The sequence below is a fragment of the Scyliorhinus torazame genome, chromosome 1 (assembly GCF_047496885.1).
Source record: "Scyliorhinus torazame isolate Kashiwa2021f chromosome 1, sScyTor2.1, whole genome shotgun sequence".
Lineage (NCBI taxonomy): Eukaryota > Metazoa > Chordata > Chondrichthyes > Carcharhiniformes > Scyliorhinidae > Scyliorhinus > Scyliorhinus torazame.
In genome coordinates, this window is record NC_092707.1 from 76565463 (window position 1) to 77526769 (window position 961307).

General features: G+C 48.4%; 2 protein-coding genes and 2 non-coding genes across 5 annotated transcripts; 2 read left to right on the forward strand and 2 right to left on the reverse strand.

The window, feature by feature from the left end:
- The first annotated feature begins 64685 nt into the window (after positions 1-64685).
- Positions 64686-879879, forward strand: ksr2 (kinase suppressor of ras 2). The gene is made up of 20 exons (XM_072496823.1): positions 64686-65108; positions 248801-248941; positions 309939-310089; positions 413676-414180; positions 508021-508202; positions 587569-587638; positions 594309-594392; positions 597539-597606; positions 620737-620855; positions 649736-649904; positions 662456-662536; positions 666919-666960; positions 667358-667424; positions 675268-675319; positions 704273-704649; positions 799232-799328; positions 801155-801288; positions 872954-873085; positions 877015-877144; positions 878168-879879. Exons 1-20 carry the CDS (start codon positions 64932-64934, stop codon positions 878327-878329), a joined length of 2940 nt encoding a protein of 979 aa, XP_072352924.1. The 5' UTR covers positions 64686-64931; the 3' UTR covers positions 878330-879879.
- On the forward strand, positions 110231-110477 carry LOC140430802 (small nucleolar RNA SNORD17). The gene has a single exon (XR_011949550.1). It is a non-coding gene; the product is annotated as a small nucleolar RNA SNORD17 (small nucleolar RNA).
- Positions 110239-110485, reverse strand: LOC140430806 (small nucleolar RNA SNORD17). The gene has a single exon (XR_011949551.1). It is a non-coding gene; the product is annotated as a small nucleolar RNA SNORD17 (small nucleolar RNA).
- On the reverse strand, positions 386350-386679 carry LOC140408930 (large ribosomal subunit protein P1-like). 2 transcript variants are annotated; one of them, XM_072496842.1, is made up of 2 exons: positions 386609-386679; positions 386350-386533 (listed from the first exon to the last, which is right to left on the reverse strand). In XM_072496842.1, exons 1-2 carry the CDS (start codon positions 386677-386679, stop codon positions 386350-386352), a joined length of 255 nt encoding a protein of 84 aa, XP_072352943.1. The 2 variants fall into 2 exon arrangements, with proteins under 2 accessions (XP_072352943.1, XP_072352935.1); XM_072496834.1 differs by having other exon boundaries at positions 386350-386679.
- Positions 879880-961307: the final 81428 nt, after the last annotated feature.

A 961307-nucleotide genomic window follows, 5' to 3' on the forward strand; every position in this document is an offset into this window, starting at 1 on the left:
CGCAGCTGATTGTCACAGACCAGCTGGATGTTCATTGAATGTAACCCCTTTTGGTTTGTGTAAAGCGGCCTGTTATCCGCCGGTGTCCATAGAGCGGCACACATCCCATCTATCGCCCCCTGGACCCAGGACACCACGGCAATGGTGGCATACCCCGCTGCCCGGACACCCTGGTGGGCTCAGTCCACATGTAAATGGATGTATTGCTCCACTTGGGCATATAGGACCTCCGTGACGACGTGGATGCACCTGTGCACCGAGGTTTGTGAGATCCCGGACAGGTCCCTACTCGACGACTGGAAGGTTCCCGTCGTGTAAACGTTCAGGGTGACCATCACCTTGACGGTCACCGGGAGAGGGTGTCCTCTCCCATACCCCGGCGGTGCCAGGTGTGCCACCTTATGGCAAATGCGTCGCACTGTCTCTCTGCTCATCCGGAGTATCCAACGGCATGCCGGTCCGGCAGGTCCTCGAATGACAGGCACTGCCGGTACACACAAGGCCTCATGCGGCGCCTCCTTGGCACCTCCTCCACCTCGGCCTGTTGGGCGGCCGGCCCTCTAGCATGGGCGACCGCCACCTGCCCCTCTGCAGCCCGTTCCTCTGCAGCCAGTTCCTCTGCAACCCGTTCCTCTGCAGCCTGGTTCTCTGCTTGCCGCTTTGCTGCTACCCGCTCTGCTGCTGCCTGCTCCGCTGATGCAGCTTCCCCCTCCTCTCTGAGCGGCTACTGCTCACTTGGCCGCAGGGCATCTCGCAAAGCTGCGACCATCACCACGGCCACCATTGCTGGTTGAACGCCAAACACCATTGTTTGCATGGGGTGAAAGGCCAACATGTCATAGATCATAGAATTTACAGTGCAGAAGGAGGCCATTCGGCCCATCGAGTCTGAACTGGCTCTTGGAAAGAGCACCCTACCCATGGTCAACACCTCCACCCTATCCCCATAACCCAGTAACCCCACCCAACACTAAGGGCAATTTTGGACACTAAAGGCAATTTATCATGGCCAATCCACCTAACCTGCACATCTTTGGACTGTGGGAGGAAACCGGAGCACCCGGAGGAAACCCACGCACACACGGGGAGAACGTGCAGACTCCGCACAGACTGCCCCAAGCAGGAATCGAACCTGGGACCCTGGTGCTGTGAAGCAATTGTGCTATCCACAATGCTACCGTGCTGCCCTGGTGCATGGTGCATACTTCCGTGCCCAATCGAGTTCAATGGTCTGCACAGTGGCCCTGGTTAGCAGTGCAGGCTCTGCCCACCCATGTGCCTCCCCACACCCCTGCCCCGTTGGTGCCCAGGACTGTCAGTACCCCTGGCTGGTCCTGGCGCCCAACCCCGCTGTCAGGGGTATCGTTGGCTGGCACTGCCCTCCCTGGGGGCTTGCGTGCATGTGGCCCTGGGTGGTCCACGGTGGGTGGCGGCTGGTTGGGCGGGGTGTTTGGGGCCGGGGGTGTGCTGTCTTGGTGGGTGGGGTGCGGGGGTGGGCGCACCCATACGACCGGTGTCACTGTGTAGAACCAGGGGCCGAGTTGGGTGGTCAGCAAGATGGCCACCGTGATGCCGGTCCTGTGGGGGGTCACCCCGGCTGCCCAGCTTGTTTCCCCCCCCTCCCCCCCCCATGGCCCTGGCAAGGGCCCCCTACCCCAGTCAACACGGCCGGGGTCCATGCCAGCAGCCCGCAGTCACTCCACTCCATTTCAAACATCCTCTCTCTCTTGCTTAGTTGCCACGACGCCAGGTTCACGATTTTTGAAACCACAAGTGAACCACGCTGTCAGGAACCTGGCCCATCGGAGGCGGTGGATTCCGGAGCCCCGGAGTGTATGGTGTCAGGCCCACTGATGCCACTGTACTTTAACCTCGAGCGGTGAGCGACGCATTTATGCCATTGTCAGAGTGCCAGAGCATCCTGATTTGGCGTCAGACCGGCGCCTACTCTGATTTTGGTGTCGGAGACTATTCTCCGCCCAATTGCGTTTCGCGATTCCGGCATCGGCAAGTGGAGATTGCCGCTCAGGGTATCTCTATACAGATGATTTACTGCTATACATCACAGCCCCAGGCTCTTCGGTGAGGGATGTAATGGGGCTGCTAGAGAAATTTAGGGCATTTTCAGGGTATAAATTTAATCTAGGAAAGAGCGAGTATTTTGTTGTGCCTCCTTTGTGTGAAGGGATTGGAGGGATTATCATTTAGGGCGGCGACAACTCACTTTAGATACTTGGGAGTGCAGGTAGCGTGGGACTGGATACGACTCAGCAAGCTGAATTTCAAGAACCTGGCAGGGAAGGTGAAGGAGGATTTGGGGAGGTGAGATAGTCTTCCTTTGTTGTTGGCTGGCTGGATACAGGCAGTCTAGATTAATATTTTGCCACGGTTTTGTCTTTATCCCAGTGTCTGCCAGTCTTTTTAACAAAGGCATTTTTTCGAGGGGTGGATAGATTGGTCTTGTCATTTGTGTGGGCAGAGAAGGTAGTGAGGATAGCGGGCCTATGTTCCAACGGGGGCGGCAGTCGGGAGGCTTGGGTCTTCCGAATCTGTTGCACTATTACTGGGTAGCAAATGCAGAGAAACTGTGGGGCTACAAGAAGGAGTTGGAGGCTTTGTGGGTGCAGATAGAAGCAGGATCTTGTAAGGGGTCGGTGTTGCATGTGCTGGCAATGGCGCTGTTGCCTCTAGCCCCATGGAAGTATTCTGGGAATCCAGTAGTGGTAGCCATGCTGAGAATAGGAGCAATTTCGACAGCACTTCAAGTTGAAGACAGGGTCGAGGGTGATGCAGTTAAGAGAAAATCATGGGTTTGAGCCGGGAAAGATGGCTGCGAGTATTCGGGGATGGGAGGAGAAAGGGGTGAAAGAGATGAAGGATCTGTTTCTGGAGGAGAGATTTGCAAGTTTAGACCAGTTGGGGGTGAAGTATGGGCTGCAGCATGAGGAGGGCTTTAGGTATATGCACTGCAGAATTTTGCAAGAAAAGCTTTTCTGTGTTTCCCGGTGGTACCGCCTTCCTCAGTGTTGGAAGAGGTATTATTGGTGGTGGTGGTGGTGGTGGTGGTGGTGGGGGGGGGGGGGGGGGGGGGGGGGTTAGAGTGGGGTTGTCTCAGCGGTCGGATTATGGAGGAGGAGAAGGAGTCAGTGGAGGGGATTAAGGCTCTGTGAGAGAAAGAATTGGGGATGCTGCTGGAGGAAGGATTGTGGTGTGAGGTGTGAAGTGCTGCGAAGGATCAATGCCTTGAGCTTGTATACGCGGCTGGGGCTGTTTTAGCTCAAAGTGGTGTATAGGACGCACTTAACGAGGATCAGCTGGCTGTTTAAGTGTTGGAGGATAAGTGTGAGCAGTGTGGGAGGGCCCTGCCAACCATGCCCATATGTTCTGGTCCTACCCAAAGTTGGAGAGATATTGGCGGTCAGTTTTCAGCACCATGTCTGAGGTTCTGCATGTGTATCTGGGGCTGGGTCCCCTAGAGGCCAGATTCAGGGTGTTGGACCTGCCAGAGTTGCAGACGGGAGCGGGGGCAGATGTTTTGGTCTTCGCCTCATTGATTGCTCGCAGGCAGGGCCTATTGGATTGGAGGTCAGCTTCTCCCCCCAGTACCTTGGCATGGCGGGGGGACCTGCTGGAGCTTTTGGCCTTGAAAAAGGTCAAATTTGAACTGAGAGGGGTGGAGGAGGGGTTCCATCAGAGATGGGGGTCGTTCATTTTGCATTTTGAAGACCTTTGTTTTAAATGTATTTTATCCCAAACATGTGTAAAAAATAGTAACACATACAGCAACACACTCCACAACCTCATAATCCACAGTTTGTACAATCTTACCCCTTTTTACCCACTACCATCCCTCCTTCCCATCATCTTCGACGAACAGTTCCTCATTGCCATGAACAACCCGCACCACATCTTGAAGCCCTCGTCTGACCCCCTGTGGTATTAGAGGTATTATGGTACCTGATAGGCTGGAGCACCATTGGTGGAAACTGTATGCTTTCTATTGGTTAGGATGTATGGTAGCTCCGACCTGCTGGGCGGGCTATAAGAGCCCGTGCCGCCCCAGCAGCCTTCATTCTGTACCTGAGCTGCTGCGGGAAACATCTAGATTATTAAAGCCTTCAGTTGGACTACAACCTCGCTTTAGTGGTCATTGATTGTGCATCAATTTAATAAACTAGTTTTTTAAGAAGAAAGGATGGAGCTCCGAATCGAGCCGGAGTGTCTGCAACTCAGCCCCCACGCGGCGAACTCAGCGGCAATCTTCAAGCACTGGCTGGCGTGCTTTAAAGGGTATCTCGGGACGGCCGAAAACACACCCACGGGAGAGCAGAAACTGCAAGTCCTGCACTCAAGGGTGAGCCTGGAGATTTACACCCTCATCGAGGAAGCGGAAGACTTCGATGCAGCAATTGAGCTGCTAAAAGGACATTATATACGCCCGGTAAACCAGGTCTACGCCCATCACCTGCTTGTAACAAGGTGACAAACCCCTGGGGAATCGCTGGAGGAATTCTACCGTGCACTCCTGGTGTTGGGGAGAAACTGCAGCTGCCCGCAAGTTTCGGCGAGCGAACACACTGAACTCTTAGTCCGGGACGTTTTTGTGGCAGGTATGCTATCCTCACAAATCCGCCAGCGACTGTTAGAAAAAGACACTCTGGGTCTCGAGGAGGCATGGGTCCTTGCAGGCTCCCTGGACGTGGCCTCCAGGAACGCCCACGCTTACGTTTGCGTGCTCTGGGCAGCGTGGAACCCCTTCGCGGCCGACCCCAAGACTTCCCCCATCCCCCAACAGGCCTCCGCTGCAAGGCGGCCTGGCAACCCCGGGGGGCCTCGCTGCTACTTTTGCGGGCAGGCCAAGCACCCCCGCCAGCGCTGCTCGGCCCGCGCATCCATCTGCAAGGGATGCGGCAAAAAGGGCCATTTCGTGGGGGTATGTCAGGCCGTGCTTGCCGCGGTCTCCGGCGGCGAATGCGGACCGCAACCACAAACTTCTCCACGGTCCCTGTGCGGCCAGCGGTCGCCGCCATCTGCCTATTCCAGGGCCACGTGCGGACCCCGGGCGCCACCATCTTGTTCCGCGGACGCCATGTTAGAGGGATGGGCACCGCCATTATGTGCACCCCCAGCCATGTGCGGCCAATGGGAGCCGTGGATGAACCCTGAGGACCCCAGCTCGGCTGACCACGCACTGCCCGAAGAGAACTCTCAACTGCTGCGATTAGCCTCGGTGACTCTGGATCAGTCCCGGCCTCGAACACTCTCAACTGCTACAACGACCGTATTCATCAACGGGCACGAGACATCCTGCCTAATCGACTCTGGGAGCACGGAGAGCTTCATACACCCCGACACGGTAAGGCGCTGTTCTCTCCTCATTCACCCCGTTAACCAAAAAATCTTCCTGGCCTCCGGGTCACACTCAGTGTGTGTAGCAAACCTCACAGTCCAGGGAAGGGAGTTTAAAAATTTCCGCCTCTACGTCCTTCTCACGCGGCTACACTCCTGGGTTTAGACTTCCAGTGTAAACTCCAAAGTTTAACCTTCAAATTCGGCGGCCCTACACCCCCCCTTACTGTCTGCGGCCTCGCGACCCTTAAGGTCGACCCGCCTTCCCTGTTTGCGAACCTCACCCCGGATTGCAAACCCGTCGCCACCAGGAGCAGACGGTACAGTGCCCAGGACCGGATCTTCATTAAGTCAGAGGTCCAAAGGCTACTGAGGGAAGGGGTCATTGAAGCCAGTAACAGCCCCTGGAGAGCTCAGGTAGTGGTGGTAAAGACCGGGGAGAAGCATAGGATGGTCATCGACTGCAGTCAGAACATCAACAGGTTTACGCAGCTGGACGCGTACCCTCTCACCCGCATATCCGACCTGGTAAACAGGATCGCGCATTATAAGGTCTTCTCCATGGTGGATCTCAAGTCCGCCTACCACCAGCTCCCCATCCACACTAGTGACCGCAAATACACTGCCTACGAGGCAGATGGGCGGCTCTATCACTTCTCAAGGGTTCCCTTCGGTGTCACCAACGGGGTCTCGGTCTTCCAGCGCGAGATGGACCGAATGGTTGACCGGTACGGTTTACAGGCAACATTCCCATATCTCGATAATGTCACCATCTGCGGCCACAACCAGCAGGACCACGACACCAACCTCCGAAAATTCCTCCAGACCGCAAAAATCCTTAACCTTACATACAACAAGGATAAATGCGTGTTTAGCACCGACCATCTAGCCATCCTCGGCTACGTAGTGCGAAATGGAGTTATAGCCCCCGACCCTGAACGCATGCGCCCCCTTATGGAGTTCCCCCTCCCTCACTGCTCCAAGGCTCTGAAGCGCTGCCTAAGGTTTTTCAGTTACTATGCCCAGTGGGTCCCCAACTATGCGGACAAGGCCCGTCCCCTGATCCAATCCACAGTTTTTCCCCTGTCGATAGAGGCCCGCCAGGCCTTCAGCTACATCAAAGCAGACATTGCAAAGGCCACAATGCACGCCATCGACGAGTCCCTCCCCTTCCAGGTCGAGAACGATGCGTCTGACGTAGCTCTGGCGGCCACCCTCAACCAAGCGGGCAGACCAGTGGCCTTCTTCTCACGTACCCTCCATGCTTCCAAAATCCGCCACTCCTCAGTCGAAAAGGAGGCCCAGACCATAGTAGAAGCTGTGCGACATTGGAGGCATTACCTGGCCGGCAGGAGATTCACTCTCCTCACTGACCAACGGTCGGTTGCTTTCATGTTTGATAATGCGCAGCGGGGCAAGATAAAAAACGACAAGATCTTGAGGTGGAGGATTGAACTCTTCACCTACAACTACGAGATATTATATCGTCCCCGGAAAATGAGCCTCCTGACGCCCTGTCCCGCGGCACATGTGCCACCGCACAAGTGGACCGCCTCCGAGCCCTCCACGAAGACCTCTGCCACCCGGGGGTCACTCACTTTTTACCATTTTGTCAAGACCCGCAACCTGCCCTACTCCATTGAGGAGGTCAGGACAGCCACCAGGGACTGCCAAATCTGCGCGGAGTGCAAACCGCACTTCTACTGGCCAGAGAAAACGTGCCTGATAAAGGCTTCCCGTCCCTTTGAACGCCTCAGCATGGATTTCCTGAACGTGATTGATGAGTACTCCCGGTTCCCATTCGCCATCCCCTGCCCCGACATGACCGCAATCAAGGCCCTCCATAACATCTTTGCACTGTTCGGGTTCCCCGCTTACATACATAGTGATAGGGGGTCCTCCTTTATGAGTGACGAACTGCGACAATTCCTGCTCAGCAAGGGCTTCGCCTCGAGCAGGACGACCAGTTACAACCCCCGGGGTAACGAACAGGTAGAGAGGGAGAACGGAACGGTCTGGAAGACCGTCCTACTGGCCCTGCGGTCCAGGAACCTCCCAGTCTCCCGCTGGCAGGAAGTCCTCCCGGATGCCCTCCACTCCATCTGGTCACTGCTGTGTACCAACACCAACCAGACACATCACGAACGTCTCCTTGTCTTCCCCAGGAAGTCCTCCTCTGGGACCTCGCTCCCGACCTGGCTGGCAGCACCCGGACCCATTCTGCTCCGAAAACACGATCGGGCGCACAAATCGGACCCGTTGGTCGAGAAGGTCCATCTGCCCCATGCTAACCCCCAGTACGCCTACGTGGCGTACTCCGACGGCCGACAAGATACGGTCTCCCTACGAGACCTGGCGCCTGCCAGAGCCCCACGCAAAACCCAACCACCAGTTCCACCCTCCCTCCCACCAGTGCACCTTACAGGAGGATCGGTCCTCCCGCTGGCCCCGTCTTGGCCCCCCCACCCGCCGACACATCCCGCAGGCGCTCCCTCCCCAAGTCAACCGTTTTCCCCACCAGCGCCGTCTAGGGGTGCCGAAGCTGCCATGGAGATCAAAGCCACGCTCCCAGAGTCACAGACGCCCGAGCCTCCACCGGAGTCACCACCGAAGCTCCGACGATCACAGAGGACGACCAGGGCCCTAGATCGACTGATTGCTTCATTTTAAACTGTAAACTGTAAATTTAAATCACCAATTGTAAATAGCTATCAGAATTGCAAATAGTTACAAAACGCTGTACGGAGGTATTACGGTACCTCCATAACTAATTCTACCACGTTGCCATGTTTGTAGTATCAGGCCACCACCCCCGCCGGACCTTTTTTTAACAGGGGTGAATGTGGTATTAGAGGTATTACGGTACCTGATAGGCTGGAGCACCATTGGTGGATTCTATTGGTTAGGATGTATTGTAGCTCCGCCCTGCTGGGCGGGGTATAAGAGCCCGTGCCACCCCAACAGCCTTCATTCTGTACCTGAGCTGCTGGGGGAAACATCTAGCTTATTAAAGCCTTCAGTTGGACTACAACCTCGCTTTAGTGGTCATTGATCGTGCATCACCCCCTCAACTCAAATTTGGTCTTTTCCAACCAGGGAGAGTCATACAGGTCCCCCAGCCAGGCCGCCACCCCCGGCGGTGTATCCAACCTCCAATTCAGAAATATCCTTCTCTGGGCAATTAGAGAAGTGAAGGCCACATCGGCTCCCTTCCCCTCCATCAGCTCCGGCATTTACAATACCCCAAAGATCGCCACTATTGGGTCCGGCCTGACCTCCACCCCCACAATTTTGGACAACGTCCCATACATCGTTTCCCAATACCTCTCCAGCTTCTCGCAACCCGAAAACATGTGCTCATGATTCGTTGGCCCTCGCCGCACTTCTCGCACTCGTCAGCTACCTCTTGAAAGAACCCACTCATCCTCGCCCAAGTCATATGCACCCTATGCACTAACTTGAACTGAATTAAGCTCCTCCTCGCGCAAGAAGAGGTTGAATTCACCCTATGCATCGCCTAACACCACAGACTCCAGTCTATTTCCCCCCCAACTCCTCCTCCCAATTGCCCTTAATCCTCTTGAGCCCCAAATCTCCCTGAACCACCTATATACGTTCCCAAACCTACCCTCTCCCGACTCATCCGGGAGCAGCAATTGCTCAAATAGGGTATACCCCGGCAACCCGGGAAATGCCCTCCACTTATTTCTTGCGAAGTACCGCATCTGCATATACCTAAATTCACTCCCCCTCAGCAACTCAAAGCTCTCCCGCAACTTGTCCAAACCTGCAAACTGCACTTCCAGATACAAATCTCTTGCCCTTTCCAGCCCCGCCTCCCTCCACTTCTCGGACATTCACCAGCTTAAACCTGTGGTTCCCGCACAGTGGTGTCAACACTGACATCCCCATCCAATTTGAAGTGCCTCCTCAGTTGATTCCATACACTGACCATCGACTGAACCACTGGGCTCCCCGAGTACTTTCCTGGAGTCAATGGCAGCGGAGACCCCCCCCCCCCCACCCTGCCGCGCCACCCCCATCCCCCAGCATTGCCTCACCTTCTCCACGTTCGCAGCCCACTAATAGTGTAGCAGGTTTGGGATCGCCAACCCACCTTTCTGTCTCTGCCTCTGTAGCAAGGCCCTCTTTATCCTGCACACCTTCCTCGCCCATATAAACAATTTCCGAAAGAAGGCATACGGGAGAAAGATCGGGAGGGTCTGTAAAACGAGCAGGAACCTTGGCAGCACTTTCATTTTCACAACCTGCACCATCCCTGTCAGTGTCAGTGCAGTGTTCCCATCTCTTAAAATCCCCCCGATCTCCTCCACCAACCCTGTCAAATTCCACTTGTGCATCATAGCCCATTCCCTCGTCACCTGAATCCCCAAGTACCTGAACCTTTCCCTAGCTCTCTTAAATGGCAACATACCCGCGTTGGCCTCCAGCCTCACCGCATTCACCGGAAACACCACCTTCTTTCCGACATTCAACTTATACCCATGGAATGTCCCAAACCTCTCCAATATCCCCATGATCCTACCCATACTCTCCAGCGGTTCAGACACAAACAACAACATCCACATACAACACCCAGTGCTCCCTGCTTCCCCTCACAATCCCGTGCCACTCACTGACCCCCTAAGAGTCATCGCCAAGGGCTCAATCGCCAGAGCTAACAGCAACAGTGACAACAGACACCCCTGTCTCGTACCTCTGTGTAGATCAAAACTCCGTGAACGCGTCCCATTTGTACATACACTTGCCACCGGAACGACATATAATAAGTGCACCAACGCCACAAACTTCGGGCCAAATCCAAACCTACCCAAGATCTCAAATGAATACCTCCACCCTACAAAAGCCTTCTGTGCATCCATAGAGTCAATGACTACCGGCACCCGCCCCACTGACGGCACCATAACCACATTTAACAACCTCCTGATGTTGAAGGAAAGCTTCCTGCCCTTTACAAAACACGTTTTGTCATCCGTAACCACCCCTGGCACACATCCCTCCATCCTTCCCGCCATCAACTTAGCCAGCACCTTCATGTCTGTGTTCAGTAATGAAATGGGCCTCTATGTCCCACACTCCAATGGATCCTTCCCCTTCTTTGGGATTAGCATGATCGATGCCAGCGTCAGGGTCTCTGGCAACTTCCCCTTGTCCAATGCCTCCCAAACATCCTCAACAAATGCAGGGACAACTCCATTGCAAAAGCCTTTTCACCGGAAAGCCATCTGGCCCCGGAGCCTTCCCCGACTTCATCCCCCTAACACTATCAATCACCTCCCTCAGCCTCAGTGGCTCCTCCATTGCCTGCCTCTTCTCTTCCTCCAACCATGGAAACTCCATCCAGGAACCGTCCCATAACCCCTTCCTCTCCACCCGGCTCCGAGCTGTATAACATCTCATAGTACCCCCAGAACATCTCATTTATCTCCCCCGGCTCTGACACTACCTCCCCCTTCTCCGTTCACACCTTTAAAATTTCCCTGGACGCAGCCTGTCTCCTCAGCTGCTGGGCCAGCAAGCGGCTAGCCTTCTCCCCATATTCGTATTGCACCCCCTCGCCCTCCTTAGCTGCCCCACTGCCCTCCCTGTCATCAACCTATCGAACTGCCCTTGTTCTTCCTCTCCACCAGCAACTCTTTAGTGGGAGTCCCCACATATCTCCTGTCCACCTCACCTATCACATCCAACAGCCTCCATGCTCCTCCCTCCTCCTCTTGGCCCTGTGTGCCTTGAATGAGATAATCTCCCTTTCGACCACCACCTTCAACACCTCTCAGAATGTAGCCACCGACACTTGCCCGTTCTGATTGATTTCCACATACTCCCTGATGGCTGACCTCACCTTTCCCAGCCTGATGAAAGGCAAATCTAGAATCTTTATTATTGTCACAAGTAGGCTCACATTAACAGTGCAATGAAGTTACTGTGAAAATCCCCTAGTCGCCAGACTCCGGCGCCTGTTCGGGTACACAGAGGGGGAATTCAGAATGTCCAATTCACCTAACAAACACATCTTTTGGAACTTGTGGGAGGAAACCGGTGCACCTGGTGGGAGCCCACGCAGACACGGGGAGAACGTGCAGACTCCACACAGTGACCCAAGCAGGAATTGAACCTGGAACCCTGATGCTGTGAAACAACAGTGCTAACCACTGTGCTACTGTGCCGCCCACACCGCGTTGCTGCTAACGGTAGCAGGTCCACAAGCGCTCGAACTGTATAACTCATTTATGTTTGATAATGAGGAGGACAACAAGAAATTTGATGAAGTGATGAAGCACTTTGATAAGCATTGTTCCCCTAAGATGAATGAAACTGTTGAGCGCTATATGTTCCATAAGCATACCTAAAGACCTGCCAAATCATTTGACAGTTTTGTCACAGACTTGAGACTGAAGGCCCAGTCATGCAACTTCAGCGACCTGAAATCTTCATTAATCCGTGATCAAATTGTCTTTGGTATAGCTGATAATAAGCTTCGGCCGATATTATTACGGGAGGAGGATTTGGTGCTGCAAATGGTGGTGAAAATTTGCTAGGCGAGTGAGATAGCTGCACAGAGAATAGCTGCACTCGGCTCAAAATATTTTGGCGCCACCGTGGAAGACAAAGCCAACGGCATTAGTACTTTAGCGGAAGTCATGAAGAAACATGGTCTCAGTGCAGTTGGCCATTTTAAGTGGCTGATAGGAGCCGCCGCCACCATCTTGTGCCAAATGTGTGCCACTCGACATGCCCAATGGCGATGTCCGGCCTTTGGAAAAGTTTGTGCTGCCGTGTTGTGCCATGGACCATGCACAAGTGGTGCATGCAGTTGATGAGATAAATACTGAAGAACAGCTTTTCATGAATCTCATCACGACAAGGAACCAGAAGAGTCCCAACAACAAAGATGAAAACAAAATCCTGAGAAAGACTGAAGATAATAAGGACGCCCCGAAAACCTTTACGTCCGTATTAAAATCGATGGTGATACTGAATAATGCTTTCATTCTTTGTGACTTTGACCCTAAAGTGACAGCCAACCTTGTGAGTTGATCTGCTTTGCAAAAGCTAAATGTGCAGCGGAATACCACCTCCACCTCCAAGGACACAATCCAGTCGCTCTGGCCAGACCCCAGCTCTCGTATCTTCACCCTTTGTGCCTCAAGCACTTCTCCACTCGGTCCATCAATACTCGCAGAGATGCTACTGCTCCCTCGATGGCCTTCGACCAGTCGCCAAGCTTCTCTATCCTCTGCTGTCGAAATGCATCTTTGATGAAGGCCATCAACTGTTACATCTGGGCCTGTCCCATTGGCGTTGACCCTTCCCTCTCCGCATTTTCGCAATTGTTGCTGTGCCACAGGCCCCTCCAGTTCTATAGTCAGGTCTTTGACTGTTTTGTGCCAGGTCTGGTAGCCAGTAGACATACCAATCTTGGGGAGAACCTCTCCCTCTAGACCTTCTGCACCACTTTCTTGCCGGAGCTACCTGGATATAAAGTGCCCAAATAAACGCCCTTGAGCAGGAGCTGCCCTGTGTGTGACCACTCATTCCATGGCTGCCACCAGAAGTCCTCTGCATTTTGGAGACCTGGTTGCTACCAAGGGCTGGGTGGGGGGGGGGTGTTGGGTTTTGTGTGTGTGAAAATGTAAAAATGTTGAATAAAACTATTTAAAAAAAGAAAATTAATGAGGACTAGGAATGACTTCAATTCTGTCGTGTTTGTGGGGTTGTGCCCCTTTTATGGCCTTCACTTTGTCTGCTACAGGGTACAGGCTGCCTTTGTCGATGCAGTAGCTGAGGTATGTCACCTTGCCCGCCTGAAACATGCACATTTCACACTTAAGGTGGAAAACTGAACCTGGGACTCATTGTAGGACTTCCTCCAAGTTTGCCAGGTATTCGTGGCGGTCGCTGGTTTCACGCTAAATCGCAATTCTCCATCGCCTTGACAACGTACAGAAAAGCCGTTGGCATATCATTAGCGGGCCCGACCCGGTATTCTCCACGACCTTTGCGATTCTCTGCCTCCACTGGGGCGAATTCCCTACAGGGAGATTCACTTGTGTTTTTAAAAATGGTGAAACCAGCGCCATGGCTCATAAGGGAGAGAGAGGAGATAGGACACAGAGAAGTGCAACTGTGGGCTGCTGGGCCGGAACCTGGCCGGGTTAGCTCGGGTGGGGGGGTTGACAGGGGAACTGGCAGTGTGGCTGGGGTGACCCCTCACGGGTCTGGGGCAGTATCCAGGCATGGACTGCCATTGCCGCAGCCTGCAAGGCAGCCATCTTGCTGCGCACTCCACTGACCACCCACCTTGGCCTTGGTTCTGCAGAGTGACACCGACCGTATGGGTGCCCCCACCCCCACACCTCACCCACCGCCATACCCCTCCAGCCATCGTTAACTGCCAGCGGGGCACCAGGCGGCCCACCCGAGGACATCACCCACTGTAGCTCCTACGGGAGAACCGGATGGGTGCCACAGAGCGTACTGCTGGCAAGGGCAGCATAAGCCTATGGTACCCCTGGCAGCAGAGATGGGCGCCAGGGCCAAAGACCCCCATGGTGCTGGGCATCGACGGGGCCTGGGGTACGGGGATGGGGGGGCAGAGTCCGCAGTGCCAACCGGGGCTGCCATGCAGCCCATTGGATCTGGTTGGGCACAGAGGTACGCACCATGCTTACATGTCGGCCTTTCACCCCCTGCAGACAATGAATATTGGAATTCAATCAGCAATGGTGGCCTTCCTGCTCATTACTGCACCCATGGGGACCCAGCTGTACGAGCTGGAGCTCTTCGAGGAGGAGGAAGCTGCAGCAATAGAGCGTGCAGCAGCGGAACTGGAGGCAGCCACTGAGGATGGAGAGCCGGCCGCCCAACAGGCCAAGTAGGAGGAGTAGATGCAAAGGAGGCACCGCATGAGGCTTCGTGTGTACTGTCAGTGCCTTTCATTTGAGGACCTGCCCAACTGGGCATGCCATCGAAGACTCCAGCTGAGCAGGGGGACAGTGCAACATATCTGCCGGGTCCTGGCCCATCTGGCACTGTGGGGGAAAGGGGGAGGATACCCATTCCCAGTGGCCATCTAGGTTATGCCACAGGGTCCTTCCAGGCCCCGGTGCACAGGTGGATCTGCACCATCACGGAGGCCCTACATGCCCAGTCTGCACAATACATCCGTTTCAATGTGGACTGAGCCCACCAGGATGCCCGGGCAGTAGGCTTTGCCAGGGGGTGATTGACGGGATGCATGTCGCCTTATGAGCACCTGCAGAAAGGGGTTCCACTCGATGAATGTGCAGTTGATATGTGACCATCAGCTGTGCACCATGCACGTCTGAGCCCGATACCCGGGCAGTGTGCACGATGCCTTCATGCACACTTGACGAACCCCGGCCTCTTCGAGGTTCACCCTCGGTTGGGGGCATGGCACCTGGGCGACAGGGGTCATCCGCTGCAGTTATAGCTGATGATGCCTATCCGACACAGAGACCCACTACAACTGCACACGCAGCGACCACAGGCGTAATCGAATGGTGCTTTGGCATCCTGAAGATGCGATTCAGGTGCCTGGACCACTCTGGAGGGACCCTCCAGTATGACGCTGAGAGGGCTGCTCACATTGGGGCGGCCTGCTGAGTCCTCCTCAACATTGCACAGGAGAGGGGCAATGTGCTGGAGGAGGAGGATAAACGCCAAGCCTGCTCAAATGTGGAGGATGCGGGGGAGGGCGAGGATGGGCAAGACATTGGGGCCTAGGCAGGCACAGGAGGCGGCACGACGTGTGCGTCAGGACCAACGCGCACGGGCCGCTCTGATCGCCTCCAGGTGCAGCGACTGGGGGGGGGGGGCACTGCAAGAGAGGGGGTACCACCCCCCAACCCCTCTGTGGGAAGCCCAGACCACCCCCTACACCCATCGGACAGAGCACCGAGACAGGTTGTAAGAGTGTGAACAGGTGTTCAATGTGAACAAATATATACATAAGCGTGCCCTAGCCCCTACCGCTATACTGTACCCTGCACCCATGCCACCTTAATTGGTGTCTAATTTTCAGGCCTTACAGGCCCAAACGCTACGTCGAGGTGGATCCCCAGATGGTACATCAGGTGTGGAGGCGGCCTGCTGCGATTCCCACCCTGCGATCTGGGTCCCATCTTCTGGGGTGACTGGGCCTGGATGGCCCGGCTGCTGCTCGGATGTCCCAGGTGGCGTGGTGCAGCCCTGCTTTGCCCACTGCCCCTCAGATATGCCAGGAACAGGAGGGGTGGGGGAGTCTGAAGTGCTGTGGTGTTCTAGCACCTCCCCTGCGGAAGTAACTGGCACAGACCTCATCACCTCCTCCTCGCTTGGGGTGCCCGATGGCTCCCGGGCTACTCCATGGGACAGGGGTGCGCGCGGAGCTATCCCCCGAGGCACCCCCACCACCTGGCGCTGCCAGTTCTGGAGGCTCTCTCTCTTCTCGACCAGGGACTGCATGCTCACGGCTACGGAGTACAGGGAGTGGACCACTTCCGCCTGGGAATGCGCCACATCACCCATCGACTGTGCCGCCATCTTTTGAGTTTGTGCCACATCAGCCAGTGACTGTGCCATCTTCCTCTGGGACTGGGCCACCTCCCTCTGTGACTGCGTCATGTCGGCCAGCGCCTGGGCAATGCCACTGATGTTCTCAGCTATAGCCCTCTGTGACTACACCATGCTCAGGAGAGCCACTGCAATGTCAAGGTGGCTCAGGCACATGGCTGCCTGTGAGCCGGCAGCCCTGTCCTGGGCCTTGGCCAGTGCCTCCACAGAGTGCCCAGGCCTGAAATGTTGATCCATAGCTGAAATCGTCGCCCCCCCAATGCCTCCACCGTGGATGGTACCCGTGCGGTTGTGGCCTGGGTGACATGCATGATTGGCACCTCCTGCTCCTGTACGAGTTTAGACTCCTCCAACTGCACCTGCAGGTGCTGGATGCTCTCCAACGACCCCCATGTCATCCGTGGCTCTGTGGCGCATCTCTACTATAGATGAGATGTCCATTGCAGAAGCCTGAAACCCGTCTGGATGGCAGTTAGTCCCTGGGGTCCGTCCGCCCTCCGACTGTCCGTCCGCTTGGGAGTCCACTCCACCTGATGTATCGGAGCAGCTCTGTGGTGTGCACCAGAGGGTGCCCCAGGAACCCCTTCACTAAAGTGCCCAACCAAGTTGAGTGTCTTTGGGATGGTGAAGAGTGTTGGAGACAGCTGTGATAGGAAACCAGTGTCATCCCCGGACTTGAGCTCCAGGTGTCTTGGGTCACAGACAAATGGTGCCCCTCCGTGTTGTGCCCTCATCGCTGGTCAGGACACGGTAGAGGGCTCAGGTTCTGACACTGCCTGAAGGCGGCGGTCATCAGATGGACTTGCCCCATCACCAGCAGGTCCTGCAAGACACAACACAAGATGCATGATTAGACTGCGGGCCAAGGAGGGATTGGGAGTGGTGGGAGTGAGGGTGGTGTGGGGTTGAAGGTGGGGGTCAGGGTGGGGGTAAGTGTGAGGGTGGCATGAGGGTGAGGCTGGGGTTGAGTGTGGGGTGAGGATGAGGGTGGTATGGGTGTGGGGGTGTGGTTGGTGTGGGTGTGAGGATCATGTGGGGGCGAGGGTGGGTGAGTGTAGGGTGAGGGAGATGTGAGGGTGGTGTGGGGGTGAGGGTGGTGTGAGTGTGAGAATAATGTGAGGGTGAGGATGGTGTGAGAGTGGTGTGGAGGTGGGTGTTGTTTGGTCCTCTATATCTTGCAAAGGACTCCACCGAACACCTTGACTTGTCCAAACCAGGGTCTTTATTGAATTACACATAGTAAGATAGCGGTCTGTTACAGAGCAAGTTATCATGGAGTTTCTTTGTACTCCTCTGGGACTATACCTAGCACGGTTGTTCACCAGTATGTCTTACTACCATCTCCTGCAACCATTTGATGATGGCCGGATGTATCTTCACTTATATAGGAGACCCTGGTCACATGACCATGGTCTTAAGACCGCATGGTGCGTCTGCACTGCCACCTGCTGGTTGGAGGTCACACACCATCCATCTATGATATTGTCTACAGGCATATCACCACATCCCCATTCCTCACTAAACATTAAGATTTGTTGGGCAGCATGGTGGCGCAGTGTTAGCACTGCTGTCTCACGGCGCCAAAGTCCCAGGTTCAATCCCGGCTCTGGGTCACTGTCCGTGTGGAGTTTGCATATTCTCCCCGTGTTTGGGTTTCGCCCCCACAACCCAAAGATGTGCAAGGTAGGTGGATTGAACACGCTAAATTGCCCCTTAATTAGAGAAAAATGAATTGGGTACTCTAAATTTAACAAAAAACATTAAGATTTGTTGACCAGCAACATTGATTTTTTAAACTTTGTACAATCCTGATAATAAGACCATAAGACATAGCAACAGAATTAGGCCGTGGTAAACCACTGTTGCACCTGTATTAGGTGATGTAAGGTAGGACCTGTACTACTGGTTCGCCGGTAGTCCCTGCCTGCTGGCTCCACCCAGTAGGCGGAGTCTAAATATGCATGTCCTCCATTCAGCAGCCATTTTGCCAGCTGCTGTGGGAGGCCACACATCTTAGAGCAATAAAGTCTCAGTTGTATCCAACTCTAGTCTTTGTTCAATTGATCGTGCCTCAATTTATTGCTCTAAGATTTTCTAAAAGATGGACCTCCGAATCAAACCAGATCGCCTGCAGCTGGAACCGCAATCAAGCGACGCCAAAAAGGACTTTAATCACTGGCTAGCTTGCTTCGAGGCGTACATCAACTCAGCGACCACCCCTGTTACTGTTACTCAGAAGATACAGATCCTGTACTCAAGGTTGAGCTCCAACATGTTTCCGCTGATCCAGGACGCCCTGAACTACGCTGCGCCATGGCGCTTCTCAAAGAAAACCACGCACAGAAAACGAACACGCTCTTCGCCAGGCACGTATTTGCCACTCGCTCTCAACTCCCTGGTGAGTCCATAGAAGACTTCTGGCGGGCCCTAATCCCACTCGTCCGGCACTGTGACTATGAGGCCGTTACGGCCACCGAACATTTCAACCTTCTTATGTGGGACGCGTTCGTAACGGGGATTGGGTCGCACCTCATACGCCAAAGACTGTTAGAAAGGGCCACGTTTGACCTAGCTGAACCCCACAGATGGCCGCCCCAGCGAGGGCCTTACCCAGCCAGTACGCCTGCGCCACACGCCAGCCCGCGCACCCCGGGGGTCCCCGATGTTACTTCTGCGGCCAGCAGAAGCACTCTCGCCAACGCTGCCCAGCCCGCGCTGCCCTTTGCAACGCTTGCGTCAAAAAGGGACACTTCGCCGCGGTGTGCCAGGCCCACGCAGTTGCCGCTATCGCCCCCACCCCCCCTTGCCTACACACAATGGGCGCCGCCATCTTCATCTCCCCGGACCACGCGCGGCCAGTGGGCGCCGCCATCTTCACCTCCACAGACCACACGCGGCCAGTGGGCGCCGCCATCCTCACCTCCCGGGGCCGCACACGGTCAGTGGGCGCCGCCATCTTCACCTGCCGGGGCCACGCGCGGCCAGTGGGTGCCGCCATCATCTCCCCCTCAGTCCACATGTGGCCCATGGGCGCCGCCATCTTGTCCAACCCCCACAACGTGCGGCCCATGGGTGCCGCCATTTTGGTTCTTCAGGCTGCGCCATCTTGTCTCCCCCACGGGACATAGACTCCGACAGCATTCCAGGACCTGGGCCTCCCAGGCTCCCCATCATCCGCGTCAGCGATGACTGACCACAACTCGCCTCAGTGACGATTGACCAGTCTCGTCCGCACAACCTGGCCACCGCATCGACCTCTTGGGCCTCTTTTCCCTCGCCCTTCATGCCTCAGAAATTCGGCACTCATCCGTCAAAAAAGAGGCCCAAGCTATCGTTGAAGCTGTGCGGCATTGGAGGCATTACCTGGCCGGCAGGAGATTCACTCACCTCACTGACCAACGGTCGGTAGCCTCCATGTTCAATAACACACAGCGGGGCAAGTTCAAAAACGATAAAATCTTGCGGTAGAGGATCGAGCTCTCCACCTCTTATTACGAGATTTTGTATCGCCCCGGCAAACTCAACGAGCCCCGAGACACCCTATCCTGAGGTACATGTGCCAGCCGTTTTTTCTTTTTAGACCTACTCCGGACCCTGCACGACAGCCTTTGTCACCTGGGAGTCACACGGTTGTACCATTTCATAAAGGCCCGCAACATGCCCTACTCCGTCGAGGAAGTAAGGACAGTCACCAGGGACTGCCAGGTCTGTGCGGAGTGCAAGCCGCACTTCTACCGGCCGGACCGTGCGCGCCTGGTGAAGGCCTCCCGCCCCTTTGAACGCCTCAGTCTGGATTTCAAAGGGCACCTCCCCTCCACCGACTAAAACACGTATATTCTCAGTGTGGTCGATGAGTACTCCAAGTTCCCCTTCGCCATCCCATGCCCCGACATGACGTCTGCCACCGTCATCAAAGCCCTAAACACTATCTTCGCTCAGTTCGGTTTCCCTGCCTATATCCACAGTGACAGGGGATCCTCATTCATGAGCGATGAGCTGCGTCAGTTCCTGCTCAGCAGGGGTATCGCCTCCAGCAGGACGACCAGCTATAACCCCCGGGGAAACGGGCCGTCCAACTGGCCCTACGGTCCAGGAACCTCCCAGCCTCTCGCTGGCAGGAGGGCCGTCCCTGATGCACTCCACTCCATTCGGTCACTGCTGTGCACCGCTACTAACAACACACCCTATGAATGTCTTTTTGCCTTCCCCAGGAAGTCCACATCCGAGGTGTTGCTCCCAACTTGGCTCGCATCTCCGGGACCAGTCCTGCTCCGTAGGCACGTCCGCCTCCACAAGGCGGACCCGTTGGTGGAAAGGGTGCAATTGCTCCATGCCAACCCCCAGTATGCCTACGTGGCGTACCCAGACGGCCGCCAAGATACTGTCTCCCTCAGGGACCTGGCACCAGCAGGTTCCACACACACACACCTCTCCGGCCCGGCACCACCCTCCCCTCCCCCGGCGCTCCCAGCATTAACCCCACCAAGACCATCCGTCCTTCCCCTGCCCACACCCGAGGATGAAGAGGATTTCGCCACGCTCCCGGAGTCACTGAACATCAGGCCAGCATCGCCGCCACCGCTACGTCGCTCCCAGTGGAACATCAAGGCATCAGACCAGTTAAATCTCTAACTGGCACCGGACTTCAAAAGACATTTTTTTTCTGATCAAATACTGTAAATATAAATTCATTGCTGTTCATAGTTCTCCACCACCCCCGCCGGACAGGGGGTGAATGTGGTAAACCACTGTTCCACCTGTATTAGGTGATGTAAGGTAGGACCTGTACTACAGGTTCGTCGGTAGTCCCTGCCTGCTGGCTCCGGCCAGTAGGCAGAGTATAAATATGCGTGTCCTCCATTCAGCAGCCATTTCACCAGCTGCTGAGGAAGGCCACACATCTTAGAGCAATAAAGCCTCAGTTGTATCCAACTCTAGTCTTTGTTCAATTGATCGTGCCTCATAGGCCACTCAGTCCATCGAGTCTGCTCCGCATTCAATCATGGCTGATATTTTTCTTATCCACACTCTCCTGCCTTCTCCCCATAACCCCTGATCCCCTTATTGATCAAAAACCTATCTATCTCTGTCTTTGTTAAAAAAAATTTTTATCAAGACTTTTATGGTTTTATAATAACAAAAGACACAAGAACAGATATAAACATAGTTCAACGCGTAACACACCCCTCCATCTCCCACAGTTCTCGCCTAAGCTTGACCGACATAGATTAACTCCCTCCCCCCTACCACCCCTTGCTCGCTAACCCCTCCTCCCCATATTAAATCTGCTGATGGTTCAATATTCTCCGAAGAAGTCGATAAACGGCTGCCACCTCCGAAGGAACCCTAATGATGAACCTCTCAGGGCGAACCTGATTTTCTCAAGTCTGTGAAACCCAGCCATGTCACAAACCCATACCCCTGCTTTTGGGGGCTTTGAGTCCCTCCACGCTAGTAATATCCGCCTCCAGGCTCCCAAGGAATCAAAGGTCTCTCTCGCCCCCTGGACTCCCGGGTCTTCCGACTCTCCAAAAATCGCCACTTCTGGACTTGGTGCCACCCTCACCTTTAACAGCCTGGACATGACATCTGAAAATCCCTGCCAGAATCCCCTGAGCTTCAGGCATGCTCAAAACATGTGGACATGATTTGCGGGCCCTCCTGCACATCGCCCACACCTGTCCTCTACCCCAAAAAACCTGCTCATCCGGGCCTTCGTCATGTGTGCCCGGTGGACCACCTTGAATTGTATCAGGCTGATCCTGCCACATGATGAGGATGTATTAACTCTGCTCAGGGCATCCTCCCACAGACCCACCTCTAACTCCTTTTCCAACTCATCTTCCCATTTACGTTTTGTCTCCCCCTATCTGGGTTTCCTCCACTCCATGAGTTCTTTGTAAATTTCTGATTCCTTCCCCTCCCCCACCACAGTTCTAGAAACTACTTTGTCCTGTATCCCCTGTGGTGGAAGGAGGGGAAAAGTAAAAACCTGCCTTTGCACAAAATCCCTTACCTGGAGATATCGGAACGCATTCCCTCCCGGCAATTCCACTTCACTTCCAGGTCCTCCAGACCGGGAAAGCGCCCATCAATAAACAGATCCCCCAGCCTCTCAATACCTGCTCTCTGCCACCTCTGAAACCCCCCATCCATCATCCCCGGTGTTGTGTTGGGTGTTCTGACGCACAAATGATCCAACACGGCTGTAGATGGTACAACTCTGTTTTATTGTCTAATCAACGGTAACAACTAACTACTGGCTTGGGTACATGCTTCACCAGCTAACCTGTGGACCCAGCCCTATCACTATCTTAGTGAGGCACTCAGCACATGGTCTATGAGCTCTGCACGCTGTGAGCTCTGTGCTCTGAGCTATCTCCTTGTACAATGAGCAGGAACTGTGGTGTTCCCTGTTTTATAGTGTGTGTGCTCTCACTGGTGAATGACTGCGATGTTATGTGTGTGCTGGTTGGTCCAACTGCCTGTCCATCAGTGTGTGTGTCATTGCACCATGATATGCTGATGTGGATATCATGACATCCCCCCCTTTCACAAAGGATATGTGCCTACATGATAATAAATAGAAATGTGTACTGAGTGCATCTGAGTATGTGTGTGCAATATTTACAACATGTACATGAGGCTAAACTATATAGGAAGGTGTCAGGTGCAACAGAACAACGATGTTGTACCAATAACAACAAATGCAATGAACAAACGACGAGAGAAAACTTCTGGAACAATGAACGACAAGAAAAAAAACTCGTTAACAGTACTGTAAAACAATTCAGTGAGTCCAATGTGCTAACAGGCTCATAAGTCAAGTCTCTCAGGTGGGCGACGAATTCGGGTTGACCGCCTCAAGGGTGGGTCAGGATCCACCGGCTGAGGAATGGGCCTGGCCACGGGCGAGAGAGGAAGAGGCAGAGTGGCAGGAAGCTCAACAAAGTCGACATCAGGGACAACAGGAGGGTGTGGCACCGGTGCATGATCTTGTAGCGAGCGTGGAACTAGATGAAGGGCCCGCCGATTACGGCGGCGAATAGAGCCATCAGGCATACGAACCAGGAATGAGCAGGGAGCCACGTGGCGGAGAACCTCGGCGGTTGCTGACCAGCCACCCTCCGGTAGGTGTATGCGGACGTTGTCTCCAGGCGCCAGGGCAGAAAGATCAGTCGCCCGAGCGTCATGTGCCACCTTCTGCTGAGCACGCTGTTGCATCCTTCGCAATACTGGAGCATGGTCGAGGTCAGGAACATGAATGGACGGCACAGTGGTCCTGAGGGTGTGACCCATCAACAGCTGGGCTGGCGAGAGGCCCGTGGACAGTGGGGCCGAGCGATAGGCCAGCAGGGCTAAACAGAAGTCAGATCTGGCATCAGCAGCCTTGCAGAGGAGCCGCTTCATAATGTGGACGCCCTTTTCCGCCTTGCCATTCGACTGAGGATGCAAGGCACTGGACGTCACGTGTGTGAAGTTGTATGAAGTGGCAAAGGAAGACCATTCTTGACTCGCAAAGCAAGGCCCGTTGTCAGACATGACGGTGAGCGGAATTCCATGGCGAGCAAAGGTTTCTTTGCATGCCCGGATGACGGCTGATGACGTTGTGTCGTGCAGGCGTACGACCTCTGGATAACTTGAGAAGGAGTCAATAAGAATAATGTAGTCCCTGCCGAACGCATGAAAGAGGTCCACGCCCATCTTCGACCAGGGGGACGTGACCAACTCATTGGGCTGAAGGCTCTCAGGAGGTTGCGCCGGCTGAAACCTCTTGCAGGTGGGGCAGTTGAGCACCATGTTGGCAATGTCGTCGCTGATGCCCGGCCAGTACACAGCCTCTCGGGCCCTCCGCCTGCACTTTTCAACTCCGAGATGGCCTTCGTGCAGTTGTTCGAGGACAAGTTGGTGCATGCTGTGTGGGATCACGATCCGGTGCAACTTCAAGAGGACACCATCAATGACGGCCAAGTCGTCCCGGACGTTGTAAAATTGTGGGCACTGCCCCTTGAGCCACCCACTCCCACAGTCCAAAGATGTGCGGGTTAGGTGGATTGGCCATGCTAAATTGGCCATAGTGTCCAAAATTGTTGGGTGGGGTTACTGGGTTATGGGGATAGCGTGGAGGTGTGGACCTTGGGTGGGGTGCTCTTTCCAAGAGCCGGTGCAGACTCGATGGGCCGAATGGCCTCCTTCTGCACTGTAAATTCTATGATACACCCTTCCGTAATGTGGCGCCTCACACGTTGAAGAAGGGGGTCAGCCACAGTCTCACGGCGAATGTGGGCCAGACGTGCATCAGTGGCTGGCAGATTGGCCGATGTGAAGGCTACCTGTGTGTCGACCTGACAAACGAACCCATCCGAGTCGGGCGGCGTGTTGACCGCCCTGGACAGAGCATCTGCGATGATGAGATTCTTCCCCGGGGTGTAGACAAGTTGGAAGTGGTACCTCCGGAGCTTGAGCAGAATGCGCTGGAGGCGAGGGGTCATGTCGTTGAGGTCCTTCTGAATGATGCCGACCAGGGGCGATGGTCGGTCTCCACAGTGAACTGCGGAAGACCACAGACATAGTCGTGAAACTTGTTGATGCCAGCCAACAGGCCTCGGCACTCAATCTGCGCATAGCGCTGTTCTGTTGGGGTCATGGCCCACGATGCATAGGCGACCGGAGCCCATGATGCGGTGTCGTCCCGTTGCAGGAGTACCGCCCCAATGCCAGACTGGCTGGCGCCAGTTGAAATCTTTGTGGTAGTTGTAGGGGATTCTATAATTAGGGGAATTGATGGCATCCTTTGTAAGCCAGATCGAGAGTCCCGCATGGTATGTTGCCTGCCCGGTGCCAGGGTGAGGGACATTTCTGATCGGCTTGAAAGGATTTTGGAGAGGGAGGGGGAGGATCCAGTTGTTGTGGTCCACGTTGGGACTAACAATATAGGCAAGACTAGGAAAGAGGACCTGTTTGGGGATTCTCAAACACTAGGGACTAAATTAAAGAACAGGTCCTCCAGGGTTATAATCTCTGGATTACTACCCGAGCCACGTGCCAATTGGCATAGGGTTGAGAAAATTAGGGAAGTTAACACGTGGCTAAAGGAGTGGTGCGGGAAAGAGGGATTCCATTTCATGGGGCATTGGCATCAGTACTGGGGCAGGAGGGACGTGTACCGTTGGGAATGTCTTCACCTGAACCATTCTGGGACCAGTGTTCTAGCGAATAGGATAAATAGGTTGGTCACAAGGACTTTAAACTAGCAAGTTGGGGGGAAGGGAAGTGTAAAGCTATGGACAGTATAATGGTTAATGGAGATCAAGGCAGCAGGTTACGTGACAGGTTATTATGTAGAGATATGGGTTCAAAGACAAGGAAAATTAGGAGAAAGGGCAAGAGGAAAATAAAATGTGAAAAGTTACTGATCAAGGTGTTAGGATTCATAACAAAGACATAAAAAACAGCATAAGTGTACTTTACCTGAATGCTCGTAGTATACGAAATAAGGTAAATGAGTTGATGGCGCACATCATCGTGAATGACTATGATTTAGTGGCCATTACTGAAACATGGTTAAAAGATGGTCACGACTGGGAGTTAAATATCCAAGGGTATCAGACTATACGAAAGGATAGGATGGACGGTAAGGGCGGTGGTGTAGCTTTATTGTTTAAGGATGGCATCCGGGCAACAGTAAGGGATGATAATGGTGCTATGGAGGACAAGATTGAATCAATTTGGGTGGAAATCAAGAATAGTAAGGCGAAAAGGTCACTGATAGGAGTAGTCTATAGGCCACCAAATAGTAACAGGATGGTAGGGCAGGCAATAAGCAAAGAAATAACGGATGCATGTAGAAATGGTACAGCGGTTATCATGGGAGATTTTAATCTGCATATCGATTGGTTTAACCAGGTTGGTAAAGGCAGCCTTGAGGAGGAGTTTATAGAATGTGCCCGGGATAATTTCCTGGAACAGTATGTAATGGAACCTACAAGGGAACAAGCGGTCCTAGATCTGGTCCTGTGTAATGAGGCAGGATTGATTAATGATCTCGTAGTTCGGGATCCTCTTGGAAGGAGCGACCACAATATGGTGGAATTTAAAATGCAGTTGGAGGATGACAAGGTAAAATCAAACACTAGTGTTTTGTGCTTAAACAAAGGCGATTACAATGGGATGAGAGAAGAACTAGCTAAGGTAGACTGGGAGAAAAACTTCATGGTGAAGCAGTTGAGGAACAGTGGAGAACCTTCCGAGCGATCTTTCACAGTGTTCAGGAAAGGTTCACACCGACAAAAAAGAAAGACGGTAGAAAGGGGAAAAATCGACTGTGGATATCTAAGGAGGTGAGGGAGAGTATCAAATTGAAGGAAAAAACATACAAAGTGGCAAAAATTAGTGGGAGACTAGAGGACTGGGGAGTCTTTAGGGGATACTAAAAAAGCAATAAAGAAGAGTAAGGAAGACTATGAAAGTAAACTGGCTCAGAACATAAAAGCAGATAGTAAAAGCTTCTACAAATATATAAGACACAAAAGAGTGGCTAAGGTAAATATTGGTCCTTTGGAAGATGAGAAGGGAGATTTAATAATAGGAGACGGGGAAATGGCTGAGTAGCTGAACAGGTTTTTTGGGTGTCTTCACAGTGGAGGACACAAATAACATGCCAGTGACTGATGGAAATAAAGATATGATAGGTGAGGACCTTGAGATGATTGTAATCACTAAGGAGGCAGTATTGGGCAAGCTAATGGGGCTAAAGGTAGACAAGTCTCCTGGCCCTGATGGGATGCATCCCAGAGTGTTAAAAGAGATGGCTAGGGAAATTGTAAACGCACTAGTGATAATTTATCAAAATTCACTAGACTCTGGGGTGGTCCCAGAGGATTGGAAAGTAGCAAACGTGACGCCGGTGTTTAAAAAAGGAGGTCGGCAGAAAGCGGGTAATTATAGGTCGGTAAGCTTAACTTCGTTTGAAGGGAAAATGCTGGAATCTATCATTAAGGAGGAAATAGCGGGGCACCTGGAGGGGAATTGTCCCATTGGGCAGACGCAGCATGGGTTCACAAAGGGTAGGTCGTGTCTGACTAATTTGGTAGAATTTTTTGAGGACGTTACCAGTGCAGTAGATAACGGGGAGCCAATGGATGTGGTATATCTGGATTTCCAGAAAGCTTTTGACAAGGTGCCACACAAAAGGTTGCTGCATAAACTAAAGATGCATGGCATTGAGGGTAAAGTGGTAGCATGGGTAGAGGATTGGTTAACTAACAGAAAGCAGAGAGTGGGGATAAATGGGTGTTTCTCTGGTTGGCAACCTGTATCTAGTGTGGACTCTCAGGGATCAGTGTTGGGCCCGCAGTTGTTCACAATTTACATAGACGATTTGGAGTTGGGGACCAAGTGCAATGTGTCAAAAGTTTGCAGACGACACTCAGATGAGTGGTAAAGCAAAAAGTGCAGAGGATACCGGAAGTCTGCAGAAGGATTTGGATAGTTTAGGTGAATGGGCTAGGGTCTGGCAGATGGAATTCAATGTTGCCAAGTGTGAGGCTATCCATTTTGGGAGGAATAACAGCAGAATGGATTATTATTTAAACGGTAAGATGTTAAAACATGCTGCTGTGCAGAGGGACCTGGGTGTGCTGGTGCACGAGTCGCAAAAAGTTGGTGTGCAGGTGCAACAGGTGATTAAGAAGGCTAATTGAGTTTTGTCTTTCATTGCTAGAGGGATGGAGTTCAAGACTAGGGCGGTTATGCTGCAAATGTATAGGGTGTTGGTGAGGCCGCATCTGTGTATTGTGTTCAGTTTTGGTCTCCTTACCTGAGAAAGGACATATTGGCACTGGAGGGAGTGCAGAGGAGATTCACTAGGTTGATCCCAGAGTTGAGGGGATTAGATTATGACGAGAGGTTGAGTAGACTGGGACTGTACTCATTGGAGTTTAGAAGGATGCGGGGGGATCTTATTGAAACATATAAAATTATGAAGGGAATAGATAGGATAGATGCGGGCAGGTTGTTTCCACTGGTCAGGGAAAGCAGAACTAGGGGGCATAGCCTCAAAATAAGGGGAAGTAGATTTAGGATGGAGTGTAGGAGGAACTTCTTCACCCAAAGGGTTGTGAATCTCTGGAATTCCTTGCCCAGTGAAGCATTTGAGGCTCCTTCTTGAAACGTTTTTAAGAAAAAGATAGATACCTTTCTAAAGAATAAAGGGATTTGGGGATATGGTGTACGGGCCGGAGAGTGGAGCTGAGTCCACAAAGATCAGCCATGATCTCATTAAATGGCAGAGCAGGCTCGAGGGGCCAGATGGCCTACTCCTGTTCCTAGTTCTTATGTTGGTTGGAGCGGTAAATATTAAGCAGGATGCTGCAGGAAAGCTCCTTTGAGTCGGGATAGCCTCCTGCAGACCATTTTTCAAAAAACATTTCCCAAAATCCATTTGCAGTAATATTTGGAGGATAAATGCACAATTTTAGGATAGATGCGAACACATCTTTACCAGTGTTCTTCAAACTCGGTGGGTCACGGGCGGGTGTTGGGAGGGTCGCGGAGCTGTCCTTCGCGGCGCTCCCAATCATGCAAATCAGCCGCAGCAGCCGGCTTTTAATAACCCTGGCTGCAAGTGGCCTTCAAAATAGCCGCAAACATATTTTTAAAAATCGGCCGCATTGCGCATGCGCGCCGATGATCGGGCACGCATGCGCAGTGCAGCCGTTGTTTTTATACGGTCGCAGCTTTTTGTTTTACAAGTTCAGGGAGGGGTTTATTCATTTTATTCATATATTTTATTCACTTAATTTTTATTTTTTTCATTTATTTTATTCATTTCAGTTTGGGGGGGGTTTTATTTGATAAAATTTTGCAGGAAAAAAATGCAGAACTTTGGACAGATGGAGACTCCATACTTTCCGACACCGGAAAGCTTCCACATCATCCAACAGGTTCCATTGGAGGAGCCTATACGGGGGTCAAAGGGACCCAAAACCATTTCCTCCATTTTTGTCAGCAGCCAAGAAGGTAAGAGAAAATGGTGGGTCGCGCAGGTCGGCCAGCGTGGGTCGCGAAGGTCAGCCGCCATGGGTCACGAAGGTCGGCTGGGTTGGGTCCTGAAGGTTGGCCAGTTGGTAAAAATGGGTCCCCGAAAAAAAGTTTGAAGAACACTGATCTTTACGGTCTGTACCCTCCCCGCCAGTGACAACGGGACCATATCCCACCTCCGGACGTTCTCCTTCCTTCGTTCCACTAATCGGCCCAGATTTAATTTGTGTAGCTGCTCCAATCTCCTTGCAACCTGAATACCCAGGTAACGAAAACTACCTCCCACCACCTTAAACGGCAACTCCTCCACTCTCCTCTCCTGCCCCCTCGCTTGGATCACACAAACCTCACTTTTACTCATATTCAATTTGTACCCTGAGAACCAGCCAAATTCCCCTAAGATCCGCATATGCATAATCTCCCCCATCCCCCCTCACGGGTCGGAAATATATAGGAGTAGGTCGTCTGCATATAGCGAGACCCTGTGTCCCACACCGCCCCCCCCCCCCCCCCCCGCCCCACACCCCCAGATTGGCCCCTTCCAGTCCTTTGATGCTCTCAGCGCCATCGCTAATGGCTCAATACCAAGGCGAACAACAGCAGGGAGAGGGGACATCCTTGCCTCGTCCTCCGGTGCAATCTAAAATAGTCCGAGCTCACCCGGTTCATCCGCATGCTCGCCATCAGTGCCTGGTACAGCAACCAAACCCAGTCAATGAAGCCCTGGCCAAACCCGAACCGTCCCAGGACCTCCCAAAAATAATTCCATTCCATCCGGTCGAAGGCTTTCTCCGCGTCCAGAGCGGCCACCACCTCCGCTTCCCTCCCCTCGGAGGGCATCATGATCACATTCAGAAGCCTTCTATTGCCTAACCGGTATGATCTTCCCCTATCACCCCCCGGGACACAGTCCTCTATCCTCACGGCCAGGATTTTGGCCAGCCATTTGGCATCAACATTTAATAGGGAGATTGGTCTGTATGACCCACATTGTGCTGGCCTTTCTCCCGCTTCAGGATCAATGAAATTGAGGCACGTGACATTGTTGGAGGAAGAACACCTTGCTCCCTTGCCTCATTAAATGCCCTCACCAACAGCAGGCTCAGCATCCCAGAGAACTTCTTGTAAAATTCCACTGGGTAGCTATCCGATCCCAGGGCCTTGCCCGACTGCATGGCCTCCAATCCTTCTAGTATTTCTTCAATCCTGATCGGGGCTCCCATCCCCTCCACCAACCCTTCCTCCACCTTCGGAAACTTCAACCTTTCCAAGAACTGCCTCATCCCCTCCATCCCAGCTGGGGGCTCCGACTCATACAACCGACCGTAAATCTCCTTAAACACCCCATTCACTCCTGCTGGGTCTAGTACCATGTTTCCTCCTCTGTCCTTCACTCTTCCTATCTCCCTGGCCACCTCCCTTTTCCTGAGCTGATGTGCTAGTATCCTACTGGCCTTCTCATCGTACTCATATATCGCTCCTCCCGCCTTCCTCAACGGCCCCACTGCCATCCTTGTAGATAACAGTCAAACTCCACCTGCAGCTTCAGCCGCTCCTTCAACAACCCTTCCTTCGGGACTTCAGAATATCCTCTATTCACCTGGAGTATCTCCCTATCCAACCTATCCGTCTCTGTCCGTTCCACCTTCTCCCTATGAGCCCGTATCGAAATTAGCTCCCCCTTAACCACGTCTTCAACGCTTCCCACACCGCTGCTGCTGAAACTTCCCCCGTATCATTTATCTCCAAATAATTCTGGGATGGCCTCCCCCACCCGGCCGCACACCCCCTCATCTGCTAACAGTCCTACATCTAGTCTCCATTGCAGTCGCTGACCCCCCTCCTTGCTCACCTGTAGATCCACCCAGTGTGGGGCATGGTCTGACACACCAATCGCTGAATACTCGGCATCTACCACCCCTGCCAGCAAAGCCTTGTTCAAACCAAAAAAATCAATCCGGGAGTACACTTTGTGGACCTGGGAGAAGGAAGAAAATTCCTTCGCTCTTGGCCGCCCAATCCTCCACGGATCTACCCCCCATCTGTTCCATAAACCTTTTTAACTCCTTCGCCACGGCCGGCGCCCTCCCTGTCCTTGAACTCGACCGAACTAACGTTGGTTCAATGACCGTATTAAAGTCTTCTCCCATGGTCAACCTATGTGAGTCCAGGTCCGGGATCTTCTCCAACACCCGCCTCATAAACTCCGTGTCATCCCAGTTTGGTGTGTAAATATTTACTAAGACCACCGGCACCCCTCCAACTTCTCACTTACCATAACATACCTACCCCCCGAATCCGCCACTATGCTCCCTACCTCAAATGAAACCCACTTATTAATCAAGATCGCAACCCCCCTAATTTTAGAATCTAGCTCCGAATGAAATACCTGCCCTACCCAATCCTTCCTCAGCCTAGTCTGATCCACCATCCTCAGGTGTGTCTCTTGTAACTTTGCCATGAGCCACGTCTGCCTTCAGCCTCTTCAGATGCACAAACACGCAAGCCCTCTTGACCGGCCCATTCAGCTCTCTCACGTTCCATGCGATCAGCCTGGTCAGAGGCCCCCTGATGTGTTAAGAATTCAACGTTGACTGCAACTGAATGCAGTGAAACTAGAAACAGGCTTCTGACACAGGAGATGGTCCAACCCTTGTTTTATTGAACTTCCTGATTGCTGTACATAGATTGATAGAGTGTCAACTCACAGCAGACTAACTGATAACCTCCTACTGGCTTGATCAGACTAACTCTCTACCTCATGGTGATAGTGCTCACTGGCTTGTGCACTCTTACTATCTCAGTAGCTGTGTCTTGTAGAGAGAGAGAGAGTCTTAATGCCCTGTGTGCTTTATAGTGGTGGTGTCCTGTCTGGTGATTGGTTCTTATGTGTCGTGTGTGTTCATTGGTTATCCTGTGTGTCAATCACTGCCTGTCTGCATCTCATTATATACATGAGTGGATATTATGACACCCCCCCACTGCTGATCAACCATCACCCTTCTTAGGCCAGCCTCCGGCTCGCGTCCCGCGCTCAGGCCCGCCCTGGGGTGTCCACCGTCATCGACCTCCCATTTGTTTCCAAGTGCCAGTCCCTCCACTGTCAGCGGAACATTCTCCCCCTCCCATCCCCTCCCCCCTCACTAACAAAACAACAATCTCAACTCCCCCATTACAAACAAATCACCTGTTCGCCCTTCCACTGCGCTTCCGTGAGTTAGCCCGCCCAGCTGGCCTGGTAGCCCCCTCCCATGGCGCCAAGCATTCTACCCCCCCACTGATCTCCCTGCCCCCCGCTCCAACATACATATGCAAATTACAATCCCCAACAAACACAAAGAAAAACATTCGACCCACCATCCCCCAATTAGAACAAAGTTAATCCACATCCAACATTGAGCCACGGCCCAAAACCTGGTACAAAACCAATACATACAAAACCCAAAAAGAAAAGAAATTAAGCAGCACAAGTACAGAATTATCCATGCCCAAGTTCAATGCCCTCCATCACCTGCAGTCCCCTGTCTTTCACAAAGTTCATTGCCTCCTCCTCCGATGCGAAATATAGTTCTTGGCCTTCATAGGTGACCCACAAACGAGCTGGGTACAGCATGCTGAACTTCACCCCTTTCTTAAAGAGGGATGATTTTACTTTGTTGAAGCTCGCCCTTCTCTTAGCCAGTTCCACATACAAGTCCTGGTAAATGCGCAGCTCGTTGCCTTCCCATTTGCAGCTCCTCGTCTGCCTGGCCCATCTCAATATCTGCTCCTTGTCCAGGAACTGGTGCAATCGCACCACCATCGCCCTCGGTGGCTCATTCATCCGCGGCTTCCACGCAAGCGCTCTGTGCGCCCTGTCCACCTCCAAGGGCCGAGTAAATGAACCGTCTCCCATCAGCTTCTCGAGGATACGCGCAACGTATGCCCCTGCGTCCGATCCCTCAATACCCTCCGGGAGACCAACGATCCTCAGGTTCTGCCTGCGCAACCTGTTCTCCAAATCCTCCACCTTCTATTCCAGCCTTTTCTGGTGGTCCCTCATCAGCCCCATCCATCGCTGTTAGCGGTCCTCGTGCTCAACCACCGCCTCTTCCACCTTGATCGCCTGGCCCTGGGCTTCCAATCTTTGCTCCACCCAGTCAATCCCCGTCTTAATTAGGTCCAGGTACTCTTGCCTTTGCTTGGCAAAGCTCTCCTGGAGGAAGTTCACCGGCTGCTCCGTTGACCACTGGGCCGGCAATCCCAGTCCCTGAGCCTTCGCGATGCTTTCCTGTGCCATTGACTCCACTTCCTTTCTTTGTCGAACAATCTCTTCTTTGCAGACCACTTCTGGTCCACGACTCCAGGTGGGGAATTCTTCTTCTCTTCTTCACCAGCCTCCAATTTTACCGATCAAATCCCCCGTACGTCGGAGAAAAAGGTCCCAAAAGTCCACCAGCCACCGGACGTCATTATATTTATCTCGGTCATAAAGACACTCAGTGATTTGGCCTCCACAGCCTTCTGCGGCAAAGAGTTCTGCAGACTCACCACCCTCTGGCTGAAGAAATTCTTCCTTGTCTCTGTTTTAAAGGATCATCCCTATTTGTCTAGCAATGTAAATGAGCTTTACTGGTGTGTCCACAAACATAATATGCCTTGCCAGTGTCCGTCTCTTTTGAACAGATCATTGTGCCTCCCTCACGGGATCACCTCTGTGATCATTCAAGTTATTTCCAGCCTCTTCAAAGACTGGTTTGCGTACCGGCCGATTATTTCATTTCTTCTTTGCTCTGTGCCTTTGGAAGTCCTGTGTCCATGATTGCCACACTTGTATCACCAGACTCTTTCATTTGCACTTTCTGGCATGACACTGTTTGTTGCTTCTCGTTATTTCCATTGCTGGTTTGTTAGTGGGATGAGCTAACTCTCTCAGTCTTCGTTTGAGATAACTCTCTCAGTCTTAGTTTGAGAACATGATGATGCATTTTCATGTGTTTCTTGCTTTTGTGTTTTGGCTTAGCAGCCTCTGGTGTGGTGCTGGTTTTTACCATGTGCTCAGAGGCTTGTAGAGTTTCAGGTGTGCCCTGAGAGCTCATCGGGTCATCTTTGGGTGATAAGACCATGCCCACATCTGCAGCCTCACCGACATGTTGAAGCGCCTCGGTTTCTGGTGTCTGAGTTAAGGTTGGAACTGGGGCTACAGGTGCACCTCACTGGAACCTCTCTTACTTGCTCTTCGTCACTTGAGATTACAATGCTCTCTGGTCGTGCTGATCCAGGCACTGGGTCATCTTGGTCAAATTCAAACATGTGTGAGTGATCTGTGCTGCTGCATATTGAGATTGTCATCAGCTCTTCCTCTGGGTCAGTCTCGGAGTTGCCTACTACTGCAACATGCAAGTCGCTGTCATCGCTGTCATCATCGATGTCTTCCCATTCATCAGCAGTGTTGTCAATGGTTTCCAACCTCCCACTCTTCTCAGTGTCCAGCGCGGCCTGGGCGTCTGCTCTGACCACCTTGTCATTCCTTCCAGACCACCTGAGTAGTGCTTCTGGAGCCTGGTCATTAAGCCCGCCTGTGCTGCTGGAAAGAAGATCTGCAAGTAGTTCATACTGGTCTTCATATGTCTCACCTTCCATGCCATCACTTTCGTAGTAGTTGTCATCGGATTCAGCATCGTCTGCAATGATCTCTTCTGTAAAATATAACATTGCATACTGAATTATTTGTTCACGCAATAGGGTGGCAAGTTCAAAGTCAGCCTTGCGTTTGGCTGCCGAACTTTGGTTTAACATTCCACGCTGTGGAACTTCAGTGAGACTGAAGAAGTTAAAGAACGATTCATTTGGTGCAGTTTTTGTCACTGTTCTGAAGTGCTTCGACCTCTGTGCTTTGGCTTTGTTTGGATTCTTCTCACCGTTACATTTTTGCCCTCTGATGCACTAACAATTACGACAAGACGAGAGTAGAGAGTAATCGAGGCTTTATTAAGCAGAGATGTGTTGCCTCCTGCAGCTGCTGCCGAAATGGCTGCAGCTTGGTGAGCACACACATTTATATTCCGCCTACTGCGTGGAGCCAGCAGGCAGGGATCTACCCCCGTACCTGTAGTACAGGAACCTTACTGTATTACCTCTCATATACGTATTATACAAACAGCGGTGACTACCACATTCACCCCCTGTTAAAAAAAGAGTCCAGCGGGGGTGGTGGAAAACTATTTACATGGTATGTGAGCATTTTAAAAAACTATTTACATGGTATGTGAGCATTTTTAAAGAGTACAGTTTGGCGAAAGTTCACAAATTTAGCCGGTCGGGTGCCTTGATCCTCCGTTGTGAGCGCCGCAGTCCCGGTGGTGATGCAGGCGCCGGCTTGGTCGCCTGTGACTCCGGGAGCGTGTAGTCCTCATCCTCATCCCCGGGTGGAACCAATCGGAGGATGGATCGTCCTGGAGCGGGGGCTATGGTGAGGTGAGCTGGGGGGAGGGTGGGTAGCGCCGGGGCAATTGGAGGGGGGAGTGGGGAACCAGCTGGTGCCAGGTCCCTGAGGGAGGCTGTGTCTTGGCGGCCATCGGGGACGCCACGTAGCAGCTGTACCCTTTCGACCAACGGGTCCGCCTTGTGGAGCCGCATGTGCTTGCGGAGGAGGACGGGTCCTGGGGCTGCCAGCCACGTTGGGAGTGAAACCCCGGAGGTGGACTTCCTGGGGAAGGCAAGGAGACGTTCAGGGGGGGTTTCATTAGTTGCAGTGCAAAGTAGCAATCAGATGGAGTGGAGGTCGTCGGGGAGGACTTCTTGCCAGCAGGAGACCGGGTGATTTTTAGACCGTAGGGCCAGCAGGATGGCTTTCCAGACTGTCCCATTCTCCCTCTCCACCTGCCCCTTTCCCCGAGGGTTGTAGCTGGTTGTCCTGCTCGAGGCAATGCCCTTGCTGAGCAGGAACTGACGCAGCTCATCACTCATAAAAGGAGGATCCCCGGTCGCTGTGGACGTAAGCGGGGAAACCGAACAGGGTGAAGATGCTATTGAGGGCTTTGATGACTGTGGCAGACGTCATATCGGAGCATGGGATGGCGTAGGGGAATCTGGCGTATTCATCGACCACGTTAAGGAAGTACGTGTTTCGGTCAGAGGAGGGGAGGGGTCCTTTGAAATCCATGCTGAGGCATTCAAATGGACGGGAGGCCTTCACCAGGTGTGCTCGGTCTGGCCGGTAGAAGTGCGGTTTGCACTCCGCGTAGACCTGGCAGTCTTTGGTGACCGTCCTGACTTCCGCAATGGAGTAGGGTAGGTTGCGGGCCTTTATGAAGTGAAAGAACCGGGTGACCCCTGGGTGACAGAGACCATCGAGCCGGTCCACTTGTGCGCTGGCACATATACCTCGGGAAAGGGCATCGGGGGGCTCGTTGAGCTTACCGGGCGATACAAAATCTCGTAATTGTAGGTGGAGAGCTCAATCCTCCACCTCAAGATCTTGTCATTTTTGATCTTGCCCCGCTGTGTATTATTGAACATGAAGGCAACCGACCGTTGGTCAGTGAGGAGAGTGAATCTCCTGCCGGCAGGTAATGCCTCCAATGCCGCACAGCTTCAACGATGGCTTGGGCCTCCAGAGGCATGGAGGGTGCGGGAAAATAATGCCACGGCCTGCCTGCCTGGTTGAGGGTGGCGGCCAGAGCGACGTCTGATGCATCGCTCTCGACTTGAAAGGGGAGGGTCTCGTCGACCGCAGGCATCGCGGCCTTGGCGATGTCGGCCTTGATACGGTTGAAGGCCTGGTGGGCCTCAGCCATCAGGGGGAAAACTGTGGAGTGGATGAGTGGGCGGGCCTTGTCCGCATAGTTAGGGACCCACTGGACGTAGTATGAGAAGAACCCCAGGCATCGTTTGAGGGCCTTGGGGCAGTGGAGGAGGGGGAGTTCCATGAGGGGGTGCATGCGATTGGGGTCGGGCCCTAGAACTCAATTTTGCACCACATAGCCAAGGATGGCTAAGCAGTTGGTGTTGAACACGCACCAACCTTGTTATAGGTGAGGTTCAGGAGTTTGGCGGTGTGGAGAAATTTGAAAAGGTTAGCGTCGTGGTCCTGCTGGTCGTGGGCGCAGATGGTGACATTATCGAGGTACGGGTAGGTGGCCCGCAGTCCGTACCGGTCAACCATTCGGTCCATCTCCCGTTGGAAGACCGAGACCCCATTAGTGACGCCGAAGGGAACCCGAAGGAAGTGGTAAAGGCGGCCGTCTGCTTTGAACGCAGTGTATTGGCGGTCTGTCTTTCGGATGGGGAGCTGGTGGTAGGCAGATTTCAGGTCCACTGTCGAGAAGACCCGGTACTGTGCAATCTGATTGACCATATCAGATGTGCGTGGGAGGGGGTACGCCTCGAGCTGCATGTACCGATTGATGGTCTGACTGTAGTCAATGACTATCCCGTGTTTCTCCCCAGTCTTTACAACTACCACTTGGCTTGTGGGGGCGAAACCCACGCAAACACAAGGAGAATGTGCAAACTCTACGCGGACAACGAGCGAGAGCCGGGATCGAACCTGGGATGCCGAGGGCTCGCGTCATTGCCAGGTGATCCTGCATGACACAAAACATGACGTATGATTGGACCACGCGTCGTGATGATGGCTGGTGGTAGACGGGGCAGTGCAGAGGGGGGTGGTGGGGGTGCTTCTGGTGGAGGGAGCAGTATGGGGGTAGTGGGTGCAGTGGACAGTGTGTGGGGTGGTGGGGGTGAAGGGGGAAGTGTGGGGGATGGGGGGATGGAGGGGGCCGTGTGAGAGGGGGTGTGGGGGTGGTGACACTCATGAGGGGAACCACAAGTCAGCCGGGTCTCACTTGCTCGCCCGACCCAGACCTCTGCCTCGGGGGAAGAGACAGTAACGCAGTGTTAGACAGTCGGACACACGCTGCACGGGGGGTGGTAGCTTGTGCCCTTCATGGCCAGGGCACCCGGCCATAGCAGCCTTAATGGGTACTGGCAGCTAGTGCAGGTGGGGGTTCGGTCACTATCCGGGGGTGGGTAGGAGTGGGGTTATGGTTGTGTGGGACGGAGGTTAGTGCCAGTGATACAGTGTTGCCTACTCACCCTGGCTGCCCTGAGGAGGTCATGCAGTTTTTTCCTGCACTGCTGGCCGGTCCTAGTGCTGTTGCCATGGCACTCACGACCTCTCCCACCTGCGCCCAGGTCCAGTGCATGGCGGTGGGTGGCAACCACCTCCCCAGCCTGGGGTACAGGGTGGCCCATCTCTTCTCCACGGGATCTTGCAGGGTCTCCAGTTCAGCATCAGTGATTTGTGGTGCCACTAGTCTTGCTGGCATCTTCTTGGCTGGGATAAGTGTGTGTGAGGAATGCCGTGATTATATGCAGCTGCAGTTTGTCAGCCTCTTGAGTGCGAATCCCAAATCTGGCAAATCAGACACTGCTTTTCATTGGAATCGGTCGTGTTCCATGTGGCGCCAGTGCTAGCCCCTTTCTGGCCGGTGTAATGATCTGGGAATGGTGCCAGATTTGCTGTTGTAGAACACCAATGATTCCGTCCCAGTATCAGGACTTAGATTCTGGTGCGGAGAATTCTGCTGCAGGTATTCCACACCATTGTATTATCTGACAATTAGTAAAGATAAAAATCCTTGTAGTTTTAGTTGCTAACACCTGTGAGAGAGTAAAAATGACAGAAAAGGGATTTCCGATGGTGGTGACGAGCTCAACAGTTGCATGAAAATGTGGATCTCTCTTGGGAACTTTGAATTAGGCCTTTTTAAACTGAAAACTGGACACCGAAACAACAAAAAAAACCTTACCCTAAACGAACAACTATCCAAGGGAATGCCCACACACCAACCACAGAGCCAGAAAAATGGTAAAAGCAGCAAGAGTCAGGAGAGGAACATCCAGACCGCAGACATGCGAAGTGGAGCAGGGTATGGCAGACCGAGAGGGATCGGCAGCACGAACACCAGTGCACCCATCGGCAGGGCAGTGGATGGAGCTCCTTACATAAGAGCTCCATAAACACAGGGCCTCTGTCAAGGAGGGCCTCATGACAGAGGGCGAGAAACCTGACGGAGTACATCACCCAGATGCTCGGAAAGCTGGTCGGTGGAGCGGTGGGAGGCTCACAGATCGCTCTGCCAAAGGCCCAAAGCAGGAGAACCTCCACGGGCGATTATCGCCAAACTCCACAAATATCAGAGGGTCTGTGCAGCTCGATGAACCGAGTGGCTTCCTTCTGCACTGCAGGGATTCGATTCTACGATCAGGACAAGGAACAAATTCTGAACTGTGCAAGAAACACACGCTCCTGTAGGTGGGAAGGACATACAATCCGAATACATCAGGACATTGGGGCCGACTTGACCAAGCGCCGGGCTGAGTTCAATAGGGCTAAGGCGACTTTATTCAAGAACAAGGTGAGGTTCAGAATGCTGTACACTGCCAGACTCTGGATAATATACGGCAATAAGGAACATTATTTTAACACGGATGAGTTCATCTAGAAGAACGGGCTGTGTCTTCAGTCTCCAGGCTGAACACCTGCTCGACCTGCTGGAGGGGCTGAGATGCGGAGAAGGTAGAGGTACAGTGTGACGAGAAGGTGGGAGGGGGGGGGGAAGAACAAAACGGCCAACATAGTCTTCCTCCAGGAGACACACCTGAGGGAGAAGTACCAACTGAGGGTAAGAAGAAGCTGGATAGGACAGACCTACCAAGCGTGCTATGGACAAGGAGGTGGCCATATTGTTTAGTAAAAGGAAGGCATTTACAGCAACAAATACAGTGACGGACCCAGAGGGACGGTATGTAATGGCCAGTGGTGTCCTGGAAGGGCACTGCTGGTGCTTGTGAATGTATATGCCCCCAGTTGGGATGACACTGATTTCATCAAAAAGACCAAATGGAACAAATGGGGGGTGTGGACCCTTTGAGGTTCACCACCTGAGGGAGAAGGAAGTCCACAAAGTATACTCCCTCATTGACTTCTTTGTAGTGGGCAAATCAGTGCTTCCGGGGGTGGTAACGGCAGAATATTCCACAATTGTAATTTCTGATCACGCACCACACTACGTGGATGTGAGGCTGGAGATGGGCTGGTCCCAGAGCTCCCCATGGAGAGTGGACACAGCCCTCCCCTCCGACATGTCGTTCTGTGAGAAAATCACAAGCCATCAATGGGCAACCAGAACGGGAAGGTCTCACTCTCACATTCTGGGAGGCACTAGAATTTTCTGGGTTCCTTACATCACCAACATCAAGGACTTCCAACAAATGTAGTTTACTCCTGAGCTCAACAGCTATATATAATCACAGAATCACAGAATCCAAGAGTGCACAAGGAGGCCATTCGGCCCATCTAGTCTGCACCAACCCTCTGAAAGAGCATGCCAACCAGGCCCACTTCCCTGCCTTATCCCAATAACCCGTTAACCTAACGTACACATCCTTGGATACTAAAGGGCAATTTAGAATGGCATATCCACTTAACCTGCATATCTTTGGACTGTGGGAGGAAACTGGAAATATTTAATGCCTCAGCATAATGATTAATTGTCGAAGTGGACGATTGTTAATACAGATCTCCTCTTTATTTGAATCACGATTTCCCAGGATCATTCTCCTTAAATTTATTCCATTCCCAGCTATTTTTGTGTTAGTGTTCTCTCTCAGGTACACATCAATAAAACAAAGAAAGCTGCAACAGCCACTCAGATCAAACAATTTAAAACTTCAGCTTCAAAGTTTCACAAGGCATAAGTTGGTTACGTTGTTTGGAGGAGGGGGTTAGAATCCTACTAAGGTTGATGAAAAATAGGTTAATAGTTAAAAAATACTGGAGTTAATTCCAGAGTTGGTGCAAAATTGCAGGGAGTGATGGACAGGAAATCATGGGCCTAATTATCCATCTATTTTTAAAAAATCGATGGAAAATCAGACAGTGCTGGCACTGACCTCCCAACTGTTGGGAATCTGGAATGAAATGAAAAGTAAAGAATTGGATAAAAAAGAAACTAATAGAGATTTAGTTGCACTGAGAACATCTGCGATGCAGATTAGCCTAGTAGCATGGTGAAACAGATACTTTGTTAAGCAAATTGGAGACCAGCAGTCTATGGAACAATATCATAACTGCACCCAGTTGCAAAGCAGAGCTCTCTCAGGAGAATAAAGCTGTTGGACAGAAAAAGAAAGCAGAAGAAACCTATCGCTGTGAGACTCCTTAAGTTCTACTTTAAGCTAGACATGTTTGCTAGGTGAATTAGACATTCTGAATTCTCCCTCAGTGTACCCGAACATGCGCCAGAGTGTGGTGACTAGGGGATTTTCACAGTAACTTCATTGCATTGCTAACAAAAGCTTACTTGTGACACGAATAAAGATTATAAATTATTAGTATAAACTAGAAGGACAGTTCCCAAAAGGAAGCTACAGGTCCTGTGTGGTAATGATTTGCTGGATTTGGCTCATAGTGTTGCTTTGACGAAGGTGTATTCTTGGAATTTAGGAAAGTAGATAGATTTGGATTAGGGTGTAATTTAAGTGTACTGTCTGGGTAATCATTATCGTAGTTAATTGTGTTTTAAAATGTAATAAATATTTTGTTATTTGAATAATTTACAACAGGGCTGACCCCTTTCTTCACTGGTTTAATCTCTTTACTCTTGTTTTTTTCTAAACTAAATCCTCTGGGATTTGGATGCCCTCGCATTGAACATCAATGGGGTTCATAACAAAATTGGGAGTTTCGTTTTTATCCAATTCTTTATTTTAATTGTGTTATAGGCAAGGCTTTTCAGAACCCCAAAATGTATCATGGAGTTCAACCAACCTCTCCCTTTAATGGATTTGTTGCTTTTCCGAGCACACAGCTTTTTCCCTCGGTGTGGGATTACAATTATGGACACATGGGTTTTTAAACACAAAACGCTGTTTATTTCATGAACTCAACTTAACATCTTCAATAAACATTGGGTCTCTTAACACCCCTTACTTCAGAGATAACTCAGAAAATATTGCAACAGTAAATAACTCCTTAAACTGTTCCTTCAAACTTCCAAGAGACTTAACACCTTTAAACAGTATAACATCAGGTTAAAGGATGTATATATTTATGAGTTTAAATCACCCAAATGATCCCGAGATGGTCTTTTATGGCAGAGGTCACAGCAACTCCAGCTCACTGCAAAACAAGCTGCTTTTCAAACTTGCAGCTCTCTGGAAACACACAGACAGACACACACTTTTTAAAAACCGAAACTAAAAACCTACAAAATGGCTGAACTGAGCTGAGCTCCACCCACTCTATGACATCACTGTTTTCTTAAACGTACATTGCTTAAACATCCTTGTCTTAAAGGTACCCTCACATGACACCTCCCCCCAAGAAAAGAAAACCTATCAACTTCAAGATGGTTTCATTTTTCACTTTTGCACCATCCACTAAGAAATGTACACAGTAAATATACCTTTTCATTTTAAAAAAAAAACAACACATGCAAACAGGTATAATAATATAGTCTATTTTTCTTTGTTCTTCTTCCTCCAACCGAAATCCTTCTCGATTGACAGTCTCTTTGAACAAAGTCTCTGCACGATCCATCCATTCCTCTACTCCTCGGCATTTCTCTTCAGGATCAGATAATTTAGTTCAATCTGACCACAGAGTCCCTTGCAATTCTCCAATTAGGAACATTGGTTACCACAGCTTTTAGGCAGTCAAATATCTGTTGAAAGTCCGCTGTCCATTGAAATTTTTTACGTTTCTTTAGCAATTCCATCAGTGGAGTAATCATGCCACAAAACTTTTGCACAAATGTTCGATCAAATCCACTCATGCTAAGAAATCGCATTATTGGCTTCCGGGTGCGGCGATGACCAGCCAAGTCGCACGTTTCGGCAGCTCCCGGTGGAACGGACTTTTGGGCTCTTAATAGGAGCTCCAACGGCAATTTTAACGGCTATAAGCACTGTGCGGTAAACCAGAAGGGAATCCCCCCTGGACACGGATGGAAAAAGGAGAGGAAAGTGGCCGGATTGCGGTGGATCCTCTAGAGCAGCGGCCAGGAAGGCAATCACAAAGCAAGATGGCATCGGAAGGTGGCAGTTTAATATGGGGCCCTGACCAACAAGAGTTCCTGCGGCGCTGCGTGGAAGAACTTAAAAAGGAGATGAAGAAGGAGCTGTTGGCCTCGATATTACAGGCGATTGAAGGGCTAAAGGAGGAGCAAAAGACCCAGGAGCAGGAGCTTCGGGTCGTGAAGGCAAAGGCTGCTGAGAATGAGGACGAAATACAGGGCCTGGTGGTGAAGACAGAGATGCACGAGGCACAACACAAAAGGTGTGTGGAAAGGCTGGAGGTGCTGGAGAATAATGCGAGGAGGAAGAATTTAAGGATTCTTGGTCTTCCCGAAGGTGCAGAAGGGGCGGACGTCGGGGCATATGTGAGCACGATGCTTCACTCGTTAATGGGATCGGAGGCCCCGACGGGCCCGTTGGAGGTGGAGGGAGCTTATCGAGTTATGGCGCGAAGACCGAGGGCTGGAGAAATTCCTAGAGCCATAGTGGTGAGATTTCTCCGATATAAGGACAGAGAGATTGTCCTCAGATGGGCAAAGAAAACCCGGAGCAGTAGGTGGGAGAACGCGGTGATCCGCGTATATCAAGATTGGAGTGCGGAGGTGGCGAGAAGGAGGGCAAGCTTTAATCGGGCCAAGGCGGTGCTGCACAAAAGGAAGGTTAAATTTGGAATGCTGCAGCCGGCAAGACTGTGGGTCACACATCAAGGGAAACACCACTACTTTGAAACGGCAGAAGAGGCGTGGACATTTATTGTCGAGGAGAAACTGGAATAAGCGGGCTAGAAAAAGAACGTTTGGGACAAAGTGGTGGGGTGATTACGTGGGGTGAAGGGGGGGGGAAATGGGGGAAGAGATGATTTCCCAAGTTGTTAATCCTGCGACCCTGTAACTTTTCTCTCTTCCCCATGTCGTGGGGGAGGGGGGAGGGAGGATGAGGAGCTGGGGGTGCCGGCCATTGGGGGCGGGGCCAAATGGGAAGCGCGGGCTTGGTAATCATGGCGGGAACAGGGAAGCAGGAAGGAGGGGGCCTCGCACAGTGGGGGCCGAGGTCACGGGGGAAGCCGAGGTCGGCCAGAGTTTGCTGACTTCTGGGAGCAACATGGGGGGTGCAATTACGCTAGAAAGGGATCTACTGGGGGGGGGGGGGGTTAACTGGGTTGCTGCTGCTGGGGAGAAGGGGGAGCTGGTATGGGGTGGGGTGGGCGGGGCGGGAGGGCGCCGTTGGGGGGAGATACGGCTACGTGGGAACCGGGTGAGGAGCTGGATTGAAAAAGGAGATGGCTAGTCGACAAGGGGGGGGGGGGGGTAAAGAGCCCCCCAACCCGGCTGATCACGTGGAATGTGAGAGGGCTGAACGGGCCGATTAAGAGGGCACGGGTACTCGCACACCTAAAAAAACTTAAGGCAGATGTGGTTATGCTGCAGGAGACGCATCTGAAACTGATAGACACGGCTATAGCCATTTCGGACCACGCTCCACATTGGGTGGACCTGGAGATAGGGGAGGAAACAGAACAGCACCCACCCTGGAGAATGGACATGGGACTATTGGCAGATGAGGGGGTGTGTTTAAGGGTGAGGGGAGTGTATTGAAAGGTACTTGGAACTCAATGACAATGGGGAGGTTCAGGTGGGAGTGGTCTGGGAGGCGTTGAAGGCTGTGGTTCGAGGGGAGCTGATATCTATCAGGGCACATAAAGGAAAGCAGGAGGGTAGGGAAAGGGAGCGGTTGTTGAAAGAACTTCTGAGGGTGGACAGACAATATGCGGAGGCACCGGAGGAGGGACTGTACAGGGAAAGGCAAAGGCTACATGTAGAATTTGACTTGTTGACTACGGGTAATGCAGAGGCAGGCACAGGGTGTACAGTACGAATATGGGGAGAAGGCGAGCAAGTTGCTGGCCCACCAACTGAGGAAAAGGGGAGCAGCGAGGGAGATAGGGGGGGTGAGAGATGAGGAGGGAGAGATGGAGCAGGGAGCGGAGAGAGTGAATGGAGTGTTCAAGGCATTTTATTAAAGATTATATGAAGCTCAGCCCCCGGAAGGGAAGGAGAGAATGATGTGCTTTCTGGATCAGCTGGAATTTCCTAAGGTGGAGGAGCAGGAGAGGGCGGGACTGGGAGCACAGATTGAGACGGAGGAAGTAGTGAAAGGGATTGGAAGCATGCAGGCGGGGAAGGCCCCGGGACCAGACGGATTCCCAGTGGAATTCTATAGGAAATATATGGACTTGCTGGCCCCGCTACTGATGAGAACCTTTAATGAGGCTAGGGAAAGGGGGCAGCTGCCCCCGACTATGTCAGAGGCAACGATATCGCTCCTCCTAAAGAAGGAAAAAGACCCGCTACAATGCGGGTCCTATATGCCCATTTCCCTCCTGAATGTGGATGCTAAGATTCTGGCCAAGGTAATGGCAACGAGGATAGAGGATTGTGTCCCGGGGGTGGTTCATGAGGACCAAACTGGGTTTGTGAAGGGGAGACAGATGAACACAAATATACGGAGGCTGCTAGGGGTAATGATGATGCCCCCACCAGAGGGGGAAGCTGAGATAGTGGTGGCGATGGATGCCGAGAAAGCATTTGATAGAGTGGAGTGGGATTATTTGTGGGAGGTGCTGAGGAGATGGGTATATCAGATGGGTACAGTTGCTGTATAGGGCCCCGATGGCAAGCGTGGTCACGAATGGACGGGGGTCTGATTATTTTCGGCTCCATAGAGGGACGAGGCAGGGATGTCCTCTGTCCCCGTTATTGTTTTGCACTGGCGATTGAGCCCCTGGCCATAGCATTGAGGGGTTCCAGGAAGTGGAGGGGAGTACTCAGGGGAGGAGAAGAACACCGGGTATCTCTGTATGTGGATGATTTGTTGTTGTATGTGGCGGACCCGGCGGAGGGGATGCCAGAGATAATGCGGATACTTGGGGAGTATGGAGATTTTTCAGGGTATAAATTGAACATGGGGAAAAGTGAGTTGTTCGTGGTGCATCCAGGGGAGCAGAGCAGGGAAATAGAGGATTTACCGTTGAGGAAGGTAACAAGGGACTTCCGGTACTTGGGGATCCAGATAGCCAAGAATTGGAGTACATTACACAGGCTTAATTTAACGCGGTTGGTGGAACAGATGGAGGAGGACTTTAAGAGATGGGACATGGTGTCCCTGTCACTGGCAGGTAGGGTGCAGGCGGTTAAAATGGTGGTCCTCCCGAGATTCCTTTTTGTGTTTCAGTGCCTCCCGGTGGTGGTCACGAAGGCTTTTTTCAAGAGAATCGAGAAGAGTATTATGAGTTTTGTGTGGGCTGGGAAGACCCCGAGAGTGAGGAGGGGATTTTTGCAGCATAGTAGGGACAGGGGGGGGTTGGCACTACCGAGCCTAAACGACTATTACTGGGCCGCCAATGTTTCAATGGTGTGTAAGTGGATGGGAGAAGGGGAGGGAGCGGTGTGGAAGAGATTGGAGAGGGCGTCCTGCAGGGGGACTAGCCTACAAGCAATGGTGACGGCGCCGTTGCCATTCTCACCGTAGAAATACACCACAAGCCCGGTGGTGGTGGCTACATTGAAAATTTGGGGGCAGTGGAGACGGCATAGGGGAAAGACGGGAGCCTCGGTGCAGTGCCCGATAAGAAATAACCATAGGTTTGTTCCGGGGAGAATGGATGGGGGATTTGGAGCATGACAAAGAGCTGGGGTAGTACAATTGAGAGATCTGTTCGTAGATGGGAAGTTTGCGAGTCTGGGTGCGCTGACGGAAAAATATGGGTTGCCCCAAGGGAATGCATTTCGGTATATGCAACTGAGGGCTTTCGCGAGGCAACAGGTGAGGGAATTCCCGCAGCTCCCGACGCAGGAGGTGCAGGATAGAGTGATCTCAGAGACATGGGTGGGGGATGGTAAGGTGTCGGACATATATAGGGAAATGAGGGACGAGGGGGAGATCATGGTAGATGAGCTGAAAGGGAAATGGGAAGAAGAGCTGGGGGAGGAGATTGAGGAGAGGCTGTGGGCTGACGCCCTACGTAGGGTAAACTCATCGTCCTCGTGTGCCAGGCTAAGCCTGATACAATTCAAGGTTCTACACAGGGCGCATATGACTGGAGCACGGCTCAGTAAATTTTTTGGGGTAGAGGATAGGTGTGGGAGATGCTCGAGAAGCCCAGCGAATCACACCCACATGTTCTGGTCATGCCCGGCACTACAGGGGTTCTGGGTGGGGGTGGCAAAGGTGCTTTCGAAGGTGGTGGGGGTCCGGGTCGAACCAAGTTGGGGGTTGGCTATATTCGGGGTTGCAGCAGAGCCGGGAGTGCAGGAGGCGAGAGAGGCTGATGTTTTGGCCTTTGCGTCCCTAGTAGCCCGGCGCAGGATATTGTTAATGTGGAAGGAAGCCAAACCCCCGGGTGTGGAGACCTGGATAAACGACATGGCATAAAGTTAGAACGGATCAAGTTCGTATTAAGGGGTTCGGCTCAAGGGTTCACCAGGCGGTGGCAACCGTTCGTCGACTACCTCACAGAAAGATAGAGGGAATGGAAAAGAAGAAGACAACAGCAGCAACCCAGGGGGGAGGGGGGGGGGCGGGCGGAGGAACCGGACGGACTCTCAGGGATGTCATTGTATATGTATAGACACTTGTTATAGGTAATGTATATTGGATTGTTGGATTGTATCTTTGGAGAGTAACTATTTTTGACAAGGCAGTTGCCACTCAGTTTTGTTTTTGTTTTTGTTTATATATTATTTATTTATTTGTTTAAAATTGGCCACGGTTATTTATATTGCTTGGTTGTTGTTCAAAAGAAAAACTATGTACTGTTATGTTTGGCCACAAAATTTTGAATGAAATATATTTAAAAAAAAGAAATCGCATTATTTCCCTTCGTCTTGAGGGCATCGGAAACTCCGCAAGGAAAGTGATTCGGGCTTCTCCAAATTTACTTTCGGCTAGGTTCATCACCAAACCCGCCTCCTGAAGTCGATCGAAGAACTCCATACGATGCTTTAAATGTTCATTCCATGTCTGGAAGTTGGAAATAAAAGCAGATTGTCCCACTTTCTCCATGCAATCCTTCAATGGTGGGATAGGATAAGAGTCCGTTCTTGTAACTGCATTCACCTTTCTGTAGTCCACACACAACCGTTGGGTACCATCTGGTCTAGGTACCATCACGATGGGTGAGCTCCATTGGCTGCAACCCACTTCAATTATGCCATTTTTAAGCATACTCTCAATCTCTTTGTTAACCTGTGCCAATTTTAAAGGATTAAGTCTATATGGATGTTGTTTGATAGGAACAGCATTTCCTACATCTACATCATGTATAGCCATTTTAGTACTTCCCAATTTATCTCTACAAACTTGCCCATGTGATATCAATAATTCTTTCAGGTCAGTTCGTTTTTCCTCTGGAAGGTAACTTAACAATTCATCCTAATTTTTAAGAACATCCTCATTTTCCAATTTAATTTGAGGTATGTCAAATTCACAGTCATCTGGATTTGGTTCGAAACTTTGAGTTAGAATCATTAAAACCTCCTTTTTCTCTCCTTCCCTTTCAAAGTACTTTTTAAGCATATTCACATGACACACTCGGTGAGTCTTCCTTCTATCTGGTGTTTTTACCACATAATTCACCTCACTTAATTTCCTTTCAATCTGATACGGTCCACAAAACCTAGCTTTTAAAGGCTCCCCTACCACTGGTAACAACACTAAAACTTTATCCCCACTCGCAAAACTACGAACTTTGGATTTCTTGTCCGCTAACCGTGTCATCACATTTTGTGCAACTTTCAAATGTTGTCTAGCCAATTCACCTGCTCTATTTAATCGTTCCCTAAAATTTGACACGTAATCCAATAGTGTAATTTCCGATTTCTCACCCACCAATTTTTCCTTAATCAATTTAAGTGGTCCTCTTACCTCATGACCAAAAATTAGTTCAAAAGGACTAAATTTGGTAGACTCATTGGGTGCATCCCTAATTGCAAACAATACGAATGGGATTCCTTTATCCCAATCCTCTGGATAATCTTGGCAATACGCCCTCAACATTGTCTTTAATGTCTGATGCCACCTTTCTAACGCTCCCTGCAATTCTGGATGGTACGCTGTTGATTTAAAGGGTTTTATTCCTAAGCTATCCATAACTTCTTTGAATAACTTTGAAGTAAAACTTGTTCTTTGATCCGATTGAATTTCTGTGGGCAGTCCATATCTAGTAAAGAATTTAAGTAACTCATCCACAATCCTTTTAGCTGTAATATTACGTACTGGAATGGCTTCTGGAAACCTAGTAGACACATCCATTACAGTCAAAGGATTTTGATTCCCACTTTTTGTTTTAGGAAGCGGTGCTACACAATCGATTAGGACCCTTGTAAAAGGTTCCTAAACTGCTGGAATGGGTATTAAGGGTGCTGGTTTTATCACTACTTGAGGTTTCCCTATCACTTGACATGTGTGACATGATTGACAAAATTTAACTACATCTTTATGTAGTCCAGGCCAATAAAAATGATTCTGGATTTTAGCTTGAGTTTTCCTTATTCCCAAATGACCTCCCACTGGTACCTCATGTGCAACTCGCAACACCTCCTTACTATACCCTACTGGCAATACGACTTGATGAACTTCTGCTCACTTTTCATCCACCTGCATACGTACAGGTCTCCATTTTCTCATCAAGACATCATTTTTATGGCAATAACACTCTGGTATACTCTCAGATTCCTCTTCCGTATATGCTTTCTGATATATCAGTTTTATTTCTACATCTTTCTGTTGTAACTCCGCCAATTTTCCTGAACTAAAAATATCCGCCTCATCCTCCACCTGTTTTTGTTCTTTTTCAATCATTTGATCAAAAATCGTTTCTGATAATTGCACTTCAACTTCATCTTCACTCTTTGATTTCTCCTCTTGTCTTAACCTGTGACTTTGCGACCTTGTTACAACACAATCCGAAAAAATCCCAGGATATTCGTCCTTCAACACTTCAGTTGTCTGATTTTCCACTGGCTTATCAACCACAGTAGGCATCACTCCCACCTGCGATCCAGCTATATCATTACCCAAGATAAACTGTATTCCTGGACAAGATAGTTTATCTATTACTCCTACTACCACTTCACCACTCTTCACTGGACTTTCCAACCTTACCTTATATAATGGAATGCTACTCCTCTCACCCTGAATTCCACATATCACCACCTTTTCTGGCAACATTCTTCCCAAACTACATAATTCCTCATCTCTTACCATTAAAGATTGACTAACCCCTGTATCTCTTAAAATTGTGACTTCTTTACCTGCTCCTCCTGATACACATGAGTAAACTTTACCCACACAAGTAAATTCTTTAAAGACATCTGGCACCTTCTTAACAATTACTTCTTGAACAGGCTGTACAATTGTTTGCACCTCTTTGGCTTCCCTTGGGCGTTCCTTTACCACTTTAACAAACCCCACTGTCTTATCCTGTTTTACCACATCAGCCTTCCCAGTGCTTTTCTTCAACCACCAGCACTGTGACTTTACATGGCCTAATTTATTACAGTGAAAACATCTGAAACTTTTCATTTCTTTTCCACCCTCCTGGATTTCTTTTTTAATCTGAGGTACACTTTATTTATTGTCTCCCATCAGATCACCTTTACCACTTGAGTATTTCTCATATCCCCAGTTTCTATCCCTCACCGGCTGAAACTGATGTCGGAAACCAATCTTTGATTTATGAACTAATTCATAATCATCTGCCATTTCCGCTGCTAATCTCGCAGTTTTAACCCTCTGTTCTTCCACATGAGTTCTCACTACATCAGGAATTGAATTTTTAAACTCCTCCAAAAATACAATTTCTCTGAGAGCTTCATACGTTTGGTCTATTTTCAAAGCCCTTATCCACCTATCAAAATTACTCTTGAGCCTTTCAAACTCCATGTATGTTTGACCAAATTCTTTCCTTAAATTTCTAAACCTTTGTCTGTAAGCTTCAGGCACTAGCTGACATGCACTTAAGATGGATTTCTTCACCTCCTCATACGTTCCAGATACCTCCTCCGGTGGTGATGCAAACACTTCACTAGCTCTACCTACCAGCTTTGTATGAATCAGTAACACCCACATATCCTGTGGCCATTTCATTTGTTTAGCTACCTTCTCAAATGAAATGAAAAAGGCTTCCACTTCCTTCTCGTCAAACCTTGACAATGCTTGGACATATTTAAATAGATTCCCACCAAGCCTTCGACTATGACGCTCTTTCTCGCTATCCTCGGGCGGGATTCTCCGACCCCACGCTGGGTCGGAGAATCGCCAGGGGCTGGCGTGAATCCCGCCCCCGCCGTGTCCTGAAGTCTCCGCCACCAGAGATTTGGCGGGGGCGGGAATCGCACTGTGCCGGTCGGCGGGCCCACCCCTGCCGAATCTCCAGCCCACGATGGGCCGAAGTCCCGCTGCTGGAATGCCTGTCCTCCCAGAGTGGCTGCGCCTGCGGGTCGTACATGGGGCGCTGGGGGGGTTGGGGAGCGTAAACGGCTTGCAGGGCTCCCTGGTCTCCCGGGACAGCGGCGATCTCGCGGGACCGGCACACAACCGCGAAATGACCCTTTTTCCCGCAGCTCTTGCAGATCGCTGCGCGGGCCGGGCAGCGCTGTCGGGGGTGTTTCGCCTGGCCGCAGAAATAGCAGCGGGCGCCCCCGGTGCGACTTGGCGTTTGGACCGCGCAAGCCTGTGGGGTGTCCGGGGGGGGGGGGGGGGGGGGGGGTTTGTCGCGACGGGTACGTACGGAGCCCAATGGGCTGCCGCGCGGTCGGGGCCGTAGGCGCGGGTATTACGCGCGGCCACGTCTAGGGAGGCTGCTAGGGCCCGGGCCTCTGAGAGTTCAGGGCTTCAATGACTGTGGCCGCGATCATGTCAGAGCAGGGAATGGCGAATGGGAAGCGGGAGTATTCGTCCACCACATTAAGAAAGTATGTGTTGCGGTCGGTGGAGGGGAGGGGCCCTTTGAAATCGAGACTAAGGCGTTCAAAGGGGCGGGAAGCCTTAATCAGGTGCGCACCATCCGGCCTGAAAAAATGCGGTTTGCATTCCGCGCAGATGTGGCAGTCCCTTGTGACTGTACGGACCTCCTCTAAAGAGTATGGGAGATTGCGGGACTTGATAAAGTGGAAAAACCGAGTGACCCTCGGGTGGCAGAGGTCCTCGTGGAGGGTTTGGAGGCGGTTAATTTGTGCGTTGGCACATGTGCCGCGGGATAGGGCATCGGACGGCTCGTTCAGCTTTCCGGGACGATACAAAATCTCGCAGTTGAAGGTGGAGAGCTCGATCCTCCACCTTAAGATCTTGTCGTTTTTGATTTTGCCCCGCAGTGCATTATCGAACATGAAGGCTACCGACCGTTGGTCAGTGAGGAGAGTGAATCTCCTGCCGGCCAGGTAATGCCTCCAATGTCGCACAGCTTCCACTATGGCTTGGGCTTCCTTTTCCACTGAGGAGTGGTGGATTTCTGAGGCGTGGAGGGTTCGGGAGAAAAAGGCCACGGGCCTGCCCGCTTGGTTAAGGGTGGCCGCTAGAGCTACATCGGAGGCGTCGCTCTCGACCTGGAAGGGGAGGGACTCGTCGATGGCGCGCATCGTGGCCTTTGCGATATCTGCTTTGATGCGGCTGAAGGCCTGGCAAGCCTCTGTCGACAGAGGGAAGGTCGTGGTCTGTATTAGGGGGCGGGCCTTGTCTGCGTACTGGGGGACCCACTGGGCGTAGTATGAAAAAAAACCCCAGGCAGCGTTTCAGGGCTTTTGGGCAGTGCGGGAGGGGGAATTCCATGAGGGCGCGCATACGTTCCGGGTCGGGGCCTATTATCCCATTGCGCACTACGTAGCCCAGGATGGCTAGCCGGTTGGTGCTAAAAACACACTTGTCCTCGTTGTACGTGAGGTTCAAGGCTCTAGCGGTCTGGAGGAATTTTTGGAGGTTGGCGTCGTGGTCCTGCTGATCGTGGCCGCAGATGGTTACAAGAGCAGGGGGAACAGGGGACACCCCTGCCTCGTCCCTCGATGCAACCGAAAGTACTCAGACCTCCTCTTGTTCGTGGCCACATTCGCCATCGGGACTCGTACAACAACCTAACCCACCTGACAAACCCCTCCCCAAACCCAAACCACTTCAGCACCTCCCACAAGTACCCCCACTCTACCCTATCGAAGGCCTTCTCAGCGTCCATCGCCACCACTATCTCCGCCTCCCCCTCCCTCGCCGGCATCATAATAACGTTCAGGAGCCTCCGCACATTCGTGTTCAACTGCCTCCCCTTCACGAACCCCGTCTGGTCTTCGTGGATCACCTGTGGCACACAATCCTCAATTCTCGTGGCTAAGACTTCGCCAGCACCTTGGCATCTACGTTTAACAACAAAATCGGCCTGTAACACCCACACTGCATGGGATCCTTGTCCCAATTCAGGATCAAGGAGATCAGTGCCCGGGACAAAGCCCCCCACTCCCTTGCCTCATTGAAGGTCCGAACCAGCAACGGGCCCAACAGGTCCACACATTTTTTGTAGAATTCGACCGGGAAACCGTCCGGCCCCAGTGCCTTTCCCGCCTGCATGCTACCTATCCCTTTGCCCATCTCCTCCAGCCCAATCGGGGCCCCTAATCCCGCCACCAGTCCCTCCTCCACCTTCAGGAACCTTAATTGGCCCAGAAAGCGGCCCATCCCTCCCTCCTCCAGTGGGGGCTCGGACCAATACAGTTCCTCATAAAAGTCCCTGAAGACCCCATTGATGCCAACCCCACTCCGCACCACACTCTCTCCCCTATCCTTAACTCCACTGATCTCCCTAGCTGCGTCCCGCTTCCGAAGCTGATGTGCCAGCATCCGACTTGCCTTTTCCCCATATTCATAATGGGCCTTCCTCCACTGCGCCTCCGCCTTCCTGGTGGTCAACAGGTCGAAGTCGGCCTGGAGGCTACGCCTCTTCCTCAACAGTCCCTCCTCCGGCACCTCCGCATACCTCCTGTCTACCCTCACCATCTCCCCCACCAGCCTCTCCCTCTCACTCTGCTCTCTCCTCTCCTTGTGGGCCCTAATGGAGATCAGCTCTCCCCTAACCACCGCCTTCAGCGCCTCCCAGACCATCCCCACTCGGACCTCCCCATTATCGTTGGCCTCCAGGTATCTCTCTATGCTTCCTCGGACCCGCTCACTCACCTTCTCGTCTGCCAACAGCCCCATCTCCAAGTGCCACAACGAGCGCTGGTCCTTCTCCTCCCCCAGCTCTAGGTCTACCCAATGCGGGGTGTGACCCGAAATGGCTATCGCCGAGTACTCGGTATCCTCTACTCTCGCTATCAGCGCCCTGCTCATAATAAAAAAGTCGATCCGGGAATAAGCCTTATGAAAATGTGAGAAGAATGAAAATTCCCTAGCCCCCGGCCTTGCAAATCTCCAAGGGTCCACCCCTCCCATCTGGTCCCTAAACCCCCTCAGCACTTTAGCCGCCGCCGGCTTCCTACCCGTCCTGTACCTGGAGCGGTCCAGTGCCGGATCCAACACCGTGTTAAAGTCCCCCCCCCATTAACAGGCCCCCCATTTCCAAGTCCGGGATCCGACCCAACATGCGGTGCATAAAACCCGCATCGTCCCAGTTCGGGCGTACACGTTGACCAGCACCACCCTCTCCCCTTGCAGCTTACCACTTACCATTACATACCTGCCGCCATTGTCTGTCACAATTGTCAACGCCTCGAACGACACCCTCTTTTCCACCAAGATCGCCACCCCCCCCCGATTTTTGGCATCCAGCCCCGAATGAAACACCTGACCTACCCACCCCTTCCTCAATCTTACCTGGTCTGCCACCTTCAGGTGTGTCTCCTGGAGCATGACCACATCCGCCTTCAGCCCTTCAGGTGCGCGAACACCCGGGCCCGCTTGACTGGCCCGTTCAGTCCCCTTACATTCCAGGTTATTAGCCAGATCAAGGGGCTACCTGCCCTCCTCCCCCGCCGACTAGCCATAACCCCTCCTCGGCCAGCCACGCGCCCGCACCCCATGCCCGGCCCGTTCCCCGCAGCGGCAGACCCCCGTCCCAACTCCCTCTACTCGCTCCAGCTCCCCCTTGACCATACCAGCAGCAACCTGGTTTCCCCCCCACCCCCCAGCTAGGACCCCTCCTAGCTGCTTTACTCCCCCCATTGCACTCCCGCAAGTCAGCTGACTCCAGCTGACCCCGGCCACTCCCGCCTCTCCTTCGACTCCTCCCATTGTGGGACATTCCCTCCTCCTCCATTACCCATCAGCAGGCTCTCCACCTCCCCCTTCCATCCCAAGCACGGGAAACAATCCTTGCTTCCCCGCCCTGGTCCTGCCCCCTCCAGCCTTCAGCGCGGGAAAAAGCCCACGCTTTCCACCTGCCCGGCCCCGTCCCAGTCCTTTTACAGGCCCAGTCCCCTCACCCCCGACTCGGGCCTCCCCCTCCCCCACGGGGCCCCATCCCCCCTACCGGCCATCCACCCCTACTCCATTTACTTACCCCCTTCCAAGAGCCCAGCCGACAGACCCAACCAAAACAGTGCCCAACCCACCCTAACCACCCTCACCGAACCAAAAATAAACAAGAGCAAAGAACCCCCCCTCAAAATGTAGCACACCAACAGCAATCCCCGACCACCCATCCCGACCCTCAGTTTGTGTCCAGCTTCTCGGCCTGAACAAAGGCCCATGCCTCCTCCGGGGACTCAAAATAATGGTGCCAGTCCTTGTAGGTGACCCACAGCCGTGCCGGCTGCAGCATGCCAAACTTCACCCCCTTCCTGTGCAGCACCGCCTTCGCCCGGTTGTACCCGGCACTCTTCTTCGCCACCTCCGCGCTCCAGTCCTGATATATTCGAACCTCCGCATTCTCCCACCTGCTGCTCCTCTCTTTCTTGGCCCATCTGAGCATGCACTCCCGATCAGCGAACCAATGAAACCGCACCAGCACCACCCGCGGTGGCTCGTTAGCCTTGGGCCTCCTCGCCAGCACTCTATGGGCCCCTTCCAGCTCCAGGGGCCCCTGGAAAGACCCCGCTCCCATCAGCGAGTTGAACATGGTGACCACATGGGTCCCACGTCCGACCCCTCCAGCTCCTCCGGGAGGCCCAGGATCTGCAGATTCTTCCGCCTCGACCGATTCTCCATCTCCTCGAACCGTTCCTGCCATTTCTTGTGGAGTGCCTCCACCTTTTCCGCAAAGCCCAAGATCTCCTCCTTGTTATGGAGATCTTTTGTCGGACCTCGCGGATCGCCACCCCCTGGGCCGTCTGGGTCTCCAGCAGCTTATCGCTAGAAGCCTTCATCGGCTCCAGCAGGTCTGCTTTGAGCTCCCTGAAGCAGCGCTGGATAACCTCCTGCTGCTCCTGCGCCCACTGCATCCACACTGCCTGGTCCCCGCCTGCCGCCATCTTGCTCTTCTTCCCTCGCACTTTCTTTGGGTTTACCACCACTTTTTTAGTCGCCCCGCTCCTGGTCCAAGCCATACACTGTCGGGGGAATGTTTCAATCTTCTTCCCACACTGGGAAATGTTGACAAAATACCATTGGGGGCCCTGAAAAGAGCCCAAAAGTCCGTTCCAAGCGGGAGCTGCCGAACGTGCGACTTAGCTCTGCATAGCTGCAACCAGAAGTCTTGTCAGGTAATGTTAACTGCAATGTTCTTGCCAAATCTAACAGTCTGCTTTTCGTTTCTGTCCGTAAAGTACTACGTGTGACCTTCTCCACCCCCAAAAACTTCTGAGCCTCTGAAAGAGCAATTGTTCACAGCACTCTCCCCACTTAAACTAAAATACCACATCGGAAAAGCAACAGTCCTTCACTGACTTTAAGTTCACAAAAGCCAATCCAATAGATAGACTTTTATCTCCCTCAAGCCCCCAATTGTTATGGGGGAGGCTTTTCCGAATCCCAAAATGTATCATGGAGTTCAACCAACCTCTCCCTTTAATGGATTTGTTGCTTTTCCGAGCACACAGCTTTTTCCCTCGGTGTGGGATTACAATTATGGACACATGGGTTTTTAAACACAAAACGCTGTTTATTTCATGAACTCAACTTAACATCTTCAATAAACATTGGGTCTCTTAACACCCCTTACTTCAGAGATAACTCAGAAAATATTGCAACAGTAAATAACTCCTTAAACTGTTCCTTCAAACTTCCAAGAGACTTAACACCTTTAAACAGTATCACATCAGGTTAAAGTAAGAAGTCTTACAACACCAGGTCAAAGTCCAACAGGTTTGTTTCGATATCACTAGCTTTCGGAGCGCTGCTCCTTCCTCAGGTGAATGAAGAGGTATGTTCCAGAAACATATATATAGACAGATTGAAAGATGCCAGACAATGCTTGGAATACGAGCATTAGCAGGTGATTAAATCTTTACAGATCCAGAGAGGTGTGAATTGTGTCAAGCCAGGACAGTTGGTAGGATTTTGCAGGCCAGATGGTGGGGGATGAATGTAATGCGACATGAATCCCAGGTCCCGGTTGAGGCCGCACTCATGCGTGCGGAACTTGGCTATAAGTTTCTGCTCGGCGATTCTGCGTTGTCGCGCGTCCTGAAGGCCGCCTTGGAGAACGCTTACCCGGAGGTCAGGCTGAATGCCCTTGACTGCTGAAGTGTTCCCCGATTGGAAGGGAATATTTCTGCCTGGTGATTGTCGTGTGATGTCCATTCATTCATTGTCGCAGCGTCTGCATGGTCTCGCCAATGTACCAAGCTTCGGGACATCCTTTCCTGCAGCGTATGACGTAGACAAAGTTGGCTGAGTCGCACGAGTATGAACCGCGTACCTGGTGGGTGGTGTTCTCACGTGTAATGGTGGTATCCATGTTGATGATCTGGCACGTCTTGCAGAGATTGCCATGGCAGGGTTGTGTGGTGTCGTGGTCACTGTTCTGAAAGCTGGGTAGTTTGCTGCAAACAATGGTTTGTTTGAGGTTGCGCGATTGTTTGAAGGCAAGTAGTGGGGGTGTGGGGATGACCTTGGCAAGATGTTCATCTTCATCGATGACGTGTTGAAGGCTGTGAAGAAGATGTCATAGTTTCTCCACTCCGGGAAAGTACTGGATGACGAAGGGTATTCTGTCGGTTGTGTCCCATGTTTGTCTTCTGAGGAGGTTGGTGCGGTTTTTTGCTGTGGCGCGTTGGAACCGTTGATCGATGAGTCGAGCGCTATATCCTGTTCGTACGAGGGCATCTTTCAAAGTCTGTAGATGTCTGTTACGCGCCTCCTCGTCTGAGCAGATCCTGTGTATACGGAGAGCTTGTCCATATGGGATGGCTTATACAAGGTTAAAGGATATATTTATTTATGAGTTTAAATCACCCAAATGATCCCGAGATGGTCTTTTATGGCAGAGGTCACAGCAACTCCAGCTCACTGCAAAACAAGCTGCTTTTCAAACTTGCAGCTCTCTGGAAACACACAGACACACACACTGTTTTTTAAACCAAAACTAAAAATCTGCAAAATGGCTGAACTGAGCTGAGCTCCACCCACTCTATGACATCACTGTTTTCTTAAAGGTACTTTGCTTAAACATCCTTGTCTTCAAGGTACCCTCACATGACAATTGAATTCCAACTTCCTAACACCGGCTAGCACTCCCTGTGAATACTACTCCACACTAGATACTAGGTGTGTTGGCATGGTAGATATATGGGCAAAGGGTGTTTGGTGGAATGGCAAAATTGTCATGGAGTGTATGAGGGGCCATGGCGGTGGTTACAGGTGTGAGGTGGCTTGGGATCACATGAATGTGGCATGAAGAGTGGATGGATTTGCTGGATTTGGCTCAGTGTTAAAAACGAGGGTGTGGGCTGTGTGCACGGAGGCTGGAAAGTTCCTTGTTTCGCAAACCCAACCTTTTAAAATGGTTGCCCCGATGTTGGATTTTTGGTCCATGGTGCACGGGCTAGAATAAGAGTTGGGATGGGTGTGGAAGCTGCCAGGTGCAGACGCGGGCTGGGCATAAGGCCTGCCTTGAGGCTTCAGCAACGTGCCCAAAAATAAAAAATAAAAAATTATACATAAAACATCCCTCCAGCCCAAATAGCAGGGTGAAACAGGACCTGCTCACTCAGTTCCCTGTGCGCGATGACCTGCTTTGGTCCCATATCACAATTTAAAAATTCACTCTCTTATTTTCAAATTGTTCCATGGTATTGCTTCTTCTTATCTCTGCAACCTCCTCCAGTCTTACATGCACACATATGAATTAGGAGCAGGAATAGACCCCTTGAGCCTGATGTGCCATTCAATAAGATCATGGCTCATCTGTTCTTGCCATTGCACTGCTCTTGTGCATCTTTGATTTTCAGTGCTACATCAATGGTAAACGTGCCTTCACTGCTGGGTGCTGAGCTCTGTAATTTTCTCCCTGAACCACTCCGTTTCTCTTTTCTCTCCACCTTTAAGACACACGTTAAAACCTCCTTCTTTGACCAACCTTTTTGTCACCTGTTGTAACATATCCTTGTGTGCTTCAGTGTCAAATTTTATTTCTTAATGTTTGCAGTGAATTGCCTGTGGATATTTTTGGTATTAATGGCACCATATAAATGCATAGTTATTTTGGGAAATTATTTTTACTAAATTTTAAACATTTCATACAAAAGAATATAAAAGACATAAAACATAAACATTCTTTAACAAGATTCCATTAACAAAAGCTTTTTACAAAGATTTTCACCTCTAACCCCTCCCCTGCCCCACCCGAGAGACCTTCCCTGTAAACAAGCCCCCTCCACCCTTAAACTCTAGCAGGGATCAATTCTTTGAAATAAAATATGAATGGTCGTCATTTTCGATAAAACCCCTCCATCGACCTTCTCAAGGTGCATTTGACCTCTTGAGGCACACTAACTCTATCAAATCACCTAGCTGTGACGAAGCCTAGAAGATCTCCAGCCCAAGAAGATACGCCTCCAAGCCACCAACAAAACAAAGGCTAGGACATCAACCCCTGCTCCCCTCCACAGTTCCAGCACTTCGGAGACCCCAAAAATCGCCACCATTGGACAGGGTTTCACCTCCACATTCAGGATCGCCGACATGGTGTCAAAAAAGGATCCCAAAAACTCCACCAGCCTGGTGCACAACCGGACATGTGCGTGTAATGTGCGGGTCCTCTTGAACAACACTCACATCTATCTTCCGACCCTTCAAAAACGCGGCTCATCCTTGCTTTAGTGAGGTGAGCTTGTAAAAATACCTTTAGCTGAATGAGGCTCATCCTCATGCAAGACGACGTTGCATTCACCTTTCTCAATGCCTCACACCACACTCCTTCCTCTAGTATTGGCCCCAACTCCTCCATCCATTTTGCCTGCATCCCCTGAACCGAACCATATTCCTTCCCCGCTATACGCTGGTACATCCTGAACATAGGGAAGCACAGTGATTAACACAGTTGCTTCACAGCTCCAATGTCCCAGGTTTGATTCCCGGCTTGGGTCACTGCCTGTTCAGAGTCTGCATGTTCTCCCCGTATCTACGTGGGTTTCCTCCGGGTGCTCCGGTTTCCTCCCACAGTCCAAAGATGTGCAGGTTAGGTGGATTGGCCATGCTAAATTGCACTTAGTGTCCAAAAAGGTTAGAAGGGGTTATTGGGTTACGGGGATAGGGTGGAGGCTTGGGCTTAAGTAAGGTGCTCTATCCAAGAGCCAGTGCAGACTCGATGGACCGAATGGCCTCCTTCTACACTGTAAATTCTATGATTCTATGATACCACTCTCCGCCGATTCTGCGCGGGATGAAATCCATTCCAACAAGGTGGACGGCTGAACCACCAGAAAGGCCAGAAAAAATTGTTTAATTCAGGTTTGTATCTAAATCCGTCTGCATTTGAAAGCCCATATTTCTCCTTTAACTCCTCCAAGCTAGCGAACTGTCCCTCCAAAAATAGATCTCCCACCTTTTCCAACCCTCTCTCCTTCCAAGCACTAAATATGGCACCAAGCCTTGCTAGTTCGAATAAGTGATTGGCACAGATGGGAGCCAGCTGCGATGTACCCCCAATTTGAAATGTTGACGGAGCTGCCTCCAAATTTTTAGCGTGGCCACCACCACATGATTTGTTGAATATTTAATCGGCGATACCGGGAGTGGAGCTGTTACCAGCGCTCTCAAGCTCGGCCCTATAACTGAATATAAATGCAAAGTTGAATAAAATTAATTGTGTTAACCAATCCAGATGACTCCTGTGCCTAATTGCGAGAGGAAAGAGAGACATGTACATGCACTAAGAAACCCACTAAAAGAGCTATTGGAACACTACTCAGAATACGCAAAGGAAAGCCAGTTGCCTAATTTAATAATGGAAGTAGAATAAGCTTCTCCTTTCCCCCCGGTTTGTGATTCACATGGAGATTTAACTATTTAAGTAGCAATTATACACAAGGAACATATTTATTTATTTATTAGCAGTTACTCTGTGTGTCGTATTCTCCAGGAACCAATCAAAAGCACTTAAATTAACAAGATTTACAGTTTGAATAGTTTAAAAAGTCTGGACGTAAAAAACTGGTATCAGCAAAAGTGACCACAGAGCTTTTGGATTTTTCTAAAACTCCCAAAAATTCATGGTTCTCTTTTATGAAAGGAGACCTATTGTCTACCATACCCCTATATGTCCCAATATGGTTGACTCTTCTGTGCTTTCTGAAGTGATCTGCGAACCACTCAATTGTCAGTGCAACAAGGAATGGGCGATAAATGCTGATCCCCACATTCTGAGAATTCTTTAAAAAAATGATGTCCCCCATTTCCAAATCCTTTCACTGACCATGTGCACCCATCTCACACATCCCAGCATCCATTCTGCGTAATAATGTGACCTCAGCTGCTGTGAGCAATGTCATGCAAGCTTCACTGGTGTGTTATGACACATTTATGTTGTCTTTAAATACTGTTACACAAGGTCAGAAATTAAATGTTTATGTTCATGACCTGGTAAAAATAATAAATTTTATATTTCTTTGTAAATAAACATGAATCAGATTACAATACCGCATCAACAGACCACAATCTGTCAGGATAGGAAACAGCACCTCCTCCATAATAGTCTTCAATACCGAAGCCCCACAAGGATGTGTGCTCAGTCCTGTAATGTACTCCCTATACACACATGACTGTGTGGCAAGATTTAACTCCAACTCAATCCATAAGTTTGCAGATGATACGACTGCGGTGGGTAGTATCTCAAACAAAGAATCAGACTACAGAAGGGAGATAGATCGCTTGGTTGCATGGTGTACCGAAAACAACCTCTCTCTAAATGTTGGAAAGATTAAGGAACTGATCATCGACTTCAGGAAGTGTAGCACGACACCCCCCTCCCCCCTGCCTGCATCAATGGCTCCGAAGTGGAAATGGTCGATAGCTTTAAGTACCTGGGGGTCACCATCACCAACAGTCTGTCCTGGTCCACTCACTTTGATGCAACAGTCAGGAAAGCCAAACGTCTCTACTTCCTACAAAAGCTAAAGAAATTCGGCTGCCTGCATCGACTCATAAACTTATACAGATGTGCGATAGAGAGCATCCTATCCGGCTGCATCACAGCTTGGTATGGCAACTGCTCAGCCCAAGATTGCAAGAAACTGCAGAGTGTGGTGAACTCAGCCCAATGCATCACACAAGCTTGCCACCCTCACATTGATTCTGTATACACCTCCCGCTGCCTCAGGAAGGCAGACAATATTATCAGAGACACCTCCCACCCAGGCTTTGCCTTCTTCCAGACCCTTCCATCAGGCAGAAGGTACAGAAGTCTGAAGACCCGCACATCCAGACATAGGAACAGCTTCTTCCCCACAGCTACTAGACACCTCAACGACTCTCCCTCGGACTGAACTGTTCCCTGTAAGAACACTATTCACCACGCGCTATGCTGCTCTTGCTCATGTGTTTGCTTTGTTTGGCCCTTCTCCGAACTGTAACCGAAAACGGTTTGTCAATGGACCATTTGTCAATCTACTCTATCGATTATTCTTTTCACTGTTCTTCGATACATGTGACAATAAATCAAATCAAACAATAATTCACAACTGCACAATACTCCATTTACAAGCATGATGTAAAATGTGCAAATAGTCTGTGCAGGAAACCTAACCCCTTTTTGCGCTAAAATTAGCTGCTGACTAAGAATATATGAAAGCCATGAAATGAGAGAAGACTATTTGTTGCATCTTTAGTATGAATGCGTAATACAGTATTTAATCATTTGAATGAAGGTTCTTCAGAAATAGTGCCCCATTTTCAAAGGTGCATGCAAATCTTGAATATCTATCCATCTACACACCAGTGACATAGGTAAGGATGTTCCCAGGGGGTTTAAACACATATTTTTGATCCCTACTTTTGAAATCATGTACCTTTATTGTTTGAAAAAACACAGAAATTATGGATGTCATTCCAGAACTAGTTAGTTTTGCAATTTGGCCAGTGGAAACCGATTACTTAGGTTTGTGTTTGTTGACTGTAACTTTTCTATTACAGTGAGTAATAGAAAAGTTATTGATAGACAAGCAACATATAACGTGCTACGATTTTGTGTTTTAGAGCTTTTAGTGGCCTACACTAATATTTATTTCTTGTTTTTAAAAAAATTATTAGATTAATGCAAGTAATAATGCTTAGATTTAAACCTTATTGTGAATTTACAATTTGAAAAATAGTCTTTTTGAAGTTGTTTTATTATATTTAATCTTATTTCCACCTATCTTTTTAGCTGTTTTATGAAGTGAACACATCAATTACTGATCCATTGCTACACAGGGAAAATAAATGTTCCAAGCTCATCAAAGGTTTGAAACTGTACAAAATAATTTTGTGCTTACAAGTTAAATATGCTTTATATTAGTGTTCTAGGATGCATTTACACTATATGCTTAGTGTTGGTGTGAAGCACTTCCACTTCATGCCCTGAGCACTGAAGCCATGAGGTATAATAAGAATGAGGGCCCAGCTGGAGTCTAAAATGCAACTCCCAAGCGGAGGGTACTTCACTTATCTTGCCTTTCCCAACAGGTAATCAACCGTGGTAATTAAAGGACCCTCTGTTCTGAGCTTGTAAATACATCATAATTGTAGCGTCGGTAAGAAATGAAGTGGTCTTTCAGTTCCTCTCCAAATGAAATATAAATGTTCCCCAAAAGACTTAGCGAATCACCGAGCTCCTGCTCATCATCCCAATGAAAATAAGTTCAGCGTCTGCCAGTCTCTAGTCTCAGCTAGTTGTCATTCGTGAGGATTGTGAATATATTTTGATTTTAGAATAGTTGCAAAATGCACTACCAGCCCACATAATAGAGGCAGATATTTCCATTTTCGGTGGTTTTCATTGCCATGTGGCCACACGTGAAAATATCTGCCAGCTTGTAAGGCAGAAATGAGTGAAAGACGCCGACGTTGTTTGCACTGGAGAAACCAATAGCAAAACGCGTGAAAGACGAGTGAAATTAAGAGCAACCGGGGCTGCCAGTAGAAGTTTCTTTCGCTGTTTCCGAGCTTTTTTCTGCAACAATTTCAATCTCGCGAGAGCTGGCGCACTGCCTCCCTCCCTTTGATTGACAACCAAGATGTCGGTGGAGAAAGAGCTACCCGGTGCAAGCTGTTGGGAACGGCGACAACAAACACCTGCAGCAGAAGCGCGCAGCTCTCCATAGCATCAACAGCACAATCTGCTCTACCGAACAAGGCCACTGTCTCTCCCATCAAATTCCACCCAGTCGCATGGAGCCAATTTGAAATATATATATTTAATTCCTTCAGATTTATGATTCAGTTCTTGGCTGCCCTATAATATTATTTTTTAATATTAATAATTTCCAGCCATGGATGAAGATAACACGGCAAAGAGCGAAGAACAGCATCTAACTTTGCAGAAAGCATTGCAGCAATGCGAATTGGTCCAAAATATGATAGACATCAGCATCTCCAGTCTGGAAGGGTTAAGGACTAAATGTGCCACATCAAATGACCTCACGCAAAAAGAAATAAGAACACTGGAGGTAAGGAAATTAGGATTTAAAAAAATTAAAATGACCCCCCTCCTCGCAAAATAATTATTTGTATCTGCATTGAATTTTAAATAAAATTATGCAAGCTTGACACATGAAGAAGGCTGGCAGCAGGCTAGGTGTCTGCTGTATTTTGTTTATATACAATGGTGTGTGCAGTGTTATAAATTAAGGAGCTGCAGCAGAATGAAGTGAGTCTGCGCATTCTGCAGGTGGTGGCAAGGTGGTGGGTTCTGTGTTATAATTGTTAGTATTATTTATTTATTTACATTTTTTTAAAAAATGAATGCGTGTCGTTTCCAGAAATCCTGAATTCCACCTTTGCATCGATGGTTCCTGATAAGGACGTCGATCCAAGCTGGATAACAAAAACGGTGATTAAAAAACGGTACTTTATCTACGCTCGACTCAAGATGAATTGCAACCCGTTACATGGCCATAATTGATCATATATGGTGGTATATTTGCGAGGCGCCCTGCCTTTGTATGGTCCTGACATTAGCGGGCAGAGATACTAGCTGCCTGGCGTCCTTCTCATGTACAACACATGGTGACTGGGACCAGTCACACTGATGGTGCGTGCGTTCGTAGGTGGGGAATTTTTCGGTTCTTAACTTCACATGGATTCAAATGACTGCGCCATTGAAGTGTGACTTATTTCTGTAGTACCGAATCATTACGGTCGGTTCAGCTTTCGACTTGTCTTCAGTTGAAATGTCGTAAAATTCCTATGTTAAAAACATGCCTGGTTTCCATTTCAAAGAACCTGTGATCAGATTGACTTTAGACTCCCTTCAAATGGTCACACATCGAGATACAAACTTGCAGGCGGTGCTTGACTTGTACCGGGAATGGAATTCACATTAATTTTCCAGGCAGCGTATTGATGTTCTCGCTGCACAGCTCCTGCATTATATTGGGGACTCCATGTAATATTGCAGATTACACGTTTCTGAAGCTGCACCAATGTTTGACGCGGATTGCTTTACAATATTTCTTGCAGCACTGTATCTCTGAGCGCTGGATGATCCCAGTTACGGTATCCTTGGGCGCTCTGTCTTCCCCGAGGCATAGGTAGCAACGCTCAACATCACTTCCATCTGCACGGTGGGGGGGGGGGGGGGGGGCGGAGAGGTGGACGGAATTCCAGAAAGTGCATCAGTATATTGTTTGGAATAGATGTCAAAGTTTCTCAAGCAATGCAGAGGGCGAGAGCACGGCGCTTGACTCCCCGTGTAACTGGCGACATCTACTGTTCGCCGTGTCTCCCCGAAGTCACTGCAATAAAAAAAAACCCAGACATAGATACAGATAGCCTGCTGGTCAAAACCCGTCCGAGTGAAATCCTGGACCACGGGCCGTGGTTTGAATCCGCATGGATTGCGGCGGTCTACGAAATGGCTAACCTGAACTAACCTGCAGAAAGTGATAGGCATTAATAGCCCATTGAAATGTTCATGTCAGTTTAAAAAAAAACATTTTTCTGCAGCGAGCGATCAGAAATCAGTGAGGTTTTTGTTTGTAACTTAGAAGCTGATGAACGATTTTGCTGATGGATTCATCTGTTCATTTTCTGAACGATTTATCTATTTTCCACCTCGCAGAAAAGTATGATTTTAACTTGGTTAATATATTTTTTAATGCAAGCCTAAGTAACTTACACAGACCCCATGCGTTGGACCAATCATGAATCTCGAATAATTATAGTCCCACAGCTGTAGAAATACGTTTAAAGGTTATCTCCTTGATATTTTATGAACCTGTCGCAGATGAAAGATTTTGTTTTGAAAGTGTTGTTAAGGAACTGATAAATTTGGGGTTGCTTTGAATGAGACTTATCTTACCCTTTCGCTAAATAGGCAGCGATCATTTTCTTTCTATTTTCGGTTCGAAGTAGCATAAGCGGTGAGAAAGTTCAGGAATTGATGGCAGTTGACCTAAAATGGGGAGTGTGTTGCAATCTTCCATATGCAAATTTAGTTAAAGCATTTGCTACTCGTTACTTCCAGCCACCAGTGCGAGGGGAGGCCCTCCCTACCTTGCAGGGTTGGATGTGTAACGAAGTGTGGTTTAGAAGCAGGCTGTGTTGCCCACGCTTTACTTTGCAGCCCAAGTTCCCGAACTCATCTCGGACAGATATGCACGCAAAGTGAAGTCAAAATGATGCAATGAGGCCAGGTCCTATAATACTTCGACTGGCACCCAGCATCTACAGAATGACTAGGTGCAGCGCTCTTGCGTGCACTTAAAGAACACCAGTCAAATATATATCATCACAACAGCCTGACCACAGAGCCCTTAGCATCGTCAGACGTATGATGTGCTAAGAACACTACTTTGCTTCGTTCTAAAATTAGTGCAGGTTTCCAGTTACCATGGTGTGAAATTGGATGCGAAGTGTTTATTTTCACACGACTTACATGGCTACATATAATTAGCAGGAATACAATCTTAAATGCTCATGGATTGGTGGTTATTTCGAATAAAATTGCAATGAATATGTTCCCCTTATTAAATATGGTGGCCCATTGGCATCACACTTTAGGGTACCAATACATGATGCTGCAGAGTAATAGCTTCCCTGCTGTGACTTTATTTGCAGGTAATGCACGCCTGATGTTATCACAATTAGGGGAGGGAAAGGAGAAGGGAATCCACCTGGGTTATGCTATTATGTCTCTTAAACACATGAAGAGGGCATTCATAGAACCTTTATAGAATCCCTACAGTGCAGAAGGAGGCCAATTGGCCCATCGAGTCTACACCGACCCTCCGAAAGAGCACCTTATCCAGGCCCACTACCTCGCCCTACCCCTGTAACCCTGTACTCCCACCTAACCTTTGGACACTAAGGGACAATTTAGAATGGCCAATCCACCTGACCTGCTCATCTTTGGACTGTGGGAGGAACCGGAGCACCCGGAGAAAACACACACATAAACGAGTCACTCAAGGTTGGAATTGAACCTGGGCTCCTGCCGCTTTGAGGCTGCAGTGCTAACCACTGTGCCACCATGCCATCCAACCCACCATTCCTCAACCATATTCTATTAACTTCATGTTATTACAATTATGCAGCTCCTCCCGTGTTCCACTGCCTGGTTGGTGTTCTGTAACTACAAAGCTGAAAAAATAAATCTGTTTATTGTTGTGGGCGGGGAGAGATGTAGGATAATTTCCCCCTCTCACGCCTCTCGGCTGACCGCAACAAGATATATTTTTTCAGAGGAGTGCTTTAACCCCTTGAATAATGTGACTTCTAAAAACAGAGACAAACAGGCTTTCGTGTAAGTTTAAATCAAAAGTACGGATCTAAAATACCTGAAATGTCAGTACAGCAAATACCCAACCCTAATTAACATCCGATGCACACATACATGAAAAAGTTTATTTCTAAATATGTTTTTCATATTTTGCACCAGCCTGCATGAGGGACCTTATCAAATGCTTGATTAAAGTCCATGTAGACAACATTCACAACGATTCCCTCGTCAATCATTTTTGTCACCTCCTCAAAAAACTCAACTAAATTAGTGTGACATGACCTCCCTCGTACAAAACCATGCTGTCAGTTACTAATAGGACCATTCATTTCCAAATGTGCACAGATCAGGGGCTGGATTCTCCGCACCCCGATGCATTCGACAACGGGGCGGAGAATCCAGCTTCCCGCAAGAAATCGGGACTGCCGCCGGTTCAGTGATTCTCCGCCCCCTGAAAAGCCGATTATCCACCACCGGAGGCCATTGCCAGAGGCCCCCTGCAATTCTCTGCCCCCGGCTGGCCAAATTCCCGACGGCGTGGACCACTCATGGTCCTGCTGTTCAGGATACTCACAAGGCGGCAGCGGTCTCAGTCCCCAGCCGCCACAGTCGGAGGCGGGCCGATCGGAGGGCAGGGGGGGGCCTCATTCGGGACTGGGGTATTTTTGGACGAGTGGTCCGGGTCGGGCGCACGGCCGATCGGGGGCACTATTTCCATGGTCGCATGCGCGGCCTCTGATCCGCAGGTGCGAGGGCCGTATCGGCAGCTGGAGCTGCGAGCACCACGACAGCTGCCTGCAAGGCTGTGTATCTGTGGCCTTTTGACGCCAGCTTTTCTGGCATAAAAGACCACAGTTTTCATGATGGCGTGGGGTCATAGTCCCTGAAACAGAGAATCTAGCCCCTTATCCCTGAGAATATTTTCCAACAATTTCACTATCTCTGACATCAAGCTCACTGGCCTATAATTACCCAGGTTATCCTTGCAACCCTTCTTAAATAATGGTACAACATTGGCTATCCTCCAATCGTCTGGGATCTCACCTGTGGCCAACGAGGACTCAAAGATTTCTGTTAGAGGCCCAACGATTTCATCTCGGTCTCCCTCAGTAATTTAGGATAGATGCCATCTAGCCCTGGGAATTTGTCTACCTTAATGCTTTTTCACACACCTAACACCTCCTCCCTCGTAATAACAACCTGTTCTAAAGTGTTTACACATCCTTCTGAGACACCACCAATCAACGTGTCCCGCTCCTTTGTGAAAACCGATGCAAAATATTCATTAAGGATCTCACTTCCTTTGAACACATAATTTCCCTCCTTTGTCTTTGAGTGGACCAACTCTTTCTCTAGCTACCCACTTGTTCCTAATATATGTATAAAATGCCTTGGAATTCTTTTTAATCCTGTCTGCCAAGGACATTTCGCGACTCCTTTTTGTCCTCCTAACTCCCTGCTTGAACACTTTTCTACTTTCCTTGTGTTCCTCAAGTGCGTCATCTGTTTTTAGTTGCCTGTACCTCACATATGCATCTTTTTTCTTTTTGACACGATTCGCAATTTCCCTGGTCATCCATGGTTCCTGAATCCTACTTTCTTTTTACAGGGACATGCCTGTCCTGCACTCCCATCAACTGCTCCTTGAAGGACTCCCACATGCCAAATGTGGATTTATCCTCAAACAGCCTCTCCTAAACAACAGCCTCCAAATCCTGCCTATCTGATTGTAGTTAGCCTTCTCCCAATTTAGCCCCTTAACCCGAGGACAACACTCGTCCTTTTCCATGAGTATCTGAAAGCTTATGGAATTGTGGTCACTGTCTCCCACTGCAACTTTGATGAACTGGCCGGGCTTGTTCCCTTGTACTAGGTCCAGTATAGCCCCCTCGCTAACCAAAGAGAAAATGCTGGAAAATCTCAGCAGGTCGGGCAGCATCTGTAGGGAGAGAAAAGAGCTAACGTTTCAAGTCCAGATGACCCTTTGTCAAAGCTGCCAGACCTGCTGAGATTTTCCAGCATTTTCTCTTTGGTTTCAGACTTTTATAATTTTATTATTACTCTCTAGTCGGACTATCCACATATTGTTCCAAAAAATTCTCTTGGACACACTTAACAAATTCCTCATCATCCAGACCCCTAACCCTAAGGGATTTCCAGTCAATATGAGAAAAATGAAAAAGTCTCTCACTACAACAACCCTTTTATTTCCACATCTATCCAGAATCTGCTTACATATATGTTCTTCAACCTCCTGTGGGCTGTTGGGGGGCCTGTAGTACACCTCCATCTTAGTGACTGCCCCCTTCCTGTTTCTGAGTTCGACCCACAGTGCCTCGTTACTTGATTCTTCCATGGTGTCCTCCCTCTTGACAGCTATAATATATTCTCGAACCAATATTGCAACTCCCCACCTCTTTTACCTTCCTCCCTGTCTTGCCGAAAACACCAAATCCTTGAATATTTAGCTGCCAGTCCTGTCCCTTTTTTAAACAAGTCTCCGTTACAGCAACCACATTCAAGTTCCACATGTGAATCAAGGCTTTAAGTTCATCTGTCTTACCTGTTATACTCTGTGCATTGAAGCAGATACATTCCAGACCTCCAGGCCCACTGAGTTCGACCTCCACCAGTCTGCCCCTCCTCTTAGCCAGCCTGGCCCTTGTACCAGGCTCATCCCCAGTCTCTACACTTGCTGGCTTACTGTTCTGAGTGCAGACCTGAAGGATTTTTATTTGATGCGCTGAAGATAAATTAAAGCCGGAGGCTTTGGGTGATGGATTTGGGCTAGTTTGCCCCAAATTACAGCAAATGTCTAGAAATCCAGTCAAAGTTGGTCAAGCCTCAGTAGTGATAAACTACCCTGCAGGTAACACGAATAAGCCCCAATTCACAGCTGAAGGTGACTTTTGAGGCAGGGTCCTCCCTTGTGCTGGGTAAGAGATGACATTCCTCTAGTCTTTGTATCCCAGAATGACTTATCCTTGCCTGTTCTTGTGGTTTAGTAAGGTACTTCCAGGTTTCTTTTATCACAAGCCAGTTTCTGTCATACAACAACAGTATCAATGTTTTCTATTGTCCCACAAAATGGGTTGATAGCTGATCAATTTACCATGCAATGGAGGGTGTTTGAAAACACATCACAATCCCAGCCTCTGAAATATTTTTATCTGTAATTCCATCTTCATGGGGCCAGCATGTCTAACAGTCATTGTTATTTTAAGATAAAAGCAAAATATTGTGGATGCTGGAAATCTGAAATGAAAGCAGAAGGTGCTGAGAAAATGCAGCAGTTATGGCAGCATCTGTGGATAGAGTAACAGAGTTCATGTTTCAAGTCCAATATGCCTCTTCTTGAGAGTTAAAGAGAGGAAGAAATGTGCTGAATTTTATGCTGTTTAGGAGCGGGTGGAGCAAAGTAGGTGGTTGGGAACTAGGAGAGATTGGACAAATATGTTATGTGTACAAGGTTTTTAAAAAAAAAATTCAAGTTGGGTTTGAGGTATATTCGTTTCAAACAGACCAACAAATAGGGACAAAAACGTTACCTCTGTCCGCCTTCAATGGCAGAGGCAAACTTTATATTTAAAATATTTTTGGCAAACTGGGGAATAGATTAGACCAAAAGACCATAAGATATAGGAGCAGAATTAGGCCACTCGGCCATAGCGAGTCTGCTTCGCCATTCAATCATGGCTGATATTTTCTCATCCCCTTTCTCCTGCCTGCTCCCCATAACCCCTGATACCCTTATTAATCAAGAACCTATTTATCTCTGTCTTAAGGACACTCAGTGATTTGGCCTCCACAGCCTTCTGCGGCAAAGAGTTCCACAGATTCACCACCCTCTGGCTGAAGAAATTCCTCCTCATTTCTGTTCTAAAGGATCGTCCCTTTAGTCTGAGATGGTGCCCTCTGGTTCTAGTTTATCCTACAAGTGGAAACATCCTCTCCACATCCACTCTATCCAGACCTCTCAGTATCCTGTAAGTTTCAATAAGATCCCCCCTCATCCTTCTAAATTCCCAACGAGTACAGACCCAGAGTCCTCAACCATTCCTCATTCAACAAGTTCTTCATTGCAGGGATCACTCTTGTGAACCTCCTCTGGACCCTTTCCAAGGCCAGCACATCCTTCCTTAGATATGGGGCCCAAAACTGCTCAAAAATACTCCAAATGGGGTCTGACCAGAGCCTTATCCATCCTCAGAAGTACATCCCTGGTCTTGTATTCTAGCCCTTTTGACATGAATGCTAACATTGTATTTGCCTTCTTAACAACCGACTGAACCTGCACATTAACCTTAAGAGAATCATGAACAAGGACTCCCAAGTCCCTTTGTGCTTCTGATTTCCGAAACATTTCCCCATTTAGAAAATAGTTGATGCCTAAATTCCTCCTTCCAAAGTGCTCAACCTCATACTTTTCCACATTGTATTTTATTTCCCACTACATTGCCCACTTTCCTAGCTTTTCCAAATCCTTCTGCAGCCCCCTTGCTTCCTCAATACTACCTGTCCCGCTACAGATCTTTGTATCATCTGCAAACTTAGCAACAGTGCCTTCAGTTCTTTCTCCCAAGAATGCTTGCCATTCCCCTCAGTGTGGGGAATAAGACTGAAAAAGGAATGGGATGAATAACTAAAGCAAAAGCAATTTGCTTGACGCTAAGGATTTTTTAACAGATTTGTAGAGTTACATTATTGTGTTTTACTTATTTAGGCATGCTCAAAACAATGTGATAGTTCTGATTAAGAAATGCTACCATTAGCCGCTCTAATACTCTTCCAAAGAGGGATTCATTTATGCTACCATTAGCCGTTCTAATACTCTTCCAAAGAGGGATTCGTTTTTAGGACATATCTGGTTGAATAATACGGGTGGGTGGTGGTGATGGCGGTGGACAGCTTGCTCCATGGAAACAAAGTTGGCGTGGAGACGGCCTACCTCACAGACATGCACTGCAGGCGGGCTTAACAAGGGCCAAGTGAGACTTCTGCCCCTCAGTGGGGAGCAAGTCCTGCCCTCTGGAGGGATTGGCTGGCACTTTCATCAGTCCTGACAGCGCCTACAGCATATCAGTGGCTACTATTGGACAGAAACAAGAGGAGGAAGAAGGCCCATGAATCCCCAAAGTTGGTAAATCCAGGGTCTTGGGCAGGGAAGATTTGGTGGGTCAGGGTGGGTGGCAGCAGGAGGTGGGAGAGGGCGGGGGACGGTGGGAGCTGGGTGTAAAGTTGCAGGAGGTTAGGAAGAAAGGGGGAGGGGGTTTCCATCATAGGTGGGCTGCCCCCCAATCTGCAAAGGGCAGGCCCCAACGATCAAACTCTCCACCCTTCTTGCCCTTTGGTGAATGTAAAGAATCAAACTGCTCGTTACCATCCAATTGCATACGGCAGGCGTTTTATGGTAACAAGCCTAATTGATCCTTGATTACCTATTTAAATATGACATGTGGGCTGTCGATTTTGGCACCCACTCAAGCCCTCATATTATGAGGGTGAGCTTGGAGGTGGGTAGAATGTGGTGGGGTGAGCACCTTCCCCTTTTTTACATGCCCTCCCAGCCCCCTTGTGGGAACATGATCGGTGGAGGCAAGTAAAATGCAGCCTAATAGGATGATGGTTCAGTGCAAGAATAAAATAATTCTGTGTTGCTGGAGGTATTATCTTTCAGGTGAATTGTGAAGCTACATAGACGTACAAGATTACATGGCACTGTTCAAAAAAGAGCAATTTTCCCAGTTTCCTTGCTAACATTTAATACTTAACCAAAACCACCCAAAACACATGAGCATTTATTTGCCATTTGTGGGTTATTGCAGTGTGCTGATTGGCTGCTATATTTACCTATATAACAATATTGAATACAATTTAAGAAGTAATTGAATGGTTCTGAAGCATCTGGGGAACTATATGAATGCAAACATTTTCTATTGGTGTAGCAGCAAACACTGAAAATATTTAGCAGCAGAGTTGTGAGAAACGTAGCTTCTTGGAATTTTCCTACATTTTATTGCATAAACATTTATCATGCCATGAATACAATAGGTATTGTTGAGAACAAATATTTTTTAAACATGCTTTTACAACAAAATGTAGGCATTGAAATTTTAATTATGGATCTACATAATTTTACAGCACACAAGGAGGCCATTCAGCCCTTCATGCCTGTGGTTCTTTGAAAGAGCTATCCAATTAGTCTCACTCCCAGCTGTTACCCCAAAGCCTGAATAAATTTCAGCCTTTCGAGTATTTATCTAATTCCCTTTGAAAGCTATCCTTGGAACAGCATGCACCACCCTTTCAATGCAGTCCACATCATAGAATCATAGACTTCCTACAGTGCAGAAGGAGGCCATTTGACCCACTGAGTGTGCATCGACCCCGTGAAAGAGCACCCCACCTATGCCCACTCCCCCACCTTTTCCCTCTAACCCAGTAATCCCACCTAACCTTTAGACACTATAGGGCAATTTTATCATGGCCAATTTGGGCTGCATGATAGCACAAGTGGCTAGCACGGTGGCTTCACAGCACCAGGGTCCCTGCTGGGTCACTGTGAGGAGTCTGCACGCTCTCCCCGTGTCTGCGTGGGTGTCCTCCGGGTGCTCCGGTTTCCTCCCACAGTCCAAAGTTTAGGTGGAGTGGCCTTAGTGTCCAAAAAAACGGTTAGGAGGAGTTATTTGGGTTACGGGGATAGGTTGGAAGTGAGGGCTTAAGTGGGTCAGCGCAGACTCGATGGGCCGAATGGCCTCCTTCTGCACTGTATGTTGTATGTTCTAAATCACCTAGACTGCACATCTTTGGACTGTGGGAGGAAACTGGAGCACCTGGAGGAAACCCATGCAGACATGTGGAGAACGTATAAACTCCACGTATAAATTACCTGATGCCTGCAAGGCCCTGTGGGTGTTACAGAATATCATAAAATTTCTACCCTAAGAACTCATACCACAAAAGTTTCCATCCTTTGGAACTGATTAACATCGGCTGCTAATTTCGCTCAAGGTGTCATTTGCACTTCAAATTTAATGTTGTAGCAAAGTGGTTTTCGATATGCTAAAATTGGACTGTAAATATGATTCAGATCAGTTAACTTTGAAACTAAATTGAAACCCTTGGCACTGGATGTTTTAGACCTGAAGCTCAGATTCCTTTCCAACATGTAACTAACATCTTCTTGTAGTCGGGTTTTCCAGCTCTAGTTTCTTTCTGTACATGATATGAATTTATTTTTAAGTTTCTCCTACAAAATGCATTTTCATTTCAAATTGTTCTTTACGTATTGCCTGTATTAAGGGGTACTTTCCAGTCCATAATTAAATCCCATTTAATTTTAAGTAAGATATCTGTTATTAAAAGCAATTGTCAATGGTACATATTTCCTTCGGTTAAAAGAGAGGTCATAGTCTTCACCACCAGCTCACACAACTGTTTATTACACAAGTAAACTAAACACAGGCATGATTTAACTAAATGGGAACAAAGTTCAATAGAGAGTGCGTTTAGCCACTTGGTTCCCGGCGCTCACAGTGCCAAGAAACACAACGTCACTCAGGTTAGATAGAGGGTCTCAGCTGGGAACGCACGGCCGAGGCCGCACATAGCCCCGTTTTCTGCACTGAGGCCCGCTTGCTGGAACACCTCAGTGTAGCAAGAGATCAGGACGCAATTTTAAATGGTGTCCTGATCTCTGGAGCCCCAACGTGACAGCCGATCCCAACCCCCAAGCCCCAACTCACTATGAGGGGGTCCCCGGGCCCCGCGTACCCCTCTCAACACGCACCCAAGGGCACCTCCAGCCTGATCACTGCCGTGCAAGAAAATGCTAGCTTGGCAGTGCCAACCTGGTATCCTGGCAGGACCCCTTCCAGTTAGCAGTGCCACCTAGACACCTTGGCAGTGCCAGACTGGCACTGCCAGAGTGTCCAGGTTGCACCGGCTGTGCCAGGGTACCACCTTGCCCAAAGAACAGTACAGCACAGAAACAGGCCCTTCAGCCCTCCAGGCCTGTGTTGATCATGATGCCCCACCTAAAAAAAAACTCCTGCCCTTACTCGGTCCATATCCCTCTATTTCCTTCCTATTCATGTATCCATCCAGATGCCTCTTAAATGTTGCTAATGTGCCTGCTTCCACCACATTCTAGGCATCCACCACTCTGCGTGAAAAACATACCCTGCACATTTGCCTTAAACTTTCCCCCTCTCACATTGAATCTGTGCCCCCTTGTAATTGACACTTCTACCCTTGGAAAAAGCCTCTGAATATCCACCCTGTCTATGCCTCTCATAATTTTTTGACCTCTATCAGGTCTCCCCTCGGCCTCTTTCCAGTGAAAACAATCCTAGTTTATTCAACCTCTCCTCAGAACCACCACCGTTGAGACCAGGCAACATCCTGGTGAACCTTCTTTACACTCTCTCCAAAGCTTCCACATGTTTCTGATAATATGGTGACCAGATCTGCACGCAATACCCCAAATGCGGCCTAGCCAAGGTTTTATATAGCTGCAACATGATTTCCCACCTCCTGTACTCAATGCCCTAGCTGATGAAGGCAAGCATGCCATATGCCTTCTTACTCACCATGGCCACCTCTGTTGCCATTTTTTTAGGGAACTGTGGACCTGCACGCCCAGATCCCTCTGTATGTTATGTTCCTAAGGGTTCTGCCATTTACAGTATAATCCCATACCTAGGTTTGATCCTCCAAAATGCATCACCTGGCATTTGTCCAGGTAAACTCAATCTGCCATTTCTGTGCCCAAGTCTCCAATCTATCTATATCCTGTTGTATCCTCTGACAATCCTTGGCACTATCAGCAACTCTGCCAATCTTCGTGTCATCTGCAAACTTACTAATCAGACCACCCACATTTTCCTCCAGATCATTTATACATACTACAAACAACAGAGGTCCCAGCACTGATCCCTGCAGAACACCACTAGATACAGATCTCCATTCTGAAAACACCTTTCCACCGCTACTCTGTCTTCCATAACCAAGCCTGTTCTGTGCCCATCTAGCCAGCCCACCCCGAATCCCATGTGATTTTAGTTTTTGTATCAGCCTGCCATGTGGGACCTTGGCAAACACCTTACAAAATTCCAGAGAAACATCATTCACAGCCCTTCCCTCATCAATTTTCTTTGTCACCTCTTCAAAAAAGTTGGTGAGGCATGACCTTCCATATACAAATCCATGCTGCCTATCACTAACTAGTCCATTTTCCTCCAAATGTGCATATATCCTGTCTTTTGGTATATTTTCCAAAGCTTCCCCACCACTGATGTCAGGCTCACTGGCCTATAATTTTCTGGATTATCCCTGCTTCCTTCCTTAAAGAAGGGAACAACATTGGCTATTCTCCAGTCCTCTGGAACCTCGCCTGTGGTCAAAGAGGATGTGAAGATCTCTGTTAAGGCCCCAGCTATTTCTCCCCTTGCCTCTTGCAGTAATCTGGGATAGATCCCATCCGGCCCCAGGGACTTGTCCACCTTAATGCAATTTAGGATACACAACACTTACTCCTTTGATATATTGACATTCTTGAACGTTCACACATCTATCCCTGACTTTAACATCTATCATGTCCTTCTCACTGAAACAAAGGGGGCGATTCTCTGAGCCCCGCGCCGGGCCGGAGAATCACCGCAACTGTGCCACGTCGCCGGCGCGTGATACTTCGAGGTGTGGGGAATCGGTGCCATTTGCGCCGCTGCGTTTGACGCGGCGCCGCCCTTGGGCCGCTGGAATCGGCGGGGCCGCCGATTCTCCGGCCCGGATGGGCCGAGTGGCCGCGCGGATACAACAGAGTCCTGCTGGCGCTGTTCACCCCTGGTCGCTGCCGGCGGGAACTGTGTGTGAAGGGTCGGGGGGCGGCCTGTGGGAGGGGGGGGGGGGGGGAAGGGGGGCTCCGGCCCCGAGGGGGGCCACCGATGGTGTCTGGCCCGCGATCAGGGTCCACCGGTCGGCGGGCCGGCCTCTCCCCCCCCCCTGGGCCTACCTTACTGCGCGGCCGGCCCCTGAACATCGATGCCATGTTGAGTCAGGGCCAGCGCGCTGAAGAAGTCCCCCGCGCATGCACAGGTTGGCGCGGCCCAACTGCGTATGCGCGGGTTAGCGCTGCGCCCATTTGGCGGAGGGAAGGGAGGCTGGTGCGTGAGAACCTCTCCAGCGCCGTTCTGGCCCCCTGTGGGGGACAGAATCGGTTGTCCCCGTGCCCGTTTCGCGCCGCCGTGAAATGCGACGGCGTTCACGACAGCGCGAACACTTCGTCTCCATTTTGGAGAATCGCCCCCAGGGTACTCATTAAGGATTTAATCAATTTCACGCATAACTTCCCTCCATTGTCCTTGAGTGGGCCGACTCTTTCTCATGCTATCCTCTGGCTCCTAATATATGCATAAAAGCCTTGGGATTCTCCTTGACCATGTTTGTTAAAGACGTTTTATGGCCCCTTTTAGCCCTCCAAATTTTACATTTAAGTTCCTTCCTACTTTCACTGTACTCCTCAAGGGCTTCGTCAGTTTGTAGATGCCTAGACCTATAGTCTGCTTCCTTTTTCCTTTACAATTTCCCTTGTGTGGTAGTCACCACTAGTAGTATTACATGTATTACGGTAAGGCCCGTATAGTAGAGGTACAAGGGTAAATCCCTGCCTGCTGGCTCCGCCCAGTAGGCGGCGTATAAATATGTGTGCTCGCCGGTGCTGCAGCCATTCTGGTTCCAGCTACAGGTGGCACAACATCTTTGCTCAATAAAGCCTCGATTATTCCACTACTCTCACCTTTGTGGTAATTGATAGTGCATCAATTTATTGAGCAAAGATTTATTTAAAACGATGGATCTCTGCATCAGCCCTGATTGTCTGCAGCTGAGCCCTCAAGCAGCCAACGCTACGTCCGCCTTTGACCACTGGCTGGCCTGCTTCGAAAGCTACCTCCGAATATCCTTTGAGGAACCTTCGGACTCGCAGAAGCTCCAAGCCCTTTATTCACGGGTGAGCCCTGACATTTTTCGTCTCATCCGGAATGCGCCCACTTACTCCGAAGCGATGGAGCTCCTGAAGGGACATTATGTTCGACCAGTCAATCAAGTATACGCCAGGCACTTCCTGGCCATGAGACAGCAACTCCCCGGGGAGTCTCTGGACGATTTCTGGCGTGCCCTGCACATCCTAGGTAGGAACGGTGACTGCCAGGCAGGTTCGGCAGTCCAGCACACAGAACTTTTATTTTGTGACGTTACATTACGGGCATGAAGTCTGCGTACGTCTGCCAGCGGCTACTGGAAGGGGCCACACGGGAACTAGGCAGCTCACTAACTCATTAGAAGTGGCCTCCCGTAACGTCCAGTCATATGCCCCCGACCGCACAGCACTCTCGTGGTCCCCACCAGCTGCCGACTCCAGCTCACTGCAAGCCTGCCGGCACCGCGCGGCAGCCAGCCAACCCTGGGGGGTCCAAGTGCTATTTTTGCCGGCAGAGCAAACACTCCAGGCAGCACTGCCCGGCGCGGAGCGCGACCTGCAACGGATGTGGGAAGAAGGGGCGCTTTGTTTCTGTTTGCCAGGCCCGGTCGGTCGCCGCTGTTCCCAGGCTCGGCGTTCCTGCACCCCCCACTTGCGACCCAGGGGTGCCGCCATTTTCCTCTTCGCAAGCCACGTGCGGCCCGTGGGCGCCGCCATCTTCTTCACCGCAAGTCACGTGCGGCCCGTGGGCACCGCAATCTTTGATGCCACCCGCCATGTGCACCCCGTGGGCACCGCCATCTTCGGTGCCATTTTGGACGGTGTGTCAGGACCCCTGCTCGTCTGGCCGTTCATCGCTGGCCGCTACCTCCACCACCGCTGACCAGCCTGGGACCTCCCAGCACCTGCCGCAGCTCGCCTCGATCACCCTGGATCAGTCCCAGCCCCGCAACCTCGCGACCACAACAACGACGGTGAAGATCGATGGGCACGAGACAACCTGCCTCTTTGACTCTGGGAGCACAGAGAGCTTCATCCACCCCACTACGGTAAGGCGCTGCTCCCTCCCGGTACACCCCATCACCTAGAAAACCTCCCTGGCCTCCAGATCCCATTCCGTGCAAATCCGGGGGTACTGCATCATGACCCTCACTGTCCAAGGCATAGAGTTCAGCAACGTCCGGCTCTACGTCCTCCCCCACCTCTGTACTGCCATGCTACTCGGCCTGGACTTCCAGTACCACCTCCAAAGCTTAACCTTAAAATTCGGCGGACCCCTATCCCACCTCACCGTATGCAGCCTCATGACCTTTCAGGTCGATCCACATTCCCTGTTTGCGAACCTCACCCGGATTGCAAACCCGTCGCCACCAGGAGCAGACGGTACAGTGCCCAGGACAGGACCTTCATCAGGTCAGAGATCCAATGGCTTCTGCGGGAAGGGGTCATTGAGGCCAGCAACAGCCCCTGGAAAGCTCAAGTGGTAGTAGTAAAGACTGGGGAGAAGCACAGGATGGTCATTGACTACAGTCAGACCATCAATCGGTACACACAGCTCGACGCGTACCCCCTCCCACGCATATCTGACATGGTCAATCAGATTGTGCAGTATCGGGTCTTTTCCACAGTGGACCTGAAGTCCGCCTACCACCAGCTCCCCATCCGCCCGGAGGACCGCCAATACACTGCGTTCGAAGCATATGGCCGCCTCTATCATTTCCTTAGGGTTCCCTTCGGCGTCACTAATGGGGTCTCGGTCTTCCAGCGAGACATGGACCGAATGGTTGACCAGTATGGACTGCGGGCCACCTTCCCGTACCTAGATAACATCACCATCTGCGGCCATGATCAGCAGGACCACGACGCAAACCTCCAAAAGTTCCTCCAGACCGCCAAACTCTTTAACCTCACGTACAGTAAGGAGAAATGCATTTTCCGCACCAACCGCTTAGCGATCCTTGGCTATGTCGTGGGAAATGGAGTTCTAGGGCCCGACCCCGACCGCATGCGCCCCCTCATGGAACTCCCACTGCCCCAAGGCCCTGAAATGATGCCTGGGGTTTTTGTCCTACTATGCCCAATGGGTCCCTAATTATGCGGACAAGGCCTGCCCACTCATTCAGTCCACAGTTTTTCCCCTGACGGCTGAGGCCCGCCAGGACTTCAACCGCATCAAGGCAGACATCGCAAGGCCACGATGCATGCGGTCGATGCGTTCCTCCCCTTTCAGGTCGAGAGCGATGCATTGTACAGAGCTCTGGCCGCCACCCTCAACCAGGCGGGCAGGCTCGTGGCCTTCTTCTCCCGCACCCTCCATGCCTCCGAAATTCGGCACTCTTCTGTCGAAAAGGCGGCCCAGCCATTGTGGAAGCTGTATGACATTGGAGGCATTACCTGGCCAGCAGGAGATTCACTCTCCTCACTGACCAACGGCCGGTTGCCTTAATGTTCAATAACACACAGCGGGGCAAGATCAGAAACGACAAGATCTTGAGGTGGAGGATCGAGCTCTCCACCTATAATTACGAGCCCCCTGTCGCCCTATCCCGCGGTACATGTGCCAGCGCGACAAGTGGACTGACTCCGGGCTCTCCACTATGACCTCTGCCACACAGGGGTCACCTGGTTCTTCTATCTCATCAAGGCCCGCAACCTGCCCTACTCCATTGAAGAGGTCAGGACCGTCACCAGAGACTGCCAAGTCTGCGCAGACTGCAAGCCGCACTTCTACCGGCCAGATCGAGAGCACCTGGTGAAGGCCCCTTTGAACGCCTCAGCATGGACTTCAAAGGGCCCCTCCCCTCACCGACCGCAACACGTATTTTCTGAACGTGATTGATGAGTACTCCCGGTTCCCTTTTGCCATCCCATGCCCCAATATGACTTCTATGTCATAATATACACCAGTATATTATGGTGCAGACACACACACACACACACTGATGGACATGCAGTGGGACCAATCAACATACACAACTCCGCAGCCAATCACCAGTGAGAGCACACGCACTATAAAGACAGGGGACAAGAGAGTTCCCGCCCATTCTAGTAGCAGCCAGCTCGGAGCACAGAGCTCACAGCCTGCAACACAGACATTCACCATGTGCTGAGTGCTTCATCTGGTTAGGACTGGCAAGGGTCAACAGTTAAAGCTGGTATTGCATTTACCCACAGTTCAAGTATGTTAATATAGTTAACCTTATAATAAAATAGAGTTGCACCACTTCCAGTGTTGGTGACCTGTTTGTGATCCAGAACACCCAACACATCATTCTGCCACGGTCATTAAAGCCCTCCATAGCATCTTCACTCTGTTCGGTTTCCCCACCTATATCCACAGTGATCGGGCATCCTCTTTTATGAGCAATGAGCTGCGTCAGTTCCTGCTCAGCAAGGGCATTGCCTTGAGCAGGACGACCAGCTACAACCCCCGGGGAAATGGGCAGATGAAGAGGGAGAACGGGACGGTCTGGAAGGCCGTCCTGCTGGCCCTGCGGTCTAAAAATCTCCCGGTCTCCCGCTGGCAGGAGGTCCTCCCCGACGTGCTCCACTCCATCCGATCGCTCCTCAGCACCGTGACTAACGAGACCCCTAACGATCGTGTGTTTGCCTTCTCCAGGAAGTCCACTTCTGGGATCTCGCTCCCAACATGGCTGACAGTTCCTGGACCCGTCCTCCTTCGCAAGCATGTGCGGACCCATAAGTTGGACCACTTGGTCGAAAGAGTCCACCTCCTACACGCGAACCCGCAGTACGCCGACATGGCACACCCCTGACGGGCGCTAGGGTACAGTCTCCCTCCAGGACCTGGCACCTGCTGGATCCCCACCCACGGCCCCCGACCTGACAAACCCGCCCCCCCCCCCCCGGCCGCCTCATTCACCCCTGCGCCACTCACTCTCCCTCCAGCGAACCACACCGCTGCCCCCGCCCCAGTAGGATCCGTCCTCCCACTGGTTCCACTCAGGGGTAACGAAGACGAGAACAACACACTCCCGGAGTCATAGGTGACCAAGTCGGTGCCTACATCACCACCAGGACTGAGGCGATCGCAGAGGAGGGTCAAGGCCCCGACAGACAGAACTTGTAATGTTTTCCACCCCCCCCCGCCGGACTCTTTTTAAAAAACGGGGTGAATGTGGTAGTCACCACTAGTAGTATTACACGTATTACGGTAAGGCCCGTATAGTAGAGGTACATGGGTAAATCCCTGCCTGCTTTTCCGCCCAGTAGGCGGTGTATAAACGTGTGTGCTCGCCGGTGCTGCAGCCATTCTGGTGGCAGCTACAGGAGGCACAACATCTTTGCTCAATAAAGCCTCGATTATTCCACTACTCTCGCCTTTGTGGTAATTGATAGTGCATCACCTTGTTATTCCATGGTTCCTGAAACCTGCCATTTCTATCCTTCATTTTTGCAGGGAAAAGCCTGTCCTGCACTTCCATCAACTGGCATTTATAGGCCTCCCACATGTCAGATGTGGATTTGTTCTCCAATAACTATTCCCAATCCACATTTCCCCAGTTCCTGTCTAATTTAGATGTAATTGGCCCTCGCCCAATGAAGCATCGTCACCTGTGACCACTCCTGTCCTTCCTGAAATCTTAGGTAATTCTGGTCACTAAGCCCAAAATGCTCCCCCACTGAAACATCAATCACCTGGCCTGGCTCATTCCCCAATACCAAGTCTAGTATGGCCCCCTCCCTGGTTAGATTGGCAACATATTGTATCAAAAAGCCCTCCTGGGCACATCTATCAACTTGCTCTCCATCCGAGCCTCTGACTGTAAGAGATTCCCAGTCGATATGAGGGAAGTTAAAGTTACCCATCACAATTACCCTGCTTTTTACACACCGTTTCAGTATCTGACTACACAACTGCTCCTCTGTCTCCTGCGGGCTGTTGGGAGGTCTATAGTACACTCCCAACATTGCCATTTCACCCTTCTTATTCCTGAACTGCACCCATAATGCCTCACTACAAGATCACCCCAATGTGCCCTCCTTCAACACAGCTGTGATCTGCTCCCTAATCAGCAATGCAACTCCCCCACCTCTTTTGTTTCCCCTTCTGTCCCGTCTAAAACAACGATATCCCGGAATGTTAAGCTGCCAGTCCTATCCCTCCTTTAACCCGGTCTCCATAATTGCAATTACATCATAGTTCCATGCAGTAATCCAGACTCTCCGTTCATCTGTTTTATCTGTTATACTTCTTGCATTGAAGCAAACCCACTTCAGACCTACAGTCCCGCTGAGCCCTGTGGCTTCCCTCTGCCTGCTCTTACTCTGCGCTACATTTATCTCAGTCTCACCTTTTCCCCCAGCGTCTACACTTACTGGCCTGCTGTTCCGTTTCCCACTCCCCGCCACACTAGTTTAAACCCTCTCGAACAGCACTAGCAAACCTCCAGCCCAGGATATTGGTGCCCGGCCTTAGTGTACAGGTCCCACCTTCCCCAGAAGACATCCCAGTGATCCATATATATCTAAAGCCCTCTCGCCTACACCAGTTCTTTAGCCACATGTTCAACTGTACAATTTTCCTGTTCCAAGCATGTGGCATGGGAGCGTAATCCTGAGATCACTACTCGAGAGGTCCTGCCTTTCAGCTCCCAACCTAACTCCCTGAATTGTCTTTGCAGGACCTCTTCCCTTTTCCTCCCTACGTCATTAGGACCAATGTGGACAAAAACATCTGTCTGTTTACCCTCCTGTTTCAGGATGCCTTTTAGCCGTACAGAGACATCTAGGACCCTGGCACCAGGGAGGCAATACGCCATCCTAGAGACCTGTTTGAAGCCACTGTCTGTGCCCCTGACTATCGAGTTTCCTACTGCAATCATACTCTTGGACTTAGCCCTATCCTGTGTGACAGCAGAACCAGTTGTGGTGTTACAGGCCTGGCTGCTGCTGGTATCTTGCCCTGAGAGGCTATCCTCCCAGCAGTATCCAAAATGTTATATCTGTTTGAGAGGGGAATAGCCACAGAAGGCTCCTGCCTTACCTGCCTGCCTCTCTTGGTGGTCACCCATCTTCCTGTCTGAACCTGTGGTGTGACCACCTCCCTGAACCTAGTTTATATCACACTCTCTGCCCCCTGTATGCTCCACAATGTGTCCAACTGCTGCTCCAACCGAACTACGGTCTGTGAGGAGACGCGGTTGGTCACACATCCTACAGATATAGTCGTCAGGGACGCTAGAAAGCCCTCTGATCTTCCACATCTGGCAGGAGGAGCCTAACTGCCATTTCTGCCCATGTACACTTGAGAAAGATATAAGAATAAGAATCTATACCTTGCTTGTCCTCCTCATAGTGGCCATTTATTTTGGTTAGAGGCGGAGGGAGGGAAACAGTAATGTCGTGTTTTGGGCTTAACCACTCCTTGACACCAGGGGCGGGATTATCCGACCCGGCATGAATCCCGCCCCCGCCGGCTGCCATATTCTCCGGTGCCGGGGATTTGGTGGGGATCGCGCCGCGCCGGCCGCAGGACCCCCGGCAATTCTCCGGCCCGCGATGGGGCTAGTGGTCGCCTGTTTTCGGCAGGTCCCGGCGGCGTATGTTACGACAGGTATTTGCCGGCGGGACCTGGCTCCGCGGGCGGCCTCTGGCCGGGGTGGGGGGGGGGGGGGGGCGCGGGGGGATCTGCCCCCAGGGGGTGCCGCAACAGTGGCCTGGCCCGCGATCAGGGCCCACCAATCCGCGGGCGGGCCTGTGCCGTGAGGACACTCTATTCCTTCGCGCCGGCCGGTGTAACGGTCCGTGATGGCCGGCGCGGAGATGAACCCCCCTGCGCATTTGCTGAGATTACGCCAGCACACACTGGTGTGCGCATGCGCCAACTCATGCCGGCCGGCGGAGGCCCTTCGGTGCCGGTTGGCATGGCGCCAATCCCCTTCCGCACCGGCTGGCGCAAACCACTCCAGTGTCGGGCCACCCAGAAGGTGCGGAATCCTCCACACCACTCCTTCGCGCCAGAGTAGCCCGCCCCAGATCTTCGGCTACCCATAGTACAGTCGAGGTGACTGACTTGACTTCTCCCAAAATCCTCTTCTGCTGCTCTGCTGATGATCTTCCTCCTGCTGGTCACTGGAGTGATTCTTCGGCTACCCACAGAACAAAGAACAAAGAAATGTACAGCACAGGAACAGGCCCTTCGGCCCTCCAAGCCCGTGCCGACCATGCTGCCCGACTAAACTACAATCTTCTACACTTCCTGGGTCCGTATCCCTCTATTCCCATCCTATTCATGTATTTGCCAAGATGCCCCTTAAATGTCACTATCGTCCCTGCTTCCACCACCTCCTCCGGTAGCGAGTTCCAGGCACCCACTACCCTCTGCGTAAAACACTTGCCTCGTACATCTACTCTAAACCTTGCCTCTACATCCTTCTGGTAGTGTGGCGACCAGAATTGAACACTATACTCCAAGTGTGGCCTAACTAAGGTTCTATACAGCTGCAACATGACTTGCCAATTCTTGTACTCAATGCCCCGGCCAATGAAGGCAAGCATGCCGTATGCCTTCTTGACTACCTTCTCCACCTGTGTTGCCCCTTTCAGTGACCTGTGGACCTGTACTGCTAGATTTCTTTGACTTTCAATACTCTTGAGGGTTCTACCATTCACTGTATATTCCCTACCTGCATAAGACCTTCCAAAATGCATTACCTCGCATTTGTCCGGATTAAACTCCATCTGCCATCTCTCCGCCCAAGTCTCCAAACAATCTAAATCCTGCTGTATCCTCTGACAGTCCTCATCGCTATCCGCAATTCCACCAACCTTTGTGTCGTCTGCAAACTTACTAATCAGACCAGTTACATTTTCCTCCAAATCATTTATATATACTACAAACAGCAAAGGTCCCAGCACTGATCCCTGTGGAACACCACTGGTCATAGCCCTCCAATTAGAAAAGCATCCTTCCATTGCTACTCTCTGCCTTCTATGACCTAGCCAGTTCTGTATCCACCTTGCCAGCTCACCCCTGATCCCGTGTGACTTCACCTTTTGTACTAGTCTACCATGAGGGACCTTGTCAAAGGCCTTACTGAAGTCCATATAGACAACATCCACTGCCCTACCTGCATCAATCATCTTTGTGACCTCCTCGAAAAACTCTTATCAAGTTAGTGAGACACGACCTCCCCTTCACAAAACCATGCTGCCTCTCACTAATACGTCCATTTGCTTCCAAATGGGAGTAGATCCTGTCTCAAAGGATTCTCTCCAGTAATTTCCCTACCACTGAAGTAAGGCTCACCGGCCTGTAGTTCCCTGGATTATCCTTGCTACCCTTCTTAAACAGAGGAACAACATTGGCTATTCTCCAGTCCTCCGGGACATCACCTGAAGACAGTGAGGATCCAAAGATTTCTGTCAAGGCCTCAGCAATTTCCTCTCCAGCCTCCTTCAGTATTCTGGGGTAGATCCCATCAGGCCCTGGGGACTTATCTACCTTAAATATTTTTTAAGACACCCAACACCTCGTCTTTTTGGATCTCAATGTGAACCAGACTATCTACACACCCTTCCCCAGACTCAACATCTACCAATTTCTTCTCTTTGGTGAATACTGATGCAAAGTATTCATTTAGTACCTCGCTCATTTCCTCTGGCTCCACACATAGATTCCCTTGCCTATCCTTCAGTGGGCCAACCCTTTCCCTGGCTACCCTCTTGCTTTTTATGTACGTGTAAAAAGCCTTGGGATTTTCCTTAACCCTATTTGCCAATGACTTTTCGTGACCCCTTCTAGCCCTCCTGACTCCTTGCTTAAGTTCCTTCCTACTTTCCTTATATTCCACACAGGCTTTGTCTGTTCCCAGCCTTTTAGCCCTGACAAATGCCTCCTTTTTCTTTTTGACGAGGCCTACAATCTCTCTTGTTATCCAAGGTTCCCGAAAATTGCCGTATTTATCCTTCTTCCTCACAGGAACATGCCGGTCCTGAATTCCTTTCAACTGACACTTGAAAGCCTCCCACATGTCAGATGTTGATTTGCCCTCAAACATCCGCCCCCAATCTATGTTCTTCAGTTCCCGCCTAATATTGTTATAATTAGCCTTCCCCCAATTTAGCACATTCATCCTAGGACCACTCTTATCCTTGTCCACCAGCACTTTAAAACTTACTGAATTGTGGTCACTGATCCCGAAATGCTCCCCTACTGAAACTTCTACCACCTGGCCGGGCTCATTCCCCAATACCAGATCCAGTACCGCCCCTTCCCTAGTTGGACTGTCTACATATTGTTTTAAGAAGCCCTCCTGGATGCTCCTTACAAACTCCACCCAGTCTAAGCCCCTGGCACTAAGTGAGTCCCAATATTGGGAATGTTGAAGTCTCCCATCACCACAACCCTGTTGTTTTTACTCTTTTCCAAAATCTGTCTACCTATCTGCTCCTCTATCTCCCGCTGGCTGTTGGGAGGCCTGTAGTAAACCCCCAACATTGTGACTGCACCCTTCTTATTCCTGATCTCTACCCATATAGCCTCACTGCCCTCTGAGGTGTCCTCCTGCAGTACAGCTGTGATATTCTCCCTAACCAGTAGCGCAACTCCGCCACCCCTTTTACATCCCCCTCTATCCCGCCTGAAAGATCTAAATCCTGGAACGTTTAGCTGCCAATCCTGCCCTTCCCTCAACCAGGTCTCTGTAATGGCAACAACATCATAGTTCCAAGTACTAATCCAAGCTCTAAGTTCATCTGCCTTACCCGTAATACTTCTTGCATTAAAACATATGCACTTCAGGCCACCAGACCCGCTGTGTTCAGCAACTTCTCCCTGTCTGCTCTGCCTCAGAGCCCCACTGTCCCTATTCCCTAGTTCTCCCTCAATGCTCTCACCTTCTGACCTATTGCTCCCGTGCCCACCACCCTGCCATACTAGTTTAAACCCTCCTGTGTGACACTAGCAAACCTCGTGGCCAGGATATTTATGCCTCTCCAGTTTAGATGCAACCCGTCCTTCTTATATAGGTCACACCTGCCCCGGAAGAGCTCCCAGTGGTCCAGATAATGGAAACCCTCCGTCCTACACCAGCTGTTTAGCCACGTGTTTAGCTGCTCTATCTTCCTATTTCTAGCCTCACTGGCACGTGGCACAGGGAGTAATCCCGAGATTACAACCCTAGAGGTCCTGTCTTTTAACTTTCTGCCTAGCTCCCTGAACTCCTGCTGCAGGACCTCATGCCCCTTCCTGCCTATGTCGTTAGTACCAATATGTACAACGACCTCTGCCTATTTGCCCTCCCCCTTCAGGATGCCCTCTACCTATTCGGAGACATCTTGGACCCTGGCACCAGGGAGGCAACATACCATCCTGGAGTCTCTTTCACGTCCACAGAAGCGCCTATCTGTGCCCCTGACTATAGAGTCCCCTATTACTATTGCTCTTCTGCGCTTTGACCCTCCCTTCTGAACATCAGAGCCAGCCGTGGTGCCACTGCTCTGGCTGCTGCTGTTTTCCCCTGATAGGCTATCCCCCCCGACAGTATCCAAAGGGGTATACCTGTTCGAGAGCGGGACAACCACAGGGGATTCCTGCACTGACTGCTGCCCTTTCTGGTGGTCACCCATTTCTCTGCCTGCACCTTGGGTGTGACCACATTTATATAACTGCGATCTATGACGCTTTCCGCCACCTGCATGCTCCTAAGTGCATTCAATTGCTGCTCCAACAGAACCATGCGGTCTGTGAGGAGCTCCAGTTGGGTGCACTTTCTGCAGATGAAGCCATCCGGGACGTTGGAAGCCTCCCGGACCTGCCACATCTCACAGTCGGAGCACTGCACCCTTCTAACTGACATTGCGTCAATTAATTAAAATTAAAAGTTTTTTAAAAAATTACAATTTTTATTTTAAGTTACTGTTAACTATCTGTTTCCTATCACTAGATTTCTAATATAAATGCGAAAGCTAAATATAGCACTCTCCGATCTCTGGCTTAGATACCCCTCTAAATCATAATTAAGTAATTATGTTTAATTAGTTACCAATGCTTAATTTTTAAAATTTAGTGTAGATTCCCAACCAGCCACTCAGGTCACCGCATTTCTGTGATGTCACTTCAGTTTCCCCCTCGACACACACACACAATTTGAAAAAGGTATTAATGTAAAAATGAGTAAAAATCACTTACTTACCTTCTTACCTTCTGAGTGTCTTAGATGTTCTCAAGTTCTCTCCCTGACAGAGACTGCTCCTCCTCCTCCGAACGGCTCCCGAAACTAGGCCACGATCTTTTTAAATCTCCGCTCTGACTCGCAGCTCCTGCGCTTTTAAAATCTCCTGGCTCTCTCTCCTCTCGTGCTGTTTTCAATGTCCTGGCTCTCTTTCCTCCCGCGCTTTTTAAATCTCCCGCGCTTTTTAAATCTCCCGTCCCTCTCTCCACTCGCACTGTTTTAAATCTCCCAGCTCTCTCCTCCCGCGCTGTTTTCGCTGTCCCGGCTCTCTCTTCTCGCGCTGTTTTCAATGTCCCGGCTCTCTCTCCACTCGCGCTGTTTTAAATCTCCCGGCTCTCTCCTCCCATGCGGTGTTCAATGTCCCGGCTCTCTCTCCTCTTGCGCTGTTTTCAATGTCCCGGCTCTCTCTCCACTCGCGCTGTTTTAAATCTCCCGGCTCTCTCCTCCCATGCGGTGTTCAATGTCCCGGCTCTCTCTCCACTCGCGCTGTTTTCAATGTCCCGGCTCTCTCTCCACTCGCGCTCTTTTCAATGTCCCGGCTCTCTCTCTTCTCGCGCTGTTTTCAATGTCCCGGCTCTCTCTCCACTCGCGCTGTTTTCAATGTCCCGGCTCTCTCTCCTCTCGCGCTGTTTTCAATATCCCGGCTCTCTCTCCACTTGCGCTGTTTTCAATGTCCCGGCTCTCTCTCTTCTCGCGCTGTTTTCAATGTCCCGGCTCTCTCTCCTCCCGCGCTGTTTTCAATGTCAAGGTGACTGAGTTGACTTCTCCCAGAATCCTCTTCTGCCACCTCTGCTGGATGATCTTCCTCCTGTTTGTCACTGGAGGGGTTCTTCAGCTCCCTACAGAACAGCCGAGGTCACTGAGTTGACTTCTCCCAGAATCCTCTTCTGCTGTCTTTGCTGGATGGGCATGCACCTGGAGGCATGCACCTAGGGGCCTCTGATCTCCCGAGACACCTTCACAAGTGACGTTTCGTCTGGTCCCCATGTGTGGATTCAAGTATTGAACGGTGCTTGCCCAAGGTCTTCGGGATGAAGGGGAGAGATCCCAACACCCCGGGTGCCCGGGAAACTGTATATTAACGTGAGACTAGCTGTCTCGCTCTAATATGCAAATTTGCTAAAAAGTGATCCCGCACAGGGAGCGGAGTTCCCGGCTTCTATCGGCCATGTTGCGCCGTGGTGAGCTGCTGTTTGGCTGCAATGTGGCCATTCGATCACGCCCATGGAATGTGAACAATACTGACAAATTTGAATATGATCAAACAGAAATTCAAATCCAGCTACCCAGGTATCAATGTGCAATGACTGTTAATGTTTCTGCTAATCCACCCTGCTGTTATAGTAGTTTACAAATTTAATACTACACCACAGTGAATTATTTTATTTCTACACATCAGTTCTCTCATTGTTATTCAGTGTGCTGGGATATCCCTTCAACATTTTCTATTTGTCTTAATTCATTACAGCTTGGATGGATGTTGTGCCAGACTCTGCGAAATAGTTAGCTTTGCTCTCCAGAATCTCACTGAATTTGAGTGATTTGCCTTCAGCGTTTTTTGGGTTGGTACTGCTGTAATCCAAATGTAAATATGGCATATGTTTATGGAAATGTCACACTGATGCAGTAGGGCAAGTCTTTTGATGTTGAGATATATATTCCAATCTCCAGTACCCTCATTTGGAAGAAGACACAAAACAACCCGATCCAAAGTAGCCTTTTTTTCTTTCATAGTGCATAATATATATTCTTAATACACAACTCACATGAAAGTCTCATTGATATCTGTCATAGAAAGGAGACAATTCAGCATTTGAGATTTTGTTTAATTGAGACTCAGCCGGTTCTATATTGGGTTGTGTCTCAGTTTTAAAGCAGAATTTTCTTTCAATGAAGTTTATGTAGAATGCTATGGAAGACCTGAACGTTTGGTTAGTTTTGTGACTACTCGTGCACATGCAAGCCCTAAGATATATAAACTGAACTACATCAGCCACATCTGGCTACAAGAACAGTTCAGCAGCTCATTACTCTGTGGCAAGTAACTCACACCCTGACCATGCCTCCCCCTCGAGTTAGGATTGCGATGGAATATTTCTCACTTGCTTGTAGCTCCAACAATACGCAAGCAGCTGTGGGGAGGTGGTGGCATAGTGGTATTGCCACCGGACTTCTGAACCAGAGACCCAGAGTAATGCTCTAGGGATCTAGGTTCAAATCCCACCACTGCAGATGGTGAAATTTAAATTCAATTAAAAAAATCTGGAATTAAAAGTCTAATGATAATCATGGAACCACTGTCGATTGTCATAAAAACCCATCTGGTTCACTAATGTCCTAAGGGGCAGGAAATCTACCATCCTTACCTGGAATGTGGTTAACTCTTAACTGCTCATTGGGCTAAATCGCTGGCTTTGAAAGCAGACCAAGGCAGGCCAGCAGCACGGTTCAATTCCCGTACCGGACTCCCTGAACAGGTACCGGAATGTGGCGACTAGGGGCTTTTCACAGTAACTTCATTGAAGCCTACTTGTGACAATAAGTGATTTTCATTTCATTTCAAGGGCAATTAGATGGACAATAAATGCTCGCACAGCCTATGACTCGCCTGTGACTCCCATGAACAAATAAAAACAAAATCATCCAGGACAATCAATCCCATCCCATCTACCACCTCAAGCATTCATTCCCTCTACACTGTGTGTGTGGCTGCATGTGCGCATTAGCTGCACTATAATCTGAGGCATTCTGAATACTGACAATCGGTGAACAATCCCTTTTGATGGAAGGAATATCACTGATAAAGCAACTGGGTATATGACGCACCCAAAGAATATCTGTGAATACAAAGATGTCCTGAGATCAAAATGATTTGTCTCTAATAATGACAGCCATCATCCATTTTGTCAGATATGACTGTAGCCACTGAAGAATTGTTCCCTGATCCCCATTGAGTTTTACGAGGTCATCTAGATAGCACATTTGACCAAATTCTGCCTTGATATCAAGGGCAAACACTCTCACTTTAGGCTGGAATTCTCTGGCCGTTGCGATTCACTTTTCCTGTCAGCAACACAACACTGCCCGTGGGTTTCCCGGCGGCAAGGGGTGGCTTCAATGCGAAATCCCATTGACAAGCAATGGGAGTATAGAATCCCGCCGCCAGCGAATGGCGCGTCTCCGAAAAACACGGGGCTGGAGGATTGGCAAATCCACCCCTATGCCTGGAATTGAGCTCCTGACAATATTTGGACTAAATATTAAAGCTATAATATGTTGTGGAGCTGATTGGTCCAGGTGGAATCCAAGCTGTATTGGTGAACAGCCTCTTGGTCAAGAAAGTCTATTTTATAAATCCTTTGATCGCTTTGTTGATGACTGGGAGGAGGATGGTCGGGTGATAATTGACCAGGTTGTATTTATCCCGCTTTTTTGAGATAGGGCAAACCTGGAAATTGTTTACATTGCTGGGTAAATGCCTTTGTTGCAGCAGCATAAGAATGGCTAGCGACATGGCTAGTTCGAAGCACAGGTCTTCAGGGTGACACCTGAGATGTTGTTGGGCCTTGCAAATTAGGATTAGGGTTAGGTTTAGGGTTTGGGCAACAGTACAAGGTACAGTGACTGAGGGGAGCTCAGTGAATATGCCCAGTAATACAAAAAGGAATAAAACGGGAAGTAAAAACACAAATGGAAAGCGACGCGGCAGGTTGTTACCCGAAGATATGGGTTCAACAACAAGGAAAATTAGGAGAAAAGTTAAGAGAAAAAATAACTTAGGAGAGGTTACTGATCAAGGTGTTAAGATTCAAAACAGAGGTATAAAAGCCAACATAAGTGTACTTTACCTGAATGCTCGTAGTATTCGGAATAAGGTAAATGAGTTGATGGCGCAAATCATCGTGAATGACTATGATTTAGTGGCCATTATTGAAACATGGTTAAAGGATGGTCACGACTGGGAGTTAAATATCCAAGGTTATCAAACTATGCGGAAGGACAGAGTGGCTGGTAAGGGAACAAGCGGTCCTAGATCTAGTCCTGTGTAATGAGACAGGATTGATTCAGGATCTCATAGTTAGGGATCCTCTTGGGAGGAGCGATCACAATATGGTGGAATTTAAAATACAGATGGAGGGTGAGAAGGTAAAATCAAACACTAGTGTTTCGTGCTTCAAAGGAGATTACAATGGGACGAGAGAAGAGCTTGCTAAGGTAGACTGGGAGCAAAGACTTTATGGTGAAACAGTTGAGGAACAGTGGAGAACCTGTCAAGCTTTCGAGTTTTCACAGTGCTCAGCAAAGGTTTATACCAACAAAAAGGAAGGACGGTAGAAAGAGGGAAAATCGACCGTCGATATCTAAGGAAATAAGAGAGAGTATCAAATCGAAGGAAAAAGCATACAAAGTGGCAAAGATTAGTGGGAGACTAGAGGACTGGGAAATCTTTAGGGGGCAACAGAAAGGTACTAAAAAAGCTATAAAGAAGAGTTAGATAGATTATGAGAGAAAACTTGCTCAGAATATAAAAACAGATAGTAAAAGTTTCTGCAAATATATAAAACAAAAAAGAGTGGCTAAGGTAAATATTGGTCCTTTAGAGGATGAGAAGGGAGATTTAATAATGGGAGCTGAGGAAATAGCAGAGGAACTGAACATGTTTTTTGGGTTGGTCTTCACAGTGGAAGACACAAATGACATGTCAGTGACTGATGGAAATGAGGCTATGACAGGTGAGGACCTTGAGATGATTGTAATCACTAAGGAGGTAGTGATGGGAAAGCTAATGGGGCTAAAGGTAGACAAATCTCCTGGCCCTGATGGAATGCATCCCAGAGTGCTAAAAGAGATGGCTAGGGAAATTGCAAATGCACTTGTGATAATTTACCAAAATTCACTAGACTCTGGGGTGGTCCCGGCAGATTGGAAATTAGCTAACGTGACACCACTGTTTAAAAAAGGAGGTAGGCAGAAAGCGGGTAATTATAGGCCAGTTAGCTTAACTTCGGTGGAAGGGACGATGCTGGAATCAATCAAGGAAGAAATAACGAGGCATCTGGATGGAAATTGTCCCATTGGGCAGACGCAGCATGGGTTCATAAAGGGTAGGTCGTGCCTAACTAATTGAGTGGAATTTTTTGAGGGCATTACCAGTGTGGTAGATAACGGGGAGCCAATGGATGTGGTATATCTGGATTTCCAGAAAGCTTTTGACAAGGTATCACACAAAAGATTGCTGCATAAGATAAAGGGGCTGTTTAGCACAGGGCTAAATCACTGGCTTTGAAAGCAGACCAAGGCAGGCCAGCAGCATGGTTCAATTCCCGTAACAGCCTCCCCGAACAGGTGCCGGAATGTGGTGACTAGGGGCTTTTCACATTAACTTCATTTGAAGCCTACTTGTGACAATAAGCGATTTTCATTTCATTTTTCATTCAGATGCATGGCATTAAGGGTAAAGTAGTAGCATGGATAGAGGATTGGTTAATTAATAGAAAGCAAAGAGTGGGGATTAATGGGTGTTTCTCTGGTTGGCATTCAGTTGCAAGTGGCGTCCCTCAGGGATCAGTGTTGGGCCCACAATTGTTCACAATTTACATAAATGATTTGGAGTTGGGGACCAAGTGTAATGTGTCCGTGTTTGCAGACGACACTAAGATGAGTGGTAAAGCAAAAAGTCTGCAGAGGGATTTGGATAGGTTAAGTAAATGGGCTAGGGTCTGGCATATGGAATACAATGTTGACAAATGTGAGGTTATCCATTTTTGGTAGAAATAATAGCAAAAGGGATTATTATTTAAATGATAAAATATTAAAACATGCTGCTGTGCAGAGAGACCTGGGTGTGCTAGTGCATGAGTCGCAAAAAGTTGGTTCACAGGTGCAACAGGTGATTAAGAAGGCAAATGGAATTTTGCCCTTCATTGCTAGAGGGATGGAGTTTAAGACTACGGAGGTTATGCTGCAATTGTATCAGGTGTTAGTGAGGCTACACCCGGAGTATTGTGTTCAGTTTTGGTCTCCTTACCTGAGAAAGGACGTACTGGCGCTGGAGGGTGTGCAGAGGAGATTCACTAGGTTAATCCCAGAGCTGAAGGGGTTGGATTACGAGGAGAGGTTGAGTAGACTTGGAATTTAGAAGGATGTGGGGGGTGGGGGGGTGGGGGCTAAGGGCTATTTAGCATGGCCAATCCACCTGACCACGTCTTTGGACTGGGAGGAAACCAGAGCACCTGGAGGAAACCCACGCAGACACGGGGAGAACGTGCAGACTCCGCACAGACACTGACCCAAGGCAGGAATTGAACCCAGGTTCCTGGCTCTGTGAGGCAGCAGTGCTAACCACTGTGCCACAATGCCGTCCCTGTTAAGAAACTCGGAGGGTAACCTAGGTGGGAGAGTTCAATGTCCCTCACAAAGAGTGGCTTGGTAGCACCACCACTAACTGAGCCCTGAAGGATATATCTGCCCTATTGGGCCTGGGTGACGTGGTGAGAGAATCAACAGAGGGGAAAAAAATTACATGACTACCACCTGTCACAGATGAATCTGGACACAACAGGATTGTTAGGAGTGACCATCGTACATTCCTTGTGGAGACAAAGTCCCATCTTCACATTGAACACACCCTCCATCATGTGTGTGGCACTGCCATTGTCAAAATTAGGTAGATTCAGAACAGATGTAGCAGCACAAAACCGGGCTGTAGTGAACTACTGTGGGCCATCATGAGCAGCAGAATTTTATTCAACTACAATCTGTAACCTCATACCCTGCATATCCCTCACTTAACCATTACCATCAAGCCAGGGGCCAACTAGGGTTCATAGAGGAATTTAGGAGAACATGTCAGGACTAGCACCAGACACACCTAAAAATGAGATGCTAATTTGGTGAAGCTACAGCAAAGGGCCTGCCAAGCAGTCGAAACAGCATGGTATAGACAGAGCTAAATAATCTTGCAATTAAATGTTCTGCAGTCCTTCCACACCCAATCATAAATGGTGGTGGACAATTAAATAACGAACAAGAGGTTCTCCAAACAGTCCCATGCTCAATGATAGGGGAGCAGAACACCTCCATCTGAAGTTGTGCAGTCACTGTACAATTGTGTGTTGGTACAGGAAAATGTATGCTAAAGAAAGTTCAACAATTCCTCTAAAATAATCAAAGATAAAATATGAAATCATAAATTTGGTTGTATGATAAATGTTTAATACATTTTTGGTCCTGTTAAAAAAGGATGGGTTCAAATTTCTTTGGGATTGTCCTCTATGCCAAAGATCTGCAGAAATCCTGGAGAAGAAACCAACAAAAAATAAACTTCCATTGGAGAGTGCCATTTACAACCATTTTCCAAAATTGAAGTACTTTTGAAGTGTAATCAATATTGTAAAATAGGACACATAACAGCCAATATATGCACAGCAAAGTCCCATAAGCAGCAATGCATTACCTGTTCTTGATGTTGGTTGAAGGACAGATATTAGCTACGACACAAGGAAGAACTCTCCAGCCTAAGTGCCAGCTACAATATTTTAGTAATCTTACAATGACCTTCCACTAAAGTCATAGTGGCTGATCTTTCAAACCCCTGGGGAAAATGAATGTGTTTTCCAGGTTGCATTTGGAAAGGGGCAACAAATTTGATTTTCTGACTTATGTGCAAAATAAACACTTGGAATTATACATTGTTTGCTGACCACTGTGGGTTGCATAAATTAAAATGTGTGTTATTCTGTGTGATTTGAATATCCAATATAATTTTGAGACATCAGAGTATAAAGACCCACTCCATCAACATTAAACTGAAGGTTGAGGAGAGTAAAAATAATCATGTGATCGCATGTGACAACCCTCTCTTGGTATAACAGTTTTGAGGGCTGGAGGAGATTCCACTCCTGACAAGACCAGCTGGGATCTCCAACAGCCGGTGATTGGGATCTGGTATAATCAGGCCCGTGTCTTTTTCCGATAGGGTTCCCAGGGCTCCAGCTGGAGTTGTAGCAGGAAAGCACGGGAAGTAGTGTCCTCTCAGATGGCACTTTTGATTTTGATTAAATGTAGAACCATCTGATACTACAAAATGTAATATGGTGGGCATTTACCATCAAGAAACATTTGGTTTTCTGTGAAAAATAAACAATGCTTGTGATAAAGCGAGGGGAGTCCAACGAGCTTCTTAAAAGTCTTCCATTTCAGCAACAGCATTATACATGCACAGGGCATGGTTACCTTTCACCGGGTCCTCGTTGCTTTTTAGCTGGCTCTACAGCTGCCGGTAAACTCGGCCCACTTGAGTACAGGGAACAATCATCCCCAGCTGGATGAGTCCTGTGCAGGTTATTACACCTCTCCACCCTCCAAAGTCCAAAACTCCTTGCAAGGATCACCATTGAGGAGGAGAGGGTAGGAGAGGACCAAGTGAGTGCAAACCCCACAGCGGCCAGACAACAAGCCCCCCCAAAAACCAGATTGGTTTGCATAAGGCGCCACCGAACGGGGAAGCAGGATGGGCCAGCGGGTACCCCACCAATAATTATGTCCAGCCCGACACCCTCACCAGTCACACAGGGGGCGAAGCTGGCAACAGCCGATACCGGGGATGGCGCTCCAAAGTTCACCTAAAATTAAAGCATCTACAAAAATGCCCAGGGAGCGGTCGTCCCAACATTCTTACAGTACCTATACACAGGCAAATAAACCCACAGTGCCAGTAAAAAGAAATCAGCAGAATTCTGTGCAAGCTACCACAGGACCAGAAGTCACATATGGAATGCCCAGTCAACTCAACGCCAGTCTCTAGGCACAAAACCTGCAGACGTACAATAACTGTCAGCTCGCAGGCAAAACATCACTGTTGCAAATCCCGCAGTCCGAGCAGCCACAGAACAGTATTCCAATCACAACTCCGCACTCACGACCAGAATGACGTTCCAAAAGGGTGGTGACCAACTTGAGGACGGACTCTCCAGTAGACCATTCTGCAAGCATCAGGAAACAACGACAGACAGAGACGGACGAAATGCTACGCGACCAGCACCAGAGGTCGATCAGAAGATACCACATCCGGTACTGCCAGACACGTCAGACTCCAGATCCTCCCAATGGACACACTTCATAAGTCGGCAGCAAAAACTCGACCCAGCACTCGCCTTCCATGTCATTACAGACTGCGGGAAAAAAACAAACCAAAAAACCCTACCGTAGTCCACATGTTAGAAAAAAAATTCCGGGGAGGTAGCTCAGCTGAACAAGCAGCACGTCGACAGCTCCAATCCCACCCTCGTCGTCAATGTGATAAAGTGAGGGGAGTCCAACAAGCTTCTTAAAAGTCCTTTATTATAGCAACAGCATCCTACATGCATAGGGCCCGGTTATGTTTCACCAGGACCTCATTCCTTTTTAGCTGGCTCTACAACTGTTGGCTTTTTATGCTAGTGCTGGGTAACTCAGTCCAATTGAGAACTGGGAACAATCATCCCCAGCTGGATGAGTCCTGTGCAGGTTGTTACAATGCTGTAATCAGAAACAACTTTTAAAAATCAGAATATCATCTTTCTAATGTTACTAGCCAATTTAAAACATTAAATACATAATGGTATATTTAGCCACACACTTTTATGTTGAATAACGTAGGTGACGTAGCAGTGTTTTGATGGGTGGAACCCTTTGATAATGTGAAAATGCCAAGACTTTCAATTGTAATGAATGGCCAATGGGTATGATTGGTGAGCAGTTAAAGAATTATAAAGTTGTCTAACCAGTTGGTTAATAATCCATTAATGAACATGCAACAGGTTACCTGTCAACTGTCTGAGGCATGCACGCTGGTAAATGGTGTTGGGACAAGCTTGGTGGCCTTCTTAAGATGTGCCATCTTCCCTATAAATTCCAGGTGATATTGATCGCTGTCTCCTGACAGCAAGTTTTTATCTTGAGACTCTGTGCCGAATAGTTAGAAACCTGACTCCAGTTTTATTTGTTCAACTTATTCAGATAATTAGCAAAGATTCCCATCACAGTGTTGGTCTTGCACTGGCATTTAGCATAACAGGGAATGAGCAGCATTTGGCTCGCTACTCAAATTGAAAGAATATGTGCATTTAAAGGTTTTCAGGACTGATTATCGGAGTTGGGGAGTGGTGGGGAAGGAAGAGTAGGTGGCAGGAAAAAATTAAATGAAACATAGAGCAAAGTACGACAGATGCTGGAAAAATAGAAAATGCCGGAAATACTCAGCAGCTCTGGCAGCACTCATGGAGAGAGAACCAGAGTTAATGGCTTCTTGTTGACATCCATGATGTAGGGAATTACTCCCTATCAGTCCAGTTTATACCAACCTCAGCTGTTGGCTCTGACCACCCAGAACACTTATGTTGATGGAAGAACTGACTGGGCTGCACTCATCCACTCTATTATCTACAAAACAGCTGATCATTTTGAGGTGGCCAGCTGAATGTTACTAATGGGAGTGCAAAAGCAATAATGAAGAATAATCCTTGTAGTAGAGCGACTGTGCTACTCCAGCACTTTATTAAAATACGGGGAATGTCTTTCACCTTCCCAAAGCTGATGCTGAGAAGCAGTGCTGCAGAAAAAGCTAAAGAAAATCAAAATATCAACAAATTCAGACTTTCAAAGCCAGAATGGCAAAAGAAAGCCATACTGGTGCTGCATTCCCTTAGATGCAGTGCAGAGATGGACTAGAAGAAAAAAAGAGTTTCTCCAATGATGAACGTTTGCACACTGACGATTTCCTTCGCTCCACCATTGGTGTCCATGCCTTCCGATGTCCATGCCTCAGCTCTGGAATTCCTTCCATAAACCGCTCTGCCTTTCTTCTCCTTGAAGATGATCCTTAAAATCCACCTGACCCTATATCTCCTGATGAGGCTCAGTGTCATACTTTGCCAGATAATGTTCCTGGAAAGTCCCTTTGGTTATTTCACAACATAAAGATTGTTGCCTGATATCACTTCTCGGCCTTTTGGCTAAGATCAAGCCTAAGATGAGGTACAATGCCTTTTCTTGACAGCTTGGATCTTGTATGTCTCTCTTGTGGAGACCATGAATTGGCTTCACTTTGAATTTGAATTGTTTTTTGGAGCAAGCAATGAGATTAATGGGATTAAGTGTTTGCCCTGTCCACTCTGCGCATTGGCTTTGAAACTTTAAGGGATATAAGAAAAAGATTATTGCCGGGTAGTACAGAACTTGTGTATTGCTGAGAAAAGAGACATGATCGGGATTCTCCTGCAATCGGTGGGGCGGTCCGTAGCGGCGCCAAAGAGTGGTGTGAACCACTCCGGCGTCGGGCCGCCTGGAAGGTGCGGAATCCTCCGCACTTCCAGGGGCTAGGCCGGTGCTGGAGGGGTTGGCGCCGCGCCAACCGGCGCCGAAGGGCCTCCGCCGGCCGACGCGAGTTGGCGCATGTGCAGGACCGCCAGCATGTTCTGGCGCATGCGCAGAACCTCTGCCGTGTTTCCCGCTCATGCGCAGGGCGTTTCTTCTCTGCGCCGGCCATCGCGGAGCCTTACAGAGGCCAGCGCGGAGGGAAAGAGTGCCCCCATCGGTACAGGCCCGCCTGCAGATAGGTGAGCCTCGATCGCGGGCCAGGCCACCGTGGGGCCCCCCCCCTGGGGTTGGATCTCCCCGCCCCCCCCAAGGACCCCACAAACCGCTCTCCAAGCCAGGTCCCGCCGGTATAGACATTGTCTATTTCACGGCGGCAGGACTGGACAAAAACGGGTGACTGCTCGGCCCATCTGGGAGAATTGCCGGGGGGCCGCTGCCAAAGGCCCCCGACTGGCGCGGCGCGATCACCGCCCGGAAACCGGCGCCGGAGAATTCGGCAGCTGGCGTCAGAGCGGCGGGGCGGGATTCACACCGCTTTCTGGCGATTCTCCAACCCGGCGGGGGGGGCGGAGAATCCCGCCCCATCACGGTATCGATGATTTATGTATTGCACTCATTAGGCAGACATAAGGGGCGGAATTCTCCGACCCCTCGCCGGGTCGGAGAATCGCCGGGGGCCGGCGTAAATCCTGCCTCGACGCTGACTGCCAAATTCTCCAGCGCCGGTTTTCGGGTGGGGGTGGGGATCGCGCCGTGCCCCCCCCGGCAATTCTGCGGGCCCCGATGGGCCGAGCGGCCGCCCGTCTTCGGCCAGTCCCGCCGGCGTGGATTAGGCATGGTCCATACCGGCGGGACCTGGCTTGGGGGGCGGTTAGCGGGGTCCTCGGGGGGGCGCGGTGGGATCCGACCCTAGGGGGGTGTTTCCTGGCAACTGCAGCGCCGGGAATGACCTCGCTATTAAACGGGACTCCGCTTCTTTTTTGGGCCTCGGTGGGGAACACCCGGCCGAGGCTGCACCTAGACTCATTTCCTGTACTGACGAGCTCGCCCAATTTTGTGATTCCCACCATGGCCTCTGCACCCCCGAATGTCCCAAATAACCAATTAGGGGGTTCAATAACCTCATAAGGGCAGGGCACTCCTGGACCTTACCTCTGGCACGGGTAACCTTGCACATGGGCACCTTGGCACTGCCTGGGTTGGAGTGCCAAGGTGCCCGGGTGGCATTGAGGTTGCTAGGGTACCACCCTGCTCAGACCCAGACCAGCCGGGGGTTTCCGATCGGCTGGGAGACCCCCAAAGTGCCATTACGCCTCGTCTATGTTTGAAGAAATCAGTGCGAAACGGTGTCACGGTGGGGTCTCCGAGGTGAGGCCATTCGATTCCATGCCTTGGGTAACTCCGACGTAGACATATTCAAGTGAGACTACTACTCATTTTAAAAATGCAAATTTAGATCCTGCCCTTAATGGGCCCAGATCTCGGCACCTCGCAAAATCTCTCAAGGCATAATAATTCTCATGAGAGGCCTCTCCAGGGAAAACAGCAACAGCCACAGCAGTGGCACCACGGCTAGCTCAGATGTTCAGCAATGAGGGTCAAAGCGCAGAAGAGCAATAGTCATAGGGGACTCTATAGTCAGGGGCATAGATAGGCGCTTCTGTGGACGTGAAAGCGACTCCAGGATGGTACGTTGCCTCCCTGGTACCAGGGTCCAGGATGTCTCAGAACGGGTAGCGGGCACCCTGAAGGTGGAGGGCAAACAGGCAGTGGTCGTGGTACATATTGGTACTAACGACATAGGCAGGAAGGGGGTTGAGGTCCTGCAGCAAGAGTTCAGGGAGCTAGGCAGAAAGTTAAAAGACAGGACCTCTAGGGTTGTAATCTCGGGATTATTCCCTGTTCCACGTGCCAGTGGGGCTAGAAATAGGAAGATAGAGCAGCTAAACATGTGGCTAAACAGCTGGTGCAGGAGGGAGGGTTCCAGTTATCTGGACCACTGGGAGCTCTTCCGGGGCAGGTGTGACCTGTATAAGAAGGACAGGTTGCATCTAAACTGGAGAGGCATAAATACCCTGGTTTGCTAGTGTCACACAGGAGGGTTTAAACTAGTATGGGAGGGGGGTGGGTATCGGAGCAATAGGTCAGAAGGTGAAAACATTGAGGGAGAACCAGAGAATAGGGCCAGTATGGCTCTGAGGAAGAGCAGACAGGGAGATGTTGCTGAAAACAGCGGGACTGGTGGCCTGAAGTGCATATGTTTTAATGCAAGACGTTTAACAGGTAAGGCAGATGAACTTAGAGCTTGGATTAGTACTTGGAACTATTATGTTGTTGCCATGACAGAGACCTGGTTGAGGGAATGACAGGATTGGCAGCTAAACATTCCAGGATTTAGATGTTTCAGGCGGGATAGAGGGGGATTTAAAAGGGGTGGAGGAGTTGCGCTACAGATTAGGGAGAATATCAGAGCTGTACTGCGGGAGGACACCTCAGAGGGCAGCGATGCTATATGGGTAGAGATCAGGAATAAGAAGGTGCAGTCACAATGTTGGGGGTTTACTACAGGCCTCCCAACAGCCAGAGGGAGATAGAGGAGCAAATAGGTAGACAGATTTTGGAAAGAAGTAAAAGCAACAGGGTTGTTGTGATGGGAGACTTTAACGTCCTCAATATTGACTGGGACTCACTTAGTGCTCGGTGCTTGGATGGGGCAGAGTTTATAAGGAGCATCCAGGAGGGCTTCTTAAAACAATATGTAGACAGTCCAACCAGGGAAGGGGCTGTACTGGACCTGGTATTGGGGAATGAGCCCGGCCAGGAGGTAGAAGTTTCAGTCGGGGAGCATTTCGGGAACAGTGACCACAATTCAGTAAATTTTAAAGTGCTGGTGGACAAGGATAAGAGTGGTCCTAGGGTGAATGTGCTAAATTAGGGGAAGGCTAATTATAACAATATTAGGCGGGAACTGAAGAACCTAGACTGGGGGCGGATGTTTGAGGGTAAATCAACATCTGACATGTGGGAAACTTTCAAATGTCAGTTGAAAGTGACATCACAGGAAACTGTGAACTGATTGGCTGAAAGGCAGACTGGACTAATTTTGAATATTTGTGGAGTTACTAGTTTTAATTTGATTTAAATTCCTATTTTTAAGTTGATTTGAATTTCTATTTTTAAATTTTTAAACCTCACTTAAATAACTATTTTGGGTTGATTTAAATTCCTATTTTTAAGTTGGTTTAAATAACTTTTTAAATTTTAATTAAATAACTTTTTAAAATTTCAATTAAATAACTATTTAATTTGTTGTCAGATCAGGCAAGATAAATACTCAGGGATAAAGCTAATTAAATAGTATACAGGAGATTGGATATGATCCGACACAAAAACATCTTTCTAAAGTTTAATTTCAAAAGTTTAATTTAAAGGACTAAATCAAGGCAGGTCAGCTCCAAGGCGTGGTCTGCTCCTTTTGCTCCATGTGGCAGGCTGGGGACAGTTCCAGTCCCCAGGGTCAGCATGTGTGCAGGAAGTGTCTCCAGTTACAGCTCCTGGAAGTTCGTGTTTCAGAGCTGGAGCGGCGGCTGGAGACACTGTGGAGCATCCGCGAGTCAAAGAGCATCGTGGATAGCACGTAGAGAGAGGTGGTTACACCGCAGGCTCATACTCCGCAGGCAGGAAGGGAATGGGTGACCACCAGACAGAGCAAGAGAGCGAGGCAGGTACTGCAAGAATCTCCTGTGGTTCACTACAGTGGCACCCCAATTGCTGCAATATCTTTGCTGCTGACCTTTACTGGGGAAATTTAGATGATCTTGCAGGACAGACTCGAGCGGCTGTGTCTTAAGCATCTGGCTGTGGACTGCAACATCTTGAAATTGAAACTAGCACAGCAGTCTGGGCCATGACTTGAGAAGCAATGGCAAGGGCATGGGCAGAGTGACAATGGCAGTAGGACAAGTGCTGTCAGCCTGAGAAGCACAACTCCATGGTAATGTCACTCGCCTAGAATGACCTTCCAGCAATCCTCGTGCGGTCAGGTGACAGATAGCTGGACAGCTGCAATATCCTGCAAGCCCCTTTGAGCACTGATAACCACAGCTATGTTGGCACCATTTTAGGCTTGTATGGCAGAAAGCTAAGCTTTCAGAACTGTGCTGCGTTTCGTGAACCAAATAAACCTAAGGGTGGGATTTCCCCCACCCTCCAACCACCCCACAGTTGGTTTTCTGGTGGCAGAAATCTTCCAGTCCCACCGACGTCTATGGTGTTTTATGCTCACTTATCCAACCACCGGGGAACCCGCCACCGCGAGTTGCCTTCGGCAGGAACGGAAGACCCTGTCAGCGGGAAGGGCTAGAAACTCAAGGCCTAAATGAACAAATTGAGGGATAAACTAAGGTGCAGTTCCTTAAATCGACATTGCATCAAAGTAAATTGAATCTCAAAGGAAAAGTCAAACTTTCATGACAGCAGTCTGATCTCCCACTGCAACACCCAACTTAGAAACATAGAATCCCTACAATGCGGAAGGAGACCATTTGGCCCATCGAGTCTGCACCGACCCTCCGAAAGAGTACCCTACCCAGGCCTACATTCCTGCCTTATCCCATAACCTCGTAACCCCACCTAACCTTTTGGATACTAAGGAGTAATTTAGCATGATCAATCCACCTAACCTGCACATCTTTGGACATCTCCGGAGCACCCGGAGTAAACCCACGCAGACATGGGAGATCGTGCAAATTCCACACAGCCAGTTACCCACGGTCAGAATCGAACCCAGGTCCTGGTGCTGTGAGGCAACAATCCAAACCACTGTGCCACCTTACCACCCTTGCGCAGAAATGGAAGCTGAGACATTGACCATCAGACATTGCATCATGGTTGAATGCATATATATGCAAAAGAAATTAGCTATTACTTTTATGTTGGAAAGAATGTGCTCCTAGCCCTGCGCAAAAAAACCTGTGCCAAATTGGTGTCAAACATCTCAGCATTTCTTGATATTGACTGCAAGCTTTCTGACAGACCTGCCAAAGTAACAAACATTTCATTGTGTACAGCCATCAATTTTATCCTGTGGGCTAGCCCATTGAAGTCCTCAACTGAGATCTCCACAGCAAAGCTGGTGCGCGACCTCTCTCTGGTGAGGCTATCTGTGTACCCTGCTCTGGCTGCAGGAAACTTGTGGATGGTAACTGACATGTGCACTTCTAAGCTATCCTGTAAATTAAATGCAGTGTCAAAATCTGAGCATGTAGCTGTGAATGTGGTTAGGTTGCACTTCTGGGTATCTGAAAGCAGGAAAGCACAAGGTATGGTTGCTGCGAGGGCTTAGGGTGCATGTTTCATCATATGCAACTCATTGAAACATAGAAAATAGGAAGAGAAGTGCAGTGATCTTTACATGGGTATGTACAGAAGGGGCTGATGGGTAATGGAAAGACCACTAGGGGGCAGCACTGGCATGTATAAAAGCGGGATGCAAGCAGCCCTCTGGTCTCTTTGGCTGATTTGACTGTGAGGAGAACAGAGGCAGAAATGTAGCTCAGGGCTGCTAGTGTGGTCAGGCCTAATTTTAGAGCATAGAAAAGTTGTAACCTTTCTACTAGTACAGTTCTTAAAGTAAGAACTCACACAGTTATTTAAGTCGTGTTGCTCAATAAACCTGTAAAACTTCTGGATGACTTTGAGCCTTCTTCCAAAGCCTCTACTGTAACTGAGTTGAGTAGCACAGATTATCTGCTTTACAGATAATCTGGTACTAGATTGGCTTTAATCGGACAGTACTAGATAGATTAGGTTAGAGACCAGAAAGAACCAAAACAAGCAGCAAAAGTAACGGGCCGGCCGCTCGACTGTGGAAGACTTCGCAGCATTTTGATTCCAAACAACCTACCGAAGCGATGGACCACACGCCACGTCCAGAGTTTCTGAAAACTACCGGTAATTTAAATAGTAACTGGAAAATGTATAAACAGCAGCTTCAAATATACATGGCAGCTACTGCCCTAAATGCAGCCACCGACGAGAGAAAGATTACGATATTACTGTCAACGGCAGGCCGACAAGCTGTAGACATTTATAACTCTTTTACGTATGGTGACAATTAAGATAAAACTAGCTTTCAAGTGATAATGGCAAAATTTGATGAACACCGTAAATCCCAATCAAATGAAATCATGGAACGATTTAACCTGCGTAACAGATTCCAAAAAAATGGGGAGACTATCTCTAATTTTTTCACAGATCTCCGCTTGCTAACCCAAAGTTGTAACTATGCTGATGTAACAGACTCCATCATCAGGGATCAATTAATCTATGGTCTCTCAGATGAAAATTTAAGGGAATCATTAATGCAGCAAAATGATTTAACTTTAAAAACTACCATAGCAAAATGCTTACAGCAAGAGCAGAAAAAACAGCAGTACCTGGAGTTTCTTGAGAAAAAAAAACATGGAGAAAGTACTCCACGAGGGAGAAGATGTTAAAATGGTGGCCTCTCCTCACAGGCCTTCTTTTCCGGCCACTGGCGCCCATTACAGCATGTCTGCGCATGTGCGCAGTCAGGAGAAACACGATCACGCAAGATTCCGGTATGCGCATGCGCAAGAAGCTGCGCACGCACAGTATGTAAAGTACCGACCCCAGCCAGAAGAGCAAGTCGTGCATGCGCGATCGCTGCCGACGCGTGACGTCACAGACGTCATGACGTGCTACCGCTGTGGCACCGCCCATTTAAAAGGGAAATGTCCTGCACGAGGGAAAAGGTGTTTAAAGTGCTCCAAGATGAATCATTTTGCCTCCCAGTGTCAGTCCACAGCCAAATATTACTCTCCAATGCAAAGACATGGAAACTTCAAGGTTCGCACAGTAGATGCAATGGGCACTCAGACACCCGAAGAAAACTTTTCCGACCACAAAGAGTTCCACTCCTGGGAGAACACAGACGGCGTTGGAATCATAAATGCCACAGAGGAACCGCACGAGCTGACCACACAGCCTCAATACGTGCATACCATTGAATCCACAAGCGAATGGAGTGCCACGGTGCAAGTGAACAACTCCCCAATTATGTTCAAGCTTGACACGGAAGCATCCGCGAACTTGATGACAAGCAAAGATCTTGCATCTATCCCAGGGACACACAAGATGATACCTGCTGCATGCAAGTTAACAGACTACAATGGCAACCAGATCACCTCGAGGGGATCATGCCTCCTACAAGTAGTTCATAAGAAAGTCACGAAAGGACTACGTTTTGAGATCGTGGATGACAAAAGAATGTCACTGTTAGGTGCTTAAGCCTGCAAGGATTTGCGGTTGATACAAAGGATTTTCATGAACATGGTTGAACACGGCTGGCCGATACCATCCAGCTGCTTCTCAGTGAGTATCCTGACTTTTTTTTCTGGCATGGGTACGTTACCCTACAAGTACAAAATCCTGCTCAAAGATGATGCAACACCGTTCATTCATGCCTCAAGGAGGGTACCAGCTCTGTTGCTGGACAAGCTAAAAGCAGAACTCCAACGCCTCCAATCTCAAGGCATCATATCACAGGTCACACAGCTGACTGACTGGGTCAGCTCGTTGGTATGTGTCAAGAAGCCGGCCGGTGAACTCAGAATCTGTTTAGATCCCAAACTTGAACAAAAACATTCGCAGGGAACACTACCCGATCCCCAAGCGAGAGGAGATACGAGTGAAATGGCGAAGGCTCGCATATTCACCAAACTTGATGCCTCACAAGGCTTCTGGCAGATGCAGCTCGATGATTACAGCCGACTGCTGTGTACCTTCAACACACCATTTGGACGACATTGTTATAATCATATGCCTTTCGGGATTATCTCTGCATCCAAAATATTTCACAGAATTATGGAGCAGATGATGGAAGGCATTGAAGGCGACCGTGTATATGTTGATGACATCATAATATGGTCAACGACAGAGGAAGACCACATTGCTCAGTTAAAACAAGTCTTCCAAAGAATCCACCAATTTGGGCTGAAGCTCAACCAAGCCAAGTGCACCTTCGCACGTTCATCTCTGACCTTCCTGGGTGACAGGATGTCAGAGCACGGGGTGAAGCCGGACGCTGAGAAGATCACAACAATTCCGATCATGCAGCGGCCAAGTGTATATGTTGATGACATCATAATATGGTCAACGACAGAGGAAGACCACTGGGACCCAGTCCGACTGGTCATTCTTTGAAGTAGCACCGCACCAATTCCATGTTGACTGGCATCGGTGGAGATCTTTGTGGGTTTTGCCGGGTCAAAGAATGCCAGCGTTGGAGCTGCCATCAATTAGTGCTTCAGATCCATCCACTCGTCTTGGTGGCGTGGAGTCCAGTCAAACTCCGTGTCCTTCCTTATCAATTGCCGTAACGCCGTCGTCCGTGCTCAGGTTTCATGGATTCATCAACTTCCTCGGCAAGTTCATACCGAACCTAGCAGCACGGACGACGGCGTTACGGCAATTGATAAGGAAGGACACGGAGTTTGACTGGACTCCACGCCACCAAGACGAGTGGATGGATCTGAAGCACTAATTGATGGCAGCTCCAACGCTGGCATTCTTTGACCCGGCAAAACCCACAAAGATCTCCACCGATGCCAGTCAACATGGAATTGGTGCGGTGCTACTTCAAAGAATGACCAGTCGGACTGGGTCCCAGTGGTCTTCCTCTGTCGTTGACCATATTATGATGTCATCAACATATACACGGACATCCAGGGACACCAGCAGTTGGTGCCCAAATGGACGTAAAAACCTCTGGGTCTCCATGCCCACTCAGGAGGTCTACCCGAATCAGACGTGCACCCAACTGTCTGAACTTGTGAACATGAACTGATACAATCATTGCTCTCTGTTCTATACTTGTACATGAAACCAGCTGTGTTTGATTTTTTTTATTTACAGCTCTGCAACTAAGAAAAAAAGAGTGAAAAAGGGGGATGTAGTGATCTTTACATGGGTATGTACAGAAGGGGCTGATGGGTAATGGAAAGACCACTAGGGTGCAACACTGGCGTGTATAAAAGCGGGACGCAAGCAGCCCTCTGGTCTCTTTGGCTGATTTGACTGAGGAGAACAGAGGCAGAAATTTAGCTCAGGGCTGCTAGTGTGGTCAGATCTAGTTTTAGAGCATAGAAAAGTTGAAACCTTTCTACTAGTACAATTCTTAAAGTAAGAACTCACGCAGTTATTTGAGTTGTGTTGCTCAATAAACCTTCTGTAAAACTTCTGGACGACTTTGAGCTTTCTTTCAAAGCCTCTACTGTAACTGAGTTGAATAGCACAGATTACCTGCGTTACAGGTAACAAAACAAGGAGTAGGCCATTGAGCCCATGGAACCTGCTGCACCATTCAATAGGATCATGGTTAATCCTCTGTCTCAATTCCATACTCCTGCTCTCTCCCCACATCCGTTGATGCCTCTAGTATCTAGGAATCTTATCTATTTCCTTCTTAAGTATATTTGGTGACTTGGCATCCACAGCTTTCAGTGGCAGAGAATTCCATAGGTTCACTCCTCTCTGAGTGAAGAAATGTCTCCTCATCTCAGTCCTAAATGGCTTACCCCATATCTTGAGATGGTGTTCTTGACCCCTCAACTAGGGGAAACATCATCCCTGCTTCCAGTCTGTTCAACCCTGCCAGCATGTTATACGTTTCAATGATATGCCACTACTTTTCCAGTGAATACATGCCTAGTCGATCCAATCTCTACTCATACAACAATTCTAGCAGTTGAGGAATCTGCCTTGTAAAGCTTATAAATCACAAGAGATTGTGGAATGAAAGGGAAGTGGAATATGAGGAGGAGGATTAGGCATGCCAATATCATAAACTTGGATGTTCTTAGTCCTGCTATTGGCCACAGTGAAAAATCATGGCTGCTTCAAATGTGGAGTGAGCCACGTGGGTAAGAACATGCAGCTGTACTTATCCCCTGCTGTATAATTACTACAGCCAAGGTTTAGTATTACGTTGTCCTGCAAGACCTGGAGAGAAAAGGGATTCACTGGATGCAGTGCAATGTATTTGGGTAATGTGGTTCTCATGGTTGGTTAACTGGCAGTGTATGAAAGTTAGGAGATGCCGGGGTGAGGTTTGCAGTTAAATGTGTGAGGGCGATCTGAAGCTATGAATGTTATGTTTGAGTCATGATTGATACTAGCTGTGGTAGTTGAGTGATCGAGATGTGGTGTATTGAGCAATATGTGTGGCTACTGGTGCAGATAGTGGAATACTGCATCTGAAGATACATTTAGTGATCATTATCTCTTTTGTGAGGTCATTGATGTTCATGCTGCACTGTAACTAGTCCTTGAAGCTAAACTCCTGGCATTGACTGCAATGGTTGCCTTGTCCCACTGCCTCTGCAAAATTTGTTTGGATGGCTTCCCAGCCCTTATGGATTGATGTCACTTTCCTCATCAAAGCCTCCCATGCAGCATCAGACAATGTTAGAACCTGCTTTGTGCCATGCTGTGCCATTCTTGTGACATTTACAGTTCAAAATCGGCAATAGAATAACTTGCACCAAGTTGCTATGACCAAAATGCATGCTCGCTTTCAGAGGTGCTTTGTGGCAAGTAGCAGAAGTTAGCTAGCTAGCTTGAATTTCTGCTTGCCACTCACGATTTTGAATCTTTGCGCAGGTGTTCAGCTACTCAACAGCACACTTAAAGTTGGCTATACACTACATCTATTTAAATTAACAAACAGCACAAAGTTTGCATTTTGCCTGAAGACGTCCTGAAGACGCATAATGTCAAATAATGATTTTTAAAACATCAGCAGTGTTGTGTTTGGTCCTTTGTACTTTACGAAGGAATCCACCAAACACTTTGACTTGTCCAAACCTGAATCTTTTATTTAATCTTGTGTGGTAAACTAGCGATCTGATACAGAGCACGCTATCATAGAGTCTGCTAACTACTCCTCTGGAACTTGCACCTAGCACTGACCATTCACTTGTATGTCTTATTACCCTCTCAATCTTCTTCTTCCGATGGCCGGATGTGTCTCTCCTTAAATTGGAGTCACAGGTCACATGACCTTGGTCTAGAGGCCGCATGCTGCGCGGTACCGCCACCTGCTGGTTGGATTGGATTTGTTTATTGTCACGTGTACCGAGGTACAGTGAAAAGTATTTTTCTGCGAGCAGCTCAACAGATCATTAAGTACATGAGAAGAAAAGGGAATAAAAGAAAATACATAATAGGGCAACACCATCCAACTATGATATAACGCATAGGCATAACACCACAAGCAGGAAAGATGAATTGAGCTTTTGAAAACAGACTTTTTATAACACAGATTGCAACTTACTTGAGATCACAGCCAAAAATGGCTACCCTAAATTGCATCACTATACATTCTGTGTTCCAACCAATTTGGGGTGGACACAGCCTGACCTCAAGACTTACCAAAGACAATGACCTCCTGGGGAATGTGAATGATTCACATCTTCTGCTCTATTAACAAAGCATTAAGGCAATCATCTGAGGTATTCAACTGTTGGAAATGGACAATTAAGGCTTACTTGGATAATGGGTCCCCAGATAAGATGGCTTTCCAGACATACGCTATAATTAAGTTACCTTTGAATACTCGGACAGTGGCATTATTTGGGATCCGCCTGGCAGTTGGAGAAGGAAGGTCACTTGACAAGCCAACCCTTTGTATGTTTTAAGCACATGTTTTCTTAGCAGAACTGAGGACAAGCAGCTGAGAAGCTGAGAACGAAGACCCATGTGGCAGTCTCTCCTGCCTCCCTCTCCAACCCACCTGGCAAGCATCAAGCCCTGTTTGCTAACCATGATCACCTAGGGATGTCCGTGCTGCAAGCAGAGGCTTCTTACGCCCAGCACCAATGTCTCCAGAAAAACAAATAAGTCAGCTGACTACACCTTTAACTCAGAAACAACGGGAAGGAAAGTCTCAAGCCAGCCAAATCACAAAATTATAAATTTATATTCCTTTTTTACTTTCTGTGGACTCTGATTTGGCCAACCTACCCTTCCCATTCTGTAATCGGTATTTGTGTGTGTACGTGTGAACATTTGAGTCTGTGTGCACAAAAGTTAGAGCAATTTTTATTATTTTGCTTAGATCAGTTTTAAGAGTATTTAACCTCTTTCTTTGTTAAACTCAAGAAAATCAATCTGATTGGTTATTTTATGAGTCAGCACGTAGACAGTTAAGTACCCATTCAATTGGCAGGTACATCTTTTTCAACTTAAGACAACCTGTTGCGGTGAAATGAGGAGAGGGCAAAGAGGCGAGCCATTCAGCCCCTCCTCATCTGATCGTAACAATTGGAAGCAATGAGCATTGGTTAATCGTGCATCACAATTTCCTTGTCTGCTGTCAGTTGGGGTGGGGTGCTTTGATTTCATGCCCAAAATAAATGTTGAGCTCTAGAATTTTTCATTACATGCTGAGAGTTGCGACAAAAATCTAACACATCAGATGTTAGAAATTCATAAATTGATAGAATAATAAACTATGAATCACACTAAGTTTATCACTAATTATAATGTGTTACTGAATTCCTTTTCTTAATTTACCATTGTTTTAATTATTGCATATTTTGATATTGTTTGCCTCTTTTCTTCATTTTCTTCCTCTCTTTGGATTTGTTCTTACTATTTGCAGTGTTTTACTAGGATACACACAGATCCATTCTTAGGCTACGTATTCAACTCCGAGGTTGGCTGCTAAGAGCAATTATGGCTGAATCTAAACCAGCTGTGAAACTCAGAATTGGGTGCTTATGTGCTGCATGATGTACACCATTAGGCATATTGAATAAGTTAGGATAATGTCCCAAATTATATCCTGATTTTGTGGCCTTGCTATGTCCTGCAGATAGACAAACACATGCACACATACACGTACACTTGCCAAATCAGTGCAGGTGACTCCTTTAGGGAGGGAATATCAAATACCGATCCACCATATGCCCTCCTATGGCAGGTTACAACCCAGCTTTAGAAAACCCATTGGGAATGGCACAATTCTCCAAGTTGGGAAATTGTACAAGGTAGACAAAGAGGAAAAGCTCAAATTGAAATACAATAATTCTACTCCATGACGTTAACACACAAGTAAGGCAAAAAAGTAGGGGTTTGTATTAGGTTGCTTTGATTGACTCTCCAGGCATGTATAAAGAGCATGTTGAATTGGAGGTCTTAATATGTGGAAAGAACATGGGGAAAAAAAGGTACAGCCATACTTCTCCAGAGAAATCTGGGCAGACGTTTACCTTCCTCCACTGGTTTGTTTGTGGGATCTGTAGGTTTCCCACCATGTTCCTGCAATTTTACGCTTCGGTGAGCAAGACCTAGGTCAGAACGCTTGCCCTTGCCTCAATTGAGGCCCTTAAGTGGCCAATTCTTGACCATTCAAGGGCCATTTCTAGTTCAGCTACAATTGCCAGATTAGCAGGAGGAGTTCAGGGGCAGGGAGGAAGTCTGAAAATGAACTGTGTTCAGCAGGCCTTGGACAAGAAAGGGTGGAGGTGGTGGGTTGGAGGGTGGCATCAATAGTTCCCCTTTAGCATTGGGCCCCTCTCCCCAACACACACACACACACACACACACACACAAGGTCTGGCTCCTGCAGGTCTTCCCTCTCACCCAGACAACACCCTGCCCCTCTGCCCTATACCCTGAGGCCTCACCTCTCTTCCCCTCCCTGAGGTCCCCCACGCTGAGCTGGTCCTGGGCTCGTGGGACAGATTTGGGGATCGCATGCAGTCACAGTCCTGTCCACTGTAGCTTCTGGTGCTCCAGGGACTAGGAAGCTGCTGGCCAATCAGATTGGCGGGTAGCTCTTGGGAGCGGGACTTCCTCTTGAGTGAGGGATGAAAGTCATATTTCCCACCAATTAATACTTTTTGGAATGTTAAATGGGAATCGGACATTTATTAATGCCGAGGATGTGTTCTCCCTGCAGACTCTTCGGATGGCTGCAAACCCTGTCATTCTAAAAACCCTGACCATGATATCAATATGGATATATTTACATTAACGATCCAATAAAAGCATTTACTATTTCAACACTCACTAAAGCAAGTTACAGATGGGCTGATGTGGCATGTGAGAGTAGGTTCATTGTTGCTTATGAAAAAGTGCTATGACTGTGGTATATGATATAAAATTTTTGCTTGTTTCTTTAATATATATTCTTTCCGTTGGGTAATGTGGGATTTCCTGGTGTATTTGATCTATTTATTTTTACTACCAGAACTCTAAGGACCATGCAGAGGTTAGCTTATGTGTGACAGTTTAACATATATGGTGACCTAACCACATAACCCACAAGCGAAGCAATCAAGAATCTGTTACACTGGTTACGCCACTGGTTCGGAAGAAAAGCATTTTACTGGTACACTTTAGCTAAACAATTTGCAACATGAAAGCATTGAGAAATGTCATTTTTTTTCTATCTGAAAATGATTAGCTTTACAGTTCCATTGAACCTTCACTGATGGTTTGTTTGGGAAATGCACTGCCATTCTTACACTGAGTCATGCAGACCACTAAGTTTCCCAGTTCCCAGTCTAAGGTGAGTTAGCTGATTTTGGGAGTGTTGTAGGAGGCTAACTACAAATGGTCTCAGTGCACCTGAATTAGGGAGGGGAAATTTAAGTATGTTTATTACTGCTGCTGTCCCATTAGTATCCCCAGTTGGAAAGTTTGTGTAGATGGAGTCAGGTGAACAAAGGTTCACGTTCAGTTATACTTCCTTTGGCAGTTAAATAATCTCATTCACCACTCTGGCATCACGGAGGCACAGTGGTCAGGACTGCTGCCTCACAGCACCAGGGTCCCGGATTAGACCATAAGACCATAATAGGAAGTCTTAAAACACCAGGTTAAAGTCCAACAGGTTTGTTTCGAATCACTAGCTTTCGGAGCACAGCTCCTTCCTCAGGTGAAGGACCTGTGCTCCGAAAGCTAGTGATTCAAAACAAACCTGTTGGACTTTAACCTGGTGTTGTAAGACTTCTTACTGTGCTCAGTCCAGTCCAACGCCAGCATCTCCACATCATAAGACCATAAGACCATAAGGAGCAGAATTAGACCACTCGGCCCATCGAGTCTGCTCCGCCATTCAGTCATGGCTGATATTTTTCAACACATGGACTGATTAAGACTAGAGAGTGCACACATTGTGAGGCTGAATTGTGTTGATCCAGTACGAAGGTCGCTCACAAAATCATTTCTTATATTACTCTTCAACGTGCAGCATTTTATGTTCTCTAGGTTTTCTGAGCCATGAGTGAAATAATGTCATAGACAGTAGATTTTGTATCACAAAAGCACAATTGTGATAAACAGTTTTGAGAACAATGCAGCAAGATTCTCATAAATTGAAATGTCATGCTTCCATTACAAGCATCCCACCTACAACCTACGGGCTTTGAAAATCTCAAGCTTTCTGCTATCTGATTTGCCTCAGTGTCTTTGCCTAATTTTACAACCTTAGCAATATTCTGTACTGTGGCCCTCAGGATTCTTACTAACCGTAAAGGTTGCATCACAAAATATTGGATTGTTACGTAAATATTCTATTTTGAACACGGCAAGGCTGGACTTAGCTTCAGACAACCCGTACTGCATTTACTTTGCTGTAATCTACAATGAACAATTTTTCTTCCCTCGTGTTGAGATATTTTGCAAAATGATTATTGAGCCCAGCAATTTTATTAAGCATGTCACAGTCAATATCTAATCATCAATTAATGTGATTTTAAGCTTTTTTAAAAGACTGCTTTCATTCTGCTGCATATAAAAAATGACAGTAGCTGCTTAAGTGTTCTACAATGTCATCTTATTGACCAGATACTTAAAAAAAATTGGTCTGATTGACTGTCAAGTGTAAATTTTTATAGATTTGTACATTTGAGTGGATGCAAATACCTTATGTACAAAGGGTTTTGTTTTATTTTTCCTCATTAGCAAACAGCAGTGCCACATTTTGAATCTGGCAGCAGGATTAGCACCTATCTGATGGGATATATGGGAACCCTGCAGGAACCTCATGCATTATGCTAATCTTTAATAAAAGGAGTTGGTTGGCAGCATATACTGAGTGTGACATTGTGAACAGTATTTTAAAAAAAAACTTATTAAAGTTTTTTAACACAATTTTTCTCCCTGACAAACAATAACCCCGCCCTGTAACAAAAAAAACCGAGAAATCACGCAGAGCAAGATATATACATGGCAAAATGATATATTTACACAGCGTTGTACACTGGCCCTCTCCCGTATGTGCCAGTTTCCCCAACCCTTCATGTTATCTCTTGCTCATCCGCCCTCCCAGGCAGTCGTCCCCCCCCCCCCCCCCCCCGCTCCCAGGACGTGTGTGTGTCCCCACCCCCCAAAGGTTGCTGCTGCTGCTGACCGACCTTCCTCTAACGCTCCGCGAGATAGTCTAGGAACGGTTGCCACCGCCTGTAGAACCCCTGCGCAGACCCTCTCAAGGCGAACTTAATCCTCTCCAACTTTATGTACCAAGCCATATCATTTCTCCAGGCTGGGGGGCTTCGCCTCCTTCCACATTAGCAAGATCCTTCGCCGGGCTACTAGGGACGCAAAGGCCAGAATGCCGGCCTCTTTCGCCTCCTGCACTCCCGGTTCGTCCACTACTACAAATATTGCTAGCCCCCAGCCTGGCTTGACCCGGACTTTCACCACCTGAGATATTGCTCCCGCCACTACTCTCCAGAACTCCTCCAGTGCCGGGCATGACCAAAACATATGGACATGGTTCGCCGGGCTCCCTGAGCACCTTCCACATCTGTCCTCTACCCCAAAGAACCTACTCAACCTTGCCCCCGTCAAGTGCGCTCTGAACCACCTTAAATTGTATCAGGCTGTGCCTGGCACACGAGGCGGAGGAATTAACCCTACCCAGGGTATCCGCCCCAGCCCTTCCTCGATCTCCTCCCCCAGCTCCTCCTCCCATTTACCCTTCAACTCTTCTACTAGCGCTTCCCCCTCTTCTTTCATCTCTTGGTGTATTTCCGACACCTTGCCCTCCCCGACCCATACCCCCGAGATCACCCTATCTTGAACTTCTTGTGCCGGGAGCAACGGGAATTCCCTCACCTGTCGCCTCACAAAAGCCCTCACCTGCATATATCTAAAGGCATTTCCCGGGGGTAACTCGAACTTCTCCTCCAGTGCCCCTAGGCTTGCAAACGTCCCGTCGATGAACAGGTCCCCCATTCTTCCAATCCCCGCCCGATGCCAGCTCTGCAACCCCCCGTCCATCTTCCCCGGGACAAACCGGTGGTTACCCCTGATCGGGGACCACACCGATGCTCCCATTGTACCCCGGTGCCGTCTCCACTGGCCCCAGATCCTTAGCGTGCCGCCACCACCGGGCTCGTGGTATACTTTGTCGGCGTGAGCGGCAGCGGTGCCGTAACCAACGCCCCCAGGCTCGTTCCTTTACAGGACGCCATCTCCATCCTCTTCCATGCCACCCCCTCTCCCTCCATAACCCACTTGCAGATCATCGCCACATTTGCTGCCAGTAGTAGCTCCCCAGGTTTGGCAGTGCCAACCCTCCTCGGTCCCGACTGCGTTCCAGGAACCCTCTCCGTACTCTCGGGGTCTTATTCGCCCACACAAACCCCATAATACTCCTACCTACTCTCTTAAAAAAGGCCTTAGTGATCACGATGGGAAGGCACTGAAACACAAACAGAAACCTCGGAAGGACCACCATTTTGACCGACTGCACTCTACCCGCCAGCGAGAGCGGTAACATGTCCCATCTTTTGAAATCCTCCTCCATTTGCTCCACCAACCTTGTCAGATTCAGTTTATGTAGGGTCCCCCAACTCCTGGCTATCTGGATCCCCAGTAACCGAAAGCTCCCCTCCGCCCTCCTCAGCGGTAGGTCCCCTATCCCTCTTTCTTGGTCCCCCGCCTGTAATACAAAGAGCTCACTCTTCCCTACATTGAGCTTATAGCCCAAAAACTCCCCAAACTCCCTTAGAGTCTGCATGACCTCCACCATCCCCTCCATTGGATCCGCCACGTACAGCAACAGGTCATCCGCATATAGCGACACCCGATGCTCTTCTCCCCCTCGGACCATCCCCCTCCATTTATTAGACTCTCTCAATGACATGGCCAATGGTTCGATCACCAATGCGAACAACAGGGGGGTCAGGGGGCATCCCTGCCTCGTCCCTCGGTACAGTCGAAAGTACTCCGACCTCCGCCGGTTCGTCACTACACTCGCCATCGGGGCTCTGTAAAGGAGCTTAACCCAACTGATACACCCTCCCCCGAACCCAAACTTACGCAGCACCTCCCAGAGGTACTCCCACTCTACTCGGTCAAAGGCCTTCTCCGCGTCCATAGCTGCCACTATCTCCGCCTCTCCCTCCTCCGATGGCATCATCATCACGTTTAAGAGCCGCTGCACGTTAGTGTTTAATTGCCTGCCCTTTACGAATCCCATCTGGTCTTCATGGATCACCCCCGGGACACAGTCCTCGATCCTCGTGGCCAGCACTTTTGCCAGCAACTTTGCATCCACATTGAGGAGCGAGATCGGCCTGTACGATCCACATTGCAGTGGGTCCTTGTCCCGCTTTAGGATCAAAGAAATTGTCGCCTCCGACATTGTCGGGGGCAGTGCCCCCTCCTCTCTTGCCTCATTAAAGGTCCTCACCAGTAGCGGGGCCAACAGGTCTACGTACTTCCTGTAGAACTCCACCGGGAATCCATCCGGTCCCGGGGCCTTCCCCGCCTGCATTCTACCCAAACCCTTGCTCAGCTCCTCCAACCCAATTGGTGCCCCCAAACCAGCCACCTCTTGCTCCTCCACCCTCGGGAATCTCAGTTGATCTAGGAATCGTCTCATCCCCTCTTCCCCCGCTGGGGGCTGGGATCTGTACAGCTCTTTATAAAAGGCCTTAAATACCTTGTTTATTTTCGTCGCACTCCAAACCGTGGCTCCCCTTCCATCTTTGACTCCCCCTATTTCCTTCGCTGCCATCCTCTTACGGAGCTGGTGTGCCAGCATCCGACTAGCCTTTTCCCCATACTCGTAGGTCGCCTCCTGCGCTTTCCTCCACTGTGCCTCCGCCTTCCCTGTGGTCAACAGGTCAAACTCTGTCTGGAGCCGTCGTCTTTCCCCAAGCAATCTTTCCTCCGGGGCCTCTGCGTATCTCCTGTCCACTCTCAAAATCTCCCCCACTAACCTCTCCCTTTCCATACCCTCTGTCTTCTCCCTATGAGCCCTAATGGAGATTAGCTCTCCCCTGATCACCGCCTTCAACGCCTCCCATACCACCCCCACCCGCACCTCCCCGTTGTCGTTGGCCTCCAAGTACCTTTCGATACACCCCCTCACCTTCCCACACACCACCTCGTCCGCCAGCAGTCCCACATCCAGCCGCCACAACGGGCATTGGTCCCGCTCCTCTCCCAGCTCCAATTCCACCCAGTGCGGGGCATGGTCCGAAACGGCTATGGCCGAATACTCCGTCCCCTCCACCCTCGGGATGAGCGCCCTACCCAGAACAAAGAAATCTATCTGGGAGTAGGCTTTGTGTACATGGGAGAAGAGAGAAAATTCCCTGGCCTGCGGCCTTGCAAACCGCCATGGGTCCACTCCCCCCATCTGATCCATAAACCCCCTAAGTACCTTGGCCGCCGCCGGCCTCTTTCCAGTCCTTGATTTAGAGCGGTCCAGTGCTGGATCTAACACTGTATTGAAGTCCCCTCCCATTATCAGGCCTCCTATCTCCAGGTCCGGAATGCGCCCCAACACGCGCTTCATGAATCCTGCATCATCCCAGTTCGGGGCGTATACGTTTACCAACACCACCCACGTCCCTTGCAGCCTACCGCTCACCATTACATATCGCCCTCCATTGTCCACTACAATAGTCTTGGCCTCAAATGACACCCGCTTTCTCACCAATATTGCCACCCCTCTATTCTTCGCGTCCAGTCCCGAGTGGAATACCTGTCCTACCCATCCCTTTCTTAACCTGACCTGGTCCGCCACCTTAGTCCCGTGTCCACGCCTCCCTCACCCTCCAGTCCCCCAGACGGGGGACCCCCTGATCGGGGACCACACCGATGCTCCCATTCCCTTTCGGCCAGTGCAGCAGCAACCCTTCCCTTCCCCCCCCCCCCTCCACCCCCCTCCCCTCCCCCCCCCCCACTAGACCCCTGTCTAGCTTTTTTGCTCCCCCCATGTCACTCCCGTAAGTCAGCTGACGCCTGCTGACCCCGGCTTCCCCCGCCGTCCCATTGACCTCCCCGTGTGGGAGTCTCCCAATCAATATGCATTCCCCTTCTGCCTTTCTTCCCGCGCGCGGGAAATAACCCCGCGCTTTCCAAAGCCCGCTCCGCCCCCTCTGGCGCAGCTCCTGTCGCGGCCTTGTCTCTCTCTCCCAGCCCATGTAACATTTCCTGCGCGTGATTGACCCCCTATATACAACAACCATCACACATCAAACCTCAAACATCCCCCCACCCTCACAAACCCTCAGTTAGAGTCCAACTTTTCGGCTTGTACAAAGGTCCACGCCTCTTCAGGCGTTTTGAAGTAATAGTGTTGGCCCTTGTATGTGACCCACAGTCGCGCTGGCTGCAGCATTCCGAATTTCACTTCTTTCCGGTACAACGCCGCTTTGGCCCGGTTGAAACCCGCTCTCTGCTTTGCAACCTCCGTGCTCCAGTCCGGGTATATTCGGATCTCTGCATTGTCCCACTTACTGCTCCGCTCCTTCTTGGCCCATCTCAGGACCCACTCTCTGTCCGTGAACCGGTGAAACCTCACCACTATCGCCCTTGGCGGCTCATTTGCCTGGGGCTTCCTCGCCAGCACCCGATGTGCTCTGTCCAACTCCAGCGGCCTCGAAGGGGGCTTCTTGCCCATCATCGCCTCGAGCATTGTGCTCGCGTATGCCCCAGTATCGGCCCCCTCCACTCCCACCATCGGCCCCCTCCCTCCAGGATCCGCAGATTCTTTCTCCTCGACCTGTTCTCCAGGTCTTCGAGTCTTCCCGCCCACCTCTTGTGTAGCGCCTCGTTCTGCTCCACTCTCACCGCCAGGCCCACGAGCTCGTCCTCGTTCTGACTGACTCTTTTCTGTACCTCCTGGATCTTAACTTCGTGGGCCTTCTGGGTGATCCCGAGTCCTTCAATTGCCGAAAGCATAGACGCCAACATCTCCTTGCGCATCTCCTCGCGCTGCTCCTCAAAGCAGCGCTTGATGAACTCCTGCAGCTCCCCTTTGTCCCTGGCCGCCGCCATTTTGTTTTCTTTCCCTCGCTTCTCCCGTTGCTCCAGTGCCGCTCCTTTGGCCGTTGCACTTCTGGTCCGTTTCATAGAAGTTGGAGGGGGACCTCTCTCTTCCCTTCCCCACGGGTTGCGTCAAAAAAAGTTCCGTTGGGGCTCCTCTAGCGAGCCCGAAAGTCCGTGGTAGCGGGAGCTGCCGAATCGTGCGGCTTAGCTCCGCAGAGCCGCAACCGGAAGTCCCATTGTGAACAGTATTGATAGCGTTGAGGGTGATGAGCACAATATTGCTTCTTGACCGTGCTTAAAGAGCTGTTAGCAAAGGTCCGATGGGATGTTTTAATGATGCTGCCACTTAGAGTAAATTTGCAACGGGAGATCCAGAGATTTTGTAAACCTTTAAAAGGGTGGGTGGGTGGCACGGTGATGCAGAGGCTAGCACTGCTGCCTCACGGCACCAAGGACTAGGGTTCGATCCCGGTCCAGGTCACTCTCCGTATGAAGTTTGCACATTCTCCCCGTTTCTGCATGGGTCTCACCCTCATTAACCCAATGATATGCAGGGTAGGTGGATTGGCCACGCTAAATTGCCCCTTAATAGGATTTTAAAAAAAAAATGCATGTTTGATAATTTTCAAAGACTCTCTGAGGCAAAGAAGTAAGAAACAAAATGGGGGAAAGAAAACGTCTTTGAGTTAGCAATCAAGCACTTCAAAAAACACTTGATTCATCAACAGGAATGTGTTGCTGTATGAGGAGGATTCCTCTGTTTGCCACTTCTCCTCAGAGAACATATACCAGCCAGTGACCATTGTACATGCACTATCTGTAGGATCTGCGAGAAAAGCTGGATGAAGATGGCATCCCTAGAAGCTTCCCAGTGAGTCTGTTTCCTGAGACGTGGAGACTTAGAGAAGACCTGATTGTCATATTTAAAATCATTAAAAGCAAGGACAACATATTAGTAGTTGCTGTCTTTGAGGTGATGGGGTCAGAGTGGCTACCCATATAAATTGAGAAACCTGATTGAGGTTTAGGTTCTCCTTTTTCTGAGAACGATTTTAGTAGATGTATTGAAGAATGATTCTTTACGTTCCTTCAAGAAGACAGAAGATGAACTTGTTGAAAAAGAAAAGGGTTACAGCAACAAGAACCTGTATTTATATTGCTCGTGAAACACCTTGGGATGCTTGAATCTGGAGAATACAAGAGTGAGAGAGAGAGAGCAGCTCATTTCCATTGAGTGTCCAGGATCTAGAAATGGCAATGGCAAACCCAGCCCTGTCGACCCTGCAAAGTCCTCCTTACTAACATCTGGGGCTTGTGCCAAAGTTGGGAGAGCTGTCTCAGACTAGTCAAGCAACAGCCTGACATAGTCATACACACAGAATCATACCTTGCAGACAATGTCCCAGACACTAAAATTACCATTCCTCAGTATGTCCTGTCTCACCGGCAGGACAGACCCAGAGGAAGTGGTGGCACAGTGGTATACAATCAGGAGGGAGTTGCCCTGGGAGTCCTCAATATTGACTCTGGATCTCTTGCTGATGACCACGTCCCGACCATCATAAGTTGATGAATCAGTATTCCTCCATGTTGAACACCACTTGGAGGAAGCACTGAGGGTGGCCAGAGCACAGAATATGCTCTGGGTGGGGTACTTTAATGTCCATCACCAAGAGTGGCTCGGCAATACTGCCACAGACCGAGCTGGCCGGGACATAAAGGACATAGCTGCTAGACTGGGACTACAGTAGCAGGTGAGGGAACCAACAAGAGGGAAAAACATACTTGACCTCATCCTCACCAGCCTGCCTCTTGGAGATGCATCTGTCCTTGGCAGTATCAGTAGAAGTGACCACTGCACAGTCCTTGTGGAGGTAAAGTCCCATCTTCACCTTGAGGATACCTTCCATTGTGTTGTGTGGCACTATCACCGTGCTAAATGGGATAGACTTTGAACAGATCTAGGAATCCAAGACTGGGCCTCCGTGAGGCGCTGTGGGTAATCAGCAGCAGCAGAATTGTATTCAACCATAATCTGCAACCTCATGGCCTGGCATATCCCCAACTCTACCATTACCACCAAGACAGTGGATCAACCCTGGTTCAATGAAGACTGCAGGAGAGCATGCCAGAAGTAACACCAAGGGATACCGAAAAAATGAGGTGTCATCCTGGTAAAGCTACAACACAGGACTACTTGTGTGTCAAACAGCATAAGCAGCAAGTAGTAGACAGAGCTAAGCAATTCCACAATGAACGCACCAAATCTAAGCTCTGCAGTCCTGCCACATCCAGCCATTAATGATGGTGGACAATTAAACAACTTATTGGAGGAGAAGGCTCCACAAATACCCCCATCCTCAATGATGGAGGAGCCCAGCACATATGTGCAAAAGATAAGGCTGAGGCATTCGCAACAATCTTCAGCCAGATGTGCCGAGTGGATGATCCATCTCGGTCTCCTCCGGAGGTCCCCAGCACCACAGATGTGATTCACCCATGTGATATCAATAAATGGCTGAAGGCACTAAATACTGCAAAGGCTATGGGCCCTGACAACATTCCAGCAATAGTACTGAAGATTTGTTCTCCAGAACTTGCTGCACCTAGCTAAGCTGTTCCACTGCAGCTACGGCACTGGCATCTACCCGGAAATGTGGAAAATTGCCGAGGTGTGTCCTGCATACAAGAAACAGGACAGATCCAACCCAGCCAATTACTGCCCTATCAGTCTACCCTCTATCATCAGCAAAGTGATGGAAGGTGTCATCAACAGTGCTATCAGGCAGAACTTACTCAGCAAAAACCTATTCACAGATGCTTAGTTTGGGTTCCGCCACGGTCACTCAGATCCTGACCTCATTACAGCCTTCGTTCAGACATGGCCAAAAGAGCTGAATGCCAGAGGTGAGGTGAGAGTGACTGTCCTTGACATCAAGGCAGCATTTGACCGAGTATGGCACCAAGGAGCCCTAGCTAGACTGGAGTCAATGGGAATCAAGGGGAAAACTCTGCTGGTTGGAGTCAAAGCTGGCGCAAAGGAAGATAGTTGTGCTGGTTTGAGATCAACCATCTCAGCACCAGGACATCACTGCAGGAGTGCCTCAGGGTAGTGGCTTACGCCCAATCATCTTCAGCTGCTTCTTCAATGACCTACCTTCCATCATAAGGTCAGAAGTGGAGATGTTCGCAGATGACTGCACAATGTTCAGCACCATTCGCGACTCCTCAGATAATGAAGCAGTCCATGTCCAAATGCAGCAAGACCTGGTCAATATCCAGGCTTGGGGTGACAAGTGGTAAGTTACATTCATGCCACACAGGTGCTAGGCAATGGCCATCTGCAAGAGAGGATATACCCCTCACCCCTTGACATGCATTGGCAGTGTCATCGCTGAATCCCCCGCAATCAACATCCTGGGGGTTACCATTGATCAGAAACTGAACTGACTATCCATATTAATACTGTGGCTACCACGGCAGGTCAAAGGCTAGGAATGCTACAGCGAGTAAATCACCTCTTGACCCCCCCCCCCCCCCCCCCCCCCAAAGCCTATCCACCATCTACAAGGCACAAGTCAGGAGTGTAATCGAATAGTTATGGGCATTACGCTTTGCGCTGAGGAGATTTATTAGATATGAAAATCTTCAGTTAGATGGAGCGACCTGAGTATCCCAGATTTTTCTCGTTAGTACAGAGAATGTTCAGGTGAGATTTGATATGGATATTTAAAATCATAAAGGGATTCATTCGATAGAATAACAAGGAGAAATTGTTTCCAGTCACAAAGGGGACACAGATTTAAGTTAATCGGCAAAAGAACCTCCTACCAATTAAGAGTCTACTTGCCAATTAATCAGCACTCTCTTCTCATACAGTATAAATTATTGTTTCCCCTTATATCGGTACTCTTGTATAGTGTCCTGAGGAGTGAAAGATGAAAAACTTTGACACCACTCTTTTTTTCAGCAAAAAGGAATTAGATAAATATTTGAAAGGGAACATTTTTCAGGGTTATGGGGAAAGAGCAGGAAAGTGGGACTGATTGGATAGATTTTTCAAAGAGCTGGTGCAGGCACAGTGGACTGAATGGCAACTGTTTGTGCTGCATTATTCTATGAATCTATAAAATGTTATCAGATGTAAATTAAACATACTGCTCAATGATTATTGAAATCTATTTAAAAGGATTTGAAGGCACTATTACACTTAGTCCAGTGACTCATTGTTTGTTATGTAAGAGAATATTGTATAAAACCTTGTTGCACATGTAAACTATAAACACACATTGCAAGACAATATTGATTTCCCCCCCCCCCCAATATTACTTGACAATCGAATATAGTACAGAAGCCAAAATGATTTGATTGAAAATATTGCTGTGTACTTGGAAAAATCGTCCGGGATTCTCCAATCCCGCGGTCAAGTTCTGATACCTGTGTGAAAAGCGATGTGAGCCACTCCGGCGTCAATGGGCCTCAAGTGGCAGGTATTCACCCCTTCCTAGGTGGCTAATACGGCGGCAGAGTGGCGTCCGCAGCTCCAGCGGCCAAAAGCCGGCGCGCCACGACCGGCGCGAGTCCGCGCATGCACATCACGGCCGGTGCGAGTCCGCGCATGCGTGTGAGTTCTGTCTCCGCTCCGGCCCCCGGGCAATATGGCGGAGCCCTACAGTGGCCTGGCGCGGAGGAACATCCGGCCCGGCCACCGTGCAGGCCCCCCCCCCACGGTGTCTGATCCCCCGCCCCCCCACCAGGACGGCTCCCGCAGCCAGAACTCTGAGGTGCCGCCGGGTGGGACCATACGTAACCCACGCCGATGTGACTAGGCCGAACTCGGCGGGCACTCGGCCCATCGAGTCCCAGAGAATCGCCGTGGGGGCTGCTTTCAACGGCCCCCGACCAGCGCGGCGGCGATCTCGCAGGTGCCCGAGAATCGTCGCTGGAGAATCGGCGGGCCGGCGTTGGGGCGGCGTGGTGCGATTCCCGCGCCTCCCTGGTGATTCTCCGACCAGGCGCGGGGTCGGAGAATTCCGGCCGATGTGTCTGTCCTTTGGATATTTTGCCAGAAATGTGAAAAACACAGGAGTACACTTTGTACTTTTCAATTACGATCAGTTTACCACTGTTTTGATTTAGATTAAAATAACAAGTTGCCTCAGACATCATAGGAAAGCAGGTTGGTGTTTGTATCCTTTGTTCGATATAAGAAGGGCAATGTTTGGGTTGTGAAATGTAATCAGCCTGTCACAACTGATTTGCGTAGTCATGTGACTCCACCATGAGGCAAGCTCACTGTGGGCTGCCATTTCTCTGGAGTCTTTTGTTGCCCTTTCTCTGTTGGCACATTTAGGGCTACCAGCCCAAAATTCAGCTAAGATGAGTGGCCGTTGTATACCATCTGTGATCTGAAATTGAGCTCTCAGACTAATTTGTCCTCTTGGTATGAATATCATGTCATCATATATCCTCATCCTTACTTTTGAGAGTTTCATTTTTGGATCATCATGTTGGGCCACTTCACACAGAATCTGAGAGAGTCATTATGTTTCATGACACACTTGTGTACATTTGACAGTCCTTGTTCTCTTGAAACTCTCCCTCTGAGGACATCATTGTAACAATCACAAACCACTTATAGACCTGACTAAAGAAACCTGTTGTATGGTGTATCGTTCTTCTTCAGACTCTACTGCTGCTATCTTTTCAATGGCCATTTGTATAGGCTTATGTTGCTTTTTCTAGCCAAACACCTGTGATTCTGCTTCTTACTGTTGAAGCACTTCTTTCCCCATGCTGGACAATCTTTCTTTTGCTTTGTATGCTGTCCTCCAGAATATTTGCTTCCTGCCCCATGCCAATGATTGCTCAGTTCTTTTGGCCTGGATATTTCCAAGCATATATCTCCTGGTCTGCTCTGCCATACATATGCTCCAGCTGACTTTTCACAACTTCCAAATTTCAACACGTGCCTATTTCTTTCTTTATTGTTGGTTTATTATCTGTTAGTGGGCTTGTTCTCTCACCAAGGATGCCTAAGACTAATCAGATCATCTTTTAGGTGTCTGGATTCACATGATTCTGCAAGCTGCATTAATGCAGTTGCCTACTGATCTATAGTCTCTGGTTCTCCTTAAGCTGTAGTGTTGAATACATACTGTTCATATGTAAGATTCACTTGGGATTCAAAATGTGTGTTCAAGGCATTCAAAATCTCTGCTGTCTTTCTTCCTTGGTGTTCGGTTAGATTTGTGGGAGGTGGGGGACAATTGGTAGCAGTTTCTTCCCAGCAATGTTAGGAGTGTGGCTACTCTTATAGGTTCAGACTTGTTAATTAAGTCTGTTACAATTTCATTGTTTTGCCATTGTAAGTGAAAAAACTACCAATTTTGCCATGTATCATGTAGGAGCGTTTTCAAGGGCTGAGTATTGAGTTGGCTTTTACATGGGGTTCCTCCCTCTTAATTACAGCTCAGCTAAACACAAGGACCTCCGGACAGATCAACTCTGGTTAAGACGACTTTATTTCCAAGCTTGGTCAAAGTACGAGAGATTGATTTGGATAAATGCCAAAACCACTTTATTTTACACTGGTTCAGATGTAATAGTTATACAATTTTCCAAAAATAAATAGCCCAACCCAGTTGGACTTGAGCCAATCCATGGAGCTGTCAATGTTACCTTGACCAATGAAGTTTACTTTAAGCAGCATGATGACTGTGTGATCAGCTCATGATTTAACTCTTTCCTGTTCCCTGGCCATCTGTTGTTTTTGTATCTGCTGTCCTATGCTCTCCCCTGTTCCCAAGTTGCTTATCTCAGCCAGTTCCTGCCCACCTCATTGTTCATCTGGGTGCAGGTTGTTGAAGTTGGTTCCTCATTGTGCCATGGTCTGTCGGAGACAGGGGGGCGGGATTCTCTAATCCCGCGGCAGAGTGTGCATGCCGTCGTAAATGCCGTCGTGTTTTACGATGGCGTGAACGGGCTGACCCGATTGACCTACAAGGGGCCAGCACGGCACTGGAGTGGTTCAGCTGACCCCGGCGCGAACTGGGCATCACGGGATTTGCACATGCGCAGTGCGCCGGCACCAATGCGCAGTGGGGCCGGCCCCAACGCACACATGCACAATGGCTTCCTTCAACGCGCTGGCCCCGACGCAACATGGCGCAGGACTACAGGGGGTCGGCGCGTAGGAGAGGAGGTCCCCAGCCAGAGAGGCCGGCCCACCGATTGGTGGGCTCCGATCGCGGGCCAGGCCACAGGCCTCCCCTGGGATCGGACCCCCCCCCCCCTCTCAGGCTGCCCCCCCGACCCTTCCACGCCGTGTTCCCGCCAGCTGAGAGCAGCTATGGACGGCGGCGGCAGGACTCGACGTTTTCACGACGGCCGCTCGGCCTATCCCGGGCCGAGAATCGGCAGGAACGGCGCTGCATCAACTGGGCATACTTTCAATGATTAGTCTCAATCCTCAATAAACTAATGTAGAACTTTATCCTAGCTATTCGGTTTAAGGGGTCTCATCTCAGGACACCCCCCTTCATGTCTATTGGAACTGGGATTTGAAAATTCACTGCAGCCATTATACTCACTCAATATTTATCTTGCAGCCTTTGTCTGCTTTCGTTTTGTCCTTTTGCTTTTGCTTTTTCTTTGATCTTTTGCTGTACCTTTCTGCAAATTTGAACTTTTCTGTGCCCTTTCTTAGCTCTGTCTTCTCTGTCGCCAGTATTTTACTTGCAGCCATTGTTTACTTTTCCTTTGTCCTTCTCGTTTCTTCAGCTCTTTTTTTGCAGATTTGAACCTTTCTGTTTGCCTTCGTTCTCAGTGTCTTCTCTGCAAAAGGTAACAGAAGACTCCAGAGGAAACAGCAAAGGACCCACGAGAGAAGGCGACAGAAAATCCCAGAGAGAGGGAAACGAAATACGCTAGAGATGGGTGGACAATATTCAAGTATAAAAGTTGGTTGCCAAATACATCAGTGCAATGAAATGCATGTGCCGAAGGTAAATGAAGCAGTCCAAGAGGAAAATGTTCACACTAGAGCTGAACTGGAAGATTTGAAGTGTAATGTTCAAGCTGAACATATACTTATACAATGGACTGAGGTTTTCTGTGAACCAAGCTGCTTGAGATATGAACAAACAAGTGTCAGAGATGACACAAAGGGACCAGGAGGGACCCTTAATTCCACAATTGGCAACTCAAAGTGGGAGCTAAAAAGCTCAACCAGATGTAGAGCCTGGAAACACAGCAAGCAGAAAAGGAATTCAAAGAAGTCGCAATCTTGAAAGACTCCTTAAAAAAACAATGCTCTCAATGTGAGTGAGCCCACATGTAAACTTGGGACATGTGTCGAGAAATTGTTCCCTCGATCAGTCTCAGTGGAAGTAAATGACCAAATATACTGACACATCTGAACAACTAGTGAAGCTATTCCTTCACAGTGTAAAACTGTTCCTTCACAGCATTTGGTCGGTCAGGGATCAGGTATTACACCAGCTATACTGAGTACAGGACTACCATCAATCCCAAGGGATTCCGCAAGGGAACAACAACTGTCACCAAAACAAGAAGGATCACGGGAGGACACTTTCCAGACAAGGAATATCACCCAGACGAACAACCGATGTCAATGTGCATGCATAGCATTAAGAGACCTGCACAATTTAAGTGTTTGTGTAGTGACTGACGCGTGAAACAAACAGTTATTAATGCATGAGTATAGTGGGTGTGATGGGTAACTTGGGCAAGTCATAGTCACATAGGATTGTGCATGCAAATATTTCTTTTGTTCACTTGGAAAAGGGGGATATTTGTATATAGAAAGGAGGTGTTTGGACTGAAATGTAATTAGTCTGATGTCGCATCTGACTTGCTGTAATGATGTGACTCTGCCATGAGGCAAGCTTACTGTAGGCTGCAATTTCTGATCAGTTCAATAAAGTCTCTCACTGAGAAGAAACTGAAAAAGCTCTGCTATCCTTACACTTGAGGCAGTGAGTGTTTCTTTTTTTTGCTCTCTAAACTTGGGAATTCGTTTAAAATCAGAGCTGTGAAATTTAAACATTCAATTGGGCTAATTATAACAGTAAGTGAACTAATAAGAGTATTGGCACAGAGCAGACCTCGAGGCATTAAGAATTAATAGTTTAAATAATTACTATCTATATTCTAAAACTTTTTTTAGGCTGTGGATAGGGAGCTGAGACCTGTGACTTGCAATTCCTGTGCTATGTGGGAACTCCAGGACACTTCACATGTTTTGGGGGAGCCATGTGTGTCGGAAGTGTCTCCAGCTGTTGGAGCTCTAGCCCAGGATTTTCAAGTTTGAGGAGAAGCTGGAGGTGCTTCAGGGAAAATGGGGCATCAGGGAGAATGTGAGTTTCCTAGATTGTAGGTTCTATGAGTTGGCCACCCATCGGCAGCAAGAGTTCAGGATGGTAAACGGGTGCAGGAGACCTCAGCTTTCAACATGGCAACCATGTATTTAGCATTGGGGAATGCTGGGAGTGACGGTACCTAGAAGGAGTGCAGTCCAGATCTTGGCACCAATGGCAAGGGACTGCACTGCAGGCAACAGCAAAGAGGAGCAGTGCAGTCATTATAGGAGATTTCATAGTTAGGAACAGACGGGTGTTTATTTAAAGAACATCACGAGGCACCCATGATGTGTTGTCCTCCTGGTACCGAGGTAAAGGACAGCACAGCGAGGGTACAGAATATTTTGTAAGCAGATGGGAACAAGTCAGTAGTTGTGACACATGTTAATATCAATACGAAGTCTTACAACACCAGGTTAAAGTCCAACAGGTTTGTTTCGATGTCACTAGCTTTCGGAGCGCTGCTCCTTCCTCAGGTGAATGAAGAGGTCTGTTCCAGAACCACATATATAGACAAATTCAAAGATGCCAAACAATGCTTGGAATGCGAGCATTAGCAGGTGATTAAATCTTTGCAGATCCAGAGATAGGGTAACCCCAGGTTAAAGAGGTGTGAATTGTACCAAGCCAGGACAGTTGGTAGGATTTTGCAGGCCAGATGGTGGGGGATGAATGTAATGCGACATGAATCCCAGGTCCCGGTTGAGGCCGCACTCATGTGTGCGGAACTTGGCTATAAGTTTCTGCTCGGCGATTCTGCGTTGTCGCGGGTCCTGAAGGCCGCCTTGGAGAACGCTTACCCGGAGATCAGAGGCTGAATGCCCTTGACTGCTGAAGTGTTCCCCGGCTGGAAGGGAACACTCCTGCCTGGTGATTGTTGCGCGATGTCCGTTCATTCGTTGTCGCAGCGTCTGCATGGTCTCACCAATGTACCATGCTTCGGGACATCCTTTCCTGCAGCGTATGAGGTAGACAACGTTGGCCGAGTCGCACGAGTATGTACCGCGTACCTGGTGGGTGGTGTTCTCACGTGTAATAGTGGTATCCATGTCGATGATCTGGCACGTCTTGCAGAGATTGCCATGACAGGGTTGTGTGGTGTCGAGGTCACTGTTCTGAAGACTGGGTAGTTTGCTGCAAACAATGGTTCGTTTGAGGTTGCGCGGTTGTTTGAAGGCAAGTAGTGGGGGTGTGGGGATGACCTTGGCAAGATGTTCATCGTCATCAATGACGTGTTGAAGGCTGTGAAGAAGATGACGTAGTTTCTCCGCTCCGGGGAAGTACTGGACGACGAAGGGTATTCTGTCGGATGTGTCCCATGTTTGTCTTCTGAGGAGGTCGGTCCGGTTTTTCGCTGTGGCGCGTTGGAACTGTCGATCGATGAGTCGAGTGCCATATCCCGTTCGTACGAGGGCATCTTTCAACGTCTGTAGATGTCTGTTACGCTCCTCCTCGTCTGAGCAGATGCTGTGTATACGGAGCGCTTGTCCATAGGGGATGGCTTCTTTAATGTGTTTCGGGTGGAAGCTGGAGAAGTGGAGCATCATGAGGTTATCCGTGGGTTTGCGGTAAAGCGAAGTGCTGAGGTGACCGTCCTTGATGGAGACAAGTGTGTCCAAGAATGCAATTGATTTTGGAGAGTAGTCCATGGTGAGTCTGATGGTTGGATGGAACTTATTAATGTCATCGTGTAGTCGTTTCAGTGATTCTTCGCCGTGGGTCCAAAGGAAAAAAATGTCATCGATGTATCTGGTGTATAACATCGGTTGAAGGTCCTGTGCGGTGAGTAGGTCCTGTTCAAACTTGTGCATGAAGATGTTGGCGTATTGGGGTGCGAATTTGGTCCCCATGGCTGTTCCGTGCGCCTGGATGAAGAACTTGTTGTCGAAGGTGAAAACGTTGTGATCCAGAATGAAGCGGATGAGTTGCAGAATTGCGTCTGGAGATTGGCAGTTGTCGCTGTTGAGTACTGAGGCTGTTGCAGCAATGCCGTCGTCATGGGGGATGCTGGTGTAGAGTGCCGAGACGTCCATTGTGACGAGGAATGTTCCTGGTTCAACTGGTCCATGGGTGCTGAGTTTCTGTAGGAAGTCCGTCGTGTCGCGACAGAAGCTGGGTGTACCTTGTACGATGGGTTTCAAGATGCCCTCGATGTAGCCAGGGAGGTTCTCACACAGGGTCCCATTGCCTGAAACGATAGGGCGGCCTGGTGTGTTGGCCTTATGTATTTTCGGGAGGCAGTAGAGATCTCCAATGCGGGGAGTACGTGGGATGAGAGCACGTAGGGTGCTCTGAAGATCTGGATCCAAGGTCTTGATCAGTCTGTTAAGTTGGCGGATGTGTTCCTTGGTCGGATCTGCGGGTAACTGTCTGTAGTGTTCTTGGTTGTTCAGTTGTCGGTATACTTCTTTGCAGTAGTCCGTTCTGTTCAGTACGACAGTCGCCCCCCCTTTGGCTGCTGGTTTGATGACGATGCTGCGGTTGGTCTTGAGAGCGCGGATGGCATTGCGTTGTGCTTGGGTGACGTTCGGGGCTGTCTTGTGAATGCGACTGATGAATCTGGCATTGACGCGACTCCTGACGGCTTGAGCATACATGTCGAGTCTAGGGCAGCGGCCTTCCGGAGGGGTCCAATTCGACTCTTTCCTCTTCGGTTGCCGCACCGCAGATCTCTCGGTCTGCTGTTCCGGTTCATTGGTAGTCTGCTTGGGTTCGCTGTTGGCCTCTTGGGGTCTGTGGAAGAATTCCCGGAGCCTCATTCGCCTGATGAATTCCTCCGTGTCTGCCGCGAGACTGATGGGGTCCATTTTGGTGGTGGTGCAGAAATTAAGCCCTCTGCTGAGGACTTCGATTTCGTCTGGTTGAAGGGTGTAGTCTGACAAGTTGACAATAGATTTCCCTGTATTGTTTTCTACTGTGACACCGGGGGTGGCTTGGTTGCTGCCGGTGGTGATGCCAAGTTTCTCAAGCCTTCTGTTCTTGGTATGCATATAGGTGGCATAGTATTGTTGTCTCATCTGTTTGGCGGTGTTCCGCAGCTGGTCTGCTGCATCCTGAGCGCAAGTTGAGAATATGGCCTCTATCTTTGTTTCCAGGTTGCGTCGTCTGCTGTCGAGCTGGCGGACGAGGTGGTTGAGGAGTGTGAGAGAGGTGCGACGACAGAGTCTCTCAGCGAAGTCTGTGTTGTAGGTCGACTTGAGTGAGTTTGTGATCTGTAGCCCTTTCGGGATCTTGTCTGCTTTCTTGCATCTTTGTAGAAACTTAATGTCAGTGTCTATATGCGCGATCTTCCTGGAGATCCTCTCCACTTTGAGCCGGCAGTTTGCGGTGTCGATGGTAGCCATGATGTGGAGATGCCGGCGTTGGACTGGGGTGAGCACAGTACGAAGTCTTACAACACCAGGTTAAAGTCCAACAGGTTTGTTTCGATGTCACTAGCTTTCGGAGCGCTGCTCCTTCCTCAGGTGAATGAAGAGGTCTGTTCCAGAAACACATATATAGACAAATCCAAAGATGCCAAACAATGCTTGGAATGCGAGCATTAGCAGGTGATTAAATCTTTGCAGATCCAGAGATGGGGTAACCCCAGGTTAAAGAGGTGTGAATTGTACCAAGCCAGGACAGTTGGTAGGATTTTGCAGGCCAGATGGTGGGGGATGAATGTAATGCGACATGAATCCCAGGTCCCGGTTGAGGCCGCACTCATGTGTGCGGAACTTGGCTATAAGTTTCTGCTCGGCGATTCTGCGTTGTCGCGGGTCCTGAAGGCCGCCTTGGAGAACGCTTACCCGGAGATCAGAGGCTGAATGCCCTTGACTGCTGAAGTGTTCCCCGACTGGAAGGGAACATTCCTGCCTGGTGATTGTTGCGCGATGTCCGTTCATTCGTTGTCGCAGCGTCTGCATGGTCTCGCCAATGTACCATGCTTCGGGACATCCTTTCCTGCAGCGTATGAGGTAGACAACGTTGGCCGAGTCGCACGAGTATGTACCGCGTACCTGGTGGGTGGTGTTCTCACGTGTAATAGTGGTATCCATGTCGATGATCTGGCACATCTTGCAGAGATTGCCATGACAGGGTTGTGTGGTGTCGAGGTCACTGTTCTGAAGACTGGGTAGTTTGCTGCAAACAATGGTTCGTTTGAGGTTGCGCGGTTGTTTGAAGGCAAGTAGTGGGGGTGTGGGGATGACCTTGGCAAGATGTTCATCGTCATCAATGACGTGTTGAAGGCTGTGAAGAAGATGACGTAGTTTGTCTGCTCCGGGGAAGTACTGGACGACGAAGGGTATTCTGTCGGATGTGTCCCATGTTTGTCTTCTGAGGAGGTCGGTCCGGTTTTTCGCTGTGGCGCGTTGGAACTGTCGATCGATGAGTCGAGTGCCATATCCCGTTCGTACGAGGGCATCTTTCAACGTCTGTAGATGTCTGTTACGCTCCTCCTCGTCTGAGCAGATCCTGTGTATACGGAGCGCTTGTCCATAGGGGATGGCTTCTTTAATGTGTTTCGGGTGGAAGCTGGAGAAGTGGAGCATCATGAGGTTATCCGTGGGTTTGCGGTAAAGCGAAGTGCTGAGGTGACCGTCCTTGATGGAGACAAGTGCGTCCAAGAATGCAACTGATTTTGGAGAGTAGTCCATGGTGAGTCTGATGGTTGGATGGAACTTATTCATGTCATCGTGTAGTCGTTTAAGTGATTCTTCGCCGTGGGTCCAAAGGAAAAAAATGTCATCGATGTATCTGGTGTATAACATCGGTTGAAGGTCCTGTGCGGTGAGTAGGTCCTGTTCAAACTTGTGCATGAAGATGTTGGCGTATTGGGGTGCGAATTTGGTCCCCATGGCTGTTCCGTGCGTCTGGATGAAGAACTTGTTGTCGAAGGTGAAGACGTTGTGATCCAGAATGAAGCGGATGAGTTGCAGAATTGCGTCTGGAGATTGGCAGTTGTCGGTGTTGAGTACTGAGGCTGTTGCAGCAATGCCGTCGTCATGGGGGATGCTGGTGTAGAGTGCCGAGACGTCCATTGTGACGAGGAATGCAGCAGACCAGCTGCGGAACACCGCCAAACAGATGAGACAACAATACTATGCCACCTATATGCATACCAAGAACAGAAAGCTTGAGAAACTTGGCATCACCACCGGCAGCAACCAAGCCACCCCCGGTGTCACAGTAGAAAACAATACAGGGAAATCTATTGTCAACTTGCCAGACTACACCCTTCAACCAGATGAAATCGAAGTCCTCAGCAGAGGGCTTAATTTCTGCACCACCACCAAAATAGACCCCATCAGTCTCGCGGCAGACACGGAGGAATTCATCAGGCGAATGAGGCTCCGGGAATTCTTCAACAGACCCCAAGAGGCCAACAGCGAACCCAAGCAGACTACCAATGAACCGGAACAGCAGACCGAGAGATCTGCGGTGCGGCAACCGAAGAGGAAAGAGTCGAATTGGACCCCTCCGGAAGGCCGCTGCCCTAGACTCGACATGTATGCTCAAGCCGTCAGGAGTCGCGTCAATGCCAGATTCATCAGTCACATTCACAAGACAGCCCCGAACGTCACCCAAGCACAACGCAATGCCATCCGCGCTCTCAAGACCAACCGCAGCATCGTCATCAAACCAGCAGACAAAGGGGGCGCGACTGTCGTACTGAACAGAACGGACTACTGCAAAGAAGTATACCGACAACTGAACAACCAAGAACACTACAGACAGTTACCCGCAGATCCGACCAAGGAACACATCCGCCAACTTAACAGACTGATCAAGACCTTGGATCCAGATCTTCAGAGCACCCTACGTGCTCTCATCCCACGTACTCCCCGCATTGGAGATCTCTACTGCCTCCCGAAAATACATAAGGCCAACACACCAGGCCGCCCTCTCGTTTCAGGCAATGGGACCCTGTGTGAGAACCTCTCTGGCTACATCGAGGGCATCTTGAAACCCATCGTACGAGGTACACCCAGCTTCTGTCGCGACACAACGGACTTCCTACAGAAACTCAGCACCCATGGACCAGTTGAACCAGGAACATTCCTCGTCACAATGGACGTCTCGGCACTCTACACCAGCATCCCCCATGACGACGGCATTGCTGCAACAGCCTCAGTACTCAACACCGACAACTGCCAATCTCCAGGCGCAATTCTGCAACTCATCCGCTTCATTCTGGATCACAACGTCTTCACCTTCGACAACAGGTTCTTCATCCAGACGCACGGAACAGCCATGGGGACCAAATTTGCACCCCAATACGCCAACATCTTCATGCACAAGTTTGAACAGGACCTACTCACCGCACAGGACCTTCAACCGATGTTATACACCAGATACATCGATGACATTTTTTTCCTTTGGACCCACGGGGAAGAATCACTGAAACGACTACACGATGACATTAATAAGTTCCATCCAACCATCAGACTCACCATGGACTACTCTCCAAAATCAGTTGCATTCTTGGACACACTTGTCTCCATCAAGGACGGTCACCTCAGCACTTCGCTTTACCGCAAACCCACGGATAACCTCATGATGCTCCACTTCTCCAGCTTCCACCCGAAACACATTAAAGAAGCCATCCCCTATGGACAAACGCTCCGTATACACAGGATCTGCTCAGACGAGGAGGAGCGTAACAGACATCTACAGACGTTGAAAGATGCCCTCGTACGAACGGGATATGGCACTCGACTCATCGATCGACAGTTCCAACGCGCCACAGCGAAAAACCGGACCGACCTCCTCAGAAGACAGACATGGGACACATCCGACAGAATACCCTTCCAGTACTTCCCCGGAGCGGAGAAACTACGTCATCTTCTTCACAGCCTTCAACACGTCATTGATGACGATGAACATCTTGCCAAGGTCACCCCCACTACTTGCCTTCAAACAACCGCGCAACCTCAAACGAACCATTGTTTGCAGCAAACTACCCAGTCTTCAGAACAGTGACCTCGACACCACACAACCCTGTCATGGCAATCTCTGCAAGACGTGCCAGATCATCGACATGGATACCACTATTACACATGAGAACACCACCCACCAGGTACGCGGTACATACTCGTGCGACTCGGCCAACGTTGTCTACCTCATACGCTGCAGGAAAGGATGTCCCGAAGCATGGTACATTGGCGAGACCATGCAGACGCTGCGACAACGAATGAACGGACATCGCGCAACAATCACCAGGCAGGAATGTTCCCTTCCAGTCGGGGAACACTTCAGCAGTCAAGGGCATTCAGCCTCTGATCTCCGGGTAAGCGTTCTCCAAGGCGGCCTTCAGGACCCGCGACAACGCAGAATCGCCGAGCAGAAACTTATAGCCAAGTTCCGCACACATGAGTGCGGCCTCAACCGGGACCTGGGATTCATGTCGCATTACATTCATCCCCCACCATCTGGCCTGCAAAATCCTACCAACTGTCCTGGCTTGGTACAATTCACACCTCTTTAACCTGGGTTCTGGATCTGTAAAGATTTAATCACCTGCTAATGCTCGCATTCCAAGCATTGTTTGGCATCTTTGAATTTGTCTATATATGTGTTTCTGGAACAGACCTCTTCATTCACCTGAGGAAGGAGCAGCGCTCCGAAAGCTAGTGACATCGAAACAAACCTGTTGGACTTTAACCTGGTGTTGTAAGACTTCGTACTGTGCTCACCCCAGTCCAACGCCGGCATCTCCACATCATGGTTAATATCAATGGCACGGAGAGGGCAGGAGTTTTCAGTCGCAAGGGAGAATGATGAAAAGTGGATTCTCAAAGGTTGTAATCTCTGGATTATTCCAAGTGCCACGCGTTGGCCAGTGTAGAAATAGGAAGTGAGGGATGAACAGTGTATGGCTAGAGACATGCTGCAGGAGGATGGTGTCAGAAATTTGGGGCATTGAAAGCAGTTTTGAGGCAAGGGGTTTCTATTCACAAAGGACTGCTTGCACCTCAGTGAAACTGGCACCAATGTCCTCGTGGGAAGGGTCATGAGAATGGTTGGGGTAAATTATACTAAATTGGTAGGGCAATGGACACCAGCATATAATTGAAGAATAGAGGAATAAGGTGGATATAAGAGTGAGAGTGTTGGACAGCAATGGAGAAGGAAGTAGCATCGCATTAGATAGGAACAGACTAAGGGGGGCAATGAAGAATACAAAGGCAAAGGTGTAAAATGCATTTATGAAAATTCACAAATTATATTGAATAAGGTTGGGGCAGCATGGTGGTGCAGTGGTTAGCACTGCTGCCTCAGGGCACCGAGGTCCTAGGTTCGATCACGGCTCTGGGTCACTGTCCGTGTGGAGTTTGCACATTCTCCCCGTCGGCGTGGGTTTTGCCCCCACAACCCAAAGATATGCAGGCTAGGTGGATTGGTCACACTAAATTTGCCCCTTAATTGGAAAAAATAAATTGGGTACTCTAAATTTTTTTTAAAAGAATAGGGTTGGTGAATACAAGCACAAATTTTCATATCGGAATCTGATGTAGTGGCAATAAAAGAAACATGCTTTATAACGATGAGGACTAGGTGCTTGGTATTTAGGGCTACAAAATGATCAGAATGGACAGGGAAGAAAAAAGGGTGGTCGGTGTCAGTACTTATTAGGGAAGACATTACAATGTTGGAGAGACAATGTGCTTGAAGCGGCAAGGAAATAATTTATTTGGTTGGAGTTGGGAAGCAAACAAGTGAGGATCATACTGCTTGAGGTATTCTTTAGGTCTTCAAATAGTGAGCGCCGTAAGAAGTCTTACAACACCAGGTTAAAGTCCAAAAGGTTTGTTTCAAATCACTAGCTTTCGGATCACTGCCCCTTCCTCAGGTGAATGAAAGCTAGTAATTTGAAACAAACCTGTTGGACTTTAACCTGGTGTTGTAAGACTTTTTACTGTGCTCACCCCAGTCCAATGCCAGCATCTCCACATCATGGCTACCTTCAAATAGTGAGAGGGAGATAGAGCATTAAATCTGCAAGGAAATCACAGAGATGTGCAAGAACTATAGAATGGTGATATTGGGGGACTTTAATTACCCAACTGTCGATTGGGATAATATTAAATGTTCAACTAGGAAGGACCTGGTGCTGGGAAATGAGATGGGCCAAGTTGGCCAAATGCCTGTGGGGGAGACACTTGGGTAAGAGTGATCATTGTATCATAAAGTTTAGATTAACAGTGGAGAAGAGCAAGGAATGATCAAAAGTAACACTTAATTAGAAAAGAGTTAAGAGAAGAAATTTTGCATGGTAAAATGGAACAAAATATAGAAAAAATGGTAACTGAGCGCTAGGTGATTTTTAAGTAAGCTATGTTTCAGGTAAATGCGAGGAACATTCCAACAAAGGCAAAAGGCAGGGTAATCAAAAACAGGGCTCCTTGGATGATGTAGTGGATAGGGAATATGGTGAAATGTTAAAAGACAGTACATTATGTATACTAGGTGAATTTTCCTAACAAGAACGAGACCAAATGCAATAAGTTGTGAGGGGAAGAGAAGAATAAATAAGACTAACAAAGAGAGAATATGAAAATAGAATGGCAGTTAACATAAAAGGGAACCCAAAAATCTTCTACTGACATGTAAGTAGATAGTGTGTGGTGCAAGGTGTGATGGAACCTATTAGGAACAAAGAGAGGGATATATGTTTAGAGCTCAGGTCAAGGCTAGAATACATAATAAGTACCTTGTATCAGCGTTTACTAAGGAAGAAGTTGTTGATAAAATATCTGTGGAAGCAGAGATGGTAGAGATAATGGATGGGGTGGATGCTGGTAGGCAGAACGTGCTGGAAAGGTCCGCTTTGCGTAGAGTGGACAAGTTGCCTGGCCTGAGTGAGGCTTTACAGTAGGAGCATCTGGGAGTTTGATGAATGATGGAGTTTTATTCTAGGTTTGTTTACATTTAGCATTTAACTAAAAATATTGTTTCAAGTTAAGCTTAAATTTATAAATCCAGTCTTACGCAGGGATAAACAAAGTCTCTACAAGAGAACATCCATATTTAGTTAGTTAGGGAGCTAGCTTAATCAGGTTTCGAGCAAAGCTGAATAATCTAGGTTTCAGCTGGTATATATACAGGGCTCAATGCAACTTACTCTAAGTTAACCTTACAGAGTGAGCAACTTTGTGTTTGCTGAGTGAGTGAGGGATTTCAGTGAAGAATGGAAGGAGGTGCTTTTATTTGTCCCATTCAGAATTTGGTTCTTTAAAAAAAATATTTTTATTGAATTTTTACGTCTGTATACTATACAATAGATGAACAAGATGGTTTGTATGTACAATCCACATGTTCCCCTTTCATCGGCCTTCCCCCCCCCCCCCACTTCCCTTGTTCCCCCCCCCCCCCCCCCTTTCGTTGTTCGGGCTCCAACTTGGGCCCTTACTTCTGTCGTAGATATTGTAGGCTCTCTTTCATTTTGTAATTAATGCTTTTGCCCTGTGGCTTTGTTGGGGGCATCCGGCCCCCTCCTCAGTCTTTGCCGTATCCCATCCTGAAGTTTCCCTGGGTTTCTTCCTTGCTGCCCCCTTCCCTTTGTTTTTTTGTGTGGTCCTGTCTGCCCTCACCCACCCCCCCGCCTCCTCCCCCTCCCTTCCTATCCTCGAACGGGTCTTGGAACAGGCTGATGAATAGTCCCCATGCTTTGTGGAAGCTCCCGTCTGACCCTTGGATAGTGTATTTGAACTTCTCCAGATGGAGAAATTCTGACAGGTCTGCCAGCCAGTCTGCAGCTGCGGGTGGTGCTGCTGGTCGCCAGCAGAGCAGGATTCTCCGGCATGTGATTAAGGAAGCAAAAGCAAGGGCACGGTCCTCTTTCCCATATGTAGTTCTGGCTGGTCCCATACTCCAAAGGCCACTCTCAGGCTCGGCTCCACCGTCACCACTCAACCTTGGACATCGCTTCGAAGAAGGCGTCCGGAACCCGACAAGTCTGGGGCAGGCCCAGAACATGTGGGCGAGGTTGACCGAGTCTCCCCAGCACCGTTCGCGCTTGTCCGCCACCTCCGGGAAGAACCTGTTCATTCGGGTTCAGAGCACCACTTTGAACTGAACAAGGCTTAGCCTTTTTTTAAAAACGCATTTTATTACAAACATGATTCAAAGCCGGTTACAGCAAATAAACACCCCAGGAAACATATTTCCCAACAATCAACTATACAGTCTATACAGATTTTTGCCCTTTTTCACCCTCCCCCCACCCCCCACCCCCTTGCAACGAACAGCTCATCAAACACAGTCACAAACATCCTCCACCTTTTCTCAAACTCCCCTGCATGCTCCTTAACTCATACTTTACCTTCTCTAACCGCAGGAAGTCGATCAGGTCACCCAACCATGCCGCTACCCCCGATGGCGATGCCGACCGCCACCCCAGCAAAATTCGCCGCTATGCAATCAGACAGGCGAAAGCCATGACTTTGGCTTTCCTCCTCTCCATGAGCTCCGGCTTCTCTGAAACCCCAAATATCGCCACCAAAGGGTCCGGGTCCTCCACCTCCTCCACTATCCTGGCTAAGACCACGAATCTTCCCAATTTTTCGCAAACCCAAAACATGTGCATGTGATTCCCTGGCCCCCGCCCACACCTCTCAAACGCATCTGCTACCTCCTGAAAGAACCCACTCATTCTCACCCGAGTCACCCTGTGCACCACCTTAAACTGTATCAGGCTCATCCTTGCACAAGAGGAGGCCCCGTTTACCCTTCGCAATGCCTCACTCCATACTCCCCAGTTGATCTCCCCTCCCAACTCCGCTTCCCATTTATCCTTGATCTTCATCACCCACTCACCTCCCCGCTCCCCAGCCACTTACATATATCCCCAATTTTCCCCTCTCCTTCCACATCCGGAAGCAGCAGTCACTCCAGCAGGGCGCATCCCTGCAACCTAAGGAACCCCTTCCAGACCTTTAGCGCAAAGTCCCTAACCTGCAGATACCTGAACTCACTACCCCTTGGCAGCTCTACCCTCTCCCTTAGCTCCTCCAGGCTGGCGAACCCTTCCTCCAAATACAGATCCATCACCTTGACCAGCCCCACTTCTCTCCATCTCCTATATACACTATTCATCATCCCCGGCTCAAACCCATGATTCTCGCACAGCGGCGTTAGCACTGACATCCTTTCCATCCTAAAATGCCTCCTCAGCTGATTCCATATCTTCACCGTGGACTGCACCACTGGGCTCCCTAAATACCTTCTTGGAGCCATTGGCAATGCTGCCGTCACCATATCCCTCAAGCTAGACCCCTTACAAGATTCCTCCTCCATCCTAACCCACTCTACTCCTTCTCCTTCTCACCACCACCGCCGCCCCTTGTCGACATTCGCCGCTCAATGATAATGAAGCAAGTTTGGCAACGCCAACCCCCCCTGCTGCCTCTGCCTCTGAAGTAGGGTCCTCCCCACTATCGGCACCTTCCCCGTCTATACAGAGTCTGAGATGATCGTGTCCACTTTCCGAAAAAGGGCCTTTGGTATAAAGATCGGGAGAGCCTGAAAGATAAACAAGAACCTCGGCAGAATATTAATTTTCACCACTTGGACCCTCCCTGCCAGCGTTAAGTGCAGTGTATCCCACCTCCTAAGATCCTCCCTGGCCTCCTCCACCAGCTTCGTTAAGTTCCACTTATGGAGCCCCATCCAATCCCTCGCTACCTGAATCCCCAAATACCTAAACCTATCCCTCACTACCGTAAATGGCAATCCCCCTAAATTAGCCCGCTGTGCCAGCTCATTCACTGGGAATGCTTTGAACAAGGCCTTGCGCAGGAGGAGGTGGAGTTGGCCCTGCTCAGTACTTCGCTCCACCCTACTTCTGTCCCTAGTTTGTCCTCCCATTTCTGTCTTGCTCCGTCTAGTGGTGTCCTCGCCCTTCATGACAGTTGTCCGTAAATGTCTCCACATTTCCCCTTCTCCATACTGTCCGCGTCTAGAAGTTCCTCCAGCATTATGTCTCTTGGGACCCTGGGGTACCTCATCATCTCCTTGTGGAGAAATGTCAAGCTCCAGCCTTTCTGTCAGCTCATCGAGGGTTGCGCGTCTGTCCCCCCATGTAAAGATCCCTCATCGCTAGCGTCCCCCCGTCCTGTCTCCACTTCTTAAAAGTGGCGTCTAGTATGACTGGTGGGAATTTGTGGTTACCACAGATGGGGGCCATGGTTGACACCTCGGTTGAGCCGAAGTGCTGCTTCATCGCTTTCAAAGTTTTCAACCTAGCTGCCACCACTGGGCTGGATGTGTACTTTGCCGGGGGGAGGGGAGCACTGTCATGGCGAGGCCACGGAGGGTCGTTCCTGTACAGGAGGACTCCTCCATTTTCACCCATTCCTTGCTCGGCTCCCTTACCATCACCTCACTCTCTCAGCTGTGGCTGCCCAGTGGTGGTATTGCCGTCCATGTTTCTTCTCATCTACAGTGTAGTTTTGGGGATTCATGGATTCTTCCCCACCCCACGCAGGCACCATAATCATTTTATCTATTCCTTGGAAAAGGCCTTGGGGATGAAGATTGGTATGGATCTAAACAGAGGAACCGTGGCAGTACGTACATTTTGATCGTCTGCACCCTCCCTGCCAGGGAGAGCGGGAGTGCATCCCATCTCTTTTTAACTTCCTCCGCCAGACTGGTCAGATTCCATTTGTGGATTCGTGCCCAGTTGTGGGCTATCTGGGTCCCCACGTAGCGGAATTTTGTTTGGGCTAGTTTGAATGATAGACCCTCCATCTCCGTTCCTCCCCAGTTCAGGTTCACCGGGAATACCTCGCTCTTGCACAGGTTGAGTTTGTAGCCCGAGAAGGCCCCGAACACTTCCAGCTTCATTTCCTTCAAGCCGTTTTGTGGGACTGAGATGTAGAGGAGCAGGTCATCCGCATAGAGTGGGACCCTGTGGTCTCTGCCTCCTCTTTGCATACCCTTCCAGCCTTTTGCGTCTTGCACAGCATTCGCCAGGGGTTCAATTGCCAGGGCAAATAGGAGCAGGGCCAGCAGGCATCCCTGCCTGGTATCCCTGTGCAACTGGAATTATTCAGAGCTGGCGGTGTGGGTCCGAACACTTGCCTTGGGGGCGTTGTACAAGAGTTTCACCCATGAGGTGAACCCCGTCCCTAACCCAAATTGCTCCAGTACCTCTATGAGATGCTTCCATTTGACTTTGTCGAAGGCTTTTTCTGCATCCAGGGAGAAGATCACCTCTGTTGTTCTCTCCACGGATGAGTTAGTATCACATTCAGCAGCCATCTGATGTTTGCAGTTAACTGTCTACCCTTGACAAAGCCTGGCTGGTCCTCTGCGACCACCTCTGGTGTACAGTCCTCCAGTCCCTTGGTCATGACTTTTGTGAGTATTTTCGCATCTACGTTAAGCAGCGACATAGGTTTATATGATCCACATTCTGTCGGGTCTTTGTCTTTCTTGGGTACCAGTGATATGGTGGCCTGTGTTAGCGTAGGGCGCAGGGAGCCCCTTGCTAGTGAGTCTGCAAACATCTCCTGTAGGTGCGGAGCCAGAGCCGGCTCAAATTCTTTACAGAGGTCCGCTGGGAACACATCGGGTCCCGGCGCTTTCCCTGCCTGCATAGAGTAGATGCTCTCCAGGACTTCTCTCAGTCCTATTGGTGCTTCCAGCTCCCTACGTCTACCATCCCCCACGACTGGCATATCCAGTCCATTGAAGAACCGTTTCATCCCCGAGTCCCCGTTGGGGGACTCAGAGGTATACAGTCCCCGATAGAAGGCCTCAAATGCTGCGTTAACCTTTTTTGGTTCAGGTACCAGTCCGCTCCTGCTATCCTTTAGCTGGGCTATATCCCTTGTGGCTGCCTACATTCTCAGCTAGTGAGCCAACAGGCGGCTAGCCTTCTCTCCGTGTTCATAAAAGGTCCCCCATGTCCAGTGGAGTTGATGTCCTACCTTCCTGGTGGATAGCAGGCTAAAATCTATTTGTAGCCTAGCCACCCTCTCTTCCCTATCCCTACTTGCCCAGTAGGCTATATTTTCTCCCCTAATCACTACCTCCAATGCCTCCAGAACGTGGAAGGGGAGACCTCCTCATTCTAGTTGTTAGTGAAGTACTCGCTATGGCCTGTGATGTTTTCTGGCAGAAGGCCTTGGCGGCCAAGAGGTCCGTCTCCAACCTCACATTCATGTAATATGGAGCGTGGTTGGAGATGACTATCGCGGAGTGTTCCGCTTTTACTATGTCTGGAAGCACTGATTTCCCCACTGCAAAGAAGTCAATATGGGCGTGTACCTTGTGCACTGTTAAAAAGAACAACATTTCCTTCTCACCAGGGTGCAGGAATCGCCAAGGGTCCGACCTCTGACAAATAATGGCAATAAGGTAATGTCTGCAAGATGTACTGCAGGAACTCACCAAGGCTTTTGAGAAAGCACCTTCCAAAACCACAACCACTACCATTTAGAAGGGTGAGGGCGACAGGCGCATCGGAACAAAACCACCTGGAAGTTCCCCTCCAAACCACTCAGCATCTCAACTTGAAAATATATTGCTGTTCTTTCACTGTCGCTGGTTCAAAATCCTGGAAATCCCTCCCTAATAACACTGTGGGTGTAGCAACTGCAGGAGGCAGTTCACCACTACCTTCTTAAGAGCAATTAGGAACAGGCAACAAATGCTGGCCAAGCCTGTGATGCCCACATCCTGTGAATGAATAAAATAAATTTAATTTTTTGAAGAAGTAACAGAGATGGTTAGTGAAGGGAATGCCATGGATGTTGTCGGTATGAATTTCCAGAAAGCATTTAACAAAGTGTCACATCAAAGACTGGTTAACAATTTGAGGCTCGTGGAATAGGAGGGTCAGTATCCAATAATTTAACTGAAGGACAGAAAACATCAGGTCCTGGCAAAGACCATAAGACATAGGAGCGGAAGTAAGGCCATTCGGCCCATCGAGTCCACTCCGCCATTCAATCATGGCTGATTTCAACTCCATTTACCCGCTCTCTCTCCATAGCCCTTAATTCCTCGAGAAATCAAGAATTTATCAGCTTCTGTCTTAAAGACACTCAACGTCCCGGCCTCCACCGCCCTCTGTGGCAATGAATTCCACAGACCCACCACTCTCTGGCTGAAGAAATTTCTCTTCATCTCTGTTCTAAAGTGACTCCCTTTTATTCTAAGGCTGTGCCCCCAGGTCCTAGTCTCCCCTGCTAATGGAAACAACTTCCCTACATCCACCCTATCTAAGCCATTCATTATCTTGTAAGTTTCTATTAGATCTCCCCTCAACCTCCTAAACTCCAATGAATATAATCCCAGGATCCTCAGACGTTCATTGTATGTTAGGGCTACCATTCCTGGGATCATCCGTGTGAATCTCCGCTGGACCCGCTCCAGTGCCAGTATGTCCTTCCTGAGGTGTGGGGCCCAAAATTGCTCACAGTATTCTAAATGGGGCCTAACTAATGCTTTATAAAGCTTCAGAAGTACATCCCTGCTTTTATATTCCAAGCCTCTTGAGATGAATGACAACATTGCATTTGCTTTCTTAATTACGGACTCAACCTGCAAGTTTACCTTTAGAGAATCCTGGACTAGGACTCCCAAGTCCCTTTGCACTTCAGCATTAGGAATTTTGTCACCGTTTAGAAAATAGTCCATGCCTCTATTCTTTTTTCCAAAGTGCAAGACCTCGCACTTGCCCACGTTGAATTTCATCAGCCATTTCTTGGACCACTCTCCTAAACTGTCTAAATCTTTCTGCAGCCTCCCCACCTCCTCCATACTACCTGTCCCTCCAGCTATCTTTGTATCATCGGCAAACTTCGCCAGAATGCCCCCAGTCCCGTCATCTAGATCGTTAATATATAAAGAGAACAGCTGTGGCCCCAACACTGAACCCTGCGGGACACCACTCGTCACCGGTTGCCATTCCGAAAAAGAACCTTTTATCCCAACTTTCTGCCTGACAGCCAATCGTCAATCCATGTTAGTACCTTGCCTCGAATACCATGGGCCCTTATTTTACTCAGCAGTCTCCCGTGAGGCACCTTATCAAAGGCCTTTTGGAAGTCAAGATAGATAACATCCATTGGCTCTCCTTGGTCTAACCTATTTGTTATCTCTTCAAAGAACTCTAACAGGTTTGTCAGGCACGACCTCCCCTTACTAAATCCATGCTGACTTGTCCTAATCTGACCCTGCACTTCCAAGAATTTAGAAATCTCATCCTTAACAATGGATTCTAGAATCTTGCCAACAACCGAGGTTAGGCTAATTGGCTTACAACAGCGATTTTCCAATCCTCTGGGACTTTCCCGGACTCCAGTGACTTTTGAAAGATCATAACTAACGCCTCCACTATTTCTTCAGCTATCTCCTTTAGAACTCTAGGATGTAGTCCATCTGGGCCCGGAGATTTATCAATTTTTAGACCTCTTAGTTTCTCTAACACTTTCTCCTTTGTGATGGCTACCATATTCAACTCTGCCCCCTGACTCTCCGGAATTGTTGGGATATTACTCATGTCTTCTACTGTGAAGACTGACGCAAAGTACTTCTTTAGTTCCTCAGCTATTTCCTTGTCTCCCATCACAAAATTACCAGCGTCATTTTGGAGCGGCCCAATGTCAACTTTTGCCTCCCGTTTGTTTTTAATGTATTTAAAGAAACTTTTACTATCATTCCTAATGTTACTGGCTAGCCTACCTTCATATTTAATCCTCTCTTTCCTTATTTCTCTCTTTGTTATCTTCTGTTTGTTTTTGTAGCCTTCCCAATCTTCTGACTTCCCACTACTCTTTGCCACATTATAGGCTTTCTCTTTTGCTTTGATGCATTCCCGAACTTCCTTTGTCAGCCATGGCTGCCTAATCCCCCCTCTGATAACCTTTCTTTTCTTTGGGATGAACCTCTGTACTGTGTCCTCAATTACTCCCAGAAACTCCTGCCATTGCTGTTCTACTATCTTTTCCACTAGGCTCTGCTCCCAGTCGATTTTCGTCAGTTCCTCCCTCATGCCCCTGTAGTTACCTTTATTTAACTGTAACACCTTTACATCTGATTCTACCTTCTTTCTTTCAAATTGGAGATTGAATTCTACCATATTATGATCACTGCCTCCTAAGTGCTCCCTTACTTTAAGATCTTTAATCAAGTCTGGCTCATTACATAACACTAAGTCCAGAATGGCCTGTTCCCTTGTGGGCTCCATCACAAGCTGTTCCAAAAAGCCCTCCTGTAAACATTCAATGAATTCCCTTTACTTGGGTCCACTGGCAGCATTATTTACCCAGTCCACCTGCATATTGAAGTCCCCCATGATCACTGTGACCTTGCCTTTCTGACATGCACTTTCTATTTCGAGGTGCATTTTGTGCCCCCGGTCCGGACCACTGTTAGGAGGCCTGTACATAACTCCCATTATGGTTTTTTTGCCTTTGTGGTTCCTCAACTCTACCCACACAGACTCCACATCATCTGACCCTGTGTCATTTAGTGCTATTGATTTAATTTCATTCCTAATTAACAAGGCAACCCCGCCCCCTCTGCCCACCTCTCTGTCTTTTCGATAGGTTGTGAATCCCTGGATGTTTAAATGCCAGTCCTGAACCCCCTGCAACCATGTCTCTGTGATGCCTACCACATCATACCTGCCAGTCACAATCTGGGCCACAAGCTCATCTACCTTGTTCCGTACACTGCGCGCATTTAAATATAGCACCTTTAATTCTCTATTGACCGTCCCTTTTTGTTTTCTTAGTGTGGTGGACCTTGGTTTACTGAGCCTTTCCATACACTGTGTCATATTTTGTGGGATGGGGACTATCGTAACCTCTCCTGAGTTTTGTCTTTTCGTGCTTTTTTGTATTCCTAAGCAGCTACACTTCCCACTGATTACTTCACCTCTTGGTTCCCTGACTTTCCCTTCCCCCCCAATCTTTAGTTTAAAGTCCTATTGACCACCCTATTTATTCTTTTCGCCAGAACACTGGTCCCAGCTCGGTTCAGGTGGAGACCATCCCAACGGTATAGGTCCCCCCTGTCCCAAAACTGATGCCAGTGTCCCATGAAAAGGAACCCCTCTTTCCCACACCACTCTTTCAGCCACGTGTTAACTTCCCTTATTCTTGCCTCCCTATGCCAATTTGCACGTGGCTCGGGCAGTAATCCGGAGATTATGACCTTTGAGGACCTGTTTTTTAATTTGAATCCTAGCTCTTTATAATCTCTAAACAGGTCCTCTTTCCTAGACTTGCCTATGTTGTTGGTACCGACATGGACCACAACAACTGGATCCTCCCCCTCCCTCTCCAGTATCCTTTCAAGTCGGTCAGAGATGTCCCACACCCTAGCACCGGGCAGGCAACATACCATGCGAGACTCTTTATCCTGCTCACAAAGGATACTATCTATCCCCCTGATAATAGAATCCCCTACAACTACAACTTGCCTATTTACTCCCTCCCCTTGAATGGCCTGCTGAACCATGGTGCCTTGGTCAGCTGACTCATCCTTCCTGCAGCCCTGTTCGCCATCCACACAGGGAGCAAGTGCCTCATACCTGTTGGACAGAGTCAAGAGCTGAGGCTCCTGAGTTCCTGACTGCTGGTTCCCTTTACCTGCCTGACTTGCAGTCACACCCTGCTGTCCCTAGCCACTGGCAGGATTTAAACTACTTACTCTGACAGGTGTGACTGCCTCCTGAAACACAGTGTCCAGGTAAGTCTCCCCCTCCCGGATGTGCCTCAGTGTTTGAAGCTCAGACTCCAGCTCATCAACTCTGAGCCGGAGCTCTTCGAGCAGCCAACACTTACTGCAGATGTGGTCGCTGCAGCTCGCAATGGGATCTGCCAGCTCCCACATCAAGCAGCTCAAGCACATCACCTGACCAGCCATCACTAATTAATTAATTAGTTTAATTTAAGTTTATGAGTTTAGCTGTGTTTTTTTTTAAATTTGGGGCAGATTTGCTATCAACCACTCAGATCACAGCTTCCCTCTGACGTCACTTTTGGGAAAAAAACTGGAAAACAGGAAGTTTCCGTTAGGTTTTTATACTCACAGAGGCTGCTCCCTGCTTGATTAGGGATAGTCAGCACGGATTTGTGAGGGGTAGGTCTTGCCCAACAAATCTTATTGAATTCTTTGAGGAGGTGACCAAGCATGTGGATGAAGGTAAAGCAGTGGATGTAGTGTACATGGATTTTAGTAAGGCATTTGATAAAGTTCCCCATGGTAGGCTTATGCAGAAAGTAAGGAGGCATGGGATAGTGGGAAATTTGGCCAGTTGGATAACAAACTGGCTAACCGATAGAAGTCAGAGAGTGGTGGTGGATGGCAAATATTCAGCCTGGATCCCAGTTACCAGTGGCGTACCGCAGGGATCAGTTCTGGGTCCTCTGCTGTTTGTGATTTTCATTAATGACTTGGATGAGGGAGTTGAAGGGTGGGTCAGTAAATTTGCAGACGATACAAAGATTGGTGGAGTTGTGGATAGTAAGGAGGGCTGTTGTCGGCTGCAAAGAGACATAGATAGGATGCAGAGCTGGGCTGAGAAGTGGCAGATAGAGTTTAACCCTGAAAAGTGTGAGGTTGTCCATTTTGGAAGGACAAATATGAATGCGGAATACAGGGTTAACGGTAGAGTTCTTGGCAATGTGGAGGAGCAGAGAGATCTTGGGGTCTATGTTCATACATCTTTGAAAGTTGCCACTCAAGTGGATAGAGCTGTGAAGAAGGCCTATGGTGTGCTCGCGTTCATTAACAGAGGGATTGAATTTAAGAGCCGTGAGGTGATGATGCAGCTGTACAAAACTTTGGTAAGGCCACATTTGGAGTACTGTGTACAGTTCTGGTCGCCTCATTTTAGGAAGGATGTGGAAGTTTTGGAAAAGGTGCAAAGAAGATTTACCAGGATGTTGCCTGGAATGGAGAGTAGGTCTTACGAGGAAAGGTTGAGGGTGTTAGGCCTTTTCTCATTAGAGCGGAGAAGGATGAGGGGCGACTTGATAGAGGTTTATAAGATGATCAGGGGAATAGATAGAGTAGACAGTCAGAGACTTTTTCCCCGGGTGGAACACACCATTACAAGGGGACATAAATTTAAGGTGAAAGGTGGAAGATATAGGAGGGATATCAGAGGTAGGTTCTTTACCCAGAGAGTAGTGGGGGCATGGAATGCACTGCCTGTGGAAGTAGTTGAGTCGGAAACATTAGGGACCTTCAAGCAGCTATTGGATAGGTACATGGATTACGGTAAAATGATATAGTGTAGATTTATTTGTTCTTAAGGGCAGCACGGTAGCATTGTGGATAGCACAATTGCTTCACAGCTCCATGGTCCCAGGTTCGATTCCGGCTTGGGTCATTGTCTGTGCGGAGTCTGCACGTCCTCCCCGTGTCTGCGTGGGTTTCCTCCGGGTGCTCCGGTTTCCTCCCACAGTCCAAAAATGTGCGGGTTAGGTGAATTGGCCAATGATAAATTGCCCTTAATGTCCAAATTGCCCTTGGTGTTGGGTGGAGGTGTTGAGTTTGGGTAGGGTGCTCTTTCCAAGAGCCGGTGCAGACTCAAAGGGCCGAATGGCCTCCTTCTGCACTGTAAATTCAATGATAATCTCTGATTAATCTAGGACAAATGTTCGGCACAACATCGTGGGCCGAAGGGCCTGTTCTGTGCTGTATTTTCTATGTTCTATATGTTCTATGTTCCTCCTCCTCCGAACGGCTCCCGAAATTAGGCCCGAAGAAAGAGAGAGAACATGGTTGATTTTCAGTCTGAAGTACCGTTCCCCAAGAGTTGGTGCTAGGACCACTGTTTTTTTAAATATATGTATACTGTATTTCGGACTTAGATACTGGTAGACAACATAAAATTTCAAAATTTGCTGATGATATCAAACTTGGAGGCGTGACGAACAGTAATGATGATGCAACTCGACTGCAACAGGACATGGATGGGTTAGCAGAATGAGTAAGTGGCAGATGGAAGTTAATTCAGAGAAGTGTGACGTGCATTTTGGCAGAAAAGATAGGGAGAGGCAATATAGATGGAATGATTCAATGGCCAGAATCTTATTTGGAGGTAGTAGCCCTGCCCCTTGGCTGAAAATTAACCACCTCCACTTGGCCAGGTTGCCCTGCAGAGATTTAATGACTATCATTTCAATTGGCTCATGGAAAAACTTCTCCATCTGAAAGCAGCCAGTCAAAGGACCGGCAGCTGCCTAGGCCCGTCAGCAGCACCAGGTGCAGTGGCCACTACTGGTATTACAAGCTGACTCCAATTGAGAGCAGCTATGTTGACAGACATGCAAGTAAGTCTGGAGATTCACTGGAGCCAGGTTGGCAGGCCCTGGTGAGGGGTTAGAGGGGTTGGGGTCAGGTTTGGCAGAGTAGGGGAGTGGGAACACACATATGGGGGGGAGCTGGTGGAAATACAGTGTGCGTGGTGGACTCTATTGGGCACAGGGTACTTGAAAATGAGGGACCCCCTCACCCCGCAAGAGAACGGTGCCAGGCCACATGATGTGGAAACCTCCTGAGCAAAAGGCCCTTAAGTGTTCATTAATTGGCCTCAATTGGTCCAAATGTGGATGAGCCCCCTGACCCCCATCCCCACCTCCCGCTGGTAAAATACAAGTAGTTCGGTGACAGTCTGCTAGCCTGCTTAGGAACGGCTGTAAAATTTAGTACAAAAGCAGGAATGTGTGACTCTGAGTGATCTGAAAGGAAGCTTTTAAAGAAAAACAACAGCCTACTTGAAAGAGATCTACCATGCGGATCTAGTGGCACTTGTGACACTAAAACTCAGTAGAAATTTGAGTTAAAACTTCTCGGGTGCAAATAAGAATCGTTTATTGCCTCTATTTGATTACAATTGAGAGTTACTTAAATCTTATTCTCAAATAAGTCCGGCTAAAAAATAGGACTTAAAGAGAAGCTTGTACACAATTTAACTTTCAAAATAATATAGAAATGGTTTCTTGCTTATGGCAAAACAGCTTGCATTTACTTCAAGAGTTAGAGTGGAAAAGTGAAAGTATAGAGACAGCGAATAGTTTAGATCAAAGTATAGATGATTCATGAATAAAGATGGCCGTATGGACCCTCACGATTATACAAAATCATATCAGTCTTTAGCCATCTATCTACACCTCTAAGTCATCCTAATTGGTTTGGGTGAGAATCAAATGAGTTTGATTTGACGGTTAGCTGTCAATCTTCAATGTGCAACATTAGTTTTAAATGTTTCATGTCTGAATACTTGTGCATTTTATGGAATGTGATTCTGTGCTGTTATCGCGACCAGCTTAAACTGGTCTTCTGCTGGCTTAGCTGTTATCCGTATTGTGAGCAATTTTCTAAGCAACAGAATTTGTGTTCCAAACAGAGGTGGTATAGATACAGGTGCTGTTACGGTGAAAGAAAAATAACTTCCTAGGCAATTCAGTGTTTTCCTGCAATCCTATAAGGTTACTGCCTTATTTTCTGAAGTGTAGTGACTTTTCTGTGGGCGAATGTGGCAGTCAATTTGCACAAAGCGGTGACCTACAAATCAGCATTGAGATAATGAGCTAATTTGTTTTTGAAGGTTTTGTTTAAGGGATAAACCAGGAAACTGGTACAATGTCATCCATTGGGCAGCACAGTGGCACAGTGGTTAGCACTGCTGCCTCACAGAGCCAGGGACCCGGGTTCAATTCAGACCTCGGGTGACTGTCCGTGTGGAGTTTGCACTTTCTCCCCCTGCCTGCGTGGGTTTCCTCCAAGTGCTGCGGTTTCCTCCCACAAGTCCCGAAAGACGTGCTTGTTAGGTGATTTGGGCATTCTGAATTCTCACTCAGTGTACCCGAACAGGAGCCAGAGTGTAGAGACGAGGGGATTTTCACAGTGACTTCATTGCAGTGTTAATATAAGCCTACTTGTGACACTAATAAAGATTATTATTATTGTGTCTGGGTGGATTTCCTCCGGATGCTCCGGTTTCCTCCCACAGTCCAAAGATGTGCAGGTTAGGTGGATTGGCCATGATATGATGCACAGCTGATGGTCACATATCAGCTGCACGTTCGAGTGAAAGGCCGATATGTTAGCATGGTGCGTGCTCCCGTGCCCAACCAGGTCCAATGGGCTACATGGTTGGCACTGCCCCCGAATGCCACCCCCCATCTCTGCACCGCTGCTCCTGTCGTGGGGGGTCATTTGCCTGGCGCCCATCCTTGATGCCAGGGGTTCCGCCGCCACCGCCTGGCGCCCCTGTAGGGGCTACATTGGACATTGCCCTTGAGTGGGCCGCCTGATGCCAGCCGGGTGGGGGGAGTTGGCACCCGTACGGCCAGTGCCACACTGCAGAACCAGGCGCCAAGGTGGGTAGTCAGTGGGGTGCGCAGCAAGATGGCTTTCTTGCAGTGGCAGTCCGTGCTTGGGCACTGCGGCAGTCTTGTGGGCGTCAGCCTGGGCCACTCGGTTCATTCCCCCAGCACCCCCCCCCCCCCCGCTCCCGGCCCTGGCAGGGCCCCCCCACCCTAGCAAATCCAACCAGTTCTGGCCTGACAGCCCATAGTCGTGCCTCACCATGTCCTACCTCCCTTTTCTCCCTCATCAGCCACAACACTGGTTTCACAAATTTTAAAAGCACAAGTGAACCGTACCATCTGGAACTCGGCCCATTGGAGACAGAAAATCACAGAGGCCCGGAGAATACCGGGTCAGGCCCACTAATGATATGTTTTTACTGCAAGTGCTTCCTGGACCGCATTGAGGGCAGTGTCGAGATGATGGAGAATGGGGGGGCCTTATAGGCGGCTGGGGGTGAGATCCGTGCGGTTAGATGCTCGGGCATGCAGCCGATCGGGGTGGTCTAATTTTTGTGTGTGGCTCTGTGGTCCGAGTCTGCCCTGGAGCTCGGCGCGGCTGCTGGAGGATGCCGCCATGCGCATGTGCAAACTCCAAACCGGAGGTGCGGGGGCGCGTATCCACAGCTAAATCTGCGTGAATTACTCCGGGTCCCTGCTAGCTCCCTGCAGGGCATTGAATTAGCTGATCTTTTTTCCAGGAATCTCTGGAGTAAAACTCCAGCGATTTACGCCGGGGTGGAGACATAGTCCCATTTTCTCCCAATTTGGGAGAATCCAGCCCTTGTCCTTTCTTGGGACTAGATTCTCCACAGGCGGGATGCTCCGTTTTGCCGGCAGCCCGGGGGTTTCCCGATGTTTTTTGCGCCGATCGGCGGACATTGCGCCGATACCGGAGAATTTCGCCCCGGGTTCCCGACCGCTGAGACCACACGTCCCCCGCGCAGTCGGGAACTCGGCCCATTGGGGGCGGAGCATTGGGGGAGGGCCTTCCGATGACGCGCCAATGCCATTTCAGATGGGTGTGGAGAATGGAAAACCGCGTCAAACCGGCACCGCCCCCGATTTGGTCGTCGGAAGGGATTCTCCACATGATCGCTGGTTACGATATCGGCATCGGGCATGGAGAATCCCGCCCTATGTTCTCCTGCCGGAGGTGAATTGCAATCGGTTTGCGATCCCCCTGGGAGTGCATACAAGGGAATCCTGAGACTGGACTGCCATTTTGAGCGGGCAGTCCGATAGCGAGTTCTGGTCCGGTGGATGCCCCCCCCTGCAAAGAAACTCTGAGCGTGCCCCGCACTGCACAGTAGCCTCTTACCCTGGATTACCTGGGTGCCCCGTCACTCCCAAATACGGGGGTGACCCGACCCTGAACTCCCCCAGGGGCACCTGTAAAAGAGAGAGACCCCCCTCCAGGGCCTCCCGTAATAGAGGGACCCGCCCCCCCAGAGACCCCTATAATATGGAGACCCTCCACAGGGACCCCTGTAAATGTGAGATCCCCCGAAAGGGGCCCCCTGACTAAAGGCCCACCCCAGGGACTCCTGTAATAGGGAGACAATCCCAGGGACTCCTGCAATAAGGAGACCTCCCAAAGGGACCCCTGTATTAGGGAGTTCCTCTCACGTAGGCCCCTGTAATATAGAAAGGCCTCTCAAGGACCCCTGTAATAGAGAGACCCCCTCACAGCGAGCCCATGACTAAAGGGACACCCCAGGGACCCGCTGACCTAAGGAACCCCTGACTAAAGGGACCCACACCAGGATCCCCTGACTAATGGAACCTCCCCCCTAGGTACCCCCGACTAAAGGACCCCCCCCCCCGGACCCCTTGACTAAAGGAACCCATCCAGTGGCTCCCTGACTAATGAGACCTCTACAGGCAGCCTCTGACTAAAGAAACCCCCCACAGGGACCACCTGACTAATGGGACCCCCAGAGACCCACTGACTAAAGCGACCCCCCCCCCCCATCAGGGACCCCTGTATGAGGGAGACAATCCCAGGGTCTCCTGTAATAAGGAGACCTCCACAGGGACCCCTGTAATAACCCCCCCCTCCAAGGAATCCCTGATTAAAGGGACCCCCACAAGGACTCCCTGACTAATGCAACCTCCCCCCCCCAGGTACCCCCTGACTTAAGGAATCCCCACTCCCCCCCCCCAGGGACCCCCTGACTAAAGAAATCCATCCAGGGGCCCCCTGACTAATGAGATCTCAACAGGCACCCTCTGACTAAAGGAACCCCCCACAAGGACCTCCTGGCTAACGGGACCGCCGAGGGACCCCCGACTAATGGGACCTCCCACAGGGACCCCCTAACTAAAATGACTTCCCACAGGGACCTCCTCACTAAAGTGACCCCCCCAACACAGACTCTCCCCCCACAATAGACACCTCTGCCTGGAAGCTTGAGAGCAGCCCAGACAGGGGCAGTGAGAAGGATTAGAGCAGTATCACTTACCTGGAAGCTCCAGGTGTCCATTCCTCAAGGAGAACCACTGTGATGTCTGGTTCCCACAGGTCCATTAGCTGCAAGCCATTCATAGATTTCTAGTAGTGGTCTGCGATTTACAGTTTCTACCAACCATCTGCAGCTTTGATCCATTCATCTCCCTTCATGGTTCAGTGGCCTAAGTGGTAAAACCCCAGTGATTACAAACATTTACCACATCAAAGAGAGGAAAGTGCATTACAAGCACTAAGTGCATTCCAATCACTCAAGCATGTGATTTCACTGGACTTGCCTCTCTTTGATATGTCATCAATCTTGAGGATGTAATATCCAGTGGGATTTGTTAAAATCCACATTTTGGATCTAACAAACAAAGTACTCTTGCTTGCAGCATGTCTAAGATAATCTTTTGTACTGTCTTCAAGGGGCGATGTGGCCTGAGCAGCACTTTGTTTAAATGTACATGGTCAATACACATCCTGACCGTGCCACCCTTTTTCATCATTCGGCTGCCATTGCCAAAACCACTCTGTGGCCTCTTCCACTGTGATAGTTAACGTCCATTTCTGTAATTTGATGCAGCTCATTGATGATATTTTGCTTCATCGTAATTGGTATCCTTCTTGGTGCACATGTTGTTGGTGTGACCGCGACATCTAATCTCATATGGTATATAGCAGGTAGCTTGCCGATTGTCTGACAGTCAAAAATGTAATTGTACCTTGTCCTCTGCGGGGCTTGACGTTGCATAGCGTGACACTCTGAGCCAAGTTGAATTGGCCCCAATGAGATGTAGTCCCGGTGTCCGAGTAGTGGCTTGAGATTTTGGGCCGCTATGGAAAAGTCGAATTTTCCTTGTTTGCAGCGAAGTGGGGCCATGTCCTCGGTGGTGATTGTCTATCCACTGTAAGCCACAAAGTCAGATGATGATGTTGGTTGGGATCCAGTATTTCCTGCACCACTATTTCTCAGTTTGTTTCTGGGTAGAACATTGCACTTTTCCCTGTGGCAATTCTGACTTTGTAAGTTGGCATTGGTTGAGATTATCTATAGTGTAGTAAATATTTCTTTTTTTAAATAAATTTAGAGTACTCAATTAATTTTTTCCAATTAATGGCCAATTTAGCATGGCCAATCCACCTAGCCTGCACATCTTTGGGTTGTGGGGGTGAAACCTTCTTTTTGAGTGGCTGATTCCACACTTTCGCAATTTAGCATTCATGATTGTGTTGATGATGCCTTGGTCATTTAATTCAGATGACACTGTGAGGGGCTTTTCACAGTAACTTCATTGAAGCCTACTTGTGATAATAAGCGATTATTATTATTATTATCACTGATTCTAGTTGCATGCTCGTCCCTGGGAAAGCGACTGGAAGGAGTACTGCCTGCTGGCATAGGAGAAAGGCTGCTGTAATTTGGACCTGCAGCATTTGGTGAAGTGATTCCATTTGCCACAGTGATTACACATTTTTCCAAAGGCAAAACATTGTGCCCTGGTTGGAGGGTGTTGGCTGCTGCAGTGGGTGCAGGGTGCCTGTTATAACCTGCCTGCTTACCATTGGCTGGGGACTAATTACAATCCCACAATCCTGTGGGAGTATGAGCTTCCCCAATGAGGGGGGTGGAGAAACCATTAGTAAACCCCATGTATAAATAAAGCTTGGAACCAGGAGGAAGGAGTGTGCAGCAAGGGAAGTTGTTGCTGCTGTTATATATATATATATATATATATATATATATATATATGTTATTGTAAATAAATGTTATTGCTTTGTATCCTTAAAACTCATGCTGGATTCTTCGTGGTCCTTACAAAACTGGCGACGAGGGTTAAAGTGAATAGCTGTCTACACTGCTGAAGCCACCTCCCTGGATTTTTGTTGGATACAGGTTGGAAGTTGTTTTCTATTATACCATGCCTCTGTACGGACGTTTGGATGTTTTTGATGCTGCGCTGGAAAGCTGGAACCAGTACGCACAACGGATGCGTTACTATTTCCGGGCAAACAATATCACCGAAAACGAGCGGCAGGTGGTCATATTGCTCACCGCCTGCGGCCCGCGTACGTTTGGGGTGATTAGGAGCCTTACGTACCCAGCTGCGCCGGACACCAAAACGTTTGATGAATTTGCGAATATAGTGGGGCAACATTTTAACCCAACCCCGTCCACGATAGTCCAGCGTTACCGGTTTAATACCGCTGAGAGGACCCCTGGAGAATCCCTTGTCGACTTTCTATCCAGGTTACGCAGGATTGCGGAGTACTGTGACTATGGTGAGACCTTGTCAGAAATGTTACGCGACCGTTTGGTTTGCGGTATTAACAATGCGGCCACCCAGAGAAAGTTGTTAGCTGAGCCTACACTGACTTTTCAACAGGCCATTCAAATAGTATTGTCTCGAGAGAGCGCAGAACGAGGAGTGCAGGAGCTACAGGGAATGGAAGTGCATGCCTTGGGGCGCAACCCATTCCGTCCGAAAACGTCCCCCCGCACTCCTGCGGTACCTTGGGCGAGGCGACGGCTGGACCGACGCCAGTGGCCGTCGGACATTCCTCCCCGAAGGGAGCCTTCTCCAGAACCAATGGATGAGGAGCCATGTCCGTGTCAGACTTGTAGGCGCCGACCCCGTCGCGGACGCCGGTCCTGGGGGTGCCGCCGTCGTTCCGACCGAAACTGGGACCAGCCCAGGGGCCGTACCTTCCATGTGGATGAACCTGTGGCAACTACTTTTTTAAAAAATATATATATTTTATTGAAAATTTTTTCCCAAAAAACAATTTTTCCCCTCTTACAAAGCAAACGCAACAATAACAATACAGAAATTTTTAACAATACACAAGTAACAAACCCCATTATCTTTTGACCTAAACTAAACTAAACCCCCCCCCCCCTCCCCCCCCCCTTCCCCCTGGGTTGCTGCTGCTGGTCATCTGTCTTCCCTCTAATGTTCCCCTAGGTAGTCGAGAAATGGCTACCACCGCCTGGTAAACCCTTGAGCCGATCCTCTCAGGGCAAACTTTATCTGCTCCAGTTTAATGAACCCCGCCATATCATTTACCCAGGCCTCCAGTCCGGGGGGTTTCGCCTCCTTCCACATGAGTAGGATCCTGCGCCGGGCTACTAGGGACACAAAGGCCACAACGTCGGCCTCTTTCGCCTCCTGCACTCCCAGCTCTTCCGCAACTCCAAATAGAGCTAACCCCCAGCCTGGTTTGACCCGGGCATTCACCACCTGTGAAATCACTCCCGTCACTCCCTTCCAATACCCTTCCAGTGCCGGGCACGCCCAAAACATATGTGCGTGGTTTGCCGGGCTCCCGCCACACCTCCCACATTTGTCCTCCACTCCAAAGAACCTGCTCAATCTTGCTCCCGTTATGTGTGCTCTATGTAGCACCTTAAATTGAATCCGGCTAAGCCTGGCGCATGAGGAAGAGGAATTTACCCTGCTTAGGGCATCAGCCCACATACCCTCCTCTATCTCCTCCCCTAGTTCTTCTTCCCACTTTCCTTTTAGTTCGCCCACCGACTCCTCCCCCTCTTCCCTCATCTCTCTATAAATCTCTGACACCTTGCCCTCTCCGACCCACACCCTGAAAGCACCCTGTCCTGTATCCCCTGTGTCGGGAGCAACGGAAATTCCCTCACCTGTTGTCTAGTAAACGCCCTCACCTGCATATATCTCAAGAAATTTCCCCGGGGCAACTTATACTTTTCCTCCAATGCTCCCAAGCTCGCAAAAGTCCCATCTATAAATAAATCTCCCACCCTCCTAATTCCCAACTGGTACCAGCTCTGAAATCCTCCATCCATTCTTCCTGGGGCGAACCTATGGTTGTTCCTGATTGGGGACCCCACCAGGGCTCCCCGCACCCCTCTCTGTCGCCTCCACTGTCCCCAGATATTCAATGTTGCCGCCACCACCGGGTTCGTGGTAAACTTTTTAGGTGAGAGCGGTAGCGGCGCCGTCACCAGCGCCTCTAAACTCGTCCCTTTACAGGACTTTATCTCCAGTCTTTTCCACGCCGCTCCCTCACCCTCCATCATCCATTTACGTATCATTGCCACATTGGCGGCCCAATAGTAATCGCCCAAGTTCGGTAGTGCCAGTCCTCCTCTGTCCCTACTACGCTGAAGGAACCCCCTCCTTACTCTCGGAACTTTCCCTGCCCACACGAAGCTCGTGATGCTCCTGTCTATTTTATTAAAAAAGGTCTTGGTGATTAGTATAGGGAGACATTGAAATACAAATAAGAACCTCGGGAGGACCATCATCTAAATTGCTTGCACCCTGCCCGCCAGCGATAGAGGCTGCATGTCCCACCTCTTGAAGTCCTCCTCCATTTGTTCTACCAGCCGTGTCAGATTAAGTCTGTGCAAGGTTCCCCAGCTCCTAGCGATCTGAATCCCCAGGTATCGGAAGTTTCTTTCCACTTTCCTTAGCGGTAAGCCTTCTATCTCTCTACTCTGGTCCCCTGGATGTATCACAAATAATTCACTCTTCCCCATGTTTAGCCTATACCCCGAGAAATCCCCGAACCCCCTCAAAATTCGCATAACCTCTATCATCCCCCCCGCTGGGTCCGACACGTATAACAATAGGTCATCCGCGTATAACGAGACTCGGTGTTCTTCTCCCCCTCTAATCACCCCTCTCCATTTCCTGGAGTCTCTCAACGCCATGGCCAGAGGTTCAATTGCCAACGCGAACAACAATGGAGACAGCGGGCATCCCTGTCTTGTTCCCCTATATAGTCGGAAATACTCCGATCTATGTCGACCTGTAACTACGCTTGCCGTTGGAGCCCCATAAAGAAGTCTAACCCAGCTAATAAACCCGTTCCCAAACCCAAACCTCCTTAACACTTCCCATAAATACTCCCACTCCACCTTATCAAATGCCTTCTCTGCGTCCATTGCCGCCACTATCTCTGCCTCCCCCTCCACTGGGGGCATCATTATCACCCCTAATAGTCGTCGCACGTTAACATTCAGTTGTCTCCCTTTTACGAACCCTGTCTGGTCTTCGTGCACCGCCCCCGGGACACAGCCCTCTATCCTCGATGCCAGTACCTTTGCCAACAATTTGGCGTCCACGTTCAATAATGAAATGGGTCAATAGGACCCGCACTGCAACGGATCTTTATCCCTCTTCAAAATTAACGATATCGTCGCCTCCGACATCGTCGGGGGTAGAGTCCCCCCTTCCCTGGCCTCATTGAACGTCCTCACCATCAACGGGGCCAACAAGTCCACATATTTTCTGTAATATTCCACCGGGAACCCGTCTGGTCCCAGGGCCTTCCCTGCTTACATGCTTCCCAGTCCCTTAATAACCTCGTCCACCCCAATCGGTGCCCCCAGGCCTACCACCTCCTGCTCCTCCACTTTCGGGAACCTCAATTGGTCCAGGAACTGCCGCATCCCCTCCTCCCCTCTGGGGGTTGAGACTTATACAGTTCCTCATAGAAGGTCTTGAACACCTCATTTATCTTTCCTGCCCTTTGCACCGTGTCTCCCCTTTCGTCTCTAATTCCTCCTATCTCCCTTGCTGCTGCCCTCTTTCGCAATTGATGAGCCAACAGGCGAGTAGCCTTTTCCCCATATTCATACCTCCTCCCCTGTGCCTTCCTCCACAGTACCTCCGCCTTTCTGGTGGTCAGAAGGTCAAACTCCGCCTGGAGTCGTCTCCTCTCCCTGTACAATTCCTCCTCCGGGGTCTCTGCAAATTCCCTATCCACCCTTAAAATCTCCCCCAGTAATCTTTCCCTTTCCTTGGCCTCTGTTTTCCTTTTGTGGGCCCCAATGGAGATCAGCTCTCCTCTGACCACCGCTTTTAGTGCTTCCCATACCACTCCCACAGGGACCTCGCCGTCGTCATTGACCTCCAGGTATCTCTCAATACACCCCCGCACGCTTGCAAACACTCCCTCATCCGCCATCAGTCCCACATCTAATCGCCAGAGTGTTCTCTGCTCCCTTTCCTCTCCTAATTCCAGGTCCACCCAATGTGGGGCATGATCCGAAACCGCTATGGCTGAGTACTCAGCTTCTTCCACCCTAGAGATCAACGACCTTCCCAAAACAAAAAAATCTATCCGGGAGTACACTTTATGGACATGGGAGAAGAAGGAAAACTCCCTAGCCCTAGGTCTAAGAAATCGCCATGAATCCACTCCCCCCATTTGGTCCATAAACCCCTTAAGTACCTTGGCCGCTGCCGGCCTTCTTCCGGTCCTTGAGCTGGATCTATCTAGCCCCGGGTCCAGCACCGTATTAAAGTCCCCTCCTAAAATCAAGTTTCCTACCCCCCAGGTCCGGTATACGCCCCAGCATCCGTCTCATAAATCCCGCATCGTCCCAGTTTGGGGCATACACATTAACCAACACGACCTCCATTCCCTCCAGCCTGCCACTCACCATTACATATCTACCTCCGCTATCTGCTACGATGTTCTTTGCTTCAAATGCTACCCGTTTCCCCACCAAAATGGCCACCCCTCTATTCTTTGCGTCCAGTCCTGAGTGGAACACCTGTCCCACCCATCCTTTCCTTAACCTAACTTGGTCCGCCACCTTTAGGTGCATCTCTTGGAGCATAACCACGTCTGCCCTTAGTCCTTTCAAATGCGCGAGCACTCGGGCCATTTTTATCGGTCCGTTCAGGCCTCTCACGTTCCACGTGATCAGCCTCACTAGGGGGCTACCTGCCCCCCTCCCGTGTCGACTAGCCATTACCTTCTCTAGGCCAGTCCCAAATCCCGCCTCCACGCTCCCGCTCGCTCCCCCAGCGTCGCACACCATCCCCGCCCACCCACTCTTTAGCCATTTCCTTTTGGATTTCCGCAGCAGCAACCCAGTTGTTCCCCCCCCCCCCCCCCCCAGATCTCTTTCTAGCATGATTGCTCCCCCCATATTACTTCCGTAAGTCAGCTGACTTCAACTGACCCCAGCTACTCCTGCTCACTCCTCCGACCCCCCCGTGTGGGGAACTCCCATCCACCTTGCGCCTGTCTTCCCGCCTTATTCTTTCTGGCGCGGGAACATTCCTTTACCTGACCCGCCTCTTATGGCACAGCTCCCTTTCCCCTCCCCCTCCCCTTCCCCATTCTCCAACTATGTCCCGTCTTTCCCCCCTCACCGGCGCCCACATTTCCCCAATGTCTCCCCCCTTCCCAATTTACTTCTCAATTAACTTCAACCAGAACATTAACAATAACATTTCCTGCAGCATTAGTCCCTCAGTTCCGATCCAATTTCTCTTCTTTGATGAAGGTCCATGCTTCCTCCGCCGTCTCAAAATAATGGTGTCTCTCCTGATACGTGACCCATTGTCTTGCCGGCTGCAGCATCCCGAACTTCACCTTCCTTTTATGCAACACCTCTTTGGCTCGGTTGAAGCTCGCCCTCCTTCTCGCCACCTCCGCACTCCAATCCTGGTATACCCGTAGCACTGCATTCTCCCATCTGCTACTCCGCACCTTTTTAGCCCATCTCAGGACCTCTTCTCTATCCTTAAGGCGGTAAAATCGTACGATTATCGCCCTGGGTGGTTCTACCGCTTTTGGTCTTCTCGCCGGAATCCGATTTGCCCACTCCACCTCCAAGGGGCCCGTAGGGGCCTCAGCACCCATCAGTGATCTCAGCATCGTACTTGCGTACGCTCCACAGTCCACTCCTTCCACACCCTCAGGGAGACCCAGTATCCGAAGGTTTTTCCTTCGCGCTCCGTTTTCTAGGGCCTCGATCCTTTCAGTACACTTTTTATGAAGTGCCTCGTGCGTCCGTGTCTTAACCGCCAGGCCCAGGATCTCGTCCTCAATATCTGTCACCTTCTGCTCCACCACGCGGAGCTCTGTCTCCTGGGTCTTTAGTGTCTCCTTGAGCCCCTCAATTGCCTGTAGCATCGGGGTCAGCACCTCCCTCTTCAGCAGCTCCACGCACCGTCTCACAATTTCATCCTGCTCAGGCCCCCATGTCGCCTGCGCTTTCTCTGCCGCCATCTTGTACTTCTCTCTTTCTGACACTTTGGTCGACGATTCCTCGCACTGCAGCCGCCGCCGCCGGTTTTTTCCTCCTTCGTTTGGGGGGGACTCCCTTCTCACACACCCCACACCGTGTTGCGTCGTCAAAAAATTCCCCATTGGGGCTCTTAAAAGAGCCCGAAGGTCCGTCGGAGCTGGAGCCGCCGAAACGTGCGACTAGCTAGGCATCACCGCAACTGGAAGTCCTGTGGCAACTACTCCTGAGGACGTGGAGACGTCTGCAGCTGCATTGTGTGGCAGCTCCCCGTGTGGCCCCCATTAAGGTGACAGTACGGGTCAATGGTCACCCTCTTGAGATGGAGTTGGACACTGGCGCAGCGGTGTCCGTGATCACCCAGAGGACATTCGACCGCATCAAGCAGGGTATACAGACCCTTACATTAACCGACTCACAGGCCAGGTTGGCCACCTACACGGGGGAACCACTGGACATTGCAGGAACGACAATGACCCCTGTTGCTTATGGACGCCAGGAGGGGCGTTTCCCACTTATTGTGGTGCGCGGCCAGGGGCCCAGCCTGTTGGATCGGGACTGGTTGCGCCATTTGCGGTTGCAATGGCAGCACATCTTCCAAACAGTTTCCGGAGGGTTGACTGAGGTTCTAGGATGATACCCAGATGTATTCCAGCCTGGTTTGGGGAAAATAAAAGGGGCGGTAGCCCGTATCCAATCGAACCAGGAGCCACGCCGCGCTATTTCCGGGCGCGCCCGGTGCCTTACGCCTTGCTCGAGAAGGTAGAAGGGGAGCTCACTCGTTTGGAGAGTTTGGGTATTATCAGGCCCGTCCGTTTTGCTGACTGGGCAGCACCAATTGTACCTGTAATGAAGCCAGATGCCACAGTTCGCTTGTGTGGGGACTATAAACTTACAGTGAATACGGCTTCCCGACTCGACCGATATCCAATGCCTCGCATAGAGGATCTCTACGCGAAGCTTGCAGGCGGACTCTCGTTCACAAAATTAGATATGAGTCACGCCTACCTACAGTTGGAGCTGGACCTTGCCTCCCGACCATATGTAATGATTAATACACACCGGGGTCTGTATGAATATACACGGTTGCCCTTTGGAGTAACCTCTTCCTGCGCTATTTTTCAACGTATTATGGAGGGCATTTTGAGAGGTTTACCACGCGTCACTGTATACTTAGATGACATTTTGATTACAGGGACGTCGGAGCAGGAACATTTGGAAAATCTGGAGGCTGTCCTTAGACGCTTTTCTGAGGCTGGAGTCTGTTTACGTCGCACAAAGTGCGTATTTCAGGCAAAGGAAGTAGTCGACCTAGGTTATCGGGTGGACCGCGAAGGTTTGCACCCCGTCGCAGAGAAGGTGCGTGCGATTCAACAGGCCCCCGCCCTGACTGACACTTCGCATCTTCGTTCTTTTCTCGGTCTCGTAAACTATTACGGGAAATTCCTCTCCAATTTGGCAACTACGCTGGCCCCGTTGCACCTTCTGCTAAAGAAAAATCACACCTGGGTTTGGGGTCAGCCGCAAGAAACCGCTTTCCAGCGGGTAAAGCAACAATTGTCGTCGTCTGGGTTACTAACCCACTATGATCCTGGAAAGCATTTGCTCGTCACATGTGATGCATCCCCATATGGTATTGGGGCCATCCTGTCCCACAAGATGGAGAATGGGGCCGAGCGACCAATAGCTTTCGCCTCCCGCACATTGACTGCAGCAGAGAAAAAGTACGCTCAGATCAAGAAGGAGGGCCTGGCAGTGGTTTTTGCGGTGAAACGCTTCCACCAGTACGTGTATGGCCGCCATTTCACTATCGTGACTGATCATAAGCCTCTGCTGGGACTTTTCAGAGAGGATAAGCCAATACCACCCATTGCTTCCGCACGGATCCAGCGCTGGGCTTTGTTGCTTGCTGCATACGAGTATTCTCTGGAGCACCAACCAGGAACGCAGATAGCAAATGCCGACACACTGAGCCGATTGCCTTTATCGACCGGCCCCATGTCGACCCCCACGACCGGTGAGGTGGTTGCAACCCTAAATTTTATGGACACCTTGCCTGTCACGGCATCACAGATCCGTGAGTGGACCTAGACGGAGCCAGTCCTGTCAAAGGTTCGGCACATAGTCCTGTATGGTGGGTAGCATAGACAGCTCCCAGGCGAGATGCGGGCATTTTCCTCCAAGCTGTCAGAATTCAGCGTGGAAGACGGCATCCTCTTGTGGGGGACGCGTGTGATTGTCCCGGAAAAAGGCCAGGAGCTGATACTAAGAGACTTGCACAATGGGCATCCAGGTGTGACCAAAATGAAAATGTTGGCCCGGAGTTATGTCTGGTAGCCAGGCCTCGACACCGACATTGAGAAGGTGGCCCAAAACTGCTCCATTGCCAGGAGCATCAGAAGCTTCCGCTGGCCGCGCCCCTACATCACTGGGAATGGCCAGGGCGGCCTTGGGTGCGCTTGCATGCAGATTTCGCAGGCCCTTTTCAAGTATCCATGTTCCTTCTATTAATCGACGCCCAGTCTAAATGGCTAGAGGTGCATAAGATGCAGGGGACAACGTCCTGCGCAACAATAGAAAAGATGCGTTTGTCTTTTAGTACGCATGGCCTCCCCGAGGTGCTGGTCACGGATAACGGCACTCCATTCACGAGTGAGGAGTTTGCAAGGTTCATAAAGATGAACGGCATACACCATATCCGCACTGCCCCTTACCACCCGGCTTCAAATGGGTTGGCAGAGCACGCAGTGCAGACATTCAAAAGAGGTCTAAAGAAGCAGTCTTCCGGATCAATGGACACGAGACTGGCTCGCTTTTTGTTTATGTATAGGACCACCCCCCATGCGGTGACTGGGGTAGCTCCCGCAGAACTCCTAATGGGCCGGAGACTTCGCACCCGCCTTAGTATGGTTTTCCCGGATATTGGCGCAAAAGTACGCCGCATACAAGAACGCCAGGGACAGGGATTTTCTCGGCATCGGCCGATTCGGCAGTTTGCGCCCGGTGACCCAGTGTTCGTTCGGAATTTTGCTGGTGGTGCCCAGTGGGTTCCTGGCGTAATCTTTCGCCAAACGGGCCCTATATCTCACCAGGTGCAAGCCCAGGGTCGTTTCCAGCGCAAACATGTAGACCACGTTCGGTCCAGAGGACTATCCCCTCCAAAAATTCCCCGCCCCCGGAGCTAATTTCTACAGCCGCAGAGACCAGAGACAATGGAAGGTAGTCCTCACAATCTTCCTCTGGTGCCTCACTCAAAGCCTGCGCAGAACCGAATGGAGATAGAGACGCTGACATGACGGAGGCAGCAGACTCTGACTCCGAGATGGAGACACAGGATGCATCAGAGGGGAAATCCTCGGGTCCACAGGCCGTGGATGTACAACCGTTACGCCGTTCATCATGGAAGCACCGGTCTCCGTCTCGTTACATGCCGCCTGATCCAGCGCCGCGTGCAAATGGTGTCCGGCCTGCGGCAAAACGAGTCCAACGCCCTCCTTCGCCAGGGTCTTCGGTGGATTCCTTGGACTTTGGGGGGGGGGGGGATGTTATAACCTGCCTGCTTACCATTGGCTGGGGACTAATAACAATCCCACAATCCTGTGGGAGTTTGAGCTTCCCCAACGAGGGGGGCGGAGAAACCATTAGTAAACCCCATGTATAAATAAAGCTGGCCAGTTTGGAACCAGGAGGAAGGAGTGTGCAGCAAGGGAAGTTGCTGCTGCTGTTATATATATATATAAATATATATATATATATATATATATATATGTTATTGTAAGTAAATGTTATTACTTTGTATCCTTAAAACTCGTGCTGGATTCTTCGTGGCCCTTGCAAAAGTGCCACCTGAACTGAAAATACTTCAGTGTCCTGCTGAAATGGTGCTATTTCCTGACGTAAATCTTGATGCAATGCTTTAGATGGTTCAATTGTACACACAGGCTGCTGGCTGCTGCAGTTGGTGCAGAGCGCCCCTATACTGTACATACTTCTGTTTCTCTCCTGAATTGTGCTGTTTCTGACCTGAATTCTCTGTTTAGTCTCTCACACTGCCCATTTAAATTGCACATTTTCGAAAATGAAAATGAAATTAAAATTGCTTATTGTCACAAGTAGGCTTCAAATGAAGTTACTGTGAAAGCCCCTAGTCGCCACATTCCGGCACCTGTTCGGGAGGCTGGTACGGGAATTGAACCGTGCTGCTGGCCTGCCTTGGTCTGCTTTCAAAGCCAGAGATTTAGCCCTGTGCTAAACCAGCCCCTAAACCATTTCTAAAGCAGACTGTAAAGTCAGGACCTTCTGTTTCAGTCTGGACCTTCTGTTCACTCCAGCTGTTTGCGGAGTGCATCGTTTTCTAAGCCTCCTCCTACCAACCGATCTCTAACAAATTTGGCAGTAAACGCTTCAAAAGCACATTTTTCTGCTAAGTCGTTGAGTGTGTCCAGATAGGACTAGATTGATTCGAACGGTTCTGATTAGTAGAATATAATATGTGGCGATCTAAAATTATATCTTTGAGTTGGAAGCATATTTCTTAGAATTTCTGTAAGATAAGTACAGAATTTTATTTACGTTCTTCTGAATCGAATTTAAACAATCTAAACTAAACAATCTAGTAATATTAGCAATGAGACAGAGAAGAAAGTGTCAACAGAGTGCACAGAAAGCCGCAGCAAACTATTGTTTCTCTGCTTCTTAAACTTTGCTGGTTGGATCTCCCCTTTGTGTGTTTTTACTCCTTCTCTATGAATGTTGCTGATTCCAATAAAATCCATGTTACGGCCAAGTAATTCATTTCTGTAATTATGCTGCGCACTGCATGGCCTGCCTGGTACAACTGTTGAACCCAGGTTCTTATGTTCACCAATACTATACTGAAAGAATGGGTAACATTCAGGTACAGAATCAAAATCTGCAGGCACAAAATAAAGCAGAATCCTGAATAGGGTCACCACAAGAAATAGCCGCTGACGTTCAGCCCCACCCTCCGGCAGCCGGCTCACAGTTGGAGCCAGGGAACGGGATGGGAGTAACTCCTCTGAGTGCAATGGAGTAGCCCAGCACTTGTATTTAAATTTGACCCCCCACCCCGTCCGAAGGCCTGATAACTGGTCAAATGGGGAAAATGTTGGCAGAGACCACAAGATAAGATCAGTCAGGTAGATTGGTTGGTGGTGGGCTGGGGCTCAAAACGATGAATATGTCAATCAGGATGGAGGAAGCAGAGGCAAATGTGGGGTGAAGAGGTATGGCCAATCTGGGGTATTGATCAGGAGAACGTTAATACTGGTTGGACTGTGATGTCGATCAGGGCGCTCAGAAAAGCTGGCCTTCCATAATTAAGCCTAATCATAACACTTGCAGTATCAACCTGCCTCCTTGGAGCAGTTTTATCAACTACCTGCCTCAGTGAACAGTTTTGGCAAAGGGTGTTTTATGTGATCCAGACAGATTTGGTGATGAATTTTTGGTGATAAAAAGTTAAGTTTGCATCCCTTGGATCTAAGGGAAAACAATCAGGACAAGGATGAGTAATAATTTTAATGGGAACTGGAGCATCAAGGATGGAAGTGAGATAATGATTGAGCAGATTGCCTCACAGCACCAGGGACCTGGGTTCAACTCCAGCCTCGGTTGACTGTGTGGAATTTGCACTTTCTCCACATGTCTGCGTGGGTTTCCTCCGGGTTCTCCAGTTTCCTCCCACAGTCCAAAGATGTGCAGGCTAGGTGGATTGGCCATGCTAAAATGCATTATTGTCCAAAAAAGGTTGGGTGGGGTTACTGGGCTTCGGGGATAGGGTGAGGATGGGTGCCTAGGTAGGGTGCTCTGTCGGACGGTTGGTGTAGTCTTGATGGGCCAAACGGTCTCCTCCTGCACTGTAGGGATTTTATGATTGGTAGCTACAGAAGTGCTATGATGAATGGAGGGCCAAAGGCTAGACTGTTGCAAAGTGCCATTGTTTGTGATTTTAAAAACAGTAAAAAATGATTAAAATCAACCTGAAAAGTGATTCTGCCTTATCTAGTAAAGCTTGAAAAAGTAGAAAAGTAATATTTCTTTTTCCTATATCCAACCCTGCTTTTAGTTTTTCAGATAATACGGAAGCTTAAATTTCCCACGGTAGCTTTCAGTTGATGAATTGCAGCAGGCTTGCTCACTGATCCTTGCAAATTTACCAAGTTTATCCTTTCACGTAATTGATGGTGGTTTCCTGCCGGAGACCTGTCAGTTGTTGGGTAATTTTAAAAATTGAGGGGCAGCTACAGGATTAAGAGTCCTGTATCAGTCGAAAAGGAAACAGGCATCCAATACGTTTTTGAGGGGGAAGTGAAACATCCCTGCAACTCGAAAACCCACAGGAAAGAGAGCACCAAATTTCACCAACACTGAGATGGAACTGCTCATGGAAGCAGTGCAGGTGGAATTTTTCCTATGTCTGAACACCAATGGCATTTCTTGGGCCAGACTTCCGATTATCTTCATTCTCCCACTTATCAATATCTCCGTCCTTGTCCTCTTGCCTTTCCTAGTTTCTCCTCTTCTTGCAACTGTGCACCTTCCCTCTAGTGTCAAATCCTGAAGGCTGCAATGGGCCTTCTTTATAATCAAGTTAATGTATACTTTTGAGAAGAGATGGGAAAGGAAATTATATGGAATAGGAAACAAACTAGTGACGGTTCAGGTTCAGGGCAAGCAAAGGTTCATCTGGAGAGAGGCTTCCTTTGATGAACAAGTAGAAAAGGATGGCAAAAGCAGGAGAAGCAGCTGAATTAGTTGTCTCAATATAAGTGACAAGTCTATGGACACTTTGTGCTTTCCTGTACTTTGGAGTGGAGAGGATAATAAGAGGGACAAGTAGATGGTTGGTAGGTTAGAAAATAAGTCAGGTGTCTCACTGCTGTGTAGGGTGATCCAGGGCTGGTTTTCGTAGGAGACAGTGAGCAATTGATGTGATCCAACCAGACCTGGTGATGGATGAAAACGAATGACACTGGGAGTATAAGTCTCAGAGCTGTGGACAGGGAAAACCAGGTTGGAAGGATTTGAAGACAGAGGGATGGTAAATGTACTTATGTCAGTGGCAACAACCTGCTCGAGGGCTTCAGAGAGGGAGAGGGTGTTGCATCTGGCCAATACATGAAGAGGATTGTGGTATTGAGGATAGATGTATTTAAGTACTTGCTGGGGGCGGGTGGCGGCGGGGGGAGTGAACGGAGGAGCCATTATCATCAGTTTCAAGTCAATGTCAAGAATTTGAAATCTGCCAGAAATGTCTGTGTGTGCACTATTCAATTGTAATGATAGTTGTGAAATACTGGGCCAGATTTTGCTGTTTAAAAAAGGGCGAGACATAATTATTTATGGATAAGTTCTGGGCAACTTTCCTCCACCATTAGATTTTCTGGATGTGGGCAGGTGCCAGAAACACATTCCTGGTAGCGTTTATACCCAAATACCTCAAGAAGATTGGAGACTGACCCACGTTCAAAATTTATTTTTCTTGAAAGGTTATTTTCTCCACTCACAGCAGTAGCTGCATGGAGATGAAAATACCAGATGGGCAAAAAAAGGTTCTATTTACAAGACAGTACCATAACAAAATAGATGCTCATTGCCTAAGGCGCACTTAGAAATTACGAAATATCTGGCTCTGCCACATAGCCACCTGCTGGTCACACCAATTCTTCTTGAACTGCAGGCTGCAATGACTAAAATATAGGGATTGAAGTGCTTGCTCAGCAGTATACAGTGTACAGCCCTGGAACTGAATAGCCTAAAATAAAATGTGGAGGTGGTTTGCTGACTCACTGAAAATGATTCTGTGTGAGTGGAATTATTATTTCTCTGTAGCCAAGAAACAACACTGTTTATGGCAATGTTGATGTTACTTCCAGCACCAATTTTGTCATTTAAAAAATCTGACGCATGAAAAGGCGCGCACACAGGTTTCCACAAAGTTGAAGAAGAGTAGAAAGGGAGGCATGTTTAAGTCAGGAAGTAGTAATTAGCTGATCCCACAACTTGGATTTTGAAAAAAGTTAAGAAAATAAAGATAAGGAGCTGTATAATTATATACTTCTGGGCAAAAGTGAGGTAAAATTGATGGGTCCACTGTGTAAATAGGCGTCCTTGCTCCTACTTTTGCTATTTCTTGGCTTCAATGCCTATAAAATGAAGAACACAATATGTGTTTCATTTAAAATCCAAATCATAGTTGCAGTCTAACAGGTCAGAAAGATAGTTGATTTTATTTTTTGCTCGCTCCTGGAAGGAGCATTTAACATAAAAGGACTGTTTATGCAGCATCCTGGTTTTAAAATTTTCATCCTTGTTTTAAAATTTCCCATGGCCTCACTCCTCTCTATGCTTGAAACCTTCTGCAGCCACACGGCCCTCAAAGATCTCTGCACTTCACCAAGCCTGGCATCTTGCACATCCCTGATTTTCATTATTCCATAAGTGGCAGCCGAACTTCAGCTGCCTAGGCTCTAAGCTCAAGGGTTTCCTCCCTAAACCTCTGCACCTCTCAATTCCTTTAAGACATCACTTGACACCCACCTACTTGACCATGCTTTTAATCGCAAGCTCTAATACTCCTGACATAGTTTAATGCCAAATTCTGTCTCCTCTGAAGTGCATTGGGGTGCTTTACCAGGTGTTAACGTCACTGTATAAATTTAAGTCTTGGTCGTGGCGATGGTGGGTTGCAATTTAAAATTTAATCTGCCTTTCCTCATATTGACTGACAAATCTTTGTCTTGTGCAATATATGCACAACATGGGCGAGATTCTCAGTCCCGGGATGTCTGGATCGCATTCTCTGTTGGGAAGGAGGATTGGGCGTCGGGGCAAAAAGAGTTGCTCTACTGGCCCTCTATGCAAGCTGATATTAAGAGCGAGGTCTCCAGTTGCTCCCTGTGCAACTTACTTAAGACACACCAAACAAAAGAGCCCCTATGAAGTCCCAGATCTACCGTGGCAATTCAAGAGAGTAGGCACTTTTGAATGGGACAGCAAGCAGCACCTGATATTGGTGAATTCTTACTCTGGATGGTTCAAACTATTTTCCAAGTACAACCAGTAGTTTGGTAATTGTGAAACTCAAGAGACACTTTGCCACATATGAATACCGCAAAAGCTCATGACCGACAATATCAGACAATTTGTCTCCTCTGAATTCCATACCTTTGCTTCCACTTGAGATTTTCGTCACGTAACAAGCAGCCCTTTATATCCACAGTCCAATGGGCTTGCTGAGAGAGTTGTACACTCTGCCAAACATCTTCGGAAAAAGTGCATGCGGGACACCACTAATTTCTAAGCTACACTTCTACGCCTCTGTAACCTTCCCCGACAGGGCCTGCCCGCATCAATTGAACAGTTTTTCTCTAGATGCCAAAGCCATGTTGCAGCCAGAACTTATATCCAACGAACATGAAGCACAGCTACAATGCTGATTAAACAACAAGGTGCACTATTACAAACACGTCCACACTCTACGTCCTCTAGCAACGAGCCAACTGGTCCATATGCAGACTGTAGAAGCTATGGCCAGTGGTTAGCGACAAGGCCCTGCTATGTGGTGGCCTCCAATGGCGGCCAATATATATGCAATTTCCGTCACCTGTTGCCAGTAGCTGAGCCAACACTGGCAGCTGATTACTCAGGTTGACCACTTTTCTTAGACCTCAGTCATCAACCCGGATGCCATTGGAGTCCTGCTTGGCAAGACCAAAGCCTTCACACAGCAGGAACAGTGTGCCTTGTATGCCCACCACAATGCACAGAACCCGAATTTTCTCACTTGCAAATTAAAAAGACACAGGGTGGGATTCTCCTGTCTCCCAGCTGCTTGTTTCTGCATGGCGCGCTGTTCGCTGGTGGCGGAATTCTCGACTCTCGCCACTTGTCAATGGGATTTACAATTGAAGCGACTGGGAAACCGGCGAGCGGGGGGGGGGGTGCAGCGACAGGAACAGAGAATCCCAACAGTGATGATTGGAAGATGTTAGGAAAATTGGATTATAAATATAATGGACAATTTAAGGGTTAAAAGGCTGAGGTTAGAAGGTGCTGGTTTAAGAAGAATTTTGTTCTGCAAGACCTGGCAGGTTAAATTGATGAAGGAATGTGTTTTTCAGTCTGGGCTAATGCATCGTGTCCCTGGGGAGTCAATATGCTTTGCAGCTCGCAGAAATGTTACTTTTCAGCTTGGGGAGTTGAGATCATTGCTGGGTGGAGCCAAGGAAGATAGAGACATTTTGATTTGATTTATTGTCACATGTACCGAAGTACAGTGAAAAGTATTTTTCTGCAGCCAAGGGAACGTACACAGTATGTACATAGTAGACAAATAGAATAACCAACAGAGTACATTGACAAATGGTACATCGACAAACAGTGATTGGTTACAGTGCAGAACAAGGGGCCAAACAAAGCATTAGAGAGGCAATTGGTGGAGAAACTTTGGAGAGAGGAGTTGCCTTCTGAGCTACCTGATGCTGAGTCCACAATTCTCCCACGGTAAGATAGATTGAGATCTGTCTGTTTCTTTACTTGTTTAATGGGAAATTGAGGAGTAGCGTTTCAGGTATAAATTGTAAGCTGTTCTTTTTGGGTGTGAAGATAAAAAGTTTAATATTGTAGTTATAATAAAGTTCTGTTTTAAAAATAAGCAAGTTCTATTTCTTCATGTAATCGCTCCTGGAGCAAATCATTCTTTCCACACAGTCTTTCAAATGAACTAAAATATTGGGTTTTCAGATCAGTATCCAAGCCACGGTCTGATCTGGGATCGCAATAAAATTGGGGGCTCGTCCGTGATCGTGATTCTTAAGTATAATTCCTTGTTTGGATTGGGGGTTATTGAATTTAAAGGCAGTGAGTGCGTGTGGAATGATTGTAATCTTTCAGGTTTTGAAATATAAATATGGAGTGACTGGAGTTGGCTCTTACAGTTGCAAACATTCTCCTGGGTGTAGAAGTGATTACTCAGGATGGTTTACAAAGGGATACTACGGCAAAACTTTTGGATTTGGCGGTGAAGCTACAGTTCACCTTATCCAAAAGGGTGAGGAAGGTAGAGATAACGCAAGTCGCAGCTCAATATTACATTTGCCGGAGACACAGCCTGAATCATTAGAATTAGCTAAAATTCTATTGCAAATAGCAATGAAGAAATTAGAAATAAAAGCAAAGGAAAAGAAGAGATTGGCAATGGCAGAAGCAAAGGAAAAGGAGAGATTGGCAATGGCAAAAGAAAAAAAGAGGGCAGAAAAGGAAAAAGAGAGGGCTGAAGGTCTTTCAAAAGGAAGTGGAAAGGAGGAATATTGAGGTAGAAATGGAAAGATTAGCAAAGGAAAAAAATTATGTGGAACGAGAGAGAATTTGAACTTTGGAAACGAACACTGCAAGGAGAATATCAACTTAGAAGGTTGGAGTTAAAGGCAGAAGCTGAGTAAGGTCTAGAGGAAGAAGAATTATTTCCTCGTCAAAAGCTTAATAGGGATATGTTTAAATATAATCAAACATTGCCAAGATTTGATGAGAAAGATATGGAAGCTTTTTTCATCTCATTTGAGAAAGCGGCGAAACAATTGAATTGGCCAAAGATCGTGTGGGTAGTGCTAGTTCAAACAAATTTGGAAGGTAGAGCTAGTGAAGTGTTTGTATCACTATTAGAGAAGATATCTAGGGATTATGATGAGGTGAGGAAAACCATATTGAGTGCATATGAACTAGTGCCAGAAGCCTAGAGACAAAAGTTTAGAGATCTAAGGAAAGTACCAGGTCAGATATATATAGAATTCAAAAGAATCAAACAGAGTAATTTTGGTAGGTGAATAAGAGCATTAAAAATAGACCAAACACATGACGGACTTAGGAAAATAATAATATTGGAGGAATTTAAAGATAGTGTGGGAAAGAGGGGTTCCTTTTCATGGGACACTGGCATCAGTTTTGGGACAGGGGGGACCTATACCGTTGGGATGGTCTCCACCTGAACCGAGCTGGGACCAGTGTTCTGGCGAAAAAAGTAAATAGGGTGGTCAATAGGACTTTAAACTAGAGATTGGGGGGGGAAGGGAAAGTCAGGGAACCAAGAGGTGAAGTAATCAGTGGGAAGCGTAGCTGCTTAGGAATACAAAAAAGCACGAAAAGACAGAACTCAGGAGAGGTTACGACAGTCCACATCTCACAAAATATGACACAGTGTATGGAAAGGCTCAGTAAACCAAGGTCCACCACACTAAGAAAACAAAAAGGGACGGTCAACAGAGAATTAAAGGTGCTATATTTAAATGCGCGCAGTGTACGGAACAAGGTAGATGCGCTTGTGGCCCAGATTGTGACTGGCAGGTATGATGTGGTAGGCATCACAGAGACATGGTTGCAGGGGGTTCGGGGCTGGCATTGAAACAACCAGGGATTCACAACCTATCGAAAAGACAGAGAGGTGGGCAGAGGGGGCGGGGTTGCCTTGTTAATTAGGAATGAAATTAAATCAATAGCACTAAATGACATAGGGTCAGATGATGTGGAGTCTGTGTGGGTAGAGTTGAGGAACCACAAAGGCAAAAAATCCATAATGGGAGTTATGTACAGGCCTCCTAACCGTGGTCAGGACCAAGGGCACAAAATGCACCACGAAATAGAAAGGGCATGTCAGAAAGGCAAGGTCACAGTGATCATGGGGGACTTCAATATGCAGGTGGACCGGGTAAATAATGTTGCCAGTGGATCCAAAGAAAGGGAATTCATTGAATGTTTACAGGAGGGCTTTTTGGAACAGCTTGTGATGGAGCCCACGAGGGAACAGGCCATTCTGGACTTAGTGTTCTGTCATGAGCCAGACTTGATAAAAGATCTTAAAGTAAGGGAACACTTAGGAGGCAGTGATCATAATATGGTAGAATTCAGTCTGCAATTTGAAAGAAAGAAGGTAGAATCAGATGTAAAGGTGTTACAGTTAAATAAAGGTAACTACAGGGGCATGAGGGAGGAACTGACGAAAATCGACTGGGAGCAGTTGTGGGAAAGACGGAGGAGTTTCTGGGAGTAATTGAGGACACAGTACAGAGGTTTATCCCAAAGAAAAGAAAGGTTATCAGAGGGGGGATTAGGCAGCCATGGCTGACAAAGGAAGTTAGGGAATGCATCAAAGCAAAAGAGAAAGCCTATAATGTGGCAAAGAGTAGTGGGAAGTCAGAAGATTGGGAAGGCTACAAAAACAAACAGAAGATAACAAAGAGAGAAATAAGGAAAGAGAGGATTAAATATGAAGGTAGGCTAGCCAGTAACATTAGGAATGATAGTAAAAGTTTCTTTAAATACATTAAAAACAAACGGGAGGCAAAAGTTGACATTGGGCCGCTCCAAAATGACGCTGGTAATTTTGTGATGGGAGACAAGGAAATAGCTGAGGAACTAAAGAAGTACTTTGCGTCAGTCTTCACAGTAGAAGACATGAGTAATATCCCAACAATTCCGGAGAGTCAAGGGGCAGAGTTGAATATGGTAGCCATCACAAAGGAGAAAGTGCTAGAGAAACTAAGAGGTCTAAAAATTGATAAATTTCCGGGCCCAGATGGGCTACATCCTCGAGTTCTAAAGGAGATAGCTGAAGAAATAGTGGAAGCGTTAGTTATGATCTTTCAAAAGTCACTGGAGTCAGGGAAAGTCCCAGAGGATTGGAAAATCGCTGTTGTAACCCCCCTGTTCAAGAAGGGAACAAGAAAAAAGATGGAAAATTATAGGCCAATTAGCCTAACCTCGGTTGTTGGCAAGATCCTAGAATCCTTCGTTAAGGATGAGATTTCTAAATTCTTGGAAGTGCAGGGTCAGATTAGGACAAGTCAGCATGGATTTAGTAAGGGGAGGTCGTGCCTGACAAACCTGTTGGAGTTCTTTGAAGAGATAACAAATAGGTTAGACCAAGGAGAGCCAATGGATGTTATCTGTCTTGACTTCCAAAAGGCCTTTGATAAGGTGCCTCACGGGAGATTGCTGAGTAAAATAAGGGCCCATGGTATTCGAGGCAAGGTACTAACATGGATTGACGATTGGCTGTCAGGCAGAAGGCAGAGAGTTGGGATAAAAGTTTCTTTTTCGGAATGGCAACCGGTGACGAGTGGTGTCCCGCAGAGTTCAGTGTTGGGGCCACAGCTGTTCTCTTTATATATTAACGATCTCGATGACGGGACTGGGGGCATTCTGGCTAAGTTTGCCGATGATACAAAGATAGGTGGAGGGGCAGGTAGTATTGAGGAGGTGGGGAGGCTGCAGAAAGATTTAGACAGTTTAGGAGAGTGGTCCAAGAAATGGCTGACGAAATTCAACGTGGGCATGTGCGAGGTCTTTCACTTTGGAAAAAAGAATAGAGGCATGGACTATTTTCTAAACGGTGACAAAATTCATAATGCTGAAGTGCAAAGGGACTTGGGAGTCCTAGTCCAGGATTCTCTAAAGGTAAACTTGCAGGTTGAGTCCGTAATTAAGAAAGCAAATGCAATGTTGTCATTTATCTCAAGAGGCTTGGAATATAAAAGCAGGGATGTACTTCTGAAGCTTTATAAAGCACTAGTTCGGCCCCATTTAGAATACTGTGAGCAATTTTGGGCTCCACACCTCAGGAAGGACATACTGGCACTGGAGCGGGTCCAGCACAGATTCACACGGATGATCCCAGGAATGGTAGGCCTAACATACGATGAACGTCTGAGGATCCTGGGATTATATTCATTGGAGTTTAGGAGGTCATAGAACATAGAACATAGAACAATATAGCGCAGTACAGGCCCTTCGGCCCACGATGTTGCACCGAAACAAAAGCCATCTAACCTACACTATACCATTATCATCCATATGTTTATCCAATAAACGTTTAAATGCCCTCAATGTTGGCGAGTTCACTACTGTAGCAGGTAGGGCATTCCACGGCCTCACTACTCTTTGCGTAAAGAACCTACCTCTGACCTCTGTCCTATATCTATTACCCCTCAGTTTAAGGCTATGTCCCCTCGTGCTAGCCATTTCCATCCGCGGGAGAAGGCTCTCACTGTCCACCCTATCTAACCCTCTGATCATTTTGTATGCCTCTATTAAGTCTCCTCTTAACCTTCTTCTCTCTAACGAAAACAACCTCAAGTCCATCAGCCTTTCCTCATAAGATTTTCCCTCCATACCAGGCAACATCCTGGTAAATCTCCTCTGCACCCATTCCAAAGCCTCCACGTCCTTCCTATAATGCGGTGACCAGAACTGTACGCAATACTCCAAATGCGGCCGTACCAGAGTTCTGTACAGCTGCAACATGACCTCCTGACTCCGGAACTCAATCCCTCTACCAATAAAGGCCAACACTCCATAGGCCTTCTTCACCACCCTATCAACCTGGGTGGCAACTTTCAGGGATCTATGTACATGGACACCTAGATCCCTCTGCTCATCCACACTTTCAAGAACTTTTCCATTAGCCAAATATTCCACATTCCTGTTATTCCTTCCAAAGTGAATCACCTCACACTTCTCTACATTAAACTCCATTTGCCACCTCTCAGCCCAGCACTGCAGCTTATCTATATCCCTCTGTAACCTGCTACTTCCTTCCACACTATCGACAACACCACCGACTTTAGTATCGTCTGCAAATTTACTCACCCACCCTTCTGCGCCTTCCTCTAGGCCATTGATAAAAATGACAAACAGCAACGGCCCCAGAACAGATCCTTGTGGTACTCCACTTGTGACTGTACTCACAAGGTTGAGGGGAGATCTAATAGAAACTTATAAGATAATGAATGGCTTAGATAAGGTGGATGTAGGGAAGTTGTTTCCATTAGCAGGGGAGACTAGGACCCGGGGGCACAGCCTTAGAATAAAAGGGAGTCACTTTAGAACAGAGATGAGGAGAAATTTCTTCAGCCAGAAAGTGGTGGGTTTGTGGAATTCATTGCCACAGAGGGCAGTGGAGGCTGGGACATTGAGTGTCTTTAAGACAGAAGTTGATAAATTCTTGATTTCTTGAGGAATTAAGGGCTATGGAGAGAGAGCGGGTAAATGGAGTTGAAATCAGCCATGATTGAATGGTGGAGTGGACTCGATGGGCCGAATGGCCTTACTTCCGCTCCTATGTCTTATGGCCTTATCACTTCCCACAGTAGTGAGAATTCATATGGAAGAGCAAAGAGTTAAGACTGCAAACCAGGCTGCAGAAATGGCTGATGAGTTTAAATTGGTTCATAAAGCAAAATTTGATTTTTGACATCAAGTTCAATCTGTGAAGGATAGAAATTGGGAAAATGAGAAATTCACAGGTGGTCAATGAAAAGGAGGTTTAGTTGGCTATGTTAAGGAGAGTGTGTCTCAGAGTAAAAAGGAAAATCTATGATAGTGGTAGAGAGATAAGGGCCTGGATTCTCCAAAATCCCGGCAAAGTGTTGACGCCGGCGTAAACACCGAAGTGTTCCACGACGGCGTCAACGGGCCTCTTGGCCCAGCTATTCAGTGGCCCACATCGGGTCAGCACGGCGCCGGAGTGCTCCGATACTAGGCCCTGCACTGCCGGCGCGGGTCTGCGCATGCGCATGGCAGTCATTTCCGCGCCGGCGCATGCGCGTGGTGGCTGTTCCCGCACCGGCGCATGCATGGGGTGGCCATTTCCACGCTGGTGCCGCGCAGCATGGCGTAGAGACACAGCAGGCCTGCACAGAAGAAGGTAGGCGCCCCCCAGATCGCGCATGCCGCCGATCGGTAGCCTCCGATCGTGAGCCTGGCCGCAGGGCCCTCTTTCAACAGCCCCTGACCGGCGCCATGTCGACCGCGCGCGACTGGTGCCGATTCTCTGGTCACCGGAGAATCACGTCCCGGCGTGACGGAAATTTTTGCCATCAATGCCGGGTCTCTGACCCGGCGCGGGCTCGGAGAATCCCGTCCTACATGTCCAACATTACACAAGAAAACACTTAAGTCATCTTGCCGGGTTGGAGAAACCCCGGGGGGGGGGGGGGGGGTGAGAATCGTGGCCACGTCGCAGGCTTCCCCATTTTCCGGCGCCATTTTCCGGGTGCCCCGCAGCATTGCCGCCACGCCGGTCAGGTGCCGTTGACAGCCCCCCCCCCGGCGATTCCCCGGGCCCCGATGGGCCGAGTGGCAGACGAGTTTGGCCGGGTCCCACCGGCGTGGATTACTCACCTGCCACATGGCGGGACCTGGAAGATGAGTGTGCGGGGGCCATCCTGGATGAGGGGCGGGGGGGATCCGACCCCGGGGGGGGGAAACCCCAACGATGGCCCAGCCCGCGATTGGGGTCTACCGACCGGCGTGCGGGCTGGTTCCGTGGGGGCCTACTTTACTCCACCCCGGGCCGCTGTAGGGCTCCGCCATATTGCCCAGGGGTCGGCGCGGAGAAGGGAACCCCCGCGCATGCGCGGAAATACGCTGGCCGTTCTGCGCATGCGCGAACTCACACGGGCTGCTCCGTGCCGGCTGGAGCTGGGCGGACCACTACGGTGCCAACCTAGCCCCCTAGAAAGGGGAGAATTCCTCACTTTCTGGGCCGTTGATGCCGGAGTGATTGGTGCCAGTTTTCACTCCGGTGTGGGGACATAGCCCCATTAGAGAATCCCGCCCATAAAGTCGAAGAGAACTAGAGGAATGCCGATAGAGAGGCTGAGGCTTTGTTGTTAGAAATCACATTTGATCAGATGGCTAGTAAAAAACAAGAGCAGGGGTGGATGAAGCGGATATCTTTACTTCAAGTCAGTTGGTTGAATTACAACTGAAAGATTCAGAAATAAAACAGTTATATCAGAAAACATATCTGAAAAGGGAATCTGAGTGTATACCCGAGTGTTATTACATGAGAAATAATGTATGAATGAGAAAATGGAGACCTTTACATATTCAAGCAGATGAGAAATGGGCAGAAGTTCATCAAGTGATATTACGGTGGGTTATAGAAAGGAGGTTTTGATGTTCCAGTAGGGGATATTTAGGAGTAAGGAAAATTCAAGCAAAAATACTAAAATATTTATATAGGTCTGGATACATAACGATTTAGATGAATTTTGCCGTACATATCACACGTCAGGTAATAGGAGAACCTCAGATGGTAATCAAACCAGTTCTTTTAATAGCCATTCCGACATTTGAGGAACCTTTTATTAGGGTCCTAATTAATTGTGTAGGACCCCAGCCTAAAACCAAAAGTGGGAATCAGTATCTGTTGACCATAATGGATAAGTGTACTAGATTTCCGGCGGCAATTCCATTACGAAATATTTCTTCTAAGAGGGTTGCAGAGGAGTTAACCAGTTATGTTTATTAGCTATGGACTACCAAAAGAAATTCAATCAGAACCGGGATCTAATTTTATGTCAAAATTATCTCAGGGAAGTTATGGATAGCTTAGGAATAAAGCAACTTAACTCGATGCGTATCATTCGGAATAACAAGGGGCATTAGAAAGATGGTGAGTGTGCGGGGGCCGTCCTCGATAGGGGGCGGGGTACCATGTTGAGGGCCTACAGTCAAGATTATCCAGAGGATTGGAATAAAGGAATGAAATGAAAATGAAAAATGAAAATCGCTTATTGTCACAAGTAGGCTTCAAATGAAGTTACTGTGAAAAGCCCCTAGTCGCCACATCCCGGCGCCTGTTCGGGGAGGCTGGTACGGGAATCAAACTGTACTGCTGGCCTGCCACGGTCTGCTTTAAAAGCCAGCGATTTAGCCTAGTGTGCTAAACCAGCCCCTGAATTCCATTTGTACTATTTGCAATCAGAGATGCACCTAATGAATCAATTAAATTCAGTCCGCTTGAATTGAGTTTTGGTCATGAGTTAAGAGGACCACTCAAATTGATCAAGGAGAGATTGTTTTTTCCCCCCTTTTTATATAGAGAACATAGAACATAGAACAATACAGCGCAGTACAGGCCCTTCGGCCCACGATGTTGCACCAAAACAAAAGCCATTTAGAGTACCCAATTCTTTTTTTTTTTCTCAATTAAGGGGCAATTTAGCATGCCCAATCCACCTGCCCTGCACTTGCTTGGGTTGTGGGGGTGAAACCCATGCTGACACGGGAAGAATGTGCAAACTCCACACGGACAATGACCCGGAGCTGGGATCAAACCCGGATCCTTGTAGCCGTGAGGCAGCAGTGCTAACCACTGTGTAACCATGTCACCACAAGGAGAGATTGGTGAGTAAGTGGTCAGAGACTATATTGTCGGACTATCTATCAAACCTTTGTAAAACTGGTGAGTTATCTGGGAAAATTAAACATTTTCACAACAGGTAATGAAAAAAGAAGTGGATGAAAAAAATCAAAACTTTGTAGTTTTGTTAGTGGGGAGAAAGTGCTAGTATTATTACCAATGGTAGAGGAACTACTAAAAGCAAGATTTAGTGGGCCTTATCAAATTGACAGGAAATGAAGTAAGGTGAATTATTTGATAAGAGTGCCAGACAGGAGGAAAACTCACAAGCGTGTGTCATGTTAATATGCTCAAAGGATATTTTGTTAGAGAAGGAAGGAAGGAGGAAATGTTAGTCTTTTAGCACAGGGATAAGAGATAAATCCAACAATTCTAATCAAATTAATCAAGAACCTAATAAGACCATGAGACGCAGGAGCAGAATTAGGCCACTCGGCCCATCGAGTCTGCTCCGCCATTCAATCATGGCTGATATTTTCTCATCCCCATTCTCCTGCCTTCTCCCCATAACCCCTAATCCCCTTATTAATCAAGAACCCAAATTCTGAATTTGAGATTCCTCAAATTAAATTGAAAAATGAAGTATGGGCGGCACGGTGGCGCTGTGGTTAGCACTGCTGCCTCAAGGTGCCGGACACCCGGTTTCGGCCTCAGTCTCAGGTCACTGTCCATGTGGGATTTGCACATTCTCATGTGTCTGCGTGGGTCTCACCCCTACAATCCAAAAATGTGCATGGTAGATAGATTGGACATGCTAAAACTGACCCTTAATTGGAAAAAAATTAAAAAAGAAAAATTAGGAAGTATTGAAAAATTGGGATAAATTATTGAGTTACCATCCGGGGGAAAATCAAAATGACTTAAAAAGTTATTACAGTCATGTTGGAATGTATGTGGGAATACATTGGAATTAATGAAAGTAATTATGCATGATGTATATGTAGGAAATGCCATATCCATTAAATAACATCCAGATAGGCTCAACCCACTAAAAGTTAGCACAGACAAATGGAGATGGCAGATTTAGGTAAACACCATACAGAGCTTCTTGACCGAGTTAATGAAGAGCTGAAGGCTAGGGACAAGCTGGCATTGGTGCCTTATCAAGCAGGAGGTATCAGTGATCGTTACACACAAGAGAAAGATGGTGTGGAAAGGCGGATCTGAGGTAAAACGGAGATCCAGTATCAAATTGCACAGGAACTCCAACATATCAATAGCTGTCTGCATGAGCTAGAAGAGGAGCAACAACAACTTCAATAGGAGAGGAAATTAATCACAATCAACAAGTTACAGTGAAAGAAAATACAGGAACTGTGGAGCTCCAAGAGCAGTCAGATTCCGGTCATGGTAGCGACCCAGGAGGTGATGAAAAGCATTTCTGGTCAGGAGGGACAGATGAATGACTGGAGCTGTCTCACCATTTCACAGAGAGCATCGTCAGTGGTGGAAAACTGGATGCAGAGACTGAATAGCTTGTACTAAATACGGGAACCCATCTTCAAGCAGCTTTAGAAAAATTGTTGTAAGCTATCACGGAGACCACCTATCTGCTCCAGGGACCCGGGTTAAATTCCAGCCTTGGGTGACTGTGGAGTTTATATGTTCTCCCTGTGTCTGCTTGGGTTTCCTCTAGATGCTCTGATTTCCTCCCACAGTTCAAAGTATGCAGGCAGGTGGATTTGCTGTGCTAATTTGTCCCTTAGTGTATAAAAGGTTAGGTGGGGTTATGGAGTTTTGGGGATAGGGCAGGGATGAGGGCCTAGGTAGGGTGCTCTTTTGGAGGGTTGTTACAGACTCAATGGGCCGAATGGCCACCTTCTGCACTGTTGGGATTTTATGATTTTCTATGAGTAGATGCCATATTTCCTAATTGAAAAATATAATTTATGGACTTCCGGTGGCGTTTGTGAGCCCGTCGGCCGCATCGAGAGCTGCTCCCGCTGGTGGCCACTATTTGCGACGCTTTCGGGGGTTTCCTTGATTCTTCGCTCTCTCCCCCGATTGTTGTCGGCCTTTGAGGCCGTCCCAGGCGTCAAGCGGGGCCAGTTTGAAAACCGTTGAGGAACCCCGTGCGGGTGTCAGGCGGCTGGAGCTGTGGCTTATGGCTCAGCGCACGGCGGTTGGAGCAGCGGGGGCGTAGCCAAACGGAGGACGAGGCGGCAGGCCCGAAGCCAGGGCGCGATGAAGGTGAGATGTTCCACATCGGGTGGATCCTGCCTAGAATGTTTTAAGATGACTGAAGTCCGGTCCCAGGGGAATTTTTGAGGAATACAAAAAAGAAGAGAAAGAAGTTTTTAAGAAAGTTAGTGAAAAACACTTTTTTTTTTTCTTCTTGTCTTGAAGGAAGAATTAAAAAAAAAAAGATTGAAGAAGGAAAGAAGGGGGAAAAAAAGGAAAAATAATAAGTCATTAAAGGATGCAAAAAGCAGCGTCGAAGAAGGGAGGAAGCGCGGGCTCGCCGTTGAATGAGAGGACGAGCAAAAGCGCTGACAAGATGGCGGATGCCGGACCGCATGGTGAGGCCGCACTGCTTACGGTGGAAAAGATGACCGAGGTGATGGCTGTGGAGCTGGAAAAGCAGTTTGCGAGGCACATGGAGATTTTGAGGAAGGAGATGGCGGTCGTTTGAAGTCATTGGTGGAGGAGGCAATCGCCCCGGTGACGGTAGCTGTGGCAAAGACATCGGCCGAGGTGAGAGAGCAGGGCGAGAAGATGAAGGAAGTGGAGGAGGCCGTGTCGCAGCACAGCGACCAGCTCACATCAATGGGGGACGAGCTGGAGAGGGTGGAGGAAGTCAACAGAGGACTCCGAGCAAAGCTCGAGGACTGGGAGAACCGCTCAAGGCGGCACAATCTGAGAATTGTGGGCTTGCCCGAAGGGACAGAGGGCTCAAGGCCAACAGAGTACTTCGCGAAGAGGTTGGCGGAGTTGATGGGGGAGGGTGAGAACCCCTCCCGGTAGGAGCTGGACCAAGCTCATCGGTCATTAAGGCCGAAGCCCAAAGTGAATGAGCCGCCAAGAGCTGTAATTATCTGCTTCCATAAGTACTGCATGAAGGAGAAGGTGTTAAGCTGGGCGAAGCAGAAGCGGAAGGCGCAGTGGGATGGTGCTAGAGTTCGGATTTACCAGGACGTGACGGTGGAGTTGGCAAAAAGACGAGCGGCGTCAGGCGAGTGAAGGCGGCACTGTACAACACGAGAGTGCGATTTGGTATGGTATATCCGGTGAAGCTGAGGGTGACGTATAACGGCAAAGACTTTTATTTCGAAACGGTGGAGGTGGCTGAGGTGTTCGTGAGGGAAGAAGGCTTGGGACAGACGTGAGGAGCGGAGTTGGAAGAGAGACTGTGGACTGTGATTGGGGAGCTGGAAAATGTATAAATGATATAACTTTCTTTTCATTGACATGTATTGCAATTTACTTCACAGTGCTACAGAGTTCAAGTTATTGGGGTGATTGGCATTCTGTGTTGCGACGGTTATATCTTATTTAAGTGAATTGTATGGGTTGGTTGTTGTTTTTGTTTTTTTCTCTGGGACTGGGTGGGAGGGGACGGTATACCTTGCGGGGGGGGGGGGAGCCACCCGTGCTAGCTAACTAAAGTCGGCTAGTGAACGGAGGTGAGGTGAGAGGAGGGGAGGGCTGCGGACATTGGAGCCTGGTCAGCAGGTTTTGATGGGCGAATGAGACGAGCAAGGGGGTGGGGGGGGGGGAAAGGAATCGATGCTGGGAGATGTTTTTTCGAGAGGAAATGTAGGAGGGATTTTGGGAGGAGGGGAAGGGGTTTGATGATAATAATGGATAGGGGTGGGTCAGGCTCATGGGGCAGGGCCCGGTGGTATGATGATGGTGGACAAGAAGGGTGGGGGGGGGGTGAGAGACCCCCAGTTAGGATAGTCAAGTGGAACGTGAGGGGGTTAGGAGGTCCGGTCAAGGGGTCAAGGGTGGTTGCACATCTTAAAAGTTTGAAAGCCGATGTAGCAATGCTGCAGGAGACTCACTTGAGGTGAAGGACCAGGTGAGACTTAAAAAGGGCTGGGTTAGTCAGGTGTTTCATTCTGGATTTGACGGAGGGGCTCGAGGGGTAGCGGTAATGGTCAGCAAAAGCGTATGGTTCCAGATGGAGAAGGCAGTTGCAGGTCAGGGGGGTAGATATGTAATTGTGACAGGGGCGCTGGAGGGGCGATTAGTGGCGCTGTTAAGTGTATACGGTCCCAATTGGGACGATGTGGGATTTGCAAAGAAGGTGTTTGGGGCCATCCCTGACTTGGACACACACGAACTGATAGTGGGGGGGGACTGGAACTTGGTGCAGGAGCCAAGTTTGGACAGGTCACGGCCGCGCTTGCTGGTCCCATCAGGGAGCGGTGGGGGGGGGGAGGAAGGCGTTGGCTGGGCTAATGGTGGAAATGGGAGGGGTGGATCCTTGGACGTTTCTGCACCCGAGGGAATGGGAGTACTCGTTTTTCTCGGGAGTCCATAAGGTATACTCGCGGATAAACTTTTTTGTGGTGGGGAAGGCTTTGCTGGCTGGGGTTAAGGGGTCGGATTACTCTTTTGCACCCTCTCTAAAGCCTCCACATCCTTCTGCTAGTGTGGCGACCAGAATTGAACACTATACTCCAAGCGTGGCCTAACTAAGGTTCTATACAGCTGTAACATGACCTGCCAATTTCTATACTCAATGCCCCGGCCAATGAAGGCAAGCATGCCGTATGCCTTCTTGACTACCGTCTCCATCTGTGTTGCCCCTTTCAGTGACCTGTGGACTTGTACACCTAGATCTCTCTGACTGTCAATACTCTTGAGGGTTCTACCATTCACTGTATATTCCCTACCTGCATTTGACCTTCCAAAATGCATTACCTCACATTTGTCCGGATTAAACTCCATCTTCCATCTCTCCGGCCAAGCCTCCAAACGATCTAAATCCTGCTGTATCCTCTGACAGTCCTCACCGCTATCTGCAATTCCACCGACCTTTGTGTCGTCCGCAAACTTACTAATCAGACCAGTTACATTTTCCTCCAAATCGTTTATATATACTACGAACAGCAATGGTCCCAGCACTGATCCCTGCGGATCACCACTAGTCACAGCCCTCCAATCAGAAAAGCACCCTTCCATTGCTACTCTCTGCCTTCTTTGACCTAGCCAGTTCTGTATCCATCTTGCCAGCTCACCCCTGATCCCGTTTGACTTCACCTTTTGTACCAGTCTGCCATGAGGGACCTTGTCAAAGGCCTTACTGAAGTCCATATAAACAACATCCACTGCCCTACCTGCATCAATCATCTTTGTGACCTCCTCGAAAAACTCTTTCAAATTAGTGAGACACGACCTCCCCTTCACAAAAGTTCAATGATAACTGTGAAACCATTGTTGATTGTTGTAAAAAATCCATCTGGCTTACTAATGTCCTTTAGGGAAGGAAATTTATCATCCTTACCCAGTCTGGCCTGCATGTGAGTCCAAATCCACAGCAATGTGTTTGGCTCGCAAATGCCCTCTGAAATGGAGAGAAGTTCGGTAAGGGCAATAAATGCTGGCCCACGATCATGTCTCATGAAATGAATTAGAAAAAGGTGCAGCAAGCAATTAGGAAGTCAAATGATATGTTGACTTTTATCTCAAGGGGATTTGAGTACAGGAACAAAGATGTCTTGCTGTAATTGTGTAGAGCCTTGATGGGACATCTGGAGTATTGTGTGCAGTTTCTGTCTCTTTTCTATACTTGCTATAGAGGGAGTGCAATGGAGGTTCACCAGACTAACCCTTGAGTTGGTGGTATTATCTTATCAGGAGAGATTGAGGAAACTGGGCCTGAATTCACTAGAGTTTTGAAGAATGAGAGGTGATCTCATTTAAACTCACAAAACTCTGACAGCTTACAGGACGTGACAGGTTAAATGTAGATAGGATGTTTTCCCTGACAGGTGAGTCTAGAACTAGGGGACACAGTCTCAGAATCATGGGCAGGTCATTTAAGACTGAAATGAAGAGGAATTCTTTCATTCAGAGGGTGGTGAGTCTTTAGAATGCTCTACCCGAGAGGGCTGCGGCAGCTCAATTATTGAGCATGTTCAAGACAGAAATTGATAGATTCCTGGATACTAATGGCATCAAGGGATATGGGGATAGCATAGGAAAGTGGCATTGAGGTAGATGATATAATTAAGTGGTGGAGCAGACTACATGGGATAAATGGTCTACTCCTGCTGCTGTGTATCTCTGAACCTGACTATTCCAATGCATTCCTCGCTGGTCTCTAACATTCTATCCTCTATAAACGTAAACCATGTTGCCCATGTCTTAACTTGCAGAATATCCCATTCACCTATTATCCCTTTGTTTGCTGACTTTTTGTTTGCTGACCCGCTTTAGTCGCCGCTGGTCAATGCTTTGATTTTAAAATTCTCAATCTTGTTTTCAAGCCCCTCCATGGCCTCTCCCCTCCCCATGTATTTAATCTCCTCCAGTTCTAAAGTCCTCAGGTTGCAGCAGAACACTTCCAGGAGGACAGCGGCAACACTTTTCAGATGTTCTCAAAGCATCCCTGATGGAGGCAACCATCCCCGCTGACTCTTGGGAATTGGCTTGTGACCAGCCAAAATGGTGTAGGCTCATTCGGAAGGCACTGAACACATTGAGCGACTTAGTCGGGAGCATGCAGAAACAAAGTCAAGGTGTCGGCGAGAGTGCGCAAATCTTTGGACAATAACCTACCTGCTCGACCCTGAAAGCACCAACTGCTCTGCATGTGGCAGAGTCTGCAGATGGCGCATTGGATTTATTCACCATCTCAGAACCCATCAAACAGGAGTGAAAGCAAATCACCCTCGATCCCGAGCGACTGCCTGAGAAGAACGTTTATAGTGGATAGAAAAGGTGCTGATATTCTATTCTTCCTCAAGTGAAACTCAGCTGCCAAGCTTGAAATTCCCCCTTTACTGAAAGAAATTAAGTTAACAGTGTTTTGCCTTTTGTGATGAAATAGTGCATAGTACATATTCCACATGGGACAATTCTAAGTGTATTAGGGACTTCAAAATCAATTAACTGCCGTAAGGGTCAAAATAACTTTCCAATAAAATGGATGCTCAAGGTATCAGTGACAGGGGAGCTTTGGTTCATTGAGACTCCCCAGAGTGATGTAACCTAGAATTCTCAGAAGCCCGTTGAAAATCTATTAACATAACATTACAATTAATTGCATTTTATCAAAGGTATTCAAACCACTGTGGGCCATTGTCTGACAGAGGGCTTCCCTGGAGAATGATGAATGATCTGTGAAGACTTGCCCCCTGAAATCACTGGTGGTATCTTTCGGTGTCACTTTGTAACCTTGTGATCATTTTTGTTTTGTGCCTTTATGTGGACGCTCCTTAATATCTATGGACATGCAGTAGCAAGCGTTAGAGTGCCTTAAATAGATTTAAAATCTTTTCAATTCTCAGATTGTCATATGGAGTAAGAAAATATAAGTTTTTATGAAAACTGGTTGTTGCTGGGTGCAACAGTTTTTTAAATATGAATTTGTTTAGGTTTTTGTTTTGTTCAGCATGTTACATTAGAAGATAATTATTCCAGAATATATAAAAATATAGTATTCAGTCTCTCAAACATGTGTGGATGAAGAAGGCTTGCCAGCCTGTTTGATCCTCTCTTTGAAAAATATCAGCTCTGTTGTCTTCTCATTAGACTATGAGCTTGTTTCTTCAAATGTGCCCAGTGTCATGAGGCTGAAGTATCTTTTTTTTATATAAATTTAGTGTACCCAATTCATTTTTTCCAATTAAGGGGCAATTTAGCATGGCCAATCCACCTACCCGGCACATCTTTGGGTTGTGGTGGTGAAACCCATGTAAACACGGGGCTGGTTTAGCACACTGGGCTAAATCGCTGGCTTTTAAAGCAGACCAAGGCAGGCCAGCAGCACGGTTCAATTCCTGTACCAGCCTCCCCGAACAGGCGCCGGAATGTGGCGACTAGGGGCTTTTCACAGTAACTTCATTTGAAGCCTACTTGTGACAATAAGCGATTTTCATTAATTCATGTGCAAACTCCACACTGACAGTGACCCAGAGCTGGGATTGAACCTGGGACCTCGGTGCCGTGAGCCAGCAGTGCTAACCATTGTGCCTCCGTGCTGCCCTGGGACTGAAATTTCAAAGTGAGGTCAGGATTATGACAACTGGATGAATTCTGGGTTGCAGCCCTGCACCTGAACAGTATTACCCTCATGATGCTATATTTTAATTCAAATGCGTTAATTGGGCAAGAGATGGATTTGATGGCCATTTAGTGGTGTTGAAGCTCCAAGTGGAGGGAGCTACCTGAATGACATCAGTGGGAAAGGCAAATGTTAGCCATGTTGGGTCTGGCTGCTGCCTTACTGAATAGAGCAGACAGTTCCTTAGAGAGCTAGCAGAGGTGATGTAGATGAGAGTGGCCATACAGGCTAAATGAAGGTATAGCACTCACAGTGATGCGACTAGGTCCATGAAAGAAAAGCTTTAATTAAATACATGGAAACCTTCTGATGACTCCGCAATGAGCCCGGGCGGGCTGTTCAAATTTAAAAGACTAAACGTTACGCAGCACGGTGGCGCAGTGGCCATGCCAAATTGCCCCTAAATTGGGAAAAAAAAAAAAAAAGTTGCATTCTCCACTGTTGCTAATTTTCTCCTTGGTTTAATTGCTCTGTTTTATCACCTTTGCTCTTGAGTCGCCAGATATCTTTATGATACCGCCACGTGGTTCAAGTCCGAGTAATGATCAATAATCCAATACACCGATTAGTAAGATTTAAATCAAAGCACATTTATTATACACAGTAATCGCTACTCATGCACAAATTCTACGTTTAAGCTACTTCTACAACTAACAGGCCTATACTTAACTTGGAACTGGCCCACCAGGTCAGGGAAACAAATGGCCTTTCGTTCGGGTTCTGAGCCTGCGAGATTCGAAGTTGGTACAGATTGATAGCTAGGAGTGCCTATCTCGTAGCGAGCGTTGAAATAAGACTTACAGTTTCGACCAGCTGCTGAAGAATGAAGAGCTGGCGAAGCGGTGGTGAAGAGCTGAAGAGCACGACTTGAACTTGGGGCTCAATTCTTATAGTCCCCAGGGGCTTCCCACCTTTCGGGGCGGACCCTGTACCTGGTCCCAAGTGATTGGACTTTGTCCCAATCGCTTGGTTCGATTTTCTCCAATGCTGGAACGGTTCCCTGATCGCTGGGCGGTCTTGAGATGGTCGTTCACCTCCTTTTGTGTAGGCTTCTGCTAGCGCCGAAGAGTCTGGTTTTGCTCTGTGTGTCTAAATGTTGCTTACTGTTCCCGGGGATTGCTCATTAGTATGCAGATGGCTGGTGTTTTTGTTATGCTGATGGTTGCTAGTATTGATCTTGTCTGGTCTTTCCAGAGGTAAATACACAGCCAACCTGCAGCTGCTCATTTTTGTCCTGTTGGCTGACTTTCCCGTCAGCCTTTGCCGTTCGCCATTTTGAATCGGGAGTTGGCCATTTTAAGGGCTACACCACCAGATAGACTCCTTAGCAAGTTCCTTAAAGAGATAAATGGGTTGCGAATTGGTGGTAAGTGTATTTCCCATTCCCTCCTGCTGCCAACCCTCCCATCTCTTTGAAAATTTCAAACTGTCCTGGAGCTCCTCAGTGCAGGAAGGGAAAGGGACACTATTTCTAAATGGCGTCCCGATTCTCACGACCCCACCGACGCAGCCCCCGGAACCCCCGACACCCCAACATATCTGTCGGAGGGTCCTTGGGCCCCCTGCACTCTACCACACATGGGCAGGGCACCTCCGGCCCGATCCCCGACACAGGCACAATGCAAGCTTGGCACCTTGGCACTGCCAGTCTGGCACCCTAGCTGTGCCACACCTGGCAACCAGGTGGTACAGCCAGGGTGTCACAATGGCATTGCCAGACTGTCTGTGTGGCAGTGCCAAGGTGTCCAGGTGGCGGCGGCAGAGCCAGGGTGCCACCCTGCCGGAGGCCGACCACCCGGGGGACTCTGATCACTGTGAAGAACCCCCCACCCCCCCGGTACAGTTCTGCCTAGTCCCCGTTTGTGGGAGCAGTACTGAACGGCGCCTTGCTGGGGTCCCCCAGTGAGGCCAGGAGATGGCGGGTGGCCGCTCGATCTGGCGAAAGCAGAGGTAAGTCAGCTTCTAAACCGACTTCTAGATCCTGCCCCCAGTTTGCGATGTCTCGTGAGATCTGGTTAGATCTCGCGAGGCACAATGGCTATCGGGAAACACAGGGGAGGCTCCTCTGGGGATTTACCGTCTGCGTCACCCCCCCATTCGGGTGCAGCGTGTTCTCTAATGCCCATTTAATGATAAATGTATTATTGGCAAAAAAGCCAGTGTGTCAATTTGCTGCCCATTTTATTAAAAGGATTAAAGATCAATTTAGATAGCTGAGATCTTTTCAGCTTTGCTTCAATATGGTGCAGCTTTTGTGAATTTATTGCAGCAAGAAACTATTTTCTGGATTAGATATAGGTGACTTCACACACCATGTACTATTCAGTCGGGAAACGGCTTTATCAATGTGAAATGTGTTGCATAACATATGTATTAATTTAAATTATTGGAATGATGGGGGAGAGAAACAATTTCTACTGCTTGGAAAGGACTAAGCAGCAATAAAATAATTTAAAATATCTGTGACGGCATTAATTATCCAAAAAAAATCATTGAAGTGACTATTATGAGGAGAATAGGTCTAAGACAATTAAACCTCATTCCACAGCTTTGTTAGCTTGATGTTTAAAAGAAAATTGCAGCTACCCAAAAAGATATTTGAGTAACCTGAAAATTTTCCTACTTTGACTAAGACCCAGAGTCTCTAATCCAGTATCAATATTGCACTTGTTTAATTCTCTCTACATTCGGTAGGTGAGTGAAACTTTGCATTCAGCATGAAATATAGGGGCTGTGACATCACTGCAAATGCAGTCAAGGAGGTGGGGACTTCTGAACACTATCATTTTAGTATCAGTGTGAAGATCAGCACAAAAGTGCCGTGGTCACTCTTGCTTTCATTTGACTCACTGCTGTGAAACTAAAAATGACTATTGAGTTTGGTTAATCTTATTTCTGGTCAGCTGAGAACCATTGTAAAACCACAGTGGGTTCCCAGTTTCACTCAGTCTTACAAACAATTCACATCAAAACTACTGCTGTGAAATGGAACAGTTTTAATTAGAGTCAAGCACAAACGTAACAATCTGAGCCACATTGTAGCATCTGCTGACCCATAATGCAGCATTCACCTTCAGGTCGCTAGTTCGTTCCATTCATGGCTGTCTGCTCTGCATGGTGCCAGATTATTGTTGTTTATGGTTTCAGGGAGGTGATCCTTTCACAAGATAATCGGTGGAGTTTTTCCAACAAGTTTAAAAGCAGCTTTATCTTCTTCTAGACCAATAACAACATTTATAGAAAGCATAGAATCCCTACGGCGCAGAAGGAGGCCATTTGGCCCATCAAGTCAGCACTGACCCTCCGAAGGAGCACCAGTGAGAGGTCCATTCCCCCGCCCTACCTGCAACCCCAACTAACCTGCACAGCTGCACAGTGGGCAGCACGGTAGCATAGTGATTAGCACAATTGCTTCACAGCTCCAGGGTCCCAGGTTCGATTCCTGGTTTGGGTCACTGTCTGTGCAGAGTCTGCACGTTCTCCCCGTGTGTGCGTGGGTTTTCTCCGGGTGCTCTGGTTTCCTCCCACAGTCCAAAGATGTGCAGGTTAGGTGGATTGACCATGCTAAATTGCCCTTAGTGTCCAAAATTGCCCTCAGTGCTGGGTGGGGTTACTGGGTTATGGGGATAGGGTGGGGGTGTGGGCTTGGGTAGGGTGCTCTTTCCAAGAGCCGGTGCAGACTCGATGGGCCGAATGGCTTCCTTCTGCACTGTAAATTCTATGATTCTATGATGATCTTTGGACAGTAAGGGGCAATTCAGCATGGCCGGTCCACCTAACCTGTACATCTTTGGACTTACAGCAAGTGTTTGAATTTTGATTTGGAATCAAAATCAAAATACTCAATTTTGTGCGGTACAATCGCAATGTTTGAAATGATTGCCAATGAGCTTTACGATATAGGATTGTCTTTGTAATTATTGTTTTAAACTGAGAAACCTAAATAATAGTCCAATGTGTGCAGGGTCCCAGAATTGTTGAAGAATAGTTCATAAGTTCATAAAATATAGGAGCAGAATTAGGCCATTTGACCCATTGCGTTTGCTCTGCCATTCTATCATGGCTGAGTTGCCAGCGACAGGCCTTCCTCTAGACCGAGGACACAGGAAGATGACTTCCCGCCCACCAGGAACTGCCAGCCAAGCAGTGTTGCATTATTCTAAGATTCAACAAAGTATTGGCCCAGTCTCCAGATGGTCGAACCTCAGGGATACCCCGGAAGGTGCACAGGGGACCTGTTAAAGTCCCAATGCAAGAACTCTGCAAGAATTTCTTGGGCAATTTCAACTTCTGATGGGCAATTTCCCTGTGAAGAATCCCTTGAGAAGTCTCCAGTTTTGTGTTAGTGGTAGACACTTCGGAGGGTTCGGACTCACTCAGCAGAATAGTTACCCAGAAAATATTACACAGGAAACACCGGACGGAATTTTCTAGAGACTCTCTGACTCTTCCACGACCCTCTGACTCCCCAACCTTCTGACACCCCACTGACCCTCTACATGTTTTGCAGTGGCGGAGGTGGTCTGACATAAGACCATAAGACATAGGAGCAGAATTAGGCCACTTGGCCCATCGAGTTTGCTCTGCCATTCAATCATGGCTGATATTTTTCTCAACCCCATTCTCCTGCCTTCTCCCCTTAACCCCGATCCCCTTATTAATCAGGAACCTATCTATCTCTGTCTTAAAGACACTCAGTGATTTGGCCTCCACAGCCTTCTGCGGCAAAGTGTTCCACAGATTCACCACCCTCTGGCTGGAGGAATTCCTCCTCTGTCCTAAAGGATAGTCCCTTTAGTCTGAGATGGTGTCCTCTGGTTCTAGTTTTTCCAACAAGTGGAAATATCCTCTCCACATCCAATCTACCCAGGCCTCACAGTATCCTGTAAGTTTCAATAAGATACCCCCCCCGCATCCTTCTAAACTCCCAACGAGTACAGACCAAGAGTCCTCAACCGTTCCTCATACGACAAGCTCTTCATTCCAGGGATCATTTTTGTGAACCTCCTCTGGACCCTTTCCAAGGCCAGCACATCCTCCTTTAGATACGGGGCCCAAAACTGCTCACAATACTCCAAATGGGGTCTGACCAAATCTTTATACAGCCTCAGAAGTACATCCCTGGCCTTGTATTCTAGCCCTCTTGACATGAATGCTAACATTGCATTTGCCTTCTTAACTGCCGATTGAACCTGCACGTTAACCTTAAGAGAATCGTGAACAAGGACTCCCAAGTCCCTTTGTGCTTCTGATTTCCTAAGCATTTCCTGATTTAGAAAATAATCTATGCCTATATTCCTCCTTCCAAAGTGCATAACCTCACACCTTTCCACATTGTATTTTATTTGTCACTTCATTGCCCACTCTCCTAGCCTGTCAAAATCCTCTGCAGACCCCTTGCTTCCTCAATACTACCTGTCCCTCTACAGATCTTTGTATCATCTGCAAACTTAACAACAGTGCCTTCATTTCCTTCATCCAGATCATTAATGTATATTGTGAAAAGTTGTGGTCCCAGCACAGACCCCTGAGGCACACCACAAGTCACTGGCTGCCAACCTGAAAAAGACCCCTTTATCCCCACACTCTGCCTTCTGCCAGTCAGCCAATCCTCTATCCATGCCAGGATCCTACCCTTAACACCATGGGCTCTTAACTTATTTAACAATCACCGATGTGGCACCTTGTCAAAGGCCTTCTGGAAATGTAAATAAATCACATCCACTGGTTCTCCTTTGTCTAACTTCCTTGTTACCTCCTCAAAGAACTCTAACAGATTTGTCAGACATGACCTCCCTTTGACAAAGCCGTGCTGACTCAGTCCTATTTTACCATGCACTTGCAAGTACTCCACGATCTCATTTTTAATAATGGACTCTAAAATCTTACCAATGACCGAAGTCCGGCTAACCGGCCTATAATGTCCCGTCATCTGCTTCCCTCCCATCTTAAACAGTGGTGTTACAGTAGCCACTTTCCAGTCCCCCGGGACCCTTCCTGCCTCCAGTGATTCCTGAAAGATCTCCGCCAATGCCTGCACATTCTCCTCAGCTATCTCTTTTAGGACCCTGGGATGTAGTCCATCCGGTCCAGGTGACTTATCCACTTTCGGACCTTTCAGTTTCCCCAGAACCTTCTCCCAAGTGATGGTTACTGCACTCACCTCTGCTCCCTGATTCTCCTGGAGCTCTGGCATCACACTGGTGTCTTCCACCATGAAGACTAATGCAAAGTAACTATTCAGTTCATCTGCCATTTCTTTGTTCCCTATTATCACTTCTCCAGCCACGTTTTCCAGCGGTCCAATGTCTATTTTTGACTCTCTCTTACATTTTATACATTGAAAAAAACTCTTCCTATCTTCTTTTATATTACTAGCTGGTTTGCACTCATATTTCATATTCTCTCCCCTTATTGCTTTTTCAGTTGTCCTCTGCTCGCTTTTAAAGGATTCCCAATCGTCTGGCTTCCCACTAATCGTTGTCACTTTGTATGCCTTTTCTTTAGCTTTTATGTTGTCCTTGACTTCCCTCGTCAACCATGGATGCCTTGTCTTGCCCTTAGCATGTTTCCATTAGCCGGCGGCAGAACCTTCCAATCCCACCGATGTCAACAGAATTTTCCATGACTTTCACCCTCCACTGCCGGAGAACCCGCAGGACAGGAAGATCCCGCCGGCGGGAAGGGCCAGAAAAGTTTGAGCACGTGTCTGACTCCTGGGTAACTGCATAACTGACTCTGACTCTCTACTGACCCCGTCCCACCCTGACCCTCTGACACCCCCGACTTTCTGATTCCCCTCTTGGCCCTCTTGGCCCTCTGAGACCCTAAAACCGACTCCCCTGACCTTCAAGCCCTCCCAACCCTCCGACGTTCCCCGATTCTTCAACTCCCCCAAACCCTCCGACTCCCACCGACCCTCCAAATCTCCCCTGATCCTCCGTCTTCTCCTGACCTTCCGATTACTCAGCCCTCTTACTCCCCATGACCTTCCAACTCTCTGACTCTGCCCCGACCCTCAGAGTTCCTGCTCCTCCATCACCCTCCATGACCCTCCAGCTTGACTGATCCTCTAACCCCCTCACGACTCTCCAATTCCCCTCCACCCTACCCACCCTATCGCCCTACTGACTTACCTCACTCAGTCATTCACTAACACAGTGAAAAGCTATTTAAATGTCAAAATAACTTTCAGTATGTTAGTGAGTGAAGACTTCCCAAAATTGGGCAGCAGGAGCTGTAAAAAGGGGGTGTGACCTGGCTTTCCCTGATGCCTGTGCTGATGAGGAAAGACTCCCAGAACAGGTACGCTCTGCATTTCTGGAGAATCTGTGTTCGGAAGTCTAGGCGACAAATGCGGAAACCCGGCACTGTGTTAAAATTGAAATCTGCCACTCCCCTGAAGATTTGGCCCATTATGTTCACATTCTGCGTGCTGTGTAGTATTTGATCTTGCTTGGAAGTGTGTAGGGGTAATATGCTGCCACCCAGTGGAATCTAACGGAATTTTTCATATAAAGATCAGATTTAAATTAAATTTCATGAGGTTGAATTTATTTGAATTTTAAATTTCATGAGGTTGAATCATTTGCTCGTCTGGATGGCAAATACCAACACGTTTGGTTCAAATAAATGGATTGGTTCCCTGTTATAACTTATATGTATTTCTGTTTTGTTCTACACACTCAAACAAAATTAAGATGCTCAGTTCAAATGATGTCTGTTTTTTTAAATTTAGAGTACTCAATTCATTTTTTCCAATTAAGAGGAAATTTTAGCGTGGCCAATCCACCTAACCTGCACATCTTTGGGTTGTGGGGGCGAAACCCACGCAAACACGGGGAAAATATGCAAACTCCCCAAAGACAGGGACCCATAGCTGGGATCGATCCTGGAGTCTCAGCGCCGTGAGGCAGCAGTGCTAACCACTGCGCCACTGTGCTGCCCCAAATGATGTATTTTGACCATAAAGATACTGGGCACAGCATTTCTTTGGAGTTGCTCCTGCTCATCACTGTAACTACACTGATAGTACAGCAGAAACACTTTTTATGTCCTTAAAATGACAAAGCAGCTCCATCTGTTTAGTGTCAAAAGCCTGAATGAAGTAAAGATTTAAGAATGGGATTCAATAAAGATTAAAGACGTTTGGATAAAATAACATTGGAGGAATGGCCTGAAAGAGGAATTGATAAGTATACAGCTTGTCTGAAGGGGCTTCAATATGCGAATTAGCTTAGGAGCCAGGTAAATACATATGTATCTAAGTGAAGTGGGGACAATAGAAGTATAGAATTTTAGGTGTTAAAACTGCAGGAGAGGTGAGTTCAAAGTGTAGACATGAGGATACAGTTCACATGTATGTGCCTGGCTTCTAAAGCAAATCATTTAGATTGGAGGAGACCAAAAGGGAAATATGAGGCGGGATTCTCCATTGCCCGACGCCGATATCGTAATCGGCGATCGGGCGGAGAGTACCTTCCGACGCCCAAATAGGGGGTGCCGCCGGTTTGACGCCGATTTCCTAGTCTCCGGCCACTCTGAAGTTGTGTCATCATGTCACGCACTGCACGCCATTGGAACGGCGTTGGCGGTTCATTGGAAGGTCCTCCCCTGATGCTCCGCCCCGAGGGGCCGAGTTCCCGACCGCGTGGTTAACGTGTGGTCTGAGTGGTCGGGAACCCGGGTGTCCAGTGCTGCCACAGTCGGCTGGGAGCCATGCAGCTGGCCGGGGGGGGGGGGCTTCCGCAAGGGCTGAGGGGACTGGAGGGTGGCCAGGGATTGTCCTGTGGGACAGTACTTGGTAAGTCGGGTCCGCGCACGGCCGGCGCCATGTTGTACAGCGCAACCGCTGCAGGCCTTGTGCATGCGCGGTCACGGACCCGGTCCCAGAATTGGTGAGGGTTCGGCGCCGATTTTGGCATCGTAAAACGCCACAGTTCCCATGCCAGCGCAGCACTTAGCTGCAAAATCGGAGAATCCAGCCCATGATATATCAGTTGCTGTGTAAAGTAAAAGTAAAGTCACCATAGTCCCAGATGATTGGATTACATAAGAACTAGGAACAGGAGTAGGCCATCTGGCCCCTCGAGCCTGCTCCGCCATTTAATGAGATCATGGCTGAGCTTTGTGGACTCAGCTCCACTCTCCGGCCCGTACACCATATCCCCGAATCCCTTTATTCTTTAGAAAGGCATCTATCTTTTTCTTAAAAAGGTTTAAAGAAGGAGCCTCAACTGCTTCACTGGGCAAGGAATTCCAGAGATTCACAACCCTTTGGGTGAAGAAGTTCCTCCTACACTCCGTCCTAAATCTACCTCCCCTTATTTTGAGGCTATGCCCCCTAGTTCTGCTTTCCCCGACCAGTGGAAACAACCTGCCCGCATCTATCCTATCTATTCCCTTCATAATTTTATATGTCTCAATAAGATCCCCCCGCATCCTTCTAAACTCCAATGAGTACAGTCCCAGTCTACTCAACCTCTCGTCATAATCTAATCCCCTCAACTCTGGGATCAACCTAGTGAATCTCCTCTGCACTCCCTCCAGTGCCAATATGTCCTTTCTCAGGTAAGGAGACCAAAACTGAACACAATACTCCAGATGCGGCCTCACCAACACCCTATACAATTGCAGCATAACCTCACTAGTCTTGAACTCCATCCCTCTAGCAATGAAAGACAAAACTCGATTAGCCTTCTTAATCACCTGTTGCACCTGCACACCAACTTTTTGCGACTTGTGCACCAGCACACCCAGGTCCCTCTGCACAGCAGCATGTTTTAACATCTTACTGTTTAAATAATAATCCATTCTGCTGTTATTCCTCCCAAAATGGATAGCCTCACACTTGGCAACATTAAATTCCATCTGCCAGACCCTAGCCCATTCACCTAACCTATCCAAATCCTTCTGCAGACTTCCGGTATCCTCTGCACTTTTTGCTTCACCACTCATCTTAGTGTCGTCTGCAAACTTTGACACATTGCACTTGGTCCCCAACTCCAAATCGTCTGTGTAAATTGTGAACAACTGCGGGGCCAACACTGATCCTTGAGGGACCCCACTAGTTACAGGTTGCCAACCAGAGAAACACCCATTTATCCCCACTCTCTGCTTTCTGTTAGTTAACCAATCCTCTACCCATGCTACCACTTTACCCTCTGTCATGATATTCAAACACACACATCATGATAGACACACCAACAGACAAATCAGAACACACAACACCACAACCAATGACAGAAAGATATAAAAGCACAGACACAACCCCCGGTGGTCAGTATTAGCTGCAGAGGAGAACCAGGACACATCTGTTACCAAACACACTCAGGGAGACAGCACGTGCAGAGTATCCAGAACGAACTGTATTATAAGAGTTATAATAAAATAGAGTTGTACCACATGCAACTGTGTTGGCTCATCTGTGCACCAGAGCACCCAACACCACACCCTCAATGCCATGCATCTTTAGTTTATGCAGCAGCCTTTTGTGTGGCACCTTGTCAAAAGCTTTCTGGAAATCCAGATATACCACATCCATTGGCTCCCCGTTATCTACTGCACTGGTAACGTCCTCAAAATATTCTACCAAATTAGTCAGACACGACCTACCCTTTGTGAACCCATGCTGTGTCTGCCCAATGGGACAATTTCCCTCCATGTGCCCTGCTCTTTCCTCCTTAATGATAGATTCCAGCATTTTCCCTACAACCGAAGTTAAGCTTACCGGCCTATAATTACCCGCTTTCTGCCGACCTTTTTTAAACAGTGGTGTCACGTTTGCTACTTTCCAATCCTCTGGGACCACCCCAGAGTCTAGTGAATTTTGATAAATTATCACTAGTGCGTTTACAATTTCCCTAGCCATCTCTTTTAACACTCTGGGATGCATCCCGTCAGGGCCAGGGCCAGGAGACTTGTCTACCCCATTAGCTTGCCCAATACTGCCTCCTTAGTGATTACAATCATCTCAAGGTCCTCACCTATCATATCTTTATTTCCATCAGTCACTGGCATGTTATTTGTGTCCTCCACTGTGAAGACTGACCCAAAAAACCTGTTCAGCTCCTCAGCCATTTCCCCGTCTCCTATTATTAAATCTCCCTTCTCATCTTCCAAAGGACCAATATTTACCTTAGCCACTCTTTTTTGTCTTATATATTTGTAGAAGCTTTTACTATCTGCTTTTATGTTCTGAGCCAGTTTACTTTCATAGTCTACCTTACTCTTCTTTATGGCTTTTTTAGTAGCTTTCTGTTGTCCCCGAAAGACTTCCCAGTCCTCTAGTCTCCCACTAATTTGTGCCATTTTGTATGTTTTTTCATTCAATTTGATACTCTCCCTCACCTCCTTAGATAGCCATGGTCGATTTTTCCCCTTTCTACCGTCTTTCTTTTTTGTCGGTATGAACCTTTTCTGAACACTGTGAAAGATCGCTCGGAAGGTTCTCCACTGTTCCTCAACTGCTTCACCATGAAGTCTTTGCTCCCAGTCTACCTTAGCTAGTTCTTCTCTCATCCCATTGTAATCGCCTTTGTTTAAGCACAAAACACTAGTGTTTGATTTTACCTTGTCATCCTCCAACTGTATTTTAAATTCCACCATATTGTGGTCGCTCCTTCCAAGAGGATCCCGAACTATGAGATCATTAATCAATCCTGCCTCATTACACAGGACCAGATCTAGGACCGCTTGTTCCCTTGTAGGTTCCATTACATACTGTTCCAGGAAATTATCCCGGACACATTCTATAAACTCCTCCTCAAGGCTGCCTTTACCAACCTGGTTAAACCAATCGATATGCAGATTAAAATCTCCCATGATAACCGCTGTACCATTTCTACATGCATCCGTTATTTCTTTGCTTATTGCCTGCCCTACCATCCTGTTACTATTTGGTGGCCTATAGACTACTCCTATCAGTGACCTTTTCGCCTTACTATTCCTGATTTCCACCCAAATTGATTCAACCTTGTCCTCCATAGCACCAATATCATCCCTTACTATTGCCCAGATGCCATCCTTAAACAACAAAGCTACACCACCGCCCTTGCCGTCCATTCTATCCTTTCGTATAGTCTGATACCCTTGGATATTTAACTCCCAGTCGTGACCATCTTTTAACCATGTTTCAGTAATGGCCACTAAATCATAGTCATTCACGATGATTTGCGCCATCAACTCATTTACCTTATTTCGTATACTACAAGCATTCAGGTAAAGTACACTTATGCTGTTTTTTATGTCTTTGTTATGAATCCTAACACCTTGATCAGTAACTTTTCGCAATTTATTTTTCCTCTTACCCTTTCTCCTAATTCTCCTTGTCTTTGAACCCATATCTCTACATAATAACCTGTCACGTAACCTGCTGCCTTGATCTCCATTAACCATTATACTGTCCATAGCTTTACATTTCCCTTCCCCCCAACTTGCTAGTTTAAAGTCCTTGTGACCAACCTATTTATCCTATTCGCTAGAACACTGGTCCCAGAATGGTTCAGGTGAAGACCGTCCCAACGGTACACGTCATTCCTGCCCCAGTACTGATGCCAATGCCCCATGAAATGGAATCCCTCTTTCCCGCACCACTCCTTTAGCCACGTGTTAATTTCTCTAATTTTCTCAACCCTATGCCAATTGGCACGTGGCTCGGGTAGTAATCCAGAGATTATAACCCTGGAGGACCTGTTCTTTAATTTAGTCCCTAGTGTTTGATAATCCCCAAACAGGTCCTCTTTCCTAGTCTTGCCTATGTTGTTAGTCCCAGCGTGGACCACAACAACTGGATCCTCCCCCTCCCTCTCCAAAATCCTTTCAAGTCGACCAGAGATGTCCCTCACCCTGGCACCGGGCAGGCAACATACCATGCGGGACTCTCGATCTGGCTTACAAAGGATGCCATCAATCCCCCTAATTGTAGAATCCCCTACAACTACCACTTGTCTTTTTGCTCCCCCCTCTTGAATGGCTTCCTGTACCACGGTGCAGTGGTCAGTCAACGCATCCTCCCTACAGCCCTCTTCCTCATCCACACAGGGAGCAACTACATCATACCTGTTGGACAAGGTCAAGGGCTGAGGCTCCTCAACTCCTAAACTCAGGATCCCCCTACCTGCCTCCCTTGCAGTCACACCACTCTGTCCCTGACCAATGTCCGAATTAGCAGTACTTATTCTACCGGGTGTGACTGCCTCCTGAAACAAAACGTCCAGGTAATGTTCCCCCTCCCTGATGTGCCGCAGTGTGTGCAGCTCGGTCTCCAGCTCATCAATTCTGAGCCGAAGTTCCTCGAGCAGCCAACACTTGCTGCAGATGTGGTCACTGACGGTCTCAATGGGATCCACCAGTTCCATCATCATACAGCAACAGCACATCACCTGTCCAGCCATATTCAACTAGTTAATTAATTTAAATATTTTTTTAAAAAAAATTTCTTGATAGAACCTCAAGGATAAACCCGAACACCAACAAAAACACAGCCCTCCCTCGCCACCCACCCAAACTCAGTCACTCACCTAAACTCAGATGCACTCTGTTCCAATCAGCACTCCGTGTCTAAAGGCACTCCTGCCACACCTTTTGTGCACTCACCTCTCCCAGCACTGTCCCGGCTCTCTCCTCCCGCGCTTTTTAAATCTCCCAGCTCTCTCCTCCGGCGCTGTTTTCGCTGTCCCGGCTCTCTCCTCCCGCGCTTTTTAAATCTCTCGGCTCTCTCCTCCGGCGCTGTTTTCGCTGTCCCGGCTCTCTCCTCCCGCGCTTTTTAAATCTCCCGGCTCTCTCCTCCGGCGCTGTTTTCGCTTGGATTGGATTGGATTTGTTTATTGTCACGTGTACCGAGGTACAGTGAAAAGTATTTATCTGCGAGCAGCTCAACAGATCATTAAGTACATGAGAAGAAAAGGGAATAAAAGAAAATACATAATAGGGCAACACAACATATACAAAAGCATTGGCATCGGATGAAGCATACAGGGTGTAGTGTTAATGAAATCAGTCCATAAGAGGGTCATTTAGGAGTCTGGTGACAGTGGGGAAGAAGCTGTTTTTGAGTCTGTTCGTGCGTGTTCTCAGACTTCTGTATCTCCTGCCCGATGGAAGAAGTTGGAAGAGTGAGTAAGCCGGGTGGGAGGGATCTTTGATTATACTGCCCGCTTTCCCCAGGCAGCGTGAGGTGTAGATGGAGTCAATGGATGGGAGGCAGGTTCGTGTGATGGACTGGGCGGTGTTCACGACTCTCTGACGTTTCTTGCGGTCCTGGGCCAAGCAGTTGCCATACCAGGCTGTGATGCAGCCTGATAGGATGCTTTCGATCGTGCATCTGTAAAAGTTGGTAAGAGTCAATGTGGACATGCCAAATTTCCTTAGTTTCCTGAGGAAGTATAGGCGCTGTTGTGCTTTCTTGGTGGTAGCGTCGACGTGGGTGGACCAGGACAGATTTTTGGAGATGTGCACCTTTGAGAGGAAGAGCTGATTGGTGGTGATTTAACCTGAGGATTACCACACCTCAGGCGAGGGGCAAGGTTGAGAAGGCGGGACCTTCATGAATAACCTCAGCTTGTGCAGGAATTGAACTCTTGCCTTTGGCCATGTTCTGCATCACAAACCAGCTGTCATTAATAGGGTCCTTGTGACATGAAATACCAGCCCTAACTTACTTTGGCAAGTTTGAAACATATTTATCGTGCTAATCATGAAATTTCCTGAAACAGCTCCTGACATTTGGGGTGAGCCCCATTTCCTCAGCTGACTGGCAAAAATCGTCCAGTAATTTATGATAATTCCAACTTCTGCCATATCTCTTCCTCAGGCTTAGCACTAATTCCTGGATATTTTATGCACTTATAATATACAAGTTTAACTCTGTTATTTTGTTGACACATTCTGCTGCAATGCCTTTGAATTATGATTTTCTGAAAATGAGCAGTGACCAAAGAGAATGGATTTCAGCTTGCTGTTGTTTATTTATTCCAGTTCAGTTTATTTCATTTCATTTCATTGGTTTAATTCAGTAAGTCTCTGTTCTACATCCCTCTTAAGGATTTTGTTAGCGGCTGAGAACTTGAAAGCTATGTAAACAATGGATGTATGAATGTTTACTTTGTTTAGTAAAAATTGTGCAAGTTAGTAAACGTACTTATAGTGTAGTAAATATCCTATTTCTGTCCACTTATGGGGACATATTAGGAAATTGCACAGTCCCCACGCCTGAGCTTGTGATTTTCAAGCCTATTCTTTTTAAAAAGTTTGAAATTTACACTTAAATATTTTATGCTAGACACATAAAGATTGGAACTGCTAACCATGGGGAAGGTGGTGACGGAGAGCACAAAGGGAGCTGAGGCTGGGTCTGGAGGCTGACAAAATGGTAGTTTGAGCCTTGATGATCCAAAGCGATCCAATGACTATTTTTATTCTATTTTCCTGGATCCTTGACCTGACTTTCCAATTGTCCATGTTATCAGTTGCTTAACTGTTTATGATTTTCATTGATGGTTAATAAACACTAAAATAGAGACTCACTTTCTCAGTCTTACATATGCGTATACTTCCTGTCAGGTCATGCACCCTGTAACACAGTTCTGTTACAGTAGTTCAATATTTTTTGGTCACGTTTTTCCTTTTATAAAGTCTTCGGGAGTCAAAGAACAACACAGCACAGGAACAGACCCTTTGGCCTTTCAAGCCTGTACTGGTCACGATACCACCCTTTGCCAAAACCCTCAGCACTTCCTTGTGCCATATACATCTTTCGGCATGTCTGCATCGACTCTCACAAGCCTCGACAGATGTGCGATAGAGAGCATCCTATCCAGCTGCATCACAGCTTGGTATGGCAATTGCTCGGCCCAAGATTGCAAGAAACTGCAGAGTGTGGTGAACTCAGCCCAACGCATCACACAAGCTTGCCACCTGCACATTGATTCTGTCTACACCTCCCACTGCCTCAGGAAGGCAGATAGCACTGTCAGAGACCCCTCACATCCAGCCTTTGTCTTCTTCCAGACCCTTCCATCAGGCAGAAGATACAGAAGTCTGAAGACCCACACATCCAGACATAGGAACAGCTTCTTCCCCACAGTTTTAGACTCCTCAATGACTCCCTTGGACTGATCTGTTCCCTGTAAGAACACTATTCACGATGTCCTATGCAGCTCCTGCTCATGTATTTGCTTTGTTTGGCCCCTTGTTCTGCACTGTAACCAATCTCTGTTTGTCGGTCTACCATTTGTCAATGTACTCTGTCGATTATTCTTTTTTTGTCTATTATGTACATACTGTGTACGTTCTCTTGGCCGCAGAAAAATACTTTTCACTGTACTTCAGTACATGTGACAATAAATCAAATCAAATCAAATCTATACCCATCCTATCCATGTGTTTGTCAAGATGCCTTTTGAACGCTGTTAATGTAGCTGCTTCCACAACCTCCCCTGGCAACGCGTTCCAGGCACTCGCCACCCTCTGTGTAAAACACCTGCCTCGCACATCTCCTCTAAACTTTGCCCCACAGACCTTAAACCTATGTCCCCCTGGTGACTGACCCCACCACCCTGGGAAAGAGTGCCTGCCCATCCACTCTATCCATGCCCCTCATAATCTTGTAGACCTCTATCAGGTCGCCCCTCAACCTCTGTCTTTCTAATGGTAGTATGGAGGAGGTGGGGAGGCTTCAGAAAGATTTAGACAGTTTAGGAGAGTGGTCCAAGAAATGGCTGATGAAATTCAACGTGGGCAAGTGCGAGGTCTTGCACTTTGGAAAAAAGAATAGAGGCATGGACTATTTTCTAAACGGTGACAAAATTCATAATGCTGAAGTGCAAAGGGACTTGGGAGTCCTAGTCCAGGATTCTCTAAAGGTAAACTTGCAGGTTGAGTCCGTAATTAAGAAAGCAAATGCAATGTTGTCATTTATCTCAAGAGGCTTGGAATATAAAAGCAGGGATGTACTTCTGAAGCTTTATAAAGCACTAGTTAGGCCCCATTTAGAATACTGTGAGCAATTTTGGGCCCCACACCTCAGGAAGGACATACTGGCACTGGAGCGGGTCCAGCACAGATTCACACGGATGATCCCAGGAATGGTAGGTCTAACATACGATGAACGTCTGAGGATCCTGGGCTAATATTCATTGGAGTTTAGGAGGTTGAGGGGAGATCTAATAGAAACGTACAAGATAATGAATGGCTTAGATAGGGTGGACGTAGGGAAGTTGTTTCCATTAGCAGGGGAGACTAGGACCCGGGGGCACAGCCTTAGAATAAAAGGGAGTCACTTTAGAACAGAGATGAGGAGAAATTTCTTCAGCCAGAAAGTGGTGGGTCTGTGGAATTCATTGCCACAGAGGGAGGTGGAGGCCGGGACGTTGAGTGTCTTTAAGACAGAAGTTCTTGATTTCTCGAGGAATTAAGGGCTATGGAGAGAGAGCGCGTAAATGGAGTTGAAATCAGCCATGATTGAATGGTGGAGTGGACTTGATGGGCTGAATGGCCTTACTTCCGCTCCTAGGTCTTATGGTCGTAAAACAGTTTGAGTCTATTCAGCATCTCCACATAGCTAACACCCTCCAGACAGGCAGCATCCTGGTAAACCTCCTCTGAACCCTCTCCAAAGCCGCCACATCCTTCTGGTAGTGTGTGCAATATCCCAAGTGCGGCCTTACCAAGTTTCTATACAACTGTAGCATGACTTGCCAATTTTTATACTTGATGCCCCGTCCAATGAAGGCAAGCATTCTGTATGCTTTCTTGACTACCTTGTCCACTTGTGTTGCCACCTTCAAAGATCTGTGGACCTGCATGCCCAGATCTCTCTGACTTTCTATATTCCGAAGAGTTTTGTCATTTACGGTATATTTCCCCTCTATGTTAGACCTACCAAAATGCATTAACTCACATTTGTCTGGATTAAACTCCCTTTGCCTTTTCTCTGCCCAAGTCTCCAACCTATCTATGTCCTGCTGTATCTTCTGACAATCATCAACACTATCTGCGACTCCACCAAACTTGGTTTCAGCCGTGAATTTACTAATCAGATTAGCTACATTTTCCTCAATCGTTCATGTATACTATAATCAAGAGAGGCCCCAGCACAGTTCCCTATGGAACACCACTAGTCACAACTTTCCATTTAGAAAAACACCCTTCTATGCTACCTTTTGCCTTCTGTGACCAAGCCAGTTCTGTATCCATCTTACCACCTCACCTCTGATCACGTGTGACTTCACCTTTCATACCAGTCTGCCGTGAGGCAATGTCCCGAGAATGTTACACAAATGATGTTTTTTATGGTAAACAAAATTAAAGGCCACAACATGGTAGACAGCACCTATATTCCAGCCTGGACTACCGATCATGCTGGTCCCAATCCGGGCTGGCTTTTATGAACTAGATTCCCGAGCCCCAGCAGCTAGACCTCCACCCCACAGCGGAGGAGCTTGTATTCCACGAGCCCCATGGGTAGGTCAGTTGGATAATCCTCGTGGGTCTCAGGGGGTTATTGCATCCCTCCCCTCCCCAAAGGTCCGTCGGTCCTTCTGTGGTTGGAGGTAGAGGAGGTCTCCTTCACTGCTTTGCCACGGTTGTGTTTCCACGGTTTCCCATGGCCCACGGCCGTGGGGCTGGGTCGGGGGGGTGTAACGCGTTGGGGAGCATCGCTTCCACGCCACTCGTCTGTGGAGTCCTGTTGGCGGTTTCTCCCTGATCAAACTGTAATACAAACAAAATCTTCCATATCATGCAGATCAGTGTTCCGGCCATGGGGAATATTGCTCCCTGGCTCATGGATGATGGGCAAGAGGGATGAGGGACTGACTCATCTGACGGAGCTGACTCTGGTGCGGGTTCCTTGCCTTTAAGATGGTCCATATGTTTGCGTGCCATCTGCACTCTGGTTTTGATCATGTAAGAGACTAGTCTAGTCTTCTCTACTATGGTCCTTGGTATCCACTGGGCACTGCCCCCAAAATTCCAGAGGTACACAGTGTCCCCTGGCTTGATCCATTTGCCCTGCTTCCAGTGGTCATGGTACTTTTACTGGAGATCTTGTTTCTTCTTCACTTTCTCACCAAGAATGGGAAACTTTAGGTGTAAATGGGTTTGTAGTCTTCGGTCCATCAATAATTCTGCTGGTGCTAGCCTGGTTGTGATATGCAGCGTGGTTGAACAGGAAACATGTCCGTTTGGGCTCAACTAACCCTGTGATTTTTTTCTTCATGCACCTCTTGAAAGTCTGTCCCGCCTGCTCAGCCAAGCCGCTTGAAGAACTGTGGTACAGAGTGGTCCGAATGTGTTTCACTCCATTCACCTACATGAACTTTGAGAATTCCCTTGCAGGTGAAAGGGGTGCTGTTATGGGTGATGGGCACCTCCGGGATACTATGGACACTGAATGACTGCCGGAGCTTCTCTTTGGTAGTCAGCGAAGCGATGGATGCCATCCAGTAAATCCCAATTCGTTTTTGTTAGATTTCCATTACTGGGAGCATTAGATTTCCACTACTGGTAGCATGTTAGATTTCCACTACCGGTAGCATGTTAGATTTCCACTACTGGTAGCATTAGATTTCCACTACTGGTAGCATGTTAGATTTCCACTGCTGGTAGCATGTTAGATTTTCACTACTGGTAGCATGTTAGATTTCCACTACTGGTAGCATGTTATGTTCCTTGTATTGTTCTCCAAGATAGCTAAATTTGTAGTGTTTACAAGGAACATAAAGCTATATGTTTACATCAAAACTAGTTTATTTCACACTACTTGAAATGGTTTGCACCCTCCACTAATTAACAGCTGACAAAATAATAGTATTAAATCTATGTTACAGTAATTAATTATCTCTCTTTAATATAACCTAAACTCTAACTCAACCTCACACTATCCTTCTTCATCAACTTTTCCAACAGCTTCTCCCAGAATGCTTCGAGACGCAGCCTTTTATAAGACCAGTCAGTGATGCCATCTAGTGTTGATATACATAAACATCATCTCGTTAACCCTTTACTCTCCTTAGATTAGACATATCATTACAACTCCCCCTTTTTTTTGGACGTTTGTACATTACAAACGTACAAACAGGAAAATATAAGTAACATTATTACATGATACATTGATAGGTATGCCAAAAGTTAACAAGTGAGGAAAAGTTTGTTAAACAGTTCATTTGTTTTTCTTTACAAGTTCAGTCTGTCAGGTTTCTTTCTGATTCTGGCTGATCTCCTAAATCCAGTCAGTTGAGTAGTAGATTTGTCCAATGGCTTCTGGAAGTCATCTTGTTGCTTATCAGATGCTGCAGTAGTAGGTAATAAATTATCATCAAACTGAAGACATGGAAATAACGTACGAGAAGATTTGACTTTCAGAAGAGCACATAGATTTCTTCTAAGAACAGAACCATCAGTCGCTTTAACAATGTACGAGTGAGGTGTGTAGCCACCTGGGTTGGCCACTTCCTGACTTAAAATGGAGAACCGCAAAGGCTGAAGGGAAATTCAGCCAATACAGGCAAAGACTAGCAAATACAGAAATTATGTGTATTGAACCCTGTAAGAAACCAGACAGCACTGAAACCAGCAGCCATCTCCATAGTAATGAGCAATTCCAAGGCACAATTGCAACAGTTAAGGTGAATAAAGCCAAGCCAGACTCCTCGGCGCCAGCAGGAGCCAAGAGAAAGGAAGGCCAACGGACATTTAGGGACCGCCCAGCGATCAGGGAACAACTCCAGTATTGGAGAAATCGATCCAAGTGATCGGAACGCAGTCCAATCACTTGGAACCAGGTACGGGGTCCGCCCCGAAGGGCGGGAAGCCCCATGGGACTATAAAGCAAAGCCCCCAAGTTCAAATCGTCCTTCTTGACAGGGTCACTCAGCAACGCGAAGCAACCCCTGAGAGTGAACTGTCCAGCGGCCGCCAACCAAGTAAGTCTCAAGTCAACGCTCGCTACGAGATAGGCGCTCCTAGCTACCAGTCCATACCAGCTTTTGGATCCTGCTGACTCAGGACCTGAATGAAAGGCCATTTCTTCCCCTGACCTGGTGGGCCAATTCTGAAGCTAAGTATAGGCCTTTTAGTGATAGGAATAATCTAGAAAGTAGAGTTTATGCATGAGTAGTGATTTACTGTGTATAATAAATGTGTTTTGATTTGAATCTTACTAATTGGTGTGTTGAGTTATTGATCATTACTTGAACTTGAACCTCGTGGCGGTATCATAAAGATACCTGGTGACTCTAGGGCAAAGGTTAAACAAACAGAGCAAATTACGAATTAAGAGCCAACCAAAAGTTAGCAACATATTACTGGTGACTCCGCCGGGACCCGACTTAGAAGTGGCTTAACCACTCCGGGAGAACCCAAAATTTGAATTAGAAACTCAATTGGGAACAGAAAAACCACAAGTGTTCAAGCAGTTCTGATCAATCCTCATAATTCGTAAGTGTGTTAATGCATGCGTAACTAACAGGGCTATAAGGTAATACTGACAGATTTTTGTTGCAAAAAACTGTCGGGAGTTTGTATTCCGGAAAATAGCGAAAGCCGTGCCCGTAATTACAGCACCGCCTTAGTACCCCTCATTCCAAATTTAAGAGAGGAAAGATGGCAATGCAGACAATGCAACGCCTCATGAACCCCGAAGAATTTGTGGTCGCAGCGACCAGCATTAGAGTAGGACAGTGTCCCGTTTGGGAAGAGGAAATCAGAAAGTACCTCAAAGAGAAAGGATGGCCCCTTTGGAGCGAATTCTGTGACAATGAGGAAACATGACCCGGGAGTATAGGACATACTTGGTGGGAAAACCTGTCAGCAATTCATAAGAAAAGTTTGGGAAAAGCTCGCAAGCCGATGGAAATCGTGTCCTGTTTGGCACAATTGCGAGGCACAGAGGAGGTCGTTCGGACGCTCCGTAAAGAGATAGGAGTACATTGAATGAGCAAGGTCGATGTCATTGAGGTTGAGAAAGAGAACATAGAATTAAGAAGGAAGTTAGCAGCAAAGGACGGAGAGGTGGATGATGCCAAGTGGGCACACCAGTCTTGTCTGGCACACCTAAGCAGCTTCCAGACACAGTACGAAAAGGCCTAGCAGGACACGTAACGCGCAGTCCTGGTAAGAGAGGAAACAGAGAAACAGGTAGAGGCATTGCAAAGGCAGTGTAGCAACCTGAAAGCAGCATTAAGAGCGCTCCATGCTACCATCACGGAGTACAGACAGAGCTCACTAGATCACGCAAAGTGCCGGAAGCAGATTGCAGAACTGCAGTCTTTGCTTTCCGTTCAGAATGGATTCCACAGCACCTTTGGATCCCAGTTAGATACAGAAGACGGCGCGGATTGGGAAGAATTAAATGAAACCGCGCATAGATATGTTCAGGGAACATGTGCGCAAGGAAAGCCTAAGAAGAGAAAAGCGCCCCAACCCCCCACAGAGCAGATAGTTCAGACACCAATGAACCCAGTAACCACCCACCGCACAGTCACATCGGAAGGAGACACGGAATTCCTGTACATGACCCCCTTAACCGTGACCCAATTACGGGACGCGTGTGAGAAAATCACACTGTTCCTCCCACCTCAGACCCCCACCACTTCTTTGCTAGAGTAAAGCAGCAGGCGACCATGTATGGCCTGGACGAGCGTGAGCACATGAAGCTCACAGTTTTGAATTTAGACCCTTTGGTCGTAGCAGCCCTTCCCGACCCACAGAATGTAAGAGGAGGCACCCTTGCAGAAATGCACGCAGCGATCCTAGACTCGATCGACTACAACAGAGGTGACCCCGTAGAAGGCCTGAACAAGTGCAGGCAGAAAAAGACAGAACACCCCACAGTGTTTGCTGGATGCCTGTGGATTCATTTCACAGCAGTTTTTGGTAATTTAGAACGTGCCCATTTGTCCCAAGACGGTATGGCCAAATGGACCCGCACCCTTTTCTCCCATGCCACAGAGGCAGGACAAAAAGCCTGTACGAATTATGACCCCTCAGAGGAAGCCCACAATGAGAAATGGGTTTTAAAAAGATTGTCCCGCGCCTGGGAGCAGTCTGTACAAAACAAACCCGCAGTTAGGAAACCCGAGGAACAGCAGGCAGAAGCAGACATCCAAGCGGTGAAAACGCACCAGAACCCCGCATGGGTGAACGAAGGCAAGAACAGCCCCCCCAGAAAAGCCACAGGCGTGTTACAACTGTGGACAGTTAGGACACTTTGCACGAGAATGCAATGCTCCACGAAAGCCATAGAGAGCCCAGCAGGCAGGCACTCTGAATAAGAATAGGACAGAGCCCGTACATAGTGTGAGCACCCGTTCAGACCGGACGGACCTGAATGGAATGGACTGACGGTGTTCGGGCTCCCTCAGTTGGGTCTGCGACACCCCTTGGTATAGGTCCGGCCGACCAGTAGTTGCAGCAAAGATACGGGGACAGCCCATCGAATTTCTCTGGGACACAGGAGGGTCCCGCACCACAATCAATTCCTCCACCATATTCCAAAAAGACACGTGGCCCACTACAGCCACCATCACCCTCAGCGGCTTCACAGGCCACTCACAGCAGGGACACATCACAGCCTCTGTACCCATTCAGATTGGCAATATAACGACAAAGCACCCCATAGTTTTAGTCGATCTACCCCACACAGCAGAACACATTTTGGGAATTGACTTTATGAACTCCCACCACCTTTCATTTTATCCGGTAAACCAATCTGCTTGGAGAATGGCAAAATCCGCAATAGCCCCCGCAACGCTCACAATAGGTGAATACGCAAACACGATTAGCGCAGTCGGCGAATTTTGGTTTGACCCGACCACGGTTAGCACAGACAAGCAGGTTAGGGCAGTTCTGCAGAAGCACAGGACAGCATTCGCGACCCACAAACACAACTGTGGCCGGATGACTGGTTCCGTTCAAATCACAGGACCTGACCCTAGATCCCAAAAGCAATACGGATTTACCCAAGAGGAAGAGCGAGAAATCGCAAAAGTTATCGATAGCTTATTAGAGCAGGGCGTACTCAGATCAGTAGCCTCCAGTAATAATGCCCCGATTTGGCCAGTGAGAAAGCCCGATGGATCATGGCGACTGACCATCGATTACCGGGAACTCAACAAAGTCACCCCCGCAGCAGCCCCCACGGTAGCCACAAGTCCCGAGACCATGCTCAAACAGGGACTCAACTCACAATACTTTACGGTTTTGGACATCAGTAATGGATTATGGGCCATTCCATTGGCAAAAGCGTGCCAATACAAATTTGCCTTCACTTTTAAAAATCGGCAGTACACGTGGACATGCCTTCCACAAGGATTCCACAGCACCCCCTCCATTTTCCACCGACAGCTGGCAAATGGATTATCAAAATGTTCTCGCCCCGAATGTCTGGTCCAGTATGTGGACGACCTATTACTGCAGACAGACACCAAGGCAGAGCACATCGAACTTCTGGCCGAACTCCTGGAACTCCTACAGAAAATTGGTTGCAAAGTAAACCCCAAAAAGGCCCAGATTTTGGAAAACAAAGTGATATATTTGGGTACAATTATCACGCACGGTAAACGCGAGATCGAGCATGAAAGAATTGACTCGATTGCCAAATTGCCCCTTCCCCAGAATGTTTCAGCCCTCCGGTCGTTTTTAGGACTGGTTGGCTACTGCCGAAACCATATTGACGGTTTCGCCAGCAAGGCAGCACCCCTCTCGGAACTCCTGAAGAAAAGAGCCCCTTGGGAATGGTGTCCGCAGCATACGGATGCTGTGAAAAGAGCCCTCATTGCAGCCCCCGCACTACAAGTTCCAGACCCGCTTTCCCCCTACGCTATAGAGATAGCAAGCACAGACTGCACCCTTTCAGCTGTGCTCCTCCAGGAATGGCACGAACAATTAAGACCTGTGGCTTACGCCTCCAGACTTTTAGATCCTGTGGAGCAGGGATTTTTGGCATGTGAAAGGCACCTGCTCGCAGTTTTCTGGCCAGTTCAGTATTTTTCCTACATAACTGGACTTAACCCCATCACAATCCTCACAGAACCCCCCCCTCCCCCCCAACTCCTACTTGGCGGACGACTCAAGGACGGTACAGTTAGTCAGGTTAGAGCAGCTAGATGGACCCTTCTTTTGCAGGGACGGGACATCACTGTTAAAAGGACCAAGACCCACACTTTCTTAGCCGATAACCTTCAGTACCCAGGCACCCCCCACGAATGTGAAATCATCTCACCACACCACAACACAGGCCCCTTTATTGCGAAAACACCCCCCAGAAAGATAGGTAGTTCACCCCAGATCCCCCAGCACACAGACATGTGCGCACCTTTAAGGATTTATGTGGATGGTTCTTCCACTGTATTATTAGAGGGGAAGCGCATTACAGGATGCGGCATATATGTCGAGGACGCCCAGGGATGCGCCCTAGAAGAAATCTCCTTAAAGCAACCAGGCCACTTAGGCGCGCAGGCGGCAGAACTAGCAGCTGTTGCGTACATTGTGGATCACCCAGATTCCCTCCCCAGCCAAGCAGACATATACTCGGACAGCCTATATGTCTGCAATAGCCTTACAGAATTCCTACCCTTGTGGAAAGCAAGAGGATTTGTTTCCGCAGATGGAAAACCCCTCCCTTCAGCCCCATTGCTCCGCCACATTTTAGAGAAAGCACAGGACAGGACATTTGGAATTGTTAAAGTTCGCAGTCACCACCGTTCCTCCCCCCCTGGAAATGTAAAAGCCGACGCACTGGCCAAAGCAGGTTCCAGGCATGGATATTCTTGGACACCCCCCGAAAGCGCACCAGTGAATGCAGTTCAGGTCTCGCAGACTAATATCGAGGATTTAGTGCAGGCCCAGAAGCAGGATAGCAATCTCAGGGAGATTTTGAAAGGACAATTTCCAGCACCCTATGATAGGTTTAAAAATGCACTGACCACACATGACGGTGTGGTGTTAAAAGACACCCTTTATGTAGTTCCTGAACAGGACAGGAATCAACTTATTTGTTTATTCCATGACGGTCATGGACATCAGGGAATTGATCACACTACAGCCCACCTCAGGCAGCTCTGTTGGTGGCCAAGTTTAAAAGAAGACGTAACGCACTACGTTGAGAATTGCCTTATCTGTGCCCAGAACAATCCGGACAGATACGCAAAGAAAGCTCAGCTTAGCCACACCCACCCCGTTAACGGCCCCTGGACTAACCTCCAGATCGATTTTATAGGACCATTGCCCCCTTGCAGGAATGGTTACAAGTACGTATTAGTCATCATAGACACTTTTACGAAATGATTAGAGGCATTCCCATCCAGAACGAACACGGCAAAGACCACCGCCAAGATCTTAACACACCACATCTTTACGAGATGGGGACTGCCCCGCAGCATTGAATCCGACCAAGGTTCCCATTTTACGGGACGTGTCATGAAGAACGTCCTCACGATATTTGGCATTACCCAAAAATTCCACATCGCATACCACCCCCAGTCAAGTGGAATCGTGGAGCGCATGAATCGGACCCTAAAATCAACCCTCAGAAAAATGGTCCAACAAAACAACACCACTTGGGATTCAGTCCTCCCCTTTGCGCTGTTGTTTTTGAGAAATACTATTTCAACATCCACAGGTTACACCCTACACACTCTCATGACCGGATGCCCCATGAAAGGCACAGACTTTTTATTAGGATTGGACTTGACCAGCCCCGAAGTGATGGCCCTCACACACGAGAACGCAGTCAAACAGTTAGTGGAGAATGTGAAAACGGCTCAGCTAGCAGCCGCAGTAAGGTTAGGCACAAGGAAGAAACAGAGCAAGGCCTGTTTCGACAAGACAGTGCATGCGACTGAGTTTGAGGTAGGACAGCAGGTCATGCTCTCAATTTACAACCCAAGCACATTCCTGTCACCGAAATATTCGGGTCCGTACTCCATTGCGGACAAAGTAAGCCCCTCAGTGTATAAAATTAAGTACCCCATCGGAAAGACTGCGTGGTTCCATATTAACCAGCTTAAGGCATATGGCCCACAGTCCAACCACGCACACCACGTCATGCTCGACGCAGCAGACCACACCCCGCCCACAGCCAACGTATCCCTACCCTCCCCCAACACGCCCACCACATCCACGGACTCGCCCTCGACTCCACCCCCGACCTCTAGACTCCGCCCCGGAACGCCCACAGACAGCAGCAGCAGCGACTGTGACTCAGACAATAGCCACAGCACGCCTCCCTACTATCCCCATGCAACAGGACCCACACCCAGCGAATCTGACCACGATTCGAGTGATCCCTTCCTCATCACTTTCCTCAACAAACCCCACCAAAGACCACCGCCCTACGATGACGATTCCGTCCCCACAGAACTAGACACCACCTTTTGGCACCGCGATAATTCATTCAGGCTCATCCGAAACGACGAGATGGACCCCAAATCGCACCATGCAGCCCTATCAGCCCTTATACATTCGAGAGTATGGCATCCAGGAGAAGATGACGACTTTGAGTCTGACTCCCAAAGCGAGAACCCCTTTGCGACCCTGTTCGCAACTGATAACTGAGGTGTCCAGATGATGTTTTAAAAAGGAACCGCTTGAGAGAAACGGTGTCCTTTCTGATGGAACCTGCAGCATGTTGTTTAATGTTGTTTGTTACTGTTATTGTTATGGGTTGTACGTAAGATCGGAAATTTTTTCCACGGCCACACGCCATATTTTTCGGCCGAAACCTAGGAGAACTTGCCAGCACGCTCAGCGGCAGAAACTGCTGAGAGCTTGCCAGACTCCCGTTCATAACTGCTCTTCTGGTTCGAAGGTAGAACCAATACGGCAACCCCCCCACGATGACTACATTTTTGCCCGTTCTTGTTGGTTGCTCAGGCAGTGGAGAAATGGCATTGGTCTCCGCCCTGCCTGAGGACCCCCCCCCCCCCACCCTCTGGTCAGCTACGCTCGGGTAGAGCACACACGGCATTGGTCGCCGTCCTACCCGGGGATTCCATCCAATTCTTACCCTTACCCGTCGCGGCCCATACGCACCTCATTTCGGCACTCTTGGTTCAAAAAGTTTTGTTTTGTTTTCGGGCAATCCTTAGGTTGCCATCCCTATGCTATTTACATCCTCAAACATTTGGATTGTAAATCGCACAGCCTGCGAGACGGCTCGCACTGTTTCAGTATTTTTAAGTGTGTCTTGTCCTGAATATTCGGTTTAAAAAAAAATGAGGGAGTCACACCTGGTGACGAATTGTAAAAGGGGAATTAGCACTGAAGGACAGACATACTAACAGACGAGATATTAACCAAGATAGTAACAGAAACTATGCTTGATCCCACAGAACCCCAGAAGCTCCAAGAAAAGAGCCGAAACGGAAAGGAAGAGAAGAGGAGAGAAAGAAGAAGACAACAATGAAGACGGCATACGTGTTTTTCGTCATAATGTGTACCCGGTTGTGCGCGAACGCGAACCCCTTGACCCCAACCCCCCCGGCCATTAATGATTCACTTCCCCATCGCACCCAGAGCCCAGTAACAGGCAACACTACACCATAATGGTGTGATAAGCTCATAACATGGTACTCCCTTTCCTACGTAGTCGAATCCCTATTAGTGTTGGCGATACTCTGCAGCATCGTGCAGACTATCCGCATGAGGAAATGGAGAAGGAGAGCCCACCACGCTCGCACCTCGGTATACAGAATAAAATCCCCTATGTTCAGTTATCCCCAGGACCCCGAACCCCTCGATCTATAATAAAGGACATTCGTTTGCGTTCTTCTGTAAAAAAAGAAATGGAAAGATTGTACAACCCTGTGTTTGACTGCCAAGCCACGAAAAATGTAAATGCTGTTATTATTTTGTATTGTTGCTAACTTTTGGTTGGCTCTTAATTCGTAATTTGCTCTGTTTGTTTAACCTTTGTTCTAGGGTCGCCAGGTATCTTTATGATACCGCCACGAGGTTCAAGTTCAAGTAATGATCAGTAACTCAACACACCAATTAGTAAGATTCAAATCAAAACACATTTATTATACACAGTAAATCACTACTCATGCATAAACTCTACTTTCTAGACTATTCGTATCACTAAAAGGCCTATACTTAGCTTCGGAATTGGCCCACCAGGTCAGGGGAACAAATGGCCTTTCATTCAGGTCCTGAGTCAGCAGGATTCAAAAGCTGGTATGGACTGTTAGCTAGGCGCGCCTATCTCGTAGCGAGCGTTGACTTGAGACTTACTTGGTTGGCGGCCGCTGGACAGTTCACTCTCAGGGGTTGCTTCTTGTTGCTGAGTGACCCTGTCAAGAAGGACAATTTGAACTTGGGGGCTTTACTTTATAGTCCCATGGGGCTTCCCGCCCTTCGGGGCGGACCCTGTACCTGGTTCCAAGTGATTGGACTGCGTTCCGATCACTTGGATCGATTTCTCCAATACTGGAGTTGTTCCCTGATCGCTGGGCGGTCCCTAAATGTCCGTTGGCCTTCCTTTGTCTTGGCTCCTGCTGGCGCCGAGGAATCTGGCTTGGCTTTATTCACCTTAACTGTTGCAATTGTGCCTTGGAATTGCTCATTACTATGCAGATGGCTGATGGCTTCAGTGCTGTCTGGTTTCTTACAGGTTTCAATACACATGATTTCTGTATTTGCTAGTCTTTGCCTGTGTTGGCTGAATTTCCCTTCAGCCTTTGTGGTTCTCCATTTTAAGTCGGGAAGTGGTCAACCCAGGTGGCTACAGGTGCTGCTTGGCGTATGGCCTTAGCTATATCAGACCATCCTCCAGTGCGAATCTGAATTCTCACTAAATCATCTGGTTAAGTGGTTCCAATGATTTCGCATGTTCATTGTAGTATTTCTCCTGAAGATGCTTTTGATGTTGCATTTTCTCTGACTTGCTGAAGATCACGATCCGCTAGTTGTAGACATTGAAGAGTTGTACGCAATGATCTGTTCACTAACAACCGAGCAGAAAATAAACCAGTTGAGAGAGGAGTTGCCCTATAATTCAATAAAGCTAAGAACATATCTGAGTCAGAGTCCCGGCGGGGGGTCGGAGAATCTCGCCCAGTATTCCTTCGGCCAACCATTTTTCATATGGCTGATGACTCATTGTAATATGACATCTTTTTCAGTCTCTGCTCTGATGAGTTTGAGTTTTTCATCAGAGACAGGAAGAGTTTCAGCTAGAAGTTCCACTTGGACTTCTATTAGTTGAACAGGTTGCTGGTCATCTGTTTCTGTAGCACGAGATAATGCATCGGCAATGATAGGATCTTTACCTGGAGACCAGTTGAAAGTTGTACCTTCTTAGTTTCATGATTATTCATTTCAGTCTTGGAGTCATAGCATTCAAATCTTTCTTTATGATATGAACTAATGGTCAGTGATCTGTTTCAACCGTGAACATCGGAAGTCCATATACGTAGTCATGGAATTTCTGTATTCCTGTAAGCATGCCTAAACACTCTTTCTCGATCTGAACGTACCGTTCCTCTGTGATTGTCATAGATCTGGATGCACATGCAATGTGTCTCCAAAAAGCATCATCATTCTTTTGAAGGAGAACTGCTCCAATCCTATGTTGACTTGCATCTGTGGAAATCTTTGTTTCTCGCCCAGGGTCAAAGAAGGAAAGGACAGGTGCCGTAGTCAACGCTGACTTAAGATCTAACCATTCTTTTTTGTGATCTGCTGTCCACGAGAAGAATGTGTTCTTCTTAATGAGGTTACGCAAGGCAGTTGTCCGTGAAGCAATGTTGGGGATGAATTTTCCTAGGATTTACACTACACCAAAGAATCTCAGAACTGCTTTTTTGCCTCCTGGGATTGTCATCTTCTGAATGGCAGCAATCTTATCATTATCTGGTTTCACACCATGTTCTGAGATTTGGGCACCCAGAAATTTTAAAGTTGAGATATCAAAGTTGCACTTAGATTGATTGAGCTTCAATAAGTATTTGTATATTTGCAGTAACAATTGCAGGAGTCTTGCATTGTGTTCTTCACGAGTAGATGGCCATATTATAATGTCATCAACATACACACGAATTCCATCTATGCCTTCTGTCATTTGTTCCATGGCACGATGGAATATCTCAGACGCTGAGATTGTGCCAAATGGCATTCTTGTAAAACAGTAACGACCAAACTGTGTGTTGAATATACGCAATTTTTTGCTTGTGTTATCCAGTTGCATTTGCCAAAAACCTCTGGAAGCATCTAGTTTAGAGAATATCTTGGCATTATCCATCTCACTCGTTATCTCTTCACGTTTCGGTATTGGATAGTGTTCACGTCTGATGTTAATATTCAGATCCTTCGGATCAATACAAATCGTGAGGTCACCATTGTAATTAGTTCTCTCTCTTTAATATAACCTGCACTCTAACTCAACCTCACACTACCCTTCATCAACTTCTCCAGCAGCTTCTCCCAGAATGCTTAGAGACGCAGCCTTTTATAAGACTACTCAGTGATGCCATGTAGTATTGATATACATAAACATCATCTTGTTAACCCTTTACTCTCCTTAGAATATTTCATTCCAATTTTGAGTGGACGTCGATGAGTAGTAGGATCATTGACCCTAAGAAAGGCCCGGCGAAGTTGGCGGTTAACCGCACGCAGGGGTGGAGAGAGGCTGATGGCGGGAGCTTTTGATGCTCTTAGCAGGCCATACACTGCTGCACCAACCTCTTGATATCACCATCGAGTGCTGGCCACCACATGTAGCCCCTGGCGAGCACCTTTATTTTGGACACCCCGGATGTCCATTGTGCGGGTCCTGCAGGATGTCTTTCCTATCTTGCCTCTGGATTAATACATGGGCACCCCACAAGAGAATGCCATCTTCAGTGCTAAGTTCCTGTTGCTTGATTGTGAAAACCACAGTTCTTCAGGCTGCTTTCCCTGTAGCTCCCCATGTAGGACGATGTGGCGCAGCTTTACCAACGTAGGATCCTTTTGCGTCCACATATGAATTTGTGAGGTTGTGACAGGCAACGTGTTCGTAAAATTTAACAACAACAAGACTTTTTCTGCCATTGGTTGGGACAACAAGGAGGGGGGGAGTTGACAATGGGAGGGGGGATGTCGGCTCAGGGCACAATCTGTGATCCCGGGTGATACTCGAAGGCTGCCAACAATAAATCCATCACTGGATCCTAGCTGACGCTATCGGTGGTATCACGTTGTCTTCTTTGAAGATGTCCTGTAATGGTTTATGGTCCGTAATGATTTTGAAGTGCTGTCCATAGACGTTCTGGTGGAATGTTTTGACCGCAAAGATCACAACCAGCCCTTCTTTTTCAATCTGAATGTACCTTATGTTAGCTAAAGTTCCCGACTCATGGGCTATCGGCCTTTCTGTCCTGACGTCCATCTGATAGGACAACACCGCCCTGGGGAGGCATCGCACGTGATTATGAGCGGTTTAGAAGGTCGTAATGTGTAGTAGCTTAGAGGACAACAGTTGTTGTTTTACTTTGACAAATGCCTCCCCTTGTGGCGTCTTCCATGCCCATTTCTGATTTTTCTTTCAGAGTGCATGTAATGGTGCCTGTACGGTTGCCAGATTTGGCCTGAACGTCCCATAATAATTTATTAGCCCTAGAAATTATCTTAGCTCAGTCATATTCTCTGGCGTGGGGGACGGCTTGATAGCTCGAACATTCTCTTCCACCAGGTGTAAACTATCCTTGTCTACCTGATACCCCAGGTATGTGACTTCACTCGCCTGGAAGACATACTTGCCTCTTTTGAGATGGCCACCTGCCTCCAAAAAACGGCGGACGACTCCCCCTAAGTTACCTAAGTATTTGTTCTTTGTGGCTCCAGTAATCAATATGTCATCCAGGTAGATTGCCACCCTTGGTAGCCCTTGAAGGATGCTCGCCATAACCTACTTGAAGATTGCACAGGCGGTTAGCACAGTTGCTTCACAGCTCCAGTTGCTCCGGTTTCCTCCCACAGTCCAAAGATGTGCAGGTTAGGTGGATTGGCCATGATAAATTGCCCTTAGTGTCCAAAAAAGGTGAGGTGGGGTTACTGGGTTGTGGGGGTAGGGTGGGGGCGCGGGCTTACGTAGGGTGCTCTTTCCAAGAGCCGGTGCAGACTTGATGGGCCGAATGGCCTCCTTCTGCACTGTAAATTCTATGATTCTGTGACACTCGAAATGGGAGTCTGGTGTATTCATACAGTCCCAGTGGGTGGTGATGGTCACATATTTCCTGGAAGCCGCATGCAACTCCAACTGGAGGTACGCATGACTCATGTCCAACTTAGAGAAAGAATGGCGTTCAGTCAACTTCCCATAAAGGCCCTCCACATGTGACATTGAGTACCCATCCAACTGGGAGGTCTTGTTCACTGTCATTTTTTAAAACGCCCCTCAGGCAGACAGTTTTGTCTGGCTTCAGCACCGGGACCACGTTTGGTGCCCACTTCCCAAACCGAACTGGGTGAATAATCCCCAGGTTTTCTACCAGCTGAACTTGTCGTCCACATTCAACAGTAGGAATTGGGCGGGCCCTAAAATACTTAGGTTGGGCTTCTGGGTCCATGTACATTTTGGCCTCAGCTCCCTTTATCTTCCCGAAACCATCTTGGAACGCTTCCAAAAATGTTCCTAGGACATCAAACAACCTGCCTGTACCCATTTTTAAAATCTACTGTCTGTCTAGACTGAGCCTTTGTAACCAGACTGAGCCCGGGCCCCTGAACCATTATCAGTGGCAGACGAACTGATTGCTGCCCGTAGGTATTCAGAATCGATATTGTCCAAATAATGGTTAATGTCTCTCCGGTATAAGTCCCAACCGTTCGTTAGTGTCCCTTAGGCCCAGGTGTTGGATCCAGTAAGTTTGCTGTCCAATGACCGAGGCAGCAGCCCCTGTATCTATCTCCATCTTTAGTCGGTGGCCGTGGATGGTGATCTTGATGTGGGCTGCATTTGGTGCTGTAATACCATTTAGTTGCATGCAGTCAACCTCACCTGGTCGTGCTAAGTGTAGCCCTGGCTCTGGGTAGATGTATCCCTCAAACAGGGCGACAAGCTCGCTGATGGTTCTGTGTTCCCGGCCCCCACGGTTCCTGCGACCACATGTGCAGCACCGTTGTGAGTTTTACTCCGGGATCTCAGGAGAGGTGTCTCGACAGGCTGCAGTGGGTCTTGGTCAGTGGATCTGACCACAACATCACTTGGGTGGCGACTGGGTCCCATAGATTCTACTCTTGGGGAGCGTTACACGATGGAATGGCCAATGGCCAATGCTATTTAATTCCATATGCATGGAGCCCTGAGTTCCTGGACTACCTTTTCCGTGTTTTCATGCGAAAGGGATAATTCTATGGCTTTTTTTAAAGTCCAAAGGAGATTCTGCCAACAACTTACGTTGGGTAGCCACGTTGTTTATGCCACACACGAGACGGACTCTCAACATCTCGAGAAGGGATGGCCCATAGTCGCAGTGCTCAGCCAGCTTGCGTACGCACGTTAGTAATTCCATGGGCGACTCTGCTCGGATTCACCCGGCCGTGATGAACTGATACCTCTGCACCATCACCGGCGGTTTGGGGTTGTAATAGTCTGCAACAAATGCGACCAGCTCATCAAAGGTCTTTGAATATGGGGCTGTCGGGTAGGTAAGGCTTTTGATCACTAAAGATTGGGGCTCAGCAGGTGGTGAGGAGTATTACCTTTTTTTGGTGGTCTCCTATAATTGCATTCACTTGAAAGAAATATTGGGTGGGATTCTCGTCCCAGGGTGCCCGGAATGTGAACATTTCTGATGGGACGGAGAATTGGCCGTTGGGGGAAAATGGGATCGGCGGCAGGCACCAATTCAATCGCGATGTTCCGACTCCCCAGCTGGCAGCATGAACGAGATCCACAATGCGTGCCGGCAGGGATGTAAATAATTGCAAATGGGTCTTAATGATCCACATGCATCTATTTAGCAGACCCGATGCCCTACTCAAAGCCTCCGGTGATTCTCCAATCCCCGTGGCCAGGAATCACGTGGACACGGATCATTTGTGGCCTCAGCAATCATGCAGCTGACGTTTTTTACCTCATGGTGGGCTAAGTGGGCACCCCTGGCCCACCGCGAGGTCCACCACGCCATGGCCAAGCTGATAGAGACCACCACAGCCCATCCAAGTGCCACCCCTCCTTTCCCGGCAACAATGCATCGCCTGCTCATGCCTCCACTAGCAGACCCTCCCCCCCACACCTGTCCATCACAGGGACTCCTATAATAGGTGGGCCCTTCCCAGGCACCCCTGTAAAATGGGAAATCCCGACAGGGAGCTCTGTAATAGTGGATCTTCCGGGACACCTGTAATATGGGGGACCCCTCTCAGGGACCTGTGTACTCGGGGGATTCCCCCATCCCACAGGGACCTCTGTAATAGGGTCCCACCCCCGCCCCACCTCCCGGGACCTCTGTAATTGGGGGACTCCACAGGGACCTCTGTAATAAAGGGACCCCTCCTGCCTAACAGACAGCTGCCCAGAAAAGGGACCCCTGTCCTGAAGCTAGAGAGAAGTCAAGACAGGGGCAGTGGGAAGTATTCTAGAATCATAGAATTTACAGTGCTGAAGGAGGTCATTTGGCCCATCGAGTCTGCACCAGCCCTTGGAAAGAGCACCCTACCTGAAAATGAAATGAAATGAAATGAAAATCGCTTATTGTCACAAATACGCTTCAAATGAAGTTACTATGAAAAGCCCCTAGTCGCCACATTCCGGCGCCTGTTCGGGGACGCTGGTACGGGAATTGAACCGTGCTGCTGGCCTGCCTTGGTCTGCTTTCAAAGCCAGCGATTTAGCCCTGTGCAAAACCAGCCCCTACCTAAGCCCACACCTCCGCCCTATCCCCGTAACCCAGTAACCCCACCCAAACCTTTTGGACACTAAGGGTAATTTAGCATGGCCAATCTGCCACTCCACCTAACCTGCACATCTTTGGACTGTGGGAGGAAACTGGAGCACCTGGAGGAAACCCACTCAAACACTGGGAGAACGAGCAGACTCTGCACAGATAGTGACCCAAGCCGGGAATTGAACCTGGGACCCTGGAGCTGTGAAGCAACTGTGCTAACCACTGTGCTACCGTGCTCCCCTGTATAGCTGTAATACTTAGCTTGCAGCTCCATGTGTCCATTCCTTGTAGGAAATCAGCTGTGCCTGCATCTGGTTCCCACAGATCCATTATCTACAAGTCATTCATAGCTTTCAGTGATTGCCAGCTCGTAAAAACCATCGGCAGCTGTGATCCATTCATATCCCTTCACGCTTCAGTGTCCTAATTAACCACATCAAAGAGATGTAAGTGCATTCCAATCACTCAAGTGTATGATTTCATTGGGGGGGTCACGTTACCCCCGTACTTGGGGATAGGGGTGTGCACCCAAGCAATCTGGGGTTGGGGGACTGCTATGTGGTGGGGGGTGGTCGGGGCCGATTTGTGGTGGGGTGGGGGGGGTACTAGCCGTGGGACCTCATTATGGGGCCGCCCATTCAAGAGGGCAGCCTGATAGCGGGATTCCCTGGGAATCCCTCATATTCCACATCATGCATAAATTTGCATGGTGTGAAACACCAAATTGCATCTCGCTTTACAGCAGCAAGGGGATGGTAAGACTGGTGCAATTGAGCTCCGGTGGGAGAACATAGTCTCCCAAATAGAGTACCCCGACGGCTGCATCTGTTTGGCAGAATGGGCCCAATCTTCTATTCCTGCGTCAAAAGTCGCAAGTCCCCCAAAACAAAGCATTTTTAAACTTGCCCTGACCTTGCTCTTCTGCTGAGGAATTCAAATGTAGTCTGCACATCCAGAATCACCAGGATAAAATCTTCAGGAGTCCAGAGAAGGCTACACAAACAAAGATTTATTTACCAAACAAAAGTAAAGGCCGCAACGTGGCATGCAGCACGTAAGTCCCAGCCGGGATTACCGATCAACATTCACGAGCCCCAGCTGCTAGGCCTCTTTCCCTCAGCAGGGAGCTTGTTTCCCACGAGCCACATCTGGAGATCAGTTGGGTCTTGGGCGGGGAGGGTTATTATACCTCTTATGCTTTTTTCCTCATGGTTAAATGTCCCAATTCATTTAAATTTCTTTCTGAAATATCCTCAGTTGCATTTCCAAGCAAGAGGAATGTAAATTCTGGAAACCTAAAAGAAAGTTCCAGGCCTCAAATACTAACCTGTCTTTTCTCATTCTGTAAGTGCTTAAACCTCGCTTAAATTTTCAGAAATCTCTGTTTCAGTGCCCAAAATATTATTTTTAAGTAGTTTAAATTAGATACCTTGGGCGAGATTCTCCAACCTCCCGCCGGGTCGGAGAATCGCCGGGGGCTGGCGTGAATCCAGCCCCCACCGGTTGCCGAATTCTCCGGCACCGGATATTTGGCGGGGGCGGGAATCGCGCCGCGCCAGTTGGCGCCCCCCCCCCCCCCCCGATTCTCCGGCCCGGATGGGCCGAAGTCCCGCTGCTAAAATGCCTGTCCCGCCGGTGTAGATTAAACCACCTACCTTACCGGCGGGACAAGGCGGTGCGGGCGGGCTCCGGGGTCCTGGGGGGGGCGCGGGGCAATCTGGCCCCGGGGCGTGCCCCCACGGTAGCCTGGCCCGCGATTGGGGCCCACCGATCCGCGGGCGGGCCTGTGCCGTGGGGGCACTCTTTTCCTTCCGCCTTCGCTGCGGTCTCCACCATGGCGGAGGCGGAAGAGACTCCCTGCACTGCGCATGTGCGGAATGCCATCAGCGGCCGCTAACGCTCCCGCGCATGCGCCGCCCGGAGATGTAATTTCTGCGCCAGCTGGCGGGGCACCAAAGGCCTTTCCGCCAGCTGGTGGGGTGGAAATTCGTCCGGCGCGGGCCTAGCCCCTTAAGATTGGGACTCGGCCCCCCAAGATGCGGAGCATTCCGCACCTTTGGGGCGGCACGATGCCCGACTGATTTGTGCCGTTTTGGGTGCCAGTCGGCGGACATCGCGCCGATACCTGAGAATTTCGCCCTTTATAATTGTTTTATTTAAAGCTTTTTGCAGATAGTTTACAAGACTGCAGGACTCAGCGAACATTTGTTTCAACTTTTTATCTTTGTCCTCACGAAAGTCAGTTACTCTTTTTTAGCTGCAGAATATTTTGTGAAATATTGGATGCCAATGTGGATGAAAAACCTCTGGCTAAAATGCTAGTGCTGAGGTTGGAGCCATGTCTCCTGGAGGTAGTGGGGGAAGACCAGACAGAGTTTGTGAGGGCCAGAAAACTGTCATCCAACGTGAGGCGGTTACTTAATGTAGTTCTTACATTGGCGGTGGGACATGAACTGGAGTCTCTGGATGCTGAAAAGGTGTTCGATAGGGTTGAATGGAGCTACTTGTTCTTGGTTCTGGGGAAATTTGGGATTGGTTGTGGGTTTATATTGTGGGTCCGACTGTTACATGGAAAGCCGGCGGCTAGTGTTTGGATGAACATTATGAATTTGGGGTCGTTCAGGCTGCATAGTGGGACAAGGCAGGGATGTTGTTCGCGTAGGCGATCAAACTATTGATGATTGCTGTAAGGGCCTCAGAGAAGCGGAGGGAACTTGTCAGGGGTGGAGTAGAGCACAGGGTGTCCCTATACGCAGATGACCTTTTACTATATGTGTGGTAAACCACTGTGTTCTGATATTTGAGGTTGTACGGTAGAACCTTTACTACAGGTTCACCTGTGGCCCATGCTAGCTCCACCCAGAAGCCGGGTTATAAATATGCGTGGCCTCCAGCTCGCAGCCATTTCGTCAGCTGCTGTGGGAGGCCACACATCTGATACTAATAAAGCCTCAGTTTGGATTCAACTTTGTTTCCAGTCAAATTGATCGTGCCTCAATATGTTAGGAATCCAGGGCCAGTTATGGGGGAGAAAATGGGGATATCGCTGAGGTTCGGTTCCTTTTCAGGATATAAACTAAATGTTGGCAAAAGTGAATATTTTGTAGTTAGCTCTCTGAGGGGAGGCACTGGGTTGGGGGGATTGCCATTCCAACTGGTAGGGACCAGCTTTCACTGTTTGGGGATTCAGGTGGCCCGGGATTGGATGCAAACTGAATTTTACAAGCTTGGCGAGCAGGGTTAGAGCGGACTTGCAGAAGAGAGGCAGCCTCCCATTCTTACTGGCAACCGAGTTCAATCTATTAAGATGAACATTTTGCCTCGATTTGTATTCTTAATTCAATGCCTCCCAGCTTTTCTGCCAAAGTTTATTTTTCGGGAGACAGAGCAGCTCATAACTGACTTTATATGGGCGGAAGGAACACCTCGAGCTCGGAAAGAGGTCCTACGGAGGGAAAGGCATGTGGGGGAGTTGGTGCTGCCAAATTTATTGGACTATATTACTGGCAAATGCAAAGAAGATGTTGGGGATCAGGAAGTTAGCTGGGTACAGATGGAGTCAGGGTCATGTAGAGGGATGGGTCTGGAGGCCTTTGTGACGGCACCTCTGCCGTTTTCTTCAGCAAAATATTCTGTGAATCCGGTAGTGATCTCCATGCTGCAAATATGGCGGCAACTCCGTCAGCATTTTAAGCTGAGTGCGGTTACAAGGAGCGCCCCAATCTGTTGTTTGTGCCAGCAAAATTGGATGTTATATTCAGGGGGTGGAAAGACAAGGAGCTGGAGAGGATGAGGGATTTGTTCCTGGAGGGGCGGTTTGCAAGCTGGGAGGAGTTGAAGGGGAAAGCAGGGCTGGGAAACCGGTTAGGTTCCGATATTATCAGTTGCAGGACTTTGTGCGGCAGACATTTCAGACTTTCCCGGAGGCACCGCCCTCTAACTTGCTGGAAAGATACTCTCGTGTGCAGGGCCGGAGGAAGGCAGCACATCTGGGATATATGGGCAGATCATGAGGGAAGAGCAGGTTTCGGTGGATGAGGCGAAGACCGGTGGGAGAAGGAACTGGGCCGGGATTCTCTAAAATCGTGGCTAAGTGTTGTCGCCGGCGTCAACGGGCCTCCTGGCCCAGCGACTCTGTGGCCCACAGGGGATAGCATGGCGCCGGAGTGCTCCACGCAGCACCAGCGTGATACGTGGCCCTGCACTGCTGTCCGCGCATGCGCGCGGTGGCCGGTCGTCGGAGAATCGCGTACCTGCGTCGGACCAGTGTCGAGGGCCGTCTCAGCGTCATCTCCGATTCTCCAAGTCGGCACGGGCTCGGAGAATCCCGGCCCTGATTTGTTTTGATTTATTATTGTCACATGTATTAGTATACAGTGAAAAGTATTGTTTCTTGCATGCTATACAGACAACGCATACCGTACATAGGGAAGGAAGGAGAGACTGCAGAATGTAATGTTACAGTCATAACTAGGATGTAGAGAAAAGATCAGCTGAATGCGAGGTAGGTCCATGCAAATGTCTGATGGCAGCAGGGAAGAAGCTGTTCTTGAGTCGGTTGGTACGCGACCTCAAACCTTTGTATCCTTTTCCTGACGGAAGAAGGTGGAAGAGAGTATGTCCGGGGTGCGTGGGGTCCTTAATTATGCTGGTTGCCTTTCCGAGGCAGCGGGAATTGTAGATAGAGTCAATGGATGGGGGGCTGGTTTGCGTGATGGACTGGGCTACATTCACGACCTTCTGTAGTTTCCTGCGGTCTTGGGCAGAGCAGGATCCATACCAAACTGTGCTTTCAATGGTGCATCTGTAAAAGTTGGTGGGAGTCGTAGCTGACATGCCAAATTTTCTTAGTCTTCTGAGAAAGTAGAGTCGCTGGTGGGCTTTCTTAACTATAGTGTCGGCATGGGGAGACCAGGACAGGCTGTTGTTAATCTGGACACCTAAAAACTTGAAGCTCTCGATTCTTTCGACGTTGTTCCCACTGATGTAGATAGCGGCATGTCCTTCTCTACGCTTCCTGAAGTCAATAACAATCTCCTTCATTTTGTTGACATTGAGGGAGAGAACTAGGACTGATATTGGAGGAGGAGGTGTGGAGTGAGTCCCTTCGCAGGATGAATGCTATGTCACCCTGTACGAGGTTGAGCTTAACACAACTAAAGGTGGTGTTTAGGGCGCACCTTACCAGGCCAGGATGAGTCGATTGCTTGAGAGGGTTGGGGATAAATGTTAACGGTGCTCAAGAGGGCCTGCTCACCATAGGAACATGTTCTGGTCCTGTCCCAAGCTGGTGGGCTTTTTGAATTCCTTTTTCCACACCAGATTGGCAATCCTAAATATTGACTTAGAGCCCTGTCCGTTAGTTGCTGTATTTGGGGTGTCGGACCAACCGGAGTTGAGGACGGGGGAGGATGCTTTGGCAGTCGCATCGTGTTTGACCGGCGACGGATACCGCTGAGCTGGAGGCAGGAGTCGCCACCCAATGCTGCAGCATGGCTGGGTGATTTGATAAAATTCTTGTACCTCGAGAAGGTCAAATTCACAGTGAAGGGATCCATCGATGGGTTCTCACATAGATGGCGGCTGTTTATTTTGCTCTTTAAAGATCTGGTCACTGTTCGTTATTAGTGGGGTGAGGGGGGAGGTTAGTGAGGGGGGGGATAGTTCTGGGGTGTATTTCAGTTTTGGGGGTTCCTGTTACTGTTGTTGCTTGTATTTTTTCTGAAAAATGTGTTAGTACTGTTGTGTTTTGTTAACTTTTTGATATAAAATGTAAAAATTTCAATTAAAATATAGTTTAGAAAAAGAAATATTGGATGTGATTTAACAGGACAAAAACAGAGTCCTGATTTGGGTGCATTTAGCAGGGTGTTTCTCAGCGCCTGCAGCGCAGAGAAAGACACTGCTATTTAACAGCACTTCGCCATTTTTTTGCCTCGGTGAGGAACGCCCCACCGAGGCTGCACAATGCTCCTGCGGATTGGGCCGCCACTCTTTCAACACCCTCAGCCACCCCACCTCGGCCTCTGGACCCCCAACGTATCTTTCACTGGATCCTCAAACCAGGATGACAATCTCCTTCATTTTTTTTTAAAATAATATTTTATTGAAAATTTTTGGTCAACCAACACAGTACATTGTGCATCCTTTACACAACATTATAACAATACAGATAATAATGACCTTTTTTATTTAAACAAGAACAAAAGAAAACAACAACAAATAAATAAATATTAAATAACAAAAATAAAAACTAGCCCTAATTGGCAACTGCCTTGTCTCAGGCCACCCCCCCCCCCCCCCCACCGCCGCGCCCCCCCCCCCCCCCCCCCCCCCCCCCAAGTCCTGGGCTGCTGCTGCTGCCTTCTTTTTTCCCCCATCTATCTTTCCGCAAGATATTCGACGAACGGTTGCCACCGCCTGGTAAACCCTTGAGCCGACCCCCTTAGGACGAACTTAATCCGCTCTAACTTTATGAACCCCGCCATATCATTTATCCAGGTCTCCACCCCCGGGGGCTTGGCTTCTTTCCACATTAGCAATATCCTGCGCCGGGCTACTAGGGACGCAAAGGCCAAAACATCGGCCTCTCTCGCCTCCTGCACTCCCGGCTCTTGTGCAACCCCAAATATAGCCAACCCCCAGCTTGGTTCGACCCGGACTCCTACTACTTTCGAAAGCACCTTTGTCACCCCCATCCAAAACCCCTGTAGTGCCGGGCATGACCAAAATATATGGGTATGATTCGCTGGGCTTCTCGAGCACCTCGCACACCTATCCTCCACCCCGAAAAATTTACTGAGCCGTGTTCCAGTCATATGTGCCCTGTGTAATACCTTAAACTGAATCAGGCTTAGCCTGGTGCACGAGGACGACGAGTTTACCCTGTTTAGGGCATCTGCCCACAGCCCCTCCTCGATCTCCTCCCCTAGCTCTTCTTCCCATTTCCCTTTTAGTTCGTCCACCATAGTCTCCCCTTCATCCCTCATTTCCCTATATATATCCGACACCTTACCGTCCCCCACCCATTTCTTCGAGATGACTCTGTCCTGCACCTCTTGTGTCGGGAGCTGCGGGAATTCCCTCACCTGTTGCCTCGCAAAAGCCCTCAATTGCATGTACCTGAATGCATTCCCTTGGGGCAACCCATATTTCTCAGTCAGCGCTCCCAGACTCGCGAACTTCCCATCCACAAATAGATCTTTCAATTGTGTTATACCTGCTCTTTGCCACATTCCATATCCCCCATCCATTCCCCCCGGGGCAAACCTATGGTTGTTTCTTATCGGGGACCCCCCCAATGCTCCGGTCTTTCCCCTATGTCGTCTCCACTGTCCCCAAATGGTGAGAATGGCAATGGGGCTGTCACCATAGCCTGCAGGCTGGTCCCCCTACAGGACGCCCTCTCTAATCTCTTCCACGCCGCTCCTTCCTCCTCTCCCATCCACTTACTCACCATTGAAATATTAGCGGCCCAATAATACTCACTTAGGCTCGGTAGTGCCAGCCCCCCCCTATCCCTACTACGCTGTAAGAATCCCTTCCTCACTCTCGGAGTCTTCCATGATACCCATGATACTCTTTTCTATCCTTTTGAAAAAAGCCTTCGTGATCACCACCGGGAGGCACTGAAACACAAAGAGGAATCTCGGGAGGACCACCATCTTAACCGCCTGCACCCTCCCTGCCATTGACAATGCTACCATATCCCATCTCTTGAAATCTTCCTCCATCTGTTCCACCAACCGCGTCAAATTTAGCCTGTGCAGTGTGCCCCAATTCTTAGCTATCTGGATCCCCAGGTAACGAAAGTCTCTTGTTACCTTCCTCAACGGTAGGTCTTCTATTTCTCTACTCTGCTCCCCTGGATGCACCACAAACAGCTCACTCTTCCCCATGTTCAATTTATACCCTGAAAAATCCCCAAACTCCCCAATTATCCGCATTATTTCTGGCATCCCCTCCGCTGGATCCGCCACATATAGTAGCAGATCATCCGCATATAAAGATACCCGGTGTTCTTCTCCTCCCCTAAGTATTCCCCTCCATCTCTTGGAACCTCTCAGCGCTATCGCCAGGGGCTCAATCGCCAGTGCAAACAGTAATGGGGACAGAGGACATCCCTGCCTTGTCCCTCTATGGAGCCGAAAATATGCCGATCCCCGTCCATTCGTGACCACACTCGCCACTGGGGCCCTATACAACAGCTGCACCCATCTAACATACCCCTCTCCGAACCCAAATCTCCTCAACACCTCCCACAGATAATCCCATTCCACTCTATCAAATGCTTTCTCGGCATCCATCGCCACTACTATCTCCGTTTCACCCTCTGGTGGGGCCATCATCATTACCCCTAACAGCCTCCGTATATTCATGTTCAGCTGTCTCCCCTTCACAAACCCAGTTTGGTCCTCGTGGACCACCCCCGGGACACATTCCTCTATTTTCATTGCCATTACCTTGGCCAGGACCTTGGCATCCACATTGAGGAGGGAAATTGGTCTGTAGGACCCGCATTGTAGCGGATCCTTTTCCTTCTTTAAGAGAAGCGATATCGTTGCTTCTGACATAGTCGGGGGCAGTTGTCCCCTTTCCTTTGCCTCGTTAAAGGTCCTCGTCAGTAGCGGGGCGAGCAAGTCCAAATATTTTCTGTAAAATTCAACTGGGAATCCGTCCGGTCCCGGGGCCTTTCCCGTCTGCATGTTCCTAATTCCTTTCACCACTTCTACCGTGATCTGTGCTCCCAGTCCCACCCTTTCCTGCTCTTCCACCTTGGGAATTTCCAGCTGATCCAAAAAATCCATCATTCTCTCCCTCCCATCCGGGGGTTGAGCCTCATACAATTTTTTATAAAATGTCTTGAACACTTCGTTCACTCTCTCCGCTCCCCGCTCCGTCTCTCCTTCCTCGTCCCTCACCCCCCCTATTTCCCTCGCTGCTCCCCTTTTCCTCAATTGGTGTGCCAGCAATCTGCTCGCCTTCTCTCCATATTCATACTGTACACCCTGCGCCTTCCTCCATTGTGCCTCTGCAGTGCCTGTAGTCAGCAAGTCAAATTCCACATGCAGCCTTTGCCTTTCCCTGTACAGTCCCTCCTCCGGTGCTTCCGCATATTGTCTATCCACCCTCAAAAGTTCTTGCAGCAACCGCTCCCGTTCCTTACTCTCCTGCTTCCCTTTATGTGTCCTTATTGATATCAGCTCCCCCCTAACCACCGCCTTCAACGCCTCCCAGACCACTCCCACCTGAACCTCCCCATTGTCATTGAGTTCCAAGTACTTTTCAATGCATCCCCTCACCCTTAGGCACACCCCCTCATCCGCCATTAGTCCCATGTCCATTCTCCAGGGTGGGCGCCCTCTTGTTTCCTCCCCTATCTCCAAGTCTACCCAGTGTGGGGCATGATCCGAAATGGCTATAGCCGTATATTCCGTTCCCCTCACCCTCGGGATCAATGCCCTACCCAACACAAAAAAGTCTATGCGTGAATAGACTTTATGGACATAGGAGAAAAACGAGAACTCCTTACTCCTAGGTCTACTGAATCTCCACGGGTCCACCCCTCCCATCTGCTCCATAAAATCCTTAAGCACCTTGGCTGCTGCCGGCCTCCTACCAGTCCTGGACTTCGACCTATCCAGCCTTGGTTCCAACACCGTGTTAAAGTCTCCCCCCATTATCAGCTTTCCGGTCTCTAGGTCTGGGATGCGTCCTAGCATTCGCCTCATAAAGTTGGCATCGTCCCAGTTCGGGGCATACACGTTTACCAAAACCACCATCTCTCCCTGTAATTTGCCACTCACCATCACGTATCTGCCCCCGTTATCCGCCACTATAGTCTTCGCCTCGAACATTACCCGCTTCCCCACTAATATAGCCACCCCCCTGTTTTTCGCATCCAGCCCCGAATGGAACACCTGCCCCACCCATCCTTTGCGCAACCTAACCTGGTCTATCAGTTTCAGGTGCGTTTCCTGTAGCATAACCACATCTGCTTCAAGTTTCTTAAGGTGTGCGAGTACTCGTGCCCTCTTTATCGGCCCGTTAAGCCCCCTCACGTTCCACGTGATCAGCCGAGTTGGGGGGCACCCCCCCCCCCCCCCCTTGCCGGTTAGCCATCATCTTTTTCCAGCTTCTCACCCAGTTCCCACGCAGCTGTATCTCTCCCAGACGGTGCCCCCCCGCCCATCCTTTCCCGTACCCACTCCCCCCTTTCCCCAGCAGCAGCAACCCAGTAATTCCCCCCTCCCCCCCCCCCTGCTAGACCCCCCGCTAGCGTAATTACTCCCCCCATGTTGCTCCCAGAAGTCAGCAAACTCTGGCTGACCTCGGCTTCCCCCCGTGATCACGGCTCGCACCGTGCGACGCCCCCTCCTTCCTGCTTCTCTATTCCCGCCATAATTATCATAGCGCGGGAACCAAGCCCGCGCCTCTCCCTCGGCCCCGCCTCCCATGGCCAACGCCCCATCTCCTCTCCCTCCCCACCTCCCCCCATCACCACCTGTGGGAGAAAGAAAAGTTACCATACCGCAGGATTAAAACATAAAACCCCTCTTCGCCCCCCCCCCATTCGCCCCACCACTTTGTCCAAACGTTCATTTTCATAATCCAATCATTCCAATTTTTCTTCTACAATAAAAGTCCACGCTTCATCCGCCGTTTCAAAGTAGTGGTGCCTCCCTTGATATGTGACCCACCGTCTTGCCGGTTGCAGCATTCCAAATTTTATCTTCTTTTTGTGAAGTTCCGCTTTGGCCCGATTAAAGCTCGCCCTCCTTCTCGCCACCTCCGCACTCCAATCTTGATAAACGCGGATCACCGCGTTCTCCCATTTACTACACCGAGTTTTCTTCGCCCATCTAAGGACCATTTCTCTATCCTTAAAACGGGATGCCTCCTGTATCTCCGACTTCACCACCAGGCCCTGTATATCGTTCTCATTCTCTGCTGCTTTCGCCTTCACGACCCGAAGCTCCTGCTCCTGGGTCTTTTGTTCCTCTTTCAGCCCTTCAATCGCCTGTAATATCGGGGCCAACAACTCTTTCTTCATTTCCTTTTTTATCTCCTCCACGCAGCGTTTCAAGAACTCTTGTTGTTCAGGGCCCCATATGAAACTGCCACCTTCCGACGCCATCTTGGTTTCTGCTTGCCTTCCTTGCCGTTGATCCAAAGGATCCGCTGCAATCCGGCCACTTTCCTCTCCTTTTTCCATCCGTGTCCAGGGGGAACACCCTTCTGGTTTACCGCACGGTGTTTTTAGCCGTTAAAATTGCCGTTGGGGCTCCTATCAAGAGCCCAAAAGTCCGTTCCACCGGGAGCTGCCGAAACGTGCGACTCAGCTGGTCATCGCCGCACCCGGAACTCCTTCATTTTGTTGACATTGAGGGAGAGAACTAGGACTGATATTGGAGGAGGAGGTGTGGAGTGAGTCCCTTTGCAGGATGAATGCTATGTCATCCTGTACGAGGTTGAGCTTAACACAACTAAAGGTGGTGTTTAGGGCGCACCCCACCTCTTAAGGCCAAGGTAGCCCGGGCCCAATCCCTGGCATGGACAACCTTGTACCTGTGGTTCCTTGGCACTACCAGCCTGGCACCCTGGCAGTGCCCCTTCCAGCCTGGCAGTGCCAGGGTATCCAGGTGGCAGTTCAAAGGTGCCAAGCTGGCCATGCCAAAGTGCCTAGGTGTCAACAGGAGTGCCAGGGTACCACCCTGCCCACATGCCACCATCCAGAAGTCTCTAATGGCCTGCGAGACCCCACCAGGTGCTGTTCCATCTGGTCCATGTTTGTGGGGCACCCAGTGAGGGCGAGATCCAGATCACAACATCTCATAAAACATTTTGAGTGTTGTGAATCCCACGAGAGACCTCTCGTGAAATTCGGCAGCCTCATCATGCCATCAGGATGGGTGTGACAAGGCCATTAACGCACGCTCATTGTTTCAGGTTTTCCAATTGGAATCCAGCAATCGTTTGAAAATTATATGAAAGTATATCTATAAGAATTTTGTATGTATTGCCCTGGTTGACAATGTAACAAAAAAATATAGGCTGAACAGAGGATGCATTGCCTTTGCGATTATTACAGAAGGTGTAACAGTGTCAGAATTATATTCATAACTTCAGATCTCAGGCTGCAGTTATACCAGTGCTCGTTCATGAAACTAAATGCAGAATAAATTCATTCTGCTGTGAAGCCAGGTTGAAAATACGTTTAAGCCCCTGCAACAGATTCTTCTTGTTGATAATTTCAATGATTCCCACTGGAACATTTGTGTATTTGAGACATAGATTAGGGCAGAATGAGGCTTAGGTCTGATTGCTCTACACAGCGTTATGATCCCGGGAGAGGGCGTGATTCTCCAGCGGCCGTGGCAAAATCGGGAAATGCAATTGGGCGGCGAATCGGTTCAGACGCCAAAATTACGGTGGGCGTCAATTTGATGGCAAATCACAATTCTCCGTCGCCTCGACAGCGGCGTCAATGCATTCCGGAATGCACGTATGGTAAACACCGTTTGCATATCATTAGCAGGCCTGACCCGGTATGTGATTCTGTGATTCTCTGCCCCCAGTGGGCCAAATTCTCGACGGTGCAGTTCACTTGTGCTTTTAAAAATCGTAAAAGCGGCATCATGGCTGATGAGGGAGAGAGGAGGTAGGACACTGAGAGGGGCGACTGTGGGGTGCTGGGCAGGACACTGGCTGGGGTGGAGGAGAGGGAGGGAGGGAGGGCCCCCGCACCCCACCCTCCACCATTCCCCCCACCACTCAATCAGCCACCAACTGCTCGTGGGCATCATGCGGCCCACCCAGGGCAATGCACACTGTAGCCCCTATGGGAGCGCCAGGTGGGAGCCACAGAGCATACCGCTGGCAAGGGCAGCGCCAGCTGACGGTACCCCTGGCAGCAGGGAGTCACCGGCATGGGCCCCAACACCTCCTCCTCTCTCGGGTCCCGGTGTCTCCAGGGCTACTCCATGGGATGGGTGTGCGATCGAAGCTATCCCCTAAGGCCTTCCCGACACCTGGCACTACCAATTCTGGAGGATCGCTCTGGTCTCGATAAGGGTCTGCATGCTCCCAGCCATGGAGTACAGTGAGTTGACCATCGCTGTCTGTGACTGCACCACATCATCCATTGACTGTGACACCATCTTCTGGGTCTGTGTCACATCAGCCAGTGATTGCGCCATCTCCCACTGGGACTTGGCCACTTCACTCTGTGTCTGTGCCACGTCGGCGTGCTCCTGGGCAATGCCGCTGACGTTCTCAGTCATGGCCCGTTGTGACTGGGCCATGCTCAGATGCACCGCTGCAATTTCCAGATGGTTCTCGCACATGGCTGCCTGTGAGGTGGCGACCCTGTCCTGGGCCTTGGCCTGCACACAATACCCAGGCCTTGGACATGCTGATCCATAGCCAAAACTCTCGGCCCCAATGTCTCCACCGCGGACGTCACCTGTGCAGTATTGGCCTGGGTGGCATGCATGGCCCACACCACCTCCTGCTTCTGCATGTGGTTGGGCTCCTCCAACTGTACCTACAGGTACTGGATGCTCATCGACAACTGCTCATGCAGTTCCTGGCTCTGTGACTGCATCTCCGCATAGATTGGTTTGTCTGTTCCAGAAGCCTGAAACCCGTCTGGACGGCAGCTAGTTCCTGGGGAAGTCCGCTCTCCGACCATCCGTCACCTCTGGTGTTCCTACTTCCACCTGATGTATGGGATCAGCTGTGTGGTGTGCACCAGATAGTGTCTCAGGAGCCTCTTCACTAAAGTGCCGAACCGAGGTGAGTGTCTCTGGGATGGTGGAGGGTGTTGGAGACAGCTGTGACGGGAAGTCAGTGTTACCATCAGACTCGAGCTCTGGGATTTCTTGGATCACAGGAATATGGCTCCCGTCCATTCTGCTCTCCTTGTCGCTGGTCGGCATGAGCGGACTCCGGACATGGCACTGGCTTGGGGCGGGGGACACCAAATGGACTGCGCCATTACCAGCGGGTCCTGCAAGACACAAGACAAGACGCATGATTAGACCACAGGTTGTAGGTGAGGATAGGGGTGAGGGTAGGGGTGAGGGTGGAGGTGAGAGTGGGGGTGAGGGTGATGGTGGGAGTGAGGGTGATGTGGGGGTGCGGGTGGTGTGGGGGTGAGGATGGTGTGGGGGTGGTGTTGGGGGTGATGTGGGCTGGTGTTGGGGAGGGAGTTGACACACGTGTCACGGGAACCACCAATTCAGCGGGGTCTCACTTCTTTGCCCATGGCTGATCTCCACTTCGGTTAATTTCCTTTCCTCTGGGCCGCCAACCACATCCAGGGCCCTCTGCTCAGCCATGATGAGGGTCTGCAGGTCCGGCGGTTCCCCCTCCAGTTTTCTCTCACTCCTGACGGTTATGGGTGGCCTTCTCCTGGGAGGAGGGAGGTGGGAAACAGAAACCAACAGTGTTAGATAGTCTGATGCATGCAACCCAGGGGGTGGGTAGCTGGTGGCCTCAGTGCCCATGGCACCTGGCTATGGCAGCCATTATGGATGTCGGCATGTGGTGCTGGGTGTGGGTTTGGCCGTCCTCTGGGAGGGGGGGGTGGTGTTGGGTAGGGCCACAAGTGTGTGGGACGGTGGTTAGTGGTAGGGTTACAATGTTGCCTACTCACCCTGGCCGCGTTGAGGAGTTTGTGCAGTTTCTCACGGCACTGCTGACCAGTCCAGATGCTGTTTCTGGTGGCACTGACTGCCTCTGCCAGGTATGGCGATGGCAACGGCTGGCAGCCTCCTTACCGAGCCGGGATACAGGTTGGCCCACCTCTCCTCCACCGAGTGCAGCAGGGTGTCCAGCTCGGCGTCCGCAAATCGTGGGGCGACCATCTTGCTGCCATCCTGTTGGGTGGGATGATGTTAGTCGGGAGTGAAGTGGGTATATATGGCTGCAGCTTGTCAGCCTCCTGAGTATCAATCGCAAATCCGGCACCGTTTCTCATTGGAATCGATCGCGCTGCTAGCCTCTCAACAGCCGCTGAGTTGGTCCAGGTGTGGCGCCAGTTTTGCTGTCGTGGAACTCCACGAATCCTGCACCAGCATCAACACGTAGTCTCAAGAATGGAGAATCCCACCCAGAGATCTTTTTAAAAGAAAGGAATCCCCATGAAGCCAATGGAAAAACACCGATAGACAAGATTTCACTTTTTCATACCAGCAAACAAACATAAATAAGCATAATTCAAACTAATTAACAGGCTATATCATACCCAGGGAGTCCAATCCAATTAACACCCCCCACACTCCAACCACCCCCAAACCTCTTGGTTTCACTTTTTAAAGGAACATTTCACAAAAATAAAATACAGGCTATTCTCTAAAACTCAAAGGCCATCACAGGTGTTAGAAGAGGTGTTCATATTTGTAATATGCTTCTCAAATTCCAAAACGGTCCAGAATTTTAGAATCAGGTATCATAGGTTTATTAGCATTTAGCAGATACAATAATATTTGACTATACACTTAAAAAGTAGTCTTTACGACCAGACCTAATGATTGTTTTTGGGGGGATTTAAATATGTTACAGTTTTGAACTATATTTAGGCATTTATGAATCCAAATATACATTACACACAAGCACTGTTTATGCATTCCGCTTACACCCTCTGCGACAAGCCACACAACTCTGCAATACATAATCATATAGAAGTTAAAATCCAACTCATTGTAAAGAGAATTTAATTCACTTGTCTCTAATCGATAGATTTAGTTTTCATTGCTTGAAAATATATTTTCTGTGGACTTTATTATTTTACTGGCAGTTCCACTCTTGTTTCAGATAATTGCTATTCTACAAGGTGAAACTTCAAATTCTCAGCCTGGCTTTTGGTTCAGTGCTATTCTTCACCAGTCAAATTCCTGCGTCGACAGAGACTCCAATGAAAAAGATGATGTATACTCAGATGTTTATCTTTGCAGAACTAACTGTTTTCCGCTCTGTGGTCAGATATTCATTGGCAGACTTTAATTAAACCTCTTACTACTTCATTCTGAAGCTGATCATTATAAGAGGGTCAGCCCTGGTTCAGTAGCCCAGTGCTTCTTTAAATTGACTTAAACATCTCCGCTTCGCACCCGAAGGCTAAAGGTTAATGCTTTCACAAAAGAATAGAGAAATTAATAGTGGTAATAATAATAATATGGAAGGAGACTTCAGGCAGTCTGACTAATCCTTTTCTTACAATTATCAAATAGTTGTTTCTTTAACTCTTTCATGGGACGTGTGGCTTGGAGGGGAACTTGCAGGTGGTGGTGTTTCCGTGAACAGTCTACATTGTGTCCTTCTAGGTGGTAGATGTGGTGGATTTGGAAGGTGCTGTTGAAGGAGTCTTGGTGAGTTGCTGCAGTGCATTTGGCAGATGGTACACACTGCTGTGATGGTATGTTGGTAGTGGAGGGAGTGCACTTTTAAGGCTGTGGATCTGGTGCCATTACAGCGGGTTGCTTTCTCCTGGATGCTGTTGAGCTTCTTGAGTGTTGTTGGAGCTGCACTCATCCAGGAAAGTGTAAAGTCTTCCATCACGCTCCTGACTGGTGCCTTTTAGATGGTGAACTGACTTTGTGGAATCAGGAGACGAGTTACTCTCCGTAGAGTTCTCAGCCTCTGATCTATTTTTGTCCTCACAGTACTTGTACAGCTGGTGCAGTTAGGTTTCTAGTCAATGGTAATGTGCAGGATATTGATAGTGGGAGATTCAGCAATGAAATTGCCATTAATATCAAGGATTCTCTCTTGTTGGAGATGGTCATTGACTATTCTGTGGCCGGATGCTACTTGCCACTTATTGGCCCAAGGATGTTGTCCAGGTCTTGCTTCAATATCTTCCGATGATCATTGGCAAGACTTATATGCCTGGATTTCCACTCCTGGCTCTGCAAACCCAACCTGGAAAAAAGCACGCTGGGAGTTGGATTTTTATTCCAGGGTGGAGAGGTTCTCTGGGAGTGGGCCTGCCCCTCCTGGAGTGCGTGCGGAGGCTGCTGGCTGTGGAAACAGACTGGGTAAAATGCCTGCTTCTGTGTTTCTGCACAAATCAACCCTCCAGCCCTCACCACCCACACACCTCACCCTTCCCCTTCCTTCCCCATATCTCATCCATGCCAACCTATGCCACTCCATGCTGCTCCAGCTATCCCATGGATCATTATAGATTCCATGCCAGCCCATGCTCCTCTAGCCATCCTCATGGCCATTTATAGCCCCTATGCCAATTAGTATCAACTCATGCTAATTCATGCCATCCACCCATCAAACTATGCCCTCATATCATCAATATTCCAACTCAGCCAGTATCCACAATGGACAGACCACAGGACCCATGCTGTGATTAAATAGAATAAAGTTCCAAGTGTCTATTGTAGACTTTACTTTTTGAAAGAAACACGCTCCTTGAAAATCCACTCAGTACATTTACATTCCCTCAACTACATTTATATAAAAACAAACATTTAATTCAAGTACTTATCGTTTATAAATGCAAAAATTGGAATTCATCGTCTCTCAAAGAGTATATAAGGACTTGTACCTATCAATCAAACTGTGAAATGGAAGGCACCCTACTGCCGACGCAACGGAGAATCCCATCAGTGGAGAATCCAGCCCCTTGCCTCTCACAATGGGCACTAGACCTTCGCAAAAGGTGTTCCGGGACCATATCCATATTAGCAGCTGTCTCTACGAAATGCGCAGACACAAATCCCAACCTGGGCCCATTCCTGCCCTCGCAAAAATGATAGTTTTGATGTCTGGGCGTGGGACTTCCGGTTTGACCTCTACCATCATTTTCACAATGACGAAGAGGCTTTCCACCAATGTGAAAATCCCAGCCATATAAGGGAGAACATTTCAAAGCTGTGAGAAACGTTGATAATTTTGTTTCAAATAGTACGATTAAAGATAAATCCCAAACTGCTGTCTTTGGGTTTGATAAGGATTTGTGTACTATCTTCCTTCACAGGTGTATACCGCTTTCTAACAGTTCTTTTTCTTTTTCTTAGGGCAAACTTGTGAAGTACTTCAGCCGCCAACTTTCCTGTAAACGCAAAGTTTCTCTGCAGGAGCGGAACGCTGAGTTGGAGGGGTTTCCACACCTTGTGCATTGGTTCCGGATTGTAAATATCCGCAAGGAAGTGATGGAGGTAAACCTGTATAGAGTGGTTAAAACCATCTCTTCCGAGTAAGCCATAACACTGTTGGCATGCCGCACTATTTGCGATAGTCAAGGATTGAATGTAGTACAAACTGGATTTATTAACACGCGTTCCTTTATGTCACCTCAATTGAATTTGGAGAGGTTTTTCTGCATTTCTATGAGTCCACATTTTCTTTTTAACATAATTTGATAAGTGACTCCCCACCAAACTGAAAATATCGCTGCAAGAATGCACCCCCCCCCCAAACACACACCACACATTGGAAACAATTCATCGGTCAGCATCACTGTAGGCCTTATTTATTATCATAAAGTCGAATAATCTGCCTCAATCGTTGCTTTGACTAATAAATGTAGACTGGCCACTTAGACAAGGGAGAGAAGTGTGCCCAGTGCAAGTGGAACTGTAGCTCAGTTTGGAGAAACAACTGCAGGAGAGGGGTTGACGGATGGGTGGGAAATTGTTAGTACAAGGATGGAAAAAAATTGCTGCCAATTGTTTACTGTAATATTTAAATTTTGACAAATGTTCTGTGCTTGTAAATAATTCTCAGTTTTCCATTGCCATATATTCTCCTTGTCACCCCATATTCTTCTGAATGTATTGATTCATGTTGGTATTACTTCATGAGTGGTGAGTACTTTGGGGCCTTGCTCATAATCAACACTAAACAAAAATGTCACAATATATTCAACTACATGGGAATCACAACCAAGTAGACTGCCAAATTTAACTGCTACACCATTGGAAGCCACACCTTCAGCTGCCTGATCCTGAGCTCTGCATTTCCCTCCTTAAGGCTCTCTGCCTCTCTATTTCTCTCTCACTCTTGAAGACAATCCTTAAAAATCAACTCACCTGTCCCAGTACTTCCTTAAGTGATTTGATGTAAAATATTGTTTGATTGACACGACTGTTTCACACACTGGGATACTTTCTACATTCTGGGTATATATGAATACATGTCGTAATTGTTGTTATTACTAATTCTACTACTGGGTAGACTTGACAATATGCATGAGTCCAGTACTAAATGTTCACTAATTGTTCAACATGAAAGCAGGTAAAGTAGTCCCTAGCACGGTGATGCTGACCCAGCAACATTGAAGCAGACGAATTGTAGCCTCCACACAATTGCTTATGACCAGAATAAGAACAGAACATGTTGGAACACCCAACAGGTCTGGCAGCATCTGAAGAGACAGAAGCAGAGTTAATATTTCAGAGGATGACTTTTCATCAACTGCAAAAGCTCAGTAACAGGTTTTAAACATATAGGTAAAGTGGGAAGTGGGCAGAAGGAGTGAAAGGGGGGCATCTGTGATAGGTTGGAAGACAGGAGAGATTAAATGACAAAATGGATGACAGAGCATGACAAAAGGGAAAGGTAATAGGACAAATAACAGAGATAAAGATATGTTCAGAAGAGGTATAGATGGGAAAAGCAGAATCATTATCAATAGCTGAGGTCCAAAGCAAAAAACCACACAAAGAAAAGTTGGAGTCAGATGATCTGAAATTGGTGAGTTCGATGTGGAGTCTGGAAGGCTGTAAAGTATCTAATAGAAAGATGAAATGCTGTTACCCAAACTTGAGCTTCATTGGAACAGCGCAGGAGGCTAAAGCCACAGATATCAGAGTGCATCAGGGTGAAGAATTAAAATTACAGGCAACCAGAAGGTTTGGATGGTGCTTTTGGACTGATTGGAGGAGTTCTCAAGGTGATCACCCAGTCTGCAGTTGGTCTCACCAATGTAGAGGAGACTGCATCATGAGCAACAAAAACAGCATTTTTGATTGAAAGGAATACAAGCAAATTGTGGTTTTAGCTGTTTTGGGTCTTGGGACACTGGGAAGGAAGGAGATAAAACGGTAGGTGTTGCATGGCTGACAGTGACCAGCTCTTTCCAACTGAGGGCCCAGCTGTCTTTGAGGTTGGATCTTGGGCTGTGCAACAGTAATGTCAGAGACCTGTTAGCATGGGGGGAATCGCAAACGTGAATTCCCTTGATTTCCTGACCAAACCACTCTCTGCAGGTCAGCTGGGTGAAAAATTTGCTGTGTTAACACTGCTTCTCTCATCACAGATGCTGTTGGACCTATAACTATAGAATTCGTACAGTGCAGAAGGAAGCCATTCAGCCCATTGAGTCTGCACCGATCCTCTGAAAGAACACCCTGCCTCGGCCTATGTCTTCACCCTACCCCCGTAACCCCATCTAACCTACACACCTTTGAACTGTGGGACGAAACCGGAGCACCTGGAGTAAACTCACCCAGACAGTCACCCAAGGCTGGAATTGAACCCAGGCCTCTGGCGCTGTAAGGCAGCAGTGCTAACCACTGGGCCGGGTGCCGCCAACGCTGAATATTTCAGCATTCAGGGTATTTTGCTTTTGCATTAGTGTTTGAGTGTTGACAGTGACGGTCATCAAGCGCTTTAACTGTGGGGGTCTCATGGCTGATCATGATCCTCTTCTGACCTGATGTCCTCAGACAGGTATTTCTAACAGAGTTCTCTAGATATAAGCAGCATTTATTGTTAGTACTTGAGGGAGTGCAGTACTGAATGCTGTACTATCTGGGGTGCTGTCTTCTGAGTGAGACGTTAGGCTGAATCAGTGTCTGCCCAGTTAGGCGGATGTAAAAGATCCAGTGGCATGTTCTGAAGAACAGGAGGGGAGTTTCCCCCAATGTCCTGTCCAATTATATTTACCCTTCAGCAGGATAAGAGGTGTACAAATTGGCCAGGAAAAACACCAGACCTGAGGATTAGGAGCAGTTTGCAATTCAGAAAAGGAAGACAAATGGATTGATTAAGAAAGGGAAAATAGAATACAAGAGTAAGTTTGCGAGGAACATAAAAACTGATTGTAAATGCTTTTACCGATATGTGAAGAGAAAAAGATTGATGAAGACAAATGTAGGCCCTTACAGTCAGAAACAGAGGAATTTATAATGGGGAACAAAGAAATGGCTGACCGACTAAATACATACTTTGGTTCTGACTTCACAGAGGACACAAAAAACATACCAGAAACTTTGATAAACACAAATTAAATGAGAGGGAGGAACTGAAGGAAATCATTATTAGTAGGGAAATGGTGTGGGTGAAATTGGTAGGATTGAAGGGCAATAAATCCCCAGGGCCTGATAATCTACATCCCAGAGTACTTAAGGAAGTGGCCCTAGAAATAGTGGATGCATTGTGGTCATCTTCCAAGATTCTATAAACTCTGAACGAGAGTAGCTAATGTAACTCCTCTATTTAAAAAGGGGGATAGAGAGAAAATGGATCTGCAATGGGGAAAATGCTAGAGTCAATTATAAAAGATTTAATAGCAGAGTACTTGGAAAACAATGGCTTCAATGGACAGAGTCAGTATGGATTTATGAAAGGGAAATCATGCCTGACAAATCGACTGGAATTCTTTGAGGATGTAACTAGCAGAGTTGATGAGAGTGAGCCAGTGAATGTGGTTTATTTATACTTTCAGAAAGCTTTCGACAAAGTCCCACATAAGAGATGTGCATAGATCATAGAATTTATAGTGCAGAAGGAGGCTATTCGACCTATCGAGCCTGCACTGGCCCTTGGAAAGAACACCCTACTCAAGCTCACACCGCCACCCTATCCCAGTAACCCCACCAAACCTTTTTTTTGGACACTAAGGGCAATTTAGCATGGCCAGTCCACCTAACCTGCACATCTTTGGACTGTGGGAAGAAACCGGAGCACCCGGAGAAAACCCACGCAGACACGGGAGAATGTGCAGACTCCGCACAGACAGTGACCCAAGCCGGGAATCGAACCTGGGACCCTGGGTGTGAAGCAACAATGTTAACCACTATGCTATTGTACCACCCCTATACATTTGCATATAAAATTAAAGCACATGGGATTGGGGGTAGTGTATTGAGATGGATAGAGAACTGGTTGGCAGTCAGGAAACAAAAGAGTAGGAACACACAATTCATTTTCCAAGTGGCAGGCAGTGACTAGTGGGGTACTGCAGGGATTAATGCTAGAGCCCGGTTATTAACAATATATATATATTAAATATTTAGACGAGGGAACTAAATAACCCTCATAAAAACCTATAAAATTCGGACTTCGGTGACGGGATGTGCTAAGTCGTTGCAGATCAGGTGGCTCTCCTCCTGCAAACCCAAAAATAGGCTCTTTTACCCGAAACAGCCCACTAAAACAGGGGAAGAATTATCCCCTCACCCTATCTAACAATAGCACAAGCAAAGATGCCGAGCAATAGTAATTCCAGAAGCCGTAAGGAAACAGGAGGAACAAATAGCCGAGGCGGCAGATGCACGAGATGATGCAGCGCTGGCCACACCAGAACGAGAAGGACCAGTAAACCACGCGCACGGCTCCCGCTCACCAGAGGACAGATGGAGGAAGTTCCTCTCCATGGAACTAAGAGAACACAGGGAAGAGATAAAGACCGATATTCTGCTCTGGTTAAGGTGGCGGTCGTGTAAGCCCTGGCAACCATGCAGGTAGCTCTGGACAAGGCAGAGAGGCAACTGGAGGCCCAGGGGAACACCAACAAAGAATTAGAAAAAGCCTCCACAGACCAGAGCACCCGGGGCATCACCCTGGAGACGGAAATAGTGAGATTGGTCGCGATGCAGTGAAGTCTGAAGGGGAAAATAGAGGACCGGGATAACCGGTCGTGGTGCCAAAACCTAAGAAACTGCAGGGAGATTTTTTTCATGGCCCCTGTGGATGTGGACTATTTTGCCCAGGAAAACGGGCTGGGAAAGCAGCAGCAAAGACAGCGTTGAGAAGAGCAGCCAAAGGGACTGTAATCAATCTGAGAGACACTTTGCGCGGGATCGCACTGCCTCGTTCTGAATATGGAAACTAAAGCGTAGGAAGGAAAGGATGAAGGCAGCGGAGCACAGGAGAGGGCGAGGAGGAGAGAAAGAGGGAAAACCAGATAGTGTGCAAAGGGTAAACACATAGCCAACCACAGGAGGGGTGCCGCCACACTAGCAGGAATGCTAGCATCAGGAGGTATGAGCGAGAGGGGGGTCGAGGCGCATCTCCTGCAAGAGAGAAAGCACCTGGCAATAGGGGGGGGGGTACACAATACCAATGGGAGACAGCTAAGGGGGCAAACAGGGCTCAGGGAGTAAGGAGGAGTGACAATAGCTGGAGGGGGGAGGGAACAAGGGGGTGCAAGGAACGTAGGGGAAACATAGGGACAAGGATCGTAAAGGCTCTAGGCTCCAACAGGCCACACATAGCAACTTGGAACACAAGGCATGGCAAGTAGCCACTTTGGAGGGTCCCCAAAGGGAAACCCTGGAGTGCAGGGGCTCACCCATATGATGTACACACAGTTGGTGGCCATGTTGGGTGGTCCCTGGACAAAGGGAAACCCCCAAAACGCAGGGGCCCGGCCTAATGGTGAGAACGGTGACCGTGGCCATTTTGGATAGCTCTCTAACAAAGGGAAACCCCGGAGTACAGGGGCACATCCACAAGATAAGTATGGGTGATCTCAAAGGGGTGGGGCTGGGAACAGAAACCTCCCCATCAGAATAGTCACCTGGAATGCCAAGGGACTCAATGGCCCAGCAAGAACCTCTAGAGTCTTCTCCACCTGAAAAGTAGGAAAGCGGACATAGTCTTTCTAAAAGAGACGCACCTGCGGGATAAGGACCGACTGCGGGTAAGGAAGGGCTGGGTGGGACAGACTTACCATTCCTGCTACGGGATGAGAACTAGGGGGATAGCCATACTGTTAAATAAGAGGACGGTGTTTACTGCGACAAGAACGGCTACGGACCCAGGGGGACGGTATGTCATAGTCACGGATGGTCCTGGATGAGGCACGAGTGGTCCTGGTGAATGTGTAGGTGCTCAACTGGGATGGCACGGAGGTTATAAAAAAAGACCATGGCAGAAACCCCAGATGTCGACACACATTGACTTATCATGGGGTTGGGGGGTGGGGGGGGGACTTTAACTGTGTACAGGAGCCATGGAGAGATAGGTCGAACCCCAAATCAGGGAGAACCTCTAATATGGTGGAAGAATTCGGCATATTCATGGAGCAGATGAGGGCAGTGGACCCAACGTGGCACACCCACCCAGGGAAGAAGAAGTTCTCCTTTTTCTCCCAAGTACATAATGTATACACCCGGAATTACTTCTTTGTAGTGGGAAAATCGGTGCTGCAAGGGATAGTAAGAGTGGAATACTCCATGATCGCGATCTCCGACCAGGCTCCACACTACATGGATGTGAGATTAGAGGCGGGCTGTGCCCAACGCCCACCATGGAAGTTGGATACGGCCCTCCTGGCCGACAAGGCTTGCTGCGAGAAAATATCACAGGCCATAGACGAGCGTATTACACATAACCTGAACGGGGAGGTCTTACCCTCCAATCTCTGGGAGGTGCTGAAGGCTGTGATCAGGGGTGAAATTATTTCCTACAAAGCATGAAGAGATAGGGAAGAGAGGGCGGCTAGGCAACATCTTGTCAACACCATACTGGAGGTAGACTGGCAATACTCTGAAGCACCAACCATAGAGCTCTTGGCGGAGACGAAGAAGCTACAAATGGACTTTGACCTGCTCTCCACGAGGAAAGCAGTGCGCCAACTCCGCAGGCACGGGTGACCCTGTTCGAGTATGGAGTCAAGGCCAGTCACCTGCTGACTCACTAGCTGAGAAGGCAGGCAGTCACAAGGGAAATAGCACAGTTTAGAGACGGCAGAGGCAAACTTGTAGCGGAGCCGGAAAAGATCAACAAAGCATTTGAAGCCTTCGGCTTCACGCATCCGAGCCTCCCAGTGGGGACTTGGGGATTAAGCAGCTCCTTAATGGATTGGACATGCCAGCTGTGGGGGAGGATAGGAAATAGGGGCTGGAAGCACCACTAGAACTGGGAGAAGTCATGGAGAGCATCAACTCCATGCAGGCGGGGAAGACACCGGGACCAGAGGGATTCCGGGTGGACCTCTACAAAACATTTGTGATGGCACTGGCCCCATACTTGGAGATGTTCACGGACTTGCTCGCAAGGGGCATCCTGACGCCTACGCTAGCGCAAGCCTCAATCTCGCTGATAGCCAAAAAAGACATAGACCCAACAGATTGTGGGCTCTACAGACCCATTTCGCTGCTCAAAGTAGACGTGAAAATACTGGCCAAAATCCTAGCTAGGCGATTGGAGAACTGCGTATCAGAAGTGGTGGCGGAAGGCCAGACGGGCTTTGTTAAGGGTAGACAGCTGATATCGAACATCAGGCTCCTGCTGAAAGTGACAATGACCCCATCCAGGGAGAGAACACCAGAGGTGAGCATCTCCCTGTATGCAGAAAAGGCCTTCGACAGGCGAATAAGAGTACCTCATGAGCTACTAAAGCGGTTCGGGCTTGGAACAGGGTTCACTGCCTGGGTGAAACTCGTATACAACGCTCCCATGGTGAGCATATGGACGAATACCACCAACTCTAAGTACTTCCAGCTGCACAGAGGTACAAGGCAAGGATGCCTGCTGTCTCCACTGCTGTTTGCCCGAGCGATCGAACCATTAGTGATCGCGCTCAGAGTGGCAAAGTATTGGAAGGGGATCCGAAGAGGAGACAGAGAGCACAGAGTCTTGCTCTATGCAGGTGACCTGCTGCTCTACTTCACAGACCCATAAAGCTGCATGGAGGGAATCATGGTGCTCTTGAAAGAGTTTGGAACCTTCTCGGGCTACAAACTCAACCCGAGCAAAAGTAAAATCTTCCTGGTGAACCCGCAAGGGGGAGGGGCAGAGCTGGAGGGACTACCATTTAAACAGGCTCAAAACAAATTCCACGACCTCGGGATCCAAATCGCCCCATGACTGGACATGGATCCACAAGTGGAACCTGACCAGCCTGGTGGAGGAAGTTGAAAAGGATCTGCAGATTTGGACACACGTTGGCGGGGAGGGTACAGGCGATCAAGATGAACATACTGCCCAGGTTTCTCCTCTTGTTCAGATCCATTCTGATCTACATCCCCAAGGCCTTCTTCAACTTAGTGGAGAAATTAATCCACTTTTTTTTTGTGTGTGGATTTGTGTGAATGTGTGTGTGGGCGCGGAGAGAACCCAAGGATCGCCCAAAAAGTCAAGCAAAGAACAAGAAACATGGGGGGCCTAGCCTTCCCAAACCTGCAATATTACCACTGGGCAATAACAGCGGAAAGAGTAAAGGGATTGATAAAGGAACCGGAGGCCGAATGAGTGAGAATGGAGGAGAGCTCCTGCACAGAGATACCCCTCTGGGCCCTGGCCAAGGCAGCGTCCCATTCTCCCCACTAGACGCTCAACAAGCCCAATGGTGATAGCCACACTCCGGTCATGGAATCAACTACAACAGCATTCGGTCTAACCAAGATGTCCATTAAGGCCCCATCTGCAACAACCACAGGTTCCCGCCAGCCCAAATGGACGCCACCTTCAAAAGGTGGAGACAGGACGGAGGGTTGGGGGTGAGGGGGGGGGGGTCGTCGGGGTGGTGGTGGGGGGGGGGGGGGGGGAGAAATTGACAGTTCGGGACTTCCACACAGCCAACAGACTGACAGCACTAGAGGAACTGACAGAGAAGTTCCAATTGACTGGGGGAAACAAATTAAGACACATACAAATTTAAAACTTCCTACGGAAGGAAATAAAGACATATCCACAGCCGCCACAACAACCGCTGCTAGAGGATCTATTGGACGCGGACAGCCTAGGGAGGGGAAACTGCGGGACGCCTACTGGGAAAGGCACACACTCCACCGGATGAGACGAGGGAAAAATGGGAGGAAGACCTAGGGTTTGAAATGGGGTGGGGACTCTGGAATGAAGCACTGCAGAGGGGCGACTTATTTTTAAGTATAGAGGTTCAAAGTGCACGCACAGTGAGTTTTGTGCATGAGCAGTGGAAGAGATGCTACATCTGGAGTGAGGCCACAGACAAGTGAGTTTTAAGCTTTAAACTTGGGAATTTGAAGCAGAGCAGGGATTCACTGCAGAGCAGGAAGAGGTGCTCTTTGCTTTTACTCCTTGCTTTGTAACTTTCAAATCTTCAGAGTGTGGTCTTACCCTGCTGTAGATGAGGATAGAAGGGGGAGAGCTGATTGGAAAGTAGTGGACAAGGTCAGTAAGTCTTTACAACTTTAATCAATTATAGTTTGAAAATAAGTTTTGTGGTTTATAATCTGTATGGGCTCTAATTGGTAGTCATGAGGACAAGCAAAGAATGTTCTAAATTTGAAAAGCTGGAGTAATTAACTAAGTAGAGGAGTAACTAGGAGATTAGTGTGTTTAGCATTTAATATTCATCGGCGAAAACTAGCGCAAGGGACCATACAGTTAATTTTAACTTAAATTTAATAAGTATTTATTTTAACGTAATTAATTGATTAGAACTAAGTTTAATAACTATTTATTTTGACGTAATTAATTAATTAGTGCTAGAAATGTCAGTTAGAGGGGTGCAGTGCTCTAACTGAAATGTGGGAGGTCTGTGACGCTTCCAACATTCCGGATGATTATATCTGCAGGAAGTGTACCTAACAGCAGCTCCTCCCAGACCGCATAGTTCATTTGGAGCAGCAGTTGGATCCACTTAAGAGCATGCAAATGGCGGAAAGCATCATAGACAGGAGTTATAGAGATGTGGTCACCCCCAATGCAAGCGGACAGATGGGTGACCGCTAGAAAAAAACAGGCAGTCAGGCAGGAACCCCGGGGCTGAACCCCACTCTGACAAGTATACCATTTTGGATCATGTTGGGGGGGGGGATGGCCTATCGGGTGAAAACATCAGCAGCGTCCAGAGCAGTGGAACCACGGCTGGCTTGTTGCTCAGCAGAGATGGTCAAAGAGCAGAAGAGCAATAGTCATAGAGGACGCCATAGTTATAGGCACAGATAGGCACTTCTGTGGTCGTGAAAAAACTCCAGGATGGTGTGTTGCCTCCCTGGTGCCTGGGTCCGGGATGTCAATGATCAGCTGCAGGGCATCCTGAACAGGGAGGGTAATAAGACAGAGGTCATGGTACGTGTTGGTGCCAATAACATAGGTAGAAAGAGGGATGAGGTATTGCTAGTGCTGTTGGGAAGAGTTTAAACTAATTTGGCAGGGGGGAGGGGATGCAGACTGATAGCAGAATAGGGACACAGTATAACATAGAAAAGCAATCAGGTCAGAGGGATACAGCGATAGTAAGTTTCAAGGGAGTAAGACAAAGCTGGATGGCCTCTACTTTAATGCCCGGAGTATTAAAGGTAAAACGGATGAGTTAAGGGTGTTGATTGACACGTGTAATTATGATGTAATAGCTAGCATAGAGACGTGGTTGAATGAGGGGCAAGATTGGCAGCTCAGCATCCTGGGATATAGAATCTTCAGGCAAGATAGAGGAGGGGTTAGAAGAGGAGGAGGCATTGCATTATTAGTTAAGGAGGCAGTTACTGCAATAAGGGGAGTTGATATCTTGGAGGGGGCATCAAATGAAGCTTTTTGGGTAGAGTTTAGGAATAAAAAGGGACAGCTATGTTGCGAGGTATTGAAGATAGATGCACAGAGAGTCAGCGGGAATTTGAGAAGCAAATATATGTGCAATTCGTGGAGTGGTGTAAAAATAATAAGAGGATAATTATATTAGGTGATTTCAACTTTCCCAAAATTAATTGGGATAGCCACCATGTTAAGGCCTTATATGAAGTAGAGTTCTTAAAATTGTACAGGAGAACTTTTTAGCTCAATATGTAGAGTATCCAACAAGGGATAATGTACTGCTGGACCTAATTCTGGGGAATGAAGCTGGACAGGTGGTTGATGTGTTCGTAGGGGAGCATTTTAGTGATAATGACCACAACATGGTTCAATTTAAATTTGTTATGGACAAAGAAATAGACAAGTTGCAAAAAAAGGCTTTGGATTGGTGGAGAGTAGATTTTAACAAAATAAGGCAGAATTTGGCCAAGGTTGACTGAAAAGAGTTACTTGTGGGGAAACCTACCGAAGAGCAGGGGTGGGTATTCAAAGATGAAATGGGGAGGGTACAGGCGCAATATGTTCCCTCTAGCATAATAGGAAGATGTAACAAACCCAGAGAACCATGGATGACCAGAGACACTCAGATACGATGAGAAGGAAACAAGAGGCTTTTAACAAGTATAAGGGGAGAAAGTCTGCTGAGGCATTAGTGGAGTACAGAAAGTGCAGGATGGAGCTTAAGAAATCAATTAGGAGAGCAAAGAGGGACTATGAGAAATCTCTGGCTGGTAAAAGTAGGGAAAATCCCAAGATATTCTATAAGTATTGATGCACGATCAATTGCACAGAGACGAGAGATGAATACAACGGAGGCTTTATTACTCTAAGATGTGTGGCCTCCTACAGCAGCTGGCGAAATGGCTGCTGTATAGGGAGCACACATATTTATACTCCGCCTACTGGGCGGAGCCAGCAGGCAGGGACTACCACCGTACCTGTAGTACAGGGTCTTACCACACATCTTCTAATATGTACAACAGTGGTGATTACCACAAGTATAACATTGGGAAGAGGATAACCAGGGAAAGGGTATGGCCCATTAAGGACCAAGGCGGAAATCTTGTGGGTGGAGCCAGAGGACATTGGTCGGGCGTTGAACAAATATTTTACATCAGTCTTCACCCAAGAGAATGAGGAGACAGTATGGAACTTGGCGAGAGAGATTGTGTGGTTCTTGTGCAAATTGTCATAGGGAGTGACAAGGTTAGGAGGTATTGGAGGCATCACAGCGACATGGTTGCAGGGGGTTCAGGACTGGCATTTAAACATCCAGGGATTCACAACCTATCGAAAAGACAGAGAGGTGGGCAAAGGGGGCGGGGTTGCCTTGTTAATTAGGAACGAAATTAAATCAATAGCACTAAACGACATAGGGTCAGATGATGTGGAGTCTGTGTGGGTAGAGTTGAGGAACGACAAAGGCAAAAAAACCATAATGGGAGTTATGTACAGGCCTCCTAACAGTGGTCAGGACCGGGGGCACAAAATGCACCACGAAATAGAAAGTGCATGTCAGAAAGGCAAGGTCACAGTGATCATGGGGGACTTCAATATGCAGGTGGACTGGGTAAATAATGCTGCCAGTGGACCCAAGGAAAGGGAATTCATTGAATGTTTACAGGAGGGCTTTTTGGAACAGCTTGTGATGGAGCCCAAGAGGGAACAGGCCATTCTGGACTTAGTGTTATGTAATGAGCCAGACTTGATTAAAGATCTTAAAGTAAGGGAGCACTTAGGAGGCAGTGATCATAATATGGTAGAATTAAATCTCCAATTTGAAAGAAAGAAGGTAGAATCAGATGTAAAGGTGTTACAGTTAAATAAAGGTAACTACAGGGGCATGAGGGAGGAACTGATGAAAATCGACTGGGAGCAGAGCCTAGCGGGAAAGACAGTAGAACAGCAATGGCAGGAGTTTCTGGGAGTAATTGAGGACACAGTACAGAGGTTCATCCCAAAGAAAAGAAAGGTTATCAGAGGGGGGATTAGGCAGCCATGGCTGACAAAGGAAGTTAGGGAATGCATCAAAGCAAAAGAGAAAGCCTATAATGTGGCAAAGAGTCGTGGGAAGTCAGAAGATTGGGAAGGTACAAAAACAAACAGAGGATAACAAAGAGAGAAATAAGGAAAGAGAGGATCAAATATGAAGGTAGGCTAGCCAGTAACATTAGGAATGATAGTAAAAGTTTCTTTAAATACATTAAAAACAAACGGGAGGCAAAAGTTGACATTGGGCCGCTCCAAAATGACGCTGGAAATTTTGTGATGGGAGACAAGGAAATAGCTGAGGAACTGAATAAGTACTTTGCGTCAGTCTTCACAGTAGAAGACATGAGTAATATCCCAACAATTCAGGAGAGTCAGGGGGCAGAGTTGAATATGGTAGCCATCACAAAGGAGAAAGTGCTAGAGAAACTAAGAGGTCTAAAAATTGATAAATCTCCGGGCCCAGATGGGCTACATCCTAGAGTTCTAAAGGAGATAGCTGAAGAAATAGTGGAGGCGTTAGTTATGATCTTTCAAAAGTCACTGGAGTCAGGGAAAGTCCCAGAGGATTGGAAAATCGCTGTTGTAACCCCCCTGTTCAAGAAGGGAACAAGGAAAAAGATGGAAAATTATAGGCCAAAATAAGGGCCCATGGTATGCGAGGCAAGGTACTAACATGGATTGACGATTGGCTGTCAGGCAGAAGGCAGAGAGTTGGGATAAAAGGTTATTTTTCGGAATGGCAACCGGTGACGAGTGGTGTACCGCAGGGTTCAGTGTTGGGGCCACAGCTGTTCTCTTTATATATTAACGATCTAGATGACGGGACTGGGGGCATTCTGGCTAAGTTTGCCGATGATACAAAGATAGGTGGAGGGGCAGGTAGTATGGAGGAGGTGGGGAGGCTGTAGAAAGATTTAGACAGTTTAGGAGAGTGGTCCAAGAAATGGCTGATGAAATTCAACGTGGGCAAGTGCGAGGTCTTGCACTTTGGAAAAAGAATAGAGGCATGGACTATTTTCTAAACGGTGACAAAATTCATAATGCTGAAGTGCAAAGGGACTTGGGAGTCCTAGTCCAGGATTCTCTAAAGGTAAACTTGCAGGTTGAGTTCGTAATTAAGAAAGCAAATGCAATGTTGTCATTCATCTCAAGAGGCTTGGAATATAAAAGCAGGGATGTACTTCTGAAGCTTTATAAAGCATTAGTTAGGCCCCATTTAGAATACTGTGAGCAATTTTGGGCCCCACACCTCAGGAAGGACATACTGGCACTGGAGCGGGTCCAGCGGAGATTCACACGGATGATCCCAGGAATGGTAGGCCTAACATACGATGAACGCCTGAGGATCCTGGGATTATATTCATTGGAGTTTAGGAGGTTGAGGCGAGATCTAATAGAAACTTACAAGATAATGAATGGCTTAGATAGGGTGGACGTAGGGAAGTTGTTTCCATTAGCAGGGGAGACTAGGACCCGGGGGCACAGCCTTAGAATAAAAGGGAGTCACTTTAGAACAGATATGAGGAGAAATTTGTTCAGCCAGAGAGTGGTGGGTCTGTGGAATTCATTGCCACAGAGGGCAGTGGAGGCCGGGACGTTGAGTGTCTTTAAGACAGAAGTTGATAAATTCTTGATTTCTCGAGGAATTAAGGGCTATGGAGAGAGAGTGGGTAAATGGAGTTGAAATCAGCCATGATTGAATGGTGGAGTGGACTCGATGGGCCGAATGGCCTTACTTCCACTCCTATGTCTTATGGTCTTATTAGCGGGCTTAAAAGTGGACAGATCGCCAGTTCTGGATGAATTGTGTCCCAGGCTGCAGTGGGAGGCGAGGGAGGAGATTGCCGGGGATGTGACCAAATTTTTAATTCTCTCTGCCCACGGGGAAGATGCCACAGGACTGGAGAACAGCTAATGTGAGAACATTAAAAAGGTTTTAGAGAGAAGCCAAGGAACTACAGACCAGCGAGTCTCACGTCAGTGGATGGGAAACTACTTGAGCAGATTCTGAAGGAGAGAATCTATCTCCACTTGGAGAGGCAAGGTTTGATCAGGGATAGTCAGCATGAAGGTCATACCTAACAAATTAGATTGAATTCTTTGAGCATGTAACTAAATGTATAGATGCGGGTAGTGTAGTTGATGTAGTTTATTTGGATTCCAGGTAGGAGACAGAGGGTGATGATAGATGGCTGCTTTAGTGTCTGGAAGCCAGTGACCAGTGGTGTACCACAGGGATCTGTGCTGGGCCCCCTATTGTTTGTCATTTATATAAATGACATAGATGACTATGTGGGGGTAGGATGAGTAAGTTTGTGGGTAATACAAAGATTGGCTGGGTGATTAACAGATTGAGTGTCTTGGGTTAAAGGAAGATACAGACGGTATGGTCAAATGGGGGTATAAGTGGGAGATGGAATTTAACCCTGAAAAGTGTGAGGTGATACACTTTAGAAGGCATAATTTAACAAGCATATATACTATGAAAGGTCTGACACTGGGAAGTTCTGAAGAACAAAGGGACCTTGGCATGTTTGTCCACAGATCTCTGAAGGCAGAAGGGCAGGCTAATGGGGTGGTGAAAAAGCATATGGGACACCCGCTTTTATCAATCGAGGCATAGATTACAAAAGCAGGGAGGTCATGATGGAGCTGTATAGAACTTTCATGAGTCCAAAGCTGGAGTACTGTGTATAATTCTGGTTGCCACATTATAGGAAGGATGTAATTGCACTGGAGGCAGTGCAGAGAAGATTCAGCAGAATGTTGCCTGGGATGGAACATTTGGATTGGATTTTGTTTATTGTCACGTGTACCGAGGTACAGTGAAAAGTATTTTTCTGCGAGCAGCTCAATGGATCATTAAGTACATGAAAAGAAAAGAAAATACATAATAGGGCAACACAAGGTACACAATGTGTTGGATAGGCTTGGGTTGTTTTCCCTGGAGCAGAGAAGACTGAGGGGTGACCTGATGAGATGTACAAAATTATAAGGGGTATGAACAGGGTGGATAGGGAACAGCTGTTCTCCTTAGTTGAAGGGTCAGTCACAAGGGGACACAAGTCAAGGAGAGGGGCAGGAGGTTTAGGGGGGATATATGGAAAAACATTTTTACCCAGAGGGTGGTAACAATCTGGAATTTACTGCCTGGGAGGGTGGCAGAGGCAGGATGCTTTAAGAAGTACCTGGATGAATACTTGGCACGCCATAACATTCAAGGCTATGGGCTAAGTGCTGGCAAGCGGGATTAGGCGGGTAGGTCAGGGTCTTTCATGTGTTGGTGCAGACCCGATGGGCCTCTTCTTCAATGTACTATTCTGTGATTCTGTGAACTCCACCTTCACTTGCGCAAGGCTAAGCTTAATGCAGCTGAAAGTGGTACACTTAACCAGAACCTGAATGAATAGGTGAAGAGCAAATGTGAATTCACAGCCCTGCAGGGGGCTAGCAGGGACCTGGAGTGAATCTTGTAGCTTTTGCTGCAGATACGGGCCCACGCACCTCCGGTTCGGATTTTCATCTTTGTTCTGTATAAAAAGAAAACCCCCAATTAAAACATTTATTAAAAAAAAGAAACCTATAAAGTTCTGACAGCTCTGGACAGGGTAGATGCAGGAAGATATTCCCGATGGTGGGGGAGTCCAGAACCAGGAAGTCACAGTTTAAGGATATGGGGTAAATCATTTAGGACTGAGATGAGGAGAAATGTTATCACCCAGAGCGTGGTGAGACTGTGGAATTCACTATCAAAGAAAGCAGTTGAGGCCGAAACTGGAGTTCGATGTAGCTCTTGGGGCTAAAGGGATCAGAGGATATAGGGGGAAAACAGGAACAGGTTACTGAGTTGGATAATAAGTCATAATCATAATGAATGTTGGAACAGACTTGAAGGCCCAAATGCCTCCGCCTGCTCCTATTTTACTCCGTTTCTATGTTTCTAAAATCACTAAAATTGATTATCTGATCATTAGTTTAATGCTATTTGTGGGATTGTGATATACCCGTATTAGTTTCTGGGTTTTCTACATTACAACATTGACTCCGCAATATACAAATATCCTTTCTTTCTAGACGGTTGCATTGTCGAGGTTGCGGCTCGTATTAAACAGCACTCAGTGCCAGAAATGAGCCCCCACAAGATGCTTCCTGGCTCCCTCACTGTCTGATTCGCCAGCAGCCCGCTGCTGAGAAGGGGGAGCTGTTTTTAAACGCATCCTCACCATTCACTCCCAGTCAACACACAACTATGGCAGCGCGCAGACCTGCTCCTTGCTTTTGGGAGAGCGACCTCACAAGGCTTCTTGACTCTGTGGATGGGAGGGAGGCCTCCATGTTCCCCCGAGGGGGTCAGCGAACCAGCAGCAGGGTCAACAATGCTGCCTGGGTGGCCATAGCAGTAGCTGTCAGTGCGGGCAGCAAGATCAGGAGGACCGCCGACCAATGTAAGAAGAAGACTCGGCTCCAACAAGCTACAAGGGTGAGTTACCATTTCTCTGCTGGCATCGGTTCCACCTGGCACCCCTCAAATTTCCAAACACCTCTGCAACTCACTGGCTGACACTTTGCATCCTCCCTACTCCTGATCTTCGTGCTTGCTCCTCAAAGCCCCCTGGCACCCACATGCACAACCCCTTCATGTCCAGGTGCGGTGCCCATACATGCAACCTGCTATAGACCATCCTGATCCATCAAGCGTGTGGGTCACAATGTCCTCTCTTTGTGCCTACAGGAGAAGATAATCTGTAATAAATGGGAAAGGGCAAAGATGGGGGTGCGATGGACAGGGTAGATGCAAGTACTCACCACCTATGAGGAAATCATGGGGTTGCCCAAGGAGAGAACAATAACTGACAGAGAGGTGAGGAACCACTGCCCCTTCATCTAGATGTCCTGTCTCAAGTGAGTAGTTCATCTCAGACAAAGTGATCCTTCCTTCTCACTGACAACATATCTATTGTTGCGCAGGATTGCCATCTAATGAGGCCCGGCCATCCGGAGTCGTTCCCCCTATCACTCAAGAGACCACCTTGGAGGAGAGCTCCGAGATGATTACAATCGAGGTGTCATCCCCACCTTCCATCAGCGCAGAGCCACACATCTCGGTGGGTGACATTGGACAGGTTTCTGGGGCACAATCTGGTGAGCACCACACAGTTACTGATGCACATCAGATGGAGGCAGGAATATCCAAGGAAGACAGCGGTCGGAGGTCTGCTGGATCCCAGGATACAGCTGTGTCCAAGCCAGATTTGAGCCTTTGGACAAGGTTCTCCCAGAGCTGATGCAGATGATACGACACAGCTGTGACATTCAGGAGGAGATATCAGCGAGATTTCAGCAACTGCGAGGCCTATCGGAGGAAACCCAAAGGATGGTGCAAATAAAGTGTGTCACTGAGGCCAACACTGATAGGGTGATGACCGCAGTGGAAAACATGGAGCACGACGTTCGCATCTTGAGTGGTGATGTCCAAGACATGGCTCAGTCTGAGATTACCATGGTTGAGACACTCGACACCACGTCCCAGTTGCTGAGGGACGTGTCCCAGATGCAGGTGGACATTGCCGAGGCACTGCAGAGCATGGCCCAGTCACTGAGGAGGTTTGCTGAGGGCGTTGGCACCATGGTGCAGACAATGGGGAGCCTCCAGGACTGGCAGCGTCAGATGACTAAGATGCTTCTGGAGCTCACTCCAACTGCTCCTCTGTTTCGTTGGGAACCCCAGGGCCCTTTAGGCACTGTTAGGGAGGAGGAAGCGTTGGAGGCCAATCTGGGGCCTATCACCAAGGAGACGGCCGTCTCTATTTCTACAACCCCCCCCCCGCGCACCAACACCTGTATGGCAGTGGGAAGACTGGCACAGTAAGAAGTCTTACAACACCAGGTTAAAGTTCAACAGGTTTGTTTCGATTCACTAGTTTTCAGAGCATAGCTCTTTCATCAGGTGAGTGAAGAGGTGGGTTCCACAACCACATATATAGACAAAGTTAATGATGCAAGATGATACTTTGATTGCGAGTCTTCGCAGGTAACTAAGTCTTTACAGGTCCAGCCAGAGTGACTGGAGAGAGGGATAATCACAGGTTAAAGAGGTATGAATTGTCTCAAGCCAGGACAGTTGATAGGATTTCACAAGCCCAGGCCAGATGGTGGTGGGTGAATGCAATGAGACATGAATCCAAGGTCCCGGTTGAGGCCGTACTCATGCATGCGGAACCTGGCTATCAGTTTCTGCTTGGCAATTCTGCGCTGTCGCGCATCCTGAAGGCCGCCTTGGAGAACGCTTACCCAAAGATCAGAGGCCGAATTCCCTTGTCTGCTGAAGTGTCAGAGCCTTGCCGATACCTGTCCTCCATCCTGCGGCTCCACCTTGGGCTCATCCATCAGCCCCTCCCGGATCATCACCTCCTCCTCAGATGAGGCCGCATGTCCCTCCTCCTCCTCATGCTACTCCTCCTCCTAATCTAGCATGTCGTTCTGCTGCTGTGCCAGATTGTGGAGGGCACAGCAGACCACCACAAAGTGGGAGACCCGCTGGCAGGTGTACTGCAGGGCACCAATAGAGCAGCCCAGACAATGGAACCTCATTTTCAACAGGTTGATGCACCGCTCAATGACCGCATGAGTGGCAGCGTGGGCCTCATTATAATGGGTCTCCGCCTCGGTCTCAGGCCTCTGCACCAGCGTCATCAGCCATGACCTCAGCGGGTACCCTTGTCCCCCACAAACCAACCCGTCATCCTGGTGTGGTCCTCAAAGACATCAGGGATCTCCAAGTGTCCCAGAATGTAGATGGCATGCACGCTCTCTGGATAACGGGCACAAAGGTACATGATTTGGTTGCACACCATCTAAACATTCAGGGTGTGGAACCCCTTCCTGTTAATATAGGGCACTTCCTAATGCCCCGGTGCTTGAAAGGTGACATGTGTGCCACTGAAGGCCTCCTGAACCTGGGGCAACCCAGCGATTGACAGCGCATCGTGCAGTCAGGGCATCTTCGTGGGCCTAGTCCAGCTGGAAATGGATATAGTTGAATGTCCGGGCATACAGAGCATCTGTAACCTCCTGGATACGCCTGTGGGCTGTAGGTTGTGACATGCTACATAGGTCCCCCTAGAACCTTTGAATGACCTGAGGGCATTAAAGTTCAGGGCTGCAGTGCCTTCACGCCCACTGGAAGAGGGTGTCCTCCACCTCAGGGTGCCACGTCCGCGAGGATGCGGCACAGATGCGGCATTGTCTCCCTGCTGTGATGCAGTCTTCTACGGCACATGGTGTCCATCATCTCATTGATTGACCAAGGCCACCTGTACACCTTGCATCCTTTGCCGGCCTTCCCTTCTGCATCCCTCCTCAGCCTGACGGGCGGCTGAGTCTTCAGGGTGTGCGGCGGCACCCCCGCATATATAGTTCCGCCTCCAGCCTGTGTTGGCCTTGCTGCTATTTCCGGCGTCTGCCCGCCTCAGCTGCCGCAAGCAATGCAAGGGCAGTCTCCGCAGAATCCACACCAGCAAACATCATTATACCTGTCAGGAATTGGAGGAGGAGAGAGATCGACAACTTTTTCGGGCTTCCACCATGACCTTCAACTACCCCAAGCTTCCCCCATCCTTAGGTGTCCCACCTTCTCTCAGAGTGCCATCCAGGAAGCCTTTTGTGCTGGTAAATCTTGCTTTGCACACTCACCCCTGGCCATATCAGGAGTCCTTAGACCCTGTGGTAATACCAGGTATTGCGGTACCTGAGAGGTGGATGACCATTGGCTAGACCCAGGAGTCTATCATTGGCTGATGTACATAGCTCCGCCCTGAGAGGCGGAGTATAAGAACCAATGCCGTCCCAGCAGCTTTCACTTTCTGTATCGAAGCTGCTGGGGAACAGTTCTAGCAGATTAAAGCCTATTAGTTATGACTCACCTTGTCTCGAGAGTAATTGATTGCGCATCAGACCCCAGCCTCTGTTAGGAACATTAGGGAGACCATGCTCAGCTGCCTTCCACTCATTCACTTACCCTTTGGTCGGGAGACGATCTACAGTGATGAAGCCCAGCTTTTTAGTGTTTGATTGTTGGCAGCTGCCTCAACATTGCTGACGCTCCTAGAGTTCGGGCACACTGTTCAGGCATCAATGTTTGCTGACATGCAATCTGCTAATCATCCTCTGAGACATGGCATCCGACCCGCAATCGGGAGCGGGTCGGATGAATCGCAAAATGGTTCGCACCCGGCATGAATCTTAATTTTGGCCTTTCCCGCTATTCATCTGGCATGCCTGGATCAGGCGCAATGCAGTCACTGAATTGTGCACGTAGAAAGCGATATGGCACATAAAGAAGTCATTTAGTCCATTGTACCGTTGCCAGTCAAAAAGAGCTAGCTAGTCTCCGACCTCAGGTGACTGCGTGGATTTCGTCCGGCTCTGGTTTCTTCCCACAGTCCAAAGATGTGCAGGTAAGGTATATTGGCTATGCTAAAAATTGCCCCTCGGTGGGTTACAAGGATAGGGTAGGGAATTGGGCCTGGTAGGGTGCTCTTTCAGAGGGCTGGTGCAGGCTCGATGGGCCAAACAGCCTCCTTCTGCACTGTAAGGATTCTATGATTCTAATGGCACTGTCCAGTTCTTGGCTCGTAACCCTGTAGTTTATGGCACCTCAAGTGCCTATCAAAGAATTTGTTAAATGCAACATTAGTTTTGGCTTCTACTCCCTTTCAGGCACTGAGGTCCAGATTCCCACATCTCCCAGAGTGAAAAAGAAATTCTCCTCAAGTCCCTGCTCCTTTCACAAATTATATAAATGTATGCCCTTTGCTATTGACCTCCAACTCATAGCAAAACAGATCTTTCATTTCCACTGTATCTGTGACCCTCATCATTTGAAAAATTCCCCTCAGCCTCCCTTCTGAAGAAAACAACCCCAACCGATAGTTAAAATTCTCCATCCCTGGCAACATCCTCGTAAATCTCTTCTATGGGGAGAATTCCCATACCCCTCCCTGGGTAACACGTCCCTGGTGTGCGGCTGTGACCCAAGAATTTCATGGATGGGATTCTCCGCTGGCAGAATCTGAGGCGGGATTCTCCGGCCCCCCGCCGGGTCGGAGAATCGCCGGGGGGCGGTGTGAATCCCGATGGCGTCTGCCGAATTCTCCGGTGCTGGCGTCGGCTGCCAACGGCCACCGCGCCGGTCAGGGGCCGTTGGCAGCGCCCCCCCCGGCAATTCTCCGGGCCCCGATGGGCCGAGCGGCCACCTATTTTGGGCCAGTCCTGCCGGCGTGAAATGGACATGGTCCATCCCGGCGGGACCTGGCTTGGAGGGCGGCTAGCGGAGTCCTCGGGAAGGGGGTGGAGGGGATCCAGCCCCGGGGGGTGCCCCCACGGTGGCCTGGCCAACTCACGCTGGCCCATGGCAACCCTTCACCGCTGGTTGGCGCGGCGCCAACCCCGCCGCCGCCGGCCTAGCCCCCGGAAGTGCGGCGAATCCTGGCCCGTGTGGCTGTTCTATTTCCCGTTTTAGTTCCTAAGTATGAGAATTACAAGACTAGATGCCAACACCAGAATTTGTTTGCAAATCTGTTCTCGGTGTTCTTTATTGAGTAAAACAACAATAGACAAAAATGTGCTTACAGTATTCAGGTATGCTCACTATCAGCTGTCGTGTTGGGTGTTCTGATGCACAAATGGTCCAACACGGCTGTAGACGGTACAACTCTGTTTTATTGTCGAATCAACGGTAACAACTAACTGCTGGCTTGGGTTCGTGCTTCACCAGCTAACCTGTGGACCCAGCCCTATCACTATCTTAGTGAGGCACTCAGCACATGGTCTATGTCTGAGTGGCGTGCTGTGAGCTCTGTGCTCTGAGCTATCTCCTGGTAGAATGAGCGGGAACTGTGGTGTTCCCTGTTTTATAGTGCGTGTGCTCTCACTGGTGATTGGCTGTGATGTTGTGTGTGTGTTGGTTGGTCCAACTGCCTGTCCATCAGTGTGTGTGTGATTGCACCATGATATGCTGATCTGGATATCATGACATCACCCTCTTGGTTAGCCTCCCATCGGTGAATTGAGAATCGGTGAAACCCCTCTTCCAGCATTTATCTGCAGATCAGCTGTCTTCTTTCTTCCTCTCTCTCTCTCTCTCTTTTTGGCCACAATATACTGTGATCTAATCGGTTCAGCAACTTTTGCTCTGGCCTCAGTTGATTATTTATTAAAATAGGGGAAAATAATGGGTGAAACAGTTCAAATGTCAGGTTTTGATAATGCTAAGTGGCTTAGCAATGCCAATTTGTTCGAGGTCAATTCATTCCGCAGCTTGCTGGTCAGCTAAATTGTCCTCCGGTCACTGACCTTTTACACCTATGTGGTCACCAGAACTGCATGTGGTACTCTAACTGCTGTCTAACGAGTGTTTATACAATTCTAGAATAGCCTCCCTGCCCTTTCTACTCTAGGTCTCGGCTAATAAAGGGAGATATCTAGTAAAAGTAAAGTCACTATAATCCCAGATGACCATAGGCTGCTTTCCCCTTTGACGGGGGGCGAGCTTTCTTTCTCATTATCAACTGCAGAGTAAAGGGTTAACGTCAGAAGCAAACATGATGCTAATGTAATAATAGATCTTGAAGAGAGTAGACGCTCTATTCGCTCATGTGGAGGTCCAAAGGTGTCAATACTTGCCATAAATAAATCGTTTAGGTTAAAAAGGCTATGGAGCCAAGCAGCGCACATTTGGGAGGCTAGACAACCTCCAAACCCCATCACACAACAAAACATCAATTATACGGCCAAGTTAGTCACACACAACCTTCCCTGAACAAATTCATGTTGACTGTCCTTGATTATTCTGACCCTTTCTAAGTGATGATTTATATTGTCTTTGAGAATTTCCCCCCATAATTTCTCACCACTGAGACAAGGATAACTGCCTTGTAATTAGTCGGTTTATCCCTTCCTCCATTTTTAAACAACAGGAAAATGTCAGCAGTCCTCCAGCACCAGGAATGTTGTCTTGTGGAAAATTGATGGCTCAAGTTTCTACCATTTCTTCCCTTGGTCTGCTTAGCAGCTTGAGCTTTCATCCAGGTCTGGTGGTTAACTCACTTTCACGGATGCTAAACACTTATTATTTCTTCCCATTCTCTTCAGTCCATCCAACATTTCACACTCTTCCTCCTTAACAACAATGTCTGCTTTGACTCTCTTTTTTGGTAAAATAGTGCTCATTAAGAACCATGGGCGAAATTCTCCCCAAACGGCGCGATGTCCGCCGACTGGCGCCCAAAAGGGCGCCAATCAGACGGGCATTGCGCCGCCCCAAAGGTGCGGAATGCTTTGGGGGCCGAGCCCCAACATTGAGGGGCTAGGCCGGCGCCGGAGGGATTTCCGCCCCGCCAGCTGGCGGAAACGGCCTTTGTTGCCCCGCCAGCTGGCGCGGAAATGACATGTCGGGGCGGCGCATGTGCGGGAGCGTCAGCGGCCGCTGACAGTTTCCCGCGCATGCGCAGTGGGGAGAGTCTCTTCCGCCTCCGCCATGGTGGAGACCGTGGCGGCGGCGGAAGGGAAAGAGTGCCCCCACGGTACAGGCCCGCCCACGGATCGGTGGGCCCCGATCGCGGGCCAGGCCCCCGGGGCCAGATCGTCCCGCGCCCCCCCAGGATCCCGGAGCCCGCCCACGCCGCCATGTCCCGCCGGTAAATAGGTACTCTAATTTACGCCGGCGGGACAGGCAATTTATCGGCGGGACTTCGGCCCATCTGGGCCGGAGAATCGAGCAGGGGGGCCCGCCAAATGGCGCGGCCCGATTCCCGCCCCCGCTGAATATCCGGTACCGGAGACTTCGGCAACCGGCGGGGGCAGGATTCACGGCGGCCAACGGCCATTTTCCTGCCCGCTGGGGGGTCGGAGAATGACGCCCCATGTCCCTATCTTTCACTTTCATGATGTGGAGATGCCGGCGTTGGCTTCGGGTGGGCACAGTAAGAAGTCTTACAACGCCAGGTTAAAGTCCAGCAAGTTTATTTCGAATCAATAGCTTTCGGAGCACTGCTCCTTCAAAAGCTGGTGATTCGAAAACAAACTTGTTGGACTTTAACCTGTTGTTGTAAGACTTCTTCCACTTTCATGCTCAATTTACCTTCTTGGTCTTTAGTTGGCCCTACTTTTTCCTTAATTATTATCATGCTTTTTGTAGAAGTATTGTGTTCCAATGACTGGCAACCAGGGACGAACAATAGTAGATGTTTAATAAAAGTAACTGAGTAGCTCTCACATGCTGTGTGTCTGCTGCACTCCAGGAAAACTCCCGTGCTCCTGACATATGGCCCCTGTTGTACCCGTGTCATCCCGACATCCACGTGGCCATATGCTCCCCATTTAAGTTGGGACAATCAGTAGTACTGAGGTGTGGCAATATATGAGAACAGTTGCACAGTATAAACTATTTACATATATAAAATTAAACAGGGCTAACAATACATAGCTTTTTACAAGGTGCTAAATGCTGATTGGGCTACTGCTGCTGGTGCATTGCCCATTGCATGTCCTTTCCCCCCCTCTCTTTTAAAACAAAATCCATTCCTGGACTTCTTTATCGCATAGTCCGTGAACCTTGGATTTTGTTGGCTCAGGTGTCCTGAGTGTGCGATTGTACTAATTGGTGGTGCTTGAGATGCAGTCGGGTTGGTATCTTCAGTGTGAATGGCATTAGGTGTCCTTGAGGTGTACCATAAATATGTAGGGCTTGCTGTGTTGGCATCTGGATGGGCCACCATTTCCATTGATGTGGAGGATCTGGATTGCAGGCTGGATGCATGGAGTATGCGGGTAGTTCAAATTCCTGCAGCAGGTGATGCTGGTTCTCACATACTGAGGAAACCACATAACTGTTAGTTGTGCGGCATGTCATGGCCACGTGTGGTCTGGATCCTGACCATTTGTCCAGGTTCTAGAGGACTAAGTGTGCAAGCATTTCGATCGGAATATCTCTTTGACTTCCATCGCTGCTTCATAAGGCTACCACTCATTTTGGTTTCAACGTTTGATTGCAAGAGGGACTTGGCAATAGGAATTGTGATCCTGGTATGCCGAGAGAACATTTGCTGAGGGCAGCATATTTCACAGGCTGAGGAGTGCAGCATAGAAATCTTGTGGTCTTAGGCACAATTCTCAAGTAGGAGCTCGGCTGAATGCACTGCCCCTTCTGTTATGCCATTGAACTGTGGATGTAGGGGATTACTCATGATGTGCTCAAAGTCCTGTGCATGTGCAAAGTCCCTGAACTCTGGAAACAAACTCTTCATGTTGCTCTTCATGTCAGGTATGTGGTCGATTTCAAACAAACCACTGCACGAGTCGACTAGAGCCAAGTGCTACTCCATTTGAAAATATCAGCCATCGCGAATGATCATTGGAGATCCGGAACCTCATGTAGGTGTAGTGGTTTCTTTGCTTGAGTGCATTTCATGGTGCACACCTAGATACTTCTCTCTCAATGTCCGCATACAAGGGCAGCACGGTAGCACGGTGGTTAGCACAGTTGTTTCACAGCCCCAGGGTCCCAGGTTGGATTCCCAGTTTGGGTCACTGTCTGTGCGGAGTCTGCACGTTCTCCCCGTATCTGCGTGGATTTCCTCCGGGTGCTCCGGTTTCCTCCCACAGTCCAAAGATGTGCAGGTTAGGTAAATTTGCCATTCTGAATTGCCCTTAAAGTCCAAAATGGTTAAGTGGGGTCACTGGGTTACGGGGATAGGGTTGAGGTGTGGTCTTACGTGGTGTGCTCTTTCCAAAGGCCGGTGCAGACTTAAAGGGCCGATTGGCCTCCTTCTGCACTATAAATTCGATGTAAATCTATGTACATCGATGGTCAGTATATGGATTCCTTTTCCCTGTACCTGGTTGCCTCCATCCCTGTATGCCCTTGGTGGAGTTGCTGAGTGTAGTATCTCTACAAAGAGATAGGGATGATGAATCACTGACCACACAGCCCATCCTCCCACAGTCCAAAGATGTGCAGGTTAGGTGGATTGACCATGCTAAATTGCCCTTAGTGTCCAAAATTGCTCTTCGTGTTGGGTGGGGTTACTGGGTGTGGGCTTGGGTAGGGTGCTCTTTCCAAGAGCCGGTGCAGACTCGATGGGCCGAATGGCCTCCTCCTGCACTGTAAATTCTATGATATTATAGGTAGCTTCCCAATGGTGTTGCAGTTGAATATGTCTTTATACTCTTATCACTTTTGGAGCCTGTTGCTGCAGAATGTGTATGGCTGGACCAAGGTCGATTAACCCCAGTGTGATGTTGTCCTGAAGACCCAAAAGTGGCTTCACGTTTTGGTCAACACATGAAACTGAAAACTGCTTGAGTGCAGTGAAGAGTGACCATATCTTCTGTGCGGATAGTTTGTCTGCCATAAGTCAAGAGATCCACCTGAGTGTTCGGATCTGGTGTAGTATATAATTTGATTTCCCACAACAGCCTGGGCAGGACATTGCACTTTGCTCCTGTGTCAATCTTTACTTTTAGTTTTGCCCTACTGCAGGTAATGTTTAATGTGGTGTAAATATCACCCTTCTTGTAATGTTGACGTTGTCACAGTAGAGTGCTTTTGGAGACTTCCTGGTTTCTCTGATTGAACTCCAATTTATTTACTCCATCACTCACATGTAGTCTGTTCTGTGAGTGATGGCCACCGCAGTTGGAGCAGGGCGTGCCCTGTACTGTGAAAACCTCTGTTTCCCTCCTTAACTCTTTGTTGCTCCTTTCTGACTGCTCGTTCAACATACAGATTCTGATTCCAATATTAAATCTTTCAAGCTGTTTGTGGACAACATCACTATGGACCCCACACACAATGCGATCTCTCACCAGCTCATCGGTGACAGTGCCAAACGCAGATTTCTTCTCTAGGATTTTTAAAGCCGCAGCATATGACTGAATAGATTAATCAAACTATTGGTTAGTTGTAGTGAGTGCATGTCATAGAATCTCCAGTGCAGAAGGAGGCCATTCGGCCCATCGAGTGTGCACCCTACTTGGAAAGAGCACCCTACTCAAGCCCTATCCCCGTAACCCAGTAACTCCACTTAACCTTTTTGGACACAAAGGGGAATTTAGCATGGCCAATCCACCTAACCTGCACATCTTTGGACTGTGGGAGGAAACTGGAGCACCCGGAGGAAACCCACGCAGACACGGGGAGAACGTGCAGACTCTGCACAGAGAGCGGCCCAAGCCGGGAATGGAACTTGGAACTCTGGAGCTGTGAAGCAACTGTGCTAACCACTATGCTAATGTTCTTTACTGGCATGCAAAAGTGTTCAAGCTTTTTCAGCAATATTTCAGGATACTTCTTCTTTTCCTCTGTCTGAAAAACAAAGAACTCAGACCCACTAAATTTAATTGGATGCCTGTACCTACTTTGACTTGTCTTATACGCCGGTACTGCCACTCTTTTTCAAATTTTGTCCAGTTATCTGCAATGTTTTCGTCAAATACAAGTGATGCGATGTGGCAAAGTCCCTGTGTCATTCTGCCAACTCCTGACACCAATAACTGGTGACCAGGAATGAACAACAGTAGATGTTTATTAACAGTAATTGAGCAGCTCTTACATGTTGTATCTCTGCCCGCGCTCCGGGGAAACTCTCACACTCCTGACATGTGACTCCTATTTTGCCCATGTCATCCCACCATCCTCATGACCACCTTGATAAATAATTCTGCTATTTATGGTCACTCATAGAACATAGAACATACAATGCAGAAGGAAGCCATTCGGCCCATCGAGTCTGCACCGACCCACCCAAGCCCTCACTTCCCCCTATCCCCGTAACCCCTCCTAACCTTTTTGGTCACTAAGGGCAATTTATCATGGCCAATCCACCTAACCTGCACGTCTTTGGACTGTGGGAGGAAACCGGAGCACCCGGAGGAAACCCACGCAGACACGGGGAGAACGTGCAGACTCCACACAGACAGTGACCCAGCGGGGAATCGAACCTGGGACCCTGGCGCTGTGAAGCCACAGTGCTATCCACTTGTGCTACCGTGCTGCCCCTAAGGTCATCCCCAAGGGTTCTCTCACAACTAGATTGTCAACTAATTCTTTCCCATTGCACAACGTCCAGTCTAACATGGCCTGTTCCTTTGTTGGTTCCTCAACATACTGGTCCAGAAAACAGTCCCGTATACACTCCAGAAATTCCTCCTCTATTGTACTCTGACAAATTTGAGTCACATAATCTATACGCAGATTAAAGTCAGCCATAATCACAGATGTTCCTTTATCACATGCATTTCTGATTTCCTGTCTCACGCTATTCCCAACATTGTAAGAAGTCTTACAACACCAGGTTAAAGTCCAACAAGTTTGTTTAGAATCACCAGCTTTCTGAACGCAGCTCCTTCATCACTCACCTGACGTCAAGGTGTAAGAAGTCAAATTAAACATAATGCAAACCATGGCTCTGTTCATGCACGGACATGCCTCAATACCCCCCTACTCTACTCTACACTACCCTAGCTCCCCCTCCCTTCCCACCCCTGCTGACGCTTACCCCTCTGCGAAGAAGTCAATGAATGGCTGCCACCTTCGGGCGAACCCTAGTAACGAATCTCTCAAGGCGAACTTGACTCTCTAGGCCAAGAAAGCTCGCCATGTCCGATAGCCATAGCTTAGCCCTCGGGGGCGTCGAGTCCCTCCATGCTAACAGTATTCGTCGCCGGGCTACCAGGGAAGCAAAGGCCAGAACGTCGGCCTCCCTCTCTTCCTGGACTCCCGAGTCCTCCGAAACCCCAATGATTGCCACCGCAGGACTCATTCCCACCCCAGTTTTCAATACCCGGGACATGACATCTGCAAATCCCTGCCAATACCCCCTGAGTTTAGGGCATGACCAGAACATGTGTACATGGTTAGCCGGCCCTCCGGCGCATCCAGCACACGTGTCCTCCAACCCGAAGAATCTGCTCATCTGGGCCACCGTCATGTGGGCCCGGTGCACAACCTTAAACTGGATCAGGCTGAGCCTGGCACATGTTGCGGTCGTATTTACTCTGCTCAGGGCTTCCGCCCAGATACCGTCCTCCACCTCCCCCCTGAGCTCCTCCTTCCACTTAAGCTTCAGGTCCTCTGTCTGCGTATCCTCAGCTCCCATTAGTTCCTTGTAGACGTCTGAAACACAACCCTCTCCCACCTCTCCCCTAGAAACTATCCTGTCCTGCCTCCCCTTCGGCAGGAGACGTGGGAAGGACGGCACCAGTCTGTGTACAAAATCCCACACCTGTAAGTATCTAAAGTCATTCCCTCTCGCCAGCCCAAACCTCTAGCACCCTCATGCTCGGACAGCTCTCTTCCAGGAACAGATCCCCCATCCTCACAATCCCCGCCCTCCACCACAGTCGATACTCCCCGTCAATGTTCCCCGGGGCAAATCGGTGGTTGCCGCAGATTGGGGTCCACACTGATGCTCTTATCTCTCCTACATGCCTCCTCCACTGGCCCCAGATCCGAAGAGCCGCCACCACTATCGGGCTGGTGGAGTACCGTGCCGGTGAAAGCGGCAGAGGCGCCGTGACCAGGGCTGCTAAGCTAGTCCTCCTGCACGAAACAGCTTCCACCCGCTCCCAAACCGACCCCGCACTCACCATTTCCTTATCATCGCTATGTTGGCCGCCCAGTAATAGTTGCTGCAATTCGGCAACACCAGCCCTCCTTCTCCTCTGTTCCTTTCAAGCATCACCCTCTTCTCCCGCGGGGACTTCCCTGCCCATACAAATCCCAGAATAATTTTATTCAGCCTCTTAAAGAAGGACCGCGGGATAAAGATGGGGAGACACTGAAAAACAAACAAGAACCGCGGGAGAATCGTCATCTTAACAGTCTGCACCCTCCCCGCCAATGACAGCGGGAGCATCCCACCTCCGGACCTCCTCCCTCATTCGTTCCACCAGTCGGGACAGGTTGAGCTTATGCAACTTGCCCCAGTCCCGTGCCACCTGAATCCCCAAATATCGGAAACTCTCCCCCAGTAGCCTGAACGGCAACCCCTTCGGCCTACTCTCCTGCCCCCTCGCCTGAATTACAAACAACTTGCTCTTCGCCATGTTCAGTTTGTATCCGGAGAACCGGCCAAATTCCCTCAGGGTTGCCATAATACCGTCCATCCCCACCATTGGGTCTGAAACATATAACAGCAGATCATCTGCGTATAGCGAGACTCTATGATCCACTCCCCCCCTGACCAGCCCTTTCCAGCCCCTAGAAGCTCTCAGTGCAATTGCCAGCGGCTCTATGGCCAGCGCAAACAGCAGTGGGGAGAGAGGGCAGGCCTGTCTTGTCCCACAGTGCAGTCTAAAGTAGTCCGATGTCATCCTGTTTGTCCTTACATTCGCCTCCGGGGCCTGATACAATAGCCTAACCCAGTCGATGAACCCCGCCCCGAACCCGAACCATCCTAGTACCTCCCACAGATAATCCCACTTGACCCGGTCAAAAGCCTTTTCAGCATCCATGGCTACCACTATCTCTACCTCCCTACTCTCCGGGGGCATCATAATCACGTTGAGCAGTCTTCTTAGATTGGCCACCAGCTGCCTCCCCTTTACAAACCCGGTTTGGTCCTCCACAATTACATCCGGTACACAGTCCTCAATTCTGGTCACCAAAATCTTGGCCAGTAACTTGGCGTCTACGTTGATCAAAGAGATCGGCCTATATGACCCACAAGCCTACGGGTCCATATACCGTTTCAGAATGAGCGAGATGGTGGCCTGCGACATCGTCGGAGGGTAAACTCCCTCTGTCTCTTGCCTCGTTAAAGACCCTGACCAACAGCGGCCCCACTATCCCGGCAAATTTGTTGTAAAACTCCACCGGGTACCCGTCAGGCCCCGGGGCTTTACCCAACTGCATGACCTTCAGGCCCCCCAATACCTCTTCGATCCTGACCCGGATCCCCAGTCCGTCCACCAACCCCCTCCCCACACTTGGGAAGGTCAGTCCTTCCAGGAATCGCCTCATCCCCCCCGGCTCCCCCGGGTGGTTCCGAAGTGTACAGCTTCCTATAAAAGTCCCGAAAGACCTTGTTCAGCCCTGCTGGATCACAAACTAGATTACCTTCCCCATCCACTACCCTGCCTATTTCCCTAGCCGCTTCCCTCGTCCTTAGTTGCTGCGCAAGCATTCCACTGGTCTTCTCCCCATGCTCATAAATCGTGCCTTTTACCTTTCTAAGCTTCTCTACGGTCTTGCCTGTAGTCAGCACCCCAAATTCGGCCTGCAGCCTCTGTCGTTTCCTGAGTAACTCTGGCCTCGGGGATTCCGCGTAACTCCTGTCCGTCCGTAGGATTTCCTTAATCAGTAGGTCCGTCTCTGCCCTATCTGTCATGTCCCTGTACGCCCGGATTGAAATCAGCTCCCCTCTCACCACTGTCTTCAATACCTCCCAGAGCACCGCTGCCGAGATTTCTCCAGTATCGTTCACCTGCAGGTAATTCTGCATGCATTTCCTCAGCCTCTCACACACCGCCTCATCTGCGAGTAGTCCAACTTCCAGCCTCCATGGTGGGCGCTGAAGGCTGCCCTTACAAAACTGCAGGTCTACCCAGTGCGGAGCATGGTCCGATATGGCAATTGCCGAATATTCTGCCCCCACCATTCCGGCCAGCAGGTCCCTACTCACAACAAAGTAGTCAATTCGGGAGTACACCTTGTGGACGTGGGAGTAGTACGAGAACTCCCTCGCCGGCGGCCAGCTAAATCTCCATGGATCTGCTCCCCTCATTTGCTCCATGAACCCTCTCAGTTCCTTTGCCATCGCTGGCAACCTGCCCGTTCTTGAGCATGACCGGTCCAGTCTCGGGTCCAGGACTGTATTAAAGTCCCCGCCCATGATCAGCTTACGCAAGTCCAAGTCGGGGATCTTCCCTAGCATCCTCCTAATAAAATCCACATCATCCCAATTAGGGGCATACACACTGACCAGGACTACTCTCACCCCTTCGAGCTTACCCCTCACCATAACGAACCTACCACCCCCATCCACGACTGTGCCCTCCGCCTCAAATTTTACCCTTTATTAATCAGGATCGCAACCCCCCTCGTCTTAGAATCAAGCCCTGAATGAAAGACCTGACTGACCCAGCCCTTCCTTAACCTAACGTGATCTGCCACCTTCAGGTGTGTCTCCTGCAGCAAGACTATGTCTGCCTTCAAAACCCGCAGATGCGCAAACACATGCTCGTTTAACCCTGTAACATTCCAAGTGATCAGCCTGGTTGGGGGGCACTTTGCCCCCCCCCCCCCCCCCCCCCGCTTTGCCGATCAGCCATCCCCTTTCCTTGGCCAGCCCCCCAGCCATGTGTCGCGCTTCATCTGGCCCGCCTCCTTACTGGCTCCACCCATGACCTCCTCATTGTTACCATGCCCAGTTTCCCACTCAAGCCCATGTATTTACCCTATCCCCATAACCCCACTTAACCTTTATGGACACTAAGGGCAATTTAGCATGGCCAATCCACCTAACCCGCACATCTTTGGACTGTGGGAGGAAACCGGGGCACTCGGAGGAAACCCACGCACACACGGGGAGAACGTGCAGACTCCAAACAGACAGTGACTCAGTCGGGAATCAAACCAGGGACCCTGGAGCTGTGAAGCAACAGTGCTAACCACTATGCTACCGTGCTTCCCACAAACTCCATTTGCCACCTCTCAGCCCAGCTCTGCAGCTTATCTATGTCCCTCTGTAACTTGTAACATCCTTCCACACTGTCCACAACTCCACCGACTTTAGTGTCATCTGCAAATTTACTCACCCATCCTTCTACGCCCTCTTCCAGGTCATTTATAAAAATGACAAACAGCAGTGGACCCAAAACAGATCCTTGTGGTACACCACTAGTAACTGGACTCCAGGCTGAACATTTCCCATCAACCACCACCCTTTGTCTTCTTCCAGCTAGCCAATTTCTGATCCAAACTGCTAAATCACCCTGAATCACATGCCTCTGTATTTTCTGCATTAGCCTACCGCGGGGAACCTTACCAAATGCTTTACTGAAATCCATACACACCACATCAACTGCTTTACCCTCATCCACCTGCTTGGTCACCTTCTCAAAGAACTCAGTAAGGTTTGTGAGGCACAATCTACCCTTCACAAAACCATGTTGACTATCTCTAATCAAATTATTCCTTTCCAGACGATTATCTCTTATAAACCTTTCCAAGACTTTGCCCACAACAGAAGTAAGGCTCACTGGTCTATAGTTACCGGGGTTGTCTCTACTCCCCTTCTTGAACAAGGGGACAACATTTGCTATCCTCCAGTCTTCCGGCACTATTCCTGTAGACAAAGATGTCTTAAAGATCAAAGCCAAAGGCTCAGCAATCTCCTCCCTAGCTTCCCAGAGAATCCTAGGATAAATCCCATCCGGCCATGGGGACTTATCTATTTTCACACTTTCCAGAATTGCTAACAACTTCTCCTTATGAACCTCAAGCCCTTCTAGTCTAGTAGCCTGTATGTCAGTATTCTCCTCGACAACGTTTTTTTCCTGTGTGAATACTGACGAAAAATATTCATTTAGCACCTCTCCTATCTCCTCGGACTCCAAGCACAACTTTCCACTACTGCCCTTGACTGGCCCTACTCTTACCCTAGTCATTCTTTTATTCCTGACATATCTATAGAAAGCTTTAGGGTTATCCTTGATCCTACCTGCCAAAGATTTCTCATGTCCCCTCCTGGCTCTTCTTAGCTCTCTCTTTAGGTCCTTCCTAGCTAACTTGTAACTTTCAAGCGCCCTAACTGATCCTTCACGTCTCATCTTTACATAAGCCTCCTTCTTCCTCTTGACAAGTATTTCAACTGCTTTAGTAAACCACGGTTCCCTCGCTCGACCACTTCCTCCCTGCCTGACAGGTTACATACTTATCAAGGACACGCAGTAGCTGTTCCTTGAACAAGCTCCACATTTCCATTGTGCCCATCCCCTGCAGTTTTCCTGGTTTAGCACACTGGGCTAAATCGTTGGCCTTTAAAGTCAGACCAAGGCAGGCCAGCAGCACGGTTCAATTCCCGTACCAGCCTCCCCGAACAGTTGCCGGAATGTGGCGACTAGGGGCTTTTCACAGTAACTTCATTTGAAGCCTATTTGTGACAATAAGCGATTTTCATTTCATCCTAAGTCTTGCCTCATCGCATCATAATTGCCTTTCCCCCAGACATAACTCTTGCCCTGCGGTATATACCTATCCCTTTCCATCACTAAAGTAAACGTAATCGTATTGTGGTCACTATCACCAAAGTGCACACCTACCTCCAAACCTAACACCTGTCCTGGTTCAATACCCAGTACCAAATCCAATATGGCTTTGCCTCTCGTTGGCCTATCTACATACTGTGTCAGGAAATCCTCCTGCACACATTGGACAAAAACGGACCCATCTAAAGTACTCGAACTATAGCGTTTTCAGTCAATATTTGGAAAGTTAAAGTCCCCCATATCAACTGCCCTGTTACTTTCGCTCCTATCCAGGATCATCTTTGCAATCCTTTCCTCTACATCTCTGGAACTTTTCGGAGGCCTATAGAAAACCCCTAACAGGGTGACCTATCCTTTCCTGTTTCTAACCTCAGCACATACTACCTCAGTAGACGAGTCCTCATCAAACGTCCTTTCTACCACCGTAATCTGTCCTTGACTAACAATGCCACCCCTCCCCCTCTTTTACCACCTTCCCTGAGCCTACTAAAATATCTAAACCCCGGCACCTGCAACAACCATTCCTGTCCCTGCTCTATCCATGTCTCCAAAATGGCCACAACATCGAAGTCCCAGGTACCAACCCATGCCGCAAGTTCACCCACCTTATTCCGGCTGCTCCTGGCATTGAAGTAGACACACTTTAAACCAGTTCCTGCCTACCGGTACACTCCTGCAACTTTGAAACCTTACTCATGACCTCACTGCTCTCAACCTCCTGTGTACTGGAGCTACAATTCAGGTTCCCAATCCCCTGCTGAACTAGTTCAAACCCTCCCGAAGAGCATTAGCAAATTTTCCCCCCAGGATATTGGTACCCCTCTGGTCCAGGTGTAGACCATCCCGTTTGTAGAGGTCCCACCTATCCCAGAATGAGCCCCAATTATCCAGGAATCTGAAACCCTCCCTCCTGCACCATCACTGTAGCCACGTGTTCAACTGCTCTCTCTCCCTATTCCTTGTCTCGCTAGCACGTGGCACGGGTAACAACCCAGAGATAATAACTCTGTTTGTCCTAGATCTAAGTTTCCACCCTAGCTCCCTGAATTCCTGCCTTACATCCCTATCCCCTTTGCTACCTATGTCATTGGTACCTATGTGGACCACGACTTGGGGCTGCTCCCCCTCCCCCTTAAGGATCCCGAAAACACGATCCGAGACATCGCAGACCTTGGCCCCTGGGAGGCAACACACCAACCGCGAGTCTCTCTCGTTCCCACAGAATCTCCTATCTATCCCCCTAACTATGGAGTCTCCAATGACTGATGCACTACTCCTCTTCCCCCCCTTCCCTTCTGAGCAACAGGGACAGACTCTGTGCCAGAGACCTGTACCCCATGGCTTACCCCTGGTAAGTCCACCCCCGCCCAACAGTATCCAAAGCGTATCCAAAACAATTGTTCCTAAGGGGAACGACCACAGGGGATCCCTGTACTGACTGCTTCCTCCCAGCCCCTCTCACCGTCACCCATCTATCTTTATTCATCAGAGTTACTACATCCCTGAAGCTTCTATCTATGACCACCTCTGCCTCCCGAATGATCCGAAGTTCATCCAGCTCCAGCTCCAGTTCCCTAACATGGTTTCTAAGGAGCTGGAGATGGGTGCACTTCCCACAGATGAAATCAGCAGGGACACAGGTGGCGTCCCTCACCTCAAACATTCTGCAGGAGGAACATTGCACTGCTTCCCCTGCCATCCCCTCTAGATAAAACAAGAAAAAGAAAGGAAGAGCTTACCTGACATTCACTCAACCCCTGAGGTTAGAGGAGATGTAAGGGTGGGTGACACTACAAGTGTAGTGTCTCGGGTTTAGCAACCGCCCAACCTATATACAGGTACTAACAAATCTTCCCAGAAATCCCCACGGCCGACGTCCTGCAGCTGTAAAGATAAATTTTTAAAGTTACACTTACCTTCCCGACAGGCCCCTGGACACTGCTCCCGCCGAAAATCTGAAGTGGTTTAACTTAAACCATTCCAGCAAGTATTTCCCCCCCCCCCCCCCGTCCACCCAAAGGATATTAGTCCTGGTCCTGCCCAGGTGTAACCCGCCCAGTTTGCACAAGTCCCAGCTCCCCCAGAACCTACCCCAGTGCCCCAGGAATCTGAAACCCTCCCCGTCATACTATCTCTTCAGCCACATATTCATCCGATACATCCTATTTCTCCTCTGACCAGGTAGTAATCCTGTGATCACTACCTTTAAGGCACGACTTATCAACTTGCTTCATAACTCACTAAGTTCTGCTTTCAGGGCCTCAGCCCATTTTTTTTTTACCTACGTCCTCCATACCGATGTGCACCATGACCACTGGCTGCTCATCGCCCCCCCCCCCCGCCCCCCTCCCCCGCCCTCCAGAATATCATGTAACCGTGCCAAGACATCCTTGACCCTATCACAGGGAGGCAACGTACCATCCTTAAGTCTCGCTTGCGGCCACAAAAATGCCCATCTGTTCCCCTTACAATTGAATCCCCTATAACTTCTGCATTCCCACACTTTCTACTCCACTCTGCAGAAGCATTAACCATGGTGCAACAAATTTGACTGTTGCTGCTTTCCCCTAGAGGTTATTTCCCTCAGCAGTATCCAAAACGGCATGTCTGTTTTGCAGGGGAATGGCCACAGGAGATTCCTGCACTAGCTCTCTTGCTCTCCCTCGTGGTCACCAATTCCCTTCCTACCTGTGAAGTCTGATCCTGCAGTGTGACCACCTCTCTACATGTGTGATATACGATACTCTCTCAAGGATGATCCGCAGTATCCCCAGCCGCCAGTCCAGCTCCGAAACTCAGGCATCCAGGAGCTGTAGCTGGAGACAGGTCCTGCACACATGCTGGCCCCGGCTACTGGAAATGTTCCTGGCCTCCCAAATGGAGCAAGAGGACCAAACCAAGGCATTGGGTTCTCCTGCCATGGCTTACCTTTTTAAACTATAGCTTTGGAAGATGCTTGATATTAGATTAAATCCAATTCTCTATGGCCATTCTTTGCTTGTTCTCGTTGCTGCCAATTATAGCCCTTACAAATTATAAACCACAAAACTTATTTTCAAACTATAATTGATGAAAGTTTTAAAGACTTACCAACCTTGTCCACTGCTTACCAATCAGCTCGCTCTCTCTAGCCTCAGCTACAGCAAGGGAAGGCCGCACTCTGAAGATTTAAAAGTTATAAATTAAAGAGAAAAAGCAAAGAGCACCTCTTCCCGCTCTGCACCAAATCCCCACTCTGCTTCAAATTCCCAAATTTAAAACTCACTCTGCCTGTGGCTTCACTCTGTGAGTCACATTGAAGCTCTTTAATTAAATAGAGCTGAGAGTGTCGGAGATGACTCACACATCAGTTAAGCTTCAAATTATGTAATCAACACCAGGGGCGAGATTCTCCGACCACCCGCCGGGTCGGAGAATCGCTGGGGGCTGGCGTGAATCCCGCCCCCGCCGGTTGCCGAATTCTCCACCACCAGATATTCGGCGGGGGCGGGAATCGCGGCGAGCCGGTTGGCGGGCCCCCACCCGCGATTCTCCGGCCCGGATGGGCTGAAGTCCTGCCGCTAAAATGCCTGTCCCGCCGGCGTAGATTAAACCACCTACCTTACTGGCGGGACAAGGCGGCGTGGCGGGCTCCGGGGTCCTGGGGGGGGCGCGGGGCGATCTGGCCCCGGGGGGTGCCCCCACGGTGGCCTGGCCCGCGATCGGGGCCCACCGATCCGCGGGCGGGCCTGTGCCGTGGGGGCACTCTTTCCCTTCCGCCTTCGCCACGGTCTCCACCATGGCGGAGGCAGAAGAGACGCTCTCCACTGCGCATGCGCGGGAATGTCGTCAGTGGCCGCTGACGCTCCCGCGCATGCGCCGCCCGGAGATGTCATTTCCGTGCCAGCTGGCGAGGCACCAAAGGCCATTCCGCCAGCTGGCGGGGCGGAAATTCGTCCGGCGCCGGCCTAGCCCCTTAAGGTTGGGGCTCGGCCCCCAAAGATGCGGAGCATTCCGCACCTTTGGGGCGGCGCGATGCCCGACTGATTTGCGCCGTTTTGGGCGCCAGTCGGCGGACATCATGCTGTTTCCGGAGAATTTCGCCCCTCTTGCCTGTTAATCAGGTTTCAGAAGATTGCATCCAAAATTGGCTCAGAGGCAGGAGGCAGAGGGTGATGGCAGGGGGATGTTTCTGTGACTGGAAGTCTGTTTGCAGTGGGGCTCCTAGAGGGCTCGGTGCTAGGGCCCTTGCTATTTGTGGTGTATATTAATGATTTGGGCTTAAATGTAGGGAACATGATCAAGTTCGTGGATGACACAAAAATTGGTGAAGTGGTAAATAGTGAGGAGGATAGCCGTAGACTGCAGGAAGATATCAATGGACGGGTCAGCTGGGCAGAGCAGTGGCAAATGGAATTCAACTCGGAGAAGTGTGAGGTAATGCACTTGGAAAGGGCTAACAAGGCAAAGGATTACACTATGGATGGTAGGACCCTAGAAAGATCAGAGGGACATTGGAATACATATCCACAGATCCCTCAAGGTGGCAGGAAAGGTAGATAAGGTAGTTAAGAAGGCATATGGGATACTAGCCTTTATTAGCCGGGACATAGAATACAAGAACAGGGAGGTCATGCCAAAACTGTATAAACCGCTGATAAAGCCACAACTGGAATACAGTGTACCATTTTGATAACCATATTATAGGAAGGATGTGATTTCATTGGAGAGGGTGCCGAGGATCTTTCCCAGGATGCTACCTGGGCTGGAGGGTCTGAGCTATGAGGAAAGATTGGATAGGCCGTGGTTGTTTTCCTTGGAGTAGCAAAGGTTAAGAGGGGACCTGGTAGAGGTGAATAAGACTATTTAAGGCATAGATGGGGTGGATAGTAAGGCATAATTTCCATTAGTAGAGGTGGATCATAGAATACCCACAGTGCTGAAGGAGGCCATTTGGCCCATCGAGCCTACACCAACCCTCTGAAAGAGCACCCTACCTAGGTTCACTCCCCCACTCTATTGCTGTAACCCCATAACCTCACCTAACCTTTGGACACTAAGGGCCAATTTATAATGGCCACCTCACCTAAGCTTCACAGCTTTGGACTGTGGGAGGAAACAGGAGCACCCGGAGGAAACCCATGTAGACTCAAGGGGTCAATAACCAGGGGATATTGCTTTAAGGTAAGAAGTAGAAGGCTAAGAGCGTATTTGAAGAGAAATGTTTTCACCCAGAGGGTGGTGGGAGTCTGGAACTCACTGCCTGAGAGGGTGGTTGAGTTAGAAACTCTTGTAACATTTAAGACTTATTTAGATATTCATTTGCGCTGGCTTAACCTTCAGAGCTATGGGTCATGCACTGGAAAATGGGATTATTGCAGTCAGATCTTTGTTGACAGGCGTGAACTCGATGGGCCAAATGGCCTCCTGCACTGTAAACATCCATGAATCCCGCCGGCGGGAAAGGCCAGAGAATCCAGCCCTTGGTGTGAAATACCATGACAGGAGTAGTTACAAACTGCAGTAGCAGCAATATTCATGCAGTTGAAATCTCCTACTTGCTGCATGTTTACTCTTTTATCTTCCTCTGACTGTTTGTGGATCTATACTATAGTCTCAGAAGTGTAATTGTCCCTTTTTTGATTCTTAGTTCAATTCAGATGGCCTCATTTGATGTTCCTTCTAGCATATCTTCCTCAAGACTGTGCTTGTTTGTCTAACCAATATCGTGAGCCCCCTTTTCTATTCTCCTCTCTTATTTCTTCAGAATGCCCTACAACCAAGAATGTTGAGCTGTCATTCCTGCCCTTTAAACCATTTTTCAGCAATTGCTAACACATCATGGACTAGATTCTCCGTTTCTGCGACTAAGTGATGACGCCAACGGAGAATCCGTGGGCCGGATTCTCCGAGCCTCCGCATCACAATTGCGCTCGCGCGGGGGTGGGGAATGGGCCATTGAAAGAGGCCCACGAGGCGATTCTCCACCGGCAACTGCCCGAGTTCCCGCTGGCGAGGTTCACTCATGGTTCCACCTGGCAGGCACTCAGAGTGGTGTCTGTGGACTCAGTCCGTGGCCGCCCTGGTGGGGGGCGGAGGGATCCGTCACTGGTGGGAGTGAGAGGGCTTCCAGGATGGCCAGGCTCGCAATCGAGGGTCACCGATCGGCGGGCGCGCGTGATCTGGGGGGGCCTATATTGTCGCCGTCGGTCTGTGGTGTGGGTCCGCCATTTTGCGTAGGGTCGCCGCCGCGCGCATGCGTGGACCCCGGCTGGAAGTGCAGGGCCCCGTATCGGCAGCCAGAGCTGCGAGGACTACTCTGGGGCCCTGCTAGACCCCTCAGGTAGAACAATCACTCTGGACTTTCTCCAGGAAGGTCCAGAGTGATTCGTGCCTGTTTTCTCGTGGGCCTGGGGACATAGCCCCATTATCAGAGAATTCCTCCTGTGACTCTTACGACAGGAAAATTGGTGCCGCACCTGCACCGATTCCACAACCATTGAGGGGCTAGCACCGGTGCCACTTGGAACACCATCAATTTCCATGAAAAGCGGTGCAGGATTCGCCGGATCCGTGAGGCACACTCGCAGAGCTGACAAGCTGCAGCCATGCATAAACATACACTCCCCACACACACACTTCCTGAATCCAAAAAGATGGAAGAGGTTGTGCTGCAGCACCCATACAGCGGATGGGTCGGCTGAAGCCAGCTCGCACGCAGGTGAGTGTCCCGGGGCGGTCACCAATACGACCCAGGGCACCAGGTTTAAAGCGGGCTGTCAGCAGCATGCGCAGCCGCATGGCTGCCTTACCGGCTGCGGTAATGGTCTTGCATATCCATCCACCCCATCCCTCCTGCCATCTCCCACTACTCCCGCCGGTCCTGCCAGAAGCCCCCTGGCCAGCAGCACGACTGTCGGCGATGTATGGAATGTTGGACACTGTCCGTAGGCCCTCAATCTCTCAGCAGCCACCACGCCAGGTTCACGATTTTTGAAAGCACATGTGGATCGCGCCGTCAGGAACTCGGCCTATCAGAGGCGGAGAATCACGGGTGGGCCCACTAAAGATATGCAAGCAGTGTTTAACATATGCACGGTGTGCATCACCTTGACGCCGTTTTCGAGGTGCTGGAGCGTCAAACCGGCGGCTGCTGTGATTTTGGCGTCGGAAGCTATTCTCCGCCCAATTGCAGACCCCGATTTCGGTGTTGGCTAACGTAGAATACCGCCCCGTATTTCCAATGCTTATCGGTGCCTTAGTTCATTTGGCTTGTTCATTAGACGCGTTGTATTGAAGTACGTAACACCAAACCTTCAACAATTCTTCTGTTGTCTAATTTGAAGCTTTTGTTTCCTCAATCTTTCCTATTAATTTTCTGCCTTATATTTCCAGATTTGCTTCTCTTCCTTCTGAATCTATACTCGGGTTCCATCCCAATGCCAAACTTGTTTAACCCCTCCCCAACAGCACTAGCAAATCTCCCGACCAGGGTATTGGTCCTGGCCCTGTTGATGTGCAGCCTGTGTCACTTGTATAGGTTCTAACTTTCCCCAAGTGTCCTGATGTCCCTGGTATCCAAAGCTCTCTCACTTACACCATCTCTCCAGCCGTGCATTTAGCTGCAATGTCCACTTATTTCTGTACTCAGTAGCATGAGGCCCTGGGAATAATCTGAGCATTAATATATTTGAGATCCTATTTTTTAATTCCTTTCCTAGCTCCCTAAAGTATTCCGACAGGACTTCATCCCTTTTACTATGTAGTCCATTAATACCAATATAGGCCATGACAACTGACTGTTCAATCCCCTCTTTTGAAATGTTCTGCAGCTGTTCAATAACTTCTTTGGTCCTTGGAGTCAAGTCTGCGGCTGCAGAAACACCTGCCTATTCCCTTAACTACAGAATCTCTTATCACTATTGCTTTCTTGACCTTGCTCCTCTCTCTTTGTACAGTTGAGCCACCATGTCACTGGTTGTTTTCTCCAGAGGAACCATCGCCTCAAACTATTTTGACAGTACTGCCTCCAACAGCCAGGGGCCGGTGCTATCGAGAGCACATTCATTTTAACTGCCTGCACCCAGCCCGCCAATGACAACAAAGAACAAAGAACAATGCAGCACAGGAACAGGCCCTTCAGCCCTCCAGGCCTGTGCCGATCACGTGTCCTTTCTTGCCTGTATCTTTCTATACCCCACCTGTTCATGTGCCTATCCAGATAAGTCTTAAAGGTCGCAAACGTATCTGTCTCAACCACCTCACTTGGCAGTGCATTCCAGGCCACCACCCTCTGTGTAAAAATACTTCCCCCTCACATTTCCACTGAACCCCACTCACCTTGAACTTGTGCCTCCTTGTAATTGTTATTTCCGCCCTGGGAAAAAGCCGTCAACTGTTCACCCTATCTGTACCTTAATAATTTTATAAACTTCCATCAGGTCGCCCCTCAGCCTCCGTCTCTCTAGGGAGAACAATCCCAGTTTATTCACTCTCACCTCACAGCTAATACCCTCCATACCAGGCAACATCCTGGTAAACCTTTTCTATACTCTCTCCAAAGCCTCCACGTCCTTCTGGTAGTGCGGTGACCAGAATTGGACACAGTATTCCAAATGTGGCATAACCAACATTCTACATAATTGTAACATACTGTTCGAGCTTTTAAACTCGAATCCCCATCCTATGAAGACAAGGATGCCATATGCTTTCTTTACCACCATTTCTACCTGTGCTGCCACTTTTAAGGAGCTGTGGACCTGCACGCCCAGATCTCTGTGTCTCTATGCCCCAATGGTTCTGCTATTTATTTTATAGCTCCCACCTGAATTGGATCGACCAAAATACATCACCTCGCATTTGACCGGGTTAAATTTCATCGCCACGGGAGGTTGTCCCACCTTGCGAAGTCAGCCTCACCCTCCCCACCAAAAGAATAAAATTATACCTTCGGAGCCCACCCCAATCCCGCGCCACCTGCACCAGCAAGTGTGTTGTTGCCTACGAAATGGCAGCCCCACCACCCCTGCCTCCACTCCCAGTTGGGACACCATAAAATACTCGCTCTTACCTAGGTTCAATTTATACCCCAAGAATGACCCAAATCGTTGGAGCAACCAGGGGCTGGTTTAGCTCACTGGGCTAAATCGCTGGCTTTTAAAGCAGACCAAGGCAGGCCAGCAGCACGGTTCAATTCCCGTACCAGCCTCCCCGAACAGGCGACGTGGCGACTAGGGGCTTTTAACAGTAACTTCATTGAAGTCTACTCGTGACAATAAGCGATTTTCATTTTCATTATATTCTCCACTGACGTACATGGCTCTGAAATGTACAGTAGCAAATCATAAGCATACAAGGATAACCTATGCTCCGCCGCCCCTCCTCTCACTATCCCCCTCCAAAACACTGAGCTCCTTAGTGCGATGACTGGGGGCTCTATAGCCAATGCCAACAACAGGGTGGGGCATAGGATACCCCTGCCTATACCCTGATGCAGAGCAACATACCCTGAATTCATAATGTTAGTGCAAACAATTGCCATCGGCTCCGTATATAGCAGCTGTACCATGCCGTAAACCTCGGCTCGATCCCAAATCTTTCCAAGACCGTCATCAAATAATCTCACTCTACCCGATCAAAAACCTTCTCCGCATCCAGTGCCACCACCACCTCCATCCATCGGCGACGTGGTCACAATTAACAACCTTCTAACATTTGAGAACAGCTGCCTTCCTTCACGAAACTTGTCTGGTCCTCTCATTCAGGAGCCCCCCCCCCCCCAACCTTGCCGCCAGCACCTTTGCCAACATCTTGGCATCCATATTTAATAGGGACATGGGCCTGTACAAACCACACTCCTCCGGGTCCTTACCCTTCTTCAAAAGCAGGGAAATCAAAGCCAAGTCAAATGTCTGCAGCAAAACCCTCCTACCTATTGCCTCCTCAAACATTCCCACCATCAGCGGCACCAACTTGTCCTTAAACTTCGGATAATAATAATCTTATCAGTGTCACAAGTAGGCTTACATTACTGCTGCTTTCCCTGACTGCATCCTCCCAATTCCCTCTTTTACCTCCTATTCCCCCACCGGCCCCTCCAGGCCTGCCCTGTCTTCCTCCCCCAACTTCGGATACTCCAACCTGTCCTGGAACTCCCTCATCTCTCACTGCTCTCCCAGTGGCTCCAACCTATACAACTTCTCAGAGAACTCCTCAAAAATGTTATTAGTCTGCTCCGGGACCACCACTAGCTTCCCCATCTTGTCCCGTACTTGGACTATCTCCCTCACCTCTACCTCCCTCCGGAACTGGCGGCCAACATCGCCTTATCCCCATGTTCACAGACTGCCCCCCTCGTCCGTCTGAATTGGCATACTGCTTTCCCTGGGGACAACCGAAGCCTGAAGCTCCTTCCTCCTGGCCAAGAGGGCTGGACCCGGGTCCCCTGCGTACCTCCTATCCACCTCCATCATCTCCTGTAACAAATTTTGGCACTCCTCTCTCTCTTCCTTGTCCACCTTAGCCTTAAATGAGATCATCTCCCCCTTTACTACTGCCTTCAGAGCCTCCCAAACCACCACCTGTGAAATAAACCCCATACATTCCTTGATCACCTTCCCGATCTTATCGCAAAAAATCCGGTCCCCTAACAGCCTCACATTCATTCAAAGAACAAAGAACAAAGAAATGTACAGCACAGGATCAGGCCCTTCGGCCCTCCAAACCCGTGCCGACCATGCTGCCCGACTAAACTACAATCTTCTACACTTCCTGGGTCCGTATCCCTCTATTCCCATCCTATTCATGTATTTGTCAAGATGCACCTTAAATGTCACTATCGTCCCTGCTTCCACCACCTCCTCCGGTAGCGAGTTCCAGGCACCCACTACCCTCTGCGTAAAAAACATGCCTCGTACATCTACTCTAAACCTTGCCCCTCTCACCTTAAACCTATGCCCCCTAGTAATTGACCCCTCTACCCTGGGGAAAAGCCTCTGACTATCCACTCTGTCTATGCCCCTCATAATTTTGTATACCTCTATCAGGTCTCCCCTCAACCTCCTTCGTTCCAGTGAGAACAAACCGAGTTTATTCAACCGCTCCTCATAGCTAATGCCCTCCATACCAGGCAACATTCTGGTAAATCTCTTCTGCACCCTCTCTAAAGCCTCCACATCCTTCTGGTAGTGTGGCGACCAGAATTGAACACTATACTCCAAGTGTGGCCTAACTAAGGTTCTATACAGCTGCAACATGACTTGCCAATTCTTATACTCAATGCCCCGGCCAATGAAGGCAAGCATGCCGTATGCCTTCTTGACTACCTTCTCCACCTGTGTTGCCCCTTTCAATGACCTGTGGACCTGTACTCCTAGATCTCTTTGACTTTCAATACTCTTGAGGGTTCTACCATTCACTGTATATTCCCTACCTGCATTAGACCTTCCAAAATGCATTACCTCACATTTGTCCGGATTAAACTCCATCTGCCATCTCTCCGCCCAAGTCTCCAAACAATCTAAATCCTGCTGTATCCTCCGACAGACCTCATCGCTATCCGCAATTCCACCAACCTTTGTGTCGTCTGCAAACTTACTAATCAGACCAGTTACATTTTCCTCCAAATCATTTATATATACTATAAAGAGCAAAGGTCCCAGCACTGATCCCTGTGGAACACCACTGGTCACAGCCCTCCAATTAGAAAAGCATCCTTCCATTGCTACTCTCTGCCTTCTATGGCCTAGCCAGTTCTGTATCCACCTTGCCAGCTCAGCCCTGATCCCGTGTGACTTCACCTTTTGTACTAGTCTACCATGAGGGACCTTGTCAAAGGCCTTACTGAAGACCATATAGACAACATCCACTGCCCTACCTGCATCAATCATCTTAGTGACCTCCTCGAAAAACTCGATCAAGTTAGTGAGACACGACCTCCCCTTCACAAAACCGTGCTGCCTCTCACTAATACGTCCATTTGCTTCCAAATGGGAGTAGATCGTGTCTCGAAGAATTCTCTCCAGTAATTTCCCTACCACTGAAGTAAGGCTCACTGGCCTGTAGTTCCCGGGATTATCCTTGCTACCCTTCTTAAATAGAGGAACAACATTGGCTATTCTCCAGTCCTCCGGGACATCCCCTGAAGACAGCGAGGATCCAAAGATTTCTGTCAAGGCCTCAGTAATTTCCTTTCCAGCCTCCTTCAGTATTCTGGGGTAGATCCCATCAGGCCCTGGGGACTTATCTACCTTAATATTTTTTAAGACACCCAACACCTCGTCTTTTTGGATCTCAATGTGACCCAGGCTATCTACACACCCTTCTCCAGACTCAACATCCACCAATTCCTTCTCTTTGGTGAATACTGATGCAAAGTATTCATTTAGTACCTCGCCCATTTCCTCTGGCTCCACACATAGATTCCCTTGCCTATCCTTCAGTGGGCCAACCCTTTCCCTGGCTACCCTCTTGCTTTTTATGTACGTGTAAAAAGCCTTGGGATTTTCCTTAACCCTATTTGCCAATGACTTTTCGTGACCCCCTTCTAGCCCTCCTGACTCCTTGCTTAAGTTCCTTCCTACTTTCCTTATATTCCACGCAGGCTTCGTCTGTTCCCAGCCTTTTAGCCCTGACAAATGCCTCCTTTTTCTTTTTGACGAGGCCTACAATATCTCTCGTCATCCAAGGTTCCCGAAAATTACCGTATTTATCCTTCTTCCTCACAGGAACACGCCGGTCCTGAATTCCTTTCAACTGCCACTTGAAAGCCTCCCACATGTCAGATGTTGATTTGCCCTCAAACATCCGCCCCCAATCTATGTTCTTCAGTTCCGGCCTAATATTGTTATAATTAGCCTTCCCCCAATTTAGCACATTCATCCTAGGACCACTCTTATCCTTGTCCACCAGTACTTTAAAACTTACTGAATTGTGGTCACTGTTACCGAAATGCTCCCCTACCGAAACAGCTACCTCCTGGCCGGGCTCATTCCCCAATACCAGGTCCAGTACCGCCCCTTCCCTATTTGGACTGTCTACATAATGTTTTAAGAAGCCCTCCTGGATGCTCCTTACAAACTCCGCCCCGTCTAAGCCCCTGGCACTAAGTGAGTCCCAGTCAATATTGGGGAAGTTGAAGTCTCCCATCACCACAACCCTGTTGTTTTTACTCTTTTCCAAAATCTGTCTACCTATCTGCTCCTCTATCTCCCGCTGGCTGTTGGGAGGCCTGTAGTAAACCCCCAACATTGTGACTGCACCCTTCTTATTCCTGATCTCTACCCATATAGCCTCACTGCCCTCTGAGGTGTCCTCCCGCAGTACAGCTGTGATATTCTCCCGAACCAGTAGCGCAACTCCGCCTCCCCTTTTACATCCCCCTCTATCTCGCCTGAAACATCTAAATCCTGGAACGTTTAGCTGCCAATCCTGCCCTTCCCTCAACCAGGTCTCTGTAATGGCAACAACATCATAGTTCCAAGTACTACTCCAAGCTCTAAGTTCATCTGCCTTACCCGTAATGCTTCTTGCATTAAAACATATGCACTTCAGGCCACCAGACCCACTGTGTTCAGCAACTTCTCCCTGTCTGCTCTGCCTCAGAGCCACACTGTCCCTATTCCCTAGTTCTCCCTCAATGCCTTCGCCTTCTGACCTATTGCTCCCGTGCCCACCTCCCTGCCATACTAGTTTAAACCCTCCCGTGTGACACTCGCAAACCTCGCGGCCAGGATATTTATGCCTCTCCGGTTTAGATGCAACCCGTCCTTCTTATACAGGTCACACCTGCCCCGGAAGAGCTCCCAGTGGTCCAGATAACGGAAACCCTCCCTCCTACACCAGCTGTTTAACCACGTGTTTAGCTGCTCTATCTTCCTATTTCTAGCCTCACTGGCACGTGGCACGGAGTAATCCCGAGATTACAACCCTCGAGGTCCTGTCTTTTAACTTTCTGCCTAGCTCCCTGAACTCCTGCTGCAGGACCTCATGCCCCTTCCTGCCTATGTCGTTTGTACCAATATGTACAACGACCTCTGCTTGTTTGCCCTCCCCCTTCAGGATGCCCTCTACCCGTTCGGAGACATCCTGGACCCTGGCACCAGGGAGGCAACATACCATCCTGGAGTCTCTTTCACGTCCACAGAAGCGCCTATCTGTGCCCCTGACTATAGAGTCCCCTATTACTATTACTCTTCTGCGCTTTGACCCTCCCTTCTGAACATCAGAGCCAGCCGTGGTGCCACTGCTCTGGCTGCTGCTGTTTTCCCCTGATAGGCTATCCCCCCCGACAGTATCCAAAGGGGTATACCTGTTTGAGAGGGGGAGAACCACAGGGGATTCCTGCACTGACTGCCTGCCCTTTCTGGTGGTCACCCATTTCTCTGCCTGCACCTTGGGTGTGACCACATTTACATAACTGCGATCTATGACGCTTTCCGCCACCTGCATGCTCCTAAGTGCATCCAATTGCTGCTCTAACCGAACCATGCGGTCTGTGAGGAGCTCCAGTTGGGTGCACTTTCTGCAGATGAAGCCATCCGGGACGCTGGAAGCCTCCTGGACCTGCCACATCTCACAGTCAGAGCACTACACCCCTCTAACTGACATTGCGTCAATTAATTAAAATTGAAATTTAAATTAAAAAAAAAAAAAAATATTTTAAAAAAAATTTCAAAGTTACTGTTAACTATCTGTTTCCTAGCACTAGATTTCTAATAGAAATGCGAAAGCTAAATATAGTACTCTCCGATCTCTGGCTTAGATATCCCTCTAAATTATAATTAAGTAATTATGTTTAATTAGTTACCAATGCTTAATTTTTTAAATTTAGTGTAGATTCCCAACCAGCCACTCAGGCCACAGCTTTTCTGTGATGTCACTTCAGTTTCCCCCCGACACACACAATTTGAAAAAGGTATGAATGTAAAAATGAGTAAAAATCACTTACTTACCTTCTTACCCTCTGAGTGTCTTAGATGTTCTCAGGTTCTCTCCCTGACAGAGACTGCTCCTCCTCCTCCGAACGGCTCCCGAAACTAGCTCTGGCCAAGCATTCTGGGCCACGCCCTTCGCCAAAACCAATGTGGTGCATGGTCCAAAATCAATATCGCTCAATACTCCAACCCAGCCAATAACGCCTTCCCCATGATGAAAACGTCTATTCTCGAGTACACTTTATGTACCGAGAAGAAAAATGAATACTCCCGCTCCCTCCGGTGCAGGAACCTCCATGGGTCCACTCCTCCCATCTCTCTCATGAGCTCAGCCAGTGCCGTCGCCCCCCCCGACTGGGCCAGCGAGCACTGCTGCGACCTGTCCATCCTCGACTCTTGCACCATATTCCAGTCCCCCTACTATTAGCTCGTGGATGTCCAAGGCTGGGATGGCACCCAGCACCCGCTTCATAAACCCTACATCATCCCAAGTGGGGGCATATACGCTCGTCAGTGCCACAAACCTCCCCTCTACTGCCCCAATCATCACAATCACGTACCTGCCCTCTTGGTCCGCCACCACCTTCTCCATCTGAAAGCTCACCCTCTTACCAACCAATACCGCAACCCTGAAACCCTACTATCAAGCCCTGAATGGAACACCTGACTCACTCAGTCCTTCCTGAGCTTCACCTAATCCTTCAACCTCAGCTGGGTCTCCTGCAGCATTAATTACCACATCGGCCTTTAGGCTCTTTAAATACGTGAACACCCTCAACCTCTTCACCAGTCCCCCCTAATCCCTTCACGTTCCACTATTCTGACTAGGGGGGTCTTTCAACCCCCTGCCCCTCCTGTCTGCCATCATCATAGCCCTGGGCCCTGCCCACTGGGCCTCGTCCCTTTGTTGGCATTGAACCCCTCCCAGAATCTCCCCATCCAATTACTCTTGAAAACACCTCTCCCAGTAGCGATCCTATACGCCCACCTTTCACACCTCCCAGGCCCATTGAAACCTGTTCGACCAGGTTCCAGTGACTGCGGCCCGTCCCCCAACACACTTCCGTTCACTAGCCAACCTTCGCTTGCTAGTGTGGAGGCCTCTATTATATTACCACGACTGGTAATATGTTGTATTCTTTGTCTTTACTTCCAGAATAACCCGTTGTAGTTTGACAAAGAATCAAATGTTTGAAACAAAATTAATTTATTATTACACTACTAATTAAACGAAGTTCGCACATTCTACTGAGCTATAGATGATAAATTATATTGAATCTGTATTACAGTATTCAATATTCTATCTAATTACTAACTACACTATGATCTTACCTTACTATCTATCTCTAACTAACTTTCATTCTGCTTTCTCCATGGTCTCAGCTTCTCCCAGAATTCCCTGAGAGGCTGTCTTAAATACAGAGAATTAGTGACAGCCTCTCGTGTTTGATTTACACATATATGTAATTATTAACCCTTCACTAACCTGCCTATATACTTATCATTACAGCTCCAGCCCAGGCCCCCCCCCCCCAATCCTCCCCCCCCCCATGCCCAGTCCGTAAAAATAAAAGACAAACATTCATAACCAGTGCAAAAAACCATGCTCGAGTAAACCGCCATAACCCCAAGGTTCATTAATCTCCTGACCGTTGTAGTCCATACCACAGGGTACACTATCCATCCCCGCCAACCAACCCAAAAACCAAACCGCCAACTGTTCCCCTCCCTCATAGAAAACAAATAAACATCCATAAACAAAGAGCAAGAAATGAGACTGTATACAGCATTTCACCCCCCTTCCCTCAGTCCAAAGCCAAACCCCAGTCCCATCTCTCATTTTACGCCAGTCCTGCAGCCTTTACGAACGCCTCCACTGTCTCAAAGTAAAAGTCCTTCGAGCGAAAGGTCACCCTCAGCTTCGTTGGGTAGACCATGCCAAACCTCACACCATTATTATAGAGTGCCGCCTTCATCCAACCAAAGACCGCCCACCTTCTCTCCAGCTCCACGTTCAGGTTAAGTCCTGGTACATACGAATACCAACTCCTTCCCACTTCACCTCATACCTTTGTTTCGCCCAACTCACGACGAGTGTAAAATGAAAGAGACTGGGGTGTGGCTTTGGACTGAGGGAAGGTGTGAAATGCTGTATACAGTCTCATTTCTTGCTCTTTATTTAAGGATATTTATTTGTTTTATATGAGAAGTACTCAGTTGGCCACGGCCCTCCACTCCCTTGGGCAAGCCCACAGTTTTTAAATTCTGCCGCCTCTACCTGTTCTCCAAGTCCTCCACCATGGCTCTAAGTTCTTTGTTAGTCTCCATCACTCTCCGCAGCTTCTCACCCATCGAGGTGAACTGGTCACTATGTTGCGACAGAGCTTCCTCCACCCCCTTCAACTTCACTCCTTGCTCCCGTACCTTGGCCAATGTCTTCAACACCACCACCTTCACCGCTGCCATCGCACCCTCCACCAAATCCTTCATCGCTGCCATAATCTCCTTGTGCATCACCTCCGTATGCTTGACAAACGGCTTTCCGAACCCTCCAGCCATCACCTCGGTCAAAGTCTCTACTGTGAAGGGCGCGGCTCCACCCACCGACCCAGCCTCTGCCACTTTTCCTGTAGCCAGGCTGACGCATTCGCTCGATGGCGAACATTCGTCGCCCCCTTCTTCCCGAGGGCTTTTTTCTGGTTCATCGACACTCTCCTCCTTCTTTATGTCTTCCTGCACCAGCTTATCAAAAACTGCTCCTGGGACCAGCCAATAAACTCCAAAAAACAGAGCCTCGAGCAGGAGCCACCCAACATGCGACTTCCACCTACATGCCGCCACCAGAAGTTCCAGGTCTTAATTTTTTTCACCTTGCTTCTTGGCGTTTATGCTCACTCTGGGCTCAACTGCTCCATTACTGCAACTACTCCCCTGCCCCCACTCCACCTTATGCTCCTTGAGGGCCACCCACCTTACTACCAGGTTCTTTGATTTAATGAAATAATAGATATGGTTCCCCAGATCTCAGTTTATACAATTGCTTGAGCTCCAGCATACAATGAATGACACTATGCGCTATTTTCCCAAAAGGGAACAAATTTCCCTAATGAGCGTAACTCACGTTGAATAATGGGCCTGAACTGGGAACGTGCAGCCAGGGCCGTTTATAGCCCTGTTTTGAACAGTGGGGAGCTCCGTTCGCCAGAACTGCCCGGTGTAGCGAGAAATCGTCTTAGAGGCCTCGACACGACCGCTGAACTCCCCCCTAGCCCGGACGCACTATGGGAGGGTCCCTTCCCCCCTCTGGTTGGGCAACCCTAGCCCGATTGCACATGTGCAAAACATCCCAGCAGGCATCAGCAGTGCTAGGGCACTAACCCTCCCAAAGGGTATGCAGCTGGGGGTTTCCAATCCCTTGGGAGCCCCCCACAAGTGCCATTCAGTCTGGTACCCGTTTGTGGGGACCAATGCTGAACAGCACTCCCCTGAGATCTCTGAGGCAAAGGGGTTGAATCCCAAAGCCTCAGGTACCTCAGGAATCTGCACATCAAAGTGAGGTTTACTGCCTCGCTCTAATATGCAGATTTGCCAAAAAGTGATCCCGCCCATTACGTGGATACATAGAAGATAGGAGCAGGAAGAGTCCTTTTGGCCCTTCGATCCTGCTCCGCCATTTATCACAATCATGGCTGATCATCCAACTCAATAGCCTAATCCTGTTTTCTCCCCATAACCTTTGACCCCATTCGACCCAAGTGCTATATCTAGCCGCCTCTTGAATATATTTAATGTCTTAGCATCAACTACTTCCTGTGGTAATGAATTCCACAGGATCACCACTTTTTGGGTCTTCTCACCTCTGTCCGAAATGGTTTACCATGTGGGTGAGATTTACATCATTACGTCTCGTGAGATCTACACCGTAACATCTCGTGAGATCGCGTTGAATCTCGTGAGGCGTGACGAGATGGGTGGATCCCAGGAGCAGGGTCTCCCGGCTTTTAGCGGCCATGCTGCACTGCAGCGAGCTGCCGTTGGATCTTGCCCACTTTATTACTCACCAACCAATCACCTGCCTGCTGTTCTCCTTGATTTTTCACCTTGTTTTGGATTTCTTTGCTGAGAATGCCAAGATAGGCAGGAATGTAAGTTGTCAAGAGGAGGTAGAGATGGTGCAAAGGGATATAGACAGTTGAAGTGAGTGCGAAAGAAACTGGCAGATGAAACATAATGTGGGAAAATGTGAACTTGTCCTTTTGGCAGAAAGAATAGCAAAGTAGTATATTAATGAAGAGATATTGCAGAACTGTGGGACAGAGGGATACGGTTTCCTGGTACATGAATTACAAAACGTTAGTCTGCAGGTACAGCAAGTGATTAGGAAGGTACATGGAATGTTGGTGATTATTGCAAGGGGAATGGAATATAAAAAGGGGAAAGTTTTACTGCAGCTGTACAGGGCATTGGTGAGATCACACCTACAGTTGACTGCAGTTTTGGTCTCCTTTTTGAAAAAATTATATAATTAGATATATAAATGGGGCAGCACGGTGGCGCAATGGTTAGCATTGCTGCCTCACGGCGCCGAGGTCCCAGGTTCGATCCCGGCTCTGGGTCACTGTTCGTATGGAGTTTGCACATTCTCCCCGTGTTTGCGTGGGTTTCGCCCCCACAACCCAAAGATGTGGAGGGTAGGTGGATTGGCCACGCTAAATTGCCCCTTAATTGGAAAAATGAATAAAGTTTCTTTTAAAAATAATTAAATATATAATTAGGTATTTTATATAATATAACTAGAAGTAGTTCAGAGAAGGCTCACTCTGCTCATTCCTGGGATGGAGGGCTTACATTGTGAGGAAAGGTTGAATAGGTTTGGGCCTATACTCATTGGGATTTAGAAGAATGAGAGGGGATTTTATTGAAACACATAAGGTGACTTGATAGGATGGATACTTGGAGGGTGTTTCCATTCATGGGGTGACTAGAACTAGGGGACATCGTTTAGGATATAGATCTCCCTTTTAAGACATTGATGCGGAGAATTATTTTCTTTCAGAGTCAGCAATATGTGAAATTTCCTTCCACAGAGAGCAGTGGAGCCTGGCTAATTGACTTTATTCAAGACAGTTAGACAGATTTGTGATAGACAATGGAGTCAAGATTTAAGGGGGAAAGACAGGAAAGTGGAATTGAGACCATATCCAAATGAGCTGTGATCTTATTCAATGGCGGAGTCGGCTTGGAGGGCCAAATGACCTACTCCTGCTCCTATATCCCTATGTTCATCTTCCCTCTTACCTATGGTCCCGTCTCTCGCTGCTGCTGCTGTGAGCCTTGGGTTGCTGCTTCTTTCTCTCCCAATGATATATTTAATTTTTGCAATTTGCAGCAGCATTTAAAGCTAATTAATTTCAAATTGGTTACAGATTAATAGAGCACAGTTCTGAGCACTGGAGGATTTTGCTTATTATTTGTAGTTGTTCAGAACATTTGGCTTTTTCATATAATTCAGACTTCAATTCTGGGTCTGAAATATCCAGCAGAGGGCAATATTAATCTGAAAACTGCATCTGTCTGTCCTGGATTATTATTTCTTAATGTCTTGCAGTTTAAGAATTTATTATTCAATGATAGTTTCATTGTTACCCCATAATATAACCTACTTCTATAACCACAATGAGAGCAACCTGTTTACGAATTTCATTTTTTCTTGAAATAACACACTGTCGTTTTGAGTCAGGAGTGTTATAATTCTACTGCAAAGAATAACGAGGCACAGATTTTGGCTTGCTCCATTCCCAAGGCAGGGATTTTCCCACCCAGTCATGGGGAGGGGGGATTTGGTGGCCCAGCCACAATTCCGTTGATTTTGGGCAGGACTGGATGATCCCCGGCATTGGCAGGGCCAGAAAATCATGCCCCAATTTTGTTTCCGGGACCCTTTATTACTTTAGGTTTTAACCCCTTCAGTCTTCTCGGCATTTCAGTCAGACCATGGCTGATCTGTACCACAGCTCCATTTACCTGTCATAGCTCCCATGTTCCGTGATGACCTTCCTCAGCAGAAATCTAGTTATCTCATTCATAAATGTTCTGTTTGTCCCAGCGTCCACAGCCTTTTGAGGAGATCACTCAATTAGATGGTGCCTCTCGACGACATTATCCGAAAACGCTGTCAGTTTCCACTTGTACACTGAAGACCCCCCAAGCTCTACCACCTCTCTTAACCCCCGACATTGCCTTTGGTCTCCGTCATCAACTCCATCCCTCACCCTGTTGCCATGGCACAATATTTCACCCCAAAATTAACCACATATCTGCACTGTTACTGAGACCATCTATTTCCACCTCTGTAACATCAGCTGACTCTTGCCACTGTTTCAGCTCATCTGCTGCATAAACCCTAATTCATGGACGGGTTTCTCTGTCCTGGCCGACTGGTCAATGGAGTTTCCAAGTGTGGGGCAGCCCCACGCCATCGGGAATCCCCCGGGCTGCCAGCAAAACGGAAAATCCCGAAGGCGGAGAATTCAGCCCCATGTCTTTGTAACCTTTCGACGAGCTACTCCTACTTAAAGAATAGGTTAGATAACTGACTGGACACAAGTGCAGTTGACGTGATGCTGTTTTAGAGCAAGCAATAATATCAGCAGTAAATGCCTCCCAAACATTACCGGTAAATATGATGAATGCACATGATTAATGAATGAATTACTGACACTGTTTAACACATTCAGCAACTTAGTGGAGCTTTGAGGTTTGTGATCAGGGGTAGTCACTTCCTCAGAGCAATTGCTGAATACGCTGACATACTGTGTGATAGCAGAGCCCATCCCCATTCCATCCAGACCCAATTCCTTATCCAGACCACCCCCCCTTCCATCCAGACCCCACCCATGTTTTCCATCGAGATCTCACCCCCATGCTCCATCCAGACTCCACCCCTGCTTCATCCAGAGGCAACCCCTGCTCCATCCAAACCCCATCACCATGCTTCATCCAGACCCCACCCCTATGCTCCATCCAGAGGCCACCCCTGCTCCATCCAAACCCCATCACCATGCTTCATCCAGACCCCACCCCTATGCTCCACCCAGAGGCGACCCCTGCTCCATCCAAAGCCCATCACCATGCTTCATCCAGACCCCACCCCTATGCTCCATCCAGAGGCCACCCCTGCTCCATCCAAACCCCATCACCATGCTTCATCCAGACCTCACCCCTATGCTCCATCCAGAGGCTACACCTGCTCCATCCAAACTCCATCCCTGCCCCATCCACACCCCACCACCATGCTCCATCCAGAGGCCATCCCTGCTCCATCCAGACCCCACCACCATGCTCCATCCAGAGGCCATCCCTGCTCCATTACGACCCCGTCCTCCTGCTCCATCCAGACCCTACCCTCACTCCATCCAGACCTCACACCTGCACCATTCAAACCCCACCCAAGCTCCATCCAGAGTCCATCCCTGGTCCATCCAAACCCCACCACCATGCTCCATTCAGACCCCACCCCCATGCTCCATCCAGAGGCCATCCCTGCTCCATCCAGAGGCCACCCCTGCTCCATTACGACCCCGTCCTCCTGCTCCATCCAGACCCTACCCTCACTCCATCCAGACCTCACACCTGCACCATTCAAACCCCACCCAAGCTCCATCCAGAGTCCATCCCTGGTCCATCCATACCCCACCCCTGCTCCATTCAGACCCTATTCTCCTGCTCCATTCAGAGGTCATCCCTGCTCCATCCAAACCCCACCTCTGCTCCATTCAGACCTCATCCTCCTGCTCCAAGCAGACCCTACCCTCACTCCATCCAGACCCTACTCCCACTCTATCCAGACCCCATCTCTGCTCCATCCAGATCCCCATTCCTGCTCCATCCAAACCCCACTCCTGCTCCAGCCAGATCCCCACTCCTGGTCAATCCAGATCCCCACTCCTGCTCCATCCAGATCCCCACTCCTGCTCCATCCAGATCCCCACTCCTGCTCCACCCAGATCCCCACTCCTGCTCCACCCAGATCCCCACCTCTGCTCCATCCAGATCCCCACTCCTGCTCCATCCAAACCCCACTCCTGCTCCATCCAGATCCCCACTCCTGCTCCATCCAGATCCCCACTCCTGCTCCATCCAGATCCCCACTCCTGCTCCATCCAGATCCCCACTCCTGCTCCATCCAATCCCCACTCCTGCTCCATCCAAACCCCACTCCTGCTCCATCCAGATCCCCACTCCTGCTCCATCCAGATCCCCACTCCTGCTCCATCCAGATCCCCACTCCTGCTCCATCCAGATCCCCACTCCTGCTCCATCCAGATCCCCACTCCTGCTCCACCCAGATCCCCACTCCTGCTCCACCCAGATCCCCACCTCTGCTCCATCCAGATCCCCACTCCTGCTCCATCCAAACCCCACTCCTGCTCCATCCAGATCCCCACTCCTGCTCCATCCAGATCCCCACTCCTGCTCCATCCAAACCCCACTCCTGCTCCATCCAGATCCCCACTCCTGCTCCATCCAGATCCCCACTCCTGCTCCATCCAGATCCCCACCTCTGCTCAATCCAGATCCCCACTCCTGCTCCATCCAGATCCCCACTCCTACTCCATCCAGACCCCACCTCTGCTCCATCCAGATCCCCACTCCTGCTCCATCCAAACCCCACTCCTGCTCCATCCAAACCCCACTCCTGCTCCATCCAGATCCCCACTCCTGCTCCATCCAGATCCCCACTCCTGCTCCATCCAGATCCCCACTCCTGCTCCATCCAGATCCCCACTCCTGCTCCATCCAGATCCCCACCTCTGCTCAATCCAGATCCCCACTCCTGCTCCATCCAGATCCCCACTCCTACTCCATCCAGACCCCACCTCTGCTCCATCCAGATCCCCACTCCTGCTCCATCCAAACCCCACTCCTGCTCCATCCAGATCCCCACCTCTGCTCCATACAAACCCCACTCCTGCTCCATCCAGATCCCCACCTCTGCTCCATCCAAACCCCACTCCTGCTCCATCCAGATCCCCACTCCTGCTCCATCCAAACCCCACTCCTGCACCAGCCAGATCCCCACTCCTGCTCCAGCCAGATCCCCACTCCTGCTCCATCCAGATCCCCACTCCTGCTCTATCCAAACCCCACTCCTGCTCTATCCAGGTCCCCACTCCTGCTCCATCCAAACCCCACTCCTGTTCCATCCAGATCCCCACTCCTGCTCATCCAGATCCCCACCTCTGCTCCATCCAGATCCCCACTCCTGCTCCATCCAGATCCCCACTCCTGCTCCATCCAGATCCCCACTCCTGCTCCATCCAGATCCCCACTCCTGCTCCATCCAGATCCCCACCTCTGCTCCATCCAGATCCCCACTCCTGCTCCATCCAAACCCCACTCCTGCTCCATCCAGATCCCCACTCCTGCTCCATCCAAACCCCACTCCTGCTCCATCCAGATCCCTACTCCTGCTCCATCCACCCCACCTCTGCTCCATCCAGATCCCCACTCCTGCTCCATCCACCCCACCTCTGCTCCATCCAGATCCCCACTCCTGCTCCATCCAAACCCCACTCCTTCTCATCCAGATCCCCACTCCTGCTCCATCCAAACCCCACCTCTGCTCCATCCAGACACCACCTCTGCTCCATCCAGACCCCATCTCTGCTCCATTCAGATCCCCACTCCTGCTCTATCCAAACCCCACTCCTGCTCCAGCCAGATCCCCACTCCTGCTCCATCCAGATCCCCACTCCTGCTCCATTCAAACCCCATCTCTGCTCCATCCAGATCCCCACCTCTGCTCCATCCAGATCCCCACTCCTGCTCCATCCAAACTCCATCTCTGCTCCATCCAGATCCCCACTCCTGCTCTATCCAAACCCCACTCCTGCTCCAGCCAGATCCCCATCTCTGCTCCATCCAGATCCCCACTCCTGCTCCAGCCAGATCCCCACCTCTGCTCCATCCAGATCCCCACTCCTGCTCCATCCAGATCCCCACTCCTGCTCCATCCAAACCCCACTCCTGCTCCATCCAAACCCCATCTCTGCTCCATCCAAACCCCCACTCCTGCTCCATCCAAATCCCACTTCTGCTCCATCCAAACCCCATCTCTGCTCCATCCAAACCCCCACTCCTGCTCCATCCAAATCCCACTTCTGCTCCATCCAAACCCCATCTCTGCTCCATCCAAACCCCCACTCCTGCTCCATCCAAATCCCACTTCTGCTCCATCCAAACCCCATCTCTGCTCCATCCAAACCCCCACTCCTGCTCCATCCAAACCCCACTCCTGCTCCATCCAAACCCCATCTCTGCTCCATCCAAACCCCCACTCCTGCTCCATCCAAATCCCACTTCTGCTCCATCCAAACCCCATCTCTGCTCCATCCAAACCCCACTCCTGCTCCATCCAGATCCCCCCCTCTGCTCCATCCAAACCCCCACTCCTGCTCCATCCAAATCCCACTTCTGCTCCATCCAAACCCCATCTCTGCTCCATCCAAACCCCCACTCCTGCTCCATCCAGACCCCCCCTCTGCTCCATCCAGATCCCCACTCCTGCTCCATCCAGATCCCCACTCCTGCTCCATCCAGATCCCCACCTCTGCTCCATCCAGATCCCCACTCCTGCTCCATCCAAACCCCACTCCTGCTCCATCCAGATCCCCACTCCTGCTCCATCCAGATCCCCACTCCTGCTCCATCCAGATCCCTACTCCTGTGCTCTGTCCAAAACACCCCCCATAATTTCAGTTGCCCACCCCCTGTGTCAACCAATAACAAGGGAAGTAAAGCTCTCACAATGATCATAACTGGGCACTCTCTGCTTCCTGTCTTACCATTTACCACTGGTGCACAAAAGGTTGAAGTACACATGCTTACACCCTGTGACTGTGAATGTTCCAATCTTATACCAATTTACTGATCAAAAGTTCAATGAGCTACGACTGGGTTCCCAATCAACCGTATGTTAACATGTTAAGTAGTAGTTAACATTATGGCCAACATTAGTGAGTGAGGGAAAAGAAAAATGAAAATCTGGCCACATGGTGCGTACATTGGTTAAGTTACAGTCTTGAGGAGGAGAAACACAAAATGGACTAATTAGTCCGAATGAATGGTTTCCATTTTGTGCCGATGTAACAGAGGCAATGTTACTCAAACTGCCAGGTGAAGTGTAGCACAAAGGTATTAAAAACACCATGAGCATACAATAATGATTTAAACTTTCTCTTAAAACCCTTAGGACATAATCCCTGACCAACTGACTCTGGAATCCCTGGTAGAGATGACTGATGAGGAAGTGTGTGAAACGGTGAAGAAATACGGAACAAATAGTGAGGAATGTGCCAGATTAAATGCCTCACTATCCTGCCTAAGAAGTGTGTACAAATCAGGTGAGGAACTTGTGCAGTATAATAATATGGCCAAAACGTGCACATTGAGGATGATTGAATTTTATGGAAGAGCGAGATGCATGTTCTTAAAACTCTTTTGTTTAATAAATATAAGCATTGTGCATGGGATTTAAAGCATAGTTAACTCAGCTCTCTGGTACAGTGAGTAAAAGAAGGCTGAAGAGATTTGATAGAGGTATTCAAAATCACGAGGGATCTGCATACAGTAGATAGGGAGAAATTGTTCCCACTTAAGTGTGGTAGTCACCACTGTTTGTATATAGCACACATATGAGATGTAATATGGTAAGGCTCCTGTACTACAGGTACAGGGGTAGATCCCTGCCTGCTGGCTCCGCCCAGTAGGCGGAGTACAAATGTGTGTGCTCACCGAGCTGCAGCCATTTCGGCAGCAGCTGTAGGAGGCAACACACCTCTGCGTAATAAAGCCTCGAATACTCTCTCCTCTCGTCTCGTCGTAATTGATAGTGCATCAATTTATTACGCAGAGATTTTACAGCGATGGACCTTTGCATCAAGCCAGATCGCCTGCAGCTGCACCCTCAAGCAGACAAGGCCACGTTGGCCTTCGATCACTGGCTGGCTTGCTTTGAAGCCTACATCGGATCAGCGACAGAACCACCCTCAGAGGCACAGAAACTACAGATCCTGTTCACTCGGTTGAGCTCCGATATTTTTCCTCTTATCCGGGATGCGCACAACTACACTGAGGGCATGGCGCTTCTGAAAGAGAACTGCACACTGTCGATCAACAAACTCTATGCCAGGCACCTCCTGTCCACGCGGCAACAACTCCCCGGTGAGTCATTGGAAGATTTCTGGTGTGCCCTGCACACCCTGGCGAGGAACTGCGATAGCCAGGCAGTTTCAGCCGTTGAACATTCTGAACGCCTAATCAGGGACGCTTTTGTTACGGGCAAAGGGTCGGCGTACATCTGCCAGCGATCAAGAAACACGCGACATCGCTAACGGTAGTCTCCCGTAATGTACAAGCGTACGCCCCCGACTGCACGGCGACCCGATCCTGGACATCGTGGACCCCACCAGCGACTGCCCCAAGCCAACCCCAAGCCTGCACTGCGCGGCAGCCAGCCAACCGCGGGGGGCCCAAGTGCTATTTCTGCGGGCAGACAAAGCACCTCCGCCAGCGCTGCCCGACGCGGAGCGCACTCTGCAAGGCCTGCGGGAAGAAAGGACATTTCGCTGCGGTGTGCCAGGCCCGGTCGATCACCACTGTTACCAGCCCCATTGTTCCTGCACCCCCCAAGTGCGACCCGTGGGCGCCGCCATTTTCGCCCCGCAACGCACTTGTGGCCCATGGGCGCCGCCATCTTCCCCTCATCAGACCTCGTGCGGCCCATGGACGCCGCCATCTTCCCACCCATCAGACCTTGGCAGCCCGTGGACGCCGCCATCTTTAACGCCGCCCACCACGTGCGCACCGTGGGCGCCGCCATCTTCGGCGCCATTTTGGACGGCGCTTCAGGACCCCTGCTCGTCGGGCACCTCATCGGGCCACTCATCGCCCGCAACCGCCGCCGACCAGCCCGGGGCCCACCAACACCAGCCGCAGCTTGCCTCCATCACGCTCGACCAGTCCCGGCAACACAACCTCGCAACCGCGACAACGACGGTGAAAGTCGATGGCCACAAGTCACCTTGCCTTCTCGACTCCGGGAGCATGGTGAGCTTCATCCACCCCGAGACGGTAAGGCGCTGCTCCCTCGCGGTACACCCCATTACCCAACAAATCTTCCTGGCCTCCGGATCCCACTCCGTGGAGATCCGGGGGTACTGCATGGCACCCTCACCACCCAGGGCATAGAGTTCAGCAACATCCGGCTCTACGACCTCCCCAACCTCTGCGCAGCCTTGCTACTTGGCCTGGACTTCCAGTGCAACCTCCAAAGCCTAACTCTGAAATTCGGCGGGCCCCTACCACCCCTTACTGTATGCGGCTTCATGTCCCTTAAGGTCGACCCACCTTCCCTGTTTGCAAACCTCTCCCCGGATTGCAAACCCGTCGCCACCAGGAGCAGATGGTACAGTACCCAGGACAGGACCTTCATCAGGTCGGAGGTCCAGCGGCAACTGCGGGAAGGCATCATCGAGGCCAGCAACAGCCCCTGGAGAGCCCAAGTGGTAGTTGTAAAGACTGGGGAGAAACACAGGATGGTCATTGACTACAGTCAGACCATCAATCGGTACACGCAGCTCGACGCGTACCCCCTCCCACGCATATCTGATATGGTCAATCAGATTGCACAGTACCGGGTCTTCTCTACAGTGGACCTGAAATCTGCCTACCACCAGCTCCCCATCCGCAAGGCGGACCGCCAATATACGGTGTTCGAAGCAGACTTTACCACTTCCTTAGGGTTCCCTTCGGCGTCACTAACGGGGTCTAGGTCTTCCAACGGGAGATGGACCAAATGGTTGACTGGTACGGACTGCAGGCCACCTTCCCATACCTGGATAACATCACCATCTGCGGCCACGACCAGCAGGACCACGATGCTAACCTTTCCAAATTTCTTCACACCGCCAAACTCCTGAACCTAACATATAACAAGGAGAAGTGCGTATTCAACACCAACTGCTTAGCCATCTTTGGCTATGTGGTGCAAAATGGAGTTCTAGGGCCTGACCCTGATCGCATGCGCCCCCTCATGGAACTCCCCCTCCCCCACTGCGCAAAGGCCTTCAAACGATGCCTGGGGTTCTTCTCATACTATGCCCAGTGGGTCCCTAACTATGCGGACAAGGCCCGTCCACTCATTCACTCCACAGTTTTCCCCCTGACGGCCGAGGCTCACCAGGCCTTCAACCGTATCAAGGCCGACATCGCCAAGGCCGCGATGCATGCGGTCGACAAGCCCCTCCCCTTTCAAGGTGAGAGCGATGCATCAGACGGTTCTCTAGCTGCCACCCTCAACCAGGCCGGCAGACCCGTGGCATTCTTTTCCCGCACCCTCCACGCCTCCGAAATTTGGGACTCCTCCGTCGAAAAGGAGGCCCAAGCCATCGTTGAAGCTGTGCGGCATTGGAGGCATTACCTGGCCGGCAGGAGATTCACTCTCCTCACTGACCAACAGTTGGTTGCCTTCATGTTCAATAACACACAGCGGGACAAGATCAAAAATGATAAAATCTTGAGGTGGAGGATCGAGCTCTCCACCTACAATTACGAGATTTTGTATCGCTCCGGTAAGCTCAACGAGCCCCTCGATGCCCTATCCCGAGGTACATGTGCCAGCGCACAAGTGGACCGACTCCGGGCCCTACACGATGGTCTCTGTCACCCAGGGGTCACCCTGTTCTTTCACTTCATAAAGGCCCGCAACCTACCCTACTCCGTTGCGGTAGTCAGGGCGGTCACCAGAGCCTGCCAGGTCTGCGCGGAGTGCAAACCGCACTTCTACCGGCCAGACCGGGCGCACCTGGTGAAGGCCTCCCGTCCCTTTGAACGCCTCAGCATGGACTTCAAAGGGCCCCTCCCCTCCTCCGACTGAAACAGTACTTCCTTAACGTGGTCAACGAATACTCCAGATTCCCCTTCGCCATTCCATGCCCTGATATGAAGTCTGCCTGTTCGGTTTCCCCGCTTACGTCCACAGCGACCGGGGATCCTCCTTTATGAGTGATGTGCTGCGTCAATTCCTGCTCAGCAAGGGCATTGGCTTGAGCAGGACGACCAACTACAACCCCCGGGTGGAGAGGGAGAACGGGACGGTCTGGAAGGCCGTCCTGTTGGCCCTACGGTCTAAAAATCTCCCGGCCTCCCGCTGGCAGGATGTCCTCCCCAACGCCCTCCACTCCACCCGATCGCTGCTTTGCACTGCGACTAAGGAAACCCCCCATGACCGTCTCCTTGCCTTCCCTAGGAAGTCCACCTCCGGGGTTTCACTCCCAACGTGGCTGGCAGCTCCAGGACCCGTTCTCCTCCGCAAACACGTGCGGCTCCACAAGGCGGAGCCGTTGGTCGAGAGGGTACAGCTACTCCATGCAAACCTGCAGTACGCCTATGTGGCGTACCCCGACAGCCGCCAGGACACAGTCCCCCTCAGGGACCTGGCACCAGCTGGGTCCCCCCCCTCCCCCATCTGCCCCGGCACCACCCATCCTCCCCTCAGCGCACCTCACCACAGCCCCCGCTCCAGGACGATCCGTCCTCCCATTGGTTCCACCCGGGCATGAAGATGAGGACTACACGCTCCCAGAGTCACCGGCGACCAAGCCAGCGCCTGCATCGCCACCGGGACTGCGGCGCTCACAACGGTGGATCAAGGCACCCGACCACCCGAACTTTTCCAGAACTGTACACTTTAAAAATGCTCACTTACATGTAAATAGTTTACCACCACCCCTGCTGGACTCTTTTTTTAACAGTGGGTGAATGTGGTAATCACCACTGTTTGTATATAGTACACATATGAGCTGTAATACGGTATGGCTCCTGTACTACAGGTATGGGGTAGATCCCTGCCTGCTGGCTCCGCCCAGTAGGCGGAGTATAAATGTGTGTGCTCACCGAGCTGCAGCCATTTCGGCAGCAGCTGTAGGAGACAACACCTCTCTGCGTAATAAAGCCTCGATTACTCTCTAGTCTCGTCGTAATTGATAGTGCATCATTAAGAAAAGATCAAGAGTGGGAGGGCACAGATTTAAAGTAGATGTAGATGTGGATTTAGATTTATTGTCATGTGTACTGAGGTACATTGAAAAGTATTGTTCTGCATACAGTCCAGGCAGATCGTTCCATACATGAAAAACATAGGGACATGTGATAAATATACGATGAATGCAGTAATAAGTAAAAGAAGCAAAAGCGACATGAGGACAACATTTTTCACACAGCAAGTGGTTAAGGTCTGGAATGTACTGCCTGCGAGTGTGGTGGGGACAGGTTCAATTGAGACATTCAAGAGGGAATTAGATTGTTACCTGAAAAGGAAGAATGTGTAGGGTTACTGGTAGAATGGCACTAGGCGAATTGCTCATTCGGAAAGCTGGTGCAGTCATGATGGGCTGAATGGCCTCGTTCTTGGCTGCAGTGGTTCAGTGGTTCTCTAAAGGCTCTGCCGTTTGCGTTGCTGGACTATACAATAATAATAATCTTTATTGTCGCAGGTAGGCTTACATTAACACTGCAATGAAGTTACTGTGAAAAGCCCCTAATCGCCACATTTCAGTGCCTGTTTGGGTACACTGAGGGAGAATTCAGAATGTCCAAATTACCTAACAGCACATCTTTCGGGACTTCTAGGAGGCAACAGGAGCACTAGGAGGAAACCCACTCAGACACAGGGAGAATGTGCAGACTCCACACGGACAGTGACCCCAGCCAGGAATCGAACCTAGGACCCTGGAGTGCTAACCACTGTGCTACCGTGCTGCCTATTCAGCTAAGTCAGCTAACCCTTACTGGAGCAGTGATTTCCCACTCCCCAATGCTGTTCATTGACACCTGCTTGAAAGTGTATGTGGGTAGATTTTGGGTGAGGACTACCTTGGACAAGGCACCACCGCCCTCCATGACTTAATAACATGTTGATATTAATTATCAAATCAACCTTTTTTTTAAATTAACATTTTTTTTTAGAGTACCCAATTCATTTTATCCAATTAAGGAGCAATTTAGCGTGGCCAATCCACCTACCCTGCACATCTTTGGGTTGTGGGGGTGAAACCCACGCAAACCCGGGGAGAATGTGCAAACTCCACACAGACAGTGACCCAGAGCCGGGATTGAACCTGGGACCTCGGCGCCGTGAGGCAGCAGTGCTACCCACTGCGCCACGATGCTGCCCATCAAATCAATTAATGATGAGTGCTCAATTGGGCAAAGTACTGGGAAGGAATAAGGGTGTGGGGTTAGAGTTAGGTTAGGATTAGTTGTATTAATTGTGGGTTCATCCACAGCCTTCCCATTTGTGCCTGTTGAAATTAAATTTGTCCCCTTTGTTGCAGTCCCCATTGAGGTGTGAGTCCCTGTGCCCAATCATTGCACAAGGACATGTTCTGACCTATGAAGGTGAACTATAATGAATCCTGCTGAAATTGGGCAGGATCAGCTCCTGCCACAGTGTCAGACACAGCAGGATCTGAAATGTTGTAACACCATATTACCACTTGGGGGTAGGAGGAATCAGATTTCTTTCCAGCAAGCACTACCTTGTTCACAAAGATATTAAAATATCTGCCGTAGAATGCACTGTATTTTGGTTTTCAGTTCAAATCCATAGGTTGATATTTTTTTCTCCTTATTTTTCCACCGATTTTCCCAGCCCCTCTCCTGAAATCATTAACAAGTTGCTGTCGCAGATGCTGGCTGCCTGGCCAAGTCACTATTCCCAATGTCTAATGTGTTGCAGACAGTGAGTCTGAACCCCATCAGGTTTTTCTGCTCATCATTCAGCAGTGGGAAGCACAGTCGATTTTCCTCCTCTCTGACTGAGAGCAGGAGGGCCAACTGCGGCACCTTCACTTCTGCTCCACCGGAATTCAACTAACAAAGCACAGTCAGGGATTATAATAATAATCTTTAGTATTGTCACAAATAGGCTTACAGTAACACTGCAATGAAGTTACTGTGAAAATCCCCTCGTCGCTACACTCTGGCACCTGTTCGGGCACACAGAGGGAGAATTCAAAATGTTCAATTCATGTAACAAGCACGTCTTTCGGGACTTGTGGGATGAAACCGGAGCACCTGGAGGAAACCCACGCAGACACTGGGAGAACGTGGAGACTCCGCATAGACAGTGACCCAAGCGGGAATCGAATCCGGAACCATGGTACTGTAAAGCAACAGTGCTAAATTAATCAGGAATCCTCTCTGGTAACTGCTATAACTCTCTTGGTCATCTGTGTCAACATAACTCTGAAAGGCAATCAAATAAACATCCTTCCTTCATCTATACATCCACACTTGTGTTTTGCAAAAAAATTCACAAAAGGTTTGGCTGACCAAGCCTTGTTTTTTTCCTTCACCAGCAGAGGGTAGCAGACCCTTTACAGATGGGATTATCTCTGTTGTGTATTCAACAAGAGAAATAATCTGTCAGATGAGGGAGAGTATCTTCAAAATACACCCACTGTGTCCCCATATTGTGAAGCTTTTCAGTTTGATCGTAGACAGGAGAATTAACATATTGTGAGCAGTTAGGTTTAAATGACCCAAACTGTAAATTCAATAACATAAATCTTATTGTCAGTTGAAGTCTTGACAGCTTGTTGCAGTCGAGTGAGTAAAAGTTGCATGTCGTCATTTTTGGGAATCTCCCATTTGTTACTTTTCCCTCCAATTTTCAGGCAAGAGAGCAGACAGTTAATCTTATTGTGGGTTGGCTAGCACTCTTGCCTCCAAATCAGAAGGTTGTGGGTTTGAGTCCCAATATCTAGGCTGACCCTCCAGTGCATTATTGAGAGGGTGCTGCTTTGTCAGATGTGCTTCCTTTTGGATGATCATTGTCACATTACTGATTGTGGAAGTTATGCTATGCATAAATGGGCTGCCGTGTTTCCTCTGTGTTTACAATAGTGGCCACGCCTCAAAAGTACTTCAATGGCGGCAATACACTTTAGGACGTCCTTTGTCTTGTGAAAGATGCAATATAAATGCTGTCCCTTTTTCCTTTATTTTGAAACTGGTTCCAATAAGGTACAGAGGAGTGAACTGGTGACTCTCCCTCTGATCTATTTTCTCTGTTCTTGCCTTTGGGCAGTTGCTGCCGAGACCAGGCGCCCCACAGATTCAGTGAAAACACTGAAATAAATCTACTCCCTGCGTTTACTGCCCCAGCAGTTTATTTAGCACTATTGCCACTCAGCGACAATAACAGATGGAGTGGCGGTTTCTGCTGCTGAAAATTTTAGTGGCATCCGAGGAACTGTAAACTGTTTAGTAAGCATCATTTAAAGAACAAAAAAAAAAGAATATCAATTTGGTAATACAGGTCGAGTAACTATATTGAGGTCAACACCATGCTGGGATTGTTTTGGTATGAAGGATTTGACAGCTGCATGCTCAAATCATTTTTTAATTTTAAAATTAAATTATTTTTTTTAGAGTACTCAATTCTTTTATTTCAATTAAGAGGCAATTTAGTGTGGTTAATTGACCTACCCTGCACATATTTTTGGGTTGTGGGGGTGAGACCCATGCAGATCCGCGGAGAATGTGCAAACTCCACATGGGCAATGACCTGGGACCGGGGTCGAACCCGGGTCCTCGGCGCCGTGAGACAGCAGTGCTAATGCATGCTCAAATCTAAATATTTTCAGTATTGTTGAGTTACATAATTTAATATTGAGATGTTAAATATTTGAATAAATATCTAATGAGTTAGTGTTGACATTACATTTTGATAGTAGTAACGTAAAATAATCCTCCCATTATAAAACATTAGGGGGCAGAGGGAGGGCATTTTGGACTGTTAGCATCTGTGCTGGTGGTGCCTTTCCAACTGGAGCCTTTCTCTGCCTATTAGCAAATTCCAAACTGCGGAAGCAAAACTTGGCATGCTTTTGAGTATGTGACTGCAGAGAGCTCGACAGAGTTTTGTCGCAGCAAGTCTTTTGTGCCCTTTCTCTCTTGAATTCAAAATAATTTTGTTGGTGGGGGTTGGGTGGGAAGGTAGGGGGAGAATATTAACCCTCCCCACCCAACAGTTACAATCGCAACAGCCTTAAATTGCTTCAGATAGGTGAGAATGTGAAAGTAGCTAGCAGTTAATGTCGCCCCATCCCTCCCGCTATTGTGTTGACTAATATATTCTTTCATAAAGGCGAAGGGAGTCAGATGAGTAACATAAAGAAGACATTTAATTGTAATACGTACAATTTACAAAGCGGCCCGGTTAGACGTGACCAGGTCCTCTCTCTCTGCAGGGCGGTTCCTATCTGGCGACCTTATATACACATGGTAATAGCCCCATAATTAGCGGGGGAGCTCATATTCCTCGAGACACATGGGCAAAAAAAATCAAGCCAGCACTGTATGTTCCGTGCAGGTTATTACACCCCTCCCTTCCATAGTCCGAAGACCCCCACAGGGAACCATGAGGGTGATGAAGACGACGAGCGGACGAAGAAGAAGTTTAAAAACACCAACGACGAGGAAGACTCAGAAGAAACTGGTGGAGCCCAGCCAGGTGACGTTGATGCAGACGCTTTGGCCTTGGTGCATCATTAACTGGCGGTGGGACTGTATCAGATGGAGCATAACGAGCCGGAGAATGATTCTTGCGGCTGGATCCTCTGAAGGTGGATGAACGACGGCGTCTGAGGCAGAGTCCCCAGACGCCTGTCTATGCATATCAGAATCAGATGACCAGACATCAGGCATTTTGGTATCACTAAAAGAAAACAACATAGTTGGGTACACAGACTGTAACAGGAGCAGCTTGCAGGACCGGGGTGGAATTCCCCCGAGGAGTCGTCTGAGCAGCGGGCCGGAGTGGGACAGAGTTCCCCTGAGGGTCCAGCGGAGTGGAAGCCTGCCGAGCACGCAGATGGTCGAGCTGACGCTTCATGAGCTGACCTCGAACACAGATCTGGTATGAAACGGGACCAGTTTGGCGAACGTCGACCCCTGGAAACCAACGAGGACCTTCACCGAATTTACTGGCATTGACTGCCTCTTCAGCTTTGAAATGTCGTCGAGAATGGCGCCTGTTCGGCAACGCCCTTGGAAATCTTGTATGCGGCGCACTTCGCGCCGATGTCAGATAGCAGCAAACCCAACGGAGTCCGAAGTCAGCAAATGATCAACAGTCAACACCAGTTCCGGGTGTTGACTGAGACCCGGCCTCATCAGAAGGGTGAAACTTAGGGGAGCTGGTGGCCACTGTCACTACTCCATGGGACGGCCCGGGTTGCCTCTCAGTGCCAACTCCTCCCGGTCGGTGCCCATAGGGCCCTGGGGTTCACCTTGGGATGAGGGGCAGCTGGTTCGAGCCCCGGCTGCCCTAGCATCATTTGGCTCTGCCAGCCCTGGTGGTTCCCCATGGTCTGCACCATTGTGTCGATGCCCTCGGCGATGCTCCTCAGTGACTGGGACATGCTCTGCAGCACCTCGGCAATGCCCACCTGTGACTGGGGCAAGCTCTGCTGTGCCTCGGCCATTCCCATCTGAGAGGGGGACATGTCCCGCAGAACCTCATCATGGTCAGCTTGGTCCTGGGTCACATCTCCCAGCGAGGTGGACATTCTATCGAGACCCTCAGCCATGGCCGTCACCGATGCCTTGGACAACTTCACTAATGGTGCCGACGTGCACCACACTCGCCACTGTGGTTGCCACCCTAGCAGTGTTGGCCTCAGTGCCATGCATTGCCAGCGATATCTCTTGCTCCGTAGCCTCTGGGACTCCTCAAATCGGCCATGGATCTGCTGGAGTGTCGCTGACATCTCCCTCTGAGTGTTCTAACTGCTTCCTATTGTCTCTATCAGTTCCGGGAATAGCTCTTCCACAGGCTCAGCTGGGATCCAGCAGATATCCGACTGCTGTCTTGCCTGAAGGTTCCTGCTTCCATCTGATGTGCATCAGCAGCTGCGTGGTGCTCACCAGATTGTGCCCCAGAAGCCTGACCACTAACATTTCCCATTGAGGTGTGAGTATCTGCGCTGGTGAGGGTGGGGATGACAGCTGTGACACCTCGATCATGACTTCCTCGGAACTCTTCTCCGAGGTGGTCTCGTGGGAGGCAGGAGAGGAGGCCACACGGGATGAGCCGGCACTGTCAGCTGTAGAAGCTGCAGGAGAATGGGCATGTGGTCAGTGAGAGGGATGGATCTGTCAGTAAACCAATAACAACTCTGCGCAGCCAACAATAACAAGCATTGCGCAGGTCAAGGAGACACATCCTGAGTGAGTGAGACACAGACAGTGAGAATTTGGTAGTTTGGTGCAGTGAGGTAACCAGGAAAGGTAAGTGGTTCATCTAATTTTGCTGTTTTTCAGTTAAAAGTGCAGTGTAGATTAGTGTCTGATTGGCTGAAGCTGCCCCCACCCTAATTGCTGAGAGGCAGTTATCTGGCAGTCACCTGAGGCCTGTTAAGGGGCACAAAGGTATACATTGTTTTCTTTTCTTTGAAGTTTTAGTGTGAGTCATCCTAAAGTCTGTATAAAAGACAGACGGAAAGCGCACATTAGTAAGCATTGCGCAGGTCAAGGAGACACAGCCTGAGTGAGAGAGACACAGACCGAGTGAGAATTTGGTAATTTGGTTCAGTGAGGTAATTCGGTGAAGAGTTGGAGAAGGTGCTTTTTCCCTACTGTTTTGTTCTCTCTCTTTCTTCGGGCCTAATTTCGGGAGCCGTTCGGAGGAGGAGGAGCAGTCTCTGTGAGTATAAAAACCTAACGGTAACTTCCTGTTTTCCAGTTTTTTTTCCAAAAGTGACGTCAGAGGGAAGCTGTGATCTGATTGGTTGATAGCAAATCTGCACCAAATTAAAAAAAAAACAGCTAAACTCATAAACTTAAATTAAACTAATTAATTAATTAGTGATGGCTGGTCAGGTGATGTGCTTGAGATGCTTGATGTGGGAGCTGGCAGATCCCATTGCGAGCTGCAGCGACCACATCTGCAGTAAGTGTTGGCTGCTCGAAGAGCTCCGGCTCAGAGTTGATGAGCTGGAGTCTGAGCTTCAAACACTGAGGCACATCCGGGAGGGGGAGACTTACCTGTACACTGTGTTTCAGGAGGCAGTCACACCTGTCAGAGTAAGTAGTTTAAATCCTGCCAGTGGCCAGGGACAGCAGGGTGTGACTGCAAGTCAGGCAGGTAAAGGGAACCAGCAGTCAGGAACTCAGGAGCCTCAGCCCTTGACTCTGTCCAACAGGTATGAGGCACTTGCTCCCTGTGTGGATGGCGAACAGGGCTGCAGGAAGGATGAGTCAGCTGACCAAGGCACCATGGTTCAGCAGGCCATTCAAGGGGAGGGAGTAAATAGGCAAGTTGTAGTTGTAGGGGATTCTATTATCAGGGGGATAGATAGTATCCTTTGTGAGCAGGATAAAGAGTCCCGCACCCGGTGCTAGGGTGTGGGACATCTCTGACCGGCTTGAAAGAATACTGGAGAGGGAGGGGGAGGATCCAGTTGTTGTGGTTCATGTCGGTACCATCAACATAGGCAAGTATAGGAAAGAGGACCCGTTTCGAGATTATAAAGAGCTAGGATTCAAATTAAAAAACAGGTCCTCAAGGGTCATAATCTCCAGATTACTGCCCGAGCCACGTGCAAATTGGCATAGGGAGGCAAGAATAAGGGAAGTTAACACGTGGCTGAAAGAGTGGTGTGGGAAAGAGGGGTTCCTTTTCATGGTACACTGGCATCAGTTTTGAGACAGGGGGGACCTATACCGTTGGGATGGTCTCCACCTGAACCGAGCTGGGACCAGTGTTCTGGCGAAAAGAGTAAATAGGGTGGTCAATAGGACTTTAAACTAAAGATTGGGGGGGAAGGGAAAGTCAGGGAACCAAGAGGTGAAGTAATCAGTGGGAAGCGTAGCTGCTTAGGAATACAAAAAAGCACGAAATGACAAAACTCTGGAGAGGTTACGATAGTCCCCATCCCACAAAATATGACACAGTGTATGGAAAGGCTCAGTAAACCAAGGTCCACCACACTAAGAAAACAAAAAGGGACGGTCAATAGAGAATTAAAGGTGCTATATTTAAATGCGCGCAGTGTACGGAACAAGGTAGATGAGCTTGTGGCCCAGATTGTGACTGGCAGCTATGATGTGGTAGGCATCACAGAGACATGGTTGCAGGGGGTTCAGGACTGGCATTTAAACATCCAGGGATTCACAACCTATCGAAAAGACAGAGAGGTGGGCAGAGGGGGCGGGGTTGCCTTGTTAATTAGGAATTAAATGAAATCAATAGCACTAAACGACATAGGGTCAGATGATGTGGAGTCTGTGTGGGTAGAGTTGAGGAACCACAAAGGCAAAAAAACCATAATGGGAGTTATGTACAGGCCTCCTAACAGTGGTCAGGACCGGGGGCACAAAATGCACCACAAAATAGAAAGTGCATGTCAGAAAGGCAAGGTCACAGTGATCATGGGGGACTTCAATATGCAGGTGGACTGGGTAAATAATGCTGCCAGTGGACCCAAGGAAAGGGAATTCATTGAATGTTTACAGAAGGGCTTTTTGGAACAGCTTGTGATGGAGCCCACGAGGGAACAGGCCATTCTGGACTTAGTGTTATGTAATGAGCCAGACTTGATTAAAGATCTTAAAGTAAGGGAGCACTTAGGAGGCAGTGATCATAATATGATAGAATTAAATCTCCAATTTGAAAGAAAGAAGGTAGAATCAGATGTAAAGGTGTTACAGTTAAATAAAGGTAACTACAGGGGCATGAGGGAGGAACTGACGAAAATCGACTGGGAACAGAGCCTAGTGGGAAAGACAGTAGAACAGCAATGGCAGGAGTTTCTGGGAATAATTGAGGACACAGTACAGAGGTTCATCCCAAAGAAAAGAAAGGTTATCAGAGGGGGGATTAGGCAGCCATGGCTGACAAAGGAAGTTAGGGAATGCATCAAAGCAAAAGAGAAAGCCTATAATGTGGCAAAGAGTAGTGGGAAGTCAGAAGATTGGGAAGGCTACAAAAACAAACAGAGGATAACAAAGAGAGAAATAAGGAAAGGGAGGATCAAATATGAAGGTAGGCTAGCCAGTAACATTAGGAATGATAGTAAAAGTTTCTTTAAATACATTAAAAACAAACGGGAGGCAAAGGTTGACATTGGGCCGCTCCAAAATGACGCTGGTAATTTTGTGATGGGAGACAAGGAAATAGCTGAGGAACTAAAGAAGTACTTTGCGTCAGTCTTCACAGTAGAAGACATGAGTAATATCCCAACAATTCCGGAGAGTCAGGGGGCAGAGTTGAATATGGTAGCCATCACAAAGGAGAAAGTGCTAGAGAAACTAAGAGGTCTAAAAATTGATAACTCTCCGGGCCCAGATGGGCTACATCCTAGAGTTCTAAAGGAGATAGCTGAAGAAATAGTGGAGGCGTTAGTTATGATCTTTCAAAAGTCACTGGAGTCAGGGACAGTCCCAGAGGATTGGAAAATCGCTGTTATAACCCCCCTGTTCAAGAAGGGAACAAGGAAAAAGATGGAAAATTATAGGCCAATTAGCCTAACCTCGGTTGTTGGCAAGATTCTAGAATCCATTGTTAAGGACGAGATTTCTAAATTCTTGGAAGTGCAGGGTCAGATTAGGACAAGTCAGCATGGATTTAGTAAGGGGAGGTCGTACCTGACAAACCTGTTAGAGTTCTTTGAAGAGATAACAAATAGGTTAGACCATGGAGAGCCAATGGATGTTATCTATCTTGACTTCCAAAAGGCCTTTGATAAGGTGCCTCACGGGAGACTGCTGAGTAAAATAAGGGCCCATGGTATTCGAGGCAAGGTACTAACATGGATTGACGATTGGCTGTCAGGCAGAAGGCAGAGAGTTGGGATAAAAGGTTCTTTTTCGGAATGGCAACCGGTGACGAGTGGTGTCCCGCAGGGTTCATTGTTGGGGCCACAGCTGTTCTCTATATATTAACGATCTAGATGACGGGACTGGGGGCATTCTGGCTAAGTTTGCCGATGATACAAAGATAGGTGGAGGGGCAGGTAGTATGGAGGAGGTGGGTAGGCTGCAGAAAACTTTAGACAGTTTAGGAGAGTGGTCCAAGAAATGGCTGATGAAATTCAACGTGGGTAAGTGCGAGGTCTTGCACTTTGGAAAAAAGAATAGAGGCATGGACTATTTTCTAAACGGTGACAAAATTCAGAATGCTGAAGTGCAAAGGGACTTGGGAGTCCTAGTCCAGGATTCTCTGAAGGTAAACTTGCAGGTTGAGTTCGTAATTAAGAAAGCAAATGCAATGTTGTCATTCATCTCAAGAGGCTTGGAATATAAAAGCAGGGATGTACTTCTGAAGCTTTATAAAGCATTAGTTAGGCCCCATTTAGAATACTGTGAGCAATTTTGGGCCCCACACCTCAGGAAGGACATACTGGCACTGGAGCGGGTCCAGCGGAGATTCACACGGATGATCCCAGGAATGGTCGGCCTAACATACGATGAACGTCTGAGGATCCTGGGATTATATTCATTGGAGTTTAGGAGGTTGAGGGGAGATCTAATAGAAACTTACAAGATAATGAATGGCTTAGATAGGGTGGATGTAGGGAAGTTGTTTCCATTAGCAGGGGCGACTAGGACCCGGGGGCACAGCCTTAGAATAAAAGGGAGTCACTTTAGAACAGAGATGAGGAGAAATTTCTTCAGCCAGAGAGTGGTGGGTCTGAGGAATTCATTGCCACAGAGGGCGGTGGAGGCCGGGACGTTGAGTGTCTTTAAGACAGAAGTTGATAAATTCTTGATTTCTCGAGGAATTAAGGGCTATGGAGAGAGAGCGGGTAAATGGAGTTGAAATCAGCCATGATTGAATGGTGGAGTGGACTCGATGGGCCGAATGGCCTTACTTCCGCTCCTATGTCTTCTGGTCTTATGGTCTAACTCAAATTTGACAGGTCCACCGGGGAAGTGGTTTCTCACCTCTGTGGCATCTGCCAGTCTCTGCGTTGGTGACCGCTCTGTTCAGTCACCCCAGTCACCTCCAGTGCCCGTCCCTCAAAGGACAAGCGTTGGTATCTACTCACGTGCTGCTTGGTGCAGATAGTTGACCTTTTTCCGGCACTGGATGCCAGTCCTGGTCACACTCACGGCGCTCCCAGCTCCCGCCACCTCGTCCCAGGCAGCACTGGCTGCCCTGTGGCTGACCCTCCGGGACCACGGGGGAACAGGACATCTCTCCTGGCTTTCACTGTGTCTAAGAGCCCCCCTAGATCTGCATCTCTGAATCTTGGGGCCGGTCCCCTGGGCACCATTGTTGTGAGCTGGCTGGGGTTGGCTGAGCAAGTGCTGCTCGACCTTGTTAGCAGGGAGCTGGCGAGCGCAGTGCCGGCAATTCGGTTGGCGAGCCTTCATTTGCTTCGAGTAGCCAGTAGGGTCTCATTAAGTGGACCAAATGACATTGAATAGTGTTGCCGGCTTCACTGGGCTGAGCGCTGGAATCTCGCGGCAGTTCCCGCTTGCTACCACACTTGGGGCGCGATTCTCCGGTAAGATTTCTATACGTCATTTCGTTGGGGAAACCATGCTGGCGCAATTTTCCCATCGCAATTCTCCCACAAAGATTTTTTTGGAGCCAGCCGGCAAGCCCGGCTTCGCAGATGTCGGGTGCCATTACGAAATGTGTCCCGAGTTCAAAGTAAGAGTGCAGCACCCCCATCTGCACATCCCCATGGATTACGAGCAACAGGGCCCTCCCAAAGGGGTTCCCTTCAGGCCTTGCCACCCTCAAGCTGACATCAGGCCCCTACACCCCCAATTGCCGGCATCAGCATCCCTCCCAAGTGAGCTGCACCCGCTAAGTGGTTGCCAAATACCCCCGCCCTTCATGCCCCCAACTCCTCCTTTCATGCCCACCTCAACCCCTATTCATGGCCATGCCCCATTCAGACCCCACCCATTGGCAGTGCCAACTTGGCAATGCCAACCTTACACTATGGCAATGCCACCCTGGAACCAAGTTGGCACTTCCAGGATGCCAGGGGGCAGTGCCAGAGTACTGCTCTGCCATGTCCCCCACCACCCGGCAGCTGCAGTAACCCCTGGGTTCCCCGGCATTGTCATCACGTCTGGTGGCGGAGACCAGTCATGATTCCCGCCGGCCTCAGCTGTGCTGCCACATAACCAAAAGCCCTCAGAGCATTTGCAGGATATTCTGAGCAGTCTGTTGTCTGAACAGCCAGGAGCCGGTAAGTTGCTGCGAGGGTGGGTTTAAATGAATTTATGCAGTAATGGGGATCTCAGCCAGGGCACCCTGATCCCGAGGGAGACACCCTGAGTCAAGAACTTGCCACCTAGTTGTTCCCCGCTACTGCCTGAGGTCCAGGCATACACCCTCCCCAGCAAGCCCGAAAAGTTTCAAAAGTTGCTTACCTCCTTGCTCCCCCTCAATGGCCATGGCACCTGGTTCCCGCTTGTAAATACTTGCACCAAATCACACTTCCGTGATTCCTGGTTGTGAGTATGGAGCATAATGGGGCTGGAGGGGGGGTGGAGATTCGGACTTTCAGCTCGTTAATCAGATTTGAATACATGCAAATTGTGGATTTGCATGGTGCTGCGTCGCAGGGCGGGTAGTTCACTGAGGCCGGCGGCGGGCCAATGGAGCCTTACAATGGGTCTGGTGCCCTGCATCAATCCAGGTTTTCGGGTGACCCACCATTCTCCGCCCAATCGGGAATCCCGATACCGGCATTGGCCGATTGTCATGTGAGAGTCCCTTTAAGAAAAGTGCTTTTTATCAAATGGCTGCAGTGATGTCATTGTGTGGGTGGAGCTGGAATGTGATTCTGCTTTTTACTTTCGTTTTAAGCTGGAAGCTATTTTTGGCTCTGTGTTTTAGTTCCGCTTTCAGTTAGAGAGCTGCATTCAAACCAAGCAGATGCTAACTGTTCGCTGTAGAGAATTCAAACCTACTGCATTTGTTGTGGATGTTGTTCGGAAAGTTACTAAGGGTTACCTATAGAGTACTGTATCTTTTGGGGGGCTTATCAGTGTTGGTAGTTGGTAAGATGTTTACTGTGGGTTTATAAAATGTTAACAAGATTCATAGAATAAACATTGTTTTGTTTTTAAAATACTTTAGATCTCTGTTGCATCACACCTGTAAAGTGGGCCCTTCTGCTCCCCATAACCAAAATCTATTAAAAGTTGTGGGTCAGGTGAACTCCATGATATACTTTGGTGTTCTCTGAACCCTGGCCCATAACAGCGATGAAGAATCTACCCCTATATCTTTATCATCTCAATAATCTCAGCAAAGAATAGACAAGAGGAAAAACAGACCAATAAAAGCCAGGCACACCTTTTTACCTTTTGCTTATACCTTTGACTCCCTGAACTCATATTGCTTTTTCCTCTTCCTAAAATTAACATGGATGTAGTGGGTCAGGAGCTTGCTGTATCAGATGCCTGTCCATTTCTGTGTGTGACGTATGATTTTGGTGTTATTTATGTTGGATGTCAGAAGTGTCCATTCTAATAAGGGTGAGCACCTTTAAGCAAGTTGATAATGACAAGCGGCACCATATGTCAAATTCTACATCATTAACGTCTCAGTAAAGTTGGATGCTATGCATGTCAACAATCAACAGGCATCAATTAAGGACTGATTCAAAGGCAGAAGTTGCAGGGGCCTTGGAACACATTCTCTGACTCTACTCTCCATCAGAGTGCTGAATATTGTGCTGAGCAAAGGGAGCATACATCAAAATCTACAATGTATTTTGTTCCCATGACAAGACAGAAGAAGAAAATGAAAACTTATTAAAAAATTGGAAAGTACCCTCCACAAGAGAGACATGCACTCCCTGCACCTACATTAGTCTCCCAGAGATCTAGAACTCTGACATTTAAAAATAAGTTCCAAAGGTGCTTGAAGGTATTTACAGTATGTCAACCATTAGAAGACTTCATCAAAGTATTTATGGTGTCACTACATGTGTGAAGTAAAACAGTTTCTCCCTCATTCTTGACTGAAACTTAATAATGTGCACATGTGGCATACACTTTTATAAACTTTGGACAACTCCAAAAAATGGATACCTGCAAAACATGGATACTTTTATGAGGGCCACGAAGAATCCAGCACGAGTTGAAGGATGGAAAGAAATAACATTTATTTACAATAACATATGTATAATATATACGCAACTGCAGCAGCAACTCCTTTGCTGCTCACTCTTCTCTAGCTGGTTCCAAACTGGCCAGCTTTATTTATGCAGGGAATCTGCTAATGATTTCTCCGCCGCCCCCCCCCATTGGGGAATCTCATACTCCCAAAGGATTGTGGGATTGCCATTAGCCCCAGCCAGTGGTAAGCAGGCAGGTTATAACATCCCTCCCCCCAAAGTCCAAGGAATCCACCGAAGACCCTGGCGAAGGAGGGCATCGGACTCGTTTTGCCGCAGGCCGGACACCATTTGTACGAGGTGCTGGATCGGACGGCGTGTAACGAGACGGAGAACGGCGCTTCCGTGATGAACGGCATAACGGTTGTACATCCACGGCCCGTGGGCCCGAGGATTCCCTCTTTGAGGCGTCCTGTGTCTCCAACTCGGAGTCGGAGTCCGCTGCCTCCGTCATCTCGGCGTCTCTATCTCCACGCGGTTCTGCACCACCTGCACTGGCTTGTGCGGCACCAGAGGAAGATTGTGAGGAATACTTTCCACTGTGTCTGGTCTCTGTGGCTCTAGAAATGAGCTCCAGCGGGGGGAATCTTTGGAAGGGATGGTCTTCTGGACCGAACGTGGTCTACATGCTTGCGCTGGAGATGACCCTGGGCTTGCACCTGGTAAGAGATAGGGCCCGTTTGGCGAAAGATTACGCCACGGACCCACTGGGCACCACCAGCAAAATTCCGACCGAACACTGGGTCACAGGGCGCAAACTGCCGATTCGACCGATGCCGAGAAAAACCATGTCCCTGCAGTTCTTGTGTGCGTCATACTTTTGCGCCAATGTCCGGGAAAACCATGCTAAGGCAGGTGCGAAGTCTCCGGCCCATTAGGAGTACCCCGGTCACCGCATGTGGGGTGGTCCTATATGAAAACAAAAAACGAGCCAGTCTGGTGTCCATTGACCCGGAAGACTGCTTCCTTAGGCCTCGTTTGAATGCCTGCACTGCGCGCTCCGCCGACCCATTTAAAGCCGGGTGGTATGGGGCGGTGTGGATATGGCGTATGCCGTTCATCTTTATGAACCTCGCAAACTCCTCGCTTGTGAACGGGGTGCTGTTGTCCATGACCAGCACCTCGGGGAGGCCATGCATACTGAAAGACAAGCGCATCTTCTCGATTGTTGCGCAGGACGTTGTGCCTACCATTGTATGCACCTCTAACCATTTAGGCTGGGCATCAATTAGTAGAAGGAACATGGATCCTTGAAAAGGACCAGCAAAATCCGCATGCAAGTGTGCCCAAGGCCACCCTGGTCATTCCCAGTGATGCAGGGGTGTGGCCGGCGGAGGCTTCTGATGCTCCTGGCAAATGGAGCAGTTTTGGGCCACCTTCTCAATGCCTGTGTCGAGGCCTGGCCACCAGACATAACTCCGGGCCAACATTTTCATTTTGGTCACACCCGGATGCCCGTTGTGCAAGTCTCTTAGTATCCTGTCCTTTTTCCGGGACAATCACACGCATCCCCCACAAGAGGATGCCGTCTTCCACACTAAATTCTGACAGCTTGGAGGAAAATGCCCGCAACTCGCCTGGGAGCTGTCTATGCTGCCCACCATACAGGACTATGTGCCGAACCTTTGACAGGACTGGCTCCGTCTGGGTCCACTCACGGATCTGTGATGCCGTGACAGGCAAGGTGTCCATAAAATATAGGGTTGCAACCACCTCGCCGGTCGTGGGGGTCGACATGGGACCGGTCGATAAAGGCAATCGGTTCAGTGCGTCGGCATTCGCTATCTGGATTCCTGGTTTGTGCTCCAAAGAATACTCGTGGGCAGCGAGCAACAAAGCCCAGCAATCGATCCATGCGGAAGCAATGGGCGGTATTGGCTTATCCTCTCGGAAAAGTCCCAGCAGAGGCTTATGATCAGTCACGATAGTGAAGTGGCGGCCATACACGAACTGGTGGAAGCGTTTTACCACAAAGACCACCGCCAGGCCTTCCTTCTCGATTTGCGCGTACTTCTTTTCCGCAGCAGTCAATGAGCGGGAGGCGAAAGCTATCGGCCGCTCAGCCCCGTTCTCCATCTTGTGGGACAGGACGGTCCCAATACCATACGGGGATGCATCACATGTGATGAGCAAAGGCTTTCCAGGATCATAGTGGGTTAGTAACCCAGACGACGGCAATTGTTGTTTTACCCGCCGGAAGGCGGTTTCTTCCAGCTGACCCCAAACCCAGCTGTGATTCTTCTTTAGCAGAAGGTGCAACGGGGCCAGATTGGGGAGGAACTTCCCGTAATAGTTTACGAGGCCGAGAAAAGAACGAAGATGCGAAGTGTCAGTCGGGGCGGGGGCCTGTTGAATTGCGCGCACCTTCTCTGCGATGGGGTGCAAACCTTTGCGGTCCACCCGATAACCCAGGTAGACTACATCCTTCGCCTGAAAGATGCACTTTGTGCGACGTAAACGGACTCCAGCCTCCGAAAAGCGTCTAAGGACAGCCTTCAAATTTTCCAAATGTTCCTGCTCCTACATCCCTGTAATCAAAACGTCGTCCAAGTAGGCAGTGACACCAGGTAAGCCTCTCAAAATGCCCTCCATGACGCGTTGAAAAATAGCGCAAGCAGGGGATACCCCAAAGGGAAACCGTGTATATTCATACAGGCCCCGGTGTGTATTAATCAATACATATGGCCGGGATGCAGGGTCCAGCTCCAACTGTAAATAGGCGTGACTCATATCTAATTTCGTGAACGAGAGTCCGCCTGCAAGCTTTACGTAGAGATCCTCTATGCGAGGCATTGGATATCAGTCGAGCCGGGAAGCCATATTCACTGTGAGTTTATAGTCACCGCACAAGCGAACTGTGGCATCTGGCTTCATTACAGGTACAATTGGTTCTGCCCAGTCAGCGAAACGGACGGCCCTGATAATACCCAAAGTCTCCAAACGAGTGATCACCCCATCTAACTTCTCGAGCAAGGTGTAAGGCACCGGGCGCGTCTGGTTCGACTTGGATACGGGCTACGGCCCCTTTTATTTTCTCCAAATCGGTCTGGAATACATCTGCGGACCGTCGTAGCACCTCAGTCAACCCTCCAGAAACTGTTTGGAGGATGTGCTGCCACTGCAGCCGCAAATGGCGCAACCAGTCCCGACCCAACAGGCTGGTACCGTGGCCGCGCACCACAATAAGTGGGAAACACCTCTCCTGGCGTCCATACACAACAGGGGTCATCGTAGTTCCTGCAATGTCCAATGGTTCCCCCGTGTAGGTGGCCAACCTGGCCTGTGTGTCGGTTAATGTAAGGGTCTGTATACTCTGCTTGATGTGGTCGAATGTGTTCTGGGCGATCACGGAGACCGCTGCGCCAGTGTCCAACTCCATCTCAAGCGGGTGACCATTGACCTGTACTGTCACCTTAATGGGGGCCACACGGGCAGCTGCCACACAATGCAGCTGCAGGCAGTCGTCCTCCGTCTCCACGTCCTCGGGAGTAGTCGCCGCAGGTTCATCCAAATGGAAAGTACGGCCCCTGGGCTGGCCCCAGTTTCGGTCGGAACAACGGCGCCTCTGGCGCCCCCAAGACTGGCATCCGCGATGGGGTCGGTGCCCACAAGTCTGACACGGACATGGCTCCTCATCCATTGGTTCTGGAGAAGGATCCCTTCGGGGAGGAATGTCCGAAGGCCACTGGCATCGATCCGGACGTCGCCTCGCCCAAGGTACCGCAGGGGTGCGGGGGAACGCTTTCGGACGGAAGGGGTTGCACCCCAAGGCATGCACCTCCATTCCCTGTAGCTCCTGCACTCCCCGTTCTGCGCTCTCTCTGGACAATACTATTTGAATGGCCTGTTGAAAAGTCAATGTTGGCTCAGCTAACAACTTTCTCTGGGTGGCCGCATTGTTAATACCACAAACCAAACGGTCGCGTAACATTTCTGACAAGGTCTCACCATAGTCACAGTACTCCGCAATCCTGTGTAGCCTGGATAGAAACTCGGCAAGGGATTCTCTTGGGGTCCTCTCAGCGGTATTGAACCGGTAACGCTGGACTATCGTGGACGGGGTTGGGTTAAAATGTTGCCCCACTAAGTTCACAAGTTCATCAAATGTTTTGGTGTCTGGCGCAACTGGGTATGTAAGGCTCCTAATCACCCCAAATGTATGCGGGCCGCAGGCGGTGAGCAATGTGACCACCTGGTGCTCATTTTCGGTGATGTTGTTTGCACGGAAATAGTAAGGCATCTGTTGTGTGTACTGGTTCCAGGTTTCCAGCGCAGCGTCATAAACATCCAAACGTCCATACAGAGGCATGGTGTAATAGAAAACAACTTCCAACCTGTATCCAACAAAAATCCAGGGAGGTGGCTTCAGCAGTGTAGACAGCTATTACTTTAACTCTTGTCGCCAGTTTTGTGAGGGCCACGAAGAATCCAGCACGAGTAGAAGGATAGAAACAAATAACATTTATTTACAATAACATATATATATATATATATATATATATATGTACAACAGCAGCAGCAACTCCTTTGCTGCTCACTCTCCTCTAGCCGGTTCCAAACTGGCCAGCTTTATTTATGCAGGGAATCTGCTCATGATTTCTCCGCCCCCTCATTGGAGAATCACATACTCCCAAAGGATTATGGGATTGCCATTAGTCCCCAGCCAGTGGTAAGCAGGCAGGTTATAAGAACATAAGAACTAGGAGCAGGAGTAGGCTATTTGGCCCCTCAAACCTGCTCCACCATTCAATGAGATCATGGCTGATCTTTTGTGGACTCAGCTCCACTTTCCGGCCCGAACACCATAACCCTTAATCCCTTTATTCTTCAAAAAACTATCTATCTTTATCTTAAAAACATGTAATGAAGGAGCCTCTACTGCTTTACTGGGCAAGGAATTCCATAGATTCACAACCCTTTGGGTGAAGAAGTTCCTCCTAAACTCAGTCCTAAATCTACTTCCCCTTATTTTGAGGCTATGCCCCCTAGTTCTGCTTTCACCCGCCAGTGGAAACAACCTGCCTGCATCTATCCTATCTATTCTCTTCATAATTTTACATGTTTCTATAAGTTCCCCCCTCACCCTTCTAAATTCCAACAAGTACAGTCCCAGTCTACTCAACCTCTCCTCGTAATCCAACCCCTTCAGCTCTGGGATTAACCTAGTGAATCTCCTCTGCACACCCTCCAGTGCCAGTACGTCCTTTCTCAAGTAAGGAGACCAAAACTGAACACAATACTCCAGGTGTGGCCTCACTAACACCTTATACAATTGCAGCATAACCTCCCTAGTCTTAAACTCCATCCCTCTAGCAATGAAGGACAAAAATCCATTTGCCTTCTTAATCACCTGTTGCACTTGTAAACCAACTTTTTGCAACTCATGCACTAGCACAGCCAGGTCTCTCTGCACAGCAGCATGTTTTAATATTTTATCATTTAAATAATAATCCCTTTTGCTGTTATTCCTACCAAAATGGATAACCTCACATTTGTCAACATTGTATTCCATCTGCCAGACCCTAGACCATTCACTTAGCCTGTCCAAATCCCTCTGCAGACTTCCAGTATCCTCTGCACTTTTTGCTTTATCACTCATCTTAGTGTCGTCTGCAAACTTGGACACATTGCCCTTGGTCCCCAACTCCAAATCATCTATGTAAATTGTGAACAATTGTGGGTCCAACACTGATCCCTGAGGGACACCATTAGCTACTGATTGCCAACCAGAGAAACACCCATGAATCCCCACTCTTTGCTTTCTATTAATTAACCAATCCTCTATCCATGCTCCTACTTTCCCCTTAATGCCATGCATCTTTATCTTATGCCGCAACCTTTTGTGTGGCACCTTGTCAAAGGCTTTCTGGAAATCCAGATATACCACATCCATTGGCTCCCCGTTATCTACCGCACTGGTAATGTCCTCAAAAAATTCCACTAAATTAGTTAGGCATGACCTGCCCTTTATGAACCCATGCTGCATCTACCCAATGGGACAATTTCCATCCAGATGCCTCGCTATTTCTTCCTTGATGATAGATTCCAGCATCTTCCCTACTACTGAAGTTAAGCTCCCTGGCCTATAATTACCCGCTTTCTGCCTACCTCCTTTTTTAAACAGTGGTGTCACGTTTGCTAATTTCCAATCCGCCGGGACCATCCCAGAGTCTAGTGAATTTTGGTAAATTATCACTAGTGCATTTGCAATTTCCCTAGCCATCTCTTTTAGCACTCTGGGATGCATTCTATCAGGTCCAGGAGACTTGTCTACCTTTAGCCCCATTAGCTTGCCCGTCATTATCTCCTTAGTGATAACAATCCTCTCAAGGCCTCACCTGTCATAGCCTCATATCCATCAGTCACTGGTATGTCATTTGTGTCTTCCACTGTGAAGACCGACCTCAAAAACCTGTTCAGTTCCTCAGCCATTTCCTCATCTCCCATTATTAAATCTCCCTTCTCATCCTCTAAAGGACCAATATTTACCTTAGCCACTCTTTTTTGTTTTATATATTTGTAGAAACTTTTACTATCTGTTTTTATATTCTGAGCAAGTTTACTCTCATAATCTATCTTACTCTTCTTTGTAGCTTTTTAGTAGCTTTTTGTTGCCCCCTAAAGATTTCCCAGTCCTCTAGTCTCCCACTAATCTTTGCTACTTTGTATGCTTTTTCCTTCAATTTGATACTCTTCCTTATTTCCTTAGATATCCACGGTCGATTTTCCCTCCTTCTACCGTCCTTCCTTTTTGTTGGTATAAACCTTTACTGAGCACTGTGAAAAATTGCTTGGAAGGTTCTCCACTGTTCCTCAACTGTTTCACCTTAAAGTCTTTCCTCCCAGTCTACCTTAGCTAGTTCTTCTCTCATCCCATTGTAATCTCCTTTGTTTAAGCACAAAACACTAGTGTTTGATTTTACCTTCTCACCCTCCATCTGTATTTTAAATCCAACCATATTGTGATCACTCCTTCCAAGAGGATCCCTAACTATGAGATCCTGAATCAATCCTGTCTCATTACACAGGACCAGATCTAGGACCGCTTGTTCCCTCGTAGATTCCATTACATACTGTTCTAGGAAACTATCGCGGATACATTCTATAAACTCCTCCTCAAGGCTGCCTGACCGACCTGGTTAAACCAATCGACATGTAGATTAAAATCCCCCATGATAACTGCTGTACCATTTCTACATGCATCAGTTATTTCTTTATTTATTGCCTGCCCCACCATAATGTTACTATTTGGTGGCCTATAAACGACTCCTATCAGTGACTTTTTCGCCTTACTATTCCTGATTTCCACCCAAATGAATTCAACCTTATCCTCCATAGCACCGATGTCATCCCTTTCTATTGCCCGGATGTCACCCTTAAATAACAGAGCTACACCACCTCCCTTACCATCCACTCTGTCCTTCCGAATAGTTTGATACCCTTGGATATTTAACTTCCAGTCGTGACCATCCTTTAACCATGTTTCAGTAATGGCCACTAAATCATAGTCATTCACGATGATTTGCGCCATCAACTCATTTACCTTATTCCGAATACTACGAGCATTCAGGTAAAGTACACTTATGTTTTTTTTTTTACCTCTGTTCTGAATCTTAACACCTCGATCAGTAAGCTCTCCTAAGTTATATTTCCTCTTAACTTTTCTCCTAATTTTCCTTGTCGTTGAACCCATATCTTCATGTAACAACCTGCCGTGTCGCTCACCATTAATGTTTTTACTTCCCGTTTTATTCCTTTTAGTATTCCTGGTCCTATTCACTGTGCTCCCCTCAGTCACTGTACCTTGTACTGTCCCCTTTTTGATTTTGGATTATGGCTTCTCTGCTTTACACTTTCCCCCTTCCTGCCTTTTGTTTCTGTCCCTGTTTTACTACCTTCCAACTTCCTGCATCGGCTCCCATCCCCCTGCCACATTAGTTTAAACTCTCCCCAACAGCTCTAGCAAACACCCCCCCCCCCCCCCAAGGACATCGGTTCCAGTCCTGCCCAGGTGCAGACCGTCCGTTTTGTACTGGTCCCACCTCCCTCAGAACCGGTTCCAATGCCCCAGGAATTTGAATCCCTCCCTCTTGCACCATCTCTCGAGCCACACATTCATCCTATCTATCCTGACATTCCTACTCTGATTAGCTCGTGGCACTGGTAGCAATCCTGAGATTACTACCTTTTGTGGTCCTACTTTTTAGTTTAACTCCTAACTCCCTGAATTCAGCTTGTAGGACCTCGTCCCGTTTTTTACCTATATTGTTGGTGCCTATGTGCACCACGACAGCTGGCTGTTCACCCCCCCCCAGAATGTCCTGCAGCCGCTCCGAGACATGCTTGACCCTTGCAACATACCATCCTGGAGTCTCGATTGCGTCTGCAGAACCGCCTGTCTATTCCCCTCACGATTGAGTCCCCTATCACTATATCCCTGCCATTCTTCTTCCTGCCCAGCTGCGCAGCAGAGCCAGCCACGGTGCCATGAACCTGGCTGCTGCTGCCTTCCCCTGGTGAGCCATCTCCCTCAACAGTATCCAAAGCGGTATATCTGTTTTGCAGGGATATGACCGCAGGGGACACCTGCACTGCCTTCCTACTCTTGCTCTGTCTTTTGGTCACCCATTTTCTATCTCCCTCAGTACCTTTCACCTGCGGTGTGACCAACTCACTAAACGTGCTATCCACGACGTCCTCAGCATTGCGGACGCACCAAAGTGAGTCCATCCGCAGCTCTAGAGTCGTCAAGCGGTCTAACAGGAGCTGCAACTGGACACACTTCTTGCACGTGAAGGAGCGAGGGACAGTGGACGTGTCCTTGAGGTCCCACATCGCACACGAGGAGCATGACACGGGTCTGAGATCTCCTGCCATGTCTTAAACCTTCGGTTAACTTCAACAACTACAATTTCCCCCCAAAAAAACAACGAAGAAAAAATAAATAAATATACCAATGAAAAGAAAAAGAAAACAGTAAAACTACTTACCAGTCATTTACCAGGGATAAAAAGCACCTCCTCCCCCCCCCAAGCTTTGAATTCCCACCTAGATTCAAATTCCCAAACTCACTCTTCGCTGTCTCACTCTGGCTGTATCTTCTCTGGCTCACTGGGAGAACTCACTGGGAGTGAGTTACAAGTTGCTCTTTTTAAATTGGCCTGAGTTGACTCCCCTCCCCCACCTGCTTTTAGATCAAGGTAGATTTAAAGTGACTGACACGTAACTGCCAACCAGTTATGTGAGTGGGTGGGGCTTGTTAACCTACACTGCACAATTCTAGATTATTTTAAATTAATTTAAACTCCTGAAATTTAAAAGGAGCTGACTTACTGATTTGATTTGATTCCCACCTAGATTCAAATATAACAGATACATATTGACTATCCCGAATAGCAGATATTATAATAGATACAAGCTGCCTGTGACATTCGGAAAATATTAGGTTAAATTCTTCGCTCCCCGGCCATGTGTTTCTCGGCAGTGTGCCGTCACTAGCTCCGCAATTCTCTATTTCCACCACTGGCCAATAGGATTTCTCGTTGTAGCCACCCAACACTGCCGGGAAACCTGCGAGTGGGGGTGAGCTTCCAGTGGAACGGAGAATCCCGCCAGCGGAGAATTCACATTATCTACAGCCTTTAATGCACCAATTTGTTTACAACTTAAAGAATTGGACATGCAGTTAAGTGTGAAATGTCAATCGGCGAAAGAAAAAGCTTTTGTGCAATGAGGATCTTTTGTCCACCATTCGTAGCGGCAGAGAAACTGCTATGTCTCTGGGATTGTTCTTGTGCGTCTCTATCCCAGAGATAGAGGGGTCTCTCTGCTGCAATGGATGCTGGGTAAAGGATTCTCCATTTGACTTCACCTTCAATTCACATTAAGATGTCTGTTAGGCTTCCCTGTGTAACATTTCAGGTCCATCCCAGTAAGATCACCTCCACTTTCACAGAGGGTCAGGAACAGCTGTTTGAGATCCCGGGCTATAATGAGCTACAGGTGTCGAGAACCATCAAAGGTCACAAGTTGATGGAATTGAGGGTTCAAGAAGCCTCAAGAATATGTAACCGGAGGCACTCTCATGAGTCAGGATTGGAGAAGGAAAGAGACTGGGGGCCCAGGGCTAGGGGAGAGATGGAGACTACAAGATGAGCAATGGTGACTGGGGTGGGATGAGAGACTAGGGAATGGTGGCAGTGGGAGAGAGGGAGAATGGGAGCACATGATCAGATGTCACATGATCACATGTCACGGTCAGATGTGGTCAAAATATCAGGTAATCAAACCTGCAAGAATTCTTCATACCAAAGTTGGCAACTCTTGAAACATTTCACCAGGACATCAGATACTGAGCAGCTTAAAGCACCTGACCCATCACCAAAGCTCTTTAAACATTAATAGCTGTAGCACATGGAAGGATAAGATCCTGGACAGAACTCTGCAGGACATTAATTCAACCCCCTGTTACCCTCCACCCATTTTGGCTGGGAGCTGCCATGCACTCCAGCCCCACAGCAGGCAACTTGCCCTGTTCAGGCCACCAGTGAAGCAGATATGAGGATCTGGGCATCCGTCACTTAATGAAAAAGTGGATGGTAAAATACTAGGAAACTCAAGGTACAGATAATGAACCAAAATCACTGTGATTCCAAATTCGGCGTGATCTTAGCTGAGACTGAGAAAAATAGGAATGCTGCAGAAGATGCAGCCAATCCTGAGACACATGGCTCAGTTGTATTGCTGTACATACAATGACCATTTTGAAAAGAAGAATTTAGGAAATAAAGGGCATCTGTCATAAATCTCTTACGTGTACTTCATGTTTATGTTTCAACAACAACAGTATATTGTAATGATATAGTGGCCTGGATTCTCTGCCCCGTAACACCGGCAACATGGATCGCGATCAGGACAGAGAATCGAGAGTCTGACCGAAATCGGGGCTCATGCTGGGCGCTGAACCGACTGCGATGCTCCGGCCCCCCGCTGGTGGTTGAATCGGGGTTCTCACCCACGCGGCAGCGGGAGGATGCTAATGGATGCAAATGGGTCCTAATTACCCAGTTGCATCCATTTAGTGGGCTCGGCACCTAAGTCTCTGGGCCCTTGCGATTCTCTGGTCCTCTGGCCGGGACTCACATGGGTGGGATTTACTACGGGTATCACCAAACGTGAACCTGACGGGGCGGATCTGGCCGTGGGCCAAAGGGTAAGTTACCCCTAAAGTCCATCCGAGGGTCACTTTCACCCCCCAACAATGCACTACCTGCTCATCCCCATCCTACCAACCCTCTACCCATCGTTCTCATCCCCTGAGAACCCCTGGAATGGGAGAACCCCCAGGTGTGGACTGCGCCTGCAGGACTCGGTTTTTTAGCGGGGCCACTCGGCCCACCCAGGGCCGACAATCGGCGGGGGGGGCCCAGAGAGCGGCCCTACACCATGTTGCGTTGGTGCTGGCGCGGAGAAGGGAGCCACTGTGCATGCGTGGCAATCGCGCCGGCCCCACTGCGCATGCGCAGACCCATAGCGCCCATCTGACACCGGAGATCGGCAGTTGGAGCGGCGTGGGTTGCTCCAGTGCCGTGCTAGCCCCCTGTAGGAGTCAGAATTGCTGCTCCTGAGGCCGTGTTGATGCCGTCGAGAAATGCGACGGCGTTTACGATGGCGTCAACACTTAGCCTCAGGATCATGGCATCCAGCCCTACGTTTCATGATTGGTGATCGGGCAGAGAATCCCTTTTTACAACCGAATTGGAGGTGGTGCCTGTTTTCAGATGCTCTGCCTCCCCCCCCGGAACAGCGTCATCGGGGAGTACGCTGCACACCATTGGGACGGCCTCAGGAGGTTACCTGAAGGCCCTCTCCTGATGCTCCGCCCCAATGGGCCAAGTTCACGACGGCACGGTTCACTTGTGCTCAGTTTTTGTAAAACCAGGCGTACTGGCTGTGGACTGTGTCTAGCGCCACCACAGTCGGGGGGGGGGGGGGGGGGGGAGCTGTGCCGCTGGCCTGGAGGAGGAGGGGGGGGGGGGGGGGTGGGGGGGGAGGTCCCAGGGGGGCACTATCTGGCAGGTCAAGTTCACGCACGACCGGCACCATGCTGTGTGGCACGACCTTATTTTGTGAAGGCCGCGTGTTTTATGTGGCATGCCGGCCAGCCTCTCACCGGTCGGAGGATTGGTGCTGGGGCCTCACCGATTTTTTCATCGTAGAACTAGACACATTCTCCGGACAAGGAGCGATATTCTCCGTTTGCCGATGCTGAAATCGCGAAACGAGATTGGGCGGAGAATAGCTTCCCAGGCCAAAATTGCGGTAGGTGCCAGTTTGATGGCAATTCGGGATGCCCTGGCACACCGAAAATGTCGTAAATGCGTCGCTCGCCGCGCAGAGTAAAAGTACAGCAGGCATATCATTAGTGGGCCTGGCACCCTATTCTCAGGGGCCACCAAGATTCACCCCCTCCGATAGGTCGAGTTGCCGATGGCGTGGTTCACTTGTGCTCTCAAAAATCGTCAACCTGGCATCGTGGCTGCTGAGCGAGGTAAGAAATGGCATGGAATGATTGCGGGCTGCCGGCCCTGATTCTGGCCGTTCTGGCTGGGGTGGGGGCACCCTGCCAGGCCAGGATAGGGGAGGTGGAGGGGGGGGGGAAATAGGCCTGGCTGCCGGGGTGCACCCCCATAGGACTGGGGCGGTTTCCAGGCACCGACCGCCATTACGGCAGCCATCCTGCTGTGCACCCACTGACCACCCATCTCTGGTGTCCGCACAGTGACACCGCCGGATGGGTGCGCCCACCCCTGCTCCCCAACTCCCGCTACAGAGCGCCCCCCCGCTCCCGAACACTCCGCCCAACTGGCTGCCACCCATCGGCGGACCGCCCAGGGTAACACCCACGGCAGCCCTCAGTGTGGGCAGTGCCAGCGAACAGTACCTCTGGCAGGGATGGGTGCCAGGACCGGGAGCCCCCATGCTGCCGGACACCGGGGCAGGGGGGTGGGGGAGGGTCATGCGTAGGCAGAGGCTGCAGTGCCAACCGGCGCCACCCTATAGCCCTTGGAACCTGGCTGGGCATGGGAGTATGCGACATGCCATGACCTTTCACCCCCTGCAGACAATGGCGTTTGGCATTCAACCAGCAATGCTGGCCGCCGTGCCGATGGTTGCAGATCTGCGAAATGCCCTGCGGCCGCATGAGCAGGGGCCGCTCGGAGAGGAGTGGGAAACTGCAGCAGTAGAGCTGGCAGAAGAGGAATGGACTACAGAGGGGCAGAAGGCGGTCGCTCAGGCTGGAGGGCGAGGCCGAGGAGGAGGAGGTGCCAAGGAGCGCTCCATGAGGCCTGTGTACCGGCACCGCCTGTCATTTGAGGACCTGCCTGACCGAGCGTGCCATCAGAGAGTCATGAAGACAGCCCAGTCCATCACATGAACCTGCCTCACATCTATTGACTCTATCTACACCTCCCGCTGCCTGGGGAAAGCGGGCAGCATAATCAAAGATCCTTTCCCACCCGGCTTACTCACTCTTCCAACTTCTTCCATCGGGCAGGAAATACAAAAGTCTGAGAACACGCACAAACAGATTTTTTAAAAAGCTTCTTCACCACTGTTACCAGACTCGTAAACGACACTCTTAGGAATGACCTGATTAATATTACACTCCTGTATGTTTCACCCAATGCCGGTATCTATGTATTTACATGGTGGACCTCATGGGCGAAATTCTCCGGAAACTGAGTGATGTCCGCCGACTGGCGCCCAAAACGGCGCAAATCAGTTGGGCATCGCGCCGCCCCAAAGGTGCGGAATGCTCCGCATCGTTGGGGGCCGAGCCCCAACCTTAAGGGGCTAGGCCGGCGCCGGACGAATTTCCGCCCCGTCAGCTGACGGAAAAGGCCATTGGTGCCCCGCCAGCTGGCGCGGAAATGACATCTCCGGGCGGCGCATGCGGGAGCGTCAGCGGCCGCTGACAGCATTCCCGCGCATGCGCAGTGGAGGGAGTCTCTTCCGCCTCCGCCATGGTGGAGACCGTGGCGAAGGCGGAAGGAAAAGAGTGCCCTCACGGCACAGGCCCGCCCGCGGATCGGTGAGCCCTGATCGTGGGCCAGGCCACCGTGGGGGCACCCCCAGGACCCCAGAGCCCGCCCACGCCGCCTTGTCCCGCCGGTAATGTAGGTGGTTTAATCCACGCCGGCGGGACAGGCATTCTAGCAGCGGGACTTCGGTCCATCTGGGCCGGAGAATGGCGGGGGGGGGAGGGCGCCAACTGGCGCGGCGCGTTTCCCGCCCCCGCCGAATATCCGGTGCCGGAGAATTTGGCAACCGGCGGGGGCGGGATTCACGCCAGCCCCCGGCGATTCTCCGACCCGGCGGGGGGGTCGGAGAATCTCGCCCCATGTTGCCCTATTATATATTTTCTTTTTACTTTATTTTCATGTACTAAATGATCTGTTTGAGATGCTTGCAGAAAAATACTTTTCACTGTACCTTGGTACACGTGACAATAAACAAATCCAATCCAGACTCCGGCTGAGCAGAGAGACAGTGCGACATATCTGTCATATGATGGCACACCTGGCACCGCAGGGGTATGGGGAGGACACCCGCTACCGGTGACTGTCAAGGTGACGGTCGCCCTGAACGTGTATGCGACGGGGTCCTTCCACTCGCCGAGTGGGAATTTCACAGACCTCGGCGCACAGGTGTATCCGCACTATCACGGACGCCTGCGGATAACAGGCCGCTCTACACTATCCGAAAGGAGTACCACTCGATGAACATCCATATGGTCTGTGACCATCAGCTGCGCATCATTCACCTCTGTGCCCGGTACCCAGGCAGTGTGCATGACTCCTTCATCCTGGCACACTCGGTGATTCCTGACATGTTCGAGATCCACCACCCCCATGGCTGAGGGATTGGCGCCTGGGTGACGGGTTACTTGCTGCGCCCGTGGCTGATGACAACTATCCGGAGGCCACAGACCGACGCGGAGACCCGCTACAATAACGGCCACCATACAGCGACCAGGAATGTGATCAAGTGGTACTTCGGCATCCTGAAGATGTGCTTCAGATGCCTGGACCGCTTCGGAGGAGCTCTCTTGTACGAGGCTGAGAGGGTCGCCCGTATTGTGGTGGCCTGCTGCAACCTCCACAACATCGTGCAGCAGGGCAGCACGGTGGCGCAGTGGTTAGCACAGCTGTCTCGCGGCACCGCGGGCGCAGGTTCGACCTCGGCTTTGGGTCACTGTCCGTGTGGAGTTTGCACATTCACCCCGTTTTGCGTGGGTTCCTCCTCCACAACCCAAAAATGTGCAGGGTAGGTGGATTGGCCACGCTAAATTGCCACTTAATTTGAAAAAATGAATTGGGTACTCTAAATTTATATTAAAAAACCATCGCGCAGCATAGGGGCTTTGTGCTGGAGGAGGAGGATGAGGACGAAGGGCAGGCCTCGTCCAATGAGGAGGAGGGGGACGATGAGCAGGACATGGGGCCCAGGCAGGCAGGGGAGGCTGCACAATGTTATCGTCAGGGCCAGCGTGCCAAGCCCAAAACACCTCACTTCCCACACCGCCAACCCGCCCGCTTTCACATCCCTCCGTTATACATACCTGCGGTGCTGCGAGCTGGGGGCCCTGGGTTGGCAGTGACGACGGTCTGGTCCGTGGAATGGAGGATGATGACAACCCGCTCTGCGATGAGCTCTGGTGCTCCACATCATATTACAATGTCTGACTCATGCCCACAGTAGCACCTTCCACCTGGGTGATCCCTGCATACGAGCTGGCCAGTCTATTACACGGTCCCATCGAATCCCTAATGCTACGCCTTGGGGATCCCCAGATGGTACATCAGGGGTAGAGGTGGCCTGCTATGATTCCCGCCCTGCGACCTGGATCCCCGTTGGCCCGCATCTCCTGGGGCGACCCGGCCTAGATGGGCCCGTTCGCTGCTCAGGTGACCCGGATAGCGTTGTGCCACCCTGGGCCACCCCGACCAGTGTCTGCGACATGCTGGCCAGCGCCTGGGCAATGCCGCCGACGTTCCCAGCCATGGCCTGCTGCTTCTGGGCCATGCTGAGGAGCGACGATGCAATGTCCAGTGGTTCTGGCACATGGCCGCCTGTGAGAGTTTAGCTGAGCTGGACACCATTATGGACGCTTCCCGGCCCGGGAAGAAGGCCGCTAGGCGCCGTCGTGCCTGGGCACAGGTGGCAGAGGCAGTCAGCGTCGTGGGCAACGCCGCCCGGACTGGCATTCAGTGCCAGAAGAAACTCCACGACCTCCTCAGGGCGGCCAGGGTGAGTCGGCTGTTCTGTGCCCCTGGCACTAACCCCGCCTCCCCCACACACCCGTAGCCCAGCCCCTCCCCCCCGGGACGGCCGAATCCCCACCCTGCCCCATGTGCCAGCCACCATGGCCGGGTGCCCTGGCCACTGAGACCACCATCTACCCTATCCCTGGGCTGCATGCGTCGGACGGTCGAACAATGTCATTGTTTGTGACCCCCCCCCCCCCGCCGCACAAAACTGCTGGGAGCAGGAGAAGACAAGAGGGAGACCAGCAGAACTGCGGCCCCTCACCATGCCCGAGCAAAAAGCACTAGACATGGTCGCCATCCGAGGAGAGGCAGGTCACCGAGGGGGAGTTCGGCGGCGGGCAAGGAAGTGAGACTCTGCTTAGCTCGGATCCCCATGACACATGTGCGGACACCCCCACAACCCCTTTCCACCCGCAACCCACACCCTCTCACTGCCTTCACCCCTCTCAACCCCGGCCTCCCCAACAACCCCCCCCCCCCACCCATCAACCCTGCTGTCTAAACATACATGTCGTCCTGTGTATTACAGGACCTGCCGGAGATAGGGCCAGTTGATCCCGAGCCCCCCGCCCCCAGCTAGTGCCAGAGCTGCTGCCCCCATAGTCGGCCGAGCACTGACGGGGAGAGCATCCCGAACACCAGCCCATCGCCCGAGACTCAGGACACGCCGGAGCTCAGGTCGGAAGATGACACTGACTTTCTATCACTGCTGTCTCCAATAGCCTCCACCAACCCAGAGACTATCACCTAGGATTAGTGAAGATGCTCCCGGGATACTATCTGGAGAGCACCACACATCGCACCCGGTACAGCAGGTGGAGGTAGGATCAGCCGTGGGGCCAGACGGCCGGAGGGCAGGCTGGCTCCAGGAACCAGCTGCTGTCCAGACGTTTCCCGGGCTGCTGGAACATCCAGTCCCAGCCACAGTGCAGATGCAGTAAGAGACCCAGGGATCACGAGGGGATGACGGTGGGCATCTAGCACCTACGGGTGCAGTTGGAGGTGTCCATCCGTGGAAAGGCGCAGGGGGTGGTGCTGGTCATGCGTTCCAGCCAGGCCGACACAGCACCGGTGGCATCCGCGGTGGAGGCATTGGGGGCGACGGTGTCGGCACGGGTCAGAGTGTCCAAGGCCTGGGACATTCTGTGCAGGCAGGATCTGAGGCCCAGGACAGGGCTGCCCTCTCACAGGAGCCATGTGCCAGAGCCACTGGCCATTGCAGCGGCGCTCCTCAGCATGGCCCAGTCACAGAAGTCTATGGCTGGAAATGTCGGCGGCATTGCACAGGCACTGGCCGGCGTTGCGCAGGCACTGGGCAGGGTGGCCCGGTCCCAGAGGGAGGTGGCCCAGGCACTGGCTGATGTGGCACAGTCGCAGCGTGATGTGCTGCAGTCCCAGACAGAGATGGTCTACTCCCTGTGCTCCATGGACACGGAACACCGCAGCAGCTTGGACTACCCCCCCCCCCCCCGCTCCTGTCTCTGGTGGGCAGTGGGCAGAACTGGGCGGGCTGCTGCCGGGCCCATCCAGGCTGGCTGCCCCAGGAGACGCGCGCCAATGGGGACCGTTGTCGTAATGCAGGTGTCACCTCCACTACAGAGCACTGTTGAGTTATAGGGACTAGGCACAGACTGTGTATATATATCTCCGCACAATAAACACCTGTTACCACTCGGTGCTCTGTCTGTTGGGTGTGGCAGTGGGCAGGTCCGGGCTGGCTGTGAAGGTTGGGTGGGCGGGGACAGTGCAGGCCCTGTGGGAGGACCGTGCCCAGCACCCCCACTACAGGGATTTGACGGGACCGTGTGATGACTGGCCAGCTCGCGTGCACGGATCACTCAGGTGGATGGTGCTACTGCGGGCAAGTTAGACGTTGTCATATGATGTGCAGCTTCAGAGCTCATCGCAGAGCGGCTTGTCATCATCGTCCATCCCATGGACCAGATCCGTTATCACTGCCAACCCAGGCCCTCCAGCTCGTAACGCCGCAGGTATGTATAACGGAGGGGTGTGCAAGTGGGAGGTTTGGTGTTGTGGGAGGTGAGGGTGTGTTTGTCTGGGATGTAGTGTCCGTGCACCTGGACAGCAATCCCCTCCCCCCCGCCCCCACTCTCCACCCCTTCCCTCCTAGTCGATGAACCTAAAGGCGATCAGAGCGTCCCGGGCGCATTGGCCCTTGTGCGGCCTCCCCTGCCTGTCCGAGCCCATGTCCTGCTCATCGTCCCACTCCCCCGCATCTTCCTCGTCGGACGAGGCCTGCCCGTCCTCCTCCTCCTCCTCCTCCAGCACACCGCCCCTTTGCTGGGAGATGTTGTGCCATGTGCAGCAGGCCACCATGATACGGGCAACCCTCTCAGCATCACACTGGAGGGCCCCTCCAGAGCGGCCCAGGTACCTGACGCACATCTTCAGGATGCCGAAGCACTGCTCGATCACACTACTGGTCGCTGCATGGACGTTGTTGTAGCGGATCTCCGCATCGGTCTGTGGCCTCCGAATAGGTGTCATCAGCCACGGCTACAGCGGGTAATCCCTGTCGCCCAGGAGACATCCCCTCAGCTGGAGTGGGTGCTCCTCGAACATCTCAGGAATCACCGAATGTGCAGGATGAAGGAATCATGCACACTGCCCGGGTATCGGGCACAGAGGTGTACTATGCGCAGCTGATGTTCACAGATCAGCTGTACATTCATTGAGTGGTACCCCCTTCGGTTAGTGTAGAGCGGCCTGTTATCCGCAAGTGCCCGGAGGGCGACATGCATCCCATCTATCGCCCCCTGGTCCCGGGGAATCCCGGTGATGGCAGCGAACCCCGCTGCCCCGGCATCTTGGTGGGCTGGGTCCACATGGAAATAGAGGTAATGATCCGTCTGGGCTTATAGGGCCTCTGTGACAGCATGGATGCACCTGTGCACCGAGGTCTGTGAGATCGGTGACTAGAAGGACCCCATCGCATAGGCGTTCAGGGCGACGGTTACCTTGACGGCCACCGGGAGCGGGTGTCCTCCCCCATACCCCTGCAGGTGCCAGGTCTGCCATCACCTGGCAAATGTGTCGCACTATCTCTCTGCTAAGCCGGAGTCTTGAACGGCATGTCCGGTCTGGCAGGTCCTCGAAAGACAGGCAGTGCCGGTACACACAAGGCCCCTTGGCACGTCCTCATCTTTGGCCTGCTGGGCGGCAGGTCCTTCAGCCTGTGCAGCCGCCAACTGACACTCTGAGCCCGTTCCTCTGCAGCCCGTTCCTCTGCAGCCCGTTCCTCTGCAGCTCGTTCCTCTACTGGCCGCTCTCCTGCTGCCCACCCGCTGCTGCAGCTTCCCCCTACGAGGGGCCTTGGCTCACGCGGCCGCAGGACATCTCGCATAGCTGCGACCATCGTCACGGCGGCTAACATTGTTGAATGCCAAATGCCATTGTCTGCACTGGGTGGAAGGCCAACATGTTAGCATGGCGCATACTCCCGTGCCTAACTAGGTTTCATGTGCTACAGGGTGCCTTGGTTGGCAGTGCGGACTCCGTCCACACATGTCCCTCCCGCATTCCCCGCACCCCTGCCCCATCGGTATCCGGCATCATCGATGCCCCGGTCCTGGCGCCCGTCCCTGCTGCCAGGGATACCGTTAGCTGGCACTGCCCTCACTGGGGCTGCCTTGGATGTGGCCCTCAGTGGTCCCCCGGTGTGCGGCGGACGGTTGGGCAGGGTGCTTGGGGGCAGGGGGGGAGGAGCGCTGTGGCGGGGGGGGGGGGGGGGTGATGCGGTGGTGGGCGCAACCATACGGCCGGTGTCACTGTGTAGAACCAGGGGCCAAGGTGGGTGGTTAGTGGGTGTGGAGCAAAATGGCCGCCGTAATGGCGGTCGATGCCTGGGCACCGCCCCAGTCCTGTGGGAGGGCACCCCGGCCGCTCGGCCTGTCCTGGCCGGCAGCCCACAGTCACTACTTCCTCTATGTCGCTCCAGTACCATGACGCCAGGTTCATGACTTTTGAGACCACAAGTGAACCATGCCTTCGGGAACTCGGCTCATCGGAGGAGGTGAATCTTGGAGGCCCAGGGGAATAGGGTGTCAGGCCCACTAATGATATGCCTACTGTACTTTAAACCTGCGCGACAACCGACACATTTACGCCATTTTTGGTGTGCCGGAGCATCCCAATTTGGCGTCAAACCGGCGTCTACCGCTAGTTTGGTGTCGGCAAGCAGAGAATCCAGCTCAATGTGTTTTCGAATGATATTGATAAGAGGCAGTGTAAAGTTATAGGTGAGCGACCACACGGAAGCGATGGCTGCACGAAAAACTCAAATTTATTACACCGATTATATCACATCCCGAGGGGTCTCCCGCATCCGGCCCAAACTTTATGTCCCAGAGGCACCTGCACTGGAAATTCTATGATTCTATAATCTAAGGAGATCGTATTCAGGTGAGGCCACAGACTCCGTAGCCTCCAGTCACGTTATAACATGCAGCATGTAGATGTGAATTAGAAGGGGCGCCTTAGGATTGATCCTTGGGAAACTCCATAGGTAATGGTGTGGGAAGAGAAGCCATTGCAGATGGCTCTCTGGCTCTGATTTGATAGATACACCTGAAACCAAACAAGGGCAGTTCCACCCAGCTGGAAATTAGAGGATAGGATTTGGAGAAATCAATGTAGCTAACTGTGTTGAAGGCTGTAGATAGGTTGAGAAGGATGAAGAGGGATAGTTTACTCTGGTCACAGTCATATAGAATGTAATTTGTGGTTAACACTGCTGCCTCACGGAGCTGAGGACCTTGGTTCGATTCCGAGCCCAGGTCACTGTCTATGTGAAGTTTGCACATTCTCCCCGTGTCTGCGTGGGTCTCACCCCCACAATCCAAAGATGTGCAGGGTAGGTAGATTGGCCATACTAAATTGCTCCTAATTGGGAAAAAAGAACTGGGTACTTTAAATTTATATTTTTAAAAAAGAATGTAATTTGTGACTTTGATAAGGCCTGCTTTGATTTTCTGATGGATCAGAAACCTGATTGGAGGAATTCAAAGATGAGCACAGATTCAGGAGGCTACAACTCTGTCAAGAACTTTGGAGATGTGGCTATAATTTGCAAGAACAGAAAGGTTAAGGGCAAGTTTTTTGAGAAGAGGGCTGATGATTTCACATTAAGGAGGAAGGGTCAGTATCTCAGGAGAGGGAACCATTAACACCATCGGTTACCGCAGGAAGGAAAGTTGGGTGTCACAATATTGTTTCAGTGTTTCAAAGGATCTTGAAATTGGGCTTTTCTTGCTGAGACTATTTAAGTAAAAGTACAACCTTCCCTCAAATCTTTGTTTTATACAGTCGGTGGAGCAGATCTTGCCAGCTCTAATAGGCCCCACCCTGCCCCACTAGTGTGATGGCGGAAATCATGAGCCAGATTCTGTGTAAACTGAGTGCCAGAGAGTCCGGAGAGAAAACCTGGCTATGCAGCTGGAGACCTACACACTGGTTTTCAGACTGAAAACTGACACGCTTGACACATTTTGAGACAATTCGCCCCTTTTTTCATTTTAGAATCTTAGGGTTGGACTGTACAGGGTCTTCCCGCGCCCCCCCCCCCCCCTCTAAAAAAATCAGGCAGACACCGCCCATGATCCTGACGGCCGCCCAGCAGCAATTTAATGCTAGGAGCAGTGTTATTGTTGTAAGGTGGGGCTTCCACCCTTTTCCTGCCTTAGTGACCTGCCGGGCGATCGGTTTGACTGACAGCTCTGTAGCTTCAACAGCACCAGCTAGGAGCAGGAGTCACTGTTGGAACTACAGGTAGTGTCACAATGTTGACGCTCCCAGATGAGTCTGGGCTTGGGGATCTCAGCAAGGGTGTGGGGGGGTCCAGGTTCAAGAGACTGGAAGAATTGTTAAAGTGGGGAATGACCTTGTTGGGAAGGGGGGTGGGGTACTTCGGATGGGCACAGGAGACACACAAAAGAGAGCACCCTGGCTTTACCAAGGCAGGCCAGCAGCACGGTTCAATTCCTGTACCAGCCTCCCCGAACAGGTGCCGGAATGTGGCGACTAGGGACTTTTCACAGTAACTTCATTGATGCCTACTTGTGACAATAAGCAATTTTTTTCTTTTATTTTTGACCAGCACCAGCCTGTGCAGCTAAAACGGCTTGCCATTCTTTGTGACATGCGCCTCTCAATGCCGCAGGTAAAATGCCTCAGAGGTCCACAGATGGGCGGGCTGCCCCACCACAGCGCAACACTTCAGACTGGGTGGGTAGGCTACGTGAAGGCCACAGGCTGGGTTTTACTTACACCCCCTGCCTTCACACCTGCGGACGGCGAACTGTAAAATCCAGCCATGAGAAACAACTTTGAATAGATTTGCAGAAAACTGTGAGCACCATGCGTGACAAGATTCTAATTCAAGTAAGAGGGAGAACTTGCAATCCAACAGACTTTCCTTTTCAAGATTTAGAATGCCATCTGAACATGTTCCGCATGTTGTGGTATCATTAAAGCTGCTGTTAAGAAGACAGTCAGTAATGTTGCCCTGTTGCAGTGCATACAATTTAACTTTCAGGCTATTCAAGCACTGTTGCTGATTGAAAGATGCTCGATTTTCAAGCTGTCACCTTCAAATAAATTGAAAACTCAACAGATGAAAGCAGGTTTGGGGCTGATACAAGGGGCGTCATTCTCCGACCCCCCCCGCCGGGTGGGAGAATGGCCGTTGGCCGCCGTGAATCCCGCCCCCGCCGAAGTCTCCGCTCCCGGAGATTGGGCGGGGTCGGGAATCCGGCCGCGCCGGTTGGCGGGACCCCCCGCTGGATTCTCCGGCCCGGATGGGCCGAAGTCCCGCCCAGGAATTGCCTGTCCCGCCGACGTAAATCAAACCTGGTATTTACCGGCGGGACCAGGCGGCGTGGGCGGGCTCCGGGGTCCTGGGGGGGGCGCGGGGCGATCTGACCCCGGGGGGTGCCCCCACGGTGGCCTGGCCCGCGATCGGGGCCCACCGATCCGCGGGCGGGCCTGTGCCGTGGGGGCACTCTTTCCCTTCCGCCTCCGCTACGGCCTCCACCATGGCGGAGGCGGAAGAGACTCTCCCCACTGCGCATGTGCGGGAAACTGACAGCGGCTGCTGATGCTCCCGCGCATGCGCTGGGAAACTGACAGCGGCCGCTGACGCTCCCGCGCATGCGCCGCATTTCCGCGCCAGCTGGCGGGGAAACAAACGCCATTTCCGCCAGCTGGTGGGGCGGAAATCCCTCCGGCGTCGGCCTAGCCCCTCAATGTTGGGGCTAGGCCGCCAAAGATGCGGAGCATTCCGCACCTTTGGGCCGGCGCGATGCCCGTCTGATTGGCGCCGGCTTTGGCGCCAGTCGGCGGACATCCCGCCGTTGGGGGAGAATTTCGCCCAAGATAACTAACCAAAAAGTGATCATTTGTTGCTGCAAAATCTAGACTGACTACAGTATGCAGCACTGTCGGAGATACACCTTTCCCTGGAGATATTAAAAGGAGGCTCCATCTCTATATTGTGTTTTTATTTTGCTCCAGAAAAATCAATATGTTGTTCGAAATTAAAAAGAGACATTTTGTGTGATTTGGAAACACAAATGTTAGCATTGGTTTTGTCAGTAATGGCTCTGTGATTGAATATGCTTCAAAACAATTGATAAATATTAATAAAATATGACTCACCAAAAATAGATGTGACCTCTCACGTTACAACAAATCTTATTGGAAGACATGGGCTGCTATTCTTAGAGTATCTGAAAGTACAAAACTACACAAAAAAGTAAAGCATTGTGCCCGAGAAATGTCAATTCTATTTCTAGTATATAGAGCTTATATCTCTTACTTAGATATAACACTGCTTCATCATAAAATGTCTTCTTCAGAAAGATTGACCAGCAGGTTCACTTTGACTGGACTGCTGCAGAAAGTAATACATGCTGGGACTCCAAGGCACAAGCCTTATGTTTTATTTTCTATTTGTGTAAGGCTTCAAGAGAGCTGTCATGTTTAGCATCTTGGGAAGTCATGCATGTTACCTCACTGACTAACCTTAAAAATGCACATGACTGATGTGTGACAGATAAGCTGTCATTAGTCAATGTGACAGGTGACATTATGGTCTTTATATGTTAAGTGGAAAAACTGAGACGTTTGACAGTGCAGAATTTCTCAGTGCTGCCACTGCCTTCTCTGCTGAAGATTTCCTGTTATTGTCTGTCCCTCTGAGAAAGAAGGTAGAGTCCTAGGGCGGGATTCTCCGGGAATTGGTGGGGCAGGCAGAAACGGCGCAGTGGAGTGGCGGGGACCACTCCGGCGTTGGGCTGCCCCAAAGGTGCGGAATCCTCCACACCTTCAGGGGCTAGGACAGCGCCGGAGTGGTTTGCGCCCCACTGGCCAGCGTGGAAGGCATTTGGCGCCGCGCCAGCCGGGGCCGAAGGGACTCCGCCAGCCGGCGTGGGTCCGCGCATGCGCACATGGAGTCACTTGCGCACCGGGAATTGCTGATGACCACGGCGTCCGGTGCGGAAGGAATAGAGTGCCTCCACAGCACAGGCCCGCCCGCGGATCGGTGGGCCCCGACCGCGGGCCAGGCCACCGTGGGGGCACATCCCGGGGTCAGATCCCCCCGCGACCCCCCAATAATCCCGGAGGCCGCCCGCACCGCCAGGTCTAGCCGGTAAGGGACCAACTCCAATTTACGACGGTGGGACTGGCTACAGGCGGGCAGGACTTCGGCCCATCACGGGCCGGGGAATTCGGGCAGCCCCGGGGCCCATTGAGTCACGCCGGACCCCGCCATTCTCCGAGGCGGGCATCGTGACTCACGCCACGCCAGTCTTTGTGGGTGGGAGAATTCGGAGACCAGCGGGGGCAGGATTCATTCCGACCCCCAGCGATTTTCCGACTCGGCGGGGGTCAGAGAATCCCACCCCTAGCCTTTGAACATAAGGGGCGAAATTCTCCGGTATCGGCGCGATGTCCGCCGACTGGCGCCCAAAACGGCGCAAATCAGTCGGGCATCGTGCCGCCTCAAAGGTGCGGAATGCTCCCCAGCTTGGGGGACCGAGCCCCAACCTTAAGGGGCTAGGCCCGCGCCGGACGAATTTCCGCCCCGCCAGATGGCGGAAAAGGCCTTTGGTGCCCCGCCAGCTGGCGCGGAAATGACATCTCCGGGTGGCGCATGCGCGGGACCGTTAGCGGCCACTGACGGCATTCCGCGCATGCGCAGTGGGGAGAGTCTCTTCCGCCTCCGCCATGGTGGATACCGTGGTGAAGGCGGAAGGGAAAGAGTGCCCCCACGGCACAGGCACGCCCGCGGATCGGTGGGCCCCGATCGCGGGCCAGGCCACCATGGGGGCACCCCCCCGGGCCAGATCGCACCGCACCCCCCCCCAGGACCCCGGAGCCCGCCCGCACCGCCTTGTCCCGCCGGTAAGGTGGTGGTTTAATCTACGCCAGCAGGACAGGCATTTTAGCGGCGGTACTTCGGCCCATCCGGGCCGGAGAATCGCACGGGGGGGGGGGGGGCGCCAACCGGTGCAGCGCGATTCCCGCCCCCGCCGAATATCCGGTGCCAGAGAATTCGGCAACCGGCGGGGGCGGGATTCACGCCAGCCCCCGGCGATTCTCCGACCCGGCGGGGGGTCGGCGAATCTCGCCCAAGGTGTAACTGTTTTCTTTCAGATTAAGTGTATTTTGTACATTTTCTGCAACTTCTTTTAAAACTGTAATCAAATCACAATTTTTAGAATGACTAAAAGAGCACTTTCCCTGGGGATTCAGGCCTGGCACCTATGCACTGATAGGGATTTTTAATGTTTAGTTTCTTCGTACATGGCCCTTTGAGATTTGGATTTGAATTTGAACAGAACTAAGCTGATGCGATGGAAAGTCTCTCTCTCTCTCTGCTACCTGTAAGAACAGTGAACTTTGACAACCTTGTTGAGACTCTCATAAATGCACACGTAGAGCACAATGCATCCCATAATAAATTATTAAAATTGCAGTTTCATTCAGAGAGACTACAAACTGATGTGAGAAATAGAAGTGTTTCACTTATACACAAAAGAGATTTGTGAAGTGAGCTTCTGTGGATTCTCATTTGATCATCAGGTAGAATATGGCAGCAGTATTCTCAGTTACACTGTCAGGAGGAATGTTTTAGGATATTGAGTATTTGAACATCAGGAAGCTTTAAAACTATTTTAAAATTCCAGGTCACTTCTAATATTCAATTCTTTCAAACTTTTTCATCTTTATCGCTTCGGTCTTCAAAAATCAAGTTTCAAAATTGATGTGAAGATGTTGACATCAAATCTCTTGCCTTACCTGGTGACTCTTCTGGTAAAACCTGTGAGTGATTCAGTGACCCAGAGCAGAAAGCAAATATTTGGACTTAGCTATGTTTATTGATCTAAGACACAGCTGCGACAAAGGTGGAGCAATTGGATTTTTATTAATCTCAGTTAGAAAGAAGAGATGTGGAGAGGTCATTAATGTGACACTTTGTTGAAATTAGAAAGAAATTTAAGGGTTCTCGTTATTTTCCACTTGTTTTAGTATGTTTGTAATTTCACCATCCAGTGCACAAGAAAACTGGCCCTGTGTTTTAACCCTTCTGTATGAAAACTTGGGCGTCATGGCCGTTGGCCGCCGTGAATCCCGCCCCCGCCGGTTGCCAAAGTCTCCGGTACCGGATATTCGGCGGGGGCGGGAACCGGGCCGCGCCGGTTGGCGGGACCCCCCGCTCGATTCTCCGGCCCGAATGGGCTGAAGTCCCGCCGATAAATTGCCTGTCCCGCCGGCGTAAATTAAAGTACCTATTTACCGGCGGGACAAGGTAGCGTGGGCGGGCTCCGGGGTCCTGGGGGGGGGGGGGGGGGGGGGGGGGGCGGGGCGATCTGACCCCGGGGGGTGTCCCCACGGTGGCCTGGCCCGCGATCGGGGCCCACCGATCCGCGGGCGGGCCTGTGCCGTGGGGGCACTCTTTCCCTTCCGCCTCCGCAACGGTCTCCACCATGGCGGAGGCGGAAGAGACTCTCCCCACTGCACATGCACGGGAAACTGTCAGCGGCCGCTGACGCTCCCGCGCATGCGCCGCCCCGACATGTCATTTCCGCGCCAGCTGGCGGGGCAACAAAGGCCGTTTCCGCCTGCTGACGGGGCGGAAATCCCTCCGGCGCCGGCCTAGCCCCTCAATGTTGGGGCTCGGCCCCCAAAGATGCGGAGCATTCCGCACCTTTGGGGCGGCGCGATGCCCGTCTGATTGGCACCGTTTTGGGCGCCAGTCGGCGGACATCGCGCCGTTTGGGGAGAATTTCGCCCCATGTTTTTGAAATTAAATATCACGAAAATGCTGATTATGACTGGTTGTTTCACCATTGTAGTCAATACCTGAGCAACCAAACATACAAGTTTCTAATGGGAGTCACCTCTATAGCAATTGAGTAGGAAGTCTGACTTGTTTCCTTCATTCTAACTGAGATTACTAAGTCCAATTGCTGCACCTCTTTTGCACTTCTGAGTGAGGCCACTAATAATTGTAGTGATTGAATAGAGGGGCTTTCTCATCTACGTGGTTCAGCTGCTCACTGGTTTTAATTAACTCAGCCATTGGGGAAGCCAAAAGATATGGGGCGTGATTCTCCACTCCCGCGCCGAAGTGCCCACGCCGTCGTGAACAGCGTTGAGGTTCACGACGGCGCGAACCGGCCCCGATCCCGACCAATTCAGGCACCGACAATGGGCTAGGATCGGGGCCGCGTCATCTACACACGGCAGGCCTTGTCGCCGCGTAAAGGCGGCGCCACATAACTGGCGTCACCCGCGCATGCACGGGTTGGCCGACGCCAACCCGTGCATGCGTGGTTGCCGTCCTCTCTGAATCCGCCCCGCAAGAAGATGGCGGACGGATCTTGCGGGGCCGCGGAAGGAAAGAGGTCCTCCTTCAGAGAGGACGGCCCGACGATCGGTGGGCACCGATCGTGGGCCATGCCACATTTGAGGTACCCCCCGGTGCAGGATTCCCCCCCCCCCACCCTCACCCCCCGCAGGCTGCCCCCCCAGCGTTCCCGCGCTGTTCCCAACGGCAGCGACCAGGTGTGGACGGCGCCGGGGGGAACCCGCCGTTTTGGCCTGGCCGCTCGGCCCGTCCGGGCCTGAGAATAGCGGGGGTGCCGGAGAATCGCCATTTCGGGTGTCTCCGCCGATTCTCCAGCCTGCAGCCTGCGGAACTCGACGGGGCCGTTCCCGCCGCTTGGGAGAATTGCGGGAGGGCGTCGGACCGGCGTCCCGGGAACTTTTGGCGGCCCAGGCGATTCTCCCAACCGGCGTGGGAGTGGAGAATCTCGCCCATGGTTCAAGCAGTCAAAATATCACATTGTACCTGTGCACTTGGTGATGACATTGCTTAAGGATGGCTTGTTTTATATGCCAAATCTGAATACCCAGATAAATAAATCTCCTTTTTTCCACTGAGATAATGTTCTCAAGCGAGTATTGGCCATACCATGTTATCAAGCGAGAGTTGACAATACTGTGTTTTCAAATGAGAGTTGGCAATACCATGTTCTCAAGGGAGAATTGACAATACGATCTCAAGCAAGAGTTGGCAATTGCGTATTCTCAAACGAGAGTTAACAATACGATAGTCTCAATTGAGAATTGACAACATCCAACTAGCTGAAAATATGAGTTTGATTGCCAATCTCCTGTGACATGAACTTGGGGCTGGGAATCAGATTTGCTTTGCATTGAGAAAGCCTAGATTTAGCTTCTCATTTTGTTTCTGAAAGTACAAAATAAATTTTGCCTCTTTCTTTGTGCTCACACAGGTGCTGTCACAACAGACCAAGATTCCCTGAGAAATTATGGCTGCAGTTAGAATTATTGTTGAGATTTTGTAAAAATTTGTTCATGGGATGTGGGCACCTCTGGCAACATCAGCATTCGTTACCCATCCCTAATTTCCCTTGAACCAAATGGCTTGTTAGGGCATTTAAGTGCGCAATTAATTGCTGTGGGTCTGGAGTCACATGTAGGCCAGACCAGGTAAGGATGGCAGATTTCCTTCCCTAAAGGAGATTAGTAAGCTAGATGGGGTTTTATGACAATCAATGGTAGTTTCATGGTCATCATTACTGAGGCTAGCTTTCAATTCCAGACTTTATTATTGCAATTTAAATTTCACCAGCTGCCGTGATGGGATTTGAACCTGTATCCCCAGAACATTAGCCTGGGTTTCTAGATGACTGGGTATGAAATGATACACAATAACTACTTTGTCAAAGTTTAATTGCACTGGTATCACTTATTGGAAGGTTTTATTTCAATCCTTTTATTTACTCATAAAATGACACAGCACAGAAATGACCTAGTGAATCAGTGTGGCACCTTTTCCATTGCTTTTATATCCTTCCTATAATGGGGCATATGAACTGCATGTAGTACTTCTACTGCAGAATAGCTAGGGTCTTGCACTAGATGAACAGTTCTTCCTTGTGTTTATGTTTTATGAGGGTGGCTTATTTTCCGGGAGAGTTCTCTCACTCATCGACCTAACCTAAGCCGATGAAAACTCTGAAAGATAAGCATTTATTCTGTATTCTATGCAATATATTTATTAAACTTTACAAGCAACCAGCTCAATCAATAATCTAATATTGGGGTTTACTGAGGTCAGGCAATGACATTGATAGACAATGACAATTTCATTGTATCACCACCTTGAGATCTGGATACAACAAAGTCTGAGTCCAGATATTTCTATCATTGGCCGCCTTAGCATTGTCGCTTAACCCTAGCGATAGAAGAACGCTCACTCCTAAAGTGCTTGGCTGCCGCTTCCACACTTCACATCTGTCCTTTTGAGTGAGACTTCATTCAAATTAAAGTGCTTTTTTTTATACACAGGAAAATCACCAAACTCTAGGGCGGGATTCTCCGTCCTGCCAGCTGGGCAATGGCGTTTCCCATTGTGGGCACCCCCATGTCGTTGGGAAATCCGCAGGCCTGAGTGTGCTGCTGGCGAAATGGAGAATCCAGCCTCTTTTCGTTCGACGTTGTGTCAATTTTCAAACCATCAGCCCTGCTATCTGCGACTGGAAATCACTGTGTGGATATTCAATGGACCATGCTGAAATAAATGAAAGTGCAATTTTTCTCACTTGACTGATTTTTCAACATGGTGTGTGATGGCACATTTGAACTACACCAGCACCCTGTAAAATTCCATGAAGCCTTGGTAATTCTGAATACCCACCAGTGAATTTATCAGGTTGAGCATGCAGAGGAAAATCATGCAACAGTATAATTATTTTTAAGAACAGCACCTGTCATATGCTTTGAATGGCTTTTAGTGTACACCATTTTAATGAGTCTCATGCATTTGTGATGTTCCATTTCCGTGTTTGAGCTATAACTGAAAAAGCTGATTTATTCAAAATCAAAGGACTTTGCAGTGGAACTGATTCTTGTGGAAATTGCTTCCAATTGGATATTCTCCCATTCTGCTGTGCTCCAATGACTCTTGCTTCAAAGGTTGAGTTAAGCACGGAGCCCAGGGAACCTTCAATCTGGGTCTTCCTTTTAAGTGCAAGCTTTATTGTGGAGACAGTGAAAGAAGGAGAGGAAACCTTCCTTCGATTAATTAGAATCATTTCCAGGTACCCTGACTTAGCAGAAGATATGTTGAATCTGAAACACTAGGATTAGTGGGAGCTCTGCACAACTGTCCAGCTCTCTAGCATAGGCTGCTAAATCTAGCAACATGGTTAAATATTGGTGTACTTTAAAAAGGTAAACAAAATGTTTACTTGTTTTAATGGATCATTTTGCTATTGAGCCGTTTTACTATGCTACAGATTGAAAATCTGGTAAATGGTAAACCCTCATTTGATGGCTTAGGTGTTTTCAGAACATTTTTCTCATTTGAAACACTTGAAAATACCTAAAGCAAACTGTCACTTTATAAACATAAATCTGTGATTTTTATTCTCTACTACACTGATCCCCAGACTGGTAGTTAACCTTTATTATGGTAAATTGCTTACCAGAGGATGTCAGTAAGGTAAAGGTAAAGACACCATAGTCCCAGATGACCATAGGCTGCTTTCCCCTTTGAGGAGGAGAGCTGACTGGTTGTGATTTAACCTGAGGAATACCACACCTCAGGCGAGGGGGAAAGGTTGAGAAGGCCTTCATGAATAACCTCAGCTGGTACAGGAATTAAACCCACACTGCTGGCCTCACTCTTCATCACAAACCAGTTGTCTAGCCAACTGGATTAAACCGGCCCCCAAAGAGGGTGGCCGTACAGACCTTGTAATTTCAGATGTCAGAGACTATCACCTCATTAGGCCACTTTGGAGGGCAAGATACTATTCAGGACAATCAATTTGCATTACCTGCAAACTGCTTTGACTGCTAAGAGCCTTAATTCTTCTACTTTCTCTTGAATAAGCCTTGAGAAGACAGACTCCATGGTGAATACCTACATGCTGTTTCCAGAGCTCTACCAGATGGCATCTGTAACCGTAGAAAGAAAGAAACTGAGAATTGCTGCAATGCCTGTCATTTATACATTGGGATCTCTTTAACAATTGATACAGTCTCTTTGAAGATGTCTTTCTCAAGCAGGCAGACCAATTTGACAGTAAGTGGTAGGACGATGGTGTGGGAATTGTGTCCTCTTTTGGTAGTGTTCATACCTAACAGCAAAGTTGCACTTTAAGATTACCAAGTTCACACAAAATAAACCAGATCCATTGAAACAATGGGCTATGGTTTAGCTAGCCAGAGATACAAAATAACATGCATTAGCTTACATAATAATCTATAATAATCTTTTTAGTAGTATCACTAATAGTCTTACATTAACACTGCAATGAAGTTACTGTGAAAATCCCCTAGCATACCGATTGAATAACTTCACAAACTATGTTTGCATTGTAAACAATACATTGATGGGATTGAAGGCTGATAAACCCTCAGGACCTGATAATCTACATCCCGGAGTACTTAACGAGGTGGTCCTAGAAATAGTGGATGCATTAATGATTGTGCTCTGTGAGATAGGTGTTGCAATGAGGTACACAGAGCATCTAGTTGCTTAACTATAAAAATAATTTATTTGCACACACGGGGAGAGATAACTGAGATAACTATACAAACAATAGCTATTATATGAAGTTTGAATTCTACTGGAACTACTCTAAACTGTGACTAACCTCTGGTATGTCCTACTACCAACCGGCAGGTATCTCACATCACGTGAAGCATATCTGGCACCACCAGTTGGTTGGAGGTGGCATCATTAACTTTCTACAAAACTGTGCACAGGCATATCACCACATCCCCCTTCCTTTAGAAATGTTAATAATATTTACATATAATTGTGTCTTACAAAACATGAGTTATATTATTATTTTACACATATTACAGATATATCTGCACAACAGTGCTTCAAACAATATGATATGCCTGGTGACCATGTCCCTGGTGCACAGCTTATTTATCTCTGCCACAGTATCGCCAAACTTCGGGGCTCTTATCAGCTTCCCGACATCCCTTCTGCTTGTGGAATATTGGCTTTCTTGCAATTCTCTTGTTTTTTAACATCGTGTTTAGCCTCAATGGGTCCGAAAGGCTGGTTTCCTTGCTTGCGTGATCAGCTTCTTTAGCTTTTTGGCTCAATGCCTTTTTATGCGTTGTTGTATACTTTCACTTTCTGGCCTGTCGACCACATTTCCGATGTCTTGTTTATCACTATGGGTGGGGCTCAGGGTATCCCCCACACTCCTTCTCTTTCTCTTTTCTTTATAGGAGGGATCCTGTGTGTACACCTCTTTTTCTGATTGGTTTTGGTTGCACTCGACCTACCATGGAGTGTGCCATGGGATTGGTTGGTTGTGGATCGTCTGTGGCAACGTCCAGTGCAGGCATCTTTGTGAGGGACTGTGCAGTCGTGGTCAAGTCTGCATCTTCAGTATTGGGCTGCACAGCCTCGCACTCTGGTGTCTGGGTTGGATCCACGTCTCCAATATTGAGTGTTGCTCCTTCATCATGGCCTTTGGCCCCAGGTTATGGCTCATCGTCACTCGAGACGATAATGTATAGGTCTTCTTTTCTTGACGATCCCCATTGTGGTTCATCCTCGTCTTGCAGTATAATGTGTGTATCGTCTGTTGTTGTGGAGCTACATATGGAGCCATTTGCTTCTCTCGCACATCTTTTGATGAAGTGACCTTGTGTATCAGGAAGTCCACGACCGGAACCATTTCATGAGCTTGAGATGACTCACCATATGGTTCGGGAGCCAGTTTCTCCAGGATGGGGACAATTTTCTCCATTAGCAGTCTGGTCGGAGCTGAGTTGCCATCACCTGGTGTCTGGTTCTGCATTCTCACTTTCATGCTTTGCATGCACCATTGTAGAGCTTTCACACTTCTTGGTGTCCTGCGAATACTGGGTGTCCCTTGTGATCATCGCATCATTCCTGCCAAACCAGCGGTATAGCATTTCATAGTCATCCTCATCTAACTCAACATCTGAGTCTCCGCTTTTCTCAACATGCTCATGATCCTCATAGAAATCATTTTAATAATCGTCATCGGAGTCATTGTACTCTGCAGTGGCTTGTCCTGTAAAATACGACATTGCACACAGAATTATGTGTTCACGCAAAACTGACCCATTTCAAAGTCATCAGCAAGTTTCGCTGAATAACTTTTACTTAATATTCCATGCTTTAGAACTTCAGGAGGACTGAAGAAGTTGATGAATGATTCATTTGGTACAGTTTTCGGAACTGTTTTACGAGCACTCGGACCCTTTTGCTTCTGCTTCGTTTTAATAGTTTTCAGTGTGACATTCTTTCCTTCTTTCCAGTCGATCCGGTGATTTCTGGTTCGTCAAAGAATGAGAAATCGAACTCGTCAGGCCGGGATTTCATCTGTTATACTTTCGTGACTACCTATTTGTGAAATACTCATTGTGCTCAAACCTAAACTCCAGAATGAAGCTTGTTGGCTGTTATAGCTCTGAACATTTAATGTTCACATATTGTATGCTTTAATATAGGCTCATCATGCTCCTGTATCAGGCCACATATCATGCTCCTGTATCATACGCATTCTTGAAGACTGTCAACCAGAGGTTTGGAATTCTATTTGGCTTTTCAATCTCTTCATTTGATTCGTCATCCTCCACTTTGACTTTCGCTTGTTTCTCATCATTTGACTACGCCTGTCCTATCTCGTTGCAACTGAGAGTAATCTCCTGGCACCTCGATGTCCGGAACAACCACTCAACTAGGTCCAGTGTCACACACACATCCGTTCCTTTGATGTGCTCACTGTTCATGTCCACAATGAATAACGGTGCCATGTGAGTTTTGTCATGCACCCATAATGCGAGCTCACATACACCCAATGTCTCAATCTCCTTCCCACTAGTCTATCAGCAGTCTCGGTTAATTGACGACTTTCGATTTGACCAGCAGCCCATGCAAATTGTACAGACTAAGGAGGTTGGCCCTCTTTCCCATGTCGAGGTGGTATTTTATCACTGTGTCGTTCATTATCACTAGGGCCGTCCATCTGGCTCTGATGGTATTAGGTTTATCATTATTATTGACACAACTGGTCCGTAAGACGTCTTCACTTTTTATGGTCAGACTCATGTCCTTGGTTGAGATGATAGCAATGTTCTTCATCAGGGGTATCTTATCAACTGCATTGACGGATCTTGTTTGGTGTACTGTAGGACGCGAAAAACATTGTTTCATAAAATGATTTTGTATCGCCGTACTTGTAACATACTTTTCCATATGCTGGATATTGCCATGGCCCATGACAATTGCCACATCTCTGACATAAAATGGCAGACCCGATCGACCGCTTAAAATGGCCACCCGCACTGAGGCCACTTTTTTACTGAAGTGTGTCACAGTGCTGATGGTGCTGGCGACTTCTTCTATATTGGCACCAAAGTGTTTCAAGCTGAGCGTACTGATTTGCTGTGAAACCAGTTACTCGCAAGGCAGATCTTTATAGCATTTTCTAATTTCCGGTCTTCCTCTCAACGAACAAACAAAGAACAAAGAAAAGTACAGCACAGGAACAGGCCCTTCGGCCCTCCAAGCCTACACTGACCATGCTGCCCGTCTAAACTAAAATCTTCTACACTTCCGGGGTCCGTATCCCTCTATTCCCATCCTAGTCATGTATTTGTCAAGATGCCCCGTAAACGTCACTATCGTCCCTGCTTCCACCACCTCCTCCGGCAGCGAGTTCCAGGCACCCACTGTCCTCTGTGTAAAAAAATTGCCTCGTACATCTCCACTAAACCTTGCCCCTCGCATCTTAAACCTATGCCCTCTAGTAATTGACCCCTCTACCCTGGGAAAAAGTCTCTGACTATCCACCCTGTCTGTGTCCCTCATAATTTTGTAGTCCTCTATCAGGTCGCCCCTCAACCACCGTCGTTCCAGTGAAAACAAACCGAGTTTATTCAACCTCGCAACAATCATTTACGGAGTTTATCATTCGATACCCCAAACACAATTTGGTCACGGATCATCGATGATGTTAGATCACTGAAATTGCAGGAGTGGACATTCAGCCTCAAATCGGTTACAAAGCTAGCAAAAGATTCACCAGGCTTCTGGGTACGCATACAAAATATGTATCTTTCAAATGTTTTGTTTTTCTTCGGAGAGCAATGCCGATCGAAATGTTTTATTACCTCATTGTAGCTCTTAATTTCCTCTTTGCTGTCAAAGCGAAGGTATTATATATTTCTAAAGCTTGATAACCTGCTACTGTAAGCAGCACTGCAATACGCCTCTCGTCAGGCTGTGTCTGCTTGCCAAGGGCTGAAACATAGTCTAAATTGTTGCTTGAAAACTCCAATTTTTATCTACGTTACCCAATATATGAAGCTGGTGGGGTGCCTTTAAAGCTTCCATCTCTAACTTTGTCGTTGTTTGCTGTGTTAAGTTGCAGATAGCCTTAGTTCACCAGGTTGTCTGAAGAATCTTTTCTTTTCATTCTTTGGCTTGTTTTGCTGCATCTTGTCTGTCTATATGTTTAAATATTCTGCATTCCTGGTACCATGTTGTGTTCCGTGAGATGGCCGTTGAAATGAGGTACACAGAACATCCAGTTGCTTAACTATAAAGATGATTTATTTGCACACACATGGAAAGAGAACTAAGAGATAAGTATACAGACAATAGCTATTATATGAATTCTATTGGAACTATTCTAAACTATGACGATCCTCTCGTACGCCCTACTACCAACTGGTGGGTATCTCAGGTCACATGAAGAATGTCTGATGCCACCAGTTGGTTGGAGGTGGCATCATTAACTATCTACAAAACCGCACAGGCAAAACACTACAATGATCATCTTCCAAGATTCTGTAGACTCTGGAATAGTTCTTACATATTGGTGGGTAGCTAAGGTAACCCTTCTATTTAAAAAGGGAGATAGTCAGAAAACAGGGAATTATAGACCAGTTAGCCTGACGTCGGAAGTGGGGAAAATGCTAGAGTCTATTATAAATAATTTGATAGCAGAGCCCTTGGAAAGCAATGTCATAATAGGACAGAGTTAGCATGGCCTAACAAAATGGAAATCATGCTTGACAAATCTACTAGAATTCTTTGAGGATATAACTAGCCGAGTTGATGAGGGGGAGCGAGTAAGTGTGGCTTATTTGGACTATCAGAAGGCTTTCGACAAAGTCCGACCTAAGAGCTTTGCGTGTAAAATTAAAGCACATGGGATTGGGGGTAGTGTATTGAGATTGATGGAAAACTGGTTGGCAGACAGGAAACAAAGAGTAGGAACAAACAGGTATTTTTCCAAGTGGCAGGCAGTTACTAGTGTGGTACCATAGGGATTAGTACTAGGAGTACTAGGAGAAAATTAACAAAATATATTAATGATTTAGATGAGGAAACTAAATGCAATATCTCCAACTTGCAGAAGACACAAAGCTGGGTGGGAGGGTGAGCTATGAGGAGGATGCTTAGATGCCTCAGTGTGATTTAGGCAAGTTGAGTGAGTGAGAAAATGCATGGCAGATGCAGTATATTGTGGATAAATACAAAGAACAAAGAAATGTACAGCACAGGAACAGGCCCTTCGGCCCTCCAAGCCCGTGCCGACCAAAAGTAGATAATGTTAGATTATCTACTTTAGTAGCAAAAACAGGAAGGCAGATTATTATCTGAATGGCTATAAATTGAGAGAGGGGAATGTGCAATGAGACCTGGGTGTCCTCTTACAGCAGTCGCTGAAAGTAAGCATGCAGGTGCAGCAGGCAGTGAAGACAAAGTGTTTCTTCATTGCGCGGCCATTCATCCTGCATGTTCAATTTAGATCAGCATTGGGAGTGAACTTCAGTTTAATTCAAGGCAGTGGGCATGATTTAGCAGCCTCGTCCTGCCCAAATTGATTTCGGGATGAGGGCGTTGAATCACGCGAGGCGCTGTGATCTGAATCTCGCTCTCGCTGGGCAAGATCAAGATGTGCATATTTAAATGAGCTATTAGGCTCCTTTAAATATGCTTTCACCGGATCCTCCCGGCGGCCGGGATTCACCAACCGTGCCTGGGAGATCTCACCAGGGTGCTATTTTGTATTATTGCAAACGGGGATCAGTCAAACGGCACTTGGGGTGTGGGGGGGTGTTTCTCCGGAGAGGGTCAGGCATTGGGCTGGGTGGCACCCTGGAATTCCTGCTGGTACTCAGGCAACTGGCCACCACAGCACTACCAGCCTGGCACCTTAGTATTGCCATGTGGGCACTGGCATGCGGGCACAGGATGCCAGGCTAGCAGTGCTGTAGCGCCTGGGTGCCAGGGGCCGGGCCCAGGGTGGACTTTGGCCATAAGAGGTGGAGTGAGGGGGAGGGGGGGGGGGGGGGTCAATGACCCCAGGAGAGGCAAGTTGGGTGAAGGAGGGGGGGACTCGAGGCTGCGGTGGGGTCGCTGAGGGGGAGCAAAAGATTAGGGTTGTCTTTAAAATAGCTCCCCGATCCACGAGTAGTCTTCCTACACTGGTGAGCTGATGGAGAGTTCCTCGTTTAGGCCAAAAAAGCCCGGCAAAGTACCATTGCATAGCGGGGTCTTTCTCGGCGGACGGATATCGGGCGGGATTCAATGAAAATGTTTCTCAGTGTGGTAGCGAGCGGGAACTATCGTGAGCATCCCGGCGCTTGGTCCGGCGAGACTGTCACCGCAATCCAACGTTAATTGGTCCACTTAAGGAGGCCCCAAGTTCTTAAGGTTGCAAATAAAGGCTTGCCAGCTGTTTCGCTAGGACTGCGCTCACCAGCATCCCGCATACACGGCGGCACAGTAGTTAGCACTGTTGCTTCACAGCGCCAAAGTCCCAGGTTCGATTCCCGGCTTGGGTCACTGTCTGTGCGTGGGAGTCTGCATGCTCTCCCCGTGTCTGCGCAGATTTCCTCCGGGTGCCCAGGTTTCCTTCCACAAATCCCGAAAGACACAAAGTTAGGTGAATTGGACATTCTGAATTCTCCCTCAGTGTACCTGAACAGGCACTGGAGTGAGGCGACTGGGGGATTTTCACAGTAACTTCATTGCAGTGTTAATGTAAGCCTACTTGTGACCCCCATATGCTTCGTCCGATGACGGTGCTTATGTAGTTACATTGTGTACCTTGTGTTGCCCTATTATGTATTTTCTTTTATTTCCTTTTCTTTTCATGTACTGTTGAGCTTCTCGCAGAAAAATACTTTTCACTGTACCTCGGTACACGTGACGATAAACAAATCCAATCCAATCCAATAATAAAGATTATTATTATTCTTACTACTAGGTAGAGCAGCACATAAACTGCTCTTGTACAGCCAACTCCACGCAGCTCGCAGTCATAGCACTGAGACAACAGGCCCCACGATTTGGGGATGCAGATCTGGGGAGTCTCCTAATGGCGTTCGAAACCAGGAGGGATGTCCTTTCCCCCGAAGGTCCTGGAGGAGCATCACCGAGGGCATTGACAACATGGTGCAGACATTGAGGAGCTCCAGGGCTGACAGAGCCAGATGACACTGGGGCAGCCGGGACTCAGTCCAGCTGCCCCCACTACCGAGGTGAACCTCAGGGCCCCAAGAGGAAGGGGGGGCTGGGTGCCAATCCGGGCTCGACCTATGGAGGGCAACGGTGACCACCAGCTCCCCGGGTTCCAGCCTGTTGACAAGGCCACATCTCGCAGTCAGCACCCCAATGGTGGGAAGAATGGGGCTGCACCATTAGGAGAGAGGGCAGCGGTGGACACAAATGTGATATACATTAAAAAACCTTCACCACAACCAGTAGGAGGCCTCTGCCACTATTCTCTGCAATACGGGCAGACCTCCAAACCCTTGACCCCCCACCCCCCAACACTGGCACACCATGTGCAGGTGATGAGTGTGAGCAAGCACTCAGCAGAAAGGCAAGGGTCAGAGTGTGGAATAGATTGAGGAGCACTAACACTCAGCTTTCTAGCGCTCAGCCCTCTGCGGGTTATAATCACCCCCCTGCCCTTGACAGTGACCGGCTGACAGTGCCGAGAGAGTCCCAGCACCCTGGATTGATGTAACAAAATGGTAGGGGCGATGATGAGCTAGGCCATGTCCTATGTGAAGTTGGCAAGAATGAGTGTCTCTCTGGCCCTCCAGGCTTGCTGGACTCTCGCCCCCTGCTGCCTGTCCTCCAGCTGGTTCCTTGGTTCCTCTCCGGGACCGTTCTCCAGCCCCTGCTGGTCTGACGCCGCCTCCTCGTCTCGTGCTCCTCCTCGGAGGTGGCCACATGTTCCTCATCCTCCACCTCCAGCACATTGCCCAGCTGCCTTGCCAGGTTGTGGAAGACACAGCAAACTACCACAAAGTAGGCAACCCGCTGGGGGGTGTACTGCAGGGCACCAACGGAGTGGTCGAGGCATTGGAACCGCATTTTTGAACAGTCCAATGCACCGCTCAATGACAGCCCCATGGGCCTTGTTGTAGTAGGCCTCCACATTGGTCTCCGGCCTGCGTACCGGCATCATTAGCTGGGCCCTAAGTGGGTTCCACTTATCCCCCAAGAGTCAACCGGCCACCCTGAGGTGGCCATCAAAGAGGCCGGGGATGTCTGACACTCCCAGGTTGTAGCTGTTGTGCACACTCACTGACAAGCGTGCACACAGGTGCACAATCTTCATGTGGTGGTCACACATGAGCTGGATGTTCAGGGAGTGGAACCGCATCCTGTTGATGTAGGGCACTCCTAGATGGCCCGTAAGCACAAGGCGACATGCGTGCAGAGTATCAGCCTCTGGAGCTGGGCATCCAGGCAATGGTGGAGAATCCTGCTGCCTGGGCATCTTGTTGGGCCTGTTCCATGTCAAATTTTATATAATTTTCAGTCCGGGCGAAGAGGGCATCCGTGACCTGTCGGATTCACCTGTGGGCTGTAGCCTGAGAGATGCCATTCAGGTCCCCGCTCGAGCCCTTGAAATCCTGAGCCATAAAAGTTCAGGGCTGCGGTGACCTTGACGGACACAGAGACCGTGTCCTCCTCCTCCACATGGACATGGCAAAGGTGCCGCACCAGCTGCTTGTTGAGGCGAAGCCACCTGTGGCATGCGATGTCCGTCACTTGCTCAAAAGACCAGCAACGCTTGTACACCCTGGGCCGTTGCAGACCTCCCCATTTGGGTCCCACCCTGGACTGATGGGCGGCCGCATCCTCACAGAACCCTCCACATGGGCCGCCGCCTCGAACCTCTGTCAACGCTGCACTGCTGCTAATGCCTCCGGCGCCTGGCCACCTGGCCTGCCAGCAGCACCACATGGCAGGTTCCGTGGGGTCCAAAATATCGTGCATTTTGTTCAATATCTGTAAGGAATTGGGAGAGTGTATGAGACTGACAAACAGCGGTGCCTTCCATTCCGGGACCCTCCATTCGTCCATTGACTCCATCCCCCACCCGGTACCCAGAACCCCTGCCCATCACACCCAGCCACAGCCGGGGGCCCCCGCTCACCGGACCCCAGATCCCGTACCCCTGACACCCGCACATAATGTTACCTGGATTGGCACTGCCCCCCCCCATTGCTTAATAGGTGTTCGGATCTTGCTCCTACATGTGGTGGTTCTGCCTACTGCCGTGTTCAGTCACAGTGTCCAGGCAGCAATGATTGGGATGCCCAGGAACGGGGTACACACGATCCAGGAGTTTGCATGGCAGACTCGCCGTGGTTACCCTCCCCGCCCCCCCCGCCAACAGAGATCCACCCCTCAGCTCCGATACCCCACCTCCCATGGCAGACCACCTCAACCGAGGCAGGACCCCCCTCCCCTCCAGTCGCTCCCCCACCCCCTCCGAGCATAGGCTGGCAAGCCCAGTGCCTCCGGAATCTTTGCCCGCGAGCGAAGATGGCTACTCATCTCCTCGGGTCCCCACAGCAGCCCATCCGTCAGATTCACATTTTAAAAAATGAATACTAATCTGCGCTACCATGACCACTTACTGGGGAGGCTGCTGAATCATGGGAGGCTGTTGGATTTGGCGTGGCTCCTGTTAATTGTATAGAAATAGGGCTTAAGTGATGATTACTCGTTTCTCGCCATGCTATGGTGGGATCCCAATTTCGTCTACGGGAGAGAGCTGGTTGCATCGCAAACAGTTTGGTATCTGCCGCGGATCTCATTTTTGGCCTCTCCTGCTATTCACCGGCCTCGCCGTGCTCTTGCTCTAAACACCAAAGTTAGTTTATTGTAATGCATTGTGCATGTTTGTAATTGTAAGACATGAATTTAATTTCACAGCCCTAAACAAGACCCATATTGTTTATTTGCACCCCTTTAACAGTACATGGCATGCATTGGCATAATTTTGTGCTACGCCCTGTAACTCTGTTACATGTCCCTGCTGTGTTCCAAATGACAAGCAATGTGTTTAATATTAGATAATGATGACATACTTTCAGAAGATTGTTTTCTGTGGGTGTTTTTCTACATAGTATGATGATAAGCTGTGAGAACTCCACAACAAGGTGCCTTGTGCTATTTATTGTTTCAAATTTTCTTCCATAATATTTGAATCCTTGCTATTGCTAAACATGTGTGTGAAAACGATTAGCTAAAAGGTGTGAGAATAAATACAGGTGCATGTATTTCCTCAACACCTTTCTATTTTGCATCATTGATATACCTTAATTAAACTATATATTCCGCCTTAATAAATCATTAATCCTTGATGGAAGCTCATTTTCTATACGTTCAATGAATGGCCGATTTTATACACACAAATATTATTCCTTTCAAATAATTCTTCGGGTGCTCTCTGTCGCATGCTCACCTCGGGATCACCGGCAAAACCCTCGCAACCCGTGCGTCATATGAGTGGACAGTAGTCTTCGTTGCCTAAGCATTGTTATTATGTTTACTGAGAGGGTAGGGAAGGGGGACTCGCACCCAGCAGCTGTTGGGAAGAGAGCGAATTTTGAATGCAGCATTCGAGTGGCAGCCACAGTGGGAGACTGGCGGTCGCTGAGAGAAACGGTTGGGCTTTGTCAGGTGGTTTGATGCAAGGGTGCATATATGGAAGTGCCGGTAGTCGCGACACACCGGTTGAAAACCATTGGTCTAAGGATACTTGGTGAGTTCCTGAAGTACATCTCGTAGATGGTACAAACTGCTACCACTGTGCATTGGTGATGGAGGGACTGAATGGTTGTGAATGAGGTGCTAATCAAGCAGGTGTCAAACTTCTTGAGTGTTGTTGAAGCTACACTCATTCAGGCACGTGGAAAATATTCCATCATACTCCTGGCCCGTGCCTTGTAGATGGCAGACAGGCTCTGAGGTGTCAGAAGTAAGTTACTTGCTGCAGGAGTCTTAGCCATTGACCTGCACTTGTAGCCACAGTACTTATATGGCTGGTCCAGTTTGGTTTCCAAACTTGTTGGTCCACAGAGTAATGTTATGGGATAAAAATACTGAGGTAATTTTTCAACTTGTAAAATTGTTATTATAGAATCCACCCATTTTTTATTTCTATTACTATGAAAGGAAATTAATATTTAGCAGTTTCCATAATTAGCAGCAGTGTTTTCAAACCTTTAGGAATACCCTGGACTATCCAGTGAGTTAAGAATTAGGGCGGGATTCCCCCAACAGGAGTCTAAGTGCCGACGCCGGAGTAAAAACCGGAGTGTTTTACTCCGGCGTTGGCACCCATTCCCAGACCTCTATTCTGGGGCTGCCGTGGGGCTGGAAGGGGCATGGCGTGATTTGTTGGGGCTGGGCCTCAGCGCGGCATCGGAGACCCGGCTCCGCGTAAAAGACGCGGAGCCTTGGGTCCCGCACATGCGCAGTTGGGCAGGCGGCAACTAGCGCATGCGCAGTGGCCGTCCTCCCCCAGGCCGCCCCGCACAACAATGGCGCAGGGCTATAACATTGTCGACAGAGGAGGAAAGGAGGCCCGCCGGCAGAGAGGCCGGCCTGCCAATCGGTGGGGCCCGATTGAAGGAGCCCCCCTCCCCGCCCCACAGGCCGCCCCCGAGCGTTCCCGCAGAGTTCCCGCCGGCAGCGACCAGGGGTGAACGGCGCTGGCCTTGCCTCTGTCATGTCAGAGCGGCCGCTCGGCCTATCTGGGCTGGAGAATCGGCGGCCCCGCCCGTTCCAGCGGCCCGCGACCAGTGCCGCGCCAAACGCGCTGGCGCAAATGGCGACGATTCTCCGCACCTCGGAGAATCGCGCGCCGGCGTCGGGGCGTCGTGGCGCGGTTGCTCCGATTCTCCGGCCCGGCGCGGGGCTCGGAGAATCGCCCCCTTAATCTCCAGTACACTGTTACAAATACCCCGAGAGAAAAAATGCAAAGACAAAGAGTGGTGTTTTAAAAAAAATAATTTTCAACTACTTTTGTCTACTTGTTATGAAAATATTGGACACGGGCAGAAGGGCTGTATGATTGACAGTCAAGTTAGGATTAGGACAGTCACCTAATTAGGAGATGGAAAATATGCTGCGTTCCCAATTGGCGTGGGTAGATTGTACACCACAAGGATGAACACGATTGGCAACCAATGGCATGGTGTTGCTCTATTTATTTATTTCGGTGAACCAATAGCTCTTCCCTTATATCGATCAAATGACCACACAACCAGTTAGTTCGTTCAAAAGATGGTTTATTTACATACACAAGAGTTATCTCATGCAAACACAATATCTACTATGAGTTCAACTACACCTATTAGCTACAATAACATATACTTAACTTCAGGGCAACCGGCACTGTGCAAATGGATAAAGGCCTTTATCTGGATTTCATTTGGCTGGTTCACAGAAAGTGGCTTTGTCTCTGCTGGGCTCATCCGTCAGGTAGCGATTGTTGGTCTTGAACTTAGCTGGCTGTTCTTGCAGCAATTGAGTTAGGCACAGGCCGGATCCAAGAGAGACAGAACACATGGCTGCGCTCTATTTTATCCCTCTGGGATTTCACGCTCTTTGGGGCAGTCCCTAACCTTGGACCCAATAGTTCGACAGGGCTCTGATCACTCTCTTCGATTTCAGCCAATAAAGGGGCGGGTGCCTTGGTAGCTGGGAGGGTCCTTAGCGGTCATTGACCTTGGCAGTTGTGCTTTCTGAGCAAGGGAGTGGCGCCGATCAGTCTGTGGCTGTACCGGTTACTTGATTGGAGTTCTATTGTCCTGGGAAAATGGGCCATTAAAATGTAAACGAGCGGGAGTTTCAGTCAGGTCTGGTTACCTGTGGTTTAGATACACATAGGCTGCGTATCTGTCTGAGTCCTGAGTTTGCCATAATTCCCATGGTCCTTTGCAGGTGGCCATCTTAGATGGCTTCAATGGTTGTGGGGGTGGGGTGGTTTGAGACTAAAGGTTATACAATGCCACCTTCAGGAATATGTCCAATTAGATTTGGCAATCAGAGAAGCCCCACAATGCACAAGTCTGGAGCCAACCCTCCGTAAGAGCTCCCCACCGAGACTCATGCCTGCGTTGTAACCCCACCTAACCTCTTGGACAGTCGAGGTCAATTTATCATGGTCAGTCCATGGAACCTGCACATTTTTAGACTGTGGAAGGAAACCGGAGCACCCAGAGGAAACCCACGCAGCCATGGGGAGAATGTGCAAACACTCCACACAAACACTCATCCAAGGTCGGAATCGAACCTGGGTCCCTGACGCTAACCACTGTGCCACCATGTGGTTCATAATCCTAATCAGCACCTGATCCACTGCCAGATATTATACTGTGCCAAGTTGCATTCCAGGAGGTAGGATAGGGGCAAGGCAATTGTTTGGGATGGCACGTGGGGAGGGGTGGCATGCCCGTTGCCTACCCATTGTTGCTGATATTTCACTAATGATGTGGAAGTTGGTGGACAACCCTCCCATCCTTAGGCCAACTGAGGATATTAAGTGGCAAATTAATTGCAATTTAAGGGGCTCCCCTTTTGTACTATATTTTGGTGGGCTCGTCGCCCCATGGGGAGTTTGCCAGATATACCTTGACCAACTTCTTCCCGACTCGAAGCGAGGGAAAACTCTCTCGATTAAACCATATAGCTCATGGGAAGGCATCCCTTGGAGCAAGGGTCACACCTCAGAAAGACCCCAGCGCACTCACAAATGAATCCCCTCCCTTCTTCAAGAGTCTGCCTGAACGGCCTAGGCAAGCCCAACCCATTTATTTTAGCCCTTGCTCCCATGAATGCTGTTGTTCCTGGGATTGAAGAGCTGTCAGCCATTTGATTGGACCCTCATCCTTTAAAGGGATGGGAGCCCATACTATAATGAGTTGCCTGATCCTCTTAAAATTCCTATAGAGCTCCCAGAATCAGTTGAGGTGAGGTTTCCCTGACTTTCCAGTCTGTTATGGGCCAGGGTTTAGAGAACCCCAAAGTGTATCATGGAGTTCACCTGACCCACAACTTTTAATAGATTGTGGTATGGGGAGCACATGGCCCACTCTACAGGTCTGGTGCAGCAGACATCTAACAGCATTTGTTAAAGCAAAACAATGTTTATTCTATGAACTCAAGTTAACCTTTTTAAAACATACAGTGAACATCTTAGCAACCATTCATTCAAATACAACCCCCAAAGAATACAACACTAGGTAATCCTTTAAGCTTTCCTTTTAACATCCATAAGACTTAAAAAACACCTTTTAACAGAAGCACATCAGGTTTACATTCACTGCAGAGGGCAGTTACCACTTTGAAAATCCCAAATGAACATTCATAAGCTTGCAGAGATTCATACACATCCTGCTGTGATTTCAGCTTCTCCAAAACTAAAATGAAACCAAACCCACCCTGCAGCAATTAGCCTAAAGCAAAAGTAACAAGCTGACAGACAGCCCAGCTCCACCCACTCTCTGACACCACTGCAGTAATAAACACCCATTTCTTAAAGATACTCTCACATGACAAGTCAATGAACATGCAATTCCATTGTTTGTTAAAAGGTTCTCTAGCGTTGCATGATGAAATGCATCAACACGACGTACAAAAAATCAGTTAGGCAAATATTATGTGGATACTTTGTTCCAAAATCCCTTTTTTGTTTCCCTATATCGTTCTCTCCCTAAAGGAGACCCTTCACAGGGAGAGAATGATAGCAATAGAATATTTCTGTTTCTATAGTCTTTCTCTGTATTGAGTTTTATTTAAGGTTAAATACAGCAAGCTTATTACCTGCGAGTGCTTCTTCGTTACAGTAAGCATGGCAGAGTGGGACTTACACCTCCTGATCATGTCTGAATTCCCAGGATTAAGGGCCATAAAATATGCAGATACCTATGCCAGCGGTGGCGGGGAGAAGATTCTCAAAGAGCGCATTGGGCAGTGGCTTTGGTGGACTACCTAGATGGCTGAATAAAGATGCACACCAGTAATAAAAACTGTGCTGCTTTGTAACTGGCTGGCATAAGAGGGTAAATTATCCGGTCCCACCCGCAGAGGAATGGTAGCGGGCGGGATGGAAAATTTGATGGATCATTTAAAGGTTCATTGATCTCGGGTGGCAATTTTCGGTCTCAGGATGGGTGCAACCAGAAAATCCCACCTTGGATTAGGATGTGATACTGGCAGGTAATGCATGTCTGCTTTGTGTAGGGAAACACTATCTGGAGCTCAGTGGAGTAGGTGATATCGTCTAGAGGCTCGTCCATATCTCAGTATACCTCATTACTGCATGGGTCACACAAAAGGTGTCTACCATACTGCCAGTGCATCGCAAATGGGGTAGAGACCAGGGGCGTCATTCTCCGACCCCCCAGCGGGTCGGAGAATGGCCGTTGGCCGCCGTGAATCCCGCCCCTGCCGGTTGCCGAAGTCTCCGGCACCGGATATTCGGCGGGGCGGGAATCGGGCCGCGCCGGTTGGCGGGCCCCCCCGCTCGATTCTCCGGCCCGGATGGGCCGACGTCCCGCCGATAAATTGCCTGTCCCGCCGGCGTGGATTAAACCACCTTTTGAATGGCGGGACAAGGCGGCGTGGGCGTGCTCCGGGGTCCTGGGGGGGGCGCGGGGCGATCTGACCCCGGGGGGTGCCCCCATGGTGGCCTGGCCCGCGATCAGGGCCCACCGATCCGCGGGCGGGCCTGTGCCATGGGGGCACTCTTTCCCTTCCGCCTCCGCCACGGTCTCCACCATGGCGGAGAAGGAAGAGACTCCCTCCACTGCGCATGCGCGGGAAACTGTCAGCGGCCGCTGACGCTCCTGCGCATGAGCCGCCCCGAGATGTCATTTCCGCGCCAGCTGGCGGGGCAACAAAGGCCGTTTCCGCCAGCTGGCGGGGCGGAAATTCCTCAGGTGAATGAAGAGGTCTGTTCCAGAAACACATATATAGACAAATTCAAAGATGCCAAACAATGCTTGGAATGCGAGCATTAGCAGGTGATTAAATCTTTACAGATCCAGAGATGGGGTAACCCCAGGTTAAAGAGGTGTGAATTGTACCAAGCCAGGACAGTTGGTAGGATTTCGCAGGCCAGATGGTGGGGGATGAATGTAATGCGACATGAATCCCAGGTCCCGGTTGAGGCCGCACTCATGTGTGCGGAACTTGGCTATAAGTTTCTGCTCGGCGATTCTGCGTTGTCGCGGGTCCTGAAGGCCGCCTTGGAGAACGCTTACCCGGAGATCAGAGGCTGAATGCCCTTGACTGCTGAAGTGTTCCCCGACTGGAAGGGAACATTCCTGCCTGGTGATTGTTGCGCGATGTCCGTTCATTCGTTGTCGCAGCGTCTGCATGGTCTCGCCAATGTACCACGCTTCAACCGGGACCTGGGATTCATGTCACATTACATTCATCCCCCACCATCTGGCCTGCGAAATCCTACCAACTGTCCTGGCTTGGTACAATTCACACCTCTTTAACCTGGGGTTACCCTATCTCTGGATCTGTAAAGATTTAATCACCTGCTAATGCTCGCATTCCAAGCATTGTTTGGCATCTTTGAATTTGTCTATATGTGTGTTTCTGGAACAGACCTCTTCATTCACCTGAGGAAGGAGCAGCGCTCCGAAAGCTAGTGACATCGAAACAAACCTGTTGGACTTTAACCTGGTGTTGTAAGACTTCGTACTGTGCTCACCCCAGTCCAACGCCGGCATCTCCACATAATAAAGTTTAGATAGATAAGGAGTACTTCTCGCTGCAAATAATATTGGGGAAAATAATTTTAAGTTTCTGTAAATGCCACCATTGTGATCACAGTAATTAAATTGATTGGCATGTCAGATAATTAGTGTGTTCAGCAACAATGTATCATGAGAAAGAGAAGCTATTGCAATTTCAAACAAAATGCTTTTAAGGTTTTGGATTCAAGGCATTTTTACTGTATTGAGATTTTCACGGAATGCTTCACGGTGAAGAATGAAGCAGACTTAAAACCACTGTACTGGATCACTGTCCGTGTGGAGTTTGCACATTCTCCCCGTGTTTGCGTGGGTTTCGCCTCCACAACCCAAAGATGCGCAGGGTAGGTGGATTGGCCACGCTAAAATTGCCCCTTAATTGGAAAAAATGAATTGAGCACTTTAAATTTATCACAAAAAACACTGTACAAGCTACAGGATGCAATGAACATTTTTGAAAAAAGGAGCTTAGTAGGCCAATAAGTATGCAGCTGTCAGTTTGAAAGACAGTTTTGAATTACTTAAGAATGAAGAAAAACATTAAATCGGTGGATTGTAGCAAAGCCGGAAGAGTTGAATGATGGGAACATTATATATTCTGAGCATACATTCTTTGAAAAATCTGCCATTGCAGTTTGCTTATCCATTGGGTGAGTTAGATGTCCTTTAGACTATGAAGAATAATGAGCTGTTAATAAACCTGGCTGCAGAAAGCAAACATAGAGCCAGCAAAATTCAAAAATGAAGCTGCTTGCCAATCGAAATGTCATTCAGGCTTGCAATACCATTGAGACCACAGCAAGTTTGATCAGGATATCTGACCTAGACTTGATATTTTTTACGTTTGTACAGAAGACTCAATAAAATAGCTTGACCAATGTCAAGACTGACTCTTGATTATCTCAACGCCATTGTTCACAATGCGCAGATGTAAATCTTACATTATTGTATTTAGCAGGTACAGTTCTTCTATTTTGCAGTTCCCACCAACTCCGAATCAGAAGGCCCTCCTCCCAATAGAATTAAAGTCTTGTGCTTCTGTAGTCTTGTGATTCCATGCTATCACATCTTACACCCGCCACCCAGCCAATGGCAAAGAATCATGATTGTACCAAATAACCAGTCTGGTAACTTAACCACATTTATTGGTTCAAATATTTGATTCCCATGTGAAACAAAAAAAAATCCATTTACTGGATGGATTGGAAAAGTCGCCAATTAACAACAAGAAAATACCACAAGACTACTTCAGGACTACCTTTTCTGTCAAAACCATAATAACCACAAAGCATGAAAAAAAACTAATTTCAGCCACCTTCTTCCTCCCTCACCGGCATCTGTATTATTATGTAATAAGTCCACGGAGGCAGAAGTCCCTTCACCAGAATTCCTTTTATTTTATCCAATAACCATGACCATTCAGTCTCCAAAATGTTGGTTTTGCGCTTCTATTTCTCCTCTCTGGCTCCGATCTCTGGCAACTACTACAATATCTTGCCAGGCGAAAGGCTGCAGAGGCTGCCATCTGTCTGGTCCTAATTCTCCCTTGCTTGGGGGCGGTTCTGCGAGTGAGCTTGGGTTCCTTAGTATCTGAGTCATTCCTAAGGGTGGCTATGCAGTTGCCTATCCCTCCGCAGTAGTCCCTTAACTTAGTTGCACTGGTGTGGGTGTCTACCTCCAACGGAGTACCCTGCAACTCATGTGCTCCGCTCACTGCTTTTTCTATGGGCAAAGCCAGCTGCAATGTTTGTTTGCAATCCAGCTCGGCCTCTGCTAGCAGACGTTTTTGTATTGCTAAATTATTTATTCCGCCCACGAACCAGCCTCGGAGCATCTCATTTGGGGTCAGGCCAAATTCACAAGTCTCTGCTAATCTCCTTAATCTTGATGAAAAATTAGTGACCGACTCCCACGTGTCTTGGAATGCTGAGTAAAACTGGTACCTTTGTAGGATCAGAGGTGGCTTAGGGTCATAGTACTCTTTTACTAAGTCCGTCAATTCCTGGAAAATTTTCGTGTCTGGTGCCTCCGGAAAAGTGAGACTGTGCACAATGGCAAAAGCTGCCGGACCACACGTGGTCAGCAGAATGACCTGTTGCTTTTCATCAGGAACTATATCATTCGCTCTAAAATGTACTTCATCCACTTTACATATTGGGCCCAGTCATCCACTGCAGGGTCAAAAGAATCCAACTTCAAAAATAAAGGCATTTTGCCTGTCAGTGGCGTACCTTCAATATGTGGAACAAATGGAGGCTGTGGACCCATGGAGGTTCATGCACCCAGCTGAGAAGGAGTTTTCCTTCTTCTCGCAAATATGCATGTCTATACCCGTATCGATTTCTTTGTAGTGGGGAAATCGGCTTACTGCTTCCACAGACAGTAAGAGCGGAATACTTCACGATTGTAATCTCCAACACGCTCCGCACTACATGGATGTGAGATGTGAGGTTGGAGATGGGGCGTGTCCAATACCCCACAAGGAGGTTGGTCATGACCCTCTCGGCCAACAAAGTCTTCTGCCTGAAAACATCGCAGGGCATAGATGAATATATAATTAAGAACCAGAACAGGGAAGTCTCACCCTCCATGTTCTGGGAGGCCCTGAAGGTTGTGATTAGAGGAGAAATATTTGCTTAGAAGTCTTTCAGAAACAGCGAAGCGAGGGTGACTGGGCAGCAATTCATCAACTCTATTCTGGAAATCAACAGAAAATACTCCGAGGCCCCGACTTAGAGCTTCTGGCGGAGAGGAAAAAGCTACAAATGTACTTTAACCTGCTCTCCACCAGGGATGCAATGCACCAACTCCGCCAGACATGGGAGACCTTCTACGAACACGGAGAAAAAGCCAGCCGCCTGCTGGCTCACCAGCTGAGAAAACAGGTAGCCACAAGGGAAATAGCGCAGGTGAAAGATAGCAAAGGCAGACTGGTACCCGAACCAAAGATGCTCAACAAAGCGTTCGTGGACCTCTACCGGAGGCTGTATATCTCCGAGTTCCCTGACCGGGCCTCGAGGATGAAACAATTCCTCGATGGACTGGATATGCCAGTCGTTGGGGACGTTAGGAGGAGGGTGCTGGAAGCATGGTCTTTAAAAGCAAGCAGAGGACAACTAAAAAGGAAATAAGGGGGGAGAAGATGAAATAGGAGTGGGAGAGGTCATGGAGAGCATCAGCTCCATGCAGGTGGGGAAGGCATTAGGACCCGACGGGTTCCACAAAATATTTGCACTGGTCCCTCACTTGCGGGAGACGTTCACAGGCTTGCTAGCGAGGGGAACTCTGCCTCCAACACCAACACAGGCCACCATATCGTTGATACCCAAGAAAAACAAAGACCCAACGGAATGCGGATCGTACAGATCCATTTCGCTGCTCAATGTGGATGCGAAAATACTCGAAAGAATCCTGGCTATGAGACTGGAGAACTGTGTGCCAGAGGTGATCACAGAGGACCAGACACATGCTTTTGTTAAGGGTAGACAGTTAACACCGAACATCAGACGACTGCTGAATGTGATGCTAACCCCATCCGGGGAGAGAACACCAGAGGTGATTGTCTCCCTGGACGCAGAGAAGGCCTTCAACAGGGTCGAGTGGAAGTACCTCATGGAGGCACTGGAGCGGTTTGGACTGGGGACAGGGTTCACCTCATGGGGAAACTCATGTTCAATGCCCCCAAGGCAATGAGCTGCTCCTGTACATCTCGGACCCACAAAGCAGCATGGATGGGATCATGAAGTTTCTAAGAGAGCTTGGAGCCTTCTTGGACTACAAACTCAAATTGAGCAAGACTGAGACTTCCCTTTGAACCCGAGAGAGGGAGGAGCAGACCTGGGGGATTCCATTCAAACTAGGCCAAAGCAAATTCAGCTGCCTGGGGATCCAGATTGCCCATGACTGGACACGGATCCAAAACTGGAACCTGATCAGTCTGGCAGAGGAAGTAAGAAAGGACCTACAGAGATAAGACACACTCCAGCTCTCCCTAGCTGGGATGGTACAGACAGTCAAGATGAACGTTCCTCTTCCTGTTCAGATCCATTCCAATCTACATCCCCAAGGCCTTCTTCAATGTGGTTGACAAAATTATTATGTCATTTGTTTGTGGGGGGGGGGGGGGGGGGGCGAGAACCCAAGGATCCCCAAAAGTTTCCTACAGGGAAGAATAAACATGAGGTGCCTGGCCCTTCCAAAGCTACAGTACGACCATGGGCTGCCACGGTTGAAAGAACCAGACATGGAATGGGTGAGGACAGAGAGGAGCTCTGGCACAGGAACATCCCTCCGGAACCTCACCACGGCAGAGCTCCCATCGCCACCAGCAAAACACTTAGCAAGCCCAGTGGTGGTCGCCGCCCTCTGAACCTGAAACCAGATTAGGCAGCACTTCGGCTTGACTGGAATGTCCACCATTGCCCCCATCTACGGCAACCACAAGTTCATGCCAGCCATGCTAGATGCCACCTTTAAGAGTTGGAGCAGGCCGGGAGGCAATGACTGTTTAGGACTTTTACAGAGAGGACAGGCTGGAGGAATGACAGAGAGACTGCAGTAATGGGAGCAAACTCTGACACCGACAGGTTTAGAACTTTCTCTGCAAGGAGACGACAGCATACACATGGATCTCCAGACACACAATGCTAGAGGAACTACTTGATGCGCGGAATCTGGGAGGGAGGAACTGCACGGACCTGTACTGACAACTATTAGAAAGGGCACGCTCTACATGGGACAAAACATGGGAAAGATGGGAGGAAGAGCTAGAGGTAGAAGTAGGGAATAGGAAATAGAGTGAGGAGTCTGAAACGAAGCACTGAACATGGCCAACTCCACCTCCACTTGCGCAAGGCTAAGCCTCATGCAACTGAAAGTGGTGTACAGAATGCACATGACAAGAATCCGAAAGAGCATGTTCTTCCCAGAAGTGGAGGATAAATGTGAATGGTGCCAGGGAGGCCTAGCCAACCACACCCACATGTTCTGGACATGCCTCAGGCTTGTCGGGTTCAGGACAGCCTTCTTTAGGCAATGTCCAAGGTTGAGGGGGTGAGCATGGAGCCATGCCCAAGAGTGGCAGTCTTCGGGATATCGGACCAGCCAGAACTAATTATGGGGAAGGGGGCCATTGCCCTTGCCTCCCAAATCGCCAGTCGAAGAATCCTGCTCAGCTGGCGATCAATAGCATCACCCACAGCTGTAGACTGGTTGGCAGACCTGTCGGAATTTCTTCACCTGGAGCAGATCAAATTCGCCATCCGAGGGTCAGAGGAGGGCTTCCACAAAATGTGGACCAATGTGGGAGAGGGGAAGGGGAAAGAACCGCATATATATAAATAGTGACAATCGCCAACTGTATGATATGAGACCCAAGAAATTATCTTAAAGTAACAAAAAGGGGGGCAGCGGGGGTGTGGGTGGGGGGTGGGGGGATGGGGTGGAGGCTAAGGGGACCAAGGAGGTTGGGGGGGGGGAAGGGTAGATAAATATCAATGGAAATTTCTTGTATATTGTACCGGATGCCCATACCCTTGCCTACTATACAGCGAATAAAATGAAAAACTGCAATAAAAACATTTTCAAAAAAAGAAATAATTGTACCTAAGGTGGCATGGCGGCGCAATGGTTAGCACTGCCTCAAGGTGCCGAGGACCCGGGTTCAATCCTAGCCGTGTGGACACATTCTACCTGTGTCTGCATGGTCCTCATCCCCACGACCCAATGATGTGCAAGCTAGGTGGGTTGACCACGCTAAATTACCCCTGAATTGGAAAAATTTGGAAAAAATAATTGTACCTGATCCAGAATCAATAAAAACAAATTATCTATTCATTTATCTCATTACTCTTTGTTGGACCTTGCTGTGCACAAACTGGCTGTTGTGTTTCCTTGTATTACAGCAGTAACTACACAGCAACGGTTATTTGTTGGTTGTAAAGCACTTTGGAACATCTGCGAAGGTGCTATATGAATTCAAGTTTATTCTTTACCTGAAGTGGGGTTTGAACAAGCAATCTTCTAACCCAGAGTGCTGCAACTCAACCAAAGCTGACAGATGCTGAGATGTGAAAGCCTCCACAATTCCTAATGCTGCACTTTCAGCTAACCTCCGAAATTCACTCCAATGGAATAAATATGGCATTTCCAGTTCTCACAGTCAGCCTTGACGATTCTGCTAAATAATCCATGGGTTGACAAAATATGGGAGCTGTTTTACTTGATTGTGACTGATCAAACTTGACCCTTGCTTCCACTACTGAAAGGGAAGCTTTTGTATCTTTAGTCTGAACCTAGGGTGGAATTCTTCCGTCTGGGGACTAAGTCCTGTGCTGGGGTCAGAAATGAGGAGACCTGCGGGAAAGCATGTCAGATCTTCAGGCCCCAACCTTATTAATTATGCATCTGATTGTTTTGCACAGTATTCCATGGCGATGAAGGCCTGATAATGCATATTCCGCAGGTGGGTGCCATATAAAAAGGCTCCCAACATCACTAGCCCCCTATTGAAGAAAGAAGCACTCTGAGGCTGACAAATGGACCTCCTCCAAGACACCAAATCTGGAAGGTCCACCTATAGGTGCTCCGCCTACCCATTGCTTTGGCGATCCGGGTGCAGGGTTGCAGTAGGCCTCCAATCTGAACTTCAGAGGCAGCCCCAGGCATTGTTTAGGTGAATCCTGACATCTGCATGCCATGTTGATACTAAGGTGTTCCGCCCCAGCATGTTTTCGCACTGCGACGCAGAGAATCTGGCGTAGGTAATCAGGCCTTCACCTGCATTCCATTTGTGCAATGCAAATCAGGTTCGCTGCGGATTTCCTGATTCACCAGCAGAGGATTCCACTGTAAATCCATGCTGGTTTAAAACCTATTTTTGGGCCTCCTGCCGAATTCGCCCCCATCGCCTGCCATTGACCGTCCTGGCGGGGGCTTGAAAGAATTCAGGACAGTGTTCTAAACATACTGTACCAATTATTCTCCCCCACCACTCTGTCACCCCCTCGCTACCACCATATTTATAAAAATTACAAGAAATTTTACAATAACAGTTTGCATACCTGACAGCTTGTGAAATTAGCAACAAGGCTGACGTATGTGCATATTTTAACTTATATTGGCTGCCTGTGCAACACAAATAGCTTGAAGCTGTGCAATTCTTCCATCAATCACTTTAATATGAGTGTTTTCATGGTCCAAGTGATGTGTGGGATGCGGCTCATTGTCATTGTTCCTAACTAAATATGAAGTCGCTTGATGCGGTGTTGGGAAACCTACTGACTCTAACTAACCTAGCATAAATTATTATGGAAATCTTGAAAGTTCCCATTGGCACTCCAGATCTGTCTGTGTAATGCAAATCTGGAGTACACAACCATGACGCTATATCCATTCTCTGATGCCCCTTGAATCTGTGTGGCATCTACCCTCCTCTTAGTTATCCTCCAGTGCTTTTTGAGTGAAACTATTAACTATTATCCAAGGGGAGAAAGTTGGTTTGTAATGCAGACCAAGGCCAGCAGCACGGGTTCAATTTGCGTACCAGCTTACCCGAACAGGCGCTGGAATGTGGCGACTAGCGGCTTTTCACAGTAACTTCATACTTCTGACAATAAAAGGTCATTATTATTGTTGTCAAAAGCTGATGTCGCTCCACGTGCATAGGATTTAGTGAGGTCTTGGCGAGACATTAGCTGACACAAAGGGAGGTCTCGACCTTCCTGCATTGAGTGCTCAGATAGGAATCTTTACAATATGATAAAGTGCGTCACTTTTGTAGCTCTCCAGATATTGTCGTGGCCACTATTAAATCGATGCCAAATAGTGTCCCACTGGACAACCCCTCACCACCCCCTGGACACCCCCCACCAGTCCATCCCCAGCCCTCGCTGGAGCCCCCCCTGCCAGCAGCACGGCTCCCGTCCAACTGTGGTGGTGCTGGACATCACAGTTGGTGATCCTGAGGGGTGGGGTCACTGGTGAGGCCACTGCCTTAGAGGGGCAGAAAACCACATTGGTTCCAAAGGCCGCGTGCAGCTGTCCTTTGCTTGGGCTGAGCTTTGTTAATCCCCTGCTCCAGTGTTTATCAAACTTTATTTCCGGGGACCCATTTTTACCAACTGGCCAACCTACGGAACCCACGCCGGCCGACCTTCGGGACCCATGCCGGCCGACCTTCGCGACCCCCCATTTTCTCTTACATTGTTTGCTGCTGACAAAATGGAGGAATCGCAATCGTGGCCGAAGCACGTGATAGCGACGTTTGAGGGCCGAGACCTGCTCTCTGCTTCCCTCAGGCAGGAAGATTACATAGAATTTAAAAAAAAAATCTTCGGCGTCTCTGATTGCGCAAATTCGCGGTCTTCAGCCACAGCAGCCGGCTTTTATATTCAATTTTAATTTATTTTTTGTTTGTAAATTGTAACAATGTTGTTGCACGGCACGTTTAATCAAAGAGACCAAAACCCATGTCATCGTCAGACTCTTCAGATTCTTCCTGTTTCTTCTCTTCATTTTTCTCTTCAGCAGCAACAGGGGCAGCGGTGGAAACAACTGCTACAGCAGCTGGGGCACTGCTACCAGCACCAACGTTGCAGATCAGACTATTGACGTTAATATTAGCCAATGCCTTGGCAAACAGACTAGGCCAGAAAGGCTCAATGGTCACACCAGTTGTTTTAATCAGGGCATTGAGTTTGTCTTCGGTGACAGTGACCTCGTCGCCGTGCAGGATGAGCGTGCTGTAGATGCAGGCGAGTTCCAAGGTGGATGCCATGGCGCTGGATCTCTGCGGGTGGGTCCAATGGTGCTAGTCGCCGGGGGAAAACTCGGCCTTAGCTTCGCTCAGAAGAACCGAGCACGTCCGAACCGGGCAGAGCGAGCAGCAGCCGGCTTTTAACTATCAAAAAAATGCAGCCGCATTGCGCGTGCATATCCGCTCATTGGTGCGTATGCGCAAAACTCTGCGCATGCACACTGATGAGCAGGCACGCATGCGCAGTGGGGCTGCATTTTTTATATATGGTAAAAATGCCGCTCGCAGCCGGCATAGTTAAAAGCTGGCTGCTGTGGCTGTTGCGCGTGAATTTGCGCAATCGGGAGTGCCGCGACAGACGGCTCCGCGACCCTCCCGACACACGCCCACGACCCACCCGCAGGTCGCGCCTACTTTGAAGATCACTGCCCTGCTCCCTCTGCAGGGGACCAGATGGAGCTCCTGATGAGTGGCAACACCTGGTGGGCGCCTGATTGAGCTTGATGATACAAATGGGGTATGAGGGTGTCCACAGGGGTGGCCTGGATGGGCTTACAGATGACTAGAGGCTCTCTGAGCATTCACAGGAGTGAGTACTCAGCAGTGTGAGCAGTCAACAGCCTGTAAGTAGCACCCGAGGGATGCATTTAAAATACATACTGCAGCAATGACGGTCTGAGCCAGCCACCCCGATCCTGAGGGGAATATCCCGAGTCCATGGACCTGGCACCAAGACATTTCCCACTACTGTCCCCAGCCCAGGAAGCTGCTCCTTAGCAAGCCGACAATTGTTTCGGGTTTTTCAGAGTTTTCTTTAGTCTTCTGCTCCCCTCCAGATCCATGGCGCCCACTCACAAAGAACAAAGAAAAATTACAGCACAGGAACAGGCCCTTCAGCCCTCCAAGCCTGCGCCGATCCAGATCCTCTATCTAAAACTGTCGCCTATTTTCTAAGGATCTGTATCACTCTGCTCCCTGCCCATTCATGTATCTGTCTAGATACATCTTAAATGACGCTATCGTGCCTGCCTCTACCACCTCCGCCGACAATGCGTTCCAGGCACCCTCTGCGTAAAGAACTTTCCACGCATATCTCCCTTAAACCTTTCCCCTCTCACCTTGAACTCGTGACCCCTAGTAATTGAGTCCCCCACTCTGGGAAAAAGCTTCTTGCTATCCACCCTGTCTATACCTCTCATGATTTTGTAGACCTCAATGAGATCCCCCCTCAACCTCCGTCTTTCTAATGAAAATAATCTTAATCTACTCAACCTCTCTTCATAGCTAGCACCCACCATACCAGGCAACATCCTGTTGAACCTCCTCTGCACCTTCTCCAAAGCATCCACATCCTTTTGGTAACCAGAACTGTATGCAGTTCCAAATGTGGCCGAACCAAAGTCTTATACAACTGTAACATGATCTGCCAACTCTTGTACTCAATACCCCTTCCGATGAAGGAAAGCATGACGTATGCCTTCTTGACCACTCTATCGACCTGTGCAGCCACCTTCAGGGTACAATGGACCTGAACACCCAGATCTCTCTGTACATCAATTTTCCCCAGGGCTTTTTCATTTACCGTATAGTTTGCTCTTGAATTGGATCTTCCAAAATGCATCACCTCGCATTTGCCCGGATTGTACTCCATCTGCCATTTCTCCGCCCAACTCTCCAATCTGTCTATATTCTGCTGTATTCTCGGACAGTCCCCTTCACTATCTGCTACTCCACCAATCTTTGTGTCATCAGCAAACCTGCTAATCAGACCACCTATACCTTCCTCCAGATCTCACCACTTGTAAATAATTGCACTAATTGGCAGCTGCAACACCTCCGCCTCAGAGTGGTTGAGCATCACAGGGGGAGGATGGGGGGCAGTGAAATCGATATAAGCAACGGTTTTGCATGGACCCGCCGGCGCGTGGCACAAAGATCGATATCGCTGCCAACGAGGAACAGGAACATACTGTTGGAATCGGCGCTGGGCCTGAAACAGGGCGGGATTGTCCGTCACACTAGACCCATTTTCTGGAGCGGCGTGCTCGCCGGGAGCGGGATTCTCTGTCCCGGCAGCTGGCCAATGAGTTTTCCTATTGTGGCCACCCTCACGATGTCTGGAAATCTGTTGGCGTGAGTGCGCCGCCGACGATGCAGAGGATCCCGCCGACGGAGCATCCCACCCAGGGGCGGGATTCTCCATTGGCTGGCGCTGAAATTGGGAAATGTGATTGAGCGGAGAATAGGTTCCGAAGTCAAAATCGCAGCGGGCAGCAACGGAGTGTGCAGCAGTGGAGCATGCCACAGAGGAACTTAAGGCAGCCGCCCAGGATGGAGAGCCAGCCGCCCAACAGGCCGAGGAGGAGGCCAAGGAGGTGCCGCGAGGCCTCATGAGTACCGACAGCGCCTGCCATTCGAGGATCTGTCGAACTCTGTATACCGGCGAAAACTCTGGCCGAGCAGGGAGACAGTGCGACATATCTAACAGATCATGGCACACCTGGCACCACGGAGGTCTGGGGGAGGACACCCGCTCCCAGTGGCTGTCAAGGTGAGGGTCGGTCTGAACCATTACAGGGTCCTTCCAGGCGCCGAGTGGGGACCTGTCCGGGATCTCACATACCTTGGTGCACAGGTGCATCCGCGCTGGCAGGGAGGCCCTATATGCCCAGGCGGCTCAATGCATCCATTTAAGTGTGGATCGAACCCACCAGGATGCCCGGACAGCAGAGTTCACCGCCATCGCCGACATGCCCTGGCCCAAGGGGTGATCGACGGGATGCATGTCGCCCGACAAGGACCTGCAGATGACAGGCCACTCTACAAAAACCGAAACGTGCAGCTCATATAGAACATAGAACATTACAGCACAGGCCCTTCGGCCCTCGATGTTGCGCCGACCTGTGAAACCACTCTAAAGCCCATCTACACTATTCCCTTAGCACCCATATGTTTATCTAATGACCATTTAAATGCCCTTAATGTTGGCGAGTCCACTACTGTTGCAGGCAGGGCATTCCACGCTCTGTCTACTCTCTGAGTATAAAACCTACCTCTGACATCTGTCCTATATATATCTCCCCTCAATTTAAAGCTATGTCCCCTCGTGCTAGACATCACCATCCGAGGAAAAAGGCTCCCACTGTCCACCCTATCTAATCCTCTGATCATCTCGTGTACCTCAATTAAGTTACCTCTTAACCTTCTCTCTAACGAAAACAGCCTCAAGTCCCTCAGCCTTCCCTCACAAGATCTTCCCTCGATACCAGGCAACATCCTGGTAAATCTCCTCTGCACCCTTTCCAATGCTTCCACATCCTTCCTATAATGCGGCGACCAGAACTGCATGCAACACTCCAAATGCGGCCGCACCAGAGTTTTGTACAGCTGCAACATAACCTCATGGCTCCGAAACTCAATCCCTCTACCAAGAAATGCTAACACACCGTACGCCTTCTTAACAACCTGGGTGGCAACTTTCTGGGATCATGGACACCGAGATCTCTCTGCTCATCCACACTACCAAGAATCTTACCATTAGCCCAGTACTCCGCCTTCCTGTTATTCCTTCCAAAATGAATCACCTCACACTTTTCTGCATTAAACTCCATTTGCCACCTCTCAGCCTAGCTCTGCAGCTTATCTATGTCCCTCTGTAACTTGCAACATCCTTCCGCACTGTCCACAACTCCACCGACTTTTGTGTCATCTGCACATTTACTCACCCATCCTTCTACGCCCTCCTCCAGGTCATTTATAAAAATGACAAACAGCAGTGGCCCCAAAACAGATCTTGTGGAACACCACTAATAACTGAACTCCAGGCTGAACATTTCCCATCAACCACCACCCTTTGGCTTCTTCCAGCTAGCCAATTTCTGATCCAAACTGCTAAATCACCCTGAACCCCATGCCTCCGTATTTTCTGCAATAGCCTACCATGGGGAACCTTATCAAACGCTTTACTGAAATCCATATACAACACATCACCTGCTTTACCCTCGTCTACCTGTTTAGTCACTTTCTCAAAGAACTCAATAAAATTTGTGAGGCACGACCTACCCTTCACAAAACCGTGTTGACTATCGTTAATCAAATTATTCCTTTCCAGATGATTATAGAACAAAGAACAAAGAAAAGTACAGCACAGGAACAGGCCCTTCGGCCCTCCAAGCCCGTGCCGACCATGCTGCCCGACTAAACTACAATCTTCTACACTTCCTGGGTCCGTATCCCTCTATTCCCATCCTATTCATGTATTTGTCAAGATGCCCCTTAAATGTCACTATCGTCCCTGCTTCCACCACCTCCTCCAGCAGCGAGTTCCAGGCACCCACTACCCTCTGTGTAAAAAACTTGCCTTGTACATCTACTCTAAGCCTTGCCCCTTGCACCTTAAACCTATGCCCCATAGTAATTGACCCCTCTACCCTGGGGAAAAGCCTCTGACTATCCACTCTGTCTATGCCTCTCATAACTTTGAAGACCTCTATCAGGTCGCCCCTCAATCTCCATCGTTCCAGTGAGAACAAACCGAGTTTATTCAACCGCTCCTCATAGCTAATGCCCTCCATACCAGGCAACATTCTTGTAAATCTCTTCTGCACACTCTCTAAAGCCTCCACATCCTTCTGGTAATGTGGCGACCAGAATTGAACACTATACTCCAAGTGTGGCCTAACTAAGGTTATATACAGCTGCAACATGACTTGCCAATTCTTATACTCAGTGCCCCGGCCAATGAAGGCAAGCATGCCGTATGCCTTCTTGACTACCTTCTCCACCTGTGTTGCCCCTTTCAGTGACCTGTGGACCTGTACACCTAGATCTCTTTGACTTTCAATACTCTTGAGGATTCTACCATTCACTGTATATCTCCTACCTGCATGAGACCTTCCAAAATGCATTACCTCACATTTGTCCGGATTAAACTCCATCTGCCATCTCTCCGTCCAAGTCTCCAAACAATCTAAATCCTGCTGTCCTCATCGCTATCCGCAATTCCACCAACCTTTGTGTCGTCTGCAAATTTACTAATCAGACCAGTTACATTTTCCTCCAAATCATTTATATATACTACAAACAGCAAAGGTCCCAGCACTGATCCCTGCGGAACACCACTAGTCACAGCCCTCCAATTAGAAAAGCATCCTTCCATTGCTACTCTCTGCCTTCTATGACATAGCCAGTTCTGTATCCACCTTGCAAGCTCACCCCTGATCCCATGTGACTTCACCTTTTGTACTAGTCTACCATGAGGGACCTTGTCAAAGGCCTTACTGAAGTCCATATAGACAACATCCACTGCCCTACCTGCATCAATCATCTTTGTGACCTCTTTGAAGAACTCTATCAAGTTAGTGAGACACAACCTCCCCTTCACAAAACCATGCTGCCTCTCACTAATACGTCCATTTGCTTCCAAATGGGAGTAGATCCTGTCTCGAAGAATTCTCTCCAGTAATTTCCCTGCCACTGATGTAAGGCTCACCGGCCTGTAGTTCCCTGGATTAACCTTGCTACACTTCTTAAACAAAGGAACAACATTGGCTATTCTCCAGTCCTCCGGGACATCACCTGAAGATAGTGAGGATCCAAAGATTTCTATCAAGGCCTAAGCAATTTCCTCTCTAGCCTCCTTCAGTAGTCTGGATCTCAATCTTTTTGGATCTCAATGTGACCCAGGCTATCTACACACCCTTCTCCAGACTCAACACCCACCAATTCCTTCTCTTTGGTGAATACTGATGCAAAGTATTCATTTAGTATCTCGCCCATTTCCTCTGGCTCCACACATAGATTCCCTTGCCTATCCGTCAGTGGGCCAACCTTTTCCCTGGCTACCCTCTTGCTTTTTATGTACATGTAAAAAGCCTTGGGATTTTCCTTAACCCTATTTGCCAATGACTTTTCGTGACCCCTTCTAGCCCTCCTGACTCCTTGCTTAAGTTCCTTCCTACTTTCCTTATATTCCACACAGGCTTCGTCTGTTCCCAGCCTTTTAGCCCTGACAAATGCCTCCTTTTTCTTTTTGACGAGGCCTACAATATCTCTCGTTATCCAAGGTTCCTGAAAATTGCCGTATTTATCCTTCTTCCTCACAGGAAAATGTCGGTCCTGAATTCCTTTCAACTGACACTTGAAAGCCTCCCACATGTCAGATGTTGATTTACCCTCAAACATCTGCCCCCAATCTAGGTTCTTCAGTTCCCGCCTAATATTGTTATAATTAGCCTTCCCCCAATTTAGCACATTCACCCTTGGACCACTCTTATCCTTGTCCACCAGCACTTTAAAACTTGCTGAATTGTGGTCACTGTGCCCGAAATGCTCCCCTACTGAAACCTCTACCACCTGGCCGGGCTCATTCCCCACTACCAGGTCCAGTACAGCCCCTTCCCTAGTTGGACTGTCTACATATTGTTTTAAGAAGCCCTCCTGGATGCTCCTTACAAACTCTGCCCCGTCTTAGCCCCTGGCACTAAGTGAGTCCCAGTCAATATTGGGGAATTTGAAGTCTCCCATCACAACACCCCTGTTGTTTTTACTCTTTTATAAAATCTGTCTAACTATCTGCTCCTCTATCTCCCTCTGGCTGTTGGGAAGCCTGTAGTAAACCCCCAACATTGTGACTGCACCCTTCTTATTCCTGATCTCTACCCATATAGCCTCACTGCCCTCTGAGGTGTCCTCCCGTAGTACAGCTGTGATATTCTCCCTAACCAGTAGTGCAACTACGCCACCCCTTTTACATCCCCCTCTATCCCACCTGAAACATCTAAATCCTGGAACGTTTAGCTGCCAATCCTGCCCTTCCCTCAACCAGGTCTCTGTAATGGCAACAACATCATAGTTCCAAGTACTAATCCAAGCTCTAAGTTCATCTGCCTTACCCGTAATACTTCTTGGTCTATAGTTACCGGGGTTGTCTCTACTCGCGTTCTTGAACAAGGGGACAACATTTGCTATCCTCCAGTCTTCTGGCACTATTCCTGTCGACAATGATGACATAAAGATCAAAGCCAAAGGTTCAGCAATCTCCTCCCTAGCTTCCCAGAGAATCCTAGGATAAACCCCACCGGCCCAGGGGACTTAACTATTTTCACACTTTCCAGAATTGCTAACACCTCCTCCTTATGAACCTCAAGCCCTTCTAGTCTAGTAGCCTGTCTCTCAGTATTCTCCTCGACAACATTGTCTTTTTCCTGTGTGAATACTGACGAGAAATATTCATTTAGCACCATCCTATCTCCTTGGACTCCACGCACAACTTTCCACTACTGTCCTTGACTGGCCCTACTCTTACCCTAGTCATTCTTTTATTCCTGACATACCTATAGAAAGCTTTAGGGTTATCCTTGATCCTACCTGCCAAAGACTTCTCGTGTCCCCTCTTGGCTCTTCTTAGCTCTCTCTTTAGGTCCTTCCTAGCTAACTTGTAACTCTAGAGCACCCTAACTGAACCTTCACGTCTCATCTTTACATAAGCCTCCTTCTTCCACTTCACAAGTGATTCAACTACTTTAGTAAGCCACGGTTCCCTCGCTCGACCACTCCCTCCCTGCCTGACAGGTACATACTTGTCAAGGACACGCAGTAGCTGTTCCTTGAACAAGTTCCACATTTCAATTGTCCCCATCCCCGGCAGTTTCCCTCCCATCCTATGCATCCCAAGTCTTGCCTCATTGCATCGTAATTGCCTTTTCCCCAGCTGTAACTCTTGCCCTGTGGTATATACCTATCCCTTTCCATCGTTAAAGTAAACGTAACTGAATTGTGGTCATTATCACCAAAGTTCTCACCTACCTCCAAATCTAACACCTGTCCTGGTTCATTACCCAGTACCAAATCCAATGTTGCCTCGCCTCTCGTTGGCCTATCTACATACTGTAGATAGGGCAGCACGGTAGCATTGTGGAAAGCACAATTGCTTCACCGCTCCAGGGTCCCAGGTTCGATTCCGGCTTGGGTCACTGTCTGTGCGGAGTCTGCACATCCTCCCCGTGTGTGCGTGGGTTTCCTCCGGGTGCTCCAGTTTCCTCCCACAGTCCAAAGATGTGCAGGTTAGGTGGATTGGCCATGATAAATTGCCCTTAGTGTCCAAAGAATTGCCCTTAGTGTTGGGTAGGGTTACTGGGTTATGGGGATCGGGTGGAGGTGTTGACCTTGGGAGGGTGCTCTTTCCAAGAGCCGGTGCAGACTCGATGGGCCGAATGGCCTCCTTCTGCACTGTAAATTCTGTAAAATTCTGTGCCAGGAAACCCTGCTGCACACATTGGACAAAAACGGACCCATCTAAAGTACTGGAAATATAGCGATTCCAGTCAATATTTGGAAAGTTAAAGCCCCCATAACAACTACGCTGTTACTTTTGCTCCTATCCAGAATCACCTTTGCAATCCTTTCCTCGACATCTCTAGAACTTTTCGGAGGCCTATAGAAAACTCCCAACAGGGTGACCTCTCCTTTCCTGTTTCTAACCTCAGCCCATACTTCCTCAGTAGACGAGTACTCATCAAACGTCCTTTCTGCCACCGTAATACAGTCCTTGACTAACAATGCCACCCCTCCCCCTCTTTTACCACCTTCCCTGAGCTTACTGAAGTATCTAAACCCCTGACCCTGCAACAATCATTCCTGTCCCTGCTCTATCCATGTCTCCGAAATGGCCACAACATCGAAGTCCCAGGTACCAACACATGCCGCAAGTTCACCCACCTTATTCCGGATGCTCCTGGCGTTGAAGCAGACACACTTTAAACCACCTTCCTGCCTGCCGGTATACTCCTGCAACTTTGAAACCTTACTCATGACCTCACTACTCTCAACCGCCTGTATACTGGAGCTACAATTCAGGTATCCAACCCCCTGCTGAATTAGTTTAAACACTCCCGAAGAGCATTAGCAAATTTCCCCCCCCCCCCAGGATATTGGTACCCCTATGGTCCAGGTGTAGACCATCCCGTTTGTAAAGGTCGCACCTACCCCAGAATGAGCCCCAATTATCCAGGTATCTGAAACCCTCCCTCCTGCACCATCCCTGTAGCCACGTGTTCAACTGCTCTCTCTCCCTATTCCTCGTCTCGGTAGTACGTGGCACGGGTAACAACCCAGAGATTATAACTCTGTTTGTTCTAGATCTAAGTCTCCACCCTAGCTACCTGAATTCCTGCCTTACATCCCTATCCCTTTTCCTACCTATGTTGTTGGTGCCTATGTGGACCACGACTTGGGGCGGCTCCCCCTCCTCCTTTAGGATCCCGGTATATGAACATCAGCTGCGCATCATTCACATTTGCGCCGGACTGCGGGCAGTGTGCACGACATCTTCATCCTGGCACACTCAACGATTCCTGACATGTTCGAGATACTCCCCGGCTGGGGGGGGTTTGCTCCTGGGCGACAGGGGTTATCCACTGTGGTCGTGGCTGATGACGCTTATCTGAAGACCACAGAGCGACACGGAGACCCGCTACAACGACGCCCATGCAGCAACCAGGAGCATGATCGAGTGGTGCTTCGACCTCCCAAAGATGCAGTTCTGGTGTTTGGATTGCTCTGGAGGGCCCCTCCAGTATGACACTGAGGGTGTCGCACTCATCGTGATGGCCTGCTGCACCTCCACAACATCGCACAGCAGCCTGCAACCCCAGCGTGATACATACCTGCTGCACTACAGGTCGTGGGCACTGGGCTGGCAGAAACACTGGTCCATGGGATGGAGGAAGATGACAACCCGGTCTGTGATGAGCTCTGGTGCGCCACATCGCTCACGGGCCGCAGGTTCGGCGGTCCCTTCCAGTTTTCTCCCGCCCCCGGCGGTTGTGAGCGGCCTTCTCCTGGGTGGGGGGAAATAGAAAATGACAGTGTTAGACAGCCTGACGCATGCAACCCAGAGGGTGGGTAGCTGGTGGCCTCAGTGGGCAGGGCATCTGGCTATGGCGAACATGTAGTGCAGGGTTCCGGTCCGGCCGCCCTCCGGGTTGTGGTTGGGGGGTGTAGGATTACCCGTGTTTGGGACAAGGTTAGTGCCAGGGCCACAGTGCTGCCTACTCACCTTGGCCACCCTGAGGAGATCGTGCAGCCACCACACGAGGTTGACAGAAACTCCGAGCATCGTGTCCCCCGCCGTCGGGAAGTCGGCTCATCCAGTGCAGAGCATCGGGGAGGGCCTTCAGCTGACGTCCGTAGGCTGTCCCAACGGCTTGCGGCGTACTGCCCGATAACGCCATTTTGGAGGAGGCAGAGCATCCGAAAACAGGCACTGTCCCCAATTTCGGAGTCAAAAGGGATTCTCTGCCCGATCATTGATTATGATATCGGTGTCGGGCAATGGAGAATCAAGCCCTAAGTCTCAGAAATGGAGAATCCAGGCCCAGATCGTTTCCATTTTGCGCAATTCTCTGCCCGATCATGATTCTCACTTCCACTGTCGCGAAGTGGAGATTCCAGCCCTAAATGACCAAGATGCTAGAGGGTGGTGAATCTGTGAAACTCATTGCCGCAGAAGGCTATGGAGGCCAGGTCACTGAATGTCTTTAAGATAAGGTAGATAATTGATTAAAAAGGGTGTTGTGTTCTGTGATTTTGTCTTGCAATGAATCTGCAGAACTGCTGATGACTTAACCTGAACAATGTTTTATTGATGTACACGTGGTAAGGTAATGATCAGAATCAATGCAGACCAAGTTATCATTGAGTAACATTGTACTCTCCTGGAACTACCCTTATCTGTGACGCCTTACAACCTTCTGCTGGTTGCCAGATGTCACCTGACTGATGTCTCAAGACCGCATGATAGTTTTGTTCCGCCATCTGCAGTTGGAGGTCGCACCATAAACCATATACAATATTGTTTACAGGCATATCACGACATCCCACTTTCTGAAGGCGATCTTGATGTTTATGTACAAACATGATTAATATATTTACATTACACATTTTGTTTCTGTATAAACCATATAAGCAAGCTAAATAGTGTGTCTATAGACATGATATGCCTGCTCGGTGCATGTCCCTTGCGCACCGCTCATTGTGCCTTCCTCACGAGATTGCCCCTCTGATCACTTGGGCTGATGCCAGAATATTTGAAGACTGGTTTGCGTGCCGGCCTTTTGCTTCATATTCTTTTGATGCGGTGCTTTTTGAAAACATGTATCCTTGTTGGCCACACCTGCTTTTTCTTTTTTTGTTTCTTCCCATAATGCCGCTCGCTGCTTTATTGTATGTTCTCTGTCTCTGGCTTGTAAGTCACACCATCAACATCTTCTATTTTGTTTTCATCAGTGGGATGTGCTAGCTCTCCCACTATTTTCTTCTTCCTCCTTTGTGTTTTAATAATCATTTGGCAAGTGCTTTTCTTTTTGCGTTTGGGTTTGGCAACCTCTATCTTAGAGCAGGTCGCACCCTGTGCATCAAAGTGTGTGTATCGTCATTGGGACCAGTATCGTCAGCATGCTTCCGAGGGATCATGTAGCCACGCCAAATTCTGTGTCCTCAATTGGATGTTACAGAGCTTCACTCTCTGGTGCCTGGGTGGAAGTCACATCTATAATATCTGGTGCTGTCTCTTCTTGGCTTATTGGAACATCTATTTATGGCTCCTCATCTTTGCAGCTAACGATACAAATGCTCTCTGGTCCTGATGATCCAGGTGATGGGTCAACCTGGTCTTGCACTAATGTGGATGTGTGATCCGTCTAACTACATAGCTATATGGTCATCATCTCCTCTGTCATCTCCCAGAAGAGTAGCTTCAAGCATGATGCAGTCGACTACCTAAACCATTTCAGAGGCCTGAGATAACTGACCATGTGCCTCTGGAGCTAGCATTTCTAAGATTGGAACGATGTCTTCTCTCATTAGTTTATTCGAGAGCTGATCCTCCGAAGTGTCGGTCACTATGATGACACTTTTCATTTCAGAGTGCGCCATCTCAGAGCTCTCGCACTTCTCGGTGTCCTGCGCAATCTGGCCGTCCCCTGTGACCACCTCGTCATTCTCGCCAAACGACCGGGGCTGCACTTCCCGGGCCCCTTCATCGAAATCGCTATTGCTCCCGCAAAATAGGTTTACGAACATTTCATAGTCGTTTTCATCTGGCTCACCTTCCACGTCTTTAGTTTCCGCATCATCTTCGTAGTCGTCATATATATCTTCATAGTAATCATCATCGGAGTCAGTATCTTCTGCAAAGACGTTGCCTGTAAAATACATTGCACACGGAATGGTGTGTTTGCGCAGGAGGCAACCAATTTGAAAGTCAGCATCAAGTTTTGCTGCAGAACTTTTACTTAACATTCCATGCTGTGGAACTTCAGGTGAATTGAAGAAGTTAAAGAATGAGTCATTTGTACAGTTTTCATTACTGTTTTGTGAGTACTCCGACCCTTGTGCTTCCACTTGGTTTTAATTGTTTTCAACTTGACATTTTTTATTTTCTTCCAGTCAATCTGGCAGCCTGTGTACCCCATAATTTCTAGTTCGTCAAGGAATGAAGATTCAAGCTTGTCAGTTTGCGATTCCAGCCAGTATACTTTCCTAATCTCCTCATTTGTAAAGTACCTGTTAGGCTCAAACTTAAACTCCAGAGTGAAGTTCCTTGACTGTCCATGCTCTGAACATTTAACGTTCACATCTTGTGGATGTTTTAATATGGGCTCATTATGTTCCTGTATCATGCCACTGAGTACTTCTTGAAGACTGTTAACCAGAAGTGTGGAATGCTCTTTGGCTCTTCCATCGCTTCATCTGATTTGTTGTCCTCCGCCTGGATTTAGCGTATCGACAGTCCCGGTCGCTTTCGGCTGCATGTTTAGCTTGTGCAAAGCAGACCGACTGATGAGGTTGGCCCTTGTTCCAATGTCGAGGTCACAGCGTACTAATATGTCATTCAAGAACACCATTGTTTTCCATCTGGTTTTGATTGCATCCGGTTTTAATAACGTTGTTATTTTTTGAGATTATATCTTAATTTTTCCGGTCCTTGGTTGCAATGAGGCCGATGAAGGACTGTTCGTCCGGAGGCATCACATCAACCTCGTTGATGGATCTGATTTGGTCCATTGTAGGATGCAAGAAAACTTTCGCAAAATGATCAACACGGCCACACCTAGAACAGACTTTTCCAAAGGCTGGACATTGCGGACATTACTGTGGGCCATCTCGATTGCCACATTTCTGGCACAAGATGATGGCCGCCCGCACTGAGATCACGTTTCTTATTGACCTGTGTCACAGTGCTGATGGCTGTGACGTTCTCTTCTATGTTGGCGCAAAATGCTTCAGAGTGAGTGCACTGATTTGCTGTGCAGCCAACTCACTCGCATGGCAAATCTTTTTTTCAATAAATTTAGAGTACCCAATTATTATTTTTCAATTAAGGGACAATTTAGTGTGGTCAACCACCTAAATCTTTTTTTTGGGTTGTGCGGGTGATGTGCCATCAATGAACACAAGACGAGTAGTGAACGTAACTGAGGCTTTAATAAACTAAACAGAAAGCCTCCTGGCCTCTGATCCCGAACTGGGGCAGCGGCGGAGACCAACCACCTTTATACCGAGCCCGAGGGGAGGCGGAGCCATCAGGCAATGGTTTACCACATTACATATATACAGTGGCAGTTTACCACAATACACATATTATCTACTACAGTGGTTTGGAGCCAGCAGGGACAAGCCCAGGCATGTAACAATACAACAGTACAATACAATACAATGGTTTACCACATTCACCCCCTGTTTAAAAAAAAGAGTCCAGCGGGGGTGAAGTGGACTTAAAGATCAAGTCTGTCGAGGGCCTTGACCTTCTGCCGTGATCGCCTCAGTCCCGGCTGTGGTGTGGGCACTGGTGTCGAGACCTGCGTGTCCGGGAGCGTGTTGTCCTCTTCTTCACCCAGTAGTTGAGTCGGTGATGGGGGGGAGGGGGCGCGGTGTGTGGGTGGGGGTGGTGGTGATAGTCGCCGGTGGGCCTGCGGGTGTCGGACCCTGAAGTAGCTGGGTAGTGGTGGAGGGAGACGGTGTAGGGTCGGGGGTGGTGTTGATGGTCGCTGGGGAACCTGCAGGTGCCTAATCCCGGAGGGAGACTGTGTCCTGTTGCCCGTCATGATGTGCCACGTAGGCATATTGTGGATTGGCATGGAGGAACAGGACCTTCTCGACGAGGGGATCTGATTTATGACTCCTCGCATGCTTCCGGAGGAGGACGGGCCTTGGGACTGTCAGCCAGGATGGGAGAGAGACCCCGGAGGTGGACTTCCTGGGGAAGACAAACATATGTTCGTGAGGGGTCTCGTTGGTGGCAGTGCACAGGAGCGACCGGATGGAGTGGAACGCATCGGGGAGGACCTCCTGCCAGCGGGAGACTGGGAGACGTCTAGACCGTAGAGCCAGGAGAACGGCCTTCCAGACCGTCGCGTTCTCCCGCTCCACCTGTCCGTTGCCCCGGGGTTGTAGCTGGTTGGCCTGCTGGAGGCGATGCCCTTGCTAAGCAGGAACTGACGCAACTCGTCGCTCATGAAGGAGGAACCCCGATCGCTATTGATGTAGGTGGGGAACCCGAACAAGGTGAAGAGACTGTGCTGGGCCTTGATGACGGTGGCAGGGGTCATGTCAGGGCATGGGATGGCAAAGGGGAATACTGAGGATTTGTCAACAATGTTGAGGATGTACACTTTACGGTCAGTGGAGGGGAGGGGCCCTTTGAAGTCGATGCTGAGGCGCTCAAAGGGGCGAGAGGCCTTTACCAGGTGCGCTCTTTCTGGCCGATAGAAGTGCGGTTTGCACTCCGCGCAGACCTGGCAGTCCCTGGTCACGGTCCTGACCTCCTCGATGGAGTAAGGCAGGTTGCGAGCTTTGACAAAATGAAAAAGACGGGTGACCCCCGGGTGACAGAGATCATTTTGGAGGGCCTGAAGTCGGTCTACTTGTGCGCTGACATATGTACCGTGGGATAGGGCATTTGAGGGCTCATTGAGCTTCCCCAGTCGGTACAAGATATCGTAGTTGTAGGTGGAGAGCTCGATCCTCCACCTCAGAATCTTGTCGTTCTTGATTTTGCCCCACTGTGTATTGTTAAACATGAAGGCAACCGACCGTTGGTCAGTGAGGAGAGTGAATCGCCTGCCGGCCAGGTAATGCCTCCAGTGTCGCACAGCTTCTACTATGGCTTGGGCTTCCTTTTCGACGGAGGAGTGTCGAATTTCAGAGGCATGGAGGGTACGGGAGAAGACAGCCACGGGCCTGCCCGCCTGGTTAAGGGTAGCGGCCAGAGCAAAGTCCGACGCATCATTCGCCACCTGGAACGGAATGGACTCGTCCACAGCGTGCATCGCGGCTTTGGCAATATCTGCCTTGATGCGGTTGAAGGCCAGGCGTGCCTCAGCCGTCAGGGGAAAATGGTGGATTTAATAAGTGGACGGGCCTTGTCCGCATAATTGGGCACCCACTGGGCATAGTAAGAGAAAAACCTCAGGCATCTCTTCAGGGCTTTGGGGCAGTGGGGGAGGGGGAGTTCCAGGAGGGAGCGCATGCTGTCGAGGTCGGGCCCTAGGACTCCGTTTTCCACAACGTAGCCAAGGATGACTAGGGGGGTTGTGCAGAAAACGCATTTTCCCTTATTGTAGGTGAGGTTCAGGAGTTTAGCGGTGTGGAGGAAGTGCCGGAGGTTTTCGTCATGGTCCTGCTGGTCATGGCCGCAGATGGTGACATTATCTAAGTATGGGAAAGCGGCCCGCAGCCACTGCTGGTCAACCATTCGGTCCATTTCTCACTGGAAGACCGAGACCCCATTGGTGACGCCGAAGGGAACCCTGAGGAAGTGGTAGAGGCGGCCATCTGCCTCGAAGGCAGTGTATTGGCGGTCCTCCGGGCGGATAGGGAGCTGGTGGTACGGGGACTTAAAGTCAACTATGGAGAAGACTCGATACTGCGCAATCTGGTTGACCATGTCAGATATGCGGGGGAGGGGGTACGCATCGAGCTGCATGTACTGGTTGATGGTTTGACTGTAGGCGATGACCATTCAGTGCTTCTCCCCAGTCTTGACGACCACCATTTGGGCTCTCCCGGGGCACGTACTAGCCTCAGTGATCCCCTCTCGTAGGAGTTGCTGGACATCCGACCTGATAAAGGCCCTGTCCCGGGCACTGTATCGTCTGCTCCTAGTAGCGACGGGCTTACAGTCCGGGGTGAGGTTAGCGAAGAGCGGGGGTGGGGCGACCTTAAGGGTTGGGAGGGGGGTTGGTGCAGGGATCCACCGAACTTTAAAGTAAGGCTTTGGAGGTGGCATTGGAAGTCGAGCCCCAGTAATAGGGCAGCGCAGAGATGGGGAAGGACATAGAGCTTAAAGTTAGTGTACTCTACGCCTTGTACAGTAAGGGTCGCGACACAGTACCCCTGGATTTATACTGAATGTGATCCGGAAGCCAGGGAGGTTTTCTGGGTCGCGGGTAAAATTGGGAGGGAGCAGCGCCTTACCGTATCTGGGTGTATGAAACTGTCTGTGCTCCCGGAGTCGAAAAGGCAGGCTGTCTCGTGCCCGTTGATCCAGACAGTCATCGTAGATTTTGTGAGGTGAAGAGGCCGGGACTGGTCAAGCGTGATGGAGGCAAGCTTCAGAAGGTGATGGGTAGGCCGGTCAGAGGTAGCGGCGGCCAGCGTAAGACCGGGTGAGCAGGGCTCCCGGGAGGCTGCGGAGTGGTCCCAAGATGGCGGCCCTCATGGGTCGCACGTGGCGGGTGGAGTACAAGATGGCGTCAAAGATGGCGGCCCCATGGGTCGCGGGCGAAAATCGAAGATGGCGGCGAAGATGGCGGCACCCACGGGTTGCACATGGCGGGTGGCGTGGCAGCTGGGGGCGGCCCCGAAAGGCCTAGGGGTTTTAAAGAGAGATCGGGCCTGGCAGGCTTTCGCAAAGACGCCCTTACTCCCAACCCGTTGCAAGTCACGTTCCGCGCAGGGCAGCGTTGTCTGGGATGCTTACCCTGGCCTCAAAAGTAGCACTTCGGGCTCCCGGCGTTGGCGGGCTGCTGCGCAGCACAGGCTTGCGCTGCACTTGAGTCGGATGATGGCAGCACCCACGAGGGTGCCGCGTGGTCGGAGGTGTAGGCCCCCCATGTTCTGGAAGGCCACCTCCAGCGAGTTTGAGAGCTGCACTGTCTCTGGGAGGCTGAGTGTACCCCCTGATCAACAGCTCCGTGTGTTGGAGGGCTGATACCGCCTGGCAAGCACAATTCCAGCCGAGTACCCGCAAGGCACGCAGGAATTCAGCTAATGTTTCCCCAGCACATTGTCGTCTCGTGGCAAGAAGGTGCCGAGCATACACCTCGTTTACAGACTTTACATATTGTCCCTTCAGTAGCATTATCGCCTCCGCATACGAGGGGCGTCCCTGATGAGAAGGAAAACTTGCGGGCTCACCCGTGCGTTGAGGATCTGCTGCTTTTGGAGGTCGGCGAAGTCTTCGGTGGAGGATCCGAGGTACGCTTCATAGCAGCTTAGCCAGTGTTCGAATGTTGCAGTGGCGTCGGCTGCCTGTGGGTCCAGCTCCAGGTGATCAGGCTTGAGCGATGAATTCATCTTGGATGTTTAGTTTATTAAATTGATCTGCCATCAATGAACACAAGACGAGTAGTGAATGTAACTGAGGCTTTAATAAACTAAACAGAAAGCCTCCTGGCCTCTGATCCCGAACTGGGGCAGCGGCGGAGACCAGCCACCTTCATACCGAGCTGAAGAGTTGCTTGCCAATCAAATGGCTAATAGATGGCCATTCCCAGGGTGCCACTGCTGGGACTGCATTCAGTTCCCGACGATGAACACTGACAAAGGTCAGTTGGGTAGATCTTGGCATTAGCCGGGATGCAGGGTTGTTTGGGAAGTGGTGATTGCAAGGTAGGGGGGACAATTGGGCTCACGTCTTGCCACTGCAGTGAAGGGACTGAATCAATCTTGCGTTGAATGAACTTGGTTTTGTGTAGATGAATTCGCCGGCTGTTAATCCGTTCAAATAACACATCTAACAAGATTTGTTAATTTTTTACAATAATTAATAAGCATCATTCAAAATAATGACAGGTTTTCTTTCTCAAGTTAACAGTTCTTAGCAACAAGCTATTGTGTTGCGTAACTTTTGCATTTTTGGTGATACGTAATTTGGAGCGTAGCCAGGAGGCGGGTCTTCATCGTAGGAGTCCATTTTGCAATCATGAAATCTGAAATTCGCAAAATGGCCGTCTTCAACACAAGAAAGGAATTTCATATATTTTCTGAAATTCTTTTTCGGAGTGAGTACAGGGGTCGGATTTGTTGTTACCGGAGGAGGAGAAGCAACGATTGACGTGCTATTTTTAGCAGTTGCTGTTTCGGACTAGGACTGAAGACTAGGTAGGATCAAGTTTAAAGTTGCAGACAATTCTGGTCTTAAACCAGTGACAAAATGGGTTTTAAATGACCTGAATGCACTCATTTCACAGTTTTCCTCTTTTGGCTGGATTTCCATTCCAGAAATCTCCTTCCAAACTGTTTCAAACATTTCATCATAGTTTGTGAGGTCTTTTAAATGGTTTAAAACCCAGGCTGTTGTCTTTATCACTTCAACTCCAAGCTGTTTGGTGCTTAATGTGTTAAGTTGTATTACACTTTGTTTGCCACAAGGCTCGTTGTTCAACTGAACAGGCTTTTCTTGTTTAACAATCTCAGAGTCAATGAAAGCTGCCATGAGAGGCTTTTGGATCGGGGCCAGCAGCATTTCTTGGTCGGTTTCAGAGTGAGATAACGGTTTGTTCTGGGGAAAAAGGGTCCTTGAACCCGGAACGGACAGATAGTCTATTTGGCCAGACCCCCTTGTGGAATTCCAATCAGTGTATTCATTGTTTTCATGTCAGTAGCAACTTGCAATAATGCAGGATCTGATTTAGATACCGCTGGTACAGCTCGGGCTCTAGTTAAAATCATTTCAACTATTGCCGTTGGTGGAGCTGTTTGCTTTGGAGAGTTGAGCTGAGGTTTTAAAGACAGATTTGAAGGCTTTTGAACCATTAGTTTGTCTGTCAGTAATTTGTTATGACATTTTATGGTGTCCATGTCATTTTCCAAAATACATTTTGCAGATTTTGCAGCTCGCAATTGGTCAATGACTGCCACGAGTTTTTCTTTGGCAGTTTTAAGTTTGCAATTGTGTTTTGTGTTTGCAAATTTTCTTGCTGCTCATGGAGCTGTGCCATTACTGCAAAAGACCATTTCATATGTTCCTTTTTGGTCAATCATGTGATTTTTTCCCAAACTGTTTTGATGTCGTCAAGGGACCACTGTCCTTTAGGGATGTCATATTTTGATTACATTTTCGTAGCTACTTTAGACAATCCAAAATGTCTATAAATTGAAGATCTAAGGTCTCCCAATATATCATCAACAGAGACATCTGGTACAGCGCGACCTCCCCTTGAAGTTGTGGGACGTTGTTCTCTACCTTTTGAAGGAACACGGTCTATTTTAGGACTTTTGTCCGCCATAAATCCTGCCTTACACCCAATTTTTTTGGTCGCAAACAGTTTGTGTAATTTGAAGATTACACGACCACAACTACTCAGTTGCGTTTTATTTAGTTGTACGGCCTGCACCCGATTGAATAACTCTTTCATTAAAGGTCCTTTCTTAAGGGGTCGAAGCACTACCCGATGCGACTTTAAGACTTTTAATGGCGTTTTTCGGATAGATGTCTTTGGGTCTTCCGTTCTTCTGGCCTTTCTTCGGTCTTCCGATTTCGTCCGACTCTGCGCTCCTCCCCTTTTGCCGACTACGCCAATTGTAAGATATTACCGTGCGGTTTAAGTGTAGTTTCGTTGCACATCAAAACTCAGTAGAATTTAAGTTACACTTCTCAGATGCGAAATAAAAATCTTTTATTGTGTCTATTGATTATACATACATACATACAATTTACAGTGCAGAATGAGGCCATTCGGCCCATCAGTCTGCACCTGCTCTTGGAAAGAGCACCTTAGACAAGCCCACATCCCCACACTATCCCCATAACCCAGGAACCTCACGCAACACTTAAGGGCAATTTTGGACACTAAGGGCAATTTAGCATAGCCAATCCACCTAACCTGCACATCTTTGGACTGTGGGAGGAAACCGGAGCGCCCAGAGGAAACCCACTCACACGCGGGGAGAACGTGCAGACTCCGCACAGACAGTGACCCAAGCCAGGAATCGAACCTGGGACCCTGGAGCTGTGAAGCAATTGTGATAACCACTATGCTACCGTGCTACCCAGTATGTGCTTTGCCACTGCAAATTCTGCAATCTGTGTGTTTTTATAATCTACGTTATGCTTGAAGTTATATGATGAAATCCAGTTTAAAAATGGATTTTAAACTGGGCTTTAGTATTTACATTAAAATGGCTAAATCAATGACCCTTTTACCTATCAGAAATAGCCAGTTCCTTTCATATCTGTTCTGGATCAGGGTTTTATGGCCCCACCATAGTGGGTCTCTCGCCAGCAGGTGTGGTGGGCCATTTAAATTATAATTGAGAGACTAAGATCTTCTTGTGCTTACAAATCAAATGTTCTCAATAAGCCCTTGCCAGCAAAAGACTTTAAAATAAATAATTGGCTTAATGGTTTATAACAGATTTAACTTTCAAAATACAGTAATGGTTCTTGCTCAAAGCAAAACAGCTTGCGCGAACTTCAAGAGTTAGAGTGGAAATATGAAAATACGAAATAAGGATAGCGAGTAGATAGGTAAAAGGTATAGAGTGATCCTGGATGGAAAATGTCTGCCCGGACCCCTATGTTTAAAGAGAATGTTATCAGTCTGACTCCATCTGTCCCTACCCCTGCAATGTGCTGATTGGCTTTGATGGGTCTCAAATGCATTTGGTTGGATGGTTAGTTGTCAATCATCAATGTGCAATATTATCTTGTTGAACTTTTAAAATTAATATAAATATTGCATGTGGAATTCTTAAATGTGTGTTGGAATGCAAACTCTGCTCTTATCATTAAACTGGTATGTGCTGAACTCTGCGATTCTGTTCATTTGAACAATGGCAGAGCTCATATGAACTATAATGTCAATTTGACCTTCAGTATAATGTTGCATAAGCTAGCTTTTTTAGATGTTTCAAATTCTGCGCTTTGCCACTGCAAATTCTGTAAGCTGTGTGTTTTTGTAATCTAAGTTATGCTTGAAGTTATTTGATGAAACCCAGTTTAAAATGGATTTTAAACTGGGATTTAGTATTTACATTAAAGTGGCTAAATCAATGACCCTTTTACCTATCAGAAATAGCCAGTTCCCTTTACATCTGTTCTGGGCCAGGGTTTTATGGCCCCACCACAGTGGGTCTCTCACCAGCGGGTGTGGTGGGCCATTTAAATTCCTATTTACTTTGGTGAGACCACAATATAATGCGCGGGGTGGGGGGGGGGGGGGGGGGGGGGGTAAAATCCTGATCCTGGTAATGTTGCATTGTAACTGCTTATGCTGTGTTACTTCACAATTTCTGTGTTTTACAAGGATAAGTAGGTAATGTTAGATGAAGTCAGGTGGGAGGAGGCTTTGCGGCATTAACACTGACATAGACAAGTCTTTTGAATGGCGTGTTGTAAACATTAATTGGTGGGATTTTCAGGCCCCCCCCCCATGGTATATTTTCTGGCAGCTGACAAAGCTTGCTATTGGCCACCAGTCTTCCAGTCCCGCCGATGCCTATAGTATTTTGTGTGGCTCGCCCTGCCCACCGCCACGGGAGGTCGCCTTCAGTGGAACCACAAGATCTCACTGACAAGGGCTGGAAAATCCCGCCTTATGCAATTGAGTGTTGTTTCAGTAATCTGTTTGTCCAATGACATACTATCAGTGTTACTTGTTCAGTGTTCACAGACACTAGCATTTGTCTTTAATGAGCTTTTATTGAAAATTGGACGAGGTTTCAGAATTAAATAAAAGCAAAATACTGCAAATACTGGAAACCTGAAATAAAAACAGAAAATGCTGGCAAGGCATAGCACGTCTGACAGCATCTGTGTAGAGCAAAAGAGAGTTAACATTTTGAGTCATGGAATGAATCATAGAATCCCTTCAGTGCCGAAGGAGGCCATTTGGCCGATCAAGTCTTCACTAACCCTCTGATAGAGCACCCTACCTAGGCCCAATCCCCTACTCTATCCCTGTAACCCCACCTTGGGCAATTTAGCATGGCCAGTCAACCTAACCTGCACATCTTTGGCCTGTGGGAGGAAACCGGAACCCCGGAGGAAATCTACGCAGACAGGGGGAGAATGTACAAGTTCCACATATACAGTCTGCTGAGGTCAGAATCAAACCCAGGGATGATAGATTCCAGCATCTTCCCTACTACCGAAGTTAAGGTGTGAGGCAGCAGTGCTAATCACCGTGCCGCCGTATGGCTCTTTTGCTGTCATACACATTTCAGATTTCTTTTGAATTGGTATTGCTGTGGGAATGAAGATCACAGCTGAAAATAAATGCTAAAATTAAACCCTGCCTAAATAACTTCTTGTTACCTGCCCCCTTAGAGTATCCTCTCAATTCTGTGCAAGTGAAAAGATTAAAAATATTTTTTCATCGATAGTAGTAGTCCTGTTGTGAATAGTAAAAAAGCAGGTCCATCTGATTATCCCACTCGGATTTCCCAGATGTTTAATTATAGGGATTTGGCAGCACATCTGGAGAACTGCAGAATTAGCGAGTTTATCAGGGCATTTTTTTCCTAACCTGCCCACTGAGGAACTGGCAGGATTGGTTACAACATTTGCAACACATTTTTTTCTGAAATGCAGAGTTATCTTGAGCAGAGTGTAAAGTCAGTATACCACCAGATCCCATTTCCCAACTGGCGAGTTTGCTTAAAATTATTCTGCCGCCTTTGTATGCTCTTCTTCTTTATTACTTGGTGCTATTCTGTCAAGTGAGTTTATATGACTGTTTTGCTGCCAGCAGAGATCAAAGGACAAACCATGGAGTGGCAAATGACAGATCCTAAGGAAATATTTGAGGCTAGAGGAAAAGATAGAAACAGTAGGAGGGAATAGAACATTTACGTGACAATATTAATAAAAATATGAGTATCATTAATATGATTAACTATGATTATGAGAGTAAACTTGCTCTGAATATAAAAACAGATAGTAAAAGTTTCTACAAATATATAAAACAAAAAAGAATGGCTAAGGTAAATATTGGTCCTTTAGAGGATGAGAAGGGAGATTTAATAATGGGAGATGAGGAAATGGCAGAGGAACTGAACAGGTTTTTTGGGTTGGTCTTCACAGTGGAAGACACAAATAACATGCCAGTGACTGATGGAAATGAGGCAATGACAGATGAGGACCTTGAGATGATTGTTATCACTAAGGAGGTCGTGATGGACAAGCTAAAGGGGCTAAAGGTAGACAAGTCTCCTGGCCCTGATGGAATGCATCCCAGAGTGCTAAAAGAGATGGCTAGGGAAATTGCAAATGCACTAGTGATAATTTATCAAAATTCTCTAGACTCTGGGGTGGTCCCGGCAGATTGTAAATTAGCAAACGTGACACCACAAGGAGGTAGGCAGAAAACGGGTAATTATAGGCCAGTTAGCTTAACTTCGGTAGTAGGGAAGATGCTGGAATCTATCATCAAGGAAAAAATAGCGAGGCATCTGGATGGAAATTGTCCCATTGGGCAGACGCAGCTTGGATTCATAAAGGGCAGGTCATGCCTAACTAATTTAGAGGAATTTTTTGAGGACATTACCAGTGAAGTAGATAACGGGGAGCCAATGGATGTGGTATATCTGGATTTCCAGAAAGCTTTTGACAAGGTGCCACACAAAAGGTTGCTGCATAAGATAAAGATGCATGGCATTCAGGGTAAAGTAGTAGCATGGATAGAGGATTGGTTAATTAATAGAAAGCAAAGAGTGGGGATGAATGGGTGTTTCTCTGGTTGGCAATCAGTAGCTAGTGGTGTCCTGTAGGGATCAGTGTTGGGCCCACAATTGTTCACAATTTACATAGATGATTTGGAGTTGGGGACCAAGTGCAATGTGTCCAAGTTTGCAGACGACACTAAGATGAGTGGTAAAGCAAAAAGTGCAGAGGATACCTGAAGTCTGTAGAGGGATTAGGATAGGTTAAGTGAATGGGCTAGGGTCTGGCAGATGGAATACAATGTTGACAAATGTGAGGTTATCCATTTTGGTAGGAATAACAGCAAAAGGGATTATTATTTAAATGCTAAAATATTAAGACACGCTGCTGTGCAGAGAGACCTGGGTGTGCTAGTGCATGAGTCGCAGAAAAGTTGGTTTCCAGGTGCAACAGGTGATTAAGAAGGTAAATGGAGTTTTGTCCTTCATTGCTAGAGGGATGGAGTTTAAGACTAGGGAGGTTATGCTGCAATTGTATAAGATATTAGTGAGGCCACACCTGGAGTATTTGTTCAGTTTTGGTCTCCTTACCTGAGAAAGGACGTACTGGCGCTGGAGGGTGTGCAGAGGAGATTCACTAGGTTAATCCCAGAGTTGAGTGGGTTGGATTATGAGGAGAGGTTGAATAGACTGGGACTGTACGCGTTGGAATTTAGAAGGATGCGGGGGGATCTTATAGAAACATATAAAATTATGAAGGGAATAGATAGGATAGATGCGGGCAGGTTGTTTCCACTGGCGGGTGAAAGCAGAACTAGGGGGCATAGCCTCAAAATAAGGGGAAGTAGATTTAGGACTGAGCTTAGGAGGAACTTCTTCACCCAAAGGGTTGTGAATCTATGGAATTCCTTGCCCAGTGAAGCAGTTGAGGCTCCTTCATTAAATGTTTTTAAGATAAAGATAGATAGTTTTTTGAAGAATAAAGGAATTAAGGGTTTTGGTGTTCGGGCCGGAAAGTGGAGCTGAGTCCACAAAAGATCAGCCATGATCTCATTGAATGGCGGAGCAGGCTCGAGGGGCCAGATGGCCTACTCCTGCTCCTAGTTCTTATGTTCTTATTAAGCTTGTCAAAAGGTACTGTATCTCTGGATTTATGTGGTTTTGTAAACTGCTTAAACTTTGCATGTATGGTTTAATACATTCATTGAGCCAGAAAGACATTTTTACCTATTTATTGTTCTATGAATTTAGCATTTACGTAGAAATGAACCAATGTTGTACCCAATCCTGCCAGTTCCTCAGTGGACAGGTTAGGTTCAAAATGCCCTGAGAAACTCACTAATTCTGCAGTTCTCCAGATATGCTGCTGTAACTTTGGCAGAAGACTGGTGGAATCCCATAGGTGAAATGATGCCATCGGAGCACTTGGTACCATGCATACATGGAGGGAGGAGGGGGGAGCACCCTCGAGCCAAGCAGGGTGCATTTTCCAGTACCATCATGTGCTATCAGGTTCTATTTCACTTTATATTACTCTACATTATTTTTTTACTCTATAATACTCTGTATTAGATTCGCTAACCCTCTGTTTTTGCCAGCCTACTTTGCTCTTTAGGGCCCTTCAAAGTCCCTGCAACCAAAGCAATCTTGTTAACACTGACCCTCCCCCAACATTAATTGCCCAACCCTAATTGCCCCTGAGAAGGTGGTGGTGAGCTGCCTCCTTAACCACGGAGGGCAGTTAGAGACAACCACTTTGTTTTGTGCCTGGAGTCACATGTAGGCCAGACTGGGTAAGGACAACAGATTACCTTCCCTAAAGAACATTAATCAACCATATACTTTTGAATGGCGGTCTGACAGTCACCATTACACGGACAAGTTTTTTTAAATTCCAAAATTATCGAATTAATCGAATTTAAATTCTCCTGGCTGTAGAAATTAGACTAAGTCGTGCCTGGATTAGTTTCTCGTCCATTTGCATAAGCACTGTGCTAATGTCATCCCTAAACAGTTCATAGTCATGATAAAGTGCCTATCTCATCAAAATATCGCAAACTATTTCATAAATTTTAAAACCAGGGGCTGGTTTAGCACACAGGACTAAATCGCTGGCTTTGAAAGCAGACCAAGGCAGGCCAGCAGCACAGTTCAATTCCCGTCCTAGCCTCCCTGAACAGGTGCCAGAATATGGCGACTAGGGGCTTTTCACAGTAACTTCACTTGAAGCCTACTAAGCGATTTTCTTTTTTTTTTTCATTTCAAATGATTGATGTTTTTTAGCATTGGGACTATTTTGCAGGCAAAGGTTAAACACACGTTGTCGGAGCAGGTAAACTGAGCATTACATTTTCGCTATATTGATGATGTAGCTGACCCGAGTGTCCTTGAGACTCACAGTCACACGACAGATATCTGAAACTGATGAAAAAAAAATAGTTGTTGGTATGGTTGAACAAAATTGAGTGCAAAACTTCCTGTTTCTCATATCCCCTACTGAAAAATATAACTTCACACAGCACTTTAACAAAATTAACAGTCAAATTAGAGTGCGCTTATAATTTTACTTAGTACACCAATACAACATGAGCTGAAAGAACAGCTACTTTCAAGAAGAAGAAGAAAAACAAACATATTTTAACAGCAGCTTTCATAATCTGGGAACAGCATGAAGCATTTTACAGGCAATAAATTACTTTTGAAGCGTAGTCATAAATTTTAGTTGCCATAGTCCCAGATGACCATAGGCTGTTTTCCCCTTTGAGGGGGGGAGAACTGACTCGTGGTGATTTAACCTGAGGATCACCACACCTCAGGCAAGAGGTAAGGTTGAGAAGGCGGGGCTTCATGAATAACCTCATAAATACAGCTGAACTGGTCCCATGCTCCTCTATGCACTTCAGCAGTCTGAGCCCGGAGTTAAACTGTTACAAGAAGGAAGCTGAGTTATTGTCTGAAATGTCAACTTCATGCAGTCCTGAACTGAAGTAACTCTAGTGGCTACTTTATTTTTAAAGGAAAATTCTGAGACAATTGCTTGTCCATTAAGATTGCTAATTAATGTGTTATTATTTTCTTATAGTAGTCATATTTGGTGGAATTAATGAGTGTCCTGTATTTTTGTAATGCAGGGAGTAGTCATTCCAGCCAGGACTGGGCTATCCAGTGGCCCACAACAGAAACTGGGAAAGAGAATACTCCTGTAAGCCAAGCAGAACCTGTCCAGTGGCCTGGTTGCCATACCGCACACAGCCCCAAGTTCCCATCAAAATTCATGCAGCAAGACTTCCATTCAGTGCCTGTGCTAGGACCCTCTTGCACATATGCAGATAGACTGACCATTGGAGATCCGATTGGACTTTACCCTACTTTCGAGAGCGGACCAAGTTCTCTGCCACCGTCTCCACGTCAGCGACATGCTACTCATACTCCTCCACGAACCCCTCCTATAGTGACGACAATGACACCTCCGGGAACACCACCAGTGAGGAGAAGGAACAAATTGAAACCACCTGGAACTCCTCCACCAACTTCTCGCAAATTGATTCACCTCATCCCTGGCTTCACTGCACTACACCGAAGTAAATCACATGAGTTCCAGCTAGGAAACCGGGTGGAAGAAACACAAACCCCAAAGTAAGTAAAACACTCTTGATGCATTATAATTTCTCATTGAACTTTATGTCTTGACCATCAACAATGCAGTCTTAATATTAAAACATTTCTACACAAAATGAATGCCAATTGAACTTTATGTCTTGACCATCAACAAGTCCCACAGTCCAAAGACATGCAGGTTAGGTGGATTGGCCGTGCTAAATTGCCCTTAGTGACCAAAAAAGGTGAGGAGGGGTTATTGGGTTACGGGGATAGGGTGGAAGTGAGGGCTTAAGTGGGTCGGTGCAGACTCGATGAGCCGAACGGCCTCCTTCTGCACTGTATGTTCTATAATGCAGTCTTAATATTAAAACATTTCTACACAAAATGAACGCCAGTTATATCTCCCCACAGCTATTTAAAGACAATAGCATAGTGCAGATCTAGTGAATATGTGGATGCTCTATTCATTTAAACAGGCTTCTGTCAAAGTGATTCCTAGCAAACTGTGGCACATTGTAATGCAGTTTGTGAAAAAGGGTGTTTGTAAAATATTGGACCATAGTTGGACCTCAAAAGATATTTGAATTGATTGGACTTTCCCTTGTTCGTTTAAGTTTTAAAATATTTTGTTTGCTGAAACTGGGAGCTAATAGCAGTGAGGGAAATCACGGGCTGGATTCTATGTCGGTGAGGTCTTCCGTTGCGCTGGCAATGCACTGATGCCCGCGGATTTCCCGACGGCGTGGGGGTGCCCACAATGGGAAACTCCATTGGCCGGCTGCACCATAAAACTGGTTTGGCGGGATGGAGAATCCCGCCCCAAATATCTGGAGACTGAGTGAATTGGGACAGCAATCAGATTGAAAGATTGAAGGAGGTATAAATCCGAATTTGTTTTTTTGTATCTTTTCCCACACCTAATGGTGCACAAGGCAGATTTTCATCTGTTCCCGTGGCTAGCTTTTCCTCGTACAGGTTGCTAGTCTGTCACCAGAGACGTATAGCTTGACGTGCACCACTCCACATCATGCGTCGCTGAGCAGGAGTCTCTCCCATTCTTACCACCTGCCATTGGCATGTTGGAAGAATTTTGCAGCCTGATACTCAACGTATTTGGCCGCGTTATGAACACATCTTCTTTGGCCATCAAGCCTTGGGGTGGGACTCGAACCTGGAACGTCTGACTCAGAGGCAGGGGATGCTGGCCACTGAGTCACATGACCTCCCTATAAATTCAAGTAAGTGAATTGAATATCAAATCAAGCAGCGAAAGTAGAGGTAACAAAAAGCTGATTTAGGTGAAATAAGAAGAGGTGAAAAGTAAAGCAATCATTTTGTGTTAAATCTGACACGATTAAAAGCTCCAGCAATTAAAATCTGAAGGAATGAGGCTTTACACTTAGTTTATATTCAGTGCCCGAGAGGTTTACAAATGGTAATTAGTAAGTACTTATCATTCTTTAAAAGCGTATTTAGGTTAGAAATTACTTGCATTAACTTTCTGCAGAAAGTTTAATTCATATCTGCTACTTAACTGTAACACCATTCAATGCATTTCAATGGTTATTCGGATAGAGAGATATCTGGTGGGATTTTCTGTCCCCAGGGCATCTAAAATGCGTTCCCTGATGGGACGGAGAATTGGGTGTTGGGGCAAAATCGGAATCGGCACCTGAACACCATGCTCCGACCCCTCTCTGATGGCATGAACGACTGAAGATGCCGGTGGGAGCATGGAAAGAAATGCAAATGGGTCGTAATGACACATTCGCATTTATTAAGTGGGCCCGGTACCCTATGCTCTGTCGTCCCGTAATTCTCTGGTCCCGGCGACCGGGAATAGTATGACCGAGGTTCGCCTGTGGTCTCAGCAATTGTGAACCTGATGTGGTGGACCTCCTGGTGGGCAGCACACTGTGAGGCCCACCAATCTAGGACCACAATGGTAGAGACTATCTGAGCCCACCCTCCCCCTCGCATGGCAAATCAACCTAAAACCCCCTCTCGTACTGCACAGCAACCCCCACCCCCCCCCGGGTTGCTTGGGTGCCCCTCCACCCCAAGTATCGGGGGTGACCCGATCCACCCCCCTGGACCCCTGTAATAGAGAGACCCCCTCACAGGGACACTTCTTTATCCATTTATTTTTAAAATAAGTTTAGAGTATCCAATTCTTTTCCAATTAAGGAGCTATTTAGCGTGGCTAATTCACCTACCCTGCACATCTTTTTGGGTTGTGGGCTGAGGCCCATGCAGACACAGGGAGAATGTGCGAACTCCACATGGACTCTTTCTCCATTTATATGGGGGTTACTTTAGTGCAAATAGCACAATGTCACATATCCACTATGGTAGTTTTTAAAATAAATTTAGAGTACCCAATTATTTCTTTCCAATTAAAGGGCAATTTAGCGTGGCCAATTCACCTAACCTGCACATCTTTGGTTTGTGGGGCGAAACCCACGCAAACACGGGGAGAATGTGCAAACTCCACACGGACAGTGACCTGGAGCCGGGATCGAACCTGGGACCTCAGTGCCGTGAGGCAGCAGTGCTAACCACTGCATCACGTGCTTACTATGGTAGTGTTGGCCAATCAGTTATAGAAAATATTTAGCTACCTTTTTTTGTTATGAAGTTAAATTGAAGCATATGTGTTCAGAAGCGTACTGGAACTTTTATTGTGTCTGTCTTCATTATTATGATGTTAACAAAATGAGCTTGTCTTCAAAAGTTCTTCATACAGGTCCTGGAATTCAATGTCATTGATTAAAAGGACTGTATAAATTTTGATTTGGATGCTCATCTCTGATTCTTTAAATTAGTAATACCATTATTATACTTTCTCTTTCATTAAGCCTAATTATGACCTTTCACAATAGGCTCCTCTCAATTGGTATATTTTACCTCATAGGGCATAATCTCCCAGCCCTTTCATGTGGCGAGGTGCCTTGCTTGTCATAAGCATCTATCAGAAAATTGCAGGTTAGCTTCCCATTGTTTTCCACTCATGGCAGGAAAGATTTGAAATGTCAGTGTCTATGTCTATTTGCTTTGCCGTCTATTCGCTTTCTGGAATTTTTACTGAGCAAAATCATATTGAGAGATAATTAACACAGTCCTGTGGAACACAGTGTAATATCTGAATCAACAATTATAATGTGGGCACCGAAGTTAATGGGTTCTAATCCAGTCTTCAGATAACAACATTTACATTCACAGATTCCTTTTTTTTAAAAATGGGCTTATTATTAATATAATAAAGAATGCATCTTCAGTGCACATTGTATTCAAAGAATGCACAGCTCCTGAGCTCTGATGATAGATTTTCAACTGTAGAAACATCTCGGTTTCAGAATATTTATTGCCAATATTTCTCAACAAAACTGACTTTCTGTGCATTTCTAATGTTACAAGAAAGATTTGTGGAATGCTCAGAACTATTTTTTTTAATGAATTTGTTTCATGTTACCTAGTGCAAATTATAATCATGTTACATTTTTGACATTGATACAGCAATATGGAATGCGATTCTTGTAGCTGGGGTGATTTTGGATCAATGTAGATTTTTAACATAGTTTGCAAAGTCTGTTTATCATCATTCTTGCTGTTTCCACGTCTCACCCTAAAATATGGAAGAAATATTTGCAACAATTGACCTGTTTGTCATTGCAGGGTGTGGTCATTGCAATAGCTTGGATTTGATAGTTGAAGACATATCCAAGCATAAATGGAAATGGCATTATGATCCTTAGGGACTGCAGGAGGAATATTACTGTGCAGGACAGGGCCACTTTAGAGAGAAACAATGCTCCTGAAGATAGTAAGTCACTTGAAAAGTCAAGTTAAAGCAGTTTTGAATGAGGTTGACGTTAAAAATACAAAAGTGTCTGGAAATAGTAAAGTGGATTATGTAAGAAAAATCAAATAAATAAAACACAGAAAATGAAGCAGATATGATAGAAAACAGAATAAAATACAACCTGTCAAACATATTGATAAAAAGATAGCAAGAGCCTTATCCCCCATTAAATGGCTCCATCCACAACCAAAGAGCAATGAAGGGCCTTATTGGCAAGATGTGCAAATTTTGAATGTAATGATGCACCAAGAAATAGGCAGGATAATGACCTCAACCAACAGCGCCTAGGGAAGCAGGGAATGCATAAAAGGCTAAAGGTGGAGATACCCAGAGTTCTCAAGGTGTTGAAGCATAGAAGAACCTTCATAGATAGAGAGGGTGGACGCCATGGAAGGATTCAAACATAGAGATGGAAATTTAAAAATTGAGACATTGGCACCAAGAGCCAATGTCAGTGAGTGCAGGGATGATTGATAAACTACATTAAACTAAATGTAAAACTTGGAAAAGATAGAAAGAATTAAAGGGAAATTGGTGCAAAAATATTGAAGTATGGGGATACAATGTCTGAAAACCAGACATTTTTCTCTTGGGAGTTCTGGGCACTTCTCCAGGAACAGAGTAAGTGTGGGAATGAAGAGGCCATTCTCGGGCTAATACCGAAGGATTGAATCAGTAAGAGTTGTGCACACACTGGTCAGTGTGGTTAAAACAGCTACAGAAACTTTATATTGTGTGGGGTGCCATCTACACAAAGCAGCAAACACAAGGTACAAGAATCAGAAAAGTGTTATTTTCTCAAACATAGAGCCGTAAAAGGATCTTGCATACTGCTTTAAGAATGTGGCTTCAATGATGTGAACGTCAGACCAGCAAGGCATTCAGAAAGGTTCAGGGGCTGGATTCTACGGTTCCCCATCCACATCTACTCAGGGCGCATCATTCCTGGTGGCAGGATTTTGTCTTCCCGCCGCTTGTCAATGGTATTTCCCATTGAAGCCACTGCACGCCGCTGGGAAACCCACAGTGCACTATCGGCGGGAAAAGTGAATCGCAACAGCTGGAGATTTCAGGCCCATGAATGAAATCCGCACCCCAAGCAACACAATGTTCATATATAAATTCAGGTGGTTGTATCTGTTCAGTGGTTTGCTGCTAAAGCTGTACTGGTCAAAATTCTAGCCCATTTGCCCATTAAAATGGAGACGGAGGGATGTCTCCCCCCCCCCCCCCCCCCCCCACCCCCCCGCCCCCCTTTTCCGTCAGGCAGGAATTGCGATGGGATTGAACATGGCAATGGGCTTCCCCAAACAGCTTTTGTGCGTCGGGATTTCCCATTCTGATTGTCTCTGCTCTCCAGCAATGATGTAATCGGGTTCCCACCATGAAAGATCGGGAACCCCATGACCATGCATTTTGATATCATTAGCAGCCTCCCCCCCCCCTATTATCCACCCATGTTAGGATTTTCCCATCTGTGGGAGCTCTTTCTTATTTTTCTTTCTTTCTGATTTTTCCGCCCTTTAAAGCCAAGGTTGTTGGCAGGGCGGGCTCATTCAGATCCCCTCTCATTGGCTTGTTATAGTGGGACTTGCCTCTAGGGCGGCATGGTAGCACCGTGTGTACCACTGTTGCTTCACAGCTCCAGGGACCCATGTTTGATTACTGGTTTGGGGCACTGTCTGTGCAGAGTCTGCATGTTCTTCCGGTTTCCTCCCACAAGTCCCGAAAGACGTGGGGCAGGATTCTCTGTGACATCGTGGCGAAATCGCGAAACGCGATCTGCCGGAGAATCGGCTCGGATGCCGAAATCGGGATTGACGCCGGTTTCGCGCTGAATCAGAGTTCTCCGGACCCCCAACTTGCCGAAATCACGGGGCCCGCTGCACAGCCCGGAAGTACAGTATGCATCTCATTATCTACCCTGACGACCGATTCTGCGAGGCCTCAGCGATTCTGCGCTTCGGATGGGCCGATTTCCTGACGGTGCGTTTCTAACCACCTTTTAAACAAACCAAGCGCCATTAGGGTCGGGGCTTGGGCCTAGGTAGGGTTCTGTTTCCAAGGGTCGGTGCAGGCTCGATGGGCACTGTAGAGATTCTATAATTCTCTGAAATATGGCGGGAAAAACCGGCGGTGGAGCTGGCGGGCTATACATTGTTTTACCTTCCTGAGTTAACGTGTAGGGCAGAATTGTCCCATATTTTTTCTCAGTGTCAGTCACGGTGAGAAAATGGGGGAGGATCCCACCAGCATCGGGTAAACTCAACGAGCGGGATTCTCCGGTCTGCCAGCCACGTTTTCAAGCATAGCGCAGCCCCGCCGGCAGCGCGATTCTCCGTTCCCGCAGCCTGCCAATGGGGTTTCCCATTATGCCCACCCCATGCCGTCGGGAAACCCGTGGCTGTGGGTGCGCTGCCGGCGTACTGGAGCATCCTGCCGACAGAGAATTCTACTGAACCTATATTCAACCTCTTTAACAATTCTCCCCCACATGATGGCCTCCCTCTGATTCTCCTGCCCTGGGAAAACCTAATCTCTGTACTCAGTGGGGTACTCCTTTTAAAAGTCTCCCAAGCACTTGTTCCAAGTTCAGTCAGAGTGATGGCTGCCAGGAAGACAGAACCATATTTCACAGAGGGAGCCCTCATCAAACTTCTGGATGGTGTTGAAAAAAGGTGTGACAGCCTACACCCATGATCGGCCAGACATCCAACAAGCAAGGTGTAGCGCACAAAGACTCCATGAGACGAATATAGTGAAGTCGATGAGGCTTTATTAAGCGTGTCTGTTCCCCAGCAGCTCGATAGTAAACTGGCCTGCGGGGGAAGACACCGGCTTCTTATACTCCGCCTTCAGGGCGGAGCTTGAGGTCAACGGCCAACCAGGACCCGGGATCTGTCAGCCAATGACATTAGGGCTTCCAGTCCCACATGACCCCCAATACATACTACCACATTCACCCCTTGTCAAAAATGAACCCGGCGGGGTGATGCTTCGTATGGTGGTAAGGGTTTACAGGGCTGGTCCTGGGAGGATAGAACATTCACATGGTAGTACAGTATTGGACAGTTTTGTCCTGTTGCAACTATTTACAGAGGGTATAGGAAAAAAAAAAAATGTTCTTTGAACAGTCCATCTTTGTTTTACATCGACGCCACGAGTCGGTCGGGCGGTCTGGTCGTCCGTGTCGATCGCCTCGGCCCCGGCGGTGGTGCTGGTGCTTGTACCAGTGTTGTCGCCTCCAGGAGCCGTACGGTTTCAGCTGTCGGTGCAAAGGGGAGGGGGACTGATCCTCCTGGGAAGGGGGCGGTCGCGGGGTGCGGCGGTGGCAGGAAGGGGGGCGGTTGGGTTGATGGTGTCGGGGGGGTGTGCGTGGTGCCGGCGGGCGCCAGATCCCGCAGGGAGACCGTGTCCTGTCGGCCGTCGGGGTACTCCACGTAGGCGTACTGGGGGTTTGCGTGGAGGAGGTGAACCCTTTCGACCAACGGGTCCGCCTTATGTGCCCGCACATGCTTTCGGAGCAAGATGGGTCCTGGGGCCGCCAGCCAGGTCGGCAGCGACGTTCCAGAGGAGGACTTCCTAGGGAAGACAAGGAGATGCTCGTGAGGCATTTGATTAGTGCTTGTACATAATAACGACCGGATGGAATGGAGAGCGTCCGGGAGGACCTCCTGCCACCGTGAAACTGGGAGATCCCTGGACCGTAGGGCCAGTAGGACGGCCTTCCAGACCATGCCGTTCTCCCTTTCTACTTGCCCGTTCCCCCGGGGGTTGTAGCTGGTCGTCCTGCTTGAGGCTATGCCCTTGCTGAGCAGGAACTGGCGCAGCTCGTCACTCATGAAAGAGGACCCCCTGTCGCTGTGGACGTATGCGGGGTAACCGAACAGTGTGAAGATGCTGTTCAGGGCTTTAATGACTGTGGCCGCGGTCATGTCGGAGCAGGGAATGGCAAAAGGGAAGCGGGAGTATTCGTCCACTACATTAAGAAAATATGCGTTGCGGTCGGTGGAGGGGAGGGGCCCTTTGAAATCGAGACTGAGGCGTTCAAAGGGGCGGGAAGCCTTAATCAGGTGCGCTCCATCTGGCCTGAAAAAATGCGGCTTGCATTCCGCGCAGATGTGGCAGTCCCTTGTGACTGTACGGACCTCTTCTAAAGAGTATGGGAGATTGCGGGACTTGATGAAGTGGTAAAACCGAGTGACCCCCGGGTGGCAGAGGTCCTCGTGGAGGGTTTGGAGGCGGTCAATTTGTGCGTTGGCACATGTGCCGCGGGATAGGGCATCGGACGGCTCGTTCAGCTTTCCGGGCCGGTACAAGATCTCATAGTTGAAGGTGGAGAGCTCGATCCTCCACCTTAAGATCTTGTCATTTTTAATTTTGCCCCGCTGTGCATTATCGAACATGAAAGCTACCGACCGTTGGTCAGTGAGGAGAGTGAATCTCCTGCCGGCCAGGTAATGCCTCCAATGTCGCACAGCTTCCACTATGGCTTGGGCTTCCTTTTCCACTGAGGAGTGGCGGATTTCTGAGGCGTGGAGGGTTCGGGAGAAAAAGGCCTCGGGTCTGCCCACTTGGTCAAGGGTGGCCGCTAGATCTACGTCGGAGGCGTCGCTCTCGACCTGGAAGGGGAGGGACTCGTCGATGGCGCGCATCGTGGCCTTTGCGATGTCCGCTTTGATGCGGCTGAAGGCCTGGCAAGCCTCTGTCGACAGAGGGAAGGTCATGGTCTGTATTAGGGGGCGGGCCTTGTCTGCGTACTGGGGGACCCACTGGGCGTAGTACGAAAAGAACCCCAGGCAGCGTTTCAGGGCTTTTGGGCAGTGCGGGAGGGGAAATTCCATGAGTGCGCGCATACGTTCGGGGTCGGGGCCTATTATCCCATTGCGTACTATGTAGCCCAGAATGGCTAGCCGGACGGTGCTAAAAACGCACTTGTCCTCGTTGTACGTGAGGTTCAAGGCTTTGGCGGTCTGGAGGAATTTTTGGAGGTTGGCGTCGTGGTCCTGCTGATCGTGGCCGCAGATGGTTACATTGTCGAGATACGGGAACGTGGCCCGTAACCCATGTTGATCAACCATCCGGTCCATCTCCCGTTGGAAGACCGAGACCCCGTTTGTGACGCCAAAAGGGACCCGTAGGAAATGGTATAATCGCCCGTCTGCCTCGAAAGCTGTGTACTTGCGGTCACTTGGGCGGATGGGGAGCTGATGGTAGGCGGACTTGAGGTCCACGGTGGAGAAGACTTTATACTGGGCAATCCGATTGACCATGTCGGATATGCGGGGGAGAGGGTACGCATCTAGTTGTGTGTACCTGTTGATGGTCTGGCTATAGTCAATGACCATCCTTTGTTTCTCCCCTGTCTTCACTACTACCACCTGCGCTCTCCAGGGACTATTGCTGGCCTGGATTATGCCCTCCTTTAGTAGCCGCTGGAATTCGGACCGAATGAAGGTCCGGTCCTGGGCGCTGTACCGTCTGCTCCTAGTGGCGACGGGTTTGCAATCCGGGGTGAGGTTCGCAAACAAGGACGGGGGTTGCACCTTGAAGGTAGCGAGGCCGCAGATAGTGAATGGGGGTATGGGGCCGCCAAATTTAAACGTAAGGCTCTGTAGAATACATTGGAAATCTAATCCCAGCAAGGTGGGGGCACAGAGTTGGGGAAGGACGTTAAGTTTGTAGTTTTTGAACTCCCTCCCCTGCACCGTTAGGGTAACTATGCAGAATCCCTGGATCTGTACGGAGTGGGATCCTGCAGCTAGGCAAATCTTTTGTGCGCTGGGATAAGTGGTCAAGGAACAGCGTCTTACCGTGTCGGGGTGTATAAAGCTTTCCGTGCTCCCGGAGTCGACTAGGCATGGCGTCTCGTGGCCGTTAATTAGGACCGTTGTCGTCGTCATCTGGAGTGTCCGGGGCCGAGCCTGATTGAGCGTAACCGAAGCGAGCCGTGGTTGTAGTAGTGGGGTGGGGTCCGTTGTTGCCGTCCAAGATGGTGTCGGGGATGGACAAAATGGCCACCTCCATACATCACACGTGGCTGGGGGGTCACAAGATGGCGGCGGGGGTGGACAAAATGGCCGCCCCCATGCGTCGTACAGGTCGGGGGCGGTCCAAGATGGCGGTGCCACTCCTCCCCTCGTGGTGGTCGGGACCCAAAATGGCGGCGTCTGCGGGTCGCACATGGTGTGCTGGGGGGTCTGGGAGCGCTAGGACCGCGAGCGCTAGGACCGCGCGGAGCTCCCTCATCGCGAGCGCTAGGACCGCGAGCGCTAGGACCGCGCGGAGCTCCCTCACCGCGAGCGCTAGGACCGCGAGCGCTAGGACCGCGCGGAGCTCCCTCACGGCGAGCGCTAGGACCGCGAGCGCGCGGAGCTCCCTCACCGGGGACAGCGGTGGTCGGGGCCCAAGTCGGCGGCGCCGGCGGGTCAGGCGTGAGGCCGCGAGTGCAAGGAGTGCGAGGAGCTCCCTCACCGGGGACAGCGGTGGTCGGGGTCCAAGTAGGTGGCGCCGGCGGGTCAGGCATGGGGCGCGGGACGGGGGTGAGGGTGGCGTTAGGGACGCGAAAAACCCCCTCCTCTCCGTGGAGAGTGTTGACCGGGACCCAAAGCGGTAGCGCCGGCGGCGGGTCGTACATGGACTGCGGGAAGGGGGGTTGGGGAGCGTAGGCGGCGTGCAGGGCTCCCAGTTCTCCCGGGACCGCGGTGGTCGGGAACCAGAGCGGCTGCGCCTGCGGGTCGCACATGGCGTGCTGGGGGGGTTGGGACGCATAGACTGCTTGTAGGGCTCCCTGTGGCCCCGGGACGGCGGTGACCTCGCGGGATCGGCACACCACCGCATAAAGGCCCTTTTTCCCGCAGCTTTTGCAGATGGCTGCGCGGGCCGGACAGCGCTGTCGGGGGTATTTCGCCTGGCCGCAGAAATAACAGCGGGCGCCCCCGGTGCGACTCGGCGTTTGGACTGCGCAAGCCTGTGGGGTGTCCGGGGGGGGGGGGGGGGGTAGGGGGTTTGCCGCGACGGGTACGTACGGGTCCCAATGGCCTGCTGCGCGGTCGGGGCCCTGGGCGCGGGTATTACGCGCGGCCACGTCTCGGGAGGCTGCTAGGGCCCGTGCCTCTGAGAGTCCTAGCGACTCTTTTTCTAGGAGTCTTTGGCGGATTTGGGAGGATTGCATACCTGCCACAAAAGCGTCGCGCATTAACATGTCCGTGTGTTCGTTTGCATTCACCAACGGGCAGCTGCAGGCTCGTCCCAAAATCAGCAGCGCGGCGTAGAACTCGTCCATCGATTCTCCGGGAGCTTGCCGTCTTGTCGCGAGCTGGTAGCGAGCGTAGATTTGGTTAACTGGGCGAACGTAGAGACTTCTGAGTGCTGCGAACGCCATCTGGAAATTGTCGGTGTCTTCAATGAGGGTGAAAATCTCCGTGCTCACCCTCGAGTGCAGGACCTGCAGTTTTTGTTCGTCTGAGACTCGGCCGGTGGTCGTTCTGATGTAGGCCTCGAAGCAAGTCTGCCAGTGTTTGAAGGCTGCTGCCGCATTCACTGCGTGGGGGCTGATCCTCAGGCATTCTGAATGATCCTGAGCTCCATCGTTCTTTTTCGGCACGCTTAATAAATTGTAGCGCACAAAGACTCCATGAGACGAATATAGTGAAGTCGATGAGGCTTTATTAAGCGTGTCTGTTCCCCAGCAGCTCGATAGTAAACTGGCCTGCGGGGGAAGACACCGGCTTCTTATACTCCGCCTTCAGGGCGGAGCTTGAGGTCAACGGCCAACCAGGACCCGGGATCTGTCAGCCAATGACATTAGGGCTTCCAGTCCCACATGACCCCCAATAGATACTACCACACAAGGTCACCAATCTTGCCTGGAAGGCTGTGGCCGCGATAGTGAATGCCAGCTCGCTCCGTGACAGGCCAGATGCTCCCCCTTTACAAATGTAGTATTTGGCACACTTTGCATCACAAGTAAACACACACCTTAAGGTATCTCTCAGCACTTAATAAACAAGCATGACTGATTTAAATTTCATCCTCTTTAATTTTCCATATTTAGCTTCGAGTTCCATTTTCCCATTAATTTTATACTAAGCATTCCCAATTGTGTCTTTATTGAAGAAATGGAACTATTCTCGCAATAATAATACAAGACGGCTAGAAACACTTTCCTTATGGACCACCTCATAAACTGACAGCATCATGCTGTGCAACGCAAGTCCATTAGAGTGGATTGATCCAATAAAGACCTTATGAGTCACAATCCACATAAGTTACAAATTCATAAAAGTGGAAAATGAGGCGAATACATTAAAAAAAAAGCTACAAGTTCACTGGGCCGAATTTTCTGAAAAAATTACAAATGTAATTTCCAGCGTGAAAATCGGTGTGATTCCCACCGGGTCGGTGGTGCGATTTATACTGCAATTTTCAGGCACTTGGAAACAGAGTTTCCCCCCACATGAAAAACGCCACACCTTAGGCGCAAAACGTCTGATTTCTACACCCCGGGGGGGTCATCTAAGCACTGTATTTAAATTTCTCCACAGCACTTGCTCTCATTCAAACCAGGAGGTTGGCAGTTAGAAAACCAGATCCTAGACTTACGGAGGGGGCCCTCAGCCATTTGCTTGATGCCGTGTGGGAGAGGTGGGCTACAATATATCCTTAGGCTGGCAGGAAGCCTTTCAGGTAGGTGGCGAATCCCACCTGGGAAATGATGGCAGAACTGGTCAGTGCCAGCCTGACCAAGAGTTTAGGTGTGCAATGCAGAAAAAAGATGAATAACCTGCTCCAATCAGCCAGGATAAGTGCTCCTTGCCTCCCATCTGCACTCCACACTTCCGTCACCCCCGGAATCTCACCTCGATCACACATGCTGCCAACCCGCAGGGCCCCAGGAGCCGACCTCCCACCAGCATCTCCCCCCCCCCCCCCCCCCCCCCCCCAACACTCCTCATCAGAACCCTTGCCTGCTCAGGCCAAGCATCCAGCTCACATTATTCCCTGTTGCGTCCCTTCAGGAGAAGATCGCCCACAACACCACAAGTGACAGAAAACGGGCGGTGGGATGCCCGAGCTGAGGGTCCTCACTCCGTACAAGGAGAGAGCCATGGAGCTCTCTAGCGTGGACAAGGGATTGATGAAGAAGGGGAAAACAGAATATGAAAGTAAGCTAGCGGAACATTAAAAACTGACTAAAAGTTTTGATCGGTATTTAAAGAGAAAAAGACTGACAAAAATGAATGTAGGCCCCTTACAGTCAGGAATGGGGGAATTCAAAACGGGGAACAAAGAAATTCGTACTTTGCTTCTGTTTTCACAAAGGAAGACATGAATAATGTACCAGAAGTTCTGAGAAATACAAGTTTTAGTGAGGAACTGAAGGAAATCAATATTAGTAGAGAAATGGTTTGGGAGAAATTAATGGGATTGAAGGCGGATAAATCTCCAGGGCCTGATGACCTTCATCCCAGAGCACTTAAAGAAGTTGCCCTAGAAATAGTAGATCCATTTGTGGTCGTTTTCCAAAATTCTTTGGACTCTGGAATTGTTTCTACTGATTGGAGGGTAACTAATATAAGCCCACTATTCAAAAAGGGAGGTAGAGAGAAAACAGGGAACTCTGGTCTAGTGAACCTAACATCGGTAGTCGGGGGGCCCTGGGTGGCTGGGCTTTGGGCAGGGTGGTACTCTGGCACCCCTGATGCTAATTGGGCACCTTGGCATTGGTTCTGGGGTGGAGTTTTGCTGGTGCCCGGGATCGGGTGCCCTGCCCTTATTAGGTGGGGTGTGGCGGGGGCTTGATGACCCCCTTATAGGTAAGTTGGTTGGTTGAGAGATCAGGGCAGGAAATGGGGCTAAGTGCAGCCTCGGTGGCATGTTCCCCAATGAGGCCCCATAATGAAACAGAGTCCCGTTCATTAGTGGGGTCTTTCTCAATGACCGGCTAAACGCGCTCGACATGGGACTCTGTTTTATTTCCACTAAATCGTCCCCAATAACAGGAGAAAATTCAGATAAAAAATTGTTATAGTATCAATCAAGTAGTAGCAAGAAAGATTAAGATGCAGATCAGGTTGAAATCTAGGAATGGAAAATGTCAAATTGTCTGATGGCAGCATTTTCTTTGTCCAGGAGTGTTACAGAGGTGCTAACCTTGGGTATTGTGTGCAGTCTTGGTCTCCTAGTTTGAGGAAGACATTCTTGCTATTGAGGGTGTCCAGCGAAGGTTCACCAGACTAATTCCCGGATGGCAGGACTGACATATGAAGAAAGACTGGATCCACTAGATTCATACTCACTGGAGTTTAGAAGAATGAGAGGGGATCTCATAGAAACATATAAAATCCTGATGGGACTGGACAGGCTGGATGCGGGAAGAATGTTCCCGATGTTGGGGATGTCCAGAACTAGGGGTCACAGCTTAAGAATAAGGGGTAAACCATTCGGGACTGATATGAGGAGGAACTTCTCTCAGAGAGTTGTGAACTTGTGGAATTCGCTACAAGAGAGCTGTGGGGCCAGTTCATTGGACATATTCAAAAGGTAGCTGGACGTGGCCCTTGCAGCTAAGTGGGTCAAGGGGTATGGAGAGAAAGCGGGAGTAGGATCCTGAATTTGCATTATCAGCCATGATCATATTGAATGGTGGTGCAGGCTCGAATGGCCTACTCCTGCACCTATTTTCTGTGTTTCTATGTTTTTCTATGTTTCTAACTGAGTGTGGTGTCAGTGTTTAACTTCTGAACTCTTAAGTATGAGTTGGCCTTGAGCAAGAGTGAAAACAAAACTTGCTGGAGGTAGTTCCATTTGAGATCAAATGCGATGAAAAGACAGCGTTGCAAAAATTTGATTTGAAATTTAAAGATGGGAGAAATTGTGGGCTGGTTTCTCCGCTGTCGCGATTCTCAGTTACGCCATCAGCAGACTGATGCCCAGGAATTTCCCGGCGGCGTGGGGCTGCCCACAATGGGAAACCCATTGGCCAGCTGGCGGGACGGAGAATCCAGGCGGGGGCGGGCCGCACCAGAAAACTGGAGCGACGGGACAGAGAATCCCGCCCTGTGTCTTTGATGAATTAAAACAATTATGCGGGCGGGATGGATAATTTGATGGTTCAGCAAGAGTCTGTTGACTTTGGGCATGAATTCCTGGCACTGCGGCAGGAAAATCCCTCCCATTGCTATCAGTTTGTCTTTCTCTAATTAATTGGTACTACGAGATTGAAATTAAAATATTCGCATATAGAATTACATCAAATATACATTACGCAATTAGGCCATTTGTCTCAACCAGTTGATGCTGCCGTTTATGTTCTATCCTGCTGCCTCTGTGCATCGGTGCTGGAGGAAGTGAATGTTTGGGAATGGGGTGCCAATCATGTGGGCTGCTTTGGCCTGGATGATGTCAACCTACTTGAATGTTTTTGGAGCAGCAATTATCAAGGCAAGGGGAGAGTATTCCATCACACTCCTAACTTGTGCCCCGTAGATGGTGAACAAGCTTTGGGAGGCAGTGGATGAGTTAGTCGCCACAGAATTCCTAGCCTCTGACCTGCTCTTGTAGTAGCCATAATATTTATATGCTAGCCCAGTTAAGTTTCTGGTAATGGTAACTCCCAGGATATTGATAGTGGGAGATTCAGCGATGGTAATGCCATTGAATGTCAAGGGGCAATGGTTAGATTTTCTATTTTGGAAATGGTCTTTGCCTGGCATTTGTGTGGCAAAAATGTTACTTGTCACTTGTCAAGTCAAGTCTCGATATTGTCCAGGTCACGCTGCATTTGGACATGGACTGCTTCATTATCTGAGGAGTCGCGAATGGTGCTGAACATTGTGCAGTCATGAGTATGCAGTCAGTCATGAGTGTGCAGTCATCAGTGAACATCCTCACTTCTGACCTTATGATGGAGGGCAGGTCATTGATGAAGCACCTGAAGATGGTTGAGCCTAGGATGCTACCCTGAGGAACTCCTGCAGTGAAACCCTGGAACTGAGATGATTGAGCTTCAACAACCACAACCATCTTCCTTTGCACTAGGTATGACTCCAACCAGGCAGGGTTTTCTCTGGATTCCCATTGGCTCCAGTTTAGCTAGGATTCCTGGGTGCCGCACTTGGTCAAATGCTGCCTTGATGTCAAGCGCAGTCACTTCACCTCACCTCTGAAATTCAGTTCTTCTGTCCATTTTAAAACTAAGGCTGTGTGGCCCTGGCAGAACCCAACTGCACATCAATGCGCAGGTTATTGCTGAGAAAATGCTGTTTGAAAGCACTGTTGATGATCCCTTTTATCACTTTACTGATGATGGAGAGTAGACTGATAGCGAGGTATTTGGCCGGTTTGGATTTGTGCTGTTTCTTGTGTCCAGGACATGGCTGGGCAATTTTCCACATTGCTGGATAGATGCCAGTGTTGGACTGTACTGGAACAGCTTGGCTAGGAGCACAGCAAAATCTGAAGCAGAAGTCTTCAGTACTATTGCCAGAGCCTTTGCAGTATCTAATGTCAGCTGTTTCTTGATATCATGTGTGGTGAATCGAATTGGCTGAAGACTGGCATCTGTGGTGCTGGAGACCTCCGGAAGAGGCCTAGATGGATCATCCACTTAGAACTTCTGGCTGAAGTTTTTTGTGATTGCTGCAGCTTTATGTTTTGCACTGATGTCCTGGCTCCCCCATCATTAAAAATGTGGATATGTGCAGTGAGTTGTTTAATTGCTGATCACATTTCGATTCTTACTTGCCTCATTCATTCCCCAAACCTCAAAATACTTTCTTTCCTCCTTCTCCACTTTTTCTTCTACATTCCACAGGATTAAGTATTAAGTAAACCGTAGCTAGGGCAGCACGGTGGCACAGTGGGTTAGCCCTGCAGCCTCATGGCGCCGAGGTCCCAGGTTCGATCCCGGCTCTGGGTCACTGTCTGTGTGGAGTTTGCACATTCTCCCCGTGTTGGCGTGGGTTTTGCCCCCACAACCCAAGGATGTGCAGGCTAGGTGGATTGGCAATGCTAAATTGCCCCTTAATTGGAAAAAATGAATTGGGTACACTAAATTTATTAAAAAAAGAAGAAAAGAAAAAGTAAACCGTAGCTGATTTATCCTTTTCCACAGGATCCATACAATGCAGAAGGAGGCCTTCAGTCCATCAAGTCTGCAACAGTCCCACAAAAGAGTACCCTACATAAGCCCATTCCCCTGCACTATTCCTGTAACCCAGCACATTAATCATGGCCAATCTACCTAACCTGCACATCTTTGGACTGTGGGAGGAAACAGGAGCACCCGGAGAAAACCCACGCAGGTGCAGGGAGAATGTGCAAACTTCACACAGACTGTCGCTCAAGGCTGAAATTGAACCCGGATCCCTGACACTGTGAAGCAGTAGTGCCACCGTCACTCTTTTATGTGTTCCTGCAATATGGGTATGGTAGTCATTTAAAACAACAAGGGGATTCTTCTGCCCTGCCATTGCATGATTCTGGAAGGATGTCTTCTGTAAAATGCTATAATCCTGTGAAATCATTTCTCAATTGGCAGTATTGATCGATTATGACTGGTGGCAGACCACCATGAGAAGAGGAAATATGATGCCATAATTATTTATACACTCAAGTATCATAAACTATGTTGCTACAGCCAAATAAAACAAATCTGATTTTCTGTTATGCTACATTACCTCAGACAGGAAGGAGAGATTTCAGGCATCCCTGATTTAGATAAATGTGCATAATTTTTTTTGAATTAAATTAATGTAGGAGTCCTTTTTTTTGTTGAAGTGGAATGTGCACTTTTCATTAAACTTTCACTCAGTAAATTGAAGTTTGTCAAAAGTGGCACTGGAATATTTTTTCTCTTTTTATATAGCGGCACCCTGTTCACAATGCAAATCGGTAAGTTTAGATTGGAACGTGGCCAGAGTTCTATTTGGTTGAAATGCCTGTCAAAATTCGGATAGCCAGCTAGTGAAGAACAGAATAATTGAGTGCAGCTTTTTAATTCTCATACACGTTTATGGTTTTTAAAAAAGTAGTTCCATTATTCCAGCGGTAGCAAAACTGTATAAACTTGTCATGATAGCCACATCAACATATCATGGTGCAATCACACACACACTGATGGACAGGCAGTTGGACCAACCAGCATACACATAACATCGCAGCCAATCACCAGTGAGAGCACACGCACTATAAAACAGGGAACACCACAGTTCCCACTCATTCTACCAGGAGATAGCTCAGAGCACAGAGCTCACAGCGCACCACTCAGACATAGACCATGTGCTGAGTGCCTCACCAAGATAATGATAGGGCTGGGTCCACAGGTCAGCTGGTGAAGCACGTACCCAAGCCAGTAGTTAGTTGTTACCGTTGTTTGGACAATAAAACAGAGTTGTACCATCTACAGCCGTGTTGGATCATTTGTGCATCAGAACACCCAACACAACAAAACTGTCAAAAGAAAATGTAACTCCAAGAGACAATTATTTACGGAGAATATTAACCATCAATGCTCTGGATCTCTGCCCTAGTCAGGGCCTTGGCTTCTTAGTGCAGCACTCACCAGTCATGTTCAGGCTTGTCCTGATGCCCATCTCCTGGCTGCAGTCCTGCTCCCATCTCTCCACGAGGCTACTCCGAGTCAGTGGTATTGCCAGTCAGTCTGGCTAGGTCCCAATTTCCTTCCTGGTTCCTTTGCCACACTGCTGCTCTCTTGCAAGCTTTTATTTACAGGGACACAAATTGCATACTGTGCTTTCCAACAAAAAACACTCTTTCAGCCTGCATCTTTTTACGAGGAAGCATATGTGCAAACTCAGGGTATACCCACTATGTGCAGTTAACACCCAATCAATTAACAGCCCTCAGCACTCACCTCATTTACCTTCCTCGATGGCCGGGAGAGGTATCTAGTCATTTTTATGCAAGCACCTGCAAATGATGCAGCAACTATATAATTTCTGCCCAAGTGCATGTTCGTGGTTGTCTAAAACGCATGCCTTTATTAGACACTCTCGAAAAACAAATTCGAAGAGCATTTGGGCAATGGATTTCAGCCTTTATTTTTTAAAAATGTATTTTATTCCAGACATGTGCAAAAAAACAGTAACATATACAACAACAAACTCCACAACCTCACGGTCCACAGTTTGTACAATTTTTCCCCTTTTTACCCCTAGCCCTCCCCCTCCCCATCCCCCACGACAAACAGTTCCTCAAACATTGTCATGGACAACCCCACCATGTCTCAAAGCCCTCTGCTGATACCCTCAATTCAAATTTGATCTTTTCCAACCGAAGACATATAGGTCCCCCAGCCAAACCGCCACTCCGGCGGTGTATCCAACCTCCAAATTCAGCAAGATCCTTCGCCGGAAAATTAGACAGGTGGAGGCCACGACATCGGCCCCTTCTCCTCCAGCAGCTTCGGCATTTCCGATACCCCAAAGATCTCTACAATTTTAGATCGCGTACCAAAGGCCACTTCCCAGTATCTCTCCAGCTTCTCGCAACCCCAGAACATGTGTGCGTGATATGCAGACACTTCTCACACTCATCGGCTACCCCTTGAAAGAACCCACTCATCCTCGCCCAGGTCATATGCACCCTATGCACCACCTTGAACTGAATCAAGCTCATCCTTGTGCAGGAGGAGGTTGAATTCACCCTGCGCATCGTCTCACACCATAGTCCCCAGCCTATTTCCCCCCCCCCCCCCCAACTCCTCTTCACATTTGTGCTTGATCTTCATCACTTGAGCACTTGCAACCCCCGCTCCCCCAAATATCTTACCCTCTCCTGACTCATTCGGGAGCAGCAGTTGCTCCAATATGGTATACACCGGCAAACTGGGAAACATCCTCCACTCCTTTCTTGCAAAGTCCCTCACCTGTATGTATCTAAACGTCAAACGTCTCCCACAACTCATCCAAACCTGCAAATTTCCCTTCCAGATACAAGTCCCTCACCCTCACCAGCCCCGCCTACCTCCAGTTCCCATCCATCCCATCCATCTCTCCTGGCTTAAACCTATGATTTCCATACAGTTGTGTCAACACCGACATCCCCTCCAACTTAAAGTGTCCCCGCAGCTGATTCCACACCATAGCGGTCGACTGTACCACTGGACTCACCATATACTTCCCCAGAGCTAGTGGCAGTGGAGACATCACCAAAGCCCTCAGTCTGGCTCCCTTACAGGACTGCTCCTTCACCGTAACCCACTCCACATACTCGTGCGACTCGGCCAACGTTGTCTACCTCATACGCTGCAAGAAAGGATGCCCCGAAGCGTGGTACATTGCGAGACCATGCAGACGCTGCGATAACGAATGAACGGACATCGCGCGACAATCGCCAGGCAGGAATGTTCCCTTCCAGTCGGGGAACACTTCAGCAGTCAAGGGCATTCAGCCTCTGATCTCCGGGTAAGCATTCTCCAAGGCGGCCTTCAGGACGCGCGACAACGCAGAATCGCCGAGCAGAAACTTATAGCCAAGTTCCGCACACATGAGTACGGCCTCAACCGGGACCTTGGATTTATGTCACATTACATTCACCCCCCACCATCTGGCCTGGGCTTACGAAATCCTACCAACTGTCCTGGCTTGAGCCAATTCACACCTCTTTAACCTGCTCCATCTGGACCTGTAACGACTTAATTACCTGCAAAGACTCACATTCAAAGTATCCTATTGGATCTTTGACTTTTCTATATAAATGTTTCTGGAATCCACCTCTTCAGTCACCTGAGGAAGGAGCAGTGCTCCGAAAGCTAGTGATTCACAACAAACCTGTCGGACTTTAACCTGGTGTTGTAAGACTTCTTACTGTGTTCACCCCAGTCCAACGCCGGCATCTCCACATCATGTTCACCCTCAATGGCAAAGACAAGCAGGACCCCCACCTCCAAAGACACGATCCGATCACTTTGGTCGGACACCACCATCTCCACTTCTCGTATCTTCACCCCTTGTGCCTCAAGGCACTTCTCTACATGGTCCATCGACACTTGCAGAGGTGTTACTGCTCCCCCAATTGCCTTCGACCAGTCACCGTGCATCTCCTTCCTTTGCTGGCAAAATTTGTCTTTGATGAAGGCCATCAAGTGTTCCATCTGGGCTTTTCCCACTGGCAACCATCCTTCCCCATCCTTGCAATTCTTGCTGTGCCACAGGACCCTTCCAATTCCTTAGCCAGGTCTTCAACTATTTTTTTGCCAGGTCCAGTATCAAGTAAACATGCCAATCTTTGGGAGAACCTCTCCCTCTACAGCCTCTGCCCCACTTTCCTGCCAGAGTTACCCCGCTAATGGGTATAAAGTTCCCAAATCAACGCCTTTGAGCCGGAGCTGCCCTGTGTGCGACCATTCACTCCATGGCCGCCACCAGAAGTCCTGATTTTAACCTTTCGAGCAACACCCAGATCCCAAGTACGAATCTTAAAAAAGACACAGCGAACCTGGGTGCTATTCTCTGTTTGGGAGACTTATGGGGCAGGATTCTCCGACTGCCGAAGTTGAAATCGGGTACGGCGATCGGCTGGAGAATCTGTTTTTACGCCAAAATCGGGGGCGGAGCTGTTTTTCAGAAGCTCCGCCTCCTCAAAAAAGCTTGCACTTGGGACGGCCTCAGGACTTCACCTGAGGCCCTCCCCCAATGCTCCGCCCCCGATGGGCCAACTTCCTGACGGCGTGGGACACGTATCCTCTCAACTTTCGTGAACCTGCCGTGGGGGCTGCGGACTGTGTCCAGTACCGCCACAGTCAGGGGGAGCCGTTCCACTTGCAGGGGGGCTTCGACAGGCTGGGGGGACCGGTGAGGGGTGGTGAGGGGGTTTACAGGGGGGCACTATCTGGCAGGCTGGGTCCGTGCACGGCCGGCACCATGTTGGAGGGCACGGCCGCTGCAGGTTGCTGCCGTGCACATGAGCGGCCACGGACCCGGGCATTCTGCATCTGTATGTGCAGGTGAAGCCAAGGGCTTTACATGGCGCGGCTGCTAGCCCCCCCACCGGGTGGAGCATCGGTGCAGTGGGGGATGCATCGACATTTTGGTCGTAAGACCAAACGCTTCCTCCGGACATAGCTGCAAAATCGGAGAATCCAGCCCTCGTTCTCCCGCCGAAACTGTTGCACCAATTTTACGATTCCCTTGCGGTCGGAAAGTGGCATGCAATTCAGTGTTCCATGCTATGCAAATTTATGAACGGCGTGGAATGCGAGAGATTCCCTGGGAATCCCGCTATCTGACCGCCACCTTGAGCAGGCGGCTCGATATTGGAGTCCCCCGGCCGGCCATCGTCGCCATCCCCACATCGCGCAGCAGCCCCTGAGCCCCAGATTGCTGGAGTGCTATCTCCACTCCTAGGTACAGGGATGACACACCCAGTCCTCCCCAGGATCCCAGTAATAGGGGGACCCACCATAGGGACCCCGGCTTAAAGGAACCCTTCCCACAGACCCCCTATTCCCCTAGAAAAAAGGCCCCTGACTGGAAGCTAGAGAACAGTCCAGACAGGGCCAGTGAGAAGCATTTTAGCTGTAGTACATACCTTGAAGCTCCACGTATCCATTCCTCGAAGGACAGCACTGAGCCTCCGTCTGGTTCCCACATATCCACTATCTGCAACCCATTCATAGATTTCCAGTAGTGATCTGTGATTGACAGCTTGAAAAAACCATCTGCAGCTTTGATCCATTCACATTCTTTCATGCTTCAGTGACCTAAGTGATGAAACTACAATGCTTGTCAACATTGGCCACATCAAAGAGACGTAAGTGCAGTGAAATCACACGCTTGATTGATTGGAATGCACATAGTGCTAGGAATTCAAGCACTGGGGGTTCCACTATTATATGGGTCCCTGAGGGGTGGAAGGGGGGTTTGTCTGAGGAGGTGTGGGAGGCAGTGGAGTGTTGGGTGGGATGGAGGGGGTGGGTGGCCCTCGGATGGGATTGGATGGTCTCTACCAGTGTGACCCTGATGTGGTGGACCTTGCGGTGGGTCAAGGGGGCAGCTGTTGCTGTCTTGGCCCACTGCATGGTCCACCATGTCAGGTTCATGATTGCTGAGAACACAAGTGATCTGCGCCCATGTGATTCCCGGCTGCGAGGAGCGGAAAATCACTGGAGGCCGGAAGATAGGACACCGGGCCCGCCAAATAGTTGCAAATGGGTCATTAAGACCCATTTGCATTTGTTTACATCCCCGCCAGTGCGCAACCTGGACCTCGTTCACACCGCCAGCTGGCGATCGGAGCTTGCGTTAGTCAGCAACCGGCGCTGATCTCGATTTTCCCCCGACGCCTGATTCTCTCTCCAACCAGGGAACGCATTCCAGGCATCTCGGGATGGAGAATCTTGCCCCCCTATTTCTGACTTTTTTGGGTCTTTTTGTTTCCTATTGCTAAGAACTTTCTACCTGGCTTGTGGAATTAGCTGTCAGGCTCCTATTATTCCTCTCATCATTTCAGAAAGGGCACATTGTGTTTCCCATAATTCCTTGTGATTTTGCTTTTTGGAAGAAGGATAGTAACAACAATGAAAGGGTGCAAATCTCGTGTGGCAGCACAACATCTGCATGCCATTCACTGGCCACGTCAGGATATACAGGCAGAGGTCGTGCTCCTATCCTCATGAGCAATGCTTGTGAAGGCCTTACATTTTGGAAAAGAGGCCATCACTGACTTATACCACATTCTATAATCCAACACCACATATAAGAGCCAAAGAGACCCTTCACCTCTGGGTAACTCCATTGGGAAAATCAGTAATGTTGGCTAATCAGGGGTGCACAGACACATTCAACAAGGTCTGGATGCATTATTCTTGATTAGAGCAATAATTTAATAGTCTTCCTCATGAGCAATGGCAGACTCCTCATTATTCCTAGTTATAACTGACTTCATTGTCATCTGTGGATCCTCTCAGAATCCAAAATGAGGTTGACATGTCCACAGAACTGGCAGTTCATGTTGACATTGTTGTTGGTTTACGGAACCTCTGCAGCTGCATCATCTGTGGCCTTCCTTCCTGGGAACAATGGAGGCTGGAACAACAGGGGCTGGTTTAGCACAGTGGGCTAAACAGCTGGCTTGTAATGCAGAACAATGCCAGCAGCACGGGTTAAATTCCCGTACCAGCCTCCCCAAACAGGTGCCGGAATGTGGCGACTAGGGGCTTTCACAGTAACTTCATTGGAGCCTACTTGTGACAATAAGCGATTATTATTATTAACAGTTTGCAAATTTGACAAAGATGGTCCTCAAGTCATGCAAAACCACATTTCAGTACTTGTCTCCATGTGGACCAGTCGGTTCAGTGTTTTTCCAGGAAAGGTGGTCTGTAATGCAAACATTTGTAAGGATTTTTTTAGGATATCTTTGTAATGTTTGTACTGACCATCTTGATGTTGATTGCCCTGAGGCAGTACCCGACAGAATCTCTCCTAAACGACAAGAAAGATTACTTTAGCCGATCCTCTCAATTAATGGTCACTCTTTGTTTCCGGACATTAAGAAGGACAAATTTAGGGATAGAACGGAAATGTTATTCATTGCTGGGGGTAATTTGATAATGGGACTGATCACCGCAGATTATTTTATGAAATGAATAGCATTCTGAAGACAGGGGGCGGGTTTCTCCAGTCCGCCAGCCACGTTTTCCGGTGCAGCGCACACCCGGCAGCAGCGGGATTCGCCGTTCTCACAGCCGGCCACTGGGGTTCCCTGTTGTGGCCAGCTCACACCGCCGGGAAACCCCTGGGCATGGGTGCGCTGCTGGCGGGCTGGAGGATCCCGCCGGCGGAGAATTCCACTGAGGACTTTTGGGGCGGAATTCTCTGATAATGGGGCTATGTCCCCACGCCCGCGAGAAAACGGGCACAAATCACTTTGGACTTTCTTGGAGAAAGTCCAATGTGATTCTCCATTTCGAAGGGGGATAGCAAGGGGGATAGTCCTCGCAGCTATGGCTGCCAGCACAGGGCCCTGCACTTCCGGCCGCTGGTCCACACATGCGCGTGGCGGCCGCCTGTGGTGGCGGCTCCGCGCAACATGGCGGACCAGGCCCCGTAAATATAGGCCCCCACCCCAGATCGTGTATGCCCGCCGATCGGTGGCCCCCGATCGCGAGCCTGGGCGTCCTGAAGGCCCCCCGGTGACGGATACCCCCCGCCCCCCAGCTTGAGTTTTCCTTACGCCCAAATGACCTCCCACTGGTACCTCATGTGCTACTCACAACACCTCCTTTCTATACCCTACCGGCAATACCACTTGATGAACTTCTGCCCACTTTTCATCCGCCTGCATATGTAAAGGTCTCCATTTTCTCATCAAGTCATCATTTTTATGTTACTAACATTCTGGTATACACTCAGATTCCTTTTCCATGTATGCTTTCTGATACATCCGTATTATTTCTCTATCTGTCTGTTGTAAATCTTGTTCTTTTCCAACCATCTGATCAAAAATCGTTTCTGATAATTGAACTTCAACTTTATTTTCACTCTTTGATTTCTCCTCTTGTCTTAACCTGTGACTTTGCAACCTTGTCACTACACAATCCGTAAAAATCCCAGGATATTCGTCCTTCAACAATTCAGTTGTCTGATTTTCCACTGGCTTATCAACCACAGTAGGCATCACTCCCACCTGCGATCGAGCTATATCCATAGGGCAGCACGGTAGCATAGTGGTTAGCACAATTGCTTCACAGCTCCAGGGTCCCAAGTTCGATTCCCAGCTTGGGTCACTGCCTGTGCGGAGTCTGCACGTTCCGCCCGTGTGTGTGTGGCTTTCCTCCGGGTGCTCCGGTATCCTCCCACATTCCAAAGATGTGCAGGTTAGGTGGATTGGCCATGCTAAATTGCACTTAGTGTCCAGAATTGCCCTTAGTGTTGGGTGGGGTTACTGGGTTATGGGGATAGGGTGGAGGTGAGGGCTTGGGTAGGGTGCTCTTTCCAAGAGCCGATGCAGACTCGATGGGCCCAATGGCCTCCTTTTCCACTGTAAATTATATGAAATATCATTACCCAATTAAAATCCTATTCCTGGACAAGATAATTTCTCTATTACTCCCACCACTTCACAATCTTCACTGGACTTTCCAACCTTAGCTTATATAATGGAACACTACTCTTCTTACCCTGAATTCCACATATTACCACCTTTTCTGGCAATATTCCTCCCGAACTACATAACTCCTCATCTCTTACCATCAAAGATTGACTAGCTCCCATATCTCTTAAAATTGAGATTTCTTTACTTACTCCTCCTGGTATACCTGAGTAAACTTTACCCACACAAGTAAATTCTTTAAAGAGATCTGGCACCTTCTCGTCAATCACCTCTTGATCAGGCTGCACAATCTTTTGCACCTCCTTCGCTTCACTTGGGCTTTCCTTTACCACTTTAACAAACCCCACTGACTTATCCTGTTTTATCACATCAGCCTTCCCAATGCTTTTCTTCAACCACCAACACAGTGACTTTACATGGCCTAGTTTATGACAGTGAAAACATTTGAAACTTTTAATTTCTCTTCCACGCTCCTGGATTTCTTTTTTAATCTGAGGAACACTCTCCTTATTATCTCCCATCAGGTCTCCTTTACCTCTACCACTTGAGTATTTCTCATATCCCCAGTTTCTATCCCTCACCGGCTGAAACTGATGTCGGAAACCAATCTTTGATTTATGAACTAATTCATAATCATCTGCCATTTCCGCTGCGAACCTCACAGTTTTAACCCTCTGCTCTTCCACATGAGTTCTCACTCCATCAGGAATTGAATTCTTAAACTCCTCCAAAAGTATAATTTCTCTGAGAGCTTCATACGTTTGGTCTATTTTCAAAGCCCTTTGATATGGGCCAGGGTTTAGAGAACCCCAAAGTGTATCATGGAGTTCAGCTGACCCACAGCTTTTATTAGATTGTGGTATGGGGAGCACACAGTCCACTCTACAGGTGTGGTACAGCAGAAATGGAAAAGTATTGTTTAAAGCAAAAAATGTGTATTCTATGAACTCAAGTTAACATTTTTGAAACATACAGTGAACATCTTAGCAACCATCAATTCAAATACAACCCCCAAAGAATACAACACTAAGTAATCCTTAATAACATCCCAAACAACATCCAGAAGACAGAAGAAACACCTTTCAACAGAAGCACATTAGGTTTACATTCACGACTGAGAACATTTATAATTCTGAATTCACCAAATGATTAGGAGATAATCTTTTGATGGCAGAGAGAACAGCTGTACACCTGCTTGGTCTGGCTTCAGCTCCAACACTGAAAATGAAACTAAAACGCACCCTGCAGCAAACAGCCTAAAACGAAAGTAAAAAGCTGACAGACAGCCCAGCTCCACCCACTCTCTGACATCACTGCAGTAGTAAACACCCATTTCGTACAGGTACTCTAACTACAGATATTTATATACACACCCATTTATAAACACCCATTTCTTAAAGGTACTCTCATATGACACCTTATCCACCTATCAAAATTACTCTGTTTGATCCTTTCAAACTTCATGTATGTTTGACCAGGTTCTTTCCTTAAATCTCTAAACCTTTGTCTATAGGCTTCGGGCACTAGTTCATATGCACCTAAGATGGATTTTTTCACCTCCTCATACGTCCCAGATACCTCCTCTGTTAGTGATGCAAACACTTCACTTGCTCTGCCTTACAGCTTTGTTTGAATCAGTAATACCCACATGTCCTGTGGCCATTTCATTTGTTTAGCTACCTTCTCAAATGAAATGATAAAGGCTTCTACCTCCTTCTCATCAAACCTTGGCAATGCTTGGACATATTTAAATAGATCCCCACCAAGCCTTCGACTATGACGCTCTTTCTCTTTGTCCTCATCACTATTCTCAAACTGCACGTTTCCCTTTACAGCCGCCATTTTTAACTGACTGTCATATTTCATGGCCATTTTTTGAACTTCAAACTCTCTCGCTTTTTTCCCATTCTTCTCTCTCATTTTCTTTTTCTCTGATTTGTACCTCCCTTTCTCTTTCTTGTTGTTCTGCTAGGGCTATTCTTTCTTTTTCCTTCATTTCGTATTCAAGTTGCTTTAATTCGTTTTCATGTTCAAGTTGTTTAATCTGTAACCGAATGTTTGCCATTTCTAATGAGTCAGACTGTATCTCAGGCAATTTTAAATGCTCAGCTACCGCTGTAAGTACCTCTTCTTTTCGTATGCAGTAAACATTCCTGTTAACTGCAATGTTTTTGCCAAATATAAAAGCCTTTTCTTAGTCTCTGTTTGTGATGTACTGCGTGTGACCTTCTCCACCCCCCCAAAACTTTTGAGCCTCTCAAAGAGCCATTGTCCCCAATACATTCCCTACTTAAACTGGAATACCACACCTGAAAAGCAAACACAAATATGCTCACCCCTCACTGTCTTTAAGTTCACTGAGCCAACCCAATCACGAAAGATAGATTTTTATCCCACGAGCCCCCAATTTGTTATGGGCCAGGGTTTAGAGAAAACCAAAGTATATCATGGAGTTCACCTGACCCACAAATTTGAATAGATTTTGGTTATGGGGAGCACAAGGGCCCACTTTACAGGTGTGATGCAACAGAGATCTAAAGTATTTTTTAAACAAAAACAATGGTCAGGATGTGCCCAGCTCTGGGCTGGGCCGGAGAATCCCTGCAACCTGGCCACGCCGCCCCAACGCCAGCACGCGATTCTCCTTGTTTGGCGCGACGCCAGTTGCGGGCCGCTCTACTCGGCCGGCCTGCAGATTCTCGGCCTGGAATGGGCTGAGCGGCTGTCGTGGAAATGCTGAGGCCCGCCGGCGCCATCCACAGCTGCTCTCAGCCGGCGGGAACTTGGCGTGGAAGGGTCGGGTGGCGACCACTGCACATGCGCGGATCCCGCGGCGCCCAGTTTGCGCCGGGATCGGTAGCTGGAGCGGCGTGAACCGCTCCAGCACCGTGCTGGCCCCGTGTAAGGGCCAGGATTAGTCCTGGGAGCGGCCCGTTCACGACGTCATAAAACGCGACGACGTTTACGACGGCGTGGACACTCTGCCGCTGGATGAGAGAATCCCGCTCAATGTTTATTCTATGAATCCAGTTCACATTTTATAAACACACAGTAAACATCTTATCAACTACCAGCACTGATACTGCCCCCAAAGATACAATACTCTATTGGTAACCCTTAATAACTTTCCTAACAACATCCATAAGTCAAAAACCCTTTTTAACAAAGACAATGCATTCCTTACAGAAACAGGTACTACTTAGAAATCATGAAGTGATCTGTAGACATTCTTTAGAGAGATACCCAACTCTACACCTCCTTGGTTTGAATGCAGCTCTCCAACTGAAAACAAAACTAAAACTCAGCTACAAAACAGCTTCTAGCTCAAAACAGAAGTAAAAAGCAGAGCTAGAGCCCAGCTCCACCACACACTGACATCACTGCAGCCACTTGAGAAGACAAACATTTCTTAAAGTGACATTTCCATGACACTCTGGTCGGACCCTGTTTGGAGTGCTGTGAGCAGTTTTGGGCCCTGTAGCTAAGGAAAGATGTGCTGGCCATGGAAAGGGTCCAAAGGAGGTTCACAAAAATGATCACTGGAATGAAGAGCTTGTCATATGAGGAGTGGTTGAGGACTCTGGGTCTGTACTCGTTGGAGTTTAGAAGGGTGAAACGAACAGGATACTGAGAGGCCTAGATAGAGTGGACGTTGCAAGGATGTTTGCACTAGCAGGGAAATCTAGATCCCAAGGCCACAGCCTCAGACTGAAGGGATGATCTTTTAAAACTGAGGAGGAATTTCTTCAGCCATGAGGTGGTGAATCTGTGGAACTCGTTGCCGCAGAGGGCTGTAGGGGCCAAACCACTGAGTGTCTGTAAGACAGAGATAGATAGGTTCTTGATTAATAAGGGGATCAGGATTATGGGGAGAAGGCAGGAGAATGGGTATGAGAAAAATATCAGCCATGATTGAATGGCGGAGCAGACTCGATGGGCCGTGTGGCCCAATTCCGCTCCAATGTCATGATTTCTTTAAAGAAAAATGTGGCAAATAACGACTCATACGTGGCCACATGTTTTTTGTAGTTACAATAACGAGTTGGTTATCATTAATGTCATCAATTCTGGAGTAATTAACACCAGAGTTTCAAATTGACAGTCTTATAAAGCAGTAAAATGCTTGTTATAGGTGTGTGTCCAGAGGCAATGCTGCGGGAAACTGCCAAGTCCAACAGTCCGAACGTGACTTACTATGGGCGAAATTCTCCGTTATCGGCGGAAAGATCGCCGATCGGCGCAAAAAACGGCGCAAATCCGACTTGCGTCACGTCGGAAAAATGGGTCGATAGTCTCCGGCCCGAAATGGGCTAGCAGCGACGTAACGGGATCCGCGCTTGCGCAGTGGTTCACGCCGTGCAGCGTCATACGCGCTGCACGGCGTGACGGCTCATAAGGCCGCGCTGCTCCCCCCCCACCCGACCGGAACACCCGACCGCAACACCCGACTGGATGGCTGGCCGTCGCTCAACCCCGAGGTTCGAGTCACGCGATGTGGAGGCGCTCCTGGACGCGGTGGAGCAGAGGAGGGACGCCCTGTATCCCGGGCACGGCCACAGAGTTGCCCCACGCCACAGCCGGCGTCTGTGGAGGGAAGTGGCAGAGGCCGTCACCGCTGTGGCCCTGACACCACGGACAGGCACCCAGTGCCACAAGAAGGTGAACAACCTCGTCAGAGCAGGCAGGGTGAGCCTCCCATATCCCCCCCCTCCCCCATATCCCCCCTCCCCCATATCCCCCCTCCCCCATATCCCCCCTCCCCCATATCCCCCTCCCCCATATCCCCCATAGCCCCCCCTCCCCATATCCCCCCTCCCCCATATCCCCCTCCCCCATATCCCCCCCTCCCCCATATCCCCCTCCCCATATGCCCCCTCCCCCATATCCCCCCTCCCCCATATCCCCCCCTCCCCCATATCCCCCCTCCCCCTTATCCCCCCTCCCCATATCCCACCTCCCCCATATCCCCCCTCCCCCATATCCCCCCTCCCCCATATCCCCCCTCCCCCATATCCCCCCCTCCCCCATATCCCCAAGTGAATCCAGCCCTAACCTTAACCTCTGCAATGCACGCGCAACCGATGGCGTGCATTCATATACCTGCCTAACACTGTTGCCTTTTACCCCTGCCCCCCCCCCTCCACCACAGGAGAAGCGCGCACACAACAATAGGGAGCATGTGAGGACTGGAGGAGGGCCCGCTGATGAGAGGCCACTGACCGTACACGAGGAAAGGGCCCTGGAACTAGCTGGCGGACCTGAGGACCGGGAGGTTGCTGATGCAGAGGTCGGGGGCGTACTAGCGAGTGAGCCACCGACAGCCCGTCCCCATATCCCCCCTCCCCTATATCCCCCTCCCCCGTATCACCTGATCACTGCCTGATGTCTAACCATGCATGCTTCATTGTGTATCGCAGGACCAAACGTCCAGGCACCCATCCCCGCAGATGCACACCGCCCGCAGGATGCCCCTCGGAGACCACAGGAGACGGAGAGACCCGCACCCTCCAGCATGCGACGCCCGCAGGATGCCCCTCGCACACCACGGGAGACGGAGAGACCTGGAGCAACAGGGAGACGACACCCCCGTCACGTGCGGGAGCGACCACCCAGCGACGAGGGGGGCAGCCACAGGCCCCCGTCACATCCGAGCCAGGACACCACTACCCAGGACACCACTACCCAGGACACCACTACCCAGGACACCACTATCCAGGACACCCCTACCCGGGACAGCACTACCCAGGAAGACGAAATACCGGACAGTGACTCAGAGTGGATGGGTGGAGACGAACCCCCACCCCAAAGTGCCATGGACTCAGAGTGGGATGAAGAGCACGACACAACGCCACTGCTGTCACCAACACCCTCCACCATCGCAGAAACACTCACCACGGTTGGGCACTTTAGTGATGAGGCGTCTGGTACACTCACTGGTGCGCACAACACAGCCGTCGCGGTACAGCAGGTGGAGGTAGGAGCAGCAGAGGGACCGGGCGGTTGGAGGGCAGCCCAGCCCAAGCGAACATCTGCCGCCCAGATGGATCCCGGGTTCCTGCAGTTACCACACCCACACATAGATCCGATGCAACCACCGACCCGGAGACGAGCGAAGAGGGTGACGGGCGGCTTGCGGTGGCTGCGGTCGCAGGTGGAGGAGTCCACCCGCGTCCAGGAGCTGGGAGTGGTGCCGGTCATGCGTGCCACCCAGGCCGACACCGCACGGGTGGCGTCCGCGGTGGAGGCAATGGGTGCGACGGTGTCAGACATGGGGAACGGTTTGCGAGGCCTGGGGCCTTCCGTGCAGGCGGTGTCTGTGGCCCAGGAAATGGCTGCCCTCTCACAGGAGGCCATGAGCCAGTGCCAGCGCCAGATGGCAGAGGCGCTCAACGCCATAGCCCAGTCTCAGCAGGCCATGGCCCAGTCTCTGCAGGCCATCGCTGAGGGCATCGGCGCCAGTGGCCATGTGAAAGACAAATACGGCAATTTTCGGGAACCTTGGATGACGAATGATATTGTAGGCCTCGTCAAAAAGAAAAAGGAGGCATTTGTCAGGGCTAAAAGGCTGGGAACAGACGAAGCCTGTGTGGCATATAAGGAAAGTAGGAAGGAACTTAAGCAGGGAGTCAGGAGGGCTAGAAGGGGTCATGAAAAGTCATTGGCAAATAGGGTTAAGGAAAATCCCAAGGCTTTTTACACTTACATAAAAAGCAAGAGGGTAGCCAGGGAAAGGGTTGGCCCACTGAAGGATAGGCAAGGGAATCTATGTGTGGAGCCAGAGGAAATGGGCGAGGTACTAAATGAATACTTTGCATCAGTATTCACCAAAGAGAAGGAATTGGTAGATGTTGAGTCTGGAGAAGGGGGTGTAGATAGCCTGGGTCACATTGTGATCCAAAAAGACGAGGTGTTGGGTGTCTTAAAAAATATTAAAGTAGATAAGTCCCCAGGGCCGGATGGGATCTACCCCAGAATACTGAAGGAGGCTGGAGAGGAAATTGCTGAGGCCTTGACAGAAATCTTTGGATCCTCGCTGTCTTCAGGGGATGTCCCGGAGGACTGGAGAATAGCCAATGTTGTTCCTCTGTTTAAGAAGGGTGGCAGGGATAATCCCGGGAACTACAGGCCGGTGAGCCTTACTTCAGTGGTAGGGAAATTACTGGAGAGAATTCTTCGAGACAGGATCTACTCCCATTTGGAAGCAAATGGACGTATTAGTGAGAGGCAGCACGGTTTTGTGAAGGGGAGGTCGTGTCTCACTAACTTGATAGAGTTTTTCGAGGAGGTCACTAAGATGATTGATGCAGGTAGGGCAGTAGATGTTGTCTATATGGACTTCAGTAAGGCCTTTGACAAGGTCCCTCATGGTAGACTAGTACAAAAGGTGAAGTCACACGGGATCAGGGGTGAACTGGCAAGGTGGATACAGAACTGGCTAGGCCATAGAAGGCAGAGGGTAGCAATGGAGGGATGCTTTTCTAATTGGAGGGCTGTGACCAGTGGTGTTCCACAGGGATCAGTGCTGGGACCTTTGCTCTTTGTAGTATATATAAATGATTTGGAGGAAAATGTAACTGGTCTGATTAGTAAGTTTGCAGACGACACAAAGGTTGGTGGAATTGCGGATAGCGATGAGGACTGTCTGAGGATACAGCAGGATTTAGATTGTCTGGAGACTTGGGCGGAGAGATGGCAGATGGAGTTTAACCTGGACAAATGTGAGGTAATGCATTTTGGAAGGGCTAATGCAGGTAGGGAATATACGGTGAATGGTAGAACCCTCAAGAGTATTGAAAGTCAAAGAGATCTAGGAGTACAGGTCCACAGATCACTGAAAGGGGCTACACAGGTGGAGAAGGTAGTCAAGAAGGCATACGGCATGCTTGCCTTCATTGGCCGGGGCATTGAGTATAAGAATTGGCAAGTCATGTTGCAGCTGTATAGAACCTTAGTTAGGCCACACTTGGAGTATAGTGTTCAATTCTGGTCGCCACACTACCAGAAGGATGTGGAGGCTTTAGAGAGGGTGCAGAAGAGATTTACCAGAATGTTGCCTGGTATGGAGGGCATAAGCTATGAGGAGCGATTGAATAAACTCGGTTTGTTCTCACTGGAACGAAGGAGGTTGAGGGGCGACCTGATAGAGGTATACAAAATTATGAGGGGCATAGACAGAGTGGATAGTCAGAGGCTTTTCCCCAGGGTAGAGGGGTCAATTACTAGGGGGCATAGGTTTAAGGTGAGAGGGGCAAAGTTTAGAGTAGATGTACGAGGCAAGTTTTTTACGCAGAGGGTAGTGGGTGCCTGGAACTCACTACCGGAGGAGGTAGTGGAGGCAGGGACGATAGGGACATTTAAGGGGCATCTTGACAAATATATGAATAGGATGGGAATAGAAGGATACGGACCCAGGAAGTGTAGAAGATTGTAGTTTAGTCGGGCAGTATGGTCGGCGCGGGCTTGGAGGGCCGAAGGGCCTGTTCCTGTGCTGTACATTTCTTTGTTCTTTGTTGTTCTTTGCGTGCCGGCGTCGCACTGTCACAGACAGGGTTTGCCAACCCCCTGGGCTCCATGGCTGCAAACCTGCAGACCCCTGTCGATACCAGCACGGGCCTCCAGGACTGGCAGCGCCAGATGTCGGGGGGCGTCGGATGGCCAGTCCGTTCGCATCCCCCACCCATGTAGAGGCCTGTGGGCCATCGGGCACCCCGAGGGAGGAGGAGGTGGTGTGGTCCGTCCCGGCTCCCTCTGTAGGGGAGGTCCCAGTACACCGCGACACCTCGGACTCCCCCCCTCCCTTCCGTCCCAGGTGCATCGGGTGGGCAACGGGCAGGACAGGCTGGCAGCTCGCCATCCCAGTCGCCCGGGCCGCAGCCTGGCCCATCTAGGCCAGGACGCCCCAGGAAACGGCCGCCAAAGGGATCCAGTGTCAGAGGGCAGGAATCACAGGAGTCCACCTCCAGTTCTCCTGTACCGTCTGGGGAACCACGTAGACGTAGTCAAAGGGCCCGTAAGGCCAAACAATGAGTAAGTTGGCACGGGTGCAGGGCACAGATGAGTTTTAGGGGCTAGGGCACGTGCATGAACTCCTTTGGTTATTAAAGTCAATGTTACACCTACCGAAGCTGCCTTTGTGCTCTGTCCAAAGTGTGCGGGGGTGTAATGTACGTTGAGCGCAAGTGTGTGTGTGAGGGGTGGTCTTACCTCAGCCCCAGGTGAGTCTGCCCCCTTCCCCCTGGGCCGCCATCAACATCCCCCGGGCAGAGGACGGGACCGTGCGCTGCAGTGTCACAGCCGCATGCAGGGATGGTCCGGGTGGATGGTGGTACTATGGCCATGGCTCAGACATAGTCCAACGATGTAGAGCCAGGAGCTCATCGCAGGGCGGGTTGTCATCATCCTCCATGGCCTGCGATAGACACGCGTCCACCCGCAACTGTGTGAGCCCGGCCCGTTGTGCCGCAGGTGGATCGGCAATGGGGGGGTGGGGTGGTGTGCATGCGGGTGGGGTGGGTGGGGTTGGGGAGGGGGGTGAGGATGCTGGGTGGGTGGATGGGTGTTCGTGTGGGTGTGGGTGGTCGGCTGTTGCCATGGTGTGCGGTCTGTGGCCATACTACCCGATTCCCACGCCCATCTAGTCAGTGAAGCGGGCGTCTATCAGTCTGTCCCGTGCCCGCTGGGCCAGCCGGTAACGGTGGACAGCCACCCGCCTGTGTCTACCCCGTCTGCCCTGACCATTGCCCCCATCCCCCTCATCTGTGGAGGACTGTGCCTCTTCCTGCTGCTCCTCCACTCCGCCCTCCTCTGCCTGCGGCACATCGCCCCTCTGCTGGGCTATGTTGTGCAGGACGCAGCACACCACAATGATGCAGCCGACCCTATCTGACCGATACTGGAGGGCGCCCCCAGAGAGGTCCAGGCACCTGAAACACATCTTCAGCACGCCAAAGCACCTCTCGATCACTCCCCTTGTCACTACATGGGCATCATTGTAGCGGTTCTCCGCCTCATTGCGTGGCCTCCGTATAGGCGTCATCAGCCACGATCGCAATGGGTAGCCCCTGTCGCCCAGCAACCAGCCCCTCAGCCGGGGATGGCGTCCCTCGTACATGCCGGGGATGGATGACCGCGACAACACGAATGAGTCGTGTACACTGCCTGGGTGACGGGCGCAGACGTGCAGGATCATCATGCGGTGGTCGCAGAGCGGGGCGTTCACCTGTACGTTCATCGAATAAGTCCCCTTCCTATTAGTGAACACGGCCCTGTTATCTGCAGGTGGCCGCACGGCGACGTGCATCCCATCGATCGCGCCCTGGACCATGGGGAACCCGGCCATGGCAGAGAAGCCCACGGCCCGGGCATCTTGGCTGGCCCGGTCCACGGGGAAGCGGATGTAGCGGTGCGCCATGGCATATAGGGCATCTGTCACTGCCCGGATGCACTGGTGCACCGATGTCTGCGATATGCCGGACAGGTCCCCACTCGGTGCCTGGAATGACCCCGTTGCATAAAAGTTCAGGGCCACCGTAACCTTGACGGACACGGGGAGAGGGTGTCCCCCGCCAGTGCCACGCGGTGACAGGTGTGCCAGCAGGTGGCAGATGTGTGCCACGGTTTCCCGGCTCATCCGGAGTCTCCTCCTGCATTCCCGGTCCGTGAGGTCCTGGTATGACTGCCGGGGCCGGTACAAACGGGGCGCCCTCGGGTGCCTCCGTTGCCGTGGGGCCGCGACGTCCTCCTCCCCCTCCTCGTCCTGTCGGTCAGGTGTCCCTCCAGCCTGGGCGGCTGCCGCCTGCCCCTCTGCGGCAGCCTGCGCCGCCTCTCTGGCACGCTCCTCCTCCTCATCCAGGGCAACATAGACATGAGCGGCTGCCACCACGGCGGCCAACATCGCTGGATGATCTGAAAACATGACTGCCTGGTGGGGGGGAGGGGAACGACGACATGTCATCATTGCCCATATCCCCTCCTCCCCCCAGCCAGGTGGCATGGACCGCATGGGTCCAACTGTTGGAGGCTGGCACCTGGCCAGGTGGACCAACTCACTTGCCCTCCCATCCCCCTCCTCGGCACGGACCCCCGCCCAACCTCCACCCCAGCACGGACCCCCCCCAACCTCCACCCCGGCACGGACCCCCCACAACCTCCACCCCAGCACGGACCCCCCCCCCAACCTCCACCCGGCACGGACCCCCCCCCAACCTCCACCCCGGCACGGACTCCCCCCCAACCTCCACCCCAGCACGGACCCCCCCCCAACCTCCACCCCGGCACGGACCCCCCCCCCCCCCCCAACCTCCACCCCAGCACGGACCCCCCCCCCAACTTCCACCCCAGCACGGACCCCCCCCAACCTCCACCCCGGCACGGCACGGACCACCCCCCAACCTCCACCCCGGCACGGACCACCCCCCCAACCTATACCCCAGCACGGACCCCACCCCAACCTACACCCCAGCACGGACCCCCCCCCAACCTCCACCCCGGCACGGCACGGACCCCCCCAACCTCCACCCCGGCACGGCACGGACCCCCTCCACCCCGGCACGGCACGGACCCCCCCCCAACCTCCACCCCGGCACGGCACGGACCCCCCCCCCAACCTCCACCCTGGCACGGACCCCCCCCCCCCAACCTCCACCCCGGCACGGACCCCCCCCAACCTCCACCCCGGCACGGACCCCCCCCCCCCCCCCAACCTCCACCCCAGCACGGCCCCCCTCCCAACCTCCACCCCGGCACGGAACCCCCCCCAACCTCCACCCCAGCACGGACCCCCGCCCCCAACCTCCACCCGGCACGGACCCCCCCCCAACCTCCACCCCGGCATGGACCCCCCCCCAACCTCCACCCCAGCACGGACCCCCCCCCCAACCTCCACCCCGGCACGGACCCCCCCCCCCCCCAACCTCCACCCCAGCACGGACCCCCCCCCCAACCTCCACCCCAGCACGGATCCCCCCCCAACCCCCAACCTCCACCCCGGCACGGACCCCCCCCCAACCTCCACCCCGGCACGGCACGGACCCCCCCCCAACCTCCACCCCGGCACGGACCCCCCCCCTCCAACCTCCACCCCGGCACGGACCCCCCCCAACCTCCACCCCGGCACGGACCCCCCCCAACCTCCACCCCAGCACGGCCCCCCTCCCAACCTCCACCCCGGCACGGAACCCCCCCCAACCTCCACCCCAGCACGGACCCCCGCCCCCAACCTCCACCCCAGCACGGACCACCCCCCAACCTCCGCCCCGGCACGGCACGGACCCCCCCCCCCAACCTCCACCCCGGCACGGCACGGACCCCCCCAACCTCCACCCCGGCACGGACCCCCCCCCCAACCTCCACCCCTGCACGGACCCCCCCCCAACCTCCACCCCTGCACGGACGCCCCCCCAACCTCCACCCCGGCACGGACCCCCCCCAACCTCCACCCCCGGCACGGACCCCCCCCCCAACCTCCACCCCAGCACGGACCCCCCCCCCCAACCCCCAACCTCCACCCCGGCACGGACGCCCCCCCAACCTCCACCCCAGCACGAACCCCCCCCCCCAACCTGCACCCCGGCACGGCACGGACCCCCCCAACCTCCACCCCGGCACGGCACGGACCCCCACCAACCTCCACCCCAGCACGGACCCCCCCCCCAACCTCCACCCCGGCACGGCACGGACCCCCCCCCCCCCAACCTCCACCCCGGCACGGCACGGACCCCCCCCCAACCTCCACCCCGGCACGGACCCCCCCCAACTCCACCCCGGCACGGACCCCCCCCCCTCCCCAACCTCCACCCCAGCACGGACCCCCCCCCCCCAACCTCCACCCCAGCACGGACACCCCCCCCCCCCCCAACCCCCAACCTCCACCCCGGCACGGCACGGACCCCCCCCAACCTCCATCCCGGCACGGACCCCCCCCCCAACCTCCACCCCAGCACGGACCCCCCTCCAACCTCCACCCCGGCATGGCACGGACCACCCCCCCAACCTCCACCCCGGCACGGCACGGACCCCCCCCCAACCACCACCCCGGCACTCCCCCGGAGCCCAGCCTACTCTAACCACCCCCCCCCCTCCCCCCCCCCCCCCCCCCCCCCCCCCCCCCCCCCCCCGCCGCACACACACACACACAACCCGAGACACACCTCTCCTCACGCATTCAGACTGCGGCCACGCCATTGCCTGCCCAGAGCCAACCCCCCAGGCCGTCACTCACCTCCACGCTGGTCGGCGTGAGCCTGGAGCACCGGGTCACGCCGATGAAAAGGAGGTTTAATTTACGTCGGTGTGAACGGTCATCACGTCGACAGGACTTCGGCCCATCCGGGAGGGAGAATATCGGCAGGCCGAAAATCGGCTGCCTTGCGCAGACCCGTGTCATTCTCCGCGGCAGCGGCGACATTAACGCCCCGCCGACTTTTCTCCCTTCGGAGACTTCGGCAACCGGCGGGGGCGGGATTCACGGCGGCCAACGGCCATTCTCCGACCCTCTGGGGGGTCGGAGAATGACGCCCCTGGTCTCCACTTTCTAACAGTGGATTCTGATTTTAAGCTGTAGCAATCAGGCAAGAGGGGGCACCAACTGGAGTGCCCATGGGGTCCTCATTTAAACATGGAGTTCAGGCTGCAATGACATCATTGGGATACAACATGGATATGTAGTCATCTAACCGTTTAATATGGCGGAATATGGAGTCACAGACGGATTATGCCAAAATGTTTCTGCTCCCTTTTGACTTTCTTTATGGAATGCTTCACCAGGCACCACAAGAGAGTTTAGGCCACCCCGTCCCAGGCTTCTTCCCCTCACTTCCCTGAGCGAATGGCCTTTCCTGTACATTTGCCAGCTGCGAACCTGGCTGTGGGGACTTTTTTTTGGTCACTGGGGAAGGCCTCCTGCTGCCAACATCCCTCTTTCACAAGCTGTTGGTTCTTGCCTGTGCCATGAACGCCTCACTCACACTGCCGCGTTCTGAATGATTTGCCATCCACCTTGGCTCCTGCCCACGTGACAGCTGCCCTGGGTGAAAATGTCATGAAATAACAAAAATTGATACACGTTAAAATGCCACAAATCATAAACTATGTTCTATTGTAGACTATTCCCAAAAGATGCTTGTACTAATGGTTGCATTTTCCTCTTCCCCCCTCATTTATGGTGCATGAGGATTGTATCTCTTACTCTAATTGCAAGATATTCTTCCTTTCTATCTAAGAAAGGGGAAACTGTGATAATTACTTGTATTTAACTCTTTCCCTTCCCTTATAAGAAAGGGATCTTGTGGCACAGTGGTAGAATCCTTACATCTGGACAAGAAGCTCCAGGTTCAATTCCAACGGCAGTACTTGTTTGCCTTCATAACATGGATGGATAGGCTGATAATTAGCTCAAGAATCCTTCCACCACTTCCCCCAAAGGGGAAAAAGCAGTATGGGTGTGAAGATAAATCTAGGAAAAAGAGAAGCAGCTGCACAGACTGGGAATCCACCATATGAGGTGGTACAGCATTAATCTTTTTAAGAAATTGAGACAGAAAACTATCCTTGTCACGGATTATTGACATGAAATAGAACACCGAAAAAACACATCCCCGCTAAAATAACAGAAATTTCACAGAAATGTACAGCCTACTGTATGTTTGAACTATATTATTGATATCATTCGGTAGTGGTGTAAGGTTTCAGAAAATGTTGCTCTATATGTCAGTATATTCCAATCCCTGAGCTTAAATAACTTTGCACTGAAGATTTGACCTCAACAGAATGCTGCATTTTGGATGTGGAAAAGTCTTGCATTTTGTGAACAAAGTTACATTCGTTTCTATGATAGTTCCATGATTTAGATAGTCTAAAATCTTTTTTTAAAGATCTAAAGTAAATTATTTGGGATAAGTGGATGTTTTTTCAGTCGCTGTGTATTGTTAAAATGTTTTTGCCACAGGTGGCCGCAGAGGCGAGTAATTTACTTTTTAACAGTCATAATAATACAGTTGCAAAATGTGTTTTGGCTGCAACAGATAATGAAGAAAAAATATACATCCATTTTTATTGGAAAACAGATCAAAGAGGTAGGCATCTTGTAGCACTTCCAAGTGTAAATGTCATTTATGAGCTCAATATTTTTCTTAGTCACTCAAGATAATTACTTTATGATTCAATGACATGATTTTTCAATCTGGGCCAATTAAATAATTTTATGGTAGTGAATGATGAATTTTGATGCTGCACATGCAATTCTACACTGCAGCTTTCATTTAGAATGAAATTCATATAACACTGTCAATTTAGCGATAATCAGTGGATAACTGAAAATGGCAGCTCCATTTATTTTTAGTGGCGCATTTCTTATGATGCATGAAGGTGTACTATAAAAGTATATGATGTGTATAAAAACAAGCTTGCTGTCAACACATTTAATAACATATAGGTTTAAAATAAAAAGTTAGATGATGCAGTATTTCATTTCAGCTTGGGTGACTTTGGAAATTGGCTTGTGCGCCGAGCTATTTTTTTTTTCAAGAGTGGAGGTGGTGTGAGAAAGAATTTAGTAATTTATATCCTGCTGCGAAAGATATCCAAAATTCAGTGCAATGATTTTGAATGATTTTAGTGGTGACCACCCTAAAAAGCATGTTGCATTCTCTGAAAATCTGCAGCATCCAAAGATAAAGTGTGAACATCTGGAAAATATTAGGAACGAGATGTACAGCCAATATTTCAAAGTGGCATATGTCAAGATGGGTTTCATAGTTCAACTGAAAATGAATGACTGTAACGTCCATTTGATGATAAGCGGCAGGTTTGTATTTCCTGTGGTTCCTGATATTGAGCCGTCTCTATTTAAAATGATACACCTACCATCTGAAAGGCTTCAGTGTTTTGAAAAATGAGCACCTCTGCAAATTCAGTCTGTAGACTTGAAACTCATTTTATAAGTATCTAAACTTAACCTCTGCAATGCTGCTGTCATTTAATTTAATTCTAAATAATCTTGAACACCCCATGATGAGGTTTAACTAATAATCTGTCAGTTTGGGTTCTATATAATTTAACATCAAATTCATACAAGTTAACAGAAGGAATATTGGTTGTTCAATTTTTATAAATGGATTGCGGCAAATTTCCCGATGATAATTATTCATTGCTACTTGATGCAGCACAATAGGATAAGATCTGTATCAAAAATTAAGCCCATTATAATTGAATTGTGCCATGATGATTGTTAGGTTGGTGATGGCTTCATATATTTGATGTGGAGCATTTTGAGTCAAAACGCATTGATCTTAGTCGTGTGGAAGATCTAAACTGCAAATGACAAAAATGTATGACTCATACAGTTGCCTTCAGAAGATGGCTCGGTTTTGTCCAGGCTTCCCTCTTCTGTTAATGGGTAAATTATTCACTGATTCCCTGACTGACCACAAGACTGCCTATTTGTGATTTGGTGCACTTTGAGATTTCAATGCAGGAACACGAGTCGGCCATTCAATCGCTCAAGGCTATTCTACAATTTTGTTAGATCATGACTGATTGCTATCTCAATTCCATTTACCCTCCTTCATGTCTCTTGACAACAACAATTTCAGTCTTGATCATTTCAACAGGAGGTTGCACATTGTTCCACTTAAATGTGTATAAAGCAGAAAATTTGCATGCTGCAATATATATGCATAAATTTGGAAACAGGTAGCTACGTAATTCAGTTTGAATCCAATATGAAATTTATTTAATTCCTGAATTCCTGGGGCTGGAGAAGGTAGACAGTTTGAGTTCCACACAGTGGTGATGGTGGTAGGGTGGGGGATGTGGAATTGTTTGTGGCACGGACAAATTTGAAGTCTCAGGAAAAAAAGGGACAGTGGCAGGATGGATTTGAATTTGGTTCAGCAACAGCACACAGAAGATAATAATTAATGGTTGTTTTTCAAACTGGAGGTATGTATACAGTAGAGCTCCAGTGGTACTGAGCCCGCTGCTTTTCCTGATATATATATTAATGACCTGATAATGTCAGGGCCTTTCATGCATCAGTGCAGACTCGATGGGCCGAAGGGCCTCTTCTGCACTGTCGTATTCTGTGATTATGTGACCAAATTGTGCAGGGCGCAATTTCAAAATTTGCAAATGATATAAAATTTGCAAGTATTGTGAACTGTGAAGAGGATAGTGATATTTTTCTAGAGGACATCGGCTGATAGAGTGGACAGACTCATGGCAGATCGAGGGCGCAATTTAACGGAAAAAAACCAGAGTCCTGTTTTGGCCATGAATAGCGGGGTGTTTCTTGGAGTCTGCAGAACTGAGAATGACTCCGCTATCAAACGCGACTTTGTTTTTTTGGGAGGCCTCTGCAGGAAACACCCCGCCGAGGCTGCACTTACCTCATTTCCGAAAGAGAATGGGGTGCCATTTTAAATCTCTCGGCCCCCCCACCGCAGCCCCTGTACCTCCCAACACATCGAGACTCCCATGCACCCCCCGTCCGATCCCCAGCATGGGCAACCTGGCACTTGGACATCTTGGCACTGCCATCCTGCATCCTGCCAGCTTGACAGTGCCACCTGGGCACCATGGCATTGTCAGGGTGGCACCTGGGTGGCACTGCCAGGGTGCCCGGATGGCACTGTCAGGGTGCTAGGCTGGTATTGCCATGTGCCCGGGTGGCAACAGGGGTGCCAAAGCACCACCTTGCCCAGAGCCCGACCACCCGGAGACCCACCTAAGTGCCGGTACGCCTGGTCCACATTTGTGGAAACCAGTGCTAAACGATGTCTGCTCAATTTCTCGAAGGTGAGGCCATTAGATCCTGCGCCTTGGGTAACTCTGCCGCAAACACATTTAAGTGAGCTTAACTGCACACTTAAATATGCAGATCTGGATCACGCCCACAATGGGCAGGATCCAGATCACGACACCTCGTGAAATCTCGTTAGATCTTGCCAGGCGTAATAAGCTTTGTAAATCTCACGAGAGGCCTCTCCTGAGATTTACTGGCCTCGGCACACCCTGAGCCGGGCACAACGAGGCTGTTAGATCACACCTTTAATCATTCAATGACTTGATGCTTCTATCCCACCTCGATACAAAATTACAGAATGTTTACAGTAAAGAAGGAGGCCATTCAACTCATTGAGTCTGCACTCGCTCTCCTAATGAGCAATTCACCAATGCCATTCCCTCGCCTTTCCCCTGTAACACTACACATTCTTCCTTTTCAGATAACTCTCCAATTCCTTCTTGAATGCTCAATTGAACCTGCCTCCACCACACTCTCAGACAGTGCATTCCAGATCCTGACTACTAAACTGCATGAAAACAATATTCCTCATGTCGCCATTGCTTCTTTTGCAAATTACCTCAAAACTGTGCCCCTCATTCTTCATCCTTTCATGAATGGGAACAGTTTCTTCCGAACTACTCTGTCCAGACTGTCATGATTTCAAATACCTCTCCTCTCAACCATTTCTTCTTGAAGGAAAATAGTCCCCGTGTCTCCAGTCTTTAAATTGAAGACTCTCATTCCTGGAACCATTCTTGTGAACCTTATTTGCAGCCTTCCTTCACATCTTTCCTAATGGGTGGCACTTGGAATTGGTGCAATACTCCAATTGAGGCCAAACCAGTGTTTTACATTAGTTTAACATAACCTCCTTAGAGACTTCCAGTTGTTACCATGGAGTGAATGGTCACATACAGGGCAGCCCCTGCTTAAAGTCACAGAAAAGAGCTCTTTTTACCCAATACTAGGTGGAATTTTGATGAAAAGGCGCAGGTGAATGTTAGAGGAGTAGCTTCCCCCAGGAGTGATATGTCTGCTGGTCACCAGACCTGGCAGAAAACAGTGAGAGATTTGGCTGAAAGGTTGGAACAGTCTTGTGCTAGAGCAACAGCCTCTTTAAACATGCAGACAGGGGAAGGGCTGATGCAAGGTGGAAGACCCCAGATAGAAGATGGCTTTTATCAAGGAGGAATTCCATCAACAGAGGAAAGAAATGCGTGAGGATCACGCAAGGCCATTGAAGAAGCTGTGGCACCCCTGAAGAGTTCTCTGGAATGGGTGGAGAGGTGTTTGGAGGTGCAGGAGTCACTGATTCAGGAGATCGAAGGAGTGATCTTGGACCACAGTGATCGTGTGGTGGCTCTGGAGTCGGGAGGCGGAGGTGTGGCTCCTAGGGAACCTGTGTAAAATGTTGAGGGCAAAGGTGGAGGAGCAGGAGAATACCTCGAGAAGGCAGAACCTGCGAATAGTGGGCCTGCCTGAAGGAGTGGAAGGTATGATTGCCACGAGGTACATCCCAAAGATACTGGCGGGGCTGGTGGCAGAAGGGGTGCTGGATAAGGTGCCTGAAGTGGACCGAGCGCATAGGTGCCTGAGGCAGAAGCCTAGAGCTGGGGAGCCGCCGCAGGCGGTGACTGTGAGACTCCACAAATTTGTGGAGAATGAGATGATTCTGCGATGGGCCAGGGAGAAGCGGTACCTGCGACTGGGAGGGGAATAACATCGGAATTTATCAGGACATCGGAGCCGAGTTGGCAAAGCGGCGGGCAGGTTTCAACAAGGCCAAGGATGTACTGTACCAGTGGCAGATCAGGATTGGGGTGCTCTACCCGGTGAAATTATGGGTGACGTTCAGAGTTTGAAGTGGGTGTAGGGATTGGGGGATTTTCGTCTTTTTTTGAGGGGAGGGCGTTTGCTGTTTAATGTTGAGATTGTAAGGAGCTGTAGGGATGAAAAGTTTATGTGGGGATGGATGTTCCCATCCCCCCCTCCTGTTTTATGGGACTGTTTGTGTTTAACATTTGTTTATTTGCTTTTGGAGAAGGCTGCCTGGAGTTCAGGAAAAGTCCTTGTATGGGTGAGGGAGGGTAAGGCCAGCAGGGAGCCTTCTTCCTTGGGCTGAGGAGTGGTGGGGGGGAGGGAAGCGAAGGTCATTGGGAGGTGCCTTTGGGCAGGGGCAGCCACGCTAACAGGTGGGGCTGGTGAACGGAAGTGACGTGGTGGGGGAGGAGGCTGAGAGGCGTAGCCAGGGGAGAGGGGAAGTGGGGTGGGAAGGAGGGGAAGGGGGAAAGGGGGGGAGGTGCTGCGACATGACAGGAGGTGAGAGATGACATGGTCAGGGGCGGAGAAATTGGATATCTGGAATGGGCTAGGTATAGGGTGGAATTAAGGGGGCAGGAGGTAAGTAGGGAAGATGACGGACAGTAGAGGGGATTGGTGGTGTAAGCCTCCGGTAAGCTTGGTAACGTGGAACGTCCTGGGACTGAATGGGCCGATTAAAAGGTTGTGGGTGTTCACGCACCTCAGGAGCCTGAAAGCGGGGCTGGTCTTTCTGCAGGAGACGCATCTCCGTGTGAAGGACCAGGTTAGGTTAATCAAGGGGTGAGTCGGGCAGGTTTTTCACTCGGGGTTTGATTTGAAATCGCAGGGAGTGGCGATTTAAATGAGCAAACAAATGGGATTTGTGAGTGCGAAGGTGAGGTATCTGGGTGGGAGATATGTGATTGTGAATGGGGTATTGGAAGGGGCACCGGTAGTGTTGGTAACTGCATGTCCCAAATTGGGATGATATGGGTTTTATGAGGGGGTTGCTGGCAGCGGGGGGGGGGGGGGGTTTCTGGAGAGGATGGGTATGGTGGATCCATGGCGCTTTCAGAACCCAGGGGGAAGGGAGTATTCCTTCTTTTTACACGACCACAAGGTGTATTTGAGGATTGATTACTTTGTAGTGAGTCAGGAGATTTTGGTTGGGGTGGAGGGGGCAGAGTATGCGGGGATAGTTATCTCGGACCATGAACATCATTGGCTGGAGATTCGGTTTAGATCGAGACGAGAGCAGAGGCCGGGGTGGAGGTTTGACTCAGAGTTGTTGGCGGACGGAGGTTTTTGTGATAAGGTGCGGGCGGCGATTAAGGAGTATGTGGAGTTGAATCAGAATGGGGAGGTGTCGGTGGGCATTTTTTGGGAAGGCAGTGGTCCGGGGAGAAAGAAAGGAGGACGAAACATGACCGTCCAGTGAGTGAGATAGTGGAGGTGGACAGGGAATATTCGAGGGTACCCACCGTGGAGGGATTGGCGAGGAGGAAAATGTTGCAGAAGCAGTTTGACAGGCTGGCAACGGGGAGGGCAGTAGGGCAACTGCGTAGGGCAAGACTGGTGCAATATGAGTATGGGGAGAAGGCGAGCCGCATGCTGGCGCATCAGCTGCGGAAGCAGGCTGCGTCCAGGGAAGTATTGAAGATATGGACTGGAGCTGGGGATGTGGTGTTAGAGCTAGAAAAGATAAATGAGGCATTTAGAGGATACTACCAGGTCATTTACGAGGCAGACCCGGGGGGAGATGAGGGAGTGCTGGAAGAGGTGGAATTTCCCCAGGTGGAGGAAGCAAAGAGGCAGGCATTGGAGGAGCCCCTGGGGCTGAGGGAGGTGCTGGATAGTATCAGGAGTATGAAGTCGGGGAAGACCCCTGGGCCAGATGAGTACCCAGTGGAATTTTATAAGGAATTTGCGGCGGACCCGGCACCACATCTGTTGTGGGCGTTTATTGAAGCACTGGAGAAGGGGGAGTTGCCGGAGACGATGACACAGGCAGTAATCACACTAATCCTCAAAAAAGGGAAGGATCCAGTGGAATGTGGGTCATATCGACCCTTATCACTATTGAACACGGATGTGAAAGTATTGGCTAAGTTGTTGGCGGGGAGGATGGCGGACTGTGTCCCGGGGTGGGTGTGGAAGATCAAACAGGCTTTGTGAAGGGCAGGCAGCTCGCGAGTAATGTAAGACAGCTGTTGAATGTGGTGATGAATCCGTCGGGGGCTCTGGTACCGGATGTGGTGGTGTCTTTGGACGCGGAGAAGACATTTGGTCGGGTGGAGTGGCGGTACTAGTTAGAAGTTTTGGAAAGGTTTGGATTTGGGCCAAGATTTTGTGGCATGGGTGTGGTTGCTGTATGTGGCACCAAGGGTGAGGGTGAGGACGAATATGAGCTCATGAAGCTTTGACTTGCACAGGGGTACGAGGCAGGGGTGCCCACTGTCGCCATTGTTGTTTGCGCTGGCTACAGAGCCATTGGCGATGGCTCTCAGGGGGTCGGCGGAGTTGCGGGCGATTATGAGGGGGCAGAGGGAGCATCGGGTGTTGCTCTATGCCGATGACCTCTTGCTGTATGTTTTGGATCCGTTGGAGATTATGGGAAGGATTATAAGCCTGTTGGGGAGGTTTGGAGGGTTCTCAGGGTACAAACTGAATGTAGGGAAAAGCGAGGTATCCACGGTGAATGAGCTGGGACAGCAGTTAATTTAGGGAATGCTATTTAAGGTAGCAAGGGATAGGTTTAGTTATTTGGGGATTCAGGTTGCGAGGGAATTGACGGGGCTCCATAAGTGGTACTTAACGAAGCTGGTGGAGGATGCGAGGGAGGATCTTAGGAGGTGGGATACGCTGCACTTAACGTTAGCGGGGAGGGTCCAAGTGGTGAAAATGAATATTCTGCTGAGGTTCTTGATATCTTTCAGGCTCTCCCGATCTTTATGCCAAAGGCCTTTTTTCGGAAAGTGGACACGATCATCTCGGACTTTGTATGGGAGGGGAAGGTGCCAGAGGTGGGGAGAACCCTGCTACAGAGGCAGAGGCAGCAGGGGGGTGTTGGCGTTGCCGGACTTGCTTCATTATTAGTGAACATCGAATGTGGACAAGATGTGGCGGTGGTGGGAAGGAGAAAGGGTAGAGTGGGTTAGAATGGAGGAGGAATCTTGTCAGGGATCTAGTTTGAGGGCTGTGGTGACGGCAGCATTGCCAATGGCTCTGAGTAGGTATTCAGGGAGCCCAATGGTGCAGTCCAAGGTGAAGATGTGGAATCAGCTAAGGAGGCATTTTAGGATGGAAGGGAAGTTGGTGCTAACGCCGTTGTGCGAGAATCGTGGGTTTGATCTGGGGGGGGGGGGGGGGGGGGGGGTGGATATTGTATACAGGAGGTGGTGGGAAGTGCGGCTGGTCAAGGTGAGGGATTTGTATTTGGAGGAAGGGTTCGCCAGTCTGGTAGAGGTGCCGAGAGGTAGTGAGTTCAGGTATCTGCAGGTTAGGGACTTTGCTCGAAAGGTATGCAGGGGGTTCCCTAGGTTGCCGGGATACGCCCTGCTGGAGCGACTGCTGCTTCCGGATGTGGAAGGGGAGGGAAATATTGGGATATATACAAGCGGCTGGGGGAGCAGGGAGGCGAGCGGGTGGTGAAGATCAAGGAGAAATGGGAAGCGGAGTTGGGAGGGGAGATCAATTGGGGAGTTTGGAGTGAGGTACTGCGATGGGGAAACGGGACCACCTCCTGTGCAAGGATGAGCCTGATACAATTTAAGGTGGTGCACAGGATGCATATGTCTCAGGCGAGAATGAGTAGATTCTTTCAGGGTGTAACAGATGAGTGTGAGAGGTGTGGGTGGGGGCCAACGAATTACGCGCACATGTTTAGGGGTTGTGAAAAATTGGGAAGGTGCTGGGCAGGAGTGTTTGCAGTCTTAACCAGGGTAATGGAGGAGAAGGTGGACCCGGACCCTGTGGTGGCGATATTTGGGGTTTCAGAGAAGCCGGAGCTCATGGAGAGGAGGAAGGCCGATGCCGTGGACTTCGCCTCTCTGATTGCACGGCAGCAAATTTTGCTGGAGTGGCGGTCGGCATCGCCACCGGGGGTAGCGGCATGGTTGGGTGACCTGTACGACTTCCTGCGGTTAGAGAAGATAAAGTATGAGTTAAGGGGCTCAGCAGGGGAGTTTGAGAAAGGTGGGGAATGTTTGTGACCGTGTTTGAGGAACTGTTCGGCGCAGGGGGGGTGGGGATGGGGTCGGGGGGGTGGGGAGATGGAGGGGGTGAAAAAGGGGACAAATCTGTACAGACTGTATAGTTCATTGGGAAGTATGTTTCCCGGGGTGTTTATTTGCTGCAACCTGCTTTGATACATATTTGTAATAAAATATATTTTAAAAAACATAACCTCCTTGCTCTTGTACTCTCTGCCCCTATTAATAAACCCTAGGATACTGCATGCTTTATCAACTGCTCTCTCAACCTTTCCTGACACCTTTGATGACTTATGCACATAAACACCCAACCCCTCTGCTCCTGCACCCCCTTTAGAGTTGTCCCCTTTATCTTCTATCATCTTTCCGCGTTCTTTCCACCAAAATGAACCATTTCATACTCCTTCACATTGGACTTCACCTTACATTTATCTGTCCATTTCCCCAACTTTGAAGTTCTACACTGACCTCCTCACAGTTCATCATGTTTCTAAGTTTTCATATGTTCTGTAAATTTTGAAATTGTGTCCTATGCACCAAAGTTCGAAGTCATGAATATATATCAGGAAAGGAAGGGTCCCAAGACTGATGCTGGTGAACTCCACTACAAACCGTCCTCCAGCCTGAAAAACATATGTTAACCACTACCCTCTGTTTCCTATCACTCAGCCAAATTCATATCAATGTTGCTATGTCCATTTTGTTCCATGAACTATAACTTTTGATCACCAGTTATTGGTCGGGTGTGTCCTATATGTCCCTTCCTGGCGTAACCGTTGGGAATATTCTCGGCGCAAATGAGGCAATCCTCAATGTGATGAGTGACACCCTCCTTTAGTTCCGGGTGCCAACATAATGGTGGTCCATAGTGGTCTCCATTCCCTTGTGTCCGTGTCCATCATGAGATTGGTATATGAGCTGGGTTCGGTTCTGAGTAGTGACCACATCATTCCTGTCCTTTAAACAAATCCGTCCTGTATGGTCAGCTCCTTCCATCTATCATAGGGGACTGGTAATTTCTGACAGAATGTGTTGTAGGGAATCGTCTGTGCGTTGGGACTGAGCTAGGTTGGCTATGTTAGTCTGGGAGACATCAACCGCATTCATCGGCTCACCTCTGGGTGGCTGCCAGAAATGTCCGTTACGGGCACCGGGCTCTGGCTAAGGCCAGGTGGGGAGGTGCGGTGATGTCTCTTTACCTCGATGAAGCTGTAGGTGCGGCCAGTGGCCTCTTATAGTTCGGCGTATCCCTGGGCCTGTCTCGGTGCCTGATCAAAAGTCTGACCGCATGGGCCAACCTTTCTCTTTGATATATCTCCGTACTACCCCGTCCCGTATGGGACACCTCTCTGCTCCTGTCTTCTGTGCCTCTACATCTCTACCTGTTGTCTGAGCTGCCATATTTACTTTACGGAACAAGGGGGGTAGAGGGTCGGTTGTACGGCGGGTATGACTTGTGGCTATGTTCCGGCCCTAATCCCTCGGAAGCTGCTTGCAAATTAGCAGAGTTGACCCTATCCTCCCTCGTTAGGTACGCATGCAGTTAGTGCACACTCACAAAATCCGGTGATTTATCCAATGCAAAGTTTACACCCGTGGTTGATTTTTGACTTGTAAATAATCCTCAAGAATAAAGACCTTCATGTTCCCTTCGATTTACTTGGAATCCTGGCCGTTACGTGGCTCAGTTGCCACCTAATTCAGGCTCAGGCGAAATCTCCAAGAATATATGTCCAGTCAAATACCACCAGGGTCGCCAGATTTGTTGTACCTTCTGAACCACAGTGTGTCTCCAACCCGTATATGATTGACAAATGACCACACAAACTGTATAAAATAATACGAGTTCCATACACACACACAGTTAATATTAGTCAATCACACACACATACAGGTTGGACTTCAAACTAACACACAAGAAAGACCAACTTAACTTCCAGGTGACTGGCAAGTGCAGAGCAGATATGGCCTCATCTGGAATCCGTCGTCTGGCAGTGCTGGATGTCTGTCGCTGGTCATTTTGTATCTTCGGCTCTGGTCCCTCTGTGGATGGCGTGGATGGTCCCCTCCTTGGCTGGTGAAGGTATCACGGTGGTTGTCGTCAGTGGTCGAGAAAGCGAATCGTGGGCTGCGCAGCACCTTTTATCCCTTGCAGGTTTTGCGCACTTTTGGAAGGTCCCAGGTAGATGTCCATTAGGTCAATCAGGGCTCGATCACCCTGACCGATCTCAACCAGTTGGGGATGAACACCTTGATGGCGGAGCAGGTCCCAGTCGGCCATGGCTGTTAGTGTCCGAGGCACTTAGGCCTTCCCAAATAAGGAAACCGACGCCGCCAAGTCTGTCAGATATTGTTAGTTTCTACCTGGAGCCAATGGCCTGGGATGTCCTTTCAACAGCCTTTTCCCTGTGTCAATTTCTGCAAAGTGCGGGCTGCAACCTTTGTATATTTGCAAGCTGCAGCCTGTCTGCGTCTCTATGTTGACCAATTTCCCATCGATCTTTGTGGGTGGCCATTTTAGATGGCCACACCCCTCACCCCCCTCACCCTCACCCCTCACCGTTAACCTCCTCACCCTTACCCCTCTCACCCCCCCAACCCCAGGCCCCCCTGGCCCCCCTGGCCCGCTGCTTAAAGATACATGTCGTCTTGTGTCTTACAGGACCTGCCGGAGATGGGGCCGCTCCATCGGGAGTCCCCCGCCCTCAGCCAGTGCCAGAGCCTGTGCCCCCCAGACGGCCGGGTACTGATGGGGAGAGCAGTCCGAACACCAGCCCTCCGCCCGAGACTCAGGACACCCTGAAGCTCGGGTCAAAGGAGGACACCGACTTTCCATCACTGCTGTCTCCTACACCTTCCAGCATCCCAGAGACCATCGCCTCGGTTGGGCACATTAGTGAAGAGGCTCCTGGGACACTATCACATCCGGTACAGCAGGTGGAGGTAGGAGCAGCTGAGGGGCCGGGCGGTCGGAGGGCAGGCCGTCTCTAGGAACCAGCTGTCGTCCAGACTGGTCCCGGGCTCCTGAAACATCCAGTCCCAGCCACAGTGCAGATGCAGTCAGAGACCCAGGGACCACAGGAGGGGATGACGGTCAGCTTCCAACACCTGCAGGTGCAGGTGGAGGAATCCATCCACGTGCAGGAGCAGGGGGTGGTGCCGGTCATGTGTGCCACCCAGGCCAACACCGCACGGGTGCCGTTCGCGGTGGAGGCATTGGGGGCGCGGTGTCAGCATTGGGTCAGAGTGCCCAAGGTCTGGGGCATTCTGTGCAGATGGGGGCCAAGGCCCAAGACTAGGCTACCCTCTCACAGGCAGCCATGTGCCAGAGCCACCTGGAAATTGCAGCATCGCTCCTCAGCATGGCCCAGTCACAACAAGCCATGGCTGAGAACGTCGGCAGCATTGCCCAGACGTTGGCCTGCGTTGTGCAGACACTGGGCAGGGTGACCGAGTCCCAGAGGAAGGTGGCCCAGTTCCAGAGGGGGGTGGCCCAGTCCCAGAGGGAGGTGGCCCAGTTACTGGCTTATGTGGCACAGACCCTAAGACGTTGGCCTGCGTTGTGCAGACACTGGGCAGGGTGACCGAGTCCCAGAGGAAGGTGGCACAGTTGCAGCATGATGTGGTGCAGTCCCAGACGGAGATGGTCCACTCCCTGTGTTCCATTGCCGCGACCTCCGGTGACCTGGAGGTCAACTGGAAAACTCCAATCAGCTCCAGCATTTGAACATACTAGGCTATTTAAGAAGCCCGCAGCTTACAGCAGGTAGCCTTGCCACCTCCTCCCCATTTCTCTTCTGGAAAAGTGGTGGAGCCAGTACATACTCGTTTCTCTTCTGGAAACGAGGTGGGTGGTGTTCTCACGTGTAATGGTGGTATCCATGTCGACGATCTGGCAAGTCTTGCAGAGATTTCCATGGCAGGGTTGTGTGGTGTCGTGGTCACTGTTCTGAAGGCTGGGTAGTTTGCTGCAAACAATGGTTTGTTTGAGGTTGCGCGGTTGTTTGAAGGCAAGTAGTGGGGGTGTGGGGATGACCTTGGTAAGATTGTTCATCTTCATCGATGACGTGTTGAAGGCTGTGAAGAAGATGTCGTAGTTTCTCCGCTCCGGGAAAGTACTGGACGACGAAGGGTATTCTGTCGGTTGTATCCCATGTTTGTCTTCTGAGGAGGTCGGTGCGGTTTTTTGCTGTGGCGCGTTGAAACTGTCGATCGATGAGTTGAGCGCCATATCCCGTTCGTACGAGGGCATCTTTCAACGTCTGTAGATGTCTGTTACGTTCCTCCTCGTCTGAACAGATCCTGTGTATACGGAGAGCTTGTCCATCGGGGATGGCTTCTTTAATGTGTTTAGGGTGGAAGCTGGAGAAGTGGAGCATCGTGAGGTTATCCGTGGGTTTGCGGTGAAGCGAAGTGCTGAGGTGATCGTCCTTGATGGAGACGAGTGTGTCCAAGAATGCAACTGATTTTGGAGAGTAGTCCATGGTGAGTCTGATGGTTGGATGGAACTTATTGATGTCATTGTGTAGTCGTTTCAGTGATTCTTCGCCGTGGGCCCAAAGGAAAAAAATGTCATCGATGTATCTGGTGTATAACGTCGGTTCAAGGTCCTGTGCGGTGAGTAGGTCTTGTTCAAACTTGTGCATGAAGATGTTGGCGTATTGGGGTGTGGATTTGGTCCCCATGGCTGTTCCGTGCGTCTGGATGAAGAACTTGTTGTCGAAGGTGAAGCCATTGTGATCCAGAATGAAGCGGATGAGTTGCAGAATTGCATCTGAAGATTGGCAGTTGTCGGTGTTGAGTACTGAGGCTGTTGCAGCAATGCCGTTGTCATGGGGGATGCTGGTATAGAGTGCCGAGACGTCCATTGTGACGAGGAATGTTCCTAGTTCAACTGGTCCACGGGTTGAGGGAAGGGCAGGATTGGCAGCTAAACGTTCCAGGATTTAGATGTTTCAGGCGGGATAGAGGGGGATGTAAAAGGGGAGGCGGAGTTGCGCTACTTGTTCGGGAGAATATCACAGCTATACTGCGAGAGGACATCTCAGAGGGCAGTGAGGCTATATGGGTAGAGATCAGGAATAAGAAGGGTGCAGTCACAATGTTGGGGGTATACTACAGGCCTCCCAACAGCCAGCGGGAGATAGAGGAGCAGATAGGTAGACAGATTTTGGAAAAGAGTAAAAACAACAGGGTTGTGGTGATGGGAGACTTCAACTTCCCCAATATTGACTGGGACTCACTTAGTGCCAGGGGCTTAGACGGGGCGCAGTTTGTAAGGAGCATCCAGGAGGGCTTCTTAAAACAATATGTAAACAGTCCAACTAGGGAAGGGGCGGTACTGGACCTGGTATTGGGGAATGAGCCCGGCCAGGTGGTAGATGTTTCAGTAGGGGAGCATTTCGGTAACAGTGACCACAATTCAGTAAGTTTTAAAGTACTGGTGGACAAGGATAAGAGTGGTCCGAGGATGAATGTGCTAAATTGGGGGAAGGCTAATTATAACAATATTAGGCGGGAACTGAAGAACATAGATTGGGGGCGGATGTTTGAGGGCAAATCAACACCTGACATGTGGGAGGCTTTCAAGTGTCAGTTGAAAGGAATACAGGACAGGCATGTTCCTGTGAGGAAGAAAGATCAATACGGCAATTTTCGGGAACCTTGGATGACGAGTGATATTGTAGGCCTCGTCAAAAAGAAAAAGGAGGCATTTGTCAGGGCTAAAAGGCTGGGAACAGACGAAGCCTGTGTGGCATATAAGGAAAGTAGGAAGGAACTTAAGCAAGGAGTCAGGAGGGCTAGAAGGGGTCATGAAAAGTCATTGGCAAATAGGGTTAAGGAAAATCCCAAGGCTTTTTACACGTACATAAAAAGCAAGAGGGTAGCCAGGGAAAGGGTTGGCCCACTGAAGGATAGGCAAGGGAATCTATGTGTGGAGCCAGAGGAAATGGGCGAGGTACTAAATGAATACTTTGCATCAGTATTCACCAAAGAGAAGGAATTGGTAGATGTTGAGCCTGGAGAAGGGGGTGTAGATAGCCTGGGTCACATTGTGATCCAAAAAGACGAGGTGTTGGGTGTCTTAAAAAATATTAAGGTAGATAAGTCCCTAGGGCCTGATGGGATCTACCCCAGAATACTGAAGGAGGCTGGAGAGGAAATTGCTGAGGCCTTGACAGAAATCTTTGGATCCTCGCTGTCTTCAGGGGATGTCCCGGAGGACTGGAGAATAGCCAATGTTGTTCCTCTGTTTAAGAAGGGTAGCAAGGATAATCCCGGGAACTACAGGCCGGTGAGCCTTACTTCAGTGGTAGGGAAGTTACTGGAGAGAATTCTTCGGGACAGGATCTACTCCCATTTGGAAGCAAATGGACGTATTAGTGAGAGGCAGCACGGTTTTGTGAAGGGGAGGTCGTGTCTCACTAACTTGATAGAGTTTTTCGAGGAGGTCACTAAGATGATTGATGCAGGTAGGGCAGTAGATGTTGTCTATATGGACTTCAGTAAGGCCTTTGACAAGGTTCCTCATGGTAGACTAGTACAAAAGGTGAAGTCACACGGGATCAGGGGTGAACTGGCAAGGTGGATACAGAACTGGCTAGGCCATAGAAGGCAGAGGGTAGCAATGGAGGGATGCTTTTCTAATTGGAGGGCTGTGACCAGTGGTGTTCCACAGGGATCAGTGCTGGGACCTTTGCTATTTGTAGTATATATAAATGATTTGGAGGAAAATGTAACTGGTCTGATTAGTAAGTTTGCAGACGACACAAAGGTTGGTGGAATTGCGGATAGCGATGAGGACTGTCTGAGGATACAGCAGGATTTAGATTGTCTGGAGACTTGGGCGGAGAGATGGCAGATGGAGTTTAATCCGGACAAATGTGAGGTAATGCATTTTGGAAGGGCTAATGCAGGTAGGGAATATACAGTGAATGGTAGAACCCTCAAGAGTATTGAAAGTCAAAGAGATCTAGGAGTACAGATCCACAGGTCATTGAAAGGGGCAACACAGGTGGAGAAGGTAGTCAAGAAAGCATACGGCATGCTTGCCTTCATTGGCCGGGGCATTGAGTATAAGAATTGGCAAGTCATGTTGCAGCTGTATAGAACCTTAGTTAGGCCACACTTGGAGTATAGTGTTCAATTCTGGTCGCCACACTACCAGAAGGATGTGGAGGCTTTAGAGAGGGTGCAGAAGAGATTTACCAGAATGTTGCCTGGTATGGAGGGCATAAGCTATGAGGAGCGATTGAATAAACTCGGTTTGTTCTCACTGGAACGAAGGAGGTTGAGGGGCGACCTGATAGAGGTATACAAAATTATGAGGGGCATAGACAGAGTGGATAGTCAGAGGCTTTTCCCCAGGGTAGAAGGGTCAATTACTAGGGGGCATAGGTTTAAGGTGAGAGGGGCAAGGTTTAGGGTAGATGTACGAGGCAAGTTTTTTACGCAGAGGGTAGTGGGTGCCTGGAACTCGCTACCGGAGGAGGTAGTGGAAGCAGGGACGATAGGGACATTTAAGGGGCATCTTGACAAATATATGAATTGGATGGGAATAGAAGGATACGGACCCAGGAAGTGTAGAAGATTGTAGTTGAGTCGGGCAGTATGGTCGGCACGGGCTTGGAGGGCCGAAGGGCCTGTTCCTGTGCTGTACATTTCTTTGTTCTTTGTTCTTTGGGTGCTGAGTTTCTGTAGGAAGTCCGTCATTTCGCGACAGAAACTGGGTGTACCTTGTACGATGGGTTTCAAGATGCCCTTGATGTAGCCAGAGAGGTTCTCACACAGGGTCCCATTGCCTGAAACGATAGGACGGCCTGGTGTGTTGGCCTTGTGTATTTTTGGGAGGCAGCAGAGATCTCCAATGCGGGGAGTACGTGGGATGAGAGCACGTAGGGTGCTCTGAAGATCTGGATCCAAGGTCTTGATCAGTCTGTTAAGTTGGTGGATGTGTTCCTTGGTCGGATCTGCGGGTAACTGTCTGTAGTGTTCTTGGTTGTTCAGTTGTCGGTATACTTCTTTGCAGTAGTCCGTTCTGTTCAGTATGACAGTGGCCCCTCCTTTGCTGGTTTGATGACGATGCTGCGATTGGTCTTGAGAGCGCGGATGGCATTGCATTGTGCTTGGGTGACGTTCGGGGCTGTCTTGTGAATGCGACTGATGAATCTGGCATTGACGCGAATCCTGGCGGCTTGAGTATACATGTCGAGTCTAGGGCAGCGACCTTCCGGAGGGGTCCAATTCGACTCTTTCCTCTTCGGTTGCCGCACCGCAGATCTCTCGGTCTGCTGTTCCGGTTCATTGATAGTCTGCTTGGGTTCGCTGTTGGCCTCTTGGGTCTGTGGAAGAATTCCCAGAGCCTCATTCGCCTGATGAATTTCTCCGTGTCTGCCGCGAGACTGATGGGGTCCATTTTGGTGGTGGTGCAGAAATTGAGCCCTCTGCTGAGGACTTCGATTTCGTCTGGTTGAAGGGTGTAGTCTGACAAGTTGACAATAGATTTCCCTGTATTTTCTACTGTGGTACCGGGGGTGGCTTGGTTGCTGCTGGTGGCAATGCCGAGTTTCTCAAGCTTCCTGTTCTTGGTGTGCATATAGGTGGCATAGTATTGTTGTCTCATCTGTTTGGCGGTGTTCCGCAGCTGGTCTGCTGCGTCCTGAGCGCAAGTTGAGAATATGGCCTCTGTCTTGGTTTCCAGGTTGCGTCGTCTGCTGTAGAGCTGGCGTACGAGGTGGTTGAGGAGTGTGAGAGAGGTGCGACGGCAGAGTCTCGCAGCGTAGTCTGTGGTGTAGGTCGACTTGAGTGGGTTTGTGATCTGTAGCCCTTTCGGGATCTTGTCTGCTTTGTTGCATCTTTGTAGAAACTTAATGTCAGTGTCTATATGCGCGATCTTCCTGGAGATCCTCTCCACTTTGAGCCGGCAGTTTGTGGTGTCGATGGTAGCCATGATGTGGAGATGCCGGCGTTGGACTGGGGTGAGCACAGTAAGAAGTCTTACAACACCAGGTTAAAGTCCAACAGGTTTGTTTCGATGTCACTAGCTTTCGGAGCGCTGCTCCTTCCTCCTTCCTGAGGAAGGAGCAGCGCTTGAGGGCTAAGAAAGGTCGAGAAGGCAGAATCTGAGGGTGGTCGGGTTGCTGGAGGGGCTGGTGGGCCAGAACCCGACAAGGTTTATGGTGCAGTTGCTCTGGAAGTTGGTGGGGGAGGGGGAAATGGTGGCCTCTCCCGGGTTGGATCTTGCCCACAGGTCGTTGAGGCAGAAGCCTCATGCTGGTGAGCATTGTGCAATTATTGTACGATTCCACAGCTATCAAGTTAAGGAAAGAATTTTATAGTGGGTGAAGGAGCATCGGAATAGCAGATGGGAAGGCCACGAGGTGAGAATATACAGGATGTTGGAGCGGTGCTGGCCATGAGGCATGCAGCTTTTAACCATGCCAAGGCAGCACTGTATCGTAATAAAGTTCAGTTTGGCGTGGTTTACCCCGATCAGCTTTGGGTGACCTACGAGAATAAAGGCATTAGAGACTCCAGAGGAAGCTGAGGCGTTCGTCCAAAGAAGTGGACTAAGGTTGAAATAATTGTATATTGTACGGGTTGAGGGATGTTTGTTCGAAGGTAGATGAGGGTTGTTTGGGTTTTCTGTCTTTCTGTTTTTCTTGTCAGTGGTCGAAGGGATGTTGATTGGGCTGTTATGTAACTTTATATGTGGAATTGTGTTGTGGGGGTTTGTGGGTTGGGTGTTGTTTACTGTTAATGTTGTTCTCTTTTGGAATTACGAAAGCTGGTTTTCGATAGGGGATTGGTTTAGTGTTTTGGAATTTTGGAGTTATGAATGGTCTCTGTAATAATCCACAGGAGGCAGGGATTCCGTCACGACACCAGTATTTATTTGCAATAACTATATACAAGAGCAGCTCCAAACAGTGCTGCTAGCATTCCAGTCAACTTAAGACTGCCTCACAAAGCCTACACAGGTGCTTATATGGGCCCCCTCAATGAGCTATCATTGAGGGAGCTCATATTCCAATTGGTCAACCAATATTGCCAATTGGAGGTCATTACATCCCTCCCCCCCCAAGGTCCGAGGAATTCCTGCCAGCTGGCATTCCTCTGAGCTTCTTCCTGCTCCTCCTGTCCGGATCTGTCACCTCTGTGTTGGCCGCCGGGTCGTTCTCCGACGTGGGTGGGGTGTACCTTATAGGTGCCCGTCTTTTCCTTGGCGACCTCCTTGGAAGTTGTTCTTCCTCCTCCTCGGGGAGAGGTGTCGCGGCGGCCTCGTCGAACGTGTCCATCTCTGACTCTGACGACGGGATGACGGGTCTGGAGAAATTGCTCGGGGCTGGGCATCTTTTCCGTCTGGGCTATCCCAGCTTGAGGCGTTCCTGCTTCGCCTGCCTCCAGGTGTGGTTCCGCTGCCCTTATTTATTTGGTCCAGGTGTTTCTTCAGCACCTTACCTCCAATCGAAACTTCAGAGGATATGGGCCCTGTTTGGGACTCTACTGTGCCTTTGACCCACGTTGGTCCATTCCCATAATCCTTGACCCAAACCGGTTTATTTGATAAAATTTTACGGGAGAAAAATGCAGAAACTGAAAATATTTTCATCCTCTAGAAATTGGAGGTTCACCACATTTCACCTAAACATTACAATTAAAATGTAAAAAGATAAAAGACACTTAAAAATCAATTAATTGATAAAGCTTCCAAATACGACCTGCAGGCACTTTGTTTTGGTATGTTTAAAAATCAAGATTAAAAAAGTTGACATCTCTTGGTTGAAGTTACAGCTGCGGTGAAACCATTGTTGGATCACTCACCATTCTTGGAGTAAGAGACATCCACTTCATCAGCATCAAAGTTCAGAAAGCACCCAATCACATCATTCTCCCCAACTAGTTGCAGCTGGCTTTTAACAATGCCGGCTGCGAACAGCCTTCAAAAAGGCTGCGACCAGATTTTTTAAAAGTGCGGCCGCACTACGCATGCGTGCCCACTCATCGGTACGCATGCGCAAAACTCTGCGCATGCGCACCGATGAGAGGGCACGCATGCGCAGTGCAGCCACATTTTTAAAATATGTTCGTGGCCATTTTGAAGGCTGCTTGCAGCCGGCATTATTAAAAACCGGCTGCTGTGGCTGTTGCGCTCGGATTTGCGCAATTGGGAGCTCCGCGACGGACGGCTCCGCGACCCTCCCAACACCCGCGGGTCGCGCCCCCGACTTTGACAATGCCTGATCTAGGGTGTTTAAGCAACTTAAGACTTTGAAAGCTGATGTGGTGCTGTTTAGAGGTCAGAGAAGTTTACGAAAGGGTTGGGTGAAACAGGTGTTTCATTCAGTGTTTGACAGTAGCATCCGGGGGCCAGCAATTTTGATTAATAAGAAGGTAGCCTTTTTGGTGGGGAAGATTTTGATGGAGGTATGTCGTGGTTAGTGGGTTGTTAGCAGGTACACAGTTGGTGCTAGTCAATGTATATGCCCCAAATTGGGACGACGCAGCTTTTATTAATGAATTGTTTTCTTTGATCTCGGATTTGGAATCGCACCAGCTAATCATGTGTGGGGACTTTAATTACATATTAGACCCTCGACTGGATGAGACACTGTTGGCCTTCATGGAGCAGATGGGGAGAGCAGACCTTTGGAGATTTCTACACCCAGGGGAGAAGGATTTTACGTTCTTCTCTCAGGTTCACCAGGTGTATTCCAGGATTGATTTCTTTGTGGTAGGTAGTCCCTGCAGCTGGGGGTGGTGGAGTTTGGATGCTCGGTGATAGCGATTTCTGACCACGTTCCGCATTGTGTGGATGTGGTGGTTGGGTTGGCCCTCGCTGAGCGCCCCCCCGGGGAGATTTGATACATCGCTGTTAGCAGATTAAAACTTTTGCGAGAGTGTCTCCTCTGCCATCGAGGAGTATTTGAGATTTAATAGACATGAGGAGATTTCCTCTTCCACACTGTCGGAGGTATTGAAGATGGTTGTTCGAGAGAAGAGTATTTCTTTCAAGGCTCAGAAGGAGAAGACTGAAAGGGTGGCGAGGCAGAGGTTGGCAAATGCCATCTTGGATGTGGACCGTTAATACTAGATCAATCAGAAACTGGAATTGCTAGTTAGTAGGAAGAAGCTATAGTTGGAGTTTGGACCGCTGTTAACGGATAGGGGCTGTTGCGACATTGAGCATGGGTAAAAGGCTAGTTGCTTGCTGGCCCACCAGTTGAGGCGACAGGCAGCCATTCGGAAAACAGTGCAGGATCAGGGATGAGAGATGTGGATTGGTCTCTGCCCCGGCCAAGGTTAATGAGACGTTTTATCGGAATTTTTATGAGTTGGAACCCCTGGAGGACGGGTCTTCAATGTTAAGAGTTTTTGGACGGTTTGGCTACTTCTGGGTGGAACAGGAGAAAAGGGAAGAATTAGAGACTCCTCTGACTTTGGAGGAAGTTATGGAAGGCATCGGTTTGATGCAGTTGGGGAAGGTCCCAGGGCTGGATGGGTTCCCGATTCAATGTTATAAAATTTTTGACGGGTTGCTGTCCCAGTGCTGCATGAGACGTTTGAGGATTCTATGACTTGCGGGATGTTGCCGGTCTCATTGGCGAAGGCAAACACTGCCTTGATACTAAAAAAGGATAAGGATCCAACCGAGTGTGGGTCGTATCACCCCATTTCATTATTGAACGTGGATGCAAAGCTGTTGGCAAAGGTATTGGCTAGGTGCATGGAACCCTGCCTCCCAGGGGTCATATCAGAAGAGCAGATAGGATTTGTTATGGGAAGACAGTTGTCAGCCAATGTTTGGAGGCTGCTTAATGTGGTTTTGTCCTCCTCTGCATGTCCTGAAATGGAGGTGATTATCACACTCGATGTAGAGAGGGCGTTTGATAGGGTGGAGTGGGGCTATATATTTGAGGTCTTGGGAGACTTGGCTTGTGCCTAGATTTATATCTAGGATCCGGCTCTTGGTAGGGTGGCCACCGCGAGTGTCCAAACAAATGCTTCAAGTTAAAAATATTTTCAACTGAAGAGGGGCATGAGACTGGTGTGTCCATTGTCCCCACTATTGGTTACCTTGGCAATTGAGCCTCTGGCCATAGCATTGAAGTGCAGTGGGATAGAGTGAAGGGGAGGGAGCATAGGGTGTCATTCTGTGCAGACAATTTGTTGCTGTATGTGACAGACCCTCTCTCCAGTGCAGAGGAATTAATAAAGCTGCTTGAGAGGTTTGGCTCCTTCTTGATTTACAAATTGAACCTGGGTAAAAACAAATGCCTTCCGGTGAATCTCCCATGGAAGGGAATAGACCTGGGAAAGTTGCCTTTTCACTTGGTCAGTGTTGTGTTATGCTTCTTCGTGTAGCATAAGCTGCTTCCTTGATGTATGCTCTGAGAAAGGAAAGCTCAGACTTGGAGATAGGTTTAACACATTTATTGAACAGTTAACAATTCTCCTACTTGAGTTCGACTCTCCTGCTAATCTTGCTATAGTAACTCTGTCTAACTAACCAGTCTGCTCTAAGCCATGCGGTGGGTGTGATGCTTCTGATCTGCCCCTGTCCTTCTCTCTGAGTGTCGCCTGTGGAAAAAGAAAGCGCAGTGTGCCCTGTCCTTTTATATGGGTTGCCCCCTTGTGGTAGTGTCACCTCTGGGGTGTCTTGACTGCCCATTGGTCGTGTCCTATTCTATGTGTTCATTAGCTGTATGTCTGCATGCCAAGATGTCTCTGGTGCTCCCTCTAGTGTTTACTTAGTCTTAGTGTATTTACATTAACCCCTTGTGTATTTACAGTGATGCATATCACCACAGCCAGGTCCAGTTTTTGTGATCTGGGAGTCGGGTGGCCAATGACTGGGCCTCGCTACAGAAGTTAAATTTTGGGGACCTGGTTAAAGCGGCGAAGGATGACCTAAAGAGATGGGATAAACTCCCACTGACGTTGGAGGGAGAGGGTTCAGTCGGTCAAAATGAATATTCTCTCAAGATTTTTAGTTTTGCTTTCGTGCCTTCCAGTTTTCCTTTCGAAATCTTTCTTTGCAGATGATCTTGTCTTTTATTTGGACAGGCAGATCCCCACAGATCTGGAGTTTTTTTTTACAAAGGCAGTCAGGGGGCCTAGCGTTGTCCAATCTGTTACAATACTATTGGGCAGTGAAGATTGAAAAGGTGTGGGGATGGTATAAAGGGATGAAGTCCTTGTGGGCAGAAGAGGGAGAGAATGACAGTAAAGGCTCCAGTTTGCGAGCATTGGTTATGGCTCCTCTCCCATTTTCCCTGATGAGATGGGCTGCCAATCCGGTGGTGTTGGCTACCTTGAGATTATGAGGACAGTTTAGACAGCACTTTAAACTAGCTGCTATGTAGTGCTGGCCCCAATTTGTGGAAACCATTGTTTTGTGCCGGCGGTTTTGGATTCATCCTTTGGAGCTTGGAGGGAGACTTGTTGAAGGTGGTAAGTTCGCTCGTTTTGAGGAGTGGCTGGAGAAGTATAACTTCCAAGAGGTAACCTATTTTGATACTTCCAGGTGCGAACCTTTGTGTGCAAGGAGGTTGCTTCCATCCCTTTAGCCCCCCTGCCCTAGTTGATGGACAGAGTTCTCTCGGTGGTTGATGTAGGCGAGGGGAGGGTGTCGGAGATCCATTGTCAGCAGGAGCAGGTCCTTTTGGATGAGATTAAGGGGAAGTGGGAGGAGGAGTTGGGCCAGAAGTTTGAGGGAGGGGTGTGGAGCAAGGCTATATATAGAGTCAACTCTACCTCCTCGTGCATTCGGCTCAGCCTGATTCAATTCAAGGTGGTGCATAGGGCACATTTGACTAGGGCACGAATGAGTGGGTTTTTCACGGATGTAGAGGATAGGTGTAAGCGGTGCTCTAGCGTCCCGGTACATCATACATACAAGTTCTGGTCCTCCACTAAGCTTGTGAGTTTCTGGGTCTCCATCTTCAGCATCATGTCGAGAATTCTTGGGGTTGATTTGGAACCATGCCCTTTGGTGGCTAGTTTTGGAATACCAGATTTACCAGAGTTGTAGACAGGGACGAAGGTGGGTGCTCTTGCCTTCGCTTCCTTAATAGTCTAAAGGTGAGTTCTGTTTGGTGTTTGGTTGAAAGTCTTCAGCCCTTCCCAGTGTTTCGGCGTGGTTAAGCAACCTGATAGAGTTTTAGTACTTGGAAAAAGATCAAGTATTTAATGAGAGGGCCAGCTGAAAGGTTCTACCTGGGGTGGCAGCCATTTATTTCCTATGCCGCTTGCATGTCACCATCAGATGCTCGGGAGAGAGATTTCTAGTTATTTTGTGTTTGTGGGGGGGGGGTGTGGAAGGGATGAAATATTGTTACGTTTTGTATGTATATGGATGTAAAGATGTATTGAAAAATTCGTGAATAGAAATATTTTTAAAAGCACTTTTACGTCAGCGTGAAATGCAATTTGGACATTTCATGAGATTTTCCTTTCTCGTCGCCGATTTTGCCTGGCGAAAATGGGAGTGGGAAACCCTCCCAATTGGCCCGAATCTTCTATTCAGTGTTGTAACCCCTGGGCGGGATTTTCTGCGCAATCTCCAACGTGATTCACGGCGACGCAGACGGCCTGCCATTGGCCAGCAGCGAGATCTTCTTTTCTCTCCGTTGTCAACAGGGTTTTGCATTGAATGCCCCCATTGCCGCAGGGAAACCCCCAGTGGTGGTACACCATCAGTGCGACCGGAAGACCCCCACCAGTGTGAATAGCTGGGAAATTCCAGCCCCTATTCCCAATTGGACCACACAACAAAAAAGACATTTGCCTCCTTCCCAGTTTTTCACTGTGTTCTTCTGATGAAGGATCCTGCAAAACCCAGTCATAGTAGGAGGGAGCAGCAGGGAGAATCTGCGCAAAATGTACATCCCAACGTTTTACAGCACAAGCTGCCATATTCTACCAAACAAAGAGTTTAAATTTCCTAAAGCTACAAAGAGAAGGTAAATGGGTTAGGGGTAAAGTGGTAGGTGGGTAAGGTGGTGAGGTCAGGTCTGGTTGGGCTGGGGGGAAGTCAGGTGGTGGAGGATGGTCAGTTCAGGTAGCGGGAAGTCAGGAGCTCAGGGTGCTGAGTTGGATGGTGGGGGCTAGTTAGGTCAGGGAGGGATTGGAGGGATCAGGTAGGGGACTTTGTTGGGTGAGTCAGGCCAGGTCGGTGGGGTCAGGAGAGAGTTGGCGGTGTCAGGTAGGGGAGGAGCTAAAGGAGCATAGGGGTTTGGAGGGGTATCGAAGATGGTGTGGTGGGGGGAAGATCAGTGTGGGTGATTGGGGTGTCAGTTGTCTAGTTACCGAAGCGTTGACAAGATTTTAATTTCTTGCATTTTGTAGGTAACTATTCAGGTAAGTAAGTCGGAACTGTCTGATATCTCCAACTCTAATTCAGAATTGGAGACATCTCCAGAGTCCCAGGAAGCTGGGGAAATTTCCCATCAGAAGTACCTCCAGGCAATTCCCACAGTGTAACTGAATTGGGGCTTCCAAAGAGTCTCATAGCATTTCCTCTGTGGGGGGGTGGGGGGGGGGGGGGGGGGTGTTAAAGAAGTTGCAATCTGTAGCTGATATTGAATCACATTGATTACCATCCATAATGTTCAGTTTTCGGTGAAGACAGATGGGAGATCAAAGTGCTGAAGTATAGCAAGGATGAACTAATTCCTTGCATCATCCATTTATTTTAATGAAAAGCTTTGCAACTTCAAACTGCGAGAAATTGAAGGCATGATTATGAATTTATATGAGTATTTACGTGCATCCAGTGTTGATGCCTGGAATTCTCTCGTTGCCCATGTGCATTTGATTTATTAAGCTTGGATGGTTGTGGTAATAGCACTGTCATCATTAAGCATGCACGCTGACAGATTCAAGTGGCTTCATGATGGCAGTGAGAGTGCAGGATGTGTGATTGGGGAAATGTGCTTCTGTGATCTTTTCATGGCTCTTTGCGACAACTGGAACTTTTTAAGGACAAGTTCATTTCTTATTTTGCTTTGAATTTTAACCAAAGAGCTGTTGCCTGCAAAATCAAATGTAATAGCAAATGTAATCATCACCAGTCTACACCACAGGCTAATTATTTGTTTGGCAAGGATGTGGGGATTGAAGGAGGGAGAGGCCACATATTCCCGCCACCAGCCATGGTTCTGCCTCCGGACAACATACGAAGAGGCATGGATGGGTGAAGGGGACGTAGTGCTGGCTGCCTGCCTGCAAGTGGCAGGTAGCCAATTAGAGCACTTAAAGGCCCTATTAAAGTTTATTTCCCCTTTTCCCCATCATCAAGTGGGCCATCCAATGAGGCCAAAACACAACCAATTAATGGAGATGGCATCCTGGTGAGATTCTCGGGTGGGGTGGGTGGGTAACAGGGGTAGTAGGGGCAGCAGGACCCAATTTTAGATTTTAAACTGAGGCAAAATTAAACCCTTCACAAGCTTGTCATATCTGACCTGAGATGGGCTGCTGACTACATAACCATTCAATCACCAAGATCACCTACTTTCACCTCCATAACATCATCCGTAACTGTGAACCTGGTTCAACTAATCTGCTGCTGAAACCTCCACCCATGCCTTTGTTCCCTCTAGGTTTGAATCTTCCAGTGGCCTCCTAGACAGTCTCCCATCTCTCATCTTACATAAACTTGAGTTCAAACAAATCTGTGCTGCCCGAACATGACTCTCACCCAAGTCATGTTCACCAACAACCCCTGTGCAGACTGGCATACACTGGCTCCTGATCTAGAAGCATCCTGATTTTAACATTTTCATCCAATTGCTTTTGTTTGCACTGAGTGCTGAATTTGGTGCTTTTTGAGTGCGATAATGAGAGTTTGGTGACCGAGGGAGTGCTGAATTTGGTGCTTTTTGAGTGCGATAGTGAGAGTTTGGTGACCGAGGGAGTTAGGTGAGGAGGGAGTAAGGTGCTCCTTTCATTTTGTTTCCGACATTTCCGCAAAACGTGCGAAGAGAGCCAGGAGTTTACAGGAAGTGTAGCTGACTGGGAGCAGAGTCGGAGGGCGGAGATCTAGTTAGTCCACACAGCAGCTATATTCTGTCAGGTAAGAGGGGATGGAGGCTAGGCCAGTTACATGCTCCTCCTGTAGGATGTGGGTGGTGAGGGATACCACCGGTGTCCCCACTGATTATACCTGCGGGAAGTGCACCCAACTTCAGCTCCTCAAAGACCGTGTTAGGGAACTGGAGCTGAAGCTGGATGAACTTCGGATCATCCGGGAGGCAGAGGGGATGATTGAGAAGAGTTACAGGGAGGTAACCACACCCAAGGTACAGGACAAGAATAGCTGGGTTACAGTCAGGGGGAAAAAAACAAACAGGCAGACAGTGCAGGGATCCCTCGTGGCCGTTCCCCTTCAAAACAAGTATACCGTTTTGGATGCTGTTGGGGGGGATGACCTACCGGGGGAAGGCCCTAGCGGCCAGGTCTCTGGCACTGAGTCTGGCTCTGGGGCTCAGAAGGGAAGGGGGGAGAATAGAAAAGCAATAGTTGTAGGAGATTCAATGGTTAGGGGAATAGATAGGAGATTCTGTGGTCGCGAGCGAGACTCCCGGAAGGTATGTTGCCTCCCGGGTGCCAAGGCCAGGGATGTCTCGGATCGTGTCTTCAGGATCCTTAAGGGGGAGGGGGAGCAGCCAGAAGTCGTGGTGCACATTGGTACCAACGACATAGGTAGGAAAAGGGGTGTGGAGGTAATAAACAAGTTTAGGGAGTTAGGCTGGAAGTTGAAAGCCAGGACAGACAGAGTTGTCATCTCTGGTTTGTTGCCGGTGCCACGTGATAGCGAGGCTAGGAATAGGGAGAGAGTGCAGTTGAACACGTGGCTGCAGGAATGGTGTAGGAGGGAGGGCTTCAGGTATTTGGATAATTGGAGCGCATTCTGGGGAAGGTGGGACCTGTACAAGCAGGACGGGTTGCATCTGAACCAGAGGGGCACCAATATCCTGGGAGGGAGGTTTGCTAGTACTCTTCGGGAGGGTTTAAACTAATTTGGCAGGGGAATGGGAACCGGACTTGTAGTCCAGCAACTAAGGTAGCCGATATTCAGGATGCCAAAGCATGTAATGAGGCAGTGGGGAAGGGAACACTGACAAAGGAGAGTATTTGCAGGCACGGAGATGGGTTGAAGTGTGTATACTTCAACGCAAGAAGCATCAGGAATAAGGTGGGTGAACTTAAGGCATGGATCGGTACTTGGGACTACGATGTGGTGGCCATCACGGAAACTTGGATAGAAGAGGGGCAGAAATGGTTGTTGGAGGTCCCTGGTTATAGATGTTTCAATAAGATTAGGGAGGGTGGTAAAAGAGGTGGGGGGGTGGCATTATTAATTAGAGATAGTATAACAGCTGCAGAAAGGCAGTTCGAGGAGTATCACCCTATTGAGGTAGTATGGGTTAAAGTCAGAAATAGGAAAGGAGCAGTCACCTTGTTAGGAGTTTTCTATAGGCCCCCCAATAGTAGCAGAGATGTGGAGGAACAGATTGGGAAACAGATTTTGGAAAGGTGCAGAAGTCACAGGGTAGTAGTCATGGGCGACTTTAACTTCCCAAATATTGAGTGGAAACTCTTTAGATCAAATAGTTTGGATGGGGTGGTGTTTGTGCAGTGTGTCCAGGAAGCTTTTCTAACACAGGATGTAAATTGTCCGACCAGAGGAGGGGCAATATTGGATTTAGTACTGGGTAATGAACCAGGGCAAGTGATAGATTTGTTAGTGGGGGAGCATTTTGGAGATAGTGACCACAATTCTGTGACTTTCACTTTAGTAATGGAGAAGGATAGGTACGTGCAACAGGGCAAGGTTTACAATTGGGGGAAGGGTAAATACGATGTTGTCAGACAAGAATTGAAGTGCATAAGTTGGGAACATAGGCTGGCAGGGAAGGACACAAGTGAAATGTGGAACTTGTTCAAGGAACAGGTGCTACGTGTCCTTGATATGTATGTCCCTGTCAGGCAGGGAAGAGATGGTTGAGTGAGGGAACCATGGTTGACAAGAGAGGTTGAATGTCTTGTTAAGAGAAAAAAGGTGACTTATGTAAGGCTGAGGAAACAAGGTTCAGACAGGGCATTGGAGGGATACAAGATAGCCAGGAGGGAACTGAAGAAAGGGATTAGGAGAGCTAAGAGAGGGCATGAACAATCTTTGGCGGGTAGGATCAAAGAAAACCCCAAGGCCTTTTACACATATGTGAGAAATATGAGAATGACTAGAGCGAGGGTAGGTCCGATCAAGGACAGTAGCGGGAGATTGTGTATTGAGTCTGAAGAGATAGGAGAGGTCTTGAATGAGTACTTTTCTTCTGTATTTACAAATGAGAGGGGCCATATTGTTGGAGAGGACAGTGTGAAACAGATTGGTAAGCTCGAGGAAATACTTGTTAGGAAGGAAGATGTGTTGGGCATTTTGATTTTGTGCATGTCCAGCTACCCCATGAATGGACCCGCAAAATCGACGTGGGGCCGTACCCATGGTCGACCTGGCCACTCCCAAAAGTGCATTCTGGCTGCAGATGACAAGTTTTACAGTTTTGCTGCATATAACTTTGGTCATACTGATGTGTTGAATGTACACAATTTCTTGCTTGTGTCATCTAGCTGCATTTGCCAAAATCCTCTGGAGGAATCCAGTTTAGAGAAAGTTTTTGCATTTGCCATTTCGCTGATGATCTCTTCACACTTGGGATTGGATAATGTTCACGCTTTATATTCTTGTTTAGATCTTTTGGATCTATGCAGATTCTCAATTCTCCAGATAGTTTCTTGACGCACACCATCGAACTGACCCAATCAGTCGGTGCTGTAATCTTGGAGATGATTCCAAGTTTCTGCATGCGTGCAAGTTCTTGCTTTAATCTTTCATATCGTGGAGCAGGAACTCTTCTAGGAGGTGGTACCATGGGTTTGGCATTTGGTTTCAATTGTATGTTGTATTCAAACGGAAGAGTACTCATACCTTCAAAGACGTGAGGAAATTGATCAAGAATTCCCTGAATATCTTCCTGCACAGGTGGAAGAGGTGTACTGGTGCTTTAGATTCTTTGAACTAGGTGTAGATTCTGACAGGCTTGTGCACCTAGTAGTGAAGATCGATTGGATTCAACAATCTCGAACCATAAGGATATCACGGTGTCGTGATTTGTCACTGCAAGATAGCAAGATCCCAATGTGGTAATTGCATTGCCATTAGAATCACGCAATTGGCAATCGGTTTTCTGTATTTTAGGACTTCGACTAAGTTGCGAAAGGTCATGAGTGTTTATCAGGTTGCTGAAAGTTCCTGGGCGCGATTCTCCACTCTTACGCCGAAGTGGCCGTGCCATCCTTGTGGAACGGCCCCGGTCCCGACCGATTCAGGCCCTGACAATGGGCCAGTATCAGGGCCGCGTCATCTACCCGCGACAGGCCTTGTCGCCCGCGTAAAAGCGGCGCCGCATAGATGACGCGGCCGGCGCCGCATAATGGACGTCATCCGCACATGCGTGGGTTGGCCGGCGCCAACCCGCGCATGCGTGGTTGCCGTCCTGTCCAAATCCGCCCCGCAAGAAGATGGGGGACGGATCTTGCGGGGCCGCGGAAGGAAGGAGGTCCTCCTTCAGCGAGGACGGCCCGACGATCGGTGGGCACCGGTCGCGGGCCACCCCACATTCAAGGTGAAGCCCGGTGCAGGATCCCCCCTCGCCCCCCCACAGGCCGCCCCCTCAGCGTTCATGCACCGCCCACAACTGCAGCGACCAGGTGTGATCAGCGCCGGGGGGAACCTGCCGTTTTGGCCCATCCGGGCCTCAGAATAGCGAGGGTGCCGGAGAATCGCCATTTTGGGTGTCTCCGGCGATTCTCCGGCCTGCGGCCCGCGAAACTCGACCGGGCCGTTCCCGCCGCTTGGGAGAATCGCGGGAGGGCGTCGGACCGGCGTCCCCGGAAATTTTGGCGGCCCAGGTGATTCTCCCAACCGGCGTGGGAGTGGAGAATCGCGCCCCCTGTGTCCAGCTTGAAGATGATTTTGGAACCATTTATTTGAAGCGGTGTATTCCATTCTCAACGGAAGAAGATGAAACTAAATATAAGGTTGTAATTGAGAAACCATCTGGAGAATTGAGAATCTGTATAGATCCAAAAGATCTAAACAAGAATATAAAGCGTGAACATTATACATGTGAAGAGCATAATGCAAGGCTATTGCAAGTCTTCCAGAGGATACACGTATTTTGCTTAAAGCTAAACAGAGCCAAATGCAACTTTGGACTCTCTATATGAGGATTAGAAGTATCATCTGCAGTAGCATTGAACTTTTCAATAATTCCTACAAAGAAGGAATCTTCTAAGCTATCAGTGTTATCAATTTTAAAAGTTTCTGCAGTTGCGTCAACACTTCTTATATTCATGTGTGCCTTTGGTAGATTTGCAGAGTTAAATTGTGTTGCTTTAAGTGAAGTTCTGCATTGCACAGCAAAGTGATTGAGTTTGCAACATTTTGAGCAAATTTTTCCAAGTACTGGGTATTTTCTATGTGGGTGGGTGTGTCCACAACGTCAACAGGTCATGACATTAATTTCATCACACACAAATTGTGTATTCGGAAAACTGTCTTCTTCCATCTTGTGTTATTTGGTGAGGTGCGCATGTGCGGGTCGGGAATGCGCGTGTGCAAAATGGCTGCTGTCCGAAACGCACATTTTTCTGAACTGCGCCATAGCTCCAACTCTGTCGGTATCGAGGTTCGCTTTCGCGCCCTTTTCTTTTTTCTGAATCTCAAGAGTACTGACTTTTAGACAATTCATTCAATCGACACATTTCAATAGCATTTTCTAAGCTCTGGGACTGGATTCTCTGCCCTGCTGCTCCACATTTCTGTTTCACCCCGCCGCCGGGATGCTCTGTTACTCCGGCTGGTCAATGGGGTTTCCCATTGTGGGGCATTCCCACGCCGTCAGGAAACCCCCGGGCTGGCAGCAAAATGGAACATCCCGCCAGCAGAGGATCCAGCCACAGATCTTTTTGTCTTAACAAATGTTCTTTGAGCTTTTTATTTATGATCCCAAAAACGATTTGATCTCTGATCATAGAGTATGGTAATATAGAGAAGTTACATGTTTGAGCTTTGAGTTTTAAATCTGTTATGAAGCAATCAATAGATTCCCCATCTTTTTGTATCCTTTTCTTAAAGATAAGTCTTTAATATGTCTCATTTATTTGAGTCCTGCAGTGCAGATCAAATTTCTCAATTACATTATATTTAGTTTCACCTTCTTCCGTTGAGAATTGAAAGGAGTCATACAGTTCGATAGCTTGTGGACCAGCCATTGTTAAGAATAATGCTAGTTTTCTATCATCACTGGCATTGTCTAAATCAGATGCAGAAAGGTACAGCTGAAACTGTTGCTTAAAAACTTTCCAGTTTACATCTAGTTTCCCAGATATTCTGAGCTGTCGTAGAGCTAGCACTTCCTCTATGAGTTCAGGATTCTCCTGTATTTTGAAATAACAGGTCTGGAAGCACTCTGTTCTTCGAAGTCTGAGTCGCGTGCTAGTTTTTGCTGTTAGAGTCTATCTAATCTAGCTGAATTACCGTAGCACTATCCTGATACCATGTTATATTCCTTATGTAAAAATAAGAAGTTTGAATCAAAATAAATTTATTTTACACTACTAAACTTGATTAGGTTTGCACACTTTACTGAGTAGCATATACTAAACTAATAATACTGAAATCTATGGTGCAGTAATCAATATTCTCTCTAACTATTAAACTACACTATAACTTGACCTCATGCTATATCTCTACAATGAATTCTCTGCTCTCATCAGCTTCTCATCATGTTCTCCCAGAATTCCTAGAGATGCTGCCTTATATACAATGGCTTAATAACGCCATCTAGTGTTTGATTTACACATAGTTTCAGATGTTAACCCTTTACTACACTTGCACTATACATATCATTACACAAGGAGACTCCAAAAGGCAACCTGGTGTACTCTTACAAAGCCCTGTGTGTGTTTATGGTCACATGTTTCTGTGAAGCCGGGTCCAAAACTAACTGTAGATGAGCATGGCTTATGTCGAGTTTGATGAAGGTACGCCCTCTGCGAAGCTGTGCGTATAGGTCTTCAATCCTGGGCACTGAGTAACGGTCCAAATGTGACACCCACTTGATTGATAGTTATCTTATAATCCCTGCAGAGATGGACGGAACTATCAGGCTTCATGACCAGCACAACTGGTGCAGCCCAATCTGCGAACTGCACCGGGCGCATGATCTCTAACTGCTCCAGGTGGTAAAATTCTGCATCTATCTTGGGCTTCAGTTTGTAGGGGATGGTACAGGCCCAAAAAAACATGCTTGGGCCTCGGGATACACTGAGGCTCCTCGGATAATACCTAGTCTGTCTTGAAAAATGTCCAGAAAATCCGCCAAAACCGCGTCTGGCCGGTTGGGGTACCCGTGGCACAATAATCCAGCTGGAGATGCTTCAGCCAGTCCCACCCCAGAAAACTGGGGCCTGAACCTTTCACGATCACCAATGGTGGGTTTGCTAAAGCACGGGGACTATTCCAAGTATTCCACGGGGACTTCCGAGGTGCCCGTGATCACCAAAGGCTCCCCCATATATGTTGCCAGTTGTGCTTCGGTGCCCCGCAATGCTAAACTGCTGATGCCTGAGTGGATTCTGTCGTAAGTGCGGCGGCTGATCACTGAGACCGCGACCCCGGTATTGAGCTCCATTTGGACCATCACCTGGATTTATGCCACCTGTGGTGTCAGGATATTGAAAAGGTGGTGGGTCCTCTGCCTGGTCTTCCATGAAATGGGTCCATCCCCTAGGATGGTCATCAGGGGTGTAACAGTGGGCAGGTGGGCTTCCCCGCTGCTGTCTGTTGTGTTTGGTCTTCTATGCCTTGCAAAGGAATCCATCAAACACCTGGATATGTCCAAACTTTGTTGTTTATTGAATCACACATGGTAAGACAGCGATCTGTTACAGAGCAATTTATCATGGCGTTTCTTTTTGCTCCTCTGGAACCACACCTAGCATGGCTGTTCACCTGTATGTCTGACTACCGTCTCCTACAACCATCTAGTGATGGCCGGATGTGTCTCCCCTTATATGGGAGTCCCTGGTCATATGACCACGGTCTTGAGACCGCATGGTGTGCCTGCACAGCCTCCTACTGGTTGGAGGTCGCACACCATCCATCTATGATATTGCTTACAGGCATTTCACCACAGCGCCCATTTTGCCGGTTTCTCCGGGTACCAGTGTGTCTATCCCGCAGATCGGGTGTCCCCTGAGTGGGGGAGTGTCTCTCGCCGATAAAATTCGGATATTGGTCGTGGTCTCAAAGGGTGTGCCCAATGGCGTGACTGCTGAACTACGGCATGGGAAGGGGACGCTCCATGTCTGGTTGGATGCCCTAGATTGAGGACGGCCATTCCTCGGAGCTCCGGGACTCCGCGCTCTGTGCCCTACCGGGACAAGTCCATTTTGGTGGCCTTCTTCAGATCGGGATGTGTTATGCCCAGTAAGCGTTCTTGGGCAGCCACATTGTCGGTCTTTGAGCACCTTGGATAATGTCGATCGAACTCGCAGAACTCAGCGTGTTTCTGTAAACGGGCCAGGAATTCCAGCACAGATGCTCCCTGGTTTTGTGTGACCATGTCAAAACAAAAACATCGGACAATCATGGTGGTTTTGGATCAAAATGGTTGCTTACCAAGGCAACTAATTCTGCAAACTGGCGGGTATCGGGCAAATCCAGAAAAGTTAAACTTTTGCTTAGATTAGGTATCTGTAGGTGTTTGCCTGCAGACCACAAGGATTTTCATTGCCGACGATGTTGTTGAGCCGGAGAAAATAACACATTCGCTCGATATATTGGGTCCAGTTACCCAAGTCGGTGTCGAATGCCTCTAACATCCCGATTAGTGGCATAATCACAGCCTGCATGGAGGCCTCCTGAGGCCTAGTCGAGGTGGGCCTGGTTCATAGGAAATGGCGTCTCCTGCAGCTCCACTTTACCCTCGTCGCCAGTGTAAAGTCTCAGCCGAGCGACCACTCGGAAGCGATGACTGTACGAAAACTCCAATTTATTTTTTCTATTACATTACACCTCATACTCCCCGAAAGGTCTCCTGCACCTGGTCCACACTTGGGCCGGGGTTTTCCTGTCCCAGAGGCCCCTGGCGTAAGGGGATGGCTCCACCCCCCTCATCTAAGGAGATCGTACTCAGGTGAGGCCACAGGAACTCTGAGGTTGCAGATCCGTTGGCCTCCTGACGTGTTATAACAGCGACTTTACTTTTACTTACTTTCTTTTTCATTGGCAGCTGTTTGGTAGGCCATTTCTGGAACACAAAACCTGATAGTGCATCCTGACTGCTTCACTCAGAGCAGCTGAATGTTGACGAGTGGTCCTCAACTGATGCTTGGTCCTCAATATGCAAGTGGCCTTACATCCATTTTAGGTTGCAAACATGGATACCTTCACAGCTGCCATCATCAATACGGTGATTCAAGGCAGATGAGCACAGAATTTTGAACCTTAATTGGTTCATTCCCAAATGCTTACACCTAGAACAAGGACACAGTCAGAACTAATTTCTACCCACTGTTTTTGCAGGTAAATGTCACAGCGTTTTGCACATGCAAGGGCACAAAGCACCAATGGGGATGTCAGGATAAATATTGGTTCCGACTGCAGGGAATCTTCCTGTGTTGTTCAAAAACTTGCCTAAAAGCTTTTACATCCACATGTACACAATGGAGTAAAAACAGAAAATGCTGGAAAAACTCAGTTCCAACGAAGCGTTATATTGGGCTCAAAACACAACTCTGTTTCTCTCTCCACAGATGCTGCCAGACCTGCTGAGCTTTTCCAGCATTTTGTGTTTTAATTTCAGATTTCCAAGTACTGCAGTATTTTGCTTATTTTTTGGGATTATGTACGCAACTAAGTTTAACAATTAATATGAAAGAAAGCACTTCTAACAATGCAGCATCCTCTCAGTGTCATTGGGCATAATTCACCCGTTTTTTTGAGCCTGAGTACTCTTGCCAATAGGGAAGCAGGACTGTTTCATGCTTGTGCTGGGAGGGATGCTGATGTGCCATTAAATGGCACAAAGCATTTTTTTCCCCACAGGATCAGATTTTACATTGGACTTGAGAGGGCCGGGCCGGAACTCGCTGACAGGTCCCACTCCTCATGACCTCCGAATACTGGGAATGGGACTAACTTAATTGCTCTACAAGAGTCAACGTGGGTTTGATGGGCCAAATGCCCTCCTTCTGTGTCATAATGGATGTGTGACTCTATAATGACATGTTTTGTTCACTACTATTAGAATTCCTATAGTGCAGAAGGAAGCCATTTGGCACTTCGAGTCAGCAGCGACCCTCTGAAAGAACGCTCTACTTCGGCCCACTCCCCCACCCTATCCCTGTAACCCCATAACCCCACCCGTAACCCCATAACCCCACCTAACTTGCACATCTTTGGACACTAAGGGACAATTTAACGTGGCTAATCCACCAAACCTGCACATCTTTGGACTCTGGGACAAAACTATATGCTCTGAGAATTTCAACAAAACTAATTAATTGTTTGGATGCAATGCATTGTGCTTGAATATTTTACAAACTAAAGAATGGGATCCAATTGGACGGCCTCAGTGATTAACCAACTGACAGGAATAGAAAATAATGAATCATTCAGATGGAGTTGTAGCCGCATCTCAGTTCCTCTAATGTGCAATGTACACTTATCACAGAGCAGAGATGGCACTTTCTTAGAGATATTAAACATCTGTAAGGAAGAAAGGTAAGTGTCGGCAGTTTACGGGGCTATTTTGGAAGAGGAGAAGGCACCACTGGAAGGGATCAAAACAAAGTGGGAGGAAGAATTGGGAGATGGTATCGAGGAGGGGTTCTGGTGTGAGGTGCTCCGGAGAGTGAACGCCTCCACCTCGTGCGCGAGGTTGGGGCAGATACAGCTGAAGGTGGCATATAGAGCACACCTCACAAGGGCGAGGATGAGCCTGCTCTTTCATAGAATTTACAGTGCAGAAGGAGGCCATTCGGCCCATCGAGTCTGCACCGGCTCTTGGAAAGAGCACCCTACCCCAGGTCAACACCTCCACCCTATCCCCATAACCCAGTAACCTCACCCAACACTAAGGGCAATTTTGGACACTAAGGGCAATTTAGAATGGCCAATCCACCTAATCTGCACATCTTTGGACTGTGGGAGGAAACCGGAGCACCCGGAGGAAACCCACGCACACACGGGGAGGATGTGCAGACTCCGCACAGACAGTGACCCAAGCCGGAATCGAACCTGGGACCCTGGAGCTGTGAAGCAATTGTGCTATCCACAATGCTGCCGTGCTGCCTTGAGGGGGTAGAAGATGTGTTCGAACATTACGAGGGGGCCGCAAATCACGTTCATATGTTTTAGTCCTGTCCAAAGCTGGAGGATTACTGGAAGGAGGTTTTCAGGGTAATCTCTAAAGTGGTGCACATGAAATTGGACCCGGGCCAGCGGGAGGCCATATTCGGGGTGTCAGACCAGCCGGGGTTGGAAATGGGTGCGGAGGCAGATGTTGTAGTCTTCGCCTCGTTGATCGCCTGAAGGCGGATCCTGTTGGGATGGAGAGTAACCTCTCCAACCTGTGCCCTGGCATGGCGGAATTCTTGACTCTGGAGAAGGTTAAGTTTGAACTGAGGGGAAGGATAGAGGGGTTCTACAATTCATGGGCATTATTCATTATTAACTTTCAAGAATTGGATAACATTGAACATTAGTTGGGGGGTGGGGGGTCGGGAGTGTTGGGAGGAGGGGGACTGTATGTGTGAATGGTGACTATGGGTGATTCCTGATTCCTTTTTGTCATTTGTTTATGTGAAGATGCGGGCAGTTGTTTGGGGGTTGGTGGGAGGATGGGATTGTTGTTGTTGACATGGGGATTGACATTATATTCGTTACTGCGTATTGTTTATTGTTGGTGGGTGCAAATTTGGGAGAAAATGCGAAAAAGGAGGAGAATAAAAATATTTTTTATAAAAAGGAAGAAAGGTAAAGAAAGGAAGGCAATAATCGGTGTGAAATTACCCACTGAGGATTCATTTTTCAAACAGCTTCTTCCACATAAATTTCCCTGCTTTTCCTATGGATTGAGAGAGATTTTCTGACAATTGTATGCCACTCAGTCACAAATCATATTGCACTTAGTTGGACGTATTAAAACAACATGTTGAATGATATATATGTTTGAGGAGGATAAAGGTCTGAGGGGTGTATCTCGGGGATCACTTCAGGGCCTTGGAAATCGGGCGCATTTAAAAATGGCATCCTGATCTCTTGCTAAACTGAGAAGTTCTGGCAAGTGGAGCTCCTCGGTGTACAAAACGGGGCTTTGTGCAGCCTTGGCCACGCATTCCCCACTGAGACCCCTTTTGCAATGTGAGTTGCGTTGTATTGCCATTTGTTCGTGACATTTATTCTCATTATTAATAAACAGAACCACCCCTCCACCTTTTCTTAACTTTCTGTCCTTTCCAAATGTCACGTATCCTTCAATATTCAGGTCTCAATCTATGTCTCCCTGTAGTCATGTCCCTGTAATGGTTATCAGATCATACTTATGAATTTCTATTTGCGCAATCAGTTGTTCATCTGTTTTATTTTGAATGCTCCATGCCTTTAGGTACAGAACCTTTAGTTTTTTCCTGTTTTTATTTTTGTAGCATCTGACCTTGTCTGTTGATTTAATCTTAGATTTGTCCTCTCTGTCCCTTTCTGTCACGGTCTGTTTATCATTTTCTATATTAGTACCTTTCTCACTTGCCTCTTCTCTACTCTTTAGTATAACGCATCTTCCCCAATTTGATCCCTTGCCCTCACTAATGAGTTTAAAAACCTCTATACTTCCCTAGTTATGTGGCTCAGAAGAACACTGGTCCCAGCACGGTTCAGGTGTAGACTGTCCCAACCGTACAGATTACATTTTTCCCAGTACTGTTGCCAGTATCCCGCAAACAAGAACGCACTTTCCACATACCAGTTGTTGAGCCACGCTTTAGTTTATCTAATCTGATTTGTGCTATGCCAATTTTCACGTGTCTCAGGTAATAATCCAGAAACTATTATCCTTTGTTTTGTGCCTAGCTCTTCATACTGACTATGCAGAACCTCCTTCCTCGTCCTGCCTATGTAGTTGATATCTACATGGATCACAAATACTGGATCTTCCCCTTCACACACGGGAAATGTCAAGAATGATGGTCAAGAAGTGCAGCCCATTGACTTCCGGGTGCGGCTATGCAGAGCTAGGTCGCATATTCGGTAGCTCCTGCTTGGAACGGACTTTTGGGGCTCGTTACAGGGCCCCCACGGCATTTGTTTGCCATTTCCTGGTGTGGGAAGAAGGCTGCAACATTCCCCCGACAGTGTCCCCCAGGAAGGGTATGTCTCTTGGTCGCCAGACACGGCAGCAACAGTAAAAGATTTGGCTGCAACTGCAGGATAAACAGGGCCTCTTCCAGCATGCAGGCGGGGGAAGGGCAAGCTTAAAGCTGCAAGCTGACCTGAGGGCCTGTATCAAAGGTGAATTCTAGCAGCAGAGGGAACAACTGTGAAAAGATCTCATCAAGGCCACTGAAGGGACTTCCGGTTGCGGTGATGCCTAGCTAGCCGCACGCTTCGGCGGCTCCAGCTCCGACGGACCTTCGGGCTCTTTTAAGAGCCCCAACGGGGAATTTTTCGACGACCTGCAGCGCGAGGAATCATCGACCAAAGGGTCAGAAAGAGAGAAGTACAAGATGGCGGCGGAGAAAGCGCAGGCGACATGGGGGCCTGAGCAGGATGAAATCGTGAGACGGTGCATGGAGCTGCTGAAGAGGGAGGTGCTGACCCCGATGCTACAGGCAATTAAAGGGCTCAAGGAGACATTAAAGACCCAGGAGACTGAGCTCCGCGTGGTGGAGCAGAAGGTGACAGATATTGAGGACGAGATCCTGGGCCTGGCGGTTAAGACTCAGACGCACGAGGCACTTCATAAAAAGTGTACTGAAAGGGTCGAGGCCCTAGAAAACGGAGCGCGAAGGAAGAACCTTCGGATACTAGGTCTCCCTGAGGGTGTGGAAGGAGTGGACTGTGGAGAGTACGCAAGTAAGATGCTGAGCTCACTGATGGGTGCTGAGGCCTCTGCGGGCCCCATGGAGGTGGAGTGGGCAAATCGGATTCCGGCGAGAAGACCAAAAGCGGGAGAACCACCGAGGGCGATAATCGTGCGATTTTACTGCCTTAAGGTCAGAGAAGAGGTCCTGAGATGGGCTAAAAAGGTGCGGAGTAGCAGATGGGAGAATGCTGTGGTACGGTTATACCAGGATTGGAGTGCGGAGGTGGCGAGAAGGAGGGCGAGCTTCAACCGAGCCAAAGAGGTGTTGCATAAAAGGAAGGTGAAGTTTGGGATGCTGCAGCCGGCAAGACTATGGGTCACGTATCAGGAGAGACACTATTATTTCGAGACGGCGGAGGAAGCATGGTCCTTCATCAAAGAAGAGAAATTGGACCGGAACTGAGGGACTGATGCTGCAGGAAATGTTATTGTTATTGTTTTTGTTAATGCTACGGTGGAAGTTAATTGAGAAGTAAACAGGGAAGGGGGGAGACATGGGGAAATGTGGGCACCGGTGAGGGGGGCAAGACGGGACATAGTCGAATGGGGAAGGAGAGGGGGAGGGGAAAGGGAGCTGCGCCATAAGAGGCGGGTCAGGTAAAGGGATGTTCCCGCGCCAGAAAGAATAAGGCGGGAAGACAGGCGCAAGGCGGATGGGAGTTCCCCCACGGGGGGGGGGGGTCGAGGCGTGAGCAGGAGTAGCCGGGGTCAGTTGAAGTCAGCTGACTTACGGAAGTGATATGGGGGGAGCAATCATGCTAGATAGCGATCTAGCGGGGGGTGGGGGGGGGGGGACAAATGGGTTGCTGCTACGGAAATCCAAAAGGAAATGGCTAAAGAGTGGGTGGGCGGGGATGGTGTGCGACGCTGGGGGAGCGAGCGGGAGCGCGGAGGCGGGATATGGGACTGGCCTAGAGAAGGTAATGGCTAGTCGACACGGGAGGGGGGCAGGTAGCCCCCTAGTGAGGCTGATCACGTGGAACGTGAGAGGCCTGAACGGACCGATAAAAAGGGCCCGAGTGCTCGCGCATTTGAAAGGACTAAGGGCAGACATGGTTATGCTCCAAGAGACGCACCTAAAGGTGGCGGACCAAGTTAGGCTAAGGAAAGGATGGGTGGGACAGGTGTTCCACTCAGGACTGGACGCAAAGAACAGAGGGGTGGCCATTTTGGTGGGGAAACGGGTAGCATTTGAAGCAAAGAACATCGTAGCAGATAGCGGAGGTAGATATGTAATGGTGAGTGGCAGGCTGGAGGGAATGGAGGTCGTGTTGGTTAATGTGTATGCCCCAAATTGGGACGATGCGGGATTCATGAGACGGAAGCTGGGGCGTATACCGGACCTGGAGGCAGGAAACTTGATTTTAGGAGGGGACTTTAATACGGTGCTGGACCCGGGGCTGGATAGATCCAGCTCAAGGACCGGAAGAAGGCCGGCAGCGGCCAAGGTACTTAAGGGGTTTATGGACCAAATGGGGGGAGTGGATCCATGGCGATTTCTTAGACCTAGGGCTAGGGAGTTTTCCTTCTTCTCCCATGTCCATAAAGTGTACTCCCGGATAGATTTTTTTGTGTTGGGAAGGTCGTTGATCTCTAGGGTGGAAGAAGCTGAGTACTCAGCCATAGCGGTTTTGGATCATGCCCCACATTGGGTGGACCTGGAAGTAGGAGAGGACAGGGAGCAGAGAACACTCTGGCGATTAGATGTGGGACTGATGGCGGATGAGGGAGTGTGTGCAAGAGTGCGGGGGTGTATTGAGAGATACCTGGAGGTCAATGACGACGGCGAGGTCCCTGTGGGAGTGGTCTGGGAAGCATTAAAAGCGGTGGTCAGAGGAGAGCTGATCTCTATTGGGGCCCACAAAAGGAAAACAGAGGCCAAGGAAAGGAAAAGATTACTGGGGGAGATTTTAAGGGTGGACAGGGAATTTGCAGAGACCCCGGAGGAGGAATTGTACAGGGAGAGGAGACGACTCCAGACGGAGTTTGACCTTCTGACCACCAGAAAGGCGGAGGTACTGTGGAGGAAGGCACAGGGGAGGAGGTATGAATATGGGGAAAAGGCTAGTCGCCTGTTGGCGCATCAATTGCGAAAGAGGGCAGCAGCGAGGGAGATAGGAGGAATTAGAGACGAAAGGGGAGACAAGGTGCGAAGGGCAGGAAAGATAAATGAGGAACTGTATAGGTCTGAACCCCCAGAGGGAGAGGAGGGGATGCGGCAGTTCCTGGACCAATTGAGGTTCCCGAAAGTGGAGGAGCAGGAGGTGGCAGGCCTGGGGGCGCCGATTGAGGTGGACGAGGTTATTAAGGGACTGGGAAGCATGCAAGCAGGGAAGGCCCCGGGGCCAGACGGGTTCCAAGTGGAATATTACAGAAAATATGTGGACTTGTTGGCCCCATTGATGGCGAGGACGTTCAATGAGGCCAGGGAAGGGGGGACTCTACCCCCGACGATGTCGGAGGCGACGATATCGCTAATTTTGAAGAGGTATAAAGATCCGTTGCAGTGCGGGTCCTATAGACCTATTTCACTATTGAACGTGGACGCCAAATTGCTGGCAAAGGTACTGACAGCCAGGATAGAGGACTGTGTCCCGGGGGTGGTGCACGAAGACCAGACAGGGTTCGTAAAAGGGAGACAACTGAATGTTAACGTGCGACGACTATTAGGGGTGATATTGATACCCCCAGTGGAGGGGGAGGCAGAGATAGTGGCGGCAATGGACGCAGAGAAGGCATTTGATAGGGTGGAGTGGGAGTATTTATGGGAAGTGTTAAGGAGGTTTGGGTTTGGGAACGGGTTTATTAGCTGGGTTAGACTTCTTTATGGGGCTCCAACGGCAAGCGTAGTTACAGGTCGACATAGATCGGAGTATTTCCGATTATATAGGGGAACAAGACAGGGATGCCCACTGTCTCCATTGTTGTTCGCGTTGGCAATTGAACCTCTGGCCATGGCGTTGAGAGACTCCAGGAAATGGAGAGGGGTGATTAGAGGGGGAGAAGAACACCGAGTCTCGTTATACGCAGATGACCTATTGTTATACGTGTCGGACCCAGCGGGGGGGATGATAGAGGTTATGCGAATTTTGAGGGGGTTCGGGGAATTCTCGGGGTATAGGCTAAACATGGGGACGAGTGAATTATTTGTGATACATCCAGGGGACCAGAGTAGAGAGATAGAAGGCTTACCGCTAAGGAAAGTGGAAAGAAACTTACGATACCTGGGGATTCAGATCGCTAGGAGCTGGGGAACCTTGCACAGACTTAATCTGACACGGCTGGTAGAACAAATGGAGGAGGACTTCAAGAGGTGGGACATGCAGCTTCTATCGCTGGCGGGCAGGGTGCAAGCAATTTAGATGATGGTCCTCCCGAGGTTCTTATTTGTATTTCAATGTCTCCCTATACTAATCACCAAGACCTTTTTTAATAAAATAGATAGGAGCATCATGAGCTTCGTGTGGGCAGGGAAAGTTCCGAGAGTAAGGAGGGGGTTCCTTCAGCGTAGTAGGGACAGAGGAGGACTGGCACTACCGAACTTGGGTGATTACTATTGGGCCGCCAATGTGGCAATGATACGTAGATGGATGATGGAGGGTGAGGGAGCGGCGTGGAAAAGACTGGAGATAAAGTCCTGTAAAGGGACGAGTTTAGAGGCGCTGGTGACGGCGCCGCTACCGTTCTCACCTAAAAAGTTTACCACGAACCCGGTGGTGGCGGCAACACTGAATATCTGGGGACAGTGGAGGCGACAGAGAGGGGTGCGGGGAGCCCTGGTGGGGTCCCCTATCAGGAACAACCATAGGTTCGCCCCAGGAAGAATGGATGGAGGATTTCAGAGCTGGTACCAGTTGGGAATTAGGAAGGTGGGAGATTTATTTATAGATGGGACTTTTGCGAGCTTGGGAGCATTGGAGGAAAAGTATAAGTTGCCCCGTGGAAATTTCTTGCGATATATGCAGGTGAGGGCGTTTACTAGACAACAGGTGAGGGAATTTCCGTTGCTCCCGACACAGGGGATACATGACAGGGTGCTTTCAGGGGTGTGGGTCGGAGAGGGCAAGGTGTCAGAGATTTATAGAGAGATCAGGGAAGAGGGGGAGGAGTCGGGGGGCGAACTAAAAGGAAAGTGGGAAGAAGAATTAGGGGAGGAGATAGAGGAGGGTATGTGGGCTGATGCCCTAAGCAGGGTAAATTCCTCTTCCTCATGCGCCAGGCTTAGCCTGATTCAATTTAAGGTGCTACATAGAGCACACATAACGGGGGCAAGATTGAGAAGGTTCTTTGGAGTGGAGGACAAATGTGGGAGGTGTGGCGGGAGCCCGGCAAACCACGCACATATGTTTTGGGCGTGCCCGGCACTGGAAGGGTATTGGAAGGGAGTGACGTGAGTGATTTCACAGGTGGTGAAGGCCCGGGTCAAACCAGGCTGGGGTTAGCTCTATTTGGAGTTGCGGAAGAGCCGGGAGTGCAGGAGGCGAAAGAGGCCGATGTCGTGGCCTTTGCGTCCCTCGTAGCCCGGCGCAGGATCCTACTCATGTGGAAGGAGGCGAAACCCCCCGGACTGGAGGCCTGGGTAAATGATATGGCGGGGTTCATTAAACTGGAGCAGATAAAGTTTGCCCTGAGAGGATCGGCTCAAGGGTTCACCAGGCGGTGGCAGCCATTTCTCGACTACCTAGGGGAACGTTAGAGGGAAGACAGATGACCAGCAGCAGCAACCCAGGGGGGGGGGGGGTGGGGGGGGGATTAGTTTAGTTTAGGTCAATAGACAATGGGGTTTTGTTACCTGTGTATTGTTAAAAATTTCTGTTTTGTTATTGTTTCGTTTGCTTTGTAAGAGGGAAAAATTGTTGTTTGGAAAAAAATTTCAATAAAATATATTTTAAAAAAAAGAAGTGCAGCCCATTGACTGGCAGATGGGATGAAATATTGAAAAGTTAGAAATAACTTATAGTGAGCCAGAAGTATCGCTTGCTTCAAAAAATAGTCACATATTGGGAAAAAAGACCTCTGATAGTGCAACAGGGTCATCCTGCAGTAATAATCATGACAGACATTCAGTATAAGTAGAAGCCATAGCTAGAATAGATTACACAATGAAACAAAGCGCCACAGAACAGTTTAGAATCAGAACTAGAAGCAGAGGTCCTCATGATTGTGAAGTTTTGGTGATTGCCAAAAAACTTATAAATAAACTAAGAGATGCAAAAGAAATGGAATTTGAATTTGGAGAGAGTTTGGGGCTTATTCTGAGGTACCAGTCAGATAAGAGGCAGTCAGCATTGTCACTTGGACTGAAAAAGTCCTTGCAGATGGGACTTGCAAGGCTAAAGTGAAGCAATATACAACTGGGGGAAGATGCGATATGCCAGTTCTGCATTCCTGGCCAAGTCAAATTCTACCCCCATTGATTTAATTTGGGTATGTTTATCTGGAAATTTCAACGTTTTTTGCTTTGTGGTAATGCTGAAGTCGCAGTATGAATCCAGTCTGCTGACTGACCTAGCACCAGTGAAACACTCCCCCTGGACTGCAGTATAGCTGTTCCAGGTGGACACTATAAACACGGCCCTGCATGTTCACAAGGAAATTGCTACAAGTCAGCCAATGTGTGGAATTTATTAACCTCTGTCTTACTTTATGGTACAAAGTCTTACAACACCAGGTTAAAGTCCAACAGGTTTGTTTCGATGTCACTAGCTTTCGGAGCGCTGCCCCTTCCTCAGGTGAATGAAGAGGTATGTTCCAGAAACATATATATAAGATGCCAAACAATGCTTGGAATGCGACCATTAGCAGGTGATTAAATCTTTACAGATCCAGAGATGGGGTAACCCCAGGTTAAAGAGGTGTGAATTGTATCAAGCAAGGACAGTTGGTAGGATTTTGCAGGCAGATGGTGGGGGATGAATGTAATGTGACATGAATCCCAGGTCCCGGTTGAGGCTGCACTCATGTGTGCGGAACTTGGCTATAGGTTTCTGCTCGGCAATTCTGCGTTGTCGCGCGTCCTGAAGGCCGCCTTGGAGAACGCTTACCCGGAGACCAGAGGCTGAATGCCCTTGACTGCTGAAGTGTTCCCTGACTGGAAGGGAACATTCCTGCCTGGTGATTGTCGCGCGATGTCCGTTCATCCGTTGTCGCAGCGTCTGCATGGTCTCGCCAATGTACCACGCTTCGGGACATCCTTTCCTGCAGCGTATGAGGTAGACAACGTTGGCCGAGTCGCACGAGTATGTACCGTGTACCTGGTGGGTGGTGTTCTCACGTGTAATAGTGGTATCCATGTCGATGATCTGGCACGTCTTGCTTTATGGTGCAATTGTAGCAATCTACACAATTATAAACAAACTATTTTGTGGAAATGCACAGCATACAATTAAATTGTTTTATCCACTGTTAATGATATGATATCCCCTTGTGTAGAACCCAAATAAAAAACAGTAATGTTTCCCTGTAGTATCCCCTACATTATAGATTCATAAAATGGAGATTATGAAAGTTCTGTTGCAAATTAAAGTTAAAACTACCACATTGTTTTACTGCAACATATTATAGATTTAAATGAAAAGCTCAGCTTGGTGTTAACTCATTAACATCATCACTGCCATTAATCTATTTTATAGCTACAGAAAGTATTGTGAGCCTGTGTTAAACCACTGTCAACTTTCCTTTTGGAAGATCTGTTCCTCATTTTGACAAGTACTACATGCCACTCTCGATACAGCTGTCTGATCTGATGCAGCCAGATGCCTTATCCTATCATGCAGTGTTTGAATTACTGTTTTTATCACATTCAAGTGCCAATAAATGTCTTACTACTTTATAAATTAGTATTCCGCATTATTTTGCAAAATGAATACCTCCATTTCGAAAAGCCATTCATTTGTTCTCCAGTTAGAAATAATGGATCTGTCAGAAAGGCATGATGGCTTTACAATTTAATTATTATTCAAGATGAACTAATTTCATGAGCACAAAATGTAATTGCTGCAGGAGGAAATCCTGTTGTATGGTTATAATGCAGGAAACACAACTCATGTCCTCAAGATTAAAGGGGCAACAATGCACTATTCCGGTCATCTGCATAGTTTCAATGGGAGAAAAGAATACAGAGACAATAAAGGTGCCTTCACAATACGTTTGATTCTTTTATCAGGAAACGTCTTGTATCTTATCATCCTTGCATGAGTCTGTCCTATATCAGGTAACCATTCAGTAACTAGTCAATTTTCTCATTTGATAAATATTTCCTTTCTGTATATTTTTCCTTGGTTACCCTCCATTTTTGGTATTCACTAATCAGAGAACACAATTGCCATTCTCCCCTTGTTTCACTTTCCTCCCCATTTCCCCTCCAACCTTTTAAGGAGCAAGCCCAATGGCAATTCTTCAACCATGCCATGATCACATTTTAAAAAAAAAAGTTGTTCAATCAAAAACTATGTTAAAAGAAACACTTACAAAAAATAGATCACAGACAATACAAGCTCTCCCTCTAGTACCTTCCCTATCTCTTCACAAACAGCACCAATAATCCCCATGGGCCTTTGAATGTCTGGTATATCCTACCTCACTACTGTACTTCAATGTTACCACATAGCCAGCTGACTGCCGCGGAATGGGATATCGGGTGGGGATTATTACAAGCGGCAGATAGGACTCCCTTTGTTGAGTTACCAACCAAATCAAATTTTACCAATTTAAAGTTTGTGATGAACTTAATATTAAAACTGAAAAACTAAAGGATAGATTCAGAAATAAAATTGTGCATAAAATATTAACATTTGGATTCAGTCATCGCAGATATCTTTCAGTCTTGCTACGAGGATGGTACAAACTTATATCATGGCGGAACTACTTCTCCCAGAGAGTGGTGAATTTGTGGAACTCGCTGCCCCATATTGCGGTGGAGTCTAGGTTATTAAATGCTTTCAAGGAGCAGATAGATATATTTCTGATTTTTAAAAGGGGTTAAAGGGATATGGGGAACAAGTAGGGAGATGAATTTGAGACCAGGAAGAGATCAGCCATGATCTGATTGAATGGCGGAGCAGGTTCGAAGAGCTGAATTGCCGACTTCTCTCCTAATTACTATGTTCCAATGTTCTTATATTTGCATCTCGCCAGTAATTGTTCTATGAGTTTATATCCTGCATGTGTCTGGAGGGTTGCAAATAAACCATGAAAGCAAATCCAAAAACATTTTTGCGAAATATCTTTGAGTCATGTGATAAAGAAGGAATTTGAAAAATATAGATGGTATCAGATAAGGGATTGATATTTACAACAAAGAACAATACAGCACAGGAACAGGCCCTTTGGCCCTCCAAGCCTGTACCGGTCATGATACCAACCTTGGCCAAAATCCTCAGCACTTCCTTGTGCCGTATCCCTCTGTACCCATCCTATCCATGTATTTGTCGAGATGCCTTTTGAACGCCATTAATGTATATGCTTCCACAACCTCCCCTGGCAATGCGTTCCAGGCACTCACCACCCTCTGTTTAAAAAAACTGCCTCACACGTCTCCTCTAAACTTTGCCCCACGGACCTTAAACCTATGCCCCTAGTGACTGACCCCACCACCCTGGGAAAGAGTGCCTGCTCATCCACTCTATCCATGCCCCTCATAATCTTGTAGACCTCTATCAGGTCACCCTCAACCTCTGTATTTCTAATGAAAACAGTCTGAGTCGATTCAGCCTCTCCGCATAGCTAACATCCTCCAGACCAGGCAACATCCTGGTAAACCTCCTCTGCATCCTCTCCAAAGCCTTCACATCCTTCTGGTAGTGTGCGACCAGAATTGTGTGCAATATTTCACCAAGTGCGGCCTTACCAAGGTTCTATACAACTGTAGCATGACTTCCAAGTTTTTATACTTGATGCCCGTCCAATGAAGGCAAGCATCCCATATGCTTTCTTGACTACCTTGTCCACTTGTGTTGCCACCTTCAAAGATCTGTGGACCTGCACACCCAGATCTCTCTGACTTTCTATATTCCTCAGAACATTGCTATTTACGGTATATTTCCCCTCTATGGTCGACCTACCAAAATGCACTACCTCACATTTGTCTGGATTAAACTCTATTTGCCATTTCTCTGTCTAAGTCTCCAACCTATCTATATCCTGCTGTATCCTCTGATAATCCTCAACACTATCTGCCACTCCACCAACCTTGGTGTCACTCACGAACTTACTAATCAGGCCAGCTACATTTTCCTCCAAATCGTTTATACTACAAGCAAGAGAGGCCCAGTACAGATACCTGTGGAACACCACTAGTCACAACCTTCCATTCAGAAAAACAATGTTCTATTGCTGCCCTTTGCCTTCTGTGACTGAGTCAGTTTTGTATCCATCTTACCACCTCACCTCTGATCCCATGTGACTTCACCTTTTCATAGAATCATAGAATTTACAGTGCAGAAGGAGGCCATTTGGCCCATCGAGTCTGCACCGGCTCTTGGAAAGAGCATCCTACCCAAGGTCAACACCTCTACCCTATCCCCATAACCCAGTAACCCCACACAACACTAAGGGCAATTTTGGACACTAAGGGCAATTTATCATGGCCAATCCATCTAACCTGCACATCTTTGGACTGTGGGAGGAAACCGGAGCACCCGGAGGAAACCCACGCACACACGGGGAGGATGTGCAGACTCCGCACAGACAGTGACCCAAGCCAGAATCGAACCTGGGACCCTGGAGCTGTGAAGCAATTGTGCTATCCACAATGCTACCGTGCTGCCCCAGTCTTTTGTACCAGTCTTCCATGAGACACCTTGGCAAAGGCTTTACTGAAGGCCATGTAAACACCATCCACCATCCTTGCCTCATCAATCATCTTTGTCACCTTCTCAAAAAACTCGATGAAGTTGGTGAGGCACGACCTCCCCTTCATAAAGCCATGCTGCCGAGCGCTAATGAGTCCATTTGTTTCCAAATGGGTATAAATCCTGTCCCTGAGAATTCTCTCCAATAATTTACCGACTACCGATGTGAGGCTCACTAGCCTATAGTTTCCTGGATTATCCGTGCTACCTTTCTTAAACAGCAGTACCACATTAGCTATTCTCCAGTCTTGTGGGATCTCACCTGTAGCCAATGAGGATAAAAAGATGTCAGTCAAGGCCCTAGTAATTTCCTCCCTTGCTTTCCTCAGTATTCTGGGGTAAATCCTATCTGACCCAGGAGACTTATCTACCTTAATATCTTTTAAAAGATCCAATAGCTCTTCCTTTTCGATGTCAACATGACCCAGACTGTCCACACACCCTACCCAAGAATCATCTTCCATAAAGTCAGTTTCTTTGGTGAACATTGATACAAAGTACTTATTTAGTACCTCGTCCATTTCTTCTAGCTCAACACATAGATTTCCCCCACTGTCCTTAAGTGGTCCAATGCTTTCCCTGCCCACTCTCTTGCTTTTTACATATGAATAAAAAGTTTTGGGATTCACCTTAATCCTACTTGCCAAGGACTTTTCATGACCCCTCCTAGTCCTCCTAATTTCCCGCTTAAGTACCTTTCTACTTTATACTCCTCAAGGGTTTCGACTGTTCCCACTTATCATTTGTTCTCTCAGGAATGTGACGTTCCTGAATCCTAATCAACTGTCGCTTTAAAGACTCCCAAATGTCTGATGTTGATTTACCCTCCAACAGCCGCACCCAATCCAAATTCTTCAATTCCTGTCTAATGTTATTGTAATTTGCCTTTCCTCGGTTTAGCACCTTAATGCGAGGGGTAATCTATCCAAAAGTACCCTAAAACTTATGGAATTGTGGTCACTACTCCCCAAATGATCCTCTACTGAAACGTCAACCACCTGTCCAGGCTCATTCCAATACCAGGTCTAGTACTGCCCCTTCCCTCATTGGACTATCTACATATTGCATCAAGAAGCCTTCCTGGATACACCTTACAAACTCTGCCTGTTCCAAGCCCCTAGTACTAAGTGAGTCCCAGTCACTATAGCGGAAATTAAAATCCCCTGCCGCAACAACCCCGTTACTTTTGCATCTATCCAAAATCTCTTTACCTATCTGCTCCTCTATCTCTCGCTGGCAGTTGGGGAGCCTGTAATAAATGGCCAACATTGTGATTGTCCCCTTCCTGTTCCTGTTCCCTACCCAGATTGCCTCATTGTATGAGCCCTCCGAGGTGTCCTCCCGCAGTACGGATATAATATACTCCTTAACCAGTAATGCTACTCCCCCTCCCCTTTTACATCCCTCTGTATCTCTCCTGAAGCATCTGTATCCTCCAATGTTCAGCTGCCAATCCTGCCCTTCCTTTAACCACGTTTCTGTGATAGCCACAATATCATAGTTCCAAGTACTAATAAGTGCTCTAAGTTCATCTGCCTTACCAGCTATACTTCTGGCGTTGAAACAAATACACTACAAACCACTGCGCTTGAGCAGACAGGATAATGTTGTTCTCTTATTTTTGTTCTCTATTTCCCCTTCAGGTATTGCATCTTCTGAGCTAACGCTCTGGTTCCCACCCCCTGCCATACTAGTTTAAATCTTCCCGAGTGACTCTACCTAACCATCCAGCCAGGATATTGGTGCCCCTCCAGTTTAGATGCAACCCGTCCTTCATGGACAAATCACACCTGCCCGGAAGAGATTCCAGTGGTCCCCAAATCTGAAACCCTCCCTCCTACACCACCAATTTAGCCACATATTTAGCTGCACTATCCTCCTATTTCTAGCCTCACTGGCACGTGGCACAGTTAGTTACTGGGTAACTACTGGGTAACCTAGCTTAGATGTAAGGTAAGGTAATTTTGACTGAGAACATTTTACAGTGACCACCTTTAAGGACATTTGCACCAAGCTGAGCATTTTTCTTAAAGGTAAAATTTAAGATTTAAAATGGTACTGTTTCTCTTCCTGGCTCCAAACAAATATTGGGGCCGTTATTTACAAAACTCTAGCCAGCAAAAAATAAAGATCATCTAACTGTGCCTGCTAATGTAACCCTGGAAAAATGGTTCTCTAAATTTTCTAACAGTTGTATTCCTTGCAAGATATACAATAATAAGGGGAGATGGTTGTCATGCACCATCAGCACTAACTATACTTATTGGCCTCACAAATAATAACAACATGTGCTTAAATGTCACCTTTAACCTAGTGGAACATTCCATGATTCTTCACAGAGGCAAACATGGCCTGAGAACAGGTAAGGTAAGTAAGTGACTGGTAAAGGTGGATTTCAAGTAACCTTTTGAAAGTGGGGGATGGAGGCAAGTTTTGTTGTTCATCCTTCATTCAAAACAGAAAGGATTGATGTGATACTTGCAAGCAAATTTTAATTTTCTGATGTGTTCCTTGATATTTTTCACTGGCCCAATAGTTAGATCTGTGGAAAATGAAGAGCTGCGTTGTATTTGGAATGTGTCAATCCACTACTTTGTAAGATATTTCCATTGTTCAATTTGTGGAATTATTTGCAGTGGGTGATAGAACTTGACATATGATCAATCCTTTTTAAAATTAAATTCCAAGTGCCCAATTCTTTTTTTTTCAAATTAAGGGGCACTTTAGCATGTCTAATCCACCTACACTGCACATCTTTGGGTTGTGGGGATGAGACCCATGGAAAATGTGCAAAATCTACAGGGACAATGACCCGGGTCCTCAGCGCTGTGAGGCAGCAGTACACTCCGCCATCGAGCCCCCCACTAAATGTGATCAATCCTGAAGTAGGATCCCAGAAAAGTATTCAAGGGCTAATCAAAGCTGAACAGGGGCAGAACTATTTTTGTCCTGCTCTGGTTGTTTCTGTCTCATTATTGTTTATAAGCAGTGAGTCTTTCATTATATTTTCGGGCTAGTTTTGTGCACATGAATAAGTCTTTACTGATTTGTTACCTTTGTATCATTCTGCCAGGGCAAAGAAAAAGAACAAACCTCTAAACCTGAAGATTCACAATAGTGTTGGTAGCTGCGAGAACATCCCTGCTCAGCGTTCTCCTCTTCTCTCCGAACGTTCTTTGCGCTCCTTCTTTGTTGGATATCCATCTTTTCTTCCTTCTACTCCTCCCGTTCACACTGAAGCCAATTTCTCATCAAGTAAGTAGCCACAAGTCATTTTGAATTGGTTGCTGGTTGAACAAACAGGATGTTATTGGGTTGGAATTCGGTCATTTCATTTTGATATAACATTGGCCTTCAATTTTCAAATCTTAGAGCGACTTTATTTTCAATTCCATTGCCCCTTTAATATTGTTTTGGTTTACTCATTTGTTTTACTTCCCCAAAAAATCCACAGTATGATATGTGATGAATGTAAGAAATTGTTATATTTTATATTTGTTGCAGTAATGTTATCAAAACCTGGGTAAGATACATAGAGACAGTGGGCGAAATTCTCCGTAATCGGCGCGATGTCTGCCGACCGGCGGCAAAAACGGCGCAAATCAGTCCGGCATCGCGCCATCCCAAAGGTGCGGAATCCTCCGCATCTTGAGCGGCCGAGCCCTAACCTTGAGGGGCTAGGCCCGCGCCGGACTGATTTCCGCCCCGTCAGCTGGCGGGAAAGGCCTTTGGTGCCCCGCCAGCTGGCGCGGAAATGACATTGCCGGGCAGCGCATGCGCGGGAGCGTCAGCGGCCGCTCACGGCATCCCCACGCATGCGCAGTGGAGGGGGTCTCTTCCGCCTCCGCCACGGTGGAGACCATGGCGAAGGCGGAAGGAAAAGAGTGCCCCCACGGCACAGGCCCGCCCGCGGATCGTTGGGCCCCAATCGCGGGCCAGGCCACCGTGAGGGCACACCCCCCGGGGCCAGATCGCCCCGCCCCCCGGAGCCCGCCCGCGCCGCCTTGTCCCGCCGGTAAGAGAGGTGGTTTAATCCACGCCGGCAGGACACGCATTCTAGCAGCGGGAATTCGGTCCATCCGGGCCGGAGAATCGCCGGGGGGCCCCGCCAACCGGCGCGGCGCGTTTCCCGCCCCCGCCAAATCTCCGGTGCCGGAGAATTCGGCAACCGGTGGGATTCACGCCAGCCCCCGGCGATTCTACGATCCGGCGGGGGGGTCGGAGAATCTCGCCCTGTATGTCTGCTAAAGCTGTGATTAAGGTTATAAAGTGAAATAATCCTTGATTTTGCAGGGGGAGTGTTCTGCTGATCAATTTGAGGAGCATTTACTTGCTTCCAGATTCCTGGCTAATGGAATATTGTTTTGATTTGGAAGTTCCTGGGGTGCAATTCATTTATACTTTGGGTACAGATGATGTAATTAAGGGGAGTTGCCAGGCCTGTCTGTAGTTGCAGTTTGCCATATGATTTTAGTCTGACAAGAAGTGTTTTCAGTTTGCTCCTGAAAGGTTCTCCCCACAATCTCTGCACAGAGAAAAGCAAGTAAAACTTGATTGTTAACTTTATTTATAAGTGGTATTTGAACTATATTGGTTTGCTTAATTGGAATATTTAGTGTCAGAGTTAGCATGGAAGTTAGAACTCCTTCTTTGATTTCAGAACTATTAGCTGTAAAGCTATTTTTTTGTTGCTAATGTGGTTAATTCTGTTCAAATTAAAGTTTGTTTTAATACAAAAGATAACTATAGGTCAGTGTTATCACGCCTGTGGTACAGTCACCTTTCCCCACAGGTTAACAAATTGCAAATAGTTGGTTTCTCATTCGCGATCCTAATAGATGTGTATTGTAGATTAAACAATAGAGCTTGGTTTTAAGGATCTTGAAGGGTTTTTTGATTGATACAGTGCTTCATTCCTTAGTGATATTGTCAGCCGCAAAACAATTCTCATGTCTTCCCAATAGAAAAAGCACTAATGTTCTGGGAAATAAAGTAATTAAAATGGGAACTGTCAGATTTGTTCAAAATTTTATTTTATTCAAAAAAATATTCCAATTAAGAGGCAATTTAGCGTGGCCAATCCACCTACCTTGCATCTCTTTGGGTTCTGGGGTGAGGCCCACACAGACAGGGGGAGAATGTGCAAACTCCATACGGACAGTGACCCAGGGCCGGGAGCAACCCCATGTCATCAGCGCCATGAGGCAGCAGTGCTCACCACTGCGCCATTGTGCTGCCCGTTCATTTAAAATTTATAAAGTGCTTTAGGGTTTCAACTCTGGTAATTATGATGAAAGTCTGCCATATTTGTGCAGTAGTAGGAACTTTTGAAATTTGGAGTAATAATAGGATTAATTAATGAGGAGAAAAATTAACTCAGATACAAGGGATATTTGGCTCAGATTTGATCCTATCAATACCTTGCGTCATAATGGATGCCACCTTCAGACGGCACACAGATTGTGCTGAAAGGTGGCACAAGGACACATTGGTGTTTCCTGGCTTTCCAAAATGATAGTAAAATTACAGGGCTATTTATATATATATATAGCATGTGTCAAAACAGTTTTCCTTAAGGGTTCCAAGCAAGTTACAGTGGGCAGCATGGTGGCACAGTGGAAAGCACTGCTGCCTCACAGCTCCAGGGACTTGGGTTCAATTCCGGCTTTGGGTGACTGTCTGTGTGAAGTTTGCACATTCTTCCCTTGTCTGTGTGGGTTTCCTTTGGGTGCTCCGGTTTCCTCCCACAATCCAAAGATGTGCGGGTTAGTTGGACTGGCCATGCTAAATTGCCCCTTTACTGTCCAATGACTGCCTAAATTGCCCAAAGGTTAGGTAGGGTTACAGGGATAGGGCAGGGTAGTGGGCCTAGGTAGGGTGTTCTTTCAGAGGGTCGGTGAGACTCAATGAGCCGAATGGCCTCCTTCTGCACTGTAGAGAATCTGTGATTCTATGCTACGCCCAGCATGATCTGGATCACACCCTTGCCAGGCGTCATCTAGATAATCATATTTAAATGAGCAAATAGAATCATCTGTAAACGTGCAGCCCATTTGAGGCCGCATTCTCCCGGTAGTCACCGGCCACATTAGCGAGGCCTCACTCAGTTGTGGATTAGTACTGATCTCCACAAGTGGAGACAGATGAGATGGTCATGCCATGGGGCTCAGAGGCCTTTGGAGCTCCTGGGTCATCAGAGACAAGGGAGGCAGTTCCAACCTGGCAACCTGGCAGTTTTAACCTAGCACTGTGGCAGTTCCAATCTGGGAAAGTCCATTGATCATATGTTGTCAGGTTGAGTTCATTGAATTCGCTATCATTTACATGCTATTGATGAGTTCCCCTTTCGATTTCTCAGTAGCTTACTTTGGAACATTTCAGTATTAGAACAAAGCAACATTGGACTTCAGAGCAGGTGTAGGCCATTTGGCTATTTGAGCCTGCTCTGCCAATCAATAAGATCATGGGTGATTTAGCTGTGGTCTCAACTCCACTTTCCTGTCTACCCCCAAAACCCTTGACACCTTTGTCTATTAAAAATCTGTCTAACTCAGCCTTGAATAAATTTAGTGACCCAGCCTCCACGACTTTCTGGGAAAGAAAACTTCACAGACTAAGGATGTTAGACTTTTAGCTGCTGCTGTATAAAGAGTCAAAACTTCTGCTCCTTTTCACCAACACCTTTATTTCACTTCAACAGACTCTGCTCAAAACTCTAACATCACGTCATCTGACATAAAGGCCACCTGAAGCCCCTTTACATATCAGTGTCAATTATTGGATACTTAACATAAATGATACAACTAATTGGAATGTCTCTTAACCCATTACTTAACAGTCTCCCCTTCCTTGGAGAAAAAAAATAATTAGGTGAAAACAAAATTACAAGAAACTCAAAATGCAATTTCCCCCCTTCTTTTTTTTTTTCATTTTTGTTGGAAGAAGAAAAAACAGTCACAGAAACAGACTCCCTTCATTAACAATATCCAAAAGTTTCTGTGAGCTAGCCCCTCTTTTTGTAAAAAAGTCTGACAATTGATAGCTACTGTCGACCCATTTAATTTTTGCTATTTCCCCTCTGTCCAACATCTGCTTCACACTTGCGATGTCTATCCTCAACCTTTTTTCATTGACACTTTTTGTAGAGTGCACATTTTCCCACAGGGATTTATTGTCAATGTGACATTCAATGGGTATATTACCCAAATCTCCTTTTCCCAAAATTTCAGTCAATATCCACCGCCTCTACAAGGCTTAACGTCTCAGCAGCCAAAGTGCTTTTGGCCACTCTTCTTATTTTCTTTGTTTCCCACACAAGAGGGCAACATTGACCATTGTTCCCCAAAAGGAAAATTATAAAACCTCCTGCGCTTGAAACCCCATCACATAAATTTGCATAGGACGCATCACTATAAACTATGAGTTTCAAGTGCCTAAGGTCACCTAAAACCAGGAACCTCAAATCACACTCCTGCATTTTTAGTTTGACCAACACTTTATTTGCTCATATTATATCTTCCACTTTGGGATCATTCATTTTTGTACTTAACTCTAAGACATCGAAACTCATGTCCGGTCTAGTCTGCCTACCTAACCAATTCAGTTGCCCAATTAAACTTCACAGTTGTTCTTTTTCCATCTTTTAAACCATTGCGTCTTTTTGTGAAACCCGGCCACGGCTAATTGCTATTGGCTGATGCTTTCCAAATAAGATTGCTGACGTAAAGTTGCCCCTAACTTAGTCTGTCTGATTTCCAGTCCAATATATTTAAATGCACAGAAGCCTGACTTCCAACCCTGAATTCTTTCCTCAAACCAGAGATTACAGTAGCTTCAAAATCACTAGTCCCATCCCACAAAAAATCATTGACATACATCATAAAGATGCCAGAAAGATTTCCTTTATAGTGCCAGTAAAACATTGTCGGATCTGCTTTCAACTGGCAACAGCCTAACTTTAACAAAACTGACCTTACTGAAAAATACCAGACTCTAGACGCATCATTTAATCCATATACACATTTGTTCAACTTCCAGAGTACCCCTTCTGTGTTAGCTGCCTCTTTAGGAGGACAGAGAAAAGTGTCTTTCTGGAGCTGATGCCCCTGCAAGAAGGCAGCTTTTATATCTATAGATTTGCATTCCCATGCCTTTGTGGCTAATAGAGCCAAGAAGATCTTTAAAATAACCTTTCCTGCTGTAGGTGAATCTAGCCTTAAATCCTGATCTTCTAAGTTTTCTTCAAATCCCCTTGCCACAAGCCTGGCCTTTGCCTTATAATTTCCATCCGGAAGAACCTTTTCTGTGCAAATCCATCTGTGGGATAGAGCTCTTTGTCCCCTATCCAGTACTTCCGTGTATACCCCAAATTCACTCCAACTATGCAGTTCTTGCTGTTTGGCATCTTTGGTAACTTTTTCATCTAATTTATTGGAAGCCACCAAAATCTCACGTGAATGTGGGCTTCTACTCCTATTAGTATTCGTAGCCTTTGCAGTCTTACTCAAGTTCCGAGACCTTGAATACTGCTTGATCTTTCCCTTCTGCTGTGGGAAGTCCTTTCAATAGTTCTCGACCTTTACCTGCAGACCTGTTCACTGTCCGATGTACTATTTGAACTGGCACTGCGTTTCTGTGCCCTATATTTTTGAACTTCGTGTTCCCAATCCATTGTATTGACTCCTTCCCCTGAATGCTGTACATTCAACCAATGTTTATACTTTCCAGTGGCCTTCCCTGCTCTACTAATAACAGTTGCATCCTTCCATTGACTAGACCCTTCAGGCAAGTATGTCACTTTTGCACCAACTTTTGGCAGTTGTCCTTTTGCAAAAATGGCCTGAAGTGTTGTATTCCTCTACAGAAACCCTGTCTATATCAGTTAACTGGTCCTCATAGATCTGTAACACTTGCATACCAGATGACCCTGGTTCCTCGTCATGTCTGTCTGCTCTATCTAAATTTGAAAATTTGTAGTCTGTACCCATTATCCTTAATGAATGTATCCTAACAGTTTGATTGCCATGTTGCAAAATAATTGTTTTGCCATCTATGCCTATGATCTTTCCTGGGCCTTTCCATTCATTAAAATTGTCTCTCTTATAGTATATTATGTCTCCTTGCTGAAAAACGGTATTTGATGGCCGTACATTATGCCTTAAAGCTCTGCGAATTCTTTAAGAGACTACTGCTTCCAAAAAGGCTTTTCTACTGCTATGTAATGCATTTAAATGCTCAGCAAAGGCAGAACTAATTGTAGTCCCTTCCCAAACAGGAGGCTGGTCATCCAAAATAGATGGGATTTTACAATTTCTACTAAACACGAATTGATAGGGACTATAGCGCCCAACCATCCGCAATGAATTCTTTGCATGTACCACCCGTGCTAAAGCTGAATTTAGCCTGTACTTCGGTCTATCTGCCAAAATTTTCCGGAGCATGTCATGGATTACAGCATGGTTTCTTTCACAGACACCATTACTAAATGGGCTTTCCGCAGCCGTATTCATAACTGTGATATTCACGTTTTCACACATATCCCTAAACTCATCATTAGCAAATTCCTCCCCCTTGTCTGTAAGGAATTTTGCCGGTGGGCCCATTCCTGTCCCTATCCATTTTTCCACGATTTGATCCAGAATTACTCTCTTTTCTTTACTTTGTACAATCGCTGATTGACTAAATCTGGTTGCTAAATCTACAAAATGCAAAATAAATATATTATTGGCTTTATCCCAGATCTTAAAGTCCATGGCCACAATGTCGTTAAAATCCCTGGCCAAAGGTAGGGTTATTATCGGCCGTGCTGGTATCCTTCTGTACGTCCTACAAACTTCATAACGATCACTAACCTGTTTTATCAGTTTAGTATAGTCTTCATCCCTTACCCCTGCATCCTTTCATATATTTTTCAGTCTCTGAGGAGACGGATGCGCAAATTGCTGGCGCAGTTTTAATACAACAAGCTTTCTATCAGCTAAAGTCCCATTTTCAACTGCCATTAACACACCCTTAACAACTCTACTTGAAAGATTATTTGTCAGTAATGGAATACAATAGTGTCCCGACTGTGTAAATTGTAAGTCCACTGTCTTTCCAAAAACTGTTGCCTTAACCTGTTCCATATCCAGATTCAAGTGTGTTTTTACTGAAAAGTGGCCATTACTGAAACATGGTTAAAGGATGGTCACGACTGGGAGTTAAATATCCGAGGGTATCAAACTATTCGGAAGGACAGAGTGGATGGTAAGGGAGGTGGTGTAGCTCTGTTATTTAAGGATGACATCCGGGCAACAGTAAGGGATGGCATCGGTGCTATGGAGAATAAGGTTGGATCCATTTGGGTGGAAATCAGGAATAATAAGGTGAAAAAGTCACTGATAGGAGTAGTCTATGGGCTACCAAATAGTAACATTATGGTAGGGCAGGCAATAAACAAAGAAATAACTGATGCATGTAGAAATGGTACAGCAGTTATCATGGGGGATTTTAATCTACATGTCGATTGGTTTAATCAGGTCGGTCAAGGCAGCCTTGAGGAGGAGTTTATAGAATGTATCCGCGATAGTTTCCTAGAACAGTATGTAATGGAACCTATGAGGGAACAAGCGGTCCTAGATCTGGTCCTGTGTAATGAGACAGGATTGATTCAGGATCTCATAGTTAGGGATCCTCTTGGAAGGAGCGAGCACAAGATGGTGGAATTTAAAATACAGATGGAGGGTGAGAAGGTAAAATCAAGCACTAGTGTTTTGTGCTTAAACAAAGGAGATTACAATGGGATGAGAGAAGAACTAGCTAAGGTAGACTGGAAGCAAAGACTTTATGGTGAAACAGTTGAGGAACAGCGGAGAACCTTCCAAGTGATTTTTCACAGTGCTCAGCAAAGGTTTATACCAACAAAAAGGAAGGACGGTAAAAAGAGGGAAAATCGACCGTGGATATCTAAGGAAATAAGGGAGAGTATCAAATTGAAGGAAAAAACATACAAAGTAGCAAAGATCAGTGGGAGACTAGAGGACTGGGAAATCTTTAGGGGGCAACAGAAAGCGACTAAAAAAGCTATAAAGAAGAGTAAGATAGATTATGAGAGTAAACTTGCTCAGAATGTAAAAACAGACAGTAAAAGTTTCTGCAAATATATAAAACAAAAAAGAGTGGCTAAGGGTCCTTTAGAGGATGAGAAGTGAGATTTAATAATGGGAGATGAGGAAATGGCTGATGAACTGAACAGGTTTTTTTGGGTCGGTCTTCACAGTGGAAGACACAAATAACATGCCAGTGACTGATGGAAATGAGGCTGTGACAGGTGAAGGCCTTGAGAGGATTGTTATCACCAAGGAGGTAGTGATGGGCAAGCTAAGGGGGCTAAAGGTAGACAAGTCTCCTGGACCTGATGGAATGCATCCCAGAGTGCTAAAAGAGATGGCTAGGGAAATTGCAAATGCACTAGTGATAATTTACCAAAATTCACTAGACTCTGGGGTGGTCCCGGCGGATTGGAAATTAGCAAACGTGACACCACTGTTTAAAAAAGGAGGTAGACAGAAAGCGGGTAATTATAGGCCAGTGAGCTTAACTTCAGTAGTAGGGAAGATGCTGGAATCTATCATCAAGGAAGAAATAGCGAGGCATCTGGATGGAAATTGTCCCATTGGGCAGATGCAGCATGGGTTCATAAAGGGCAGGTTGTGCCTAACTAATTTAGTGGAATTTTTTGAGGACATTAACAATGCGGTAGATAACGGGGAGCCAATGAATGTGGTATATCTGGATTTCCAGAAAGCCTTTGACAAGGTGCCACACAAAAGGTTGCTGCATAAGATAAAGATGCATGGCATTAAGGGTAAAGTAGTAGCATGGATAGAGGATTGGTTAATTAATAGAAAGCAAAGAGTGTGGATTAATGGGTGTTTCTCTGGTTGGCAATTAGTAGCTAGTGGTGTCCCTCAGGGATCAGTGTTGGGCCCACAACTGTTCACAATTTACATAGATGATTTGGAGTTGGGGACCAAGGGCAATGTGTCCAAGTTTGCAGACGACACTAAGATAAGTGGTAAAGCTAAAAGGGCAGAGGATACTGGAAGTCTGCAGAGGGATTTGGATAGGCTAAGTGAATGGTCTAGGGTCTGGCAGATGGAATACAATGTTGACAAATGTGAGGTTATCCATTTTGGTAGGAATAACAGCAAGAGGGATTATTATTTAAATGATAAAATATTAAAACATGCTGCTGTGCAGAGAGACCTGGGTGTGCTAGTGCATGAGTCGCAAAAAGTTGGTTTACAGGTGCAACAGGTGATTAAGAAGGCAAATGGAATTTTGTCCTTCATTGCTAGAGGGATGGAGTTTAAGACTAGGGAGGTTATGCTGCAATTGTATAAGGTGTTAGTGAGGCCACACCTGGAGTATTGTGTTCAGTTTTGGTCTCCTTACTTGAGAAAGGACGTACTGGCACTGGAGGGTGTGCAGGGGAGATTCGCTAGGTTAATCCCAGAGCTGAAGGGGTTGGATTTCGAGGAGAGGTTGAGTAGACTGGGACTGTACTCGTTGGAATTTAGATGGATGAGGGGGGATCTTATAGAAACATATAAGATTATGAAGGGAATAGATAGGATAGATGCGGGCAGGTTGTTTCCACTGGCGGGTGAAAGCAGAACTAGGGGGCATAGCCTCAAAATAAGGGGAAGTAGATTTAGAACTGAGTTTAGGAGGAACTTCTTCACCCAAAGGGTTGTGATCTATGGAATTCCTTGCCCAGTGAAGCAGTAGAGGCTCCTTCATTAAATGTTTTTAAGATAAAGGTAGATAGTTTTTTGAAGAATAAAGGGATTAAGGGTTATGGTGTTCGGGCCGGAAAGTGGAGCTGAGTCCACAAAAGATCAGCCATGATCTCATTGAACGGTGGAGCAGGCTCGAGGGGCCAGATGGCCTACTCCTGCTCCTAGTTCTTATGTTCTTATGTTCTTTCTTCATCGACGGTTTGCTCAGAAGCCAAGGTATCTCACTTGATACAACATCCGTGCTAATGAAATGATTCACTCCGGCAATATTGCAAGGGATCACCACTCTTTTCAGCAACTTCAGAGTATTATCATCCCCAAACCTGAAACTTGTGGAACTTTCAAATTCCTTAACCTTGTTACGATTTTCAGCATTCAAGGAGTCTAGGTAACATTTTAACCAGTCAATTCCACACAGAGTAGATGTGCAGCCACTGTCCAATACAGCACAATTGAAGGATTCTGCAACCAACACCCTCATTACCAGCGTAAAACTGCTTGTTAATAGGACAATGCCTTCTTTCTGGTCACTATCTTTTTCCTCTTCTGACTCTTCCATGCCATGTGTCGCTTCAAACACTCTATCATAACGAGTTGGACAGTTGAAAGCATGATGGTATTGAGAGTCACATCGCAAACATCGATTTATCATGCCCCGTGCATTTCTGGGGTTCATCTTCCTATTGTAGGTTCTAACTGGGTTTCTGTCTTCATAATTTCCTTGTCTCCGTCTCCGTCTATAGTCTTGAGCTCTGTTCGTAGCCATACGATTTCGCCATCCTGTTACTAGTGTATCTTCCATATTCTGCCTTATTGCAGGCTGACCTATTTGGGTCATCAGTCCCATTGGAATCAAATGTATCCCCAGAAACTTTTTTAAAGCTTCTGTCATCTGATCGAATAAGGTATCCTTACCCGCAAACTTAACTCCTGTCAAAACCAGGAGCCTAGCCATGTTGCTCACTCTAGCACAGTCAAGTAATTTAAAGGCCAACACAGACTGTAGAAATTCCAGGTTGTGTTTCTGCAGCCTTTTATATAGTCTGCCAAATTCCATTATATAGTCTTCAATGGAGAAATCCTCTATTTTCCGGAATCTATCAAAGTCCGACCATGCTTCATACCCACTTAGCAAGTCATCCTTCTTATAAATCTTATACATATAACATAATAGTGTCTGCAGACCTTTTTCTGAGTCTAACTCTTCCAATTCCAGCTCAGAAAACACTTTGCTCCCGATTTTACTGTCATAAGGTCGAGAAAGAGCCAATGCCATACCTTGTTTTCGCTTTCCCAAAGCAGTTACCTTAGTCCACATAACTACTGCACTTCTCCATTAGTTGTATGATCCCCTTTCAGAAAATAAGGGGGGACAGTCATATCCGGCCATCTTTATCCCAGGTTCAGCCATATATCTTTGGGGGTTTTTTCTCACTCACTCCTTGGTTTTGGTCTGGAAAAGTTGTGTCTTTCAAACCTTCACATTTGCACAGCAACCATCCTCTGCTACCATTTGTTAGCCATTTAGCTGCTATTGTATAAAGAGTCAGAAGTTCTGCTCCTTTTCACCAACACCTTTATTTCACTTCAACAGACTCTGCTCAAAACTCTAACATCACATCATCTGACACAAAGGCCACCTGAAGCCTCTTTACATATCAGTGTCAATTATTGGATACTTAACACAAATGAAAGAACTAATTGGAATGTCTTTTATCCCATTACTTAACAAAGGACCCTCTGAGGTAAATAATTTGTCTAATCACAGTCTTAAAAGTTTTTCATTAATTTATGGGCATCGCTGGCTAGGCCAGCATTTATTGGCTATCCCTAACTGCCCTCCATTTCAGTGGGCATTTGAGAGTCAGCCATGTTGCTGTGGATCTGGTGTCACATGTAGGCCAAACAAGGTAAGGGTGGTCGATTTCCTTCCCCTAAAGGACATTTGCCAACCAGGGACGAAATTCTCCTACCCGCCCCGCCACATTTCTGCCCCGACCGGCCGGCGGGAGTCTCCGTAACATCGGCCGGTCAATGGGGTTTCCCATTGTGGGGCAGCCCCACGCCGTCGGGAAACTCCCGGGCGCCGGCAAAACGGAGACTCCCGCCGGCGGAGAATGACGCCCCAGATGTTTTTTTACGAGAATCGACAGCGGCTCCATGGTCATCATTAGATTGTTAGTTCCAGATTTTTGTGGAGCTCAAATCCCACCATGACAGATGGTGAAATTTGAATTTGACCCAGATCTTGCCCTGGGTATCTGGACAACAATACCACTGTGTCACTGCCCCCCAGTTGTGATAGGCTTCCTCACATTAAAACTAAAGTAATAGAAAAATAAACTTTTGACATTTTTTATAACCTGTAATTTGATGACATTTGTATTCAGTCTAAATAAATTAGTAATTATAGCATGAATACTTGAAAACCATACTACGTCTTTTCAGGTATACAAAAAGTACAAGAAATTATTTTTGTTCACGCATTATTCATTTCATGTTATGGAGCTTCACAATGTCATCAGTAAAATTTGAAGAATATTCCTGAATTTGTCTTATCTCTTCCATTGTATATTTATTTGGTGCAGTAGGACTATCGCAATTCCAAGGAGATATGAACCTAAAGATTCTGGCCTGTTTTGGAGGCAGAATTAGTTTAATCAAGTGTATGACAGGTTTCTGCTCTACCTTGTGTCCCAGAGATCATACATGCTTTTACCCTGCCTGTTGTGACTTTTGGTGTTTTGTACTGCTGGATTAACAGGTAATTCTGCTAGTCTTGCCTAGAATAAGATCGTGGGCAGGGTTCTCCGCCGGCAGGATGCTCCGTTTTGTGGCAGCATGGGGATTTCCCGACGACGTGGGGCTGCCCCACAATGGGAAACCCCATTGACCGGCCGTCGTAATGGAGCATCCCGATGGCGGGGTGAGGCAGAAATGTGGCACGGCGGGACGGAGCATCCCGCCGCATATATTACATTGATGCAGTAATTGGGCTCAACAAATTTCAACAGTAATCAATCTCCGAGTTATTAGCTACCATTGGAGAAGCAGTACAGTGGCATTAGAGCAACCGCAACTTTGATTTTGTTTTCTGCTTTAGGCGCAGACCAAACCAGCTTCTGTCTTCCCTTGGTGGAGCAGCAATGTGCTGCTCTGATATACTTCTGCTCTTGTGGGGCAAGATCCCCTGTAAGACCATGATTGGTGCAAGCGCCCCTGAGAGCACAAAAATAACCCCCTTTCCAGGGTTCTCAGTTGACTGGGTTCACACAGTCAAGTTAGCTTCATTTAGGTTGCCTGTGTTAATTAAAGAGACTTTCAACCCAATTGTATGTGGTAAAAAGGGCAACATATTAACCCGCAGCATCAGCCAATTTTCATTCGAGTAACATATCTGTGCATAAATCAGTTTGCATTGTACTACACCTTTGCGTACTCCGAAAGTAAAATTTGTTCCTTTCATCATGTCAAGTTATTGCTAAGATGCAAAGAGTTCTCTCGGAGATCTGTATTAAAGGGATAAATTATTGGCTCTCACGTCTGTATGAACAGCTTAGAACTGGTGAATTTCCCATTTTTAATATTTACACACTGTTGAGTCAAATAACAGGTTTATACGTTTCCAAAAATGTTGGTAATAAGCAATATAAACTATCGCTGTGACAAATATAGATGTATGCAATTTATACATCACATTGTCCTCTGGAAAAAGTGAGGTGGGAGCAGAATTTTCATTGCTAATTCATTTAAGTTGTGAGCATTCTATAACGTATGTACATGTTACCTGTGCCAGTATTTCATGTGCTGCCGTGTTTCAGTAAACAATGTGTTGAAATGGGTTAACCTACAGTCCAAAGTGACCGTGTGAGGGGACTGAAAATGGCAAAAAGAGTGCAAATTAAACTGTCATTGTTCCGGATGGAACATGACACATCATAGACTCAAAGCTAGACCAATATGTTCTAATTCATCTGTTGCTACTTATCCTGCCAACATGATTCATCCTGTGGTGCTAACTCCAACTGCACAAGATTCTTGTCAGGTGGAGGGATGAGCAATTAATCTTTTACCAGATGAAGGCTGTTTATGCATGGGATGAACTACTGGGCATGAGAATATGCCCACTGTGAAAAGTTACATACTTAATGAATAAAACCAGTGATCATTTTTAACAAGATTTGTATCTTCATTCTCATAATAATCCTTAGTCCTTGCTATTTTTGAATGCAGTGATTTATCACTCTCATTGACATGAAACAGTTGGATGATGGAGGAAGAGCACTGAACACATTCATCTGAAATTCCTCTCTCGTAAAATACATGTATTAAGCCTCTACTAAAATAGCTGAATTTCAAACAAGGCACGGGAGCATTTGTAAACTATAATCCCAGTGTGCAATGTTAAGACCCTTCAGTAGATTGTATCGACATGCTTTGTGTGTTTTCTTTCTATTTTCTATTTCTAACATGTGATGGCATTAACAGGCAAAGGATAACTATCATTGTGGCAGTTGCTGCCAAAGTAGTCCCATTTGAATCCAACAATGCAGAGTTTCTATTTAACCCATGACGGTAGCATGGTGCTGAGATTATTGATAACTGAGCAAGAGTGGAGCTGACAACCAAACTTCCAGTATGAAAGAAGGCAAAGCCATTTAACCCATTGTGCCTGTTTCTTCCTGCAGTTTATGTGCTTTTTTTTACACTGCCATAGATTTTCCTTAATTTACCTCACATCCTGAGGGAATCTGGATAATCACAAATATCCAAGGGGTGAGAGCCTTAAAATTGCTCTCTGATTGCTAAAGTTCGTTCAGTGAATACTTTAATACACAATTTTGATGTTTTAATGGGCATCCTTACAAAGATTTTTTTTCACAGATGCTATCTTAGAATTGCAGCCTGCTTCAGATTAAGACTGGGCAGTGAGAGCATGGAATTTGGACAGCACCTGCTTCTGACCGGTATCTTCCCCTTTTTGGCCAGGTTCCAAAATTCTGAGAATGAAGAGCAAGTGCCACCTCCATTCTTCCCTTCCTCCTGTCTTGATGTCACAGATGAAAACTGGCTGGCTAGAATGGCTGCCTCTGCGGAAATCCTGTCAGTTCTACCCAGTGTAGAAAAATTATGCCTGCATGCCACAGACACATTAGTCAATCAGGCATCATTAGTGAAGCCTGTTGAGTAAAGGGTTAACATCAGACGCACCTGATGTTGATGTAATGACGCATTACTAATTAACTGAGATTTGGAGGAGAAGTCCAACCTCCTCCAGAGTTCCTAAGATGTATATAGAGCTGTAAATAAATGATGATAGTTTCAACAAACTGCAGTCTTCAGTATAGCTTACTTGGCAAAAGTAGATAAAACACCGAAGAATTCCATCTAGACCCAAAACACACAATGAAACAGAGCCCAGAATGTCATTCCCCATTGACAGATAGATTGATCTCAGACAGATCAATTACTGTCAAATAAGTAGAAATTCAAGGATGCCCATGGACTGTAATTAATTACATGAGGGTATGTTGTTTTCTACAAATGGCCATCGCAGACTTGAACAAGGAAACAAATCAGAAAATGTAAGGCAAAAACTTAATGTTTAAACATCTGTCTGAAATTGGGGGGAAAAGTGGCTAACACAGGGAAATCTAGTCACTTGTTTAAGTTTATGTAATATAACAACAGCAGCATTTTGCATTTATATAGTACCATTAAAATGGTAAAACATCCCAAGGAGCAATTATCAAACAAAGTCTGACACCAAGCCACATAAAGAGGTATTAGGACAGACTATTCAAATAGCATTGTTTTAAGAAGAGAGAGAGAGAGAGAGATAATTAAAGAGGTTGGGGAGAGAACATTTTGTTCTTTTGTTAAAATTTTAAAAAATTCCAATTAAGGAGCAATTTAACATGGCTAATCCACCCACCCTGCACATCTTTGGGCTGTGGGGATGAGACCCATGCAGACACAGAAAGAATGTGCAAACTCCACACAGACAGTGACCCAGGGCCGGGACCGAACCTAGGCCCTTGGTGCCGTGAGGCAGAGGCAGCAGTGCTAACCATTGCGCCACCGTGCCATCCTCGGGAACATTCTGTTCTCACTGCTGTTGATACATTTGCCAGATGGTCTCATTATAAATTCTTTACTGAACTTCAAGAATGGTTACTCATTTAGCTTTCAGAGTGGCGTTTGTTGAAACAGCTGCAGAAAGGATTGATGACATTTATCACATTGTAATAATCAGATCGTTCTTTGAAGAGTTTTCTAATGCCTGTGTTTTTATTTACACAGATTAAGAGGTGTGAACTAGAATCATAGAATTTACAGTGCAGAAGGAGGCCGTTCGGCCCATCGAGTCTGCACCGGCCTTTGGAAAGAGCACCCCAATTAAGCCCAAGCTTGCACCCTGTGCCCGAAGCCCCATAACCCCACCTAACGTTTTGGAAACTAAAGGACAATTTACCATGGCCAATCCACCTAACCTGCACAGCTTTGGACTGTGGGAGGAAACCAGATCACCCCAAGGTAACCCACCCAGACACTGGGAGAAAGTACAAACTTCACACAGTCACCCGAGGCCAGAATTGAACCCGGGTTACTGGAACTGTAAGGCAGCAGTGCTAACCACTGTGCCACCGTGCCGCCCTATGAATGGCTCTTGTTTTCTAAAAATAAATTTAAAGTTCCCAATTCTTTTTTTCCCAATTAAGGGGCAATTTAGCGTGGCCAATCCACCTAAGCTGCACATCTTTTGGGTTGTGGGGGTGATTCACGCAAACATGGAGAGAATGTGCAAACTTCACACGCACAATGACCCAGAGCCAGGATCAAACCTGGGTCCTCAGTGCCGTGAGGTAGCACCGTGCCACCCTGCCACTCATATGAATGGCTCTGTTTGATTGACACTTTTCTTTGACGTTGTAAGCTGTGCAGTAATTTTCAGAGTAGATTTCAAAGCTCCCTTGCTTATTGTCAGTTTCATGATCACTTCAAAGACTTGTCAGAGGTGCTAATTGTTCATTGATTCTGTACATAGTGAATAGTGGGAGAGTAGGTATAAAGTGTGCATGGGGCATGGGGGACATGAAAGTGCATGGAGGTGGGATTGGCGACATGCATGGCACGTGTAAGGGGGCATGGAAAATATGAGGTGGCATGAAGAGGACATGGGAGATATATCAGGGCATGGGGGGAATGTAGGCATGGAGGACATGGGGGTGGGTGAGATATGAGGGTGCATGGATGGGTCATGGGGGTGGACGAAGGCTTGAGGCCTGACCGTCATGATTATGGCTCAGCCCATGTTTCCACAAGCGATTCCTTTGTTGCCTCAGGCCTGTGCAGGCGGCTGGTCTGACCCCATAATGCCCCATCTACCCAACAATAGGGTGGTTGTGGGCATCTTTAACGGAGAAGGGTTTGTGGGGTCAGAAACTTTCCCAACTCCCAAAATCTGTCTCCTTGAAATCCAGTTTGCAAGTACAAAACCTGTCTATTTAAATAAAAGTCTAATCATGTCTACTTTTAAAAAAACCTTGCGAAGGAACCATATATCTAGAACCGATCAGCCTCTAATTCACTTTTAAAAGTTCCATTGTAGACTTTGTCGCCTTAAAGTGACAGGCCATCTTCAATAGCAGAAATAATTCACATTGATGTACACAGTGTAGTGCTCCTATTTTCAGATTTATGTCGAGCAATGCTATTGGAGATTCTCTAGTTTTAAGAGACAAAGCAGTGCACAAGCATGCTGCACGCCTCACGTTTTAAATATGCATTTTTTTGGTTCCATTTTAAACTGTCAGTAAAATCATATTAACTTACCAATCAGATAAATGTTTTTTCTGCTTGTATATCCTGTTTATAAGATGCTAATAAAGACAAATTTAAACAGCTGCTGTGACCAACAGGAACAAAATGGTTTTATCAGATTAACAGCCCCTGACAACATCACCTAACCGCTGGACGCTCAGCAGTTATGATTCAGTTTGAGCCATAATTTTCCAGATGTGCTTATTCATGCATGTTGTATCATTTCAGGCCAGTGTAGTATAATTTTAATCAGATTTTTGGTTAGCTCTTAAATTTGAACCCTTGCTGGGTTATGTTTCCATTTGAATATCCCTCAACCCACTGAATGCACATTTTGGGCGACATGGCATAGCAACTTCCCTTCTCTCAATCTGATTAGGGCCATTTGTGTTAGAGATAGAAATAAAATTTAAATTATGTAAATGCAGTAAACAACATAGAGATTGCTGTTTCAGTGGATATTTCCATCATAGCTGGAAGCATCTCTGTTAGACGCTGACTGACCTGCCGTGCTTTACCATGCATTTTCTATTTCTCATTTTACATGGGAAATATCAACAAGGCGTTTGACATATTTGTCAAGTATGTCTGCCTAGCGAGCAGTGCGAGCAGCAACAGCTTGTGCCGTGAGAAGAATATCCATAATTCTCCATATATTCACTTTGCTGTAATGGTGAGTGGCGCCATTGACTGAAACTCGCTTCCTTTAGCTAAGATCTCAAACATCTACCCCCTAGAAAAGCAGTTAAAACAAGTTGCTCTGTGGACAATTTACATTCAACTGAAAGGAGCTGAAGTTGGGGAAGCTTTTTCAAGTCTGAAGTCTGAGCCGTTTAATAGACTAACGCCTTGTTTAATCAGAGGAGCCAACATGGGGAATGATTTTGCTACTGATTGCCAGTATAAAAAATGCAACCTTAGAAAAGCGGTGAAATGATGTGGTGGGCTGTGCCAATTTCACGTTTTCTAAGTGTGAAGAATTTTCCTCTTTAAATGCTGGCAGGCTCTGATGTGTTGGGTGCTCTGGATCCGTGGAACACATATAGGCCACCAACACTTAAAATAGTGCAACACTATTTTATTAAGTTAGAAACTGTTGAACATACTTTCACTGTGGGTTAACATGATGTTAGATTAAACTAAAGACCTATGCCTGTCCGAACCAGTCTATGCACTCAGCACATGGTGAGGATCTGTGCTGTAAGCTGTAAGCTGTCCTTGTAGGAGGCTGCATCCCGAATGAGCGGGAACTCTGATGCCCTCTGTCTTTATAGTGAGTGTGCTCTAACCAGTGATTGGCTGCGGTGTTGTGTGTGTTGATTGGTCTTGCTGTGTGTCCATCAGTGTGTGTGTATCTGCACCATGATATACTGGTTTATATTATGACAGGCTCTATGGTTAACATTTTTGTTGGTAGATTAAAATATCTGCAGGCAGCCTACTCTGTTGAATACTTCCATTGATGTTGTCTCTTGGTGGTTGTTTTTGGTGTTGAACAGTAAATATGAATTGTGAAGGTAAACATGTGAGAAGCTACATAGGAATGAAGAAAGAACAATGGGGATCTGGGGCCCAGCATTATTTGAAATTAGATTGAATCACCACTGTTCTGTCACATACACTCTCATCCATTATTTCAACGTGTTTCCTCTGTGGTCTGTTTTGGTCTCTGAATGCAAAACAGATGTAGGTTTATTCCATGATCTGCAGAATTTCAGCTTAATATGGAATACTCATGCTTTTTCTGTTTGGTTAGATTTTCCATATAACAGATTTATCTCCTATGTTTAAAGAGAAACTCAGAAACTTCCCAGTGATCAGAATACTTCCTTTCTGTAGCTCAGGTCTCAGCCTAAGTTGAAAATGTGGGACATTTGTAAATTCAAGCCAGCATATTTTCAGTGCAGAGATATTGCAATGAGTCAAACTCGGATGTCACATTGTGTGGAAGTTATCACCCATTCTTGCCAGGAGAAAATCAAATTCCATAGGACAATGCCCATGATAAATCAAAATTTTGCACAGGTAACTTCAGCTTTACCATACCTGTCTAAGCTTGACATAAGACTGCGCTTACCAATCAGTGCATGAGTTAGACTACAGAAGAGATTGAAATCATGGAGCATTGGATAAACCATCATTTGACATCAGAATCTCCCTGTGAAAAGATGTGCCGAAGCTGTGAGCATGGTTAAACCTGCGAGAAAATTAGTAATATTGTCTATTGGAGATGAGGTGAAGTTGATACAGAAAGTGGAAAGCTGGTGCAAAGTGGAAAAGGGACATTACACAGGAGTGGGAAATTTCACCATTGAGTTTTTCTACCATTATGAAACACAAGGCTAACATCTTGGAACAGATCGACAAGTAGGCATTGCCCCCAGCAAGAAGAGGACGAAAATGGCTGCCTATTGTGATGTTGAGGAAGTTCTGCTGATGTCATTAAAGGCAGCAAAAGCAGAGAACTTTCCCATCTCCAGCCCAATCCTGCAGGAAAGAGGAATCACCCTAGCAAAGAAGCTGGGGCACATGGAGTTCACCTGCAGCAATGGATGGCCAGACTAATTCATAGTATGGCACAGCGTTGGGATGAGATAATCATAATCTGGGGGGAAACGTCGTAGGAGATGGCAGGGTGGGCCAGGAGACTCGCAACGGGTTTGACGTCCGGCGTGAAACCCGTTTCTTGCCTGACGCCTGGCTCTCCGGGTTGTTACAAATCCTGCTGCTAGCTAACGGACCCGGTGAATATCACTGCCCCCCCTCCCCCAAAGTTTCCATGTTTCATTTCTGAGTAAGAGAGTTAAAACAAAATGACTCTAAACATATTCAGCTCTTTCAGTGGGCTGCAATCTGGCCTCGCCCAACAACAGGGATCACAACCCTTCTGATTTTTAAGGCCAATAGACACAAATAAGGCTGCACTAGATCTCAAACTAAAGAATAAGTTAATGACAGGCCTCAGAAACGCAGATGTAAATACTGGTTCCCCGTATTGTTGTCTGCAAAGCCATGACATCTCCTGGGCAACGGAAAAGTACAGTCCACCAAAGTGTGACCCTGAAGCACTTCTCAGTCAGCAGTTCTGTGAATGAAGGGTTCTCCCCATAATGGCATCAGGAGGTGTGAACAAATGTCTACAGGCTGAGCATTTGTACGATGTGCAGCAACAGATGTGCCTTCCTTTAATTTTGTTATTCTTGGGAAAGAAAAGTTGCTGTATTGCTGTAGCTCTTAGCAAATGATTGTTTCTGCATTGTTTTGGTATTGTTGGACAAATATGTTTCAAAATTATTGGCACCTTTCTGTCAGCTACTTAAAGCTATACTACGTTTTATTTGGCTGTTTGTAAAGCTGTAGCTGTTCGGGAGCTTCAACCTTTGAATTAATATTCCTATAGGCCTACTCTTGCATTTTCTGGTTTTGGAAAAGGAAGAGGATGAGAAGAAGCACGAAAGGCTGGTGATTTTGTATCATAGATGCTCCATTCAGATACATCCATGTTCTGATGCTCATGTGAAGAGGACCAGGATCACTTACCTGAAGCTGTCTGAAGAAGTCTGTCAGCAACAACCTGAATTCCCAAAGAAAACTATCACTGAACTCTTCACACCTCACACACCTGCAGCCAGACTGAGGGGCCAATTCCCACACAGCGACAACTTTGTCAGTGCTTCTCAAGGATACAGCTGCTTTGAGCTGTTACATGACAGGTGCCTTCCAGGCAAATGCACAAGAACCCTTTCCATTTTATAATCTTCAGTCAAAAACCAAATCAAGCAAATTAACAGTTGCATTGTTTGAGAGAGCCAGGATTTTCTGTAGAAAGCAAAGGACAGCAAGAAAGAACCCTATGAGGCAGTATGTGGCTATCATCCCACCAACATGAACACCACCATTCATGAATAGTAATGGTTGTGATTCCATCAATGTCTATGTAGCCAGTGATCACATGAATAGAATCTTGTATACTAACTGTTTATCTAACAGCTCCCACAGCTGGTCGTAGTCAATGGAGCCAGACTTACTCGAAGGGCTAAAATGATTCCAGGATGGCTTTTGGGCTTGTGACACACAATCAGGAGCCAGAATAGATATGGTAAATCAATATATCCATCCAGCTGAGCCATTGTGAAACATGTCTTTGGCATCTTGAAACAGTGGCCTGGAAATCAGGGAGGTGGGCAGAGGGTTACATGTTGTTGTTGAACCATCAAAGAAAATACATAAACAGGCCCTTTGAGATTTAAATTCCTGAGTACAATAATTGGTGAACCATTCCTTCAGCTACTGCTTCCCCTCACTCCTGTTCAGCATCTGAGCAAGCACCCCTGCAAGTTGGTAACAGACCCCAGTCCACCAGCGCGGCTGGTCAAACAGTCACATGTTAATACATGAATTTGTAAGTTGTAAGGAACCTTGTACTGGCATAGTACTTCTTATTTGATTCATTCAGTGGTCAGTGAGACATGGTCACAGGGCACAATTAATCTAAAAAAGTAAAAATTCATGCACATTTAAACAATAACTGACCAAATTCCCTGTATTCTCCCACTGTGATGATGTGCCAAACTTACAAATAAAAAAACGGCAATCGATTAACATGTTGATGTATATTATGATATTTGCCATGACAAACTTGCATTGGCCAAGGTAAATTGTCTTCACCTGCTCCCGAATTCTGACTACAGGTGAATAGTCCATCACCTTCATCAATACTGCTCAGGCAATGTTTATAAACAGTTAGAAAATGAACCCACCCATTATTGTCGGAACTTCTGCAGCAACATCGTCAAGCCTTATTGCTGAATGGGAACCTTCTCCAACAACCTTATAGCTTGAAAGGATGAATGTTTTTAAAGGCAGTGAGCAGCCCCTGCACCTCTCTTCAGTCCATTCCTGAGTTCATGTGCTACGTGCTGGGAGTCCCAGCAAATATTAATAATGAACCATCTCCTGGGGCAGGTGAGGGCAGTTCCGAGTGTACCACACTAGGACCAATGCTGCCTTACACTCTGGGTGCTCCGGTTTTCTCCCACAGTCCAAAGATGTGCAGGTTAGGTGGATTGGTCATGCTAAATTGCCCTTAGTGTCTAAAATTGCCCTTAGTGTTGGGTTGGGTTACGGGGATAGGGTGGAGGTGTGGGCTTGGGTAGGGTGCTCTTTCAAAAAGAGCCGGTGCAGACTCGATGGGCCGAATGGCCTCCTTCTGCACTGTAAATTCTATGATAACCATATTATCATGCCCAATGAGTTGCGGCATTTTGTACAAAACAGATGTTATTGACAAAGGGCATGACTTAGCACCATTGAGTTTCTTCTACCTCTTAATTAAATCAGCTTGACAGTTACACAGCAATTATAGGAAACATCACTGACCTTTTACATGAAATAATGAAGGTCCAAGTTTTTAACGTGTATACTAGCTTGACACTGCTGCTTGTTTTCTGGAAGAAGTGTTGTTTTGTTGTTGAGGGCCAGATTCCTCCACTTAACAAAGATGTATTCCGTTTTCCCATCCCTGGTATTTCCATAGCCAAGAGGGAAGATAAATGATTTACTTCCCAGTCTTTGCAAATGCTGCTGTGCTTGAGCCCCGCAACTCTCCCTCAGATATAGTCTTGTTTTCTATGAGCAAGCACCAGCCTTCATTCAGCAGCACCATTCAGATCAGGGACTCAATGTGTGGAGGATTGCAGGAAAAAATACATATCCTGTCTTTCTCTTCAGGTCCAGCACACCATACCACTTTGCTGCCTGGTGAATAATCTACTTCAACGCTGCCTCAAAGCAATTCTTTCAGAAGCAAGTGCCTCTCCATCCATAAAAATACTTGGATGTTCCTGTGCAGCAAGTGGGTGAATGTCTGAGTGAGTGCGGCTCCAACAACACTCAAGAAGCTTGACACTATTCAGGACAAAGCAGCTTGTTTGATCAGTACTCGCCCGCCACCTTAACCATTCACTCCCCCCATGACCGATGTACAGTGGCAGCAGTGTATGCCGTTTACATGATGCACAGCTGCAACTCATCAAGGCACCTTTGGCAGCACCTTCCAAAACCCCTGACCTCTACCAACTAGAAGGACAACAGCAGCAGCTGCAGAGAAACACCACAACCTGAAAGTTTCCCTCCAAGTCACACACCATCCTGGCTTGTCTGTTCCTTCATTGCCGCTGGGTCAAAATCCTGGAACTCCCTTTCTAACAGCTCTGCAGATGTTCCTATAACATATGGACTGCGGCAGTTCAGGAAGACAGCTCACCACCATCTTCTGGAGGGCAATTAAGAATGGGCAATAAATGCTGGCCAAGCCAATGATGTCCACACTCAGTGAAATCATACATTTTTTAAAGTACATCAGTCAAGTGTACACCAGTTTGTTAACTTCAATTTCAATGCGAAAAAAAGGGAAAGGTACGTAGGAAGTCCCTTTGGCAAAACTTCAATAGTTAATAGAGTGCTCTCTCACTGTCAAAACAGATTGTTTAAAATTGAGAAACCAGACCTTGCTTTCAGGTGACTCTTGGGTTAGCCTGTGGACAAACAGTCCAGTTAAATCTTAATCACTTAATGGTTTACTGAAAGGTCATTACGCTTCATTTATTTTCTTCAAACAAGCAAGTATTATTCCAGAAATAATTTCAGATAAAATTATTTGGGAAAGCAGGAGTAAATTAAATGCAGTTGAACTTCATCTTAATGCAATATTCTGGCATTCAGTTTTCAGAAAACGTGATTCTTCAATCTTAGAATCATTACCCCTAGTGTGGATGCACTGCATTGTTGGAGCTTCTGTCCTTTGAATGAGGTGTTAAATTGGGGTCCCACTTGCATGGTCAGGTGATGGTTAATGTTCCTTTGGTAGAACTGAAGATGAATAAGGGATTCTACTGATGCATGCCATGGCCAACATTCCTCACGGCATTTCTCACTCAGGCAGCACCATCTAAACATAGATTAATTGCCCATTCATCTCATTTTAATTGGAGAGATATAGCAGCTACAATTGACTATGTAATAATCAGTGCTATTAAAGGCAGCTCATTTCATGTGAAATGCTTTGAGATTTTCCTAAGACATTTATAAATGTTGGTCTTAATTTCAAATGTTGGAGCAATGTATGATTTTGAAGATCGAAGAGCTATGTTTCCAAGAGCCTAACTATTATGTAGGAGTGCTACAGTGGCAATTACAGGGACAGAAAACCTAACATTACATTTGCAATGAAATTATGCAAAACTAGAGTCCAGGTCCAGAGAAAGTAATAAATATTAATTGATGGATCATCAGCTATGAAACACTTCAGTATCAAAGCAAAAGGCTTGTAGATTGAAATTAAAAGTCAATTTTATTTTAATAATGAGAAAATGCGATTAATCATTCCACCGGAGCTGAACATTCTTTCATTATTTGTTTGCTTTGGTACGACACCCTAGGCAAGTGCGTGGTCAGATCCAGCCCCACAGACCCCGGAGTCCCAATATAAGTGAATTAACCAGAAATATGTGTATCTTCCTGAGATCTTTAACCCTTGACTGCTCCAATAAGTTACAGGGATCAGATTTATAAGTAAAATATCAGCAAACTGTTTATGTAAGAGATGATCATATAATGGTCATAATGGAACAATCATCTACTCGTCTAACTATTCCCAAAACCTTGTTAGATTTTCCCTCAGACACACAGAAGACAAGCATATGATAGGGGGTAAGATTAAACATAACAGGGATTAAAAGGGTATGAGAGATTTGAGGATCTTCACTTCTGTGGTTGATGTCCTTGTCTACGGTGAGCTCTTCAGAATGCGAGGTGTTGCAAACCATCGGTGAGTTGAGATTTTTAAGGACTGCCATCTATTAGAACCCCAGACTGTAGGTCTTCCTCTGGGGAATTGCCTTCACACAGGAGATTCAGGTCTGTGCAATTCTATCATGCGATCACCAGATGGACTCTTGGTCTCCCTGTGATATTACTGAAGTTTTTAATCTGAGAGTTTACAGCAGATTTTAAATCCACTCTGCTGTTGAACTGCTTGCCTAGTCTCTGTGCAGAGAGTCTGGCTAATCGTGAAGAGAGTTCTCAGACTGGGCTTTTCCCAGCCATTTAGACAGAAGATTAAACTGTTGCAGACCTGGTGGGAGAACTTACTCACAGCCTTTCAAACTAGCAGTTCCCTTCACAGATCTGGCTACTGCCTGCAGTTTTTTAAATAGGAGTGCCTTCCGCAGGTCTGGCTGGGACACAAAGACTGGCCGGGTTGTTAATAGTGAGGTTGAGTGTCTTGGGTTACAGGAAGATATAGACGGGATGGTCAAATGGGCAAAAACGTGGCCAATGACATTTAACCCTGAAAAGTGTGAGGTGATACTCTTTGGGAGGAGTAATGTGACAAGGAAGCATTCAATGAATGGCCTGACCCTGGGAAGTTCTGAGGAACAAAGGGACCTTGGAGTGTTTGTCTATAGATCTCTGAAGGCAGAAGGACCTTAATGGGGTGGTGAAAAAGGCTTATGGGACACTTGCCTTTATCAATCGAGATATAGATTACAAAAGAGGGAAGTCATGTTGGATTTATATAGAACTTTGATGAGGCCACAGCTGGAGTACTGTGTGCAATTCTAATCGCCACATTATAGGAAGGATGTGATTGCACTGGAGGTGGTGCAGAGAAGATTCACCAGAATATTACCTGGGATGGAACATTTAAGTTATGAAGAGAGGGGATGGTTTAGCACACTTGGCTAAATCGCTGGGCTTTAAAGCAGACCAAGGCAGGCCAGCAGCACGGTTCAATTCCTGTACCAGCCTCCCCGAACAGGCGCTGGAATGTGGCGACGAGGGGCTTTTCACAGTAACTTCATTTGAAGCCTACTTGTGACAATAAGCGACTTTCATTTCATTTCATTTTCATTAGATAGGCTTGGGCTGTTTTCACTGGAGCAGAGAAGACTTGAGGGGCAACCTGATTGAGGTGCACAAGATTATGAGGGGCATGGACAGAGTGGATGGGGAGTAGCTGTTTTCCATTTTTGAAGGGCCAGTTATGAGGGGACACAAGTTCTTGGTGAGGGGAAGAAGGCTTAAGGAGGATTTAAGGAAAAACCTTTTTAGCCAGAGGGTGGCGACCGTCTGGAATGCACTGCCTGGGAAGGTTATAGGGGCAGGTTGCCCCACATCCTGTAAAAGGTACCTGGGTGAGCACTTGGAGCGCCTTAACATTCAAGGTAGGGCCAAGTGCTGGCAAATGGGATTAGGTAGACAGGTCAGGTGTTTTCCAGGTGTCGGTGCAGACTCGATGGGCCGAAGGGCCCCTTCTGCACTGTGTCATTCTGTGATTCTGTGGGAGCCTCTTAAATCGCCTGGCAGAGAGAGAGCTGAGAGACAGTGCCTGAAAGTTCCTTCGGGCTTCGATCTTTCATAGAACTGACAAAATGGGGCGTGCTTCTACTGTTCCAGAAGTTTATGAAGGGCTCCAGCAATCCCAAACAAGAATCGGTCCAAGGCCCAGAGTTCAAACGAGTTGATTGGCTGCTTGCCAAGTCCATGAGCATGACATCACGGGCTGTGCCACAGAGTGTACTGAACCAGAGGGGATCTGCCGGATCAGTTCACATAGTTGCTTACAGCCGGGAGAGAAGGGGATGCCAAGGAGGCGCCGCATGAAGCCTCCTGTGTACCGGCAACGCCTGTCATTCGAGGACCTGCCGGACCGCGCTTGCCGTCGAACACTCATGCTCAGCAGGGAGGCGGTGCGACAGATCGGCCAAATCATGACACACCTGGCACTGTGGGGATATGGGAGAAGACACCCACACTCAGTGGCTATCAAGGTGATAGTCGCCCTGAACTTTTATGCTACTGAGTCCTTCAAAGCGCCGAGTGGGGACTTGTCCAGGATCTCACAGACCTCAGTGCACAGGTGCATCCGTGCCGTCACGGAGGTCCCACATGCCCAGACAGCTCAATACATGCGCTCCAATGTGGATCAAACCCACCAGGCTGCCCGGGCAGCAGGGTTCGCCACCATCGAGGGGATGCCCCGGGTCCAGGGGTTGATTGACGGGATGCAAGTCCTTCTACAAGCACCTGCAGATGACAGGCCGCTCTACACAAACCGAAAGGGGTTCCACTAGATAAACATGCAGCTGATCTGTGACCATCAGCTACGCATCATGCACATCTGCGCCCAATACCCGGGCAGTGTGCACGACACCTTCAGGCACACTTGACGATTCCTGACATGTTCATGACGTCCCCCCGGCTGGGGTTTCGCTCCTGGGCGACACGGGTTATCCACTGCAGTGAAGGTTGATGATGCCTATCCGGTAGCCACAGCTCGAACGCAGAGAACCACTACAGTGACGCCCATACAGCAACCAGGAGAGTGATCGAGCGGTGCTTCAGCCTCCTGAAGATGCGGTTCGGGTTCCTGGACCGCTCTGGAGGAGCCCTCCAGTATGATGCTGAGAGGGTCGCCCGTATCGTGGCGGCCTGCTGCTTCTTCCACAACATTGCGCAGCAGAGTGACGTCATGCTGGAGGAGGAGGATTAATACCAGTCCTCATCTGATGAGGAGGATGTGGGGGAGGATGGACAGGACATGGAGCCCCGGCAAGCAAGGGATGCCATACGACGTGTGCGCCAGGACCAACGCTCATGGGAAGCTCTGATCACCTCCAGGTTCACCAACTAGGGGGTGGGGATTGGCCAAGGGTACGGACACCACATCCTATCCCCATATACACACACATCCCGCGGCCACTCCCTCGCCTGCAACCCCCTCTGTGATACTCAACTACCGCACTATGGGTTGTGGGCCCTGGGTTGGCAGTAACACCGGGTCTGGTATATTAAGGAGAATTTGCCTCAGTTTGAAAAGGAAACTTACGAAGAGAGATAAGAAAAACAACATGTTTTCATTGCAATAAAGTCAAATTCGCAGTGTTGGTGGCTTAAGAAAAGTACTGGGAAGGCAAAATCTTTAAAACAAGATAAGCCAGCAGAGCTTATTAAAGTGGGAAAAGAATCCATGGTTGTAACTGAAACGGTGCAAAAGATTGGACAGCTGGTTCAGAGGTTGTTGGATAAGCAGATGTAGATCTTTTTAATGATTTTATTTGCGAAGGTATGGTTTACTCGTATCTACAATGTGAAGTAGGTTAAGATCTTAAGGGACACAGGAGCAAGTCAATCTTTAATGGTGAGAGGTAAGGAGATATATAGTTCGGAAGGAGTATTGCCAGAAAAGAGGGGTAATATGTGGAATTCGGAGTGAATGGAGTAGTGTGGCATGTAAGGTAATGCTATAGAGTCTGGTGAAAAGTGGTGAAGTGGTGGTAGATGTAATAGAGAAATTACCCTGTTTACCCTGGGTGATGATGCACCTTGATCACAGGTGGGAGTGATGCCTACTGAGTTTGAAAACCAAGTAGGAAATCAAACAACTGGGGCGTCATTCTCCGACCCCCCGCCGGGTCGGAGAATGGCCGTTGGCCGCCGTGAATCCCACCCCCGCCGAAGTCTCCGGTATCGGAGATTGGGCGGGGGCGGGAATCGGGCCGCGGCGGTTGGCGGGAAACCCCGCTCAATTCTCCGGCCCGGATGGGCCGAAGTCCCGCCCAGAAATTGCCTGTCCCGCCGGCGTAAATCAAAGCTGGTATTTACCGGCGGGACCTGGCGGTATGGGCGGGCTCCGGGGTCCTGGGGGGGGGGCGCGGGGCGATCTGACCCCGGGGGGTGCCCCCACGGTGGCCTGGCCCGCGATCGGGGCCCACCGATCCGCGGGCGGGCCTGTGCCGTGGGGGCACTCTTTCCCTTCCGCCTCCGCGGCACATGGCGGAGGCAGAAGAGACTCTCCCCATTGCGCATGCGCGGGAAACTGTCGGCGGCCGCTGACGCTCCCGCGCATGCGCCGCATTTCCGCGCCAGCTGGCGGGGCACCAAACGCCATTTCCGCCAGCTGGCGGGGCAACAAACGCAATTTCCGCCAGCTGGCGGGGCGGAAATCCCTCCAGCGTCGGCCTAGCCCCATAATGTTGGGGCTCGGCCCCCAAAGATGCGGAGCATTCCGCACCTTTGGGCCGGCGCGATGCCCGTCTGATTGGCGCCGTTTTTGGCGCCAGTCGGCGGACATTGCGCCGTTGGGGGAGAATTTCGCCCCTGAGGTGTTTCAAGAAGCATATCCTGCGTTGTTTCCAGTTTGTGTAGGAACAAAATCACGAAGTGATAGGTTGAGACAGGATGAAGAGAAATCATGAAGTATAGCTATAAAGGGTGAGGTTCAGTTTTCAGAAACAATCTTTGACCAGATGGTTGATAAAGAACAAGAGCAGCTGGAGGATGAAGCGAAAATCTTTAATTCAGAAAACCTGATTGAATTATAACAGAAGGATTCAGAGATAAAGCCATTGCATCAGAAAGCACACACAGAAGTACAGGGTAGAACACCTGCTGTTGGGATACGGCTGTTGAATTGCTTGAAAGGCCTGCACCAAGATTCTCGAAACAACATTCAACGGAATCTTGCAGCGTGTCGTGATCTGGATCTTGCTCGCACCGAGCAAGATCCAGGCACGCATATTTAAATGACCCATAAGGCTCATTTAAATATGCGCTCACTCAATTCTCCCGGGATTAGCCAGCCTCGCCAGCGAGGCCTCAACCGGGCACCGGTGGTGAATTGGGCGAGCGCATATTTAAATGAGCCTAATGGAACTCGCCGAAAGTCGTGATGGCACTTCAGGGATCTTTCTGGGAAGTTGTGGCCCCTGGATGATTGGGCACTGGGTTGGGTGGCACCTTGGCACTCCCCTGGCCAATCTGGCACTGCCATTGTGCCTGGGTGGCACTGCCTGGCCGGTAATGCCAAAGTACCCAGATACCAGGTTGCCCTTGTCAGGAATTGGGCCAGAGGCCTTGCCCATAAGAGGTAGAGTGTCGAGGTAAGTTGGGTGAAGTGGGTGGTGTCCTGAGGCCGCAGTGGGGTCACAGAATGGGTGGGGTTGAAAGATCGGGCCTGACTTTAAAAATGTTGCCCTGATCCACGAATAGTTTTCATGCTCAGCTCGCCAGTGCAGAAAATGATGGAAAAAGTGGCCTCAACGGCGAAGCCAAAGAAAACAGCAGTGTGCCGTTGAATAGCAGGGTCTTTCATGACGCTGCAGGCACTGAGAAACACCCCGCTAAATGCACCGTTCAACAGACTTTAATTTGAGTCCTCTGAATCGTGCCCAGAATCTGAGTGTATACTAGGTTGTTATTACATTAGAAATAATGTGATAATGAGGAAGTGGAGCCCTTTACATACTCAGGAAAATGGGCAGATGTTTGTTAAGTGGTAATACCATTGGGCTATAGAAAGGAGGCTTTGCAGGTAGTGAATGAGATTCCAGTAGGGGGTCATTTAGGAATAAAGATAACTCAAGCAAAAATACGAAGAATTTTCATTGGCTTGGACTGCATAAGGATACAGTTGAATTTTGCCGTACATGCCACATATGCCAGGTGATAGAAAAACCTCGAGCAGTAATCAGACCAGCACGTTTAATAACTCTTCACACTCCTCCCCCCCCCCCCCCCCCCCCCCCCCGGCACCCGTACACGGGGCAGCAGCTGGAAAGGGCTACTCATTTCCGTTCAGTAGCCATTCCACCAGCTTCCTGTTTTTGAAAAGGAGTATTAAACAACGCCTGAGTGACTTCCCACTCGCGAGTCAGGTAGTTCCCAGGAGGCATTCGACTTCAATCTCACTAATGAGATTGAAATTAATGCAAATAAGGGTTAATGATATTCTCGCCATTTTTGGGTGTGATCCGGAACTTACCATCAGGAGCGGGTCAGGTGAATTGCAAAATGATTCACGCCCGGTGTGAATCTCGATTTTGGCCTTCCCATTATTCACCCAGCGAGCTTGGATCGGCGATGCAGTGGTTGAATCGCGCCCTTAGTCACAGATGGGAGAATTTCACCCTTGATCTTCAAAGCATCTCAAAGTTCTTGCAGTACTGTAGGTCCGAGGGTGAGCTCCATTTTTGGAAACTTAGTAGGATGTCCTGCAATGAAAAAATCTCTACCTAATGAAAATTATTGAAGTTTCCAATGTTGTTTGGTTACAGTATGTAACAACTCTGTCTTACAGGCACTTTACATTAGATAATAATGATTATTTTTGAAATTTTCAGAAATGGGAGGAGAAGGGGATTAAGACACTAAAAGATTTGTTTCTTAGGGGTCAGTTTGCAGGATTGAAGGAGCTGGAAGCGAAGTATGGGCTGGAGCAGGGGGAAATGTTTAGATACATGCAGGTTCAAGATTTTGCCAGAAAGGAGATACAGAGCTTCCCGGTGGAGCCGGCCTCCACATTGCTGGAGGAGGTGCTGACGACAGGGGGACTGATGAAGGGGGTAGTGTCAGCGGTTTCCGGAGCTATTTTGGAAGAGGAGAAAGCACCACTGGAAGGGATCAAAGCAAAGTGGGAGGAAGAGTTGGGAGAGAATATGGAGGAGGGGTTCTGGTGTGAGGTGCTCCGGAGAGTGAATGCCTCCACCTTGTGCGCGAGATTGGGGCTGATACAGCTGAAGGTGGTATATAGAGCACACCTCACGAGGGCGAGGATGAGCCGATTCTTTGAAGGAGTAGAAGATGTGTGAGAACTTTGTGGGGGGCCCCCCGTTAATCACGTTCATATGTTTTGGTCCTGTCCAAAGCTAGAGGATTACTGGAAGGAGATTTTTAGGGTAATTTCTAAATTGGTGCACGTGAAACTAGACCCGGGCCCCCGGGAGGCCATATTCGGGGTGTCGGACCAGCCAGGGTTGGAAACGGGTGCGGAGGAAGATGTTGTAGCCTTCGCCTCATTGATCGCCCGAAGGCAGATCCTGATAGGTTGGAGAGCAACCTCTCCACTCTGTGCCCTGGCGTGGCGGGGGGACCTGTTGGAATCCTTGACTCTTGAGAAGGTTAAGTTTGAACTGAGGGGAAGGATGGAGGGGTTCTACAATTCATGGGCATTATTCATTATGATCTTTCAAGAACTGGATAACATCGAACGTGGGTCGTGTGGGTGGGAGGGTTGGGGGGAGGGGGTCTGTGTGTGTTAATGGCGATTATGGGTGATCCCTAATTCCTTTTTGTCATTTGTTTGTGTGAACATGCGGGTTAATGTTTGAGGTTTGGTGGGAGGATGGGATCGTTGTTATTGATATGGGGATTGACATATTTGTTACTGATTATTGTTTATTGTTGGTGGGTATAAATTTGGGAGAAAATGTGAAAAAGGAGGAGATTAAAAATATTTTTAAAAAGAAATAATGATTATCTTTACATCTGGCTGTGGATTTGTGTAAAAATATTGGTTGAAAAGCCTGATATGTTTTTCTCTCATAGCGCTACTTCTCAGTCATTATTCACAGATGAGAATTCAGTGAATATTTTCCCTTAATTGTTCAGGCGGGGAAACATACCCTCTGCTCCAAGTGATTGAAGACAGAGAGTGTCAGGGAATTTATAAAATCAGTAGATGAGTTGTTTCAAAACGCTTGCGAATTCTGATACTGAGTTCATTGCCATGTGTTGCAAGCCACAAAAGTTTGGTCCATAGACAAAACTTATTATCCTGTTTCCTGACATGAAAATGTCACAGTAAATGACAACAAGCTCACATAGATATAAAGCTATTCAAACAGTATAGAAACAGTTGACAACTCTGATTCTAAATGCCAGAGGTTGACTTTTCATCTCACTTCACCCTGTGACGTTGTGACAGCTTGCGGTTGTTTCTTGCCCTCTCTTTAATGACGTGCTTTTGCAAGTTTAAGAGTTGGCTCATTTACTGCCAGCTCACTGAATGATTATTCAAAGCTGAGGGAAAGAAGGAGTATTTTGATTATCCATTCATGTGAATGCAGCAGTGGCCTGTACTTTTTTTTTTACCAATTGAGTAATGTAAAATAAAAACATATATTTGATATGAGACTCATTGGAATGATTTGGCTGTTTATTATCTCTGTTAGTGATGGATGACTATATTATAAATATTTAGGTAAGCCAAGAGTTTGAAATTTTGGTAGTTTTGTGACTGCAATAAAACTCCAATTGTAACATACATCCAGTTTGATGAAAATGGATAATTATCTGAAAAGTAAAAAATTACTGAGCTGCAGGAAAATGGTCTCAGGAGTGGCACTAGGTGATTGAGAATCAGCATGGGAACAACAGGCCCAATGGCCTCCTTCTACATGTTAACCATTCTATAATTCTGATTAATTTCACCTTCCAGCTCTTGGTCTGTAGCCCTGTAGGTAACAGAACCTCAAGAACAAATCTGGTGTTCTTGATTAATAATGGGATTTCTTGATTAATAAGGGCATCTGGAGTTATGGGGAGAAGGCAGGAGAATGGGGATGAGGAACATACTTTAGATTTAGATTTATTGTCACGTGTACCGAGGTACAGTGAAAAGTATTATTCTGAGTACAGTCCAGGTAGATCCATACATGAGAAACATAGGCTATACAATAAATATACAATGTAAATACATAGACATCGGGCAAAGCATATGGAATATAGTGCTAATACAGTAAAGAAGATGTGTAGAGCAATCTGTTTAGTCCATAGGAGGGCCCTTCAGGAGTCTGGTGACAGTAGGGAAGAAGCTGTTTTTGAATCTGTTAGTGCGTGTTCTCAGACTTTTGTATCTTCTACCCAATGGAAGAGGTTAGAAGAGAGAATATCCCGGGTGGGAGGGGTCTTTTATTGTGCTGCTCGCTTTCCCAAGGCAGCGGGAGGTGTAGACAGAGTCAATGGTGGGAGGCGGGTTCACGCGATGGTCTGGGCTGTGCTCACAACTCTCTGTAGTTTCATACGGTTTTGGTCCAGGAAGTTGCCATACCAAGCTGTGATGCACCCAGATAGGGTGGTTTTTATGGTGCATCCTCAAAAACTCGTAAGAGTCAATATGGACATGCACATTTCCTTAGTTTCCTGAAGAAACATGGGCACTGTTGTGCTTTCTTGGTCGTAGTGTGACGTGAGTGGACCAGGACAGATTGTTGCTGATGTTTACACCAAGGAATTTGTTCAGAGTAACTTCATTGCAGTGTTGATGTAAGCCTACTTGTGACACGAATAAAGATTATTATTATCTCCGTCTTGGCACCATTGATACAAACAGGGGTGTGTGCGACACTTTGCATTCTGAAGTCGATGACCAGCTCCTTAGTTTTCCTGACAATGAGGGCGAGATTGTTGTCATTGCACCGTGCTCTCTATCTCCCTCCTGTACTCTGACTCATCGTTATTTGAGATCCGACCCACCTCGGTCATGTCATCAGCAAACCTGTAGATGGAGCTGAATTTTGAAACACAGTCATGTGTTTTTGAGGAGTATAGTAGGGGGATAAGCACGCAATCTTGCGGGGCCCTAGTATTGAGAACTATCGTGGAGGAGGTGTCATTGTTAATCCTTACTGATTGTGGTCAATGGGTCAGAAAGTCGAGGATTCAGTTGCAGAAGGAGGAGCCAAGTCCTAGGTTTTGGGGTTTGGATATGAGCTTTGCTGGGATTATGATGTTTCAGGCAGAGCTGTAGTCAATGAATAGGAGTCTGACATAGGAGTCCTTGTTTTTTTTTTTATATATTTTTTATTCTGCTCCTTTTTCACATGTTCTCCCAAATTTACACCCAACAATAAAAAATAATCAGTAACGAATGTAATGTCAACCCCCATATCAATAACAATGATTCCATCCTCCCACCAAACTCCAAACATTAGCTCGCATGTTAACATAAACAAATGACAAAAAGAATTAGGAATCACCCATAGTCACCATTGACACATACAGTCCCTCTCCCCCCAACCCTCCAGCCCGCAACCACCCTAATGTTCGATGTGATCCAATTCTTGAAAGTGCATAATGAATAACGCCCATGAATTGTAGAACCCCTCCATCCTTCCCCTCAGTTAAAATTTGACCTTTTCAAGCGTCAAGAATCCCAGCAGCCCCCCCCCCCGCCACGCCAGGGCACAGGATGGAGAGGTTGATCTCCACCCTAACAGGATCCACCTTCGGGCGATCAACGAGGCGAAGGCTACAACATTTGCCTCCGCGCCCGTTTCCAACCCCGGCTGGTCCGACACCCCGAATATGGCCTCCCGAGGGCCCGGGTCCAGTTTCACGTGCACCACCTCAGAGATTACCCTAAACACCTCCTTCCAGTAATCCTTCAGGTTTGGACAGGACCAAAACATTTATGGTTTGCGGGGCCCCCCCTGCAACGTTCACACACATCTTCTATCCCCTCAAAGAGCCGGCTCATCCTCGCCCTCGTGAGGTGTGCTCTCTATACCACCTTCAGCTGTATCAGCCCCACCTCGCACACGAGATGCAGGCATTCACCCTCCGGAACACCTCACACCAGAACCCCGCCTCCATACCCTCTCCCAACTCTTCCTCCAACTTTGCCTTTATCCCTTTTAGCACTGTCTTCTCCTCCTCCAAAATAGCCCCGTAAACCGTCGATACTACCCCCTTCTCCAGTCCCCCTGTCATCAGCCGTCTCTACTGGGAAGCTCTGTATCTCCTTTCTGGCAAAATAGGAGTCCTTGTTGTCGAGATGCTCCAGGGATGAGTGTAGGGCCAGGGAGATAGTGTCTGCTGTGGACCGGTTGTGGCAGTATGCGAATTGCAGTGGATCAAAGCAGTCTGGAAGTATGGAGTTGATGTGTATCATGACCAACCTCGCAAAACACTTCATAATGATAGATGTTAAGGCCACCAGACTTTAGTCATTGAGGCATGTTGCCTGGTTCTTTGGCACCAGTATGATAGTGGCCTTCTTGAAGCAGGTGGAAACCTCGGAACGGAGTAAGGAGAGGTTGAAAATGTCTGTGAACACACATATCAGCCATGATTGAATGGCAGAGCCGACTCGGTCGGCTGAATAGCCTAATTCTGCTCCTATGTCTTATGGTCTTATGGAAATGGGTGAACCGTTGCTCAGGAAGGGTGCAATTTTCCACTGAATGGACTGGAAAAACAGATGTCCAACCATTTGTTCTAACTGCTTCAGTAGATACAGTTGCTAGATGTCCTCATTAAGAATGCTTGGCCTGGTTACAGGAGTAGCTAATGTACTCAGCTCAGTAGGGGTCTGTTGATGCAGTTTGCAGGGGGGTGCAAGCTTTGTTTGATTGACATATTTTACCTTGTAATAAGTTATTCTTTCTTTTTAGCGCTTTTTCAATGCCTATGATTTATTACACAAAATTAAGAGGTGTGAAGTGGATGAAAGCTTTTGACACTTATACTAAGAATGGCTGTGGTTGATTGACATTTTTCTGAGTCATAACATGAGTAGTTTCTGTCAAAGTAGATTTTCCAATCCTCTTATTATGTCAATTTCAAAGACTTGTCAGGTTTGCCAATGGCTCATTGGTTCAGTACAGAGTAGATACTGGGAGAGTGGGTCTGGAGAATGCAAAGAAAGGGGTAAGGAAAGGGGCACTGAGAGGTGGAGTGGACATTGACGGAATGTTGGGGAAAGGAGGGGACTTGGAAGGGATATGATTCTATACGGGTGAGTGGAGGGAACATGTGAATATGAGGGGGCATGGGTGAGGGGTGAAGGCTAAGGAGCCTAACAACGATGTGGAGGATGGGCTGATCTCCCAGAGAACTGAGGCAGGACATTTATGCAGCCTGCTGTGCTACCCTTTGGTACCCGCTTGCCACCATTGTTGCCTTCTGCCTGCCTAGGGAGGTGGGAGTCCTGAACCTTGCCTGCCCATGTCTCACATAGACAAAAGTTCTGTGGGAGTGGGAGGAGGTGATGGGTTTGGGATCACAAAGTCGGTAAACAGCCCAACTTGCGTTTCCTGAAGCAAAAGGGAGGATCTGGCCCTTTGGGTTCATGTGTTAACAGTCAGTAACATTTCCTACAGAGATGATTAACTCAGGCGGATGAAGCAACCAAGGCCTCCTCCAATGCAAAGATGCCACAAATCATGGGCTTCAACTATCCTGCATATCAAAAAGCAGATGTACATCAGAATATAATAAATTATTAAAAATCTTAATACTTTTGTCCTCTTATATCCATTGATGTTCAAATCTATTTTCCTGGCCTTCTGCATTCCATTGGTATTTACCCACTGAAGTTTCATCTTGCTGATCAAGACTCTTTCTAATCACAAGCCTTCATCCCTGAAGGCATTCTAGTTGGTCGACTCTACATCACTGAATAAGCTAATTATAATAATGTACCAAAACCTACCCACTCCTTCAGTTGTGATCCAACAAAAGAATTATGTAGGAACGTATGAGTAAGGAGTAGACCATTCAGCCCTTGATCAGATTTCAGCTCAAGATGGGCAGCCAGACACTGAAAAGGTTGCAGCCATCAACAAAATGCCTTCTAAAGACAAAAAAGCAGTTCCTAGACTGCTAGGCATGGTAAACGTTCTGGGAAAATTCATTCCGAATTTATCATCACGTACAACGGCTCTGAGACAGCTAAGACAAACAAATGTAATTTTCACATGGTCTGAAGAACACGAAATGGAGTAGTCTGACTTAAAGACCACTCAGTTCTGTCACCAGACACCAGTTCTGTCTTTCTTTAATCCTAATAGCAACACAAAGATATCTACAGATGCTACAAGGACGGCATAGGAGCTGTGCTGCTACAGCAGACATATGACGAGCAATGGGGACCGATTGCATATGCCTCGAGAGCAATGACACCAACCAAACAGCGCTATGCTGGAATGGACAGATTCCACAACTATGTGTCTGGGTTACCTTCTTTACAGTGGAAAGGGATCATCGTCCTCTCATCTCCATCACAAAGAAAATCTTGAATGGCATGTCTCCGAGACTCCAACGTATGATAATGAAACTGCAAAGGTATGACCTTGAGCTAGTCTACACACTGGGTAAAGACCTTGGGCGGAATTCTCTGATAATGGGGCGATGTCTCCACGCCCGCGAGAAATCGGGCGTGAATCATTCTGGACTTTCCTGGAGAAAGTCCAGAGTGATTCTTCGTCTTGAAGGGGGCTAGCTGGGCCCCGGAGTAGTCCTCGCAGCTCTGGCTGCCGATACGGGGCCCTGCACTTCTGGCCACCGGTTCGCACATGCGGCGCAGCGGCCCCACGCAACATGGTTGACCCACACAGCGGGCTGGCCCTGACAATATAGGCTCGCCCCCAGATCACGCGCGGCCGCCAATCAGTGGACCCCGATCTTGTTCCAACTACAGGAATATTTGAGCAGATCTGAGCAGCGTAAACGGATTCCTGCTTAGACAAACCAGAATGTAATTTCAACTTCTTTAAGGAACATGATCCTCAGCAAGGTGCATGAAGACCATCTGGGAATGGAAAAATGCAAACAAAGAGCTCGTCAATCAGTATATTGGCCAGGAACTCTAAATTTGCAGATGATACTAAGCTAGGGAGAATAGTAAATTGCAAGGATGACACTGAGCGACTTTAGAGGGACATTGACAAGTTGGCCAAATGTGCAGATACCTGGCAGATTAACTTCAAAGAAGAGAAATGTGAGGTAATACCCACCACACACATGCAGCGGTACATCAGGGGGAGGGGGAGGTAGAATCCCCGAAGTGGCGAATGGTCGGAGGGTAACTCGACCCCAGGGACCAATTGCCATCCAGATGGGTCTAGGACTTCTGAAAAGGGCGGTCCCATTGATGTTGGGGATGCAGGCACAGAGCCTGGGACTACATGAGGGGATGTCGGCTAACATCCAGCACCTGCAGGTGCAATTGAAGGAGTCCAACCGCCTACAAGAGCAGGAGCAGGAGCTGGTGCTAACCATGCATGCCATCCAGGCCAACATTGCACAGGTGGCATCAGCGGTGGAGGCCTTTGGTGCAAAGCTTTCGGTCAGGATATCCAAAGCCTGGAGCACACTGTGCGGACTGTGGCTAAGTTACAGGACAGGGTGGCCATGTCTCAGGTAGCCCTGTACCAAGGCCGCATGGACATTGCAGCGACGCTCCAGAGCTTGGCCCAAACACAATGGACCATGACTGCTTGTGACGAGAGCATTGGCCTTGCGCTGGCTGAACTGAGCCAGTCAATTGGGGTCTGGCACAGTCCCTGAGACATGGCACAGTCCAAAGAGACGTGACATAGTCCCTGTGCTCCAACACTGCATGCATGGAGACCCTGGTCAAGACGAGAGCGGGCCTCCAGGCCTGGCAGCACCAGGTATCTGTGGAGCCCTTTAAGCTCGCTCCGCCTGCACTCCCATCTCAAGGGGTAGCCCAGGGGCAATCGGGCAACCCGAGGGAGGAGAAGGTGATGGGGCCCATTCACCCGCAGGAGTGTGCCAAAACACCTGAGCACTTCTGAATCCCCCCAACCTGTCCCTGGTGCACCAAATAGGCAGCGGGCAAAACAGTGTGGTACCATGCCACCTGTGACACCGGACGACAGCCTGGCCCATCTGGGCCCAGTCATTCCAGAGGATGGCCATCAAAGGGGACCCCGATCACAGGGCGGGATACAATGCAGACTGCCTCCACTTCTCATATACAACCTGGGGGATCACCTAGAAGGAGCTTTAGGACACGTAAGGTAAGAAAGTTAGATACCAGTTAAGTTAGCACAGGTGCAGCACATAGGATAGTATTAGGGGCTAGGACATAGCTGTTGTACATGGCATTGTCACCCATAAACACATGTTCACCGACATTGCAACCTGCTCGACCCTCTGTCCGCAGGGTGTGAAGGATGGGCTGGGCTGGGTGCAGAGGGGTGCTGGTTAGGTGTTGGGGATGGAGGGATGCCTGTTTTGTAGGGTTTGGGCGTTGGAGGATGGCATTTGCCAGGGCCCCCTGCTACTCCTACCCCCCCCCCTTCAGGCCCCGGCAGTTGCCCCCTTAGCCAGCGGCACAACTGGCAGGCCACAGTTTGGAATCAATTCTCCGGTATCAACACGATGTCCGCCGACTGGTGCCCAAAATGGGGCAGATCAGTCGGGCATCGCGCCGCCCCAAAGGTGCGGAATGCTCCGCATCATTGGGGGCCGAGCCCCAACCTTAAGGGGCTAGGCCCGCGCCGGATGAATTTCCGCCCCGCCAGCTGGCGGATAAGGCCTTTGGTGCCCCGCCAGCTGGCGCGGGAATGACATCTCCGGGCGGCGCATGCGCGGGAGCGTTAGCGGCCGCTGACAGCATTCCCGCGCATGCGCAGTGGAGGGAGTCTCTTCCGCCTCCGCCATGGTGGAGACCGTGGCGAAGGCGGAAGGGAAAGAGTGCCCCCACGGCACAGGCCCGCCCGCGGATCGGTGGGCCCCGATCGCGGACCAGGCCACCGTGGGAGCACCCCCCGGGGCCAGATCACCCCGCGCCCCCCCCAGGACCCCGGAGCCCGCCCGCGCCGCCTTGCCCTGCCGGTAAGGTAGGTGGTTTATTCTACGCCGGCGGGACAGGCATTTTAGCAGTGGGACTTCGGCCCATTCGGGCCGGAGAAGCGCGGGGGGGGGGGGGGCCGACAACCGGCGCGGCGTGATTCCTGCGCCCGCCGAATATCTAGTGCTGGAGAATTCGGCAACCGGCGGGGGCGGGATTCACGCCAGCCCCCAGCGATTCTCCGACCCGTTTTTAAATACCACAAGTGTCAGCTCCGCCTGGTAGAGGCAGAGCATCTCAGGACCATAAGACTATAAAACATAGGAGCAGAATCAGGCCACTCGGCCCATCGAGTCTGCTCCGCCATTTTATCATGGCTGATATTTTTCTCAGCCCCATTTTCCTGCCTTCTCCCCATAATCCCTGTTGCCCTTATTAATTAGTGCCGAAGACTACCGGGTTGGGCCCGTTAATGATATGCTAATGGCCATTACTGTATAACTTGTATGCTCACACCGGCACGGCACATGGAACGCATCCATGCCTCCTTCGAGATGCCGGAATATGGCGTGCTGTTGGGTGCGTGGCGCTGACCTCGATTGTCAACTGACGCCTGATACTCCGCCCACTTGCGATTCTTGATTCCCGCATCGCTGGACGGAGAATCCCGCCCATTATCTTTATTTTGCTTTTAGATTGAAAAATTGAAAATGGTGGCGAGAGTGACTTTCATTAGTGCCTTTTCACCCTGAACTTTGGCGCTATGTTTGTATGTAAAAGACAAGCCTGATTTGAAATGTAGAATTATGATGTGTAAGTAATAGAAGCCATCTGGAGCTATCACCCTCCAGTAACTGTTAGCTACATCTGTTGAGCACTTGATAGGATATAAAAAGCATCTGAAGCCTACAGGGGAAAGATCTCCTTTTATTTGGTGCCTCCCCATGACTTTGTCGCTGACACAAGGTGCTGGGCAGAGGGATGAACTGAACCTGTGGCTTACCAATCAAATTACAATGTGCTGGTGCGCAAGTGTGCTGTCCCAGCAAGACAGTTATATGAAATATTTTGGGTGGGATTCAGTGGACAAAATTTGAAGTCTACTTTTCGGGTGCTTCACGTCAGCCGCGTTGGCAAGATCGCGGCCCGTATTCAACGGCACTTAGTGCCAGAAATGAGTCCCCACGTGAATCTCGCCGTTCCTGGCTCCCTTGCTGTCTGAATCACCGACTCACGCCTCAGTTGCTTGCTGTTAATAAGGGGGAGCTGCTTTTAAACACTCCCTCACCACTCACTCTCAATCATCACACAAGCATGGCAGCGTGCAGACCTGCTCCTCGCTTTGGTGATGCCGACCTGACCAGGCTCTTTGAAGCCATCGATGAGAAGCTGGGCACCCTATTCCCCTGAGGGGGGCATAGAACCAGCTGCTGCATGCAAGGTCAAAGGAAGAAGAACGATCTCGAACGAGATGCAAGGGTAGGTTCCCACCTCCCTCCTGGCATCAGTTCCGTCTGTCACCTCTCAATTTTCCAAAAAACTCTCCCCCACCCCCCAAGCCCCCCAATCCACTTGCTGAAATCTTGCACCATCCCCACATCCGATTTTCAAGCTTGCTCCTCAGAAGCCCCAGGCACCCACCAGCACAACCCCATCATGTCTAGGTCAGTTCACACACATGCTACCTGCTATGGACCCCCCTCGACCCATCAAGCATGCGGTACACAGTGTCCTCTCTTTGTCCCACAGGAGAAGATAGCCCATAGTAAGAGGGAAAGGGAAAAAACGGGGAGGAGTCCCAGAGATTCGAGTCCTCACCCCCTATGTGAAACGGGCTCTGTTGATCGCAGGGTTGACCAAGGAGAAAGCAGTCACAGACAGCGAGGGTGGCCTGTGCCAGAGATATGAGGATCAACTGCCTGTTCACCAAGATGACCTGTTTCAAGTGAGTTGTCGGGGTCCCATAAAGTTATCCTGCCCTCTCACTGACAATGTGTCCAGTATCTTGCAGGATATCCATCTGATTAGATGGGCCATCTGCACTCATGCCCCACCACCCAAGACAATTCGTCGGAGAAGAGCTCAGAGGGTAACATCAGCGATGCATCACAGCTATCACCCACACCTTCCACCAGCACAGAGACACACACCTCGGTGGGCGACATTAGTGGACAGGCTTCGGGGCACAATCTGGTGACCAACCCACAGTTACTTATGCACAGGTGGAGGCAGAAACATTCAAAGGAGACAGCAGTCGGACATCTGCTGGATCCCAGGACACGGCTGGGTCACAGCCAAATGTCGAGCCTCTGGACAAGGTTTTCCCTGAGCTAATGCAGTTGATAGGACACATCTGTGACATTCAGGATGGGTTGTCAGCAACTGCAAGGCCGATTGGAGGAGTTCCAACGCCTTCAGGCACATGAGATGGTGCCGGCAATGCATGGCACTGAGGCCAACACTGCCAGGATGGCAGCTATAGTGGAAAACCTGGAGCACGGCGTCCACATCTTGAGTGGTGGTGTCCAATGTATGGTTCAGTCTGTGACGACCATGACTGAAGACCTTGACATCATGTCCCAATTGCTGAGGGACGTGTCCAAGACGCAGGTGGACATTGCTGATGCACTCCAAAGCATGGCCAAGACACACTCTAGTCCAGAAAATGGAGAGCCCCCAGGACAGGTGGAGCCAGATGATTCAGAGGCTTCTGGAGCTCACTCCATCCACCCCATAGAGTCCCCAGGGCCCCTCAGGGAGGAGGAAGCGCTGAATTCCAATGCATGGCCTGACACCAAGGAGACTATGGCGGTCTCCAGTTCTTCTGAATCCCCCCCTCCTGACACCGGAGCAGCTCTAGGGCATCAGGCAGGAAAGGGTGGCACAAACATAAATGTTTGCGTGTTTTGTTTTGTTCAACAAAAATGTATATTTACTGTCAATATTTCTTAAAGGAAAGTGAAAAGGTGATAAATGAAACAATTTTGAAGTTGATGTTTTTTTTTTCTTGGGGGTTGGTGTCATGTGAGAGTCCCTTTAAGAAAAGTGTGTTTTATCAAATGGCTGCAGTGATGGCATTGTGTGGGTGGAGCTGGGCTCTGCTCTGCTTTTTGAGCTGGAAGCTGTTTTTTGCTCTGTGTTTTAGTTTTGTTTTCAGTTGGAGAGCTGCATTCAAACCAAGCAGATGTATACTGGTCTATCTCGCTGTATGGTAAACAAGGTGTTTAGATCACTTGATAATTCAAGAGTGATAACTGTTCTCTGTGGAGAATTCAAACCTACTCTCTTTGTCAAATAGGGTTTTTTGGCTTATGGATGTTGTTAGGAAAGTTATTAAGGGTTACCTATTGAGTATTGTATCTGTGGGGATTATCAGTGTTGGTAGTTGATAAAATGTTTACTGTGCATTTATAAAATGTTAACTGGATTCATAAAATAAACATTGTTTTTGTTTAAACATACTTTAGATCTCTGTTGCTTCACACCTGTAAAGTGGGCCCTTATGCTCCCCAAAGCCAAATTCTATTAAACGTTATGGGTCAGGCGAACTCCATGATATACTTTGGTATTCTCGAAACCCTGGCCCATAATAAAAGGACAAATACCAGGGGCGAAATTCTCCGTTATCGGCGGAAAGTCCGCCGATCGGCGCAAAAAACGGCGCAAATCCCACTTGCGTCACGTCATAAAAATGGGACGATAGTCTCCGGCCCGAAATGGGCTAGCAGCGACGTAACGGGATCCGCGCTTGCGCAGTGGTTCACGCCGTGCAGCGTCATACGCGCTGCACGGCGTGACGGCTCATAAGGCCGCGCAGCTCCCCCCCACCCGACCAGATAACCCGACCGCAACACCCGACTGGATGGCTGGCCGTCGCTCAGCCCCGAGGTTCGAGACACGCGATGTGGAGGCGCTCCTGGACGCGGTGGAGCAGAGGAGGGACGCCCTGTATCGCGGGCACGGCCGCAGAGTTGCCCCACGCCACAGCCGGCGTCTGTGGAGGGAAGTGGCAGAGGCCGTCACCGCTGTGGCCCTGACACCACGGACAGGCACCCAGTGCCACAAGAAGGTGAACGACCTCGTCAGAGCAGGCAGGGTGAGCCTCCCCCATATCCCCCCTCCCCCATATCCCCCCTCCCCCATATCCCCCATATCCCCCCTCCCCCATATCCCCCTCCCCATATCCCCCCTCCCCCATATCCCCCATATCCCCCCTCCCCCATATCCCCCCTCCCCATATCCCCCATATCCCCCCCCCATATCCCCCTCCCCATATCCCCCATATCCCCCTCCCCATATCCCCCCTCCCCCATATCCCCCCTCCCCCATATCCCCCCTCCCCATATCCCCCTCCCCCATATCCCCCATATCCCCCCTCCCCCATATACCCCCTCCCCCATATCCCCCCTCCCCCATATCCCCCTCCCCCATATCCCCCCTCCCCCATATCCCCCTCCCCCATATCCCCCATATCCCCCCTCCCCCATATCCCCCATATCCCCAAGTGAATCCAGCCCTAACCTTAACCTCTGCAATGCACGCGCAACCGATGGCGTGCATTCATATACCTGCCTAACACTGTTGCCTTTTACCCCTGCCACCACCCCCCCCCCCCACAGGAGAAGCGCGCACACAACAATAGGAAGCATGTGAGGACTGGAGGAGGGCCCGCTGATGAGAGGCCACTGACCGTACACGAGGAAAGGGCCCTGGAACTGGCTGGCGGACCTGAGGACCGGGAGGTTGCTGATGCAGAGGTCGGGGGCCCACGAGCAAGTGAGCCACCAACAGCCCGTCCCCATATCCCCCCTCCCCTATATCCCCCTCCCCCGTATCACCTGATCACTGCCTGATGTCTAACCATGCATGCTTCATTGTGTATCGCAGGACCAAACGTCCAGGCACCCATCCCCGCAGATGCACACCGCCCGCAGGATGCCCCTCGGAGACCACAGGAGACGGAGAGACCCGCACCCTCCAGCATGCGACGCCCGCAGGATGCCCCTCGGAGACCATGGGAGACGGAGAGACCCGGACCCTCCAGCATGCGACGCCCGCAGGATGACCCTCGGAGACCACGGGAGACGGAAAGACCCGGACCCTCCAGCATGCGACGCTCGCAGGATGCCCCTCGGAGACCACGGGAGACGGAGAGACCCGGACCCTCCAGCATGCGACGCCCGCAGGATGCCCCTCGCACACCACGGGAGACGGAGAGACCTGGAGCAACAGGGAGACGACACCCCCGTCACGTGCGAGAGCGACCACCCAGCGATGAGGGGGGCAGCCACAGGCCCCCGTCACATCCGAGCCAGGACACCACTACCCAGGACACCACTATCCAGGACACCCCTACCCGGGACACCACTACCCAGGACAGCACTACCCAGGACACCCCTACCCGGGACAGCACTACCCGGGACAGCACTACCCGGGACAGCACTACCCAGGACACCCCTACCCGGGACAGCACTACCCGGGACAGCACTACCCGGGACAGCACTACCCAGGACACCCCTACCCGGGAAGACGAAATACCGGACAGTGACTCAGAGTGGATGGGTGGAGACGAACCCCCACCCCAAAGGGCCATGGAGTCAGAGTGGGACGAAGAGCACGACACAACGCCACTGCTGTCACCAACACCCTCCACCATCGCAGAAACACTCACCACGGTTGGGCACTTTAGTGATGAGGCGTCTGGTACACTCACTGGTGCGTACAACACAGCCGTCCCGGTACAGCAGGTGGAGGTAGGAGCAGCAGAGGGACCGGGCGGTCGGAGGGCAGCCCAGGCCAAGCGAACATCTGCCGCCCAGATGGATCCTGGGTTCCTGCAGTTACCATACCCACACATAGATCCGATGCAACCACGGAGACGAGCGAATAGGGTGACGGGTGGCTTGCGGCGGCTGCGGTCGCAGGTAGAGGAGTCCACCCGTGTCCAGGAGCTGGGAGTGGTCCCGGTCATGCGTGCCACCCAGGCTGACACCGCACGGGTGGCGTCCGCGGTGGAGGCAATGGGTGTGACGGTGTCAGACATGGGGAACGGTTTGCGAGGCCTGGGGCCTTCCGTGCAGGCGGCGTCTGTGGCCCAGGAAATGGCTGCCCTCTCACAGGAGGCCATGAGCCAGTGCCAGCGCCAGATGGCAGAGGCGCTCAACGCCATAGCCCAGTCTCAGCAGGCCATGGCCCAGTCTCTGCAGGCCATGGCCCAGTCTCAGCAGGCCATGGCCCAGTCTCAGCAGGCCATCGCTGAGGGCATCGGCGCCAGTGGCCATGTGCGAGCCGGGGTTGCGCTGTCACAGACAGGGTTTGACAACCCCCTGGGCTCCATGGCTGCAAACCTGCAGACCCCTGTCGATACCAGCATGGGGCTCCAGGACTGGCAGCGCCAGATGTCGGGGGCGTGTCGGATGGCCAGTCCGTTCGCATCCCCCACCCATGTAGAGGCCTGGGGGCCATCGGGCACCCCGAGGGAGGAGGAGGTGATGTGGTCCGTCCCGGCTCCCTCTGTAGGGGAGGTCCCGGTACACCGCGACACCTCGGACTCCCCCCCTTCCGTCCCAGGTGCATCGGGTGGGCAACGGACAGGACAGGCTGGCAGCTCGCCATCCCATTCGCCCGGGCCGCAGCCTGGCCCATCTAGGCCAGGACTCCCCAGGAAACGGCCGCCAAAGGGATCCAGTGTCAGAGGGCAGGAATCACAGGAGTCCACCTCCAGTTCTGCTGTACCATCTGGGGAACCACGTAGACGTAGTCAAAGGGCCCGTAAGGCCAAACAATTAGACACTGAGTAAGTTGGCACGGGTGCAGGGCACAGATGAGTTTTCGGGGCTAGGGCACGTGCATGAACTCCTTTGGTTATTAAAGTCAATGTTACACCTACCGAAGCTGCCTTTGTGCTCTGTCCAAAGTGTGCGGGCGTGTCATGTACGTTGAGCGCAAGTGTGTGTGTGACGGGTGGTCTTACCTCAGCCCCAGGTGAGTCTGCCCCCTTCTCCCTGGGCCGCCATCAACATCCCCCGGGCAGAGGACGGGACCGTGCGCTGCAGTGTCACAGCCGCATGCTGGGATGGTCCAGGTGGATGGTGGTACTGTGGCCATGGGTCAGACATAGTCCAACGATGTAGAGCCAGGAGCTCATCACAGGGCGGGTTGTCATCATCCTCCATGGCCTGCGATAGACATGCATCCACCCGCAACTGGGTGAGCCCGGCCCGTTGTGCCGCCGGTGGATCGGCAATTGGTGGGGGGGGGGGGGTTGGGGAGGGGAGTGAGGGCGCTGGGTAGGTGGATGGGTGGGGGGTGTGGGTGGTCGGCTGTTGCCATGGTGTGCGATCTGTGGCCATACTACCCGATTCCCATGCCCATCTAGTCAGTGAAGCGGGCGGCTATCAGTCTGTCCCGTGCCCGCTGGGCCAACCGGTAACGGTGGACAGCCACCCGCCTGTGTCTACCCCGTCTGCCCTGACCATTGCCCCCATCCCCCTCATCTGGGGAGGACTGGGCCTCTTCCTTCTGCTCCTCCACTCCGCCCTCCTCTGCCTGCGGCACATCGCCCCTCTGCTGGGCTATGTTGTGCAGGACGCAGCACACCACAATGATGCGGCCGACCCTATCTGACCGATACTGGAGGGCGCCCCCAGAGAGGTCCAGGCACCTGAAACGCATCTTCAGCACGCCAAAGCACCTCTCGATCACTCCCCTTGTCGCTACATGGGCATCATTGTAGCGGTTCTCCGCCTCATTGCGTGGCCTCCGTATAGGCATCATCAGCCACGATCGCAATGGGTAGCCCCTGTCGCCCAGCAACCAGCCCCTCAGCCGGGGATGGCGTCCCTCGTACATGTCGGGGATGGATGACCGCGACAACATGAATGAGTCGTGTACACTGCCTGGGTGACGGGCGCAGACGTGCAGGATCATCATGCGGTGGTCGCAGACCACCTGTACGTTCATCGAATAGGTCCCCTTCCTATTAGTGAATACGGCCCTGTTATCTGCAGGTGGCCGCACGGCGACGTGCATCCCATCGATCGCGCCCTGGACCATGGGGAACCCGGCAACGGCAGAGAAGCCCACGGCCCGGGCATCTTTGCTGGCCCGGTCCACGGGGAAGCGGATGTAGCGGTGCACCATGGCATAAAGGGCATCTGTCACTGCCCGGATGCACCGATGCACCGATGTTTGCGATATGCCGGACAGGTCCCCACTCGGTGCCTGGAATGACCCTGTTGCATAAAAGTTCAGGGCCACCGTAACCTTGACGGACACGGGGAGAGGGTGTCCCCCGCCAGTGCCACGCGGTGACAGGTGTGCCAGCAGGTGGCAGATGTGTGCCACGGTTTCCCGGCTCATCCGGAGTCTCCTCCTGCATTCCCGGTCCGTGAGGTCCTGGTATGACTGCCGGGGCCGGTACACACGGGGCGCCCTCGGGTGCCTCCGTTGCCGTGGGGCCGCGACGTCCTCCTCCCCCTCCTCGTCCTGTCGGTCAGGTGTCCCTCCAGCCTGGGCGGCTGCCGCCTGCCCCTCTGCGGCAGCCTGCGCCGCCTCTCTGGCACGCTCCTCCTCCTCCTCCTCCTCCTCATCCAGGGCAACATAGACATGAGCGGCTGCCACCACGGCGGCCAACATCGCTGGATGGTCTGAAAACATGACGGCCTGGTGGGGGGGGAGGGGAACGACGACATGTCATCATTGCCCATATCCCCTCCTCCCCCCAGCCAGGTGGCATGGACCGCATGGGTCCAACTGTTGGAGGCTGGCACCTGGCCAGGTGGACCAACTCATTTGCCCTCCCATCACCCTCCTCGGCACGGACCCCCTCCCCAACCTCCACCCCAGCACGGACCCCCCCCAACCCCCAACCTCCACCCCGGCACGGACCCCCCCCCCCCCAACCTCCACCCCAGCACGGACCCCCCCCCCAACCCCCAACCCCCACCCCAGCACGGACCCCCTCCCCAACCTCCACCCCAGCACGGACCCCCCCCCCAACCCCCAACCTCCACCCCGGCACGGACCCCCTCCACAACCTCCACCCCAGCACGGACCCCCCCCAACCCCCAACCTCCACCCCAGCACAGACCCCCCCCAACCTCCACCCCAGCACGGACCCCCTCCCCAACCTCCACCCCAGCACGGACCCCCCCCCAACCTCCACCCCAGCACGGACCCCCGCCAACCTCCACCCCGGCACGGACCCCCTCCCCAACCTCCACCCCAGCACGGACCCCCCCCAACCCCCAACCTCCACCCCGGCACGGACCCCCTCCCCAACCTCCACCCCAGCACGGACCCCCCCCAACCCCCAACCTCCACCCCGGCACGGAACCCCCCCAACCCCCAACCTCCACCCCGGCACGGACCCCCCCCAACCTCCACCCCGGCACGGACCCCCTCCCGGCACTCCCCCGGAGCCCAGCCTACTCTAACCACCCCCCCCCCCCCCCCCGCCGCGCACACACAAGCCGAGACACACCTCTCCTCACGCAATCAGTCTGCGGCCACGCCATTTCCTGCCCAGAGCCAACCCCCCAGGCCGTCACTCACCTCCTCGCTGGTCGGCGTGAGCCTGGAGCACCGGGTCACGCCGATGAAAAGGAGGTTTGATTCACGTCGACGTGAACGGTCATCACGTCGACAGGACTTCGGCCCATCCGGGAGGGAGAATATCGGCAGGCCGAAAATCGGCTGCCTTGCGCAGACCCGTGACATTCTCCGCGGCAGCGGCGCCATTAACGCCCCGCCGACTTTTCTCCCTTCGGAGACTTCGGCGGGGGCGGGATTCACGGCGGCCAACGGCCATTCTCCGACCCGGCGGGGGTCGGAGAATGACGCCCCAGGGGCAGGATTCCCCCCTACCCGGCGCGGCGGGGGGTCCCGGCGTGATGGAGTGGCGGGAACCACTCCGGCATCGGGCCGCCCCAAAGGTGCGGATGTCTCCGCACCATTAGGGGCCAAACCTTCACCTTGAGGGGCTAGGCTCGTGCCGGAGCGGTTTCCGCTCCACCGGCTGGCGGGAAAGGCCTTTGGCGCCATGCCAGGTGGGGCCGAAAGGTCTTCGCCGGGCGACGCGGGGCCGCGCATGCGCGTGAGCGGCAGCGGCTGCTGACATCATCCCCGCGCATGCGCACGGGAGGGGGTCTAGTCCGCCTCCACCATAGTGAAGACCATGGCGAAGGCGGAAGAAAAAGAGTGCCCCCACGGCACAAGCCCGCCCGCGGATCGGTGGGCCCCGATCGCGAGCCAGGCCACTGTGGGGGCACCCCCCGGGGCCAGATCACCCCGCGCCCTCCCCCAGGACCCCGGAGCCCGCCCGCGCCGCCTTGTCCTGCCGTTCAAAAGGTGGTTTAATCCACGCTGGCGGGACAGGCATTCCAGCAGCGGGACTTCGGCCCATCGTGGGCCGGAGAATCGGCGGGGGTGGGCCCGCTGACCGGCGCGATTCCCACCCCCGCCGACCGGCGCGGCGCGATTCCCGCCCCCGCCGAATCTCTGGTGGCGGAGACTTCAGGACACAGCGAGGGCGGGATTCACGCCAGCCCCCGGCAATTCTCCGACCCGGCGGGGGGTCAGAGAATCCCGCCCAAGTTTACAATTCAACCAAATTTATAATCAGTCACAGTAAAAACCATTACCCCCCGGCAATTCTCCGACCCGGCGGGGGGTCAGAGAATCCCGCCCAAGTTTACAATTCAACCAAATTTATAATCAGTCACAGTAAAAACCATTACCCCCCTTAAATTATCCCAACTACAATAATTCCAAAATTCTTAATACTACCATGCCGAGGAACTCAATCTAGCTGCGGGTCCAATTCTCTGAGTCTCAGTTGTCTCAGGGCCTCTGTCCATGAAGGTGGGCCTCGTGCGCTGCTAACTTCCATTCTCTGGTCCACAGTTGAATCTTTTCTGTTGCCTCTGCACTGAGTCTTCGCTGGGGAGAGTCTTGGTGGTTGATTCTTATGCCCCTCTTTGCACCTTTGCAGACAGTTTTCAGGCAATGAGGTCTCAGGGCATGTTCACAACACCCAATGGAGTTGCCGATTGCCACTATGCAGGACACCAGGAACCCACCCCAGGGGTCCATCTCCAGGTATATTGCCCACATGTACCCTTACTCGATATGTGGTAATGGTGGGAAATCTGGGTGCCAGAAAGTCTAGCTTCATCTGGGCGATCCACAACAATCGATCTCTTTGAATGGGACCAATTATCTCCTGAAGTCCTGTGTAAGGGCAAGCCCAGACTTGTCCCGACTGTCTGTCTCTGCTCAGTGTATTCAAATTTGGTATTTTGAATTCCCATCAGGTCTCTGGTGGGCTAACTTTGGCTGTGATTTAAAATGTCCAATTGTTAATTTATCGTGTCCAATTATATGTCACACCTAAAATTCAGGCCTTTGTACATTTTACCACAGTTTTAATGTTGCATTTCTGGACCTCACAGAGATATTGGCTAGTTTTTAAAAATTAATTTACAGGATGTGGGTGGCACCTCCCAGGTCAGCATTTATTGCCCATCCCCAGTTGTCCTTGAGACTGTGCTGCCTTCTTGAACTGCTGCAGTCCCTGAGGTGTAGGTACACTCACAATGTTGTTAGGGAGGGAATTACAGTATTTTGGCTCAGCGACAGTGAAGGAACGGCGATATATTTCCAAGTCAGGATGATGAGTGACACATGGTGGGGTTCCCATGTATCTGCTACCTTTGTCCTTCAAGATGGTAGTGGTCATGGGTTTGGAAGTTGCTGCCTAATGAACCTTGGTGAGTTCTTGCAATGTATCTTGCAGCACACCGCTGCCACTGTTCGTTGATGTAGGCGGGAGTGAATGTTTGTGGAAGGGGCAGTGTTAGGAAACAAAAGGTAGTTTTAAGCGATTTTTATTTATATTGGTAAGCATTAGAAACAAGGTGTAGTTTTAAGTGTGTTTAGTTTAATGTTTCTGTGCCTGGATGGGTAAAACCTATACATAGATTTGTGCTGGACAAAAGTGTTTGTGTGAGAATTAGTTAAGTTCCAACTGTGTTTCCATTGTGTTTAGAGAGGGCTATGGCATGACAAGTAAATAAATCGGCCAGTAGAAATATGCAGTGTTGCTTAGCAACTGGAGAAGCTTTAAAGTTTTTGTGGAATGGAAAATGTAACCCTCCACATGTTGCTTTCAAAATCCTTATTTCTCCAACCTTTTGATTAAAACATCATCTATTCCAAATAGTCATGCTTCATTGTCACTTTGTGTTACATTAATTTATTATAAAGCTGTTAAAGTACTGCTTAGCCCCAGACAGTAGTAATTATCAGATCAGTTTAAACAGATGATGGGAAAGTAGCCGCAATTTTTCTTACTGTTACTATGATTTATAGAAAAGTGAGAAATTCAAATGGTAGTTGTGATTTTCATTTTCTCGTGTTCTTTCTCAATTTGATTCATTATGTTCATGCACACAGATAACCCGTAACATGAAAATAGATATGTCAAGGGTCATTATCATAATGAAACCATTGACATTCAGATGCATATCATATACTCATGCCATACATTTAACATGCATTTTTAATTTGTTACCTGGCAGGTACAACTTCACTTTGATGCCAGTTTCATTGTCATATTAGATTTGATATTAATGGGAAAATTCAGGGTTCATTGATACTGTTTATCATAGTATCTGATGAGGACTGCAATGTACATGCTTGCAAAATTTGAACAAAAATAACTTGAAGACATGCATGCTAGTACCTAAAATTAATGTAAATATATATTTATGTATATAAATATATAGAATTACAAGAGCATTGAGATCAGTTGAGAATGATATACAATTGTGCATGCGGCAACAAGATAATTAGAAGGCTTAACTATTCAAATTTAAAAGCTCATTTTGTTATTCCAATAAGTGTCCAGAAACATTTGTGAATAAGCAGTCATGCTGGTTAGCTAGTCGATCAACGACTCACACCGATGGGGGGAAAATAATGATGTGGAGAAATGTTTAGTTCATTAGTTGTCACAAGCACAGTAGATGTCTGAAGAGCATTGCAAGGAATATATTAAAAAAAGAGTGAGGGAATATAATATTCACTGAATATTAATCACTGAGCTTCAGAGGAAAAGTGCAGTAAATTAACCCTTCATTGACCAATAATTAATTTCAGTTGGGGTGAGGTGTGGGGGGTGCTGATGGGGTGCGGGATGTTGTGAGTTGTGGTGGTCTCCTATTGTCAAATGTAACATTGGTGGAGTAACAGTAGACGATCGAACGGGAGAAACTCCCATGAAAAGTTTACCCCAACATTTTTACCTAATGTTCTAAAATACATACTGTCATTGAATTTATTGTCATATTTGTAAACCTCTAATCATATATGTGCAGCTAATGTTTTTTAAAAATTAATTTTGAAGATGTGGGCTTTGCTGGCTAGTCCAGCATTTATTGCCCATCCTTAATTGCCCTTGACAGGTTGGTGGTGAGTTGCTTTCTTGAACCGCTGCAGTCCATGTAGTGCAGGTACACCTACAGTGTTGTTAGGGAGGGAGTTCCAGGATTTTGACCCAGCGACAGTGAAGGACAGTTGTTTGTCGATGGGGTGCCAATCAAGCAGACTGCTTTCTCTAGGATGGTGTCGAGCTTTTTTTTTAAGTATGTTTATTAAAAACTAAATGTAGTTCATAATAATAATACAAACCAGAACAAAAGAATACAAAAAAAACACAATCAAATATAAAAGTAAAACAAAAACACACAATCACAATTAATACTAAAACCCAACTAAACCCGCGAACAACTGACGGTGACTAACTCCTTAAAGACAGAAATAAATGATTTGCATCTGAGATGGAACCGCTCCACCAACCCCCTGATAGTGAACTTGACTTTCTCCAAATGTAGGAATGACATGAAGTCACCCAAACAAGCAGAGGCACTGGGTGGAGTGAAAGACCTCCAACCAAACAATATTCACCTCCGGGTATTAGCGAGACAAAGGAGACAGCATACATCTCTACCCTAGACTGAATCACCGAAGAAACTGACACCTCAAATATGGCCACTAGCGGACACGTGTCTAAATCCACATGGAGTATCTCTGACATGGCATTAATGAATGAAGCCCTGGTGCCTATGACCAGAACATATGCGTATGGGTAACCGAACCAAGAGAACAGCGATCTCACCTATCCTCAACACCAGGGAATAACCTGCTCATCCTTGCCCTAGTTAAGTGCGTCCTGTGTACCACCTTAAATTGAATTATGCTCAGCCAAGCTCAGTTATACTGGTGCAGTTAAAGAGGGCCTTATACAGCGCCTTGGCGAGGCCTCATCTTGAGTATTATGTGCAGTTTTCGACTCCTAGTTTGAGGAAGGATATTCTTGCTATTGAGGGTGTCCAGAGAAGGTTCACCAGACTAATTCCCGGGATGGCAAGACTTACATATGAAAAAAGACTGGATCAACTAGGCTTGTACTCACTGGAGTTTCGAAGAATGAGAGGGGATCTGATAGAAAGATATAAAATCCTGATGGGACTGGACAATCTAGGTGCGGGAAAAACGTTCCCGATGTTGGGGACGTCCAGAGCTAGGGGTCACAGTCTAAGAATAAGGGGTAAGCCATTCAGGACTGATTGAAGAAGAACTTCTTCTCTCAGAGATTGTGAACTTGCGGAATTCTCTTCCACGGAAAGCTGTTGGGGCCAGTTTGTTGGATATATTCAAGAGGGAGCTGGATGTGGCCCTTGCAGATGAAGGGATCAAGTTAGAAAGTGGGAGTGGGATACTGAGTTTTTGCATGATCAGCCATGATCATATTTATTAATTTATTTTATAATCTTTATTGTCACAAGTAGGCTTACATTAACACTGCAATGAAGTTACCGTGAAAAGCCCCTAGTTGCCACATTCCGGCGCCTTTTCAGGTTCACCGAAGGAGAATTCAGAATGCCCAAATTACCTAACAGCCCGTCTTTCGGGACTATTGAATGGTGGTGCAGGCTTAAAGGGATGAATGGCCTACTCCTGCACCTATTTTCTATGTTTCTATGAGGATATGGAGTTAACCCTCTGAAGGGTGTTGCTCCAAACCTCGCCAGTGAAAATTGGGCCTTATTCACTTTCCATTTCGTCCATACACCACTGAAGAGAGCAGAATCTGATGAAAGAAGATGGTCATATGAATCCAAGATAGACCCCTCATTAGGCCGAGCTAGGGACAGAATCCTCTTCATCAGGGAAGAAAGTGGCGCCAGAAGAAAGGACAGAAAAGCCTTTCATGACAAATCGCAAACCTGAAAATACTGAAACAGTCTGGAGTTGGGCAGCTGGAATTTATCAGCTAACTCCCTAAAACTGGCAAACCTCCTCTCCATGAACAGGTCTCCAAACTGTTCCAGGCCCTTCACTTCCCAAGATTTAAATGTTGGGTCCAACATAGACACTAGGAAAGGGTGATTGTTGCAAATAGGGGCTAGGGAAGACAGGGAAAGGAGCTTAAAATGCTATTTAAACTGTTTCCAAATTCTAAAAAGAGGGCACTACCACTGGATCTGAGGAAAATCCAGCGAGGGGAAAGGGCAATGGTGCAGTGACTATGGCAAGACGAGTAGAAGTAGTGCAGGAACGAGCTTCCATTTGTCCCCAAATAGAATCAGGATCACTGATCCGTAACAGAATTTTTAAAATGTTAGCGACCCAGTAAAATTGGGGAGGGACAAGCCCCCTGACTGTCTATCCCTTTGAAGCTGACCGCTATGGATTCTGCGATTCTTACCCTCCCAAATAAAAGAGGATATCAATTCATTGACCTTGATAAAAAAAGGACTTGGAGGTGAGGGGGGGGGGGGGGGTGTGATGTGAAGACAGTGAAAGAAAAAGAAAAAGCTCGGGAGTGTGGTGTTCTTTGTGTTGCTTATTCAGGATGGATTGCGTAGTGTTCCACAAAGACCACAGTATAGCTTTAATTTAAACAAAGTTATGGTTTTATTTACACTACTAAACTGGGTTTCAACACTTAGTCCTTAATAGAATACAGAAGTCATAATAATACCACATCCCCCTTCCTTTGTGAAAGAAAATATCATTACAGTGGTTGTGATATTTTCTTTTATAACTAATTTAACAGTATTGTTATCTAAATGACTATTACTATCAATATCTTATTATCATACAATATTTGTTTGCATTATTACAGTTACATCACTTGACAAGAATGGTTAAATTACAATCACAGTCACTGGAGATCGTCTTTTTCTGGTAGAACGTCTCAATGGAACGTTCAAGGCATTAGATTGCTCCAGTCCATCCTCTAGCTGTGTTAATGCTAAACTTGGATCTGGTAATAAATGTCCTTAAATGTGTTGTCACGTGGAATAACCTTTTCCTGTTGAGCTTGAAGCCTGTGCTTGGCACAAAGTAATGCTCATCTGTTCCATCTGAACAGTGCTCCTCGTTCTGTTCGCACTCTGTAGGATCTGGGTGCTACCTGTTTTAGAACCGTGGCAAGATTTGGCCAACTACCTTCTGGATCTTGAATCCTCACAAATTCCCCTTCGTGAAGCTCAGTTAAAGGCCTGGTACATCTGTTATATACCTCTTGTTGCTTCTTCCTTGCCTTAGTGATTCTTTCACTTAGCTTCTTGTTATCAGTGCCTGGACTGCTGACCTGCGGTACCTTGCTGTTTAAAGATTTCCACTGCTGGTAATCATTTGGTAATGTGGTTACCAAACTAATGTGGTAGTCTTCTCCTCAGCAACATTTGTGGTGGTGAGAGACCCGGACTGGTCCAAATTTCCATTTGTTGCATGGTTTCCTTGCTCTGTGCAGGTTGATGCACCTGACGAGAAGGACATGCTTGCACATACTGATTGATCTCTCTGTTTATTCCTGGCCCATAGACCAATCGACTGGCTCGCCTATGACACTTCTCGATGTCGTGATGACCCTCGTGAATCTGTTGCAAAGTCCCTAGATGTAAACTGGCAGGAATCATTATCCTGTCTCCTTTTAGCAGGACACCGTCAATCGTAGTCACATCATCTCTTATGTCTTTAAAGAGTGATTTGCATCCAGCAGGCCACCCTTCTCTGAGGTATTGTTTTACCTTCTGGAGCATCAAGACCTTTTCAGTTTCGGCTTTTATGGGCTGTTGTTTGCGATCAATTACTGGTAGTGTCTCAGAAATTAAACGAGCTTGCGATTCCTCTATTTGGACTAACTCAGGTTCTGATATTTCAGCATCAGTAGTTCCCCTGTTTTCTGATGTTTCAGCACCAGTAGTAGTTATGTTTTGTGCTGTTTCGGCATCAGTCGAAGCTATGTTTTCTGATGTGTCATCAGCATTAAGAACTTCGGAGAGGTCGTTCACACCACCTAGGTCTTCCCTGGACTCTTCATCTGTGTCATCTGAAGTACCATTTTAGTGAACCCTTTCTACTAATTGCAATCCTTCATAAGCAGCAATGCCAATCAATGAAGATTTCTGACTCTTTACGACCTCGAAGATGATGGATAACTATTTGTTCATTTTTCATGACAAAAAAGTATGCCCCCTTTGTAGCTATCCTATTACCATTGTAATCTCTGAGCTCACAGGTGGACTGCTATATCTTAGGCTTTCTGATTGCTTGCTGTAAAGAGCAGAATGTGTTAATATTTGCATGCGCTCCTGTGTCAATCTTGAATGGGATCATTGCACCATTTATTTCAAGTGAGACAGCCAACTCCTTTATTATCTTTGAGCGTATGTTTATTGGTCTTTCTTCCCGATCCAATAAATCAATCTTGGTAATGGTTTCAATCATGAAGTTATCTGATGATGCATAAGGTGAGCCTCTGTGTCGTCTGTGATTGAGGATTTGTTCTAAACACTTTGCACATTTTGGATCCTTCTTCCATCCCTATATTGCTGTTTAAATTTGGTTACTGGACAAGCTGCTTCTTTTGGGCTGTTTAAATTTGTTTTTCCAATCACGGGGCACTGTTTCTATAAGGGGGCGGGGCCACACCATCTATACGTCATCACATTCGTGACGTCATGCACACTCATCCATTGTGCATGCGCAAATCGATCGTCGGCCGGAGTGCACTCTTTTTCCAAGTGCGCATTATCCGAACCGTCATCTCCTGAATCGCGTCTGTTGCTCCACTGCGCATGTGCGGAATGCCCGTGTTCCGAAGCGCGCTTTCTGTTTAAGTGCACTTGCGCAAGCTGGTCTTCACTTCCAGCACGCTGCATTTTTAGCTGTGCCACAGCTTCATCGGAACAACAAACTTTTGCGCCACTTTCCCGATTCACCATTTGCGAACATCTATTTTTAAGTGCTCTACTGGCATGGGACATTTTTAAAGAATCCTCCAGCCTCCCTGTTTCCTTCTTTTGCGGTCGTTTATTCGCCTTTTCCTTTGTTGAAAGCTCACAATAGTCATCAAATTTTTTCATGACCCCATCAAACCGAGTTTTTTCACCTTCATTCACATAGTAGAATAAGTGATACAACTTTGTAGCCAGCGGTCCAGTCAAATTTGGTAGGAGAGCTATCTTTTGCAGGTCTGATGCATTTTCTGGCGTGGAGGTTGAAATAAAGGCTTCGAACTGTTGCTTAAAGAAAGCCCACTTTATGGCATAGTTTACCGTGTGTCTTGAAGTGGTCAGGTGTTTAGTTATCAGGTTTGAATAGATTTGTGACAGATTTTTGGTGATTAAACAAATATTTCTTTTAAGCAAGAGCTGTTCTAATGAGAATTTTGGGGCTCTTCAGATTACACTTCCATATGACAGGAAGAAGGACTTTTTATTTATATTTTGAATTACCCTGAAAATTGGTACAGAAATCATCAGTGATGAAGATTGTTTCATCATTATTCATTTATCTGTTAACTGGGTTACACCCCCACTAATTGGCTAATATGAATATTGGATTATGAATAGTATCTTATTTTAATGTAGACGCAAAATCTGAAGCTCGCTTTTTGAATAATATATACTTTTTTATCCTCATTAGGAGAGTCAAGCTCACAGACATGTTAATCATGGACAGGATGCTATCATTATGTTTCTGTATAATGGAGAGATACAAGTTGCTTCACTTATAATTATTCGGATTCAATGCAGCATTATATAACAATTATTAACGATTTCAATGAAGCTAATGATCTGAGGAAGCATTTGGTGGAGTGCAGCTTGATTTAGTTGTAATGTTCATAAAACTCGAAGGAGCATAAAGTTCCAAATGTTTACTAAATTAACTTTATGAAAGCTTATGCCTCTTGGTACATAGTGAAAAATAATGAATGGGATTCTTTGTTAGCCGACGCCCGAATCGGGAAAGGCGTTTGGACAGAGAATTGGTTCCAACGGCAAAATCACGGCAGGTGCTGATTTGATGCCAAATCGCAATGCTCCAGCACCTCGACAGCGGCGTCAATGCATTCCGGAACGCACGTACAGTAAACTCCGTTTGCATATCAGTAGCAGGCCTGACCCAGTATTCTTCGGGGTCTCAGCCTCCAATGAGCCAAGTTCCCAACGGTGTGGTTCACGTGTGCTTCTAAAAATTGTGAAACTGGCGTGGCAGCTGCTGCGGGAGAGAGAGGGGGTATGGAAGGTGTCCAACATCGCCATAGTGTGCGGACAGTTGTGCCACTGGCTGGGGGGGCTTCTGCCAGGGCTGGGAGGAGCAGTGGGGGGTGGCCAGTAGATGGGCTGCAGGGTCAGGGTGGAGGAGTATAGAACACCATTGCCACAGTTGGCAAGGCAGCCATGCAGCTGCGCACACCGCTAACAGTCCACTTTGAACTTAGTACCATGGGTCTTATAGGTGTCCCCCCAGGGCACCTCCCTAAGTGCCCTCTGGCCCCAGCCGACCCATCAGCTGTGTGGGCACGCTCCCGCGCAACCAATGCCATCTTGTTGGCTGGGATAAGTGTGAGTGGGGATCGTAATGTGTATGTGCAGCTGCAGCTTGTCAGCCGCCCGAGTGTCAATCATGGACCCGCCAAATCCCACACCGCTTTTCATTGGAATTCATTGTGTTCCACGTGGCACCGGTGCTAGCCCCTCAATAGTAGCGGAATCGGTCTAGGTTTGGTGTCAGTTTTTCTATTGTGAACGTCCACAAATTCTGGGTTGGAGTCAACACTTCGTTTCAGAAACGGAGAATCCCACCCCACATTCGTCTTACAGCCCGTGCAATAATATTTATCATAATTTTAAGATTGAATCCTGTATTTAAAAATGTGCTATGATTGTCCTTATGATAAATATACACATAAATTTAGGGCCAAAATCGGGACGGAAGCGGCCAGTAGATGCTGGGAGAGGCCTCTCCCGGGATTCCCGACAGTCGTTACACGTCGTGTAAAGGATCTCGCTCACAATGGACGGGGTCCAGACTTGCAGAGTTAAGTGAGCTTAAAAGCCCAATTAACCAAGTCTACACGGGATCGAATATCCAGTCAGCATCTACCGGCCTCGTCGAGGAGACCCCAGCCATGCGCCGTTTAGCACTGGAGCACACAAATGGGAACCAGGTGGAACAGCACTTGAGGGCGGTCTCCCAAGTGATCAGAGGCCTCCAGGTGGCCGACCTGGAGGGCCACTCTCCTAGCCTGTCCAAGTCCATCTGCAGCCCGCCTGCCTCCACAATAATACCTGTCCCTCTACAGATCTTTGTATCATCTGCAAACTTAGCAACAGTGCCTTCAGTTCCTTCCTCCAGATCGTTAATGTATATTTTGAAAAGTTGTCGACCCTGCACTGACCCCTAAGGCACACCACTAGTCACCGGCTGCAATCCTGAAAAAGACCCTTTTATCCCCACTCTCTGCCTTCTACCAGCCAGATAATCCTCCATCCATGCCAGGATCTTACCCTTAACACCATTATCTCTTAACGTATTTAAAAGTCTCCTCTGCGGCAACTTGTCAAAGGCCTTCTGGAAATCTAAATAAATCATGTTCACTGGTTCTTTTTTGTCCAACTCCCTTGTTACTTCCTCAAAGAACTCTAATAGATTTGTCAGACATGACCTCTCCTTGACGAAGTCGTGCTGACTCAGTCCTGTTTTATCAAAGGACAGTCGCATTAGAAGTAGCTCCAGGAGAATTCACTTGTGCATTACCATTTGTATTATAGTTTGTTAGTTATCTTTCCACGTGTTCATTTTGTTAATAAACTATCTGACTAGTCAAAGAATTAGATATTCTGTGTGAACCTTTACCACGGCCACAACACAGAACATAACATGGTACCAGGAGTGTTGAACAATTGAAGATAACTACGGAGAAGACGGGACAAAACAGACCGAAGAAAGAAAAAATAAACTTCTTACAACTATCTAGTAAACTACAGGCAACTGGACCTCAATGCTCGGAAAGACTGTGAAGTTCGAGATGGAAGGTCTGAAGACACCTCACCAGTTTTAAGTCACCGGTAATGTAGATGAGAACTGGCGGTTTTTTAAGCAACATTTCAAACTCGATGTTGCAGCCCTTGGCCTGCAGGCACATCCTGACGAGAGGCATATTGCGTTGCTGCTCATGGTAGCAGGTCCTCAAGCTATCAAAATTTATAATGTCTTCGCATTCAACAGCGAAGCAGAAAGCGAAATCTTCGATGAAGTAATAAAAAACTTTGATCGACATTGCTCCCTGACCAAAAATGAAACGTTTGAGCGTTATATATTTTGCACGTGTACTCAGAAGGCAGGCGAATCCTTTGATAGTTTCCTGACCGACTTGCGGTTGAAGGCGCAGTTGTGCAATTTTATTGAGGATTCGCAAGCAGATAGTATTTGGGATACGGAATGATAAGATACGCGAGGGGCTATTGAAGGAAGAAGAGTTTCAACTAGAAAACTCTATCAATATTTGTCATGCCTGCGGGCTAGCTGCACAGCAGATTAGCACACTCAATCTGAAACATTTTGGCGCCAATGTGGCAGTAGATGCCAGCGCCATAAGCACAGTGATGCAGTCAAAGAAGAACATAGAACATAGAAAATACAGCACAGAACAGGCCCTTCGGCCCACGATGTTGTGCCGAACCTTTGTCCCAGATTAATCATAGATTATCATTGAATTTACAGTGCAGAAGGAGGCCATTCGGCCCCCTGAGTCTGCACCGGCTCTTGGAAAGAGCACCCTACCCAAACTCTAACACCTCCACCCAACACCAAGGGCAATTTTGGACACTAAGGGCAATTTATCATGGCCAATCCACCCGCCCTGCACATCTTTGGACTGTGGGAGGAAACCGGAGCACCCGGAGGAAACCCACGCAGACACGGGGAGGACGTGCAGACTCCGCACAGACAGGGACCCAAGCCGGAATCGAACCTGGGACCCTGGAGCTGTGAAGCAATTGTGCTATCCACAATGCTACCGTGCTGCCCTTAAGAACAAATAAATCTACACTATATCATTTTACCGTAATCCATGTACCTATCCAATAGCTGCTTGAAGGTCCCTAATGTTTCCGACTCAACTACTTCCACAGGCAGTGCATTCCATGCCCCCACTACTTTCTGGGTAAAGAATCTACCTCTGATATCCCTCCTATATCTTCCACCTTTCACCTTAAATTTATGTCCCCTTGTAATGGTTTGTTCCACCCGGGGAAAAAGTCTCTGACTGTCAACTCTATCTATTCCCCTGATCATCTTACAGCACGGGCTGTAAGACGAATGTGGGGTGGGATTCTCCGTTTCTGAAACGAAGTGTTGACTCTATCAAGTCGCCCCTCATCCTTCTCCGTTCTAATGAGAAAAGGCCTAGCACCCTCAACTTTTCCTCGTAAGACCTACTCTCCATTCCAGGTAACATTGTGGTAAATCTTCTTTGCACCTTTTCCAAAGCTTCCACATCCTTCCTAAAATGAGGTGACCAGAACTGTACACAGTACTCCAAATGTGGCCTTACCAAAGTTTTGTACAGCTGCATCATCACCTCACGGCTCTTAAATTCAATCCCTCTGTTAATGAACGCGAGCACACCATAGGCCTTCTTCACAGCTCTATCCACTTGAGTGGCAATTTTCAAAGATGTATGAACATAGACCCCAAGATCTCTCTGCTCCTCCACATTGCCAAGAACTCTACCGTTAACCCTGTATTCCGCATTCATATTTGTCCTTCCAAAATGGACAACCTCACACTTTTCAGGGTTAAGCTCCATCTGCCACTTCTCAGCCCAGCTCTGCATTCTATCTATGTCTCTTTGCAGCCGACAACAGCCCGCCTTACAGCCCACAGCTCCACCAATCTTCGTATCGTCTGCAAATTTACTGACCCACCCTTCAACTCCCTCATCCAAGTCATTAATGAAAATCACAAACAGCAGAGGACCCAGAACTGATCCCTGCGGTACGCCACTGGTAACTGGGATCCAGGCTGAATATTTGCCATCCACCACCACTCTCTGACTTCTATCGGTTAGCTAGTTTGTTATCCAACTGGCCAAATTTCCCACTATCCCATGCCTCCTTACTTTCTGCAGAGGCCTACCATGGGGAACCTTATCAAATGCCTTACTAAAATCCATGTACACTACATCCACTGCTTTACCTTCATCCACATGCTTGGTCACCTCCTCAAAGAATTCAATAAGATTTGTAAGGCAAGACCTACCCCTCACAAATCCGTGCTGACTATCCCTAATCAAGCAGTGACTTTCCAGATGCTCAGAAATCCTATCCTTCAGTACCCTCTCCATTACTTTGCCTACCACCGAAGTAAGACTAACTGGCCTGTAATTCCCAGGGTTATCCCTAGTCCCTTTTTTGAACAGGGGCACGACATTCGCCACTCTCCAATCCCCTGGTACCACCCCTGTTGACAGTGAGGACGAAAAGATCATTGCAAACGGCTCTGCAATTTCATCTCTTGCTTCCCATAGAATCCTTGGCTATATCCCGTCAGGCCCGGGGGACTTGTCTATTCTCAAGTTTTTCAAAATGCCCAACACATCTTCCCTCCTAACAAGTATTTCCTCGAGCTTACCAGTCTGTTTCACATTGTCCTCTCCAACAATATCGCCCCTCTCATTTGTAAATACAGAAGAAAAGTACTCGTTCAAGACCTCTCCTATCTCTTCAGACTCAATACACAATCTCCCGCTACTGTCCTTGATCGGACCTACCCTCGCTCTAGTCATTCTCATATTTCTCACATATGTGTAAAAGGCCTTGGGGTTTTCCTTGATCCTACCCGCCAAAGATTGTTCATGCCCTCTCTTAGCTCTCCTAATCCCTTTCTTCAGTTCCCTCCTGGCTATCTTGTATCCCTCCAATGCCCTGTCTGAACCTTGTTTCCTCAGCCTTACATAAGTCTCCTTTTTCCTCTTAACAAGACATTCAACCTCTCTTGTCAACCATGGTTCCCTCACTCGGCCATCTCTTCCCTGCCTGACAGGGACATACATATCAAGGACACGTAGTACCTGTTCCTTGAACAAGTTCCACATTTCACTTGTGTCCTTCCCTGACAGCCTATGTTCCCAACTTATGCACTTCAATTCTTGTCTGACAACATCTTATTTACCCTTCCCCCAATTGTAAACCTTGCCCTGTTGCACGCACCTATCCCTCTCCATTACTAAAGTGAAAGTCACAGAATTGTGGTCACTATCTCCAAAATGCTCCCCCACTAACAAATCTATCACTTGACCTGGTTCATTACCAAGTACTGAATCCAATATTGCCCCTCCTCTGGTCGGACAATCTACATACTGTGTTAGAAAAGCTTCCTGGACACACTGCACAAACACCACCCCATCCAAACTATTTGATCTAAAGAGTTTCCACTCAATATTTGGGAAGTTAAAGTCACCCATGACTACTACCCTGTGACTTCTGCACCTTTCCAAAATCTGTTTCCCAATCTGTTCCTCCACATCTCTGCTACTATTGGGGGGCCTATAGAAAACTCATAACAAGGTGACTGCTCCTTTCCTATTTCTGACTTCAACCCATACTACCTCATTAGGGTGATACTCCTCGAACTGCCTTTCTGCAGCTGTTATACTATCTCTAATTAACAATGCCACCCCCCACCTCTTTTACCACCCTCCCTAATCTTATTGAAACATCTATAACCAGGGACCTCCAACAACCATTTCTGCCCCTCTTCTATCCAAGTTTCCGTGATGGCCACCACATCGTAGTCCCAAGTACCGATCCATGCCTTAAGTTCACCCACCTTATTCCTGATGCTTCTTGCGTTGAAGTATACACACTTCAACCCATCTCCGTGCCTGCAAGTACTCTCCTTTGTCAATGTTCCCTTCCCCACTGCCTCATTACACGCTTTGGCGTCCTGAATATCGGCTACCTTAGTTGCTGGACTACAAATCCGGTTCCCATTCCCCTGCCAAATTAGTTTAAACCCTCCCGAAGAGTACTAGAAAACCTCCCTCCCAGGATATTGGTGCACCTCTGGTTCAGATGCAACCCGTCCTGCTTGTACAGGTCCCACCTTTCCCAGAATGCGCTCCAATTATCCAAATACCTGAAGCCCTCCCTCCTACACCATTCCTGCAGCCACGTGTTCAACTGCACTCTCTCCCTATACCTAGCCTCGCTATCACGTGGCACCGGCAACAAACCAGAGATGACAACTCTGTCTGTCCTGGCTTTTAACTTCCAGCCTAACTCCCTAAACTTGTTTATTACCTCCACACCCCTTTTCCTACCTATGTCGTTGGTACCAATGTGCACCACGACTTCTGGCTGCTCCCCCTCCCCCTTAAGGATCCTGAAGACACGATCCGAGACATCCCTGACCCTGGCACCCGGGAGGCAACATACCTTCCGAGAGTCTCGCTCGCGACCACAGAATCTCCTATCTAGTCCCCTAACCATTGAATCTCCTACAACTATTGCTTTTCTATTCTCCCCCCTTCCCTTCTGAGCCCCAGAGCCAGACTCGGTGCCAGAGACCTGGCCGCTAGGGCCTTCCCCCGGTAGGTCATCCCCCCCAACAGCATCCAAAATGGTATACTTGTTTTGAAGGGGAACGGCCACGAGGGATCCCTGCACTGTCTGCCTGTTTGTTTTTTCCCCCTGACTGTAACCCAGCTATTCTTGTCCTGTACCTTGGGTGTGGTTACCTCCCTGTAACTCTTCTCAATCACCCCCTCTGCCTCCCGGATGATCCGAAGTTCATCCATCTTCTGCTCCAGTTCCCTAACACGGTCTTTGAGGAGCTGAAGTTGGGTGCACTTCCCGCAGGTATAGTCAGCGGGGACACCGGTGGTATCCCTCACCACCCACATCCTACAGGAGGAGCATGCAACTGGCCTAGCCTCCATCCCCTCTTACCTGACAGAATATAGCTGCCCTGTGGACTAACTAGATCTCCGCCCTCCGACTCTGCTCCCAGTCAGCTACACCTTCTGTAAACTCCTGGCTCCCTTCTCACTCTTTGCGGAAATGTCGGAAACAAAATGAAAGGAGCACTTTACTCCCTCCTCACCTAACTCCCTCGGTCACCAAACTCTTACTATAGCACTCAAAATGCACCAAATTCAGCACTCCCTCGGTCACCAAACTCTTACTATAGCACTCCAAATGCACCAAATTCAGCACTCCCTCGGTCACCAAACTCTTACTATAGCACTCAAAATGCACCAAATTCAGCACTCCCTCGGTCACCAAACTCTTACTATAGCACTCAAAATGCACCAAATTCAGCACTCAGTGCAAACAAAGTCTGAACTGTAGGGGATCACTTTTATACTGTGAATCTAGCCTCTGAAAACTGGCCTAATCCAATTAACTAATTAACAAGCTCCAGCTGCAAGTGCTTACAAGTAGAAGCTTGTTTAAAGCTGATTGAAAATTCACCTTCTTCTAAACCAAACAGCAACTTTTAAGTTAATTAACTAAATAAAAGAAAGACTAAACTTTAGATAAAAATGAAGCCTTATACTCCCTCGGTCACCAAACTCTTACTATAGCACTCAAAATGCACTAAATTCAGCTCTCAGTGCAAAAATAAAAACGTGGTCTCAGTTCGGGTGGCCATTTTAAGCGGCTGACCAGATCCGCTGTATTGTGTCAGCGATGCGGCAACCAACATGGGCCATGACAATGTCCAGCATTTGGGAAGGTATGTTTCAAGTGTGACAGAACAAATCACTTTGTGAGGCAATGTTTTTCATGTCCAACAGTGGACCAAAAAGGATCAGTCAATATGGTTGATGAGATGTGCATTGAAGACCTTTCTGTTGATCTGATTTTGATTGAGGACATGATAAGTCTGAATATGTAAAGTAAAGAAGTCTTACTTACCAGTTGAGGCAATAGTGATGGTGATGCTGATACCATTGAAGAAATATGGACAATTCCATTGATGCTGAATGGCAGTTTAATTAAATGCAAGCTCGACACGGGAGCGAGAGCCAACCTTATCAGTTGGTCAGACTTGAACAGGCTGAGAATCAAACAGACAGTCGTCAATCAAACAAGTTTGCTGAGAGACTACAATGGGATGGAGATGTTGTTAGGAGCATGTGAGCTGGAAGCATGGGTACACAACTGAAGTCAAACAAAGAACAAAGAACAAAGAAATGTACAGCACAGGAACAGGCCCTTCGGCCCTCCAAGCCCGTGCCGACCATACTGCCCGACTAAACTACAATCTTCTACACTTCCTGGGTCCGTATCCTTCTATTCCCATCCTATTCATATATTTGTCAAGATACCCCTTAAATGTCCCTATCGTCCCTGCCTCCACTACCTCCTCCGGTAGTGAGTTCCAGGCACCCACTACCCTCTGCGTAAAAAACTTGCCTCGTACATCTACTCTAAACCTTGCCCCTCTCACCTTAAACCTATGCCCCCTAGTAATTGACCCCTCTACCCTGGGGAAAAGCCTCTGACTATCCACTCTGTCTATGCCCCTCATAATTTTGTATACCTCTATCAGGTCGCCCCTCAACCTCCTTCGTTCCAGTGAGAACAAACCGAGTTTATTCAATCGCTCCTCATAGCTTATGCCCTCCATACCAGGCAACATTCTGGTAAATCTCTTCTGCACCCTCTCTAAAGCCTCCACATCCTTCTGGTAGTGTGGCGACCAGAATTGAACACTATACTCCAAGTGTGGCCTAACTAAGGTTCTATACAGCTGCAACATGACTTGCCAATTCTTATACTCAATGCCCCGGCCAATGAAGGCAAGCATGCCGTATGCCTTCTTGACTACCTTCTCCACCTGTGTAGCCCCTTTCAGTGATCTGTGGACCTGTACTCCTAGATCTCTTTGACTTTCAATACTCTTGAGGGTTCTACCATTCACTGTATATTCCCTACCTGCATTAGCCCTTCCAAAATGCATTACCTCACATTTGTCCAGGTTAAACTCCATCTGCCATCTCTCCGCCCAAGTCTCCAGACAATCTAAATCCTGCTGTATCCTCAGACAGTCCTCATCGCTATCCGCAATTCCACCAACCTTTGTGTCGTCTGCAAACTTACTAATCAGACCAGTTACATTTTCCTCCAAATCATTTATATATACTACAAAGAGCAAAGGTCCCAGCACTGATCCCTGTGGAACACCACTGGTCACAGCCCTCCAATTAGAAAAGCATCCCTCCATTGCTACCCTCTGCCTTCTATGGCCTAGCCAGTTCTGTATCCACCTTGCCAGTTCACCCCTGATCCCGTGTGACTTCACCTTTTGTACTAGTCTACCATGAGGGACCTTGTCAAAGGCCTTACTGAAGTCCATATAGACAACATCTACTGCCCTACCTGCATCAATCATCTTAGTGACCTCCTCGAAAAACTCTATCAAGTTAGTGAGACACGACCTCCCCTTCACAAAACCGTGCTGCCTCTCACTAATACGTCCATTTGCTTCCAAATGGGAGTAGATCCTGTCTCGAAGAATTCTCTCCAGTAATTTCCCTACCACTGAAGTAAGGCTCACCGGCCTGTAGTTCCCGGGATTATCCCTGCCACCCTTCTTAAACAGAGGAACAACATTGGCTATTCTCCAGTCCTCCGGGACATCCCCTGAAGACAGCGAGGATCCAAAGATTTCTGTCAAGGCCTCAGCAATTTCCTCTCCAGCCTCCTTCAGTATTCTGGGGTAGATCCCATCCGGCCCTGGGGACTTATCTACCTTAATATTTTTTAAGACACCCAACACCTCGTCTTTTTGGATCACAATGTGACCCAGGCTATCTACACCCCCTTCTCCAGACTCAACATCTACCAATTCCTTCTCTTTGGTGAATACTGATGCAAAGTATTCATTTAGTACCTCGCCCATTTCCTCTGGCTCCACACATAGATTCCCTTGCCTATCCTTCAGTGGGCCAACCCTTTCCCTGGCTACCCTCTTACTTTTTATGTAAGTGTAAAAAGCCTTGGGATTTTCCTTAACCCTATTTGCCAATGCCTTTTCATGACCCCTTCTAGCCCTCCTGACTCCTTGCTTAAGTTCCTTCCTACTTTCCTTATATGCCACACAGGCTTCGTCTGTTCCCAGCCTTTTAGCCCTGACAAATGCCTCCTTTTTCTTTTTGACGAGGCCTACAATATCACTCGCCATCCAAGGTTCCCGAAAATTGCCGTATTTATCTTTCTTCCTCACAGGAACATGCCTGTCCTGTATTCCTTTCAACTGACACTTGAAAGCCTCCCACATGTCAGATGTTGATTTGCCCTCAAACATCCGCCCCCAATCTATGTTCTTCAGTTCCCGCCTAATATTGTTATAATTAGCCTTCCCCCAATTTAGCACATTCATCCTCGGACCACTCTTATCCTTGTAGTCACACCATAACATTTTCCATTGTGGACACGCAACGGGAGTCCATCATAGGAGTGGAAGCATGTGAGGCACTGAACCTAGTTGAGCAGCTGTACATTCCAGATCGTGCTGCGACAGAGAATCATTGCAAATGGCAACCAGATGAAGTGGTTCAGTTATCCGATGAGATGAAAGCAAAAATGAAGGTGGAGGAAGAAAAACTAGATGAAGAGATGGAGGAGCCAAAAGGAATTCCAGAATTCTGGTTTACAGTCTTCAAAAATGTGGATTTGCTCAGTGACATGATACAGGAGCATGATGAGCCCGTCTTAAAGCATTTACAATATTTACAGGTGAAATTTTCAGATCCTGGACAGCCAATGAGTTTTACTCTGGAGTTAAGTTACAGCCAAATGAATATTTTACAAATGAAGCAGTGACAAAAACATACCAGATGGAGTCACAGCTTGATGACTCCAAATGTTTCTCTTTTTAATGAGAAATTATAGGCTGCACAGGATGCCAGATCATAAGACCATAAGACATAGGAGTGGAAGTAAGGCCATTCGGCCCATCGAGTCCACTCCACCATTCAATCATGGCTGATTTCAACTCCATTTACCCGCTCTCTCTCCATAGCCCTTAATTCCTTGAGAAATCAAGAATTTATCAACTTCTGTCTTAAAGACTCTCAACGTCCCGGCCTCTACCGCCCTCTGTGGCAATGAATTCCACAGACCCACCACTCTCTGGCTGAAGAAATTTCTCCTCATCTCTGTTCTAAAGTGACTCCCTTTTATTCTAAGGCTGTGCCCCCGGTTCCTAGTCTGCCCTGCTAATGGAAACAACTTCCCTGCATCCACCCTATCTAAGCCATTCGTTATCTTGTAAGTTTCTATTAGATCTCCCCTCAACCTCCTAAACTCCAATGAATATAATCCCAGGATCCTCAGACGTTCATCGTATGTTAAGCCTACCATTCCTGGGATCATCCGTGTGAATCTCCGCTGGACCCGCTCCAGTGCCAGTATGTCCTTCCTGAGGTGTGGGGCCCAAAATTGCTCACAGTATTCTAAATGGGGCCTAACTAGTGCTTTATAAAGCTTCAGAAGTACATCCCTGCTTTTATATTCCAAGCCTCTTGAGATGAATGACAACATTGCATTTGCTTTCTTAATTACGGACTCAACCTGCAAGTTTACCTTTAGAGAATCCTGGACTAGGACTCCCAAGTCCCTTTGCACTTCAGCATTATGAATTTTGTCACCGTTTAGAAAATAGTCCATGCCTCTATTCTTTTTTCCAAAGTGCAAGACCTCACACTTGCCCACGTTGAATTTCATCAGCCATTTCTTGGACCACTCTCCTAAACTGTCTAAATCTTTCTGCAGCCTCCCCACCTCCTCCATACTACCTGCCCCTCCACCTATCTTTGTATCACCGGCAAACTTAGCCAGAATACCCCCAGTCCCGTCATCTAGATCGTTAATATATAAAGAGAACAGCTGTGGCCCCAACACTGAACCCTGTGGGACACCACTCGTCACCGGTTGCCATTCCGAAAAAGGACCTTTTATCCCAACTCTCTGCCTGACAGCCAATCATCAATCCATGTTAGTACCTTGCCTCGAATACCATGGGCCCTTATTTTACTCAGCAGTCTCCCGTGAGGCACCTTATCAAAGGCCTTTTGGAAGTCAAGATAGATAACATCCATTGGCTCTCCTTGGTCTAACCTATTTGTTATCTCTTCAAAGATCGACCGGAAGAAAGGAAAAAACATCACAATGAAGACCATTAAAATGAAGCAGATGCATAAGGGTTGGCACACTGGTAGAACAGTGATGAAAACTGTACCAAATGACTCTTTCTTCAATTTTTAAAATTTCTTCTGTAGTTCCAGAGGATGGGGAGCTGGATGAATGTTCTGCAGTGAGACTCACTGCTGACTTTGAAATTGGTCACTTCTTGCATGAACACATAATTCCACGAGCAGTGTTGTACTTCACAGGAGACATTATTGCAGACGATAATGATGATTACGATTATGGTGATTGATGATTACGATGATGATTATGATTACGATGATGATGAATACGATGAGGAAAGTGAAGAAGCAGATGATTAGCCAGAAGAGGAAAACTATAAAAGTGTATTTAGTTTCTTTGTCATTAGTGATGAGGTGGTAACAAGGGGCATCCGTCTGTGCAGGAAGTACTCGATGCCAGTCCATCAAAAAACTTGTACCAACAACAGATAGATACATTTTCATGCAGTTCTACAACAACAGACGAAGCATGTATCATTATATCAGATGAGGATGAGCCACTAATTGAGATTAAAACACAAAGTGAAGAAGTAATGCCTAATACCAAAGAGAAAATGCTGGAAAATCTCAGCAGGTCTGGCAGCATCCATAGGGAGAGAAAAGAGCTCATGTTTTGAGTCCAGATGACCCTTATATTGAGGACATTGATCCAGCTAAGATACCAGAATGCAAGGGTTTGCAGATCATTCCTGAAGTTGCAAACTTGCTGGCAACATCAGAAGTGTCCAAAAGTATGCTGCCAATAGTTGCCTTATCAGTTGATGGGCATGCAGCAAGCACCTTAGATTAACGAAAACACGTCAATACAGCAAAGGCTCCAGAATCAGCTATTGTGGCAGAAGAGCTAGAAACAGCTTTCACAACAGATGATCCAGAGACAGCTATTATAGCAGAAGATCCAGAGATACCTATTACATCAGACAATCCAAAAGCAGCTACTACAGTAAAAGATCCAGAAGCAGCCATTGCAGCAAGGGATCCAGAAACGGCCCTTGGCCGAGATCAGTAGCAAGAATGATGCTCTAGGTGCACAGGGAGATGTGAGTGTGAACTGCACCAACTTCACGGATGATGCCACTAAAGCTAAGAAGAAAAGGAGAAGGAAAGAGCCTATTATAAAAAAGAGAAGGCAGGGTCAGAGAAGAGTCGAGGTCACAGTTGGTCGCCTGGGTATCAGCCGTTACAGTGAAGACACAAGCATCGGCAATAAGGCCAATGTACAAGAAGACACACGGAGCAGGAAGCATCGCTTCAAAAGGCTGAAAGAGTGACTCAAAGACCAGTCTTTCGAAAGATGAAAAAAGATTACGTATTCAGTCAAGATTCAGGAGACCAACAAGATGTCGTTAACCTGAAAGACTGAACATGTAATCAACTATGTACAAGGGACATGTTTGAAAGTGTTACGCGTACCATGTTTTGTAAAGCACAGTTAGATATGTACATGTTTGAAATTATTATGCATATCATGTTTAGTAAAGCACAGTTATATTTGTTAAACATTCACATTTCCAAAGAAAGGGGGATGTGGTGATATGCATAGCAATGTATTTAGTTGGATGCACGACCTCTGACCAACAGGTGGGGACGGTGTTCCACCACGTGACTCCACAGATTGGCAGTTGGTAATAAGTCGTACTAGAGGACAGTCGCATTAGAAGTAGTTCCAGGAGAATTCACTTATTTATTACTGTTTGTATCACAGTTCGTTAATTACCTTTCCACATGTTCATTTCGTTAATAAACTATCATACTAGTCAAAGACCTAGGGGTGGGATTCACCGTTGCCCAATGCCGATATTGTAATCAGCAATTGGGCGGAGAATCGATTCCGATGTGGCTGGAGAAATAATAATAGGAAACAAAGAAATGGCAGACGGACTGAATAGTTACTTCACGGTGGGAGACACCAATGGGATGCCAGAGCTCCAGGAGAACCAGGGGGCATAGGGGAGTGCAGTGACCATTACTAAGGAGAAGGTTCTGGGGAAACTGAAAGGTCTGAAGGTGAATAAATCACTTGGACCGGATGGACTACACCCCAGGGCCCTAAAAGAGATAGCTGAGGAGATTGTGGAGGCATTGATGATGATCTTTCAGAGATCACTGGAGGCAGGAAGGGTCCCAGAGGACTGGAAAGTGGCGAATGTAACACCACTGTTAAAGAAGGGAGGGAGGCAGAAGACGGGAAATTATAGGCCGGTTATCCTGACTTCGGTCATTGGTAAGAATTTAGAGTCCATTTTAAAGATGAGATCGCGGAGTACTTGGAAGTGCATGATAGAATAGGACTGAGTCAGCACGGCTTCGTCAAGGGGAGGTCATGTCTGACAAATCTGTTAGAGTTCTTTGAGGAAGTAAGGAAGTTAGACAAAGGAGAACCAGTGGACTTGATTTATTTAGATTTGTAGAAGGCCTTTGACAAGGTGCCACATTGGAGACTGTTAAATAAGTTAAGAGCCCATGGTGTTCAGGGTAAGATCCTAGTATGGATTGAGGATTGGCTGACTGGCAGAAGGCAGAGAATGGGGATAAACGGACCCTTTTCAGGATGGCAGCCAGTGACTAGTGGTGTGCCTCAGGGGTCTGTGCTGGGACCACAGCTTTTCACAATATACATTAATGATCTGGAGGGAGGAACTGAAGGCACTGTTGCTAAGTTTGCAGATGATACAAAGATCTGTAGAGGGGCAGGTAATATTGAGGAAGCAGGCGGACTTGGACAGGCGAGGAGAGTGGGCAAAGAAGTGGCAGATGGAATACAATGTGGAAAAGTGTGAGGTTAAGCACTTTGGAAGGAGAAATGGAGGCATAGACCACTTTCTAAATGGGAAGATGTTTAGGAAATCAGAAGCACAAAGGGACTTGGGATTCCTTGTTCACGATTCTTTTAAGGTTAACGTGCAGGTTCAGTCGGCAGTTAGGAAGGCAAATGCAATGTTAGCATTCATGTTGAGAGGGCTAGAATACAAGACCAGGGATGTTCTTCTGAGGCTATATAAGGCTCTGGTCAGACCCCATTTGGAGTATTGTGAGCAGTTTTGGGCCCCGTATCTAAAGAAGGATGTGCTGGCCTTGAAAAGGGTCCAGAGGAGGTTCACAAAAATAATCCCTGCAATGAATAGCTTGTCGTATGAGGAACAGTTGAGGACTCTAGGTCTGTACTCGTTGGAGTTTAGAAGGATGAGGGGGATATTATTGAAACTTACAGGATACTGCGTGGCCTGGATAGAGTGTATGTGGAGAGAATGTTTCCACTTGTAGGAAAAACTAGAAGCAGAGGATACAATCTCAGACTATAGGGATGATCCTTTAAAACGGAGATGAGGAGGAATTTCTTCAGCCAGAGGGTGGTGAATCTGTGGAACTCTTTGCCGCAGAAGGCTGCGGAGGCCAAACCACTAAGTGTCTTTAAAACAAAAATAGATAGGTTTTTTTATCAATAAGGTGATCAGGGGTTATGGGGAGGAGGCAGGAGAATGGGGATGAGAAAAATATCAGCCATGATTGAATGGCGGAGCAGACTCGATGGGCCGAGTGGCCTAAATCTGCTCCTATGTCTTATGGTCTCATGATGCTGGAATCGGGACCAGTGCTGATTTGATGCCAGTTTGCGATTCTCCGCACCCTCTGAAATGGCGTCATCATGACCCACTCCGTGCACAGTCGCAATGCCATTGGTGCATCAACGGCCGGCCCACTCGCGATACCCCCCCCCCCCCCGATGTGCCGGGCTCCCGACGGCGCCGGTCACGTGTGATCACACAAATTGTGAAACCAGCGTGACAGCTGTGGACTGTATCCAGCGCCGCCATACTCAGCCAGGATCCATGCCAGGGGGGCTTCTGCGAGGGCTGGAGGGGCTTCTGCGAGGGCTGGGGGGACTGATGGGTGGGTGGCCAGAGAGTGGGCTGTGGGGCAGGTTGGATCTGCGCATGGCCGGCGCCATGATGTACGCCGCGACCGCTGCAGGCCATCAGCCGTGGCCCGGGACCCTGCCATTCTCAGGCGTTTTTGCCGGGGGAGGCAGGAGTTTTGGTCGGTGCCGGTTCTACCCCTTGCTGGTACTGGAATCGGTGAGGTTCGCGCCGATTTTCTTCGCATTAAACTCCTGCGGATTCTCCGTTTGAGCCGGCACATAGCTGCAGGATGGGAGAATCCCGCCCTAGATGTTCCGGGCGTCATTCTCCGACCCCCCGCCGGGTCGGAGAATGGCCATTGGCCGCCGTGAATCCCGCCCCCGCCGAAGTCTCCGGTACCGGAGATTGGGCGGGGGCGGGAATCGGGCCACGCCGGTTGGCGGGACACCCCGTTCAATTCTCCGGCCCGGATGGGCCGAAGTCCCGCCCAGAAATTGCCTGTCCCGCCGACGTAAATCAAACCTGGTATTTACCGGCGGGACCAGGCGGCGTGTGCGGGCTCCGGGGTCCTGGGGGGGGGCGCGGGGCGATCTGACCCCGGGGGTGCCCCCGCGGTGGCCTGGCCCGCGATCGGGGCCCACCGATCCGCGGGCGGGCCTGTGCCGTGGGGGCACTCTTTCCCTTCCGCCTCCGCCACGGCCTCCACCATGGCGGAGGCGGAAGAGACTCTCCCCACTGCGCATGCGCGGGAACCTTTCAGCGGCCGCTGACGCTCCCACGCATGCGCCGCGAAACTGTCAGCGGCCGCTGACGCTCCCGCGCATGTGCCGCATTTCTGCGCCAGCTGGCGGGGCAACAAACGCCATTTCCGCCAGCTGGCGGGGCGGAAGTCCCTCCGGCGTCGGCCTAGCCCCTCAATGTTGGGGCTAGGCCGCCAAAGATGCGGAGCATTCCGCACCTTTGGGTCGGCGCGATACCCGTCTGATTGGCGCTGTCTTTGGCGCCAGTCGGCGGACATCGCGCCGTTGGGGGAGAATTTCGCCCTCCATGTGCATCTTTACCACCTCCACAACCAAAACATAACAATTTTCAACTGCATCCATTCTGTGCTGCTGGTAGAAGGAATGGTTGTTTGAGGTGGCGGATGGTCTACCAACCAAGCGAATTACACTTGTCCTGCATGGTGTCATCCTTTGTCAGTGTTGTTGCAGACTGATACTTTACTTTGATAAAGGAATTCTGAGTGAGAAAATTCCTTTTACCAAAGCAAACTGGACAGCAGACCCAATGGCACCATTAAGATACCTGTGTGCCTGAAGCATTCCAACCACTGTGTAAATTGCTCTCTGTGGTATTGCTTGAAAGAACACTAATGAGACCTTGACAAGATGCAACAGACTCAGGAAGTTGAACACAATGGTGTTGAGGAAGGGAGAAGAAAGTTGAATCTCCAAGTATTTTGATCAGACTTGTGAGCAGATTTTGTCTCTTTTAAGCTTTCTTGTTGTCTGTTCCTCCACCATCAAAGTTGGTTCTTGAAGTTAGTTTTGCCCCTGTAGCCTTTTGAGCTTTGGTGCTTTGAGTTTGTTTGCAATTATGTAAGTAGCAAAACTGAAGTACTTTTGCCACTTGGAGGAATAATAAACATCAAATACATCCCAGTGAGCCGCACCCTCTTCATATTCTCACATAATTAACATGTGTTAGTAATGTTTGAAAGTTTGGTGAGACTTTCACTGTCAGATTGAAAATAGATTTAATTATGGATCTTAATTGCCCCTAATAAAACAGATGGAAGCATCACCACTTTCACTTTGCTGCTTTTTAGAACTAACAAACTCCTCCAACCCGCACTCGAGCACATTAAGTCTGAACTGATACTCGGCAGTATAAGTGTTGCAGTTGGGATCTTTTAGTGCTACTCATAGAGCGCCAGCAGTGTTTCTTTTGAATATTTTTAAAGATACAAAAATAATAGACAAAAGTGGAATTTAAACAAAAATGGGCTGGATTCTCCAAAAATGGGGCTATGTCCCATGCTGGCGTAAAGACGCTGGCATTTCACGCCAGACTTTCCTTAAAAAAATTAAGACCTATTCATCTACCTGAAGGGGGCTGGCAGGGCCCCGGAGTGCTTCTCACAGCCTTCGCTGCGCGAATGGGCACCGCACTTCTGGTTCCGAGTCCCCGCATGCGCATGGCGGCGTCCTCCAGCGGCTGCGCGAATGCGCTGGCAGACCCAGCTGGCGGGCCTGGACCAACAAAGAAGGTCCCAATGATCTGCCCCATGCCGCTTCATCTAATCTGCCCGATCGCCGCCCATAAGGCCCCCCTCGGTACTTGATCCCCCCCGCCCCTCACCTAAGTCCGCAGCCGCCGCGCAAAAGTCCCGACCGGTCAGACATGGTTAGAACCACGCTGTCGGGAAGTCGGCCTGTCGGGACCGGAGCATCGCTGGGAGGGCCTCTGGCAATGGCCCCCCAGCCGCACCCCATAAATCGCGCATGAGCGATTCTCTGGGGACCGGAGAATCGTGGGAGTGGCGCCGGACCCAAATCGGGCGTAAAAGTGGATTCTCCACCCCTGCGCCAAACGCGATTTGGCTGCGGGGCTGCGGAGAATCCAGCCCGTAGAGTGTGAAGATTTACATAATAATCAAGGATATAAATTGAAACAATATGACTATTTGCTGTACAAACTTTACGACACTGATGATGGCACAGTGGTATGTTATTGGACTAGTAATGGATTCAAATCCCGTCATAGCAGATAGTGAAATTTAAATTCAATTTTTGATCATTGTAAAGCTAGTGACCAGGTTGATTGTCATAAAAACTGACTTGATTCACTGATGCCCTTTAATTTCCTTTTGTTTAAGGAAAGAAATCTGCCATTCTCACATGGCCGACATGTGACTCCAGATCCACAGCAATGTGGTTGCCTCTTAACTGCCCTATGAAATGGCCGCGTAAGCCACCAGGGTAATTAGGAATGGGCCTTGTCAGTGATGCTCAGAAATAATTTTTAAAAATAAGACTGTGAAATTATACTTATTCACTTGCTTCATTGAAATGATTTTGAAATAAATACAACTGTAATATTGCTGTCGCTGTGTTTTGTGTGTATAATTTTAGAGTCATTGGCCAATTATCCCATTTACCTTTGTCTCTTTTCTCTTTGTTAGATACATTGTCAGTGCCTCGATGGTCCCCACAGATTCCTCGCAGAGATCTGGGGAATTCAATAAAACACAGGTATGGCAGAGTGCATGATGTGATTTTAAAAAAGTAACTCCTATTAAATAGTCATCAACAAGTCTTAACCACAACTATAGAAGCAACAGTTGGGGTAGTAAACCAGTAAAAGTAAACATGTGGGGCGAAATTCTCCCTTAACGGCGCGATGTCCGCTGACGGGCGCCAAACACGGCGCCAATCAGACGGGCATCGCGCCGGCCAAAAGGTGCGGAATGCTCCGCATCTTTGGCGGCCTAGCCCCAACATTGAGGGGCTAGGCCGACGCCGGACGGATTTCCGCCCCGCCAGCTGGCGGAAATGGCGTTTGTTGCCCCGCCAGCTGGCGCGGAAATGCAGCGCATGCGCGGGAGCGTCAGCGGCCGCTGACAGTTTCCTGGCGCATGCACAGGAGCGTCAGCGGCCGCTGTCAGTTTCCCGCGCATGCGCAGTGGGGAGAGTCTCTTCCGCCTCCGCCATGGTGGAGACCGTGGCGGAGGCGGAAGGGAAAGAGTGCCCCCACGGCACAGGACCGCCCGCGGATCGGTGGGCCCCGATCGCAGGCCAGGCCACCGTGGGGGCACCCCCCGGGGTCAGATCGCCCCGCGCCCCCCCCCCCAGGACCCCGGTGCCAGCCCACGCCGCCTGGTCCCGCCGGTAAATACCAGCTTTGATTTACGCCGACGGGACAGGCAATTCCTGGGCGGGACTTCGGCCCATCCGGGCCGGAGAATCCAGAGGGGGGTCCCGCCAACCGGCGCGGCCCGATTCCCGCCCCGCCCAATCTCCGGTACCGGAGACTACGGCGGGGGCGGGATTCACGGCGGCCAACGCCCATTCTCCGACCCGGCGGGGGGTCGGAGAATGACGCCCGTGATATCTAAATTATTCCTTAGTTTCTTAACAGGGAAAGGAAAATTGACTGTTAACCATAAGCAATCTTTGAATGGCATCAAAATGTGCTAAAGCAAAGGGAACCCACTGGAGCTGACAACTATCTGGACTTTCACAAATGAGTGAATAAAACTGCTAAATCTTGAGCACTGCATACACATAATTAAATTATGAAGGAGCTTGACATGATCAAACTCACCAGATTATGTTTGATACGAAGATATCTTCGTCTTTATTTCTGTTGAGTTTTCTCCCTCTATTTCTATCTCATTCTGTTTCCCCATATTTGGTCCCTCTCTCTTTCAAATTAATTCTGTCTTCTTTGAATTTCATTTCTCTCTTTCCTTCCCCTCTTCTACAGAAGAAGTGGGCACATAGGAAACGTAAGGAACAATAGGTTTATTTACAGTAGAAGGAAGACTCCGGGCTGGATTTTCCGTCGGCGGGATCCTCCACTTCGCTGGCAGCGCACCCACGCCTGCGGATTTCCCGTGTGGGTGTCCATTATGGGAAACGCCATTGGCCGGCTGCCGAGACGGAGGATCCTGCTGCCGGTGGGGGCACACCACACAAGAAAATGGGTGTGGCAGGACGGAGAATGCTGCCCTCTCTGTACACTGGTCCCAGAAGGGACTACCCGCTCCCAGCCCACATTCGGGCCGAGGATTTTATATCCTGATTTGCTCACCCACTGATGAGGGAGTTCCGCCCTTCAGCGGGAAGCTCATACTCCATGAGACTCACAGGGAGCCTAATCAGCCCTGCCCCATGGGCTTGTGTAGATTACACCACTCTCTATTTCAGATTTGCTCTCTATCCATTTCTTTTACTTTGCGTTGTCCATTTCACAGAATCATAGAATTTGCAGTGCAGAAGGAGGCCATTCAGCCCATCGGGTCTGCACCAGCCCTTGGAAAGAACACCCTTAAGTACACGCCTCCACCCTATCCCCGTAACCCCACCTAACCTTTTTTGGACACTATGGGCAATTTATCATGGCCAAACCACCTAACGTGCACATTTTGGGACTGGGGGAGGAAACCGGAGCACCCGGAGGAAACCCACACAAACACGAGGAGAACGTGCAGACTCCGCACAGACAGTGACCCAAGCTTGGAAGCGAATCTTCGGACCCTGGAGCTGTGAAGTAACAGTGCTAACCACTGTGCTACCATGCTGCCCAACACGTTTGTTTGTTATTCATGTTCTTTCTCTTTCTTTCACTCCCCATTTCAAAGTGGTGCCTGTTCTCTCTGATGGATCTTAAGTCAATCTTAGGAGAACACCTCCTACTCCACCGTTGTGATCTCTGAGTGATGTTTCCAGCTAATGCTACTTCACCTAACCTAAAGGACAGTAAGAAGTCTTACTACACCAGGTTAAAGTCCAATAACTTTGTTTCAAATCACTAGCTTTTGGAGTACAGCTCCTTCTTCAGGTGAATGAAGAAGTGGGTTCCAGAAACATATACATAGACATATATATATATATTTCTGGAACCCACCTCTTCATTCACCTGAGGAAGGAGCAGCACTCCGAAAGCTAGTGACATCGAAACAAACCTGTTGGACTTTAACCTGGTGTTGTAAGACTTCTTACTGTGCTCACCCCAGTCCAACGCCGGCATCTCCACATCATAAAGGAAATATTCTATAAATAACAAAATTCTATAAGAGGAAATTAAAATTTGATTTGAATTCTGAAGCAATTATAACACAGTATAAAACAAATGATGAGTTGTTACTGCAGCGTGGGGGCAGCAGTGGTACTGATTTTATCAGTAAGCGAGGATCAAGTTGTTCGCTCACCAGGGAAAGAAAAACCTTTTGAAGAACAAATATCTCATTGACCAGGATTTTTCGGATGGCAGGGTTTCCGCCCCTCATTTGGGAGGAAGTCCCACCTCAGCGAGCTTCCGACCAATACGAGTGGCCGGCAGCTCTCTAGTCCCAGAAGCTGCAATGGGCAGAACCATCTCCAGAGTCTAAATCCTGGGAGTCTAAGACCAGGTAGGTTTGGGGATCTCAGGACGGAGAGGTGAGATGAGACCCAGAGACATGGGCAGAGGGTTTGGAGCTGTTGGTGGAGTGGCAGGGGGTGGAAGCACCCACAGGGGCCATACCTTTTTGGTGGGTGCCCAATGTTGAAAGGAAGTGCCACCCCACCTCCTCATCCAAGGCCTGAGTGGGGTGACTTTTCAGGCTTACCCCCTGCCCCTGAATCCCTCTCGCCAGCCTGAAAGTTGAGGCTGGGCGGGAAATGACCCTTAAGTGATCATTAATTGACCATTTAAGGGCCTCAACTGGGGAAAAGGCAGGTGGGCTGAACTAGGCCTTGACTATTCCATGCTAAAATTGCAGAGAGGTTGGGGTGGGCCGGAGCAGATAAGACGGTGGGAAGGCTATCCGAAGAATTTTACGACCAAACCTTACAAACCTACATGGGGAAATGTAAAATTCTATCCATAATCTTTCACAACTCCTTCATCCACTGCCAAACCAATCCACACCAAACTCAGTCAAGATGCTAAGAGCTAGTGACTCACCTTTTGTGACAAGAGGCTAGGTTTATGTTTTGAAACATACTTCAAGTTCAGTGTTTTGTTTTCTAGGAAAAACCTTGACTTAGGAATATACCTTGATACTCATTGAACACTTGAGGGAAGAAAGTAACCCTCTGAAGTGTAATTCTTTTACAATGTTGAATAAAGCTATTCCAGACTTGCTGACCTCATTGAACATCAGCCAAAAAAATGATTAGGTTGCCCATGCTGTTTGGAAAACATACTTAATTTTCAATTTTTGTCCTAATTTATTTGGAAAAGATATTTTCTTCACTAAAACAGAGCCTCCTTTTTTTAAGGAGAATATATAGAACATACAGTGCAGGAGGAGGCCATTCGGCCCATCAAGTCTGCACCGACCCACTTAATCCCTCACTTCCACCCTATCCCCGTAACCCAATAACCCCTCCTAACCTTTTTGGTCACTAAGGGCAATTTACCATGGCCAATCCACCTAACCTGCACGTCTTTGGACTGTGGGAGGAAACCGGAGCACCCGGAGGAAACCCACGCAGACACGGGGAGAAGGTGCAGACTCCGCACAGACAGTGACCCAGCAGGGAATCGAACCTGGGACCCTGGTGCTGTGAAGCCACAGTGCTATCCGCTTGTGCTACTGTGCTGCCCTAGGTTTGTAATGGGTCAGTGCATTTGCTAGTGAACTTATTGTAACAGGTTAAGCCATCAGTCATTCTAGGGACAAGATAAATGGAAAAACCTTAATGCTACCTCAGTTCTGTCAGAAACATTACTCACATTCTGTTAACCCCTGACCTCCCACAAGGACTTCAGTAAAATTCTTCACTAACTTAGTAAATATGTTGAACTTCAGTTTACTTGAAAAGCTATCGTTTCGGGGCGGCACGGTGACGGAGTGGTTAGCATTGCTGCCTCACAGCACCAAAGACCTGGGTTTGATCCCGGGTCACTGTCCGTGTGGAGTTTGCACATTCTCCCCGTGTCTGAGTGGGTATCACCCCCACAACCCAAAGATGTGCAGGGTAGTTTGATTGGCCATGTTAAATTGCTCCTTAATCGGAATTTTTTTTGAAGTTTGAGTTTGAGTTTCATTATGTTCCTTTTTTTGCTTCACTTTTATTCTTGTTTTGTATTTTTTTACAGCAATGTATGAGATAGTGCATGTTCGTATGTGCATTGCATTACATTGTTTAATGTTTGTTTTCCTGATTTCTCCTGTTATATTGGTAATGCTTGCCATGATATACTTCCACAGCCAGCAGTGGCCCTCTAATACTTTAAGTACTTTGGTGGTGACTCGATCTGAAGTTGACAGGAATCGTTGGGAGCAGGAATTGGGGCAGCAATAGAGATGCACAGGAATGGTCTCTGGTACGAGACTCTTGGTACTGGAGAGCTCTGGGAAGGGATTTCACATCAATGGATGATGGAGAAGGTTATGGAATCTGGGCATAGATGGCCCAGGGTTTCCTTCTGCTCCGCTTGGCCCCCACGAAACCGAAAAGAAAGCTTACCTCATGGGGCCTCCACTGGCCAACATGTCCCCAGCAGGTTTGTTCTGGCTGAGAAACCATTACTGCTCCCATGCCCAAGGATGTGTTCAAATGACAAACCTGGCCTTGATGTTGTCATAACAAAGACACTAAAGAGAACCCCATTGGCTTAGGAAAGGTGTGTTTGTTGCCTGCATTTTAAAATTGGATTCAGTCAAATCCATTCTGCATTCTAATTCTCACCAAGAGATGGGTAGTTAAGGGTGAAGCCTATAGAGTTACAGGTGGTTTGTGGAGGACCCAGATAGCTTGTGTTAGTTGTCATTGTAGAAGTTATATAGTCCCTGTCTTCAAAGCCCCGCTTATCGCTATTCAGAGAGTTGGTTGCTGTCGGCCATTGAGCTCATCGCTTAGAGCAAGTGTGGGTCTCTTCTTGATACAGTTGGTGGTAAGCCTGTTACCGAAACTATCTTGAAAAATACCCCTCCTAAATCTTGATTTTGTCCATGATGAGAGCCGTTACATAGTTAGTGGGAGGAATGGACTTGGAGGCCCACAGGCCTTTTCTCACCTTCTTCTATCTCTTGCTCTTCTAATTGATTGCAAACTGAGTTATGGTCCACAATGGTCACATCTGCCATTGCCCATTAAGTAGAATGCAGCACCAGTTTGTAGTTAGGATAAATTAGATTTTTAGAGTTCTTTTTTGGGGAATCCTGGAGAGCATGGGCGAAATTCTCCCGAAACGGCGCCAATCAGACGGACATCGCGCCGCCCCAAAGGTGCGGAATGCTCCGCATCTTTGGGGGCCGAGCCCCAACATTGAGGGGCTAGGCCGACGCCGGAGGAATTTCCGCCCCGCCAGCTGGCGGAAACGGCCTTTGTTGCCACGCCAGCTGGCGCGGAAATGACATCTCCGGGCGGCGCATGCGCGGGAGCGTCAGCGCCCGCTGAAAGTTTCCCGCGCATGCGCAGTGGAGGGAGTCTCTTCCGCCTCCGCCATGGTGGAGACCGTGGCGGAGGCGGAACAGAAAGGCAGAGGCCCACCCGCGGATCGGTGGGCCCCTATCGCGGGCCAGGCCACCGTGGGGGCACCCCCCGGGGCCAGATCGCCCCGCGCCCCCCCCCAGGACCCCGGAGCCCGCCCACGCCGCCTTGTCCCGCCGGTAAATAGGTACTTTAATTTACGCCGGCGGGACAGGCAATTTATCAGCGGGACTTCGGCCCATCCGGGCCGGAGAATCGAGCGGGGGGGAGCCCGCCAACCGGCGCGGCGCGATTCCCGCCCCCGCCGAATCTCCGGTGCCGGAGACTTCGGCAACCGGCGGGGGCGGGATTCACGGCGGCCCCCGGCGATTCTCCGACCCGGCAGGGGGTCGGAGAATGACGTCCCTCGTCCTCAGTCTGTCTCAGCAGTAAACTGGGTATTTTCTTTAATCCATCTCTGGTAGCATACTATGGTAGTAGAGATATGCTTTGAAAAGTCCAAACAATGTACTGGTTGTGCTAACTTCAAGATAACCCAACAATATTTTAATTACCTTTATTCCCCAATATATATAACAATAAATGTAGCATCTACAAACATATTACTTCAGAAAAATGTATCATAGTGGTTTTACTATAGCTGATAACGATTTACAGTTTACATTGAATTAATGTAGTGTGCATTTTACTTTCTCCTTCCTGGTTACTGTAATTTTGTTTAAATATAATTAATAATATTGATTCAAGTGACTGATCTTAACTCTTTTTCTTGTAGATTTTCCACCAAGTATTGGATGTCTCAGACCTGCACAGTGTGTGGGAAAGGCATGCTTTTTGGCTTGAAATGCAAAAACTGCAAGTATGGAACCAAATCAAGTACTTCAGAATATATTTTCAACTGTTTTCTGATTTTAGTGTTAATGTAAAAGAGAAAAAACTGGTGCTTTACAGCCAGTTACGTACTTCTGAAGTGTGGTCAATCTGACTTAGGAACGCAGGAATTATTTGCACACAGCAAGCTCCCACCAATCGCAATGTGTTTATGACCAGACCATTTTGAAGTGAAATTGGCTGAGGGTTAAGTTATGGCCAGGGGCAACATGGTAGCATAATGGTTAGCACAGTTGCTTAACAGCTCCAGAGTCCCAGGTTCAATTCCCAGCTTGGGTCACTGTTTGGCGGAGTCTGCACGTTCTCCCCGTGTCTGCGCGGGTTTCCTCCGGCTGCTCCGGTTTCCTCCCACAGTCCAAAGATGTGCGGGTTAGGTGGATTGGCCATGCTGAATTGCCCATAGTGTCCAAAGAGGTTGAGTGGGGGTTGTTGGGTTGTGGGGATAGGGTGGGGTGCTCTTTGTAGCGGCCGGTGCAGACTCCTTCTGCACTGTAGATTGTGTGATCCTGTGACATGAGGGATATAACTCCTGCTGTTTGAAATAAAACCACTGGATCTCTTATGTCCACCAAAGAGAGGAACCTGGGCTTCAGTTTAACATCTCACCCAAAAGTAAAGTTCCGCACTGAAGTTTCAGGCCAGATTGTTGTGCTCAGGTCTTTGGAGTGGGTCTAGATGCCCAACCTTGCCCCTCCAGAGACGAGCGTGCTACCCATTGAGCCAGGGCTGACATGTGGGAATCCATTTTTATAGTCATCAGCTCACGAAAATTCGGAAACAAATAAAATATAGCCTTCCATTGTTGGCTAAAATGCATATAAATTCTAAATGTAGTATTAACCGATGTCTACCTCCAGATTTTTTTCTTGCAATGTGAACATATTGGAGAGAGTGAAAAAAAGAGGTTTCCAAGAAAAGCTTCCAGCAATGAGAAACTTCAGTTATGAGGATAGATTGGAGAAGTTGGGACTGTTCTCCATGGAAAGAAGAAGGCTAAAAGGAGATTTGATAGAGACGCTCTGGTTTCTGCAGAGAAAAAGAGGAAGTGAGAGCACTTAACTGCTTTTGATGTGATCCAAGAACTATCAGTCATAGCTAGATGTTCATAAACATTGCAGTTAGTTTCACAGCTGCGTATTTGATATCCATTTAAGTGTGAAGGGAAATGAAATTCAACAATCCAGACAGCTGTCAATCACAGCGTAGTAAAATCTAGGCTGCAGCCTATAACATGCATGTAAAAGTGCACGTTGCCAGAGGATGTAGATGTCCTGAGCAACAGATAACCACCAATAGCTGACATGAAATAAAAACATAATATGCTGAGACAAACCCAGCACGTCTTGAAACATCGGAGGAGAGAGGAGCAGAGTTTATGGGCAGAACTCTTTCTCTCCCCCTCCCCCCACCCCACCCACCTTTCTGGAGGCAGCCCATCATTCGCCAGCAGCAGAAACTTCCGGTCCTGCCACTGTCAACGGGGTTTCCTACTGTTTGTCGATGGGGCCAGAAGATCCCACTGGCCGGAAAATCCCACCCAATGTTTTAAGTCCGTATGACACTTCTTCAGAACAATCATGGGGACTCTAAATTGTTGACTTTGCTTCTCTCTCCACAGATTTTGCCAGGCCCGCTAAGTCCCTCCAACATGTTCTGTTATTATTCCAGGTTTCCAGCGTCCGCAGTATTTTGCTTTTATTTTTTAAACATTTTTTTTCCCAAAAATATACAATTTCAACGAAATACACAATCCAACACAACATAGTTCAACATTTTGCACAGTTTTTCCCCTTTTTATCCCTCCCTCCCTCCCCCATGATGAACAGCTCCCCAAATAAAGTCATGAACGGCCTCCACTGCACTTCGACCCCCTCAGAGCGAACTTTATCTTCTCCAGCCGGAGAAAGTCATATGTATCCCTCAACCAGGCCTCCACACCTGGTGGCATATCCAACCTCCAATTCAAAAGCATCCTTCACCGGGCAGTCAGAGAGGTGACACTAACGCTGTCAAGTTCCATCTGTGCACCGTGGCCCACTCATGCGTCACCTGGATCCCCAAATACCTGAACTGCTCCCATGCCATATTAAATGATAGTGCGTTCACATCCTCGATCTATCCATCGACTTGGGGTCGACCTGTCCACCTCCGGCTCCATCACACAGTTAAAGTAACCACCCATATCCAGCTGGTGCGTATATAAGTCCTGAATCACCCCCAGTAAGCTCTTTACGGACCCAGCGTCGACCCAGTTAGGCGCATACACGTTGACTAACACGACCAGCGTCCCCTCTAACACTCCATTCATTATCACAAACCTTCCCCTGATCCCGCACCTCCCTGGCTCCCACAAACTCTGTTTTGCTCAACATAATGGCCACCTCCCCTCGACTTTGAGTCAAACTCCGAATGAAATATTTATCCCACCCATCCCTTCCTCAGCCAAACCTGGTCCTTCACCCGGAGATGAGTCTCCTTAGGGGCTGTTTAGCACAGGGCTAAATCGCTGGCTTTGGAAAGCAGACCAAGGCAGGCCAGCAGCACGGTTCAATTCCCGTAACAGCCTCCCCGAACAGGCGCCGGAATATGGCGACTAGGGGCTTTTCACAGTAACTTCATTTAAAGCCTACTTGTGACAATAAGCGATTTTCATTTCAAGAAAATCACCTACGCTCTGAAACTCTTCAGGTGTGCACAAAACCAGAACCTCTTGGCCAGGCCATTTAATCCACGGACATTCCATGTCACGATTCTTACCAGAGGCTTACACCTCCACCCACCTCCATCATCCGCCATCAGTAGTTTGCTATTATAATAACTGACATTCGTTCCGCTGAGGCCTGCAATAAAATGCCACAAATCGAGAGGGGATTGATGAGCAGCTGGGTTGACCAGAGTGCATCATGCCAAACAAGTAATTGGCAACGACCTAAATGACCAACCTCCCTCCCCTGTCAGCAAAGGGATTGGTACTTTATTTTTGAGATAACCTAAGATCACGAGAAATCATAGCAGCTTAAAATATAGGCAAAATGTAGGAAAGAGGCAACTGATATTGGTATGGATATGAAGGTATTTTCCTTTAACAATGTTTCAATGATTCTTTCTTACTAGGTTAAAGTGCCATAACAAATGCACCAAAGAAGCCCCACCTTGTCATTTACTCATCATTCATCGTGGAGGTAAGGTTCCAATATTCGTATTTTGTAGTTATTTTTGTATTTCGACTTTGGAATGTTCTACTCATCTGTGTCTTTATTATTCAATGCTGGAGACCTATAATAAAGTTATCATCCTACTTTTAATTTGTATTAATCAAGTTAGTGAAGAATTACTGCTATTTTTGCATCTTCACGCTCTTCCAATGATTCATTGGGCCACGTTCCAGTTTCTTTTCCTTGCATTTTTTTATTTGAATAAGTTAGCTCTTAGGCAACTGCCTCGATGAGACATCTACCTTAAATTGAAAAATCATTCTGCATTTAAGTCATTCATTACATATTCTTTTTTTCGGTTTTATAAACATGTAAGTAAAATTTGCCTGATGTTAAATGAATCGATTTTACTCAGCAAGGCACAGGATGCTTAACAGATTTTGAGATAGAAACAGAAAATGCTGGAAATACTCAGCAGGTCAGGTAGCATCTATGGATCGAGAAATAGTTATGTTTCAGGTTGATGACCTTTTGTCAGAACACCATTGCCTGACTTGCTGAACATTTCCAACAATTCTAACATTTCTTGTTTCCAGTATTCACAACAGTTTACTTTTGCTTCATTAGATTTTATGTGTTCAATATTGTGATACAAAGTAATGTGACTCAATGAGGCATTGTCAATGGAATTCGTCTTATAGATGTTATGCTGTTTTTCAGTAATTATATGTATCCACTGCAGTTCACATTGAGACCCTATTTTCATCTTCATCTGTAAAAGGATCTCTTATTCCTTACACATAACATTTCACTCATAGCATTTTACTGGTGGTATGATCCAGTGTGGAATCAGATAACTTAAAAAAAATAAATTTGTACTTCCAGTTGATAGCTGAAAGGCTGACATAACTGTGGTGATATACATCACTGTAAGTACACAAAGGGTTAATGTACATACACTATACCTAGCTAGACAGAGAGGGAACACCAGAGACATGACACACAGACAGTCAACCAATAGGTCAGTAAGATAGGACACGGCCAATGGGCATTCAAGATACACACAGAGGTGACACTACCACAGGAGGGCATTACACCAACTCATATATAAGGACACTGCACACATGATCTTCCTCTTTCCAGTGGAGACACTCAGTGAGTACAGACACAGGGTTTATTGATCATCACACCCACCACGTGGATTGTAGCAGACTGGTTTGTCAGTCTGAGTAGCTATAGCAGGATTAACAGTAGCGTCGAATCCAAGTAGGAGAATTGTTAATAGTTTAATAAACGTGTTTAAGCTATCTCCAAGTCTGAACCTTCCTTTGTCAGAGTGCACATCAAGGAAGCAGCTTATGCTATGTCAAGAGCATAACAAAACATGGTTCCAGGAGTGAACTGTTTCAATCCATATAGTTAAAACTCAGCAAACAGTGACGACCAGCAACAGCAGCCAGGCAAGATGATGTTCGAGATTCCGGTTCCACAGCAGTTCAGGTGCCAAGGCAATCTCAGTGAAAACTGCCGTTGGTTCAGGCAGAGATTCGAGATCTACCTGGTAGCGTCCGACCTAGATGGCGTGGCGGATGCAGAGAAAATAAAGCTTCTACTTACGATCGCAGGTCCAGAAGCAGCTGAAATCTTCCAAACCTTCAAATACCCAAAGGGGCAAAACAAGAGCGATTTCCAGGCAGTCCTGGACAAATTCCAAGAATTCTGTACAAGAAGAAAAGGTAAAAGAGGCGCCAAAACTCACCGTGAGGTAGGCTTGCAGCAACGAACGGCAGTTTTGAATTGCAGCCATCTTGGAAAAGGTGCTGCACATGTGCAGTTGCGCGAAGAGCGCACAGAACGGGTAGGTCCGTTTGCGCATGCACAAGAAGCCGCGTATGCGCAATTGAGAATAAGGCCCCAAGTAAAGGAACAGCGATCTGCACATGCGCAATCGCTTCCTACGCACTACGTCACATGCTTCATGATGTCAGAGGCCCCGGACCATGCCCACTTAAAGGGGAAATGTCCCAAAACACGGGGAAAAAAATTTAAAGCCTCAAAACCAGATTATTTCACCTGGAACGACAGCACAATGCCTGAAATCCGACCAGTAGTTGAAAGTAACCTCTGCAGAACCCTGCAACAAGCAGTTAGCACTGCCCAAAGAGATGATACAGTCCTTGAAGACTATGACTCAGACCTTGAATTCTTCTTTGGACATCACGAGCCCAATGCCAGCTCCGACACAAAACGTGATGATATGGTCTTGGAAGACAATGACTCAGGCGTTTAATAAACGTGTTAAAGCTATCAGCAAGTCTGAACCTTCCTTTGTCAGAGTGCACATCAAGGAAGCAGCTTATGCTACGTCAAGAGCAAAACAAAACAATAACAAGATTTGACATTTCAAAACTTCCACTGTAACAGACAAACTAAAAGCACCGGAGAATCCACGCGGCCCCCCTGGCAATTCTCCGCGCGCGTTGGGCCGAGTGGCCGCCGAGATAGGCCGAGTCCTGCCGGCGGTGTTCACGTGTGGTCCTACCCGGTGGGACCTCGGCATACATCCTGCGGGGGGGGGGGGGGGGGGGGGGGGGGGGGGGGCCTGGTAGGGGGGGAGCCTCCACTGTGGCCTGGCCTGCGATCGGCGGGCAGGCTTCTCCTGGTGGGGGCCTATGTTCCTCCGTGCTGGACCCCTGCAGCTCTCCGCCATGTTGCGTTGGAGCCGGCGCAGAGAAGGTAACTAGTGCACATGCGCGCGTTCGCGCCGGTCGTATTGCACATGCGCGAATTCGCAGCGGCTGCAGTGCACATGCGCAGACCCGCGGCCCCCGTTTCACGCTGGTATCGGCAGCTGGAGCTGCATGAGTCGCTCCAGTGCCATGCTGGCCCCCTGTGAGGCGCAGGATCGCTGATCCTGGGGGCCTGTTGGCGCCATCGTAAAATGCTAAGGCATTTACGGCGGCATCAACACTTAGCCTCAGGATCAGAGAATCCCGCCCACGATTCTTGTAGGCAACTTACACTTTAAACCGTAACACAGACCTTTCCCTTTTACTTTTAATATAACCAAAAAACTCACTTCACAAGTATAATTTACACTGCCCCTTAAGTAGTCTTTCAGTTTTTCCAGGAACCAGTCCAAAGTGGTTCTTAGCTTTCCAAGTTTTACTTCTGTTTAATTCCTTTCTCAGCCTTGTATCTTTTAACCACAGAACTGTCCATCAAACAACTAGGCAAATCTTCAAGCCTTGTTTCAAATCCTCAAGAATTTGGGGCGGGATTCTCCGCAATCAGCGCAATGTCCGCCGACCGGCGCCAAAAACGGAGCGAATCAGTCCGGCATCGCGCCGCCCCAAAGGTGCGGAATTCTCCGCATCTTGAGGGGCCAAGCCCTCACCTTCAGGGGCTAGGCCCGCGCCGGACTGATTTCTGCCCTGCCAGCTGGCGGGAAAGACCTTTGGTGCCCCGCCAGCTGGCGCGGAAATGACTTTGCCGTGCGGCGCATGCGCGGGAGCGTCAGCGGCCGCTCACGGCATCCCCGCACATGCGCAGTGGAGGGGGTCTCTTCCGCCTCCGCCATAGTGGAGACCATGGCGAAGGCGGAAGGAAAAGAGTGCCCCCATGGCACAGACCCGCCCACGGATCGGTGGGCCCCGATCGCGGGCCAGGCCACCGTGGGGGCACCCCCCGGGGCCAGATCGCCCCGCGCCCCCCCCCCAGGACCCCGGAGCCCGCCCGCGCCGCCTTGTCCCGCCGGTAAGAGAGGTGGTTTGATTCTCGCCGGTGGGACAGGCATTCCAGCAGCGGGACTTCGGCCCATCGCGGGCTGGGGTATCGCCGGGGGGGGGCACGCCAACCGGCGCGGCACGATTCCCACCCCCGCCAAATATCCGGTGCCGGAGAATTGGGCAACCGGCGGGGGCGGGATTCACGCCAGCCCCCGCCGATTTTCCAACCCGGCGGGGGTCGGAGAATCCCACCCTTGGTCTTTTCAATCCAAGTGTGAGCTACCATCCCCATTCCTAGACTGTGAACCATGGAGGCTTCCAGCCTTTAACTGCTCCCTCTGTCACAGATACCAGCAAACTAATTCTAGTTTCTGGGGTATCTTAGAAACCTTTCACCTCTCAAAGCTCATTTCCATGGCCCTAGGACCTTGGATACAGGTAGAAATGCTGATCGGCTATCTTTGAGACCACAAATCTCCTTTATCTTGGAAGTAAATGGACAGTTTAAAGTATAACTGTTTAGCCCGACATTCTCAACACCTTCCTGAGACTTTGGAGACTAGAAGTCGTAACTGTTGCAAGTACAGATGCTGCTGCCATGTCTCCCAAGTGTGACTACCTTACACCTTCTTTCCAGATCTCCCTTTAATCTTGAACAGCCATATCACCCAAGCCAGTTGTTAGGCAAACGTCAGAATAGGTCACTCGACCCACTTCACTTTACCCTAAGTTAAAGACACAATCCGAAACATAGCAATCTTATAAGTCTTTGTAACATTAGTCTTGATATCCTGAGCCTCAGTGCTGATAGGAAAATAATACTTATGAGCATATTCAAAATGGCTTTAAAGTTTTCAAACACAATTCAGGTAGCTGTTTATGTATGCATGCTTTCTGGATCCAATTCTGTGGATAGATTTTGAATGAGTTAAAATCTTTGCACAGAGTATTATTTAAAGCCATTTCAGAGGAATAGAAGTAGTTGGCATTTCACGTAGCTGAAGTTTGTGGAGTAATGGTAGTGAAACTGGCAGGGCCCTGTTAGAGGTTAAAATATTCACACGGAGGCCTGAGGATGAGTAAAGAAACAGTTTATTCTATCAGATCTGGGACAAAAGGCCTGAGGCTCCGTAGCCTATTGCCAGCACCCTTTTCTCACTTGAGCTAAGGCTCACACGGGTTAATGTACAGATTCAAGGGGCGGAATTAGATGTATTCTTATTTACATACAATCAATCAACTATATTCGCGTCACACTTCATTACATGCAGTCAATCAATTTTCATTACATCCCAATTATCACATATATGGTTAAAGTGGATGTTGTCTTACTTGCCCCTAACTTCATGCAAAAGTCACTCAAGACTAACATAATAATGTCCTGTCTGCAGCTGGGGTCCTTGAGCTTATCAAGGACACATAGCATTTCTTGTTCTGTGAAGCTGTTATCAGCGGCTGTTGAAATACTCCCTAGGTTCTCATGAGGTAGTTTACACAGTTTATAACTTATTGGTAAAGGAAAGTGGCTAGCTCAGCCATTTTGTGTTTTTAGTATTGCTAAAATTGCTAACAGCCATTTTGTGTCCTTTCTGATATTAACAAGCATTGTGTATACACTATCTATTTCTATAAATTGCTTCTTCTAAACAGGCATCTAAGCCAATGAGTACCTTTTGTCTCATCAGAACTATTCAAAAGTAATATAGGAGCACAAATGTAGTTACAGGGCCACCTATAATTTATATCATAGTCCAGTATCAGAAAATGTCCTCCAACAGGCCCACATCCTTACTCTCCTAAAACCAACATCCGCTTCTGGAGTAGTTTGTACGGAGTTTAATGCAGAAATCCAGAAGTTGCTCTCGGTAATTCTATCTTCCCCATAGGTACACTCTTGAAGTCCCCTCAGATTACAATTCAGATAGAAATCACTGAACCAATGTGAATGTGCCTATCAGCTGCTGTACAAAACCTTGTAACACCTTGTTATAAATGAATTGTAATTGAGTTAATAATTGCTGATGAAAACTGTTGTGGCCCCGAAAAATAATTTCACACTTGTCAAGAATACAATGTTGCCAAGTGTAAGAACATAAGAACTAGGAGCAGGAGTAGGCCATCTGGCCCCTCGAGCCTGCTCCACCATTCAATGAGATCATGGCTGATCTTTTGTGGACTCAGCTCCACTTTCCGGCCCGAACACCATAACCCTTAATCCCTTTATTCTTCAAAAAACTATCTATCTTTAGCTTAAAAACATTTGATGAAGGAGCCTCTACTGCTTCACTGGGCAAGGAATTCCATAGATTCACAACCCTTTGGGTGAAGAAGTTCCTCCTAAACTCAGTCCTAAATCTACTTCCCCTTATTTTGAGGCTATTCCCCCTAGTTCTGCTTTCACCCTCCAGTGGAAACAACCTGCCCGCATCTATCCTATCTATTCCCTTCATAATCTTATATGTTTCTATAAGATCCCCCCTCATCCTTCTAAATTCCAACGAGTACAGTCCCAGTCTACTCAACCTTTCCTCGTAATCCAACCCCTTCAGCTCTGGGATTAACCTAGTGAATCTCCTCTGCACACGCTCCAGTGCCAGTACGTCCTTTCTCAAGTAAGGAGACCAAAACTGAACACAATACTCCAGGTGTGGCCTCACTAACACCTTATACAATTGCAGCAGAACCGCCCTAATCTTAAACTCCATCCCTCTAGCAATGAAGGACAAAATTCCATTTGCCTTCTTAATCACCTGTTGCACCTGAAAACCAACTTTTTGCGACTCATGCACTAGCACACCCAGGTCTCTCTGCACAGCAGCATGTTTTAATATTTTATCATTTAAATAATAATCCCTTTTGCTGTTATTCCTACCAAAATGGATAACCTCACATTTGTCAACATTGTATTCCATCTGCCAGACCCCAGCCCATTCACTTAGCCTATCCAAATCCCTCTGCAGACTTCCAGTATCCTCTGCACTTTTTGCTTTACCACTTATCTTAGTGTCGTCTGCAAACTTGGACACATTGCCCTTGTGTCCCCAACTCCAAATCATCTATGTAAATTGTGAACAGTTGTGGGCCCAACACTGATCCCTGACGGACACCACTAGCTACTGATTGCCAACCAGAGAAACACCCATTAATTCCCACTCTTTGCTTTCCATTAATTAACCAATCCTCTATCCATGCTACTACTTTCCCCTTAATGCCATGCATCTTTATCTTATGCAACAACCTTTTGTGTGGCACCTTGTCAAAGGCTTTCTGGAAATCCAGATATACCACATTCATTGGCTCCCCGTTATCTACCGCACTGTTAATGTCCTCAAAAAATTCCACTAAATTAGTTAGGCACGATCTGCCCTTTATGAACCCATGCTGCGTCTGCCCAATGGGACAATTTCCATCCAGATGCCTCGCTATTTCTTCCTTGATGATAGATTCCAGCATCTTCCCTACTACCGAAGTTAAGCTCACTGGCCTATAATTACCCGCTTTCTGCCTACCTCCTTTTTTAAACAGTGGTGTCACGTTTGCTAATTTCCAATCCGCCGGGACCACCCCAGAGTCGAGTGAATTTTGGTAAATTATCACGAGTGCATTTGCAATTTCCCTAGCCATCTCTTTTAGCACTCTGGCATGCATTCCATTAGCTTGCCCATCACTACCTCCTTGGTGATAACAATCCTCTCAAGGTCCTCACCTGTCATAGCCTCATTTCCATCAGTCACTGGCATGTTATTTGTGTCTTCCACTGTGAAGACCGACCCAAAAAACCTGTTCAGTTCCTCAGCCATTTCCTCATCTCCCATTATTAAATCTCCCTTATCATCCTCTAAAGGACCAATATTTACCTTAGCCACTCTTTTTTGTTTTATGTATTTGTAGAAACTTTTACTATCTGTTTTTATATTCTGAGCAAGTTTACTCTCATAATCTATCTTACTCTTCTTTATAGCTTTTTTTAGTAGCTTTCTGTTGCCCCCTAAAGATTTCCCAGTCCTCTAGTCTCCCACTGATCTTTGCTACTTTGTATGTTTTTTCCTTCAATTTGATACTCTCCCTTATTTCCTTAGATATCCACCGTCGATTTTCCCTCTTTTTACCGTCCTTCCTTTTCGTTGGTATAAACCTTTGCTGGGCACTGTGAAAAATCACTTGGAAGGTTCTCCACTGTTCCTCAACTGTTTCACTATAAAGTCTTTGCTCCCAGTCTACCTTAGCTAGTTCTTCTCTCATCCCATTGTAATCTCCTTTGTTTAAGCACAAAACACTAGTGCTTGATTTTACCTTCTCACCCTCCATCTGTATTTTAAATTCCACCATATTGTGATCGCTCCTTCCGAGAGGATCCCTAACTATGAGATCCTGAATCAATCCTGTCTCATTACACAGGACCAGATCTAGGACCGCTTGTTCCCTCGTAGGTTCCATTACATACTGTTCGAGGAAACTATCGCGGATACATTCTATAAACTCCTCCTCAAGGCTGCCTTGACCGACCTGGTTAAACCAATCAACATGTAGATTAAAATCCCCCATGATAACTGCTGTACCATTTCTACATGCATCTGTTATTTCTTTGTTTATTGCCTGCCCCACCATAATGTTACTATTTGGTGGCCTATAGATTACTCCTATCAGTGACTTTTTTGCCTTACTATTCCTGATTTTCACCCAAATGGATTCAACCTTATCCTCCATAGCACCGATGTCATCCCTTACTGTTGCCCGGATGTCATCCTTAAATAACAGAGCTACACCCCCTCCCTTACCATCCACTCTGTCCTTCCGAAAAGTTTGATACCCTTGGATATTTAACTCCCAGTCGTGACCATCCTTTAACCATGTTTCAGTAATGGCCACTAAATCATAGTCATTCACGATGATTTGCGCCATCAACTCATTTACCTTATTCCGAATACTACGAGCATTCAGGTAAAGTACACTTATGTTGGCTTTTTTACATCTGTTCTGAATCTTAACACCTCGATCAGTAACCTCTCCTAAGTTATATTTCCTCTTAACCTTTCTCCTAATTTTCCTTGTCGTCGAACCCATATCTTCGTATAACAACCTGCCCAGTCGCTTACCATTAATGTTTTCACTTCCCGTTTTATTTCTTTTAGTATTCCTGGTCCTATTCACTGAGCTCCCCTCAGTCACTGTACCTTGTACTGTCGCCCTTTTTGATTTTTGACTATGGCTTCTCTGCCTTACACTTTCCCCCTTACTGCCTTTTATTTCTGTCCCTGTTTTACTACCTTCCAACTTCCTGCATCGGTTCCCATCCCCCTGCCACATTAGTTTAAACTCTCCCCAACAGCTCTAGCAATCACCCCCCCCCCCCCCAGGACATCGGTTCCAGTCCTGCCCAGGTGCAGACCGTCCGGTCTGTACTGGTCCCACCTCCCCCAGAACAGGTTCCAATGTCCCAGGAATTTGAATCCCTCCCTCTTGCACCATCTCTCAAGCCACGTATTCATCCTCGCTATCCTGACATTCCTACTCTGACTAGCTCATGGCACTGGTAGCAATCCTGAGATTACTACCTTTGAGGTCCTACTTTTTAGTTTAACTCCGAGCTCCCTAAATTCAGCTTGTAGGACCTCCTCCCGTTTTTTACCTATATCGTTGGTGCCTATATGCACCACGACAGCTGGCTGTTCACCCCCCCCCCCCCCAGAATGTCCTGCAGCCGCTCCGAGACATCCTTGACCCTTGCACCAGGGAGGCAACATACCATCCTGGAGTCTCGATTGCGTCTGCTGAACCGCCTGTCTATTCCCCTTACAATTGAGTCCCCTATCACTATAACCCTGCCACTCTTCTTCCTGCCCAGCTGCGCAGCAGAGCCAGCCATGGTGTCATGAACCTGGCTGCTGCTGCCTTCCCCTGGTGAGCCATCTCCCTCAACAGTATCCAAAGCGGTATATCTGTTTTGCAGGGAGATGACCGCAGAGGACACCTGCACTGCCTTCCTACTCTTGCCTGTCTTTTGGTCACCCATTTACTATCTCCCTCAGTACCTTTCACCTGCGGTGTGACCAACTCGCTAAACGTGCTATCCATGACGTCCTCAGCATCGCGGATGCTCCAAAGTGAGTCCATCCGCAGCTCCAGAGCAGTCAAGCGGTCTAACAGGAGCTGCAACTGGACACACCTCTTGCACGTGAAGGAGCCAGTGACAGTGGATGTGTCCCTGAGCTCCCACATCGCACACGAGGAGCATGACACGGGTCTGAGAGCTCCTGCCATGTCTTAAACCTTCGGTTAACTTCAACAACTACAATTTCAACAAAAAAAAACAAAGAAAAAATAAATAAATATACCAATGAAAAGAAACAGAAAAACAGAAACACTACTTACCAGTCACTTACCAGGGATAAAAAGCACTTCCTCCCCACCCAGCTTCGAATTCCCACCTAGATTCAAATTCCCAAACTCACTCTTTGCTGTCTCACTCTGGCTGTCTTCTCTCTGGCTCACTGGGAGAACTCACTGGGAGTGAGTTTACAAGTTGCTCTTTTTAAACCGTCCTGAATTGACTCCCCTCCCCCACCTGCTTTTAGATCAAGGTAGATTTAAGAGACTGACACTTAACTGCCAACCATGAGGCTATCCATTTTGGGAGGAATAACAGCAGAATGGATTATTATTTAAACAGTAAGATGTTAAAACATGCTGCTGTGCAGAGGGACCTGGGTGTGCTGGTGCACGAGTCGCAAAAAGTTGGTGTGCAGGTGCAACAGGTGATTAAGAAGGCTAATCGAGTTTTGTCTTTCATTGCTAGAGGGATGGAGTTCAAGACTAGGGAGGTTATGCTGCAATTGTATAGGGTGTTGCTGAGGCCGCATTTGGAGTATTGTGTTCAGTTTTGGTCTCCTTACCTGAGAAAGGACATATTGGCACTGGAGGGAGTGCAGAGGAGATTCACTAGGTTGATCCCAGAGTTGAGGGGATTAGATTATGATGAAAGGTTGAGTAGACTGGGACTGTACTCATTGGAGTTTAGAAGGATGAGGGGGGATCTTATTGAGACATATAAAATTATGAAGGGAATAGATAGGATAGATGCGGGCAGGTTGTTTCCACTGGTCGGGGAAAGCAGAACTAGGAGGCATAGCCTCAAAATAAGGGGAGGGAGATTTAGGACGGAGTGTAGGAGGAGCTTCTTCACCCAAAGGGTTGTGAATCTCTGGAATTCCTTGCCCAGTGAAGCAGTTGAGGCTCCTTCTTGAAACGTTTTTAAGAAAAAGATAGATGCCTTTCTAAAGAATAAAGGGATTCGGGGATATGGTGTACGGGCCGGAGAGTGGAGCTGAGTCCACAAAGATCAGCCATGATCTCATTAAATGGCGGAGCAGGCTCGAGGGGCCAGGTGGCCTACTCCTGTTCCTAGTTCTTGTGTTCTTATGTTCTTATCTCCATTATGATAGAAAAAAAACCTTCCAAAATAATCTATTAAAATGTGTTTATGGAATGCTACCCTCCAACGATATAATTTGTATGTATCCCCAGCTGTTGAATCCGCGGTAGGCAGAACACATAGACAAAGTTGAAATTACAGAACAAGGTTTATATCAATACAATGATGATAAACCTCCACTCCCCAAAGGGTCTCCTTCCCCCACCTGCAACTAGGCCGGGGTTTATATACACTCCGGCTCTCCTTGTAAAGGGGAAATCCAGCCCCCTTAAAGGGGAAGACATGCCTGCCTTAAAGGGGAAGTTCATATTCCAGGGAGGTCATGGGAAATTGTATGGTCCTGATCCCGGGACCTCCATTGGGATTATAACACCCACTAATATATTTTTCTCTCTCTAAAATTTAGTTTAAAATGCATCAGTGCATTTTACTTCCTGGTTTTCTGACTGTGAGAATACTTCAATCTCATTTGCTGCCTACCCAGCATTTTTTTAAATTAATTTTCAACAGGATGTGTGCTTCACTGGCTAGGTCAGCATTTATTGCCCATCTATAATTGCCCTTGAGAAGGTGGTGGTGAGCTGTCTAATTGAACCGCTGCAGTTCAAGTGGTGTAGGTACACCCACTATTAGGGAGGGAGTTCCAGGATTTTGACCCAGCGACAGTGAAGGAATGGCGATATATTTCCAAATCAGGATGTGGGTGACTTTGAGGGGACTTGGTAGTGTTCCCATGTACATTGTCCTTGTCATTCTAGATGATCATGGTTGTGGGTTTTGAAGGTGCTGCTTAAGGAACATTGGTGAGTTCCTGCAGTGCATCTTGTAGATCGTACACACTGCTGCTACTGTGCATCAGTGGTGGAGGGAGTGAATGTTTCTGGAAGGGGTGCTAATCAAGCAGTTGCTTTGTCTTGGATGGTGTTGAGCTTTTTGAGTGTTGTCGGAGCTGGACTCATCCAGGCAAGTGGAGAGTATTCCATCACACTCTTGAGATGTGCCTTGTACGTGGTGGACATGCTTTGGGGAGTCAGGAGGTGAGCTACTCGCCGCAGTATCCCTCGTCTTTGACCTTTTCTTGTAGCTATAGTTTTCATATGGCTAATCCAGTCAGTTTGTGGTCAATGGTAACCACCAGGATGTTGATCGTGGGGGATTCGGTGATGGTAGTGTCATTAAATGTCAAGGGGCGATGGTTTGATTCTCTTTTATGGGAGATGGCCATTGCCTGGTACTTGTGCGGCACGAATTATACTTGTCAGCCCAAGCCTGGATATTTTCCATGTCCTGCTACATTTGCATATGGTCTGCTTCAGTGTCTAAGGTGTCGCGAATGGTGGAGAACATTGTACAATCATGTTGGAAAGAAGGTAATTGATGAAGCAGCTGAAGATGGTTGGGCCTAGGAAATTATTCTGAGGAACTCCTGCAGTGAAGTCCCGGGACCTCAGCAGGGTGGCACGGTGGTTAGCACTGCTGCTTCATAGAGCCAGGGATCCGGGTTAAATTTCCACCTTGGGTGACTGTCTGTGTGGAGGTTGTACGTTCTCCGCATGTCTGTGTGGGTTTCCTCTGGGCTCTCTGGATTCCTCCCACAGTCCAAAAATGTGCAGCTTAGGTGGATTGGCTATAATAAATTGCCCCTTAATGTCCAAAGGTTAGGTGGAGTTGCGGGGGAGTGGGCCAAGGTAGGTTGCTGGTTCAGAGGATCGGTGCAGAATCGGTGGGCCAAATGGCCTCCTTCTGCACTGTAGAGTTTCCAAGATTCTTTAATTGAGATAACTGATCTCCAACCATCGCAACCATCTTCCATTGTGCTAGGTTTGACTCCAACCAGTGGAGAGTTTTGCCCCTGATTCCCATTGATTCCTGTTTTGCTAGGGTTCCTTGATGCCATACTTGATCAAATGTTGCCTTAATGTCAAGGGCAATCACTCTCCCCTCACCTCAGGAGTTCAGCTCTTTTGTTCATGCTTGAACCAAGGCTGCAATGAGGTCAGGAGCTGTGCCACCCTGGCAGAACACAAACTGAGTGCCAGTGAGCAGGTTATCGCTGAATAGGCGCCACTTGATAGCTCTATTGCTGACCCCTTCCATCACTTCTTTTTAAATTTAAATTACCCAATTATTTTTTTCCAATTACGGGGCAATTTAATGTGGCCAATCCACATCTGCACATCTTTGGGTTGTGGGGGTGAAACCCTGTAAACATGTGGAGAGTGTTCAAACTCCACACGGACAATGACCCAAGGCCAGGATCGAACCTAGGAACTCGGCGCCGTGAGGCAGCAGTGCTAACTACTGCACCACCTTTTCATCACTTTCCTGATGACTGAGAGTAGACTGATAGGGCAGTAATTGGCCAGGTTATATTTGTTCCTGCTTTTTGTGTGCAGGGCATACATGGATAACTTTCCACATTGCCAGGTAGGTGCCAGTGTTGTAGCTGTTCTGGGACAGTTTGACTCAGGGCACAGCAAGTTCTGGAGCACAAATCTTCAGTACTCTTGCCAGAGAAATGTCAGGAGAAATAGCCGCCTCCAGTGCCATCAGCCATTTCTTGATATCACGTAGATGAATTGAATTGGCTGAAGACTGGCATCTGTATGCTGGGGACCTCTGGAGGAGACCGTGATGGATCATCCACTTTGTACTTCTGACTGAAGATTATTGCGAATGCTTCAGCCTTGTCTTTTGCGCAGATGTGCTGGGCTCCTCCATCATTGAGGATGGGGATATTTGTGGAGCTTCCTCCTCGAGTGAGTTGTTTAATTGTCCACCACCATTCACGACTAGATATGGCAGAACTAAAGAGCTTGGATCTGATCCATTGGTTTTGGGATCGATCACTCAGCTCAGGCTATCACTTGCTGCTTATGTTGTTTGGCATGCAAGTAGTCCCGTGTTATAGCTTCATCAGGTTGATACCTCATTTTTTGGTATGACTGGTGTTGCTCCTGACATGCCCACCTGCACTCTTCATTAAACCAGGGTATGAGGTATCATCAGGTTGATACCTCATTTTTTGGTATGACTGGTGTTGCTCCTGACATGCCCACCTGCACTCTTCATTAAACCAGGGTTGATCTCATGGCTTGGTGGTAAAGATAGAGTGGAGAATGTGCCAGGCCATGAGAATGTGGCTGAATACAATTCTGCTGCTGCTGACGGCCCACTGGACCTCATGAGTTTCTAGATCTGTTCTGAATCTGTCCCATTTAGCACAATGGTAGTGCCACACAACACGATGGAGGGTATCCTCAATGTGAAGACGGGACTTTGTCTCCACAAAGATTCCACCAAGATCACTCCTACCGATACTGTCATGGACAGTTGCATATGCAGCAGGCAGTTTGGTGAGGATGAGGACAAGTATGCTTTACCCTCAAAGAACAAAGCACAATACAGCACAGGAAGAGGCCCTTCTGCCCTCCAAGCCTGTACTGGTCATGATACCAGCCTTGGCCAAAACCCTCAGCATTTCCTTGTGCCCTATCCCTCAATTCTCATCCTATCCATGTATTTGTCAAGATGCTTTTTGAATGCCATTAATGTATCTGCTTCCACAACCTCCCCAGGCAATGCGTTCAAGGCATTCCCCACCCTCTGCATAAAAAACACGCCTCGCACATCTCCTCAAAGACACCACGCACATTAAATCTATGCCTCTAGTGACTGACCCCTCCACCCTGGAAAAGAATGCCTGCCCATCCACTCTATCCATCTTGTAGACCTCTATCAGGTCACCCCTCAACCTCCGTCTTTCGAATGAAAACAGTCCGAGTCTATTCAGCCTCTCCGCATAGCTAACATCCTCCAGACCAGGCAACATCCTGGTAAATCACCTCTGCACCCTCTCCAAACCCTCCACACCCTTCTGGTAGAGTGACAATATTTCAAGTGCGGCCTTACCAAGGTTCTGTACAACTGTAACATGACTTGCTAGTTTTTATACTCGATGCCCGTCCAATGAAGGCAAGCATTCTGTATGCTTTCTTGACTACCTTGTCCACTTGTGTTGTCACTTTCAAAGATCTGTGGACCTGCACGCCCAGATCTCTCTGACTTTCTATATTCCTAAGAGTTTTTCCATTTACGGTATATTTCCTCTCTCTGTTAGACCTACCAAATTGCATTACCTCGCATTTGTCTGGATTAAACTCCATTTGCCATTTCTCTGCCCAAGTCTCCAACCTATCTATGTCCTGCTGTATCCTCTGACAATCCTCAACACTATCTGCCCCTCCACCAACCTTAGTGTCATCCACAAACTTACTAATCAGACCAGCTACATTTTTCTTCAAATCATTTCTGTATACTATAAACAACAGAGGCCCCAGCACAGATCCCTGTGGATCACCACTAGTCACAACATTCCATTCAGAAAAACACCCTTCCAACGCTACCCTTTGCCTTCTGTGACCGACCCAATTCTGTATCCATCTTACCACCTCACCTCTGATCCCGTGTGATTTCACCTTTTGTACCAGTCTGCCATGAGGCACCTTGTCAAAGGCTTTACTGAAGTCCATGTAAACAACATCCACCACCCTCCCCTCATCAATCATCTTTGTTACGCTCAAAAAATTTGATTAAGTTAGTGAGGCACGACCTCCCCTTCACAAAACCATGCTGCCTATCGCTACTGAGTCCATTTGTTTCCAAATGGGTATAAATCCTGTTCCTGAGCATTCTCTCCAATAATGCGCCTACTACCGACAAGAGGCTCAGCGGACTATAGTTTCCTGGATTATCCCTGCTACCTTTCTTAAACAGCGGTACCACATTAGCTATTCTCCAGTCCGCTGGGGTCTCACCTGTAGCCAATGAGGATACAATGTTGTCAGTCAAGGCCCCAGCAATTTCCTCCCTTGCTTCCCTCAGTATTCTGGGATAAATCCCAGCTGGCCCAGGAGTCTTATCTACCTTAATATCTTTTGAAAGACCCAATAGCTCCTCCTGTTTGATGTCAACATGACCCAGACTATCCACACACCCTACCCAAGAATCATCTTCCATAAAGTCAGTTTCTTTGGTGAACATTGATACAAAGTACTTATTTAGTACCTCGTCCATTTCTTCTAGTTCAACACATAGATTTCCCCTACTGTCCTTAAGTGGTCCAATGCTTTCCCTGCCCACTCTCTTGCTTTTTACATATGAGTAAAAAGCTTTGGGATTCACCTTAATCCTACTCGCCAAGGACTTTTCATGACCCCCCCTCCTAGCCCTCCTAATTTCCCACTGAAGTACCTTCCTACTTTCTTTATACTCCTCAAGGATTTCGACTGTCCCCACCTTCTAGACCGTTCAAAAGTCTCCTTTTTCTTTTTGACGAGGTTCACAATATCCCTCGTTATCCAAGGCTCCCTAAACTTCCCATACTTATCCTTCGTTCTCTCAGGAATATGACTTTCCTGAATCCTAATCAACTGTCGCTTGAAAAACTCCCACATTTCTGATGTTGATTGACCCTCCAACAACCGCACCCAGTCAAATAAATCAAATCAAATTCATCCAAATTCTTCAATTCTTTTCTAATGTTATTGTAATTTGCCTTTCCCTAGTTTTGCTCCTTAACGCAAGGGTTACCCTTATCCCTATCCAAAAGTACCCTAAAACATATGGAATTGTGGTCACTACTCCCAAAATGTTGCCCTACTGAAACGTCAACCACCTGTCCAGGCTCATTCCCCAATATCAGATCCAGTACTGCCAATTCCCTAGTTGGACTATCTACATATTGCATCAAGAAGCCTTCCTGGATACACCTTACAAAATCTGCCCCATCCACGTCCTTAGCACTAAGTGAGTCCCAGTCAATATAGGGGAAATTAAAATCCCCTACCACAACAGCCCTGTTACTTTTGCACTTATCCAAAATCTATCTACCTATCTGCTCCTCTATCTCACGCTGGCAGTTGTGGGGCCAGTAATAAATGGCCAACATTGTGATTGTCCCCTTCCTGTTCCACCAGATGAAATGAAATGAAATGAATTGAAATGAAAATCGTTTATTGTCACAAGTAGGCTTCAATTAAGTTACTGTGAAAAGCCCCTGGTCGCCACATTCCGGTGCCTGTTCGGGGAGGCTGTTACGGGAATTGAACCGTGCTGCTGGCCTGCCTTGGTCTGCTTTCAAAGCCAGCGATTTAGCCCTGTGCTAAACAGCCCCTCAGATTGCCTCATTATATGAGCCCTCCAAGGTGTCCTCCTGCAGTGCGGCTATAATATTCTCCTTAACTAGTAATGCAACTCCCCCACCCTTTTTACAGCCCCTCTAACTCTACTGAAGCATCTGTATCCTCCAACGTTCAGGTGCTAATCCTGCCCTTCCTTTAACCACATTTCTGTGATAGCCACAACATCATAATTCCATGTACTAATAAGTGCTCTAAGTTCATCTGCCTTACCAGCTATACTTCTGGTTTGAAACAAATACACTTCAAACCACTGCGTTTGAGCAGACAGGGTGATGTTGTTCTCTTATTTTTGTTCTCTATTTCCCCTTCAGGTATTACACCTTCTAAGCTTGTGCTCTAGTTCCCACCCCCCGCCATACTAATTTAAATCCTCCCGAGTGACGTTAGCAAACCTCCCAGCCAGGACATTGGTGCCGTTCCACTGTAGATGCAACCCGTCCATCTTGTACAGGTCACACCTGCCCCGGAAGAGATCCCAGTGGTCCAGAAATCTGAAACCCTCTTTCCTACACCACCAGTTTAACCACATGTTTGGCTTCACTATCCTCCTATTTCTAGCCTCACTCGCACATGGCACGGGAAGTAATGCTGAGTTTACAACCCTAGAAGTTCTGCTTTTTAGCTTCCTGCCTAACTCCCTGAACTCCTTCTGCAGAATCTCATCACTCTTCCTGCTTATGTCGTTAGTATTTATGTGTACTATGGCCTCTGGCTGTTCTCCTTCCCCCTCCTGTTAGTTCCACCACTCTAGCAGTTATTGTAGTGATCCCGTATGTGCATTGTACATAAGGGGTTAATGCGTAATCAGTAAAATCAGATGATCACTAGAGGGCAGTACTAACAGAGGTATAAAATCAAGCTCATTCTGCTCCCCATTCTCTTTTGGGTGTATTGTGATGAGAGGATAGGAGTATAGATTAGCTCAGAGTGTTAGTGTACCTTAGCAAACATAGTTACTGAATTTAGAACCTGTTAACCTGGTATAAATATTAAAGTAAAGAACTCACAAAATTATTATTTTAGTTACTCAATAAATCTTTTCTTATTACTGGATGACTTTGAGTCTTTCTCATCAAGATTCAGAAAGCCTCATCACCAACAGTATTGAGTAACATATATTACATTCAGTAGTTAACATAACATACTACCAGAAGTGTAATAAAACAGTTATGTCCTTTAGGACTCGGCCAGCTCGGTCAATAGTGATGCTACCGAACCACCTTTGGTGAAGGACATTGAAGTCCAGAGTACATTCTGTGCCCTTACCACCTTCAATACTTCCTCCAAGTGGCGTTCAACAGGAGGAGTATCATAGAATCATGGAATTTACATTGCAGAAGGAGGCCATTCGGCCCATCGAGTCTGCACCGGCTCTTGGAAAGAGCACCCTACCCAAGCCCACACCTCCACCCTATCCCCATAACCCAGTAACCCCACCCAACACTAAGGGCAGTTTTGGACACTAAGGGCAATTTTAGCATGGCCAATCCACCTAACCTGCACATCTTTGGACTGTGGGAGGAAACCGGAGCACCCGGAGGAAACCCACGCACACACGGGGAGAATGTGCAGACTCCGCACAGACAGTGACCCAAACCGGGAATGGAACCTGGGACCCTGGAGCTGTGAAGCAATTGTGCTATCCACAATGCTACCATGCTGCCCTGTACTGATTCATCAGCTGAGGGTGGACGGTATGTGGTCATCAACAGGAGGTTTCCTTGTCCATGTTTGACCTGAGGCCATGAGACTTCATGGGGTCCAGAGTCGTTGTTGAGGACTCCCAGCACAACTCACTCCTAACTGTACACCACTGTGCCACCAGCTCTGCTGGGTCTGTCCTGCCGGTGGGACAGGACACACCTCGGGATGATATAACGTGTCTGTAAGGTATGATTCAATCAGTATGACTATGTCAGGGTGTTGCTTGACTAGTCTGTGAGACAGCTGTCCCAATTTTGACAAAAGTAGAACGATTTGCAGGGTTAACAGGGGCTACGTTTGCTGTTTCCAGTGCCGAGGTCGATGCCAGGTGGTCTATCCGGTTTCTTTACTTTGCAGCAGTTTGAGTGGCATGTTAGGCCATTTCAGAGGATGTTTGAGAGGTAACTACAGTGCTGTGGATCTGGACTCACATGTATGCCAGAAAGGTAAGGGTGGTAGATTTCCTTCCCTAAAGGACATTCGCAAACCAGCTGGGTTTTTTCTGACAATCGACAAGCGACAATGGTTTTACGGTCAGATACTTTATTGGATTCAATTTCCACCATCTTCTGTGGTGGGATTCAAACCTGAAGTATTACCCTGGGTCTCTGGATCACCTGTCCAGTGACAGTACCACTACACCACCGCCTCCCCCTAAATCACTGTTGCTGAATGCCTGGCCATCCCTTTGCTTTGGTGCCAGATTCAAACAAATGGCAGGAAAGGGGAAATCCACACTGCAGAAATCACTAGACCTTCACAGGCAGCTTTCTTTGAGGCCAGCAGCGAGAGCAATCGCTTCACGACTGAGCGTGAAATCTGGGCCATTGTGACTGTTAGGCCATTGGACTTACGAAGCCCAATATTTTAAAGCAGGCTGGTGTTGAATCTGGCTGTGGTATCCCAGAAATTGGCACACTAAGCATGGAATTAATAAATCTGTACCAAGCATAAATAGACCAGATATATTACAATGCCATTTTCCAGAATCTGGACTAATACATTGGCAATACAAAAGTGGCTTTATTTTTTTTGATCTCTAGAGCAAATGATATAAAAGGAAAATAGAGCTACTTTGTCGCAAGGCCAATTTTTCAAAAGAACCACAAATCGGTTTCTCTGACTTTAATCATCTGAGGATTATTTTGAAAACCATGAATGCAAGTTTGTAGTGAGTCCAGATGCTCACATGTCCTTGTTATCTTTTTAAGTACAGTACCTTTATAAGGGTGGCACAGTAGCACAGTGGTTAGCACTGTTGCTTCACAGCGCCAGGGTCCCAGGTTCGATTCCCAGCTCGGGTCACTGTCTGTGCGGAGTCTGCACGTTTTCCTTGTGTTTGTTAGGGTTTCCTCCGGGTGCTCTGGTTTCCTCCCACAAGTCCCGAAAGACGTGGGGTGGGATTCTCCGTAGCCCGACGCTGAAATCAAGATCAACGATCAGATGGAGAATGGCTTCCAACGCCGGATTTGGGGCAGGCGGCGGTTTGACGCTGGCTCGTATTGCTCCGCCCCCTCCAAATCGGCGTCATTGGGACGCACGTCGCCACAGTCTCAAGATGGTTGGTGCATCATCACCCGACCCACCCGTGATGCTCCATCCCTGATGAGCCGAGTTCCTGACTGCATGGGCCACGTGTGGTCCCAGCGGTCAGGAACCTGGCGTGCCGAATGCGGACAGTGTCCAGCGCCGCCACACTCGTCCGGGATCCATGCCTCTGGCCGGGGGGCTGCTGTTAGGGTTGGCGGGAGTGGTGGGGGTTGGCCACGGGGTGGGCTGTGGGATCGGGGTGGGCGCGATAGGGTTCCAGCACAGCCGGCGCCAACTTTTCCACGTGACCGGTGCGGCCCAGGACCCGCTAATTCTCAGGCCATTTTCCGCGCGATCTGCTGGCCCCTCACCAGTACCGGAATTGGTGAGGGGTTCGCGCTGATCTTCCCGTCGTGAATCACCCACAGATTCTCCGTTGGCGCCGGCACTTAGCCTCAGGAACGGAGAATTCCGCCCGTGATGTCAGGTAAATTGGACATTCTGAATTCTCCCTCAGTGTACCCAAACAGGCGGCGCAGTGGGGCGACTAGGGGCTTTTCACAATAACCTCATTGCAGTGTTAATGTAAGTCCTCCCCGTGTCTGCGTGGGTTTCCTCCGGGTGCTCCGGTTTCCTCCCACAGTCCAAAGATGTGCGGGTTAGGTGAATTGGCCAATGATAAATTGCCCTTAATGTCCAAATTGCCCTTGGTGTTGGGTGGAGGTGTTGAGTTTGGGTAGGGTGCTCTTTCCAAGAGACGGTGCAGACTCAAAGGGCCGAATGGCCTCCTTCTGCACTGTAAATTCAATGATAATCTATGATTAATCTAGGACAACCCCCCCCCAGCGTTCCCGCACAGTTCCAGCCAGCGACCAGGTGTGGATGGCGCCGCTGGGAACCTGTCGTGTCGGAGCGGCCGCTCGGCCCATCCGGGTCGGAGAATCGCCGCTCGCCTTTTGCAAACGGCGAGCGGTGATTCTCTGAGCGGCCCAGCGCGATTCTCGCGGCGCTGGTTTGGGGGGGGGGGAGAATCGCGTGCGGGTGTCGGGGCGGCGAGAATACCACCCATATTGTCTTAATTCTTAGCTTGTTCCATTTGGGTTTTATGGGCATGGAGATTAGGAAAGTTCTGTTCAAAGAAGCATTGCCTGCTTGGTAACCAATTCCTAAATCAAATCACCAAGACCTATTAGTTTAAGCAACCTGAGATATATGCTGGTTTGCAATGTGTCTCTGCCCCCAACCCCCACCCCATTCCCTGCCACAATTAAGGTCCATGAAGACAAAAAGTTTTGTCATTGTTATATGGTGTATTATTTCAACTGCAAACACTTTTTTCTATTGATTGGCCTGTCAGCAGTGAATTGATGATCTTGCACATCTCTCGCTGACTAGGATAGAGTAATTTATTTTGTGAGATTAGGAAATTGCTCCAGGGAAACTAATAGCTCGCACCAAAACTAATCTCTTCTGATTAAAAACATTCCGAAAGCAAAAGTAGAAACAGGTGGCCTTCAAAATATTAGCCTATTAATTTTTCATAATGCTCGTGAAATCTGATGTACTTACGAATTGTACAAAATGTTGCATTGAAAAGCCATATTGTGCCTGCTAACCCAGGGAGCCATTTTAAAAGTTCCCCTTACCCTGAGCTCCAAGTATTTAGGGTGTGTTTCAACAACCCTGTTGCACTCGGTGCAGATCCAGATGCAACAGTTGAATCGCACGAGAGCCCCAACGCTCCATGCGGTCTGATCGTGAGTTAGCCGACTCGCTCTTCCCGCTGCGAGCTGGATCTTGCCCTCACTGGGTGAGATCCAGATCGGCATATTTAAATGAGTGTAATGGATCATTTAAATACCTGAATGCTGGATTCACCCAGCGCCCAGCACTCACCCAGCGCCCAGCACTCACCAGCTGTGCCTGCAAGACCTCGCCAGGACGCCATTTAGTACTCGTCCACACAAACGGGAATCAGGTGTAACGGCACCTCTGGGGATCTCACAGGCCATTTTAGAGCCCCCGAGTGGTTGCGGTCCGCAACACCCGGTCGGCCTGACGACGTAGTGGTTCGCGCCGTTTTTTACGCCGGCGTTGGGCCACCTCGCTGATCCGGGAGAATCCCGCCCTCTAAGTGTGGCCTTGACAGGAAGAAACTCCCCGTGGCCAAAAAAAAAAGCAAAGTGCCGTTGAATAGTGGGGTGTTTCTCGGTGCTGCAGCTGCCAAGAACACCCCGCTAAATGTGCCCAATAGTGGAATTTAACATTTATCCACTTAATCGCGCCCAAAGAAAGTAATATTTTCTCTGTGTCAGAAACTTCCATTTTGAATACAAGATCAGGATACATAAAGCCCTAAGGCCTAGGACATGCAAATAAATGAAACACATGTTCTAATCAATGTTACCTTGCTCTTTATTTGAAGGCACTGACTTTAATAAGGTTGAGCAGTCCTAACTAGTCAGCTAAGTGATTAATTGTGGAATAATTCATAGAGCTATGCATAATAATGTTAATATGTATAGCTTTTTCCTCACTTGTAGCCATTTCTGATTTTCAGCAAGACTTGTGCGAACAGAATCTGTGCCATGTGACATTAATAATCCGCTCAAGAAACCTCCCAGGTACTCCGATCTGCACTCCAGCCAAACACTGCCTAAAACCAACAAGATTAATAAGGTAGGCCATTGTACTTGCTTACAACTTCCATACACCAGTCAGATGTATCAGTGAAGGTGTTGCTGCTGACATTACACATTAACCATGATATTTTTGGAAGTGAAAATCGAGCGGGCAATTGGCAATGGCAGTTTTACTTCCAGGGGTTGGGTTTTTAAATCTACTGAGTTTCATGCGCTGATATCCTCGAGGTGAATGGATGTTATTTATGTCATCTGTTCCAACAACAGCTACTTGCATATCTATAGCAAGGTGTGTCATCAAACAGAATTTTTTTTTTTTTAAATTTAGAGTGCCCAGTTCATTTTTTCCAATTAAGGGGCAATTTAGCGTGGCCAATCCACCTACCCTGCACATTTTTGGGTTGTGGGGCGAAACCGACGCAAACACGGGGAGAATGTGCAAACTCCACACGGACAGTGACCCAGAGCCAGGATCAAACCTGGGACCTCGGCGCCGTGAGATAGCAGTGCTACCCACTGCGCCACCGTGCTGGCCTGTCAAACAGAATTTGACACTCAACCATAGTGGAGATATTTGGTGGGCAACTAAAAACTTGGTTAAAGATGTAGCAATTAAGGAGTATCTTTAAGGAGAAGAGGGGAACAGACTGGTGGAGAGGCATAGAAATGGAATTTCAGAGCTTTGGGCGAGGCACCTGAAGGCAAGGCCACTTATGGAGTAATGTGCAAGAGTCCAGAACTGGAGGAATACATAGATCTCAATGTATTGTTGCGCCAAATGAGATTACAGAGATATGGGGATGAAGTCATGGAGTGATTTGAAAAGAACAATAATAATTTTACTTCTATTTCCTGCTCCCAAACTTCCTGTGACAAAGGTTGGATCATTGTTTCAATTTTGATTATTGCTGAGTTATAGTACATTCCTCCTCCTTCAAGCAGCAAGCCCCAAGAGGGCATTGATTACCATGACTTCCATTGGATTAGTCCATGGTTTGTTTGGCAAAGTATTGCAGTGGTTTTGCCTTCTGCAAACTGGCTGACCAGAAAACTCTGCCACTCTTCCCACCTGTCAGCAGGCATGTTGAAAGGATTTGCAGGCTGGCAATTAACCTGCTTGGTCATGTTATGAATGCACATTCTGAAGGGGGACTTGAAGCTGGAGCTACTGGCCCAGACGTAAGGACAGTACCATTGCGCCACAAGACCTCCCACAGCAGACTAATAGTTTAAAAGCCAGTGTGTTCAATGTATTTTGATAGGTGTTGAAAGTCGAGTGGTATGTGATAGAAAGGAGAATCACAAAATGGCCACTGCACAAAAGGAAGATTTACGGACTGTCAATGAAGTTAAGACTGATTCATTTTGCATGTAATTGACAATTCCTGATTAAATTTGAATAGTGGAAAATTGAAAATTCAGAAAGTCCTCATAATTCTTCCAGAATATAAAAAGCCCAGTTCTGTTTTATTTCAGTTTTGATCTGTTCAAGAGCTGTTTCCAAAATCTCATGAGCTGTTGATTTGAAATTCCTGAAAGAGAAAATTTGGTTTGAATTGCCCAAAAACAATTTGCCCAGATGATAAGAACTCCCATGGAAAACAAAACAAATGCACAGGTCATTTACAAAAGATGAGCTTAGCTTTTGAACGTGTCACTTTTCTGCTTATCCTTCTTCAGTCGAGGAGGTGGGTGGAATGGTCCACAGTAAATTTATAATGATGTTACAACATTACTTATGTGCTTGTTCATTTGTGAAATAAGAATTGACTTTGTGATTTGTGGGCTCCAATTTATGGTGTAAGGAGTTGTCTGCACAAAAAATAGAAATGTGTGATATTCAAGTCTGAATAGGACTGCTTTACCAGAGCCTGCCATCTTATATGCAGAACGGACCATTAAAATTACCTCATGTTCAATTAAGTAAGTCATGCCTTTTTCCTGAAAAGTTTCCACAGACTCGGTTGTAGTAGTATGGAAAATTTGCGGAATACGTGTGACCCCACTAAATATTTGGAGCAAGCTTGCAATTGCACCTAAATAATTAGTTAACGTCACCATTGCTCTGTGATAACTTTTGTCTCGTATTTTGAGCCACCTGGCACTTTGGCTTTGCTGAACTCCACAGAGTGGCTGTTGTCATCTGCACAATTTCCAATACGAAGTTCTGCATCATCTCCTCTGATGTCGCCTGATTGGGCTTTGTCATCTCATGTTGCTGATAGGGACTGCGACAGATTTCGTCTGAGAACTCACAAGTTTGAATTGAAAGGTGTTATAACTCGCAAGGATCTTACGGGGTGGGAACAATTAACTTCCCCGTGAACTTTGCGGAATACGAACTCCCTGTTAAGGGGGAACTCTAAACAAAGTATCGTTGTATGGTATATAAAGCAGGCCAGTTTGGCATCGGCAAGGCACATCTACTGCGTATATAATAGTTATTGTAAATAAATTTAGTTTCTTTGAACTACTTGGTGTAAACTCCTTCGTGTACTTATGAAAAAGGGGCTACATCAACTCTTAACTTCATTCAAATATCATTTATATAAATTCTGACTATAATCAGCTCTGTCCTTGCATTTATCTGGGAATTCCTTCTTAATGGATAAATTATAATTTACATACACCAGAAAGATAGATGCAGTATTTGTTTATGCCCATTAAACATAGCGGCACATTATCACAGTGTGCCTGCTATTATAACTAACTGCTGGTGCACTGCCATGCCAATTAGCATCTGAACAAGGAGAAACATTAAATAAGGCTTTGTTGAAGTTGGCTTTGCTGATCTACAGAAGTGAGTGGGCTGTTAAGTCTAGGTTATTGAGCAAATGATGACTTCCTGCTGTAACAATGACTGTCGTTGCCATCAGTATAAGTCAAACGCTGTCAAGCCTAACGAGGCAGTGGTTTCTCATGATCTGCTGCTGCTTTATGGCAAGGCCCTAAAATTTATCTGGAACTTACAAACTGCTTGTTTTAATGACTGAAAGTCACAGTCTGGTGAGCACAGAAGCAGACAAACCATCAGTCCGTCTCTCTAGCTTCATTAATTTGTTTAATTCTGGTGTGATATTTAGAATGGTAAAAAGCATTGAATAATAGATTAAACAGATCTCATACTCAAGGAATTTCATGTAAATTATAACTAATATGTTTGGCAATGTCTCTAACCATATTATAGGTAGCTCATAAATCATTGATTAAACTCCCATTGCGTATGCTAGAAGTATTAGAATTTCCTGTTCTTATTCTTCTCGGCACAGTTGAATGCATAACACAACATAATGGGCGAGATTCTCCGACTCCCCCGCCAGGTCGGAGAATCGCCGGGGGCTGGCGTGAATCCCGCCCCCACCGGTTGCCGAAGTCTCCGGCACCGGAGATTCGGCGGGGGCAGGAATCGCGCCGCGCCGGTTGGCGGGCCCCCCTGCGCGATTCTCCGGCCCGGATGGGCCGCAGTCCCGCCGCTAAAATGCCTGTCCCGCCGGCGTAAATTAAACCACCTACCTTACCGGCAGGACAAGGCGGCGCGGGCGGGCTCCGGGGTCCTGGGGGGGGGGCGCGGGGCGATCTGGCCCCGGGGGGTGCCCCCACGGTGGCCTGGCCCGCGATCGGGGCCCACCGATCCGCAGGCGGGCCTGTGCCGTGGGGGCACTCATTTCCTTCCGCCTTCGCCACGGTCTCCACCATGGCGGAGGCAGAAGAGACTCCCTCCACTGCGCATGCGTGGGAAGCTGTCAGCGGCCGCTAACGCTCCCGCGCATGCGCCGCCCGGAGATGTCATTTCCGCGCCAGCTGGCAGGGCACCAAAGGCCTTTTCCGCCAGCTGGTGGGGCGGAAATCCGTCCGCCGCCGACCTAGCCCCTTAAGGTTGGGGCTCGGCCCCCAAAGATGCGGAGCATTCCGCACCTTTGGGGCGGCGCGATGCCCGTCTGATTTGCGCCGTTTTGGGCGCCAGTTGGCGGATATCGCGCCGTTTCCGGAGAATTTCGCCCCATAACTTTGTTTTAAAACTTTGGGCAGCACGGTAGCCTTGTGGATAGCACAATTGCTTCACAGCTCCAGGGTCCCAGGTTCGATTCCAGCTTGGGTCACTGTCTGTGCGGAGTCTGCACATCCTCCCCGTGTGTGCGTGGGTTTCCTCCGGGTGCTCCGGTTTCCTCCCACAGTCCAAAGATGTGCAGGTTAGGTGGATTGGCCATGATAAATTGCCCTTAGTGTCCAAAATTGCCCTTAGTGTTGGGTGGGGTTGCTGGGTTATGGGGATAGGGTGGCGGTGTTGACCTTGGGTAGGGTGCTCTTTCCAAGAGCTGGTGCAGACTCGATGGGCCGAATGGCCTCCTTCTGCACTGTAAATTCTATGATCTATGATAAAACAAAATCAAATGATTTGGTTGCAGAGCATTCTGCAGTTATACATTTCATGAAGTCAGACAGTAGCCCTTGCTACTTAATCACTTTCATAGAATCATAGAATTTACAGTGCAGAAGGAGGCCATTCGGCCCATTGAGTCTGCACTAGCCCTTGTGCACTGTTAGCGTTTGCTTAGTATCTTTGCACATCATTGCATGTTTTACAGTATAAAACTAAGCTAGTTCTTCACAAACATCATTGTGCTTATTAGAATTGCTACAAGATTATATTGCATTTGAGCAACGTTTTAAAAAGCGAAACTGTTGCGAGCGCAGAAATTGGATCCTGATTGGCACAACTTATCTTACTTTTGACGAGCCTAGCAGGATGAAATCATAACAATTTCAGCAGTGTTTGATTCTCTATACAACCCACTGAATGGCACTGAATCAGGAGAGCAAGTGCAATTTAAATTGTCTAACACACCCGAAGCTTATTTTGCTTGGCAGCTTGGATAATATTTAGTCAGTACTCTGAATTGGTTAAGCTGTAACATGAAACATGAATAAATTACAAAGGTGATATTTTTCAGGAAGCTGCTCCTCAGTCATAAACTAATCTGTTTAACCATCTGTGAATGATTTAAAAAACACAGATGGTAGTACCGGCTTATAGTCATGTACTAGTAAAAAAAAATGTGTCGGCAGATTAATGCAAATTAACACTGGTATCTATTTTATCAATGGAAACTTGTGAATAAAAAAGAAACCTGTCAAATCTGTTATAATTAGCAGGTAGCATGTAGCTCTGTGGTGTCTGTCAACTACCTCCCGCCCACACCCTCAACAAAATGACACCCCCCACTGCCTCTGAAGTTACCATCTAACAATGGGTAACAATACGATTAGTTTGATTAATACTCAGCACCTGATCTTCCTTCACTGACGAGGCCAAATGGTCAGTAATTGGATGGTTACATTTATGGATTGAACGAATTTGGACAATCTTCCACAATGTCAGGTCCTCCACGTACCGGAACGGGCGAAGGAAGGAACTGGCATTGGTGCACAGGGTTTTTGTGGTTTGGCAGGGATGTGGCCTTCAAACTAATCATATTGTTACCACGCTAGACTTTGCAGGACGGTTGTTTTAAAATGTCTCCATAAACTTGAGGTGAAGCAGAACATTTGGAAACCGAGATTCCCTTTCAGAATGAGGCCATCTCTGTTTGAAGATGGCCCATGTGATTTGATGGCCGTGGAAGAGGAACTCAAATATAAACCTATTGAACTATCATGTGACAGTTTCCACACCTTTCCACAATGATTACAGTAAAGGGATAGGATATTTGTGAGACATAGGAAGAGAAATAGCAACTACTACTGTGTGGAGAACCATCTTTCCAAGGGCCGGTGCAGACTCGATGGGCCAAATGGCTTCCTTCTGCACTGTAAATTCTATGATGAATGGGCTGCAGTTCCTTGCTTCAGTATCTATTTCTCATAGGTAAAGTGTGCTAAACAGGAATTGGTGGCAAGATAACCATGGGGATCTCAAAACTCAGCCAATAATGTCCCTCATCGCAAGGTCTTGGAGAGGATGCAGAGGAGATGTACCAGAATGATCCCACGATTTAGGGAATTCAGTTATGTGGAGAAGCTAGGAGGTCTTATGCCACAGTGGTAGCATCCCTACCTCAAGAGCAGAAGCTTCAGGTTCAACCTCAATGCCAGGACATACTGACCATGAAAGGAGCATGCATAATGCGGTTCAACGGGCTGAGAATCAGCTCGGGAATCCTTCCACTATTTCCTCAAAGGGTAAAACAGTGTGGGTGTGAAGATACGCTTCAGAAAAAAACTAGGGAGGATGGCACGGTGGTGCAGTGGTTAGCACTGCTGCCTATGGCACTGATACCGAGGTTCGATCCCGGACCCGGGTCACTGTCTGTGTGGAGTTTGCATATTCTCCCCGTGTTTGCGTGGGTTTCACCACCACAACCCAAAGATGTGCAGGCTAGGTGGATTGGCCACATTAAATTGCCCCTTAATTGGAAAAAAAATAATTGGGTACTCTAAATTTATTTAAAAAAAAGAAAAACTAGGGAAGCTGATGTTGTTCTTCCGAGACCAAAGGCATTTAAGGAGCAGTTTCATAGAGTTCTTCAAGCCCATGAGGAATTTTGATAGGAAAGATGAGGAAAAGGTGTTTCCACTGGCAGCAATCAAAGGACAGAGATTTAAAATAATTAGTTTTTAAAAATCCAGTCATAAGCTGCGAAGGTGAATAAATAAAAACAATTGTTAGAATCTGTGTTGTACTGCCTGAAAGAATGGTAGATATAGGTTCATTCGTAATTTTAAACAGGGAGTTTGATATATTCTAAAAAAAAGGAAAGGTCTGATTGGCAGGCAGTGACTAGTGGGGTACTGCAGGGATCTGTGCGAGGACCCCCAACTGTTCACATTATATATTAATGGTTTGGATGATTATCTCCAAATTTGCAGATGATACAAAGTTGGGTGAGAGAGTGAGCTGTGAGAAAGTCGTTGAGGCCAAAACGTGAATTTCAAGAAGGAATTAGATATAGGCCTTGGGGCTAAAGGGATCAAAGGATATGGGGGGGAAGGTATTGAACTTGATGATCAGCCATGATTATAATGAATGGCAGATTAGGCTCAAAGGACCAAACGGCCTCCTCACGCTTATATTTTCTATGTTTCTATTTGCAGAGCTATGCATATGGGAATAGCAGGGAAGTAAGACTAATTGTCTAGCTCTGTCAGACAGCTGGTGTAGTCACGATGGGCTAAATGGCCTTCGCCCCCTGTCTTGTATGATTCAGTGAGTTCCGCTCACATGCACTTTGTAGCAGGGGCTCCCGGCTAACTTTCTTCAGAACTGATGTTTAAGGGTGGGATTTTCCTCGATTCCGACCTTTGCTGAAAGTATATGTGGTGGACATCAGATGAGAAACAGCAGCAGACCGGGGTCAGTAATTCCCTCCGTCCTCACTGACTATGAAAGCACATGAAAAATATTCACTTGTGTGAAGTGGAGGAGACTTGCTGGCACCTGTGGAATTGTGCCTCTCCAATAGTCAGTATTGATGGGAGAACAGCGATGGAGCAAGTGGCTTTAAATTGCAGTCATTGCTGCATAATTTTACTCATACAAAAATGGTAAGGTAGCATTAAGGTAGCAATGGTAATTTTGTCATTCATGGGATGCGGGAGTCACAGGCTGTGCCAGCATTTATTGCCCATCCCTAATTGCCCTTGAGGGGGCAGTTAAGAGTCAACCAGGTATTTCTTTCCCTAAAGGACATCAGTGAGCCAGCTGGGTTTTCACAACAGTTGACGATAGTTTCATTCCAGATTTTTATTTAATTCAAATTTCACTATCTGCAGTGGTGGGATTTGAACCTGGGACCCCAGAGTACTCTGGATTACTAGTCCAGTGACAATATCACTACATCACCTCCTCCTTGTTGACAATTAGAGCACAAATACATTCTCAATCTACCACTATTTAAAAAACCTAGCCTCTTTATCGCTGTTTTAATTTGTTATTCGTATCTTGTATACAAAATATTGATTACAGTTCAGTCACCATATTAATATAACGCATCTGTTGAAGACACAGATCACATAATTGACTTAAGTGAAAAAGTGATCCTAACAAAATTGCCTTATTCCTGAAATTAATAAAGAAGTGTGAGCAATCACTGATCTCAATAAAATGTCAAAATGCGCTGAATATGACTCTTAAATAGAGTTTGGAATAAAATTAATGTTTGCAGCATGAGCTACAAATTTTGAGGCAATTACAAACTGGGAGGATGCACTCAGTATACCTACAGTTTTGTAATCTGGATTCCCACAGTGTTGGCCTATAACTGGAGACTATCAATTAAGTTACAGCACAGAAACTGGTTGTTGGGTTTTACCAGTCCATGATGGTGGCTGAAGTCCTCTGGCTGTTCAGTCCAGTGGGATCTTCCGAGGATGGTATGTTGCCTCCCTGGTGCCAGGGTCAAGGATGTCTCTGAACGAACACAGGACATCCTGAAGGGGGAGGGTGAACAGCCAGAGGTCGTAGTAATAGGTACAAACGACATAGGCAGGAAGAGTGATGCAGTCCTGCAGAAGGAGTTCAGGAAGTTAGGCGGTAAGCTAAAAAGCAGGACCTCTAGGGTTGTAATCTCAGGACTACTCCCTGTGCCACGTGCCCGTGAGGCTAGAAATAGGAGTACAGTGCAGCTAAACACGTTGGCTAAACTGGTGGTGTAGGAGGGAGTATTTCAGACTTCTGGGTCATTGGGATCTCTTCCGGGGCAGGTGTGACGTGTACAAGAAGGATGGGTTGCATCTAAACTGGAGGGGCACTGATATCCTGGCTAGGAGGTTTGCTAGAGTCACTCGGGAGGATTGAAACTAGTATGGTGGGGGGGGGTGGGAACCAAAATGGTAGCTTAGAAGATGTAATAACTGAAGGGGAAATAGAGAACCAATATAAGAGAACAACATCACCCTCAGGCAGAGCAAAAAAGGTGACAAGTGTGAGAAGGGAGGTGGTCAATGCAGGATTAAGGGTGTTGTACCTAAATGCGCGCAGTATATGGAACAAGGTAAATGAGCTTGTTGCGCCCATTGAAATTGGCTGGTACGATGCTGTGGGCATCACAGAGATGTGCTGTAAGGGGATCAGGGTTGGAATCTAAATATACAAGCATATGTATCCTATCGAACGGACAGGCAGATGGGCAGAGGAGGCGGGGTTGCATTGTTAGTAAGGAATGAAGTTAAATCGATAGCACGGAGCGATATAGGATCAGAAAGCATAGAATCTCTGTGGGTAGAGTAGAGGAATCGCAAAGGTAAAAAGACCCTGATGGGAGTTATGTACAGGCCCACTAGCAGTCGTCAGGATGTAGGGCAGAAAATAAATCAGGGGAGGACGAGGCATCCATAGCTGACGAGGGAAGGCAAGGACAGCATAAAAGAAAAAGAAAAAGCATACAAAGTGGTGAGGATTAGTGGGAAGCCAGAGGATTGGGAAACCTTTAAAATGCGCAGAAGATAACTAAAAAAGCAATAAGGGGGGAGAAGATGGAATATGAGTGCAAGCTAGCTAGTAATATAAAGGAAGACAAGAAGAATTTTTTTCAATATATAAAAGGTAAGAGAGATGCAAAAATAGACATTGGACCACTGGAAAATGTGGCTGGAGAATTAATAATAGGAAACAAAGAAATGGCATAGGAACTGAAGCGTTACTTTACATCAGTCTTCACGGTGGTGAAACCAGTGGGATGCTAGAGCTTCAGGAGAATCAGGGGGCAGAGGTGAGTGCAGTAACCATCACTAAGGAGAAGGTTCTGTGGAAACTGAAAGGACTGAAGGTGGATAAATTGCCTGGACCAGATAGATTATACCCCAGGGGTATAAGAGATAGCTGAGGAGATTGTGGAGGCATTGGTGGTGATATTTCAGGAATCACTGGAGGCAGGAATGGCCCCAGAGGACTGGAAAGTGGCTAATTTAACACTGCAGTTTAAGAAGAGAGGAAGGCAGAAGGTGGGAAATTATAGGCCGGTTAGCCTGACTTCGGTTATTGGTAGGGTTTTAGAGTCCATTATTAAAGATGAAATCACGGAGTACTTGGAAGTGTATGATAAAATAGTGCTGAGTCAGTACGGCTTCGTCAAGGGGAGATCATGTCTGACAAATCTGTTAGAGTTCTTTGAAAAAGTAACAAGGCAGTTAGACAAAGGAGAACCAGTGGATGTGATTTATTTAGATTTCCAGAAGGCCTTTGACAAGGTGCCGCATAGGAGACTGTCAAATAAGTTAAGAGCCCATGGTGTGAAGGGTAAGATCCTGGCATGGATAGAAGATTGGCTGACTGGTGGAAGGCAGAGAGTGGGATAAAGGGGTCTTTTTCAGGATGGCAGCCAGTGACTAGTGGTGTGCCTCAGGGGTCTGTGCTGGGACCAGAACTTTTCACAATATACATTAATGATCTGGAAGAAGGAACTGAAGGTACTGTTGCTAAGTTTGCAGATGAAACAAAGATCTGTAGAGGAATAGGTAGTATTGAGCAAGCAGGCGGGCTGCAGAAGGACTTGGACCGGCTAGGAGAGTGGGCAAAGAAGTGGCAGATGTAATACAATGTGGAAAAGTGTGAGGCTATGCACTTTGGAAGGAGGAATGGAGGCATAGACCATTTTCTGAATGGGAAAATGCTGAAGGAATCAGAAGTACAAAGGGACTTGGGATTCCTTGTTCACGATCCTCTTAAGGTTAACGTGCAGGTTCAGTCGGCAGTTAGGAAGGCAAATGCAATGTTAGCATTCATGTCGAGAGGGCTAGAATACAAGACCAGGGATGTACTTCTGAGGCTGCATAAGGCTCTGGTCAGACCCCATTTGGAGTATTGTGAGCAGTTTTGGGCCTCGTATCTAAGGAAGGATATGCTAGCCTTGGAAAGGGTCCGGAGGAGGTTCACATGAATGATTACAGGAATGAAGAGCTTATCGTATTAGGAACGGTTGAGGACTCTGGGTCTGTACTCGTCGGAGTTTGGAAGGATGAGGGGGGATCTTATTGAAACTTATAGGATACGGCAAGGTCTGGATAGAGTGGATGTGGAGAGGATGTTTCTCTAAAAACTAAAAACAGAGGACAATCTCAGACTAAAGGGACGATCCTTAAAACAGAGATGAGGAGGAATTTCTTCAGCCAGAGGGTGGTGAATCTGTGGAACTCTTTGCCGCAGAAGGCTGTGGAGGCCAAATCACTGAGTGTCTTTAAGACAGAAATAGATAGGTTCTTGATTAATAAGGGGATCAGGGGTTACGGAGAGAAGGCTGGAGAATGGGAATGAGTAAAATATCAGCCATGATTAAATGGCGGAGCAGACGCGATGGGCCGAGTGGCCTAATTCTGTTCCTATATCTTATGGTCCCATCAAAAGCGCACCCCAGCCGCAAGTTTTCCAGGGGTGAGGGGTGGATAAATCACCTGGACCAGATAGATTATACCCCAAGGGGCGAAAAGAGATAGCTGAGGAGATTGTGGAGGCATTGGTGGTGATCCTTCAGGAATCACTGGAGGCAGGAATGGTCTCAGAGGACTGGAAAGTAGCTAATGTAACACAGCAGTTTAAGAAGAGAGGGAGGCAGAAGACAGGAAATTATAGGCCGGTTAGCCTGACTTCGGTTATTGGTAGGATTTTAGAGTCCATTATTAAAGATGAAATCACGGAGTACTTGGAAGTGTATGATAAAATAGTGCTGAGTCAGTACGGCTTCGTCAAGGGGAGGTCATGTCTGACAAATCTGTTAGAGTTCTTTGAAGAAGTAGCAAGGAAGTTAGACAAAGGAGAACCAGTGGATGTGATTTATTTAGATTTCCAGAAGGCCTTTGACAAGGTGCCGCATAGTATACTGTTAAATGAGTTAAGAGTCCATGGTGTGAAGGGTAAGATCCTGGCATGGATAGAGGATTGGCTGACTGGTGGAAGGCAGAGAGTGGGGATAAAGGGGTCTTTTTCAGGATGGCAGCCAGTGACTAGTGGTGTGCCTCAGGGGTCTGTGCTGGGACCAGAACTTTTCACAATATACATTAATGATCTGGAAGAAGGAACTGAAGGTGCTGTTGCTAAGTTTGCAGATGACACAAAGATCTGTAGAGGGATAGGTAGTATTGAGCAAGCAGGTGGGCTTCAGAAGGACTTGGACAGGCTAGGAGAGTGGGCAAAGAAGTGGCAGATGTAATACAATGTGGAAAAGTGTGAGGCTATGCACTTTGAAAGGAGTAATGGAGGCATAGACCACTTTCTGAATGGGAAAATACTTAAGAAATCAGAAGTACAAAGGGACTTGGGGTTCCTTGTTCACGATTCTCTTAAGGTTAACGTGCAGGTTCAGTCGGCAGTTAGGAAGGAAAATGCAATGTTAGTATTTATGTCGAGGAATGAAGAGCTTATCGTATGAGGAACGGTTGAGGACTCTGGGTCTGTACTCGTCGGAGTTTGGAAGGTTGAGGGGGGATCTTATTGAAACTTATAGGATACGGCGAGGCCTGGATAGAGAGGACGTGGAGAGGATGTTTCCACTTGTAGGAAAAACTAAAAACAGAGGACAATCTCAGACTAAAGGGACGCTCCTTTAAAACTGAGATGAGGAGGAATTTCTTCAGCCAGAGGGTGGTGAATCTGTGGAACTCTTTGCCGCAGAAGGCTGTGGAGGCCAAATCACTGAGTGTCTTTAAGACAGAAATAGATAGGTTCCTGATTAATAAGGGGATCAGGGGTTATGGGGAGAAGGCTGGAAAATGGAATGAGTAAAATATCAGCCATGATTAAATGGCGGAGCAGACTCGATGGGCTGAGTGGCCTAATTCTGCTCCTATGTCTTATGGTCCCGTCAAAAGCGCACCCCAGCCGCAGGTTTTCCAGCGGTGAGGGGTGGATTCATGGGGAATTACATTGGCAGCAGTGGGACCAGAAGATCCCGCTGCCAGCTAACATCCTGCCGGTGAAAAACATGTCGTGGGAGGCCAAAGAATCTGGTTTGTGTTTATCATCTACACAGGACATGGTCCTAATCCCATCCACCTGTTCTGCTCCCATATCTGTCTATCCCACCTTTCCCTCAACCACCTATCTAACGTGCTCTTAAATGTTGATATGTGATGGAATTATCTAGGCCCTTTGACACAGGTTGAGTAACAGGAAGGCTGAAAAAATGGCATGACACGGCGTCCAAGGGAGGGGCAAGGTAATTGATGCCCTCCTGCCGCCATGCCATTTTGCCAGCAGTGGGAAAGTTGGCAACTTGACCAACACCGTGAGACCAATTGAACCACTTAATTAAGACAGTTAAGGGCCACTTTCTACCGCTGTGGGGATGTGGTCCACATCGGGAATGGCCCTCTGCTACATGGTGGCCCCCAATGGGTTTAGGTAAGATCACCCTCCTTTATGTGCATTCCATGGTCTCTTCATTGGCAGATGGTGGCAATGAGCAACCCCAGATACCACTGCCAGCCAAAGCAAGGTAAGCGCCTGCTTCCATCCCCAGCAGTGGAACCTTTGCCACCACAGAAAAATTCCATGCATGGCCCCTTGTTCAATCGCGAAGACCAAACACATGTCCGACAACCTTGCAACCCCCATATCAAAAATGTTTCCCCTGCTCTCTGTCCTAAATCTCATTAAACTCATGATTATCTATCAATGTTCCAAAGCCCCTTCAGCTACCTGAAACAGTCCATTCTGTCTCATACCTTCATAATTATAAGCACCTCTATTTAATTACCCCATAACATTTTCTGCTCTAATGAAAATTACCCAAAATAAGTCTTACTTTATTTCTGTATTTTGCCATGCTTGTTGCATCCCAGTAAACCTGTGCTGTACCCTCCCAATTTTCTCCTTTGCCGAACACATACAGCACATAGACCTCCAACTATGGTCTTACTGAGTCTTTATGTAGATTGAATTCAACTTTTATAATCTGTACATGATGCCATAAACCCCTGCAACCCATTCATTTTTGATGTGCTGAGGGAGGAGGAGGTGCTGGAGCCCATCCCGAATCCCCCTGTAGGGGAGGTTCTGGAACACCGCGGCACCTCGAACTCCCCCCCTTCCGTCCCAGGTGCATCTGGTGGGCAATCTAGCCGGGCTGCCCCAGGAAACGGCCGCCAACGGGATCCCGAGTCACAGGGCAGGTATCACAGGAGTCCACCTCCAGTTCTGCTGTACCGTCTGGGGAACCACCTAGACGTAGTCAATGATGTGTTAAGTGAGTTGGTTCAACGTTGACTGCAACTGGATGCAGTGAAACTAGAAACAGGCTTCCGGCACAGGAGATGATCCAACACAGGAGATGGTCCAACACTGTTTTATTGAACTTGCTAATTGGTGTACATAATCTGCTGTGGGTTGACACTCTATTAATCTAACTGATAACCTCTTACTGGCTTGACCAGACTAGCTCTCTACCACATGGAGATGGTGCTCACTGGCTTGTGCACTCTAACTATCTCAGTAGCTGTGTCCTGTGAGAGAGTGAGAGTCTTAATGCCCTGTGGGCTTTATAGTGGTGGTGTGCTGTCTGGTAATTGGTTGTTCTGTGTCGTGTGTGTTCATTGGTTATCCTGTGTGTCAATCACTGCCTGGCTGCATCTCATTATATACATGAGTCGATATTATGACATCTCCCCTTTTTGAAATAAATTTTTGAACGTGGCGGTATATACATGCATGACTATGTACAAGTGGTGAATGAATGAACATATGTACATGGGAAGGTGTCTATCGTGCAGATCCAGAACAAACTGAACAAAATTTACAAGATTTAAGTCTATAGATTCAGTCTTTGTGACGGGCGACTAATTCTTGTCGATCGCCTCAGAGGTGGAGGGGGGGACGCCGACACCTGGACAGGTGGGATTGCTGCCATTTCGGTGGCCTCATGGACAGGCGGGAACGCTGCCAGGTCGGTGGCCACGTGGGGCGAGATGTCCTGAGGCGCATGATGACATGCGGAGAAGTGCGGTCAGGTGGTGGGCAGGGAACTTTGCGCAGCGCCCCCCTGTTGCGCCGTAGAATGGAGCAATCAGCCATTTGAACAACGAAAGACCTGGGGCAGCCTGTCTGACGACAACAGCTGGGGCTGACCAGTCTCCCTCAGGCAACTGGACGCAAAAAACATCTTCTGGAGCCAGCACAGGCAGATCCGTGGCATGAGCATCATACGTGATCTTCTGCTGGTCCCTGGATCGCTGCACTTTCTGCAGCACCGTGAGGTGGTCAAGGTCTGGAATATCGATGGCTGGAACAGTCGTCCTCGGGTTGCGGTTCATGAGCAGCTGCGCCGGAGACAAACCAGTCGACAGAGGGGTTGCCCTGTATGCCAACAACGCCAGGTTGAAATCCGAGGCTGAGTCTGCAGCCTTGCACAGCAACCGCTTGACAATATGGACTCCTTTTTCGACCTTCCCGTTTGATTGCGGGTAATGGGGACTGGATGTGATATGCCTGAAGTGGTAGGATCATGCAAAGTCAGACCACACTTGGCAGTAGAAACATGGACCGTTGTCATTCATTACTGTGAGTGGTATCCCGTGCCTGGCAAACGTTTCTTTGCAGGCCTTGATGACCTACTTGGACGTGAGGTCCGACAGTTTCACCACTTTCGGGTAGCTGGAGAAGTAGTCGACTAAGAGCACGTAATCACGCCCATTTGCGTGAAAGAGGTCTATCCCCACCTTGGACCACGGAGAAGGCACGATCTCGTGCGGTTGCAGTGTTTCCTTGGGCTGAGCTGTTTGAAATTTCTGGCATGTTGTGCAGTTGAGGACCGTGTTGGCAATGTCCTGGCTGATGCCAGGCCAGTATACTGCCTGCCGAGCTCTGCATCGACATTTCTCGACCCCAAGGTGACCCTCATGGATCTGTCTGAGCACCATGGTTTGCATGCTTTGGGGAATGACGATTCTATCTAGTTTAGATAGGGAGGGTTTAAACTAGTTCAGCAGGGGCTTGGGAACCTGAATTGTAGCTCCAGTATACAGGAGGTTGAGAGTAGTGAGGTCATGAGTAAGGTTTCAAAGTTGCAGGAGTGTACCGGCAGGCAGGAAGGTGTTTAAAGTGTGTCTTCTTCAATGCCAGGAGCATCTGGAATAAAGTGGGTGAACTTGCGGCATGGGTTGGTACCTGGGACTTCGATGTTGTGCCCATTTTGGAGACATGGATAGAGCAGGGACAGGAATGGTTGTTGCAGGTGCCGGGATTAGATACTTCAGTAAGCTCAGGGAAGGTGGTAAAAGAGGTGGAGGAGTGGCATTGTTAGTCAAGGACAGTATTACGGTGGCAGAAAGGACGTTTGATGAGGACCCGTCTACTGAGGTAGTATGGGCTGAGGTTAGAAACAGGAAAGGAGAGGTCACCCTGTTAGGGGTTTTCTGTAGGCCACCGAAAAGTGCCAGAGATGTCGAGGAAAGGATTGCAAAGATGATTCTGGATAGGAGCAAAAGCAACAGGGTAGTTGTTATGGGGGACTTTAACTTTCCAAATATTGACTGGAAACGCTATAGTTCGAGTACTTTAGATGGGTCCGTTTTTGTCTAATGTGTGCAGGAGGGTTTCCTGACACAGTATGTAGATAGGCCAACGAGAGGCGAGGCCATACTGGATTTGGTACTGGGTAATGAACCAGGACAGGTGTTAGATTTGGAGGTAGGTGAGCACTTTGATGATAGTGACAATTCGATTACGTTTACTTTAGTGATGGAAAGGGATAGGTATATACCGCAGGGCAAGAGTTATATCTGGGGGTAAGACAATTATGATGCGATGAGGCAAGACTTAGGATGCATCGGATGGAGAGGAAAACTGCAGGGGATGGGCACAATGGAAATGTGGAGCCTGTTCAAGGAACAGCTGATGCGTGTCCTTGATAAGTATGTACCTGACAGGCAGGGAGAAAGTGGTCGAGCAAGGGAACCGTGGTTTACTAAAGCAGTCGAAACACTTGTCAAGAGGAAGAAAGAGGCTTATGTAAAGTTGAGACATGAAGGTTCAGTTAGGGCGCTCGAGAGTTACAAGTTAGCTAGGAAGGACCTAAAGAGAGAGCTAAGAAGAGCCAGGAGGGGACATGAGAAGTCTTTGGCAGGTAGGATCAAGGATAACCCTAAAGCTTTCTATAGATACGTCAGGAATAAAAGAATGACGAGGGTAAGAGTAGGGCCAGTCAAGGACAGTACTGGGATGTTGTACATGGAGTCCGAGGAGATAGGAGAGGTGCTAAATGAATATTTTTTGTCAGTATTCACACAGGAAAAAGACAATGTTGTCGAGAATACTGAGATTCAGGCTACTAGACTAGAAGGGCTTGAGGTTCATAAGGAGGAGGTGTTAGCAATTCTGGAAAGTGTGAAAATAGATAAGTCCCCTGGGCCGGATGGGATTTATCCTAGGATTCTCTGGGAAGCTAGGTAGGAGATTGCTGAGCCTTTGGCTTTGATCTTTAAGTCATCTTTGTCTACAGGAATAGTGCCAGAAGACTGGAGGATAGCAAATGTTGTCCCCTTGTTCAAGAAGGGGAGTAGAGACAACCCCGGTAACTATAGACCAGTGAGCCTTACTTCTGTTGTGGGCAAAGTCTTGGAAAGGTTTATAAGAGATATGATGTATAATCATCTGCAAAGGAATAATTTGATTAGAGATAGTCAACACGGTTTTGTGAAGGGTAGGCCGTGCCTCACAAACCTTATTGAGTTCTTTGAGAAGGTGACCAAGCAGGTGGATGAGGGTAAAGCAGTTGATGTATATATGGATTTCAGCAAAGCGTTTGATAAGGTTCCCCACGGTAGGCTTCTGCAGCAAATACGGAAGCATGGGATTCAGGGTGCTTTAGCAGTTTGGATCAGAAATTGGCTAGCTGGAAGAAGACAAAGGGTGGTGGTTGATGGGAAATGTTCAGACTGGAGTCCAGTTACTAGTGGTGTACCACAAGGATCTGTTTTGGGGCCACTGCTGTTTGTCATTTTTATAAATGACCTGGAGGATGGCGTAGAAGGATGGGTGAGTACATTTGCAGATGACACTAAAGTGAGTGGCGTTGTGGACAGTGTGGAAGGATGTTACAAGTTACAGAGGGACATAGATAAGCTGCAGCACTGGGCTGAGAGGTAGCAAATGGAGTTTAATGCATAAAAATGTGAGGTAATTCATTTTGGAAGGAATAACAGGAAGACAGAGTACTGGGCTAATGGTAAGATTCTTGGTAGTGTGGATGAGCAGAGAGATCTCGGTGTCCATGTACATAGATCCCTGAAAGTTGTCACCCAGGTTGAGAGGGTTGTTAAGAAGGTGTACGGTGTGTTAGCTTTTATTGGTAGAGGGATTGAGTTTCGGAGCCATGAGGTCATGTTGCAGCTTTACAAAACTCTGGTGCAGCCGCATTTGGAGTATTGCGTGCAATTCTGGTCGCTGCATTATAGGAAGTATGTGGAAGCATTGGAAAGGGTGCAGAGGAGATTTACCAGAATATTGCCTGGTATGGAGGGAAGATCTTATGAGGGAAGGCTGAGGGACTTGAGGCTGTTTTCGTTAGAGAGAAGAAGGTCAAGAGGTGACTTAATTGAGGCATACAAGATGATCAGAGGATTAGATAGGGGGTGGACAGGGAGAGCCTTTTTCCTTGGCTGGTGATGTCTAACACAAGTGGGCATAGCTTTAAATTGAGGGTAGATAGATATAGGACAGATGTCAGAGGTAGGTTCTTTACTCAGAGAGTAGTAAGGACGTGGAATGCCCTGCCTGCAACAGTAGTGGACTCGCCAATATTAAGGGCAGTCAAATGGTCATTGGATAGGCATATGGATGATAAGGGAATAGTGTAGATGGGCTTTAGAGTGGTTTCACAGGTCGGCGCAACATCGAAGGCCGAAGGGCCTGTACTGCTCTGTAATGTTCTATGTTGTCAACCCCATGAACCCCCAGATACCTCTGCTCCCCCACATTAAACAGCTTTCCCCATTCAAAACATAGGGGGCGATTCTCCGAGCCCCGCGCCGGGACGTTGAATTGCCGCAACTGTGCCACGACGCCCCGACGCCGGCGTGCATTTCTCCGAGGTGCGGAGAATCGGCGCCATTTGCGTCGGCAGGTTTGGCGCGGTGCCGGCCACGGGCCGCTGGAATCGGCGGGGCCGCCGATTCTCCGGCCCGGATGGGCCGAGCGGCCGCCCCGATATGACAGAGTCCCGCCGGCGCCGTTCACCCCTGGTTGCTGCCGGCGGGAACTCTGCAGGAACGCTCGGGGCGGCCTGTGGAGGAGGGAAAGGGGGGCTCCTTCACCGGGGAGTGTCTTCCGATGGGGTCTGGCCCGCGATCGCGGCCCACCGATCGGCGGGTCGGCCTCTGCCCTCCCCTGGGCCTACATTCCAGCACGGCCGGCCTCTGACCACCGACCCCATGTTGGGTCGGGGCCGTCGCGCGTTAGAAGTTCCCCACGCATGCGCATGATGGCGCAGCCCAACTGTGCATGCGCAGGATTGAGCTGGCCCAACTGCGCATGCGTGGGTTGGCACGGTGCCCATTTGGCGCCACGTAAGGAGGCTGGAGCGGCGTGAACCGCTCCAGCGCTGTGCTGGCCCCCTATTGGGGCCAGAATAGGTCGTGCCCGGGCGCTGTTCACGCCGTCGTGAAATGCGATGGCGTTCACGACGGCCCGAACACTTGGCCTCCATATCGGAAAATCACCCCCATAATTTCCTTTTTGTTTTTAGGCAAAATACATCACCTCACATGTGCAGGCATCGAATTTCATTGCCATACTGTTGCCCATTCTTTCTCATTAGTATCCCCTTCTAACTTGAATTGAAAAGTAGAAGGGTTTTGTTTATTGTCACGTGTACCAAGGTACAGTGAAAAGTATTTTTCTGCGAGCCGCTCAACAGATCACTAAGTACCTGAAAAGGAAAGAAAATACATAATAGGGCAACACAAGGTACACAATGTAACTACATAACACTGGCATTTGGTGAAGCATACAGGGATGTAGCGTTGATGAAGTCAGTCCATAAGAGGGTCGTTTAGGAGTCTAGTAACAGCGATCAAGAAGCTGTTTTTGAGTCTGTTCGTGCGTGTTCTCAGACTTTTGTATCTCCTGCCCGATGGAAGAAGTTTGAAGAGTGAGTAAGCCGGGTGGGAGGGGTCTTTGATTATACTGCCCGCATTCCCCAGGCAGCGGGAGGTGTAGATGGAGTCAATGAATGGGAGACAGGTTCGTGTGATGGACTGGGCTGTGTTCATGACTCTCTGAAGTTTCTTGCAGAATATAGCAGATGCTGTAAATCGGCAAAAAAAAGCAGAAAATCTCACGAGACGTTCCGATGTAAATCCCGTCAATTGTGGGCGGGATCACATTGTAGCAATCTGCATATTAAAGCGAGACAGCTAGTCTCACTTTAATGGGCAGATTCTCCCTTGCCTCGGGGCCCTCAGGCGACCGCCGTTCAGTACTGGTCTCCACGAACGTGGACCAGGCAGAATGGCAATTGTGGGCCTGAGAACAGACGGCGACGGAACCATCCTGCATCCCCCCTCCAGTTTCACCATTGGAGGAAATCGCGGCTACCTCTACTACGTGGGACAGCCACCAGTATGTCGCACCTGTGGCAAAATGGGGCATGTTGCCGCCAACTGCAATGTCACCTTCTGCAAAAACTGCAGGCAGGAGGGACACATGACAAAGGACTGCAAGGAAGACAAGTGCTGCAACCTGTGTGGGGAGGCAACACGCGGGGCACGTACGCACAAATCATCAGCGGCGGAGTCAAAAAGGCAACCACAGAGGAGGTTCATGCACCCTCCATCGACAAAGACACCACAGCACAGAATGCTGGAAATCAACAGAAGGGCCCTCAACAAAAAGTGGAGGCCCCAGCACACCCTGACAACTCAACCCCAACCTCATCTGACGAGGATGACTCAATGGAAGAGGATGGAACAAAGAATGAAGGGGGCTGGGAAACGGTGAATAGGGAGAAACGAATGAGGAAACAGAAAAATAAACCGAAGAAATCCCTGATGGTAAATGACAAAAAGCGGCAGCTTCCAGCCAGCGGCCTTAGTGCTGACACCTCCTCCGATGAGGAAAAACAAGCTAAGGATCAGCCTCAAATAAAGAGGCCATGCACCAATGTGGAGCGGGATGTACAGACCCCCCAGATCACAGACAGAAAAGACAATGAAACACGCCAAGATCATCAACCGCTGGTCGATGGGAACAGCAATGTGACCAACGCCCACCAGACGCCAGATATTAAAAACAAGGTCACAGACCAGCTCCAGAAATTAAGGAGCAGCAACAACCCAGGCAAAAACCGGCCTGCAACCCCAACATCCACTGACTGCAACGACGGACGCCAGGGCTACACTACGCAATGCATCCTCGTCAAGTTCACAGGCCCAGTACAGACCAGGGCAGCTTTCTCAGCCCTGCAATTGTGCAACAGTTTGTGAGCACCACCGGTATGCTGGGGAACATTCAACAGCTGAAACAACCAACTGTATAGACTCTGGACTCTGAGACTGGTAAATCTACCTTTTTAAAATGGAGCTTAAAATTGCATTGATTAATGTGCGAAGCATGAAAGACACTTTGCGGTGTGGAGCCACACTCAGCTACTTGGCAAACGTGAAAGCCGACCTACTGTTCCTGCAGGAGTGTGGAATTCCACACCTCAGCAACTACAGGCGCTGGTCAAGCTCGTGGTCCTACGGGCCATCCATCTGGTCAGAAGGAAACAACTGTCATTCCTCCGGCCTGGGTATTCTGCTGCAGGGAGGCAACTTCACCATCTCCGACGTTAAGGAGGTGGTGGGCGGACGCCTCCTCGTAGCAGAAGTCAAATACAAAAACGCCCCTCTCAGACTCATTAATGTGTACGCCAGGCCGTAAAGAGTGAGCGGCTGGCAGTCCTTCAGCAACTCCCACTGCTGTTGGCCACCTACAAGCCGGTCATTCTGGGTGGTGACTTCAACTGCATCATCGATGCGGCTGGACGATCCGGCAGAGCCAACAGCAAACCAGACGCTACGTCCAGACTCCTGATGGAAACGGTAAAAGACGCCAAGCTGCTCGCCGTCTTCAGCAACTCTGCAGACGGAGCGCAGTATAGATACACATGGTCACAGCCAGATGGGTCTGTCCACTCCAGGATAGACTTCTTCTTTGTGTCCCGTGCGTTCACGGTCAGGTCCACCGATGTTAAGCCGGTGTTCTTCTCTGACCACTGCCTCCTACTGGCCGACTGCCACCTGCAGGAAGACCAGGGGGCGGGCAGGGGGACATGGAAGCTGAATGTAAAACTGCTGACTCCTGAGAACTTCGAGGAACTTAAAAGGGATTACAAAAGTTGGAGAACCGTGAAACCCATCTTTGAGTCTCCACATCTCTGGTGGGAAGCAATCAAGGGGAACATGAAAAGGTTTTTAATCCTCAAAGGCATTCAAAAGGTGAGAGAGAGACGAGGGGCCATGTCCAGGCTCCAGAAAAGTATGCAGAATTTGCTGCAGCTGCAGTTGATGGGGATTGATGTCAAGGAGGATCTCCAAGAGGTGAAGAGCCAGCAAGCCTTGCTCTACACCTCGGAGGCCTCCAGGGTTATCTTCCGTTCCAGAGTCCGTTCCGTGGAGCAGGATGAAAAGTCCTCATGCTTCTTCTTCCAAAAGGTGCACAGAGAGACCTCTGTGATCAGCAGCCTGAAGGAAGAAGATGGCTCTGTAAAGTCATCGCAGTCTGACATCCTGAGGATCAGCAAATCCTTTTATGCCGGACTGTATGATCTGAAGCCAACAGATAGCACTGTTTCCCAGACCTTCCTGTCATCTATCACGGAGATGTTAGGCGACAGCGAGCGGGAAAACCTGGACAAACCGCTAACTCTGGATGAGCTGACAAAGGCCGTCAAGTCCTTTGAGATGAGTAAAACTCCCGGAAGTGACGGCTTACTGGCTGAGTTGCATTCGGCTCTGTGGGACTGGATGGGCCCAGACCTGCTGGAAGTGTACGAGAGTATGCTTCTGGACAGCAGCATGTCAGAATCCATGAGGAAAGGCATCATCACCTTTATCTACAAGCAGAAGGGGGAAAGGGAAGAAATTCGAAATTGGCGACCCATTTCATTGTTGAATGTGGATTATAAGATTCTAGCCAAGGTCATCGTCAATCGGGTCAAGTCTGCTCTGGAGTCGGTGATCCACCCTGACCAGATCTGTGCTGTACCCGGCAGGAAGATCTCTGATAGCCTCGCGCCACTCAGGGATACGATCGCCTACGTGCAGGACAGGAAGGTGGACACCTACCTCATCAGCCTTGACCAGGAGAAGGCTTTTGACATAATATCGCACACCTATGTGATGGATGTGCTCTCCAAAATGGGGTTTGGGGAGGGAATTCACAATTGGATCAAACTGCTCTACACAAACATCTATAGCGCAGTCTCAATCAATGGGTGGGAATCAGAAAAGTTCCAGATCAAATCTGGAGTCAGGCAGGGCTGCCCTCTCTCCTCGGCACTGTTTGTGTGCTGCATAGAACCTTTTGCCGAGTCCATCAGGAAGGATCCGGGTATAAGAGGAGAGACGATCCCAGGCAGCGGAGGCGTGCAAGTCAAGGCCTCCCTGTACATGGACGACATCGCTGTCTTCTGCTCAGATCCCGCGTCTGTATGCAGGCTCTTGAATGCCTGCGACCAGTTCGAACTGGCCTCAGGATCCAAGGTAAATCGCGGCAAGAGCGAGGCCGTGTTCTTTGGGAACTGGGCCGACCGGTCCTTTGTCCTCTTCACTGTCAGGTCAGATTACTTGAAGGTGCTGGGGATATGGTTCGGAGCGGCTGGGGCGTGCACCAAAAACTGGGAGGAACGCATAGCCAAGATAAGACAGAAACTGGGCATGTGGGAGCAATGCTCCCTCTCCATTGCGTGCAAAACCATGGTCATCAGGTGTGAGGTACTCTCGGTGTTACTGTACGTAGCGCAGGTCTGGCCCATTACCCGACCCTAGCAGCAGTCACCCGGGCCATCTTCAAATTCATATGGAGACCCAAGATGGACCGTGTCCGAAGGGACACCATGTACAAACCTCTGGATAAGGGAGGGAGAAACGTACCCAACGTCTCCCTCATCCTGATGGCCACCTTTGTGTGCAGCTGCATCTAGCTGTGCGTGGACCCCCGGTATGCAAACACCAAGTGTCACTACATACTGAGGTTCTACCTGTCCCCGGTGTTACGAAGGATGGGCCTGGCCTCATTGTCGCGGAACACTCCAAGTAGTTAGACCGTGCCATACCACCTGTCCCTCGTGGAAATACTTTTGAAGAAAAACACCTTTGACCACAAGGCAATGAATCAGTGGTCAGCACATAATGTCCTCGAGGCCCTCAGGGAAAAGGAGACTGTGGAGGACATTGGATGGTTCCCTGAGCAGACTGCCAGAGTCATCTGGCAGAACGCCTCATCACCAGAACTTTCAAACAAGCACCAAGACCTAGCTTGGCTGATGGTGAGAAGGGCCCTCCCCGTCAGATTCTTCATGTAACCCGAAGGCTCAGTGCCGTTGCACGCTGCCCTCGGAGTGGCTGTGGGGAAATGAGACGGTCACCCACCTCCTTGTGGAATGTGCCTTTGCAAAGAAGGTCTGGAGAGAGATGCAGTGGTACTTGTCAAGGTTTTTCCCGAGCAGCTCTGTGACACAGGACTGTGCTCTATGGACTGTTTCCAGGGACACACACCGAGACAAACATCAAATGTTGCTGAAAGGTCATCAACTCGGTGAAAGACGCTCTTTGGTCTGCCCGAAACATAAGAACATAAGAACTAGGAGCAGGAGTAGGCCATCTGGCCCCTCGAGCCTGCTCCACCATTCAATGAGATCATGGCTGATCTTTTGTGGACTCAGCTCCACTTTCCGGCCCGAACACCATAACCCTTAATCCCTTTATTCTTCAAAAAACTATCTATCTTTATCTTAAAAACATTTAATGAAGGAGCCTCTACTGCTTCACTGGGCAAGGAATTCCATAGATTCAAAACCCTTTGGGTGAAGAAGTTCCTCCTAAACTCAGTCCTAAATCTACTTCCCCTTATTTTGAGGCTATGCCCCCTAGTTCTGCTTTCACCCGCCAGTGGAAACAACCTGCCCACATCTATCCTATCTATTCCCTTCATAATCTTATATGTTTCTATAAGATCCCCCCTCATCCTTCTAAATTCCAACGAGTACAGTCCCAGTCTACTCAACCTCTCCTCGTAATCCAACCCCTTCAGCTCTGGGATTAACCTAGTGAATCTCCTCTGCACACCCTCCAGTGCCAGTACGTCCTTTCTCAAGTAAGGAGACCAAAACTGAACACAATACTCCAGTTGTGGCCTCACTAACACCTTATACAATTGCAGCATAACCTCCCTAGTCTTAAACTCCATCCCTCTAGCAATGAAGGACAAAATTCCATTTGCCTTCTTAATCACCTGTTGCACCTGAAAACCAACTTTCTGCGACTCATGCACTAGCACACCCAGGTCTCTCTGCACAGCAGCATGTTTTACTATTTAATCCCTTTTGCTGTTATTCCTACCAAAATGGATAACCTCACATTTGTCAACATTGTATTCCATCTGCCAGACCCTAGCCCATTCACTTAGCCTGTCCAAATCCCTCTGCAGACTTCCAGTATCCTCTGCACTTTTTGCTTTACCACTTATCTTAGTGTCGTCTGCAAACTTGGACACATTGCCCTTGGTCCCCAACTCCAAATCATCTATGTAAATTGTGAACAGTTGTGGGCCCAACACTGATCCCTGACGGACACCACTAGCTACTGATTGCCAACCAGAGAAACACCCATTAATCCCCACTCTTTGCTTTCTATTAATTAACCAATCCTCTATCCATGCTACTACTTTCCCCTTAATGCCATGCATCTTTATCTTATGCAACAACCTTTTGTGTGGCACCTTGTCAAAGGCTTTCTGGAAATCCAGATATACCACATCCATTGGCTCCCCGTTATCTACCGCACTGTTAATGTCCTCAAAAAATTCCACTAAATTAGTTAGGCACGACCTGCCCTTTAAGAACCCATGCTGCGTCTGTCCAATGGGACAATTTCCATCCAGATGCCTCGCTATTTCTTCCTTGATGATAGATTCCAGCATCTTCCCTACTACCGAAGTTAAGCTCACTGGCCTATAATTACCCGCTTTCTGCCTACCTCCTTTTTTAAACAGTGGTGTCACATTTGCTAATTTCCAATCCGCCGGGACAACCCCAGAGTCTAGTGAATTTTGGTAAATTATCACTAGTGCATTTGCAATTTCCCCAGCCATCTCTTTTAGCACTCTGGGATGCATTCCATCAGGGCCAGGAGACTTGTCTACCTTTAGCCCCATTAGCTTGCCCATCACTACCTCCTTGGTGATATCAATCCTCTCAAGGTCCTCACCTGTCATAGCCTCATTTCCATCAGTCACTGGCATGTTATTTGTGTCTTCCACTGTGAAGACCGACCCAAAAAACCTGTTCAGTTCCTCAGCCATTTCCTCATCTCCCATTATTAAATCTCCCTTCTCATCCTCTAAAGGACCAATATTTACCTTAGCCACTCTTTTTTGTTTTATGTATTTGTAGAAACTTTTACTATCTGTTTTTATATTCTGAGCAAGTTTACTCTCATAATCTATCTTACTCTTCTTTATAGCTTTTTTAGTAGCTTTCTATTGCCCCCTAAAGATTTCCCAGTCCTCTAGTCTCCCACTGATCTTTGCTACTTTGTATGTTTTTTCCTTCAATTTGATACTCTCCCTTATTTCCTTAGATATCCACGGTCGATTTTCCCTCTTTTTACCGTCCTTCCTTTTTGGTGGTATAAACCTTTGCTGGGCACTGTGAAAAATCACTTGGAAGGTTCTCCACTGTTCCTCAACTGTTTCACCATAAAGTATTTGCTCCCAGTCTACCTTAGCTAGTTCTTCTCTCATCCATTGTAATCTCCTTTGTTTAAGCACAAAACACTAGTGCTTGGTTTTACCTTCTCACCCTCCATCTGTATTTTAAATTCCACCATATTGTGATCGCTCCTTCCGAGAGGATCCCTAACTATGAAATCCTGAATCAATCCTGTCTCATTACACAGGACCAGATCTAGGACCGCTTGTTCCCTCGTAGGTTCCATTACATACTGTTCGAGGAAACTATCGCGGATACATTCTATAAACTCCTCCTCAAGGCTGCCTTGACCGACCTGGTTAAACCAATCAACATGAAGATTAAAATCCCCCATGATAACTGCTGTACCATTTCTACATGCATCTGTTATTTCTTTGTTTATTGCCTGCCCCACCATAATGTTACTATTTGGTGGCCTATAGATTACTCCTATCAGTGACTTTTTCGCCTTACTATTCCTGATTTCCACCCAAATGGATTCAACCTTATCCTCCATAGCACCGATGTCATCCCTTACTGTTGCCCGGATGTCATCCTTAAATAACAGAGCTACACCACCTCCCGTACCATCCACTCTGTCCTTCCGAAAAGTTTGATACCCTCGGATATTTAACTCCCAGTCGTGACCATCCTTTAACCATGTTTCAGTAATGGGCACTAAATCATAGTCGTTCACAATGATTTGCGCCATCAATTCATTTACCTTATTCCGAAACTTGCTGATCTTCCAGTGCAAAGAATTGTCTTCGACCGAATGTTACAGACTGGCACATTCCAAGGTCCAGGACTACGTGCTGAGGGATGCACTCAGGCTTGGGGCAGCTGGCGCCAAGGCGCAATGGGGAAAGACCACGGTGTAAGGTCTTACCAGCAAATGTACATCGAGGGGTGGGTAACAGTGTAAAAACCCTCGGTCTGGGTCATTAACACTCCAATGTATAAAAGAAACATGACAATGTAAATATTTAAGAAAGAATTGTAACGTAAAGAGGGATATGTGTGTAATGTCATCCCAATTGAATGGAAGAAAGTCAAGTGAATGTGTAACTTTGATGGCAATGGACAGTCAAGACAATTCAAAATGTTCTGTAATGTTTATTAGAGATTTTATGAATAAAGTATATTTGTAAAAAAAAAATTGTGGGCTCTCCCAGGGGATCGGAGGCTCCCAGGTGCATGCCCTTTGGGCAGGGTGGCACCCTTGCACTGATGGTTCCAACCAGGCATTCTGGCACTGCCAAGGTGCCCATGTCAGCTGACAGGGGCACTGTCAGGTTGGCACTGCCAAGGTGGCATTTTTTGCATGGTGAGAGATCTGGCAAGGGAATGCCCTTCACAGGTGCTGTGGGGGCCGGGGGCCCTCTTTTGGTGCGTTGAGGCTTGGGGGTGGTCAGGGGTCACTTTGTGGGCTCCAGTGATTGGGACACCATTTAAAAATGACACCCTGATCTCTCACTACACTGGGGACTTCTGACGAGCGAAGCTCCTCAGTGCACAAAATTGGTCTATGTGCGGCCACGGCCACGCGTTCCCACTGAGGTTCCCTATCTAATACGAGTGCCGTTTTATAGCGCTGTGTTTCTTGATGCTGCGAGTGCCGGGAAACATGTGGCTAAATGTGCTATGGGACATTAAATCCCATCCAGAGTATTTCAGACCTGTGACCGATTCAAAACTACGCCGGGGACTGGTAAAATTACATTGAGGACAGGGAAATTGGGTAGAGAATGGACAGGTGCCCCACTGGATTCAATTACTCCACCAGCCCAAGGTCTTTGAACACATGAGCAAAAATAAAGCAAACAGCCTCCCAAGTAGAGCAGGATGATTTCTCTTGCAAAATGCATGGATTGGAGAATAGTTCATGCAAATTGTGTGCGTCAAATGAATCCCAGTCTCTTCCATCAGTCTAGTCGCCAGATGGAGTGACAGGGTAACTCTTCTCCATTCCAGCCGGGATTTGTGGTGTCATGACATGCAGTCTTGTATGAATGCATGTTCTTTCTTTTCTCTTTGCCTGCAGGATCATATACCAGCCCCTTACCAGCCGGACTCCAGCAGTAATCCTTCATCAACTACGTCTTCGACGCCGTCATCTCCAGCGCCGCCTCTACCTCCCAGCGCGACACCTCCTTCACCCCTTCACCCTTCATCACAGTGCACCCGGCAGCAGAAACAATTCAACTTGCCAGGTACAACACTTCAGTGTTCCTTATGTTCAGTCGAAAGGTGTTGATGTAGAAGAAACCTTTTTCCGAGTTTACTCTGCTGTTGGGGAAACATTTCAACTTGAGAATTGAGAACAGCTTGTCCCATTCTCCTCTGCCGTCTCCACCAGTGTTTTCCTGGCAAGGCTCCGCACTGGCACGCAAATGTGTAAAATTAGCCCAATGTATTTTCATAAACTGAAAATGATAGAGAAGTCCAGCTGATTAACACTGCGGGTGGACCCCATCACCCTATTCAAATGAAGGACGTCCACTAAGAGTGTCAACTTATTTCTCTTTGTGTTTTTCGCACATTTAAACAAAATTGCTAATTCATATTTGTAATTTTTCTTCTTATTTGGATTATAAATCTTAAATTCAAATCCCCCTGCCCCTCCTATCCCCAACCCACCAGGAGAGCAAAGCTCTCAACAAACATAGTTCAAAATTGATGATGGATCATCATTAAGGGCAGTGCGGTGGCAATGGCTAGCACTGCTTCCGCACAGCGCCAGGGAGCCAGGTTCGATTCTGACCTCCGGTGTCTGTGTGGAGTTTGCACTTTCTCCCAGTGTCTGTGCGGGTTTCCTCCAATTGCTCCAGTTTCCTCCCATAGTCCAAAGATGTGCAGGTTAGGTGGATTGGCTATGCTAAATTGGTCCTAGGTGGGGTTATGGGGATAGTGTGGAATTTGGGCCCAGGTAGGATGCTCTTTCAGAAGGTCAGTGGAGACTCGATGGCCGAATGGCCTCCATCTACACTATGGATTCTATGATTTTGGGTGTAATTTGATTCAGGTTGGCTGGAGAGTTGACAAGAACCTCATGTCACCTCCTTTGGGAAAGGCCCATTGCATTAAGTGCCCTAAGTAGCCAATGGTGGGCCTGATCCAGGCACAAGGACCTCGGGTGGAGAAATCTCGTTCCCACCCCCAATTAATCAGAGGCCTAATTTCTATAGTGCCATCAGGGGAACACTGGTAGTTGCCAGTAGTGCACCCACCAGAGGCCCAGAATAAGCATGACTCCATCACTTACCGATGCCTGGTTCCTTGATCACTTTGAACAAGAGATCCTCTGCCCCCGGGGAGTTGACTATCGGGTTTGCTTTTCAAGGTTACCTGTGTAGCAACTATCCCACCAGCCATTGGTTGAACGTAAACAACAATGGGATGAGGCCCTTAAGTGGACATTAATTACCCAATTAAGGGCCTCAGTTGGCATTGGGATGAAGAGCCATCACGAGCCTTCCCACCCAGACTTCATTTGGGCCGAGGTGAGAAGGTGGCTGGGTCCACATTCCGGCACCCTCCACCCAATTAAACACCACCCCCTTCCCTTTCCACCGACAAATTCATCCCAGAAGAGGGTATTAAATACCGTCCTTTATCTCCGATTCTCTGGGAGTGCAGCTCTCCACTGCAAGTGCAGCATCACAGAGTTACCCCATCATGTCAAGTGCCTACTGAGTTTGGTAAATAGCACAAAATAGGATTCTAACAGGGCACAGACAATTAATGATTGTCCTCATATACTGGAACAAACAATTTGGATAAATGCTTACAGTGCATGGCTTATTAAAAAAATTAATTTGTTTCTGTGACTGATAGGGAAATTCTAATGGCAATATTACATTAATCTAGAAAGAAATGGCGTCAGAACGAATAAAAATATATATTGAGCAGGCTTTCTTCTACAATGTCCTGCACTTTTCAATCACGGTTCGCATCGTGTTTGATTTTCTGGAAAGGCAGGTCTTTATTTATTTATCTCTATTGCCATACAGTGCAAAGCATATAGACACTGATTTAAAAATAAGAACATCAACAACAACAGCAGACAATACATACACAGAAATCTCACAAAGTTTATAACAAGTCTTCTGAAAGTCACCACATTTTCAGCATTGACAACAAAATCATGCAAAGCATTCCAAGAAACAATTCTACATGAAGTTCTTTTTAACGACTATCAAGAGGTGAACCAAATTTTTGTAGTTTATACTGATGACCACGCAAAATACTCTAATTGCGAGTAAAGAACTTTTCAGGCTTCGAGGTAGTAAGGCCATCTATCAATTTATAAACTTCAACAAACTCAAAAATCAATCTTCTCTTCTCTAAAGATTGTAATCCAAGAATGCTCTTCATAAATATTCCCCTCATGTAACATATCTTTGCACACTTTCTATAAGCTGTATATCTCTCTGAAAGTGTGGATTCCAAAGTGTGGATGCATACTCCAGATGTGGGCGTGCCAGCTGCTTTCAGGTAAACACTAACACTCCGACTCAAAAAGGATGCATTCAGCGCTCGTAAAACATTTTCTGCCTCTGTACTGTACTGCCTGAGCCACAAGATTTGTAAACTTCAAATTACTTGGAACAGTCCTAGCAAAATCCTTTTCAATTATGGAATGTGCTAAAAGCTGGCCATTGATACTGTGAATTACGAATATTGTGGCCAAAATGAAAAACCAAAACTTTTGCTACATGAAAGGTATGTTATCAGTACTTGGGCCACTGCACAATAGTAGAGCTCACTCTGGAGAAGTGTGTTTGAGGAGCCTGGGTTATTTTTCTTAAGTTCAAACAAAATTTGAATATCATCTGCATATTTCAAAGCTGTACTACGCTGAATCTGGCCATCATTGTCATTAATGTAAATCACAAATAAAAGTGACCCTCAGACGTGGGCAGCATGGTAGCACAGTGGTTAGCACAGTTGCTTCACAGCTCCAGGGTCCCAAGTTCGATTCCGGCTTGGGTCACTGTCTGTGCGGAGTCTGCACGTTCTCCCTGTGTCTGCATTTGTTTCCTCCGGGTGCTCAGGTTTCCAGAAAAATTCCAAAGTCCTTAGTGTCCAAAAAAGGGTTGGGTGGGGTTACGGGTGGAGGTGTGGAGATAGGGTGGAGGTATGGGCTTAGGTAAGATGCTTTTTCCAGGGGCCGGTGTGGACTCGATGGGCTGAATGGCCTCCTTCTGCACTGTAAATTCTATGATGATAACCTTCAGGGACTCCAGAAATGGAGGGCACTATCTAATCAAATTGGAACAGAGTCCCGTGATGAGCGCGTTTAGCCAGGTGTTTCCCTTGGCAGGGTGGCAACAGCAGTGTCAGGGAGGGCAACAACCTGGGGGCCTTCGATCCCCTGGGAGTCCCCGACAAGTGCCATTCTGTCTCCGTTTGTGAGGACCGCAACTGAACGGAGCTCGCCCGAGGTCTTTGAGGCGATGGGGTTAGATCACAACGCCTCGAGTAGATCAGGAGTGTGTATAGTAGAGTGAGACTAGCTAGCTAACTCTAATATGCAGATTTACAAAATAACAATCCTGCCCACAATGGGCGGGATTCAGATCACAACATCTCGTGAGATCGCGTTAGATCTCGCAAGGCATTGAGAGGCGTGACAATCCCAGAAGAGGAATCTCCTGTCATCTACCGGCCACGCCGTTCCGCCTTTTGGGCACAACGCGGCCAGTAGATTGTGCTCCATATGTGTTGGATTTGATAATTGCCCATTAACAGTGACAGCTTCCACACGGTCCAACAGAAATGATTTTAATGTTAATGTTTGCTTTTAATCCCAAATGAAGATAACTTGTTCAATAACCGCCTATGCAGCACTGAATTAAATGCCTCTGTCAACTCTACAAGTTACACCTTATAAAAATTCAAGGAACTGTGAGCCCTGAGAACCCCCAGGGATGAAGCCAAACTGGTTGCCCCCAATAAGACCATGCAACTTCCAAAAAGTCCAGAAGGCCCTACAACACAAGATTCCATTACCTTTACAATGTAGCAAGTCAAGCTGACTGGCCGATAATTCTCAGCATCTTTTTTGCTCCCTTTATAAAAAATAGGTACAAGAGGCAGTTTTCAATTCTTTGGGTGTTTCTCCATCTTCCAAACAACGTTTAAAGAGCAGACAAAGCTGATGCAATAAAAAAAATTACCTTATTTTCAGAACATAATGAGGTATCTTATTTAGTTCAGGAGGGGCAAAGTATTTGCATCTGAATAGCCTTTGTTAAAGACCATTCAGAGTGAAGTTTATGATCTCAATCGATCAGTTGTACATAGAGGGGCAACCGAGACTTGATCAGGGGCGAAATTCTCCAGAAACAGCGCGATGTCCGCCAACTGGCGTCCAAAACAGCGCAAATCAGTCGGGCATCGCGCCGCCCCAAAGGCACAGAATGCTCCGCATCTTTTGGGGCCGAGCCCCAACCTTAAGGGGCTAGGCCCGCTCTGGACGAATTTCCGCCCCGCCAGCTGGCGGAAAAGTCCTTTGGTGCCCCGCCAGCTGGCACGGAAATGACATCTCCGGGCGGCGCATGCGCGGGAGCGTCAGCGGCCGCTGACGGCATTCCCGCGCATGCGCAGTGGAGAGAGTTTCTTCCGCCTCCGCCATGGTGGAGACCGTGGCGAAGGCGGAAGGGAAAGAGTGCCCCCACGGCACAGGCCCGCCCGCGGATCGGTGGGCCCCGATCGCAGGCCAGGCCACCATGGGGGCACCCCCCCGGGGCCAGAATGCCCCGCGCCCCCTCCAGGAACCCGGAGTCCGCCCGCGTCGCCTTGTCTCGCCGGTAAGGTAGGTGGTTTAATCTACGCCGGTGGGACAGGCATTTTAGCGGCGGGACTTCGGCCCATCTGGGCCAGAGAATCGCAGCGGGGGGGGCCCGCCAACCGGCGCGGCGCGATTCCCGCCTCCGCCGAATATCCGGTGGTGGAGAATTCGGCAACCGGCGGGGGCGGGATTCACGCCAGCCCCCGGCGATTCTCCGACCCCGCGGGTGGTTGGAGATTCTCGCCCCTAAATCTTCAACAGTACAGACTGTTGAATAAAAATCACTAAATATCTGAACACATTGTTGTGGATTATTAGTGACTGTCCCAGTTACTGGATTAAATAGTGGACCAGTAACATTTTTAACTTTCTGTTTGGATTTCACATAGTTCCAGAATGATTTACTGTCCCCACTCTCTGCGACTGAATGTTCAACATTCAGCACAGCTTGTCACACTACAGATTTGAGATTGTTAGCAGATCTATTACAATTAATATGATTTTCTTCTGTCAGGGTGCTCCATAAGTCAACTCGGCTAACTGCTGTTGTCTCTTTGCATCTCGTACTTGCTCTATTTCCCAGAGTGGTTTTAATTTGTGACCCTAATTTTTTGTTGGAATACTTTCTCCAAAAGCCTCACAAATCACTGATGAATATTGTGCCCAGGCATCATCGATTGCATTATACAAGATAACTGCAGTCCAATCTTTCTCTTGCAAAAGTACCTGAAAATAATGCCAATCACCATTCACATAGATAAGTTTTGTAAAATTAACACTTTCTTGCCTTAACTCCAAGTTAAGGTCAGTTGGGATCTGAGCGTTTCCAAGTGATTGAACAATTTCAATAGGAACACCAAGAGCCAGGTCAGAAACTAAATCTATCCCCCGAGTCACTTGGTTGACATGCTGTGTAAATCTACTATCAAGAATTGCATCCGTAAGATCATCATATTGGGTCTCCACTGAAAGACCTCCCAGTCAATAGCAAGTAGATTAAAATCACCCGCAACTATTGCAAAATCTGTTTTTGGATCCCCTCCTGCACCAAATGAATTTTGTTGTTTGATATCACTTTCTTACGTTCAATGAGACGATCGGTAAACCTCTCCGACTGTATTGTAATACCAATAGGGATAGTATTAGTGGCCCAAGTGGAATCTTCAAATCCAGCATCATTCATGGGTAAACAAGACAGTGAGGTAAAATCCCCTCTAACATAAAGCAACACCCCTCCTCCACATCGATCAGTTTGGTCCTTTCTAAAACAGCAATAATATGACATAGTAAACACAACATTAGATAACTGAGGAGTTGCCCACGATTCGGTCACGACTACAAAAGGCAGTCATGTAAAAATACAACAAATGCAATTTGTTACAAATACCACGAGGAGGCCCCTGGTCACTGTCATGAGGAATTTGTACCCTGTCCCCTCTGTCTGCATGAGTCTCACCTCCACAACCCAAAGATGCACAGGACCGGTGGATTTGCCATGCTAAATTGACCCTTAATTGGAAAAAAAATTTTTTAAAGTTTTTTTTAAAAATACCACGAACAAACATTTTTAAAGCCCGATCAACATTTACTTGTTACCCCTAGCAGTCATAGGTCATTTCCAAGAATGTTCACAAACCCATTTCCCATCATTTCCTTGACAGTATTTCCAAATATGTCTATCATCGCATACACTGTAACTTTCCTATCGACCTTGTTCTCTCACTCTTCTGTCGAGTTCACACAAAAGTTTACCATTCTTTACAAAAGCAACTCGCTCATCTCTCGACCAGCTGGGACACACATGAATATTTGGGAGATGAGATGCCTTCTCTCCTAGGTTGGTCAAAGCAAGGACGGAATATCTAAGTATTAAATTGGGTTGGAAAAGTAGCTTTAAATAGTCAAGGGAAATTTCCTGATCTTTTTCCCACAAGTTCCATCATTGTTGGTTTTGACAAAAAATCCTATTTGTCACAATATTAAGATAAAAAAATCCATATCCAGTTCGTTTTTCTCAACTCTGGTACTTAGAATATCACGTTTCAACTTTACCCCCGGAGAGCTGAATGAATCGAACTCCGAACAACAGACGCAAAAGATCAAGGTGTTCCTGGTTAGAAAAGACAGTGTGCACCGCCTTTAATTTTATCCATTAAGAAGTCTTACAACATCGGGTTAAAGTCCAACAGGTTTGTTTTGAACCACTAGCTTTCGGAGCACTGCTCCTTCCTCAGGTGAATGAAGAGGTGGGTTCCAGGAACATATATATAGACAAAGTCAAAGATGTAAGACAATACTTTGAATGCGAGTCTTTGCAGGTAATTAAGTCTACAGGTCCATACGGAGCAACTGGAGCGAGGGATAATCACAGGTTAAAGAGGTGTGAATTGTCTCAAGCCAGGATAGTTGGTAGGATTTTGCAAGCCCAGGCCGGATGGTGGGGGGTGAATGTAATGTGACATAAATCCAAGGTCCCGGTTGAGGCCATACTCATGTGTGCGGAACCAGGCAGGAATGTTCCCTTCCAATCGGGGAACACTTCAGCAGCCAAGGGCATTCAGCCTCTGATCTTCAGGTAAGCGTTCTCCAAGACGGCCTTCAGGATGCGCGACAACGCAGAATCGCCGAGCTGAAACTTATAGCCAAGTTCTTCACACATGAGCACGGCCTCAACCAGGACCTTAGATTCATGTGCATTACATTTACCCCCCACCATCTGGCCTGGGCTTGCGAAATCCTACCAACTGTGAGACAATTCACACCTCTTTAATCTGTGATTATCGCTCTCTCCAGTTGCTCCATCTGGACCTGTAGACTTAATTACCTGCAAAGACTCGCATTCAAATTATCGTCTTGCATCTTTGACTTTGTCTACATATATGTTTCTGGAACACACCTCTTCATTCACCTGAGGAAGGAGCAGTGCTCCGAAAGCTAGTGATTCAAAACAAACCTGTTGGACTTTAACCTGGTGTTGTAAGACTTCTTACTGTGCTCGCCCCAGTCCAACGCCGGCATCTCCACATCATGTAAATTTGCTGACAAACTTTCAACCATCTTCAAAATAGCATTAATTTGATCGTCCAAATTGGGAAAATTCCGATGACCAGTAGCAATTGACACTGAATCCAGTAAAATAGTGCCAAGGAGAATAAGCACGGTTCTTCTGCTTTTGAACAAAAAATTCCCAGAAAATGTTTACATGCTTCGTAAGCATTTGCGGGCTATCAGTACCACCAACAAAAAATTTTTTTTTAATGTATTTTATTACAAATATGTATCAAAAAAGTTAAGCACATAATCACCCTGGGAAACATACTTCCCAACAGTCAACTATACAGTTTGTATACTTTTGTCCCCCCTTTTTCACCCCCCCCCCCCCCCCCCCCCGCGCCGAACAACTCCTCAAACACGGTCGCAAACACCTCCCACCTCGTCTCAAACCCCTCATCACCAAAAAAGTCTTGGTATGCACATCTATAACAAATCCAAAAATTACAAGATTTTGATGAGCAACTAATTCATCTATCACTAAAATATTTCTCCACTCCATGGCATATCTGGCAGAACAGCATGCCTGCCATCTTCTTTGTTGAGCACCAGACTCAACTTCCTGACATTGAATCCTGCCGCGGTTTTTACTCAAGTTGTATAATTATAAATATTCCAAAGGAGACAGGCCACCTTTGTGTGTTTCATCTCTTTCCCCGATGGTGCGCACCTACACATGCCTCTGACAAGTCTAGGGACACGATGTAACATGATAAAACAGAGTCCTATTTAGGACAGGTTTGGCGGTGTGTTTTTTGGTGCCTGCAACATGGAGAATGTCATCGCTAATTAACAAAACTTTGCTGGCTTTTTTGGTGTCGGCGATGAATGTCCAGACGAGGCCGCACTTACATTCATTACCTTCATTTCCTGCACTGATGAGCTCAGTTCGCCAGTGCAGGAAGAGTAGTCGCAGATGGGGCACCATTTTGAAATGCCACCCCAATCTTTCGATCCTGCTCAGTCACCCCACCGCAGCCTCTGGACCCCGCACTGCACCCAACGTACCTCTTACAGGGTCCTCTATTCCCCTCCCCACACCCCACCCCCACCCCACCCTCACTCCCGCTCTTAAGGGCTTGGCACCACTGGGCCCGACCCCTGACATGGGTAACCTAGTTCTCAGGCGCCTTGGCACTGCCAGCATGGCACCATGGCAGTGCCCCCGCCAACCTGGCAATACCCCTGAAGCCTGACACGACACGGGTGGTACTGCCTCTGTGCTAGGCTGACAGTGCCTAGGTGCTCGGGTGTCAGCAGGAGTGCAAAGGAACCACCCTGCCCATAGCCCAAACTCCCCGGTGTCTCCAGTGGTCTGTGAGACCCCTCCCCCCAGGTGCCTTACGCTTGTGTCTACTCACCTGTTCATTTAAAAAAAGTAAGATTATAATATATAAAGTAGAACAAATTTTTGCAGTGAGTATTTTTCTGTGCCATGAAATCCCCCCATTCATGCAATGTTCTAATTATCAATATCTTACGCCAACATTAAATGAGAGTAATTGACTACAGCTATGATTGAGTGAGGGAATGAGTTTCTTCATTAAAAGTTTAATTTCTCTTACTGTTCCAAACATAACAATAATTGACATGGTCTGATGATGGCTTTATGTAAATATTACTAAATATGTTACCGGATTCTCCATCGGCGGGATCCTCTGCTTCGCTGGCAGCTCAATCATGCCTGCGGATTCCCCGAAGGCATGGGGTGCCCACAATGGGAAACCCCATTGGCCGGCTGCTGGGACAAAGGATCCTGCGGCTGGCGGGGGCATGCCGCACCAGAAAATGGGTGAGGGGGGGGGTGGAGAATTCCGCCCACAGTGTTTGATAGAACAAAAATATTCCAATTAATAACTGATTTCTGGGAATATTCACATCGATATATTGGATCTTAAGGTTTTCCGTTAATTGCCATCTATTTTATGAGCCGATGTGCAAAGTGTCAGAATGTTTTAAAACTCAAGTCAGTAAACTCCTGTTCTCGCTCAACATGGTAATTCAGATTGCAAACCTGAAATAAAACTTGAGGTTGATGTTTACTTCTGGGAATAAAGCGGGTGAAATTGATCTTGTCGGAAGAGCAAGATAGTAAATCAGCAGTGAATTTTACCCCGTGGCCATTTCTACTCTTCCATACTGTGTAAATTGTTTTTCCCATAACATGTGTAAATTCTGTACTTTGCTCCGCGGGTCCGCTGAGTTTTAGTTTACTCGCAAAAGGTGGAAACTTCCTCTGTGCATAGAATGTAATAACACACTTCCTTATGTAAATGATTTTCATTTCCTTATACAATGCCAACTGCATTGGGGGGGAGGGGGGACCCAATTAATCTCTACCATGATAACCATTTTGACTACGTTTGCTGTGGCAGCATCAAGATTAAATAGTGAAAGGTCTCTTTGTGAAACAGTTTCCTGTGGAGCCTGACTCTCGCAACAAAAGAGCCCCATCCTCTTTGCTCCAGCAATGACACTTTTCAGGTCTTTCCCTCCCCCACTCCCCACCCGAGCTCTTTTAGGATTTGGGCAACACGTTTGACTTTGGCTTTGTTGCGTAAAGCTGATTCCAGAGGCACTGATGTCGGAAGGAAGACAAGAGCACACATGATCCTGACCATTTTCCTGTAGACACGCACCGTGATGTCCATCCCTTTCTTCACCGCAGTCGTTTCACTTGACGATGAGCAGTTGCATAGATTCCCACCACATCCCTTGAAGAATAATAAGCAACAGATGTCTCAGGGGCAGCTTAAGCTTGGATGTTAGCCTCTTCCCATCTCTATCATAAAATTCTCATGTAATTATTCCTGGAAGTGGTTTGAAATTTGATTCTCCCCCAACAAGTTCTAGCCATTGATTTTTACACATTAGAACGTAAACTGCCCAAAACAAGTAAAGAAATGATAATATGAAAATTGACAGTATAAGCCAGTGTTTTGTTCCTTCAATCATGAAATGATAGAATGTTCTGAGGTGATTGAGAGGAATGAGCCATGTTTTTTGAACATTGGGACAACCCAAATAGACTGCAGAAGCTTCTTACAATGCTGTCCATCGCTGTTTTCCGAAATGTGCATGTGCCGACATTCCACTGAGTCATCCAGCCGTCCGAGAGCAGAACCTGTGTAACACGGGGAAGTACATTTTTCCTTTACTCTTTTATGGGACGTGGATGTCACTGGCAAGGCCAGAAATTGTTGCCCTACTCGGTCATTTCAGAAGGTAATTAAGAGTCAACCATATTGCTGTGGGCTGGACTCACATATAGGCCAGACCAGGTACGAATGGCAGCTTTCCTTCACATTTGTGACCAAGGTAAGTTTTTAAAAATAATCGACGGTAGTTTCATGGTCACTGTTCCTGAAAAGAGCTGTACATTCCAGGTGTATTAATTGAATTTAAATTCCACATGCTGCCATGTTGGATTTTGAACCTGTGTTCCCAGAACATTATCCCTTGCCTCTGGATTACTAGTCAGGCACTGAGTGCTACTTCACCCCCAGAACTACAAGGTTGTGCCAGAAAATGTTCAATAATCCAGTGAGGACAAGTAGGGTAATGTATTGGACAGTTCACCTTTTTTTGTCCTTGAGTATCTGGGGAGTGATTAGACAGCAGTCTTTATAATGTATTTCTAACATGTGGGGTAGGGGGGTCAAGATACAGGCATTTATCTCTCGGGGCTTTAACCATCTGATAGCTGTGGCTACACCAGCCAGCCAACTGATCAGTGGATACACAAGGTGGGATATTCAGTTTCTTGTAGCATTGGGAAAGGCAGCGGACGAACCTGCAATCTCTGCCACCACCATTTGTGACAGTTCGGCATCACAATCCTGACCCATGTCCATTTCTAGAGAGGCCAGGTCAGAATCACTATGGCTTCCCACCACAAGCGACAGATAACCAATTGAGGGAGAGGCCTATAAAGGTCCCTTTCCCACACTGACTCGCACTTCCAGTCAGCATGTGGGCTTTGCATATTGGACCCAAGAGGGTCTTTACCATACCTGCACCCACATCCATCATGGCCAGCTCTCGTTGTCCCATTGAGAGGTTGCAGCTGCAAAATCACATTCAGGTAATTGTGTCCTTCTAAAATTTTTAATAATCTGACCTATTCTTCATGTTAAGACATCCCCTTGCTCCCTCTCTCTCCATGAATTGCCAGCTCTCCATTAGACCTCAGTGCTGGAAGGGCTTAATATTGGCCCTCCAGGTTCAGGAACCCACCCACCATCCTTAGTTGGATGGTGTTCCTGCTCTCTTGGCCATTAATTGACTGACATTTTAAAAATTGAGGTGGGAGTATCGTGAATGTGATGTATGGGGTAGGGGACCAGAACGGGCTCTTAAAGCACCTGATAACGGATTCGGTTTCCAGATTCTTGTTGGACTTTGCAGTTACATCAGTGGATGGTTTAAGGTTAAACTGAAGAAGCTCCAATCGATGTGAAAAATAAAATAGGTTCTTTTTGGGTGATATTCAATTCTAAGTTATTTTTGATAACTATCCAATTGGGATACATCCATCAATTCACCGTTTTGAAAGAAAATAAATGATAGGATCCAGCTCTGTTCAATAATTAATATATTTTGCATCTGGCTGTTGATATCCATTGTAGGTTTGCTTAGTAACCCACAGGAAGCTGATCTTACTATAACTGCAAAGCCAGTGCCTGTGATTAGCTGGGACACCAATGGTTTCTATGGTAACAGGGAACAGGACATCAGCAACATCAGAAATTGTACGAAAGTGACAATAATTTGACAGCAGGTTCTTCACCTGCACAACAAAATCTTGAAAAGCTAGTAATTTTCAGTCTGATCCTTTGGGATACGGTGGTCACCTTTTAAATACAGTCAACATCCATTTTAAATGGGTTTTAGAATGTTATTTTTCTTTTAAATCAGGTATACTCTCTAACATTCGGTTGAGGGCAATCACAAGCAGTGACTTGCTTGAGGGTCACAGCCACACAAGCCCGCCACAAGGTAACTCAATTTTTAACTGGTCTATATTTGCATATCTTGAAGTAAATAGTTTGCCACCCAATTTTCTGTTGTATCACAGAGATTCTTGATAATCCCACAATATGAAGAATGCTTTAATCTGAATGCTCAAAATGTTACGGGCTGTTTTGTTTGAACACAGTGTGGTAGTCTGGTATGTTACAAACTCTGCTCATTATGACAGTCATAATTGGAAAACTCAGTGACTGTTCAGCTGGAAATGTATAATTGACTCACATATGCCCTTACAGGAGAAGGAACAAAGGAGTGCAAGATATCCTTGGTGCTCTATTTAAGTGTAATTAATAGTAATGACACCACCCTGAAAATAGTAGAATTTAACGAAAGTGAGAAACACCATGATCCAGAAGAATGTCGAGGAAGGAAAATCAATAGAAAGAAGTTGAAATATGTTGATGACATCTTCTATCCTATTTTGTTGGGTGTATGTTGCTCTTGTTGACCGCATATTGAGGCAGCTTTTAAGAATCTGTGCTCCTGGCACGGATTTTGCACTGGGAATTGAATGAATGTAAAGCTCAAAAGGACTGCTGATCTCAGCACCTGAACGTTCAATATGCTTTTCTGCAAATGACATTCTGGATTGAGAAGATGCATTCGTAAGATCTATGGTACGATCTATCTGAGTGCCAGGAAATGTTTGTGGTGTGTGTAGCTGAGTTGCCGCAATGGCAATGCATCAGTCCTTCTTGGAACTTCACTTTTAGTGAGAATGGAATGCATCCCTCCCCACCCCAAGCCTGTTAAATGTAACAACGTGATGGCCTTGAGTTTTCACTAATTTATGTTAATTCTTTCAACACTTTTCAGCCAAAATCAGTGCAACAAATTCGCGATAAATTTGAAGTGCAAATTGAATTTCAATGATCTTTAGGAGTTTTTAAAATTGTTCTTCAGGGCCCGGGTTCGATCCCGGTCCTGGGTCACTGTCCGTGTGGAGTTTGCAAATTCTCCCTGGGTCTGCGTGGGTTTCACCTCCACGACCCAAAGATGTGCAGGTTAGGTGAATTAGCCACGCTAAATTGCCCCTTAATTAGAAAAAAAATAGCTTCAAAAAAATTCTTAATAATTTACAAAAAAATTGACTGTGCAGTAATGTAAAGTAAATTATACTGACTAGCTTTTTAATGTAATTTCATTTATTTAAAATCAGGTCGCTCACATATTCCATTTTTAGCGGCATTAATAAAACTGCATCAAGTTTGACTCAGATATTTCCAGGAATATTTTGAAATGTGAGAAAAAAATGGCTTTAAAAACTCATATCCTGAAAGACTGCACAGCTGTACTGATGCATAGGGGATTTTATGTTTGCCGATTGGCAAATGAATTAGAGTAGAAATATGATTTACAAAAGCCCACTTCTCAAAACTGGTGTGATTCGGAGTGAAATCTGGGCCCGGATTGCCGATTGTAGTCAAAGTAGAAACTCCAGACCATGTCTCTTGACCGGGTATGGGGTGGGATATTTGCACTTGCTCGATAATCATGGACGCTCACAAGAATTCCAAAGTCTTCTCATTTGTAATGTTCTTGTCGGATAGCCTGATTTATATTACAAGAACAGTTGTAGTTAAATCTATAAACAATTTATTAACTTTAACTGTGGGTCAACTATATACAAAACACAGATAAATGACAGTATGATCATGCACAAGCAATTCTCTCTTCCAGCCCTTCAGTTAGTCTGAGGTCACCTGACTCTAACATTCACTTATATACTAATGAGACTCCTAGTGGTCAGTCGGTGAATTGCAACATAAGCGTGATATCACTACACCATTAACCTAATTTACAAAGCAAGTAGATGATAGGTTGAGAAGTCCCGTAAGGACATCTTACTGCGGCATTGGGGGTTCTGATCGAAATACAATCTGCTTCATTGAAAGCAGTAAATTTGTGCAATGTCTTATTTGTTAGTGGTTGATAAAATCCCACAGTATACTGTAGTTATATTGTTGTGTAATTTCAGAACTTAATGGCCCAAATCCTCTGGTCTCTAGATTGTTGGAGACTAGACATACAATGGAAGATGTGTGTCAGGACCTTGCAGTAGGTCTGATGCGCAGACATGTGTGGGAATTGCATGGGAATTTTACATTTTCAATGGCCGATTTCCTTTCTCCTTGGGTCCCTCAGTGAATGCCTCCAATGATCAATTGGGGACGTATGGAGTGAAGCACTGCGTAGAATAAACGTGACCTCCTCTTGTGCAAGGATGAGCCTGATACAGTTTAAGGGGGTGCACAGGGTGCATATGACTCGGGCGAGAATGAGTGGGTTCTTTCAGGGCTAGCAGATGAGTGTGAGAGGTGTGGGCGGGGGCCAGCGATTCATGCACACATGTTTTGGGTTGCGAAAAGTTGGGAAGATTCTGTCCGGGAGTGTTCGCGGTCTTAGCCAGGATAGTGGAGGAGGAGGTGGACCCGGATCCTTTGGTGGCGATATTTGGGGTTTCAGAGAAGCTGGAGCTTCGGTATCGCCACCGGGGGTAGCGGCTTGGTGTGCGACCTGTACGACTTCCTGCAATTAGAGAAGATAAATTATGAGATAAGGGGTTCTCCAGGGGGTTTGAGGAAAGGTGGGGGATGTTTGTGACCGTGTTTGAGGAGCTATTCGTCGCGGGGGAGTGGGGGGAAGGGGGGGGGGGTGAAAAAGGGGAAAAATCTGTGCAGACTGTATAGTTTATTGTTGGGAAGTATGTTTCCCAGGATGTTTATTCGCTGTAACCTGTTTTGATACGTGTTTGTAATGAAATACATTTTTTTTAAAAAGTGAATGCCTCCAGCTAGAGTTAGAGTCAGAGACTTGGGACACTTCTACAGTACTTGGTTTGATAGATACCCAGGTTAAAACCTGGTCTACCACCTGGGTAACTCCACTACTGGGGCGAAATTCTCCGACCCCCCCGCCGGGTCGGAGAATCGCCGGGGGCTGGCGTGAATCCCGCCCCTGCCGGTTGCCGAAGTCTCCGGCACCGGAGATTTGGCGGGGGCGGGAATCGCGCCGCGCCGGTTGGCGGGCCCCCCCCGCTCGATTCTCCGGCCCGGACGGGCCGAAGTCCCGCCGCTAAAATGCCTGTCCCACCGGCGTAAATTGAACCACCTACCTTAACCGGCGGGACAAGGCGGCGCGGGCGGGCTCCAGGGTCCTGGGGGGTCGCGGGGCGATCTGGCCCCGGGGGGTGCCCCCACGGTGGCCTGGCCCACGATCGGGGCCCACCGATCCGCGGGCGGGCCTGTGCCGTGGGGGCACTCTTTCCCTTCCGCCTCCGCCACGGTCTCCACCATGGCGGAGGCGGAAGAGACTCCCTCCACTGCGCATGCGTGGGAAACTGTCAGCTGACGCTCCGTCGCATGCGCCGCCCGGAGATGTCATTTCCGCGCCAGCTGGCGGGGCACCAAAGGCCTTTTCCGCCAGCTGGCGGGGCGGAAATTCCTCCGCCGTGGGCCTAGCCCCTCAATGTTGGGGCTCGGCCCCCAAAGATGCGGAGCATTCCGCACCTTTGGGGCGGGGCGATGCCCGACTGATTTGCGCCGTTTTGGGCACCAGTCGACGGACATCGCGCCGTTTCCGGAGAATTTCGCCCCTGATCTCCAATAAATACCCCACACTTGACTAACCCCCCTGACCCCCTGACTACCCCCAACCCACCAATTACCCCGCAACCTGAATACCCTCCCCAACTGGACCCGAATATCCCCTAACTAATTAGCACAGGGCATGTCGGGGTACATCTCCAATACAAACCTGGCCAATTCAACTGGAAAATCAGCTGCAACAAGAATCACTCGATTTATATTTGTTGTAATTAAATGTCCCAAGGTGCTTCACAGAGGCATTAGAAAACAAAATGTGATGTCATGCCATGTAAGGGCAGATGGCTAAAAGCTTTAAACAGATTTAAGGAGTGTCTTAAGGAGCTTGTTAGTTGCTTAAGAGATGTTTATAAAAAAGGTTACAACCACAATTTAATCTGGAATTTTGATGTCCTGTTATCAGTTTTAGTTTATAATACTGAATAGAATAATCGCTTATTGTCACAAGTAGGCTTCAATGAAGTTACTGTGAAAAGCCCCTAGTCGCCACATTCCGGCGCCTGTTCGGGGAGGCCGGTACAGGAATTGAACCCGCGCTGCTGGCATTGTTCTGCATTACAAGCCAGCTATTTAGCCCACTGTGCTAAACCAGCCCTACTGCCAGTCTGGTATAAAGCGTGACTTGTAAGGTAGCCTCAATGACAATCAAGTTGACAAACATAATGATAATTGAATGCCTTTGTGCCTGTGTTTTACTTGGGCTTGATTACTTTGCTTACAGTTCTGCCTTTTCTCTGTTGCAAGCTTCTCATTATTTCAAGTACAAGCAACAGTTCATTTTTCCAGGTATGTAATCTTGTGTTGACCCTTATTCCTTTCTGTGCTGCACAACACAGTTTTCATTTTTTGATGGGTGTTATACAACTGCAGTCATTTTCTCAAGGCACATTTTTTCCCCTTTAATTATTGACATTTGGAATGCTTTAATGAATTAAGCCGAATGTCTGTCAATGCAGTAACTGGCAAGGTCCTTTGATAAATATTTGACTACGACGCATGAATAAATTCATAGTTTCTGTTTGATTTCCCCAAGATTAAGTCCTTTTAATAGATGCCACATACTTGCTTTGAGCTCCTTCAGAGAGTTGGTATTCTTTATTTGATGTAGAATTTATGATTACTTATTTTTTTAGTTGCCAGCTGGTAATTTCTCCTCCCGTCTAACCTAATGTCTTGTTCCTAGACGTCACACCTGAGATACAAAGCCGAGCACCGCAAGTTATTCTTCATCCTGTCAAGTCCGACCCCATGTAAGAGATTTTGATACTGGCCAATTTGAATTAAATTTCAGTAAACTTTGTAATACTGAGCATTAATGCAGTCTGCATGTTTGATCTATAAAATGTAGAGTGGTTCGGTGACATATTGCTATGCTGAATTATTGAAATGCAGTGTGCAAGAAGGTTCATTTGCAATGAATTTTCAGTGCTACCTGTCCATCATAGCCAAACTCCTAGTGCAAGCTGTTGCTTTCAAATGTGGCTGTGAATTTGGAAAGAGGCTTCTTTTCGATTGTTCTCTCACATCTTCCACGACGATTATGGAATTCTATTAACACCGGGCATAGATCAGGCATCTCAGAGCTGTCTGTTCTGCAGAAAGGAAAATACTTCTACATACTTTACCAAAACAGCAACAAGAGGCGCGTCTAATGACCGGGCCAGGCATGAATCCGAGCAAGCCGGTTAGATTGCGGGAGAGTCTGAAATCGGGAACCGCGCTAAGAGCCGGTCGGTTTCCGATCTAACTGGCAGCTCCCATTGGGGAGATCCGGATCCCGCAGCATGTCGAGAAACCAATAATCACCAATTAAGGCCAATCTTCATCCCATTGGTGGGAAGGGCCCCCTTTCTAATGGCCCCCACAGCAAATGGTCATACAGGTGCCGTTTAGCACACCTATTTAAAAACATGAAACTAGTGAAATGGCTGCTGTGGGAATTGGAGGAGGTGAGTAACCATCTTTGAAATCGGGCAATCAGCCCACGGCCACCAGTGCTGCTGCACCAAAGCTCTAAGGGGCAGGCGGGTGGAGGAGCCTCCCGGGGGCTCTGGCGCAATTGAGGGGGTCGGCCACTGTCGGTGGGAGGGTAGCCCCTGGGCTGAGGGTGTGGGGGGGGCGAGGGGCTCAGCACCCACGGGTCTGACATGTCACCTCCCTGATTGTGTATACCCACAACAAAGGCAACTTCAGCGCCTGCCTGTCCATCCCACTGAACAGCCACAGGAATGAGCCCCATCCGTGGTAAAAGGGGCAGTCACTTTAATCCCTTTTGACTATGCTGGCTTCTGTCTGCTATCGCTAATGGGAAATTGGAAATGTTAGTAATGTCAGCACTTCACAGCTCCCAAGTGGATTTCCTGGGTAGATGTGCCATGTGGCAGGCCAGTGTGACTACCTAGCATCCCAACCAGATTGTGAGGCCCGGACACTTTACCTGACCACTGTGCTTGGGGGCTGGGGACGGGACTGCAGCTGGGTCTGGGGGAGGGTGGAGGGGATGGAGGGTGTTTTCCAAGCTGTCCTGCAGTGTGGAATAATGTGACAGAGGCCTTACATGTCCAGGTAACATTTTTTAATGGTGTACAATCACAACCCTTTTTTAAAATAAATTTAGAATACCCAATTCATTTTTTCCAATTAAGGGGCAATTTAGTGTGGTCAATTCACCTACACTGCACATCTTTGGATTGTGGGGGTGAAACCCAAGCAAACACGGGGGGAATGTGCAAAGTCCACACGGACAGTGACCCAGAGCCGGGATTGAACCTGGGGCCTCGGCGCCATGAGGAAGCAGAACTAACTGTGGTGATGTGCATCACTGTAAATACATGTAAGCTAGCCAGACACTAGAGGGAGCACCAGAAACATCACACACACACACACTCAACCAATAGATAAGCTAGATAGGAGGCGACCAATGGACATTCACGATACACAAGGAGGTGACACGACCACAGGGGGGCATTACACCAACCCATATATAAAGGACACCACACACATGATCTCCCCTTTTGGCCAGTGGAGACAGTCAGTAAGGAGAGGCACAGGGTTGATTCAATATTACACCCACCACGTGGAAGACAGCAGCTGGTTAGTCAGTTTAGGAAGCTATAATAGGATTACCAGTAGTGTCGAACTAAAGTTATAAAAGTGTACATAGTGTAAATAAATGTGTTGAAGTTATCTACATGTCTGGACCTTCCTTTGACAAATGCAACACAAGGATGCCGCTTATGTTACAAAGGAAACATAACAAAACATGGTACCAGTAGTGAACTGTTTAAATCCAGATGGCCATACCTCAGCGTACAGTGACAATCAGCAATACCCAGGCAAGATGTTCGAGCTCCCGGTTCCGCAGCAGCTCCAGTGCCACGGCGATCTCCGCTAAAACTGGCAGGTATTCCGGCAAACGTTTGAATTCTTCCTGGTGGCAGCCGAACTTAAAGACCTGGCCGATGATGAAAAAACAGAGCTTCTCCTCACCATCGCCGGTGCAAGAGCAGAAGAAATGTTTTAAAAATTCAAGTTTTCCAAGGGGCAAAACAGGTGCGACTTCCAGGCAGTCCTGGACAAATTTGGCAAATACTGTGAGGAAAACACACTCCAATCGGCAAGGAAAGGTAAGAGAAGCGCCAGTACTCACCTTGAGGCCGAAATCCCGGACCAGAGAACGATTTGGGTCGGGGTTGGTGGCCATCTTGCTAAAGGGACTACACTAGCGCAGTTGCGCGAGAAGTGCGCAGAACCGGAAGGTTCGTGTCTCGCGCACGCGCAATCAAGAAAACAGGCATCGATAAAGGAACAGCGATCCGCGCATGCGCAATCGTTTCCGACGTGCGTCATGATGTCAGAGGCCCCAGACCGGACCAATTTAAAGGGGAAATGTCCCAAATCAAAGAAAAAATCTTTTAAAGCTGTAAAACAACCTTCCTTCACCTGGAATGTCAGCACAATGCCTTAAATTGAACCAGGAAATGAATTTACATCCGAAGAACCCGGCAACAAGCAGTCACCTACATACAAACCGATGATTCTGACCTTGAATACTTCGATACCGACCTTTACATTTTCTCTGGACCTCGTGAGCCCAATGACAGCTCCATGGTCCTAGACGACTACGACTCGGACAAACCTTTCATCTTGAGAGGCTACACCGGTACCAAATCCGAACTGCAAGTGGACGTGTTGCACATTGGCGACCCCCGCATTGAATCCGACGCAGATGCGGATTCATTCTTCGGATTTGAGGATCTTCAACCCAGCAGATATGACGTCCTAACTCATCAGTGCAGGATGATGCTGCAGCCTGAAATTAAGAGACAGAGAGCGGTACAAGCCCACAGAGAGCGGCCTGCTGCCACACAGAGCGTGGTCCACACCCCGCTCAGGGTTCCCAACCCTACGAAAGACGACATGCAAGACTCCACACCGCAGTCCTTGCATGCACAAGAAGTGACTCCAGTGTCACAAGACTCCACAGCAAGCTCGTGGACAGACTCCACAATGGCAGAAACGCATGACTCCGATGCGCAGTCCTTGCAGGAACAAGACCATGAGGGTCCAGCAACCTCCTCTGACCAACTAGCGGCAGACGATGCAAGTCTGCCATGCTCACGTAAACAGCAAGAAGACTATAGCAGTCTACCACGCTCCACTGCACAGCAGGACGACCATGACGGTCTATCATGCTACAATGAAGGACAAAGCGATGATGACTGTTCAAGCCCAAATGAAGGACAACGGCAAGACAATGACAGTCCACCCACATTGTTTGCACCACCAGATGAAAACTCTGACAATTTACCCAACCCTAGTGAACAGCAAGCAGCTACTGAGGATCTACCCACGGTATGTGAAACGAGTGACGACAACATCCCACTTCCCATGCAAGAGGTACAAAGTGACAGACCTCAGCTCGTGTGTACAGAGGCACTCGACGATCACTGTGGGACCACTGGTGACTCCGGTGACACTACACTACTTCCACCCCCAAATGCTCGAACCTCTCCACTAGTCAATGCATTCCTGCATGTTCCGACTCCAGACGTACAGCTTCAAGAAATCTCAGCTGACTCCAGTGAACCTGCTAAGACTCCGGACGGGGAGCATCAACAAAAAACAGACCAGACTCCAGATGGGGAGCAACCAAACGCCGACTCTGATTCACGTAAGCCAGACTTTACTCCAGACAGGCAGTGCCGCAACCTCAGTGATGGCACGCTCAGGGTGACAGCAGATGCCACAACGACAGGAGATGGATCACGTAACAATCACACTGGGTCAGCAGTAAAAAGCAGCGGCCACAGTCCAGGAGGAATACACCAATTTTCACCACAGCTATGTCCACACATTTGTTCCACACCGACAGTGCAGCCAATGGCAGCTCATGCTGGACAAACCCAGTATTCAAGCATGCAGCAGCCAGCAGTCTATGCAGCATATTCTCAAACAGGCCAGCACTACGGATTGCCCACTAATGGAATCAAGACCGAAGGAGGACTACCGCAAGCACAATCTGCACTACAGACTGGATGCCTTAGTTACAGCCCAGGATTTGCTGCACCCCAGCCTGGCCGGACAGCATATTCCTGTCACATGCAAGGTTCTAGTTTCACACCATCACCAGACATTGATGCGAGCAGCAATTCTGTCTCCAAATCGACATGCTTCAACGCTTCTCAGCAGAATCACCCTTCCAGCACAGCATGTGGCCAGAACCAGTATGCACAGTCTTATCCAACTTCAACATATGGGACATCCATGACCTCGAATGGTACCTCTTCAATGTCAACGACCTATGAGCCACAAAATGCCATCCCACAGCACCACCACAAACATTTAAAAAAAAGACTCCAAATCAGACAGCGAAGTGATTTGACCACTTCTTGGTTCCTGTGGCTTGGAAATGTTGATGGCATTCATAACCAAGAGAGACATTTGACCATGATAATTGATGGTTTATGGACTCACATGAATGATTTGGACTTATTGTTTAATCACCGTTCCCATGACTTGTATATACCTTACCTTATCTACCTGTTCTTTGTTCAGTTTTTCTTAAAGTGTACAGAAATTATGAACATATAAAAAAGGGAGGATGTGGTGATGTGCATCACTGTAAATACATGTAAGCTAGCCAGGCACTAGAGGGAGCACCAGAAACATCACACACACACACACCCAACCAATAGATAAGTTAGATAGGAGGCGACCAATGGACATTCACGATACACAAGGAGGTGACACGACCACAGGGGGGCATTACACCAACCCATATATAAAGGACACCACACACATGATCTCCCCTTTTGGCCAGTGGAGACAGTCAATGAGGAGAGGCACAGGGTTGATTCAATATTACACCCACACGTGGAAGACAGCAGCTGGTCAGTCAGTTTAGGTAGCTATAATAGGATTAGCAGTACTGTCGAACTCAAGTTATAAAAGTGTACATAGTGTAAATAAATGTGTTGAAGTTATCTACACGTCTGGACCTTCCTTTGACAAATGCAACACAAGGAAGCCGCTTATGTTACAAAGGAAACATAACAAAACACTAACCACTGCGCCACCGTGCTGCCCATACAATCACAACCCTAACTGCCCCTTTCTAGTGATGGCGCTGCCCCCCTCCCCTATAGTGCCTTCTCAGTGATCCTCAATCTTCTTGGCCTTCCGTACGCTGCCATTATGTCTAGGTGTGACCCCAGGATGCACATCAGAGGTGAAGGCAACCTGCTGCTTACACCATGTGGTGTTTGAAGCCCCAGGTGGGCATCCTCTGAAGGCCTTGGGGCCGGAGTTCCCCGAGCTCTTTGGCGGTGGCATATGCTTTGCTGTGTCCCACTATTCCGCCCGCTTACCCCAGGACATGCCGGTGTCAGGAGGGAAGGACTCAGGAGAGCTGGTGAACGCCATCGTCTCCCTGTAGGGCAGTTCCGGGTCGACCCCCAGCCCTCCCTCCTTCCGATCGGTGCTCGTAGGGTCCTGGGGTTCACCTTGGGATGGAGGGGCAGCTGTATTGAGCTCCAGAGGCTCCTGCGTCATCTGGCTCTGCCAGCCCTGGCGGCTCCCCATTGTCTGCACCATGATGCCGATGCCCTCAGCGATGGCCCTGTGTGAACGGGCCACGCTCTGCACTAATGTCCACTTGCGTCTGGGAAATGCTGCTCAGCAGCCCGGCAATGCCGAACCGAGACTGGGACATGCTCTGCAGCACCCCGGCAAGTCCACTTGTGACTGGGACATGGCTCCAACGACTGGGAAATACTCTACAGCACCTCAGCAAGGTCCACCTGCATCAGGCACATGTCCCCCAGGGATCAGGACATGTGGTCGAGGCCCTCAGCCATGGCCGTCACTGACTGAGCAAAGCCTTGGACCCCACCACTCATGGTGCTGACATCAGGCTCGATGCATTCCTCTGCGTTCCCCACCCTAGCAGCGATGGCCTCAATGCCACGCATTGCCGACGCCATTTCCCATGGCCGTAGCCCTTGGGAGTTCTCCAGTCAGCTATGGATCCGCTGGAGTGTCGCTGACATTCCCCTCCTGAATCTCACAGCCATGCCCTAGCATCTGCATCAGCTTCGGGATAACCAAGCCCAGATGTGCAGCATTTGACCCTGATTCAGCTGAGTCCTGAGATCCAGCAGACCTCTGACTGCCTTGGATGTTCCTGCTTCCACTTGATGTGCATTAGCAACTGTGTGGTGCTCACCAGATTGTGCCCCAGATTGTGTCCACTTTTGTTGCCCACCAAGGTGGAAGGTGGGGATGATTACTGTGACGCCTCGATGGTGGTCTCCTCGGAGCTCTCCTACGTGATGGCAGAGGGTGGGGAGAAACACCGGATGGCCGGACCCATCAGGAAGAGATCCTGCAAGAGAAGTGACATGTGGTCAGTGTGAAGGAAGGATCATTTTGTCTGACATGAACAACTCACTTGAGGCAGGCCACCTGAGTGAAGGGGAGGTGGTTCCTCACCTCTGTGGTGCAGGCCAATCTCGCTGTCAGTGACTGCTGTCTCCTTGTGCAGCCCGACGATCTCCAGGGCCTGCTCCTTGTAGTGGGTGAGGCCGCTGAGATCTGGAGGTCTGCCGCCCGTATGGGGCCTTTCATGCCCATTATGGGATAACTTCTCTTGCAGGGACGAAGAGGGCATTGTGAGCTGCTGGCTTGGGGCATGGGGCCGGGGGGGTGGGTCTGTGGCAGGTGGTATGTGTGGCACCACACCTGGACAGGGAGGGGTTGTGCTGGTGGGTGCCATGGTGTTCTGGGGCACAAGTGCAATGATCGGATGTGGGTGGTAGTGCGAGGTGATTTGGTGTGGGAGTGTTGGAGATCTGATGCCAGGAGGGTGGTGTTAACTTACCCATGTGGCTCGGTGGAGGTCGATGGTCTTCCTCCTGCACTGTACTGCGGCCCCCCCTGGTCACGCTACCAAAACTGACAGCTGCTGCGACTGCCTGCCAGGCAGCATCGCGGCCCTGCTGCTGGGCCTCCATCTTGGGGGTCAAGATGTACCATCTCCCACACACAGGGTCCAGAAGCCTGGCCAGGTTGGCATCGCCAAAGCGGGGAGCAGGTCTGCATAGTGCCACGTTTGTGTGCTGGCTGGGAGTGAGTTGTGAGGGACATTTAAAAGCAGCTCCCCCTAGTTAGTGGAGAGCTGCTGAGGTGCGTATCTGGTGAATCAGGTGGCGAGGCAGCCAGTAATGGTGTCAAACTTGTGGGGGCTAATTTTCGACCCCAAGTGCCATTAAATTCACAATCTCGCCAAAGCAGCTGCCGGGAAGCACCTGGCCAATTACACAAAGAGTTTCATGCACTGAGAATGTGTGCTGGAAGTTCAGGCAAGGAAGCCCCAGGCAACTTCCTATTCATTAAAATTAATGATTGGAAATTGTATGAAGCAACGTGCTCTCCTGTCATTTAAGGATCTTGTGTACTTGGTCAAATCTATCCCTGCATAATCAGTGCCCATTGTAGAGACTAGAATTTGCTGTTTCAGTATTTTTTTGTTTGCATGGGCTATCTTCGAACTTATCAGGCTGCCCTAAACATAATGGTCTGGTTTTTTTTCAGAAGTGAAGGAACTCCCGCACTTAGAGTGGAAGTGAATGAGCCGACTTCAGAGGTAAGTTGATTGTAATTAAAAATGATTAACTGACCTCTTGAAGCTAATGTCTTTATCAATGAAATTAAAGCAGCAAGGCAACTGAAGAATAAATCAATTTATAAGAGATTTAATTTGGGAATGAGAACCAATAGACTCAATAAATTTAGGAAGCTTAGCCTAGATTTACTGATCAGCAGTAAGGTAACCCCAACATCCTTTAATGATAGTGATTGGAAAGAAGCAATTGTAGGTTCTTGGTTCTTAGTTGAACTGTTTAAATGTCGATGGAAAGGAAATTACATTTTGCTCTTGTATAAATAAACTGCGGCTACGTTAAATTTAATTAAAATGAGCTACGCTGACCTGCTGCTTCCTCAGTGGTTTAATTAATAAATAAATCAGGCGGGAAGCTAAACCATGCATGATTAGAAAGGTCCCAGTTCTGATTCTTGGTCTACGTTGTATTAGCTCATTAGTACATCTCAGTTGAACTCCTACCTGATTATCATAGATTATCATAGAATTTACAGTGCAGAAGGAGGCCATTCGGCCCATCGAGTCTGCTCCTGCTCTTGGAAAGAGCACCCTACCCAAGGTCAACACCTCTACCCTATCCCCATAACCCAGTAACCCCACCCAACACTAAGGGCAATTTTGGACACTAAGGGCAATTTATCATAGCCAATTCACCTAACCTGCACATCTTTGGACTGTGGGAGGAAACCGGAGCACCCGGAGGAAACCCACGCACACACGGGGAGGATGTGCAGACTCCGCACAGACAGTGACCCAAGCCGGAATCGAACCTGATACCCCGGAGCTGTGAAGCAATTGTGCTATCCTATTTCCTTCATTGTGCTCTGCCCAAAGGCCGGTCATTGGCACATTGTCTGCTGATGCTTCACCCGGAACCGTTTTCTTGGCAGTACCTGATATTCAATCTCATTAAAGTCAATGCAGTATTACATGTTTTGTATGGTGAAGAATAATTTCTACCCCAGTTCTAACCTCTGTGCAAGTTTCAGTGCAATGAACCATTGGAGGTTTTGTACCTGAAGCCACTGGTTTGCCCAAGGACTACAATGATGGACAAGGAAAGGGAATGGCTGCCTAATTATACTATTCACAAATGTGGGCATGGAAACCCAAACCTCAGATGATTGTGATGAAAGCTATCTATTTGAATTATTCAGAACTGCGTGTTCTGAGCTTTTATTTTGTTCGCTGGGGATAATAAAAATCAACAATCCTGTGAATCTTGCTGGAAAATGCACACGTTCTGGGTACTGGATGAGAATACCGTCAAGCTTGGCTGTGCTGCCCTCTTGCCACCTCCTCACAATTGAGTATCTTGCCAGTACTCACTGTCTCATACTTACACATGAAAACTTCCACCTGATTGAGATACTGGAGGGCTGCCATCACTGTGGAAGCATATTTCAGCAGATGTCAACGCTATCAGAAAGAAATGGAAAATTAGTTGGCATCATGAAGCATGTGCGTCATTTCCTGTCTCACTTCACAATCGACTGTCGGAAAAAGTTATTCCGGGTATTTTTTTTCTCTATTTCTTGGCTCAGAGACATTTTCTTCCTTTAACCAACCTGTCCAAATAACCATAAGCATTGGCATAGTTACTGTCCCAACCAATAACTAGTAAGTCTGGAAATTAATTCTACAACTTTTTGTATTTAAAGAAAAAAATCCCTCTTTATTTGTACCTACTAACCCACATCTTTACCCCCTCAGCTCCTGAAGACTGTCTTCATTGATAGGCTTTGTCCTAACCTTTATTAATTTAGAAAACATATATTGGCCCGGAACTTCTTCCGAGAGGCAATCTTTGGCGGACTCAATCACGTTGTAATTGCAAAGTGCCTGTCTTGCCCAACCTTCCTCACTCAGGCAGGGTGAGACATGAGCAGCAGACTGGACGGGGTGGGGTTCGCTCGGACTGGAGAAGGGTGGGGGGGGGGGGGCAGATGTCAATCCAGGACTGGAGGGGTTTGGGTTGGGTTGGACTGGAGTGGGGGATCAGTCCAGGAGAGGGCAGTTCAGACCGGGAGAGGGCGTGGTGGATGATGTCTGGTTGAACTCAGGAATGGGTTAACAGACTTTCCAATTAAATACTAATTTGATATCAATTATTCAATAGAAGTCACTGATATATAAAGGGGTTACAGGTGGCACTATTTGTTGGTGAGATTTGTGTGTGAAGTTGGATCAAAGGAATAAAGGTGTTTTTGTGGAGAAGCAGAACTCTTGTCTCCTTTACTCTACAGTAACCCAAAAACTTAAACACGGAGTGGGGGAGCGCCGTTTAAATTGCTTCTGTCAGGTGGTTCCCAGTCAAGCTTAATTGTCCAGAGTAAGTTAGCACTTCTGGGCAATTGCTGGGTAAACCTGGGTGAAAAGGGCAGCACAGTAGCATGGTGGTTAGCACAATTGCTTCACAGCTCCAGGGTCCCAGGTTCGATTCCTGGCCTCGGTCACTGTCTGTACGGAGCCTGCACGTTCTCCCCGTGTGTGCGTGGGTTTCCTCCGGGTGCTCCGGTTTCCTCCCACAGTCCAAAGATGTGCAGGTTAGGTGGATTGGCCATGCTAAATTGCCCTTAGTGTTGGGTGGGGTTACTGGGTTATGGGGATAGGGTGGAGGAGTGGGCTTGGGTATGGTGCTCTTTCAAAGAGCCGGTGCAGACTCGATGGGCCGAATGGCCTCCTTCTGCACTGTAAATACTATGAAACCCTTTCGTGGAAACCTCCTAGAGGGATTCCCAGCGCATCATTGGGGTACCCCCTAAATGCGGCATTGGGGAGGAACCAGGAAATTATGGTCCATTATATCATTGCATTGCTCTAACAAAACAAAGACCTAATTTCCCAAATGTTTCTTCATATTTTTATTTCCTCATACCAGGCGGCACCGTAGTGAGACTAAAACTACAATCCTATTAGTTTTTTTCTAGCCTTTTTCAGCATCACATGGGGCTGCATTTTGTTATTAAAGGGTAAGTGGCACCATTAAGACTGAAATCAGGAATTGACCTCCCTTTGGCCAGCTATGGGACCTGGGACGATATGTTGCCACCAGTGGCTATTGAAGATGCCACTGCCGGAGCTGCCATGTAATTAAGGTAGCAATCTATTCCTTGAAGATGCCAGTCCCATCAGAGGGCTGGCAGTTTAACAGCCTCAACAGCACTACTACTACTGGTGTTCATTGCTGAAGCTGCAGCACCAGGCAGAGGGTGCCTGAGAGCCAGGGGCCCTTGAAGAGAGACAGGTAAGTTGGGTTGGGTTGGGGGGGGGGGGGGGGGGGGGGGGGTGAGCAGGGAGTTGCTCACTGAGTCTCAGCAGCTTGTAAGGACAGCCATTCCCACCATGGGCCATGGAATACCTGTAAATGAAGAATGCCTCCACCTAAAGGAAACCAGTGGGAGGTCACCAGGTTTCAATCACTCATCACCCCACAGAAAATACCCATGGAGGCTGGAGGTGGCCCTTAATTGGCATTGTCCAAGCTGCCCACCTTCTAACCACTGGTAATATGCCATGACAGCAAGGTGACATCAGGTCCCCAACACCGTTCCCAGTCATTTTTTGCCAACCCTGCTGTCTCGCAGCCCATCGCCAGAGAGCCGGGAAAAGTCACCATTCAAGGTATTGTGAGCAATAATATAGGCTACGTCTAGGTGTGTGAGTAAAACATTGTTTACAACTGACACTGTTAGGTTCCTTGTATAGTTCTCCAAGATAGCCAAAGTCGTAGTGTTTACAAAGAACATAAAGCTATATGTTTAAACCAAAGCTAGTTTATTTTACACTACTTGAAATGGTTCGTACACTCTACTGAGTAACAGCTAACAAAATAATAGTATTGAATCTATGTTACAGTAATTAATTATCTCTCACTAATACAACCTACACTCTAACTCAACCTCACACTATCCTTCTCCCACTGCTTTGCCCAGAATGCTTAGAGACGCAGCCTTTTATAAGGCTACTCAATGAATGATGTTGCCATCTAGTGTTGATGTACATGAACATCACCTTGTTAACCATTTACTCTCCTTAGATTATATATATCATTACAGACACTTATCTCCTCTACCATCGCAGTTGGTTGATAAGATTTCATTGGCATGAAGCAACTGGATCTTCAATTTGCAATGCCGTGGAACATCTGAAATATGTTTTCAAAGGTTGTGTGCTCATTTGTTACATCCAGTATGTGATGTTCACAATGTAACACACTGTTAAGATGCAAGATAATCTTATAAACAGAAAGCTAGCCATCGTTCCATGTACTAAAATTTAACAAGGAGTTGCCATGGTGCTATTAATAACTTTAACAGATTGTAAATAGCAACAATTACCTAGATTTCCCTGTTCAAACAGCAAAACATCGGAACCGTGCCCTTGGTCTAAGATTGTCAATGAGCAACACTGCAAGACATCCACTATTTTCCTTGAAGTTTTATAGAAAATCTAAGTTTTGCGCTGTATTTGTAAATTTGCTCTGATTTATATGATGAACTCTCACCAGATCAGAAAACTACTTGCCGGGTATTAAATTAGATTGCCACAATTGTTGGTCCCCTGCCTTCAAGCACGCTGAGAATCAGTAGCCCAATACTGGGCTAATTCCATTAGTGTGCTGGCCCCTCATTTTCCACTGTGAAAATCAGAAATCTTTTATTATCAAGAATGACTGCTTGATTGGGACAGCAAGAAAATGAGCACACAGCACTAATGCAGAAAGTCTGTTTTCAAGCATGCGACATGAGGTACCACTGAGTTAACAGGTTGACTGTGCTGGCCACTGATGATTCACCCAGCACACAGTGTCCTCTGTGCAGAAACATTAACAGCTTCACAAGAACTGCATTCCCTAAATTGAGCATATTTGTGTGAAAGTACAATAAATGAGAAGTCAACAGGTAAAGCAACAATGCATAAATGCTTTTGGGAGTGAAGGATGGCTTTGGAATGTGCTGCCTTTCATGGTCAGTAAACACACACTGGGAAGGGTATGTTAACATATTTGTGTGAAACTTGTCTGTCTGCTCTTTTAGTGTAATTGTGAACCCATTTCACACCCATTTTTGCATTAAAATAAACAGGTTTACATTTTCATTGACAAAGCTGTCTAAGGATTTCATACTAAAATGTTTATGTATTCCTTGCTGCCACTACACAACACAATGGAGCTGTTTAGCACAGGGCTAAATCGTTGGCTTTGAAAGCAGACCAAGGCAGGCCAGCAGTCAATTCCCGTATCAGCCTCCCCGAACAGGCGCTGGAATGTGGCGACTAGGGGCTTTTCACAGTAACTTCATTTGAAGCCTACTTGTGACAATAAGCGATTTTCATTTCATTTCGTTCAATACCAAATCAAAATTAAAACGATCATAAAAGAGGTGGCCAAAAGGTCATATTTTCACAAATGCAGAACCTAAATGGGAAAAAAATACAGTAAGAAGTCTTCCAACACCAGGTTAAAGTCCAACAGGTTTGTTTTGAATCACTAGCTTTCGGAGCACAGTTCCTTCCTCAGGTGAATCAAGGAAGGAGCTGTGCTCCGAAAGCTAGTGATTCGAAACAAACCTGTTGGACTTTAACCTGGTGTTGTAAGACTTCTTACTGTGCTCACCCCAGTCCAACGCCAGCATCTCCACATCCGGGAAAAACATATGAAGATGTTTTAAATAAGGCAGCACGGCGGCACAGTGGGTAGCACTGCTGCCTGACGGCGCTGAGGTCCCAGGTTCGATCCCGGCTCTGGGTCACTGTCCGTATGGAGTTTGCATATTCTCCCTGTGTTTGCGAGGGTTTCGCCCCACAACCCAAAGATGTGCAGGGAAGGTGGATTGGCCACGCTAAATTGCCCCTTAATTGGAAAAAAATTGGATACTCTAAATTTTTTTAAAAAGATGTATTAGATAAGGAGCGCGATTTAACAGAAAAAAGTCCCGTTGACCTGACTATCAACGGGACTCTTGTTATTTTTTCAGGCCTCGGCAGGAAGGCCCCGCCGAGGCCGCACTTACTTTAATTTCCTTCACTGAAGAGTTCCACTAATGCGACCTCCGGACAGCCCGCCCCCCAAATTACCTGTTGAGGGGTCCTCCAGATCCCCTCCCACCCCCAGACCCCATCCTATAAGAGCAGGGCACCCCCGTGTCCAATCCCCAGCGCAGACAAAATTCCACCTGGGCACTGCCAGCCTGGCACCATGTCAATGCCCCATCCAGCCTGGCAGTGCCACCTGGGAACCCTGTGCCAGGCTGGGACCCAGGTGTCCAGATGGCATCAGCAGTGCCAGGGTGGCATGCTGCCCAGAGACCAACCACTTTGGGAGTCTCTGATCACCTGGGAGAACTCCCGAAGTGCCATTCCGCTTGGTCCCCGTTTGTGGAGACCAGTATTAAACGGCACGTGGCTGGGGTCTCTTTGGCGAGGCCGATATATCCCGGGGGCTGGTTAGCTCTGACGGAAACATATTTAAGTGTGCCTAAGATCCTGCTAGGTCTCGCGAGGCATTGCAAGCCAGGTAAATCTGGCATAGCGGGGGAGTTTCTAACACTCGTGAAGGTGGAGTTTGAGTTGAGGGAAAGGATGGAAGGGTTTTACAATTCATGGGCTTTGTTTATTATGCACTTTCAAGAATTGGATGTAATCGAATATTAGGGAGAGGTAGTTGGGGTGGGGGGGGGGGGGGTTTGGACTGTTGTTGGCAACTATGTATGGGAGAATGGTGGATTCCTGAATCCTTTTAATTGATGTTTGTAGTTAAAATGTTGAGAGTTGTTTGGGGGTTGGTGGGAGGGAGGAATTATTGGCCAGGGATTGGCATTGTATTTGTTACCGTTGATTGTTGTCATGATATTCAGGTAAACATCATAGCACACACATACATACATACTGATGGACAGATCAACGGACCAATCAACACACACAACACGACAGCCAATCACAGGCAAGAGCATACACAGTACAAAACAGGGAACACAACACTTCCTGTGCACTCGAGCAGGAGACGGCTCATGGCACAGAGCTCATTACAAGCCACTCAGACATCCACCTACAAGATAGAATTAGGAATAGGTCCACAGAATCAAGGGTCATGATCGAACCTCAGTAAACAGTTTACCAGTGTAAATAGATGTTTGAAATAAAACTGCATTGTACCTTTCGCAACCGTGTTGGTTCGTCTGTGTAGCAGAGCACCCAACACTTCATAGTACCAGGAGTGACTTTGGTACCTACCTACAAATCCTCCGGAATCTGCCATCCTGCGCCATGGACACCGTCAACACACCGCAGCCGCTACAAGTCGCTGGAAACCTCAGCATTAATTGGAAGCTGTTCAAACAGCGCTTCCAGCTCTTTCTGGAAGCCAACGAAAAGGAGAGCGCTTCAGACAACAGAAAGATCGCCATCCTCCTCACCATGGCAGGTCAGCACGCCATCCATGTCTACAACTGCCTGGTGTTCGCAGAAGGCGAGAACAAGACCAAATTCAAGACGGTCCTTCATAAGCTCGACCAACACTTCAACGTCGAGGTCAACGAGAGCTTCGAGAGGTATCTCTTCCAGCAGCGCCTGCAAGGTAAGGTTGAGCCCTTACAGTCATTCCTTACGCATCTCCGCATCCACGCGCAGTCCTGCGGTTACGACACCACCTCCGATTCCACGATTGGGACCAGAACGTTTTTGGGGTCACCTCGGGCACCCTACACCAGCAGCTCTTAAAAATAAAAGGCCTCACCTTAGCCTCCGCAATCGAAGCCTGTGTCCTGCACAAAAACGCACCAGCCGCTATGCCCAATTTCAGGTGGCCGAATCGGTGCGGCAGGGGTCCTACGCGGCCGGATCGGTGAGGCAGGCGCCCTACAAGGCTGAATGCGTCCAGGCGATCGAGTCCCTCCCGGCCCGGATGAGGGCGGCCATTTCGCGCTTGTGCGCGCCAAAAACTACGGCAACACTGAGGGACGTGATGCGCAGGTGCGCTCGATGCAAGACCGAACTGCGCATGCACAGTGGCGCAACGAACGCCATGACGTCACGATGTGCGGCAACTGTGGAGCCGCACATTTAAAGCGGCAATGGCCCGCAAGAAACCGACAATGCCTCCGCTGTGGCAAGGTGGGCCACTATGTTGCTTGCTGTCGAGCAGTTCAACCTGTCAGTGTTCCCCAACTCCGACAACCTCGCAGGGACGTGCGGACCATTCAGCATCCTTATTACGGGTCGTGCCCAGAAGATATCCAGACCAGTGACACAGACGACCGGGACGCCTTCCGTGTTGCGGTCATTGATGGGAATCGAATGTCTCCAGCCAAGACCCACCAGCCGGTGCAAGTTAACATAAGAACTATGGGCAGGAGTAGGCCATCTGGCCCCTCGAGCCTGCTCCACCATTCAATGAGATCATGGCTGATCTTGTGTGGACTCAGCTCCACTTTCTGGCCCGAACACCATAACCCTTAATCCCTTTATTCTTCAAAAAACTATCTATCTTTATCTTAAAAACATTTAATGAAGGAGCCTCTACTGCTTCACTGCGCAAGGAATTCCATAGATTCACAACCCTTTGGGTGACGAAGTTCCTCCTAAACTCAGTCCTAAATCTACTTCCCCTTATTTTGAGACTATGCCCCCTAGTTCTGCTTTCACCCGCCAGTGGAAACAACCTGCCCGCATCTATGCTATCTATTCCCTTCATAATCTTATATGTTTCTATAAGATCGCCCCTCACCATTCTAAATTCCAACGAGTACAGTCCCAGTCTACTCAACCTCTCCTCGTAATCCAACCCCTTCAGCTCTGGGATTAACCTAGTGAATCTCCTCTGCACACCCTCAGTGCCAGTATGTCCTTTCTCAAGTAAGGAGACCAAAACTGAACACAATACTCCAGGTGTGGCCTCACTAACACCTTATACAATTGCAGCATAACCTCCTTAGTCTTAAACTCCATCCCTCTAGCAATGAAGGATAAAATTCCATTTGCCTTCTTAATCACCTGTTGCACCTGTAAACCAACTTTTTGCGACTAATGCACTAGCACACCCAGGTCTCTCTGCACAGCAGCATGTTTTAATATTTTATCATTTAAATAATCCCTTTTGCTGTTATTCCTACCAAAATGGATAACCTCACATTTGTCAACATTGTATTCCATCTGCCAGACCCTAGCCCATTCACTTAGCCTATCCAAATCCCTCTGCAGACTTCCAGTATCCTCTGCACTTTTTGCTTTACCACTTACCTTAGTGTCGTCTGCAAACTTGGACACATTGCCCTTGGTCCCCAACTCCAAATCATCTATGTAAATTGTGAACAGTTGTGGCCCCAACACTGATCCCTGAGGGACACCACTAGCTACTGATTGTCAACCAGAGAAACACCCATTAATCCCCACTCTTTGCTTTCTATTAATTAACCAATCCTCTATCCATGCTCCTACTTTCCCCTTAATGCCATGCATCTTTATCTTATGCAGCAACCTTTTGTGTGGCACCTTGTCAAAGGCTTTCTGGAAATCCAGAAATACCACATCCATTGGCTCCCCGTTATCTACCGCACTGTTAATGTCCTCAAAAAATTCCACTAAATTAGTTAGGCATGACCTTCCCTTTATGAAGCCATGCTGCATCTGCCCAATGGGACAATTTCCATCCAGATGCCTCGCTATTTCTTCCTTGATGATAGATTCCAGCATCTTCCCTACTACCGAAGTTAAGCTCACTGGCCTATAATTACCCGCTTTCTGCCTACCTCCTTTTTCAAACAGTGGTGTCACGTTTGCTAATTTCCAATCTGCCGGGACCACCCCAGAGTCTAGTGAATTTTGGTAAATTATCACTAGTGCATTTGCAATTTCCCTAGCCATCTCTTTTAGCACTCTGGGATGCATTCTATCAGGTCCAGGAGACTTGTCTACCTTTAGCCCCATTAGCTTGCCCACCACTACCTCCTTGGTGATAACAATCCTCTCAAGGTCCTCACCTGTCATAGCCTCATTTCCATCAGTCACTGGCATGTTATTTGTGTCTTCCACTGTGAAGACCGACCCAAAAAACCTGTTCAGTTCCTCAGCCATTTCTTCATCTCCCATTATTAAATCTCCCTTCTCATCCTCTAAAGGACCAAAAAACCTGTTCAGTTCCTCGGCCATTTCTTCATCTCCCATTATTAAATCTCCCTTCTCATCCTCTAAAGGACCAATATTCTGAGCAAGTTTACTCTCATAATCTATCTTGCTCTTTATAGCTTTTTTAGTAGCTTTCTGTTTCCCCCTAAAGATTTCCCAGTCCTCTAGTCTCCCACTGATCTTTGCTACTTTGTATGTTTTTTCCTTCAATTTGATACTCTCCCTTATTTCCTTAGATATCCATGGTCGATTTTCCCTTTTTTTACCGTCCTTTCTTTTTGTTGGTATAAACCTTTGCTGAGCACTGTGAAAAATCTCTTGGAAGGTTCTCCGCTGTTCCTCAACTGTTTCACCATAAAGTCTTTGCTCCCAGTCTACCTTAGCTAGTTCTTCTCTCATCCCATTGTAATCTCCTTTGTTTAAGCACAAAACACTAGTGCTTGATTTTACCTTCTCACCCTCCATCTGTATTTTAAATTCCACCATATTGTGATCGCTCCTTCCGAGAGGATCCCTAACTATGAGATCCTGAATCAATCCTCATTACACAGGACCAGATCTAGGACCGCTTGTTCCCTCGTAGGTTCCATTACATACTGTTCTAGGAAACTATCGCGGATACATTCTATAAACTCCTCCTCAAGGCTGCCTTGACCGACCTGGTTAAACCAATCGACATGTAGATTAAAATCCCCCATGATAACTGCTGTACCATTTCTACGATCAATCACGAACAATCCGGGTGATGAATGGTGTGCCACCCTAACGGTCAACCCAAATTCGTCGCCCACCTACTAGACTGGACTTATGAGACTGCTTGTACATTGAACTCATACTACCACGGTGTTAATATGTTTCTGATCTTATCGTTACAGATTTGTTTTGTCGTTCAACATTTCCCCGTTCTTTGTTTATGGTACAACCTCGTTGTTATGTCGCACCCGACATCGCCCCTTATATATAGTTTAGCCCCATGTACATGCTGTAAATATTGCACACACACACATTTAGCTACACTCAATACACATCTCTATTTATGGCCACGTAGACACATGTTCTTGTAACAAAGGGGCGATGTCATGATATTCAGGTAAACATCATAGCACATACATACATACATGCTGATGGACAGATCAACGGACCAATCAACACACACAACACGACAGCCAATCACAGTCGAGCATAAACAGTACAAAACAGGGAACACAACACTTCCTGGGCACTCGAGCAGGAGACGGCTCAGGGCACAGAGCTCAGTACAAGCCACTCAGACATCCACCATGTGCTGAGTGCCACTACAAGATAGAATTAGGAATAGATCCACAGAATCAAGGGTCATGATCGAACCTCAGTAAACAGTTTACCAGTGTAAATAGATGTTTGAAATAAAACTGCGATGTACCATTCGCAACCGTGTTGGTTCATCTGTGTAGCAGAGTACCCAACACTTCAATTGTTTGTTGGTGGCTGTAAATTTGGATGAAAATGTAAAAAAGAATAAAAATATTTTTTTAAAAAAGAAACCTCACGAGAGGCCTCTCGCGAGATTTACTGCCCATGTCTCATCACGAGTCGAGTGTGACATGACCATTAGATCGGGCCCCAGAATTCTAGATTCCCTTGCTCTGGTATGCATTTATCAAGGAAACGGATATCAGCAAATCTTTCTTGTCTTTAAATGTTGGCTACAGATGGAGGTTTGCATATCATGGGTAGATTCCTGAAGTCAGTCTGAAGTATCAGTATTTTATGGAGCTTGTAAGAAGGGGAAAGGTGGCGGGCAAGGTGACTGAATTATGCAGGAGCCGAAATTCCGGTTTCTGACGGCGGGTTGAGTTGTGGAGATTATATCAAGAGCATTGCAGTGGTGGGCTGGATCACTAGCCATCCCATAGCGGATTCGTGGTGGGTGTGATAAGGCCTGGGCTGCCCTGCGCAGGTGTTGGGGAGGAACAGGGAACCTCCCATAGTGGATTGGGGCTTGGGAGGGGTTGGGGGGGTTGCATCGGTGATTTTGGAGATCTGGCTACATCCTCGATGTAGAAAGCAGGGCTATGTGTAGTCTCGGCCACGTGATCCCTGCTGAGGCCCCTTATTTAATGCGAGTAGCATTGTATAGCCATGTTTTTCTCAGCGTGGTGAGTGCCGGGAAACAAGTGGCTAAACGCGCTCACTATGGGACTTTGTTCCCACTTAATTGAATCACGCTGAAAGACTCTTAGAGTTATGAAGAAGGCCTTTATTGCAGATTTAACTGGGCTAATGATGTTCCAAGTGGAACGCCAAAAAAGCCCTTTTTTTCAAAAAAAATTTTAATGAAGGTTTTATGTTTAACAAACACAAACTGAACTACAACACAACTGCGAAAATTGTTCAAACATGGTACAATTTTCATGTTAACAACACAGAAAATCAGAGATATAGAAAAATACACAACAAAAGCTCCATCCAAATCCCCCCTGTATCCCCCTAACCTCACCCATAAAGCCTACCTCGCCCCCCCCCCCCCCCCCCACCCCGCAACAGCTGATGGTAATTAACTCTTTGCAATGTGAGATAAATGGCTACCACCTCAGGTACAATCCCTCTACTGAACCCCTGACAGTGTACACCCCTGACAGTGTACTTGACCTTTTCCAGGTATAGAAAGTCCATAAGTTCATCCAACGAGGCCAAGGCACAAGGTGGAGTGGTCGCTCCCCATCCCAGCAGAACTCAACTTTGGGCTATCAGGCAGGCAAAGGCAAGTGCATCCGCCTTCACTCTGGTCCGCAGCCCACTGAGTCCGATACCCCCAAAATGGCCACCAACGGACAAGGCTCCAGATCAATGTTACGAACTGCTAAAATGGTGTTAAAGAAGGAGGCCTAAAAGCTCACCGTCTTTGGACACGACCAGAACATGTGTGCATGGTTGGCGGGTGCCCAACAGCATCTGTCCTCCACTTCATCAAAGAACCCACTCCTCCTACGTTTGGTTAGATGAGCTCTATGAACCACTTTGAGTTGGATGAGGCTGAGCCGCGCGCAGGATGAGGTGAATGTACCCTACAAAGGGCCTCATTCCACATCTTATCTAAGATTGGTCTCAACTCAAAGAACAAAGAACAAAGAAATGTACAGCACAGGAACAGGCCCTTCGGCCCTCCAAGCCCGTGCCGACCATACTGCCCGACTAAACTACAATCTTCTACACTTCCTGGGTCCGTATCCTTCTATTCCCATCCTATTCATATATTTGTCAAGATGCCCCTTAAATGTCCCTATCGTCCCTGCCTCCACTACCTCCTCCGGTAGTGAGTTCCAGGCACCCACTACCCTCTGCGTAAAAAACTTGCCTCGTACATCTACTCTAAACTTTGCCCCTCTCACCTTAAACCTATGCCCCCTAGTAATTGACCCCTCTACCCTGGGGAAAAGCCTCTGACTATCCACTCTGTCTATGCCCCTCATAATTTTGTATACCTCTATCAGGTCGCCCCTCAACCTCCTTCGTTCCAGTGAGAACAAACCGAGTTTATTCAATCGCTCCTCATAGCTTATGCCCTCCATACCAGGCAACATTCTGGTAAATCTCTTCTGCACCCTCTCTAAAGCCTCCACATCCTTCTGGTAGTGTGGCGACCAGAATTGAACACTATACTCCAAGTGTGGCCTAACTAAGGTTCTATACAGCTGCAACATGACTTGCCAATTCTTATACTCAATGCCCCGGCCAATGAAGGCAAGCATGCCGTATGCCTTCTTGACTACCTTCTCCACCTGTGTAGCCCCTTTCAGTGATCTGTGGACCTGTACTCCTAGATCTCTTTGACTTTCAATACTCTTGAGGGTTCTACCATTCACTGTATATTCCCTACCTGCATTAGCCCTTCCAAAATGCATTACCTCACATTTGTCCAGGTTAAACTCCATCTGCCATCTCTCCGCCCAAGTCTCCAGACAATCTAAATCCTGCTGTATCCTCAGACAGTCCTCATCGCTATCCGCAATTCCACCAACCTTTGTGTCGTCTGCAAACTTACTAATCAGACCAGTTACATTTTCCTCCAAATCATTTATATATACTACAAAGAGCAAAGGTCCCAGCACTGATCCCTGTGGAACACCACTGGTCACAGCCCTCCAATTAGAAAAGCATCCCTCCATTGCTACCCTCTGCCTTCTATGGCCTAGCCAGTTCTGTATCCACCTTGCCAGTTCACCCCTGATCCCGTGTGACTTCACCTTTTGTACTAGTCTACCATGAGGGACCTTGTCAAAGGCCTTACTGAAGTCCATATAGACAACATCTACTGCCCTACCTGCATCAATCATCTTAGTGACCTCCTCGAAAAACTCGATCAAGTTAGTGAGACACGACCTCCCCTTCACAAAACCGTGCTGCCTCTCACTAATACGTCCATTTGCTTCCAAATGGGAGTAGATCCTGTCTCGAAGAATTCTCTCCAGTAATTTCCCTACCACTGAAGTAAGGCTCACCGGCCTGTAGTTCCCGGGATTATCCCTGCCACCCTTCTTAAACAGAGGAACAACATTGGCTATTCTCCAGTCCTCCGGGACATCCCCTGAAGACAGCGAGGATCCAAAGATTTCTGTCAAGGCCTCAGCAATTTCCTCTCCAGCCTCCTTCAGTATTCTGGGGTAGATCCCATCCGGCCCTGGGGACTTATCTACCTTAATATTTTTTAAGACACCCAACACCTCGTCTTTTTGGATCACAATGTGACCCAGGCTATCTACACCCCCTTCTCCAGACTCAACATCTACCAATTCCTTCTCTTTGGTGAATACTGATGCAAAGTATTCATTTAGTACCTCGCCCATTTCCTCTGGCTCCACACATAGATTCCCTTGCCTATCCTTCAGTGGGCCAACCCTTTCCCTGGCTACCCTCTTGCTTTTTATGTAAGTGTAAAAAGCCTTGGGATTTTCCTTAACCCTATTTGCCAATGACTTTTCATGACCCCTTCTAGCCCTCCTGACTCCCTGCTTAAGTTCCTTCCTACTTTCCTTATATGCCACACAGGCTTCGTCTGTTCCCAGCCTTTTAGCCCTGACAAATGCCTCCTTTTTCTTTTTGACGAGGCCTACAATATCATTCGTCATCCAAGGTTCCCGAAAATTGCCGTATTTGTCTTTCTTCCTCACAGGAACATGCCTGTCCTGTATTCCTATCAACTGACACTTGAAAGCCTCCCACATGTCAGATGTTGATTTGCCCTCAAACATCCGCCCCCAATCTATGCTCTTCAGTTCCCGCCTAATATTGTTATAATTAGCCTTCCCCCAATTTAGCACATTCATCCTCGGACCACTCTTATCCTTGTCCACCAGTACTTTAAAACTTACTGAATTGTGGTCACTGTTACCGAAATGCTCCCCTACTGAAACATCTACCACCTGGCCGGGCTCATTCCCCAATACCAGGTCCAGTACCGCCTCTTCCCTAGTTGGACTGTTTACATATTGTTTTAAGAAGCCCTCCTGGATGCTCCTTACAAACTCTGCCCCGTCTAAGCCCCTGGCACTAAGTGAGTCCCAGTCAATATTGGGGAAGTTGAAGTCTCCCATCACCACAACCCTGTTGTTTTTACTCTTTTCCAAAATCTGTCTACCTATCTGCTCCTCTATCTCCCGCTGGCTGTTGGGAGGCCTGTAGTATACCCCCAACATTGTGACTGCACCCTTCTTATTCCTGATCTCTACCCATATAGCCTCACTGCCCTCTGAGGTGTCCTCTCGCTGTATAGCTGTGATACTCTCCTGAACAAGTAGCGCAACTCCGCCTCCCCTTTTACATCCCCCTCTATCCCGCCTGAAACATCTAAATCCTGGAACGTTTAGCTGCCAATCCTGCCCTTCCCTCAACCAGGTCTCTGTAATGGCAACAACATCATAGTTCCAAGTACTAATCCAAGCTCTAAGTTCATCTGCCTTACCCGTAATGCTCCTTGCATTAAAACATATGCACTTCAGGCCACCAGACCCGCTGTGTTCAGCAACTTCTCCCCGTCTGCTCTGCCTCAGAGCCACACTGTCCATATTCCCTAGTTCTCCCTCAACGCTCTCACCTTCTGACCTATTGCTCCCGTGCCCACCCCCCTGCCATACTAGTTTAAACCCTCCCGTGTGACACTAGCAAATCTCGCGGCCAGGATATTTATGCCTCTCCGGTTTAGATGCAACCCGTCCATCTTATACAGGTCACACCTGCCCCGGAAGAGCTCCCAGTGGTCCAGATAACCGAAACCCTCCCTCCTACACCAGCTGTTTAGCCACGTGTTTGTCTGCTCTATCTTCCTATTTCTAGCCTCACTGGCACGTGGCACAGGGAGTAATCCCGAGATTACAACCCTCGAGGTCCTGTCTTTTAACTTTCTGCCTAGCTCCCTGAACTCCTGCTGCAGGACCTCATGCCTCTTCCTGCCTATGTCGTTAGTACCAATATGTACAACGACCTCTACCTGTTTGCCCTCCCCCTTCAGGATTCCCTCTACCCGTTCGGAGACATCCTGGACCCTGGCACCAGGGAGGCAACATACCATCCTGGAGTCTCTTTCACGTCCACAGAAGCGCCTATCTGTTCCCCTGACTATAGAGTCCCCTATAACTATTACTCTTCTGCGCTTTGACCCTCCCTTCTGAACATCAGAGCCAGCCGTGGTGCCACTGCTCTGGCTGCTGCTGTTTTCCCCTAATTTTCCTCCTCCCATTTCACCTTCACCCAAGCAAGCAACGAAAATTGCAGTGAGATGGTCTGCTCATAGATGTTTGAGATTCCCCCCCCCAGTCCTTGCCAAACATAAGGGCCGAGATTCTCCGAGTCAGCGCCGCCACGCCACTATGACGTCGGCCCGCCGATTCTCCAGCGACCGGAGAATCGACGGCAATCGCGGAAGCCGGTGCGCAGTTTGGGGGCCATTGAAAGTGGCCCCCGGGGCGATTCTGCGTACTCGACGGGCCGAGTTGCGCCGAGTCCCGCCGGCGTTGTCTGCGTATGGTCCTTCCCAGCTGGACCTCGGCATTCTGGCTGTGGGGACCATCCTGGTGGGGGGGGGGAGCCAACTCCGGGTGGGGGGCGCCTCCACGGTGGCCATGCCCGCGATCGGGGGCTGCTGATCGGCAGGCGCACTAATCCCGGGGGGGGGACTGTGTTCCTCCACGCCGGGCCTCTGTAGGGCTCCACCATGTTGCCCACGGGCCGGTGCGGAGACGGCCGTGGTGCGCATGCGCGGACCCGTGACGGGCTGGCTTTTGGCACCGGAGCAGCGCACAGCACTCCGGCGCTGTTCTAGCCTCCGAGGACGGGAGAATGACTGGGCCTGGAGTCCCATTGACGCCGGCGTCGCTCGCACCGGTTTTGACGCCGGCGTCAACACTTGGCTGGGATTTCAGAGAATTCCGGCCAAGATTGTTTCCAACAGGGAATGCTGTGGCCCTCAGGGAAAATATCGAAATAGGTGTCATCCTGATAGTAGGAATTTTGCCAAGAACGCCTCACAAGTGGCGAACCTCCATCTATAAACAGGTCTCTAAAGCACTCTAGCCCATTGTCATGCCTTAAAAGTCAAATCCAAATCTGCACAGCTTGTAAAGTTGACTAAGCTGCTTCCATATCTCCAAGGTGGAGGTTTGAAGTCTATCTCATTGAGGAGAATGGGAGTGGCGTCATTACTAGGGCCCAGAACCTCGACCCTTTACAAAAACCTGCCTCCATCCTCCCCCACATGGTGTCCGATTCTTTGTACCACCCCAACACCTTCTCCAAGTTGGCCGCCGAGTAATACATGAGGAAATTGGGTACTGCTTGACCCCCCCCAAGTGCTGGTCCCTCTGGAGGTACATCCTACAAATTCCCGGTGCCCTATCCGCCCATATAAAGGAATTCACCGGAATTAGAAAGGTGCTACTTCAGAGAGGAAGGCAGGCAGAGGGTTTGTGTCTTCCGAGCCTGATGTGTTATTACTGGGCGGCGAATGTGGAGAAGGTACGGAGCTGGGTCAGAGGGGTTGACTCCCAATCAGTCAGAATTGAGGAGAGTTTGTGTAGGGGGTCGGGATTGAAGGCGCTAGCAACAGCGCTGCTCCCAATGGCCTTGGGGAGAACTCAGGGAGTCCGGTAGTAATAGCTTCATTGAGAATTTGGAGGCAGTTTCGCCAGCACTTTGGGTTGGGGGCAGGGTCAAGAGAAATGCCGATTCGATGGAACCTTAGATTTGAGCCAGTGGACTTCCGGGTGCGGCGATGACCAGCTGAGTCGCACGTTTCGGCAGCTCCCGGTGAAACGGACTTTTGGGCTCTTGATAGGAGCCCCAACGGCAATTTTGACGGCTAAAAACACTGTGCGGTAAACCAAAAGGGAATCCCCCCTGGATATGGATGAAAAAAGGAGGAGAAAGTGGCCGGATTGCAGTGGATCCTTTAGAACAGCGGCAAGGAAGGCAAGCAAAAACCAAGATGGCGTCGGAAGGTGGCAGTTTAACATGGGGCCCTGAACAACAAGAGTTCTTGAAATGCTGTGTGGAAGAGCTCAAAAAGGAAATGAAGAAAGAGCTGTTGGCCCCGATACTACAGGCGATCGAAGGGCTAAAGGAGGAACAAAAGACCCAGGAGCGGGAGCTTCGGGTCGTGAAGGCAAAGGCAGCCGAGAATGAGGACGACATACAGGGCCTGGTGGTGAAGACGGAGACGCATGAGCCACATCAGAAACGATGTGTGGAAAGGTTGGAGGCACTGGAGAACAACCTGAGGATTCTTGGTCTTCCTGAAGGTGTGGAGGGAGCGGACGTCGGGGCATATGTGAGCACGATGCTGCACTCGTTAATGGGAGCGGAGGCCCCGGCGGGTCCGTTGGAGGTGGAGGGAGCATACCGAGTGATGGCGCGAGGGCCGAGAGCAGGAGAAATTCCCAGAGCCATAGTGGTGAGATTCCTCCGTTTTAAGGATAGAGAAATGGTCCTTAGATGGGCAAAGAAAACTCGGAGCAGTAAATGGGAGAACGCGGTGATCCGCGTTTATCAAGACTGGAGTGCGGAGGTGGCGAGAAGGAGGGCGAGCTTTAATCGGGCCAAGGCGGTGCTTCATAAAAAGAAGATAAAATTTGGAATGCTGCAACCGGCAAGACTGTGGGTCACATATCGAGGGAGGCACCAGTACTTTGAGACGGCGGATGAAGCGTGGACTTTTATTGTGGAAGAAAAACTGGAATGAGCGGGTTATTAAAAAGAACGTTTGAACAAAGTGGTGGGGCGAATGTGGGGGGCAAAGAGGGGGGTTAAAAAGGGGGGAAAGAGGAGTTTTATGTACTAATCCTGCGATGTGGTAACTTTTCTCTCTCCCACAGGTGGTGATGGGGAGAGGTGGAGGAGATGGGGCGTTGGCCATTGGGGGCGGGGCCAAGGGAGAAGCGCGGGCTTGGTTCCCGCGCTATGATAATCATGGCGGGAATAGAGAAGCAGGAAGGAGGGGGCGTCGCACGGTGCGAACCGAGGTTACGGGGGGAAGCCGAGGTCGGCCAGAGTTTGCTGACCTCTGGGAGCAACATGGGGGGAGTAATTACGCTAGCGGGGGGTCTAGCGGGGGGGGGGGTGGGAGGGGGGAATTACTGGGTTGCTGCTGCTGGGGAGAGGGGGGAGCTGGTATGGGAGGGGATGGGCGGGGGGGCACCGCCTGGGGGAGATACAGCTGCGTGGGAACCGGGTGAGGAGCTGGAAAAAGGTGATGGCTAATCAACAAGGGGGGGGTGGTGGGGGGGGGGGGGGGGGGGTAGGAAGCCCCCCAACCCGGCTGATCACGTGGAACGTGAGAGGGCTGAACGGGCCGATAAAGAGGGCACGGGTACTCGCACACATTAAGAAACTTAAGGCAGATGTGGTTATGTTACAGGAAACGCACCTGAAACTGATAGACCAGGTTAGGCTACGCAAAGGATGGGTGGGGCAGGTGTTCCATTCGGGGCTAGATGCGAAAAACAGGGGGGTGGCTATATTAGTGGGGAAGCGGGTAATGTTCGAGGCAAAGACTATAGTGGCGGATAACGGGGGCAGATACGTGATGGTGAGTGGCAAACTACAGGGGGAGACGGTGGTTTTGGTAAACGTATATGCCCCGAACTGGGATGATGCCAATTTTATGAGGCGGATGCTAGGACGCATTCCGGACCTAGAGATGGAAAGCTGATAATGGGGGGAGATTTTAATACGGTGTTGGAACCAGGGCTGGATAGGTCGAAGTCCAGGACTGGAAGGAGGCCGGCAGCAGCCAAGGTACTTAAAGATTTTATAGAGCAGATGGGAGGTGTAGACCCATGGAGATTTAGCAGACCTAGGAGTAAGGAGTTCTCGTTTTTCTCCTATGTCCATAAAGTCTACTCGCGAATAGACTTTTTTGTGCTGGGAAGGGCGTTGATCCCGAAGGTGAGGGGAACGGAGTATACGGCTATAGCCATTTCGGATCACGCTCCACACTGGGTAGACGTGGAGATAGGGGAGGAAACAGGAGGGCGCCCACCCTGGAGAATGGACATGGGACTAATGGCAGATGAGGGGGTGTGTCTAAGGGTGAGGGGGTGCATTGAAAAGTACTTGGAACTCAATGATAATGGGGAGGTCCAGGTGGGAGTGGTCTGGGAGGCGTTGAAGACGGTGGTTAGAGGGGAGCTGATATCAATAAGGGCACATAAAGGGAAGCAGGAGAGTAAGGAACGGGAGCGGTTGCTGCAAGAACTTTTGAGGGTGGACAGACAATATGCGGAAGCACCGGAGGAGGGACTGTACAGGGAAAGGCAAAGGCTACATGTAGAATTTGACTTGCTGACTACGGGCACTGCAGAGGCGCAATGGAGGAAGGCACAGGGTGTACAGTACGAATATGGGGAGAAGGCGAGCAGGTTGCTGGCACACCAATTGAGGAAAAGGGGAGCAGCGAGGGAAATAGGGGGAGTGAGGGATGAGGAAGGAGAGATGGAGCGAGGAGCGGAGAGAGTGAATGGAGTGTTCAAGACATTTTATAAAAAATTGTATGAAGCCCAACCCCCGGATGGGAGGGAGAGAATGATGGGCTCCTTGGATCGGCTGGAATTTCCCAAGGTGGAAGAGCAGGAAAGGGTGGGACTGGGAGCACAGATCGAGGTAGAAGAAGTGGTGAAAGGAATTAGGAGCATGCAGGCGGGAAAGGCCCCGGGACCGGATGGATTACCAGTCGAATTCTTTAGAAAATATGTGGACTTGCTCGCCCCGGTATTGACGAGGACCTTTAATGAGGCAAAGGAAAGGGGACAACTGCCCCCGACTATGTCTGAAGCAACGATATCGCTTCTCTAAAAGAAGGAAAAGGACCCGCTATAATGCGGGTCCTATAGACCTATTTCCCTCCTAAATGTAGATGCCAAGATCCTGGCCAAGGTAATGGCAATGAGAATAGAGGAATGTGTCCCGGGGGTGGTCCACGAGGACCAAACTGGGTTTGTGAAGGGGAGACAGCTGAACACGAATATACGGAGGCTGTTAGGGGTAATGATGATGGCCCCACCAGAGGGGGAAACGGAGATAGTAGTGGCGATGGATGCCGAGAAAGCATTTGATAGAGTGGAGTGGGATTATTTGTGGGAGGTGTTGAGGAGATTTGGTTTTGGAGAGGGGTATGTTAGATGGGTGCAGCTGTTGTATAGAGCCCCAATGGCGAGCGTGGTCACGAATGGACGGGGATCTGCATATTTTCGGCTCCATAGAGGGACAAGGCAGGGATGCCTCTGTCCCCATTATTGTTTGCACTGGCGATTGAGCCCCTGGCGATAGCGTTGAGGGGTTCCAAGAAGTGGAGGGGAGTACTTAGGGGAGGAGAAAAGCACCGGGTATCTTTGTATGCGGACGATTTGCTACTATACGTGGCAGACCCGGCGGAGGGGATGCCAGAAATAATGCGGATACTTGGGGAGTTTGGGGATTTTTCAGGGTATAAATTGAACATGGGGAAAAGTGAGTTGTTTGTGGTGCATCCAGGGGAGCAGATTAGAGAAATAGAGGACCTACCGTTGAGGAAGGTAACAAGGGACTTTCGTTACCTGGGGATCCAGATAGCCAAGAATTGGGGCACATTGCATAGGTTAAATTTAACGCGGTTGGTGGAACAAATGGAGGAGGATTTCAAGAGATGGGATATGGTATCCCTGTCACTGGCAGGGAGGGTGCAGGCGGTTAAGATGGTGGTCCTCCCGAGATTCCTCTTTGTGTTTCAGTGCCTCCCGGTGGTGATCACGAAGGCTTTTTTTAAAAGGATTGAAAAGAGCATCATGGGTTTTGTGTGGGCCGGGAAGACCCCGAGAGTGAGGAAGGGATTCTTACAGCGTAGCAGGGATAGGGGGGGGCTGGCACTACCGAGCCTAAGTGAGTATTATTGGGCCGCTAATATTTCAATGGTGAGTAAGTGGATGGGAGAGGAGGAGCGAGCGGCGTGGAAGAGATTAGAGAGGGCGTCCTGTAGGGGGACTAGCCTACAGGCTATGGTGACAGCCCCATTGCCGTTCTCACCGAGGAACTACACCACAAGCCCGGTGGTGGTGGCTACACTGAAGATTTGGGGACAGTGGAGACGGCATAGGGGAAAGACTGGAGCCTTGGGGGGGGTCCCCGATAAGAAACAACCATAGGTTTGCCCCGGGGGGAATGGATGGGGGATATGGAATGTGGCAAAGAGCAGGAATAACGCAACTGAAAGATCTGTATGTGGATGGGAAGTTCGCGTGTCTGGGAGCGCTGACCGAGAAATATGGGTTGCCCCAAGGGAATGCATTCAGGTATATGCAACTGAGGGCTTTTGCGAGGCAACAGGTGAGGGAATTCCCGCAGCTCCCGACACAAGAGGTGCAGGACAGAGTGATCTCAAAGACATGGGTGGGGGATGGTAAGGTGTCAGATATATTTCGGGAAATGAGGGACGAAGGGGAGACTATGGTAGATGAACTAAAAGGGAAATGGGAAGAAGCGCTGGGGGAGGAGATCGAGGAGGGGCTGTGGGCAGATGCCCTAAGCAGGGTAAACTCGTCGTCCTCGTGTGCCAGGCTAAGCCTGATTCAGTTTAAGGTATTACATAGGGCGCATATGACGGGAGCACGGCTCAGTAAATTTTTTGGGTTGGAGGATAGGTGTGCGAGGTGCTCGAGAAGCCCAGCGAATCATACCCATATGTTTTGGTCATGCCCGGCACTACAGGGGTTTTGGATGGGGGTGACAAAGGTGCTTTCAAAAGTAGTAGGGGTCCGGGTTGAACCAAGCTGGGGGTTGGCTATATTTGGGGTTGCACAAGAGCCGGGAGTGCAGGAGGCGAGAGAGGCCGATGTTTTGGCCTTTGCGTCCCTAGTAGCCCGGCGCAGGATATTGCTAATGTGGAAAGAAGCCAAGCCCCCGGGGGTGGAGACCTGGATAAATGACATGGCGGGGTTTATAAAGCTAGAGCGGATTAAGTTCGTCCTAAGGGGGTCGGCTCAAGGGTTCACTAGGCGGTGGCAACCGTTCGTCGAATACCTCGCAGAAAGATAGATGGAATGGAAAAAAGAAGGCGGCAGCAGCAGCCCAGGATCGGGGGGCGGGGAGGGGGGGGGGGTGGGGAGGAGGAACCAGAAGGACTCTCAGGGTTGTTAATATATACTGTATAATATGTATAGGTCGTTGCTACAGATAATTATATATTGGACTGTTAAATTATATTTTTGGAGAGTGTTACTTGTGATAAGGCAGTTGCCAATTAGGGTTAGTTTTCATTTTTGTTATTTATTATTTATTCATTTTTTGTTTATAAAATAGGTCATTGTTATTTGTGTTGTTATAATATTGTGTAAAGGATGCACAATGTACTGTGTTGGTTGACCAAAAATTTTCAATAAAATATTTATAAAAAAAAAAAGATTTGAGCCAGGGAAGTGGGATGGAAATTTTCGGAGATGGGAGGAGAAAGGAATTAGGACACTAAAAGATTTGTTTCTTGGGGGACGGTTTGAAGGATTGAAGGAGCTGAGAGCGAAGTATGGGCTGAAGCAAGAGGAAATATTTAGATACGTGCAGGTTCGAGACTTTTCCAGAAAGGAGATACAGAGCTTTCCAGTAGAGCCGGGTTCCACATTGCTGGAGGAAGTGCTGACGACAGGGAGACTGGAGAAGGGGGTAGTATGGGCGGTTTACGGGGCTATGTTGGAAGAGGAGAAGGCACCGCTGGAAGAGATCAACGCAAAGTGGGAGGAAGAGTTGGGCGAGGGTATGGAGGAGGGGTTCTGGTATGAGGTGCTCTGGAGGATGAACATCTCCACCTCATGTGCGAGGTTGGGGCTGATACAGCTGAAGGTGGTATATAGAGCACACCTTACAAAGGTGAGGATGAGCCGGCTCTTTGGGGGGATAGAAGATGTGTGTGAACGTTGCGGGGGGGGGGGGCCGCAAACCACGTTCATATGTTTTGGTCCTGTTCAAAGCTGGAGGATTACTGGAAGGTGGTTTTTAGGGTAATTTCTAAAGTGGTGCACGTGAAACTGGACCCGTGCCCTCAGGAGGCCATATTCGGGGTGTCGGACCAGCCGGAGTTGGAAATGGGTGCGGAGGCGGATGTTGTAACCTTCGCCTCGTTGATCGCCCGAAGGCGGATCCTGTTAGGGTGGAGATCAACCTCTCCAACCTGTGCCCTGGCGTGAGGGGGGGACCTGCTGGAATTCTTGACTCTTGAGAAGGTCAAATTTGAACTGAGGGGAAGGATGGAGGGGTTCTACAATTCATGGGCGTTATTCATTATGCACTTTCGATAATTGGATCATATCGAAGGGGGGGGGGGGCTGCTGGGAGGGTTGGGGGGAGGTTGTATGTGATAATGGTGACTATTGGTGATTCCTGATTCCTTTTTGACATTTGTTTATGTTAACATGAGGGCTAATGTTTGGGGGTTTGGTGGTAGGATGGGATCGTTGTTATTGATGTGGGGATTGACATTGTATTCGTTACTGATTGTTGTTTTATTGTTGAGTGTAAATTGGGAGAATAAAAATATTTTAAAATAAATAAAGGAATTCACTAACTTGATCACTCTAGCAAAGAACAATTTAGCGAGAAAAATAGGAAGGCATTGGAACAGAAATAGAAACCTCGGCAGAATGTTCATTTTGAAGTCTTGAACTCAACCCAAAAAGACGCCAAAGCCACTCAGCGGTCTCATAATCTTGTTTGTAGAGGAGACCGGATCTGTGACATACAGGAGCAGGTCATCAGCATAAAGCAACATGCTAGGTTCCCTTTCCTCTCGATCAATCCCCCTCCATCCCCAGAAGCCTCAGTGCCATCGGCAGAGGTTCAATCGCCAGGGCGAAAAGGAGCGGCGACAATGGACACTTCTGTCTTGTACACCTGCTCAGAGGAAAGAATCTCGATTTTGTTGCATTGGTCGCTAGCCATGGGGTTTGTGTATAGCAGCTCCACCCATGTGATAAATTTCTGCCCAAACCCAAACCTCCCAAGTACCTCATGAGGTACTTCTACTTCACTCTGTTGAATGCTTTCGCTGCATCCATAGCTATAATCACCTCTGGCTCGGGGGCCAAAAAGGCAAGAGGAAACATTCAGAACCCGCCCTATATTAGAGGACAGCTGCCTACCCTTCACAAACCCTGTCTGGTCTTCTACCACTATATCTGGGACACATGGCTCTAACCGCAAGGCCAGCACCTGAGCTAGTACCTTCGCATCCATATTTAGCTGCGAAATGGGCTTGTAAGGACCACACTCCATGGGTCCTTATCGTTCTTCAAAATAAGAGAGATGGAGGTGTATCAGGCAAGTAACTTCGGGCTAAAGGGCCGTTGAACATATTTACCAATACTGGTACTAGCTGGTCAGAGAATGTTTTGTAAAATTCAACAGGATACCCATCAGGGCCCGGGGCTTTATTCGTCTGCATCAACCCAATCACCTTTAGCACCCCATTCAAAGCTAACGGGGCCACCAGGTCCTCCCTGCCCTCTTCCTCTACTCCCGGGAAGGACAAGCTGTCCAGAAACTCCGTCATACCTGACACCCCCTCTGGTGGATCTGACCTGTACAGATCCCTGTCAAACACTTCAAAAGCCACATTGACTTCTCTGTGTTGTCACTAAACCACCCTCCGGGTTCTTGACCTGCATTATCTCCTGAGAGGTCCCCTGCTGCCTCAGTTGATGCGCCAACAGACAACCTGCCTTCTCCCTGTGCTCATATACTATGTCCCTTGCTTATCATAGCTGCTTCACGCCCTTCCAGTGGATACCAAGTCAAACTGCACCTGGAACCGCATCCTGCTTACAAACAGCTTCTGATTAGAAGTCTCTGAGTCACGGTGGTCTGTTTCCAGGATCTCTCCTACCAAGGCACGGTAGCATTGTGGATAGCACAATTGCTTCACAGCTCCAGGGTCCCAGGTTCGATTCCAGCTTGGGTCACTGTCTGTGCGGAGTTTGCACATCCCGTGTGTGCGTGGGTTTCCTCCGGGTGCTCCGGTTTCCTCCCACAGTCCAAAGATGTGCAGGTTAGGTGGATTGGCCATGATAAATTGCCCTTAGTGTCCAAAATTGCCCTTAGTGTTGGGTGGTGTTACTGGGTTATGGGGATAGGGTGGAGGTGCTGACCTTGGGTAGGGTGCTCTTTCCAAGAGCCGGTGCAGACTCGATGGGCCGAATGGCCTCCTTCTGCACTGTAAATTCTATGAAAAAACCCTGCCCTCCCTCCCTCACTACTCTATCTAAGTGTGCTTTATATTAGATCACCTCTCTTTTTCATAGATATCACCGGCTTAAGAGCCTCCCATAATGTTGAAGGAGAGATCGATCGATTGCTGTTAAACCTGATATTCAAGAATTGTACAGACAGTTATACTTTGAGATTCAATTACAAGAAATTAGCATATACCAATAATTTGTTACTAGTTATCTATGTCCAATCATGACTGTTGATTAGGTTTAGATCATAGTATATGAGAACAATTAACCAATTACAACAAATGTATACTTTCATAATTATACTATCCAATCAGTGCAAAGGCATGTTAATATCACCTTACAATGATTTATATCAGTTGTCCATTATCTGGTTTGTGTCTATCCATCACCCTCCCTGTCAGGAATCCCTACTGTTTAATGGCTCCTCTCGAGGTATGTATGGTACAATAGACAATCAGCTCTTTGTGTTCCTTGCCTTCCTTTTGTTATCTCCAGACACACTGGCACCAGAGAAAAGGGTAGAATATCCCACATTGTTATTACAGACCTCGAGAGCTAACACATTTGGATGTCCTGCCTGAGAACGAGCCCCAAACTGATTGTGCCCTTGGGTTGTCTTCTTACAATTGTCAGCTTTTCTCTTGCAGTTTGAACGGAAGATTTTAACCTTCTCATTAAATAATGGATATGATAAGAACTAACTAGAGTTTTAAACTAATTGAAATATAGGCCAGAATTCTCTAGCCATTGATATTCTCTTTTCTCGCAGGTAGCGTACCCACGCCAACGGCATGGGGAGGCTTCAATGGGAAATCCCATTGTCAAGCGGTGAAACGATAGAATCCCGTCACCAGCGACCGGTGCGCCGCCGAGAAACAGGCGGCTGGGGGACTGGAGAATCAAGCCCACAATGTCTAATGTCTAAAAATCCCACCTTCAGAGCCCAACTGACCATCTTAAATTGATTTTCAGTAGAATTCTGAGCACAATCGGGATGGTTCACCAAGTGTTGTCCAATTGCCACTCCCTAGTTCATTCTCTGTGATAATGCCTTGACCAATCAGAATTGGCTGCCTGTTTTGAATTTGAACAAAATCTTGGCAGTTAACTCGTCTCTACTGCAGTCTCCATGGCAACGCCTCTACCGATCAGAGTTCACTTGCCAAGCAAGCAGCACTCTCTTCCTATTCTGTATAAATTGTAGTTCCCGTTACTATTGGATTACCTTGCGAGCTATCCTGTGAGTGCAAGATGAAAATTTTCAATGGCATGTCTTTTTTTCAGCAACAACGTGCCATTCATAAGATACTGCCCCATGTTGCAAAAGTGAAATGTTCCCTACTATTGTATATGGTGCCGATGTACTCCTTTTGTAGCTTGGCAACAGCTGTGGAACATTTCTCAGCAGTTATAGCACCAGTCAGTAATAACCTTATTTGATCATCACATCTTTGCTGTTTCACATCAAGGACTTGAGATTAAGGCTCAGCATTTGTGCAGACAGCTGCTGCTGATCCACAAAATGACTGGAAGTTAAAACATCTCTATTGAAAGAAGAAAAATGATATAAAGTAACAAGGGTTGAATGTCTGTTCATAATTAAGGCTTCCATTGAAAGCCGAAGCGTTAGTTCTTTATTTCAATACATCATTTAAAAAATTCTTTCATGGCATGTGGACGTTGCTGGTAAGGCCAGCATTTGCTGCCCATCCCTAATTGCCCTTGAGAAGGTAGTGGTGGTGTGCTGCCTGCTTGAACCTGATTGTTTAAAATCAGTCTCATGCATTCATTGTGAATATAGAGAAAAGCATGATGAGATGGAGAAAACCATGATGAGATGGAGATTGAGATGGATTGATAAAAAAACAGTAATAAAAGGCAAACGCATTTGTCAAGTTGAATGGAAGTACTAGCTGCCATTGTGTGGAACATTTCGGAATTGTTAAAATGTACGCGATAACGACTTGGTTTTCAGGCTAACCATGTGTATTATGTAGCAAGCACATTTGGAATCTCGGTTATGGTTTCAAAAAGCAAAGAGCCATTTTGAAAGTTGCTTGATTAATTGAAATTCGTTTTGTTTTCTTAGAATGAAGATGCAAATGACGAAGCTTATAAGTCAGATGGTTCTGAAGATGATTTTGAGGAGATGAACCTTTCGTTGTTGTCTGCGCGGAATTTTCCACGAAAAGCAAGTCAGACCAGCATTTTCCTGCAGGAATGGGACATCCCATTTGAGCAACTAGAAATTGGAGAACTCATAGGCAAAGGGCGCTTTGGCAAAGTCTACCATGGTCGTTGGCATGGAGAGGTGGCAATCCGCTTGATTGATATTGAAAGGGACAATGAGGACCATCTAAAACTTTTCAAAAGGGAAGTGATGGCATATAGACAAACTCGACATGAGAATGTGGTACTGTTTATGGGAGCCTGTATGAGTCCTCCTCACTTAGCTATTATCACCAGGTAAGTGATGGCTTAATATAACTTATTTTGTAGGTTAGCTAAGGAAGACTCGAGAAATAAAAAAATTCTGTTTGCACGATTACAATATTGCTAGTAAGATCCAAAACAACTTCAATTGATTTTCAAGCTTTCAAAAACACTAGTTCCATTTTATTTTCAGTTGAATGAGGAGATGTAATAATATGTCACGGGGTGCCATTTGGTAACATAAATGGGAGGTGGCTTTTACGCATTTGAAGCATCACAGGCAAACTTATAGCTATCTTGATGCTGTGTTCTGCCTGTGCACAATATAGAGTCAATGTCAAGCATGAGACTCAGTAACAGAGATGGGCAAGTAACAAAAGGTTTACTTTTTCCTTTTCATTTCATTCAACTATTATGAAAATTAAGATGAGATCACATGTGCATGTAAATGATCTGTGGTTTACATTATGAGAGTCAAAGTTCAGGCGAAGCACAAATGCAAGTAAACATAGACTTTGGAATACGGTCATCATCACGTTTTTAAACTATGACTTTTGAAAAATTGGAGTCGTTCTGAACAGAGTATCCTCATTGAATCAGCCAAACCTCATTTTCATGTGTGGCACCTGCTGAGTAAATAGAAACTGACTGTGGTTAATAGCTGCAACCTTAAGGGTTACTTGAGAAGTTTGATTTTAAGGCTTCTGTTGAGGTTTTCATGTTGATGCAATGGCATCCACTGTGAGCGAGGTGGCACTAAATATGATTCTAGAGGTAATCCAGCTGCCAAATGCCAGGGAACCTGGAGATAGGTGGGTCACACTCTTTGGGTCCTCTATAAGCCTTGTATAATTACAACTCAAAACAAAACTGTAGTGGAACTCATGGGAACACTAAAAACGGGTGTGAAATATTTCAGATGTTAAGAGAAACATCCTCCCACAAGCTGTCACCTAACATTAAATTTAGCCAGCTGAAGAGCAAATGTCTGCACATGCAGCATGCACACACCACACACCTAGTTTGATGTTGGTTAGCAGTATAACTCAGATCTCACTACTGGTGACACAGCCAGCACGGGTTCAATTCCAACCTTGGGTCACTGTCTGTGTGGGAGTTTGCTCTAGTTTCCTCCCACAGTTGGAAGATGTGCAGGCTAGGTGGATTGGCCATGCTAAATTGTCCCTTTGTGTCCAAAAGGTTAGGTGGGCTTACTGGGTTATGGGGATCGGGTAGGGGCTGGGCCGAGGTAAGGTGCTCTTTCACTATGCTTCATTGGGCCAAATGGCCTTTTTCTGCACTGTAGTGATTGTATGGTCTGCCCTTTAGCAGCAGCAGCACAAGTCACCCATTTTTAATGGATTTAAATGAGTAGCTCATGGATGGCTGCAGCAAACCCATTGCTGCAACAAATCTTTCCAAACATTGGTTTTAATTCAGTGTTTGTTGCTAATTTGCTTAGAGGCTTATTAATTATACAAAATACCAAACTCGAAGGAATAGGTTGACATAGACATGGGCCGAGTTTTTCTCCGATCCCCGCACCGGGTCGGAGAATCGCTGGGGGACGCGAGAATCACACCATGCCGCCCTGACGCCGGCTCGCTGATTCTCCAGCGCCGATTTTCGAGCACCCGTGGGATCGCTGTCTCGCCAGTTGGGGGCCGTTGAAAGAAACCCCCCCCCTCCCGGAGATTCAACGGGCCTCGACAGGCCCAGTGCCCGCCGAATTCGGCCGAGTCCTGCCGGTGTGGGTTACGTATGGTCCTACCCGGCGGGACCTCGGAGCTCTGTCTGCGGGGGCCGTCCTGGTGGGGGGGTGGGGGGATCCGACACCGGGGGGGACTCCACAGTGGCCTGGCCTGCGATCGAGGCCTACCGATCGGCAGGCGGGCTAGTTCCGTGGGGGCCTATGTTCCTCCACGCTGGGCCCTTGTAGGGCTCCGCCATATTGCCCAGGGGCCGGCGCGGAGACGGGAACCTAGCGTATGCGCAGACTCGCATCGGCTGTGACGTGCCGGCTTTCGGGTGCTGGAGCTGCGGACACTACTCCGGCGCAGTACTAGCCCCCTAGGAAGGGGTGGATACCTGCCACTTGAGGCCCGTTGACGCCGGAGTGGCTTGCGTCGCTTTTCACGGCGGCGTCAGAACTTGGCCGCAGGATTGGAGAATCTCAGCTATTCTATCTGTTTAACATTCACAGGGAACTACAGTTATGATCAAGGAGTCTACGTATCTTGTTGGGGTGTTGGGCTGGATTGGAGAGGCAGGTGTTCCACTCATTTCAATGAATGTAAATTCTTAAATAACGAGGGAGTCACTTGATTATGTCACCTGCTGAACCAGGCCTGTGGATAATTTATGGTACAGAACAATCTTGCCGTTGTGGTGGCGGGAGAGCGACCAGGAAACCATGAGTGGAGGAGCAGCAATGATCTTTCATTCCGCCCCCACCCCACCCCCGCCCCACTCCATACACACGCATACACACAAGGGCAGCAGGCTTTATCTGCTGACCTTGTCAAGTGACATAGATGTCCCCTATGCTAGCACAGGTTGGTAGGTGATGGGCATGGGACCCGAGACCATGCCGCCTGATTTTACACCCACAATTCCTCTGCCGATCAGCCTGTTCGTGAGGGGTGTAAAGTTCTGGCCAGTGTTACTAACTCACTATAAAGCACAGCACAATTCTGTGCTGATGGTTATGTGCAGCCTTCTCCACTGAAAAAACAACATGTTGAATATTGGGAAGTAACATGAGGAGCACCTTCATGTGAAACCTACACTCCATCTGATATATAAAGATGAGCAGAAACCTTCCGACGGTTCTAAGAAATGTACAGTCTGTTTGCTGGCAGAAACAAATCAGAATTCTGTGTGTGAGGAAACCTAATCCTTTAAAAAGAATATCAAGTTGGAGATGTAGCTTCAGATATTTAGGAAATCGAAGGAGAGAGCTGGGCCTAGTGCTTTGAAGGTTGCCCTGCATATGTAGCAGCATCCTGGGCGTTGAATGCTTGTCATGTGCATGATACTTTGTATATAATCAGCTTATTTTGAGTTGGTACACACTATTCTTGGTACTCTTTCTGATTGCAAAGAATGTTTTTGTCATATTTGCAGCTGAGTGTCTCTATTAGAGAATTTATTTTTCTCTGAAAGTTATTGCATTAATTATAGACAGCTTCACCAACTAAGCGCCAATCTTCATTGAAGAAGGCATTCTAGGAATTGCATAATAAGCTAGTCTCCAAACTAAAATCTGTCTCCCTTTTAAGGGTGTAGCAGACATTAGAAGCTGTTTTTGTCCCAGCTCCCTCATCCCCAAAGTCTCTCTCCCCCCCACCACCACCACCACCACCACCCCACCATCTCCATCTCCCATCCTTGCTGGCTGGTAGCTCCATGTGAATTCTGGCATAGATAGGCTGTCACTTGACAGGGATGGGTGCACGTGGAGCATGGTCACATTTATGGCTCAACCACAGAATCAGTTCCCAAATGTTCAGATGTGTTCATGAATTACATACAATAGCTCTTGACATTACATGGGACCACATGTAACAGAAAAAAGCATTTTTTTATTAACAGTCAGCAAGTGCATAGCACTTTTCTCAAATCCTTTATTTTGTGTGTTGTGTGAGTTCATTGACAGGGGGTGGTTATTTTCAACACTAATTTCTCCTCTCACCCATATCCGTTAGCAGAGTTTTTTTGATTTGCTTCCCCCTTTATAAGCGGTGGTGTATTTCCTAAACCTTTGGTTTTAGTTTGATCAAATGTTCTATTAATAACCCCACAGCAAACCCGAGATAGGATGAACTCAAAGGGTTAGTTTATTTTCACACACCCAAAATGTGGCAGGAGGGTCTCAATGTTGACAACACATTCAGAGCACGATAGAGAAATGAAAGATTTACAGTGCAGAGACCACTGAAAAATTTAGTATTGTTTCATGTGGGTTCCAGAGTCCAGAATCAAAGTCCAATGAGGTAATCCTTTACGGAGATTGGTGTGTGGAAAAGTGATGCTGTACAATTCACTTTTCCAGTGGTGTTGACTTCACACGAATGAGATAGACATGCAGAGATGTCTCAGTCTTGTAGGCGATGGTACAGAAATTCCATGTGAAGCAGGGTATATGGGATCAGTTGTTCAATCTGGGCAGAGCTCCTTTTCTGTGAGGCTGCAAGTCAGATGGTAAACAGCAAACTGAGCTCTTCTGTTTAGCAAGGCAATATTATTTGTTCCACGAACCAGAGGTCCTATGAAAAGATTTTGGGTGCGAATCTCCAGCCACGTTGGGCTCTCGCTCGAGTACAAAGCGGCCAGAGAATCTCAGGGAAGCCCTCCAGCAAGCCTCTGATAGCCTCCGCGCCTCCCTGGATTCTCCAACGCCTCGCGAGATGTCGGATTCGGAAACCCGTCCCAAATGGGCGTGACCGAATGATGCTTGCGGAAATAGGTCGTAAACCTACTTACGACCTACCTGTGCGGGATCCAATGGTTTCCTTCGATTCACCGGTTTCCCCAGGGAGGCTGCAGCCAGGAGCCGATCAGTGCTGGTCCACACAAATGTGGACCAGGTCGAACGGCACTCCCAGGGGGTCTCCCGGGTCACCAGTGACCCCAGGGTGGTCAGGGTAAGTTCAGGGTGTCTCCCTGGCCCTCCCCCTGGAACATGGGCACCATGGCACTGCCTAGATAGCACCTTGGCACTGCCACCCTGGCACTGTCAAGGTGCCCGGATGGCACTGCCAAGCCAGCAGGAGCACTGCCTGAGTGCCAGGGGATCCATGCCCATGAAATGAGGGTGGGGGGGGTTTGAAGGGTGGGGGAGTCTAGGGCAGGTACGTAGGGGCCTCTGGGAAGTTAGGCAGTGGTGATGGGTGGGGGTCCTGACAGGGATGAGGTGCTGTAAGGAGGGGGCCTGAAGAGAGGGACCCCAAAACAATGTGTCCTCACTTGGGTGGTGTGGGGTAGTGTCCATATGTGTGGGGGGTGACATTGTCCATATGTGTGGGGGGGGGGAGGGGACACCCACAAGCTCACTTAGAGATCGGGGCACCCTTTCAAAATGGTGTCCTGATCTCTGAGTTCAGCTCCCCAGTATTTAAAAAATTCTTAAGTGTGGGCTAAACCGGTGAGAAACTCCCCAAGGCCCAATAAAGTGTCATTGAATAGCGGTGGGGAACTCCCTGAAAAACCCGCCACAAATGAACTTTAATTTTTGGCGGGAGAATTTGGCCCTTTACCTCTCCACAACATCTTCAACAAAGGATTTTTGTCCAGTGTCTGGAAATTGGCTTCGTGTTTCAAGCTAATAACGTTTCAACCAATCTTCATTGAAGAGTCATGAGTGTTTGAGAGGCCTTTGTTTTAGTGATAATGTGGAGATGCCGGCGTTGGACTGGGGTGAGCACAGTAAGAAGTCTTACAACACCAGGCTAAAGTCCAACAGGTTGGTTTCGAATGATTAGCTTTTGGAGCACAGGTCCTTCCTCAGGTGAATCACTAGCTTTCGGAGCACAGCTCCTTCCTCCGGTGAATCAAAGAACAAAGAAAAGTACAGCACAGGAACAGGCCCTTCGGCCCTCCATGCCTGCGCCGTCATGCTGCCCGTCTAAACTAAAATCTTCTACACTTCTGGGGTTTGTATCCCTCTATTCCCATCCGATTCATGTACTTGTCAAGATGCCCCTTAAACGTCACTATCGTCCCTGCTTCCACCACCTCCTCCGGCAGCGAGTCCCAGGCACCCACAACCTCTATGTAAAAAACTTACCTCGTACATCTCCTCTAAACCCTGCCCCTCGCACATTAAACCTAGTAATTGACCCCTCTATCCTGGGAAAAAGTCTCTGACTATCCATTCTATCTATGCCCCTCATAATTTTGTAGACCTCTATCAGGTTGCCCCTCAACCTCCTTCGTTCCAGTGAGAACAAACCAAGTTGATTCAACCTCGCCTCATAGCTAATGTCCTCCATACCAGGCAACATCCTGGTAAATCTCTTCTGCACCCTCTCTAAAGCCTCCACATCCTTCTGGTAGTGTGGCGACCAGAATTGAACACTATACTCCAAGTGTGGCCTAACTAAGGTTCTATACAGCTGCAACGTAAATCATCTGAGGAAGGAGCTGTGCTCCGAAAGCTAGTGATTCAAAACAAACTTTTGGACTTTAACCTGGTGTTGTAAGACTTCTTACTTTGTTTTAGTGGGCATTCGTTTCCGCTGGCAACCTGGATTATCAAATACAAATGGCCTTTGTGTAGCTCCCTTTCAAGTAAGGCTGTGCTGTTCCCAGGGATCATTAGTAGCTCTTCAGTGATAATGAGGTGTGAGATATCTGAAACTGCAAAGTGGCTTCTTTTGTTTTGGGGCCACAGATAGACACAGTTTCAGCCATTTTAAGTACCTTTGTTCAGTTTTTCAAAGTTTAGAAATAGCTATGAGGATATCTATATATATGTAGTCAAGATAGCATATAGAATGTTTGCCTTCATTGGATGGGGCATCGAGTATAAAAACTGGCAAGTCATGCTATAGAAGGATGTGGAGGTTCTGGAGAGGGTGCAGAGGAGGGTGTTGTGCGGAGAGATTGAGTAGACACGGACTTGTTTCATTAGAACAACGGAGGTTGAGGGGCGATAGAGGTCTACAAGATTATGAGAGGCATCATAGAATTTGATTATCATAGAATTTACAGTGCAGAAGGAGGCCATTCGGCCCATCGAGTCTGCACCGGCTCTTGGAAAGAGCACCCTGCCCAAGGTCAACACCTGCACCCTATCCCAGTAACCCCACCCAACACTAAGGGCAATTTTGGACACTAAGGGCAATTTATCATGGCCAATCCACCTAACCTGCACATCTTTGGACTGTGGGAGGAAACCGGAGCACCCGGAGGTAACCCACGCACACACGGGGAGGATGTGCAGACTCCGCACAGACAGTGACCCAAGCCAGAATCGAACCTGGGACCCTGGAGCTGTGAAGCAGTTGTGCTATCCACAATGCTACCGTGCTGCCCATGGATAGAGTGGATGGGCAGGCACTCTTTCCCAGGGTGGAGGGGTCAGTCGCTAGGGGGCATAGGTTTAAGGTCCGTGGGGCAAAGTAGCCAGGAGATGTGCGAGGCAGGTTTTTTTACACAGAGGATGGTGAGTGCCTGGAACGCGCTGCCAGGGGAGGTTGTTGAAGCAGATACATTAACGGCAACAAAAGACATCTTGACAAATACATGGATAGGATAGGTATAGAGGGATGAGCGCTGATGATTTTGGCCGAGGTTGATGTCATGACCGGTATAGACTTGGAGGGCTGAAGAGCCTGTTTCTGTGCTGTATTGTTCTTTGTTCTTTGTACAGTGTGAGGTCTTAGTCCCTCACAAGTACAATTTTAATGTTAAAGACCACTGGCTTCGTATAAACGAAACTGACATTGTAGCTTATATTGCAACAATTTGTTCATTTAATCATGATGTAGATGATAGAAAACTGTTCAAATTCCTCAAGAAATGTTTTGTCAGGGAATTCTCTTATAATACAAAGAAAGTATCCCTGTAAAATGTTGGGTAGCATATTACAGGGGGAGCAGGTATGCAAATGGATGGTTTTCTCCCCTGCCAGCCCCTGGAAGCAAGGTTGGTTCTGTGCCAGCTCGCTTAACATTAACTGGCCCCACAGCCATAAAACGCTGCGGGCAGGCTAAATAGACAACCAGTGAGACTTGTGCCCCTCACTGGGGAGGAAGCACTGCCGCCCGGTGCTTGGCAGGTTATTAGAGGGCACTGCTGGGATTGGAAGCAGGCCTGCGAAGAAGGCGCAGTGGATCCCGGAGCCAGCTAAGTCTGGAGTCTTGGGCAGGGAGAGTTTGGGAGGTTTCCAGAGGACTGTGACGTTGGTGTATTTTATAGAGAAGGCAGGTGGGAAGAAAGAGTAAGGGGGCATTACTCTCAATGTGCAAAGGGAACACCCCCAAAGATAATACCTCCCCCTTCTTTGTCCCTTTTGAAAATGTTTTTTTGAAAAACAGCCTGATCTCTCCAGCGCAACTGCCCATACCGATCGTGTTATGATATGGGCAGCATATTATTGGGGTCAATTGGCTTATTAACAAGCTCAATTGATCCTAGTTTATTTAATTAAATATGGCAGATGGGCTGTCTATTTTAACAGCTCCCCCTGTAATATGGGGGCAAGCTCGGTGCTGGATAGGAAGAATCATAGAACCCCTATAGTGCAGGAGTCTGCACCGGCCATCTGAAAAAGCACCCCAACTAGGCCCAATCTACCACCCTATCTCCATAACCCCACCTTGGGGTGATTTTAGCATGACCAACCCACCTAATCTGCACAACTTTGAACTGAGGGATGAATCCGGAGGAAACCCACGCAGACACACGGAGAATGTGCAAACTCCGCACAGTCAACCGAGACCAGAATAAACCCGGTCCATGAGGCTGTGAGGCAGCAGTGCTAACCACTGTGCCACCGTGCCACCCAGAAGGTAATGGGGTTGACACTTGCCCTATTTTACATGCCCCCCATGCCAAAAGCACGCCAAATGGGGGCATGTAAAACGTGTTTGCTTCTACTTTAAGCTGGAGTTAAAGACTAAATGTTATAATTTACCGAACGATAAAGCATTGAATTAGCATGGAATATTTTTGATGCATGTTGAGTGTCCTGTAAACTCTAGTCTGTAAATTCATATGAGATTCCAGAGAAGTAAACTGCAGCCTTAAAAATGTAGGTGACAAAGATATAAATAGTAAATGATCTATTTCCTATGGAAGCTAATCTGTAGAAAGTAAGCCAAATAATCCTGATCTTTCCATCGATTGCATACAGTTTACTCCATCAAACAGGCTACACATTCATTTAATCTCCTGAGGTGAAAGTTCTGAGTGAAAGCGCTTTGATTTCCAAAACTAATCAAGCAAAGATCCAAAATATCTATTCATTGCCATATCTCTGTTTTTCAGCAATTACTTTCGACAATTTAAATTGACACTGAGAGAAAAATAATATCCAAAATTTTGTGGCAGTAAAGGTGGCAAAATTGTCAATGCTCATTGTTGTTATCCCCCTCAGACCAGCTGCAAATTCTGGGACGGAATTTTACAGCCTTATCATAAGACCATAAGACCAGTAGACACAGGAGCAGAATTAGGCCACTCGGCCCATCGAGTCTGCTCTGCCATTCAATCATGGCTAATATTTTCTTATCACCATTCTCCTGCCTTCTCCCCATGACCCCTTATCCCCTTATTAATCATGAACCTATCTATCTCTGTCTTAAAGACACTCAGTGAATTGTCCTCCACAGCCTTCTGTGGCAAAGAGTTCCACAGATTCACCACCCTCTGGCTGATGGAATTCCTCCTCATCTCTGTTTTAAAGAATCATCCCTTCAGTCTGAGATGGTGTCCTCTGATTCTAGATTTTTCTACAAGTGGAAACACCCTCTCCACATCCACTCTATCCAGGCTTCGCAGTATCTTGTAAGTTTCAATAAAATCCCCTCTCATCCTTCTAAACTCCAACGAGTACAGACCCAGAGTCCTCAAACGTTCCTCATACGATAAGTTCTTCATTCCAGGGATCATTCTTGTGAACCTCCTCTGGACCCTTTCCAAGGCCAGCACATCCTTCCTTCAATACGGGACCCAAAACTGCTCACAATACTTCAAATAGGGTCTGACCAGAGCCTTATACAGCCTCAGAAGTACATCTCTCGTCTTGTATTCTAGCCCTCTTGACATGAATGCTAACATTGCATTTGCCTTCTTAACTGCCGACTGAACCTGCACATTAACCTTAAGAGAATCGTGAACAAGGACTCCCAAGTCCCTTTCTACTTCTGATTTCCGAAGCATTTCCCCATTTACAAAATAATCTATGCCTAAATTCCTCCTTCCAAAGTGCATAACCTCACACTTTTCCACATTGTATTTCATTTGCCACTTCATTGCCCACTCTCCTAGCTTGTCCAAGTTCTCCTGCAGCCTCCTTGCTTCCTCAATACTACCTGTCCCTCTACAGACCTTTGTATCATCTGCAAACTTATCAACAGTGCCTTTAGTACCTTCTTCCAGATCATGAATGTATATTATGAAAAGTTGTGGTCCCAGCACAGACCACTGAGGCACACCACTAGTCACCGGCTGCCATCCTGAAAAAGACCCCTTTATCCCCACTCTCTGCCTTTTGCCAGTTAGCCAATCCTCTATCCATGCCAGGATCTTACCCTTAACTTCTTACCCTTAACTTATTTAACAGTCTCCTATGCGGCACCTTGTCAAAGGCCTTCTAGAAATCTAAATAAATCACATCCACTGGCTCTCCTTTGTCTAACTTTCTTGTTACCTCCTCAAAGAACTCTAACAGATTTTTCAGACATGACCTCCCTTTGACAAAGCAGTGCTGACTCAGTACTATTTTACTATGCGCTTCCAAGCACTTCGCGATCTCATCTTTAATAACAGACTCTAAAATCTTACCAATGACCGAAGTCAGGCTAACCGGCCTATAATTTCCCATCTTCTGCCTCCCTCCCCTCTTAAACAGTGGTGTTATATTAGCCACTTTCCAGTCCTCTGGGATCCTTCCTGCCTCCAGTGATTCCTGAAAGATCATTGCTAATGCCTCCACAATTTCCTCAGCTATCTCTTTTATGACCCTTGTAGGTGTAGTCCATCCGATCCAGGTGACTTATCCACCTTCAGACCTTTCAGTTTCCCCCAGAACCTTCTCCTTAGTAATGGTCACTGCACTCACCTCTGCCCCCTGGTTCTCCTGGAGCTCTGGCATCCCATGGAGAAGGTGGGGCGGGAAATTGCAGCGAGCAGTTCAAATGTCCATTAACTTTGGTGGGACCGGAAAATTCTGCCCCGGGAGTGCACGCAGAGGGAGTTAAATGCAGAAACCCAGAAGTCGCTGTCAGGGATTCTACACACCACAAAGGGTGTCCCTCCCCCACACCCTCGAATGCACTCAAATAAAAACTGAGTTGATGAAAACTTGCCCGTGTTGCTCACTCACTCAGTCTCTTACACTCACCCCCACTCATTCACTCAGTCTCTTACACTCACCCCCACTCATTCACTCAGTCTCTCGCACTCGCCCACATCACTCACTCAGTCCCTCGCACTCACTCATTCAGCCTCTCACACTCACCCCTACACAGTCTCTCACACTCACCCCACTCACTCATTCAGTCCCTCACACTCGCTCACACTCACTCTGTCTCTCACACTAACCCCACTCATTCATTCAGTCCCTCGCACTCACTCACACTCACTCACACTCTCACACTCATCCTCACTTAACTACTCAGTCTCTCGCACTCGCCCCCGCTCACTAAGTCTCTCTCATTACCCCACACCCACACTCAGTCTCTCTGACCCTCTTGCGTTGCTACATTATTTATATGGCTAGCTCAGTTCAGTTTCTGGTCAATGGTAAACCCCCCCCACAGGATGTTGACCGTGATGGATTCAGCTAAGGTAATGCCATGTGCTCGGGTTCTTTGGTGTCACACTCAGTCAAATGTTGTCTTAATATCAAGGACTGTCGTCCCATCTCACCTTTTGAGTTGATGCATCTTGGGTCATGTTTGGACCAAGGCTGTATGAAGTCAGAACCTGATGGAGCTGAGTATCAGTAAGCAGGTTATTGCTGAATAAATAACAGATGGCCCAGGTGGACTGCGGTTGGGGGAGGGAGGGTCAAGTGGGGTGGGGGTGGGGGGAACAATGATGAAAATGGGGGAAAACGGATCGATGGAAAAAAGGAATTGATAGAAATAAAAATGGGGAGATGGTGGAGGAGAGAGTTCACAGTCAGACGTTATTAAACTCAATATGAAGTTCAGAAGTTCTGTAACGTGCCTAATCTGAAGATTAGGTGCTGTTCCTCCAGTTTGTGCAGGAACATTTCAGCAGGCCAAGGACAGACATGGATATGAGAGCAGGACAGTGAATTGAAATGGCAAGCAGCAGGAAGGTTTGGGTCCTGCTTGCAAATGGATGGAAGATGTCCTGCAAAACAGTCACCTAGTCTGCGTTTAGTCACTTCAATGTAGAGTAGATTGCATTAGGAGCAGTGAATGCAATAGACCAGATTGAAGGAGGTGCACGTGATGCACTGCCTCACCTGAAAAGTGTTTAGGCCCTTGGATGGTGAGCAGGGAGGAGGTAAAGGGGCAGATGTTCCACCTTCTACGATTGCACGGGAAGGTGCCGTGGGAAGACAAAGGGCGTGATCCAAAGGCCACGCTGCGCCAGAAAAGCAACATGGTCTTGAAAGCCCGGGATCTGCCCAGCTTGCAACGCCTCGCGAGATCCAACGCAATCTCGTGAGACATTGTGATGTGAATCCCACCCACAATGGGTGGGATCACTTTTTAGCAAATTTGTATATTAGAGCGAGGCAATTAGCATCACTCTAATGTGCAGATTCCCGAGGTACCTGAGCCTTTGAGGTTCAAACTGTTTGCCTCAGTGACCTCGGGCCAGCGCCGTTTAGCAGTGGCCCCCACAAATGGGGACCAGACGGATGTGGGGGTCTCCAAGGGGAGCAGAGGCCCCCAGCTGCATGCCCTTTAGGCAAGGTGGTGCTCTGGCACTTCCAGCCTGGCATTCTGGCAGTGCCACCTGGGTGTCCGCCTGGCACTGCCAAGGTGCCCATGGGGCACTGGCAAGGGAATTGCCAGGTTGACTTAGCCAAGGTGCCAAGCTGGCATTTGTTTTACGCGATCGAGCTGGGTTGCCCTTGCATGGGCATTGCAGGGTGGAGGCAGGACCCTCCCATATTGCAATCGGGCTGTGGGGGGAGGTTGAGGATCTTTTGGGGGGTCTCAGAGATCGAATTACCATTTAGAAATTACATCCCGATCTCTTGCTACAATGGGGAGTTCCGGCGCGTTGAACCCCCCTGTACAAAACGGGGCCCTGTGCGGCCTCGGTTGCGTGTTTCCCGTTCAGGCCCCTTATTCAACGGGCGTCGTGTTGAATAGCCATGTGTTTCCCATGCGAGTGCAGGGAAACACGTGGCTAAGCGTGCTGGCTAGGAGACTTTGTTCCCTTTTGGGAGAATCACGTCCAAAGAGTCATCAGACTCGAAACGTCAGCTCCCTTCTCTCTCCACAGATGCTGTTTGATTTATTCTATATAATTCTCAGATGAGTAGCCTGTTGGATAAGTTGTTGTGCATTAACTTACATGCACTGAGAGAACGAAGCATTGCCATATTTATTGTTTGTCTGTAGAAGGAAACCCCAACAATCTACAGGATAAGTGCTTCAAGAATAGGATAGTCATCATTTGAATTGTTTAACAGACAGTGACCATCCAGACATGGTTGGGGAAGAAATTGCTGATAAGAACAAAGCTTTATTGAGTATATGCTGAGATTGAGCTTCACTAATTGTACACAAGATATTCAAGAACATGGAGATACCCACTAGAAAAACTGTTGGGAGTACAATACCAAGCACTGAGGGGAGAGATTTCAACTCATTCGAAACTCATTCACACGCTGAGTTAAAATCAGGACCCAGGAGTATCAAGTAGGATGGAGGGTGCAGATTCTGCTGCCAGTAAGGTGTCAGAAATTACAGCTCCACTTCGTAAATGTACATTCAGAAGATGGAAAGGTGCAGCAGTGTAAATTACAGAGCTGAGGCACACAGCCAAGCACATATCTACCCATTCATTTTTCCAGTAGTCCCAATGGAGTCTACCCCCATTATGGGCACAGTAAAGACCCTGCAAATACAGAACATAGCAAAGGATCAATAACGGAGGCAATTAATTATTTTCTCTTGAGAGCTGTAGAATTGGCCCTCAATTGAGACAAACACCAAATGATTCCCCTTTAAATGTGCCAATACCCTACTTCATGTGTATTTACAGGACCTGTCTCTATAGTCTAGGATAGGGATTACAGTATTATCCGTGCACAGCTGGGAGTTCTACTTGGCCATCATTCAGCTGATGGACCAGGCCACCTAGAACCTGAGGCCCACTGTGTTTGGTCCAAATTTTTAAAAGGATGAACCAAATAACTCAATTCAGTGATAAATTTAAGTTTAACAGACAAAACTTAAACTTTCTTTGTCCTTGCAAAATTTTGAAATGCATCTCTCATCCTGTCTTGTTCCAGTTGAGCTCCACAACTGAAGGCGTCTGTGATTTACATAGACCAGATAGACTCCATAGATAATGAGGCTGCAACACCATGTTCCTATACAGATTTATATTGCCTTTTAATTCAGCAGACATGACTTTTTTATCTTCTTTCTGTAACAACCAATGAACACTTTAGAAGTGCAGTAATTGTTACCTGCACAGCAAAAAATAAATTGGTACCATGTTTGCAATCTTTCAATGCAGATGACTGCCAATCTTCAATGCCGGGGAATATGATTAGTCTCTTCACAGTATCAGCATTGTCATTCACCATGAGCTAACCTTACATAATTGAAAAGCAAACTTTAACTTTGATAGCCTTGATCATTATTTTCTCTCAGCCTTTATTAACAGTTGTTTGATAGTGACTCATATTCCTCAATGAGCAACTCATTATCAGTAGTTGATAAAAAATGTTGAGTGAGCTTCTAACCTATGAGGCGGTAGGCATTTTTATTTTAATTATCATTGTGGAATGTCTGATCCAGGGGCAAGGGCCTGTGAGGCCTGTGGCAGTCAAATGCACATTCAGTGAATTGTTTGATAAATCGGGCGAAATTCTCCCCCAACGGCGGGATGCCCGCCGACTGGCGCCAAAGCTGGCGCAAATCAGACGGGCATCGCGCCGGCAAAAAGGTGCGGAAGTCTCCGCATCTTTGGCGGCCTAGCCCCAACATTGAGGGGCTAGGCCGACGCCGGAGGGATTTCCGCCCCGCCAGCTGGCGGAAATGGCGTTTGTTGCCCCGCCAGCTGGCGCGGAAATGCGGCGCATGCGCGGGAGCGTCAGCGGCCGCTGTCAGTTTCCCCGCGCATGCGCGGGAGCGTCAGCGGCCGCTGAAAGTTTCCCGCGCATGCGCAGTGGGGAGAGTCTCTTCCGCCTCCGCCATGGTGGAGGCCGTAGCGGAGGCGGAAGGGAAAGAGTGCCCCCACGGCACAGGCCCGCCCGCGGATCGGTGGGCCCCGATCGCGGGCCAGGCCACCGTGGGGGCACCCCCCGGGGTCAGATCGCCCCGCGCCCCCCCCCAGGACCCCGGAGCCCGCCCACGCTGCCTGGTCCCGCCGGTAAATACCAGCTTTGATTTACGTCGGCGGGACAGGCAATTCCTGGGCGGGACTTCGGCCCATCCGGGCCGGAGAATCCAGCGGGGGGTCCCGCCAACCGGCGCGGCTGGATTCCCGCCCCCGCCCAATCTCCGGGAGCGGAGACTTCGGCGGGGGCGGGGGCGGGATTCACGGCGGCCAACGGCCATTCTCCGACCCGGCGGGGGGTCGGAGAATGACGCCCATCATGTTTCACAATGTTGTAAATAACTAATTTCAAGAGAAATCTATGTTTTGCATATCAAGAGGTGAGCACATAATAGGCCTTGTATGTGAACCATGAAATAAATTCCCATTTTTTGAGCACATGGACCAATTACCTTTAAAAGCATTTTTTTTCCACAATAAAATCCCCAGAGAGGGCAAAGTACTGTTAACTACTAAAACATTATCGCATGGACCTCACTGGGTCTTTAATCCTGATCGGCCTCATGACTTCAATGTAAGATCACTGCAAATACACACATGATCTTCTGTCAAAGTTACAACAAACAATTAAGAGATGCCCCAGCCACCGCGAGTAAGGAAGGTAATGCTTGAGCAGAGTCGTGGAGAGGGCGGGCTGGCGCTGCCAAATTTTAGTAATTATTACTGGGCGGCAAATATAGCCATGATCAGGAAGTGGGTGGTGGGGGAAGTGTCGGCATGGGAGCATATGGAGGCGGCTTCATGCAAGGGCACGAGTCTGGGGGCGTTGGTAACTGCACCTCTGCTGTTCCCACCGGCACGGTACTCCAGTACTCCACCAGCCCTGTGGTGGTGACGGTCCTGAGAGTCTGGGAGCAATGGAGGAGACGTGGGAGCAGATGGAGCATCGGTCTGGTCTTCAATCTGTAATAATCACCGGTTTGCCCCGGGTATGGATGGGGGGTTCCAGATATGGCGGAGAGCAGGGATTGAGAGGATGGGGTATATGTTTATAGAGGGGAGCTTTCCGAGTATGAGGGCGCTGGAGGAGAAGTTTGGGCTGGCGAGGGGAAACAAATTCAGGTATCTGAAAGTGCGGGACTTCCTACGTAGACAAGTGTCAACCTTCCCGCTCCTACCACCAAGGGGGATTCAGGACAGGATAGCTTCCAGAAGGTGGGTATGAGAGGGGGGCGTTTCTGACATTTACAAGGAACTTATGAGGTCAGAGGAGATGCAGATCGAGGATCTGAAGCGCAAGTGGGAGGAGGAGCTGGGAGGAGAGATAGAGGATGGTCTATGGATGCATGCTTTGAATAGAGTCAACGCGTCCACAATATGTGCCAGGCTCAGCCTGATACAATTCAAAGTCGTTCATCGGGCTCACATGACAGCGGCCCAGATGAGCAGATTCTTTGGGTGGAAGACAGGTGCGCAAAGTGTGCGGGAGGGCCAGCAAACCATTTCCACATGTTCTGGACATGTCCGAAGCTTAGGGGATTTTGGCAGGGGTTTGCAGATGTCATGTCCACGGTGTTAAAAACAAGGGAGGGAGTCCAGAGGTGGCAATTTTTGGGTTGTCAGAAGACCTGGGAATCCAGGAGGAGAAAGAGGCAGATGTTCTGGCCTTTGCCTCCCTGGTAGCCCGGATGATGGATACTATTAGCTTGGAGTGACTCAAAACCCCCAAAGTCAGAGACCTGGCTATCGGACATGGCTAGCTTTCTCTGTTTGGAGAAAATCAACTTCGCCATGAGAGGGTCAATATTAGGGTTCGCCCATAGGTGGCAACCGTTTGTTGACTTCTTTGCGGAAAATTAATCGTCAGCAGAAGGGGGAGGTTAGATTAGCTTAGAGTAGGGGGTTGATAGAGGTGGATCTGTAAGGGAGGGAGACAGCTTTTGCACTATGTTTATAGTTTCATGTAAATTGCTTATTTTGTTGCTGTTGTAATACCAAAAATACCTCAATAAAATGTTTATTTTTTAAAAAATTGATGCCCCAAAGAATTCTGGTATTTACTACTGGTGTAGAAAATTAGCATTTTCAACAGTTGGTTATTAGCGTAAAAAATGATAGTTGCAAAGAAAGTCAGTTTTTGTTTAATACGCTGCAGGACGCAAACAAATTTGTTCAAAGGAATGGACTGGGCAAGAACTGAGAGAAATGGCACAAGGTCATGGACATGTATGAATGGTGGGGGGGGGTTGTGGGGTATGCAGTACTTGTGTGGGTGTTAATTTCTGTCTCGTCGGTTCTCGTTCTCACTTGTGATTTTAGCCCTGGTTTACAGTTATTCTGATTGTCTCATTCTGCAGAAGCCCAACGGGGAACTGCCATACATATTTGCACTGTGAGGTATCGCAGAGTGCTCATAGGTTATGGTGGGTTGTGATTTCAGGGCAGGATCCTACACGCAGCAGGGCCATGCCATCGGTGCGAGGCGGTGTCCAGCACAACTTCCTGGGCGTCAAGGCCGATCCCTCAGCGACTCCAAATAGGGGGACACTAAATAGGGAAAATAAGGACTTGGGGCTACGGGGACAATGGGTTTATTTTCCGGGGACCCCCATACTAGTGAATATGCTGGTAAATGAGAGCAAGGTGATGGGGGTGGGGGGCTGCGGCCAGTCTCTCGAGAGAAAGAGGACATCTGCCAGGGGCGGGGAGTGAGGTAGAGGCTGGTGGGTGTTCTGGATCTGAGGGGTATAGGGGATGAAGGAAAGGGGGCTGGGAGTATATTGCTCGATTGGTGGGCCAGGTAGTTCGTGGGGGGCGGGCTGAATGGTGGTCGTGCAGGTTACTTGAGGGTATGAGTGGAAGGAGGAAGATGGCGATGGCCATCTTGGATGGCCAAAGGCAAAGACAGGCCTGTGCATGATGATGAGCATGTCCATATGGCGAACATGGCTGACCCCATGGGAGGGGGAGGGATCAGAAAGCCCCCCATCGGGATAGTTACCTGGAGGGGACTTCAACAGACCAGTAAAAGGATCCCAAGTCCCCCCCCCCCCCCACCCCCCCCCCCCAAAGGAACACGGATCAGATGGAAGAGGTGAATCAGCCACCTGACAGAGAAGGAGTTCTCATCCTTCTCCCATGTCCTCAAGGCCTACTCCCGAATAAACTTCTTTGTGGTGGGGAAATCGGAGCTTCCAAAGGTTGTAGAGGCAGAATACTCAGAAATAGTTATCTCGGACCATATATCACACCACATGGATATGACGTTGGAGATAAGGCGGGCCCAGCGTCTCCATGGGGGCTGGACACGGCCCTCTTCGTCAACAAAGGCTTTTTGTGAAAGGATGGCACTAGATATCGAAAATACGTGAGCTGTAACCAGAATAGGGAGGCCCCCCCCTCCACATTTTGGGAGGTGGCCATCTTGAAGGCAGTGGTCGGAGGGGATATAATAGCGCACATAGGGATAGGGAGAAGAGAGCAACCAGACACCGGTTGATCAACTGCATACTGGAGGTTGATCGGCAATACTCCACGGTCCCGACCATGGAGCTCGCCGCAGGCAGGACAATATTACAAATGGAGTTCGAACTGATCTCAACCAGGAAAACCTGACACAGGGGACCTTCTACGAATATGGTGACAAGGCCAGCTGCCTGCTGGTCCACCACTTGAGGAAGCAAGTGATCACACTAGAGATTGCACAGATCAGAGATGAGGGGGGGGGACACGGTTGGTTACAACTCCAGTTGAGATCAGTGAAACCCTTACAGATTTCTACCGGGTTCTGTACACATCCAACAGCGGGATTAGTAATCCAGAGACCCAGGAGAATGATCTGGGGACCCAGGTGGTGGAATTTAAACTCAGTAAAATATCTAGAAATAAAAATCTATGAAACCATTGTCAATTATCGTAAAAACCCATCTGGTTCATTAGTGTCCTTTGGGGAAAGAGATCTGCCATCCTTACCTAGTCTGGCCTACATGTGACTCCATACCCACAGCAATGTGGTTGATTCTTAAATGCCCTATGAAATAGCCTAGCAGGTCACTCAGTTGTATTCAACCGCTACAAAAACACGAAAAAGGAATGAAACAGGTCGGACCACCCATCCTCGACCCAGGCACCAGAAACGACAATGGCAAACCCAGCCCTGTCAACCATGCAGTCTTCCTTACTAACATCTCACAAAATAATACTTTACAGACAATGTCCCAGACACGACTATCGCCATTCTTGGCTATGTCCTGTCTCATCGGCAAGATAGACCCAGCAGAGGTGGTGGCACGTTGGTAAACAGTCGGAAGGGAGTTGCCCTGGGAGTCCTCAACATCGACTCTGAACTCCATGGAGTCTTATGGCTTCAAGTTAAAGATGGGCAAGGAAACCTGCTGCTGATTACCACACCCTATCCACCATCAGCTGATGCATTAGTACTCCTCCATGTTGAACACCACTTGGAGGAAACACTGAGGGTGGCAAGGGCACAGAATATATTCTATGTGGGGAACTTCAATGTCCATCACCAAGAGTGGCTCGATAGTACCATCACAGGCCAAGCTGGCTGGGTCTTAAAGGATACAGCTGCTGGACCCGGACTGCAGCAGTTGGTGAGTGAACCAACAAGAGGGAAAAACATACTTAACCTCACTTTTACCAGCCTGCCTGCTACAGATCCACCTGTCCATGACCGTATTGGTGGACATGATGTTTACAGAGCCAGAGATAGGGGTAACCCCAGGTTAAAGAGGTGTGAATTGTCTCAAGCCAGGACAGTTGGTAGGATTTTGCAGGCCAGATGGTGGGGGATGAATGTAATACGACATGAATCTCAGGTCCCGGTTGAGGCTGCACTCGTGTGCGGAACTTGGTAAAAGCACCAGGAATTCTTCCACAGACCCCTAGAGACCAACAGCGAACCCAAGCAGACTACCAATGAACCGGAACAGCAGACCGAGAGATCTGCGGTGCGGCAACCGAAGAGGAAAGAGTTGAATTGGACCCCTCCGGAAGGCTGCTGCCCTAGACTCGACATGTATGCTCAAGCAGTCAGGAGTCGCGTCAATGCCAGATTCACCAGTCGCATTCACAAGACAGCCCCGAACATCACCCAAGCACAAGGCAATGCCATCCGCGCTCTCAAGACCAACGGCAGCATCGTCGTCAAACCAGCAGACAAAGGAGGGGCCACGGTCATACTGAACAGAACGGACTACTGCAAAGAAGTATACCGACAACTCAACAACCAGGAACACTACAGACAGTTACCCGCAGATCCGACCAAGGAACACATCCGCCAACTCAACCAACTGATCAAGACCTGGGATCCAGATCTTCGGAGCACCCTATGTGCTCTCATCCCACGTACTCCCCGCATTGGAGATCGCTACTGCCTCCCAAAAATACACAAGCCCAACACACCAGGCCGTCCTATCGTTTCAGGCAATGGAACCCTGTGTGAGAACCTCTCTGGCTACATCGAGGGCATCTTGAAACCCATCGTACAAGGTATGCCCAGCTTCTGTCGCGACACGACGGACTTCCGACAGAAACTCAGCACCCATTGACCAGTTGAACCAGAAACATTCCTCATCACAATGGACGTCTTGGCACTCTAGACCAGCATCCCCCATGACGACGGCATTGCTGCAACAGCCGCAGTACTCAACACCGACAACTGCCAATCTCCAGACGTAATTCTGCAACTCATCCGCTTCATTCTGGATCACAACGTCGTCACCTTCGACAACAAGTTCTTCATCCAGACGCACGGAACAGCCATGGGGACCAAATCCGCACCCCAATACGCCAACATCTTCATGCACAAGTTTGAACAAGACCTCCTCACCGTACAGGACCTTCAACCGACATAATACACTAGGTACATCAATGACATTTTTTTCCTTTGGACCCATGGTGAAGAATCACTGAAACGACTACACGATGACATCAATAAGTTCCATCCAACCATCAGACTCACCATGGAGTACTGTCCAAAATCAGTTGCATTCTTGGACACACTCGTCTCCATCAAGGACGGTCACCTCAGCACTTTGCTTTACCGCAAACCCACAGATAACCTCACAATGCTCCACTTCTCCAGCTTCCACCCTAAACACATTAAAGAAGCCATCCCCTATGGACAAGCTCTCCGTATACACAGGGTCTGCTCAGACGAGGAGGAACGTAACAGACATCTACAGACGTTAAAAGATGCCCTTGTACGAACGGGATATGGCGCTCGACTCATCGATCGACAGTTCCAACGTGCCACAGCAAATAACGCACCGACCTCCTCAGCAGACAAACACGGGACACAACCGACAGAATACCCTTCGTCGTCCAGTACTTTCCCGGAGCGGAGAAACTACGACATCTTCTTCACAGCCTTCAACACGTCATCGATGAAGATGAACATCTTGCCAAGGTCATCCCCACACCCCCACTACTTGCCTTCAAACAACCGCGCAACCTCAAACAAACCATTGTTTGCAGCAAACTACCCAGCCTTCAGAACAGTGACCACGACAATCTGCAAGACGTGCCAGATCATTGATATGGATACCACCATTACACGTGAGAACACCACCCACCAGGTACGAGGTACATACTCGTGCGACTTGGCCAATGCTGTCTACCTCATACGCTGCAGCAAAGGATGTCCCGAAGCGTGGTACATTGGCGAGACCATGCAGACGCTGTGACAACGAATGAACGGGCATCGCGCGACAATCACCAGGCAGGAATGTTCCCTTCCAGTCGGAGAACACTTCAGCAGTCAAGGGCATTCAGCCTCTGATCTCCGGGTAAGCGTTCTCCAAGGCGGCCTTCAGGACGCGCGACAACGCAGAATCATTGAGCAGAAGCTTATAGCCAAGTTCCGCACACATGAGTGCAGCCTCAACCGGGACCTGGGATTCATTTCGCACTACATTCATCCCCCACCATCTGGCCTGCGAAATCCTACCAACTGTCCTGGCTTGACACAATTCACACCTCTTTAACCTGGGGTTACCCCTATCTCTGGCTCTGTAAAGATTTGATCACCTGCTAATGCTCGCATTCAAAGCATTGTCTGGCATCTTTGAATCTGTCTATATATATGTTTCTGGAACATACCTCTTCATTCACCTGAGGAAGGAGCAGCGCTCCGAAAGCTAGTGATTCGAAACAAACCTGTTGGACTTTAACCTGGTGTTGTAAGACTTCTCACAGTATTCATAGAAGTGACCACCGCACAGTCTCGTCTTCACATTGAGGATTCTCTCTATCGTGTTGGAGTGCCAGTCGCCTTCCTCCCACTTTGTCAATTTACCACTGGCTGGAAAGGTACAAGATGCCCTGTCCATCCAGAAGCCAATTATGCCAGATCCTGGATTGAGACAATTCACACCTCTTTAACCTGGGGTTACCCCTATCTCTGTATCTATAAAGAATTAATTACCTGCAAATGTTCGCATTATAAGCATTGTCTTGCATCTTTGAATTTGTCTATATATGTTTCTGGAACATACCTCTTCATTCACCTGAGGAAGGAGCAGCGCTCCGAAAGCTAGTGTTTGAAACAAACCTGTTGGACTTTAACCTGGTGTTGTAAGACTTCTCACTCTGCTCACCTCAGTCCAACGCCGACATCTCCACTTCAACTCTTCCCTGCATTGCTTTATTGATCAGCCAACCATCGCTACCCTGTGTCAAAATTGGTGTGGTATAGCATTCCAGGATTCTCATCTTTGTGTTCATAGCTAATTTTCAGTTGAACACAATCATTTTCATTTTTTCAAATGCCCCCGAGGCCATTCCAATCCTTCATCTTATTTGCTGTCCAATATTAACATACTTCATGGGAACAAAATTCTTCTACCTATGTTAACTTTTCATTCTACATACATTCTGGTCTGACTTTCTTTTTGGACATTACCAGATATTTGGTGGGATTCCGGCTGTTCCTGCCAATGATGCTCACCCCCCTTCACTATGTGTTCCCCGGTGGCAGAGGGTGTGAACAACGGGAAACCACATGGACAGTGGTGGGATTGGATGACCCCGCAAGCGGCCAATGGCGGGCTGCCTCCGACACTGCAAAATATGCCATGGCGGGGCATATCCTGTCCATTTTGTTTTGTTACAGTTAGTATAAACCTTTTCATCCACTTTATTGGGCCACTATCGGCTGGCATTGCCCCTGTTCACTGCATAATTAACTGTTGAACTTTTATTCTTTGTTGAATATGTTTTTGGGTGCGTAATTCTATGCTTTCCTACAGCTTTACTCGTGGTGGCATTAACAAGACATCCATTTTGCCAAATGTGCCTTTTGGGTGAAATTTGGAAGGTAATTTGATGTGTCATTTGACTTGTCTCTGAGCCAAAGGAATTATTGTGTCTTAGCTTCATTAACATATCCCAATGCAGACAAAGACTGCAGTGAATGCTGTTAGCAAATAGCTTCCAAATGTCCTTCGGTAATTGGAGAGGGGATGCTCCACATGTTGGTCACATTACAATCTCACTAGATAACTGTAACTTTTAAGAATACATTTAAACTCCTCATAATTAACTGGAAAAATTGCACTACAAGATTTCACATTTGCACAAAAAATTTTACTACAAGAATTAAACAGCATCTACTACAAATTTAACACTATGGCCGGAATTTTCCCGTTTTGGACTAAGTCCCGTGGAGCGCTTCCCGCTGGGGAGGTCGGATGGTAAACATGCCAAATCTCCCAGCGCTGACCTCATTAATTATGCACTCGAGTGTTATACACCGTATTCCATGGCAGTGCAATGTTGCAAAGATGGCAACCAACACTGACCTACTATTAAAGTAAGAAGATGGACTTCCTGAAAATAAATATATATCTCCAGAAACATTCTGAGGCTGGAATATGAACCCTGTTGCTAACTTTGCCTTAGTTCACTTGCTCTGTTTTATCACCTTTGCTCTTGAGTCGCCAGGTATCTTTATGATACCGCCACGTGGTTCAAGTCCGAGTAATGATCAATAATCCAATACACCGATTAGTAAGATTTAAATCAAAGCACATTTATTATACACAGTAATCACTACTCATGCACAAATTTTACGTTTAAGCTACTTCTACAACTAACAGGCCTATACTTGACTTGGAACTGGCCCACCAGGTCAGGGAAACAAATGGCCTTTTGTTCGGGTTCTGAGCCTGCGGGATTCGAAGTTGGTACAGATTGATAGCTAGGAGCGCCTATCTCATAACGAGCATTGAAGTAAGACTTACAGTTTCGATCAGCTGCTGAAGAGTGAAGAGCTGGAGAAACAGTGGAGAAGAGAGCGATTTGAACTTGGGGCTCAATTCTTATAGTACCATGGGGCTTCCCACCTTTTGGGGCGGACCCTGTACCTGGTCCCAAGTGATTGGACTTTGTCCCAATCGCTTGGTTCGATTTTCTCCAATGCTGGAGCAGTTCCCTGATTGATGGGCGGTCTTGAGGTGCTCGTTCACCTCCTTTTGTGTAGGCTCCTGCTGGTGCCGAAGAGTCTGATTTTGCTTTGTGTGTCTAAATGTTGCTTATTGTTCCCGGGGATTGCTCATTAGTATGCAGATGGCTGGTGTTTTGTTATGCTGATGGTTGCTGGTATCGATCTTGTCTGGCCTTTCCAGAGGTAAATACATAGCCAAACTGCAGCTGCTCGTTTTTGTCTTGTTGGCTGACTTTCCCATCAGCCTTTGCCGTTCGCCATTTTGAATCGGGAGTTGGCCATTTTAAGTGGCTACAACCCCCTCCTTGTGATCCTAACGCAAAGCGTGAAGGATCACATAGCTATGTTGCTTTCCATTCCCTGACCTGGGTGGGGGGGCACTTCCTTCATGGCCTCTGCACTGACCATAGCTATGCAAAAAAATTTTAACTGACAATTCTAAGGGCGCTATGTCAAACAGGGCATGCATTACAAAACAATAAACTGGGAACCTCTAACTATTCTTAATACACTACACTTACTTAAACATTTCATTTTCCTAACTTCCTCAACCACACAATAAAATCATAGCAGTTTATACACAGTTTTCCTGGCTTGGCAGTCAAGCTCAGGATGAAAATGAAATGAAATGAAAATCACTTATTGTCACGAGTAGGCTTCAATGAAGTTACTGTGAAAAGCCCCTAGTCGCCACATTCCGGCGCCTGTTCGGGGAGGCTGGTACGGGAATTGAACAGTGCTGCTGGCCTGCTTTAAAAGCCAGCAATTTAGCCCAGTGAGCTAAACCAGCCCATACAATTTGCTCATGAACAGTTCTTTACATTTCTTTATTTACAATAAAACCGGAAATGAATGCTCTTTATTATAGATCGCGGGGTTTGGGGGTCTGGTCGTATCCGAAAATAGGGGATCTGATCCTATATACCGGGGTTCGAGCGTGGTAGGCTCTCCTTCTCCATTTCCTTAGACGCATAGCCTGCACGATGCAGCAGAGTATCGCTAATACCAGTAAGGTTTCTATTACATAGGACAGGGGGTACCAGGTTATAAACCTGGCACACCAAGATGATGTGGTGTCGCTGGTGACTGGGCTCTGGGTACTGCGGGGAAGTGAAACATTAACGGCTGGGGGGGCTTGAAGTCATGGGGTTTGCATTCATTCGCAACCAAATGTCCATAAAGATGATGATTCATATGAAGGAAGTCATCATGGCTCTTCTCTTTCCTTTTCTTCTCTTCTCCGGTCCTGGAGCTTCTGGAGTTCTGAGGAAACAAGCATAGTGTCTGTAACTATCTTTGTTTCATATCTCATACGATAGTCTGTCTGTCCTTTAGTGCCAATTACTCCCTTTATAATTGGCCACTATGTGTGACTCCCTCATTTTTTTTTCAAAAACCGGATTTTAGGACAAGACACACTTCCCAATAATGAACCAGTGCGAGCCGTCTCGCAGACTGCGCAATTTACCATCCAAATGTTTCAGGATGTAAATAGCATGTGGTTGGCAACCTAAGGGTTACCTGAAACAAAACAAAACTTTTTGAACTAAAATTTCCAAAATGAGGTGCGTATGGGCCGCGACGGGTAAGAGTTGGATGGAGTCCCCGGGTAGGACGGCTACCAATGCCGTGTCTCCCCTACCCGAGCGTAATTGACCAGAGGGGGTTTCCCAGGCAGGGCGGGTCCCAAGCCGTTTCTCCACTGCCTGAGCAACCGACAAGAACGGGCAAGAAATGTAGTCATCGTGGTGAGGCTGCCGTAGTGGTTCTCTCCTTCAAACCAGAAGGGCAGTTACGAACGGGCGTCTGGTACCTTAAGTCTCTGCAGACAAGGTAGTTCCTCTGAACTAGTGTCTGGCCAATAGCAAATCTCTGTGGGCAAGTCCGCAGAGGTTTTGGCCGAAAAGGCGTGGGGTCATGAAGAAAAAAAAAACATTTCCTGTCTGACATACAACATTTAATAAACTTCCAAACAACATAAACCATGCTGCAGGTTCCATCAGAAAGGACACCACTTCTCCCAAGCGGTTCCTTTTAAAACATCATCTGGACACCTCAGTTTTCGGTTGCGAACAGGGTCGCAAAGGTGTTCTCGGTTTGGGAGTCAGACCCAAGGTCGTCATCCTCTCCCAGGTGCCAAACTCTTGAATGTATCATGGCAGAAAGGGCTGCATGGTGTGAGGTGGGGTCGCTCTCGTCGTTGCGGACGAGTCGGAACGAGTTATCTCAGTGCCAATAGTTGGTGTCTAGCTGTGTCGGTGGTCGGTGGTGGGGTTTATTTAGGAAAGTGATCATGAAGGGATCACTCGGATCGTAGTCGGAATCGCTGGGTGTGGGTCCTGTTGCATGGGGATAGTAGGGAGGCGTGCTGTGGCTGTCGTCCAAGTCACAGTCACTGTCTCTGCTGCTGCAGTCTGTGGGCGTTCCGGGGCGGAGTGTATATTTCGGGGGTGGAGCCGAGGTCAAGTCCGCGGTTGGGCTGGACGTGTTGGGGGATGGTAGGGTTACGTTGGCTGTGGACGGGGTGTGGTGTGCTGCGTTGAGCATGACGTGGTGTGCGTGGTTCGACTGTGTTCCATATGCCTTCAGCTGGTTGATATGGAACCACGCAGTCTTACCATTGGGATACTTTATTTTATATACGGAGGGGCTTACTTTATCAGCAATGGAGTACGGACCCGAGTATTTTGGTGACAGGAATGTGCTGGGGTTATATACAGAGAGCATAACTTGCTGTCCTATACTGTACTCAGTCGCATGCACTGTCTTGTCGAAACAAGCCTTGCTCTGTTTCTATCTGGTGCCCAATTTTACTGCGGCTGCTAGCTGAGCCGTTTTAACATTTTCAACTAATTGCTGTACTGCTTTCTTGTGTGTGAGGGCCGTCACTTCGGGGCTGGTCAAGTCTAAACCTAATAAATATTCTGTGCCTTTCATGGGGCGTCCGGTCATGAGGGTGTGTGGGGTGTAACCTGTGGAAGTAGAAATTGTGTTATGCAAAAACATCAGCGCAAAAGGGAGGACTGAATCCCAAGTGGTGTTGTTCTGCTGGACCATTTTTCTGAGGGTGGATTTTAGGGTCCGATTCATGCACTCCACGATACCACTCGACTGTGGGTGGTATGCTATGTGGAATTTTTGGGTGATGCCAAATATCGTGAGGACGTTCTGCATGACACGTCCCGTAAAATGGGAGCCTTGGTCGGATTGGTAAAGATGTGGTGGGTCAAAATCTTGGCTGTGGTTTTTGCCGTGTTTGTGCGGGCTGGGAATGCTTGCACCCATTTCGTAAATGTGTCAATTACCACAAGTACATATTCATAGCCATTACTGCAAGGGGCAATGGTCCTATAAAATCAATCTGGAGGTTAGTCCAGGGGCCGTTAACGGGTCGGGTGTGGCTGAGTTGAGCCTTTTTGGCATATCTGTCCGGATTATTCTGGGCGCAGATAAGACAATTCTCGATGTAATGGTTTACATCTTCCTTTAATTTCGGCCACCAACAAAGCTGCTTGAGATGGGCTGTAGTGGGATCGATTCCCTGATGTCCATGACCGTCATGGAACAAACAAATCAGTTGATTCCTGTCCTGTTCAGGAACCACATAAAGGGTGTCTTTTAACACCACAACGTCATGTGTGGTCAGTGCATTTTTAAACCTCTCATAGGGTGTTGGATATTTTCCTTTTACAATCTCCCTGAGATTGCTGTCCTGCTTCTGGGCCTCCACTAGATCCTCGATCGTTGTCTGTGAGACCTGAACTGCACTCACTTGTGCGCTTTCGGGGGGTGTCCAAAAATATCCATGTCTGGCACCTGCTTTGGCCAGTGCGTCGGCTTTCACATTTCCGGGGGGGAGGAACGATGGTGACTACGAACCTTGACTATCACAAAAGTCCGGTTCTGTGCTCGGTCTAAATGTGACGGAGCAATGGGGCTGAGGGAGGGGTTTTCCGTCTGCGGAAACAAATCCTCTTGCTTTCCACAGGGGCAGAAATTCCGTGAGGCTGTTGCAGACATAGAGGCTGTCTGAGTATATGTCTGCTGGGCTGGGGAAGGAATCTGGGTGTTCCACTATATATGCGATGGCCGCAAGTTCTGCTGCCTGCGCGCCTATGTGGCCTGGAAGTTTTAACGATATTTCCTGAAGGGCGCGTCCCTGCGCGTCCTCGACATAGACTGTGGAAGATCCATCCACCTAGATCTTTATGGGCTCACACGTGTCCGTGTGCTGGACGCTCTGGGTTGAATTACCCATCTTCCTGGGGGGTGTTTTAGCGATAAAGGGGCCTGTGTTGTGGTGTGGTGAGAAAATCTCACATTCATGGGGGGTTCCGGGGTACTGTAAGTTGTCGGCTAAATAGGTGTGCGTCTTTGTCCTTTTAACAGTGATGACCCGTCGCTGCGAGAGAAGGGTCCATCTCGCTGCTCTAATCTGGCTTACTGTACCGTCCTTGAGTCGTCCGTCCAGTAAAAGTTGGGTGGGGGTGTGTTCGGTGAGAATTGTGATGGGGTTCAGTTCGGTAATATATGAAAAATACTGCACTGCCCAAAATACTGCGAGCAGGTGCCTCTCACAGGCTGAAAATCCCTGCTCCACAGCATCTAAAATTCTGGAGGCGTAAGCTACGGGCCTTAACTGGTCGTGCCGTTCCTGGAGGAGTGAGGATTCTTTGCTGCCAGTCCGGATGAAATGATCAGTCGAACACCTCGTTACTTTAACATATATTTATTTCTCGGCCAGGGCTAAGACCACTGTATCTCTTGAGAGTTACAAGAGCAAGCCAAAATCAATACATCTAACAGCAGTTCTTATACAGTTTTTGGTTCATTGCTGAGGGCAGCCCCCTCGCATTTCTATCTGTGCTTTCAGCTCAATTATAATTCAGCCCCCTCAATTATAATTATCTTTAAGCCTAGTGCACCCATTCCCCAGGCCGTTACTGCAATTTGTCTGGTACAAAAACAAGTGATTACAGCTTGCTACCAAAAGCCTGTAAAAGCCTGTCTTGACATTTCTTCACACAAAGCTTTATTTAACATTTTGTTTTTCCCATAAAGTTCCAATCCATCTTGAGCCAAACTCTCATTCCCCCCTTTTATCATTTCATGATAACTTCTAATCCATAGTCAATCGTCTCAGTCTCTCCCATTCTATTTGCATTTCTATCATTTCCTCATATTCCTCTGCACTTTCTTTCACATCCATTAACTCTTCAAAGCGCACTTCATGTTGCTGCATTAACTGTTGAGAAATTACTGCTGCACTGACACTTTTACACAAGCATTTCATTAGGAAGCTAAGCATAATTATTACAAGTATTACAACTACCAGGATTATCGATCCATGCACCAGGTAAGACCCCCATGATCCGGCAAACAACCAATCTAACCACCCATCTCTTGACATTTCATGCAGTTTCTTAACCTCTTTGCGGATATGATCCACGAGGTGGGTGATGTTCTCCAAACTATCGGGGATGTAGGTGCAACATTCCGAACCTATCATGGTACAAGTCCCACCTTTGTTCGCAAGGAGGTAATCGAGGGCCATTCGGTTTTGTAGGGCTATTTATATCGGTTCTTATTGCCACCATTTCATTATTTATCTCAGTCAATGCTTCAGTGGTGTCGTTTGCTACCTCTTCCAGGATTTTTGCTATCTTCCTTATTTCCTTTATTGCAAGAGCTACCCCGATAGGGGGAAGCAGGATCCCAAAGTATCGTTGCGTTTTGGTTATTTCTCTCTTTTGTCGCTTCATCATTTAGTAATGGTCGCCTAAATTGGCGAGGTGGTGTATAAAGGGGACTACATACCCCAGATAACAGGATCCCGTCCAATTCTCTGGCAGCCAGGGATATGCCTTGTGGCCACAAATAAAGTACGTCCCATTGTATGAAGTGAGTTTGTCCACATCAAACCCTTGGGCCATCAGGGAGTACTTGAAGGTACCTGTCCCGTTTGAGTATGGGACGTCCAGTGTGCACCCATAAAACTGAGGAGACGTATATACGGGATAGATCTCGGATATATTGGCCACCACAAATCTGTGCTCGCATTGACTAGCACCTACAAATATCCCTTTAACCACATTCCTTACCAAACATATTATTCCCAGTGGTTTTCCCATGTTGGTGGTATTAGTGAGGGTAAGAAACGGAGGCTGGTGGGATTTGTTATAACTTGGCTGGTACCACATCTCAAAGGTGTTCATTGGATAGCCCCCCTCTTTCCAAGGTCTTGGGGATATGGGGAGAAACGATAAACTAGAAGCTGCCCCGCCGTCTGGGTGTCTTACCATAGATGCAATTCTTACAGTCCTGGGGGATTGACGAGTACCATTCTGGTAAATATACCATTCTACTGTTTCTGACAGGTTAAGCGGAACAGGTCTGAGGGGGATCCCTCCCTTAGCATGGGTCGGGATATGTGTACATACCCAGCAACCAGAAACATTCACATCCTTTGTCTACAGATATGACATATACAGATACGTGTTTACATGTAATCCCCTTTTTGGCCAACGCATCCCAAGGGTAAAGTCTTTTTTTCTTTTTTTTTTCTTTTTTTTTCTTTCTGCAGCTATAGTCCCATTTACAGTTGACCTGATGACAGGGTAGGTTGCCCTTCGTCACTCCACTGATGAGTATGGTCCGATTGCATCGTTGTACGTAGGCCGAACATCCGTCCGCAGGGGTCGCGTTCCAAGGTCCTTCTCCTGGGCCTTGACTGGTGCACTGTAATGTGTCTCCTCGACAGAGGTGATGAGTCCATCTTCCCTTGGGGCCACAGGTTCTTCGCTTGGCCCCTCCTCCAGTTTCCAAAAGTCCCAGCAGGGTTACAATAATAAGCGCGGCCTTCATCCCGTGAATGATGCTGAAGTTATTACCTAGGGCTCGAAACAGAGGGTTATTTTCTATTGCATTTTCACAACCTTACAATGGTGGATGTGGATCCAGGCATTTCTGCCTTCCACTTTTACAGCAGTGGGAGTAGTGAGTAGGACCTGGTGTGGTCCTTCCCATCGGGGTTCTGATCCTTTCCTAACCCAATTACGAATCAGAACATACTCCCCCGGATTAGTAGTAACAGAACTGGACAAGGGAGGTATCTCCTCATAAGCAGCTCGTACCTGTGAATGGAGGCCATTTAGTACTTTAGTCAAGGCTATCACATAGTTGGCCATTTCAGTAGTCATATGGTGAAACTGTACTTCCTTATGTTTCCCTTGATCCCAAGGAGTACGCAAGGGTCTTCCGTATAAAATTTCGGCGGGACTCAGTCGTGTCTATCCAGCTGGGGTTGCACGTATTTGGAAGAGGACAATAGACAATAATTTGAGCCAAGTGGCTCCAGTCTCTGCCTGTAGTTTTGCCAGTTTTGTTTTTAATGTCTGATTAGCCCTTTCTACCATTCCCGCTGCTTGGGGTCGGTATGCGCAATGTAATTGTTGTTTTATTCCCAGCTGAGTACAAAATTCCTTATTGATCTGTCCCACAAAATGAGGTCCATAATCAGAGCTTAATCGATATGGAATCCCAAATCTAGGAACAATTTCTCGCATCAAAACCTTTACTACCGTGGAAGCTTTGTTACCTACAATGGGGTAAGCTTCTATCCATTTGCTAAATACATCAACAATAACCAATACATGTTTATAACATTGGCATCTTTCCAACTCAATGTAATCCATCTGGAGTGTCTCAAAGGGACTTTCTGGTAGCGGGGTTTTACCCATTTCACAGGGTATTGCTTTACCAGGATTATACTGCTGACATACTAGGCAACGGCTGCTAATATTTTGTGCTATATCTTGCAGTCTTGGATGCCACCATGTTTTGAGCAATACATCACCCGTAGCTCGCGCACCACAATGAGTTGCAAAGTGAACACATTCGGTGACCCAGGCTGCTAATGCATCGGGCATACAGGCTTGCCCTGCCGGGGTGACCCACAATTTATTTACAGGATCATAACAACATCCCAATTCTTCCCACAATCGTTTTACACAGCCAGGAGCGTCCTCCTGTAATTGAATGACATCAGTGATGGTCGGCATTGGCTTTTCAGAGGGAGACTGACCCTTAGAGCTTATAGTCTGGCTCATCATTTTTGGTACCACCATGTCTTTTAAGCGAGAAGCCTCTTTGGCTTGGTGGTCCGCTTGCCGATTACCCGCGTCCACCAGTGTTTTGCCTGTCGTATGGGCAGCGCACTTTATTACGGCTATTTGTTTAGGGAGCATTAAAGCCTGTAGTAATTGCGTAAATAACTGTTTGTGGGATATCTGAGTGCCTGTAGATGTAAGAAATCCCCTGTTCTTCCATAATTGACCAAAATTGTGTGTGACCCCAAAGGCATATCGGGAATCAGTGTAGATATTTACAATTTTATCTTTCCCTAATGCACAGGCTTGAATAAGTGCAAAAGGTTCAGCCTGTTGGGCGGAAAAGGGAGGTTTGAATGCTGCTGCTTCAAGTGTTTCTCCTTTTTGGTTAACAATTGCATACCCTGATAATCTATCCCCCCTTTCACCGATGGATGAACTACCATCGGTGAATAGGTTCAGATCAGCATTTGGTATTGGAGAATCAGTGCGATCATCGCGTAATGACGCATCGTCTTGTAGGAGAGAAAGACAGTCATGAGTCGGGGACTCAGTGGCGTTAGGCGGGTCGGAAAGGAAACTAGCGGGGTCAATAGTAGTGCAGTGCCGGAACTGAAGTTTCGGGTTATGAGGAGATAAATCTCATATTTATTTTGACGCGCCATAGTTAGGTGCTGAGTCTGAAGTTGACCGAGCAGGGCCGTGACTGAATGTGAACTATAAATAACAATATCCTGCTGAAGAGTGAGATTAGCCGCTGACTGGAGACTGTTGTAAATAGAGGCTAAAATCTGAGTACATCCAGGATAGCCGAGTGCAACTGGATCAAGTTTAGACGAGTAACAAGCTATAGGACGGTGGCGATCCCCATGTTTCTGGGTAAGTACCGCGGTGGCACAACCGGCTAAAACAGTGCAATAAAGTTGGAAAGATCGATCATAAAGGGGGCGTCCTAGTGCTGGCGCCCTCATTAAGGCGTCTTTTAGCCGATGGAAGGCCTCTTGGGCTTCCGTACTTAACTGGAACTCTCCAGCGTTATTGGTGTATGGGGTCAATAGCCGGGTATCTAGGGCGATATTCGGAATCCATTTCCGACAATAATTAACCATTCCGAGCCATTTACGGACATCCTTAGCCGTTGTGGGTGCAGGGCATTGACAAATGGGCTGAACTCGACTTGGTGATAGCGCCCATGCATCGGCGGATAAAAGGATACCCAGAAACCGGACTGTTGGTTGGGCTACTACTACTTTGGCGGGTGACACAAGGTATCCTAAAATTGAAAGGTAATTTAATAATTGAGCCGTATCTTCTTTACAACTTTGTTCTGACGGGCTTGCGATCAGTAAATCGTCAACATACTGTACGAGGGTGGATCCCCCTTTTAATTCCAGGGGCTGTAATTGTTGTTGGAGACAGCGGGAGAAAAGAGTAGGCGAATGTATAAATCCTTGAGTCAACCTAGTCCATGTGTATTGTTGATTTTGATATGTAAAGGCAAAGAGATACTGTGAATCCAGGTGCAAGGGGAGGGCGAAAAAGGCATGCTGGAGATCCACCAGGGAAAATGTTGTAGCGTCCGCTGGGACTTGGGCTAAAATGTGGGCTGGATTTGGGACCAGTGCGTGAAGGGGTTGCACAATGGCATTAATTGAGCGCAGATCTTGGACAGGGCAATATTGATCTGGCTTGCCGGGCTTCAGGACTGCTAGTATTGGAGTATTACAAGGACAGTGACACGGAACCAAAACTTGTTGCCGAATAAGATTCTGTATAAGTGCCTCTGGTGAATTCTACAGGGATAGTCAAGAACTGTCAACTTAAGAGAACTGTCATTATTCTGAATATTGCTTGATTAATTTTAAGAAATCAACATATCTTGCTAGTAGTGCCTTCTTTAATAGAATTGACGAATTCATCTACAGAAAACCTATATGTTTAATAAGTTATTGTGTTTGATATTTTAAAATAAATGTTTAGAATTAGCCTGGAAATTAAAACTTCAAACAATGTGGAAGCTGGTTTTAAAAAACAAAACAACTCTGATTAAAAAGAACAGATTGTTCAAGGACATTTGATAACGGGAATTTGGCAGCAATCCAACTTTTACTCCCAGTCCATTTGAGTGACAAATATATATATTTTTTAAAAAAGTTTGGAGTTGTGAATGGCATCATTCCAACCTATACGCCTCTTTTTGTCTCTGCAAGAAAATTAACCCTTTCAACAAGCTTTTGTGTATAATCCAGAAGATGTCAAAGTGCAGAATGTTGCACTTTCATTCCCAATAACTCTAAAGAAGTTAAAGATTTGGCATTACATATCCAAAAAGAAATCAAAAAACTTGATCCACCCCAATTTATCTTCCAACTGTACCCCCAATCGATGAATTTGAGCTGAAATACTATTATTGAAATATTACTGATCAATCAACTGTTTGACTGTATTATATTGTATAATTTATTAATACTGAATCAGTAGCATCAAATTTGATTAATTTATTAATTGTAATAATTATTTTGAAATGCCTGGTTGTTGGGCCCCGGTGGTTGGCAGGGTTGTATGCTATATTGGGAACTTGCCGGACGTGAAACTGACACCGCGGCTGATAATCGTTTGGGTAATCAGGGAAATCCACCTCTTTTCCCAGGACTAACTCTTGATTCATCTGTGGGAATTGATTAGCACGGGTTTTAGAACGAGTGCGAGTCGCCGGACCTCCTTGCGACGGTGGAGGTGGTGATAGTGGCGTTGGGAGCGGTGGATAAAGGGCTTGAATTTAAGGTGGAGGCGGTGGTAGTGGCGGGGGAACGGTCGGTCGTCCCCTATATTGCCAATTTTCAGGGTCATCCTCATCGTCTCCCTCGGTCAAGGCAAGGCCGGCCATTTGACCGTACGGTCCTGATTTAGAAATGGGGGGTTTTACAGACTTCGGTCTTTTTCTATGGTGGGCACATTCCTTTTTTCAAAACCTCCACAGTCTTAACAATTCCCCCTTCTGTTAATTCAATACCCAATTTTAAAGCGTTAGCCTGCCAATTAGCCAATAAAGATGTATTTTTTAAATTTTTGACAGTACTCCCGCCATAACTCAATCAATTTCTTAGCCGTGGAGCTACGGTTATGTTGCCAAATAATCTGCTGTGCCTCTATAACCGTGGGCAAATCTTTTCATCCTCCCAGGGGCCATTCCCTTTTCCCAAATTCTTATGCAATTCTCCCGATAACTGCCGCAGCTACTGAGAATATTCCGGATACTGTTCACAAAGAGTTTGAAGCGCGCTTCCACTATCAGAGGTACTATCTAAACTATTACCCATTGTCTCCTATCCTCAGATGATGCTTGTGGTTACCTGCTTATTTTTGATAGCGATCCTAAATCGCTTATTCAATCAAGAATTTAAACGGGTTTATCCTGACCCGTTGCCCAATCAAAAGGCTAAATCAAATTGTTTGAATGTTCCGACAGGGCACGCAACGGTCAAGCCCTGTTTATTATGTTTCCTTTAGGTGTTATCCGCACCACCATTTAAATTTTATAATATATAATTTGGACAGAGTTATCCGTTCTCCGTAATATTCAATCTGATCAACCCGAAGTGTCGAACAAGTCTAGACACCGGTTGATATACTTATTTATCGAAAACCACCTTTTATCGCGAAGGTATTAGGCAACCCTAAGGATCATCATCATTCATCCACCCAGAGATTCAAGGAGGACTCTAACCTCCCAAGGTTTCCAACCCGGGACTTTAGGGAGGACTTTAACCTCCCAGGAACTCCAACCCGGACTGTTTAGGGAGGACTCTAACCTCCCAATGTTTCCAACCCGGGACTTTAGGAAGGACTCTAACCTCCCAGGGACTCCAACCCGGGACTTTAGGGAGGACTCTAGCCTCCCAAGGTTTCCAACCCGGGACTTTAGGAAGGACTCTAACCTTCCTGGGACTCCAACCCTTTCAACCCTTCTTCGTAACAGGTTCGCCGGACTGCTTTGATTTCGTCAGAGTCTCCACCGAAACCGAACAGCAGGGCGTGGCCACACTCGGGACAGCAGAGGGGGAAACCAAAGTGGTAACAAGGGTACTCACGTTTGGTGGCCAATTCCCTCCTCAGCATCCGAATGCGATCAGTCTGTTATGCCGTCAGGTTCCAGGGAGGCTCCTTGAAATCCCACTCCTGACACCAAATGAGGATTCTTTGCTGCCAGTCCGGATGAAAAGATCAGTCGAACACCTCGTTACTTTAACATATGTTTATTTCTCGGCCGGGGCTAAGACCACTGTATCTCTTGAGAGTTACAACAGCAAGCCAAAATCAATACATCTAACAGCAGTTCTTATACAGTTTTTGGTTCATTGCTGAGGGCAGCCCCCTCGCATTTCTATCTGTGCTTTCAGCTCAATTATAATTCAGCCCCCTCAATTATAATTATCTTTAAGCCTAGTGCACCCATTCCCAAGGCCGTTACTGCAATTTGTCTGGTACAGAAACAAGTGATTACAGCTTGCTACCAAACGCCTGTCTTGACATTTCTTCACACAAAGCTTTATTTTAACATTTTGTTTTTCCCATAAAGTTCTAATCCATCTTGAGCCAAACTCTCAGGAGCACGGCCGAAAGGGTGCGGTCTGTGGTCGCTACTTCTATGGCGGAAGGGGAAAGCAGGTCTGGAACTTGTAGTGCGGGGGCTGCTGTGAGTGCCTGTTTTTTAAAAATATATTTTATTCAAAATTTTTGGCCAACCATGACAGTACATTGTGTATCCTTTACACAGTAATATAACAATATAAATAACAATGGCCAGTTTTAAGCAAGAAATAAATAATATATAAACAACATCAAAATTAGAAAACAAAACTAAATGGCGACTGCCTTGTCCCAAATAAATACTCTCCAAAAATACAATTCAACAGTCCAATATCCAATTACCTATAACAACAACCTATACATATTATACATGTACACTAACATCCCTGAGAGTCCTCCTGGTTCCTCCCCCCTCCCTCCCCCTCCCCCCCCTTCCCCCTCCTCCTCCCCCCCTCCCCCCTTCCCCCTCCTCCCTTCCCCCCCTCCTCCCCCCTCCCCCCTCCTCCCCTCCCCCTCCTCCCCCTTCCCCCCTCCTCCCTCCCCCCTCCTCCCCCTCCCCCGCCCCCCCTCCCCCTCCCCCGCCCCCCCTCCCCCCTCCCCCTCCCCCTCCCCTCCCCCTCCCCCCTCCCCCCTCCCCCTCCCCCTCCCCCCCTCCTCCCCCTCCCCCCCCTCCCCCCTCCCCCTCCTCCCCCTCCCCCCCTCCCCTTCCCCCCCTCCGCCCCCCTTAGCCTGGCACACGAGGACGATGAGTTTACCCTACTTAGGGCATCAGCCCACAGCCCCTCCTCAATCTCCTCCCCCAGCTCCTCTTCCCATTTCCCTTTCAGCTCATCTACCATAATCTCCCCCTCGTCCCTCATTTCCCTATATATATCTGATACCTTACCTTCCCCCACCCATGTCTTTGAGATCACTCTGTCCTGCACCTCCTGCGTTGGGAGCTGCGGGAATTCCCTCACCTGTTGCCTCGCAAAAGCCCTGAGTTGCATATACCGGAATGCATTCCCTTGGGGCAACCCATATTTTTCGGTCAGCGTTCCCAGACTTGCAAACGTCCCATCTACAAACAGATCTCTCAATTGTGTTACTCCTGCTCTTTGCCATGTTCCAAATCCCCCATCCATTCTCCCCGGAGCAAACCTATGGTTATTTCTTATCGGGGACCACCCCGAGGCTCCCGTCTTACCCCTATGCCGTCTCCACTGCCCCCAGATTTTCAGAGTAGCCACCACCACCGGGCTTGTGGTGTATTTCTTAGGTGAGAACGGCAACGGCGCCGTCACCATAGCTTGTAGGCTAGTCCCCCTGCAGGACGCCCTCTCAAATCTCTTCCACGCCGCTCCCTCCTCTTCTCCCATCCACTTGCATACCATTGAGATATTGGCGGCCCAGTAGTACTCACTTAGGCTCGGTAGTGCCAGTCCCCCCCTATCCCTACTACGCTGCAAAAATCCCCTCCTCACTCTCGGGGTCTTCCCGGCCCACACAAAACTCATGGTATTCTTCTCAATCCTTTTGAAAAAAGCCTTCGTGATCACCACCGGGAGGCACTGAAACACAAAAAGGAATCTCGGGAGGACCACCATTTTAACCGCCTGCACCCTCCCTGCCAGTGACAGGGATACCATGTCCCATCTCTTGAAGTCCTCCTCCAACTGTTCCACCAACCGCGTTAAATTTAACCTATGCAATGTACCCCAATTCTTGGCTATCTGGATCCCCAAGTAGCGAAAGTCCCTTGTTACCTTCCTCAGCGGTAAGTCCTCTATTTCTCTGCTCTGCCCCCCTGGATGCACCGCAAACTCACTTTTCCCCATGTTCAGTTTATATCCTGAAAATTCTCCAAACTCCCCCAGTATCCGCATTATCTCTGGCATCCCCTCCGCCGGGTCCGCCACATACAACAACAAATCGTCCGCATACAGAGATACCCGGTGTTCTTCTCCTCCCCTGAGTACTCCCCTCCACTTCCTGGAACCCCTCAATGCTATTGCCAGGGGCTCAATCGCCAGTGCAAACAATAATGGGGACAGAGGACATCCCTGCCTCGTCCCTCTATGGAGCCGAAAATAGTCAGACCCCCGTCCATTCGTGACCACGCTCGCCATCGGGGCCCTATACAGCAGCTGTACCCATCTAATATACTCATCTCCAAAGCCAAATCTCCTCAACACCTCCCACAAATAATCCCACTCCACTCTATCAAATACTTTCTCGGCATCCATCGCCACCACTATCTCCGCTTCCCCCTCTGGTGGGGGCATCATCATTACCCCTAGCAGCCTCCGTATATTCGTATTCAGCTGTCTCCCCTTCACAAACCCAGTTTGGTCCTCATGGACCATCCCCGGGACACAATCCTCTAACCTCATTGCCATTACCTTGGCCAGAATCTTAGCGTCTCCATTCAGGAGGGAAATAGGCCTATAGGACCCGCATTGCAGCGGGTCTTTTTCTTTCTTTAGGAGAAGCGATATTGTTGCCTCTGACATAGTCGGGGGCAGCTGTCCCCTTTCCCTCGCCTCATTAAAGGTTCTCATCAGTAGCGGGGTGAGCAAGTCCACATATTTCCTGTAAAATTTAACTGGGAATCCATCCGGTCCCGGAGCCTTCCCCGCCTGCATGCTCCTAATTCCTTTCACTACTTCCTCCATTTCGATCTGTGCTCCCAGTCCCACCCTCTCCTGCTCCTCCACCTTAGGAAATTCCAGATGGTCCAGAAAACACATCATTCTCTCCTTCCCATCCGGGGGCTGAGCTTCATATAATCTTTCATAGAATGCCTTGAACACTCCATTCACTCTCTCCGCTCCCCGCTCCATCTCTCCTTCCTCATCCCTCACTCCCCCTATTTCCCTCGCTGCTCTCCTTTTCCTCAATTGGTGGGCCAGCAACCTGCTCGCCTTCTCCCCATATTCGTATTGTACACCCTGTGCCTTCCTCCACTGTGCCTCTGCAGTACCCGTAGTCAGCAAATCAAATTCTACGTGTAGCCTTTGCCTTTCCCTGTACAGTCCCTCCTCCGGTGCCTCCGCATATTGCCTGTCCACCCTCAGAAGTTCTTGCAGCAACCGCTCCCATTCCCTACTCTCCTGCTTTCCTTTATGTGCCCTGATTGATATCAGCTCCCCTCTAACCACTGCCTTCAGCGCCTCCCAGACCACTCCCACCTGGACCTCCCCATTATCATTGAGTTCCAAGTACTTTTCAATACACCCCCTCACCCTTAGACACACCCCCTCATCCGACATTAGTCCCATGTCCATTCTCCAGGGTGGACGCCGTTCTTTTTCCTCCCCTATCTCCAAGTCCACCCAATGTGGAGCGTGATCCGAGATAGCTATAGCCATATACTCCGTCCCCCTCACCTTCGGGATCAACGCCCTTCCCAAAACAAAAAAGTCTATTCGCGAATAAACTTTGTAGACATAGGAGAAAAACGAAAACTCCTTACTCCTAGGTCTACTAAATCTCCATGGGTCTACTCCTCCCATCTGCTCCATAAAGTCTTTAAGCAGCTTGGCTGCTGCCGGCCTCCTTCCAGTCCTGGACCTCGATCTGTCCAGTCCTGGTTCCAGCACCGTGTTAAAATCTCCACCCATTACCAACTTCCCCACCTCTAGGTCCGGGATACGTCCTAACACGCGCCTCATAAAGTTGGCATCATGCCAGTTCGGGGCATATACGTTCACTAAGACCACCGCCTCCCCCTGTAATTTGCCACTCACCATCACGTATCTGCCCCCACTATCCGCCACTATGGTCTTTGCCTCAAACATTACCGCTTCCCCACTAATATAGCCACCCCCCTGTTTTTCGCATCTAGCCCCGAATGAAACACCTGCCCCACCCATCCTTTGCGTAGTCTAACCTGGTCTATCAGTTTCAAATGCGTCTCCTGTAACATAACCACATCTGCCTTAAGTTTCTTTAGGTGTGCGAGTACCCGTGCCCTCTTTATCGGCCCGTTCAGCCCTCTCACATTCCACGTGATCAGCCGGGTTGGGGGGCTCTTTACCCCCCTCCCTTGTCGATTAGCCATCCCCTTTTACCCAGCTCCTCACCCGGTTCCCACGCAGCTGTGTCCCCCCCAGGCGATGCCCCCCCGCCTCGCCCACCCCACCCCATACCAGCTCCCCCTTCTCCCCAGCAGCAGCAACCCAGTAAATCCCCCCCTCCCACCCCCCCCGCTAGATCCCCCACTAGCGTAGTTACACCCCCCATGTTGCTCCCAGAAGTCAGCAAACTCTGGCCGACCTCGGCTTCCCCCCGTGACCTCGGCTCGCACCATGCGACGCCCCCTCCTTCCTGCTTCCCTATTCCCGCCATAATTATCATAGCACGGGAACAAAGCCCGCGCTTCCCTTTTGGCCCCGCCCCCAACTCCTCCACCTCCCTTCCTCCCTCCCCCACAACCTGTGGAAGAGAGAAAAGTTACCGAGTCGCAGTATTAACAACATAAAAATCATCTCTCCCCCCTTTTTTCCCCCCTCTTCGCCCCCCATATTCGCCCCACCACTTTGTCTCAAACGTTCTTTTTAATAACCCACTCATTCCAATTTCTCTTCAACAATAAATGTCCACGCCTCATCCGCCGTTTCAAAGTAGTGGTGCTTCACTTGATATGTGACCCACAGTCTTCCCGGCTGCAGCATTCCAAATTTGATCTTCTTTTTATGAAGCACCGCCTTGGCCCGATTAAAGCTCGCCCTCCTTCTCGCCACCTCTGCACTCCAGTCTTGATAAACGCGGATCACCGCGTTCTCCCATCTGCTGCTCCGAGTTTTCTTTGCCCATCTTAGGACCATCCCTCTGTCCTTAAAACGGAGGAATCTCACCACTATGGCTCGAGGAATTTCTCCAGCCCTCGGTCTTCGTGCCATAACTCGATAGGCTCCCTCCACCTCCAGCGGACCCGTCGGGGCCTCCGATCCCATCAACGAGTGCAGCATCGTGCTCACATATGCCCCGACGTCCGCCCCTTCTGCACCTTCAGGAAGACCAAGAATCCTTAAATTCTTTCTCCTCGCATTATTCTCCAGCACCTCCAGCCTTTCCACACATCGTTTATGGTGTGCCTCGTGCATCTCCGTCTTCACCATCAGGCCCTGTATATCGTCCTCGTTCTCGGCAGCCTTTGCCTTCACGACCCGAAGCTCCCGCTCCTGGGTCTTTTGCTCATCTTTTAGCCCTTCAATCGCCTGTAATATCGGGGCCAACAGCTCCTTCTTCATCTCCTTTTTAAGCTCTTCCACGCAGCGTTTCAAAAACCCGTGTTGTTCAGGGCCCCATATTAAACTGCCACCTTCCGACGCCATCTTGGTTTTTGCTTGCCTTCCTTGCCGCTGCTCTAAAGGATCCACTGCAATCCGGCCACTTTCCTCTCCTTTTTCCATCCGTGTCCAGGGGGATTCCCTTCTGGTTTACCGCACAGTGTTTTTAGCCATTAAAATTGCCGTTGGGGCTCTTATTAAGGGCCCAAAGGTCCGTTCCACCGGGAGCTGCCGAAACGTGCGACTTAGCTGGTCATCGCCGCACCCGGAAGTCGTGAGTGCCTGTTTTAAAGAGTCCACAGCATCCGTATGCTGCGGAAGCCATTCCCAGGGGGCTCCTTTCTTTTGGAGGTCTGAGAGGGTGCTGTCTTGCTGGCGAAACCGTCAATGTGGTTTCGGCAGTAGCCAACCAGTCCTAAAAACGACCGGAGGGCTGAAACGTTCTGGGGAAGGGGCAATTTAGCAATCGAGTCAATCCTTTTATGCTCGATCTCGCGTTTACCATGTGTGATAATTGTTCCCAAATATATCATTTTTCTTCCAAAATCTGGGCCTTTGTGGGGTTGACTTTACAACCGATTGAGTGTAATAGTTCCAGGAGTTCGGACAGAAGCTCAATGTGCTCTTCCTTGGTGTCTGTCTGCAGTAGTAGGTCGTCAACGTACTGAACCAGACATTCGGGGTGAGAAAATTTGGCTAAACCTTTTGCCAGCTGTCGGTGGAAAATGGAGGGGGAGTTGTGGAAGCCTTGTGGCAGGCATGTCCACGTGTACTGCTATGCTTTAAAGGTGAAGGCAAATTTGTACTGGCACGCCTTTGCCAATGGAATGGACCAGAATCCATTACTGATGTCCAAAACCATAAAGAATCGGGAATTGAGTCCCTGCTTGAGCATGGTCTCGGGACTTGTTGCTACTGTTGGGGCTGCTGCGGGGGTGATTTTGTTGAGTTCCCGGTAATCGATGGTCAGTCGCCATGATCCATCGGGCTTTCTCACTGGCCAAATCGGGGCATTATTAGTGGAGGCTACTGATCTAAGTACGCCCTGCTTTAATAAGCTTTCTATTACCTTGGAGATTTCTCCCTCTGCCTCTTGGGGAAATCCATACTGTTTTGGGGGTCTAGGGTCTGGTCCTGTTACTTGTACGGAGCCAGTCATCCGTCCACAGTCGTGCTTGTGGGTCACGAATGCTGCCCTGTTCTTTTGCAGAACTGCCCTAACCTGCTTGTCCGTACTAAGCGTGGTCGGATTGAACCAAAATTTGCCTACTGCGCTAATTTTGTTCGCATACTCTCCTATCTTGAGCGTTGCGGGGGCTCTTGCAGATTTTGTCATCTTCCAGACACACTGGTTGACTGGATCGAATGAAAGATTATGGGAATTCATGAAATCGATTCCCAGAATGTGTTCTGCTGTGTGGTGCAGGTCAACTAAAACTACGGGGTGCTTGGTGGTGATGGTACCGATTTGAATGGGTACAAACAACAAAGAACAAAGAAATGTACAGCACAGGAACAGGCCCTTCGGCCCTTCAAGCCCGTGCCGACCATGCTGCCCGACTAAACTACAATCTTCTACACTTCCTGGGTCCGTATCCCTCTATTCCCATCCTATTCATGTATTTGTCAAGATGCCCCTTAAATGTCACTATCGTCCCTGCTTCCACCACCTCCTCCGGTAGCGAGTTCCAGGCACCCACTACCCTCTGCGTAAAAAACTTGCCTCGTACATCTACTCTAAACCTTGCCCCTCTCACCTTAAACCTATGCCCCCTAGTAATTGACCCCTCTACCCTAGGGAAAAGCCTCTGACTATCCACTCTGTCTATGCCCCTCATAATTTTGTAGACCTCTATCAGGTCTCCCCTCAACCTCCTTCGTTCCAGTGAGAACAAACCGAGTTTATTCAACCGCTCCTCATAGCTAATGCCCTCCATACCAGGCAACATTCTGGTAAATCTCTTCTGCACCCTCTCTAAAGCCTCCACATCCTTCTGGTAGTGTGGCGACCAGAATTGAACACTATACTCCAAGTGTGGCCTAACTAAGGTTCTATACAGCTGCAACATGACTTGCCAATTCTTATACTCAAAGCCCCGGCCAATGAATGCAAGCATGCCGTATGCCTTCTTGACTACCTTCTCCACCTGTGTTGCCCCTTTCAATGACCTGTGGACCTGTACTCCTAGATCTCTTTGACTTTCAATACTCTTGAGGGTTCTACCATTCACTGTATATTCCCTATCTGCATTAGACCTTCCAAAATGCATTACCTCACATTTGTCCGGAATAAACTCCATCTGCCATCTCTCCGCCCAAGTCTCCAAACAATCTAAATCCTGCTGTATCCTCTGATAGTCCTCATCGCTATCTGCAATTCCACCAACCTTTGTGTCGTCTGCAAACTTACTAATCAGACCAGTTACATTTTCCTCCAAATCATTTATATATACCTACATTTTCCTCCAAATCATTTATATATACAGGGGTACAGGGGCTGTGATGTGTCCCTGCTGTGAGTGACCTGTAAAGCCGCTGAGGCTGATAGTGGTTGTAGTGGGCCACGTGTCTTTTTGAAACAGGGTGGAGGAATTTATTGTGGTGCGGGACCCTCCTGTGTCCCAGAGAAATTCGATGGGCTGTCCCCGAATTTTTGCTGCAACTACCGGTCGTCTGGACCTAACCCAAAGGGTGTCGCAGACCCAACTGGGGGAGCCCGTACACCGTCAGTCCGTTCCGGTCAAGTCCGTCTGATCTGAACGGGCGCTAACGCTATGAATGGGCTCTGTCTTTTTCTTACTCTGAGTGCCCGTCTGTTGGGCTCTCTGTGGCTTTTTAGGGGCATTGCACTCTCTGGCGAAATGTCCCAACTGTCCGCAGTTGTAACACTCCTGTGACTTGGGTGGGGGGCTGTTCTTTCCTTCATTCACCCATGCAGGGTTCTGGTGTCAATAATCAAAAATCAAAAAGGGCGACAGTACAAGGTACAGTGACTGAGGGGAGCTCAGTGAATAGGACCAGGAATACTAAAAGAAATAAAACGGGAAGTGAAAACATTAATGGTAAGCGATGCGGCAGGTTGTTACAGGAAGATGTGGGTTCGACGACAAGGAAAATTAGGAGAAAGGTTAAGAGGAAATATAACTTAGGAGAGGTTACTGATCGAGGTGTTAAGATTAAGAACAGAGGTAAAAAAGCCAACATAAGTGTACTTTACCTGAATGCTCGTAGTATTCGGAATAAGGTAAATGAGTTGATGGCGCAAATCATCGTGAATGACTATGATTTAGTGGCCATTACTGAAACATGGTTAAAAGATGGTCACGACTGGGAGTTAAATATCCGAGGGTATCAAACTTTTCGGAAGGACAGAGTGGATGGTAAGGGAGGTGGTGTAGCTCTGTTATTTAAGGATGACATCCGAGCAACAGTAAGGGATGACATCGGTGCTATGGAGGATAAGGTTGAATCCATTTGGGTGGAAATCAGGAATAGTAAGGCGAAAAAGTCACTGATAGGAGTAATCTATAGGCCACCAAATAGTAACATTATGGTGGGGCAGGCTATAAACAAAGAAATAACAGATGCATGTAGAAATGGTACAGCAGTTATCATGGGGGATTTTAATCTACATGTTGATTGGTTTAACCAGGTCGGTCAAGGCAGCCTTGAGGAGGAGTTTATAGAATGTATCCGCGATAGTTTCCTCGAACAGTATGTAATGGAACCTACGAGGGAACAAGCGGTCCTAGATCTGGTCCTGTGTAATGAGACAGGATTGATTCAGGATCTCATAGTTAGGGATCCTCTCGGAAGGAGCGATCACAATATGGTGGAATTTAAAATACAGATGGAGGGTGAGAAGGTAAAATCAAGCACTAGTGTTTTGTGCTTAAACAAAGGAGATTACAATGGGATGAGAGAAGAACTAGCTAAGGTAGACTGGGAGCAAAGACTTTATGGTGAAACAGTTGCGGAACAGTGGAGAACCTTCCAAGTGATTTTTCACAGTGCCCAGCAAAGGTTTATACCAACAAAAAGGAAGGACGGTAAAAAGAGGGACAATCGACCGTGGATATCTAAGGAAATAAGGGAGAGTATCAAATTGATGGAAAAAACATACAAAGTAGCAAAGATCAGTGGGAGACTAGAGGACTGGGAAATCTTTAGGGGGCAACAGAAAGCTACCAAAAAAGCTATAAAGAAGAGTAAGATAGATTATGAGAGTAAACTTGCTCAGAATATAAAAACAGATAGTAAAAGTTTCTACAAATACATAAAACAAAAAAGAGTGGCTAAGGTAAATATTGGTCCTTTAGAGGATGAGAAGGGAGATTTAATAATGGGATATGAGGAAATGGCTGAGGAACTGAACAGGTTTTTTGGGTCGGTCTTCACAGTGGAAGACACAAATAACATGCCAGTGACTGATGGAAATGAGGCTATGACAGGTGAGGACCTTGAGAGGATTGATATCACCAAGGAGGTAGTGATGGGCAAGCTAATGGGGCTAAAGGTAGACAAGTCTCCTGGCCCTGATGGAATGCATCCCAGAGTGCTAAAAGAGATGGCTAGGGAAATTGCAAATGCACTAGTGATAATTTACCAAAATTCACTAGACTCTGGGGTGGTCCCGGCGGATTGGAAATTAGCAAACATGACACCACTGTTTAAAAAAGGAGGTAGGCAGAAAGTGGGTAATTATAGGCCAGTGAGCTTAACTTCGGTAGTAGGGAAGATGCTGGAATCTATCATCAAGGAAGAAATAGCGAGGCATCTGGATGGAAATTGTCCCATTGGACAGACGCAGCATGGCTTCATAAAGGGCAGGTCGTGCCGAACTAATTTAGTGGAATTTTTTGAGGACATTAACAGTGCGGTAGATAACGGGGAGCCAATGGATGTGGTATATCTGGATTTCCAGAAAGCCTTTGACAAGGTGCCACACAAAAGGTTGTTGCATAAGATAAAGATGCATGGCATTAAGGGGAAAGTAGGAGCATGGATAGAGGATTGGTTAATTAATAGAAAGCAAAGAGTGGGGATTAATGGGTGTTTCTCTGGTTGGCAATCAGTAGCTAGTGGTGTCCCTCAGGGATCAGTGTTGGGCCTACAACTGTTCACAATTTACATAGATGATTTGGAGTTGGGGACCAAGGGCAATGTGTCCAAGTTTGCAGACGACACTAAGATAAGTGGTAAAGCAAAAGGTGCAGAGGATACTGGAAGTCTGCAGAGGGATTTGGACAGGCTAAGTGAATGGGCTAGGGTCTGGCAGATGGAATACAATGTTGACAAATGTGAGGTTATCCATTTTGGTAAGAATAACGGCAAAAGGGATTATTATTTAAATGATAAAATATTAAAACATGCTGCTGTGTAGAGAGACCTGGGTGTGCTCGTGCATGAGTCGCAGAAAGTTGGTTTTCAGGTGCAACAGGTGATTAAGAAGGCAAATGGAATTTTGTCCTTCATTGTTAGAGGGATGGAGTTTAAGACTAGGGAGGTTCTGCTGCAATTGTATAAGGTGTTAGTGAGGCCACACCTGGAGTATTGTGTTCAGTTTTGGTCTCCTTACTTGAGAAAGGACGTACTGGCACTGGAGGGTGTGCAGAGGAGATTCACTCGGTTAATCCCAGAGCTGAAGGGGTTGGATTACGAGGAGAGGTTGAGTAGACTGGAACTGTACTCGTTGGAATTTTGAAGGATGAGGGGGGATCTTTTAGAAACATATAAGATTATGAAGGGAATCGATAGGATAGATGCGGGCAGGTTGTTTCCACTGGCGGGTGAAAGCAGAACTAGGGGGCATAGCCTCAAAATAAGGAGAAGTAGATTTAGGACTGAGTTTAGGAGGAACTTCTTCACCCAAAGGGTTGTGAATCTATGGAATTCCTTGCCCAGTGAAGCAGTAGAGGCTCCATCATTAAATGTTTTTAAGATAAAGATAGATAGTTTTTTGAAGAATAAAGGGATTAAGGGTTATGGTGTTCGGGCCGGAAAGTGGAGCTGAGTCCACAAAAGATCAGCCATGGTCTCATTGAATGGCGGAGCAGGCTCGAGGGGCCAGATGGCCTACTCCTGCTCCTAGTTCTTATGTTCTTATTATGGTGTGTTTTTACTGCCTGTATATCTGCTCCGGCCTGCTTTTCCTCGGGATTCTTAACTGCGGGTTTACTTTGTATAGATTGCTCCCAAGCGCGGGACAATCTTTTCACGACCCACTTCTCGTTATGGGCCTCCTCTGAGGGATCATAACTCATGCAGGCTTTCTGTCCTGTTTCTGTGGCATGGGAGATAAGGGTGCGGGTCCATTTGGCCATGTTGTCTGGGGACAAATGGGCACGGTCGGAGTCTCCAATGACTGCTGCAAAGTGGATCCACAGGCGTCCAGCAAACGCTGTGGGGTGCTCGGATTTCTTTTGCCTACATTTGTTGAGGCCATCTACGGGGTCACCCCGGTTATATCCGATCGCACCCAGGGTCTTGGTATGCATTTCTGCAGGGTGCCTCCTCCTACATTCTGTGGGTCGGGAAGGGCTGCTGCTACTGAAGGGTCTAACCTTAAAACCGTGTGCTTTACATGCTCTCGCTCATCCAGGCCGTACATGGTCGCCTGATGCTTAACTGTGGCAAAGAAATGGTGGGGCTCTGAGGTGGGGAGGAACGGTGTGATCTTATCGCACGCGTCCCGTAATTGGGTCACTGTTAACTGGGTGGAGTATAGAAATTCCGCATCGTCCGATGTGGCTGTGCGGTGGGTGGTGACTGGGTTAATTGGAGCTTGAACTATCTGCTGTGTGGGGGGTTGGGGCGCTTTTCTCTTTTGTGGCTTTCCCTGCGCACATGTTCCCTGAACATATCTCTGCGCTGTTTCGTTCAATTCTTCCCAATCAGGGCCGTCTTCCTGATCTAATTTTTCTCCAAAAGTTTCCTGAAAACCTTTCTGAACAGAAAGCAGAGATTGCAGCTCTGCAATCTGCTTCCGGCACTTTGCGTGATCTAACGTGCTTTGTCTTTGTTCTGTGGTGGCAGCATGGAGTGCTCTTAATGCTGCCTTGAGGTCACTACACTGTTTCTGTAATGCCTCTACCTGCTTTTCCATTTCTTCATGTACCAGGACTGCACGTTGCGTGTCCTGATAGGCCTTTTCGTATTGAGACTGGAAGCCGCTTAAGTGCGCCAGACAAGTCTGGTGAGCCCTTTTGGCGTCATCCACCTCTCCATCTTTTGTTGCCAACTTCCTTCTCAATTCTAAATTCTTCTTTTCTACCTCGCTTACATCGACCTTACTCATTCGATGTATGCCCTCAACTTCTTTCCGGAGCGTCCTAACGACCTTGTGCCAAGCAGGACACGATTGCCATCGGCTTGCAAGCTTTCCCTAAGCTCTTTTTGTGGAACTCGCTCAGGGTCTCCCACCAAGTATGTCCTGTACTCCCGGGCCTGATTCTTTGTTGTCACAGAATTCATTCCAAAGGGGCCTTTCCCTTTGAGATATTTCCTGATCTCTTCCTCCCAAATGGGACATTGTCCCACTCTCCTGCTGCTGGTCACTGCGACCGCAAGTTCCTCTGGGTTCATTAGGCGCTGCATTGCCATCTTTCCTATCCAAATGCTGCTCTTCAAATTTGCGACAGGGGTTTTAATCCGAATGCTGCTCTTCAAATTTGGGACAGGGGTATTAAGGCGATGCTGTAAATACGGGTACGGCTTTCGCTACTTTCCGAAATACAAACTTCCGACAGTTTTGTCGCAACAAAAAATCTATCAGTTTTACCTTATCGCCCTGTTAGTTGCGCATGCATACACACACACTTCCGAATTATGAGTATTGATCAGAACTGCTTGAACACTTGTGGCTTTCCATTTCCAATTGGATCTCTAATTCAAATTCTTAGGTTCTCCCGGAGTGGTTTTCCACATCTAGATCGGGTCCCGTCAGGATGTCGCCAAACAATGTTGCTAACTTTGCCTTAGTTCAATTGCTCTGTTTTTTCACCTTTGCTCTTGAGTAGGCAGGTATCTTTATGATACCGCCACGTGGTTCAAGTCCGAGTAATGATCAACAATCCAATACACCGATTAGTAAGATTTAAATCAAAGCACATTTATTATACACAGTAATCACTACTCATGCACAAATTCTATGTTTAAGCTACTTCTACAACTAACAGGCCTATACTTAACTTGGAACTGGCCCACCAGGTCAGGGGAACAAATGGCCTTTCGTTCGGGTTCTGAGCCTGCGGGATTCGAAGTTGGTACAGATTGATAGCTAGGAGCGCCTATCTCGTAGCGAGCATTGAAGTAAGACTTACTGTTTCGATCAGCTGCTGAAGAGTGAAGAGCTGGAGAAGCGGTGGAGAAGAGAGCGATTTGAACTTGGGGCTCATTTCTTATCGTTCCCAGGGGCTTCCCACCTTTCGGGGCAGACCCTGTACCTGGTCCCAAGTGATTGGACTTTGTCCCAATCGCTTGGTTTGGTTTTCTCCAATGCTGGAGCGGTTCCCTGATCGATGGGCGGTGTTGAGGTGCTCGTTCATCTCCTTTTGTGTAGGCTCCTGCTGGCGCTGAAGAGTCTGATTTTGCTTTGTGTGTCTAAATGTTGCTTACTGTTCCCGGGGATTGCTCATTAGTATGCAGATGGCTGGTGTTTTGTTATGCTGATGGTTGCTGGTATCGATCTTGTCTGGCCTTTCCAGAGGTAAATACACAGCCAAACTGCAGCTGCTCGTTTTTGTCTTGTTGGCTGACTTTCCCATCAGCCTTTGCCGTTCGCCATTTTGAATCGGGAGTTGGCCATTTTAAGTGGCTACAACCCCCTCTAGGACACTGAATCTGGATGATCCACCAAAGATGCTCCCCCGACCTACCACTGTTGTGTTCAGGGTCCCTGGTTGCGGGCAGCCTCCATACCAAACTCCAGAGGCAGCCCCAGGCATTGTTCAGGTGAGATCCAACATCTGCATGTCAGATTATTCTGTACGTATTTCGTGTCGGCATGTTTTCCAGCTGGCATCACAGAGAATCCAGCGTGGAGGATCATCTGCATTCCATTAACTGGATACAAGTTTGTTTCACTTGGGCTTCTGATGGATTTTCTGACCCACCATGGACACCAATGGAACATCCCACTGTAAATTCATGATGGTGTGCAACTAATTTCTGGGCCTCATGCCATATTCTACTCCTATGCCTTCTATTGAGCCCACCGGTGGGGGCTTGGGAGAATGCCGCCTTATGTTTTGTAAACATTTATATTTTTTACACCCTAAAATCTCAACTCCCGATTCTACTTATATTTTCATCTGAGAGTTGCCTTATACTTTAGGCAATCTTGACGTTCGTTCACTTCTCCTTTGACCAAACCAGCTTTGCCACAGCTCTCAGGAATTCACTTTGATTCTCCCCGTGTTCCTATTATTCTCTGTGGAATGAGATGTTTTGAAGTCCTTGTACTAGTATCTGGCTAGTTGACCCTCCAACACCTCACGATTGAGAATAGCCCAATGCAAATATGGGCCTCATTGCATTCTTGCTTAGCGAGTTCAAATCAGAAACAACCCTGATTCCTGATCTCTCTGTTCCAGCAGCTTTCTATTTCCTGGAAGAGTCTTTCACTGCCTTCTCCAAACTCCAAACTCCACCTTAACCCCATCCTCCCCTCTACACCAGGCTATCACTGCCTTCTCCAAACTCCAAACTGCATCAGATCCAGACTTCAACTGCCTGTTTCTGTAAGAAATCCCACAGATAAAATTCCAAACCAACAAAAAGACATCCCGGACACCTATCCGCATGGCAACATGATTTGCCTGTGATGTCCCAGTTAAGAGGTCCAAACCAATCATCCCCAATTCCCAAATCTTTCCTTTGTTCTGGGAAAGTATCTGAATCATTTTCACCTCTTACTGAGACAGTTATAGACCTCTCGCCTCCACCAAGCAGCTCAGAGAGGTAGCCCGCTGTTTAGTTTTCAACATTTCCCACTATCACCTCAGACAATAAAATAGGTCACCTTTGATTGGCAATTACTTCAGGCATGTTATCTGGTTCTCAAACTAGGCTCCACATTTTTAGGACCTTCTTGTCAGTGGGATCATCCGGTCCTTGGAAGCTAAAACAAAAACATAGAATGCTGGAATATCTCAGCAGGCCTGACAGCATCTGTAAGGCGAGAAAACAGAGTTAACGTTTCAAGTCCGTTTGAATTTTCATCAGAAATAAAGTGAGGGGAAACTCAATATTGAGTTCAACAACTTTAAACTGTGACTTTTCTCCTCCATCTTAACCCCATCCTCCCCTCTACACCAGGCTATCTGTCTCTTGCTATTAAGTTTGCTACATCTTAGATGCAATCTCCCCCAGCTACAGTATAATATCCATTTTTCCCATTTTTATCTCTCCCTCCATTCTTGAATAGCAGCGTTACATTTGCTACACTTGAGTGCTGAATTTGGGTGCATTTGAGTGCTAGAGTGAGAGTTTGGTGACTGAGGGAGTTAGGTGAGGAGGGAGCAAGGTGCTCCTTTCATTTCATTTCCTACATTTCCTCAAAGAGCGTGAAGGGAGCCGGGAGTTTAAAGAAAGTGCAGCTGACTGGGAGCAGAGTGGGAGGGCGGAGTTCCAGTTGGTTCACAGGGCAGCTACATTATGTAAGGTAAGAGTTGTTTGTTTTGGTTTTTTTTAATTTTTTAATTTTAAAAAAAAATTATTTTTTTGTGTTTGTTTTGTTTTGGGGGGGCAGCAAGCTATCATTAAGTAAGAATCACCAATCTTAGAGGGTTCACTTGGGAGAGTAGCAACACTATATATATTTTTTTTTTTAAAGGGCCTAACAGGTGTTTAATCTTTTCATTTTTTCCCCTTTAAATCTCTTTGGGAATTCAGATCAGAGAGGATGGAGGTTAGGGTAGTTGCATGCTCCTTCTGTAGGATGTGGGTGGTGAGGGATACCACCGGTGTCCCCGCTGACTACACCTGCGGACATTGCACCCAACTCCAGCTCCTCAGAGACCGCGTTAGGGAGCTGGAGCAGGATGAACTTCAGATCATCCAGGAGGCAGAGGGGGTAATAGAGAAGAGTTACAGGGAGGTAGCCACACCCAAGGTGCAGGACAAGAGTAGCTGGGTTACAGTCAGGGGAAGGAAAAGGAACGGACAGACAGTGCCCGTTCCCCATCAAAACAAATATACCGTTTTGGATGCTGTTGGGGGGGGGGGGGGGGGGGGGGGGGTGGGGGGTGATGACCTACCGGGAGAAGGCCCTAGCGGCTAGGTCTCCGGTACTGAGCCTGGCTCTGTGGCTCAGAAGGGATGTGGGGGAGAATAGAAAAGCAATAGTGATAGGAGACTCAATGGTTAGGGGAATGGATAGGAGATTCTGTGGTCACGAACAAGACTTCCGGAAGGTATGTTGCCTCCCGGGTGCCAGGGCCAGGGATGTCTCGGATCCAGTCTACAGGATTCTTAAGGGGGAGGGGGAGCAACCAGAACTCCTGGTGCTCATAGGCACCAACGACATAGCTATGAAAAGGGATGAGGATCTAAAATGTGATTTTAGTGAGTTAGATTGGAAGCTGAAGAGCAGGACAAGCAGAGTAGTGATCTCAGAATTGCTACCGGTGCCACGTGCAAGTGAGGCAAGGAACAGAGACCGAGTGCAGCTGAACACGTGGCTACAGGGCTGGTGCAGGAGGGAAGGCTTCAGATATGTGGATCATTGGGATATCTTCTGGGGAAGATGGGACCTGTACATGAAGGACGGATTGCACCTAAACTGGAGGGGCACCAATATCCTGGGGAGGAGGTTTGCTAGAGCTCTTCGGGAGGGTTTAAACTAGTTTGGCAGTAGGATGGGAACCAGAACTATGGATCAGAGGATAGGGTAGCTGTTGAAAAGGCAGAAATACTATGCAGCCAGTCTGTGAGGAAGGATTGACAGTTGAAAGGGCAAAGTTGCACTCAATGGAATGGGTTAAAGTGTATCTGTTTCAATGCAAGGAGTGTCAGGAATAAGGGAGATGAACTTAGAGCATGGATCAGTACTTGGAACTACGTTGTTGTGGCCATTAAGGAGACATGGATTTCACAGAGGCAGGAATGGTTGTTAAATGCTCCGGGGGTTAGATGTTTTCAGAAAACTAGGGAGGGAGGTAAAAGAGGTAGTTTGTCTACTGAGTCAGTATGGGTGGAATCAGAAACAAGAAAGGAGCAGTCATTTTATTGGGAGTTTTCTAAAGACCCCCCAATAGCAGCAGAGAGATAGAGGAACAGATTGGGCGGCAGATCTTGGAAAAGTGGAGAAGTAACAGAATTGTTGTCATGGGTGACTTCAACTTCCCTAATATTGACTGGAACCTGCTTAGTACAAATGGTTTGGATGGAGCAGATTTTATCACGTGTGTACAGGAAGGATTCCTGACTCAATATGAAGATAGGCCGACTAGGGGGGAGGCCATATTGGACTTGGTGCTCGGCAACAAACCAGGTCAGGTGCCAGATGTCTCAGTGGGAGAACATTTTGGTGACAGTGACCACAACTCCTTGACCTTTACCATTGTCATGGAGAGGGATAGGAACAGACAGTATGGGAAGGTATTTAATTGTGGGAGGGGAAATTATACTGTTATTAGACAGGAGCTGAGGAGCATAAAGTGGGAACAATTGTTCTTGGGGAAGTGCACAACTGTAATGTGGGGGTTGTTTAAGGAGCACTTGCTGCAAGTGCTGGATAGTTTTGTCCCACTGAGACGAGGAAGGAATGGGAAGGTGAAGGAGCCTTGGATGACAAGAGTAGTGGAGCTTCTAGTCAAGAGGAAGAAGGAAGCTTACGTAAGGTTGAGGAAGCAAGGATCTGACTTGGCTCTAGAGGGTTACAAGGTAGCCAGGAAGGAACTCAAAAATGGACTGAGGAGAGCTAGAAGGGGGCATGAAAAATCCCTGGCGGGAAGGATTAGGGAAAACCCCAAGGTGTTCTATACTTATGTGAGAAATAAGAGGATGATCAGAGTGAGAGTAGGGCCGATCAGGGATAGTGGAGGGAACTTGTGCCTAGAGTCTGAGGAGATGAGAAGGCCCTAAATGAATACTTTGCTTCAGTATTCACTCGAGAGAGGGACCTTGTTGCTCATGAGAACAGTGTGAACCAGGTTAACAGACTCGAACAGGTTTATATTAAGAAGGAGGGTGTGCTGGAAATTTTGAAAAGCATCAGGATAGATAAGTCCCCTGGGCCTGACGGGATATACCCAAGGTTACTACCGGAAGCGAAGCAGGAGATTGCTGAGCAGTAGGCGATGATCTTTGTGTCCTCACTCTCCACTGGAGTAGTACCGGATGATTGGAGAGAGTCGAATGTTGTTCCCCTGTTTAAGAAAGGGAATAGGGAAATCCCTGGCTTTGTGAGGTGCAGGTCATGCCTCAAGCCCCATTGAATTCTTTGAGGATGTGACGAGACACATTGATGAAGGTCGAGCAGTGGATGTGGTGTGTATGGATTTCTGTAAGGCATTTGATAAGGTTCCCCATGGTAGGCTCATTCAGAAAGTTAGGGGGCATGGGATACAATGAAGTTTGGCTGTCTGGATACAGAATTGGCTGGCCGAAAGAAGACAGCGAGTGATAGTGGATGGAAAATATTCCACCTGAAGGTCGGTGACCAGTGGTGTCCCGCAGGGATCTGTTCTGGGACCTCTGCTCTTTGTGGTTTTTATAAATGACTTGGATGAGGAAGTGGAAGCGTGGGTTAGGAAGTTTGCCGATGACGCAAAGGTTTGGGGAGTTGTAGATAGTGTTGAGGGTTGTTGCAGGTTACAACAGGACATTGACAGGATGCAGAGCTGGGCTAAGTGGCAGATGGAGTTCAAACTTGATAAATGTGAAGTGATTCATTTTGGAAGGTCGAATTTGAATGCTGAATACAGGGTTCAAGGCAGGATTCTTGGAAGTGTGGAGGAACAGAGGGATCTTGGGGTCCACGTACATAGATGCCTCAAAGTTGTCACCCAGGTTGATGGGGTTGTTAAGAAGGCATATGGTGTGTTGGCTTTCATTAACGGGGGATTGAGTTTAAATGCCGTGAGGTTTTGGTGCAGCTTTAAAAACCCTAGTTAGACCACACTTGGAATATTGTGTCCAGTTCTGGTCGCCTCATTATAGGAAGGATGTGGATGCTTTGAAGAGGGTACAGAGGAGATTTACCAGGATGCTGCCTGGACTGGAGGGCATGTCTTATGAAGAAAGGTTGAGGGAGCTAGGGCGTTTCTCACTGGAGCGAAGAAGGAAGAGAGGTGACTGATAGAAGTGTACAAGGTGATGAGAGGCATGGGTAGAGTGGATAGCCAGAGACTTTTCATCAGGGCGGAAATGGCTGTCACGAAGGGACATAATTTTAAGGTGATTGGAGGAAGGTATAGGGGAGATGTCAGAGGTAGGTTCTTTACACTGAGAGTGGTGGGTGGAATGCACTGCCGGCACATGTGGTGGAGTCAGAGTCATTTAAGTGACTCTCAGACAGGCACATGGACAGCAGTAAATTGAAGGGGTGTAGGTTAGGTTGATCTTAGATTAGGATAAATGGTCGGCACAACATCGTGGGCTGAAGGGCCTGTACTGTGCTGTTCTGTGTTCCATGTACCTGCCAAACCACTGCAACTGTTCCAGAATCACGGGGATTTTTCAAGATCACAACCAGTGTGTCCATTATCTCTGCAGTATCTCTTTTAGAACTCTCATTGGAAGGATAAGGGTTTACTTAAAACTGCACGGCAGTCTCCAGGCTCAAAGTCTGATGTAGAACACGTTGATCGTAACTGAAATCTCCATCCACCCTTGATAGAAGTGGGAGATGTGGCCACAAGCATTTGCCTAAGGGCAGTCCAGATTATCAATTACTGAACATGGTCCCAATCTTTGAGCATGGATCACCAACTGTCATGGTCATTTATGTAGACCAGCGTAACACCTCTAGGCTGTTTTTCATGAAACATAAATATTTGTCTTCCCAATAACATTTTGCATAAGGTTTTCAAGCTGCTTGCACAGACTTTTTCAAACGTAAGCTGGCTATTAGCATTTGAACTTAATAGTTGTGTGAAACCACAGCTGGAAATCACTGCTTGTATTTCAATTAACGTGTTTTTTTTGTTCTATCCAGTTAAGTAGCAAGGAGACATGTTAGCAACTCAGAACTTGGTTGCTAGTTTCACTGACGTAGACAATGTTATTTATCAGACAATCACATCCTTGCCTTTCTTATAATCTTTGCCACTGATGGTGGGCAAATATTTTTGTTCTTGTTAGTCTGTTTGTCCGTGACAATATATTTCAAAAGCTAATTTACATATTTCAACAAAACTTGGCACACAGGGTATGGCCCAAGGAAGAATCGATTAACTTTTGGCAACGATGCGGATCCGGATTCTGGAATTTTTTAATGGGTCAATTAACATTGAGAGAAAGGGTGAAGTCTCCTCATTTTAAATGTTTAGAATGTTGTTGATCATTTTAGAATATTGAGTTTGTCACAGCTGCTGTGGTAGACTTTGTCACAGCTGTCAAAAACGTGAGTAGAGTTTTCAGAACATGTTGTTGGATGTGGATTAGCCTGAAGCTTCCCCAGTGAAATGTAAGCTCTTAATAAAACATTTCTTCTTGTAATTATAGAGCATTAACCAATCAGGCAAAAGCCTCAAGCTGTGTAAGTGTAATAACAGTGAGTTAACACAGCATGGCGGAGCAATGGGCTGTGCTGTGTCCTCTTCAATTGTTCTAAAATGTCTTTAGTGGTTCTGCAGCTGTTTCTAACAATTATATATGTATATATTCATCTGTGTATGTAATGGACGCGAAGAATGGCCTACGGCGCCTGAAAAGCAACTCGCCTCGGGGGGGTCACTTCGGGGGCCTCGGAGAGCAGGACGCCATTTGAAAATGGTTTCCCGATCCTTCACTACACTGGAGAGTTCCGACAAGCAGAGCACCCGAGTGTACAAAATGGGGCTACGTGCGGTCTCGGCCGCACATTCCCCACTGAGGCGCCTTATACAACGCAAGTCGTGTTGTATAGCCATGTTTTTATCGGCACCGCGAATGCCAGGAAACACACAACTAAAACGGGACTTTGTTCCCAATTAGTTGAATAGAGCTATATACATTCAATCGAATATATACATTTATTCAAATGTATTCTATATATCTTTATCTAAATATTTTTGATACTTCTAACTTCAGGCACATGACCAACTATTATTCTCTGCTCCTTCAAAGCAAAACTGATTAACTTGCATTAGGTTTATGTCTCAGACTTCCACTTCACAGATGATATTTTTTTCTGTTCCTCACAGTAATTATTATTTTACACAGGGGACCTGTTTCCATTTAGCATTTAGACCCCGCCCTTTCCAGCTTGAAATGTTACCAACACCATTTGCGCAGTTGTGGAACCATCCATAATACAGCGTCTATTGGCCAGTGCATCAGCTTGCATTGTCTGTGTGCTGCAACACCAGCTCAGACTGCTACCATCAAAGCTGTGGACACTGATGGTCAAAGCTGCTTGCAAGGTGTATTCACGGTTTAGCAATATGTTCTCCCACACATTACCAGGATTGCTGATGAACTGCCCTGGACGGTAACATTGTTGAGCACAAGCCTACTGCCCTCTCTCAGGAACACTGTTTTTGTATTTCGACGCCTTATATTACTGTTAGTCAGATGTTATAACCTGCCTGCTTACCATTGGCTGGGGACTAATGACAATCCCACAATCCTGTGGGAGTATGCGCTTCCCCAATGAGGAGGGCGGAGAAATCATTAGCAGACTCCCTGTGTAAATAAAGCTTGTCAGTTTGGAACCAGCAGGAAGGCTTAAGCAGCAAGCGAGGTTGCTGCTGTTGTGTGTATATATGTTATTGTAAATAAATGTTATTTCTTTATATCCTTGAAACTCGTGCTGGATTCTTCGTTGCCCTCACAAAACCAGCTAAACCAGATTGCTGGTGCTGAGTTGGTGTAGTCCACTGCCAGGCCTTCAAGGTCCAAAGCTCAAGGTCACCGTACTAGGGCATCTGCAGTCTCCCTACTAAACGTCAATAGCATCCTGCCCATGATTGGCAGGCAGTGACTACTGGGGTATTGCAGGGATCTGTGCTAGGACTCCCAACTGTTCACATTATTTATATATTAATGATTTGGACGAGGGAACTAAATGCATTATCTCCAAATTTGTAGCTGATACAAAGTTGGGTGGGAGGGTGACCTGTGAGGAGGATGCTGAGATGCTTCAGCGGGATTTGGACAGGCTGAGTGAGTGGGCATATGCATGGCAGACGCTGTGTAATGTGGATAAATGTGGGGGGAAGGCGGGATCAGGGTATTGACCTTGATGATCAGCCATGATCATAATGAATGGCGGAGCAGTCTTGAAGGGCCGAATGGCCTCCTCCTATTTTCTATGAGTACCACAGTGTAAGAGTATTAGGACATTGACATGCTACCAACTTCATTTGTGCAGCTGTGGACCCATCGATGGTACAGCATCTCATGGCCAGTGAATCAGCTTGCATTGTGTGTGTGCTGCAACACTCGCTCAGACTGTGGCAACACTGGCCGGGATTCTCCGAGCTTCCGCACCGCAATCGCGCTCGGCGCAGAGAATGGGCATCAGACCCGCGCTCGGGTCCGATGCCGCTCCAGCGATTCTCCGCCGACAACTGGCCAAGAATCGCCACCAATCGCGCGCGTGGTCAACGCGGCGCCAGTCGGGGGCCATTGAATGAGGCCCCCGTGGCAATTCTCCGCCGACAACTAGCCGAGTTTCCGCCGGCGTGGTTCACTCATGGTTCCACCTGGCGAGCACTCGGAGTGGCGGCTGCGGACTCAGATCGGGGGTCACCTATATTGTCGGGGCCGGCCCGCCATGTTTCCCGAGGCTGCCGCCGAGCGCATGCGCGGACCAGCAGCCGGAAGCGCAGGGCCCCGCATCGGCAGCAAAAACCCATCTGGTCATTAATGTCTTTCAGGAAAGGAAATCTGCCCTCAATACCTAGTCTGGCTTGGCCTACGTGTCACTTCAGACCCACAACTGCACTCTGAAATGGCCTAGCAAGCCAGCAGTTCAAGGGTACTTAGGGATGGGCAATAAATGGTGGCCTTCCCAGTGACACCCACATTCCATGAATAAACAAAAAAAAGATGGCATCATGATGGCGAGATGTTGTGCAGCATCCCCAATTGAATCTTGACGCATGCTCTGCCGAGTAGGGCAGTACGGTGGCACAGTGGTTAGCACTGCTGCCTCACAGCACCAGGGACCCGGGTTCGATTCCGATCTTGGGTGACTGTCTGTGGAGTTTAACATTCTCACCCGATCTGCGTGGGTTTCCTCCGGGTGCCCTGGTTTCCCCCCTGTGGTGTTGGGTGCTCTGCGGTACAGACGAACCAACACGGTTGCGATTGGTACAACGCAGTTTTATTCCAACTAGTTATTTACACATCTGACTTGGTACTCAGCACTTGGTGACTGTGTGAGTGTCTTGTTAATCAGGTCCTGGCCTTGTCCTGTCTCCAGGTGGACTGGCCAGCAGGTGTCGTATTTCTTGTCTTATACTGTGTCTGCTCTTGTCTGTGATTGGCTGTCGTGTTATGTGTGTTAATTGGTCTGTTGGTCTGTCTATCATGATGTGTGTGTTGTGATGTGTGTTTGAATATCATGACACCCCCCACAGTCCAAAGATATGCAGGGTAGGTGGATTGGCCATGCTAAATTGCCCCTTAGTGTCCAAACAATTAGGTGAGATTACAGGGATAGGGCTCGGCATGGGCCTGGGTAGGGTGATCTTTCAGAGCATCGATGCAGACTTGATGGATCAAATAGCCGTCTTCTGCAGTGTAGGAATTCTATGATTGTACTGTTAAGCCCCTCCAGAGCAGTCCAGAAGCACCTCAATGGCATGCTCTATCACATCTCATGACATGCTACCAACATATACATAGAAACACACATAGCAAATAGAAACAGGAGAAGGCCATTGGGTCCTTCGATCCTGCTCAATCATTCATTATAACCATGGCTGATCATCAATTTCAGTACCCTGACCTCGCCTTCCCCCCATATCCCTTGAGACACAAGAGCTGTATCTAATTCCTTCTTGAAATTACAGAATGTTTTCAACTCAACTACTTTTTGTGGCAGTGAATTAAACAGATTCACCTCTCTCGGGGTGGAGAACTTTCTCCTCATCTCAGTCCTAAAAGGTTTACCCTTTATCCTCAGGCCTATAGTTCTGGACTCTTCCACCATCGGGAACATTCTTTCTGAATCCACCCTGTGTAATCCTGTTAGAATTTTATATGTTTCTATGAGATCCCTCACTCTTCTAAACTCCAATTAATATAATGCAAACCAACTCACATGACAGTCCCGCCATCCCAGAAATTAGCCTGGTAAACCTTCGCTGCACTCTCCCCATAGCAAGAACATCCTTCCCCAGGACACCAAAACTGTACACAATACTCCAGGTGTGACCTCACCAATGCCCGATACAATTGTAGTAAAATACCCCTATTCCTATACTCAAATCCTCTTGCTATGAAGGACAACATACCATTGGCAATTATGTGGGTTGTGTACCAGAGTCATGAACCAAAGCATTGAAGAGGCCTTGCTCCCCATCAGCCAGCCTCTGGGTTGTCATGGTGGCTCAAATCCAAATGGCACAGCACACCACCATAGAACAAAGACATCATGACTGCTGCATGAAACCGTGCATTGCCCTCCATGATACATTGGGTATGGTCACATACCAGTTTCAGACATCAGGGGAGTGGAATCCCTTAAAATTGGCATGTATTGCTTGTAAAGCGATGTGTGTAGTCAATGGTACCCTGCACCATGGGGGAAGTCTGCAATCCTTGTGTGCTTGTTCTGCCTTCTTTCTCTCTGGCTCGCTTATAATACGACTCTGAATGATCTCTATTGTGCAATAGCAGGCAGAAAATTTGGAAATATTACAAATATTATTTGGTGGAAGAAGACAGACATGTGAAAACTTGTGGTGATAGTTAAGTTCACAGCCACTGACGATGCAAGAGTTGGCCGATCTCTGAGGACGTCCTTAAATGAAGCAGATATGTCTGGACTCCCTGGGCTTGATTCTCCGGTCGCCGAAATCGCATTCGGCGAACGGCTGGAGAATCCCAATTCCCAGCGAAATTGGGGGCGGCGCCGCTTTCGCGATGCCCCACCCCTCCAAAGCGGAGTACACGGCGCCACGTATGAACGGCCTCAGGCTATTGCCTGATGCCCGCCCTCAATGCTCCGCCCTTGACCGGCCGAGTTCCCAACGGTGCGGGACATGTGTGGTAACATCCATTGGTAACTCGCGTGGCGGCTGCGGACTCAGTCCAGTGCCGCCACAGTCAGGGGAGGGCCGATCCGCGGGTAGGGTAGGGGACAGATTCGGGGCTGGGGGCACAGCGGTGGGGCAGTCCAGAGCACGCGAGCCGGCTGAAGGGGGGACTATTTTGTGGACCGGGTCCGCGAGCGGCCTCCACCATGAAGCACGGCCCGGCAACTGCAGGCCGCTGCCGTGTGCATGCACGGCTATGGACTTGGCAATTCGCAGGGCAATATCGGCAGCTAGAGTCGAATGCTCTTCGCTGCCCCCCTGCTAGCCCCCAGCAAAACTGGGAATCGGTGGCCGCTTTGCACCAGTTTTCCCTACCGTTCCCACGCCGGCGTGGGAACTGAGGCACGATCAATTTAACTGGAGACGAAGTTGAATCCAAACTGAGGCTTTATTAGTACAGATTTGTGGCCTCCCACAGCAGCTGGCGAAATGGCTGCGAGCTGGAGGCCACGCATATTTATAACCCGCCTCCTGGGCGGAACTAGCATGCAGGGGCCACAGGTGAACCTGTAGTGCAGGTTCTACAGTACAAACCCTAATATCAGAACACAGTGGTTGACTACATTCACCCCCTGTTAAAATTGAGTCCGGCGGAGGTGGTGGATAACTATACACAATTAGCAATTTTTAATATTTACAGAGTCGTAAAAAAAATGGCTCTTGGCATCCGGCGGGCCGGTCAGAGGTTCAGCCGGTCCGGTGCCTTGATGGTTCTTTGAGATCGACGAAGCGATGTTGGCGCTGCCGTGGTCGAAGTTGACTCCGGGAGCGTGCGAAAATCCTCTTCATCAACGGGGGTGGGCATGGGGAGGACGGACGGTCCTAGGGGGGGGGGTGATGGGGGCAGCGGAGATGGGGAAGGTGGCGCCGGGGGTGGTGTGGGGGTGGAACCTGCTGGTGCCAGGTCCCTGAGGGAGACGGTATCCTGGCGGTCGTCCGGGAACGCCACGTAGGCGTACTGTGGGTTTGCATGGAGCAGGTGCACCCTTTCCACCAACGGATCCACCTTGTGGAGCCATACATGTTCATGGAGAAGCACGGTTCCCAGAGCTGTGAGCCAAGTTGGGAGTAATACCCCGGATGTGGACTTCCTGGGGAAGGCAAAAAGACGTTCATGTGGTGTACTGTTAGTAGCAGTGCAGAGTAATGAGCGAATTGAATGTAGTGCATCAGGGAGGACCTCGTGCCAGCGGGAGGCCGGGAGGTTTCTGGACCACAGGGCCAGCTGGACGGCCCTCCATACCGTCCTATTCTCCCTTTCTACCTGTCCCTTTCCCCGGGGGTTGTAGCTCGTCGTTCTGCTGGAGGCGATACCCCTGCTGAGCAGGAACTGACGTAGCCCATCACTCATGAATGAGGATCCCCTGTCACTGTGGATGTAGGCGGGGAAGCCGAACAGAGTGAAGATAGAATTAAGGGCTTTAATGACAGTGGCAGACGTCATGTCGGGGCATGGGATGGCGAAGGGAAACAGGGAGTATTCATCGATCACACTGAGGAAATATGTGTGCCGATCGGAGGAGAGGAGGGGACCTTTGAAATCCACGCTGAGGCGTTCAAAATGGCGGGAGGCCTTCACCAGGTGTGCGCGGTCCGGCCGGTAGAAGTGCAGCTTGCACTCCGCACAGACCTGGCAGTCCTTGGTGATTGTCCTTACTTCCTCGACGGAGTAGGGCAAATTTTGTGCCTTAATGAAATGGTACAACCGAGTGACCCCTGGGTGACAAAGGATGTCGTGCAGGGTCCGGAGTCGGTCTACTTATGCGCTGGCACTTGTACCTCGGGATAGGGCATCTGGGGGCTCGTTGAGTTTGCCAGGGCGATACTTAATCTCGTAATTAAAGGTGGAGAGCTCAATTCTCCACCGCAAGATTTTATCATTTTTGATCTTGCCCCGCTGTGTGTTGTTGAACATGAAGGCTACGGACCGTTGGTCAGTGAGGAGAGTGAATCTCCTGCCGGCTAGGTAATTCCTCCAATGCCGCACAGCCTCAACGATAGCCTGGGCCTGCTTTTCGACGGATGAGTGCCAAATTTCGGAGGGTGCGGGAAAAGAATGCTACGGGCCTGCCTGCCTGGTTGAGGGTGGCAGCAAGGGCGAAGTCCGATGCGTCGCTTTCTACTTGGAAAGGAAGTGTTTTGTCTACAGCGTGCATTCCAGCTTTGGCAATATCAGCTCTGATCCGGGCGAAAGCCTGTTGGGCCTCGGCCTTCCGGGGGAAATGAGTGGACTGTATGAGTGGGCGGGCCTTGTCCGCATAGTTTGGGACCCACTGCGCGTAATATGAGAAGAACCCCAGGCAGCGTTTGAGGGCCTTAGGGCAGTGGGGGAGGGGGATCTCCATGAGAGGGCGCATGCGGTCGGGATCGGGCCCCAGAACTCCGTTCTGGACCACATAGCCGAGGATGGCTAAGTGGTTTGTGCGGAACACACACTTCTTGTTATACGTGAGGTTGAGGAGAGTGGCGGTGCGGAGAAATTTAGCGAGGTTGGCGTCGTGGCCCTGCTGATCACGGCCGCAGATGCTCACATTGTCTAGGTACGGAAACGTGGCCCGCAAGCTGTACCGGTCGACCATTCGGTCCATCTCCCTTTGGAAGACCGAAACCCCATTGGTGACGCCGAAGGGGACCCTGAGGAAGTGATATAGCCGGCCGTCTGCCACAAAGGCGGTGTATGGCCGGTCCGATTTACGGATGGGGAGCTGGTGGTGAGCGGATTTCAGGTCCACCGTTGAGAAGACCCGGTACTGTGCAATCTGGTTAACCATGTCAGATATGTGTGAGAGGGGGTACGCGTCGAGCTGCCTGTACCTGTTGATGGTCTGGTTGTAGTCCACGACCATTCGTTTTCTTCCCCAGACTTAACCACTACAATTTGAGCTCTCCAGGGGCTGTTGCTGGCCCCGATGACGCCCTCCCGAAGCAACCGCTGGACCTCAGACCTGATGAAGGCCTTATCCTGGGTGCTGTACCGTCTGCCCCTGGTGGCGACGGGTTTGCAATCTGGAGTTAGATTGGCAAAGAGGGAAGAAGGATCGACCTTTAGGGTCACGAGGCCGCACACAGTGAGGGATGGTAAGGGTCCGCCGAATTTAAGGGTCAGGCCCTGGAGGTTGCATTGGAAGTCCAGGCCGAGGATAAGTGCAGCGCAGAGGTTAGGGAGGACGTAGAGGTGAAAGCCATGGAACTCTACGCCTTGGACTGTGAGCGTGACCATGCAGTACCCCCAGATCGCTACGCGATGGGATCCGGAGGCCAGGGAGATACTTTGATTGGTAGGGTGTAACTTAAGGGAGCAGCGCTTTACCGTATTTGGGTGTACAAAGCTCTCGGTGCTCCCGGAGTCCAGTAGGCAGGAGGTCACATGGCCGTTGACTTTCACGCTGGTCGATGCGTTGGTTAGATTATGTGGTCAGGACTGGTCGATTGCCATGAAGGCGAGCCATGGTTGATCATCGGGTAGTGAGGCGGCCGTTGAGTTGAGGTCCTGGAAAGCCGTTGGTATCCATGTGCCGCGGGGTGGATAAGATGGCGGCGCCCATGGAACGCACGTTGCGGGGGTGGAGCAAGATGGCGGCGCCCATGAAACAAACGTGTTGTGCGGGGGAGAAGATGGCGGCGCCCACTGGTCGCACATGGCCTGGGGAGGGGAGTAGGATGACGGTGCCCATTGTCGGTGACCCCGGGGGGGGGGGGGGGGGGGCGACCGCGGCCGCTGAGCGGGCCTGGCACACTGCAGCGAAGTGGCCCTTCTTCCCGCAGGCCTTACAAAGGGCAGCGCGGGCCGGGCAGCGTTGGCGGGGGTGTTTTTGCTGGCCGCAAAAATAGCATCGGGGCCCCCCGGAAATCACTGGCTAGCGCGTAGCGCAGGTGTATTGGGTGGGTAGCGCCCCCACTGGGGCGGCTGCCTGTGGGGCCCATGAAGCGTAGGAGGAGTGGGCTGTGCAATTGGGGGCGTAGGACTGGACATTGCGCAGGGCGACCGTCATTGAGAGCGCTAGTGTTTTAGTCTCTGCGAGGTCACAAATGGCCCCTTTTAGGAGCCGCTGCCTGATAACATCAGAACCAATCCCAGTTACAAAGCGTCCCGCATAAGGAGATCTGAGTGCTCCTTAGCTGTAACGTCCTGGCAGTCACAGTCCCGAACTAGTGGGATCAGGGCCCTCCAGAAGTCCTCGATTGACTCACTAGGTAGTTGAGTACGCGTTGCGAGCGCGTGTCTGGCAAAGAGCATGTTCGTTTTCTGTTCATAATTTTCTTTGAGTCGAGTCATGTCATGGCATCAGTGTAATTCGGCGCATCATGGATCAGCGGGAAGACTTTGAAGCTGAGTCTGGAGTACAATATTTGGATCTTCTGAGTCTCTGGAACAGGGGTCGGCACCACGTTGATATATGCTTCAAAACAAGCTAGCCAGTGCTGGAAGTCCTTTCTGGCGTTACTTGCGTGTGGATTCAGCTGCAGGCGATCTGGTTAAATCCGGAGGTCCATCTTCTGAGTCTCATACTAATAAATTAAGGCACGATCAATTTGACTGGAGACGAAGTTGAATCCAAACTGATTCTTTATTAGTATCAGATGTGTGGCCTCCCACAGCAGCTGGCGGAATGACTGCGAGCTGGAGGCCACGCATATTTATAACCCGCCTCCTGGGCGGAGCTAGCATGCAGGAGCCACAGGTGAACCTGTAGTGATGAAGGAGCCTCTACTGCTTCACTGGGCAAGGAATTCCATAGATTCACAACCCTTTGGGTGAACCTAATATCAGAACACAGTGGTTTACCACAGGGACATGGAGAATCCAGCAACTGTCATAAGAACTAGGAGCAGGAGTAGGCCATCTGGCCCCTCGAGCCTGCTCCACCATTCAATGAGATCATGGCTGATCTTTTGTGGACTCAGCTCCACTTTCCGGCCCGAACACCATAACCCTTAATCCCTTTATTCTTCAAAAAACTATCTATCTTTATCTTAAAAACATTTAATGAAGGAGCCTCTACTGCTTCACTGGGCAAAGAATTCCATAGATTCACAACCCTTTGGGTGAAGAAGTTCCTCCTAAACTCAGTCCTAAATCTACTTCCCCTTATTTTGAGGCTATGCCCCCTAGTTCTGCTTTCACCCGCCAGTGGAAACAACCTGCCCGCATCTATCCTATCTATTCCCTTCATAATTTTATATGTTTCTATATGATCCCCCCCTCATCCTTCTAAATTCCAACGAGTACAGTCCCAGTCTACTCAACCTCTCCTCGTAATCCAACCCCTTCAGCTCTGGGATTAACCTAGTGAATCTCCTCTGCACACCCTCCAGTGCCAGTATGTCCTTTCTCAAGTAAGGAGACCAAAACTGAACACAATACTCCAGGTGTGGCCTCACTAACACCTTATACAATTGCAGCATAACCTCCCTAGTCTTAAATTCCATCCCTCTAGCAATGAAGGACAAAATTCAATTTGCCTTCTTAATCACCTGTTGCACCTGTAAACCAACTTTTTGCGACTCATGCACTAGCACACCCAGGTCTCTCTGCACAGCAGCATGTTTTAATAATTTATCATTTAAATAATAATCCCTTTTGCTGTTATTCCTACCAAAATGGATAACCTCACATTTGTCAACATTGTATTCCATCTGCCAGACCCTAGCCCATTCACTTAGCCTATCCAATTCCCTCTGCAGACTTCCAGTATCCTCTGCACTTTTTGCTTTACCACTTATCTTAGTGTCGTCTGCAAACTTGGACACATTGCCCTTGGTCCCCAACTCCAAATCATCTATGTAAATTGTGAACAGTTGTAGGCCCAACACTAATCCCTGAGGGACACCACTAGCTACTGATTGCCAACCAGAGAAACACCCATTAATCCCCACTCTTTGCTTTCTATTAATTAACCACTCCTCTATCCATGCTACTACTTTCCCCTTAATGCCATGCATCTTTATCTTATGCAGCAACCTTTTGTGTGGCACCTTGTCAAAGGCTTTCTGGAAATCCAGATATACCACATCCATTGGCTCCCCGTTATCTACTTCACTGTTAATGTCCTCAAAAAATTCCACTAAATTAGTTAGGCACGACCTGCCCTTTATGAACCCATGCTGCGTCTGCCCAATGGGACAATTTCCATCCAGATGCCTCGCTATTTCTTCCTTGATAATAGATTCCAGCATCTTCCCTACTACCGAAGTTAAGCTCACTGGCCTATAATAACCCGCTTTCTGCCTACCTCCTTTTTTAAACAGTGGTGTCACGTTTGCTAATTTCCAATCCGCCGGGACCACCCCAGAGTCTAGTGAATTTTGATAAATTATCACTAGTGCATTTGCAATTTCCCTAGCCATCTCTTTTAGCACTCTGGCATGCATTCCATCAGGTCCGGGAGACTTGTCTACCTTTAGCCCCATTAGCTTGCCCATCACTACCTCCTTGGTGATAACAATCCTCTCAAGGTCCTCACCTGTCATAGCCTCATTTCCATCAGTCACTGGCATGTTATTTGTGTCATCCACTGTGAAGACCAACCCAAAAAACCTGTTCAGTTCCTCAGCCATTTCCTCATCTCCCATTATTAAATCTCCCTTCTCATCCTCTAAAGGACCAATATTTACCTTAGCCACTCTTTTTAGTTTTATATATTTGTACAAACTTTTACTATCTTTTTATATTCTGAGCAAGTTTACTCTCATAATCTATCTTACTCTTCTTTATAGCTTTTTTAGTAGCTTTCTGTTGCCCCCTAAAGATTTCCCAGTCCTCTAGTCTCCCACTGAGCTTTGCTACTTTGTATGTTTTTTCCTTCAATTTGATGCTCTCCCTTATTTCCTTAGAGATCCACGGTCGATTTTCCCTCTTTTTACCGTCCTTCCTTTTTGTTGGTATAAACCTTTGCTGAGCACTGTGAAAAATCACTTGGAAGGTTCTCCACTGGTCCTCAACGGTTTCACCATAAACTCTTTGCTCCCAGTCTACCTTAGCTAGGTCTTCTCTCATCCCATTGCAATCTCCTTTGTTTAAGCATAAAACACTAGTGCTTGATTTTACCTTCTCACCCTCCATCTGTATTTTAAATTCCACCATATTGTGATCGCTCCTTCCGAGAGGATCCGTAACTATGAGATCCTGAATCAATCCTGTCTCATTACACAGGACCAGATCTAGGACCGCTTGTTCCCTCTTAGGTTCCTTTTCATACTGTTCTAGGAAACTATCGCGGATACATTCTATAATCTCCTCCTCAAGGCTGCCTTGACCGACCTGGTTAAGCCAATCGACATGTAGATTAAAATCCCCCATGATAACTGCTGTACCATTTCGACATGCATCAGTTATTTCATTGTTTATTGCCTGTCCCACCATCATGTTACTATTTGGTGGCCTATAGACTACTCCTATCAGTGACGTTTTTGCCTTACTATTCCTGATTTCCACCCAAAATGGATTCAACCTTATCCTCCATAGCACCGATGTCATCCCTTACTGTTGCCTGGATGTCATCCTTAAATAACAGAGCTACACCACCTCCCTTACCATCCACTCTGTCCTTCTGAATAGTTTGATACCCTCGGATATTTAACTCCCAGTCATGACCATCCTTTAACCATGTTTCAGTAATGACCACTAAATCATAGTCATTCACGATGATTTGCGCCATCAACTCATTTACCTTATTCCGAATACTACGAGCATTCAGGTAAAGTACACTTATGTTGGCTTTTTTTACCTCTGTTCTGAATCTTAACACCTCGATCAGTAACCTCTCCTAAGTTATATTTCCTCTTAACCTTTCTCCTAATTTTCCTTGTCGTTGAACGCTCTCTGCATGTAACAACCTGCCGTGTTGCTTACCATTAATGTTTTCACTTCCCGTTTTATTCCTTTTAGTATTCCTGGTCCTATTCACTGAGCTCCCCTCAGTCACTGTACCTTGTACTGTCGCCCTTTTTGATTTTTGACTATGGCTTCTCTGCCTTACACTTTCCCCCTTACTGCCTTTTGTTTCTGTCCCTGTTTTACTACCATCCAACTTCCTGCATCGGTTCCCATCCCCCTGCCACATTAGTTCAAACTCTCCCCAACAGCTCTAGGACATCGGTTCCAGTCCTGCCCAGGTGCAGACCGTCCGGTTTGTACTGGTCCCACCTCCCCCAGAACTGGTTCCAATGTCCCAGGAATTTGAATCCCTCCTTCTTGCACCATCTCTCGAGCCACGCATTCATCCTATCTATCCTGACATTCCTACTCTGACTAGCTCGTGGCACTGGTAGCAATCCTGAGATTACTACCTTTGAGGTCCTACTTTTTAGTTTAACTCCTAACTCCCTAAATTCAGCTTGTAGGACCTCGTCCCGTTTTTTACCTATATCGTTGGTGCCTGTGTGCACCACAACAGCTGGCTGTTCACCCCCCCCCCCCCCAGAATGTCCTGCAGCCGCTCCGAGACATCCTTGACCCTTGCACCAGGGAGGCAACATACCATCCTGGAGTCTAGATTGCGTCCGCAGAACCGCCTGTCTATTCCTCTTGCAATTGAGTCCCCTATCACTCTAGCCCTGCCATTCTTCTTCCTGCCCAGCTGCGCAGCAGAGCCAGCCACGGTGTCATGAACCTGGCTGCTGCTGCCTTCCCCTGGTGAGCCATCTCCCTCAACAGTATCCAAAGCGGTATATCTGTTTTGCAGGGAGATGACCACAGAGGACACCTGCACTGCCTTCCTACTCTTTCTCTGTCTTTTAGTCACCCATTTTCTGTCTCCCTCAGTACCTTTCACCTGCGGTGTGACCAACTCGCTAAACGTGCTATCCACGATGTCCTCAGCATCGCGGATGCTCCAAAGTGAGTCCATCCGCAGCTCCAGAGCCGTCAAGCGGTCTAACAGGAGCTGCAACTGGACACACTTCTTGCACGTGAAGGAGCCAGGGACAGTGGACGTGTCCCTGAGGTCCCACATCGCACACGAGGAGCATGACACGGGTCCGGGATCTCCTGCCATGTCTTAAACCTTCGGTTAACTTCAACAATTACAATTTCCCCCCAAAATTTAAATAAATAAACAAGAAAGAAAAAAAATATATATATACCAATGAAAAGAAAAAGAAAACAGAAACACTACTTACCAGGGATAAAAAGCACTTCCACCCCACCCAGCATCGAATTCCCACCTAGATTCAAATTCCCAAACTCACTCTTGGTGCTGTCTCACTCTGGCTGTGTCTTCTCTGGCTCACTGGGAGAACTCCTTGCTTCAAGTGGGACAATTGTCCCCTGATCATCCTGAATGGAATTGGTCTGCTGCTGAGAGCTTTTCCCTTCCTCCTCTTCCAGCAGTTTGTCCCGCCCTATATTTTTAGTGTTTTTTTGTTTGAAAGTAGAATGTTGGCCAGCACACCAGGGGTGCGATTCACCCAAAAAAATCCCTAAGTATCATTGTGGGTGGGTTTGGTGGGCGGTCTAGAGCTGGATTCACCATATTTTGAGCCTTGGGGAGTTTCTTAGAAACAAGTTTCTAATTCACACTTAGAAATATTTTCAGCAGTGGGAAGCGGAGCTCGTCAGCGAGACCAGCTCCTCTGAGATCAGGGCGCCTTTTTGAAAGCTGGACTGTTAACTGAGCTTGAGTGTTTCCCAACTCTCCCACCCATGGACACACTGCCCCCTCCCCCTCCCAGTGAGCACACCCCGCTCTGGGGTTGCTGAGGGCCCTCCCTTTTCAGGCCACCTCTATCAATACCTCCCCTTTCTGTACCCTACATTCACCCCCTACCCAACCTTTATGAAGCCTCTTAATACCCCCTTCACTCCCACACCCTCCCTAATCCCCCCATCAACCCCCCCCCCCTGTATGGGCATTGCCCTTGCCCTTTCAGGCCCCTGACCCTTGACAGAGCGAGTCTGGCACCCAGGCAATGCCCGTCTGGCACCCAAGCAGTGTCCCTGGCACTCTGGATGTGCCTGGTTGGCATTGCCATGGTCCCTGGGGAGTACCAGGATGCTGCCCTGCCCTGTCTCCGACCACCCGGAGGAATCCAATTTGCTCCGTGACTCCTGGAGTGGCCATCACTCCTGCGGAGACCAGTACTAATCGGTGCCCGGGTGAGGCCTCACCGGTGCAGCCGGTGACACCCAGCCGCCGGCTGAACCTCAAATCGGCTTCTCATATTTAAATGAGCCTAATGACTCAGGGGTGTTTCTATCCCGGTGCAAAGCCCGATTTGGTCCACTCCCACAATGCATCCAGCATGCCCGGATCCGTGCTGGGCACAACATGGTTATAGAACCACACCCCAGAACTCCTTGACCTTCCATTTAGGAATCTTGGGCATCCCCCTGAACCTCCAAAACAAGCAGATATTAATGAGGATGACATTTTTGAAAACATTTGATCAACTTACTGACCAGCTGCTCAACAGGAAGATTCAGCAGTCCACCGAAGCTCGGTCACTGAACTTTCTTCTTAAATAAATGCCAGGTTTGCTCTAAGTTCACCTTTAACAAAATGTCATGAAAAGCACTTTAATCCCAAAGCAAAACAATAGTCCAATCTGTTTAACAGCTGGATATCCATTTACCAAATCAGGAATCAGAAAGACATTCACGATTCACAAATGTTTAATTATGCCCATAATTCTCCGGCCGTTCGCAGGTGACAGGCTTCCCTGATGCTGCCGGCAGCCCATCCCCGCCTGCAGGTTTCCCGGTGGCATGGGGTGGCTTCTGTGGGAAATCCCATTGACAGCGGCGGGACCAAAGAATCCTTCCGCCAGCATGTGGCACGCTGCCATGAAACACACAGCTGAGAGGCCAGAGAGTCCCGCCCTTTAGCTCAGTACAAATGCTCAGTTCCACTCTTCCCTCTGGTTCCCCTCCCTGTCCAGAAGCATCTTGCAGTGCAGGGGGAACACCCCACTCTTAAGTAAAGGCTTCAATAAGCATCACCTGCATTCAATTCGCTCTGAAGCTTGTCCTGATTTACTCTTAAAGGGTCTTACATTTTTAACACTGTCAGAATCAATGCTTCAAAATGTTCAAACTGCAAATTATAGTTGCCTTCCTTCTTACTGTGTGCAATTTCACAAAATGTTTGTCGTACAAAGGCAGAATTCTTACATTTTGAGACTAAATGCAATGGCGGGTGTTTCCGCCAGCATCTATCTATCTGTAAGGAATTGGAGAGGGTGAGAGACAGACAATCAGCGGGTCTCCCATACCTCCCCACCCTCACATGCCCTGGCATCCCTCAGAGTGCCATCCGACACGTCCTGCACCATGCACCCCTGGCCACAGCAGGAGCCCCTGGGCCCTGGACCCCAGACACCTGCTGGACTGGGCGCTGGTTCCCTCACCGGTCCAACATCCACCCTCTGGTTGCAGGTCCCCAGTGCTGCTTTCAGGTGTTTGAATGCTTCTGTGGTGTAGATGCCTCCGGAGATCAGGCACAGTGTCCAGGCCTCACTGTCTGATTGGGATGCTAAGCAGTAACACTTGCCTGCAACATGGCACACCTACCCACAGGGATCTACTTGGGAGCAGTGAAGTGCTCACATTACTAGAATTGCCAATTCCCTATTAGGGATAGCCTTCAGCTGTGCGGCCAGCAGATGCCACGGTCAGTAGGGGTTAAATTGACCATCACTATGTTACCATGTACAGGGCTCGGTCCTGGAGATGTTCAGTAGGATGGACTTTCAACAGCCGGAGATGCCCCTGTTATGGGTATACTCTCTCCGGGGAGGTGGCATACCAGACCTGTGGGCATTGGACCTCTCGCCCCCACCCAGGGGGCGACCGCACAACGATAGCGGCCTCCCCCCCCCCCCCCCCCGACTGAGCCTGTCCCCTCCCAGGGGCTGCCCTACCTCGAGCCCCTGTACTGGTTGCCCAAATCTGAAGAAGGCTACTCACCTCCTTTGATCCCCACAGCTGCCATTGCGCTAGCTTTACGGTTTTAAATAGGTTAACTAAATGGCGTCTTCGAGACCACTTGCTGGGGAGCCAGTTAGATCACAAGAAGCTGTTGGATAGGCAGTCCTTCCCATTAATGGCATGGAGATTGGTCTTAATTAGTGATTATTGGTTTCTCGTCACGCCATGGCAGGATCCGGATCTCACCAATAGGAGCGGGCCAGTTAGATCGGAAACCAATTGACGTGTAGTTCCCGATTTCGGCCTCACACGCGGTCTAACCGGCTCTCACTAATTCGAGCCTGTGCGACGCAGCCGTTAGATTGTGCCCAGTGTGTTCTGCCTAGGTGGGGCCAGAAAATCCCAGCCGTTGTCTTTCAGACTGCAAATTTTGGCCCATTTTTGTTTTCAACAGTAAGGTAGATTGCAGAATAGAAAAGACAAACTGTGCCTGGGATTTAGTGCAGCTGTTTAATATGGAAAGGGCAGCACTGCGGTGTAGTGGTTAGCAATGCTGCCTCATAGCGCCAGGGACCCGAGGTCGATTCCGGCCTTGGGTGACCATCTGTGTGGAGTTCGCACATTCTCCCAGCATGGGTTTCCTCCAGTTGCACCGCTTTCCTCCCACAGTCCAAAGATGTGTCGGTAAAGCAGATTGGCCATGCTAAAAAATTGTCCCTTACTGTCCAAAGATGTGGAGATTAGGAGGGGGTAGATTGGGGCAGTGGGTCAAGGTAGGGTGCTTTGTCAAAGAGTTGGTGCAGATACAATGGGCAAATGGCCTCCTTCTTCACTGTAGGGATTCTGTGGATTGTGCTGAGAGCATTGGCGCTGATTAATTGTTCTTCAGAGAATACCTGCCTGTTATAAAGGGCAGTGTTTGGGCCCAGGGTTTTCTAAGAAACTAAAACCACTGGATACCAATTTTTAGGAACTACCTAATTTCCAGTCAAGCACACTGTTTTGAAAAGCAATATTAAATTGAAAAGGCTGATTATTAATTCTTTAGGCTTTCTTTTATTTCCTCCAATTATTGGCAAAGTGAGCAAATGCAACTGAAAATATATATCAATTATGTTGAAGTAATTGTAATTGTTAAATAATGAGATACGATGACTGTTTCAATAGTACTTCATTAGCCATTAAACACTTTGCGACATCCTGAGGTCATGGAAGTGCAAAATAAATGCATGTTATTTTTGCCTTTGTAACTGGAGTCATAAATACAGAACATTGTCAAAGTTTAACTGAGTTTTCAAAGCTGCAAATTGTTTCCAGTATTAATAAAGTGCCTTCGAGTCATAGAGTGTTACAGCCCAGCAAGAGGCAGGTCAGCCCATCATGTCTGCGTCAGCCACCATGCACCTATCTTATCATAATCCCATTTTCCAGCACTTGGTCCATCGCCTTGTATGCTATTTGTTTTAAACATGACATGGCATGGGAGCTGTGACAGACTCAAATTGAGATATGTTTCATTCAGCACAAACAAACAACAGAACCCCTCTGAACTGGCAGCTTGTTTGACTAATCTCCTCCGAGTAGGCTGATGTATTTGACTTTATTTTTTCTGAATATCTACTTTTTCCTTAATGCATCTGAATAATTTTTACTTGTCAGAGACAGTCTTCGGCATCCATGTGATTCTTCATGTCAGTCTTAGCAAATGAAGACTATGCTCAAATTTACATATCCAGTCATTTTCGGCCAGAATTTTTAACACAAGCATTTTCACACCAGACAGTGGTGCAGTGGTAATATCACTGGACTAGCAACCCAGAGAGCAGGCTCTCTGTTCTGGGCACAAGGGTTCAAATCTTACCATGGAAGCTGGGGGAATTTGAATTCAATTGGCAAATCTGGAATTTAAAACTGTTCTCAGTAATGGCGACCATGAAACTCTGGTCAATTGTCATAAAATCACGTCTGCTTCACCAATGCCATTCGAGGAAGGAAGTCCTGGATTTCCATTGAGTCAGGTTAAAACTGGCGGACAGGTCCCGATTCCAGGATTCCTGACTCCATGACCAGGATGTACAATTTTCAGGAACATCTTTAAAGGATGCGGGCTGCTTCCTGCCACAAGTTTGCATCCGGCACTCCCGATCTAGCCGCTCCATTGCAGAGACAGGAATCTCCTACTCCTCCAGCTTATTTAGAGTTGGGTCAGATTTTAAAGAGCCATGGTTTATGGTACCTTAGCGGAGGTGTGAACCCTGTTGTGCATGAGGGGATCTTTTAAAAGGTAAGTTCAAATGATCCCCTTAATGCCCCAATAGCAAATTATGATTCCTACACACATCTTCAGGCCCAATATGCCCCTTATCCCAACGTCTGCCGATCCACCCACTTTCTCAAGCCCCACATGCTCCCTCTCCCAAGCACTGGCACTTCCATGGCCATGGCTTGCTTTCCCAAGGCAGGAGGAGGTGTAGATAGAGTCAATGGATGGGAGACAGGTTCATGTGATGGACTAGGCAGTGTTCAGGACTCTCTGAAGTTTATTGCGGTCTTGGACCCAGCAGTTGCCCTTCCAGGCTGTGATGCAGCCAGATAGAATGCTTTTTGTGGTGCACCTGCAAAAGCTGGTAAGAGTCAGTGTGGACATGCCAAATTTCCTTAGTTTCCTGAGGTTACGACCTGTGCTTACTTGGTCGTAGTGTCAACATGGGTGGACTAGGACAGATTGTTGGTGATGTGCACACATGGAATTTGAAGCTGTCAATCATCTCCACCTTGGCCCTGTTGATGCAGGCAGGAGTCTGTACAGTACTTTGCTTCCAGAAGTCAATGACCAGCTCTTTAGTTTTGCTGGCTTTGAGGGAGGAATTGTTGTCATTACACTACTCCACTAGGTTCTCTATCTCCTTCCTGTATTCTGACTCATCGTTGTTCAAGATCCGACCCACTATGGTTGTGGTGTCAGCAAACTTGTAGATGGAGTTGGAGCCAAATTTTGCCCGTGCAGTCATGTGTGTATCGGGAGTATAGTAGGGGGCTAAGTATGCAGCCTTGAGGGGCCCTGGTATTGAGGACTATCGTGGAGGAGGTGTTCTTGTTTATTCTTACTGATTGTGGTCTATAGGTCAGGAAGTTGAGGTTACAGTTGCAGAGTGAGGAGCCAAGTCCTAGGTTTTGGAGCTTTGATATGAGCTTGGCTGAGATTATGGTGTTGAAGGCGGAGCTGTAGTCAATAAATAGGAGTCTGATGTAGGAGTCCTTGTTGTCGAGATGCTCCGAGGATGCCAGGGAGATGGCGTCTCCTGTGGACCAATTGCAGCGGTATGCGAATTGCAGTGGATCTAGGCATTCTGGGAGTATGGTGTTTATGTGCCTCATGACCAACTTCTCGAAGCACTTCATTACGATCGATGTCAGGGCCCCGGGCGGTAGTCATTGAGGCACGTTGCCTGGTTCTTCTTTGGCACCAATATGATGGTAATCTTCTTGAAGCAGGTGGGGACCTCGGAATGGAGTAGGGAGAGATTGAAGATGTCCTCAAACACATCTGCGAGCAGGATCTGAGTGCACGACCAGTGACCCCATCCGTGCCCGTCGCCTTCCAAGGATTCACATTCAGGAAGGTCGATCTGACTGCGGAAGCTGTGACGGTGGGTGTGGGAGTGTCCGGGGCTGCTGGGGCAGTCAACAGCGGTTTGATGGTTTCCTGCTCGAACCGAGCATAGAATGCATTGAGTTCATCGGGGAGGGGTGCGCCGTTGCCGGAGACACTGCTCTGCTTCGCTTTGTAGCCTATTATGTTGTTTAAGCCTTGCCACAACTGACCAGAGTCTGTGACGCTAGTGTGTGACTCTAGCTTGGTCTGATATTGTCTCTTGGCACCCTGGATGGCTTTGCTTGTATAGGTCAGGGCCACTTGACTTGAACACCTCAGACCTGGCCTTCAGTAGGGAGTCAATTTCCCAATTAAGCCATAGTTTCCAGTTGGGGAATATACATACTGCTTTCTTTCCCACGTAGTCGTCCACATATTTGCTGGTGAAGCCTGTTACGGTGGTGACATACTCGTTTAGGTTGCTCGCTGAGTTCTTAAATATGGTCAGTCTACTGACTCCAAACAGTCTCGTAAGAGCTCTTCTGTTTTCTCGGACCAGCACTGCACGACCTTCTTAACCAGATTCTCCCGCTTAAGTTTCTGTTTGTATGCGGGAGAAGGAGCACCATCTTATGGTCTGATAATCCAAAGTGTGGTCATGAGATGGAATGGTAGGCGCCCTTGATTTTTGTGTAGCAGTGGTCGAGAGTGTTGTCGCCCATGGTGGGACAGGAGATGTGTGGGTGGAATGTTGGCAGTACACTCTTGAGGTTGGCCTTGTTGAAGTCCCCGGCCACGATGAAGGTCTCAGGGTGTTCTGTTTCATTGTTGTTTATAACTGTGTACAGTCCATCCAGCGCCTTCTTCACTTCTGCCTGGGGTGAGATGTAGACCACTCTGATAATGGCTGGTGAACTCACGTGGAAGGTAGTACGGGCGGCACTTCACGGTCAAGTATTCCAGGTCCGGGGAGCAGTAGGCCGCCAGGGTCACCACATCCAAGCACCATGAGGAGTTGATGAGGAGACAAACCCCTCCACCCTTTGCTTTGCCTGATGACGCGGTGCGGTCTGTCCGGTGAATTGAGAATTGTTCATCGGCAGTGTTATTTCCCATTTAATCTTCGCGTTAGTGCCTTGGAAAAATTTGGAAACATTGTCACAATAATGTAGGCAGTGGGGAGGAATGTGTTTCTCTTCTGAGAGTGGGCTGAGGTACCTTATTGTGTCAAATTTAATCTTTATCTGCTTGATACTGAAGGGCTTGTCTTAATCTAACTCGCTGGGCAGGAGACCCAGTGGATCAGGTGGAACTGTGTTTTTGCAACCCATCCAATGTCTCCCTCCTTTAATTGAGACAGGTGTAAAACCAGCTTTACACCCAATCACATCAGTTTCCCAATAAGCTGGTCCGCTTAAGATTGCACTCTTGAGTATCTGAACTTCTGTTTCCCAGTGGTAACATCCTTCACCTTGATGAGAAATTTATCAAAAATTAGCAATTATTTTAAGATTTCCCTGTATCTATTCCACATTTGCTGGGGTGCAGATATTGGGGTGTCTGCAGAAATTAGTCCATTGCACCTGCACTTAATTTATCATTCTTTGTGTCATTACTTGGTATTTTCAATCAGGTCATCAAAGTAATGTCTGGTGCACAAAGAGTCATCCTCGGGGGCTAGGGCTAAAACTGCATTGACTGGAGTGAATGGAGGGCCTTTAATGTGCTTAACTTGAAAGTGGCAAATCATCAATTATTTTCCATTAACATTCTACATTTCCCAAATTCATTGTTTTTTTTCCAATTAAGGGGAAATTTAGCGTGGCCAATCCACCTACCCTGCACACCTTTGGGTTGAGAGCCACGCAGACATGGGGAGAATATGCAAACTCCACATGGACAGTGACCCAGGTCCAGGATTAAACCCGGAACCTCGGCACGTGAGGCAGCAGTGCTAACCACTGCACCACCACGCCACACCCTAATTAATTTTTTTGAACGGATTTAGTAGTTCCTCACCACATCACATCCATCTGAGGTACATGCAAATGTGAAAACAGACCATTCAACACAGCATTAACTTGGGCTTGTTTGAGTCATATTTTACTTGCTTGTGAGTCAATGTGAACAAAATCTATTTGAAACGAACAGTATTTAAGAAAATAACTTTTGCAGTATCATTGTAGAATTATTGCCACTCAGTAGACCTGTGCAAGATCCGATACAATGGTGCAGTTCGATTAAAATGCCTTTGTAACTGGTTTTCAGAATCTGAAATCTGGGAAAGTGAAAGAGTTAAAAAGAAATCAGAGCGCCAACCAATCCTATGTCCAACTATGAATCATATTAATGAGGAAGTGCAGTCATTTGAATCAGGTTTTAAATGTTCATAACAAATAATATGAGGAAGCATATAGTTGTTTGAAACAGGCTTTAAATGCTTATAATAAATTATATTGTCAATAGACTTAAATAAATTAACTCGAAAATAGAGAATCGTGAGCCACTTAATCCATCTTAAAGCCTTTAAGAGACGTTACGACGCAAACTACTGGATTCTGAGAGTGAATTGGCCTCAGTTGAATTCCTCCAAGAAGCTAGTTCAACAGTGGATATGAGGATGAAGTGGATAACAACAGATAAGATTGAAAAGAATTACCGAACAGGACTTGTGCTTAGCACTGTGTTGTCAAACAGAAGGCGACTAGTTTCATGCCTTACAAAATACTTAAATTATTCTTACGCCCATTGAGTTTCTGCTAAATATGGGCGGCAGGATTCTCTGCTCCTGAGGCTAAGTGTTACACCATCGTAAACACTGTCGCGTTTTATGACGGCGTCAACAGGCCCCCAGGATCAGCGATCCTGCGCCTCACGGGGCCAGCAAGGCATTGGATCGACTCACGCAGCTCCAGTTGCCGATACTGTCGTCAAACGGGCGGCGCGTGTCTGCGCATGCACGCTGCGCCCAGCGCGAATTCGCACATGCGCGTAAAACTCGTGCATGTGTGCTAGTTGCTTTCTCGGCGCCAGCCCCGATGCAACATGGTAGAGAGCTACAGGGGCCCGGCGCAGAGTAAAATAGGCATCCACCAGGAGAAGCCGGCATGACGATTGGTTGGCCCCGAACACGGGCCAGGCCACGGTGGAGGCCCCCCCCCCTGGGGTCGGATCCTCCCTCCCCCCACCAGGCCGCTTCCCGCAGGATGAACGCTGAGGTCCCTCCGGGTAGGACCACACGTGAATGGCGCCGGCGGGACTCGGCCTATCTCGGCGACCACTCGGCCCAACGCGCAGGGAGAATCGCTGGGGGGTGCGGGTAGGGGGCCGCGTCAACCGCGCCGGTGTTAATGGCGTTGATTCTCCGGTGACTGGAGAATCGGCGGACCGGCGTCGGAGCGGCATCGGGTGAATCGCGCCCCCCCACCCCACTCCCCCGGTGATTCTCCGACCTGGCCCGGGGTCGGAGAATCCCGCCCGGGGTCATTTGTTTTAGGTTTTGTCTTATGCTAACAGTAAAAAGCGGGAGGGCTAATTCTGTGATGCCCCAGAGTCTCGCCTTGGGAAGTATGTGATGCGTTGCATGTCAAATTCATCCAGCTGTAGATAAGGGAGTCAGATGATGCTGCACTATCGACTTGGGCAGACCTCATTTAACTAGTAGAAGTATGTAGAATTTCAAGAGTTTGGATATGACTGTGTCCTAGTATTCACCATGCCTAGAAAATGACTGCTAAACTAGCCAAGAGATGTTTTTTCTCAACTGAGTATTTTTACATAGAGCTTACAACATATAAAATGGCCAAATTACTCAGTAAATTCAACAGTGTCTGACCCCTGCGAGGGATGTCTCAATGACATTAGTCAAAGTGCTCATGACAATTGTTCTGAGTCCAATTCCTCACTGCTTTGAATCATATCTTAAGATACTGATGAAGATAACCCTTGCAGCATGCTACACTGAACTTCTTTAAAAGCCTCTAGCAGTACCGCAGTGAGGCTCGAGGACAATTGCTATAACTTCTCCAAGATTTCTTGTCTGTATGCCTTGCATGTGATGTGACATTACAGCCTGGCCCAGTTCTTTATTATTTCACTCCTACCAGCTGTTTGCCTTGTGAATTGTAAATACCAGATCGTTCTTCCTCCAACTGAATAAGAACATCCTTGTGATTACTGGAATGTGCTATCGCAAGGTGCTTTAATGTACTGAAAATGATGCTGCCATTAGGTGCTGTCAGCTTATTTTGGGAGGAACCTACAGAAAGGAAAACTTGTTGTGTAAGGCCAGGACAATGCCTGCAACAAGAAGTTATGGGACAGATTTTGATACTGAGGCAGGTAGCCCAAATGTCGAACTTTCCTGCCTCACCAGACCCACCTCGGTAAAAAATACCCGGATAAGCAAAATTTACCCTCTGGGTGGGAGAGTTTGTGATGGAGTTGAGCTCGTTGATGCCGGAAATGGAGTTTAGATGGCCACGGCGATGGGCAAATGTTATATTACATGATTGTAATACGTTGTTACTCTTTGCTTACTCCCAGAATGGTCTGATGGTTGTAGTTAAATGAAACTCTCAGTTTTCAATTTAAAGCAAATAACATTTAATGAATAACGAATATAAATACTAATGTGTTTGTTCACTCTTCACAACTATAACTGATGATAAAATAAATCAGAAGATGTATTCACTATGTTTAACTACACATGCCAACTAAGCTATAATCTCTCGAACACTCTGCTGTCTAGTCACTCCTGGTTCGAAGAGGAAGGAAGATCCTCTGAGTTCAGTTTATATACATGAGTCTAGTGCTGCCATCTAGTGGTTGTCTATCACTATGATACAGTTGTTAACCTTTTACATACCAGCAGGTATACAGATCACTACAGGCTGGTTAGTAGGCCAGCCTCAGATATATGGGTCTTCGTCCCAGTTATTTAAAACGTTTTTAGGCCCTCTAATCTTCACCCCTCACACCCTTGCACCTCCACGGTCCCTCTAAGGCCCCTCATAACCTTCATGCACACTCAGTGCCAACTCATGCCCTCCAACCCATTATCACCCCGATATGTCCCCGCATGTCCTCCATGCCCCCTCCATAGCCACTCACCCAGTTTTAACCATGGGGAGTCCCCAGGAGTCAAGTGGAGATGAAAAAAATAAATGTCTAACAATCAAATCAAGCTCTCACCCCGACACACTTGATAGTGAAAACTTCCCGCTCATGAAACCCATTGAAAGCTTTTAAATCTCCTCTAGTGGTTCATCCCTTATAAAAATAAACAAGAATATATTTCATCAACTAGATAAAAGATAGCTGATCATTTACTAGACTCTTTGAACTATTAATGAAACCTTGAACTCAGAGAACTGATTTTTGAAACTCAGCCAAGCATTCATAATGGCATATTAACTGCCCTTTTGGAAAAGTCATCAAAGACCTCTATTAAAACTGCACAAATGCTAATTGTTTTTTTAACCTACTCCTATCAATCAAAGCAACCCAGCAGATGTTTTCTTTTAAAACTTTCAGTGGTAACTGCAGCCTGTTTTTTAAAGTTTATTGAGTGGGAATTCAAAAACATCAGATCATAAATTAAGTTATCAAATTATACAGACTTTATCTACCTTTTAAGAGCATTTACACCTACTCCATCAATTCATTACTCCCACATTGTGAGTGCAGGCCCTTACAACAGTCAAAATGTTTTTTTTTAATTCTCAATCATTTTAAATGGACAACCCGATTCATGCTTTGCTTCACCCTCTTTCCCCTACCAGCAAAAATGGATTCAGCTGAAAATGGAGGTGGATCTTCTAAATGAGGGTCTGCCCGCCATTTTTAATGGTTCGTGAAGCATTCCTGATTTCACAAAAATGCATCGTGAAGCATCACGATACATATAATGCATTATGCAGTTCAGTTCTAGTTCAGTTTTTATTCCACCGGTCAAGAAAGGGAGTTAAGAGAGGTCTAATTGCATCACCGCATCATCAAGTTGGGCGCGACAAGGCCGATAAATCGTGCCGTACAGGTTTCTGGTTTTTTTTTAATTTAGAGTACCCAATTCATTTTTTCCAATTAAGGGGCAATTTAATGTGGCCAAATCACCTACCCTGCACATCTTTGGGTTGTGGGGGTAAAACCCACGCAGACACGCGGAGAATGTACAAACTCCACACAGACAGTGACCCAGAGCCGTGATCAAGCATGGGACCTCGGTGCCGTGAGGCAGCAGTGCTAACCACTGCGCCACTGTGCTGCCTGCCCTATAGGTTTATATTGGATCCCCCTCATTCTTTTAAACTCCAGAAAATATAATCCTATCTGGCTCAATCTCTCCTCATACGTCAGCCCCGCCATCCCATTAATCAGTCTGATAAAACTTCACTGCATTCCTTCTATAGCAAGAATATCCTTCCTCAGACGACAACAATAATCCAGGCGTGGACTCACCAGGCCTACGTATAATTGCAGCAAGACATCCACTCAGCCTCCATCTCTTGTCTTGTAATTTGGGCTTCATTCTACACAGTAGGGTGGCATTTGTGCCAAAAGGAACTGTTGGCCTAATTAGGTGCACTTCTTACAGCAGGGTATCCAAAGCTTGGTTAGTGAAGGAGTCAGTTTCACACACCTTTCTCTCTTGTGACGCTCTCTGTGCCTCCAGGTCTTCCATCTCTACCAACAGTGGTTCCTACTTTGAGGTACACTGCCTGCCCTAATTTTGCAAGCAGGCCTTGTACGCCCTACCCCCCACCCCTACCCTAACCATTCATGTACCTGTGCATTCTCCCTTTAAACATTTTACATTTGCAAAGACTCTAAGCAGAGGAAGGTGAAGAGTTTGCCTTTTAAAAACCCTTGTGGTTCGCGAATGCCCTTTAGGGAAGGAAATACTTTTCTTTCCACATTGTAGAAACATAGAAATAACTATGTGTGATTTATCATACCTTTATTTTTCTCTGCCAATTTAATGGAGATGTGTAATAGAGGTGTTAAGCCTAATTAAAATAAAAGTAAACAAAAGGAATTCCTTTGTTAAAATTGTGGGATGTAGGAATTGAATACAGATATATTTTTTGTTTCTGTATTAATACTATAGTCATTTCCAGGTTCGGGTTCCTTTGGGCAATCAGCATGGGAAATATCGGCACACAAAAAGCCTTCATCATCCTGCTGATCATTTGAAGTGCTTATAGAATCTCTGGTACAGCCCATGGCTATTTGTTTAACGATAGCATTCCTATGCTGTTGTCTGCAATGATCAATGCCCTGATTGATGCTGGGCTTAGGGACATATAAGGCGATAGATATTCATGTCAAGACTGGCTACATGCTGCTCGTGAAAAGCATGCTAGAGGTGTTGTGAGCTGGTGGCACATAATTTTCCAATGCATAATTTTTCATAGTTCCTTGTGTAGCCTCGTGACCCAAGTAGGGGGACTGCTTCAACTCTGGGCGAAACTAAAAAGATGCGGTCGTTGAAAATGGGTTGATGCATGGGAGCAAATGACAACATTTCTTAGAACCTATGGAAGTGTTCAGAAACCATTCTATCTCCTTTGAGAATCCTTAGGGGATGAGGAGAAATAAGTGCCAGGCAAAAATTACTGAAAAGAAAACAACTGTGGAACTATGAAGTAGGATCTACTGGTAGGCGAAGGTGCAGCCCCCATATTTAATGGTGGGAAAAGCTAATTATATGATGCATGAAGTGGCTGGAAAAAAGAGAAGTTGGCATGGTTGGTGCCGAATATTGATGAAGGACTACAATTTAGGGTTGGCAACTCTGGTTGGATATATTCCTGGATATAGCATCACATTCAGGCCGCCAACTGCCCTGCCCAACATCCAACATATCTGCCAACTGAACAGCAACTAGACTCTCCATTATCTGTTGGATGATTCTTGGCAGTCGGTCAAACAGGCTTTTGCCCCATGCCCAATGTTTCCATAAGTAGTAAACAAAATATGTTCAAAGAGATTTATTTTCAACCAAAATTTTCTCTAGGGTTACTCAGCAGTGTCCTGGAGATAAGTGTTTAATTGCTGGAGAATCTAGGGTAATCCTGAAGGGTTGGCAACCCAGTGCAGCATGTTGGAATGAGTCTACGGCCTAATAGATAAAGACTGAAGTGACCTTTGCTGCCTATGGCCGTGCTGTATATCTGAAAGAATTCAGCTTGGATTTGAATATGTGCCACAAGTCTGCCATTGTCTCCTTGGCAAGTGGAGCCCATACACACACAGATTTCCTTGGAAAAGTTGTGGATAAATATAACGGGTCTACGTTTGTGGGCGGAAAGATAATGGCAGGTGTACACAGTCCTCCTGCGTCAACTACTTGGCATCCCTAGATCCCTCTTCTTCTGCTTGAGAACTTAAACATAGGAGGATTCAAATAAAGAAGCACATTATGCAGATTTCTGTGGCATGGCAATGCCAATAGTCATGACACCAAGTTTTCTCACCAACTACAGTGAGCAAAAATGAAATTACTTAAAAAAAGCCTGCACTGACCCGCTTGTACAGTATCTTGAAAAAGCACTTGAGTAGATTTTATAAGACCTTTGACGATGGATGGGAGGCAGCAAAATGGCATGAGAAGACATTGAGTGGTGTGCCCGAAATCTTACTGCTGTCTTGTCATTTTGCCAATGTTGGAAAAAGTGACACAAGGCCCTCCTGCTTGGAGCCAAATCTAGCCACTTGTAATCAGTCATGGGCCTCATCCTGTTTGGGCTGATATTTTACAAGCAGTCGGGGGTGCTTCCCTCACATGCAGAGACGGCCAGGTAAACTATGGTGGCCTCCCAGTGGGCTGCAAGGTTTGGCGTGTGCCGGCTTCCTTTTGGGTACTCTTTGGCATATCACAAGGCCTCCCCTACCCCGCAGAAATGGCGCTGCCTGACATCAACAAACTCCATCCATGCCGTCCTCTCCCCTGTCTCCCTCTGGCGACTGCCTGCCTGGCCCTTGCAATTCCTGATCCCATTTACCTGTCTTCGAGGATACATGGCCTTCGATGTTCCTTCATCTCTAGGTACGGCCCAACGGTGGTCACTGCTTGCAGTGGCACTCCTCAGGCCATTGAGTTACGTAGGAACATAGAAAATAGGAGTAGGTGATTCAGCACTTTGAGCCTGCTCCGCCATTCAATATGATCATGGCTGATCCTTTATCTCAACACTATACTTCCGTGCTCTCCCCATATCCCTCTAACTTGGCTGGCAGCTCTTGGGGATGGCAACCTCAGCAACAGCTAGCTAAATGGCTTCCACCAGCAAACCGTGGCCCTGGAACCTACAAAACGCCAAAGGGGTGTCCTGCTTGCTCTTGGATCCAGCAGCTGGACTTCTGCCGCCTCTGCAGATGCCGGTCACTATTTGGGCTACCTTGAAATCATCAATTCTTCAAACGGTAGCTGCCTACTAATCTGAGGATGTAGTCTTTATAGTTACATATTGATGACTAAATGTATAGCTGGTAACAGCTCGGAACTAGTGTCCAGATCCAAACGGTGGCACATCCATGCATTATTTTATAGTAAGGGAGTTGGTGCTTCTGATTGGAGCCCATTGGAATTGTGACTCATGCTCATTACGGACAGAGGTTGAGCCTAAGTGACCCCTACTCAAAGTAGCGCTCTGCTCTGTCATGTAAACGAGCAAAATCAGGGTAAGACAGGGCTAAACATAGGGGCTATAAACATACACACAAGATATGCATGCCACAGTGACACAGTATTTTATTCTGGTGCCTGCTATTTGAAACTCGTTGTTTGCAAAACAATAATCTGATATGGCACCGGATCTTTCAATAAGTTAATGATCAGAACCAAAGCTTAAAAAACCTGAAACTCGGATTTTCATGTCCTTCAACCGTGATTGCACGGGTGGTGTTGCAACTCTGAAACATGCTGAGGATGAGCTAATTACCGATATCTGAAACAGACCAATGCTTTCAGGGAAGGTAGGAGCATTTTTAGATGCTGACTCATGCTGACTGTTTCGAAAGTGAAACCGATGTTGAAGTAAGGCCACAATAATAATAATCTTTATTCTTGTCACAAGTAGGCTTGCATTAACACTGCAGTGAAGTTACTGTGAAAATCCCCTAGTCACCACACTCCGGCGCCTGTTCGGGTACACAGAGGGAGAATTCAGAATGTCCAATTCACCTAACAAGCATGTCTTTCAGGACCTGTGGGAGGAAACCGAAGCATCCGGAGGAAACCCACGGAAACAAGGGGAGAATGTGCAGACACCGCACAGTGACACAAGCCGGGAATCAAACCCGGGTCTCTGGCGCTGTGAAGCAACAGTGCTAACCATTGTGCTACTGTGCCGCCATAAAGATGGTTTGTAAATGCTAACAGTTAACGCAGTGAAAATTCCACACAGAAAAACTGTGGCAAAGATTGAAGTTTGTAATTGAAGAACTTTAGCAAGCAAAGTGTTAGGTTAGATTAGATTAGACTGTCATGTGTATTCAAACAATGTCCCTGATTTTTCCCCTTGTCTGGCTCTGCACAGTTTCCACATTCGGGGAAGCAAGGTGTCTCCGCCGGGTAAAAAAAAAACAACAGATTGTTGATCCTTTCCGTGAGAAATTTTCCCTTTGCATGTTATTTTTTTGTAGCATAATTTAAGTATCAGATGAGGTAGGTGACTCATTTGATTATGCTGAAATAAAATGTGTAAACACCTACTCAGACCTGCACTGGGGGGAGATTACAGTTGGGGGAGATTATAACCAAGTTCCGCACACATGAGTGCGGCCTCAACCGGGACCTGGGATTCATGTCGCATTACATTCATCCCCCACCATCTGGCCTGCAAAATCCTACCAACTGTCCTGGCTTGACACAATTCACACCTCTTTAACCTGGGGTTACCCCATCTCTGGATCTGCAAAGATTTAATCACCTGCTAATGCTCGCATTCCAAGCATTGTCTGGCAGCTTTGAATTTGTCTATATATTTGTTTCTGGAACATACCTCTTCATTCACCTGAGGAAGGAGCAGCGCTCCGAAAGCTAGTGACATCGAAACAAACCTGTTGGACTTTAACCTGGTGTTGTAAGACTTCGTACTGTGCTCACCCCAGTCCAACGCCGGCATCTCCACATCATTGATAAAAAAGTTCAGTGGTTGAAGCTGATTATTCACGTTTAACTCTCTTGTCTATCTCTTTGTTCATCCCCTCTTTCTCTCTGTCTTGTGTCCATGCAAGTCTCACACTTGTAATTTTCACACTTATGCTTAATAAACTCAAACGTATTCATAAACCAGCAATGCTAAACAGAAAGGGAATCTACAATGTTAAAGTAACTTGATACAAAGTATTTTTTTAAAACAAGGGAAGCCAGGTTCTGCTGACCTTGAAAACATGGACTATTGCCAGGGCATGAGTAGAGGATATACAAGCAGCTGCCTCGTGGCAACTGTAGTTAGCCTGTATCTAACCCTCCAAGAAGAATGCCTGGCATTTATAGTAGCACCTTTACGGTAATAAAACTTCTCAAAGTGCTTTAATGGAGTAAAGTAAAATTTGGCACGGTGTGATATATGAGGACATTAGGGCAGAGATAGCCAATAGCTTGGTCAAACAGATGGATTTTAAGGAGTGTTTTAAAGATGGAAAGTGTGATAGAGAGGTGCAAAGGTTTGGGCAGGGAATTCCAGAGTTTAGGGCCTGGGCAGGTAAAAGAACAAAGACAAGGAACAAAGAACAATACAGCACAGGAACAGTCCCTCCGGCATTCCAAGCCTGTGCCGATCACGTGTTCGATCTAGACCAACCGCCTGTATCCTTCTGTACCCCATCTGTTCATGTGCCTATCCAGATAAGTCTTAAAGGTCGCTAATGTATCTGCCTCAACCAAACCATTACAAGGGGACATAAATTTAAGGTGAATGGTGGAAGATATAGGGGGGATGTCAGAGGTAGGTTCTTTACCCAGAGAGTAGTGGGGGCATGGAATGCACTGCCTGTGGAAGTAGTTGAGTCGGGAACATTAGGGACCTTCAAGCGGCTATTGGATAGGTACATGGATTACGGTAAAATGATATAGTGTAGATTTATTTGTTCTTAAAGGCAGCACAGTAGCATTGTGGATAGTACAAATTGCTTCACAGCTCCAGGGTCCCAGGTTCGATTCCGGTTTGGGTCACTCTGTGCAGAGTCTGCACATCCTCCCCGTGTGTGCGTGGGTTTCCTCCGGGTGCTCCGGTTTCCTCCCACAGTCCAAAGATGTGCAGGTTAGGTGGATTGGCCATGATAAACTGCCTTTAGTGTCCAAAATTGCCCTTAATGTTGGGTGGGGTTACTGGGTTATGGGGATAGGGTGGAGGTATTGAGCTTGGGTAAGGTGCTCTTTCCAAGAGCCGGTGCAGACTCGATGGGCCGAATGGCCTCCTTCTGCACTGTAAATTCTATGATAACTTCGGCACAACATCGTGGGCCGAAGGGCCTGTTCTGTGCTGTATTTTTCTATGTTCTATCTCACTTGGCAGTGCATTCCAGGCCACCACCACCCTCTGTGCAAAAAACTTTCCGCGCACATCTCCACTGTACCTATCCCCCCTCATCTTGTACTTGTGTCCCCTTGTAATTTTCAATTCTGCCCTGGGAAAAAGCCTCCAACTGTTCACCCTACCTATACCCCAAATAATTTTATAAACTCCTATCAGGTCGCCCTTCAGCCTCCGACTCTCTAGGAAGAACAATCCCACTTTATTCAATCTTTCCTCATAGCTAATACCCTCCATACCAGGCAACATTCTGGTAAACCTTTTCTGTACTCTCTCCAAAGCCTCCACGTCCTTCTGGTAGTGCGGTGACCAGAATTGGACACAGTATTCCAAATGTGGCCTAACCAACGTTCTATATAACTGACATAATTTTTGAACTTTTATACTCTTTACCCCGTCCTATGAAGGTAAGCATGCCCTATGCTTTCTTGACCACCATTTCCAAAATATATCATTAACAGGCCCGACCCTGTAGTCTCTTGCGTTGACCTCCGCCAGGCGTAAGTGACGCAGGTGTGGGTCACTTGTGGTGTTTATAAACGGGAACTCGGCTTCCTGGCTGCTGAGGGAGAGGGAGGGGAAGAAAAGTCTCCAAAGTTGTATTTGTGGGCTGACAGCTGTGCCGCTGGCTGGGAGGGGGCATCTGTCAGGGCTGGGGGGGGAGTTGCGGGAGGCGACCCGGAGATGGGCTGTGGGTTTGGGGTGTCCGGGCACCGACCACTATTGCTGTGGCCTGCATGGCAGCCATTTGACTGCGCACTCCACCGACTGCCCACTGTCACCCGTAAATTTCAGAGTGCACCGGCCTTATGGGTGCCCCCCCCCCACCCCTGGGTGCGCCCCCACCTCCCCCTCCATCCAGGACACCTCCCTAGGAAGCCGCAGACTCTAGCCAATCCATCAACGGGATGCCGTGGTCGAGCACAACCATAGGCCCACCAGGCATTGGCACCCCTCAGTGCACCCATTCAAGGCGCTGCCCCATTGCAGGAGGAACAGGAGAAGAGCAGAGCACACCCCGAGCAGCAGGTGGATGCACTGTGGCCTTTGGCACCCACCCTGGCTCACTGCCTCCCCACCCTCTCCAGTACAGACCTAGGAGGGTCTCCCACATCATGGTTGCCCGCTGCATCCTCCAGAACATTGCGCAACAGAGGGGTGACATGCTGGAGGAGGTGGAGGAATGCCTCGTCCGATGAGGCGGATGTGGAGGAGGGCCAGGATGGGCACATGTGCCCCGGGCAGGCACAGGAGGCCGCACAATGTGCGTGCCTGGGCCGCCGCGCACGGGACAACCTGATCACCTCCAGGTTCGCTGACTACGAGGATCTGGCCCCCACCGTACCCCCTTCCTGCATTCCAGTCCCCCAACACCAGCACCTCCACCCCCTCCGAGCTTCCCACTAGCTTCATCACAGTGTGTTGCCGCTGGGTTCACAGGATCAGCGGAACTGGCCATGGTGCAGAGGATGATGACAGCCAGCTCTGTGATAAGCTCTGATGCTCCGCATCATTTGACAGTGTCTGACTCCCGCCCCGGTGTCACATTCCACTGTCAATCCAGGTGATACCTGCATGTGTACTGGCCATTCAATCACACCGGAGATCTTCACGGGAGGCAGGGATGGGGATGGAGTCCAGTTGTGATGGGGGGGGGGTTTGTTATGGGTGGTGAGCGGTGATGGCCATACCACATGGTTCCCACATCTTCGGTCTGGTCCCACGCTGCCTCCTGGGGCGACCCCAGGGGTCCGACTATCCTGGGCCCTGGGCCATGCCGTCCTCCACCACCCGCACCTCACATCGCTGGCCTACCGCTAACCACAGCCCCACCCAACCAGCTGCACCCAGCCCAACCAACCCCTCACAAACTTCAGATAGAGGAGCAGGTTAGTTTGGAACGTTGGTGAGTAGGTGATTATTGGCGACAGTGCTATGTACTATAATTGTGCCCTAACCCATAACGCTATCCTAGCTGCACCTGGGCCAACCTAACTGAAGCCTAACCTTCTAATCTTATGTGCCCTAATGTTCCATCTAGTGGTCCCGCGGGAAGTACATCAGAAGTGGATGCGGCCTGCTGCGTGTCTCGCCCTGTAACCTTGATCCCCATTGGTGGCCACCTTCTGTAGCAGCCAGGCCTGTGGTCCGGTGTGATTGAATGGCCAGTACGCATGCAGGCATCACCTGGATTGACAGTGCAATGTAACACCTGGCAGTCTTCCGGGTGTCACAGGTGGCATGGTGCCACCCCGTTCTGTCCGCTGCCCACCCAATGTGCCAGGGATAGGTGGGGGGGGGGGGGTTACAGAGGTGCTGCGGTGTTCCAGAACCTCACCTGTCACTGACATGGGCCCCATCACCTCCTTCTCCCTCAGGGTCCCAATGGCCCCCGGTTTGAGGGGCACCACCGTCACCTGACACAGCTAGTCCTGGCAGAGGCGGAGGTTGGCAGAGGCGGACCGTTAGCAGTACTGGATGAGGATGGGCAACCCCCAGACCAGCCAGGGTGAGTCACCTGCTCTGTGCCCCTGGCACCACCCCTGTCCCACACTCCCCACACCCATCACCACCAACCCAAACAGCCCCACCAGGCGGACCGGCAGGCAGAGTAGGAGTTGTTGCTGAGTTTGGGGTTGGGGTGAGTGGGACAGGTGTGGTGCCAGGGCACGGAGCTGTTGACTCACTGGATCACCCTGAGGAGGTCTTGCAGCTTCTTTCTGCACTGCGTTGCGGTCCTCGCGGTGGGGCCCACGGCCTCTGCCACCTTCGGCCAGGTCTGATTGATGTCGGCGGGTGGCAGACTCCTTCCCACCTTGGAGAACAATGTCCCATCTCTCCTCCACGGCATCCAGCAGTATCTCAAGCTCTGCGTCTGCAAACCACAGGGCCGCTCTCCAGGGAGCCATCTTCTTGGCTGGAATGAGAGTGTGTGATAAACAGTGCTTATATGCGGCTGCAGCTTGTCAGGCTCTCCTGTGCCATTCCCGACTCCAATCACGCGCTGGCATGCGTTAGAATTGCACTAGTTCCACGTGGCACGGATGCTGGCCAATTAGCATGTCATGAACGGCTCCGACAATTGCACCCCCATCAGCACCGTGAAGCACCTGCCATTCAGTCCTGGGGTCAGCACTTAGTCTCACAAACAGAGAATTCCACCCGAGATATTTTATATGGGCATCTTTGGAAGTACTTGAGGGAATTGTATCACCCCATCATAGCACTTCTATTTCTTGTTGAGCAAATGCATTTTTATGAATAAACATATATACGCACATGTAGACAGTTCCATCTACACAGTATTTCCAGAGGACCTTTTGTCAGAAATCCTCAAGAAAAGGTCTCATGCCTTGTATTAATCTTCTGTTAATTTGTAGATACTTGCTGAGTCAATTTTACATTTTTCAGTGTTAACAGATTTAAAAATCTTTAATGTATGACACCACCTATTAAAATATTTTAAATTACAATTTTAATGTAACAAAAATAAGATAGTTATGTTAATGAGTAACCCCAATAATTTCAGGTCCCCACTGCTTGCAGTTAAGCTTGCAGCCATTTAGTATTTGCTTCTTTTTTGTCTGCAGCCTCTGCAAGGGAAGAACTTTGTACTCAGTGGTTAGAGATGCTAAAATGGTGTTGGATGTAAACAAGACCAGACAAATTGCTCAGGAGATTGTGAAGGTGCGTAAAGTGTCATAATCCCTGTAGAGATCACAAACTTTTGAAAAGATACTTGTATTTCCAGTGACTGACTGAAAAGGTCGCACAACAAGATTTCAAGTTTTAAGAGTTTTGCAGTAACAAACTAAAAGCAACATTGATTGACCACTGTTTAGTCAGCAATGTATAATTTAACCAACAGAAAAGATCCTCCCTGTGAAGTTGAACACAACTGATTATCACCCCGCCATGGTTATACTTAATGCTGCCCCTTAAGTGGACCTTTTATTCTTTTGGAACCAGTCCAAAACTATTCTCCACTCCTGCTGGCCTCATTCCATTTTTCATTTCCCAGCCGGATAATTTGGCTTCCAGAACTGACCTTTACTGTGAGGATTAGACTGGAGATGTCTTCTTTGTAGCCTGGGCTAACTGAATTTCTCTGCCTCCTCTGAATACTCACAAACCTGGTTTCTTCAATTTGAGCACTTGTCCCCACTCGTGTTCAGGGTGATAAACAAGAGGATCAGAATTTCTCTGCTTTAGGTGCAGAGCTTGCTATCTCTATCTCCTGCGGTCTCTCTCTCAGAATCTTCCAGACTCCCCTTAGACCTATGAGTTCAGTGATATTTTAGAAAATTCTGTACTCCAATTGTTATAATCCCACGAGACCCACGGGGACGACCCAATTAATCTCCCCATGAGCCTCGAGGAATACAAGCTTCCCTGCTGAGGGTCGGAGGCCCATCAGCGTGATGGTTAACTCAGGACCTTAAAAGTCAGCCCAGGTAAGAGCCTAGCTGCAGAGTGGACCTTACTGGGACTGTACTTGTGTACACTTTACTTTTGGTAAAAAATCGTTCGTTTGACTCTCATTTTCGGACTCCTCTGTGACTACAAAACAAATACTACAACGGCTTGTTACTGACTCGTCTCATCTTAAAGCCTATCTCCATGGCAATGTGAAAAACATGAAACTTGTCCCAGGTAGAAATGCTAATTAGCTATCCTCTCAACCCCACTCCATTCTAGCTTAACATTAAATATACAATTTAAAGTATAATTATTTCTAAAACCTGGCATTACTAACACCTCCCTGTGCAGATGCCTTTGCCACGCCCACAGGTTTGAGCATCTTGCAGCTTCTAAGCAAGCCTCTTGATTTGGGCCCCTCTTGTCCCCATGGCAACCAAGCGACCCAGAATCCTGAGGAGTCACATGACCTCTCCATCCCTCCATTTTACCTTAGCAAGATAGCGCCAAAATGGAGGTCTTGTGGTGCAGTGATAGCATCCCTACCTCTGAGCCAGAAGCATCTGGTTTAAGCCCAACTCCGGAACTTGATGGCCATGGAAGGTGCGTTCATAGCATGACCAGCTAGGTTGATTATTGACCTGCAAATTATTCCAGTATGCGTGATGGCAGGCGGTAAGAGCAGGAGTGTTTACTGGTCAGCCATACAGCAGAAGACAATGGCAAACCACTGCAGTACATTGCCAAGCACAGTCATGAACCAATCCAAGGGACGTCCATAATTCCAATGCCCTCTTTGGGTATGGCACCTGAAGGCAGAGGAGTCCCAAAACACAACACTCTTAGAAACTTTGTATGTGTAACAAGATGCATGAAAGTAGTGCATCAAAAGATGCCATTTTTTTATTAAAAAATTAAATCATTTAAACTCAGACCACTGATGCTAATAAAATATGAAACAAGCTTCATTTTTTGTGCTATTAATTTGCATAATATTTGTACCTTGGGAAAATACAATACTTGTTCTGTGGCATTCTGTGTTAATTGCCTCCATGCACTTAACTTAAGACATTATTATCATTTTTATTTTCAAGGGAATGGGTTACTTGCACGCCAAAGGAATTATTCACAAAGATTTGAAGTCAAAGAATATATTCTATGATAATGGAAAGATAATAATTACCGATTTTGGTCTCTTCAGCATCTCCGGAGCTTTACAAGAGGGCAGGTACAGTACTGCAATACATACTGTAAGGAGTTAAACAATATAGATGATATATATTAACAGTTGTTCTTTCCTACAGGTTTACATTTTATTTTCTCAACAAATTGGAGATTTTGTTTCCATTCTGCTGCAGCAGAGCAGCCTTTTTGCTTGAAAATGGATTAAAATTGTGGACAGAATGGACATTTATTATCTCAGTTAAAATTACTATTTTAAATTATATTCAAATGTGACTTCACATATGTTTAATCCTGTAGGCAGCAAGGAAGAACCCTCACTTAGCTAAGGTAGGCAAGTGGCAATGTGGACTTACTTTGTATTAGCTTTGGACATTAAAGTTATTGAATAGTGATGTGATAATTATGGAAATTGAAATGATTACGTAGCTCACATTTTGACAGTACTTATTCAACCTTGGCAATTGTGCACTAACCCACTGAGTGCATTGATGGCAACAGCACATCCACTTTCATTTGGGAAAAGTGTTACTTTTAAAAATATATTTCAGCAGATGCATTCGTATTTTTTTTTTGCCCGAGGTTCAGTTGCACTCAGCACCTTTATCTAACTGAGAGGCATGGATAGAGAAAGCATTCCTGACTTCCGGTGGCAGCCATAGAGTGAGTGGTCACATATTTGGCAGCTCCCGCTCATGGTGGTCTTTTTGTGGCCTTTACGCCGGTTTGTAGCAGGCATTTTGGAGGAAAAAGGTGTAGAAGTGAGAGCAGAAGAGAGTGACCCCTAGTTTATGGAGCTGCGGTCCAGAAGTGCCTGGAAAAAAGCGAACCAGTTGGTTGAGGCGAGTGAGGAGCGGACAACACATTCGGAGATGGCAGATGGGCAGGGTCTGGCCCTTCTGGCTCAGTGGTCGATGGACCAATTGGTGAGCTTCCTGAATGAGAAGTTCACCCAATAGCGGAAGGAAAGTTTGGAGGACCTGTCCCAGGCGGTGGTCTCGATCAAGGCGGTGGTTGATCGCATGGAGACAAGACTGGCAGCCCAGGGACAGGCGATCCAGAGGTTGGAGGAGCTGGCGGGGGAATGTGAGGAACAGTCCACCTCGATGGCAGCAAAGATGGGGCTGATGCGAGACCAGCAGAAGCAACTGCTGGAGAAAGTGGAGGACCTGGAGAACCATTCTCGTAGGCAGAACATCCGGATTGTGGGCTTGCCAGACGGAATCGAAGGAACCAGTGCGGGTGCGTATATTGGGAAGATGCTGGAGACGCTGCTTTGAGAAGATGCGTTTGATTGGCCGTTAGAGGTGAACCGGGCCCACAGGGCACTGATGCGCAAACCCCCGGGGGGCAAGCCGCTGAGGTCGATGGTGGTACGTTTGCATCGGTTCCTGGACAAGGAACGCATCATGAGCTGGGCCAGGCAGACGAGGTGATGCACTTGGGAAGGCGTCAAGATTCGCTGTACCAAGACCTGAGAGCAGAGCTCGCGAAGAGGAGGGCGAGCTTTAATAAGGTCAAGTTGGCCCTGTACAAGAAGGGTGTTAAGTTTGATTTACTGTACCCGGCTCGCCTGTGGGTGACCTATGGGGGCCAGGAGCTGTACTTTGGCTTGCGGAGGAGGCAGCGGACTTCATGAAGGAGAATGGACTGGCAGGGGAAGGAGGACCTTGAACTTTGATTGAGGAGAACTCAACTGTACTGTGAAAAAAATTTGGGTTTTTGTTGTTTCGGTTTCTTTCATTTTTTTCCATTCTTTGGTTCTGCTTGGGGTTAGGCTGGATAACAACACTTTGTTAAGCGATAAGGGGTGGGTCTCTGTGTTCGGACCTTGGGAGGGATTGTTTGTTTTTACTTCTTGCCCTTGTTTTCACTGTTTGCACTAAGAACGGGGGGAGGGAATCAGTGGGGGGTAGGATGCTAGGCGCCATGGGGGGGGGCTGCCAGGCTAGCTGGGCGCGCTAGCTCACGGAAGCAAAGTGGGGGTTGAGCTGAAGATCGATGTGGGAGGGGTGGGGGGGGGGATGGGAGATGGAGTGGGAGGGTTGGGTGTGGGGGGGGACACATTATACTGCTGACGGAGAGGAGACTTTTAAAGCGGAGGAGGAGGAGGGTTGATGACGGTAGTTTCCCGATGGTGGGCCAGGGGAGGTGCGGGACATGGGCCACAGACTGACCTAGGAGAGGTTATGGTTGATCGGCAGGGGAGGGGGGCGGGGTACCCCCACGACCAGGCCGGTCACATGGAACGTTCGGGGACTGAATGGGCCAGTCAAAAGGGCCCGTGAGGCAATTGAAGGCGGACGTGGCCATTTTGCAGGAGACACATCTGAAGGTGGGGGATCTGATTAGGTTAAGGAAGGTATGGGTTGGACAGGTGTTCCATTCGGGGCTAGACTTTAAAACGAGGGGGGTGGCGATCTTGGTTACGAAGTGGGAATATAGAAGTGGACCTGGGGGGTAGATATGTTATGGTTAGTGGGAAGCTGGAGGAAATGGCCCTGGTATTGATAAATATATATGCCCCGAACTGGGATAACGTTGAGTTTGTTAGATGGGTACTGGGGAAGATCCCGGACCTAGATTCACATCGACTGATTATGAGGGGAGATTTCAATACGGTCCTGGATCCAAGGTTGGACCGGTCGAGTTCCAGGTCTGGGAAGATATCAGCTATGGCGAAGGAGCTCCGGGGTTCATGGTGCGCATGACGGGGGTCGATCCGTGGAGAATTGGGAGGCAGAGGAGTAAGGAGTTTTCATCCTCCTCACATGTACATAATGTGTAGTCCCGGATAGACTTTTTTGTTATGGATAAGACGCTGCTGGCTGAGGTGGTAGATGCTGAATATTCAGCAATAGTGGTGTCAGACCATGCCCTGCACTGGGTGGACTTGCAAGTCAGCAAAGGAAAGGCCCAGCGCCCGCAATGGAGGTTGGATGTTCGGATGCTAGCGGAGGAGATGGTGTGCGAGCGGGTGAGGGAGGTCATTCGGGGTTATATAAGGATCAACGACACGGGTGAGGTTTCGGCAGGGGTGGTTTGGGAGGGACTGAAGGCGGTTATTATTAGGGGGGAATTCATCTCAATTCGGGCCCATAAGGAGAAGGCTGAGTGGGCAGAGTTGGACAGATTGGTAGGCAAAATTTTACAGGTGGACAGAAGGTATGCGGAATCTCCGGATGACAGGCATATGAAGGAGCGTCAGAGACTGATGCTGGAATTTGGGGTCCTGTCCACAGGTAAGGTGGTGGGACAGCTGAGGAGGGTGAAGGGGGCAGTGTATGAGAATGGGGGAAAAGCCAGCAGGATGCTGGCACACCAGCTGAGGAAACAGGAGGCAGTGAGAGACATTAGGAAAGTGAGGGATACAGGGGTAAGATGTTACTGGATCCAGCGGAGGTGAATGATGTGTTTTGGGAGTTTTACAGTAAATTGTATGAATCGGAACCCCCAGCCGGGGAGGAGGGGATGAAGCGATTTCTGGGGGGGCTGGAGTTCCCGAGGATAGATGAGGAGTTGGTGGAGAATTGGGAGCCCCAATTGAGCTTGGGGAGGTTATAGACGGGTTAGGGGCGATGCAATCGAACAAAGCCCCAGGACCAGACGGATACCCGGTTGAGTTTTATAAAACGTTTTCCGGACTGTTGGGCCATTTCTGGTAAAGGTCTCTAATGAGTCCAAGTAGCTGGGAGTGCTCCCCCCGACATTATCGCAGGCATCAATCTCCCTTATTTTGAAGCGGATTAAGGATCCGGAGAGCTGTGAGTTGTATAGGCCAATCTCCCTGCTAAATGTGGGTGCAGAATTGCTGGCAAAGATCTTGGCCACACGTGTAGGGGATTGTGTTCCGGGGGTAATACAGGACGACCAGATGGGATTTGTTAAGGGACGACATCTGACGTCAAACATTAGGCGACTCCTAAATGTGATAATGATGCCTGCGGAGAGGCGCGAGGTCGAGGTGGTGGTGGCCATGGATGCAGAAAAGACCTTTGATTGGGTGGAGTGGAAATATTTGTGGGATATACTGGGAAGGTTTGGGTTTGGGCAGGGTTTGTGGATTGGGTCCGGTTGCTGTATCAGGCACCGCTGGCAAATGTAAGGACAAACCGGGTTCGATCAGAATATTTTAGTCCATGTCGGGGGACGAGACAGGGGTGTCCACTCTCCCCGCTATTGTTTGACCTGGCCATAGAGCCTTTGGCAATGGTGCTGCAAGCATCGAACATTTGGCGGGGGATAGTGAGAGGGGGGTGGAACATAGTGTTTCGCTCTATGCGGACGATTTGCTCTTTTATATAACAGACCCATTGGTGGGGATTGCAGGAATTATGGGGATACTAGAGGAATTTGGCTGATTCTCAGGTTACAAACTGAATATGGGCAAGAGTGAGGTGTTTGCGATCCAGGCAAGGGGGCAGGAGAGGAGACTGAGGGAGGTGCCGTTCGAAGTAGTGGGAGGGAGTTTTAGGTACCTGGGGATTCAAGTGGCAAGGGACTGGGCAGGTTTATTGAACAAATGAAGTGGGACTTCCGTAGGTGGGACGTGCTCCCGCTGTCATTGGCGGGAAGGGTACAGACTGTGAAAATGACCATTCTCCCGAGACTGCTGTTTGTGTTTCAGCGTCTTCCAATCTTCATCCCTAAGGCATTTTTTAGGAAGCTGAATGCGGCGATCTCGGGTTTTATATGGGCCGGGAAAGCCCCGAGGGTGAAGAAGGTCCTTCTTGAGTGGGGGCGCGGGGAACTTTATTAATTACTACTGGGCGACTAATATATCGATGGTTAGGAAATGGGTAGTGGGGGAGGGGTCGGTGTGGGAGCGAGTGGAGGCGGCATCTTGCAAGGGCACGAGTCAGAAGGCTTTGTTAATGGCACCGCTGCCATTCTCGCCGGCTCGATACTCCACAAACCCAGTGGTAGTGACAGCCCTGAGAGTGTGGGGGCAATGGAGGCAGCACATGAGACTGGAGGGGGCGTCGGTGTGGTCACCGATCTGTGACAATCACCCATTAGCTCCAGGGGTGCTGGACGGGGACTTCAGGAGGTGGCAGAGGGCAGGGATTGAGAGATTTGGGGATCTCTTCATTGAGGAGGGTTTCCCAAGCTTGGAGGAGTTAGAGGAAGAGTTAGAGTTGCCAGGAGGGAATGGGTTCCGGTATTTGCAAGTGCAGGATTTTGTCCGGAGGCAGGTCCTGAGGTTCCCTCGCCTCCCACTAAGGGGGCTACAGGATAAGGTGATGTCAAAAATTGAGGTTTGGGAGGGAAGGGTCTCGGAAATATATAAGGAATTGATGGAGTGGGAAGGGGTTTCAATTGGGGAGGTGAAGAGGAAGTGGGAGGAAGAGCTGGGAGGGGAGTTGGAAGTCGGGTTATGGGAGAAGGCTCTGAGGAGAGTCAATGCATCTTCATCATGTGCAATGCTTAGCCTGATCCAATTCAAAGTGGTCCACAAGGCTCTTATGACTGTGGCCCGGATGAGCAGGTTTTTTGAAGAGGTGGAGGACAGGTGTGGTCAGTGTGGGGGAGGTCCTGCAAATCATGTGCATATGTTCTGGGCGTGTCCGAGGCTGAGGGAATTTTGGCATCGATTTTCGGATGTCATGTCAGAGGTCCTGGAAGGGAGAGTGACTCCGAGTACAGAGGTGGCAATATTTGGAGTGTCGGAAGATCCGGGAGCCCAGGGGTGGAGAGAGGCCAATGTTTTGGCTTTTGCCTCCCTGGTGGCCCGGTGACGGATTTTGCTGGGATGGAGGGACTCGGAGCCTCCAAAGTCGGGGGTTTGGGTCAGTGACATGCCAGGGTTTCTTAGGCTAGAGAAGATTAAGTTTGCCTTCAGGGGTTTATTACAGGGGTTCGCTCAGAGGTGGCAGCCGTTCATCGACTTCTTCAAGGAGAATTGACCATCAGCAGGAGGGGTGGGGGGAGCGGAAAGGGGAGGCATGGAAGTGACGAATAAGGGTAGGGAAGCTACTGTATGGGTAGTTAGGGTTTAGGGCTGGGGGGAGTTGGGTGTGTTATTTTGGGGTTTTTGAGTGTGTTGGATCTCTGTTGTTTAAAATGTTAAAATTATAAATGCCTCAATAAAATATTTTCTAAAAAAAAGAGAGAAAGCATTCCTAAATGGAGGATTCCAGACAGCAGGATAACAGCAGAGTGAGGGGCAAAGAGAAGTCCTGTGTTGGAGCAGGGAAGGGTCCTTCCAGGGCAATTGGAAATCGGCAAGTTCAAATTACACAAGACCTTCCAGGAGGTTTGAAAACAAGGGTGAATATGTTGCATTGGGGTATGGGGAGGGGGGTGCAGGGGAAATTGAAGAGGATGGGCTAACAGGAATGTGGGATGGAGCGGGTAGGATGCAGGCTGCAACAATAGAAATGAGTTCAGGCTTGTTACATTGATTGAGAAAGCCAGCTGGAAGCTTGAGAGGAGTCAGACATCAACGACGATGGGGTGGTCTAGGATTTAGGCAGCAGGAGAGGAGTTGCACGAGTGGTTGGTGGACTTCATTAGTTGGTTAAGTGAGCTGAAAGGAGAGGAGGACATGGGAGAGAAACTCCAAGGAATGGGGAAGGTGAGAGCACAGTCATCTGGGTGGTATTTATTGGAGTTAGGAACTTGTGGGAATTGCCTGGGTTAGAGAGTCAGTGGACACACCTGCCGCAACATGGATGCCTCTGATTTTGCGCACAAGTAAGATGGATAAATTATTTGCTTTTAGAGTTGGGGATAGAACATAGAACGTAGAACATTACAGCGCAGTACAGGCCCTTCAGCCCTCGATGTTGCGCCGACCTGTGAAACCACTCTAAAGCCCATTTACACTATTCCCTTATCGTCCATATGTCTATCCAATGACCATTTGAATACCCTTAGTGTTGGCGAGTCCACTACTGTTGCAAGCAGGGCATTCCACACCCTTACTACTCTCTGAGTAAAGAACCTACCTCTGATGTCTGTCTTATATCTATCTCCCCTCAATTTAAAGCTATGACCCCTCGTGCTAGACATCACCATCTGAGGAAAAAGGCTCTCACTGTCCACCCTATCCAATCCTCTGATCATCTTGTATGCCTCAATTAAGTCACCTCTTAACCTTCTTCTCTCTAACGAAAACAGCCTCAAGTCCCTCAGCCTTTCCTCATAAGATCTTCCCTCCATACCAGGCAACATTCTGGTAAATCTCCTCTGCACCCTTTCCAATGCTTCCACGTCCTTCCTATAATGCAGTGACCAGAATTGCACGCAATACACTAAATGCGGCCGCATCAGAGTTTTGTACAGCTGCAACGTGACCTCATGGCTCCGAAACTCAATCCCTTTACCAATAAAAACTAACACACCGTACGCCTGCTTAACAACCCTCTCAACCTGAGTGGCAACTTTCAGGGTTCTATGTACATGGACACCGAGATCTCTCTGCTCATCCACACTGCCAAGAATCTTACCATTAGCCCAGTACTCTGTCTTCCTGTTATTCCTTCCAAAGTGAATCACCTCACACTTTTCTGCATTAAACTCCATTTGCCACCTCTCAGCCCAGCGCTGCAGCTTATCTATGTCCCTCTGTAACTTGTAACATCCTTCCGCACTGTCCACAACTCCACCGACTTTAGTGTCATCTGCAAATTTACTCACCCATCCTTCTACGCCCTCCTCCAGGTCATTTATAAAAATGACAAACAGCAGTGGCCCCAAAACAGATCCTTGTGGTACACCACTAGTAACTGGACTCCAGTCTGAACATTTCCCATCAACCTCCACCCTTTGTCTTCTTCCAGCTAGCCAATTTCTGATCCAAACTGCTAAATCTCCCTGAATCCCATGCTTCCGTATTTTCTACAGTAGCCTACCGTGGGGAACCATATCAAACGCTTTACTGAAATCCATATACACCATATCAACTGCTTTACCCTCATCCACCTGTTTGGTCACCTGTTTGGATGCAGTGGAACAAAGTCACAGAAGACAGTTAGTAATGGGAAAAGGTGATTGGCGTAATTGCCCTTTCCAGGAAAGTTTTGGAGTAGTATGGCTTTGGCCAGAGAGAGGACTCAACGATAACACTTGAGTGATCCATAAGATCTTCAGGTATAGGAGCAGAATTAGGCTATTTGGCGCTTCGCCATTTGATCATGGATGATATGTTTCTCATCCTCATTCTCCTGCCTTCTCCCCGTAACCCCTGACCCTCTTATTGAGCAAAACTTAAAGACACTCCGGGACTTGACCTCCACAGCCTTCTGCGGCAATGAGCTGCACAGATTCACCATGCTGTGTCTGAAGAAATGCCTCTTCATCTCAGTTTTAAAGGATTGTCCCTTCAATCTGAGGCTGTACCCTTGGGTGTCTCTGACTAGTGGAAACATCTTCTCCACATTCACTCTATTTAGGCCTCTCAGAATTCTGTAAGTTTCAGTTGAGATCCTCCCTTATCCTTCAGAACTCCATCAGGTACAGACCCTGGGTCCTCAACCATTCCTCATATGACAAGCCCTTCATTCCCGGGATCATTCTTGTGTACCTCCTCTAGACCCCCTCCCGCACAGCAGCTCAATGTTCCTGCCAGCCTAAAAATTGAATTAATTAATTGGCCGCTTAAGGGCCTCAATCAGGGCAAGGTCGGACTTCCCATCCGAGGCTTTGCCCCATGTAAAATCGTTGCGTGGTGGGGGCAGGCAGGAACCCGGAGGGAACCCTGCGCGGAATTTTCCGACCTCCTGCCGGGTCGGTGAATCAGCAGCGCACCGCGCGAATCGCGCCACGCAGCCGGGACGCAATTCTCTGGCGTCAGGGCCACCGCGGGGAAGAAGGCCACTGCGCATGCGCTAGTTGGCCCCTGCCCAACTGCGCATGTGAGGACCCCGCGGCGCCGGATTCAGGCCAGGATCGGCAGCTGGGACGGCGGAGGCTGCTCCAATGCCATCCTAGACCCCTGTGGGCCGCAGAATGGGGTCCCGGAACTGGCGCCGACGCCAGAGTAAAACACTCCCGTTTTTACTCCGCCGTCGGCACTTAGCTGCCCGTTGGGAGAATCCCGCCCCCTGTTCCTGCAACTTTGGGCGCGATTCTCCCGAAAACTTTCCAAGTGCTGTAGCGAGCAGGAATTGCAGCGGGTTTCCCGGCGCTCGGCCCAGCGAGGCCAGCAACACTATCCAACGTTAATTGGTCCACTTAACAAGGCCTCACGGGCTTCTCGCCCCGAATGCCGGCTCACCAGCTGATTCGTCAGGACCGCGCGCACCAGCCTCCTGCTACCAACGTCGAGCAGCATTTAAGCTGCACTGGCTGAGCCAACACCATCCAGCTCACAACAATGGCGCTGAGGAGACCAGCCCAAAATTTGGGGATGATGACATGGGGAGGCTCCTGGATGCTGTAGAAGCCAGGAGGGATGTCATGTTCCCCTGAGATTCCCAGAGGGTGAGCCACAGGGTAGCCAGTGCTGCCTGGGGCGAGATGGCTACAGCAGTCAGCTCGGGCAGTGTGACCAGGAGGACCGGCCTCCAGTGTCACAGAAGAAGGTCAATGACCTACACCGGGCAGCACGAGTGAGTAGATACCAACGTCCCAACCCCCAAGGGAGCATCCCCCAGGTGACCCCCAACCCTCCCTCCATCCCCCTCTCCCTTGAGCACTCCCTCCACCCACCCTTTCAACCCTTCCTCCACCCCAATCCTCCCTTCGCACCCGCCCCCCCAACTGTGAACCATGCATGTGGTTAACGATGCCCTGTCTGTGCCTCCATCAGGAAAAGCTCTCCCATAATTGGCAGGAGAAGGCCCCGACTGGCGCTGGGGTGCCACTCTTGAGAATCTTCACCTCCTTCGAGGGGCGGGCCCTGGAGGTGCCTGGTGTGGCTGAGGACAGAGCTATCACCAAATCGGAGGCTGGCAGACACCACAGAGGTGAGGGACCACCAGGTTCCACCCGGAGGATCTGTTCAACGTAAGTAGTGATTGTCTTATTGACTGACCCATTCTTCCACTGACCACATGTCCATTCTCCCGCAGGTCCAGCAGCCGACGGTGCCGGCCAATCCTGGGTGACCCCCTCTGACCCCAAGGAGAACACCACGGAGAGCTCTGAGGATGCAACTGTTATAGTCGCGGCACAGCTGTCATTCCCACCCTCCACCAGCGCAGATACTCACACCTCGGTGGGAAATGTTAGTGGTCAGGCTTCTGGGGCACAATCTGGTGAGCACCACACTGCTGCTGATGTACATCTGGTGGAGGCAGGAACCCTCAGGCGAGACAGCAGTTGGAGGTCTGCTGGATCCCTGGTCCCTGCTGGGTCCCAGCCTGATGCTGAGCCTCTGGAACAGAGCTACCGGATGCTGATGGAGACGATAGGGACCAACCTGGACATTCAGAGGGAGATTTCAGCGTCACTCCAGCAGATCCATAGCCGATTGGAGGAGTCCCAGAGACTACGGGCGCAGGAGATGGTGCCGGTAATGAGTGGCACCGAGGCCAACACAGCTAGGATGGCGACCGCAGTGCACGGCGCGACACCATGAGTGAAGGTGTCCAAGGCATAGCACAGTTGGTGACAGCCAAGGCTGAGGGTCTCGACAGAATGTATGCCTCGCGGGAGGATGTCACCCAGTACCAGGCCGACTTGATGGGGTTCTGCGGGACATGTCCCGCTCTCAGATGGAAATGGCCAAGGTGCTGGGGAGCATGGCCCGGTCACAGGTGGAGATGGCTGAGGCACTGCAGAGCATGGCCCAGTCACTGAGGAGCATCACCAAGGGCATCGACACAGTGGTGCGGTCTATGGGAAAGCACCAGGGCTGGGAGAGCCAGATGATGCTGGGGCAGCCGGGACTCGAATTAGCTGCCCCTCCATCCTAAGGTGAACCCCAGGGCCCTATGGGCACCGACCAGGAGGAGGAGGCACTGAGTGCCAACCCGGGCCTGTCCCATGGGATGGCAAAGGTGGCCACCAGCACTCCCGTGTTCCACCCCCCGATGAGGCCGCTCCACAGGATCAGCACACAGGACAAGGCAGCACGGCCCGTCAATAAGTGAGCCAGGATTCTCCGGCCCCAGAGCTTCCAGAGGACAACCGCCAGGGGCATCGAAGGCCCCAGGACGAGGTAAGTGGCTGGCTGCCTCCACCTCAGATGTCCATCGTGGGGAAACACCATGATGTAGTGGTAGAGCTAGGAGAGCCAGGAACATTGAGCATCACTGAGGGCACCGGAGTAGGGGGGAGCGGTTAGTTAGGGGGTGGGCTGGGGTTGGAGGCCTGGGGGGTTGGCACTATCGGAAATAGGGTATTGGAGCGTGGTGGAGAACATGCCCCTGTCTACATCAATGGGAACGAAGTAGAAAGGGTCAAGTGCTTCACGTTTTCAGGTGTACAGATCACCAACAACCTGTCCTGGTCCCCCCATACCGACACTATAGTTAAGAAAGCCCACCAACATCTCTACTTTTTCAGAAGACTAAGGAAATTTGGCATGTCAGCTACGACTCCCACCAGCTTTTACAGATGCACCATAGAAAGCAGTGTTTCTGGTTGTATCACAGCTTGGTATGGATCCTGCTCTGCCCAAGACCGCAGGAAACTACAAAAGGTCATGGATGTAGCCCAGTCCATCACGCAAACCAGCTTCCCATCCATTGACTCTGTTACAATTCCCGCTGCCTCAGAAAGGCAGCCAGCATAATTAAGGACCCCATCCACCCCAGACATACTCTCTTCCACCTTCTTCTGTCAGGAAAACGATACAAAAGTTTGAGGTCACGTACCAACCAACTCAAGAACAGCTTCTTCCCTGCTGCCATCAGACTTTTGAATGGACCTACCTCGTATTAAGTTCATCTTTTCTCTACACCCTAGCTGTGACGGTAACATTACAATCTGCAGTCTCTCCTTCCTTCCCTATGTACGGTATGCATTGTCTGTATCGCATGCAAGAAACAATGGGCTGGATTCTCTGCTGCTGGGATGCTCCGTTTTGCCAGCAGCCTGGGGATTTCCCGACGGCATGGGGCTGCCCCACAATGGGAAACCCCATTGACCTGCTGACGTAACGAGCATCCCGCCGGCGGGGTGAAACAGAAATGTGGCGCGGCGGAGAATCCAGCCCAATACCTTTCACTGTATACTAATATATGTGGCAATAAGGAATCAAGTCAAGTATTGTACAGCACATTAAACAACTTTTTGTACAAACACTATGATGCCCCTGTCACTTCCGCAATGAGGGCTGATCCCCAGACCCTTTTCCTGCTTCTCCAAGCACCCCCCCTCCCCGTGGCACCCACCCACCCTCTGGGCGTGGTCATGTCCCGGGAACTGTGTCTCATCACCTTGGTTTTCGGATATTGGCTGCTGTGTGTGTGGTGTTGACTCCCACACAGTGTCCAGGCATCAAGATGTGATCGGAATGCTAGGCAATGACTCCCACATGCTACATGGACCACCTACCCACGGGAATCCACTTGGCATGTGTCAAGTGCTCACTTAACTGTGATTGCCAATTCCCTATTAGCGATTGCCTTCAGCCGCGGTTTGGGTTATGGGTGATCGGTATGGCAGACGGGCAGGGACAGTGGTTGCCCCCGGAATAGGGTTAGGATCCAGGGGTTGGCATGGTTGTGGCACAAGCGATTGCCACCCCAGTTGACCCCCCAGTATTTCCACTACCCCAACCCTCCCATGGCAGCCCACTCCTGTGGAGGGTCCCCCAACCTCCGCCGAGCACTGGGGTGGCAAGCCCAATGCCCCCGGTCTCTTTGCCGTGAGCAAAGATTGCTACTCCTCTCCTCAGCTCGCCACAGAAGCCCTTCCGCCAGGTTCATGTTTGTCAAAAGGAGTACTAATCAACGCCAGCATGACCACTTACTGGGGAGGCCGGTGAATGACAGGAGGCCATTGGATGACAGGTGGCTCTCGTTAATTGTATGGAAGAGTGGCTTAAGTGGTGATAATTGGTTTCTCGCCACGCTACGGCGAGATTCCGAATTTGTTTGGTGCCTGGCGCAGTATCCGTTTTTTGCCTCGCCTGCTATTCGCTGGACTTGTTATGCTTGAGCGCTAGTGTAACGAGGCCGGACGATCACGCCCACAGTCTCTGTCCACTCCCCCACCCCAAGCCTAAAACCCCACCGTGGGGGAGTGGAAATTTCAAACGCACAAATTAATGATTATTTCATTACACTTGCATTATATACCCCTATTTATAAAATGCAACATTGTAGTGGCTTTTCCCCAAAAGCGATTGCACCTGCCACCATTTTGGCCTTATCTTCCTGAAGAATTATCTAATGATTTGGCTAGATTGAAAGTTAAAACTGATCTCCTAATGCTCAATGTTGGGGTTTCCATAAGTCAGCAGAACTCTCAGCCACAACTCTACGTTTTTCACAGTAACTTCATTTGAAGTCTACTTGTGACAATAAGCGATTTTCATTTTTCTAAAATTGACCTGGGGAGACACTTGAATTAAACACCAACTGCTTTCTGGACAAGTAACCCAATAAATATTAATAGGACAGGCCAGTTTAGTAAAGATTCTGTCAATCTGTATTAACCTTCTGCTACTGTGAAGATATCCACAATGCAAGTATGATGTAACTCCTCTTTAAAATGGCAGTGCACAGTGGTTCTGGCCTTAGGTGACTATCTGTGTGGAGCTTGTACGTTCTCCTGTGTCTGCATGGGTTTCCTCCGTGTGCTCCGGTTTCCTTCCACAGTCTTAAGATGTGTAGGTTAGGTGGATTGACCATGATAAATCTCCCCTTAGTGTCCAGAGATGTGCAGGTTAGTTTACGGGGATGGAATCCAGGTGGAATGCTCTTTCAGAGTGTCGGTGTGGACCCAGTGGCTCGAATGGCCTCCTTCTGCATTGCAGAATTGTGCCGTTTGGTGCATCTGTTTGGAATTCCTTAAGGTGGCACACTCAAATACGTAACTACAATCCATATTAAAATGTATTGCATTTTCTGCTCCACTTTTATTTTATCTTGGTAAAGCTGTGGATCCCATTTCTCATCTTTCCCCTCTTCATCTACCATGATTTGGAGGATTTTGAATTAGTTTTGATCCAATCAGGTATCTAGGACCTGACAATCTAAAATGGCCATGCTATATTTTGTGTTGCCTGTGGAAGTTAAAGTTATGTCGCAACCAGAATATTATTTTTCCAGCAATGTCGAATTTTCTCCCTGCACAGCAATATTTATAGACCCATTGCCAAAATAAAATAGTGATTAAGCAGTCATTAGATGTTTCGGAAGTCCCTAAGTGGCCATCGGATTTCCTCTGGGCCAAGATTATGAAGCACAACGATGACGGCTCATTTTTATATAGCACTTTTAAGCTGCTTCATAGGAGTGTTACAAAATGCAATCTGGTACTGAGCCACAGAAGCTGGGCGTACCTTGTACGATGGGTGAAAATACACCGAAAATACACAAGGCCAACACACCAGGCCGTCCTATCGTTTCAGGCAATGGGACCCTGTGTGGGAACCTCTCTGGCTACATCGAGGGCATCTTGAAACCCATCATACAAGGTACGGCCAGCTTCTGTCGCGACACGACGGACTTCCTACAGAAACTCAGCACCCATAGACCAGTTGAACCAGGAACGTTCCTCGTCACAATGGACGTCTCTATACCAGCATCCCCCATGACGACGGCATTGCTGCAACAGCCTCAGTACTCAACACCGACAACTGCCAATCTCCAGACGCAATTCTGCAACTTATCCGCTTCATTCTGGATCACAACGTCTTCCCCTTCGACAACAAGTTCTTCATCCAGACACACGGAACAGCCATGGGGACCAAATTGGCACCCCAATACGCCAACATCTTCATGCACAAGTTTGAACGAGACCTACTCAGCGCACAGGACCTTCAACCGACGTTATACACCAGATACACCGATGACATTTTTTTCCTTTGGACCCACGGCGAAGAATCACTGAAACGACTACACGATGACATCAATAAGTTCCATCCAACCATCAGACTCAGCATGGACTACTCTCCAAAATCAGTTGCATTCTTGGACACACTCGTCTCCATCAAGGACGGTCACCTCAGCACTTCGCTTTACCGCAAACCCACGGATAACCTCACGATGCTCCGCTTCTCCAGTTTCCACCCTAAACACATTAAAGAAGCCATCCCCTATGGACAAGCTCTCCGTATACACAGGATCTGCTCAGCCGAGGAGGAGCGTAACAGACATCTACAGACGTTGAAAGATTCCCTCGTACGAATGGGATATGGCGCTCGTCTCATCGATCGACAGTTCCAACGCGCCACAGCAAAACACCGCATCGACCTCCTCAGAAGACAAACATGGGACACAACCGACAGAAAACCCTTCGTCGTCCAGTACTTTCCCGGAGCGGAGAAACTACAACATCTTCTTCACAGCCTTCAACACGTCATCAATGAAGATGAGCATCTTGCCAAGGTCATCCCCACACCCCCACTACTTGCCTTCAAACAACCGCGCAACCTCAAACAAACCATTGTTTGCAGCAAACTACCCAGCCTTCAGAACAGTGACCACAACACCACACAACCCTGCCATGGCAATCTCTGCAAGACGTGCCAGATCATCGACATGGATACGACCATTATACGTGAGAACACCACCCATTAGGTACGCAGTACATGCTCGTGCGACTCGGCCAACGTTGTCTACCTCATACGCTGCAGGAAAGGATGTCCCGAAGCGTGGTACGTTGGCAGACGCTGTGACAACGAATGAACGGACATCGCGCGACAATCACCAGGCAGGAATGTTCCCTTCCAGTCGGGGAACACTTCAGCAGTCAAGGGCATTCAGCCACTGATCTCCGGGTAAGCGTTCTCCAAGGCGGCCTTCAGGACGCGCGACAACGCAAAATCGCCGAGCAGAAACTTATAGCCAAGTTCCGCACACATGAGTGCGGCCTCAACCGGGACCTGGGATTCATGTCGCATTACATTCATCCCCCACCATCTAGCCTGCGAAATCCTACCAACTGTCCTGGCTTGACACAATTCACACCACTTTAACCTGGGGTTACCCCATCTCTGGATCTGTAAAGATTTAATCACCTGATAATGCTCGCATTCCAAGCATTGTCTGGCATCTTTGAATCTGTCTTTATATATGTTTCTGGAACATACCTCTTCATTCACCTGAGGAAGGAGCAGCGCTCCGAAAGCTAGTGACATCGAAACAAACCTGTTGGACTTTAACCTGGTGTTGTAAGACTTCTTACTGTGCTCACCCCAGTCCAACGCCGGCATCTCCACATCACAATAATCAAAGAGTTAGGTTTAAAACAGCATCTTAGTAGAGGAGGGAGGAATGGATTAGTCAAGCCTAGAGATAAAAAAGACATGGGTTCAGCTGCAGATGAACACATCTAATGGAAGAAAAACCAAGGTCCTCCACCACAAACCCGTGAACTTTACCATTTCTAAAGGAGGAAAATATATCCCATGATGTTTGATACAGCATGCAATTTAAAAATTACAGCCTACTGAAATGTCAAACAAAGCATTGCTTTCTTCATCATATTAAATTAAATTGCACTCATTAGATAATTCAGTGTCATATAATGTATTATTTATTCCTCTATAATGTAAAGCATACATTTAAATAGGGACATAATGATTACAAATTGCTTGTGCTGAAAGACTGCACATTAAGATAATTGTGACTTTAAAATGCAGCAATTTCTCATGAGACAAGAGAATGCTTTGCTTTTATCTGGACCTCTGAGCCACATACTGGATTTAGTATCTTTCAGCAGCTTTCACAAATTGTTGCTATTCTGAGCAATTTTCCACCTGGGTTTCATTTTTAAAGTATTTATGTAATTACAAATTTCTGTGTGCTTTGAAAATGCAAAGGAAAAGTAGCATCGTAGATTTTAAGAAAGAGTTCAATGAGGAACTGCAGTGCAGAAGGAGGCCATTCAGTCCATCACGTCTGCACCGACCCTCTGAAAGAGCACCCCACCTAGGCCCCCCCGTCCTATCCATGTCCTCTCACGCATTGTTCATGGCCAACCCACCTAACCTGCACATCTTTGGACACTTATGGGCAATTTGGCATTGCAAATCCACACAACCTGCACGTCTTTGGACAGTGGGAGGAAACCGGCCACGCAAACACAGAGAGAATGTGCAAACTCCACATAGACAGCCATTCAAGGCTGGAATCGGATGCAGGTTCCTGCTGCTGTGAGGCAGCAGTGCTATCCACTGTGCCACCGTGCACCCTTACAGGTCTTGTAAAGCAAAGGATTTTCAGTTAGCTGTGAAATCTTTTATAATCAATTTTCCGGGAGATTTGTTCTCGGGTGAAATTGAAGTTGGAAAAGGTTGGGTTGACTCCTTCTCCCACCTTCAGCGTTTGGCTGTTTTGGCTATCTTGGCTGTTTAGTTGATGTGCAGTTTGTTCAATGACTGCCTGATGGATTTTTAGCTGCAGAACAACTTCTTGCTGTTTTAAAAAAGCAGGCAACAAACGTGATTGTCTCACCATGTGACCTGTTATGAATCCAAAGTCCTTTTCCAATTAACATGGGTAGCCTGGTCAATTATATACCCTGTGGGATAACTTTCACAACTTGAGAGATTGAGGCAGCTAATAATTTTGTATCTGAATGGCACATCCAAATTGAGGTTATCCTTTTGGATGAGTGTCAGGAAAAGGCTTTGAGCCAGCTTCAGTCTGGATAGTTTATTTTGTCCCTTCTTGAGACAGAGGCGTGTTTCAATCCTCAAGAGAAGTCATGTGATCCTCGGGCTGCCATATTTTTGTAGCCTTTTGTGGTTTTTAATAGAAATTATTTTCGGAAAGTTCATAATATACTGGAACATGCCACCGACAATTAAGGAAGGCAGGTGAGGCTCACGGGCAATTTGGCAGAGGAAAGATTTTTAATTGAACAATTCCCGCGGGCTTCAGAGAAGCTCACCAGGACCTGAATTTTTGAGGCTACAGCAACCAAAGGGGTGCAGTAAAGACCTGGGAAGCTGCTCCCCTGGTCTCACTCTTACCTGCAGGTCCAGCTGAGGAACTGGAGCGAGGTGAGCTATTCTAAGGACAGGAAGGTGATGACAGCCTCTCTAAACATGCATAGAATTAAATAGATGAGGAAGTGAGCAGCAGCAATGTCCCGTTCCCCCCCCCCCCCCCCCCCTCCCCTAAACAGTGGACCTGGAGGACCCAGAACCTCAGGAGGGATTACTGCTGAGTGGCATAATGTTGCCATAATGTTGCCCCATACTCTAGCTTGCTCAGTATTCTCCTGCACTGTTTTAGCTCAAGTTGCAGCTCCATTAATTCTTCTCTCTGCAGGCACACCGTCTCCCCATCTGAACAGCCAATATTCACACTCAGCCTTATCTTTTTGCCCTCTTGCACCAATGCCTCACAGTCACTATACACAGATGTTGTTTTCCACTGCTCTGAGCACAAACCATTCTGAACACTTGCACCTCACTGCTTTCTGTCCTTGCAGGAGAAGGGAGTAGACAACCTCTCAAGTGTCTGGAGGTACGTTGTGGGAAGCAGGTGTGTCCAGGCCTCCAGTAACAGAACCTTTATTGGGCACTGGCAGTGAATGCCTGCCTGCCCCACTGTGAAGGTGGTCTGGAACCATGAGGCTGCAGGTGTGAGCAGCAACTTGCCGTCAGAGCCTGAACTTCCTGGCACACTGGTACTCACACATGCCTGGATGCAAGCGCCTCCATCACCTTTACACCCTCTCTTCGGTGTCTGGCCTCCGTCCACCTGCTTTTCATAGAGTCCCTACAGTGCAGAAGAAGGCCACTCGGCCCATCAGGTCTGCACCAGCCCTTGAAAAGAGCACCCTTGCTTAAGTCTATGCCCCCACCCTGTCCCCATAACCCAGCAACCCCACTTAACCTTTCAGACACTAAATGGTAAATTTACCATGGTTATCCACCTAACCTGCACATCTTTGGGGCTGTGGAAGGAAACCGGAGCACCCAGAAGAAACCCACGCAGATACGGGGAGAAAGTACAAACTCCACACAGGCAGTCGCCTGGGTCCTTGGCGCTGTGAGGCAGCAGTGCTAACCACTGTGAAACCTAGTGGCCACTCTCTCTGCTCTATGGAAGGACATGTGGCTGCATTGAAGACAGCTGGTGCCACTATTCATGCTGCTGCAGAATGGTGCAGTGGAAAGCTCCATGTCTATACCCTCAGTGGTTGGCAACATTGTAGGTTGCACAATTGCTTCCATACCGCTGTGAAGACTGGCAGCAGGGGAGTGCATCTGAGAGTGGGTGAAGTGCTGGTCCGGTGCTTGTCAAGCAGTGTTTGCAGTCACTGACAGAATCAGTGCTGGGCAAGGTAGCCTTCCAGCCTGGCCATGTTGGCAGCTCTTCAGTGCAACTGGCCCAAGACTTCCCAGCTTGTCAGTTTCACTGAGGCAGACCCTCCTGCTGTGCTCTTGCCTTTTCCAGCCAGCCAAGCTAGAGATGCAGTGTGGGTTTTTTAGGAAATAGGGATTCACAGGGAAAAACCCTCTTCATCGTGTTCATAACAGGTCCAATTGACTTCCTGCCACTGCCAGGAAGGTGACCACCAGCATACTCAACTCACCCCAGGGAAAAACAGGAGGAGGCAGGAACATATTGGAATTGCCTGCTCGTGTTTCTTTCAGATTTTACCCACACCCACCTGTTATGTTCCTTGTATTGTTCTCCAAGATAGCCAAAGTCGTTGTGTTTACAAAGAACATAAAGCTATACATTTAAACCAAAGCTAGTTTATTTTACCCTACTTGAAATAATTTGCCCACTCTACTGAGTAACAGCTAACAAAATAATAGTATTGAATCTATGTTACAGTAATTAATTATCTCTCTCTAATACAACCTACACTCTAACTAAACCTCACACTATCCTTCTTCATCAACTTCTCCAACAGCTCCTCCCAGAATTCTTAGAGACGCAGCCTTTTATAAGACTACTCAGTGATGCCATCTAGTGTTGATATACATGAACATGATCTTGTTAACCCTTTACTCTCCTTAGATTATACATATCATTACACCACCTTCAAACTTGCCTCCGTTCTTTCACATCTTTTACACCAGGCACTACCTCACCATCACGTCTCTCGACTTCTGGACGGTCTGTAAATTGTTAGATGGCTTGTCTGACATCCAGTACTGGATGAGCAGAAATTTCCTCCAACTAAATATGGGGAAGACCAAAGCCACTGTGCGAGATTCACTGCCATCCCTGACGCATGGTTGTTGTTGGCGGAAGGCAGTCCACCATTGGCTGGTGGAAAGGATCTTCTGGTCCTGCCGCTGTCAATGGGATTTCGCATTAAGTCCACCCCACGCCGCCAGGGAACCCACAGCTGTGGTGCGCTGTCGATCCTGTTGGCGTGAACAGCAAGAAGATCGTGCTCATCATCTTCACTGACTCCATTCCACTCCCTGGCAACTGTCTCAGGCTGAACCAAGCAGTTAGCAGCCTGGCTGTCACCTTTAATCCTGGGGTGAACTTCCAACCACTTATCCAGGCCCATCACTAAGACCACATAGCTCCACTTCAGTAGCATCATCCATCTCCGCTCCTACCTCAGCTCTTCTGTGTCTGAAACCCACAACCATGCTTTAGTGACGTCCTGACCTGACAATACTAATGGACCTCTAGGCAGCTTCCCACCTTCTACCCTAACTTCAGACCATTCATAATTCTGCTGCCCATGACCTTTCTTGAAGCTTATCCTTTTCACCCATTGCCCTGTGCTTGCTGATCTACATTGGCTACTGGTCTGATAACATCTGAATTCTAAAGTTCTCATCTTTGTTTTCAAATCCCTCCATGGCCTGGCTCCTCCATATCTCTGTAACCTCCCCACTCCCACAACCCTCCCAAGATATCTGTACACCTCTAATTATGGACTCTCGAACATTCCCAATATTAATTTCTCCACCATCGATGGCGGTGCCTTCAGTCACCTAGATCCTAAGCTCTGGAATTCACTCCCTAAATTTCTACACCTCTCTATCTTGCTTTCCTCCTTTAAGATACTATTTATAAAACTTACGCCTTTGATTGAGCTTTTAGTCATCTGACCTAATATTTCTTTATGTGGTATCAAATTTTACGAACGAACTACGGCAGCACGGTAGCATAGTGGTTCGCACAGTTGCTTCACAGTTGCAGGGTCCCAGGTTCAATTCCTGGCTTGGGTCACTGTCCGTGTGGTGTCTGCACATTCTCCCCGTGTGTGCGTGGGTTTCCTCCGGGTGCTCCGGTTTCCTCCCACAGTCCAAAGATGTGCAGGTTAGGTGGATTGACCATTCTAGGTTGACCTTAGTGTCCAAAACGGTTAGATGGGTTACGGGGATAAAGGGGATGGGGTGGAGGCGTGGGGCTTGGGTAGGGTGCTCTTTCCAAGGGCCGATGCAGACTCAATGGACTGAATGGCCTCTTCTGCACTGTAAATTCTATGACTCCTGTGAAGTGACTTGGGACGAAGGTGCTATATAAATACAAGTTGTTGCTGTTTTAACAGTGTATAATGTATTTAGCACAAGAGACTAAAATCTTTAATTTTTAAATTAATTCTTGGGATGTGGGCTTCACTAGATAGGTCAGCATTTATTTCCCACCCCTAACTGCCCTTGAGGTGGTGGTGAGCTGCCTTCTTGAACTGCTGCAGTCCCTGATGTGTAGGTATACCCAAAATGCTGTTAGAGAGGGGGTTCCAGGATCTTGACCGAACAACAGTGAAGGAACAGTGAAACATTTCCAAGTCAGGATAGTGAGTGACTTGGAGGGGAACTTCCAGGTGGTGGTGTTCCCATGTGTCCGCTGCCCTTGCTCTTCTAGATGGTATTGGTCATATTGGTGGAGGGAGTATGTTTGTGGATGGGATGCCAATCAAGCGGGCTGCTTTGTCCTGGATGGTGTCGAGCTTATTGAGTGTTGTTCGAGATTCAATTTATAGGACTAGTTCTATTAAGTTTCTGGTCACTGGTAACCTCCAGGCTGTTGATATATTTTAAATAATTATCATATATCAAAATCAGTTAGTCATAATATTCCATTTGACAATACATTGTAAAGTCCTATGTCATAGTATTTTGATGGAAAAATGTATTGCCAGTTATGTTTGTAGTTGGCCCTGGGGGGTTCAGTGCTAACATTAGCTGCTAAAAGAATGGATAGAACTTGCAGCATCATCCGGGACGCAACAGCTAACTGACTGCCCATTACATACCTACCTCATTTGCTTTTCCGTTGCAGCCAATCAAAAACAAAATTTGATGGGTATATAGCAGGCGGCCAAACTGCTGCCACTCATTTAATGGCCCTACCAAAATTCCACCCAATGTGCAGAAAGACTTAATTGTTAAATAAAAGCATACAATTGCAGACACTAACCACCTAGTGTCACTATGGTGCAGTCTGTTTCTCTGGTCTCTCAAACAGCAACCATGTTCGTAAATGTAAGTAAAAGAGGTAGACAATTTACTTTTATGATTAAATTTTAATTCTGTAAAAAAAAATTAATTGTCTTGATATAGCTCTCCCGGGCTTCCTGTCATATCACCCCACTAAGTGGTTGCGTTAATTGAAAGATAAATATTGGCCAAAGGAGAGGAAAATTTCCCTGGTCTTCTTTGAGAAATGTAATGGAATCTTTCATGTCCACCTGAGAGGGCAGACAGTACCTCGGTCTCAGTTCTCATCCAGAAGACAGCTTTTTTGACAATGCAGTGCTCTCTCAACACCATACCACATTGTCAGCCAAGATACTAGACTTAAATTAAAATTTACCAACTCATGTTTACTGCTGTCGAATTTCATCCGCCACTTTTTGTGCATTTCATATTTCATTAGTTTTTCAGTTGTCCATTAACATTTGAGACTAGATGTGGCAGGACTGCAGATCTTTAATCTGATCTGTTGCCTGTGAGCTCTGCATATAACTTGCTGCTTCTGCTGCTTTAGCTTGTCTTCAGTCCTATGTTGAACCTGTACCAGGGTGTACCTCATTTTTAGATCTGCCTGGTGCTGCTCCGAGCCTGCTATTCTATACTAAGCACTGAACCAGGGTTGATCTCCATTCTAAGACTTTGATAAAGTCTTTGACAAAGTCAGCTTTGACAAAGTGTCATCGGACTCGAAACGTTAGCTCTTTTCTCTCCCTACAGATGCTGCCAGACCTGCTGAGATTTTCCAGCATTTTCTCTTTCGTTTCAGATTCTAGCATCTGCAGTAATTTGCTTTTATTGATCTCCATTCTGTATTAGTGACTACAGCCTACTCTGCGAAAACCCTCCTCATTAACTATTTCTTGGATCCCTGGTAACATTCTGGTGAATCTGCACTTTTTTTTCCAAAGCTAATTTACCATTTGTAAGATGCACAGAACTATACATAGTCCTCCAGGAATGGTCGAATCAAAGCTTTGTATACTTGAAAAGAAGCATCCTCCCCTTCACATTCCAGTCCCCCAGTTATCAAGGCTAATATTGGGCAGCACGGTGGCACAGTTGGGTGGCACAATGGTTAGCACTGCTGCCTCATAGCGGCAGGGACATGGGTTCAATTCGGGCTTCGGGTGACTGTGTGGAGTTTGCACTTTCTCCCCGTGTCTGCGTGGGTTTCCTCTGGTGCTCTGGTTTCCTCCCACAGCTGAAAGATGTGCAGGCTAGGTAGATTGGCCAAGTGTTCAGAAGGTTAGGTTGGGTTACGGGGATGGGGTGGGTCTAGATAGGGTGCTCTTTCGAAGGTCTTTCTGCATTGTAGGAACTCTATGATTCTATGATCCCTTGGCTTGATGATAATGGTAGAATGAAGGATATGCCGGGCTGAGCTTAGACGTTGTGGTGGAATACAATTCCTCTGCTGCTGATGGCTCACAGCGCTTCGAGAATGTCCAATTTTGAGCTATTAAGTCTGTTCTTTTTGTAATAAATATTTTTATTCAGAAAATATTGTCAATTATACCATACAGGATAGTCTGGCAAAATTATACTTTTACAAAAATCCCCCTCTACCTAACTCGGATGATCCCAAAACCCTCCGCACCCTGCCCTCCTCTATTTGCTGATGCCAACCAACTGCTTAAAGAAGATATTGAACAGCATCCACCTCAAGTATGACCCCCTCCTCCGATCCCCAAATAGCATACTTATTTTTTTCCAAATGCAGGAATTCCAATAAATCCCCCAGCCATGCCTGAGCAAGACTCGCCTCCAGGCTATTAGAGAGGCAATGACCAAGACATCAGCCTTCCTCCCATCCTGCACCCCCGGCAAATCTGACACAGCAAAAATCACCACCATTGGGCACAGCTCCACTCTCACTCTCAAAATATCCAATATTGTTTCAAAGAAGGAAACCCAGAACTTAACAGAACAAGACCAAAACATGTGCGAGTGGTTCGCCGGTCCCCTTGAACAACGCTCAACACCCAGGAAGAACCCACTCATACGTGCCCTTGGCAAGTGCGCCCTATGCACTACTTTAAACCATATTAAATGTAATCTCGCACACGAGGAGGTATAGTTAACCCTATGCAGAGCCTCACTCCACTCACACTCAATCCAAAACCAAACCTAACACTCATACCCCATAACATCCGCCCCCATACTGACACCGGCTCCCTAAACCACCCCTGCACTTTCTCAACATTTTCCGCCCAGTAATAATACAACAAATTAGATAGTTAGTGCCAACCCCCCCCCCCCCCCCCCGACTGCCTATCCCTTTGCAAGAAAGCCCTTGTTGACCCTACTAAAAAAAGACTTAAGAAGAAAGACTGGGAAACATTGAAACACAAACAAGGACCTCGGAAGGATATTCATCTTAACAATCTGCACCCTTCCCGCCAAAGAAAACGGGAGGGCATCCCATCTCTTCAAGTCCGCCTTCACCTCCTCTACCAGACGGGCCAAGTTCAACATGACCCAATCATGAGCTACCCGTATTTCCAGATACCTAAAACTAGACCTGGCCAACCAAAACAGTAGCCTCTCCAGAAGCGCTCCCTGCAGGGTATATCGAAAAGCCTCACTCTTGCCCATATTTAATCTAAATCCTGAGAAGAAACCAAACTCCTTCGGCACCTCCATTATCTTCCCGACATTAGAGACAGGATCGGTGACATATGACAACAAATTGTCCGCATACAGGGACACCCTATGCTCCCTACTTCCCCTCTCTGTACTCTTCCACTCAGCCAATGACATAAGTGCAATGGCCAACAACTCAGTCATCAAAGCAAACAGTAACAGGGAAAGTGGACATCCCTGCCTTATACCCCTCTATAACCGGATGTACGCCAAACACAGTCCATTGGTACGGACGCTCACAATGGGTGCCCTACACAAAAGTCTAATCAACAAAATGAATTTTGGTCCAAAGCCAAATTGCCCAATACCTCAAAAAGGTACCCGCACTCCACCCGGTCGAATCCTTTTTCCGTGTCCATGAAGATGATTACCTCTGGATTGGTCGCCAAGGAGGGCATCAGCACCACATTCAGGAGCCTCCCAATGTTAGCTAACAACTGCCAGCCCTTAACAAAACCCATCTAATCCTCAGAAATTACCCCCGAAAGGCACCCATCCAAATGGCTTGCCAGCACCTTAGTCAGCAAGTTTGCATCTGCATTCAACTAGAGATGAGCCTATATATCCCACACTCCTTGGGATGTTTATTCTTTTTCAAGGTCAGCGAGATCGATCCAGTGTGGCCAGTAACACCCTTCCAGGACAGAGAATCATTAAACATGTCCAACAGGTGTGGCCCCAACACAGTCACAAACGGTTGATAAAATTCCACAGGAAATCTGACCGGGCCCGGTGCCTTCCCCGATTGCATTGAGCAAATATATTTTATAACTTCCTCCAACCCAAGCGCCGCCTCCAGCTCCTGCTTTCTTTCCATTTCCACCCCCGGTAAAGCCAACCCTTCCAGAAAACGTACCATAGTCGAGTCTTCCTCTGGAGGCTCAAGCTTGTATAGCACCCGGTAAAAGGTCTCAAATACTTTGTTGACCTTCTCTGGAGCAGAAACCAACCCTTCCCCCGAGTCTTTACATCCAAATCTCCACTTATCTACCCTCCCGCCCCCATCTGCTCCATGAACACTCACAACTCCTTAACCACCCCTGATGTCACAAAGGGCCTAACATGCAGTTCAAGGCACCCCACCAATGATTAACTGATGAGAGTCAAGCTCAGCTCAGGAACGACTGCCAGTATCCTTTTGATGAAGTCCGTACTGTCCCAGTTCGGCGCCTATACATTCACCCAGACCACAAGAGCACTCGCAGGTTAGGTGGCTTGGCCATGATAAATTGCCCATAGTGCCCAAAAAGGTTGGGTGGGGTTACTGGGTTACAGGGATGGGGTGGAGGCGCTGTCTTAGGTGAGGTGCTCTTTCCCAGGGCTGGTGCAGACTCGATGGGCCGAATGGCCTCCTTCTGCACTGTAAATTCTATGATTGCCCGTGGCGGCTCCCCAGGTCTGGGCTTTTGTTGCGACGATCGATGGGTCTGGTCTACTTAGGGAAGGTATGCAAAGACCCCACCCACAGCAGCTTCCCAAACATCTTCACCACATGATCCATGGTACTCACACCTTCTATGCCTTCCGGCAGCCCAACAATTGTCATTTTCCGGCGTCTGAAGCGATTCACCCAGTCATCGGCCTTGGCCTTCAATATCTCCTGCCCTTCTGCCAACATCGCCACCTCTGCCTCTGGTCACTATTGTCCGTGACCGTCTCCTCCACCTTCTGAATTGTCGAGCCCTGCGCCTCCAGCCTTTGTCCCAACCTGTCTAATGTTACACAAATGGGTGCCACCGCCACCTCATTCGCCTTCATCAGGTCATCAGAGACCATTTGTCTCTGTTTATTAAACTCTTCCGCCAGGAATTCCATCAACCACTCTAGTCCACTGAGAGGACAATGGCGACACAGAGGCCTTCACCATTTTTCCCCCTCTTGCAACATGTGGGCCTTCCAAGTCAGATGAGGACCCCTTATTCGATTTGTTCCTCGTATTATAGCCTCCAGACATCACACGCCAGAGGAGGAACCAAAACTCTCAAACTACACCACTTTTCTTCCTAAACAGCACCCCGTTAAAAGGTCCAAAAACTGAATCCCCAGTCATAAGCCACCTTATGTACGACTGGTGCTGTTATATACAAGTATATACATTGGGCATTAACCTCATAGCCGCAATTGGAAGTTCCACGAGTTCTGTTCTGAATCTATCCCATTTAGTATGGTGGTAGTGCCACACAACACAAGGGAGGGTGTCCGCAGTTTGAAGACAGGATTTTGTCTTTGCCAGACTGTGCAGCGGTCACTGCTACAAGCACTGCCATGGACAGATGCATCTGTGCCAGGTAGATTGGTGAGGATGAGGTCAAGGTGGAATTTCCCTTTGTCTTATTTCACTCATCACATGTCACAGGCCCAGTCTGGTAGTTCTGTCCTTCTGGACTTTTACAGATTGATGAGTAGTGGTTCCTCACCTGTGGGTGGGCATTGAAGTCCCCCATGAAGAATACATTCCGTGCCCTTTCTGCCCTCAGTGTCTCTTCCAAGTGGCCTTCAGCATTGAGGAGTACTGATTTATCAGTTGCGGGAGAGTAGTAGGTTCCTTTACCTATATGTGACCTAATATCGTGAGACTTGAATTCATTTCTGTTTAGTTAGTGATAATGCCGCAATTGCACTCTGCCATGCCAGTTCAATCTTCCTAGATGGGAAAGCTGTTTGTTTTCAGAATCACCTCAATGATTCAATTTTCTGTACTTCCAGAGCAGGGAGGGGAAGTAGCAGTGTTCCTGATTGCAGTCTCAAGATGTAGCGGGATTTGACATTAAAAATTATCTTTATTCTATAATTTTTATTTAATTTAAAAGTCATTAGTATGTGGAAATATCTTCCCCAGAAAACAATGGGTGCTGAGTCATTGAGTTTATTCAAGGCCGAGTTACACAGATCTTTGATAGACACGGGGACCTAAAGGGGGCAGATGGTAAAGTGTAATTGAGGCCATGACCATATCAGCCATGATCAAAGCGAATGGCGGAGAATCTCCGAAGGGCTGAATGGCCTACTCCTGTTCCTGAGTCCTGTTTTCCTATTAAAACTTCCATCACTTATCACTTGCAGCTACACACCAATACTGTAGAAATTATACAGCAATGGGTTTGCTCAGAGGCACAGTTATCAAGTAAGTTTCAAGTGAAAGGCTTGCCCAATTTACTAAGCTTAATATAGAACAAATTGATAGATTGATTTTTTTAAAACAAGAAGCACCAAACAACATATCTGATTTTTCTTGCACAACTCTGTGATGTTGGTTATGTCGGAATAAATGTCAAAGTCGGTTTAAAACGTGCGTGAGAGCAGCAGGTGAAAATGGAATGTACAATAATTATCCAATTAAAATCACAAATCAGTTCTCAAAAAGAAAACCATGACTAAGATGCTGAATGAACTTTAGAAATGTTAATGCATCATTATTTAGCATTTGTTATTGAACCAGTGCTTACCTCTTTTACTGATGCCTTGTATGAATATGATTGCACGCTACCTGTATTATTGAATGTGGGTTGTGGACCTTTGACATCCTGGGCAGGCTGATTTGCTGTTGGTTCTTGAATACTTTGGAACGACCAACTGTTGTGAATTTTTAGTTTTTCAAATTGTATATTTTTTTGTACATTATTATGTAGCATGGTTATGTGTATGATTAATGAATGAGCTCATCACGGATCACTGACCTGCCACCATTCTAATGCGATTGAATGTCAGATTAGTCAGACTCGCCTAGTTTGGTGGAATTAAAGAGTAATTTACGTGGGTAGTGATATGGAAAATGTAACCTGTTTACGTTGGAGATTCAATTCAGTCAGGAAGTAAAGGATAAAGAGAGTTGAATTGAACTCGATTTGCACAGTGTTACACTACATTGTGGCTCTGAGTTAAGGGAGAAGTTGGACAGTGTCTCCCACATAAACTGATGCTGTAAGAGGACCGTAAAAGGGATAATACTGGATCAGTGAGCTAAAAATTCAATCAGGCCTAAGTCGGGGGCATATTTATGAGGCTGCCCTCAGGCTGAGGCTACGCTGTTGGGGCATGTTGATGAGACTGCCCTCAGGCTGAGGCCATGCTATCAGGAGTATATTGAAGAGACTGTCCTGGGGCAGTGCCGGCCATGTTAGGGAACTCTGCAAGGCACACATGTCTTGGGCGGGGTAAGGCCTCTCTGGTCAGTGACGGTCATGCACAATATGGTATAGAAAATGCGGTGAGTCACATAAGGAACTTGGTCCTGGGGGTGTGAGGCGCAGGGTACAGTAATGTTCGGAGGAGTCACGGTATCCTGTAAGTTGGTAGCTGAAAAGTCATGAGGGCATATTGGATGGACTTATGGAGAGTGTCCTGGAAAGTCAGGCTGCATGTGGCCTCAAGAAGGGGAGGGTTCAGGTTGAAAAAGAGCAGAGGGTTCAGGGAGGGGAATAACAAGAATATCAATGGATAATGAAGAGTCCAAGGGTAACGGGGAGGCTGTATGGTGATGGGAGGAAGGGGAATTAGAAGGCAGTGAGGATGGAGAAAATTGGTTGGTGATAGTGGGTGGTTGGAAGCTGGTCTCCCAGATGAAGGTCAGCAGCACCATTTTCGAGCTCACGTTTCAAAGACGCAATTCAAGAAACAAGCAAAAAAACAGTTGTTCAGGGAGGGGGTCTCAGAACATTTGGGAGGAGTTTAGCACAACAAATCTTGGCCAATTGAATGGGCACTCTATAACTGTCCTGCTCAAACCAAGTTGATCACGGCTCAGCTGAGGGCTGGACTCAAGGGTCAATGAATGTACAGTGAATGAACTTGGCTCCGTCTCTAATAGAGTGCATTCAGGCGAGAATCCATAACATTTAGGTGCTGTGTGTATACGGTCATTATTGGCATCTGATTCTTATAGAGGCATGATAGAATGGATATGGGTTAAAAAATTAATGGACATATAAGTAGCATGGGGTCTACAAGCCTCCATGTTCCCAGTATACTAGCCATGGCATTCAAGCACCATGCTTGCAGTCATGATGTAAGTGCAAGGACTTGTTATCCTTTGTTATTGTCAAGGCCACTGGAGGACAACCAACACAATGCTAATTGTGGCTCCTAGGACTTAGGTCTTTTGACCCAAATTAAGATCCCCATTGTGAATTCGCAGTCATCTCTGAGGAGATAGCTCAGCCACTTGTCATCCTCCAGGATGATATCATCCTGCAAAGAGTGGCCTAGGTACATGATGCGCAGACTAAGAGATTGTCGAGGGCTAGAGACCTCAGCCCTGCCTTGTGCATGCAGGAAGACCATTCTCCCATAGAACTACCATTGATTGTTTAATTGTATGCATTAACAGATACAATGAGGAATAGAGAATTCAGGCTGCAGGCAATGCTATCTTGTTGATAGCTATGATGAGAATGAGGAGAAGAAAGATCTGTTATCAATTGACACAGTTCTGGGAAGACCATCACCCTGATGAGCAAAAGCCAACAGGGCGCCAGGTAGACCAAGATGCTGAAGAGGAGGAACCAAATACACAAAGATGTTTGGCACGCCCAAGGATCGACAGAAGACACAGCTTACACATGGAGATGAGCAAGCGTAAGTGCCATAAGCATCTTCGCTTGTCGAGGGATGTGGTAGCTCACGTTTGACATACCCTTGGTGAGGGACTCATACCGCACAGGCATGGAGGGTACTCAGTGTCGGTTGATCTGAATGCTACTGCTGCACTGAACTTTTTTTGCCAATGGTTCCTTCCAGGGCTCCACTGCGACCTTGCAGAATATCACAATCGGCGACATGCAAATGCATAAGAGTGGTCACACAAAGGCCGTTTTTAGTAAAGCTCACCATTACATACTGTTCCGCATGGATGAAGCAAGCCAGGCTACCAGAGCTGTGGAATTTGCTGCTGTCTCAGGCTTTCCGCAAATGAAGGGCACCATCGACTGCAAAATGTGACCTATGAGATTAATTAATACAAAAGTGTTTCACTCTCTGAGCATCAGTTCATTTGTGATGACAGAAAGCAGATGCAGGATGTTTATGTTAGATACCCAAGGAGCTCAGAGAACTCATACATTCTGAGTCATTCCCAGGTACAGGGGATATATGAGGCAACTCAGCACTTAGAGGGTTGGTCCTCAGTGATAAGGGGTACCCCTAGAAGATATGGCTAATGGCACCCATTCGCCATCCACAGAATGCATCTGAGGGGAGATACAATGCTGCAGATTCAGCCACAAGGTCCTCAATAGAGCAGACTATTAGCCTCTTAAAAACATATTTCAGATGTTTGCGCCACTCAGGTGAAGCACCCCAATACTCAAGAGTCCCACATCCTCGTCTGCTGTGCCCCAAACAGGTTAATACTGCAGAAGAAGAATGTGATGCCACAGGGAAACATTGAGGAACCAGACGTCTTCTCAGACGAGGATGATGTTGAAGGGAATGAATCAAAAGAGGACGAGGATTCAGACAAGCCATGTGAGGATGCCATTGCACGATGTCAAGGACATGCCCACAACAACCTCATAGCTACAAGTTTCCAGGAGGAATAAGGTGAAGACAAGTGCGGTTGTCTACATGCTTCATGCAGGGGATAGAATAGCATCTTCATTGTCATCTTCAGCATTTCAGAAAAGATCAATAATCTCACAATGATCACTGAGGAAGCATAAGTCAACTGCAACCCTAATGTTGGGGTCATCCTTGAAAGGTGCAATAATCCATGGGGAGCACGTTGCCAAGTGGAATATAATTAGCACTCTCCTTAAGCAACTCCACATAGTGCAGTCCTTACAACATGGCACCAACAAGTCAGTAGCCATGGAATTCTTCAGGAGTCGAAACACTATTGCATGCATAGCTGGGCTCATGCCTGTAGGAAACAACAAGGTGTCTCAAGACAAATCATCTGTCAATGATGTTGACTTCTATCTTTATTACTATTAACCACAATATGCGAGTGCGTTCCGTGTATTGGACAAATGACCACACAACCAGTATTTTAGTACAATTATAGTTTATTATCAAACATAGGATTGGTTCTATACTTAATAACTTACACACTACTACACATTAGACTATATCTAGCAGTTTAAATGACCTTTACTTAACTTCCAAATGACCAGCTCTGTGTAGGTTAGATAAGTCCTTTATCTGGTTCCCCACTTGTGGCGGCTGGAGGTCGTCTGGTGCGTCTAAGCTGAGTGTCGTCTTTTAGATGGAGATCGCGGGTCCTTGAACTTGGCTGGTCGATTTGCTGCAGTTGGTAGACAGACGCCGGTCCCAAAAGAGGCAGAATGTTGGTCACGCAGTTCTTCTTTTCTTCCGATCTTTTGCGTTCATTTGGGCGGTCCCAGGTAGGGATCCAATGGATCGATAGAATTTCAATCACCCTGATCGATTCTGGCCAATTAGGGGTGGGTACCTCGATAGCTGGGTGGGTCCTATTTGTGATTGTCCAAGGCACGTATGCACTCCCAAATAAGGTGAATAGGCGCCCCGAGTCTGCTACTAATGTTAAGTTTCAGTCTGAAGCCCATTGTCCTGGGGAGACCTATGAGTGGCCTCTAGCAGGTGCGGGTTTCTCTATAGGTCTGGGTTGTTGTTTGCAAATACATATAAGCTGCATCTTGTCTGTGTCCCAACCTGACCACCGTTCCCATCAACCTTTGCGGGCGGCCATTTTAGATGGCCACAATGGTTAATGTCTGACCATCTCAAGACAGAGAACTACATCCAGACAGTACCAGCTCTCCAAACGCTAGCTCTCATGCATGATTAATGCAGAAGCCTCTTCTTGATACTGAGCTCAAGATGCCATCAGACATCAGGACACAGTGATCAGTAACACAATGGCATGCATCCAATTCTGTGAGTAATTTTAGCACTGTGCTCGCAGGAAGTTGTTCAGAAGGACCATTGTGTGATTATTCACAAACACTCATAGCCCCACATTGAATTAAATTAATGAAAATCGCTTATTGTCACAAGTAGGCTTCAAATTAAGTTACCGTGAAAAGCCCCTAGTCGCCACATTCCGGCGCCTGTTCTGGGAGGCTGGTACGGGAACTGAACCCGCGCTGCTGGCCTGCCTTGATCTGCTTTCAAAGCCAGCGATTTAGCCTGTGCTAAAACTTGCCGATTCTACATCTTGCAGTGTCTTGGCAATTGGGAGAAATGTGGCCAAGTTTAGGTTTGACACATCAATCGATGATAACCCTAATAAATTAACAGATATTTCTGTATCATCGGCAATGTGTAGGGTGAACTGGTGTAAGGCACGCATTCTTGGTGCTACTTCAATCCCAACAAGGGTTGTCTCCTCGCTGCAAAGCCTTCCCAGCCACACGCTCAGACATTTAAGCTGTTCAGAAAAATTATAAAACTTAATATATATTTGAAGTAAATGAAGCATATTTTTCTTGGGATACAAGTTTTAACCCTTATCCAACAACCCTTAACCCTCAGAAACCAATAACACTACAACTTAACCCCAACCAACCCACTACTATCCCATATTAGAAAAATCATTCTCCAAATTGAATAAATTAACAGGTATTTCTGCATAAACGACAATGGGTCGGGTAAGCTGGTGTAAGACACGCGTTCTTGGTTGTACTTCAACCCCAACAAGGGTGGTCTCCTCGCTGCAAAGCCTTTCCACCTACATACTCGGGGCAGCACGGTAGCATTGTGGACAGCACAATTGCTTCATAGCTCCAGTGTCCCAAGTTCGATTCCCGGCTTGGGTCACTGTCTGTGCGGAGTCTGCACATCCTCCCCGTGTGTGCGTGGGTTTCCTCCGGGTGCTCCGGTTTCCTCCCACAGTCCAAAGATGTGCAGGTTAGGTGGATTGGCCATGATAAATTGCCCTTAGTGTCCAAAATTGCCCTTAGTGTTGGGTGGGGTTACTGGGTTATGGGGATCAGGTGGAGGTGTTAATCTTGGGTAGGGTGCTCTTTCCAAGAGCCGGTGCAGTCTCGATGGGCCGAATGGCCTCCTTCTGCACTGTAAATTCTATGTCTATAATAATAACCTTTATTATTGTCACAAGTAGGCTGACATTAACAGTGCATTGAAGTTACTATGAAAATCCTCTACTCGCCACACTCGGGTACATTGAGGGAGAATTCAGAATGTCCCATTCACCTAACAAGCATGTCTTTCTGCACCTGTGGGAGGAAACTGGATCACCTGGAGGAAACCCACGCAGACACGGGGAGAACATGCAGACTCTGCACAGACAAGCCTTCACCCCTGATGCAGCTGTAGTAAATCTGAGACTTCAAAAGTAGCCACCAAAGGGAATGGTTCCGAATCAATCCCAAGAATTCCCAACATGGTGCTGAAGGAGACACAGAAGCTGATAGCTGCTTCCCTTCATCAATACTCCTGAGCACTCGGGCGATGTGCTGGAGCATCGCTTTCATACTATTGCGGTCCTCAACATTGTCCAGCTGACAAAGGCCAAATCATTTCTAAGAACCCAAAGTTAATGAATGCATAGCCATGCCATGAATTACATATCGATTTGCGTTCTGTCACCTCTGAAGGATTCTGTTCGGCAGCCATTCAGGAGCAAACTATGATCATCACAGGTAAGGGGACAGGTTCATCAGGATAGGCACATACCTCTGACAGCACACATTCATTCCTGTCTAGGAGACATTAATGTCACCAAATGGAACCAACTTTCGTCATTCAGCATCATGATTGGAGAAAGTTGGACTAATAAAGGAATAATGTTCAGCTTTAAATATGAAGATGAAATTACACTGTAGTGAGGCATGAAAAGCTACAGTGCTCGCCAATGAATACTACTTTCACCAAAACCTCAACAGTTATGAAATAAACACCATTGCAAGGTACATTTGGGTGAAAAGACTTCAATGGTGGCTGCAACAAATATTTATAGCATCCACAAACTACAGACTTCAGTGCGACAGCATCAGGATAATCATTAACCTTGGAGAATAATTCTTATGAGGTCACATAATGTCTGCCAAGGGTTAGTTGTATCTTGTACAGCCATCATAAAAACCAGGAGTAGGCAATTCAGTCCCTCAAGCCTGTTCCGCCATTCAATATGATCATGGCTAATCTCATCTCTGCCTCTACTCCACTTTCCTGCCCACTTCCCATAACCCTTCAGCCCGCTAATAATTAGAAACCTATCAATCTCCTCCTTAAATTTGTTTAGTGTTCTGGCGTTCACTGCACTCTGGAATAGAGAATTTCACAGATTCATGATCCTTTGAGTGAAATAATTCCTCCTCATTTCTGCTTTAAATCTGCCACCCCTTAGCCTAAAACTATGGCCTCTTGTTGTAGAATGTCCAACAAAGGCAAACATCCACTCCACATCTACCCTGCCAATCCCTTTTAGCATCTTATAAACCCCAATTAGATCTTCTCTCATTCTTCTGAATTCCTGTAAGTATAGACCGAAACTGCTCAATATCTCTTCATAAGAGAAGTTGTTCATCACAGGAATCAATCTGATGAACCTCCTCTAATTCATTTACATCCTTCCTCGAGTAAGGGGACAAAAACTGTGCGCAGTACTCCAGATGTGGCCTCACCAATGCCCTGGACAGTTGCAGCAGCACCTCCCTACTTTTATACTCTATTCCATTCGCAATTGATGCCAAAATTCCATTTGCCTTCCTTATTACCTGTTGCATCTGAACAGTAACTTTCTGCGATTCATGCACTAGGAAACCCAGATCATTCTGCACCAAAGCATTTGGAAGTTTAGATAATAAGTTTTCTTTTTATTCCTCTGACCAAAATGGATAACCTCACACTTATCCACGTTACATTCCATCTTCCAAACTTTGGCCCACTCACCTAACCCATCTATATCCATTTGTAAATTTCATATTTCCTCATTGCAACTTGCTTTCCCACCTATTTTTGTGTCATCTGTAAATTTGGCTATAGTGCATTCTATCCTTGCATCCAAGCCATTAATATAGATTGTAAATAGTTGTGACCCGAGGACCGAACCCTGTGGCACACCATTAGTTACAGCTAGCCAATCAGAAAGAGACCCATTTATCCCCACTTTCTGCTTTCTGTTCATTAGCCAATTCTCTATCTATGCTAACATGTTACCCCTGTGGGATCTTACCTTGTGTATTAACCTTTTGTGCGGCGCCTTATCAAATGCCTTCTGGAAGTCCAGAAGCACAACACCTACAGGACCCCATTGTTTGCTACATCTTTGAAGAACTCTAGTAAATTAGTCAAACACGATTTACCCTTCATAAAACCATGCTGACTCTGATGGACTGCGTTTTGACTTTCCAAATGTTCTTATTACTTTCTTAATAATGGATTCCAACAATTTCCCAATGACAGACGTTAAACTAACTGGTCTATCATTTCCTGCTTTCTGCCTTTTTCCCTTTTTGACATGACATTAGCTCTTTTCCAATCCACTGGAATCTTTCCAGATACTGAAGATTTTGGTATACTCGACTATCTCTGCTGCCACTTCCTTTAAGACCCAAGGATGTAGGCCAACAGACCCTGGTGACTTGTCTGCCTTTAATCCCAATAGTTTGCCCAGTACCTTTTCCCTGATGGTGTTTTAAGTTCCCCCTTTTCAACAACCTCTGCATTACCTGTTACTATTGGGATGGTTCTAGATTCTCACCACGAAAACCAAAGCAAAATATTGATTTAGTGTCTCTGCCATTTTTGTGTATCCCATTATTAAATCCCCAGTTTCGTCCTCTAAAGGACCAAAGTTGACTTTAGCTACTCTTATATTTTTATATCTAGAATCTTTTGCTATCATTTTCATATAGGAAATTCTTTTGTTGATTTCACTGGTGTAGAACTAACGGTGATTCACTGTGCTAACATTGAGTGAGACTTAATAAAATGGACGGACAAGATGGGAGGTAATGAGAAACCTATACTTAAATCGATTCACTGTCAGTGCTATCATTGCAGAAACCATTTATATTTAGTCGTCTATAGCAACATGCCTCCATCACGAGAAAAAATTAAAGAAATTGTGAATTTCAGATTTGAAAATAAGTATCTGAGAGTCTGGGAGAGGTAGGTAAGATTTCAATGGGTACATCCATGAAATTAGGTTGAATTGCAAAAGTAAGAGAATGGGTCACAGGTTTAACATCAATCTGCTTTGAAGAAGATTTTCTTTGCTCAAAGAGTGAACAAGACATGGAATGAACTCCTGAATAAATCTCCCTGGAATTGCTTTAAGAATCAATAAAAGACATTAGGGTTGGATGGATGAACTAAGAGGGGTCAAATGCCTTTTTGATTCTTAATCAACTTGTGAAAAACTATATGCTTGTGCGAGGCTTGACTCAGTTGCAGCACTCTCGTTTCTAGACAGAAAGTTGTTGATTTGAATGACACCGCAGAGGCTTGAACACTTGCGGCCGGATTCTGCGTTCCTGAGACTAAGAGTTGATGCCAGGGCAGGATTCGTGGACTTCTATGACAGCAAAATTGGCGCCACACCTGGACTACTCCAGCAAGCGTTGAGGGGCTAGCACTGGCGCCACGTGGAACATGACCGATTCCAATGAAAAACAGTGTCTGATTCACTGGGTCTGTGGTTGACACTCAGGAGGCTGACAAGCTGCAGCCGCATACACAGACTTCACTCCCCACACACGCTCATGCCAGCCAACAAGATGACACTGGTTGTGCTGGAGCGCACTCATCCCTTGATGGGTCGGCTGGGGCCAGAATGCACCTAGGAGGGTGGCTTGGGGGAACATCCATACGACCCATGGCACTAAGTTCACAGTGGGCAGTCAGCAGTGCGCGCAAGTGTATGGCTGCCTTGCAGGCTGCGACAATGGTGTTACATGCCCGTCCACCCCGACCCCTCAGCCCACCTCCTGGCCACCCCCCACTACTATCCCGGCCCTGACAGAAGATCCCCGGCCCAGGCAGAAGCCCCCCGGCCTGCAGCACAACTGTCAGCACACTATGGCAACGTTGGACACTTTCCATACTCCCCCTCAGCAGCCATGGCACCTATTTCATGATTTTTGAATGCACAAGTGAACCTCACCATCGGGAATTCCCCCACCCCCGGCAGAGGCCCTATAGAATACCAGGTCAGGCCCGCTAATAACATGCAAATGGCATTTATTGTACATATGGGGCGTCATTCTCCGACCCCCCCCGCCGGGTTGGAGAATCGCCGGGGGCTGCCATGAATCCCGCCCCCGCCGGTTGCCGAAGTCTCCGGTACCGGATATTCGGCGGGGGCAGGAATCGGGCAGCGCCGGTTGGCGGGCCCCCCCCCCGCTCGATTCTCCGGCCCACATGGGCCGAAGTCCCGCCGATAAATTGCCTGTCCCGCCGGTAAATAGGTACTTTAATTTACGCCGGCGTGGATTAAACCACCTTTTGAACGGCGGGACAAGGCGGCGTGGGCGGGCTCCGGGGTCCTGGGGGGGGCGCGGGGCGATCTGGCCCCGGGGGGTGCCCCCACGGTGGCCTGGCCCGCGATCGGGGCCCACCGATCTGCGGGCGGGCCTGTGCCGTGGGGGCACTCTTTCCCTTCCGCCTCCGCCACGGTCTCCACCATGGCGGAGGCGGAAGAGACTCCCTCCACTGCGCATGCGCGGGAAACTGTCAGCGGCCGCTGACGCTCCCGCGCATGTGCCGCCCCGATATGTCATTTCCGCGCCAGCTGACGGGGCAACAAAGGCCGTTTCTGCCAGCTGGCGGGGCGGAAATCCCTACGGCGTCGGCGCGTTTGGGGCGGCGCGATGCCCGTCTGATTGGCGCCGTTTTGGGTGCCAGTCGGCGGACATCGCGCCGTTTGGGGAGAATTTCGCCCATGGAGTGGAATGCATTGGCGCCACTGTCGAGGCACTGGAGAATTGCGATTTGGTGTGAACCCGGCGCTCGCCACGATTTCGGCATCAAAACTGATTCCCCACCCAATTGCCTTTCCCGATTATGGCGTTGCCGGACAGAGATTGCCGCCCCTAATCTTGCTTGGCAATTTTGTGCAGCATCGAGGGAGTGTTGCAGTGTTGGAGATGCTGGCAGAGGCAGAATTTGAAATTCCCGCCCAAAGTCAATGGACATTTGGCTGCACTCCGAATTTTCCAGTTATTCCCGCCATAGGCAGTGCTGGAAAATCACAGCCAGTTTTTAGGATCCAGTGTTAAACTGAGGGTTCCACCTGCTCTCTCATTAACTTAAAAGGTTAATGCCACTGTTTCAAAAAAGAACAGGGGGATAAAAGAACAAAGAAACGTACAGCACAGGAACAGGCCCTTCGGCCTTCCAAGCCTTTGCCGACCATGCTGCCCGTCAAAACTAAAATCTTCGACACTTCCGGGGGTCCGTACCCCTCTATTCCCATCCTATTCTTGTATTTGTCAAGATGCCCCTTAAACGTTACTATCGTCCCTGCTTCCACCACCTCCTCCGGTAGCGGCTTCCAGACACCCACTACCCTCTGTGTAAAAAACTTGCCTCGTACATCTCCTCTAAACCTTGCCCTCGCACCTTAAACCTCTGCCCCCTAGTAATTGACCCCTCTACCCTGGGAAAGAGCGTCTGACTATCCACTCTTTCTATGCCCCTCATAATTTTGTAGACCTCTAACAGGACGTCCTGATTTGCCAGGTCTTTTGGTCAACATTTATCTCTCAAACAAAACTTTGAACATTTTAGCTGGAACTCTCCATTTGGGAGACTCTCCCACCGGAGCTGAATCGCAATTGATTTACGTGCGGAATTTTGAGTGGGGGCTGTCTGATACCGAGGTCTAATGGCCGGGCGCCTGCCCCCCTCCCCCCCCACAACATAATTGCGCCCCCCCCCTGGGATTTTCTGCATTATTCCCCGCCCCATCACAGTATGGAGGTGACCCAACCCCCCCCCCACCCCCACCAGAGACCCCCATTCGAGAGATCCCCACCAGAGATCCCCCGATTACAGAAACATCCCACCAGAGAGCCCCCAATTACAGAACCACCCACCAGAGACAACCCAATTACAAAGGCCCCCACAAGAGGCCCCTGCCTGGAAGCCCCCCATCGAGAGATCCCTGTTGTACCTATGTATTTACTTTGTGTATTTATGTATGTCCTATTATTTTTCATGTATGGAACGATCCGTCTGGACTGTACACAGAACAATACTTTTCTGTGTTCCTCGATACACAATAAATCAAATCAAAATCCAACCCATAAGTGAGACCCCTGCCTGGAAGCTAGAGAGCAGTCCAGACAGGCAGTGAAAAAAAATACTGCTTTATCTTTTATCTGTGCAATACATTTGCTGGCTCAGGCAGCGGAAGCAGCACTTGCAAATTCCTGGAAAGAGAAAACCAGTCAGCTGGATTTAAAACACCTCAGATCTTTGACCTGCAAGTTTTTCATTCATATCTCTGTGAAATTGTTTTAACTATGCTGTGTTTGACAGCTTCCACACACACACAGCTGTCTGTATTGTTTAATTCAATCCATTTCAGACTTGCGTGGATTTCAAGAACCCGTCTATGAAACTAACCGCAATGTTTAGAAACATCTAGCTATAATTGACAGCACCTGGACCATGTCAAAGTCAGTTAAGTGCTTTCTGCAGAGAAAAAACACTTAACTGGTTAGTTTCACAGCTGATTACAGCAAGCCGCAGTTATTTTCCCAAATATAAGAAAAAGTATGATGTGAAATATAACATTTTATGATTATAAACAGGAATAATTTAAAACTGTAAAGTTGGATTCTGAGCATGTGTTTAATTTGTCCAGATCAGGAATTTGGATAACATGCTTCAAAATTCTATGCTTTTATTAGTTCTCTAATCAACCAAAAATGTGGTTCTCTGAAATGATGTTTGTTTCAAAAGCAGATTTTCGCTCCAGAATGATTCCTTTGTGCCCCACACACAATGAAATGCAGGGCAATTAACAGTTATTAGCGATCGGTTATTATAAGCGCACTCAATATCCTCAATGGCCCCTACCTGTGGACCTGAAAAAGCTATTAACTGTGTTTCTCATAATGATATCAGAAGATTGTACGTGAAAAAATTTGTTATTTATCCCAATAATCTGAAGAAATTGAGTTATCGGACACTCAATTTACTTGAATGTTGATGAGAAGTTTAATCAGTATCTGCTAATCAGTTAAATGTATAAAGTGAAATCCTGCTCTCTGCCAGAGATGGGTGTAAAGTGTGTCTTGGTAACAAAGTAAAAACTCAGTAGTGCTAATTAAAGGTTGGGCAGTATTGATTGACAGTATACTTAGATTTACCTGATCAAAAGTGTATTTTATCTATTGTTCAATCATTTTTGAAACATTTTAAATTTGCACTACTAAATTCAAAGCTTCCTCAATGTTTTACCAAATCATTTGATGATATTCCAAATGTTTATAAATTTTATACTTTTACTAGAAAAATGTAGCCAGGATTTTTCACAATGAATTTTCCGTGGCAAGATCGGAAAATCTTGCGAGAAGGACCTAGGTGCATTTCTGGCGACGTAAGACATAGAATCCAGACGTAGGATCCTTACAGTGCAGAAGGAGGCTATTCAGCCCATCGCATTCACACTGACCCTCTGAAAGATTATTCTACCTAGACCCACTCAACTGCCCTACTCCCATAACCCAATCTAACCTGCACATTTTTGGACTCTGAGAGGCAATTTAGCATGACCAATCCACCAAACCTGCACATCCTTGGAGTGTGTGAGGAAACCAGAGCACCCGGAGGAAATCCACGCAGACACGGGGAAAACCTACAAACTCTATACAGACATTCGCCCTAGGCCGGAATTGAACCCCGATCACTGATGCTGTGAGGCATCAGTGCTAACCATTGTGCCACGCGTAGTAAATCCAAGAAGCAATTGTTCCCCCACCCCTCATCATCCTATCAATGCAGGCTGCGCTTCCCGCTGTCGAATGTCGGAAGCTTAATTTTAATATATTTGCATCTTATTAGCGTGGCCACATACCAGGATTCTCCCCCCCCCCCGCCCCTGTCAAATTTTAGAATCCATGCTGGCATGAATTTAGAACGGTGTGATTTACAACTGCTTTCAAAGGCATACACTTGGCGAGCTGAACATCGAGGTGAACTCGGAGGTGAGTGCACAGAACTTAGCGGAGCACTCATGAGGATCCCAATGCAAGGAATCGGCTCCATGGATTCAAAGGATGGTCACAGGCAAGTCTCCACAGCAACTTCTTTGTGGCTGGCTTGTGGTGCCAAACACTGAGAAAAAAAGGAGGGAAGCGAACCTTGGGGCACTTGCTGGACTGCTGGAGAGAAGGGAGCCTCAGAGCAAGGCTGGCAGTTCAGGTGGGGTGGAGGGGTTCATGGCAGCACAGACTAAAGGTTGAACGCAAACATATGGCAGGGTGGGGGATGTGATGAAGAAGACAGCCAAGCAAATGGGAAAACATGTCAAAGGTGTGACCCTTTCACAGTTGAGATCATTTAGCTCAAATAACATGCTTGGAGTAAGGCCAGTCAAGCAATTGTGCCCACACGAGCAGCACTAATTCTTGAACGTGCCAATGATTGCTGCTCTACCCCTCGCATGCAGCTTTCCATATTCAATGAGTGCTATAGTTCAGCAGAACCACTGGGCAAGTTTGAGGATCCCCTTGGGAAAGATGGTCATGGAGCACCGAACAAGGTCTGCACTCCTAATTCATTCTTTATGGTTCAGTACACATTAACAAGTCACCCTTGGTCAATCATTATGCACACTAAGCACTAGGCATCCATGCGGTGGCCAGGACGCTCCAGCACCCATAAAGGGGTCTTGAGAGGCACCGCAGAAAATGATTGACCAAGAGTGGTCCTTAGGAGAAGAATGTTGACCTTTGCATCTCTCTCTCTCAATCTTTCCATCTATCTCCCTCTCTCCCTTTGGCACTGCAGGGAGGAAACCATCAGGAACATGGAGACCTGTGATATCGCTGTCTATCTCATTGCCTTGGAGCGAAGATGGAGAAGAATGCTTGGCTCACCAAAGACAGGAGCAGCATCCTCAGGCCAAGGGGCAGCAGGGCCTCCTCTGCACACAGAGCATGAACCTCAGAAAGCCATCATTCATATGCATATCAACAGACCCAGGGGCTACAAAAGGCATATGTGCTACCTGCAGATGAGCAAGAACAAGTGTTGTCGAGGATGGCGCATGAAATGGAAACTGGTCACTATATGCCACCTCCTGCAGGATTTGACATCATGAAGATTTGGAGGACATAGTGACTCCTGCACTCTATTTCTACTGCAGTGGCTGCTTACAGGGGGCTACGGAGGATCTGTGCGGATGTCACAAACCTCCACCAATAAATATATCCAAGAGGTCACGGATGCCATGTTTGCCAAGGCACACAATTCAGCAGAGAGCAGGTGAGCCAGGAAATAAGCGCGTTGGGATTTTCAGCGATATCCAGATTCCCCCAGACAGAAGGCTCCATGAAGTGCACTCACATGGCCCTTTAATCTTGTTGGCAACCAGCAGCCGAATATGTGAACCACAAAGGCTTCCTTTCCCTCAATGTTGAGCTGATCTGGGACCACAACAAACATATTATGCAGATTTGTGCAAGATACCCCGAGGGTATCTACGACTTATACATCCTCAGCAAGTCTCAAATCCCTGACATCTTACAGGTTGCAGCGTTGGCTCCTCAGGGACTAGGGCTAACCGCAAAGTAAATTGTCGATGCCTATACAGCGGCCTCAGGAGTCTGCTCAGGGAAAGTACAAGACTCATGCTGCAACCCAGAGTTTAGTAGAGTACACCATTGGCACCCTAAAAGTGAGGTCCTGGTGCCTTGACAGATCTGGTGGAGCACTCCAGTACACCCCTAAGAGAGTGTCATGCATCGTCTTGCTTTCCTCGGTGCTACACAACCTGGCGATGCAAAAAGAGGACGACTTGGATGATGAGAATATGGAACAACAGCATGTCTCCTCCGATAAGGAGGAGGTCAATGGGGATGAGGGTGCTGAGGTCCTGGAATGTGAGAGTGCAGGTGATGAGGCCATTGCACTGGCCAGACAAGGCAAGCAGGTGCTCGTGGGATCCTCATAGTCAAAGGATTCTGGGAGGATGATGATATGATACAGTGAGGACACCCCTGAAATCTTCACATTGCATCTGTGAATGTCTGACACCTGCCTGGCTGAGGACAGCACACAAACACTCTATGAAGAGGATATTTCATGGGAAAGCTGCAGAGATGCAATGGGAACACAGCCTAGGCAGGGTGCCCTTTCACAGAGTCAGTGCAGATCCGATGGGCCGAATGACCTCCTACTGCACTGTAAGGGTTCTATGGGATTCTACGGTGGCCACCACCCTATGAGTGTTGACCCTGGTGCCTTGGCAGGTCGACACTCTCATTGAGGCCTGAAAGCAGGCGGACTTCTCCTGCATGACTTGCAATCTGAGGAGTGCAGCTGACATCCCTTCCCGATGTTTCCGGGCATGATTTTGCAGCTCCACCAATCGAGGCATGATGGAGTCCAGAGGCTCCCCCTTTGACTCGGACTCAGAAAATTCCTGACCTCCAGAAATCCTCCCAAGTGCCAGCACCCTATGATGTCCCTGCCTCCGCCTGCTGTCGATCAGACAGTTCTGTGTGCTCATCTTATTTTAACCCCATGGCTAATCTAGAACTAGATCCAACCGAGATGAGAGTCTCAGTGCTGGTAGAGGATGTGAGTGAGCGCTGTGACGGGTCAATTTTGCCGGGGTCTGTGGATTCCTCGTCTGTACTGTTCCCGGGGCTGGAGTCAAGGAACTGGCTCATGGACACACTCGGCTGTTTCCCAGATGTGCCTGCAAAAGAAAGGAGAGATCATTAGTGCATGGCAGGGGCCTGAGAAACAGGAGATGTCACTCACAGTATGGTTGTCTGATGGATGTTGCAGTGCTGGATCCTCACTTGGTTGAGCACTGCCAACCTCACCATCTACACATTCTGAATGGTCCACATGCTCGCTGACCAGCTGGATCACTCTGTCTTCAAATTCTGTGTGGACATTGATGTCAGGCATCCCTCCACCAGTCTGGAACACCTCTCTTTTGTTATGTGCCAACTTATCCTGTAAGAAGACATTGGAGAGAGTGTAAGCAGGATGCCTGTGAGGGTTCATAATAAGAATACCTGGCTTGCGTGGGTGGTGAACGAAGCCGTCAACAGGATGGTGACACAACCCACATGGGAGATGAAGGTGTGTGTGGGACAGTGAGTGATGGTGTCCCTTGATCTGACATTGAATGCGACTCCTGTGGATGTGTAATGGGTGATGCGACCATCAATTCACACGAGACGATTAGCAGAAGTGAACAGTGGTTTTAATAAGCTAGATCTGTGCCTGCCTGCGACTGCTCTGTACTGAGTGCCACCTACAGGCTGCAGGTTTATATACCACCCCCGAGGGGGGCGGAGCCACAGGCGGAGCCCACAGGGGCATCAACAAAATACAGTACAATACAGTGGTGAATTGCAGTAGCAATACGTTCACCACATTCACCCGCTGTTAAAAACTGAAGTACAGCGGGGGTGAAGTGGGCTCACATATCGAGTCTGTCCGGAGCCTTAATCGGTCTCTGTGATAGCCTCAGCTCCGGCTTCGCTGCGGGCACGGGTGATAGACTCGTTGACTCCGGGAGCGTGTCGTCTGGAGCTTCATCACAGTGTGTCGGTGATGGGGGAAGGGGGGGGTGTAGGCCGTGTAGGGGCAGGGGTGGTATTCAGGATCCCCAGGGGGGCAGCTGGTAGCCCGCCGTGAGGGATTCAGTTGGTGGTGATAGGCAGTGTGAGGGGGGGCGCTTTGGTGATGGTCGCTGGGGAACCGGCGGGTGCCAGATCCCGGAGGGAGACTGTATCCTGTCGTCCGTCGCGGTGCGCCACATAGGCATACTGAGGGTTGGTATGTAGGAGCTGGACCCTCTCGACCAGGGAGTCGGACTGATGGCCCCTCACGTGCTTCCGGAGGAGGACAGGCCCCAGTGCTGTCAGCCAGGATGGAAGCGAGACCCCGGAGTTGTACTTGCTGGGGAAGACAAACAGACGGTCGTGAGGGGTCTCGTTCGTGGCTGTGCAGAGGAGCGACCGGATGGAGTGGAGCATATCGGGGAGGACCTCCTGCCAGCGGGAAACCGGGAGATTTCTAGACCGTAGGGCCAGAAGGACGGCCTTCCATACCGTCACGTTCTCCCTCTCCACCTGTCCGTTTCCACAGGGGTTGTAGCTGGTAGTCCTGCTCGAGGCAATACCCTTACCGAGCAGGTACTGACGCAGCTCATCGCTCATAAAAGAGGAGCCCCAGTCACTGTGGACGTAAGTGGGAAACCGAACAGGGTGAAGATGCTGTGCAGGGCCTTAATGACAATGGTCATGTCGGGACATGGGATGGCGAAGGGGAAACGGGAGTACTCGTCAACGATGTTGAGAAAGTACACGTTGCGGTCAGTGGAGGGAAGGGGCCCTTTGAAATCGACGCTGAGGCGTTCAAAGGGGCGGGAGGCCTTCACCAAGTGGGCCTTGTCTGGCCGATAGAAGTGTGGCTTGCACTCCGCGCAGACTTGGCAGTCCCTGGTCATTGCCCTGACCTCCTCGGTGGAGTAGGGCAGGTTGCCGGCCTTGGTGAAGTGGAGAAGCCGTGTGACCCCCCGGGTGACAGAGGTCATTGTGGATCGCCCAAAGTCGGTCACCTTGCGCGCTGGCGCATTTGCCGCGGGACAGGGCATCTGGGGGCTCATTGAGCTTCCCAGGACGATAGAACAAAGAACAAAGAAATGTACAGCACAGGAACAGGCCCTTCGGCCCTCCAAGCCCGTGCCGACCATGCTGCCCGACTAAACTACAATCTTCTACACTTCCTGGGTCCGTATCCCTCTATTCCCATCCTATTCATGTATTTGTCAAGATGCCCCTTAAATGTCACTATCGTCCCTGCTTCCACCACCTCCTCCGGTAGCGAGTTCCAGGCATCCACTACCCTCTGCGTAAAAAACTTGCCTCGTACATCTACTCTAAACCTTGCCCCTCTCACCTTAAACCTATGCCCCCTAGTAATTGACCCCTCTACCCTGGGGAAAAGCCTCTGACTATCCACTCTGTCTATGCCCCTCATAATTTTGTAGACCTCTATCAGGTCTCCCCTCAACCTCCTTCGTTCCAGTGAGAACAAACCGAGTTTATTCAACCACTCCTCATAGCTAATGCCCTCCATAACCAGGCAACATTCTGGTAAATCTCTTCTGCACCCTCTCTAAAGCCTCCACATCCTTCTGGTAGTGTGGCGACCAGAATTGAACATTATACTCCAAGTGTGGCCTAACTAAGGTTCTATACAGCTGCAACATGACTTGCCAATTCTTATACTCAATGCCCCGGCCAATGAAGGCAAGCATGCCCTATGCCTTCTTGACTACCTTCTCCACCTGTGTTGCCCCTTTCAATGACCTGTGGACCTGTACTCCTAGATCTCTTTGACTTTCAATACTCTTGAGGGTTCTACCATTCACTGTATATTCCCTACCTGCATTAGACCTTCCAAAATGCATTACCTCACATTTGTCCGGATTAAACTCCATCTGCCATCTCTCCGCCCAAGTCTCCAAACAATCTAAATCCTGCTGTATCCTCCGACAGTCCTCATCGCTATCCGCAATTCCACCAACCTTTGTGTCGTCTGCAAACTTACTAATCAGACCAGTTACATTTTCCTCCAAATCATTTATATATACTACAAAGAGCAAAGGTCCCAGCACTGATCCCTGTGGAACACCACTGGTCACAGCCCTCCAATTAGAAAAGCATCCTTCCATTGCTACTCTCTGCCTTCTATGACCTAGCCAGTTCTGTATCCACCTTGCCAGCTCACCCCTGATCCTGTGTGACTTCACCTTTTGTACTAGTCTACCATGAGGGACCTTGTCAAAGGCCTTACTGAAGTCCATATAGACAACATCCACTGCCCTACCTGCATCAATCATCTTAGTGACCTCCTCGAAAAACTCCTATCAAGTTAGTGAGACACGACCTCCCCTTCACAAAACCATGCTGCCTCTCACTAATACGTCCATTTGCTTCCAAATGGGAGTAGATCCTGTCTCGAAGAATTCTCTCCAGTAATTTCCCTACCACTGAAGTAAGGCTCACCGGCCTGTAGTTCCCTGGATTATCCTTGCTACCCTTCTTAAACAGAGGAACAACATTGGCTATTCTCCAGTCCTCCGGGACATCCCCTGAAGACAGTGAGGATCCAAAGATTTCTGTCAAGGCCTCAGCAATTTCCTCTCCAGCCTCCTTCAGTATTCTGGGGTCGATCCCATCAGGCCCTGGGGACTTATCTACCTTAATATTTTTTAAGACACCCAACACCTCGTCTTTTTGGATCTCAATGTGACCCAGGCTATCTACACACCCTTCTCCAGACTCAACACCTACCAATTTCTTCTCTTTGGTGAATACTGATGCAAAGTATTCATTTAGTACCGCGCCCATTTCCTCTGGCTCCACACATAGATTCCCTTGCCTATCCTTCAGTCGGCCAACCCTTTCCCTGTCTACCCTCTTGCTTTTTATGTACGTGTAAAAAGCCTTGGGATTTTCCTTAACCCTCTTTGCCAATGACTTTTCGTGACCCCTTCTAGCCCTCCTGACTCCTTGCTTAAGTTCCTTCCTACTTTCCTTATATTCCACGCAGGCTTCGTCTGTTCCCAGCCTTTTAGCCCTGACAAATGCCTCCTTTTTCTTTGTGACGAGGCCTACAATATCTCTCGTTATCCAAGGTTCCCGAAAATTGTCGTATTTATCCTTCTTCCTCACAGGAACATGCCGGTCCTGAATTCCTTTCAACTGACACTTGAAAGCCTCCCACATGTCAGATGTTGATTTGCCCTCAAACATCCGCCCCCAATCTATGTTCTTCAGTTCCCGCCTAATATTGTTATAATTAGCCTTCCCCCAATTTAGCACATTCATCCTAGGACCACTCTTATCCTTGTCCACCAGTACTTTAAAACTTACTGAATTGTGGTCACTGTTACCGAAATGCTCCCCTACTGAAACATCTACCACCTGGCCGGGCTCATTCCCCAATACCAGGTCCAGTACCTAGTTCCCTAGTTGGACTGTCTACATATTGTTTTAAGAAGCCCTCCTGGATGCTCCTTACAAACTCCGCCCCGTCTAAGCCCCTGGCACTAAGTGAGTCCCAGTCAATATTGGGGAAGTTGAAGTCTCCCATCACCACAACCCTGTTGTTTTTACTCTTTTCCAAAATCTGTCTACCTATCTGCTCCTCTATCTCCCGCTGGCTGTTGGGAGGCCTGTAGTAAACCCCCAACATTGTGACTGCACCCTTCTTATCCCTGATCTCTACCCATATAGCCTCACTGCCCTCTGAGGTGTCCTCCCGCAGTACAGCTGTGATATTCTCCCGAACCAGGAGCGCAACTCCGCCTCCCCTTTTACATCCCCCTCTATCCCGCCTGAAACATCTAAATCCTGGAACGTTTAGCTGCCAATCCTGCCCTTCCCTCAACCAGGTCTCTGTAATGGCAACAACATCATGGTTCCAAGTACTAATCCAAGCTCTAAGTTCATCTGCCTTACCCGTAATACTTCTTGCATTAAAACATATGCACTTCAGGCCACCAGACCCGCTGTGTTCAGCAACGTCTCCCTGTCTGCTCTGCCTCAGAGCCCCACTGTCCCTATTCCCTAGTTCTCCCTCAATGCTCTCACCTTCTGACCTATTGCTCCCGTGACCACCCCCCTGCCATACTAGTTTAAACCCTCCCGTGTGACACTAGCAAACCTCGCGGCCAGGATATTTATGCCTCTCCGGTTTAGATGCAACCCGTCCTTCTTATATAGGTCACACCTGCCCCGGAAGAGCTCCCAGTGGTCCAGATAATGGAAACCCTCCCTCCTACACCAGCTGTTTAGCCACGTGTTTAGCTGCTCTATCTTCCTATTTCTAGCCTCACTGGCACGTGGCACAGGGAGTAATCCCGAGATTACAACCTTAGAGGTCCTGTCTTTTAACTTTCTGCCTAGCTCCCTGAACTCCTGCTGCAGGACCTCATGCCCCTTCCTGCCTATGTCGTTAGTACCAATATGTACAGCGACCTCTGCCTGTTTGCCCTCCCCCTTCAGGATGCCCTCTACCCGTTCGGAGACATCCTGGACCCTGGCACCAGGGAGGCAACATACCATCCTGGAGTCTCTTTCACGTCCACAGAAGTGCCTATCTGTGCCCCTGACTATAGAGTCCCCTATTACTATTGCTCTTCTGCGCTTTGACCCTCCCTTCTGAACATCAGAGCCAGCCGTGGTGCCACTGCAGGGTATACCTGTTCGAGAGGGGGACAACCACAGGGGATTCCTGCACTGACTGCCTGCCCTTTCTGGTGGTCACCCATTTCTCTGCCTGCACCTTGGGTGTGACCACATTTACATAACTGCGATCTATGACGCTTTCCGCCACCTGCATGCTCCTAAGTGCATCCAATTGCTGCTCCAACCGAACCATGCGGTCTGTGAGGAGCTCCAGTTGGGTGCACTTTCTGCAGATGAAGCCATCTGGGACGCTGGAAGCCTCCCGGACCTGCCACATCTCACAGTCAGAGCACTGCACCCCTCTAACTGACATTGCGTCAATTAATTAAAATTAAAAAAAAAAATTTAATCTATTATTTTTAATATATTTTTTTTTAAATTTCAAAGTTACTGTTAACTATCTGTTTCCTAGCACCAGATTTCTAATAGAAATGCGAAAGCTTAATATAGTACTCTCCGATCTCTGGCTTAGATACCCCTCTAAATTATAATTAAGTAATTTTGTTTAATTAGTTACCAATGCTTAATTTTTTTAATTTAGTGTAGATTCCCAACCAGCCACTCAGGTCACAGCTTTTCTGTGATATCACTTCAGTTTCCCCCAACACACACAATTTGAAAAAGTTATAAAAGTAAAAATCACTTACTTACCTTCTTACCTTCTGAGTGTCTTAGATGTTCTCAGGTTCTCTCCCTGACAGAGACTGCTCCTCCACCTCCGAACCTTGACCTGCACAATGCTAATAATATAATATAATAATAATATAATATGGCACTTACCTCACACCAATGGGTCTTATTATTAGGTTCGAGGAGGAGGGCGGGTGGGAGACACTACACGTGTAGTGTCTCGGGTTTCCTCTCCACCAGAATTTATTGGTTGGGGGGGGGGGTCTTCCCAGAAGTCTACGGGTCGAAAAAAATAAAACAGAAAAGAAGTGTTTTTTAAAAAGGATACACTTACCTCCCAGAAATCACTTGCGCACCGCTCCCGCTGAAATCGACTGGCCTGTTCCTGTGAAGGTAAGTGTTTTTAAAGGATAAACTTACCTCCCAGAAATCTCTTGCGCACCGCTCCCGCTGAAATCGACTGGCCTGTTCCTGTGAAGGTAAGTGTTTTTAAAGGATACACTTACCGCCCTGAAATCACTTGCGCACCGCTCCCGCTGAAATCGACTGGCCTGCTCCTGTGAAGGTAAGTGTTTTTAAAGGATACACTTACCTCCCTGAAATCACTTGCGCACCGCTCCCGCTGAAATCGACTGGTCTGCTCCTGTGAAGGTAAGTGTTTTTAAAGGATACACTTACCTCCCAGAAATCACTTGCGCACCGCTCGCGCTGAAATCGATTGGCCTGCTCCTGTGAAGGTAAGTGTTTTTAAAGGATACACTTACCTCCCAGAAATCACTTGCGCACCGCTCCCGCTGAAATCGACTGGCCTGTTCCTGTGAAGGTAAATGTTTTTAAAGGATAAACCTACCTCCCAGAAATCACTTGCGCACCGCTCCCGCTGAAATCGACTGGCCTGTTCCTGTGAAGGTAAGTGTTTTTAAAGGATACACTTACCTCCCAGAAATCACTTGCGCACCGCTCCCGCTGAAATCGACTGGCCTGTTCCTGTGAAGGTAAGTGTTTTTAAAGGATAAAGCTACCTCCCAGAAATCACTTGCGCACCGCTCCCGCTGAAATCGACTGGCCTGTTCCTGTGAAGGTAAGTGTTTTTAAAGGATAAACTTACCTCCCAGAAATCACTTGCGCACCGCTCCCGCTGAAATCGACTGGCCTGTTCCTGTGAAGGTAAGTGTTTTTAAAGGATACACGTACCTCCCTGAAATCACTTGCGCACCGCTCCCGCTGAAATCGACTGGCCTGCTCCTGTGAAGGTAAGTGTTTTTAAAGGATACACTTACCTCCCAGAAATCAATTGTGCACCGCTCCCGCTGAAATCGACTGGCCTGTTCCTGTGAAGGTAAGAGTTTTTTAAGGATACACTTACCTCCCTGAAATCACTTGCACACCGCTCCCACTGAAATCGACTGGCCTGCTCCTGTGAAGGTAAGTGTTTTTAAAGGATACACTTACCTCCCAGAAATCACTTGCGCACCGCTCCCGCTGAAATCGACTGGCCTGGTCCTGTGAAGGTAAGTGTTTTTAAAGGATAAACTAACCTCCCAGAAATCACTTGCGCACCGCTCCCGCTGAAATCGACTGGCCTGTTCCTGTGAAGGTAAGTGTTTTTAAAGGATACACTTACCTCCCAGAAATCACTTGCGCACCGCTCCCGCTGAAATCGACTGGCCTGTTCCTGTGAAGGTAAGTGTTTTTAAAGGATAAAGCTACCTCCCAGAAATCACTTGCGCACCGCTCCCGCTGAAATCGACTGGCCTGTTCCTGTGAAGGTAAGTGTTTTTAAAGGATAAACTTACCTCCCAGAAATCACTTGCGCACCGCTCCCGCTGAAATCGACTGGCCTGTTCCTGTGAAGGTAAGTGTTTTTAAAGGATACACGTACCTCCCTGAAATCACTTGCGCACCGCTCCCGCTGAAATCGACTGGCCTGCTCCTGTGAAGGTAAGTGTTTTTAAAGGATACACTTACCTCCCTGAAATCACTTGCGCACCGCTCCCGCTGAAATCGACTGGCCTGCTCCTGTGAAGGTAAGTGTTTTTAAAGGATACACTTACCTCCCAGAAATCACTTGCGCACCGCTCCCGCTGAAATCGACATGTCCTACACGATATCGTAATTATAGGTGAGGAGTTCGATTCTCCACCTCAAGATCTTATCATTCTTGATCTTGCCCCGCTGTGTGTTGTTGAACATAAAGGCTACCAACTGTTGGTCGGTGACGAGGATGCACCTCCTACCGGCCAGGTAGTGCCTCCAATGTCGCACAGCTTCCACAATGGCTTGAGCTTCCTTTTCGGCAGAGGAATCTCGGAGGCGTTGAGGGTACGGGAAAAGAAGGCCACGGGCCTGCCTGCCTGGTTAAGGGTAGCGGCCAGGGCGACATCTGATGCATCGCTCTCCACCTGGAAGGGGATAGACTCGTGCATCGCGGCCTTGGTAATGTCTGCCTTGATGCGGCTGAAGGCCAGGCGGGCCTCATTCGTCAGGGGAAAGATGGTGGCTTTGATAAGTGGGTGGGCTTTGTCCGCATAGTTGGGGACCCATTGGGCATAATATGAGAAGAACCCCAGGTATCTTTTCAAGGCCTTGGGGGCAGTGGGGAAGATGGAGTTGCAGGAGGGGCGCATGTGGTCGGGGTCGGGCCCTCGGACTCCGTTTTCCATGACATAGCCGAGGATGGCTAGTCGGGTTGTGCGGAAAACGCATTTCTCCTTGTAGGTGAGATTAAGGGATTGGGCGGTTTGGAGGAACTTCTGAAGGTTAGCGTCGTGGTCCTGCTGATCATGGCCGCAGGTGGTGACATTATCCAAGTGCGGGAACGTGGCCGCAACTTGTGCTGGTCAACCATTCGGTCCATCATTCTTTGGAAGACCGAGACCCCATTGGTGACGCCGAAGGGGACCCTGAGGAAGTGGAAGAGGCGGCCGTCTGCCTCAAAGGCAGTGTAGTGGTGATCTTCCTGGCGGATCGGAAGCTGGTGGTATGCGGACTTCAGATCTACCGTGGAGAAAACCCAGTAGTGTGCAATCTGATTAACCATATCCGCTATACGGGGAAGGGGGTACGCATCGAGTTGCGTTTGCCGATTTATGGTCTGGCTGTAGTCTACAACCATCCGGTTCTTTTCCCCGGGCCTGACGACCACCACTTGGGCTCTCCAGGGGCTATTACTGGCCTCGATGATCCCCTCCCTCAAGAGCCGCTGGACCTCCGACTTGATAAAAGTCCTGTCCTGGGCACTGTACCGCCTGCTCCTGGTGGCGACGGGTTTACAGTCGGAGGTGAGATTCGCGAAAAGCGAGGGAGGGGCGACCTTAAGGGTTGCGAGGCTACATACGGTGAGAGGGGGTAGGGGTCCGTCAAACTTCAGGGTCAGGCTTCTGAGATTGCACTGGAAGTCCAGTCCCAACAGGAGAGGAGCGCAGAGATGGGAAAGGACATAAAGTTTAAAATCGGCGTACCCGGCACCCTGTATCGCAAGGTTCGCGACACAGTACCCCCGGATCTGCACTGAATGTGATCCGGAAGCAAGGGAGATTGTTTGGAATGCGGGGGAAATCTGGAGGGAATGGCGCCTTACCGTGTCCGGATGGATGAAGCTCTCCGTGCTCCCGGAGTCAAACAGACAGGGCATTTCGTGCCCATTGACCCGGACAGTCATCATGGAGTTCTTGAGGTGCTTGGGCCGTGACTCGTTGAGAGTGACCGCGCCGAGCTGCATGTCGCTGGCGTGGTCGGTGGAAGCGAGGTGGTCCCAAGATGGCGGCCCCCGTCGATCGCACGTGTCGGTCAGCGTTCAAGATGGTGGCCAAGATGGCGGCCCCCATGAGTCGCACATGGCGGGCTGGGTTGAAGATGGCGGCCCCCATGAGTCGCACATGGCGGGCTGGGTTGAAGATGGCGGCCCCCATGAGTCGAACGTGTCGGGCTGAGTGAAAGATGGCGGCACCCACGGATAGCACGAGGCGAATGACGCATCAGAAGGGGGCGGTACCGGCAGGCACGCAGCCACGCTGCGGGATCTGCGGGCCTGTGAGTCGGGCCTGCGATTTTGGAACTTTGGGTCAGGCCAAGCAGACTTTGGCAAAATGTCCTTTCTTGCAGCAGTCGCTGCAGGTCACGTTCCGAGCTGGGCAATGCTGCCTGGGATGCTGGTTCTGACCGCAGAAATAGCAAGATGGCCCCCCGGGTTGGGCGGGCAGCTGCGTGGCACAGGCCTGGGACACCCTCGGGTCGGGTGATGGTCGCGCCTCCGGCGCCCACGAGGAAATCGCGTGGTCGGAGGGGAAAAGATTTAGGCGCTGGAAGGCTACCTAACGAGGTGGATAGTTTTACCGTCTCTTCTCGGTCGAGGGCGCCCTTTTCGAGCAGGCGCTGTCTGACATAGCTGGACCGGACTCCAGCCACATAGGTGTCCCGGATGGCAAGTTCCATGTGCTGCGAGGCCGTGACGTCCTTGTAGTTACAGTTCCGAGCGAGTACCCTCAGGTCACGTAGATATTTCTCCAGCAATTCCCCGGGCGTTGACGACGTGTGGTGAGGAGGTGCCGCGCGAACACTTCGTTCACTGGCCTCACGTAATGTCTTTTCAGGATCGCGACCGCGTCTGTGTACGTGGTCGCGTCCTCAATTGGTAAAAAGATTCTGTGGCTCACCCGGGCGTTGAGGAGACTCAGCTATGTGCCTCGGTGATGGCGGGCAAGGAGGAGGGGGCGAGGTAGGCCTCAAAGCAGCAGAGCCAATGTGAGAAGATTCCTTTGGCTTCAGCTGCCTGTGGGTCGAGTTCCAGTCGATCAGGTTTGAGGGCGGCTTCCATTGCGATATCTTAGCTTATTAAATTGATGCAACCATCAATTCACACGAGACGATTAGCAGAAGTGAACAGAGGTTTTAATAAGCTAGATCTGTGCCTGCCTGCGACTGCTCTGTACTGAGTGCCGCCTACAGGCTGCAGGGGGTGGAGCTACAGGCGGAGCCCACAGGGGCTTCAACATAATACAGTACAATACAGTGGTGAATTGCAGTAGCAATACGTTCACCACAATGGGTCTGTAAGTGTGGGAATTGAGGGTGATGAGTCCATCCCTGGTGGAACTGAGGAGATCATTCATCTTCTTTTGCCACTGGATGACTGTCCTCTTTTGGAGGGCGTTGTTGGGTAGCACCACCTCCCATGCAGGATTGGTGTCCTTGCTTGGTGGTCCTTTTGCAGAGTGGGATCGAGGACATTGCGGCGGGCCAGCACTGGTCTAGTAGGCCTCAAGGGTGGTGTCGTTAAATTTATGGACAGCATGCTTTTTGGCTTTGGCAGCGATCAATTCCCAGTGACTTGCCATTCCTTGAGGAACGATAACTCTGTGCAGGGTTGGCCTTTAAATATGGTGTCCGGAACTAAAACTCTGAGGTCATAGCAGGGCAGGCAATCAGGGGCCTTCTCGGCAGTGACAGGACGAGAAACATGTGCCTCTACATTTTTAAAACAAAGTGCCGCACACTACGGTTTGAATAAGTCACCATTGGCGACGGCAGATCAAAAGCCACTTTACTCACCGAAAATCGAACTTTGCTAATTTCTGGGATGATTCCGCCCGATTTCAGCTGATTCGTATTAAACTATACTGTCATTGTGTTGTAGTAGTGCTTAAGACAAGAGATGATACCACTGTTAAATGTGGTCTGGCACTGGATTATTTTCACTGTTACAAATATATTTTAATTGCAATAAATTACCCAATCTACTTATCTAATGTGACATGAGAGATGCTTTGGATAATAGTAGGAGCTCCGGGATTTAAAATAACTAAAACAGTCTTAGTGATGTGTGAGATATTTTACTGAATCCAACTTGGCTGCAGTCTACTTTGGATATGAAGTAGTATTCACTGGGAGTGAGTACTTACTTCATCCGTAGCCACTAGTTGCTCGAGATTACGAACAGGACCATTAGGAATGTCGGGCAGAAATTTCCCAATATTTCACTAAGTATCAGTTTTGGTGCGAAAAACGATGCAAATCCCGCCAGCCGCAGCAGCACAATCCAGACCAAATTCCCCTAGTGACAAACACTGTGCCAGGAGCACAAAGTAGTTCTATCAAGGGGTCGCTGCATTTAAAAAGCTTCACAACACTTGCTCAGTCAAGCAAGGAAGATGGCAGCGAAGAAGCCTGCTTCCCGCTCCACAGAGCTCACCTTTGATGCCGTAGAGGAGAGAAGAGGAACAACTACCCACAGGCTGGGAGGACACCCTCCAGCAAGATCACGAACACCACCTAGGAAATGGTACCAGCACTGGTGAGTGCAAGAGGACGTGGATGCAATGCCGCAAAAAGATGAGCGACGTACTCCATTCTGCAAGGTAAGTGCTCCCTGTAACCTCCTTGCCGTCACCCCTTTTAATGTCACCTCAATCCTACATGCTGCCTTCCAGCCTCCCACAAGCTTACTCACCCTCCCCAGGACTCATCTCCTCACAACCCCTCTTTTCTCACGCACTGTGACCAGACATGGCAGGTTTCATGTACCTCTGACCTGCCAGGCAGCCAGCTAACGACATCCCCATTTGTGTTCCTGCAGGATAAGCTTGCTCATAATCACCATGAGTGAGCGAAGACGGGCAGTGGGATGCCGGAGCTCAAGATCCTGACTCCTGCTGAGGAGAGAGCCCGAGAGATCACAGGGGAGGAGCAGGAGCCGGCCTGTGCTGAGAGGGAGGTCGGCATGTCCATTGCCCTGGCCATGTACAAATACCATGTTCCTTTCCTTGCAGGAACATCACAGGATCAGCCTGGACCATCCACCAGCAGTGTCCCACCGCCCACCCTTGACACGATCTCAGAGGACACCGAAGATGTGTCATGGCTTTCACCCACACCTTCCACCATCGCAGAGACTCACACCTCAGTGGCAACCTTAGCAGGCATGCTTCTTAGCAGGCAGGACTCTGGGTCACTAACTGGTGAGCACCACACAGCTTCTGATGTACATCAGGTGGAGGCAGGACAGTCCCAGGGATCAAAGAGTCAGAGGTCTGCTGGATACAGGCTGTTGCCCAGTAAGGTGCTGTGCCTCTGCACATATTCGTCCTTCAGGTGCTTGAAATGCAAAGGCAGAGCCAGGAATACCAGGATGGGATGTCAGTGATACTCCTGTGACTGCAAGGCTGAATGGAAGAGTCCCAAGCCTTCTGCTGCAGGAGATGGTGCTGGCGATTAATGGCACCAGGGCAACACTGCAAAGGTAGTGTCCACAGTGGAAAGCCTGGAGCTCAAGGTCAGCTCCATGGCGGGGGAACACTGAAGCAAGAGTCAGTCCCTGAAGACCATGGCTGATGGCTTAAACTGCATGGTTCAGACAATGGTGGGCCTCCAAGACTGGCAGTGCCAGAAAACTGAGGCTTCTGGAGCTCACTCCAGTTCCCCCTCCATCCCATGGTGTAACCCAGGAGCCTATTAGCACCCGGAGGGATAATCCGCTGGAGCAGATCCCTTGACATTCCACCCCGTAGACCCTGGGAGTGCTTAGCCAATCTGAATCCCCCTTTCCTGAGACAGGCGCAACCCAGGCACAGGAGGCAGAGGAAGGTGACAGTACAACACCAGTGCTGCCCGAAAGTAGGCCGGGGACCTCTAGGACCCGACCCTCCAGAGGATACCTGTCAAGGCACCTCTGGTAACAGGGTGTGGAAGACAGCAGGCCGCCTCAACCTCTGATGTACATATTGTGGACACACTCAGTGGGAGGGTCTGTAAGGCTAAGGAATTGTAGGGGCACAGCATGGGCACGGGGAAAGTTATGCACGAGTAATTGGAGGACATTGTCATTTGTCACATTTTGATATGTCACTATATTAAATATTATTGCTCCTCACCACTTCAATGCCTCAGAATGTTCCACCAGCATCTCAGTGGCATGGCCCTTCTCCCCATTGGGATACAGCTGTTCTCACTGGGCCTCCATGCCTGCCAGATCGTTAGGCCCTCTCAGTGTGAATGTTTGATTGGCAGTGATAGCATTCAGGCATGATTCAGTGAACCGTAGACCCTCACATCTACTCCCTCTCCAGAGCAAAGGGACAAAGAAATGTAGCGCAGAATCTCACTCAGACATGATCTTGGCAGCAAGCAGACAAGAGTCAGATATAAGCAGTAGCTGAGGAGCATCACAGACCATCCTTCACAGTGAGTCATCATCACCCTCCTGCATTGACAGGCAGCAGGCACTCAAGGATACCACAGCCCCAACACCCTGATGATCAATATCTCAGCCACCTTCATCCCTCAGTTGCAGAGGAGTCATGATGTCCTTGGAGGTGGGAGGGTTTCACTGTAGGTCAACAAACTAGTCTTCCTCCATAAAGTGGGAGTCGATGAGGACATCTCTAGTCCTCCTGCCCATGCCCATCTTTGCCCACGTCTGGCCTTCATCCTCAGGATCCTCAGCGGGCGCTTCCTCTTTTAAAAAAAATATTATTATTTAAAACAAATTTGTAACATTTACAGAGAAAAAAAAGGCCATATGCAAAGAGCCTTAACATAGTGAAAACGAACAGTGGGAAAGAATAAACATGTTAATAAGGCACTTCACCTATCAGCTCTGTTTGCTCATGCCCCACGTGTTCAACTAAACTATTGTGGCTCTAACACCCCCCTCCCCTCCCCGGGTGCTGCTGCTGTCGGTTTCCTGCGCTGCTCCCTGCAAGCGGCTTTCTCCCCCGGGGATCCCTGGTCACCACCCCCCCCTTGCCCACTTAAGTCTTCTCTGCTCTCCTTCCCGGCTGCCCCTGACCCCCCGCCCCCCCCGAGGCTTGACCTGCCAGGTCAGCCCTGCGCTTGGCCCTAGCCCGTCACCTCTCCTACTCTCCCTGGTGCCCCCTGACCTACGCTAGCTACGCTGACCCCTGCCCTTGGCGCCTGTCTGTCTCCCACCCGATCGCTCAGGCTCTCCCCCCACACATCAAGGACCCATTAACCTGATTGTATCTCCCCGTGCCCTTTCAAGTCCCTTAAGTAATTGGAGGACATTGTCGTCGTCCCCTAGCCCATCCCCCCATCAGAGGCCCAGATCTCCCGCCAAAAGATACCAAGTGCAGGGTCCCTCCGCTCCGCCCCCCCCCCCCCCCCCCCCCCCCCCGCCCCTCATTGTTGCAATCTCCCAAAAACACCCTACACAATGCGCCCTCCAGCCCCCGCTCTCTGTCCAGGCTGAAAACAATCTTAGATAAAACATTACAGTACAGGATAATTTAACAAACCGCCGCCACACAAACGCTCGGTGAGAGCCCAGAGTCCTTTAGTTCAAGTCCAGCTTCTTCTTTTAATAAATGTCCTCTCCTAGTCAGAGCAAGTTCAGGTTAACAGACCGCCGCCACTGTACAGCACTGAGAAAACTAAGTGCCCGTTAGTTCAAGTCCAGCTTCTTATCTTTAATGAAAGCCCAAACCTGTTCTGGTGTCTTGAAGTAGTGATGGAGTTCCTCAAACGTAACCCAAAGCTTCGCAGGATACAACATTCCGAACCGAACCTGCTTTTTGCAGAGGGCTGCCTTTACCTTGATGAATCCTGCACGCCTCTTGGCCAGCTCCGTTCCCAAGTCCTGGAAGATGCGCACCTCGCAGTTCTCCCATCTGCTGCTCCTCTCCGCCTTGGCCCATCGCTGCACACGTTCCCTGTCAGCAAGCCGGTGAAAGCGGACCACCAAGGCCCTCGGTCGGTCGCCCGTCCTAGGCTTCCTTGCGGGGGCTCTATGCGCCCCATCCAACTCCAGGGGTCGAGGGAAGGCCTCCGGTCCCATCAGCGCCTCGAGCATACCCATCGCGTATGCACCCGCATCCGATCCCACGCAGCCCTCGGGGAGGCCGACGATCCTCAAATTCTGCCTCCTGGCTCTGTTCCCCAGCGCTTCAAGCTGCTCCTGCATCCTCCTCTGGCGGAAGTTCAGCTCCTCCACCTCGTGCTCCAGCTCCGTTACCATGTCCGCCTGGCTGGAGAACTTCACCTCCACCTCCCTGAGCGCCTTCTCTTGGACCGCCTGCGCCTCGACCATTCGGTGCATCACCGCCCTCATCGAGTCCAACGTGTCCCTCCTCAGTTCGGCGAAGCAGTTCTTAAAAAACTCCATCAGCTGCTCCTTTGGCCAGTGAGCCTCCGCTCCCTGGTCCCTGCCGTCCGCCATGCTTCGCCGCCCGGTCTGGGGTCCCCGCTGCTCCCGCTTCGATCCTTGCCGCTCCACTCGACCACTTCTGGTCCAGCTGTCCATACCCTGGGGGGAAAGCCTCTTCCCTATCGTCTCCCCCACCGATTCAGGTCGCCAGGTCCTGAAAAAATCCTTTGGAACAGGTCCATTTGCCCATCACGGGCGGGAGCGATCCGACCTGTGGCCTGCTTCCTTGAGGGCGCCACCGGAAGTCCTCAGCGGGCTCTTCATCAACGCCCTCCTTCACGTCCTCCTCGCCTGGGGACACATGCCGCTCCTCAAGGTTATCCTCAGGTCATCCCTGCTGCAGAGTTAGGTTGTGAAAGGCACAACAATGTGGAAGACCCATCTGGGAGCTCTCTTGAAGTGCCCCTCCGGACCTGTCAAGGCAGCGTTGTCAACAGGCCGATGCACTGTTCAATGACAGCTCGGGAAGCACTGTGCACCTCATTGCACTGGTCTCCGCAGAGGTTTGTTGCCTCCACACTGGCGTCATCAGCCACGACCTGAGGGTTATCCCTTATCCTAAGCAGCCATCCCTGTAGCCTGGGATGTCCCTCGAAGATTCCAGAGATCTGTGACTGGCCTAGGATGGATCTGTCATGCATGGACCCTGGAAAATGGGCACACGTGTATGAAACGCATCTTGACCATTGCATGAATATAACCTGAAACTCTCTGTACTTTGATCATAATTATACTTCCATTGCACACAAGAAAATTCAGCATCTGGGTTGATGATGATTCTGTGCATTATTTCTGTTACATGGAGTGGGATTCTCCAATAATTGGGCTATGTCCCCATGCCAGCGTCAAAACGCGGGTGTTTCACACTGGACTGTCCTTAAGAAAGTCCAGAGTGATTCTCCAACCTGCAGGGGGCTTGCAGGGCCCCAGAGTGCTTCTCGCAGCTCTGGCTGCGGATACGGGGCACTGCACTTCTAGTCGGAAGTCTGCGCCCGTGCGACATGGCGGACTCACACTGCGGACCCTGATGCAAAAAGTAGGTCCCAACGAGATTGCATGTGCCCGCGGATCGGTGCCGCCCGATCGCTTGCCTGGCCATCCATGAGGCCGCCCCCAGTGAAGGATCCACCCCGCCCCCCACTAGGGCGGCTGCGGACAGGCAAAACATGGTTAGAACCACACCGTCGGGAACTCGCCTAGTTTTCCTCGGCGAATCACATGGGAGTCACGTACCTGCGCCACGTGGACCATGTGCGCGTGATTTGCGGCGATTCTCCGGGGATCGAAGAATCGCGGAGGCGGTGTCAGACCAGGGGCGAAATTCTCCGTAATCGGCGCGATGTCCGCCGACTGGCGCCAAAAACGGCGCAAATCAGTCGGGCATCGCGCCGCCCCAAAGGTGCGGAATCCTCCGCATCTTGATCTGCCGAGCCCTAACCTTGAGGGGTTAGGCCCGCGCCGGACTGATTTCCACCCCGCCAGCTGGCGGGAAAGGCCTTTGGTGCCTCGCCAGATGGCGCGGAAATGACATTGCCGGGCGGCTCATGCGCGGGAGCGTCAGCGGTCGCTCACGGCATCCCCGCGCATGCGCAGTGGAGGGGGTCTCTTCTGCCTCCGCCATGGTGGAGACCATGACGAAGGCGGACGGAAAAGAGTGCCCCACGGCACAGGCCCGCCCGCGGATCGGTGGGCCCCGATCGCGGACCAGACCACCGTGGGGGCACCCCCCAGGGCCAGATCGACTCGCGCTCCCCCCCAGGACCTCGGAGCCCGCCCGCGCCGCCTTGTCCCGCCGGTAAGAGAGGTGGTTTGATCCACGCCGGCGGGACAAGCATTCCAGCAGCAGGACTTCGGCCCATCCGGGCCGGGGAATCGCCGGGGGGGACCCACCAACCGGCGCGGCGCGATTCCCGCCCCCGCCGAATCTCCGGTGCCGGAGAATTCGGCAACAGGCGGGGGCGGGATTCACGCCAACCCCCGGCGATTCTCCGACTCGGCGGGGGGTTGGAGAATCCCGCCACTGATTTTGTTGTAAACGCCCATTCTCCTCCCCCGCGCCGATCGCAATTTCGGCGCGGAACTTGAAGAATCCAGCCCATGATGTTCTGACCAAGTGAGGAGGGACTGAATGATCCTCCCCTTTGTTTTCTCCTCATTTGCTCGTAACAGGTTTTTTTTGTTTGAAAAAGATATAATTGGCAATTCGGTTACTTGTTTATGCTCTGTGCTCACAAAAGAACCAATAGGACAGGTTTTCTTGAACAAAGAAAGATGTTGGGCAGGACCCTCCGTCCCGCCGCACCTGGTTTCTGGTGCGGCGCAACCCCGCCGGCAGTGGGATTCTCCGTCTTGGCAACTGGCCAATGGGCTTTTCCATTGTGAGCACTGTCAGGAAATCCGAGGGCATGAATGTGCTGCCGGCGAAATGGAGGATCCTGCCGATGGAGAATCCAATCCATTAGCTTTATTAAACATAAACTGATCTGAGTGAAATGATAAAATACGCACTAACGTCTCACACGCACATTTGAGGTTCGCACACACAAACACAGATTCTAAAATGGGGAAGGATAAGTTGGCCAAATTAATGCCCATACAAAAGGTAAAAGAGTATACAGTCTATTTAGTGACTCAGCTGGCTTCAGGCTGAATTCAATGGTATCGATGCTTTTACCTTAAAGATGTAGGGCTGGATTCTCCCGGCCCGCCCACCGCAAGAACGCTACGGACGAGCCGCATAGAATGGAAAAATCCATTTACCTCAGGCAGGATTCTCCGATCGCCGGGCGAATGCGACCAGAGAATTCCGCCCGTAGACAACTGAGTTGATTTTTCTTCGGGGATGGTAGCGCAGGGTTGGATCTTTAAAGAAATCTCGGTCAGCAGCAGTGTGTTCCTAAATGAATAGAGTCACCAAATTAAGGCTTGAAGCTGACTCAGATAAGTTTGATAAAAAAGGATACAGGACGCACGGTAGCATAGTGGTTCGCTCTGTTGCTTCACAGTGCCAGGAACCTGGGGCGAAATTCTCCGGAAACGGCGCGATGTCCGCCGACTGGCGACAAAACGGCGCAAATCAGTCGGGCATCGCGCCGCCCCAAAGGTGCGGAATGCTCCGCATCTTTGGGGGCCGAGCCCCAACCTTAAGGGGCTAGGTCGGCGCCGGACGAATTTCCGCCCCGCCAGCTGGCGGAAAAGGCCTTTGGTGCCCCGCCAGCTGGCGCAGAAATGCAATCTCCGGGCGGCGCATGCGCGGGAGCGTTAGCGGCCGCTGACGGCATTCCCGCGCATGCACATTGGAGGGAGTCTCTTCTGCCTCCGCCATGATGGAGACCGTGGCGGAGGCGGAAGGGAAAGAGTGCCCCCACGGCACAGGCCCGCCCGCGGATCGGTGGGCCCGATCGCGGGCCAGGCCACCGTGGGGGCACCCCCCGGGGCCAGATCGCCCTGCGCCCCCCCCAGGACCCCGGAGTCCGCCCGCGCCGCCTTGTCCCGCCGGTAAGGTAGGTGGTTTAATCTACGCCGGCGGGACAGGCATTTTAGCGGCGGGACTTCGGCCCATCAGGGCTGGAGAATCGCGCGGGGGGGCCCGCCAACTGGCGCGGCGCGATTCCCGCCCCCACCGAATATCCGGTGCCGGAGACTTCGGCAACCGGCGGGGGCGGGATTCACGCCAGCCCCCGGCGATTCTCCGACCCGGCGGGGGTCGGAGAATCTCGCCCCTGGTTTCAATTCCCAGCTTGGGTCACTGTCTGTGCGGAGTCCTCCCCGTGTCTGAGAGGGTTTCCTCCGATGCTCCGGTTTCCTCCCACAGTCCAAAGATGTGCAGGTTAGGTGGATTGGTCACGCCAAATTGCCCCAAAAAAGGTTAGGTCGGGTTACTGGGTTACAGAAATAGGCTGTAGGTGTGGGCTTAAGTAAGATGTTCTATCCAAGGGCCGGTGCAGACTCGATGGGCCAAATGACCTCCTTCTGCACTGTAAATTCTATGATTTTATGAATTCTATGATTTTATGACCTCGCTTAGGTCTTCTCCATAAACTGCTTATTCTCAATTCTGCTGAGAAAATGTCTTAGCCAGGGCCTCATTGTTCATGTGATTAGCTTTTGATGGTTTGTCGCCACCAAATTAGAGTATCTGGATGTTGTGCTAATGGATTAGGAAATATGATTTATTCACCTTCTTCTGTCATTATCTTTAATGGCTTTTTGAAAGCATGCCGTGTCCATCTCAGTGGGTTTGGAATGTAGAATGTATAGTAATGAGAATTATGTAGCCATCATGGCTGTCAGTTCACTTTGCACTTTTTAAAAAAGTCTGTTTTTAAAAGTTCAATTCATAATTCCAGTCGGTGGATTAAAAATCATTGGGCTCAATTCTCCGGAAAGATTTCCATATTGTAGTCGCGAGAAGAAACTGCTGCCAGTTTCCCGGCGCTCGGTCCAGCGAGGTCGCAACACTATTGAACGTTAATTGGTCCACTTAATGAGGCCCCACAGGCTTCTCGCCACAAATGGAGGCTCACCAGCCTGGAGGGGGCCAAACTGGCAGAGGCGAGCTGGACTTAAGAATCCTCACCACCTTCGAGAACGGGCTCTGGAGGACACGGGGATGGCCGAAGACAGAGCGGTCACCAACGTGGAGGTTGGCGGAAGCCACAGAGGTGAGGATCCAACAGGCCCCTCCCGGAGGACCTGTCACACATGAGTTGTTATTGCCATACTGACTGACCCATCCCTTCAACTGTCCACATGTCCATTCTCCCACGGATCCTCCAGCCTACAGCACCAGCCCATCCTGGGTGGCCCCCTTTCCAGCCTCCCAGGAGAACACCTAAGAGGAGAGCTCCAAGGAAGACATGATCGATGCGTCACAGCTGTCATCCCCACACTCCGCCAGCGCAGGTACACGCACCTCGGTGTCAGGATTTGGGGGTACAATCTGGTGAGCACCACACATCTGCTGATGTACAGCAGGTGGAGGCAGGAACCCCGAGGCAAGATAGCAATCAAAGGTCTTCTGGATCCTAGGACCCAGCTGGTTCCGAGCCTGATGCTGAGCCTCTAGTACATGATGTGTTATGTACTCTGGGATAACACAGGCTGCAATTGGATGCAGCTTTAACCAAAAGATACTCCAGACCTTTTAGTTTGTTCAATCTGAGTTATTGAACCAGTAGCACAGTTAGCACAGTTCTCTATGAGTTCGACTCTCTGCTAACCTAAGTGTGGTTACTCTGTCTGACTGAAGCAGACTAGCTCTTAGCCACGTGTTGGAGGTGCGATACTGTACATACACCCTGACTCACTCTGTAGATGGTCATCAGTGGAAAGAGGCGGAGTGTGAGGGCCTCGTGTCTTTTATAGTGAGATACCACCCCTGAATGTCCTGCCTGCTCATTGGTCATGTCCTGTTCTCCGTGTTCATTAGCTGCCTGTGCGTGCCTGTCTGTATATCAGTATTTGCATGTCTGCATATCATGACAGTACAGAATTACCCGGAGCTGATGCAGACAATAGGGACATTCAGAGGGAGATGTCAGCGACACTCCAGCAGGTCAATAGCCGATTGGAGGAGTCCCAGAAGCTACAGGCACAGGAGATGCCACGGGCAGTGCATGGCACCGAGGCCAACACTGCTAGGGTGGCGACCTGAGTGGAGAGTCTGGTGCATGACGCCGGCACCATTAGTGAAGGTGTCCAAGGTGTCACGCAGTCAGTGACGGCCATGGCTGAGGATCTTGGCAGAATGTCCAACTCGCTGGGGGACGTGACCCAAGGCTGACCTTGATGAGGTTCTGCGGGACATATCCCGCTCTCAGATGGGCAAGGCCGAGACCCTGCAGAGCTTGCCCCAGTCGCAGGTAGGCATTGACGAGGTGCTGCAGAGCCTGGCCCAGTCACTGAGGAGCATCGCCAAAGGCGTCGACACCTTGGTGCAGACATCGGGGCAGCTGGAGCTCGAAGCCGCTGTTCCTACGTCCGAGGTCAACCCCGGGGCCCTATGGGCAACGAGCAGGAGGAGGGGTGCTGTATGCCAACCCGGACCCATCCCACTCCTCTGATAAGGCCGCAGCTCGAGGTGTCAGCACACGGGACAGGGCAGCACGGCTGTGCATGTGCCATCGACAAGTGCACCATGGGCCCTCCGGCCCCAGAGCCCTCAGAGGACGCCCGCCAGGGGCATCAAAGGCCACCGGACAAGGTAAGCAGCTGGCTGCCTCCACCTCAGATGTGCATCCTGGGGAGACACCTAGACGTGGCGGTAGAACTAGAAAAAGTAAGCATGCTGAGGTTCACTGATGACACTGGGGGAGGGAGGAGAGGTTTGGGGGGGGTATGTCGGGGTTGAGGGGGTGGTGGGGAGAGTGGGGCAGCATCATCGGGATTGAGGAATTGTATGACATCTGTGACACATTAAAAACCGTGGAGCACAACCAGTATGGCGCCTCTGTAACTTTGTTCTGCTATGCGGGCCGGCCTCCGTACCCTTGGCCCATCTTTCCAGGCATCTCCACCTCCCTGTAGAACCCCCCCACCCTCTGGCCGTGGACGTGTCCCCAGAGCTGTGTCCCATCCACTGGGTGTTCAAATGTTGGCTGCTGCACATGTGGTGTTGCCTCCCGCAGTGTTCAAGCACAGTGCCCAGGCATCAAGGTGTGATTGGGATGCTAGGCAATGACTCTCACATGCTAAATGGCCCACCCACCCACGGGAATCCACTTGGGTTGTGTGAAGTAGTCACTTAATCATGATTGCTAATTCTCTATTAGCAATAGCCTTCGGCCAGAGCCCTCGGCAGTCAGTTTGGGTTATGGTTGGTCATTGGGTCGACAGGCAGGGGCTAGGTTTGCCCCCGGAATGGGTACACACGATCCAAGGGTTGGCATGCTGGTGCTGTGTGCAGTTGCCCCCCATCTAGCCAAGTGTCCCCCACCCCTGCCGAGCACTGAAGTGGCAAGCCCAGCACCTCCGGACTCTGCCTGTAAGCAAAGTTGGCTACTCACTTCCTTCGCTCCCTGCAGAAACCTTGCCGCCAGGTTCACGTTTTTCAAAAGGAGTACTAATCGGCGCCAGCATGGCCACATGTTGGGGAGACCGATGAATGACAGGAGGCCGTTGGATATGCGGTCGTTCTGTTAATTGTATGGAAATAGGGCTTAAATGATGATAATTGGTTTGTCGCCACGCTACGGCGACATCCAAATTTCGCCTACGGTAGCGGGCCAGTTGAATCACAGATTGTTTGGCGCCTGTTACGGTTCTCGTTTTTGCTCTCTCCCGCTATTCACCAGCATCGTTTTGCTCGAGCAAGAGCGTAACGAGGCCTAAGTATCACGCCCATTATTTGGCATAAAGCAGCTCTTTAATCATCAATGGTCAAATTATCAAACAACCACATCAATTTGATTTTAAATTGTGCATTTATCTTCGCGAAAATGATCAAGGACATTTCAGAAGAGTGTTATCAAATAAAATTTGACATGAAGCCACATGAGAAGATATTGCGATAACCAATCAAAAGCTTGGCCAAAGATGTAGATTTTAAAGAGCAGCTTAAATGTTGGTTCGTGTAATGTACAATGGTCTTGAAATTTATCTTCTTGGTTTGTACAGATTCTTTCCACATTGATATCTTTACATTTACACCCAATTATTGCAATATTGATTAGATGTAAGCACATCAATACCAACGAAAGAAAATAAATCTCTTTCCGCCAATTTGTCACCTTATCGTCAAGTCTGCGTTTTAATGGAGGCGGCATAGGGGGGAAGTTAGGGCCTCGGCGTGGACCCCATTACGGGGGAACCACCGGTTCGCCCCAGGAAGAACAGGTGGAGGGTTTTTGGGCTGGCACAGGGCAGGGATACGTAAGTTGGGGGACCTGTTTGTGGACGGGAAGTTCGCGAGCTTGGGTGAGATGGAGAAGAAGTACGGGCTCCCCCCGGGGAACACCTTCAGTTACTTACAAGTAAGAGCGTTTGCCAGACGGCAGGTGGTGGAATTCCCACGGCTACTGCCACACACAATACAGGACCGGGTGCTCTCGGGGGGGTGGGTGGGAGTGGGGAAGATCTCGGAAACTTACCAGGTGATGCAGGAGGAGGAGGAGGCCTCGGTGGTGGAGTTGAAAGGTAAGTGGGAGGAGGAGTTGGGAGAGGAGATCGAAAAGGGGATGTGGGCAGATGCCCTAGGGAGGGTGAACTCTTCCTCTTCATGCGCGAGGCTCAGCCTCATACAGTTTAAGGTGCTGCACAGGGCACACATGACCGGGACAAGGATGAGCAGGTTCTTTGGGGGTGAGGACAGGTGTGTTAGGTGCTCAGGGAGCCCAGCAAATCACACCCATATGTTCTGGGCATGCCCAGCGCTGGAGGAATTTTGGAAGGGCGTAGCGAGGACGGTGTCGAGGGTGGTAGGATCCAGGGTCAAACCGGGCTGGGGGCTCGCAATATTTGGGGTGGCAGAGGAGCCGGGAGTGCAGGAGGCGAAAGAGGCCGGAATTCTGGCCTTTGCGTCCCTGGTAGCCTGGCGAAGGATTCTCCTTCAGTGGAAAGATGCGAGGCCCCCAAGCGTGGAATCCTGGATCAGCGATATGGCAGGGTTCATTAAATTGGAGAGGGTGAAATTCGCCTTGAGAGGGTCGGTACAAGGGTTCTTTAGGCGGTGGCAACCGTTCTTAGACTTTCTGGCAAAACGATAGACATTGGTCAATGGCAGCAGCAGCTCGGGGGGGGGGGGGTTTACTTTATTTTTGTTTATGTTATTTACACTGGAAGGGTCTGAGGGGGTGTATACACCTGTTGTCTTAAGTCGGGGTGTTAATTTTAATTTATTATTTAGGTACGGGGGGAGGGGTTTGGGGGGTTGCTTTTTTAGATTGTGTTTTGTACTTAACCCTGTTGGGTTCTTTTTTCTTTCTTATTTTGTTATTGATATTTTATGAAAACCTTTAATAACATTTAAAAAAAAAAATAAAGTCTGCATTTTAATGCTTTGAAGTTAAACTCAACCACCAATAACAATTCTGTGTTAACAGCTACTCTCCAACTATCAAACTAGCCAAGGGACTGTCTCTGGCATGGAGCAATCAGTTCCCACTACATGATTCAGTAACATCGGGCTGTACTTCAGCACTCAGTAAATCAGCAGCTGGAATTTTACGAACACCTCCCGGGAGTGAGCTGGCAAGTGCAAAGGGTGTAGAGTTGGGTGGTAGGCAGCAGATGCCGTGCCCTTCAACCACCCACCTCTGCTAGAATTTTACTAGCAGCAGGGTGAGTGTCAGGTGGCTCACCCCCCTTTAGGCCAATTAAATCCCTAAAGTGGCCAACTAAAGAGCTCCTCCAGCTGCATCTGGTAAAATGCCAGTGGTCGGGGGTCCCACATAAATTTTTAAAATACAAATTTAGACTACCCAAATATTTTTATTTCCAATTGAGGGGCAATTGAGCATGGCCAATTCACCTACCCTGCACATCTTTTTTTTGGGTTGTGGGGGTGAGACCCACACAGACATGGAGAGAATGTGCAAACTCCACACGGACAGTGACCGGGGGCCCGGATCAAATCCTGGACTTTGGCGCTGTGAGGCAGCGGTGCGGTGGGGAGTGGTGGTGGGGGGGGGGCGGCAGTCGCACATTATGTGGCAAAGCCATAGACTAACCCTGGGAGCCTGAATGTGGCCTCAGGAGTAAGGGACCCTTCTGCCTCCAATGGAGGCTACCCCCAATGGCAACCACTTCCTCTGTTTTTTTCAACAGCCTCCTGACCAAAGTCTCCCACATGAAGCAGGCTGAGGCCTGCCTTACCGATATCGGGAAAAACGCCCCAACACATCTTTGAGTTCGATCTCCTCCATGGATTCTTGTGGAGGATTGCTGCAGTCCGAGCAGCGGCCACAGCCCCTGATGGCCTTACTGGGACGGGAGGGCTGGTAGCCACCTATTGGCCAGCAGCTCTCAAAGGCGACACATCCTACCACATGGGAAAGAGGCCATGAACACTTAACAGTTTGATGATCATTAAATCTGGTCGTGACTTCCAGGCCAGTTGGGCATGGGGGGATTGGACTAGCAGAGCTATTGCCTCTGTGACAATTTCTGACCAGAATTTCTTGTTCTTGTATATGTTTCGGACCAGTTCCCAGGAATGTCTGTCTTTAAATTCTTCCAATTTGATTTCTAGATGCAGTTTCAATATTGAGCAATAATTAATTCATGTACACCTGTGTGATACAACAACATATTAAACTGCAATCTGGATCTATTTACAGACTACTCAGTTTATGTCTTATCTGTCAAAATCATTACTTCCGTGCTTCTCCCTAATTGCACAGCTATTTTAGGCTGACAATTTGTGATTAGTTAGCAAATGCAAAAAGTAGGACAAAAAACAAAACTGATGATTATTTTCCCCTGTCACTAATTGTATGAATTTTTCATGTGTTTTATTCTCCAGGAGAGAGAGTGAAATGAGGATCCCTAATGGTTGGCTGTGTCATCTGGCTCCTGAAATTATTCAACAACTTTCTCCCTCTACAGATGAAGATAAACTCCCATTCTCCAAGCAATCAGATGTATTTGCATTTGGGTTAGTTCACTGCCGTCTCACAAGACAAGCACTGCGGTAGCTGGTTTTTAAAAAAAATTGTATTAAATTTGTCATAACATTAATTAGACTGGGACATAGCTGTAGATTTTGAACATATCTTAACTTTCTCAAACTGGAATCTTAATTGGGATTCATAAAAAGTGATCATGGAATCTGCAATGTTGTTTACAAAACAGGCCTGACCTCACTGTTGGATAATCCAGATGACCGATCAGAACTTGGATCTCACTTTGTAGCCACTCGTCACTCGCGACTTGTAAACACTTTCACATTATTCCCTGGGCCCTTAGAAAGTCTCTGCAGATCCCAGTTTGAGAAATATGAACATAGACCCCCATCCCATTTACTGATCTGATAGTGGGATGTTAACCTATTTATAGTACCGTGGACAACCACACGTTATAGAAGCCATCAGATTTTCAATTCCATTATTATAATATTCTGTACTGGACAAGGGAGACTAAAATTATCTCCATAAATTCCTTTCAATGATAATTGTCCAAAGTTACCAAAATATATTTTTAAAGAGGTAGCATAAATTAGGAAGAACAGTGATCCATATAATTGTGAAGCGTAATGGATCACTTATTGGATTTAAGATACATTTATCCAAAGTCCATTGCAATTTAATTTACAAGATTTTCTGCAATCATTCGCTGCCCCTGGTATCACAGCAACATATGCAAGTGTTCCTCTACAACAACCTGTAGAATTTCCCTGAAGCTGGTGGGGCGGATTCTCTGTTTCCACCACTGTCAATGGGATTTTACCTCGCAAACACCCCACCACACTGGGAAACCGTGGGGGCGAGAGGGGGTGGGGGGGCGGGTGCACTGCCGACAATCCCAACGGCCAGAGAATTCTGGCCCACCTTTGGTAATGTGTGCGGTGATATGCATGTGCATAGTTTTGTATATAGTTGTCTATCAAGGTATACAGTTAGCAATGCGACATCCAACCAGCTGATGGCGATAGAGATCTACCATGTGACTTGAGACACCGGCCAGTTGGTAGTAAGTCATACAAGAGGTTAGTCGCACTAAAAGTACCTCCAGGGAATTCACTGAATTAATTTATTTTGTTACTGTTTGAGTCATGGTTCGTCAGTTATCTTTCCACATGTTCATCTTGTTAATAAATCTTCTTGCTAGTCAAGAAACTGGATGTTCTGTGAGGATCTTTACTGCGGCCATAACACAGAACATAACAATGTGTAGTAATTAATATTGTTACAAATGTAAATCATGAGCAATCAGAACCTCATGCTAAATGCAGAGCATAAATATTTTCTTTAACAGGTTGTTTTTAAGTAATTGGATGAGAGGAGTAATGATTGCTATTTTGATGAGGCTGTCCTCATTACATTTTAAATTGAAACTTTGGTGTTTTGCACATCCATTGATTATCCTGTAGAGTTTGTGAAAATCGCTGAAGATATTTTCCCCTTACCCAAATTTTTTAATTAATTTCAAAAATACACTTTATTCATAAAATCTCAAAAGAAAAAACATTACAAATACATTTCAAATAATCATAATAGAAAGGAACGATAATGTTTACATTTATTCCAGAGGTCCAGATGCAGTCTGAGGTGCTTCAATTCAGTAATGAGGAATTACATACATTAAAATACTTTCATTACAATTCTTTTGAAACTATTTACATTGGCCATGTTGCACCATGCGGTGCTTCTATAGTTACATATATTTAGTATTAAACAGACAGACCAGGGGGTTTTACACAGTTACCAGCCCCTCGTTGTACATTTGCTGAAAGGCCTTACACCGTGGCCTTTCCCCATTGCGACTTGGAGGTGGCTGCCCCAAGCTTGAATGCGTCCCTCAGCAAATAGTCCCAGACCTTGTAATGTGCCAGTCTGCAACTTTTGGTTGAGGACAATTCTTTGCACTGGAAGATCAACAGGTTTTGGGCAGACTGAAATCTTCCACCGAGTTGATAATCCTCCAGCAGCAGTTAATGTTTGTCTCGGTTCGTGTCCCTGGGGACAGCCAATAGAGCACAGAGTCCTGCGACACAGAGCTGCTCGGGATGAACCTCGACAAATACTGTAACACAAAACGAACCTCAATGAATTTTCAAGTAATCCTCTTTCTCAAAAGTTGCAGAGTCCTTGAATATCTTTAAGGTAGAGGTAGATAGATGTTTGATAAGCAAGGAGGTGAAAGGTTATCGGGAGTAGGCAGAAATTTGAAGTTGAGATTAAACTCAGAGCAGTCATGATCGTCTTGAATGGCAGAGAGGGCTCAAGTGGCTTACAACCTTTCCTAATTTGCATGGTTGTGTGCACGCAACAGGAAAGGAATTACAGTATGCTGCAGCACATGCCCTTGTTGGACACCATTACCACCGTGGAGACTGTGTAAATCTGGGTATTATCTTCCTGATTATAAATGTAAAAGATCTTGCACTACAAAGCAATTTCTTCTAAAGCCATAAGTCCCATAAACATTGGCTACAGAAAGCATTCATGGCAAGTGAGACGAGGAACAACACTAGAGTGCATTTTGTCTCGTTAAAAAATGTTATTTGACTAACACTTAATCTATAAGAAATGCAAAGACCATTCCAATGCATTTAATAAGTGTAATTGAACCAGACTTTGTATGGGCTGTCAATTCCATACTTTGGTTGTATTGATTCAAGCCTATGGGCGCGATCCAGTGGCCACGCTGCGCTCGGTGCAGTAATTCAATAAAAGCCGGGAGACCCCCGTCCCAGGATCTGCCTGGCTCGCAATGCCTCATGAGATGTTGCAATGTAAACCTCATCACTTTTTGGAAAATCTGCATATTAGAGTGAGACAGCTAGTATTACTCTAATGTGCCTATTCATTCCCTTTACCTCGGAGACCTCGGGCGAGTGCCGTTCTGACTGGTCTCCACAAACTGGGACCAAATAGAAGGGCACTCATGGGGGTCTCCCAGGAGATCGAAGGCCCCCCGCTGCATGCCTTTTGGGCAGGGTGGTACCCTGGCACTGCTGGTGCCACTTGGGCACCCTGGAAGTGCCACCTGGGTACCAGCCTGGCACTGACAAGGTGCCCAGGTAACACTGCCAGCTGGCACTGCCAAGGTGCCAAGCTGGCATTTTGTTCTGTGTGCGATCAGGCCGGGGTGCCCTGTGATGTGGGGGGTAGGGGGGAGGGTGGCTGGGGACCCTCCCAAAGTGCGTTCGGGCTGGGGCGGGGGTCAACTCTTAGCTGTCATAGATCATGCCGCATGCGGAGCTCCTTAGTGTGCACAACTGGGCTAAGTGCGACCTCGGCCATGTGTTCCCCACTGAGGCCCCTTATACGAGTCGCGTTGAATTAGTTGAATCGCACCATTCATGATGATTTTCTTTTGATAATGAAATGTCTCTTTTTGATAACTTTATAAATGAGTTTCAGTCAAAGTCGTTTATTTTTATAAGCCAAAAATATACTGAAAAATTCCACACATGATTTCCAGAGCGGATTGCAAAATTACTGAAGTACCAACAAAATTATTAGTAGAAAGCAGCACATTAACATTATCATTGTAATGTGTAATGTATTAAAATGCTGTAAGCTACAACAGAAATGAAAATAATTGAATTGTGGATCCCTTTTGTTTTTCTTTTAACTTCCAACAAATTTAAATCACAGAATGTATTTTACTCTTCTAAACTTATAAATTAGACATTACATAGTCAGAGATATTTTAGATGTTGCAAGCACAGCATCTTTAAATTTGGTCTTTCTCCTGCTGTCGTCTGTTATAAAGATTGCAGAAGAGATTTTAGTTAATTTTCTTTGTCTTTTGGGAATGCATGGAGTGCAATCAAACTTGTTCCAGTTCTACATCTGTACAAATGTTTTCAAAACACCATACTGTTGTGTTAATACAATTTATTGCATTTTATGATAGAACCATATGGTACGAGTTGCATGCACGCGAGTGGCCTTTCAAAAATCAGCCAACAGATGCGATAATATGGCAAGCCGGGCGAGGCATGAAGCCTAGTCTCAGTCAAATTGGCGTGGGAAAGGAGATTTCGGTACGTAGACATCAAACAGCCATTGCTAATCTAAAATTATTCAGTACTTTAAAGTACTACATGCCCATGTATGACTTAGATCTGTCAAGAGGCTCAGAAGTGACAGACACATTTACTTGAAATGAACAATTTTATTGGTCTGCATGGCTGTCTTGCTAAGTCTGCATCCTTGAGAACAGTATTAATGAATTTTCTCACCTTTAGTTCTTTTGGTAAGGCCTGCTTTGCCATATAACCTTTTTCATCAATAAAGGCCTTCCTTAGAAAAGGAACATGGCAACATCAAATGGCCTTTATCTCCCTTTATGCAGCTTCAGTTTTGTACAGCTTGTTAAACATAGAACATACAGTGCAGAAGGAGGCCATTCGGACCATCGAGTCTGCACCAACCCACTTAAGCCCTCAGTTCCACCCTATCCCCGTAACCCAATATCCCTCCTAACCTTTTTGGTCACTAAGGGCAATTTATCATGGTAAATCCCCCAACCTGCACGTCTTTGGACTGTGGGAGGGAACCGGAGCACCCGGAGGAAACCCACGCAGACACGGGGAGAACGTACAGACTCCACACAGACAGTGACCCAGCGGAGAATCGAACCTGGGACCCTGGTGCTGTGATGCCACAGTGATATCCACTTGTGCTACCGTGCTACCCAATAGTGACGAATATTTCACTCATTCCAATTGTTAGTAATAATTTTGTTACATTTGTACGATTTAACAACATGATTTTGGTTTCATGGTGTTATTTATAAATCCAGCTTATAATATAATGGTGAACTTCCACCAATCCCATTTTTGTATTGGTGTTAAAAGCATCTGTGTCTCACACCAGAGATTCCGATTATAAATCTTGTGGGTTTCTCTTGTGTGGCCAATTTAACTATATTCCATTTTAAAAACGTATTATGCATTGTGTTAGCTTTGATCTGTGAGCAGGTAAAAATAAATGTATGCATGGTATAGCAATTGATATTTTTTTTAGTCTCAGTGCATCTGTTATCTGTTTCCGACTGATTCCAGGATATCCTGCTTTTCTGCTGGGCCTATGAGCAGGAAGAGCGTCCCAGCTTCTCGAAGATCATGGAGCTGCTTGAGAAACTGCCCAAGCGAAATCGCCGCCTCTCCCACCCTGGACATTTCTGGAAGTCAGCTGAGTACGTTTCCCTTAGCTCCAATGTGTGAAAGTCCAGATACACATTGTCGGATTTTGGATGCAGCCTTTCGTTTCATGCATTACGTTGCTTTAGTGTTTCAAATGATTGGTGGACAAATCAGATCAATCCTCCAAGGGTGCACAAGTTGGGAATCGGAAACAAAACTCCAAGTGAGTGTTTTAAACCTCAGCCTGATAAGATCCGCAGCAGTATGGGTGCAATTTGGCACACTTTCTTGTTAGCCACAGCTCCAAGGGCCAGGGTGAAGAGCACGGTGTGTGGAAATATCACTTGGTTTTAGTTGATGGAATTCTTGTAACTTTGAGTTCGGCATCTAGGCAGGCACAGGAGGCACACTTGGAGAAAAGGCCAATTGGGTTCAAAAAAAAAATTCTCATGAATAAATTCCGTGATATCATTGCCAAAAAAAGTACTTGCATGATCTTGTGGCTGCTTTGAGTCTATCTGCAAATGAGGAAAGTTCCAACTGCTCAGATGGTCCCTCAAATGGGTAGTAATTGGGAAAAGGAATCTAATTCATGTGCTGTGGAAATCTGATGAGACCATGTCACTGGAAAAAAATACTGTTGTGACTCAGAAACATGTGTGATCCATTATGATTAATGTCCTATTTTGTATCATGGCCAGGTGGATAAAATAGGACCTTTGTGTTGTGTGATATAAAGTGATTTATATCAACAGTGTAATTTTATCTGATTCCGATTGGGCATGCAATCCCAATAATCAAAAATAGCTACAAAATTGCATCTTGTGCTTCTTGATTGGTCTGAATACTCAATCCTGTTACACATGGGCGTGGTACCAAGACAGGATTTGATAAAGGTCACAACAGGCCCTGATCATGGATCCAAAAATGAGGTAAACTAAATGGGCTTGTATGATCTTTTCTCATTTCTACCTTTTTGATGAGCTTATGTTTTTATCAGCAATTTGTGTGTCCATACTGACCTATAATAGGATCCTACAATCCTGGATCTTTTCTTTGCCAATCTCTGGATGAGAAACTACAAAAGATCAGCAGATTTTAGTCAAAAATAGCTTCCTCCACATTCTTTCATCGTCCCATTGACTAATAGTTCATGTCCCATCTCCTGCTGCTCCCCATGGTGACTGCTGTCCTACCTGACACTGCATGCCCTTACTGCCATCTGATTGTGCCAACTGATGCCCTGAAATAAGCAGGGTTTTTTTTAAGGTCAACTTTTATTTTAATCCAAACAAAACAAAGTATACAGCCTTTTCACAAATCTCAGTCAGTACTGTAACTATAAATCTCTGCCATAGATAATTTGGTTCAGTGATAATTCATTCGATACACCAGCAAAATCACAACCTTGTACTGTGTGGTCTTTCAGAAACACGAGTCTTTCTTTATTTCTGAGGCATTTTTATGTACTTTTCCTATGCGTTTAACTTTATTAAAACATCTTAGTGTTTTGGATTTTTTTTTGTAGTTTAATGGATTTTTTTCTTTTGAACATTGAAATTTGATTCTAACAGTAGCGTGAAACATGGTCCATATGGTGCAGTTATAGTTCCATAAAAAAGTGTTTTTATCTGGCACTGCAATTTTATCAGTTCTTTACCATGATAGGAGTGCACACTACCTATATACCTTCTGCGGATAAAATGGGAATTTGCATTTAAAGAGCACCTTGCCATGACCTCAGCACAACACAAAATACTTTCTAAACATTGGATTACCTTTGAAATAGCGTGGCAATTGTCAACAAATGTTCCAAAATAAAACAGTAAAGTGCAAAAATGACCATTAGTGCTGAGGGAGGGATGTTGGCCAGGAAACAAGGGACACTTCCTACTCGTCTTTGCATAGTGCAGTGGGTTTCTTTTACGTCCAGCTGAATCACCGGCACCTGCAGCGAGAACCTTGCCTGAACATCTCATCTGAAAGACAGCCCCTCCAACAATGCATCACTCTCTGTACGCTGGATTACGTTTTCTAACCTGTGGTGGATATAAATTGACTCAGAGACATGAGTGTTGCGGTTAAGCCAAGTTGATAACGTGCATTTAGAAAATCATACCGTGCATGCAATGGGGTGTCATTTCCATGAATTATTGCCCATCGGTCATGGAGATTTGATCATCACGTTCTAAGCACCTGGATCATTTTTTACTTTGAAAGATTGCTGTGATGAGAACGTCCTACATTTCTAATAGTCAGCAAAATAGCATTAGCAATACATCTATGAGCACTGCAGAACCAAGCATAAAATGATATAGTGATGCATTCAACATATTTTTTCACTTGTTTACAAGTTTGATTTTTTATATATATATAGCGTAAAAACACATTAAGAAGTTATTTGGATATGTTTTGTGTGCATTTAAAGGCATTGATCATAATTCTGAGTTATTAACTCAATTGATTCATCATGCGGCAGAAGTCACAGGCCTCAAGTATCCCCAACAATGTATCATTTAGCCACTCTATGCAATGTTGACCGATTTCCACTTGTTGCAAAAATGACCATTCTTAACAAGCTGGCAAAGGTAGGACATGGCAGAACGGTCACTGGTTGGGATGGACGATTGCAGCGGTTCCTTTGATTGCACTATCCTGATTTTGATAGGCAGAAATTTTAATCTCAGGAACAAGGTGCTATTTTGAATCAGTTTAGGTCCTCCGTGGTCAAGTTTTGATGCCTTTGCTCTTGGAACATTTGGAAGTTTTCAAGGCTTGATGTCTTCAGACAACCACAAGGCCCAAATGATAGTAGTGAGTCCCTTTCATAATGTGCTTCTTACATTTTTCAATTCTCTGTTCAAGAAAAATAAAGAAGCACTCAAATGTGGTCTAGCTTCAGTAGGCAATCCAAGCTATGAATAAGCTAAATATTTCAAATGTTAGAAGCACTGTTATATTAAGGTACATATACGAACATCAGGGACATTAAATATTTGAGGAGTAACTACCTAGTAAAATGGTTTAAAAAAATCCCTGATAAAAATCGAGGGAGAGCTTTAAACAGTCAAAAACAGAAATGAATCCATTAACATTATATTTCAGTTTAAATCTATAGAACCCCATGATTTATTTAAAGTACTTATTTACAGCAATTCATTGTTAGGTGATAAGTTTGGAATTTTCCTGATTCCATTTAAAGTAATATATTTAAATTTCTGAATTTTCATTCAGTATTTCATACACTGTGAAACTTTGGAGTTATCTTTATTATTGTAATATTCACCATAACCAACCAAAGTCAACACTAAAAATATTTTAAATTAATTTGAACGCAATCATTTGACCCAGTTGCCCTGTCATCCCTTCTTTCTTCCAACCGCTCGAGGTACCTTGGCCCCCACGGGGCGGCACAGTGGTTAACACTGATACCTCATAGTGGTCCGGCACGGGGGAAACAGTGGTTAGCAATACTGCCTCAAAGCACCAGGGACCTGGGTTCAATTCCCACCTTGTGTGAAGTTTGCACATTCTCCCCATATCTACGTGGGTTTCCTCCGGGTGCTCCGGTTTCCTCCCACAGTCCAAAGATGAGCAGGTTAGATGGGGTTATGGGGATAGAGTGGGATGTGAGCCGAGGTAGGGTGCTCTTTCAGAGGGTTGGTGCAGACAGGTTGGGCCGAATGGCCTCCTTCTGCATTGTAGGGATTCTATGATTCTGTAGAGTACATTTTAACTGTCACTTTTCATAATGTAATCAACACCACAATTCAATTTTCATTTTTTCAAGTTCAAAATAACTGACCTACCTCGTTTCTCCAGCCACCCTGTGTCCACTGTAAAATCCCACATGGAACCTACGGGTGGGAATGCTTGTCTTCCTCGTGCTCCTTTTGGATTACGAGTTCCCTTGTTAGGGACTGGGTATCTCAATTACTCAGTGTATATAAGGTCGGCCAGTGAGGCACCCACCTCAGTTTGAACACTACTGGGTAGTGTACATATCGTTTGTGTAAATAAAAGTCTGTTTCTTATTTAACTCGGTGTGGACTCCCGGTGACCATATTCAATCCACCATTTATTTCAGGAGTGGGGACAACTTGGTCTAAAAATAATATTGCCTTTTCACTGGTTAAATCATAGTTCCCAAGGGAGGTTTTTCTTCAGTGATTTGAATGTCAAGATCCTGTAATTGCCTGGTCATACTTGATCAAATCAATCATTGATGCATTTTTTCACATCACAACACAAGGACTGCCGACAACGAAGTATTCTTTACCCAAAATAGTATGCACGGGTGGGTACGTTTATTCACAATGCATTGAAGACCAAGACAAGTGTGTAATACCTTTCTATGTTACGCTATAGCTCTATACTATTATGCAAGAATGGAACAAAGGTAGGTAAAGGTTTAGCCTTATTCAAAAGATGCTGATTAAATCTCTAGAGAGTGGGCATTACAGAATCTTGTGTAGATGTAATCAGTCCCAGAGGACCATAGGCTGCTCTCCCCTTTGAGAGCTGATTGGTGGTGGTGTAACCTGACGATCACCACACCTCAGGCGAGGGGCAAAGTTGAGAAGGCGGGGCCTTGATGAATAACCTTAGTCAGTATGGGAATTGAACGCACAAGTTTGCCATTGCTCCGCGTCACAAACCAGCTGCTCAGCCAACTGAGCTAACCGACCCCATAATCTAATGACATGCAACTTATTAAAGGTAGCATTCACAAAAGCCCTTATTGCAGTATCTTATTGTTTTGCAGTCATTACCCTGTCTGGCCATGAAGTTGAACCCTGTGGAGAAGTTGAACTTTGTGGTGCTGCTGTTGCCAGTGCTACGGAATCCCTGCACTGAAAAACATTGTCCAAAAGGGTGTGATCTGCTCAGCACACCCAGACTGACAGGACACTAGTGCAAGTGTTTGCCGGAAGCTTACAGAGTAAGCAGATCATGATGTCAGACAGCCTGTAACATTTAATTTATGTACGCTCGCCATTTTGGACTGAAGAAGTCCTATAATATCCTGCTCCCTCCCGTCTCCCACTATCCTCTACTCCCTCATATCTCCCTCACCTCTCCCCCACCCTCCCTCACTCTTCTCTTCTCACTCTCTCTCCACTTCCCCCTCTCCTCCCTTTCCACTTTCCTTTCCCCTCTCCTTTCCCCCTCTCCTCTGCCCATCTCCTCTGCCCATCTCCTCTCTGCTCCCCCAGCTCATTTCCCCCACCTCCCTCTCCCTCTCCTCCTCCCTCCTCCCCTCCTTAAGCACTCCCAGGTGAACTTGCATTCGGCTACATGAGGGACCCTCATCTACATGAGGGACCCTCACCTGTATAGGACCAACCATATTCCAGATGAGCTGCCTTTGACTTAGTTTTGCTGGTGCAGTTAGTGGAAGTGCTGTGCTGTTCTATTGGCGGTGTTTTGCTAACATGATGGATTTTCAAGATGCTACATTTTAACGAGGGTATTTGATCTGTAAAGAAAAAAATTATTGGACTTTAGTCATGGGGGCTATCATTGCAGTACCACGAAACTACAGCATGATTTGGTAATAAAGAGCAAAGCAATAGAGCAAGAAAGCTGTGAGCAGAGGGAGGAAGAGGAGGGCCCTCAATGGAAGTCACTTAACCACCAATGGTTTTTAGGGAACACTTCTCCTATTTCCACCTCAGCCAGGAGAAATGCCTGTGCTACAACTGGGAGATGTGTTGGGATTTGTAAATTGGTCAGGGTTGAGACCTGAGGCGGGAAGGCACACAATTTGGTGCCACCCATCTCCGTACCAGTTCACATCCTAACCCCGAGCCATTTTCATGCGGGCGGCTCAGGGATGGATTGGCTGCCCACCGGGAAGCAAGGGAGCAGAAAATTAATGCCAATTTCTACAGATAGAAGAAGCCTCATTCAGACATTAACTGGGGTTTCCAGTTGACAATAGAGGTGGGCTTAGAGCTGGGGCGGTGGGTTGGGGACACAAAAGTGAGTGATGAACTGCCCTGCCAGACCCATAATGAACACCATTGCACAATTGCTGCTGGCCATCCCTTGGAGGGTTGCCACTTGAGGATCATAGAATACTACAGTGCAAAAGGAGGCTATTGGGCCCATTGAGTCTGCACCGACCCTCAAAAGAGCACCCAAACCAGGCCCACTCCCTGCCATATCCCGGTAATCCGACCTACCCTTTGGACACTAAGGGGCAATTTAGCATGGCCAATTCACCTCAACTGCACATCCTTTCACTGTGGTAGAATCATAGAATTTACAGTACAGAAGGAGTCCATTCAGCCCATCAAGTCTGCACTGGCAGAGAACTCCACTTAAGCCAATGCCTCCACCCCATCCCCGTAACCCAGTAACCCCACCTAACCCTTTTGGACCCTAAGAACAATTTAGCGTGGCCAATCTACCGAACCTGCACATTTTTGGACCGTGGGAGGAAACCAAAGCACCCGAAGGAAACCCACATAGACATGGGGAGAATGTGCAAACTCAACACAGACAGTCGCCCAAGGTCAGAAGCGAACCATGGTCCCTGGCGCTGTGAGGCAGAGTGCTAACCACTGTGCCACCGTGCTGACCATGGTAAGGTAGCTGAGGTTTTTAAAAAAGTAAAAATCTGCCATTGTGCCTCACAGTCTTCCTATTCAGATCAGCAGCTTCCACTTTGATTGGTGGGACTGCCGATCTGGATTAGCACAGTGAGGGGCTGGGTTAGCACAGTGGACTAAACAGCTGGCTTATCATGCAGAACATGGCCAGCAGCGCGGGTTCAATTCCCGTACCGGACTCCCCGAACAGGCGCCGGAATGTGTCGACTAGGGTTTTTTCACAGTAACTTAATTGAAGCCTACTTGTGACAATAAGCGATATTCATTCATTCATCTCAGTGCTGGAGAGTCTTCCACTGGCCCTCCAGTGTTCAGAGACCACCCATCATCCTTAATTGAGCTTGCTCCCAGGCCTTTAATTGGTTGAAGCATTGAAGATTGTGGTCGGCATTCCCAAAGCATGCCATGCAGAGTCGGGACCCAAAGCCATTTCCATTTCCCAATTCCTGGTCACTGAACTGTGTCACCTCCTCCAACCAGATATACAACCTCCCAGCAAGGAGAGGATGGGACTGCCAATGGCTATCAAGGTGACCGTCACCTTAGATTTCTGTATCACTAGATGCTTCCAGGCCAGGATTAGGCAATTTCTGCAACATCTCGCAACTCCTCATCTGCCTACTCTGTAAACTCCCGACAAACGCATGGCATGTCATCCATGGCTACATAAGGGCAGTAGCAGAGGCCCTGCATAGAAGGAGAGTGAACTTCACCATCTGATGCCTGACCAGTGAGAAACAGGAGGGGAGAGAACGTGGATTTACCAGGTTGACGAGGTTCCAATGTTGACAAGTGAACTTGACTATACAAGTGTGTCTCTGTAGGCCTCACATTAACAGGGAGATATACTACAACTGCCAAGGCCACAACTCCATTAACATCCAGTTAGTGTGCGACCAGAAGATCCTCTCAGTGAATGCCTGCTCTCCTGGCAGCAGCCTCGGCGCATTCATCCTGTAGTAGTCTGACACCTTTGGACCACCATCAACAACCAGAAGCAAGTTGCTAGGTGACAAAGGACACCTGCTGTTCACCTAACACATGACCCCCTTACGCCACCATCCAACCATGTGAGGACAGGGAGCTTATAAAGAGGGACGTGCAAACACCAGAAACATCATGCATAAAACCATCATCACCCTGAGACAAGGGTTCCGTAGCCTGGACCACTCAGAAAGCATCCTCCACGAGTCACCAAAGTGGGTGTTCAAGTTTATTGTAGTCTGCTGCATCCTCCACAAACTCACTCGTACGAGGGGGCGACCTTTGCTACCAGGCATTTGCAGGCACCCGAAGAGGATAAAGAACAAGCAACGGCAAAGGAAGAAGCAGTGAGGAGATGTCTGGGATGCCATCACTCTGGAAGGGCTGTCTATGAGCAGATACTGAGACATTGGTTTCTCCAAGATATCAACCCCACATCACCGTTGCTCCAAAGTCCTCCACCTTTCAATTTACCTGCTACATACCATCATTTTATTCTCTTAGCCAAAATCCTGAAATAAAAACCACCAACAAAAAACATTCCATTACAACTTTATCTAACAGCACTGTCAATAACCCTTACAAAACTGAACTGTTAACCTTTGTACATTCCCTTAGTTACTGTAATATGCGGCAACCTTTGGCTGTCCTAGTGTTATCATGTCGTGTTACATTGGAGCTGCAGCATGACTGGCAGAAGGCTGCTAACTTTTAGTGGGAGAGGCTGCAGATGGTCCTTGAGCAGCTTTGTGCCTTGAGAGATCAGCTCCGGGCTGCACCACCTCAGCGTTAAGGGCAGCTGTCTGGACTTGCTGGCTGAAAGGCAACAGCAAGGATACTGGCAGAGTGATAGTTATGAGAGCCATGAATGCTTTAATTCCAAGAGAGGACAGCAGATCCGTGCACCACTGGACCACTGGCATTTCCCAGGGTGGTGCTCCCACAATCTGAGTTAGAGGACTGATTGTCAAGCTGCTTTGAGAGAGTCTGCATGGGCCTTCATCAGTGGTATCCACAGCCATGCTGGCAATAGGAGTGGCACAGTGGTACAGTGGTTAGCACTGCTGCTTCACGGCACCGAGGACCCAGGTTTGATCCCGGCCCGGGTCACTGTCCATGTGGAGTTTGCACATTCTCCCCGTGTGTGCATGGGTCTCACCCCCACAAACCAAAGGTATGCAGGGGAGATGAATTGGCCATGCTAAATTGTCTCCTAATTGGAAAAAAGGAATTGGGTAGCCTAACTTTTAAAAAAAGTAACGGAAACAATGCTGGCAGTAGTCAGAGGCTTCAGGGCACCAAGCATGGAGCTTACAACTTTGGTCTGAGCTTCCACTGCGGCACTGAAACTTTGGAGAGCTTGCAGTAATGGAATCAAAAGCATTAATCTAGACACTGCGTTATGGCTAGGTCTGCAAACACTATCAGAAAGTTGGCCATCACATCCGTACTGGAAAAGTTGGGCTCCAAGCTTTGTGCGAAGGCCTGTGCCAAGTTAGAGTCAGATTCCTCCATGCTCTCTGACTGTGCCAACAGACTCTGTGGCAAGTCCTGCCAATGCACCCAGCAGCAGTGTGTACATGCTCATCAGCGTTTTCCTGTACACTGTCCCATCCAAGTCCCCATCTGAGTCCTCTGCAGCTGAACAAGTCTGTGACCTCACCCTTCAAAATGCTGGCACTTGAGCTATTTTATCAACCTTGGGCTGGTGGGCGGCACGGTGGCGCAGTGGTCAGCGGTTCGATGCCGACCCTGGTCACTATCCATGTGGAGTTTGCACATTTTCCCGTGTCTGCGTGGGTGTCACCCCCACAAGCCTAGGGTAGGTGAATTGGCCATGCTAAATTGTCCCTTAATTGGAACAAAAATAATTAGATATCCTAAATTTATTTTTTTTGAAACCTTGGACTGGTTGGAAACTCACCACTTTCAGATCCCAGTTCGATACTACCCTCTAAGCACATGCAGTGTCAGCAGATTCTGTGGCAAGCCCTACCAATGCATCCAGCAGCACTGTGTAAATGCTCACGACTTGCAGATCCCTGTTCAACACTACCCTCTAAGGCACATGCAGTACCAGCATCTGACCTAATGGCTGTGGTTGTCTGATCTACTGACAGTGCCTCTTGACCAGAGGTATGGTGTAACTGCATGTCGTGCTCCCTCATGAGGCTGCAGTTTGCTAGCCAAGCGAGAGCTCTCACCTTTAATAATAATCTTTATTATTGTCACAAGTAGGCTGACATTAACATAGCAATGAAGTTACTGTGAAAACCCCTAGTCACCACATTCCAGCACCTGTTCAGGTACACGGAGGGAGAATTCAGAATGTCCAAATTACCTAACAAGCACGTCTTTTGGGACTTGTGGGAGGAAACCGGAGCACCCAACGAAACCCATGAAGACACAGGGAGAACGTACAGACTCCACAAAGACAGTGACCCAAGCGGGAATCAAACCTGGCACTCTAGTGCTGAAAACATGAAATGCAAAAGGGGTGGGTTGGAGTGAGGGGAAGGGTGTTTGACGGAAAAGAAGAGGTCCATCGCCACACCATCTACACCTTGCCAGATAGGAGGATGAGGATAAATATGTAATGGTATGGTAACGAGAGTGGAAATTTGCTAGTGATCTGAATCGAGGTATAAAGCCTTTGGAAACAAAACCTGAAGGCGGAAGAAGAACTAAGACCCCACAAGATCGGGATCACAGGGAGAAGAATCCTTTTTGGTCAGACTCCCACAACTTGCATTCATTTGGTACATATTAATAAGATTAATTATATCAAACAACACATGGATGGCCTGATCCACAGTAACCTACAAGAAGACAAGCTTTTACTTTAATAATATGATGGGAATTTTATAATCTGAGTTCCACTTAAAGCATTTCATTTTTATAAACTGAAATGTTACTGGAAAATTCCTATTAGGGTTTACATGGCTGGATTCTAAGTTATCGAAATACCAATGAAATGGTGTTGAAATACCAATGAAATTATGTCTTCAGTGTGGGAATCATCCTGAGACACTTCTCAGAAGTTTAGTCAGAAAAAAAATTATCGTGAATGATGGGATGAGATGGTGAAAGAAATAGGTTTAAAGAGGGCCTTCAAGGAGGAAAATGAGTCAGAGGAATGACAGAGGAAATTCCTAATCTTAACGCATAGATGCCAATGGGAGTGGCCAGATTTCGAAAAATGCAGATATTTTGGATAGTTGTAGACCTGGAAGACACTACACGGATCGGGGGCACAGGGCTGTGGAGGGATTTGAATCGTGAGGATGAGAATTTTAGAAATAAGGCACTGAGTAGATACCAATGTAAGCCAGTGAGCACACAAGTGATGGGTGTGTGGGATTTGGTATCGATTAGAATACAGGATTTCAACTTGTATGTTGTTTTTTCTGCCAAGAAATGTCCAAAGGAACCTAACTCCAGGTTTACCATTAATTCCTAGGGGAACCGATGATTTGTTTTAAGATATTCCATTTATAATTGTGATTTCACAGAATGTAACTGACGTTGAGTGTGGAATGTGTAGCAGGGTTTTGGATGAGCTCAGGTTTATGGAGAGTGGTAGATGGAAGACTGGCCAGGGGAACATTGAAGTAGTTGAATCTGGTTGTGACAAAAGCACAGAGTAAAGTTTCAGTGGCAGATTATCTGAGGCAATGGTAGAGAAGACAATGTTACAGAATAGGCAATCTCTGTGACAGAGGAAAATATGGGGTCAGAAGCTCAATCATCTCAGGATCAGATAAAACATCAAGGGTACAACCAGTCTGGTCTAACCTGAAGACATTGGACAGAGGGGGATGAAATCAATGGCAAGGGAATGGAGTTAATGGCGAGGGCCGAAGAACATGTAGCAGGGCTCTCCATTTCTGTGACGAAGTGATGACACCAACACAGAATTTGTGGACTTACATGACAGAAAAACTGACACCATACGTGGACCGATTACACTACTATTCAGGAACTAGCACCGGTGCCGCCTGGAACATAATCGATTCCAATGAAAAATGGTGCAGGTTTCGCCAGGTCCGTGATTGACACTCGGGAGGCTGACAAGCTGCAGCCGCACATACACATGACACTCTCCACATACACTTCTCTCAGCCAAAAAGATGGCGCGCCCATACAGCTGATGGGCTGGCTGGGGCCAGAGGGCACCGAGGGGGGTGGCCTGGGGGATATCTATAAGAGCCATGGCCTGATGTTCACAGTGGGCTGTTAGTGGTGTGCGCAGCTGCAGGCTGCCTTGCCGGGTGCAGCAATGGTGTTCTGTGTCCGTCCAACCCGACTCCACAGCCCACCTCCTGGCCACCCCCCCCACTACTCCCCCTGGCCCTAGCAGAATAATAATAATAATCACTTATTGTCACAAGTAGGCTTCAATGAAGTTACTGTGAAAAGCCCCTAGTCGCCACATTCCGGCGCCTGTTCGGGGAGGCTGGTACAGGAATTAAACCCGCGCTGCTGCCTTGTTCTGTATTACAAGCCAGCTATTTAGCCCAGTGTGCTAAACCAGCCCCCCACCCCACGGCCAGTGGCACAACTGTCAGCAAACTATGGTGATTTGGGACACTTTCCATACCCCCCTCTCTCCCTCTCAGCAGCTGCCACGCCAGTTTCCCGATTTTAAAAAGCATAAGTGAACCAAGCCGTCGGGTACTCTGCCCATTGGAGACGGAGAATCATGGAGGCCCCGGAGAATACCCGGTCGGGCCTGCAAATGATTTGCAATGCCTACTGTACGTGCATTCCAGAACGCATTGACGTCACTGTTGAGGTGCTGGAGCTTTGCAATTTGGCGTCAAATTGGTGCTTGCCGCAATTTTGGTATCGGTACCGATTCTCCGCCCAATCGCCTTTTCCAATTTCGGCATCAGCTAACGGTGAATCCCTTCCATGGTCTTAGCCACTCCAGTGCTCAGCCTCTCCTATTTCAATCTCTGTTGTTAACCTGTTCAGCTGGCAACCAAAAGGCACTCCACATAATCTCTCATGCGGATACTGATCCATCTTGAAAAACATACTTGTGTGCAGTATCCATAGAAACATGCAGATGTAATTACTCAGTTGATATTGTGTCTCTTGTCTAATTTGTACTAAACATTCAAGATGCCCCTTGATTAACCGTTGTCAATACATCCTAGCAAGTGTTGTCTCAAGCCTGTTGGATTCAATGCCAATTATTTTCAAAATGAATATTGTAAAATAGAGTTCCAGAAATAAAGAGAGTTGCAGAACATGACTTTATTCGCAATATTCTCGATTATTATTTAGGAAGGTTGTGCTACCATCGCACTGAAAAGGTGATTCCGTATTCCTGGATGGTTATACATCTCTTACTCTGAAGTTGAATCTTTTCATAAAATTAAGCATCTAAGTAATCTCAACCTGCCAATAGACTGCTGAATTCAAGTGCACAGAAGAAAGATACTGCACTATCAGCTTAAAGATGATAATCAGTGATTATCACAGCTTCGTGAGAGTCTGTTAAACTGTATTAAATACCAGTGTGTGAATTCCACCTTTTCCCGCAATGCCATTTTAAATGCTTTATATTCCAGTCACCGTTCATTTCACACAGATTTGCTTCTTTCTGACATGCTGCTAAGAACAGCAAAAGCAGGCTGCTCTTTTGAAAGAACAATAATTATTCAAGCGCAATTAATTAACAAAAATTCTACTTTTCTTATTGTAAGCAGCCTATTATTGTTGTCATTCAGCATCAGGAAGTTGACAGGCATTACTAAAACGATTGTGTATTTTCTGTGAATAATGCTACTGTTTCAGTTTGCAGTTAAACATATATGTAGCATTAAAATGGCTCTACAGGTTTCGCAATCCTTACAGATTAAGCGGGTTGGTTTTGTTTCCCCTTTGATTATCTTTTTACGCGAGATAGTTCACTGTGGGGAACAGTGGAAACAGCACAAGGAGGAACGTTTTGTAACACGGGCAGGTTAGAAAACCTGGCAAGTTATAAAAACTAAGACTTGACCCTTTCATATAAAAGTGTGCACTAAGATAAAATTTTAAAAATCATTATATCAATAGAGTTGCAATTCTACTGATCGAAGCTCAAAAGGAGAATCGCAGGCATTTGATTTACTTCTCTCTCAAGATATCCTGTTACTGTATCTAACAACCTGCTTTTTCTTACTTTACAATCACTATAGGCGGCATGACTCTTTCCACAACTATGACTCAATTTCTTCAGTTTAAATTTACCAGTAAGGATTCTGTGCACACAGCTTTGCTCTTGGGGCTATCAGCGAATCTCATTTCATTTGATTTGGTAAAACTGATTCCACCTCCATCTAAACAAAATGTTCTGGCCGGTGAGCTGTTTTCACCCAGCGGAGAAATCCCTAGTGAAATTGTTGGAATGTTCAGCTTTCAAACAGTGGTTTCTGCAAATGCAATTATTTTTGGTGGCAATGAAAAGTAAATAACAGTCAGTCATGATACTCTTGTGCTAATGGTCCTTTCATGCTGTTCAATGGGAGGTGGTGGTGTAGTGGCATTGCCAATGGGCTAATAATCCAGAGACCTAGGGCAATACCTGTGGGCCCAGGTTTAAATCCCATTGCATGTGATGAAATTTGCATTCAAACAAATCTGGAATTAAAAGTCTAACGATGACCACAAAACCATTGTCAATTGTTGTAATGTCCTTTAGGGAAGGAAATCTGCGATCCTTACCTGGTCTGGCTTACATGTGACTCCAGATCTACAGCAATGTGGTTGATTTTTAACTACCCTCTCAAGGGAAATTAGGGATGGGCAATAAATGGTGCCTCGGCCAACAAAGCCCACAGATTTTTAAAAAGCAGCTAACAAGCTGCAAGACCCTGAATTGTGCTTGTCGGATGGCCTGATTTACATTACAAGAACACTTGTAGCTAAAGCTATAAACAATTTATTAACGTTAACTGTGGGTCAACTATATGCAAAACACAGATGCATATTAGTATGATCCTGCACAAGTAACCTTTCTCTCCCAGCTCTCCAGTCAGTCTGAACTCACCTGACTCTAACATTCACTTATATACTAATGAGACTCCTTGTGGGCAGTTGGTGAATTACAACACAACTATGATATCACAACATCCCCTTTCTTTGAAGGAATAAATTAATACATTATCATCAGTATATTTACATGTGATATCATGAGCCTGTGAGTCTAATAGTATTGATTTTTTTTTAAAAATTTAAAACTGGATTAGCAAATATATATAAAAGAACAGCAAGCATAGTGTGCAGAAATAGTCCAAATCTCCAAATTGAGTGGATCAAGTTTTCTTCTGACTCTGGTTGATCTTCTCAAAGTTTGACCTTGGTGCTCGGAACTTGTAGATTCAATGTTCTCCATGACATTCTCATGCTCAGGAACTGCTGAACTGTCTGACACTGCAGCTCACGTTGATTCTGACGTAGGTTCATCATCCGTTATGTTGTTGTGAAAGTCTTCTCTGGTTTTCAAGAGTACGTGACGATTTTGTTTTAAAACAACTCATTCTCTGAGTACATTGTAGGAACGAGGTGCTAGTTCTTTAAGTACAATGGCTTTTCTTGATCAATTGTCTGAATCTTCTATTCTCACAATGTCAACATTACCCAGAGGTGGTAAAGTTCTAGACATTCTATCATAGAACTGTTTTTGTTTTGCTTTAATGTTTTGCATTTCCTGCAGTACCAGTGCATTCTCCTTCTTTTCCAAGTATGGAAGTGTGGTACACAACCTTCTATTCATGAATAACTCTGCTGGCAATCTATCATGTGACAATGGTGACGCTCTGTAACTCAATATTGCGAGATATGGATCAGATTGGCTGTCCATTTCCTTCTTCAACAATTGCTTGACACCTTTCTCAGCTTTGCCATTGCCTTGTGGGTACAACGGACTTGACGTGACATGATTGAAATCATACCTGACTTCAAGTTGCCACACTTTACAGCTAAAAAAAAGTCAGTTGTCACTCACGGAGACTTGAAGAATTCTGTATCGTAAATATTGACTTGGTGTGCAGGATTACACTGCTTGCCGTTAAGCTTGACAGTAGAGCCATCTCGGAATAGTTTGAAAAATAGTCAATGATAATTAAATAGTCTTTCCCTCGTAGGTGAAAAAGATCCATAGCTACTTTCTGCCATGGTGCCGTAGGTAAATCAGATATTTGCACAGGTTCTCTTGTTTGCTTGCAACAATGCGTCTAACGTGTCAAAACAACTGACCATCCTGCCAATATTCTGGTTTATACCTGGCCAGTAAACAGAGACACGAGCTTTCTGTTTACACTTCAAAATCTCGAGATGTCCTTCATGTATCTTCTGAAGAACATCCTTGCAAGGAGATTGATGTATAACTATAGTGTTCAAATGAAGCACCACTCCATTAATGATACTAAGTTCAAATCTTATATTGTAGAACTCCATACATTGACCTCTGGGCCAGTGTGAGTTGATGTTCCTCATCACTTCTTGAAAAGTTTGATTCTTGCTGGTCTCTTGGATCTCACGGTTTTGGCACGTTGAGAATTGCTTGGATTTTGTCCTTGTCAGGTTCAATGCCATGATGAGAGCTTGTCACCGAGGAATGTGACCTCAGTTACTCCAAATTGGCACTTTTGCTTGTTGAGCTTCAACCCATTTCTCCTGACGCCCAAATGATGATATCATCCATGCACACGCATACACCTTCAATGCCTTCGATTAGGTGCTCCAAGGCACGGTGAAAAATTTGTAATGCCAAAATTCTGCCAAACGGTATTCTCAGAAAGCAATACCGTCCAAATGGCATATTAAAAGTGCAGTACTTTGTACTTTGTTCCTCTAGCTTTTGCTGCCAGTTACCTTGAGATGCTTCAAGTTTCGTAAAGAATTGTGCACCAGCCATCTCAGATGTGATTTCCTCACAAGATAGTATTTGGTAGTGTTCTCTTTTGATATTTTCATTAAGATCTTTGGGATCCAGGGTGGAACGGAGGCGCAGTGGTTAGCATTGCTGCCTACAGCAGTGAATGTAGCTGCGCTATGCAAATTCCATTATTAGGTCAATAATGCAACCCTGGCTGAGCACTGCCAGAACCTCAGCTCTTTGCACACACTAGGACGGGAGCAGCCCCACACAATGCAGGCTCAGCTCACTGACTACCATTGCCAACACATAGTTTTAGACACAAATTGGGAATGCTATAGTGCGTGTGGGCACCAAGTTGGGCAGCAGCAGGTACCGAAAACCTGCTGACTGGCTCAACATTGCATTATTTTCTCCTTTGTGATCAGTGGTGATTCAAGGCCTGAATGAATAGGAGGACTGCTGATGGATGAACAAAAACTGTTCTTCTAATGAAGCATGGTCTAGTATTAGGGAAGGGCCCAAGTCTTCCCACTACCTTCCCTGAAGTACCCATTCCAAATAGGCTCTTAGTGACCTGAATGATTTTCCTGCCAGTCACACTATAGGGTGGTTCTCCATTAGTACTCTTAGTTTGCATGCTATTCTTTTATCGATAAACTAACCTTGTCACAGTTTCCCATCCCCCCCCCCCCCCGGCACTGATTAGCCACATAGTGGGATGTTTGGTACCTTGCACATGATGCAGATCTCATATTCCCATTTCCAGTAATGAAATTGTTTCAAGAATCTCTATTCAATGTCATAAAGGGAGAAATGACAGACTGCGAGAAAGAATACCAAAATATCCTACCTGTGTCAAGCGCCTGTCTCAATAGTTAATCTGCTGGCATTTCCTGTAGAGCTTTTGGAGACTCATTCTTCAGATACACAGACTGTCCCATCCACACATCCTGATACAATTATGTGCGATGACCCAAGTGTCCTGGGAGTTGATGTTGAGCTCTTTATGTTTGTATCAGCACTGTTGCTGTGATGGCAGAATGAAACCGTTTTGCCAAGCCAAATCCATGCATGCAACAAGATGGAAGGATAAAACAACAGCTCAGAATTGTTAGACTTGTGAATAAATGAATAATATTGACATTGGCTTAAGAGAAGTTGCTTTTTTAATGTTTGGGAGACTTTGGGAAGTATAAGATAATCAACAGAGGATAGTTGTAAGCTCCAAAATTATATAGTTGAGTTGATGGAGTGGGAAGGAAATTGGCAGATGGAGTTTATCTCTGATAAGTGTGATGTAACACATTTAGGTAAAATAGTGAAAGGAAATACACAATAAATAGGAATATACTGAAAGAGGTAGATGAAGTGAGAGCTCTTGGTGTGTAAGTTCACAGATCCCTAAAGGTAGCAGTACAGATATATAAGGGTATGAAGAAGGCATATGGATGCTCACCTTCACTGACAGAATACATGACGGAATTAAGACACTGGTGAGGACATAACTGGAGTATTGTGTGCTGTTCAGGTCATCACATTACAGGAAGGATGTAGTTGCTCTGGAGAGAGTGCAGAGAAGGTTTACTTGAAAGTTGGCAGGGCTGGAGAATCCATGAGGAGAGAATGGAGAGGTTGAGGGTGTTTTCCTTGGAACAGAGAGCACTGAGTGGTGACATGTTGAGGTATACAAAATTGTGAGGGGTAGGGATGAAGTAGACAGGAGGAACCTGTTTCCCTTGTGTAGCACCATCGATCACACACGAGGCGAGACGTAGAGAACGTCAATCGAGGCTTTAATGAGCAGACTTGTTCAGACTTGTTCCCCAGCAGCTCAGTCACAGAATGCAGCTGCGGGGAGTAAACCGGGTTCTTATACCCCGCCTATCTGGGTGGAGCCCAGTAGACGGCAGATCCAATCAGGACCCAGCATCTGTCCTCCAATAGCTCCTTGGCATTCATGGTGTACCGTATTACCCCTAATACATACCACCACATTCTCCCCTTGTTAAAAAAGAACCCGGCGGGGTGGTGGGTGGTATGGTGGTCGGGGTTTACAGGATCGGTGCCTTAACCATTGAACTATATACAACCATGCCGCTTTTACTGGGCCACTGAATTATTCACATTTTACCCGATTAGCAGCGTTAACTATTTACAACAATGCCACTTACTGGGCCACTGAATTATATACATCTTAAGTCGATTCGATGAGTCGAGATGGTGCTCTGGTCGCCCTTTCCGATCGTCTCAGCCCGGGTGGTGGTGGTGGTGCTGGCTCGGGTCCGGTTGACTCTGGGAGCATCGCGCTGTCCCCCTCTGAGAGGGAACTCCATGAGGGGGCGCATGCGTTCGGGGTCGGGGCTTATCACTCCATTACGCACTACGTAGCCAAGGATGGCTAGACGGTCGGTGCTAAACACGCATTTTTCCTTGTTGTAGGTGAGGTTGAGGGCGTTAGCGGTCTGGAGGAATTTGCGGAGGTTGGCGTCGTGGTCCTGCTGGTCGTGGCCGCAGATGGTGACGTTGTCGAGGTACAGGAACGTGGCCCGTAAACCGTGCTGGTCAACCATTCGGTCCATCTCCCGTTGGAAGACCGAGACTCCATTCGTGACGCCGAATGGAACCCTTAAGAAGTGGTATAGCCGCCCGTCTGCTTCGAAGGCAGTGTACTTGCGGTGACCGGGGCGACTGGGGAGCTGGTGGTAGGCGGACTTAAGGTCCACGGTGGAGAAGACCTTGTACTGTGCAATCCGATTGACCATGTCGGATATGCGGGGAAGAGGGTACGCATCTAGCTGCGTGTACCTGTTGATGGTCTGACTGTAGTCTACGACCATCCTTTGCTTCTCCCCTGTCTTCACTACTACCACCTGGGCTCTCCAGGGACTATTGCTGGCCTGGATTATGCCTTCCTTCAGCAGCCGCTGGACTTCGGACCTGATAAACATCCGGTCCTGGGTGCTGTACCGTCTGCTCCTAGTGGCGACGGGTTTGCAATCCGGGGTAAGGTTCGCAAACAAGGAGGGCGGTTCGACCTTGAGTGTCGCGAGGCCGCAGATAGTCAGTGGGGGTATAGGGCCGCCAAATTTGAATGTTAAGCTCTGGAGGTTGCATTGGAAGTCCAACCCCAGGAGGGTGGGAGCGCAGAGGTGGGGAAGGACATACAGCCGGTAATTTTTGAACTCTCTCCCCTGCACCGTTAGGTTTGCGATGCAGACCCTTTGATTGCAACGGAGTGGGACCCCGCCGCCAGGAAAATGTTTTGGGTGCTTGGCCGAATTACAAGGGAACAGCGTCTTACCGTGTCCGGGTGAATAAAACTCTCCGTGCTCCCCGAGTCGATCAAACACGGTGTCTCGTGCCCGTTCACCAGCACCTTTGTCGTTGTCGTCTGGAGCGTCCGGGGCCGCGACTGGTCGAGGGTCACCGATGCCAAACGTGGTTGGTGCATCAGATCGTTGTCTACAGGCAGTGTGGAGCCGTCCACGCTGGGGTCCTTGCCTGTAGGCCAAGATGGCGGCGTCCATGGATCGCACGTGGTCGGGGGTGGACAAAATGGCCGCTCCCATGGGTCGCCGGGGGTGGACAAAATGGCCGCTCCCATGGATCGCACGCGGCCCGTGGACCGTAAGATGGCGACGCCCGTCCCCCCCTCGTGGTGTCCGGGGCCCAAAATGGCAGCGCCTGTTGGCCACCCATGGGTCGCTGGGGGGGCTGAGTCTGTGGTCCCGTTTCTTCCCCGGAGATAGCGGCGACCCCACGGGACTGGCACACCGCTGCATAGTGCCCCTTTTTACCGCAGCTTTTGCAGGTGGCCGAGCGGGCCGGGCAGCGCTGGCGGGGGTGTTTTGGCTGCCCGCAAAAATAGCAGCAGGGCCCCCCAGGGTGGTCTGGGATTCTGGCTGCGCACGCTTGTGGAGGGGTGGGGGTTCCGGGGGGGGGTCGGTCGCGGCGGGGGTCCACGGAGCCCAAGGGGCTGCAGCGGTCGGGGGCATAGGCGCGGGTGTTTTGGGAGGCCACGTTGAGGGAGGCTGCAAGGGCCCGTACCTCTGAGTCCGAGAGAGTCTTTCTCTAAAAGTCTCTGCCGAATTTGCGACGATGCCAAACCTGCTATGTAAGCGTCTCTGATCAGGAGGTCCGTATGTTCGTTCGCCTTAACCGCTGAGCAGTTGCAGTTTCTTCCCAGGATCGTTAGAGCATTGAAGAATTCGTCTAGCGATTCCCCGGGGATTTGTCGTCTCGTCGCAAGCTGGTAGCGTGCATAGACCTGGTTGACGGGCCTAATGTAGATCTCCTTCAGCAAGTTGATCGCCGCTGGGAATTCTTCCGCGTCCTCGATGAGTGAGTAAATTTCAAGACTCACTCTGGAATGCAGGACCTGCATCTTCTGGTCTTCTGTTGGTCTGCCGGGGGCCATTCGGAGGTATCCCTCAAAGCACGCCAGCCAGTGCTTAAACGCCGATGTTGCGTTAGCTGCTTGTGGGCCGATTCGCAGGCACTCCGGGGCGATCCGGAGCTCCATATTCCTTTTTAAGTCTGCTCAATAAATTGTAGCACCATCGATCACACACGAGGCGAGACGTAGAGAACTTCAATCGAGGCTTTAATGAGCAGACTTGTTCAGACTTGTTCCCCAGCAGCTCAGTCACAGAATGCAGCGGCGGGGAGTATGCCGGGTTCTTATACCCCGCCTATCTGGGTGGAGCCCAGTAGGCGGCAGATCCAATCGGGACCCAGCCTCTGTCCTCCAATAGCTCCTCGGCATTCATGGTGTACCGTATTACCCCTAATACATACCACCACACCTTGGAAGATAGTTCAAAAATCAGGGGCTATGGATTCAAGCTAAGTGGCAGAAGGATTGGAAGGGACATGAGGGAAAACCTTTTTACGCAGAGGGTAGTGGGTATCTGGAATTTGCTGCCTAAGTTGGTGGTGGAGGCCGGGACCCTAAACTCTTTTAAAAGGTAGCTAGATCTGCATCTTAAGTGCTATAAAGTGCAGGGCTGTGGGCTGTGTGGGCGGAAAGATGGGATTAGAAGGGGCACCTGGGTGCCTTTGGGTCAGCATAGACAGGATGGGCTGAATGACCCCCTTCTGTGCTGTATCATTTCTATGGTTCAAACAGCACTCAGTGAAGGTAAAAATGGCAATTGGTATGCTTTGGACGGAAGTTGAAAGGCAGTGCTGATATACAGATATGAACCATATTAATCATCTCTTGGATGAGTTGCATACATTACATTGACATAACCACACATACAGACATATAGGGGTACAGAAAATAATTTTCACTGTACCTCGGTACACGTGACAATAAACAAATCCAATCCAATCCAATCCAATCCAATCTTAACCTAACCTGCCTGGCCAGAAGCCCACAGGAACTGGTGGAACTTCGGTTGACTTCAAGGCCGAGTGAAATCAAAATTGCAACTGATCTCATCAGTTTCCGAGGCAGACGGTTTAGTTTACAATTTCCCCCATACTGTACAATCTGCTCTCTCCGGGTGCATCCAAAAAATGCAACATACCTGAGCAGCTACAGCTATCAAAACTGATTACACACAGGAGCAATGTCTGGGAGCAATTACAGCCTGCCACCAGTAGTCAGTTTCCCATTCTCCGTCCCGTAGTTGTGATCCTCTCTCAACATGAACAGTTTTGTTGCCTGCCCTTCATTTTTAACTCTGGTAGTGCATTCCACAAGCTTATAACCCTCTGCATTAATAAACCTACCCCTGATTTCGATCCCAAATCTTTTACGATTAACCTTAATTCTATAAATAGGCCGGGATTTTCCAATCCCCGACAGCACTTTTTCCAGCAACGGAGGAGGCCACCGGCAGAATCTTCCGGTCCCTCTGAAGTCAATGGCAGTTTGCGTTGCTCGCCCACGTTGCCGCTGGGGAGCCCACCGCAGGAGGTCACCTCCGGCAGGACCGGAAGGTACTGCTGCCGAGAAACACGGAAAAATCTCACCCTATGTTTTCATTTTATTTATTTATTGTATTGAGGTACAGTGAAAAGTATTGTTCTGCGTACAGTCCAGGCAGACCATTCAGACTTGAATACATAGAACATACTATAAATAACAGTTACAAAATATATAGGAAGAGGATCTGTAGGGGAGAGCTCGCAGAGAGTCACCACACTCCAGCGCCATCATGTGTTCTCATGATGGACCTTTTATTAGTCCATTCCTTTATTTGTTCCATCCCTTCATAACTATAAACACATCTATTAAATTAACCTACAATCATTTCTGTATAGATAAAACATCCTCAATATTCCAATTTTGTCTTTATACCAGGCTATGTCCCAGTGAACCTGTTTCATGGCCGTTCTATTGCCATAGGAGCAATTTTCTATTCATGTGGAACCCAAAACTGCACACAGTGCTCCAACTAAGTATCACTATATATAGATTCATCATTACACCTCGGCTTCTATCTTCCATATGTAAGCATTCCATTGGTATTTTTATGGCCTTATTCACTTGAGCTGCTACTTTTAATGTCTTGTGAACCTGAAGCCCGGATACCTCTACTGTTTGACGTCACTCACCGTCTCCCATTCAGTGTGTAATTATTCCTTTTCATAGCCGAGATGTACCATCTTACAACATTGAATTCCATCTGCTCCTTTTTTGCTCATTCCATCACCTTCATCAATATTCCCTCTTCGGTCACCTTTGATCCTCAGCTTTATTGGATGACTAACTATTTTCTCCTCATCTGCTTATTTGATCTTTAATTAAAGATTCCAACATTTTGCCAACTGCAGTTGTTAAGCCAACTGGGTGGCAATTACCCAGGTTAGCTTGTCTCCATTTTTAAAAATGCATAGTACATTGGCCATTCTTCCAGCGTACATCCGTTTCCCAATATCAATCTAAAGATCACTTCTAAGGTCTTTGCTGCTCTTGGATGTATCACTTCAGATCCTCAACACTTTGACTTCCATTACAAAGAACAGGCTCTTCGGCCTTCCAAGCCTGTACCGGTCATGATACCAACCTCGGACAAAACCCTCGGCACTTCCTTGTGCCATATCCCTCTAAGTATCCCTTTAGTTTAACTAACTACTCAAATTCCTTTTATTTATTACAATATATCACATCTCACTTTTAACCAATTCAGGCTTTATCTGGTCCCCACTTATCTTCTTCTGCAAGTATTCATGTATTCAACTTAAACATTTCTGGCAAATCTGTGCTGTACTGTTATTATATATATATATATCTTAAAAACCATCTGGTTCACTAATGTCCTTCAGGGAAGGAAATCTGCTGTCTTTCCCCGGTCTGGCCTACATAAGACACCAGACCCACAGCAATGGGGTTGAATTTCAATGGGGTTGACTCTCTGAAATAGCAAAGTACTCAAAGGCAATAAGGGATGGCAGCAAATGCTGGCCTTGTCAGAAACACCCACGTACCATGAAAGAATAAAGAATGGTTGTACCGGCTCTTTGAAAGAGATATTCAATAATTCTAACTCCCATGCTTTTTCCCATACCCTTGAAAATCCTTCTTCCTTCAAGTATATATTCAGTTTTCCTTTTGCAAGTAGTAGATTTCAGATGGTAACAACTCACTGCAATAAAGATAAAGTTCTTATCCGTTCTCTGGTTCTTCTGCCAATTGTCTTAAATCTATGTCCTCTGTTTACTGCCAGTGGAAAGGTTAACCCTATTTGCTTCTATTAATACCCTTAATAATTTTGAACACCTCTATAAATCTCCCCTTAATTTCCTCTTCTCTAAGAAGATCAAACCCAGTTTGTTTAGTCTTACGACTCAACCAAAGCCCCTCGTCTTCGGTAAGTCCTCTTGTAACTTGGACTAGCAAAAGGAGGAATAATGGATCCTGAGTCCATGTTACTAATTCTGTCTCAAAAAGAAAGAAATTAATCCATACAGGATTAAAATCCTCAGAAGTTTGTTCAGATCATACAGGATCCAAGGAGCTTGATTTGGTTCTTAACAGATATTAATTCTACTCAAAAACATTAACCTTATTCAATGCTAGAAAACCATTCTAGATTCTAAAGAGTGGAGGTCACTCTTTGTTCAGTACTAGTTTTGAGGAACACTAGCAGCATGTATCAAAAAGCCATGGGAATTCATCCTGCACTCGCCTGCCAGCAGTACCTACTTTGATAGTGGATCTCATATTGTGCAAAGAACATTCAGTGCTTGAATGCTTAATGTAGTACATGGAAATTTTGTACTATTAATAAAATTAAGAGAAATTCACAAACAGCTAGCTCATGTATAGCAACTGACTCCACTGTTCAAGTCTTCGGACTTGCCACTGAATTTGTTTTTGGCATCACTATTTTATTCCATATTTAAACCTGAACTCCGTAACATCATATTCAACTATTCTGAGGTAGATAACTTTGATGAACGGCTCGCAGTCAGCAGCATTCATGCGATACTGCAGCCCGCGACGGTCATTCCGGTGACGACGGCTGCTAAATTTTAAATGTTTCAAGAGAGGGGCCAGGCAGGGAGTGTCTGCTCTCACTAAACAAAAATTCCATCCATATATATATAAAGGGCTGGCTTCTCCGATCCCCCAGCCGTGTGATTCTCGGTGGCGGACCATTCGTTTGCGGGAACAGAGAACCCCAACAGTAAGAGAATTCCGGCCAAAGTATTCGGAGGTTGAGCAGATAAATTTTTTATGAATTGTTACGGACATCTCACAGCACTGACTAAGATACTCCAGAACCACAAATTTTTTCTAAACTTTTAAGACTGTGCGGAAAGCCCAATTCGCTCCAGGGGTGATTACATAAGAAATAGAGCGTGGTTATTTTTACAAACAAAACTTTATTAAAACAAAAGAAGAACCAATATTTAAACTGTTAAACTTCAAACCTATCAAGAACCACTTACATGTATCTTTTAACCTTAACACATGATTTCCCAACAAACAGTGTGTAACATGATAAACAGCTCTATGCTTAGACTGGAAGGCAAACTAGATGGGAATGTAATTCTTGCTTTCTATATGATTTTGGTGAAATGGACGATGTGTTTATCAAGCAGGAAAAATAGTTTCACTGACACTCCAACTTTCTGGCTGAGGCAGGGGACGGGACTTTCCATTTGGGAGATATATGTTTCTCGCCGGAGCTGAATTGCAACCGGTTTATGAATGCCCTGCGAGCGCAAACCAATAAGCAATTCAGTGTTCCATGCCATGCCGTGGAAAACAAGGGATTCCTGGGGAATCCCATTATTGGGCTGCCATCTTGAGCAGGCGGCCTGATAGCGCGACCCTGCGACCGGTCATCCACCCCTACTCTCTACCCCCCCCCCCAGCACAGCAAATCAATCCTGAACCACTCCCAGATTGCCTATGTGGTCCCTACCCCCAAGTACAGAGTTAACCCAATGCCCCCCCAGGACCCCTGTGATAGGGAGACCCCCATCGGGAACCCTGTAATAGGGAGACCCCCCCCACAGGGAACCCCTGCCTAAAGGGACTCTCCCACCGTCCCCGTCCCCCCCTACAGATTTTACCCCAGAAAAGTGATCCCTGTCTGGAGGCTAGAGAGTAGTCCAGGCTGGGGGCAGCGAGAAGAATTACAGCTGTAACACTTTCAGCTCCACATGTCCATTCTTGGAAGGCGAGCAGCTATGACTTGCATCTGATTCCCACAGAACCATTAGCTGCAAGCCATTCATTGTTTTCTAGTAGTAGTGTTATTGGCAGCTTCTACAAACCAACTGAAGCCAAGATTCATTCATCTCCTTCATGGTTCAGTGGCCTAAGTGGTGAAATCTCAATGTTTACAAACATTGACAACATCAAAGAGAGGCAAGTGCAGTGAAATCACTTGCTTGAGTATTGGAATGCACTTAATGCTTGGAATGCACTGAGGATGGTCCTCTGATGGACTTGGATTTTCTCTACCAGCGTGGCCCTGGCGTAGTTGACCTCACAGTGGGCCAAGGGGGTAACTCTTGGGGGGGGGGGGGGGGGGGGGGGGGGTTGGTTTCTCCTGGCCTACCGTGAAGCCCACCATGCTGGTAGAGACCACAAGTGATCCACGCCCACTTGATTACCAACCAAGGGAACAGGATAATCACGGAAGGCCGGAGCTTAAGGTGCCGGGCCCGCTAAATGGATGAAAATGGATCATTAAGATCCATTTGCATTTATTTGCATGCGCCCACTGACGTGCGGTGTAGACCTCGTTCCTACCGCCAACAGGGCATCCCGAACAGGTCGGCACCCAGTGTCAATCCCGATTTTGCCCAACACCCAATTCTCCATCCCACCGGGGAACACGATCTGGGCGTCCCGGGCAGGAGAATCCCAGCCAGGGATTCCACTAGCTAGTTGTCCTGTCACTTTGTTGTTCTCTGCTACCTGATCAGATGCTTAAGTTGAATAATCGCTGAGAAATATCTGTCAATATCAGGGCAGTAATCAGGTGTAGCGTTGGCAGAGGGACAGGGGTTGGGACTGAACAGGTCTCTGATGCTGTAGAAGTGTTCCTTTTGTCAAATGAACTCAAATAGGCTGACAAAGAAATCAGTGTTATCAGGTTCACATCAGTAGTTCCAACATATGGTACGAGGTGACTCATCAGGTATGGGCGTGTACTTTCACCATTATTACTAACTTAGGGCAGCACGGTAGCATTGTGGATAGCACAAATGCTTCACAGCTCCAGGGTCCCAGGTTCAATTCCGGCTTGGGTCACTGTCTGTGCGGAGTCTGCACATCCTCCCCGTGTGTGCGTGGGTTTCCTCCGGGTGCTCCGGTTTCCTCCCACAGTCCAAAGATGTGCGGGTTAGGTGGATTGGCCATGATAAATTGCCCATAGTGTCCAAAATTACCCTTAGTGTAGGGTGGGGTTACTGGGTTGTGGGGATAGGGTGGAGGTGTGGACCTTGGGTAGGGTGCTCTTTCCAAGAGCTGGTGCAGACTCGATGGGCCGAATGGCCTCCTTCTACACTGTAAATTCTATGATAATCTATGATTGTGTTCGGATGTTACAAGGCCAGCTTAAGCTCCGCGGCCTCAGATTTACAAATAAGAAAATCATAATCCAATGGGGCAGTAAGTAAAATATTTGGTACACCGATATTCAATAAAAATGGGTAACTGGCTGGGCTGTTAATGTCTAAAATACATAGAACATAGAACGATACAGCGCAGTACAGGCCCTTCGGCCCACGATGGTGCACCGAAACAAAAGCCATCTAACCTACACTATGCCATTATCATCCATATGCTTATCCAATAAACTTTTAAATGCCCTCAATGTTGGTGAGTTCACTACTGTTCCAGGTAGGGCATTCCACAGCCTCACCACTCTTTCACTCTTTGCGTAAAGAACCTACCTCTGACCTCTGTCCTATATCTATTACCCCTCAGTTTAAAGCTATGTCCCCTCGTGCCAGCCATTTCCATCCGCGGGAGAAGGCTCTCACTGTCCACCCTATCTAACCCCCTGATCATTTTGTATGCCTCTATTAAGTCTCCTCTTAACCTTCTTCTCTCCAACGAAAACAACCTCAAGTCCATCAGCCTTTCCTCATAAGATTTTCCCTCCATACCAGGCTACATCCTGTTAAATCTCCTCTGCACCCGCTCCAAAGCCTCCACGTCATTCCTATAATGTGGTGACCAGGGGCGTCATTCTGCGACCCCCCGCCGGGTCGGAGAATGGCCGTTGGCCGCCGTGAATCCCGCCCCCGCCGAAGTCTCCGGTACCGGAGATTGGGCGGGGGCGGGAATCGAGCCGCGCCGGTTGGCGGGACCCCCCGCTGGATTCTCCGGCCCGGATGGGCCGAAGTCCCACCCAGAAATTGCCTGTCCCGCCGGCGTAAATCAAACCTGGTATTTACCGGCGGGACCAGGCGGCGTGGGCGGGCTCCGGAGTCCTGGGGGGGGCGCGGGGCGATCTGACCCCGGGGGTGCCCCCACGGTGGCCTGGCCCGCGATCAGGGCCCACCGATCCGCGGGTGGGCCTGTGCCGTGGGGGCACTCTTTCCCTTCTGCCTCCGCCACAGCCTCCACCGTGGCGGAGGCGGAAGTGACTCTCCCCACTGCGCATGCGCGGGAAACTGACAGCGGCCGCTGACGCTCCCGCGCATGCGCCGGGAAACTGACAGCGGCCGCTGACGCTCCCGCGCATGCGCCGCATTTCCGCGCCAGCTGGCGGGGCAACAAACGCCATTTCTGCCAGCTGGCGGGGCGGAAATCCCTCCGGCGTCGGCCTAGCCCCTCAATGTTGGGGCTAGGCCGCCAAAGATGCGGAGCATTCCGCACCTTTGCGCCGGCGCGATGCCCGTCTGATTGGCGCCGTCTTTGGCGCCAGTCGGCGGACATCGCGCCGTTGGGGGAGAATTTCGCCCCAGAACTGTACGCAATACTCCAAATGCGGCCGTACCAGAGTTTTGTACAGCTGCAACATGACCTCCTGACTCCGGAACTCAATCCCTCTACCAATAAAGGCCAACACTCCATAGGCCTTCTTCACAACCCTATCAACCTGGGTGGCAACTTTCAGGGATCTATGTACATGGACACCTAGATCCCTCTGCTCATCCACACTTTCAAGAACTTTACCATTAGCCAAATATTCCACATTCCTGTTATTCCTTCCAAAGTGAATCACCTCACACTTCTCTACATTAAACTCCATTTGTCACCTCTCAGCCCAGCTCTGCAGCTTATCTATGTCCCTCTGTAACCTGCTACATCCTTCCACACTGTCGACAACACCACCGACTTTAGTGTCGTCTGCAAATTTACTCACCCACCCTTCTGTGCCTTCCTCTAGGTCATTGATAAAAATGACAAACAGCAACGGCCCCAGAACAGATCCTTGTGGTACGCCACTTGTAACTGAACTCCATTCTGAACATTTCCCATCAACCACCACCCTCTGTCTTCTTTCAGCTAGCCAATTTCTGATCCACATCTCTAAATCACCCTCAATCCCCAGCCTCCGTATTTTCTGCAATAGCCTACCGTGGGGAACCTTATCAAACGCTTTACTAAAATCCATATACACCACATCAACTGCTCTACTCGCGTCTACCTGTTCAGTCACCTTCTCAAAGAACTCAACAAGGTTTGTGAGGCATGACCTACCCTTCACAAAGCCATGTTGACTATCCCTGATTATATTATTCCTATCTAGATGATTATAAATCTTGTCTCTTATAATCCCCTCCAAGACTTTACCCACTACAGACGTGAGGCTCACCGGTCTATAGTTGCCGGGGTTGTCTCTGCTCCCCTTTTTGAACAACGGGACCACATTTGCTATCCTCCAGTCCTCTGGCACTATTCCTGTAGCCAATGATGACATAAAAATCAAACCCAAAGGTCCAGCAATCTCTTCCCTGGCCTCCCAGAGAATCCTAGGATAAATCCCATCAGGCCCCGGGGACTTATCTATTTTCAGCCTGTCCAGAATTGCCAACACCTCTTCCCTACGTACCTCAATGCCATCTATTCTAATAGCCTGGGTCTCAGCATTCTCCTCCACAACATTATCTTTTTCCTGAGTGAATACTGATGAAAAATATTCATTTAGTATCTCGCCTATCTCTTCAGACTCCACACACAACTTCCCATCCCTGTCCTTGACTGGTCCTACTCTTACCCTAGTCATTCGCTTATTCCTGACATACCTAAAGAAAGCTTTTGGGTTTTCCTTGATCCTACCTGCCAAATACTTCTCATGTCCCCTCCTTGCTCATCCTAGCTCTCTCTTTAGATCCTTCCTCGCTACCTTGTAACTATCCATCACCCCAACTGAAACTTCACACCTCATCTTCACATAGGCCTCCTTCTTCCTCTTAACAAGAGATTCCACTTCTTTGGTAAACCACGGTTCCCTCGCTCTACGCCTTCCTCCCTGCCTGAGCAGTACGTACTTATCAAGAACACGCAGTAGCTGATCCTTGAACAAGCTCCAACACTTGCAGCCTACTTCTCCAACCTATCCCCCCCAAGTCACGTCTAATGGCATCATAATTGCCCTTCCCCCAGCTATAACTCTTGCCCTGCGGTGTATACTTATACCTTTCCATCACTAATGTAAACGTCACCGAATTGTGGTCACTGTCCCCAAAGTGCTCTCCTACCTCCAAATCCAACATCTGGCCTGGTTCATTACCCAAAACCAAATCCAACGTGGCCTCGCCTCTTGTTGGCCTGTCAACATATTGTGTCAGGAAACCCTCCTGCACACACTGTACAAAAAAACGACCCATCTAATGTACTCGAACTATATCTTTTCCAGTCAATATTTGGAAAGTTAAAGTCTCCCATAATAACTACCCTGTTACTTTCGCTCTTATCTAGGATCATCCTCGCCATCCTTTCCTCTACATCCCGAGAACTATTTGGAGGCCTATAGAAAACTCCCAACAGGGTGACCTCTCCTTTCCTGTTTCTAACCTCAGCCCATACTACCTCGGAAGATGAGTCCCCATCTAGCATCCTCTCCGCCACCGTAATACTGCTCTTGACTAGCAGCGCCACACCTCCCCCTCTTTTGCCTCCTTCTCTGAGCTTACTAAAACACCTAAACCCCGGAACCTGCAACATCCATTCCTGTCCCTGCTCTATCCATGTCTCCGAAATGGCCACAACATCGAAGTCCCAGGTACCAGCCCATGCTGCCAGTTCCCCTACCTTATTTCGTATACTCCTGGCATTGAAGTAGACACACTTCAAACCACCTACCTGAACACTGGCCCCCTCCTGCGACATCAAATCTGTGCTCCTGACCTCTATACTCTCATTCTCCCGTACCCTAAAACTACAATCCAGGTTCCCATGCCCCTGCTGCATTAGTTTAAACCCCCCCAAAGAGCACTAACAAATCTCCCCCCCAGGATATTTGTGCCCCTCAGGTTCAGATGTAGACCATCCTGTCTGTCGAGGTCCCACCTTCCCCAGAAAGAGCCCCAGTTATCCAGAAATCTGAATCCCTCCCGCCTGCACCATCCCTGTAGCCACGTGTTTAATTGCTCTCTCTCCCTATTCCTCATCTCATTATCACGTGGCACGGGCAACAACCCAGAGATAACAACTCTGTTCTAGTTCTGAGCTTCCATCCTAGCTCCCTGAAAGCCTGCCTGACATCCTTGTCCCCTTTCCTACCGATGTCGTTAGTGCCAATGTGGACCACGACTTGGGGCTGCTCCCCATCCCCCTTAAGGACCCGGAAAACACGATCCGAGACATCACGTACCCTTGCACCTGGGAGGCAACATACCAAACGTGAGTCTCTCACGCTCCCACAAAATCTCCTATCTGTGCCCCTGACTATCGAGTCCCCAATTACTAATGCTCTGCTCCTCTCCCCCCTTCCCTTCTGAGCAACAGGGACAGACTCCATGCCAGAGGCCCGTACCACATGGCTTACCCCTGGTAGGTCCCCCCCCCCACAAGTATCCAAAGCGGTATACTTGTTTCTCAGGGGAACGACCGCAGGGGATCCCTGCACTGACTGCTTCTTCCCAGCCCCTCTTACAGTTACCCATCTATCTCCAATCTTTGGTGTAACTAATTCCCTGAAGCTGCTATCTATGACCCCCTCTGCCTCCCGAATGATCCGAAGTTCTTCCAACTCCAGCTCCAGTTCCCTAACTCGGTCTTGGAGGAGCTGGAGATGGCAGCACTTCCTGCAGGTAAAATCAGCAGGGACACTAATGGCATCCCTCACCTCAAGCATCCTGCAGGAGGAACATTGCACTCACTTCCCTGCCATCCCTCTAACTTTCAACCAAGATCTGGCTAACAACTAAATTTAAAAAAAAATAATAATAATAATAATGATACAATATGGTACTTACCTCACACCAATGAGTTTTATTATTAGGTTAGAGGAGGAGGGCGGGTGGGAGACACTACACATGTAGTGTCTCGGGTTTCCTCTCCACCAGAATTTATTGGTGAGGGACTTCCCAGAAGTCCGCGGGTCGAACTTCCTGTTCCCACCTTAAAAAATAATTTTTTTAAAAAATACAACAGCAGCAAAGAGGAACAGAAACGGGACCAGGTAAGTGTTTTCTTAAATACTCACCCAGCACTCCGCTCCCGCTGAAACTCCAAGAGATGCTCCTGCAAGGTAAGTTATTTTAAACTTCAATACTCACCCACCAGCAGCCTCCGCACTCCGCTCCCGCTGAAACTCCAAGTGATTGCCCCTGCAAGGTAAGTTATTTTAAACCTAAATACTCACCTACCGGCAGCCCCTGCACGCCGCTTCCCAGAAGTCCGCGGGTCGAACTTCCTGTTCCCGCCTTAAAAAATAATTTTTTTTAAAAATACAACAACAGCAAAGAGGAACAGAAACGGGACCAGGTAAATACGCCTGTGATCAAGTGATATCTGAGTTAGCTGGGTCTACGATAACAAACCTTCTAATCTTTGTTGATGAATTTCACATGGCAGTTTGTGAAGATGAAAAAATGAAAATCAATATTGTCACAAGTAGGCTTCAAATGAAGTTACTGTGAAAAGCCCCTAGTCGCCACATTCCGGCGCCTGTTCGGGGAGGCTGGTACGGGAAGATGAAATCAATACAGCTCCCCATTTTATCCTGTTCTTAAATCTGTCATGACCATTTGTTGATTTTTTTTCTGAATTCCTGCAGGGTGTAACAGAGAGTACATGATGCACGTCCCCCTCCAGACCACTGACTAAAATCTAATATTTGAAAGGAGTGTGTTGTCATTGGCATTTAGCGTTAACCTTTTGGCTTACTTGGGATGTACCTGGTCCTTCAGGACCAGTGTGGTCCTTAACTCCCGAGATGCTCATTTGTTTTGTTTGATTTTCTTTATCTATGTGGCCATATGTATTTATAAACTTATTTTCCATTTCTGAACCCTCCATGCCTGATGAATGTTGAATACTGTTCTACCAGAGCAGATGGAGGAATCCAGTACTGATACATCCCTCTGCAGATGTTGCCCGAATTGCTAAGAGTTCTCAGTATAGCCTATTGCTATGTATCTTTATTGTGAAGCCTCTGTGCTTGTGGCTGAAGCAATTATAAATATTTATCTTCATAAAAAATATTTTTTTGATGTTAGAGCAGGAGAATGGTGCTGCCATTTGATTTGATGACATCAAGGTTAACGCAAAACATTGCTGACTGACTTAGCAAAGGCACACTAATATTGAGCTCCTGGACCATTTTTCTAAACGCCGCAGGCAAATCTGATTGTCGGTTTGATTTTCCCACATTGCCGAAAGCTTCACAATGCAACAGACATCAGCATCACCGTGGCTTCTTGTCACCGAAGAAATGTTAGCAGAACAAGGGCCTATTCCTCACGCAAAGAATATGAGTTAAATATGGTATTGAAGAATTGCACAGAATGTGTAGCACAGAAACAAACCTTTCATCTTTCAATGCCAGCATTTACGCTCTGTACAAATCTCCTCTTACCTCTCTTCATTTAGGTAAAAAGATCAAGGTGAAGTTGCCATAGTCCCAGGTGACCATATGCTACTCTCCCCTTTGAGGGGGAGAGCTGACGTGTGGTGATTTAACCTGAGAATTACCACACTTCAGGCGAGGGGCAAGGTTGAGAAGACGGGGCCTTCATGAATAACCTCAGCTGATATGGGAATATGAACCTGTGGTGTTTGCCTTGCTCTGCATCACAAACAGCTGTCTAGCCAACTGAGCTAAATCCCACCCACCCCCTCACTTTGTGTAACCCAATCAGTATGCCCTTATATTCATTTCTCCCTCACATACTCATCTAGCGTTCCTTCAAATGCATCTACACACTTGAAACCAGGAAGAGATTGAATGGTGGAGCAGGTTTGAAGGGGTGAATTGCCTACTTTTGCTCCTAATTCCTATATTCCTATTTACTCCTTGTGGGTAGCAAGTTCCACATTCCCATATTTTTTGAATAGAAGGTCTCTCATAAATCCTTTATGATTTGAAAAACACCAAGGTGAAAACGGAAAGGTACTAATTTCCTACACTCTCACTTTTAAAGCTGCAAGGTTTATTAAAGGAGTTGCAGGAAAGCTTCAGTGGTATTTGGTCCTATTAATGCCGTGTTATTGATGTTAAGCTTTATCTTTATGTGTTTACATTTTATAAAATGGTTTTCCGTAGCATTCAAAATTATAATAATTATTTACTTACCCACCTGTCATTTTAGAAGTTGTTTATACAGTCTTGTCTCCTGGTTAATACAACAAGGTATTCAATAATCATTTGTTACTTTTCCCCTCCTTCAGTCCTTTCTTGCCCCCCCCCAGCTTCCCATCTGTAATCATGTAAAATATGCCATCATTAATGAGCAAAAATAGAATTGGTAGCTGTATGCTATTTTAGGCATTTAGCTGCGTAATGTTGCTAAGGATAATTGCAGAACAAACCTCAGCAACAAATGTGTAACGCACCTCACTCCATCACACACTGCTACAGAAGAGAGCAAAATTAGAAAATATCATCAACATTTACTAATGCTTGAATATTAGCTGATGAAACATCAAAGATGCTTGAGTTTCTATTGATCGATAATTATCAAAGTCAAAGAGGATAGCAAGCAGGTGGATAGCAGGTTATATTGCTGCAACTTAGGTTAAAATCCAGCATAGTTGGGAAGAACCTCCTCTGCCCCTGATGGGTCCTAATGTGCGAAGCAAAATAAGTTTTGACAGCTGCAGTGCAATTTTCAGTGGCTATCATTCTCCAAATAAATGACTCTCAGTGTTGGGCGCACTTAGGAGGGATAACTGATGGTGTATCTTGACAGTCTACTGGTGTGGAGTGTACCTTGTTTAGCATGGTGGACTGAGAATAGTTTTTACTAACTAGGATTTCTTGAATCTGTGCCAGTTTAGTGGAAGCGATAGGTGTATTTACACAACTGGTCTCACAGTGGGGTGTGGTGACGAGGGTAATAGTCCAGAGACCCAGGGTTTTGCTCTGGGGACCAAGGTTCAAATCCCACCCCTGCAGATGGTGAAATTTGAATTCACTAAAATCCTGGAATTAAAAAGTCTCATGGTGACCATTGTTGATTGTTGCAAAAACTCATTTGGTTCACCAATGCCTGACCTGGCCTGTATGTGACTCCAGACTCACAGAAATGTGGTTGACTTTTAAATGGCCTAGCAAAGCAATCAGTTCAAGGGCAATTAGGCATGGGCAATAAATGGTGGCCCAGACACATCGCCGAATGAATTTATAAAAAAAAAAAAAAAAAATTTCATTATATTGGGATTAACATTCAAAAATTCACCATTTCACAACCTAACAAGATGCAAACTCATCTGTTTTGAGGAGCGTGCTTTATCAACAAATGCAAAAGCATTGTCGATTTTATTTTCTCAGATGACCTACTGGGCTACCCGCAATTCTGATTTATGGCGGGATGTAACAGCCCCTTCCAATAGCCGGATCTTTCAGTCCCACCAAAGTCAATGGAGTTCTGAACGGCTCACCACATTTTGCGGCCCGGCCCCCACCGCGACGGGGTTGTGAAATTCTGTCCTTAATGGAATAGATTTAATTAAGAATTTCAATGAAAATAAATATAAAGAAAGATGTAAAAAGTTGCTGCCGATTCACTCTCCGCCAATTTGCATTATTGCACAGTCAAGCTTTACTCCATTGGGTCTCAATAAAAACGAGCTGTTTAAAATGTTAGAATAATTCATAATTAATATAAATACAACTCTAATGTTCATCTGTATCTTTCACATTTAAAACGGAAACATGTTGGTACAGAAAGCCTAGCCTCAAACCTACCACGTTGTGATATATTCAGATTTTAATGTTACTTAATTCATTAATATTTAATTTTGCTTGCAGTCAGAGTACTTCTTTGTAAGTGTGCTCATCCAAACAGCACCATCAGATGTTGATGTAATGAATATACTGGAATGGTAATTAGAAGAAGCGAATTACAAAATTCCCATGGAAAGATTCATTAGCAGCGCCAATTATGTGTGGAGTGATTATGAATAGAACAGATACAGTTTTGAGCTTGAGTGTGAATCTTCTTGCTTCAAATAGAACAAAGGAGTTAAGCACAAGCTCATTGGGTTGGACCTTTGGTACCTTGTGTGGTTTTATGAAAGACAAACCACTACAGTTCAATAATTGACAGCTGGCAATGATGGTAGCAATGGCTCTTCTACCAGCAACACTGCCTATCCCATTCTCAAACACATGCTCTGCTACCAGCAGCACTGCCTATCCCATCGTCAAACACAGGCTCTGCTACCAGCAACACAGCCTATCCCATTCTCAAACACATGCTCTGCAACCGTCAACAAAGCCTATCCCATTGTCAAACAGGCTCTCGGAGCACAAACACAGCCTATACCACACTCATAAACACAGGCTCTGCGAGCAGCGACACAGCCTATCCCATTCTCAAACACAGGCTCTGCTACCACCAACACAGCCTATCCCACACTCAAACACAGGCTCTGCGACCACCAACACACCCTTTCCCATTCTCAGACACAGGCTCTGATACCACCAACACAGCCTATCCCATTCTCAAACACCTGCTCTTGCTACCACCATCACAGCCTATCCCATTCTCAAACACAGGCTCTGGTACCACCAACACAGCCTATCTCATTCTCAAACACAGGCTCTGGTACCACCAACACAGCCTATCCCATTCACAAACACAGGCTCTGGTACCACCAACACAGCCTATCTCACACTCAAACACAGGCTCTGCGACCACCAACACAGCCTATCCCATTCTCAAACACAGGCCCTGCCACCACCAACACAGCCTATCCCATTCTCAAACGCAGGCTCTGGCACCACCAACACAGACTAACTCATTTTCAAACACAGGCTCTGGGACCACTAACACAGCCTATCCCATTCTCAAACACAGGCTCTGGTGCCACCAACACAGTCTATCCACACTCAAACACAGGCTCTGCGACCAACGGCACAGCCTATCGCATTCTCAAACACAGGCTCTGCTACGAGGAACACAGCCTATCCCATTCTCAAACACAGGCTCTGCTACGATCAGCACAGCCTATCCCATTCTCAAACACAGGCTCTGCTTTCACCAACACAGCTTATTCCCTTCTCAAACACAGGCTCTGCTACCACCAACACAGCCTATCCCATTCTCAAACACAGGCTCTCCGACCAGCGACACAGCCTATCCCATTCTCAAACACACACCCTGCTTCCGCAAACACAGCCTATCCCATCCTCAAACACAGGCTCTCCGACCAGTGACACAGCCTATCCCATTCTCAAACACACGCTCTGCTACCGCCAACACAGCCTATCCCATTCTCAAACACAGGCTCTGCTACCATCAACACTCCCTATCCCATTCATAAACGCAGGCTCTAGTACCACCAACACAGCCTATCCCATTCTCAAACACAGGCTCTGCTTTCACCAACACAGCTTATTCCCTTCTCAAACACAGGCTCTGCTACCACCAACACAGCCTATCCCATTCTCAAACACAGGCTCTCCGACCAGCGACACAGCCTATCCCATTCTCAAACACACACCCTGCTTCCGCAAACACAGCCTATCCCATCCTCAAACACAGGCTCTGCGACCAGTGACACAGCCTATCCCATTCTCAAACACACGCTCTGCTACCGCCAACACAGCCTATCCCATTCTCAAACACAGGCTCTGCCACCACCAACACAGCCTATCCCATTCTCAAACGCAGGCTCTGGCACCACCAACACAGACTAACTCATTTTCAAACACAGGCTCTGGGACCACTAACACAGCCTATCCCATTCTCAAACACAGGCTCTGGTGCCACCAACACAGTCTACCCACACTCAAACACAGGCTCTGCGACCAACGGCACAGCCTATCGCATTCTCAAACACAGGCTCTGCTACGAGGAACACAGCCTATCCCATTCTCAAACACAGGCTCTGCTACGATCAGCACAGCCTATCCCATTCTCAAACACAGGCTCTGCTTTCACCAACACAGCTTATTCCCTTCTCAAACACAGGCTCTGCTACCACCAACACAGTCTATCCCATTCTCAAACACAGGCTCTCCGACCAGCGACACAGCCTATCCCATTCTCAAACACAGGCCCAGCTACCATCAACACTCCCTATCCCATTCATAAACGCAGGCTCTAGTACCACCAACACAGCCTATCCCACACTCAAACACAGGCTCTGCGACCACCAACACAGCATATCTCATTCTCAAACACAGGCTCTGGTACCACCAGCTGTGCTTCCAGCAACACAATCTATCCCATTCTCAGACACAGGGTTTGTTACTACCAAAACTATCCCATTCTGAAACACAGGCTCTGCCACCAGCAACACAGCTTATCCCATTCTCAAACACAGGCTCTTCTATCACCAACACAGCATATCCCATTCTAATCACAGCTCTGCTACCTGCAACACAGCCTATCCCATTCTCATACACCGGCTCTGGTACCACCAACGCAGCCTATCCCATTCTCAAACACAGGCTCTGGTACCACCAACACAGCCTGTCCCACACTCTAACATAGGCTCTGCGACCAGCGACACAGCCTATCCCATTCTCAAACACAGGCTCTGCTACGAGGAACACAGCCTATTCCATTCTCAAACACAGGCTCTGCTACCATCAACACAGCCTCTCCCATTCTCAAACACAGGCTCTGCTACCATCAACACAGCCTATCCCATTCTCAAACACATGCTCTGCTACCACCAACACACCTGACCCATTCTCAAACACATGCTCTACTAACACCAACACAGCCTATCCCATTCTCAAACACAGGCTCTGCTACCATCAACACAGCCTATCCCATTCTCCAACACAGTCTCTGCTACCCGCAACACAGCCTATCCCATTCTCAAACACACACTCTGCTACCACCAACACAGCCTATCCCATTCTCAAACACAGGCCCTGCTACCACCAACACAGCCTATCCCATTCTCAAACACAGACTCTGCGACCAGCGACACAGCCTATACCATTCTCAAACACATGCTCTGCTACCGCCTACACAGCCTATCCCATTCTCAAACACAGGCTCTGCGACCAGCGACACAGCCTATCCCATTCTCAAACACAGGCTCTGCTACGAGGAACACAGCCTATTCCATTCTCAAACACAGGCTCTGCTACCATCAACACAGCTGATCCCATTCTCAAACACAGGCTCTGCTACCATCAACACAGCCCATCCAATTCTCAAACACAGGCTCTGCTACCATCAACACAGCTGATCCCATTCTCAAACACAGGCTCTGCTACCACCAACACAATCTATCCCATTTTTATACACAGGCTCTGTTACTGCCAAAACTATCCCATTCTGAAACACAGGCTCTGCCACCAGCAACACAGCTTATCCCATTCTCAAACACAGTCTCTTCTATCACCAACACAACCAATCCCATTCTAAACACAGCTCTGCTACCTGCAACACAACCTATCCCATTCTCAAACACAGGCTCTGGTACCACCAACACAGCCTATCCCATTCTCAAACACAGGCTCTGGTACCACCAACACAGCCTATCCCATTCTCAAACACAGGCTCTGCTACCACCAACACAGCCTATCCCATTCTCAAACACAGGCTCTGCTACCACCAACACAGCCTATCCCATTCTCCAACACAGTCTCTGCTACCCGCAACACAGCCTATCCCATTCTCAAACACACACTCTGCTACCACCAACACAGCCTATCCCACTCTCATACACCGGCTCTGGTACCACCAACACAACCTATCCCATTCTCAAACACAGGCTCTGGTACCATCAACACAGCCTATCCCATTCTCAAACACATGCTCTACTACCACTAACAAAGCCTATCCCATTCTCAAACACAGGCTCTGCCACCACCAACACACCTACCCCATTCTCAAACACAGGCTCTACCACCACCAACACAACCTATCCCATTCTCAAACACAGGCTCTGCTACCATCAACACAGCCTATACCATTCTCAAACACATGCTCTACTACCACTAACACAGCCTATCCCATTCTCAAACACAGGCTCTGGTACCACCAACACAGCCTATCCCACTCTCAAACACACATGCTGTTACCACTAACACAGTCTATCCCATTCTCAAACACACACTCTGCTACCACCAACACAGCCTATCCCAGTCTCAAACACACACTCTGCTACCACCAACACAGCCTATCCCATTCTCCAACACAGTCTCTGCTACCCGCAACACAGCCTATCCCAGTCTCAAACACAGGCTCTGCTACCGCCAACACAGCCAATCCCATTCTCAAACACACACTCTGCTACCACCAACACAGCCTATCCCACTCTCAAACACACACTCTGCTACCACCAACACAGCCTATCCCATTCTCCAACACAGTCTCTGCTACCCGCAACACAGCCTATCCCATTCTCAAACACACACTCTGCTACCACCAACACAGCCTATCCCACTCTCATACACCGGCTCTGGTACCACCAACACAGCCTATCCCATTCTCAAACACAGGCTCTGGTACCACCAACACAGCCTATCCCATTCGCAAACACAGGTTCTGCGACACAGCCTATCCCATTCTCAAACACAGGCTCTGCCACCACCAACACACCTACCCCATTCTCAAACACAGGCTCAGGTACCACCAACACAGCCTATCTCATTTTCAAACTCAGGCTCTGGTACCACCAACACAGCCTATCCCATTCTCAAACACAGGCTCTGGTACCACCAACACAGCCTGTCCCACACTCTAACATAGGCTCTGCAACCAGCGACACAGCCTATCCCATTCTCAAACACAGGCTCTGCTACCATCAACACAGCCTCTCCCATTCTCAAACACAGGCTCTGCTACCATCAACACAGCCTCTCCCATTCTCAAACACATGCTCTGCTACCACCAACACACCTGACCCATTCTCAAACACACACTCTACTAACACCAACACAGCCTATCCCATTCTCAAACACAGGCTCTGCTACCACCAACACAGCCTATCCCATTCTCAAACACAGACTCTGCGACCAGCGACACAGCCTATCCCATTCTCAAACACATGCTCTGCTACCGCCTACACAGCCTATCCCATTCTCAAACATAGGGTCTGTGACCAGCAACAGAGCCTATCCCATTCTCATACACAGGCTCAGCTACTACCAACACAGCCTATCCCATTCTCAAACACAGGCTCTGCTACCATCAACACAGCTGATCCCATTCTCAAACACAGGCTCTGCTACCATCAACACAGCCCATCCCATTCTCAAACACAGGCTCTGCTACCACCAACACAATCTATCCCATTTTTATACACAGGCTCTGTTACTGCCAAAACTATCCCATTCTGAAACACAGGCTCTGCCACCAGCAACACAGCTTATCCCATTCTCAAACACAGTCTCTTCTATCACCAACACAACCAATCCCATTCTAAACACAGCTCTGCTACCTGCAACACAGCCTATCCCATTCTCAAACACAGGCTCTGGTACCACCAACACAGCCTATCCCATTCTCAAACACAGGCTCTGCTACCACCAACACAGCCTATCCCATTCTCAAACACAGGCTCTGCTACCACCAACACAGCCTATCCCATTCCCAAACTCAGGCTCTACCACCACCAACACAACCTATCCCATTCTCAAACACAGGCTCTGCTACCATCAACACAGCCTATACCATTCTCAAACACATGCTCTACTACCACTAACACAGCCTATCCCATTCTCAAACACAGGCTCTGGTACCACCAACACAGCCTATCCCACTCTCAAACACACATGCTGTTACCACTAACACAGTCTATCCCATTCTCAAACACACACTCTGCTACCACCAACACAGCCTATCCCAGTCTCAAACACAGGCTCTGCTACCACCAACACAGCCTATCCCAGTCTCAAACACAGGCTCTGCTACCACCAACACAGCCTATCCCAGTCTCAAACACAGGCTCTGCTACCGCCAACACAGCCTATCCCATTCTCAAACACACACTCTGCTACCACCAACACAGCCTATCCCACTCTCAAACACACACTCTGCTACCACCAACACAGCCTATCCCATTCTCCAACACAGTCTCTGCTACCCGAAACACAGCCTATCCCACTCTCAAACACACACTCTGCTACCACCAACACAGCCTATCCCAGTCTCAAACACACACTCTGCTACCACTAACACAGCCTATCCCATTCTCAAACACAGGCTCTGCTACCACTAACACACGTATCCCACTCTCAAACACATGCTCTGCTACCACCAGCACAGCCTGACCCATTCTCAAACATGTGCTCTGACGCCACTAACACAGTCTATCCCATTCTCAAACGCAGGTTCTGCCACTATCGACATAGCCTATCCCATTCTTAAACATAGGCTCTGTAACCACCAATACAGCCTATGTCATTCTCAAACGCAGGCACTGCCAGCAACAGTACAATCTGCATTGTTCTAAATACAGCCATCATCGCCATTACTATTACTGTGTCCATGTGTTGGGCATTCAGGATTTTGCATAAAGCAGCATATGTACTGTGTAGTGCCAATAGAATATGAATTATTTTCTTCACTTGATGCGTACTTTAAGTATCTCATTTTATTATTATTTCTACGGTTCATAATTTTGCTGAATATTTGTCCATTTTAAGTTGGGGAAGTCAGTATTTTGGGGTGAGGAACTCATTTCTAAATTAGGTATCCATTGCTACTGTCGACCCCTACCAGGTCAGCTAATTGCTGGACAGATGTAGAATAAATCCTCTTTTACTCAATCCTAACAATGTGCCTTAACATTGTAATCTTGTACAGGCAGTCCTCAAACGTACAACACAATTGGTCCTTGAAAACCATGTTGTAGGTCAAAACGTCATAAGTCGGAATTTTCCTATAGCTACAGTGTTAAAAGTGGGTGATGGGCATGGACACATGTTAATGTCCAGAGGTTTAGATTTTTTTTGTGTATCAGCTTGGCACACAAAAGCAAGACGGATAGCACTGCCTGTCTAATTTCAACCGTTCCCTGTCCATCTATTATCCTGTCTGCCTCTATCTCCATATCTCTGTACTGTAAGGTCACATTTTTAACCGGAAAATTGCTTGTTCGGGGTCAGTGAACCAAAAATATAAAAGGTGGATGGCTCAGAAACTGTCAAAACCGGCAGTGTAAAGCCGAAACAGAGTGCAAATTTATAAATGTTCCAAGTGCCACTCATCGTAACCCGAACGTGGTAACGTTGAGGATTGCCTGTACAAGCAGCTGGTCTTCCCTGTTGCAGGGTAACATATCCCTCTCACCAACCATCCAAACACACCCTTAGCACAACAATTAGTGCTGCATTATGAATGGTTTAGTCGAGATTGAGACATGCCAAACTAATCTTGTGAAGGATTTTTACAAATCAATGGCCTTTACAAGTCCTAAAATATTTTTATCCCATCAGTCTGGATCAAAAATGAACCCAGGTTCAAGAAATGAAAGGACAGTGCATTAATCTACTGTACTACTGCCAATCTGCTGAAGAATATCTATAAAACTGATGTTAAGCAAGTTTTCAATAAATCGTGATTGAAATATGTCATTGGGATTCAATATGGAAATTTTCCATGAGACTATTTTAAACATATGTACATATTTAAGTCTTCAGAAATCAAATTTTGACCTTAACACTATGACAAAGCGAAGGTTCGTGCTGTGGAAATTTAAAAACAATGAAAGAGGAGATTTTAGTTATTTCCCATTATTCAGTTATCTGGCATTCGGGAAACAGTGGTCATGGTGTCTGGACTGGGTTTCTAATCCACTTCAATCAAAAGTAAAATTCGAGCAGTGCTGACTGCAAACTCTCAAGAATGGAATTTGTTTTTAAAATTCCATTGATCAATCTCTCTCTTGAAACATGTCATTTTCATCAGGGTTTAAAATTACTACCAGGGCACACCACCAAATGGTAGCAATCAATATTTTTGTGTTTTGTTTTAAAGAAAATGGAAAAAAAATTTGCAAGAAAAAAAAGTCATTGGAGGGGCAATTAGCAAGCAGCAGCAGCAGGAGTGCATGGAGCATTACCGGCAATGGGCAGCGAGAAAGCTTTCTCTCCTGAGATTATCACAAATAAGACACATTGTACAATAACCATGACTCTGCATGGCCAACTGTCCTGTGTCTGTTAGGAATTGCTAAAATGTTCTATTAGCTCCAATTTGCTTGCCAGTCACTGTTTAAATTCAGGAGTGTTAGTACTTAGCATGTTTTTTTGTGAATAGTGACCTCAACAGCTTTGTCAGAGAAAAAATCTGCGAAAGCCAACTTTGGTAAACAAAAGCTAATTTTTTTTCTCCCTCCTTTTTAAACTCTTGAGCCTGTATAGTATGAAGCTGAATTAATGGATACCATGTGATTTCAGTGTTAAGTGACAATGCCCGTCGCAACACGGGTAGGATTGATTTTTCTTTTGCTACTTCATCTGAAAGAACAATTGTTTTTGGTGCAAAGATACAGTCGGTCTCTTGTGTACATTTGTACAGTAACATTTATAAAGTTTTCTACACTTTAAGAAAGTATTTATAATTTAATCTGTTCTACTCGATATCAGCTCTTTGAACTGCAAATATCAATTTGTGTTTTGTGCAAAGTTTGGTGAGGTTATCATGTTCAGATTATTTATGCCAATAAAGAATTTTGAAAATCATTGCATCACAAGCCTCTCTGGTAGATTGTTTTTTTAATTGGTTGTTCTTTCATTGACAAACATTGATAGTGATACCTTTACACAGAACCAATATATTATCTTACTCCCTTCAGTTTTCTCTTCTCACAGTCTCAGGGCTTTCAAAACCCAAGCTGAACATCACCTAAAGATCGCTACTTGATTGATGTTGTTTTCCCTCGTACTTTTTCCCAACCTTAATGGTCTCCAACACTGTGGGTCTTGGCTTTTCACTTAAGTTTCTCATTATAAATACTTACTTTGTGGCAGCACGGTGGCGCAGTGGTTAGCATTGCTGCCTCACGGCGCCAAGGTCCTGGGTTCAATCCTGGCTCTGGGTCACTGTCCGTGTGGAGTTTGCACATTCTCCCCGTGTTTGCGTGGCTTTCACCCCCACAACCCAAAGATGTGCAGGGTAGGTGGATTGGCCACGCTAAATTGTCCCTTAATTGGAAAAAATAAATTGGGTACTCTAAATTTATTTTTAAAAATACTTTGAATATGAAACCTCTGTCACCAGTTATCATTTTCAGAGAACCAAATAGTTCTCCACCTCTGCGTCTCTATACAGATGTGAAGGCAATTTTGATTACCTGTGTGACCGATTTGGAATTGTTTTAATGTGTTTTGTTGAAACTTTCCCAATGCTTGTCCTGTGAATCCTGTGTGATTCACTTTGAGGGATATTTCTGCAGTTGCCCTGAATATTGCTTTAAATTAACTGCTGGAGTAAGTGGGACAACATGATCAATGTCCAGTAGTTTGCCATTTTGTTGCTTTTTAAAGTGTTATCACCAGTATAGGAATTCAAGCTGCCACTATGTGCTTATTAAAAATATACAATTAAAATGTACTTTTATTTTATTAATTAGTGCGCACGCATTTGCTACTACTTGTACCTTTTTATATTGTGGATAAGATTGTGGTTGAGTGTTCCCACACCACTCCCCATATATTCAGCATGTCCGTCAGTCATAAAGTGCTGATGAACGACCATTGACCTGAAACATTGGGCCCAATTCTAACTCTGCAGAAGTGAATGGATTTTGAGTAAATGTTTGAGTAACTCTGGTTCTCTCTTGACAGAAGCTGTCTGACCTGCTGAGTGTTTACAACATTTTCTGTTCTTATTTCAAATTTCCAACACCTGCAATATTTGATTTTAGTTTGAATAGCAGTCACTCTGCTGATTGTGGAGGAAAGTAGCAACAGTCCTGTTGTATTAAGCATTTCAGAAAAATCATTAAAAATCATTCAATGCCCTTAATTCAAAATTGTTTTTCTGAAATGTTGATCCTTTGAAATTGGGGGTGGGGGGAGGGTTGGCTATTAACACACAAACATTGGTGGTTTGCGAATGGTGGAGTGGGGTGGGGAGGTGTTGAAAACATTTTAAGGGAATGCTGTCAAACCACTCCCGTCCACTGTCAAAGATTCACCTGAGGAAGGAGCAGCGCTCCGAAAGCTAGTGACATCGAAACAAACATGTTGGACTTTAACCTGGTGTTGTAAGACTTCGTACTGAAACCACTCCCTGGAGGCGAATGAGCAATTTAATCATGTTACTGAGACTGCAGCCTCTGGCTGAAGCTGTTTTACTGGTTTTGTCCTGGTCAGCCTGGTCAATGTCTCGGAAAATCTGACAGCTGAAGATAAGTGCCTTTACAGCGCTGCTTGTAGGTCAGGGGGTCACTCATCCCTACCACCCACCCCCCCCCCCCCCCCTTTCCTTCGGATAAGGGATTTGACTCACTTCCCCTGACCCCAGGGAAGAGAATTGGATTGGACCATCCTCGGGATCAGATTCCATCCTGTGATTGTGGTTCAGAGTCCTCAATTGGGAACAGGCTCCTCCCATTCCCCAACCCTCCCCCGATTATACTTCAGACCTACTTGGTCTTACGCAGTACTCCCGTAAGATTGTAAGCCGTGCCTAGCAATCAGGCTGACTTCCATGTTGGGAACCTGTCAAGAACTTTTTAAAATAAATGGCACACTTCTGCATAGTAAGTAGTGTTCAATTTAACATCATAGCCCTAACATCGCTAATCCATCCCCTCTAGGTGTCATATTTTTTGAGTTTGAGAGTATCAGCCTTGAATTTTGTTTGTAACATTCACCCAGGTTCCTCTTATGGGGCTGATTCCCTTCAGTAACTTGTTTCTTGGGCCTCATGATATGCCCCAGAAGTCAAGGGGGAAGGGGGCTGACACCCACTTAGGATCTCTTCAACCACAGGAAGATTCGCTGCTCTGTTCAAAAAAAAGTGTCAATTCCTTCTTTTCAGGGAATAACCATTTTCTGCAATTGTTAAGTGTTGACTCCATGACTACTTCTCGAAGATAAGGCCGTGAATTCCAGCTTCTTAAACTAGTTCGAAAAATGATTGAAATAACATGCTGACTCATCTGAATTTACCAATGCTGGTAAAATAACATTGATGTGGAGATGCCGGCGTTGGACTGGGGTGAGCACAGTAAGAAGTCTTACAACACCAGGTTAAAGTCCAACAGGTTTGTTTCGAATCACTAGCTTTTGGAGCACTGCTTGTTCACCTGAGGAAGGAGCAGCCCTCCGAAAGCTAGTGATTTGAAACAAACCTGCTGGACTTTGATCTGGTGCTGCAAGACTTCTTACGGTAAAATACCACAAAGCAATGCAGAGAATAACTCAACAGATTAACAGTTAAATGCAAACATAACAACACAAATCTCTCCAAAATAATTTTTCATTGAGATAGTTTATCCCAGTTTTCACACTGCTGCATCACTCTTGGCAAAAATATTATTGTACATTTATTGGAAGTTGTCACTTTCTTCTATAACACTTCATATAGCTTTGGAGGTTTCGGGCAACATTAAATAATGCAATTGTAAAATGGATGTGAAAGGATTCACAAGACTGAAACTGATATTGGTCTCAAGCTATAGATATAAATGTTTTGACACAAGCCTAAGGGTTTAGCGCCAAACAGTGGATGGAGAGAGCAAACAGCTTCCTAAATCTGTAGGTTGCAAGGTTCTCCTCTCACTATCTATTTACAGAAAAGCACTTTGCACAAAGCTAGACTAGGACATATGCTTCAATATTTAAAGGGTGGGGAGGGACCCGAGACAGGGTGGACTGGGGAAGGGGTGGAAAAGTGGGTAGTGGCTGGGAAACACAGAAATACGGGTAACTCTAAATCCTGCTGAGTTTAACCTCATCACCTCATTTTAGTTAATTGTTACCATTTTCCAGTCAGATTGAAGGCCTACATTGGAAGCCTACAGTCAGGATCAGAGAATAAAGTGGGAAATATGGTGATGGTGGGGGTAGGTGGGAAGAGGGCGGTGCAGTGAAAGATCCTCAGTGAAGAGATCATGGATTGCGGGAAGATCACAGGTTGGCAGGAGACTGCGGGTAAGGTCCAGATCATGGTTTGAGTGTGGGTGTGGTAATTCTGGTATCACGGGAACAAAAACAGATTTAATTTAAGGTTTGATGGGGATTCACCCCTGCTACTGCTGGTCCACAAGCGATACTACCACCTTGCCACTTCAGCTGCTGAGAAACTCTAAAATGAAAAGGCCTTATAATATGAGGCCCATGAGTTGTGCAGTTAATTAGCTGCCCCCCACAATCTGCCTCTGCTGAAACCAAAAATGAACACATTTGAAGTAAATTGGGGTCATGTTTCCAACTTCTAAAATGTTAATAATTGTAACGGTGAGTTGCAATTTCATACATATGGAAAGGGGGATTCTCCTTCTGCATTGTGCCCGCCGCACCTCCCACTATTCCCAGAGAATAATGGGAGAGCCCTTAAACAGGGTTTGTGCCGGGCGCCTAATGGATGCTCCTGGCCACCCGGTGGCACCAGGTGCAATTTGGTTCACACCCTCGCTGGGCATGGACCAGACTTACATATTAAATAAGTATTTAAACTTATTTAAATATGCATTCCCGGCTTTCAACGTTCCCGCTGACGCAGGGGAAGGCCGGCAGGAATCTTTACGGGTCTCTATCAATGGAGGCTCAACGTGATGACCATGCCGGAGGTCTAGGAGGCCAATAAGATTCCTGGATGGTCGGGAACAGGGAGGCCTGGCACTGCCCCCGGCAACATGGCACTGGCAAGGGGTGGGGCCTGAATGGGGGCAAGGAGGGGGCCCTTAAAGGGGGTGGATCTTAAACTTAATGGGGGGGCCTTTAGTGACCCTAAAGCGGGGTTTCTGCCACTTGGGAGAGAGGGGGCACAATGTCTGCGAATGGGGTGATCTTTGCTGGTGAGTAGGTGGGGTGGGGGAGGTGCTGTAGGTTTGTCTTTAAGAATGGCGTCCCGATCTCCGGGGAGCCGGCCTGGCCGGAATCTTTAGGTCCTGCACATCTCCTTTCCTGTGAGAATCTCTCCGGGCTGTTTAGCACAGGGCTAAATCGCTGGCTTTGAAAGCAGACCAAGGCAGGCCAGCAGCACGGTTCAATTCCTGTACCAGCCTCCCTGAACAGGCGCCAGAATGTGGTGACTAGGGGCTTTTCACAGTAACTTCATTTGAAGCCTACTTGTGACAATAAGCGATTTTCATTTCATTTTCATTTCATTTCAAGCTCAAAGAAATGACTAAGTGTGGGTGATTGGGATGAAAATCGTTCTGGAACAACCGGTGACATTCTCACTGATCTTCCCACCCAATATTTCACAATTCTCCCATTTGAAGTCTGGTGAGTGCTCCCACCAGAGCGGAATTGATAGAGTTTCCCACTGCCGCTGGGAGCAATGCTGATGTGTCATTCAATGGCACTTAGATTCTTTTTTTACAGAGGATTGTGTTTTTCGCTGGTCCTGAGAGGGGTGAAGCCTAAACTCATTGATAGGTCCCACTCCTCCGAGCTCAGGGGCAGGATTCCCAGTTACAGGGTCAAGTGTTGACACCGGGGCTCAATTGCATGCAGTTTGCGTTCCTCTTGGGGACGTTATTCAGCAAGGAAGTCAGGGCATGCAAATGGACCAGCTCTCTGCCAGCGTGAATCCAGAACAATTCCCAGCCCAGTGGCCGTTCTAACCACTGGGCCGCAGTTAGCACTAAGGAGCCTGGCAGGTAGAGCTGTTTTAAAGTGCTCCAGTTACTAAACACTCACTCCAGCCACCAAGATGGCTCAGAGAAGACCACCCCCCCCCCCCCCCCCGAGGTCGGGTTTCTGACTTGGACCCACAACTCCATGCCAATGAGGTGATATGGGACACCCTCTTCCCCAGGGTGGGCCGCAGTTTGAAGCCTGCCCTCCTGAACAGGACCTGGGAGGTATTGGCTGAGACAGCTCTGCCAGCCTCACCAGGAGGAGACAGCTGGTGATCTTGAGTGGGGGGGGGGGGGGGGGGTCACTAGCGTGGCATCTGCCCTGAGAGGGGCAGAGAACAAGGGAGGACTCCAAAGGCCACGGAGCAGGTGTCCTCTGGTTGAGGTGAACTCTGCTGATCCCTTGCATCTTCTGCAGTGGAGCAGCGCTTCTGAGGCGCGCCAACACCTGGTGGGCCCCTGATTGAGTTTGGCCACACCCATACCCTTGATGAAACAACTGTCGTTTGAAGGTGTCCAGAGGGGGGGCGGCTGGGTGGGCTCCCAGGTGACCGGAAGCCTTCTGACCATTGAAAGGTTACTGACAGCACTCAGCAGTGTGAGCAGCCAGGAGCCTGAAAGTAGCATCAAAGTGGTGTATTTAAAAGACAGACTGCAGCAATGGCGGCTTGAGCCAGGCCACCCCGGTCCTGAGGGGGACATCCTGAGTCCACAGTTTGGAGACCAAGTCAATCCCTGCCGCTGCTCCTGGCCTGGGCAGCCACTCACCAGCAAGCCCAGCCGTTTTCAACAGTTTTTCTGTGCTTCTTCAGCCTCCCGTTCCCCCTCAGCAGCTATAGCGCCCAGTCTACGTTTGTAAATACTTGTAGCAATTTGTGCCCACGTGACCTCCGTCTGAGAGGGGTGGAGCATCATAAAAGGGCGGAGCATGATTTGTCCAAGCTGATCGTCACATTTAACAAATGCCAGATTTGCATGCTTCTCCAGCTCGTTTTTGCCACCAAGAATGGACTGGAGCATGATGTACGAAACAATGCCAAGTGCGAACCTTGATTTTTGCCAGAGGCTCAATTCTCCATCCGATTGCAATTCACATTTCCGGCATTGCGAGGCAGAGAATCCAGCCCCAGAAGGGCCCCCTGATCTCAGAATACAGTTGCAGCACCCTCCCCCTATGAATCACTGGCAGGTCCCATTCTCCCTCCAATCGCTGGCAGAGACCCCCCCCAAGAGAGTGACATCCTATCATGGACTCACAAAATGCACCCACCTATCAGGCTTTGTTCTGACGAGCTCAAAGAAGGACCAGGTATAGGAGCAGCACTCAGACAGAGCACCTGGTCTTTTCTTTTTTTTAAAAATAAATTTAATTTATTATTTTTTTCAATTAAGGGGCAAGTTAGCGTGGCCAATCCACCTAATGTACACATCTTTTGAATTGTCGGGGTGAAACCCACGCAGACACGGGAAGAATGTGCACCTGGTAGTTCTAGGAATCTCTTCAGAACAAAGAGACAGACTCTTTAAAAGAAACTGCGATTAGACAGAACACCTGCTCAAAAATGGTGAGTCAACCTCAGAGTCAATGAACCCCTGTAGAACTATATAAGCAAACAATGACAACCTATCCTTTGAAATTGCCCGGATCTGTCAATCAAAAGTTTGAAAAAGGCAATGGACCATGAAGTTGAATGTAAACAATGCAGTTCAAAGTTTTTAGGCTTCTAAGCATGCATAGAGACTTGAAAAATTGAAAGAACAATGGAATTGACTGTGAAAAAAGCACTTCAAAGATTTCTATCACATTAAAGAGACTTTCACTTTGTTCTCACAGATCTTTGATCGTGACATACTAGGAGAGAGTTGAATGATTTTAAAGGCTACCGATGGGAAAACCTGCCAAATGACCCCCGTCTAGGGAAGGATCCTGACGTGAGCCCCTCAATCCCAGCCCAGCCCAAGCCTCCTCCCAACCCCCATTTCCCCTGAAGGACGCCTCTTAGCACCCTGAAGGCAAGTGCAGGGAGAGTACTCACCACTATACACCTGATTGCAAGATGCCAGGTCCCTGCTTGTCAGGACTTACACCAATTCACGCCAGCAGGACTCTCGGCTAGTGGCGCTGCAGCATCTCAGGAAGCCAGAGAAGCAGGCTTCCCGCCCAATAATTATATTCAGATGAATGTAAATGGCCATTAGCGTGCTCTCACCCGCTGTGGAAGAGAACCTCCTCGGGAATGGCAGGAACCCCATTGGGACTGGCAGGGTGAGCTGGGAGACTTGCACATCAATCCCGTTTTTGCCCTCACACCCTATTCAGCGGGCCATTATAATTCCCACCCCTGGCTAGCGGCCCGCGTAATCCCCCCCTTAGTCATTTTTTGGGGAGAATTCCACCCACTATCCAATTATGTTTGAACTGCACACTGTTTATTCCATTCTTGCACCAATTGATGACATGAGATAAATCAGGACCAAATTCAACAAGAAATCGTCCTTTTCTGAAATGCAATTTTCAGATTCCATGGATGGGGTCTTCTGGTCCCGACGATAATGATCCCACCTGCCGGGGGTTCCCGATGGCAGAGGGTGCGAACGACAGGAAACCCCATTGGCCATGGTGGGCTGCCTCCGCCAAACAGTGGGAGACAGAAAATTCCACCCCATGTGTGAATTAACACAGAGGAGAAACTTTGGGCTGGATTCTCTGATTTTGAGACTAAGTACTGACGCTAGCGTGGGAATGGTGGGCCACTGACCCTCCATCTAGTGAGGGGCTAGCAAGCAGGCAGCGTAAGACCCCTCGGCTCTAGCTGCAGATACGGCCGGAGTATTGCTGGGTCCATGACTGTGCATGCGCACGGCTGCATCCTGCAGCGGTCGCGCTGTGTAACGTGGTGCTGCAGCGCACGGACCCAGCCTGACAAAAACTTCCCCCCTTTGGCCAGGCTCGCCATCCCTGGACCAGCCCCCACCAGTGCCCCCAGCCCCTGCCAAAGCCCCCCACCCCCAGCCCGCAGATCGGCTCCTACCCGACTGTGGCGGCGCTGGACTTAGTCCGCAGCCAGGTTCCCGAAAATAAATAGCACATGCAACCGACGCCGTCGGGAACCCGGCCTATCAGGGGCGGAGCTTCGGGGGGAGGGCCTCAGGTAACATCCTGAGGCCGTCCCAACGGCGTGCTCCTAGAGTATGCCATTTTGGAGGGGGCGGAGCATCGCAAAAGCGGCACCGCCCTGATGTCGGCGCCAACGTGGATTCTCCGGCTGATCACTGAAAACAATTTCGGCGTTGGACACCGGAGAAACCCACCCATTGTGTTCAGGCCTGTATTCCGGCTGCCTGCTCATCTGTTTGATTTCAGTGTGTATTTCAGTGTGGAACAAACCTATCTGACTTCTCATCCCTCCTTATACATTGGTTTTCACCAAATGGTATTACTGACCTTCAGTTTGTCCAAACCTTCTGAATCTCTTATGAGATACCTGTAGTTGTTTATTAATCACCCAGTGTTGATGTCCGTTCTAGCCAGCACACCCTTGCATACCAAGCATCTGACCTATGCTGCATTCTGTTTACCCCCATTTGTGATTCCCAAGGGTAGCTGTCCTCTTTTCGATGTCAGCATTACATTGTTTCATATACACTACCACTCTTTTAATGTCAGGGCTTTTAAACTATAGAAGTAATCCAAGAAATGGTTTTCTTTACTACTCCCTTGTCTTCAAGGTGATCTCGCTTGGGGTTACCTAAGTCCTCATCTTATTAGCATCACACAGCGCACATAGGGCAGCACGGTAGCATAGTGGGCAGCACTGTTGCTTAACAGTGCCAGGGTCCCAGGTTCGATTCCAGGCTTGGGTCACTGTCTGTGCGGAGTCTGCACGTTCTCCCTCTATCTACAGAGATAGATAGGTTCTTGATTAATAAGGGGATCAGTGGTAATGAGGAGAAGGCAGGAGAATGGGAATGAGAAAAATATCAGCCATGATTGAATGGTGGAGCAGACGCGAGGGGCCGAGTGGCCTAATTCTGCTCCTATGTCTTATGGTCTTATGGACATGCTGTTAGGTGAATTGAACACTCTGAATTCTCATTCCGTGTACCCGAACCGGCGCCGGAATGTGGCGACTAAGTAATTTCACAGTAACTTCATTGCAGTGTTAATCTGACCTTACTTGTGACACTAATAAAGATTATTATTATACACAGCTATCTTGACTCATTTTCTCTATGAGCCTATGGGCAGGTTTTCCAGTCATTCTCACTGATAGGATCTTCCAGTCCCAACAACGGCAGCTCTTCATCACGGGTTCCCCGGCGGTGAAGAGTGCGAACAACAGGACACTCAGTTGACAGCAGCGAGATCGGACGCTCCTTCTGCCAGCCAGTGGCAGGTCACCTCCACCACCACAAAGTACACTACTGGGGGTGCCTAAAATCCCACCCATAGGTTTTATTAATTTTGCACATCATGATACAAGTAAAGGAAAGAATACATTGCACATTGTTAGGAAAGCAAATGTAATCTTAAGGGATTTATATTTGTATTGGTAAACATTAGAAATATAGTATAGTTTTAAGTGGGTTCAATTTAATGTTTCTGTGCCTGGAATGGTAAAACCTATAGTTAGATTCACATTGGACAAAGGTGTTTAGATATATGGGGTTGATTAAGTTCCACTGGTGTTTCTATTGTGCTTAGAGAGGGCTACAGTGTGAAGAATAAATAGATCAACAGTGTTATGTGGGCATTGCTCAGCAACTGTGGCCTTGTAAGGTAGAGAAGCTTTGAAGTTTTAATTTAGCTAATTTGATTGCTGTTGGAGATAAGTAGTGGGAGAGACGGTAGCTCTCACAGTACTGCTAGAAGGCTAGAGTGGGAACATCTCGCTCAGCTTTGCTAGAAGAAAAGCCATACCATGAAGTAATAGTTAAGAAAACAAGTGCAGATATCTGAAGAAAAGCTAGTTTAGGAAACTAGAAAAATGAAGATAGGTTTCCAAGACGTCTGAGATTAAGGTACTAGAACAGAGAACTGTTCAGTGAAGATAGACAGAGCTCAGAAGGCGGCTGAAATTTGAGAATGATATCTGAAAGATATCCCCAGGGCCTGATTCTCTGCATCCCAGAGTACTTAAGGAAGTAGCCCTAGAAATAGTGGACACATCGGTGATCATTTTCCAGCATTCTACAGACTCTGGGAGAGTTCCAATGGATTGGAGGATAGCTAACGTAACCCACTTCTTAAAAAAGGAGGGAGAGAGCAAACGGGAAGTTATAGACTGGTTAACCTGACATCGGTGGTGGGGAAAATGCTGGAGTCAATTATTAAGGATGAAATAACTAAGCATTTGGAAAGCGGGAACAGGGTTGGTCCAAGTCAGCATGGATTCACTGAAGAGAAATCTTGCGTGACAAATCTGGAATATTTTGAGGATGTGACCATTTTACACGACCATGGCAGATCTTCTTTCTCAAAGCCATACTCCCGCTTTCTCCCCAGACTCTTTCATACCTTTAGAGTCTAGAAATCTGTCTATTTCCAAACGGTTGGATGGGGTTGCTGGTTTACGGGGATACGGTGGAGGTGTGGACTTAGGTGGGGTGCTCTTTCCAAGGGCCGGTGCAGACTCAACGGGCCGAAAGGCCTCATTCTGCCCTGTAAATTTGATGAATCTATGATTCTATGCACCCTCCCCCCCCCCCCCCCCATGTATATGGGGGACCCCTGCCAAAAGCATTGGGGGCTCTCACCCACCTGCCCCTCCACCACAAGCATCAGCATTGGGGGCCTCAACCCTCCCCCCAACAAACATAATGTGAACCCCACCCCCAATGGAGCTCCCCAGAGGCTCCACCCCAGCACTGCCTCCTGGCACAGGTTGGCACTACCAGGTGCCAACCTGGCTGTGACAACCTGTGGTCATGTCCCTCTCCCCCAAGGCCCATATTTACCTTTGCATCTCCAGGCAATCCTCAATATGAATTCTTGGTTTTCAGAGGTTGTAAACGTCACTTCGCTGTGGTATGAATATTCAGTGAGGTAGGATCATGTAAGGGGCTTGGTAAATATATTAAAATGTATTTCACAGAATTCATAGAATTTAGTGCAGAAGGAGGCCATTCGGCCCATCAAGTCTGCAGCGGCCCTTATAAAGAGCACCCTACTCAAGCCCACGTATCTACGCTATCCCCGTAACCCAGTAACTATCACTTAACCTTTTTTGGACACTAAGGGCTATTTATCATGGCCAATCCACCTAACCTGCACATCTTTGGACTGTGCGAGGAAACCCACGCAGACACGGGGAGAACGTGCAGGCTACGCACAGACAGTGACCCAGCCGGGAATCAAACCTGGGACCCTGGTGCTGTGACGCAACTGTGCTACCCACTATGCTACCGTGCTGCCCCTTAAATGAGGTTTCCACCCTTTCTGGGTGTGAACCTCATTGCAGTGAGGGGTGTGAAAAATCTGAAATCGCAATCTCGGTTTTCCGATACCGGTCAAATTTTCTGCCAATATCGTCCTTCTCGCTTACGGTTAATGCAGGCTTAAAATCGGCCACATAGTTGTTAATTCCTGCTTTCCTTCTCTCACCTTAGAGAAATGTCCACTCAAATTAAGAACTTAAAGTTTAATAACGCTCAATTTATGTTTACATGTGTCACAAAATGGCAGGATGCTATTAAAATGAATGTATTGTCTTTTGCACAAACAAAATCAAAATACTGCCGTGTATTTTGTAAACCATGTCTGGGCAGCAACTAAGAGAATGGAAAGAATAGGGAACAGGGTGTTCTTTGCAATTGATACATTGAGCAGTCAGAGTGCTATGAGCCAGGAAGTAGGTTAGTCACAAATGAGGTGTTGAAGAAGCAACAGCAAAGAGAGAGGGGGCAGCCAACCTCAAGAAACAGCTCAGCCAGAGATGGATTGCGAAAGATTGTTTTCTTCACTGAACTGAAGACTATTCCCAAGTCCTGGTCACTTAGGCCGTACGATGTGGTAGTCACCGGCTAGATTTACGGTTGTCATTTGGGAAATGAAGGGGCCTCAGTAGAGTTTAGGATTATGGGGTAAATAGCTGCTTTGGTTTTCCAGTCTTTGAGGGACTAACTATTTACTGTTAATGTGCCGAAGTATAAGATTGCTCTTTGTGTGTTTCATTTACTTTCTTCTCCTTTAATAAATACTTTTATTGTTGATCAATGAAATAGAGGTTTCTGTTCTCACTGTTTCCGCTGGCGCTTTTCACTAATATCCCCAAAACAATACACCACGAGAAACCAGTGTTTCAAGTCGGAACACTCTCGCACATAATATCAGCGGGGTTTCATACTCATGCTACAATACAAAAGTGTTGCTCAGTGAAGATTTAAGCAGAGCTAATCTGGTGTTGGAACAATATAAAAATTAAGGGAGTTGCCCCCAAACTCCATCCGAGGGCTACCCTCTCCCCCACAAGCTAGACCTACCCAGCTCACCCACACCAGAGACCCCCCATTAGAGAAATCTCCAGCAAAGACCTCTTCACAACATGGGTTTCATCTTATGGGGGGCTCCAGGCAGGGGTCCCTAATTGGAGGTCTCTAGGTGTGATCTCACTTATGGGGGTGGGGTCTCTTTAATTAAGGGGTCAATTGTGGGGGTCTCTTTAATTGCTGGGTCTCTGGTGGGGGTCTCTTTAATTGGGGCATCTCTGGTTGAGGTTTATTTAATTATGGGGTCTCTTTCCTTCGGGGGTCTCTGTTGAGATCTCTTATATTATTGCGTCTCTGGTGGGGCTCTCTCTAATTGGGGTGTCTCTGGTTGGGGTCTCTTTAATTAGGAGTACCTGGTGGGGGCCAGGTCACCCTCATATTGTGGGCGGGTGGTGACCTCGAAAATCCCAGTGTGGGTGCTGAATTATGTTGCGGGGGGCCCCAACCGCCAGACCTCGCTGTCGGGCCACCTGCTCAAAATGACGGTCCAATAGTGGGATTCGGGAGGAAATCCTTCGCGATCTTCGGCATGCAAAAAGTTTCATGGCAACGGATTGCGACTCGCCTCCTGATTTGTGCTCCCAGTGCGATTCTGCACCGCGAGGTAACATAATTTCCCAAACAGAGAATCCCAGACATTGTGTGAAACATTGTGTTGAGGAAGGCAATTTTGTTTTTTTCATTACTTCTCAAAAGTGTAGATTGTTGCTGATCATTGTTCGTCTAAATGTTCCGGATTAAACTCCATGGGTGTAATCTTCTGGGTCCATTCATCGCAAGTGCAAATCCCGTTATGGTCACTAATTCTCGCGAGAGTTCTATAACGGGATTTGCACCTGGGATATCTTGGATTGAGATCTTCCCCGCCCCTCGCTGGTGATGTGATCAGATTCCCACCCCAAAATTATGTGAACCTGATTTCCATTAAACTGCATGCATTTTAATATAATTAGATGACTTTACGCTGTACTTTCCAGCCCGTGCAATAATTCTCCCCCTCCCCCTCCCCACCCCAACCCAGGCAGCGTGTCACCACGCCGGCAAGAAACCAGTCGTCAATACCATACCAGGTGTGCAGAGGTGCCTAGAGGGCCCGGGGTTGAGGGCTGAGGCTGGGTAGTGCATCCTGGCACCAGAACCATGGGGAACTGCCAGTGGGCACTGAGATGAGGAAAACCATTTTGTGATGGGGGGGGGAGAGAAGGGTGTGCACTGGCGAACGCACTGGAGGGAGGTGGATGTCTCCCCATACTTCCATAATTAGGGAGGGGGGGTTGCCCTGAAGTTTGTAGGTGGGGGGTTTCTCCATGGCTGTGGTGGGAGGGAATTCATTTATCTTGCAGACAATAATAATAATCTTTATTAGTGTCACAAGTAGGTGTACGTTAATACTGCAATGGAGTTACTGTGAAAATCCCTTCGTCACACTCCGGCACCTGTTTGGGTACACTGAGGGAGAATTCAGAATGACCAATTCACTTAAAAAAACGTTTTCGGGACACGTCGGAGGAAACCGGAGCACCCGGAGGAAACCCACGCAGATACGGGGAGAACGTGCACACTCCACACAGACAGTGACCCAAGCTGGGACTAAGCGCTGGTCCCTGGTGCTGTGAAGCAACAGTGCTAGCCACTGTGCTAGATTGAGCGAGCTGGCCAGATGGCATCTCTATCTCTGCTGTGCCGGGCCTGTCGGCTTTATCAGCCACAAAAATCACCAACCCCACCTCCCAGTTTTTTTTTACAGAGTGTCAATAGATCTGGTCAGAAAACCTGGCTTTGTTTCTGGAAAACTCTGTCCCATATTATGCTGAAGCATTGAGTATTTATTTAAGAGTTGCTTGAGCGAACTACAAGGCTTGTTGTCATAGAAATGATGGCAGGTCTGCAGATTCCACCCATCCCCGCTGCAGTCATTTTTATCTGACCAGTCAATCACAAGGTTGAAGGGGATAGGCAGTTTGATATCCACCATCACATTCTATAAGATGCACTGAATTAATCTGAGCTAGCAAAATGTTTTCTAACGCCAATTAGACTCATCATTCGATTGTCTTTGTTATATTTTCATGGCTAGAACTAAATATTTTCCTCATAAATTACAATAATCAGAATTTTATTATAGCCACATTAGATATTTGCATAATTTAATAGGTTAGATAACCTCAGTGACTAAATTGACTCAGCGCTAACGTAAAATTACATAATACAGAACATCAAATGCCCATTAAAGTACATCACCATGACTGTAAAAACACTGTATATGGCTGAAGGATAAATTATCCTTCACAATGGTAATATTATTAGTCTTAGAAAGGGGAGAGCTGTTGTATTATATGCCTGCATGTCATTGTATTCAGAAAGTGCTCAGCACAGCAGGGGTTAACTTGCGACTGGAGAATAGAATTGCACACGGTATCATGTATGGAATAGCATAGAACTGTCTAGAAGCAGTGTGCATGGAGACAACGGGTGGAATTTTACCAGTGTGTCAGGTTCAGACTGAAAACCAGCTTGTATCTCTCCAGATGCACAGCCGGGTTTTCTCTCCATATTTGCCAGAATTAAATATTCTCACTGGGAGATCCTAACCATCTGGTGATCATGGAGGGCCAGTGAGAACAACTGTGTTGCAATGGGGAGGAGCGCCATGATATTGAGAGGAGGGTTAAAGAACCTGAGGTGTTAAGGTGGTGAGTAACAATATTTGATTCAGTGACATATCTAAATGTTAAAGTAACACTGCCCCCCAACTACTTGTGCCTCACTTCACTCTTGCCCAGGCTGTGCCCCTAAAATTACTTAAACTTGCGACTCCCCCCCCCACTACATCTAGGTGTGTTCCCAGGGTGCACATCAGAGGTAGAGGCAGCCTGCTGCCTTCCACGTCCTGTTGCCTGAGATGCCCTTGGCGGGTGTCTTCTGGAGGGCTGGGAGCTGAAAGGCCTTGCCTACTTTTGGGTGGCACTGGTGTTGCCACGTCATTCTGTTCTGCCTGCTGAGTTGCACCTGTCTCAAGGAAGGGGATTCAGGTGGGCTGTTCAATCCTAGGGTCTCCTGGGTGGAAGGCCCTCAACTGTGCTCCAGCAGATCCTCCTCCGTCCAGATACTTGTAGGGCCCTGGGTTACTCCATGGGATGGAGGGGCAGCTGAAGTGAGCTCCAGAAGCCTCAATGTCATCTGGCGCTGCCAGTCCTGGATGCCTGTCATTGTCTGCACCATGCAGTTGAAGCCCTCAGCCATGGTCCTTAGGGACTGAGCCATGCTTCGTAGTTCTCCTGCTATGGACCTGGACTCTTGCCCCAGGCTTTCCATGGCAGACGGCACCCTTACAGTGTTAGTCTGGGTGTTGAGCATTCCTGGCACCATCTCCTGCAAAAGACTTTGGGGCTCCTCCATTCGGCCTTGCAGTCGCAGGAGTGTTGCTGACATTCTCCCTGGTATTCCCGGCTCTGCCTTTGCACCTCCGGCAGCTGAGGGACGACAAGTCCTAAGGCATGGCACAAGCTGGGGCACAGCTGAGGTCTGTGATGGTCCATCAGACCACCAACTGTTCAATCCCTGGGAGTTTCTGCCTCCATCTGATGTGCATCGGAAGTAGTGTGGTACTCACTAGATAGTGACCCATGAGCCTGACTGCTAACGTTGCCCACCATGGTGTGTGTCTCTGCGCTGGCTTTGATGCTTCATCTGTGTCCTCCTCTGACATCTCCTCCTGGATTGTGTCGAGAAGGGGCGGTGGAATACTGCTGGTGGTAAAGTCAGGCTGTTCAGGTGATGTTTTTGCAAGGAAAGGGACATGGAAGCAATTCATGGCCAGGTCAAGGGTTTGGACTGCACAGAATTCACTTGAGACTGGTCATCTGTATGAAAGTTCAGTGGCTCCTCATTTGACTCTCATAGAGCCACCCATTCTCAGCACAGACCCGCTCCTGCTCCCTCCTGTGAGCTCTCGGGCTCTCTCTTCAAAAACAGCTCGGGCATCAGATGCAACTGTGCATATTGCAAGCTATGGAATACTAGCCATGTTATTTGCTTTGTTAGGTCTCAATGATAAACAAATATGCTTAGGGACATGGTGCAGTAAAATATTGAATTAACCAGTTTGGTAACTGAGAAAATTGGCCTTTTTTGGTTGGCTCGAAGATAAATGCTCAAAGATAAGATGCAATCTGGCATGTGAGTATTTGTGGACACATTTGGACATGACTTTGCTAGTAAGGTGTCATCTGGCCTGAAATGCCTGTTATACTGCAAAGGGCCTGTCCTCTGAGTACGTACACATCCAACACTTATCTCAGGAACAGTAGCATTCAGAATTGCGCCTGCAAGCTATAATATTCCGTCAGTTTGGCTCAGCTAGAATCACTTCTACCTGTGGCTGTGGTTTTGAGGCCCATGCCAGGTTCTGAACTGACTGTTCAGCTTTGCACACCAGTGTCCTGTTGAAGAGTAACATTTATTGAAAATGCACTTAACGGCGAGAACATCAAACTGAGCCCCACCTGCTTGTTCTGGCAGTTCACGTAGATGGAAAAGATCAAGCTTAAAGCATGGGTTTCAGAAAAGGCCTGGCCAACATTTTCTTCAATGTTGAAACCTCCAAATAAATAAATGAACTGATCATTCACATATCTTATTGCTGTTTGTGAGACATAACTGATGGAGAATGGCTGCATTTATCGAGAGAGCACTCGTTGCAGTGTTAATGTAAGCCTACTTGTGACACTAATAAAGATTATTATTACAAAAAATAAAACGTTAATTGTGCAAAATGTTTTGATACAAAAGGTGCAATCTAAATGTAAATATTATTATATTCCGATTCTGACTGAACACACAGACACACAAGCACATAGCCTAATAGAATTTGACTGGGTTGGGCAGAACCAAGGCAAATATGCATTGATCCATTATCCTTGAATCTCCAAGAAGTTCTCATCAGCCTCCATGAGACATTCTTGATTCGAATCCACTTTGACAAAAACATTTTTTTTAGCCACTGCAATTAACTCCCGTTAAACTGGACTCATCCTATAAATGTTTTTATTTTTTAAAACTGCCCATCAAACCTGACCTTGTGCGTTACCAAAGGAAACCTGTCAGATTTATTCTGCTGCCATCTACTGTCAGCATTAGGAATTACATGAACACACGAGAACTCCCTCCAAAAATAGCTCTTAACATAAACAATCCCAGCATCAAGCGATGCTGAACAACCCCAGTTCTCGCAGTCAGACTTGTTAATGGTGCCGCAGAGACGGTGCCAATTTAGTAGCAGTTATGGAGATTTTTTTTGTTGCTGTGATTTTACATCTACTTCACTCGGTTGACCGTGTGTCTCACTTATTTACATAGACATTTTTCAGCAAGTAGTGAGGACATTTTCATCCCACTGTCCACTGCAACATCTGTTCCCGTTCTTCAAGAGAAGAAGTGGTTGCCATTAGAAGGCATGATGACCTAGCTATGCTGTAGAGTGTGTAAAGTACGGTTTCAAAAGTACTCATAACATCCTCTGGACCAATGTTACTCAGCAGCAGGTGGGATGGTTGCTTCTTTACTACTTCAAGGTAGTTTTCCAGCATTTGGGTGCCAATGGGTAGGCAGTTGTGCATACGTTTAAGTACACGTGCACAGCACCACTTTTCCTGAGCACAGTTGGGTGAAAGGTGGTGGTATATCTGATATTAAACTGGTAATTCAAACCTGCAATGCAGCCGTAGCTTCAGAGATTGAGCTATGCCGCCAGAAGGAGCATCCAGTTAATGAAACAAAAACAGAAACTGCTGGACAATCTCAGCAGGTCTGGCAGCAGCTGTGAAGAGAGGGTGGAGCTAATGTTTCGAGCTTTGACAAAGAGTCATCCAGATTCGAAACGTTAGCTCTGTTCTCTCTCCACAGCTGCTGTCAGACCTGCTGAGATTGTCCAGCATTTCCTGTTTTCCTTTCAGATTCCAGCATCCACAGTATTTTGATTTTATCCAATTAAAGAAAGCTCAACCAATTGTCCTGTTGTTAGATGTGTCTTTAGTAAACAGTTCTGGAGCGATCCGATTCTAATACATGATTGGTACACTTCCAGAAAAGTTTCCAAAATGGCAAACCCCTGAACATCCCTTCCATTTCGCACGTTAATGGGACCAATGACTTCCAGTGAAGCTCAATAAGGTCAAGCAGAGGTCAACAGATTTACATTATTGCTCAGCTCAACGGCCAAAGCATTGTTATTAACAGGATAATGATACTCCAGACGATGTACTGATGTTGTTTTCAAGTTTATCATGGTATGACTGAAGCTTATTATTAGGAGGTTCCAAGCATGTGAATATTGAGTGCTTCATTAACTCAATATTGTTAAAGACTTTTTCCAGAAACAGTGACCAAATCATTTAAATCATTAGAGCCACAACAGAGTTGCCAGGTACTGCAAACCACTGGGGTAAATTTGCAAATTGCTGTACAATTAAGTTGAAATTAGATTTTTTTCCTCTCTGCTATGGTCAGAGTTGAGCTTGTAAGGTACAGAGCACGTACCCTCTACGTGGAATACAAGTGGTTCGTCGACTAATATACATAGATTCCATGGAAATAATTTCATAGAGCACTGACAGTGCAGAAGGAGGCCATTTGGCCCATAAAGTCTGCACTGACCCTCCGAAAGAGCACCCTACCTAGGCCCACTTCCCACCCTATCCCCGCAACCCTGTAACCCCACCTACCCTACACATCCCAGGACACTAAGGGACTACCTAACCTGCAGATCTTTTGGACTGTGGGAGGAAGTTGAAGCACCCGGACGAAACCCACGCAGACACGGGAAGAACGTGCAAACTCCACACATGTGAATCTTTTATGAATGATCAAAAAAGGAACATGCCACATTCAAAAGATAGTTGGAATATTGGACTCTGTGATTAATGCGGAGAGTCCAACCAATCAGATTGTTTTATTATGTTTAAGTAGGGGCTAATAGGACAGCACAGTGGCACAGTTGTTAGCATGGCTGCCGATGGCGCTGAGGACGCGGGTGCGAACCCCGGCCCTGGGTCACAGTCTGTGTGGAGTTTGCATGTTCTCCCCGTGTCTGCGTGGGTTTCACTCCCACAACCCAAAGATGTATAGGATAGGTGGATTGGCCACGCTAAATTGGGTACTCTACATTTATATTTTTAAAAAAGTAAGGATTGATAATATTGAATAATGGTCTTAAAGAAAAAATCTTTGTTCCAAAACCACAATAACTAATGGTAAGAATAGAAATGAACTATTCAACTTGATTGAATTAATTAATTGAAAAGGTACAGAAATAATACAAACCTAAATTGTATCCTCACAGAATTCCATCTTGCAATGTAATCCCTGTTGCTGTGCAATAAAGACATCTTCTGTATTTCCAAATCAAACATTCTTCAGATCATTTCAATTCGAACCATTGCAAAAAGTGTTTGACTCCACTGGTATTTCCTTGGGAGGCTGTGGAATGAAAACTAATTATCAGAGAATCATAGAATCTACAGTGCAGAAGGAGGCCGTTCGACCCATCGAGTCTGCACCGGCTCTTGGAAAGAGCACCCCATCCAAGCCCACATCCTCACCCCATCCGCATAACCCACCTATGCCTTTTTGGACGCTCAGGCCAATTTAGCATAGCCAATCCACCTAATGTGCACATCTTTGGACTGTGGGAGGAAACCGGAGCACCCGGAGGAAACCCATGCAGACACGAGGAGAACATGCAGATTCCGCACAGACAGTGAGCCAAGCCGGGAATCGAACCTGGGACCCTGGAGCTGTGAAGCCATGGTGCTAACCGCTGTGCCACAGCGCCGCCCTTTAATTAGAATTAATCCAGTTGGTCAGCTGTCAATCAAAAGCACAAGCGGTAAACTCATGTATCTGCACCACTAAATTGTTAAGAATAACATTAACAGTCGATTTACGATTATCAGCTCACAATGTGGCTCACTTACTATTCATATGCAGGGCCTTGTGTTAGGAGCCCGGTTGAGAACCCAGCTATTTGCAATTTGTAAAACTGTTCGGAAAGGTGACGACATCACAGGAGTGATAACATTGATCAACATAAAGGTGTTCTTTATGTTAAAACAAACTTTAATTTAAACACGGAATTAACCACATTAACAACAAAGAAATAGTTTTACAATGAACAGTTCCTAAATCTGCCATTAATATTCTCATTACGGAGCTTTGTGAAAAGGTTTTTCTGGTGGTGCCGCCATCATCATTATTGGAGAGGATTCTCTCCTGTTCGGGGTCGGAGGAGGGAACAAGTCCGGCATGTATGAAACGATTGTAGGGAAAGAGTTGAGCTTGGTGGAAGGGGTAAAGACCGAATGGGTGGAGAAATTGGGGCCAATGCTGGAGGAGGAGGTATGGAGTGAGGCGTTGGGGAGGGTGAACTTTGTGTGTGACGTTGAGCCTGATACAGCTCAAAGTGGTGTTTCGGGCCCACTTTACTAAGGCTGGGATGAGTCTGTTTTTTGAGGGAGTAGTGGATAAATGTGAGTGTTGTTTAAGGGCATCGATGCCCCACACCCACATGTTCTGGTCCTGTTCCAAATTGGAGGGGTTTTGGCGGTAATGTTTCAACACCATGTCGCCAATCTTATGTATTGAGCTGGAGTACTGCCCTCGGGTGGCCATTTTTGGAGTTTCAGATATGCCGGAGCTACGGATGGGTGTGGAGGCTGATCCCTTTGCCTTCGCCTCATTGGCGGCTTGGATGCGGATCCTATTGGGTGGCGGTTGGCAACACCGCCGAGTGCTTCGGTGTGGTTAGGGGACTTGATGGAATTTTTGCACCTCAAGAAGGTCAAATACACTGTGAGGGGGTCGATTAAAGGGTTCTACCAGATATGGCGACCGTTCATATTGTATTTCAGGGAGTTGGGCACTGTTAACTATTAGAGGGGAATGGAGTAAAGGGGGGGAGGGGTGAAGTGGGAGTTTGACTTCTTGGATTAAAAAGTCATTATTAGTGGTTTTTGTTGTTTGAGTCGTGTTAAGGATTTTTATTTGTATTTTTTTGAATTTTGTATAAAATGTTAAAATTCTGAATTAAAAAGTTGTTTTAAATAAATAAAGTTAGCACTTAGGGTTTACTTGTTTTTCTCTGTGTAGAGATCTTGGAAAGAACCTTTCGGGAACAAACCACAAGTCCTATGGCAAACTGCAACTACAGACAGACATGGATTCTCCTCTTAATCACATTATCTGTACCCAAAACCTAAGGCATTCTCCTGTCACACCTCACAAGATATTCCATGACCTGGTTAGCCAGGAACTAATACAACATCTCGCATTAATTATCCACACCCCAGGGATCGCCAAACCAAAACAATATTCCATTAGCCACATATCTGTAAACAGGTAAATGCTTTTCAAATCTACCAGCAGAACCTTCTCCCAGCAAAATCAAGGATAGTCTCACTTTTATGACCCCTTAATCACAGTTTTAGCAGATTACTGGCTGTATGCATTGTAAACCCTTTTTTAATACCATTACTGCAACAAATATAAAATATAACCATGTCTTACATTCAACACACCTGCCCTCATCAAGCAGAAATATCATGTCCAGGCATTATGTCCCTTTCAACTAAACAAAAGCATGGGTGAGAACAGTTCCCTGGTGCATTTCCATGGCAATACTTCAACCAATCAGAGCCGACTTGCCTTTTTAAAATTTAAACAAAGGTTTAAGGGATAACTGTTTCCTGGAGCAATCTCATTGCCAATGTGTTGACCAGTCAGAGTTCCCTTTACAGCCAATCATTATCTTTACTCAGTTGCTAGTAATCAACTATTTCCTGATAGATATGACAGGTAAAAAGGCTATTTTAATGTAAATATTAAGACCCAGTTTTAATACCCATTTTAAAATGAGGATTTCAGCACTCATAACCTCAGGTCATGACAAAACTCATAGCTTCAACAGAAGCACAAAAGACTGACACATGCATAAACTAATTGGAGATAAAACAACATTTTCACTAAGCAAGATGAAAAAGCTATTGTTCTGATGAATATATTTTCAAAGTCAGTTTAACATTAAGAAATAAGCTGCACCAGTATCAGACCAAGGCCAAGAAAGCACCATAGCAATATGAAGGCACCATTGTTCAGAATGTGGATAAAGCAAAGTCAGCAGAAAACCAGTAGAAACCAGTCTTGATAAAAGCACAGAATCGCATTCCATAACATTCATAAATATTCAAACATGAAACATTCAGAACTTATGTTGCACATTAAGGATTGACAGTTAACCATTGAATCAAATGTATTTGATTCGCACCCAAACCAATTAGGATGACATAGAGGTGTAGACAGATGGCTTCAGACTGATAAAATTCTCTTTAAACATAATGGTCCGCACGGCCATCTTTATTCTGGGATCATCCTCCACTTTGACCTAACTATTCGCTATCTCTATTTTCATATTTTCACTTTTCCACTCTAACGCTTGAAGTAAATCCAAGCAAGAAACCATTTCTGTATTATTTTGAAAGTTAAATTGTTTATAAGTTACTTCTCTTTAAGTCCTTTGCTAGCCGGACTTTATTGAGAATAGATTTAAGTTTCTCCTAATTGTAATCAAATAGAGGCAATAAAAGATTCTTGTTTGCATCTGAGAAGTTTAACTCAAATTTCTACTGAGTTTTAGTATCGCAAGACTTCACTAAATCCGCATGGTAGATCTCTTCATCAGTCAATATAAATTGTTGTTCCCTTTGGGATTTGGCATTCCTGCATCTGTCCCGATGCGTGCAAGATGGAAAACTTCAACGGAACGTCCCTGTTCTCCAGCAGTAAACCTCTGCTATTAAGCGTTATGCCTAGCGTTATTGAAGAATGTCACCACATCAGGAAAATTAAATGGCAGACCATAAAATCCGGATCTTAACATTTCACGTGATTCAATGTGAAACAATTTGATCCTAGAATTTGCTGTCAGCAAAACTATGAACAAATGCTTGCAACCTCAATCTTTTCATTTTAAACAACTTAATACCTGCAAAACAGATTATGTTAGTTCAGTTTCAGTATGTTTCCAGGCTGTGTACATAGCTTTATTTCAGAGTGCATACTCCATTTAAAAGTACGTAAAAGTCTTCCAAGTAATTATACTCTGTTTCTATGCCAGGCAGAAATTTACAAATGAAAATGAAATGAAATGAAAATCGCTTATTGTCACAAGTAGGCTTCAAATGAAGTTACTGTGAAAAGCCCCTAGTCGCCACATTCCGGTGCCTGTTCGGGGAGGCTGGTACGGGAATCGAACCGTGCTGCTGGCCTGCCTTGGTCTGCTTTCAAAGCCAGCGATTTAGCCCAGTGTAAATGTGCCTCACCATGTAAAGTCTGAACAATACAGCAAGAATTTCCTGTAAATTTAATTCACAAGAAGATGCTAATAGCTGCTGCTCCGAGGGAATACATGATAATAAGCATGTTCAATAAATTTAAAGCAATTGTTATTGAGTTGTGTAAAGAAAAGAAAACTATCAGGTTCAGCATAAAATCAATTTTATTTGGCTATAAAGAAGATACTTCGCAGTTAGTGATCTATTGCAGTGACTATTCCATAGTGAGACTGATCACTTAAATTAAAGACACTACGGCAGGCAACACAACAGGTATACTTTAATAAGGCAATACAAGAAGAGGCTTATCTCCAAATCCCTCCATGATCTCTCTTCTCTCTTTCCCTGTGATTTCCTACAGCCTTACAACCCTCCGGGAACTCTGGGCTGGATTCTCTGTTTGAGAGACTAAGTGCTGACGCTGGGACTGAATCAATGGTGTTCAACAACCACGGAAGCAGTTCTGGTCCCAGAGTAATTCAGGATCCGTTAGTGGGCTAGCACCGGAGTCACGTGGAACTGGTGCAATTCCAATGAAAAACGGTTTCCGATTCGCCAGGGTCGGGATTGGCACTCGAGAGGCTGACAGGTTGCAGTGGCATATCAGCACTCCACTCCTCACACACTCTTTCCAGCCAATAAGATGGCAGCACGAAGTGTGGCACCCCATTTTGCAGATGCGGAACTCGAGACCCTGCTAGATGCCGTGGAGGAGAGGTGGGGCACCCTGTTCCCCGGGGTGGGAAGGAGGCTGCCACGCCGCCGTACACTGGGCCTGGGCGCAGGTGGCAGAGGCTATGAGCGCTGTGGGCTCCACCGCCAGCACTGGCAAGCAGTGCCGGAGAATGCTGCTCGGCCTCCTCAGGCTGGCCAGGGTGAGTAGGCAGCACCATGTCCCTGGCACGAATGCCCGTCCCACACTCCCGTAGCCCATCCTCCCCACCCAGAGGGCGACCAAACTCCACATGCCGGCAGTCTGTTCGCACCCCATCCTGCACCACACGTCAGCACCCATACTGCCCGCTGTGGTAAGGTGCCCTGATCATAAAGGCAACCAGCTGCCCACCCCCTGTGCTGCCTGTGTCTGACTGCCGAACACTGCATTTTCTGTCTCACCCCACCTCCCAAGAGAAGGCGGCACACAACCACAGGGAAGAGAGAAGACTGGACGGGGGACCCCAGATTTGCGCCCCTTCACCGTCACAGAGCGGCGGCCACTCGACCTGTCAGTGGGCCTGGAGAGAGGTCAGTCACCGAGGCAAATGTCGGAATTGGTGAACCAAGTGATCCCCTGCTGAGTTGCGATACCCCTATGGCGCATATGGCACAGCCCCCTCACCACCCCCAAACCACCCACCTCCCCAACACACCCACACCACCCCCACACCACCCACCTCCCCCACACTACCCCACCATCACACTTCCCCACACCCCCACACCACCCCACCACCCCTACACCACCACCACACCACCCCTACACCACCCACCCCAGCACCCCTACACCACCCACCACACCACCACCCCACCTCCCCCACACCACCCCTACACCACCCACCCCAGCACCCCTACACCACCCACCCCAGCACCCCTACACCACAACCACACCATCACACCACCTCCCCCAGGCCACACCACCTCCCCCACACTACCCACCTCCCCCAAACCACCCACCACCCCAACACACCCACACCACCCTCACACTACCCACCTCCCCCACACTACCCCACCATCACACTTCCCCACACCACCCCCTCACCACCCCCACACCACCCACCTCCCCCACACTACCCCACCATCACACTTCCCCACACCATCCCACCACCCCAGCACCCCTACACCACCAACCACACCACCACCCACCTCCCCCACACCACCCACCTTCCCCACACTACCCCACCATCACACTTCCCCACACCACCACCACACCACCCCCTACCACCCCACCACCATCCCAACACCCCACCCCCATCCCAACACCCCAGCACCCCTACACCACCCACCACACCACCACCCCACCTCCCCCACACCACACCACCACCACCCCAGCAACCCTACACCACCCACCACCCCACCTGCCCCACACCTCCCCGCCACCTCCACATCACCCCAAACTAAGCGCTCCATCGCCTCCACACCACCCCCTCCATCACTGAACCCGCGATCCAACCATTCGTCATGTCTTGTGTCTTGCAGGATCTCCCGGCGACGAGGCGGGCTCTTCTGGTATGCCCCCCCTCCAGCCCCCCCACACCCCCACCCACCCCATACCCCTCACCCCCCGGCCACAACCCCAGGACACATCGAGCGTCGAGGCGGCACCGGACAGTGATCTGACCCCTCAGACACCAGCCTGTGACAAGCTGGAGACCAGTCCAGGGAGGACACCGACTTCCTTCACAGTTGTCTCCAACACCCTCCACCACCCCAGAGACACTCACCTTGGTTAGGCAGTATATTAAAGAGGATCCTGGGGCACTATCTGGTGCGCGCCACGCATGTGCAGCAGTACATCAGGTGGAGGTAGGAATCCTCTAGGGGGCGGACAGTCAGAGGGCAGCCCAAAACACCTAGCTGCCTTCCAGCAGGGTCTCGGGCTTCTGGAAAGGACCCTTTGATGCTGGAGATGCAGACACAGAGCTGGGGACCACATGAGCGGTTGTCAGAAAACATCCGGCGCCTGCAGCTGCAATTGGAGGAGACCAATTGACTGCAGGAGCAGAAGGCAGAGCCGACCATGCATGCCACTCATGCCAACACCACATGGGTGGCATACGTGGTGGAGGCCTTCGGGGCGAAGATATTGGCCATGGGTGTGGATGCTGAAGGCCTGGGGCACTCTGTGCAGGCTGCGGCCGAGTCACATGACAGGCGCCCCTGTCACAGGCAGTCATGTACCATGCACCAGCAGAGATAGCACTTGGGGGCGGGGGGAGGGGGGGGGAAACAGGGGGGATGGGCGGCCGTTGGAGGTGGGCGTGGGTCAAGGCTGACAGGTCAGCCATGGCTCACTGCACTGGTACCTGGCCCCACCGTTATCCCTTGTCATTATCCTATTATCCTCCATCCCATGAACCAGACCCGCTCTTACTGCCAACCCAGGGCTCGCACCTGTAGTGAGGCAGGTAGGAGGGGGTTGTAGATGATTGAGGCTGGGGGGGACGTTGGTGCAGGGATGGTAGACACGGGAGGGGGTGGTTAGCTGGAGGTAGCTGGGTTGTGGGGTTGGGCCGAGATTTGCATGCTGCCGTTGGCCAGGTCCCCTAGACAGAGAGCCTGGAGGTGATTAGAGCATTCCATGCACGGCGGCCCAGGCACACACGTTGTGCGGCCTCCTGTGGCTGCCCAGGCCCTGCCCATTCTGGCCCACCCCGCACCCTCCTTGTCGGACGAGGCTTGGCGTTCATCCCTGTCCTCCAGCAACTCGCCCCTCTACTGTGCAATGTTGTGGAAGATGCAGCAGATCACTATGATGTGGGAGACTCTCCTAGCTTTTGACTGGAGGGTCCCTCCAGAGCGGTCCAGGCACTTGAGCCGCATCTTCAGGACTCCGATGCACCACTTGATCACGGTCTTGCTCGTGACATGGGCATCGTTGTAGCGGATTTCCAGTTCTTTCTGTGGCCTCTGGATAGGCGTCACCAGCCATGATTGCAGCGGATGATAACTATCGCCAAGGAGCCAGCCCTTCACCGGGGGTGCGTCTCGAAGCTGTCAAGAACCATTGAGTATGCCAGGATGAAGGCGTGGTGCACCTGTATGGCCGGTGTGGCTCTACACAACCAAGGGCTCGGTGGGCTGTCAGTGGGAAGTGCAGCTGGATGGCTGCTTTACAGGCTGAGCCAATGACGGTCGTGCCTGGAGACCGTGCTCCCAGGGGGACACCCCACCCCACAATCCATCCTCTGGTCACCCCCTGCTACTCCCCCCGCTCCCCCCACCCCCAACCAACAGCCAGATATGTCAGCGGCAGGCCCAGCAGCCTATGGTCGTGCCTCTGTAAACATGACCTACCTCCTCTCTCTCCCTCAGCAGCCATTGTGCCTGTTTCCAGATTTTTAAAACCACAAGTGCACCTCTCCATCGGTAATTCCTCCTGGCAGAGGCGGAGCATCGCCCAAGCCCCAGAGAATACCAGGATGGGCCACTTAATGATTTGCCAAAGGCGTTGACTGTATGTGTGGCATAGAATGTGTTGTCACACATTCTACATGTGTCACATGTGTTGTGGCTCTGGAGCATGGAATTCCGTCAGACGCCCAACGCCGGCCTTGGTTATTGGCTGATGTGCAAGGCTCGCCCCAATCGTGTCTCGCGATTCTGGAGTCGCTGGAGAATCCCAGCCTCTATTTTCCACCAACACTGGCATCTTCTGCATCACGTCACTTCCTTCACCTCGCTTGTGGTAACTGTGATTTTAGCCATCCAGGTGATAAGCTATGGTTAGATCTCCCGTGGTTTATCAGGTTCAGTGCTTGGACCACATCATAGAAAGGATGCATTGTCCTTGGAGAGAGCGCAGCATAGATTTGCTGGAATGATACTTGGACTCCAAGGGTAAAATTATGAGACAAGATTACACAAACTGGGGTTTTATTCCCAGAATGTTGGTGATTAAGGCGTTATTTATTTATTAAAGTTTTAAAGATATTAAGGAGAACTGATAGGGCAAATAGAAATGAACTATATCTATTGGTTGGGGAGTCTGGATTGGATGATAAAGCCTCGGTCTTTCAAGTGCGATGTGAAGAAGCACTTGTATATATAAAGTGTGGTAGTAATTCCGCAAACAGCAGATTATTCTACATCAATTGTTAATTTTAAATCTGAGATTGATAGATTGCTGCAAAGCAGGGGTATTAAAGGGCAAGAGGCAAAGGCAGGTATCTGGAGTTAGGTTACAGGTCTGACATGGGGCTGGATTCTCCGGTCGGCGACACCGTAATCGCGTTCGGCGATCGGCCAGTAAATCAAAGTTCCTGACCGAATCGGGGTCGGCGTCGCTTTCGCGTTGCTCCGCCTCCTCCAAAGTGGCGTACTCAGAGAGTACACTGCGCAATGTATCGACGGCCTCAAGACATTGCCTGAGGCCCGCTCCCCGATACTCCGTCCCCGACTGGCCGAGTTCCTGACGGCGTCGGTCGCGTGTGGTCTCATCCGTCGGGAACTCGGAGTGGCGTCTGCGGACTCAGTCCAGCGCCGCCACAGTCAGGGGAGGGCCAATCCGTGGACTGGGGGGACTTTGTCAGGGGCTGGGGACACTGTTGGGGAGTGGTCCGGGGTGCGCGAGCCGGCTAAAGGGGGGTACTATTTAGCGGGCCGGGTCCACAAGCGGCCTCCGCCATGTAGCACGGCGAGGCCACGGACCCGGCAATTCTCCGGGCCATGTCGACAGCTAGAGCCGGGTGCTCAAAGCTGCCGGCATGCTAGCCCCCAGCGAAAGGGAGGATCGATGGCCATTTTACGCCATTTTATCGACATAAAATGCCACCGTTCCCACACCAGCGTGGGGACATTGCCTCAAAATCAGAGAATCCAGCCTTTCAGATGAGAAAGTAGGTAAGTGGGGTCTATCAATGAAAAGGTGTTGTTTGGTCTCATTTCCATTTCCTGTTCCTAATGAATTCTCCCCTTCCAAAATTTGAATTCTGTACCAGAGAATGAAAAAATTAAACCAGCCTCCGTGCATCCAGCTTTCTCTGATCTATTGGCTCAATTAGGTTTTTCTTGCGCAAACCATATTGAACACAACTTGTATTTGTAGTGCAGGGTGGTGACAGAAGGCTCACTCATGTCACAGTCCCTGTCCGGCTTTGTGAAGCCTTTGAACTTACACTCAATTTCCTACCATCCAGTTTTCCAGAGCCTGTATGGAACAGCGGCATAAGAAGGTATAGTACGACATGACAAGAAGATTTGTAAAGCATCCTTAACATTACTAAGACTTCCTGATTCCATCTCCTAGTCTTCACCTTCTGTAATCTTCAGCGAAACCAGAACTCCCCTCCCATATTTTATCTTGCCTCAAGTACCAGCTGAGCACTACTTGTCTGCACTAGCCTACGATGGCTCACAATTACCCATTGTCTATATGGATGTAGGTTTGTGTTTATTTTATGCAGCAACTTGACATGATATCCTTGCTGTTTTCTTCATTTCAGGAGGATGATGATCTCTTGCTGCAGTCAAGTTTGATTTACTAAACCTTTTACAATGATCTAGGCAACCCCAGCATTTTCATAGAATGCATACAGTGCAGAAGGAGGCGATCCGACCCATCGATCCTGCACCGACCCTCTGAAAGAGCACCCTACCTAGGCCCACTCCCCCGCCCTATCCCCATAACCCCGCCTAACCTGCGCATCTTTGGACTGTGGGAGGAAACATGAACACCTGGAGAAAACCCACGTGGACAAGGGGAGGAAGTACAAACTCCGCACAGACAGTCACCCAAGGCCAGAATTGAACCTGGGTCGTTGGTGCTATGGGGCAGCAGTGCTAACTGAACACTGTGCCACCATGTCACCCAATTTTAGAATTAAAATTGTAGCATTTCTGTATAAATATTAAAATATTTTTGTCAGAGACAGTAATTAAAAAGCTAAAAAAAAAGAGAATGAAAGAAGAGAGACAAAAAAGCATATCTTTTTCAAAAATATTTTACATTTATTTCATTTCAAATTTATTTATTATGAAAGGAATAAATCTACTTCTGATATTTGTATAACAATAGCATTGTAATATTCAGAATTGTTTTAACATCATCAGAGAATCCCTGCAGTGCAGAACGATGCCATTCAGCCCATTGAGTCTGCACCAACCCCCCGAAAGAGCACACCACCTAGGCTCATGCCCCTGCCCTGCAATCCTGTAGCCCCACCTAACCTTTGGTCACTAAGGGGCAATTTCAAAATGGCCAATCTTTGGCCTGCGGGAGGAAATCGGAGAACCCGGAGGAAATCAACACAGACATTGGGAGAACGTGCAAACTCCACACAGACAGTTACCCAAAGTCGGATTCAAACCTGGGTCTCTGACACTGTGAGGCAGCAGTGCTAGCCACTGTGCCACCGTGCCACCCATAAACTGAGTTTTTCCCCATTGGCGAATTGAACCCCGGTCTCCATGTGACAGATGAAGACCCTAACTATTAGACTGACGAGGAATGCTTGCTTTGCAGAAGGAGACCATTCGGCCCATCGAGTCTGCACCAATCCTCCGAAAGAGCACCCACTCCCTCCGGCATATCCCTGTAACCTCACCTAACCTGCACATCTTTGGACACTAAGGGGCAATTTAGCATGCCCAACACACCTAACCTGCACAGCTTTGGACTGTGTGAGGAAACAGGCGCACCCAGAGGAAACGCAGAGACGGGGCGAACAGACAGTCACTCAAGGCTGGAATCAATCCCGGATCCCCAGTGCTGTGAGGCAACAGTGTTAACCTCTGTACAATGATGCCGATAATGTGTGAACAAACTTGTTTAATGCTAATCAGGATTGAAATTTCCTTGGATCTGCTGGAAATCTGTGAGTTAACCAATATTAAGGTCAAGTTAAGTTATTTTCCTCTCTGCTCTGGAGAAGATGGTGATGAGCCACCTTCTTGAACCACTGCAGGCCATGTGGTGTACGTGCGCCCACTGTGCTGTTAGGGAGGGAGTTCCAGGGTTTTGACCCAGCATTATATAGCACTTTTCACAAAAATGTCAGGACATTGCACTGCACTTCATAGTTAATGAACAAAGTCACTGTTGTCATGCCGGAAACACAGCAGCCAATTTATACACTACAAGGTGCCAAAAACAGTAGGGTAATAAACTACTGGGTCATTTGTTTTGTTTGTCATGGGTGAAAGATGAATAATGACCAAGTTTCCGGGATAACTTTCCATTTCTTCTAATAGTGCCGTAGGATCAATGCTATCCACCTGAAAGGACATATTGGTTTAAGATCTCAGCACTGGCTCAATACTGCCAGGAAATATCATTATTTTCTCAAGTCTCTGCAGAGAGCCAACGTGCAACCCTTTATCTGAGATACTAGTGACCGACTACTGAGCTCATATTGACACAATAAGTACTTGACCAAGTGTTACAGGGACTTTACTAAATACCCTACCTTAGATAAACACCCGAAGTAAGTACCAGAGTCCAGGATCAGACCAATAGAACAGTTGTTTGTTATCCAGATGCTTTCATGGTAAATCACTCTGGGTCATCTGGAATGATGCTTTTTTCTCTTGTTTTAAGACCATAGAATTTGGCCTACTCCTTCTTTGTAGATGTCTTGAAAAGAATTTTTAGTCATGAAGATTGATTGGAGAAGTTGGGGCTGGTTTCCTTAGAGAATAATAAGAGGTCTTAAAACACCAGGTTAAAGTTCAACAGGTTTGTTTGGAGTCACTAGCTTTCAAAGCGACGCTCCTTCATCACCTGAGCTGCGCTCCAAAAGCTAGTGACTCCAAACAAACCTGTTGGACTTTAACCTGGTGTTTTAAGACCTCTTACTGTGCCTACCCAGTCCAACGCTGGCAACTCCACTCCATTCCTTGGAGAAGAGGAGGTTCAGGGGGGATTTAATAGAGGTCTTCAAAATCTAGACGGGGCTGAATATAGTAGGCAGGCAGAAACTGTTCTGGTCAGTGGAGGAATAGGGAAGTAGAGGGTGCAGGTTTAAGGTAACTGGCAAAAGATGCAATAGTGACATGAGGAAAAGCTTCACAGCTCACAGTGAGAGTGGTTAGGATCTGGAATGCTGCCTGGGAGTTTGGTGGGGGCAGATTCAATCAAAGTATTCAAGAGGGAGTTGGAGCATTATCTGAAAAGGAAATATGTGCGGGGGACAAGGAGTTGGGGGGGCTGGGTGTGTTGGGAGTGGGGCGTTGGTAGACTGGCACTAAATGATTGCGCCTCTGGCAAGGCACTGCATGCAGGATGGGCCGAATGGCCTCCTCCTGTACTGCAATAATTCTGTGATCCTGTGAACCTCCAATTCCACAATGATTCCAGTAGGTCCTTTTCAATATATTTTCATACACACACAGTTTAAATAAGACCAGAATATCTGCACTAACTCTTCCCCTGAGTCTGTTATTCAGCAACAATCCCACCACACAACATGCAACAATAGCACCAGAGCAAGAGATATCGGGTGCTCCAATGAGATTTCAGCTCTTATCAAAAGTCCCTTCCAATTTAATTTGCTGCAAGACACTAACCGTTTCAACAACAACAAAAAAAGTCCACATAACTCTTCAGCAAACAGGCAACAGTTCTTGAATTAAATCTCCAAACTCTACCCCCAATAAAGGTGTTCCAGTCCAGGCAGTGTAGACTGGTTCTCTAGTTCCAACCTAATGCTCCTCAGATAACTCAGTCTTGTGGGACAGACTCTTGTATTCAAGATCTCAAAAGAGGTACATCTGTATTTCTGATAAATTTCTACAGCACCAAACATAAACACACTATCAGTGCTCCTCCATGTTGAACACCACTTGGAAGAAGAACTGAGCGTGGCAAGGGCACGGGTTTTACTCTGGGTGGGGGACTTCAATGTCCATCATCAAGAGTGGCTCAGTAGCATCACTACTGACCGAGTTGGCTGAGTCCTAAAGGACATTGCTGCTAGACTGGGTCTCTGGCAGGTGGTGAAGGAACCAACAAGAGGGAAAAAGAATACTAGACCTCATCCTCAACAATCTGCCTGCTGCAGGTGCATCTGTCCATGACAGTATCGGTAGGAGTGATCACCGCACAGTCCTTGTGGAGACGAATTCCCGTCTTCACATTGAGGGTACCCTCCATCGCGTTGTGTGGCACTACCATTGTGCTAAATGGGATAGACTTTGAACAAATCTAGCAACTCAAGACTGGGCATCCATGAGGCAGTCTGGGTCATCAGCAGTAGCAAAATTGTACACAATCTGTATCCTCATAGCCTGGCATATCCCCCACTCTACCTTTACGAACAAGCCAGGGGATCAACCCTAATTCAATGAAGAGTGAAGGAGAGCATGCCAGGGGCATCATCAAGCATACTAAAAAATGAGTTGTCAACCTGGTGAAACTACAACACAGGACTACTTGAATGCCAAACAACATAAGCAGCAAGTGATAGACAGAGCTAAGCGACCCCACTCTGCAGCCCTGCCACATCCAGTCGTGAATAGTGGTGGACAATTACACGATTCACTGGAGGAAGAGGCCTCACAAATTTCCCCATACTCCATGATAGAGGAGCCCAGCATATCCATGTAAAAGTCAAGGCTGGAGCATTCACAATAATCTTTAGCCGGAATTCCACATCTCCATCTCCTCCAGCGGTCCCCAGCATCACAGATGCCAGCCTTCAGCCAATTCGACTCACCCCACGTGATATCAAGAAATGGCTGAAGACACTGGGTATTGCAAAGACTATGGGCCCTGACAATTCCGGCAATAGTACTGAAGACCTATGCTCAAGAACTTGCCGAATCCCTAGCCAAGCTGTTCTCGCATTACCATCACTGAATCCCCCACTATCAACATCCTGGGAGTTACCATTGACCACAACCTGAACTGGACCAGCAATATTAATACTGTGGCTATGGGAGCAGGTCAGAGGCTAGGAATCCTGTGGCGAGTAGCTCACCTCCTGACTCTCCAAAGCCTGTCCACCACCTACAAGGCACAAGCCAGGAGTGTGATGGAATACTCCCCACTTGCCTGAATGAGTGCAGCTCCAACAACACCCAAGAAGCTCAGGACAAAGCAGCCCACTCGATTGGCATCCCTTCCACAAACATTCAAACCCTTCACCAACGATGCACAGTGGCAGCAATGTGTACCATCTACAAGATGCACTGCGAGAACTCATCAAGGCTCCTTCGGCAGCACCTTCCAAACCCATGACCAGCACCATCTGGAAGGACAAAGACAGCAGATACCTGGGAACAGCACCACCTGGAGGTTCCCCTCCAAGTTACTCACCATCCTGAGTTGGAAATGTATGGCAGTTTCTTCACTGTCAATGGGTCAAAATCCTGGAACTCCCTCCCTACTAGCACTATGGGTGTGGCAGGATTCGCTCATTTGGCTGGACAGCTAGTTTGTGAGGCAGAGCAAGGCCAACAGCCTGGGTTCAATTACTGTGCCAGTTGAGGTTATTCATGAAGGTCCCATCTTGTCAACCTTATCCTGCGCCTGAGATATGGTGATCCTCAGGTTAAATCGCCACCTATCAGCTCTCCGCTTATAGGGGAAAGCAATTAATGGTCATCTGGGGCTATAGTGATTTTTCTTACTTTATACAACATTGGACTGCAGCGGTTCACAAAGGCAAATCACCACCACCTTATCAAGGGCAATTAGGGATGGGCAATAAATGCTGGTCTAGCCAGGGAAGCCCACATCCAGTAAAAAAATGAATTTTAAAAAGTCTTCTTTCAGATTCCCGGCATCAATCTGCATTTACTTTAACCCTTTGGTCACTGGCCTCCCTCGTGCCACCACCTACCTGCTTTCCTCCTGTTATCCTATCTCTCTGGACTCCCTGCTCTTGTCTACTATTATTCTGGGTTAATACACGTGATTCCTAATGCCACACACCTTTGCAACTTGACACTGTGAAGCCGCTCATTCCCCTCCCTGTTCCTCTTGCCTGGTGCCCCCAGTCGCAACAATGTTTAAGTCTTGTTTTTTTTTTAAATTTGCCTTCACTGTTCTTATTGCGTACCGTCAGGGTGAGGGACGTGTGTGTGTGTGTGTGTGCTGGGGCGGGCGCGGGGAGGGGGTGGGGGGTTCTGGTTCTTCTATAGTTGTCATCTGGAGTCTCTGTAAAGAGAAACGTCTTAAACATCCAGTGTGCTGCTTGGTTCCTCGCGACCGAGGAGATTCCGACAAATCTCCCTGGTTCTGCTCCAACTTGCCCCGTGGAGTTTGCTCAGTGGGTCACTATCCAGGCGCCAGCCACGGTATCTAACTCGATGTCAAACTTCAGAGCAGCAGAATAATTAACCGTGGCACCTTCCCCTGCAACCGAGGAGCAGGTCCCAGTGACTCTCGTACTGATGAGCCCACGCATGTGGGAAGCTGACCCGCTCCGAGATCTCTATCTGGCCAGGTAGGCGATCTTTACACTCAGTGCATGATCGGCTCGGCAGCACACCAGCCCGCTCACTGAAACGGGAAATGCTAACGGTTGCTGAATTTTGGTAACATAAATCATGCACCGAGTGGAAACGGAACTTGATTTACCGCCGCCAAACCGCATCCTACCCCCACCCCCCCCAACCCCGCCCCCCCAAAGAATTCGTGTCCTGTACAATGATATTCCTATAACAGCAACAGAGCCACTTGATTGATAATTAATTGTGGAGGTGGAGGAGTCCATCCGCGATAATGTGACATCTCAGCCCACCCCGCCAACTCCTGAAAGCCCCCTCACCCACCACGGGACTGGGTTTGTCAGGGAAGCTGCTGGGTTTACGGCTGTTGCTCAGTACAGCGTCAGGTAGCGGCTCAGATCTTACTCTCTCGCCTCACGTTAAAACTTGCCACAGCCAAGCTCTACCTGACAGCCCATTCACTGCCTCAGATAGAGTGACTTCCCACCGCTCACTTCTTCCTTCCCATTTTGTGTGTGTTCAGCAATAAGTTTCCCAGAAATGCCAAAGTCGCCACATCTCTTTGAAACTGATTTCCCATGTCAATTTCACAGGCTGCTGCTTGCGCCGAGCGCTCTCCACAATTGAGATCCAAGCACTGTCCTTTCGAAATTGACAGATTGTCAGATTTATCGGACACTTTGATGTCATGTAGTACGTTTAAATGTAACATTGTGATGGTACCTGTTGCCGACGGCTGATGCAGTGAACGCAGCAGAGTTTGTGTGTGTTAGCTATATCTCCCCTTAAACCTGTTGCGCCCGCCATTCCTTCCCATCTCAACTCTGTTTTCTCGCCGGATTGCCATTATCCTTGATTCTCTTTAGACTCCTACAATCTCCGGCCGACTTGTGCACGGCCACTGAGCACCCACGGCCCTCTTGAGGTGGGGAACTTCAAAACATTCACAACCCTGGATGAAGACATCCCTTCACGTCTCAGTTTTCAATGACCCTCCTCTTGAATCCGAAAGGGTGCGGGGGGGGGGGGGGGGGGGGGAGGGTCGCTTAACTGTAGGCAGCCACCTGTCAAGCCCTTTCGCAATCTGGCCTGTTTCAATCAGGTAATTCTGGGTGAACTCAATCTCCCCCCACCATTGGGTTAATCCGCTCAAGCCAGGAGTCAATCTAGTGAAGCTTCATTTCACACTACCTGAGGCAAACACAGCCTTCCCTCAAACATAGAGCCCAATACTGTGCACAGTCTTCCAGGGAGCACTCTCATAAAGGCACTCTACAACTCAGTACAGCAACATGCCCTTTCTCATGTGGTCCAGCTCGCTTACAATAAAGGCCGATGTACCATTTGATTTAATTACCTGTTGTTAACGTTCTGCTCTTTGTGTACAATGGTGCCCAAATTCCTCTGCACGCGTTCAAAAAAAACTACCTCTCTATTCTTCCGAGCTGAAAGAATACCACCCCCCCCCCCCCCCCACCCACCAGCCACCCATACCACCTTATACACCCTGTGTATCCCTGTGCAGATTCCCGACAGCTCCAGTTATAGAGAACGAATGTCACTAGAGCGAAATCTGCAGAAATCGACAGCAGGTAGAAAAAGAAAAGATGCAGGAATCAAGTATTCGGTGTAAAATGTTTTTTTTAAATGGAAACAGCGAGTTTCAAACTGGTTGGAATTCACGCAAGAATGACACAGCGAAAGTTGCGTTGTGACTGGGTTGAGTCTGGGAATGCTGTGACGTTAGGACATTTGAATGGGGTGGGAGGCACCATCTGCCTGAGGACTTGATCTGTGTCCGACACGAAGCATCCCTGTTCCAGAAGGGGCACAT

What these genes read in the sequence shown, in the direction of transcription:
- ksr2 (XM_072496823.1), top strand. Translation starts at nt 64,932, where the DNA reads ATGGATGAAGATAACACGGCAAAGAGCGAAGAACAGCATCTAACTTTG. An exon ending in AAGAAGTGTGTACAAATCAG is followed by an intron (nt 310,090 to 413,675) that starts GTGAGGAACTTG and finishes TTTGTAATGCAG; the next exon opens with GGAGTAGTCATTCCAGCCAG. An exon ending in GAAACAATTCAACTTGCCAG is followed by an intron (nt 649,905 to 662,455) that starts GTACAACACTTC and finishes CTTTTAAATCAG; the next exon opens with GTATACTCTCTAACATTCGG.
- LOC140408930 (XM_072496834.1), bottom strand. Translation starts at nt 386,679, where the DNA reads ATGGCATCCACCTTGGAACTCGCCTGCATCTACAGCACGCTCATCCTG.